Genomic DNA, 1,153,433 nt, shown 5'->3' on the forward strand with positions numbered 1-1,153,433 from the left:
CTGTTCTGTGGGTTTTCTCTTTACCTTATTGATCATATCCTTTGCTGTGCAGAAGCTTTTTAACTTGATGTGATCCCATTTTTGCATGTTTGCTTTGGTTGTCTGTGCCTGTGGGGTGTTGCTCAAGATGTTTTTGCTCAGACCAATGTCCTAGACATTTTCCCCAATGTTTTCTTGTTTGTAGTTTTATAGTTTGAGGTCTTAGATTTAAGTGTTTGACCCATTTTGCTTTAAATTTTGTATGTGGTAAGAGACAAGGGTCAAGTTTCATTCTTTTGCATATAGATATCGAGTTTTCCCAGCACTATTTATTGAAGAGACTGTCTTTTCCCCAGTGTATGTCCTTGGCACCTTTTAAAAAAGTAAGTTCACTGTGAGTAGATTTGTTTCTGGTTTCTCTGTTCTGTTCCATTGGTCTATGTGTCTGTTTTTAATGCCAGTACCATGCTGTTTTGGTTACTATCACTCTGCCATGTAATTTTGAAGTCAGGGAGTATGATTCCTCCAGTTTTATTCTGTTTGCTTAGGATAGCTTTGGTTATTCTGGGTCTTTGTTGGTTCCATGTAAATTTTAGAATTGCTTTTTCTATTTCAGTGAAAAATATCATTAGTTTGTTGATAAGGATTGCATTGAATCTGTAGATTGCTTTGGGTAGTATGGATGTTTTAACAATATTGATTCTTCCAATCCATAAACATAAAATACTTTTCCACTTTTTGTGACCTATTCCATAGCTCTGTATGTCTGTCTTTATGCCAGTAATATACTGTTTTGATTAGTGTAGCTTTGTAGTAACTTTTGAAGTGAGAAATTTTGAATCTTCTAGCTTTTGTCTTATTTTTTAAGGTTTTTTTTTGGTTATTTGGGTCCATTGAGATTCCATATAAATTTTAAGACTTTGTTTCTATTTCTGCAAAAAGTGTCTTTGGGATTTTTATATGAATAGCATTGAATTGGTAGATTGCTTTGAGTAGCATGAACATCTTAATAATTTAAGTTTTTAAATTCATGAACATGGATGTGTTTCCTTTTTATTTATGTATTATTTAACTTATTTCAATTATATTTTATTATTTTTATTGTATTTTTTCTTTTTGATTAAATAAATTTCCAAGTATTTTATTATTTTTGATGCTATTGTGAATGGAAGCTTTTAAAAATTTTCTTTTAAGATGGTTTATTTTTACTTTTAAGATTGCTTATTTTTACTTTTAAGATTGTTTATTTTTAGTGTATAAAAATACAACTGAATCTTGTATGTGACTTTATATCTTGTTACTTTGTTGAATTCATTCATTAGTGTTAATAGTTCCTTTGTCGAATTTTTAGTATTTTTTAAATACAACATTGTGTCCTCTATGAACAGAGATAATTTTACTTCTTTTGATTAATTTCAAATAGTTTTTATTTTATTTTTATACCTAATTGCTCTGGCAAGGACTTCTAGTACTCTGTTAAATATAGTGGTAAAAGCAGAAATCCTTGTCTTATTCTTGATCTTAGAGGAAAAGCCTGTGGTACTTCACCATTAAGTATGATGTTTACTGTATATTTTTAAATACATGGCTTTAGTTAAATTCAAGTAGTTTTCTTCTATTCCTAGTTTGTTATATGTTTTTGTAATGGAAAAGTGTTGATTCTGTCTAATCATTTTTCTGCATTGATTTAGATGATTGTGAATTTTTTTACTTCACTCTATTAATATGGTATATGACATTGATCATCTTTTGTGTGTTGAACCATCCTTACATTCAAGAAATTAATCCCACTTGTATATAAGCTTGTTAATATGCTATTATATTTAGATTGCTAGTATTTTACTGAGGATATTTGCATCAATTGTCATAGAGGATATTAGTCTAGAGTTGTCTTTTCTTCTAGCATCTTTGTCTAGCTTTGGCAGCAAGGAACTATTGACCTCACAGCATAAGTTAGGAAAATTTCCCTCCTCAATATTTTGGAAGAGTTTGCGAAGTATTGCTATGAGTTATTCTTTAAATGTTTGAAACAATTTACCAGTAAAGTCATTAGGTTCAGGGCATTTCTTTTTGGAGATTTTTTGTTTACTGATCAGATCTTCTTATTGGTTACAGTTTTGTTCAGATTTTCTTGAGCTTTTTTGTGTGATTTAGAGTTGATGAGCTTTGTGTTTCTGGAAATATATTCATTTTATTTAGGTTATGCAATTTGTTGGCATACAATTTTTCCTAGCACTTTCCTATGATCCTTTTATTTCTGTAAATAGGCAATAGTGTCCCCATTTTCCTTTCTAAAGTTTGTAATTTGATTATTCTCTCTTTTATTCTTGTTTCATCTAGCTAAAGGCTTGCCAGTTTACATAATCTTTTTAAGCAACCAATGTCTGGTTTAATTGATTTTCTCCAGTGTTTTTCTACTCTCTATTTTGGTGATCTCTGCTGTAATATATATTATTTTCATCATTCTTGTTGCTTTGTGTTTTGCTTGTTCTTTTTCTAGTTCCTGAACTTGTAAAGTTTGCTTGCTTATTTTAGATCTTTCTTAATTTTAATGTAAGCATTTATAACTTATAGCACTTCCCTGGGCATTGCTTTTTTATGTCCGTTAAGTTTTGATATGTTGTGTTTTTGTTTTCATGCATCTCTAAGTATTTTCTAGTTTCCCTTTTCACTTCTTCTTTGATCTATTGGTTTTTAAAGAGAGGGTGATTTAATTTCCACAAATGTATAAACTTTCCAGTTTTAGTTTTGTTATTGCCTTCCAACTTCATCCCATTGTGGTTGTAGAATACTGCTTTCTATGATATCTATTTAAAAATCTATTGATATTTTAATTTGTGGCCTACCATATGGTCTATCCTGGAAAATGTTTCATTTGCACTTCAGAAGAATGTGTATTCTGTATTGCTATATAGAGTGTTCTATATATGTCTATTAGATCTAGTTGTTTTATTGTGTTAAATCCTCCATTTCCTTACATATCTTCTGTCTGATTGTTCCATTCATTATTGAGAGTAGGATTTTGAAGTTTCCAACTCTTATTGTATGTCTCTATTTCCCTCTTCAATGCTGTCAGTTTTGCTTTGTATATTTTGAGGATGCATCATTAAGTCTATTAAGGTTTTTGACTGCTATATATTCTTCCTATATTAATATTTTTATTTATTGTTAATATTCTTCTTTGTCTCTTCTAACTTTTTAAGTTTAAAATCTGTTTTGTCTTTGGTATAGCCAAACCTACTCTCTGTTGGTTACTATTTGCATAGAATGTATTTTTCCAGCCTTCAATTTCAATCTATTTGTGTCTTTAGATTAAAATGAATCTTTTGTAGATAGCATATAGTTGGATAATGTTTCTTTTTATTAACCCCTTCTGTTAATATTTGTCTTTTAGGCATTGAGTTTAATTTATTTACATTTAAAGTAATTACTGATAAAGGGGAAATTCTGTCTTTTTGCAATTTGTTTTCTATATGCATTATTGATTCTTTATTTCTCATTTCCTGCATTACCCTCTTATTTTTTATTTAGTTAATTTATTTGTAGGGAAATATTTAAAATTATTTTTATTTTCTTTATATATACCATAGCTATTTTCTTTGCGGCTACCATGAGGATTACCTTTAACATCCTAAAGTTATCCCACTGTAGCTTGAACTTATACAAGACTAACTTCACTAACATACAGAAACTCTGCTTCTTCTTTTTATTTTCTTTTTCTTTTTTGATTTTGAGGCTCTCCTTTGAAAAACCCTACTTTTTTTTAGTAGATACTGTGTTTCTCCTTTCCATTGCTGATGTCACAAAATTACGTCTTTATACACTTTGTGCTCAAAAACATAAACTAATAATTTTTGAAAAGCAGCAGTCTCTTAAATTGTATAGAAAACAAAATGTGGATTTACAAACCAAGATTACAACAATACCAGCTTTTAACTAACAGTTGTTTATTATTAAATTTTTTAGTCTCTTAATGCTCATGCATTTACCTTTATTGAGATCTTTTTTCTTCATATGACTTCCAGTTACTGTCTAGTATCCTTTCATTTCAACCTGCTGTACTCCATTTAGCATTTCTTGCATGGGGTCTCATGCTAATGAACCCACTTAGCTTTTGTTTATCTGGTAATGTCTTACTTTCTCCCTCACTTTTGATGGATAGTGTATTAGTCTGTTTTCTCACTGCTATAAAAATACCCGAGACTGGGTAATTTATAAAGGAAAGAACTTTAATTGACACACAGTTCCATGTGGCTAGGAGGCCTCAGGAAACTTACAATCATGTTGGAAGGGGAAGCAGATACCTTCTTCAAAGGTGGCAGTGGAGAGACAAGAGCAAAGGAAGAACTTCCAAACACTTATAAAACCATCAGATCTCATGAGAACTCACTCACTATCATGAGAACAGCATCAGAGAAACTGCCCCCATTATCCAATCACCTCCCTCCCTCGACTCGTGGAAATTACAGGCCACTCCCTTGACATGTTGGAGTTATAATTAGAGAAGCGATTTGGGTGGGGACAGAGAGCCAAACTATATTAGACAGTTTTGCCAGACATAGAGTTCTTGGTTGACAGTTTGTTTCTTTTAGCTCTTTGAATATATTAGACTACTGCCTTCTGGCCCCCAAAGTTTCTGATAAGAAATTTATGGATAATCTTATTAAGGATCTCTTGGAGATGATGACTCACTTCTCTCGCTGTTTTCAAGATTCTCTCTTTGTCTTTTTAATTTTTGTTTATAACATGTCTTGGTGTAAGTCTTTTTGAGATTTTTAACTCGGTGTTTATGAGCTTCTTGGATATTTTATGTCTTTCATTAAATTTGGAAAGTTTTCAGCCATTATTTTTTCAAATGTTCTCTCTGCCCCTTTTTCTGTCTTTTCACTTTCTGAGACTCTGTCAATGCACACGTTTTCTGATTTGATGGCTTTCCACATATCCCTTAGGCACTGTTCCCTTTTTTTATTTCAATAGTTTTTGGGGTTCAAGTGGCTTTTGGTTACATGAATGAGTTCATTGGTAATGAATTTTGAGATTTTAGTGTACCCATCACCCAAGCAGTATACACTGTCCTCAATATGTTGTCTTTTATATCTCACCCCCTTCTCTACCTCTCCCCATCCGAGTCCTCCCAGTCCATTATGTTGCTTTGTATGTTTTTGCATCCTCATAGCTTAGCTCCCACTTATATGTGAGAACATACAGTATTTGATTTTCCATTCCTTAGTTAAGTAATTCAGAATAATGGCCTTCAGTTCCATCCAAGTTTCTGCAAAAGACATAATTTCACTCATTTTTATGACTGAATAGTATTCCATGGTGTATATACAACACATTTTTTATTCACTTGTTGATCAATGGGTACTTAGGTTGGTTCCACATCCTTGCACTTGTGAATTGTGCAGCTATAAACATGCATTTGTGTCTTTTTAATATAATGACTTCTTTCTTTTGGGTAGCTATCCACTAGTGAAATTGCTGGGCTGAGTAGTAGATCTACATTTAGTTCTTTAAGGAATTTCCATACTGTTTTCCGTTGTGGTTGTATTAACTTACATTCCAATCAGCAGTGTAAAAGTCTTCCCTTTTCACCACATTCATGCCAACATCTATTATTTTGTTGTGGTGTTTTTTATTTTTTATTTTTTTGACTTTTTAATTATGTCCATTCTTGCAGAAATAAGATGGTATCTCATTGTGGTTTTAACTTGCATTTCTCTGATAATTAGTGATATTGAGCATTTTTTCTTATGTTTGCCAGCTGTTTATCTTCTTTTGAGAAATGTCTATTTATGTCTTTTACTCACATTTTGATGGGATTGTTTTGTTCTTACTAATTTGTTTAAGTTTCTTATAGATTCTTGTTACTAGTCCTTTGTCAGATGCATAGTTCGTGAATATTTTCTCTCAATCTATGGGTTGTTGTTTAATCTGCTGATTTTCTTTTGCTGTGCAGAAGCTTTTTAGTTTGATTAAGTCCAATTTATTTATTTTTGTTTCTGTTGTATTTGCTTTTGGAGTCTTGGGCATGAATTATTTGCCTAAGCCAAAGTCCAGAAAAGTTTTTTTTCCATGTTATCTTCTATAATTTTTATAGTTTTAGATCTTAGACTTAAGTTTTTGATCCATCTTTAGTTAATTTTTGTATAAAGTGAGAGATGGGCATCCAGTTTTATTGTCTACATGTGGCTTCCCAGTTTTTCCAGTACCGTTGATTGAATGGGGTTCATTCCTCAACTTATGTTTTTAATGTTTTGTTGAAGATCAGTTGGCTGTAAGCATTTGGCTTTATTTGTGGATTCTCTATTCTGTCCATTGATTAAAGTGCCTATTTTTATACCAGTTCCATACTACTTTGGTAACTATAAACTTGTAGTATAATTTGAAGTTCAGTAATGTTATGCTTCCAGATTTGTTCAATTTTCTTTGTATTGCTTGGGCTATGTAGGCTCTTTTTTAGTTCCATATAAATGTTAGGGTTGTTTTTTCTAGTTCTGGGAAAAATGATGTTGGTGTTTTGGTGGGAATTGCATTGCATCTATAGACTCCTTTGGGTAGTATGGTCTTTTATACAATATTGATTCTTCCCATCCATGAGTATGGGGTGTTTCTATTTGTTTGTGTCATCTGTGATTTCTTTCAGCAGTGTTTTGTAGTTTTCCTTGTAGACATCTTTCACCCGTGATATGGTTTGGCTGTGTCTCCATCCAAATCTCATCTCAAATAACCATGGGTTGCGGGAGGGACTTGGTGGGAGGTAACTGAATCATAGGGAAAGGTCTTTTCCATGCTGTTCTTGTGATAGTGAGTAAATCTCATGAGATCTGATGGTGATTATAAGGTGGAGTTTTCCCGCACAAGCTCTCTTTGCTTGTTACCATCCATGTAAGACAAAACTTGCTCCTCCTTGCCTTCTGCCATGATTGTGAGGTTTCTCCAGCCACGTGGGACTGTAAGTCCAATTAAATCTCTTTCTTTTGTAAATTGCCCAGTCTTTGGTATGTATTTATCAGCAGCATAAAAATGGACTAATACACCTTGTTCGGTTAAGTATATTCCTAGGTATTTTATTGTATATTTTTGTAGCGGTTGTAAAAGAGATTGAGTTCTTGATTTGATTTTCAGCTGGGTTGTTGTTAGTATATAGCAGTGCCACTGATTTGTGTACATTGATTTTGTAAACTAAGACTTTACTGAGTTTGTTTATCACATCCAGTAGCCTATTGAATGAGTCTTTAGGGCTTTCTAAGAATAACAATTATATTGGCAAACAGCAATAGTTTGACTTCCGCTTTTCCAATTTGATGCACTTTATTTATTTGTCTTGCCTGATTGCTCTGGCTAGGACTTCCAGTACTATGTTGAATAGAAGTGGTGAAAGTGGGCTTCCCTGTCTTTTTTCAGTTCTTGGGGGGAATGCTTTCCACTTTTCCCCATTTAGTGAGATGTTGGCTGTGGGTTTTTCCTGTATTTTTTTTTTTACTTTGAGGTAAATCTCTTCTATGCCTATTTTATTGAGAGTTCATAAAGGGATGCTGGATGTAACCAAATGTTTTTCTGTATCTATTGAGATAATCATGTTTGTTGTTTTTAATTCTATTTATGTGAAGCATCATATTTATTGACTTGTGTATGTTGAATCATCCCTCCATCCCTGGAATAAAACCCACTTGTTCATAATGTATTATCTTTCTGATGTGCTGTTGGATTCAGTTAGCTAGTATTTTGTTGAGAATTTTTGCATCTGTGTTCATCAGGGATATTGGTCTATAGTTTTCTTTTTATGTTATGTCCATTCCTAAATTTGATATTATGGTGATACTGGCTTCATAGAATGACTTAGGGAGGATTCCCTTTTTCTCTGTCTTGTAGAATAGTTTTAGTAGGATTGGTACCAAATCTTCTTTGAATGTCTGGTAGAATTCAGCTGTTATTCTGTCTGGTCCTTGACTGTTTTTCTTGACAATTTTTTTTTTTTTAATTAGTGATTTAATCTTGCTGTTTGTTATTGGTTTTCAGGACTTCTACTTCTTCCTGATTTAATCTAGTGTGGTTGTATGTTTCCATTTGAATTTATCCATTTTCTCTAGATTTTCTAGTTTGAGCATATAAAGGTGTTCATAGTGTCTGTATTAGCCCATTTTCACACTGCTATAAAGAAATGCCTTATACTGGGTAATTTATAGAGGAAAGAGGTTTAATTGACTCACAGTTCTGCATGTCTAGGGAGGTCTCAGGAAACTCACAATCATGGCAGAAGGCAAAGGAGAAGCAGGCATCTCTTTACAAGGTGGCAGGAGAAAAAGAAAAAGAGTGAACAAAGTAGGAACTGCTGAACAATTATAAAACTATCAGATCTCATGAGAACTCACTCACTATCATGAAAGTACCGTGGGGGAAACCACCTCCATGACCCAATTACCTCCCACTAGGTCTCTCCCTTAACACCTGATGATTGCAATTCAATATGAAATTTGGGTGGGGACACAAAGCTTAATCATGTCATTCCACCCTGACCCCTCTAAAATCTCATGTTCCTTTCACATTTCAAAACGAATCATGCCTTCCCAAGAGTCCCCACACATATTAATTCATTCCAGCATTAACTCAAAAGTTCAAGTTCAAAGTCTCTTCTGAGACAAGGCAAGTCCCTTCTGCCAAGGAGCCTGTAAAATCAAAATCAAGTTAGTTATATGCAAGATACAATGGGGGTCTAGCAATTTGATAAATTCTCCCGGGAGAAATTTATCAAAATAAAGGGGTTATAGGCCCCATACAAATCCAAAATTCAATGAGTCAGTCATTAAATCTTGAAGCTCGGAAATGATCTCCTTTAACTCTGTATCTCACATCTGGGGCACACTGATGCAAGGAGTAGGCTCCCATGGCCTTGGACAGCTCCTTCATGGGCTGGTGTTGAGAACCTGTGGCTTTTCCAAGTGATGCAGCTGTTGGCGTCTCGAGAAGCATGGCTTTTTTCTTAGCTCTACTAGGCAGCACCCCAGTGGGCAGTCTGTGTGGGGCCTCCAACCCCACACTTTCCCTCCACATGGCCCTAGCAGAGGTTCTCCATGAGAGCTCCACCCCGTAACAGACTTCTGCCTGGACATCAAGGCATTTCCATACATCCTCTGAAACCTAGACAGAGGTTTCCAATCCTCAATTCTTAACTTCTGTGCACCTGCAGGCCCAGCACCATATGGAAGTTGCCAAGGCTTGGGGCTCTTGTGTTCTCTGAAGTAATGGCCTGAGCTGTACGTTGGCCCCTTTTAGCCATGGCTAGAGCTGGAGTGGCTGGGATGCAGGGCACCAAGTCCTGGCACTACACAGAGCAGCAGGACCCTAGGCCTGTGCTATGAAACAATTTTTCCCTCCTGCGCCTCTGGGCCTGTGATGAGAGGGGCTACCTTGAAGATCTCTGACACACTCTGGAGACATTTTCCCCATTGTTTGGCTATTAACATTTGGCTCCTCAATACTTATGTAAATTTTTATAGCTGGTTTGAATTTCTCCCCAGAAAATGGGTTTTTCTTTTCTACCACAAAGTCAGGCTGCAAATTTTCTAAATCTTTATGCTCTGCTTCTCTTTTAAACATAAGTTCCAATTTCAGATCATCTCTCTTAATTTCAAAGTTCTACAGATATCAAAAGCAGGGGCAAAATGCTACCAGTATCTTGGCTAAAGCATAGGAAGAATGAGCTTTACTCCAGTTCCCAGTAAGTTCCTCATCTCCATCTGTGACCACCTCATCCTGGACTTCATTGTCTACATCACTATCAGCATTTTGGTCAAAACCATTCGTCAAGTCTCCAGGAAGTTCCAAACTTTCCCACATCTTCGTATCTTCTTCTGAGCCCTCCAAACTGTCCCAACATCTGCCTGTTACACAGTTCTAAAGTCGTTTCCACATTTTCAGGTGTCTTTATAGCAGTACTACACTCCACCGGTACCAATTTACTGTATTAGTCCTTTTTCACACTGCTGTAAAGAAATGCCCTAAACTGGGTAATTTATAAAGGAAAGAGGTTCCACACAGCTAAAGAGGCCTCAGGAAACTTACAATTATGGCAGGATAGAATGGGAAGCAGCCACCACTTCACACAGCAGCAGGAAGAAGAGAGAAAGAGTGAATGAAGGAGGAAGGGCCACACAATTATAAAACCATCAGATCTCATGAGAACTCACTATCACTAGAACCGCATGGGAGAAACCACTCCCATGATCCAATCACCTCCTACCAGGTTCCTCCCTCAACACCTGGAGAGTTGAGATTTTCAAGATTTATAATTCAAGATGAGATTTGACTCGGGACACAAAACCTAACCATATGGTAGCCTTGAATGATCTTTTGTATTTCTGTAGTGTCAGTTTTAATATCTCTCATTTCATTTCTAAATGAGCTTATTTGAATCATCTCTATTCTTTTTTTGGTAATCTCACTAATGGCCTGTCAATTTTGTATATCTTTACAAAGAACCACCTTTTAGTTTCATTTTTCTTTTGTATGCTTTTTGTTTCAATTTTATTTAGTTCTGCTCTGGTCTTTATTTCTTTCCTTGCCTGGCTTTGGTTTTAGTTTGTTCTTATTTCTCTAGTCCCTTGAGGCATGACATTAGGTTGTCAATTTTTGTTCTTTCAGACTTTTTGATGTAAATATTTAATGCTAAGAACTTTCCTCTTAGCACTGCTTTTGCTGTATCCCAGAGGTTTTGATAACTTATGTAACTATTATCATTCATTTCAAATAATCTTAAAAATTTTCATCTTGGTTTCATTGTTAACCCCAAAATCATTCAAGAGCATATTATTTAATTTCCATTTATTTGTATAGTTTTGAGGGTTCCCTTTAGAGTTGATTTTCAATTTTATTCTACTAGGGTCTGGGAAGATACTTGTTATGATGTTGGTATTTCCGAATTTATTGAGACTTATTTTGAGGCCTGTCATATGATCTGTCTTGGAGAATATTCCATGTTCTGATAAGAAGAATGTATATTCTGTAGTTGTTAGATAGAATGTTCTGTAAATATCTGTAAAGTCCATTTGTTTAAGTTCATTATTTCTTTGTTGTTTTTCTGTCTTGCTTATCTGTTTAGTAATGTCAGTGGAGTATTTAAGTCCCCCACTATTATTGTGTTGCTGTCTGTCTCATCTGTTAGGCCTAGTAATAATTGTTTTATAAATCTCAGAGTTCCAGTGTTGGGTGTTTATAAATTTAGGATCGTAATATCTTGTTGTTGAACTGATTCTTTTATCATTACATAACGTTCTTGTCTTTATTTATTTATTTTTTGTAACTGTGGTTGCTTTAAAGCCTGTTTTGTCTGATGCAAGAATAGCTACTCCTGCTCATTTTGGGTTTTTATTTGCATGGAATATCTTTTTCTACTCCTTTACCTTGAGTTTGAATGAATCCTTATGTGTTAGGTGTGTCTCTTGAGGACAGTAGATATTTGGTTGGCGGAATCCATTCTGTCATTCTGTATCTTTTAAGTGGAGCATTTAGGCCATTTACATTCAACATTAATATTGAGGTGTGAGGTACTGTTCCGTTCATCATATTAGTTGTTAACCTCGATACTTTGTTTTCTTCATTGTACTATTGTTTTACAAACCTTGTATGTTTTATGCTTTCAGGAGGTTCTAGTTTGTCATGTATCAAGCTTTTGTTTCAAGATTTAGAATTCCTTTTAGCATTTCTTGTAGTGTGCATTTGGTAGTGGCAAATTTCCTCAGCATTTGTTGCTTGAAAAAGACTATTTCTCCTTCATTTATGAAGCTTAGTTTTGTTTGATACAAAATTCTTAGCTCACCATTATTCTGTTTAAGAAAGCTAAAGACAGGACCTCAATCCCTTCTAGCTTATAAGGTATCTGCTGAGAAATCTGCTGTTAGTATAATAGATTTTCCTTTATGGGTTATCTGATGCTTTTCTCTCATGGCTTTTAGAATTCTTTCCTTTGTGTTGACGTTAGTAATCTCATTACAGTGTGTCTTAGTGATGATCTTTTTGCAATGAATTTCACAGGAGTTCTTTAAAGGTCTTGTATTTGGATATTTAAATCTCTAGTAAGACCAACGAGGTTTTCCTCAATTACATCCTCAAATAAGATTCTAAATTTTAAATCTCTTTTTTTCTCTCTCAGGAACACAAATTAATCTTAGGTTTGGCAGTTTTACAAAATCTCATATTTCTTAGAGTCTTTGTACATTTCTTTTGGTTCTTTTTTCTTTATCTTTGTCTGATTAGGTTAATTTGAAAGCCTTATATTTATGCTCGAAATTCTTTCTTCTACTTGTTCTAGTCTATTATTGAAAGTTTCCACTGCATTTTGCATTTCCCTGTGTCTTTCATTTCCAGAAGTTTCTTTTTAATATCTATCTGCAAAATTTTTCATTAATATCCTGATTTTTTAAAAACAATTTCTTTATGTTGGTTTTCACCTTTCTCTGATAATTCTTTGAGTAGCTTAATAATCAACGTTCTGAATTCTTTATCTGTTATTTAAAAGATTTCATCCTGGTTTGGGCCCATTGCTGGGGAGCTAGTGTGATCTTTTGGGGTGTTGTAGAATCCTGTTTTATCATGTTACCAGAATTACTTTTCTGGCTTCTTCTAATTTGGGTAGACTATTTCTTCAAATTATTATTCAATTAGCTTTCAATTTGACTGCTTTTTTTCTTGAATTCTTTCTTTCCCTCTTAATTATGTAACTTTAATACTTACAGTTTATTATAGTCACATTTTATTCTTGGTGCTTTTGGTGGTGAAGGCTCTGTATGAGTTCTTTGTTTATAGAGAGTCTTTGTGTGCTGGATTTTTCACATGCTGGTTGTAGTAGCTATGCACTTAGTGTGTGGGAGAGTTCATTGTCTCCAATGGAGTTGAAATGGCAAGAATTTCTTATCTAATTCCTCCATGGTGTGAACATTTTTTATTTGTTTAACTTTTTCCCCAGTACTGCATTTACTGAGTCAATGGTTCAGGCTTCAGGTCAGTAGGGGATGTATCCTTGGGTATGAACTGGTTGTAGCTAAAGCAGGTGGGTAGATGCAATACCCGATGGTGGGCAGAGGTCTCCGCCTTGATGAAAGTTGCTGAGGGGGCTCTCAATTAGATGCACTAAGTTTTATCAGGGTGAAGGGTAGGAGCTACCGTAGCTCCCCTGTCAGACCAGCAGGAAAGTGATCCACTTCACAGTCTCACTCCTATCTCAGTGTCCTGGCTATTCACATCAGGTAGGGACCTCTTTTCATGTGTAGGGATATTGATGTTCCAAGTAGAGAGGGATCTGACTCTGCCTCTCGTGCAAGCTCAAACCTGGGAGTGCTTCTCCTGTGGGGATGAAATCACGCTGAACTGTTCCAGGAAGCCAGTCTATAGATGCATCCACACTAACTTCCCATGAAAGAAGCCCCAGTTTTGTCTGTGGTGGTTTACGAGAGGGGAACAAGAACCCCTTCTCCAAGACCCTTCATGAGCACAAAGGCTGCCTGCCTGTTTGGGTAGCAGTGCAGATTTTCCTTGCTCTGCCCAGCATCACAATTGTGTCTCTGCTATAAGATCCCCAGTGGAAAGATCTGGGACTCAAGGCCTACTATACAGATTCTTTTGTTTCACAAGATGTTTCCATGATGTGGTGCTCTCCCGCTTCCCCCAGGAGTAGGAGTTCCTGAAAGCCTCACTACAGTGATTGTTATTGTTCTTGTGGGTCTAGCCACCCAGTGGGGCTGCTACACTCTGGGCTGGTGTTGAGGAATGTCTGCAAGGGATCTGGTGATGTGACCTGTCTTCAAGTCTCCCAGCAGTAGGTACCAGCACCAACTCTGATGGAAGTGGCAGGAGAGTGACATAGACTCTCTAAGATTCTTTGGTTTTAGATAGGCTTAGTGTATTGACTTTCTTGAATGCTGATTATAATTGTAGTGAACTTGTCATGTGGACAGACTCAGGACCTCTGGTTAGCCAGGGTGTTATAGACGGTGGTGATAGCTGAGGCCTCATAGCCATTTTCTCCTTCTTGGGAACAGTGTTATTCTACCTGGAGATGCTGGAGTGGACTGTGTAAGTTGGCCTCCAGCCAGGAGGTTGTGCTTGCAGAAGAGCAGTAGTACTAGTGGGATTTGAGTTTGTCCTAAGTTGCCCAGAGGAAGTAATCTGGCTTCTCAGCCAATGAGTGGGACTATAAAGCTCTCAAAATTTTATGACTTTTGTGTTAGGCTACCAGGGTGGGTGGAGAGGTACCACCAAGTGGGTGCAGAGTTAGGTGGGTCTGCACTCTTATTCTCCTTCAGCAGTGCAGGTCACAGCTGCTGTGATGATCAGGGGGTGTTTCTTAGGCTTCTGGGGTAATGTTCTAGAGGAGTGTACAACTGCCTCAGCCTCACGAAAGAGTTCACAATGGGAGTAGGGAGTAGCAGGGGGAGGTAAGCCTTACCTAGCTTCCATGCAGTTGGCAAGGCTGATCTCACTCCTACAGTACTCTGTGGACAGAACCAGGTTTAGATTCAGACAGTCTGCATATAGAACTCAGACCTACCCCAGGCCATAAGCTTTCCAAGCAAAGATAGCAACTGTGGCTTTCAGGCCATGCCCCTCCCTGTCTGCCTGCAAGGCCTGGCACCCAGCTCCTGTGCTCATGTCTGCAGCACGCTTCCCACTCGTCCCCCCTCCGCCCAGGTTCTGGTCAAGAGAGTTCATCTCTGCTTGAGATTATATCATGAAATTCAGTTGGGAACTTCTTTCACCGTGCAACCCATCCCAGAGCTAGTTGGCTGATTTCCCCCTAGGTCCCCTGTGAGACATTCAGGTGAGGCTTCCCTGGTTCATACTGGATACTGGAAATCCCTGCAAAGGACTTCCCATGGCTGCCTTTACTTTTATGTTTCTCATCACTCCCTAAATCAGTTCCACCTCTGGGTAAGGTTAAGGCCTTCTCCCTTGGCCTGGATTTTCAGATTCCCCAGTGGGGATGTGTGTTCTGGAGGTAATCTCTCTCCATCTTACACTGAGAATTTACAGTTTTTCACCTGTCTCACGGACCAGCCCTCTCCCTTCTTTCAAAGGGTCTGTGGAGTCTTGAGTTCCTGTACTGCTTCTTGAAAAAATAGATCTCACTGTGAATCTCTACACACTATTCTGTCTTTCTGAGTGGGAGAGGCAGGCCAACACTACCTCTAATCTGCTATTGTGGGGAAAACAAAACAAAACAAAATAAAACTGTTCACTCTTTTAATCTTTTTTTCTTTTTGCTCCTTAGACTACTTCATTTCCATTGTCCTCTCTACAAGCTTACTGATTCTTTCTTCTGTCTGTTCAAGTCTGCCTTTGAATCTCTTTAGCAAAATGTTTGTTTCAGTTATTGTACTTTTGAGCTCCACATTTTCTTTTTGGGTTCTTTCCAGGTTTTCTATCTTTTTATTGATATTGCCATTTTGTTCATATGCTGTTATCCTGATTTTTTTCACATCTTTGAGAGCTTTGATCATCTTTAAGACAGTTATTTCGAAGTCTTTGTCAAGTAGATCTGGTATCAGATCTTTTTCAGGAATAGTTTCTGTTTTACTCTTTTTCCTTTGAATGGGCCATATTTTCCTCTTTCCATGTATGACTTATGATTAAAACAAAAAAAAAAAACAAAAAAAAACTAGCCTTTTACAACTCAAATTCATCCAGTTTCCCAGGGTTTGCTGTTTTTTGTTATTACGTTTTTTTTTTTTTTTTTTAACTTTTTTCTTTCATTGCTGTAGGCTGTCTCTGTGCCAACAATCAGTCAGTGGTGTAAATTTATGGTGAGTTTAGGTCATTTTTGAGTCTGCACAATTGTCTTCTCATTTCTCTGCATATAAAGTTGTTTTGAAATGCTCAAGTGTTTAATGTCTATTTCTCACAAGTCCCCTTTATAATAGCAAAATGAAGGAGGAAAAGGGAACTTTAGCCCTTTAAATTCCTTGAAAGTCACTTCAGCCAGAGAGGGAGGGGTTTGCAACAATGAGGGGAGATGCAACAATATTAGCCACCCAACTCTTTGTCTGTATGCCTGTGCACAGATTACTGGCATTTGGAGTACAAGGTCCTATTTGCCTATCCTGGCTCCTGCAAGATGTGTGCACGTCACTTCAGGAACACATGCACATCTGCCTGCCACAGGATTGGGGATGAAGAATAGGTTACTGCCACTCTCCTAAGAGCTGAAATTGGCTAAAATTAACTATATTTTATTGTCCAAGCCTTTCTCTGGAATTTTCAAACCTTGAATAGATCCCAGCATTACAAATTGGTTACATCAGACATACTCTGCCTGTGAAATTGTCTAGGTGGGAGAATGACTCCTGGTGCTTCTTACTCCATCATCTTCCCAGAATTCTCTCTCTTATCTCTGCTTTCTTTTGGCTACTATGTATATGTATTGGGGCAACCCCACTCCCGATATTTATCGTGGGTTGTTTTCTATATCCTAGGCATCTCGGTTGGTTTGAGAAATAAAGGGGAAGGGCACAAGATAGAGAAGTTTAAAGCTGGGTGTCCAGGGGAGACATCACATGTTGGCAGGTTCTGTGATGTTCCTCGAGCCGTAAAACCAGCAAGTTTTTATTAGCGATTTTCGAAAGGGGAGGGAGTGCACGAATAGGGTGTGGGTGACAGAGATCACATACTTCACAGGGTAATAAAATATTACAAAGCAAGTGGAGACAGGCTGCGATCAGGCAGGGTGAGATCACAGGACCACAGGATGGGGCAAAATTAAAATTGCTAATGAATTTTCAGGCACACATTGTCATTGATAACATCTTATCAGGAGACAAGGTTTGAGGGCAGACATCCTGTCTGACCAAAATTTATTAGGTGGGAATTTCATTGTCCTAATAAGCCTGGGAGCGCTACAGGAGACGGGTCTTATTTCATCCCATCGGCTTTGACCATAAAAGATGGACGACTCCAAGGGGGCCATTCATAGATCTACCCTCAGGGTGCATTCTCTTTCTCAGGGATGTTCCTTACTGAGAAAAAGAATTCAGCGATATTTCTCCTATTTGCTTTTGAAAGAAGAGAAATATGACTCTGTTCCTTCTGGCTCACCAGCAGTCAGAGTCCAAGGCCATCTCCCTTGTTCCCTGAAGATTGCTGTTATTCTGTTCTTTTTTCAAGGTGCCCAGATTTCATATTGTTCAAACACACATGCTCTACAAACAATTTGTGTGGTTAACACAGTCATCACAGGGTCCTGAGGTGACATTCATCCTCCTCAGCTTATGAAGATGACGGGATTAAGAGATGAAAGTAAAGACAAGCATAGGAAATCACAAGGGTATTGATTGGGGAAGTGATAATTGTCCATGAAATCTTCACAGTTTATGTTCAGAGATTGCAGTAAAGACAGGTGTAAGAAATTATAAACGTATTAATTTGGGGAACTAGTAAATGTCCATGAAATCTTCACAATTTATGTTCTCCTGCTGTGGCTTCACCTGGTCCCTCTGTTTGGGGCCCCTGACTTCCCTCAACATATATGAAATATTTTTTTTCCATACCTTCATTTTCAGCCTATGGGCATCTTTAATTCAATAAAAGGAGAAGTTTAAAAAAACTTTATGTATTAATTGCTCACAGTGCACCACTCATCTTCCACAATTAAAGGAAGTTTGAAGTAATAAAATCAACATGTAGGCCAAGTGCAGTGGCTCATGCCTATAATCCCAGCACTTTGGGAGGCTAAGGTGGGTGGATTACCTGAAGTCAGGAGTTTGAGACTAGCCTGTCCAACATGGTGAAACCCCATCTCTACTAAAAATACAAAAATTAGTTAGGCATGGTGTCATACGCCTGTAATCCCAGCTACTCAGGAGGCTGAGGCAGGAGAATTGCTTGAGCCTGGGAGACGGGGGTTGCAGTGAGCCGAGATTGCACCATTGCACTCCAGCCTGGGTGACAGAGTGAGACTCTGTCTCAAAAATAATAATAACAAAAAATAAAAATAAAATAAAATCAATATGTAATTTTTTTTTAATTTGATTCAAACGGGTTTTAAAGATAACTTGCTTTAATGGTAATTTTAAAGTTTTTGCATATTTCATTTATTTAATATTTAAATGCTAAGCCATAGTAAATTTATTAATATGGAGGTGCCTATATATGCATTAGTCAGGGTTCTTTAGTGAGAGAGCCAATAAAATAAATACATATTTATATTTAGGTTTAATATATTATATTTATGTTTATGTATATATACATATTTATATATGTTAAATTTTTGCCCTTGTTTGAAAATTGCTTTCAGTGTATTTTTTGCTTGTTTGATCTTTAACTTTATATTATTATTATCAGGAATCAGAGGTTCAGAAAAGTTAAAGAACTTCCCCATTCCTCAGCTTAAGAGGGTGACCCAGTTGCCAGTTAAACTCTGTTCATCCAAGGGCACATTTTACAGACAACTTATCAGGAAAGTGTCTGTTCAATGCATATTTTATGAAACCTCTCATTCAGCCTTGAGAAGAAAAAGAAAAGTACCCAACTTCCTGAAACAAATCAACCAATTCCTAACAAGAACAAACAAATATATCTTGCATAAACACACTTTATTGCCAGCACTAAGGTAATTTGTACTTCAGTTTCTCCAAATTTAATAAGGCTTAAACCAGAGTAGTACTATAGTGTTTCAGTTGATATTATATAGAATCTACTTGTAGTAGCATCATATAATGGCATAGTGTCAGTGATTTCTTTCAGGACTGCTAGTTAATTGCTTTTAATGTATCAGTTCCCACATGTATTAGAGTGCGTAGAGTATAAATAACTTAAATTCCTATTGCCTAAGCAGTGGTTTCCAACCTTACATCACCAAGGATACTTTTTATAATTTATCCCTCTGCTGATGGTTTAGACAAATATTTTGTTTTCCAAATAAACTCTTTACTACCGTTCACTGTGACCTTATTTTGGAGAAATAGAGTTTTTCTCTAAGGACTTTTCCATATGTAAATTAGTTTGGGGACTACTGTGGCTACTTCTTGAATGTCTAGGTTCCAAGAATTCTAGTTTGTGTCACGCCAAGGTTTGTCTTCAGGACCAGCCCACACATCCACACCCACAGATCAGGAAGCACCTCCTTGATGGGACTGGGGCGGTGATGATATCTATTGCTCTGCCCACACTGTCTACCCTAAAATGCCCACATTTTCACTATTTCCTTGGGTGAATTGAGTATAACCTGTAGAAGGATCTTATTCTTTTAGTCCAGAGATAGCTTTGCATGAAATAATACTGAACAATGTTAGGAGTTAGAATAAAATTGTCCTGCGCACGAAATTGGAAAAGTAAAGGGAAGCTGACTAAATGAGAAGGGGTGGGATGTAGGGACGCTTAGCCTGAAGAGGCAGTCGGAAACTTGAAGATGATATAAACAGTGTCTAAGTTAGACATTTGGGAGATGATGTTAAGATATTTAGTAGTAAGTAAGTTGTGACTTGTGTTTCTGAGTTTAGTTCAGTCCTATACTAAAATAAAACACATCTTTAATTTCATTTGACTTTCAACCACAACTCCAAATGTAGTATTCTTCACAAAATACAAAGTTTTTTCACTCCTGCTTTCATCTTTATTCCTTATTTCTTGCAATGTTGATGGGATAAAAACTTACCCGTAATATCTAGGCTAAAGTTAAGACTGTTAAGAGTTCTCATAATTCTATTGAACTTAGTTTATGGATACAGATTATTAGCAACAGTTAAAGCCTTGAATTAAATGAATTAGCTGGATATTCAAATAAGATTTATTTTAGGTTGCATTATGGTACAAGCACTGCTCTTGGTTTAAGAAAAACTATCTCGTCGCTTTGTAGTCATATGTATGTCACTGATATCATCTGCACTTTAGTTAGGGCCCTACTTTGGCCTGAAGCAGGGCATGCCTGAGGAAGCTATTGGAAGTGGTATTATCTCACATTTGGTAAGAGAGTACCAAGTTTCCTTGGTAATTTGACTGGGAGACTTTACAGAAGGCAGGTTAGATGAGCTGATTAGGAAATATAAAATTATATTGTGAAAAAAACCAGAGGAAAATATATACAGTATAATTGTAATCAAACTAAGGAGTTCAAGTGGAAATACTAGCTGAAACTGTGCTTCTTTACATTTATCCAGGTGTTAGAAATGTTGCTTCAATTACAACATCTTTAGTGAAGCATGTTGTAATTAAATAATGTAGAATAATGTAGAAAAATGTGTCTGTGCATAGTGTTTCTATATGTATGGTATTTTTTAACAGTGGAAAAACTTCCCTTGGAAATGCTTGTTTGGCTTTAGCCCCTGTTTCTTATTGGTCAGAGCCATGGTTAGCCAACCAGATGTTAATCATAGTCTCTTGAGCAGTTCTTTTATTAAATTTTAAAAAACATTTTATTTAAATGTTTAGTTATTATTTTTTAACTTTATTTTTAGACCAGGTTTAGTTATACAGCAAAATTGCAAGTACGGATATTATATGTTTTTAAGAAGTATAAAACATACATTCAAAAAGACATAAAACATCAATGTATAGCTCAATGAACCATTATGAATATAACACCTGTGTAGCCACCTCTCAGTTTAAGAAAAGAGAATGTGGACCTTCCCAGTTATAAGTCTGCCACTCCCTTACAAGTGACTGTGAACCCAGCCTCTAGGTTGATTACATCTTTGTTTTGCTTTATAATTTTAATGCCAAAGCTTGCATTCCTAAACAAAAGAATTTAGTTATGCCTGCTTATGAAGACAATATTTTTTTGGTTAGAAAAGATGTAGCATATGTGGAAGCAGAAGCCATCGCCACTGGGATTGATCAAGCACAGTCAATATGATCCAAAGATATCCTGAGAGACAAAATGTGTTCCCTCAAACAGCCTAGCTATTTTTTTTTTAATTAACAAGAAGTTAACTTATTTTAAAATAATATTTTTCCTCCATTCTTAAGTTACTATCCTCTTGGTTTTTCTTTTTCATCTCTTTGCCTTTTTAAAAATGTCACTGGAAATAAGTATTAAAACAGATTCATGATAATAATGCCTTTTCTTTTTAAAGTCTTGGACTATTTCTATATTTACAGCTACAGACTATTCTAACTATGATTTTGATTAAACTAACCAACTGCCATTTGTCTATATAACAGTGTGATTAGCAGAAGCTAGGAGGTATTGATTAGTTCAATTTTACTGATATCTATAAAGACTGTTGAGCTGTTCGAAAGAAAGTTGTGGCTTGGACAGTTCTTAGAACCATTCTGCCATCTCCTGTGTAGATAAGTCTATTGATTTCATAAACCTTATGGATGTACTTCGAATTGTTTTACTTGTACAAACCAATCTAAGGAGAGTTTAGCCCTTTAAAAAGGATCTGCCAGGTATAGAGAGGCTAAGAGTTCAATGCCTCAGAGTATTTGGGGCTGGTAGAAAAAAGTGAAGTTATTTTTCTTCAGATCAAAAAAGACTAAAGGGACAAAGACTGAAACACATTAATAAATGAGACATGACCCTTTCCACTGATCCCAGATATTAAAGTTGCTTTTCTAAAATAAGAGTTTTATTTTTCAAGGGAGACAGGAACATGTAGAAAAGATAAAGATCAGAAAATGAAAGGTGATGTTATATCAGAGTAGTTATAATTAATAACTGCTATTGGCAACATTGAGAAATGTCACGAAGGTAAAAAAAGTAATTTTAAATGACTATTATAAGTAGAATATTGATTTCAAAAGAAAAAGTACTTTCAAATATAAACTTGTATGTTTATATTATCAGATATACCTCAGACACAATTAGATTAAATATCAGACACATACCGAATGATTTCAGGGCATGTTGGATTAGCTTTCTAAGTTCATCATGTGGAAAAAGATAAGCCACTCTATGACCAATGTCTCTTTCTGATTTTCGGAATATTATGTAACAACATGTTGAAAGACTTTGAAGTATGGGAAGTTTTAAGTATATATAAAAATAGAATAATATAATGATCCCATGTTTATATCATTCAACTTCAACATTAATGAACTCAAGACCAATGGCGCCCTGTGTACATGCTATGCCATTTCATCAGCAAATGAAGTTTTAGCATGTGTCTCCAAATACAGAAATGCTTATGGTTATTTTTTTACTTATCTTTTATATTTTATGTTTGTAAAATTATTTCTTTCAAATAATTATTCCACTTTTTCTTCTCCCTCATAATCGTTCTCAAACATTAGTCTGGGTGAGAATCACCAGGCATCCATACGGAGTAGGAATCAGGTGTTATAAATACACATAATGGAGATATTGATATTGTTGATCTGTGGTGCACACTTATAGAAACAGGACTGTAGAAATTCATACCACAGTTTCAAAGTAATTCAGTAAAGTTAAGGAAATGTGTTTCATGTGAAGTCCAATTTTAAAGTTTTTTTCCTTGTCCATAATATATATTTTGAACTCAGCAATATGACTTAATTCATCATTTTCCCTTATGCTGATTCTACATTTCTTCTGTGTTTAATCATTTTTAAGTTTGATTTATGTGAAATCTAGAATGTTTTATATAAATTGTGGTTTTACCATCTCTTTAAGGAGGTGACTGTTTTAGAAAGCCATAGTTTTGGATTTTGTGTATAGTAGTTGCTATAGGAATTATTCCATGTACATTAAGTTGGTAAAATGCACAGCTAATGTGCTCTTTGGAAAGAAAAGAGTAAATTTGGGTTTCTCTTGGAGAAAAGTAAGCAGGAGCTAAATATAGAAAGTCATTTCTCTTCTTGATAAAAAACAGTTAGAAAAATCATTCTTCTAGTGGAGAAATGCTTGGGATGCTCTAGTTCCTCTTTCTGACTCAGCTTATGGAGAGAGAGGCAGGAAAATAAAAGATGACTGGGAAAACTGAAAAGCCAAGATAACTTTTGGTCAAAATTCTTGGAGTAGAAGGATCATTGTGAAAGAGAGCTAATGACAGCTCCTTTTACAAGTTGTCAGTAAGCTCTCACGCATTCTCCCTTGAGATACAATCAAAAGCTTTCTTTGTTCAAGGAAGGTTAAATAGACATTAAAAACACCCTAAGCATGCATTGTTATAAATGACTTGGATTTTTATTGGCCAAATGAAAAGATATATGGTTAACAAACATCCAAAAGAAAAACAAAAATCAAAGATCAACCTTCCTGCCCATAAAATACTCAAGATTTTGCCCTCATCCTGGCTGTCCATGCTGGACTCCAAATGAAAGGGCCTTCTCACCAGAGACCTAATTTTTCAGACTTACTTTACTAAATATCTCAGCAATGCACATTCCATCTCTTGTTCTTCACTTGATCCCTTGTCTGGCCTCTGATCAGATCCAGGTAAGTCCTTGCTTCATGCCTTCAACTGAGGATAAACTTGAGGGTCTCAAGAGCATGATTCTACAAGTCTCCTCCCCTGCCTCAAATCCTGAGTAGATGGGGGAAGGAGGATAGAGGAGACATCTGGATTGCCTGCCCTAGGAAACTCAGGATTTCTAGGCTGACTCATATACTACTTCCCCACATCCTTTCCCAGATATGGGGAAATGCTTTAGTCTTCATGGAATGACGACTAAACCAGTCTTCTAAGAGACATTCCAAATTTCAGAAAAAGAAGGACTGTTTCTACTGGTCCCTCTAGAAAAAACAAGTTGGGATAAAGCACCATTTTCTGTGCAACATATGGTGTTTTCCCATCTTGCATTACTCAAGAGGGCCTCTGGAGTCTGAAGTATAATATATTTATGAATGATGACATGGAGATACTTGAAGGGAGACAATTAGAATTAGAAAGAAAAAGGTTGATAGCTGCCATTATGCTCAGTTTCTTCTGCTTTCAGCGTGAAGGTAAGTGTGGATATCACGCAGGAAGGCCCAAAGAACATTTAACAGCCAAGGCTTGGTGCTGCTTAATACAGTTCTTGAACACTTGAAAGTATATTTGAGGTCCTTCCAGTTCACTGGTTAAAGAAATCACCTGGAAGTTATTAATAGATGTAAAATATATGTATGAGGCACTAGGGTTGAAGGAAAGCAGTGAAAATGAAGCTCATTATTTCTATAGGAGAGAATATCACAGGTACTGGAATGTAAAGAGGTATATTCAAATTCTATGGTATCAAAGTAGATGGGCCAAAAATGAACTATTATGCACTATAGGAATATAGATCCTCTGTGATCAGTAGATACATTCCACTAGGACATTGTTTTATGATTTATGAGTTGGGGCTTTATTAATGTAGTCTGTGTCATCAAAAGCCATGAGATATTATAGAGAAGAAATCCCTTATTTTAGTGGATATACGCTCAAGCATTTTACTATAAAATGTCATAATATTTGCAACTTACATCTACAAAGGTCATTGAAAAGAGAAACAAGTGTGGCAAAATGTTAACAATTGGTGAATCTCAGGGAAAGATACAATTCTTTCAGTTCTTCTATGGGTTTGAAAATTTTGAAAATAAAAATTGGAGAGTAAAAGAGACAATATAAGCATATTTATAAATATGAAGGTAAACACTACATAAAATAATAAAAAAGTAGAAATTGATTGTCTCTGGTGATAAAAATCTGATAATAGTGCCTGACTGCTGTTTATCCTTATATGACTTTTAGTACTATGTGAGTCTTTAAAGCCTGTGAATGTATAACTTTGACAAAAACTAGACACTGACTTCAAAAGGAGAAAAAAAGCAAAAAGACTCACTGGGAGATTAGATTGCCAGATGCTTCATGAAGTCAGAAAAGCTCATTGATAACATGCTGGAACAGATTTATCTACATGTGTAAGGAAAAAATGTGCATCATCTAGATGAAGAACACAATCACTGCAAGAAAAGAGTGATGTCTATATCAGGGAGCAAGTCAGAAATAAAATACAAGGAATCAAGGGGTCAGGAGAGTAAGCAACCATCTATACGGTCACTGATTTCAGCCTTTCTTAAGAAGTACTACAAGATAATTTATACATGAAGAATTACGTGACCTTGGGCATTTCACAGATCAAATGACATCATTATATGCTTTTACTGACTTGCTGCATCCTGAAGATTATTATCTATTCCTTAGTTTTCTGGATAGGGTGTAGATGCCCTAGCAAACTAGTTTAATAGTTAGTGGTTCTGGTTTAAGGGATCAGAGATCAACAAGGTATCTGAGGAAGAATTCCTTAGGGGTAAAGAGATGCAGGAGGCTATTGTGTTGATAGTGGAAGAGCTCACCATTCTGGTGTTTATATTTTTATTTTAACTGTTGTTTGTTTAACAAAAAACACCAGGTGCCCTGAGATGGAGGGAGATCCTCTGACGATGCTTCTTTGTGTCTCAAAGATTCTGTCAATATACTGACCTCACCCTTCATCTCGAATAAGCAGTAAATTCTCTGGTGAGAGCAAGAACTCAGGCACTGATTGACTATATGATAGTGTTATTCACTATAGGACACAGCTGTTTGATTTCTTTGTCTGAAAACTCTTCCTTGCAGAGAGAGTATATGTCTGGAGACTTGGCACAAATTTAGCAAATGATATGATTATGGTGATTGTTTGGGCAGGATATGTAGGCAATAATGGTGACAGGTGGCAGAGATGGCACCAGTACATGCTAGTATGGCACGCTTCAGCCCTATAGGAGCTAGTGTGGTCATAGGTCAGGGCACAGGGCCATTGAGTAGTTGGGGTAGTGGCCAAGTGGCAGGACTAAGTATGGGATAATCAATAGGCTTAACTGACCAAGGTTTGGACCATGATGCTGCCAGATATTTCCAAATCTTTGGGCCAGTGAATCTGGGTTTCCAGTCCTCTTTCTCTGCTCTTTTATTCCATTCTTGCTTCTGGGTGAGGTGCCAGAACTGCACAGTTTTCTTGATCACTGATCTTGCCTCCTGTCAAAGTTGATAAATGGCCTAAATGACTATTTTATTATAGATTTTTGGGTATAGAGCCAAAACTGGGTAAGACAATAATTGGGGATGAATCTTTAGGTGTAGGAGAAAAGACATTGCTGAGCTACTGCATAGGCCATGTGACCCAAATGGTTTTGCTTCAACGTGGAGGGAAGATCCTGACCCATACTAGACTGTGCAAGTGAGGAATAAGCCTCTATTATGTTAGGCCACTAAGAATCCTGTGTATCTTTATGGTGGCAGCTAGAGATGGTTATCCTGACCAAATGCAATATGATTTGGAGAACTGGAACCATTGCACAAATGCAATGGCATCAGGGACTTCGTATGCATTGGTGGGATAAGAGTTCTTGCTAAGTTCTAAAGTCAGGGTGTAGACTCCACAACTGTGATTAGATTGTGGTTCCTGGCTGGCAGCATTAGGTGGAGGAACTCTTCAGCAGCTGCCACATGTTAGGCTCTGCAGCAAATCTCAATTGATATTTGGGGAGAAAAATATTACTCACTCAAGAAGATATAGACTCATAAAAGCTGTTATTCTAGGGTGTTTTTGTGTGTGGTCCTCAGATGTCTTTCTGAAGGACCTGTGGGGGAAGGATGTGAAATAAGTGTCTGATCTCTAGTCCTGGGTAAAAACAAGACTAGGTCAGTTATTTAGTGTTTGGTCAGATCCATCTTCACACTTCTGCTCTACCCTCTATCACAAGGAGTTGGCTCTGGTGGTTTCTATTTCATTCAGCCTATGCATGAAATTGGCAGGATAATCGAAGGTAGAGATGTCAAAAAGTCAGAATTTTCTTTCCCTTCTTGCTGTCTGACTTGGGAGATATTTATGGTTGTGCTTCTTTTTGCAGAACCAGCTTATCAATCAGTACTTCTCTCTGTGGTTCCAGTTCTACTGGCCATCCCTGGCTCCTGCATTGTAGTAATTCCATGTTCCTTTTTTTATTCCTGAAACCCCAGGGGTGGTAGTGACTTTCTGTTGTTGCAAACAGGGATTTTCTCATCACCGCTTCTGGTTTTGCATCTCTTCCAAGAATTTTGTAATTAGTTCTTTGTAATTAAGTCATCTTTTGAACTCCCTTGGGATGGTTAATATTGAGTGTCAATTTGATTGGATTGAAGGACACAAAGTACTGTTCCTGGGTGTGTCTGTGAGGTGTTGAAGATTAACATTTGAGTCATTGGACTAGGAGAGGCAGACCCCCCTCAATCTGTGTGGGAACTATCAATTCAGCTGCCAGCATGGCTAGAATAAAGCAGGCAGAAGAACGTGGAAGTACTTGACTTGCTGAGTCTTCTGGCCCTCATCTTCCTCCTGTGCCAGATGCTTCCAGCCTTTGAACATCAGATTCCAAGTTCTTCAGCTTTTAGTCTTTTGGACTTACACCAGAGGTTTGCCAGGGGCTCTCGGGCCTTCAGCCACAGACTGAAGGCTGCACTGTCGGCTTTCCTGCTTTTGAGATGTTGGCAATCAGACTGATCCACCACTGACTCCCTTGCTCCTCAACTTTGTGGGACTTTACCTTGTGATTGTATGAGTCAATTCTCCCTGATGAATTCCCTGTCATATATACATATATCCTATTAGTTCTCTCCCTCTAGAAAACCCTGACTAGTACATCCCTGGAGAGAATTCTGTTTTTCTGATTAGATCTGACTTACTTGGGCTGCAGACCTTGCTGAGGTCTCAGGAGCCAGGATTGAGTAAAATAATGCATGAGGATGAATCTTAGATGTGGAGATAAGACAGAGGGTGATGCTGTTTGGTTTGTTGAGAGATCTGAAAAAGATTCTTGGAAGAATGGAATGTTGAGAGAGGAAGATGTTTTTTACTGGTTGTCCACATTTGAACCATTAGGCAAGGAGTGTGCATATTCTATACTCCATTAACTACATTTTGGCCTCTCAATTTTGAGTAGGCATATTTGGGAAATCCTCAGAGTATCTAACTTTTCTCCACCTGGCTTAGTAGCAGGACCTGAGTGTGGGTTGCTCTCCTAATGAACAACCATACTCACTATCCCTCCTGGCATCTAGGAGAAGACCTGGACCTCAGTAACACAGGAAAGTTATTTCTAGGATGTCTAACTTTAAAGGAAAAGCAGGTTTTCTAAGGTCAGCTTTCTTTTCCATCCAGATGGTTTGCTTTTTGCAGATGGTAAGGCCCATATGCAGATTCTGACCCACTTGCTAATAAAGGGATTGGTCTGTGCCAGGGCCTAAAAAACTTGGATTCAGGTTCACAGATGCAATTATTGAGGTGAAAAACAGAGACTTAAAAATAATAGAGCTAGTAAAATTCTCATTATTTTTCTGAACGAGTGAAACATTATTTAAAAGGTAAATGTGAAAAGTACTGCCTATTGATATAATCGACTTAATTTTTGATGAAACATGAAAATACACTAGGTTCTGCTTATAGTATTTAACATAGACTTAACCAATGTTCGTTTATATTTTGGATCCTTTCATTATTGTTCCAGTGTGATCTTTAAGCAGTCACTTAGGAACCAATTTACTATTTTTTTTTTTATTTAAGTGCACGTATGTATTTGTAAAAAACTAATGATGCAATAACAATATCGTTTTAAAAATTCAAATATAAGTATCCAGAGTTTCTACTCTTAGGAGTTCCACTGTTCACACTGAAATGTGAGAGGTAAAGGAAAGAAAGAGGTGAATTTAAGTGCCATGAACTTAAATTTGTTCTAAGCTTTTGGAGAGAAGATAGAAATTGCTAAGGAGGAACTTTAAAGACCAAACTGAAAAACACTCGATTTCTTTGTAGCATGCTTCATTTCATGCATTTTTAAACTTAACCAAGGCAATATATACTCATGGTGGCAGAGATGTTCCAGGATTGTTTGCGCAATTCCACTCAGGCAAACTGGGTCAGACAAAAAGACATGATTGACATGACAAATCATTTTAGTTCTCTTTCCATTTTCTCTCCTCTCTATCTGGTTATCAGTTATCTATAATTTAAGGTCAGCTCAAATCTCCTATGTGCATATTTCTGTTCTGGGGAACTTTCTGCCTTTCTAGCCTCCAGTTTTACTGTTGGTACCTGCAATTAGCACATGATACAATGAAACATTTTTTTCCCATTGCTCAAACTAACACATTGTTTTCCTTCAGATATGACATCATTTAAATTGAAGAAAAATCAGAAGGGCATTAAATGCAGATGGGAAAAACTCAGTAATACCAAATAGTTATAGTCAAACTGGCAAGTCTTTCCATTTTTTCTTTCCAGGAACTTTTCCTTCCCAGATGTAACCACCGCCACTCCACAGTTTTTCACATGTGCACCTTCAAGCTTCTATGCCTTTACCTGCCATTTTTTTTTTCTCAACCAGGAATACATTCTCACATTCTCTGCCCATCTATTAAGACTCATAAAAGATATATACTCTGTACACTCTTCCTTGATACCCTCTGTCAGAATTCAGGGTTTTGTTCTTTGTATTTCCTCAATATGCTGCTTGTACCAGTATTTAACACCCATTTCATTCTGTCTTGTTTTACAGCAAGGTCTTTACCTATCAACTTCATCAAGATGCACTTTCTTGAGAGAAGGAGCCCATTTTCTTCCTCTTTGCATCTCCAATAAAATCCAAGCCAGTGTTATCACATGTTTAAGTCATTGGATTGAACATACACAATAAGGTTTATTTATTTTCTGTTTCATGAAGAGTTGTCACAACCAGACTATGAGCATCTTCGGGTCATTTACAGAAATCTGTGACTTTTTGATTATGTAATTCTGTAAAAATAGACATTAATTAAAATATTGCAACCAGTCCTGCTGTGACCTGAATGTCTCCTGCATTCATGCATTGAAACTTAATACCCATTGTGGCGGTATTAAGAGGTAAATTCTTTTGGAAAGTGATTAACTCATGAAAGCTCAGCCATCATGAATGGACTAAATCCTTATAAAAGGTCTGGAGGGAGTGAGTTTCCTCTCTTCTGCTCTTTCACCATTGGAGAATATGTGTTTGTGCCTCTTTTTCCCCTTCCATCCTTTCTTCCATGTGAGGACACCTAGATAGTGCCATCTGTGAGAAACAGGCCCTTATCAGACACTAATCTGTCAGTGCCTTGATCTTGGACTTCCTGTTCCTCCAGAACTCTGCGAAATACATTTTTATTCTTTATAAATTACCCAGTCTGTGGTATTTTATCATAACAGCACAAACATAGCAATTGCTTTTGACTAAGACAAACATTAATACCAAAGCTGCATGCGGTGGCTCAGGCCTGTAATACCAGCACTTCGGGAGGCCAAGGTGGGCAGATCACCTGAGGTCAGGAATTTGAGACCAGCTTGGCCAACGTGGCAAAACCCTGTCTCTACTGAATATAGAAAATTTAGCCTGACGTGGTGGCATGTGCCTGTAATCCCAGCTACTTGGGAGGCTGAGGTAGGAGAATCACCTGAACCCAGGAGGCAGAGGTTGCAGTAAGCTGAGATCATGCCACTGCACTCTAGCCTGGGCCACAGAGTGAGACTTCTTCTCAAAAGAAGAAGAAGAATGCCAGAGAAGAAGGTGTTGCTATAACAAATACCTGAAAATGTGGAAGCACATTTCCAGAGGCTGGAAGAGTTTGGAAGTGCATGCTAGAAAAAGCCTAGATTACTGTAAATGGAGCATTAAGGGTGATTCTGGTGAGGGCTTAGAAGAAGAGGAGAGATGTAGAGAAAGTCTAAATCTTCCAAACAATTATCTAAGTAGTTGTAAACAAGATGCTGATAGTAATATGAATAATAAAGGCCATTCTGATGAGGTCTTAGATGGAAATGAGAACTATCTTGGAAACTGGAGGAAAGGTAATTCTTGTTACAAAGTGACAAGAACTTGGCTGAATTTTGTCCATGCCTGTCTTACAGCTTTGTGGAAGGCAGAAGGTAAAAGTAGTGAACTAGGATATTTGCAGAAGAAATCCGTAAGCAAAGTGTTCAGGGTGCTATGTGGCTTCTTTTTACTGCTTATAGTAAAATGAGAGAGGAGAGAATCAAATTAAAGACAGAATTTATAATCAAACAGACAGCTGAAGGTAAAGATTTGGAAAATTCTCAGCCTTGACATTTGAAAAATTAAAAAGCTGTTTGGTAGAGAAAACCAAGGGTGTGGCCGAGCAAGCATTTAATAAATAGATTAGTATGGATAGAGGGAGGTCAGATGCTATTCATCAGGAAAATGAAAAAATGACCCCAAATATTCAGAGATATTTGAGACTTCCACTCCCATCACAGGCCCAGACTGGTAGGGCCTTGAGAGCAGAACAATTTTAAAGGAGGTGTACCTCAGGCTACCTTAAAATCTTAGCACTCACTGCCCTGGGCCATCTCAGGTCTCTTCTCCCTGCATGCCACAGCAACACTCATTGGCTGTCTCAGCCATGGTTCAAGCAGGCTCAGGTTTGGCTCAGACTGTGTCTCTTGAGGACACATGCTAGAAGTGTTATAACAGCACAAAGGGACTAAAACAAGTGTTTTGCTTTTATCGACAGTTATTTTACATTCATTTATTCCTTGGAACTTTACAACATTCAGTACGCAGCAGACTGCATTAGTCTGGAGGAAAAACAAGTAAAAGTACTTTGGAGTCAGACAGACCTGACTTTGCATTCTTGCTCAACTACTTGCAGGTTATGAGGTCTTAGGAAACTTTTTTTTAACCTTTATAAGCACCAATTTTCTCATTATTAAAAACTAAATGTTAGCCCTATAGAATTGTTGGGAAGAATGTCTGATATAAGCATGTAAAGGTATGTATATTAGTTCATTTTCATACTGCTATAAACAACTGCCTGAGACTGGGTAAATTACAAAGGAAAGAGGTTTAATTGACTCACAGTTCAGCACGACTGGGTAGGCCTCAGGAAACTTACAATCATGGCAGAAGGCAAAGAGGAAGCAAGGCACCTTCTTCACAAGGCGGCAGAAAGGAGAAGTGCTGAGCCAAGTAGGGAAGAGCCCTTTATAAAACCATTAGACCTTGTGAGAACTCTCTCACTATCACAAGAACAGCATGGGGGAAACAACCCCCAGGGTTCAGTTACCTCCACCCGGTCTTTCCTTTGACACATGGGGATTATGGGAATTATAATTCAAGGTGAGATTTTGGTAGGGACACAAAGCCTAACCATGTCAGTATGTGATATATATTAGACATTGAATATAAGTGAAGATTCCCTTCTCACCTAGGAGATAGAGGTTTAGATAAGCTAAATGATCATCTAAAAACGTGGATAGCAAAGGGTTGCAAATGATAGTAAAGCCAAGACTGGAACTGAAGTTCCCGAAATCTCTCTATATATACTCACCTGTTCCCTTGTGCCTAACATCTAGTCTGAGAGTGAATATCCTTGCAGGAAACTGAAAACAACTCATTCCTATTATCATCCTGCTACCATGCATACTCCATAGCCTAAGATATTACTGCAAGCTGCTGCCTCCTGGCACTATGAGGAAACTCAGGTTTGGTGAGGTTAAGTGACTTGGCCAAGTTCAATCAGCAATCTAGAAGCCATGTCCACCTTGTTCCCCTCACTCCTGCCCCAGAAGTGACTGATACATTGTGATTTAAATCTATATTGACCCTGTGTGGAGGAGACAGAGCTGCAGCAGTAGGAAAGTTGGGAGACTCACAGAGAAAGACAACAACCTGTTGCCTAAGCCAGGATCAAAACACTATGAAGATGAGGGGGAGGAGTATGAAGAAGAGGATAAAGAACGGAGGATGAGCACATGCAGGACATGGATGACATGAATGATTTCAATGAGTATCCTGGTGATGGAGAGGTCAATGATGTGGATGTGGGAGGCCACAAACAGGATCAGGACAAGTGAACAATCTAGGTAGACAGGGCGGGATGGCCTCAGGGAGCTTCCATGCCAGCTCCAACTTTCCTACACTCCCTGAAGAGCAAACTGATGGCTTTTTTTTTTTTTTTTTTTTTTTTTAAGAGACATCGCTACAGAAGAGATTTCTGCTTCTCTGCTCTACTTGTAAGGAAATGCTATACCAAAGTCATCTCTGAGTAAGAAAATTCAGAAAGTAAAATTGAAAGTGATTTATTAAATTCCATAGTTTATCTGTTTTCCATGAATGAATCTCTAGTTAACATAAATTGGTTAAAATCATACACACAGTAATTGAAATTATTACCCATGAGGTGGAACCAGAGAGAAATGAATACTGAGCTGTAATGCATTTCACTCATCCCAACTCATTCTTTCTGTCAACTGTGCACCCTCTGCCTTCCTTTTTAAGATTTGTACAAATTTAAACAAAGTCAAACTAAGCTGGAATAAAGGCAATGTGGCATGTGTATAGTCAAGCAAGAAGTTTGTTTTGTGAGAAGAATAAGGCCTCACATGTATTCAATCACTGTGCTCCAGCATGAGGAGCCTGAAAACCCTTCAAATGATTGGCTATTTAGGATAGTGAAAACTGATTGAAGAGAGAAAATAAATAAGAAATTTGGAGAAGCTTGGAGCTCTTATGATGTCAAAGAAATGTTGGCTGGGAGAGTTTTGAGGAAGTAAAATTAAAGCAATTTCTGAAGTGTTTGTAATTCAGATCCAAGCTTCTCAAGTTGCAATGTGCATCTGGGGATCTTGTGAAAATGCAGATTCTGATTTAGTAGGTTCATGGGAGGTCTCTACATTCTTCTTCTCCAACAAGCTTTCAGTTTGCTGACACTGCTGGTCCACAAATCATGCTTTTAGCAATAAGGTTTTAGTTCATATTGGCCATTTCTGGATTACTGAACTACTGAGATCCCCTAAATAATGGCTAATATTTATATTTTGAAAAAATACATTGCCAGTAATAAACATGCCTAAAATAATAGTGTTCTTACCTGGATTAATGATTTAGAAAACCAAATACTAAGTCAAAAGTGAACCCCAAGATGAGCTTGAAATCAGTGAAATCAGCTGTAGAACCAGTTTTAATCTATATGAAGATAGACCTACATTGTATCTCCTGTCTCTAGGTGCTGAATTATTCACATAAATGCTTCAGAGCAGCCTCCCATAAATCAAAGGGAGAGAATTACATTGGGAATAGTATGGTGAATAATGGTGAGAAATCTTGAGCTCCTAACCTGATTTACCTGATTATTCTCCCAGTTATCTTTCTCTTGTTCTGACCAAATCATTCCTGGTGATTTGCTGGCCCCTAAATTTAGCCCCAGGGACTCTTTCATCATGGTATATGATTTTTAAGCTCTGTGATTTTAAAGGCTTTTCAGATTAATATTAGATTCAATATTGAAATCTCACAAGTTCTTTGTGAGAGAGCTTCTGCAGAAGGTTGGCAGTGGTTTATCCAAATGCCTTTTATTGGTTAATAAGTTTGGACAAATGTGGCTCCATCATAACAATGATTATTTCTGATGAAAGTATCTGATCAAACTCAATTTACAGAAATAATGTTTTATTTCATTTAAAAATAATAAAATATTCCTTTTCCCTTCTCAGGACAGTTTGGTTATGTAAGGACTGAATTATTTGTATAAATAAATTCCATTTATTTTCTTCATTTCTCCTGATTTTCTTTTAATAAATGATCCCTGAACACTAGAGGCAAGAAAGTTGACCAAGCATCTTAATACACTGATTAGAACAGTAAAAAGTTAAGTCCATTACAAATTGTATGTAATACTTTAAATGTAGATTGAACTAGTCATCAATATGCTACAAGTGGAATTACAATGATACAAAAATAGGCTTTGATAATGTTTTGTCTTACCTGCCTCACAAGATTGCTGTGAGGATCAAATGAGATAGTCTTTGAAAGTGATCACTAAAGTCTAAATGGTATTTCTGGCTTTGTCCTCCTTTTTACCAATCCATTATATTTAAGGTTGCCAGATTAATCTTAACGCATCAGCTTGATTACATTTTTTCCAGGTCAAATGCCTTCAATTTTCCTCTCAACCTCTTTCTGAAGCATTGGGTTTGGTTTCCCTTGGCATTTAAGAAACATCACACTGCCTTTCTAGTCTTATCTCCAGCTATTTTCTATTCTAACCTCATATATCAATGCTACTGGGTTACATTATATATCCCCTAATTTCCTGAGTCAAAATTTTTATTGTCTCCTACACATTGTCTCTACTCAGTTTTTCCATACGGACCCTATTATCAAACGCGTCCAAAATTAGGAGCATGTAAGTATATTCTTTATATATTTCCTATTATCCATTCCAGAAAAATCCATTCCTATTATCTAAGCCAGAAAATTGGAGTTGCTGTCTTTCTCTTTCTCTCTCTTTCATCCTCTCTATCTCTGTGTGTGTGTGTGTTTCCTACACTTTTTTTTTCAGGCCCACCTTCACGTAGGAAATATGTAATTTTTCTTTATCTGTACTTCTCCCTCAGGATCACCCTCAATAGTTAAATGCAACCATTAATTCTATCAGATATTTTTCAGGCTGAATATCTAATGGTTCTTTAATTGGACAGATATTTGCGGAGCACATGCCATGTGTTGATGGTTGTGTCAGTTTCCTATTGCTGGTATATTACCACGAACTTAAAACAACACATTTATTATCTTACACTTCTGGAGGTCAGAAGTCCAAAATGAATCTCACTGGTTAAAATCAAGGTGCTGGCAGAGCTGCTTTCCTTCTAGAGGCTCAAGAGAGAACTCCATTTTCTTGCCTTTTCCACTGTCTAGGTGTTACTCACATTCATTGGCTTGTAGCCCTCTTCCATCTTATTTATTTATTTATTTATTTAGAAACAAAATCTTGCCCTGTCACCCAGCCTGGAGTAAAATGGCACAATCTCGACTCACTGCAACCTCTGCCTCCCGCGTTCAAGTGATTCTCCTGCCTCAGCCTCCCGAGTAGTCGGGATTACAGGCGCGCGCCACCATGCCCAGCTAATTTTTTGTATCATTAGTAGAAACGGGGTTTCAGCATTGTTGACCAGGTTAGTCTTGAACTCCTGACCTCATGATCCACCCACCTTGGCCTCCCAAAGTGCTGAGATTACAGGCATGATCCACCGCACCCAGCCCCCTTCCATTTTTAAAACTAGCAACACATTCTTCCAACCTGGGCTTCTGTAGTTATATATCCTTCTTCAACTCTAACTCTCTTTCCTCTCTTTCACTTATAAGACTCCTTGTGATTACATTTAGGGCCCATCTGGATAATCCAGGGTAGTTTCTCCATTTCAGTATTCTTAACAATGACATCTGAAGTCACTTTTTCCATGTTAGATAATATATGCACAGGTTCCAGGATTTAGAATGTGGACATCTTTGAAGGGCAGTGGTGGAATTATTCTGTCTACCATAGCTGTCTTCCTAAGTAGTGTAAACACAGAAAAATATTATGATGTAGTCCATGCCCTCAAGGAATTCAAAGATAAAGCAGTCAAATGAGTGAGTAGCTACACTATGCTGTAATTATGGCTCTGGAATTATGATGAAAACTATATAAAATCTTGGGGAATCAGGGGAGTCTTTGGGAAGAAGGGTTGTTTAAAACATAGAGCCAAAATTCTATTTGAGCCTTTTGTTACATTTTAGGAGGGAGGATAATGGTACTAAAATAAGTTGGTACAATAACCTAGTTTCTAATAGCATCAATCAATCAATCTCATGTTATCACTTTTACAGTGGAACAGACTGGCTTAATATAGATACTAGTTCCACTCCAAAGATATAAATAGGGGTACTACGTGTATATATCATATTCATATACATATTCTCTCTTTTTGCCTTTGGAGACAAGGTCTCATTCTGCTGCCCAAGTTGGCATGCAGTGGCCTGATTATAGCTCACAGTAACATCAGACTCCTGGGTTCCAGCAATCCTGTTGCCTCAAAGAGCTAGGATTGAACTACAGGCGCACATCACTGTACCCAGCTAATTAAAAAATTTTTGTTTGTTGAAGGGTCTTTTTAGATTACCCAGGCTAGTCTTGAACCCCTGACCTCAAGCAATCCTCCCTCCTCAGCCTCCCAAAGCACTGGGGTTACAGGCAAGAGCCACAGCACGCAGACAACATATTCTTTATGTATATGTTGTATACCATTTAACATATATGTAAGTGAGAAAACACATATGTACATAGAAAAGGATGTACTTTTCTATGGGTAAAAGGAAATAGAGAAACCAGGAACAAATTTTGCCCTCTGAGAACTTATACTCTAGAAGGGGAATAAGACTTGGGCATCAATGTTTACTGAAACATAAGGCTGAGAGAGTTGACTGTCATAGAGATATAGATATAGTACTATGTGTATGCAGAGCTGGAAGTGAGTGTTTTCAGCTTAGAGAAAGTAGAGAAGACTTCACAAATAATGGCTTACTTGAGCTAAGGTCTCTAAGGATGGGAGGCTGGGTTTTGGTCATGTTGGTGATGACAGAAAATAATATAAAAGATGACATGTATCTCCACATTGCTATTAGGTAGAGGAGAAAAGACTTCCTCCTGGAGATCTCTGGGTCTTTGAAACAGCAGTAGAAGAGATGTGAATTCCAATTCCAATTTCACCTATACCAAGCAGAATTATTCATATATCTCTACTGCTCCCACCACATCTTCAGAAAGATTTCTGCTGCAGTGCTCTAAGGGAAACATGTAGAAATAGATCATATACTTCCTTGTTGGAACAGGAAAGATGAAGAGATTCACAGGGGGAAAACGTGCTGTGACTGAACATTTTCTAGATAAAACACGGAGAAGTTTATTGCTTTGAGAAATTATTTCACAATAATTCATTCAGTATATATTAAGCACCAGCTCTGCAAAACACTGTGATAGATAACATGAGGAATACAAAGATTTTAAAACATCTTTTCTACTTTTCAATCCATCTAGTATGGGAGTAAAAACAGAGACTGAGCATATTACAAAGCAGTGTGTGATTCATGCTACATGATCAGGATACAGAAGAGTGGGAATTCAGATCAGTTCTAGTGGGTATCATGAGGGAATTCTCATAGAAGAGACAACACCTGAATCTGTCTGGAAAAATAAGTAGGATTTAATAGACCAACACATGCACATAGGACTGGGGAGAGAATAAATTGGAAAGGATAAAATTTAGGCAAAAAGAATAGTATGAGAAAAATCACGGGGGTAGCAAAGTCAAGATATTTTTAGAAACTGTACATGCCCCTTTTTTCCCCCAAATATGAACTGAGCAGTGGGCATAAGGAGAATAACAGCAAATGAGATAGTTTCTGACTTCAAGGAGTTTGTAGCCTTGAGGGGGTACTGAGAAGCAGATAATTAAAATAAAATGTGATTTATATTGTGGCAGAAAAAAAGAGAGTCAAGATTTTACCTAGCCTAGGAGTCACCAAGCAGAGAGGCCTACCTAAGCAGAGGCGTCATCTTAACCGAGTCCTGTCCTGAGGGGTTACTGTGAGTTGGCCAAGGAAAGAGAGGGAAAATAGAGAAATCCATGCAAAGATTCAGAACAGGAAGATCAAGATCACAATGTGTTTGAGGAACTCCAGGCAGTTTCTTTGTGGTTGGAGTCCAGGCTACATAGGAAGAGAATAAGAAATTGAATGCAAACAGCAGCTGGGTCATACAGTACTTTTTGAGACCTGGTAGGAGGCTATTTTAACATCTAGGTAAGAGTGGATGAGGGTTTCACAGTATGAAATGGCAGTGAGAATTAATGAAGAGAAGAATCCATATGAAACGGATATGGGGCACATGGGAAGGAAATTCCTCAAATCTAGTCTCATTGAGAGAGATTTTACCACAAAAAATTTTCGTGAGTATATTGCCACAGAGAACAGTGATGAAAACAACACTCAGGAGTAAAGCTAAAGGCTACCCCTTAAGAAAGGCAAGGTGGTGAACACAAAGAGAAAGGACAGGAAGTCTGTAAGTAAGAAAAGAAAGGTTGGGGGCTGTGGAGAGCAGAATTGATGAAGGAAAACAGGAAACACTGGATTTGCAGTGAAATGTTATTTTTGCATAGAGACTAGTGTAGACAAAACTAGGTGGAAGGTTGCCTTTGTAATTAAGTCAACTTAGTTGGGCAAATGCAACTTGATAGATCTTCTTATCTGATATACAAATGTATGATTATTTGATTTGGCCAAGATCTTTAAGGCTGAATTCTCATAACAAATTAAAAAATCTCAGGAGCCTCAAATCACCACTCCGCTTTACTGTACTGCTGGTCTACATAGCAAAGAACAAAGGGTATATTTCCTGGTAGGAGAGCATAGTTACTTACATGCTACATGTATATAAATCTACAGTTTTATATTTCTTGTTTTTTTGATGAGAAGAAAATGTAGTTTAACATGGGATTCGGACTGTGGAAAATGCCAGAGGACGCTGTCAAGATTTACTTGCTGCCAATATTATCTTCAGGACTCCTTCTTCCCTCCTAAGGTTTTTTTCTGCAAATAATAATTCTTTCAGCTTCAGCCCTAATTACTAGGGCCCTTAATCTTTTCCATGGTTTTATAGTACTTGAAACGAACATATGTGCTTATTATTGAAGGCAGCTTTTGTTTGCCAGAAGCAAAACTACTTACAGATCATCTTCTTCAACACATCTTTTCACGTCTGCTAGACAGCTCAGTTCTCTCCTTGTAACTCATCCTTCACCCAACTCCCCTCAAATTTTTTATTGAAAACTGTTCACACATTGCTAAGCTCTTTTGTTTTGTTTCTAAATACACTGTGTAGTATTCGTGTAGAATGGCAACTTAATATAGACATAAGATATGAACATTTGTTAAATATACTTGACCACCAACTAAAGGGTTTCTTCATATACACTCTTGCTTACATGGTACCCAATTAACCTTTTATCGCTTTTCAAAACATGCATAGCTTTATGGCATAAGCTCATTTATCTTTGCTAAAAGCCTTCATAGGAATCTGAACAAAAATAGTTTCTGTTAAATATTCAACTCTAATGTGGAGCTTTTTATTGCATTTTTAACATTTTTTTCTTGTTCCTAGGCCCTTTAAGAATTAGAGAAAAAATGTAGATAAATAATTCATATAGCAGAGTATAAGCTCCAAGAGCCAGTCTCAAAAAATGATGACCAGAAAACCACAGATGCAGTAGCAATCTTGGACAATGGATGAAGAAATGATGCAAAAAACTTAAATTAGAACTTTCTAAGCAACCAAAAAAAAAAAAAAAAAAAATGAATCAGAGGACTGCTTATTCTATTACTCTACAAGCTTGGAAGAAACCCAAAACCACCAAGTAGGATATTTTTAAAATGCCAAGACAACTACTGTAGTCTTTAATAGTACATTACTTGGTGGAAATCACTGGCAATCTTACAGCAGCATCTATGAGACATTTGGTTTAGGTCTGTGACTCCGGGTGCAGGTGAAGGTATACCTCTGTTGTTGCCCTTTTCTGACTCCAACCTAGATCAATACACTTACCCATCATAGTTCTTTCATTTCCATTGATTTTCTTTTGATCATAGGGCTGAGAAAATTCTTAAGCTATTTTAGTGTTGAGTTTTTAAAATATGGTCTGTTGATGTAAATGTATGTACAGATTGTTATTGTTTAAGTGAGAGAGTCTTCCTTTCACTGGTTGGGTCATTTTCCTTTTTGGGATAGTGTTTGGAATTGGGTGTCACATACTAGGAGGGCAGGTCTTAGTTGTAAGCATGTAAGAAGACACTTAGAAGTAGTAATAAACCTTGTGTGGCTTGGCTAGCATCTTGCTCTTCCACAGTCTTACAGATTTCAGTAGCTGAAAATAAAAAGTCCTCAGCTTTACAATAAAACACAATCCACTTAACTCAGGTCTGAATTGCATTCAAACCTTATCTGGGAAAAAATAAACCTAAATCCCTTTCTTACAGGTTATGTCAATATACATTTTAGATGGATCAAAGATTTAACTATAAACAATGAGGCTGTCCATACAGAAAAAAAAATGAGTGAATTAAAATAAATTTTGAAACGGGGAAGGTCTTTGTATGCAAGAAACAAAACTCAGAAAACACAAAGTAAACACTGATATATTTCAATAATTGAACACAAGAAAAAATTTTCTGCCTAGTACAAAATAACATAAAATTCAAAGAAAAGTTGAGCAAAATTATTTACAACACACATGACCAAAAGTACTGATTTTATTTATCTATAGAGAACTCTTATAATTTCATAAGAAGAGATTAATAAACAAATAGAAAAAATATACAAAGTAAAGGAATACATCTAATATAAAAAAGAAATACAATGACTTATAAGCATAAGAAAAGATGCTTTACCTCAGTTTAAACATGCAAATTAATACAATAATGATATTACATTTATATTGAAATGGAAAATATAAAAAATTGATAACCACAGTTTTGATTAGAGAGTAGGGAAACAGATACTTTAATACACTGTTTGTGGAATGTAAATTTGAATAACACCTTTTTAAATCAATTAGGAAATCAGCTGGAAAAAACCTTAAAATATGCTTTTTCCAAACTTTCTGTTTGTAAGAATTATCTGTACTTACATTCGTGTGCACAAATATATATTCAAAGATTACATTCCATTTATTGTAGTACTTTCTGTTTTTCTCTGCATTAATAATTTTGATTTTGTGGTGTGGTTTCTACATTCTTTCCAAATTTAACAACAAAAAAAGTAAAATCTATACAAATAACACTTTTTTCACATGATGAAATATGTCAGTTTTGATTTTGTTGTATAGATATTCTTTCTACAACTCCCCAGCTTCACACTCTGAGCTGTTCTCCAGTCTCATGAGCAGTGATCCTGGTTTATTTCGTCTCTGCCCTGAATCTATGCCTTTGTGGACTGATACAGTGAACTTACATTTTGTTTGAATATAAAATTCTATAGGTTGATCATAATTTTTTCTCAAAAATATTATGCAATGTCTTCTAGCTTCCAGAGCTGACATTGAGAATTCCTTTTGTTCCTCTGAGGAAGCTTTGAAATTTTTCTTTTTTTCTAATGCCGTGACATTTTGTGATGGTGTGCTTTCACAGGTGGTTTTCCATCCATTATACTGGGCAGTTGGTAGGCCCTTTCAATTAATAAACTCATGTTCTTTAAGTCTGAAACATTTTCATGTATTATTTATTTTATTACAATCCTGTTTATTTTATTGTAAAATATAATCCAGGTACAGAAAAACATCATGAAATAAATGTTTGGTTTAAAACATCATCATAAGGAAAATGCTCAGGTAAAAAACACCCAGATTAAGAAATAGTACTTTACAAGCCACTGCAAAAAAAAAAAAATCCCTCCACATGGACCATCTCAATCACAGCTTATTTCCTTTGTTATCAATCAATACTATTTTAGATTACCGCATCTTACTGTCCTTTATAATTTTATCACCGAGTCGTACTTCCTGAAGCAGAAATTGTTTTAAAACTATTAGCAAGTTTTTCAAAATCTACGTATTTTCTCTCTCTCTTTTTTTTTTTTTTTTTTTTTGAAATTTATTTACTGAGGAAATAAGAAAATTTAATTGGGAAAATTTTAAATAGTGTGAATTTTTTTTGATTTCATAGCCATGGTATAATTTAGCATGTTTATTTGATGTACTTCCTGAACCTATATATTTTCTGACCTTTGAACCTAGAGACTTCATCATATACAGGTTTGGTTTTGACTGCAAGCCTTTTCAGAGGTAATCTTGTGTATACCTATCCAGGAGGCACATGATGACTCATTATTTCTAATTTTGTGATGCTTAATACCTAGATCCACTGATTCATTGGAAGCAATAAAACAAGTGACAACTGAAATTCTAATACAATAATTCCTTCTTTTATTAGCTGAAATACTTCTACGAAGAGTGAATTCTCATCTACCATTTGGCTACCTTGCTGTACAGTTGGTGGAGGAATGGCAGGACAAAATATTTAACTGTTCTTTTTACTTAATGAGTTTTCAAAACAATGAATTATATTCCAGTTATCTGCCATAGGTGGTAGATGTTTTCTTTTTAATTATTATTCACTTTAGAATTTAAACTAGATTTGTTTTCAATTAATTGAAATTATCCTTATTGATGTTCAAATTGTCTTATCTTTAGATAGTGAGATCATCTTTGTATTGGTTCCGATGTCCTTTAGATATATTCCTAGAAGTCTTTGACAAGATATTCCAGGTTCACCTTCTACAGTTTGTTCCCCAGACCTCTCTTTCTATGTGTGTTTGTGTGCGTGGTGAATTTTTTAAAGTAGGAAATGTTCTTTTAAGACCACAATCTGATCCTTAGGGATGCTCATTGCTACCAGTCTGATCATAGTTTGCATAACATTTTTTTAAAGTGTTCATTCTGACAGTTGCACTTTAAAATCGAAACCACAAGGTGGGTTTTTACTTAACCTCTTCTACTCTGATTCAGAATATCCTTTCTTCCACATTAAGAGTGCTGGTTCTCAAAGACAGTGCAGTTGATAGAGTTAGCATATCACAATATCCCTCTGCTGTACTGTTACACAGAAAGCAGTTTCAGAGTAGCAAGAGCACTGCTACCACTGTAAATATGATTATTGAAAATAATGAAAATTTTTACCCATGATTTTTCTATTATCTTCATATTTCTTATAGCTGTACTATGTCTTCATTGTCAGAGCATGCAACCAGCTTACCCTGTACTCCACCGTATAGCCCTCATTTAGTCTTAGCTCTCTGGTATTTAGTACCCATTATCAGTCCTTATGTCCATGTCACCCTTCTGTTTGTTTACAAGTCTTTTTCTGGTAAACTTCTCAGGAGGTGTTCATGGTAACAGTATTCCCTAAGTTCTTGAATGCCAGTAACAGTTTGTCCACGCCCTTTGTACTTGTAGGAAAGTTAGTTTATGACAGAATATAAAAATAACTTACTTACATTCTAACTTCTTATCTTTCGTATGTTACTTTAATTTTTACTGGCATAAAGCATTGTTTCTGAAGTCTGATGATGATCTAATTATATAACAAAAGAGTCTTCATTTTAAGAGATTTGGTGATTTTAGCTAGATGTGAATGCTTGTATTATTTCTTTGATAGTCAATAATCTTATATTAACATATGTCTTGATGTTGGTCATTTTTGATCAGTTATTGCAGATATTCAGTGTGCCTTTTGAAAATGTGACATCAAATCTTTTTCTGTTGTATTGTAAAAGTGTCTTTGAATACAGCTTTCATTGTATTTGTTGTGTCTCCTTGTTTTGGTTTTCTTTTTTGAAGGTTTCATATACATGTATATTGAATCTCCTTTTTCTATCTTCATATCACTTATGCTTGATTTTTTTTATTTCTCCCTTCCTCTCCCTCTCAGCTCACATCCTCCATTCCTTCCGTTTTGAAACTTTTTAGATTTTTTTCTACTGTTTGCTATTTATTCCTATTTCTTTTTGAATATTTTTCTATGTCTCTTAAAGCATTCTTTGGTCTGCATTTCTTTTAATTTAGTCTTGATTTTTAAAATTATTTTTTCTTTTATTTATAATTCTTTCTTGAGTTATATTAAAGCATCTCTTAACTTTTCTAATTCTGACTTACATTGTTATTTCATAGGTTGTATTATATTCTTAATGTTTTCAGTTTATCTAATTTCTGTCTCTCAAAAACTTATTAGAATTTCTTACCTGCTATCTCTTTTTCTATTTCTTTTTGTTCTGATAAGTTTATATATTTTTCAGTCCTCTCCTTACATTTTGTGAAAATTAGCAACAGGCAAAAAAACACACATGTCTTTTATGCCCAGTGTTTAATCAGCTCTATTTTCCTTGGGAATTTGTCCTTTCCTTATTTAAACTACAGGAATTTTCTATCCACTCATATTAATTAATCTTTCATTGCTTATAAGTGTTGCAAATACTTACTTTCAATATGTGCTTATCATCAGTTTTTTAAAAATCTTGTTACCTGATGTTTTAACATTTTAATTTTAATTTGTTATTCTTTTTCTTTATTGTTTATGTTGTTTTATGTCTTGTTAATAAATTCTTCCCTACTTCAAGGACATGACAATGTTTTCCTATGCGTTCTGAAACATTTAAAATGTGCTTTTATGTTTATATTTTTAATTTGTCTGGGATTGATTTTTGTGTGTAGTATGATATAGGTATATCTTCTCTATGGGTAGGGATAGCCATTGTTAGCTGAGGCATCTTTCTTTTCTCTTGATTTGTATTTCCCTTTATATGCCATGTTCCTCTTTCTTCATAGATCTGTTTATGGGTTCACCGTTGTCCTACACTGGTCTGTCTCTGAATTGATGTAATACTCTTTTGATTACAATAGCTTTATAGTAAATAATGAAATATGGTAGACAAAGTATTTGCTGCTTATTCTTTCAATTCAAAATAATCTTGGCTTTTCCTGACCCTTACTCACCTAAAGTGTATAAACAAATAGTGTGGAAATTTTGATTAGAATAGCCTTGAATGTAAGGAGAAATTTGAAACCTATTTTTATTTTTTTCTATTTTGTCCTTAGAACTGACATATAGTGTCCTCACATGGAACATTTCCAGATAAATTTTAAAAAAGAATATATATGTGTGTGTGTGTATATATATATATATATGAATATATATATAATGCCCCCCACATACATACACAGAAAATACACCTTTACACATTTACACATGAATGACATATTTGTAGAGATTTATATACACATTGGTAATAGTCAATGTCTCTGGGGAAAAAGACTAAGGGATTAGAATCTGTGGTAAGAGAGATATCTACTTTTCACTTTAAAATATTTTGTTTTATCTTATGTATGTATTACTTTTTCATACAAGGAATCCCACTTTAAGACCACACTTCACTGGCCTAAATCCACATCTTAATTATGATAGGTGATTGGTGTGAGAATGATTTTTCTACATCTTCTAACATTTAATACAATGCACCAGGAACCCAGAAGTTCCCAAATGGAAAGTTTAGGGTAATTATCCAAGTTTTCTTACTAAGGATGACTATGATGTCAGGCAAATATTTCACATGGAAAAAAATATATCCTGCAAATATATCTGATAGCGTCTTTTATGCTGTGTGTGTAGAAGAAAGGAAGAGTAATCAGTTGACTGCTAGTAATGTGAGAACAGGGACCACATTTTATTCACTTTTCTATCATTGACAACTAGATCAGTAACATACATAATAGATGCTTAATAATAATCTTTTAAACAATGAATTAGTGAATAAGCACATCAACAAATATTAAAGATATTTTGAGAGTGGTATGTAGGAGTTTGTTATGGGGTGCGATACAGAACCTGGAATATAAAAGGGCTTAGTAATTGTCACCTCTTGCATTTGTCAGTACTTTACACACTATCTCTATTACTATTATTCCGGAGATTTATCCTCAACTTGATTCTGCTGGTATTTTTGTTAGTGACTGGATGAAGATAGAAGTTTATCACCTTTGTTGATTTCATTACTCTGTGGTGGATAGATAGGTCTCCATAGGCTTTAGTGCTGTACCTAATGAGGTAGAATTTAATAGTGTTTAATATCTTGAATATACAATAAAACTCAAATGATCAAGGGCAGTAGAAAGACAGAATTTGCTTAACAATAGTGCATGTAGAATTTTTAAAGTTTTAGTAGAAAGTACATCTCAATCTGAATTATCAGTATGCTATGGCCAACAAAGAATGTAATAGTATTGCAAGTTATATTAAAATAAATATAGTTTGTGTAATGAGGAAGTTGATAGTGGAACTCTATTAGGCAATGATGAACTATACGTAAATGTTTATTGTGGTCAATCCTAGACATTAAACTTTCTAAGAAACTTAGGCTTGGGAGCAAATTTGGAGAACAGTGATTAGAATTGTGAAAAGACTGAACTATTTTGTATTGCAAGTGGGATTTTTTGCTTTGAGGAGAAAATAACTCATGGAAGACATGAAAGCTATCTTTAAATATTTGAGAGCAATTCAGGTGATGAAGACTGTATGACCATAAAAAGAAAAAAATGGAGCAATAAATCAATATAAAAAGATATCTCAAATAGTCCAAAATGTAGCCAGCTGTTTTAGAATTCAGACCCATGGCAGTGTTCAATGGCAGACTTCACAATTACATGTTGAAGTTGTGGCAAAGGGTTAAGGAAACACTTATGGGGCTGGATCAGATGAGATTTATGCTGGAAATTTCATATTCCATGAAATTTGAATTGGCATACTGTAGCATGACTTCGGATAGGGCTGTATTTATTATTTGGAAAGATGGCTGCCAAATACCTTAACTGGTGAACTGGCTCAATAGAATTCAACTAACATTTTTTTGAACTCAAGAAATGTTGATTTGTGTTTACTGTTTTGAGACATGTAAAATAGACAAAACAAGGAATTGTGCAATGATTTGCTACAGAGTATAGCATAGAAAGTGGTCTAAATCTGTCCAAATGTTTGAAAGTATTCCAAACTTGACAATAGTTGTATGTTAGTAATTCATAGAATTGGCCACGTGTTTAATACCCATTATGTTGCCTGACACATAGTAGACACCATTTGTTGAAAGAAGAAATGACTAATTTCTTTCACTGCTTGATTGATGTTCACTAGTTTCTAACCTGCCTGAGGAACAGAGGAAGCCAATTCCCAAGGCACCAGTTAGTTAGATCCCCTTTTAAGACTTTCAGCACAGCTTTACCTCCTTGGAGAAGAAGCCATAACTAGTAATAGGATAGGCCATGGAAATAGGAGCCACAGTAACTGATAAGAAGATCCCTTGTAGTGCAGAGGAAGGCAGCTCTGAGAACAAAGTTGACTATTTTCAGGGGAGATAGAAATGTTTTAACTAGATAGTCAATCAACTCTCCAAAATTGAGACAGTACTTCAAATTAGAGCATTCCATTAGAAAATATTGCTTTCACATGAACATTCACAGAATATATTTGAAACTTTTTTTGAACTCAGAAATAACATCCTGCAAACCATAAGGAAATATAAAACTAGTGAAAATGTAATCATACCAAACAACATCAAATTTTACAAAACATCAAAACCTTTTTATGGAAAGTGAAATTGTTAGAATATGTTTTTTAACTGTTTAATTTATTTGGTGCCCATGGCCATATGTGGCCACAGAGACTTGTAAAGCAATGCTAATTCTTCTATTTAGCCATTGGAAACATTTTTCTTTAGGCTATGTATGAGGAAATTATATGATGTCCTCTTTGCTGGATTCTTATCTTGGGCTATATACAGATGAGAGATGATCTTACTTCACATAGTCTTCCTACCAAGATCATTACTGATTAGATAGTATAGAACCATAAATATTTCAGTATAGGTTTTATTTTTATTTGTTTCTGGGACACGATTTGATCAAGACTTGGATCAAGAATTAAATTTATGATGTCTTCCTAGATATTAATTTTATTCTCTAAGAATAATAGATTCATGATTCAAAGAGATTTATTTAAATTCCTTTTCTCTTCTTTTTAAAAAACTGGCACACATCTCTATTTAAAACACTGTTTGGATGCAAAAAGTCATTAATTCAAAATTGAGAAGTTTTTCTTCCTTTTTTTCTCTCTCACTTCCTCCTTTTTTCCATTCTTTTCTTTCTCCTTCTCCCACTTTCCCTCTCTCTTTTCTGAAAAGTTGTGTCCAAGCTCCCCAAATCTATTCTCTAAATTCTTTCCCAGCATTCACCAAGAGGTGAAAAGATCATAAAATATCATTGTTTCTATCAAGTGAGAACTGTCAGCAGTGTGTAAGCAATACAAAGATTTTTGTAAGAAAACACTTATCTTAGTAATGTTTTTCTGTGAGGCAAACAGAGAAGAAATTATTTCTGAGTTTAAAAATAGTCAACACAACTTGGAAAACATGGTAATATTTATTCATGATAATAAACACGTTTTTAATGAAAGCCGTAGATGTCCAAACACAAACTGAATCATGACAACCCAATGGTCTTTTTCACAAAAACCATGACATATTTCCCATTAATTTGCTAAATGATATGAATGCAGAGAAAGGATGAATCAAAACCACTAAAATCCTTTTAAACACACCATTTACATTTATCTGCTGAGTTTTTGTTACTGTACCCTTACCAATTTCTTAAAAGCTTTAATTGTTATCATGCATTTCAACTCAAAACTGCTAGCAATTTGGTTTGACTTTCCATAGAGGACTAAATTCTGTCACATTAATATATATGTAGGTAGTTATAGAATGTCATTTGTAAGTATATGGGTCTGAAAGGGCCATTATAAATGTTATATAAACCATATAGTATATAGGGTATATATACTATGTGGTGTATGTAATAGCTGATTAGAAAAAAATACATACCTGTCTACTATATGATTACCTCTAATAGCTTCAGACTTCTTTTAAATTAAACTTAATATTTGGAACATTTTTAAAGTTTGTTAGAGATTTAAATTTTTATTCTTAAGTACCATCAAGTCAGATGCTTACATAATTGTCACTTTCAAAAATTTACCTCAATCTTTCCCAGAAGCCATTTAGATCCATCTGATATTATTTAAAAAATCAAATTAAATGTAAAAATGTCTAAATAAACTTGTCTTATTGGTAATTTATAATATAGTCTTCCTATTGTACTCTTTAAATTGAATTATCAGAATCTGAAAATTAAAAAAAAAGCTAAGTTTTATAAATAAAATCTCAGGAAGAAAAGGCACTTAAGCCCTGCACGTGGTTATTCCGGTCTGTGTTCTCCACAACCCTTATCAAATGGAATTGATTTCTGGCCTGCATACAAATACAGCAAAGTGCCAGAATAAAGTCAAATCAGAATGCTTATGAAAAAGAATCAAGTTGGTCACCAAATGTTTCACATCAGTAGGAAATTTCTTTAGAGACTTCTGATGGCAATTTGAAGGGTATGTTGCTATCAGATCAAGTGCAGGAGAGGTATAAGGCTACTAGAGAAATTCCCTTAGTTTATTGACCAGAAAGCTAAAACATTTGTCGTAACAATAAAGCTTGACAAGATAATTAAATGAATGATAACAAAATCTCAGCAGGGAAGTGCTCATTAATTGAATGTATTTGGAAGCATGTTTTCACAAGTATAACCAAATTATCTAATTTCCACTCACATTAAAAAGTGATAGTCTATACCAACTAATTACTGGAAATGAAGGAAAAGGCCAGTACTTTGAACCAATAACTCCGGAAGAAAACAAAATTACTAACATCAAAAGACTGCCATATTTGATAGCTTCTTAAGAATTCAATTCATCATTTCACGCTTTGAAAGTATTTCAGTGAAACTCGCCAAAGAAAAGAATCCCAGTAACTTCTATGTGGTAGTGTCTTTAAAGCTGGAACACATTTCTCACATTCTTTGTATCCTTTTTTGACATTAATATGTGTGTCAGGATGAGTGTGCCAAGAGGTGAAATAACTGTTGTTATAGATATAACAATTTAGTTTCAGCACTTCACTTCTGTAAGAAAATTAGTGCCATCTGTTTTCCTTTTTAGTACTATATATAGTTCATAATTTTTTTAAAATGTTGTTGCTGTTTTCATATACAGATCAGGAAGTCTGAAATAAAGCATCATTTTGGTCAACTTTTATATTTGAAATAAGGAATAAAATAATATATATTCAGATTTTCTGCTTTGAGTTGCCAGCAAGATGTCTCCAAATTGGACATTTTTAATGCTTTAGCAAATTATTTTCCAATTTGCATAAAGTTAGTAATAAACTTTGTTATGTATCTGTGGTAGTCAATTAGATTTTGTTCATAGTCAACATGTTCAATAAAGATTTAAAACTATGAAATCTGTCACTTTTATTTTTCTAAACCCATACTCTAAAACATTAATCTGTTGGTAAACATTTGGCAAAAATTTTATATAACAGCAAAACAATGAAATGAAGTTCACTTTAGTGTAATTTTTATATAAATTATAAGCAGCTTTGCCTAATTTTTAATCGGAGCCAGGAAAATCTGAATTAACAAATAATGACAAAAACATTATTTTAATTTTTTACTTACATTGTTTTTCAAAGAAAATTATTATCTAAATAAACACATTTTCAACATACTTTCTAAAATTGAGTAACAGTATTTATTTTTCTTGCATATAAAAATTATGTTTCAGCTTTAAAAACAGTTCTTAATGTTCTGTGTAATTGTGGAACATCCTTTTTCATTCAGAAAACTAGAGACTGCAAATTATAAAAGTAGCAACCAACACTCATTCACAATGACTTTATCACGTGACTGATGAACAGCTATTAAACCTAGGCTGCTTTATCTTCCATAAAGTTATTCTACCCTAATTTAGAGAAAATAATAGGGCTATACTTTGTTTTTCTAAATCATTTTCCTAAATTAATATAAAGAGGGTGACAGTTATGCTATATATAGGTAGATTGATAAATGCAGAGCAATAGATTGGTAGATAGCTATAAATATGGCCATCGTTAAAACACAATATTTAATAGAACATTTGGTTTTGCCAAATGAAGCAATGCATATGAAAGTATTCATTCATATCTTATTTTGCTGTCATTTCTATTCTGTTCTTGTGTTTTGTTTAATTAATACAGTAAAATACAGTGTTCCAATTGAACAATACTTCAGATGCTAAACAATTCTTTCTATTTGTGTACACTGGCAGTTCACAGTTTAAAAGCATAACCACCTCAGTCAAAAACTGCATATAGATCACTCTGGATTTTGAAGAATTTTGCTTCTAACAGAGATTTTTTTTTTTAATTATGGAGAAATATGTACATTTCATTGATAGATAATAATTGGGAGGGGAATTATAATCAAATAAATTCCTTGAAATAGATTTTTATCTGTTAGTGTCAGTTTAATATCTTGCTCAGCACGTTTACATTCTCTTAGCATGGCAACTTTCTATTCATTATTTTATGGTAGTTTAATCACCCCCATTTTATGATCCTAGTTATTTGTATTCCATGAAATATTGCAAATTTCTTTTCAATAGACCTTTTCCTTGATGACCAGAAGTGGAACTTATGTTTCTAACTGAAAACCATTGACACTTCATTTCTACAACATCTGTACCTAAGAGATATTTAACAACACAAAGCTAATCTTTCTTTTTTTTCATGAATTTCTGGAGCTTTTAAATTCATAACATTAAAGTTTTATGAGTTTCATCTTAGATGAGACTTGCCTTTAAATACATGTTTGTATTTTCTGTGGAAGTTACCTATATGTCTTCAAAAACCCGACTGGTCTAATCTAGAAAAATTACTCTTTGAGACAGTCATGTTTCTTTGTTTTTCTTTTCCTTTTTTTCTTTTTCTTTTTCTTTTTTTTTTTTTTTTTTTTTTAGAAAAAAGAAAGACAAAACAGCAATAAACATTTTAGCTCTTTAATGAGCAAAGATCATGTTTCTTAGCATTGGACTAATAGTCATTATCCAGATTATCTTTATTTCACACAATGACCAGTGACATGGCCAAGATGTACAAAGTTGGTTCCATCAAGTAGTATACAATTTTTTTGTATAATAATCTTTCATTCTTGAAAAAGAGTAACTGAAAAGAAAGGTTTCTGTTACTGCAGTTAGTTTGTCAGAGAAAGTTCTTTGCATTATCTTATAAACTATCAAAATTGCTAGTCATCTGAAAAAATGTAAAAAAAAAATCACATAACTTTAGTCTAATAGAAATATAGTACAGGTAAGAGAGAAAGTATTTATCAGGATGTGCTCTTTAAGTCCATCTCATTTTTTTTTAAATATAAATGTACATCTGATTACATATACAAACATTTGGAAAGGTCTGTGATATGCTGTTACTGGTAAACAACAGGGGGATGAAGAGTTTCCTGTGATCTGAGAATATTCATTTAAAATCACACATATGTGTAAGACTAAAATCCTCCAGGTGTTGACTCTCCTAGGTTCTGTATCTACGTTGTACTCTACTGAGATTGCGTGAGTAAATTCCAGTGAATGAACCTCAGTGAGAAAGATAAGTGATGTAAAGAGGGACATAACTTTATAATGAATTGTTATTAGTAAACGTTTTGTCATGCAGCATGAGTAAATCAATGAACTCAGAACTATAATCAGAGTGTTAATACTGGGGCATCCTCATATCGTGAAAGACTGTTGCAAGTAACTCTTTGGACACACTTCACCTTACCAAAAGGAACAAAATACAGAGTAACAAAAAAACACAGCAACTTATAGATCCTGTACCACATGTCCAATTAGGGTTATAGTTCTATAAATTATCTAGATGGGAATGAAAAGAACATTAAAAACAGGGAATTTTTTTTCTGGGATTCATATCAGCGAGTATTCACCACTATACCTATAGTTTCTTCAAATACCTTTAATAACTAATTCATTCTATATTGAAACTACTGTGAATTATTTTATTGTAATTACTTTTGCCCCTTAAAATCTTTAGGTTCTGCCAATTGATGGAGGAAGCTTCTATTAAAAACTCCAATGGGATGAGAAGAATTTTAATTACGGCTTAATCAGCAGCACAGCCACCAAGCATATAAATTATCATGCACATCGTGCTAAAAATATCCAGTTTCCTTTATCCCCACAACTTTATACTGACAGCACTTATGTGATAATGTTGTACCTGCCAGTCTTTAAATTTCTTTGTTTTACTGGCAAATTTCAGCATGAGCCTTTGCTAAGGCCATTAACAGCATTGACGCTTTGTGTACTTATCCAAATATGTAAATATGGTCTACACAATAAAACGGCTCCAAATAAAAACTGGTGAAAATTATCTGACATTCCATTGGTGTGTCCCTTGTGCATATTCATAGTTGTTTTTTTATTTTTATTTTTTATATTTCAGACATAGTTCTTTCCTGTTTGGTGTTCCACATGCCTAATTCCATTATGTAACTTAAATCTTCAAAAAATTAATTCTTGAATGTGAATGAAAAAGTATCATTCGGCACAATTGCTTCAAGCAATTGAAATTTGTTTTTAAAGTTGATTTGTATATACACAATTCATTTTTTTCAAAACCCCCAAAGTTCTTGATATGTATATTCACATAACATTCCTCCTTATTTAAATAGTAAGTCTTGTAGGTTGAAAGCCAAGGAATCTTCCGTAATTGTTTACTGCAATCCATCAAAAAAATAGTTTGTTTCTGTGATCTGGCTATACCCTGGTTGTTGAATGTGAATGGGGGTGGGGATGGGGATGGGGCAGAGTATTGTTCTGTCCTCCAGTAAATGTGTTGAATGTGTGTAAGGGCTGAATCCCTGGTATAGTGTTGGGAATCATTGTAATGGTGTTGGGTGTCATTAAGGGAACATCATCAGGTGACCTCCTCATAGCTAGTGTGTAATCTGGGGGACAGGCGGTCCGAAGAACCACCTCATGTGGATGGATGGACTCACATTCATGATCCAAATCAGTGTGCTTCATTTGGAGGGACATGATTTCCTCTTCTTGTGCATGGGTTAGATCATTGGTAGTAGTGCGCTGAGGACTGCATCTCCTGTGAACATCATGTCTCCTCTTATCCTTTTTGTAGTACAGGGCTGCAAAGGCCAAGATGTTCAGAAACAGCAGTGATGCTCCAACTGCAATAGTGACACTCAGCTCTGTTGAGTAGTCCCTTTGATCCACTGAAAATGGACTTGGTTGTTGTTTGGGATCATCCTGCTTGGCAGTGGGAAAGGCTGACGTGACAGGTACAGAATTTTTTCTCGTAGGTCTGAAAGTGATGTCAGTTGATGGCACTTTAGTTGTTGTAGAGGTATACTGAGAAATGTCATTGAGATTATGCAGATGAGGTACCAATTCCAACCAGAGGTTCACCTTATTGGCTCTGTAATGTTCTTTAACTCTTGGTTTTAATCCAATATGGAGATAAAGTTGGTCTTTCTGGGAATATCTGGTCCATGCTACTTCTTCAAAACGGTTGGGTTTGGTATGAATGAATTTTGTGTCTTGAGGGACTGGTTGATTTGGGTCACTAAAAAGGAAAAGATAAAGTTATTTTGTTTTTTACTTAAAATCACACTACTTTAACATAATAATTAAAGAGATGACTCAGCAATGCTTTAGATTGTTTTTTAAATTAACTTGGGTCAATTTAGAAATACAAATCTCCTAGCAGGCAGATTGTTCGATGGGTAATAATGTAAGGCAATAAGTCTCACATTCTTGTTCTCTCTGCCTATCCTGAGATGGGCTACTATCTACCCAAAGATTTTAAAGAATTATTTAAATACTCACATACGTATGAGTTGTCTCATAGGCAAACTAGCAGAGATGACATGGAATAGTGGAAAGGATTTTTGATTTTAAATTAGTAGATAAAGGATTGAGACTAGGTTCTGCTATATACCAGACATGTGACCATCTCTATGACACTCCCAGAGCCTCAGGTCTCTTCTTTGTAAAGTGGGATTAATAGTACCTGATTTGCCAGATTCAGAAAGGTAGTTGGAAGGATGAAAGAGTGTTGTGAATTACAAAGCACTATAAAATAATATTTTGTACTGCTGAACAATAGTAAGTCTTGTATAATTCAAAAACCAAAAGCAAATGTAATTAAGTAATGCAATTGAGATATGTACTTTCTTAACAAGCTTCTAAAACACCAGAAATAATAAAGCAATGACTTAAAACAATGCCATAATGTAGAATTAATTTTGAATAAAGGATTGTAATATATTGCAGGTATTAATCCAATATGAACTTATCTGGGCATAAATATCTATTATTTTAAAATGGTTAAAATAATATTTTTATTAAAAATAAACTTCATTCCTTAGGTACATACCCAGTTTTAGCAAAATTTGTCCAGTATGTCATTACAACTGCACTCAGCATCACATCATTTTTGGAGAAATTGCAAGGAAATAATTCTGTAGGACCAATCATGGGGATTCCCAGTACATAGGGAACCTCATCTCCGTGGGCTGCATCAGCCCAAGCTGGAACCTGATCTGTTTGGCAATGATGGTAAAAGGCATAGAAGTACGTAGGTGAACCAAAGTTTGAGTGAAGATCTGCTGTGGCTACAGCTGGTGCCACCCACTGATGGTCCGTAAACAAAGCCAATAATGTCTTTCTTCTGGTTTCAGGGTTATGACGGTCAGCCCAGTCAGTATACATGAACTTAATGGTTTCTCTCAAAACATCTTTGCCTTCAGGATATCCATATAAATTATCAACAAAATTTGAAACAGCAAAGTCAAAATCACTCGCTGATATACCATCATCGCTATCTACTATATTTTCAACAAATTTTAACCCTTCCCCTTGGTTAACTCCTAACATTATATCGTAGTTGAGAAACTCTCCTTGCTCCATCAATATCTGAGGGTCATCTGGTATTACATCACCATCAATCACAGGTCCAAAGGCTATGTGGTATCGAGCTGGTTGAATATCTTGGTCAACAAGTTCTTTGTAAGGCTTCTTCTGTAGGCATTCCACTAACTCTACTGTATCTGAAACATTGCAACCAACTTTTGTGGCCAACATTCTAGCATATTTTGCAGGTTGAAAACTAACAGCCCAGCTGGAAAGGGCTGTTCCACTTTGAGCTATTGCTCGTTGAAAAAGTCCTATGGGAAAATCAACAAAGAATTTTAGACGATCTTTGAGTAATGTTGTGGTAAAACAGTAACATCTGATATTTTAGACATGTATATAAAAACCCAGATACAACTCAAGAAACAGGGAGATAGAGACATTTTTGCTTAAGGGAATTACACAAAGCCAACTGCAGGGTATAGTGGATTAGAGAGGTGGATCTAATTCTTCTGCTTTGAGTGGCACCTGCTTTAGGGATCAAGAACCTCAAAGAGGTAGCAGGCAAGAAGAAAAGGAGAAGATGTAGTGGTACAAAGTCCCAAATATGTTCTTCAATGAGTGTGTAAACACTTATCATCAACATTAACCAGATGGGGCCAATCTTCTCCTATTCAAGTCCTCAACAGACTCTACATTATCTGTTTGGAATATTTCCTCTAGCTTGGCTGTGTCTATCTTCCTTCAAAATAGTTCTATATATTTGTTTTAACCAGATGTTATTTGAAAAAGAATTCTTGAAGACTCATACAGTGACTGTGGCTGGCTGTTTGTTTATACCCTGGGGTTGGCCCCGAATGCACACAAAACAGAATATTACTTTAGATGTACTCTTTCTAATCTTCATGTCAGACATAGTATGCTGAATATTCATCTTTCAGAATAAGACATAACATTTGAAGTGTTTTCACTAGGCTAAAGAAAACACCATCAGCAGACAGATTTAGTGTGGTGTGATTTAACTTTTGCCACTGTTGAATGTACACTACTATTTTTATCATAAAAGATGAAAAGCACATGGTCCACTGCTTTTTACTTAATTGCATTTAAGAATTGTAAATGATGGCTCCATATGCAGTTTGTTAAGTGCTGCATGTCATTAAAATTTACAAACGCACTTTATCTTCTCATTAAGGTATTTTTCTGTTAAAATTCCTGTTTTAAAAATATAGTTTATCTATTTGCTTTTAAGTATTTAAATTTATTATCAATTTCCAAATACAGCTTTGTGCTTCAGTTATTTAAAAACATGCTTAATTATTCATATGTGTTAATGAGATAGAAACTATTTTCACAAAGGTGTTGAAGCACTGTCTGAATTAGAAGGAAAGTTTTAGATTTTTTTAACCTAACATGCCTATACATTCAACATGTCTGTAACATGTTCCCGTATAATTCTAAAGATATTTTAAAAATCTAACAGTATTAATATACATTTGTTTTGGTTTTCTGACATCTTTATAAACATTTTTTAGTTTACTAGGACAAAATATGCTAGAGCAAATGATACAAATGCAGATAATTTTAAAAATTATGTAGCTGTTTATTAACAGTTGCTCAGGAAAATATTTTAATAAATAAAAATTATATAACTAAAATAGACCTAGTGATTTCTATAATATTCTTTCCCATTTCAGGGACTCAACATTAACTAAATATACTGAAAAAGATTTAGAAGGAAAGGCACATCATGTTCAATATATCCTAAAATATACCACCTAGATGGTATTGGGAACACCATATGTTTTATCATTAGTGAAAGTGCCTCTTGTGTGGATGCAAGATGGGGTTTACTCACGGTATATCCAGGCCTGAGCATTGGTGCAGCCCTTTGTGGGGTTTATTGCCTTTAAAGTTTACATCTACATTGGAGGCAGAATCAGCTTGATGATTTCAAGAGATTTTTTTTTGAGCATCTCTTGATAAAATCAGGCAGCTCAGTCTGGAGATAGGTTTAGGCCAAACCTAAGTTCATGTCTTTTGCCAGAGATAGACAGATTTCCCTGAAGTGTATAATAGAATGTTGTATTTTCAACAGTTTGCATAACCATTTCCCACTGTTTACCACACCATCAGCTGATGACTAGCAGTGTTAGCTGATGAACTAACTGACTCATCTCTTAAACCAATGCTAGTTTTATACTAGCTAAAGGTGGCTTTCGTGTCAATTTTTGATCAAGTGGCCCTGAGAAACCTACATAAGTGGCTTAGTGTTGCTTTAGTCACGTAGTGGCATTAGGAAAAATACTGAGATTAGAACAATCTAATCTGTATATAGGTGGCTTAGTGTTGCTCTAGCTACATAGTGGCATTAGGAAAAATACTGAGGTTAGAACAGTCTAATCTGTTTAATTAAAAAACACTAAATTTATTATTTCAAAAGAAGCCATTTCTTTACAGATGAAATCTCTCTTGGAAATGTTCATCTGTGTTATTTTGTCGTCTTGAATCAGAATTGTACTAATATAAATGAAATCTTATATAAACTGTGTTAATAAATTGAGTCTATGTATGATTCTCCAAACATACAGATTCATTTAAGGACTGGCTATTCTTTTGAAATTCAACACTCATGTGTTTTTGATACCAAAAACAAATACCATATGTCTGGTGCTCCTATCACAAAACTCAACCTTACAAATTAAGATGCTTCATGAATTATATTTGACAGTATATACTTTCTTCTTGGATATAAAATGATAATAAAAGATCAGAAATTAAAAGATGGTCTATGTTTTTATATATTCTCTGTCTTCCTCTCTATTATACGTAAATAATGCAGAAAAAGTATTTGCTTTGCAAATTTCTCCAGCAATACTCTTCTGTTCTTGTGAAATTTCAAATTAATAACGCAGTCGGAATGGGTGATTCTATGCATGGTAAAATGGAGATGGAATTCATAAAGAATAACATGGTAAGCCTTGCACAGGCACTTTGGAAAAAATATGTCAAAGCCAGAAGATGGAAACGAGAAAAATATTTCATGGATTTCAGCAGCCTCAGTACTCCATGCTGCCTTGCCAAGTTTAGGGAGGAAAATAATGCTTTTGGAGTTAAAAATAGAAAAAACACTGAATCAAATGTATTTTTCTTTTTAATCAAAAGCTCTACCAGTGACCTTGATGCTTTGACAATTTTGGATCATGCATGCAAAATAATCAACAGTCCATTCTGTACTCAGACAACAAGCGAAATCACGTTTTCAGACAAACTAGCTTACGACTGCTTCGTTAGCTTCACACTAATAAAGGGTTTAAAATGTCTATTGTCTTGAAAATAGATGATATACAATCCCTGCATTTAAAAAGTCTCATCTTCGATTTTGATCACTGAATAAACAAAGATGACAGAACTGTAGAATGTCTTTGCCTGATTTTTTTCCTCAAATCACCCTTTAAAGGAAAGAAGAGTAACTGTAATGCTAACTATTCTGAAGTGTGCTTGAAAGGGCATCCTTACCAAGCTCCACAGGAGACAAAAAAAAGAGTTTGACAAAAATTTAAACATGCACAGAAAAGCTGAAGAAACAAAGCTTTAAACAGATATTGAGTTCAACCTAACACTCAGTTTGAACAGAGAAATGTACAGAGCATCACACACTATTGATGGTGGTGGCATGCAGACACCAAAATTGTCAAAATTTGCAACCTGCATAATACCTTTGGTTGAATTGCTCCAACGGTTACCTTCAGAATAATGGGATAAAGTCAGCAGATTGACACATGAACCCCCAGCACCAGATCCAAAAACAGTGATTCTTAAGGGGTCACCACCAAAGAATCCAATGTTTTCACTAGTCCATCTTAAAGCTTGTATGAGATCAAGGAGTCCATAGTTCCCCTTTGCAGCCTGATCCCCTGTACTCAAGAAACCTGAAAAATATAAATTTGAAAAACACCTTTTGAGCTGACATGAACCAAATAGACATCAAATTTAAATACAAATGAAGCCTATATTAATCAAGGTAAGGACAGTCCAAGTTCATTAGTAAAGATTATTTCCCACCATAATAAAAGTATTTACTTTAGCAAGAATAGCAGTGACTGAAATCTGAAAAATGACATTTATCTTCCCCAAATGCCTCCCAACTTATCCAGGTAACAGATAACAGGGACAGATAAAGGGAATGCAAACATTCCGAAAACCTGAGGAAAGACATTCCAGGGGCCAAGTTATTCAGTGGAGACATTTGGATAGTATCATGGGGCTTATGTGAATGTGCATTTTGCAGAAAACACCATGTCTGTCCTCAAGTTGCTTGTCATCGAACGTGGTTGAAATGTTAGGCATGTGTGGCAGAGTAGGAGGATGGAAATGTGTAGAGCAGGCGGGTATTTCTCTAAGACTTGTAGAGAAAGATTTGGTAAACTCCGTAAAATTATATAGAACTCTGCATGTATATGAATATGTACATTTTTATCAATGATGATCAATGATTAAGAAAGAATTACTGTGCCAGAGATGACTTGAGGACACGGTTAGGACTACTTTAAATGCCAAACTGAGGGGAGGTACTCAATTAGCAAATGGTGTAGAATAATTGAAGGTTTTTGAAAAGTTCAGACATACATTTCTGCAATGCTCAAAGCTCTGCTTTGTAGTAAATCTGAAAATGAGTGGAAAATGAGGTGAATCTGAAAATGAGCGGGAGAGAAAACGGAGGCAGGGGAGAGAGTTTAAGGATCTGAACTGACAGAATGGCAAAGGCAATTGAAAAAAAGAAGACGGATAGAAAAAATATTGTGGCATTAAGATCTGAGTAACTGTTTTACATATGAAAGTTGTAGAAGGGAGAGTCAAACATATTACTTAGCAATACCTTAAACATATTCACTCATTTAGCTGACCTAATAGCTTTTATAGTGTGTTTATTATAACTTGTAAAATAAACATCTATTCTCTAATATATTTTGGCATTTAGTATAAATGAAAATGTAGAAAGTGTTTCATAAAATACTCCAACTTATGGACTATTTTATACTATGTAGAAAATATTTAGAGTCCTATTAGATATAAATTGATTATATTCAGGGATATAATTTCCAATCTCAACAAATTTATAGAACCAATTTTTAAAAAATTAATTCTGTTATTGGAGACTTATTATAGCAATTCAATATAATGGGTCAATGTTTGTGATAAAAATTATTTTATTTAATTTGAAATATATCTTTTTGTAAAATAAGCTAAGACATCGATTACATTTATGAAAACAAAACCATGATACCACTACCTATCAGGTTAGCAAATAAATCCATAATCAAACTGAATATATGGATAAGAAATTCTTTAGGATCATTGTAGAAAGAAATAGATGAAGACAAATCCTCCTGAATAATTTTGAAAACTTTGAAGAAATGAAAGTGCTTAGTTATTCTTTTCCTACAAGATCAAAAATTCTAAGAAATAAAACTGCAGTCTCTAACTCATTGTGTGTGTGTGTGTCTGTGTTTGTGGAATCCTGAAAATGATAACTTTCCTTATGACTAAAATTGTAAAAAATACAGTTCAAATAAACAAATTTTTCTGGTCATACCCATTCTCTTTTATTGAATTTGCATAATAATTTAAGGAAATTTTTATGGTGTCTTCTTAGATAGAAGTATTTGCAAATACTCAATATGCATATAAATTAGAGGACAATAAAATAAGAAACAGAAGCATGGCAGGGAACTCTTTTAACTCTATTTGCTATCACATCAACTTTGGTATAAGACAGAATTATTAGTTTAAATTTCTGAAAGACTCTTTTACAAATGTTTTGGTCTATAAAGACAGACTGTTGGCATGAACTCTGAAAACAATATTATGGAAGGATGACTGTACATTAGATAGAGAAACTCTTGAAGGAAAAAGGATGTGCGGTGTCTGTGTGTGTGTGTGAGAAAGAGAGAGAGTGAGTGAAAGAATAAGGACATAATACTCTTGTTATTAGGTTGGTGCAAAAATAATTGCAGTTACATTCAAATTACTCCACTTACTTTCAAATGAATCTTTACATCCATACAGAATTGACTTACTCATAAAATAATCATCATCCAACGTGTAGCAGGTAGAGAACCATGGTAATAAGACAATTATTTCTACATTAACTAAATTGTATCCCCTCTATAATTCCAGTTATAGATGTACTCTTTAGTCAAATTGCTTTGTGTTTATATAACAGTGCAGTTAAAAAAAAAAAAAGTTCCTCTGAAGAGTAACTTCTACTTTATATATAGTCTAAAGAAGCCTTGTAGGCTGGGCGCGGTGGCTCAAGCCTGTAATCCCAGCACTTTGGGAGGCCGAGACGGGCGGATGGCGAGGTCAGGAGATCGAGACCATCCTGGCTAACACGGTGAAACCCCGTCTCTACTAAAAAAATACAAAAAACTAGCCGGGCGAGGTGGCGGGCGCCTGTAGTCCCAGCTACTCGGGAGGCTGAGGCAGGAGAATGGCGTAAACCCGGGAGGCGGAGTTTGCAGTGAGCTGAGATCCGGCCACTGCACTCCAGCCTGGGTGACAGAGCGAGACTCCTTCTCAAAAAAAAAAAAAAAAAAAAAAAAAAAAAAGAAGTCTTGTAATACATTCAAGAAAGAGTTTTAAACAAAATAAATTCAGTTCAAAAATGTCATTATTAAACCACAGCATAGAAAATGGAGTAAACCATTGGGTAGAAGTTATTGTGTTGTAGCCTCAAAATGTCCAAGATTACTCAGTCAAGCTCCATTTTTACCCTTCAGTACTGAATTTCTCTTACTCCTGATTCTAGTGTATTTCATGTGTATGTTATCTATCTATCTATCTATCTATCTATCTATCTATCTATCTATCCATCCATCTATCCATTCATCCATCCATATCATCTATCTGAAACTAACTGATCATTAGAGTGAATTTAGACGACCACGTTGGGTTTTATTTTATGAAAAACTGATAGCAGCTGTCTTTATTAAGGCTGCTGACCAAGCAAATAACATGTCTTCAGACCTGGTAGAGAGATATATACTTGCATACATTTTTTGATTACTGATGGTATAACATCCTATGGCTAAGTTAAAGGCACAAAATGAGGAAAGTTAAACTGCTGTCTCAAAAGAGATACAGTTTGCTAATTACCCAAGTGATGTACCTTGGCAGCATTCTTTATACCTTGCTATCTGGTGAAGTAGTCGTTTAAAGTTCTTTTTAAATTGACTTAGCTGTTATGTCCTTAACAGCACCACTATTTCAGATCACTCTAGCTGAAACTTTACATTGAAGTGCTCAACTATAGTCCAGTCATTGGGGAACTCAATTTTGCAGAGTCCTCACTTCGTGATTACTTTGGAGAAGAAGGCTTTTCCTTTAATGTCACTTAAATCATTCTTAACAGATAGTCACTACTTTATCTGACTTTTCTTGACACTCATTTTAAGTTCCTGGGATGTGTGACTAATTATTGCAGTAACACATTGACACATTATTGTTTTTGTAAAATAGAGTAATAATGACTATAAAACAAACTCTTTTCCTTTTCAGAAAAATGCACAAAATTTTCCCCCAAAAAATTCAACTACTTAATTTACTTGACTCAGGAATATAAAACTTTAACAATTAGTAATTTTAAACTTAAGGCTAACTCTCAAAATTCATAATTGCAATTATGCTAAAAATTATTTGACTGATTCATATATCTACTACAATTGTCATTCACCTATTTATTCAAATAGAATTTATTTAATACCCGTCTTCCCACCTAAAAACTCAGTCTATCAAAAAACATTTCCATTTGTAGTTCCTACATGAAACTACTAGTTCTACTGAGTTGATTACATCTACTGAGCAGGCTTAGTTTGAACTTTCTGTTTACCTGATCTGGCAACAAGAGTTAGTTTCAAGTGCTAGAGAGAAACCAGGTAATTGAACATGGGTGCACAGGCTCTTGTAATGGAAAAATAAGACCTGGCCTGAAATAAATTGGACAAGGGGAAAATAAATAAAAACAGATAATTACTGTGACCAAGGTATTGGCTTGGGCTACTGTTGTCTATGGAACTCAGATAACTCTCTAATAGGCAGACCCTAAGGACTGTGAAAGGAGCTAATTTAAATTGTCAGGCAGTAGCCCTGCGGTTTATTGGTTGACCCAATTTATACTTAGGTCTTTTACAATACAATCAAACAACCATGTACAAATATCTTTAGAATGCTAAAAGAAAAAAAAAAAAAAAAGAATGCAGACTATTTACATTTGAGATGACAACTAGAATGTCAGAAATGTAAGATGACAGTGATTCTATACTGTAGTTGTGCTTCCTTCTTTTTTTAAGGTAGGAACATATTTGAGTGTCTACGTTTATAGTTGTTAATTTCTAGAAACACTGAATAGAATACGGTATTATTTTTAGTCCACATTATGTAGCTCAAGCTATAAGGTAGAAAAGAAATTTGCACTGTTTATCAATGCTGTTGCCTGGATACAGATGACTGTGGTTTGTTCTTTGAGTCACGTTGCTACGTATTTCAAAATAGAGACCATACTGAGTATTAAAGAGCAGCTTTGCAGACATGAGACTCTGAATGATAGTGAGATGTCCTTCTAGGGACTTGGGAATACGGATCAGAAAAATAGCTCATTAAGGACTTTGTATTGTAAACATAAAAGGATTTAAAACTGTGGAAACAAAACCTTGAATTTATCCAGCTAAAAATCCAACTAGAAATCCTATGTGCTAACTCTTCTTATCTTTTCAGTTGCCAAGTTCAGTCATATCTTCCTCTGCATTCTGCCTCTGTCTCCTGCTTTAAACTTTATGTCACGGACTTATTCCAGGTCCTCCTCCTTTCTTCTTAGACCCTTGAACTGATTATAACTAGTCAATTAACCTCCAAACTTTCAGCAAGTAAGTATTCCTTCTATCTGTCACTACTCACGTTTGAAAAATATTCTCTTCTAATGGGGTGACATGGCTATATGGAAATAAAATCCTCATGCTAGAATGTGATTAGTTTCCCTTTATTTCTGTTTGAGTCAAAATTGTTAAAATATAATGTATTAAAATCCCTACAATTAGGCATATATGGCCAAATGATTCTTGACAAAGCTGCCAAGACTATACAATGGCAAAAGAACAGTTTCTTCAACAAATGATGCTGGGAAAACTGGATATCCAGATACAGATCAATAAAGTTGGACTCTCAGCATACACCATATAAAAATTAACTCAAAATGAAAAAACCCAGAACTATTAAACTCCTAAAATAAAACATGTATTAAAAATTTCAGGAAATTAGATTAGGTAATGATTTCTTGGATATTAAACCAAAAGCACAAGAAACAAAATAAAAAATAAATAAGACTACACCAAACTTCAAAATATCTGCGCATCAAAAAAACAATCAACAGAGTGAAAGGAAACCAACAGAATGGGAAAAAAACAATCGCAAATTATGTATCTGATACAGCATTAGTATCCAGAAATTTTTACAACTAAACAACAACAAAAAACCCAAATAACCTAATTAAAAAATGGGTAACGAACTTAAATAGACATTTCTTCAAAGAGGTATACAAATGGACAATAAACACATGAAAAGCTATTCAACATTACAAGTCATTAAAAAATGCAAATCAAACCCACACTGTGGTATCCCCTCACACCTATAGGATGACTACTATCAAAAACTAGGAAATACTTAGTGTTGGCAAGGATGTAGGAGATTTGCAACCCTTGTTTTGGTAGGAATGTAAAACATGTAGCCCTTATCAAAAATAGTTTGGAGATTCCTCCAAAAATTAAACATAGGATTAGTATATGATTCAGCATTCTTCTATGTGTGTATATATATCTATATATATATTTATATATATACAAAAGAATTCATAGTAGGATCCCAACACGAAATGTGCAAGTCCATGTTCATCTAAGTACTATTTATAATAGCCAAGAGGAAGCAACCCAAGTGTTCGTTGACAGATGAACGCGTAAAGAAAATACAGATAAAGAAAATATACATACGATGCAATATTGTGTAACTTTAAAAAAGAAGCAAATCTTGTTACATGCGACAACATGGGTGAGCCCCTAAAGACAATGTGCTATGTGAAATAAGCCAGTCACAGAAAAAGCAAATACTGTCGGATTCTACTCATATGAAATATCTAAGGTAGTCACAATCATAGAAAGAGAAATTAGAAAGGTGGCTATCAAAAGCTGTGGAGAAAGGGGAAGGGGGAATTAGTATTTAATGAGTATAGAGTTTCAGTGTTGTATGAGAAAGTTCTAGAGATCTATTGCTAAACAATGTGAATATACTTAATATATTAATATAGTTACTGAACTGTATATGTACAAATGGTAACAATGATAAATTTAATGTTAATTTTTTTTACCATAATAATAAAAAATTCTCCAAATTGGACAACTTGGGGTCTGTGTGAGGGAAAAGAACACACACACAGCATTTAATTATTCACCATATACAGCTAGCTTCCTTGCTATTGTGTTCCCTTGAAGATTACTGTCTAAATTCTTCTTAGAAAGCAATGAAGGACAAAGTAAAAATAATTTCCTTTTTGTGTGTATCTTTTGGAAAAAAAAAAACCTTACTCTGAAATGAGGTTAATATCTTAACATCAAACAACTTGGTGGTATTTCCAAAATGTTATGTTTTGGTGAATCTACTTATTAACTTGTTCTAAGATAATCTGCTCTTTAATGACTTGCTTCAGAAATAACACACTGTATTGCTGCTCATGGCTTCTGATCACTGACAGCTGGACATGGCGGAGTACAATGGGAAAGAAGATGACTGGAAATAGATGCCTGGAAAGAAAATACCTATAGCCATTTCTTTGGTTTTCAGTTTCCAAATTCCAAAGTGTTACCATCTCCAGGGTAAAGAGGTGAGATTGTTCCTTCTATATTACACTCAATTTTAACTTCTTGTGACTCCTTTCCCCAAATAAGACCAAATTATTTATTTTAACCAGATTTCTTCCCAATTTAGGTTGTAATAGTTAGAAAAAAGGGTCCTGATTTACTTAGCTCTGCATCACGTATACCATTCCCATTTCAAGAATGCCCCAAGATACTAGGGAAAAAGTAATCCCCAGTTCCAGCTCCCATCACCAACCCCATATTCTTCACCACAATTTAAAGCTGTTAGTGTTTTCTGGGTCTGCATCTTAAGAAAAGCTTATCCAGCACTCCCTTCTTTAGGCTATTGCGTACTTCCTGTCTATGTGTATCTGGACGACAAACCTGGTATCAAAGTTCACAAAGTTTCTGTGCATTTTGAATAACTGCTCTCACAAATCAGTGAAAAAAAGAAGAAATATCCCTTCTAAAAGGACTTTTGAGTCAAAAGAAATCACATTCTTCATTTCTAATTGCTCTGATTGTGTGGGAATATGTCTAGTGATTTAAAGACATAGTGCACTTCAAAGCATGACATTAAAGAAACAACAATGTCTATCATATAAGAAAGGTCCTCAGGAAATATATACTTCAGAATTATACTATGTAGCTTCAGGAACAATAAAAACTAAACATATTTTGCAATTTTCTAACTGTTCAATATTTATTTTTATCTCTCTTAAGCATTCCTGTTGTAACCTGTGTGTATGTGTGTGTGCTTTGTAATGTAGAATTTATAAGTCATTCATATTCTTTATTTTTTTCTGGACTACAATTTCTATCCACTGTAATTGTCCCCAAATAGTCATTATATACATGTTTGCTGAATGAAGGACAGCATTAATGTTATAATTTTCTATTAACACATGAAGACTAACAATTAAACTTTCCAAATGAAGGAGGTCTATTATCTTTCTTGGATGGCAGCAATGAAGTGAGAATCTCTCTCAGCAGCCAATCTTGAGGGAAAGTACTCTAAGATGCAGGGTGGGTGGCATTAGGTTTGAAGAGAGAAAAATAGGACAATCCTGGATGGGGCTTATCCGAGATGAGATAAGAGGACACGTGGCCCAGTAGGCTATCCCAGAATATTGGTCTAGAATACAGGTCAAGGTTCTAAAGTTTGAGAGACTGTTGAGATTCCCTCAACATTTAGTGTGGCAAAAAGACAGCCAGACTTAGTGGGATAACCAGGATGTTGGTATAGTTTGGATATCTGTCTCCTCCAAATCTCATGTTGAAATTTGATCCCCAGTGTAGGAGGTGGGGCCTATTAGGAGGAGTTTGGGTCATGGGAGCAGATACTTCATGAATGGCTTGTTCCCCTCCTCATATGACACAGTGGTTCCTCTTTGCCTCCCGCCATAAGTGGAAGCCAGAGGCTCTCACCAGAAGTAGATGCTGGTGTGATGTTTCTCGTACAGAACTGCAGAATCATGACCCAAATAAATCTCTTTTCTTTATAGATTACTCAGCCTTAGGTATTCCTTTATAGTAACACAAACAGACTAACACAGGTTTGTGAGCAAATTACTGTGTCAGTTAGTCCCTCTGAGTTTTGGTTTTCTAATAGACAATATTAATAATACTACCCATCCCATAAAATTATCATTATTAAAAGAGATAATGTGGCTGGGCGTGGTGGGCTCACGCCTGTAATCCCAGCACTTTAGGAGGCAGAGGCAGGTGGATCACGAGGTCAGGAGATTGAGACCACACTGGCTAACACGGTGAAACCCCGTGTCTACTAAAAATACAAAAAATCAGCTGGGCGTGGTGGTGGGCGCCTGTGGTCCCAGCTACTCAGGAGGCTGAGGCTGGAGAATGGCGTGAACCTAGGAGGTGGAGCTTGCAGTGAGCCAAGATTGTGCCACTGCACTCCAGCATGAGTGACAGAGTAAGATTTTGTCTCAAAAAAAAAAAAAAAAGAGATAATGTTTTTAGTATGTAAGGAGCTTAATATATGTTGTATAAAAATATTTGGCTATAGATTCTCGGAGGAAGATGGCCGAATAGGAACAGCTCCAGTCTCCAACTCCCAGCGCGAGCGACACAGAAGACCGGTGATTTCTGCATTTTCAACTGAGGTACTGGGGTCATCTCACTAGGGAGTGCCGGACAATCGGTGCTGGTCAGCTGCTGCAGCCTGACCAGCGAGAGCTGAAGCAGGGCGAGGCATCGCCTCACCTGGAAGCGCAAGGGGGAAGGGGATCCGTTTTCCTAGCCAGGGGAACTGAGACACACAACACCTGGAAAATCGGGTAACTCCCACCCCAATACTGCGCTGTAAGCATACAGGCACACCAGGAGAATATATCCCAATCCTGGGCGGGAGGGTCCCACGCCCACGAAGCCTCCCTCACTGCTAACACAGCAGTCTGCCGCGATCTATCCGCAAGGCAGCAGCGAGGCTGGGGGAGGGGCGCCCGCCATTGCTGAGGCTTAAGTAGGTAAACAAAGCCGCTGGGAAGCTCGAACTGGGTGGAGCTCACAGCAGCTCAAGGAAGCCTGCCTGTCTCTGTAGTCTCCACCTCTGGGGACAGCCCACAGCTGAAGACCAACAGGGGAAGTAGCGGGAGCCGGTGCAGACGCGAACGACTCTGTCTGACAGCTTTGGGGAGAGCCGTGGATCTCCCAACGCGGAGGTTGAGATCTGAGAACTGACAGACTGCCTGCTCAGGTGTGTCTCTGACCCCTGAGTAGCCTAGCTGGGAGAAATCCCCCACTAGGGGCAGTCTGACACCCCACACCTCACAGGGTGGAGTACACCCCTGAGAGGAAACTTCCAAAGGAAGAATCAGACAGGTACACTCGCTGTTCAGCAATATTCTATCTTCGGCAACCTCTGCTGCTGATACCCAGGCAAACAGGGTCTGAAGTGGACCTCAAGCAATCTCCAACAGACCAACAGACAGTCCTTCTGACTGTCAGAAGGAAAACTATCAAACAGGAAAGACACCTATACCAAAACCCCATCAGTACGTCACCACCATCAAAGACCAGAGACAGATAAAACCACAAAGATGGGGAAGAAGCAGGGCAGAAAAGCTGGAAATTCAAAAAATAAGAGCGCATCTCCCCCTGCGAAGGAGCGCAGCCCATCGCCAGCAACAGATCAAAGCTGGTCAGAGAATGACTTGGACGAGAGGAGAGAAGAAGGCTTCAGTCCATCAAACTTATCAGAGCTAAAGGAGGAATTACGTACCCAGCGCAAAGAAACTAAAAATCTTGAAAAAAGAGTGGAAGAATTGACAGCTAGACTAATTAATGCAGAGAAGATCATAAACGAAATGACAGAGATGAAAACCATGACACGAGAAATACGTGACAAATGCACAAGCTTCAGTAACCGACTCGGTCAACTGGAAGAAAGAGTATCAGCGATTGAAGATCAAATGAATGAAATGAAGCGAGAAGAGAAACCAAAAGAAAAAAGAAGAAAAAGCAATGAGCAAAGCCTGCAAGAAGTATGGGATTACGTAAAAAGACCAAATCTACGTCTGATTGGGGTGCCTGAAAGTGAGGGGGAAAATGGAACCAAGTTGGAAAACACTCTTCAGGATATCATCCAGGAGAACTTCCCCAACCTAGTAGGGCAGGACAACATTCAAATTCAGGAAATACAGAGAACGCCACAAAGATACTCCTCCAGAAGACCAACTCCAAGACACATCATTGCCAGATTCACCAAAGTTGAAATGAAGGAAAAAATCTTAAGGGCAGCCAGAGAGAAAGGTCGGGTTACCCACAAAGGGAAGCCCATCAGACTAACAGCAGATCTCTCAGCAGAAACTCTACAAGCCAGAAGAGAGTGGGGGCCAATATTCAACGTTCTTAAAGAAAAGAATTTTAAACCCAGAATTTCATATCCAGCCAAACTAAGTTTCATCAGTGAAGGAGAAATAAAATCCTTTACAGATAAGCAAATGCTTAGAGATTTTGTCACCACCAGGCCTGCCTTACAAGAGACCCTGAAGGAAGCCCTAAACATGGAAAGGAACAACCGGTACCAGCCATCACAAAAACATGCCAAAATGTAAAGACCATCGAGGCTAGGAAGAAACTTTATCGACTAACGAGCAAAAGAACCAGTTAATATCATAATGGCAGGATCAAGTTCACACATAACAATATTAACCTTAAATGTCAATGGACTAAATGCTCCAATTAAAAGACACAGACTGGCAAACTGGATAAAGAGTCAAGACCCATCAGTCTGCTGTATTCAGGAGACCCATCTCACATGCAGAGACATACATAGGCTCAAAATAAAGGGATGGAGGAAGATCTACCAAGCAAATGGAGAACAAAAAAAAGCAGGGGTTGCAATCCTTGTCTCTGATAAAACAGACTTTAAACCATCAAAGATCAAAAGAGACAAAGAAGACCATTACATAATGGTAAAGGGATCAATTCAACAGGAAGAGCTAACTCTCCTAAATATATATGCACCCAATACAGGAGCACCCAGATTCATAAAGCAAGTCCTTAGAGACTTACAAAGAGACTTAGACTCCCATACAATAATAATGGGAGACTTCAACACTCCGCTGTCAACATTAGATAGATCAACGAGACAGAAAGTTAACAAGGATATCCAGGAATTGAACTCATCTCTGCACCAAGCAGACCTAATAGACATCCACAGAACTCTCCACCCCAAATCAACCGAATATACATTCTTCTCAGCACCACATCGCACTTATTCCAAAATTGACCACATAATTGGAAGTAAAGCACTCCTCAGCAAATGTAAAAGAACAGAAATTATAACAAACTGTCTCTCAGACCACAGTGCAATCAAACTAGAACTCAGGACTAAGAAACTCAATCAAAACCGCTCAACTACATGGAAACTGAACAACCTGCTCCTGAATGACTACTGGGTACATAACGAAATGAAAGCGGAAATAAAGATGTTCTTTGAAACCAATGAGAACAAAGATACAACATACCAGAATCTCTGGGACACATTTAAAGCAGTGTGTAGAGGGAAATTTATAGCACTAAATGCCCACAAGAGAAAGCAGGAAAGATCTAAAATTGACACTCTAACATCACAATTAAAAGAACTAGAGAGGCAAGAGCAAACACATTCAAAAGCTAGCAGAAGGCAAGAAATAACTAAGATCAGAGCCGAACTGAAGGAGATAGAGACACAAAAAACCCTCCAAAAAATCAATGAATCCAGGAGTTGGTTTATTGAAAAGATCAACAAAATTGACAGACCGCTAGCAAGGCTAATAAAGAAGAAAAGAGAGAGGAATCAAATAGATGCAATAAAAAATGATAAAGGGGATATCACCACTGACCCCACAGAAATACAAACTACCATCAGAGAATACTATAAACGCCTCTACGCAAATCAACTAGAAAATCTAGAAGAAATGGATAAATTCCTGGACACTTACACTCTCCCAAGGCTAAACCAGGAAGAAGTTGAATCCCTGAATAGACCAATAGCAGGCTCTGAAATTGAGGCAACAATTAATAGCCTACCCACCAAAAAAAGTCCAGGACCAGATGAATTCACAGCTGAATTCTACCAGAGGTACAAGGAGGAGCTGGTACCATTCCTTCTGAAACTATTCCAATCAATAGAAAAAGAGGGAATCCTCCCTAACTCATTTTATGAGGCCAACATCATCCTGATACCAAAGCCTGGCAGAGACACATCAAAAAAAGAGAATTTTAGACCAATATCCCTGATGAACATTGATGCAAAAATTCTCAATAAAATACTGGCAAACCGGATTCAGCAGCACATCAAAAAGCTTATCCACCATGATCAAGTGGGCTTCATCCCTGGGATGCAAGGCTGGTTCAACATTCGCAAATCAATAAACGTAATCCAGCATATAAACAGAACCAAAGACAAGAACCACATGATTGTCTCAATAGATGCAGAAAAGGCTTTTGACAAAATTCAACAGCCCTTCATGCTAAAAACGCTCAATAAATTCGGTATTGATGGAACGTACCTCAAAATAATAAGAGCTATTTATGACAAACCCACAGCTAATATCATACTGAATGGGCAAAAACTGGAAAAATTCCCTTTGAAAACTGGCACAAGACAGGGATGCCCTCTCTCACCACTCCTATTCAACATAGTGTTGGAAGTTCTGGCTAGGGCAATCAGGCAAGAGAAAGAAATCAAGGGTATCCAGTTAGGAAAAGAAGAAGTCAAATTGTCCCTGTTTGCAGATGACATGATTGTATATTTAGAAAACCCCATCGTCTCAGCCCAAAATCTCCTTAAGCTGATAAGCAACTTCAGCAAAGTCTCAGGATACAAAATTAATGTGCAAAAATCACAAGCATTCTTATACACCAGTAACAGACAAGCAGAGAGCCAAATCAGGAATGAACTTCCATTCAGAATTGCTTCAAAGAGAATAAAATACCTAGGAATCCAGCTTACAAGGGATGTAAAGGACCTCTTCAAGGAGAACTACAAACCACTGCTCAGTGAAATCAAAGAGGACACAAACAAATGGAAGAACATACCATGCTCATGGATAGGAAGAATCAATATCGTGAAAATGGCCATACTGCCCAAGGTTATTTATAGATTCAATGCCATCCCCATCAAGCTACCAATGAGTTTCTTCACAGAATTGGAAAAAACTGCTTTAAAGTTCATATGGAACCAAAAAAGGGCCCGCATTGCCAAGACAATCCTAAGTCAAAAGGACAAAGCTGGAGGCGTCACGCTACCTGACTTCAAACTATACTACAAGGCTACAGTCACCAAAACAGCATGGTACTGGTACCAAAACAGAGATATAGATCAATGGAACAGAACAGAGTCCTCAGAAATATTACCACACATCTACAGCCATCTGATCTTTGACAAACCTGAGAGAAACAAGAAATGGGGAAAGGATTCCCTATTTAATAAATGGTGCTGGGAAAATTGGCTAGCCATAAGTAGAAAGCTGAAACTGGATCCTTTCCTTACCCCTTATACGAAGATTAATTCAAGATGGATTAGAGACTTAAATGTTTGACCTAATACCGTAAAAACCCTAGAAGAAAATCTAGGTAGTACCATTCAGGACATAGGCATGGGCAAGGACTTCATGTCTAAAACACCAAAAGCAACGGCAGCAAAAGCCAAAATTGACAAATGGGATCTAATTAAACTAAAGAGCTTTTGCACAGCAAAAGAAACTACCATCAGAGTGAACAGGCAACCTACAGAATGGGAGAAAATTTTTGCAACCTACTCATCTGACAAAGGGCTAATATCCAGAATCTACAAAGAACTCAAACAAATATACGAGAAAAAAACAAACAACCCCATCAAAAAGTGGGGAAAGGATATGAACAGACATTTCTCAAAAGAAGATATTCATACAGCCAACAGACACATGAAAAAATGCTCATCATCACTCGCCATCAGAGAAATGCAAATCCAAACCACAATGAGATACCATCTCACACCAGTTAGAATGGCAATCATTAAGAAGTCAGGAAACAACAGGTGTTGGAGAGGATGTGGAGAAATAGGAACACTTTTACACTGTTGGTGGGATTGTAAACTAGTTCAACCATTATGGAAAACAGTATGGCAATTCCTCAAGGATCTAGAACTAGATGTACCATATGACCCAGCCATCCCACTACTGGGTATATACCCAAAGGATTATAAATTATTCTACTACAAAGACACATGTACACGTATGTTTATTGCGGCAGTATTCACAATAGCAAAGACTTGGAATCAACCCAAATGTCCATCTGTGACAGACTGGATTAAGAAAATGTGGCACATATACACCATGGAATACTATGCAGCCATAAAAAAGGATGAGTTTGCGTCCTTTGTAGGGACATGGATGCAGCTGGAAACCATCATTCTTAGCAAACTATCACAAGAAGAGAAAACCAAACACCCTATGTTCTCACTCATAGGTGGGAACTGAACAATGAGATCACTTGGACTCGGGAAGGGGAACATCACGCACTGGGGCCTATCATGGGGAGGGGGGAGGGGGGAGGAGGGAGGGCTTGCATTGGGGAGTTATACAAGATATAAATGATGTATTGATGGGTGCTGACGAGTTGATGGGTGCAGCACACCAACATGGCATAAGTATACATATGTAACAAACCTGCACGTTATGCACATGTACCCTAGAACTTAAAGTATAATAAAAAAAAAAATTAAAAAAATATATATTTGGCTATAATTAACTAATTGAATTTGACATTTTCTTTATTATCACCTATTTCATTAAATAGAGTAAACCACTCATCCATTTGTACTGAAAAAAAATATGAAGTCAAGAAGGATTAAAAGAAAATAGTTTTTAAGAATTACAAAAAGTTAAATATTTATAATATACAAAATAGGGCTAAATTTACCACATTTTAAACTATTCCATGGAAAGGAGTTGGCAAGGCATCTCAAAATACATATGTTCAAAAAATAACATGCTGGCAAGGTTGTGAAGCAAAGGGAATGCTTATACACTCCTGGTGGAAAGTATATTAGTTCAGCTACTGTAGAAAGCAGTTTGGAGATTTCTTGAAGAACTTAAAATAGAAATACCGTTCAACCTAGTAATCGCACTACTGGGTATATACTCAAAGGTATATAAATAGTTTTGCCATAAAGACACATGCACATGCATGTTCATTGCAGCACTATTCAAATAGCAAAGACATGGAATCAACATAGATACCCATCAGTGGTGAATTGGATAAACAAAATGTAGTATATATACACTGTGGAAATATGTGCAGCCATTGAAAAGGACAAAATCATGACTTGACATGTGATTTACCCATGTAACAAATCTGCACATACACCCACTGAACCTAAAATAAAAGTTGGAAAGAAAAAAAAACAAATACACACACACACACACACACACACGTATGCACTGAGGGCAACATATATACACACACACACATATATATTTAACATATATATATGTTGCCCTCTTAGTTTTAGGTAGAGTAAGAGTATTTTGTCAAACAATAAACAAATTTAAGGAATTCTATTAAGGATAAGGAACATGTTTGTATTCACTGTAGATAGTTTCTTAGAATTGAAACCAAACATTTAATTGGATTGTATTGTCATAAAAACAGTTTTGTGAACCAAAATACTATGATGATGATGAAATAGAGGACATTGTGTCTTGATTTGTTGACAATTCATTACTTTAGAATAGTTTTTAAAAAATTGCTAATACACATAAGTGATGCAATTTTTAGGCTATCAGAAAAAGAGAGTAGAAAAAAAGCCATCTCCTCCAAAAGCAGTGTGAGAATGAGGGAGAAAGATGTGTGTGTGTGTGTGTGTGTGTGTGTGTGTGTGTGTGTGTGTGTGTGTGAGAGAGAGAGAGAGAGAGAGAGAGAGAGAGAGAGAGAGGTGATATGTGAGAAATCTGATCATCATAAAAGAGGTAGCAAGGGTCAACTGCAAATAGCTGGGACTGAGTGGGAAAGAGGGATGCTATGGTCTTTAATTTCACACTAGCTGATCCCTGAGACAGACACAAATAATAGAAAGATACAAGATAAGGTCTGGGTAATGTATAAAAATGACAAGATAATTTAGTAAGAATGTTGACTAGACTAGATTATTTTCCATATTTTATTTCTAGTATCTCAAATTTTTTTGAGAGGATAAATATCTCCCTAATGAACGACTAGGAAAACCTGGTATTTATTATATGCTGCTAATATTATAGTCTTCTCCATTAAAAGCTATTCTGACAGATTTAGTGATTTTAAAACTTTTGAATACTTTCAGTATTTTTAAATGGAAAACATAGTAGAAAGAACTACTGTCTACACTTCAACCATATCTCCAACATAATACCTTTTACTCTCCCCTCTTCAACCCTCTCCTTCTTTCCCTTTCCTCCCTTCCCTTTCTTTTCTCTCCCTCTCCTATCAAACCTGAACCCACACGTGGAATTTAGTTTTCTCTTTGGTCCCTTTAACTTTGAACAGTTTGTTGGTCTTTATTTTTCTTGACTTTGACATTTTTTGAGGAATATAGGTTAGTTATTGCATATAATGTCTTTCAATTAGGGTTTATCAGATGTTTCTTCATAATTATATTCAGGTTATGCATTTCTGGTAAAAGATTAGTGAAGGGATGTTGTATCATCTCCATGCACTACAACAGGAGGCACATGATGTTGCTTTGCCCATTGACCATTTGATTAGGGTGGTGATTTTGCCATTTCTCCCTTACAAAGTTACTATCTTCCCCTTGCAGGGGATAAGTATAAAGTATACAGATATATTGAAACTATAAACATTTTCTTTTACATCACTTTTACACATTAATCTTTTTTTTTTTTTTTTTTTTTTGAGACGGAGTCTTGCTCTGTCGCCCGGTCTGGAGTGCAGTGGCCGGATCTCAGCTCACTGCAAGCTCCGCCTCCCAGGTTTACGCCATTCTCCTGCCTCAGTCTCCCGAGTAGCTGGGACTACAGGCGCCCGCCACCTCGCCCGGCTAGTTTTTTGCATTTAGTAGAGACGGGGTTTCACTGTGTTAGCCAGGATGGTCTCGATCTCCTGACCTCGTGATCCGCCCATCTCGGCCTCCCAAAGTGCTGGGATTACAGGCTTGAGCCACCGCGCCCGGCCTACACATTAATCTTAACATCTGTTGACGATCCTTAGCTAAGAAAATTTAATGTTATCATTTGTTTTACTATTAGTTGGAATTGGCTGTTAAAAAAAGCTTTTTATTCTTTTCAACTTTTATTCACTTTTTATTCATTTGTTTATATCATTATGGATTCACGGGTTCTTATTTTATTCTAGTGGTTATAATCTTTTACTGCCACATTTTGAGGCTACAATTGTCCCCCGTATGGCTAGTGGGAGCCCCTCAAAGCTGGTTCCTATATCATTTTGACAGGTACCCATTACCTTTGAACACATCTTTTCTTTGGCACAATAAATACAGCAATTTTACAAGAAACCTCTAACTAGTAGTTAGGGGACTTTGGCTTTCCTTTATTTGTCTGGTTAAAAGTTTTGAATGGTCTTCTCATATATAATTCCTAAATATTTAGTAATTATCAAATTAATTACATTTACAAAAAAATTAATAAATGTGAATTAATTAAAATTATAAAAGCTAATTATAAAAATTATTACTATTTTTTCCAACTTTTATTTTAAGTTCGGAGGTACATGTGCAGGATGTACAGGTTTGTTACATAGGTAAACGTGTGCCATGGTGATTTGCTACACAGATCATCCCAGGATCAATACTTTGTACTCTTCAATCCAATCAAGTTGACACTCAGTATTAACCATCACACACGCATTTTGATTTATATATAACTAATCCCGATGCTCCCCTTTTCCCACCTCCACCCTCTGACAAGCACCAGTGTGTGTTGTTCCCCAACATGTGTCCATGTGTTCTCATCATTCAGCTCCCACATATAAATCAAAACACGTGTGTGATGGTTAATACTGAGTGTCAGCTTGATTGGACTGAAGGATACAAAGTATTGATCCTGGGTGTGTCTGTAAGGGTGTTGCCAAAAGAGATTAACATTTGAGCCAGTGGGCTGGGAAAGGCAGACCCACCCTTAATCTGGGTGGGCACAATCTAATCAGCTGCCAGCATGGCTAGAATATAAGCAGGCAGAAAAAAGTGAAAAGAGAGACTAGTCTCACCTTCCAGTCTATGTCTTTCTCCCATGCTGGATGCTTCCTGCCATCAAACGTCACACTCCAAGTTCTTCAGTTTGGGAACTTGGACTGGCTCTCCTTGCTCCTCAGTCTGCAGATGGCCTATAGTGTGACCTTGTGATAGTGTAAGTTAATAATAAAGTCCCCTTTATATAATATATATATATATATGTATCTCCATGTCCCTGTGCAGGACATACCTCATTCCTTTTATTGGCTGCATAGTATTCAATGGCCTATATGGACCCCATTTTCTTTATCCAGTCTATCATTGATGAGCACTTAGGTTGATTTCATATCTTTGCTATTTGTGAATAGTGCTGCAATGAACATATGTGTACATGTATCTTTATAATAGAACAATTAATATTCCTTTGGATATATAGCCAGTAATGGGATTGCTGGGTCACATGGAATTTCTGCCTCTAGGTTTTTGAGAAATTGCCACATTCTCTTTCACAATGATTAAACTAATTTACACTCCCATCAACAGTGTAAAAGCATTCTTTTTTCTTCACAACCTCACCAGCATCTGTTGTTTTTTGACTTTTTAATAATAATCATTCTGACTGATGTGAAATGGCATCTCATTGTGATTTTGATTTGCATTTCTCTAATGACGGGTGATGATGAGCTTTTTTTATATGCTTGTTGGCTGCATGTATATCTTCTTTTGAGAAGCATCTGTTCATGTCTTTTGCCTGCTTTTTAATGGGGTATTTTTTTTCTTATGAATGGGTTTAAGTTCCTTAGAGATGTTGGATATTAGACCTTTGTCAGATGGATAGATTACAAAAATTTTCTTCCATTTGATAGATTGTCTGACTCTGTTGATAATTTCTTTGCTGTGCAGAAGCTCTTTAGTTTAATTAGATCCCATTTGTCAATTTTTGCTTTTTTAGTAATTGCTTCTGGTGTCTTTGTCATGAAATCTTTGTCTGTGCCTATGTCCTGAATTGTATTGCCTAGGTTTTCTTCTAGCGTTTCTGCAGTTTTGGGTTTTACATTTAAGTCTTTAATCCATCTTGAGTTGATTTTTGCATATGAAAATTACTTAAAAATTCTAGTAATTACAGGGAACAGAAACTGAAGCTTATTCCTAAGTTTTGGAGTATAGTGGTATTTCATTTCCAAAAAAGAGGCATAAAATGGGGTAAAACCACAATCTAGAACAATACTAGATAATCTCACATACATTGTACATAGAAGTACCAACACACCGCCACACACACACAAATACACATGCACACACCAAGTAAAAATTGAAAGCACTAATGTCTATAATTCATCCTAGCTAAAAAAATACTATTAATGGCTTAAATTTCATAGATTATGGAAATAGCATGGTAATATGAGTTAGGTAGATTATGTCATTAGAAAAAATAAAGGTAATTAGGAGGGAAAGAAATCAGCTTTCTTTGAACATTTCAAATGTTGTCTGAGAAGTGGGACAGCATTTTGGAGAGATGTAGAGATGATTAAGCAACCAATCTCTGGATTTACCTCCACTGGCACTCTTGACATGTTGTTGTCACTGCTGTATTGGCCTATGTCCCCTGAATAAACACAGTATACCTTTGTGTTCCTGACACCTAGCTTAATTTCCATGGAATAAATATTTCATGAAATAACAAATAAAAAACAAATGAATGAATCTCCTGGTAAGACTTCTATTATTATGCTCTCTTGCCTGATGGAGCATGTAGCTTAATGAACTTGGCCTTTGACTTGATTATCATGATACCCTGGGAATGGGAGAACATTCACATACACTATGCTCAATATATTTAAAACTTCCTTTATAATTTTTGAATAAAAATTTTCTGTTCAAGAAGGCCAGGAGCAGTGGCTCAAGCCTGTAATCTCAACACTTTGGAGGCTGAGGTGGGCAGATTACTTGAGCCCAGGAGTTTGAGACCAGCCTGGGTAACATGGCAAAACATCATCTATACAAAAACTGCAAAAATTAGCTGGGCATGGTGGTACATGACTGCAGTTCCAGCTACTTAGGAGGCTGAAATGGGAGGATCGTTTGAACCCAGGAATCAGAGGTTGCAGTAAACTGAGATTATACTATTGCACTCCAGCCTGGGTGACAGAGTGAGACCCTATCTCAAAAAAAAAAAATAAATAAATAAATAAATAAATAAATAAATAAATAAAAGAAGAAAAGAAAGAAAAATACTTAGTTCTATAATAACCTAAATATTCTCTTTAAATCTCAAAAGCGATCAAAATATTCTAGTCTTTGCAGTGAGAGGGAGTTTGGCTGATTTTATCACTGTCACTCTCATTCACAGATTCCTCTCTGCAAAGTACCACTGCTCTTTGACTTGTTTCAATGGTCAACTCCTTCTGTCTCTGAGGCTTGGCTTAAATGTTTTTGGGAGTACTTTAAACACAGTTATCCTACTTTCCTCTAAACACCCAGTTTAATCTAGACATTCATTCGTAAGTGTGTACCAACACTGACTTGGAATTATTTGTTTAACACTATCCCCATATCTGGCAAAATGTCACACATATAGTAGGTGTATCATAAATCTTATGAAGTTAAAGGTGGCTATTTCTAAGCACCTTTGATTCTGGAAAAAAAGTAATTAAAATATATATAACAAGGGAGAATTAGTTAATGATTTCTTTTTATAGATAGCCTAAATACAAATATAGTTACAAAAACTAGAAATGAGTATGTGAGGCCTGTTTTATATATCTTTATTACTTTTTGTACAGTTAAAAATGCTGATTTTGTTTAGAAATCCTAATATTTCTAAAGGAAAGGAAAAACTGGACCCAATTTTTTTTTGTATTGGTAGACATAATGGTAGATTGTATCTGCCATTCCCGACATTATGTAGGTAAAATCACTATGGAAAACCTAAATATCTATAAGATTAACTAAGTGAAGGTAATATGTTTATTTTCACCTAACACAATTATTCATGATTATGGACATAGTAATTAGACTAAAATTGTGAGAACCAAAACTGGTGTAAGTATTCTACAACAAATGATCTAGAAACACATGCAGGGAGAAAAGTCTCAAGTTAGATGTAGTGAAAGCTATAGAAGAAAGAAAATTACATTAAGCTACTTTTCAGTAATCAGGTCTCTGATAGAACTTGAAAGATAATTCAAGTTTCTCACTACCCCAAATTTTAAATTACAAAAAAAAAAAAAAAAAAAAATTAAAAAGGACTTTTCCTAAGAAATTACAATTAGCAGTTTTTAAGAGACAAGCTTGCGAACCCTAAATTAGGGCCATATGGTATGTATTTTGGTGCATCTGCTAAGTGCACATAAAGGCACTAGAACAAGGAACTGAAATATCCTGAGGCAAACTCCTGCTTCCAGCAGCCAGTGTAGCAGTATCAGCAGCTAGCTTCAAGGAATCTTGTTTACTAATGCCAAGAGGATATATAATAGTTCTGAGTTAGCTGTTTACAATTAATCCACCTAATATTGAAAACTGGAATAATTTTTGGCTTTTGGATTCCACTCAAGTTTAAGCAACATTGTGATAATGGCTTCCGCAATCCTCTGGAGGTGCTGTCTGAAGCCCCAGATCTATTGCTGTGTTAGCCAGTGAAGGCTCACCAAGGAGAAAATTATTCATGCAACTTGGCCTTCAGTTAGAGAAATTTTTCAAAAGTTTTCCTAGGGTTGGAATTACTACAGTAGCTAATATGGATCTTCAGCTCATAGGGTCATGGAACGCTGTTCAGCAGAGAAGGAAATACTGAAACAAGTAGAAGGTCAATTTAGAAGAGGCAGTGATCTGAATCTCCCCCAGGGTGCCCTCACATTAAGCTCAGATTTGTAATTGAAAATAAATCTTTCATGTCCGGGTGACAAGTCTGAGGTCCTGTTCTGGGTGCAGTTTTCACTAAGCATTATATTTTCCTGCTTGAAGTCACTGTCCTTTTCAGCTGATTTGACCTGTAATGCCACAGTTGGATGTTGGCTGCCAAGTGATTAGCTATTCAAGAAAAATAGTGAAACTAATCTTTGTATTAATATACATGAGGTGAAATGAAAAGGAATCTGAGACTGGAAGGCATGGAGACTGATATTACAAGCTATGCAGCGAGGCATACTCCCCCAGATACAGTAGCAGAATCAAACCGGAGAGGAAGGGTGAGATTTGGCAGAGATGGTGCAAGAGACAGCTGCTGTGGGTTGAATTGATGGCGTGATTTTCCAGCACTTTACTGTAAAGAATGAGTCTTTTTTCAGAATAAAAAGAGCATATTGTTATTACGCCACTTACCAAAAAGTATACAAGTACAGAATTCATTTTTTTTCTTTTACATTGAAGATTGGAGGGGAGCTATGTTGAAAAAAAGAAATACATTTTTAAAACATTTGCTAGTTTTACAAAGCACTTCTACATCAATTTGTAGCTACTGAGCAACCTAGACTATTTTCCCTCTATTAGAAATAACTGGTCAGGTGCGGTGGCTCAAGCCTGTAATCCCAGCACTTTGGGAGCCCCAGTTGGGCGGATCACGAGGTCAGGAGATCGAGACCATGCTGGCTAACACGGTGAAACCCCGTCTCTACTAAAAAAATACAAAAAACTAGCCGGACGTAGTGGTGGGCGCCTGTAGCCCCAGCTACTCGGGAGGCTAAGCCAGGAGAATGGTGTAAACCCGGGAGGCAGAGCTTGTAGTGAGCTGAGATCCGGCCACTGCACTCCAGCCTGGGCCACAGAGCGAGACTCTGTCTCAAAAAAAAAAAAAAAAAAAAAGAAATAACCCCTCGTTCTCTTAGAGAATCAGATAATGATGAAAATCAATTAAGATCATGAACATGAAAGAATCTTTTAATAAAAAATAGTTCATTAAGTCAACATTTTTTGGGCATCTATTCTTTGCCAGACACTCTGCTAGTTACTCAATTTATAGTTTTAATAAGACATGTCTCCTGTTCTCCCTTTTTCCTGCGATCTCACCATGGAAACAGTATGTGGAAAATGATGCTTTGGAGCTTATGTACTGAATCAGAGTTTCTGGAGAGGGGCCTAGAATCTCTAGGGTGGAATCTGCCTTCTTATCAAATTCCCAGGTGATTTTGATATCCTAAAGTTTGAGAACTCTATGTCTTAAAGAATGTAAAGATTTCTGACAAAAATATTGGGCTGGAAGAGACTTTAGTAACTAGTGTGACCATATAATTTTTCAAATGAGAAAACTGAGGATCAGAGAGGGAATGTAAATTGCCTGATTTCACATAGCTGGTTAGGATCCTAGTTTTTCTGTTTTCTAGTCCAATGCTAGTCAAGGAAAAAAAAATAGGTTGTGGATTTCTTTACTCAGACAACTCACTATATTGTGTATGTTCCCTCTCTTTTTTGCTTTACTAGTAAATTATTTCTATATAACAATATTTTGTTATATATGAGTTTTACACATTTCCTGTCCTTTTCACTTTACTAATCTACTATTTTTATGTAATGGTGTTTTTTGTTATAGAAACATGATGGCAAAAATCTAGTAATTGAAACTACCTACTGTTTGGATGAATGGAGGCAAGATGGTGCACTTCCGGGTTCTTCATCCCCCCCCCCCCCCGCCAACTTTTCCCGCGGGCGCGCGAAAATGCAGCTGGCGACCTGGGAAGGTGCAGACCAACCAAGCATGCGCCAGGTGACGTCAATCCGAAGAGACCAAGATTTACCTGGTCGCACCTGTGGAACGCCCCCTGACACGCCCATGCCCCGCCTATTGCCCTCCCACTCCTAGAAAAGCCGCTCCGGAGGCCCGCCATGCGCGGCCTTTCTTAGTCCTCCACTCCTGTAGGGATGTCAGGACTGTGGGAACTCCGTGGGAGAGCCCCACGGGGGGGGGGGGGGGGGGGGGGGGGGGGGGGGGGGGGCTCTGTCGGCCTTCTTTGCCGGAGGCGGACAGACCTCTTCCCCACACCTTAGGTGACCAAAATAAACTTGCAGTTTTGCTCCTACACTTGCCTACTCGCTGGTTCTTTTGTGCCCGCTCTGGTGGTCTTAGAAAAACAAAACACCTACTCTGTTGACCTTTCCTCCAGACTACATTTTATCCACACTTAACTATTCTAGACAAGTAGGGATATTTTTCCACGGAAAAATCCATTTCTCTATGACAAGAAATGAGTATGGGAGGCCTGTTTTATATACCTTTATTATTTTTTCTTGCAGTTAAGAATGTGATTGTATCTAGAAATTATCCTTATATTTCTAAAGGAAAGGAAAAACTGGGTTTTAAAATGTGGGCCAATAAAATGCTTATTCTTGCCTTTAAAATTCTATCTACCTTGAGAAAAAAAAAGTTTTGTTATAAACTAATTTTATTATTCTTTTTGCCAGGAAACTTTTTCCAGAGCTGAAATATCTATGTAGCTTAAGCCAGTTTTCTTTTTCTTCTGTACTCAGAAAAGATGGAAAACATCTGGCAGGTTCCTCTGGCAGGACATTCAAAGAAAATACTTTCTTTACTCTTCAGGAAAAGCAATCTAATTCCTTTTTGTCAGTGTTGTATGGAACTAGTCTCCAACTTTTGTATAAGTGTATAAATACATAATGTAGATGGATATTTGTTGATCAGAGCCAAATTATAGTAGCTTAATTTGCAATTTATTTAAATAAAGCTAATTATAACAAAATCAATGTTATAAATTCTACAGAAAATAATGTGCTCTTTTGGGTTTTCACCTGTTATCCATGCCAAAAGAAATATCATCATGCAACGAGCTAACTTTTTTTCAAGCGTATCTTAGAGGAAAGGCCTGCTGGTATATTGCAATTGCCCAGCTTTGCCCAGGTGCCACAAGGTAGCCCATGTAACAGGGCTACCTCCTGGTTGAGGAGAGTGTAGTGGCACAAGAGAGTCTGCCTCCAGGAGGTATGTTTTTCTAATTTGCACAGAGTTACTTTATGAATTAGTGGCAGCTCACCAAACGGTCTACAACAAGCTCGGGCCAGGTGTTCAGCATTAGATTTGAATGTAAACAGGCTTCGACTTTTTTCCCTATATATTAAGGAAGGTTATCCAACCATTTCTTGCAAAGAATTTTCTTTTTTTTTTTTTTGAGACGAAGTCTCGCTGTGTCGCCCAGGCGGGAGTGCAGTGGCCGGATCTCAGCCCACTGCAAGCTCCGCCTCCCGGGTTCACGCCATTCTCCCGCCTCAGCCTCCGAGTAGCTGGGACTACAGGCGCCAACCACCACGTCCGGCTAATTTTTTTTTTTTGTATTTTTAGTAGAGACGGGGTTTCACCATGTTAGCCAGGATGGTCTTGATCTCCTGACCTCGTGATCCACCCGCCTCGGCCTCCCAAAGTGCTGGGATTACAGGCTTGAGCCACCGTGCCCGGCCAAGAATTTTCTTACATCATTACTCATGATATACTGTGAACTGAAAATCCAGTATTAAATAATAAATAAGCATGATTTGAAAAATGTTCATTTTGTATTAACCATTTTGTGAATATTTTAGAGTTATAAATATAGCATTTTCCTATTTTTATACATAGTTTCCTTTTGGTTTTTAAAATTAGAGTTGATTGATATTGCTGTGATGGAATATGGATTCCACCAGAGCATAGGTGATGCACTGACTGATAAAAAATCGTCAGCACCACTTATAGGTGCAAGTTGGACAATCAGAGGAAACCTATTCCCTATTAGGCTAAGCTGGTATACTCATATTGTGCTCAACAGTAAAACAAAACAAAACAAAGAAGCCTTTTCCCTATTAAAAGCAGCATGTCAGATTCTGCCCAGAGAAACCTCACTCAGAGGAACAAGCAAGGCGCTAAGGGTAGAAAGGGTGATCAGTATTTGATTATCTATATATCCTGGGTCACAGCTTCTTCTTTCCCCCGAGATAGGCTGTAGTTTTTAAATTATTTGTGATCAGAAGTAAAGAATGTTAACTTCTCAAACTCAGCTTCAAGGTCCAGCACCAACTCTGCGTCACTACTAAGACCTCCTTCTCCCTTCTTTTTTCCTCTGCCTCTTTGACTCAGGCAGTGCAGACTCTTGTTTCTTCCTTTTCCAGACCCCAGGGTCTTCCTCTAGGCTTTCAGTGATGCCAGTGTCCTTCTAGTTGTGTTTCCTTTGCCATCTTAAAGCTCCCCTGCAACAGATCCTCACTCTTCAAGCAATAATTTTGTTTTTTGCAATGCTTTCCCTCAAGACAAATAAACCCCTTAACTGAAATCAAATAAATACAATTCAAATAAAAAACTGATTTGAATACATATATTTATCTGATCTTTCCAAAATATGAACTAATTATATTTTAGTAATGCCCATTCTATCATATAGCAATTAATAATAATAGTGACTAATCCTATGTTGTATCACTAGAATTTATTGAGACCATTACTCTGTGCTAGGCACTTGGCTAAGTACTTGCATACCATGTTTCATGTAATTGATATAATAGCCCTGATCAGAAGATAAGAGTTTAGGTTCCCTAGTAAGTTAATGACAGAGTAAGACTTAAGGGCTTTGTCCTGAAAAAAAGTGTGCACTTAATATTTTAATAACGAAGTGTGGCTTTATGCATGATCTTTTTTTTGAACAAAATATTCCTCTGCTACAACGACCTAAAAGATCTCCTACTCTTCTCAGTATCCCTCTGCTGAACACTTAACTTTTTCTTCCTTAACAAATCATCCAAGCTACAACCTTCTATTCCTTGATAACATAATCTTCTCCTTTCCAGAGGTCACACATTGGAACAAATGCATGACCCATTTGTGACAATGAAACACAGCAGCCTCCTTCTTATAACACAAAGGCACAATCAAAGAAGAGAAAAATAACTAAGCAAAAAAGGAAAGTGAGAGAAAACTCCCCTGGTTTTAAACATAACTCAATACAAAATTGGTCTTTCATCAAAAGTATTTCCAGGCTAACGACTTGTGGTTTCTTTAGCTTTCATTTAAGTAGAATAGGACTCACTTTTCACAAAGTAGGTAAGTGGATAAAGTATTCATTCAATTTTACATTAATTTTAAAGGGAATGTGAGCTAGCTTCAGTTGATATGAGCACTCATCTCAAAGAAAGCATTCTGTCAGAGCTCCTGGGGACAGAACTGTCTAGCCTTATTTCAAGGAAGGACCATATTCACTTGTCATGCAATGTGAAGAGACTGACATTGGATCTTTGCCCTGAGAGCTCCATTCTTTACATCTCCTGTTTAGTACTATATGATTCTCAGAGGGAGAAAAAACTATCTTAATTACATTCATAACATATCTTATAGTTCAGTTCAAAAGAAAAGTTATCGGCAGCATGTGACAGGTACCACAGAAGGCACCAAGTATAGAGAGGCATGACGAATAAGTAACTTGTGAATTAGAGCAATCATGTTAAAATGAAAATAAAGGAATAAATGCAGTTCTCAACTTATGGTTGCACATAAATGAAGCAGTGACATAATAGAAAACATGGGTGAAGGCTAGAACCTATAAAAGGTATGTTTTTAATATCTACAAAATAGGACTTGAGATATGCATCATTTTATTCAGAGTCTAAGGCTGTACCATTAAGAGACAAATACATGGGCACTAATGTAATTGTTAATCCCCTTTAGGGTTTCTAGCAAATCTCATCTGAAACGTTTAATTAAATATAGCACCATCACAAATTTCCTGGATGTGGAGAGGCCACAGAGTAGGAAGCAAAGGAGCAAGAGTGGAGAGGATGACAGGATGGAAGTATTGTAAAAAACTCTAACATGAAAATTGTATATTGGATTATAGTGCCCACTTTTGTTCTGATCTCCTACACTATATAGTCTTTATTTCAAGTTCTTTATTATAGAGCTATAGCTCCAACATACAGTCTTTTATTTTTATTTTTTTGAGACAGAGTTTCACTCTGTTGCCCAGGCTATAGTGCAGTGGCATGATCTCAGCCCACTGCAACCTCTGCCTCCCGGGTTCAAGCAAGTCTCGTGTCTCAGCCTCGTGAGTAGCTGGGACTATAGGCACGTGCCACCACACCCAGCTAATTTTTTATATTTTTAGTAGAGATGGGGTTTCCCTGTTTTGGTCAGTCTGGTCTCGAACTCCCAACCTCAGGTGATCTGCCTGCCTTGGCCTTCCAAAGTGCTGAGATTACAGGTGTGAGCCACTGTGGCCAGCCTATACAGTCTATATTTATCGTTCTTTATTATGCAATGTGTCCCTAGCACACTTTCTACACATATTACGTGCTCAATAAATGTTTGTTGAATTGGTGACTATGCATATTAATGGTGGATATTCTTTATAAACAACTGTCTATTTGCCTGACCCTGTTCCCTATTACACTATAAACATTTGAGAAGGTTGAGGGGAAAGAAAAGAAATCATCCTTATATCCCTTACCAATCTCTAGCATACAGCATGCCATATATGCAAATTTATAGAATAAAAAAAAAGTAAATGAATCTGGCTATCATTTTTCCCAAGTGAAAATGGGGTCTTAGCACTGTAATCCTCTCTACATGTCCCCTTACTTGCCTATCAGCTAGTTGAGTTCCACTTGCAAATCTGAAGTTGGAGCTAGAAATCTGGTGCCTATTAGTGCCAAAGCTAAACTGATTCTGCAGTGATCCATGTCAATTGCTAACATAGCCAATATGAATGAATCAGTCATGCCTGGTCTGCTTATTTTTTGAGTACAGACACAGGCTAAAAACATGTCCTGTGGATTAGTATCTTTTTCAAGAATCTAATTAATATACATCACACATCTGCAAACTTTCAGGCAGATTTATAGACCCTTTCAGTTCTTGTTCAGATGAGGTCAGACACTGGAGCAAAGCAGAGCAGAAACCATCACTGTGGAGCCTGAAAATGTCTTGTCTTTCACAGCCAGGGTGGTTTCCAGCTGAGAAGGCTGTTATTGGCTTCCTGGGATAGCTTTAATGGACTGTTGGCTTGGGCTCTTTATCTCATCTCCAGGCTGGGTCGCTTGATGAGTGAATAATGAATGCAGGTTGGTCCAGCTGACAGTTGTCAACTACCAAGAGGCTATAGATAACTGTAAGTAAAGTTAAAGGATTGGAGAGACTTCTGGCTGAACTGATAAAATCATTTAGATGAGAGGTCTGAATACAATGTAGAGAGAGAGTGAGAGACAGCAGGAACCAGAAAGACCTGTTAAAAGGCTCTTTGGAAGAGTTTCGAGAGACACTCTTAACAGAAAAATGTAGGTTGGTTTATCCTTCAAAGCCACCCACACTACCTTTAGCCAGATCATAATGAAGAACCTGTGTTAAATGGAAGCTCAATGAGTGGTGAGCCTATTGAGGTCAGGGACTAGTTTTACAGCTTCCAGATGACATGTATCCTCAGGACCTGACACATAATAATCATTCAATGAATGTACATTGACTTCAACTGAAAATGGACACAGTTCTGTCAAAACTGGGGAACAACCTTTGATATCGATCTCCAAGTAACACCAACAAACAATAATACCTCAAAAATGTTGTTGGCATTGTGAAGAGGCATGCACAATCTTTCCTAAGATAGGTTGAAATGAGTCATAGTAATTTAGAGAATGCTTAAGATGTATCAACCTTAAGATCTGGAAATATTCCAATTATATAGGCTCTATGCTATTGGTTCTTAGGAATTGTTTTGCTCTGTATGTCTACATGGACCACAGCATAATGAGGCTAAGGATCAGTGAGATCAATGGGTGTTTGAGTTGGATTAGTTTAATTTACTTGTCAAATTCCTAGAGTGGACCAGCTACATTTTCTTTGGTTTCTGCTGATCCAGTCCATCAATGTGATCATCAGTAGATTATCAAGACCAAGTTTTCCCCAGTACAAACCATTTAACCATCCATTCATTCATGAGTGTATCTCCTCTAAGCTTCAAAAACATAGCTTTATTAAAAATGGCATTAGGAGCTAAAAACAGTGGCTCACACACGTAATCACAACGCTTTGAGAGGTGGAAGCAAGAGGATCACTTGAGACCAGGAATTTGAGACTAGCCTGGGCAACATTTCTAGAAAAAATTGAAAAACTGATCAGGTGTCGTGGCATACACTTGCAGTCCTAGCTCCTTGGGAGGCTGAAGCCAAAGGATCACTTAAGCCCAAGAGTTTGAGTTTGCAGTGAGCTGTGATCAGGCCACTGCATTCCAGCCTAAGTGACAGAATGAGAACCTGTCTCTGTTTTTTAAAAAATGGAACTGGGGCCGTCCTAGTAAGTTTTTCCTCAAGAAGAATGGCCTTGTCTATTCTTCTCAAAAATCTTGCATGTGCATAGAAAGCTGGTTTTAGAATAATACACAGTTGGCTTTAAAGATAAGATCATATACAGAGCAACCAATATACTGAAAGATTAATTATTTCATTTTCATTGAATTTGACTGACTCAAAATAAGTAAGTAAAAATGTCGTGGGGATCTTGCCATTTCTAAATTTCTTTCAAGTCTTTCTGCTTTCTTCTAGCCTCAGCAAGTATCCAGTGATGTCTAGAAACAGTACTACAATTCTCATTCCTAGAATATTTGTTTGAGACTAGCTAAATAATCTGTTAAATGAACTTATGCTAAATTATATTGAATAAATAAGGATCATGTAATGTGTCTCCCTAGGGCTTGTCACATAATAGAAACTCAATAAATGTACATGGAATCAAATTGACAATGGGCACAATTCTATCAAAGCTAGAGAAAATCACCTTTGATGTCAGTCTCCAAGTAATGCCAATTAACTTCCACAATTTGTTATTAGGTTACCATATTAGGTAACATTTCCATGTAATAGGAGACTTTCGGAGACAACATTCAAGGCTTTTCGTACACTTAAGAATGTGTAAGTAAGTGGGCAGAAATATTTGAGGTAAATTGATCAATTTGTTATTATGGAGACCTCATAAAATTTACTTTTAGAAAACACCTCTAGTTATATATAATCTGTGATATCGATAATATTTATTAGTAATGTTGAGAATTTGGAAGTAATTTTATCAGCACATTATAGTCTTTGTAGAGATAATTTACATGTATCTATTTGGTTACTGTGTAATTAGACACTGGGTTTATTTTCTTCATGATTTTTAATTCCAGGCGAAAACAAACATACTAAGAATATTTTCCCAACTGATACTCATTAGGAAAAGACAGAAGAAGATATTTTAATTCAGTTACTTATTAATGTTAAACAGCTATTGGTAAAATATTTTTCCAATAGTTTTTAGGATTGGTAAAGTAGGATACACAGTAGAGTTCACTCATGTCGCCTTTCCCCACAATCTAGAAAGAAAGTCTAAATAATGTTTTGTATATTAAACAAAAATAGCTATGTAGGAGACTTAGTTTAAAAAATTAATAGGGTAATTGCCTTTTGAACTAAAATTTACAAAGACTGTAAATGCCACTTTAAAAAAAAATGAGTGCTATTAATTTCCACTTCCCAAATGGAATCTAGGGAGATTAAGCCTCTGCCAGCAGCACATCTGTTACACAAAACAGCAGCGTACAGTGGGTATAGATTAAAACAGAAATAGATTGCATAGATGCTCTTTTGGCTCCAGAACTTCCTTATAAAACACCTATAGTCACAAACAGTCTCCCTCTAATTTCTAGCAACAATTTAAATAAATACAAGATGTCAGACAATAATCCCAGTTCAGGGAAAAAAGGGCTTCAATTCCACCCAAGTTAATTGAGGCTAGAATCATTCCTGCGACATCTATGGCAATTTCACATTGGTGCACTTCAATTAAGGAATAATAAGAGTGCAAAGTAATTTATACTCATAGATTAGATGTCGTCTGTGAAAAATTACCGATTAACTCAAAGGCAGCCTCTGGAGTGCTCACCAAGCATTTTAATGGGGGTCTTTCTGTCATCTCTTGTCCTAATATCTGGTCAGAAACTAGCAACGCTTTAGATTTGCCTTTTAAAAGACTCAATATACCTATTTTACACATCCATGACTTTCCCTTTTTAAATTTCCCCTAACCACAATTGTTTGTAGTAAGAGTCAATTTTAATCATCTCCTTTAAAAAATTATTTTACCTACACTGTTTCCTTTTATTTTAATTCTTCTCTTGTACTTAGTATTAAAGGGCATTTTCTTCAATAAAGTAATAATTAAAAGACATTTATTTGAAAAACATTGCTCTGTATGGTATTTCCATCTCAGTGAGCATATGTAACTCTCAACAATAAGAAAATGCAGTGTTTATAGTAAAGAGAGGAAAGATTCTTAATTACTGTTTTCCCAAATTAAAATTTCATCTTAGTAGATGATAAGCATAGTACAAAAAATTTTGTGCATCATATTTGACCTTTTTAAACTTCCCACAAATTAAACAGGAAGATTATCACTTGATTATCTGTTCTTAAATCAATACTTTCTTCTTTCAGAATCTAGAACATATGACTAAGAACATAAACTTTTTAATAAATAAAAATAGCTTTATTGGAACTATTCTTTTCCCTTCTTTAGCCATTAGCTGAATTAAAAAGCACACTGAAATATAAAGAAATCCACTTTTATTTTACTAGGAAAGAAAAGAGTCTACTTTCAGTTATGAGTTATGTATTCTTAGAGATAAAACACAAAAATGAAACAGAAGTAAAGCAAATTCAGCTTTTATTCTTTCCCTATAATGAGGGAAGTGTCAGAGGCCCTGGACCTAAAAAAATCAGAAGATCTGAGTCCAAATGAGAGTTCTGTCACCCAAAAGTGGTATGAATTTCGGGTGAGCTCTTTGACTTCTGCGAAACAGCGTTCTCTGTAGAATGAGGCAACATCTCAGTAAGTTGTAAGGACTAAATGTGTTAACATGTGTTGATTGTGTATACTCACGATAGCTGTCGTTTTTGTAGGGTACTTACTATTCAAATACAATGTCAGAAGAACTACTAAAATGTTTTATCTCTCTGTAGCAAGTATTCTCCAGCCCTTTTCTTAAGAGTAAGGAATTACGTATACTGTAATTGATGAGAAACTGCAATATAACCAACCTCATGGGATTTCCAGAAAAAAAAAATTAGAAATATATAAAAAGAAACTGGAATAAAAAGGAATTACATAGGGGAATTTTTAAGATTTTGTAAGAAATAGAAAGCCCAAGCATAGAGACCTAGTTAATTTAATATTAACTAAAAGTTTCCAAGCTTACGGTCATTAAAATGTGGTTCTGTGTTTGGTTTAAAAGTGTTGCTTTGTGGCAGCAGCTTATTTATATTACTAGCACCGTTTATTTAAACCTGTCATTGCCATAGTGACTAAATCTCCAGCCTGCCCACCCACGAGCCTAACAAGCCACATTAAGCCATTTTGTGAGCCCTGGATCTGGGAAGTTAGACATGTTTGAAAGGAGGAATTTAAATATGATCTCCTTCCTTAGAGCAAAGGGTTATCAAAGCCATAGGCAAAGGGCATACTTTCTTTTTGGGTATTAGAAATGTCTGTATGTGAACATTTAAATACACCAGTGACTTGGGCCTGCTCAGATAATCTACTCAGTTTTCCAAGTCCTGTGATTAAAAATGGTATCTGACTGAATAACTCCAACATACCATTTCTCATCTTTGCTTCAAATTCAGAAAAAGGACATAGAAAAAATAAAAAGTTTGAAATGACAATGAAAATCAAGACAGGGAATTAAGCTATGGCAAGAATCTTTTTTTTTTTTTTTTTTTGTCTAGAAGTCATTATAAAGTTTATCATGCTGGATTTCATTTAATACTTTAGATCATTTATGGCAGTGGTCACCAACTTTTTGGCACTGGGGACCAGTTTTGTGGAAGTCAATTTTTCCATGGATGGAGGTGGGAATGGTTTCAGGGTGATTCAAGCACATTGCATTTATTATGCACTTTATTTCTATTATTACTACATTGTAATACGTAATAATTATATAATTCACCATAACATAGAATCAGTGCATCCCTCAACTTGTTTTCTTGCAACTAGGTGGTCCCATCTGGGGAAGATTGGAGACAGTGACAGATTATCAGGCATTAGATTCTCATAAGGAGCACATAACCTAGATCCTTTGCATGCACAGTTCACGATAGTGTTCAGGTTCCTATGAGACTCTAATGCTGTCACTGAATTGACAGGAGATGGAGCGCAGGCAGTAATGTGAGCCCTGGGGAGCAGTTGTAAATACAGATGAAGCTTCACGCGCTTGCCTGCAGCTAACCTCTTGCTATGCCACCTGATTTTTTTTTTTTATTTTTATTTATTTTTATTTTTTTTGAGACAGAGTCTCCCTCTGTCGCCCAGACTGGAGTGCAGTTTCGCAATCTCGACTCATTGCAACCTCCGCCTCCCAGGTTCAAGCGATTCTCCTGTGCTGCCTGATTCTTAACAGGCCATAGACTGGCACGGTCCATGGCCTGGGGGATGGGGACTCCTGATTTATGGTGTACCAAGCAGTCTAATCAATTTACAACTGTTGACTCAGCCAATCCCGATGCACTCTAGTAGGCCAGTATTATCATCACCACATTAAAATCACACTGCTGGTAAGTAGCAGAGTCTTAATTCGAACCCAGATTCTCTGACTACAGAGTCCATGCTCAAAACCATTATGCTCCGTTGCTGTGAGAAAATAGATTAAGAACTGCTTCATGAAACAGAGATACTGTGCTCTCTTGGCACACATTCACATTGATGAAGACATGTTGGGTCTTCATGTGTGTGCCAATGTGAATGGGCACACATTCACATTGATGAAGACATGCTGGGATTACAGGCGGTGGCTCACGCCTGTAATCCCAGCACTTTGGGAGGCCGAGGTGGGCGGATCACGAGGTCAGGAGATCAAGACCATCCTGTCTAACACGGTGAAACCCCATCTCTACCAAAAATACAAAAAATTAGCCCGGCATGGTGGTGGCTCCAGTAGTCCCACCTACTCAGGAGGCTGAGGCAGGAGAATGGTGTGAACCCGGGAGGCGGAGCTTGTAGTGAGCTGAGATCCGGCCACTGCACTCCAGCCTGGGAGACAGAGCGAGACGCCATCCCCAAAAAAAAAAAAAAAAAAAAAAAAAAAAAAAAAAAATATATATATATATATATATATATATATATATATATATATATATATGTTGGGGGGTATGGGTTTATCAATTCACTATCTGTGTGCCCAAAAGATTGTAATATCCTTGAGAATGACGACTGTGTTGATTTTGTTCTTTTATATATACGGAGTATTAGGAAGGTGCTCTTTTTTTTTTTTTTTTTTTTTTTTTTTTTTTTTTTTTAATTGGTGGATAAGTGCAGGTCTAAATGATGGCTAGAAAACTCCGCTTTAAGAATTCTGGTTCAGAAGTCCAAGGTCAACACACCTAACTGGGCATCTCTACTGTGGGAGAGCTATTATCAAAAATTTTAATCAAGTATATTTTTACTATAAAAGCAGTACACTTAATAAAATTTAAAACCTGGAAAAGAAAAAAATATATAAAACAGGCAAAAATAAACTAACTGTTTCATATTAGAAAAAAATGACACTGGTTATGAATTAGAATTTTAAAACATCATAGAGAGTGATAATAAAATTTCCTAGCAGCTAAAATGAGTATAAAGGGACTTTATCTTCCCTGTTTTTCTAGGAAGGAAATAAATAAAAATGTAGGTTTCAAAGCTATTTTAAACTCTTCTTCTTTTTTTTTTTTTTTTTTTTGCTATTTTAAACTCTTGAAACGAAGTTTCGTCATTGTTAGAAGGAGTTGGATGAGGATGGCACCTGTTAAGTAGTCATTAAGAAAATTACAAGAGGCCATCTCAATGGTAAAGTAGAAGACTTGGCACAAGGAACAGATTTTGGAAATTTGTAGAAATGTGAAAGCAGAAAAGAAACAGCAAAGGAATACGGTAGAGCCATGTATATCCCCTGGGTCGCAAAATTCCCCTGACAGGAAGCAGTCCACCTGGATTCCTGAGTTGGAATCAAACAAAGAATGAAAAGACCCACAAATTCTCTTACATATAACCTGTGCTTGGACCACTACTTTGCTTTCAAAATGAATGCAGGGGTGGTACATATTCTGAGTCCTTGAATATTCCAGAATAGAAATTTTCTTATGTGTAATATCCATGGGTCATGTTGTTTTCTCCCAAAACTCTATGGTTGCTGCTCTATCATACTCTGCAATACAGTGGCAGAGAGACTGGGTGTGTGATTTTTTGTTACTTTCTAGATATTCTATTGTTGGTTTTGTTTTCTTTTAACGGACTTTTTTTCCTGTCTGGCCTGGATAATGACAGCATTCTTGGTAATTTAAAAATTTTTCAGAATTTATCTAAATATAAATTTTTTTAATCCTTGCTTATTATAAGGAAGACTCTTTCAATTTCGATATTTGAGCCAATTTTTCAACTCAAGAAAATTCTTCCATATTACATTTCATTATACTTATATTCCAATTTTTATATCTTTCTTTAGAAAATTCTAAAGTTAGATCTCCATATGTTTAATATCATATGTATTATGTTCTTTCTCTTCATTTCAACTTTGTTTTCTTTTTTCTATATTACAAGTGAACTTTTTAAGTATGACCTGCATGCAATGAATCAGTTTTCTATTGTATTGATTCCATTCTTTATTAGCATCAATTTTTTTGAATTTAAAATCTGTCATTACTGTTTAATTCTCTTGATATCCTTCCTTATTATACACACCCATTGTTAAATATTAGCCTCATGTCTTTTTATTTAAATCTATTTTCTCTGATTTATGCCTCGGTTTCAGAGTTAATGTAGTATACATTCTATAAAAAGTGTCAATTTCTAAAAATTATATTCTGGGTTTCCTGTATTATTTTCAGAGTTCTGCTTTACTTTTACTATGATAATCCATTTTTTTGCTTGATGATATTTTTAAAAGGAAAAGTATTATTTTATTTTTAATGTTTTCTTTTTCTTTATTTTCCTTGAGCAAGGTATCCGTCCCTGCAGTTTGTCAAAATATGAGTTTGACTTGTTCTTGGTCCTACTTAGTCAGCTTGTCAACTAGCCAAACCCTCTTCTTAGAACTAAGGCTGGATGTCTGATCAATGTACACTCTTGCTCAGTTTTTAGCATTTACAATTATATCGACTACCCTTCTTTCTGCCATGCTAAAACACATAAAGAAATAATAACTATTGTTTTATCCAGGATTTAAAAAATTAATACAAAAGGAAACATTAAAAATGAATCAAGCAAAAAAGAGTAACAGCAAAAAAAGAAACGTGTTGCATTACATGATGTAATAACTAAAACGCAATCAGGAATAGCTGAATCCAAAAGTTTAACCCCTACTAACAGGACCTTCTCTTGCATAAATTCTAGATGAAAAGGGGCCAAGAGAAATACAGTACAAGCATGCTAGATGCATACATGTAACTTCTTTGAATTAGGCAATATAGGCCAGGCTGGGTGGCTTATGTCTGTAATCCCAGCACTTTGGGAGGTCAAGGCAGGCGTATCATTTGAGGTCAGGAGTTTGAGACCAGCTTGGCCAACATGGTGAAGGTCCACTTCTACTAAAAACACAAAAGTTAGCCGGGTGTGGTGGCACATGCTTGTGATACCAGTTACTTGGGATGCTGAGGGAGGAGAATCACTTGAACCTGGCAGGCGGAGGTTGCAGTGAGCTGAGATCTCCACTGCACTCCAGCCTGGGTGACAAGAGTAAAACGCCATCAAAAAAAAAAAAAAAAAAAAAAAAGAAAAGAAAAGAAAGAACGAACTAGACAATATATCATTCTGCATTTTAGCTGTAGGTAAGAAACGGATGCCTAATGAGCTCCCAGGTAGTCAATAATGAAAGCCAAGATATTCCACCAACCCCATTGAGTAGCGAACATATAATCAGTATAGATGACCTTTTATTTAAGTATAGAAAATGAAAGAAAGAGAGAGACAGAGAGTTGATATTATCTTATTATCTGTACAAATGAGAGTGAGTGTTTATCTTTAAAACTGATTTACTACAAGGATTAGAAAACAAATAGAGACATACTATTTTGTATCCTCTGTCTATGAAGTTGGGTTCAAAGTCATAAGGATAAATTAAAGCCTTAACTGAAAATGGAAACTGTAAGAGGGAGAAAAAAACATAAGAAGTACTTCATAGGCTGGGCGCAGTGTCTCACGCCTTTAATCCCAGCACTTTGGGAGGCCGAGGTGGGCGGATCAAAAAGTCAAGAGATTGAGACCATCCTGGCTAACATGGTAAAACCCCATTTCTACTAAAACTACAAAAATTAGCTGGGCATGGTGGCACACACCTGTAGTCCCAACTACTCAGAAGGCTGAGGCAGGAGAATTGCTTGGACTTGAAGGTAGAGGTTGCAGTGAGCCGAGATCATGCCACTGCATTCCAGCCTGGCAACAGAGGGAGACTCTGTCTCAGAAAACAAAACAAAACAAAACAAAACAAAACAAAATAAAAAAAACGAACTTCATAATAGAGAAGAAATGATAAAAAAATAAAAAATAAAAAAACAGAAAGTAAGGATTGAAGAATTGTCTATTTAACCTTAAGAGTTTAGATACAGATTTCAGAGGAACACATTAGGGCAGCTGCAAAGGAGGAAATTAGCAAGGAAAAAAAGAAAGTACATGGATGACACTTACCTGAGTTTGAAGACAAAACAAAACAAAAACAAATGAGTATAGAGGTGAAAAGAACTGTCCTTATTCCAGTGGCCTAGTATATATAGATACCTATGGGAACAAAATATTTGATTCATGAGGATATTTAGCATATCCTACTGTCAACTATATAGGTAAAAATGTTGTCCACAAAGGAATTAAAAGTCTTACTAGCAACTGACTTCTTTGACACATGGAATATCTGGAGGCAACAGAAAAGGTGCTACAGAGTTTTCAGGGAAGGATATTAACTTACAACCTAAAAATTTTATCCTGGCCAGGCGCCGTGGCTCACAACTGTAATCCCAACACTTCGGGAGGCCGAGGCAGGCAGATCACTTGAGGTCAGGAATTCGAGACCAGCCTGGCCAACATGGTGAAACCCCATCTCTACTAAAAATACAAAAATTAGCCAGACATTGTGGTGGGTGCCTGTAATTCTAGCTACTTGGGAGGCTGAGATAGGAGAATCGCTTGAACTCATACGGCAGAGGTTGCAGTGAGCAGAAATTGTGTCACTGCACTCCAGCTGGGTGACAGAGTTAAGACTTTGTCTCAAGACGAAAAAAAAGTATCCCAACCAAATGTTTGTTTACATATAAAAACAATAGAATACTAACTTCAGATATGCTTGGCTCAGAAAGTTATGTTCATTTTGCAAATATTACTTGAAGGTGAATTCCAGCTGACGGAATGATGAATCAAAAGCAAGAATTTTAACACAGGAAAATTATGTCATTAAAGGATTGGTGTGATATAAAATTATTAAACATAATTAACAGTATCAGTAATTGTAGTTTTGGATAGACAAATGAATAAAACAAAATGTAATATTGGAATAGAATCTGTATAAACTATGAATAAATATTAATGTAAGCTTTCAGGTCTAAACGTGTAGATTGTATTGACAATAACTTTAAATTGGGATGGCAGGGAATAAAATGAAGACAAAGAATTTGAAATTCCTTACACTAAATTAGAAAAGCAAAAAAGACTTTATTTAATTTTCTACTTTATCAGTAAATTAATTAAAAGATAATTATTTCTAATTTCTTTAAAGCAACTCACTAGAACACAAGTTCCATGTGTTGTGTATTTTGTTCACTGATGTATTTCAACTGCCTAGAATATTTTCTAGTACACAATAGGTGCTCAATAAATAGGAGATTAATGAACTGATGAACTTAACTTTAGGCTTAGAAGCAGAGTGTGTATGGATGGACTTACTTTTACAGATTTGAAGATTGTTGTACTAACTGGGTAACTAAAAGTAAGCCCATAGAAACTATATAATAAAAACAAGGAAAATAAAGTTAACTACCAACAATGATAAATAATAAAATAACAAAAGTTAAAATAAGACTAAACATAGTACAGTTATAATAAATGTAACTGTTATAAATTTTAGTTTTAAAAGGTGAAGAATTTGTGACTTGTTAAGAAACAAAACCCAAATACATATTGATTGAAAGTAACATATTAAAGACATGTAAAAATTGATGAATAGACAAAACTTCACAAGAAACACAGACTCAAAGCCAGCACTAAGGACAGCATTGACTCTAGAAAAAGTGAAATTCAAGAAAGACAATATAAAACTACTTAATTTTTTTTTAAAAAAGAAAGACTTTTTTGGATCAGAGTTACAATCTACAATGAAAATAGTTGTCACCAATCTTTACATGTCTCTGATGTTACATTAAAACACAGAACATAAGACTCTTAGAAATATAGTAACTTTGAATATTAATAAAAGGGAAACATTTGGAAAAACAATTGCAGGAATTTCATCTAATGCTTTGAGCATTTAACAGACTAGGTAGGAAAATATATGTATCAGCACAGAGAATTTGGATTTCATGATTTGAATTACATGTTTGGATAATAGGTTGAAGTAACATACTGGTATTGAACCACATGTATCCTATAGAGAACACAGTTCTTTCCAAGCACCGGAGGCATATTTATCAAAACTGATTGTACGGTAGGCCTCAAATCTTTATAGATTCCAAAAAAGCATATGAGTAACATTCATTTGATCATAATTTATTGATATTTATTGAGGACCCACTCTGTGCCAGCACAATCTAAGTACTGAAGAAAGAGCAGTGAATAAGAGTCCAACTCCCTGACTACTTGGAATTTACGTTTTAGGTGGAGGAAGACAGGAGTAAATAAATAAGCGAGCAAACATATTTTATATCAGATAGTAGACTATGCTATAGAGATAAGAAGGAAGCATAAGGGGAATTGCAGTTGTGGAGTTTTAAAGAGTTAAATTCTATTTCTTGCCTTTTTTAGGTCACGTTCCTGAAACTTACTGGGAATTTGGTCTGTTCTTAGTTCTACTCTTTTGGAAGACACTAGTCTACTTATATTTAAGCCTTTTATGATTTTACATAATCTGTAACACAGAAAATATGTTAACAAATCCACATTTTTAAAAGAAAAGTAGCAACTCTATGTCCTATTTGTAATCATAAAGAACATAAATAGATAAAATAATATCAAGCCCGTTGAGAAGGGTGTTCTATTAAAACAGATCCTCTGTTTTCCTTTTTCTGTATCTTAGGAATTTGAATTTACAATGCATCTGCCCAGGGTATTATAGGGAAATCATTGGATGACATGTTCTAAAAATGGTTTGTTAAATCACTAAGCTAGAATCACATTATCTCACACAGATGTAGAGTAGAACTGGAGTGTGCAAGTAACTGTATTAAGAATGATGTGCTTTCTGTTGTTCCTTTTTCCTCACACCAGGCTTGCTGAAATTAATTATTACTCCCTAGGACTGAGGTCTTAGCCAAGAGGAAGAGTTCAGGAGAAAAGAGATGGTAAGAGTGGGAGTTACATACTTGGTGTATATGAAGGAGGGGTAAGGAGGTGGATAATCCTTATTTAATCTCCTGTGTAATTGGGTTAAACATTATCAAGAGTAGATTTCTAAATACATTTGGAAGAGACAACTACAAACTTCCGGACACATGAAATCTGATTTCTCAGCCCAAGTCAGCAGCAAAGTTAAGAGAATGCAGGTCAGATGCTCCACATATTGGTTTGATGCTGTGGTAACACTAAAAAAAACTGGCTGTCACTAGAATGGTGAGAGCAATGATTCTCTTATTTTACAGAGCCCAGAAGGATGAAATATATATAAAAAAATGCATCAAAGGGAATATAAAAAAAATTCAAACTAAAATATTGGAAAAAGAGGATTTTCTTATATATTTTAAAATTGAGGTTATAAACTATATAATTTTGTTTTATATTAATTTGGTGCTAAAAGCATAACTGAATGATTTAGTGTGGAATGACTAAATTTCATACGCTTTTGTTTCAGTAGGTAGCTAGTCAGACATGAACAGAGCAGGAGAGGGCTCCCCCAACTCCCACCAGGAATGTCAGGCAACCATCAGGTGATAGGCAGTTGTTACATTGTTTCTCTAAAATAATTGCTTGCAGTCAGCTCCAAGAAAAGGCAGTCTCCCAAAAGAAAAAAATCTAAAACTAGTGCTCATCAACTTCATAGTAAGATCTTAGGAGTTTGGCAAGTGGGCTCAACCACATGCATTAAGAGGTAAAATCATGGAGTTTAACTGGTACACGACCTTCTTGGAACATCTGGATGGTAAGGAAAGAATGCCTCAAGTGAGCATGCATACAACTCCAGTAAATACACTGCACATGCTTCCCTCCCAGTTGCTAGGAGGATGCTGTGAATGCAGACAGACCAACCCAAGGGAAGAATCAGGGGAGAAGGGATGTAAGACTCCAAAAGCATGCCAACATGTAAAACCCCAAGTCAAAGGTCAAACAGTGCACTTGATCTCTCAAGTCACCTGCTTGGCCAAGTGTACCCTACTTCCAAGTGTACCCTACTTCCAAGTGTACCCTACTTCCAAGTATATCCTACTTCCAAGTGTACCCTACTTCCAAGTGTACCCTACTTCCAAGTGTACCCTACTTCCAAGTATATCCTACTTCCAAGTGTACCCTACTTCCAAGTGTACCCTACTTTCAAGTGTACCCTACTTCCACGTATATCCTACTTCCAAGTGTACCCTACTTCCAAGTGTACCCTGCTTCCAAGTGTATCCTACTTCCAAGTGTACCCTACTTCCAAGTGTACCCTAATTCTACGTATATCCTACTTCCAAATGTACCCTACTTCCAAGTGTTCCCTACTTCCAAGCATATCCTACTTCCTTTTGTTCCTCCTCCAAAACTTTTTAATAAACTTTCACTCCTACTCTAAAACTTGCCTCAGTTTCTTACTCTGCCCCTTGGTTGAATTCTTTTTCTGAGGAGGTAAGAATTGAGGTTGCTGCAGACTCAAATGGATTCACTGCCAAAACACCTCTATTCACATGGAACTTAAAGCAGGTTAATGAAAACAGCTATAGAAAACTAAAGTTTAAATGCTCATTTAAAGAATAAAAGAAAAAGAAGCTGTATGTCAACATGTAATAGGCACAAGAAAAAATAAGTTAGAAATTAGTGTGTAATAAATACCACATTTTTATCACTACTAGAGAATTAAATGCCAACGGTGGTAATATTTTGTGGCAATACCTACATTTGTGGACTTAACAATACTAGTAAATTACATGTCACCTTCAGTGAACTAGTTCTGTTGAAGTTCCCACATCTTTAAGTCAATTCTTTGACCAAAAAAAGATGCTGTGGAGACAAAAGTGACTCCATCTTGGATGCTAATTCACCATGGTGACTTCTGATTAACCTCAGTCCCCAGAATGCCTCCTGATTACAACTTTATGGATAACTGTCCCTAATGTAAGACTATGTCAACCTTGATGTTATCACACAAATTACATATTACACATACAGCATTCTTGTCTGTTCAACAGGTTTGCCTTTAACTGTTTATTTATTATTATTATTATTATTGTCAACCTTGATGTTATCACACAAATTACATATTACACATACAGCATTCTTGTCTGTTCAACAGGTTTGCCTTTAACTGTTTATTTATTATTATTATTATTATTATTATTTTGAGACAGAGTTCTGCTCTTGTTGCCCAGGCTGGAGTGCAAGGGCATGATCTCAGCTCACTGCAACCTCCCCTTCCTGAGTTCAAGTGATTCTCCTGCCTCAGCCTCCCGAGCAGCTGGGATTACAGGCACGAGCCACCACTCCCAGCTAATTTTTTTATATTTTTAATAGAGATGAGGTTTACTCCATGTTGGTCAGGCTGGTCTCAAACTCCCAACCTCAGGTCAAACTCCTCCCGCCTCAGCCTCCCAAAGTGCTGGGATACTGGTGTGAGTCACCGCGCTCAGCGCCTTGAACTTTTTTAGTGGAGCACATACACCCTTTCCTTAAGGTACATAAGCCCAGAATCTGGGAATAACAGTGCAAAGATCTTCCTGTCTTGCTGCCACCCAAGAGCACCCTTCTGTCTGTAAGTCCCCTCAATAAAACATCCTTTACTGAGAAACTGGGTTTGTCTGCCTTGTTCTTTGGTTTTGAAGGAAATTAAAGCATTTTATCCCAAAATATATTTCTTTGTCATATTTTGAAATGGCTGCCACTTGGCCAGCCTGACAGAAGTGGTCTTGCAAAGCTGTCTTAAATTGGGGAAATTTGCATTTGTAGAGAATCTCCATTAATGCAGCCTTGTTCCTTAATCCTTTGAGAGTCTGAACCATTTAAAATATGAAAGGAAACATTTACCATCTATTCCCCCTGAGGGAAGCTTCATCTACATGACAAGGCCACTTTTTGCTAGCCAAAATCATCTTTTCTCTCTCTCTTAATCTGTCTTGCCATTAAACTTAATCTACCTGTTTCCGGCTTTTCTCTCTCTCTTAACCTGTCTTGCCGTTAAACTTGATTTACCTGTTTCCGGCCATGTTCTGTGCCTGCATTATTTACTGTGGCCTTAGGATGGCATATTCATTTCTGTAACTATTTGGGAAGTTGAGTCTTCATTCTGAAGGCTCCCATGTATACATGCTAAATACATTTGTATGCATTTTCTCCTATTAATCAATCCACTTCATGTCAGTAATTTTTAGCAAACCCAGTTTCTTGGCTTCTTCGGGATCTGGGGGCTGCTTTGCATATATAGTCCTTTCACAGAACAGATGACTATTTAAATGGTTAGCAATCACTATCCCAAAAGTTAAGGGATATGTAACTTCATAGAGGAGAAAACCTAGACTTAGAAAGGTAAAATAATTTCTCCAAACAACCACCCAGAAGAGGAACCTTGAAGAGTAGAGCCAATACGAAAAGGGAAGCAATTGTGAAAGCGTGTCAACACCAGCTAGGCTGGCTTGACTTGGGAGCAACATGCCAGGCTAAGATTCTAGGCTGGGAGAACGGCATGAGAGCCCTGGAGATTAGGGATCATGAGCCCAGAGACATTTAGATTTGGAAAAGGGCTGCTATGCAGAGAATTAGGAATTACCAAATCCTATCCACATTGAAACAGCAAACTAAATAGGGCCTGAGAAGGACTCCATACTTCTATATTTGAGTCTTTGTGGATGAACTGTACTCTAGCTTAATAGTCAGACAAAATTGAAAACCTAGCTTAGTAGTATGCACCTGTAACAACCGCTGAGTGTTGGCCAATCCCAGGGACCATACTTCAACCACTCACAGACTGCTGAATGTTCAAACTGCGTTCAAATAAGTCCAACAGTGAGCTGTAACCAATCTCATTGTTTCTGTACCTCGCTTCCGATTGCTGTACGTCACTTTACCTTTTTTGTGTATAAATGTGTTCTGACCACCAGGCACCCCTGGAGTCTCGGTGAATTTGCTGTGATTCTGGGGCTGTCCGATTCTCAAATCATTCATTACTCACTTAACTTCTTAAATTTAATTCGGCTGAAGTTTTTCTCTTATTACTGCCCTTTCAAAATTATGACTGAGAAAATGATGACGGTAAAAGAGATCTGACCTAACTGACTCCATCTTGCTTCTAACCTCCAAGCTGTCCTTGTTCATTCCTGCATGTAGGCAGAACCCACTTTAGGAGGAACTTAGTTTACAGCTTAACTTTGAAACAAGGACAGTAACAGACCTTTCTCAAAAAGAAATCCCTTCCTGCCTGGGGACTAGATTGCCTTTGCAGGACTAACAAATTAGTCACAAGATTCAAAATTCAAAATTATTGTTTTGAACAAAACAAGAAAACAATTTCCTACACCATTAAAGCCATTTACAATATACAATATAGAATGTAATGAGAGGATCATATTTTATCTTATAAATGTACTATAATTTGTTAATTTATTTCTACTTTTTTTTTTAAAAAAAGTATCCATTTAGAAAGGAGGATCTTGCTATGTTGCTCAGGCTGGTCTCAGACTTCTGGGCACAAACGATCCTCTTGCCTTCCCCTCCACCCCTCAGTAGCTTGTGTCACCATGCCAGGCTAGTTCTCTATTTTTGTATATTAGACCAATGCTGATACTTTACTAAAACACATAATGCCAAGGTGAATAATTTTGTACATAAATTTTTTTTCTATTCTCATTTTTTAATTGTTGATAATGAAAACACTGAATGAAAATCTATTCATACTTTAAGATAGATAAATATTACAACTTTTTTTCTCAGAAAGTTTACACACCAATAATAGTGAAAGTTAGATATATACCATTGTACTACTCTTGGCACTGGGAATTACGCATTTTGTATTCATCTTTAATAGTTTCATTGGGGAAAATGACATCTCATTTTAATTTGTATATCTTTGATTTCTTAGTGAAATTACATGTTTTTCACAAATAAGTTTAAGAGTTCAGGATTAAAATTTTCCTAGGAAAATATTCATCTCAATTCTGAGTCACCCTTTAAAGTTTCGTGTTGTGCTTTTTCAATTTTGTAATTCCTCTCCCGGGTCGGGTCTCACAGGGCACCTGTCTCTGCATATAGTGGGTGCTCAATAAATCAGTGTGAGAGTCTTATTGCACTTCACCAAACTGCCATATATGGACCTGTGAGACCTTCACTTATAGGAGATTTCTCTTTAAAAATGCAGCTGAAAACAATGAAATGGGGAAAAAAAATAGTTTTGGTTGAGAAGGAATGTAAGGATTTCTCTAAATGTTTAATTAATCATTTTGGGATGAGTGTATTTCCTGTCAGATTAGCAGCACATAAGAACTGGAGGCTCAAGTATATTTTATTCACACAGAATTGGATAGATTCCATACACCACCAATAAAAAGGAAGAGGCTTATGTAAAACAAGGCTAAGAAATTGTAGTTACCTTCCCACCAAAAGAAATTATTTCAAAAGCAACATCACATAATCACAATTACAGTAAAATGGAATCTTGTTATATTCTCTTGCTTTATTCTGAATTAAAACTTCCTTAAATTAATTCACTAACATTCCAATCATGTTTTAAGGAAGTTGAGCAAATGCTAGAAATACATATATCTGCCAGTTTTTTCTTTTACTTTTTAGTACTCATTAGAAAGAAAATTTTGCCTAAGACAAAGACATGAAAGCAAATGATGTTCAAATTAAGTAAATGAAATTAAGTAAATTAAGTAAATTCAAATTAAGTAAATGAAAACAAATCTAACATTTCACTTTTATTAATTTGAGGAGGGCATAATTTGACGTTGGCATAAGCAGTAATATTTGTAAATAGAGTTTATGGAGATGGGGAAAGAGAAGAGGATGAATGTATATTATATAAGTGAGGTTTGATGTGTACCAGTCCTCATTTTTATATGAGGAAACTCAGATTGCACATTTTAGAAAATTTGCACAAGATCACACCACTAGTAAATGACAGATTCATAACCCAAATCTACTTCTGCCTGGCACCAAAGTTCACATTCTTTCTTTTTCACTTTTGGCATACTTGATCTTGTTATAAGTACTTCAGAAATAGTAGTGCATTTAATTCTCTTAATAATTCTATATAATGAAAACTGTAATTACCATTGTTTTACAGAGAAGAAGTTAAAAGACTGAGAGGTGAAAAATTTGTCCGGGTTTACACAGCCAGGAAGTAGCAGAGCTGGAAATTAAACCCAGGCAATTTGAGATGTAAGTGTGTACATTGAAATACAACACGGTGGCATCTCTTGACATGCTTTGGAAATAAATGGAATCCATACTGTCTTCAGTGGGAATATGATGCTGTAACCTAGTTTCTACAAGGTAATACTCTCCAGGAAGTAATCAATGTCTATATTATAATAAATATAATAGTCTACTTACATGATCAATATTTGTACTATTTCCTGGTTCCCACAGAAACCTAATAGAATAGAAACACCATTTTCTTTGTCCCATCACTAGATTTGTATAAAAAGGCTTGTTTGTAGGCAGGGAATACTCTGAAGAAGAGTTGTGAAAAGGAAGGGCACATTTATTGCTGTAGTTTGAAATACAACTTTTTTTCACCCAATTTAGATAAAGAGCAAATGGAATTTTATTTGCAGGGGCATATTAACATGGAATTAAAATGACAAGTATATAGTTACCTAGTGCTGAATAGCATCTATATCTAACCTATTTTCTAAAATACATTTTATGACCCTCTACCCTTGTACTCACAATACAGAAAATACATTGATGTCTCTAGTTCTGTTTCTGTAGCCCCTACCACTTAGTAGGTATTCTGCAAATACATGCCTTTGGGGATGAAGGAAAATGATTTATGCTAACAGAACTATGATTGAACCCATAATTGAGCCAAATCTCTTTTATGTGAAGTTGTATGCCATTTGATTTGCAAAAGTTGTGCTATCTTACTCTACAGGAAGATCCACTGATGATGTATCATTTTAATTTCTTTCATGAGCAGTCACTGGAAAAAAAAGTGGCAAATAACGAAGTTGTTTATTTGTTATAGCAGTGCTCCTCCAAAATCAAATGAACAAAAGGTAATCTTAATTTCATGAATCAATTATCTTAATACATAATTAACTGAAGGATTCTCTTTGGAAGAACCAATTGAGAAACAATTTCAATGTAAAAAAAAAATGGAGAGAGAAAAACACTATAACCCTGAGCTAATAACAATATGTCTCAGTATCAAATATAAAAATTTTCCTAAAAATATGTACAAATATATATTAAAAACCATTTAAGCATATATAATATACAAATAATATCAGATTTGATTCTATTATTTATGCTTATACAGTGAGCCAAATTTAAAGGCAATTAGCCAAATTATATATTTAATACACTTCATATATTTGCATAAGTCAAATAGATATTAGATGATGCTAACATTAACTTCTTTCTTTCTTGTTTGTGCTTGAAATAGACATCTACTTGAATTAATTAAGTAACGCTATTTCATAAACATTTTTGAAAGATTGTTGGAAATCTACGTGACACATTTGCCACCAGACATTTATGAATCTTTAGGAAATTTTCTTTGACTCTTTTGGTCACAGTTTTCTCATCTGTAAAATAAAAATTCTAAAGTAGATAAATTGAGGGCCTTTTTCTGTTATAAAAGCTACATTTACCTAAAATTATAGCTTTCCTGATAAATTATTAAATAATTTGAAGTAAAACCAAAACAGTTATATTATGTGACATGACTATTTGGGTACTAAAGAAAAATAAAAAGATATTAATAAATTGAAGAGAATTGTGTTTGAATCCTGCTGTAACTTTTACAACTTCTGTGGCCTTCTCTTTAACCTTTCTGAGTCTCAGATCCCTCATGTGTGAAATGGAAAAGGCAGTAAAATTTTAAATATTTTTTCCCCACTATGTAGCAAGGGTGAATATTCCCTTGGATTGCTTTCTTTTCAGTCTTATATTTCACAGGAATTTGGATTAACTTAATGAATTCATAGTATTTTAAGTTGACTTAGATGTTCAGTTAGCTAATTGTACAGGTAATAAACATGGCTTTGTGTTTTACACCTGAAGACTATGTGAACCTGGCAGGTAAGTACAGTGATTTCTCTTCTCCATTTATCAATTCATGCAAAGCTTACGCAATTAGTCCTCATTACTCTTAAAAACTCACCTATGATTATAAACCTTACTAGACCAGGCCTAAAATTATTTTTAATATTAGAATCACTAAAAGGCAACAATCTTATGCATTCTTGTTTTCATTTTTTGTATACCAGTAATAAACATCCAGGTCTTTAAATATGACTTCATTAAAACACATGTACTCCTTTGTAGCTGGGGCAAATGGAAAAAGTCATCAACTCCAGAAACGAATAATTCCCAGAACTGCCAGTTTGGATAGAACGGTCATAATAAGGCAGCCCAAGGAATAGGGAGAGTATTCACAAAGGAACACCTCAGCAAGTCATTTTTTTAAAAAGTTTAGTGTTATTTTAAATTTTAGTGGATGGTATATAACCCTTTTAAATTAAGTAACATACATATAGCACCTGGTTCTTATGTTATAAAATACTTAAAAAGTAGAGGAAGTAACAATAAAATTCAGTGCATCACAAGTCTTTTAAAAGCTGAGCTTGACAAAAACTAGCCTAAAACCATATAGTTTTATATATAGTCTTTAATAGTTCCCCAATGTTTCAGCAATATGGAAAGGCATATCAAGACTAGAACTTAAAATCACGACTTCTGTGTTATGCTACTTGTACCAGAAAAATGCAATAATGCCACCAAGCAAACAAACAACCCCCAAAACAACTGGAAAAATCCCTCTCAACTTATGACCTGTTTAGCTCACTCTTTATACTGAGCTAGTCCAGCCTTTGGTACTGTGTAAGAAATGGATGCTGAAAGCAAACCTAGATAATCAGGGGTGGTGAGTAAGGGGGTGGGGGGAGTAGATAATTGTCTACCTCTTGTTCCTTGGACTATTATATGCCTTCAATTAGAAACCATGTACTTTTCTGGCACTCATAATTATTTCATAGCTGTGCTCATAAAGAACTTCCATGCTTTCTTTATAGATGAGGCACTTCCAGCCATATGTTTCCTAATCATCTCTTTGAATACATTTTGATGATCTGAGGCATAACTGAGTCTTGGTGGCCATTAGTGAGTTTCAATTTTGGTTCATAAAGAGAACATCACCTTCACTACAGAAGGGAAAACTATGGAAATCTGTGATCATGACCACACAACTCCTAATAAAATTAGATCTTTCTGCTATTTTACTAGATGTTATATGGGTATTTCTGCTCTAGAATTTTTTCCTTGACTTGTTTTAATAAACCTTGCTACACTAGAGTTTAATTGTAATGATGCAAAACCAAAACAAAACCCCCAAATACTCCACATAGTAAAGGTGCTTCATGGTCTCAATTATAAATCATATTTTTCTTCCCCCTTAGCATTTCTCTGACTTGCAAGAATAATCTAGTATTACGGGAATAAAGCCATAGTACAAGACTTGTTATATGACTTTGGATATTCATATTACAGGTTGGCTGGACCAGATACTGGTTGTTGAATTTTCTTTTTTCTTTTTCTACCACACAAAGTAAATGCCCATTAAGCCCTTAGGGCAGAGATTCTTTACATGAGATCCCTGGAAGGGTTTAGTGGGATCTGAGAAACTTTAAGGTTTCAGGCATATTTTTGTCTGAAAAAAGTGGCCATATGTTTTATTGATATTTTAAACAACATTAAAAACTTTGGTATTGGGATTTCTTGAGAATATTATGCTGTGACTAATATTTCAAACCTCACAGGTAGCCCTTTCCAACCAAAGTACAGGATTACTGAGATACTTAAGATACTTGTATTTTTCCATTCTAGTGGTGGGAGGGAAGAGTAGGAGGGAAAGGAAAGAGTCTACATAAAGTCCAAGATAAAAACTTGGACTGTCTCTTGGAAGGTTTGAGTTTTCCTTTTGACTAAACCCCTAACAAGCTTCTAAATTTAGACCCATCAATTGACCTCTTTGGCTTGTCTCTAAACTGAGTGTGTTGGACTACATCAGCATTACATAAAGCTTGTTTATTGAAATCCTGGGGACTCTGGAAAAGTATTTCAGTGACCATCTCAAGATGAAAGCCTAGTGCAAAAAAGGTTTGGTTAGCTTGATGCACCTCCTAGCAGGAAAAGTAGATGTGGTGATGGCAGGTGAGTGAATAAATTTCCTCTTCTTTTTTTTTTTTTGGAGACCAAGTCTCACTCTTTCACCCAGGCTAGAGTGCGATGGCATAATCTTGGCTCACTGCAACCTCTGCCTCCTGGGTTCAAGTGATTCTCTTGCCTCAGCCTCCCAAGTAGTTGGGATTACAGGTGTTTGCCACTACACCCAGCTAATTTTTGTGTTTTTGGTAGAGATGGGGGTTCACCATGTTGGTCAGGCTGGTCTTGAACTCCTGACCTCAGGTGATCTGGTGATCTGCCCGCCTTGGCCTCCCAAAGTTCTGAGATTACAGGTGTGGGTCACCACGCTCGGCCAGATTTCTATTTTTAAGTGAGAAAGTTTAAGCCATGTTAGGTGGTTCTTTTGGATTCCCATTTCATTCCTTTCTTGAAATGTTGAAATTGCTCAACAATTTGAGAACATTTGACAACTGCACTTGAATATCTTATGCTCAACAAAATAAGAACATTTTCTGTATGATATAGTAATTAGTTTATAATTATGTTTCCTCTACTGGATTGTAAGTAACTCAGAAAAAGCATTCTTTATTGGCCATTTCTAGAACCCTGAAAGTGGTTGCTCTATGGAATGAGAAAGATAAGCAAACAGAAGGTGATGAAAAATAATTTGTATACCAGTATAGAAGATGGACTAAATATTCATGAGATAGAAAAGAGATAAGCAGAACTATCAGGGTTATCATGCAAAATAGTTCGTGAAGCAGTATGGAAAGTTTGGGTTAAACTAGAGAGACATTTAGGAAGTAGAATGTTTAGGACTTTGTGGCTCTTTATGAGAAATACAAGAGGGAGGAGTCTAAAATAACTTTCAGATTTCTACATTGGAGTCTCCTTGGGGAGGAAATGCAGAAGGAGGAGCAATTGGAAGGTAATGATTTGGTAAATTTTGGTCATGCTACTGTAGGCACCAAGTCATGCGGTGATTTGGTGCCTTTGGGTATACTTGGTGATTTGAGATGCAAATATGCATTTATTGCTGTGAGCACCAGGCGACAACGCTTGAAAAACATTTGTTAAAAAGGTATATATAAAATATTCAAGTGCAGTTGTCAAGAAAGTTGTTGTTCTGGATCTAGGATACACATTTAGAAGTCAGGAAAAGACATTCAGCTGCACACACTGATTTGAGAGCTGCCAGGGCAGGTGTTAGTTAAAGGCAGGTGAGTTGGTGAGATTAGGTAAAGAAAAAGTGAGAAGGAAAGAAATGCTAGAGGAATACCAATACTAAGCAACAGACAGAGTAAAAGAGGTAGAAAAACAAATGAAAAAGGTGTACTGAAATCCGAGGGAGAAGACCAAGCTTGTCAGAAACTTAATTGTGTTTAGTACTTTGCTTGCTTCCATGCCAAGAAAATTATAAAGATTCGAGCTTTCCCTGTAGGGACTTCTCATGAAGGCCCAAAAAGACCTGTTTGGTCTCATGAAGGATCAAAAAGACATTAATCAGAGTAAGAATAAACATAAAAAGCAGAATTGGCACAGTAATTTGGCACAAAGGGGTAGTGAGCTGGATAAAGCGCATATTTAGGTAAAGAAGGCAAGGACGTGAGGTGAAGTGGGAGGTGCAACAAGGAATAACAGAATGAAGTTGTCAGCTCTCCTCTGATCATTGTGAGAACTCTGTTAGGAGAGTTAAAGTATCCTCAGTGATTTACAGAAGACATATATAAAATCCCTGAAGGAGTTGAGATGATCTACCCTCCTCTCTGGTGGCACAAAGCATGTAAGCATCCAGGGAAATAAATTAGATAAAGTGAGATGATTGATTTTGAAAATGTTAAAAAAATATTAGTAGCACACTTTAAAATGTAAAGTACAACCTCAGAAGAGTAGAAGTAGAAAGAAAAAAAAGTTATATTTTCAAATAAACACTTCCATTTATAACAATTGAACAACTCTATACTGTAAAATAGCAACTGGAGTTGTCTAATCAACACCTGGGAAGAAACGAATGAAATAAATGAGCCAGTGGTGTGCAGAAGGGAGATTACATTTATATGCGTCTTATGAACCTGAAAACTGGAAGAGAATTGCAAATTCAGAGAAAAGAAAACTTTGCTTGCCCAAACAGGAATGTTATTTTGCCAGATATATTGACTGAGCTGAATCTAATGAGTTTTTGTGTCAATGCAAAATAAACCCCAAACCTAACCTAGGAGTCTTTCATTCTAAAAATGATTAGCTCAGAGAACCATGATGATTGTGAAATAAGAGATTATTTGATTTGTGTGACATATAAAACACCCATTTACTATATAAACTAAAGTGTGCATTGATTTGTGGTGGGGATAAAAGTTTAGAAAACGAATGTTTAGTTTCTAATTTTTCTAACCAAGATTAACATTTGCCTACCAAGTATCTATATAAAGTAAAAAAAAAAAAAAAAAAAAAAAAAAAAAAAAAACCTCTTAATTCTAGAAGTATTTTGTTAGTTGAAGTATTTGCAAAATAAACTTAGGGAAATAAATATGCAACATGCTTTTACTATAACTAAGAGGTTTCAGGTAACATAAATGCTTGTGGAATAAATTAACATACCATAAAATCACAGACTACATGAGTGTGTATAACACATACATGCAATAACTCATTAATAGACTCATGATTTAAGTTATTTGAATGCTCACAGCTACTTATCTCAAAATACTCAAAGATTTAGGGCTATGTGATTTCCCACTGAAGTTGGTTGAATAGAATCCCCCCAAAATTTATATGTGCAAGGAAACTGAGAATGTGAACTTATTTGTAAATAGGATCTTCTCAGATATTAGTGAAATTCAGATGGGATTATACTGGATTAGAAGAGGGCCAAAATCTAATGACAGATGTCTTTATAAAATGAAAAACAAAACAAAAAACATGAGCAACATTCAGATCCAACACAGAGACACAGAGAAGTAATAGAGGAAGAGATTGGAATGACACAGCTACACGTCAACGAACAGCAGAGACTACTGGAAGCCACTCAAAGCTATGAAGAAGCAAGAAAGGATTCTTTCCTAGAAGCTTAAAAGGGTGCATGGCCCTGCAAGCAACTTTACTTTGGACTTCAGTCTCAGAACTTTGAGAGAATAAATTTCTCTTGTTTAAGCAACCCAATTTATTATAGCAGCCCTAGGAAACTCATATGCCCCACTTTTTAGGAAAAAAAAATTAACGTATGTTTATTTAAGTACCATTTATTTAAGAATCTGGCTTTTAATAAACTTATTGTTCATGATGCCAAAAATTGAGTGCTCAAGGTCATCTAGTAAGTCTGTGTCATAACTGGAACCCAAGACCAAGACCTATTTGGAGTCTTTGCTGTAGTCACTGTCTCCAGATGCCTCTAACTTTATGAGGATAATTCTATAGAAAAATGACTCCGTAAATTTTGCTGTTGGTCAGTGGAAGCTGGCAAAGTGCTGGTGCTGATGGTTTTTGTGATTAGAATGCAGGGCAAACAGCCTTACACTCTGGCTTATAAAACAAGCTAAAATGTCGCCTGCTTCCTCACCTCATCATTTCTAGAATGGTACTTATCTTTCAAGCCACAAAACAGTGCTGTTGTCAAGGCCATAAAAAGTATTATATGGTTCTGCCCGCCATCTTTTCAAGGTGGGCTGGCAAAACAGAGGACCACAGACAGAAAAATGGAGTAATAAAGTTTAAATAGTAGGCAATAATATTAATCTGCTGTGCTGCAGTGCCGATTAAGAGATTGAACCAACTCCCTGCAGTCCTAATTGGATTTTCCTGTGTTTTCTTCAACCCTTAGGGCTTTACCCTGATAAATCCTATTTTTTCTTGCCATTTATTCTCCATGAATGACTCTATGTAATGGAATTATCTGTAAAAACATACAAATGCTTGTATTGCTATAGAATTCCTTTTGTGGCTTTCTTTGCAGATTGCAGACATGTTGCTTTCTAAAAGGCAAGTAATTAATACACTGAATTGCTGGGCTAATTGCTGTCTACATATTTCATATGCATAATAAGATATAAGGCTATAATTCAGGTACAGGGAAAGCACAACCATTTGTTAAGTAATGCCCTAGAAAACTATATTATGTTAGGATTCAAAAAGTGGATCTACACACTGTTTGGCATAATGTCTGAGGTAATCAATGTAAAAATGAAAGAGGAATAAAGTTTTATACATGCACACATCAGGTGTATTTCTGAAATATGTAAGGTAATTTTCACATGCTCAATTCACTATTATTTTTGAAATAATGTCACCTTGGTCTATATTTGTCTTCAAGTATGTGTGTGTAGCCAAAGTATACCTTTGTTAGGAAATGTTGCACATAAGGATGTAATTGCTGTTTGTTTATGATTCCAATAACAACCATGTTAGCTCTAGTTATAAAATGTTAATTATGTATCTCTAGGCCTATACCAGAGTGTATGAAACAGTCCTAATAGGTTCACTTCTGTAGGAGATCTCCATACTGATTTAGAATCAAAATTTTGATTTTGTTGGTCTACTCAGTTTGTCTGATTTCATCACAGAACTAGTGATTCTGCCACTTTCCTTTGTTATGTTTTTAGTTTTGCCTTTGTCTAGCGCCATCCTTGAAACTCTCTAGACTTTCCTACGAGAATCTGCTCACACAGTCCCAAACTCATCCAGGTGCTCAAACTTTCTGCTTTGGACTCTCAGGGCAAGGTCTCTGTTTTCCAGTTTTTGTTGTCTTGCTCTTTAGACTTTGTGGACACTTTTGTCCTGATTGCCAGAGCCTTACATCACCTCCCTGCCTGGTCCCTTCCCACTACAGTGTTCTTTTTTTCTGCTGCCTTCCCAACAGCTTCTCTCTGTCTGACACCTGCTGGCTGCTCTTCTGTACTAATGCTGACATCTGGAAAAACTGAACTGCAGCCAGCAATCTTGCTTATTTTCTGATGGTGTATCTTGCTTCTGTTTCCTATTTTACTTGAAGCAAACATTTCCTGACCATTTTGGTCTTTGCTTTCAGCGCTGACTAGTGATTTCTAACCATTCACATCAAAGAACGTTTATGGAACATCTGATTTGTGCCAAGGCATTGGACTATTGGGGATACAACAGTGAACACACAGCAACCTGCTTTCAAGGAACTGATTATCTGTCCAGCGATAGATCTATTTTGTTGTACTCCTACTATGTACCAAGCAGTTTACACTTGTTTCATAGCTGCAGTTCTCTAAGCTTAGCAGGTAATCATCTGGAATGTATGCTAATATGTCAGAGGTCTAGGCCTCATTCCAGATTTATCAATCAGATCTTTAGCTCTGGGGTCTAGTAATCTGGCTTAGCAAGCAACCCCTGTGATTATGTCATTGACGGCCTGAGGACCATGCCTTGAAGAATACTGTCTAACAGCAACTCAGTGGAGCAGATTTAATAAACCACAATTTCCAGATTAAGATACTGAAGACTGGAACGTTATGTAACTTTCCCCACTGAAGAGTGGAAGAAGCAGGATTCAAACCCAGTCTATGTGGCTTGAAAATCCTTGCCATTCCCACTTTACTGCTTCAGAGAACCTTTTAGCTGTATCTTCCATGGGTTCCTGGTTCCCACTCCAGGGTGGTCTCCCAGATAAACTGTACATACTTATAGTACTAGCTGGTGCTATTGACATCATTTGCCAGAATTTCAGAAAACAGGAAACCATTTTTTGGATATCTTGACAAGGTGCCTGAAATATACTTGGATATTTTGTCCTTATTTTAAAATGAGGAAAGATTGAATATGAACAAATATGGTAGAAAATGATCTAGGTCATAATGAATCACCAGCTGAACAGAAACCAGGACTGTTCTGTCAGAACTAGAGCATCATCCCAATCTCAATAAATGGCAATAACAGCCCTGAGGCAATCCTCCCACTTTAGGAAACTCAAGAAATGCTCCCAAACAATAGAAAATGGGCTACTGTCAGCTGGATCCTTGAACAGAGTGGGAAACATGGAGAATGTCAAGAGCCAAGAAAGCAAAATTACAATGAAGCTCATGAAGGGAAAGATAGCTTCACAAATATAGCTTGCTTATCTGATATTAGGCTTAACAAACAAGGCCTCAATTATGCTGTCCTGATGCAATTTTCCAGAGAGGGGTCTCACTTTAAAGGGTCACTTTAGCCCTCATATAAGAGAGTCTCAAAGAAGAGGATTCCTTGTCTTGAAAAGGGTCTGCTGCACGGACCTTAACTATAATACCATTATGAGGTGAGGTTCCTAAGGTTGTAAGAGTTATTTATTGAAAAAGCAACTATCAGTTTGTGCTGAGAAGCAAAGAATAAGAATATTTGTGGTGGGAAAGATTATTGGGTAAATCAAGAAATATTTATGACTGAGTGAAGTAAGGCATCATTTTACTTCAAACCTTTCTGATAATCTCCTTCCAATTCCTTAACCTCACTGAAGAAAAGATGATGCAGCAATACTGGAAAAAAAAATTGTACTGGTAACGTTTTTATTGTCTGTCTTAAATCCTCCCTACTGCAATTTTACCGTATTACTCTTGGGAAGGTAAAGGGTAGTCAATGAATGGTATTAGTCATAGTTTTCTTAGTAAGCTATAATCCCCTGGTGGCAAATTCTATTACCATGAATACTTTCATTTTAACCTTGCTTGATTATTTAAAGGGAACTTAAGTGGTATGGATTCAACTTGTCTAAAGCATTAATTTTTCCCATGAAAAAGCTGGTATAAGCCACAAAAGAGCTGTGACTGGGCCAAAGACAATTTTCCAAGGAAATTATTCATCGACTTAATTTACTTTAAACTACAAAACTCTACTTCTAAAGTTCATTTATTTTCTGGCTCAGGCAAGCTTATGAATTAGGTGAAGCTTGTCTTCTTTATCACCCTCACTACTTTTTCTGGCGTATTCTTTTGGTGCTTACCTCCAATGTCTAATGTATGTATATAGTCCCCTGTTCGAACAAGAATTATCTGTTTTCACATCTTACTTAAGCCTGCCATATTGACTTCATTCTAGGTGCCTTCACCCTACTCTCTGTCTCTCTCATCCTGCCCCTACACTTCATCAAAACTGTTTCCCTCCAAAAGATAAGTTGAAGTTCTAACACTCACGTTAGGGATGGAATTTCATGTCCCCGGCAAAGTGGAGCTTTTGGGAGGTAATTATGTCATGAAAGTGGGCCTTCATGAAGGGGATTAGAGCTCTTATAAAAGGGATCGCACAGAGAGGTCTCATGGGATTTTTCTGCCATGTGAGGATACAATAAGTCAGTAGTCTGCAACCTGATGGAGGGTTCTCACCAGAACCCGATCATGTTGGTCCCCTTATCTTAGACTTTCAATCTCTAGCACTGTGCGAAATAAATTTGTCATTTATGAGCTGCCCAGTCTATGGTATTTTGTTAGGGCAGGCTGGCTGATTAGGACAGCTCATTACTATAGATTATGTTTTCATTTGGAAATACGGTCTTTGCAGATGCAATCAGTTAACATGAGATCAGACTGGATTAGAATGGGCAATAAATGTTGCATGACAATGTAGCATGTGGTCCTTATAAAAAGAGAAGATTTACTGATGCATAAGGGAAGAACCCCATGAGACATCAGAGGCAATGATTGGAGTTATGCTGTTACAAGCTGAAAAACACCTGCAACTACCAGAACCAGAAAAGGGAAGAAAGAGCCCTATCTAGGGGTTTTGGAAGAAATATGACCTGCCAACACCTTATTTTTAGATGTCTAACTTCAAACCTATGATATATGAAATTTTCATTGTTTTAAGCAGCAAAGTTTGTGGTACTTTGTTGCAGCAGCCCTAGGAAACTAGCACAGAGACTAACTTGTTAAATGTTATTTCTGAATAACTTACATATGTCTACTATAATAAGGCCTTTAGTAGACAATGACATGGCAGAAGCAATATCACTAATGATGTGACTCAGGTAACTGACAGGTCAATGGGAAAGGTGTTTTGAGATGGAAAGGGATCTGGGGCAGTCATCTGGGACAATTTCACATGACAGGTCCTGATTCCAGGGTTTTCTGAGCTGACCTAGCATTACAACCTGACATCTAAACTATCCTGTTTGGAACTTCACTTCCTAAGTAATGCAAAGACAGAAAGGAACATGGCAAAGGAGGTAGTTATTGGTTGAGAGTCGAGGGTATCTCTCACTCTGGTAGATACTTGCTCTTGTCTTGCATTTTTGCTCCTCATACAGTCTTTTCTATTTCAGAAAGGGGCATGTCTATCTACTCAGTTGCCCAAGACCAACACAACTGAAAGATGGGAAGAACTGAGTTTCTTCCCCTTGAATCTTCAGCACCTTGCATAGTTCATGGTACATAGTCTGTGTTCAAAAGCTATTTGAAAGAAAGAGTGAAATAGTAATTGATCCATAAAGCCTGAACTGGCTTATCCTCATGACAAGAAGTCATCATACATTGTAATTTCATGGGTTCTTTTCTAGGGAGTCCTATGTCCCTCTACTTGTCTCTCTCACCCATTCTGTGAAGCCTTCTTTGCTTTTACAATGAAAACCCATTTGTGAGGACAAGATGTACAGAGGGTGATGCTAAAGAGTCAGTGGAAGGAGTCCAGATCCTGGCCTCAGGTTAGCTACTAATGTGACACCCACATTTGTAAAGTGCACCATTTAACAGGAATTATTAAAGAACACAGTAATGCAATTGAAAGTGGATTTGAAATCCAGTAAAATTGGATTTCTAATCTCTGTACTGCCAATAACCTACCCCTTGGGTTGTCATGAATCTCTTTTGGGTCACAGTTTCCTCCTCTGAATATTAAGAAGATTTGACTGTTGGAAAGGGAGCAAGTATAAAGCCATTTGGCTCTGTGGGGAGAGGAGGTTTAGGAGGTAAAAGGAATGGAGAGAGGAAGGTTGTCCCACTGGGAGGCTGCAGTAGGAAAGATAAAATCACCATTTTATTTGGAGCCAGTGATGAGTGTAGAAATAGTTTTCTCTTACTGTCCTCAAATATATTCATTGGCAACACACTGCCCTTCTGTTAGATTTCCACAGTTTTCTGCGACCTACATTTGCTGTGATGTTTTACTGACTCGTTCATTTGAATTAGCTGCTTTTTTTGCATGCCTCCAAATGCCATTATGAATCACTGAAGCTCAAGACCATCTATCACAGTTACAAAGCATATAAAAGATGACAATCATCACTCGAATATCTTCTCTCCGCCTGAAACAAAATTTTCTCAATACAAAATAAATGCTTTCCCTCCTGCTGGATTAGTTAAGATTTACACTTCTAATATGCAAATAGTCCCTAAAGTTTCAGATGAAGGGAAACATTCAGTGTCTCAGCTCAATAATAGGCAGGAGGGATAATTTTAAATAGATGTTTCTGCTTTGAGGCTTACCCACAGGCTTTTGAAAGTGTCACATTTTTGTTAGTGAGACAGCAAGTGGCACTCTGTGTGCTCAAATATTTCTCCAAGAAGTTCTCAATTTATGTCTTGAGCATACCAGAGGCCTATATGATAGTAGTTAAATCTAAACACCATTTGTGTCTTAGATTAAATATAAATTGCAGTATAAGATTATTGAATTTCTGAACTGAATGAAACCCAAGAAATAATTAAGTCAGAGGGGGTGATCTGAAAATCGAAGTTTAGGTAACTCAACCGAGAAAAACTCTAATAGTAGGTAGACTTGATATTCAGAAATTTTGACTTTGAGTTCCCTGTCAATTTCCTGACAGTTTCTAATTATTTAAATGATTAAATAAGTATGGCAGAAACTGTTCATTGTCACTGAATACCCATTTTTCCCTTCTTTTACAGATTTTATTCTGGGTAGCAATAATGTAACTAACCAAACAAATTACATTGTTTCAGGTAAATTTTAGACAATTACCTATAAGTGTAAGTTTTTGGTGGAATGTCCTAAGAACCAGCATCTTGGACAATAAGATAGCCTTGAAGAAGGAACTCAGGGTAGGGATATGGAATGCTGGGTCCCTAATGACCACCAATACTGACCATTTGTGAACTCCTTTAACTTTAGAGACTATGATTAGCTATTTTAAAAGTCACTTTTACTCAGCTTTCTATACTATAATATGGAGAATTTTAACTACACACAGATTATTGCCATAGTTAAAAACAAACAAACAAAGCCCAGAAGTCTCTCTAAAAACTAAGTAACTGAATATTTTGGTACCTACCATCATGGATAACCAAAAAAAAGGCACCAAAAGGACTTGTGAGTATGGGTCCACTCTTAAACGTATAAGCATTATTTCAGAAGGCAACACTAAAATATGTGCCTATAAATAGGTAAAGCACTTATTAACATATTTAATAGGGAATACTGTTGTTGCATGAGCAAAGAAGGCTAAGAATTCACTAGTAATTGCTTCTATGAGCTACTTTCACTATAATTTACTAAGTGTTTCAGAAAAGCTAATGAAAATCCAGGAAAATGATCGAATAATTCAGAAACTCAATACACAGCAAATATGATTCTGAAGAAACAATAAAAATAGTGGAAAAATTTAATTTCTGAGAACGTAACGGATATTGCTTAATTTCATTTCTGATAATCGCTGATTTCTGTTGCAAAATTGCAACACAATTTATAGTATTGGCTGTAGTTTTGTATCTTTTAAAATTCCAGACATTAAAAAGATACAAAACTACAGCTAATACCCTCAGAGTAACATTTAAAAAACCCTTGCAGTAAGTCAAAATTCTTTGAGTAACATTGTCATAAGTGATTTATTTTTAAAGTGCTAAAAAAGCATGTCACATATATTATTATGTTAATATTTGGGAGAAAAAAGCCCTTTAAGACTAAGAATTATAAATTAAATATGGTAAAATAGCATTATGAAACCAGTGTTTTATCCCTAATCTTAAATCCAAGGAAGATAAATGCTATGAATCATCACCTACAAATGTAATGGTTTTCAAAAGTAAATTATAACGTTAAAATAATTCAGTAATTTAAATTTTTCTTTTAATCCAGTAAATCTTCTTTTAGAATTTATTCTAAAATATTAATAATTTTTCTAAAAGAAAAATTATTCAAAACTTGGAAAGCAAGGGAATGAATGCAGTTCTCTTCAATATAATTGTTTTTACAGGTTTTTCTATGGATTAAAAAATTGTCTAAAAGAATGCAAAGTGCAGACACTGTAATGTTACATCTTAACTAGTAGATTTCTGCCTGGTAGAAAAGAATAACCCAAAGATTATTGTTTTATGATTATATGGGATATTAAATAGTTTTGCTTCTTATTACTTATTACTTATTGCTTACTATTATTATTTTGACATTGTTTGATTGATTGATTATACATCTCTGTTCCTCATATATTTCTTTGAAGCAGTCTTAGAATCATGATTTATTTAATAATTAATAAGTTGAATGAAACATCTGACATGTGTTTATCTTAAATTTCAAGGAAAGTCCTATTTTTAATTTTCAGAAAATTACACTCTAACAAAACAATTGACAATGGATATGGACAACTATTATAGCAGAATTTATTAGTACCCAAAATTGCCCACAACTCAAATGGTACCGTATGCTCCAAAATTTAAACCATAGTTATTTTGAAAGAAGGAAACATAGTAATTATTTTCATAATACTTCTTGTGATAGGCAGAACAAAGGCCTCTGATGATGTCCACATCCTAATCCTCAGATTTTGTGAATATGCTACCATATGTGGCAAAGGGGAATTAAAGTTGCATATAGAATTAAGATGGTTAATTAACTGACTTTTAAATAAGGATATTATCCTGGATTATCCAGGTGGGTCTAATGTAATCACGGGGGCCTTTTAAGTATCAAAGAGAAAGGCAGAAGAGAAGGTCAGAGCTGTATAATACGAAAAGGACCTGACCAGCCTTGCAGCATTTAAAGATGGAAGAAGAGGTCATAAACCAAGGATTGTAGGTAGCTCCTAGAAGATGCAGGAGGCAAAGAAATGGATTCCCCTTCAGGAAGGAACACAGCTTTGTTGATGCCTCATTTTAATCTAATGGAACCAGTGTCAGACTTCTGACATGTGCAATTGTCATAAAATAACTTTGTCTTGTTTTAATCCATTATATTTGCAGTAACTTACTGTAGCAGCTATAGAAAACTAATAAACATCTCTGTATGTTGATAATGACAGGGATACATTCTGAGAGATGCATCCTTAGGTGATTTGATCATTGTGCAAACATCATGGGATACACTTACACAAACCTAAATGATACAGTCTAGCATGTTACTGTACTGAATACTGCAGGCAACTGTAATACACTGGTAAGTATTTGTGTATCTAAACCTCAGAAAAGTACAGTAAAAAGAATGTGTTATAATCTTATGGGACCACCCTCATATACATCCTCTATCCTGTTGCTCTGGCGTTGATAAAATGTCATTATGTGGCATGTAATTGTATTTTTTTAACTGCTACTTGATATAAAGCTAGGAAGAAAGTACAGTTTAGAGTCCCAAGCACTGAAGTTGAGAGCTGGTAGGGAGAAGAAAAACAGTGGAAAGACTTTGGATCTATCTCTGTTCTGCCAATTATTAATAAAGAGACTGAAGATCTTGTTTTCTTTGGGCCTCAAGCTTTTTGCAGCTTTTAAATTCTGTGACATTCCAGGGCCTCGGAAAATCTAGTCATCATGGAAAATATGCAGTCCTGTTCCACCCCCTGCCACCATTACCAACACCAGTTGCCTCCATTAATCTGGCCTACTATACTCTTTGAAGGGCATATTCATTTATTCAAAAATACTTGTTGTACAAATATTGTGTACCAGATACACCTGAAAGTGCTGGAACTAAATCAGAGAATAATATAGACAACTGCCTTCATCCCATGTATCTTTTGCAATGGGGAGACACAAATACACTGGGAACAAATAAGAAAGTAAATGTGCTAAATTCAGATAGTGATAAGTGATATGAAAACTTTCAAACAAGGGGATGTGACAAATAAAAACTGATGCTCGAGAGTGAGGACGGAGTTGGAGGATATAGATGATGTGAATTTTATGGAAAACGTATGTGAACTCAGACTTACATGTTAAGGGGAACCTATAATGTGATAATTTCGGGTAAGAACTTTCCAGGAAAAGGCATCAAAACATCTATAAGATAAAAATGATCTTGGTGTGCCTTGAAAGAATGATAATGCCAAGGTGCCCAGGACATTGTGGTTTAGATGAGGGTGATAGAAGATGCAGGTAGACAGGTAGATAGACAGCCAGGCGTTGTGGCTCACGCCTGTAATCGCAGCACCTTTGGAGGTTGAGGTGGGAGGATCACAAGGCCAGGAGTTTGAGACCAGCCTGGCCAGCACGGCAAAACCAGGTCCCTACCAAAAATACAAAAATTAGCCGGATGTGGTGGTGGGCACCTGTAACCCTAGCTACTTGGGAGGCTGAGGCAGGAGAATTGCTTGAAACCGGTAGGTGGAGGTCGCAGTGAGCCGAGATTGCACCACTACACCACTCCAGCCTGTGTGAGAAGAGCAAGACTCCATCTCAAAAAAAAGAAAGGTGGATAGACAGCAGTGGGCATGTACCAGTGTGGTGAACATCATCCTTTCTCAAGTGACAATATAAGTCTACTCCAATAAATACATATTCTCATCTGACCTAACAACTTTGTTAGGCATTTACCTGCAGGGATTTGTTTGCCACTCTGTGATGGAGATATCCACTGGAAAATATGGGATGAATATTATTTTTATGCTAATAAGTACTGACAACAGACTCTGTGATGCTCTATATACTGATCTGAAGTGTATATAAAGCATAGTGATAAAGTACAATAAGGAAGAAATAGAGTTATAGTGCAGTCAGAAGGAAGGCTGGAGGTATGTTTTAACAAATCAAAACAAAAGTAGCAATACTTAAGTGGAAAACACAGAATTAGGCCAGGCACGGTGGTTCACACTTATAATCCCACCACTTTGGGAGGCCGAAGTGGGTGAATTGTTCAAGTTCAGCAGGTTGAGACCAGCCTGGGCAACATGGCAAAACTCTGTTTCTATTTAAAAAATACAAAAATTAGCTGGGCCCAGTGGCATATTTCTACAGTCCCAGCTACTCGGGAGGCTGAGGTGGGAGGATGTTGAGCCTGGGAGGCAGAGGTTGCAGTGAGCCTAGACCATGCCACTACACTCCAGCCTGGGCGACAGAGCCAGACCCTGTCTAAACAAAGAAACAGCAACAAAAAAGGAAAACAAAAGAAAATAAAATACAGAATTACCACCTGCCTGTATCACCACGTTACACACATTGCTCCCTGCAACATATAATACTAAACACCCTCACAAAGGAATAAAAAGATAAACATTCAGTTCTTTTAGGTCTGCTGATGATATCCTTTGGACCTTTGCTGATTGAATTGAGGTTCTAGACATTGCGTTTACCTTCTGGGCCTCATGATTGATAAATTATTGTTCTCCTTTCCTCCCCACTCAGATAATGGCGTTATCTTGCAATAATTGTACCTCTTTGAAGGCAACATATAAGTAGGCTGTCAGATTTATAAATACAAGCTACTTAGGCCAGCTATGTACCAGTAATATTAGACAATATTAGAAAATTCCACTGAGAACCTGCCCTATATCTGACCCTAGACTTAGCTTTCTAAAGTAATGGCGATCAGATCTAAATTGGGTGTTTGGAAGGGGGTCATGTCGGCTGCAATAATCATGAGTCATTTACCTTCACCTACCATTTGAGTGACCACCTGCTGTTTTATCTTCTTATCTGAATAAACTTATTATTAAGTTACAGTAACAAATCAGATTATCCTCACCCTTGCTCTTTGCTTTGCAGATTTGGTATATCCTTTCTTAAGTGAAATAAAAATTTGACCTAATCTAATTCAACCATATCTCACTACCTCTCACAGATGATTCTCTGTTTGAATTGAGAATGTAAAGTCAGACGGCTGCTTGCCTTTGGGTGGTCATGCAGGAAGCATAGAATTAGAAATGAATGATATTTTCATGACCTGGAAATAATGGGGAGCAGATGCCCATTTTGTATCGTTCACTTATGTCCCCAAAAGGCATTCTTAAGGAGTCTCTGTTAAAATAAATTGATTTGCTTTTTGCTAAAGCTTTGTTTTATAATGTGTCAAGGGGTTTGAAAAATACAGGCAGTATTCAAAGAAAGCAAACCAAATACATGCAGTGTTTGCATTATTTACCAATTAGAACTTGGCAAGCAGTTCTAGTCTGCATGTATTTCAATTAAGAGAAATTCATTTGTACATCTCTAACAAGAATATTAATTCAAGTTTTACTGAAGGCCTAGAATGTGCAAATCTCTGTGCTTGACACCATGAGGGGTTGAAAGAGGAATAAGAGATTGTTGTTTGTTGAGACAGCAAGACACACAAACAAAAAATTATTAATAGCTATGAAAAGGTACAAGCAAATATCTTTGGGGACAATTATCTCTGACTGTCTTACTTAAAGAATGAGATAAGGAAAATATCCTAGAGTACAAAATATTACTATAGTGGCAATGTCTCGTAGCCTGTGGCCTCTATATATAGAAGCCACATACATTTTGACTATCATAAAGTCCATTCAGTTCACACATTTGGCTTGACAATATAACACGAATCAATTTCTTTCTAATGAAAAACATTCATTTTATTTTGAATTGAGCTGAGAATAAATCTGCAATCTGTCTGTATCTTAGTATGGGTGCATTCATCTGATAGAAATGTATTGAGTGCCTACTTTATGCCAAGTCCTGTACCTGTGGCTAAAGAACCTGTTAGGGTCTTATTCTGTGTAGGATCTGGGCAAGGCCATTACACCAGAAGATATAATGGGGAGAGAGTGGTACACCAACCAAGCATGTTATCATTACTCATTATTGCACTTTTTGTTTCCAATGCTTGCCATTCTTTTTTTTTTTTTTTTTTTTTTTTCATGAGTAAGCTAAACAAAAAAACATGGTATAAAACACCTCCAAATGTAAGTACCATTCAGTTTCAAAATCTCACCACTCTGGTAGAAGAAGAACAAGAAAGAGAACTTTGAACATTCTTTCACTTCTCCCACAAATCAACTGTCAGTCTTTGTGGCTGGGTGGGGTTGTTTTATTCATTGTGGATCTTTGATTGATGTGTGTGTTTCTATGGTAATCCTGAGACCAGTCCAGGGGAAATAAGGCAAGTATGCAGGATATTATACTTCAAACTTGCAACCAGAAGTACCTACTCTTGAACCCAAGAGGCTCACTCCAATCGAGAGCCTTGTCTATATTTTGCCTGACCCTGTGCTGGGTTTTGCTGGGCAAACAAAGGCACACCCTTGCTTCCAAGAGTCTGTCAGTTTCACAATGACAGGAACACATGGTGCTCCCTAGGTAATAATGCTCTTTTCCCCATTCCACACAGGTCTTCAGAATACCAGTTATGCTGGGAAGCACGGCAAATTGTTCTCATCAGAGAAGAACTTATCATACATTATTTTACTGGTAGCTGAAAAGCAAGCCCAGGGAGACTCTGAGAGGTAACTTCTATAGAGCACTGATAGGTTTGCAAAGCAGTTTAAAATGAACAGCAGTGGGGGCTGAGTGTCGGACACAGGTCCTTGTTCCTTGTCTTGATTGGGGGCCTTGGCGGACAGCAGGGATGAGAGGTCTTGAGCAAATGAGGGGGGAGGCCTATGAACCCACTAGTGTACTATGAGGTAAAAGATAAAAAGGTGCTCTAGCTAAAACAAAATTCAGTTTTGCCAAGGATTGGTCTGCTTCCAAGGTGCCTGATGTTGCCTCCTTGACCTTGGTGGCTTGAAGTTGGTGTGATCCTTGAGCCCAGTATCTGATTTCTCCCCTGTCACTGCATGCAGAGGAGACCAAGTGAAGAAAGGAACACAGTGCCTCCTCAGGGATTTTGGAGGTACCTGCTTAGGAGATTATCTGTGATTCTTTTGAAAATACATGCTGCATTTTGTTGATCTAAAATCAGAGTCCATGTTCTTATTTGCTGGTTTGAAACAAATGTTGTCATCTTATCAGGAGATTTTTGCTGGACTTTAATATTAATAATTGAAGTATTTTCTCAGTTGCTAAGTTTGATTTTGGGTTCTACAGTGAACAAATTAATCACATAATTTTCATGTCTACTTCACCTATGTTGATTAAAATATTTAATACAAATAATCGTGGCCATTGCCTACTGAGTTCTGGTTGCTGGGCACTGAATTGAAGCACTTAACATGTAGTTATTTCAGTGATACTCATGAGAATCCTATAAGGTTGAACTTAGCAGTTCTGGGACATGTGCTTAAAAATAGGCTTTCTCTAGTATATATTGTGGAAACATATTAAAATAAAAAAGGTATACATTTTCTAATCAGAATTTAAGTGCCACTGCATTTCCTATTTAATATATACAAATTGGTTATCTGTCTAGGTATTTTCTTTTCAGATGCAAAAACACAGAAATTAGATAAGGGACATATTTACAGGTGATTTAGTTCATTTTTGCTATTGTAAAGCTTCACTTACAAACGCCTATATTAACACAATTTAAAAATATATACAAAAGACCAACACATACACAGGTACTATGACAGCAACATCATTGGAAAGTCCTAAAGAGTTGAAAACCTCAAAAATTACTACCATAATATGCGTATTCTTTTCAGTAATAACAATAATTACTTTATTTTTAAATGTTAACTAAAATTAAAACTTTTATTTTATATTATATTTGGAGAGTTTTATGTACTAATTATAAAAGAAGTGCTGAAGTGAGTAATGAAAATCTAAACATCTCCATTTTCTTTTTGAATATTGCAATGTTATAATATTTAACTTTAACCTCAAGCTAATTGTATTCTAAAAACAGAATATGATATAATCAATGCTAAATCTTCAAGTGTTTTGTTTTGACTATCTTAACTTTCTTAAGAGGAAACTTCAGTGGATTCCCAAGAGTAGAAAAACCGCAATGTATTTTCATGTTACTCAAGATATTAGTTGAACATATAAAAATATTTTTTTTTAAATTTTGAATCATATTCAAATTAATAAAAGTGCCACAATAGTTTGCTAACTATTTTGTGTTCAGTACAGTTACATAATTTCTGGATCAAGAGACTTCATGATCCTGTGATCATGTGACTAGTTTTCTATGTTCTATTTCTGCCAACTCATTGGTGCCTATTACATTTAAATCCTTCTTTAATAAGCCCCTGCAAACTAGGATATGATAACTGGAAATGAGCAATCCAAAAGGATTTTCAGGTGACATCTAAAAAAAAACCTGTTTGAAGTTTAGTTAATACGCATTTTAATGTTTTACTTGCCTAGAAATTCAAAAGTTGAAAAGTTGTGGTAGGTAATATACTAAGCTGTTTTAGAGATGAAAGAGTATCCACGTTAACGATCAAACTTTTCATTTGTAAAGTTTTTCTAGTGCATTAGTCATGGAAAGACCACAATCTTCTATAATTTACCATGCATAGATACAAATCCTGCTAATCAGATTACATTTTTGCTTCTTCATGAGCTTATGCTGTCTCAAGACTTTCACCCCAAACTTTATTATCAAAAAACCCCAACCCTATGTTTACTGGAGCAAATACCAACAGAATCTGACACACTCTACTGAGAACACATAGGACTTCAGTTAACATCCGTGGATGAGTTTATCCCATGCACTAATCCAGTGGCTTATCGGCTGGAACATTCAATGAATATTTCTTTACATCAGTGGAAACACAATTAATCCATGCTTTTGCTTAATCACATTTTAGGTTAAATTTTTTTTGATATACAAAGAATATTTCTTCCTCTGGAAACAAGTTTAGAGTGTTGTACAATGTTAAAATCTATTCAGCTTAATTGTCCTTAAAGAACAACAACATTGCTCTGGAATTAGAAGTTATCAAGAAAATACTTGAGGTAATAATAGGTCAATTTTGTAAAATTTAAAAAAAACAAAACAAAACAAAAAGCCCTACTGCTCTAAAAGAAACATTAGAGATTTGGAGAAAAACACATATTTCATTAAAAATCACCATCTGATTTAATTTTACTTATGTAGATACAAGTCTGTTGTCTCTTATGTTTAATAGAAAGATATAAAATTATATTTTTGGCATGAATTCATTATAAAAGTGTCAATATTAATGCTATGATAAAAATGTCTGTATAATAATTGTAATTTTAAAATAATGACTCCAATAGAAGCTCTATATTATCTGAAACAAATTATAGTATCTACCCAGGAAATTTGTTTTGTGTCTGTGTTGCTATGGAAATCTTTTTTTTAATAAAGAACGATTGGATTAAGTTTCTAATAATAACAGAATAGCCACAGCTATATCATTCAAATCTAGAAATTCTGTAGAAATATACCTTATGAAAAATATGTATCTATCCAAAAGATCCTGCTTTATGAGCTACAATTACACAAGTCCCAGTCAATATTCATGTAAGATGGCATCCTGGGTTGGTGATGCTGAAAGAGTGGTGATGGGATGATGTTCTCTGATCTTTCATCCATTTTCCTCTTATATGTGGGTACCCTGGATGTATCAGATCTCTATCTGCCTTCTGCAGCAGTAGCACCATGCTGGATGATGGAATATCACTGCCCTGGGCAGCAGAGGAAAGTCCTGAGACAGAACACCCAGGACAGCATACTTACCATGGCTTCCCTGTCTCACAAAATTCATCCACATCGAACTGCCCGAGAACAAATGTACCACAGGCTAATCTGGAGGGGTGAGTGCTTATATTTTACAGAGGGCATGAATACACTTCCTCTGCTCATGGTGAAGTGGATCTTCCGATAAGGATTTTAAATATCTCTTTTTGAAGGAAATCCTTAGTAGCAATTCGAATTTTTAACCTTTGAGACACTGCACAGGGCAGAAAATTACTGCTCTTGTCTAGGTCATTGAAGCATCAGTGAACTTCTGTTGGTGTCAGCAATGTGAGCTGGTGGGTAGAAATAGCCAAGAACTCTCATAATCATAGGAGAAGAGATCTTAAGTTTGGCTTCAGTAAGCAGGCACATTACACAGACTCATCTTTTTGGGTCAGGTGCCTTTCAATGACACGCTCTACCCCCAAAATAATCAATCAATCAATCAATCAATCAAGTGCTTCCCTTTTAAGAAAAATAGTCCACAACCTCTAACAGAAAAATGAGGGCAATTCATTTGACCAACAAGATTCATCACTCACTGAGGACTAACAGCCTGTCCTCAACCACCTGTGTGTATCTCTCATTGATTTGCATGGGTGAGATGGGAGCGCTGACCTTTATTATTATTGCTGCGATATTTCTTCTTGAATAACAGATTTTTTTGTATGAGTCATACACAAGTTCTTCTTTTCTTCCCCACAGTAACACCAGAATTATTCATTTGCATCTCTGTTGCCATGGGAAAATGAACATTCTGAAAAGCAGTCAGGATTATGAGTTTAAGGCGAAATCTAATAGTAAGGAACAAAGAAAACTCAGACTGAAAATATACACACAGCACAACTAATATTACAGAAAAATGACAACTTAAAAATAACAAGAAAAAGAAAATAGAATTCCAGTGAATCTTTGACCTTTTGGGTAAAATACTCTGAGTCTCAAAACTATTTTTCAGGGTTTTATTTTATTTTATTTTTTCTAGTAGAAAAACACCCTCATGCTTAGGAATAAAGTAGACATGCTATTTTCACCACCTGGTGCATGGCTGGCAGACACAAAGGCCATTGTGTGCCAAATAGCAGATAATTGGATCCTATCGACACTGGGAACCTGCTAGGTCATTAGCAGACTTCTCATTTGGAAATAGACATGGCTATTTAAGAGGAGCAGGGAACAAGAATAAAATACCAACTCCTCTGTGTTTAGCTTAGTTGGGCAAGAGGGTTTGTATTTGGATCCAGGTCATTTTATTCCCAATTCCTCAAGTACCATAGTACTGTGCACAGAAAACACATGTCAAGGGAGAGAGATAAGATGAAATGTAGAGAGACATAAAGACTTAGAGAGATGGGGACATGTTGAGATATAAAGAAGTGAATTGAGAGCATAAAAGGAGATAAAAAGAAAGAAGGAAGAAGAAATGGGAAGAGAGGAAAGCATAAGAAAAAGAAAGAATGATTAAAGAAAAAGAAGCACAGAGAGAAATGAATGAAAGAAAATTTGAATGATAAAGAGAACATAAGGGAAAAAATCTGCCTTCAATAAGAAACTTCACCTAAAAAGTCAGGACAAATTAGGGAAAGGAGAACCATGGTGAGAGGGAAAGAAGTGCTGTGGAACACTATCATGGATTCTTAGATTCATTACATTGTCCATATATATGAGGTTTCCTTACCTAGACACAAGCTTTATTTGAGAGCAGATGGAAATGCTGCTGGGTGACATTTATATGAAAGAAATTTATTTCAATATTGCCCTCTCCTTTTACATTTAAGCTCAATGAATTTGAGGATTTTCTGATATCTTGATCTTTGCTTCTCAGTGGACCTCATTCATTTGAATTTGCAATTTCTAGATCCCTAGGCTGTAATTTTTAACCTGCCTGTCCATGGAGTGAGAACATTGTAAGTGACCTGTTATTGCTGAGAGAGGGTGATGCTGTACAGGAAAGAGAAGGTAGAGCTGGAAGGTGGGAGACCCAGAATCAATCCCAGCAGTACCTTTAAGTAAGTAGGACATTAGGAGAGGCCAAAAGCAAAGAGGGCCCAATTTCTTTTCTCTTTCCCTCTTTCTCTCTCCTTCCTTCCCTCCCTCCCCCCCACCCTTCCTCCCTCCCTCCCTTCCTTCCTTCCTTCCTTCCTTCCTTCCTTCCTTCCTTCCTTCCTTCCTTCCTTCCTTCCTTCCTTCCTTCCTTCCTCCCTCCCTCCCTTCCTTCCTCCCTCCCTCCCTCGTCCCTTCCCTTCCCTTCCCTTCCCTTCCCTTCCCTTCCCTTCCCTTCCCTTCCCTTCCCTTCCCTTCCCTTCCCTTTCTGTTCCATTCCTGTTCCTCTTCCTGTTCTTGTTCTTGTTCCTGTTCTTTTTGAAATAGGGTTTTACTCTGTAGCTCAGGCTGGAGTGCAGTGGTGCAATCACAGTTCACTGCAGCCTCAGCCTCCCCTCCTGGGCTCATGCTCTCCTTCTACCTCAGCCTCCCCAGTAGCTGGGATTACAGGTGTGTGCCACCATACCCAGTTACTGTTTTGTAATTTTTGTAGAAAGGAGGTTTCATTATGTTGTCTAGGCTGGTCTCCAACTCCTGGGCCCAAGCAATTCACCTACCTCAGCATTCTAAAGTGCTGGGGTTACGGGCGTGAACCACCATGCCCTGACAGGGTTCAATTTCTACCCCCAGGCTACACACACTTGTATAGTCTGTGGACACTACTGCTCTAGGGTCAGAGAAAAAGACTAGCAGTGGTTTTTGTTTCATGTAATTAGAATATTTTTGCCTGATGGATAAGAAAAATATATAGTGGAGGAGGAATAACCGGTCTGTTTAGGGTCAAATAAGATAAAGTTGCCCCGTTCAATAGCTGAGAGGGAGGTTGAAGTGAAATTTTGATCTTAGGTAAAAGTACATATAAAATAAAAAGTTTGTTAATATTATTGCTTGATGATGTTTGTTAGTTGAAATTAATATTACAGCAACATATAGCACTTTCCATGAAATCTATCCTATTGAAGCATTTACCACTTTCTACTCTGGGTACTAGTTATTGATGGTCATGCTTAATCTTGTCTTCTAGACTGTAGGGACCTTCAGTGAAGAATCTGTGTCTGATGAATCTTTTGTCTCTCAAAGCATTTAAAACGAGCTTCATATGCAGTAACAATTCAGTTTACTTTTGGGGTATAAATGACAGGAACAATGAAGGAAGTCTTTCTAGGTCAGAATGTGAAGACTCAAGCTTTGGGTTTTTCTCTGTGTTAATATTGAGGTTATAGAGTTGAGAACACAGTGTTCAAGTCTTAGAAGTTGAATAGCTAGTATTCTGAGCCATTATTTATAATGACTATTAATTATTCATTGCCTATTATGTGCTACGAACTTTACAGCAGTTACCTTTTCTTCTTGCATTAGCACTGCAAGGTAACAGTCATTACCTGCATTTTACAGATGAGGAAACAGGAAATTAAGTAATTTTTCTAAAGTGATCAAATGAGTAAAGGGCAGAGGCAAAGGAGCTGAAGTCAAACTCAGGGTTCCTGGTCCATTATTGTTAGACCCCAGCACCCCACTGCTGATCACACCAGGAGCTATAAAACTTTCCTGTTAAATCTAGTCTCCAAGGAGAGCTCTCCAGGCCTAGATGTCCAGAAAAGGCCATTGGCAGGAAAAAAATGACAGACTAACTTGACTATAACTGTGGGCTTTGGGTAAATTACTAAGCTCCTATGGTATTTATTTCCTCCTCTGCAAATAATACTGCTCTGTAAATAACATTACTTCTTTCACATCTATTGGGTGTCTTTTTATATAAGGTTAAGATGTTTGAAAATCTTGTAGAACTGTGCTTACCACATGATAGGCACCTAATAAATGCCATTCCAACCTGAATTTCTGCAGAAGTAAAATGGAATTTATGACACCAAAATGATAATGAGGAGAAAGTTTCTTTCCGAAAAGGAGCCTTTCAGAGCATGTATTTGACTATTCCTCTGCCTCTGTCCTTACTGCAGGCAAACCTTATCTAATCATTGTATTTATTTACTGATGCAGGTATCTGTCCATTAAGAGGATCCTCTTGAAAAGGACCCTCAAAGATTGTGAGCTCTAGGTCAACTCTTCCACACTGTTCAGACTTACTCCCCGCTGTAAGGTAGTCCACATCCCCAAGAATTAGAAAATAGTGCTTTTTAGAAAAGATCACCTTGGCCACATATCCACCCTCACTCTTACTACTATTACCATTACTACGACTGATAGTGGCTAACATGGACCAAACACTTAAAATGAATCGAACATTGTTTCAAATCCTTTATGTTTTATTAAATCATCATAACAAACCTATGGGGTATGTGCTATTCTTATCATTATCATTTTACAGATAAGGAACCTGAGGTTTACATCCTTTGTCAAAGCATTGCATACTCTCAGTGTAGCAAGGTTAAATTGACTCCTGGAAAAGCTGCTCATAAAATTAATATAAGAATATGCAGGATGGGCGCAGTGGCTCACGTCTGTAATCCCAGTACTTTGGGAGGCCAAGGTGGGTGGATCACTTGAAGTCAGGAGTTTGAGACCAGCCTGGCCAGCATGGAGAAACCGCGTCTCTACTAAAAACACAAAATTAGCCAGGCATGGTGGCGCATGGCTGTAATTCCAGCTACTCGGGAGGCTGAGGCAGGAGAATTGCTTGAACCTGGGAGGTGTAGGCTGCAGTGAGGTGAGATAGTGGCATTGCACTCCAGCCTGGGAAACAGAGCGAGATTTCATCTCAAAAAAAAAAAAAAAAAAAGAATACGAAATCCAGTCATGAGGCCAAATCAAAACACATTCATGCACATTACCTTCGTCATTAAATAATACCCCAGGGGAGAGAAGTGTGGGCACTCAGATAAATATGGTTCAGTGAATGTCACTGAATTACCATAGAGGAAAAAGTAATGAATTGAAACATAGTGAGTCTCATTGTCAATTGAAAAAAAAAAAAGAATAAAAATAAGATTTTTTTTTTAAATTTGAAAATTTAAATAATTTTATCCAGTGATGGGACTACTGTTATGAAATAAGCATCCTCATATTCTACCAGAAGAAATAGAAATTTATATATTTGTACAGGCAAAATGTATCAAGGGCTTTGTAAATGTTTAGACTTTGATTCAGCAATCTCCCATCTTGGAATTTATCTGAAGTAAATAAGCCGTGCAAATATTTATATGTAAGAATGTACACCACAATATATTTAGAAATAACAAAAAGATACAACTACCAAGAACACAGGCTATCCAGAGTATCTGGGCTCAAATCCCAACTCTATAGTCACTAGCTCTTTGACCTTGGAGAAATTTATCTCACTGAGCTTTAGTTTCTGCTTTAGTAAAATAAAACTTCACGTTTTATTGTGGCATGTAAAGCATGTAAAGCATGCCACAGAGTATCTGACCCACATATGTACCTGATAAATATTAGCTGTTTTATTTTCTCCTCTGTTACTTACCAACCTAAATGTACAACAATGTAGAATGGTTACATATAGATGATTATCTATTTCATGGAATCATGTTCTTAGAGATTAATAATATAAACATAGTAATCAACTAAGTGGCAAATGTACAATATAAAATTACAGGAACTATCTCAAATTTTAGTGTACAGTGCATAGATATATGTGTATGTATAACTACTTGTAGAAAGAAAAAAAGAAAAACATCAAAATGACAATACTAGACAGTTCTTGGGATTATAAGTGACTTTTTATATTTAGTTTCCAAATGTTCTACAGTGAATATGTGTTACTTTTATAATCAGAAATAAATCTTAACAAAATATGATTTTAAAGCAGTTTTTATGACAGATTAACTTACCTACACACACACTCACACACACACACACACACACAAAATGATGAGAATTATTTTGAAAGTCACAGCCACGGATGTCTGTAGGTTTTTGACTGCCTGTACCTATTTTTATTTCCTAAGAGCAGCCTCAGTTGCATTTAGAAAAGTATTGTCCTCATTGAACATAGACTGACAGGGCTGTGTTCCAATCCCCTCCCTCTCTTAGTCAAGGAAGAGTTATGTTACCCAAGCCAGGTTAATTGGATTCTCCTTTTATAGAGTTTAAGTCTTGAGTAGAGCAGCAAATAGACTGAAAATATTTGGAATTCATTTATCCTAGTATGGCTCACTTAATCACTCTGTATCTGATATAAACTATACCTATAGTTATTTTTTCTCTTCCACCAAGATGGCTTGGTTCCTGTTAGTTTTTAAGCTTGGTTCTGTAGCCTTCCTATAATTCTGTGGCTTTCCACTATTGTACTAAAACATTTTCTTTTGCTTAAGGTAGTCAGAGTTGTCTTCTGTTGCTCTTTAGAAGACAATGTGTACACTACATTGTTGAAATTTACCCTTGTCTTTTTAAATCCTATGTTTTATTTGTTAAAAATAAGCATATACAACTTTCTCTCCTGTGGGCATGGGCCACCCAACATTTCAGCAAAGGTGATAGCTAAAAGATAAAGATAATTTTGCCATCCATGCATCCCCAGCAACAGGAGATGCTCCAAATGACTTTGTTATAAATTGACAAAATTAAATATTTATTAAAAGCACAGACTCTGGAGCTTGACCATCTGGGGTTAAGCCCTACTTCTACCACTGCAAGCTGAAAGGTTTTGGGAATGTTACTATTGGGGATAACAATGGTTCTCACAGAGTTGATGTAAATATGAATAAAGTCAATAAATGTAAAGCACTTTAAATACAATCCTGGCATATGCAAAGTTCTACTTGTGTAAGCTATTTTCTTCTATACATTGTAGATCATGACAGCATTGATTGTTGGCAATTATTTAAAATGTAACTGATTTATTTTTCAAATAGTTAAGTGTCATATGAGTGCTTGCTATAGAAAATAAATCTAGAAATATTTGTTGGTGCTTTTTGATCTAACATCACTGAAAATGCTACAGAAACAAGGTTCACTCTGTAAGAACACACCAAATTTCCAATGAAATAACATTTTTGTGCATTAAAGTTAAGATCATTAGCCATGGTAGATGGTTATAAAGATTTTCTAAGCATATTCTCATTTTAATTGGTGACATTACATGCAGAGTGTATACAAGATGAATAAAACTCAAAATGAGAACTTTTGAAAATAGATTTTAACATAAGTTTACAAATGAACGTAATAGAAAATCTAAGTAAGTATAATTTTGCCTGACTTTTGGGAGAGTCTGGGAAATTTGATCTTCATATTATCAACGTAGCAAAAAAAAAAAAAAAAAAAAAATTGAGGCACAGATTTATCAATAACTATGAATTTATGTTAGTTTCTGAGGCTAAAAACTGAGTATGACAAAGTTCTGGATTATGAAGAATTCAGACCCTATTGCCAGGCACATAATAGGCAGTTGTGGATAAAATTATACTTGTTAAGTGAATGTACTAAACTAATAAAAACATTTCTAAAAATCAAAGTTTAAAGTGTGCCAGATTCTGCCTTCTAAAATATAGTCTATCTGAGAGTATAGGCTTACCTAAGATTCAATTTATAGGCTTAAATCTGTTCCCCTCCTGGCTTATCCTCATCAATCTTGACAGAGCGTTAAGGAACCCAGGGACTCCCGGTGACTGATGCCTAAGAGTTATGTTTACTCTCCAGGTGTGGTATTTGGTGAAACGAGTGAGTCCACACCCTAATCCATGTAAATGGTTGACCAATCTATGATAGTACATTTCTGCCTTGACCTCTGATTATACTTAGTTTCCCCTGAAAAAGGCATTTTTTTTTTCCCCAAACTTCACACGCTTCTCTAATGGTTTCCAAAAGTCGAATCAGGTTTCCTGTGCCCCCTGCTCTTTAGTGGCATCTCTTCCAACCTAGGTGAAACATGTAGCATCGAGATGATACTGCAATTCAGGCAAGAATATTGCTTGTGCACAGACACTTTGGCTGCATTGGCTGTCATGGATTATGAATTTGGACCCTAGAGAGATTTCTCTAATCCCTCACTAAGTCCAAGTCCAAGTTCAGAGTGGATTTGGCTTGAGGAGCAATCTCATACACAGATTAGCTTCCTAATCTAATTATTTTTCTGGTTTATTAGTCTGTTTTTCAGATTGTCTTTTTGAGTGTAGTTAATAAACTCTTCATTATTCATAAGTCTGCTTATTGGACTTTTTAAATGTAAGTTTTATTAATAATTGATGTTAAGAATAATGCTTCTGAAATATCATCAAACATATTTTTAAAATATTCAATTTTCTAAAAAAGAGAGATCTTAAATTTGTTTGTATAGTCTATTTTGAACATAACTTTTCAAAAATTATTATATATGATGAGAAGGGAACTAGTTTAAAGGTCAAGACTTCTGTGTTCAGGTCTAGCTATGACTATGAATAAAAAACATGATCTTTGGTTGGGCACAGTGGCTCATGCCTGTAATCCCAGCACTTTGGGAGGACAAGGTAGGAGGAATCACCTGAGGTCAAGAGTTTGAGAGCCTGGCCAACATGGAGAACCCATCTCTACTAAAAATACAAAATTAGCTGGATGTGGTGGTGCATGCCTGTAATCCCAGCTACTCAGGAGGCTGAGACAGGAGAATCACTTGAACCCAGGAAGTAGAGGTTGTGGTGAGCTGAGATCACGCCATTGCACTCCAGCCTAGGAAACAAGAATGAAACTCTATCTCAAAAAAAAAAAAAAAAAAAAAGATCTTGAGTTGGGTCACTGAAACTTTCTTCCTGGGTCTCATTTCCTTTCTTTTCTTTCTTTTTTTTTTTTTTTTTTTTTTTTTTTTTTTTTTTTTTTAGTGAATAGGCTGTATTTTCTTTATCCCAACATTCCTTATGGGTCTAAAAGATAATGTTGTATCTGTAACTATCTATGTCTATTATACATATATATATACACATACACACACAAATATTTATTTACTTCTTAAACATATCCTCATTTTTTGCTAATTTTTTGAGATAACTATATTTATCAAAACAATCTTTTCTCTACAAATAGCCTGATGATTTTTGTACATCTGGGTTTAACTTAGACTGTAATCTAAATATCTCGATTTAGTTAGAAGTGTATATAGGTGGATTATGTCATAAAAGAATGATGGAGATTGTTTCTTTTTTCTTTTTCTTCTTTAAGATGGAGTCTTGCTCTGTCTCCAGGCTGGAATGCAGTGGCACGCGATCTCGGCTCACTGCAACCTCCGCTTCCCGGGTTAAGTGATTCTCCTGCCTCAGCCTTCCGAGTAGTTGGAACTACAGGTGCACCACCACGCCCAGCTAATTTTTGTATTCCTAGTAGAAACGGAGTTTCACTATATTGGCCAGGATGGTCTCGATCTCTTGACTTCATTATCCGCCTGCCTCGGCCTCCCAAAGTGCTAGGATTACAGGTGTGAACCATTGCACCTGGCCAGAAAATTGTTTCTTAAATTTTGATTAAAATTTTGGTCTTTTGGAAAATATGTGGGAAGTAGATATTTTATCACAATAAAAAATATTGCAGTTTCTTTAGTAGTAAAATAACAGAAGTGGAGGAGGATGGTCATCTAGTGAATGAAAACACCATTCAGCAATGGTATGCTATGGTGTTCCCTTGGTAAATGTAGATAAAGAAAAATGATGAAATTTGTTCTAAGCTCTGCAGTGACTATTGGTTTTTAAATTAATTTTTAAAAATAAAATTTATAAAACAAATAGAAAATGTTACGATGATGTCAGAGAAGAATTTGTAATGAAAATATTCTAAACCAAGCCTTAAAAATGTAATCTTACACAAAATAGCACAGTGATGCTACTTTTAGGAATGAGAGATGGATACTTTAGTTTTCTCTTTACAAAATAATTATTTATTCAGCTTTCCCATGTGGCCATCCACACTACTTTGCCATGGTAGAATGGAATAATCTTAGTAATAGCTTATTTCTTATGTAATAGCAATTCCTCCATCTTTCATGAAAACATCAAGAGGCACAGGACGATCAATGGAGTTGTAAGAAGATTTTGGGCCGGGCGCGGTGTCTCAAGCCTGTAATCCCAGCACTTTGGGAGGCTGAGACGGGCGGATCACGAGGTCAGGAGATCGAGACCATCCTGGCTAACACGGTGAAACCCCGTTTCTACTAAAAAATACAAAAAACTAGCCGGGCGAGGTGGCGGGCGCCTGTAGTCCCAGCTACTTGGGAGGCTGAGGCAGGAGAATGGCGTAAACTCGGGAGGCGGAGCTTGCAGTGAGCTGAGATCCGGCCACTGCACTCCAGCCTGGGCGACAGAGCGAGACTCCGTCTCAAAAAAAAAAAAAAAAAAAAAAAAAGATTTTGGACTTGTAGGTGTGGCCTCTGACAAAACTATTTCCCTTGTTTCTGCTACTGCTTGAAACCTCACAGTTCAAAACCTACTTTTTTGGTTTAAGGTAATTTATTTCTTGTTTGGATTCAAATACTCCCAGAAAAAGTACCATCACTACACCAATAATCCCTTTCCCAACTTTGGCAGGAGGGTTTTAAGTGAAAAGCTTTTCAGGTAGAGAGTGTATGGAAAAGGTACTCTTGAAAAGTTGAAGGGCAGAGAGTTCAGAGAAAGAGGGATTTGGAAGCAATCACAAGGCAGAGTTATGCTGCTCAATAGTAAGCAATGACTAATTGTTAGGCAAAGCTGTAGCAAACTTTTTAAAACTATAGTATGCCATTTTATTTTGTTCCTTTGTACCAACTTGTATGTCACCTTATAAATGGTCTTACATGGCACTACAGATACAAAGAGGAAAATAAAATCATACCAAACTTTTAGTAGTTTAGTGACAGGAGTTGACAATTAGTTATATACCAATGTAATAAGTGCTTTAATAGTGGTACATTTAAAGGAGAACTACTTCTGCTTGGTTTGAAGGAAGAGTTAAGTTTATGGATAAAGGACATTAAAAAACAAAACAAAACACACAGGAGTTTAGTAATAGCAAAGGCCCAGATAAATGGAAATGCAAATCACTCCAAGGAATAATGAACAGTTCTGTGTGGACAGAGTGGAAGTTGCTGGGGAGGGAAATTGGGAGAAAAATGAGGGAAGAAAAGTAAGTTATAACAGATGCTTTTCTTAGGCAAATAAAACTATGTATTAATTGAGCTCTTTGTGGGAAGTACTTTGGGGAACTCATGATGCTATACAACTAGTCCCAAGAGCTTATAGGCCGGTAGAAAAGACAAGACAAAAACACACACAAACTAAGCAGCAGTAAATCGTGACAGAACCTACATTGTTTTTATTACATATACATTTCTCTGGGAGCCAGTCCAATGCTAAGCACAAAGTGGAAACTTACTGAATGAATATTGAATGCAGATTATCTCATTTGGAGATAGATCTTTTAAACTGACAACAACAAAAAAAAAAACCTCAAAATCTGAAGCACATGTTTAAGCCAGGAAGCCTGGGATACAGCATCTGGGTATTCTTAATGATCCCAATTCGTGGTGCTTTGTGGAAACAGACGACACCTGTTAGCAGCTTCTTCATAGCTTGAATGAGGTGGCCTGTTCACACAAGCATAGGAACACCATCAAACAGCATGTGATTTGTAGTTTCATTTTTGGCGAGAGACACTTCACAGAATGACAGGTCACAGAGTTGCAAACCAGCTTCATTCTTTGATCTTGGTTAAGAGACAAACTGTGTAGCAAATACAGCTTTGCTCATTTGTCTTTTGCTTATTAGCTGTATAATTTGACTAACAGCTTAAAAGAAAGTTTAGTTGTACCACTCTACTATGTACTAAAAAATGATTATCTACTATACTTTGATTACTGTACTTTGATTCTCTTGCCTGAATAACAGAACAGTAGTTGTGACATTAACTGCTACTTTCTAACAGCAAGTTGAACCTTGATAGAGCAAAATATGTTAGGGAGATCACTACACAGGTCTGTTAATTTGCATATGAAAATCTTGCAATAAACTTGTGGAATCTTGAAAGTGGATTTTGAAGGAAGACTTGATCCTTGAATGGGCCTAACAAGCCTGGGAACTTTGAATGCCTTTCATAATGCTTGTCATTTTTATCATATGGAAAGGCTTCTGCTAACTGAAAAAATAAATTTAATACATTGGGTGCAAGTAGGAAAATGGAAGTTACACACACACACAAACACGCACACGCTACTGTCATTAGAAAGACAAAACAGGGGGGCGTGCCCAAGATGGCCGAATAGGAACAGCTCCAGCCTCCAGCTCCCAGTGTGAGCGACACAGAAGATGGGTGATTTCTGCATTTTCAACTGAGGTACCAGGTTCACGTCACTGGGGTGTGTTGGACAGTTGATGCTGGTCTGCGGGTGCAGCTCAACCAGCGACAGCTGAAGCAGGGCAAGGTATTGCCTCACCTGGGAAGTGCAAGGGGGAAGGGAATTCCTTTTCCTAGCCAAAGGAAATAGAGACACACAATACCTGGAAAATTGGGTAACTCCCACCCTAATACTGTGCTTTACCAAGGGTCTTAGCAAACTGCACACCAGGAGATTATATCCCACACCTGGCCCAGAGGGTCCCACGCCCAAGGAGCCTCCCTTATTGCTAGCACAGCAGTCTGATATCTAACTGCAAGGCAGCATCAAGGTTGGGGGAGGGGCACCCACCATTGCTGAGGCTTAAGTAGGTAAACAAAGTCTCCGGGAAGCTCGAATTGGGTGGAGTCCACCACAGCTCAAGGAAGCTGGCATGCCTCTGTAGACTTCTCCTCTGGGGACAGGGCACAACTAAACAAAAAGCAGCAGAAACCTCGGCAGAGGTAAACGCCCCTGACAGCTTTGAAGAGAGCAGTGGATCTCCCAGCACAGAGGTTGAGATCTGAGAATGGACAGACTGCCTGCTCAAGTGGGTCCCTCACCCCTGAGTAGCCTAACTGGGAGACATTCCCTACTACGTGCAAACCGACACCTCACACCTCACATGGCGGGGTACACCCCTGAGACGAAGCTTCCAGAGCAAGAATCAGACAGCAACACTCGCTGTTCAGCAATATTCTTTCTTTTGCAGCCTCCGCTGCTCATACCCAGGCAAACGGACTGAAGTGGACCTCAAGCAAACTCCAACAGACCTACAGCTGAAGGTCCTGACTGTTAGAAGGAAAACTAACAAACAGAAAGGATATCCACACCAAAACCCCATCAGTACATCACCATCATCAAAGACCAAAGGCAGATAAAACCACAAAGATGGGGAAAAAGCAGTGCAGAAAAGCTGGAAATTAAAAAAATCAGAGTGCATCTCCCCCTCCAAAGGAATGCCACTCATCGCCAGCAATGGAACAAATCTGGAGGGAGAATGACTTTGATGAGTTGAGAGAAGAAAGCTTCAGTCGATCAAACTTCTCAGAGCTAAAGGAGGAACTATGTAACCAGCACAAAGAAAACATGGAAAAACATGGAAAAAAGAATGGATGAATGGATAACTAGAATAATCAATGCAGAGAAAACGTTAAAAGAACTGATAGAGATGAAAACCATAACACGAGAACTACTTGACAAATGCACAAGCTTCAGTAACCAACTGGAAGAAAGAGTATCAGTGATTGAAGATCAAATGAATGAAATGAAGTAATAAGAGAAGTGTGGAGAAAAAGGAGTAAAAAGAAATGAACGAAGCCTCCAAGAAATATGGGATTATGTGAGAAGACCAAATCTACGTCTGATTGGTGTGCCTGAAAGTGACGGGGAAAATGGAACAAAGTTGGAAAACACTCTTCAGGATATCATCCAGGAGAACTTCCCCAACATTCAAATTCAGGAAATACAGAGAACACCACAAAGATACTCCTCAAGAAGAGCAACTCCAAGACACATAATTGCCAGATTCACCAAAGTTGAAATGAAGGAAAAAATCTTAAGGGCAGCCAGAGAGAAAGGTCGGGTTACCCACAAAGGGAAGCCCATCAGACTAACAGCAGACTTCTCGGCAGAAACTCTACAAGCCAGAAGAGAGTGGGGGCCAATATTCAACATTCTTAAAGAAAAGAATTTTCAACCCAGAATTTCATATCCAGCCAAACTAAGTTTCATAAGTGAAGGAGAAAGAAAATCCTTTACAGATAAGCAAATGCTTAGAGATTTTGTCACCACCAGGCCTGCCTTACAAGAGACCCTGAAGGAACCCCTAAACATGGAAAGGAACAACCGGTATCAGGCATTGCAAAAACATGCCAAAATGTAAAGACCACCAAGGCTAGGAAGAAACTGCATCAACTAACAAGCAAAATAACCAGTTAATATCATAATGGCAGGATCAAGTTCACACATAACAATATTAACCTTAAATGTTAATGGACTAAATGCTCCAATTAAAAGACACAGACTGGCAAACTGGATAAAGAGTCAAGACCCATCAGTCTGCTGTATTCAGGAGACCCATCTCACATGCAGAGACATACATAGGCTCAAAATAAAGGGATGGAGGAAGATCTACCAATCAAATGGAGAACAAAAAAAAAGCAGGGGTTGTAATCCTAGTCTTTGATAAAACAGACTTTAAACCATAAAAGATCAAAAGAGACAAAGAAGGCCATTACATAATGGTAAAGGGATCAATTCATCAGGAAGAGCTAACTATCCTAACTATAAATGCACCCAATACGGGAGCACCCAGATTCATAAAGCAAGTCCTTAGAGACTTACAAAGAGACTTAGACTCCCATACAATAATAATGGGAGACTTTAACACCCACTGTCAATATTAGACAGATCAACAAGACAGAAAGTCAACAAGGATATCCAGGAATTGAGCTCAACTCTGCACCAAGCAGACCTAATAGACATCTACAGAACTCTCCAACCCAAATCAACAGAATATACATTCTTCTCAGCACCACATCGCACTTATTCCAAACTTGACCACATAGTTGGAAGTAAAGCACTCCTCAGCAAATGTACAAGAACAGAAATTATAACAAACTGTCTCTCAGACCACACGGCAATCAAATTATAACTCAAGACTAAGAAATTCAATCAAAACTGCTCAACTAAATGGAAATTGAACAACCTGCTCCTGAATGACTACTGGGTACATAATGAAATGAAGGCAGAAATAAAGATGTTCTTTGAAACCAATGAGAACAAAGATACAACATACTAGAATCTCTGGGACACATTTAAAGCAGTGTCTACAGGGAAATTTATGGCCCACAAGAGAAAGCAGGAAAGATCTAAAATTGACACCCTAACATCACAATTAAAAGAACTGGAGAAGCAAGAGCAAACACATTCAAAAGCTAGCAGAAGGCAAGAAATAACTAAGATCAGAGCAGAACTGAAGGAGATAGAGTCAAAAAAAACCCTCCAAAAATCAATGAATCCAGGAGCTGGTTTTTTGAAAAGATCAAGAAAATTGATAGACCACTAGGAAGACTAATAAAGAAGAAAAGAGAGAAGAATCAAATAGATGCAATAAGAAATGATAAAGGGGATATCACCATCAACCCCACAGAAATACAAACTACCATCAGAGAATACTATAAACACCTCTACGCAAATCAACTAGAAAACCTAGAAGAAATGGATAATTTCCTGGACACTTATACTCTCCCACGACTAAACCAGTAAGAAGTTGAATCCCTGAATAGACCAATAGCAGGCTCTGAAATTGAGGCAATAATTAATAGCCTACGAACAAAAAAGTCCAGGACCAGATGGATTCACAGTCGAATTCTACCAGAGGTACAAGGAGGAGTTGGTACCATTCCTTCTGAAACTATTCCAATCAACAGGAAAAGAGGGAATCCTCCCTAACTCATTTTACGAGGCCAACATCATCCTGATACCAAAACCTGACAGAGATACAACAAAAAAAGAGAATTTTAGACCAATATCCCTGATGAACATTGATGTAAAAATCCTCAATACAATACTGGCAAACTGAATCCAGCAGCACATCAAAAAGCTGATCCATCATGATCAAGTGGGCTTCATCCCTGGGATGCAAGGCTGGTTCAACATATGCAAATCAATAAACGTAACCCAGCATATAAACAGAACCAAAGACAAAAACCACATGATTATCTCAATAGATGCAGAAAAGGGCTTTGACAAAATTCAACAGCTCTTCATGCTAAAAACTCTCAATAAATTCAGTACTGATGGAACGTATCTCAAAATAATAAGAGCTATTTATGACAAACCCACAGCCAATATCATACTGAATGGGCAAAAACTGGAAGCATTCCCTTTGAAAACTGGCACAAGACAGGGATGCCCTCTCTCACCGCTCCTATTCAACATAGTGTTGGAAGTTCTGACTAGGGCAATCAGGCAAGAGAAAGAAATCAAGGGTATTCAGTTAGGAAATGAAGAAGTCAAATTGTCCTTGTTTGCAGATGACATGATTGTATATTTAGAAAACCCCATTGTCTCAGCCCAAAATCTCCTTAAGCTGACAAGCAACTTCAGCAAAGTCTCAGGATACAAAATTAATGTGCAAAAATCACAAGCATTCTTACACACCAGTAACAGACAGAGAGCCAAATCATGAATGAAATCCCATTCACAATTGCTTCAAAGAGGATAAAATACCTAGGAATCCAACTTACAAGGGATGTAAAGGACCTCTTCAAGAAGAACTACAAACCACTGCTCAGTGAAATAAAAGAGGACACAAACAAATGGAAGAACATACCATGTCATGGGTAGGAAGAATCAATATTGTGAAAATGGCCATACTGCCCCAGGTAATTTATAGATTCAATGCCATCCACATCAAGCTACCAATGACTTTCTTCACAGAATTGGAAAAACTGCTTTAAAGTTCATGTGGAACCAAAAAAGACCCCGCATTGCCAAGACAATCCTAAGACAAAAGAACAAAGCTGGAGGCATCATGCTACCTGACTTCAAACTATACTACAAGGCTACAGTAACTAAAACAGCATGGTGCTGGTACCAAAACAGAGATATAGACCAATGGAACAGGACAGAGCCCTCAGAAATAACACCACACATCTACACCCATCTGATCTTTGACAAACCTGTGAAAAACATGAAATGGGGAAAGGATTCCCTATTTAATAAATGGTGCTGGGAAAATTGGCTAGCCATAAGTAGAAAGCTGAAACTGGACTTGGAATCAATCCAAATGTGCATCAGTGACAGACTAGATTAAGAAAATCTGGCACATTTACACCATGGAATACAATGCAGCCATAAAAAAGATGAGTTCATGTCCTTTGTAGGGACATGGATGCAGCTGGAAACCATCATTCTCAGCAAACCATCACAAGAACAGAAAACCAAACACTGCATGTTATCACTCATAGGTAGGAATTGAACAATGAGATCACTTGGACATAGGAAAGGGAACATCACACACCAGGTCCTATTGTGGGGAGGGGGTTGGGGGGAGGCATAGCATTAGGAGATACACCTAATGTAAATGATGCGTTAATGGGTGCAGCACACCAACATGGCACATGTATACATATGTAACAAACCTGCACATTGTGCACATGTACCCTAGAACTTAAATTATAATAAAAAAAGAAAAAGAAAAAAAAAGAAAGATGAGAGAATAGTATAAAATCTCAGCTATAAGAGATCTCTGCCCCCAGTCAAACTCTTAATATTTGCCTTTGGAAAGACAGATTTATTGCAGGGTTTTTGTTGGCTATATGAAGGGTCAAACATGACATTCCTTGATAACAGCATATGGAGAAAAACCCATTTAGGAACAAAAAGTTCCAGAAGTATGTAGGTAATATTAAAGTGATGAGAAGTTATTCAGTTAAGTTATATACAGCTAATAAGTAAATCATGTATAAGTACAAAGCAGCATGCATGTAAACATAAAGAACTTTCCCTCTTAAATGTATATACATGCATGTGTTAATATAGTAATTTTTGAATAAAGTGATTTTGATGAACATAGCTATATAAATAAGTCTAATATTTTTAACAATAAGTCTATTAAGTTTAATTTTTTAAATATTTAAAAATATTTTATTTTTAATTTTAAGGAGATTTCATAGATACATCCCAAAGGATAAATGTAATTCTCTGAGTACCTTCAAAAATTGCATGTTTTTGTTTTTTTTTTCACTTTTCCTAATACTGTTTTGCGATACAATGGGTGTCAGCTCATCAGTAGGTTCATGTTCTTTGCTTTTCAAATTATCTAAACCTCCAGTAGGTGCTATTTCTACACTTGGTATTTTGCTTTAAAAAAATATGGAGCAAATACTACATTTGAAACCACAAACAAAATAGTCTAAAACTCTTATTCACTACACTACTTAAATACAACTCAACAAGGGATGAAATGTGCTTTTTAAGTCATATAATAATTTCCTTTTAAAAACTGAATTGTAGCACAGTGCTCAAGTGTTGTACCTTTTCCACCCTATGTCCTAAGTGATATCATGTTCTCATTTATTGAATGCCCCTGATATTCAAGTTGCCTAGCTGTAATTTGACTTCCCTCCCAGCCTAATAACTTGGAGACTTTTTGTAAAACAATTGTAATATTAAAATTCAGACAAGTGGCCCCAAAATGGCCCTAGAGGGCAGGCCTGCAATTTCCTGATTCTCACTTCCCTTATACCTTCATTTGTTAAGTTTTGCAACATCAATTTTTATACTGTTGCTGGTTTATCCTGACCAAACAGTTGTTGAATTTTAATTTGAAAATGAGTTATTTGAAAAATGAGTTATTTGAAAAATGAGTTATTGTTTGATATATTACATTAGGGATATAGAGAACAAACTACTTATGGATACTAGATATTTGGATAAAATGCATTTACATAATACTAGACTATTAGTGTAATGAGTTCTATTAGTTGCAAAAAATACAATCCACTGCAGATTTGGAAACATGCTGAAGAATGATGGACATATACATAATTTAAATCTCAGTAGCTCAAGTAAAATGGCAAATATTTCCACATTATATAACTAAAGTTTTTTTCCTCTGTTATGGTGCTAGGGAAATTTTCATGTCCATGAAATAGATTTGAAGGTTGGGGAAAGGTTCTCTGATTACTGACAATTACTCAAATTGGGTGGTGGATGAATTCATAATGAAATGAAATAGATATTGATGAGTAACTTAAGATGTAGAAAACACTGGAGCTGTGCTCATCTTCTTCCATAATTCTTCTATCCAGTGAAGAAAGATGGGTTTATTTCTCTCATCTGAGGAAATGTGGGTGGGTTAAGAGTACTCTTTGCTCTGTGTCTTTCATTCAGACCTGATTTCCAGATAATTTAGCTAGAAATTGTTTAGTAAAATAAAACATTAAAAACAAACTTCCACATGTCCAGAAGCTAAATGGTCCAAAGGTTCAAACATCCACCCTTTAAAAATATTATTATATGCTAATTATGTGCATGATAATGAGGCACTTCCAGATTCTGAAGTGCCTTTCTAATCATTGTGAAAAGAGGAAATTATATTTGGTGTGACTTTAATGTTAAGTGTAAGTAAGAACTAAATACAATGATATTTTTTCCTAACCAAAATACTTAATTACCATTGATAGAAGATAGTGATTAAGGACCCTGTTGGCTCTTAAATAAATTTGGGTCCATTCTCTATTCTACCGTGGCTAGTTCTGTAAACATGGGCAAGCAGCCAAGATTCTTTAAGCTTCAGTTTTCTCATCTGGAAAATAGAATATCAAAACCTATATTCTTCTAGTAGTATTTTGAGGATAAATGATTCATTTTTACCTGGTAAAAAAAAAGGATGAGTTCATAAATAGTCTTTGTTGTCACTATTTAGGAGTGGGTAGCAGTTTAGTAGGAGGGTGTGAAGAGCCTGGACTTTGGGAGAAGACAAACTTGGGTTTCAATCCTGGTCTTGCTATTTCTTTGCTTTATGATCTTTGACATTCTTTCTAAGATTTATAACTCTGGGTTTCCTTCACTGTAGCAGGGAACTTGCAGTAGTTCCTGTTAAGTAGGATTGTTGTGAGGATTAAATAAGAGGACACCTGTAAAGCACTGGTAGTGGCTCTGGAACACAGCAACTGCTCAGTGAATGGAAGCTCATGGTTTTGTCATCATTGTTATTATTTTTACTATTATTGGTTATTATTTTACTTTTTCATTAATCATTCTAGGTAAGCAGATTTTACTCAAATTCAAACATATCACATTTCATAAACGTACAAATTATAAAACATACCACATTTCATAAACATATAAATTACAAAACCAAAAACCAGGAAAATTATCCAAAAGATGTTTTTAGAAAGGTATAAAGTGTTATACAAATGTGGTAATATTATCATGAATGTTATTTCATCTTTAAAATCATTCAGCAGTTGTTAATTTTGCCTTTGAAACGTTACACCCTTTGACAAACATCATTTAGGTAATAACATTATATAACTCAAGTAGCTATTTTTAAGAATTATTATAAAAGTCTTAATTTTACTATTCAGTAAGCTCTAGAACATATTCATGCAAAACATGTTCATTGATTCATTCAATACACATGTAATGAGTACTTACTGTGTGCTAAGAGTTGTGCTTAACGCGGAGGCAAAGTTAACTAAAACACAGTCCCTGACATCTAGCAGTCCACCCTCCCAACAAACCCACAGTATTTCCTCTACCAATGAGAAAAACATGCTGTAGGTTAAAGATGGCATGATTCCCCCAGGAACCTCTACTAGTTCAAAGACTCCTGTGAGAGTAGAGACCATTTATTTTGTGTCATTCTTCCCTAAGAGATCTAGCCTGGTACTTCATAGATTTTAGACAATGTTTCGATAAACATAATTGTGAAGAAAAATAATAAATTTCCGATCCCCTGGCCTTGTGAATTATTGTGGATAGTTGATGCCCTTCTTTTCAGATTTTTGACTTTGTATTTTCTATGTCCAAATCCAACAATCTTTCAGTTTCAGACAGAATCCACGTCATCCATACAGCAAAAGCATTATCTCTCTAAACTCTGAAAGCATTTTGTTTACAATCAGGCATTGGCTAAGCATTTTTATATGTGTGCCAGGGACAAAACAATATTAAGGTATCAACATGCTTGGTCTCTGTCATCCTCCACCAGGGGATTTGGATTCATCCAGATTATAAATCAATAATCCAGAGACAAAACCTGGTATCATTTTGCAAATGAGGAAAGTAAAGCACAGAGAGGTTCATGTATTTTGTTTAATGTCATGTAACTCCTAATATGGGAGTCAAAATACAAATCCAAGTCTGCTCTAAACCATTATGCTCTACAGCAGGCCCCCATGTCTGAGGGTTCTTCATCTGTGAAGTCTACCAACCATGATTGAAAATTTCCAAAAAATGAATAAATAAAAAATAATAATACAACAATAAAAATAACACAAATAAAAAATAATGAAGTATAACAATTATTTACATAGTACTCACATTGTATTTGGTAGTATAAATAATCTAGAGACAATATAAAGTATACAGGATGTGTATAGGGTATATGCAAATAATATGCCATTTTAAAGGGACTTGAACATCATGGCAATGTAGTATCTGGAGGGAGTTCTAGAACTAATCCCACTCAGATATGGAGGAATAATTGTACTTAGCAATTGTTGCTTCGTATCTATTACACCGGTATCTTATCTTTCAGTGATGACCATATTCTTGGAGGTCAGGTTCATGCATGATTCATCTCAATTTCCCTTAAAGCACTCAGAACACAGTTTTGCATAGTAAGTATGCAATAAATATCTTTAGAATGACAAGTGCAATTTAAGCATCAGCAATCATAAACCTGCTCTTTTGTTGATTTCTGAGCTACCTAGTGAAAGGGTAAAAGATATAAATGGTGGCCAAATTTGGCATTTCTTAAGGGAAATATCAAAGAAACCCGTTCTGACTCAGAGTAAAAATCAATGCTCTGAGAAGTGACACTGGCTGACAAATATAAACCAGACTCTGATGTATCAGAATGATAAATCTGATATGCTAATCTACATGGTAGGTCTGAAGCAGAGGCATTAGGAAAAACTCTTGCAATTTGTTCTGATTAGTCTGGGGTGACATTTTCATACTTCTATACTGTTAACCTGCTACCACGAGAAAGTAAAGACAACTGTATTCACTCTCTTAAGGTAAAGAAAATACTAAAAGAAAATAGCAAAAGAGTCAAAGAGGCTGAAACCAAATTTAAAGCTAAAAGCAATGGGACTTTATAGAGTGGCAGGTAGGAGACAGGGAGAATAAGACAGTCATGATTTTGTTTTAGGAAAAAGTTAGTTGAAATAACACGGGTTTCTCAAACACAAGGCATAAATGCACACATAAAGTACATGTTGCAGAATGCTTTATTGTTCACAGTCTTAGGATGTTTTCTAATAGCAATCTTTTCTTTCTGAACATCAACTCTGCTAGTTTTATTAAAATAGTTTATTTCCTGTCTTATTACTCATTTCACTCTCCCAGTAAAATTTATTGGGTACCTATTGTGTTCTAAGCTTACATTTGGAACTGGGTATACAGTGGGAATAAAAGTCCCTGTTTCAAGGTCACAGTCTAGTGTTTGAAGACTTAGATATAATTAAGACAGTATAAAATAATGCAAAAAGGCAGTATAAAACATAAACATACAAAGAAGATAGAGTATCAGCATTTCAACAGGTTTTTTGTGTTTTTTTTTTTGTTTGTTTGTTTTCTTGTTTTGTTTTGGTTAATTTCTATTCTAGGGTACCTTTACTAACATTTTTTAAAAAAGCAAACTACATTCAAGTCACACTATTTCTCTTTCTCATCTTTCAATAATTATCTTTAGGCACCATCAAATTTGTTGCTTTTTCATAAGTCTGATCTTTATATTCATTACTTTGTCAACTACATACTATGATTCATTCAGATTTGGCCATTTATTCAACAAAACTTTATTGAGTACATACTATGATTGACTATACTAAAGTATATGGATGATAATACATCACTCTTGCCTTCAAGAAGTTCATAGTATAAAACCACATGTCCAGTACAGTAGCCAGTACCCAGATGCTGTTATTTAAATTTTAATTTAAATCTAAAATAAATAAAATTGAATTCCCTGTCACATCAGCCACATTTTAAGTGCTCAGTGGCCACATTTGGCTAGAGGATCTTGTTTAGGACAGTGCAGATATATTTCTATAATCACAGAAAGTTCTGTTGGTCAGTGCTGATTTAGATAATGTGTGGGATGAGGAGGAGTGAACTGGTAGGATAAAGATTATATGCAATGATTGATATATAATTATGGAATACGGATACATCGTTAATACATGTAGAATGTGATGGAAGGTTGGGGAAAGGGAAAGGCTTCACAGAGGCAATAACATTTGAGTCTCAAAGGATGGAATCAAGTGGGTTCAAGGAAGCCAAAAACAGCACAACAAGTTGAAAGAGCTGTACAGCAGGGTCTTTGCATACTGTGCAGGTTGTGCAGTTGCAGCTCTACAGGGTCCTATTCCTATATTAGTTGTGTTACCAGGGCCTGGCTGTGCACTATTATTCCTGCCCCTGGATCTGTGGTCATGTTTTTTTCCTGAATCTCAAGAGTGCAACATCTCCTCAGATCTGTTCACTCTGGACTTCACTCCATGTCTGTTCCTTTGGAAATCTTTTTAATCATTCCATCCCCAATTCATAAGACCATGTCTGAGTAGAACTTTTCTACTCTGAATCCTATACAGCAATTTTATCATGAACTGCATGATATGGCTTATGAACTGGCTTCCACAGTTTCTCACTGATCCCACTGTTAGCATTTAGCATTGTCTCCTGACTACACCTTAATGCCCAGGAAAGAAGACCAACTTCAGGCTCCCTGTTTCTTCTGTTTCTCTCAGAGCAGTGCTGAGCATGTAGGCAGATGCACTGGAAAATATGGCTGACTGATTGATACAGTAGCTGATGATAACTCACTTTTATTCAGCTTCAACACATATTGAACCTACAACCTGGTAAGCACTCACTTTTTATCTGGAGATTAAAAATATGGGCACAAACGATGATAAGAGAAAAGTATTAAAATTTTGGGAGCATCAAATGACATTTAATATAAACAGCTTTAGAAGAATGATTTGATGTAATACTGAAGTTAATCCTTATATAATGTGACATTATTCTTTATGAGTGTTTATTGATATTTCTATTTACATTAATATTTGGCTTAGTGTTTTTTGACACACTGAATAATTTTTAATCATTTTACTCATTGCCAAGTTTCTTTTACATTAAGAATGTGAGATTTCCGAGTAACAATAATGCTGATAGTCTAATTTTTTTCAGTATAAATGACAGTCTTTTAAATATTTCATTTGTTTTATTGCATATTATTTTGCCTAGTGTTTTTGACTTTTCTATTTCTTTATTGAGCAATGTTCTAAAGAAAATTCTAAAGATATCCTTCTCTTTTACCAATATGACCATTTAGGTGGCTTTCTTATGAGTTGTGGGGCATGATTTATTTATATTCGGGATTATCTTTTACTTGCTCCCTGAAATTCATGGTTGAGTTTTGCTTTCAACTGAAAAATAATAATTCACATACATCGCCCGTAAGCACAGCCATGCCATCTGTAAATAGGAGGAACATTGACTGCTCTCATCAAGAGACCCTCTTTCATTTCAGTTCAATCCAATATCTGAGACACAACTTCCAGTATCTAGGTGAATAATGACTGGAAAAGAAGGAGTATTAACACACTTTTCTGTCTTTTCTACTGCTTTCAGGGAGTGAGCTAAAATTTCGTTGGACTTTTTAGGGCAGTTTAAATTATGAATGTTGTGTGTGCTCAGAAAAGACTTAACATGTAAGTAGTACATGTCTATTTTCCTCATTGCAGTGTTTCTTAGAATTTTCTTCCTCTGTCTTCTCTTTCTCCTTCCCCTTCACCCTAACGTTTACTTCTGTAGTGTACTGAAATCTCATCACAGAACACATTGATTTTGTTTATTAGTGCCATCACAAATTATTTCTTGGTAAAAAGGGATGTTGAGCAAATAGCTAGTTTTATTTATTTATTTATTCTTTTAACAAACAGTTATTAAAACATCTTTTACATTTTGAATATAGCCTTATGCATAGAAGATGTGAAGAAAGATGAGATTCAGGTCCTTGCAAAATAGGGGCTCACGTGGGAGTGCCGAAATCAGTAGAGATAAATAGAACTCAATAATGTTTTATATGCTATGGAACTCAAAAGGGCATTGAAATACCTAACTCTGTCTGACAGGACAAGGCAGGCCCTGTGGAGAAGGGAACTTTGGAGTTTCCAGTAAGAATGGATGCACTTTTTCCTAGTAGACAACGCGTATGGGAGGTCCAGGCACAGGCAATGACCTATGACAAGCAGAGGTAAGAAAGAGTGTGGTGAAGGTTGGCTAATGCAGGTGACATATGGTAGAAGTGGTGGAAATTGAGTCTAGAGTCAGGAAGGGGGTTAACTGAGAAGGGCTTTCCAGTGTGGAATTTACATGGCAAGTGATAGAAAGGAATTAAAGGACTTTAAGCCTAAGAGTGGCAAAGTCGGATTTGTATTTTAGAAAGATCTTTCTGAATGTATTAATACTTTAGAGCCTGAATAGAAAGGGGTAGAGAGAGAACAGCAATGTGAGATTGTACCAGCAAGGTGAGATTGTGTCAGAAAGGCTTTAGAGAGAAGATGAGAAGTGAGTCATCTTATAAGCTGACCAGGAACAGGACATGGGCTTGCATCTTCTCGGTGTCCATTCTTCTCTTATCATGTAGAGTTGTCCATTGTATCATTTACTACTTTCATGAAGTCTGCCTGCACTTAAAATCTTCACTATGAGGTATGTCATATGGTATTTAATGGATTTTAATATTTTTTTCACTCAAAGGATGACCTACAGACCAGTGGCACCCGCATCTCCTGGGGATTTGTTAGAAATGCAAAATCTCAGGCCTTGCTCAAGACCTACTGAATCAGTATTTTAGTAACATGCCTAGGTGATGCATATACATGATGTACTTTGAGAAGCACTGTTTCAGTTCTCCATGCCCACATGATAGTGTTGTACGGCTAAAGTTGAAGTTTGTATGCTCTGCTTCTCCTGACTCCCTCATAGCACATAATAAGTTTGGAACATATTGCAGGTGGGCAGCAGGTACTTGCTAGTTGATTTATTTTCAAAATAGAGAGTGTTACTTTAAGCAATTCAACCTTTTAAATTTAATAGACATTTATTGTAACTGGGAGACCAGTTAAGAGGTTATTGCAATATTGTCCAAGTGAAAAATGAAGTCCCACATTAAGGCAATGATAGTGGAGATAAAATATAAGTGGAAATAATAAAAAATATTTAGAGAAGAAGACTGGTAGGCTCTGCTACTTAAGGATATGAAACGTGAAGGTGAGAGACAAGTACCGAATATATGGGTTAGGTGTGTACACTCACCTACTCATTTTGTTGAACAATGATAATGATAGTCCAAGTTTATTTGCAGACATTTATTTTTTATTTTTTATATATTTTTTATTTTTATGAGACGGGGTCTCAATCTGTTGCCCAGACCGGCGTGCAGTGGCACTATCATGGCTCACTGCAGCCTTGACCTCCCTGGGCTCATGTGATTTTCCCACCTCAGCATCAGCTGGGACTACAGGCACACGCCACCATGCTGGGTAGGTTTTGTATGTACATATATATATGTGTGTGTGTGTATTTTTTTATTTTTTGGAGAGACAGGGTTTCACCATGTTGCCTAGGCTGGTCTTGAAGTCCTGGGCTCAAGCCATCTGCCTGCCTTGGCTTCCCAAAGTGCTGGGATTACAGGTTTAAGCCACTGTGCCCAGCTGACTACAGACATTTTTTCTACATTTTTATATCTGAATGTTTCCCAGTCAGCAAATATGAATTGAACCAGGGTCTTCTGCAGGGCAGGCTCTCTTCCTGGTGTTTGATATTACTGTCTTTGCTATCAGAAGATTATAGTCTACAGGAAGAGATCTGAAAAATCTGTGGATTGAGACAGCATGAAGTAAGTGCTGTGATAGAGGCAACAGGGATGGGCTCTGTGCCCCTTAGGAGGGGTACTTAATTTAAACTTGAGATGGTAGCATTGGACAGTGCTTCTCAGAAGATAGAACTCCCACAATGAGTCATTAAACTCTAATAAATAGCCAGGTATATGTAGGTATGTTCTGTGGATAAAAAGGCAGGGAGAAAGTAGACTTATAGACATATAAGACACTAGGTAAGTACAGAAGGCCTGAGAGTGTGAACATATATGATTTATTTGATGAGTTTATATTGTTCCATGTGACAGCAGTATGCAGGGCCAGGAGGAGTTTTTATATTCTGAAAAGAATGCGGGACAATACTGAAGTGTTCCGAATCTGGTTATTTCAGATCAAAGTACACAGTATTTTCTGCAACACAGGTCTCTGACATGGAGAACATGGCAATTTAGTGTTACCCCTGCTCTTTGCCTGCAGTGATGTAAATCAAATTTACATCTGATTTCTCTGCACTCCAATCACTTTTTAGAATCTTAATAATCTTTCAAAACTGATATAAATACCTCTCTTTTTTCCCCCAAAGAAGACAGTCCATATCCCTTCTCTCCTGTCTATAGTTCTATACAGTTTTTGTACCTCATTTTTCACGCATTTATCTTTCCTTTTTTAAAGTCTAAGTCTTCTACTTGATTGTGATCTGTGGAAACTTAAAATGTTTATCTTGTTCATTTTTATAAGCATTTCAGTGGATCATGCTTGGCACAGAGTAGACACACAAGAAAACATTTATCATCTCCAAAGAATTAACTGAATTCTTAATTATTGAACTAAGTAGATAATTAGTGGTAAAAGTGAGAGTTATTCCCTTTAAAATAATGAAGTTAAAAGTGAATTGTTTCCCCAAACTTGCTTAATATATATAAATCATTAATAGCTCAGAACTGGCTTTAAGAGAGAAGATACTAGCAACCTTTGCCCCTCATTAAAGCCATTTGTACCCTTAAAATATTTCTAAATTCCACATTTGCTTTTGCAATAATTACATGACATTTCTCTATAAACAGTTCAAAAACAAAATTGTACTTGTTTATTCGCTTTGTTATCCAAATACAATTATTTAGCTAGGCCAGTCTCACACTAAAATTGGACCACATGTTGTAGCCTACAGGAAAGAGACAGAAAGTGATGAAGCTACAAACCTCCAAATTATTGGCAATTTGTTTTTGTGAGGGAATCATTGAAGGCGATATCTGTGTCCTTGATATTTTACTCCAGCCTCCCTAATGCAGGCTAAGAGGCACTCTCGCTTTTGTATTGTTTCATTTTTCTTTCATTTGTAACTCTTCTGTGACTCTTTTGCCTCCTTAGCAAATTGAAGGAAGGGGCTACTACAGAAATAGTAGCTGGGGGCATAAATAGTGCTTGACAGCTCTTTTATTTTATTTAAGAAAAATAGATAGTCTCACTGAATCAGCTTGGGATTACATTGCTATAATTCTATTACTGTTTTGCAAAGAATGTCTCTCGCAATCTGGGGCACCATTAATGATTAACTAGGATCACAGGTCGAAACCTGTCACCATATGAGATCTATAGGAAGAGGTCACAGGTTAAAAAGTTTATCAGAGGGTAGTCTTGTGGATGCTGCTTCTTAGAGATGGATTTGAAATTAAAGTTCTATTCTTCAACTATTAAGGGGCTTGTGAGAAAGTTGAGATCACATTTGGATTTCAGTCGTGGGGTAATAACCCCCAAGAAATATTCAATTTTTCTAGAGTTCAAAAATATCCATTTATCTAAAATATATACTACTCTGGTTTTGCAACAGACTACAGAGTTTACATGGAATTCTTTAACAATCTATGAAATGATTTAAGTTAAAAAATACACTTATACCATACTAAGCTTTTTCCCTGCCAATATCTAACAAACAATATTAAGGCAGTGTGATCTCAGTCTGGGAGACAAAAAATATCTGCTTGATATTTGACCTCAGCTATGTATACATCAAAAACTGTCTGAATACTGATGTTTTTCATTCTTCTATTGCAATACTGCAATATATTTTCATCCCATTGCGCCCTTCACTTTCTGAAACACACATATTCAACTTTACCTGTCTACTCTTTTCTTCAACTACTTACATTTCTAAATATTTCTACAGGTACACATGGACCCTGGAATTTCATTTTTTTTTAGATCAAGATAATAAGCTGCTGTGTGGCCAATAACTCAATTTAATCTTATCTAGGTTTTAACTTAATCATTTAAAATAGTATTCTATTATGAGGTAAAGAATTCATTTAAAAATAAATATAACATTTCTTATGTAGTAATCTTGGCCCAGGAATTGTTGGATATTTGAGAAATCTATTTACAACCTTTGGCTCATCACTATGATTATCATAATTTCACTGGTAATAATAACTACTGACTTAAAAAGCAATTTGAAAAAAGATGATGTGGTAGTTAAAATGAGTTTGAATCATGTATTCTTTTTACTCTTCCCGGAGCTACCACAGAATGATTTCATAACCTTGAGAAAGTCACTGACCTCCTATATGCCTCTATTCTTATCTCTTTAAAGTAAAGCTAATATCTTCACCTTATTATCTACTTCAGTAATGAAGGTATAAAGACTAATAACCATAAAAAGCGCATCAGGCTTTCTGGAAGTCAAGCTCAGTATAAATATAAAGTATTTATGAAGCAGAGCACAGTATGAATTTATAAATCTAAAGACAAAGTTTTTATAGTGTATCTTGGAAAAAAATACACAGGGCAAATAAATCATCTTTGATATTCATTTTTCTGAAGGTACTCCTGTGTCCACCATATTCCCTGCATTGTTAGTCTGAATGAAAGGCCTGAGGAAATTTTTATGTCGTTGCACTTAGCATTCAGTTATGGCTTCCCATTGCTAGGCAGTGAAATACTCATCTTCTACTTTAAGCACCGGGTTTACTGCTCCTAATGGGAGATTTGCATTTGTTCTAAGATTACAAATAACAATTATGCCGAAGCAATTACTCTTAACCTCAGTTTGTAGCTCTTGCTTGCAGCAGAGCACTTTCATCTGTTCCATTTATTTTCATTCTCATTTTGGCCTGGAGGTATTTCTAAATAAATCAATCACAGTAGATGTTGGAACAGGTCTATTGAATAACACCTAGGCTGACTACACACACTGTATTGGAAATAGAGAAAATTATGACTATAACTCAAATGAAAACAGAAGGAATACTTCTGGGGTCAGTTATCTGAATAAATCAAGAGAAAAAGCTTTTGCCCTAGTTCACTAGATAGTATGCATTCCTTCCCACTTATTCTTCTAAATAGTTAAACTTTGTCATGAACTTCCTGCTGTGCCAAGCACTATTAAGCCACTTTACCTTTTTTTGTTCCTACTTTACAGATCAAGAAATGGAGGCAAAGAGAGATTAAAGAGCTTGGCCAATTTTATAAAGCTAGTGAGTGCGAGAGCTAAGAATTCATCTCACACCTGACCCTGGAACCGATGCTCTTATCACTTCACTCTTCTACCTTCCCATGGAGAGGCAAGTACATCTGGGGTAGTATTGCTGTCTAGGTTGTTGTTACATTATGGTGAAAGACTAATTCCAACATGAAGAATAAATAAAAAAATTATTAATTATGACTATGCTTTAATGTCTATTATCAAGACCACTCATATTTCTTAAGGAGAATATGACACAATGAAAGGCCATGAGTAAATAATTATATTTTGACTATATGCATATATAATTGAATATAAGAATCTCATAGTTTTCTTTATACTAGGACTTGCTAATCTAGGAACAGTTCTTTAGTTGGCGTCCAAATTATAATTACTTTTAACTGTTAAACTGAAAAGAACTCTATTCCATAAATTTAACTAATGTTCTTCCTTGCTGAAGACACTGACTTATAATTAGTTATTCCTTCACTTTTATTACATGCAATATATACTTAATGTAAAACTAATAATGGAGCTTCTGAACAGAGGAATCAAGCAGAATTTACTGCCAAACAATATGGTCATCACTTCTAATCAGAATACTAATTAACATTAAACATTTCAGTAAATATTAAAATTTTGATCTCTAGTGATTTTCTGAAGAAGTTTTTCAAAGCTCATGAAATATGTACTTAGTATAGGAAATCGAGAAAAATAAAAATGTAGAAAGAAGAGAAAAAGTACCTCTATAATGCCCTCTGTTAGAGAAAAATAATGGGTTACCATATATCGTTTCAAAACTTTTCAATGAATATTTTAATAAGAAAATGTTTATTGTTGAATTAGAATGTCTATACAGCCCAAATCTCTGAAACAGTTTCCAAATTTTGAGTATTGTGCATAGCTAGGAGCGTATAAATAATATTTGTATATTTTCTCTTCTAAATCATTAACTTAGTTTTTTTATGATAGCCTTATTTAAAATTAAATTTTCAGTTTGTCAGATTGTAAATATCTCCTACACTATGCCGAACCAGATAACTCTTTATTTGATGCATTCCACACAACTTAGCACAAGTATGTGTAGATTAACTCAGAGTTATCAAAACTAAGGCAGCCCCTACTTGTTCGTTTCAGTTGAGGCAAGTCATACCCATTACCCATATGTAATGAATATAAATTATGACTAAAGATGAAGCCAAATGATATTAACTGTGTAAGTGTTTGCTTAGATGCATTCATGCAGTTGTGTTTAAAGATACATTCTAGATTTTTGAGTTCAATTAAAATGACGTTTCTCGCCCCTGTTCCCTTTGGACAGCAATCTGTATAACAAAGTTACTATTCACTCTTCATTCACTGTTCTGCATTTGAACAAACAGAACAATTTACATCCTTCTAGAAAAACAAAACAAAACTAAACTAAAGTGCTAAGCTAAAATGGCTCTTTCTTTTCCAAGGAGGCAGTCTGCTTAGTAGAGAAAGGGAGTCTCATCACTGACGGGCTGCAGAAAAACTGTTTACTGTAAATGCAAAGGTCTGTTGCAACATACATCATGGCTGGAACTTTTGAAAATACCACTGATGATTTTTTTACATCTATAAACAACTAGAATTAACCAATTACAGTAAAATTTAAATACCGTTTGAATATTTTTATTGTAAAAATCCTAAATATTGGCATAGGTAACAGAATTGGGGAGACTCGTTTGACTACTTTCTACATTTCATTTAAATATATTTCATTAGACCTAAATTAGGTGCTCTAAAGGTAAAAGATTGATGATGTTTTGCACTAAAAATACATATAATTGTAGGGTCCAACTTCCCAACATGACTTGTAAATTACATAGTAAAATAAAGTATTCAACAAGCCTGATTTCAGGGCCAGAAACCTGACCTGAAAACAGAACTCATGGATGTATATTAAGTACAAAAGTCCTCCCAATTGTGTATGTTTTGAGTTGTTTATGTATAAGTAGGCAGATTTAATATGAAAAACATACACTCACTGTGGTGAATGAAGACAAATCTAAGATTTGCACCATAAATGTGAAGAGAGAAATATCCTGAAGACATTCTCAATGGAAATCATGCCAGTAAGGAGCCTGGAAGAGTTACTAGGAAGGCACTGTGATATCTCCAGCATAAAGACCTACAGGATTGGTGTAGCTCTTGACTATATGCCAGGATCATGTTACCGTGGGGAAATCTTTTAATCTCTGAGTCTAATTTTCCTCACTCTGAAAATGGTGGAAAAAAATTGTGGTACCTCACAAATCTTTAAAAATAATTACACATTAAGGTACTTTATAAATGCTATAGCACTCAGTGTGTGTGAGATGGAAAGAATCAATAGATATTAGAGGGTTCTAGGAGTAGAATTTGAATGACAATTTTCCATGCAATACTCTTGCCACTTAAATAGGGGTTAGATAATGTAAACGTCAAGAAAACTTCAATAAAGACACATACAAACTGAAAACAAAGGGATTGAAAAAGATATTCCATGCCAATGGAAACCAAGAAAGAACAGGAGTAGCTATATTTACCTCAGGAAAAAATAGATTTCAAGACAAAAACTACAAGAAGAGACAAAAATGTCACTATACAACGATAAAGGTGCTAATTCAACAAGAGGATATAATGATTGTAAATATATACACACTCAACACTGGAACACTCAGATATATAAAGCAAATATTATTAGAGCTGAAGAGAGTAAGAGACTCCCATAGAATAATAGTGGAGACTCCCCCCCATTCATCATTGGAGAGATCTTCCAGACAAAAATTCGGCAAAGAAACATCAGATTTAATCTGCATTATAAAATATATGAACCTAACAGATATTCATTCAAAAGCTGCAGAGTATACATTCTTCTCCTCAGCACATGGATCATTCTCAAAGATAGATTATGTGTTAAGTCATAAAACAAGTTTCAAAAGATTCAAAAAAATTGAAATAATATCAAGCATCTCTCTGACCACAATGAAATAAAACTAGAAATTAATAATGAGAAGAATTTTATAAACCATACAAACACATGGAAATTAAACAATATGCTCCTGAATGATTGGGGGTCAATTCAGAAATTAAGAAGGAAATTGAAAAATTTCTTGAAACAAATGATGATGGAAACATTCTAAAATCACCTATGGGATACAGCAAAAGCAGTACTAAGGGAGGAGTTTACAGCTATAAGTACTTATATATTAAAAAAAAAGAGAGAGAAAACTTTAAATAAACAACCTGATGATGCATCAAGGACTAATATCCAGAGTCTAAAAAGAACTCAAACAAATTAGGAAGAAAAAAACAATCCCATCAAACAGTGGACTAAGGACATGAATAGACAATTCTCAAAAGAAGATATACAAATGGTCAACAAGCATATGAAAAAATGTTCAACATCACTAATGATCAGGGAAACGCAAATCAAAACCACAATGTGATATCACCTAACTCCTGCAAGAATGACCATAATCAAATAGTAATAATAATAAAAATAGATGTTGGCATGGATATGGTGAATAGGAAACACTTCTACACTGCTGGTGGGAATGTAAACTGGTACAACCACTATGAAAAACAGTGTGGAGATTCCTTAAACAACTAAAAGTAGAACTACCATTTGCAATCCCACTACTCTGTATCTACCCAGAGTAAAAGAAGTCATTATATAAAATGACACTTGAACACACATGTTTTTAGCAGCCCAGTTTACACTTGCAAAAATGTGGAACCAACCCAAATGCCCATCAATGAATGAATGTATAAAGAAACTGTGGTATATATATATACAATGGATTACTACTCAGCCATAAAAAAGAATAAATTAATGGCATTCACAGCGACCTGGATGAGATTGGAGACTACTATTCTAAGTGAAGTAACTCAGGAATGGAATTACAAACATCATATGTTCTCACTCATATATGGGAGCTAAGTTATGAGGATGCAAAGGCATAAGAAAGACACAGTGGACTTTGGGGACCCAGGGTGAAAGAGTGGGAAGGAGGTGAGGGATGAAAGACCACAAATTGGGTGCAGTGTATACTGCTTGGGTGATTGGTGCACCAAAATCTCACAAATAACCACTAAATAACTTACTCATGTAACCAAACACCATCTGTTCCCCAATAAGCTTTGGAAATTAAAAAGAAAGAAAGAAAAATAATTAGATAAAAGAACATAAAAATGTAGATTTTCTTTGGAAAGAGTGCTAATTAATCTTTCTGATTAAAGAACTGAGAAACACACACACACACACACACACACACACACACACACACACACAAAGATCTTCATTATGACCAAGTGGGATTTATGCCAATGATGCAAGGATGGTTCAACATATGTAAATCAATCAATATGATACATCATATCAACAGAATCAAGGACAAAAACCAAATGATCTTTTCAATTGATTCTGAAAAAACATTTCATAAAATTAAAATTCATATCCCTTTATAATAAAAAATCCTCAAAAATTGGGTATAGAAGGAACATACCCTCCTATAAGCCAAATTCGACAGATTTATATGCAACAGACCCATAGCTAATATCATACTGAAAGGGGAAAAACTGAAAGCCTTTCCTCTAAGATCTGGAACATGACAAGGATTCCCACTTTCACCAGTATTATTTGACACAATACTGAAGTTTTAGCTAGAGCAATCAGATAAGAGAAAATAATAAAACACATCCAAATTGGAAAGGAATAAGTCAAATTATTCTTGTTTGCATATGATATGATTTTATATTTGAAAAAACCTAAGACTCCACAAAAAATCTAGAGCTGATAAACACATTCAGTAAAGTTGCAGGATACAAAATCAACAAACAAAATTCAGTGGCATTTCTATATGCCAACAGCCAACAATCTGAAAAAGATATTTTAAAAATCCCATGTACAATATCTATAAGTAAAATTAAATACACAGGAATTACCCCCAAAAGTGAAAGATCTCTACAATAAAAATTTTCAAACATTGTTCCTGCACAAAATTGCAGAGGACACAAAAATATGGAAAGATATTGTATGTTCATGAATTGGAAGAAAAATTATTATCAAAATGTCCATTCTACTCACAGCCATCTATGGATATAATGCAATCCTTATCACAATACCAATGACATTCTTCACAGAAATAGAAAAAACAGTTATACAATTTTTATGGAGTCTCAAAAGACCCTGAATAGTCAAAGCTATTCTAGGCAGAAAGAACAAAACTGGAGGAATGACATTCTCTGATTTTAAATTATACTGCAAAGCTATCGTAACTAAATTGGCATTGTACTGGCATAAAACAGACACATAGACCCAGTAGAAAATAACAGAGAACCCAGAAATAAATTCATACATCTACAATGAACTCATTTTTGCCAGTAGTGCCAAGAACATACACTGGGGAAAGGACAGTCTCTTCAACAGATGGTGCTTGGAAAATTGGACACCTATATGCAAAAGAATAAATCTAGACCTCTATCTCTTTCCACATACAAAAATCACATCAAATTGGGTTAAAAACTTAAATCTAAGACCTTAAAATATGAAGTAGAGGGTAGGTATGGTTAATGGGTATAAAAAATAGTTAAAAAGAATGAATAAGACCCAGTATTTGCTACTACAACAGGGTGATCATAGCAAAAAATAATTTAATTATACATTTAAATATAACTAAAAGAGTGTAATTGGATTGTTGGTAATAGAAAGGGTAAGTGCTTGAAGTGATGGATACCCCATTCACCCCAATGTGATTATTATGAATTGCATGCCTATATCAAAATATCTAATATAACTCATATATATGTGATCTATGACATATGACTGTGATCATATGAAAATTTAAAAACACACACAAATTAAAAAACATTTAAAAGCATCGAGAGAACTTCATAAGAGATACTTAGCAAACTGGAGAAATGGAGAAAACCTTGAACAAAACTCTTAGCATGCAAAGATCCAAAGATTTGAGTCTAAATTCTATCTAAGGATTATATTAGAATTTGGGTCTTAGCAAGTAAATATTGAAATTATTATTATAATAACCAAAATAATAAATAAGCTGTCAGATACATAAAAATCTGAGGGAGGACTAAGAGGATACAGTTATTGTCATCCAAGCTGGTGACCCTGACATGTGGAATCATGAGCTTCTCAAGGTTCCAAACTTGGGGTGAGAGGTGGGAAACTGATGACAAGGAAAAGTTCCTGGGACTATTAAAGAAGAGGTAAATTGATGGAACTAAATGTTTCACAGACAGAGTGTAATAAAATACCTGAAGATTCAAATTCCAAACTATCGTATGATTTGTAGTGCTGGTATTATGACAACTCTGTAAAAATGCTTATGAACTCATTTTACCCAATTTTATTAGCAGCCTCAGAAGGAAATTAAAGACTTTAATATTTAATTTTTCAACATTAAAGATCTCTTTAAGACACTAAAAGAGTTATTAGAAAAGAGTAGAAACTATTTTACAAGCTCATATTCTAGATTTTTCTTTGCCAATATCATAAAGTGTGCCACTACTTATTTTTAACAAGCAAATATTACATTTGGAAAATGATGCAGAAGGGACATATTCACAATAATAGAAATAACAGGCTTTGTCCTCTAGTTAATTTTGTTCATGGTGCTATTTAGTTTCTTTTAATGAAGAAGAGAAATGTAGACAAATTAAAATAAAAATTCAGTCTTTCAAATCTGTTTTCCATACAGTTCTCTAATAACAACCAATTAGACATCTGATTTTAAGTTATTTTGGATAGAGTGGCAAAAGATATATATTTAATTTGTTTGCAGAAATATTTGATTTATTACTCTCAAAAACATAACATTACTGTACATTTCAAACAGATTTCTTATGAAGAAAAAAGTGAACTTAGAGGTCTATTAATTCATTCGCCAATCTATTCTTTCAACAAACTTACAACCTTACTAATTTTCAAATATTGAGTAAGTTGAAAATAGAGTTCATGATTTGTTTCCCTTGATATGAATGTAAATTTTCATTTCACATTTTTCATGTAAAAATATGTAAATGAATACATTCAAGTTCAGTGATAATTCTGTTATCTGACAAGGATATGAAATGTAGTATGTGGTTAAACAAACATTTGGCTTAATAGGGCAATAGCACACATTATTAAAGAACTAAAATGCACATATTATAAAACTCATACTAACACTACTTAAATCTCTTCTTTGATTCAGATGATCTAAAATCTCTTTAGTATTTTATGGAATATTGCATTCATTGTGGTCACTCTTATGCACATTAGCTAGTGTCATACGTTTAAAATGAACAGAAAATTCCATCTTGGGAAGAACATTTTGGTAGCTATTCTCACATGTACATAATTCAATACAGATCTGAAAGGTATAGTCAGTTTTTCCACTCATCCATACCCATTCAAAACCATTTTTTTTCTTTCATTAAGACTAAAACAATTTATGAAAGAGGACTGTTTGAAGTACTTTCTTTCCTGTCAGCCCTTGGGCTGATGATGTAATGCAATAATTCATCATGGAGACAGGGAGCCCTGATGGTGGATTACAGCGTGGATCATCCATGTGCTTCTGGGCCCTATAACATACCGTTACTGAGACACAAAAGCAAAGCAGCTTTAAAAAAAACTAAAACTTCCTGGAAAAGCGTTGTTTATAATTTTTTGAAAGTGTTATCAAAGATTGTAGGAGGTGGGAAATGTTGATGGATGAATTAAACAAAACTTAAAGGTGTTTTTTTTTCAAAGACGATAGATGAGAGGCTTTCAGCATGCCTCAGCCACCTAGCAACAGCAAGATAGTATATAAAGATCAACTCTGTGAGCTTTAATTCAAGAAGGACAACAGGAATCCACTGGAATCTTGACGGATACCCCAAATCTTGAGAGGAAAACACCGGCAAACAGCCCCCATGAAGGTGTCTGGTTGTTCAAAGTGAGTGAAGCCCCAGTATGTGGGAGAGGCAGAGAAGCTCCCTTTGTGACTCACCTTTATGCTGGGAATCCAAGCAACCCAGGCCATGGGAGAGTACTTTGCCTCTCCCAAGCCCTGGAATTTACTTAGAGAGAGGCTTGAAAATGCTGTGAGGGAAAGACACTGGGAAAAAACTGCAGACATTTCTCCAGAAGCAGTAGGCACTGGAATTGCGCTCTCCCCCATCCTAAGCCTGGGGCAGGAAGAGAGCTGCTACAGCGACAGTTTCTCCTGAGTGATGAGACTCGTAGCCCAGGCCAGCTTAGTAACCTGGAACTGATCTGATGTGCCATTGCTGGGTGCCCCACTCTGTCTCCCTGAGATTGTGGTGAAGTTAGGCCCTTTCTACTCAATTCCCAGGCAGAAATTCAGGCATCTGGAGCACTTGCTTGCCTGCACCAGCAGCCTGAGTAACCCATCCTTCCTAATCCTTCCTACCACATTCATTGTGGTAAAGCAAGACTCTCTGCTCCATGCCTGGGCATCCAGAGAACTGGCTTACTTGTTTCAGTAGCCTGAACCACCTCACCCTTACTGGACACAGATCTTGGTACAGAGGGACTCTCTCTGTTCTAAGCCCAAGCAGATCTTCAGGCATTAGGAGCACCCTGATCATGTGGTTCACCAGTCTGGGTTGCCACACCCTTCCTAATCATAGGTGTGGTACATCAAGGCCCTCTCTGATCTACATCCAGGCAGATCCTCTGGCATTCACAACACTTGTTTGCCTAATTCAGCAGCCTGAACTTCCCCACTTTTCCTGTGCAGAGATCCTTGTGCAGGGGTACCCTCTCTGCTACATGCTCAGGAATATGTCTCGACATTCAGAGCACTTGCTTGCTTGGTCCAGCAGCCTGAGTCACTCCACCCTTCCTGTACAGAGATCTTGGTGAAGGAGACCCCTCTCTGCTCCATGCCCAGGCAGATCATTAGGCATTCAGAGCACCCACTCATCTAGTTCAACAGTCTGAGCTGCCCCACCCTTTCTGGACATAGATTGTAGTACAGTGAGACCCTTTCTGCTCCATGCCCAGGCAGATCTCCAAGCATTCTTCAAGACAGGTAGGCTTCAAGCCTGGTGAAGCAGACTGAGTCACCCCACCCCTCTTGTGTGGAGATTTTCGTATAGGCAGGCCTTCTCTGTTCCATACTCAGTCAGGTCCACTAGGCATCTGGAGGACTTACTCTCTTAGATTAAGAGCTTAGACCACCTCCTATCCCCATGCAGAGAACTTGGAGGTAAGGAAGTTTCTTCTGAGTGTTTGTCACACCTCTGAGTGTCTTAGGCTACCCACTGGCTTATTTCTTGGCACTAGTACTGTGCCTGCCATCAGGAAACCAGTAGGTGGATATGCCCCGGTTAGCCCCTCCTGTTTTGACTCCCCACCCACACCACCCAGGGCTGAGTAGGGAGCTCAGACTATTGTACAGTCCTCAAATCAGCTGATTTCCTGAGACAACAGAGAGCTTCTGCAAACAACCAAGAATCAAGTATATACCTAGTCATATTGGCTGCAGCCAGCTCTTACCTATAAGTGACATTTACGGTCTTGTAGGATGAACTGTCTAGCCCAATAGCCAATATAAAGCCTGCTGAAAGACATGCATAGAGCTATATAAACAATGTCAAATGACCCTTCCCAGCATTCTCTACATTTCCATCCCCTAGGGAGGGGGAAAATAGAAAGGGAAAGAAAAAAAAATCATTAAAAAATAATATTATAGAAAAAGAAAGAAAAAGATAATCCTACCTGCATAGAAATACTTACAAAAATTAGAAGTGCCAGCATCTCCAGATGAGAAGGGACCAGCATAAGAACTCTTTGGTAGTGACACCACCAAAGAATTGTACTAGCTCTCTGGCAAAGATCCCTAACCAAAACAGAAACTCAGAAATGACAGAGGAATTTGAAGAACGGCTGCAAAGAAGCTCAGTGAGATCCAATACAAAGTTGAAAATCAACACAGAGAAATCCTCTAAAGCAGTCCAGGAAATCAAAGAAGAGACAAACATCTTAAAAACAAATGAATCTCAGTTTCTGGAATTGAGAAACTAATTTCTGGAATTAAAAAAATTAAGAAATTTCAAAATATAATTGAAAACTTGATCAATAGACTGGAAAAAAACAGAAAAAATAATTTCAGTGCTTAAAGACAAGTCTGTTAAACTAAGCCAATCTGACAAAAAAAATTTTAAAAAATTTTTAACTGAGGAAAGTGTTTGAGAAATATGGGATTTTGTAAAGTTACCAAACCTATTAATTATTGGCATTTCTGAGAGAGAAAGAAAAAAGCAAACAACTTGAAAAATGTATTTGAGGGAATAATAAAAGAAACTTCTCTAATCTTGCTAGAGAGGTAGACATTCAGATATAAGAAATGCAAAGAACACTTGTGAGATACTATACAAAACGAATATTGCCAAGGCATATAGTCACCAGACTGTCCAAGGTCAATGCTAAAGAAAAAAAAAAAAAATCTTAAGGGCAACTAGAGTTGAAAAAAAAAAAAAAAAAGGGCAGATTACATGCAAAGGGAACCCCATTAGGGTAATAGCAGACTTCTCAGCAGAAACCTTATAAGCCAGGAGAGACTGGGAGAGTAGTTTAAGCATTCTTAAAGAAAAGACATTCCAAACAAGAATTTCATATCCCACCAAACTAATTTCACAAATGAAGGAGAAATAAAATATAACCAAGCTCTAAGGGAATTTGTTGCCACTAGAACAGCCTTACAAGAGATCCTAAAGGGGGTTCTAAACATAGAAACAAATGAATGATACCTGCTACCACGAAAACACACTTAAATGCATAGTTTGCAAACCCTTTAAAGCAAAAATAGAATAAAACACAATAGAAACTACAAAACAACCAGTTAACAACTTCACAATGGGATCAAAACCTCATATACCAATATTAACCTTGAATGTAAATGGTCTAAATGCCCCACTTAAAAGACACAGAGTGACAAGTTGGATAAAATAATAAGACTCATCTTTCTTCTGTCTTCAAGAGACCCATTTCACAAGTAATGACAACCCATGGGCTCAATGTAAAGGGTTGGAGAAAGGTTTATTATGTAAAAGGAAAACAAAAAAGAGTAGGAGTTGTAATTCTTATATCAGATAAAGCAGACATTAATCCAACAACAGTAAAAAAAAGGACAAAGAAGGGCATTACATAATGACAAACGGTTATATTCAATGAGAAGATTTAACTATCCAAAATATATACACACCCAACCATGGAGCACCTGTATTCATAAAAAACTACTTATAGACCTACAAAATTACTTAGACAGCAACACGATAGTAGTGGGGAACTTCAACACCCCACTGACAGCATTAGAAAGACTATATCGAGGCAGAAAACTAACAATGAAACTCTGGACTAAAACTTGACATGTGACCAACTAGACATAATAGAAATCTACAGAATACTTCAACCATAAACCACAGGATATACATTCTCCTCATCTGCACACCGAAAATACTCCAAGATTAATCACATACTTGTCCATAAAACAAGCCTCAATAAATTTAAGGAAATCAAAATCATACCAACCATGCTCTTGTACCACAGTAAAGTAAAAATAGAAATCAATACTAGGAAGATCTCTCAAAACCATACCATTATATGGAAATGAAACAACTTACTCTTTTTGACTCTTTTTGAGTAAACAATGAAATTAAAGCAGAAATCAAAAACTTATTTGAAATAAATAAAAAGAGAGACACAACATACCAAAAGGTCTCTGATACAGAAAAAGCAATGTTAAGAGGAACATTTACTAGTGCTAAATGCATATCTCAAAAAGTTAGAAAGACCTCAAATTAATCTTAGCATCACCTAATGGAATTAGAAAAACAAGAACAAACTAACCCTAAAGCTAGCAGAAGAAAAGAAATAACTAAAATCAGAATGGAGTGAAATGAAATTGAGACCTCAAAATCTGCACAAATATCAGTGAAACAAAAAGTTCTTTGAAAGGATGAACAAGATTGATAGATTGCTAACTGTATTAAAAAGCAAAAAGAAAAAAAAAAAAAAAAAAAGAAGAAGATCCAAACAAGCCCAATCAGAAATGACAAACGTGGCATTATAACCAATCTCCGGGAAATACAAAAGATCCATAGAGAGAATATTATGAACACCTCTACACACATAAACTACAAAATCTAGAGGAAATGGATACATTTCTGAAAACACACCATCTCCAAGGATTGAATCAGGAAGGAAACACTGAACAGACCAATACTGAGCTCTGAAATAGAATCAGTAATAAAAACCTGCCAACTAAGAAAGCCCCAGACCAGATGGATTCACAGTCAAGTCCTACCAGAAATATAAGGAAGAGCTGGTACCAATTCTACTGAAACTATTTCAAAAAATTGAGTAGAGACTCCTCTATAACTCATGACATCAGGCCAGACTCACCATGATACCAAAGCTTGCAAAGACACAGTGGAAAAATAAAACTACAGGCCAATATCCCTGATGAGCATAGACACAAAAATCCTCAACAAAATACTATCAAATTAAATTCAACAGCACATCAAAAAGCTAATTCACTATGATCAAGTAGGCTTCATTCCTGGGATGCAATGTTGGTTAAACATATGCAGATCAATAAATGTGATTCACCATGTAAACAGAATTAAAAACAAAACCATATGATCATCTCAATAGATGCCAAAAAAAAAGCTTTAGATAAAATCCAACATCTCTTCATATAAAAACCCTCAAGAAACTAGGCTTCAAAGGAACATACCACAAAATAAGAACCATGTCTATGCCAAATCCAGAGCCAGGATCATACTGAATGGGCAGAAACTGAAAGTATTTTCCTTGAAAGCTGGAACAAGACAAGCATGTCCATTCTCACCATTCCTATTCAATATAGTACTGGAAATGCTAGCCAGAGGAATCAGACAAGAGAAAGAAAAAACATTCAAATAATAAAATAAAAAGTCAAAAATAAGTAGCATTTCTATAAACCAATAACGTTCAAGCTGTGAGCAAAATCAAGGATGCAATCCCATCTACAATATACACACACACAAAATACCTAGGAATACATCTAACCAAGGAGGCTAAAGCTCTCTACAATGAGAATTTTAAAGCACTGCTGCAAGAAATCAGAGATGACACAAACAAAAGGAAAAACATTCTATGCTCATGGATTGGAAGAATCAATATCATCAAAATGTCCATACTTCCCAAAGCAATCTACAGATCCAATGCTATTCCTATCAAACTGCCAATGTCATTTTACGCAGCACTGGAAAAAAGCTATTCTAAAATTAATGTGGAACCAAAAGAGAACCTGAATAGCCAAAGCAATCCCAAGCAAAAGAACAAAGCCAGAGGCATCACACTATATAACTTCAAACTATTATATGAGGCTACAGTAACCAAAACAGCATGGTACTGGTACAAAAACAAGACACTTAGACCAATGGAACAGAATAGAGAACCCAGAAGTAAAAACACACACCTACAACCATCTATGCTTCGACAAAGTTGACAAAAACAAGCAATAAAGAAATGACTCCCTATTTAATAAATAATCCTGGATTAGCTTGCAAGCTATATGCACAAGAATAAAACAGTCTGTACCTTTTGCAATACAGAAAAATTCACCGAGATAGATTAAAGAGTTAAAAGTAAGACCTCAAGCTGTAAGAATAATAGAAGAAAAAGCAAAACAAAGCCAAAAATTGACAAGTGGTACCTAAGTAAACTAGAATTCCTACACAGGAAAATAAAACTATCAAGAGAGTAAACAGCCTACAGAATGGGAGAAAATGTTTGTAAAGCATGCATCTGACAAAGATCTAATAGCCAGGAACTTAAACAACTGAACAAGTAAAAGCTAAGTGATTTCATTAAAAAATGGGCAAAAGACAGGAACAGACACCTCTCAAAAGAAGACATACAAGTAGCCAAAAAACATACACAAAATTATCATCATCAATAATCATCAGAAAAATGCAAATCAAAATGACAATAAGATACTACCTCACACCAGCCAAAATGGCTATTAAAAAGTCAAAAAGAAAAAAACAACAGATGCTGATGAGGCTGCAGGTAAAAGGGAATACTTCTACACTGTTGGTGGGAATGTAAATTAGTTCAGCTACTGTGGAAAGCAGATTGGAGATTTCTAAGAACTTAAAACAGAGGTATCATTTCACCCAGCAATCCCATTTCTGAGTATACATATTAAAAAACCGAAATCATTCTACCAAAAAGACACATGCATTTATATGTTAATTGCAGCACTATACCCCATAGCAATGACATGGAATCAGTTTCAGGTACCCACCAATGGTGGACTGGATAAAGAAAACGTGGTACATATATACCATGGAATACTATATGGCTATTAAAAACAACAAAATCATTTCCTTTGCAGCATTGTTGATGCAGCTCAGCTCATTATTCTAAATGAAATAACACAGAAACAAAAAGCCAAATACTGTGTGTTCTCAATTAGAAGTGGAAGCAAAACATCAGGTACTCATGGACATAAAGATGGTAACCATAGACACTGGGTTCTGCTAGAAGTGGGGAGGGAAGGAGGAAAGCAAGGGTTGAAAACCTGTTGGGTACTATGCTCAGTATCTGGGTGATGGGATCATTCATACTTTAAACCTAAGCATCACACAATATACCCAGGTAACAAACATGTATACGTACCCCTGAGTCCAAAATAAAAGTTGGAAAAGAGTAAATAAATGAAACATTACCAACTAAGAAGACCCTTCAAGATGTAACAAAAGGGAAAACAAAAGTTTTCTAGGTTCTAGAAATGCCACTTATTTTTGACTTTTTATTTTATTCTTTGAATGTTTTTGTTTTTCTCTTGTCTGATTCCTCTGACTAGCATTTCCAGTACCATATTGAATAGGAATGGTGAGAATGGACATGCTTGTCTTGTTCCAGCTCTCAAGGAAAATGCTTTCAGTTTTTGCCCATTCAGTATGATACTGGCTCTGGATTTGGCATAGACATGGTTCCTATTTTGCAGTATGTTCCTTTGAAGCCATGGAAATTTACTTTGTATGTTTAAGAAACAACAAAAGTTCAATGAGAGAAATTAAGTTTAGAAATATCCATGGGCAGTGAATCTCATGAAAGGAGAAAAAATGTTTAAAGGGGGGAACTTCCTAACCTGAAGAACAAGGTTGATGCTCTTATTCTTAGAATATTTTCTACTCCACCTAGAAAAAAAGAAATCTAGTCTAGTAGACAGTGGTATCCTGTAGCTAGTGATACCTTTAATATAAACAGTACTTGTTAATGAAAATTCTCTTTGTAAGATTTAATTTCATCTTTTCTCCACTTTAAAATGAAGATCCAGGGAACTTGCTTGTGAACACACAGCTAAAAAATAGTGGCTAAAGATGTGAGTCTGAATCTCTAGGCTTTAAATCTAGCATGGAAGCGTACAAAGGCTGTTTATATCTTCCTCTCAGAGTTAAGCTTCAATAAAAACTGATATTTAATTTACCTAATCCTGCCTGACAGAGAGTAGCCACAGAATTAAAGCAATGTTTGTTTTTTTTTCTCTCATCCTCATTTAATCAGATGCCTCTTCCTTGAATTACAGGCTATGGCAACACACTAGCTTCCATGGGAAGCTCACATTTCACAAGATGGTAGAACAGTCATAGGACTGTTTTAAACTTGTCTCATTTCTTAGTGCTAATTCATGGTTAGGATCCACAGTCATTCTCTAATTGAGGGTAACCCAAAAGCTTCTTCAGAAAATAAAAAAGTAATTTTAGAATAATGAATATAAAATCTTGATTATATTCAAGAAATCAATTGCACAGTTACAGAATTGGACATAATTCAGTTGATAGTAGTCGCTCCTAAAAGGCAGAACAAACATAATGATTTTATCAATCATTGTATTAATGAATGAAAAATGTCAAGCAACTGCTCTCAAAGTTGAGCCAATGGCAATAGTTTCTGATTAGTGAGAAGTTACAGTCCCTCCAAAGTCAATCCATAACTGGATTACACAGATTGCTTCTAGATGTTTTATTGACACAAAATAGAGAATGATGTTACTATCTGGAAACCATTTCATATTAGTAAGAGACAGAAGAATTGATTAAACAGAGCCTAGAGAAAGAGAAAAAACCTAACAACATGAGAGTTCTTAATTCCATGTGTGTGTGAAAGGTATGATATAACCACATTCATATTGCTCAAAAAATCATATCTAACACATATGAATACAGAATTCTGAGGGGTCAGGTTGTTCCTCAGTTTAGAAACTAAAATGCCCAAAACTAGTTTTGGCTGTATTTTTATCTAACTATCCCAGGAGTTAACTGTCATTGTTGAGTTAATGCTGACGATTCGTGTATTAGATGGGATTTGGACCATCCATATGAGCTCTTCCAACCCTAGAATTCCCACTTTTGTGCAAGCAAGTGGAAAGTGAGGCTCACAATTGAAACTAGTCCAATTGTGCCACAGAACTGATATTTATGGCTTCTTTTAATACATATAGAAATTGATCCTCCCAGCCTTAAAACCTGAGAAAGTTATATTTGTCTTCTATCAGTCCCATTCTCAGGAAACTTACCACCTGACCCCCCCAGATAGTATTAAGGAGCTGAAACTTACCAGATCACCGCAACTGGAAAATGAGACGCTAGTCCTGTCATGATTGTATCACTGGCCACCTGCTTCCTGTTGACTAGCCTTTCTTCTTTACCCCGCCCATTCTTTCTTTTCCTATATATTGTTGGATTTCTTCCCTACTACAGAAACCCCTAATTTTAGTCAGTGGGGGAGATGGATTTGAGAGTGATTTCCCATCTCCTTGGCTGCAACATCTGCTTAAAGCCTTTTTCACTAGCAATACTAGTTGTCTCAGTGATTAGCTTTCTGTGTGGCAAGCACCAAGACCTAAACTAAACTCCTAGAGTTTTGGTAACACAATCGTAGACATCTTGAATCACAATAAAACAAATTTTTATACAAGCACATAGCATGAATTAAATATTTTGCTCCTTCTCTCTGGACTCAAATAAAATAATGCTTTCCTTTGGGAAATGTTGTAGTTCTGACATGTTAAATTCTAACTGTGAGTAACAGCTATATGGTGATTTTTTTTTTTTTTTTGTCATTGCATTTCTAGGCTATGATCCATTAGACTAAATATTATTCATAAAGTTTTCCATCACAGATTTAGAGCTGATTTCACAGCACTTCATGCAATTCAGTAGAAAAAAGGAAAAGGTAAAGAAAACACAGTCTACACTGTTAGGTTGTTTAACATTTGGTCAATATTTTCTCCGTGAAAACAGAAATGACTACAGAAAGACAAACATCACATGTTTCTGTGTCCAGAATTGGTGGGTTCTTGGTCTCACTGACTTCAAGAATGAAGCCGCCAACCCTCACAGTGAGTGTTACAGTTCTTAAAGATGGTGTGTCCACAGTTTCTTCCTTCTGATGTGTTCGTGGTCTTGCTGGCTTCATGAGTGAAACTGCAGATCTTTGCAGTGAGTGTTACAGTTCATAAAGGCGGCATGAACCCAAACAGTGAACAACAGCAAAATTTATTGCAAAGAGCAAAAAAACAAACCTTCCACTATGTGGAAAAGAATGCAAGCAGGTTGCCACTGCTGGCTCTGACAGGCTGCTTTTATTCCCTTATCTGACCCCTCCCACATCCTGCTGATTGGTCCATTTTACAGAGAACTGATTGGTTTATTTTACAGAGAGCTGATTGGTCCGTTTTGACAGGGTGCCAATTGGTGCGTTTACAATCCCTGAGCTAGACACAGAATGTTAGAAAAGTTCTCCAAGTCCCCACTAGGTTAGCTAGATCTAGAGTACTGATTGGTGCATTTTCAAACCTTGGGCTACACACAGGGTGCTGATTGGTGCATTTACAAACCCTGAGCTAGACACAGAGTACTGATTGGCACATTTATAATCCCTTAGACAGAGTGCTAGAGAGAAAAGTTCTCCAAGTCCCCACTAGGTTAGTTAGATACAGAGTACTGATTGGTGTATTCACAAACCCTCAGTTAGACACAGAGTGCTGATTGGCGCCCTCACAATCCTCCAGCTAGACATAAAGGCTCTCCAAATCCGCACTAGACCCAGGAGCCCAACTGGTTTCACCTAGTGGATCCCACACCTTGGCTGCAGGCAGAGCTGCCTGCCAGTCCCACATGGTGTGCCGGCACTCCTTAGCTCTTGGGCAGTGGATGGGACCAGGTGCTGCCCTGCAGGGAGCAGTGCTGGTAGCTTGTCGGGGAGGCCCAGGAGCCCATGGTGTGAGGTGGGAGGAGGCTCGGGCATAGCAGGCTGCAGGTCCCTAGACCCGCCCCATGGGGAGGCAGCTGAGGCCCGGCAAGAATTCGAGGGCAGTGTGGGTGTGCTGACACTGCTGGGGGACCTGGCGCACCCTCTGCAACTGCCGGCCCAGGTGCTATGCCCCTCACTCCCCGGGCTGCTGAGCTCATGCCCACCTGGAACTCACGCTGGCCCGCAAGTGTTAGGCACAGCCTCCGTTCCTGCCCGCGCCTCACCCTCCACACCTCCCCACAAGTAGAGGGAGGACTCCAGCCTTAGCCAACCCCGAGAGGGGCTCCCACAATGCTGTGGTGGGCTGAAGGGCTCCTCAAGCACTGCCAGAGTGGATGCTGAGGCTGAGGAGGCACCAAGAGCCAGGGCTGCTAGCATGTTGTCACCTCTCCTTTCTACTTACTTATTGGGATCTAAAAATCAATATAATTGAAAACATGGAGATAGAGAGTGAAAGGATGGTTATCAGAGGCTGGGCAGAGTACTAGAGGGGTTGTGGGCAGGAGGTGAGTATGGTTCATGGTTACAAAAAAATAGAAAGAATGAATAAGACCTAGTATTTGATAGCACAGCAGAGTGACTATGGTCAATAATAATATAATCGGACGATTTAAAATAGTTAAAAGAATTGTTTGTAACACAAAGGATAAAGGCTTGAGGAGATGAATAACACTATTATATTGACTTGCAGGAAGGAGATATGATAAATATTTAGAGGAGAGAGAAAAGTGTTCACACTCAAAGTTTTATGCTTTGCAGTCATTTCTTAAAAAATATTTTACAGAAGTATAAGGATGAATGTGAAGAAATGAGATGTTAGCAACTGAAGAAAAGCTCTTGTGGAAAGAACAATGCTAAATAAGAAATATTCTTTATTGTAAATAAGAAATTCGTTGTTAGGGAATGCCAAATATTTTTAATAATAAAAAAGTTTAAGTTATTCATTACCATGGTTATGTAAAAGGATTTCCTATTTTTTGGGGGGGGGGGGAGGCGGAGAGGAATACTGATGTATTTAGGAGAGAGAAATAAGGATCTACAGGTCTACAACTTCTTCACAAATGGCTGAGAAAAAACAAACGAGATAGAATGTAAATGTGGCAAAATTTTAACATTTGAAAATCTGGATGAATTTCTTTGTCTAATTTTTAAAATTGTTCTGTAAGAGTGAAACTATTCTAAATACAAACTGAGAGTAAAAAAGTAATGGCTTCTGTTTGTAGAGCACGTGAGTGTGTGTGTGTTTGTGTGTTTATTTTGGGGTTCTAGAGATGAATAAAAGAAAAATAATTCGTGCTAAAAATCAGGAATATATTTAAAAACGGTATGTCTATTTTGCATAAAAAAGAAAATCTCATAAGAAATTGATTTCATCTGGCTCACTTTAAGTACTCATGAAATGATACTGCTGTGGCTTTAATGCTGCATCTAAGAGAATGAAATCAATTCCCCATGGAGGCTGTCATGGCATCTTGTTAAATGCCTAGCGAAGGTTAAGCATAATAATAATAGCTGAAGAGCAGTGGCTAGTGGATAATTGCTGAAAAGCTCGTTGGAATTTCAAAGGTTAGGGATAGCAGGTGATAACTTACTTTGATGACTATAGTACAAATACACTGTGGAATCCAACCAGCCGCCTAACTTGATTAACACATCAGCCTCATAGCCTAGGGAACTTGTCTCTTGCTGCTTGTCTCAATTTTTTCTCTTCTGTATGATCTTCCCTTTATAAATATCTCTTTGTCTCCCCACCTCTTCTAGAAAATCTCTTACCTTGTTGGGCTTTCTTTCTCTTTTCCATTGCCCACATATTCACTAGATCCTGTTTTTCTTTTTTACTCATTATTGACTGTATAATCAGAGCAAACTGTAATTTATAAAATTTAGTTGTTGAGCTTAGTGAATATAATATGACCCTTAAAACATTATAGTCAGAACTGAGTTTTTCAAATGTTTCTCTCAATTTAAAATTGACTGCAAATTGGTATTTCTGTGGATTTGGCTCTTTACTAATTTGTCTTTGGTTAAGTAACACTTGAAAAATAGACCAAAATTTAATCTTACTTACAGACGTATAGATATTAAGAGTAAAAAAAACCTCACAAATATCTTATTTTGTAATTGGCTTTCAAAGTGCCAGGAATTCAGAATAAGTTGTCTTACTTCTATGGTAGTAGCCATTTCCTAGGGAGCTGGTGAAGATATTTTACAACAGATGCAATACTACCCAGGTTATACTGGATGAATAGCAGCCTGGCTATTCCTGATTTGACTCAGGAGTTACTCAGTAAAGAATTCTTCTCTAATAACCAGAGAAGACTTTTTTGTATCTCTTCATTTTGTACTTCTCGAAGACTGCAAAAACACAATTTTTAAAAAAGGAGACTGAAAAGAGTTAGGTGCACCCAATAGTTGTAAGGAGCTTACCATGGCCTGGATTAAAATAGAAAGTGATGGGAAAGTCCTAAGGAATGCAGACCGTTTGATAACAAGGTGGAGTTCAGGAGCCAGGACATGATAAACTGCCATCTACACTAAGCCTTGATTGTTTGATTAATGACTTTTTCAAACTATGGTACATATATCCGGTCTTGCCTCCCCTTATCACCTCCTCCAGTCTCTCACTCTATAAAACACATTTATACCCACACAAAATAACACTATTCCAATTAAGTGTCTCTCAAACATTAATGTACACACAAACACCTTGAGAATTTTGCAAGAACGCAAATTCTGACGCAGTAGATTTGGAACAGGGTCTGAGATTCTGCATTTATAACAGCACCAAGGTATGCCTGGGGCTTCTGATCCATAGGCAACACTGAGTAGCAAGGTAATATATCACAATGACTTTCTAGGGCATTTCAATGATATTCTATTTTATATTGTCTTTAATGTTTATATGGTTAGAAATATTATCTCTTCTTTCACCCAGCTTTATAAACTTCTGGGATTTGGTTTCTACTTATATTTTATTTCCACATAATATACATTATAGTTTCAGATACATAGTGAGCATTCAAGGAATACATGCTCAAATAAATTCTACATTAAATGTATTACTTTACGAAGTCTTTAAACAAAAATTTTCTTCTTCACATTTGAGAAACTCGTGTGAAATTTTGTTGGTTAACCCCTGAAAATAAAAGCAGAGTAAAAACTATAATTGATTTGAGGAATGAGGGAAAACACACTTAACAAGGTAAGTAAACACAAAGCAAACTGCTGTTCTTTCATCCAATCTTAAAGCCATTTAGACACAGCATTTCATTTGTCACCAATACTCTCTTCTACTTACGACCCTCCAGAAGCCCCATAATAGAAGGGACCTGTGGGCTGGACAATGTACTTTCTATTTAAGGCAGAAGAAAATAAGTAATTTTTGTAAGTGGTGTTAGAATCCTGGTTGATGTTTAAGACTAAACAGTATTAAAGAAAAATAGTGGGGGAGTGAGTGTTCTAAGGGTGGAAAGGAAGAGATCTAAGGAAATATCTTACATACACTTACGATGCTGCTTCTAAAAACTTTTATCACTCTCTGCCCCCAACCGGTTTTCAATCTCCTTGCAGAATTCTTTCCTTGCTTCTTCCCCATGCTTGGAAAAGAGACCACTGAAAACATGATCAAGACAATCAATTTCCAGCAGATGAAGAGATTTAGGTTGCAAGTAAAAGTTCCCAGCAGCATTAGAGCTTAAAGAGACATTGCAAGTATCTTGTCCAAACTCTCTTTACTACAAATTTCTAACATTTACTGAAGACCATCATTGTATTAGGCATTTTGTTTCCTTTTGGTATTTTTGAGTGGAGGGTGGTTATGTCAACTATTGTTGGTGGAAAAATTCAAAGCACATTTAAAAAAATGAATATCTGAATTATCTAAACCCATTGATGAGTTCTGTTTTTTTAAAAAAAACCTTTCATCAATCATATTTAATAATGACTTATAATACTTATTAATAAGCACAAGTGGAGATGTCATATAAAAATACACCACACTGTTTATTTTCCTTAATATGCTAATACGTAATGATGAGAAAGAGGGAGAAAAACGTGTTCTAAGGCTACCAAGTTATACTGGTTTTTGCGTCTATGTTTTTAGTTAAATAAGCATCTTGTTAAGACGCATCCTTGAATATAAATGATCTAAAAATCTTGTTCACAGCACTTTGGTCAGATTGGCTTTGCACTAAAACATCCGTTTCTTTCTCCAACACATCCACACATCCTCAGGTCCACCACTCACCAAGTGCCTTTGAAATTCTCACATTAGTGTAATATGTAATTAAAATACAGGGCTTTTACATTTCATTTAAGGAATATATATATATATATCTATTTCTACATTTATATTGCATATATAAATATACATATATTCCTTAAATAAGACTATGTAGAAAGACAAAGTTTAATTTTTAAAATCATGCAATTTAAAATGAATCTATGCAAATGATAGTGGGATATTTATATTTTCTAGAGTAAGTGGTACTATAGTGCAGAAATATAGTAAATGTAGTTTATAATTAACTTGCCACATAGCTTTTCAATAGTACTATTTTTGGTAATGTTTTGTTTTAAATTTTGACATTAATCACAAATTTTGGGCAAAAGTCAGACTTTGTTAATATTATCAACATCATACTTTTTCAAAATTGCACACTACAAACTGTATTTTACCTCTTAAATATGAAGACCTCCTTAAGTGAGAACCCCCTTATGTTTTATATTAGATGATTTTAAAATTAATATCATTCCTAAAACAATTACCTTTGATACACTAAATATGGAATCTTACTCTCAAATCTGTTAATTTTAGAGAAAAATCTCACACTTTTCCCTGACAAATGACTAGTTATACAGAGTCATTGCGTGAAAGGGGTTTCTAAGTGTTCCATTCAAATTACATCATCTGACTTTCATTTACAGAATGGGCAGCATTAAAAGAAGGAAACAAAAGAAAGCAAAACATTAGGTCAAAAAGAAAACACAGGCAACAAGGCTGAACATATTTCTGGGAGCCCAGCTGACCATGCCAGAAATATCTCCTAGATAGCTTTCCCAGAGAAATACAATGTTCCAGATATAGCTGTTAGTTCAAAACATTTACTATAGTATTAAGTCAACTAACTGGCTTAAATGGTATTCCTAAAGTCACTATCTAGCAAATAACAAGTTTCAGCCACCTTTACCCCATGTATGCATTAAAGTGGAAAAGAAGCAGAGAATGATGTTATATGTTTAAAAAGAACTTTTCTACCAAGACCTGTACCACTGCTCTTTATACCTTAACTAGTTAAATGTAGTAAATGTTCTTCTCAGTCTAGGTACTTAAAATAAGTAGTATGTGCCTTAAATTTAGCCTCCTGATAGTTTATGTTATTATGTAAAGGTGTTTCAAAGTATTGTAGCTAGATTATAAATGAAGACAGAAACACTTGTAAGGAAACAAATTAAAGGAATAACTTTCTTTCCTTTCTCTAAGGCTTACAAAATAGATTTCACTAAGATTGACTTTCATCTCTGAAAACACCACAAGCCTTTTTTTTTTTCTTGATTCCAAAATGTAATGTTAGCACATATGCCCTCCAGTTCTTGCTACCCTTATTTCCTTATTCATTTTGATATTTCTTTATTCACTTTGAATATTCTTGCTTATTTTCATAGCAATTTATGCTATATACTACTTCTGTAATACAAAGCAACTTTAGCCAGGAAGACATTTCTTTTGTCTGAAAATGAGAACCAAATGGGGGGAAAAAATCCATTATAACCTTAGTAGCTATGTTATTTGATATAGCAATGAAACCTGAAAAACACACAATAAGATTTCCCTATATTGTCTAATGAAAAGTTTGCAAGTATATTTTCACTATTTATTGTTCACAAATGCTTCAGTCTCCCCTGACAAATGGTCTGCAGCTAATCTCTAAATTCTTCTCTTGCAGTACTACAGCTTAAAAGATTCATACCATCAAACACTGCACCTCAAAGACTAATGTCTACTTTCCAAATTTCAAATACTGTAGCCTAATAAAAATTTAAGGAGTCTGAGTTCCTCTCCAGGGAGCAGCTGTCAAGCATCTCTTGAAAGAAAAAAACATAAACAGCCTCAGAAAAGACACAGTAAGGGCAAGTATTTTTAATAAAAAAAAGCAAGTTATGCTATTTGATGTTAAAATGATGGGCTTTTGATCTCTCAATAACTGTGTAACAAAAGCATTCCAAATATTTAAGATGTTTTCATAAAATGAAAATCTTTACATCTATCTATAATATGTATACTGTATATACACATAAATGTATGAATGTATATACATATATATACATAAAACATATGCACAACCATATACATACACACACACAATCTACTTAGGGGGCTACTTGTGGGATTTTTCCTATGTAACCGCTTTCATTGTCAGTTTTCTGTGCAAAGTCTGACTTATCTTGCTTATAGCTGTACTTCATTAAGTCATGACTGCCCTGGAGACAAAACAAAGTTCATTTTAGTTCAGCAACATTTCACATTTTGCTCTCATTGCAACACATTTCGTCAATGATCCTTCACTTACACTTTCCAGTTCAGTAAAATTCCTTGTAGTAATATTCCTTCATAAAAACTTGATGTGAAAAATCTTGTGTAGAAAGGACCAAATCACTTACTATATGTCACCTACAGAACCATTTATTTGAGGACAGGGAGCCCTTGATTAAGTGGGAAATATTGTCACTCTCTTCCACAGAAATGCAGTCTTATGTTTTCCATTACAGCACTTAAAAGTATATTTATACTATCATCCTAAACAATAAAATTTATTTTTAAAAATTTGGTATTGAAGTTCTTTATAAAATGAAGCATAAACTCTTTGGTGATTCATTTTCTGTCCAGGATGCCTTCTGCTGACGTCAACTCTGAGAAGAAAAAAATGCCCATCTTAAAGAATGATGATAGTTCTAGATGTCTTCCTGATTCCATAATAACCCAATATAATTCAGTAAAGATGAGTTATCATCAAAATTTTGCCATGGGCCATTAACCACATATGGAAATGAATCACAATTACATTTTATTTTGGTTACATTGTGGTTCACTCTTGTGAATGCCAAAGACAATAAAATACACAAATAGAGAAATTCAGTCATTTTGAATTGGTGTTTGGAAAAATAGCAACTAAGTTAAAGGAGAGAAATTCAGTTGAATTCACGTAAATCACAGGCATGCATCACCATGTTTGGTTTAAAAAAATTTTTGTAGAGACAAGGTCTCATTATGTTTCCCAGGCTGATCTCAAACTCTTGGGCTCAGGCACTCCTCCCACTTTCGCCTCCCAAATTTCTGGGATTATGGATGTGAGCCACTATACCTGACCAATTTTGGAATCTTCAGGGCTCAATATATAGCTGATTTAAAAAAAATACTGTAACATATTGTGATTTTAATTATGTGCCAACTTTAACTCAATTTAAATTTAATAGAATCATAAACATTTCAAAGATGTTTCCTGTTTTAAAATCATGAAAACATAAGTGTATATATGACTGTGATTATTAAGTTGGAGAGTTGATGTTAGAAACCAAGATAATGCTTAAGACCTCTGGACAGACAATATGATATATTCATTGCAATTTTCTCTGTAAGCAAAATGCTACATCTATGTATACCTATAGGTATTTTAAATGTATGTGGGAAAGTGAATATCATGTCTACCTTCACATTTGTTTCAAACCTAAGGAAAATTGAGTTTAAAATTATCCTTGCAATGTTGCCTTGCTTACATTAGTATAATCATCACAATGACCATTGTCCTATGAATGCAACTGTCACAATCTATCAATATTATAAATTGTGGTAAATTCTATGAAGTGTTGAGGAAAAGTCGGATAAGGGAGTGACACTAAGCCTCTTCAAGAAGTGTCATTGTAACTAAGATTTGAAGCCTACGAAATCAGTCAATAAAAGAGCCTGTTTTCCCATGTAGAGGACCTGAGCTGGTATTTTATGTCTGCAAAGCGTAGTGATGGAAATGGGAGGCAGGAAGTAATCAGAAAGGTAGGCAAGGGCTAGATAAGAATTTAGAAGAGACAGGCTTGCCTGTCTATATAGAATAGACTGTACATTTTATTCTAAGTGCATGAAAAGATAGTGAAGACTTTTAAGTAGATGAATAAAATTATTTGATAAACTTTAAAAAGTGATCATACTAGATGGAACAGATAATAGATGATACAGATGTGGATGGTTCAGCATTATCATGTTATATTAAGTATCTGGTTTTCTTAGTTGAAGATTAAATACAAAATGTTTCCACATAACATTATAGGACTCACCTAATGCTCAATGAATACTATGTGTCAGCCTAAATGATATGTCCTTTAAACCTAATATATTTGATAAGCAAAAAGTACTACTAATTTTTAAATCTTTAAAAATTTCTTTGACATTAAGAACATCTGTTTGCTTTTCCTTTTGAAGAATCCAAAATACACTAAATATGGTTTGGATGATATATTTATATATATAGAAGGATAGACATACAGATATAGACATATGCTATTTTAGTATTTGAATATTATGTGGTACACTTGAGATAACCCTAGATGAAAAGTTTAGCTCTACTTCTCTTTAAATATTCTGAAGTTTTAGTTGATGATTTTTATTTCTCACCATTATATTTTGCAATTCAGAAGAAGACAAAAATCAGACTTGTTCTGGATGAATATTTTTGAATGTGATTTGTGATTAAAGCCTTTTCATAATGTTCTGATATTAGAACAGATATGCAAAAGTGCTTTGGTAACTATATTCTTTCTCTAATAGTTATTTTTTTTCTATTCACATTATGAGGTTCAAAAATTGGTATATGGAAGTTCATGGTATATATATTTTTTTCTTAGCAAACTTTTAACTCAGAAATGGAGTTTTAAAATATTTTTTTTCTGTCTATCTGTAATGTGGAAATCAGTCGAAGAGCAAAAGAGGAACTCTTTCAAAGACTTTAGGAATATCTGTGCCTCATTTTTTAATACTCAAATGGTTCAGGCAGCACATTTGTTCTAGATCAGTCACTCAGCGCTTAATGCAGAAAACTTTGTAGAATTAGGTTACACAAAGGAAACCCATCAACATAACACAATGATCTGAGTAAATCTGTATCAAGCTGTGCATGTTTTCAGAAGGCTATGTAAAGATTTACAAAGAACAAACGTTCTAGAGATTCATAGAAACTTAATCTGTCTGTGATACGTTTCTATTAGAACTTTATTTAAAAAGATAAATACGTTCTAATTTAGAGGCCTCAGGACAATTCAACATTTCAGAGAAATGCAAGCCCATACTATGGCAAAGATGTCAGAAGAAATTTTAAACATCATGCACATGATCAGCTATTCAGTATTACAGCAACTGTTTCAAATACTCACTGATGGAATTAGGAGATAATGAAGGTAGAAAGTAAAAATTATGACTATTAACAAATACAGATTGATCCATTCATCAACAGATAGCAATCTTTTTATTAATAAACATCTTTTTTATCAGTTATAATACAAAAACAAGTTATTAAGCTTGTAGAAGTGAGGGTAAGTTAGGAATTAACTAATTTTATATAATCCAATGTTTCAAAGTGAAGGAAGATTTTTTTTTTTTTTTTTTTTTTTTTGCTTTCTATGTGTAAAAGACACCACTCATCAATATATGATATTGTAGCTCTACTCTGTTAGATATACACACTTATATAGAAGAGAGAAAGGGGATTATATGAGCTGTAGAGATGTTTCAGACTTGGGGGAAAAAATTGTGTATGAACCAGAGAATTCAAAGGCAGAGGAGAGTGTCCACAATGAGAAAAATGCTATTAAGACAAACGGCCTACTAGATTGAGTACTGCTAGTTTGAGTGGATGGTAGTTTATGCAATCATTGTACTACAATGACAAGCATGCTGCAGGACTAATTTTTGTTCAGGAATTTTTATTATCAATAATTTAATCTTTGATTATTTAATGTTTTCCTATGCCACTGTATTCTCCAACATTACGGCTTTCTACTCTCCATCCCTGTACTTCCTGCTCCAAATAGAAGTAGTGATTTATCATTTCTTCCTAATATTTACCTTTTGAATCTCTGCTAGATAATGGCTATGACCTTTAATGATAGCTGCAGCAATGATCAGATAAGAGACTTCAGTATTCATATGGTTTCTTATTGGATTATGCTGTGCAACTTTCTTAACTTGGGCTTAACTGCAGCTCCCAATGTAATTCTAGGAAGGTAGGGTTGGCTCTAGAACAGTGGTTCTCAAATAGGGGCAGTCTTACTCTATAGGATTCATTTGGCAACGCCTAGGGACATTTCTTGTTTGTTACAACTGAGAAGGTGTAGAGATCAGCAATGCTGTTAAACATCCTACAGTGCACAAGAGAGTCCCCCACAACATATAATTTATTTGTCACTACATGTCAATAATGCTGAAGTTGAGAAACCCTGCCCTAGACATATTTATTGTTTTGTAACAACTTTGTTGAAACACATTAACTTTGATACAGAAAAGAGAGGATGCAGAATTAATTATTTTTTGTAGGTGCCAGTATATATTTACACTTAAAATATTAATAATGTCCACTATGTGGTCATATTTCTGATATTTTAGAGAAATAACTAAGTTTCTATTGAATAGCTGTGTATTGTCCATGTTACTAGCTGTACAATGAATGGCAGCTTCTACAACAGTAACTACATTGTGACTGGTTGGCTAATTTCCAATTATAGAGTAAAAGAAGACAGGAACAAATCATGTTTTTAAGATTCTTTCAGGGAACAGTAGTAAAAAGTTAGAGATTATGAATCAATAACTGGTGTAATTTATCCATGTATTGAATATACACACCTTGAGTTTCTTTACAGGAAAATATGACTTTTTAAGTCACACTTGACAGAATGCAACACCTGTTTAATCCAGCTTGTTTTCCTTTTTTCACCTAGTTATTCAAAAGCTCTCAAACCAATTTAATACCCAACCTCAGTGATGTGCTTATCCAGGTTTTCTATGCTAGCCAATTTTCTTTTCTATAGTCTCTATTCTGTATTATTATTATCTACCATATCTTGTTCTAGTTTCAACTTGTAAATCACTTCAAATATTTTTAAAGATCTTTGGGTTAACATTTTAGAGTTTTATTAAATTTATCAATATTTCTTTAATGGCTACATTATTTTCATAAAGTGGTGATAGTTTTAAAGGCCATAAATAATAAGAACCTAACTGCCCTTACATTCAAGGATGCTTATAATTTGATATGGAAATAAAGAAAAGCATGCTAACAACTACTGAATGAAGCATAAACATTAGAGAAGATAGGGACAGACTAAGTATAGAGAATGCTGAAGTCACTTTTCTTTGTGAAGTAGAGAAATATTAAAGCTTTGGAATACAGTTGACTGCTGAAATGTAGAACTTTTAACACGTGCAGAAGTCAGAAGAAGAAAGCATTTCAAAGGAATGGCATGGAGGGAGGCAGAGCTAAGAAATGGTTAAGTTTGGGTTACAATAAGAATTTTTGGCAGATTGTATTGTTAGTTTACTCCTCACTGCTGGCTAGTTATGACTGTGTGATTCAATTCTGGCCAATGAAACCTTGGGGGACATCAAAGGTGGGTTTAATGCTACTCTGAAAGTTTTTTCTCCTCATTAAACGTAAATGTATGAGAGCTAAGTGAAGTCATGCCTGTCGGATGAAGTTTTGCCTTAGGAACTTCTTTTTTACCCACTAAGAACTTCCTTGTTCACCATGTTTTGCAAATAAAAGTATTCTAATTGATAATGTAATCAGATGTGACCAGAACATTGGCACACATAAAAGAAGAGTAGGAAATAATGTAAGAAAAAAAGTGTCCTATTGTTAACAGGTTTTGAACAATACACTGCAATACCTTGTACTTCATTTGGTATGCCTGTGGAAGGCCTGTAATAGCAGAATAATGTAATTGTGGAAATGTGTAGTATAAGTAATAAATGCTTTACTTTACCACTGTATCATGCATATACTAGGGCCAGGGACATAGTAAATGCTAAGTAAATATTTGATGAATAATATGAAGGAAAGAAATCACACAAATAGTTATTACAGAGCCTTAATGGTCAACTATCTTTGATTTCTACTTAATAATTCTACTCAGATTTAGAACAAGTAAAGTTTCTTCTAACCCGCGTAAAAGTGTATATGATGCATTTATCAAACAGATTTATATACTTAATTAGGAGGAGACAATTAAGTGGTAGTAAATTGAGTTATGCTGCTGAGTGTTAATTACATGTTACTGAAAACAGATTTAAAGATAGGCAAGAGAGTGAGAAGGAGAAAAAACGCAAGTGTAGCTATAGGGTTATGGCAATTTGGGATGCATTTCTAAATTAGCAGAGGGGAATGCATATTTATATTTATTTAAGCACTTGTAAAATGGAGATGTACTTACCATATAGTTGTAATTACTTAACACCCTATCATTTCTTTTAGGAAATGTATGATTTCTATAGGATTGTATTATCTAGGACATATTGTGTCCCCTTTTACATGTAATCTAAGCTGCTAAAACTGAACAGAAACCTAACACATTCATAAGTAACACATTTTTCTAAGGACCTCTTTTCTTTTAAACCAGAAAAACAGTGCAACATCTACAAATGGGAAAATACCCATACTCCTTAATCAGATTGAAGAATAACTCATGCTTGTCACCGAGAAAGTTAAAAATTCATTTTTCAATTTAGTAGCTTGAAACTGTGTTATGCCATGTTCTTCACTGAATGACACACATTCTTTAGTAGAAGTGTTCTCTGCAAAATGCACACCAGAATGTTGGTAATTGGGGCATGCAAATTTGTTCTGCAACTAAGAACAAGAGGAGGATTTAGAAGCTATTTTAATGTGGTAGTTCATCTATGTTTAAAGTATAATAATATTCATGTCATTATCATGTATTATTCATATGCAGTGTTTGAAGTGGAGGTCTTTCCAAATATATTAAGAAACTCTTATTCACAATAATCTAATTAATTCCCGCACCCTTTCTTCCTCTGATTTCAGCAAGTGTGAATCTTTAGGCTGAATTATATCACAGGTTTTAAACTAGCACCTTTTCGGCCAGATCCAGTGAGCAATGTGTTTTGCTTGGCCCACACAGTTTTTAATTTTCAAAAATTATTTTCCAGAATTTAAAAATATGAAAACCTGTCTCTACTAAAAATACAAAAAAATTAGGCGGACATGGTGGCAGGCGCCTGTAATCCCAGCTACTTGGGAGGCTGAGGCAGGAGAATCATTTGAACCCAGGAGGTGGAGGTTGCAGTGAGTTGAGATCGCTCCACTGCACTCCAGCCTGAGCAAAAAGAGAGAAACTCTGTCAAAAAAAAAAAAAAAAAAAAAAAAAAAAAAAAAAAAAAGCTGTTACACAAAAATCCAGATTTTCCCTCCCTTTTGCCAGAAAATCAGAACTGGCAACAATGGACCTACACCGCATAGCAACAATTTGCTGTTGCTGGGTAGACCTGTAGGTGGGGCCCGTGCGCTCTGACTCCAGGTAACCTCACTTTTCGTTGGTCTCCTGGCGCCGGGACGGAACTTTCACAGACGCTACCCATGACATCCTCACACAAACCCTAGTTCACCTGGGTAGTCTAGGCTTAGCTGTGGTTTGGCATGAATAAAAAATATTGGCCGGAACTAGAACGCTTTTTCTATAACTGGTGATGAAGGAGGAGGCCAATCTCAGCTATCAGGGATTCACTGGGTATCTACATACCGATAAACCATTCTGAACAAAAGTTTCCATTCTGCTTGAAAGGATGTTTTTCATTCTTGTTCAAGCATAATTTTTATGAACGGAATTTTCTTCTCTTAAACTAGTTTTATGTAAACACTACTAAGAAGAATGGTATGCTATATATTACAAATATTTTTAAACGTCTACTCATGTCAGCCTGGTGCAGTGGCTCACGCCTGTAATCCCAGCACTTTGGGAGGCAGAGGCGGGTGGATGCCCTGAGGTCAGGAGTTTGAGACCAGCCTGGCCAAGATGGTGAATCCCGCCTCTACTAAAAATACAAAAATTAGCCTGGCGCAGTGGTGGGTGCCTGTAATCCCAGCTTCTCCGGAGGCTGATGCAGGAGAATCGCTTTGACCCCGGAGGCGGAGGTTGCAGTGAGCCAAGATCGTGACACTGCACTCCAGCCTGGGCAACAAGAGCAAAACTCTGTCTAAAAAAAAAAAAAAAAAAAAAAGACTCATGTCAGATATTTTATAAAGAATTTTATTCGAATGATCTTTAAACATTTATAATAAACTGCTTTTGCTTTCCTTTAAAATTAAAAATACGTTTGCTGATCATTAACATTTATTGAGCAGTTAGCAGTAGTTATAAATCGTGCTGATTACTTTATCTTATTTAACCTCACAAAAACCATATTGTGTGCTATTGCTATTCTCATTTTACACCTAGAGATAAAACAACTTGCCTAACAAAGCTTCTTTAAAATCTTAAAATATTTGATAGACAACAATTGTATATACTCAAATTGTACAATATGCTGATTTGCTATACATATGTCTTACATATCCGAGTAGCATTCTTAACCACTTCAGAAATGTAATAGAATAGAAGGAAAGAAAGAGGAAGTGAGGGAGGGAAAGGGAAAGAAGGAAGGAAGGAAGGAAGGAAGGAAAAAGAGTAGAATAGATTAACAGATTATATTAAGGTACATGCATATATTAATAGTAAATTTTGATTCTTAAACTTTTGATGCAGTTACAAGGTTTGTGCATGAATGTGAGCAGGCACAAGTGTGTGCACACACACTAGTCATGATGTAAAATATTTTTTTCTAACTGAAATTTGGTCAAAAGAGTTTTAAACTACTGCACTATGGCACATTGCTGCCTCCTATTAGAGTTTGTAATATTTAATACATTGTTGTTGATATTTTAGGTAAAAGTGAAGTTTAGATTTAAACAACTTTTAAAATGTATGCACCTTTAGCCTTACAGTGCTTAAAATTATTAAAATGTATTATAATTTTACTAATCAAGAATGAAGGCCACGTCCTAGACTTTTAGAGCATTATCTAGTCTTTTAAAAAGGAGAATTCTATTGGAATACAATCAAATGTGCTGCAAAACACAAGGAGCAATGTCAGTCAAAGACAAGAATGATAATTCATTTTTAAAAAGTAGGCATAATGTATGTTTTTCAATGTATTTTTGTTTAAATATTTTGTCTATTTTATCTTTTTTTTTTTTTTTTCCTTTTTTTTTGAGACGAAGTCTCACTCTGTCACCAGGCTGGAGTGCAGTGGCGCAATCTTGGCTTACCTCCCCCTCCTGGATTCAAGCAATTCTCCTGCCTCAGCCTTCCCAGTAACTGGAACTACAAGTGTGCACCACCAAGTTCAGCTAATTTTTGTATTTTTAGTAGAGACGGGATTTCACCATGTTGGCCAGGATGATCTCGATCTCTTGACATCGTGATCTGCCTGCCTCTGCCTCCCAAAGTGCTGTGATTACAAGCGTGAGCCTGACCGTCTGTTTTATCTTAAACATCTCATTTCTATAAATACAAAATAGGTAAGAAAAGCAAGCAATGGGGAAAGGATTCCCTGTTTAATAAATGGTGTTGGGAAAACTGGCTGGCCATATGCAGAAAACTAAAACTGGACCTCTTCCTTACACCTTATACAAAAATTAACTCAAAATGAATTAAAGACTTAAATGTAATACCTAAAACCATAAAATCCCTAGAAGAAAACCTAGGCAATACCATTGAGGACATACGCATGCACAAAGACTTCATGAATAAAACACCAAAAGCAGTGGCAAGAAAAGCCAAAATAGACAAATGGGATCTAATTAAACTCAAGAGCTTCTGCACAGCAAAAGAAACTATCATCAGAGTGAACAGCCACCTACATAATGGGAGAAAATTTTTGCAACCTATCCATCTGACAAAGGCCTAATATTCAGAATCTACAAGGAACTTAAATAAATTTACAAGACCCCATCAAAAAATGGGCAAAGGATATGAACAGACACTTCTCAAAAGAAGATATTTATGTGGCCAACAGACATATGGAAAAAAGCTCATCATCACTGGTCATTAGAGAAATGCAAATCAAAACCACAATGAGATACCATCTCACACCAGCTAGAATGGTGATCGTTAAAAAGTCAGGAAACAATAGATTCTGGAGAGGATGTGGAGAAATAGGAATGCCTTTACACTGCTGGTGGGAGTGTAAATTAGTTCAACCATTGTGGGAGACAGTGTGGTGATTCCTTAAGGATCTAGAACCAGAAATACCATTTGACCCAGCAATCCCATTACTGGGTGTATACTCAAAGGATTATAAATAATTCTGCTATAAAGACACACGCACCTGTATGCTTATTGCAGCACTATTCACAATAGCAAAGACTTGAAAGCAACCCAAATGCCCATCAATGATAGACTGGATAAAGAAAATGTGGCATGTATGCACCACGAAATACTATGCAGCCATAAAAATGATGAGTTCATGTTGCTTGTAGGGATATGGATGAAGCTGGAAACCATCATTCTCAGCAAACTAACACAGGAAAAGAAAACCAAACACTGCATGGTCTCACTCATAAGTGGGAGTTGAACAATGAGAATATATGGACACAGGGAGGGGAACATCACACAGCATGACCTGTCATGGGGTGGGAGGCTAGGGGAGGGATAGCATTAGGAGAAATACCTAATGTAGATGATGGGTTGATGGGTGCAGCAAACCACCATGGCACGTGTATACCTATGTAACAAACCTGCACATTCTGCATATGTGTCCCAGAGCTTAAAGTATAATAATAATAATAAAAACTATCAATTGAACTAAGAATAAAATAAAGCATCCAAGTCTAAAATTAAAAAAAGTTAGTACACTAATTAATCAAGCAACATTGCATTATTCAGCTTCATAGATGTTGCAATTCAGTAATTAATTTCTGCTATGAATAATTTGTTAACCAATCCTAAACTTGTGTCTGATGGAAGAAAACATACACATTGAAGGTTGAAATAACTGACCATGATTTTATACATAGATGATTTCTCTGTGGTTTTGCCAAAGAGTGCATTGTGGGGAGATGCTGTATACCCCCGCCAAATCTCCATCAGCACATCATAAAGTCAACCTGAAGTAAATATAGAAGGCTAAGTTTTCATTTAAGAGAAGTCTTTTGTGCTGGCTGCTTGTTAGCACAAAAACTGTTGCTCGGGCTATACAATCACTGATTCCACTTGGAATACAGAGATTATGAAAGGTGACATCTTGAGGGAAAACAGATATGCCATTTGTTGAGGTAATAATTGTAAACATATGACCAAATAATAATCATAGCATCTTTGGTTTCTGTCATTCTCTTCACTTTGGTTTCATAGCTTGAATGAAGTTCCTAAATAAAAATTTTCCAGTGGCTAACAGGGGCTTCATTTGTCTTTCTGCTCTATAAAATATGCAGCAGCCCATAAATTCCTTATTAAACAATATTTATGTACTATTTAATATAAACAATATTACCGATTGATATGGTTTGGATGTCCCCTCCTAATCTCTGGGATTTGATTCCCAGTATTGGAGGCGGGGCCTGGTGGGAGGTGATTGGATCGATGGAGTGGATCCCTCATGAATGGTTTAGCACCATCCCTGTGGTGATGAGTGAGTTCTCACTGAATTAGTTCACATGAGATCTTGTTGTTTCAAACAGTCTGAGACCTCCTTGTTCTCTCTTACTCCTGCTCTTGCCATGTGACATGCTGGCTTCCTGTTGTCTGCCACCATGATTGTAAGTTTCCTGAGGTCTCACCAGAAGCAGATGCAATCACCAGGCTTCCTGTATAGCCTGCAGAACTGTGAGCCAAATAAACCTCTTTTCTTTATAAATTACCCAGCCTCACGTATTTCTTTATAGCAGTGCAAGAACACACATATAATATAAATGCATATATTTTTGTACCAAAAATTTAGTGTTGTACATAAAATCTTATGTTCTTCTTCCTGATTCCTATTTCAAATGTCTTATCATGCCCTGATTTAACCCTTTTTTTTTTTTAGCTTTTAGATGTCTTGCTATGTTTTAGTTCTTTGTCTTTCTTTCTCTTCCTAGAGCAAACCAAGCTCATTCTACCTCAGGGCCTGTGCTTGCATTCTCTGTGTAGAACATTCTGCTTCTAAGTTCACATTTCTGCAGTAAATCAGTACTGCTGCTTGAAACAAACCAGAAAATTTATTTAGAAAATTTGTACTAACATACTCTGTAACTCAGAAACTACACCTAGGCACATACCCATTGAGAACCACTTATACATATGTATGAGGTCAAAAGTATGATCAAGAAGGATCAGAGCTGCATTAGCTGTAATGGCAATTAAAGAGAAAAACAATCTGTAAGCAAACTAAATGCCAATCAAGAGTAGAATGGATATACTGTGATGAATTCATATAGTGAATTATTATGCCTAGTATTGAAAAACAAACGAATATGCATCAACATAGATGAGTGTCTAAAACAAAATATAGACCCTCAAAAGGATGTTATTAAAAAAGAGTATGCTTTCATTTATACAATATATTAAACGTACAAAATGATACTATATATTTAGGTACAGGTATATGTGATAAAATAATTAGGGAAACTAAGCAAGTCATAAACACAAAAGTAAAAGTGGTGGCAACTTCTAGAGGTGAGGGTAGGGGGAAATTTGAGATTAGAAGGGTATGTAGGGGATTTAAATGTTTTATTTCTTCACTAGATTTTAAGAGGCTGTGTGTTTTGGTTTTATATCTGTGATATACACATGAAATAAATAATATAAACGTAGTATTAAATAATAACATTTTTATGTGTTTAACATTTAATTTAAAAACTAAAATATAAACCATTAGTCCTTCTGTACCACATCCTGTTTTATTTTCTCATAAGTTACAATTGCCTGAAATGACCTTATTAATTTAATGCTGATCTATTTATTGTTCATCTCTCCCCACTTCTCTAGCAGACTGCAGGCTTCACAAAGCTGGCATGTGGACTCTGTGGTTGAGAGCTGAGGATAGGAGACACTCTAGCAATTAGTAGGTACTAAACATATTTGTTGACTTAACGAACCACCAGCAGATATTTATTATAAATATAACTTCAGATTACAACGAAGAAGACATTTTCAGGTACATGTGGATCTTTTCCTTAAGTACCTTAGATTTTAATGAAATTTGCTCAACATTGTATGTTTTCAGTGAATGAAACCATTTTCTTATCGAATCAAATTTCCTATACATGCACCCATTGCTCTTCCTTGCATATTTGGTCATTGACATGTGCGATTTTTTTCTTCTTCACATGAGACATTTTGAATTTTGGCATTTAAATGAATCCTAATGTGACAAGATGAAAGATTAGGAAACACTTCAGCAACCCTCCTCTCTTTTATTTTATTACTGGATAGGAAAATTACTTACAAATTTCCTGAAGGATATAATCCTGTTCCTGTTAACTGCCTGAAAAATGATTTGCTTGTATTTAAAAAAAAAAGAAGCCTTTTTCTTGTTAATTTCTTAATATAAAACAGTGTAAAAATTATTACTTAAATGGCATGGAAAAGCCTGAAGTACTTAATTACTAAAGAAAACCAGAAAAATGTTAAGTGAAGTGTAACAACAATTATAAGAGGAACTAAGAAGCCATTAAACAACATTTAACATATGCATTTTAAAATTTTGCTTTCACTAAAATTGCATTATTTGGCTTTTAATTATTTTAGAAATAACAAATGATACTACTTTAATATAGAGACTAACAATAAATTTCTAACATCAATTCCCAAAATTGAGTCATTACCTAATATAATTTTTCTCAATCATAGAATTATACAAAATTATTCAACTTTTGGCTATAAAATTTGTGAACACTTAATAAAAGAATAGCCTAAATGAAACGATAACTTTCACCCTCTTTCTTCAAAATTTAATCTTTGTAAAAATCACTGATTTTTAAAAAATAATCCATGACATAGAAAACTAAAGAAGATATTGTTAACCAAAAGCAATTCAAGAATTTTAATGTTCCAGAAGGTGGAAGATGACATATAGTAATGTGGCGTAATGGCTAAGCCATTACTTGGATTTGGACACTATTGCTTGGATTTGGACACTATTTCTTCCACTCATGTATGGGTTGTATGACATTCAGAAATTTACTTTCTTTTTGCCTCATTTCCTCATCCATAAAATGGAGATGAAACTAGCATTCCCTGTCTCCTAGGGTTTTGAGGGCTGAATAAAATAATTCATATAAAATACTTAAAATATACCCAGCAAGTAATAGATGCTCAATAAATATTACTACCATTTACCCAAACTATGAAAGTTAAAAATAAAGATTAATTTATCTAACTCAAGTTCTGCATGAAATAAATAATGAATATATTACGAAGTATCTATTAAAACCTAACTCTAGGTAATGAACACATCTAAAAGAAATTTATAAACTGTACTAGAAATATTCAAGTTAGCATATAAATTTATCTGGCAAAAAAATCACAGATCACCTCTATATTTAAAACCTTATAGGAAAATTTTGTTTGTCTAATATTACGAATGTTTTTTAAAGATGGATTAAATAAATAATACATAGCAAATCACCCTAAAAGTACAGCTAATATTTCAACAGAAGAAAAGCGTCTGGTAAAGAGAAGACCAAGACAAGCCACAGACTGAAAATACTTGCAAATGACACATCTGATAAATAACTGTTATCTAAAATATACAAAGAACTTTTAAAGCTCAACAATAAGAAAATGAGCAACATGATTTTAAAATTAGCAAAAGACTTAAACAGACAACTCACTAAAGAAGATATTGAAATGGTAAGTAAGTATATGAAAAGATTAGGGAATTGCTAAGTAAAATCACAATAAGATATTTCTACATATCTATTAGAATGGCCAAAATTCAGAATACTGACAACACCATATGCTGTTGAGGATGTGAAGCAACAGGAACCCTCTTTTATTGCTGGTGGGAATGCAAAATGGTACAGCTACTTTGGGAGGCATTTTGGCATTTCTTAACAAACTAAACATACTCTTACCATACAATCCAGCACTTTTCCTCTTTTTATTTATCCAAAGGAGTTGGAAACATAGGTCCACACAAAAACCTGCACTGAGATATTTATAGTATCTTTATTCATAATTGCCAAAACTTGGAAGTAAGCAAGATGTCCTTCCATAGAACAATGGATAAATCAATTGTGATGCATCTAGACAACAGAATACTATTCAGCGCTAAAAAAAAAAAAATAATAATAATAAGCTATCAAGCCATAAAAAGACATGGAGGAAACTTAAATACATATCACTAAGTTAAAGATGCCAGTCAGAAAAAGCTATATACTGTGTGATTCCAACTATGTGTCTTCCTGGAAAAATCCCCAAACTATGGAGACAGTAAAAAGGTCAGTGATTATCAGGGATTAGGAGGAAGGTAGAAATAAGCAGATATAGCAGAGTTTTAGGACAGTGAAACTGTTCTGTATGTTACTACAATGGTGTACATATGTCCATACACATTTGTCCAAACCCACAGAATGTACAACACCAAGAATGAACCCTAAGGTACACCATGGACTCTGAGTAATAATGTGTCAATTATCATTACCTGTGCAAGATGTGCAATATACTTAGTTTTAGTACAACACAGATTTTAATTTTACTACAAAATATTTTGTAACTGGGTATTAAAAGTATGTTTGGCTTCTATATTCTTTAGCCATGATTATAAAACAACTAAAGAATTAAGTTTAAATTTAAAAAAAAGCTTTAAGTTTACTGCCTGAACTTAATTAAACCAGATAATTTAATTTTTTTACCTTCAGCACCACCTTTTCCCTCTTTTCTTTTTTTCCCATTTTGCAAAGAGCCAAAAACGAGGAAATAAAGATTGGTAAGTAAAGCAATATACTCAGTATCTTGTGAAAACACCTAGAATTATGCAGCTATACCTAAAGAACTAAATCTTAAGAATAGTAGAAGCCGGAGGTGGTGGCTCACGCCTGTAATTCCAGCACGTTGGGAGGCCGAGGCAGGAGGATCACGAGGTCAGGAGATAGAGATCATCCTGGCTAACATGGTGAAACCCCATCTCTACTAAAATACAAAAAATTAGCCAGGCGTGGTGGCGGGTGCCTGTAGTCCCAGCTACTTGGGAGGGTGAGACAGGAGAACGGTGTGAACCCGGGAGGCGGAGCTTGCAGTGAGCAGAGATGGCGCCGGCGTCACTGCACTCCAGCCTGGGTGACAGAGTCAGACTCTGTCTCAAAAAACAAACAAACAAACAAACAAACAAACAAACAAACAAAAATAGTAGAAAGCAGTACTAGTGAATGTAGAATAAATTATAACAAAATAATTCAATTATATTCTAAATTACAACTAAAATGAAGCCTTGAGAGGGTAAAAACAACATTATTGAAAATAATTTGCATACATTGTGGCAACCACATTTTTTTCTGATAACTTGAATTGACTTACCAAGAGACCCTATACACTGGGGACTAAATTTCTATGCCAAATTTCAAATAACTACTATATATATAGTATATGGGTAAATTCCTTTGAGACCAAACATGCTGTTAAACTATTTATTTACCGCAATGCCAAGTTTTTAACAGTTCATCTAAAACATTATATTAGGGGACCTGCAGCCTCCAAATGTTTGGAATGATGCTTATAGAATAACAAACAGAACTGTTAGAAAATAGTGTCATTTCTAACTTAGAGTCAAATGGATTAGCAGAGCAATTGGAGTGATCAATTTCTTCTATGCTAATGGTGTTAACAAGTAGAGTGACACTTTGCCAAATGTTACCAGATAAATGGTTTCCAGAACAGTTTAGGCACCATATGTGCAAATAAAGTCTGTTTTTGTTTATTCCCAGAAATCAGGAGCTGGAATAGATAGTAATGCCCCTTTCTACCTAATAAGACCAGAAGTAGGGGGGCGGAGCAAGATGGCCAAATAGGAACAGCTCCAGTCTCCAACTCCCAGCGCGAGCGACACAGAAGACCGGTGATTTCTGCATTTTCAACTGAGGTACTGGGGTCATCTCACTGGGGAGTGCCGGACAATCGATGCTGGTCAGCTGCTGCAGCCGGACCAGCGAGAGCTGAAGCAGGGCGAGGCATCGCCTCACCTGGGAAGCACAAGGGGGAAGGGAATCCCTTTTCCTAGCCAGGGAACTGAGACACACAACACCTGGAAAATCGGGTAACTCCCACCCCAATACTGCACTTTAAGCAAACTGGCACACCAGGAAAATATATCCCACACCTGGCCGGGAGGGTCCCACGCCCACGGAGCCTCCCTCATTGCTAACACAGCAGTCTGCAGCAATCTAACCGCAAGGCAGCAGCGAGGCTGGGGGAGGGGCGCCCGCCATTGCTGAGGCTTAAGTAGGTAAACAAAGCCACTGGGAAGCTCGAACTGGGTGGAGCTCACAGCAGCTCAAGGAAACCTGCCTGTCTCTGTAGACTCCACCTCTGGGGACAGGGCACAGCTAAAAACAACAGGGGAAGAAGCAGAGACCTGTGCAGACGCAAACGACTCTGTCTGACAGCTTTGAAGAGAGCAGTGGATCTCCCAACACGGAGGTTGAGAACTGAGAACGGAGAGACTGCCTGCTCAAGTGGGTCTCTGACCCGAGTAGCCTAACTGGGAGACATCCCCCACTAGGGGCAGTCTGATACCCCATGCCTCACAGGGTGGAGTACACCCCTGAGAGGAAGCTTCCAAAGTAAGAATCAGACAAGTACACTCGCTGTTCAGCAATATTCTATCTTCTGCAACCTCTGCTGCTGATACCCAGGCAAACAGGGTCTGGAGTGGACCTCAAGCAATCTCCAACAGACCTACAGCTGAGGGTCCTGACTGTCAGAAGGAAAACTATCAAACTGGAAGGACACCTATACCAAAACCCCATCAGTACGTCACCATCATCAAAGACCAGAGACAGATAAAACCACAAAGATGGGGAAAAAGCAGGGCAGAAAAGCTGGAAATTCAAAAAATAAGAGCGCATCTCCCCCTGCAAAGGAGCGCAGCCCATTGCCAGCAACGGATCAAAGCTGGTCAGAGAACGACTTTGACGAGATGAGAGAAGAAGGCTTCAGTCCATCAAACTTCTCAGAGCTAAAGGAGGAATTACGTACCCAGCGCAAAGAAACTAAAAATCTTGAAAAAAGAGTGGAAGAATTGACAGCTAGACTAATTAATGCAGAGAAGGTCATAAACGAAATGACAGAGATGAAAACCATGACACGAGAAATACGTGACAAATCCACAAGCTTCAGTAACTGACTCGATCAACTGGAAGAAAGAGTATCAGCGATTGAGGATCAAATGAATGAAATGAAGCGAGAAGAGAAACCAAAAGAAAAAAGAAGAAAAAGGAATGAACAAAGCCTGCAAGAAGTATGGGATTATGTAAAAAGACCAAATCTACGTCTGATTGGGGTGCCTGAAAGTGAGGGGGAAAATGGAACCAAGTTGGAAAACACTCTTCAGGATATCATCCAGGAGAACTTCCCCAACCTAGTAGGGCAGGCCAACATTCAAATTCAGGAAATACAGAGAACACCACAAAGACACTCCTCCAGAAGAGCAACTCCAAGACACATAATTGCCAGATTCACCAAAGTTGAAATGAAGGAAAAAATCTTAAGGGCAGCCAGAGAGAAAGGTCAGGTTACCCACAAAGGGAAGCCCATCAGACTAACAGCAGATCTTTCGGCAGAAACTCTGCAAGCCAGAAGAGAGTGGGGGCCAATATTCAACATTCTTAAAGAAAAGAGTTTTAAACCCAGAATTTCATATCCAGCCAAACTAAGTTTCATCAGTGAAGGAGAAATAAAATCCTTTACAGATAAGCAAATGCTTAGAGATTTTGTCACCACCAGGCCTGCCTTACAAGAGACCCTGAAGGAAGCCCTAAATGTGGAAAGGAACAACCGGTAGCAGCCATTGCAAAAACATGCCAAAATGTAAAGACCATCGAGGCTAGGAAGAAACTGCATCAACTAACGAGCAAAATAACCAGTTAATATCATGATGGCAGGATCAAGTTCACACATAACAATATTAACCTTAAATGTTAATAGACTAGATGTTCCAATTAAAAGACACAGACTGGCAAACTGGATAAAGAGTCAAGACCCATCAGTCTGCTGTATTCAGGAGACCCATCTCACATGCAGAGACATACATAGGCTCAAAATAAAGGGATGGAGGAAGATCTACCAAGCAAATGGAAAACAAAAAAAAGCAGGGCTTGCAATCCTAGTCTCTGATAAAACAGACTTTAAACCATCAAAGATCAAAAGAGACAAAGAAGGCCATTACATAATGGTAAAGGGATCAATTCAACAGGAAGAGCTAACTCTCCTAAATATATATGCACCCAATACAGGAGCACCCAGATTCATAAAGCAAGTCCTTAGAGACTTACAATGAGACTTAGACTCCCATATAATAATAATGGGAGACTTCAACACTCCACTGTCAACATTAGACAGATCAACAAGACAGAAAGTTAACAAGGATATCCAGGAATTTAACTCATCTCTGCACCAAGCGGACCTAATAGACATCTATAGAACTCTCCACCCCAAATCAACAGAATATACATTCTTCTCAGCACCACATCGCACTTATTCCAAAATTGACCACATAATTGGAAGTAAAGCACTCCTCAGCAAATGTAAAAGAACAGAAATTATAACAAACTGTCTCTCAGACCACAGTGCAATCAAACCAGAACTCAGGACTAAGAAACTCAATCAAAACCACTCAACTACATGGAAACTGAACAACCTGCTCCTGAATGACTACTGGGTACATATCAAAATGAAAGCAGAAATAAAGATGTTCTTTGAAATCAATGAGAACAAAGATAGAACATACCAGAATCTCTGGGACACATTTAAAGCAGTGTGTAGAGGGAAATTTATAGCACTAAATGCCCACAAGAGAAAGCAGGAAAGATCTAAAATGGACACTCTAACATCACAATTAAAAGAACTAGAGAGGCAAGAGCAAACACATTCAAAAGCTAGCAGAAGGCAAGAAATGACTAAGATCAGAGCAGAACTGAAGGAGATAGAGACACAAAAAACCCTCCAAAAAATCAATGAATCCAGGAATTGGTTTTTTGAAAAGATCAACAAAATTGACAGACCGCTAGCAAGACTAATAAAGAAGAAAAGAGAGAGGAATCAAATAGATGCAATAAAAAATGATAAAGGGGATATCACCACCGACCCCACAGAAATACAAACTACCATCAGAGAATACTATAAACACCTCTACGCAAATCAACTAGAAAATCTAGAAGAAATGGATAATTTCCTGGACACTTACACTCTCCCAAGACTAAACCAGGAAGAAGTTGAATCCCTGAATAGACCAATAGCAGGCTCTGAAATAGAGGCAACATTCAATAGCCTACCCACCAAAAAAAGTCCAGGACCAGATGGATTCACAGCTGAATTCTACCAGAGGTACAAGGAGGAGCTGGTACCATTCCTTCTGAAACTATTCCAATCAATAGAAAAAGAGGAAATCCTCCCTAACTCATTTTATGAAGCCAACATCATCCTGATACCAAAGCCTGGCAGAGACACAACAAAAAAAGAGAATTTTAGACCAATATCCCTGATGAACATCGATGCAAAAATCCTCAATAAAATACTGGCAAACCGGATCCAGCAGCACATCAAAAAGCTTATTCACCATGATCAAGTGGGCTTCATCCCTGGGATGCAAGGCTGGTTCAACATTCGCAAATCAATAAACGTAATCCAGCATATAAACAGAACCAAAGACAAGAACCACAGGATTATCTCAATAGATGCAGAAAAGGCTTTTGACAAAATTCAACAGCCCTTCATGCTAAAAACGCTCAATAAATTCAGTATTGATGGAATGTACCTCAAAATAATAAGAGCTATTTATGACAAACCCACAGCTAATATCATACTGAATGGGCAAAAACTGGAAAAATCCCCTTTGAAAACTGGCACAAGATAGGGATGCCCTCTCTCACCACTCCTATTCAACATAGTGTTGGAAGTTCTGGATAGGGCAATCAGGCAAGAGAAAGAAATCAAGGGTATTCAGTTAGGAAATGAAGAAGTCAAATTGTCCCTGTTTGCAGATGACATGATTGTATATTTAGAAAACCCCATTGTCTCAGCCCAGAATCTCCTTAAGCTGATAAGCAACTTCAGCAAAGTCTCAGGATACAAAATTAATGTGCAAAAATCACAAGCATTCTTATACACCAGTAACAGACAAACAGAGAGCCAAATCAGGAATGAACTTCCATTCACAATTGCTTCAAAGACAATAAAATACCTAGGAATCCAACTTACAAGGGATGTCAAGGACCTCTTCAAGGAGAACTACAAACCACTGCTCAGTGAAATCAAAGAGGACACAAACAAATGGATGAACATACCATGCTCATGGATAGGAAGAATCAATATCGTGAAAATGGCCATACTGCCCAAGGTTATTTATAGATTCAAATATATATGGGTAGCCATCCCCATCAAGCTACCAATGAGTTTCTTCACAGAATTGGAAAAAACTGCTTTAAAGTTCATATGGAACCAAAAAAGAGCCCGCATTGCCAAGACAATCCTAAGTCAAAAGGACAAAGCTGGAGGCGTCACACTACCTGACTTCAAACTATACTACAAGGCTACAGTAACCAAAACAGCATGGTACTGGTACCAAAACAGAGATATAGACCAATGGAACAGAACAGAGTCCTCAGAAATAATACCACACATCTACAGCCACCTGATCTTTGACAAACCTGAGAGAAACAAGAAATGGGGAAAGGATTCCCTATTTAATAAATGGTGCTGGGAAAATTGGCTAGCCATAAATAGAAAGCTGAAACTGGATCCTTTCCTTACTCCTTATACGAAGATTAATTCAAGACCGATTAGAGACTTAAATGTTAGACCTAATACCATAAAAACCCTAGAAGAAAATCTAGGTAGTACCATTCAGGACATAGGCATGGGCAAGGACTTCATGTCTAAAACACCAAAAGCAACAGCAGCAAAAGCCAAAATTGACAAATGGGATCTAATTAAACTAAAGAGCTTCTGCACAGCAAAAGAAACTACCATCAGAGTGAATAGGCAACCTACAGAATGGGAGTAAATTTTTGCAATCTGCTCATCTGACAAACGGCTAATATCCAGAATCTACAAAGAACTCAAACAAATATACAAGAAAAAAACAAACAACCCCATCAAAAAGTGGGCAAAGGATATGAACAGACATTTCTCAAAAGAAGACATTCATACAGCCAACAGACACATGAAAAAATGCTCATGATCACTCACCACCAGAGAAATGCAAATCAAAACCACAATGAGATACCATCTCACACCAGTTAGAATGGCAATCATTAAAAAATCAGGAAACAACAGTTGTTGGAGAGGATGTGGAGAAATAGGAACACTTTTACACTGTTGGTGGGACTGTAAACTAGTTCAACCATTATGGAAAACAGTATGGCCATTCCTCAAGGATCTAGAACTAGATGTACCATATGACCCAGCCATCCCACTACTGGGTATATACCCAAAGGATTATAAATTATTCTACTACAATGACACATGCACACGTATGTTTATTGTGGCACTATTCACAATAGCAAAGACTTGGAATCAACCCAAATGTCCATCTGTGACAGACTGGATTAAGAAAATGTGGCACATATACACCATGGAATACTATGCAGCCATAAAAAAGGATGAGTTTGCGTCCTTTGTAGGGACATGGATGCAGCTGGAAACCATCATTCTTAGCAAACTATCATAAGAACAGAAAACCAAACACCGCATGTTCTCACTCATAGGTGGGAACTGAACAATGAGATCACTTGGACTCAGGAAGGGGAACATCACACACTGGGGCCTATTATGGGGAGGGGAGAGGGGGGAGGGATTGCATTGGGGAGTTATACATGATATAAATGATGAATTGATGGGTGCTGACGAGTTGATGGGTGCAGCACACCAACATGGCACAAGTATACATATGTAACAAACCTGCACGTTATGCACATGTACCCTAGAACTTGAAGTATAATTAAAAAAAAAAAAAAAAAAGACCAGAAGTAGTGATTTTCCTTTTCAGATTTATGTTTTCCCACATGTAAAATAGATAAAATAATACAGAACTATAGGCATTTTCCCAAAAAGACATATCAAAATTAATATGGCTGTCTTGATTCATTATGCATATTTACAGTCTTTTCTTATCCTTAGGCATTAAATGACACATATAATTTCTGGTAGAGCATAAAAATAATCCCTTGATGTGAGAGTTTTTAAAATTGTTTCAATACCATGACCTTATTTGAGATTTCCAACAATTCAGCAAGTTTGCCAAAGTAGATTTTAGTACTCTCATATAAAAGATGAAAAACTAAGGTTTGGAAGGTTGACATTAGTTCTCCAATGTCATATGGCTAGTTAATTAGGTAGAGTCTAGATTAAAACCTAGATTAGTGACTTCTAAACCAATCTTTACTATAAAATTATGTCATATGCAATCCTAATATTCGAATTTAAGGTTTAAACAGCCTTAGGAAAACGTGCAGGGGTTGAAATAAATATTTAGACATTTTGCTGGATGGTATATTCCATTTTCTATTAGATGGAAACACATAGAAACATATTTCAGGAAAAATCCAAGAAAATACAGAGAGTCCTCAATTTAGGATAGTTTCACTTACGATTTTTCAACTTTACAATGGTGCTTTCAACTGTGAATGTTAATGGTGAGTGTCCTTATAACCATTCTGTTTTTCACTTTCAGCACTGTAGTCAATAAATTACATGAGATATTCAATACCTTGTCATATATATAGACTTCTTGTTAGATGGTTTTGCCTCTGTAGACTAATGTAAGTGTTTTGAACATGCTTAAGATAGTCTAAGCTAAACTATGTTTGGTAGGTTAGATGTATTAAATGCATTTTCCATTTATGATATTTTCAACTTATGATGGTATTATTGAAATGCAACCCCATCATTAGTCAAGGAGAATCTGTAACATTTATGGCTGTGTTTCCCAAACTATGTAAATGGGACAAATATTCTGTAAGATAAAAATTAATTGCTTTGAGAAACCTGGCATATTAACACCTTTGAATAGTCAAGGTACCGATAAGTGCTGCAATAATGCTACCTGTTTTTAACATTGTTGTGTCTGCAGGGCTACCTGGGCAGACATATTTTCAAATGAAAAAGAGCTGGCTTATTCTTGGTAAATAGAGTTGCTTACCTTGAACCTAATGAACACAGTCAAGAAAACAGTATCTCTTCCTTACTTCTAGTAGAATCTCCTCTTCAGCTTCCTCTTGGTAATCAGGTGGTCTGTGCTAGGTATGCATTTCTTTAAAAATTATAAATTGGTATTTTTCACTGTCAAAACAATGTTGCTCTGCCCACCCAATAAGTGTCAATTTTCTCCTGTATTTTATATAACTTTGTGACCTGACAATACAATGTCCTAAGTCCCAACTTAATAATACTGAAGCATAACAGTTTAGGAGTAGGGTTATGGAAACAGGCTTAAGTATTTATTCAAACTTAGTTATTTCCTACAGTATCTGAAAGTGGGGGTAACAAACACCCAATAGTATGTATGGCTATGCGCCTTTTATTTTCCTGTTCTTAATATTTATGTGAACATTCCACCAACATATCAGATATGTATTTTTGGAACTTACAAACATCTGTTGTATCCTATATCTATTGCATCCTGCTGCAGATGTTCAGAAATAGAGGACTGTTCCAATCTTGCAACTTTGAAATTATGTCCAGATGAAGCAAAGATCAGAGCCCTCCACAAGCATTCATGGCTTTAAACATATTAGAAGATATATTAAGCCATGTTCAGGCAGAAAGAAGAAGCAAGAGGTAGAATTTTAAAATTTAATAACAGCGGTCTGCAAAGAGTAGTCACTTTTTACTTTATGGAACCTTAATTTTCAATGATATAGTAATAATAGTTTCCATTTTATTATTTTACCAGATTTGATCTAGGACTGACTCTTAATGATGGCTTTTCCAAAAGGTACTAGCTTAAAAGGATAAGGAATTATTTAGTCAAGATAGTTCTTGATCAGTAAATTTTGTGTTACATACATAGCAGTATATAAAATTCAATTTTTATTTTAATTAAACTAAGAATCAAATGACCACAGTGACGATTCCAGCACTGGGTCCTGTATTTCCTGGTATTGTATTAGGTCATATTTCAACTTCTGTAAATATGTAAATTCTGTTACACAGAAGATCTGGAAATAACCAAATATTCTTTTAAAAGTCAAAACTGTTAGCACTTCAAACCCATTTACTAAAAACTAGAGTAAATAAAAAAGTTTGCTATTTCAAAGATTTATCTGTATTATTAATATGAATCATTAACATCTTTCGAGGGTTAGAAAAATATTTGCTTTAAGCCACATATTCTCTAGACAACTACTGCTCACTTTCAAGCATATTTAACTGTTTACCTTGAAACATGTTACACCTTTATGTCCTCTGCCTATCATTAGGATATAATCCAAAACAATTCTATTATATGTTCTAGCTAACTACTTACAATTTTGTTTGTCAAAAAATAAAAACAAATGTTTTTTACCTTATCAATTTGCTCAGTATATTCAGACATTTACCTAATAAACTATTGAATGATAGGTATTATACTAAAGACATTAGGAAAATGGTTTTAATAATCTCAGAACTTTGGCGGAACACTAAATTGCGGGTTTTTTTTTTTTTTTTTTTTTTTTTTCTGTCAGAAGTACCTACTGAAATTGCTTCTGAAAAGGAAGCATAAATATCAGACAGGGTGCCAGCTCCTCCAGGAATACAGTAGAAAGGCACAGCCTTAATCCTCCTTGCATATGCTTCCAAAAATTTGCTGGATATCTGGGAACATGGAATTAGACCTTGGCCTCTGCTTTTACCTGGGCACCCAGTTGTATCTCCAGTGGTCTCGTCGCATTTAAGTGTGTATGAGAAATTGATCCAGTCTTTACTTTCCTGGTGGCATACGAGAGTTTCCTCAGAATTGCCAGGGCCCACACTATCCAGCTTCCAGTCATTTACTTTGAAGTTGCAGGCTTTTTGGGGCTATGTAGAAATATCAAGATGAATCAAGTTTCTCTCACTACCTCACATGCTTCAGCCTCTTCATGTAACGTCATTTTGGGCACCCACCATGAGACTGGTTTCTTAGTCCTTCAGTATAAAGTCAGGAAGGGGCCAGTATATCTCATTCAGGTTTGTAAAGAAATGTAGATTTTTTTTTCATCCGTAATGTGTTACATACAGATATAATGTAAATTATAAAGTTCCCCCAAATGATTTATTTAATGTTTTTTTGGCTAAATAGTTTCATATACATGATAGTACTGAATTGATAACCAGACAAGATGGGTCATGCTGCTTTTCCATTTCTCTCGCAGTTTCGCCCTAAGATCTCACAAAAGCACTGTTGGTTTTTAACCTCACCAATTCCCCAGCAGCCAGTCACTCCTTAATGTTTTGCAAACTGGCTTTCCCATCTGCCATTTTCTAAAATGATCCTTTGGATTATTTTCTTAATGTTTACTTAAGTCAGTCATTCTCCTATTTCTGTCCTTTAATCACAACTGTTTCTTTTGATTTTGTGGCTACAATAAAATATAATGTGTCCTTTTCCTTCCCCTTCAAGATTAAAGCTGAAGAAGAGGAAGGCCTTGCCTAAGACCTTATTAACAGTCTAAAATCTTGTTAGCAGTGGCTTTAAAGCTTTGTCCAGGTATTGGAATAACTTAGAGTTATTCAGATCTGTTTCTAAATCTTAAAAAGTCTCAAGTAAAAAATACGTGTGTGTGTGTGTGTGTGTGTGTGTGTGTGTGTGTGTGTGTTTTGTGGGGTGTGGTGGGGGACAGATAAAGAAAAAGCACATCTTGCTTTGTATGATAAGAAGACATACTCCATTGTGAGAAAGATAATCTTGCTAATTAAGAAGGCAGTTAGGCAAAGGTTTTATCTTATGAGACTGGACAATCTGTCTCCAAAAACTTACTGCTTGTCTTTGAGAAGTGTGCGAGTTTGCTCTTATAGTCAGAGGAATAACTAAGGCCTTCGGCTCATATGGAGAGAAGACCTTCAAGGAAACTAGACAAGGAGCTCTGACCTACCTTGCACTATTTGCATAACTCGGATTGTCAAAACCTCTTCCTCATCCTCAACCTCCTTGTCATCATACTGTCCACCCCCTTCCCGACAAAAGCCAAAATTTTATCTGATTTAAAGAACAAAATACCTCCAAAGATTGACTGGTTTGTTACCCAGGCATTAATTAATACTGAATTTCTTAGACTCCAGACTTACTCTGTTGGGAGAAAGAGGAATGGATCCTGAGGGAAAGATTAAATGGGAGGAGTTTTTATCTGAAAGTTGATTGGAGATTCAAATGTTAAAGATAAGAAGATATTTTCCAAGTGAGGCTCAAGGCAAGAAAACAGGTTAGGATCTGGAGACTTCTATGAAAGAATGAATGGCTTGTGAAGGTTTTAACTTCTTGGCTACTTTTTCTTTGGTTTTACGTTGCTCGTCTTCCTACACACTGTAATGTTATTGACCAAGTGATCACTCAGAAAAGTCTAATAAGTGCCAAATATTCTTGTGTTTTCACGCAAAATTCAAGGAATGGGGTTAAGTGGACACAGAAGGAACAAGAACCACAAGGCACTATAGAGAGATGGTCTATAACTGATCATTTTTAATCTACTGGCAGTAGGTTAGAAGAGGGTGAGATGGAATCAATGACACTCAAGATTTCACAGCAACTTTGGGGAGGGTGTTGAATTTTCCAGGAATCATGGATTAGTGGTTAAGCCTAATTTGTCACTGGCCAAAGGACAGAGTGACCCTAGTAGATCCTTGGGTTACTTACTTGGTAAACATTCTCCGTGGCTCTTTTAATTCAGATGGCCTATTTATGCAATCTCTTCCACTCCCTTGAAGAGCACTGAGTCTTATATCTGGGACATACTCAATCATTTGTTGGATTGAATTTCCTTGTTGAGATCATATAAAATAGTGTCATTACTGGATAAAGAACAGAATCATTTTGCTGACTCCTGAGGTAGTGACTACGTCTACCTTGAACACTGTTAAGCCCACGGTGACTAGTAGAGTACCTTGAACTCTGGGAAGTGCTTAGTAAATGTTTATTGATGATTAATCCAAAAGGTTTCAGAAGCTTTACAGGAGGTTATAAACAGACTGAAAAAATCCATAAATCCCTTAAGACAGGGCCAGACTTACAAGAGTGTTCAAACTGCTTTTTTTCTGAAGCAGTCTTAAAAGAAACATGAAAGAAAAAATTTCAATATTCTACTTTTCTGAGATGGGTTTGCAAATGCAATCAGGATGTCTAATATTTATGGAAAGGTTTTGGCTTTTTTATTTAATCTTCTGAGATGACATTACCCTCAACTGTCTAGTTGTTTTATAAATATCTTTAGCCTTTAGTAATCAGAGGCATGTGGAGTTATATACTTCTCCAGGCTGCCAACTATTATGTTATAGTGAAAGCAAGTCTTAGACCAAACTCTCATTTTTATAATGGTTAATTAGTAAGCAGACACAAATATTCTCATACATCCTCTCCTTGTATATTCAAGGGAGCACACACCCGCTGTCCTCGGAACTCTTGAAGAATAACAACTATGAATGGAAATTCCTTTTCTGTTACATCCCAGGCAGATGCAACAAGGTGAGCCAGCCACTGTTTGAGCTGCAGGCCATGAAATGAGACACATGGTACCAAATAGGCATCCAGACTGTGAATACTTTTCTGAATGTATGAACCTGCTGAGATTTTATATTCTAGTGCCTCATTTAAGAAAGAGCAGTGATATCAATACAACCTTTCTAGCCAATGACAAATTTTAAACACTTGTCATTTTGCCATATAGATTTCTAATATCTCTTGAGCTAATTGGCAAGCTTTCTGGTGTAATTTCACTAATAATATTTGAAGGACTCATGTAGCCACCCTGGAAGGTAGTGTCCTGATTGAGTCCTTCAGTGCTAAAGAATAGATTATCATTTACTTAAACAGACATACATAATCACACACTGCACTGTTTATATTAAAGTTTTTTTAAAAAGTGTATTATCTTCATATAACATAATGGGTGACTTACTTACATTAATATTATCATTATAAGGCTCATTTTCCAAATGAGAAAACTGAAGTTCAGAGAGTTTAATGTAGAAAAAACTTTACGGCCACCATGTAAATCAGAATTCAGCTCTGGGCTTTTCCTCATCCACAATAAATAGGGAAACACGGTGGTTATGTAGTTTTCTTGTGGCTAATAGAAGAACTCAGGGAACTAAGGAATACGTGTGAAAACGTTTATACAAATCATTTTGTACAATGTTATGGACCATACGCTTATTAATAGAGCAGTGCATACATAAAAAGTCTATTATCTTCAGATAAAATAATAGGTAAGTTACTTATTATTGCTATTAATACTATAATTGTTCATCTCATTTTCCATGTATTTCATGCATTAGCTTTGGAGAAAGGCAAGGGCATCATAGTATCTGCATGAGGAATTTAAGTATATAATGATGCTTAAGTACTTGCGGGTAACCTGGCTCACTATAGAGATGAAATTTAATAAATAGATAATTGATATATTCATTACACTATTTTTTCTCTTCTCAGGAAAGGGGTATGATGAGAAGAATCACATGAAGATCTTTCACAGAAAAAAGTCTATATCCCTGTGACAATTGTTTTCATTGTCTCTGTGAGTATTTGGCAGGAACAGAATGGCAGACACTACAGAACATAATTGCTAGCAAGTAGTTTCTGCCATTGACTGAAGAATGATCTACATGCTCTTAACTTTCAGTATAAAAATCAAATTTTAAACTCCATTTTTCATCATCTTCTCTCATTTCTCTCCCCTTCATACTCTACTCATTTTTCCGTCATGAATGACTGCAACTCTCCTAATGAACAATCCTGTCCCTTTGCTTTTATTCTTGTTGTCTGCGTCACCTGGTACACCTTTGCCATTTTCTCTCCTAGCCATCATCTCCCAAAAAGTTCATTTGTTTTTGTGTCTTCTGCATACCATATTGCCTGATATATCATAGGTCCTTAAAACTTTGTGGAGCGAATAAAGGGATGAATGTCTTTATTCCTATCTTTCATTATATTACACCTGGCCCATTTAGAGGACTTAGAGCTGTCAGGCAAGGAACAAATTTTGTTTTGGAAACTGGATCAAGGTTTGGAGGCATGGGGTGAGGGTGGTCTACTATACAGTTATTATTTTTTTTATTTTCTGAGATGTAATTTCACTCTTGTTCCCCAGGCTAGAGTGCAATGGCACGATCTCGGCTTACTTCAACCTCTGCCTCCCAGGTTCAAGTGACTCTCCTGCCTCAGCCTCCCGAGTAGCTGGGATTACAGGTATGCACCACCACACCCAGCTAAATTTTATATTTTTAGTAGAGATGGGGTTTCCATATTGGCCAGACTGGTCTCGAACTCTTGACCTCAGGTGCTCTACCTGCCTTGGCCTCCCAAAGGGCTGGGATTACAGGCGTGAGCCACCATGCCCAGCCTCCTATATAGTGATTTGATCTCAGGATAGTGCTATCTGATCCCTGCTCTGAAATTCAGTCTCTTTCCTGGTGTGGTTTGCAGCTGCATTCTGCAAGCTAGCAACAGATAGGCTCTTACAGATGCTAATGGTTACAAGAGAAGTGTGGATTCAATGACCAACATAGTCTTATCAGTAGTAAATGTAAAGGTATTGTTCATTTGAATATTACACATGAACTTTCAGTGACAAATGTGTTAGATCAGAGAGCAAAAAATTATAGTTAGGACCCACTGCAAGTTCTTTTACTTACATTTAGGTATCTTATTTTATAAGGCACATTAATTACTTTATCTTTGCGTGCTTTAAAAACTATTACTAAATACAAATTTCCCTTCACATATACAATGATAAGGACTTAATTCCCAGCCCTAGGCTTAAAGATAAAGCTATACTGTTTCACTGGCTGGGGTATCCCACTCAGCAGCATAGCTAAAGTCTAGCCAGTACAATTTTGAAAAAGTCAATGCCTTCAAAAAATCTAACAACCCCGTCTTAACCCAAATTTCGTATGTACTTTGACTACTAAATTCACCTTTAGTGAACTTTGAAAAATTCTGAGCTTTTCCTAAAAATAAATATACATTGTGATTGTAAATTTTCTCAGCTCCACTTCATATGTTTTTCGTAGATACAGTAGAACGAATGAATGGATGTGTGTGTGTTCTGAAGCGGGAGTGGTGGGAGTGGGGAGATAGAGCAACAGGTGGTAAGTTGAATCACAATGATTCATCTGTGCCAAAGAAAATGAGATTCTTACTTCTTTAAATTATGAGCCAAAAAATTGATTGCTTGGGCCTCAACACTTCTAAGTCTTGAATGTAGAGGATAAAAACTTTCCCTAGCCAACCGATATTTCTGAAACCAAATGAAGGTTTGGTAAGGAGTGGCAAGACAATGCTTTTATATGCTACTTATCTGCTTGTATTAGGGCTCTTATCTCCAGATTTGACAAGCTAACCATATATGTTTGAACATGTGTTAATTGAAGCTTGTTACCTATAATGTCCAGGTAATGACCCGAACAGATGCAACGTTCTGTTCTCCACAGGACAAGGATGCATTCTGACGAGAAATTTCTCTCTCTAATTTCCTTTGTTTCCCGTTTCTATTTTGATTTCCTGGGCCTGCTGTATTTGGCAGGCAGACACATTTTCCAGATGAAGCAGTGAGGAGGGTGATAATCAGGACATGCTTTATGATGTTCTTTTCAGGTTGCTTTATGCAGCACCATATCTAAAGAACTCAGCCTTCCTGAATGTCCAGGCAGGTGGCTCCTTTATGAAGCCCACTGAAATAGCTTGTCCCAAAATGGACAAGTTACAAGCTACCAACTGAGAAGGTAAAAGCACCATCACTATGGGTTGTCTAAGGTCAGACACTTGGACTAAATGTACAAAGATGAGAACTACATGGACTTTGGGGCTGCTTTTAAAATGGCTCAATAAATAATCACCATTCAATCAGAACAGCAGTAAAGAGACTGGATGTATTCAAAGGCAGTAAAATGGAGGCGAAAGCTACTTTCTTTCCATTTAACTGAGCCATTGTAAGGATCAAGTAAGGATCCAAATGAAGATATTTCAGAAAATGTTAAAATTTAATTCTTATCTATCCCACATATTATCTTTTCTATTATTATTTTACTATTTTTCATGACTCCAGCTGGAGGGAAGCTAGAAGTCAAATTTAAATTATTGTACCTTTACAAAGTTATTAGAAATGAATTACCTCTTAAAAATGAATGTAGGATAGGTAGCATTCCTGCTGGCTCTCAGGCTAAGCTTACTGTGTAAATCTATTTGGTCAAAAAAGACCTTTTGTTTTAGGGGACTGACTATCAAAATTAAAAATTCAGAGTGTTTCCAATAAAAATTTCATATTCCTCTTATTTATTGGAAAATAAGGAGGTTTGGTAGCAATGGTTTCTCATTTACCATTAATTAATTCATTCAGTCACTCATTCAACAAATTCTCATTGAGAGATGGGCACTTTTATACACATTGAGAAAATGACAGAACAAAGTGGCAAAAATCAGCTAGAATTAGCAGGAGCTGCTTCTGTACACAGCTTTTTGTACTTTAGTTTTATCATAGCCCCCACCACCCCTGTATTATATTCAGACAACCAGGCTCACTATACTCATTTCTTTTAACTGCCTTGTTCCTATAAACATTTGTGTTTATGATGCGTGGAATATACTTTCAGTGTGCACTCAGATTCTAGAAAGAGACCTTAAGTGGACCCAATTTATTGCATTTCAAATAATACATGAAGGATAAAGTTGGGAAGAAAATAGCCATCTGTTATTATACTCAACTCAAGCCTCTATTAAGTACCTGCTATGTGTACATTCTTTGAAGGGTTAGTTTTGGAACTGAACCTTGACAGGAGAGGAGTTTCTACAGTAGGACACAAGGGGAGGGTAACATTTCAGATGAAGGTAGTATGACCGACACATTTAAGAATGTTGAAGAGACGACTTTGGCAGGAACGTGGGAAGAAGGTGGGAGTATTACTATTTCAGAGTCCTACACCTGATGCAAAAAATGCAGGGGCTACTGTTACTATGTCAAAAGAATTAGCTATTACAAGTAAAAAAATCTGCCAAAAAATAACAAAAGGATAACATAGAATCAAGTGGTTTTAAAATATTATGCCCTTATAATGCCTAAATAATAGAAAATAACCACACACTTGGATCGTGTGGTTCTACTCTACTTGTAAAGGTTGAAAGGGGAGGAATACAGATAATTTAGAAGTTTTTAAATGTCTACATTACTTGATCTTATCAAACTCCCACACACTTGGGCATGATTAAACTGTTTAGATAAGATTTCTCACACAGTATTCCAAGATATTAAGCTTGATGAGTCATGACGGTAAAAATATTTATTAAGCCTCAGTTTCAGTCTAGGAAACATTTTTAGTTTCCTCTGGTGTCAAACATAATGGTTAAAATCATATTGTCCCCGTGACATTTCCGAAAAGAATGATGAGATATACCCTATTGTGCATGTGTATAAACTGTATCTATCTATCTTACCAATAGAGTTTAGAGCAGTAGTTAAGAAGTTAGCATGCCATGCTGGCACATGACATTTTGTAGTTAGGAAAAAAAGCTTCTAACGTCTTTGGGGGCCAAGAAATCTCCTCTTCATTAACATCAAATTTATTTATTTATTTTTAGTAAGTATTGTGTAAATACCATGTGCCTGGTGCTAGATTAGGTACAATGGAAAAGGTAGCTTAGAAAAATCACAGAAGTTGTCTTCCAGGAGTTCATGACTTTCAGGGGTCTCCTTTTCCAATATGGCATTTGCACAGGTTTAAGGAAAGGCAGAATATCTTATTTTATATTATCTTCTCAGTCCCAGGTTAAGGCAAGTTTTCATATGGAGAGTGAATTGACTCCTAACTATATTAACAATTATGATGGGAACAATTAACTGAGGAAGAATTTATTGTCACACACAGTATCCTAAGAATTAAGTTCCATAAATATTTAATCTTACTCTCCGCAGTGCATTTGGCTGGAAGGAATATACAGAAATAATAAAAACCACATTCATTCAACACTTGGCTTATCTGTACCTGTCACTCCTCTAGACACTTCATGGGCATTATAATTTTTAAACTATGACCCAGGTCTGTCAGGTTGCAAAGTATATTTTCTTTCCTCTACACTATGCTCTGGTGCTTGCCCTCAGTGAACTCATAAATCTAATGGGAGAGACAGGGCCACCACACATAAAGCAATAAGAGAATAAACAGAAACTAGTTTTCTGGCCTTGACTTTAAAGCCCAAACAAACAAACAAACAAACAAACAAAGAAACAGTGACAATACAGCAAATCCAGTTCAAGAAAGGGAAAGGTGAAGGCTCTAATGGCAGTGATAGAGTAAAAGGCTTCTTCTTGCCAGCATCATTCCTGGGTGAACACAGATTTGCCTCCACTCCTTCTTAATGTGTTACCTTGCACTTATATGCTCATTTCTTCATCTGCAACACGACAATATTACTTATTGCACTGTGAGACTAAAAATTTGATGTAAAAGGTCTTGCATGATGTCTACCCCAAAGTAGAAGCTCTGTGTTGTTAAATTTAACAGGTATTTTCTTCTTTTTATGATTTAACCTTATAGTAGTTTCTGACAAAGTGACTGATGACCACTCTCCGAAAATATTCCTCACTCCTTGTGGCCTAGGATGCTACAGTCTTAAAACTTTTCTTCCTATCTCTTGAATCCTCTTGGTTTCTTTTGGGACTCAGTGCTGAGTTTTATCTGCTTCTTTTATCACTGTATACTTTCTCTATATACAATCTATATTCTGCCAACTCACTAGGCAATATTTCAGACTTTGACCTTTCTTTGAGTTCCAAACTGGAATATGCAGCAGCCTATTCAGTATCTCCACTTAACCATCTTACCAGCATCCTAAGAAGAGTATGTCCACACCTGAACTCCCTGTATCACACCACCTCCCCCACCCAAACTCCTTCTCTCTTAGTTTTCTCTAGCTTAGGAAATGGCACGACCATCTTGCTCGTTGTTCAGGCCACACATCTAGGGATCATTTTTGATAATCTTCACCTCCTTGTGCTCATGTATAGTCAATCATGAAATCTTTTCATGACTTCCTCTTAAATATATTTTAAATCAAAACAACTTTTTATCTTCCCCTGCTGCAACCTAGTGTAAGCCAACATGGCCTATAGACCAAAATATTAAATGAGTCTTACTTTTCCTTTCTTTACCTAGATCATCCTACACACAGGCATCAAAAAGTCCTTTCAAATATGAAAATCTACTCAGATCATACCTAAACTTTAAGCCTTTTAATGGCTTTTCATTGCTCTTAGAATACAGATAAAAACCTCAACCTTTGCCTAAAATGCTACCTTATAATCTGGCACGTAAGTATTCCTCCAACTTCATCTCATGCCATTCTCCACCTACTCTCAATATTCTCCAGCTGGACTAGCCTTTGTTACATTCTTCAAGTGTCCCAAACCCGCACCTGAGCCAGGCTCTTTGAATCTGCTGGCCTTTCTGACATTGCCTGGTCAGTTCCCAGTCAAACTTCAAGTGTTAGCTTAAACTGTCTCAGAAAAGTTTCCAGGAACCTCCATGCTAAACTTGATCCTTTTGTTACATGCTCCCATAAAATTCTGTGTTTCTTCATCCCAGCATTTAGCTCATTCATAATATCCATACACATTTTTTACATGTGTGCAATATATGTATATCCACATATACATATATGTGTATTATAGTATATTTGTTTCACTTTAATCTCTCCCATAGAACAGGGACTATGGTGATTTTATTTATCAGTGCCAAGGTATTCCCATAAATTAGTACAATGCTTGTACAAAACAGGTGCTCAAGAAGTATCTTTCAATGGAGGAATATTCAGTGGATTAATGTTCAATAAACGGTAGCTATTAACAGAGCATTAACAATTATATCAGTGACAATGTATAGTAGTCAGCTTGAGCTGTCATAACAAACACCATAGACTGGGTAGCTTAAACAACAAAAATTATTTTCACACAGTTCTAGAGGCTGGGAAGTTTAAGATTAAAATGCCGGACAATTTGGTTCCTTGCAAGGTCTCTCTTTATGGTTTATAGATGGCCACATTCTCACAGAAAGGGATCTCTCTTTCTTCTCCTTCTTAAGGCCCTACCCTTATGACACCATTAAATCTAATTATCTCCTAAAGACCCTACCTCTAGATACAGTCACACTGGATGTTAGGGCTTCAACAGATATATTTGAGAGAACACAATTCTGACCACAGTACAATGTTTTATGAAGATATACAAGACTTGAAATGCACCAACATATCTGGAGGAGCAGGCAGCTGAAATACTTAGGATATATTAATAAGAGGTTCTAAAAGCTGAACAGATATGTTGATTAGTGAAGGAAGTCTTAGAAATAACTGCAGATTCTTGAGCTTTAAAGCATGACCACTACAGTTTCACAGGACGATTAGTATGGCATCTATGGGCAGAATAGATCAAATGGGTGCCAGCTATGATATTCACCAGTGTATGAGGCGTGGAAGCAAGATCTTCAGTAATGGAAGCAGGAATACATGAAAGGGAGTCATTCTAAGAGACTTCCATAGAAAGATAATGCACTGTGACTGCTTGGAAGAAAAAAATATGTATTTATGACTCTATGAAACAAGAGGATAGAAAGAATTCTATGAGAATGGGGGACTGTGAAGGGAATGTTTCCAAACCAGGGAAGAAACCCCAAGGCAGAATTGTAAACAAAACAAAAGGTAAACAAAACAACAAAAACAGCCTCTTGACTACAGACTCAACATTGATTAACGCCCAGGCAGAAATCTTTGACAACCACAGACGATGCATGGGCTCTCGGCTGTCTCTTTTGTAATTCACCGGCAACAAATCCCAATGTTCTGCTTACTCTGGTGGCCATTAATTTTTCTGCCTTTGTCACTGGTTTTCATTTCCAAAGCCTGCCTGCAAATGGCTCTCTGCTCTTTGCTTTGGGATTCTCAATTATGAATCCTGATGAGTTGGAGTCTATACCAGAAATCTCATGGTAGGTGAATTTACCTTAAATTAAGCATCCATGTTTCACATTTCACTTGTCTTCTAGCTAAATGAGTAACATTTGGCATCCTCTTCTTGGTGGTTCCAAGATATGTTCATGTATCAGTTGATATTTGCATATACGCTTGCTATCTTAAAAAAAGCTTTCTCCTTATCTTATTTTAAAGAGGAAATTTTCATTTATTTATTTATTATTAAATGTTATTTTTGTGAATCAATAGCATGCTGCTGAAACAAATTGACTTAGTATGTCTCTGACAACCAAAAACACTGGCGCAGATAGGTATAGCAGATCTAAGAATGAGAAAAAAAAATCCCTCTTCTGTCTGTTATTTAAAACTCATAAACTAAGCAAGCGTAGGAAATGGTTTTCCATGTGAGGGAAAATCCAGAGCAAATGATCTTTGCTTTGGGAGGTCTAGCTCTGGGCTTTGGCTGAAAAACAATGTCACTGTGAAATCTGAAGGGCAAATTTGCCCCATGATGATCATGGGGATGCGTAAATTGCATTTTTTCCTTCTCCCTGAAGAGGTTATTACAGAACAAGAATTATCTTGAAAATGTCATCAGAGAGGTGGAAAAAAAATAATCTCCCCCTCTAGGTAGACGATAATAAAAGACCAAGGGATCCTGGTGGATTTTCAGCTAACAGAGGACATAACCTGTCTTTCAGTTAAAGCAAGAAAGTGTGCAGCAATGTTACATTTCCTTTGTATGACCCTGCTATTTTTATTTTATGGTTATTAAGCCTTTCCTTCATGCTCAGCCTCTTAGAGAACATGCAGAAAACCAGTCTTCCAAATGGGTTAAAACTTTATGTGAAAAAATTTTTATCTCAACGAGGTTACCTGCTAATAAGGGGGAAAATAATTAGATGCAGATGGCATTGAACAACTTACTATGTTTTTACGGAGATTGAAAATGGGCAAAATGACTGCTTGGGAAATACGTTTACTCATTTTTCCTATTATCTATGTTTATAAAAATTCTACAGGGTATGTTAAGACAGTATAATTGAAAGCCAGTCCAAAGGAGAAGGAATTTCAAAGTGGAGAAAGAGAAGTCTTTACTTAGGAAAGACAGAAAAAACTTTCCACATATATGAAGTAAAAGAATAGATGGAGGAGAGCGTGGGTGTAAATTAGAGGCAGAAAAAGTCTGCTTGATTTACAGAAGAAAATGACAAGTACAAGAATAGTGAGTTCAGTTTCTTATGTTTATATGCTCATGTAGGCTCAACTCTACAAAGTAAAGAAATTAGAAACATACGTTCTGGTAGTATATTCTAGTTTATGATTTTGTCCCCATGAAATCCTATGTAAGTCAAATGATGAACGCTTTAATATATGGGCATATAGTTCTCATTGTGTAAACTCCCGGAGGTATAAGAACTTGAACGTTAAAACTTATTGTTTGTTTTTTGATAAAAAATTCAGTGCTGAGAACTGGATATTTAAGCATCCAGAAGTGAATCTATTCCAAATGAAATTGTATGCTCACAGCTATGGAGCAAATATTATTTTTCTTAGTTTCCTGTGCTGGAAGTCTAGTTTAGGACTAATTTCTAAGGCTACTTGAAGCTCAAGCCACAATTGCTGATTACATTAGCTAATTTCATATACTTGCCAACTTGTCTAGAATATAAATGTGGACCCAGTGTGACAGTGTTGCCCTGTGCTTTATGCACAGCATTTTTACACAAAGCACAGGTCACCCTATTGGGTGGAAATGTGTCTGGTCAGTAATCTCAAAATAAAATGCTGCTGTAGACAGTAATATTCCGAGTCACATTCATTCCACTTAGGACCTATGGACAGACTGGAGGTCAAGTAGAGTTGAAAAGGTCAAGCGGCTCTTAGACAGAACTTGCTGCTTTTGTTCTTTCAAATGCTGTCACTAGTCACTGCTCCAAAGCAGCAGAAATAATGAGCATATGTGCTTGGCCTGAACTCTCAATGTATTACCAACTGTAGGGCACACACAAGGCTACCCAGTTGACTCTAAAGGTATTATTCAAGTTGAACTTGAATTTCCCTTGCTCTAAGGTAATTCCTGGTGCATGAGTTACAGAACTTTGAAAGCTGCAGACGACTAGCTTACTGAAGTGAATGGCTAACATAACAAGGCCTGTTGTTCTGCAGATACAGATATATTGAGGGTCAAATAACAGCTGCTGGGCCTCCTTATAGCAAGAGTCAGGAATACAGCCAGTAGAGTCGTGAGCAGTGAAGCCTGGATTCAAAGTCAATTAGGTTTGAGTTTCAACGCTTTCAAGTTGTGATAACTTGACCAAGAAACTATCTTTTTGAGGTTTAAAACTTTACCTTTTGAGAGCATAACTCTCCTCTGTCAATTAAATCTCCATACTGCTGAGAGAGACAGGGAGAAAGAGATATGTTTCTGGAACTGAAATATGACCACGTCGTATCTTGTTTTGAGATCTCCAATTGTTTCTTAATGCCATAGGGTTAAATTCAAACTCTTTAAGAAGGCATAGTGGGTCACTGGTAAATATTTTTTTATGAGTCAAATTAATAAATGAATTAATAAGATGACCAGGTGGAACCAGTAATAAATTAGTACTTTTGATTTTTATTTGTTTTGAGATGGAGTCTTGCTCTGTCACCCAGGCTGGGGTGCAGTGGCATGATCTCCGCTCACTGCAACCTCTGCCTCCCGGGTCCAGGTGATTCTCCTGCCTCAGCCTCCTGAGTAGCTGGAATTACAGGCATGCACCACCACGCCCAGCTAATTTTGTTGTTGTTGTTGTATTTATAGTAGAGATGGGGCTTTGCCATATTGGCCAGGCTGATCTCAAACTCCTGACCTTGTGATCCACCAGCCTCGGCCTCTCAAAGTGCTGGGATTACAGGCGTGAGCCACCATGCCTGGCCATAAGTCAGTACTTTTTTCAATACTTGGTATGTGCTTGATGCAATGTAAACTGCTTCACATCATCTCATGTAACCCTTAAAATCAACTTTACATTTATTTCTGATTCTATTTCAAGCTCTATACTTTTGTGATACTCAGATGTTTGTCAATGTTTGCTATTTTTCATGTCAATGGACATTTTGTGAGGTATTTAAGCATCTATATCAGTGGTTTTCAAACTGTGAATAGCAGTATTTAATAAAATACAGCTATTATTTAAAAAGGAGCTTAGCACTCCTGTTAAATGCTAGGTAAAACAAAGATAAATAAATATCTTTACTACAGGAACTTTCTGGCCTTTAATATAAGTCACTGGACCATGACTATATAAGGGAGTAGAATTGTATTATTTGACAAAGGAATTTCTTTGGGTTGAACAACTATTAAGATGTACTAGCATTCCACAAAACACAGTTTGGGAAATTCTGATCTAAGTAAATCTTAAAGTGATGGGTCCCAGGCAAATATTCCCAGAGCACTTTCTCAGTTAAGAAGCTAGTTTAGCTTCTAAGTAAGTTGTATAGTAACACTGTAGTCATTCCAGGAAGAAACTCTTGTTTTGAAGCAGTTTCAGAGACTCTAGCAATAGCACGTGTTATAGAATAGACGACCCCAGTGTAAGTCCATAGAATGATTAGGCACATGAAAAAGCTTTCCTATATCCATGTGAAATGAAACTATTTCGCCAGTCTAATAGGTTTGCACAAAATTTTAAGACAAGGGGGATTTAAAAATAAATTCTAAAAATTCCAAGCTATGAGATACCTTGAAGTGGTTAAAAGGAGTAAGATAAACCTATGCATAATGTAGAGAATGTTGTCTATATCAAATAATTAAATGAAAGAGAAACAAATTGTAGAAAATACATTATATAAAGATTTTATTTATCATGTTAAGAAACATGTACATTTATAAATGCACAGAAGTGGGTCAGGAAATTCACATACAAAACTCTAATGGTGGCTTCTGAAAAGATGAATCATGGGATGATGCATCATGGGTAAAAGAAGACATTGAATTTTTACTCTACTAACCTTAGTATTATTTGAGATTTCAATAAAAAAGTATTACTTTTATAATAATTTTATTTTAATGTAACCATACATGTGCTAAGCATGAAGAAAAAAGCATATTCCACTTTTTTTCTATGTCCTCTGCCTTAGCTAGAGATAGAATACCGATTATTATTGCCTTTCTAGAAGATTATAGAGAATAATATTGAGATTACATATGGTCATTTACTATATCACATGAAGAATGTCAGGCAATGCTCACCTTCAGTTAGGTAATCTGTACAAGTCAAGGGTGCAACAGGAAAAGCCATATTATGACCTTTAATATGTAATACAAAGCCACCAATTGCCTAATTTGCATTCTACTTGGATGTAACATCTCCTCTCCAGACCGTTCCAAATGCTTAGATTTTCTTATATTTCTTTTAGATCATGAAGGTAGGCAAATGCTAGAAACCTCCTTCTTCCTACTCCTCAGATCACCCCATATGTACTTGCTGAATATCTAAGAATCCTTCAAGAATAACTTCAGAATTTTATTATTTGGTGAAATGTTTCCTCACTAGCTCCCTGTCCACCACAAGTGAATACATTATGCTTAAAAAATTTTAAATCTTAACATTTATTGCAACATACTGAAATTGTTGTAGATAGAACCTTAGTTTCTATCACTACATTGTGTACTCACAAAAACATTTCTTCTTCTTCTTCTTTAATTCTCAGAGCCTGCAAGACACAGGCTTTGGAAATTAATCCCAAATTAAGTGTTTCAAAAATGAATGGCTTTGGTCATGGAGTTAGGATGCTACGTGCAAGATATTAGAGTAAGCTCTCTGAGAACTATGAAGCTGAAGCAGGCATAGATGCTTCCACTAGGTAAACAGGTGAAATAAATACAAATAATACTAAGAAGAAAGTGATTAGGGTCATGAGAAGAATTTAGAGAAAATGCTTGCTGCCCATTCCCCTTAAAAAAAAAAAATCCCTGAGCACTGGTAAGTGGCAGTGGCTCAAACATTTTATGAATTTTGAAAATAAAAAATAAAAATAAAAGAGAGAAAAATGACTGGTTTCTAAAGTACATGAAAAATCAACAACAAATAACTACTAATAACATAGCCTTCATTAACAGAGAGAAAAAACAAAACAAACTCCTGGTGAAGCACATTTATTTCCTGCATATAGAATTTCTTTGTTCTCTTTGAAGCCAGATTAGTTCAGATCCTGAAATAGAGTATTGGACTTGAGTGTCTGTTAAGATTATATGTTAAATAAAGGACATTTTTAAATGAGTCACACAAACTAAAACCTGCTTTATGAAAATGACAGTAATAGAGTTTCCTTCTAATCGCTGGTTAAATCAATCATCTTTTCATGGATTTCAGAGCTTTCCAGCTGATAGGCAGCAGCGCAATGATGTGTTGCAAAGAGGTTTCAGGTGTATTATGGACTTCTTGCCACTCTCATGGCCATTCCTCACCAGCCATAAGCAGGCTGGTTCATTTATCGCAGTGATTTTTCTTTGTGTGCTGTGATATATATTATATATATAAAACAACTCAAGAAACATTGATCTACTGTCATTCGATATCTTCATTTTTTCACATGAACCAGTTTTTTTTTAATAGATGCCTATTACAGACATAATGTAATTGAAGGGAATGATAGCAAAACAAAATAGGCTATAAAGTTAAAAATGTTAAATATCATTGAAAATTCAAGATTATCTGTACCCTTGAAGAAGGCATTTAACCTTTTTTACTTTTAGTGTGCCTGTGCATAAAATGAATAAAATAATATCTGTCAAGCCAACTTTTAAATGATTGTTACAAATCTAAAATAAAATAATGGATGTAAAATGCTTTGAACCCTGTGTATTATTAAATTATAAGGCTGTCAATTACAGTATATACTTTCCATTCATGGAGTAGAAATATTTTTTCATATATCATGTTATTAAGTCTTCTAAGAAATGAGAAGATAGAATAAGTGAAAGTCATTCAGAACTGAAATGAAATTTAACTGAAATATGGCTCATATGCCTTCTATTTCAATTGCCATTATCTAAGAATATTTAAACTCTCCATTTGCACTGAGTTAATATTGAAGTTCATGGTCAACATTCATCTTTGTGGTATGTGAGTATGTATACAGTTTCCAAATGCTATCTTAGTCTGTGAGTTCTAAAAATCTTACATGTTGGCCGGGCGTGGTAACTCATGCCTGTAATCGCAGCTCTTTGGGAGGCCGAGGCAGGCAGATCACTTCAGAGCAGAAATTTGAGACTAGCCTGGACAACATAGTGAAACCCTGTCTCTACAAAAAATAGAAATATTAGCCAGGCATGGTGGCACATACCTGTAATCCGAGCTACTCAGGAGGCTGAGGTATGAGAATCCCTTGAACCTGCAAGATGGAGGTTGCAGTGAGCTGAAATCATGCCACTGCATTACAGCCTGAGCTATAGAGTGAGATTGTCTCAAAAAAAAAAAAAAAAAAAAAAAAAAAAAGAAAAAAGAAAAGAAAAAAAAAGATCTTACATGTCACAATTCACAATGCAGCATACAGAACTTGTGTTCATAAATGTAAGATGATAGTGATGTTGATAATGAGTGGTGCTGATGGTGGTGGTGTACAGCAATGAGAATGGTGATAATATATTTGACTAAACCATACTTTCCAAAGCCTTTATATTATCTATTTTAGTATTTAGAAAAGTGTATTACGCCCGGGCATGGTGGCTCATGCCTGTAATTCCAGCACTTTGGGAGGCCGAGGTGGGTGGATCACGAGGTCAGGAGTTCAAGACCAGCCTGACTAACATTATGAAACCCCGTCTCTACTAAAAATACAAAAATTAGCCGGGCATGGTGATGCATGCCTGAAATCCCTGCTACTTGGGAGGCTGAGGCAGGAGAATCACTTGAACCTGGGAGACGGAGGTTGCAGGGAGCCGAGATCAGCCCTCTGCACTCCAGCCTGGGTGACAGAACAAGACCCTGTCTCCAAAAAAAAAAAAAAAAAAAGTGTATTAAACAAATTCCATGGAGGCTATGGGATTTGGGAATTGAATGGTTAATAATTTTCTTGTAATAGACTTCCCAGTGTTTTAATATTCTCAGAGATTTTACTAGGAAATTTTAGATGGTAGGTGGCATACGCACGATTCACGATGGGAATATTTTTAACTGTTAAATGGAATAATTTTGGGATGCCCTCATCTAATGTAGAGACATATAGAACCTTAGTGCTTGAGGTGACCACAGTCACACGTCATATACTTCAACATCTTCATTGAGCAAATAAAGCATTAAAGCTCAGAGGAGTTAAATGACATTTTTTGAGGCTACCCAGCAAATTAGTGATAGAGGATAAATTATAGTCCAAACTTTTAAACCCTAGAGCGTTGTCTTTTTTATTATGACATCTGAGATGTAAGAGTATCCCCAGGCTCCCTTTATCTCTACATAGTCTTTTAGGTAACTAACCCGCTCTCCCTTATCATCTCTTCCCAGCCTCATTTGTACCTTTTATTTCTGGGTCAGGATTCCAAAGTTATCCCCATGACTTCAACATTCTCTGGATGGAAGGACCTCTCCATGAATCAGTTATCTTAATGTGGATTCTATAATGTGGTTTTATATATCTGTGTAACACATGACAAAAATAATATCTAGAGGTAAGATTTGCTTAGGGTAATGAAGCAGTCAGCGACATGGAGAATCAAGGATAGAACCTAAATAACAGCTGAGATCTAATCTTCTTTTCCCATGCTTCAATTTTTACAATAATAATGGCTATTATATATTGTGCTTAAGTATCAGTCATTACGCTTAACTAAGCCCTGCAGTTCTCTCATTTAATCTCATTGGAAAAATGAGTAAACTCCAGGTGATCAAATCACTTTCCAAGGTCATAGGGCTAATGAGCAACTGTGCAAAATTTGAACCCAAATCATTGACCATTCTCTACTTACTTTGATTTTTAATTTGAAACTACAAAAATCAAAATATAATTAATTTTGAAAGAGACTGTCTACAATCCCAGGACCATTTTAGATGTCAGTAAAGTCAATAGTCCTTTGTTAACCAGGCAGTAAAGATATGCCTATCAAAGTTTGGAAAATCTAGATTCTGATCCAATTGTTGCTCCTTATTAGCTATATACTCAAAAGCAAATTACTCAGTAACTCAATTTACTTGCCTTTAATAGATGCCTGCTATTTTGTAGGACAATATTGAGATTAAGGAATTTGGAAAGTCAGAGATTCCTGATACTTGGAAGAGCCTAGTCTCTTTGATGAGACCTAGTATTGCTAGGAACCTTTGAATTGGGGTAAAAATGAACATTATAAAGAAAGATGCATTTTTTGGGTACATATGTGAGGTAGAAAAGTATAACATCTTACAGATAATGTATAATTGCATGTAAACTATGCAGCATTAGATAAAGTATGACAAATACCACTAGAAGTTATGTGAGCAAAATTAGATTTAACAAAATTGTAATTTAAAAGGAAACATACTGAAAAAAGAAAAGATGCCAACGTTTTTGTTGTATTTGAAAGATTAATAATTTTTGTGACTTGATTGGGTTGAGACTTAAATCCTCACTGAGTAAGGCATCAGATAAATTGGTATGAAGCATCACTTTTACAATATTTAGAGCACTTCCAGGAGTTTTGAAATTGTTTATATGCCATTTTAAAATTGAGGATTATCCATAATGAGAGAGATCATTTCTACAACTTCACTCACATTACTGGGGGCTGTAAGTTGATATTCATAGGTTGGTATTTTAATGAATTACATAAAATCTTTCCTCAATGTTCATAAAATATGTTTGTTACTGCGATCTGCATTTCTAGAAACTTGCACGTCTAAATATTTCTAGTGTTTCACATGGGTGAAAACAGCCAGCATCACATGGCATAAAAACTAAAGCCTGTGTATGCACGGCACTGAAAAATTAAGGCCAATAATTCAGCCTAGATAAGGATGCAGAAATATATTTCTGTCACACAAGAGGAGTTCTATTTAACATATGTTGGACATTCCTAGCTAATTTTTGTACCACTCAATCTAAAAATAGAGGAGGGGAAAATAAAGTTAGAGAAGAGAGCATCTGGTAAAATAAATTATTTTTATTAGAGCAGTTCCTACTACTGCTGCGGGGTAGTTAAGTTCTATCTGTGCTACTGTTATCAGTCCTGATTTCCAAAGATTTCTGTTGTGACTATAAAAGGAGTTGATATAGACTCTTTCAATTGTCAGCCTTGAACATTTCAGTTGATTCACCTATGTACAGTTAGTGATAAATAAAACCTTAACAAAGAACTAATCAAAATATCAGAAATAATAAAGTGTTATTAATTTTCTAAATATTAGGCATTATCTTAAGACCTATTCAAGAATCATTTTACTAAATCTATACAACAGGCCTATGACATAAATAAGTGTGTTTTGTGCCCACATTTTAAATCATTAAATCCAGGCTCAGAAAAATTAAGTGAATATTCTAAAGACAGACAGCTAATGAATGGCAAAAACTGTTGCAAAATTCTCAGAAAAAAAACGAATTCATTTTATCTAGGAGATGTAAGAATGATAAGAAAGTTATAGTTCTACAAAGTTTTAAATCAGTTTTTACTGACATGTTCCCCCAATAAATACTAGAGTAGAATACATTTGAATTGAATGGTGAAGACTATGTCTCATAAAACTTTGTCTTATTTTGGAAATAAATCATATTCTTCTTTTTGTTTTGCTTTCATTTTGTCAATCTTCCTTAGAAACATTTAGAGCTCAAAATCACTGTAGGTTATTGCTTGATTTCTTGAAGATTAAATTTTGAAAGTATATAAAATTAGCATCTTAACCTACTGGTATGTGAAAATGTATTTTTTAGAGATTATATACTATTGATAAGTAAATGCTCTTAGAAGGAATGCATTCAAGGTAAGAAAAATGTCAAAGTGCTTACCACATAGAACATAAAAAATAAACATTAAAATCATTAAAATGTGTGATGGGATTACTTTAAGTAGCCTCTTCTTCCTTTCCTTACTAATCCCTCTGTCCTGTCTGACATTAATATTCTTGAAAATGGGCATAAAGGAATTACAGAAGATACTATATATATGTGTGTTTATATACATAACCTATTAAAATAGCACATACACATATATTTCTGTTTAAACATAAAGATTTTTTATTTGTATCAACTTGATTAGAGAGTCAACTAAAGGCCAAGCAGAAACTCATGAATTCATTTGTTCACTGACTATTCATTGAGTACTTACTATATACTAATCACTGTGTCAAATTCTTTAATCAACAATGGGTCTAAAATAAAAATATATCATATTTTCATTTTAATCTAACATAGTTTTAGAAACATGATGTTACTGGCTTATAAATAAGGACTTCTAGATCAATTTAATCTGGTCTTCTACTGTATGAATTCATCATTTTAAGCAGAAGTAATGAGTGACATTTTAAAATGACTTTTCAATACAACAGAAGATATAAAATACATTCTGCATCCAACCAGGGCAGTTAATCTGTGTCATGGATCTATTGAACAGTGAGTAGAATAGAATGATATTAGCAAATAACACTAAAATGGCACTGAGTCTAAAAGGGAGAAATAGAAATTGCAGTGATCAGTTCAGAAGAAAAAGAATAGTGGTTTCTCTCATATTTATTTTCTTGATTCTATCCAATAAGTTCAAACTCTATGTTGTCAATTTGTTGTCATATTATTAACAGTAGTCTGATGCATTGAGAAAGTTTTACAAAATATTTATAGATATGGTAATGGAGAAAGAGAAAGTTTTAATTGATTTCCATTTATTAATCAATCAACTTATCTATTTCACTATCCAGTGACTTCACACTTCAACTAGATATTTCAACCTTGCAAAGTTTCATATATAAACTCTTCGTACACAAAGACTCAGTTTTTATACTCAGGCATCTTTCTAAGCCACTAGAAGTTTTCCTAATTTATAATCTAGTGCCAACTGCCACTATATTAATTTGGTAATTATTCAGATATTATTTTGTGACATTTTTTGAGTCATTCTGTTGAACTTTGTCTTATGCATCAACTTCTCACTCACATAATCATCTTGCTGGCTGGGTTCCTGTCTTAGAACAGAAGTTCCAGTAGTCGATATGTTTAGCATGTTTCAATATATTTTTAAATTGGATTTAATATGCATAGAACTTAACCCTTGCTTCATGGCATACTTTCCTTGCAAGTTCATGTGTTGCTCTCTTTTATTTAGTTTTCATTTAATTGATTATTTTAAATAACATAATAGCACTCAGTAACCCTCCATTCAGACCATAAGGCAAAACCATAGTAATAACTAATACTTCATTCCCTTCCTTCCCCTACCAAGTGTAATTACCATTCTATATCCTTGTGTTCACTACACTATTCCTTTGCTTTCCTTTTTTAAGAGTTTTATTCCATAAATATGTATTAATTAAAAGTAGATTTTATAACTTTTAACTTTACCAAATGTAACAGGCCATTTTTATCCTATGATCATTTTAAAATTTAATATAAATTTAATATATGTTAAAATTAACCTGCATTTAGCATATTCCTGTAGCTTATTTTGATCACAGTGGATTTAAAGGCTTGTGAAATAATTGCCAACTTTTAAAAACTGGGAAAGGAGGGTTCACATAAAAATCCAAAGTTCTGGCTTTTATTAAATTTAAAATCTTAAAATTGTAATATCTGGAGAGTTTCGGTCTCCATTCTTATATACGATCAATTTGAGATAAGAAGTAATGACTGGGGAATGGTCTTTCTGGGCCACACCAGTTTCTACAGTCCCATTTTTAGCCTGCTTCACTAGCTTATGTAGCCACACTGTGGAGTATGAATTGGTACTTCCTCTCTTAGACTGGCAGATTAGTAGTTAGCAAAATGTAAAATCTAATAGTTATGAAAACCACAAAATGTTAACTCCTTAAGATACCTTTTTCTTTGGATTAAAATAATTATTTAAATAGAGTGTATTCTGGCCAATCCATGAGAAATTACTGTTGCTTAATGCTGGACGGTGCCCAAGTGTGTATAAGGACTGACGATAAATATTTCTCAACACTTACTTTGGGTGTTTCTGACTGTGGCCTTTAAAAGGCAGCAGTAATTATTTACCAAAGTCCATAGAGGGACTGTTCTCTGAAATCACATATGTCTTATCTAGTGCTTCAAATTGGTTTAACTCATCTACATTTTACCTCGGGTTTCTTTGGATTGAAAGAAAATATTCTAAGATTCTATGTTTACATATACAAAACATAGTTTAAAATGAAGGCATTTATCCGGATAATTTAGGGGAAAAGTCATCATGTTAGAAAAATAATTCCTTGGTCAGAATTATGTATTTTAACAGACTATATCAAGCAAATGTTCTATAACCTTTTTCATTATTTACTTGTTTGTACAATGGAATATTTTTAACTACCTACTACACGCTTGGCATTATCCTTGGGGTTAGTGTCATAATAGTTAACTCTTTTAATAACATTCATTAATTTTTACAATGTACTTAAACCCAATGAAAAATGCTTGAAGAGTTAAATAGCAAGGACTAAAATCATTTGTTTCTTATTGGTTTCAGGTTTTATGCTTTTTCTGGATGTCAGATCCAGGCGACAACAGGAATATCTAACCATACCTGAAAAAATAAAATGAACATCCCCTTAAAACAGCCAGATAGAGATAAAAACTAAACACAGTAATAATGCAAGCAACCAAACAGAATGTTATGATTAATCCATTTGAGAGGTAGAGATGTGGAAAAGCTGGAAAAGCAAGCACAAATCTACAGAGAAATGTAGCACAGCACCCAGTGGAATAGAGAATTAACTACAAGTCAGGGAAATGTTCACTGAGGAGAAGCCACCCAAGTGAACATCTGTAGTTTCCAGCTTTAACAAGTCTTGGGAAGTATGTACTGGCAGGATGTTCACTTACAAAAAGGACAAATCAAGTGTATACCACTCTAAAAACCTAAAAAAAAAAGAAAAAAGAAAAAAATGAATAAAGGAAGAAAGAGAGAAAGGAAAGAAAAAAAGTGTGGAACATTCTACAGAATTCAATGAATATGGTGATTTAGGTTTTTGCAGTTCTTTAAAATGTCTTTAATTACCAATGGGGCATTTGCATTGGCTCCTTTTCAGTTGACCACACCAGACATAGTTGAGAAAGATGCGGATGGCTTCTGATTTTGCTTCTGACATAAATGCTATATTATCAGGACACACTGAATCCAAATTTAAATTTCAAAGGATTTGTTCCTTGAAAGCAACATTAAACATAACACTGGAAGGAATCTTTAGATGCCTAAAATATTTTCACATCTTTGCTTATAATAAATATTCCAATAAGGTATAGTACCTTAACAGCCAATACCTTTTTCTATGTTGGATAAAAATTCAACTGAGCCTAAATAAAGAAGGATAAAAGAAAACATTTAATATGTTAATTTCTTGATGGAGTTATAAGGTCAGATATAGAGAAAAACATTATTACATGAAAAGAGAAAGGATCCTCTTGACAGTTGTAGGTCAAATAAAATGTTCATGAAAATTATGTGGTTCAGTAAAATGTGCATGATCAAACATGAGGAGGGAGTCCTTATAAGTGAGGAATAGAGGATAAAAAATTGAGAAGCAAGTCCAAAAGGCAATAATAACTATTGAGCACAGCATAACAGCGACTTTATGTGCAAACTAGAAAGTGGTACACAAAATATAATGCATAGTCATAGGAGGGTGCAAGTAAGTATGAGGGAAAATATTTTTAAAACTGAAGAAAAAGAAACTTATTATTTTAAAAATTATCTCAAAAGGATACATCACTACAAAAGTATAATAATATTACTTTAAAATAATTAGAAGGCACTTGTTTTAGATTGCATTATGCTATTAATTGTTTTTCATTTTTCTCTTTTTAAATAAACTAGTTTACTCTAAAATTTTAGTAAAGGAAAAAATTTAATAAGACAATTTATTGTAAAGTTTATTTAAAAGTATTTAGCCTGTATCTTTTCAAATAGTTCTTTAAATTTTATAGGGTAATTTTGCTGTATAAATATATCTAATATTCACATTTATAAAAAACCTATTATATATGTGTGTGTATGTGTGTATATATGTATACAGACACACACACACACACACACACACACATATATATATTTCACACACACACATAGAGACAGAGAACAGAGAGACAGAGACAGAGACTGAAAGATGAAGAGCAAGCAGATCAGCAGACCAGTTAGGAACCTCAGACCCAAGAAATGACATGCTGATGACTAAGTCTCTTTCCTCTGTTTAGCCAGGCTCCTCTGACCCATCTGCTCAATTAGGCGTGCCTTGCCAGACCTGCGTCACTCAGTTTTAGCAAGAATCCTTGCAAGTTGGTTCAGCCAGAACTCTCCCTTACTCCTGATGTTTCCTCTTAGTAATTTCCATGCACTGACCCCTACCCTGTTCCTTGGCTATTAATCTCCCCTTGTCAGTGCCTTATCAAGAATTGAGCTCAGTTCTATACTGAGGTCTCTTTCTTTCCTATTGCAATAGTTCTTGAATAATTTTTTTTCTTCACCTCTTTAAGTACTGTCCAGCTTTGCTTTTTCTAACAATGGTGAGTGTGCTGTGTTTTCTCTATGCCTTATATAGTCCAGGCTTGGTACTGAAAAAGAGGTACCCGGAAATACCAGGGAGTGCAGACAAAAAATAGTCCCCAAAATGCCTGCTCTCTTTAGTCAAAGGACCAAGAAAGGGGCAGGATCTCTCTTTGCCATTTCTTACAATTGCATATAGATATATAATTATCTAAAAATAAAATGTTTAATGAAAAAATATAGTATATAGAAATTCATGGCTTTTAATTTCTTTGAATAAGTGAACACAATTAATTCTTAAAACCATAAAGACAAGAAGAGAATATTTTGTTGAGGAAGCCTGACCATGGGTGGTTGGAACATCTTTGTATTTTTGCTTCAAGATACAAAAATATTGAGAGAAAAGATCAGATTTTAAAATCTAGATTTAGTTCATAATAGAAAAGTATAACTGATCCTGAAATTTTGAGAAACTATTATATACATACAAGGCATAATGCTATATTCTTGGAGAAACAGCATATATTAAAGAGACCCCTAACCTCAAAAGTTAACAGTGAGTATGTAAACTTTATGCCAGCTCTAGATTCTAACATAAGTTAAAATCTTTCCTGGGTGATTCTAATTGAGGCTTTGATCAAATGATTTAACTTTTTTGAACTTCATTTTACACATCTGTAAAAGAAGTAATGGTAATTACTGAATTATTTTCAGGGGCTCCAGCATGTCAGTCAAAAAATGATACTCTGCTTTATTGAGCAGTTAACCAATATGACCTCAAATAAATCCCATGGCCATGGGATATTGTAGCCATTCATATAATGGCTCCAAAACCAACATTGCTAACAGTATACATTTCCATGGGTCCTTAAGAGTCTTGTGCACTATTATTTTCTATTGGAAAAGGTAATAGGATTTCATTAGGTAAAAAGTTAAAACGTGGAAATGCTAGAAGAATCAGAGAGACTTATACATATATAAGGAAGGACATTTCTCAATATGGTGAAGACAATTGTCCTGAATAAACATGATCTGGTGTCACTGATTTAAAAGAAAAATTCTTTGTTTTCTGGTTTTGTTTGCTTGTTCATTTTGAGAAAGGGTCTCACTTTGTTGCCCAAGCTGGAGTGCAGTGGCCTTATCATGGCTCACTGCAACCTTGACCTCCCTGGGCTCAAGTGATCTTCCCACCTCAGTCTCAGCCACCTGAGTAGCTGGGATATGTGTGTGTGCCACCCTGCCTGGCTAATTTTTGTAGTTTTTGTAGAGACAGGGTTTAACCATGTTGCCCAGGCTAGTGTCAAACTCCTGGGCTAAAGTGATCCACCTGCCTTGGCTCCCAAAGTGCTAGGATTACAGGCATGAGCCACCATGTCAGCAAGCCAAATTCTTTGATCTAAATAATGAAACTCAACTTCAATTCCTCCCCTTCTTACACCTTTCATATCCAGTCGTAACTTCAGTCCCATACATTATGTCTTTCTAGTCTACTTCTTGGTCTCCCCTTTCTTAGCTATACCCCACTTGGCTAAAACACAAACATATATTATTTTCACCTGTATTTATGCAATAACTTCCTCACTGAACTCTGTGATGACTCGTTGTTTTTCATGCCTGCTTCTAATTATAATCTGAGAACACATCATTTTCTACTCTTGCCACTAGCCATATCCTGAAAACTCATAACAAGTCATGTAATTTCCTGATTAGAAGCCATCTTTGGTGGCTTCTTATTGACCCCAGAATAATGTCCAAACTCCTCAGCATGACGCTCAATACCTTCTATAACCTCACCCTAAGTTCCTGTTTCCTATCTCAATGCAACCTACAACCCTGCCAAAAAAAATACTAACCTTAACCCTGCTGACTTGCACACCTACATGATTATGAGCATCTCTCCAATTCTTCTCCACTTAACAAAATCCTGTCTATCTGTAAGACTGAATTCAAATCCTATCTTTTCTCTGAAGCTCTTTTTTTGTCTTGAGTTAGAACAATATAACAAAAATTCCTCAACTTTTTCCGTACCACTATAATTCAAGTGTATGTTTTTATATCATTTCTTTTATTCTTATTTAGATTATATTTAATTTCCCTACATGTCTAACTTACACGCTGTATTTTTAAATCAAGTATTACAAGATACTTAAAGGCAGAATCTATGCCTAGTAAGGCAGTCTTTGAATCCCCAGTATGTTTCATGGTGTTGAGCACATGCAGAACACACAGTTCTAAACATTTAATAAATATTTTTGAGTAAAAACATGAATTACTGCACACATCTGAATCATGGTATAAATATACTCCAATGAAATACATCTAACAGGTGCTCAATAAAAGCCATTTGAGTAAAATAGCTTTGAGTGAAATATTATTATAATATCTTAAAGCTCACAAGTCAATTTAAGTGAAATATTACTAAAATATTTTTGAAACTCGAATAGCCAAGCCATAGGACATGGATAGAGAGACAAATAACCAAATAACTGCAGAAGAAATAAGGACATAACAAGGGCTTAAAGAAGGATGATTTGAAACCTGAAAGGAGAAATGAGAAGCTACTGCAAAAGACTGGGAAATGAAAAATTGTATTAAATGTATCGGAGTAAATAAAAGATAAAGTAAAATATCATTACACTATGAGGTGAGAAGAAACAACCAGGTGTTCTATTTTTCTGCTTTTATGCAGAAGATAAACTAGGAATGCTACCAGTAATCTATATAGAAAAAAATAATAAATAGCAGTAGTGTGAAGTACATAGTGTTAGCTATAACAGAGACATGAAAAAAGTAAAAAAAAAAAAAAAAAAAAAAAAAGTATATGCTCTGGTCATTTTCCTAAAAAACCTTTAGATCCTATTTATAGAAATTTAGCAGGTAAATGTATGACTATGCAATACAGTAAAAACTATATTCAAGAATATTGATGGTGAGGAATTTAGGTGTGATTCTAATAGGTAATAATATCTTTATGTTTTGTGCAAAAGTTTACCATACCACTAGTTCACTGCAACATAACAAAAGGCCTCTGATTCAAAGGCACATTTTCTTTAAAAATGCAGTTGAGTTATGTTACCTTACTATATTATAATGGCATATTAATACCTGTCACTTCACTAGAACATTTAATTGCCAATTAAAAAAAACCCATTCTCCCATCATTATGTTTAAAATAAAATCTACTCCCATTCTAAAAAATTAAGATGGCAAGATTCTCTGGCTATGTATGATGGTCTTTCTTATTGGATAATTTTCAACGTGAGGAAAAAGAGATATTTGTATAAGCAAAAATAAGCCTTTATCTATACAATTAACAACTTTAAAATATTTTGAAGGATTTCTGAAATACAGCAATTATTACTCTTCAGAATATTTCCTCTTTCCAGTTCAAATTTGTTTGAAGGAAATTGCTTATCTCTAATCGGTTTTATGTTTAATAAAAACCTTTCTTGAAACATTTCAATGAATGTGACACATGGAACTTCTATGTAGAAAAATGCAATGTTACTCACTTTGACTTCTAATGCAAATAAATCCAAATGTCAAAACTGTGTGAAAGTTATAAATACAACTGAAAGCTGAGAAAAAGATTTACAGTTCTTCCCAGTCCTCCATTTATTGTACAGTTGCCATATGAGATTTTATTTCTGCATGAAAGCTGCATTGATAAAAAGTTTAATTGTCTGTCAGTGTGCCTTATGGTAAAGTTGCTTCATTTACTTCAAGTTTGAGTCTCATTACCAGTTCAATTCTCCAGACTCCCCTCCATCTTAAGGTGGTGCTTAATTAGTGTAGCCGTAGCAATGACAGCAAATAGGTATGCTTATTCTTCCCCTACTTTTCCTGACGAATCTAGTAGACTATTGATTTTCCATCCTCAAATAGATCAGGCACCATTCAATCATGATATTAACGGTCCATTAACTTGAATTTCCTGGGCTGTCAGAGAATTCATGGGCTGTCTACACTATCAGGGCCATCCAATCAACCAATCAACAGCCAGGTCACACCTGCAATTGGAGAGCTTTTGAAAACCATGCCTAAAATTCTGTTCTTCGTTTTTTTTTTATCCAGAAGAGTTTTTATTCCTATCGTCATTTTTCTTATTTAGCATTTGAATAAGGCTCTCATTTCCTAACAATTATGCTTGGAAAGAGGTGTTTGCGTTTGAAAGGTTGATTGTGTTATCTGCCGACAAGCCATAATTTTACTCAAAACTAATTCTACCCCTTTTCCACATCTGTAATATTTTGAAAATAATCTGACACTATAAACAGTTGGAATGTGTCAAAGCAAATAGATCCTTCTAATTTTAGAAAAAAGATCTTTATTAATTTCAACTTTAGTTGTAAGAGATAATTATCATATTAAAAAGCAAAGGAGAAAAGAATGAACATCTTATACCACCCTATGCACGAACGTCCAAGAGTTAAACCAAGAGAGGGAGAAAAAAAGCTGGCTATGATTTTTTACACTACATATCAGCTTAAGAGAAATCACACTCAGCAGTACATTTGTCAGTGAAAAGAATGACAATCACAAAGGCCACTTTGGAGGGTGGAAAATCTAAACTTTTGCATATAATTGTGGAAATACTTTTTTTGTTATTTTTAAGTACATATCATTCATTAACATATTTATTGTATGATGAAAATATGGTGATCATGCCCTCTGTCTGAAGCACTATTCCGTAACACATCTTTCTTCCTACTGAAGCCCTATTTCAATGTCATTTGCTCTGTGAATATTCCCTGATGTCCTGATTGGAAATAGGGTAATTTCTTCACTGTTTTCTTTGTCCTTTTGGGGAGCACTTATGACATAGAGCGTAGCTTATATTAAAAGTACCTTTCTTCGTTTGAGGACAGATAATATGTTTTCTTTCATTTTTTAGTCAGTCAGTCATTTTTCTAGTCATTAATCCCTTTGATAACTATTTATTATGAATCTATAGTGTGGGCACTACTGTGTGAGGGCCTGAAGAAAAATACATAAAAGACAAAGACACGCTTTTGACTTTAAGAAGTATACAGTCCTGTGAAGGAAGCAACATATCATTAGAACACAGTGCTATCATTAAGTTTTTTAAAAGCTGTGATTCATTGAGAGTTGTTTACAAAATTAATTGGGAGGGCATTAGGCTGAGATGGCTCCAGCACTTTGGGTTCAGACATAAGCTGATCAAACCTAACTCAGTATTAACAGTAAAACAAAACTTCCGCTGAACCAACCAGAAACTGCCAAGTAATCTCTAACTAGAGACCCGAAAGCTACTGTTTCAGTTTAAACAAGCAAATAGTTTCTGTGCATTAATTCCTCAAATACCTTATACAATTGTTCCTCTCATGCTCCTTTGGTGGAGTCCAAACTGCTTATAGTTTGATTTGCCTGATTCTTGAATCCTTGTCTGAAATAGCTCTTTAACATTTTAATATGCCTACATTTATCTATAACAGAACCTAAAATGTACCAGGCACTAAGCTATGTACCTTACTTGCATGGTTGAATTTAAAAATCAGAAAGTACCAGAAGTTAAACATCACTGTCCCAATTTTATACATAAGAAAATCAATGTCAAAAATTTTCAGCAACTATCTATGTTGAAATCACACAGTTGACAGAAGGGAGAAATGGGTTTTGAAAACAGGCCTGGCTGACTCCAAAACAGTTATGCTCTTGGCCTCGTACTTGCTGCAAAGGGGAATATGGAGCCTCTAGAAGTATGATGGCCATGGAGTGTATTATCCAAACCAAGACAACACACCCCATTGTAAGTGAAAGCGAGTGCTAAATAAATGAAATGATGAGAAAATTGACATAAATTGCAACTTTCTCTGGTGAACTAGAAAAAAAAATGGTAACTTTACTTAGAAGGGGCACCTTTCTTACCCCTTATGAAGATCTTAGAAAGCAGGAGGTAGAAGGTGACTTCTTAATTGAAATGAAGGGATTTTGAAGAAGAAAAAAACAGGAAAGTGCCTTTTTAGTGATAAACTGTAGCCTATGTGAAGCCTGGTGACTTAAGAGAAGATGGCACATTGGAGAAACCATTTTAGAATTCAGTGTGGCTGGAAGCGAGCATGTGAAGTGATGGGGTGAGGGGAGAAATTGGGTTATACATCAAGCAGGCAGTGACAGATCCTAAGCGGGCTTGTGGGCCACACTGAAAGGGTTTAACTTTAGGCAAATGCCTTGGGAAAGCAAAGGCATTGCAGGACTTTAAACCAAGAGAGACAAGATTAACCTTGTATTTTTGGAATATGTTTCTAGCAGTGGGGTAGAGCTCAATAAAATATGTTGAATTAAATTGATAAAAATAAATGAAAATATACTTTATGGTGAACATTATAGAGTAGCTAAAATTAAAATAAAGGTTTTTTTTTTACCATAAGTATTTATTGATACATGCAAAATTTCAAGCCATGTTGAGAGATTCCTTAGCTGTCTATAGTCTCTGGCATCATGTAATGGAAACAAAAATAACAGCACAAGATTACATTTTGAGTTTTCATTTGAAGTCGAACTCTGAAAAATTTAAGGAAGTTTTTTTCATCTTATTTTGCTCAGTAAGGAGCACAAACCCCATATTTAATTCATGTAAAACCTGAACAAACTAAATTACACTTTCATACATTTCGCAGAAAAATCAACAAGCCGCCAAGGGTCATGGCAAAGTTCTAAGGCACATCTTTAAAAATGATACATCAACAGTGACAGCTGCCACAAGAAATCTCTGACTCAGCAAAACACATCAGAACTGCATCCTGTCCATACATGAACGTTGAGAAACACTCTATTGCCTGAGAGAATTAACTCTACAGGTATTTTCACAGTTTATCTATCTTTGAGATAAAAGTATTGACTAACAATAAGTTTTCTTTTCACAAGAGGGCCTATTTTTATTTCATTCTTTTGAACTTTTTTTTCTGAATTAAGCCTTCCCTTTGAATTACTTTACCATGTCATACTAAATGGCTAAAATGATGGCACATAGACCGCCAAGTTAAAATAATCACTGATTTCTATCACTAAATAAGTTTTAATCACTTTCTATAACTGTTTACTCAGATTTGGAATTATATTCTCACCTTTAATCCTCAGAAGTCCGGGGAAAGCCTTCATTAAGAACTAATATTGTTACACATTGCTATACATTTCAACAAACTGTGCATTTAAATCTATTTTTTGCAATGAAACTGGGGCATTGTTAAAAATGCAATACCAGCTAAAATTGACCACACATATCTTAAAACCTGGAGATCATAAACAGCCTTAAACACTGTGAATTAGCATATGCATGGTATCTATAGCAGAAAATAATATTGCAATTCAAAAAAATGTCTTAGGTATAAGTTATAATTCATTCACAATGCTTACAAATGAATTATCATATTCATATCTAACTACATATTTAAGAGATTCGAGCCAAGTGTTTATCATCTTCAATTTATAAATAATGGAAACGGGTTCTATGGTAGAGCTGGGGCTAAAATGTCTGTTTCATAACTTCTACTGTTTTCCCTTGGACATGGCCATTTTGATTTATACATTTGTTGTTAAGGACTGTTTTGATTTTAATAGAAATGTCCAGTTTTAATAAAGTGATTTATCTTTAATATGACCGTCAGAATTTCACAGCAGGGAGACCAACTTAGTTGATATCTTAATTTTGTGACATTTTCATTTGTTTCATGAGATCTCATTTAAGTTAACAAAGCTAAAATCTCATTAAATGTATAAACAGGCTCCCATGTAATAAATTTTCTAATGGCTTATGCATTTTTAAGGCATTGCTCACTTTTTGGTGTTTGCTTACAACATGCATTTGCTTTATATTCAGCTATTTAAACTGAAAGTGAGTTTATGTATTAGTAGTTTAATAGATTATACTCGTTACTCAAGGTGTGATTGATTTGTGGACCGGTGGCCTTTGTGGGATGTGGTTTGAAATGCACTGACTCAGGCCTAACACTGGACTGATTAAATCAGAATCTGAATTTTAACAAGATCATCAGGTGATTTCAATGCACAAGAAAGTCTGAGAAGTACTATTCTATACTCTAGTGAAATCAGTCCTCAGTAGGACTGCAGAAAGATGAGACAGCCAGATGTCTAATATCTATTTATTTTCTTACTGTCTACTACACTGGAAAAAACATTTGAGGCAGCAGATTTTCTGAATTTGGTAAAAATGTTTCCCACTGACCCTCCTTTTACTTTCACCAATTTGCTAGGTGGGTATAGAGGTAAATGCTCGTAGACATATGTATTATAGTAAGAAAAGTGTGCTCATGCACAAGATTATGCTTAAATTTTTTTCCTTTTGTTGTAAGAACACATTTTATAAATTTGCACAAACTGTGAATTACAAAATGTGAAATATAGGTAATGAAATGTAATAAATGCACAGCCACAAACAAAGGAAAAATGTTCGGGAGGCAAATGAAACTCTCAATGGAAATAGTCCCAATCCTGGATAATCTCATTAAGAGCTTTACTGCAAGTAGCAACAAATTAGTAACATTATGAAAGTGATTTGTACATAAATTTCCTTTTTATTTTTCCCTTAAATGTGTTTGCTGTGGTCCAACATTTATGGAGAAATGCTTTGATTTTATCAGATGAATGTTAATACCACCTCAGCGATATACTGCAAAGAAGCTACTGCAGGAGGATTAACTGATAAAACAGGTAATCCAAACACATGCTTAAAGCTACATGAATTAGTTAAATGGTGGGCAGTTATTCTGCTAACTATGCACCACTCACCCGCTGACAATGAATCACCACCTTCTTAGGGTGAACTGGTGTTGGAGTGATAATAAGCAGGTATCCTTGTTCATAATTAGAGACTGTGCCACACCTCTGACCACTTCCCTTAGGATTTGATCTCTGTCAAACTCCAGGAGCTATTCCAGTAATTCTTTATAACCACTTTCTTTGTAAACTGGATCAGACATTTTTCCATTACATACTATGTTTTTATTCATAGCTGGCTGGATAAACTCACTCCAAAACACTACATAATTGTGCCCTACATTCACATCAATTGAAATAATTTTAGATATAATGATTGACTATTCAAAAGGTTGAGTGAGTGACTGGCAGAATTATCTGTTTATAACACAGACTGGATAGAAACGACTCATGCACATTATATTAATACATAAAAATGAATCTTTGCAGCTCTAAATTCAAATAATTTTAAAGGCTCCCTTTTGGGCCATGAATATTTCCTTTGACAATCTACACTGATCAAATAAATTGAACAACTGCCAAGTTTTCAGTTTGCTGTTTGGTGTGTAGACAGTCCAAAGATATTCATATCCATTCACTAATTTTTGCCCTGAAGAATAAATATGAATGATTTCTAAAGTTATTTGAGTTCTAAGCAGAGCTATACTTAAAATTGTGAACAGTTACAAAAATGAAATGATTACGTCTTTGAAATTCTTTGCCATGAACAGAAATATCCCATCTGCTGATTAAGAAAACATTCAGAATATTGGATAATTATAATAATTTATATCTAGCTAGCCTCTTTCTACAGTGGCACCCATAGTCCTATTGTCTTCTTAACCCTCAAGTCATTCCCAAAGCGAATAAATGGAAGCCTTTTAAATATTCCATTGTGGCAAAAGCCATTAGTTAAAAAAAAGAAAAAAAAACTTATAGACACACATGATTACACACATACATACATACACAGAAACTTATTTATTGTCTTAAATATCACTCCCAGATGTTAATTCTAGTAATATGTTACCTTGTCTTCTGAGGTCACTTATGAAAATCTTTGTTTTTAAATACCACTGTCATCATTTCTACATGTTCAATTACATTAGAAAAATTCTAATATTCTTAATTATAAAAAGCAATATAGAGGGTACTCACTATAATAATATATTTCAATATGATTTCTAAAAATGATCACATCTAATAAAAACTGAAATAACATAAAAGAAGCCAGGTAGTTTTTTACTGTTACAAATCATGTTATGATTTGTTTTTTAAATTTATAATGTATTACCAAAAATGTCATCTCATTTAAACATTCACCCTGAAAGGTGTAGGTATCTTGGGGAGAACTTTCCCATGTAAAAGTTATCCATTTTCAAACCGACCTTCTATCTACTTTTGTATTCTGATGGTAGAGGTATATTTACAATCTCTTTCAGGCAATTAATGCTCTATAAAATGATATTTCCATGATTACATTATTTAAGTTAAATGCATTTTAGAAAGTTTTACACTATTACAGTATAACTAGGTTATATCTGTACTTAACTAAATCAACCCGTGTTCCGTGGAGAACCCTTCATGGGTCACCAAGGGAGATGGGAAAGACAACCAAGTTTCTGTTCCTAGTTCCTCTCAATAACGGTATGTTTATATATTACATATATTATATTTATGTATATTACATACATATATACACATACACATACACATATATATTACATGTTTTATAAATTATATACACACATATCACATTAATTCCATTTTCATCTATTATATACATTATGTCCATTAAAAATGTTATATCAAAAGTTATTCTTCAGTTAAACATGTTTGTAAACTCACTCTTTGTAAATAAGGCTTATGATAGTGTTTATAAAATTATTTTTAAATTACATTTTATTTATTTTTTATTTTTGAGATGGAAGCTCGCTCTGTCACCCAGGCTGGAGTGCAGTGGCGTGATCTTGGCTCACTGCAACATCTGCCTCCTGGATTCAAGCTATTCTCCTGTCTCAGCCTCCCAAGTAGCCAGGACTACAGGTGCATGCCACCACATCTGGCTAATTTTTGTATTTTTAGTAGAGATGGGGTTTCATCATGTTGGTCAGGCTTGTCTCGAACTCCTGACCTCAGGTGATCCACCTGCCACAGCCTCCCAAAGTGCTGGGATTACAGGCATGAGCCACTGTTCCCAGCCTAAAATTATGACTGTAATATATATAGTAAAACGTGTGTGTGTATATATATCTATAAACACACATTTACATATGTATACATACATATATACACACACATTTTATGCATGTATGCATATATACAAATGCATTTATATATGTACATATACATACATATATACACACATTTTATTATATAGATAGATATATTATGGATGTGTGTGTCATATCCATAATTTTACACACACACACGTGCATACACACACATCAGCTCTTGCACAAGAAAAGTGACTCCCTTATCATGTGTACAATTTAATTTAGCATACTTTTTTACAACTGCTAGTGACTTTCTGGGAAGTTAATCTATAAGATATGTGAAGACTGCTCTTAATTTGATTTTCATTGGCTACCTGTTACTAAAATCAGATCAGATTTTTTTCTTCTTTAGCCAAATTTAGCTCCACACCTATATAATTTTTTTCATAAAGCACTTTTACGTTTTTTTTTTTTTTTTTTTTTTAGTTTTTAAAATTTCTTCCACAGGTACAAGGTCTATTTGTCTACTTTTTGGACAATGCCAAGCAACCTAAAGATTATTTTGCCAGTCATGATGACTATAAAGAAACATCATGAAACAGGTACTGAGGCAGGAAAGGGCTTATCCAGTCCTTGATCTCTCCTTTTTTTTTTTTTTTTTTCCATAAATGCCCCGAAAATGGTGCCACAAACATTGGATACAATGGTGGTATATGATGCCATTCTCTTTGGCCTTTCCAGGACAGACAGAAATGGCTGGGTGCTATAGTCCAATCTGGTCAGCCTGCTTTCTATGCCTCTTCCTACTTATTAGGTCTGCGAGTTTTCAAATGGAGTGACCTGCTGTTCAAGTCCCAAGGCTGATGAAATGAAATGAGAAACAGTATAGTCTCTGTGTCTGGCTCCCTGTGGTTTCCTTTTCCCAGCTGAAATATACTTGACTCTTTTTTTTTTTTTTTGAGCGGAGCCAAGGAATGATGAGCAGGAAAGCAATTTGTTTTTTCTAGAAACACAGAATAATATTTATCAAGGTTTAATAGGGTATAACATGGGAGTCCTAAATAATAAATAATAAATAATATTGTTTATGCCCTCAGGGCAGACTGCCTGCAAAAGAGAAAAGAATAGGCTTTGTAGGTTTTGTAATGATAATGTCTGAATGATTACCAAATTAGTGCTAAGTTAGGAGACAAGAGTTTTGAAGATATCTTGTGAAGCAATGTCAAAAATATACCATAATTATTACAAATTATAACTTTGCTCTGCATAGACATTGCAGAAACTAGTGAATCTTAGTAGAAGTCAATAAGCATGCAGCCAGGATTGACCATGTGTGTATGTCACCATATTAGGAACTGTGATAAGAAAAAGAATCCCTGCCCTTACTATGTTTATAAACTAGTAGGGGGTATAAGCATGTAAATAAGAATGGACAAACTCTGGAGAATGGAGATTAATGAGGATTTCATACAATTTCATTTTCAAATGAATATGAAATAAGAGTAAATAAAAGAGACTTTTGGAGGAGAAAACCTATTTGGATGTATGGAGTAAAGAAGATAAAGACGTAAATTTGATTCCCAAGATTACTCTTAGACTAGGAAGTAGATGGAGTCATCATAGGAGATAGGCAGAGGATTAAAGATAAGCAGGCTTGGTGGAAAGTACAGAGTGGAGAAATGATGAGTTGAGCTTAAGGCATGTTGACCTTAAAATGTTAGCAAGAGATCCACAAAAAGTTGTTCAGCCAGCAATTAAAACCACCCAGTGTAATTTTCTGAGATGGCTGCTCTGGACAGGTATTTTATCTGTTGCTTTTACTAATTTATTCATTTATTCAATAGCTATTTATTAAGTGCCTTCTATGTACTAGACAATTTGTTAGGTATATAGAGATGAACAAAACAGACATGATAATCCTCTCTCATGGAGTTTATAGTAAACTAGAATAGGCAAACAACAAATTATTAAGTAAAAAGATGTATGTACTTACAAAATGAGATAAATGCTATGAAGGGAAAGGAAATAATAAAATAGGTGAGAAGTATTTTGGATTAGGTAGTCAGGAACATTCTTTTGGATCAGGCGACATCTAACCTGAGACTCAAAAGATGAGAAGAACTGGACATTCCAACATTATTTGGGGCAAAAATAATAGCATGTATAAAGATACTGGGACCCGTAAGAACTTGTTTGTTTTAGGAATTCAAGAACACTGTGGTATGAGGTGAAATTGGCAGACACATTAAGTTTGCCATGCCCCAATTCCATCTGAATGGAGATGTCAATTATGTGTCCAATAAGAAGCCAGTTTTATCCAATGACTAGAAAGAGGAGGGAAGTTTAGTTTGAAAAGATAACTTTGTTCTCTTGATTTCCATTTAACTATCATCTCTCCTCTACCCATTTTATACCATCTCAGTAAAATGAAGCAGAGCAAGCATTCATTAAAGAAAATGCAGGAGTAAATTCTCCATCAAACAAGTAAGTCTGTGCTATGACACAAGGAAGGTGATATCAACATGAATTTTTGTTGTAGTTGTAAAACTACAGAAGTGCATGTGTTTAAAAATACTACCTAACAAGGATTGCATATTTTTTAAGATTTGCTGATTCTAATGGGAATGCAGAATTTCAAGTTTGCTATTTAAACACAAAATAAAGCTCACAATGGCATGGCAATTTCCTCAGTGATATTTTGATTAACATGTGTAGCACAGTTTACAATTTACAAACAACTCATTACAGGATCAATTATTTCTTACAACAACCTAGTGAGATAGATCCTGTAATTATTTTATCAAAGAGGAAACTGAGTCTTAGCAAAAAGACAATTGCCTAGGATATTATACTAATCTATGGTTAAAGCCCAGACATTCCTAGAATCCCATATTTATCCCTGAAACAATTACGCCTCACAATGAAAGTTACAGAAGAATCTTTCACAGAGATTTATCATGGTTTAATATAAACTGTAGGCTTCAGATATGAGTCCAACAAAAATGAAACTGAATGAATATAAATTACATCTTAAAGAAAAATGGTGGCAACAATGAACCCCATTTCACATATGGGAAACTAAGGCAAAGCGCTGTGAAAGGACTTGAGTCACAGCTATACTTCCTCCCATCAAACTGCAAGATGATAACTTCACTCTGTAGCAGGGGCATCCAATCTTTTGGCTTCCCTGGGCCACATTGGAAGAAAAAGAATTGTCTTGGGCCACATGTAAAATACACTAACACGAGGGATAGCTGATGACTAGAAAAAAATTGCAAAATAACTCAATGTTTTGAGAATGTTGGCTAGGTGTGGTGGCTCATGCCTGTAATCCCAGCACTTTGGAAGGTCGAGGCAGGCGGATCATGAGGTTAGGAGTTCGAGACCAGACTGGCCAACATGGCGAAACCCCGTCTCTACTAAAAATACGCCCCCCCAAAAAAAAGAAAAAAATTAGCCGGCTGTGGTGGGAGACACCTGTAATCCCAGCTACTTGGGAGGCAGAGACAGGAGAATTGCTTGAATCTGGGAGGCGGAGGTTGCAGTGAGCCAAGATCATGTAGCCTGGGTGACAGAACAGGACTCCATCTCAAAAAAAAAAAAAAAAAAAAAAAAAGAATGTTTACTAATTTGTGTTGAGCCACATTCAAAGCCATTTTAGGTCACATGTGGCCCACCAGGCCATGCGTTGGACAAGCTTGCTCTACAGCTACAAGTCTCTATATAAGATAATGAGTATTTAAGACATAAATGTTCAAACATATTAAATGAAAAACAAAAGGTAGAACTTATTTTTTTCACTTATGTGTCTATCCTATGCTATTTTGGGGACATAACTTATAAATTGCTTTTTAGATAATCAAATGGTATATAGATAAAATATAAAGTAAATAAACAGTTTAAGAAAATATATAGAACCATCTTGTTACGACTAGTTTTTGGTTAGTGTCACTAATTCTTTAAATCTAGTCTATACTATACAGCACACTAGGGTATACAGATTTTTACTTTTTTGGATTATGTTCAGATTTGTAGATTTATATAATAAAGAAAAATTTCCCCAAATTAATTTCAGTGCAAAACAAAATTTCCTCACTTAAATTCCCAAACCGTGATACTAAATTTTATTCATGAGATATATGAGATTATATGCAAGAAAAACCGTTAGAGAGGAAAAAAAAGGAAATGTATAAAACACTTTAGAATGCATATATGTTGGAGGTGAGAGGAGCAAAGAGGCTCAATCTCTGTATTTGTAATAGATAGTGACTATTAACTAAATTATAGTGACATTGGCTAAAAGGATTGCCTGAATATTAAATGTACACCAACTAGCAGAAAATAATTATATGTGTGGTGTGAACAATTTAATTATAAGGTCAACCTTGGGAAAGAGGCAATCACACAATGAAACTCACAACTTAAATAAATATTTCCTGTGGTTTCATTTATATCAAATAGGCTAATGTACAGCATTAACCTATTGGTAGGCATTAGCATTATTGATGAGTCCGTGTATAACTATTAATCAGTTTGCTTCAGAGAGACAACCTACTGTTTTAATTTGTTTTCTAAAATATACTGAGATGAGCCTTTACTTCCATCCTGTAACCCATATCTCATGCACAGCTTTGAAATGTGTTGCAGCTGCTTAGCTGGAAGCTGTGTGCTTCTAAAATACTCTCATCTTCTAACAGCTGTGTAGAATTTCAGTAAAGAAAGCACTATTCTGTAAACAGGTATCTTTATTACTTGCACTTATTTAGCCATAACAGAATTTTTGTATCTGGTTAAATTTACTTCAGATAGATATCTTAATTCTTGCTTTTCCTTCTCTCCTGCAAAATTGTGTTTGCTGAAAATAAGGTTCCATGTTGGCACAATACCTTTCTGGCTAATGCAAATAAATGGAAGATTGTATTCCTTTAGATCCCTGATATGCCAGGCAAGGTTAAAGCTTCATTTTCATAAGAAAACTAAGCTTTTTAAAGTCATCCTGGAGTTTGATTTATTCTTTGCATTCACTGTTGTTAGGTATGGCCCATGGGACTGGCTAGCTCAAGGGAATGACAATGAGCTACGGGACTGCTTCTTTCTAAAATCCTGGTGTGGATCCAGTTCATTTTGATAATGGCTTAGAAAATTTAAGGACTTGATGAATTAAACATTGGGGGGAAGGGAAACAAAGAACAGATTTGAAGTTGGAATCCATGGTCCACATTTGAATTGGCAATTGTCCATAACTTTTGAATAATAATTAAGTTGAATGTTCATATTCTCTTTAGGGACACCTGGAATGGACTAACTATATATCTTCGTGAAGTGACCAGTATTGTCATGCATCAGAGTGCATACGTGGCACAGATATGGGCCCCAGAGACCCAATTTCCCTGCTGAAGTAAAATAATTATAATAATAATAAGAGAAATGTTATAATGTTATGAATAATGTCACTCTTTGGTTTATCTCAAAAATGGAAAACAGAATTCCATCACTGGTGTTACTTTCATTTTTTTAATAATTGCCAAATGGCAAATTGTTGTGACAAGAGTTTTTAATAGGAAGCAAACATAGCTCTTCAAGCATATATGAAGAAATGAAATCTTTTGTGCCAAAATCCTCATTTCATCTTCCACAAAATTTTCCCTTACTTTGTTAAAATGACTCCCGATCTTATGTCTATACCTATGGTACTTGTTCCCCATTTTTTGGTGAAATTATTCTTTATTTTCTATCATACTTGGATATTTTCCTCTACATGTCTTCTTTCCTCTGGTTTAGCTTATGTGTCTCTCCGCAGCTCATAACTTCCTCCTTCCATTCACCAGTTCAGTACCGTCTTACAAGCTCTGAAGAGTCATCTGTTTCTCGTGACTTCTCAGTGCAACTCCATTTTATAGTACATATTTATGGGCTAAGAGGAATGCTTTGCACAAGCATATTCCTTTTATTTATCTCTTCATACATATTTATATTCTATGTACTTTTATTTGTAATAGTAATTTGGACATATTTATATTTATATGTTGAAAGGTTTATAAGCTGGGAGAGGGTAACAGATTTGTTTTTAAAATTCTTTTACTCCAGAACTTCCTTAGTACAGTACTTTTAGAATAGATGTGATTGATTGCTCTTCCCTTTGGGACTTGGCCATGCTTGGGGAGGCTTATAACAGTAGTAAAATAATCAAAGCCCACATAGCAGGAAGAGGCAGAGGAACCACTAATTAGTAATTAATGAATTAGAAATTATCTTTTAAACATATCAATATATTTAGCTTATAACAGGTAGGATTTCAGTTTTACAGTATCTTAAATGCAAAAATGAAATACCCTGAACTTTATATATTACTTTTATAAAACCAGCCACTGTAACAAAGGTATGTATTTGGTTCCTGAGAAGGAAAATAAATGATTCATCAACCTATGTTTAAAAACAATATTTTTGGATTAAAATTCATGGTAGCTGCAGCACGACCTCTTTGTTAGCTTGTTGTGAATGAATAAACAATAGTTCCATATCTATTTTGGAGCTAGCATGGTCCCTGACTAAATACTATAGTACATTAGTTAAAGAAAATACTTGTGCCACAGGCAAAGTTTGAAGGCAAGCCTATTAGAGTTTTTCTTTTAAGTAACTGAAAGGCATTTGTTTTCATCAGGTGTTAAGTCAGCATAAATCACTTAGAGAAATTTTTAAAAACTCAGAGTAGAATGCATTCTATAATTTTTGAATAAATATAGAAACCACCTGATGATTACAAGAGAAAGATACGAACACAAATAGCTGTTTTAAAAGGTTTCACTAGAGATGACCAATGTTGAAGCTCTTGAATCATTCATTTGACAGATTGATTCGAGATTAACTCAAATTTCATCTTGATTTTACAACTCCAGATTAATTTCCTTCAGGCACCTGGTCATCTAAAATCAATTACTGCCCTGGGAAGTTCAGAGTTGTCTGAAAAAGAGAAATTCTGCCTCCTGGCTGCAGCACTGTACTTCTTCAGCTGCAAGAGCTGATGGTCTAGCAATGCATCAGTGTCACAAGGTTATTTACAATTGTGAAAATCCAGTGGGCGTGGCAAATATCTTCGAAGGCAAAAATTACTACTCTTAGTTTAGAAGGAATAAGAATCCCCTGGATGCGCCAGAATAAAGCCTGATGCCAGCATTTCTAAGAATCTCCCTGATGATATCTATATTGCTGGTCTGAGAACCACACTTTGAGTAGCAAGGGTCTGAATCATCTGTGGCTTTCTGGAAGATTGCTATAACATTCTGGGGGCGGGGGGGGGGGCGGGGGAACGAGGAAAAAAACAAAACAAAACAAAACCTTGTTTTCTTAAATTTCACCATATATCATGTACAAATATTGCCATTTCTTTCGGAGTTTTGATCCTTATGTGTCTCCGTATTCAACCTGAGTTTTACCGGTTGGGTTACAGACAATTCCTTTCAATTTGGTTCTCAAATGACCAACCTTCTCAGTGTATGAACTGGTCCAAGTATTTTTTCTCCCTTGAAATATCTTTGTGGGTGGGACTTTCTGGAGCAATAAACAATTACTGTCTTAGTCTATTTTTCTTTTTTCTTTTTTTTGAGACAGAGTCTCGCTCTGTCCCCCAGGCCGGAGTGCAGTGGCGAGATCTCAGCTCACTGCAAACTCCACCTCCCAGGTTCAAGCGACTCTCCTGCCTCAGTCCCGCAAATATCTGGGATTACAGGCGCCTGCCACCACGCCCGGCTAATTTTTTTGTATTTTTAGTAGAGACGAGGTTTCATCATGTTGGCCAGGCTGGTTTTGAACTCTTGACCTCAAGTGATCTGCCCGCCTTGGCCTTCCAAAGTGCAAGGATTACAGGTGTGAGCCACTTTGCCCGGATCTTAGTTTCTTTTTCTTTCTTTTTTCTATTTAAAATTCTAACACAAAATAATTTACATTATGTAAACAGAACACTTTGCTGGTTCACATACACAAAAAGTGATTACATTTTTTGAAAGGCAGTTCAATAAATAAAGGTTTGCTTTTCATTAAGATACATTTCATTATAGAACTGCCTTTTGGCTGATAAAGAGTTAATGAGTTAAAATAAACTGATGACTCTAGATAAAGTGATTGTACCACCACTAAAACCTAGGTCTGCCAAATAATATGTTAAAAGAAAAAAAAAGTCTGTTGATGTAGTCCTCAAGGCAAATATTATAGAGCTTACTTTGTCCTCTGAATGCATTTGTGAATTTGCCATAGAAATTCTAGATGCCCATCAATGAGAGAATTACTTCTTCAACTTAACTGGATTAAGTGGATCTGTAGCACACTCCACATGAATACTGTAAAGCTCTCTCTTGAATGATTTATTGGTGGCTCACCCTTCATAATAAGAATAGAAGTCTTGCTGAAGGATCATTTGAATTAATATATATTAACTACTTTAAAAGTTTTTTAAAGTAGAGGTCCCTTTTACTGCAAGGGCACATAAACACAGAGTAAGAAATATTTTCAGGTACTCCGAAAATTCGTTATGCTTCTAAAATTGTGTGTTCGTTTACGCTAAGGAAAGTGTGAATGTAAACTTTTCTTGTATCCTCTCTTATTTTCAAGGAATGCTGCTGTTTTTGTGGACTCCAGGTTTTATGTCCTCAAACCTGAGACAGAGATCACAATTTCATGATTTTGTGCTCAAGTTTTAGTAGAAAGAAGGAAAGCAGTAGTAATAAAGAACAGGTTAGCGGAAGAACCACATACTGAGAATGGCTAGATAAGTTTCCAGAGAAAATATTTTAAGCAAATAGTACCCAAGACAGCTTATATGTTTATTTATGGGAAAAACTTCCACATCTTCTATTATGTTCTGAAGTGAATGAATGCTGATCATGCTCCCGTCCCTAGAACTATACGCATTTAAATTAAAAATATAGAAAGTACAATATACACTGAGGTGGGATCTATTGACTGTGTCAGTAATAGCACTGTTTTCATTTTTCCTTTTGTAATAGAAACCATTGTGTGTGTTCAGGATGGATTCTTAGTGTTTATTAATCTCAGAAGTGGGAGCATTTAGGATTTTAAAAGCTATTGATTTTTAAAAAGAGATCGGAATCCTTATATTCTATGATATCCCCAACTTCTATTTCAAATCTGTCATAAAATAGGTATTCTGCAGAGACCAACACTTGGTGTGATGAATTTCAGGCACCTTCTTTAATGTGTCTTGAAATATTTGGATACTTCTTTATTTTTAACAAATGAAAAATATTCTAGCTTTTTTTTTTTTTTTTTTTTTTTTTTTTTTTTTTTTTTTTTTGAGACTAACTCTGGCATATCGTCCAGGCCAGAGTGCAGTGGTAGGATCTTGGCTCACTGGAAGCTCTGCCTCCCAGGTTCACGCCATTCTCCTGCCTCAGCCTCCCGAGTAGTTGGGACTACAGGCGCCCACCACCACGCCCGGCTAATTTTTGTATTTTTAGTAGAGACGAGGTTTCACCGTTTTAGCCAGGATGGTCGCGATCTCCTGACCTCGTGATCCGCCCGCCTCGGCCTCCCAAAGTGCTGGAATTACAGCCGTAAGTCACCGCGCTCGGCCAAAATAATCTAGTTTTAATTAATGATTTTTTAAAATCCTATTCTGTCTCTTTTCTTTTGACAGTTTGATAAACAACGCTCTCAACTGCGGCAATAAAGGCTGTAAAATGGGAAATTGTAACATGTCCTTCATTTGCATATTCTCCAAAGGCCTCCTGCGTAATCTCTTATTTCCTCTTCTAGTCACCTTTTTATTGTCACTTGCTTCTGAAACTTACTGCCTTCTCTCGTAAAGTATCTGAAACTTTGCTAGCCTCTGATATTGCTTACCTTCTGCAAATTAGTCACTTATGTTATTAATGTCAATACAAAATAAGTTTTGAAGCAAAATGAATTTTTATTATTATTCTATATTACTTTATTTTATATCTTGGAATTTGAACAAAATGTAATATTAGCATATATACGTTATATATATACACACATATATATTAGCATATATACCAGGCAGCAAAACCTATCAACACTTTGCTTGTATTCATGATGTAGAAGTCTCTGCCTTGAGCAGCAAATGACGCCATATTGCAGGAATACAAAGCAAAAGACAAACAATAAAAAATACTTCTTAAAATGGAGAACCCATTTGCTTTCTTTCCCTGATATGTAATTGGGACTAAGAGAAATTAAATACATGACTGACTGCATTTCTTATTCATAATTAATTATTTAAAAAGGAAATACCTTGAGTGATGGATCCTTACGATCCATTATGAAGTGTCAAATAATTATGTGGGCAAATATAAACATCCTAAAATTCATTTTGTAGTGGCCACATGCACAGCTTTGGCATAGAACTCTATATTATATCTAAAGGTCAGGATATACAGTCATGAAAAAATGCAGAGAATGTATGTACGCAAAGATCTGAAACCCAGCTCTGCGTTTGGATTTAGGGGTGAGAGTGCGGGACATATTTGGTAGTTACTTAATACTTTGGAAAATTATGCAGGTTTGTGTTTTTCTTTCGTGGTATAATTGTGGCTTAAAATAATAAAAGCACTTTTCATAAAATTGTTTTCTGAGATACCAGTAGAATATGCATGCATTGGCAGCTTTGTAATTTTACAGTTAACTGCTCCAGAAAAGTTTATCAGCTTGTTATTACCAGGTTAGATAGACAACAAAATGGCTGTAAGGAAATGAGTGCTTCTGACAAACATCCACATATTTTTTTTACTTTTATTTAAGGTTCAGGGGTATCTGTGCAGGTTTGTTATATGGATAATCTAAACCCATGTCATGGGGTTTGTTGTATAGATTATTTTGTCACCCAGGTACAACGCCTAGTACCCAACAGTTAGTTTTTCTGATTATCTCCCTCCTCCCAACTCCACCCTCAAGTAGGCTCCAGTGTGTATTGCTCCCCTCTGTGTGTCCACGTGTTCTCAGTGTTTAGCGCCCACTTGCACTTGGGAATGTGCAGTATTTGGTTTTCTGTTCCTGCATTAGTTTGCTAAGGATAATGTCCTCCAGCTCCACGGTTTGTCTATGTAAAGATAATAGTATTCCTTCAAGAAATATTTTACACCACATTTCCAGATTAATTACATTTTGGATGCTAAAAGAGTCTGAATCTTGACTTTGGGGATTTATAACAAGAAAAATAGAATAACTGCACAAAACACAAACAACTTTGTAGAGATTCTACTGTAAACTTTTCATTTAAAGTAAGAAAAAACCCAAAGGTTATATATTATTTTAGGTTGCATTATTTAAATATTTATTTTAAATATAGTAATATTTTGAATATTTTTGAAAGTTTTGGGGTAGTTTTGGGTGAAATAGGAGGAAAAAAAATTCCGTAAATTTCACCACAAAGGTACAAAGGCTATTAAAATTTTTTAGTTTCTCTTTCCAATCATCTTAAGTAACTATATGTTTTATATAGTGGCTTATACTGAGTTATAAAATTCATATTCTTTTCTGAACTTAACATTATGTTATATTCACTTCTCCATGTTTCTACTAAGGCTCATTTTAGAGGATATAGTGAATATTTTTATATATGTGATTTCTTTCCTTAAGACTGCATATTAAAGTTATTAATAATTAATGTCTCAAGATTAGGCAAAAAAATTAAAAAGTATTTGTTTAACAATCATATAATATAATCCAAAAACTGGTCATATGCACTTACATAAACATATATATATTATAAATGTATATATGTAATATGTAAATGCATATATGTATATATGTAAAATGTATGTATGAAAACCATTTATAAATGAGTAATTATAGAAAGATAATTCAGTAAATGCAATGAAAGCCTAATAAATGCTATTTTTCTTAATTTGAATAAGGAGTTTTAAACTTCTCTGTACTAAGAAGCATATTTTTCCCAAGATTTTATCTGGAAAATTTTCAAATATACAGTAAAGGGAATATAATACATAGTCATATAATAACTACACCTAACATTTTGTTACACTTGCTTTATCACATTATCTGTCCCTCCCTAAGGAGCAAATTTTAAGAAATACTTTTTACATTTTTATAATTTTAACTTTTGTGAAGTTAAATTTCATTTCACAACCAAAATATATTTTAAACATGGTAATGTTTTTCTTTCAAGAATTTTTACTAATTTGGTAATGATTCTTGCAATCAAATGTAGTTTGCAATTGAGGAAATATAGTTTTAGTTTTGATGAAAAAGAAGAATTATGGTTCAGTCTTCCTATTGAGTTTCACTTTCAGTTTTTAAAGAAAATATTTCACAGTGTTTAAGTATTTGGAATTAACTTTAGCAAGATATCAAAACTGAAGCTCATTATTCCAATATAAAAACATGAATCATGATTGAATTACAAAAGTGTAGACTTTTATGACATATAAAAGAGTGGAACAAAGATTACAGGAAGAATTTGGAGCATTAAATGTCAGGAACAGTATTTTCTCAGGGAAGTTATTAGGTGGTTGTTACCACTCTATCATTATTTAGGCCAGGATAATCCCTTCTTACCATTTTTTGACTTCTGAATACTGATAAACACAATTATAATCTCTCCCTTATTTTGGTTATCTGGTTTATATTATATTCTGAATTTTTAGAGGACAAAGATTAAATGAATATAATTTGCATCTTCAATTTCTGTTGATTTTTATTCCTCATTTTTCACTTTGTACTGTCTTTTTAGAGAGCAGAAAGGCTTATTTTTTTTTTTTTTCAACGTAAAATCTGGAGAAAATTTCTATGTGAAGATACATTAATTTTTGCTGCAACGTATTCACTAATGAATTTTCTTCTTCAATAACTGTTGTTAGTTAGATTGATTCAGCTGTAATGTAAGTGCCTGTAGAATAGTTTTTAAATATTTTGAACAGTAAAGGAGGAAAACTCTTTTTTTAAAAAATTGTGATTTAGAATTTCTGTATTGTTACTCAACTACCTGAAATTGTTAAGGAGTAAGTTATTTCATGCAATTATTTCTTTCCATAGCCCATCCCACACAAAAGTACTAAAGTTAAAAAAAATTCTTTTAAAATGTGTGAAAAAATACTCCTGCCTTCCGAAACAGTGAGTTCTAATCATAACAATAATAATAATTTAGCAGAAGCATCACCTTTTTGTATTCACTCTACAGCAAAATACAAAATGGTATTTTCCATCTAAAGGCTGTTTGTCCCTCTACAGAATGAACAGTTCTTGGTTTTGTTGTAGCTGTGGTTTTGTTTCTTTATAATGTGCAGCTGGTCTGTCTCTGTTCCCACCATGTGGCTATCAGCTCTTTTTTTTTCACTGTTGTCAGAGAGACTGTTTCCAATGGCCACCATCTTTTTACCTGTCCCTTGTTCGCTTTGGTTATGAGGGAAAAAAATTTCTATATTAGCCGGATATTAGCATTGGAGGCAAAAGAAGAAGAAATTCTCTGAGTGAGAGCTTGAGACTATGTGAAGAATGAGTTACATGAGCATCAGTTTATTAACTTTCTGACATTTCTTTTTTAAAAATATTCCAATACTTAACATCTATATTGTTTCCTTCCTTCCAAATACAGTTGTTAAGCAAGTAACCTCAATATATGAGATGTTGTTATATATTTTAAATTAAATTCTAGGAATTAATTATGTGTTTTCAAAGAACACTGAATATTAGGTTGTCTGCAATTTTAAAGTGTTTTCATTATAGTATAAATTTTGTCATAATAGCTAATACATATTTACTACCTACTATGTGTGAGACACTATTTTAGTTCCATTATATATATAAATACATCTGTTCCTAACAATATATTTATCTTAATTCATAAATTAAGATTATTTGTGTATACCCATTTTATAGATGAATAAATGGAGCTACACAGAGTTGAGCTAATTTGCTAAGAGGAATCACCGTCTAAGTTCTGCCAGAGTCCAGAATCTACAGGATTATTTCCCTATGCTGTATAGCTTCATATTAACATATGTTCATCTACTATACATGTCATTTTCTAACATATATGTTATATATCTAATATTTATATCATTTATTAGATGCTAATATGTTAAGAACATAATCTATGTTTATTAAATAAAATGATAGAGAAAAAAGTAGAAAAAAATAAACAGGGCCAGGCACGGTGGCTCATGCCTGTAATCCCAGCACTTTAGGAGGCCAAAATGGGCAGATCTCCTGAGGTTAGGAGTTCAAGACTAGCCTGGCCAACATGGTGAAACCCTGTCTCTACTAAAAATACAAAAAAAAAAAAAATTAACCAGGCATGGTGGCACGCACCTATAATCCCAGCTACTTGGGAGGCTGAGGCAGGAGAATTGCTTGAACCTGGGAGGTGAAGGTTGCAGTGAGCCAAGACTGCACCACTGCACTTCACCCTGGGCAACAAGAATGAAACTCTGTTTCAAAAAAAAGAAAAAAATGAACAGAAATTCTGTCACACATGTAAAAATAAATACTACCAATATGTTTATATATTTTCTTATTAAAAAATGTATTGCTTTTTAAAACAAAGCTCCAATCTTATTTAGTAGTTATTGTATACATTCTTTTACTATTGTATTTATAGAATATACTATTGTATATATTCTATTTACTATTATATCTTAAACTCTATTATGTAGTATTTTTTGTCATTATTTTTAATGACTGAATAACATGCCGCCAATTGTTTGCATTTAAAATGGCCTCATTTTAAAAGAAAAGTCATTGAAAAATGATTGCTAAAGCTAGTGTTAATAAGCCAAGTAAAATATCTACCCTCCCTATTTAAATTATTATTATCTTTAATTGACTTTTCACTAGCCCAATGATCTAAGTAGGATCTTAAATAAAAGAACATTAGGATGGGCACATAAAAAGTGAGTGCTGGGTAGTCATGTCAAGAAAGTATTGGGAATATATGTATATATCTTATATAAATGTGTAGTTTGCCTCATCAGAGAATCCTCAGATGTAAGGCTCTATTAAAGTTGTTTGATATTTTCTCTTTAAATAGAGAAGCAGTTACAAAAGCTCACTTTGAATAATGAAATCAATTTCTTAGATCTTCATTTTAATGACATCACTAGGAAAGTAATAATTACACTGCAGCCACTGCACATTTTTCAGTATCAGTCTTGCAGCCTAAATGGCTCACATTGGAATTATCAGCTATTCTCTCATATGGATAAACTGGATAGTAGAAATGTCCCCAAATTCGATTAAAATAATTCAAGGTGGATGGTAATGTCTGAATGTCTGTGTTTCCCACAAATTCATATGTTGAAAACGCGGTGGCTCATGCCTATAATCCCAGCATTTTGGGAGGCCGAGGTGGGCAGATCACCTGAGATCAGGAGTTCGAGACCAGCCTGGTCAACCTGGAGAAACCTCGTCTCTACTAAAAATACAAAATTAGCCAGATGTCATGGCACATGCCTGTAATCCCAGCTACTTGGAGGCTGAGGCAGGAGAATCGCCTGAACCCGGGAGGCGGAGGTTGTGGTGAGCCAAGATCGTGCCATTGCACTCCAGCATAGGCAACAAGAGCGAAACTCTGTCTCAAAAAAAAAAAAAGAAAGAAAAGAAAAGAAAACCTAATCACCAATTTGATGGTATTAGGAAGTGGGACATGTAAGAGGGGATTAGATCAGGTGGGCGGAACCCTTATTAATGGGATTAGTGTCCTTATAAGAAAGGTGCCATAGAGCCATCTTGCCCTCTTCTGCCATGCTAATTCTCCCTGAGAAGACAGCTTATATGTAACAGGAAGTGGGCCCTCATCAGACACCAGATTTTCAGGTGCCTTGATCTTGAACTTCTTAGCTTCTGGTACTGTTAGAAATAAATTTCTCTTGTTTATAAGCCAACCAGTTTATAGCATTTTGTTATAGCAGCCTACATGGACTAAGACTGGAAGCTTCTATAATTTAAGTATCCCCATTTCACCAAGTCATAAATAAATATAATATGTGTCTTTCTCTCCCTCCAATGCACACCAACATGGAGCAATCCAGACTTTTTCTTGTCTAAGTTATAAGTCATGGTTAAGTGTATTCCATTACTTGTAAACTGGATGAAGGATGCAACTTATCCACTGATGAACATGATTTTTAAGTTCAGCAGTTCACCCAACACAGTAACTAGATTTCTGACATTTAATTTTTACGAGAACTATTACAGTAGGTATGAGCTATTAGAGTAGGTATGAACTATTACAGTCAGGTATGAGCAGGGCAGGAGAGGGCTCCCCCTATCACCACACACACACACACACACACACACACACACACACACACACACAAACATCAATGTCAGGCGACCATCAAATGATAGTTAGGCAGTTGTTAACTGTCTCTCTAAAACAATAATTGGTCTCAGCCAGCACCAGGGAAAGGCAGTCTCCCAATAGAGAAAAAAACAAAAACAAAAACAAAAAAACAAACAAAACCAAAACCTGAAACTGATGATCAGTAACCTCCTGATAAAATCTCAGGAGTTGGGCAAGTGGGTTTAAGCATGCACACTAAGAGGCAAAATGGTGGAGTCTAACTTAGATGTTCTCGGAACGACTGGTAAGGGAAGAATGCCTCAAGTGAGCGTACCTATGACTCCATTAAACACACTGGCCACTGAACTTGTGGACAGACCACTGCACATGCGCCAGCCCACCTCAAGGGAAGAATCAGGTGGAAGTAATGCAAGACCTCAAAAGTATGCCAACATATAAAGCCCCAAGGCCAAAGGTCAAGTGGCACACTTGATCTCTCAAGTCACCTGGTTGGCCCCCTTCCAAGTGTATTTTACTTCATTTCTTTCCTGCTCTAAACTGTTTTAATAAACTTTCACTCCTGTAAAATTTGTCTCAGTCTCTCCTTCTGCCTTATGTCTCCTTGGTCAAATTCCTTCTTCTGAGGAAGCAAGAAGTGGTGTTGCTGCAGACCTGTATGAAATTGCTGCTGGTAACAGAACTATAAGAAAGGGCTAATTTATTCTATGTTATGATTGAGCATTTCCATCCCATTGGGTATATATTTTGGATGTAGGCACTGGTAAATTGTTTGATTGGACAGAAATTATTACAGCAAAGGGCCAAAAGAATCAAATGTAATATATGGAGAGTATGTACAGATTTTTCCATTGTTTATCTTTTAATATTTTTTATTTAACTTTAATGTTAAGTTCAGGGGGACATGTGCAGGTTTGTCACATAGGTAAACTTGTGTCAAGAGGGTTGTGGTACAGATTATTCCATCACTCAGATATTAAGCCTAGTACCCATTAGTTATTTTTCTGATCCTTTCCCTCCTTCCATCCTCCACCCTTCAATAGGCCCTAGTGTGTGTGGGTCCCTTCTATGTACCCATGTGTTTTCATCATTTAGTTCCCGCTTATAAGTGAGAACATGCAATATTTGGTTTTCTGTTCCTGCTTTAGTTTGCTAAAGATGATGGCCTCCAACTGCATCCATGTTCCTGCAAATGACATAATCTCGTTCTTTTTTATAGCTGCATACTATTCCATGGTGTACATGTCCCACATTTTTTAAAATCCAGACTACCACTGAAGGGCATTTAGGCTGAATTCATGTCTTTGCTATTGTGAATACTGCTGCAATGAACATATGCATGTCTTTATAATACAATTATTTATATTCCTTTGGATATATACCCAGTAATGGGATTGCTGGATCAAATGGTGTTTCTGTTTTTAGGTCTTCAAGGAATCACCACAATGTCTTTGACAATGTTGAACCAATTTACACTTCCACCAACAGTGTATAAGGATTCCTTTTTCTCTGAAACCTCTCCAGCAGCTGTTGTTTTTGACTTTAAATTTCTTTAACCATTCTGACAGGTGTGAGATCGTATCTTATTTTGATTTTGATTGACATTTCTCTAAAGATCAGTAATGTTGAGCTTTTTGTCATGTGAGTGTTGGCCGCATGTATATCTCCTTTTTAAATTTTTCTGTTCATGTCCTTTGTCCACTTTTTAATGGGGTAGGTTTTTTTTTTTTTTTTTTTTCTTGTAAATTTTTTTAAGTGCCTTTTAGATGCTGGAGAGTAGACCTTTATCAAACACATAATTTACAAAAATAATTTCCCATTCTGTGGGTTGTCTGCTTGAGAGTATATACAGTCTTTAGCCAAATGCAGTAACATTGCAATCTGAGACTAAAGGGAAAAATATATCCACATTTACATACACACACACATACCCCGTTGTATCATGGTACTTGTTTCACTAAAAAATAAGGGATATATAATCTTCATTTATAGAAATGCAGCTGGTATTAAGGAATCATTCTTTAGATTTGTTGGTTTGGAAAGGACAGGGTAAATGCAAGATATTTCCAAAGTAGTAAGTTGCAAAACATGACTGAAATAAAGTTTCTCTAAAAGTAACAGATCTGATGTTTCTTGTAATGTGAAACAGCGGTAAACCACTGTGGTTGTCAGTCCTTTTCTTTTTCAGAGACTATTTTGCAAAATAGAGGAAGTAATTTCCAACCTTAAGATCACTCTATGAAGAAAGAACCTGCGTCTCAAAAACTAAATAAATAATCTTAATGCTACATAGATAGGAAGTGGCATCATAATCATTTAGGAGTTACATTTTGGCCTTTGTGACCCCAAAGAGTAAAAGCCTTCCACTAGGTCATTACCTCTTTTTTTTTTTTTTTTTTTTTAATGTCTATATACTTTTGTGTGAGAAGAAATCTTCTAATCCTATACACGTATAAATAGGAAAACAAAATTAAGACAACATATAATTTCAGAGTTGTAAGACACTTCAGAAACAATCTAGTCTAAATTTCTGCCTAGAACCCTTCCAATGGATAGTTGATCACTATTAATACTTCTTATAAATGCTACTGAATTCTTCTTTGTTTCCACACACTGTGCAAGCTGTGTGGATTCAGGAAACTACACTGACATAAGGATGAATCTGACACACATACTAGTCATCCTTTTCCAGCATTACATGCTATAAATTAATTAGCAAAATAATCTATCTTACCTATGTTCCTCTCCTTGAAAACCTCACTAGTGTTTTTTTTTTCTAAAAATATAATCGAGACATCATATAGTATGGTTTTTGAAATATTCTACTTAAGTTTTAGCAATATTGAGATTTGTTTTCTTCTGTAGACAAAACACTATGTGGCATATATAGATACATATTTAACTGTTCGGTTTTGTTCCTCCATTTTGTTCCCCCACCTCCAATGGATTAACTTCAGGAAACAGTATTTTAACTCATTAGAGAGTAACTGCACATCTGTGAAAATTTCTGATTTTTATTCCCTGTAAAGATTAAATGTGCCTTCCTTGCCTGGTATTATTAAAAAGACAGAAGATAGGCCAAGCACGGTGACTCATACCTGTAATCCCAGCTGTCTGGGAGGCCGAGGCTAGCAAATCATGAGGTCAGGAGTTTGAGACCAGCCTGACCAACATGGTGAAACCCCATCTCTACTAAAAATACAAAAATTAGCTGGATGTGGTGGCACACGTCTGTAGTCTCAGCTACTCAGGAGGCTGAGGCAGGAGAATCACTTGAATCTGGGAGGTGGAGGCTGCAGTGAGTCGAGATCACGCCACTGCACTCCAGCCTGAGGAATAGAGAGAGACTATCTCAAAAAAAAAAAAAAAAAAGAAAAAAGAAAAGAAAGAAGATAAAAGTCTAAATATATGTATTTCTTCATGTTGTCCAAATATTTTCTGATCATCATATGCTACTATTTATACAATTAATTTCTCTATTATAACAACTTTAAAAGTAAACTGCTTCCTTTAAACAACACAAGTTTTACTTAAAAATCAAGTTAGTGGAGCTATTTCACAGATTTCCATGTTCTAGTGGTGCATTAAACTCCTATAAAATTAGTCAGGGTATCTAGGTTGATGCATTTGGATCTTAATGGAGCATTACTTTCTAAGTACTATAATGCTTCATTTCCTCCCACAATGTATTCTACATAATCTCATTTTAAAAGTGGGAATAGATCTTTTTTTCCTGGAAAGAAATATATTTTTATCTCCTATTTGTCACTTGATGTGTCCGTCAGCATATTGATTTCGTAGGAAAATATGCGTGTAAGACACATCAGGTAAATTTCCTATTGAGAATCAGTTTTAAATGTCCAGTTATTTAAACAAATCAGGATTTATTAATGGCTGTAGAGAATTCTGTATTTAATTGTTCACAAGCTGAACATACTTGGAGTTGCTTTGGATAGGAGAAATTGAATTATTTAGGTACCATTGTTAGTGATTTCCAACGGCCACAAACAATTTTAACCAAGTGGTGACACTCTTTAACTCTTTAAAAGTAACAGCTGCATAGATAGAATTCATTAGCCATCTCCTGTATACAATCTTTGACAAGCGCTGATGGTTTGAGAAACACACATATGTACATACACACATATGAGGATAAACACACACACACACATGCACGCGCGCACACACACACACACACACTCTTTATGGTCCCAGAGGAGAAAGGAACTATTAACACTCTCTCACAGCTTCAGGAAAGGTTTCATAGAGAATATGACAATTTAATTGGATTCTGAAAGATGTATAAGAATTTATTAGGCAAAGAGAATATGGAAAAACATTTCCAGTTTAGAGGAAAGCTTTGGTTGAGCACAGAGGAACACTGTCCAGGCCTCTTCAGATGCGTCCTGAGTCCCCAGAATGCAGAGCAGATTCAAACAAATTGTAAGTGTTCAGGAAATAGCACTGAGGTTTGAATGGAGTGATGCAAAGAAGGGTAAGGCCTTATTTCCCTATGATCTTCAAGCGGCTAAACCAACAAAGGAAACTGAGTCTAATGTTTACAGACTTTTAAAAATAAATAAATATCTATATATAACATATGATATTTCATAACATTTCTTTTCATATATACATACATGTAAAGAAACGTTAAATATATTTCAAAAACTTAGAATTATGTGATTGCCTGTATCACTTCTAAATAAAACAAAATTTATCTGAAAATAAATTATTTTTAAAATGACAAAATGTCTTGCTTTAAAACCACTGGTCAAATTTTGGACATAAAATATCATCTATATTGGACACATAATTAATAAAAATCAGAATTTAATTGCTTTAACAATTATAAGCTAATTGAATGATATAGTGTGGGCAGACATGTGTAAAATAAAGTGATGTTGCCTAGTTTAATTACTTAGATGTTGTTACACCACACAGTGATTCTTCATATAACAATGTAAAGTGTATACTTTTAGTGTTAAATTAGCTATTTCCATGCATGATTTGATACTGATAAAATTAATTAAAGCAATGAAATTTAAATATTAATAGCTTATTTTCAGTTCCACTGAAATTTATATCTAAATACTGACATGCTTAAGAATCAATAATCCACTTATGCATTATTTTATGTCCTTTTCCTTTTTCTTTTTAGCTCTAATAATGAAACATACATATCTGGAAGAAAAATTTATTTTTCCTTAAGACATTTTTTAACATAAAAATGCTTACCAGTCTTACTGTTAAAAACTGAAAAAAGAATAATATAAATTTGCGGAAATATCTATGCCTATCTGGCTCCACTCTGCTCTCAATTAGAGTGTAATTCCTGGGCAAGTCATACTGTCAGGTTGGGCATCAGGAGGAAATTCCATTCATTTTGTGATATTTTTAATCATGTTCTGGCATTTACTTTAAAGGACCGCTTCATCAAAATTATTTCTAATCTAGGAGCTCTGATTATCATTTAAATAGATTTGCTAATTTTTATTGATTAAGGATCTGAACCAACCAATATTACGTGGTTTAAAATCATTATCTTCATGTAATAGCTTATCTTGACAGTATGCTTTCTTAAAATAAATAATTATTGATTGTATCATAAATTTCCCCAGTTCCTATGATATGGAAATATATTTCTTTACAAATACAATAAAATTGTTTGTATTTATTTTTAGAAGAGTTAAAAATTAAGTTAGACTATTACAAGAAAATATTTTAAATGCCACCGGAATTCAGGATGCAAATTTATGGTAGATTTCGTAATCTCCTGTCAAATAACATCTATAGCTCATCCAAGGGTCTGTTAGACACTCCAAGAGACCTTTAGCTTGCTCTGATGCCACAGCACTAGATTCAGGAATGTATTGAGTCCAAGTAAGATAATCTTGGGGAGACCAAGAGTGGTGGATTAGAAGTTTATTCCAAATTAAGTGTGTCTGTTATACACTAGCAATCACATTGTGCAAGGTAGAACCCTAAGACTGACTAAGAAACCGATGGCTCAGGTGTAGTTGTGGCCAGCACGTATCTGGGCAAGACTGTGTCACAGACTGCTTAACTTTTGTCTTTTTAAAGCTAAACTGAAGGGAGCAACTGAACTTTCAGAAGGTCTGATGTGCCCCTTACTCGCTAAGAATCATCCACAACTACGTTTCCACTAGTGAATTGGCACTGGGAAGCTCGGAAACTTATACTGATGTTTGCAGTAAAATAATGTTGCTGATTTCTCTGCCTTCAAATTTGATTGTACTGGCTTCCCTTTCTATCCTTTAGAAAAGTAAACTTTGTGTAACTTGCCAAAGTAACATCCGTGTCTGATCCTAAATATTATGACTTGCATTTTATTCCAGATTTTCAATATGTTTTCAACAAGAAAATAAGTAATCACCCAGAATTTAAACTCACCCTTGTCATTATATAGTTGGTTATTACTATAAAGAACAGTTTGGAATTAAATAATTCCTTTTGTATATTTATGTTTCTACTAAACTAAACATCATGTAAATTAGTGTGAAATTATAATCACAAACAATACCCAAACCACAGAAGCTTAACCATAAATATTAGCACATTATCATCTTTGCCAATAGAAAATGGGTAATAATTGTGATTTATAAAGTCTGTTTGATTCTCTTAATTTTCCTAGGTATTTATATAGAGTTAGTCTTAGACAGAAACACATGAGAGCTATTTACATCATCAATTCTCCATTTGAAATCAAGCCTTTTATTTTGAGATGCTCCCTCTACACTGGATTCCAAACAAGCTTATGTTACAAACATTCCCAAAAGAATCCTATTCTCAACCTTTTCAGTTTTCAATTTCACTGACACCCTTCCTGCATACTGTAATAGACTCCTTTCTGCTAGTGTATCTGATAAACCAATCTTCATTTTTATATTAGATGAAAGCTAACAATTTGCTTATTACCTTATTCCATGAAACATTTACATTTAAGTCAAGATATTCTTAGTGCCTTAAATATAGTACTTATCATTTATTTAACTAAAAGGACCACTTTATCATTCCTCTGTGGATCTTACGTTTTGAAAGATGTTGACTGTCATTTTGCATTTGTGAGGAAATAAGTGATGCATATGGGTACTATGATCGTCAGACATGTGATTCAGGTAAGTGTGTCTGCTCTATCATCATATTCCAGAAGTTTTGGTGATATCACCAGCAGTTAATCTGAGCTTCTGATTAGCATGAATTTAGAATTGCGATACTTTCAATCAAATGGGAAGAGGTAAATTAAGATTTACATTAGAATTTCCAAAACATTGAAAATAATCTTTCAGGCTTCATTGCTACATATAGACTTTTAGAAGGAAAATAACTCAAACAGAGAATCTGTGTCTTAATCCAAAAATGTGACGCCAAGATTTGGAATTTTCTACCAGTGGAGGAAATGATTTTAGTTAAACCTCATTAACTCTGTGTTTAAAAGATGTGCTGCTCAATGTTCATCTTGAAACTATTTACATATGCTAACGTGCCCCCCCAAAAAAAATTTCTGAAATTTTGTTGTTCAAAAGTTATTGAAATACATGCAGCATAACCTCTTAGCTAATTTTAATTAAATATAAACTAAAACTTGTAGAAATTGTATATAAACTTTGTAATTGAATGGAATAATGTTCTAAAAGAATGCCTTCTGTATCCCTAGTATGACTTAATCCTGTCTCTTCACTTGAAAAAAAAAAACTATGATTTTCTTGAACTCATTATATCTAAAATTGTATTTTTATTGATTCATTATTTTCTTAAAAATATGATTAGATAGTTGTTATATATTTTATATCAATACCATACAAACAAACTCTAAGGAGTTATTTAGGTAATGAAGCCATTTGGTATTTATATGGAATTTCACTCAAGAAAATTCCACTCAAGAAGGCGTGTTTTACTCAGAGTCATTTAATTTATTAATCTGAAAATATGACACCATTTACATTGGGAGTGGCAATATATCTTGCTGTCTTCAAGCTGAGTCATTTATGTTTCAAATCCACTTCATAGGTATGGACATATTAATACGGGTAGTGATTCACTCAGCCATTCTCTTTAGCTTCCTCATTGCTACTCTGCTATGAACTCATTTTGAACTCCATGGTCAGTTCCTTCTGGAGGGTCTCCAAAATGAATCTTTGACCTTTTATCTTATGCTAAAGTGGCAAACACCAATACCCTTTTCTCTGTCACTCACTGTGCCTGCTTGGTCTGTTTCTGTCTGGACTGCAAGCTTTGTGGGAAGCAGTTAGCTTTACATATGTAGCTGTCCTCACATTCCTGTTGCTCAATTTTAACTCAGACCTTACTATTATACCCAAATCCTATATTTTGCCATCAGTATCCTTCATGTGCTCCCCATTTTCATGGTTTTATTAACATAAGTTAAAACTCCTGAGTCTATATTTTCCAATCTTATTTTTGTTCTCCTACTGGCACCTGTCAAATAACTATTTCAGCACACACTGTTTGTCCTCATGCCAAAGTTAGTTCTCTGTTGGCTTTCTCCAGTCCCTATCTTACAATGCCATCTTTTAACTCACCCAAGATCAAAACCTTCTCTGCTTCCTTCCCTAAGTACACAGTCTCTCCTTAGGATGGGGAGTTCTTGTGTCATACTTTCTTGTTAAGTGATTTTAGGCAAACCCATGAATTCTCTGGTTCATTTGTAGAATGAAAAGAGCATGAAATTGCCACTCAGTGTAACTGTGAGGATAAATATAATAATGTGAAAGTAGACTTAGACTTACTTTTCAAAGATCCCCCCCCCCCCCCCATTTTCCCTTTTCTGCAATCAGGTAACATAATTACTTTTAATTCTCTGTTATCAACTATGCATTTTTCCACCCTTTAATTCATTCTGGGCCTTTCCACATGAGGTGCCTTCTACTCTCTGCCTTCTGAAATCTTCTGTTTTGAAGGCATTCTCAAGGTTAACCTCTTCAGAAGGCTTTCCTGATCTTGTGACTAGATCTTACTTGGACATAAGTTTCTTGAGAGCAAACCATTGTCTCTGTATTCTTGGAAATACTTAGCACAGTTTCTCACAGAAAACATGTGCAAAATAAACAACTGAATGAACTGAGAATATTTCTTACTCATTTGTCAGATTCATATTTCCAAATGAACACTTGATTTTTTTTTTTTTTTTAAGACAGGGTCTCGCAAAGGGTCTCGCTCTGTCACCCAGGCTGGAGTGTAGTGGTGCAATCTTGGCTTACTGCAGTCTCCTCTCAGGCTCAAGTGATCCTCCCACCTCAGCTTCCCAAGTGCTTGGGCCTACTGGCCCATACCACCACGCCCAGCTAATTGTTTTTTGTTTGTGCTTTTGAATTGTTTTGTTAGAGAAAGGGTTTTGCCATGTTTCTCAGGCTGGTGTTGAACTCCTGGACTCAAGTGATCCACCCACCTCGGTCTCCCAAAGTGCTAGGATTACAGGCATGAGACACCAAACCTGATCCACCCACCTGACATCTTTTTTAGATGGGATAGCCTACTCCTGCCTGAAGTTTCATACAACAATACTAAGCATTCACCTCCTTTTTCCTAATTGATTCTATTTTCCTAACTAGCTGTGCCCTTCAGTATTCTACCAACATTTCTCTGTCTTCCAGGCTTAAATGCTGCCATCTTAAAAAAAAAAAAAAATTCTGAATAAATGCTAAGTATCAAAAAACTGAAAGCTGCCTCACTGTCTCACTTCCCTGTTTTTCTTCCCTGTGGTCACCAAAAAATTTAAGTCTTCCTACGCAAATTTTCTTTGTTTAAAAATTTTGTATCTTACTCTTGCCCATTACTACTTATTTATTTATTTTGAGATGTGGTCTTATTCCCTCGCCCAGGCTGGAGTGCAGTGGCATGATCATGACTCACTGCAGCCTTGACCTCCTGGGCTCAAGTGATCCTTCCACCTCAGTCTCTGGAGTAGCCAGGACCACATGTGCATCTACCACACCTGGCTAATTTTCAAATTTTTCATAGAGATGGGGATCTCATCACCTTGCCCAGGCTGATCTTGAAGTCCTGCATTCAAATGATCGTCCTATCTTGGCCTCCCAAAATGCTAGAATTATAGACGTGAGCCACTGCACTCAGTGCCTATTACTATCAATGATATACCAACTTCATAGTAATTTATCAGTTTATATATTTAGCCAGCCCTGACATTCTCATAAAAATAGTTTTATAATGTTCTATTATTTAAAATGTGAATTTTTTATTTAAAAATGTCAGAGATAAGACCAGGTGCAGTGACTCACACCTGTAATCCCAGCACCTTGGGTTGCCGAGGCTGTCAGATCACAAGGTCAGGAGTTTAAGACCAGCCTGGCCAATATGGTGAAGCCCCATCACTACTGAAAATACAAATATTAGCCAGGCGTGGTGGCGAGCACCTGTAATCCCAGCTACTCAGGAGGCTGAGGCAGGAGAATTACTTGAACCCAGGAAACAGAGGTTGCAATGAACCAAGATTGTGCCACCGCACTCCAACCTGGGTGACAGAGTGAGACTCTGTCTCAAAAAAAAAAAAAAAAAAAAAAGTCAGAGATAGTGAGGTATATGTTATGAATTATCTTGCAAATAATAACCAAGTATAAGGCGTAGTTTCAAGCTTTTATTCTCATTTTAATAGAAAAATATGAGGTAGGAATCTTCTGTCTGGGTTCACTTCAATTTAGCCTTTCATAGCCTCAGTTTTCTCTAGAGCTGCAGAAAAATATCAGACTTGCAACACTGCTTCTAATTCCTTCCAAAGCCATCATCCTATGTTCTTCTGGCCATTTTATAACATCGTCACCATAATAACAGCAACAGTTAATATTTATGTACTGGCTAATTACTATACATCAAACTCTCTCCTAAGTATTATACATTAGCTATCTCATTTAATCCTTACAATCAAACTGTAAAGGTCACTTACTGTTTCTGTTTTACAGATGTGGTTACTGAGATTTAGTAATGCTTAAGTCATTCAACCCAGCTCACATAAGTAGTCAGGTTTACAGCTAAATAGAACTCAAAACCTGGTCTTTCTGACTCCAAGCCTATGCTAATAACCATTTTACCCTATTGATTTTCCAGAAATAATATCAAGATTGAAGACTGAATTACTTTCTGGTACTTATCTGACACCCTGAGATGGTTTCCTCATCTTTTTACATTCAGGGCAAATGTTGCCCAAACAGCTGAACAATCAATGAACCCCTTATATTGTACCCTCTGTGGGCAGTTTCATAGCTCACGCCCAGCTGTCTACAACCAAGTGTGCTCTGTTTTTCCTTCATCCAGTCTTAAAGTGCTCATTTGCTTTGAAAAATATATGTTTTGATAACATAGGTTTATATAAACAGGTAGTCTCATTAATTACTTTTGAAAATCATCCCTAGGGCATTCCTTTCCTTATCATTCTCTCTATGATCATCTGTCCCGTCGCTGCAATATCCTTCTAACTGGTCTCCTTCATCTGGCCTCCTCTCTCATGTCTCATGTAGCCTGGGCACAGCTATCAGAGTTACAGTTCCAAAACACTACTTTGATAATACCACACGCAGATTCACAAACTACAGGAAAAACTTTTTATTATTTAGCCTCGTATCCAAAGTAGTTAAATTCCTCTTATGTGCTTTACATCAATTCCCATGAGGTTCTGCTATAGATAATGTGTTACTTAATCTATGATTTATAAAAAGTGATATCTATTCTGGCTTCTAAACCATGGGGCTTCTCCTGGATCTTCAAGAAACATTAAACCCCATTCTTTATATCTCTCCAAAGTCTGTGCAACATTCCTGTCTTCTAATACGACCCCTGCCTTTGAAACTCTGTTATCCTCCTTCATTCCACCACACAGATTGGCACAGAATTAAATACTACTATGTTTAACAATAACTCTTTTCTTCCACCAACTCATTTCTCTCTACATGGCATGTTACAGGTGTTAAATAAATCTCTCGAATTACCCCACACCGCTGGCACACACACATTTTTATATTAAAAATAAAAAATCTATTTGATCTCAACTGTTATCTTAGATAAATATCATTAAAAGTTTTAAAAATGAAGCAGAAGATGATTGAGATTGATTAAAGTGAAATTGTGACTCTAATCATCTTATATCAAATATAACTTCTTTTTGAGGTGCTCAACAGTCTCTAAATCCATAATACTTAAAAACAAATTTTGAAAGCCTGCAAATAAAGTCAGTCTAAGGCAAATATTTCTGTTAAGCAAATAATATTTAGTTAATTCTGAGTACAAAATAGACTTAGGTTCAAGTCAAGTACATGGGTGGTTTAGAAAGCGGGTGTCCTTGCCTTAACTACTGGAAATTGGCATTTTAGGCACTGTGAAGATAGCTAAGAGAAAGTATTTCTGAGTAGTAGTAGCCTTTTAGAGTTCCAAGTTCAGCATACAGCTGGCTGCCAGCTCTGCCTAAGCATTCTGGGGTTCTACTATTGGTTTAGAAAGGAGATGCATAGAGGTCAGAATATCTAGCATACCGGGCTCACGCTTGCAGGCTGGAAGGGAGTGGAACAGACTTGAAGCTTTCCTATGGATACCTGTGTATTTTATACAACATTTTTGCTGTGCTACCTAATGTGTCCTCAAGATAGTAGAGCCCCAGAGTGCTTAGGCAGAGTGCGCAGCCAGCTGTATGCTGAACTTGGAGCTCTAAAAGGCTACTGCTACTCAGAAACACTTTCTCTTAGCTATCTTCAGTGCCTAAAATGACAATTTCCAGTAGTTAAAGCAAGGACATCCACTTAAAATGCAAATGCATATTTATTGCTAGAAGGAATGACACAAGTGGGAAAAAACACTCCAGTCTCACCTACTTCCCAGTTTGCCTCAGGCCAGCCCGCTGAGAGGCAATCTTATATTACTTCAAAGAACTAGGGTGTGCTATTCATGGAACAAATACTAGAAAACTTTTGTGTCCTGATTCTCAAGACAATTCTCTGTACTTGAACATTCCACATTTTACTTTCTTTAATATTTATGTCCTTTTGAATTTTCCCCAGGTGCCCCAAAGTATTTTCTCCAAATAGATGAATTTGATCATTCCATTTTTAAAGGATATCTAAGTTTAGTCATCAGGGGGCCCCGGCACAGGGTATAACAGATGACTTAAAGTACTAAATAGAACGGATCTGCAAAGATTTGTGAAAACTTCGTCCGATGAAATTCCTCCAGTAGAACATCATGTGCCCATCAGAATAGAGGAGACCTAAGGACAGGTATTTTCATAGAAATGTACTCAGATCTGCCTACATTAACGCAATTAAGACTTCATCTGACTCAGTAACCACAGAAGAAGGAAAACTACCGACTTTCGAAGCAGGTGTTTAAGCTGCATTTTGTAAACAAATGCCACTGCAAATACCTTCTCTAATTTAACACAGAAGGAAATCAATGCTGGGTATTGAATTTGCAATTATTGATCTACTATTTCTAAATACTTGGTAGAAATAAAAGTTACTGCAGTTCAGACTGCTTTTATAATCAGCAAAGTATACCCTCTCAAATATATTCTAGTTTTACTAAATTCCCATTTGTATTATGATTAATTTAATGGAGCTGTGGAGGTAGAGAAGTAGATTTATCAAATTTATTTCAGTCTCTCAGCAACGGAAGAAAAATGATCAGGATTTGCCAAACCTGACAATTTTCAACATAGTATCATATACCTATATTTCTTTATGACTTTGTTTTTAATTTTTTTCTTTATCTGAATGAGTTATTTAAGGTAACTTCTCTCAGTGAAATAGTTAAATATTTATGAGGTTTATTAAACAACAAACTCAGAAATACAGAGAAGCAAAAGCATTTGAGATTAAGTATATCAAGTAAGTTTTCTTGTGTTAATGTTATTTTTTTTTAATCACCAAGAGCATCACAGGCTGAGAAAAACACTCTAGTTTCATTAAGAATATTTGAAGAACTTACTTACTATTAAATTCCTTTTTTGTCAAACACCAGAACAGTCATTTGAACAGAATGTAGGTTCTAATCCTTTGCGTATTGGTCATAATTTCCAACATTAACAAGTCATTTAGATTTAAGGTCCTGCCAAATCACACCTTGCCCATAGCAAGGACCCACTTAAGTTTAGCATTTTAAAAAGAGTGTCACCGAGATGTAATTTTACCTTTACGTCATGTAATACATATTTGTTGATAACACACTGGTTTACTTCACTACAGTGGAACTATCTATAACCTAAAAACAACTAAAATTATGAGATACACACACACATACACACACAGAGAGACAGAGAGAGAGAGAGGGAGAAATAGATTTAAATAAATCCATGTAAAAACTGTGGTTAGACGAAACTGATATTTGGGTCAGAAGTGAAAGGAAAATAAGAGAATAAACTTTTGTAAAACTACACTTAACCTTGGAATAGGTTGACAGTTTACTTAAAAATATTTGAGATAAATACCTTATCTTAGTATGACTTCAGTTTTTCCTTTGAGGCAGATAATTTTAGAATCTTTTTTAAAAAAAGCTGTCCATAATTTTCAAGTTACTTTAGTTATTATATTATCTCTTCTAAATGAGGGAAACAGAAGAAAATAAGGAAAATAAACTTTCTCTGAAAATTTGTATTAGTGAGACCATAAATAATTAGCCTGCAAATTATTTGTATCGTGGGAAAGCTGGCATCAAGTCTGTTGTTTTGACCCTTTTTTAAGGTCTCAGAAATGTCATTAAGTTATCTAGCTATTTAAATTTGCTTTAAAAAGCAGTCTTACAAATCAAGTGCATTAGTAATGCTGTGTAACAAATTAACCCAAAACTTCAACTATATTTATTACATCATCGTTTCTATGGATAACAAATTTTGGTGCTGCTTAGCTGGATCTTCTGGCTCACTCGTGTGATTATTGGCAAGATTCAGTCCCTTGCACGTTGTGGAGCTGAGGGCCTCGTTTCTTGCCGGCTATTGGTCAGAGACTGCCTTTAGTTCTGTACTTTATAGGCCTCTCCAAAAGGAAGGTTACAACATGGCAGCTGTCTTCCTCACAGTATGTAAGAAGAGCCAGAGAGGGAGAGAGTACGAGGGAAACAGAAATGTCATTTTTTTTAATGTAACGTAATCTTAGAAGTAACAATTCATCACTTTTACCATATTCTATTCACTAGAAGCAAGTAAGTAGGAACTTTGTATACATATCAGAAGAAGTGTTTACACACACAAGAACAAGAATATCAGGAGGCAGGAATCATTGAAACGCATTTTCGAAGCAGGCTATGACACTACACTGAGGAATTCAAATCAATGACTTAAAATGTTTAAATCATGCTTCAATTATTCTTCCACACCAAGAAAAATTCTCTTTCAGAAGTCAAGGTTTGGTTATGTATTTTGAGAATATTTACCTAATATATTTCAAAAGATATGATAAAATAATTGACAAATAGTGAATGATAAATTTATACATATAAATTATACGTACATCCTCTTTCTCCCTTAATCTCTGTCTCTTTCTGTCTCTGTCTCTCTGTTTGCCTCTCTCTCTCTCTCAGAAACACACGCATTATCATTTTTATTAAGCTCTTTGATAATACATTTTAGTACTTATATAAGAACCTCACAACATAATTTCATTTATTTTCTCATCATTTGTGCAAATACTGTCATATTTTACATCTACATATGGAAAAATACACAACATATTATTATTATTTTAAAACAGATAGTAGTCTTTCAAAAAATAAGAAAAAACGTTTATCTCTTCTATTTATTTCAAAAAATAATTTTTTTCTTTTAAATTTAAGGTTTATATACTGTACTTATTTATAAAATACGTGACACCTCATTGAATATACAGTTTTCCTTAAGATATTTTTAATGTTTTATAAGATAGTATAATAGAAGCTGACATTTATATAGTACTTACTATGTGACCACCACTGTTACAAATATTATATATAATATGTGTATTAATATAATGTATATCCATATATATCCTCACATTCTTGTTTCTTTTTTTACTCTTTTTTTTTTTTTTTTTTTTGAGACGGAGTCTCGCTCTGTCGCCCAGGCTGGAGTGCAGTGGCCAGATCTCAGCTCACTGCAAGCTCCGCCTCCCGGGTTTACGCCACTCTTCTGCCTCAGCCTCCCGAGTAAGCTGGGACTACAGGCGCCTGCCACCTCGCTCGGCTAGTTTTTTGTATTTTTTTTTTAGTAGAGACGGGGTTTCACCATGTTAGCCAGGATGGTCTCGATCTCCTGACCTCGTGATCCGCCCGTCTGGGCCTCCCAAAGTGCTTGGATTACAGGCTTGAGCCACCGCGCCGGCCTCTTTTTTTACTCTTAATATTTGTCTAATAATTAGTGCTCCAGGAACTGCTATTTCTTGTACTTCTAACCTTTTTATTATTAAAATTTTCAAAACTATTGAGAAGTTGAAAGACTAATGTAATATCTGTAACTGCTTTCCCTAAATTTATACATACATATACATATTCACACATATATCCTATCATACATATACATATTCTCAAATATCCTTCTTATTAATATGTGTATCATACATTAATATTATAATTAATATTAATGTAATTAATAAGCATTGTAATTCAATTCATTTGAAACTAATGCATAGAGAGGTTAAGTTATATGTCCAAGATTACACAGCTAGTAAGTAGTGGGATCAAGATTCAAACTCAAACTATTAATCTAGCTCCAGAATTCCTGCTCTTGACCAGTGCGCTATATGTTAATGTAGTTATGGTGATAGGCTAACATTCCGAATTATTTTCCTTTTTCTACTCTTTCACCTCTCAAATTCCTGTTCATTAATAATTAATAATCACCAAAAAATATTTTACACTAAATTCCATCACTACATTAGGTGTTGGAAAAAAAAAAATGTTGTCTTCATGAAGCTTTCTATATGCTTTTCCTAGGATCTTCCCTGTTTTTTGTTTTTTTTTTTAATTGTTGTTGTTGTTGCTTTTTTGTTGTTGTTTTTTGAGATGGAGTTTCACTCATGTTGCCCAGGCTGGAGTGCAATGGCACAATCTTGGCTCAGTGCAACCTCTGCCTCATGGGTTCAAACGATTCTACTACCTCAGCCTCCTCAGTAGCTGGGATTACGGCGCCTGTCACTATGACTGGCTAATTTTTGTATTTTTAGCAGGGATGGTGTTTCACCTTGTTGGCCAGGCTGGTCTTGAACTCCTGACCTCAGGTGATACACCCACCTTGGCTTCTCAAAGTGCTGGGATTACAAGCGTGAGCCACTGCACCCAGCCCCCTTGTTTTTATTTATTTATTTATTTATTAAATCCTTTAGGATCTGCTTTTCCTTTTACTTCTAACCCTTTTACTATTAAAAATTTCAAAACCATACTAAGGTTAAAAGACTAATGCAATACATGCCTACATATGTTTGTCCTAAATTTACCAACTGTTAAAATTTTAAAACATCCTTTTTCTCACTTAATCTGTCTCTTTCTGTCTCTGTCTCTCTGTTTCCCTCTCTCTCACACATAAGTACACACATTATCATTTTTGCTAAGCTAGTTGATAACAAATTTTAGTACTTTATATAAAATATAAGAACTTCATGACATAATTTCATTTTTTTCTCATCCTTTGTGCAAATGTTGTCATATTTTACATCTATATATGGGAAAACTCACAATACTTTGTTATTATTTTAAACAGACATTAGTCTACCTAAAAAAATAAAGTAAAAGAAGTTTATCACTTCTATTTATCTCAAAATTGATAATTTCCAGTGCTCTTCATTCCTCTCTGCAGATCAGAATTTCTATAGATGTCATTTCCCATAGCATCAAGAACTTCTTTTAGTTTTTCTTGTAAAACGGGTCTGCAGTGATAAATTTTGCCAGTTGTTATTTATCTAAAAATGTATTTATTTAACCCTTAATTTTGAGAGTTATTTTCCCTGGAAATAAAATTCTGAGTTCCGTTGTTACAGTCTTTCAACATTTTTCAGATGTCATTCCATTGTTGTCCATACCCCATTATTTCTCATGAGAAATCAGCTGTATTCCATATTATTGTTCCTATGTATGCGATGGTAGTTTACATCCAACATTATCATGTTAGATTGCAATTGTTTTTCTACATATTTGGTTCTTTGCTAGATAATAGAGTTTTCTTTCGGAGAAAACTTTCCAAAGCCTGGTATGGAACAATTTCTAAGGAACTGTTTGATGGATGAGTTAAATGAATGAATGAGATCGGTACCATTGCCATGAAAAAGGTTCTAGTTGTTATGACCAGTATCTAATATAGTGTTATACTGAGGGAAGAACATAATAAATGTAATATTTTTCCACATGATTATTATATTTAAATCACAGTAAAATTAATAACGATAGTATTCTGAGTATGTACATTTTAATAGAAAAAGTGATCTCTAAAGAGATAAAAGAAACATGTATTAATAAATATTGTTTCATCACAAAGATAGCGATTTCAACAACATTTTCATTTCAGAGAAAAAAATTAGAAACAATAGTTTCATCTTCTGAATAACTAGGCTATAGAATGAATGATATATATGACATAGACTATTCTGGTTCTAAAGGGCTGTTGTATAACATTCTGGTTCATATAATTATAATTCTTAGTTGGCATTTAATCAGAATTTTTTAAAAGCAAAAATTTAAGAGATGTTGAGATTATTATATGTGAACAGTGACAAAAGATTAACTCCACTTGATACATTTGCTATTTAGCCAACATATGGTATTGATAAAGAAAAAAATCAGTTTCTATATAAAACAGGGTGCCACCTATGGAAAAGAGAACTATATGTAGTCCTTCTACCTTAGATTATGTGCCTTAATACCAAAATACTTGATAATACAATATAATAATTAAATAAAAATTGTCAGTAACCTCCCATTGTCCCTCACTCCCAAGCTTCAAAAGCTTTCTTAAAAGTCACTTTTTCTTTTTTAAAACCTTTTAAACACTCAATTAAGACCAGTGGAATTGAATTAAGTTGAAATTCCTAATAATAGTCTTAATTTTATAAGCCGTATCTTAATGACTTTTATCCTTCTACAGAAAAAGCCTTCTCACACTTTCTTCCCCCGCAAGCATTCACATGTATGAATTTAGAAAACACATTAAACTAGTCTTGTGGAATAACTAGGCTTCCGATTTACTTCAAAGTAAAATTCAGAGGGTTGACTTGAGTCAACAGATGGTTTGGGGCTTGTTTAAAGAAGAAATTATCTCACTCCATATGTAAGCTTGTGAGACATGCAATCAACTGCTGCACTTTTACACATAATTTCTAGAATCCCATTTTAAGAAACTGCAAACAGGGAATATTCAATGGAGATCCAGTAGCTGGAGCTTCTGCAACTTATAGAGTAGCCAAGCCCATATTAGCTTACCTTGCTGATCCTTTCTAAATAAATTGACTTGAAGTTGCTGTTATTTTGATGTTATTTTTATGTTGTCATTTTAATTAATTCTGTTTATTTCTATTTTAAGAAAGTTAATTAGCTATTCTTGTACCTCTGGGCCATTAAAGTTAAAAAAAAACATCCTTTATATCCTTTAAAGAATTGAAATAATTACTTATGCAAAGTTCTTATCAGACAATTATTTTATATGGATTGACAATACTTCTCAGAGTAGCAACCAGGAAGGCTGACATGCTTTATCCCTCTAGCTCTGCTCTTCTTTTGGCTGGTCTATCTACAGTGCATTTACCAATTCTACTGGCTTTCCTCTGAGTGTAATGACTTTCCTTGTACTCTGTTAAAAATATATCCCCACAAATCAAGAAGAAGCAGATTCAGACTAAGTGGCTGAGAAGATTTACATTCTATTGCTAACCCAGTTATTACTCTGCTGAAAACCCCATAGCATCAATATAATGAATCCCTCAACTTCTGCAGTGAGCACAATTTTTCTTCCCAACCTCATTGGCTCCCAACTTTCTGCTTGACCTTTTACAATCTGTGTGCAGCAGAACTTCATTACAACCTTTTAATGATGCACAAATGGCACATAACACCAAGGTCACAGAAGATCCCAAGTGAAAACTTTTCAAACACCACCAGAATAGATATTGAGACCTCATTAAAGAGGAAAAATAACCATATGGAGAAATCATACCTTAGAATTCAGTATATCTCCCCAAGGCTGATAAGGCAAAATGTTGACAATATGGTAAGCTGAATAACTACCCTCAACAAACCTTTTTTAAGAAGAAAAGAACCTGATTTCCCAACCTATAAGTGGCAAAGAGATTCTAAATGGCTCCTTAGGTGTCCTATCTCAGTGCTAGAAGGATAATAGCTTTAGGATTCCAATCCAGACAGGTTTCATTATACAACTCACAACACTGATGTAAGCTCAAGAAGCCAACACTCTTATATATTTTTTTCTTATCAGCTTGAGCCAGCAAAAAGCACCTCGAAATCCCATCGTAACATAAGTTGAGGATGTGAAAAGCACAAAATTACAGCATGGCTCTTCACATGATTGATTGACTGAAAGTGGGGGAATCTTGAAGGTGTAAGAGTAAGCAAGTTGAATTGTAGGGCAAGATGGGATGTGCAAGAGAGAGGTAGGAAGAGCTTGATTCTGATCAGCAATCTCCTTCAAGAAAATGAATATTTGCTTAGGAAGAGACAAAGTAAAGAGAAAAGTTTTGTTCCACTTGTTTTAAATCCTACTGTTCAAGGAGGGTAAAGGGGGATATATGTTCTGGTTCTTCTTTTTGCAGTTTTAAATCAGATCCTGAGTTGTTTCCCATTTTCTCTTTTCCTGTCCTTCTTCTTCCTCTTTCCCTATTCTTCACATCAATTTGAAAAATCCAAGTTATGCATGGCTGAGGCTGTGTGATCTGTTAACATATGAGATGGAGCAGTCTGCTCAGACTTAGTGAGAAAAGAGAAAACATTCCAATTCACTGCCTTCCCCACCATTTTCATCCGCTCAACCCCCAATTTAAAAAAATATATATTTTAATATTTTATACTGTGGTGAAATATAACCATAAAATAAGTACCATGTAGAAACACAAAATTTTTTTTAAAAGTCTCTGAATTTAAGATCAACATTGGTCCAACATTGGTGGTGCCATGATGATTGTCCTCAATGCCCTTAGAAAAGTTAATGACGTTTTTGAGTGCCCCTCTTCCCACTCACAAATTCACCTGCAGCTTTATAAAAAGTGAAGGTAAGAATCCAGAAGCTGCAGAAATTGGTTCAAACCCATGGAGAGCTTTGGGCTCTTAGATGCAGAGTGTGAAATAAATTAAGAATAACTGTTACGCTGCCAAATGCAGCCAGGTTCAAATCTCTAGCACAGAAACTTGCTAGCCATGTAAATTCAGCACAATTACTTAACTACTCTGAACCGAGGTTCCTTCCTGTCAATTTGTAATAGCATTTAACTTGTGGAGTTAATACAAGAATTAGCTATCATAGGACTTCTTGCACAGAGCTTGCCACATAATGGATTCTCCATAAATGGTAATTGCAGTCATCATAAGACATATGACTTGATTCAAATATTATGAGAAGTCATGGATGTCCATTTTCATCAAGAAAAGCCTCCATATCAGTGAAAAATGTCTATAGGCTTAAAGAGCAAAAGGCCATCTGGTTTAGCTTAGCATACTATTTGATAGGGAATGAAACTGGAAATTGAGGCTGATGGAATTTTATATCTCAATCTCTAATTTGATTACTTAACTCCTTTCTTGCCCCACCCAAAACCTTTCATTTACAGTAGTTTCACTTTTAAACCATTTCATCCCACGTGCGCTGAAAAACACTGCTAAATGGAGTTCTGATATAATATCCTTTCCATACGAAGTTGCCTTTCAGGCTGTGACAACCCACAGCTTTATTTCGTAGTCTAAGTCAATGCTGAAGATAAAGTAATCTGTTTACTAGATTAACTAGCTAGGCTAGCCCAGGAGGAAGTACTAGATTGCATCATTTACCCTGTCAGGCTCTTTGCCATAGGCTCGGGGGTCCAAGCAGTATAATGGCTGGCAGCTTTGGTAGTGAGCACAGATGGAGAATAATTGAGATGCCCAGTTAGCACCAAACACACGATGAAAGCTCAGAAAAGTATTAAACAGCAACGGGAAACTGTTCATATTCTGTCTACATACAGCTGTTTTACACATTTGTGAATGTATTTGTAGATCAGATTATTCATATTTCATCCTTAAGCCTGCAGAGTTGAGTGTAAAAGAACTGGCATTTGTTTTGAGTTCTCAAGATCTTGACCAAGGAAATGCTGAACGTTTGGCAACAGAAATTATCTATAGACAAGGAAATACTGACAAATTTAATGCTTTATGTATTTTCACATACAAATATGCCTCTTAAAAAATCTCAGTTAAATGACATGGATTACTATAAGGAATGCTTTTTTTCACAATAACTACACAAGGTACATGTCTACTGCTAAATACCCTTACGGGTTCAGGCAGAAGTAGGTCAGGTAAAATAATAAGAGATTTATTAATATTTTTATTAATTTTCAAAATGTATATGAAAAATTGATTTATGATACAAATTCTTTAAATAGTTTATAATTAATATTCATCTCTTCACTTATGAACTTTTCAACAAATGTATATGAGTATCTACCTATTGTATTTCAGGCAATTTGATAGGCACTAAGAAAGGGTAAGAAAGAAGAAGATGAAGTACAAAAATCTCTCTGTGTTGTAACATGGCACCCCTTTTGCTCTTTTCTACAATCTGTAAAAGTGAGATTCATCTGCAAGGGGGTGGGAAGTGTGTCCAATTCATGCTTTTGTCTAATTTAACTGAATCAGGTACTCTCCAGTATAAATGCTTTACCTTGTCATAAACTTTTGTTACAGAATGTGTCAAAACAATGTACAAGCAAATGGAGTTAAAGAAGTCAAGTTTTCATAATTCTGAAAGTCAACTGTGAAAATAAAAACTGCCTCTCGGCTAATTCCCCATATACAAACTGCTTATCCATGAATAATGATATGAAAGGCTTTGAAATCACTCACTTGACAAAAGAAGCACAAAAAATACTGGTGAATATATTCTTACCTGCCTTGTTACCACTTGCCATCTGAATTGTTACTGCATTTCTACAGTCACTTCACTGAAAATGCAAAGAAATCATCTTAGCTACAACTGTCTCTTCCCTTAAAATCACAACCTATGCCAATCTTAAATCTTATACTCTTCCTTCTGTATTTAACTCTGCAAGTATTTCTCTTCAATATCTAAGACTATTTCCCCTCAACTGTAAAAGAGGTAGAGTAACTTAGCAAATTATATAAAATTATCTACTCCCTACAAGCAGAGCTAGTTTTGAAATTATACACATAAAATTCAACAGATGATTTCTGCTCTTTATAAGGGCGTTCTTTTTGATTGAGGTTCGGGAGAGATGTAGATGGAGAAAGAAAGGAGACCCCACCTAGCAAGTCATGAGCAAAATCAACAGAAAATCAATGGGTGATATATGTGGCAGCCAGATTGCCCTTCCATCTACATCCGCACCAAAACCATGGCAAGATCAATGTCACTTTCAGCCAAAGTTGACTCATGGTGGCAACAAAAATACACATGAAGATTAGAAGACTTACCTTACGGAGGGAGGTTTCTCAAATTCTGTTAGAAAGCAACTCATTTCTATGCACCATGTCTTGCTGGAAGATTTTGTTTATATATTAAATTATGCTTTCACCTTTCTGTCTAGTCACCCCCAGACCTAAGGTCATACTGCTACTATGGGATTCCCTGGAGGCCCTGCTGCCACATGCAGGCTCATACACATCTCCATAAGGTGCTGGTTTATTTTCCCAGTAAGGATTGCAGTAGCATTCACACGTCTAGTTATCAAGAAGTTTTCCCCTTCCCCATCAGAAACAGTACCGTGTCACATGGATGCCTCTAAATTTTGTTGTGACAAAAAGTACTTAAGTTATGACTTACTTCTCTTCTCCTCTAATTACAATTTAAGGGCAATTTAAAACCAATGAAGTTCTTGTTTCTTTTTCCCCTTCAGTCTGCCATTAATAGGCCCTAAATTACAAGACTATAAGAAGCTGTGGAACATCAATCTATAGTCACAATACTTTCAGTAGAGTTGTCATGAAATTACAGAAGGATAACAAAATGATTGAATGTAATTAGGCGGGAGGAAAATGAGACCAAACTCAAAATGTCAATCAGCAAGTAATTAATCATAATGTAGAAAAATGAAAAAAGTATAGTATATATATGGCTTAAAAGTTAGATTATAAAGCTATATTTCCTAGGGGAATGAAAACATCCAAAGATGAATTAGAAAGACTTTATTAATAATTTGATTGAGTTCATGTTTACCATAATAAGTGACAAGGCTTCTCTATTAAAACTGCCTGAAAGGAGAATGATTTCCTTAAGTTTGAAATATAGTGCTTGAGCGTATTTGTAAATGGCATACAGACACTTAATGTTTTATTAAATGGTTCATTATGGGAAAATAAAAACATAAATGGCCTTTATCTTTGAGGAATGACTATAAAAATCCCATTATGTATCCTAGTATTAGAGAACTTCCATGATACAAACTTTGGATTCTTGTTTGCACTGAAAGTAAAAGCTGCTCCAATGATAGATTCACACCTGACTCGTCTTTTAGGGAAATTATGTCTCTGAGTTAGGTGAAAAAAGTAACAAATAGGCCTGTTTGTTACAATGACATGAGAATAATCATTTGATATGACATGCAATTCAATGAAAAGAAAAAGAAATTACTTATTTCCAGTGGAAAAAAATATTATTTAAAAGGAAGATTTTTTTGAAAAAAAAAAAAAAAAAAAAAACAGCCTACATCACACTTTGATAATCTGAAAGAGGAGGAACAATAAAGTATGAAAGAAAGTGAGATATGAGGAATTACCAAACACACTCACTACATCATGGCAAAATATAAAAATTGTACTTCTGGATAAATAACCATAGAATGTTATAGTTAAGAACTTGCTTTCTGGGGATAGACCTCTGCTCAAATTCCCTTGGACAAGTTACTTAACTCCTCTAAGCTTTAGGCTATACGTCTTTAAAGGGAAGTAATAATAGTATTGGCTCATGGAGCTATGAGAACTAAATAATAGAGGTAACGCATGTAAAGCCCAGAGCATAATACTTAGCATATAATCTGCTCTCTTATTTGATAAAACAATTTATTTTCAGGTTCTACTAGGACAGAGACAATGGGCTATAACCTACTTGTAAAAGTAGCAAAAAAAAAAAAAAAAAACAAAATTCAATGTCCACTTTTATTGGATAGGCATACCTGACATTAAGAATGTTGTAAACTTACAAGATTAAAGAATAACAAGTCAGGTATGATAATGATTATTGCTGACAATTATTGAGTGCTTGTAATATGCCAAGCATTGTTTTAAGTGTTGTACACATTTAATTCTCACCAAAAGTCTTGAGGATGGTTTCATGTTGCTTGTGTGTCTACTCCACTAGCTGTTTGAAGATGGGGATTATGCTTTAGTAGCAGGACCAAACATAGTATATGGCATTCAGTTGTTGCTTAGGAGCTGTGGACTGAACACAGGAATGAATTTTCCTAGAGTGCCTAAAATCTTTAATGATTTCACACATCCCACAAGTTAGATCTAAATGCTTCCCTCTCCAGATTTTTCTTCAGCCTTATCTGCCAGAGACTCAACATTCTAGTCACATAAGACAAGTCATCGTTGCTTGATCAGATCATAATTCAGTGCCCCCTTTGCCTCTTTGCCTTTTCTGCAGCCTAAAATATGTTGTTCCTTCCTATGCCTGCCAACTTTCTCTTCTTTCCAGAGTTAGTTCAAAATGTTTTTTTCAGCGACAATTTTCCCAGTTCCCTCAACCAGAGTCAATATCTCCCTATTTTGTGGTTTCAGACATGTCTTTTGATTCATTTGATTATTATTTTGGTTCATTTGATTATTAATGTATTCAATAATTAGATATTAAATGTAAATGATGACCACAAGTCATTTTAGGCACTGGACAGAAAAAAAAAGCAAGTTCCTTTAAGGAGTCGATATTCAGAAAATTGAGCACACATGTTCAGATCCAGGCAATATGTGCTGTGATATATGCAGAGGATAAGCATAGTAATGGAGTTTTGGATCAGTCTTGGAAGGCTTTCTGGAGGAGGTGACTCTAGTGCTAAGTCTCAACAGACTAGTAGTCGGGAACAGAAATAAGGGTCATTACAGGAAGGAGAAACCAAAAGCAAAATGGCAGGGGGCATCAACTGGCTTGCAAATTGCAAGTAATTTAAGAGTGCACTGATTGGTGGAGAGTGATCCACTAATTCACTGTCAGACTATGCATATATATAAGATCAGACATTGCAAATAAGTGCTTAGAAACTTTTATGAAAAGTTGACAATGTTATAACATCAACGTATCAGTGAACTCATCATCATGGCCTTGAATATGGTCTGGACCAGTTCTCGCATTGTCATGTGAAATGAGCAGTGTACTAGTCACATGCATGCAGCAGTACCCATGCACATGTCCACAGTGGATTAGAAATGAAATACGCAAACAAACAAAAGCAAATCGTTCTTCCACACAATTTGAAAAGCACCAGTTCAGAACCCCTAAAGCATAGGGAGGAAGGATGGCAAGAAACTGAAATAGAGAAGAAAGAGAGGATCAGATCATGAAGGGTTATTTAAGTCAACATAACAATTTCTTATTATAGAACTCATTGAATTATTCTTTTAAGATTGTAAAATCTTTGTTAATGATTGATTTTATTTTAGATATCACTGTATTTCTCACAACTGCCCAGGTCTTTACTGTCAAATAATTCTTGAATAAAATTACTTGCATGTGTGTGTAATTTGCTGCATAGCAAGAGTATAGTCTGTCTCCATGTAGCAATTGGGACTACACCAAGTCTATTTACCATTTTGTTTTAGTTACTCAGAGCTCCAAGCTAGTGACTAAGTATTTAGCCATGAATTAGACCAAATCCTTGCTCTCTAGTTGCTCATGATGCAGTCAGTGGAAACACTTGAAGCCATACCTATAGTTCACAAAGAAGCTATATTTCGAGCAAATTTACTGTTTTATAGAAGTCTGGCAAACTGTTGTTATGTCCCTAAAAGTTCCAGTGATTTTTTTTCCCAAGACTACTTAACTTTTAGGAACTTGCTCAGATTTGTATTTGATAATAATTAAAAAAAATATTCAAGAAGTTTGGCATAAATAAATTCCTTATATTGAAAATTTCAGAAATCCTTATATTGAAAATTTCAGAATTTTCAACATAGGGAATATATTGAATATAAGCAAAGAAAAACAAATTTCTAAAGTAATCAATGTGTAATGTAATGCTGTGAATGTTTTTTCCTAACAACTAGACACCCAAGGGAAAGGTAGCAAATGAAATGGATGAATTGAAGGGTAAAAGAAGGAAAAGGGCAAGGATTAGGGAATAGGGAAAAAGAATACAGACAAGATGGCTTGAGTAAGAAAGCAGGGAATGGAAGAGTCAAAGCCGAAAAGGGACGCAACTGTTAAATGCTAGCACCTAGAGGACAGGGATCATTTAGTTTTACCCATTACTTACTGCTCTTTTCCCAAACACCAGCCCATCAAAACAATAATTTTAAAAATATACAAATGTTTATTTGTAACAGTTTCAAAGTAACTGAAGCTTGGGTAAACCTACTGAAAAAAATATAATAAATGAAATGTGATGTCAAAACTGTATAGATAGTCCATTTCAAATGGTACATTTGTAGTTAATAAAATTGTGTGTACAAGACCACCAGAAGCATACATTTTAAAAATATAATTATAGCCATTGGTCTCTTGTCCTACAGTTTACAGAATACTTTTCATTGTCATTTTTAATGATCATAACAGTCCTGAGAACCGAGTAGAGCAAAATATTTTACTATTATTTTGTTGAGAAGCACACTAAAGCTGAGGGATATTTAGAGATTGGCCCCGAATCACCTGGTAGTAAGTTTTAAAGGAAAGAAATTCACCCAATGTATTTATTTCATTTTGGGGGGACTTTCTTCAACACACCACTACCCCCCTAAAAATATAATATTGCTCTGACAATATGATAACTCTAAGAAGTCCTACACATGTGCTTTGGGATAGTATGAGGATAAGAATGGAGTGCAAATAACATCATTCCATTACAGCCTTCACGGGAACAGGTGGCAATTAGCTAGTTGTAAAACATTTACTGCTGCATCTATTTTGTAGGAACATTTTTGATAGAAAGAACATTGTTGCTACCTGCACAAAGCAGTTGACTTTGCAAAATAATAATATCCACTGATTAAGCCAAACTGTGAATCCTCTTGGAAATCTACTGATAGTGAATTTTGTTGTCTAATTTCCAGTGCTGAAAATCACACAGATCCCTGCCATTAGTGTCAGTGACACAGACACAAGCACTGTACACTCTCAAATAGAAACACCTAATTACCTCACTTTGTCCTATTAAATAGACTACTAAGATAAGAGTTTAAATAAATGATACAGTAAAATATTAGCCTCAAGGGTCCTATCACATAAATTTGGTTGGTTCCAGTTGATTTTTATTGCCACATTTAAATATACCAGTATATCACTATTTAGTGCATTGAAATATAATGTTATGGTAAGAAATATGAAATGTGTTCAAGTTAAAAATTGAATAGGTCAGAATGAACTTTGCTTGTTGTCTTTATAAAGTGTTTTGATGCTTACTTATTATGAATTACGTATTCTCAAATATATTTCTTGCTTAATTTGAAAAAAAAAAGTCAATAATCTTGTTAACTCTTCAATGAAGTCTCAAGGGAAAATAAAATAATATCCTTATTAAAAAAGTAAAACATGCTATCATAAGGGTCCCAAATCATCTGAATTTGTCTTACATATGCATTACAGACTACTGCATTGAGTAGTTTTCCCCTACACAACACATGCCCTGCCTTTCACCCCAGATTGAAATGATGACCTCATTTTACATTTCTCACTTGGCACATTCAGTAAAATGGTTCATAGAGAAAAAAAGCCCAGTGACATCTCAACATGGGTGTGAGGCTGCAAGTAAAACAGGAAATTAACATTTTACTGAAGAATCACTTGGATTTTGTGAGTCTTGAACTAAGTGTTAAACAGATGATGCCACATGAATAACTAATTTTTTTTCACAGAAAGGAGAGGGGGTTCTTTGTTGGTACTGGAAAGACAGAGAACCCAGGGCTAGAACTATTACTGTCCAGCACTGAATCCATGTCCTTTTTCAATTGTATTGTGCTGCATCTTTATTCAGACAAACAGAAAATTAGAGAAAAACATATAAGACCCATTTGCCTGTGAGAGATATGCTTTTATCTTCGGTTGGATGAGGTAAGGATTTTGATGGCACAGAACGTAATTCCACAGTCTTTTTGGAATCCTCACACAAGCTAATGTCACTTGCTCTCAAGAAATATTTTATTAGTTTGATCCCATTAATTCGTCCCATAGCCCTAAGTACCATAATTACTCTCTAATTTCAGTTTTTGTGACATGCCCTCATTTATGAGCTTTTCAGTCCATTTATGTCCTCCAATCCCTAAAGCATCCTCTAGGCATCCATGTAGACTTGATTGTCATACATAAGGGTAAGAGCAAAGAGCCATGCCAAACTGATTGTAAGAAATCTACCTTGTAGCCAGTTAGCACTGCTATAGCAAAGCCATTTCACACAAAGCAAATGGGAGCTCTCCTTGGTTTAGGTGGCAGCTGATCAGCACACATAGGTGAGAATGGAACCGTCTCATCAGTGAAATCTAGGGCTTGGCAATGTTTCCTATGTGGTATGCCAAATCCTCACTTAGCCTCTCTCTTAAATTGAGGCTATGAAATTGAAACTACTTGAGAGTCTCTTCACAAATCAACATGGTAACATGGTGGGTGGCACCCTGAAATTGGAGACAAGGGGAAACTTAGGTGAGTCACAAAGTTACTTTATCTCCCTGAATCCCAGTTACTTTATCTAAGAAAATACTTTTTAAGAGTTAAATTAGAATCCTTGATGTAATAGCATCTGGGATCCCATTGCCTAAAACAAATTAAAGCAGAGCTGGTACAGTAGAAACAGAATTAGGGAGCTGGAGGCCCTCTTGTTTGGTCTCTTAGGAGTACTGGCGCGGACATCCCTTCGCTGATTGTATAATTCCAAAGTTAACCAAACCTTATTCCAACAGCTAACCTCTCAGCCCAGCACTCTCTTCTCTCATGGCTGGAATCATCGTGCTCAACTGGCCAGACAAATAGACACGAGTGATACTTCTTGCCCTCAGAGCAATACCTCTAGTCCTCATGTCACTATTAGAGCTTTGAATTCTAGAATGTTCTTCAACACTCATATGTTCACTTTAATCTTAAAACTATCAGCTGATAGGAGGAAAAGCTTTAAAGACATTCTAAGTGGGAAGGAGACCAAGCAGCTAGTGTGGTAAGGTTTCAATAAAGGTGGAGGGAAGGGGCCTAAAAGACCAATTTAAATTTATTTCTTATCCTAATCCAAAGCAGAGAGTCCTCTCTGCACCAGGCCATGGCATTAGTTGTCAAACTGTGACATAACTTAGTTTATGCTAAGTGATGCTCTATTTTCTTTTTTTTTTTTTATTATACTTTAAGTTCTAGAGTACATGTGCATAACGTGAAGGTTTGTTACATATGCATACTTGTGCCATGTTGGTGTGCTGTACCCATCAACTCGTCAGCACCCATCAATTCGTCATTTATATCAGGTATAACTCCCAATGCAATCCCTCCCCCCTTCCCCCTCCCCATGATAGGCCCCGGTGTGTGATGTTCCCCTTCCCAAGTCCAAGTGATGTCATTGTTCAGTTCCCACCTATGAGTGAGAACACGCGGTGTTTGGTTTTCTGTTCTTGTGATAGTTTGCTAAGAATGATGGTTTCCAGCTGCATCCATGTCCCTACAAAGGACGCAAACTCATCCTTTTTTATGGCTGCATAATATTCCATGGTGTATATGTGCCACATTTTCTTAATCCAGTCTGTCACAGATGGACATTTGGGTTGATTCCAAGTCTTTGCTATTGTGAATAGTGCCGCAATAAACATGCGTGTGCATGTGTCTTTATAGCAGCATGATTTATAATCCTTTGGGTATATACCCGTAGTGGGATGGATGGGTCATATGGTATATCTAGTTCTAGATCCTTGAGGAATCGCCATACTGTTTTCCATAATGGTTGAACTAGTTTACAATCCCACCAACAGTGTAAAAGTGTTCCTATTTCTCCACATCCTCTCCAGCACCTGTTGTTTCTTGACTTTTTAATGATTGCCATTCTAACTGGTGTGAGATGGTATCTCATTGTGGTTTTGGTTTGCATCTCTCTGATGGCCAGTGATGATGAGCATTTTTTCATGTGTCTGTTGGCTGTATGAATGTCTTCTTTTGAGAAATGTCTGTTCATATCCTTTGCCCACTTTTTGATGGGGTTGTTTGTTTTTCTCTTGTAAATTTGTTTGAGTTCTTTGTAGATTCTGGATATTAGCCCTTTGTCAGATGAGTAGATTGCAAAAATTTTCTCCCATTCTGTAGGTTGCCTGTTCACTCTGATGGTAGTTTCTTTTGCTGTGCAGAAGCTATTTAGTTTAATTAGATCCCATTTGTCAATTTTGGCTTTTGTTGCCGTTGCTTTTGGTGTTTTAGACATGAAGTCCTTGCCCATGCCTATGTCCTGAATGGTACTACCTAGGTTTTCTTCTAGGGTTTTTATGGTATTAGGTCTCACATTTAAGTCTCTAATCAATCTTGAATTAATTTTCGTATAAGGAGTAAGGAAAGGATCCAGTTTCAGCTTTCTATTTATGGCTAGCCAATTTTCCCACCACCATTTATTAAATAGGGAATCCTTTCCCCATTTCTTGTTTCTCTCAGGTTTGTCAAAGATCAGATGGCTGTAGATGTGTGGTATTATTTCTGAGGACTGTGTTCTGTTCCATTGGTCTATAGCTCTGTTTTGGTACCAGTACCATGCTGTTTTGGTTACTGTAGCCTTGTAGTATAGTTTGAAGTCAGGTAGCGTGATGCCTCCAACTTTGTTCTTATGACTTAGGATTGTCTTAGCAATGCGGGCTCTTTTTTGGTTCCATATGAACTTTAAAGCAGTTTTTTCCAATTCTGTGAAGAAACTCATTGGTAGCTTGATGGGGATGGCATTGAATCTATAAATAACCTTGGGCAGTATGGCCATTTTCACGATATTGATTCTTCCTATCCATGAGCATGGTATGCTCTTCCATTTGTTAGTGTCCTCCTTTATTTCACTGAGCAGTGGTTTGTAGTTCTCCTTGAAGAGGTCCTTTACATCCCTTGTAAGTTGGATTCCTAGGTATTTTATTCTCTTTGAAGCAATTGTGAATGGAAGATCATTCATGATTTGGTTCTCTGTTTGTCTGTTACTGGTGTATAAGAATGCTTGTGATTTTTGCACATTAATTTTGTATCCTGAGACTTTGCTGAAGTTGCTTATCAGCTTAAGGAGATTTTGGGCTGAGACAATGGGGTTTTCTAAATATACAATCATGTCATCTGCAAACAGGGACAATTTGACTTCTTCTTTTCCTAACTGGGTACCTTTATTTCTTTCTCTTGCCTGATTGCCCTAGCCAGAACTTCCAACACTATGTTGAATAGGAGTGGTGAGAGAGGGCATCCCTGTCTTGTGCCAGTTTTCAAAGGGAATTTTTCCAGTTTTTGCCCATTCAGTATGATATTGGCTGTGGGTTTGTCATAAATAGCTCTTATTATTTTGAGGTACGTTCCATCAATACCGAATTTATTGAGCGTTTTTAGCATGAAGGGCTGTTGAATTTTGTCAAAAGCCTTTTCTGCATCTATTGAGATAATCATGTGGTTCTTGTCTTTGGTTCTGTTTATATGCTGGATTACGTTTATTTATTTGCGAATGTTGAACCAGCCTTGCATCTCAGGGATGAAGCCCACTTGATCATGGTGGATAAGCTTTTTGATGTGCTGCTGAATCCGGTTTGCCAGTATTTTATTGAGGATTTTTGCATCGATGTTCACCAGGGATATTGGTCTAAAATTTTCTTTTTTTGTTGTGTCTCTGCCAGGCTTTGGTATCAGGATGATGTTGGCCTCATAAAATGAGTTAGGGAGGATTCCCTCTTTTTCTATAGATTGGAATAGTTTCAGAAGGAATGGTACCAGCTCCTCCTTGTACCTCTGGTAGAATTCAGCTGTGAATCCATCTGGTCCTGGACACTTTTTGGTTGGTAGGCTATTAATTATTGCCTCAATTTCAGAGCCTGCTATTGGTCTATTCAGGGATTCAACTTCTTCCTGGTTTAGTCTTGGAAGAGTGTAAGTGTCCAGGAAATTATCCATTTCTTCTAGATTTTCTAGTTGATTTGCGTAGAGGTGTTTATAGTATTCTCTGATGGTAGTTTGTATTTCTGTGGGGTCCGTGGTGATATCCCCTTTATCATTTTTTATTGCGTCTATTTGATTCTTCTCTCTTTTCTTCTTTATTAGTCTTGCTAGCGGTCTGTCAATTTTGTTGATTTTTTCAAAAAACCAACTCCTGGATTCATTGATTTTTTGGAGGGCTTTATGTGTCTCCATCTCCTTCAGTTCTGCTCTGATCTTAGTTATTTCTTGCCTTCTGCTAGCTTTTGAATGTGTTTGCTCTTGCTTCTCCAGTTCTTTTAATTGTGATGTTCGAGTGTCAATTTTAGATCTTTCCAGCTTTCTCTTGTGGGCATTTAGTGCTATAAATTTCCCTCTACACACTGCTTTAAATGTGTCCCAGAGATTCTGGTATGTTGCATCTTTGTTCTCATTGGTTTCAAAGAACATCTTTATTTCTGCCTTCATTTCGTTATGTACCCGGTAGTCATTCAGGAGCAGGTTGTTCAGTTTCCATGTAGTTGAGCAGTTTTGATTGAGTTTCTTAGTCCTGAGTTCTAGTTTGATTGCACTGTGGTCTGAGAGACAGTTTGTTATAATTTCTGTTCTTTTTCATTTGCTAAGGAGGGCTTTGCTTCCAATTATGTGGTCAATTTTGGAATAAGTGTGATGTGGTGCTGAGAAGAATGTATATTCTGTTGATTTGGGGTGGAGAGTTCTATAGATGTCTATTAGGTCCGTTTGGTGCAGAGATGAGTTCAATTCCTGGATATCCTTGTTAACTTTCTGTCTCGTTGATCTGTCTAATGTTGACAGTGGAGTGTTGAAGTCTCCCATTATTATTGTATGGGAGTCTAAGTCTCTTTGTAAGTCTCTAAGGACTTGCTTTATGAATCTGGGTGCTCCTGTATTGGGTGCATATATATTTAGGAGAGTTAGCTCTTCCTGTTGAATTGATCCCTTTACCATTATGTAATGGCCTTCTTTGTCTCTTTTGATCTTTGATGGTTTAAAGTCTGTTTTATCAGAGACTAGGATTGGAACCCCTGCTTTTCTTGTTCTCCATTTGCTTGGTAGATCTTCCTCCATCCCTTTATTTTGAGCCTATGTATGTCTCTGCATGTGAGATGGGTCTCCTGAATACAGCAGACTGATGGGTCTTGACTCTTTATCCAGTTTGCCAGTCTGTGTCTTTTAATTGGAGCATTTAGTCCACTAACATTTAAGGTTAATATTGTTATGTGTGAACTTGATCCTGCCATTATGATATTAACTGGTTATTTTGCTCGTTAGTTGATGCAGTTTCTTCCTAGCCTCGATGGTCTTTACATTTTGGCATGTTTTTGCAATGGCTGGTACCGGTTGTTCCTTTCCATGTTTAGGGCTTCCTTCAGGGTCTCTTGTAAGGCAGGCCTGGTGGTGACAAAATCTCTAAGCATTTGCTTATCTGTAAAGGATTTTATTTCTCCTTCACTTATGAAACTTAGTTTGGCTGGATATGAAATTCTGGGTTTAAAATTCTTTTCTTTAAGAACGTTGAATATTGGCCCCCACTCTCTTCTGGCTTGTAGAATTTCTGCCAAGAGGTCTGCTGTTAGTCTGATGGGCTTCCCTTTGTGGGTAACCCGACCTTTCTCTCTGGCTGCCCTTAAGATTTTTTCCTTCATTTCAACTTTGGTGAATCTGGCAATTATGTGTCTTGGAGTTGCTCTTCTGGAGGAGTATCTTTGTGGCGTTCTCTGTATTTCCTGAATTTGAATGTTGGCCTGACCTACTAGGTTGGGGAAGTTCTCCTGGATGATATCCTGAAGATTGTTTTCCAACTTGGTTCCATTTTCCCCCTCACTTTCAGGCACCCCAATCAGACGTAGATTTGGTCTTTTTACATAATCCCATACTTCTTGCAGGCTTTGTTCATTTCTTTTTCTTCTTTTTTCTTTTGGTTTCTCTTCTTGCTTCTTTTCATTCATTTGATCTTCAATCGCTGATACTCTTTGTTCCAGTTGATCAAGTCGGTTACTGAAGCTTGTGCATTTGTCACGTATTTCTCTTGTTATGGTTTTCATCTCTGCCATTTCGTTTATGATCTTCTCTGCATTAATTAGTCTAGCTGTCAATTCTTCCACTCTTTTTTCAAGATTTTTAGTTTCTTTGCACTGGGTACGTAATTCCTCCTTTAGCTCTGAGAAGTTTGATGGACTGAAGCCTTCTTCTCTCATCTCGTCAAAGTCATTCTCTGAGCAGCTTTGATCCGTTGCTGGCGATGGGCTGCGCTCCTTCGCAGGGGGAGATGCGCTCTTATTTTTTGAATTTCCAGCTTTTCTGCCCTGCTTCTTCCCCATCTTTGTGGTTTTATCTGTCTCTGGTCTTTGATGATGGTGACGTACTGATGGGGTTTTGGTATAGGTGTCCTTCCTGTTTGATAGTTTTCCTTCGAATAGTCAGGAACTTCAGCTGTAGGTCTGTTGGAGATTGCTTGAGGTCCACTCCAGACCCTGTTTGCCTGGGTATCAGCAGCAGAGGTTGCAGAAGATAGAATATTGCTGAACAGCGAGTGTACCTGTCTGATTCTTACTTTGGAAGCTTCCTCTCAGGGGTGTACTCCACCCTGTGAGGTGTGGGGTGTCAGACTGCCCCTAGTGGGGGATGTCTCCCAGTTAGGCTACTCAGGGGTCAGGGACCCACTTGAGCAGGCAGTCTGTCCCTTCTCAGGTCTCAACCGCCGTGTTGGGATATCCACTGCTCTTTTCAAAGCTGTCAGACAGAGTCGTTCGCATCTGCACAGTCCTCTGCTGCTTCCCCTTTTGTTGTTTAGCTGTGCCCTGTCCCCAGAGGTGGAGTCTACAGAGACAGGCAGGTTTCCTTGAGCTGCTGTGAGCTCCACCCAGTTCTAGCTTCCCAGCAGCTTTGTTTACCTACTTAAGCCTCAGCAATGGCGGGCGCCTCTCCCCCAGCCTCGCTGCTGCCGTTTCGGTTAGATCGCAGACTGCTGTGCTAGCAATGAGGGAGGCTCCATGGCCGTGGGACCCTTCTGGCCAGGTGTGGATATAATCTCCTGGTGTGCCCGTTTGCTTAAAGCACAGTATTGGGGTGGGAATTACCCGATTTTCCAGGTGTTGTGTGTCTCAGTTCCCCTGGCTAGGAAAAGGGATTCCCTTCCCCCTTGCACTTCCCAGGTGAGGCGATGCCTCGCCCTGCTTCAGCTCTTGCTGGTCGGGCTGCAGCAGCTGACCAGTACCAATTGTCCGGCACTCCCCAGTGAGATGACCCCAGTACCTCAGTTGAAAATGCAGAAATCACTGGTCTTCTGTGTCGCTCGCGCTGGGAGTTGGAGACTGGAGCTGTTCCTATTCGGCCATCTTGCTCCGCCCCTCCTATTTTCTTTTTCAATTATTATTTTTTCAGTAGCTTGAGAAAACAAGAAAGTGATACACTATTTTCTAATAGTTTACCATAGACTTTTTGTCTATGGTAAATGCTAGGTCTATCTGGTCCATAATCCTGGACTGAAAACAGAAAAAAAAAAAAAAAATGTTTCAAAGTCCAAATTTCACTGTCAGAATTCTTTCTTTTCATGGCTACTGTTATAGGTAACAAGTAAAAACATGATCCTAAAGTGATCTCTGTGTACTCCAGAGAAATTGACACCTTAATGTCAATGCCATAGTAGCCTACAATGGTGCCCACCCTTTTGAATCCTAGTCACCTGACTTGAATCACTTGAACTCTACAATTCCAGTGACTTGTCTTTGAAATAAAATGTTATTCTATAATGCATGTGTGTATGTGTTGATCACTTTTGATGCAAAATTCAGAATGTACATCAACATACATAACTGTTCTTACAACTGTTTAATAAATGTTACAAATGACCTCTAATTTTCATTTTAAACTTTTTTCTTATTACTTTATAATACTGAACACTGAACCTAAAATACTTACCTTTTCTTTTGAAATTATTTAGTGTAACATAGCCCTCTTTTATCAGTCTTAACTCCCAAATGCGTTATCCTCACCTATTTCCCTTCCACTCAGAATCCTTCTATCAATGTCTTTAGCTCTTCACATTAAAACACGATATTGATTACTTAGCTTATTTCCCTCTCAATATTCTTAAACCGTTCTCTCACATTGGCTAGGCACATCCATCATTCTGTATTCCTCTTTTACACGTAATGAATAATCGTATTTACATAGTGTCCAGTTCCAAAGAATTAAAGCACTTTAGATTACTTTGGACAAATATGCATAATCAATTCTGACAGCATCACTGAGATAGGTAGAAGCAAAACACCATAATCCATTTTTACTAAGTAAGAAAGATGGCAGGGAGATAGGGAATTAGCCTTAGGGCCCAATGTCATTTGCCAGTAGTTGCACATTGACATTCAGTTTCTGCCCAAGTTTGCTAGCCCTCTGGATCTTTTCATTTCTACTGTGACTTCTCCAGTTCAGGCCACCTACACTATTGCCATGGTGTAATGAGAACTCCCATTCCAGCTTATCCCTGCTCAACCCTTTTCTCCTTTGTCCTATCCATAACCGTCACATGCATCTTGCTAAGGGACTGCCCTGATCATGACACTTACTGGCTCAAAAATCTTGAACAGCTTTTCATCATCCAACATATTAAGTATAACTTTTCTTACTCTGGAATTAGAGGGTCTCAACTTAACTTTTTCAAAAATATCAATAGCTACTGCGTTACATATACTCTATGTGAACTACATAGTTACTAGCTGTTTTCTGAAAATCCCAGACTTTCCTATGTCTAAGCCTTTGTTCATGCTTTTTCTGACATTCAAAAATACTTCACTCCTCCTCCCTTCTTTATTCTTGTCTCTTTGTCTTGTAGGGGTAATTTTTAATTTTTTTCCTTAATTGAACCCACCATGGACTGTTAGCTGAATGTAACCCATCTTTATCAAAAGATGCAGAAATTTTTGTTTATCTTTGGGTATTTGTGATACTCTAGCTTATTATCTGATTATTTTTTACTTACTGCACTTTGTTCCTATAACATATTTTTGAGAGCCACAACTCTATCTTAGAAAAAAATATTCTGTGGTACCTAGCATCTATAGTTACTAATATAATTTTCTTTATATGTTTAATTTGAATATATCAATTGTATTTCAACACATCTATTATTGTATCTTATGTTCAAGTATTATCTTTGATGATAATTCATACAGTTATCATTTATCATTATATCCTTTTTAAATGCTTGATTTCTGTATTTTTCTGTCACCTTGTTGGCTCCTCTTTCATTTCATGACTCTTACTTCTGTCATTCTTTATGGATTAGCTATTGTCTTTTATCTACAGATTTCCCCCAGGAGAAATTTTTTTTTCATATCTTTAAACTTTGATATGCATCACTGACCTACACTTTTTTTTTCAGCTTCAGTAATTATCTGAGGCCTTGTTTCCAACTGTCTCCTTGAAGTTTCTGCAAAACTGTCAACTTGTCCGTGACCAAACTCAATACCTCTTTCTCCAATCCTTCTTTGCCATCATTGACACCAATGATTTCACCTCTCACGGGCACTTAAACTATAATTTCTTCTCTAAATCATCCAATCAGTCTAAATCCCTCATTGTGCAGATGAGGAAACTAAACTTAGAAACTAAACTAAAGCTTATAAAGGGCAAGTGACTGGTCCAAAATTACACATCACAACTATCTCCAGATCAAATTAACATTAAACCAGCAGCCCATCTGGAGGGATGTCATCAAAATAATCCCATAAAATCTGTTATGTTTATAGCAATGATGTGTTGAGAATGTTGAATCTATCCCACAATGTTCTTTTTGAGGTTAGATAGAAAAAACTTCTCTCCTTGCTGAGTATGGAGGACAGATAAGTCCCTCCTGTGCAACTGCTTTATTTAGACTTTTAAAATGACAAACCTAATCAGATCTCCCTTTAATTGCTTTCCAGAAAGTTCATACCCAACGATTTTGCCTACATCTATGAAGCGCTTAAGATCGCAGAACATATATTTTGAACTCTACTGTCCCTTTGTTTTTAAATTACTTTTTCCTAGCAAAGATTTTTCTTCACACATATTTTGTCCATTATCTTTGTCTTAAAAAGCAAATTATATCTTTTTTTTTACTATTTCAAATATTTAGAGAGAATAAAACAGGATAAGGATATTTAACTAAGCAAATAAAATAATGATAGGAATATGAAAAGATACAAAGTCTCTAGACTTCTAACACATCATGTCTTTTCTGGCTGTTTTTTGCATTTACTTAACACATATTACTATATGTATCTGTGTGTAGAGTGTGTGTGTGCCTGCCCATGTGCATCTATGCATGTGTGTTTAAGATTTTTTCATTTATCTTATCTCTCCTATCATATTGTAACATCCCCAAGGAGAGTAATTGTGTCAAAATATTTTTTCAAATTTCTCTAGCAAATACAATAGTATGTGCATATGGTAGCAACTCAATAATGGATTTGGATGTTTCCAAATTTGTCGCTAAACTCTAATTCCTAACTCAATTCTCAGTCACAATCTCAATTACATATAGAATTGTCTATTGGACCTTGGCTAAAATTGAAATCTCTTACTTGGTAGAATAGATATGTAATCCTAGGATTTACTGTACAATAAATTTCTGTTAGTGGAATCTTGTCTTTTCACTAACTTGTGGATGGAGAAGTGTATACTTTATGAAAATATACTATTAATGCAACCAATATTTAAAATTATGGTGAATTATGGTAAATTCATGGTGAATTATGATAAAATTATAGCCTTCAAATAAATATTAACATTTAAGATATCAGCAATATTGTTTTGTGCTTAAGTTAAATATAATAAACATAGTAACTTGTGGCACAGAAAAATGCAACAATCTCTGACCTAATGAACATCTATTTTATACTCTCTTAAAACTTTAGAAATCTTACCTTTTCATCATTGATAACTTTCCTTAACAATTTAATTTACATTCAATGTAGTTTTTTTTTTTTTTTTTTTTTTTTTTTGAGACGGAGTCTCGCTCTGACGCCCAGGCTGGAGTGCAGTGGCCGGATCTCAGCTCACTGCAAGCTCCGCCTTCCGGGTTTACGCCATTCTCCCGCCTCAGCCTCCCGAGTAGCTGGGAGTACAGGCACCCGCCACCTCGCCTGGCTAGTTTTTTGTATTTTTTAGTAGAGACAGGGTTTCACCGTGTTAGCCAGGATGGTCTCGATCTCCTGACCTCGTGATCCGCCCGTCTCGGCTTCCCAAAGTGCTGGGATTACAGGCTTGAGCCACCGCGCCCGGCCCAGATTTATTTTTAATACTTCCAAACCTTTTATAAATTTTCTTAACTATACAACTCTCATACACATTCACTTTTCACTCCTGTAAAATTTGTTGGATGAATGGTATAGCACTAAATGAAATTAAAGAATAAGAAAGCAATTCCTTGTTTAGTAATAGAATCTGCCCCTTCATACTTCACAAATATACATTACCTAGCTATTTCATTTGATCCTCTTCTTAATTTTATAAATAGACAGGGTCTAGGAAGCCCCATTATGAGATAGAACTATAAATCTATTCTTCTATACTTCTAAGGTATAATCCTTAGGAAACAGTCACAAAGTTGCATGAGGTTGTTATCTTAATTCCTTCTAAGCACAGTAAACCATGTGTTTGTTGAACCTAGCAATGTGTGTTCAAACACAGATACAAGTGGTAATTGGAGTTCAACAAATGTTACACTGAGGGAGGGGATTGTGCTTGCAAGATCAAGAGCAAATCCCAAAAGTTCTTCACAGCTCCATTTTCTTTGTACTAATGTAGAACTATAAGAGGCAAAAGTGAACAAACAAAGTAATACAGTAAAATAAAAAGTTGCTTGCTTCTATTAAATGCAGCCATGACTGCTCTTAATAAAGCAGGAAGGAGTATCTTATTGTACCAATTTTCAATTTTCCATTATTATTTAAGAACAAAACCCTTGTATTCAAATCCATTTGAGGAAATACTATTGTCATCTTTTTGTATATGAAAGCAATTTCAAATTACTGCTGAATTACATTTAAGAAAATAAGTATAGAGCTTCAGTTTTTTACATGCTCTTGCAAAATAGTTGGTACAATTCTCCTTACGAATATATTTGCAATAAATCTCACATATATTAAGATAGCACCTTTGTCTTTAGGTCATTATTGAAACACTAGGAGTATAATGACCAAATATTTTCTGAACAAATAGGCATGTAGCTTTTGCCCTAGTATGACTTTAAATCACAATGCTTTTCCTCAGATTTCTTGAAACTAAGAAAATCTCATCTGAGATTGGAGCTCTTGTTATAGAAATTATTTCAGAGGACTGAAAAGCCTGTTTTGTTTCAACTGATAAGGAAGAAGAATTTTAAAAGCTCAGCTTTCCATACTTACTCTTGGCTACTTTTATATTACATTTGCAAGCAGATTTATTCAAATACTGTCAGTAAAATATAGAGTAAAGAATAAAAACATAAGTCATTAAGAAAGTGAGTTAACATTTCGAGGAATACTGGTCTGAAATTCCAGTTTCCTTAGGGTAGTACATAGAATAAAATATGCTTATTTTCTATGTAGTAGAAGCAGTCTTAGCTAATGTCTCAGTTACTTCCCACAAAGTAAAATGTATGATTGGCACACTGATTTTCATTAAGCGACATAATATAGTCTGGCTCTGTATCTCCACCCAAATCTCATCTTGGAATGTAATCTGAATTATAATCCCCATGTGTTGTGGGAGAGGCCTCCTGGGAGGTGATGAGATCATGGGGGCAGTCCTTCCATGCTGTTCTCATGATAGAAGTGAGTTCTCACAAGATCTGATGGTTTTATAAGGGGTTTTTCCCCTCTTCACTCATTGTTCTCCTTCCTGCTGTCATGTAAAGAAGGACATGTTTGCTTCCCCTTCCACCATGATTGTAAGTTTCCTGAGGCCTATTTCTTCATTCCAGCCCTGTGGAACTGTGAGTCAATTAAACCTCTTTTCTTTACAAATTACCTAGTCTTGGATATGTCTTTATTAAGTAGCATGAAAATGGATTAACACAGTCAATTGTAACCGGGTAGTGGGGCATTGCTATAAGGATACTTAAAAATGTGGAAGCAACTTTGGAACTGGGTAACAGGCAGAGGTTGGAACAGTTCGGATGGTGTATTAGTCCATTCTCATGCTGCTACAAAGGACTGTCCAAGAATGGGTAATTTATTGACTCACAGTTCTGCCTGGCTGGGGAGACCTCAGGAAACTTATAATCGTGGTGGAAGGAGAAGCAAACACATCCTTCTTCACATGATGGCAGGAAGAATTGCCAAGCAAAAGGGGAGAAACCTCTTATAAGATCATCGGATCTCATAAGAATTAACTATCATGAGAACAGCAGCATGGGGGTAACCGCCCCGATCACTCAATTACTTCCCACCAGGTCCCTCCCATGACATGTGGGGATTATGGGAACTACAAATCCATATGAGATTTGGATGAGGACACAGTCAAAGCATATCAGAGGTCTCAGAAGAGACAGGATGATATGGGAAAGTGTGAAACTTCCTAGAGACTTGTTGAATGGCTTTGACCAAAATGCTGATAGCGATATGGAAAATGAAGTCCAGGCTGAGAGACTGAGGTGGTCTCAGATGGAGATGAGGAACTTATTGAGAACTGGAATAAAGGTACTTCTTGCTATGCTTTAGCAAAGAAACTGGTGGCATTTTGCCCCTGCCCTAGAGATCTGCTGAACTTTCAACCTGAGAGGGATGATTCAGGGTATGTGGTAGAAGAAATTTCTAACTGGTAAAGCATTCAAGAGGAAGCAGAGCATAAAAGTTTGGAAGATTTGTAGTCTGGTCATGTGATAGAAAAGAAAAATCAATTTTGTGGGGAGAGATTCAAGCTGGCTGGAGAAATTTGCAAAAGTAATGAGGAGCCAAATGTTAATTACCAAGACTGTGGGGAAAATGTCTCCAGGGCATGTCAGAGACCTTCACAGCAGCCCTTACCATCACAAGCCCAGAGACCAAGGAGGAAACAATGGTGTAGGCCAGGCCCAGGGCTCCCCAGGTGAGTGTAGTCTCAGGACTTGATGCCCTGCATCCCAGCTGCTTCAGCCATAGCTAAAGGGGGCCAAGATACAGCTTGGGCCATGGCTTCAGAAGGTGCAAGGTCTAAGCCTTGGCAGCTTCCTCATGGTGTTAAGTTTGCAGGTGCACAGAAGTCAAGAATTGAGGTTAGGGAACCTTTGCCTAGGTTTCACAGGATGTATGGAAATACTTGGATGTTTAGGTAGAAGTGTGCTGCAGGCTGCAGGGTCAGAGACCTCATGGAGAACCTCTGCCAGGACAGTGCATAAGGGAAATGGGGGTGTCAAAGACCCCACACAGCATTCCCACTGGGGACACAGTCTACTGCAGCTCTGAGAAGAGGGCCACCATCCTCCAGATTCCAGAATGGTGGATCCACCAACAGCTTGCACTGTGTGCCTGGAAAAACTACAGACACTCAATATCAACCTGTGAAAGCAGCTGGGAGGGGTGCTGTACCCTGCAAAGTCACAGGGGAAGAGCTGGTTAAGGCCATGGGAGCCCACCTCTTGCATCAGCGTAACCTGGATGTGAGACATGGAGTCAAAGGAGATCACTGTGCAACCTTAAGGTTTAATGAATGCTCTATTGGATTTGGGGCTTGCATGGGGCCTGTAGCTCCTTTGTTTTGGCCAATTTCTCCCATTTGGAATGGATGTATTTACCTATGCCTGTACCCCTATTGTATCTAGGAAGTAACTAACTTAACTTTGATTTTGCAGGCTCATCGGGGGAAAAGACTTGCCTTGTCTCAGATGAGACTTTGGACTTGGACTTTTGAGTTAGTGCTAGAATGAATTAAGACTTCAAGGGACTGTTGGAAGTGCATGATTGTGTTTTAAAATGTGAGGACATACATGAGATCTTGAAGTGGCCAGGGGCTGATTGATATGGTTTGGCTGTGTCCCCACCCAAATCTCATCTTGAATTGTAGTTTCCAAAATCTCCATGTGTCGTGGGAGGGATCAAGAGGAGGTAATTGAGTCATGGGAAAAGCTTCCCTTATACTATTCTCATGATAGTGAGTGAGTTCTCACAAGATCTGGTGGTTTTATAAATATCTGGCATTTCTCCTGCTGGCACTCATTTTTCTCTCCTGCCATCCTGTGAAGAGGTGCTTTCCACCATGATTATAAGTTTCCTGAGGCCTCCCCAGCTATGCAGAACTGTGAGTCAATTAAACCTCTTTTCTTTATAAATTACCCAATCTTGGGTATTCTTTCATAGCAGCGTGAGAAGGAACTAATACATCATAGCACACTGGTTGGGAGAGCCATTTTTGGATTCAGACAGGCCTCAAGTCAAGTTTTGGTTTTGTTGCTTATGAGTTGTGTGGCCTTGACACATTCTACCACTCTGAGCCCTAGTTTCCTTGTGTCTAAGTGGACATCATAAAAATGTTTATTTTTTTAAAAGTTTACTTAATAGAGTTTTACAAATGAAATAAAATAATCTATGCTAAGACAATTATCACAGTGACTAGTAAGTGTTGGTAATTGATAGTATTATTTTTTGTTAGGTAAAATTTGGAAAAGAACACAAATGGCCTTATCAATCAAACATAAGTTTGGACTCATGTCCCTTGATCCACTAACTGAAATCTTGGACAACTTACGTAGAAGTCTCAGAGAAAAGGCAAAGCAATGCAATAGAGAAAGAAAAGTGTTTTCAACAAAGAGTAGTCTAATAATTAGATATCCATATGGTAAAAAATAAATCTCAACATCTACCTCATGCCACACACAAAAATTTATTTGAAGATTGACCCAATTGTAAAATATGAAACAGTAAATATTTTAGAGAAAAATGCAGGGGGATGTCTGTATGGCTTGGAGCTAGACAAAGCTTTCTTAAACAGATCATAGAAAAGAATAATTATAAAAGAAAAAAATTAATACATCAAAATTTAAAACCTCTTTGCATCAAAAGACACCAGTGAGAAAATGAATAGGCAAGCCACAGTGTAGAGGGAAATACCTGTGAAACATATATCTGATAATGAACAGGTGTCTAGGATATGAGTAATTTTAAAATTTAATAATAAAAAGTCTAATAATCTAATGTTTTTTAGACAGAATCTCACTCTGTCACCCAGACTGGAATGCAGGGGCACAATCTCGGCTCACTGCAACCTCTACCTCCCGGGTTGAAGTGATTCTCCTGCGTCAGCCTCCCAAATAGCTGGAATTACAGGCACCTGCCACCACACCCAGCTAATTTTTGTATTTGTAGTAGGGACAGAGTTTCACTATGTTGGCCAGGCTGGTCTCAAACTCCTGACCTCAAGTGATCCACCCGCCTAGGACTCCCAATAATTCAATATTTTAAATGGGCAAAATATTTGAACAAACCTTTTGCAAAATAATATATGGCCAATATATTAATACAAATGGCCATTAAACACACGAAAAAGTGCGTGAAATCAGTAATCATTAGAGAAAGGAAAATTAAAGGCACAGTGAGATACCACTCCAAACCCCACCAGAATAACAAATATTAAAAGACTGACCACACGAAATTTTGGTTAGGATGTGAAATAATTGCAACTCACATCTATTTTTGGAAAAATGGAAAATGATACTCTCACATTGGAGAAATATCTCACAGCAATTCCATTCCTAGGTGTTCACATAAGGAATTTAAAAATATGTATTCACAAAAATATTTGTACAATAACACTCATAGAAGTTTTATTTATAATAGCCTCAAACTGCCTTCAGCCTAGGTATCTATTAATAATAGAATCAATAAGCACACTGTGGTGTAATAACACAGCGGAATATTAGTAAACAATGAAAAGAAAAAATACTAATATATTGACAACATAGATCTCAAAATAATCATACTGAGTAGAAAAAGCCTTACAGGAAAAAGTGCACACTATTTAATTTCATTAACAAGAACTTCTAAACAGCCAATATTAAACAATCATTTTTAAAAAATCCACACAGTAGTTAAAACTTTGGAGACAGGTGTCACTGGCTGGAATGGAGCATGATGGTGATGACAATGGTATGCATCTTGAGAGCAGCTTGGCTTACACAGGTATGTTTGTATTTTTCAACACTGAGTGAATAAACCTAAGATTTGTGAATTTCATTGCGTACACATATATGTGTGTGTATATTTTCTATCAAAAGAAAAAGATACATAAAAATATTGAATTATAGTTAATGACATACATGTTGAGGTATGTGGGGAGAACTGTACTGTTATCTGCAATTTACTTTGAACTATATATTAAAAATAAAACAGATTGATGAATAAATTTGTAGTAAAACAAGAATAGGCCGGGCATGGTGGCTCACGCTTGTAATCCCAGCACTTTGGGAGGCCGAGGCAGGCAGATCACGAGGTCAGGAGATCGAGACCATCCTGGCTAACATGGTGAAACCTGTCTCTACTAAAACTACAAAAAATTAGCCAGGCGTGGTGGCGGGCAGCCTCTAGTCCCAGGTACTTGGGAGGCTCAGGCGGGAGAATCGCTTGAACCCAGGAGGGGGAGGTTTCAGTGAGCAAAGATCGCGCCACTGCACTCCAGCCTGGGCGACAGAGTGAGACTCTGTCTCAAAACAAACAAACAACAAACAAGAATAATAAAATGTTAATGATAGAATCTAGGCAATAGATATATGAACATTTACTGTAAAATTATTTTGACTTTATTAATGTCTGAGAATTTTGATTAAAAAGTCTCCGAAATTCAAAACCTCTTACTTTCTAAAAGAGGAAAACTATAATTCCTAACACCCCAGAATTTTCTGAAGTAAAATGAGACAATGAAGTCTCAAATACATGTTTTGCAAATATTTCTTTTTATTCTCTCTGTGGATTGCCTATTCATTTCCTCAGTGGTGTCCTCTGATGAGCAGAAACTTCTAAATTTTTTGTTGTTTATCAATTTTTTTCTTGTGTAATGTATAAAATGAGGTGTCCTACACAAATGTGGTTTTTAATGAGTGGCAGTTATTTTTTCCCTTATTTTGTCTACATTCCCCTTCAAGGTCAAAGATAGCTCCTTTCAGAAGTTTCGAGAATTCATGTAGATTGTCCATTTAACTTTCATTCTTCATCCATTCTGTACATAGTTGCCAAGCAGTCACTTGCTTGGAGTTTCTTCTGAAGGATGTCCTTGACCTCACCTAGTAACAGACTTTGCTCTCTCTGTCATTCCCCTTATGTAACACACAGAGCTAATCAGAAGACACATGGTGGGCATTTAGCCTTCTTTAGCCCCCAGTCCCTTTTCTCTGAAAACAGGGGAATAGGGCAAAACAGAAAAAAAAAAAAAAAAAAAGACAACAGAGGAATGGGCATCCTGTATGTCAAATTGGAGATTACCATGAATAGTGGGGAGCCGAATGCTATGGAAAGTCAAAGATAATTAGGACAGAGTAATGTCTTTGAATTGCGAGAATTTTGAATATTGGCCTCACACAGATCATTTTCAAGGAGGTGGTTGGGGCATCAGAGGGTTGGCCTTATTTCCATTCTGGGCTTATCAGTAGCTCAACTTCAGTAAGCTTTCCAGCTACCACCACTGCAACACGAAAGTCCTACTTATTTTGCTGTCACTTCTCACATTCTTAGGCAGAAAATTGTTACCTCTCAGTGTTTCTTATCTTCCTAAGCACAGGCAGTCACAGGCCTACAAAGGCACCATAAACACAAATGATTCCAAACACATCTTCCATCTCACCCTTGCTGCCAGAAGCCCTGACTGCGTTGGCCCTGGAAATCACTCTATTGCTATTTTCACTTTTCAGGTGTATATATTTTGTCCTTTGCAATGAGTGAGCTCCAATAACTTCACTAATTTACTGAGTCTTATCTCCCTTACCTGGTGCCTTTGAATGCTTCATCTTCAAAGGATAAAAAAAAAAAAAAAATCATGGAGAGCCAATGAAAACATTTTGGAAATACAAGAATTAACCTAGACATCTTAGATAGTTCTTCCCATAGAGGACTTAGAACACATGGACACAGGCAGGGGAACTTCACACACTGGGGCCTGTCAGGGGGTAGGGGGCAAGGGGAGACAGAGTATTAGGACAAACGCCTAATGCATGCGGGGCTTAAAACCTAGATGATGGACTGAGAGGTGCAGCAAACCGCCATGACGCATGTATACCTATGTAACAAACCTGCACATTCTGGACATGTATCCTGGAACTTAAAGTAAAATTTAAAAAATTAAAACAATATATCTATATCTATATCTATCTATATCTATATCTATATCTATATCTATATCTATATCTAAATGTTCTGTGTCTGAAGATAAAATGTGTGAGGTAACTAGTATATGGGACTGAATGCCTCCTTCCTAATTAACTGACTCCTAAGGAAATCTCTTGTTTTCTCAAGCCCGGGGAGTGTCATGCTATGGGAAACAACTTCCAGTGAAATTAGAGCTCACTAAGCGAATTGCTTTTATATTTAATGAGCAATTTTTGATGCTCAAGTCTATGGTAGGTCCTGTGGAAAATACCACATGTTCTTTCCCTGAGAGTTATGTACATGAAACAATTCAAACCCCAAAATAGCTAAGCATCACTGGTTACTGTGGGTATGGAAGGAGAGATATTAAGAGGGCTAGGGTACATTTTCTTAGTTCTTCAAGCTTCCCAGAAAAGAAGAAGGAAGCCACTTTGAAGAGTGTGAAGGGTTTGTGAACGGCCACCTGGACAGTCGGGAAGTAAAACATAAGGCAATTAGAACTTCTGAATACCCAGAACAAAACATTTCTCTAAATCATAAATTTAACTCATTGTAGTAGCTGCCTTTGCTTATTTGGAAGGAAGGCATTTTCTTAAGTTAAGCAGTTATGGACTCGGGGGGGTAACCTTAGAGTGAATATTCCATAAGATATAGCACATGGAGGAACATTCTGAACAATCCTTAAAGAAGAAAGATGTGGAAAGGTTAGCATTAAACTTTAGTTTTAGTATGCACTTAGATGATGTAAGGACCATCATTAGGGTAAGTTATTATAGAAGTGGCTTGCTGCTGAGAATCTTTTTCTGAAAAGGAGTTTCCGGTAGAGATCATGTCCCATATCACAAGAAGGGCAAATGATGTAGATTCCTTGTCAATCTGGTGCATGAACTGAGAGCCAAGGGAGAGATGGAATGACTGACACCTCATCGAATCAGCCCAGTACACTTGATAAAAAAGTCTGTCTGTTGGCTGCAGAGCAACTAGCCATGGCATTAAAAAAAATTTCAGTTTTGACCAAAATCCAGCAATTCAATGGGGCAATGAAGTTCCGTGACTTGCTCATAGCAGCTGAGTGAGATTTACAGAATTAAAAGTAAAAACCTGACAAGAATTATACTGCCTGGATTCACAGCAACTGCCACATTCTCTCTCTTTATTACCTTATTTTAGTTCATATTCTTCAGCAGGCTTCATGCCTCATAACATTCTTTGAATAAGAAACATAATTTTCCATATTTGTGAATGCATTTGTATCATAAAATTCATTCAATATATTTTTAATCATTACTGGAGGCATTAATATCAGGAACCATCTCTGCCCTTTTTGCTTCAACACTTTCTCCTGCAACCTATTAAACCATAGTCCTCATAATATCCTGCTTCAATAATGCTTCACCACACCGTCAATTGTAATTTTTTATTGTTTAAATTACCACCCAACTAATATGCTCAAAGCCACTGCCTTAGCCTTCATCGAAGGCTAATTTCTCTTTTCATATGTTTACTTCAGAAAAAGCAAAAGGTGCTACAACATGCAAAATAGCATTAGTGATATATTTATTCTTTTAAAATTAAGTATCCTAAATTAACGTGTAACAAAATCTGTCCTTAACTATCAGCCTCAGCTAATATCTAAATAGTTTTCTTTGCTACTTCCTCACCTGTGTTTGTTGGTAAGTAATACTTTGTGTGATGGCACTATGTAAATATACTTGCTCCATAGAGCTTATGTTCTTAACCATTTTGCTTTGAGGGCTATTATATTGCTAGCGCTTTCATCAACATCGTGTTGTCTAACTTCAAAAGATAGTTTTATCCAGTATAGTCACGCTGGTAGAGAGAAGCCCCTTTGACAGTAAAGTGGTTCACTTGTTCCTGGGGCATATCAAGAAATTATCACTGATGATTATTTAGTTTTTAAATAGAAACAAAGGCAAATGAAAGTACACTTATACAATGTGAGTTATAGGTTAAAACCCCTTTCCTTAAAAAGTCAAAAAATAACAGATGTTGATGAGGTTGCAGAGGAAAAGGAACACTTATACATTGTTGGTGAGAGTGTAAATTGGTTCAACCATCGTGGAAGACACAGTGGTGATTCCTCAAAGACCTAGAAACAGAAATATCTCTCAATTCAACAATCCCGTTATGGGGTACATACCCAAAGGAATACAAATCATTCTATTATAAAGAGACATGCACATATATGTTCACTGCAGCACTACTTACGATAGCAAAGACATGGAATTAACCTAATGTCCATCAGTGGTAGACTGGATGAAGAAAATATGGTACATATACACCTTAGAATACTATGCAGGCATAAGAAAGGATGTCATCACGTCCTTTGCAGGAACATGGATAAAGCTTGAGGCCACTGTCTTTAGCAAACTAACACAGGAACAGAAAACCAAATACTGCAAGTTCTAACTTATAAGCAGGCTAAATGATGAGAACACATGGACACATAGAGGGGAACCACACACACTGGGGCCTATTGGAGGGCACAGGGTGGGCAGAGGGAGAGGATCAGAAAAAATAACTAATAAGGACTAGGCTTAATACCTGGGTGATTAAATAACCTGTACAATGCACTCCCACGACACAAGTTCACCTGTGTAACAAGCCTGCACATGTACCTCTGAACTTAAAATACATGTTAAATTTGAAAAACAAAAACAAAAACAAAACTATTTCCATAAATACCAGGAGTCACTAGATAAAATGTGTTTGGGTTTTTCCCTACTATCTCCTCCGAGGAATTCGTGGCCTCCAAGCTTGTAACTTAAATGTTCTCATGTGTAATAGAGTTAGAATTACACTATTGATCTTTATTTGCATAGGAACAGTCAACTGAAAAGTAAGAGAATAAGGTTCATATAATAGGAGGCATCCAAGAGCTTTACTTTTCCCACTAAGTCAGTGGTTCCACCTCCATAAGAATTGCCTGAAAAACTTGCTAAATCACATAATCAGTACTACTTAAGAGTGTGTTAAATAAAACTAAAGTGTATAAAATAAACTTCAAAAGCCAGGAAGTGTGAGGACTGTGACATTGATCTTGATATTAAACTATTTGCTAGTTTGTTTTATTTTGTTTTTAATCTGATCTAGATTTTACTCGTAAAGTCCTTAGTTGAAGAATAATATTTATAATGTAGCATTATTTTTCTGCATAAGTTAATAAATTGCCATGTACCTTTACAAATGAAGATACCATCTATCTCTTTATTGTAAATGTATAATAACTCATGTTATTACTCACATCAGACCAAGTAATACATTGTCTATTTTGTAAATGCAGAATGTGTGAGGTTGGTGGTGCAGAAGGTCATGTAACTTGGAATGAGGTTAGTGGACTTAAACACTAATGTACAGGGCAGTGATAATAGGATCTAGACTTGCCAACACCTGGATTTCTTCAGGCAGTTTCACCAGCAATACTATAAGCTCTTTTTTATTATGAAATGGAATTGCAGATCACTGACTACAAGAACCTGGACTCTAGCCAGCTCAGCAACACGAAGTCATGCTCCCTCTAGCTCTGTTCTGCAGGACGAGGTGTTTGCAGATGATAAACGGTAGCAGGACACCAAGGCAGGAGCTTCATTATGTGGAGCAAACCCCAACTTGGCAGGCAGATAAAATGTGCTAAGCACATACCAAACACATCAACCCATGTGGTAAAGCTGTGAGACAATAAAAAGCAGTAGAAACTGCCACCAGGATTATATGTGAGATCACATGACATCAGCAGCCTGTGAGACAAGATAGCCATAAACCACACATGACAACAGGCTGGTGTAGAAGGTTCTACTGATATGCCTCTTCCTGAGTCTCTTACCTACCTGAGCAGCAACAGTGTCAGCAGTTTTGAATAGGTTCATATGACAATAATCAATGAAATATACAATTAACCAGTGAAATGGTGTATTGAGTTCCCGTTTGCACCTTTCAAATGCTGATTTTTGTTTGCTGTTGCAATGTAATATAGTTAACAAAAGGAGACCAATTCATAATGCCATTATTCACATTTTATTAATTTTTAAATCTTTAAACATAGAGTAAATACCACCCACCAATTGTACTTTCAAGAGGAATAAATTAAATAATGTAAATTTAAAAAAATTTGTCATGGTGTTAGATACAGAGCAGGTGCTTTATATGAAATATCCCTCCTAACCCCTGAACATTGTTCCTTGTCCTGATGTTGGCTTCCTCTGAAATTAACACAGCTACTCCACTTTTCCATTGATTAGGGTTAACATGGCATATCTTTCTCCATCCCTCAACTTTTAACATGAGTCTATAAACACATGAGTCTTATCTTTTTGAATCCACCCTCATAATCAGTCTTTTAATTGGTCTGTGTAAACTATTCACAAAACGATTATTGATATCATTGAGTTAATATCTACCTAATTTGTAACTTAGATTCCATTTGTTACATTTGCTGTTTGTTTCCCATTTCCTCAAGTTCCTTCTGCCTTGTCTGGTTTTAAACAAGCATTTTATATGATTCCGTTTTATCTCCTCTTTTAGTTTATCGACCGTATTTCTTTAAAAAATTAGTGTTTAGCTTAGAGTTTACAATATGCATTTTAAACTAATCTAAGTCTACCTTCAGACAACACTATACCACTTCACATGTAGTACAGGTGATTTATAATAGCATAGTCCCAATTCCTCCTTCTCAACCCTTGTGACATTGCTGGCATTTTACTTATCCATGTACTATAATCACCTAAAATATTATTACTATTATTTTTAATAGTTATATTTTAGGTCAATTAAGTATAGGAAAAATAAAAGGTTATATTTTCCCTTCATTGTCTTTCCTTCTCTAAAGGTCTTTTTAAATGTAGATCCAAGTTTCTGACATATATGAATTTCCTCCTGCCCAAACAATTTTTTTTTAACATTTTTTTATGTAACATTCTTATGTCTGCTGAAAATGGATTCATTCAGTTTTTGTTTGTTTGAGAAAGGCTTTAATTCTCTTTTATGTTTGAAGAATAATTTTGCTAGATATATAATTCTAGATTTATGAGGCTTTTCTCTCTTTTTCAGCACTAAATGTTTCATTCCACTTTCTTCTTCTTTGCATGGCTTCAGATGGGAAGGTTCATGTAATTCTTATTCTTGTTCTTCTATATATAAAGTGTTTCTGTCTGGCTTCTTTCTAGATTTTGTCTTTATCTTTGGTTTTCTGCAGTTTGAATATGACACACTTAGTTTATTTATTTAGTTAGTTATTTGTACCTATCTTGCTTGGTGTTTGCTAAATTCCCTCAATCTGTGTTTGGCTGTCTGTCACTAATTTTGTAAAGTTCCTGATCATTATTACTTTCAGGATATCTTCTGTTCCATTCTCTCTTTCTTCCCTTTCTAGTATTACAATTATACATGGTTTACACCTTTAAAAATTGTCATATGATTTTTTTGGATATTCTGTTTTGCTTTTTAAATTCTCCTCTTTTTGCATTTCAGTTTGGGAAGTTTCTGTTGTCCTGTCTTCATGCTCATTGATTCTTTCCTCCACTGTGTCAAGTCTACTCATGAGTCCATCAAAGATATTCTTCAACTTCTCTTAAATTGTTTTTCATTTCTAGCATTTCTTCTTTATTTTTTCTTAGAGCTTTAGCTTCTCTGCTTATGTTTCCTGTTTTTCATGTTGTCTAATTTTTCCATTAGAGCAACGAACACGTGAATCACAGTTATTTTAAATTCCCCATTTGATATTTCCAACATCTGTGTTACATCTGAATTTTGTTCTGACGATTGCTTTATCCTTCTTCTCTTGGTTTAGGCATACATTGTAAGTTTTTCTTGAAACCCAAATACATATCAAGTACTAGAAACTGAATAAATAAATCCTTAGTGTCAGGATTTATGTTAATTTGGTTAGGAATTGGGTGTTTTAAACATTTGTGTTTTTGTTCAATGTTTGCAGTAGTCATAGCGCCGGAGGTCTTTAATTCCTTTGTCCTTGTTTTTGTCTTCACTCTTAACTTTGGACTTCCCTAATTAATCCTCAAAGAAAGTCTGTGTGTTGCATCTTTTTACCTGTAATCATTATTCTACTAGAGCCCTGTGGCATGGTGGTACAGTGTGGGGGAGAAGAAGTGTTTTATAATCTTATGATTTAATCTCAGTTCTTTGGTGGGCTGTCTTGAGGCTGTGACCTTCACAAATTATTCTCTAGTAATATATCCTTTTTGCTTCTGTCCCCTACTCTTTTCTCTGGCTGCAGCATTCCAAATCTATTTCCTTGAATCTCTGATCCCTGTTGGGGTCAGAAAATGGGAAGGTTAGGGAAAGCTAGCCTGGCTTAGAGTAGAAATAATGCCCTTCCTCCACTGGGATAAGCCTCTGTCAGTCTTTTCCCCTGGGGAGTTGGCCCTCGTTGTGGAGAAGGCACTGGTGTTTTTACAATGATTATTCTTCCTTTCCTCTGCTGGAGGCACAAGGACATCATCTTTCTTGGATTTTCACCATAAGATCTTAGTGGAGTTACTGGAGGTGAAGCCCATGAGAGTGTGGGTCTTTCCCTTAAGACTGCAGCCCCTAGAATTTTCTCACTCTCACAGTAGTCCACACTCAGCCTCCAGCAAGTCTTTAAAACATATTTCCATGTCCCTACAATTCCTGAGATACTTCATTTCTAACAAGTTCCCCAGTGATGCCAATGCTACTGCTCCAAGGAGCACACTTTGTACAACAAACCTCTACACCAATGGGTATCAAACTTACCTATGCATTGATACTACCTAAAGAGCTTTAAAAAATCTGATGCCTGGGGCCCATCACCAGATTTTCTGATTTAATTGGTTCAGTGTGTGGTCTAGCTAGTATTTTTCAGTGTAATACTTTAAGATCCTGTTAAAACATTTCCTTCACAGATTTCCCTTCACATTAAACTGGAAATTCCCTTTGTTCCTCTCTATTGCTGAATTCTTTGTTACTGAATCCTAGGTCTCCATATTTTTTGGCTTACGTTCTTGTTTTGGTGGAGCACATACTCCAGTGGCTTCTTGTGAAAGAGTACGTGTGAGTTACATATGTTGAGGTTTTGTATCTCTAATTACTCTTTACTCTTACCTTTCAACTTATTAACACCATGCCTGGTTATAGGACTCTTCCTTAGAAATCATTTCTTTCTTAGAATTTCTTGTTTTTTTAACTTTGAAATTTGTTTTTTAACTTTCTTATGATGCTAAGAAAATATATAATAACTACTAAGGTTTTTTTTGTTATTAAATCCGTTTCTTTCCTGAAGTTTTTAGAAGTTTTTATTCCTCTTCCAGTCTTCTAAAATTACACAGTGTAGGCCTTGTGTAGACCTATTTTCATCCAGGATACCAGGAACTAAATTGCTTTCTAAAATCTGAAAATTCCTATCCTTAAATTCTGGCAAATTTTCTTAAGTTAATTATTTGATATTTCCTCCTCTATATTTTCTCAGTTCTCTCTTTCTAGGACTATCATTATTACTGTTCTTTCTGAGATATTTCTTAAACTCTGTATTCTAAACCTTCCATTAAAATTTTTATTGATTGATTTTTAAAAATTTTAAGAGGTTTTAATCTGTGAATATTCCTTTTTTATGCCATACAGCTTTTTCTTGTTTTGGAAACATTATAATCTTTTGCATCTCTGAAGATATCAACTATGACTTGTTGTAGTTTTCTCTTGAAGAGTCTCCTTCAATTTGCCTCTTTCTTACTGATTTTTTTTAATCACAAACCTTTGTCTCAAATATCTTTTGATCATTGGCATTTGTACACTTACAAACAGAAACTAAAGGTTATGAAAAGCTCAGTGGATGAGGCTTGCCAACTCTGGACTTCTCTTTAGGATGGACCATTTCAATGAAGAACCTCCCTCTCTGAATCTATTGGGGTCAGGAAATGGGAAGGCTAGTGAAACCCAGCCAGGCTAGGGGTAGAAATAATGCCCTTCCTCCACTGGGATAAGCCTCTGGCAGTCTTTTCCCCTGGAGAATTGGCCCTGGTTGTGGAGAAGGCATTGGTGTGGAGAAGCTTTCTAGGACTGCTTAGATTCTCCCAAAGAAGGATTTCTCACCCATCTTTCTGGAGGGTATAAACTTGACTGCCAGTATTGGGCACTGAAAGCAAATGAATGTAAAAGGTTTTACTCTTCCATATGTAAGCCTTCCCTTAAATTTCTTCACCTTCTAACCAGTTTTATACCATAGGCCAGGGGAGAGTGGTGTTCAGGTACTTTAGATGTGTGGCAAAAAGAAAGGTTTAACATGCGTCTAAAGAGTTTTGACCAATATTTCATTTTTTCATCCCAATTTTATCCTCACTTCTAGAGATGACTAATTTGGTAATGTCCTGAGCCTTTGGGGAATTTTGCAATGTAAATTGGGTTACTTATTGGCTTAGAACTTAGTTTCCCTGGTATTATTTAGTCATTAAGTAGATTTGCCCATCTGCTTTCTAGTTTCCAAAATTTTGTTGTTATTTTACTTCTACCACACTGCGACCGCCTGTGGATTAAGCATTTTTAAATATCCCATTACTGCTATTTTACATTTCAGGAAGGAGAATAGGTAAAAATATAAGTTCAATCTGCCATCTTTAACCAGAGGCTAATTCCCTGAGATTAAGAGTCACAATATGATTAAAAGCATATTTCAGAATCAGACACAGCTTACATGGAAATTTAACTTGCTCACAAACTACACAAATGTTTTTGGGCAAGATACTGAGTCTCAATGTCCTCTTCTATGGAATGTATTAATAGCTGGCTGGGTGTGGTGGCTCATGCTTGTAATCCCAGCACTTTGGGAGGCTGAGGCAGGTGGGTCACGAGATCAGGAGTTTGAGACCAGCCTGGTCAACATGGTGAAATGCCACCTCTACTAAAAATACAAAAATTAACCAGGCATGGTGGCACACACCTGTAATCCCAGCTACTTGGGAGGCTGAGGCCAGAGAATCACTTAATCTTGGGAGGCAGAGGTGGCAGTGAGCTGAGATCGTGCCATTACACTCCAGCCTGGGCAACAAGAGCAAAACTCTATCTCAAAAAAAAAAAAAAAAAAAAAAAAAGAATAGCTAAGTTAAAAGTTAAATCACAAGGATTAAATGAAATAACCCATGTGTTATCCAGTGCCATAAAATTGTATTGATATTGATTATAGTCAACACTTATTACATATTTACCATGAGCTATTTTATTAGTCTGTTCTTCCACTGCTAATAAAGACATAGCTGAGACTGGGTAATTTATAAAGGAAAGAGTTTAATTGACTCACAGTTCACATGGCAGGAAAGGCCTAACAATCATTGTGGAAGGCAAATGAGGAGCAAAGTCACATCTTACATGTTGGTAGGCAAGATAGCTTGTGCAGGGGAACTCCCATTTATAAAACCATCAGATCTCATGAGACTTATTCACTACTATGAGAACAGCATGGGAGAAACCACCCCATGATTCAATTATCTCCACCTAGCCCCACCCTTGACACGTGGGGATTATTACAGTTCAAGGTGAGATTTGGGTGGGGACTCATAGCCAAACCGTATCATTCCACCCCTGATCTCTCCAAAATCTCATATCCTCACATTTCAAAAGCAATTATGCCTTCCCAACAGTCCCCCAAGGTCCTAACTCATTCTAGCATTAACTCAGAAGTTCAAGTCAAAAATCCCTTCCACCTGTGAGCCTGTAAAATCAAAAGCAAGTTAGTTACTTCCTAGATACAATGGGGGTACAGGCATTGGATAAATACATCCATTCCAAATGGGAGAAAGTGGCCAAAACAAAGGGGCTACAGGCCCCATGCAAGTCCAAAATCCAATAGGGTAGTCATTAAACCTTAAGGTTCCAAAATGATCTCTTTTGACTTCATGTCTTTCATCTAGCTCATACTGATGCAAGAGATGGGTTTCCATGGTCTTGGCCAGCTCTGTCCTTGTGGTTTGGCAGGGTACAGCCACCCTCCCAGCTGCTTTCACAGACTGGTGTTGAGTGTCTGCAGCTTTTCCAGGCACACAGTGCAAACTGTCAGTGTATCTACCATTCTCAGTTCTGGAGGATGGTGGCCCTCTTCTCACAGCTCCAGTAGGCAGTGCCCCAGTGAGGACTCTGTATGGGGGCTCCAACCCCACATATTTTCCTTCTGCACTGCCCTAGCAGAGTTCTCCATGAGGACTCCACCCCTGTAGCAGACTTCTGCCTGGATATCCAGGCATTTCCATACATCCTCTGTTGGCCTGAGGTCTATGTTGGCCCCTTTTAGCCATGGCTGGGATGCAGGGCACCAAGTCCTGAGACTGCACAAAGCAGCAAGGCCCTGAGCCTGGCCCACAAAACCATTTTTCCTTTCTAAGCCTCTGGATCTGTGATGAGAGGGGCTGACATGAAGACCTCTGACATGCCCTGGAGACATTTTCCCCATTGTCTTGGTGATTAACATTTGACTCCTCGTGATTTATGCAAATTTTTGCAGCTGGCTCGAATTTCTTCTCAGAAAATGGGTTTTTCTTTTCTATCACAATATTAGGCTGCAAGTTTTCCCAACTTTTATACTCTGCTTCCATTTTAAACATAAGTTCCAATACCAAACCATATCTCTGTGAATACTTAAAACTGAATGCTGTTAACAGCCCTCAAGTCGCCTCTTGAACACTTTGTTGCTTAAAAATTTCTTCTGCTAGATGCACTAAATCATCTCTCTCTAGTTCAAAGTTCCACAGCTCTCTAGGGGAAGGGCAAAATGCCACCAATCTGTTTGCTAAAACACAGCAAGAGTCACCTTTGCCCCAGTTCCTAGCAAGTTCCTCATGACCATCTGAAGCCTGGACTTCGTCGCTCATATCACTATCTGTATTTTTGTCAAAGCCATTCAAGAAGTCTCAACTTTGGGGAAATTCCAAACTTTCCCTCATCTTCCTGTCTTCTTCTGAGCCCTCCAAACTGTTTCAACCTCTGCCTGTTACTCAATTCCAAAGTCATTTCCACATTTTTGGATATTTTTACAGCAACACCCCACTCAACCAGTACCAATTTACTGTATTAGTCTGTACTCTTTTTAAAGAAAAGAAGTTTAATTGGCTCACAGTTAAACATGGCTGGGGAGACCTCAAAACCATGACAGAAGATGAATGAGGAGCAAAGTCACATCTTACATGGTGGCAGGAAAGAGAGCTTATGCAGGGAAATTCCCATTTATAAAACCATCAGATCTCACGACACTTATTCACTAACATGAGAACAATATGGAGGAAAACATCTCCCATGATTCAATTATCTCCATCGGGCCCCACTTTTGACACATGGAGATGATTACAATTCAAGGTGAGACTTGGGTGGGGACAGAGCCAAATCATATCAGCTAAGCACTGATCTATGAGTTTTATGCAAATCAACTCATATGATCCTTGAGTATTGATGTGCAAGACCACATGCCCTCATCTTCAATTTCATAATTTATAAAGCTATAAAAATTGAGCTTTTAAAAATTCATTAGACAGCAAAACTTGAGCCATCCTGAATACATTTGGGGGTAAAACGTGACCTGAACTGATGTGTCTCTGCCTTATATAGTGTGGCTATACGTCTTGTTGCAGTAATAATAATGTATCATTACTACATCAGTGCTGCCCAGTCCCCTTCTTGGTGTTTATTATGCACCAAATTTCTTCCTAAAACCTGAAAAATTTGGAATTCTTAAATACATCTGGCACCAAAGAGATTGTGGACCTGTGTATGTATGTATAGTCTTTCCCCTGAACCTACTTGCCAGTCTTTTATTTTGGTGATTAGTAGTGGTTAGAGTTCCAGAGCTCAAAATGATAAACAGAAATAGCTACATTAGGAAGAAAAACTAAACCAATTCAAAAGCTGGAGAACAGGGTATAAAAGAGAAGGGCTGGAGCTTCAGAGAGAGTCCAAGATGATGAATTTTGAAGAGAGCAGTTTGCCAGGATGATAGAACTTTGGGTAGACAGCTGGATAAAGAACATTTTTAGGAATTCCTTCTGTGAGTATGCAGGAACCTCAGTATAAATTTATATTGCTTTAAAGGCTTGGTGAAGATGGATTTCTGTTTTTAGTGCTTTTTTTTTCATATTTCTTTTTCTTTTTTTAAAATAATCAAACTAGACCAAACTTAGTCAAGCTTTATTTGGCTTATACGTCTAGCTGTGTTGTCCTTGAACATCTAAGACAATCAATCTTTTACATATAATTGCTGCTTAATAAATGTATTTGAATTGAATTACAATATCCTCATTGCATGAATATATTATGTAAATATTTAGTACAAAAGCAGTATGCGATGTAAAAAGAGAATAAAATTAGGAACAGAAATTCTTGCAACTTTGCTTCAAGTTCTGCCTTTGCTGATAACAAGCTGTGTAAAAGAAGTGGTTTTGTTTGCTTGTTGGCCCTCAAGTGCAGAGAATTGGGCTAATCATTTCTAATAGTGCATGGGACATAGTCATGATAAGTATTCTAAAATCCTGCTCAAGCTTTGTTTGTTTCCTTCTTTTGTTCCTGACCACCTGTTTTACCCAACCTCTCCCCAACCTCATACTCTATTAAGCTTGATATATGTTCTGAGTTATGCTTATAAAATATACAGTAATGTTGTGTATTCATCTGCTTTTATTTACATGAGTTGTGGTTGTGCTGTATTTCTCATTTGAGCTATTTTTTTTCACTTAGCATTTTTAAGGTTATCCATATGACTCTATGTATACGCAAGATATTAGGATTTAAAAAAAATAATCTAGGCCAGGTGTGGTGGCTCATGACTGTAAGCCCAAAACTTTGGGAGGACAAAGTGAGCAGATTGCTTGAACTCAGGAGTTTGAGATTAGCATGGGCAACAAAGTGAGACCCTGTCTCACAAAAAATACAAAAATTAGCTGGCATGGTGGCACATGCCTATAGTCCCAGCTACTTGTGGGGCTGAGGAAGAAGGATCGCTTGAGCCCATGAGATCAAGGCTGCAGTGAGCAGTGATCATGCCACTGTGCTCCAGCCTGGGTGACAGTGAGTGAGACCTGGTCTCAAAAATAAAAGTAAAAATAAAAATAAATAACCTACATTAATTTTTTAAATTCCCTTACTCATACATAGCTATTTATTTGTATCAAATACATTCAATGCACAATAATGAACATAGTCTTTGGCCTCTGGAAATATAAGCCTAAATAACTATATCTGAAAAAAAAAAAAAAAAAACCCTAATTTTAATTTTTAGTTAAGAGTTTGAAACTACAGATAAAATGGCTTCCTTTCCCTCTTATAAGTATTTCCACAAAATACAAATTCCATCTCTTTGTGAATATAAGAATTTTACATAGCTAAATTCTACCTTGTAGCCAATGTCATAAAGCTGCCATATAAATTCATCTCTACAGTGACAATCATTTCCAAAATAGCTAATCCAGTTTATTTTCCTATCAACAGTGCATAGTGTTTCCAGCTTCCTACATCCTTAGCAGTCCTGGTAATTATTCATCTTTCTAATTTTTGTCCATCTGATTGATAAAAAATATATTGCATTGTTATAGTTTGTCTTTTTTCCTATTTACTAGCAAGCTTAAATATCTTATTACATGCTTGTTATCCATTTGGGCTTAACTTTCTGCATCCTTAATTTCATTCTTTGTCCATTTTCTCTTGGAGTCCCTGAAAATGATTGTTGATTCGTTGATTTGAATGCATTCTCTGTCTATTCTATACAATATTTCCTTTATCAACTCTAGATGCTGAATATATCTTCTCTTAAACTGTTAGCTTTGTATGCAATTTCCTTAATTGAGCAGAATATTTTAATATCCTTATAGTCATACTCTTAATTTATTTATATTTTGACAATTTGTGCACAATTGGTTTGTGCTTTTGAAGTCATGTTTAAGTCATACTTTTAAAAGCAACCCAAAGTTAAAAAGATTACAGGCTAGATACTTAACCATTCTCAGCCTTAGTAACCTCATTTGGAAAAGCAGGTTTGGCCTAGGTACTTGTGAATTTGTCTTTTAATGCTAAATTTAGATAAAATTCTACATAAATTTGTGATTAACCAGAAATGAAAAATGCAGTTAAATGAAATAAACATTGGTGAAGCATTTTTAATTCTTGGCCTACAGCAGGCATATACTAAATGGCAGTTATTGCTATTACTATTAGAAACAATTAGCCAAAAAGAACTAACAAAGAACAGCCTAGGCTCATGAAAAATGATGAGTGTGATTTAGAGGTGAACATTTAATTTTTATATTTTGAGCTTGTACAATTAAATGCTGATGAAACTGAATATGTTTACTTTCTATTTTAAAGATTTAAAGTGAAAGATGCCACAAATCCCAAATGGCATCACTATTAGAGCCAAATATTTAATGACAGATTGACAGAGCAGTGGCAATTTTATATTGTCAATGAGCAGATAAAAGAATTCAAGAGTCATTGATGTTTATGAAAGACTGAGTCATGGTGCCCCTTCAGGCAATCTGACTTTTTACCTGCATATTTAATGCTTTGGATAGAAGACTTCAGAGCCTTCCATAGCTCTGAATGATGACTATTTTTTATTTATTTTATTTGTTTTTCAGAAATGCCTTGGATGAGTTCTACAGAGGGCCACATACAAATGACACTCCTGGGTACAAAGAGAACATTTTTCTTAGTGGGATATAGAAAATTTAACTCTGTGCATTATTGTACATAGACCATAAATCTAAAGTGTCCCCAATCCTAGCTTTTTTCTTATTCCTTACAATATAATTGATTCTACATAGCAGATAACCTATTCCTCTGAGGAGGGATGCACTCCTATTGTCCTCATTGCCTGCATTACTCATTTGGCATGCTAACACTTACGGGGCAAAGTTCTTAGTTGTCTTTTCTTGACAAGCATAATCTCCTTAACTCGTCTGCAAACTTCTATTGATAGGAATCACAAAATCCCTTTGTTCTCCCCTAAATATTAGCTAATTGATGGATGAGCTATGGTCTGCTGTGGCAGTTTAACTATGGTTCAGCTCATGTTTTTTTTATTTTTATTTTTATTTTTATTTTTTTTAAATAGGACTCTAGGAATGCCAGAGAACCATGGACTGGAAATAGTGGACAAAGCCCTCTTATTCTGTTTGGATTCTTGCAATGAAAACTAGCTTTTGCTTCTCTCTACACCAGCATCCACATGTACTTACTTGCACCCTGTGATGTTACAAGTGTGTTTTATTTCCTAAGCTTCTGCATGCAATCAGAGGTATATAAGGAGTAGGAGATGCACTGAACAAACCTCCCCCCAAGGTGTTACTGGCAGTCAGCTCTTCCCATTTTCCAGATCAGTCTGCCCTGCACATAAAACTCACAGCTGCTGACTGCAGGGCCTGTCACTGTTACCAGTTCTGCCTCTTCATCACACAGTCAGCATGACTTTTTTGCTCAATCAAACTTACTCCGACTTGGATTGTTCCATTGGAGTGGTCTGGCTGCTGCTACTGCGATTTCCCAGCTATTAACATAGACATTACATCGCTCCAACCACTCAAAGACTGCAGCAACACAGTCATCCTGGATGGCAGCCACTTCAGGGAGTTCTCAGACAGATGGTTGTTTGCAGAGGGCAGAGAATTTAACAGCAGTGCCTCTCCACACTGAGATGATGGATTTCCACCTCAAAGGAAGGAATGGGCATTAATCCCCTTGAGATTTTCCAATACTCATTCTATGCCTTTCTACCCATATCCCATTCTTCACCCTTGCAAACAGCAAGCAGATGCCAGCATTTTTGGAGGCCTGAATAAAGGGAGTTCCTATGACTACCAAAAAGCATTACACATATCCTAGGAGAAGCCTGCCTCCAGGCAGAGCCCCAACTCCTGCAGATCCTAGGTTTGTGAGCCTAGAATCATATAACTTGGCTGAACTCTTAGTTTCTCATGTGTAAAATGGAAATGATACTATTAAACTCACGAGCTAAGTGAGGTGTTACATGTAGAGCACAGAGAATATTCCTGGCATTCAATAGGTACCCAATCAATGTGAGTTGCAGCAGGGACATGCCCGGTAGCAATGGCATATTGTCTATCTTGCCTCATTTTTCTTTCTGCCTTTTCTTCTTTGTCTCATTGAATCCCTCTTCCAATAATTTATGGATGCTATTGCCTCTGCTAATTTTTTAAATCAATAAAGCTTCTTTCTAGGTATTTTTTCTGTTTAAGTAAAATTGTATTGAAGTATAACATAATTCAGAGAAAAGCACTCAAATCCTAAATCTACGGCTTGATGAACTTTTACAAAGTGAATAAACCTTTGTAATCTACACCCAGCTCTAAAAGAGACAATTACCAGCACCTCCAGAAACCCCTTTGTGTCCCCTTTTGGTCCTGCAAGGTTTGGAAGGACAATGGTAAGTCAGTAAGTGCAGATTCAAAGGCTCTTAGGAAACTTTGTACCAAGGACAAAAGATATCCCCTGCATCAAATGAAAATTCTTCCAGAAAAAAAATCTAGACCCATGATTTCCCCAGTAGCTATTTCCCCAAAATAGCCATTCCAACTGGTGTGAAATGGTATCTCGATGTGGTTTTGATTTGCATTTCTCTCACGATTAGTGATGTTGAACATTTTTTCATATGCTTGTTGGTATACGTATCTTGTTCTATCTACCACAGTACTTGTCAATAGGATCATTTCAACAACTGACTCCAGGATATCTACTTCCGAGATTTCTTTTCTGCCTTTCCTGAGTCACTATTATAGTCCATAATAGTGTCTTGGCAATGGGAACTTCGTTACCAAGAGGCAAGATAACCCATCACTGGCCAAGACTATTGGCCTTGTGGCCGTCGTTAGACATGGATTCTGATGTAAGGCTGTTAAGTAATTCAGAAAAGTTTAAAAGTCTCTAACCATCAGGTTTTATCTGTAAAGACAATCTTAAGAGTTTTATGATGCATGCACTCAGATGTGTTAGTACAACTTTAATTATTCAGTTCAATTTGAGGTGTCATTGATGAGAGTGACTGAAAGTTTAACTTTTAATTATTACTACAGTGCATGTATGATTACCAGGTTGTTGTAAGATATTTCACAGAACAAGTGTAAATTAAGTTTAGTGCCCTAAAATAATCAGCATATCAATCAATAGTCGGTATGCACATGCAGGTTTATTATATACATATAATAGCAGACCTTTGTTGGATGCATATATATAATATATACATTCTATATGATATATATATGATATATATATATCACATCCAACTTTTATTTAAGATTCAGATGGCACGTGTGCAGGTTTGTTACATGGGTAAATTGCGTATCACTGGGGTTTGGTGCACAAATGATTTTATCACCCAGGTAGTGAGCATAGTAATGAGCATTATGCTCAATAGGTACTTTCCCCCACCTCACTATACTCCCACCATCCATCCTCAAGTGGGCCTGCTATCTATTATTCCCTTCTTTGTGCCCATGTATACTCAATGTTTAGTTCCCACTTATAAGAGACAACAGGCAGTATTTGGTTTTCTGTTCCTGTGTTAATTCATTTAGGATAATGATCTCCAGCTGCATCCATGTTGTTGCAAAAGACATTATTTTCATTTTTTTTTTCTTTATGGTTGGATAGTATTCCATGGCATATATGTACCACATTTTCTTTATCTAGTCCACCATTGATAGGCACCTAGGCTGATTCCGTTACTTTGCTATTGTGGATAGTGCTGCAATTAACAGATGAGTGCATGTGTCTTTGGTAGATCAATTTATATTTATTTGGGTATATACACAGTAATGGGACTGCTGGGTCGAATGGTTATTCTGTTTTAAGTTCTTTGAGAAATCTCCAAACTGCTTTCCATAGTGGCTGAATTAATTTACATTCCTACCAGCAGGGTATAAGTGTTCTGTTTTCTTTGCAACCTCACCAACATCTGTAATTTTTTGACTTTAAAAAATACACTGGTTCCCCCTGGTGTGAGATGGTATCTTGATGCGGTTTAGCTTTGCATTTCTCTCACGATTAGTGATGCTGAACATTTTTTCATTCTTTCTTTTTTTTTTTTTTTTTTTTTTTGAGATGGAGTCTTGCTCATCACCCAGGCTGGAGTGCAGTGGCGTGATCTCGGCTCACTGCAAGCTCCGCCTCCCGGGTTCACGCCATTCTCCTGTCTCAGCCTCCCGAGTAGCTGGGACTACAGGCGCCTGGCAACGCGCCCGGCTAATTTTTTGTATTTTTAGCAGAGACGGGGTTTCACCGTCTTAGCCAGGATGGTCTCGATCTTCTGACCTTGTGATCCACCCGCCTCGGCCTCCCAAAGTGCTGGGATTACAGGCGTGAGCCACCGCGCCCGGCCCTTTTTCATATGCTTGTTGGCCACATGTATGTCTTCTAAAAGTGTCCGTTCTTGTCCTTTGCCCATTTTTCAACAGAGTGGTTATTTTTTGCTTGTTAATTTTTCAAGTTCCCTATAGATTCTGGGTAGTAGACCTTTGTTGGATGCATAGTTGGCAAATGTTTTCTCCCATTCTGTAGGTTGTCTGTTTACTCTATTGATGATTTCTTTTCCTGTGCAGAAAAGCCTTCGTTTAATTGGGTACCACTTGTCAATTTTCGTTTTTGTTGCAATTGATTTTGGAGTCCTTGTCATGAAATCTTTGCCAGAACCTATGTCCAGAATGGTATTTCCTAGGTTTTCTACTTGGGTTTTTATAGTTTCAGGTTATACATTTAAGTCTTTAATCCATCTTGAGTTTATTTTTGCATATGGTGGAAAGGAAGGGATCCAGTTTCAATCTTCTGCATGTGACTAGGCAGTTATTGCAGCCCCATTTATTGAATAGGGAGTCCTTTCCCCATTGCTTGCTATTATTGACATTGTCAAACATTAGATGGTTGTAGGTGTGCAGCCTTATGTCTGAGCTCTCTAATCTGTTTCATTGGTCTATGTATCGGTTTTTGGACAAGTATCATGCTGTTTTAGTTACTGTAACCTTGTAATACAGTTTGAAGTCAAGTATTGTGATGCCTTTGGCTTAGTTCTTTTTGCTTAGGATTGCTTTGGCTATTTGGACTTTTTCTTTTTGGTTCAATGCGAATTTCAGAATAGTCTTTTTTAAATTGTGTAAAAAGTGTCATCAGTAGTTTGATAGGAACAGCAATGAATCTGTAATTTGCTTTGGGAAGTATGGCCATTTTAACAATGTTGGTTCTTCCTATCCATTAGCATAGAATGTTTTTCTATGTGTTTGCATCAGTTCTAATTTATTTTAGCAGTGTCTTGTAATTATAATTGTAGAGATCTTTCACCTCCCTGGTTAGCAGTATTCATAGATATTTTGTTCTTTTTGTGGCTATTGTGAATTGAACTGCATTCTTGATTTGGCTCTCTAGGTTCATGTCATTGGTATATAGAAAGGCTACTGATTTGTATTTATTCATTTTGTATCCTGAAATTTTACTGAAGTTGTTTATCAGTTCCAGAAGACTTCGGGCAGAGAATATGGGGCTTTCTGGGTATCGAATTATATCACCTGTGAAGAGGGAGAGTTTGACTTCCCCTCTTCCTATTTGGATGCCTTTTATCTTTTATTTCTTTCTCTTGCCTGATGGCTCTGCAGATGCAGATTTAAGGTGCTCCAAAACTTCGATAGCACCTTAATAATCATACTTATTCATTTTCTCTTTAAAAATTTTCCCTTTATGAGAGTGAAGATACATAAATTTATGATAAATTATCTTAGTACAAATTGTGTATTACTTGAACTTGAATTTTTAAAGATTTATAATTTAATTGACCTTAAAATAATAGAAACATGGGAACTATATGTCATTTGAAGAAAAAGAGGAAAGGCAGAAAAATGGAAATAAATACTAGATATATTTTAATAAACAGTTATCAGGATATAAAATTATACAAGTCTATATAAATAATATGTTACAATCATAAAGACCCTCGGTCTCCTCATTTCTGTACTTATAGTTTTTGAAAAATTAAATGCTCATGTATTCCTTTTCATTTTGCAATTCTGGGATTTTCTGGAGTGTTTGTGCCATGGTAACAAACATGCTAAATTTCAACTCAGTTCCAGAGCAAACTCTGTAAGAAAAACTGAATAAGCAGAAGCAGCAGCTTTATTCAGACTAAAGACAGACCAAAGGGTTGCCCACTGACTGCTAGGGAGTGCTGGAAATTAAAAGGATATTTATTCTTAGTGGGAGTCAACCAAGCACGAATCAAGAAACTCAGAGAGATAATGGAACATTGGAAATTTGGTAAAGTAGCACAGATCTCCACCAACTACAGGTCATTGGCAGAATACCGAGGCAATGCAGCCCAGAGCGGGGAGAAGAAACCACAATGGAACCCTATTCTCAGATTTCTGCCACTTTAACTCGGGTCCACAATCTCACTTCTATATCTCACTGCAGACCTTGCTCTTGAAAGAAAATGTTCAAGGATCCTTCACAGAGAGCTGGAGATCGCCCTTTCCAGAAACTCCTTCATCTGGATGCTTTCATTTGTAAGTGACAGAAATCCAACAGAAACTATCTCATGTAAAAGAGGAATGTATTATTTCCTATAAGTAAAATCAAAAGAAGATAACAAAAATGGAAACCTGATGACTTCTGTCTCTCTGTATCTTTTCTGATTCTCAGCATGCAGCTTTAATTTTCTCAGATGTGCTTATACATAAGGCTAGGACCGCGTGACTGGCAGTTCCCAGATGTGCTTCTTCACTTCAATACAGAGAGGCACTGCCTTTCTTCCCTTCATTTCTATTACACTACTTCCAAGATTATTGTGTTTCATGGAATAATAAGATTAAAATGTAAAAACATATATTCAGGAAGCCAAATTATAATTTTGGTCTTATTGTTTTCCCTGGAAGATAAATAAAAAACAAAATGAACTATCGTTCTTCTAGTAACACCATCATTTCGTTACACAGAAGGATACTTTTAACTAAGAAAAGAGGAAATTTTATAATCTTAGAAGAAAATAAAGTTCTTTAAATAAAATATGGCTTGCTTTATGAAAACTTTATTACATTGCCCTTACTTTTTTCCTTTCACCAATGCATGTATCATCAATGGCCAGCACCCGTCCTTGTATATTATTGTTTAAAGATACCAAGAGATGGAAGCCAGCTGTTGTGGGTACCCGGAGTACTAATATATTTCTCTCTCCACACAATCTTGTTTTAAGTTTCTTATCTTTACCACTAGCCACCCTCCTCAACCATTAGTTTACCAGGAACCAAGGTCAACATAGCAACATAGATTCATTAACAGCAAGAAATCAAGCAGAAAAAGCAAGAGAGGAGCAATAACTGAGTAAATGGATATACTCAGTGGCACAGTTACTTATGAGAAAGGAATGAAGCTCCTTGTCCTTTTTGAATTATATCAATTTAAATTTTTTCCTGTCTTTGAATTTCTACACAATATGAAAACACAGAACACACTTCTAAATGTTTTTAGCACCAATTAGAGGGTACAAAATTACCTTGGATTCCAGACATTTATGTAGGACTATACATACTAACTTGCTAGTATTGTTTTCTAATTGTATTTTACCCATCTCTCCCATGTATTCATATACATAATGAAGTCTTTAAACTGAATATTTCTCTTCACCACTAAATAACGTAACACAAACTACTACACTGAAATATATTCAGTCATTCAACCACAAGTCAAGCTTTCAAATTACCATTTGCATTAGTGAATGACTCCAATATAACATAAACTTAATCATTTATAAATTTATACAGGCATCCTCAATCTGTTACTAAAATAGATTTCCTTAAGAAAGCACATTTATTACATCTTTTTGAGGAGAGTAGCACATCAGGACCTAGACATCAATGTTTTTTAAATTAGGTAACATTTTCAGTGAGAAAAAAATATAAAGTAAGAAGTAAAACAATATTACAATTATCAATATAATTTTCAGTCTTCATAAACACCTGATACAAGTTTTCCATCAATCACTTGGGGACAATTTTTAGAAGGAAAAAAACTTGTCTTTCCAAACTTATTGCTCAAGTCTCAACCTAAAATTTTCCTCTTTGACAAAGAATTATGTCATATTCATTTCACTTCCTCAAACATTTATTACAGAAGGAATCAATTAACAGTAAAGTTAATTGCAAACTATAAAGTTGCTAATTGAGACAAATCACACATGATGGTTCTGTAATTGGGGTAAATGAAAGGTTCAGATGGATGTGTGACCTACAAATGTGTGTGATACAAGTTATTTATCTTTTTAAAAAATTTTCAAAAGAAATGTGCATTAAAATACAAGAGGAGCAGAATCTACTATAATACAATGTATTAGAGCACAAAGTTAATACATGAAGCCTCTAACCTAGAGGCTTTTTTACTTTAAGTTTTAGGAGCAAGTCATTGAACACTGTTAAATTAATCATACAATCTTGTGACATAGACCTGAGGGCCAGATTTTAGTGAGAGTCAAGGTATACTGTTTAAATGGTTTCTATAATGCTTGCTATTTATATATTACTATTTCAGTTGCAGTCAATCATTTGTTCTAGTGCATAACTATGCAAACCAAATGCTAAGAGAAAATAAAGCTGTTTATGAAAACTAACCTTTCCCTTTCTTCTTAATAGCAAAATAATGCATATTATTTGTAGAAAATCCAAATGAACAAGAAGAAACAACAATTACTGATAATATACCATGCAGAGATACTGTTAAGATGTTGGTGTCTTTCTCTCTACCTGTCTCTAATTATATTTTCATATTTAAAAGTATTTACTTGCAACAAAATATGATATCATACTTGTCTTAGTCTGTTTTCTGTTGCTATAACAGAATAGCACTGGGTAATTTATCAAGAAAAGAAATTGATTTCTTACAGTTCTGAAGGTGGGCCAACCTTGAGGGGCCACATCTGGTGAGGGCCTTCTTACTGCTATAACATGGTGGGAGGTATCAGATGGCAAGAGGGCAAGAGTGAGCCGGCTCAGGTCTCTCTCCCTCTTCTTATAAAGCCACCAGTCCTATCATGGCAGCCCCATTTTGATGACCATATTTCATATTAATTATTCTCAAAAGCCCCATCTCCAAATACCATCAACATATGAATTTAGGGATTGAGTTTCCAATACATGAAATTTGAGGGCCACATTCAAACCATAGCAATACTATACACATAATTTTGTAAGCCATTATGTGGTATATCAATGTACTGGGAATATACATGCTTGCCTAAATTCAACAACACATGTATGTTTTACTGTTGTTTGTATTTGGTGGTATTGAATACCTAATTTATTAATACTCCACTTTGTGACACTTGGAAGTTTTTATTTATGATACGATGAACATTGTTGTGATCATCACCTTATTAGCTGTATTTGTTTATATTTGGGGCTATTCTTCAGTTTTTCTTCATTATATTCCAAAATAAATACATTTGCATTTTTATTGGTTTGATTCTAGTTTTTAAAAAATACAGTATTAGGTTTAACACACACACACACATAATCCACATTATAGTGATCTAAATGATGCACAGAAGTATTTGGATACTTTAATCAAAGGCAGTATCAACTCCTGAACTTTCTGGGTTGCAAATGAGGTTGCAGAGGAAAAGGAGAAGTGGGGAAATCAATGAGCACCACTGGATATTTCAGTGACCTGTAGGAAGTACCCTTGTGTATGATGTCTTCTAAAGGGAATTTTAATTTTGTTTTAAGAATGTTTCTAGATGTACCTGTAGAATCTTAATGTTCAAAAAGTCATGTAGAACCTCAATAAATTCATCCTAAAATGACCACAAACTACCAATTCCTATGATTCCACTAAAATGACAAATTTTATGAATGGTTCTGGATTCATTAGAAAACACTGATAGGCTGTCAAGGAAATTATTTACTATACACATCTCAGCAATTAAGGTATATGTGTCTGCTTCATACACGTGGCTTCGAATAAAATGTTCAAAAAGCAACCACAGAGCAGATAATCTTTCCCTTCTCTGCTCATTCCTCAACCCAATCCAATGTTTCTGGCAAAAAAAAACCTCCAGTGATAGTTCTTCTTTCTGGGCTGGGAGTTTCTAAGTTTCTACTGTCCCTCGTGAGGAAGTCTTCTTGGCTGCTATGTGGCTTCAGGTTTTTACTCCTCTCTTGCTAAGGCCTGAAATTAAGATATTCTTTGTATTACTTTTAATACAAAAAACAAAAGAATGAAAATATTCCTTACTATTACTTTTAATGGTAAAAACTGCAATTACTTTTGCACCAATCTGATAGTTTCTCATGCCAAAAACAGCAACCCAAATATAAGCATCTACAGAGAGTGTGGTCATTTCTTCTGGCATCACCCCTGTCTCCCGATGCTCCTATATTGAGGGTGTTACTCCCTATGCCAAGAAAATCGGCTCCAGGGATGGTTGCTGTCTCAATCTGCTGATGTCTTGTGCACTCAGTGTCCTGTGGTTATTATAATAAAGCAGCTCTTTCCGAGATGTACTTATTCTTTCATTGCAATGCTGTATGAATCAGCCAAGACTCCATAGGGACTAGTCATAAGACAGTCTGAGTAATGATTGCTGTGCTGTATTTGTACTTGTACTTTTAGACTCCGGCCCATATACATCCAGTCTCTTTTGCTTTAGAAGAAGTCATAACCCAAAAGTTTCTCTGGTGCTCACTCTAAAAGTCTTCCGGCAAACTGACATTTCTAGGCTTCCAATTACTTTGGAATCTTAGATTAAGCACAGTTTAGACTCAAAATGGAGCATCTGTTACTATACAGTTGTTAGTTATTAATCAGAATACTTGGAGACTCCATTTTTGTGAGTCACATTATTAGAACCCAAAACTATCTACTCTAATTTCTGGGATGTTAGAAATGTTACTATTTTATATAGAATTCTGCCTTGTCTGCCATCGCTTCAGTGTTGCTTTTGTTTTACAGATACTGTTCTCTTCCGTTTTCCAATCTCTTGTCACCGCTTTGATGATCATTTTCAGTCCCCCTTTTATTTTATTCTTTTCTAAAACATTCTGTTCTATTTTCTTTACTCTCACTCTGCATGAGCATTTTTAATGGTTTGTGCCCATGTGTCACTTTATCTGACACTTATATGTTGAAAATAGTAGTTAAAAAATCAGAGAATCTAATTCTACTTTCATTTTGTCTGTTAATTGGTGTAATAACCTTGGACAGGCCATCTAACCCCTCCTGTTTTCTGTTTTCTCCATTGTAAAAAATGGGGAAATTTGGCTAAATGTAACTAAGTCTCTTTAAAATCTATAGTTTTGCTGAGTCTACGATTAAATATACAAATCTTTTTATACACGGTGAAATGAACTGAATTATGTTCCCCCAACATTCATATGTTGAAGTCATAACCCCCAAAGTGACTGTATTTGGAGATGGGGCCTTTGGGAGTTAATTAGGTTTACATAAGTCCCTAAAAATGGGGCCCTCATGAGAGGATTAATGCCCATATAGAAGAGACACGAGAGAGCTTAATTTTTCTCTCTAACTCTCTGTCATGAGAGGGACACAGCTAGAAGGCAGACGTCTGTAAGCCAGAGAGAGAGACCTCACCAGAACCCAACCATTCTGACTCTCTGACCTCAGAGTTCAAGTCTCCAGAACTTTGAGAAATAAATTTCTGTTGTTTATACCACTTATTCTGTGGTATTTTGTTATGGCAGCCCAAACTGACCAAGGAACATAGTACATAACTTGATAATAGCTTCTGTAAGAATATGGAGTGCTACTTCTTAACTGACAACCATAAAATTGAAATAATGACCTAATGTATTTTATCATAAATTCTATAAAAATAAATATAGCAAAATAGAATTATAAAGATAAAACCACCTCTTTGAGACATAAGATAAATAAGACTATGCTTTTCTCCACATGAAAATCACCTGCGTTTGTGTTGGTAGAGGCTTCCTATAGCTGTTCAGTTTGTCCCCTAGCCCTGTCCCTACTGCTCATGGCCACTCAGGTGGACTTGAAAATAAATGACTTTTCTTCTCATACCCCATCCTTCAAGAGTCCTGATTATCATTCATGAAGCCGCTACTTGGGGTCAGGAACTGAGGCAAGTGCTTTATATGATCCCTCGCTTGATTCTCACACAAGCTTGAGAGGAAGGTTACTATCTTCCTTTTACAGATAAGCAAACAGAAGGTCAGAAAGATTGAATAACTCGTTCCGGAACATAAAGCTTCTGAACTAGGATTCAAAATCCTACTTTGTTTGTCTAACTCCAAAATGTCTGTATTTTATGACATGCTATTGAGATTAAGGAAAGGGATGAAGCATGTCTTTTTCTCCTGGAAACAAACAATTTAATGAATGAGATGCATGCAAAGAGCGCAATATAACCTAATATGGGGAGATGGTAAGAAGTATTTAATAGAAGAATGTGGCACAAGTAGCCATTGAGGGTGGGTGATTCTTTCTTTCTAAAGTGGTAACATTTAAATAGTGCCTTGCAGTATAAGTAGAATATTGAAAGATGGTGAAGAACAGGAACAAGAAATTATCAGATGTGGCAAAAGTCTAAGCAAAACAAGGTCAAATCTGAAAAGGTAGGTAGGCATGATAAAGTAAAAAGATTAAAATGGTGTATTAAGAAGGCTGAAGTTTATTGTGTAAGAAAAAAGGGCTAAATCAGATGTTTACTTATTAACACAGCAATGTAGTTTACATATCGTAAGATATTTGGAGGCCATTTGACTATTTTTTCTTTTTACATGTTTCATGGTACTTCGGTTATTTTCAATTTTGAGAACCTCTGTTAACTTATCTTGTTAACTCTTCAACACTTACAAAATCTTGGGTAAAGTTTCCATTTACCTAAGACATGGCAGTATCAACCATACCTTTGTACTATTGGCAGTATCTTTAGAAAATGCTAGATTCAGCCGGGTGCAGTGGCTCATGCCTATAATCCTACCACTTTGGGAGGCTGAAGAGAGAGGACCACTTGAGCCCAGGAGTTCAAGATCAGCCTAGGCAACATAGTAAGACACTATCTCTAAAAATAATTTTAAAAATTGGCCTGGCCTGGTGGCACTTGCCTGTGGTCCCAACTACATGGGAGGCTGAAGTAGGAGTGAGTGAGCCCAGCAAGTTGAGGCTGCAGCAGTGAGCCATGATCTCACTTCATCTCACTCCAGCCTGGGTGACAGAGTGAGACCTTGTCTCAAACAAACAAACAAACAAACAGACAGACAAATACAAAACTCAAAGAAAAGACAACACTAGAGTCAAGATGAGAAAAGTGGAGATTTATCTGATGTTTTGCATGGTTTAACAAAAATGTATGTGAGGCATCACATATGCTTGGATTCTGTTGACTAGTCTGGAATTATAAGTTCTATTCAATCACCAATAATTTTAAACAATAGCTAATCTGAAGTTGACCCATTGTATTACTGAATTTGATCCTTCTGAAGATAAGCTCCCACTCACTTACATAACTGCCTTTGAGTACTTAAAATACTATTATTTTGCAGAAATATTACTTTATGTTTTACTTTGTTCATTTTTCTTTTCAGCCAGTTTTGAGGATATTGGTCTTAAATCCAATTTGTGTTATTTTGAGGGGGAGTAACAGTCATTTGCAAATCATATAATATTAGAACCTTTCAAAATCTTTATGACAAAATATTACCAGTATGAGGATGGCTAGAATAACGACTTTTTCAAGAACACTCAGAATCTCACGTATCTATGATCATCTCAAAGAAAATACCCGTAACCAAAAATTGGACTCACTCAGGATTCACTGCTTTGTGCAAAATCTGGAGGAGCTATTTGGAAGACTTCACCCATTATGTACATTACAGTTTAAAGTTACTCTCATTTCTGAATTTACTCTTCTCTCTCATTTTTGCAAAAGCTGCTTTACGTGTTTGAAGATGACAGTTTTGATGATGTTATTGTCCATGTGTAAATATCAATACAGCACCTGCTTTCCCTCCTCACTATCTGATTCAATTTTGTTGCTGTAAGCTCTATGCTCTGCTTTGGCAACTTAATATCAGATCAAAACCCTCAAAGAAATTGAAGCTCTTGGTTAACTGTTATATCCAAATTTAACATCTCTAGTACATCACTTGAAACTGGTATCTACAATCTCAAACCTATTATATATATGATAAGGAGAATGTGGTCCTTTTTGGAGCTAGATCAGTAAAAGAGAGTAGGCCATCTGCTGTTATCTTTTTAGGGCTCAGCTGTGACCAATATTTGACCCCAATGTCTTTGAAACTATGATGGTGAGGATAGAATGCAAATCTTCAAGTAGTTGATTTCTAAAGTTAAGGCAAAAGGCAAAGACTGCAGGAATAACTTGTAGAATTCCTCTACTAGAAGATAAACAGTAAAGAGAATGTGGACTGGGCAATAGGTACCCTTCAGATAGTGTTAGTCAAGAACGAATGATAGAGGATGCTTTGTTATATTCTACTAATTATTCTCTCAGAAACTGAAGGTAAGGAAATGGGAAATGGCATTTCCTCTGAAATCAGTGAGATTTCACACAATCACTCATACTTAAAAATAAGATCAACCTAAGGGACAGAAAATACGAATTAAAGAAATAGATCTCTTCAAGAACGGAGTAGGGCATAAATTCTTCTTCTGTCTAGAACAATATCTAGGCAATATGTAGGGCCAGGTGAGCTTAGCATTTCCTGAGACTGGGGTGTAAGTGTGGGAGATGGGTGGTAAGGGACACCTTGGGGGCCTGTGCAGGGCCATTCCAAGTACAAGTGCAGTGGCACAAATTTAGCAGCACAAACTCATTGTCATGGTGGCCTGAGGAGGGAGAGAAAAGGAGAGAACTTGAGCCATTTCTCTGAGCTTACATTAGACTGCTCCTTGGGAGTTCTGAGGGTACTGAAGAAAGCTTTGAGGAGAAGTTGTGGTCTTGCATCTATCAAAATTTGCTATTTGAAATAATTGTCGTTTCATTTTGTTGTTATAAGCTGAAAATATCTGGGAATAACGAGCACCTCCTCTATACCATAAAATGGCATTTTGTTTTCTTGTATGAGAAATTATAAATTCCAGGAGAGAAGTTTTTTTCCTAGGTTTTGTTCTCTGATGTAATTCGTGCCTAGACCAGTGTCTGGAACAATATTAATTTCTATAAATATTATTGAATATAAAATTTTTTTCACCTTTACAATAACTCTGAAGGTAGGTGGTAGTATCTCCATTTTACAGATGTATAAGTAAGATTTGGAGAAATTAAGAGAACTCCTAGGGCCCCACGGTTTCAGAGAGAGAGAAACAGAGTTTACACTTGAACCCAGGTTTCTTCGATGCAATTACATACTTACAACCATTTTAGTATAGTTACGGATGCAAGAAACAGAAACTAAAACTTTGATGATAAATATAAGCTTTAAACCTCAAAGCTTGTTTGCATTTTGCATTTATATTCACTGTTCTAAATTGAAACTGTGAATATAGATACTTTTCGTTTTCTCTTAGGGTACCAAGTAAATGAAAATAAATGGGCCACATTCACTAATGTGAAATTAGAACCACCTTCCCTCCAGTCAGTTAAAAAAATGAAGGCACATTATAAAACTCAGGAAAGCAGAATGGCTGAAAGAGGGGAAAAGCTAACAAATACTAAAGCCAATTTATTACTCCAATAAATGTCAGGGCAGTAATTGTGTGGGACATAGATTAATACTGAAAAAGAATAGATTTGTGCCATTCTTGAAATATAAAGATGAATGCATTTGACCACAGAGTTAATAAAAGTATGTTGTCCACAGTGCCTGGTAATTGATATGAAACAGTTACCTTTACTTTACCCTGCAAATGGAAGAAACAAAGCTTCCACTGAGGGGGCTATTCATACGTAAATTGTATTTAATGGTTTCCTGTTAATGTCTTCTATTTCTATAATGAAAGTCTAGCCAAATTATAGGAGAGATGCTCTTAACTCCTTTACTGCTATCAAATTGAGCAGTAATTGAATCGAGCAAGAAATCCCTCTTTGACCTTGAAAGCTGAGATTTAGATTTTACCTTCTCATCCCAACATCAAATTTGAGAGACATGATATGATTTTTTCTAGCCTTTCTTATTTTTTATGGTAACCTAGTGGCACTAAATATAATGCTTCTAAATGTAAAATGCAATGAATCATCAACAAGCTCATCAATTTTCATGCAGAGACAAGAAATTTTGATGCAACCCAACTTTAATTCACCAATTCAAGTTTTTCATTCATCATTTTACCTGTTACAAAATATTTAATGATAAGCAATTCCGATGTTCCATAAGAAGAATTGTGACTATACGTAGAACATATTAACAATCAAATCAGAAAGAAATGTTTGTATGGAATATGTAATATTAAGCACAGATGCCTTAACAAAATTATTCCTGTAGGATTTTGATAATATTTAATTCAGGCCGGGCACGGTGGCTCAAGCCTGTAATCCCAGCACTTTGGGAGGCCGAGACGGGCGGATCACGAGGTCAGGAGATCAAGACCATCCTGGCTAACACGGTGAAACCCCGTATCTACTAAAAAATACACAAAACTAGCGGGCGAGGTGGCGGGCGCCTGTAGTCCCAGCTACTCAGGAGGCTGAGACAGGAGAATGGCATAAACCCGGGAGGCGGAGCTTGCAGTGAGCTGAGATCCGGCCACTGCACTCCAGCCTGGGCCGCAGATCGAGACTCCGTCTCCAAAAAAAAAAAAAAAAAATTTAATTCAACTGGAAAGAGTTTTATGCCTCTGTATTATTTTGTAGTATGTCTTGAAAATAAACAGCAGTATTAATTGGGGGAAAAAAGTGTCAGTATTTGGGATTAACATGTTGAAAGGACTGTACCTTTACATAACTTAAGTGATTTTCAAGTGAAAATAATTTACATGCAATTGGCAAATTACAAACTACATTAGACAGATCTACCCTTATTTTAAGGGAGCAAACAGCTAATTGCATTTATGCTCATTTGAGCTTCAGAGACTGAGTTGGCCTGAAGCATTATAGAGTTTGTCTTCAGAGGTATTATGTTTTGATTTGAAATTTTTTTTTGAATACTTGTTTTAAAGCCATTTTTAAAGCTGTCATTTCACATTCTCAAGAATACTCACTTAAAAGTTGATATTGATTTAGAAGGGAAGTAGTTCTGTGTTGACTTCCAAAATAGTTCAAATTTGCTAGCATAATGATTAAAGTATTTTGTGATCCCAATCTTCTCTCTAACCTTACTAGGTTAGAGAGATGTTCTTCACATAGCATCACCCAGATCCATGCCCTGTCCCCTATACATGGCAGCATTTCTCTGACTTTGCTTAAGCTATAAATGCTCTCTGCCTATTGAAATCCCACTTACCCTTTTTGCCCAGCTGAGCCATTGTCCTCTCAAAGAAGGTTTCCCATGTTTCCCTTCTGTTGCCTATTAGAATTAATCACGGCTACTTTTCTCTTTTCTCCTGTAGAACTTCGATTATAAGTACATTACTTTGTTTCTACATTTTATTTAATGGAGATACTTAGAAATTCTACTGCCACTCATCGGCCAATTAGATAATAAGGTTCTTGAGGGAATATATCACTGTGTTTACTGTGTGGTTAGAATGGGAGCTCTGAAGTCAAAGAGACCAGGATTCATGTACTCACTCCACCGATTTCTGGCTAAGTGAATGTGGCACAGGGATGTAGTCTCTCTAAGCCTTTTTTCTTTTACTATAAAATGGTAATAACTATCCCTCAGGATTTTGTAAAGATGAAAAGAAATAATGCATCTTGTAATGCATTTATCGTCGTGACTGACATATAATAAACACTCAATCGCTGTTAGATATTTTCATTAATACTTGCTATGACCTGAATGTCTATTCCCCAACTCTAACTTCTTCCCACCAAATTCATATGTTAAAACCCTACTCCCTAATGGAATGGTATTAGGAGGTAAAGTTCTGGGGAGGTAATTAGAATATTAGATGATGTAGTGAGGGAGCCCTCATGAATGGGATTAATGCCCTCATAAGAATCTTAAGAGAGCTTGCTCCTTCTCTCTGCCATGTGAGAACACAGTGATGAGACCTCCAACTATGAACCAGGAAGCAGGTCCTCACCAGACACCATGTTTGCCAGTGCCTTGATCTTGGACTCCCAATCTCCAGAACTGTGAGAAATAATGTTCATTGCTAAGTCACCCACCGTATGGTATTTTGTTGTAGCAGCCTGAGCTGACAAAGACATTAGTAATTTAGTATCTTTCATGTCAAACACAGAATATAGTACAGGGCAGGTGCTCAGTACTATTAAATGAATGATTGAATAAATGAATGAAATCAAACCAAAAAAAAAGTAAAGGCTTTAATATGAGAAGATTTTTTTAATCTCTTTCCAAGAAACACTATCTATACATGCAAAATTGTGAAAGGACCTTACATTTTGTGAAGACATTTGCTTACTCACTGTGCAGGCGATTATCTGGGGCCCTGTGTTCCTGATCTTCCTGCCATACATTAATGTGCACTTCTCCCTAAATCCACAAAGCACAGTCTGAGCTATAGAGTGAGGATCAGTATTTTGAACACATTCAGGACATGTTCTCCTCTTTCAGTAAGGGGTTTACTATACAAGCAAAACTGAGTACCTGCCTGAAGAGTCAAGAGTGAGGTACTCTTGCTTTGTGTTTAAGGCAAGGACATAGGTAAGGAAAAAACAGAAAACACAGGGAGGAAATGATGGTCTGGGAAGCAATGGGAACTTAGGAGTTTTCTTTAGCTGCCTTAATGTTCATGCATTTTCCTCAAAATTAAGTGCCTATTGATAAAGAGCTCCTCCGTGCGGGGAGGGAGGGATATTATTCCCATCTCAATGACAGCAGGTTTGCCTATGTAACATTCTTTGGCTAGTGGGATGTGAGCAGTAGTGACATATGCCACACCTGAGCAGAAGCTTTCAGAGATATTGTGAGATCTTTCTATTAATCTTTCCCTCTACCTGGCATTTGCCTGGCAGAAATGAAGAAGAGATGGAACAGAGGCACAGCTAAACCACAAACTTTGCTGTTGCAAGAATATAGATTTTGGAGGTTATTACTACAGCATAAGCCAGCAGAAGCTAATGGATACTGAACTCTTCTAAGAGTTCATTCTTAGGGCAAATACCTCCTTCTGCAAAACGGCACAGTAGCTTCTCCCCATCCTCACTTACAACACAAACACACACACACACACACACACACACTTAGACTGGTCTGGGTCAGCAAAACCAATGTACTCACTTTGGAGAACTCAGCAATTAACAATTGCTACACATCTATCCAGCCTCATTATGTTTGCGGAAGTTCACAAGTCAATGTGTGTGTGTGAATGTGTGTGTGTATACAATGTAAAATTCTAACTGCATATTCAGATATGCACTGTGATCAAACACGATTCCTGCTTTCTAGGGTTTACAATATTAGTAGGATTACATATGTAAACCTTGAGAACATAAAAAAGTAGTTATCATTTCACTATGTTGAGCATACTTCATCCAGTGCAGTCTGCTAAATATGCATGTCTTGTTAGATCTGGTTTCTGTTATCAAGAAAATTATCTCCTAGCTGGGGATATAAGTTTGCACATCATTGGATATAACCTATCCTAAGGATATAAACAAAATATTTCCATAAAGGAGGGTACAAGAGAGTACTGTGGGAAGTCACAGTCAGGAGAGATTCAGGCAATGTGGTTTTGAGAAGACTGTTTATTGATAGGACAGTTGCAGCATTTGAGAATGAGAAAAAGGCATGATTGAAAGCACAGAATGGAAAATAATCACATGTGTTGATTAAAGCATGGGACCATAAAGGACAGAAGTGTGTATGAGTTTGCTAGGGCTTCCATAAAAACATACTACAGCACAGACCGGATGGCTAAAGCAACAAAAAATTTATTTTCTCGCTGTTCAAGAGGCCAGAAATTCTAGATTAAGTTGTTGATAGGTTTGGTTTCTCTTGAGGCCTCTCTCTTTGGCTTGCAGATGGTCACTGTCTACTGTGCTCCGCATGGTCTTTCCTCTGTGTGCATGCATCCCTAGTGTCTCTCTGTGTGTCTGAATCTTGTCTTTTTGTTTTTGAAATGAAGTCTTGCTCTGTCCCCCTGGCTGCAGTGCGATGGTGCATTCTTGGCTCACTGCAGTATCTGCTGCCTGGGTTCAAGTAATTCTCCTGCCTCAGCCTCCCAAGTAGCTGGGATTACAGGAACCTGCCACCACCCTCAGCTAATGTTTGTATTTTTAGTAGAGACAAGGTTTCACCATGTTGCCAGGTTGGTTTTGAACTCCTGACTCCAATTAATCCACCCACCTCGGCCTCCCAGAGTGCTGGGGTTACAAGCATGGGACCCCATGCCTGGCCTTAATTTCCTCTTCTTGTAAGGATAAAGTCAGATTGGATTAGGGTACACCCTAACAGCCTCATTTTAACTTAATTACTTCTTCAAAGGCCCCCACTCCTAATACATTCTGAAGTATTCTGAACTGGGGGTTAGGGCTTCAACATACGAATTTTGTTCACAATTGAGGTCTATAACTAGGTGAATAGATAGGATAAAATATAGGTTGGTTGGTAACTAAAATAAACTGAAAAATTGTAAGTAGGAGAGAGGGACACACAATTTGAGCTCTGATTTAGAAAGATCATGTCTCTGTGTCAAGTGTATAGGGACTGAGGAAGAGATTGGATAGATCTTTTCAAATGCACACAGCAGGTGACCCAGTTAAAAAGAATGTCAGTACAGACAGAAAGACAGGAATACATGTGGAAGCCAATGTGACACATAATAAATAATTCCTGAATGAGGGACAGAAAAACAGTAAGATGAAAATATAACTTATTCATTCTTATGATCAATGACTATATACTGATGGCCACAAAAGGGTGAGATTTCTTTGGAAAAGAGTACAGATAGGAGTCTGGAAAATAGAAACAGAGTCTAGAGAAGTAGAAATGTCCTGGAGTGAGCCAAGAAATTGGAGAAGGGAGTTTTTACAGTCAGTAATAGGGTCTTTATAACTATTTATAGGGCAGAGAGATTGAGAAGAGTCAGCTCTGAGAAAGACCATTATATTAGGCAATGAGGGGATGAATGTATAACCTTATCAAATAGTCCTCTTAGGTTTGGAGGGGGTGAAGGCAGAGGCAGGAGAGGGCAGTTTGATCATGTAGTAGTAGAGAGAAGTATAGTACATAAACAAGGTCTTAAATATAGTAGAAAATGTAAGAATAAAGATAACTTTGTTAACTATTTGATGATTTAATCTTTACAAATCTAATGAGGTAGATACTATCATAATCCCCGTCATATAGATGGGAAAAATGGGCCACAGATAGATGACATATTTTATCTACTGTTACATAGCTAGTAAATAAAAGAGATCCCAGGCACTTCACTCAGGAATGCATATATTAAGTGCTATTCTTTTATTTCTCTATGTAAATTTAGTTTGGTGGTTAAAAAAACAAAAGTTCAATTAAGGTGACTAGAAAAACCTGAGCAATTGCATGCACGAACACAGTATTGTGTCTGCTTGTAAGGGGTTGAGGGATTGTGTAAACTGAGATCAGCACAGATGCAGCAGAGGGCTTTTGCTGAGTACTCATCACAAGAAATAAGATAGGAAGAAGCTGACAGAGTAAGTATAGTTTATGTATTTGAACTTAACAATAGCAGGCATTTCCTACATGACAGTTATATATATTACATTTCGTTGGTACATTCATTTAATGAATATTTATTGAACACCTACTACATGCCAGGCACTTACATTAGAATCTAGAGATACAATGGGAAGCAACACACACAAGGTCCCAGAAATTATGGATTTTCCAATTAGTAACACTTAAAGGGATCATTAGCAACTTTATAAGCAATGGAACTAAACATTTGATATTAGAGGTCATAGATTATAATAAAACTACCATCATAATTAATGGGACATACAATTCAGGGAAAATCATTACACCTTTGGTATCACAGTTTGTCCATCAATGAAATAGAGATCAAATTATAACAGACTATTATATCCTTGGATAAAAGGTACATTGAAGAGGCAAAGTCATATTAATAAATGAAGATAGCATATAATACTATTTAATAAGAAGAAATCTTCATTTTATTTTCATTAGGAAAATATTAATTACTGGATTTGACCCAGACAGACTTGTTATCTTAAATATATCAAATAATCTTTAGAGGCTTTTATCATTTCCTGCAGAAGTAATAAAGATACAACTTGTAAAATCAGAAGTTAATTAAATAAAATATATTTTATAGTAAAATGATGTTATGATTGAGATTTAACATGAACATAATTTAAGACATTGTTATGACTCCCACAGTAATCGTACCTGGCCACACTTAATCCTCTCTCTGCATATAACATTTTACTCTGTTTAAACAATAGATGCTAATCTGATGCTTTTACATTTTGATAATTTCCATTCCATTTTAAAGTTTAAGTAGAAATATTGCTTTTCCTATTGCTTATCAAATTATCATCTTTGAATTCAGAAAATAACCAACTACAAAGAAGCCAACATAGATCCACAGAGATTCTTCTTCCAAATTTATCTAATTTTGTTAAATAGAATTACTAAATTAGTAAATGAGAGTCCAAGAATGTTTTTATTTTAGCAGAGCACTCCCTTGTGTTTAACCACTTGGGTCAGTTATTTAAATAAGGATAAAAAAAGATATATAAAATTTGTGTAGTACCAGCTACTCGGGAGACTGAGGCAGGAGAATGGCGTAAATCCGGGAGGCGGAGCTTGCAGTGAGCCGAGATCCGACCACTGCTCTCCAGCCTGGGTGACAGAGCGAGACTCTGTCTCAAAAAAAAAAAAAAAAGATATATAAAATTTGAAGATACTACAAAACATGAAATGATAGCTGTTGCAAGAAGTGACCAAATCAAGATTCAAAATTATCTTGACAAATGCTAACAAGCTGCTCTAAATCTACACAATGGATAACTTGACAAATAGGCTTTTACTTTCAAAATACCAATTGTGTAAGCCTAGTTCTGTAGATAATCCTATTCGCAAGAATTCATGGGAAATTATCGATAGTTTGTACTAATAATATATTTTTAAATGATTCTAACTAATGTTAATAAAGATGTAGTAATAACAAAGCTGACAGGAAATCTTTAGGCTACACAAATTGAAGTTCAGATTCCAGATCATCGGAAGTGATCACTGCTTGTGGATCTGATGCTTGATTCAATTCAGAGAACCGTATTTTAAGTGACACTGAAAAACAAAACCCAATCCACAGACACGGAAAAATAAATTGCAGAATTGGATGTGTATTGTTTTAACTCACTTATAAAGTTTATTCCAGCATTAAGATTCTGTGATTTCGTGCAAAATATATACTACTATAGAGTATGCTTTCATCAAACAAATCCGATTAAATGTAATCTTTGGTTATATACTACAGTACTTCTGAAATCTGAGTTTTGCATTGAAAATTATTATTATTTTGATACATTCAATTGCAGAAAAATACCAGTCCTTATCATATTAATCCAGGAGAAGGCATCTAATCACTTAGGATTTGCAGATAAAATAGATAAATGTCCTTTCCTCAAGAGTTGAATTTTCTATATTTTTTAAAATAAAAACAAATCCTATTTTTATACTGAAATATACATAGAGAGATATGTTAGAGTTTTAAAAAATTCTTTCTATTCTTGTAGAAAAATGTATCTATTGAATTAAAGTCTTTTAAAATTGTTTTCAGGCTAAGCAAGATTTAGAATATGAAATAAAAAGTTTCCACAGATCATTTGGTTTGAATGCATATCTTGACTCCATAATTTATAGAAGTGCTTCTCAAATTTTAATGTGTGTACAATACATTCACATATTTAAAATAGGCCTCACATTATGTATTTCCGGCAATCTCCCAGGTAATACTAGTGCCACTGGTCCATGGACCACTCATTAACTGGCAAAGATTTAAGAACTCTGCTTCAGTGAAGCTATCAATTAAATTCAAACAATGCCTGCTAAATATATCAGGTAAAGTGAAATAAGTTGTTTTCATAAAAAGAAAATAACCTTTGCAATAGTCACTTTCTTGCAAGTTTATAGTCCTTCTGATATTATTCTTCTGAGTAATGTCACTATTATTTCTTTGAAATACTATGATTTCCTCTTCTTTTCCAGCTCCTCCACCTAAAAGTGTGAGGTTCTCTCTGAGCAAACTTGAGCTTGTTCCTCGTTAACTCATTGCCACCCAGCCTCACTCATCCTTAGCTTTCTGCTATGTTCCTTCGGTATGATTCTCGACTCTTTTCTGCATGCCTTTGAAGTCATCTACATACTCATCTAATTTCTCTCTGCTAAAGCATTGACAGTTGATGGATAAATGGACTACTCAAGACTTTATCCTGACCTAGCTTAAAATCTTTACTTACAAGTATAAAAGAATTTCTACTTACAATGAATAGCTTGCAGCTGCCTGACCCGAATGAAGTACGAATGAGAGAAATTGGAGCAGCACCAGCCTGTTTTACTGCCTACCTCCACTTTTCCATCCTTTTTTTTTTTTTTTTTTTTTCCAGGGGATGCCATAGAATGACTTCTTTGAGAGGCAAAAAATTTCACTGGAAATTCACTGTGGTCTTTAACATTTGTCAGTTTCCAAGAGATACAAACTAAAGGTCAATTTCATACATTGTTCTACCTATTAGTTATTTCATGAGAGGTAGCAGTTCTCAACTGTGGTACCACTAGAATAATCTGAGAAGTGTTAAAAAAAAAAAAAAAAAAAAAAAACACATTCCTGGAAGTGTTAAAAAATATGGATTACAGTAATCACTGATGACAAGTCATAAAGTAAAAATGATTCACTTAACATTTTAAGTGTTAAAACATACTGATTTTCATCCGAGCATAGTGGCTCACACCTAGAATCCCAGCACTTTGGGAGGCCAAGGAGGGTGTATCATTTGAGTTCAGGAGTTAGAGACCAGTCTGGCCAACATGGTGAAACCCCATCTCTACTAAAAATACAAAAATTAGCTGGGCGTGGTGGTGGGCGCCTGTAATCCCAGCTACTCGGGAGGCTGAGGCAGGAGAAACGCTTGAACCCAGGAGGCAGAGGCTGCATTGAGCTGAGATCACGACATTGCACTCCAGCCTGAGCAACAGAGCAAGAATCCATCTCAAAAAAAAAAAAAAAAGTACTAATTTCAACCTCCTTCCCCATAAAAGTCTCAGGCCTTTGAGTAGGGCCCTAATCTTGGTATTAAAAAAAAAAAAAAAAAAAAAAATCTGTCTAGGTGATTCTGTTATCCTAACTTATCCTACTTTCATCCATGACTCCCATATTTCTATGGCATCTTTTTATCCATGTCATAGCATTTCTTTCTACATCAGGGTTTCTGAAGTGCAGCTTTATGGTCATTTGGGACTGGAAAATTGTTTGGAGATTATTCTGTACATTATAAGATGTTTTTACATGAACTGTCTCCAGAAATTGGCGAATGTCCCCTAACAAGCAAAATCACATTGAGGACCACTGCTGTACATCATCATCATCATCACCCCATTTCCTTGTCACCACCACCATCGTCATATTAACCAATGCTTTCCATATGCCAGGTACTCAGCTAACTGTTGTACACGGATTATCTGTTTTATTTAATCCTCAAAGTATAGTAATGAGGTACATATACACACTATTGATAAGGAAACAAGGTCAGAGATGCATGGGTGCAGAATATAAACCAACATCCATCTGCTTTTGTCTCAGGGGACTATCCTCTTAACCACTACAATACATTTTACGTTGTAGACTTTTCATTACTGATCTCTTCTCAAGACTACGAGCATTCTGGAAGTTTATCACATAGTGACTTAACTTCAATTCCTGATACAGAGTAGGTGTTGAATTAATATTGATCAAATTAAATGGATCTAAAGGTGAGTGTATGTTTCTTATCCAAAACTTACTTCTCTTCCCAATTTTCTGATGTTTTTTTTCAAAGAAAAAAATCTGTTTCTAACTCTAGTACTGAGTCATCATTTAACCTCCCTCTCACTGATCCTCTCAGTGTTTAGTCTGTCTTGCCAGCCCAATATTTTTCTGGTCACCTCAGACTTTTGAAATTAAACCAGAAAATTTTAGCTTGACAATTCAAAAGCCCATTTCAATTTTGCTCTCATCTGTTCTTCCCTTTCTCTTCCATGAAAAATTTTGTAGAGTGTTTTTTCAAAAGTCTTTTGCTGATGCATTCTCTGTACAATTAAATCTTTTGTCTGAGCCCAACATGCAAAGTATAATTGAATTGTCTGTGGAGGTGGGTGGGGAGCAGGTAGTGTGCATTCATCTGGAGTACCACACCATAGACAATACATGTGGAGTCCTTGACTGGACTCCCAGGATATCCTGGGGTTCAGAAAAAGTCAGAAGACCAGTGTCCACCCATCTGTCCACTCAGCAGAATTTAATTCTGGCCCACTGCTGATCTGACACGTTTGGATATGGACATGTTGCCACAACGAACAGGTCAAGTCTTACCTTTTCTCTCTTCATCTCATGGATGTATTTAAATCTATCCATTATTTAAGTTCAACTAACCTGATGAATTCATCTTTACCATCCTCCAACAAAGGGATCTTTCCTTTGCCTTCTTGCCCTCATTGTGTGACTTTCACATTTGGTGCTTTATACATTTCACATTATACAAGATGCAAAGATAATTTCTTAATTAATATACTAAAATTTTATTAACTAAACTTGATTTACTCAACTGCCTGGATTAACTATGGCTCTCTGTTACTTTGTAAAACCTACTGACTGCTTTTCCATACCAACAGAATCCAAAAGGAGGTAGGATTCGCTTGGATTCATCAACTCATCTTTGCCTCCATATCTGGAGTTGTCTGCTTGCCAAAACTATTTCTGACATTGTTTATGCCAGTTGAATTTGTCACATATATAAATTAATTATTTCTTACAAAGATGAAAATGAATGTGAATAGAGCAGTTGTTATGAAAACTAAGTTAAATGTTTTGCAAAAATTCAAGTTGCTGTAAATTGGATGTGAAGGTGCAAAAAATATAAGTAGAAATTCCTGATGACAAATTTTCTTTAAGGTTTTACCCTAAAAAAATAGAATCTGGAAATGTGTAGTCAAGGTATTATAGATGAGAAACAATGAGAGGAACCATCATCAGTGGACCAAATCACAGATGAAAATACTCAGTTCTGCATCAAAGATTGATACAATAATATCTACTTACATGTTTCAAAATAATAAAATGTTTAAGATATCCACCATCTAACCCCTTATTATGATTCTCTGCTTTGATGGGCTTTGCAAGATCTAGTTATATCAGAAAAAAAAAAACCTGTTTGTTATTTCTTCAAATTAATGACTCTAGAAATTCAGGCAGTTACGACATTGTTTAAGGCAAATTTTTACTTTTCTTTTGGAAATGCTGTTGTACTTCGAAATGTTTTGCCGAGTTTACTTATTAGTAACATGTTTTCACTCTTTAAGGGTGGATTCAGGTCTTTGGAATCTTTCAATTGAAAAGTCAATTGAAGCTACTTTCGGGAATAAAATAGTGTTCATGCTGGGTAATACCAGCTTTGGGCAAAATGAGGTATAACTAGAAAGGAAATTGATGTCTTTGTCTTACAAATTGGTCCTGCAGGCAAATGAAGAGGTAGCTTCCCAAAATGTTATTAGGATTTTGTTAAAAATGAAGTGGTGTTTGGAGAATAAAGGTCAGGATTTTTTTCCAAACATATTCTATGAAACTTCCATTACTTGTATCATCTAAGTCTCAGCAATTTTCCCATTATTATAAGATGTACAGTTGAAATTATATTTCTGGTTTTTTACAACATATATTTAGAGGTATCAAAGGTAAAATCATCTCCTAGAACTCCTCTAATGTTATTTATGACCAAGTACTTCAGATGAAATTCAGTCCTAGAATTTTTAAAGCCTTGCTGAGTAGAAGTTGAAAAAAAAATTATATCATCTCAAAGCTTTCTTAAAAACTCCTTGAAATCATTTTGGGGCAAATTGTTCTTGTGTTCTGGGAAAACCACCAAGAAGACCTTTTATTATGAGAATATAAGCAGTCATCTTCTTTGGAAATGGATGAGACTTTTATTCAATTATAGCTCTAAGAAGCTCATCTGTTCTGTCAGGTAACAAAGAGGTTATTTTATGGAGCATCTAGAGTTTCACTGTCCTTCTAGAGATACTAACTCCCATAGAGAGAAGTTTCTAAGTTGGAGAAAACATGCTCTATGCCTGAAGATTATTGCTGATTCTTATAGAAGTAAGTGTGTTTCCTTTGTTGGTGTGTGCAACGACGGCTAAGAGTTTAGAAGCTGAAGATCAACAGGTGAAGGAACTATTTGAAAAGGATGTTTATTAGACTATAATGGGTAATAACACTTTCAGAACCAAGAGATGGCATTCAGCATGAAGTTGGAGGGTGCATGTAAGTGAATAATGTGCAGAGCTCAGAATCACTCCAATATTTCAGGGGTTGATAGATTTGAGAGAATTGGAATCAGCATGACCACTGGTATCCTGAAAGGAGCAGTCATAGAACAGAGTGACTCTCTCATGAGAATAAAACAGTGCAAGTAGACTTATAAGAATAAAGTCTTATACGTTTTGTTGCCTCATGAGAAGAAAACAGTGTAAGCAGACTTAATTCTTGACACTTGGCAATGTTTTGAAGACTCTGAAACAACTGAATTCTAGGCAATTAAATTCTTAGTGGGCAAGGAAAAGATGAAAATATCATAATTTTGGCTTTAATAAAAGTGATGTTTTTTATTTGATACACATAATCAAGTGAAGCCTCACATTGAAGTTACATTTTATTGTTTCTTCTTATTTGAGCCACATGCTGAACGGAATCAGAGCATTATGAAGTACCTCCTCTACTTAAACACTCAAAGAAAATGGAAGTTTCCTTCTAAAGTTGTAACAGTGTGTTGTAAGCTTGGATAAATTCCATGTGAATGGAAAAGCTTCCTTTGAAGTAGGATATTCTGATTCCCAAAGTAATGTGGCAATGGGGAACCTGGCCAACGAAATAGCAATGGATGAGGTGAACAGAATAACTGCTTTGAAAGCAGGTTGTCTAGGATGGGAAGGCTGCCTGTGACCCTCACTAACAGGTAACACAGGAAGAGCTATGCATCCTTGTTGGGATTTACTTTTCTCCTTCATGAAACAGTAAGAACAAGAGTGCCTGTCAGGAGGTTTTGTAGATTGTGAAGGTTAGCCATAGACAACTCCTTGGCTAATCTCAAGTATTGTTCAGTCCATAGAGAAACTTGTATTGATGTTACCCAGTGTACTGACAATGGGTGAGATCTTGGTCAAATGTTTGTTGAATGGGAATAATATTAAACAAACTGAGGTATCGCAATTCTAGTCCTGAATTTACTACATCTATGGAGTCTGGTTCTAGTATTTTACTTCAGTAAGCTATAAAAGCCTTTATAATTAAGTGGCTAGAATAAATAAGGATATTTCTTAAGTGGGTGTGTTTTGAGCTCTGTGGTAGTTTTGCTATGAGAATTATAGTATAATGGTTAGAACATAATCTGGAACCTTAGCAATTTACTTAAACTCACTATGCCTTTGTTCCCTCAACTGAAAAATGGGGTGATAATACTACCATCCTTATAGGATGATTATGAATATTGCCAGGAACATAGTCAGAGCTCAGCAAATATCATCAACAAGACTTAGAATCAATTTGATAAAGAGCTTTAATTCAAACAGGACTAGGGACTATGAGCCCTGGAAATCTCAATAAAACTCTTAGAATTCTGTAAACGTATTTTAAAAGTCACCATAAAAAATGATTCTGGATGTTCCATCCAGCTCAAAAATGCAATGAGTTTTGAAATATTTGAAAGATGCAGAATCCTAATCAATTAATATGGATAAATTAATATAGATGTCTGGTGCCTCCTCTGTTTGACAAATTATCTATAGCCTGGCTGTAGAATGGATATGGTGGGAATATTTTTCCTCCATCATCATCATTTTGCACAAAAGTGTACTGAGGTCCCATTCCAAGATTAATTATGTTTTAAAAATAATAATTATTATCTCATCCACTACAAAAAGTTATTGAATGTAGTTTGCTGTAAATTTTTATGACCACGACCTATATTGTACAACATGTTTCACATTATAATAATTGACCTAAGTATAAGATTTATTCTGCTATTTTCCATTCTATTCAATATTAAAAAAATAGACATAATCCACTAAGTTTATTTACTCACTCACTAATATGTCACAAACCACTATTTAAAAGACATTGTCTTGTATAGATTTGGGACTTATATTATGCCCTGTTAAAGTGGCTTTGCCAAGGAAATTCCTGGTGTCCTCCACATAAAGTCTCATTGATAGTCACTTCTCACTGACTCAAAGAAGTCATCTCTTAAAGTGGTCCCCAACCACCTCCCCTGCCAGAAAATAAAACATAACACAAAGTTTGCAATTTAGATTACTTTGTTGCATATTCTCTTCTTTATAATTTTTCCTTGATTCAGACTGATCCCTTGGTTACACAGTCTGAAGTAGTCCAAATCGTAGTTCTAGGAACGAAGGTAAAAATTATGAATTGATTTGAAATGTTCAAGTGTACCTGGTGAGGCCAGTGTTGTGGAGAGTGTTGGTGTTAGTGTGTAAAACAGTCTCTCCAGGGAAGATCAACTTCAGGAGGGCAGTGGTGAGAACTAAGACTTTAACCTGGAAAGCTTTATTTCACTGGCCAGCTTTGGAGAAGTTGAACTTAATTTTATTTAAGGCAATTGTATCTCAAATTGTGGTCCAGGACTAACATTCTCTAACATTCTCTACCACTAAGTTACAAATGGTAACTTAATGGTAAATGTGCATTCTTGGGGCTCCACTCCAGACTAACTGGTTCAGAAACTCTGGGTGTGAGTCAGCAATCTGTGCTTTAACAAATTCTCCAGGTGAATCTGAGGCACCAGACAGTTTGGGAAGCACTGATTCAGGAAAACAGCATGTCCTTGCACTATATATACAGCAAGGATCTTAAAATAGAAGTAATTTTAAACATGTGGACTAACAAGAAACCATTATGTAAATTATAGATGCTGAGTTACCACCACGGAATAGAAGCAGGAAATAAGAGTTTTCTATCTGGCACCATTCATAATTTTGAAGCTTACTTTTAAATTTGAAAAACGTCAACGAAGAAATGCATTAATGCTTAGACTGATACTCTGCTCTTTGTGAGCTTTCAGTAAATATTTGTTGATATTTTAAAACAAATTAAAGTGATTGTTGTGGTTAAAAACAAAACACGAGGGCTGGGTGCAGTGGCTCACACCTGCAATCCCAGCACTTTCAGAGGAAGAGGCAGAAGTATAGCTTAAAGCCAGGAGTTTGAGAGTAACCTAGGCAACATAGTGAGACACTGTCTCTACAAAAAATTTTAAAATTAGCCGAGTATGATGGTGTGCACCTGGAGTCCCAGCTACTTGAGAAACTGAGGCAAGAGGATCACTTGAGCCCAGGAGTTCAAGACTATAGTAAGCCAAGATGGAGCCACTATACTCCAGCCTGGGCAATAAAGTGAGACCCTGTCTCTAAAAATAATAATAATAATAAAAATAAAAGGAAAGAAAACAAAAGAAAGAAAAAGAAAAACATCAAAAATAATCTAACACTAATTGGGGCATTTTGGAGTGACTGATCAATTCACAATACTCTTTCCCTAATTCCCTCTTCACTCAGGGCAGAAAGTTTTCTGCAGCCATTTTGTACAGTGGGATACCGTCTTGACATACTTGATTGGACTAGGAAGAGCACTTGACCTATTTCAGCTCAGTCTCTTTTTTAAAATTTTGGGATTAGGATTCATAAAGATTCATTGTACTCCCCCTTTATGCAGCTATATTTGCAACATATAACTCAAGAACTGAGGAGTGGCCATGTTTTCTTCCATGTCTGTGTGAAGGAAAGAAAGCCAGTCTACAGAGAGGAGAATGAGGCCGGTGGACAGAGAGAAGCAGGGAGCAGAGATGGCAAATAGTTCACTAGGCTTGAGGGCCCTGACTCTAGTTTCTTCCTTTGGAACAACTGAATTCTGGCTCTTAGGTTTCAAGACACGTGAATAACCTTTGGATAAAATGTTTCTTGGCGTAACCAGCTTAGTTTATTTCTCTCATATGCAAGCAAACATTGCAAACCTTGGGCTAGTAGGCTGGATAATTTTTAAGAAACCAGCAGCAGGAAAAATGAAATGAATTCTTTGGTCCAAGAAAATCCACAAAATTAGGTGTGTAAATAATGGGAGACAAATATAAACAGAAACTTATACTGACAACCATTTTATATATATATATACTAGTTTTTGAGGGTTTGGTACCTAACTCCATTAACTTTCATCCTTCTCCTTACATTTCCTCTTTGCAAAGGTAAAGTTTCAAACATTTCTTCTGGAAAGCTGTTGGTGTTGGTCTTGCCTTATGCTTGGTAGTACTGTAATTATTTGACATTTGTAAAATGCTCATGGTGTTCCAAAAACTGTTCAGAATTTTAAAAACAAAAATATCAGTAGCCTTCAGGCAAAGCACATGTGCCCAAATCTAACCTAAAGCCAAAAAATTAGACGCTAGTAAAGAGAAATAAAGGATTAATGCTGTCACCTAATTTTGCCTGTATCTTTGCTAAACAAAATGTTTCACAGTAAGAGAGACATGAATCACGCATGAGCTTAAAATTTTGCCATCAGATGTAAGATAAAGAACTAAATTTTAATAGGTTTTAAAATAGAGCTAATGCATTACTAATTAGGCTCTCTTTTGCTCTCTCTCTCTCTTTCTTTTTTTTTTTTTTTTTTTTTTTTTTGCTTTTTCAAGGTTAAATTAAAAATTTTCATACAAAAGAAAATCTCACTGAGAATTATCTACCAATACATGCTGGCCACAGTGGCTCACGCCTGTTATCCCAGCACTTTGAGGGCCTGAGGCAGGCAGATAGCCTGAGCTGAGGAGTTTGAGACCAGCCTGGGCAACATGGCAGAACCCCCCACAATACAAAAATTAGCCAGGCATGGTGGTGCACTCTTGTAGTCTCAGCTATTCAGGAGGCAGAGGCAGTAGGATTACTTGAGCCTGGGAGGTCAAGGCTGCAGTGAGCTGTGATCATGCCACTGCACTCCAACCTGGGTGACAGAGTGAGATCCTGTCTCAACAACAAACAAACAAACAAACAAAATAATTATCTACCAATACATTCTCTGTGTATTTCACAATTTTTAAGTGAAATATTAAACTTTATATTTTTCAAATTTAGGTTAGTTTTCCATAAAAGTTAAACATTCAAAATCCTTTTGGCAATCTACTTATATTGATTGATCTGGAATATTTACTTGAGATAATATGAGACGACAAAGAATTTGCCTTAAATTGGGTTCCTAGTTACTATATATACAAACACACACATATGTATATGTGCATGTGAGTGTGTGTATATATACATAATATATATATAGTATATATACATACATATACACACCAAATGCATGGATGTATACATTTTGTTTTTGCACAGGGTAAAGGAAAATATTATATATATACAATACTATATATATATATATATATACCATTTATATATATACTTTATATATGTACTTCATTATTAAATTAATGAATGGAAAAACTGGAATACTGTTAGTTGGCTCCTGAACTATACATCTATCTATCTATCTATCTATCTATCTATCTATCTATCTATCTATCTATATTCTGTTTTGAATAAGGCCAAAGTATCCAAAAGAAAATAAACTTGTCTGGGACCTGCAACTCCATCTACTGACCAAAAGTTACCATAGCATTGTTAGGGACAAAAAGAAAAACACACATCATTCTTAACATCTGACCTACCTACTAGTAGCTCTCTTTACTTCATGCTATGATAATTTGTATCTGCTCTGGAACAAAGAGAGTGAATCATATCTCTAAATTCAACCTGACATTGTGCCACAAATACAGCTAGTGCAAAATGCACCATTTAGTGCACACATGGCATGTCTTTTACCAACCGCAAATGGCAACATGAACAACTACATTGGTGATTTGCTTTGGCCACATACAAATAAACCCATGAGGCATTGATCTTTAAGATGGTTTACATGCTTCCACAACACATTTAAGACATTTCTATGAAGCTGCTATATCACTTAATACAGAATTCCAAGTGTGTCTAGGCCATTCATAATGACAGTATTAAACTGTGTCCCAATGACATCAAAAAATAATGAAAATGCCTGTAAGCTGTCCCTCTTCTATTTATTTACATATTTTAACAAGAAACAGGATAATAAATGATAATGAAGAACATTTATCCCCCAGGGATTAAATAGCCTCTTGTACTATTACGCCACACAATCATTAATTTTAATTGCTTTAGATTTGTAACCCACATGGATAAAATTAAGATCCATTCCAACAGGAGAAAAAAAAATAGACTAAGATTGCTGTAAATGGAAATCTCTTCCAGGTTATTTTTAAACAAGCACAAATATTGCTGTATTATTTGGCATAAGGGTCTGTAATAAGTATTTAGGTTCATACAAAGAAGAGATGTATAGACTATATGTGTGCTCTTAATATCTTCTTGTCTTTTCTGGGTCTATAAAAATGAAAGAATACATTAAAAACTAACATTACATACCCTGAGAATGCCTTGAAACTACTCACTTACTGTTCAGCATGAAAAGTCACCACAATATTGATTTTTGGACAAAATCAACATCATACTTTAAAAAGATAAGCTTATTTTACTTACAAAAATAACTCTTTCATGGGACATTTGTGTTTGATTTTTATGGCAGTTACATCATAAATATGTGGTTTATTCTTGAATCATTTAAAAGAAAAAAAGAGCCACTGGTACATTTGTTGAATCAGACATTTCTTAGCCATGGGAGAAGGGTGGAGCAAAAAAGCCTTTCTCAATTTGTTCTTTCTGTATCTCTGCCCTAGAGTCTTGTGTGCAGCCTCAGGGCCTGAATTATGGCTATTCAGCACAACGCTTTTTTGATTTGAGTCCTGACACATTTTATTGGATCACTACCAGATTCTGAAAAATTAAATAAAGTAAAATGTAATTTAAAGGATCAGAGTTCACATAAAAATATATGTATACTTATGAATAATACACATATACTGTGTGCATGTGCAGGTAACAATAGATCTGTTTCTTACTATGAAACTAGTCATTAGTCTAGTGAGAGTGTCTGCTGCTGATAGTCCCTATGGACAGGCAGGGAAGAGTATATAGGCACACCCTAGAAAAGAGTTTCACAGAGTGTGGTTCTGAGAACCAGTATCAAAATCACATGATCTTAGGCTTTACCCAAAGTCTATTGATCAAGCATTCTGGTGCTGAGGATCTTCATTTAAACCAATTCTCCTTTGGTTTTACATGAACATCAATATATTTTGATCAAGCATCTCTGGTGTTGAGGATCTTCATGTAAAACCAATTCTCCTTTGGGAGTTTGAGGCAGGTGGATCAGCTGAGGTCAGGAGTTTGAGACCAGATAGACCAACATAGTGAAACCCCGTCTCTACTAAAAATACAAAAAATAGCCGGACGTGGTGGCTGGCACCTGTAATTCCAGCTACTCAGGAGGCTGAGGCAGGAGAATTGTCAGAACAGGAATCGCTAGAACCCAAGAGGCAGAGTTTGCAGTGAGCCAAGATTACGCCATTGTACTCCAGTCTGGGGGACAGAGGGAGGCACCAAAAAACAAAAACAAAAAACAAACAAACAACAACAACAAAACACCAGTTCTCCAAATAATTCTTCTGTGTCCTGATGTTTGCAGACCATTTTATTAAAGAACATCTCCATATTCTGAGAAGGGGCATCCGGAGCCTTCAATGAGGTATGAAAGAAGAAGTATTCTTTCTCCTACTTTGTACTTCCTTCTAAATATGTGATATCCAATGTAGTAGAACAAGTCAGATATGACTCTTTAAATTTAAATTAATTAAAACTTGATAAAATTGAGAAATCTATTCCCTGGTTACATGAACCACATATCAAGTTCTCAATAGACATGTGTGGCTAGTAACACTGTATTCAACAGGGAAGATATACAACATTTCTTTTATCACAGAAAATTTAATTTGACAGCCCTGCTCTAGAGGTTTTCAATGAATTACAAAATTTGTCACACAATGTTTTGTCATTGAATATTTTCATATTAAGTGAAGAATGCTAAATCACATAAAATTTCTAAAAAGTATAAAAGTCATATAGAAAATATGTTTTTATTAATGGTAAAGGTATTTTCTATTAAATTATATCAATTATTAAGGTTTTTTAACATTTTAAAAATCAATCTATGGGCAGAAGGAAGGGGTAGACAGGTGGCACACATAGGACTTTTATGGCAGTGAGGCTACTCCATATGATATTAGGAGGCTGGATATATGTCATACATTTGTTGAAACTCATGGAATGTACAATACCAAAAGTGAGCCCTAATGTAAACTGTGGACTTTGTGTGATAATAATGTGTCAATATCGGTTCACCAATTGTAATAAAGGTACAACTCTATGGGAAATGTCGATAATTGGAGAAGCTCTGCATGTATGGAGGTATATGGGAAATCTCTGTTCCTTCTGCTAAATTTTGATGTGAGTTTAAAACTTCTATAAAGTGTATTAAAATATGTTTAGAAAAAATGTTTTAATGAGAAAATGAAACACAATCTTAAAAAGTATTTTTATATTTTAATAACCATTACAATTGTTTCTTTTAAAATATGGAATTAATATCTTTTATTAAGATAAAATATTTATGAATATGAATATTCATAACTACACATGCACATTTCATACCAAAACAGCTGTGGGTTGTTTACTAATTTTCTCTTTAAATTATAATGATATTATCTGAAGAAGGCACATACTGCTTGAACTGCCATTATAATTATGGAATAATCAAGTTGCCAATAAACAGTTTTCAGTATACTGGCTGCATCAAATGATATTTAAAATAGATTAAGACCCTCTGAAAAATTAAACTTTAAAAAGATAGATGATTGTTAACTGGAATTGTTTTGCAAGTGATAGAGTAATATAAAATTTGCACGCTCATTTGCAAAAAATTTCAAATAAGTTGCAATCTTAAGTATGTTTGCACCAAACAAAATGTATTTCTCTATGAGGTACTATTGGTTTACCCTTTTGTGAATGTCTTCACTCAAGATTAGGAGAATAAAGAAAATAGTCAGCAAACAAAGAATTTCTAGAGAACTTTTTGATTGAGAAAGGTACTGTAAGCAGTACATGGGGAAAATGGTGAGTTTGCCTAGCACCCTAAGTACTTGCAAATATAGAAAGTCATATAGATAATATGTATTTATTGATTGACTATCAATAAGACTTGTCACCATGTTGGTCAAGCTGGTCTCAAACTCCTGACCTCAGGTGATCTACCTGCCTTGGCCTCCCAAAGGATAATTGGTTTTACATGAAGATCTCTGGTGTTGAGGATCTTCATGTAAAACCAATTCTCCTTTGGTTTTACATGAAGATCACCAACACCAGAGATGCTTGATCAATAGATTTTGGGTAAAGCCTAAGACTATCATAATCACCCAACAAAGTATAGTGTGATAATCTCTGTTGATTGTCTATTTAACAGCCATTCCCACTTCTTGCTTATTAGGGCAACAACATCCTCCATCCCCACCCAAGACAACGTGTCTAGCTGCTGAGGATGGATCATGATTATTCTGAGCCAATATGCCAATCTTATTCTTCTCAGCCAGTAATTTTTCTGTAAGTGAGCTAGTGATCCAGGTATACCCAAAGAGAAGTAAACTGCAAGGAAGAGCTTGGGCAAGGTAGAGTGCAAAAATGGCTCTGATAAGAGAGTGCTCTGAGATGAGAGAGGCTTTTTATCCCTTCCCTCCCTTCTTGGTTTGTGTGTTGTTTTCTGAGGACATGAAGCTATGACAGTCATGAACTCTGAAGCCAAAATGCTGAGCATGGGGAAAAGGAAGGGTGGGAGGAGAAGGTCTTTGATTACATAATTAAGCTACTTGCTGCACCTGCAGTAAGACTGCAAACCATGGGTCTTCTTTGTAAATGTACTTTTATTTTAAGCCACTGTGAATAAGATTTTCTATTATTTTTAGTTGAACACCATCTAACTATTATAGTGAGTGAAATCGAAGATTTACAAAGTCATATTAACATTACAGGAGACTCCTAGATTGGACTATACCTTGATTCATTGCACCATCAGATGTTTTTTTAATATGTTAATCCTAAAGGAGGCTTCTCAGACATGGAAGTATAGAAAAAGAAACATCAGAAATAAAAATAAACCCTGACTTTCCACATTCAAGTGCTGCCCACGGGAGAGGAAATTTTGGCCAAAGATTTGAAGTATTATTATTCTGTGGTCAAAGCTATCTTTATAGTAGACAAGAGTTTTTCAAGGTCTCTTAGCTGAGGATTACTTCTTTTTAAAAAACTGACTTAGATTGTTCTGAGTACAAGCATGTGATTTCCCATGTAGATTTGCCCAGTGGTAAGGAATGTGTAAGTCACGCTGATGCTGTTTTATCAGTTGACGTGACCGTTAAGTTTCTCATTCAGAGATAACAACTGCCTTATCCCTTGAGCTCTATGGGTTTAGTTATTGAGTAATAACCTAGAGAGATGTGACAGAATGAAATTAGCTGAGGCAAAGTCTGGTGAATTTACCAAATTAAGTGCCAACTCATAAAAATTATTCTCAATCTGCTAGCTGTTCTCTCCCACCTTATCTTTCCTTCAGCCTCCTAAGTGTATAAAACAAAAGTGGATTGGGCAACAGAGAAAGAGAGAACAAGGTTGAGGGGATTAAATAATATCACAATGATGGTAAGTAGAGATGGCAGGGAGGTTGATAAGGTGTTTAGGAGAGAGTAGTGGTATTAAAGGCAACAAGAATAAGAGGTGTACATTTAATAAGAAAATTAAAGTAGGATCAATCAGTTCAACTGAAGAAAGTACTAGATAAAAATTATTTGGAGATTAAAAAAATAACTATTTGTGTATGGAATTCTGGTAAGTTAAACATGGAGCAAAAAAAGTAGAAGAGAAAAGGTTAATTTCTGCCTGCATAGCTATTCTTCCAGGAGGCATTATTAATAATTCTTGGGACAAATAGTATACCTTAGAAGTCATGATAGGCAGCCTTGTGCTTAAAAAGTAAGGCCTTGCCACCCTAGTTACTCCTGTTAAGGTCTGAGCAACCTGCTATTTTCCTTCATTCATCCTGAAATGGACTAAAAGTAGGGGCTATAGGAAACCCTTAAAAGAATCCGATTATCAATAAAGGATTGGTGATGACATAAACATAGTAGAAGAAAGAATGAAAAACTTTGTACCTTCATCTATTTTGATAGAATGAACTTGTATCTAACACACACAAAACCTGGATCTATACAAAGAAAAAGCATTTAAACAAGGGTCTGTTTTGGGTTGTAACTTTTCTTATATAGAGACAAGTAAAATGACTTTAGGCCCAGATTCTAGTCCCCTGACTAGGGCTATTAGATTATAGACAGATTGTATTTCATGGACTTGTTCTTGTTTACTCTGGCCTTTGTGTCCCCAGATATATTATATATTTGAAAACTAAATAAGAAATGCACTCCGGTATGAGAAGCTACATTTTAAAAGTGGGCATATTCCATAATTGAGAATCTTTTTATTTTGGGTGATAGAAAAAGGGTGAGTTTTCCCAAAATGTAGCTATGCATCTTTATATTGTTCAAGTAATATGATCAGAGTACCAAACTACTGGCTTTGATAAAATGAGAATACACTTTAAAGTATTACCATTGATAAGGAAAGGCATTTGGAATATTTGACAGTAAAGCCATGACTACAACTGACAATTTCATTAGTTGTCAATACAAGTGAGAATTCAGAATTAAGACCTCCCTTACTGAAAAATGCCAAAAAGAATTAAGTCATTTGCTAAGTCCAACTGAACCACAGTATGGCATATTCTCAATACAACTAAAAGTAACTACAGGGTAGAACTGAGTTTAGGCATTGCCTTTGCACAGTTTCAGAAGGGTACCGAGTGACTTTTATTGGTGAAAATGAAGTTAATCATGATAATTGTGGTGTGTAGATGATGATATTATTATTCTGTGGTAAGCTGGACTGAAAGAGATAGAAAGAAACTATAAACAGAGAAAACAAAAAAGTGGCTCTAATTTTCACAAAGTTTTGGATTCAAGCCTTATTATTTTTCATATTATAATCATTTTCAGATTTTTGTCAACCCTCTTATATTGAGATTAGTGCTAAAGAGAAGTTAAACATGGGCAATGAATTCCTTTTCTAGCTGCAAAAACAGAAATGGTGACCTAATTTTCCCTGTTCGTAACATTCTCACAGTTGATTTCCTCAGATCTGGATTTCTTGAGTCAATAACAGAGCCAAAGTGAATTTGAAATAACATCTGAACTAATTAGTGACAAGAACAATTTGACTCTTCTCTTTGTTACAAGTGCCATTTTAAAGCTCTGACCTCTTAGTGTTAGGCTGAAGAGGTATAAATTGCATTAGACTGGTCCTCAAAGAACAGTGGTAATGGTAGCAGTAATTTCAGGGAAGATTCACTTCAATTTTCTATATTACATGCTTCTAACATCCACTTTAAAAATCTAGGCAGTTTTGCCCAAAATGTTGTCTGGTCAACCTTACAGGGCTGTACAAAGTGGGTTTCAAAGTAATTTATTGCCTTTTATTTTTCCAAATATTTGTAATTTCTTCCAATCTCTGATTAGTATGACTGAAACAAAATACACTAGAACAGTAAAGAAAGATTCACCAAAATGTTATTAAGAAATCTGCTCCAAGACTTGAGCTAAACCAGCTACTCTAGGGCACGAGAACTAAATAAAGTGGTCTGAGAAAGATTGTTCACTGTCCTGCTCTGTCGTGTCCCAAGACTACTCAAACATTTGGTAGTCTGGAAGGAGGAATTTAGCTGGCAATTGGATAGATTTCTATATAGGTCCCAAAGACTTGATTCCAGCATCTAGACTGTATTAATTTGCTAGGGTTGCTGAAACAAAGCACCTGAAGTGGGCAGCCTAAAGAAAAGAAATTCATTATCTCACATTTGTGGAAGTTAGAAGTATGAAATTACGGTGTTGGTAAGTAAGGTTGATTCCTTCTTGGTCATATTCTTCCTGTATATCTTTATATTATCTTCCCTTGGTGCATGTCTGTCTTGGTGTCCAAATTTCCCCCACCCTTTTTATTTATTTTTTTTATTATTTTTTTGAGACGGAGTATTGCTCTGTTGCCCAGGTTGGAGTGCAGTGGCCTAATCTTGGCTCACTGCAACCTCTGCCTCCCAGGTTCAAGCAATTCTCCTCCCTCTCAGCCTCCTGAGTAGCTGGGATTACAGGTACGCACCACCATGCCCATGTAATTTTTGTATTTTTGGTAGAGACAGGGTTTCACCATGTTGGTCAGCCTTGTCTCAAACTCCTGACCTCGTGATCTGCCCACCTCAACCTCCTAAAGTGTTGGGATTACAGGCATGAGCCACTGTGTCCAGCCCAAATTTCCCCCTTTTTATACGGACACCAGTCATATTGGATTATGGATCCACTCTACTCCAGTATGACTTCATCTCGACTTGACTAATTACATCTGCAATGACTCTATTTCCAAATAAAGTCACACGTTGAAGTGCTGGGGATTAGGATTACAACATGTGAGTCTTAAGGGAACCATAATTCAAACCACAGCAGCCCTTAATAGTTTCTTTCTTTCTTTCTTTCCTTTTCATTGTTTTTGTTTTTGAGATAGAGTCTCTCTCTGTTGCCCAGGCTGGAGTTCAGTGGTACCATCTCAGCTCACTGCAACCTCTACCTTCCAGGTTCAAGCGATTCTACTGTCTCAGCCTCCAGAGTACCTGGTATTACAGGCACGCACCGACAAGCCCAGCTAATTTTTATATTTTTAGTAGAGGCGGGGTTTCACCATGTTGGCCATGCAGTTCTTGAACTCCTGACCTCAAGTGATCCACCCACCTGGGCCTCCCAATGTGCTGAGATTACAGGCGTGAACCACCGCACCCACATAATAGTTTTTTTTTTAAAAATACTTTATTACAAAATGTATGACATCAGGGGTACATGAACTTTCTGGTGCAGAGTTATTTAAATCACCTCATGTATGACAATATTGTGCCAGTGATGGTCAAAGAAAAGCTTTTAAAATTCCTTGTATTGTTTACTCAATGCATATTTTCTATAGACAAAAACCAAAATGCTTTCTGTTAGTCTATCTCCTGGCACTAGATTGGGTTCCTGTTACCAAGATAAAAGTTCTCTTGGCCTGAATCCCTTAGTCTTTGCATAGATTTTTAGATGTAGGACTTGCCTAGATGGAGTGAGAAGGTGGAAGGTACAGGTTCTAATAAAAAGGGGTTGATCTCACACAGAATGACTCTACGCCTAGGGAATGCTGACCAGTGATCTCAGCATTGAAAGCAAAAAGGTTCAAATTGTAATAAGTCTCTATTTTACAAATAGAGCAGTGAATAAGACAGAGAAATGTTATTGTGCTAGTGGAGTTTCAAATCGCCATAATTCTCTATTTTGCAGATGTGAAGCCAGCCCCATGGGGATTACAGAGCTTCTAGAGTAGAATAGATAGCAGACATCCTTGAAATTTGGCACCAGGCAATTTTTTTTTTTTTTTTTTTTTTTTTTTTTTTTTTTTTTTTTTTTTTTTTGAGACAGTCTCCTATTGCTCAGGCTGGAATGCAGTGGTGCTATCTCAGCTCACTGCAACCTCCACCACCTGGATTCAAGTGATTCTCTTGCCTCAGCCTCCCGAGTAGCTGGGACTACAGGCACACGACACCATGCCTGGCTAGTATTTGTATTTTTAATAGAGGCAGGGTTTCACCATATTGGCCAGGCTGGTCTCAAACTCTTGATGTCGTGACCAACCTGCCTCAGCCTCCCAAAGTGCTGGGATTATGGGTGTGAGCCACCACCCCCAGCTGGCACCAGGCAATTTTTAACCCTAAGAACCACAAGATATAGCATTGAAATAATCTAGTTCAGCACTTCTCATGCTGAATTTTGTGGAATGCTACTGCATAGTTTGTACAGGGTAAAACAAATGCTGTGATTAGATAAATTTGATAAATGTTGGGTTAAATAAGTGTGAACAAATTTATTTACTGGAAGATTGTTAGTATTTTAGCACTGCAAATATGTATTGTGAATCTCCAAGTGAGAAAGAGACATAGTAATTTGAATCTCCAAGAGAGAAAGAGACATAATAATTTGAATTTTTTGACCATATGAGCTTTTGAAATATCTTGCTTATTTCTAGGGAGTCAATATTTAGGTCTCAATGAATTAGCATTTTGTAGAACCTAGTATGGGAAATATTAATCTAGTCTCATTCTCTTATTTTAGATATGCAAATATGTAGGCCCCTAGAAGTAAAGCATCTCAACAAAATCCTGAAGTCCATAATCTTTGATTGTTTGGCCTAAGGAAAATACATAGTAAGACGCAGAAGCAGGAGCCAAAGCTATGGTCCCCATCCCAGCTCAGCAAACTTTCACACTGCCACAGGGTTTCTTGATGTAACTAAGTACTCTTGGAGGTTTAGGTTAGATTCATTTGCCTCGGAGAAGATCCACTTAACCAGATAATTAAAATCACTTGGGGCACCACATGGTTTTGTTTTTAATTGAGAAACATATGCTAGTCATCCTGAGACATCCTCTAGTCCTGTGGTGCCAAATTTGAGGGCATGTGACAGCCACTTGAATTTTTGTTTAAAAATTCAGTTAGTTAATCCACAAGTATGTATTGGAGTGCCTTCTGCAAATACAGCAGTGAATAAGACAGAGAAAAGTAATTGTGCTAGTGGAGTTTCAATTTTAGTAAAAAGTCACAGACACTAAATGTTAAAAATAAAACATATTGATGTGACAGAAAATGTTATGGTGAGGATGGGGGTTGCATTAGCTTGGGGAGTCAACGAAGTCTGCTCTGTGGAGGTGGCACTTGAACTGAGACCTGAATGAGGGGAACCATTCATGAGAAAGTTGGAAAATAAGAGATCCAGGCAAAGGAAGAGATGTGCATGGCTTTCTAATGGAGACATAGTTGGCACGAGTCAGAGACTAAAAGAGGCTGGAGTATAAGGATCAAGGAGTAGGTAGAGAGACAAGCACTGAGGTTAGGTTCCTGGAATCCAGCCCCAGAGATTGTGATTCAGTAGGTCTGGGATGGACTCAGGAATCTGCCTTTCAAACAAGGATCCACATGTTTCTGATTCAGGATGGAAAAAGTTTAAAGAAATTCTGCACTAATCCTTTGGGTGTCTGCTGGACTCAACCAGAAGCATTTCCTGAGCACAGTGGGATCAGTACTTCTTCACTTACAGCCCGTATATTCAACTCAATAACTGACTTGGGAAAATTAAAGAAAAGGAGTATCCTGGAGTTATGCTACCTGCAAATAATTACAAGTTACTTCTAGCTTATGACATTTGACATTTGGCATTGACTAATAATATATGGCAATTGACAATGCCCAACTAAAACTAAGTAATGTGCTGCCCTTCAAATACGAAGGTGAACTAAAAGAAAATTAACAATATTTATGAGAAACACGATAACTTACCCAAAATAGTGAGAAAAAAAAAACAGAAGAACTCGAAAACTTGTATTTTAAAACTTAATTATTCTATATTAGCATTTTTTCCTTGAGAGAAAAAGAATAAAATGAAATAAAAATGTTTTTATAAGAAAAAACGTGGAACTCTATCATACTAATTCTAGCTCTGATCTTTAGATGACTATCCACATTCTACCCATTTGTCTAATAACTGATACCTTTTCTAAGATAGGGACCTGGGTATGGAGATGCATCATATTGGCACACAACAAAGAAAACTTTTTTTAGCCACAAGGGAATGTAACACAAGACCTTAAATTTGGGCCTTATACGTTTTATGGTAAACTGCAATCAAAAAGCACTTAAATGTTTCTGGTACATGTCTGCATTGTCTTCACTGAAACTCACAGCAGCAGCAATAGAAAGGAAAACTGGATCAACCTAACTAATATGACAAGAAGCTTGACTCAGAAATTGATACAGAGTTTATCTAGCTGTGACCATCAATGCACTCACTGCTTTTCATTCTTAAACTTTTATATTCTCCAGAATGATCAATAATCCTTTACCTTATAGAGTTAACTGCCCTTATTCTAAATTTACTACGTCCATGATATACTCTGGCTCCTTATCTAGGAGGTCTATATTTCTATGGACCAAGCATTTAATAATACATGGTAGAGTTAGAATGCTAGAGAGGCTAAGAGAATTCCACTATTTTCTCCTGTTTTTTAATCAGCCTTATTCTTTCTCTTTGTCTCAAGAAAAAGCAAATATGTAATAATTAAATATTAAAATATAAATTAACCAATTACTTTTTTATCTGTTATTTTAGATAAAGCTTCCTGGTATGTTTCTCAACAGAATTAAGAATGTTCTTTTAATCCTCAGAAACAAAAGTGCCTCTGTCCTGGAGTTAATATTTACACCAAACCAAAGAAAGGCACACATTGATGGTTAGAATAAAGCTGATGGTTAGAGACCTAAGTTCTAGCCCTAGTCATTTCATCTTCTGTTCATAAGACCATACAAAATATCAATTAATGCTGTGGTATCTTCGTTTCCTTACTCATAAATTAAGGATACTAATAGGTTTTCTATTCCTCAAATGTTTGAGTTGAATATCACAACAGATTTTTTTCAAATGTCACAACTAGTGTACTTCAAAAATCATAAATATAATATAAAAATACCAGCTGTTAAAATCATTTCACTTGAAGAAAAAACAAAACAGCTTAGAAGTTGATTGCTAGATTATGACACTCATATGCATATTACTTAAGTTAGGCAGCGTATATTAAAGAGAAAATGAAAATTAGTGAAATGAATTTTTAAATGGTAAAGTATAAATATGTGTGTTATTGTTAGAATATGATTATATGTAAGAAAATATACTTGGTATGATGATGAATATGAAGAATTATACTACACAGAGAGGAAACACTATTATATAGGTATAAGATATTTCTCTATACACATATATAAAAATACAGCCCCAGAAAAATTAAACAGCATATCACAACATGGCCTTACATAGCAATACAAGAAACAGAAGACATATTCAGCCACTACTATTAAACAAAAATGTAATGTACCAGATAAAATGAGATCCCTGCTTTAATGTAATACAGAAATAGTTGGAGTTGGCCGAGCGCGGTGGCTCAAGCCTGTAATCCCAGCACTTTGGGAGGCCGAGACGGGCGGATCACGAGGTCAGGAGATCGAGACCATCCTGGCTAACACGGTGAAACTCCGTCTTTACTAAAAAATACAAAAAAAAAAGAAAAAAAAAAAAAAAAAAAAAAAAAAAACTAGCCGGGCGAGGTGGCAGGCGCCTGTAGTCCCAGCTACTCCAGAAGCTGAGACAGGAAAATGGCCTAAACCCGGGAGGCGGAGCTTACAGTGAGCTGAGATCCGGGCACTGCCCTCCGGCCTGGGCGACAGAGCGAGACTCCGTCTCAAAAAAAAAAAAAAAGAAATAGTTGGAGTTATGTGTTACACCAGTGATACCTGTGAGCCATGACCTCAACTCTTCCAGTGCTTTGAGCTAAACCAACTTCATACAGAAATTTATTTGGTCAATATTCTTACTAAAGATTTTACCATTCTATGTTTTATTTCTGCTGTGAAACCACCCAAATATTATCAATTCCAAAATTTGATGAATCTACAGGCAGATGAGAAAAATAAAATAAAATCAGTATCCTGGGTTGGCTGATAATCTAAATCAACAAATAGCCAAATATTGTTAAGCACAATGTTTAAATACTTTATATGTAGTCCTCACACAACTGTCATGCTGTTGTTATTCTTATTCCCACATGAGGAAGCTCAGAGGATTATGTCACCAGGAGGACAATTAGAGAGGCAGAGTTGGTTTTCAAATTAAGTTTCTCGTGACTCCAATGCCCACAGCTTCAGCTACTAATTTATTCTGACATATAGCTGTAATTAGGATTTGGTATAAATTTATGTAGTAAGAAAATATTTTATGTAGAATTGTATGTAATAAAAATAACTGAACTAAAATAATTGGGAAAGTCTGGACTGAAAAAATATGGATCGAAGGATCAAATTACAAAGTATTAATTTTTCCAAAAGATAATTCAAATGGATAAGATATAACTAATATTCCTCAAAATCTAAATGGGTCAATCAAAGTACTCAAATTTTGGAGGATTAGTCACTTGAGTTTGAAATAATTCCCACCCTTGCCATTCCATATATAATAAATTAAAAATTTTTATACCTGATGCTGACAAAGATGAGATAAGTTTGAAGCACTGATATTGTGTCATTATACAATCTTTCTTTGAAAGCATATCAACTTTCATGTTAATGTCTTTTATCTTTTGATTGGTAATCCCAACCATAGGTATGTATCCTAAGGAAACAATCCAACAAGAAAGAACTATATTCCCAAAGATGTTCATTAAACTATTATAATGAGGAAAAAATAGAAATAAACTAAATGTCAAACAAAAGGGGAATGGCTGTGTACATTATCATGCATCAACCCAGTGACATTTTGTGCAGTCATTAAAAATGATAGATATAAAAGACTATATAGCAATGTGGAATAATTTTACAATTTAATGAAGAGTGAAATAAGCTATAATATTTTATATATACTATGATTAAATGATAGAAAATATGAATGAAAGCTGAAAATAACATGAAGTAAACTTAAAAAGAAGAACATACATTAAGATAATGTTAGTTTTGTTCAGTGTATACATTTTTTACTTTTTATTTAATACATAATATTTTTAATGAGGATATATATGTTAATGCTTTAGAATAATTTTCAAATTTATTTTTCAGTGATTTAAATTTGTCCAAGAAGCATAACTGCCTGGTACAACCCAGTGTATTTGTATTGAGTAAGTTGATTTAAACAAGGGGCAACACTTCACTACTTCTAAAACTTCAGGTCCTTAATACGTCATGCTTCAATCCAGAAGATGAGATGTAAGCAAATGCGTGTTACTGCTACCACTTGGGAGCTGAAGATTAATCACAGAGATATGAATACAGTTATTGATAAAGTGCCAAATGGAAAACTTTACCTCAATCCATTGAACATGTTGAGTATTCTTATATTTAAAACACTTTGGTAGGCTCAAAGAGACGCTCTAGGGGCTCATAATCTACTCATCTAGACAGATGCACAAGCAGTCAGTAACAGGATATGGTGATAGGACTAGAAGAGTGACACGAAAGTACTATGGATATATAGGAAAATAATGTGTCCCTCCAGTAGTAACCTTCAGAATACTCCCAGTTCCATGGTAATCTAAAAAAATTCTGCAATTTGTATCAGGCTTAGCATATGCTATTAATGTTATAACAGATCATACTTTACATACTGGCGCTCGATTACACTAACCATAGCTGTTATTAATCTCATTGGTGTCTTCATATTGTCACTTCTTTTTACGTCTTACCCATTTGCCATTCTTATCCTCACACCTTTTCTCTTCAATCTAGAGTCTATCAGCCATTATTTTAACAAACTCTTAGGCTTAATAATCCTTTTTACTTGCACCTTGTGCTCACCTTGTAAAACATGTACTCTAAATTTCATTCTTTCCCATTTATTAATACTTCTTTTATTTTATGTATCTTTAATATTTACCTGTTTCTTGGATTATTCCTGTCATTCTTTAACATGCCTGGTGTTTCTCTTGCTATCCCACTTTTTCCTTTAGCTATTGCTCTATCTATTTCTCTTTATAATCTGTTCTTCTGGGAGAGTTATCTACATTGCTAACCAAGCCCTCCACAGTTCTTGTTTCACCATTCACTCCTCAATTTACTCTAATCTGACTTAATCCCCCTTCCCATTACTTGCCTCCTTTGTCCTTAGTATATCAATGAAACAGTTCCAGACAAGATCACCAATGTCCTCAGTTGCTCATTAATATAGATATTTTATTCATTCTTGATTCATTTTTACTTTTTTGAGATAGAATCTTATTCTGTCACCCAGGCTGGAGTGTGTTGGCATGATATTGGCTCGCTGCAATCTCTGCCTCCAGGGTTCAAGTGATTCTTGTGCCTCTGCCTCCCAAGTAGGTGGGATTACAGATGTCTGCCACCACAAGTGACAATTTTTTTTTTTTTTTTAATTAGAGATGTGGTTTCACCATATTGACCAGGCTGCTCTCGAACTTCTGACCTCAAGTGGTTCACCTGCCTACGCCTCTCAAAGTGCTGGGATTACAGGCATGAGCCACCATGCCTGGCCTCATTTTACTCAATTCTCAGGAATATTTGACAAAGATTGACCACTGCTTTCTTGAATGCTTTTCTTCCCTTGGCTTTAATGACATCACATTCTTTTGATTTTTCTTCTTCCTGACTGCTACTTTTGGTCCTTATTAATTGACTGTTCTCCTTAAATACTGAAGTCTCTCAATTCTAGATGCTAAGCCCCCTTAACTTTCTTTGTATGTTTTTATAGGTACTTCCATGAACATTCATGACTTCATTTGCCAGTTTCTTTAATTTTATCTATGTACTCAACATCTTCACCTGGATCTTCACATATCTTGCAAAATTAGCATGCCCATAACTAAACTAAAAATGTCCCTCCTAAACTGCTCTTTCTCTGTATTATTTATCTCAGTGATTACACCAATACATAATTATATAATCACTTATCTCCCATCCAATCTATCACAAGTAAAGACAGAGCCAATGCCAAAGGAAGCAGAAGGGAAGAGACATTTGGTCCTTAGTGGCATTGTCTGATGAAGGCTTAAATGAAGTCAGACTGATGCTAGACATTACTATTCCCTGAATCAATAAAAAACATTTATTTGTTCCTTGTAAAACAATGTAGTCATGACCTATTATCTTTTCCTTATCTCTCATAAACATTGACATAATTGATATTTTCTCTTCCCTTGGCTTCAAGGCAATTCTCTCCTGGTTTTCCTGTTGTTACCTCGCCTCTCCCTACTACTCTATTGCCATTCTCATTCCCCTTCAAGCCACAAAATGTTGACATTCCTCTAAGGTTGCTACTCAGCATTCTCTCCTTTACTCATTTGATGTTTTCTCCGGAAGTGATCTCATCCATGCTCACAGATTCGATTATCATCTAGTCACAACTGATTCATACAGTTATATCTCTAGGCCATAATACTCTTTTGAGTTCCAAATTTCTTTAACCAACTGCCTACTTTACATCTCATCTTGGGTATCTTACATGCATCTCCAACTTAACATGGTCCAATCTGAATGCATGATTTTCCTTCCCTTACTCTCCCAGAGTTTGGGCTTTGTCCATAACTTTTTTTCTACGTCAATAAATAGCACCACTAGACTTCCAGGAACACAAACCAGCTTGTTGAAGTCATCCTTGGAACCTCTGTCTTCTAATATAAAAATTGTTAATTCCTCCTTAAAACCTTCAGTGACTACCAATTTCTTCGGGGCTTAAGAAACTTCTTAATGTATTATACATGATCCTGCAGATTCCAATTTCTACCTGTCTTGTCAACTCAGATAAAGCTCCCCTTCACTTTTTGTACTCTACCTACCGTTACACTTGTCTTTTGTCTATCCTTCACCATGATCCTTCACACATTACAGAGCTTATGCGCATGCCCTTCCCCCATCTCCACTCCCATTTAAGACATGCTTCCCCCTCCTATTTGCTTAACTGCCATCTGGTCATACTACAGATTTCAACTGAAATGTTACTTTCTCAGAGAAACCTTTTCTGACCTACTTGGCAATGTCAAATATTCCTATCATAGGTTCACACAGGATGAATATCTTTCTATTGTAGCATTTGTCACAGTTGCAATGGGGTGTGTGTGTGTGTATGTGTGTTTGTGTGTGTATGTTTTTCCTTCACTTCAGTAGTCTGTAAACTCTTTTATAAAAGAAGTACTTTGACTATTTGCTCACAATTCTCTCTGCCATACTTAGCATTGTGCCTGGCACATGGTAGGCATTCATATTTGTAAAATGAAATAATGCATGAAAAATGAATGACTGAGTAAATTTTTTTCTGTAGTGCTTAAAAGGTTGAGTTTGAACCTAGATACAAGTCAGTGAAGTGAAAATATGCACACTGAGTAAATTGGCAAGTGGCTAAAAATATCAAATTATTAAGAGGTTAGAAAAGTATCTATGAGGAAAGATGGATAGAACTGCCAATGTTTGCTTGAGGAAATGACAGCTAAGAAACATGAAAGGTCATAGACTCCTTAAGGGTAGATACCAAGGAAAGAATCACTGGCTTGTAGAATCATGCTCTTCAATACAGCCGAGAAAAACAAAATGAAATAAAGACAATCAGAGAAATAAGCTCACGGTAAGACACATTTATTTATGGTAGTTACTCAGCAAAAATAATAACTAGAACTTGTAAACACTTAGGCGAAAAATGCTGATTGAGAACCAGAAAATCTGGGTTTCAGTTCCAGCTCTACTATTACCTCCAGCTTGATTGGTCAAATTACTAAAATATGCTGACCCACATCTTCATCAGTACATTGTCTGTAATAACTCCAAAATTCTGATCCTGTTACTCCAGAAGAGTTTTACATGCAATTAGGCTATTAGGTACCCAAAACTAGGGACCATAGTACATTCCTTGTTGTGCTCCCCAGGGTCTAGAATGGAATCTTGTGGAATCTCATACTTAGCTAGTCTGTGTTGTTAAGCCTGTAGAATAATTTATCCTATAGCCAATACTTAAGAATACCTTGGGTCAATAAATATCTTATAAGATATATGCAAAATTTTGTGGTGTAGTTTAAATGGGCATTTTTCAGGAAAGGAGGAGAGCAATACATTTTGTAATATAGTTGAATAACACAATAAAAACCCTGAATGTAGAGTTGTGGAATATTTATGTTATCTTCACAACTCCAATTGTACAGAGCGCATATCACTCAGCTGGAATTACTCTGATTTATAACCACCTAGCCCACTTTGTATAGTAAATAAATAGTCAGTTAGTAAATGTATATTGCAGATCTACCGATGCTGTATTAGGTGCTGAGGATACAGCAATGGTAATCAGATTTAGAAACATTAGTGAACAAGATATATAACTGCCCTCAAGAAACTTCATTTCTAGTGGAAAGAAACTAAATAATCTCACACATGAAAAAATCAATCATACAATAACATGAACAAAAAATGCCACCAAAAATATGATAAAGGGCAATGAATGGAGCAAGAAAATGATAGTGTGGGAGGGAGTTGGTAGAGTGCTCAGTGAAGACCTGGGCATTCTTGGTCTGAGTAAAAAATGCACCACAAGAGGAATTGAAAAGTATTATCTCAAGATAATATCTCACATAGGCCATGCAATCTTGGGTAATGTCACATGCCCTGTCTGAATCTCAATTTTCTCATCTTTTAAAAGAGATTCTATACTCATCTTTGTATACTTCAAAGAACTATTACACTTTGAAGTTTTAGTATTAAGGTATTCACTTTCCTTGAAAATCAATTGCATTTTTGTTCTGTGATCAATATTATCCTTTGGTTTGCACAGCACCAAACTGTCAACTTTTTCTGATATAATAATTCTTGTCTTGTCATTCTCTCCTTCCCAGAGCTCCCTTCCCCAATCAACCACTCTTCATTGATTGGAGGTGGAAGATAGGAGTGAAGAGCAATGAGCAGAGATCTGGAAGAGATCCCCAGTGTTGAAACTACCCAAAAACACCCAGGTGAACTCATTCCCTATTTTCCCTGAACCCCCAAATTGGTGATACATAAAGTAGATTGCACTTAGCCCAAGGCATCCAAGAAGAAACAATTAATTTACCTAAAGACAGCTGTAAGCGTAAATGTGCACATCTTACGAAAGTGGTTCCAATCCATTTCCATGATGCTGACACCGCCACAGACCCCAGCCCTAGAAACATGTGAACACAATTAAGCCAATTTTTTGTCTCTAGACTGGTGTGCCCTTGGGTCTCTAGACTGGTGTGCCCTTGGGTCACTACTATATTTTGAACTCATTGAACCTAGTAATAAATATTCAGGGTGGCATGTGAGAAAAGGGTTATTGGCTCTTGAATCAAAGTAAGACTTGAAAACCTAATATTTACGATTTATGACCCATGGCTTTACTTCTAGTTTCATCCATCTAGGAAATAAGACAATAAGACTATAAAATCAAATATATGCTTTCAATTATAAAGACTATATGCTGGGACTGACAAAACAGAAAATAGGGCCCACCGTAAGGAGTATTGTAAAGCAAAACATTCCTATCTTTGCCAACATATGTAACAAATTCTTCAAACTTGAAAGACTCATGAAGGAATCTTAAAGCTTTCTTTGAAGCCCCCCCCGAAAGTAATTATTTCTTCCTTTTAATCATTCAAATATTTTATTCATACGTTTCTAAAAAGCTTTTCTACCTCTTCCCACCTCAAATCACAAATTTTTAAAAAACATATTTTAGTTCTCTACTAGACTAAAATACTAAAGGTCAGCATTTGTGACTGTTTTACCTTCACTTTTTTTTCTCTTTGGAGACTTATATATATTAAGTGCTTAATAATTGTTTGTCAGAAGAATGAATGAGTCGAAGTTCAAGGACTTATTTAAGTAAATGTGTGTTATAAAAATACCAATGTAGTATGAAGAGTCCTAAAATAAATGTTTCTTAAGCAATGTTGAAAAAACATGTATGAGAATTTCCTTTTTCAAAAATTCTATTACTACTCCAGAATACCAAAACCTTTTTTTATTTTTTTTAGGAATGAAGTAAATCTTTCATCAAATACCCTCCTAAAACTTTACAGTTTTATCTTTCAGCCTTTCTTAATCCTAAATGCACAATAAGACTTTTATTAACTCTAATTGCTCTTTGATCAGACTTTTGATTATTTATCCTGAGGCTACATTGTAGATTTCAAGTTGTTCTGCACAGTTGTAATTACCATATGTTTTCATTAATTTAATTCTGTTAGCTGGCTGTTTACTGAGTGGTCTTAGTGTCAATCAATTATCCTGCTAGCCCATGCATCAAAGCAATTACAATAGGGTTTAGTTCTCAAGGTGTAGTCATCAGGGTATTTTATTACATATTTTCAGCCTATTAGGGTGTAACCAGAAAAACACAAATAGTATACTTTTGAATGTGGTTTTATCAGTAATAATAAGCATAAAACTACTGGGGACTCATCTATGTAGCCAACATTATTACTATCAAATTATTTGGGTCTTGGAAAATATCATTAAATACTTCAAAAATGAAGCCATATAGATCTAAGTAAATGAAAATATAATCAATTTAATTAGACATTTCTTTCAAATGCACTGGAAACCAGATTCTCTAGATACCACAGAATTTGTCTTTTACCAGGCTACTATATTTGATGTGGCTTCCTAGCATTATTTCTCAAAGAAACATTTAAAGTGTTTCCAAAAAAAAAAAAAAACATAATTTTATTCCTCAAAAATTTGTTATCATGTATTTATTTGAAACTCCTACAGAACTTGACTAATTCAATATGCATTTCCCTGCACACATTACTTTGCTTCTTGGTTTATTCTTCCTCCTTTCCTCCATTTCTTTCATCAAAGTAGCCTTATGCTGCTGAAGATGGTGCAGAAAAAGGAAAAGACAACAGGACTCCTGGATGGACAGGCTTGTGGCAAGGGACTAAAACAAAGAGTCTTGGCTACTAAGGGGTAAATTGCCACAAAGTACGTACAGCTCATTAGACTAATCAGAACTACCATTGTCTTATATGTATACTTAGAAATTTATTCCATTTTCCCACAATGATAACACACATTTGTTAATTATTATTTCAATATGCTAGAGATTGTTCTGAAGACTTCCAGCACATTGAGTCATATAGACTTTACAAGAATACTATGAGTATGTTATTGCTAGGTATCCTCATTTTACAGATGAAGAAACTGAGACAAGGAGAGGTTAAATATTAGTAATTTGCAAAAGACCATAAGTGGCAGTGCTGTGATTTAAACACAGAACGTGTGCTTTAAATCACTAAACTCTTACAGTGGTTCTTAGACTCTACAGTGTGCAGGAGAATCATCAGGAGGGCTTGTTAAAATACAGATTGTTGGGCTCCACCCCTAGAGTTTCTGATTCAGGAAGTCTGGTTGAGACTTAAGGAGTTGGATTTATAACAAATTCGTAGGGGATGTCTGAGGGCCACACTTTGAGCACCACTACTCTGTTTCATTCTAAACCTCTCTCAATTTTTAATCTTCCAATCTAATCACTGCCTCACCAGGACTGTTAACTCACAGAAGGGAAGCTCATCAATTCCCAGAAAAAGTAAGGCTCATCAAGTCAAATTTCTCCTCATTTATTTCTGTTCTTTTAGTTCTTTGCTCCAACTAAATTTTATCATTATCTTTTCTCATTTTTATCGCTTTCTCTTCTATATTTGTGAAAGTTTGCTATTCAAGGTCAGTTTTCCTAAATGTGGATTCTATCCACTCACACTTCTTTGGAACCTTACTGAACCAAATGTACCAGAATGTCAATGTCAAGTAAGCGTGATTTGTATATTATTAAAATTTAACTGTATTTCTATGTTCTTCTGCACCTTTGCATTTATTCTATCACCATTGTAGAGCTCTAAGCAGTCTCGTGACTTTTCTGGTCATTTGCATGCAGTAGAAAAGCCGAATCACTTTAAATTACATATAATAAATCATAAAGTAGTCAGTCAGTCCTAAAGAATAATCAAAACTCTAACCTTTTCTCCAAGCTGAAGCTTCTGCTGCAAGCAAGCAGGTTTCCTGCCTTCAGGAAGGGGAGTGTGGTAGTCTCACTTTTTTACTCTCTGCTCTCCCATTAGGAAAAGAAAGGTGGGATATTCTTACTTTGTTAATGTTCTTTTTAAGAGGCTTGATGCCCCGTAGTCCTGTTATATGCTTAAAACTGGCTCTTTCTTGGTGGCGCCTTCTGTGGGCTCTTCAGAAGCTGCTCCTCAGCTGGGTACTTTCCATTGAACTCCCATGCTGTGAACTGCACTTGTGTACTCTGGTTTCCTGGAGTCCACTCCCCATAGTCTTCTTTTTCTCATTATTGTCCTAAGCAGTCCACTTGCACAAGAGTCAGAATGACTGTATAACACTTTTCAGTTGTAGTCCCTATCTGGTTCAAAGGTAATCCTTACATATCCTTGGCCCTGACACATTCTGGAAAGTCACTTACTTTTTATATGTGCATAAGTCTTGGCTTTTTGGTATGAGTTAGGCACCAGTCCTTCATGCCTTGTGACTGCAAGGAACCCATGTCATGGTCCTAAGGAAGCCCAAGAAACTTAAATCAACAATTCAGTCATCTCAGTGGTTTGATGCCTTACTTTAGCATTTCATATATACTGTTTCTCAGTGTTTGGGGGAAAATTTTTAACTAAAATTTCTATTATAAAATTATTCCCCATTTTCTTGTGTACATATTTTCCTTAATCAGCTCTTTTCCTGCATGCAATGTGATAATATGCTCAAATTAAAACTAAAAAGTCCTTAAGCTCTCCTCTCAGTATCATCATCATCATCATCATCCTCTCTCTCTCCTTTTCAGACAAATCTCTAGACTCTCCATTTCTTCTTGTCTCAATCACTTCCTATTCCACTGAAACTCGATTTTCCCTTTTCTTCTCTGAACACTGACGGTGACTTCCAGTGACTCCTTCTTGTGAATATTTTCTAGCATTATCACAACTGACATCTCATTGGCAATCAGTATTATAAACAATTTATTTCCTGGAAATCTTTCTTTGACTTTTGTAACACATTTTCTCTTATATCCCTTTATGATTTCCTCTTTCTCATTCAGGGATTTTATTTTATTTTTCCACATCATTTTCAAATAATAATGAATGCACGCAGTTTTTCACCTTTGATATCTTCTTGTCTATCTCCTCTGTGTAGGCAGTTTCGTCATTCACTCATGGTTTCGTCTGATACCTCATTTGCTGATAGCTCACAAACTAGTATGGATTCCATTGGATTTGCACTTTCTGTTTCAAATTTAACATGTCTAAAATACCAAAATCCAAACCCATTCTTCTTCCTACATTTCTAGTGAATTCTCCAGTAGCACTCTACTCCTCCATTACTGCCAGTATTCAGTCTTCAAGTCCACTTTTTAAGAAGTGGAAGTAGCAGCCAGAATCAGCAGCAACAGCTACTCTTTACTGCACAGTAACGATGTACCAGGCAGGTATTTTGCAGATAAGAACACTCAGGTTTAGAGGTTAAATAACATGCTCAAGTCACATAACTCTTAGTAGACAAGGCCTAGATTTAAACCCAGGTTTAGGCAGGTCCTTTTAGCCGCTATGCTATACTATGTTCTTCTAATAGCTCTGGAATCTACCCCTTCTATAAATCCTCAAGCTTTAATTAATGCCTTAACACTTTGGATAAAATCCAACTTTTTTTTTATTGTAAGCAAAGTCCTTCATTATCTGACTTCCACATCCTTTCCTACTTAATCTCCTCCTACCTACCTATAAAACATCTGGACTGCAGCCACACTGAACTTCTTGCATTTGGATTCAATACTCCTTAAATTGCCATTCCTTCTAGTTAAAATGCCCTTCACCTGATTAACAACTAAATGGCCTTTGGGACTCAGGCCAACGAGGTGATTGTCCTCTGTTTTCACAATGCACCCTGTACATGTTCTCTCACTGCATTTATCACAAAATATTTCGAGTCTTTACTAATGTTTACCTGTTTCACTCTCCATAAACAAATGCTTTGTTAGTCTTTAGCAACAAGGACTGTGGTTGTCACATCATAGGTGCACAATAGACAAAAGGACTTGTTTAAATAGTTTTGTATTGGGAAAATAGCAACCTTAATTTTACTCTTTTAGATCTTAAAATATATGAAAGTAGTTAAAAAAGAAACAGTAACTATCAGAAATGCAACACTTGATATGCACATACTTAATGCATATCAAGTGCATATAAGTGAACTACTATACAGTTCACTTAAAAATATTACAGTTATATAATAAAAATAGGCAATTAAAGGTTTTATTTTGTGGTTAGATCTTTGTTTTTGTTTTTTTTTTTAAGCCAAATTCTTCTCCATACAGAGCTCTGAGATTTCAAATAAATTAGTGGGCAATTACTTGGAATGAGTCAAAACTCTTCTTTTGTTGCAATTTTGATTCTACGCAGAGGCACCTTTCTATATGAAAGTAGTGACAATAAAAATCAAGTTGCCAGATTTTCATAATAAATGTAAGTTCTGCCATAGATTTTTATTAGATTTAAAGAATATGGATCGCTTTCAACAGCATGGAATATTGGCATTCCAGATAGTTATCACAGAATCCAGCCCTGAACTGACTCCAACTTAATCCTGAAACAGGCTCACATAAGTCAAGGACATTTGAGATAGACTTCTCCATGGGCAGGCTAAACCTTGCTCTAGTTTTATACATGTTGTCAATGTATTACCTGCATTCTGGGTAGTGCCCACTCTATTTGCTAGTGATATTGAATTTGTAGTGTTTATGGATGGATAAATATAGGAATATTAAAGTAATTTTTCTTTTTCCTATAAAATACCTAGCTAATTATGTTACTTTAAAACCCTTTGTAGAAACTTATATGATAGATTTTATTTAGAATTTAGTACTAGGAAAAATCTGTTTCTCCAAATGAACTGGCACGCATTCCTTTATCAAATAATTAAAATCATATCATGAGGCATATTGTCCTTATGGCCCTGACTGAAGGAAAAATCAAAATATCTTATCATTGATTTCTGGTTCCTTTTGTTTGGGTCACATTTTGATGTTGAACTCATCCTGAAATCTTTTTTTAGACAATAAGTAAAATATAAAAATAAACAAAATAAAATAATTTTATCAACAAATTAAAAGTAACAAAAAATATTTTAAAATCTTCTTGCATATTCTTTTCTCATCTAAATAACAATCTGGTAATGTTAAAGATGATTTTTAGGCCAGGCGTGGTGGCTCATCCCTGTAATCTCAGCACTTTGGGAGGCTGAGGTGGGCGGATCATTTGAGGTCAGGAGTTTGAGACCAGTCTGGCCAACATGGTAAAACCCTGTCTCTAGTAAAACTACAAAAGTTAGCTAGGCATGGTGGCATGCATCTGTAATCTCAACTACTCAGGAAGCTGAGACAGAAGAATTACATTAACCTGGGAGGTGGAGGTTGCAGTGAGCTGAGATTGCACCATTGCACTCCAGCCTGGGTGACAGAGGAAGATTCCATCTCAAAAAATATATATATATGATTTTCAGTAACTGTGGGGTGTTAGAGAATGTGAACACATCAAACTTTATTCTGTGATAATTTTCCAGAAGTCTTAGGACTCAATAAAGCATTCGTTGTATATATTCTTGCTATAAAGTTTTTTATTTTTTCTGATTAACACACTTAATTATAAGCCTCATCCAGTATTTCTGTCAAAAAAGCAAAAATTGTCATTGACTCATTTTTTAGAACTGCTAAATGTTCTATAGGGCTATAATTGGTTGCGGGATAGATATATATATATAGAAATAAATATAGATGCAGATATATCCCATAATCAGTTGTTTTTAAAATTAGGCTGAATTATTTCTGAAAAGCAAAACTCCAGTAATCAAATAGCTTGTATGGAAGATAAAATAATAGTTCAAAATTAAGTCATTATTTAAAATATTTCTTTTCTATAGGGTGAAAAGATGTTTTTCATAGTAACTAAACAAGATCAGGTGTTATGGACTTGAGAAATATGTAAATCATAAGATCTATTCTAAATCTCTACAATTGAAAAACTCCACGATGTTTTCAAGGATTGTAGAATTCTTAAAATGAAATTTTATACGTTATTGTAACTTAGAAAAGAAAAACACACAAGTCTGAACCACACAACCTTTCAGGAATAAAGTTCAAAACTACAGCAAACTCTAGACAGTAGCATTTGAATTATATGTTACTGGAACATGCATCAGCTACCATCAAAGCTCAAAGGCCCTGAATCCAGTTTGCTTAATGGGATAAAATTAAACTTGAATATGTTCTAATCAACTTTACTGGTTTGGGAAGACTTCATGCTAGGGCTAAGCTTTATGTCAAATTTCTAAAAAAGACAAATGAAATATATAAAGAAATGGCAATGAGGATAAATCACATAACATGTGTTCACTGGATCTCTTACTTATTTCTTAGCTCCTGTGAAAGTAAAGGCTCATTGAACTGATAAGTTCGTAGACAGAATAAAGCAAAAGGAAACAGGATGAAATGCATTTCAGAAGGATTGAGAATCACAGTAAACCTTGAAAATAAGAAGTTAGACTTACAGAGAGCATGCCAAAGAAAACAGAAACTAAATAAACATTTCTGAGAAGCTAAATTATATAGCAATGAGAAAATGTAAAGAGAGGTTACAGGATAGTTTGGGGTAACTTAGGAGTGAAAAATCACTTGTGAGGACCCTAAGGGACAGATTTTGACAAGAATTCTTTTGTAGTAGAAATATTAGTTGTGTTCAAATCAATGCAATAAAGACCTAGCTACATCTATTTCAAAAGGAAAGCATGCCATTATACATCTCTATACAGCTACCTTAGTATAGTTCAAGCAAAAGTCCTAGAGTTTGCATAGCACAGTCACTAGAAGGGAGCCACACGAGTTCTGATTGCTGTGCACCAGCATGGTCTGTTTGCTGCTATCACTGTCCACCAGTCGGAAGTTATGCCACATTGCTTAAAGGCCTTAGAGTACTTCTTTTGCCTACTGTGCTTACAGTCACTCCATTTCAGCAAGTCTATCAGCTGCTTCGCCACCCTGCTGATACCCATCTTCCACACACATCCAGCCCAGTAAATCTGAATTTCAGTGAGCTTGACTTCCATGCTGATGTCCTGGGATCCTGCTGTTGTTGACCTTGTCTTACCATTAGATGTCAAGTATGACTCGTAGGCAAAGTTGATGAAACTGTACCAGAAACTATATGAATTTTTTTCAGATTTTAGTCTCCAATTCATCTACTAAAGATATTTGAACATTGTCATCATTTATAGACCTTTCTCTTTGAATAAACACAAAAACTTGGTTCATGTCATAGTGTGTACACTGACCTTGCAAAATACATCCTGGTTCAGCAAACCACTTTCAGTTTGGGGATTTTACCAAGGTCTGTTACCAAGAGTGCAATGCGCTACAATGATGTTATTTTAAGAAAAATAAAATTGTCTATTTTTATATAATGCTTTATTCACTTTGGTATTTCTAAATATATCAAATTATCAAGGTTGATACTGCTGATTAAGCAAGCATCACAACTTATCAAGTTCACTTATCACTAAGTCTGGCAATGCATGGCAGATGGAGTCAGTGTAAGAAATGTGTAGGTGCTTTCAGTGACTAGCTGGGGCATCTGAATATTCTTAGACTGATATCTACAGTTTTCCATATTGTTTTATGCAATTAAAAAATAGATGGCACAAATAATTCATGCACTTTCTTAGTTTATTGTTCAATTATCTTTATGTCCTTTGTTAGATGACACAGTAACATGTTTCAAATGCTAGCCCCTTCGAGATGGACCTTCTACTTCACAATAGTATTTCAAATAAAAACAAAAGCAAATCTCTCTTGGCATCTTTAGATTAGTCACATGTTAGATTCTTTTTGGGCTTAGGAAAACATGCCACCATCTGTAAGAGGAGTAAGAGGAGTGTGCTGAAGTAAGCTTTGAAAGGCAGAGCTGTGGACTTTTACTGGACCAAATATTTAATATTAAACATGGAAATGAGAGATTTTAGGCAACTGGTCATTGACTCTATTGTTACAGAAAGGACAATAAACCAAATTATTATGGAAATAATACTTATTTTGAATATCAGTTGGTGCTAACCAAAGTTAAAATCTTTCATTATTATAAAGAAGGCAAGGTAAATACCAATGAGCTCTACAAAATTTAGACATTCCCAAAATATGAACAAGCTTAGTTAAAAAATAGATATTTGTACTGATAACACCTGCCCCACAAAATGTACACACAAAATGTATACACACACAAAATGTACACATAATGTATATTATGCATATAATATAAAATATATATATTTATATACTGAAAAATTATGTTTTATAATGTTAGTATTGATAGAATGTAAACGTACTATAGCAAAACATGCCCTTTTTTCTCTTTAGCTGTTTAGCTCTTAGCTTGTTTAGTGTGGCAAATGGACGTTTATTTCAGAGAAAGATAAGTATTTGTGTTCAACAGATGTCTTAAAAATTTGGATACTGAATAAAAGATCCTGAAAAAGAGAAAATCCAGTCGAGAAAATTCTCTGCCAATTGTGGAACACTTTTACTCTTGAGACGATAATAAATATTTTAGGAATGGACCAGCGCATTGGGTGGTTCACGTCTGTAATCCTATCACTTTGGGAAGCCGAGGTGGGTGGATCAGGGAGGTCACGAGTTCAAGACCATTCTGGCCAGCATGGTGAAATCCTGTCTCTACTAAAAACAAAAAAACCCGGGTCTGGTGGCACACATCTGTAATCCCAGCTACTAGGGAGACTGAAGCATGAGAATCTCTTGAACCCGGGAGGCGGAGCCTGCAGTGAGCCAAGATCACACTACTGCACTCCAGCCTGGGTGATGAAGTGAGAATCTGTCTCAAATAATAATATTAATATTAATAATATTAATAATAAATATTCTAAGGGAAAAAAAGGAAGACAAAACAAAACCCTGCTTTGTGGTTAAACAAGTTTGGAAAACATGGATTCAACAAGATAATTGGAGTTCTTAGATTTCTTTAGGTCTTCTACTCTGTAGGATTATTTAGATCTTTAACTCTGCATTGTAATTTTCAAGTAGGGGTAGGAGAGGATACAGTGAAAGTATGGCAAAATTTGACCACAGACTTCTTTATTCAAAAAATACCTATAAGCAACTTGGGAATCAAAATTTGGAAAGCAATGACTCAAATATAAACCAAAATTTCAGAATACCACTATTCAGAATTGTGCTGCATAGCTACTTATGACTATGAATATTTTTACTCAAAACAGCCTTGAAGGTCTCATATCTGAACAGCTACCACAAAATCCCAAATCTCCTTACTTATCCATGTGATTTCCAATCCCATCCTCACGTACTCATACCTGAAAATGTTTATTTTCCATGCTTGTTTTTCAAGAATATTGGCATACAGTTTCAAAAATACGATAGTTATTTAGATTTGAGAACATATATATGTATATAAAAACATCATGTAAAATCAAACTGCCATACATCTACCATTTTTAATCCACTTTGGAAGAACCATTATTAAAATTTAAAAGTCAAAACTACAGTTGATTCATACAGATTTCAGGAGTAGGGCAAGTTTAGAAAGCAAGAAAAATTAGTTTTTCTAGTCCTCACCTCAATAAAAGGTGAATTCAATACTCAGGATACTGTTAAGAAATGCTTTGATATTCTACCACCAGAAAGTATAAGCTTGAGTCTGTGTTTCCTGGTGTACCAGAAAGAACACTGAATTACAAATCAGAACAACATTCTGGTCTTGCTTCTGTCCCTATGTAGTTATCTGACCCTAAGCAAGTCCTTCACTTTCCTGAATATGCACAAATATAACAGCTGCACGTTGCAGTAGATAACCCTAAGGACTTTTCTATCACAGACATTGTGTAATTTCAGTATGGTAACAAGACTTTGTGTTGTCTCTCACCCCTCCACTCAGTGCCCTGCAGATGATAATCTGTGGCAACCCTTCCAGGACAACTTGTTGAGATTTATGCACTGGACTTCCTTCAAGCATCACTCTCCTATCATCTGTCTGCCCTATGTCTCAATCTTCTCTCTCTCTCCACACATAGATGTGTTTAAATTTCTTTAATAAAAGTCTTCTCTCAATTCTAGCTACTGACCTTTTAACCTCTGCACACCCTGGCTTTCACACTTTCCATTCACTTCCTCACCTACCCACCTACCATTCACTCCTGTGCAGAGATAAATGTGTTGTAGTCTCGCTAATAGAACTATTTTCTTGATTTCTAGCTACCGACCTCTTAATCTCTGCACACCCTTGCTTTATAGAATTTCCATTCACTTCCTCACCTACCCACCTACCATTCACTCCTGAATACACCAGAAAACTGAATTCCAAGTCTGCCCACCTCTGTTCACCAGGAATGGGTGTCTGTAGCTGACTAATTGGTGAGCCAATTAGATACCTTTCAAGCTTCGTCTTGCTTGACAACATAATTCAACATTTTCAGCTATTCTCTATCTCATATAATCTTTACTAGTTTTGGTCATAACACCCTGTCGTAATTATACCACTATTTATCATTTTAATTGCTTTTTGAATATCCAAATTCCACAATCATACCCTTTGTCTTTTTTTCTTCTCAGTTCACAAAGCTCTTTTAAAAAATCTTATCCATACCTGAGACTTCAACTTCTATCACATACTGATAATTTCCAAATCTACAACTTAGTCAGACCTGTCTCCTGAATTCCAGATCCCTACATAGAAGGGGTAGGCAGTTTCTGGAAATTTCCCACTCATGTAAAATGTAACCTGTGAAGTGGAGTTTATCATTTTTATTTTCTTACGTGTTGTGCTTCGTCTTTCCATATCATCTAAGGCACATGTCTACTACTAAGGCAATTTTAAAACCTAAAACAAATGTTATTACAGTATCTTAAAAGCTTTTTAATGAATCCTCTTTTCGGATTGCACCTTCCATCCAGTCACTCAACCCCCTGGTGCCCATTGCTTTCTTATTGAAAACCATCCTATTTTCTCACCTCAGCTGCTTTAACTATAGAATTGATGTGATAATTCCCTCTTAGAGTTGTAGCATAAGTCAGATGAGATAATGCATTTTAAAGGCCTGGAACACGGCGAGAGTGTAATAAATGGTAGAATATTATTATTGTTGGAATTATTATTTTTATTACTAGTAAGATTATGAGGTTCCATAAATTGCAACTCGACCATAACTACCACTAACTTTATTTGCTATAGTAATAATAGTTTAGGATTGAATTTGATCTGATTTACTAAATTAGCATTTCTTCAATTGCTACATGGCAGTGAAAGAAGAGATTATAGACTAACTCAATATAAGAGATCCCAGCTTAATTTAGAATTGCAGACAGATATGGTAACTGAGCATCAACTTTCAAAATTTTAATTAGAAAACACCCTTAGGTTATTCTGCATCAGAAGGATAACTTTGTAGTTATTGAGTCAAATCCAATAATGTATTTGTTAGTTAATGGAAATAACATGCCTTTATATTAATAGAGAATTTTCTAGCTTATTACATTGTAAATTCTTTATCCTTTCAGAACTTTAATTTTGGGAACTAAATCTCCCATTCAAAATAATAAATGACAAATTTAGGAAATATTCGACTCAATGTAACATTTGTTTTAGAATTCACAACTATGTTCAAGAGTTTTTAGGTAAAATTAAGAAATACAATGTTCATGTTGAAAGCTTTGAATAAAACGTGACAGTCCATGGTAGAGTATTTACCAAACACACATTTGGGGTAACTAAGCCCAACTTGCAAAAGATGTTTGACCTAATACATTATATTATAAAAGAGAGAGTGAAATTCTCTCTTAATGGGGCTTTCAACTTAAGGTGATATTTGTCAAAGATACTTCTTATTTAACTTCTTCCTAATATGACTTTCAAAATGTGTCTGAAAACACAGAGAATAATAAAACTCACCTAATATGCAGGCTAAGCTTAATTCACAAATTGCCAGACTGTGGAAGGAAATCCTGCCAACTTTTGATGAAGGCAGACTAAAAATATATATATATTTCAAATTTCACTTTGTTGTGTACTCTTTGTCTTGTGCTTGATTTTCAAAGACCAAATTAATATTTTTAACTCTCTTCTCAGTAACAAAGGTCCATGAACTAAAAATAAGACTTTTCAAAACTGGACTTTTTTTTTTCATCTCCTTAGCACTTTCTACTTAGAGACCAGCACAAAGTTAAGAAGCAGGAAGCAGAAAAGACAGCTTGAGGAAGAAGATATCCATGGGGGACAAATTAGCCCAGAGTTACATTTGTAGGGAGACATGAGTAGGCAGGAGAGACCTCCCTGTTAAAGTTTAAGGTAGAATTGGTTGATAAAGCTTCTCCAACTTAGGGTAGCCTATGTGAGATTATGTTATTAATTGATTATAATAAGAAAAAAGAGGAAGAATCATTAGAAGCTTGAATCCTAATATCTGACATTCAAGGTCTAACCTTCCTCATTTGCATAAGGGCACCCATCCACATTTTTTATGTACCCTGAGTCTTCTGTCTTGTCATATGGTTTTTCTTTAAGACTACACAGAGTTATATCCACTTTATACTTAACACCTATATCTAATGTCCTTCACTAATTTCATCTTAAGTAGTTTACAAAAATGAACTAGTTACATATGCATATATTCCAATGAATATATGACTTCTTTATAATCTTTGCAGAAAATAATGCATATGCATAAACAGTATTTTCACAGCACTTTTAAATCAGCCCAGAGATGAAAGAAGAATCAAATTATAATACATTGTAATTAGTAAAGTTGTAGGTAAATTCAACACGTCCCCCAAACCAAGCTCTGCTAGATGTCCTCAACGTATGTTCTGGGCACTGATTTTTTAAGGAGCTTCTACAATTGTTTCTACCATTTTATTTTTCTACCTTCATACAGAGCCAATAGGTCTAAAAGGAGAATAAAGCAAGAAGGAATGGGGCAGAAGATCAAGAGATTGGCTGGAACAAACATATACTGCATATTTTATATTCAATACTTCATGTTTCTGAGGAAAGTAAATTATAAATAGGAAATAGCAAAAAAAAAAACACACACACACACACAATTGGAAAGTAGATTATCACATTGGTTTACAAAACCAAATCTAAATGCTATTCATAAAACCACACCTAAAGAATGACTCACAAGAAAATTAAATGTAAAAAGACAGATAAAGACATATTACTCAAATTCAATGTGAAAACAGGGATCTCAAAAGTATAAATTTAAGTAGTATTTCAGACATTAATGTTGCATCGATAATCTGTGAAGTATATATTAAAGACAGATCAGACATAAACACTTGCAAAATGAATAATCTTGCATTTAAATATATAAAGATAAACCCTTTAGAACTTTCAGTGTAGATGGACAGAAATATTAGAGGACTGGAAAAAAAAAAAAAACTTGTCTTCCTATCTATTTTAACTTAAATATGTAACAGACATTGTTACATGAATGTAACCCTCTACAAATATCTAAAACTTAAAAGAAAAAGAACTCCCCAAAGTTACACTGGAGTAAAGGAGAAACAAAAATTCCACTTAGATATTAGTAGAAAAATGACAGTGGGAATAATATATATCAAAAATTTTTAGAATGATCAAAGGTTTCATCAGAAATCAAAATTTTTATCTGCAAATGTTTTTCTTGTTAAGCAAAAAAACCTACAAATAAGTGAACTAACCAATCAATTCAAGAAAAGAAAAACACAAAACAAGAAAAACAAAAAGAGAGCCTGTATTGAAGGAAGGAAGTGAATACATTGTAAAGAAGAAAAGTCAGTGGAGATTATTTGACAAAGACAATTAAATAGATAAACTTCAGTCTTATGTAATGCCGAGGAAACAGTAATGCGTAAAACTGAAGAGCACTATATTACGAATGAGAAAGAAGATCCAAAATCTGAGAAAATGTTTTTGAATGTCATATACAAATCTGTGTAATCTGATATACAAATCTCAGTATAATATGATTTTCTAAAAACATACGGTTGATTAAAATTGATCAAAAAAAAAAGGAAGCCTAGGAATATCAATAATTATGTAAGAATGGAGGCCGGGCGCAGTGGCTCAAGCCTTTAATCCCAGCACTTTGGGAGGCCGAGACGGGCGGATCACGAGGTCAGAAGATCGAGACCATCCTGGCTAACAAGGTGAAATCCCGTCTCTAAAAAATACAAAAAACTATCCGGGCGACGTGGCGGGCGCCTGTAGTCCCAGCTACTCGGGAGGCTGAGGCAGGAGAATGGTGTAAACCCAGGAGGCGGAGCTTGCAGTGAGCTGAGATCCGGCCACTGCACTCCAGCCTGGGCGGCAGAGCGAGACTCCATCTCAAAAAAAAAAAAAAAAAAAAAAAGAATGGAAAAGTGGGTGAAAATATTTAGGCCATAGTGGTTTAAAAGCAATTTCCTTAAAGTTTTCCAAAAACCAATATCTACCTGACATATAAATTATGTAGGAGCATAGAAAATATGGAATATTCTGAAAATTATTTTATAAATCTAGCACAACTATAATATCAAAACAATTAAAAAATAAAAATTTCAGACTAATAGCACTTTTGCATATTGATGTAAATAGCTTAAATGAAATAGAAACAAACTGAATCTATTGCAAAGTTGACCAAGTAGACTTTTTATCAAGAATGCAAAAATATTCATTCTTTGATTATTTTATTCAATGTTTATGTAATTCCTCATATTATTAGATAATGGGAAAAAACCATATGGTCATCTTGATAAATAACAAAATTTGAAAGTTAGGGTACAAGAAGCAAAAGTTTTATTTCTTTCTCATGTATCAACATAAGCATTGTCAGTCCAGGATTCCTGTGGTGACTCCAGGCATGGGAGACCTAAGACTCCTTTTCTCTTTTTACTCTGCCATCTCTAGGTGTTTCCTGCTTCTAGTTTGATAAATATGTCTCATTACTGATGGCAGCAGCAGCCCATCTGGACCAGCCACTGCAAAAACACTGGCTGCAGTGGGAAGCAGCAGCTGGGGCTGTGGGCTCCACAAAGCAGGTAGGAGCCCTGCCCTCCCAGGTGCAGCTGCAACCACCAAAGCTGTGACTGTTGACCCGGGCATCCCTGTGCTCTTGGAGGCTGGAAGTAGGCAGGTGTCCTGCCCTCCCAGGCATAGCTGCAGCCACCCAAACCACAGCTGCAGATCCAGGCATCTCTGCACTCTCCGGGGCCTGGGAAGGCACACCCTTCCCTCATAGGCTCAGAAGTGCCTGCTCCTACTGCCTGGCCTCTCCCTGCTCCTGGCACTTGCTCTGATCTTGGAGCAAAGTTGAGGCTGAGCTAGGGCACTGTCACAACCTGGCCAGGTGTGTGCATGCTCAGGGCAGTACTGACATGAAAATCCCCTGCTGCCTAGGCCCCCTCCAGATGTTGGGCACCAATGAGCATGGGAGAGAGGCCAAGGGGGTGCTGAGGACAACTCAGCACTGGCCTGCAGGCATCTCTCAGCATGAGCAGCCTGGGTGCCATGAACAGTGGCAGGAGGCAAACAGGCACCAGGGCAGGAAGAGGAGAGTCCCACTGAAGCCCTACCTTCAAGCTGGGGAAGGCCTGAATCTTGGGGGACAGGCTGCCAGTCTCACAGACCAGAGTGGGAACTTATGGTGCTTTTTCCAAGTCTACACATGGCTGCCCTTGGCCCAATTGGCTCACACTTCCTCCCCTCAGAAGCCCATAAAAACCCCAGACTCAGTGAGATTCAAGGAGAAAATGGGATGACCTCCCTGCAGAGAGGAGCTACCCATGCCAGGGTCTCCTCTCTGCTGAGAGCTGAGTAAACAAACTGACAACCAGCCACGGAGAGGAGCTACCCACTCCAGGGTCTCCTCTCTGTCGAGAGCTGAACACTCATCAGGATGCCCTGCCAGTGGAGAGGAGCTATCCACCGCGGGTCTCCTTCCTGAGCTGTTCTGTCATTCAAGAAAGCTCCTCTTCACCTTGTTCAACCTCCACCTGTCCATGTACTTCATTTTTCCTGGATGTCAGAGAAGAACTTGGAACCTGTCAAATGGCGGGGCTAAAAGAGCTATAACTAACAGGGCTGAAACATGCCCCTTGCTTGCCATGTTGAGGGTGACAAGAAGGAGAGAAGGAGAGAAGAGCTACAGCTCCTATAGGGATCCCAGATCTAGGAGCTCTCCAAGCCAGGGCTGTGACACTTTGTCTGGGGCTCTGCAGTTCTTGGTGTCTCCAAGCTTCTGGTGCCAGCCACGGAAGCTGTTTGCGGTATGCCTGGTCCAGCTGCAGCCTCACAGGGAGCCAGCACCTGGTATGCCTGGCTGTGTGCAGTGGTTGGACCCAATGCTCACTCACTCACACACCCCTTGCTGTTCCCACGCTTGACTTTCCTTGGCAGGTGTAGGATCCAGGCCAGTTGCACAAGCCGAGCACAGCCTGCCAGGCTGAGTAGACAGAATGAGCCCAGCAGGCCCAAGCAAAACTGAGGCACAGGTGCCACAGGCTACAGAGGTTTCCGGCTGGTGAAGCAACACCCCAAGAATCTCACGACAATATCAAATCTACATTCAGGCCCACAGGAGGGAGCAGAAACTATAAGTAAGATTTATTCTTTCTCTTAAGAGTCCAACCTGTAAGGAGCACATAGCATTTTCTGCTGTGACCCAGTAGGTCAAAATAATGCAGATGTCTCTTGAAATGATTGTTTAGCTGCCTAAAAATTATTGTTTATGAGTCTAAATAATATAGCTGTTATTCTGGGCTGAAAGTCTCAGGTTCTCCAAGAAGGAGAGAATGGATATTGTGGGAAAACTAGTTTTAAATCATGTTTCTTTTACATGTTGTAACTCATGAGAGAAAAATAGGCAGAGCAAAATAATAATTTTCAAAAGTGTGTGATAGACTCCAGCTATCTAAAATACAATGAGCTATGCTATTTATATCTGCATTATGATGTGCAGAGTTTGAGCAGCTGTTTGGGGAAGAAAATGTTCATAATATTGCCCTTCTTTTGTAATATAGATAATAATTAATAAATGCTGATTAATATTTGTCTGGATAAACAATTTATCCAGTCAAATAAATACATTTGATTTTCTCAGAAAGACATATACTTTTACCACTAAGATATTTAAAATTTATCTTAACTAGTATTTAATTCTCATTAAATCACTTTACTCTCCAAATATTTTTGCTATATTGTAATATGTATCATCATTCTGTAGATATATCTCTATTTTTGTTATTGATACATGCCTAAAATCACCATTTTATAATGTTCACCATATTATTAACTCATTAAAAAAAAATCCAGCTCAGTAGGAAACTGTGAGTTCTCTGAAGAAAAGAAAAACCTCCTATGTTCTGATCAGTGGGAAAAATAAATTTTTCCATCTCCATAGAAGTCTGTGAGCTGTTTACTATGTAGGATTTTACTAATCTTTCTTAGGAATCATGAGTGGGAAGATTATATTTGATGTTATTTATCAATAAAATGTTTCAATTATGACTGGTATCATTATGCTTTGTTCTATTTAGAATGTTTACACTGACAACTCTTTAAAGAAAACTATCATATCCATACATAAAAGCCACAATTTTAAGTGCATTTAGTACATCAGAAATATTCAACCATATAGTTCATACCACCATCATGTCAGAGTTAATGTTTCACAAAATATAATTAAATTGAGAACACATAAAATTTCATTTTTCATGTTAGCAATAACTCAAATCATATTTATTTTTTCCCAGAATAACATTTAACTAGCTTATGAAAGAAGAAGAGATAAGGGAACAAGGAGGAAGAGGAAGGGAAAGAGGAGGAAGGAGATTACAACAATAAAGAAAAACCTTTTGGTCAATTTCAAACATTCTTATTTCCTCAGATCACAAGCTAGATTTCTCTTGTTTCCTTTGGTTATAGAATATTGTAATAGAAAAAGGCTGTATTCTTGTCTTGATTCACTGCTAATTTGCTGTGTAACCTTAAATAAGTCCCTTTGCATCTCTCTGCTTGATTTATTTATTTTAAAATGACAGGCTTGGACAAACCACATGATGAAATGAAACATTTAAACTCTGCCTTACCAAATTTGGATACTTTAATATTAACATCTCTGAAGATCTATATAAGCTCTACGAAAGCTTATTGTATGAAGTTTTGTATTTTAAAATATTTATTCCACTAGTAGGAATATAACATTAATTATATTTTTTGCTAATAAGTGGTATCAGATTATAATTTATTCTTTCATACATTAAACTATATTTATTCTTATGTATTCTGAATGACCTCTAATTGTACCAAAAATACTTATATTTGTAATAGTGATCTATTTAAAATGACCCATTTGACTAAATAATAAATTAAATAATAATAGAAATGTCCAAGGTTCTTTCTCTCATCATTAGATTACATCTTGACAGTTACAGAAGAAACAATTTTTAGATAATTTCTAATACATTCATGTTAGTAACATTAGTCTTCTTTAATTATTTTTATCTGAAGTTTAAGTCAAGCAATTATTCTCCAGTTTCTTGTTTATATTCCATATTCCAACCTATCAGTCAAAACTGATTATGCCTGACCATAATGTCACACCTATCTATAGTATTATTTGATTGGCAAGGAAGCTGGCTATACATGAAAATGACATCATATCTCTGTATAACAAAGCATTGTTCTGGAGGTGTATTTATCATGGACTCTGTATGTAAAATTAGAAACTGTTGTTTTCATAGCACTTTCCTAGCACTATAATAATCTGTATTTTCTAAGGGGAAAAATGTGGCACCTCATTTTAACATTACATGCATCTTAAAGCATATTTGGGAACCTTTGCTAAATGCCACACACAATTCTTTATTTTTTTTCTCCCTGAGAGAGAACAGTATTAATGCTCTATGAGCAGCATCAGCAAAAGATGGTTCACATACCAAATTTTGCCCATTGACTTATTTTTCCATGGTCTATGAGCTAAGGATGAATGATTTTTATATTTTAAGTGGTTGAAACATTTCAAAAAAAGCATTTTATTTCATGACTTATGATAATTCTATGAATATCACATTTCTGTGCTCATGAATAAAGGTTTTTATGGAAACACAGCCACACTCGTTTGTTAGTGTTTTGTCTGTGGCTGCTTTTGTGCCACAATGGTGGAGTCAAATAGTTGTAGCCAAAATCATATGGTCCGCAAAGCCTAAAACTTTTACTACCTGGCCCTAGACTGAAAATAATTGCCAATTCCCTCTCTACGACCTTTTGATACCTAATGGAGATTTTATGGATTTTACAAGTACTCAGTATTATTTCCAGATTCAATGACTAATTCTCATATTTGTGAGCTAGCCCACTATCCCTGTATGTGTGCATATATATGTATGTTTATGCTACTATTTAAGATACTCTACATAAAATGATGGAAATAAACTAAAAAGGAGAGTCTGGAAAGAGCAACCTTGGTTTCAGTTTGTCCTCTGTGTCTGAACCTTAGTTTAGTGGCTGTATGAGCAATAGTCAGTTCTACCTAATCAGTGATTATTTCTCTTATTGCCTCAGAAGTATATTGGTTCTACTGAAAGAACATATACGAAGAAAGTGGGACGTAGGAAGAAGCAACTCAAGAAGTGACATTTGAAATGGTTGGCAGACATTGTGAAATGCTGCTTCAACTTCAACCAAACAGTTTATTCAGGAAGCTAGAACTGAAATTTATCTTGCAAAGCAAATTTCCTACAAATTTCAAATGCAGGTTTCCCTATGACAGCAGTTACACTTCTATACACTTCAATGATAAGGTTAATAACAATAATAAACTTTTACACTTCCCTCAAGATTTAAAATTTAGAAAGATTTTCTTAGTGGTGACTACTGATGTAGATGATTGCACCTGTGCTTCACCTGGCACCGAGTTTTGCTATAGAATGCATAGATATACAGAAGCCATGTGCTATCCCTGGGTCAGGCTTGATTGCTATTTCTGAAGAATAGTTCATTGAGGGTTAGTGGTGCAGCTAAATTCAGCAATAAGCATACACATTTTTTTCATTTTTTCTTGTCAATAAGTTACAGTAACCTGATGATGATAATATTTTGCATTGTTATTGATTTTACAAATTCTTTCCATATTTACCATTGGTAGTTGTAAAATGTCTGTCACACACCTCATTTATTTTCAAAGTGTTATAAGTTCATCACTATATCATTTTCCTTTATCATTTAACTTTAGAACATCTTTGGTGGCCATACCTGGGATGAACACATAATTTTTCTCATAACTGGAATACTTTTGATAGCAAAATGGGGGACCATTAGCAATTACATCAGGAAAGCAGATATAAATAGAGATGAGTCAGGTACAGTGGCTCAAGCCTGTAACCCCAGCACCTGGAAGGCCAATGTGGGAGGATAGCTTGAGTCCAGGAGTTCAAGACCAGCCTGGACAACATATGGAGAACTTTTATCTATAAAATATTAGCCAGACATGGTGGTGCATGCCTATAGTCTCAGCTACTTGGGAAGCTGAGGTGGGAGGATCACTTAAGCCCAGGAGGTTGAGGCTGCAGCGAGCCATGATAGTGCTACTACACTCTACACTCCACTACACTACACTCAGGGTGACAAAGTGAGACCCTGGTCTCAATAAATAAATAAGTAAATAAGTAAGTAAGTAAATAAATAAATAAAATGGTCCCAGGCAGTCCAGGACTGTCTACCATTAATCAGGATAAATGTTCACCTTAGTTTAGTGCCCAATTGGATAACAAGCAGCTCTAAAATTGAACAGAGCTTAATTCAGAATCATAACAATAACTTTTTTTCTTTTTCATGAAGTTTTTTCTGCAAGAAAATCAAGTATTATTTTTTGTTTACACAAAATTCATCTTTTTGAAAAACAACTTAGGTAATGATAACAAGATTTGGTAAGCATCAGGTAAGAGGACCTAGTATTATAACCTGTTTTATAAATGTGAATTGTTTTATCTGACAGTCACTTATATGTTTAAATACAATAAATTGCCTTTTTTTTTTTTTTTTTTTTTTTTTTTTTGAGGCGGAGTCTCGCTCTGTCGCCCGGACTAGAGTGCAGTGGCCAGATCTCAGCTCACTGCAAGCTCCGCCTCCCGGGTTTACGCCATTCTCCTGCCTCAGCCTCCCGAGGAGCTGGGACTACAGGCGCCCGCCACCTCGCCCGGCTAGTTTTTGTATTTTTAGTAGAGACGGGGTTTCACCGTGTTAGCCAGGATGGTCTCGATCTCCTGACCTCGTGATCCGCCCGTCTCGGCCTCCCAAAGTGCTGGGATTACAGGCTTGAGGCACCGCGCCCGGCCAATAAATTGCCTTTTATTAGTAATTTTTAAATAGATAATTCTAAGCCACTCTGAATGCTGATAAACAGCAGAGTAATCATGGAAAGATATAAAGGTAAAAAGTAAATTTTAGGGCCGAGCATGGTGGCTCACACCTGTAATCTCAGCACTTTGGGAGGCCAAGGTGGGTAGATCACTTGAGGTCAGGAATTCGAGACCAGCCTGGCCAGCGTGGTGAAACCTCGTCTCTACTAAAGATACAAAAATTAGCTGGGTGTGGTGGTGTGCGCCTGTAATCCCAGCTACTCGGGAGGCTGAGGCAGGAGAATCACTTGAACTTGGGAGGTGGAGGTTGCAGTGAGCTGAGATCACACCATTGGACTCCACCCTAGGTGACAAGAGCAAAAACTCTGTCTCAAAATAAAGTAAATTTTAACCACTTAAAAAAACTAGTAGTAAGATAAAAAATAAAATGAAGGAAAATAATAAACATTTTCAGTTTATCCTGATGTAATAAACACACGGGATCTCTGTAATTAAGTTCATGCTGTTATACATATAGACTGATTTCTGAAAGGGAAATCATGCAACAGCTATCTATTCCAGTCCCTTGCTTTGTAGATGAAATAACCACAGTACAGACGACTCTATTAATCAGGCTTCTTTAAGTTGCAAGGGTTATAAATACAATTCAAGCAAGCCTAAGGAAAAATAAGGCCATTTGTTAGCTTCTATAACTGAAAAATCCAGAATAGCACTAGATTAAAACCTGACAAGATTCAGGAATAAAACAATGTCACAAAGACTATTCCTTGTCTCACCTCTTGTGTACATTCTTAGGCAACAGCTCTCTTCTGGAAGGCAACATGACTGCTAGCAGCTCCAGGCACACATTCTTCATCTCAGTGACTCTGGAGAGAGTGAAGTCTGGGATTCCAGGCTTGTTGCCTCTTACTGGGAAATGTGCCCACCTTTAAACCTATCTTTGTAGGACTGGCTGGACTGACTGAACAGACCCATGCCACATGCTCATCTACAGACCTGGAGGAAGTTTGCTATGCTGGAAGTACACAGACTGATAAATGGAACGGTGTTTTTCCTACCTGCGTCCCACCCTTCACATAAAAATAGTGTCCTTATGAAAAGAAAGGGAAATAATGCTGGCTATAATATCAGGTGCAATATTAAATGTTCTCAACAGTATGCCTTTGTTCACAGACACGTACTTTTATTGCACTACGTATAAGCTATGTTGTGAAAAATCTAACCAAAATGGTTTAACATTAAGCCACAATAATGTGAAAATGCAAGGCACACATTAAAATTTGCAAGAATGGTATGGGTTATATACACATGAAATGTCGATTTTACTATTTGGAGGACACTAAGATATATGATATAGGATACAGAGATAAGAATGATACCTGGTCTTGGTATGGTGGCTCATAGCAGTAATCCCAGCACTTTGGGAGGCCGAGGCAGGCAGATCACGAGGTCAGGAGTTCGAGACCAGCCTGACCAACATGGTGAAACTCCATCTCTACTAAAAATGCAAAAAATAGCCAGGAATGGTGATGTGTGCCTGTAATCCCAGCTACTCAGGAGGCTGAGGCAGGAGAATCACTTGAACCTGGGAGGCGGAGGTTGCGGTGAGCCAATATCATACCACTGCACTCCAGCCTGGGTGACAAGGCAAGACTACATCTCAAAACAAAGAAAAAAAAAAAAAAAAGAATGATACCTGCTCTCAGAAAGGTTACATCTAATAGGAAAAAGAATACATAAGGTAGACTATGTTGTGGCTTCAGAATTATTAATATACTAATCAAAATTGCTAAAAAGGTTGAACACAAGTCTTAACCAGAGTCTGATTTAATCAGATGACATATGCATGTATTAGATAAATTTTAACAAATTGAAAGACTACCATATAATTTTCCAAAGAAAATTTTCTTCATTTTCATTTTTTTCCAGTCAGGTAGACAAAGAATTGTGCTGAAACTCTATTTGTATAATTAATAACAGGCCAGGCATGGTGGCTCAGGCCTGTAATCCCAGCACTTTGGGAAGCCGAGCCGGGTGGATCATCTAAGGTCAGGAGTTGGAGACCACCCTGGCCAACATGGTGAAACCCCATCTCTGCTAAAAATACTAAAATTAACCAGGCATAGTGGCTCACTCCTATAGTCCCACCTACACGAGAGGCTGAGCCAGAGAATCGCTTAAACCCGGGAGACGGAGGTTGTAGTGAGCCAAGATCACACCACTGCACCCTAGCCTGGGCGACACAGCAAGACTCCATCTCAAATAAATAAATAAATAAAATTAAATAACATTTATTTTGTATTGTTTAGGACCTTTTTAGAATAAGTTTGGACATCAGTATATTTTCTTAAACTCTCCTTTGTATATAAACATATGTATTTGTTAGTTCAGTGCTTGCCATTGAAAGTAATGGCAAAACTGCAATGACTTTTGCACCAACCTAATAATAAGACTAAAGTTCCGGCATACACACAAGCATTCTGATACCATATTTTTGTAAATGTGAAAACAAACGTTATAGTTCCCAGTAAATATATTTTTTATGTCAGCAAATGCTTACATAATATTTATATGTGAACTAAAACAAATTTGGCTGAATTAAAGTTTTACATTCACAGAAACAAAATTTCAAAGTGTTTACCAACAGTTCCATTTGTTCAATAGTTAAACGTTTTAGTATACATTACTCTATTAACTACTCTTTGAAGTATTTATAGATAATAAAGAAAAACAACAATTTTACCAAATTTTTTATTTTTGTTAACTACAAAAGGATACTAAATCTCATTATAAAGTGATCATGTATTGGGGACCGTGCCGGGGGTGGTGGAGAATGAACAGACACAAAAGACAAAGACAAACAGAGAACATGACGGCTGCGCCTAGAGCCTCCGCCTCACTTTATACTCCATAAATCCCACGTCAGCAAAAATAACACAATGCAAAGCAAACTTTCTGCACCCAGATATAACCTTCTGCTTAGTTCCTTGTCTCTAAGCTCTTTCTTATTTTGTCTGCTTTCTTGGCGCCTACTAGAGTTCATTAAAAGTTCAACTAGAGATACTGTCCTTGACTACTGGAGTTCATTGAAAGTGCAAGCTAGCTAGAGATACTGTCCTTGAGCCTTATCCATTCTTAGCATATTATTTTCAATGGCCCCTGCATTTCCCCTTTTTTGTTTTGCCTCAATCTTAGAAAGGTAGCCCATACTTGTTCCTGTTTTTTTCTTTGTTTTTGGATGCGACGGAGGGAGCATCGGATTACTAGGAGAAGTAGACTCAATCTAAGCGCCCAAAGCAATATACTTCCAGAGATTGTAGAAATTTATGTTTTCATCTGGGTCCATGGATTAAGAGCAGCAAGGCGTTGACCCAGCTCCTGCATAGTAGCTGCTCCGGACAATACATGTAATTGTTGTTGAAATGCTTCAGAAATGTTTTGAGTGAGTTCTTGGATGTCCAAACTAACATTTTTATGGCCTATTAATCTTCGGATTTCGGTCCAATTCTGAGAAAAATTAAAAGGCACAGGTGTTACGCAAAATTGAGTGGAGTTCCAATCACATTGCAATGTTATTCGAGTACTGAGGACAGTGAGCTGATCTCCAAGCCACGTTAAGGCTTGTTCCACGTTGTCCAATCTTTTAACAAGTTGGGAGTCAATGTTCCGTTGTTGCAGCCACAACCGGTGAGATTGTTCGTGCCATTGTTGTACAAATTCAGCATTTTGTATGCTTTGATGTAGCGCGAGCCCTGCCACAGCTGCAGTGGAGGCAATGGCAACAAGGCTCATCACCAAGGCAATTATAAGTCCAAGGGCACGACGGGTCCGCTGAAGGGAAGTCTAAATATAAGTCTTAAGAGGTGATGCCCCTCACGGTCGCGTAAGGTTGATAGGTAGCCAAATTTCCTTACGAGTCTTGAGGATATAAATATCCCCTGTAAAACTGCTCCACCAGGAATGATTGAGGCAAGACAAAAATGTACACGTATCTTTACAATTAACAATCCCCGTATCATTATCCCATGTTAAATTCCCTGCTAACAATAGGTAAGGTTTTCGGACACAAGCAATAATATATCGGGAGACATTCCGATGTAATTGAATATGAAAGGGGTTATTCGGGTTAGAAAGATTAAGGGACATATTCTCCACAAAAGTACTAATGGCATCACCTGCAGCTAATAACTTCCAAAGATGACTTTGTACTTGTAAAGAGTATCTAAGATGAGGCATAGGTGGCGACAAGCCTCCTTCACGCCATACCAAAGTTTCATTACCGTCAGCAGCAATACTTTTATTTACCCGGTGCCATTTCAAAGGTATGTGACTAAATTTTGTTTGAAAATCACCGTGCACACTCCAATCAATTACTTGCAGCCATTATATTCTAATAAAATCTGGGGCTTAGTTCCCCAACAATGTTGCCACTCCAATACCTCAATATTAGGGAAAACTTTTGGAATAGGACAAAAAGGTAAGGAACTAGGAATAGTCTCATTAATATATACAGTATGATTATAATGAAAACTTCTAGTTACAATAATAACAGTATTGGCAGCCACATGGCTATGATTATAGCGAACAGCCCAAGCTTCATGCGATTTTCGGAGACAATGAGGACTATTTCCCATGCAAATCGGAAGTCCTTCCACTCCAAATTGGTATGTGCTGTTTATTATTCCCGTTTCCCGTTCTATGTTGTCCTTGTCCATATAGGGGGACGGCATCCAAGTAGTGTCATTGGTGAAAACCTTAACTTCCGCCTCCCCCCAGGCGACTCCCTGATACAAGGGTGGAAAGGGAATATAAGTCCAATATTCATACAAAGCCTCACTAAGAGAAATAAGTCTCCCGCTGAGGCACATCCAACAAAGGAAGAGATGCATGCTGAGTCCAGTTTTCTTTTCAACAGGGTTTCAATCGCCTTGTAGGAAACCACTCAGGTCCGCTCCCTGTAAGGACAAGAGCATAGCCCCGTCCCTGTTTTAGAACTTGCCCCTGTGCATACTTACCTTCTTCATTAGGATACCAAAACTTTAAATTGTCGGCGGGGACTATCGCCGAGGGAGGTGAGGAAAGATGAGTTACGGCAGCGGAGTCCTGCAATTGTCTCCATTGATTCAAAAAATTTAAGGTAAACAAAATCTTTAAAATCTGATTTCTGGGGGACTCATTTCCCCCTTTTTTGTTTTAGTAGTTGAGTTTTTAAGGTTAAATTTGTGCGCTCAATGATGGCTTGACCTTGACTGTTGTCCGGGATATCGGTGAGATGTTGAATATTATATTGTTGTAAGAAAACTTGTAACTTATGAAAAACATAGGCAGGGGCATTATCAGTTTTAAGTATTAGAGGAATGCCCATGATGGCGAAACAAGCTAAGAGATGAGTAATAACAGAATTAGCTTTTTTAGATGGCAAAGGAGTTGCCCATTGAAAATGAGAGAAAGTATTAATGGTATGATGAACATACTTTAATCGTCTAAAAGAAGGGACGTGTGTGACGTCCATTTGTCAAATCTGATTAACTTGAGTATCTCGTGGATTAACCCCAGGATGGAAAGATGGAATGCTCAAAGGAGCACAAGAAGGACAAGCTTGAATAAGAGAACGAGCTTGTTTACGAGTTAAATGAAATTGTCGTTGAAGGCCAGAACTATTAGTGTGATGTAGAGTATGTTTTTGTTCTGTAGCCTGTAGGTGGCCGATTAAAAGTGAATCAATCTGAGCATTACCATGAACTAACGGTCTAGGAAGTTGAGAATGAGAACGAAGATGAGTGATGAATAAAGGAGCTCAACATTGGCTCAGAGTAGAAGACAACAAAGAAAAGAGTTTTTGAAGAGAAGAAGTAGCACAAAGAGGTAGAGTGGCTTGAGAAATATAAGAAGTAATATACACGGCATATTGAGAACCACTAACAATGTTATCACTGGTGGAAGGGAAATCAAGTAAGACCATGAGAATAGCAAACAGTTCTCTCTGGTGTACTGAGGGATAAGGATAAACTGTAACTCGAGATTGATGAACACTCCAATATTTAGCTTTATTATTGTTACTAGCATTAGTAAAAAAGGTAGGGCCTTAAACAGGAAATAAAGATATTGGTGAGAAAGGCAACACAGAATGCTGTCTAAAAAATGAAAAGATCGGAGACTTAGGATATTGGGTAGAAAATTGTCTGACAAATGAGGCACAAGCAACTCGTCAAGAATCAGAAGTGGCAAGAAGATAAGTAATCTGACTATGAGTGAATTGAGATATAATGAAGGAAGGATCTCCTCCCCAGAGTTGTCGACAGCGATGTCGTCTTTTGATGATTAATTTAGCTAAACGATCAATATAAGTAGTCAAGCGTTTAGATGTTTTGCTGGATAAAAGAATTTATTCTAACGGCCGATTTGTTTGATGAATCATATCTGTAGGAGAATGTAAAGTATGAAATAAACAAAAGGAAAGGGGAACGTTGGGAAGGATATAATGTAGATGGGCCTTTTGAAGTTGTTCTTCTATAAGCTGGAGTTTCTGTAAAGCCAAAGGAGTTAAATGACGTGAGCTGTCTAAGTGATTGTCTCCTTTTAGAATAGAAAAAAGATGTTGTAACTGATACGTTGGTATTCTTAAAACAGGACACATTTAATTAATATCTCCTAAAAGCTTTTGAAAGTCATTTAATGTTTTTAAATGATCGCGTCGAATTTGAATCTTTTGGGGTCGAATATTTTGCGCTCCCAAGGTATAACCTAAATATTGAATAGGAAAATTTATTTGAATTTTTTCTGGGGCAATATTAAGTGAGTATAAAGAGAGCTGCATTTGTAAGGATGTAAAAGCATCTTGCTGCTCTTTTTTGGTGGGTGTAGCAAGAAGAATGTCATCTATATAATGATATAAAAGAACAGAAGGATGACATTTTTGAACAGGATTTAGAGCTCGATGGACAAATTCTTGACACAAGGTAGGGCTGTTTAACATACCTTGAGGTAAAACCTTCCACTGATATTGAGAAAGTGGCTGAAAATTATTAAAAACAGAGACAGAGAAGGCAAAACGCTCACAATCTTTTTGATCTAAAGGAATAGAAAAAAAAAAAATTTTTTTAAATCAATAACCATAAGTAACCAATCTTGAGGAATTATAGAAGGGTTAGGAAGGCCAGGTTGTAAGGATCCCATGGATTGAATTCATGTATTAATAGCACGAAGATCTGTCAATAGTCTCTATTTACTGTTTTTTTGTTTTTTTGTTTGTTTGTTTGTTTGTTTTTGTTAATCACAAAGACAGGGGAATTCCATGGAGAAGTATTAGGTTCTATATGACCTAGGGATAATTGTTCCTGAACCAAGTTTTCTAAGGCCTCTAGTTTCTCACGTGTTAAAGGCCACTGTTCAACCCATACAGGAATATTAGTTTTCCATGTCAAGGGAAGGGCTTGAGGCTGTTGAACAGTGGCTATATGTTTAAAGATTTTTCAAGGGGATTGTAGCCCATGCAGAACATCATATCCTTGGCAGAATTAGAAACATGAGGAATAGAAATAAAAGCTCCAAATTGTTGCAATAAATCTCGCCCCCATAAATTTAGGGCAATAGGAACAATATAAAACTGAACTTGGGCCACTTGGCCATCCAGCCCTTGGCAATTTAAGGATTGAGAACTTTGATACACCTCAGAGGTGGAACCTAATCCTGTAAGAGAAACAGCAACAGGCTGTTTAGGCCACTGCAAAGGCCATTGATCAGAGGCAATAATGGAAACGTCAGCTCCAGTGTCGACCAAGCCCTGAAAAATTTGTCCCTCTACTTCGAGGGGAAACAAGGGTTTTTGTTGAGTTACTAAAGTTTCCCAAAAAATATGTTTACCCATGCTTCTAAAACCTCCGGTTCTTTCTTGCCTCCCTGAAGGAAACTGAAAATAGGGTAGTACAAGGAGTTGTGCAATTCGCTGCCCCTCTTTCAGGGATATAGGTTTATGAGCCTGAGCCATAATTTGAATTTTCCCTTTATAATCAGAATCTATAACACCCAAATGAACTTGTAAACCCTGTAAAATGCTACTACTGCGTCCTATAAGCAATCCAACAGTATGTGGAGGTAATGGCCCAAAAACACCTGTAGCCAATTTAACAACTCCCATTTCTGGGGTGAGTTCAACAGCCTGTAAAATCGCCACATCAGCAGCAACGCTACCAGAAGTAGCAGAGAAAAGCTGAGCTAATGAAAATTGGGGGTTAACATTGGCTGACTGGCTTGCTGATGCTGGACCCCTGAGCTGACTGGAAATTGTCAATGAAGAGAGCTTGTATTGTTGTTGGGGCCCCAAGCTGAAGGGCCCCTCTGCAAGTTTCCCGATCCGGAGGTGAGAGAATTACCGTTTTTGTCCACTTTAGAGTGACATTCATTAGTCCAGTGTCACCCTTTGCTGCAACGATGACAGGGCTCAGTAGGAAGCTTTTTAAATTCTACTTTGGAGGAGTCACTCCTATTAGATAACTTACGTCACTCCTTTTTAAAATGACCGGTCTTTCCACTTTGGAAGCAAACTCCCTTTTTTCCCATGAACGCCTTAGATAAAGCTCCAGCAAACAACTGAGCGTTGTAGGCAGCCCCTCCCACTCCTGCACAGGCTCTAATAAAATCTTCTATTTGTAAGTTTCTAGCAGCCTTTAGAGGACGCAACAACCTCTGACATTCCTAATTAGCATTCTCAAAAGCTAGTGTGGTTACCAGGATTTGGCCTGTAGCCCCACTACCCACAGTCTTTATTACAGCATCTTGGAGCCGAGCCACAAAGTCAAGATAAGGTTCGTTTGCACCCTACAAAATCTTAACAAAAGACAAGGCAGTTTTTCCTGATGGTTCTACTTTACACCAAGCCTTTAAAAAAAGTGCTTTAACTTGTGATAATGCCACGTCCTCAAGTCCAGATTGAGCCGCTACGGTAGCAAACTGACCAGTGCCTGTTAATTGCTCCTCTGTAGGTCCTGGAGGATTTCTACCGGCATTGTGGCGGGCCTGTTCTTTGGCATCTTCCAGCCACCAACGGCATAGCTGAAGCCACTGAGAGCGGTCCAAAACAGCCTTCCCCAAAGTCTCCCAATCAAGAGGCAAAAACAAATTCTCAGAGGAGAAAGAATCTAGAAGCCCCATGACAAAAGGAGATTGAGGGCCATAATTAGCAACAGCTGCCTTCATTTCTTTAAGAAATTTAAATTGAAGAACATTATACTGCACATTTATACCCCCTTGAGGAAATTGGTCATTAGGACCAAAAGGTTGCCTAATAATGGGGAACAATTGTAGAGGATCCTCATCCTCTTGAGAATCCAATACCTTAATTACAGCTTTGGCAGTAGAAGCGGGAACAGCAAAAACTGTGCCTGCACGAGGCAGCATTTCCACCAGCGGTGACAGTGGCGGTGGGGGGAAAACTGTCCTCCTCCTCCGCCTTAGGTACTAATGGGGGTGGATGAACCATGGGAAAAGTAAAAACAGGAGTGGGTGGAGGAGAAGGTTGAGGGGGAGATAACTGCAATTGTAAAATTTGTTGCAACAATTGAACAACCGTCTGAAGCTCCTTTTGAATTTCTGATTCCTTTTCATGAGACACATTATCACACAAAGGACCTTCTCCTTCAGTTACAGAATTATCTAAAGGAGGGGAAACGGCTATCGGAGACTTCAAAAACTCCTCATCCCCGCCTTCTCCCTTTTCAGAGTCTGTCTCTAAGAGCCCCAAAGCCTGAGTAATAGAGGCACAAAGGGCCCACAAAGGTGCTGACATTACATTGCCACGCTAATGCGCTTGACGAAGGGTCTTAACAACCTGTTGCCACTCTCGCTTATTTAATTGTACTTCAGTTTGATATTGAAACCAAGAGCAATGTTGTTCCACATGAGCAAACAATTTCCGCAAAGTTCTCTCTTTTGCATCAACCCCAATCGAAAGTAGAAGCCCTTGTAATAATCTTAAATATTCTGAGGCCAAGGAACTGGAATTCCCCATAATGAAAGCTTAAGAAGGTTCCCCTTAACAATTCCCGGGTTTTACCTGCTCCTAGGGGGTTCCCCTTCTTGTTCCCCACTACTCACCCTGTGCACCCTGCTCGCTGCGCCACTTATTGGGGACCGTGCCGGGGGTGGTGGAGAATGAACAGACACAAAAGACAAAGACAAACAGAGAACATGGCGGCCGCGCCTGGAGCCTCCGCCTCACTTTATTTATACTCCATAAATCCCACGTCAGCAAAAATAACACAATGCAAAACAAACTTTCTGCACCCAGATATAACCTTCTGCTTAGTTCCTTGTCTCTAAGTTCTTTCTTATTTTGTCTGCCTTCTTGGCGCCTACTAGAGTTCATTAAAAGTTCAACTAGAGATACTGTCCTTGACTGCTGGAGTTCATTGAAAGTGCAGCTAGCTAGAGATACTGTCCTTGAGCCTTATCCATTCTTAGCATATTATTTTCAATGGCCCCTGCAATCATGTGGTCCCAATGTTTGTCTATGTCACAGTAAACACAGAACTATATCTATCTTTCAGTTGCTAACAGTTATAAGTACTCAGTTGAAGCATTTTCCAGGTATATAAATGGAAATCACTCCAGAGCAGATGGTTAAACATCCATCAAAATCAGAAGATGAAATTTATTAGAAGCCACAAAGGTAGTTGATCCAGCAATGCCAGACATAATGATTTCCTCCTCTGACATCTTAAACTCTAGCAACACTGGTAAACTCACTGTAATAAATTTGTATAAATTCTAGTTCTATTTAATTTTCATTTTAGAATTATGACAATGTCATGCTTCACTTTCTGACATAATATTATACAGATATTTTTTAGTATTTTCAAACTGAATGTTTATAGGATGTTTTCATTTTTTAAGACTTGGTTTTACCAACTGAAGATTATTTAACAATTCATCACATTCAGTCTGAAAGTAGTAAAGACGAGGTCTCAAAAGAACAATCCAGATGCCTCTTTTACCCCAGAGTCTATAAGTTGACATTTATGCATTGGCTATCATGGGAATTTTTCTGAAAATATAAATGAGCAAAGGAAGAACTTGAAAAATGCCCCAAATCATATAAGAAGATACATCTTTCTAATTATGTCTTATTTACAGTTTTGCTCTTTTCCACTCTGTAGATTAAGAAGTTTTCTCTTTCTTAAATATATCACTTCTGCTAGAAGAGAAAAATGACTAAAGGCTGAATCATACATAAAGCCCCCTTTTTTGCAACCAATTATTGAAATATTAAGGAATATATTCAGAAAAATATATTTATACCTTGAGATTTGCAAGTATAGTAAAAGGCATCTAAAACATGCTATTTTTATATAAAGAGAACTGTGTGTTCAGAAAGACTGTGCTAAGAGCTTTTTTTCTAAATTCTCATTTATACTGATTATCTTGTTTAGCTGTTTCAATTTATGAGTTAATATATTTTTACATAGGTTGACCATAGTTTAAAAAAAAAATGGAGTGAAGAGAGGTGTCTGCATATAGGGCAAACTTTTTTGGAGATATAAAACATTATTTTTGTAAATTTACTAAATTGTATCTTCTGCTTGTTAAAAAAAATTCTTTAAAATATATTATTATGAATTTCCCCAATTCTCTTTATTTCATCTAAAGTCTGTCTGGGTTGCCACAAAATTTGAGTTTATCATAATCAAGTATAATGTCCAATCATGGAATCATTCAAAAATAAAACTTTAGGAATAACCAGGCAGGAAAACATTAATGTTTAACACTCATAAGCACAGGTACTGGAGTTTCAGAATAGTTTGAGACAAACATGTAAATATTCATGCGTCTATCTGTACCCATCTTGGTCTATCTTTCTGTTACTATGGCATAGATGTCCTTCTCCCTGTTTATGGAATGTGTCCTCTTCCTTTGTCCTAGACTCTATTGTCTCTCACCTTTTCAGGGGCAATCTTTCTCCTAAAACTTCTATCCCTGTCCATTTACTCACCCTTCTACAGAGGACAAATTATTTCTCAAACACTGGTCTTTCCTCTGAGTTTCAGATTAAAAAATCTATGTGTCTTTTGGCCGTCTCAACTTTTTTGTCCTGCAGATACTTCAAAGTCAGGTCTTGCACATCAATAAAACACGTGTTGAATAATCTGGCATTGTCTCTGCTGTAATGATAAAATCAGCAGCTAACAGCTTAGTTACATGTTCTTGGCCCTGTGCTATGTGCTTGACATTTCTTATTTCATTTAATTCTCATATTAGCCTCTGAGGTAAATACTCTCATTATATAAATAAAGAAATTAAAATTTGGAGAATTTAACTAACATTCCCAGTGTCAACCAACTCTAAAAAGGAAACCTTAACAATAAAATATGTGTTCATAGCTACACCTCTGTGCTGTAACATAGTACTGTAGAGTCCTGTGTGTTGATGCTAACCTTAGAAAACAAAGACTCACCTCACTTGAAGCCAAATGTCAGGCCATTAAGAAGCAAATGAACGTGGTTAGCTATTTTACCATCCAGTTGCTTGACCTCATATAGCAGCAGGTACAACCATACTGCCACTCAGTGAGATGAAGAAATCATTCATTTTTTGATTATCAAATAAAGTCCCTCTATTACTGCAATTGATTAGATATTTACTTAACTCTATACTTAATTTGTATATTCCAAGTATGGGTATTAGTATGAAGAGGGATATTGGCATTTGATAGTTCAATAATCATTATATTACTTAAAAACCTATTTTTAAACATCTTATAATTTCATCTTACATTAAGCTAAAAATAAATTCTAAGTGAATGTTCATGGTACTCAATGCCTGTATTGTATATTTTAAAGGAATTTAATGTTCGTGATTTGAAGATGTTTTGATAAAATTAATTTTCACCCATAAAATTAATCTATGTGCACTTTTGGCAGCACATGTTATCAGAAAAGTTTAATTATTTAAAAAATAACGGTTAATATGTATTGAGAGTTTACTACCTGACAAGCATTGTGCTAAGAGCTTTATATATAGCTTCATAATACAGTAAAAGAGTTAAAATATACAAAGGGCTAAGGACAGTGCCTGGAATACAGTAAGTACTATGGAGATGTTCAGGCCGTTATTATTGTTCTTATCACTATTGTATGTTAAGACTTGATTAATCCTAACAACTGAGCCAGGTGTGGTGGCTCACGCCTGTAATCCCAGCACTTTGGGAGGCTGAAGCGGGCAGATCACCGGAGGTCAGGAGTTCCAGACCAGCCTGACCAACATGGAGAAACCTGTCTCTACTAAAAATACAAAATTAGCCAGGTGTGGTAGTGCACGCCTGTAATTCCAGCTACTCGGGGGGCTGAGGCAGGAGAATCGCTTGAACCTGGGAGGCAGAGGTTGTGGTGAGCTGAGATCATGCCACTGCACTCCAGCCTGGGTGACAAGAGCAAAACTTTGTCTCAAAAACAAAAACAGAAACAAAACAAAAAACCTAAAAACTGTTAGATAGTTAATCAGAACAATCTGTGATTTCATTTCCATTACAGACTACATTATATAGACAAGTGAAGACAATTCCCAGTCCACATGAATTGGGGGAAGTGTTGTGGAGGACCAGGTTTTCTGATGCCCTAGAGCCCTCACTTAAACATGATACTATGATGCTACTGAAGTTGTGTTTTCTTGTTTGAATGAAGTGACCATTAAACATATGATAACATTTGTTCTCGCCGGTGTAAATTAAAGAAACAAGATTCCGTATTTCAATGGACATATTGGCAGTGATTAAAGATAATGAGAGACCCATTGAGTAGAGGACAGTGCATAGGAAGAAACTTTCATTCTTTGCTGGTGGAAGTACAAGATTAGTTAATCTTTCGGTAGGTCAATTTGCGATTGATATAAAAGATCCAACATGTACATAGCGTTTGATCCAATAATATCATGGCTAGGAATCTATACTAAATACATGAGTTGAACTGCACAGAGATAATTTATGAAGAGCAAAAACTGAAAAATAACCTAAACATCCATTAATAGAGGGTTAAGTAAATTATTTTATTGCCCCATGCTAGAGTGGTATTAAAAATAGTGATGTAAACAATACTATTGACAAAGGAAATGTTCATAATCTATTGCTAAATAAAAATACATGCTATGAAAATAATATGTAAAATGCAACCTTCCTATGAAGAAAACAACAAATATCTGTAGACATACACACACACACACACACACACACACAACCAAACACAAATCATTATATAAATGCCCAAAGAAATGCATTAACATATTAAGCTGGTTATCTCTGCATGATTGATTAAGAGGTGATTTTGGTTTATTGGGTAAAATTTTGTGAATTACTTACATCCTTCACATTGAACGTGTATTACTTCTTTTATTAGAAAAAAAAATAATTTGCATTTCTAAATTCTAATTTAACGAAACGAAAAATACTAGGTGGCCCTTTTCCTGTTGTGTTAAAGTGAGTCTGTGTGGAAAAAGCTGATGACTTCTCTAAGGAAAAGGGCAGACGGCACAGACACATAAATATGTGCTCAACATCAGTTTATGGCACCAGGCAAAAATCATATTGTATTTGACTCAAAGTTGTAGGGCTAAGACCTACCTGACAGCCTGGAGATACCTGCCTTAAGAAGCACAGTCTGTTTTCACAGGGAGATTGCAACTCATCCTTGTCCTTTCTTTACAAATGCAACATATAGAGTGGAGGATTGACAGCTTGTTAAAAGCTAATTAGGAAGAGTAGGAAAGAAGCAAACCTTGTGCAACCAAGTAGGTACATTTTCTTCCTTCAATTATGCTGACGACTAAACCTCTCATAAATGCGAGTGGGGAAAAAAGTACATTTTACATACTGAACATATAATGTTAATATTTGTTAAGAGTAGACATTCTGGTTTCAGAAAAATAATATATGTATAAAATAAACAACTTTTCACTGGCATTGAAAATATGTGCGTATTTCTTACAGCGGAAAATGGCATTCCAGCTCATTAAATTATGTCAAAAATCATAGCTAAAACTCAACACAGACTGTCACCAAGCATCACACAAATAATATGGCATGGGTTGGCAGCTGAATACTACAGACTGCAAATAATGACAAGAAAAGCCTTTATTCCCAAACCACTTAGAGCACATTCCAGCCAGCTCTGCACACTCCAGAGGCACTAGCATTATGCACAGGAAAATTAGGTTTACACCCACATCAAGAAATGTATTTGTTAGGATAGAGGTGTAGGAGGAAACACTGATAGCTGCACAGATGTAACCAGCATCACCAGAGAGCAGAGTTTTTGGTTCCTGTTCCCACCACCCCCTCTAAAGGGAGCCCAGGCATGACGGAAAACACCCACCTTTTTCCAATTTTCCAAAGACTTTTGAAATCAAGCAGATGAGGCATAGATTAAAGTCCTTCTATCAAACCGTGTTATTGACTTTCAAATCAGATCAAATGAAGCCCAGATTGGATGAAAGCAATCCAGTCAAATTTCCATTTAAGTCCAGGTAAAGGGGGCTTAAGGGTCCAAATTATTCAGTAAGTGGCCTCCATCTCATTTTCTCTTCACCATCAAAGTTTGTCAAATATAAAGTTACCCAAAGACTCCTAGCCAGACAGAATAAATAAAATTTTTGGTTAAAACTCTTCTTTATTACACATCCATTTATACAAATCATGATCACTGAATACCAACTCTCTACACCCCATGTGAATTTGGTATGACCATTTCCTTCAAGGAGCTAACAATCTACAAATTACATAGTTAACATACCCAGCATTCAATTTTCAGACTAGAAAGGAGCAAAGATGTACTCAAAAAGCCTGGCGTGATGGGAAAAAGTAAAAGACAGCCTTAGAGAGGAGTTTCACACTTTCCAGTGGAACCTGAGTTGATGATAGGAAAAGTTATTAAGAGACTTGATTGGAATCATCCTTTTTTCTAGCTCGAATCATACCTCCATTCCTTCTTAGCCTTGCCAGTCAGACTATACCCTTGATAGCAAACGTCCTAGGTTTAGGAGAGGGATAACTGACTGGTAACATTTCATCCAGTGAACTTTTCCAGGGCCAGAGAAGGTTGCCCCTCCCAGTTTCTCTCTTCAGTTCTAACATAGAGCACCAAGTAAATGCTGCAGAGATGGTTTCTATTGACTTCACGTTGCTTATATAAACAAAGCTTCAGAGAGAAATTCAATTTCTCTCCTTTTTTAATATGGCATTTTTCTCCACATGTTCATTTGTGATTCATTTTAAATAGGCTCAATTGGGAATTACTGTAAAATAAAATACAAGCATACATTATATTATAAAAAGGAGGAAGGTGATACAATGCTTCCTTTCTGGAAGGTTTCCAGCCCTCCTTGCATAGGGACAAAACACACACACACACACACACACACACACACATAATATTAACTGGACACTTAAAATGACATTTATAACAAAAACATTATAAAATGTTTCAGTTCATTGTTTTGTGGTTTTCTTTGTCTAATATTGGCTGGCACATTTGTACATGTCTGTCAAATAGTCACTCATTATCTGCATTTCTTGTGACTTCTTTAGAAAATATAAGCAAACATATTTATTACTAATGATGTTGAGAAAGGATTGTTTTTCTCTGTTTTACTACTTTGTAAATAATTCTTTAGCAGCTGCAAAACATTAAATGTTAAGTAGAAATAAGACGTTGCTTTCTGAAGTGGTTCTAGAATAACAAAATGTCACAGCTTCACACTTGGGAAGCTTTGTTAGGCTTCCTAAATGCTGTTCTCACGTTTCAGCAATAATGCTAAGAGATGTGCAAAATAAAATGGCAGAGAAGAAAATCTGCCTGTAAAACACAAAAGCACAGACCTACCCCTCCTCCCACAAACCAAGAAGCCGAATTCCTCCAAAAGCTTCAATCATTGATTCATTATCAAGTCTTAGAGCACTCTAACAAAATAGATGACACAATATGTTACCCAATTCAAGGGGAGCAGACTCGCCATTACCTAACAAAGAGGAAACAGCTCAAACATAATTCATTCTGAATGTGCTTTCATTGAAGTTGAGTTATAGACTTAGGTGCTTTCCTGAGCTCGCTTGTTTTCCAGATGAGAGTTGTAGGGGCAGAACTGAAGCCTTAAGAGCTGTTTGGTTCTGAAATCCAAAGAAAGAATACTTGCCCCCACAAGGACAGTGTTGGGGTTGCAATAATTATATAAATTTATAATGACCCATTTAAAAAGTAATTAATGTTAAAATGCTCACAAAGGAAAAATATATTTTTATATCTTTCGATACTTTTTTTTTTTTTTTTTTTTGAGACAGGATCTTCTGTCCCCCAGACTGGAGTACAGTGGTGCCATTACAGTTCACTACAGCCTCTACCTCCCGGGGCTCAGATGGCCCTCCAACCTCAGCCTCCTGAGTAGCTGGGATCACATGCATGCGCCACCATGCCCAACTAATTTTTTGTATTTTTTGTAAAGATGGGGTTTTGCCACATTTCTCAGGAGGGTCTCAGACTCCTGGTCTCAAGCAATACACCTATCTCAACCTTGCAAAGTGCTGGGATTACAGGTGTGAACCACCACATCTGATCTGTCCTTCATTACTTTTAGGTCTACCAATATGTTACACTGTCAGTCCAAAAAGAGAATAACGAGTAAATAAATTGTATGTTTAATTAAATTAATATGTGAAAATGTAGTTTTGCCATTAACTTACGGGTCTGTATCTTTCACTTCCCTGGTTTTCATAAATATTATTATTTCAGTAGAAGATTTAGTCAGTCATGGAAGGTAATATTTGAGGCTGTCATTAACTATGAAAAAAAGGATAACAAAAAAAACTTCGTTCTCACAGGCATCAGAAAGTTGCACATATCTTTTGACTGTATTTTATTCTTTTTTGGTTGCATTTTGCTCTTAAGGAATAAAAACTGTTTTCTTTCCTCCAAAGTGAAAAGAAAATGTTGAAACTAAACCTTGAACTATGAAGTTGATGCCACATTTTCAACTCTTGGTGCTATTCTGAGCTCAGGATATGCTGGTAAAATCTGCACCATGTCACAATGATCTGAACTAGTCTGAGGTACCTGATTTTCATCCTATAATGGCTACTAGGTCAGTCTTCACTAAATGATACACTGCAAGTTTACATTTATGATCCTGCTTCAAGCCAACACTATTAGAATGGGGTGCTCTTCTGAAGTTACTTTTATAAATTAACTAAGTAGATGTGACCTAAACCTGACCTACCACAGATAGTGCTTGGTTCTCAAACAGTACAACAATCATTATAAGATGACAAAAACACAGGCGGTGCTTCACTATGTATGTATATATGCATCTGTGTGTGTGTGTGTGTATATATATACACACACATATTTTATATATATATATATATACACACACACATACACAAACACACATACACACACATATATATCTCCCCCAACTGCCAATATTCCTGACCATGGTGTTTTCCTGGAAAAAATATTCCAAACACAAGAACACACTTAGCAGTAAATAAAGAGGGAACATCAATAGTGGACATCTCTCGGTGTCAGCATCGTAGCTAGGAGTAAACAGCCAGTTCCCCATAGCATCTGTAGATGTCACTTGTTCATAAGCAATATGTTTTTAAGATGGATAATGGACATATATTCATGGTTTGGTGTTAATTAGAAGCTCATGATGGCATGTGATGAACAGGGAAATGGCCAAAATGGGAAAGGCTAAAATATAAGCAATTCATCAAATGCATAGTTAGTTCCTGAATAATTGCAGAAGGACAGTTAGTTGTAACTTTAGTTTGTTTCCTATAACACAGTTTTTCTACAAATGTATAGTATTTATATATATACTATATATATATATACATATTTTAATTGATCTATTATCTATCTGTCTCCATCCATCTATCTAAATAAGCCCTCAAAATCTTTCATTTTTGTTTATTTGAACATCCAGCACAATAATGTGCTTTGAGGTGGTTAATGTAATGCACGGAAATGAAAGTCAAATCCAGTCAACCTTTTGAGTCGATTGCCTTGTTTAGGTTTCCAACCATTGGAAGGCCGGGGGTCCAATAGGATGATCTGAACAGTCACTCTAAAACATTTAGTGATGCCTGATTCTAATTAAGCATATCAGCTCTGACGCCTGACTTCAGTAAGACAAAGGGTGCCATCAATTTGATAAGACTCTGCTAAGCAAGGTTTAAAATTAATTCATAATTTCCTTTATGTTTGTCATGTGTTGTGAAAATGAACTGCCATTCAATTTTTATAAGCCATGCACAAGCAGAAGATTTAATTTCAGGCAGTGTTCTGGAAGGCCTGAATGGTTTGAAGAGCAAATTATGATTCTGTACTATGATCTTCGGATAATTGGAGCAGCAAGCAAAAACTATCTGGCATTTAGATATTGACATTCACTCTCAAAGTATTTACACATTTACACAGTTAGAGAACTCTCACCTGTTTTCTCTTCATAATTAATGTATGAAAGCTACACAAAAGCCTCTTTATAAAACTGTACCAAGTGTAACACTGAAAACTTTTCTTCCTATAATTATGGAAAATGGAGTAAGAATCATGAAGTTTCAGAAGTGGGGAAAGTAAATGGTGACCATTAAGCAATGCATAGTTAGTATTTATAAAATATAATAGAAGTATTTACTAGTATGAAATTTACAACAATAAGCAGTTGGCTAGTTCTAAGAATACGTCATAGACAAAGGCACATAGATATTCAGTCATCTTAAACTACTTATGAGAAATATAAAACTATCAAATATCACTGGGGGAGAAATTGTAAGGCAAATTTATGAAATCAGGAAATAACAGGATATGATTATTGGAAGATCTCAAGGAAATTTTGATATTCTGTCCCCCTATGTGCAAACGTTCTCAGACGGGTCAGACTCCTTCATTCTTGTTTTTGGCACTTGGAGGGAAAGATCTATTTCTAAATTGAATTTTTTCAGGACAGTTTTTCTGAATGACACATACAAATCTGTAGTTTTATATAAATATTAAAGATTTTGAAACAAAATGTGGAAAGATAAACTGGTATTGATTGAGTTAATGAGTTCCATTATTTCCTCAAATGAGAACTAGGTATACACTACAGACCAGGAACCTAGAAGATATAACTATTTGAGGCCGGGCATGGTGGCTCACGCCTGTAATCCCAGCACTTTGGGAGGCCAAGGCAGGCAGATCACCTGAGGTCATGGGTTCGAGACCAGCCTGACCAACATGGAGAAACCCTGCCTCTACTAAAAAATACAAAAATTAGCTGGGCATGGTGGTGCATGCGTGCAATCCCAGCAACTCGGGAGGCTGAGGCAGGAGAATCGCTTGAACCCGGGAGCTGGAGGTTGCAGTGAGCAGAGATCGCGCCACTGCACTCCAGCCTGGGCAACAAGAGCGAGACTCCGTTTCAAAAACACAAACAAACAAACAAAAAGATATAACTATGTGAGTGTAAAATTTATAAAGAATAGTTTTAATTTCATTGAAGGTTTTAGTTTCTGTTTTTAGTCCAGTGCCTGAAACATAACTTCCAATATTTTTAGTGGATTATACACAATGTCCTTTTTGTTTAAGACCAAGTAATCATTTTTGAATTAAAAGTGCATTAAATCGATTTTAAGAATCCTAAACTAATGTCATTCAATTTCTTTTGGATAACAAAAATGGACTCTTGATTAGATATTTTAGGCATTAGTGAGGCAAAACAAAAACAAAAACAAAACCCAGTAATATTCCAAAGGAGACAAAAGGCATGTTTCATTATTATTTGGGGAGAAAAGCAAAACAAGCATTGAATTCTCTATTAAAAGAAATTTTGAAATGCTTTTTTTCATTTTTAATATTATTACAGTGAGACAAGAAAAGTGGATATGAAAACCAAATGTTAAAAACATTTTCCTGCCAGCTGGAAACCCTTCTGTCTGTTTTGACAATCCTATCACACATATACAGACTGTCACAAAGGGAAAATCTTTCAATTTCCTCTCAGGAAGATCGTTATGTGCCTTTTTTATTGATTGTTTCCTGTGGTATATATAATCCTCCTTGTGGTTTTGTGCTGTCCAGGGAACCTGTTGTGTGTAAACAACCACAGGTGATTAGCGATCAATGAATGATTTTAACCCACGAGATAAATGCAATAGGACATGGACCTTCATGTAAAGAGCTGTTTAGTTTTCATTCTCTACAGATTTAACTTGATTCTTTTCAGTTGAAGGGATAAGAACAAGGAAAATCAATGTTGCTTGTTGAGTCCAGCACAGTTGAGCTCTTTTCAGGAGAACTCTGTTAGATAAACATTTCTAGCTGAAATTTTAGGGCTATATATATATATATATATATAGACACATTACATATTTCTGGAAGCATGCAAAAACTATGTACATTAACTGATTTTTGGAGTAAGTCTTACAGTCTAGGTAAAGAAAGAGATGTATGCTTTATATTGTGTAATCTTTTGCTATGGCTTGCATTTTTTCTCATGTGTTCAGTAACACTTTAAAATACTTTTTTCAATTTTTTAAAATAGGTTCCTCTGGTCATTGTGTTGACAAGCTCAGTTTGGAAAACACTGATTTACTTATTTCACCCCAAATTATATCTCTGATTCAGTTAGGTTGTAGAATGTTGTGTGGTCTATAGATCACCATCCCTAAATCCTGCTCTTGCCACTAAGGACGTCTGTCATAAATCACTGATGCTGGGAGCCTGCTGAGTTGATGCCTGTTCTCAGTACTTCATTCTGTAGAAGCTGATCAGATAAGAAGCAGAGTAGAAAAGAGGGTGGGCTAAGGGCTTCCTCTAATCTGGAGGGTGTTTGTTCTAGTCCTCTTGTCAAGCTATAGCATTAGAGAAGCCAAATTAATGATTAATTACTCATTTGATCCTATCTATTACAAGCTTGAGCAGTATGCTCACAAGTTTTTTCTTTGTACCTCCTTGACATTTTGTAAGTGATAGCAGTATATGTCAGCACGGGCTAAGTCACACTGCAGTAGCAAAGAACTCCAAAATCTCAGTGGCTTAACACAACAAACATACATTTATTGGTCATTATGCATGTTCACTGGAGATTACTGAAAGGCCTCTGCTCATTCTAGTAACTCAGCCACCAAGACCATGTTTCCATGGCAAATAAGTGCTTCAGTACTCAGCATCAAGAGTAAGGGGAAAAAGAAACACGCTCAGTCATGCTCTAGCTCTTACATTTTCTGCTATGGAGGGGCACTTCCTCACGTTTTATCATCTAAAACAATTCAAATGGCCATACCTAACTTTGAGGCACTGGGAAGTATAATTCTACTCTGAGCCTGTAAAGAGGAGAACTGCAGTTCTTGTGAATAGCATTAGTGACTACTCAACCATACTCAAAATATGATGCAATTTCTGTTTTCCCTGCTAGAAAGTGAGCTCCTTGAAGAAAAGCACTCTCTTTTAATCATCTTTGTATTCCCAGTGTTTGACAATTAATATTGCTCAATAAGTATTCGGTAACATAATGGCCTATTTATGTTTATCGTTATAAGTTTCATATGTAGTTAATATAAACCCAGATGGATTTTTTAAACATCAGAACAACTACATTATTGGGTCACATTTACAAATATTAGATTTTAAATTTTGAAATATTAATGGAGCATCTAGGGTTAATGTTGAAAATGTAAACACTAATGTATATCTTCTTACATAATTGACCAGAAAAATTGCCTTGCATTTTTTGATGAAAGACATTTCCTTCTACTATCTTATTTTGCGTTAATCACATTTTGACAAAACCCCAACATTTTAGAGATATAATGCAAAGGTGTTACAGATGATATGAATAAAATCACTTGTCAAGTGATTAGTAGCTATTAGTAATTTATCTGTAACAATCGCTTACTAAGGGATATGGCATAAATAAGCTGCAGATTATATGTTTTCTCTTGCGTGCAAGTGCTGTCTAATTTTTTCCATTGTAATTAATTTTAAAAATTCACAAAGTTCAGATTTTTAATTCTCAGTAGTAATAAATAACTTGCAATATAAAGATTTGATCAAGTTATACCTGTTGTTTGAAGTATCATCATTTTCTGGACTCAATGATAAATCTCATCTCCCAATTTGAGCCACTAGTAACATTCATGAAGTGTATTAATTTGTTCTCTGAACTATAATCTTTGCTCTATTTGTACATATCTCAAAACCTCTCATTGATGGGTGAATTATTTCTTAAGCTCAGTAATCTGAAATCCAGTTTATAATTAAGAAAAAAAAGTACCTATTGAAACTAATATCATCACAGAGTTCATTAGCTGAAGTTTATGTACACATAATTAATAGCTCATGTTCTTACTCAGAGTCAGTGAATCCTAATTTTGGTCACATTTCTAAAAATCTTTTTGGTCTGGTTGCTCACCGAATGGTCTGAGAACTATAGCTTGGGATCAGAGGAAGCTGAGGGGGATGGAAGAAGGAAAGTTATTAGTTCAATAATTTGAAATTTTAGTTAATTTAGAAAACTTTCATTGTGTTTCTGTGTATACATATGTCCCTGTGTTCAAATGAGTTTTATTTTATATGGTCTTTACATGCTACTTTGGTTAGGGAAGAAGCCTGATTATTTTCTTGTATTTCTGAATAGTGAAAATAAAAATATTAATCCAATACAGATACAATAAAACCATTATCAATTCAAAATTCTCTAATTTTTAAATATACTTACTGCCTAGCACATAATGATGAACGCTGAAGAGAAAACACCAATTTTCAAATGAAAACTGATGCCAGGAAGTCTGCCTTTTCAGGTTATCATGTTATAACAGTATATTACAACTAAATAAGACATATACCTTGAGGACCTAAAAAATGATAGACTCAATACAGTAATTAATGAATGCTTACGCAAGTTATTTCATTCTGAAGGTCCTATCTTTAACCTTGTGTCACCCTTTCAGTTGAGAATTTTAATGTAAAAACTTGTGAAAATGCTACAGCAAACTGCAGTTATAACGTCCAAGGGTTGCCATCTGCCATTGTAATCCTAGACATCCAAGCAAATTCACAGTGATGTCACACTGCTTAGATGTAATTACCCTTATAATGCTAGAATAAATGAGAGAAATACTTGTTATAGTGTTTACTGACCTGAAATTTCTAAACCCGTGGTGTAGGGATCTGGAACAATGCAAATTAAACACACAGTAATAAACATAATATGCATGGTACTTTTGAGGAAGTGTGGGAGGTAGGCATCTACATGGCCATGCTTAAGATGAAAAATGGTGCCCTTAAGGAGAAAGCAGACGTAAAGTCAATTTTGTGAAGACCTTTATATAAGATCCATGAAAAAAAAAAAAAGGCTTAATGTGGAAATCCAAAGGTCTTTATAAAAAAAATGATAACTTTGCACAACAGAATCCATGCCTATGAAAAGTTTTGGTAACTAATTCAATATTCTCCATGAGGTATTATCCTTGAAAATATGCTTAAGAACTTTTAACTTGCTCAGAACAGCTTTTGCTGTAGGCGTCACACTGTCCAAGGGGATTAGTAGGTCTTAGCGTCTCAAAATCTGTATTAGCTATCAACTTGCCTCGTGATATAATTCAGTATTTTCTCTTAGTTTACAAATTCTAGTGATTTCTAATCATTGGTTGCTAAACATTGTTTCTTTCACTAATAATTGTTTTAAAATATTCAAAAATACATACATACAAAATAGAACCAAAACATACTAGTCAGTCTATCCAAAATCTAATTTCTGGTTTTAATGGATTTTTATTGGTCTGAATCAATTTAACAGTAAGAGAGATAGAGACAGAGAGAGAGAGAGAGAGAGAGAGTGTGTGTGTTTGTGTGTGTGTGTTTAGACTCTATATTCTCATGACAAATGGAACCTGCCACTTTGAACTTCAAGATTCTAGAATTGGCCAACTTTGTGGAAGAGTGTCATTATTGGATTTTTTGTTTCTCTTGGGCTCCAATAAAACTAGTATCTACTGACATGCAGGGCAGGTAAAAAAATCCATATTTTCATGCTGGACTACATAAAAGGAAAGTTTTAGATTAGACTTTAACTATTAATTCTCATTACAATATTTTAACCAAGAATTGCACCTTTCATTCACAAAGCTGCAGCTAAACTTCATCTCTGATATTTTTAGCTGTATGACCTTAGGCAGGTCCCTTAACCTTTACAACCCCTAGATAGTTTAACTGTAAATTAACTGACATGGGCAAGATTGTGATAGGCTTTGCTTGCTAAAAAACTAGGCTGGATTCGAAGCAAAATGATGAGGGCCTGAACTAACGCAGTGGGAATAATAACGAAGAGAAAAACTCCAGAACTCCCAGCAGATGAGAACATAGCACAGAATTTTTTTTTTATTTTTTTTTTATTTTTTATTATACTTTAAGTTCTAGGGTACATGTGCATAACGTGCAGGTTTCTTACATATGTATACTTATGCCATGTTGGTGTGCTGCACCCATCAACTCGACAGCACCCATCAATTCATCATTTATATCATGTATAACTCCCCAATGCAATCCCTCCCTCCTCTCCCCTCCCCATAATAGGCCCCAGTGCGTGATGTTCCCCTTCCCGAGTCCAAGTGATCTCATTGTTCAGTTCCCACCTATGAGTGAGAACATGCGGTGTTTGGTTTTCTGTTCTTGTGATAGTTTGCTAAGAATGATGGTTTCCAGCTGCATCCATGTCCCTACAAAGGACGCAAACTCATCCTTTTTTATGGCTGCATAGTATTCCATGGTGTATATGTGCCACATTTTCTTAATCCAGTCTCTCACAGATGGACATTTGGGTTGATTCCAAGTCTTTGCTATTGTGAATAGTGCCGCAATAAGCATACGTGTGCATGTGTCTTTGTAGTAGAATAATTTATAATCCTTTGGGTATATACCCAGTAGTGGGATGGCTGGGTCATATGGTACATCTAGTTCTAGATCCTTGAGGAATTGCCATACTGTTTTCCATAATGGTTGAACTAGTTTACAATCCCACCAACAGTGTAAAAGTGTTCCTATTTCTCCACATCCTCTCCAACACCTGTTGTTTCCTGACTTCTTACTGATGGCCATTCTAACTGGTCTGAGATGGTATCTCATTGTGGTTTTGATTTGCATTTCTCTGATGGCGAGTGATGATGAGCATTTTTTCATGTGTCTGTTGGCTGTATGAATATCTTCTTTTGAGAAATGTCTGTTCATATCCTTTCCCCACTTTTTGATGGGGTTGTTTGTTTTTTTCTCGTATATTTGTTTGAGTTCTTTGTAGATTCTGGATATTAGCCCTTTGTCAGATGAGTAGGTTGCAAAAATTTTCTCCCATTCTGTAGGTTGCCTGTTCACTCTGATGGTAGTTTCTTTTGCTGTGCAAAAGCTCTTTAGTTTAATTAGATCCCATTTGTCAATTTTGGCTTTTGCTGCCGTTGCTTTTGGTGTTTTAGACATGAAGTCCTTGCCCGTGCCTATGTCCTGAATGGTACTACCTAGATTTTCTTCTAGGGTTTTTCTGGTATTAGGTCTAACATTTAAGTCTCTAATCCATCTTGAATTAATCTTCGTATAAGGGGTAAGGAAAGGATCCAGTTTCAGCTTTCTACTTATGGCTAGCCAATTTTCCCAGCACCATTTATTAAGTAGGGAATCCTTTCCCCATTTCTTGTTTCTCTCAGGTTTGTCAAAGATCAGATGGCTGTAGATGTGCGGTATTATTTCTGAGGACTCTGTTCTGTTCCATTGGTCTATATCTCTGTTTTGGTACCAGTACCATGCTGTTTTGGTTACTGTAGCCTTGTAGTATAGTTTGAAGTCAGGTAGCATGACGCCTCCAGCTTTGTCCTTTTGACTTAGGATGGTCTTGGCAATGCGGGCTCTTTTTTGGTTCCATATGAACTTTAAAGCAGTTTTTTCCAATTCTGTGAAGAAACTCATTGGTAGCTTGATGGGGATGGCATTGAATCTATAAATAACCTTGGGGAGTATGGCCATTTTCACGATATTGATTCTTCCTATCCATGAGCATGGTATGCTCTTCCATTTGTTTGTGTCCTCTTTTATTTCACTGAGCAGTGGTTTGTAGTTCTCCTTGAAGAGGTCCTTTACATCCCTTGTAAGCTGGATTCCTAGGTATTTTATTCTCTTTGAAGCAATTGTGAATGGAAGTTCATTCCTGATTTGGCTCTCTGCTTGTCTGTTACTGGTGTATAAGAATGCTTGTGATTTTTGCACATTAATTTTGTATCCTGAGACTTTGCTGAAGTTGCTTATCAGCTTAAGGAGATTTTGGACTGAGACAATGGGGTTTTCTAATTATACAATCATGTCATCTGCAAACAGGGACAATTTGACTTCTTCTTTTCCTAACTGGATACCCTTGATTTCTTTCTCTTGCCTGATTGCCCTAGCCAGAACTTCCAACACTATGTTGAATAGGAGTGGTGAGAGAGGGCATCCCTGTCTTGTGCCAGTTTTCAAAGGGAATTTTTCCAGTTTTTGCCCATTCAGTATGATATTAGCTGTGGGTTTGTCATAAATAGCTCTTATTATTTTGAGGTACGTTCCATCAATACCGAATTTATTGAGCGTTTTTAGCACGAAGGGCTGTTGAATTTTGTCAAAAGCCTTTTCTGCATCTATTGAGACAATCATGTGGTTCTTGTCTTTGGTTCTGTTTATATGCTGGATTACGTTTATTGATTTGCGGATGTTGAACCAGCCTTGCATCCCAGGGATGAAGCCCACTTGATCATGGTGGATAAGCTTTTTGATGTGCTGCTGAATCCGGTTTGCCAGTATTTTATTGAGAATTTTTGCATCGATGTTCATCAGGGATATTGGTCTAAAATTTTCTTTTTTTGTTGTGTCTCTGCCAGGCTTTGGTATCAGGATGATGTTGGCCTCATAAAATGAGTTAGGGAGGATTCCCTCTTTTTCTATAGATTGGAATAGTTTCAGAAGGAATGGTACCAGCTCCTCCTTGTACCTCTGGTAGAATTCAGCTGTGAATCCATCTGGTCCTGGACTTTTTTTGGTGGGTAGGCTATGAATTGTTGCCTCAATTTCAGAGCCTGCTATTGGTCTATTCAGGGATTCAACTTCTTCCTGGTTTAGCCTTGGGAGACTGTAAGTGTCCAGGAAATTATCCATTTCTTCTAGATTTTCTAGTTGATTTGCATAGAGGCGTTTATAGTATTCTCTGATGGTAGTTTGTATTTCTGTGGGGTCAGTGGTGATATCCCCTTTATCATTTTTTATTGCATCTATTTGATTCCTCTCTCTTTTCTTCTTTATTAGTCTTGCTAGCAGTCTGTCAATTTTGTTGATCTTTTCAATAAACCAACTCCTGGATTCATTGATTTTTTGGAGGGTTTTTTGTGTCTCTATCTCCTTCAGTTCGGCTCTGATCTTAGTTATTTCTTGCCTTCTGCTAGCTTTTGAATGTGTTTGCTCTTGCCTCTCTAGTTCTTTTAATTGTGATGTTAGAGTGTCAATTTTAGATCTTTCCTGCTTTCTCTTGTGGGCATTTAGTGCTATAAATTTCCCTCTACACACTGCTTTAAATGTGTCCCAGAGATTCTGGTATGTTGTATCTTTGTTCTCATTGGTTTCAAAGAACATCTTTATTTCCGCTTTCATTTCGTTATGTACCCAGTAGTCATTCAGGAGCAGGTTGTTCAGTTTCCATGTAGTTGAGCGGTTTTGATTGAGTTTCTTAGTCCTGAGTTCTAGTTTGATTGCACTGTGGTCTGAGAGACAGTTTGTTATAATTTCTGTTCTTGTACATTTGCTGAGGAGTGCTTTACTTCCAATTATGTGGTCAATTTTGGAATAAGTGTGATGTGGTGCTGAGAAGAATGTATATTCTGTTGATTTGGGGTGGAGAGTTCTATAGATGTCTATTAGGTCCACTTGGTGCAGAGATGAGTTCAATTCGTGGATATCCTTGTTAACTTTCTGTCTCGATGATCTGTCTAATGTTGACAGCGGAGTGTTGAAGTCTCCCATTATTATTGTATGGGAATCTAAGTCTCTTTGTAAGTCTCTAAGGACTTGCTTTATGAATCTGGGTGCTCCTGTATTGGGTGCATATATATTTAGGAGAGTTAGCTCTTCCTGTTGAATTGATCCCTTTACCATTATGTAATGGCCTTCTTTGTCTCTTTTGATCTTTGACGGTTTAAAGTCTGTTTTATCAGAGACAAGCATTGCAACCCCTGCTTTTTTTTGTTTTCCATTTGCTTGGTAGATCTTCCTCCATCCCTTTATTTTGAGCCTATGTATGTCTCTGCATGTGAGATGGGTCTCCTGAGTACAGCAGACTGATGGGTCTTGACTCTTTATCCAGTTTGCCAGTCTGTGTCTTTTAATTGGAGCATTTAGTCCATTAACATTTAAGGTTAATATTGTTATGTGTGAACTTGATCCTGCCATTATGATATTAACTGGTTATTTTGCTCGTTAGTTGATGCAGTTTCTTCCTAGCCTCAATGGTCTTTACATTTTGGCATGTTTTTGCAATGGCTGGTACCGGTTGTTCCTTTCCATGTTTAGGGCTTCCTTCAGGGTCTCTTGTAAGGCAGGCCTGGTGGTGACAAAATCTCTAAGCATTTGCTTATCTGTAAAGGATTTTATTTCTCCTTCACTTATGAAACTTAGTTTGGCTGGATATGAAATTCTGGGTTGAAAATTCTTTTCTTTAAGAATGTTGAATATTGGTGCCCACTCTCTTCTGGCTTGTAGAGTTTCTGCTGAGAGATCTGCTGTTAGTCTGATGGGCTTCCCTTTGTGGGTAGCCCGACCTTTCTCTCTGGCTGCCCTTAAGATTTTTTCCTTCATTTCAACTTTGGTGAATCTGGCAATTATGTGTCTTGGAGTTGCTCTTCTGGAGGAGTATCTTTGTGGCGTTCTCTGTATTTCCTGAATTTGAATGTTGGCCTGCTTACTAGGTTGGGGAAGTTCTCCTGGATGATATCCTGAAGAGTGTTTTCCAACTTGGTTCCATTTTCCCCCTCACTTTCAGGCACCCCAATCAGACGTAGATTTGGTCTTTTTACGTAATCCCATACTTCTTGCAGGCTTTGTTCATTTCTTTTTCTTCTTTTTTCTTTTGGTTTCTCTTCTCGCTTCATTTCATTCATTTGATCCTCAATCGCTGATAATCTTTCTTCCAATTGATCGAGTCGGTTACTGAAGCTTGTGCATTTGTCACGTGTTTCTCGTGTCATGGTTTTCATCTCTGTCATTTCGTTTATGATCTTCTCTGCATTAATTAGTCTAGCTGTCAATTCTTCCACTCTTTATTCAAGATTTTTAGTTTCTTTGCGCTGGGTACGTAATTCCTCCTTTAGCTCTGATAAGTTTGATGGACTGAAGCCTTCTTCTCTCCTCTCGTCAAAGTCATTCTCTGACCAGCTTTGATCCGTTGCTGGCGATGTGCTGCGCTCCTTTGCAGGGGGAGATGCGCTCTTATTGTTTGAATTTCCAGCTTTTCTGCCCTGCTTCTTCCCCATCTTTGTGGTTTTATCTGTCTCTGGTCTTTGATGATGGTGACGTACTGATGGGGTTTTGGTATAGGTGTCCTTCCTGTTTGATAGTTTTTCTTCTGACAGTCAGAAGGACTGTCTGTTGGTCTGTTGGAGATTGCTTGAGGTCCACTCCAGACCCTGTTTGCCTGGGTATCAGCAGCAGAGGTTGCCAAAGATAGAATATTGCTGAACAGCGAGTGTACCTGTCTGATTCTTACTTTGGAAGTTTCCTCTCAGGGGTGTACTCCACCCTGTGAGGTGTGGGGTGTCAGACTGCCCCTAGTGGGGGATTTCTCCCAGCTAGGCTACTCAGGTGTCAGGGACCCACCTGAGCAGGCAGTCTGTCCATTCTCAGATCTCGACCTCCGAGTTGGGAGATCCACAGCTCTCCCCAAAGCTGTCAGACGGAGTCGTTCGCGTCTGCACCGGCCCCCGCGGCTTCCCCTGTTGGTCTTCAGCTGTGCGCTGTCCCCAGAGGTGGAGACTACAGAGACAGGCAGGCTTCCTTGAGCTGCTGTGAGCTCCACCCAATTCGAGCTTCCCAGCGGGTTTGTTTACCTACTTAAGCCTCAGCAATGGCGGGCGCCCCTCCCCCAGCCTCGCTGCTGCCTTGCCGATAGATCGCCTCAGACTGCTGTGTTAGCAGTGAGGGAGGCTCCGTGGGCGTGGGACCCTCCCGGCCAGGTGTGGGATATATTCTCCTGGTGTGTCTCTTTGCTTAAAGCGCCGTATTGGGGTGGGAGTTACCCGACTTTCCAGGTGTTGTGTGTCTCAGTTCCCCTGGCTAGGAAAATGGATTCCCTTCCCCCTTGCACTTCCAGGTGAGGCGATGCCTCGCCCTGCTTCAGCTCTCGCTGGTCAGGCTGCAGCAGCTGACCAGCACCGATTGTCCGGCACTCCCTAGTGAGATGACCCCAGTACCTCAGTTGAAAATGCAGAAATCACCGGTCTTCTGTGTCGCTCGCGCTGGGAGTTGGAGACTGAAGCTGTTCCTATTCGGCCATCTTGCTCCGCCCCCTATTCGGCCATCTTGCTCCGCCCCAGCACAGAATTTAAGAGCAACTATTAGTCTGAAAAAGCAGCTTTGTTTGTAAATAATGGAGTGGTCTGGGACAGACAATGTAATCACTAAGCCTTACTTTCCTCATCTGTATAATGGAAATAATAATACCTACCTCACAAAGTTGCACTAAAATTTTGAAACAGAATACTAGGATAGAGACTCTGTTATTAAGAAATTTGCCACAGGCATACATAATATCTTATGTCTTTAAAGAGATATTATTGGTTTTTAAATCAGCCTCATCAGATATTTAGTGACATGTGAGTGACAAAGGTATGGCCTCAACTTGCCTTGTGATTTAATTCTTACCTAAAGGCTAATTTTGTGATAAAGATGGATTCATTACAAGGTTTTCTGAGAAAATACTTTGAGAATGCTCATAAAATAAAACAACAAAGAAACTGCTTCTTATTTACAGAATATGGTTTTTCAAGGTGTAAACGTTCAGGGGAAGATAAAGTGTGAAATTTCACTTCTGTTTTGAGAAAAGCCCAGAAAGCTAAGAAGCCTGGTGATAAGTGGATAGTTACACAAAGTAACAATTCTTATCCTCCATACAAAGAGTCACTATTTGGGTTTTATCATAATATTAATGTAATCTGTGATTTGCACGCAGTCAATAAAATATTTGCTTACAATTCAAATGCAAATTTTTACTATTTGCATCACTATTCACTTTTTCTTGCAACCTCTTCATAAAACAACAAAGTGAAATAATATAGATATCAATTATTGTATTATTATATAATATAATGGTTTATTATTAAATAATATTAGTATATTAATACTAATACTAATAGTAACACTATATAGTATTGTACACTATAATAGTACAGTATTGTTATTATTATAACTTAGATATTAAGTGTTTTTTTACCTGCCACAGAATGCAAAACATCCCACATTTTTTAATGATTCTGGAAAATTGTTAGATGTTATTTGAAGTTATTCATTTACATATAGTTATTTTATTGCACATATGGTTTTTCTCTAATGATATTATATAGTTTTGCAAAGCAATGCAGTGTCCTCTGCACATCTCCTAATACTAAGAATAGCATTATGCATTATTTAGGTGTTAAACATTTCTCCTTCAATGAGAGGAATAGTTCTTTATTATATTATTATTTAATAAAAGATCCTTATTCATTTATAATATATATTAATACAAAGAAGTGTGATCTGACAAATATCTTAAGAAAAATTTACCCAAACCAAACTGAACCTTTCAGGTTGAGAGATACATGTGAGATTAACATTTATGAAGTACATTGAGAATTTGCTTGATATTATTCAGAACAAAGAAATAACCTAGTCACTGCCTAATGGGATTTGTATCTAAATTAGGAGAAAGTAAATAAAATATCGGAAGAAAGCTCAGTTGATTTATCTGATAGTCATTATCATTTCATCATATGTTTCTGAAAGAGGAAATAGAAAAGAACAGAAGGAAGAACTATGTCAAATCTGACTCCTCTCAAAATCCTTGGGGTCTTCCCAAGCACCACGGATCTGAAGCACTTGCCATTTGTGGCAAGCTAGATAAACTGTCTCAGATACCTGCTGTCTTTACTTGTCAACCAATTAAAATGACCCTCTGGTCATTTTTCTAACATTTTATTACACTCTAGAATCCCCATCTGTAGTCATCAAACTCCCTTAATCCACAGATCCTTTGAAGTTCTGGCCTTAACTGATATGGGGCTTATTGAAAAGTCTCCCACTAGTGGAGGCTCATATTTACCTTTCGAAGATCTAGTGGTGGGAATCAGCCCTTCTCTCCACAATGAGGCTTTCTAATCATTACTTTTCTACCTCCTCTCTCCTGCCTCTCTCTGAACTTCTAGTGTTTCACCGGAGGTGCCCTTCTGAATAGTTAATTTGTTTGTCTGCTTTCTTATCTCTTTCATATTGACACCTATTTTTCCCATTCAATTACTTAATGACTCTCAAGATAACATTTTTTCACTGTTCACAGAGGCCCCACCTATTTTCTCTTAAGGTTTTCTGAGCCTTTCTGTTGTACTTGTTTAGAACTTCTTGTGATTCTTTGAGTATCTTGCAATAAATCCCATCCTTATCCACCACCCCTGTTACCTTTATACATAAATTAATATTTCCTAATTTCAGATGGCTTATGCCAAAAGAACTGTGGCGGCCATTCTTAAACTTACACATGAGCTAAGCTATAATACAGCACCTCCCTGGGGCAGCCAGTGTCTGCCATGAGTCACATCTATCTGACTCTTCATATATGCAAATCAGCTATTCCCTGGCACTCAGCAAGTCACCCGGCCAAAAAGCCTTCAAGAGTGCTGAGCAGTTTAATTCTCTTTAGCCTCTAAGAAATTTGATGAAACCATCGCTCTCATCAAGATTAGCAAAGAAAGAACATTTTAGTCATCCCACAAAGAATCTGGTCACACATCCTACCTTGTCAGTCCCCATAGGTGCTGTTACTATCTGAACAATTCTCCTGAGCAATAGTATTAAAACTAATTTCTTTCTTTCTATTCTTCTCCAGATTTAGTTTGTAGACAAATCCTACCACATCTTTTTTTTTTTTTTTTTTTTTTTTTTTTTTTATATATATAATGTGCACTTCCTTTCTCTCTCACAGACAGATGTCCTAGTTAACTACTGGTTTGCCTTCTGCTTACACACAACTCATTGCTCTTCAGCATTCTTGAATTAATCATATCAGAAAATTTCCCTATATAACTCTAGCTTAGTGTTAAATAACATGATATGAAAGAGGAGTTATATATCAATTTATTTCTTCAGAAGCAACTTAAAGAAAAAACTGTTTAAAAAAAAAAAAACACAGAAAAACACCTTAAAGTCATCTTAATTCTGCTTTTGTCTGACACATCAAACTGTGAATAGATTATTTTGGCTGTACCTTCCAAGACAATTTACATTCTCAGTGCTTCTTACTACTCTTAATGCTACTACCCCTTCCCAATTCACCATTTTCTCTCACTTGGATTATTACAATAGTCTCTTAACCGGTCACCTAATTTCATACAGAGCCAGAATGATACGGTTAAATGTATGTCAAATCTTTTCACATTTCCTCTCAAAACTCTTTAGCGATTTCCTTCCTTCTACCCAGGCAAGGTAAAATTCTTCGATGATCTAAAAGTTCTTATGCAATTTGGCTTCCTACTCTCTGACTCTATTTCTACTCACTCTTTCTCTCATTCAGTTTTCAATCCCTCAGTTACTGCTGTTCCTTCAATATCCAGGACACACTCCTGCCACAGAGTCTTTGCAATTGTGATTTCTTCCTCCTGGAATGCTGTTCCCTAGATAGCAACAAGACTTAACTTCCTAGCTTACTTCAAAGCCTGTCTTTAAATGATCTTTCCTCATTGAAGCCTTCCATGACCAGTCTATTTGAAAATACTGACCCAAGCCCCTCCACCCCTGTAACCCTCCATGTTCCTTATGCTGCTATGCCACTTCCACGCTTTGTTTTTTTTTTTCCAAAGCACTTCTCACCTACTAACATTTTAATTTTTATGTATTTATGATGTTAGCTTCTTATTGACTGCCCCTGAATAGGACATAGGCTCCATTAAGGTGGAGATTCTCATTTTGTTTTGTTTATTGGTTTATCTAGAACCCCTAGAATGATGCTTGGAAAAATCACAGGTTTTCATTCAAAATTTATTGACTGAGTTTCAAAATTCGTGTATTAATTCATTCTTTACAAAAAGGAAAATAGAAGCAATGAATGTAAAAATGTCAATATAACTAAGCAATCATAGAGATTGAGATTAGGCTCCATAAATGCACTGAAATGAATACTACCAAATTACAATAATGGATAGTTTCATGGTCCTTTATAGTTTACAAAGTACTTCTAAATATACACACACTGTCTTCTCAACAAGACTATGTGAGTGAGGAGGTAGTACTATTTTCTCTTTCTAGGTAAGAAACAATGTCAGAGAGCTTAGTGACTTACTGGAGGCCACACAGATTTTTAAGCAGGCCACCTTGACTTCTTGAACAATGCTATCTCCTGGAGACTGTATTTCATTATCTACTCCTAGAGAACTCTCTAGACCTTCAAATCTCCTCCCAAATTCACATAATTATAGGGTGTTTAAAATACACTGTGTTCTCTTTTATTATGAAGATTGGACTTCTGAAGCACCAGGATGAATATGACAATGGAATTAACACTTCATTTTTTTTAATTCATATTTTGGGGTACAAAAGACATCCTCTAAACTCTATCCTTCTTTCTCAGATTATCTCAGTCTATCCTGGTTTCTTAGCTAGGGTGAAATAGCTTTTCACCTACTTGTATTACATTACCTTAAGTACTTAAATTTCATTTTCAATGAAACCCTGTTTAATGAATATTTATGAGTATGTCCCTGCAGTGTTCATTCAATGTGTAGACTTCCCTTCACAGCAGGCTGCAGTTTTACATTTTGCTTTTTATTGCTGAAATGTTAGCCATACAAATTGATGTTGCTTAGGAAATATGAAAATAACAGTTCCTCCTCTAACTTGAACATTTTTTGCCAGAGTTACCTGGTGCAGCACTGATGGTGCTAAAAAATAATAAACAACAATAATTAGAATAATCAGCCCCAACCTGGAATAATATGCAATTTACATTTTTAATAAATGATATTAAAGTATAACTCTCCCAGTAGGTACGGAGTTTCCAAGCTAAAACATTCATCATTTATAAAAGCATCAAGTGGAGATGCTGAGATAAATATTCTCTTCTCACCGTGACTAGCACCTATTAGTTTTTGTTTTGTTTTGGGTTTTGGTTTTTTGGGTTTTTTTTTTTGCCATCAGATGTCATCAGAAAAAAACTTGTAGGAAGGAATTTGTTTGAAAAACCTTGGCCGCGCGGTGGCTTTTGCCTGTAATCCCAGTAGTTGGGAGGCCGAGGCAGGTGGATCACCTGAGTTTCGGGAGTTCAAGACTAGCCTGACCAACATGAAGAAACCCCATCTCTCCTAAAAATACAAAATTAGCCCGGCGTGGTGGCACATGCCTATAATTCCAGCTACTTGGGAGGCTGAGGTAGGAGAATCGCTTGAACCTGGGAGGCAGAAGATTGTGCCATTGCACTTCAGCCTGGGCAACAAGAGTGAAACTCTGGCAGGAAGAAAGAAAGAGAGAGAAAGAGAGAAAGAGAGAGAGAGAAAGAGAAAGAGAGAGAAGAAAGAAAGAAAGAAAGAAAGAGAGAGAGAGAGAGAGAGGGAGAGAAAGGAAGGAAGGAAGGACTGAAGAAGGAAGTCAGGAAGTAAGGGGAGGGTAGGGAGGGAGGGAGTTAGGGAGTGGAGAGAGAGAGAGAGAGAGAGAGGAGAATATAGAGAAAGACAGAAAGCAAGAAAGAAAGAAAAGAAAGAAAGAAAGAAAGAACCGAAAGAAACATAAACATAAATAACACGAATAAAGTAAAAGCACGACAGAAATAGATAAATAAATCAAGCACTAAGACCTAGCAACACACGAGAAAGAGGAACGGTAAGGATGGAGGGATGAGGCGGCGGGAGTGATTCGATTTGACTTTTTTACCTAGTTCCCTTTTCGATCTATCACCTCGCTCGCTTATTGGTAGACATACACTTTAATAAGGAAATTTGTTCCTCTCAGAAAATATTTGGGAAATTTTAAGTTGTTTTCTTTCCTTCTTCCTTTTTTTTTGTAAATGACAGTGATCGTTTATAAAATATTCCATTGTAACTACGGAATCTAAAGTCACATAATACCTATCCACTCAGCAAAAGGTAACTCCAATTAAATCTCTCTGTGGGTGGTTTGACTTCAGATATTGTGTGGGCCAAATCTGACAACCTGCCATATCCTTTGAATTTCTTTAAGGTGAACATACAACTTAGCTGGTAATTTTCAAGAAAGAAAGAATGTGCAAGAATGCAAAATAAATGACACCAACCATATGGTGCTCAGATTGCAAACCCCTGATGATAAGAAGATAACTGATCATCCTGCAACTGTTACAAGTTTTTCTTCCATCTGAAGCCACCCTGAACTATTGAATTATGCAAGCAGCACTTTGCTCCTTTCAAATCAGGGAAAAGTAAGAACTTCATGTAAGTTTTGTATATTAAACACATATTAAATGGAATATATCTAATTTTTCCAGTTGATATAAGATGTTTGAATTGGATACATAGAACCTATTTCACTAAAAAATTTAGAATTTCTTTAATACAGAATTCTACAAGAATAGGATTTATAATAATCAACCTTTCCTTTTTAAATTTTCATCCTCTCAAAAATTAACTATGTCAGGCCAGGCATGGTGGCTCACGCCGGTAATCTAGCACTTTGGAAGGCCTAGGTGGGTGAATCACTTGAGGTCAGGAGTTCAAGATCAACCTGATCAACACGGTGAAATCCCATCTCTACTAAAAATACAAAAAATTAGCCAGGCATGGTGACGCACACCTGTAATCCCAGCTACTCAGGAGGCTGAAGCAGGAGAATCTCTTGAACCCAGAAGGCAGAGGTTGCAGCTAGCCAAGATCATGCCACTGTACTCCAGCCTGGGCAACAAAGAGACTCTATCTCAAAAAAATAAAATAATAAAAAAAACTATGTCTAATCTATTGTGAGCGTACCTCTAAATATTATTTAATTGAAGGGAGACAGAGAGACCTCACACCAAATACAAAGTTGAAAGTTAAGGCAAAGACCGTTTATTTAAATCTGTGAGATTTAATTCAATTCAATGAATATTAAGTGCCTTTTATGTGTCATGCACTATGTGACATAGTTCCTATCTTCAGGTATTATAGATCTCAGTTATCCCAATAAATCTTCGAGGCAAGTATTTTTAAGATTCTTTTGTTTTAAGAGATAAGATAATTGAGACTCGAAAAGTTGAAGTGCTTTGTCATGATCACAGACGATAATGTACCACACAGTTGAGGCTCAGGTCACTCACGAGGCAAAAAGCAAAGTTACCAGAGAGGCTGTGTGGTGATCCCCAAGAACAGAGCATCAGAAGACTCTTGTCACTTAAAAGTGTGTGACCCTGGACAAATTAATTTTCCGAGTCTGGGTTTCCATATATAAATAACACTAGCCAATTTATAAGATTAACAATAGGTAGCTCACAACTTAAGTTGTAAAATCGGAAGTTTTATATTAAAGTTGTTAAGAATAATCACAATAACTCTTTTTGGTCATGGTAATACAAACAAATAATGGAGATTTAGCTACACTTGTATTTCAGAAAATGTGTGTGTGACTCTGAATGTTAGGGAATTTCAACTACTCAGAGGGGTGTTCTACAATTCCTACAGAAAAAGCACTGTGCCAGACACAACCAGATCTTCAGAGAAGTAAGGATTCTTGGAGCCCCTCTCCCTATCACTGAAGAAGCATGCTACAGGGATCACAGGGCCCTCTCTGCAGCTGCTCTCGGGTTCAAAAAGAAGAAAGCCTGTTCTGTGACACACAAGAATACCTGTTTATGAATGTACATGTATGTATGTATGTGTGTACCTGTATCTGTGTGTGTGTGTGTGTGTATGTGTGTGCGTGTTTTCCGGAGCAGCAGTTGAGAGTGGGAGAACAAGGTCCCTATTGTCTCCTCCAATTCTAAAATGATGCCACTTTTGAAAAATGTGCAAATGCTAACTTCCAAGGGAGGTCTTTCTAACTTTACTCCCCATCTTCTTCCTACACTTTGGAAAGAGCCGGAAGCAGCCTGGGCAGTGAATGGGAAGAAGTGTATAGCAGCCAGGAAGAGCAGGAGGAGAAGCTAATTGTGCCCCCATCCCTCCCTTAAGTTTCTGAGCCTATGTCACAACTGAGTTAGAAGGGGAGGATTCACACTAGGTAAGAGATTTTGGCTTAGATATTAAGATAAACTCTACACTTTTAAATACTAAAAAATGAGGCAATTCAGCCAGGCACAGTGACTCATGCCTGTAATCCCAGCGTTTTGGGAGGCAAAGGTGTGCAGATCACAAGGTCAGGAGTTTGAGACCAGCCTGACCAACATGGTGAAACCCCATCTCTATTGAAAATACAAAAATTAGCCAGGCATGGTGGCATGTGCCTGTAATTCTAGCTACTCAGGAGGCTGAGGCAGGAGAATCCCTTGAACCTGGGAGGTGCAGGTTGCAGTGAGCCAAGATCATGCCACTGCACTGCCTGGGTGACAAGAGTGAAACTCTTGTTGAAGGAAGGAAGGAAGGAAGGAAGGGAGGGAGGGAGGGAGGGAGGGAGGGAGAAAGGGAGGGAGGAAGGAAGGAAGGAAGGAAATTCATAATTCAGAAGGTGTCCAGAAAAGCAATGCAAAGTTTGTTGATCATGGGGAGAAAAAAATCATTTGCCACATCTGGATAAAAGAGAAAGTGGTAAGAAAGACTCAATTGGCTTTCCAGTTACACTCTACCAAGATAATTCCAGGTAATAAAGCAGTTAATAGTCCTATAACTTTGAAGGTGGTACTGAATTGCCTAAAGGTATGGTTAACAGTGGGTGGGTTAAGGTTTATATTAACATTGGGACTGATAATATTTCCTGCACTTTCCCCACCCACTCCCAAACACAGTTTCTAAAAGTTTCTAACTTGGATGGATGCATATCCTGCCTTCATGGAGCATGATGCCACATAAACATGGAACATTACAAGGTGAGATAAAAGATAGCTGCAGGTAATGAAAATCTTGTGAGGTAAAAGAAATGAGATTCACTGTGCTCTAGCCTAGATAAAGAACTCTGTAAAAGTGGGTAGAATGTGAATAAATAGTAGAGAATGATAAATATATGGATGTATACACTGGTAGGTTTGCTGGAAGCAGACTATTCTCAGAATTTAGTGGGAAATAAGGTTGGGATTAGATCATGCGACTCAGCAAACCGCTCAGGTGAACTTGATTCTCTATGGCAAGCTATGAGTTATGCTTCAGTTTTGTGGTTAGGGAAAATGATGAAATAAAACAGTATTATTTAGAGAAACTAGAGTTGGAGACTTAGACTTTTTTGAGATTTCATAGTATACTTAAATCATAATTAGTAAAATTATCTTTTCCAGAAGAGAGATAGTTCTTTTAATAGTTCTTGAGACTTATTTTAAGTTGTTAAGAGTGGTAGTCTTTTTTGACACAGTTATCTTTTTCCTTAGATAACATGAAAACAGAAAAAAAATACTATTTAAAGTTAATAAAAAAGTATTTTTTTTAAAATCTTTAGACCTGAAAATCTAAATGTATTTCATTTTTTTAGTCACTAAATTTTTTAAAAACTAGAATTAGATTATAGTAAGATCTTAGAGTTTTTAGTATACCAAGATTCTAATGAAAATGACAGCACTAAAAATAAGAATGAATGACAGCTAAAGAAGTTTTGAATGACATGTATGCTTTTTGAAAATCTTTACTTTCTAATTGGAGTGAGAGAAATCAGAACAATGACATAGATTTTATTTTTAAAATAATCAACTTTTTAAAGATAGTGTAATGTTCTATTTCTTAATCTGGGTGCTGATTCATTATTATTCTTTAAGCTATGAATATATATATTTATATTTTTATATCTCTGGTCTACTTTTAAATAATTAATCTCTTAGAATACATTTACATATATGTTTGTCAACAGATTCGCTTTTTGGGAAAAGATACCCAACCTTATCTTCCCCTATTCTGCAGACAGGGTCCCCGGCCTTTGCTCTGGGAGCAGGCTCTTCCTTCCTGTCCTGGTTCCACACCCAACAATTGGACTGTAATTCTTTCAGCTCCCAGGTCAGCAGAAAGTGGCACAATGGTTCCGTGAGGGAGGCAAGTAAACAAAACATCTGGGCAATAGTAACTGTTACCACTCTACACTGCGTCCAGGTAGATGCCATTCTAATTATTCTGAATTGGTGAAATTAAAAAAAGCAGCTGGGGTGGTATTTTCTTCCCTTATTTCTCCCATGGATTGGGCTCATTTGTCAGAAGGTTCCTACTCTCTGAATTCTTTAAATGAACTCTTTTTTTTTTTTTTTTTTTTTTTTTTTTTGAAACGGAGTCTCGCTCTGTCTCCCAGGCTGGAGTGCAGTGGCCGGATCTCAGCTCACTGCAAGCTCCGCCTCCCGGGTTTCCGCCATTCTCCTGCCTCAGCCTCCCGAGTAGCTGGGACTACAGGCGCCCGCCACCTCGCCCGGCTAGTTTTTTGTGTTTTTTTTTAGTAGAGACGGGGTTTCACCGTGTTAGCCAGGATGGTCTCGATCTCCTGACCTCGTGATCCGCCCGTCTGGGTCTCCCAAAGTGCTGGGATTACAGGCTTGAGCCACCGCGCCCGGCCTCAAATGAACTCTTTTTTTTTCTTCAAAATGTTATTAGTCCAAAACTTACATCAAAATACCAACATCCCCAAAAGATCCTCAGTGGCTTATTTTCATTATCCAGGTACAGCTTTCTAAAATGTCACTTTTTAATTAAGTACTTAAAAATGGATATCATTTAGACTCGGGAAAGGGAACATCACACACCGGGGCCTATCACGGGGAGGGGGGAGGGGGGAGAGGGGAGGGATTGCATTGGGAGTTATACCTGATGTAAATGACGAGTTGATGGGTGCTGACGAGTTGATGGGTGCAGCACACCAACATGGCACAAGTATACATATGTAACAAACCTGCACGTTGTGCGCATGTACCCTAGAACTTAAAGTATAACAATAATAATAATAAAGAAATATATTGTTTGTAATCTACATTAGCATCAATAAATATGGACCATTTAAAAAAAATGGATAACATTATTAACATCTACAAATGTGAATTTCTAGTACACTAAGTGGTGCTTTAATTAATATTCCTGCATTTTCTCTTCCTCCACCAAAAGAAAAAAATAGGTTTGATACATTTTCTGTTTCAATGTTTGTTCTTATTTCTTTTATTAACTTTTAGAAAGAATATCAAGATGCCAAAGAAAATATCCACAGGCAAAATAAGAAAAACTCAAAATTGGTTTTTAAAGATCATACTCTAAATATTTCTAAGGAATTCTAGATAAAAATTTAAGTAAAATGTTAATAAATAGACCAAGCAAGTATTTCATTTTCAAAATAGTCATGCAATCTTAGAACCAGATGATCTTTGAAAGGGTTCAAGTTAGTGGTTTTTATGTATTTTAACCCATATACCTTCTAAAAGAATATTTTAAGAACTATACAACTTAAATGTCTTCTTATAAGTTTAACATTTAAAAATATATAATTCCCAACGTACAATAAATATTGGCATGTTATAAAAATTGTTTTGATTCTTTTATTTGTACCTAATTGAATTTTTTTTTTTTTTTTTTTTTTTTTTTTGAGACAGGGTTATACTCTGTTGCCTAGGCTGAACCGCAGTGGTGTGACTATGGCTCACCGCAGCCTTGACATCCTGGGCTCAAGGGATTCTACCTTGGCCTCTGAAGTGCTGGATTACAGACATACCTAATTGACTCTGAAGGTCACATCAATTTAAGACCTACTAGCATACATTACAAAATAGAATGCATCAAAAAGCCCTGCACAGTTTAAATATTTTGCATTGTTTCTTTCTCTCTTTGGACTTTTATTTCACCTTTCCCATAACATTATATTTTAATGAAATACACTTTTCACGTTTGAAAGACCTTTATAAGGTCTTAAAATTTTGTGCAATGAAAATATGTATATAAATAGAAATTTAAATTTAAAAAATTCCTGTGATGACAATCTAAATGTTAGTATATTTCTTTCAGGTTTTTTGCGTAATTATTATTGATATGCACTTGATCCAAATAAAGAAATACATTTGATAATTACTAAACAATTTTTTTAAATATATTGGGAATTGAGTCCTTAATGAGATGGATGACCTCTGCTCCTCCAATCAGTTTTTGTAGTCAAGGCTGAATTTGTTTGTATTGCTGTAAGGTAATATTAAACATAGGTTTATGCTTACTTTTTATTTTTATAGATGTCAATTTTGAGAAAATGAATTCACATAAAGTAAATGAGAATGGAAGAAGTTTTATTCTAAAAAATGCCGTTCAATTATTTGAACTTTTTCCAAGTTACATGCCAAAAATCACATAGAGATCTATGATAAAAATTACTGTTAATGATCTCTCAGCTGACAACTCAATTATCATCACCTTCAATTTTGTTGAAAAGAAATAAATGAAGATTAACTGACTTGTCAAAGGATTTTTTACTCAGCCATTCTTTTTCTAAATACAATCACCAATATTTTATTTTTTCTCTTAATGATCTAAGGATTTTTTGTTTCAATTTATTTATCAGATTTATACTGAAAATTTAATGAGATATGAGAGGGAGATTATGCCATACATCATTCAGATAAGTCTAAGAATATTTCCTCAAGATTACTTCTTCTTGGAAGATGTTTATCCCACACCAGCAATTTTTAAATCACAGAATCAGTAAACTTTAGGAAGAGAGATGTACACCATTCTTTATGAAGTGCCCTTCTAAAGAGGGAAGAAGAAAAGGAATACAGTATAATAGCTTCTCTGTGGCAGGCACATTCTCTAGCCAGTTTATTTTAGGGTGGGATATGTATGATCATTCAAGATGCAGATCTCAATTCCTTTAGAAATGCTGATTCCGAAACTTTTGGAAAGTCCTTTTGAAGTTCCAGAAGTTTAAGAAGAAAACAATTACCACAAAACAGACCCCTATACTAAGGCTCCTGTCTCTGCTACCTTTCCCATAGACCATAGCAACCATGGTAGTAAATTGACTTTTTTCCACCTTTTAGCTTCTTATTTCCTCTTCACTTTTAAAACTCACAGACTTAAAAATATAAAATATAGTCAAATAAATTTCGAAACTATTAGATTAGGTGTCTTATCTTTCGGCTTTGTAGGTAAGATTGCTGAAAAAATGTTGATGAAATGTGATATGAAGTTACAATGACAATGATGATGATATTATATCGTACATATGTGCCAGTCATTATTACAGAAGCTTTTCATACATTAACTTACTCAAATCTCAGAACAGTCTTATGAAGTGCACTCAATTTCTCTTCCCATTTTCAGGTGAAGAAACTGAAGAATAAAGAGTTTAATGGAATTGGTCATGAAATTTAACCCCAAGCTATGTCAGTTCACCTAACAAACACTATTCCATTAAAATATTATTCTATCAGTTGGGGAAATTGCTTTCCAGAGAAGATACATGGCACTAGAAAAGAAGCCAAAGTAGTTAACCGTTTCTAATAAAAAGCTTCAAGCTTCCTTTTATCAATAATCCTTACCAAAAATCTTCCATCTCCTCCATTCTGAGAAGATAAATCTGCAGTTCTTGAAGTGTGTAAAATTAACATAAATAACCAGCTTTTAAAAATGTACCCAAAACTCACTTGGGATGAAATTTTAAATAATTTTATGAAAGTATAATAGTCTTCCAAAACATAATATTTAATATTTTTATTTCCTAGGAAAAACAGAATGTGAACAAATATGTTCAGATACATGATGAGAAATGGCTTTTTAAAAATTTGAGCTGTATTTCCTAGCAAAGGTAACATTATATATAAAAAGTTGTTGAGAAATAATTAGCCATAGCCACTAAGTTGTGACTGATTGGTTTTAAAGTGAATGATGTGATATCTGTAAGACATTCAGTTTTCATATCAATTTTAATTGGAGCACATTTTCTCTCAATATTCATGTGGGAATTATAATTAGTTAAAAGTTGTAAAAGGAAAGTATTTTAATTTCATAGTTGTTAAATGGTCAAAGAAATATATGCAGCTCCTTGGTATTTATACAGCATTTTTATTTTGAAGGTTCTATGAAATACATAAAGAAAACTATAGTGAATACAATTGCTTATGTAATTATGATATGAAATCTTTATAAATCACTGTTAGAACTTAAAAAGAGTATTTTTTAACATAGTAATACTAGCTTTCATATATTCAATTTTTTTTGGATTTTGGATGTATGATGTTGAATTATCCTGTCATGTCAAAAAGCTCTGACAATCTGCAGAATATAGTTTATAAGATGTTTATTGGTCAGAAATTTAAAATTTCTAATCTGTTCCTTTTACTGTTGTTATGAGTTAATATCAATAAACAGGACCAGCCATAATTAAAATAACTAAAGATCTATGTCATCATGATACAGTATAGTATATAAAATTAAGTATGAATGAGCCCTTGTTAGAAAATACAGCTTTGAATTCTTCATGTTTTGTCAAAATAAATCATACATATTTTTTACTGTATTAAATCCAGTTTATCTTAAAAGGCATACAATGAGAAAAAAGGTAGTGACATACTTTATCTTAAAAGGCATACAATGAGAAATAAAGGTAGAGAAATAAAGGCAGAAAATCAAATTTGAAAATATATAAAAGTTTTGAATACTACACATACGTTTATACAATAATTATAAACTCTATGTTCACATCATTTAAAAAAATTCCTTTATGCTGGTAACAGGCAAAGATCTCAAGCCCAAATATTTACAGTGGCTAGGAGGGTAATAAGTATACAGAGTGTGGGGAATGGAGTTTTCATGCCCTATCTAAAAGAGTCAGCTATTACTCAGCTACAGGGAAGGGTGGCCGGAGCTTCCACTGATCAATGGAAAACAGAAATGCAGAATTTTAAAAATGTAAAAACTTTCAGTTTTTCAATATTGACCATTAACTCCATTTCTTTTTAAGCCATAATGTTAGCTTACCTCCATGATGGCCACCATCAACTCTTTATGCCTTATATGCACATGCCTTTCCCTCATGGAAAGTTGCCACAGGTGACTCTGTGTCTTTACACACACACACACACACACACACACACACACACACACACACACACACACATATTATGTACATATATATGATGTACAAATTATGATAAATATATTATATATATATTTGTCAACAGATCCATTTATGGGGAAGAAATATCCAACCTTATCTTCCCTATCTTGCCCTATCTAAAAGAGTCAACTGTTACTGAGCTACAGGTAAGGGTGGCCAGAGCTTCCCCAGTAGATATGTCTCTAAGTAGCTACAAGGCCAGTTTCAAGGGCATGCAACCTGCACAGTCACACAGGACCCAATGCTTAGAAGGGCCTCAAGCTTGATTTAATGTTCTGTTCTCACTGTTTGAAGTTTTTAATAATTGTGGAACATGGGGCCCACATTTTTATTTTGCACTAGGCTCCACAGATTACATGGTGGCCCTTAATAGGACAGTAATTCCTGCTTCCTGGCTCATATTAAGAAACCTTGGCTTAACCTGCTGCAAAACACACTTCATAAAGGAACACAGAGGCATCCCGTATATGAGCAAAGAAGCCATTTTTGTCTTTAAACCCAGTAAAGTTTTCACATGACTTGAAGCACAGACACCATCTGACTGAAAACCCATGAGGCTAAAGCGAGGACTACCCAGTTGAGAACAGTCAACCACAGAACCAGAACACAACTCAAAAGTAAATTGTTGTAAGCCACTACATTTTGGGTTGGCTTGTGATGTAGCAATTGATAGGCAGAACAGATACTATGTTGGCTGTGCAAACATGTGTCTTTGGGCCTCAAGCTTGTGACCTCTGGTTCACTGTCCTTTGGCCACCAGGGTGATTTGCAACCCAGAAATTCAAAATATATTAATAATATATAATTATGTGCATAATTATATTCAAAATAAAATCTAGAAAGATATTTAAAACATAATTTTATTTGGGTGTTTTAAACAGTTTTATTAGTTTGATTATCTTGATTGAAGGAAGAGTTCAGACAATAGATTTTATTTTTCTCAACAGAGCTGTTTGGTATTAGACAAAAAATTTAAATATGATGTAAATTACTCAAAAAAGTTGCTATAATTTGCCAATTACTTGATATGCATCTAATTAGCATATACTGCCAATTCAAAGTCTTTTTGTTGCTGTTTTTATCTGAAGATAACAACTTGACTTGAAGAAATTGCCTCATTACTGAGTCACTCTAGATACCTTTCACAGACATATGCCTAGCAAGCCATCAAATCCTCCCTTGAGTTCCCAGTTCCTAAATGTACCTAATATTATTGCATTCTTCCATAAGGCAATTCCTCCACACCTTTAGGCCATGTACCTTAAGGTGCCATGAAAACAAAAGACTAAATAATTCTCCTCAAAGTTTTATAGTATACATGCAGCTACAGGTATACTGTCTAAACTATATTTGTCCCTTTTTCTTCTACAGTGCTTGGCAAATAACTTATATTAGCCTGATTCTGTCTACTTAAAGTTCAGGAAACATTTATTAATAAAAATCGATCAAACATATAAAAACATAAATATTTAGTTCTTTATACAAATTTTAAAATTCCAAGTCATAAAAAATAGAGATTTCTATATTATTCCCTTAATATGTGTAGTTGTATTAACCTGGATCAATGAGCCTGTTTACTTAAAACATTATTTAGAAATGGATTAAATTGCCCAATAACCAAGAAACACCACCACCACCAAAAGATATTAGGTAAAGTTTAGGAATTATGTAGCACCACCCTGGGTTGCTAAGACCCTGAATTGGGCTCTGCTGTAGCTGTTGGTATAATGTATTCAGAGTGGCACAAAGAAAAACCTTCTGCTTAGAAAATGAGTGGCAAGTTAGAATAAGCACGCCCTAAGGGTCTGTTTCAGTCAGCCAATGATTCAAATAGCCCCAACTACTACAATTAGCAATGATAAACACCACTTAATTCTTCATGATGTCAGCTTCTGATGACTGTATTTTCAAAGGTTATATACATAGAAGAAGGAACAACCTGATGAGAATACATACTAGTTGCTAGGAGGGTTCAGCTCATTTCAAGTTTTAACACTCATTAGCTGTATGACTTGGGACAAGTCAAAGAACTCATACACATGCTGATTGTTTCCTTCAATGAGGGTAATATAATCTTGTTGGAAAAATATCTTGATAATCTCTTAACCAAAATAAAAATTTAAATTAATAAATTTAATTAAATTTGAGTTGCTGAGAAATAATATTTTCCTAGGGTAAAATAAATGAGATTTGATCACAATCAAAACAGTATAAATGAAGCCTTTAGAGAAAGGAAAGAAAACCTTTTCTTTAATATCTAGATGCATTGCTTGTATGAACTGAACTTGAACACAGAAAAAATAAATTACTACAACTGAAACAATATATTACTAAAGTCAACTGAATTATTTTCTACTATATATAATATATAGTAGAACTATATACTATATATTATATATACCATATATAACATACTATATATACTTAATATATGTATATATACTATATATTATATATAATATTAATATATGTAGTATATATAATATATATAATATATGCTATATACTATATTTATATATAAATATAGTATAGTATATAAATATATATAAATATAAAAGTATATAGTATATATAAATATATAAATATAGTATATACTATACATTACATATAATTTATATAATATATAAATATATATAAATATATAATGTATACTATATATAATGATATATATTAAGGACCAAATTCTAGTGAAATCTATTGCTATGAACTTCATGTAAATTCCAATTGTTTTGGAGGATTTTTGAGGTTTAACTCATTTAAACCCCCAAAACATAAAGGCATCTTAAAAAGTAAGTTGGATAAGTAAGTCAACAAAAGATGTTGAAATTGAAACACATATGCTGAATTCCAATTCATAGTTTATATCGTGTTCCTTGAATTTGTGATTCAAAATTTGAAACTATAAGCTTCTCATTTTAAACACATGTATACATTTGTCAGCCAGCCACAAGGTTCTAGAACAGTGATTTTCAAACATTTCTCTCTCTTTCTCTCTCTCTCTCTCTCTCTAAACAAGCTAAGAACTGGAAAGTTCTGACTGACAGAGGTTGAAACACCTGAAGCACTTAAGTCTTCTATTATTCACCAATCTTTTCTCCTTCAGCAGGTGACTCCAATATTTAAAACCTAGAGGTTGAACCAGGGGTTGTGAACGTTTAATAGAGTATGATGAGCTACTGACTCTTAAACTTTGAGTTTCAGAGGAAGTTAACAGCAAATGTGATGGCTCATATGCATTCTCACATGTTTGAAGGTGGCTGAAGATGAAAATAACCAAACTAGCAGGTTGGTAGGTTTTATGGTAGCATCTGTCCCTTCAACCAAGAACAATCTGCACCTGTGACATTTGAGTAACCTTTGTGCTAGCCTGTGTCTTCTATTTTTCTTATATGATGTGATACAACATATGGCCCAAATCGGAAAAAAAAAAAAAAAAAAAAAAAAAAACAAATTATATTACACTTTTCATTATTTTATGAGCACAGTTAATGGCAGTATAACATTTACATTTGCACTTTCTTTCTAACACACCTGCTTTAGGAGTCTATGAATCGTTCAATCCAAAGAGCCATTTATTTGGTACTTCATATGCAGTAATCTAGTCTAGCAGTAGGGTAGAACACTTGATAACCATAAGAGATAATCCAAGCCTTTTTTATTTCTATCTCACATAAGTGGTCTCAGAGTATCTGTATTTAGTCTCTCCTTTCAGCCTGAAGATTAGTATTAGAATTTTCAGTTTCATAAGATATTAGGTTTGCTCCTTTTTTCTCAGTGTCTCTCTCAACCCTGCTCTGGGCAGTTTGCAATCTAAAGTCCTAAGACTAAAATTAAAAAAAAAAAAAAAAAAAAAAGGCATCCCAGCATTCTCCTTTGATTAAATTAAGTACAAAGCTCTTCAGCATCCATGTTAATATTTTAAACATTGATTGCATATATTTTAAGATTTATAAAATTTTTAGAAAAATATATATTATCTATTAAGAAAGAAAAATGAGTCCTCTATAGCAAAACTGTGCATATTTAATAGCTGTATATATGTACTAGAACATTTCTGTTTGCATATTTTTCATTATTAGTTCAATAGAAGATAAAATCATGGGTAAAATGTACAAACAATCAGCCATTTAATGTGACGTAGAAATCCTTAAATATTTTATTTATATTTTAGGAATTCTTTTAAACTGTTCTAGCTAAGATACAATGAGTTATAGACAGAGCATGACCTAGTTAAGAGTGTGGATTTTTGAATTGGCCAGGCTTATTTCAAATCCTTAATTCTACGATTAACTGGATGATTTTTGACAAATTTTCCTAGGAGTCCTGTTTCCTCCTCTGTGAAATGTGGCTAATTAACTGAGTGTGGCTTAGACAATTTAATGAAATTGTGTAAATTATCTCGCATGGATTCTGTCATATGGTAAAAACCCAAGAAAATGCTTTTTTCTGCTCTATCCCCTTTGAAATATGCTTGTAAAGTAAAATATGAACAATATTAAACTTGAATCTTTTCCTTAATTTGTCCTTTATGTCCTCAAGGGGATAAACAGCTTTTTCCTTCATCTTCTCTGTAGCAGATAGAAAATGGCCTCCCAAAGATGCCTGAGTCTTAATCTCCAGAATCTTGAATATGTTACTTTACAAATACATTTGTCAGGAGATTTTGCAGATGTGATTAAGTTAAGGATCTTGAGATACAGAGATTATCCTGGATTATCCAAGTGGACCCAGTATAATCACAGGAGTCCTTGTAATAAAAGGAGAGAGGTAGGAGAGTGAGAATCAGGATAAAAGATGTGGTGACTTAAGCAAAATGAGAGAGAGAAAATGACAATTGAACATGCTGAACTCCTAGTTTATTCAAAACCAGCAGAAGAACTAGCCAAGGAATACAGACAGCCCCTAGAAGATAGTAAAGGCAAGAAAATAGATTCTCTACTGGAGCTGCCAAATGTAATACAATCCTGTAGACACATTGATTTGAAGACTATAAAATAATAAATTTATATTGTTTTATAACACTAAATATGTGGTAATTTGTTACAGCAGCAATAGGAAACTGATACACTCAATAAAGGCAATAAATGGACTAGAAGATGCTACCATTCTATATATATACATATATATACACACACACACACACACACATATATATATATATATATATATATATATATATATATTTTTTTTTTTTTTTTGAGACAGAGTCTCACTGTCACCAAGGCTGGAGTGCAATGGCCTGGTTTCAGCTCACTGCAACTTCCACCTCCCGGGTTCAAGCGATTCTCCTGCCTCAGCCTCCCAAGTAGCTGGGACTACAGGCACATGCTGCCACATGGGGCTAATTTTTGTGTTTTTAGTAGATGGGGTTTCACTATGTTGGTCAGGTTGGTCTCGAACTCCTGACCTCGTGATCCGCCTGCCTCAGCCTCCCAAAGTGCTGGGATTACAGGCGTGAGCCACCGCACCTGGCCCATTCCATGCATTTCAAAATTCAGGTGTTTGATACATTTTGTAGATGTGTAGCAAGCTACAGAGAACTGTAATGATACTTAATAATAGTGAGGTAATTTCATGTTGCAACACTTAACGAAGCATTAAGTAAGCACAGTTAAGATTTCACATAAATACATTTAAAGAACTACAAATTTCAAATTTTGGAAGATATTAATAAGAAATGAATACATTACTTCTATTAATAAATAATAAGAACAAGTACTATAACTGACTGAATACTTAATAGGTGTCAATATGATAACCATCTTACATACACTATCTCATTTAATTCATAAAACAGACTTAGAGGTAAGTGTTCTTATAAGCTGCAGTTTTACAGACAAGGGACTGAATTTAAAAGTTTAACTTACCAATGGACAAACTGAAAGGAAGTGAAATGGTTTAAATCATAGCCTATTGATTTAAAGTCAAGCCATTCATCAACAATAAATCCAGATAAGGGCCAACACACACACACGCACGCGCGCGCACTCACAATGTTGCTTTGTAAGAATTTCAGAGCTCCCTTCCTAAGTTCAGTTGATAAAATTTCATCGTGTCATGGATATGAGACTTCTCAATCAGATGGAGGTATTTATACACTGTGTCTGCTGATGGCCAGTTTCTCCAGAATTTCTGCCTTACTTTGGCTTAGACATCTTACTGACTAGGAAGTAATTGATATAACTATCACTAGGGGACTTAGGATGAGCAATTTTAGGTCAGGGCTTAGAAAAATGTAGAGGCAAAGAAGGGTATGTTTACTTTTCTCTTGTTTTAGTAAAATCACTTTTGTATTCAAAGTTCTGGTTTTGCTATTTTCTTAAGAAAAGTATCAGTATCTGTATTAAAAATTTAGGCAAAATTAAACTAATATGTAATGAATATTGATTATGTTCCTGGTGTTATGCAAATCACTATTGAATATTTTATACATATGAATGTTCCCATTTTTACAAAAGAAATAACTAAGACTTACAAGGTTTGTCTAAAATTAGAGTCAGTTTAGTTTCATATGTGACTGATTCCAATACCCATGATAAAGTATCAATCCAGAGAAAGTATAAAGTAATCCAAGAGATTATTGTCTCTTTGTAATCTTCCTTTATTATAAAATCCATGAAATCCCTTCTCATATAATGAAGCAAAATCAGATTCTGCAAATTAGATATTTAAATTTGTCACTAATTTCCATTATATAGTTTATCAACGACTTTGGAGTGCACTGATTCAGGTTTTCTTGCTAGAAGTAGTTTTTAAGCAATGTGTGCCTTCTTCCCTTTCTATGCTATTCTCACTTGATTGAGTAGCAAGCTGGAAACTAGCTTATTCAGCAATTGTAGTCTGAAGTTGGAAAACAAAACAAAACAAAACACCCACATTTACATAAAACAAGTCTGCTTTTCTACTTTCTGCTTCCTTCGACAGTTTGGTCCAATCACAAGAAACCATCCAGAAAATTTCATTTGTTCTTATTTTATTTTAATTGTACTAGTTAAGGCATTTTAGATTTGCTGTCAGTATTCAGCAAGATCCAATGAATCCTTAACTTCAGAATATTAGGGTATCTTTATGGATAAACTGGAACACGCATCCTATATTCCAGTGTGGTCAAATTTAAGCACTTTTATAAAAAGGTGGCCTCATCTGAAATTTTCATGTTGTTTGTGTATGCCTCACTGGAATATGTGTTTCTTTAGGTATTACAATAAATAAAAATAGCATTAAAAGAGTCATTCTACTGAAATTGCTCTCTGGAAGGGCACCATATCTAATGTCTTTCATGTAGTCCTAATTATTATTATGACAACATTTACAAAAAATCTTTTACATGTATCTAAATTATTTGATATAAAATATTATAATTAGGCTATATTGCAATAATGTGCATCTCCTATTTCCTTAAGCTATAGCTTATATTCTTGTGTCCAGTCCTTCCACTTATGGTGATCAATAAATGAATGAGTGAATGAATGAGCAAAATATTTGGAGCATGCCACAGATAATGTTTTGCCAATTGTGTTTTGAGCTCTGTACTCCATCAGAGGTCACTCATTAAACTCAGCAATAGTAGGGTAGCTGAAAGGCAACTGAACTTAAACTCCTCATTATCTGATGATCATAGTAAGACATCATAATCATACTTTTAGTATGTGCTACATGCTAACACTATGCTAGTTTATATGATATGCTTATCTAATCTCATTCTCACAAGAAACCTAAGATAAGATATAGGGGATCAGTACCTACATTTTACAAATGTTAAAAACTAAGGCTTGGAGGAGTAAGACATGCTCATGCTAACCCATTGCAATGAAAGACAAGGCCTGCTTGGAGCTCCACATTAAAGTCCATGACCTAAAAAACCCTGCTACTTTTCTCACACAATCCTGATTCAGCCTAAAATGCTACTATAATCTAAAAAAATAAAAATTAGAAAATAATAAGAAAGACTAGTATAGGCTTTGCATACGAGCATTAATATGAAAAAAAGCTACATGATCCTTGAAAATAAAAGAATACAAAAATATAAGTACCATGGTTTTTCAAAAAAAAAAAAAAAAAAAGACTATTCAATGTCTGAATAAGGGACTACCCCATGACAAGAACAGTTATAGAATGTGAGCCTCTAAAACTGTGGGTTCCCATGACTATTTCTAGCAAACTTACTTTAACTCACAACAGTATCTGTATAGATGACAGATAAAATCGGCCTTCTTCATGATATTATTTTGAATAGATTGTATCAGCAATGGTGAGAATGATTCTAGAAGTTACCTGGTTAGTTATAAGGCAAAGAATACTTGATAAGGGATATGTTTTCCTTCTCAAATGCTCTTGGAAAATGTTGAAAAGCTTACTTGGATATTATTCAAGAGCAGTACATTTTCCGCCTGCAGATATAGTCTTCAGACTACTGATCTGTCAAGAATAAACAATGTTTTTAATGTAAATTTGTTTTACCCTGACATCCTTGTAGACAGTTCTATTTGAAAATGAATTAATTAATTATGTTTCTTCATATGCAGAGGTGCTGGTTACTCATGAGATATAGGTCATAAAATTTGAGTTTTTTCCAATAGGAAATCGATTTTTATCGATTTGTTCATGTGTTCTTACAAAATACCCCTTGAGACCAGAAGAATGCATTTCAAAACTTGCGGGCTGAGGTTAGAAGTACAATCCATAATCATGAAATAGAGTCAGCATAGCCGGCCCAAGATATTCAATGCCTGTGATCTTGGTCCTGTTAATATGTTGCCCAAACCAGCTAATCTTAAGAGCCCAAGTCTAACTGAAGGTGTAAATGATTAAAAAGAAAATAATATCATAATTAATGCTGTTTGTAATTGCAGCAATTATTTTAAAAACCACAAGGATTATTTGCCATTCAAAATAAAATCTTGTGCTCCATTCAAGTACAGGCACATCTTCTAAGGAACACCACCACACAAAGTCAAAACAAAAATCTTGAAACAGTTGATTTAGGAATCAGTGATCTTTAGAGCTGACCTAGTGTGAAGGGCCTATGTCAGGAAACTCATATGATTACTCCGCTCAACCTGGTGATTTTGCCTCTATTGATTCACGCTTGTTTTAGTCTCTTCTCGTTTCAGTGTCCCTGTGCCTTGGGGCTTCACTTTTACATAATAACCCCATCCCCTGCCACCACACACATACCCTACAAATTCTCTACCTTGTACTTGGTCCCAGAGCTGCTTGACAATGTAAGTCTTCATCAAATATACGTGTGTGTGTGTGTATGTGTGTGTGTGTATGTATATATGTACGTGTATATATATACACACACACATATATTCATTAAGGCTCATTGTGTGTGTGTGTGTGTGTGTGTCTCTATTTTCTCCTTTCCCTTTTGCCATTCAAGTAGCCTCCATGCTTCACATTCTTCATTTTCTCCGAGTAAGTATAAGGCTGACCACAAACCAGGCAGAGCCTGTAAGTCTTGCTGGCTTTTGTTTCACAAAAGCCTAAACCCTTTGAAGAAGAGGCAAAGTGAATGTGAGAGGTGGTAGTGGGGCAGAGGCTTCCTTCAGATTCAAGAGTGATTTCTTTAAGGATGTGGGGGAGGGGAGACTTCTGTCACGAAAACAACAATGGGAACTCAGCCACATGCTAGAGAGTGGTGAGACCTCAAAGAGAGATGGCTGTTGGAGTACCTAGGGAGGCAGAACCAGAGCCCACAGATATCAACTGTGTATTGTAAGGAAGCACAGAGCAACCAAATTTCATGTGATCACTTTGACTTGCTAATGAAGACGCCAGTTGCAACCACACTAGACTGGAGTTTAGATGTCATTTCCTTGTTTTGAGTACGCCATATAAGTTTCCTGCAGTGCAGTGTGATTTTGACTTAGGTAGGGAACTCTAACAATGACTAACAGAATTTCCATGAAGACCAACAAGATGGATTTTCAGTCTATATTTTTATTCATTTTAGTATATGTTTTTCTGCTTTAAAACAGCAATACTCTTTAACAGAGACTGGTAAATTAAGAAACCTCATAGTCAGGAGCAGAGCAGTTGAGATAAGAAGAGTGTAATAAAGAATCAAGCACTTTTCTTTGGCTGTTCCTGAGTTCTTCTGCTCGACATACTTTTTGCATGAAATGAAATGCGGCCTGTCCTTGCCGGAGTAGATAATAGTACCTGGACACTAGCCAGTTTAGCTGGGATGTTGAGAGAGGAAAGCATGTCAGCATTCACTGAGAGACCTACCCAGCTGTCCCTGTCAATGCCTTCTTATCTGCCTTCCTGGCTCCTTCCTGGGCTGTCAGCACTGAACCTGGCCCTCAGTGAACTGCTCAACTTAAAAAGACTCAGCTAGAAAATCCTGTGTCTCTTAGTTCCTGTGGCCATTAGTTCCAGGTTATAATGAACTTCCAGTCCTATGGAAAAGACTTACAGCTGCTATTCCCACATGCCAGGGTATCGAACATCTAAATCTTAAATTTGAACACAAATTCATTCCAAAGGTGGACCATACCTTTTAATCAATCTTGCAAATTGCTCTCATTCTCCCACTTTTCTTCCACTTACTCTTTCTTTGGTGTGTAATTTAGAATTCTTTCACACAGGGATTCTTTCTTATAAATAGTTTTCTGTTTTTTCCTTGAGGCAGTACTGGTCAGGGAATATCAAGAACATGCATAAAAGTGTTTGCAGAGCCATATTGAGTTAACTTTGCCTCTGCCTCCCATGGACTTGCGGTGAATGGGTATTCTGAAGTGGAAGATAAAGAGGGATTTTAAATGCATTCTAGTTGCTGTTGGTGGTGGTGTAAGCCATTGAAGACGTTCCTCTCACCACTGCAACCTCTATACTGTTTTCTTTCCTTATATTTTTAATGGAAAGGACAGTGAAGTGCCTTAAAGGAGGGATCAATATTAACACAGTAATCACTTGTAATCATAATTTCTATAGTATTTTCATTCAGCCAGTTGCCGTCTTCAGACATGTGTATTTTATATAGTGATAGAATATTATAAAGTCTATAATAATTTTACTTGTGCTCTTTGTAATAGTATTATTTTTGTTATATCATAAAATTTCTCCCATAGTCATCTTTTTAATCAAAATTTTAAATGGTTAGATCATGCTTAATTCTGTTGATACATCTCATTTTTAAAGTTTACTAAGTCATTTTTCTGATTTTTCTCATTTTTCTAATTCTAGTAATGCCGATTGTTTCTCCAGTGTTTTTAGAGATGATATTGCACTTAGAAATACCACATACTGAGAGCTCTGGTAGATACATGGGGCATATGCCAGATACTTAGCACATATGATTTATAAGGCTCCTGAACACCGTTCAGGGTGGATACTCTCAAGTCTGTTTTACAAATGAGAAAACTTGAAGTTCATGGAGGAAAAATACTTCCCCAAGGGCAGTCAGTGAGCAAGTGGCAGAACCAGGATTTGAAATTCACATCTGACTCCAAATCTCATTCTTTCTCCTCTATGGCATAGAGCTATTCCTTTAGTGAGGTTTCCCCAAGATAAAATCCCGAGAGTGGAATTGTTGAATCAAAGAGTGTGACTATCTCCGTGGCCGTTGTTACTTGCTCATCAATGAAAATAACAGCGAAAAGGAGACAAGAAGAATAAAGTGAATACTTATTGTCTACCTTCCTTAAAGATCTCATGCTCTCTTCACATCAGAGGGGAACACTGTCAGGCTCCATTTTTTGCATTTGAAAAAATTATATGCAGGAAATTTAGTTACTGGCTTATATTTCATGCAACCAGATGTCTTGTGATCTTATGAAATACACTAGAAAAAGTTATGTAAAAAATTTAGTGCATTGTAAATAAAACATTATTATTATCTTGAAAGATTTAAATTCTTGTTGTTTGCAACTCTATTGGCATAGATAGAATTCTTAGTAAACAGAGGGACATATATTTAATCTGTGAATAAATAAGGGGTCTTTGTGTAACAAAAATTAGAGGGATCCCTTTAGCCAGCTTAAAAATAAACTTCGAGGAAACAAAGGGATGCTTTCAGGGTTTGAGATACACGATTATTATTATGCCTTTTCAACAAGTATCAATGCTCTCTCTTCCTTTTCACTGCAAACAGTGGAACCTTTGCTGAACTGACAGTCAGTTAGAGCCAGTCAACAGAAACTGCTTTGGGTCACATGGCACTAAGAACTGTTGTTGCCATCGCAACTGCACTATGATAAATTAGCCTGTCTCCACTAAGTATTTGGTTTGCCTACATGCCCCAGAAGGTGTCGTTTTGATATTCTCCTTGACAGTTTTGAGCTAATCTCTGATTCAACCTTTCATCAGGCTTGCTAACATTTACATATATTGAAGGAGAGAAAAAGGAAATTAATATTTTTGACTCATTAGACATGTGTGTCAGTGTTTCTGGATGATTACAATATTTAAGGAGTATTTTTGCATTCTCATAAAGTTTGATCATTGTTTTAGAAGCCATTCTATACAAGGTTAACATAGATTTATTTCACCTCTTAGATACTTACATATTACTGTCACTTAATAATTGAGATAAACTACTAAATTTAGCAAAGCTAGAGAAAAGAATATTAGCTATAAAAAGCACTGGAGCTTGCAATAGCTTAAACAATTATTTTTCAAAAATTAGTACATTTTTATTGTTTGGGGGATTGCTTTCTTAACAGATTCTCTTTGGATATTGTAACAGTTTGTTTTCTTTTGGAGATACAGTGAGTTTAGGTGAATTTTTCCAAATTTAGTCTCTTATGCTTACATTTAGTAATATTCATAAATATTGGTGTGTGAAATGCAATAAAACATTGTGATTTCAGGCAAGGTACATGAAAATGTAATGAATAATTAATAATTAGCAGCTATTTAAAGTGTCTTCAGTTCCCAAAGCATTTCAAATTTGTTTTCCTTTTGACTTTCCAACACCCTCTGATATAGTTATCATACCCATTTTATGGATGAGGAAGAACACTTGGAGAAGATAAGAAAATGGCCACAGTGACAATGAGATTAAAACAGCTCAATCTTAAAATCAAGTCTCTCACTCCAAATGGATATTTTTATGCTACATTATTACCAAGATATTTTTGTTTCTCTTTTCCTCAAGGAAGCACACACTTGCTGAGAGCATTATATATTACTTATTAAAATTTAGTGATTTTAGAATCTTAAGAAGTTTAGCAGAATATAGTTGAAAATCTGCATACCTTCTATAGCTCTAAATAAAAGGATACTAGAAAATACAAGCTATATAAAGGATTACTTAATTATTCTTATTTTATCCTATGTGAGATTAGAAAAGAAGAGAATCACTGTAAAGCAAAATAAAATGGTAGCAAAAGTTCAAATTTCAGGCTTAGAATGATCACATGTATTACTGGAATGGGCAATGAATACTGATATCCAGTCTTGTTTCTTGTAGGAAAAGTGTCATTTTTTTTCCTGTCCTTGTCCTTCAAGGTTTAGCTCATTTCCCAAGCTATTCAGCAGATACTAGAAATAAATAACACAAGCAGCAGCATCAAAAGGCTTATTATAATTGCAGAATCTGAAGCCCCACCCCAGTTCTGATGAACCAGAATCTGCATTTTTAGCAGGATCCCAGGTGATTTGTGTGCACATTAGTGTTTGTGAAGCAGTTCATCCTCCGAAACTTCTACCAACGATCAGGAAGGGTAAGAAAGAAACTGAGCATGAACAACCCAGTTGTGTCAAGTGTCTGGAATAAAGTCTGAGGAGAGTTTAGGGTTTAATATTAGAGACTCCTGGGTTAGCAAATCTCTCCCCTATTGACCTAACATGTCTTCACTGTAAGAAATGTTGTGGAGGCTTGGTGTGGTGGCTCACGCCTGTAATGCCAGCATTTTCAGAGGCCGAGTAGGGCTGATCACCTAAGGTCAGGAGTTAGAGACCAGCCTGACCAACGTGGAGAAACCCATCTCTACTAAAAGTACAAAATTAGCTGGGCGTGGTGGCGCATGCCTGTAATCCCAGCTACTCCGGGGGCTGAGGCAGGAGAATTACTTGAACCCGGGAGACCGAGGTTGCAGTAGCCGAGATCGTGCCATTGCACTCCAGCCTGGGCAACAAAAGCGAGACTCTGTCTCAAAAAAACAAAACAAACAAACAAAAATGCTGTGGGGAGGATGGTTGCATCGAAGCTTCCCTTGAGAAGTCCGTACTTAAATGTAACCACTGGAAGGTGAGAAAATAATATAATCTCCCAGCAACCATTAGCTTCTCCAGGCAAACCGATTGCTCAATAGCGGAAATGGAATAAGTGAGTCTTCATTTCAAATTGTAAGGTCTAGGACACCAGGGACTGTGACTCTGCCTGGCACAGGATACACACAAATCCCTATTTGAATTGAACTGTTTTCAGGGAAAGGCCCGAAGGATGAGATGCTTCTGTTTGGGAAAGTCCTCTGATAAAGGATGTTTTGCAGTGTAGGTCCCTGGGGAAAATGTATCATCAAAAAGATGGCTAAGCCCAGGGTTAAACTGAAGTTCAAGTCGCTTTTTCTCTTCTAGGTGCCAAATGCCATTGTCTGGGCTTTTTTTTTTTTCTTTAATATATCTTAACTGAACCTCCCCCGAAACCAAATCTGACTTTCCTTGAATCATTCCGCAAGAACTTCCTGACTTAATGACTAGCTAATAGAATGCAATTCATACGCTAGTTATTTCCTTAAAATGAATAATGTTAATCTTGGGAGACAATGTTCTAATACAAATGTTTGCCAGTAATGGAAAAATGATCCATTTTCCCACCTCACTGGAAGAGAGGGAGACTTTGTGAGAGTAAAAGACTAATGATTCTTACAACACTGGGTTTAGGCTACTTGAGTCTGGCCAGTTGATGTTACTACATTTCAATCTTTAGATAAATTAATAAAGCTAAAAACATCTTTAGCCTGCCAATAGTTCCTATTAAAAATGTTTTTATGGACATCAAAATTATGTTAACAGAATTCAAAATGAAAGAAAAATAACTTACCCAATGCCATTATCTCAACAAGCCAAATTATTTTCATTTTTCTCTATTTCCTTCTAGTTGTTTACAAGCAGTGTTTATTTTTTAACGTAATTTCCACAATTACATCAATATTAATTGCCCCTGAGTTTGCCAGTCCCGCTAGAGTTATAGACATTGCTTCACGTAGGCTGTACCATGCCTGATTTCATAGTCAACTCTGCACTAGAAATACTTTAAAACCAGCATAGGTAGGTGCTGTTATATTAGTGAGTATGGAGTGATGGAGATAGAAATTACTATATTGTACATTCAATATTTAGGCTGTTTAAAATTTTAAAAATAATAAACAACTCTGAGCTTTTCTCATGCAGCTTTTTCCTAATTTCCAGTTTTTTAAAGATAGCTTACCACAAGTGAGATTGTGAGGTCTGAAAACACAAACATTTTTGTGTGGCTATTTAAAGATATTATAAAAATTACTTTTATAAAGCATCCTTTGTTTTACTCCATTACTCAGAATTTGAGGTTGAGGTGGAAGGTTGGTATTGGTAAGTTGCAAAAACTCCCCAGGTGGTTCTAATGCACAATTCTGGGTTAAGAACCACTAGATATGTGTGATGTTTTTACTGCAATCAAACTAGCCTAGGTATTACCATTTAAATATACATATTTTTCCAATTTAGTTGGTATAAATGGTCCCTTATTTGTGCCTTATTTTTAGAGTTTCAACTAACAGGCAGTAATTAATATTTTTATAAAAGTTGTCCTGTTTTCTCTTTTAGCTCTATAGTAGATTGAAAGGTAAAAGAGATAAAGCTATCTAACGGGCACAGTGGCTCATGCCTGTAATCCCTGCATTTTGGGAGGCCGAGGTGGGTGGATCACCTGAGGTCAGGAGTTCGAGACCAGCTTGGCCAATATGGTGAAACCCCATCTCTACTAAAAATACAAAAATTAGCCAGGCATGGTGGTGCATGCCTGTAATCCCAGCTACTCGGGAGGCTGAAGCAGGAGAATCACTTGAACCTGGGATGCAGAGGTTGCTGTGAGCCGAGATCATGCTACTGCACTACAGACTGTGTGACAGAGCAAGACTCTGTCAAAAAGAAAAAAAGAGAGAGAGAGATAAAGCAATCTAACTTACAACTTCTCCTGGATCCTCATTTCTTTCATAGTCCCTAAGAACTCTCTACATGTGATAAAAAGAGAGAGGAGGACTCAGCTCTAATACAGAAATGTAGGGAAATGGGGAAGTAGAGTGCTTGTTCTTAACTCTGAAGAAATTCTCTGTAGAATCCTGGACTCCTAGAAATACCACAAATGAAGTATTCTCCACTAACTGGACAAAGCTATAGGTAGGTATTTTAAGTGATGCCTCACGGTAAGAGGAAATCAACTTGACATAACATTTTGATATGAATAACAAGGAATTGCTGGGGAAAATATCCTTACACTTAAATATTCTTTCCAAAAGAAATGTGAGAAGTGCTGGTGGTGGCCTTTCTTTATAATGAAGCAGAGCTTTAGGCTTCCTGACTTTTGACTCTTTCCTGCCTGCTGAGCTTGACCAGGAACAATAAGATGTGGATATTTCATGTCACCAATTATACTTCTTTAAGATTTAATGACTACCAGGCCTGGGAGACTGGAAAGATCTTCAACTGTTTCTTGCGGGAAAATGCCCAAACCCATAGAAGTAGATAGTTTAAATTTATTTAGTAACTATTTGTGGCTTACAAAGACCTTTTCAAGCATTTATTAATTAAAGAGAGCCTCAGTAACGTGGCTTGCTCTTTCTTTCTTTCTTTTCTTTCTTTCTTTCTTTCTTTCTTTCTTTCTTTCTTTCTTTCTTTCTTTCTTTCTTTCTTTTCTTTCTTTTCTTTTCTTTTCTTTTCTTTTCTTTTCTTTCTTTCTTTCTTTCTTTCTTTCTTTCTTTCTTTCTTTCTTTCTCTCTCTCTTTCTTTTTTTTTTGTTTGTCTGTTTGTTTGTTTAAAGATGAGGTCTCACTATGTTAGCCATGCTGGAGTGCAGTAGCTAATCATAGGCACGATCATAGCACACTGCAGCCTGGAACTCAGGCTCAAGTGATCCTCCTGTGTCAGTCTCTTGAGTAGCTGGAATTACAGGTGCACCTATTATGCCTGGCTAACATTTTCAATATCTAATTTAAGAAGGGAGACAGAAGGGAAATAAATACAGTGTTATAGAAAAAGTCGATTTGAAATAGCCCAAAGAATCACCCACTGTTTTGCCTCCATCATGGGAAAGATGAAAAAATGTAGCAATAATTTTATCACAAGTTTTTTTACAAAAATGTGACAGGTTGACTAGATAGATGGAAGCACAGGGCTACTCTGGAATTTTTCAGGGCAGGGTTGACATTTCTTTTATATCCTTAGAGACTATCCCAAAGTAGGTACACAGTAAAGGTCATCAGGCATTGAGTTTCATCAACTATTAATATAAATCATCAATTAGTTTATCAGAATCTTACTAAGGTCCAAAGTAGAAGAGATCAGATTTCAGTAGAGTAAGATACACACACAGTAAGTGAATGGGATAGGGAGGAGAATGGATGGAAGAAACGCTAATGAAAGAGAACAATGCGATCAAGTGCAAAGGGCACATAGGTTTAGGCACCAGATAAAGTTGGATTCAAATTCTGATCGTGGCGCTAACTTAGCTGTGTGATGTTAAACACAATACTTAAACTCTCTACAGTTTCCTAATCTATAAAACAATCTACAGTAACTAGTGAACAAGTACAGGTTCTCTTTCCCCTTGAAATTAAAGATAATTTATTGGTTAAGTTGCCTTTGTTTCCTCAACTAGGAAACAATAGTATTAAAATCCCTTGCCCTTGTGTCTGTTCTCAGTCCGAGTTCTTTAATTCTACATTCTGTTTACACAGTAGAGCTCAATCTCCTAGTACACTACAGGAATACATCCCCTGTGATTAAATTTCAGAGACTACCCACAAGCTGATGAAAGAGATTTTTATTTCTGTTAGACAAGAGTTGTCAGAACCCCACAAATCCTACCATTCAGTGACAGACATTTTGCTTCAAGGAAAGGCTATGCGCTGAGACTTCTTTTGGAATTATACAGGCAAACCTGCTAGGGAAAGTGCTGCTGGATCCATGTCTTCTGTTATTTTCACCAAACATTTCTGTGCTTGCTTGAAATGCCCCAAGTGATGTATTTCTTATCACATCCACCCTTTAAGAGAGAAGGGAGGGCCACAGAAGAGGTCTCTCTTCTCTCTTAAAGATTTAGGATGGTGCTAGACCAGGAAAGGGAAATGTCAGGAATGCATGCCATTATTCCCTTCCCTTGTCTGTGGAATACATAATGGACCAGAGCTCTTTCTCAGTGAACCAGTATGAAGCCTTGAAATCTTTCTTAACGTATTGCTTTAAGTGGGCAGTTCAAATTGGGGTTGGAAGCTAATATGGACTCTTTGGCTCTCCTCACTCTAGAGTCTTTTTAACAATTCAGCTGAAGTTGCAAATTTAAACTGTGTAAAACAAGAATAAACAAATAACAAGACTTTGCAGTGCCATTCATCTGTAAAAACTAACAGAAGTTGGAATCTGCGGGACTAGACCTCTGGCAGGCCCAAGGCCTCACTCTGCAATGGGGATAGTCCACATGGGAAAGAGAACCCAGGTAAACAGACAGGGAAATACTGAAATTGTTACCTAATTCTTTGCATCAGGCAGGTAGCCAGAACTTTATTGTCAGGAGGAGCCACAGAGGTTTAAAACCCCATGAAACTAGAAAGAGGAGCTTTTCCAAAATGTTGATAGGATTCTCACCTCAAGAAGAGGGCAGAAGCAGCAATATCAGGCTCTTTATGGGCCTGGAAAGCCAGGGCAGGTTGGTCCTCTCACTGGGAACACTGCAATATCACCAGTCTTGTGGAATCATTGTGTGCTATTGTAAGCTTTTCCTTTACCTACCTGAAAATAACTTGCTCTTGTTCTGTATCTGTTGGCATTTTCTGTCAAATCTTATCACCATCACTTTGTTGACCAGCAAGCAGAATCATAAATGCAAACATATCTTTGTGTGGTCAGAGCTAGTCTAAGGCATTCCCTCTTAGAAAAAAAAGTGGCCCAGAAAAGAAATATGAGTATCTCTTCCCCTGAAATTCTGAAGATATGAGGATGGGTATTTCCCTCAAGATATGATTCCATATCCTCCTCTAGCTGCCATACTGAAATGGGAACATTCAATGGGCCTATTTATCACATATTCGTGCTTGTGTACTTGAAACCAAATGAAAAAAAAAGACCACTTTATTTTCACATATACCCAAAAGTATACTTCATTTAGGAGGAAAAAAAGGAAGAAAAATTAAGCAAAATAGAAAGAGGTGAAAGTTAAGAAGAGAGAAGCCAGGACAAAGAGATTCTAACCCCTTCACCCTAGAGATATCCTCCTCGGTTCTTTGTCTTTCCAGGGCTAGGACAATGCCTTAAATGTAACTAGCCCAAGAGTAATTTTTTGCTAAACTGAAATTGGAAAGGGGAAAGGGAGAGATAAAAGGAGAGATTAAAAAATGAGAAAGAGAGATATTTACATATACCTCTTTTATTTTAAAAAGGCCATGAAATAATGAAACAAAAGGAGCCCAAAAGAATTTATATGCAAACCAGAAGCCACTGATAGTTTGACTTTCCAAATAATAAAATAAAATTGGCAGCCCACAGTCCTATAAGTTGAATCTATTACGAAGTTCTTAAAAGTTTAAATTGTACTGTCATACAGGAGTCCTTCAAAAATTTCTTAGAAAAGTAAACCTCTACTTTAAAAGTAAACTTTGTAGCTGCTTGGAAATGGAAAAAAAAAAGAGTCTTCTGAGTCTGTGCTGGGGAAAAAAGACTACAAGTATTTTAAAGCCACCTTCTAGAGGGCACATCAGGATTTGAAAGGATGTAATAAAAGATCTCCTTACAGCTCTCTGAAATATATGACAGTATTTCAAGGAATTTGGCTGAGACTGACACCAGCTCTCATTTGAGACTTTGAAATAGAAGACTAACTGTCCCAGCTTTCAGCAATCGCTTCATTGTTTCAGGAGCCCCTCCGACGTTCCTTGCCCACAGGTATACCTTCCTACTTTCTCTTCTATATTCTGTACCTAGAGCACAGCTACCTTGATATGTAAGCGTGGCCTCACCAATAGATAATTCTCACTGTTTAATCACCTCTTCCCAATCTGCAGCTTCGATCTGTCCCCTCTAGTAACAAATAGGTAAATGCAGTAGTATAGAGCATTACTTGTTAAATAATTGAGAGAAACATGTTTATGTTTTACATAAATGTATTTCAGATCATCAAAGTACAAAGATTAAATTATCTTTACCATGCAAAAATTCTTCAACATAGCACATATGACCAAAGTTAAAACATTCGTCATCTGTCCACACCATTCTTGACCCTGAGTACTCCATTTCCATCACTCCCTTCATTCAGTCAGTAGCCAAGTCTGGTCTGTTCTCTCTCCTGATAATCCTCTCCTCCCCATACTAATCCCTTTTCCTTAGATCCTGTCACCAGTTTTCCTCCTGGATTACTGCCGATCTGATCTAATAAGGCCATTACCCTCCAAAAAGCCCGTCAATGCTCTCCGTTTTTCCCCGGGATAAATTCCTAACAGAACATGCAATGCCTTTTCTGACCTGTCCCCTGTTTACTTCACAAGTCTCTTCCTCACGTTAAACTTTTCCAGACCTCTACAGTGCCATTCATCTGCATAGAATGCTGTGACACACTCAAGCCAAGTTGGGTGGTAAACCCCCAAATTCCTATAGCATTTTTATTATAGCAGTAAACACACGGTACTTTTATGTGTTTATCTGTTTTACCCCACGAGACCTCTTTAATACAAGTACTAAGCCTCCCTTTGATGCTCTGTTTCCAGCATCAAAACAGTGCCTGGCACACAGTAGTTCACAAAACTCATTTTTGCTAAATGAATGCTCCTGGTATCATCTCTAGATTTAATGCTGTGGGTTCACAGAATAGTTATAGTCTCATATAATTATAATCATGCTCTCTCTTGGCCCAGAAATAAACCAAAATTCACTATTCCATGCCTACTCTATGATTATCTCCAAGTAATAAAAAAGAATAAGACTATAAAGTCTGTTGAAATAACCACAATCAAATATTAACATATAGTTGCCAGAGGCTTGCCAACTTGAGCACTGGGTTGAGTAGCCACAGGTTACTCAAAGTTCATGTGTAATAATAAATGTAACCTTAAATTATTCCATATTGTGGAGAGAAAGTCTATGTAAGAATAACTATCATGAAATGTTGTTATGAAATCAGGTTGACCTGTAACTTTGGGATATAACATTTTTAAAATTCTTATATAAACTCTCTGAAAAATCATATTTTCAGTGTCAAACATAAGCTATTTCTATGTGAATTCTGAAATCCTCACCAGTTGAGGAAATAAGACATGGGCCAGTCATGTGTGTATTCCTATGGAAAGGTCAGGACAACAGACAGAAGCTGTGACCTCTAAGTGAACTCACCTCCTTTTAATGGATCCCATTCAGGAGGAGAAGAAAAACTATGAGATTTGGAAAAGGTAAAGAAAAAGTATTCAAGCACAAAGAAGTTAGGAGTATGGGATATGGCAGAGTGCAGGAAATTAATTTTCTTCAAGGTTTCTTGAAAAAATGTGAGTACTGATTTGGATAATCAAATAACATTCTGTCAAGGGCTATCTTTGTAGGGAACCAAATTTTGGATGCCAAGCAAAGTACTAATAATAAAATACACATCAGAAGATCCAATCGTCAGTTTTAATACTAGCTTGCCATTAAAATGACTTAAATGTAAAAGCTGTATTTTAGACAAGCAAAATGTATCTGAAGTCTCAATATATACTGTGTAATGTTGTGAGACAAATGGCTCTGACTCTGACACAGCAACTGCAGTACGTCCTTTCAATTCAGCTCAGATTTCTTGAAGGGCAGTGCAGTGATTCTCAGAGCAAATCAATAAAATTCAACGGCATTTTAAGGCCTATTTTCGAAAAAGAAATTAACTCTTCTGTGTAAATTCAGATCATTTCCCAATAAAGTTTCCAAAATGAAATTATCAAATCAGGATGTCTTGAGTACCACAAAGAGAGATATTACTATTTCATACTTCAGTTTTGCAAAACAGAATCCTTTATCATTTTGTATGGAATCTTAGAAATGAGGATCACACATACCAAAGTCTTACATACAGAATACGCATATCCTGAATAAGCAAAATAAGAAATACTCTTTAGTGGCAGCTATCAAATGGAATAAACTCCAAAATGAGATTGTAAACAGATTTAAGTGTAATTTTATATTATCCAAATCTAATATGCAATAGAGAGAAATGCCAAGCCACTGTTTTTAAACACACACACACAACCAAAAAAAATACTAGTTTTTCCAATATTCTGTTTATATTTCTATTTTTTTAGTTACTGGTTTCAGAAACATGTCTATGTATTAATTGTACTCCTCATCTCCTTCCTCCAGCTATAGTGGATTAAGTAGCACATGCAAATATCAAGGAGTGCATATATATGTGAGCTTCTAACGCTTTCTTAATCTCAATTTCGTGTCAAACACTATCAAAGGGATTTTTTTGGAACGTGAGAAAAAATAAATCTGTATTCTAGATTTTTATAGACCAAATAACATTAAATAAATGTTATTTAAATTAGATAATCAAAAAAGTCTTAAGAGTATTCTTAGGTGCTTTTCTTGAACTCTGTGATGTTTTCTTAAACAGTAGTTCCAAAAGACATGAGTTTGGAGTCAGAGGACCTGGCCTTAAACATGGCTACATTAGTTATCACTTTTGTGACTTTGAAAACGTCATTTCTTAACTACTAGTTTTCTTTCCTGTCGTGTCAGGAAAGAACATGCTCCCCTACCAGAGGTTCTATCAGGGTAAAATGTTGAACAAATGATAATTAAGCCTTAATTGTTTTACTGACATCCTAGGAGATTACTCTACTGGTGAAAATAAATTTTGCACCATCCCAGTGTTAACAGATCTCTCTCTGGATCTTTGTACTTTGCATGAGCGTCTTCTCCTCAAACTCTGAAGAATTCAAAGTCATTTGATTTTTGAACACACAATCTTAAGTAAATCTTGCCTGTTAATAATTGTAAGTTAAATTCCCTTTTTCTCTGCTCCCACACTTATGAAAACCTAAAAAGAACAGAGATGGAGATAGAGCTATTCTAAACCATATTTAATAATATCGTGTAAGAAAAGTAATTAAAGGGATTCATGGAAAAAAATCCATGAGTTTTCAAAATCTATTTCTGTCTGTGTTTGGCCAATCTTAATCTGGAAATAATTACTTTCTTTTCCTCTGGGTTGTTACCCAAATTTACATATCAGCAGGGCAATGATATTAGGGCATATTCACATCTCTACTCTAACAGATGCACCCAAAGTCACGGTCAGGTCCTGAGAAGGTCCAGTTAATTCCAATCATTGGAAGTTCTTGGTATTTAAAAAATGAATTAGTAACAAAACAGAGTTTATAAAACTTGGGCACATTTTAAAGTATACATTTGACAAATTAATGTTTTTAGCACTCAAAAATAGAACACAGTATACTTATAAGTTCTTTTTATTTTCTCTGTCTTGAGCATTATCTTTGCTAACCTCTTTTTAATAGCTCCTAAGTTTTGCCCTTTTATCCTCTCTGTTCTGGGGAGGAGAAGCAGAAGATTCACCAGCTGCTCAACAGCCTTTGGCTGGAGATGATTGAAAGGAAAAAGGAAAATCTGAACACATTATCTCTTATGAACTCAGTTGATTGCATATGCATCGTTTATTTCTTTGTTTACATGTTTCATAATTAACATGTAGCTATTTAATATCCTTAAGAAAATTATTGATCTCGAATTTGATTCAAGTTAAAGAAAAGGAATTTAAATATCAAATTAAAAATAAGTGTCATTAAGTCCATGGGTAAGCAAACTTACACTGTAAAGTAGCAGATAGGAAATATTTCAGGCTTTGTAGGCCATATAATGTTTGATAACTACTCAACACAGATTTGTGGCCTGAAAGCAGCACAGATGACATGTAAAAGAACGGGTGAAACTATATTCCAATAAAACTTTATTAATGGAAATTTGGATTTCCTATAACTTTCACATGGCAAAAATACTACTCTTTTGATTTTTTTCTCAACCATTTAAAAATGTATAAAAATCATTCTTAACTCAGGGGCTATATAAATCAGCTAGGTGGCCAGGTTTGGCCTACTGGTCATAGTTTGCCCAGCCCTGGTTTAATCTAGCTGGACTAATTTAACTAGAAGTGGTTTAAAAAATTGCCAAGGTTTACCTATGTTCTCAATGATAAAGTTCCATTAAAAAATGTTCTATGCTTATTCTAAATTGTTCTTAACATTGAGTATAATCTACTAATGCAAGTCAGTCCGAAAATTTTTTACTAGTTTGAAGAACTTTCAATGTGTTGATTGCTCTGATTCTATATCAAGTTCAACAAAATTTATGCTATCTAAGACCCCATTTTCGATTTTTAAAATGTATTTACCCCAGAACCTCTAAAGCTTTCTGCCTTTGCTTAACTAATAGAAACACACAGTTTGATGGAGGTGGGAATGGTACACTGGAGGAAAAGTTGAAGGAATAAAATTGGCTGCTTGCTTATATTGTTTTGCTAAAAGATCCAGAGATGTACATGTTTATCATTCTGTCTCTGACCTGAATTACTTTAACACTTAACATTTTTAAATAATTTTATTATTCTTTGAAACCACTCTAACTCCTTAACCCAGATCAAGTTTCATTTTTATTGTTGCTATTGTTTTGGTGTTCTCTTAAAGCTCTATCTGAATGGTCCATAGAACAATTTCAATTTTTCCTTTAAAGTTTGTGTAAAGTCATTGGGACAGCTTTAATCCAATGTAGTTTATGAAGTCTCTCTTTGAAAGTGTGTTGATCCTGTGGCTGATACTCCATTTACTACAGGGAATATTTGTAGTTGGTACCTTGTCAAAGTAGCATACAACCCTACTACTAAAAAAGGATTCACAGTTAATGGTGACAGTTTTACTACAGAAATGAATAAGTCCCTAGTTAACTGTAAAACATACACACCCAAAAACAACAACAACAATCAGTCCATTTGACTCCCCAGAGCTAGAAGCTACTACATTGTTATAGAAGTTGTATGTATGTTAATATGCAATACCAGTAGTATGCTGGTTAATGCTTAATACCAGGTCTCTGGGGTGAAAAGCCCTGAGATTTGGAGCATTTACTGATTTCTATGGTGTGAATACCTTGCCATGGTCGATTTCTAGCAACCAGAGTGACATCTCTGAATGCACAATGGGAAGAGATGCACACTATTTGCCTTTTAAAGCCAAAATCAGCTGGCTTCAGCACCTCACTGCCTGGTACTAAGAAATGCAGTATTTTTCTCCTGATACCTAAAAGAGAAACTGAACATCAAAACTCTATCCTATGTTTACTTTCTGCAATATTGTATATTCCCACAATAAAATGAAATTATCTCAATGATTAAAAGATTGCAAAATGTTGGATTTAAAGCACATCTTCAGGATAACTTACAATTAAAAGTCTTAACATGAGTAAAATTTAGAATTGATGCAAGTAATAGGGAGATGCCTAGGCAGAGAAATTACCATTTATAAATGTCAGTGAAAGCTAATTTTCAAGACAGAAACTTTTATTAGGATTTTTGTTGTTGTTGTTGCCATTGAATCATGATAATTCAAGTATAATCTAGAAAAGCATTTCTTTTACATGTGGCTTTTGAATTCTTAATTTTTCCAGTGTTAACTTTTACAGTACACCATGGCTTTTACAAATGCAAATCTGATTGATTACAATGATTCATGTTGTCTAAAGGGGGCAAGAACACCATGCTATTCTATTAGCATTGATTTGTAACATGAGTGGTAGATGTTCATGACAAAGAGAGAAGAAATCTATGGCTTACTTGTAGAATTGAGTCCCTAAAGCTTATCTGGTTCAGTGAACAGGACTTTCCTCTTACAAGATATCTGTTGTTTATCTTGCCTTCGCTAGTTAGAACAAGAATGCTTTATTTGTTTTACATCCAAATGAGGGTATCAGTATAACATTTTACCTAACCTAGACATAATGAGATCCAAATGTAAATTGTCATTGGATTTTACTCCAAAAGTAAAATTGCTTATATTGGGATAAGCCATGCCTACTGGTGACTGAGACTATAGTCTTAGTAGCTCAACAACTCATTTAACCTGAGCTATTCATATTTGGATCTCAATTTCTGTTTCCACAAAACTGCAGAGGACTTCAGTGCAGGTTGTTTATTGAATGATATATTTATAGGAACTAAACAAGGCAACAGCAATATGCCAATGTCCTCTTCAAGGGAAGACACCAAATTTACTACCTTAATTTAATGGGATGGATATTTGGGAAGATAGTAGATATTTTATGATTTTATTGCAGAGGCATCAAGATGCTAGTCAGGTGATGATCTCTAGAGGGATTGCCTGGAAAGAAAATCAGTGAAAGTGAATCTTGGGGAATCTTATTGCGCAGCAAAAGAGTAAAAAATGTGGTGAAGATTTTAATAATATGTAAACAATCATGGGATCAGTGGAATAGAGAGTTTGAAGAAGAAAGTAGCTAAATTTGAAAGGGAAGAAAGATACTTACTTCTGGATGAAAGAACATTGGTTCTGACAAAGAACATCTTTTGGGACCCTGGAAACAGGTTGAATAAGAAACAAAAGTAGTGTGTAGTGAAGGGTTGAGGGATGTGTTTAGTAGTAAGTGTGGTAATCAGGGCAGTTTGTGATCACTAATTGACAGTCAAGTTCAAGGAAAAGGAACAATGAGTGTGGCAGGGAAGAGACTATTTATGTGAATGAAATGATAATTGAGTGTCCAGGTCTCTAGTTGAGGGAAAGGTGATTGGGTGAGAAGAGTGGATGGGAGTGGCGCTAGATAAGGAGGTGGCATTGAGAGAGCTGGAGATTTCAGGGCTGGCTGGCATCTTATAATGAAGCATGTCAGCATCTATGGTATGAATGAGAACTGTGACCAGAGACTGGGATGAAGAAGAGAATGAAAAAGCATAGGTAATGTCAGAGAATATATGCTAATAAAGCATATACCAACTTTGCTCCAGATGTTCATATTTTGTAGGATCAAACTAACAAATGTCAAATAAGGTCATAAATACTATGAAAGTAAAATGCCTTCCCAGGGCATGAAGAACTCACCCAAGCAATTTTAAAACTGCTACCATAGAAATGCAAGTCTATTTCTAGCGTTTTCACAGACACTGCACAACAGGGTGCTCAGAGAACTCAATCTGAAAGGAGAGACTCTACTTCCCAGAACCAGAGAGACTTTTATTCTACATTATCAGAATTCTCCCAGCTCACAGAAGGATCAGCTGGACAGTAATTATTTGGTCCTATGTATGATAGACAGAATGGTTCCCCCATGGGGACTTCACAAAGCAGATCTTTTGGGAAACTGGAAACAGATTAAGAAATAAGCACTTATCAAAGGATGTTGCCATTATAATCATCATTATCATCATCACATAGCTAGTGTATTCCTACTAGAGGCCAAAATCAAGCACACTACCTAGCAGAAATCTGAGTGGAACCAATGGAGCATGGTGACTTACCAAGAGGTAAAAGGAAGGCAACCAAGCTAATTGCCAGGCATAATTCATCTCCAGAGACTCAAGTTGATAGGAAAAGTATAGTCATTGAGGCCAGGTGCGGTAAGGCCAGGTGTGGTGCCTCACGCCTGTAATCCCAGCTCTTTGGGAGGCCGAGGCAGGCAGATCACCTGAGGTCAGAAGTTTGAGACCAGCCTGACCAACATGGCAAAACCCATCTCTACTTAAAATTCAAAAATTAGCCATGTGTGGGGGCGCATGCCTATAATCATAGCTACTTGGGAGGCTGAAGCAGGAGAATCGCTTGAACCCAGGAGGCAGAGGTTGCAGTGAGCTGAGACCATGCCATTGCCTGGGCACCAGAGTGACTGTCTCAAAAAAAAAAAAAAAAAAAAAATTTTGGAAGCTGGCAGATTTTCCTTCTCTGGGAGTCTTCTTTGGGGAAAATTAATCTATCATTCAAAGAACCAAATGATTACTGGTCTCTGGTCCTTCTAGAAGCTGGGAGGCTCCTGGTAACATAGAATAAAAGTCTCTCTGACACTGGGAAGTTGAGTGTCTCCATTCAGATTGAATTCTCTGAGTACCCTGTTACATGGTGTCTGCAAGGACATATTTTAAAAATCTTTACCATATTTTGGACTCTTGTTGCCTCACAGTAAGATTACCCAAGTTTCAGTTTCATTGCTTTCCTTTCCGGGCAATCCTGGTAGAGATCATCACCTGCCAGCATCTTGATGCCTTTGTAATAAAATCATGAAGTAGCCTCCCAAGAACCTGTGACTATATTACCTTACATAGAAAAAGGGACTTTACGGATGTGGTACTCAGATGGATCAAGTCTAATCACATCAGTCCTTAAAAGGACTGTGTTCAGAAAGATGCAAGAGGAAAGAGGAGGCAGGAAGGATACAAAGTGAATGTGGGAGGCCTCTAGAAGATGGGGACTCTCCTCAGTAGTACAACTACAAGAAACTGAATTAGATCAACAACTCCCCCCAGCAAAAAGCAAGGAAACAGATTCTCCCTGGAACTTGTGGTAAGAAATGCAGTCTTTGTGATACACTGATTTTAGCCCAGTGATACCTGTGTCAGACTTTTTAACTATTTAATTATAAGAAAATAAATGTATTGGCTGGGTGTGGGGGCTCATGCCTGTAATCCCGGTACTTTGGGAGGCCGAGGTGGGTGGATTACTTGAGCTCAGGAGTTCGAGACCAGCCTGACCAACGTGGTGAAACCGTCTCTACTAAAATTACAAAATTAGCCAGGCGTGGTGGCCCACGCCTGTAATCGCAGCTAATTGGGAGGCTGAGACAGGAGAATCACTTGAACCTGGGAGGCAGAGGTTGCAGTGAACCAAGAATGTGCCATTGCACTCCAACCTGGGCAAAAAGAGCAAATCTCCACCTCAAAATAAATAAATAAATAAATAAACAAACAAATAAATAAAAGAAAGAAAGAAAAGAAAAGAAATTTGTTATTTTAAACATTTAAAAATGTTTAAGTTTGAGGTAATTGGTATGGAAACAATGGAACACTCATTTACTATATGACTCTGAAGTATCTATGAGACTGTATCTTTAATAAATATCAAAGAAAAGCAAGACTCAATTTATGTAAATCATACAGGAGAATGAATGACTTAGAGACTCCTTTCTCCACCTGAGGAGACTTGCAAGCTTCCAGTAATTATTCTTTTCCTATCAACTTGAGTCTCTGGAGATGAATTATGCCTGGCAATTAGCTTGGTTGCCTTCCTTTTACCTCTTGGTAAGTCACGGTGCTTCATTGGTACGACCTAGGTTTTTGCTAGGTAGTGTGTTTGATGTTGGCCTTTAGTAGGACTACACTAACTAGATGATGATGATGATGATGATGATGATGATGATGATGATAATTGTAACACCCTGTGATAAGTGCTATAATGGAAGTCTATACCAAGCCCAACTTGTATAAAAGAGAGAGCAGCCAGCTCACCCCAAGGGATGGCAGGAAAGAGGAGGTGAATGTGCTTCATTGGGTTTGAAATAGTGAGTAAGGTAAAGTGTGAAAGTTGGACAAACTGGCAGGACATTTCAGGTAGAATTACTGTCACAAAAAAGGCATGAATAGGTGAATGGGAATAAAGGATGTGAATAGCAGGAGGCCAAAGATGTTGTAACGTAAGTATTCAGGGTCCACACATGCAAGACGTGCTATGACATAAAAAGGAGTTTGGAATTTATAAATAATAGGCAAGCTACCACAGAATTTTAAGCAGAGGAAAACAAAATTGTATTTATGCTTCTGGGGCAACACAAAAGACAAAGGGAGGTGAGTTAAGTAGGAGGTAAAAAAGAATAAAAACAGGTTTGGAGCCCATACAATAATAATTATGCAAAAAATTAATTAGGGCCTAAGACAAAGTGATAGACATAAGTTGAAGATCTGAAAGTATTTGGTTAGAATGTGCAGGCTTTGATGACCTTTAGGGTGAAGGATGGTTGAGGAAAAAGTCAAGTATCATCATTAATCATCATGATCATCAGTGTAGCTAATTTTTCCTATGTCTTAATACCTGCGTGCTATTTTATTAAACACTTTACTTGGATTATATCATATGGCCCGTACAACAGTGCTATGAGAAAGGGATGATTGATACAACCATTTTATTGATTAAAAAACTGAGACTTCAAAAGGTAAAGTAACTTTCTCAAAGTCACAATTTTAGTATCAGAGCTGAAATCTAAACCTTGGTGACTGAACTCAGAATCAACTTACTTCAAAAGCTATGCTCTTAACCACCACATGTCATTGCCTTCCCATAGCTGACATACAGATTTCTGGCTTGGGTGACTAGACGGAAGAATGTCTTTAGTTAGGAAGGTCATAAAAAGAGGGATGGGTAGCTAGAAGTTGGAAACATGTTCAATTTGAGATATGTTGGGTTTGAGGTGCCTATGAGAGGGTCCCTGATTTTCTGGGCCTGATTTCTCAGAAAAGTGCGGATAGGAGATACCTGTTTTCTGTCTGAGTCTCTTGCTGGCTCAAGTATTAATGTAATTAGCAGGTATACAAGAGGCAAGGGTTCAGAAGATGCATAGTTATAATACAGATTAATTTTAGATATTAAAAAAAGGGGAAAAAGGCTTCCCCAAGTCTCCAAGGTAGTGCAATATTGCCACCTACTGCAATGGCTGTCAAGGACAACATAGCTTCCAAGTCAGGTTAAAACCCAACTGTGGGGTTATAATGGTGCCTCTCTGGCATGCCTTACTTCCTCTTCTCATCTACCTGCTGCAGTCAGCTTCCTCTGTGTCCTCACATTTTCCTGCCCTGTGACTCCTGAATCACAACTTGTATATAGAGCTGGATGGAAGCCCCACAAGCGTCTGGCAATTGGATATCATGGCAGTGTTCCAGTAGGTAGTGTTAAAAACAATGTTAGTTTAATATAATCTCTTATTCCTCATTTCTTAACTGTCTTTTTTTTTTTTTTTTAGGTTGCCTTCTCTTCCTAGTTCTGAATATGATGCTGACACATATTAGCCTGCAGGAAGTGATCCACTTTCTGAGACTCAGTTTTCTTATCTGTAAATTGGGGCTACTGATCCTTACCTTACAGGGCTATTGTGAAAGTTAAAAGGAAAATGATGTATATAAAACATATATAGGAAAATCTTAATAATGTTTTGTTCCTCCCAACCTACATTTAGGAAGGTCCTGAAAAAGAACTTGCATAAAGTAAAAACGGAACAGAGATGCCAGGATCTATTGGAGGATATGACATAGAGACTTATAAAGTAATAAGTTTTCACAGGCCCAAGCAGGACAAACGATCTAACATAAAAATACATAAAAATAAGGGAAATGCAAAAAAAAAAAAAAAAAAAAAAAAAAAAAAAAAAAAAAAAAAAAAAAACCTTACATATACGTGACAAACTCTTTCTGTTTTAATGACATAATATGTACTTAACAGGAGTAAATGCTTGTAAAGATAGATGATTTCTCTCACGTATCAGGATTCCATGACATACAAAACCATTTCAATGATGTGCTTAAGTAGAACAGTAATTCAGGTGATTGTTATTTTCCTGTGACTCCTGCTTCTAGAAACATAATTGCTGTGACCTTGGCTATGGAATACACTTTTTGCCATTTAGTGCACTTTCTTGCATATTCATTCATCAAGTATTTATTACTCACCACAAGGTGCGAGGCAGTGTGTTAGAAGCAATTTTGTCTTTTCTGCATGATGGGCATTATTGTGACTTGATTAGGACAGAGCTGGAGAGTTTCCTGTATAATTAGATTTCTTTTGAGCACAGGGTATGAGAAAGATCCAACCTTTCTAAATTTGATTATGTTGGATTTGAGAAGTGTCCCAAGGATCCCTCAGCGGTGGCCACTCATATCCACTGCCTTGGTAAGTTTTAGAATTCTGCTGGGGAGGTTGGCAAATGGCCCTGGACATTGGCCAGGAGTAAATCATCCTCAATGTTTAAGATTTGTGGATGGTTCAGCTAGGAAAACATGGGTTTGGAAACTTTAGAAGAAGGAATAAAGGCCAACCTAGGCATAAGGGGAAGGGAGGTAGACTGGGCAAAGGGCATAACACATATGGAAAAGAGGAACTATTTTAGGATGGCATCTTGCCAGATGCAGTACTGTGAAGAGGTTTTTGCTGCCTAAATATCTAAAATGATTTTCTGACTATGCAGGTAGCTTGAAAATCTGACAAAATACCACATTAGGTTAAAGAGAATCTAAGGAGTTATTATTATCAGCCCATAATCTTTCCACTTGGGAACTGAGAGATCAGGCTATATATTTGCTATTTTGATAATTTAGGCCATTGCACATGATCAATAATTCAAATAATGAGCAGTGCACAATATTAGCATTGTGTCCAAAGTGCTCTGCTGTCATTACCTGTCAACCTGTATGACATCTCTATGTTGTAGTAAACCATGTGGTTTGTATTATCCTATTTTATCACAGAAATAAACGTGGATAGAGAAGTGGCTTGCTTGAATAAGAGCAAGCTACTTCACCATAAAGAATAAACACGGGAGAGGTTATATCTGCTGATCTCCACTTGTCTTCAGTCCATACATTATTCCCTTCAAGATAAACACTCAATGATGAAGGATTCAATATTTAATTTCCTTCTAGCTTTTTTCCAAGATCACTTAATTGAACTCTCATTACAGGTGCAACCAATTCTTTTTCAATTTGTAGCTGAGAATTGCCATGGCACATAGATTTCAACCATATTTTAATGAAGACTTTTATTAGAGCACTGGCTCCTATTGCCATGTGTGAAGGAGCTCTCGGATTTTTCCATTAGAGACCACGCTTTGGATGGGTTTATAACTAGGAAGTAAACCTTTTCGTCAGGTTGAAGTAGGGCAAAAAAGGTTTTAGCCTTAAGAGTACTTTGTTATTTCATAATAATAAATCAATTTTCCTTCAAGATCAGAGTGCAATAACAATTTTCTTTCAATGCTATCTCCTTGTATTTCTCCAGGTTTATATAAATGACCACCTTTCACACATTTATATCTTCAGAAAACATTCATTTGAGGTCAGGGAAAAGGGTGCAAGAGTAAGGCAGTTGAACATTTTGTGCACGATGCTAATGCAATATCTATAAAGGCCAGTTAGATTTTGCACCAAAGAATCTCTGTACCAAAGGCACACACTGCAGTCTCCGGCCCAAGCAGCCTTCTCATAAATGCATTCTGTTGGTCACCCAGGGACTACACAAGTGTGTGTGGGTGGTTCTGAACAAACCTCTGACCATTAGCTGCAAAACAACTGAAGGGACAGGTCCTAGAAATTAGAGTCAGAATTATTATCTGAACACCTGAAAGACAGTTCTCTGTGTTAATGGTAATACCTTCAGTTTTATAAGGGATTTTCCTCCTACAACCCAAGTTAATGCATGTAGAATTTTAAAGGGAATGGCTTTTGGTTTCAGATTTCTATTCATTGGTCTTAACAGCTAAGTGTGATAACTGAAAATGATTACTGGGTCATCAGAAAATCTGCAGAGCCTAAATGAACTTACATAATTTTACCTAATTAAATACACACACGTGTGTGCACACGCGTGTACACACACACACCCTCATGCATACAGAAAAAAGTAAGCCCTTATGTTTGGCAAAATCTCTACCAATTCCGACAATTTATTGCATTCTTTATTATGTCTGTAATCTTGAAGAATTTAAATGTTTTCTTTGAGTCATTAAATATTGAAGTTCATGGTGGTGTTTTTAAAAGTATAAATGTATGCACCGTATCTCTTTTGAAGGATGCATATTTTTTTTGGATGCATCTGAATTAAGCAGCTTTCTCAACCAGTACAACTAGTCCTTATTATTGCTGTTGGCAGGCAAACAACTATCATGGTCGTTGCCAGACCTTATGTTTGCCGTGTTCTTTTATTCCTTTTCATGTATCACTGTCTTTCAGTCTCAACCTCCATAGGTACTTTCTTTAACATAAATTGGACAGGATTTTAAAACATCATTTAACAACAACAAAACCCCTTTTTACTTCTTGACAAATGGATTCTTTTAAAAGGAAACAGACTACCTTAAAAATGACATGTCACAGCTAAATGGTCATGCCATTGAGCTATGTAGTAAAAGGTATTAACTCCTTGGAATTCGTACACTTGCCTCTATTGTGCTCTCTTTGTCACTGTTTCTAGTAAAGCAGTGGAAGGTAGCTGGCTAGAAGCTACAGCTATGCAGAAAGAAAGGTCAGAAAGGCAAGATGGCTGCAAAGGTGGGCAATTCACATACCCTCCTCCCAATAACCGTCTTGTCATACTGTCTACAGGCAAAGCTCCTTTTGCTTATATGCAGCTCTGAAAATTATGCTTATTAATGCCATGATCTCAAAAAGGCAAATTATTATTATTATTCATTCTCATGGTCCACTTTCATGCTGAACAATTATGACTTCAGATGAGAAATAACAGTTTCATGTCAAAATGGTCATACATTTATGGAAATACATAGCTGTCACTCTGCATAAAATTAGAAGCCTTCAATTTTCATTTCAAATTATTCTACATGGAGATAGTGAATACAAACAAAAAACTTGTATAGCTGGTTTGAAATGTAGTATTCTACTCTAATAACAGAAAATCTCCAGCCAAAGTGATTAATTAACAGCTTAATTATAATACATCTGTCTTTGTGCATGTCTTGTAAATGGTGAGCTGTCAATAGTCCATATTCAAATGACAATAAAGGTAACAAAACGAAAACCTCCGAGCTTTCATTTTTACTGGGATATTGCAGAGTTTAAATACTCCTAAACATTTTAATGTCTTCTTCAACACTCAAAAAAGATGTAAATACATAATGTTAGGAAAAAAATACATCATGATAAACTTTCCCTGGTTTATATATAGAAGTTTTGGGACATAAAATATTCGTATTAATAAAATGTGATATTTATTATATATTCAAAAAATTGGCATGTATTTATATGAACATAACATGAAAAATATGCTTATTGCTATTTAGTTTATGATGTTTTAAAAGCACTTCAGAATAGTTGGCCTCTGTATCTGCAAGTTCCATACCCACAGGTTATACATTGACAATTCAACCAATGGCCAATCAAATTTATCGGGAACAAAGAACAATAAAAAATAATAATACAACAATAAAAATATTTTTAAAATTATAGTATAACAACTACTGATATAGCATTTATATTATATTAGGTATTATAAGTAATCTAGGGATGATTTAAAGTATAACGGAGGATATGCTTAGGTTATATGCAAATACTACAGCATTTTGTATAATGGATTTGAGCATCTGGGGATTTTGGTATCTCTGGGGTCCTGGAACCCATTCTCCACAGATACTGAGGGATGACTGTATCTCACTGTGCTTTAAGCTATCTATTATTACATCAATTATATTTGGACTAGTAGCTCCAGATATGCCTATAATTGAGAGACTTGGGAATAGAATAAAGGGAACATTGTGATTCACAAAGATTTTATTATGTGCATTATATGGGTGATTCATATAAACCATGTTTCACTGTCACTACAAGCATTTCCTATTGGTGCTAAATATCTGCATTATTTTAAGGAATGGGATATAATTAGAAGATCAGTTAGAAGTAATTTAGAAAGTTTCAATTAAAGTTTATAATTTTATTTCTTGAAAAGGATCCATATTTAAGTGATGATAGTAATCGTAGAAGTGGTTTTCTTTTAGTGTTATTTTTGTTGTAGTCAAATTTTCTGAGTGAAAATTTTACTAATACAGATTGATGGTTTTAATAAACAGCTATTAAAATAATAATAATGCTTGAAAAGATCCCTTTTAGAGCTGTTTTTTTTAGAAAGCAAAAACTGTTTTACTAGTATATTTTAAAAATGATTGTATTTTAAAACTAACCATGGAAAATTAGAATTTAAACTATCCTAAATAGCAACATAATATATTGGTTAAAGCATTGGAAATGAATCAAGAGACTTAGGTTTTCTATTGGAACTCTGCCTCTAATTAGCTGTGTCCCTTTAGAACATCACATATAGTTTTCAAAATTTTAGTGAGGTGAAGAGTGAGAATTAGATAATATTTTCCATGACTTCTTGCAATTCTAAAATTTAAATTTTTTTGATGTTTTAGAAAAAAATTCACCAAGCATTTGTTTTCATGATCACTAAAAATAATAGGTTCATATTTATTTTGGACTGAGTCATTATGATCAAGTGTTTAGCTACAAAAGTGAAAGAAGTTGAAAAAGAAAAGACATGCAATCTAAATTCTGAACTCTTTAGGATTCTAGAATCACTGTGATCCAAGAAATATAGCTAGAATTCCCCCCAAATAAAAGCATTTTTTACTGTGATCAAGTACTGAAAATAAGAAAGGTAGATATTTTCACTCTGCAGTAGTGTCTACAAGCTTTTCAAATGAATATTGTTTAAGAATCACAGAGGTCAGATAAGAAATGTACTTTGTTTCCAATGAGAGAAATAAGCTATACTTTACAATAACTAACGGCAATGATGAATACTGACTATTTAAATTTAGACTTACATGCTGAAAGGTGAATATCTCAAGGTTGATTGGTATGACAAAGAAGTGTAGAGATATTTTGTCTCTGGCAAATTATGAAATCTAATCAGAAAAAAAGCCATATTTTTTAAATCAATTTTTTCTTGAACTCTCCTATATTTAGTCTATTTTATAGTGCAAGGGAAATCATAATATGGAGTGATTACAAAGACATGTGGTGGGTTGACGGTTATTTTTATTGGTTTCAGCAGTCTCTGGTCATGCACTTATTATACCTCCTATGGAGTCAGGAGGTCACTCTTTTCTCCCTAGGAATTCCCTGAGTTGAAACACCAAGGTGAAATTTTATGACTGACGTATTTCTTCATTTATTTTGATTTTTACACTCATCCATATTTTATATTTTACTGGTAAAATGCAGTTAGAATTAATTTTCCTTTTAAACTATTTTTGCCTTATATATAGTATAAGTGCTCAGTTTATAATTTAAGAGCTGTAGGAATCCTGAGAACCAGACAGATGCTTGCATTTGCCCCCCATTGAATATTCTTTGTCTTAATAAAAGAAAAATAATAACTAGTAAAATGGATGAAACTACTGCTGAAAAAAATGCAAAATGTACTTAGAGTATTTCTAGCTAAAGAAGCACATTTTCTTCTTCTTCTTTTTATACCTTAAACTTTTTTTCACGTTTGAAAGGCAGTGTTCATGTAACAGTAAATTTGAGGACTAGAAACATGAGAAAAAAATACTAACAGTCTCTTCTTCATAATGCAAATCACTTTATAATTTTGAAGTACTTACTTTCATTGTTTTTTCATGAGTGTTCTACTTTTGCCTTGCTATAATTATACTATTTTCCCTGTTTTAAACGATGACTTTTCATTGAACAGTAAACATGTTGCCATGATCTTACATGGTCCATATTTGTAGTGGTTACATATTAGTCTGTGTGTACCATAATTTACCTGAGTATTTATCTACTGATGGGCCCCCAGGTGTTTGGGATATGACCATTTTAAATAATGTTGAAGCAAACATCCCTATAACTTTCTTTATGTTTTAGATTCATTCTTACTAATAGGTTCTGTAGAGAAAATGTGAAATACAAGAGGAGTTACATAGTTACGTTTTTCATAATTATCACTTCGTGTCTTTGTCCATTTATCTTCTGGGTTTTAACATATTCCAGTATTTATGAATACATTAAGTAATGAAGATTTACACAGTTTTTCGTATTTGCTGAAAATTATGTCTCAATTTTTTATTTCTTTCTTCCCTGAAGTTTATTTCTTCTTTGTGTTTTCTCTGCTTCCTAAATTTTGACATTCAGCAGTACACAAATATTCAAGTATTTTAACTACTTAGTGAATGGATTATGGTGGCATAAATTTTATTTTTTTGGACACTTATCCTTTAGCCAGTTATTGGATATCCTTTCTTTTTATTATAGACACATAATTCCTATTTATTATATATTAAAATAGCAATATATCAAATTTTTATCTGTAAGTGGATCTATTTCTAGCCAAACTATATGGCACTTCAATTACTATGTTCAGTATTTTAGTTTTACAAAATGTATTAAAGTGTTTCCCTTGCCTTTACACTTTAATATAGTAGTGAAAATAAATAACTTAAAAGAGATTCTTTTCACTTCCCGACCACCTACTGCATACCAGCACAGCGACTTTGAGTTTCAATTATGTAAGGTGCTTCAAATGAACTAGGCACAGACAATATATGTTTGAAAAAAATTACAGCACACAGTATATGAATATGTTCTAAATTGTGCGGATTTGATTATAAAAATGTATTAATAAAATTCAGGGTAAAGACAAAGTATTATAACATAATTTCTACATGAAATATCAATATTTGCTAGATTGCTCAGTAAAGACCCTCAGATCTACGGAGACAGTGAATTTTCAACTGAATCTTACCATTTTGGTTTCTGTGGTTTGAATGTGTCCTCTAAAATTCATTATATTGATTGTTTTTTTTTTTTTTTTTTTTTTTTTTTTGAGACGGAGTCTCGCTCTGTCGCCCAGGCTGGAGTGCAGTGGCCGGATCTCAGCTCACTGCAAGCTCCACTTCCCGGGTTCACGCCATTCTCCTGGCTCAGCCTCCCAAGTAGCTGGGACTACAGGCGCCCGCCAGGTCGCCCGGCTAGTTTTTTGTATTTTTTTTAGTAGAGACGGGGTTTCACCATGTTAGCCAGGATGGTCTTGATCTCCTGACCTCGTGATCCGCCCGTCTCGGCCTCCCAAAGTGCTGGGATTACAGGCTTGAGCCACCGCGCCCGGCCCTAAAATTCATTATATTGAAAAATAATCACCAATTTTATACTACTCAAAGGTGGGGCCTTTAGCAGGTGATTAAGTCATAAGAGTGGGCTTGTATGTATGAGATCAGCATCCTATTAAAGGGCTTGAGAGAGTAAATCCCTTCCTTACCTCTCTGTGGCCATGTGAGGACAATTCTCTTCAGAGGCTACTCAACAAGGGACTATCTTGGAAACAGGGAGCAGCCCTCAAGAGACATGAACCTACCGGCACCTTTATCTTGGACTTTCCAGCCTTCAGAAACGTGAAAAATACATTTCAATTGTGTATCAATTATCCAGTCTGTGTTATTTTGTTATAGCAGTGCAAATAGACTAAGAAATTGGTAAATTATATATGTGTTCATCTGATTTTAATTCATGAGATAAAAATAAGTGTATAAATATAGATAAAGTCTAAAGACCTATGTACATGCATATGTAGGAAACTTTGTTTCCTCCATATACTATCAGTATGTGTGGGTGTAAAAATTTCGACTAAACTCAAAGTATGTAGGTTCTTTTTAAGTAATCTAAATCAGTATCTTCCGTCACTCATTGTCAACAATATATTACCAGACACTACAGAAAGTGTTATACTTATGCTGCTTACTTAAAGATCATTATGAACATATATAGAGCACCTCATAAATCAAAAGTCACCTAAATTCTTACTGTGCCTCATTACAAATAGCACATAAGGATAAAATGTTAAGACTAGGACGGGATGTTTGCACATGCCTAGAAATAGAAATTAGGTGCTAGGAAATCAAATCAGAAATTGCAGTTGATCCCTTACCTCTAATGTTTCTGGCTTACTTTTCATTTTTTTAAAACATCAATTTATATTTTATCCCCCCAGAGAATTCTTGTCAATTATTGAACAGAGAATTCCTTTCAAAGACGATGTAAGTTAGTATGGCATTGCAAATAAAAGTTTTGGGTCAGCACTTTAGAGGGCAAATAACATCCTAAGATGATTTAGTTGCTAATGATTCTTTCTATTAAAAAAAAAAAGTCAACAAGAAATCTTTAGTTTACCCTACCCTAAATGCAAAGGAAAATATGTATTCAAAGGGGAGGATAATTTATTATGGTTAAATGGTACTATTCAAGGAAAGAGTAAAAATGCTAGAATGACAATTTTTCATGTGAAATATCAATGTGATTGTGTCTCCATTTCTATCACTAAGCTGAGAGAATTTTTACCTTTAAAGGTTATGGAATTCTAAAAAGAAAGGTTTCTCTTTAATCAAAACTAATAAAACAATTATTTTGAAAATATCATGGCTCATAATACCGCCATGCCAACATGGGTAATTACAAATCAATATATATAGTACAGGGATTTAAATCAGAAACAGGCAATGACATAATGTATATATGTTTCAAACACATTGTGAACCATAAATATACAGGCATACTTTATTGCACTCTATTGCACTTTGCAGATATTGCAGTTTTATTTTATTTTTTTAATATAAATTGAAGGTTTGTGGCAACACTGCATCAATCAAGTCTATCAGCACTGTTTTTCCAATGACATGTACTCACTTCATGTGTGCTCACCTCTCTGAGTCACATATTGGTAATTAGTGCAATATTTCAAGCTTTTTCAATATTATTATTCATTATGATGATCTGTGATTTTACTATTGCAATTGTTTTGAGGTGCCAAAAACCACACCCGTATAAGAATGCAAACCATACCAATAAATGTCATGTATGTTCTGACTGTTCCACTGACTGGCCATTCCCTCATCTCTTCCCCTCCTTTTCTGACTTTCCTATTCCCTTAGACACAGCAATGTTAAAATTAGGCCAATTAATAACTCCTCAAAGGCTGCTAAGTGTTCAAGTGGAAGGAAGAGTCACACATGTCTCACTTTAATCAAAACCTAGAAATGATTAAACATAGTGGGAAAGACAGTTAAAAGTCAAGATAGGGTGAAAGCTAGATCTCTTGCACTAAACAGCCCAGTTGTGAATACAAAGAAAATGTTCTTGAAGGAAACTGAAAGTGCTACTCCAGTGAGCACACAAATATCAGTAAGTGAAACAGCTATATTGATGATATAGAGAAGGTTTCAACAACAGTCCCTTAAGCCTAAGCCTAATCTACAGTAAGTTCCTAACTCTCTTCAATTCTATGGAGGCTGAGAGAGGAGAGGAAGCTGCAAAAGAAAAGTTGGAAGCTGTCAAAGATTGATTCATGAGGTTGAAAGAAAGAAGTCACCTCCATAACATAAAAGTGCAATGTGAAGCAGGAAATGCTGGTGCAGAGGCTGTAGAAAGTTACCCAGAAGATCTAGCTAATATTGTGGATGACAGTGGCTACACTAAACAACAGACTTTCAGTGTATATAAAAGAGCCCTATACTAGAAGAAGATGCCATCTAGGATTTCATATCTAAATAGAAGTCAATGACCGGCTTTAAAACTTCAAAGGATAGGCTGACGCTCATTAAGATCTAATGCAGCTGGTGATTTAAGATGAAGCCAATTCCCACTCCAGAAATTCTAGGGCCCTTAAGAATCATGTCAAAACTACTCTGCCTGTGCTCAAAAAATGGAACAGCAAAGCCTGGATGATAAAACATCTGTTTAAAGCATGGCTTATTGAATATTTAAAAGCCATTGTTGAGACCTACTGCTCAGAAAAAAAAAATCTTTCAAAATATTATTGCTTATTGTCAAAGCATCTGGTCACCTAGGAACCATGATGGAGATGTACAAGGAGATTATTGTTTTTATGTCTGCTAACACAATACTCATTCTGAGATCCATGGATCAGGACCAGTTAAGACTTTCAAGTCTTATCATTTAAGAAACGCATTTTGAAAGGTTGTAGATGTCATAGACAGTGATTCCTCTGATGAATCTGAGCAAAGTAAATTTAAAACTTTCTAGAGAGGATTTACCATTGTATATGCCATTAAAACATCTGTGATTCAGGGTAGGAGGTCAAAGCATCAATATTAACAGAAGTGTAGAAAAAGTTGATTCCAATCCTCATGGATAACTTTGAGAGGTCAAGACTTCAGTGGAAGAAATAACTGCAGATGTGATGGAAATAGAACAAGAACTAGAATTAGAAGTGGAGCCTGGCACTTTGGGAGGCTGAGGTGGGCAGATCACGAGGTAAGGAGATCGAGATCATCCTGGCTAACACTATGAAATCCCGTCTCTACTAAAAATACAAAAACTTAGCCGGGCGTGGTGGCGGTGCCTGTAGTCCCAGCTACTCGGGAGGCTGAGGCAGGAGAATGGCGTGAACCCGGGAGGCGGAGCTTGCGGTGAGCCGTGATTGCGCCACTGCACTCCAGCCTGGGCGACAGAGGGAGACTCCATCTCAAAACAAAGCAAAAAGAAGTGGAGCCTGGCCAGGCGCAGTGACTCACGCCTGTAATCCCAGCAATTTGGGAGGCCGATGCAGGTGGATCACGAGGTCAGGAGATGGAGAACATCTTAGCCAACATGGCAAACCCTCGTCTTTACTAAAAATACAAAAATTAGCAGGGGGTGGTGTTGTGAGTGCCTGTAGTCCCAGCTACTCTGGAGGCTGAGGCAGGAGAATCGCCTGAATCCGGAAGGCCGAGGTTGCAGTGAGCCGAGATCGCACCACTCACTGCAGTCCAGCCTGGGTAACAAGAGCCAAGCTCTGTCTCCAAAAAATAAAAAAGTGGAGCCTGAAGATGTGACTACATTGCTGCAATCTCATGATAAAATTTCAAGTGATGAGGAGTTGCCTATTACGAATGAGCAAAGAAAGTGGTTTTTTGAGATGTAGTCCACTCCTGGTATAGATGCTGTGCATACAGTTGAAATGACAACAAAAGATTTAGAATTTTGCGTAAACTTAGCTGTGGTACATTTTGAGAGCACTGACTTCAATTAGGAAAGAAGTTCTACTGTGAGTTAAATGCTGTCAAACATTGCTGAATGCTACAGAAAAATGTGTCACGAAAAGAAGAGTTAATTGAAGTGGGAAACTTCCTTGTTGTCTTACTTTAAGAAATTGCAACAGTAACCCAAGCTTTGGCAGCCCCACTCTGATCAGTCAGCAGCCATAAACACTGAGGCAAGAGCCTTAGTTTAGGCAAGAACAAAATAGTTTACAAGTTTCTAAAGGTTCAGATGATTGTTAGCGATTTTTAGCAATAAAACATTTTTAAATTAAGGTGTGCATATTTTTAAACATACTTATATTGTACACCTAATGGACAGCAGTATAGGGTAAATGTAACTTTTAAAAGCACTGGAAAATAAAAACAAAATTTGTGTGAATCACTCGATTGTAATGCTTGCTTTATTGCAGTAGTCTGGAACTGAAACACAATATATCTGAGCTATGCCTGTATACTATTATTATTTATTAATTAAAATAAATTAGTACAAAGAAAATGGCAATGGTACAGTTAAGAAAATTGTTAGAAAACATCTACATTCATCACTTTCTGGCCTTTTGGTTAAGATCAAGTCTAGAAAAGGTCTACATTTGATTTTATTTCTTTTTACATTCTATCTTGACAATAACACAATTTACATATGAGCTATATATTTATTCAGTTATGTATCATTCAGCTAAAGTTATCTAAAAACTTCTGTAGCTCACTTTAAGTTAGGTATTTACCTAACTTTATTTTTTTAAGGTTGATCTACTTTTACAAAGAAGAAAATATTTTTGGATTTTCACACACAATATATTTTTAAGATGAGAAAGAAAAAACAAACTATGCTTACTTATAGGACACAGCTACAAAGAAATAAAATTTAAACAAACTTTAAAGAACTTATATGTCCAAATAATTTTCTGTCTGCAAAATAATACTCTGATGCTCAACGTATTTTAAAATGCACTTGAGAAATGCTTTTAAGAATTCATTTACATGAAATTTTATTTCTCATCATGACTAAGTAGCTCCTATTGGAACAACTGTCTCAAAGATGACAACTAGAAATTCTAGAAAACATGCAAAACTATCTGAAGACATTGGACAAAACTACAAATGGGCAGATTCCAGAAGGTTCAAGATTCCACACATTTCAAAGAACATAACTAAATCCAGAGTCTCCACAGTGTCTCATTCATGATGCCAAGGATATAATCCAAATTAGATAAAAACAAATAAATAAACAAAAAGAAAGTCATCAATATTGAATAAAAGAGGCAACTAATGAAAATTGATTCTAAAGTGACCCACATGTTGAACTTTTGTAGACAAGTATTTTAAACAGCTATTATAACTATGCTCAAGGACGTGAGGAAAACCATGCTCAGCATCAATATAATGATAAGATATTTCAGCTGAGATATAGAAACTATTTTAAAAATGAATCTTTTAGAAATGAAAAATACAATATCTTAATTAAAATTTCAGTGGATGAGATTAACAGCAGATTGAAGCTGGCATTAGACCCAGTGAACTTGAAGACAGATCAATAGAAATTGTTCAGTCTGAAGAACAGAGAGAAAAAGTATTGAGGAATCAGTTTACCTGAACTCAATAAAATGTTTTCTTTCTTTCTTCTTTCTTTTTCTTTCTTTCTTTTCCTTTTCTTTTCTTTTCTTTTCTTTTCTTTTCTTTTCTTTTCTTTTCTTTTCTTTTCTTTCTTTTCTTTTCCTTCCTTCCTTCCTTCCTTCCTTCCTTCCTTCCTTCCTTCTTCCTTCCTTCCTTCCTTCCTTCCTTCCTTCCTTCCTTCCTTTCCTTTCCTTTCCTTTCTTTCCTTTCTTTCTTCCTTTCTTTCTTTCTACATGTGCCACCATGCCCAGCTATTTTTTGTATTTTTAGTACAGACAGGGATTCAACATGTTGGCCAGGCTGGTCCTGAACTCCTGACCTCAGGTGATCCACATGCTAAGGCCTCCCAAAGTGCTGGGATTACAGGCATAAGTAACTGCACCCAGCCTTAATAAAACATTTCTGATGGAACTGTCAATTTCCACCACTTTCTTAGGCAATAATATGCCGAGTGAGTCAAAAGATGTAAATATCCACATAACTCTTGATTCCGCAATTCGATTTCCAGGAATTTATCCTATGAAATATGAGATCCTTGAGTGCAAGGGATAATTGTTTTCTTCTCTGCTATATCCCTAGCACCTACACGGAGCCTGAAGCACAGTAGGTTAAATATATATATACACACTTATATATGTATGTATACATACTTATATATAAGTATATAAGTATATATATTTATGTTCATTTATCTGAACTAATAAAAGACCAATAAATTCATGAATGTGAACAGAAAATGATACAATAATTTGTACACAATGATCTTCATAGCAGTATTTTTTCTGAGGAATAGATCCAATTTTTCAAAAAGATACTTGATTATACGAAGTCATATATTCAAGCAATTAAATTTTTTCATATTAAAAATAATGCAGAAGATTTTTATAGATATAGAAAGATATTCATGATATAGTGTTTAACAAAAAAGCCTGCTGCAAAACAATATTATATATTACGCATTTTGGCTGGGCGCGGTGGCTCACACCTGTAATTCCAGCACTTTGAGAGGTTGAGGCAGGGAGATTACAAGGCCAGAAGTTCGAGACCAGCCTGACCAACATGGTGAAACCCTGTTTCTACTAAAAATACAAAAATTAGCCGGGCATGGTGGCATGCACCTGTAGTCCTACCTACTTGGGAGGCTGAGGCAGGAGAATCGCTTGAACCCGGGAGGTGGAGGTTGCAGTGACCTGAGATTGCACCATTCTGTCACTCCAGCCTGGGTGACAGAATGAGACTCCATCTCAAAAAGATTTAAAAAAAAAAATCCCCAAGGTGTTTAAGGTAACATTATTATGGTAACTGTATTCCTTAGAGGTAGGTCAGTTAATTTGAAGACCGTATAACAGTAGTTAAGAGTATATATGCCGGAACTAAAATTCCAGGTTGAAGTCCCAGCTGTACTGTAAACTCTTTCTTTTTGCCTCAGTTTTCTAATCTATAAAACAGTGATGTTAATGGCAGCTACTATTGCAGAAATTATATAAGTCAATATATGTAAAGCATTTGTAACAATGCCTGGTACATACTACTACATAAATGTTAGCTATTATCTTAAAATTAGATATGTATATTTTGTTATAAGAGCTTTTATTCAAAAAAATTTTAATGTTGAGATAATTTTAGACTTAATAGAAGAGTGGCAAAAAGTACAGAAAGTTCCCACACGCCCTTCACCCAGGTTCCCTTTATGATAGCATCTTACATAACCATAGCCTATTGATCACAACTAAGAAGTTAGCACTAATACAATACTACTAGTATTAACTAGAGTATAGAACTTACTCAAGTTTCTGCAGGGTTATTTTTTTCACATTTTTTTTTTCTGTTTTAGTATTCAATCTGGGACCCCGCATTGCATTTAGTCGTGATGTCTCCTTTGTCTCTTCCAGTCTCTGACAATTTCTCTATCTTTCATTGTCCTTTATGTCTCTGAAATTTTTGAATAATAATGGCCAGGAATTTCATGGACTGTCCCATAATTTGGACTGTCAAATGTTTTCTCATTATTAGATTGAGTTTAGTTATTGTTGGCAAGGCTATCAGAGAGGTCCTGTGTCCTTCTCTGTACATCATATGAGAAGGTATGTCATATCAATAGGTAGTACTAGTAATTAAAATTGATCATTCAGTTAATGTAGTGCCTGCCAAAATGCAACATTGTAGGGTTATTTGTTCCTTTGTTATTACCCATTTCGGGAACGAGATACCTGGGGACTATGCAAATATCCTATTTTTATTTAAACTGTTACTCACCAATTTGAATATCCATCAGTAGATCTTGGCTAAAGCAATTATTACTTTGGTGTCCAAATGCTGATTTTCTATTTCCTTCATTCCTTTTGTATGAATTCCTTGCAATTCCTTGGTAATGAAGAGTTCTCACTTCCATGGTATTTATTCATTTATTCACCTATATATTTTTGTCAATATGTATTCATAGATACTTATTTTAGTTTTTGAGTTTAATCCAAAATTTTCTATTTGCTTATTTTATGTTTTTGTTTATGCTATTTATAATGTTGTTTAAGTTGTTCCAACTTTGGCCACTGGGAGCTCTTTCCCATTAGCATCTAAGCCTTTTTGGAATGCCCCATTTTTCTCTTTCAGCACATTTTTATTTTCCAGCAACAAAAGATGCCCCAGGCTCATCTTATGTTTTCCTGCCCCAGCTCTGGAATCATAGAATAGCTTTTAAAATCACACTATTTTTAGCAGTGTTCCATATTTTTCACACAGCAATGTAAACCAACAATTTCCCTTTAAAAATCTATAATTATTGTTGAATTTAGTCTCCTCATTAATTATTCTGAATTGCAAGAAGTGTTTCAGTTTGATGAATGCAAACAAACAAAGCCTGAACATTATTTTAATTAATTAGAATTAATTAAATCTTGCTAAATTTTTAAAGTAAAATGAAGCACACCCAAATCTTTTAAACTATGATATATAAATATTCGGTGGTTAAGCTACTAAGGCAAAAACACATTTTGTAAAAGCTAATTGACCTGTTCCAACTCAACCACCCCAAAAGCACTGTCAAAATTACCACTTCCACAGCCATCATAACCTACTGTTCAAAAATTATACATCTTGTTTCCTTTAAGAATCCCTACCAACTTGATATTTCTTAATATGTTACTATCTTCCAGGGGAATCAGTTTGATTTTTCAATTCTTTATCACTATTGCTATACTTAGAATCTTATCACATTCATCAATCATTATCTTCAGTTTTAAAATTTTCTCAGGGATTTTTTTTTGAGAGGTTTTTAAGGCATGTGTTAAGCTTTTAAAACTCTTATCTACCCCAGCCTGACCAGCACTAAACTCTTTGTAAGCATCTCCTAACTTCTTTCTGAGTAGCTGTATTTCATCTACAAAGTCATATCTGAGGTTTTGCTTCCTAATCATGTGAAAATAAAAACTGTTATTAGATTAGATAAAACGTTCAACTGAAGTGCTGAATTCTTGCTAGAACTTTAGAGAGGAAGAAGCTTCCTTATATCAAGGTTCTCTATCCTGTTAATATTATAAGCCTAATTGAAAGCATAACTCTGTTTAAAAAAGCAGGGCACTATGAGGATTCTGTTTTTATTAATAAAGGTTTAAAATCATAATATTTTCTCATTTAAAAATAATGGTACTTTTTTGTTTAAAATTATTTTGAATAAATAAAAAGTCTTGCTACATTAATTTGCAGTTTCTAGTATAATGTTAACTATGTTTACTTTACATGTATTATTGCCTTACATTAGCATTGCACTTCACCACTTACATTCAATAGCTTTTGTATGTGTTTCTACATTTTATGCTTTAAACAAATGTTTTTAGAAAGCAGATCAGGTATTTTTATTATACTCATTTTACAAATGAATAAACTAAAGGTAAAAGATATTCAGTTTCCAGTGGCAGAGTCAGGACTTGAGTATAGATCTTATGAATTAAGGCTCCAGGCACAGATTCTACCTGGCAAGTAAAGTTCAGATGGCAGAGGGTCACTGTCATGTGTAGAAATAGTAACTGACATGGCTTCAATTTTTATACTGACCCAACAAAACATGTATTCAATGACCACAGTGGTCAAATACCCTCTATGCTCTTCCTATCCATGGTATGTCATGAATGGCAAAGTCTGACAGGAAGTGAAGAGGCTTGTGAAAAATTCCTTGCTCTGCTACAGGAGTAACAAAGGGGATGTGATTTATACCCCCAATAGTATATTGCTTTGAAAACCAAAAGCCTAAAGACTTTCTAAGGTTACTAAACATAAGTAGTTGCATAGTCTGTAGCCCACATCTTCACCTAAGCACTAGTCATAAACGACAACAGTCCTAGGGCTCAGGTTAGGTTTTCTCTATGTCTAATCTCAGATTACTTCCTTCTTTTCACTTCCTTGCAAATATTTACCACTAGTCACAAAGGTGAATGATTAAGAGATAGAATAGATCTGTGCAAATTTATCACCCAAAATGTACATTCTACTTGGTGGTCTGTAATCCTAAGCTTTTTTCACAGTGGAGATCACGCTGTTATTATTTCTCTAAGACAAGGATTCTTAACTGTGGAACTTGGATGAGGAGGAAAATTACTGATTATCATTACTAACCTCTAATTGAAAATTTTCATTTTCTTCCATTTTGAACATTGGAAATAAACCACAGGAGGATAAATAGTACTTGTGACTTTGTCTTTAATAGAAACCACAGATATTTTCATATTATATTATAATTATAGCCCCAAATATTAACATTATATTCACTTGCTAGATGTTATTATTCACGGGCTAGTAAGAATGCCCATATAACTTCAAATCTTACATGTAAAAAATACTTTGAAAACTGTATTTCCATAAAATCGGTTCCCTTTGTAAGTTTGTGTATTTTATTTTATACATTGAAATATCACTTTGAGAAGGGATCCATAGGATTCATCAGACTGCTTAACAGGTCTGTGGAACAAAAAGCAGTTAGAACCCAGCTTAAGGGGGAATAGCTCGGTTCTAACTATAGCCCAGTCATCCTCCAGGATGAGACTAGAAAGCCTCCTGACTGCCCAATATGAAAAGATAGTCACTGTATTAGTCTGATAGTGCTGCCATAACAAAATGACACAGACTGGGTGGCTTAAACAAGTGAAATTTATTTTCTCACAGTTCTAGAGGCTGGGAAGTCCAAGATCAGGTGTTGGCAGGTTAGATTTCTTCTGGGGCCTCTTTCTTTGGCTTACAGGTGGCCATCATCCCACTGTGTCCTCACATGGCTGCCCGTTGGTCTGTGTGTTGTCTCTATCCTACTCTCATTTTCTTATAATGGCACCAGTCATATGGGATTAGAGCCTACACATATGACCTTATTTTACCTTAATTATCTCTTTAGAGGTCTTATCTCTAAATAGAGTCACATTCTGGGGTACTGGATGTTAGGTACTTAACATATGATTTTTTTGGGAAACAATTCAGCCCATAACCATCACTGTTCAAGGTCTTTGGTCCAAGAGACAGGATGTGCAGCTGAAGGAATACCATATCTAAAATGAGGTGATGACAATTAAGAGAAGAAGCTTTAAGAGATGATCAGGCCATTCTAATTTGATTGAAAGACTAATACAAAAATTTATGCAAAATGCGTAAACCATCTTCTACAACTAAAAAAAGTAATAAATCCACACCGAAATACAATAAAATTTTTAAATAATTTCTTGTTTTATGTTAACACCCCCAAAAAATCTACACTTACACATGCTTCTGTCTTTTAAATACTTTCTATTTATAACTTCAAATAGTCATGTTAGTTTTTCTTATGCTGACAGAGAATATTTTTCAAAAATCATCTTCTTAGCTTAAAAGTACAATATTTAAAAATTCATCAGGCTGGGTGCTGTGGTTCATGCCTATAATCCCAGCACTTTGGGAGGCTGAGATGGGCAGATCACTTCAGGTCAGGAATTCAAGACCAGCCTGGCCAGCATGGTGAAACCCCACCTCTACTAAAAATACAAAAATTAGCCCAGTGTGGTGGCATGCACCTGTAATTCCAGCTACTCGGGAGGCTGAGGCATGAGAATCACTTCAATCTGGGAGACAGAGGTTGCAGTGAGCTGAGGTAGCACCACTGCACTCCAGCCTGGGCAGCAGAGTGAGATTCGGTCTCAAAAAAAAAAAAAAAAAAAAAAAAAAAAATCCATCATACACGCATCCCTGCGTTTAGCAAGTAGTTATTGAGCTCCTTCATGTGCCAGCCCCAATTGACCTTAGGCACTGGGGACATTTCACAGTAATTACTGTGTATGTGACATTATATCGTCAAACTCTAAGATCATTTCACATCCTTTTTCATCTGCTTGTCCTATATCCCCTGTGTGTCTCCTTATGTAATAAAGAACAAAAAACAAAGCTGAACAATGGGGGTGGGGAGAAGTTCCAGATATTATTCAAATGAAAGCCTTTTGTGTTGAAAAATAAACTATGGATACTTAGTGAGATTAAAAGCTTTATAATCCACTTCAAAACTACATTTAGAAAAGCTAGATAGAAATTTGAACAGTAAAATCCTTGAAGCAAGTCAGCAGGACCTCAGTGGGAAAGAAAAGCTGTCATTCTGATAGCCCTGAAGAAACTTTAACTTACTTTAAACACTAAAATATCCTGTGAAGTGGGGCTTCTGTTTAGCCTGAGGGAACTAAGGTGCTTCAGGGGCATTTGCATGTGTGCAAGACATACAAACTCACACCAAAGTCTTTTCTATAGTAAAAGCAGAAGAATACATTTTCTATTTAAAACAAAACTTTGTTTTGTCAAGATCATTGGAAAAATCCAGTGGTCTTTTTTTTTTTTTTTTTTTTTTTTTGTATTTTTCTAGTGCGTGAAGAAAAACAGGGAACATGGCCAAGAAGCTATTTGTCATTCTAGATTTCTTTGACCCATTTTAATTCAGACTACACTGCAGTCTAAATCACATTTGTTCAATCACTAGCATAGGTCCACACTGGGGACGCATCAGAAAACCTTTTATTGTCCACATGCTCAATTTAGACTAAATAGCTAGTCAGTCAATCAGTCAGTCAAATCAAATTGTCCTCCTGCCTGTTTGGCCTAGACACGTGCCTGCCACTTACCAAGGAATTTCCTTGGCCACCCTGTCCTCTCTCAGTCCACGAGAGGGAGGCAACTTCCAATACTCTTGCCCATGAGATGCATGCCTTCCAGTGCATCTTTTGTGACCCACCCACCTTCACTGCAGCTAGCCCTAACTCCCCTCCTCACGTTGGGTCATCCAACCAGTCTTCATTATTTAAGTTATAAACAAAGATGTTATTCTCATGAAGTCCAGCTAACTCTTAGGAATGGTTGAAATGGAAAGGTCCTGTCATAACAAATATTTCATATTTTCTTGAATGTCACCAAAATCTTAAAAATGTTTGTATCCTAAACAGTGTACTAAACACTCCTGGCTCAAGACAATGACTGGACATATAACATCTTCACTGAAGTGCCCAGGCCTGTTCCTATGGCCTTTGTCTAGACCATTCCACTAGAGAAAAAAAAACCAAAGCACGAATATGCAGGCTCCAGCCAGCTGGGAGTCACTCTTGATGTATCATCAGCATTGTGTTCCAGGCATGGCCTTGTACAGTTTCTGGGTTTCAGGGATTATACATTAATTTAGCCACCAGTAGAGCTATGCTATCTTTCAGAGAATTAAAATCAGTGAAATATCTTCAATTTGATTTTTAACTGAGCTTGACATCTTTCCATTCAGGTAACATTTACTGAGATCCTCTTAGGTGCCAGGAATTTTGACGAGCCCTAGGAAAACAAAGATCAAGATCTGTCTATGTCTAGTGGCTCTTCAATGTAAAATCTTCACTGAGTAAACATTTAATTTCATACTTCCTGTTACATTAAGGACTAATACAAAAACTATAAAGATTGTATTTGTCCTTTTTGAAAAAATCATACATTTGCAACTCTATTCCAGCTTGATACATATTTTTTTTCCACATCTACTGGTTTATTATAAAGCATATAAGAAAGAATACAGATCAACAGCCAGATAAAGAGACACATAGGGTGAAGTCTGTGGTAAGGGGTGTGGTGCTTCTAGCCTCTTCAGGGCACATCATCTTCCCTGCCTCATCGCATGTTCAGCAGCCCAGAAACTCTTCGAACCCTGTAGTTTAGGAATTTTTAATAAATGCTTCATCGTGTAGACATGACCTATTATTAACTCAAGCTCCCCTCCCCTTCCCGAAGAATGGGATAGTGGGGTTGAAAGTTTCAAGCTCTTAATTATGGGTTGATCTTTCTGGTCACCAGCCTCCATCCAGGAGTCTACCAAGAGCTGCCTCATTAGAACAAAGGAACCTCATATCACTTAGGAAATTCTAAGGTATTAGGAGTTCTGTGTCAAGAAATGGGTTCAAAGACCAAACATTGGAATATAAGATGCACTTAGCATCCCCACTGCTCAGGACTTCGCAATGGTTTTATTAGCTCTGTGCTAGGAACTGGGGGCAGAGACAAAACAGGTATTTTTCATTCGATAACAGTATCATAACCTGCCTCTCAATTGCCTCAAGTACTTTTTCTGCATGTATTGAACACCACAATGAATGTTATAATTTTTGCATCAACCATCAAATCAATCACCAAATATAAATTAGGAAACTCAGAAGGAGAATAATAGTCTATTATACTTACTTCTCTTTTTAACCATTCTGTTGACACATTCTTAAATTCAGAACCAGATAAATTTCTCATCCTGGATGCTCCTTTTACTGAACAGTCAAAACCAAAACCAAAACCAAAACAGTCCCCTTTTTGTTGAAACTGTCAGAAAACTCTGAGACAAGTTTGGTGATAAATTTGTTATCTAAAACCAGCTTCCAGGCCCTGTTTGCTTTTCTAGTTCTTTTTAATTTCCCATGCTGCCTCAAACTGAGCAAGTATTTATTCTTCCAACACTTAGTCATTAAGCACCATCTAGGGAAGATGTACTTTATTAGGTTTTTGTGAAGATATAGCGCTGAATTTCATGGAATTCATAGCTGTTGGATTTGAAAGCAAGAGGAAATATATGTAAATGAATTTATTTTAAAACTGAGATTTCAAATACATAAATATAAGGGCAAAATGTAAGTATGCAATTTAATAACAGATTAGAAGAGATAATGGTAACATGTATATTAATTACATGTATAATAATTATATTATTTGACACAAAAGTAAGGATCTCTATTAAAACCTAGGAAGGCTTTCTCTAAATATACTTTCTGATAATCTAGCATACTTTACACATTGAAATGCATTTGCACTGGTCAGCATTTCCTCTCTTCCAGCCTCTAGATCTATTACTGAACATCACAGCTAGCAATGAAGTCAGCCGTGTCTAGAATAAAAGACTTTCTTTCAAATGTGTGCTCAATTTATCTGAATCAGATGCCTCTGTCTGCTGGAATTCTTGATACAGTCTGAAACTGTAATTTGTCCTCTGTTGAACATCTGATGCAAACAGCAAAAAAAAAAAAAAAAAAAAAAAAAAAAAAAATTCAGTCAAAGAGACAATAAATTAAAGCCTCATTTGTGTGACATATATTTTAATTCCAGTAAAAGCCAGTTAAAAAAAATCAGGGAGTAGAAGTTGAAGGAAATACTCTCTTTTGTGCTATATGTCTCCCAATACTTGTGACAATTTCTTTTGCTACACCAAGAAGCCTTTGTTTACATTAATGTGCTGAGGTTAGGTTACTGAACACCAGCAAACGTGGCTTACTACAGACAGATATTTTCACCCATTTCTTACTTAAAATACAGAAAAGCTGACCTCTTAATAGTAGATTTGGGGTATAGATTTAAAGAGACCTTCAGTTTTTCTTAAAATAAAAGATTACTAGTTCCTGATGTCCAGGGAATAAAACCAAACAACCTTTGCCATAGGCCATTAGTTTGCCTGCATATGCAATCCAAAATATTATCCTCTCGCAAAGCTAAAGATTATCATTTTCATTAAGTTTATGGATTTCTTTACTAATATTTTATATGTAGAACTTGTTTTAAAGGCACATATTAATTTCTATGTTAAGAAAAATAGATCATTTTTGTCAAATAGGAACAATTACTAATTGAAAGGTATTTTTATTTCTAGCAGCGCATGATTATGTCATTTAAACTACAAAGTTAGGATTTAATGCTAATTGTCACTTATCTGCACTTAAAAATTATGATGTAGCTTAATAATATCTTCTGCCATTGGAATTAACTTTTTCTGATTTATTACTATATTCCTTAAAAGTATGGACTATCATTTAGCAAAGTATACTCAAAATACGAAAAATAGCACTGAAGTAGAGAAGAGACAGTACCTTATACTTTTTGAAAACTTACTGATAACTTTTGTCTTAGAGTCCAATTCAGAGTGTTTCCAAGGTTTTTCTTTTATTTCTCTCTTTGTTCTCTCTCTCTGTGTCTGTCTCTCTCTCTGTCTCTCTCTCTTGCTCTCTCCCTACTTTTTGAATACCTCATGTAAATATTATGGGTTTAAGCTCAACTAGAGACATGAAACATTAGCCTTAGCCCACCTGAGATGCTTGTTAAAATGTCAGATGTTGTGTCCTATGACCTAGTGAATCAGAATCTTTGGGAATAGGGCCCCAGTAAAGTCTACATTTTTACCAAAGATTAATATGCCCAGTGAAGTTTGGGAGCCACTGGTGTAGACTTTCTTTATCTAGAACTTCTAAGCAGTCAGGCCCTGCCAGATTTCCAGTTGAATCCCTCCTTTCACTATAAGCGGAACTATTTTACTCTCACTCCACGGTAGGGAAACCTGGACCAGCAGGAACACCAGATGTCTAAGAGACTGTTTATTCACCAATGAATGAATAGTAGTCAGTGTAACTTTTTTCTGAGACTTACCGCATACTAATTTTTCAAAACAATTATCTACCACACAAACCCTGTTATATTCCGTATTTGCCAGACTATCTGGGTGGCTAAACCATAATATTTTTCAGTCTCTGAATTATATTGATATAGTCACAATTGTTGATTGAACATACATAGATGAAACAATCAAAATAGTACTGCCTTCAATAGCTTCCCTAACACCTTGGTCATCCAATTCCCATGACTTTTCCTGTTCGCTTTCTCTCATGCTTATACTCACTTACTCACCTTGCTTCTCCCTCCACTAAGTAATCAGCCCACCAGGATTCTGTAAATGCTGGAAAGTTCAGAACTCCCCAACAGTTACACTTTTCCTTCATGTGAATGAAAGCCATAGATATAAATTGGATGACATTGACTAATGTAACTGGGAAATATTTAAAAGTTACAGGTTTGTGATATATTTAAAAACGTTAGGATATATAGAAGATCTGGGCTATTTTCTTAGTGGAGATTAAGATTTTCCAGTAAATTATTTTAAAGGCAATAAGCCACATGAGAACATTCTCCTACCTACGGGGCTGTAGTTGTTACATCTAAAGCAAGTCCAATTTTCAATTCAAACCGAAAAAAAAAAAAAAGCAATGGCCTACCTCACTTTGAAAATATTTATACATTCATTTACTTTTAGTAAGTGGATTTTAAACTTCCCAGCCTATCACATGTTCCTCTTACTTTGTCTCTTCAGGTGATTTTTCTAGGGGACAAATGTGACTGTATTATTACAATTGAAAGACCAGTTGAAATGTACCCTTCACCACCACTATCATATAATAATGATAAAACACCTTTGTATTATCAGATAGTCTGATAATTAATATTAATTAAATAATATTTTAATTTACTAACATGCTATGAGGTTAGAGAACATACCAACATTATGTTTCTTTAAAAACTGGCATAGTTATTTAACTTATGGAAAACAGATTCTCAATATTTAGATTTGAAAAAGAATTATTCATAAAGTAAATGCAATAAAGCTCAATTTACCTATCAAAGATAATAAAAGTCAGAACCGTATTATAAGTAACACAAATTGCCAGTTCCAGTAACTCTGTATTTTAACCTTGTGCAAATCATTCTAAAGTAGCCGATACAGAAAAATGTACATTTCTCTTTATTTAATATAACCAGTTTATTAGATGTATGAAATCAAGCTATAGGCAAAGATTGTCTCTACTTTCTGTATCAATACAGGAAACACATTTGTTGCTCGGATGAAACTAAATTTTGGAGAGAAAATTAACTGATTGCTGTGCTGTAATCTGATATCATCTAGGCATATTTTGGTCAGGAGGGGGTTACATTTTAAATTTTATTTGATCGTTTTTATCTAAATCAGTTTTAAGAATGCTTAGTTGATCAGAAAAAATTATCCTTAGTGTGCTGCTAGATCTTTCTAGGAGTACAGACAGACAGACTGTGCTGTTGGAAGATAGTACTATGCCATTTATGGCTGTTTTAAGCCATACACATTCAAATATACAGATTCGTACTTACAATTCTGAATGGCATAATTCTTACATTTGTAACTCTTTTCCATCTTTGACCCTCCTTCCCCATAAATACATTAGAAACATCATATATCTTTATGGAACGATTTCAACCCTGTCACTTCTAATGACAAAAGGATGATCATCGCCAAAAGGCTGCTATATAACTAACCCCACAATTATATAAATCTCCACTGCCAACCTAAGAATATATAAATCAGAAAACATGGCTTTATTGAAAAAAATTGGTCTCTTCAGTGGCTATGTATTAACAAAGGCACATCTTCCATGAGATTCCTTTTTGTCTAAAACCAACAAATCAATTGGATGCCGCTGAGTTTTCCAATTTGATATTGATGTAAACTTAGTAGAGAATATAAAATCAACTGTATATAAGTCAATTGGTAAAAATTCAATTCTAAAATAGTTTTGCTCGTAATAGATTATAGCAAACGTATGTCCAATTTCTCGACAAAATATCACTGTTCTCTCTCATTCATTTGTTTATTTTTAACTCATGCATTTACAGAGAGACATACATTAGTTTCTAACAGGTAAATAATAAATAATGCAGAAAAAGAATCACTGCCTTTTTTTTCTTTTTTTGAGATGGAGTTTCGCTCTTGTTGCCCAGGCTGGAATGCAATGGCACAATCTCAACTCACTGCAACCTCCTCCTCCCAGGTTCAGGCGAGAATCATTACCTATCTAATTACTGTCATTACTGTTTTCAAATGCCTGTTCCTAACGTCAGAACTGTTCCAGGTACTGAGCTACCTTAATTACCTGCTTCCAGTTCACAAATACATTCTTTCAACCACATCCTCCCAAACTACAGAAGTACCCTGATGAAAGAACAGGTGTCAGGCTCAAGGGAAAGAAGCAGATGTGGTCACAGGTGTCTGGTTCCTTTAGGGGGCTGACTCAACTGTGAAGATCTAACCCTGCTGAAGTAGAGTTAGTTAAAGGGGAAGGTTGCCTGGTGCCCTCCACTTCTCAGATTCCAGGCCCATGTGGTTAATAGCAGAATAAAGTGTTTACACATTTTTCTAATGAAAGTTTTGAAGTAAGGGTCTTATGTTTATAAGATTCTAGCATCTCAATTCTTCATATTTCCTCCCCTAAAAGTGATCTCTCTTCCAGTGTCAGGTTTTTCAGGGCAAAGTCTCTGGAATCAAGTTACCTGGATTTAAACCTCAGTTTCTCTACTTCCAAGCTGGGTTATCTTGATCAAGTTTCTTTTCTTTTCTTTTTTTTTTAAATCTATCAGTGCTGCAAGTTTTTATCTGTAAAATTGTGAATATAATAGTTTTGAAATCATAGGGATTTATTGAGGAATAAATTACTTAGTACACATAAAACACTTCGAATGGTTTCTAGCACATACTATGTCCAATAAATGTTGGTTATCATTATGTATATGTAAGAACTAAGCAAACTACTAGAAATGATTGAGCATTTTGGGGATAAGGATGTGTCTTTCCTAAAGATAATAAAATGACAGTACATATGCAATCAAATAATATACCATGATTTTAAGGTCTTAGGAGATTAAAGGGTTGAAGGTAAGTTCAAAATTGAGATTTTTAAAAAAACAAACTCGGTGAAATAAACATAAAACACACAAAGAAAGGATTAATACAACTGTGGTTACATTTACTTCACACTAAACCCCTAAAATAAAGCTAAAGATGCCACCTAACAGGGAATACAATTCACTTTGACAAATATGCTGAATTCACAATCGTACCCTGGAATTAGTACCAGAGGACCACACCATTAAGTTGACAATCCAATCAGAAATATTTAAACAAAGTTTCACTGTTTAAACATCATCTAAATATACGTTTTGTTATATTCCCAGCAGAAATGGATGACAAGGCATCATATATCCCATCAAAGCCATTTTTTCCACTCTAAAAGGCAGTTTAGACTTTCTCATTCTAGGTTTGCCATCTCTCTCCTCCACCACTCCGATTCCCAGAGTACCTCTACAAATATCCCTTCTTACCAGTAGAACTATTTGCTTTAACAGTCTTTGTATGGGTAAGGAGATGCATATGCCAATGTGAAAACCATGGACGGGACTCCTGCCTTCAGTGCTGACTAGAAACATTGAATTACAGCCTGCATGTAAGTTTCAGTTGCATACATAAACAGAACATAAATTTAATCAAACTTTTCATGGCATGGTTCCAAAATTAATGGTAAAATAATAATAGATTTATGGTAAATAGCAAAATTAAGAATGTTTTTGAGAAGGCAAATGTGCAAACATCAGTCACTTAAAATATGTTTTATTATTGTGTTAAAGATGCCAGGTAGTCTGAAAATTCAAAAGCCAAATGATCCCAGTTACGATTTCCCCTTTCGACGTGTAATAATTTTGGTAAAAATTGTCTCATGATAAATAAAGATTTTGCTTTAAGGGAAAGAAATTTGTCATCCATGATGTAAATAGATTAAAGACAATGGAAGATCACATTCTAATTAAAAAACTGACAGTAAATGATAATCTACTAAGCAAATTGCCAATATGTACATCTATTAAGTGTCACACCCTTGAACTAGGACAAATCTATAATATGTTACTTATATCTCACTTCTAAAATGAAGACAAAAGGTTATTTTTTCTGTCATATTATGCTTGTGAAACTAAGGGGCATATTATCATAGTTCATGAACACTTCACTAAATTCTTGCATTTAAACATGGCATTCAACAGTCCATTATTGGGTTGACAATTTTATTTACAACAAAGTCCAAATATTTAAATGTTTCCTTTTTGATCATAGCTTTCTCATTTGAGACAGATCACTATTCTTCCAGTTTTCCTCTCACCACCATCATCCAAATATGGAAGGCAGCTCTGTCACGTTGTACTTGGGATCTGAAGCAAGAGTTAATTAACTATGTCTGCTGCAATAGATTGATTACTTTTTCTTCATTAGTACAATATGAAAGCTCAATGATGGCCAATCAAGCTCTCTTCTGCCTGCAGACTTCCAGACCCCACTCTATAGGGTTCTGTATTATGGTCACTATCATTCTGTGGAATGCTAGTCCTGCCAGTAACACCACTGATTTGCATACAGGCACATCAGAGCAAGGGAGAAACTTAAGCATCTTGAATATTCTTTTGCTTCCAGCTTTAGTCCAAACCCCGAAGGGAAAAAGAAATTCCTCAGAAGCCATAACCATCAAGTTAGTCCATGTGCACATCCTCCTTTTTCCTCATTCTGTTTATGACTGAGGCTTATCGTTTATTAAAGATATTCAGAATGACTTCATTGACACAACTTCTAGTGCATTTACAATGAAATTAATTGAGGAAGTAAATGCTATTATATACTCATACTAAAAAAAAATTGTAGTAATAGGACTTACAGAAAAGAAACATTATTCTACATATTAGCATTCAGAAACCGAAAGTAAGCAAAGATTTCTGCTGCTGCTTTACTGATACGAAAGATGATAATGAAGAAGCTTTAGGAAATGTATATCCATTTTAGAGAACTCTGAATTAAGTATGTGAACCACAAAGACAGCAGGTATATGTCATGGAGAAAAATATAAAAGTCATAAATGAGAAAGTTCTGGTTAAACCAGAACAATCACATTAATTTTTTATAGCTTTTTAATTTAAAAAAGCAACATATGTACAAATAGGTAATTTTTAACATAAAACAGAAGTTTTTTGTTGTGTGTGTGTGTTTTTCTTTTAATCAGCCATCGCTTACATTGCTATCTCCAAACAATTTTCAAATTTTATTATTCAAAGCTATTAATTCTTACTGGGTCACATAGACTATTAACAAAACAAAAGCTTTAACATATTTTAGCATACCTACTATATGACACCTATTATATTAAGGTAATTTGTGACATTCATTAACTCACTACAGAAATATTTGCAGAGATTTTTATAATGGGCATGGGGTTAACTTGGCCTGGAGGCAGAGATTAGAGAAGTGAGCAAGGCACAGATAATTCCCATACTCACATAGCTTCTTACCTGAATATTGGGAGTTCAGAGTAAACTAAATTAAGTAAGATATCTTGTCAATCAAATTATCTAGGATATCAATGGTTTTCACTAATAAAATTTTATTATATTATCAATGCACTGAAGTACTGATTAATTTATATAAACAATACAAATAAATACAAAATAAAATGCTGTCTAAATACTCACAATTATTCGTTTGGTGTTTCCCTTTCTGGATGTTTTTAGACATTGATTAATACAAACATATATGCATACCCTCTATTTTTACATATTTGGAATCTATAATATACATAATTATATGTAATATGTTTTCATTTTTAAATTAATATATTGTAGTACCCTTTCCATATCAGCACATGTAGATGTAGTTAGTTATTGATTTGAACTGCAATCCTTTGTCTGTATGTAGATTAATTTAAAAATTATTGTAAGTTGTGTGCATGATTTAATATTTTTAACTACCTAGAGTGGTATAAAAGGAAAAATTGGCCGGGTGTGGTGGCTCATGCCTGTAATCCCAGCACTTTGGGAGGCCAAGGCACGCGGATCACCTGAGGTCAGGAGTTGAAGACCAGCCTGGCCAACTTGGTGAAACCTCGTCTCTACTACTAAAAATACACACACACACATAAATTAGCTGGGTGTGGTGGTGTGCACCTGTAATCCCAGCTACTCGGGAAGCTGAGGCATGAGAATCTCTTGAACCCGGGAGGGGGAGCCTGCAGTGAGCCAAGATCACACCACTGCACTCCAGCCAGGGCAACACACCAAGATTCTGTCTCAATAAATAAATAAATAAATAAATAAATAATAAATAAAATGAAAAATTTAGAAACACACACAAACTCACACACATACTATCCCCACATCTTCACACTTCAGAAGTTTCTATTTCAAATTGTCCTACTGGTAACCATTTTCATTTTATTAATATTTGTTAAATATTTCAATTTCAATTATATGTATATATACACATATATGTGTATATATGTATATGTATATATATATATGTATATATAGACACACACACACACGTATATGCCAATTACTGGAATTGGCAATTCTTAACAATATCTATTAACTTACCAGTATGAAAAGTAAGTACTTTGGGAGACTAAACACTGTTTCACCCTTCTTTCCATCTCCCAGTTCTAGATTCTGTTTTGCTCTATTATAATTTAAAAAAAAAAAAAAAATTCTAGTGGTTGCCATAAGGATTTTAAGGCTTATACTTTCTTCCATTTTTCTTGGTTTTATTAAAATTACACATTGACTTTACACTATGAAAGATAAGAGAAAATTAAATACTTTTTTCCAAACTCTCATCTATTTTCTATCATTTAATTTGTTAGCTTTATAATTATTATTGTTTTTATGTCATCAAGTTTTAAAGTGTGTATTTAAATTTCAAAATATGATAAAGACTTCTTTGAATTTATAACAGGCTAATTTTTGACAAAGTAAAAACAGAACCAGAATTTAGAGTATTAATCATGTACTGTGATACAGAAGGAAAAAGAAACCTATAATATACAAACTTTTCTCACTTAAAGATTTCTCTTACTCCTTGTTTGTCCATATTTATGCTGACTAGAATAGGCAATTGGCATGAGTTCCTTGACGTCTCATATGTCTGTGCCCCGCAGGCCTATTCCTTGAACGCTCGCTCTGACTGAGGTGTGCATACTTTCCCAGGTCACATGAGTAGGTAACCTCCCCTTCATATTTTGATATAGAGGAAGCAGGTAGGCAGTTAGAGGCAGACACTGTGGAAGGTTCTTTAAGAATAAGGTTATAATGAATTAACATTATTCACATTTCATTCTCTAGAGAGCAGTCCTCAGTTCTCTTTATTAGAGACTAGAGGGTTGGATCCAAACCTCCCTGCCTGCTGGATTCCTTAATGACTCGACCTGATCACACTGTTAACAAGGGCATTTTCTTCACTCTTTTAAATGTATTTTAACTAATTTACTGATGATACTCATTTTTCTTCCTATTGTAACATTTACACCTGCATCTTGATTTGTTAATCTTAGAAAGTGTTTTTGACTTTCTAGAACAAAATAGGTAATTAGTTAATAGCTAAAATGGGCCACCAAAGAAAATTTGAACAAAGATAAAATAATTGATAGTCTACAGTCTACAATTAGAACAAAATCAATAAAATTAGAAATGTAAAAAATTGGCAACAATGTTCAGAAATTTGGAAACCCCAAAACACACTTTTAAATAATATATGGGTCAAAGAAGACACAATAATTGAAATTTATAAATGCCTAGAACTGAACAACAAACAGATACTACCTATAAAAATATTGGGATACATCTAAAACAGTATTTTTGTAAAGGGATATGATGTTAATAACTTAATGAAAAAATAAGCTAGAAATAGTGAGTTCAGCGTTCTTAAAATAATTTTCAAATATGACAAAGTAAACCCAAAACAATACAAAGGAAGAAAAGGAAAGATAAAAATGTAAATAACGATAATGACAAGGAAAACAAAGAAACAAAATAGGATTAATAATATAGAAAGTTATTTTTAGAAAGATTTATATAATAGATAAACATCTGAGAGGATTTGATCAAGAAAATAAGAAAGCACACATTTTTTAAAGTTAGAAATAAAATGAAGGAGTACTAGAACAACAAACACAATGGAGATTTTAAAATTTACTTTATACTCAAACTTTTAAAATTTAGATTAAATGGATGATGCTTAGTTGTGTACTCTTGAACAAGAAAATATTTGAACAAAACAACAATCTTGAATAATAATTTCAAATTTATAAAACAAATTGTTTAGACCACCTCTAAAAATTATTTGCTTCCACTCCCCCAATATATAGATGAGAAAGCTGAGGCCTAGAAAGAAAAATTCAATTTTTCAGTGAGGAGAAAACACTGTTTTAATTAACTGATTGTATTTACTGTAACAATAGTTTCAAAGAACCTTATCAAAATGACTCTTTTGCTGTTATTTCTTTAGTTCATATCACACAAGAGTATAATTTCCTAAAGAGTGAAATAGGGCCCTTATAAATATTTTCCTAGATTCTTACAGGCATCGGGGTTCTCTCTGAGAACTAATATACCAAAACAACTTTGCTAGGTCACATTTATTTATGTCTGAGAGGCAGAAAAAATAATGGTGGCCCAAATATAACTACGTGCAAAGGAAGGTCAAATAAAAGTGAAGTTAAGCTATATGGAAGTAGAGTATTAAACGCAGATATTTTAATACAGAGAGAAACATCATTAATTTACATTATGATTTTCTCTAATACAAAAGCTTAGAAAGTTTTATTTTAGATAAAAGCTGTACAGGCATTTCAAACTAAGACTGCTGACATTATTAGTGTGGTTTGTATGGTTGTGAAGAGACGAGTAAATGATTCGAAGATCATTTTCAGACCTAGGAGAAATATTTTGCAGGAATGTGGTGGTAATGAAAAATCCAGTGCTACTTATATAAACTATCTATGCAATTTAGGTCAAAGATGAATAAGGCATCTCATATAAAAATTTCATTTAGGCTCAGTACTTAAAGGTTTAAAACTGACATTCCAAATAAGATGAAATCAAACAATGTATGAATTAGAAATTATCATAGAAACCATCCATACAGACTCCTTTTGATATGAAAGTTGTGTGTTTACAATGGGATAAGCAAGGATAGAAATCATGACCCATTTTAATCAACAACTGTGAGGAACAAGAAAATTCAGAAATTGGAAACCTATCAAAATGGCAAGGCTCCCCAAAATAATTCAAATCTTAGCATTTTACCCAAAACCTACATAGGCTTGATTACTAGATTATAATTTTAAAACAGAAGGTAACTGTTTTTCAGACCTTGAAAAATGCTGTCTGAAATTAAACATCCTAGAAGAGAAAATGACAAATCAGTCTATCCTTCTGTTTTGTCTGGTGTACGGATTTAGGGAAAATATATGACTCAGTCCAAGGCAGAGAAATCTGACAGAACTCATTTTTCTTCACTCATGCATCTTTTAAAATCAAGCAAAATATTGCCCTCTGAGAATTCAAAATGGAAGAAAAGAGGCTGAAAAATCTTTCCAGATTCACTGTGCATGTGAAGATGCTAAGAAAAAAGTAATGGCAAAATGAGGTTCTTGAAATAGTGAGGCTCTTGACATAGTTCTCTTCTTAAAAAGAGAAATGGTTTTGTATAGGACGATACTGAAATTTAAGAATATTTTAAAACATATTATTTCTAGTAGTAACTTTTAGTAATTGTTGACTCAGTAATCTTTTAAGTGGCCTTGGGATGGGGAATAAAGGGATTCTGGATTTCTTGGATAGTAAAATAAAGAAAGAGTAACACCCTGAAGATGCTCAATATAGCCCAATAAGTAGCACTGATTTTAGAGCCCACCTGCTTCTATCCCTCTTTTCGCAATCCAGGAGGCAACATGACTTTCTGCAATTTTTTTATACTAGTGGGTTGATTTTCAAAACTTGTTCAATATTGTTATTATCAATTCAAAACGTACTATTTTGTGTCCATTGTGTTGGGTACAGAGGTGGGAGAAGCAGAAAAACAGTTGAACAGTTAAGTAAATTGGAAAATGTATTGGGTTTTGAAAAAAGAAAGTGATAAAATCTCAAAGGTAGACCTGGGAGGGAGTTTTAGGTTGAGAAGGCTCTATGCAAACCATGAAGCTGGGGATATTTACAGCATAGAGGAAATTTCAGGTCGTCTAGTCTTTCAGGGTTTGAACACAAATGGTATGCAAGTCCCAGTATGTCAGGGGTCACTTATCAGTGGATTCAAATTCTATCAACAGTAACATTCGTGTCCAGATTACTGAATTACTAGCTCTTACCTTCTATCTGCTTGACTTAAGGACATGCTACTCCAATCCCCACCCACTTCAAAGCTTTTGCCAGTTATTCCTTCATGTGTCCAGGTGGTATTCCTCTTGTGCTCAAGAGTGAGTATTGAATAAGATGAGCTACACGATAATGTTTGTTTCTTAATTTTTTTCATGCCTTTTTAAAATTTATTTATTTATTTATTTTTTACTAATGCCCTTTGCAAATGCCAAAGGTACCTTTCCAGTTCCTTGGATTCCCTGGTATTCCAGGAGCCAGGGCACTGTTGGGTTCTGTATGGAAGAATGGTGATATTATCCCCCGCAATTTTACTTCCCTGTGAACCTGAAGCCTAAAGTTTATTCTGTACTGAGTCTCATAAAACCTATTATAAAATTTTACCTGTCAACCTCTGGCTTTATGATAATATTTTAAGCCTTGTGCTATTCACTTTTCTCTCTAGTATTTTAGGCCTCTGTGTAAAACAACTCTCATTTTCTTTAGAAATCTCCTTGGAATATTATCCATGCATTTATATTTATGCAAACAGGCCCTAGGAAAGATCATCAACCTTTCTGTTTTCCCAGATTTGGTTTTGAATTCCAGCTTGGGCCATGCTGTTACACTGTAACATGTTGCTTTTCCTGGACAATAGCTCCTAATTAGGAAGGAAGTTCATAATAAAGAACTTTTCAACCTCTGACAAACACAGTGATTAAATATGAAGTTTATGATTTATAGTCAGTTTTTACCTGGGAGAGACCTGCCTTATATTCTCAATTTGACTGTTTCCAAACTTGTGACTTACAGATTTTTAACGTTCAGTTTACGCCCATTTGCCAAATAACTGTAATACCACCTACAGCAAAAGTTGTTTTAAGGATTATATGAGATAATCTGAGCAAGGGGCATAGCATAGCAGTTAATATACAGTAAACCAGCTACTACTATTTTATTAGCAATATTTCTATTACTACTACTGCAAAAGCCTGAACACGCTCCAACAACATTCCCTAGAGGTGAAGTCTCTGCAGCATTCAGAAAGTGGCTTTTGTAATTATCCACGCTTAAAGAAGAAGCTGTACACTTGACGAAGTACCCCAAAAGGAATGCCTCAAGATCCAGATACACAGCTGAGTAACTTAAAACGCTGTTGCTAGAGGCTTCAGAAATAGCTCCTTTGCTTCTTGCTTTTAGGAGAGAAATAAGTCCTGAGGATGAAAATCCAGAAAGAGGGAAGATTCTAAACAGTACCATTCTTTCACCACAAAGCAGCTAGAGTGACGGGTAAACCTGAAACCAAGCGGTTGTTTAAAATTATGGTAGTGATGTGGTCGTGTATGATCCCCACCCTGCTACCTGGCCACCATAATATTATAAATTATAAAAGACTTGGAATATTTATTTATAGAGTTGAATTGTGATATCGCCTTTCCTCTACTGGAGGCAACTGGCAATACTCAGAATTGTTTAGAATTTTATGTCAAAATTAGTTACAGAACTATTTGAAATTCAAATCATGTAGTTTGAATAAAAGACGTGTGTTGGAACTGTTAGTATTGGCAACTTTTTGAACCATTGTGGTCATTCTTTATATTGTTTATGATATGTCTCTCAGTGTGTGACATTTAGCAAAGATTCCAAAGTGTGGCACATCTTGGAAGACTACAAGAATACATTATGTTGCCATAGAGGCATCTAAAATTAATGTTTCAAATATGTAGGGCTTGGTGCAATAAAACTTTTTTGCCAAGTACATCTCAATTTAAAAAAATCAAGATCATTTTGTTATTAGTTGATTTCTAGTTAATTGAGCAAAATATATATTTATAAGAGAATATTTAGAGTCAGTTATTTCTAAAAGTTAAAATATTTTTAAGAATATTTTAAAACATAATTTTATTTTATTTTATTTAAGCATACACACTTGAAGGACAACATATAAACATCTAGAAAAAAGCATGAGTGCAGAAAATATTTTCACATTAATTGTGATTATCTTTTAAAAGATTTAACTTCAGTCAGCAACTTAGGATTACATACAGATATGACTAAATTTTAAAATATAAATTCTTAATATCACCACTCTTATGAACACCATAGTCAATTGTTAATGATAACATTCTTAGAAGAACTTACCTACATTTTGTCAAACACCATTAAAGTGTCTAAAGTGACAGACTATGGGACATTTTCTTTTACTCCTTCTTTCTAACAGTTAAAAATGTGGCATCGTATGTTAATAATATAAAAGACCAGGAGAGACACACTGCTCTATAAAAATAATTCTTTGTGATTTTGAAAAAAACATTTACTAGTTTTTGTTCTAATTTTTTTATCTTGCAGTATGATTTTTCAAAAAGCCTGGCAAGGACTGGCACTTTTTTTTTCAACTCTTCTACCCACTAGATGTAATGAAAGATGTAAGTTAACCCTGCTAAACATCACCTTGCACAGTGGGAATAATGTCATTCTCCTTGTCTCCTTCTATTTCAATGCTACAGGTTCTATGAGCTCGTTCAGATATCAATCTGCAATAATGTTTTCCCCAATAAATATGACCTTTAACGGTAATGCACTCCTTGAACTTCAATATTTATAAAAATCAGTCAACAATTTCAAATTTACCATGCAACTTTTCTCTTTGGCTGCTGTTGTGACCATAAAAAAGTCAATGCAAACATTGCTTTAAAAAAAAATAGGATTCATTATCTTGTAGATAAGAAGAGAAGTTAGTCATTCCTCCCCTGGTTATGCTGTAAATGAGTATTATTGTAGACACAGCCACAGAAAGCTGAGAATAGATTCATAGTTACATAACCCACCCTTTTTCCTGTATAATTTTTATATAGGCTTCAAAGGAAATGATTTTCCTGGGCAAAGTTAAAAAAAAATCAGACTTATAGTTGGCATCATTGTACTGTTTTCATTTTAATATATTGAAATGGCAGAGTAGTAACAGGACAACTAATTTAGGTAGCAAATATGATTACTTTAATTAAAATGAGTTCCTAAGTGGCTATTTTAAAAAGCTGTACTGAAATATTCTGCAAAGGGAAATGGGTATTTGAATTATGGATAAAGTTTTGTTGTTGTTGCCATATTAAAAGTGTACCTTGCTTAAAAAAAAACCTAACATGAAATTCTATAAGCATAAAACTGATAAAATGAGAGATTGATGTTTGAATTTTAAGAGTTTAGCTACTATTTTTAAGATTTCTTAATGTTTGATCAGAGTGTTATAATTAACATTTCAAAATATGTTAAAGGTATAGTATTTTAACATATAATGTGCAAAAATATTTGGGGGAATATATCAATTGCATAAAATAAGATTGATCACCATCAAATGTATATAAATTTTAATAAATAATTTATAAAATGATTATCATATGATTTTAATTTAAACTCAAAAAAGTACTGTTTTTATTACTGCTGACCATGAGAACCTCTCATCATTGAATTATCTTGGTATTTAAATCATGATATTCCTAAAACCATGAGCAAAATCTTCAGAAAATATGAAGCTTATACATAGTCAATATTTTTAAATAAAGCAAACTTTTATGGTTGTGTTAGTTTGCCAAAAGACATATTACAAAGTCAAATACAGTAAGAAAAATGCACTTAGTAAGCACACATAAGAAATAGTATACCAGCTTAATTCAATCCATTTATGAAGTTCAGCCACCCATAATGCTACATTATAAATATACAATTTCCTTAGTGTTACCAGACACTTTGGGTACTCTGTAATGTATTTGTTATACTTATTTTTATATTGAGTTTAATGCTTTAAATTCATGAATTCTTCATCTGAAAAGATAACTGAATTTGGGACAAAAACAAATCTGTTATGATAAAATGGAACATTGAATAAAAATCAGGTCTCTGACTTTCAGATGCACTGAAGCTAGTTTAGAAGTTCATACTTAATTCTTCTCTTTAATTATGCCCCATAAGCATCAACAATGGGAACATCACAAGTGCATGAAAAATAAAAGTACATTTTCCATATGCTACAAGTAGTTTGCTATCTGCCAACCTTATAAAAGTAGCATTTGTCATTATCCTATCTGTGCTGGCACCACTATGCTGACAAGACACACCTGAAACCTGAGAAGTCTAAAGAGGTGACTAATGAAGCAGGTCACAAGTGAGTATGCTGATGTCTTAAAGACAGAGTAGTGTGCAAAGTGAGGGAGACAGGTATAAATATGTGGAGGACTGAGACCTTTTCTTGTAAATCTGTGATTGGCAATCGTATTGAAATAGCAATAATATAGGCAGATTTGAAGACCACCAATAAACCCACTTGAGAGTACCAGGGAACATCTTTAACTGTGCTCTATCAGTATCAGGCTGATGAGATAAAAGCATGACTTCTTTCAAAGCAAAATGACACTATATTTATGAACATCTCTTAGTAGATCTAGCTAGATTGTTAGTGATCGTTTTAAGGATATAGAAGACTTTTACAAATTTAAGCAAGAATATTAAAGCTCCTCTGGAATATAGAAAATGTATAGAAAGAAAAGGAAATTTCTTATTTGCTTTTACAAAACCAACATGTCAGTGGTTTTAAAACTTTATAAATATAATTGGTGAAAAATACGTTATAAAATAATTTAACATTAATAGTGATACAACAAATATAAACATGTTACTAACAATTAGGGTTAACCTAGATATTTAATGAATAGTATGCCATGACCAAATGGGATTTGCCTCCGAAATACAAGATTAGTTATATATTAGAAATTTTTTAATTCACCACAAGATGTGGAATTATTCTGAAGCTGATGAACCCTTAGATTCAAAACACTTTACTCCTATTGGGGCATTCCATGGCAGCTTTTATATTCCAATCTAAATAGCCACTTACTTTTAGTCTCAACTTTATATTCATAATTTTTTATGACACATTCTTTTGTCAAAGAGGTTCCTCAAATTATGTGTTTTAAGTCCCACATAAACAGGAAACACTCTGATTCGCCATACTAATAATGAAAAAGAAAAAAAAGTGACATAAAGACTGTATTTGACAACATTTTAAATGCTTTATAAGAAGATTCTTAGAATATAAGAAATGAATGTATAGTTTCTTAACATTTTAACATGAATACGTTATGACTTCGACTCAAATAGAAAAATTCTTCAAACCTATGAAAGCAGATGCAATAGAAGGGTGCTCCCTCTCTGGTTTAAATCCTAAGCCAGTACTACTAGATCAAAATCTTAATATATCCCCAGATATTTATTAAGCATCTTCTAGGTATCTGGCACAAGAAGGTGAAATGGATAATATTAGCAAAAGAAACCTGGGTCTGGTCCTCATAAGTTAACATAAATATAGAAAGAAGGGGATAACATTATTAATAGTTTCAAATGTCTTAGTTGTTTACCTGGAAAATTTAAGGTTTTGAAACTATAAGATCACTCTTTAAACTGTTTGTCTATGAATGACTTCAGAAAAGTAAACATTTGTAAAATATAAGTTAAAATTGTGTCAAATGTTCCCTTAAAAAGTATCAAAATCAAGAAATAAACATAATCATAAAGCAATATGACCTTGTTATGTATGTCTATTGAAATATACATCAAAGACTTAAACAATAAAAGAGACTTTATTCATGTAGATGAATGACTTATTATTGAAATAATTGTTTATTTTCATTAATTTAATTTATACTTTCATTACAAAAGAATCCTGTCATGATTCTTAGGAGGTTAGACTTGATGAAATGTTCTAAAATTTGTCAGGAAAATAAACTTGTGCAAATTGCGAGGAAAAAGAATAAAAAAAGTAATGGGTATGTGGAGAGTAGTCTTGATCAATTGGATGTCAAACCATATTATGAAACTAAATAAAACACAATAGTATAAGAAACATAAAAGTTTGAAAGATATGTAAGTCAGGTGTGTGGCTCATTTCTGTCATTCTGGCACTTTGGGAGTCTGAGGCAGGAGGATTGCTTGAGCTCAGGGGTTTGAGACCAGCCTGGGCAACATGGCAAGACTTCATTTCTACAAAAAGTAAAAAAAAAAAAAAAAAAAAAAAAAAAATAGCAGATGTGGTAGCGTTTCTGTGGTCCCAGCTACTCAGGAGGCTGAGGTGGGAGGATACCTGAGCCCTGGGAGGTTAAGGCTACAGTAAGTCATGATTGTGCCACTGCACTCTAACCTGGGTGACAGAGTGAGAAAGTGTCTCAAAAAAAAAAAAAAAAAAAAAAAAAGGCAAAACAACATTGAAGGATACAGTAGGAAAAAATAACTCATTCTTTACACTAAATTGCAGATAGAGTAAACATAAAACGCTACCCTCCCCAAAAGAAAACCACAAGGGAAGTGCCAGAAGAAGCTAAATGTAAACATGTTTCTAATTGTATGATTAGGAAGAGTTAAGCATAACCCAGAAATCGCAACATAGTGATTTTTAAGAAGAGAGAGAACTTGTGCCCCAGGGACCTATCAGAATCACTATGGGTAGTTATTGTACGTTATTGAATGTCAACATTAATACATATAGTCATTACCATAAAGAGATGTCCTATTCTGTTAAATCCAACATCTGTATATACACATAATCACACACATATATATACACACACATACATACTAAGATATATATGAATGAATGGAAGTTTATGTAAAATTTTATGTCACTTAGTAGGTATTAATGAAAGAACTGGTACTTGGAAGGATGTCCCCCAAACTATTTCTGATTGCTGCCTATGAATGGTGAGACTTCTTGAGGATGTTTCACACTCTTCTCTATATATTTTCCTGTATTATTTGAATTTTCTACAGCAAATACTACTTTCATATGAAATCATGTGTATATAAGTAATAAATCTAATTAAAGAAAATACATTAATGCAGAGAAAACATTACCTCAGATAAATATATTTTATTATAGTATATTACTATATTACATTTGAGCTCACAGTGATATCAATGAACTATGAATCACACTTATGAAAGAACACATTTATCTATTAAATGGTTAGATTTTTCATAGTCACAGTATCAGAGAATTGCATCACAGGAGGAACATGAAGTCATCTGCTCTGTCATAATTTTATTTATGAAGAGCCTCAGATAGTTTAAATGAGTTACACAAATTTATATGAGCATCTAAAGCCACAACAGAGTTCCCTATTTATCACAACACACTGTGTTCCCACCACTACCCAGTAGTCCTTGACCAGGGGTAAGTAATTAGCACTGGCATAAGCAGTGCTTTAAGATAGATTGATACTCATATCTAAATGATGCTGAATGATTAACCCTAAAAACTACTTAACATTTTGCACACCACTGATTTTGTATTAGTAAACTATAATAAATTTTCAAACAAGTTTCTAGTAACATGCGACCTCTACTAATGTTTATATTCAGATGAAGGACACACTGTTACTCTGCAGTCTCTTGTTTTGCCTAACTGGTCCTATGATTTTTAGATGACTGACAGACACACATGGAGGCCTGGTTTCTCAATGAGTCAATATGGGATTAAATTTGTCAAACATTTTTTCCCAGGATGTGTATAAACTTCAGTAGAGACAGAAAGGTGACTAACCAATATGAATTAAAATTAGGTGCAAATCTATCTACTACCACATATGGAGTAATACAGAGAGTAATCCAAATAAAACAATGCCTTCATTAATTTAAAAGAAAAGATATAACACTACCCCCACGCAAAAGAAATTTTTTTCTTTTTTCATTATATGGTATTTATCGCAAAGCTTATACAATATATCAAAAAATTATCTATAGTCCAAGGAAAATTGACAATGAGCTGTACATAAAATCGTTAGCTATATCCTACATATCTAGTGCATTTTAGAGATTATGGAGTCTCCAGTTGGTTTCTCAGCTCATATGCAACCCTTCACCCTCCACATACCTTATGTCTAGAAAATTGCTTTGTAATTTCTTATGAGTTCTGTTTAAAAAGAAATCTATTGCAGATAATTATAGTTCATTTTTAACATTGGTATATCCTATTTAATTTTGTAATAGTTAGAAAATAAAATAGTTCACATCTCATTAAAGCTCAATAGGAGGTAAATCAATTCACATGAAGATTGAATAAAATATTCATCAAAAATAGAAGAAAAATTAGCTAAGAAAATCAACAAGCATTCCAAATTGGAAGGTGATTGTTCATACTTCAGTAAATGCAGGCCAATATTCCAAAAGGCCTATTACTTACTTCAAATGTTCCCTTTCTTAGTAGTTCAGGGGAAAATGGCATTACATTGTTGTTATTTTTCAATGAAAAAAGCAATGGGGAAGTAAAATATTTTAGCATTCAGAAAGATGATATATGCAGTAGAAAGAAAAAATAATATTGCTGCATATTATTACTCCTTATGAAAGAAATGACTTGAAGATGTCTCAATGTTAACATTAATTTGAAAACCAGTTTGAAATGAGTGGAAAGGGGAGTCTGTTTATCTGAATTGGGACTGAATCATATCTCTGCTCTCTTTAAGGTGCAATGTTGGGAAAGTGATTTGACTTCTGTAAGGTTCACTGTCTGTCAGAGATTATAACACCTACCACATAGATGTGGAATGAGGATTTGGGTTATTAATGGCTACTATTGAGTTCATGCTTACTGTGTGCCAAGTATTCCTCTAGGGTCTTTACCCTTGTTAGTTAACTAAATTGTCATACTACATTAGATACTGTAATTATCACTATTTTTCAGGAAAAAGAAGCAGGGGTTAAGTAACACGCTCCAAGTCTCACAGCTAGTAACTGGAGACTCTATAATCTGAACCCAGGAAATACAGCTGCAGAAATCATGCCCTGTCATTAACAAAATAGGTGGCAAGAGTAAATGCTCAGAAGAGGGAAAACAGATATATTTGCTTGTTACTGATCTCCATTCATTGGACTGTGAGGAAAAGGTGAAAGTAGACGAATTTCAAAATATAGTAATTTATTTTAATTTAATTTAATCAGTTTATTTATTTTTTGAAATGGAGTTTCACTCTGTCACCCAGGCTGGAGTGCAGTGATGTGATCTTGGTCCACTACAACCTCTGCCTCCCGGGTTCAAGTGATTCTCCCCCGTCAGCTTCCCAAGTAGGTGGGACTACAGGTGCATGCCACCACGCCCAGCTAATTTTTGTATTTTTAGTGGAGACAGGGTTTTGCCATTTTGTCCAGGCTGGTTTGAACTCCTGACCTCAGGTGATCTGCCTGCCTCAGCCTTCCAAAATAATAATATAATACCTTTTAAAATCTTATTTTTATCTTCTGATAATGAAAGCAACTTTTAAAAGTGCACAAAATAATATAAGAATACAGCTTTTTAAAAACTTCTCATTGCAATAAGCCAGTCTTTAAAGCGACATTTTTAATATAGCTGGTAGCCATCATTGTTGGAAACATTTATTTGAAGAATTGAGCACTTGATCAAAATGTCTGGTTTCCCTTTGTGTCTAATTTGCATTTGGTAAATAATATAAAAAAAAACCATCTTTAAGATGTGAGAAAAAGGCATTGAGAGATCTAAGTGATGTATAAACAATCTTTCTGACAAAAAAAAAAAAAAATAGCAAAACAAAGCTATTCATCAGTTGTCGTCTTAGAATACAATCCCAAAATATCTTTTAAACAAGCTTCTCATTGCAGTATTTTTTAAAGGCAAGAATATATTTCACTGTCTGGAAAGTTCATCATTTCAAACAGTGGTTCTTTAATCATTTAATCAGATAAAGGAATACATTTAGGAGAGGCATCTTTCATATACTTTTTAAGACAACCACCTTGGACTATTATTAAGCATCATGGGAAGTTAACATTTTATTTTCTTGTGCATTCGCAACACAGTAAAAAAAGGTATTCACTAAAAAAAGGCTTTAAAAATGTTTTAACTATTGATACACCAAGGAGCTATTTACTACCATGATTCCTTGATTTATTTAGATGTAAAGACAATGCTTGTCCACTATTTATATGGCAATTAAATGAAACACTTCCATTTAATTTAGTAACACATCTCTATGTGATACTTTGGTGTGAATTCAGCCATACACAGGGAAGGCAGAGAAGGAGACACATTGGTGTGAATACTGTAAGCATGCATGCATAATTCATTTTGCTCCTGAGCAAATGATTTAATCTTTCCATATCTTGATTTTCTCCTCAGTAGAGTAAAATGTCATTATCAGTCTCTTCCTAAAAGGATGACCTGCAGTTCAATTCAAGACATTTGTGGAAATGGGGGTGGGAGAGGGAGCAGATGGCACATCGTGAAGTCACATTCCCCATTTCTCCAGGTCAGAGTCCTAGATGTAGCATAATTAAGAAACATGCAGCTTATTTTGGTGGGATTTAAATCTAGGCTTAGGTCCATCCCATACTGCACACATGTTCTCTCACCTCTGCCACTCTGAGTAATCTGAATGTCTACTGTTAACTTCCATTGTACCCCACATGGGAATATGTCCCTCAGAAATGTCCCAGAAATACTAGGGATAGCTTACCTTATACAAAAGCACCGAGCCCTGGGTCATCCATTATCTACTGAGACCTTGTAGGCCTGAAAACCTAAAAGAGTAGAAAGAGCCTTTTCTCTCCAATAAGTCTCCATTCAGTAACACTGGATGGAATTTTAACTGGATAATTTAGAAAAGAGGGTTCATTCATTCATTTATATTAATATTTAAAATTAATCTACCATGTTTTAGGAACTATACTTGTACTGGGGACACAAAGAAGCAAAGTGTAGCTCCTATTTACCATCGTAGCCAGGAGTGGTGGTGCATGCCTACAATCTCAGCTGCTCGGGAGGCTGAGGCAGGAGGATTGCTTGAGCCCGGGAGCTGACCAGCCTGGGCAACATAGCAAGACTCCATCTTTAAAAACAAAAAGAAAGAACGGAAATTACCATCCCAGAGATGAGTAATACATAAATAAGTAAACAAGTGGTTATATGACAAGGTACTGAATACTATGATATCAAAAAAAATCATAATTAAAAAAACACTTAAAAAAAACTAAGAACTAAGTATTATTGAAAAAAAATCTAAGAGTCAAGATAAATGGAATCCAGCTTATTTCTTCTACCAATACCTTGCCTCAGTTTTTCACCTATAAAATGAAGAAATTAGACAGATTTCTGTTTAAGAACCTACCAGCTTTAACATCTTATATTTCCTACTGAGTTACTCCTGGAATAATTCATCTATCTATCTATGTCTATCTATCTATCTATGCACCCATCTACCTATCTATCTATCTGTCTATCCATCTATCTTAAGTAAATATTATTGAGTCTTAGAGAAATATCTGAAACTATTAAATTATTTCTCCACAATAGAAATTTATCATTGCATTAAGATACTTCTGAGTGTGTTTTTCTGTTTGTTTATGTTGTGTCTTTCTTTTTGCTTCAACAGAGGATCATTCACTCAGATGCTCTGTAATAGAAAGTAGATGGCATTTGGCTTATTGTCTCCCAGTACATACAAGCCATATATTGATGGTCCAATAAGACAGGCCCTATTATGTATTAATTGTGTAATAAAACTCCAGGATTCAACTACTGAGTTAGACTCATCTTACACATTATGGGACTACCTCAAATATATATTTGTTCCGCTATAATTAGTTTTATGAGCCTGCTAATGTATTAGAATTTATTCAACAATATCAGCAGGAATGGTGGGAATATGGAAATAACAAGATGAAAAGTGAGATGCTATTTTATGAAAACCATTATCTTTTAAGGTCATTGATAAAACTTATCACCTAATCCAGTGGTATTCCTCCAAACCCATCAAACCAGTTTCCTCCTGAGAGATACTGTCTTAAATGCATGGCATTTTATGAGTACAAAGAACTTCCACAGATCATGACATAATGTCTTCATTCGCATGTCAGAATTTTCTTTCTATTATAATGGCTGGTTATTTAAAAATAGAAGACTATGAACTCCTTAAATATAGTGACAACGTGTTTTCTCTCTAGTACAGTGTGTAATCCATACTACAGGCTCAATACAATCTGTCAAATGAATGAGAAAGTCAATGAACGATCACGCAACAAAACTCTAGAACTATGCTTACTTTGTTCAAGAAATGTCTACAATGAAACAGTCACAAACATTATTCATTGTCCCTTCCTTCCTTACAATATTCACACCCTAAATCAAGAACTCTAAATGCAGAGGAGATGAAACCAGCTGAATTTTTTTTTTTTTCTGCCTCTGCTGTGAAGTTTGAGGAAACGGTCTTCTGATTCCATGCTTAGGTACCTCAGCTTCTTCCTTGTGTTTCAGAAACTTGTTCTATTAATTATACATTCCCTTATCCAACTCTCATTCTCAACTGTTTTTGTTTTTATTTCAAAAATTTTCATAAAAACGTGCAAGATCAGTCCTACAGATAGACCTAACTGTAGAAACAAACCCACACATTCTACCAATAAATAAAAACAAAATAAGTAAGGCACGTTTTCTCAACTCTGTTTCTCCTCAAAACACCCCCTCTGTCTTACTCTACTACCCAACTTCTTGAAAGAACAATCAACAAGAGCTGTGATACAGTTTGGCTGTGTCTCCACCCAAATCTCATCTGGAACTGTGACTCCCACAATCGCCCTGTGTTGTGGGAGGAACCCAGTGGGAGGTGATTGAATTATGGGGGCAGGTTTTTCCTGTGCTGTTCTCGTGACAGTGAATGAGGCTCACAAGATCTCATGGTTTTAAAACCGTGAGTTTTCTTGCACAAGCTTATCTTTCTTGCCTGCTGTCATCCAGTAAGATATGACTTGCTTCTCCTTGCCTTCTGCCATGTTTGTGAGGCCTCCCCAGTCATGTGGAACTATGAGTCCTATTAAACCTCTTTCTTTTGTAAATTATCCAGTTTCAGGTATGTCTTTATCAGCAGCATGAAAATGGACTAATACAGTAAATTGGTACTTGTAGAGTGGGGTGTTGCTGAAAAGATACACAAAAATGTGGAAGTGACTTTAGAATTGGGTAACGGGCAGAGGTTGGAACAGTTTGGAGAGCTCAGAAGAAGACAGGAAAATGTGCAAAAGCTTGGAACTTCCTAGAGACTTATTAAATGGCTTTGCCCAAAATGCTTATAGTGATATGAACAATAAAGTCCAGGCTGAGATGGTCTCAGATGGAAATGAGGAACTTGTTGGGAACTGGAGCAAAGGTGACTCTTGTTATGTTTTAGCGAACAGGCTGGCAGCATTTTGCCCCAGCCTAGAGATTTGTGGAACTTTGAACTTGAGAGAGATGATTTAGGGTATCTGGCAGATGAAATTTCCAAGCAGCAAAGCATTCGAGAGGTGACTTAGGTGCTGTTAAGGCATTCCGTTTTTTAAGGGAAGCAGAGCATAAAAGTTTGGAAAATTTGCAGACTGACAATGCAACAGAAAAGAAAATCCCATTTTCTGAGGAGAAATTCAAGCTCTCTGCAGAAATTTGCATACGTAATGAGGAGCTGAATGCTAATCCCCAAGACTATGGGAAAAATGTCTTCAGAAGGTCTTCATGGCAGCCCCTCCCATCACAGGCCCAGAGGCCTAGGAGGAAAAAGTGCTTTCGTGCACTGGGCCCAAGGTCCCTGTGCTGTGTGCCGCCTAAGGACTTGGTGCTCTGTGTGCCAACCACACCAGGTGTGTCTGAAAAGGTCCAATGTAGAGTAGAGCTTGGGCCATGGCTTCAGAGAGTGCAAGCCTCAAGCCTTGGCAGCTTCAACATGGTGTTAAGCCTGTGAGTTCATAGAAGTCAAGATTTGGGGTTTGGGAACCTCCACCTAGATTTCAGAAGACGTATGGAAATGCCTGGGTGCCAGGCAGAAGTTTGCTGCAGGGGCAGGGCTCTCATGGAGAACCTCTGCTAGGGCATTGTGGAAGGGAAATGTGGGGTTGGAACCCCCACACAGAGTCCATACTAGGGCACTGCCTAGTAGAGCTGTGAGAAGGCCACCATCCTCCAGACTCCACAATAGTAGATCCACTGACGGCTTGCATCATGCACCTGGAAAAGCCACAGACACTCAATGTCAGCCTGTGAAAGCAGCTGGGAGGGAGGCTGTACACTGTGAAGCCACAGGGGCGGAGCTGCCCAAGACCATGAGAACCCATCTCTTGTATCAGCATGACCTGGATGTGAGACCTGCAGTCAAAGGAAATCATTTTTGGAGCTTTAAGATTTGACTGCCCTGCTGGATTTCAGACTTGCATGGGGCCTGTAGCTCCTTTGTTTTGGCCAATTTCTCCAATTTGGAATGGCCATATTTATTGAATACCTGTACCCCCATTGTATCTAGGAAGTAACTAACTTGGTTTTGATTTTACAGGCTCATAGGCAGAAGGGACTTGCCTTGTCTGGGATGAGACTCTGGACTGTGGACTTCTGAGTTAATGGTGAAATGAGTTAAGACATTGGGGTACTGTTGGGAAGGTTTTGAAATAGGAGAATGTGAGATTAGGGAGGAGTCAGGGCAGGGGTGAAATGTTATGGATGTGCCTGTGTCCCCACCAAAATCTCATCTTGAATTGTAACTCCCACAATTCCCACATGTCATGGGAGGAACCTGGTGGGAGGTGATTGAATTATGTGAACTGGTCTTTTCTGCACTGTTCTTGTGATAGTGAATGAGTCTTATGAAATCTGACAGTTTTAAAAATGGGAGCTCCCCTGCACTAGCTCTTCTTTTTGCCTGCTGCCATTCATGTAAGATGTGACTTGCTCCTCCTTGCTTTCTGCCATGATTGTTAGGCCTCCCCAGCCACGTGGAACTGTGACTCCAATTAAATCACTTTCCTTTGTAAATCCCCCAGTCTTGGGTATGTATTTATCAGCAGTGTGAAAGTGGACTAATACAGGCTGCTTCCCCCCGCCCCCCCACCATTAAGCATATATTCCTTATTCTTTTGAAATACTGTCCCTACTATTCTATAAAAATGAGGTTCTGAACTGTCACCCATGACTGTCAAAATAACTAGCATTTTTCCATTGCCTCTGTAAGGAACTAACCACTCCTTTTCATCATATTTCATCCTTTGGCTCTCCTGTGCTGTTTCTTATAACTCCAGTGTTTCTTATGCTGATCCATTTTCTTTGCCATGACTCTTCTACTTCTACGGTTTTCTCAAAGTTTCTACCTCTATATATTTTGTTCTCCAGTCTTCCCTTTTAGCAATTTCATTTGCTACTGAGACTTCAGCTGTGCCCTCCCTCCATGCATGCCATCCAAATGTACCTCTCCAATCAATGGCTTCCTCCAGAACTTCAGAACAGGGTTTGTTCTTGCTCATGGAAGGAATATTATCACCTCACTATCTCACCACAGTCTTAAATGAACGAACACAAATGGCTGAATTCATCCTTTGTTCCCCCTTAACAACCTCCTCCTGTTCCACATATTTTATGAATGCCAAGAGTCCTCTCAATTTTGGATTTTACTTCAGGTGCAAGATTCAAGACTTTTCAAAGATGCCTAATAGAGAAATAAATATATTCTCTTTCAAGAAAAATGAGACAAAGTTTTATCAGATCATCTGTATTTGGGGAAAATGTATAAATTAGAAGTAACAATCCACTTGTAATATTGCTACAAATAGTTTTAGAGACCACCATGAAATTGTCACATTTGACTAGTACCTATACATATATATATGTAGCTCTAGATATAATAATTTATTTGGTAGAGTTTTGAAGTATTTCTAAGAACTTTAGGATTACTTAGACATTGAGGAAAAGTGAGGAATAATCATGATAAAGTTAGGAGCTTCTATGATCACAACATGAAATTGTCTATATGTTTGTAATTCCTAAAGTGTGTTGACAGCTACAGTATTTACATGGATTCTGGAAGAAATGAGGTTGTACAGGTAAGCTGAAGTTAAGTTGTGAGGATGTTAAAATGTGAGTTAGGGTATTTCTTATATTTAATTTCACCAGCAAATTAAGATTGGAAATCTAGTAAAAGCTTTTGAGGCAAAAAGTTGTAGCTGGACTGTGGTTAAGAAAATAGTGATAGATAATAACTAGGTACATAAAGATGGGAGACTGAAAAGAGGATACACAGTATCTGTGACTGCACTAAAAATGTGAGTATGAGAAGAAAGGAATATTTTGTTGTTGTTTGTGACAAAGACATTAAAGCACACCTAATGATTGGATGAAGGAAGGAGTCATCAAAGATGAAAATATGTTGTTTGAAGCCTTAGCCAAGGTTTTAATACACTTACAACTTGATTTCAGCCTACCTGTACATCCTCATTTCTTCTAGCATCCCTATTAAAATGATAGATGTCAACCCACTCTAAGAATTACAAATTACAATTTCACACTGTGAGTATAGAAACTAACTTCATAATGATTACTCTCTACTTTTACCTGTTTTTAATCTTGGAAATACTTGAAAACTCCACCAAATTAGTTATCTTTATATTTATATCACCAGCTACATCTATATAACCCAAATCAAATACTAGTCAAATATGATAATTTTATGGTAGTCCTTAGAACTACTTGTTGTAAGTTATTATTTCTATTTTATACATTCTCCCCAAATTCAGATGATCTGAGAAGACTTTGTCCCCTTTTTCTTGAATGATAGTACATTTATCAATTAAGGCAGCTCTGGAGTCTTGAATTTAGCACCTGAGGTAGATGAAATCAGGACTCTGTCCAATAAAATGCAATAATAGTATTTAGAGTCACATATATTGCCATATGTGTGTCTTGAATATGTTGATGCTGCAATTTGTAAAATAGCACAGTGGTTAAGCTGGAATCTCTGGCTTAAGTTGTCTCTAGGTTTAAATGTCTGCATCCACCACACTAGCCGCATGAATATTTCAAGTTACTTACGTATTTCTGTGCCTCGGTTGCTTTGTAAGTTAAGTTGGGAAAATAATAATAGGGCTTTTAGCTATATCTATAATACCACATTTCCTAATGCAATGCACTAATTTTTCCAGATGATTTGAATTCCCTACTCCTTAATTGCTGCTAATGTTTCAGTGCTTTAAGCATTACAAACATAGCTCTTTAATGAAAGTTTAAAGTGCACACTAGCTTTAAAAACTTCTCAGCCAGGTGTGGTGGCTCACGCCTGTAATCCTAGCACTTTGGGAGGCCGAGGCAGGTGGATCACAAGGTCAAGAGACTGAGACCATCCTGGTCAACAAGGTGAAACCCCATTTCTACTAAAAACACAAAAATTAGCCAGGCGTGACGGTGCGCACCTGTAGCCCCAGTTACTCAGAAGGCTGAGGCAGGAGAATTGCTTGAATCTGGGAAGTGGAGGTTGCATTGAGCTGAGATCACCCCACTGCACTCCATCCTGGCGACAGAGCAATAATTCGTCTCAAAAAAACAAAACAAAAACAGAACAAAACAAAATAAACTTCTCTGAGGATGTTGAGGATCTTATCTTGCTGAGAATGTGTCCTAGTTCATCGCTGTGTGAAAACTCATTGTTTAAGAACCTGACAATTTTATATGCACATAAACATTCTAAATGTTCTCCAAATTAACTTCAAACTAAAAGAAAAAGTAAGAAAATGCTAGAGCAATGAATATTATGACTATTGTCTTACATAAATTTAACAAATTAAGAAAAGAGTGATGGATTTTTGTTTACTACTCACATTAACCAAAGGTGAAGTTACCTGCTTGTTTGAATCCTAATCTGTAAAATAGTCATCCAATTCAAGAAGTTAAAAAAAGAAGAGTGTGAGGGTCTACATTTCTCTTCCAAATTTGGTCCTGATGATATAAAATTAAGACAAGAAAATGGCTTTCTGAATAAAAAATAATTTATACATTCCAGCATCTTGAACTGGATTAATGTATACCAAAAAAATACACTTCTATATCAGTAAGACTTTTCATGTGAAGCATCAGTCAAACGTAGACTGCTTGCTCATCATATTTTTATTCACACATTCTCAGGATCCAAACATAGAGACAATTTCACTCTATGAGTATAGAATCCATTGCCTCAGCAATCATAACTCCCATTTTTCTCTTTCTCTAAGCAATTCAGAAGTTCTTGGAAATATTCTGAAACTACCAAAATCATTACCCACTTTTTCTCACAAGTTTCATACAAAAGCAGCAGTGATTCATTCATTCATTTGACAATCTTTTTTCTTTTTTTTCAAAGGCTCTCTTTTGACAGGCAGGGATTTAGAGGCTGGGAGTCCAGCATGGAAGCAGGCAAATAAATTCCCAATTCTTATTAAGTGTATGTTCTAGGAGAATGAATTTAAGACTAGGGTTGGCAAACATTATTTACTGCACTAAAGAAAAAACTTACATTTTTACGGGTACACAAAATTACTAAACAAAGTTTTTATTGATAAAATGGTAACCTAAATCAGTAACTAAACAAACCATTATGTAGTGGTTAAATGTTAATTTCCAAGATAAATATTTCAATGAACCTGCAGCTGGTCAAATAAAAAGCAACACAAGTAAATGTAAATTATCAAAAATTTGGTTATCATATCTATTTTGTAAGGCTATCCACTTGGCCAAACTTGATGTTAAAATAAAGATAAAATGTTATTCTTATACAGTAGATTATCAAATCATTTTTTTTTTAATTTTCCTTGGTCAGTGTAGAAAGTTGACCAGGTTGCAAACAATTTAGTGTTTACACTAAACAAATGCTCAACTTAATCAGACACTATAAGGAACAAGCCTTGAGCTGGGAATCAAAAAAATCTCATTCTGCACTCAATCCTGCCATCACTTAATATCTCTTACCCATGAAACACTGTTTCCTATTCTACAAAATCGAAATTAGACTAATTAAATATTTTTCTGTTTTAAGTGTGCCATTTGTAAAATTTCAAAAGTACAAGTTTATATATCAATTTTTGAAGCTATATAAACATTTCAAATCAGTAATTCTGATTCTCTAGTACTGCATACAGTCTCCACCCATCCCACTTCCCTCCAACTGCACCAACATTCTCCATGGCCACATGCAAACATTTTGGCAAGTTATTCTTTTATATTTTCATGCTTTGTCATAGTTAAAAAGAAAAATAACTTAAATGTATATGTAAGTATGCTTGGAAAAATCCTCTGCAGTAGAAAGAGTTAATTAGAAATACAATGTACGTATACAAATGTAAACCATCTCATACAGTGGAATTAGTGGAATTAAGATTGGAATGTTCAGTTTGCTGGTTTCATTTTTTCCTGCTAAGATTCAGAAACCAGAGAATCTACTTCAGGTGACAGCCGTTTCTTTTGCTCAACATATTGTACATTAATGAATATCATTATGAAACAGAAGGCTTTTCAGAGTCTTCAGATACTTTTATAATAGACATGCTATTAAAATTCAGATTGCCTCATAAAGAACAAAGTCTTGTCTATGTTTACTGTCCTAAAGCATATTTTCCTTTATTCTATAATAATTATGATAAATGTATTTAGATATAGATAAACCACTTTTAAATTAATGAAAATGTTACTCTAAAGTATATGCATGATTTTACTTAATTTTATATGTATTAAAAAACTTTAAAAACATCTTTTGTCTTTTTTAAAAAATACAGTAGCTGTAGTCTGAGCCAGCAAGGAGATGAATTAAGAATGAAAATTGCATACTCTTAATTTCCTGTTTCTTCTCATTTTTATGTTTAGTTTGGGGAAAAAGAAGAAAATTGTTCTTCAACCTACAATTTTAGTATTATCAGTCCATTGTGTAAATATGTAAAAGGGATCTGAAAGTTCCAAAAGAGGTATTAACATCTATTATGTAAATATACTTAGATGATTTTCATAACACATATTATAGTGTTTTTCAAAGATGAGTATCATGTTACCCAGTAGATCAATATCAGGCCTTTAGATCAATTTAGGAAGCAATTACATATTCAGCATCCCTTTACCCATGTGAGCATTATCATTTTGTTGATGGCCTTAGAAAAATCCAAACAAGAAATGCTCATTTTAATTTGAAGTTACATGAAATGCCACACTGTTCTAACTTTTGATTCCACTGATAAGATTGTACCAGACTTTGTGAACACAGAAAGATTATGCCACATGGATGGTGATGGGCATCTGATTTCCTTTCTCAGTAATGGGGGAGATGGAAGTTGAGTTTCAAAAATCAAGAAAGTTTTTCGTGAATCATAATACTACATTTAAGTGTGAAACTAACAACATCAACTAAATTCATATACCCTGGAAGAAACTGTTGAAGAAAATCTGATAAAATCGTAATTTATTTTCCACAATTATATTGTTTTATTGACAAGAGCATATTGTGAGGGTTTTATACATTTTTCTCTTAAAAGTAAAGTTACCAAATCCTCTAATTTGCATGTAAATTAAGGTCCATAAATCAATAAACTATTATTATTACTAGTAGTACGATTATTACTACTATAGAATTAGCTGTAGTAATAATTGCAACAGTAGTTGTGATAATATGGTGCTAACCCCAAGGAATAACTGTTTTATGAATAAAATCTTAAAACTCCAATCTGTCTTATCATAATGCTATAAGACACCTAAGTCATTATAGAATTATCATCATGTTTGATATTTGATATACTAGGCATCATAAAGTTAGGGTTGTAATCCAAAATATTCTGAAGTCTTCATATTTCCTATAGTCACGATGGTGTTGCTTTATGTTACAGATTCATTTTAACCATTTTGAAGTTATATTTTTAGCCAGAGTGAAGTTACCTGGTTGCAAGCTCCAGCGCATCCAATAACTACCAGTGGAACTTCCCTTGTAACATCACAGAGTCTCTGACATCCTACATACAAAATGAATTGATTAATACTGTCCTTGTCAACTTTACAGTGCAGTTGTGAGGATCAAGGGAAATAGGAATTGTAAAAATAATTCACAAATGCTAATGCATATGTAAATATATTATTTTTCAAATTCCCTTATCTGTTGATTTATGTTTATTGTGACTGTTCTAAATTTCTCATTCTCAAGATTCAGCCAATGTTAACCTCTTCTTTCACTCTCAGAAGGAAACATTTAGTATTCTTGGATTAAGGAAACATTTATAATCTTTGATGGCAATTCATAACTTTAATTCAATATTTAAAACTTTGAGTTTTATATGTCTGTTGTATCCAAATGTTATTTTAAATCTTCTTGGAGATAAACAAGGGCATAGATGAGAGAAAAACTGTGTGTGTGTGTGTGTATGTATTTTTGAACATATTCTTATCCATATATATTACATATACTAATGTGTACTTTCAATATATATGCTTCATCTCTATTAAATATGAAATATTACTTTTCTTAGATGATTGATAATGAAATATGTATCCAAAGAAAACAATTCAGCCTTAAATTCTGCTGTAAATTTCAATGATCACACCAGGAAAATGCAAGGTAAGTTTTATTCTCTTATTGAGTGCAAAGTAAACTAAAAATGTCTTTTATTAAAAAGTCTTTCCTCTTGTTTTGCTTGTCTATGCACTATCAATGCATGGTATATGAAAGTCCAGAAAACAATTTCAAGCAATGTTTAAAGCAAAGTAATAAATTTCTGATAAACTATAACGCTCAGAATCAACTGCAAAAATCACTACCAACTTCAAGTGAGATTATGACTTTACAAAGAAACAAAAGAAATAGGGGGGAACTCTATATATTGTTATAAAATATTTTCTCCTGTGATACATTTAGAGGGATTACTAGTTATCGGAAAATTTGGGTAAGAATTCGTTGCCTGAATTAAGCAGCACACATAAGTTCATTGTCAACAGAGCTATGGCCTTTATTCTGGTTTGTTGCTGGTGTGATGAAGAGTGTAGAGATTACGCCTCTTCTTAAGTGAAGTTCACAGAAATTCTCCTCTGTTACATCCCCTGTTCAGTTTCGTAAGTGCCCTTTTTCCCTTGATGAATGAAAGTGATTACATAGAGATAAATACAGTTTAGCATAGTGAGGGAGAGCATGATACTTAAATTTGTGTGGGCTTGAGTTTGATAATCTCCTCCTAATTCTGTGACCACATGTAAGTTGCTTAACTTTTCTGATGTTCAATTTCTTCATGTATTTGATTGCATGGGGCAAGAGTTAAATGAGATAATATGTGTAAAGCTTGTAGCATAGTGTTTGGCCAAGATGTAATGCACCCTGAGTGGTAAGCATTGCTATTATTATTATTATTATTATTATTATTATTACTATTAGAGAACTTAGAAGAATTTTAGGTCACTTGTAAATGGGAAAATTCACTTAACCAATAAACTTTACTTGAATAAATGGAAAACACCTGTTTTCTAAAGAATAATTCATGTTGTGAAAGGTCAGTTCTTCCTAAATATTTAATGGAATTCCAATAAAATATAGTAAAATTTTAAAACTAGAGGAGCTGATTTTAAAGTATGTAAAGTAAAAATACCACGTGAAAAAGATCAAGAATTTTCCAAAAAATAAAGAGTAATAAAGAGCAGAGTTTAGCCCACCATCAAAATGTATTGTAATGCCATATTAATTAAATAAGTTTGATAGAAGCAAAGAATATACAGCTAATTTAAAAGATAGAACAGAATGTCTGGAATATAAGAGTGTGACTATAATATGAATGTGTAATATGAAAAGTTAACATTTAAAATTAGTGAGAAATGGATGGATTAATGAATGACATTGGGCCTACCAATTAAGAAAAACATAGTGCTGAAAGAAAAAGTTTGATTTTTTTCTTTTCTTTTTTTTTTTTTTTGAGACGGAGTCTCGCTCTGTCGCCCAGGCTGGAGTGCAGTGGCGCGATCTCTGCTCACTGCAAGCTCCGCCTTCCGGGTTCACGCCATTCTCCTGCCTCAGCCTCCTGAGTAGCTGGGACTACAGGCGCCCGCCACCGCGCCAGGCTAATTTTTTGTATTTTTAGTAGAGACGGGGTTTCACCATGGTCTCGATTTCCTGACCTTGTGATCCGCCCGCCTCGGCCTCCCGAAGTGCTGGGATTACAGGCGTGAGCCACCGCGCCCGGCCTGATTTTTTTCTTTCGTGTACCAAAGTAAATCTTATTTTCTACATACTAAAATAAATCCTAGACAATTTTAAGTTTGAGAAGTAAACCACAAAAAATAAGGGGATTATTAAAACAAAACAAAACAAAACAAAACAAAAATCTGAATGACTTGAAAACACCCAATAACTTTGGTCTTTTGAAACAAGACATAGAATCTTGAAGCCATATAGGAAAAAAAAAAAAAATGTATATTTGACTATATAAAAAAGTTTAAACTCCTAGAGGAGAAAACATGTCATGAAAAATTAAAAGATGGCCAGGTGCAGTGGCTCATGCCTGTAATCTCAGCACTTTGGGAGGATGAGACCCAGAAGTTTGAGAACAGTCTGGGCAACATGGCAAAACTCCATCTCTACAAAAAAATACAAAATTAGCGGGGCGTGTGGTGCGTGCCTGTAGACCCAGCCATTGGGGGGCTGAGGTGGGAGGGTCACTGTGGCCCAGAGGTTGAGGCTGCAGTGAGCGGGCATAGTGCCACTGCACACCAGCCTGGACAAAAAAGTGGGAGATGATCTCCAAAAAAATAAATAAATACAAATAAAAGATAGAGGATAAACTATGACTACTTGCAGCATGCATAGACAAAGGACCAAAAAAGCTATTTTTTTAGTATAGATTAAAAAAAATACCCAAAATATAATTTTAAAAACTGACAAAAGGTATAAATAAGCAATCCATGGAAGGAAAAAAGTATATTAAATTCTGTATAGATTATTTTCCTCATAATTAAATAAGTGCACATCAAATTGACACATATTTTAAACCAAACAAAATGGTGTGGTGCACAGTTTGAAAATACAAATTAAAAGGGTTTGTGAAGTTACAGACTCGCATATGTTATTGAGAGCAGGTAATCTGGTTCAATCTCTTGCAATGCACTTTGCCAATCTCTATGAAAATTTTAAATGCACATATACTGTAACCCAGTAATACCACTTCTCAATTTTTTTCTATATTCAGTAGTTTGTATAAAATGTAATGTGCAAGATTTTTAATTTATTTATTGTAATAATATGTAATAGTCTAAATATTTATCACCTGTGAACACATACGGTTTCCTTCACATATGGAATACTCTGCATCCCGCAGTGAAATGGAAAGGTTCTGGGTATACTGACCAGAAAAGATCTCCAATATACATTCATTGAGAAAAATTAACAAGACTTATTTGTGTAAGAAATTTTTGGAGAGAAATAAACAAGCAAACAAAAATTTTTGCCTCTAAAGAAGACCAAACCTACGTTGAAGAGAAAATTGCTTTTCCTAATATCTCTTTTCTAGGCTTTATATATTTATTTATTTAAACATGCACATGTATTACTTTAAAAATAAAAGCTAGTTAAGTATAATGATACGTTTTTAATGTGAGATAGAAGTAACTTTCGTACTTTCCTAAGTTAACAAAATTTGACAACACAAGGAAATAGCTTTGATGAATGGGTTCATCAAAGAAGAAGACTATTCTATTTCTTGAATAGTCTTCTTTTTCTTTGAAGGAAGATAAGGATTTCATACATGACTTTTTGTTTTTAATGTTTACATAAACTTTTCTAGCAAACATCATCCTCCAATTAAGAGATTTCTCTTTGCAAGGGCAGTAATATAAGACTTCAGATAGCTACAAATTGGCATGAAATTAAAATAATATTAATCCTGTATTATCCAAAAACAATAAATTCAATAGTCAATATAAGGAAAGTTTTCCAGTGATATATTAGATATGCATTGGAAGAAACATGAGAAATTTTGTGATTCACTGGTCAGGGGAAATAATTTTCTTTTAAGAATAAAGTAAAGGCCAGGTGCAGTGGATCACACCAGTAGTCACAACATTTTGGGAGGCCAAGGTGGGAGAATTGCTTGAGCCCAGGAATTCAAGACCAGACTGGGCAACATAGGGAGACCCTGTCTCTACATTTTTTTTTTTTTTTTTTTTAATTTAGCTGGGCTTGGAGGCGAGCAACTGTGGCCCAGTTACTTGACAGGCTGAGGTGGGAAGATCGCGTAAGCCTGGGAGGTTGAGGCTGCAGTGAGCCGTAATCGCACCATCAAACACCAGCCTGGGTAACAAAGTAAGACTATGTGTCAAAAAGAAAAAGAAAAAGAAAGTAGAATATAGACTTAGATGTATGAAAAATAATAATTATAAAGATGGCCTGTTTCCTCAATCTCTAAAGTGAATAAAGAAAACAACAAAGAGAAAGAGAATCTAAACATTTCTCTGCCGATTATGTATGTGTGTCTACTGAATTATAATGAATGGCATATGACTGTAACATCCAGTTCTAAATCAAGCATTCTCAATTAAAAAGTTTTTAAAAATTGTGGGTATATTTTTAACTGATATAAATTGGGCCACACAGCCATAAAATGCATGTGATTGTCATGAAAAAACATTTTCCTGTTTTCACATAACAAATTTTTAAAGCAGTTTACGGCACTTTGTAGAAAGTACAAACATTGTACTTTTTTATATGAAATTTAATCAAGATGTTTATACTATCTCAGGAAATATCAACATCCAACGGCAATGCCACTGGTGGTAACTAAGACATCAGTACAATGCACCAGTGTTTGTCATCTTGCCACTGTAGTTGTCGTGTTCACAGTGGTTCTATATATATGAGGAGGCATTTGTCTACTTCACTATGCCTTGTAGCACAGTCCTCATCCAAAACCTGTACTTTGAAACACACATTTCTTTAAAAGTTATTTTCCTTTTATCTTCTCTTTTACTTTGCAGACAAGAGATGTGGTTGATACATACCTTTTACAAAAGTATGTGCAGGTAGGTAATATGATACTAAACTAGATTTTTTTTTTCAGAATAGTTATGAAGGATTAAATTTGGAAGCAACCTAAGTGTCCATCAATAGATGAATGGATAAAGAAAATGTGGTACATATACACAATGGAATACCATTCCGCCATAAAAAAGAATGACATCCTGCCATTTGCAACAACATGGATGGAATTGGAGATCATTATGTTAAGTGAAAATATTACTTTTAAAGGGGATTGACCAAATTGAGCGCTACAACTGTAGACGATTTCTGAAATGATCTCCCTATTATATTCAAAGAAGGCTAGAAGTCAAGTGTATTCTTCATTGATGTTATTCTGTGTTAGTCTCCTTAAAAATCCTGAACTTCAATCTCATGTGGAACTAAGAGTTAATAAAAATCTAGATTAGAAGTACAAGGTAAACATGGACTAGTTATTCACATGATTTCTCCAGAACATTTTCTGACTGACTAACCTTTCCAGTTAGCACATATGACAGTTAATTCATCATTAGTATCATTTACGGGTGTAATGCACATAATATATGAATAACACTAGCATATATTATTTTGAATTCTAGATTTCTTTTTATTTTTTCCTGAATTGTAAAAATCCAAATGCCACAAGAGATATTTTTTTAAAATATATTTATGTGTTTCATTATTGTATGGATTGCATTTCCTCAATATTTCCTGTCTATAAGGTATCATATTTTAAAAAATAATAAAGCAACCGTGTGTCCCAAATAGATGGATAATGCCAATCTATTTTGTTGGAAAGGACATAGAAATGAGATTCACACTATACAAGCTATATATTTTCAAAAGGCCCATTTCATAAATAACTTGCCTGTTGTGCACTGCAGTTGATGCTGTTAGGCATATGAAGCCATAACCTATTGTTTATTATAGGCCCATTTTATCATTTTGATGATACACATTCAAGTATGGCAATCTTCTTTCCTCTCTCTGCTTCACTGGCTACATGACTTCCCTTGGCTAAGACCATATTGAAACATACACTTGAATGTCATAAGTTATGACAGCCTGGGGGTTGAATGGGAATACTATTAACTGACCTATGAAATTAGGGAATTATAAGTCTCGATGAATACATATTGGGCTGTGCGCATAGCTTACTATATTAAAAAGATATCTCCTTAATATGCTCAGATAAGTTCAACTAAACATAATTTAAATGGATGAAAACATATCGATAAATCGAGTGGACACAAAGACTTCTTTTTATTCCTCCCCTCCCCCACACACTCTACCCACTGTAATTCTATAACCAACCCAAAGTCACTGAGCAAATATTATGACCACTCAACAGGGCATGTTTGGATCAATTAGTTATTTACTGTAGGTGAGAAGGAAACATCACAGATGATTACTTAAAACCTTTTAGGTATGGCTATGCTCAAGGCCACATATTAAGATGGGCTGAATGTCAACTTTTGGAAGGCAAGAGGGCAGAAGAATCAGTGAAAATGTGAATGAAAGGAAATTGAGAGAACAAATCAGGTAAATCTTACCAGAGCATATATGTTGGTCAAATGGTACAAACTTTCAGTTACAAAATGAACTAAGTTCTTGGGATCTAATATATAGTATAGTGACTATAATTAATAATATTGTATTATTTACTTGAAATTTGATAAAAGAGCAGTTTCTTTAAGTGATCTTCACACACACACACACACACACGCACACACCACACACAAAATTTTAATTATGAAGGGTGATAGATGAATTAATTAATTTGACTGTGGTAATCAGTACACAATGTATACACATGTCAAATCATCACATTGTACACATTGTATAGAATTTTTATTTGTCAATTAAATATTTTAAAGGAAAAAACCTGAAAGTCATGCATATTTGGATTTTGGATTTTTCTCTCTAGCCTGACCTCTCCTCTAACCTCTAAACTTGTGTATCTGATTATCAAATAGATACTTCCAGTTTGATACTTAATAGGCATTTCAAATTTAATCTACCCTAACTGGACGCTGTCTTGCCAAAAAGTTGTTCCTCCTGCCATCTTCTCCCGCTCAGAATACAAAAGTTCCCTCTTGCAGTGGCTGAGAACATAAAACTACTTCTCACTGCTTCCACACTCACCATCCTGGTCCAAGCCTCCATCATATTGTGCCTGGATTATTGCAGTAGCCTCCTATCTGGTCTCCTTGCTTGCATTCTTGCTCTTCTCCAAATTGTTCTCAATACAGAAAGCCAAGGGATTACTGCTAGGAAGTCATTGAGATCATGCCATGATTGATTAAAATTCATCAGTGCCTTTCCAGATTAATTCCTCCCCCCGTTCCCCCGCAAAGCAACAAATTCCTCCCAATGCCATCTCTACAACATTTGCCACTACCCCGCTCTCATGGTCTATCTGACCTCATTTACAGGCCAAGTTTCTATTTCACAACCAACCTAGTTCCTATCTCTGTTTAATTTCTTTGCTCTTACTTTTCCCCCTGCCTGAAACACTTTTCCCTCAGATATCAACATGATATATTTTCTCACATCAATCAAGTCTTTACTCAAAAGCCTTCTCTGGATACTCTACTATAATTTACCACCATTTTTCCAAATTTCCCAGCCACCTTCCACGATCTATTTTTCTCCTCAGCATCTATCACTCTCAAACACACTTTGTATTTTATTTACTTATTTATTACTTGTATCTTCTCACTGGAATATGAGGTAAAAAAGGTAAAAGAGTTTTTTATCTTGTGTTTGCTGCTCTGTCTCCAATACTTAGATCGGTATCTAGCATGGAAGGATATTCTGTGAATATCTGTTGGATGAACACAGAAAAACTCTTACATCCTGGGACAGCTCCCACTCATCTGCCTTTATCATTTAGAAGGGGACCCGTGTTTCTGGACATACACTTTCCAGTGTTTTAGATCTCCTAGTTTGTAACAATCCTACAAAAATGTTTAAGTCATGAAAAAACATTAATGGAGTCACACTATAGAAAGAAATCTGCATTGTCAAATTTGATAAATGTTTAAATCAAGTGTCCACGTGATGTGGCAGCAACTCAAATTACACTATTATATACATATATAATCAAGTTTAAATCATAGGAATAAAATAAATAATTTTAGCAAACTCAAAATTATGAACATTATAAACCATCCTTTAGCTTTATTTAAGCAAGCAGAATATTAATATGGAGTAATGGCTAATTTCATGTGTCAACATGACTAGGCTAAGGGATGCCCAGGTAGCTAGTCAAACATTATTTCCAGGTGTTGTCTGTGAGGGTGTTTTTGGAAGAGATGAGCACTGAAATCAGTATATTGAGTAAGGAAGATCTGCCCTCACCAGTGTGGGCAGGTGTCATCCAGTCCTTTGAGGGCTCAGACAGAGTAAAAAGGCAGAGAAAGGCTATTTGAGCAGGAATATCTATTTTCTGCTCTTGGACATCAGTGCTCTTGATTCTTGGCCTTAAGACTTACACTGAACTACATCATCAGCTTCTCTGTCTGGTTCTCCAGCTTGCAGATGGAAAATGGTGGGACTTCTCAGCCTCCATACTTGCATTAGCCAATTTCCATAATAAATGTTATTCATCTCATTCACACACACACACACATCATAAATATATGATGCCTCATTAAGATGAGGGTCTTAAGGTGCTGTCCCTGTTTTCCATGCTTCCAAATTCTTGGCACATGAAATCACATGAAATCAGTCAAATATATGCTGATCATTGCTTTCTTATTTTCAGCTCTGCTATTAGTGTGCTGCTAAATGTTTTCTGCATGTACTGACCCTCAACACTTCTTGGCCAGCCTACTCATCCTCATTTAAAATCCAGCTCAGGCATCCTCTCCCCGAAGCAGTTTTCTTCTCTGATCCCCTGCCCAGCCTTAAGATAACAGAACCAATTTTGTTCCCTTAAATATCCTATGTTTATTTATATCTCGTCACTAGAATCTCTACCTCAACCTACAGACTCTACATAATCTGGATTTTACCTACTTCTTCAAATTCATCCCTTACCACTCTGTTCCTGATATACTATGCTCCAGTGCCACTGGCCTGTCTTCTAAAGTCTAACTAATTACAAGAGAAGAAACTTGCTTTTTTCTGGCCTTTACTCCTAGAATGCTCTGTCCCCAGACCAGATCTTGGAATGCATGTGCTCAGGTAGCCCATTAGCGATCCCATTTTAGAGCATTCTTTCCTAATCACCTAATCAGAGGTAGATTGTCCAGCTTCCTCTCTGGGGAATCACAATGTTTTATTTTCTTCACAGTACATATTACTTTCTGACGAAATATGTTTCTGTTTTGTTTCTTGGTTTCCTATATACCTCCTCCCACCCCCATCTAAAATACAATCACTACAAACCAGAGACCTTTTTCTGCTAAGTCAAGTCCCCATTAAAAGACCTGGCATCCCATAGGCAATGAATAAACACTTGCTCTATAGATGGGAGAATGCATTTACCAGTATAATATATACATTTACACATCTTTTTTGAAAACTAATCAGTAAACTCTTTCAGGTCAGAAGCACTGCATCTTACTCCTCTTTGTATCCCCAATGTGTAGCCTAGAATAAATTACCTAGTTGTTTTTCAACTGAGTGAATCATCATTAACACCCTCTGCAGAAGCCCTTAGTTTCAGAACACTGCAAACCAATATTTCAAGAAAAACTATACGGAACTTCAGGATAAATCTCTGAGAAATCAGACATGAAAATTGAAGTATTCTGTTTATGATCAAATGAGTAACATCATGGCTGAGGCAGTAATGCTCATAACATGTTCTGTGTGTTTCCTTCTATTTCCCAGTCCTGTTGCAGTTAAGTGGAGCTGTATCTCTCATTCTATCCAATGTTATGGGTTCCTTTTGGCTGAGGCAATGAAAGGGCAATGTGGAACCCTGTGACTACTCTTTCTCTGCCTCAGGAAATGAGGAAGCCAGGTATTGAGATGGCAGAGATACAAGATTAAGATCAAGGTAGTCTGAGTTACAGAAATGTCACATGGAGGATAGTTGATCAAGAGTTTTCTGTATCTCCAAAGGAAACTGAGTGTGCAAGAAGTAGTTTTTGTCATTTTAAGCCACTAATATTTTGAGTTTGCTATTCTCGCAGTAGAATGTTGCCTATCCTGGCTAACAGAGAAACATCCTCCTACACATACAGACACACACACATGCACACACACACACACAGCTAATGCACTTTTAGTTGTTAAAAAAAACTACATATGTCAGTTTTTTTGCATTAGTATGTCTCATAGGTGCAGGTATAAACTAGAAAATGAGCCACCATTTTAATTGAGTCTTGGGGGTAACTTTGCCTGTTTGCATCTGAGCCATGACTCAGAATGAATTCTACTTTGCTCTACCACAAGACTTATTTAAAAAAACCAAAATCACAGTTAAGGATTAGGCTATCTTAGTGATGTAGAGAGAACATATCTTACCATTTCTTACATCTAATCCTCTCAGATCTACTTCTCATTAGTGGAAAGGAGCTTATCAACTATCATGTAAATAAAGATCAGGTTAAATAGAGGTAAGCATCCACTAATTTAGCTGGGAACTACATGAGCTTTGGAGAACACAGTAAGCATCAATTATTTTCTAATAATAATTATATACTGTGGGAAAAATAGAATAAAATGAAAAATCTGAAATAACAGAATACATTTTATTAATATTAATCACTACAAAGCCTGAGCAAAGGATATAAAAATCAAAATCAATGTTAAAATTGAACAAAATGGCATATTCTCTTATCATTTTTCCACTAAGAATTATTAAATATGCAAAAAGATATTTCCAATTGCTCATTATTGCCATGTCATTTGAAAATAAATGGTCCAACTTTAAATTTACTTTGAAAAATAAATGAAAATTAACCATGCTCTCAACATTTCAAAAATAATTTTTGCTGAAAAGCTTTCTCAATCCCATTCAGCAGAGTGTCATAGTCTAAAATTTAAAAAAGCATAACTTGAATTCTTATAAAGTGAATGGAAATGAGAAATATTTTAAAAATAGAGATCTTAATTTCTTCATTTTTTCACTTGTTCTTTGGCTGGCACAGTTTTCTGTGCTTTTCTCCTGGGCACAATCTGCCAAGGTCTCAGTGGCTATTTGGGCCCACTTTAGGGTTGCCAGATTGTTGGATATGATTTTTACATACTCCCAAAACTGAAAGAACCTACATAATGTTTCTAATCTGCTTTAGGAAAATCATGGTGTTCGATGCTAGTCAATGAAAGATATTTCTAGTTACTTCCGCTAGATATATTGAAATTGCTACATATGGTTAATAAGAGGAAAATCTTCAAACCATATCAGTACACGTCACCAAATCATATTCCTATTGATAAGGAGCATTTTAACTTAGATAAGTAATATTCACAATGGTTAAGTGCTTAGTCAAGGGAGACACAGCATGATCCATATGAGTGTGGGAGAAAAATATCAAAACCTGTATCTATACGCATCGTTCATAAAAGAAAAAAGAAATCTAACTTTGAAAATATACATACCCTTTCCTGGTTATGTAAGTCAAACATGTCATGTAAGTGCACATGTCAATACATACATGTCATACACAGCACATACGGTCCCCTGAGGGCATGGAGATGTCTAGCAGCCCCTTACACCTTTATTCACTTTTATTGTTTTAAAGCATATTGCTTTATTTAATTTGTTTATTTAATTTTTAAAAAACAACAATAAACAAGGGCATAATTGATTGCATACGCCTAGTTAAGTGAATTTAGTGTTTATGTTATCCAATTTTAATAAAACTAGCATTCGCATGGAGCAAGTGGTTCAAAGGATTTTTGCAAATAAACCACAGAATGAAGATTGTACAAGTACCAATGAGTCACATAAAATGGCAAAGCTGACATTTTTTTCCTTTTTCCTGTAAGAATGAGCTTTTAGCCAACCACATTACAAGGTAGAAACCATGACAATTTAATCCTATTTTACAAGTATTCAGCTCTCAGAATTATCTATAAGACTATTATGTGGATTTAAATATACTGTGATTAACAATGAACTGCTCCTTAAATGTGTTATTGTACTTTTGTGTCTTTGTGAATCATCTCTTTCAGCTGTAACAGCCATTAAAACCAAACATTAAACTGATCTTAGAAACACTCTTCCAACCCTCTGGATGACAAAATGTAAAATGAATATCTTAAAAATAACGAAGTGTTTTCCTAACACAGAGCATTAAAACATATTTGTTTTTTTAATAAAATTAATAAGAAAATAACATTATTTTAAAATGCTAATCTTCAAAATTTCTGTCTTCTATTATTTTATAGCATACATAATATATTCATATCATGTACATGTATATAATTTACAAATACTTCCATGAATTGAGGTTTCTTGTTTCAAATATTTCTCCCAACAGGTGTATATAATTAAAAACTTTAGTTACAACAGTGTAGAACTGTGTGTTGTCCAGTCTGGTAAACAATAGCCACATGTGACTATTGAGTACTTGAAATGTGGCTCGTGTTACCGTGTTACTGCATTTTTTACTTTATTTAATTTTAGTTTATTTATTTTTTTAATGAAGCAGTGCCAAACAGTGTTTTCTGTTATACACAACTGTATTGTTTAATAGGACTACTACAGATGCTGTTGAACATTTAGCATGTGAATTGAGATGTTCTGTAAGTACAATATAAAGTACACAGCATATTTCAAAGTATAAAAATTTCAGAGTGTACCAGTAATAATTTTGTGTTGACTCCATTTAGAAATGATAATATTTTGCATATATTAGTTTGAATGAAATAAATATTTAAAACTAATTTTATCTATTTCTTCTTACTTTTCTTTAATATGGTTACGATAAAATTTCAAATTATGTATGTGTATTGCAGTATATTTCTGTTGGACAGCACTGGTCCACAAGTAGTAGGTGGTGCATAGAGAGATTTATATAAGAAACATTAAAGAGAACAGATTCATAACTTATTACAGATTCAAGTTTAGACTAATAGACCAATTTTTAACCTATAGAAATTGTATATATATACATTTAAAAATTATATGAGAATATCTTTAATTGGGATTTGCTGATCTTAATGCAACTAAGAATTTCCACTGACATCTACTGTATATCACTTGAGTCATATAGAAAAGTCTTAGAGAATTAACTGACATGATTTTAAATTGCAGTTACTCAATTTTAATTTTATTTCCAAAAAAAGCAGGTTTTTGAAAACTATTATATGAAGACTGTCACAGAAGCATAGAACAAAAAAAGAAAAAGAAAAGAAAAAGAAAGGACAGCGTAGCAAGTAGATCTTTTTTAAGGGAATAAGAGAAAACAAGAAATTGGCTTTCCTAATTACATGGTACCATTTTTAAAAAAGAAAAATAAGTAAATTATCTCTTCTTCTTAAATATAGCTGATGAACTTGGCAAGCCACAGAGAAGCTCTTTTTTATTCAAACCCACAGATTCAGACTTCCTATATTAATGGATCAGAAAGTGAAATATAGGTTAAGTAACAGTTACTCAAAATGCTTGGGGATCAGAATTGTTTTAAATATCAGATTTCTTTCAATTTTGGAATATTTGCATATGCATAATAAGGATCTAATTCTAAAGACAAAATCTGTTTCATATACACCTTATACACATAGCCAGAAGGTAATTTTAAACATTTGGATTTTTGAGCATTTCAGATATTAGATTTTTGGATTAGAAATGTTCAACCTATAATCAGTAGTATTCTCATCAAAACAATATTCAATTAGAACATTTACCTATGGAATACACACATACATATAAATGATTATTATTTATTGATCACCCCTGCTGGGTCTTTTGGCCGTTGGAGTCCCTGAGCAGTTCCATTTGGAGGCTGACTAGGTAGAGAAAAACTAATGCATGGAGTAGATGGTTACAGCTAAACAGAGTACATGGAGGTACAGATCATAAATAAAATTAAATGACACAGCTTTGGCTTACTTATATTTAAAAGCATTTTTATCACAGAATTCTGTTTTTGTAATCGTCCCCAACATATAAAGTCCCACAGGAGAAATTTCTTTTGCAGAGCTTAGTGCCTAGAATAACTTTGATTTCTCTGAAGACTTGTCATGTTTCACAACCTTCTGATCTTAAAAAATGAATAAAACCTGGTAGAGTTTCAATTCATCAACTTGGAAAATATTTTGAGACTTTATTCTTTGCCTTTTCAAGTCTTCTGTTTTCCCTAAACCTGATTTATTATGTATATCTCAACATAATGTTAAAGTATACGCTCTCACAAATACTTTCTAGCACAAGGAAGGGTAAAAATAGGTAAATGAATTATTTATTTAATTGCTTTCCTAAATAACAAGATTGCATGAATTATAGTAAAATATCACTAAGGGACTACGTAGATTTTGCTTATATAGATGCACATCAAACTGGAATCAGTGAAAAAGTTACATATGTCTGATCTGTGGTGTCTGTAAACATGTCCAAAAAATAAACCCAAATATGAATTGTGGACTATAAATTGCTTTAGTAAATAGTACAGATTGATACTAAAACAGAAGAGCCTAATATATTCACTAAAATCCCAATTTCTTGTTACTTAAAGCAGATAAAATTGTGGTATATTTTAAGGAAAAACACTATCTACTGAAGCAATTGTTTTATTTGTATTGAAAAAGAATAATGAGTATTTCTTAAAGCTTATTTTCATACAAAGTCAAAAACATAAAGAATTCTAGCATAATTAAATAACATAAGAATAAACTCATCTCTTATTCCTGTCAGAAAATTGCTCCTAATTATGGTGATATTACCACAAATAATCTTTTTTAATAACTTACTTTTGTTTGAGCATGTTGCATATTCTTTGAGAGAACTGATTTTTCCAGTAAAGATGGCTTTTTTTCAAAGCTCAGATGCAAGAAGCTAGCAAATACTAGAACAGAAATTAGTATATCTCTTAGATATGTTTCATCTCAGGGATATGCCTTGCCTCTTAAAAAGGTTTGCAAATGGTGAAATTACCAATATATAAACAGTCGAGAAATGTCATTCGTTCCATATTTGGGGAAAAATTTTAAGAATACAATTAAATTTATGGTCCTGACTACACTGTTAAAAAAGATGAGTGGGTGTGAGGGTAATCAAGGATTGGTTTAAGATTGCACCCAAATCTCTATTTGTGATAATAGTTGTGCACCTGTAATTCAAGATAGATGAAGTATCAAAAGGCAAAATTAAATAAACTACAATTTCCTTTTATTTCTTATCTTTACAGAAGAACAACATTAAGCTGAGCCTGAAAAAGTTACAGGTTCCAAAGCCTATTATCTATATAAAGTGAATAGTTATCCTTTCTGCAACATCATATGCATAGCAGTCTTCCCTCATTCACAGTTTTACTCTCCAGTTACCTCTGGTCAACCACGGTCTGAAAATAGGTAAGTATCTTATAGTAGAGTAGGATATTTTCAGACAAAGACTAGATTTACATAACTTTTATCACAGTATATTGTTTTAATTGTTCTGTTTTATTATTATTTTTGTTAATATAGTACTGTGCCTAATTTATAAATTAAAGTTTATCATAGGTACATATGCATAAAGAAGTAGTTTACTTAAGGTTTTGTACTATCCGCAGTTACAGAGAGTCACTGAGCGTTTTGGAACATACCCCTTGTGAATAAGGGAGTACTATTGCATTTTAATTCAAAAAGTAGCATTTCAACACTATTTTCATGTTTATCTAATGTTTATGAGCACCAACGTTTTCACTTACCACATGCTGAGCAGGAACCAGAAGAATGCAAACATTAAATACATGGGAAATGTAGAAATAGTTGTTCAATTTAAAATAAATTGCAGCTTTCATGCATTATAGTCTCAGAACAAGGAATATTTTTCTAGAAAATCCAGGACACTGTCTTGCCACTGGTATTGAGATAAAGGATTGCTACTCTTTTTTTTTTTTTTTTTTTTTTTTGAGACTGAGTCTTGGTCCTTTGCCCAGGCTGGAGTGCAGTGGAGCGATCTCGGCTCACTGCAAGCTCCGCCTCCCAGGTTCAAGCCAGTTCTCCTCCTGCCTCAGCCTCCTGCGTAGCTGGGACTACAGGCACTGCCACCATGCCCAGCTAATTTTTTGTATTTTTAGTAGAGACGGGGTTTCACCGTGTTAGCTAGGATAAGGCCTCACCTCATATATTTGGGACTTGAAAGGAAGCTTGTGCAAGCACATGGTTAATACACTTTACTACCCACATTCCATACTACCAGCCATTCTTTTTACCTGCTCTATATTCCTAGAAATGCATATCCTGAGAAGAGTGCACAGTGAATTCATTTATATGTTTATTGATGACTTTTGATTATATATGCAGAGCAGTCTGTTGTCTTAATAAAATTAGAAAACCAGATAAGATCCAGTGTTTATGTTTTAATTTGGGTGGTGAGTCATCTATCATATTAAGCAGTTAATATACATAACCATAACAAGTAGGATTGCTATTATGCATACCAAAGTAAAGACTAAGCTGCTTATGCCACGGAAACTGAGAGAAGAGAGGGATCAACGAAGCCCAAATAATTGAAGGGAGAGAGATAATTGGGCTACAACGATTGAGAAAATGGGTATTTGTGGCAGGTCAGCTGTTGGAAAGGATTCTCCTAGGCAGTGAGGAGTCTAGTATGGCCTGCCTGAAAAGTATTTCTCAGAAACCAATAGAAGGTAAAATTTGACAAGAAGAAGAGCAAAGTAATTCAGCAGATCTGGAATGATAGGAAAACTGTGGAATGCATCCCAGAGTCAGTGAGAACCGTATAGAGATGTGGAGCAGAGGAAAAGCTAAAGGAAACTGGTGCTCTGGCATTAAAGTAAACTTCCTGGTTGTGGTGTGGGATGAAATTGGCATGTGAATTTAGGTCTGGAGGATGAGAGGTCAGCTGAAAACCCACTTGGTAATCCAAGGTGAGTAGGTAGTAGCAATGGGAGTAGAAAGAAGAAAACTAACATAAGGTGATTTTAAAAAATGAACTCTGCAAATTAAAACTAAAAAGACAAAGAAAAAGAAGCAGTATCTATATATTTACAGAGTAAGTGGTTCAAGGAAAGACTTTAGAAATCCCTTTCTAAAGGATTTTAGAAAGAGAAAGAACAAACAAGATGTCTTCGCATATGAAATTGCACTATATTTTAAAGGCAAATCAGTAAAAGTGGGCAGAACATCAAAGATCATGACACCAGGTCATGGGAAGGTAAAGGAGTACTGCCATAGTTCCTTATTGGAAGAAAAGAAAAAAAGAAAAAAAAAAAAAGAACTATTCAAAGGCAGAACAAAATTAAAAAGCAAAATCCAGCCCTCATTGTCTTTTTGTAACAGAGAGAAAAAAATTGACCCTGGCTGAAGAAAAGACCTATATCTTTGTTGTTAAAAAGTTAGTAATGCAGCTAATTTATTACATTTCATGACTTTTCTCAGAGTTATAGGCAGGTGAATAAAAGAGAACCTTTTATTTTCTCTGCAAAGTTCCAAGGTTACCCATCCATTCCACAGATCAAATATCTACCTAAGGGCTAGTCACTCTCCTGGGATATTTTCCCTGTATATTTTCTATTTCACAAACCAGTTTTGCTCATTTAATTCAGATAGAGAACTTTGCCTGGTTGGTTGTGGGTGGTCTGTTTGTTTGTCTGAATTTTGCATTTTTCCACAGTTGCTTTTTTTAAATGATTTGTTTTGCTTCTAATTATTTTACAGCTTTAAAATTATTTCAAAATATTTTATCTGTCTTGTAATATTTAATTTTGTAAATGCATGCAGGAAAAACTCATAAAACTGTGCTGAAACCCTCAGTCTACATTTCAAAAAAATTTATTTTTGTAGCACATTGTTCTTTTAGAAATACAACTTATCAAAATTTGTATTAATGTTTTGTTTATTTGCTTGTTATTTAATGTTGTGTTTATTTGTTTAATGTCATTTTTTCTCACTCACTGTGAGTTCCAGAGAGGAAGGATTGAGGCTGACTGTTTTAACATTGTAAACACCAATAATTAGAAGGCTATAGTTGGTGCTTCATAAATGTTTGTGGAATTAATGAAAGAATAAATGAATGAATTAGTTAAGAAGATGACTTCTGCTCTGAAAGAAAGCTAAATATATTTTTGTTTATTGTTTGATTAGTTGTGGTCCTATCAATACCTGGAAATGGTTGTTGAATTCTAGTCCTAGAAGAATGCTTTAACTAGGAATGAGGGAAATTTTGATATTATGTTCTGTAGTCTTATTCCAAATCACTGATCTTAACAACTTGAGAAAATCATAAACCACATATTCTCAAATTCCTCCCAGAATTTGCCCAAAGACTATCAAGACAATAATTAGAAATAATAAGATATCCTTTTTAGGACATCCCAAAACTTAAATGAAGCCATATTAATAACACACAGACGTTAAGAAATAAGGAGGCATGAAACAAGTTACTAACTATATTATAATCTCTCAAATTTGCCAGTCTCTGAAATATAACTGATATTGATTCTCACTCCTTCAAAGCAGGCATTCAGAAGAACTCTTCACAATGCTGGTTTGATTGACTCCATTATCAAGATAAAGGAAGAAAAACTGCCAAAATCTCTGTTGCTTTTTGTGTAAAAAATAGATTCTTATACTTACCTGAGTGAGTCCAGCCTCAGCAGGTCCCTCAATCTTCTATGAGCAAAATATCTGCCTCATCCATTGACTACCAACCGTCTCACTTTAATGAGGTATTAGCTGGGCTTTCTGTATCCACAGCAGAATGTCAACTTTGATCAAGGTCTAGGCCTACTAAAACATTTTTAAAATGCAGATCTAATCATGTCACTTACCTGCTCAGTCTCTTATAATTGTTTCCGATTGTTCATAGAAGTCCTAAATCTTTAACAAGGTGCCGTACAGCCTGCCACCTATGTTTTTAACCTTATTGAACACTGAGCATTCCAGCTGAGTTTGCTCAGCTCTGTTAACATGCAAAACTGTTTCCTTCCTCTGGTTTTCACCCAGACCCTCTTTTCTACCCACAGCTCTGCCTCCTCCACTTTATGACCGCATCGGATCAACACCTATTGACCCTTGAGATCCAGTTTAAATTCATTCACAAATATTTTCCGATAAAATATCCTATGCCAGAAACTATTTTGGGCTTTGCGGAGCTAGACAATAACAAAATGAACAATACCAATATAAACAGAAGATAATCAGGGATGATAACTGTGATGCAGACAATTTTTAAAGGGAGATGGCACGAAGTGATGGCTCTTGTTAGACTGGATGAACATGGATGATCTCCCCGAGAAGATGACATTTAAACCACAATCAGAATGATACAGAACTGGCCCCACAAAGATCTGGGGTAGAGGAAACACCAGGCATGTAATACTTAAAATGGGAGAAAGTTTGATGTGTATGAAGAATAAAGACTGCTGGAACAGAGAGGAAGAGTGTTTTGAGATGAACTAAGAAATGCAGGCCAGGACCACTTCATGAGGGCTTTTGCCAGACAAGGCAGGGATGAAGTTTCAATTTTATACTAAATTAATAATGGAAAGCCACTAGAGTGGGTTAAGCAGAGAAGTGAGCTGTTATAATGCATACTTTTAAAAGATAATTTCACTGATTTAAATCTAGCATTTTAGAAAACATAGAAAAATAAAGAGTTTTTACTTAATCATCCAGATGGATAAGGCCAATGACATCAGTACAGTGTTGTGTTAAGAGAGGTTAGAATCCTGGCTCCACCACTGAATGCTGTTTAGCCTGTGTGACTGTAAATACATTAGTTAGCCTCTCTACTCATTTGTTTCTGCATTTATGAAATCTGGAAACTAACCATCCTACCTCATAGAGTTGTGAGAATTTAATAATGCAATCTATGTAAACTTCTTAAAACAAATTTTGGAATATAAGTCTTCAATGAATGTGTCCACTATTGCTGTTGTTGCAATGATTATCAGGTTATTATTGACTTCTACAACTAGGCTATAATCTTATAGTAATTATAATTATAGTATTTGAGAATTATAATTAGATATTATAGATTTAATTATAACTTGTTAAAAATTTAAATATATAATTATAGTATTTCATTATTGACTATATTATATTTATTATAAATTATAATATTTATAATTTTGTAAATATATTTAATTGACCATTATAAATAATTATTATAATATAATTTAAGGATTTTCACAATATCCTTAATAACTAACAGAATGACATAATAATATTATAACCTAGTTGTGGAAGTCAATAAGAAAAGGAGGCCTGAGAAATTCAACATATTTCAGCCATGTTAAGTTTGAGATATTCATTAGACATCTACATTGGAAGGGTTGGTACACAGAAGCATATGAAAGGCTGGAGTTCTGAGGAAGGGTTAGTCTTGAAGATACAATTTTGAAAAGTCACTTCCATAGAGATGGCATTTAAAGCAATGCAAATGGTTCCTTAAGGCATATCATGGAGAGAGAAGGATAGAGAGCCAAGGATTATGCCTAATTGCACAACATTTAGAGGTCAGGGTAGGAGAGCAGGAGTCAGCAAAGGAGACTGAGACGAAGCAGTCAGGGAGGTAGGAGGAAAATCCTGGGGCCACGAAACAAGTAGGCCAAAAAAAGAATGGTTAACTGTGTCCTGTGCTAGGAAGTGATCATACAAGATAAAAACAGAGAAGTGACTAATGGAGGTGGCAATCTAGAGGTCTTTGGGAATCTTGACAAGGACTTTCTCAGCAGAGTACAAGAAATGGGGCTGGGTGTGGTGGCTCATGCTTGTAATCCCAGCACTTTGGGAGGCTGAGGCATGCAGATCGTGAGGTCAGGAGATTGAGACCATCCTGGCTAACATGCAGAAGCCCCAACTCTACTAAAAATACAAAAAATTAGTGGGGTGTGGTGGCGCACACCTGTAGTCCCAGCCACTTAGGAGGCTGAGTCAGGACAATCACTTGAACCTGGGAGGCAGAGGTTGCAGTGAGCTACTGCACTCCAGCCTGGGTAACAGAGAAGGAGACTCCATGTTAAAAAAAAAAAAAAAAAAGAAAAAGAAGAAGAAAGGAAGGAAGGAAGGAAGGAAGGAAGGAAGGAAGGAAGGAAGGAAGGAAGGAAGGAAGGAAGGAAGGAAGGAAAGAGGAAGGGAGGAAGGGAGGAAAGAAAGAAAGAAAATAAATGGAAACTTGAAAGAAAAGAAATGGAAATTTGAATGTTACCTCCTCAGGGAAACTGCTCTGTGTTTCTAAAATAAAGTAGCTCCCTTCTCATTGCATGATTTCTCTAGATTTTATATAGGTAATTGTTAAGAAAATTAACTTTTCATTCAATTATTATCTATGCAAACTATATGATTTGTTTAATTATTTATTTTCTACCTTCCCTAAAGCTAACAATCTACTGATAGCAGGGATCACATATATCTTATTTGTCACAATATCCTTAATAGCTAAGAGAATGACATACATAATATTACTGAATTTATAGAGAGTAAGGGAATAAATGGCTGAACGAATAAATGAATGAATTACTGAAAACACATCATTTTTCTTCTTTTAACTAACATCCACAATAATTGGCATGCTTACTTTCAGATTTTTTCTATGTTTTGGGCACAAATAAATAGTTGCTTTTACTGCAGGCCACCTGATACCATTTTGGAGGGAGTAAAGGAATAAAAATAATGAACAGTCAACTTTGTAAAATATCATTACCTATCTAAAGTTGTCCCCCACACCGGCCGCTAAAGGACAAATAGTTTCTCTATTCCAGGAGCTCATTTTAGCACTCAATCTAAAATTGATTACCATCTGGCCTTATTAAAACCCAGTTGACGTAACATATTTGAGAGAAGAAATCTATGGATCAAATAAACCATCCATTGCTCTAAATTGGATTTTAGCTCTATCCTATTATAAGTGAAATCACCAAATATCTTACCCAGATTGAATTTGGTTAGCTCTTTGCGAAAATGACATTATAGAAGTTATGAGCACTTATGAAGCTATGATGCTATGGGGTGCCGCCCGTGGGCGAGACACGTACCCTGGGTGAAAGCCAGGGACCCGATGAACCCCGCGGGCCCAGCACAGGGGCTGCTGGGAAGTCAAGGTCGTCCATGGGAGGACACAGGCCTAGCTCTCGGCCTCGCCACCTTTTTTTCCCAGCTGCCTTTATTATGTCTTTGGCTTTTACAGAAGGTTACTGTAAATAATCATATACTGAGAATATTTTTTGAATCTTATAATGACACAAAGATCATCACACAATTCCTATATTGTCACTTGTTTCAAATAGAAACAATACAACCCATATGATAAATTCTTCTGTAGTACAATGTAAGAAAAACTATTATTTGTGTATTTTTTTTCTGGTTAATATGTTTGTTTCCTTTTGGGGATTATGATAATTATGAAATTTAATCCATTATATTTTACTATGCTTCTAGAAAACTAGGAAATGCATCTATGTTCAACTGTTGTACATATTCATGACCTAACTTTCTGTATCCTTTTCTCTATAAGTATTACTATTCAACTATGATTTTACCAGTCTATTTATTTGTGTGCATTGTCACAAATTATTTCCACTTTTTCAAATTAGTATGAATAAATGAAAATAAAAATGAAGATTGTCTTTCTCCCTTTATTTCAGTTTATACCAAGGATAATCCACTCCTCGTGGCCTTCCTCAGGTACAACCATTTCCTTGAAAACAGTCTGGACTCTATAGACAAACTGACTCCTTCTCTTTCTGTCTCCCAAGAACACATTTGAATGTGTCGTAGAATATTAGTTTGTTTTGAAGTTTGGGACTTTGGTTTTTTGTGGTTTCTTTTAAAGAGTCAGACAGAAACAAAAACAATGCAAAAAACAGGAGTAACAATGACAAAACATTTTACCACTTGAGGAATTAATATGCTCCTGTCTTTAAATCATGATCAATGCACAGGCTTTAGCAAATTTCCTTGATCCTCGGCCAATCAGATTCAAATATAAATATCAATTACTATATCCTTACTAATCCATCAGATATCCTACCCTTCCTTCCTTCCTTTTCTCTCATTGTTTTCTTTTATATATCAAGTGAATCTATTCACATAGATCAATTAATAAACCAATATATTATAAATATAAAGTAGAATATCAATTATTATTCTCTACTGTTTCTCTCCTCAACTATATTGAAAGCTCTTTAAAGGTAAAAACTATACTGTCCTCACTTTTATCCCTCAGAAAAGATGTATAATGCTGAAAACAAGTGTTATTGATTTGATGACTGACCACACCAAAGTTTTATATATATATATATACATATATATAGTGTGTGTGTGTGTGTGTGTGTGTGTATACACACATACCCTTTTTAAGACAAGATCTCACTCTGTCACCCAGGCTGGAGTGCAGTTGTGGGATCATAGCCTCAACTGATCCTTCCACCTCAGTCTCCTGAGTAGCCCGGAATACAAGCACGTGCCACCACATCTGGCTAAGTTTTTGAAAATTTTTTGTAGAGACACAATCTCGCAATTTTGCTCAGACTGGTCTTGAACTCCTGGGCTCAAGTCATCCTATTGCCTCAGCCTCCCAAAGTGCTAAGATTACAGGTGTGCACAAGCATGCCTGGCCTAAAGTTATACTTATTGTTGCCATTTATCTAATAATACTTGAAGCATTATTATTGCATAGTCTAAAACTTCATTAACCATATCTAATAGAATAAAAATAAAGTGTTCATTAAATGTATTAAATGTATATGCAGTAAAATTCTTTTTTTTTTTTTTTTTTTTGAGACGGAGTCTCGCTCTGTCACCCATGCTGGAGTGCAGTGGCTGGATCTCAGCTCACTGCAAGCTCCGCCTCCCGGGTTTACACCATTCTCCTGCCTCAGCCTCCCGAGTAGCTGGGACTACAGGCGCCCGCCACCACGCCCGGCTAGTTTTTTTATTTTTTATTTTTTATTTTTTAGTAGAGACGGTGTTTCACCGTGTTAGCCAGGATGGTTTCGATCTCCTGACCTCGTGATCCGCCCGTCTCGGCCTCCCAAAGTGCTGGGATTACAGGCTTGAGCCACCATGCCCGGCCTATGCAGTAAAATTAACAAAAGCTTGTTTTAAACAATTTAGCCCCATATAGAATTACAAAGTAAACTAAATGTAATTGTTTAAATACAAGTAGGTGAGCTAGCACTTTAAATTATTTTTGTCCATGGATGGGTGGCGTAATATTCAATTACTAAGTAAAATATTTAATTAGATCCTTTTCCAAAAATGTGCCAGATTTCCAGATAGATATCAGTACTTCTAAAATATTTAACACTTTTTTTTCTTAAATAAATCACATGGGCTAGAATTATGAATTGCATAATTGCCTCCAAGATATTTATGTCAAGATAAAAGTAATTGATTAAATTTCCACCAGATTAAAATCTTGTTTGCCCAAGTAAGATCCTTACAGGGGTATTAAAATTTTTCTTTTACTCCATAAGTAATTTATAGATTTAGTCTAAATTTAAATAAGTGGTTGAAATATTTTAATGATAAATTATTTAACATCTTTTTTTTCATTTTTGAGATTTGTCAATATTATCATTTAAATAATTTCTATTTTAAAAAATGTTTAGTGGACAACATCTCATCTAATAGTGACTTATTTTATATTCTCTTTCAATTCTTATCTTATATATTCTATAATTCTTGTTCATAAGAACAGGTTTAGCATAGTTACAAATCAGAACATTTAATTTTGATTATTTCCCCCTTTAAGAACACATCAATATTTCTTGTCCGGGAGTCGGGTAGGGATGATCTTTTTACTCGCGGGCTGAGGGAGGAGATCTCTAGGGAGTCGTGAGGTCGTGTTGGGGATGTGGATCTTTCTGAGGCGGGAGGTTTGGAGTTCGAGAGGGTTTGCATGGTGAGGGGCGGAGGGCCGAAAGCCCGAGCGCGCGCGTCGGGCAGGCGCGGATGCGGTGCTGTCTTCGGCTTTCGTCTATTTCTGTCTTTCGGCGGGACTTTCGAGTCGGGGGAGTGTTTCTGTCTGGTTCTTGCGGCTTGCGTTCTTTTTCGTTCTTATCTTTCTTTCTCTTCTCTCTTTCTTCTTTTCTCTTTCTTTTCTTCTTCTTGTCTTTTCTTTCTTTCTCTCTTTCCCTCCCTCCCCTCCTTCCTCCATTCCTCCCTTACTCCCTTCCTCTCTTCCTCTCTCTCTCTTTCTTTCTTTGACCGAGTTTCGCTCTTCTCACCCAGGCTGGAGTGTAATGGCGCAATCTCAGCTCACAGCAACCTCCACCTCCCAGGTTCAAGTGATGCTTCTCCTTCCTCAGGCTCCCGAGTAGCTGTGATTAAAGGCACCCACCACTGCGCCAAGCTAATTTTTGTATTTTTGCTAGAGACGAGGTTTCACCATGTTGGCCAGGCTGGTCTCGAGCTCCTGGCCTCAGGTCATCCACCCACCTTGGCCTCCCAAAGTGCTGGGATTACAGGTGTGAGCCACTGCACCTGGCCATTTCTCCCTACATTTCTAAGATGATTATAAATCATATACTAGAATGTTAAAAAAATACTAATAATAATTTTAAATATATTTAAGGACTATGTAACAATGTATCAAATAAAAGATGCTGAAGAAAGCAAATATGGAAAGTTTATGTCAAAACTGACTGAGGACAAAGAATGTGTATAGCCAAAAGTGAAAGAAAAGTTAAATATTCAGTGTATAAGAAGTATGAAGCTAAATAGTAGGAGGTCGCTGGGGGCTCTAACATGAAACTGGGGAATGAGGTTAGCAGGCAGAGTCCTGCATTCCCTTCCCTCTTTGTCAATCTTATTGGCAGTTTTTTCTATCATTTTGAATAGCATTTCCAGGGTGGGTGAAAATCATACACAACACAGTAAGAGTGATATTCTGTGTTACCACTCCAAAGGAAACCACTAAAGGGTGTTGGTAGAAGAACTAATTCTGACCTGTTACTAGCTTCTTCTGAGGAACAGTGGAGGTATTTTTTTTCTTATATTCTATTCCTACTTCGTAATAAACAATTTTTTAACATGAAATCTTTAAACTGAAAAATTGGCAGCTAGATAGCTGTATGAATTTTCTAACTGAAACATTAGGACATCTCTACCCACCACTAAAAACAAAGCGAAAAACAAAACTTGTAAGATTCCCCACCACCTCTAAAAGGTAAGTTCAAATCAACACAAATTGCACTACCTGTTGCAGACATCCTGATTGTTCCAGCCAGTCACCTCGAATCAATGATCTTATAATTACCCATTTTGTCCATTGGACCCCCAAATCTATTTCTTTCACACCAAAATACCCCAGTGAAAACACAGCTCAGGATTTCCTCAGATGTGGGATCATATCTTATTTCCTACTTAATCACTCCAGTGCAAATTAGACAGCCATAGTCTTGGATCCCACATCCAAGAAACCTTGGCTTACCTTTTTACTGTTAGACAAATTATTCACAATACCAATCTCAAAAGTCTATAGTCTTTATTGTTGCAGTTCTGTCAGATGAGCTGTTGATCTCGCTGTGGTGCAGCACTCATGCAAAATATGCTGAAACACATGTTCTGATAATTTCTCTTTTATGAATTAATTTATTTAAATACATGTTCACAATACCCAACACATATTTTTGGAAAAAAGTGACCAGAATACATCTGTTCGAGAGCTAATGTCTTAAAGTCTACCTAAACAATGTTTCACAGAGTTTATGCTTTGTCACATTGAGAGGAGGTCTATCAAGGACAGCCTTTGGCTTGTTATCAGTGTATAATGTGTTTAAGAGAAATAAAGGAGAAGAGACAACTAAATGTTACATTCTAGGGTACAGTAGAGCCAGAACAAATATTTAACACTGGGAAATCATGCTTCAATAACATCAACACTGTCTGCTGTCCGCTACTATCTAAACCAAGTGATTGGGTTCTTTATATTTTGGCGAGTTAATCCATTGCCTTGCAATCTAATCCTCACAGTGTGGCATTTAAAATGGGGTATGGGCATGAATATAGGATTGAAATCAGGTCAAAGTCAAGTCCTCATCAGTTCTGAATACATACAAAGAAAAAGAATGGGTAAAGTTTATACTAACATAACAACAAAGTTTATTTTATGAAATCTTGCTTTATATAATCAAAACCAGTAACAGAAAGAGGCAAAAAAAAAAAAAAAAAAAAAAAAAAAAGTGACCAAAGCATTTCTTAAATAAAATAAATACATATGACTAACTGGATGTTCAAGTCCTTAAAAATACTGTTACCATAATTTAGCATTTCAATTTAAAATTTCATCCGGTAAACTGGTCACTGCTCAGGATTTTTCACTTGAAAAATTAGAAAAATAGAAGAATAATTATCAACAAAAACAACTGAGCTCTCAACAATACTACAATTAAAATTCAATGCATTAAAATATTAAAAACCCTCCTTCCGATTAAAATGTTCCATAGGAAACAAATGACAACATTAAGATTTAAGAATTCAAGATTTAAGATTCAAGAATTATTATGAGCAATTATTTGTATGTCTTCTAACACACAGAATTTTCATTGGTGGAAAGACACTCATCCCAGCCCACAGAAATCGTGTGAATGTTTGATGCAATGGACGATTAAACACTATGGAGGAACTCATGTGTATCTGATGAATGCTACAGAAATATTTTATACCTATACTGATGCAGCACATCTATGGTCATTCACCACACTTCAAATTTCAAAAAGCAAACTAGAAAATGATTGAGACTTAACCTTCACATTGGTAAAATGTCTCCTTCCCCCAGACTATAAACTTGATTCACAAAAATTATTCTACCTTTCAAAACTATTCTACCTTTGTGATAAGCTTAAACACAGAATTATGACTGCATAGGAGCTAGGATAACACTGAAGAGGAAAAAATTCTGATTCTCAACATGGATAAAGATATGATTCTACCAATTATTATAAAAAGGAATATAATTCAAATTCCTTTTTCAGAATATTTTAGATAATAAAATGAAAGAGTGAGGTGCTTCTTTGTGTATAAACAAAATTATAATTTATACTTCTTCAAGTGTATAGTATGGGATGAACTTGGAGAACAATCAAGAATAAAAATTTAAATATTTTGTGGATGCATTATGCCCTTTTAGCAAATTCTGTTAATTAAGTACATCACAGATAAAGATGTTTTAATAAATCATACAGTAATTTTACTCCTCAAATTGTGTCAACATGATAACAATAAACATATACTAGAATAGCAAGTTTATCTTTTAAAAACTGGTTATTGCATAAGATAACATGCCTATCTCAGAGTACCTAAGTTATTTTATAAATAATATTTCTCTCATCACAGCTAAAAATCTCCACTTTGTGTTTATTTTATCATTCTTTTGGCAAGAGTATACATCATTGAACTGAATTCTTTGTTACCTTATAAAATCCATGTATGCTTTTTTCAAATTAAATAATTCAATCAGAATGCATTCAGAAAAATATTACTAATTATTATGGAACCAAAATAACAACAACAAACAAAAGAAACCTCCATCACAATGGCAAACAATCATTCCCAAAAGCGAGTCCATATACATACTCCAGAAGAGAATGTAAACTTACATCTTATCACACCAAACCTCAGGCAATCTTATAGTATTGTAAACAGAAAAGCAGAAGAAGGAAATATTGTTCAAAGATGAACTCTTCTTCAATAAGGCCCTACCATTTTGCCTTTCAGAGTTTTATAAACCAGGAAGTACATTCCATGACAACATGAATAATTTCATCACCTTTTAGTTTCACATCATAAAGCCAACCTACAGAGTTCATTGAAACTATAAAAAATTTGGGTTCAAGAACGTCAACAAGCATAAAAACATGGGGAAACAAAGCAAAGCAGAACAAAACAAGTCAAAACAAAACCATCATATACTTCATGGATTCGTCGTGAAAACGATAAAGAGATTCTTCTTACCAAGTACCCCAAGTCGATAGTTGACTGTGATGACGATCACATTGCCATAACTTGCCAAGACACTTCCATCATATAAATTTCCAGTACCTTCCATGTATGAGCCACCATGGATATACACCATCACTGGTTTGGGACCCCCACTGTCCCGAATATCTGGAAAACAAATGGTTGACAATCGTTCTTATCCTCAAAAATAACACACAGTGAAGCAGAGAATACATTTTCCATCTTAGAGAAAAGAGGGCATAATTTCAATATAGTTCTTAAACTGCTGTTTTTATTAAAGTGTTTCTTAAGCAACTCAGAGAAATAGCTATTGTGGAAATAGCAATAGGCATCCATTGTTTTCTATCAAAATTTTGTGTACAAGTTGCAAACTGAGCTATAAAACTTAGACAAATTAAAATTAGATATGAATTTTAGTGCATTTTGATTAATTCCTCAAGTGACAGTAAAAGCAAAATAAATAGAATGGCAATGATTCTTAGGACTACTTTTTAAAACTATTATAGACTTCATATGACATTTATGAGCCATAAACTAAAGACAATGGTATTATTGCTATTGTGAATAAAATAATCTGTTTATCCTTTCTTATGTACTGTAAAGCTTTCCGTCAAATGCAACATGATTACATCAACTCATTTATGCTCCAATGTGTGAACATAATTACAGTATTGTGTTATGCAAGATGTTTCAGTTTACTACCTAAGGAATTTCAGATGAATGTTTAGGCAGTAAAGTCGTGTACATCTGTGCTCCTCTTATTGCATTTAGGGGAATGTCATTAGAATGACATTTCTTGGGAAATTCAGGACATCCACTATATCCAGCTCCCCTTACCCTTTGGAAGAAGAGAACATACAAATATTTTTTTACTTTCTTTGTGTAGCTAATACACTCTTCTTCTTCACACTTTGGCTGTATGTTTTATCCTGTAGACATGGGATGGGATAGAGCTAAGTTCAAGTGTAAAGTGTAAAAATTTAGGATTAAAGTGATTTCTACAGCTTTGAATTTTATTAAATATATTTGCTTTTTTCATACTTTTCCTCAATTATGTAATTTTCAATAAGGATATAGAAATAATATATAAATAAAACAAGATAATTTTAATCAGTATGAAAAATGCACTGATTTCTGTAGATAAGTCTAACTGTATATCAGCAAATATAGTTTTATCTATGAATTATATAGATTGAAATATTTGAAATATTATATGTATGTATGTATATGGCTCTGAATATATACATAAATAAAACATTACTATTATATAATAGCCCATGATCTCTTATACCCACAATTGAAACAAAATTACATCAAATGTATTATCTTTTTTATGCCAATGTTAAAAAGTATAATTTAATAGTATGTTTTTGTTCCTTTGTTTTTGAAATTATTTATCAAATTTAACTCTCCAACATCCTTATAATCGAGGTGTCAATTTTCAGAATGGACTAATAGAATACAAATTTATTGAAAGAACTAGTGATTACTTAGAGATTGCTTTGCATTTTTTGTAAAAAATAGATTGTGTAATGTAAATGCCTTGATTTCTCTATTGTAATACTAAAGTGATTTCTTTAAATGAAAAATCATTTTAGGCTCAAGAATTGCAGCTCAGCTTGGTTAACCAGATTTTCGAGTTGAGGAAATGGCTAATTGCAGAACTTACAACCTTTTTAAAAAGACTATTTAAATTTGACTTAATACCAGTGTATAAAGTTACTCGTACCCCTCTAATACCCCAAAGGTATATTTGAGAAGAATGTCTTGTTTTTAAGTAGTGAGGGAAGGATACTTTGACATAGGAACCATTCACTAAACACAGACACATTTAAGAGGAAAATCTAAATTTATTTTCTCCTTGAAATCTTGGGAAAACAAAAATAGTACTCATTCATTTATAAGGATTTGGGGCTTGTGGAGATGTTAGACTGACTTACACAGAGAAAGTAATCCTTTTGAGATTGTTAAACCATGCACCTTAAATGCCTGTTTGCTACATACAGTTTCAGTTTCTTATTTTTCTAGTGTGGCTGGCACTGAAGAAGCAATAATAAATTATTAAACTGAAATCATTAACTGACTGTTCACAGCAGACACTGTACTCTGCTAATTGTATGCTTGGAGGTAAGCACAGAGGGAGGCTGTTTCAGAATTCTTCTTTAATTAAAATTACACAGAATTACAAAGCACCAACTGTGAACAGTAATGAAATCTTGGTAGAACCATTCTGTTCACCTGGAAAACAATACAGGCACACATTGAGAAGAACTGCTACATTTTATATTTAATAACAGAATTAAGTGGACATTGTCAGAAAACACTGAAAATATGACAGTAGATTCTAGGAGCTATTTTGAGTGGTATCTTTTTATTTTTCTTTGAAAATCTGACTTGAAAGAATTACTGATAGTTTGGGTTAATCTTAATTTTAATTTGCCCTTTCAAACTTTTCAAATTTCAGCCTTGCCTAATAACTTAAGATATTGAGCAGTTCTTTTAAATACAGTTCTCTGGGATTCTTATGCTGTGTTCCAAAACGTATTTTTCATTTGAAGTAACCCTGAGATTTATGTTATAAAAAGTATTATTAGGTTGGTGCAAAAGTAATTATAGTACTTACTAAAATAAGTAAAATTCTTAGACATAACAAACCTTAATATTGCTAACAAAGTTTGAGAAACCATAGAAACTTTGGACATTTTCTGTTACAGGAAAAATTGTGGTCCATCTTAGACTTTATTTTAATTTTGTTTTTATTTTTGAGATGGAGTTTCGCTCTTGCCACCCAAGCTGGAGTACAGTGGTATGACCTTAGCTCACTGCAACCTCCACCTCCAGTGTTTAAGCTATTCTCCTGTCTCATCCTCCTGAGTAGCTGGGATTACAGGTGCCCACCAACACGCCAGGCTAATTTTGCATTTTTAATAGAGATGGGGTTTCACCATGTTGGCCGGGCTGGTTTTGAACTCCTGACCTCAGGTGATCCTCCCCCCCCTAGGCCTCACAAAGTATTGGGATTACAGGTGTGAGCCACCACGCCTGGCCAGGCTTTACTTTGTATAATGTTTTATTACAAATTTCTATCTTAGGCTTAACTTTTATGCTTAGTTCATAGGTTTTTTTTTTTTTTATGTAAATAGCAAATATAAAGAGTTTCAATTATAATTATTTATTTGTTTTTAGAAAGAACCAGACTCTTTATAAATAAAACTAACATATCAGACAGACTACCATTGAATACCATTTTCTAATTCCATCGTTTTAATAATAATGTTGAAGGGGGCATTTATCTTCTGTGCAAATATATCAAATGCAGCTTATTAATTTATAATTAATTTTTTAGAACCAAGTTGTCTCTTTAAACCTTGTTACATATTTAACCATCTATAAATATGGTAGAATTTGTGAACTATGAATTTTCACTTAAGATTTTTTACTTTGCTTAAACAGCATCTATTGACTTTACTAACATTTCTAAGAACCATCTCAGAAATTTTAAAATACTAACTCAGTTCCAGTAAAAGTACAAATGTTTGCCAGGTATGTTTATAATTTCTGTTATTTGCAATGGTTTTAAGCCTTGCTAAACGCAAACAGTTAAAAAAAAAAATTGAAGTCTGAGTAAACACCTTGATTTAAAATTTTAGTACCTATTAAGTCTTTCTTATAGACCCAAATTTTAAGCCAATGTAGTGAGTGTCAATAGATCTAGAGCAGTTAATGGGGATTTATTTGTGCCTGGCAACCAGGGTTTCAAATCACAATTTCCATTAATGATCCTAGTGTATAATTATTAGTGATATAATCATTAAATATGCTTACTAGGTTTTTTTTTTTTTCATCTTAAAGGACTTATGAAGTACTTAATTGCCCATATTTTAGAGTTTTTAGGATTAACAGTTTTAAAATTGTGAAGTATTGCCTCAATTATATATTTCTCTATTATTAAAAAAACATTTCAAGGCAGACTTTTGTGCCTCCAGTCATTTTTATGAACCTCAGGTTACCATTCAGAACCACTGAATGAACACAGAAGCATTGATTGAATTTCTCCTTGTTAAACCGGACATAACAGAATTAAACATATCTTTTTAGCTTAAAAAATTCAAAATCTACAAAAAATTGTCTCAAAAGGAACTATATAGGGTATAAAATTGCATTTATTTATTTATTTATTTATTTATTTATTTATTTATTTATTTATTTATTTTTGACAGACTCTCGCTCTATGCCCCAGGCTGGAGTGCAGTGGTGCAATCTGGGCTCATTGCAATCTCCACCTGCCTCAGCCTCCTGAGTAGCTGGGATTATAGGTGCTCACCACCATGCTGGGCTAATTTTTTTATTTTTAATAGAGATGGGATTTCACCATGTTGGACAGGCTTGTCTTGTACTCCTGACCTCAAGTGATCTGCCCATCTTGGCCTCCCAAAGTGCTGGCATTACAGGTGTGAGCCACCACACCCAGGCTAAATATTGAAATGTTAATATGAAGATATTATTAGCATCATTAATTAAAAAAAAAATACGTCTTGAATTTTTAAAATAAGTTGATAGAAATCTGGGATGTTACTTTGAAACATTTTTGTCACTTCAGATTAGTCTTGTTTTTGACTATGGAATTGTCTTAAAGATACACAATTCTGGCCGGGTGCGGTGGCTCAAGCCTGTAGTCCCAGCACTTTGGGAGGCCGAGACAGGCGAATCACGAGGTCAGGAGATCGAGACCATCCTGGCTAACCCGGTGAAACCCCGTCTCTACTAAAAAATACAAAAAACTAGCCAGGCGAGGTGGCGGTCTCCTGTAGTCTCAGGTACTCAGGAGGCTGAGGCAGGAGAATGGCGTAAACCCGGGAGGCAGAGCTTGCAGTGAGCTGAGATCCGGCCACTGCACTCCAGCCTGGACCACAGAGGGAGACTCCGTCTCAAAAAAAAAAAAAAAAAAAAAAAAAAAAAGATATACAATTCTGCCAGGCGTGGTGGCTCACGCCTGTAATCACGCACTTTGAGAGGCTGAGGTGGGTGGATCACCTGAAGTCAAGAGTCCGAGACCAGCCTGGCCAACATGATGAAACCACGTCTCTATTAAAAATATAAAAATTAGCCAGGCATGGTGGCAGGCGCCTATAATCCCAGCTACGCGGGAGGCTGAGGCAGGAGAATTGCTTGAACCAGGGGGCGGTGGTTGCAGAGAGCCAAGGTCATGCAACTGCCCTCCAGTCTGGGTGACAGAAGGAAACTTCGTCAAGAAAACAAAAAAAACAAACAAACAAAACAAAAAAAGATACACCATTCTTTTAGTTGTTGTAAAACTTAAATGAAAAATGATATAATTGTGTTTGACAAAATGTGGCAAAAGAGTGATAGCAGGGACACAAACAAGAATTAGAAGTAAAAAATAATGCTCCATAAAGAAGCCTTCCATCATGGTAAGTGAGTGAACAGCAAGCCCCAGAAATATGCCTGGTGGCCTCACTATTCAGTGGCTGAGATTGGGACCTGAAATCAAGCATAGGTAGAGGAAAACTGGGAAGTAATGGGGAATTTCACGTAAGTCATCTGATGACCTGACTTCTGACTGATGTAAATCAAGTTACTTATCAAGTATTTCATATTTATTGCTTTATGTCCAGTGATGTCTAGTCAACATTTGGAACAAATTCAATGTAGATATTGAGCACAGTTTTTATTCACAGCCACATCTACAAAATAATAATAAAAAGAATTGAGTTAAAAATGCTCAGACATTTCTATAAAAGGTTTTGTTTCCCCTGTAGGATATCTGAATTCATCTTTTTTGTTTCAAAACAATTATCCAAAACGAACTGGAATTGACTGCTTTGACATTCTACGCTTTTGATTACTTAAAAATATTTATTGATTCGATAACTCTTGTGACTGAATGGCTTAGTACTTAACCTGAATACTACCTGACATTTTAATAGGGTTTGAGAATATTTTAAAATATTTTAAATGGCTATTTAAAAATGTTAAATGTGCTTCAAAACATATCTATAAAATAGGTTCAGGTTTACATGGCCTAGCTGTGATTGCTCAGACTTATTTACTCTAAATAGGTAAATTCCTCACTTGATGCTGTTTTAACAAAAAGAAAAAAAATATTAAATAAGCAATCAAAATATTTTTAAAATAGGAAAATAATGTATTTTAACCCTTTGCCTAAATTGGGAAAATTTGGCCTTTACAAAGATACACATGAAGAAGTCCCGTATGCTTTCAGTATTATTTAGATAACAAATTCTAGGAGTTAAGGGTTTTCAAGGGGTTCAAAAAGTCCCAAAGCCTGAAAGTGGAAGTAGCCTTTTTATAGCTTTGAAGACAGTGACTAATGTTCTACAATGTCAAAAAATATCCTAAATATTTGAATACATCAAATTTCAAATAGTGTTTAAAGACACCAGAATTTGCATCTTCAGACTATAAGTTTATTTTTTGCTATTTAACATTCAGAATAATAACTCTTGGACAGCGATAATGATTTATTTCAAATATTAATGAATGCTTCGTGTTTAATCTTTAATCCACTGCTGGTGTGCGTGGTAAATAAATATTTAATCAAATGTCATACGTTTCATTTAATCAAAATAATTCTTACATATTTTAAAAATATTAACACCAAATATAATTTTTAAGTTCTCAATACTCCACCTCTATAATTTAATTATCTGTTGTGAATGACTTTATTAAATGTATATATGTCAATGAAAACAATGCAAATATTTTAGTAAAAATTTATTTACCCATAGTTCCCTTGCAACTCATGGAACAAACACTTCTGCTGGCCTGGTTGTAGGTTATTTTATTTTGGAAAACTTTTCTTACCACATTATTATTTTCATTATGAGATTTAATTTCTAGATTTCTGGCAATTACTTTGAAACCTGGGATTACAAAACATAACGAAATAAACAAACAAAAAACATAAGCTTTAATCCTGATTGGAACCAAAAAAGACGAGCTAACTTTAATAACCTGTAAAGGTACAGTGAAATCAGAAACGTCAAGCCAATCTAGGCAGTGAGTTCTTAGGTTTATAGAGTAAATCAGAATTGTATACCCAATGAAAGTTGTAAAAAGAAACAATCTTGATATTAATGAAGTAGAAAATATTGTATTGCTTATAGTTGCAATGTTTGAAAATCAGAATATTTTATTTGACAATCTGGAAATTATGTCTCTTTGAAATTAAAGAATACTCATTGAATCTTACCTAAGAAAATAGCTACAAACTCTATCAAAAGGACTATATGAGTCCAAAATATTTAAATGGCTGAACAATGTTTACTACAATTTTCTAAATAGTTGTAATGCCTGTTTTTATGCATACAATTTAATTGTATTTATGCGACATTTAAGCAAATCAACAGAAAACAGTATTTTTTCATCTAAAATATATTGCTCAAGAAACACTTTATATTAGCTTTCAGCTTGTCCTTCAGTTTATTGGGTGTCTGTGTTTTTTTAAAAACAAATATTGAATGTAAAAATGAAACACATTTTAAAATTCAGGAAAATATTTACACAGATTAGAAAACATGCAAAATGGGCACAGAGAGACTACAAGGGAGAGATTGTTAGTTCAAAGAAGGTGGACAAAATTCAGTCAAAATGTGGGATGAAACATATCAAAAGTCAGTTCAAGAAAACAACAAAAAAAAAATGCCCCTCTTTTTAAAACATTTTAATGGTTGGTATCAAAATGTAAAACTTAACATTCATTTTTTTAAAAAAATTAATACTCTATATTTGTATGTAACAACAAGCAAGAAGACAAAACACATCAAAAACAGGAATTAAAAACAACTCTTCAAAAAAAGACAAGAAGTAAAAAAATAGAAAGGGGTGGAAAAAGTGATTGAGGCCCTTGTCATGCAAATAGATTTGGTGAAAAAAAATACCTTCATCTTCAGCACCGTCATTATCACCTAAATCATCTGTCTGTTTCTTTGTAAGGGGACCTAGGATTGAGAACGGAGAAATGGAGGGAAAAAAAAAAGACAATTCAAGAATAAACAAGACTGAGGGGAAAAAATAAATATAAATACTAAAATTCTCAAGGATATTTCCAAAAAGAGTGGGGAAGTGGTCACATCATAATTGATTACCTATTTTCATTTATGAAAAAAATAATCCCTTTCCCCAAAATATCTCATAGAAGATTTGGGTTGTAAATATATCCAGTATAAAAAATACATTATGGCTTGAAACTCAAGTCATGAGCAAAGAAAATGTTTTTATTAAAAAAAAAAAACATTGCCTACAAAAAAGTAAACAGTTTTATTAGCCGAAAGAATTTTATTTATTCAGTGTCTTTTCTAAATTAATTGGTGGCGACATTAAAAAAAAGTAGGTCAAATTCATTCTTAAATTTGAGACAATATAATAACCTTAGAGAAGACAGAGATATGAATATTTTAAGTTGTTCTTTTTCTATTTTCTTCTTCTTTTTAAGAACATTAACATTTGGTTTTTACATATTTTTAATCCATAATTTTTCAAAACTGTGACTTTTTAAAATTACTTGTCATTACACAAATATTTCCCCATGTGTTTTCATTTAAATATTACTTGTGGATTTAAGACATTTGCAACCTGCACAAATGTATCACTAGATAGTTTCATCACTTCGCAGAGCAAAGGTTCGATCAGTAGAAGTCGGTGTTTAGCTATTAAGCTAGTTACCGAGTCACGACTTGTATTTCATAATCAATTTAGTAATATAATGGAATTATGCCTTAGTGCAGTTTCATGCTCAGTATAGTTATTTATAATAGGATCATGTTTGAGGAGAATAATTGTATTAAAACACTGTGAATGTTTAATAAGTGTTTTATTATACTTAATGCTAATTTGTAAGAATAAAGGAGCACACCAAAGGGGACGTCGAAGGGCATATGAAAGTAATTTTAAGTGTCACATAATTGACATACTCAGCACACAAAAAAGCAAGTGAAGTCCCACGTTCTTTTTTTGGTTCCACAACCATTTAATTTGTATGACATTTAATAATCCTCATGCAAAAAGCAGTCACTACAAACACAGGACACTCAAGTTAAAAGACAGCCAATCACATAGCAGTAAGCAAGAGAATTTTGTCATGCATAAAACAACAGTCATAGAAAAAAGAGGGAAAAGGGGACTGAAAGTCATGTACTGATTTCAATAACATAAATAGCAAAGAAGCAGGCATAAGCCTAAGCACACTTCATAGGGAAGGACTGTTAAACATTTTTACAAAAATTTCTAAGTCTTTTCCAAGATCATTATTCATTATATTTGTAATTCCAAAACTAAATTTACTATCATAACTCCCAAAGAATGAAAAACACAATCCCAGAAAACAGAAGGGAAAAAAAGGATATAATACAGTTATGTTTCATCAGCTCAGGGAGACAGCCTTGAAAAATAGTAATAACTGGTCAAAGATCAGAAGATTGGAAAGGCAGAAATGGATGAAGTAATTGAAGGGAAGTGGTCACATTGACTACTCTATGGAAAGGTCGTGGTTTCAAGGTCATTTCAAACACAGACAGGGAAATGGTAAACAATAAATTAAGTGATATACTTTTATAAACAGACCTGCAAGCAATTATTCCATTAACAGAAAACCTAGATAAAGCAATAATTTACATTAATTGACACTCGGTTGCAAGTTCACAGAAATCTACATTTCTTTAACATGACCCTGTTTAAATGCGAAAGGTACTCTTAGGATTATTTGACATTCACACACAACATAGTTACGTTTCTGAATACTATACATTTTTTAATTTAAATTTTAAAGTTGCCGAATCAGAATATTATATTTAAAATATTTCCAATTTCAAAGCATCCCTCAAAATATTAGACTTAAACAATTATATTTTCAAGCTTTTAGCTTTTCTGTAATTTCCTAAAGACTGCAAAAATATATATATTTTTCACATTTCTATTTTCTAGGCTGCTGTGTAGAAATTATGATTTTATTTACTGGTTAGCAACACAATTTAAATGCAGTGGCATTTATTGCTGCCAAAACCACTATCTACTTTCCAATTTTAGTTAAATTACTTAATTTGCTTAATTTGGGGCTATATTAAGAAATCATTAATGTGAGCTCAAAATTTTTTTCCTGAATCATTAGTTTGCTAATATTTGGAGGCATGTGTAAAACCTATCACAATTAAATCACTGTCTTCATTTTGTTCGGGACTCTATAAGATCTCTCTTTTGAATACGTCAGGTGGAATTGTCTTTCTTTCCCCTCCTAGGGTACCCAAGTCAATTTACATGATTTCTATGGGGAATCATTCAGCTTATATAGCCATCGAGCCAGTGCTTTCCATATACTTTACATGCATTTAGAACTGGCTAGCTCTTGGGCCTACATGAGTTGCAACAGTAAGAGAATTGTTGTCAAAATATCATCTTCCACTTCTTTGCATGTGGGACAAGGTTCTCAGTTGCTATTTGAGGGCATACGTAGAGAAGTCATGGACAGTATATACAGGGAGAGTTTTTCCGTGGATGCATGGTTGATGGATCAGTGTTTTTGTTTGTTAGTTTCATTTTGTTTGTTTGCTACCTTAGTGATTTTTACCTTCCTTACTTAGGAAACTGTGTGTCTCTTACCTGAGGTGAGATAATAATTGCATGCATACTTTGTATAGGACATCTTTTATTGTAATAAATCTGAATAATTCGAAACAAATACAAATATTGCTTCAGCATCATGGGGATGTGATTATCCCGGAGGAGGATTAAGTCCAGTTCTCACAATACACTTCATTTATTGATACTAAATAAAACGTTATTATTAGATGATAGTAAGTTTTCCTATAGTACGAATTACAGCAGTATTTTAGTGATTTCAGTACATCTGGGTGTTCTTAACCTCAATAATTTTTTACATATCTTATTTCTGAAGGTGCCCTAGGAAGAAGAGGGTTGGTAACAGTTTTGGGCAAAACTGATTATAAGAAGAAAGAAAACAGATTTCCTTTATCTCTATGCCTAAAGGCACTGAGAATAAATATCTACAGAGTTCAGGGCTGCAAACGGAGAAACTCCACACTGGCTTCTCAAGCCTCAGTGGGGTAAACATATGCTTGTGGATTACCAACAGATCCCTACATGATCTCTAGATTCCCTCTTCCCGTGCTGGAAACAAAACACCACCTCTGTCTAGAGCTCCCTTCTTTCCTAGGGCATCTGGCTGTCTGGCTCATTTTCCGTTTGTTCTAAACTGTTACAACTGATGTAATCACTGATGTTAAAACATTTTAAATAGAAAGAAAATATTGTAAAAGGTAATTGGCATTACTTTTTTATGAAAAGTAGGCAGTCACATATTACACATTTCCTATGTGTATTCCTGTAAATTGAGCAACATCATTTCCTCAAAGGGTAACATACATTCATCCTCCAAATAGAAATAACAGTTATTAACAACATTCTAACCACAGCTTACGTTTCTTTTAAACAACAAATACTGCATTTTCAATACACGCAGTTTAAATGGATATCTCAAAGCACCAAAATATAAAGCAAATGAGACCACTAAAACCAGTGTGTAGAAGTGATTTATTCTACCTTGAAACTCTATTGGGTCTGTCCTCCCTGAGGAACACACACATAACTCTCATTAGAGTTAATAGGAAAGTAGACCTCCTGTCATTTTGAAAGGGAGTGAGAATAATTACTATACTTTATATCTCCTATGGGCAATAAATAAATTCAGTGGTGAAACAACAGGACTAAGCAAGGTAAAGGGAATGCCTAACCATGAACTTTGAACTCATTTAATTCAAAAATAGTTCCTTTTCGATTAACATGAGCATAATTCAAAGCACGGGTTCTTGTAAAGGACGTGCAATGCATTCTTACATTTCAGAATCCGACCAGAGCCTTTTATTTTTTCAAAAAGGAGTAAAAATATCAGCATTTCTCTGTAGTTAACAGGAGAATAATTATGAGCTCTGAAATAATTACTATCCACCCATATTAATGCTGCTTTTTATCATTCCCTTTGATGAAAGGCTAATATACTTTGGGTCTCAAATACATTAGAAGTGATTATAAATTCCTTCATTACGAGTTCAATTCAGCAGAAATTATCCATATTTTGTGTCACACATATCTGCAAAAGGCAAGTAGGTTGCGGGTATGATTAGCTCCTGACTTAGAAAAGCTGGCCATAAGAAATGTGTCCTTCTCAAGGGAACAAGTCTCTGAATTTTTAAGGATTATTTAGAGCTTCTGGCTCCAGTGGTCCCACCATGATAGATGGAAAGCCCTGGCTAGTGATCTTGTTCCTTTCCCCTGTCCTCTTGACCCAGCAGTCTTTGAAGTAAACTTATTGTAAAGCATCCCTAAGGCCATTTCTACACAATGAGAGAATTTAAGATACTGCCATTGCTGTTCTGGAGCAATTGGAAGCAGGCTACATATTCTCAAGGTGTATTCTCTTGGGGTAAAATTTAGTTTATAAAACTTGAATAGAGGATATGAAAAAAATCTGTGTATTCTATATGGAGAACAATGCCAGAATTCAATGCATTTTAAGTAACAATAGGATTATATTATTATATTTGGATTTTTCAAACTGACAAACATTAAAAAAATGGTTTTAAGAAATTAGATATCATGACAGTTGTCATTACAAAGTGACTGAATTTTACCCATTGAAATTTAGTTAATTTAATATAACTAAAATGAGTACATACCTTTTGAGAGTACAGAAATGAGTAAAAGTGACTGATTTGGAATCATTCTTGCTAACTTGGTATTACTATATTTATTCCACAAAAAGTTATCACACTTTTAAAACTATTGATTTATGACTAGATATAAAGAAATCATAGCCAAAAAATAATTTGCTTTCTGGAAAATGTTTCAGTTAAAGGGGAATTACATTTTTGAGAATGTCATACATTTGTATAATGCTAAACTGAAAATATAATGCAAACCGCTCCAATGAGATATTGGAAGTGAACTTTGGAACACTTGATTATTTAAAAAAGAATCCATATCAGTGCAAATCTTGGTGGTGGTACTCTGTCATTCATGACAATGAGTGTCATTTAGGTGAGCTGCCTGTTTAGGCTAATGGCTCCTATGTGCACATGTTTTGGAAGGAAACAATTTCCAAGGGTCTGAAAGCAACAAACATACCCTATGTTTATTTTTGTGTTGGAAGAAGACACGTAAACACAAAATATATTCCTTTAGACAGTTTTTCAGAGGCAAGAGCACAACTTAAAACATAAAAAAAGGAGAATCTTATGTTAAAGTCAGGAAAGGGGAAAAGAGAATTTTTCTCTGGTCTAGTACATTGAGAAGAGCTCATTTGTATTTATTTAAAAAATAGTTTTTCTCCATAAATTACCTTGATTACATAACACTTTGATGCCAAAAGCAATTCCATCTAGAATAACAATGATAGCATCTGGGGAAGAAAGAATTTAAGTGGATAAAAAGTAAATAAAATAGGCTAACCCTTAACCTGAGCATCAGCAAATTTACAAAGCTCGTTATTTTTAACACTATATTTGTTTGATTTTTTTTAAGTGCAGATGCAGTATTTCTACAGCCTGAAGAATCTCAAACTGATGTTCCTTTTATTCTGGAGAAATGCTTCTGGATACTCTATAAACCCTTTCCCACTTTGTGAAGACACACTCTCCATTGCCCTGACTTTCCAAGTATTATCCAAAGTTGCACCTAGAGCAGGAGTCTTGTGAGGACACAAGTGCCACTAGACATCCAGAACTATTTCAATGAAGATGGGATTGGGATGGCATCAATAATCCAACCTCCCTGCCATGGTTTCAATGTTCTGTCATCCAGCTGTTTAACAAATATATGGTACATTAGGCACAAAGGATAAATGGAGGAGCAAAACAGGCAAGACAACTACATTCATGAAAATTAGATCTCAGCAAAGAGACATGAAGCAAATATACATACACATATACTTATAAATTGTGATAAGTGTCAAGGAAAAAGTCTTGGTGCAACGACATGTTATACAAGGTGACCTGGCTGAGTCTGGGAAGTCTTCAGTGACTAGGTGCAATGTGGCCTGAGGGCTGAAAGATGAGTAGACACCAGGCAGACAAAGGGCTGGGTATGAGGAGGTAGTGGGGAAAGAAGATTTCATGCCAAGAGAACAGCACATAGAAAGGCCCCCAAAGAGAGGAAGCCTGGAGGTCAGTGTGGCTGGCATACAAGGAGTAGAAAAGAGAGTGGTGGGTGATGAGGACGAACAGCCAGATAAGACTCAACTGGAACATGCAGCCCCTTCAGCTGGAGGATTTTTGTCTTAATCTTAAAAGCAATGGAAGCCATTTACAGGGTTTAAGCACACACTGATAAACTCTGCTCTGAGTCTTAAACACAAGAATCAAAAAGAGGCAAAATCATTCTCAGAAATATGACAGGGAATATTTTATACAGAAGCCTGCATTATGTTCTCAACAGACAAGAATAGCTTTATGGAAGTGAAATTAGATGATGAAAAAGGAGCCTCTGAGGTCTTATTCCATTTGTGTTTGCAAGTAAAATTAATGTCACCAAAAAGTAAAATTCAAGACTCTAGCACTTCTGAAATTTTATAAATATTTCTAAAGTTTTGATTAAATATGTATTTAAAGTTAAATTCACTTTGCCTGATAATTAACATGTTTTAATTAATGTTATATTTATACAAAGATACAATATTCTGCAACAATTTCTACTTGGATATTTCACCAACATCTCAGTACAACAAGGATGACCATTGTCTCCACCTTCAAAGCCCATTTTCCCTCCAACATAGGTCTTGCTTCAGAGGTGTAACCCTTCCCTCTGTCTCTAAACTCTAAATCTAGAAATAATATTTAACTATTCCCTCTTTCTTCCTTTGCTCTCATCATATTTCATCAGATTTCCCAGGGAAATCTCATTCCTGTCATTAAACACTCTCTATTGTTAGCCTAGTCAGTGGCCACCATTACCACACGATTGAATTATTATAGAAAGCTCTTGGTAGCTTCCACCATCATGCAGACTCTAGACTCTCTCCCAATCCATTTTGTATTCCATAGGTTTTTTGAAGTTGTAGTTATTAATAGTGGCAAACCCAAAGCGAAAAAAGATTTAATCATTGTAAATTAACATCAGCTAAAATGTGCACACATTCAATTCCTTCTGAGACTAAAATTGCAAGCACTCTAAGGGAACTAACAGGAACTTAAAAACCTAAAGTCTTACTTAGACATAGTGAATCTTGTACTGTGAATTTTAAAATAGCTAAAACAAGACAGATGAAAACTAAATATGGTTTAACACTAGTTTTGATGTTTTCAAAATTCATGAGCAAAAATAAGATATTTTCTATTCCAAATGGAAGCTAGTCATGTAAAATACATTTTTAAAAATGCAGTGCAGATTAATGTAATTTAAACATGACTTTCATTGTTTCAGTACTCTCCTTAAAAGTCTTTACTATTTCTTTATTCTTATTGTCATATACTAAATGCTCCAATCCAACCCATAAGACCCTCTTACTGTTTGCACATTTTATCTCTAAGTTCCATTGCTTTCCAAAATACATCTTTTTTTTTTTGTGAGTCTTGTGCTGTTGAACAAAACAGTGACTTCATCCTTAGACCTTGTGTGTTTTATTCCATATGTTTGATTCCTTCAAGTTCTTATTATAATCAGCTCACCTCAGAGAGGAGGAAAGGTGCTAGTGCAAACATGGAGAGTCTCCCCTAGAATAATGTGTAAGAACATTTATCGTGGAAAAGAAAGGAGTATTACTTTGTATTTTGGCCCAAAATGCTGTCTTCAGGATATGAATGAGAGAGAGAGTTCTCTACAGACCAACAAGACCTGACTATAAAAATATCTTAATTTTTTGGCATTACTAAATTTTATCTTCATAAACGAGACAAAAAGATTGAAGCAGTAATTATGAAGATCCTATTTTCTCAGTGGGTCTCTCTGGAAATAAGCCAGTGAAGGATGAGCTCTCTGACAGTGAGCGTCTATTCCCCTAAAATGACTTCTTAACAGTGTCTGGTCTCACACATGCCCCTCCTTGCTAAACATCTTTGATTCTCAGTGAAGCACAATTTCACTCTTTTCATACTTTCTGTGCTATTCCACATGAGTTGATCCTCTTTTACCATGCAGGATGGAGTATTTCGGGTACACAGTCTCTGCCCCTTTCTCCCTCTGCCTCTGTCTATCTCACATGATGCAATAAATGCTAAGCATATACTACATACTATGGAAACACTTGGAATCCAGTGGTCATGTGCCCAGATTCATAGAACACTAGAGCTAGAAATGACCCTACTGAGTGACTATGGAACTCCTCATTTCCCAGGTGGAGACGCAAAAGTAGAGTGTGTAACAGGTTTTGCCCAGGACTCACAGCTAGTCAGAAGCAGAGCTAGGTCTAGATCTCAGTTTTCCTCTCACCCAGTCTGGTTAGCTCCTATACAATAAGTCACATAGCAGTAAAGACAAGCAGAGAAAAGGAAAAATTGGGTGTGGGTGTAGCATAGGCCTGTTTTAAGCAAACTATAAATCAACTGATTTTTTATAATCATATTGGAAAGCCTTTAAAATCATACTGGATCAAAGTATGATTTAAAATCATACTTTAAATCATACTGGAAAGCCTTTAGCAATACCCTAAGCAACACTTTATCTAGATGCAATTGAAATTTAAATAAAAAAAGAAAAATATTTATTGAAGTGTCTTTAAAAGGAAAAAAAAAAAAAAAACAGAAGAAACTTTAAAACAAGCCAATGGATTTGAAAGGACAAAAGATCCTAGAGTTCAAACTAAATAAGTAATATCAGTTAAATTGGATAATTTTTCAGTAGTGGATATTATTAAATTGGGTGGTGTGTGGAATAAATATTAAAGCTTGGAAAAATTAAATAATTAACCAGATGTAATATAAGGGCAAGAGTAGCTAGGGCTAATGGACGGTCATACAGGCCAATGAGAGAGTGAAATGCTTGTACGGGTTGGTGAAAAACAACTGCCCAGAACTGTCAGAGTCCTTCTACTCAAGCACCCAAGTTGCTTTGGCTGGGCCCATTTCCCAGGATACACTTACTGTAGCATGATTAGGAAACTAAAGAGTTAATGTTTGGCACCGCTGGGGCTACCACACCAAGTCACAGTACGCTATGCAGTATCCTTTTTAACTACTGTAGACAACTTATATTTTTGTTATCACCTCTGAATTATTCTCAAAGATATTTCCAAATCTAGAAGTCTAAGACTGTAAAAGATATTTCCTAAATTATACATTAATACTAATTGATAATGTTTCTGTGTCATAAAGGGCTTAGAGACAGATATATACATAGGTTTGGATCTGGGGCTCTTTCATATACTAGTTGTGTAACCTTTGACATGTTTTCTAATCTCACAGCATCTCAGAAGACAATGCCATGCTCTTTAAAAAATATTGTGATAATAATTAAAAGTGCCTCCCACAAGGATTAGCATAGATAAGTTTAGTTAAATATTTGTTTTACCTTTCACCTCTTCTATCCATTACCTCAAAGTAAATCCTTAATACACACACACGTTCACACACAACCATACTCACACATGTACCTTCTGGTATGATATGCACTTTAAAAAGAAAAACTTTATAATTATGTTGTCTCCACTAAATTACCTGCCAGCTATATGACCTTGGTAGTGTTCTTATCCTCTCTATTATTAGTTTCTTTAAATGTAAATCAGAATAATACTTGCATAATAACATTTTCGTAGCAATTCAATATTCTGAACGTGAAATACCTAGTATAATGCCTGATCTGTAAAGAGAATACAATGAGAGTCATGATAATTATCACTGAATTGTGGGTGGTTGAGAAGGAATCTAGGGCTTAGAAAGATGACAAATTTGTCCAATATCCTCTATCTAATACACGGGAAGCCAGGATATGGACTCAGCTCTGTATTACTTTGGAATTCACACCATTCACACTATTCCGTGCAACCACTTTAGGGAGAATAATAGAATAGCAGTTTAAATCCAAGAGGAGTGCTTCACTGGGATACATACACACACACACATACATACATACATACATATATTTACACACCCACATATACACACATACACATACATATATATATATATTTCAAACTCTCTAACCACTCACGGTAAATCTGTTGCTCATTTATTACATGGCATAAGGTACATTGAAATGATGAAGAAAAAAATAAAAGAAACAATTATAAATGTGGGTGGAAGGTAGAGAGCAAGATGTGCCTTCTATGGTATGAGGAAAGAAAGGCATGGTTATGACAACAAAGGATTAAAAAAAGACATGGGTAGGGACTGTGCTCTGCAGAAGGAATGAAGCTCACAGGTGCCGTCCCCAAAAGAGATGCTGAGAAAGCAGAACTAAATTAGCTGCACGGAGGTGAGACAGTTGGGAAAAACATAGAAAATGTGTTCTATTCAAATACAAAAGTTTGAAGGTGAACTTTAGTTTATTGCTTAATCCCAGGAAGGATGGGTGGAGTGTGGACCACTGTACACTATGCCCAGACTGTGAAGCTGTGAGTCAGTTGCTCCCACAGTACACAGAGGCCTCACCAGCATGAGAGGGTTCATCCCTAAATTACAGATGCTAAATTCTGTAGTCAAAGAGCCCAAGTTATTAACAGAAGCCTTAGGTTCTAGTTTGAACTCTGCCTCTTACATGTTAGGTGATAATCCATATGACATTGTTCAAGTCATTTTCTATCTCTGAGGCTTCATTTCTTTGGCTGTAAAAAGGAAGAGACAATGTGTTCTATCCACCTTGGGAGATTGTGGTAGGATCAAATATGATGGTGTTTGTGAAAGCTCTGCAAAGCCTTTTCACGTGTAATGTGGGAGTTGAATGTCATACGTATTAAGTGAGCTGGAAATAGTGGGGACTACTAAAGAAAAGAAGTGTGGTCACAACCCAAAGGACTGGCTGTATTTGTATTTGTATTATTTTCTGGAAAAAAAGTGCATACACACTTCACACTTCTTTTTAATTAAAACTTTCTTTCCTTTTTGTTTTTGAGACGGAGTCTCACTCTGTCGCCCAGGCTGGAGTGCAGTGGCGAGATCTCAGCTCACTGCAACCTCTGCCTCCCGGGTTCAAGCGATTCTCTTTCCTCAGCCTCTTGAGTAGCTGGGACTACAGGTGTGCACCACCATTCCTGGCTAATTTTCTGTATTTTTTTTTTAGTAGAGACAGAGTTTCACCATATTGGCCAGGTTAGTCTCGAACTCCTGACCTCGTGATCCACCCGCCTCGGCCTCCCAAAGTGCTGGGATTACAGGCGTGAGCCACCATGCCCGGCCAAAATTCTTTCTTTCTTATTGGCTATGAAGAACACAGGTTCTGGAATCAGTTTTTTTTTTTTTTTTTTTTTTCCAGAATGGGGTCTTGCTATGTAATCCAGGCTCGATTATTGTAGTGGCTATTCACAGGGGTGATCATGGGTCACTACAGCCTCCAACCCCTGGGCTCAAGCGATCCTCCTCCCTCAGCCTCTCCAGCAGCTGGAACTACAAGCTCAAGCCACTGTATTCAGCTGGAGTAAGATTTCTCGATTTTGCTTCCTGACTCCACCACTCTATCTGCTTTTAGACTTTTGGCCAGTTACTTAACAACTCTAGTTCTTGAATTTTTTTTCATTAGTCAATTGGGAATAGAAATCATTTATGTCAATTTCATAGGGTCATTTATGAGATTAAAGGCCGTAATATATGTATAGCTCTTAGAATAGAGTCTGGTATATGTTGAGGACACAATAAATATTAAAAATTTTTACTACCACACAATAAATTAAAAACTAAAAAAAAAAAACAGGGTGACAATGGAACAGCTACAGTAGAAAATCAATTGATATTTTATGCTGCATTTTAAAAAGTGAAGGTTCTAAATGTATTTAATAATTTTTTTATCCATTTACTATTTAATATTTAGTCATTATACATTTGAAATCGATTACCAGCAAATGAAGATAAGATAAACTTTTTCTTTTTTTTCTTTTTTGCAAAATGTCAAGTCTGGGTTTATAGCATTAGAAAAAAATACAGAAAATTTAAAGGTAAAATGTCACAGAATTCTTTATTTCCATTGTAATAATACTCATTAAGGAGAAAATGGGCAGCTTTGGGACAAAGCTATATTTCTAAAATTTTATGCAGTTAAAAAGCCGATTTTTTTTATGGAAAATAAGAATGAGATTCTGGATGATGCTATATTTTTTAATTATTTGACTATTAAAATATTTTTGCTCATTAATCACCAGCCTCAATGTTCTAGCTCTATTTTCATAATCTATGATAATGTTTAAAAGGCATTTATGTTCACCAGCACTGCAAGAAGCAACTGCTTGAGCATAATTTCATTTACAATGCACCTTTGCTGTGATCAGCTCAAAAACATCGGAAACATTGTCACTGAAAGCCTACCTTCTATCTTGTGTATTACTTGTGTTTGGGAAACCCATGAGCAAATTAAAGTATTTGATCTTCAAAATATAAACATGCCATCTTAAAAGTCTTATCGAAGTATTTAATGGTTGCTGGATTACAGGAATCAATATGGGATAAGAGGCCTCATGCTTTATTGATTTCTCTCTCCTTATATTTTCATTCTTCCCTTTAAGCTACTAAAATGTCTCAGATCAAGCTACTTTTTGTGAGAGTCCAGAATAATAACATTTATCAAATATACCATATTTAATACTAATATTAACTACTGGCAGCCAAGATTTCCTTTGAAGAAAAATACCTTTACCAATATAAATGCTTTTCCATTTAGTCTCCAGTATTTCTACAAAAAAAAAAGTATATTTTTAAGAATATGTGGAAATCAGCTGGGCGCAGTGGCTCACACCTGTAATCCCAGCACTTTGGGAGGCCGAGGCGGGCGGATCACGAGGTCAGGAGATCGAGACCATCCTGGTTAACACAGTGAAACCCCGACTCTACTAAAAACACACACAAAAATTAGCCGGCCATGGTGGCGGCGCCTGTGGTCCCAGCTACTTGGGAGGCTGAGGCAGGAGAATGGCGTGAACCCGGGAGGCAGAGCTTGCAGTGAGCCGAGATTGCCCCACTGCACTCCAGCCTGGGCGACAGAGCCAGACTCCCTCTAAAAAAAAAAAAAAAAAAAGGAAAAGAAAAAGAAAAAAAAAATGTGGAAATCGCATTTGATTTTGTGAAATATTTCACATTTAAATAAACAGCCATATCCTGAATATCACAGACCTTTTATTTTAGTATAGAAAGATAGAAACAGCTGTATTAAAATTTAAAGTAATAAAAATATGCAATTGACTTCAGGCAAGAGATGTTTTTAAAACTTTGCACACGAATTAATGTTTGTAAATTTTAAATACACTAAGAGAAACTGCAATCTTGAGTACTCAGTGGTGAATTATTTGGGTAAATAAGTCTTATAAGGGAATAATAACTCCAGTATCTGTTTTCTTTTTTCTTTTCTTTTTTTCCTTTTTTTTTTTTTTTTTTTTTTTTTTGAGACGGAGTTTTGCTCTTGTTGCCCAGGCTGGAGTGACATGGTGCGATGTCGGTTCACTGCAACCTTAGCACCACCTCCCCTCCACTCTACCCCTCACCTGAGGTTCAAGTAATTCTCCTGCCTCAGCCTCCCAAGTAGCTGGGATTACAGGCGCCTGCCACCACACCCGGCTACTTTTTTGTATTTTTAGTAGAGACGGGGTTTCACCATGTTAGCCAGGATGGTCTTGATCTCCTGACCTCGTGATCCGCCCGTCTCAGCCTCCCAAAGTGCTGGGATTACAGGCTTGAGCCACTGCCCCCGGCCCAGAATAAAATCATTTTTAGATAAAACAATGAATCCAACCTGCAGTAATTTAGAACATATTTTTAGAAAAATCAAGGAATGTATTGTAAGCAAGATGTGGAAATTATCAAGATATATTGATGGGGAATAAATGCCAAAGAGTGGGAGAAATATGCTCACTAGAACATAATGAAATGAACAGAAGTAGAAAGACACAGTAAGAATGAGGCACCATGATCCAAGGGTGATGGCGCCTTCTGTGACCTGGGAAACAAGGAATTCTTGGCCTCCTGCCGAGTGCAAAAGCCAGGGAAGCGGGGCAGCTTTTGAATTATTATTATAGCCAGAAATAAAGTCTGATTCTTATTGTTGTCAGACTATGGGTATCTATGTCTGTCTTGTTATGTGTGTGTATGTCTATGTTTGTGTGCATAAATGTCATTTCTGCCTCTGTCTATATATTTTTTTGTGTGTGTTAATGTGTGTTTTCTTTTGTCTAGTTTAACATGTTTCATTCTTCCCATGTGGAGACTCAGACCATTCACTTTGTTTTCTGTGCATATGTCTCTGTATGTATAAGACTGCCTAATTGTGTCTTGCTGATGTTTATTTGCGTGCCTTGCTCTGCCTTGTTTATCTCTGTGGCCAGATGTATGCTTCTACAATGTTTTCTATCTGTTGTGTGTATTTACAAATCTTCTTTTATGAGTCTCTCTTCTTCTTCAGAATGTCTTTGACACCATGTGATCCCTCTGTATGCCTGTGTTCCTTTCTGATCATATCACAGTGTCAAAGTGTCTATAGTGGCTGTCTCTGACTTTGGGTTTCTGAAGGTGTCTTTCTCTCTTTCTGTTTCTCTCTCCTCTCTCTGTCTCTCACTCTCTCTGTCTTTCTCTCTGTCTGCCTTTCTGTCTCTGTCTCTGCGTCTCGCTCTCTGTCTCTAGGTACGGTCTGTGTGTGTGCATCTTTCTTTCTCCTATTGATATAGGAATCATGGGGTAGGTATCTCAGTGTGGCCACTTCCCTCTGTATGTCCCTGTTGAGCGTGCCTGTGGGACAGGAGGCAGATAAAAGAAGCTCTCGTGATCTATATCCTCTCTCAGACCCAGTCTGTCGATGAAAATACTCCCGGAAATTATCTAGTCCTTTGTGGCTTCCAGACAGAATACAACTACCATTTTCCATGGACGGGATGTTAATATTCACCTTCCTTATTTTTCAACATATTCTGTTGAAACTCAAGTTTTACACTTAGAATATCTATTCTATAATCTTAGTCTCTAAGGCTTATTTCCTCAAGTGAAAATGTAGACAAAAGCAACTTATTGTCAATTGGTGTGAAAATTATAGATGTAAAGTTCTGAGTACATTACCTAGCACATAATCAGTGCTCCATACATTTTATGACTCCTATCAGTGCATATTTATTAGTGCTAAAATTTTATTGAAAAGTTAAATTCCTCTAGGGAAACGTGCTACATAATCAAACATTTTACACAGATTATTTTAGACAAAGTTTCTACCTTTAAGAAACATTACCAGAACACTATAAAACAGATCTTCGAAAAACATTGTGACATGCTTGTAATCCCAGCACTTTGGGAGGCTGAGGTGGGCAGACCACTTGAGGTCAGGAATTCGAGACCAGCCTGGCCAAGATGGTGAAACCCTGTCTCCACCAAAAATACAAATATTAGCCCAGCAGGGTCGTGGATACCTGTAATCCCAACAACTCAGGAGGCTGAGGCTGGAGAATCGCTGAATCCCGTGAGGCAGAGGTTGCAGTGAGCCAAGATCGTGCCACTGCACTCCAGCCTGGGCGACAGAGCAAGATTCCATCTCAAAAAACAAACGAAGGAATGAAAAACATTATGACAACTTTTTTGAATGTAAAATACACTAGAACATGTTTCCATACTTTCAGTGAGTGGCCTATGGCACTAATCCAATAACTCTGGATTATGCACAATCTTAGATCAATTAAAATATAGCTCAGAATGACATCTAGGGCATGAGAAAATCAGCTGCAACCTCCCCATCTGGAGCAGGTGAAGACACTGAGGCCAGGGAGAGTGAAAGTCTCAGTAACTTGTTCCAAGTTACAGGCCACAGTAGTAAATCTGCTACAAAAACCTCATGCTCCTCGGGTTTACAGCCAATGTTTTCACAGCATTTTGCTGCCTCAACTATGGATTTTTCAACGTTTTTCTCAAATGTAATGGTATCTTTTTAATATGTAATTCATTCACAAAGTTGAGAAATCCAAACAATAAAAACCAAAGTATGGTAAAAAATCATGCTTCTCCTTCATCCACCCTTACCTTCCCTGTTCCTACCTCTCATCCCCAATCCTATGATAGCCACTCTTTGTTTCTGTGTGTGTCCTTTCCATGTCCTCTATGTAAAATGAAGGATATTATTTCTGTAGACATTAGCGATTATAAATTATACATATATATTTATCTACTCCTTCTCTTTCATAAAAGACAGCTTTTTGTATTCGCTGTTTTGCACATTGGAGATCTTTTTGTATTAGTATACGTATTAGTATATACATTTTTATACCTGTTGAGTGATTTCAGATTTCTTTCAAAGAAACTTAATTAGCTGTAAGTACTTAAAGTGGGGGTGGGAGGAATGAAGCACAAAAAGCAAGGTGATAAGATATGAGGACATAGTTTGAAAAATTCTCATGCCATTTTTAAATCATGGGTGGTAAGAACAATGCCAAATAAAAAGGTAAGCTTTGAGTACACAATAAAATTTGCCTGGCCACACATGTTCCCTTTCCTGTTCTCCCGGGGGCTGCCCAAGGCATGGAGTGAATAGATAAAATACCTACAGTTATTTTACTATTTTCTCCCAAGAGCAAAAGTCCATAAACTACAAACATTCATAAAATTGAACTTTTATTGAGGAATTGAGCTTTTTGAAAATAGTGCTCAAAACTAGCATATTATCAGTTTACCAAAACATAACACACACACATGCATGTGCTTGTTTTTTCTTGTAACAACATTTTTATGGTTTTATGGTAAAAGTATCTTGAGGAGAGATTTTTTTTCTGTTTTACTATATTTACATTACCCACTGCCTTTACTGGATTTCAATTAATTTGCTGATCTATGTTTTTTCCAGGAATTAATATCTGAGTGCCTGTGTGCCTGTCAGGAATGTTGTGAGATGTTGTATGTACTTTTCCTGCTTAGCACTTTCAACACCCGATCTTTCCCAAATTGACCATAGCAACATTATTAGATTTCATGTCTAATTTGCCCTATTCCTCCCCTATCCCCAATATACCCTAGACAAAGAAAACTGAAAAGAGACACTTCCAAAGCTCTCCCAACAGCTTTGGTGAGACCCACAGGGACACTTTCAATAAAAGTAACTAAAACGCAAGGAGAAACAAATTGATCTACTCTACCTTGCATGTTCTTCAGTGGGATCTCAACCTTCCCTTAAATCTTAAACCAAATACAGCTTAATAAAAAAATTACTGAAAGGTTTTCCATGATTGAGGCATATAACATTGACCAGTTTGAGCTAATAGTTTATGACTCTACCAAGAGTACCAGTGCCTCATATACTTTAAGTTTAAAAAATATTTCATCTTTTTCAAAACACATCAACATACATTGCTTCAGTGGATTCTCCTGACCACCTCGTATGTCAAGGGCTAATGTGCCTTTTAAAAGATATATTTGTCTTACAAATCCAATTACTGAGACATGGGAAATTAACCCCTCCTATCCGAAGTGATATCACTAACTAGTGGGGGCAACTCCTGTGTCCATGTCCCCATTCAATACGTTTCATGGAGATCAACCAAACCTATCCTCAGATTTTAAATTGAACGACTGGCTTTGACAACAATGTATCCATTAAGTCAAAAATGGGTATGATAAAAGCCAAAATGCTAACTAAAATGCCCATCAAAGTTAATCTATAACAGTGAACAAATTCAATTTTTGTATATTTATTAAAATGAATTAAGTAGATGCATATGTTCTGATATTTAGTTATCTAAAACGTAGGATTAAGAGAAAAAGGCAAATTTCAGAATAATCTGAAAAGTATCATCCTATTTGCATAGAAAAAAGTATTAGCCATATTATGTTTAAATACACATAGCTATTTCCTGGAAGGATATCCAATAAACTATTTTAAATGCTTTTTCTCTAGGGTATGAGTACAGTGATATAGAGAAATGGGTTGGATTTTTACTTTTTCACTTACATGTTCTTCAATATTTTCATTTTTAAAAACCATGGACATATATTATTTTTATCATTAAAATATGTGATCAGAATTTTTAACTTGCTGTTTAACATTGAAAAAACCAAGTAAATACTCTGGGCACACCCTTAAATGTCTGCTTCTCTTGGATTGCTGCTTGATCTACAAACAACCTTATTTGTGCACACATCTCTACTGACTTTTAGAATAAATATTTAATTTCTTTAACTAATTATAATACTCTACTGGAATAAATGAATTGGAATTTTACCTCATCAATAAAACAACTGCTCAGAATAACATTATGGTTGGATTAGCAAAATGCATGTTATTATCTTGATTGCTAGTACCTGTGGCATTGAAGGTGTAGATGGTCAATTTAAGTGTGTGCATGAAACATTATTTGAAACTTTAAAGTCTTCCAGTTATTTGTACTTGTAGCAATTATTTCAGCTGATAAACTATTGAGTCTTACTTGAGATTCATGTTTTGAACATAACTAACATTTTTAACACATTTATCACCCCACTGAGCATATATATGTATACTGACCATATACAAGTACATGTATGCATGTAGTTATATATCATAGAGAAAAACATATGCATCATCATTAAATACATGAACCAAGTGACAGCAGTAGCAACTGTAGATTAATAATCTTTAATTCACATTGTTATGTATGGAAGTGAGAAGCATTGCAGCATGAATTAAGGATAAAGTGTCAACTTTAAGTTTAAATATGGACATTTCAAAGAACAAATTATATATTCCATGGGCAGCCATCTAGAAAATGCATAGCTTTTTATGCATGTAATTTGGAAATTTTATTCATGTATTTTAATTCTCTGACTCACAGACCTTGTAGGTAAATGGGTAACACTTTCTGGCAAAAGACAACTGACAGAATTGGAAAAAAGGGATAAAGGAAGTTGTAAAATGAAGAGTTAATGTATGAACTTTTTATATAATCTTGCAACAATAGCAGTTGATGAGGGGAAACTAGTAAAATATTTTTTATTATTTTACACTATATTCTGCCACTCATCTTTAAGGCCTGTTACCCAGTGCGTGGGACTTATACTGTCAGATTTGTAGCTGACAACTTTCCTCAAAATCCACTTATCCGAAAAATAGTTTGATTTTCTCATTTTTTGGTAATATCTAGGTTTATCCTGTGTTCCATAGTAGTTAGTTCAAACCATATTAACATTAGGTCTTTGTCCCACTGCTTTCAGTTGGGTTGATGCTTGTCCAATTTCTACAATAGACTTTAAATATCAGGCCAACTTTGTCTTCGTATCTGAGATCGTGGCCCAGGATTTGACGTAGTTTAGAACTCAATAAAATTTTGTTAAATAAATAAGGGGAGAATAAAAACTATGAAGAAAAATGACTTGAATAAAAACGTAACCCTCCACTTATTCTCCATGTCTTCTAATGATTCAGCCAAATATCTTCCACCCATATATTCACAGTTATCATCTGATATAAAAATAATTGATATTCAGAATTTTGGTCCTGAGGGATTTAAGAGGAATAAGAGGAAAATAAATATAAAACAAAAAATGCAGTCTATGTTCAATACTGTGCGCTCACTAAGAAAAATCAAATATTACTTCCTAGAAATAATATTTAAAAGTGTTAAATTAAAGTAAAATTTTGAGCTAATATCTAGTTAATCAGATACTCAATCTCAAGGTTGTTTAGCTTATCAAAATACCAGTTTTTCTGCAATGCAACTATTTACTTCTACAGATTTGCATATAAAATATATTAAGCACAATGAACTCTAATTTTAGGAATGTTCTTATTCTTTAAAGTATTTCATATTTTAATGAACAAAACATTAAATATGACTCTATATCACTTATTTATTACAACAGGGATGCATTACATATCCCAATTAAATTGAATAACTCCGTACTTACATTTACTCTGTAAGAAAAATTTTACCACTGTAAATTAGTTAAATGATATCACAACCTTCTGTCATATCAATTAATTACTCATATTATTTTTTGTAATATGTCATCCAGAATTCTACGTTTGTTTCTATATTCGAAGAACATGAAATGATTTAATTTTCTTACTGAAAAAAATTAACTGTCAGTTAAAAAGAAATTTTCATGCATTTTTGGAACATTAACTTTATTGTTAAGAAAGAAAAGACTGAGAGCCAAAATCTGCTCAATAACTACATTTTGCTTTCATAGAAATTATGAAGGTTTAATATCATCTTTGTGTAGCAATTTTAAAGTGGAAAAAGAGAAGCAGATATTAGTAGATAATAATGGCAAAAATTCATTTTTAAGAGCAATGTACTAAATTCTTCATTATTTTTTAGGGAAAATCTGGCAAGTTTATTGGCTTTCCTCTGCCCTTATCTTCTGCCAGCAAGAGCCATCTGTAACAAGATGGAAACATTGGCACATGCAAAAAATTCACTTCTATTTCCTAAAACCGTCGCCTAATAAATTCTGCTGTAAATTATTCAAGACTCTTTTCCTTTAAAAAAAAAAATTAACAATGGTAGAAATACTGAAGTACTTCATTTGGTTAATTTATAAATTTCAACTAAAAAAGAGGTCTCCAAAGCCAGAAAAGATAAAGTAGCTGCCACAAACAAGACATTTATATTTGTCAATGTAAGTATATAATTATACACAATGAAAAAAAAAGTATTTTTTTTAGAAAACAGACACTAAAGAAATTGTGTGTTATCTTAAATTGTACCTTAACAACCTCAATTTGTCAGAAATGACCTTGCAGGTACCAAGGATGAACTTTAACACTTTAAGTGAAAAGTGAATTTGATGAATGCTTCACTGGGTTGTAGTATTTAAGGAATATACTATAACAAAAGTGAATCACCTTTATATAGTGAAGTACTGATTGTTTAACACAATGATTATTATCATTATCAGTCATAAACGTGCTAGATTTTTAAATGAATGGAATAGATACTTGGGAAATTTGTATGAGCCTTTTCAGACCAGCATGGAGTTTGGAAAAGAATAGAAAACTTTTCAAAAGCAGTCATTTCCTGAAATTGGTATTTCAAGGAGATATCTGCACTCCCATGTTTATTCTGGCACTATTCACAACAGGCAAGATATGAAATCAGCCTAAGTGACCATCAAGGGATGAATGGATTTCTAAAAATGGGATGGATAGATAGATAGATAGATAGATAGATGATAGATTGATGATAGATAGATAGAATGAATACATTCTGGTCTTCTATTACACAGTAGGCTGACTATTGTTAATAATGTATTGCATACTTCAAAATAGCTTAAAGGTTTTGAATGTTCTCACTACAAAGAAATGAAAAATATTTGAGGTGATGGATATGCCAATTATCCTGATTTGATCATTACGTAATGTATAAATGTATTGAAATATCACCCTGTAACCCATAAAGATATACAATTACTGTGTCTCAATTAAAAATAAAACAGGCCGGGTGCGGTGGCTCATGCCTGTAATCCCAGCACTTTGGGAGGCTGAGGCGGGCGGATCACGAGGTCAGGAGATCGAGGCCATCCTGGCTAACACGGTGAAACCCCATCTCTACTAAAAAATACAAAAGTTAGCGGGGCGTGGTGGTGGCACCTGTAGTCCCAGCTACTCAGGAGGCTGAGGCAGGAGAATGGTGTGAACCTGGGAGGTGGAGCGGAGCTTGCAGTGAGCTGAGATCGCACCACTGCACTCCAGCCTGGGCAACAAAGCGAGACTCCATCTCCAACAAACAAACAAACAAACAAAACAAGATAAAACAAACAAAAAAGCAGTCATTTCAATGTTCACTTACAGAGCCTGCCACTTATTCACAATGAGTCACTCACCGAATCCATATGATTGCTACTTTGGGCATTCAAAGTACTGCTTCAAGATTGTAATAAAAACTAGTAAAGCTAACATGTATCTGTTATATTCCAGGCAGTGAGAGAAAAACCTTACATAAATGGCCTCATTTATTCTTTTCTAAAGTCTATTAGGTAGGTACTGTTATTATCCTAATTTTATAGATGAAGTGACCGAAACTTCTAGAAAGATGAAATAACTTGCATAAGCCAAGGAGTGAAGAGTTTGAATTTAAAGCAGTTGTTACATAGCTTGAGCTTTTAATCACTCTTATACCCTTCCCAAGTGATATAGTTATTCTATTTTGTCTGTGTGGTATACAAAGGCTGATTGTTGTCTTGCATGGTAAGATTATGATGGCAATGAGATCAGGTTCACAGGTTTGATTTGTGTGTTCAGTTGACTTTTTCCTATGAAAGATCATTCCACTACTATTCGAACATGTTTTTCCAATTTTACAATAAGAATTATTTTTTAGTCAGTCATAACAGAGGATCAGAGAGGTATCTCCATCCAGTTCAACCAAATCTGTCACCTTTGTCGAATTACTTTAAGGTCAACCAAATTACTTTTATATATGGAGGAAAATAAACATATAACAGCCAAGTCATTGATGTCACTTCCATACCTGCCCAATTTACACCAGGAAGTAGACAGGTATGAGGAAATTTGTTTTAATAATTAATTGTTTTTTTCCTCTAACATTAAAGATATGGAAATATGACATGCAAAGGCAATTACTAAGGGACAGGTAACTAAATCGATCTCCCCACACATATTCCTGAAGTAAGCAGAGCTGTATTAGGTTATCAACATTACAACAGGTTGACACTTACCATCAATGCCCATTGATTTTATTTATTAACAGTAGGGAAACTAAATCTTAATCAGATTTAGATCTTAATGTTAAATAATTACAATGAGAAAGGAACAATGCTGCAATAATAATTTTAAACAAGCCATGGTTCATTTAACCTATCTTACCCAACTCCTCAGAGAATCCAGATTAATTAGATTCCATTTATTTTCATATTGTTTACAGTCCACTTAGGGGCTCTCTAAAGCCAGTTGGACACAGTTTACAGATGATAGGTGGTATAAAACATTACAACTTCTAATAAAGTATTTTTGCTCATTACCCCAATATTTGGAGAAAGTTGACTTATTTAGAATTGCACCAGTTTGAGACTGATAGCCAAGAAAATAAAACTTCAGTTAAGAAAAATACTTGTCAGGCATTTTTGCCTGGAAGGTTTAGTAAAAAGATGAAAGAAAGAGAATCTATAGCAATAAACAGTTTGTACAGACAAGATAATGCTGATAGTAGAAAGTGAGTATAATGCACAGTAAAGAACTCCAGTAGAAAATCTGGAATAGACAAAAGTCTATGTTTTCATATCTGGACTGTCTATAATGATTGTTCCTTTTTAGCCTCAGTGCTGTGTAGTTGTATCACATAATTGTTGTCTCTTTTTCTGTATCTTTCACTTTATTTTGTAACAATGTCATGGGGATATATTTTTATAATGACCTAAGTTAACAAAGTGTAACTCTAGTTGTATTTCCCCCTTTGGATTTATTAATGCTTTATTGTTTTTAAACTACTTCCATGTCCTTTCTTTCATTTAGTTAACCTAAAAGTATATCCTTCCGAAAAGTTAAAGTTGACTATCTGTGATTACACAACTAATAAATGATAATTCCAAAATGGAAAGCCAATGTGGAGTCAGTAATGAGACGATGGTAACTAACGTTTACTGAGAATCAGGCACGGGGAAAGGAGCTTTACGTATGTTATATAACAAATTTGAAGAATCTCATGCAGTAGGCATGGTCCCAATTGTATGGTGGGGGAGAAAAAAGCATCAGGGAGGTTAATACTTTACCCCGGATAACAGAGTAACACGTCAGGGTTCAAATTCATGTCTGTTCAACTCCAAAGACCAAAGCCTTAAAGGTGAATGGCACATTCCCATCAAAAGATGAAAGAGCACACAGGGAGACGCATACATTTTAAAACACATACGAGGAATGAAAAACATAAAGTTATAAAATAATTTAAATTTTATAATCTGAGTACATAATAAAGGATTGAATTTTAAAAAATTAAGTTCTTGCAATTTTACCTTTCAATTATTAGACATTTAGTGCAGATTTAGTAAATCCAGTATTTCTTATAAATACTCAGAAAACAGAAGCATATTTGATTGCACTAATTTGCATTTTGATGAGAAAGAAACTAGAAATTTAAGAAATAAAAACTTATTGACTATAATTGCATAAGCTTGAATAACTTTATAAAGGCTTTAAAGAATATTTTCAATAGTTGAAGAAGATTCAACTATAATGTATCAAATCTGAAACCTTTTCAAAACTAGTAGACACTGCATTAAAACTATAGTAAAAGATTTGATTGGGTTTAAATGTGTTGTAAGAAGGAAAAGCACTCTATGTTAAACTGACAGAATACAAGCCATACCTAGAATGTGTGTGTGAGGTGGGTGGGGGAGGCTGTATTAGAGGTGCAAATTCTCTCACTCCCCAAATACCTTGAAATTTCAAGAAAAAAAATGCGAATGAGAGTACCAATGTACTCAGAAACAACAAAGAATCCTGGGAAGACAGAGAGCAAATGATCTTAAACTGAACAAAGAAACTTTATCAAAAATACTCACAGAAAATTAACACAAAATCTAGATTCAATACCAAGGAAAGACTAGGCCCATAAGCAACCCATTCTAGAAGAAGAAGTGAGTCCAGAGAACCCACAGCACAGTTATGTGGAGTGTGATAGCAGGGAGTGGTCCTGGAATCCTGTACATATACTCCAATTCACCTCTTGGCCAGACCAATAACAGGAGTCACTGTCTCTCAATAAGACATTGAATATAGGAGTTTGTGTGGAAAAGATAGGATGACTGGGTAGTCAAAAACTCAGAGAAATATTAGTGAATGTCCAGAGTCAGAAGATCAACTATTGAAGCACTTTATCTGGTAGGATACCCTTCTCTTCCCCCACTTACATTTTAAATAAGTTCTTCCCATCTCTACTACTAAGAACCTGTGTGAGCCACTGACATTTCTTGCCCTGGCCCTCTCAGTAGCCTTATAACTAGGGGGACTATATATCAAAGGCTTGCCTGTGACCACTTCAGTTTACACATATGAAGTCATAAGCATTTCTGCTTAAAATTCTCCACTTTCTTTCAATTGCTTTATAAATAAAAAAAACATAGACTCTTTACTGTGGCCCACATGCCCTGCTATCTGAATGCATCTGCCACTGTCTGCCTTCCTGGCTGTTCTGGCAACACTGTCCTTTCTGTTTTTTAGACACACACACATATTCCCACCTCATGACTTCAGGTGTGCTACTTTGTCTGACTGGGATGTTCTCGTTCCTGCTCCTCATGGGACTAACTCCATTTTAAAGTACAGCTTAAACTCCATCCCTTTAGAGAAGTTTTTTCTCCTCCAACATCGAATTTCATACCTCAGTCACTCTGTCACATAACTACATTTTGTTTACTTCATAGCATTTATTAACTTCTGAAATAACTAGTTTCATTTATATATACAATTATATGTGTGCTTTTGAAATTTATGAACCTACCCACCTCCTCCCACTACTGTGTGAGAAGGGAGACCTTTTGTTCCTACCATTATATCCCCAGTGTTATAAAGAATTTCTAGCACAAATAGGTACTTAATTTAATTATTATTCAATAAAAATTGTATTTATTAACAAAAGGTATCTGCCCAAAATATATAACAAACATCATATTCAAGATAACATATTACAAACAGTTAAAATCAGTAATGGCACTACACTTTTTTAAAACAACATATGAATAACAACATGTCTCAAACAAAGCCAAGAACAAAACAATTCCAAGGTGAACTGCTAGATCATTGGTGTAAATCTTTCAAAGAAGATGACCAATAAGCTGCCTGTGAACTTAGTCCAATGCTCACAATATGAAAATAAAAGATTAATAAAAAAGTGTTTTTTGGGGAGATTTCTTTGTAGAAAGCTGTATGTTGAAGCACATTCCTTCCCCTCCCCATAGAGGGAGACAGATAAATGCTTCACCTCACTTCCAGTCCGGTATGAGAAACTTTAAGGAGTTAGCTTGGATAGCTTGATATGTGTGCCCTGAAGCTCTTTGAGCACAGTAGGGAAAAGGCAGACAAATGTTGACTGAAGTGGGTTATGGCAGTGGGGCTGGGTGTTGTATTGAAAAAAAAATTACTGCACTTTCACTGATAGAGAACCAAAAGTGAATATGTCTGGAAAGATGCATATGGAATTCATAGTAGGAATGTTGATCTGGAATAATTTGAAAAGAAAATCTAACCCAAGTAGACTTCTGCCAGAGGAAGATTGCTTTTGCAAAAAGAGTTTGGGGTGATGCCTTTGGATGCAAAAGCGAGGTGGAATTATAGCCTGCTGGCTGAAGGAGAGGAAGCTGCAATTAAGAGGAGGAGTCTGGCAGCCTAGGAAAGAACCAAATAATACACTCAGTGAATACAGAAAAAGGATGGGAGTCACTGAGGAGCAAGAATGTGAAGAGAAGAAGATCACCACATCCCATTCTCTGGTCCAGGCTTCTGCCTAAGCATTAACAAGTTGAAAGAGAAGAAAAATTTAACTTTAAACAAAATGTGGGGCATATCAAGTTTTTGTTGTTGATGTTTATATTGTTATCTAAGTGTGACCTGCCAAAGGTTTCATCCAAAACATAAGAGCTAGTCCACCAAGTGGTATAAGATGCACAGAGAGGGAAAAAACTTCATTTATGATTATGACATAAATCACTCATTCTATGGTTCTATTCAATATATTCAATACTGGGGAAATTTATGCCAAAAAATAGGAACCCAGCCAAAAAAAGAAAGAAAGAAATTGTGTGTGTGTGTGTGTGTGTGTGTGTGTGTGTGTGTATTAGGCCATTCTCACACTGCTAGGAAGAACTACCTGAGACTGGATAATTTATAAAGAAAAGTAGCTAAATTGACTAACAGTTCCACAGGCTGTACAGGAGGCATGGCTGGGGAGGCCTCAGGAAACTTACAGACATTGTGGAAGAGTGAAGGGGAAGCAACCATGTCTTTACATGGCAGAGCGAAAAAGAGAGAGAACTGGGAAGTGCTACACCCTTTTAAAAAACAAGATCTCATGAGAGCTCACTCACTATCATGAGAATTGCAAGGGGGAAATCTGCCCCCATGATCCAATCATCTCCCACCAGGCCCCACCTCCAACACTCAGGACCATAATTCAACATGAGATTTGGGTGGGGACACAGAGCCAAACCGTATCTGTGTGTGTGTGTGTGTGGAGAGAGAGAAAGAAAGAGAGAGAGGGAACATTTTCACTATCTGTAGAAAATATGAGCATTTAAAAAGACTTAATAGAATGAATGTCAAATAATAAGAATGAATTGAACAGGTTTGACATATAAAAAGCAGAAGCTCTCAAATAAAACAATAATGAACAACTAGAAAGCTTTATGAGAAAAATATAGTTACTGAAACTATGAGGTAAACTTAAATCTATTAAAAATTTAAAATGCACTGTAGATAAAATTAACTTACTAAATACAAGACAAAAAATAAAGAAAAAATTCCAGGACATCTGTATAAAGTATTTTTAAAAATACACATAAAATGCTGTTTCAATGGCTATGTGTAGGAATGTAAATGTATAGGAAGTGATGGCAGCTGCACTGATCACACTGGTTGTTTCTGGGAATCAAAGGGACTGGATAAGACTAAAGGGTGATTCTAACTTTACCTCCAGGATTTGAGTGTTTATAACCATAATATAATATTTTTGTACGTATAGTTTTTTAAAGTAAAATAAAATAAGAAGATTCTACAGTTTATAATGCATTAAATTATTAAGAAATAAGTGAATTTAAATATGTAAGGAAATTTTATTTTGTATAAATTTGAGAAGTACAATGATTATAAATTTATAAATTTGCATTGTTTTTTCATATTTATTTTTCCTTTTTTATTTTTTTTGGAGACAGAATCTCACTCTTGTCACCCAGGCTGGAGTGCAATGGTGTGATCTTGGCTCGCTGCAACCTCCATCTCCCAGGTTCAAGTAATTCTCCTGCCTCAGCCTCCCAAGTAGCTGGGATTATGGGGGCCTGACACCATGTCTGCTAATTTTTGTATTTTTAGTAGAGACGGGGTTTCATCATGTTGGCCAGGTTGGTCTGGAACGCCTGACCTCAGGTGATCCTCCTGCCTCGACCTCCCAAAGTGCTGGCATTACAGGAGTGAGCCACCGTGCCCTTCATATTTTATTTTTGACTGAATAGCTTCCAAAACTTCATGACTCAACGAGAAAATGTGAACAAATTCGATTTTAACTTCATTATAATAAAAATTGCTCTTTCAAATAAAAAAAAACCCTACCATACACTATTAAAAGTAAGAATAAATTAGTCAAAACTTTGATTAACATCCACAAAAGGGAAAGTAAAAATGAGCCAATAATCTTTTAAATCTTTTCACTTTTCTCTTTAAATAATTGAAAAACACATTTATGTGACTAATAAAAATATGCCCTGGGTTTTGTTCCTTCTCTGGTCAGTAGTAATGATCAGTACATTCATCAAAGAGAATTATATAATTTTTAAAAATAAGGTTACACTTTTCTGTTTTTTGGTTAAATTCAAAGTTGAAAAAGACAAGTTAACTACAACATGTTAAAGTTAGAATGCTCAGCTATCTTGAGGATCTATACATGCATGTATATGTATATTTTTATAAATATAATCGTATTTTAATTTGTTTCTACATTTTTCTGCCCGAAAGGCTTCCACACTACAATATGTTATGGATGAAATAAGTTTGATATATATAAACACTTTTTATTAAAAGTTGGCATAAACATACTAATGAACAAGTCTAATGTTACTATTACATGTATTAACAATATTGAGAGGTCGTTCTTAGTAATTTGTCAAATTCTAGAGTCCTGATAAAGGTTCAATAAACTTAAAAAAAAAAAAATGAATGAATGAATTAAGCTCTAATTTTCTGTGTTTACCAGCCATTATTTTAAAAATATGGTGGTATATACAAACCTCATACAATTTAAGGTGTTAGTTATTTCCTTGAGTACTTGTTCATTCAAGAAGCATTTATTTTGCCCCCTCAATTAAAAATGAGTGAGTTTATCTTGCTCTTCAGTCAATAAAATTACTTCCTCTAAATTTTTCTTGAATTATAAGATTCCTCAATGTGCTCAAATACGTTAATCATCACATCTGCTTATAGGTTTGATTTTAAATTATAGCATAAGATTGCAAAATTCAGATGAGTCACAAAAATAATGTAGTTCCGTATTTTCTTTTCAGTTTAGTTTGATTTTACAGATGTCATTTGAAAGAACCTACTATGCACAAAAAGTGTGCTAACCATTCACCATGTGATCACAGATGTTATCATATAATGGGCAGACAGACATGCGGCCAGTTTTTAAATCAGGGTGATTAAAATAAATGATTTAGAAGTAATAGAAGTAAAATACTATGTGAAGAAAGAGAAAAAGAAAATGAGATTTCTCTGTGAGGTCTCAGTGAAGGCTTCTTTGTGGAAGTGCATTTGAGATGAACCTTGAAAAAGGATAGGGATTTTGAGAGGTGAAAGGTGAAAGAACACTGCAAGCTGAGGAAACAGAGTGAACATAGGGTTTCTGCTTTATAGGCTGTATAAGCCCTGGGTTCAGTTTTGAAAGGCTATGTTATTGGCAGTATGCTTTTTGATTCACAAGCTCTCCTATAAAGGTTGAAAGTCTCTTCATGGCAAAATAGCAGGAGATTTTTTTCATTCTATTGAGTGCAAATTGTATGTTAATTGAATCACATGCAGTATCTTATTCAATCCCCTTCAAGCCTTTTTTGGGATGCACACTACCATTTTCATTTCACAGATGAGGAAACTGAGACTTTGAAAGGTCAATACATTCATCTGAAATTGTATTTTCTGTAAATGAAGGACCAGAGCTGTGAATCAAGTGTCTCTCACTCCAAAATCTATTCACTCCCATTCACTCCCTCAAAGGAATTAGGAATCCATGAGGAGAAGCACTGAATTAAAATTTTAGATATATTCCAGTAAATATTTATTTAATATTCTACCACGAGAAAAGTACAATATCAGGGGGTAGCAACAAAGTAATTAAAGTATCCACATGACTCTATAATTTATAAAATGTTTAAAATCTATTCTTTTTTTTTAAATGCCAAGGGCAGAAATCATGACATATCATTTGTACCCTCCTCTTGAGATCAACCAATGTTATCTGTGCACGTAATCTCGGGAAAATCAACTCACCTCTGTAGCCCAAGTTCTGTAAATGTTTTACATGTCTAATTGTCTTATTATAGGTCATTATTTCTAACTAGACTGTGAATGCCTGAGGAGCAGCCAGTTGACTCATTTTTATTCCGGCACCAGGCATTTTCCTGGCATTTTCCACTACAGAGTAAATGAATAAGCAAAAGTTTCTTTATTTGTAAAGAGTTGCTCTAGATCTCTGAGGTTCCTAATGGCTTGAGAATTATCTTTACTAAGATAGGACATTTTCCAGAGCTCTAGGAAGAGGATCGTTTCCAAACTTTGCTGCATCCTTGGAATATAACAGAAAATTAGGGGCCTCCATTAATTGCCTTGAGCTTTGAAAGCTTTGAAAGTTATGGAGTCTGTATGCAGAAAACATAAAGCAGGGACACCTGATATTTTTCTACTATCCTGTAGGGGAAATGCTACCTTTTAGATATTTCCCGTGGGATGAGGTAAGGGAAGAATGTAGCAGAAGCTAAGGGACACTAAACTCTTTTTTAGACAGCTCAAAATAAGACCCTTCCTGTTCATTTATTCACTGGCATATGAATTCAGAAAGTTGTTAAGTAGATGCACTCAACTTTATACTCTTTTGTGTTTCCAATCCGTGCCTCTATCTCCAGCCTACATTCTATCTCCAATCCTGCCCTCTGTAATTTGTGACAGGCCTTGGATGGACTGGCATAAATACAAGATTCTTAGACATAGACACACCTTTCAAAGAGATAAGCAACTAGAAGGGCAAACAGTTTCATGCATAGCATGTACTATTACTCCAGGTACATGCATGAGTTATCAGGGGACCACATGCTGAAAAGTTCGAAGGAGATTCCTGAGGTAAATGTTGGGCTATGAGAAAGAGCGTGACTGGCAGGAAACACGCGGCCCTCATATGTGTGTTTGGGGGAATGTTGGGAGATGAAGTGTGGAATAGAAGGCCAAGTAGTTTACAGTCATTTGAGCATATAACTCATACAATGGTGGAAGATGAACGATGGACTGTCCTTGTAAACTATGTTAATTAGCTTGGTCTTTCTCCTGGAAGAAACAGTGAACCACTGAAAGATTTTTGGCAGAGGAGTTTCATTGTAAATATGATATTCTGACAGCTGTGGAAAAGATGTGTAAGGGGTAGGAGGTGATGTTCACTATTAATGTCTCCAAAACTATGCCTCTTAATTTGGACTTTCTGGGCCCTGAAGATTCTTGAACAGGGTAATGGAGACCAACCTAGGTCAGTTAAAATGTTAATTTGAGGCTGGGCCTGTAATCCCAGCAGTTTGGGAGCCTGATAGGGTGGATCGCTTGAGTCCAGGATTTCAAGACCAGCCTGGGCAACATGGTGAAACCCTGCCTCTATAAAAAAAAAAAAAAAAAAAAAAAAAAAAAAAAAAATAGCTGGGTGTGGTGGCACATGTCTGTAGTCCCAGCTACTTGGGAAGCTGGGGTGGAATCATAGCTTGACTTGAGCCTGGGAGGCAGAGGTTGCTGTGAGTAGAGATCACACCACTGTACTCCAGCCTTGGCGACAGAGCAAGACCCTGTCTCAGCAACAACAACAAAATGTTAGTTTGGTTTTGGGGCTGTTTTGCTTTTGATAATCATTTAGTTGTAACATTAGGTACTTCACACTTCTTTTTGATTGGCTATTATATGTGTTTGATAAGTGAAATAAAATAATTAATTAAAACATAAATGGAGTTTAATAGAAAGGTTATTTTTTAACACAAGTTCCAAGGGGGAAAAATTTAAAAGATGGCCTCAGGAAATATTTGACATATGTGATACATAAGGTGTAAACTTATGTATGTTGAAATGGTGACTATTTCAAGAGTTTGGGCATTTATGAAAGGGGTATGCTTGAGACGAAAAATCTCAAGATCCTAAGAGTCAAATCTACACTGGATTATTTACTGTGATTGGGGAGAGGGCTATTGATTTATTAATAAGCTACTGAGTGCATGAACGGTCTCACCAGGTTTTCTCTTAGCTCCTGTGGCACCATCTTAAGCAACTGACAACTGAGGAGTAACTCCATTCTTGATTAGTGAAGAAGAGCTTCATGAAGATTGTCTCTGAACTCACATAGTAGGAATTAGGTATTCTCTAAAATTCAATGAATTACTTTTCTTTCAACATTAACAGTAACTTTTTTTTCCCCCAGACTCAGGTATTGGGAAATGAAATTATTTTATTACATATATTGTTTACCTAATTTCCATTTTCTAACTTGGATAAATTATCTAAGTATTTCATGAACACATATGTATTTGAGAGAGAATTTCAGGTAGAAAAAAATAGAAATCAATATAAGAAACTTGTCTCTGATTAACAACTTATTTAATGTTAATATAAAATGAGAAATTTAAATTAAATTAATTTTTGTATGTTCAAAGGAAATTGTTAAAAAATACAATTCAAATTACAAAAATGTAATTATTCAAAGGCAGAGATTAAAATGATTTGTGCAATTGCATCAAAATACAAAGTTCCTTTTAAATGTTGAATTTTGACAAATGATTTGTCTAGACTCATTTCAAGACCTTAAACTATAATTTATGTTGAAGAAAATTTAAAACTTAAATATATAGAATTAGGATAAAAGTAAATATGTGTTTTACTAAGATTTCTTCAAATCGAATGGGTTATTTTTTACTCTATGTGCCCTGTACTTAAAGAGTAAACAATGAACATATTTATAAAACAAATTGCATTATTTAATGAATTGGCTGGACAATCTAAACCACAGAAAACATTTGTCGTGAAAAGGTCTTAAAAAGTCAGTATCTTAAACCTTCTGGATAATTCTCTGTTGTTATGATCATTTAGTATTTATTATTTTCTAATATTTATTATTATTATTAGTGTCTGGTGAAAATGCATATTCCCCTTATAAATTTGTACTTTCCAAGATTTTGGCCAATATCCTCTACATATAATAACATATTTTTAATGCTAAGTACAAACCAGCTATCAGTATATTTTGTCCATCACTCATCTACCTAACATATGTCAGACACCAATTATGTGTCAAATATGTGTTAGATTCTTCTTGTTGGAAGAAGCAATGAATATAATTTGGTCATCAAGTATAAGAAATTCCTTCAGACTTAAAGCATTGTTTTAAGTACCAATTTTAAATTTCTGTTTCTGTGTCTATTAGAAAATACTCATTATTGAAGAAAAACACGCCAGTCCCTTCTTTTGTTTTTCCAGATTATCAATTTATATCCACATTATAATTACACATTAAACATTTACAGCTACTTAAGTTGAAGCTTTAAAATACCCTCTCAAGAAAAATTGTAATTACTATTTATGCTATCATTACTGAACTAGAGAATGGCAAATCAGTGAAGGAGATAATTTTAGGGAGAAATACAGCAGATCGTTTTTAATCAAATTTTCGAAATCATTTATCTAGATAAAAAATTGTGTAATAATCATTTTGCATATTAGCTTGTAACTTATTTAATGATACTCTTTGTATAAGATGACAGCCGTAAAGTTCCTTTTATTCCAATCTGGCCTTGATTTAAAAACTCATTCTTATAAAAATGAAAAAGGCAAAACAAGTTTCCCTTTTTTTCTTTCAATATTCATTGAGACCAGTTCTCCTAACTTTACAAATTGTGAAATTTCAGATTCAATACTATTCTAACACTTAGGATAATTCAATGCAGCGGTCCTGCTCCTCTAACTGTATGACTTAACCTCTTCCTGTTTCCAATCTTATAAAATAGAGAAATAACATAGTAGGGGCATTTTAGGATTATGTAGAATATATGTAAGATGACAAGCACACAACTAATATAGTCAGTGTTCAATAAGTAGAAAATACCACTATCCTACCACTACTAGTATAACAATTAATATTGCTGCTAGTACTACTAATAGGAGAATATGGAGGAGGAAAAATAAGAAAGAACGAGAAAAAGCATGAGGAAAAGAAGATGAGGGTGGGTGCGGTGGCTCACACCTGTAATCCTAGCACTTTGGGAGGCCAAGGCGGGTAGGTCACTTGAGGTCAGGTGTTTGAGGCCAGCCTGGTCAACATGAAGAAACCCCGTCTCTACTAAAAATACAAAAATTAGCTGGGCATGGTAACGGGTGTCTGTAATCCCACCTACTCGGGACGCTGAGGCATGAGAATCACTTCAACCCAGCAGGCAGAGGTTGCAGTGAGCCGAGATGGCACCGCTGGATCCAGCCTGAGTAACAGAGCAAGACTCTGTCTCAGAAAATAAATAAATAAGAAGATGACAAGACAAAACATAATAAGGAAGATTCTAGATGTTTTCATGCATATGTGCATGCATCCATATAATAATATGTGTTTAGTAATCTAGAAAATAGAAAAGCTTCTCCTCTACCAAATTTTACTATGCTACTATAACCGTGAGCATGACCTACCTTCAAAGGATGTAAAGGATAGAGGAGATGGTAGGGAATGAGGGAAGGAGTGGTAAATGACAGAAGGAGATGATGAAGTATCATCCTGAAGCAGATGAGTATGTATGAGAAAAAAATGAGCAGAATGGAAATGGCAGTCATTCTGTTTTTCTTTCCTTTTGAAGCCAGCAATAAAAGTGTGAGAAACAATTTCCTTTGGTATTCTTACCGTGTAATATAAGTTTGGGGCTCTGCATGGTGGCAATGGTCATTCCAAAATCCCAGAAATTGATGTAAACTTGACTAAGTTTATAGAGATAGATCAGAACAATAACAATGGGATGTACGGCTTGAAGAGAGTGTGTAACATTCTCTAAGGGAGGATGCCATACCTCCCAAGGCACTGTCTCAGGTTACTGAGAAAACTGTTACTGAGAAAAGAGGAAAAATTGAAATTTCAAAACAGAAAGGCAAGGGAGTCCAGTTGTTTTTTCTCCTTCTTGTCCTACTGGCAGATTTCCTTTTGGTTTTTTATTTTGCATATCATTTTACCATTTCTCCAGAGAAAGTATCATTGGTTTCTCTCAATCTGCTTAGACCACAGTGCAGAAAAAGTTCTTGTCTATCTGGTCAATTACCTTTTATTATCAAACCAATGAAATTTTCATTCTATATTGTTTTAGATTCTAGCAACACATTGTTCCATCTATTTTTCTTCAGTGAGTTAAAGTTTTTATATTGCACCAGTTTTCTTGCTTTTGTTTTTAGTCCTCATGAACCAGAATGACTTCTGTGAGCAAGAAGGAATTATCTCCTTGAATAAAAACCTTCTCCATACAAATGTATTGTGTGCACACACACACACACACACACACACACCCACAGCAATTAGCAATTTCTGGCACATTTATTCACCTATCCATCTTTTCAAAGCCTATCTAAAGATGGGCATAAAAATATTTTCTTTCTAATAAGTTAGACATGGAAATTATCCAACAAGAAATATCAGATGGCATCCTTGCAGCATTATAAAAATAATACAAATGTCTGATGAGTTCACTGACAAAGTAATAAGTTATTTATTCTAGAAAAATGATACTAATATGGTTGTTTATAAATATATTTTTGATAGGCTAGAGAGATCTATATTTATGTTTTTTTATTCCTATTCAGAAAATTGTGTTTTTGAGTAGAAAAAGAACTAGAAATCCTTTCATTCAACTATCCATTTGAAGAGTGAATCCTTCAACAAATTCTTACCAGGTAGTTATGCAGATTATGCTAATTGTGACTAATGGAAATTTGGCATTAAAACTTTTGTGGTAGCCCATGCATCTGAGAATGCCATCTCGTCATCTGAAAAATAAGCTGAGATATACTTCTCAGAGTCTTCCTAACTCCTTGGGAACACAGGAGCAAAGATACCTCTTCCACATGGCAGACCTTCAGATAAGTGAAGGTAGTCATTCTGTTCTTTTTGATCCTGCTTTCATCTTGCTTAATGAACAAGTGAACCTTACAAGAAGCAGTGATTCAGTCACACCCCTCTGAACATAGCGTTCGTCTGTCCATGGCCCTTCATGGTGAAACCTAAGGTAGATCTGATCAGATAGATTATACTTATCACCTACTTTCTGCACATTATGCTCCCATGTCAGTTAAGATGCCATTAGTTTTCCTGGAGACCACATTCCAGTTTTGACCTATTTTAAAAAACCCTGTCTACTGCAATCTAGTCTTTCCCATCCTGAGCTCCTGTTGAACTTTTCTCCATTTTGAACTTTTCTCCGGTTTTTGCTATTTGTTTGAAATGCATCAGTGAGAATATGAAAATTTCACAGGCAACTTCAAAGAGTGATCATACCCAAAGAAAACAAGGTTTAAAAAACAATAAATGAATAGTATGTTATAACTTCTTCAATGCAATATTGCAGATATTTGTTAGCTTATTGAGCACAGTACAGATTTTATGGAAAATGTTTGAATATAAAATGATCTTTTATTTCACAGGAAACTGAATGAGTATGCTTGATGTGTGAAAGGGTAAGTGAGTTGTGAGGTTGCTTCCTTCATTAACATTCCTCATACTGTTTCCTCACTTTGAACATGCTTTTCTCTTCTTTTTCTTACTCTTTTTTCCTCCTCTTCATCGCTCTTCCATTTTTTGTGTTCCCTTTTCAATATCTTTCTTCCTCACACCTCCCCTTTTTCTTATAGCTCTAGGCAGTAGAAAAGAGGAGTTTGCTCGAGAGTTGAAGGCATAAGGCAGTTCTAGATTCAGTTAATGAATCTCAAACTCTGCTAGTTATACCATATATACAAATTAAATGAGAAGCTTCATGTATCAAAAACAAAGTCTTGCGGGTCTAGGAAAAATTCAAAATGAATGAGAAATAAAGTAAAATCATAAATGTCTTATCAAACCAAAATTATATTTGTAATACAAAAGTAAACCCAAATCATGAATTTCTACTGTGCTTTCCATTTTATTCAAGAGGGCATGAAATTATATGTCTTTCTTCTCTCAACCACTTACATTTTGTCTGGCACATAGTAGATATGTGAATAAATATTTTTTAAATGAAGAAATAAATTCAATTAGACAAAAGAATATGTATTGATAGATGCTAGTGGGGGCCAGGTACTTCCTTTACATCATGTGCTGGAAAAACGATGTTCATTAAATAATTCACAGTTAATCATCTCTGTCCTTGGCAGTATATGAGATACTGACAAATTTTCTGACCTAATGAATTTAACAGATTAGGAGAAGATGAAGAATGAAGCTCCCAAAGCTTTGTCTATTTCTCCAAACATTTAAGTATCTGGAGTTGTAACAAGAAAAAGGGTGCAGTCTGTCCGAACATGAAACCATATGCCTCATGACTGTCAAAGATGTGTGTGTGTGTGTGTGTGTGTGTGTGTGTGTGTGTGTGTGTATGTGTGTATCAGAGACAAATTTTCACAATCTCATTGCTTGGAGAATTCCACAACAGTTACTGAAATCGATGCCCTAAAATATCATACAATTAGCATTTGGAACTTCTGTTTTAACGAGTTTAACCCTTTCCCCCTCTTTCTCCTTTTATATTTCCTGACATGCTCCAATCTCCAAACTTTATCCTAATCTTGGCAGAATCAGCATTGATGAATAAGCAGTCACTTTCCATGTCTAAATTACTCTCTTATAGTGAGCTAAGCACTTAAAGAGAAACATTAACTTCCAGGCCGCTTGGGTACTATCCAGAGTAATGGTTTATAACAGTTAATAATGTATAACATAACTAGAGAATGCCTTAGGCAGGCTCATTGTGTAGTAAACATAATAAAACAGTCTCTTTTTAGTATCAGTTGGAAGTACATTATTTCCCCCACCATTAAGACATAAGAAAGCAAAGAAAAAAATCATATCATTTGCATATTTTCTATAGCTATAGTGTATTTCATTACATCTAGATTTTAATCACTCAAATGTTTTGTTCTCCATTTCTTTTTATTTATTGTCATTTTAAAGGTACAGATATTTCTTTGCATCATCACTTTTATAGCAGATCCCAATTTTAGCAAACTAGTGTTATAGTAAACTGCTTTTCCTTTCATTAAAAAACAACAATGTACTTCATTATTGGAGAAGGCAAGTCACACTCAGTGGTTTGTATATCAAAGAACATGATTCCCTGGAATCTATCATCAGCACTGTCCTTCTGTTATTTGTTTCCCTTCTTATTAAGAGAGTTTCTTCTCTGCCTCTGTTTTCTAAGCTCAGAACCATCTAAGCTACCTTTGGCTTATTCCTGTCCTGGAAGAAATAAATGAAACCATCAGTTTGAATCAGAATAATGCCTTAATATTGCTGAATAGTATTAAAATCACCAGCAGGCTGTAAGACTCTTGCCCCTGAAACATTCTGTAACCCTTCAACTGCTTTCTTGGATTATTTCTTTGCTTTGTATCTCTGAGAACTAGAGTTCTGTTGGTTCATTCCCAAAATGTAACTGAAGCCTCCCAGACTGACGATCCTTAGCTCCATTTTATTAGCTTTGCCTTATTCACCGATTTTTCCCTGGTAAAAAGTCTGCATTATCTATCTCAATTGAGAAGTTTGAATCAAGAGAACAAAGGTTACAAGAACAAAAAGAGCATCCAATGCATATAATGGTGGCTAAGGTCTCATTTTCTCATTTTACTGATATTTGAAGCTACCAGACTGGAAGAAATGTTTCTGTAGGAAATGCAGGTTATTAAAGAAGTCCATTAAAATGGAGGGACCCCTAATCTCTGAAATATTATGGTCTATTTAATAATGAATCTCATAAAATCTGCCCAAAATGAACTAAATAATCATATTTATAAGGTAGTGATGCTCTATATATCATGCTACTCTACCTGCCTCATCAGAATCTTTCAGCTTTTCCCTCAGTTGAACTGTACTTCAGAATCACACTTGATTGTGGACACTGGCTCCCCTACCTCTTACCCATCGATTCCATGTCCATCTATCATAGCCACTAAATGCAGCTTATCTAATCAACTTTTCTTCTGAGTTTGGGACCCCTGCCAACCTCCAGGGAGACAACTTCTTTCTTTAATAGAAGAGAAAGTAAGAGGTCACTCCAGTGAGCTTTGAACTCTCTACCAGAACAAGCGATTAGGTTGTTTTTTGACACAAGAACTGCATCTCAGTGTTCTTTAGCATTATATGGTAATATGAGTATTAAAAGTCATTGCACACTAACTTATATTCAGCTTATATGTTGAGTACAAAGATATTATAGCAAAAAGGGCAAGACTGGGTCGGCTGTCGCCATTTCTCATTGTACTACACAAAACAGCTGGAAATGAAGCAGAATTTCCTCTTTTATTTTAACCAGAGACTACCACAATCAGTTTCTCTAAAAATTGTTATAGGCCCAGAGTTAAAACTGCATGATTGTAGGTAGCTCTAGGTAAACGTCTTCTAATTGCTCTATTGTGCTGACTTAACTGGGATGATTTTTGTGATACTAACATATTAACGAGTTAGAAATTTTAGTTGCTGTGTCCTCTGTTTTATTGTACTACAGCAAAATCGGCATCTTAAAACCCGTGACTGAGGTCAAAATACGAATAAACTGTCTTTTATATGCTTTTCTCTCATTTGGTTTAATATTATCAAAGTTTCCCGGCTCTCGCAGATCTATAAACTTATCTATACCATTCATGGCTTTAAGTAGAAAGAGGTACTAAATAAAACTAAATTAGACTGAGCTACTTACTAAATGTTCATACAGTACAGTAAACTATGCATAAAAGGGTAGTCTGGATTTATGATTTATGTACTAATGAATAGGACATTGAGAAATTAGATAAATATAATTTTTTGGTTTAACTTCATTCATTGTTGCAAGAACTTATAAAGTAAAACAAGAATAAAAACCTGCCACGTCTTAAACAGAATCACTCTCACTTCCAGTTTCTAAAATGGTATGAACTATTATGATTCTCATATTTATTTATTAGTATATTTATTTAGTGAATAATTATATTTATGTATACAATAAGCATGTCATAAATTTCTAAATTGCTCAAGAAACTGTGAAGCATACAAAGACAAATTCAATGTGGATTTTTCTTTCAGGGATTAGACAGTGAAATTCAGTAGGCATATAGATAAAAGCAACTATAATTTGAGACAAGATGTGGTCAAAGTAAAAATAAAGTGCTATGGGACCCTGGAGCAAGAAGACAGAATTTCCAACTAGTGAAAGAGGTGATTTTATAGGAATGCAAAAATTAAAAGCCACTTTCAGAGAAGCACACATGGTTCAGAAATACAGCACAGTATATTTTGGAATGTAATGGATCACTAAGGAGGTATTTCAATTCGTTTGAAAAGGATGGTCTAATTTAGTAAATGAATGCTACAACTGACTATCCACTAAAAGAAAACGCATTAAATCCTTGTGTCACCCAATTCCAGTTGATTAAAGATGTAATTATAAAACAATAAAGCCCTTAGAGGACAATTTGGGAGATAATGAAATAATTTAAAAATAAAAATAATGCAGATAATAAAAATATTTTGTATGATATACAAAAGATTTAAAAATTGATAAAAATGCTGACATCCTAGTAGAAAACTGGGCCAAAGAATAACAATATACGAGCTACTCTACAAATAAAAATGGCAATAGTTACATGGAAGTATGATGAACAACCCTGGAGTGTAAGGGAAATACAAATGAAAGTAATCATGCAATAGGCCTTTTTGCCTCAGTAGATGGCCACACAGTCAATAGCATTGCAATGCTTAACATTCTCCATGTAGTAGAATTGCTCAAAGAAATAGCTGTCACAAACTTTTAAGAAAGCAATGTGAAAACATGTTCAAATTAAAAACATACAGAGCAGTGACTCCACTCCCATAGAGATTAAACCACTACTATGTAGAAAAACGTTCATTGATGAACCATGTTGGTGGTGAAACTGCATAAGAAAAAGTTGAATGTTTCTCAGTAGGAAAATGGTTGAATAAATTATGGTTTATCTTTGCTAATATTATAAAATTATTTAAAAATGTACTTAATATCTGTCAGTTGATGTGCAGGGATTTCCATGATGAGTTGTTAAGTTAGTGAAAGGAAGATGCATAGAAAAATAGATACAATATTTTATTTTTAAATCAAAGACATGAAAATTGAGTGTGTGTGAGTGTGTATTTAATTACATGAAAAAATAAGGAAGAATTCATGTTAGGAAGTTAAAATTGAGATCCTAGGGTACATGTGAAAAAGAATGTGGTGACAAAGGGGGAAGAAAATGTGAGATGTACAAGAAATATAATGCTTAATATGTATAGGCTGAACATCATGCAAGCACCGAAGTGCAAAACTAAGAATTTATCAATAAAGGTAATGAAACTAGGAGATATCCATGCACCAACAAGGCTCTCAGTGTGAGAGCCACAGGAGAGAATCTACAGCTCTCTCTAAAGCAATCATTTAGCTACACTGATTAAAGGTTTTTGCTAGTTCCTTAGGAAGGAAAAATTGAGAACTGATATCAGAACCTACACTGCATTCATTTATTCAGCTTCATGTAATTGGGTATACTAACTGCTTAGCTATTTTTTTGAAGTCTCAATGTAAAAATTGAGAATCACTTAAAGAATTGCTACTAATATACATGGAGGGGGCATTTGTTGTGACGTAAAGTTTATTTTGGTTGAAGAATAAGGATATGTTACAAAAGTCAGAGCAAGACATGTCTGGAAAGATTCATTTGGAGCTTAATTATGGGAAACACTGGCTGGGTAAGCAGCTTGGATTTTCTCTTGTAGGCTATAAAGTACCATAGATAATATATTAGCAGGAAAGCTACAAGATCAGATGGATTGGGATCTGGGAGTTAAAAGCAGTAAAAAGAGAATTTAAATTCTAATAACATTCTGTTTTATTGACATGGTCAGAAACTTTCAAGAAGATTTAAAAAAAATTTTCAAAATACATAAAATTAGAGATTCAAACATATAAATTTCCATATATCCATTGTCTCAGTTTGCTAAGGCTCCCATAACAAAATACCACAGGCTTGGTAGCTTAAACAGCAGAAATTTATTTCTCACAGTTCTGGAGGCTGGGAAATCCAAGATCAAGATGAAAGCTGATTCCGCATCTTATGAGGTCTCTCTTCCTGGCTTGCAGACAGGCATCTTCTTACTGTGTCCTTACATAGCCTTTGTTCATTACATGCACATGGAGAGAAGGAATTTTCTCTCTGTTTCTTCCTCTTCCTATAAGGCCAGCAATAGTTTCAGATATGGACCCTACTCTTATGACCTCATATAATCTTAACTGCCTTCTAAAAGCCCTGTCTCTGAATACAGACACCTTGAGACTTAGAGCTTCAACATATATGAATTTGGGGAGGGGACACAATTCAGTCCGTAGCATCCATCTTCCCATGTTAGATAAATATTAAAATGTAGGCACTGTTATATCATGTATTTTATTACTTTGTTTGTTATAAAGTATTTTAAAATGAGTTTCAGATATCATATTATAAACTTCAGTATGTAATTTTGAAGTATGTGGGCTTTTATTTACATAATCACTTGGCCATTTTCACACCTAAGGAAAGTAAGGTAATTCCTTCGTAGAATCTAACAACCAGACTATTTTAAAATTTCTCTGATTATCTCCAAAGTGTCATTATTTTTTTCTGTTGCTTTGTTTGAATCAGGACACAAACGATGTCCTGCACATTGCCATTGGTTGTTATGTATCAAGTTTTTAAAATTATAACCCTCTTTTCCCATCCACCTTCTTTGGCTATAATTGCCTTAATTAAGAAACTGAGTCAGATTGTTTGTATACTATTCTGTTTTAAATGTATATATTTTTTACATTTATTATGATTTAATTCATTCCACCATCATCTATATTTCTTGTAAACTATCAATTAGCTCTAAAGCCATGATTCGATGGAGGTAAAACTTTTATTTTTTTTTACAAGAATATTTCTTAATATTTCTGTGTGTTTCATCTTCCAACATATCAGGATAGGATCTGTAGGTCACATAATGCTGAGTTTCCTGCTTTAAGTGATTCTGAGATTAGGCAACGAATCAAGATGGTGACATTTGATTTCCCATTAACCTTTCATCCAATGGTTTCATTCATTAATGATTTTATCTGTTATAGGTGGTATCATTAGATATTGCAAAAATGCTCATTGTTCTTAGTTACATCATTTCCTACAATTTACACACAGAATTCTTTTACAAAGAAGATATTATTTTCATCACCTCTAGATAATTATTTTCTTCTAATTGACAATTTTTAGAAAATGGAGTTAGTGCCCTAGTTACCACCGATGCATTGGTATTTGTGTTTGGCTTTTGTTTTGACTTTCTCTATCTTAGTATCATTATAGACTCTTTGATTTTTATTATTTGAAGTGTTTGTATAAACTACAGTCAATTTTCTTTTTGACACACAAAAAGCACTAGTCAAAGGGCTCTTCATGTAAATTTCTGTGTTTTTTTTCTACTGTAGGTTTTTGTTTTATATAGATTTCTATGTTGCTTTTTTTTCCCTTACATTTATCCATTAGTCTTTGTATCTTCTTTGTTTTCTGAACAAAACAAATGTCGCTGAATCATTTTGTGCATTGCTTGACACAGATCTGTAATCAGCCATTTTTTAAAGAAGTTCTGTTTCCTATTAATGGGAAATGGTATTTAGAGACACAAGTTTTATGGTCACTGTTTCTGCTTTGTCACTATTTCTAAGCCTTTCTTAGTACAGATAGTTAGAATATACACATTTACACACACACACATATTGCATATATATATCTATGCATATGTACTGAAGAACTCATGATTATATTTTGAATTTTGCAGCTCTCTACACTGAAAAATTCTAATTTGTTTATACTTCCATATTCTTTCTCTTACACTAAATATTTTGTTTCATATCAACATTAACTAATGAATCCATGACTTGTTTTTCTCTTCAAAGTTAGGATACATATGTATTTGAAGAGAAAAATAAAATAAATTTATATTGATGTTTATAATTAAAATTTAACTTTTAAAATTTTATACTTTGATTTTTATGCTTGTATCATTTTTCTCTTATACTAAAATTCATGGACCCTACCACTTAAAAGTAATTGCTTATTTGCTTTATCCTATTGGATACAAAAAATGTGTAAATGTGATTGTGTAAAATCCCAAAACATTAATGTAGATATCATTAACAACAGAATTACTGAATGAAATTTAAGACTTCTTTGTAGCTCTATTTGTTGAAAATACTTTTGAATAAAAGAAGTATAATTAAAAATAAAAATACTATATATAATGCAAAATGCCTTCATTAGTAATATAACCTATTTTATCAATAATACAATTGACATCACAGTTGAATCAATATATAATATCATTAGTTATAGAAGTAGCTTTTTAATTTAAGTATATGTCAGTAGAAATATGTAAGGAAAACTGTTAATGCACTTAAATTTGCAAAACACCCCAAAAATGTTTGCTGGGCACAGTTGACTATGCCTTTGATATCAGAGTTCTCGAGTGAGCCTGAGGAGCACAAAATGTGGCAACTTTACATTGCTCTTTATGTTTGCATCTCTTGATTTGTGTCTCCCTCCTTAATTATTAATTAGTCTTATCATTTTCATTTACCTACTCAGACTGGGGCAATGTATTTGAGTAATGAACTCCAACTTTGCCAGTCATCTGTCTATATGCTCCTGCTTCTGTCTCCAAAGGCACCCCTAATGTCAGTGCTGTCTTTCCCATCCCAGCATCTATAAGTCACATGGGTCTGCCTTGAAAATTGCTCCCAAAGTACCTACAACATGTCAAATGTCATGTGAAATGGGAAACTATTTTAAATTATATTTCTTCCTTTAAAAAAATATAGATATTGCAAACTGATGTCTCAGAAGTATTTTGTATGTTTTAGCACCATATCTTTCTGTAAACTCATTAATAAGAAAGATCATAATCATAAGAATGATGCAATAATAATTTGTTTTCCTGACCTTAGATTTGGCATTAAGTAATGTAATGGATACATCAATATTATATCAATATAACATCAGAATATTGGTAAACCTTGATAATACACATAGTACAGTTTTGTTCTAATTTTTGTAAAAAATGGAATATGTACATTGCAAATATTAACTGAACAAAATTGCCAAATGACTACAAATACAATATCTGAAATTTTTCCTGATTTTTAAAGCTTTTCTAAGGAAACTATTGTCAGGGAATGTTTCAAATGATGTTTTCTCTTACACAATTATCTTCTCTTAAATAAGTAAGCACTGCCTTGATCTGATAGTTTTATCTTTCAGAAACAGATGTTAAGTCCTATGTTTAACCTTTAGATGGCATTTCATGGTAAACTCTGTGATGAGTGATTGAAGGTGACAAATACTAGAATTGTTGTATAAATTAAATAAAGTGTAATGAATGGAGTGTTGACATAAAAAGTCGTCAAAAATAGTGACTTTCTGGACATGTAAATGTATGACATGAAAGCAAAGAATGAAGAAGAATGAAAACATTAGTGTAGATACAGAGCTTTAAGAAGATTCAGTACTATCTTAGGTTAAGACTTGGACAATGTATTTGAATATTTATTTTTCTGTACTAGTTGGATTTGTGACAGAACTCTTACTCATTTTCCTACCAATGTATTCACTCATTCATCAAATATTTATGGAATGTTTACTATATGTTAAGTACTATTCTAAGCCCGGGGATACAGCACAAATAACCAAAAATCCTTACACTAATAGAACTATTAGTAGATATATCGACAATACACTATGTAAATAAGTAAATTAAGTAATATTTTAGATGGTTATAAATACTACAGAGAAAAATATGATATAGAGAAAGGAGAATAAGGAGTATTGGGTGAAATGTGCATTGCAATTTCATGTAGTACAGTTAGAGAAAGAGAGAAAGAAAGAAAGAAAGAAAGAAAGAAAGAAAGAAAGAAAGAAAGAAAGAAAGAAAGAAAGAAAGAAAGAAAGAAAGAGAGAGAGAGAGAGAGAGAGAGAGAGAGAAAGAAAGAAAGAGGGAAAGAAAATACTTGAAGAAACCGAGAAACTGTATTATGTAGATACTGAAGGAAAGGCATTTTTGGCAGAGAAAACAGCAATTAAAGATTCTGAGGCTAGAGGGTGCCTTCTTTGAGGTAGAATGAGAACACAGTGACTAATGTGGCTGAAGAAGTGAGAGAATAGAAAGTAGATGACTCAAAAGCAACAAGGGCTAGACTTTTTGAGGCATGGTAGGCCACTGTGTAGACTTTGGTTGTTATTCTGGATGAACGCAGAGTGACTGGAAGATTTTAAGGCAAGAGGCAATATGATATGACTTACTAATGTTTGAATATAATCACTCTGGATATTGAAGTGATAATAGCCCTAGAGGTACAAGAAGAGAAAGAGAAAAAACAGTTTGGGTTGTTGGTTTCCTCCAGGTGAGACATGACAATGTTTTGGTCCAGGGTGGATTTAGTAGGAAGACAGCCTATTCCAGATATATTTTGAAGGTATAGCCGACATAACTTGCTGGCAAATTAGATATGGTGTATGAGAGGAACACAAAAATCATGGATGGTTTCAAGTGTTTTGGCTTGAGCCATTGGAAGTTTGGAAGTTTGGAGTTGCTTTAACCAATACAGGGAAAACCATGAAAAAAATATGGAAGAAAGAAGAGTTTGGGCATGTTGAGTTTGAGATGGCTATTGGATATCCAAGCAGAGTTGGAGAATAGGTAGAAATATTCAGATCTTAACTGAGGTAAATGTCTGAAGCAGAGATGTAAATTTAAGCATTATAAATTCATAGACAATATTTAAAGCCAGGAGTCTCGATGAAATGAATAAGGCAATGAGTGTAGTTTAAAAGATAAGTAAAAGGATCGAGACCTGTAGCATGTTCCCATGCTGACGAAAACAACTTAGTAGACAGTGAAATGTGGATGGTACTGAAAAGAGAGGTGGGTAGAATGTTTTTGAGCAATGCCCATGAGTTGGCAAATAGAATGGTGTCTAATACATAAGTCAAGGGTTTGGCCTTTCTTGGAGTATAAGGGAAGGGATAGTGTAGATGGTAGGTACTGGAGGAGAGTGGACATTCTCCTATAATTGCTTCTATGTTTTCACTGAACTGTGAAGCAAAGTAAACAGCTGAGATTGAGGACTGGGGAAGAACTGTTGAAGATTTGAGAGGGAGAAGTCGACTGGGAAGTAGAAGGAGAATGGACAGGGGAACTGTAATAGAATTGCCAGGCAGTCTGAAAACCACTTAAGTTGGCAGTATATTTAAAGTGGTGACTCATTCAGTGTGGTTTAGTTTTCTTGCCATGTTTAGTGTCGTAAGTGGAGAAGGAGACAATCAAGTTCCAGAAAGAGAAAGGAGCAAGGGAATTAATTCCAGCTATAGGTAAGAAAATAACAAAGATGAACTTTAAACTGTTTAAACAAAGGAAAGAAGTATTCATGCTATGAGAAATAAGGAAGAGTTGGTTGATTCAACAACTGCAGTGCTGGGTTGGAGTGAAGAATATGTTAGGCTTGGAGCATTGAGGGTGAACCGGGAAAAAAGCAGCTGGTGGTTAGAGAGTGGAATCCTTGACAGCAAGATCAGGGAGGGATTTCTGCTTATGATGAGGTGTAAGGTATCCCAGTGGGTGTAAATGACTGATATAGGGCAGAGGACAAAAAGAAAGAAGGTATGTTCGGGAGGTTAATATTTGGCATATTAAACACTGGGTACATTCTGCATATTATAAGAAGTCAAGAATACAAATCTATATTTTTAAGATACCAGTAAGGTTTTGTTATTTGCCTTTCAGAAGTCTGGCAGAAGAGGTATTTGGCATTACAATAATCCTGGAAATAACTTACATTTGTGAACACAATTTTGAGAATCAGAAAAATACAAATACAGGGCATATGTCCACAGGCCTTTACCAGCAGCCTGGAAAAGAGTTCACAATTCTGCCATGTTTCTCAGAGGCCTCTTCCTCAAGCTGTGCTAAACCATTCATGTTAAGATTATGTTTTAACAAGTACCGGCCTCAGAGTCAGAAAAAGATTCAAATCACAGCTCTGTGATTTTCTAGATGTGTCAATTGAGTCAAGCTAATTAACTCCTTAATCCTTAGCATTGTATCTGTAAAATAGGAAGGTATACCTAACTTGAGGGACGGTTGTGGGAATAGTGTAAGATAATATAGGTACAGCTCTTAGCATAGTGCCTGGAACAGTGTTTAGTAGCTATTACTATATTTTTTTCCCAAGCCCCCTTAAACCTTCACATTCTATGGTTTTGCTGTGCTGTTATTCTATTTTAAGGATATTCTCATTTTTCCTTGTACACAACAAAATTATTGATTTGCTTATCTAGACTGTTCATCCTTGCTTGGAAATCTCTGTCTTTCTCTGTCTGATTATTAGCATAACAGGGCCTCACTTCCAAAGGTAACTTACTTAAGGCCTGTTTGAGTGAGTTACATAAATAGATCCACCACACTTATATTTAGGGAGAAATAATAGCTATACTCACATCTTTTTACTTTTACAACACATGGCAAATAAAGATGGATTCAAGTAAAACTAGTTTGTAAAGTTTCAGAAAATTAATCAATGTTAGATTAAACCAACAAGTTATGGCTATATCTCTTTATATATTAAATAATTGATAAACATACTACATGTTTCTATGATCCTCCATGGCAAGGAACAGGATGGAAATGAAGAATTCTTAGGACATTCGAAATTGGATTATATCAGTTATTTTCTTTTCAAGAAAAGCGAATAGTGTATCCATGCACAAACATTATCTTAACTAGTAGAGTCCTATTATAGATGTGCCCCTACTCAGGTGACCCTGGAATCATATTTCAAAACTTGAAGCTATACTTCTACTTCTATAGTTTGTGACTAGAATTCACAGTTTCAAAAAACACATCTGTCACATGGCTAAACACCTGACCTTTTATTTGTTTTTAGAAATATGCTCCTGTTATACCCTGCAGAAATAGGCTAATAGTTTAATGTGAGTTTTTTAATTTTTTGGATACAACTCCTTAGTTAGCTCTTCTAAAGCACTATTCTTTCTACCAGCAGTTAAGTTGTGCTGAAATGTTCTAATGACCCCAGGGTCAAGTGCATTACAAATAACTTTGTTGGCTTTGAATTTTCTTCCATACATCATAACTGAGCTGGAGTTTAGACCTTAATGTACACTGCAGGAAGACAAGCATTTGCATAAAAGGATTATGCATCATCTAAAGAATTAACGACAGAGAAGTTGATTTATCTGCCTTTCTATCAAAATAAACCTCTACTAACCACTATTTCTGCAGTGGACAACAATAATTAGTGTGCATAATGATTACTTTGAGGCACAGAAATGCATTCTGAATTCTCAATAGGCATAAAATTATTTTGATACACATCCACTAGTACTTGTACCTGTGTTCATGTTCTTAGAAAACTGGCAAATCCCATTCAATCTGTAAGCTAATGTTTTGTTACATTTTGTTAAGTACCAAATAGAATACTCTGACAATGCCAAGGAAATGAGTTTTCTATCTTAGCTCAGTAACCTCCAATTTGCAAAGGTGATGTAATCCAGTGACATACTCTCACCAGAAACTTCATTACTTGACTTTAAAACAAACACAGGAATCATAAGGGTATGGTGTAAGCCATGAGGAAAGTGTTGCTATGGTAATAAATTATCACTAATATGAAGTAAAATACAGCCACATAGCCCAGGACAACATGAAAAAGGCTTCAGTAGAAAGTCCAAAATAATGAGTAGGGCTATAAGGGATAGGAGAAGGTAGATCTGCCTATATGAAGAGAGACAAGGAGCTGAGGAAGATTGCTTTGGTACAGGGCAAATCAGGGCAGGACAGCATCCAACAGGGAAGGAAGCCTGTGATGGGATAACAGAATTAAGTCCATTTAAGCCTGGAAATTTCCAGCTGGACAAATTTCTGACCAGAAGAGGAAAAGCACAGAGGCATGAACAGAGGACAAACTTCATCACACTTTTAATTAGTTTGGGAACTGTTTACCTTTGCGTGAGAGTGAATAAGTGAAAAGTATCCAATAATTACCAGGAATATGTTTACTGCTCAGAGAAATTAATGTGCTTTAGGAAGACTGGAGTGTAATATAGTCACCCTGTTACAGAGGGAATTATTCCCAGAAAATCAGGTACTAGAAGAGCACGTCATTCTGTTTTCAATTAATATGCATTAGTCATCACTAAAGAGTGACACTAATGTTTAATAGATTACAATAATTTTTTTGTTAGAAAAGAAATATTTTACAATATATATGTGTATATGTTAATATTATTTTTGTTGTTGTTGTTAGAAGCACTATTTAAGGAAATGATGTCTTATATGTGGAATAAAGATCTCCGGTATTGTTTCAAACTGGAAAGCTGACCTTTTATTTTGGAAGGGGAGTCTTTCTAGTTAATTAAATTAACAGTTATGGTTTGATTGATTGACATTCAAGCCATTTGTCTAGATTGATTAAATTTGTCAGCAAAGTGCCAAATGCTTACATTATGTAACCAAATCAAAAATGTTCATTATATTTAGAAGAGTATCTTTGAGATTATTTAGTTAGGACAATCTTCTCATTTTATAAATGAGGAAACTGAGGCCTAGAAAGACAAACTGATCTGCCTGGGGCCAATAGGGCTCCTAACACCTGTTCAGTAGTCCTTTGACTGAACTATCCGATCATAAAAAATGACTTTGGAATCTAGCAGGCTGTAAGTCATCTTGTTATTTTAAACTGTGGCTTTATGCTAAGTTTCCTTTCTAAGTTATAGCAAAAAGGTCTTTAGGTTAAAAACAGAAAGGGTGAGTGAGATAAACTTTTTTTCAAGACAGTTTGTACACTTAATCAAATTATAGGGTTCTGTGCACTATAGTTTCACTGTCTTCACCGATATATGATGGCATCAAGCCTACAGAAAATGCAAATGAGACATAAGCATGCATTTGAACAGATCTGCTTTTTTTCCTTCATAATGAATTCAATCATGCTATGTGCATATAATGACTTCACCTACTTTGAAATCAGAAGACCACTAACAACCTGAATTCTCTATATCCAGGGTTAGCGCCAAGGTGTAGCCATCTTGGTATTTCAATCAGTTTCACCTTGCTGCAACCCCAACTTCTTCAACTAAATAAGCAACCTTACTCAAACAGTAGGCTTGATATACAAATGTAGTTTTCAGATGAACTACTGAGATGGTAATCTTCCAAACTGATAGACAAGAAGATATCTACATAGCTGAATACTTCAGATGAAAAGTAAATAGAACAAGACCAAAGACAAGCAGTTTTCAGTAACTTACCGGTGATGTTACGGAGAAACCTTTTGTTTGTTTTTTTACATTACATCTGGATGTTGTGATAATATGTAAATTAGGCAGTTACCATGAGGCCAATTTCTTGCATTCATTCTTTTTCATCCTCCCTTATTTAGATACTGAATGGCAAAAAATGTATGTTTATACAGAGGTTTTAAAATCCAACCAGTTTCTTCTCACACACATTATGGACAGCTCTAGGGAAGACCTTTCCCACTACAACATTTTCTTCCCAGAAGATGTATCAGAAGTCCAGTTGTTCTGCACATACTCAGTAGATAGTATTTCTCCATTGTAACTTCCTCTGCCCCTATGTGTTCAGATGTAACGTTCTGTCTGTACAGACAAGGAAGTCAGCAGCAAGAGTAAATCTAAGTGATCAATTGTTATCTATCTTCTGCACTTGAAACTTTCTTTTACCTGCTTCCTTCTTGATAAAATCTTTCTTGATTCTTACAACAAAAGTAAAACAATGCAGTTATTTCTGGATCAGTACTATATCAACAAATAATATTTACTAGATTTTAGGTTCCTAAATAATATGTTTTCAGGCCAGGTATGGTGGCTCATGCCTATAATCCCAGCACTTTGGGAGGCCGAAGTGGGCAGATCACTTAAGGTCAGGAGTTTGAGACTAGCCTGGCCAACATGGTAAAACCCTGTCTCAACCAAAAATGTGGTGGTGGTGCACACCCATAATCCCAGCTACTCAAGAGGCTGAGGCAGGAGAATCGCTTAAACCCAGGTGGCAGGGGTTCCAGTGAGCTGAGATCATGCCACTGCACTCCAGACTGGGTGACAGAGTAAGACCCTGTCTCAAAAAAAAAAAAAAAAAAAAAAAAAAAAAGAGAGAGAGAGAAGAAAGAAGATTTTGTTTTAAAACTCTCACATCATAGTCCAATGGTTGCATATACCCTAGTCCCTGAATGAATAAGACTTTCAATTGCTTTGGAACAAAACGTATATTATTCCTTTTTGAATACTCAATCTTAGTCATCAGGTAAAAAGGAAATGTGTGTCACTGAGTGAAAGGTGCATAAAAAGTATCTCCTAAAGAATGTGGAAAAGATTGTGAAGAAAAAATATACCCTTGAGATTCAAACAGGACTTTTGCTTGCCAATCAACAATGCAGGGACAAACCATTCTAAGAAAGATGCATTCACTTATGCAGACATTAACCAAATAATTTTTGATAGTCTAAATATGCTCCAGGCTCTGTTTTATGTACTAAATATATTATATATATTTAAATATATATATACCTAAAGATACATATATTAATATATATATATATATATATATATATAGTGTTTTGAGACCTTGTCTCAAAAAATGACACACATATATACATATATATGTGTATGTGTGTGTGTTTGTATCTATCTATCTATCTATCTATCTATCTATCTATCTATCTATCTATCTATAATTTTTTCTTTTTGAGGCAGGGTCTTGCTCTGGAGACCGTAAGCTGGAGTGCAAAAGCCTCAAACTCTTGGGTTCAAGCTATTCTCCTGCATCAGCCTCCCTAGTAGCTGGGACTACAGGTGCAAGGTGCAAGACACCATGCCCAACTAATTTTTTGTGTATATATACTTTTAGTAGGAACAAGATCTTGTTATGTTACCTAAGCTGCTCTGGAACTCCTGGCCTCAAGTGATCCTCTTGCCTCAGCCTCCCAAAGTGCTGAGATGAGCACCCCCAGCCTGAAGGTGTTATATTGAATAAAAAGATGATTACTGTTTCATGGGGATTACTTATCTTCTGGTAACAAGGACAGATCTTGAACAAATAATTACATAAATAACTGTATTTTTATATCTGTGATTGTAGAGGACATGTCAGAATGTCCTGTAATACCATGTGACAAGTCAGACTAATCTAGTGTAGACAGTCAAGAACGGTTTTCCTGAAGGGCTTTAAGACTCAGACTCGAATTCTGACTCATTAGTCAGAATCAGCTAGTGTAGAGGAAACACCACGGAAGTCCTGATAAAAGCTAGAGACAGGGACAAGCCTTGCATGACTGGAGGTCAGTAAGTGGAGGAGAGAGGATTAGGAGATGAGTCAGGAGTGTTGAGAAGCAAAGGGCCAAGTGTAAAAGGTCATATAGATTCCAGCTAAGCATTTTAAACTTTATCTTGAGAATAAGAACAGAAAATGAAATATTTTATATGAGGATACTCATAACCTGAGATAAATTTTTTTAACTTTTTTTTTTTTTTTTTTTTTTTTTTTTTTTTTTTTTTTTTTTTTTTTTTGCGATAGGGTCTCACTAGATTGCTCAGGCTGATCTTGAACTCCTAGGCTCAAGAGCTCCGCCCACCTTAACCTGCCAAATAGTTGGTATTAACAGGTGCATGCCACCAAGCCCAGCCTAAGATTGATAGGTGGGTATAAACTTTCCATTCCTTTCTGCTGCCTAGGAACCAGGAAAACAAGCAGTCAATCCTGAGGGAGAAAATCCTTGTAATTACCTTTATAATCTACTGTCCAGTACAATGCCTCACTTAGAGAGGGCATTCAGTGAACACTGAGGTAGTTTTGAGTAAGTCCACTGTCCTGATTGCAAACTAGTTACACACTCGGATAACTGACTGCAATGATGCGAGCCTCAGTTTCCCTATCTGTGAAGTGAATGTTTCTAACTTATAGTTATCTGAAATTCCTTTTGAACTAATAGCCCATGATTCAAATTATCCTTTGTCAATGGTAAATAAAGACATAGAAATCAGACCTCTTCTTTCTGGAGTACCTGTTTCCTGGAACTAGGTAACTGGGCCACTAATAGCCATGTCATACTGCATCCAAACACCTAGCCTGACGCTGGGAGATTTCCCTAAACACCTGCAGTGTGATCTAGGGCAAGTCACATAATCTCATCTATAAACCATGAGGTATGGGGCTGATGATTATTAACATTCCTTTCAGTCCTCAAACAAGATCTCTTATCTTCCTCCCTATTCTCATTACTGATACAACACAGGTATTTCTAAGTTTGCTTGAACTTTTATCTGTTTAAAATAAATAAATAACCAACTCTTTATCATAAAAAAAGCTTTAGATGTGCTTATGTAAAAAATATAAGCTAATTAATTTATTTAATTAAATTAGTATATTGCTTAATACTAATTCAACTAAGCATAAACTATTTAGGATCTCCAAGGATCCTACTTTAAAAAAAATGATGTCTGGTAACTTTTTGGAGGTGAGTTCATGGAGATAAGAAAGGAAAATAATGTTCTTTTGGTGAATGGGGAAAGCTGTCATCTGCTCTCCGTTTCCCTTTTTTCTTCATTCAATCTGTAATGAGGACATTAGTCACAAGCAAGGCATCTCTGAGCACAGAAAATATGGCAAGAGCTGACATCAAGTCACTAAGTTCTACAGACACTTCACAATAGATGATGAAAACAACTGCCATTGTGCTTGTTCACCACAGTCTGCTTCATACATAGGGCTCATCAGTTCTGGTTAGGGATGAGCCATTCAGAATGTGCATCACGTATCCAACTGTACCTCCTGGTTTCAATTAAATGCAAGGAAAGATAGGTGGTCTATTAACAATGTCGGGAAAAACTGAAGTTGACAGTGTGGACAAAGAGTGATCGGTGTGACTCTGCTATTGGTACACACAGTAGTAGAAGAAGATATAACAGATCCATCCCAGCAGATCAACAAAAATATCAAAACAAAATAAATAACAGCTTTTTCAGTACCACTGCCAATCAGTGGCCTCCACAAGAAAGGAAAGGCGAGGTCATAGGGAAAGGCAGAAGGAAAGCTAAGGATGTGATACATAGCAAAATTTAATGATTTACAAAATTTTTGGCAGGTTTTACATCTCTGAACAACTAAAAGAAGGTTAATGTTCACACAATCATGTATTCTAATGATGGTAGTAGTAAAGATAATGCGGTTGATGACGATGGCTCCTCACTCTCTGCCTTGCCTAGTTAACTCCTGCTTATCGCTCAGATTTCAGCTACATTATTACCTTTTCAAGGAAGTCTTTCCAGATCTTTGTGACAGGCTCAAATCCTTCTAAAATACGCTGTTCCCTGTCCCTCCTTTCTGCAGCACCTGCTCCAGTGAGAGTGTGCCACTATTTTCATGATTGTTTCTTTATCATAGTTTTCCTTACCAGGAAATATGCTCCCAGTGAGCAGAGAGTGAATCTGCTTTTGCTTATCATTGCCTCCTTAAATTAAGCATAGTGTCTGGGCACTCAGTGAATGTTGTGTAAAGGAAGAGGAAGAAAACGAAGGGAAGAAAAACACTTTTTGAACACCTATTGAGTAGCATCCATTGTCCTGATGTGTTACATATTTCTCATGACAACCCTTCAGGTTGAATCTTCTTATTCCCATTCTATTGAATTTCAGAGAATAAAGTTGATGGTTTTAGGTTTCGTAACTAAAGTGGATAAAGCACAGATAGAAATGTTGATTAGTTTGGCCCCAATCCATGAAATTTTTACTCTCCCTTACCATATCACACATATCTTTATGTCTTTATGTCTGAATTTTGTCTGAATTTCTAACTAGTTATTTTGAATTTATAATGAGTTATTTGTCTGAATTTATAAAGTCATTTTAAATTTTAAAAGTTGTGATGTATAGTATTCAGAAATTGGAGTATTGACAACTGCCTCCTCTGACATGTTTTACTGTATAAAATATTAAACTTAGAATAAATGAAATTCAAGTGTCTATCTCTGAACATTGAACTCTGTAGGCAGTTAAAGCAATTATATGGACTGGAGTTAACCCTGAGGGAGAGATAGAGAACCCTATCCAGAGTGCCAGAGTCAGTTGAACAATCCCCACTCCCTCCCCCTCCAACTGTCCAATGAAAGGCCAGTAGCTTGCTGTTACTGTTATTTCATCCCTGTAACCTCAGAAAGGATGAAACATTTTCCACTTAGACATAGAAAACAGAATGTTAGCAATACCATTTTCAAAGGCTGAAGAAAAAGAGGAAATTCTAAAAAGAAAAAGTCCTGTTTTTCTTTTCTTCTCAAATTCTATGTGAAAGAGGCAAAGATGTGAGCAAATGCTGTGATATATTGGTAGTAGAAAGCACTGACAGTGACACTGAAGTAGTATGAATAATAAGTAGCAGCTGTTCAAAGAAAAAAATATAATATAATAGAGTAAATGGTGTATTTGTCCCTTGAGCTGCTGGTGCTTAGTCACTACGAAATCCTTCTCACAGAAAACATAATTTAGACTACACTCCAGGACGAGCTACTCAGAATTCTGTACATGTTACCACTTGTTAGATGCTTGCATGATTTTAAATATTAAAGTCATTATCAAACATTAATGATAAAAATATAAATCAAATTTAGAACGTAGAACTCAACTGTTGCCATCCATTGCTGAAGTGTGAGTTTATTATGAGTCTTTAAGGGTCAAACTTAAAGTAGAAAACTTCCATCAAGAGAAATGTCTCAATAGCTGTTCCATGCAAGTTTGGGTAGCCTCAGCATATTGAGGAAAGTGAAGAATCCCCTACACTAGTCTTCTGTAGCAACATAGTTGTTATTAAAACATAGGTCTAGCCAGGCAATCTATATTGAAGATTATGGGTGTATGTATTTAAATACAAGTACACGCAAATAATTTTATAGATATAATACAAACAACCCCCTCAAATCTGGAGGAATAACTTAGACAGAATAGCAAGAAAGAAATGTATTTTCTGCTTTTCTTAGGGATAAACAATGGAAACACGTCCCTAAAACCTCAACTAATATGAGAAAACCAGGGCCACTTTCATGGGAAACAAATTATAACTTTTGCTCCCTTGCAAAACTGTCTAGCACAAATCAAAAGTAAAAAATAAATGTAGGCTGAACTCTCAGGGGAAATTTGTTGCATCAAAATGTCATATAAAAATGAAACATTTGTTTTCTTAAATGACCAAAAACATGTTATGAAGGAAAATATAAAGGCTTAGAATATAGCCATAATGTATCTAGGTATAAGAAAGAAATTAAAGAAATCTCTTAATCCTTCTGACACTCAGCTTCTTCATCTATGACATGGTAATACACTAGCTAACTAAAAAGATCATAATAGAGGTTGAGACATTGCATATAAAATGTATAGAATATAGTAGAAGCTTGAAAGATATTTCACTTTTTTTAATCAGGCAAACAAAGTATTTTAGAAAAGGTATTAACTACATTTAATCAACTGGGGTAAACAGAAAATTTACATATTTATTACCTACTACAGTGATATCAGCCCTAATATTAAAAGAGAATCTCAGTTCTCCTAATCACATCCCTCCCTCTTCTTCCCCAGTGTCCTTGTTGATAATTGCATGAGTTTTAGCTTCAAAATAAAACTGCCTGCAGCTTTGTAAAGGGAAAATAGATATACTACACATTCCTAAGAAACTGTAATGTAGTTATCCTTGAAGAGAAGGAGAAGAATGGATTCCTGGAAAAGCAGAGGGAAGGAAGAAACAAATCTTATTTCAGAAAAAATAGAGAACATCACAGAATGAATTGACATTTCTGCAACCTGGTTGATGTAAAAATTAGAGTGAGACTGGTTTTGCTTATTCACCAGAGGATCTAGAGGGGGTGGGAAGGCCAGCTTGCAACAAGGGAGCATAAATTATAGGGATGCAGTGTATGAACACATCCTCAATTTCCTCAGGGATAGAAGTTTTCTTAGTTTTCTCAATCTTTGTAACTTGGACTTTCTTAGCTGGATCATAATTATGTTTTCATGAGTAAGAAAGCTGATATAGAATGGTCGAGCACGGTGGCTCACGCCTGTAATCCTAGTACTTTACGAGGCTGAGGAGGGTGGATCACCTGAGGTCAGGAGTTCAAGATCAGCCTAGCCAACATGGTGAAACCCTGTTTCTATGAAAAATATAAAAATTAGTCGAGTGTGGTGATGCGTGCCTATAATCCCAGCTACTTAGAAGGCCGAAGTAGGAGAATCACTTGAACTTAGGAGGTGGAGGTTGCAGTGAGCCAAGATCGTGCCACTGCACTCCAACCTGAGCCATATAGTGAGACTCTGTCTCAAAAGCAAAAACAAAAACAAACTCAGAAAGCTGATATAGAAGACCACAAGTTAGTGGAACGATGCTAAGGAGCTCACGTATGTCACTTCAAAGACTATCAGGTCCCTGGAACTTCAGTGTGTCCCTTTTATGTGGCACATAGTAGGTATATAAGAAATATTTCCTGGGCGTTAAGTCTATAATATCACTTTTTCTATGATGGCCCTGGGCTAGAAATTATATGTTAACTCAAGAAATGGCTTTTGATTGTCTGCGCTGTGCCAGACACTATGCAAGGCAACAGAATAAAATTGATACCATTTAATGGAATCCAAGTAGCAAGTTAATGGATTACTGCATTGATTCTAACAATATTTGAGATGTAATACTTATGTACTGGTAACTGTCTTCATTAGGTTCTATTAGTTTATAAAATGTTGACCAAATCAAACTTCTGTGTATTTAGTCATTCTGATAACTAATTGTATGCCTATATGCTAAGAGTTTTCATAAACGTTTACTTTGCTTTGCTAATAATACTTTGCATGTTTTATAAAGTCAAGGCTATTTTTTCTGTAGGCTTTGAAATTGTTATAGAAAATAATCTGACTCCTTGATATCACATCTAATCTACTTTCATTTGGTCCTTCTTTGTCAGTGCAGTAAGCCCTTACTGTCTCCACTTTATGCACGGCTTTTCTAGTTTTTGAGAACAATTTATCCTTTCCTTTTATTTTTCAATTCCAACATCTTTCATTATCCAAGAACTAAACATATGATTACTTCCTTGTCTATAAACTATGGTGTGAGCAAAAACAAGCACAGTTTCATTTTAGATGTCATTGCCTGTCACCATAACTTTTGTTTTGCATATTCTCAACTTTCTAAACCTCACTGTAATTTTTTTTACTCCTATTCTTAAAATTTTTCTTTCTGTTTTTCTATACTTATTTTCTTCTCTTCTCTTCCTAATCAGTACTTCTTTGGAATAGGGGTATGGGAGGGCATGAGGGAGAATTTTGGCCAAGATACAGGTTTTATATTGGCAGGTCCGAACTTGATCAAAAGAGCCTTATTTTTTCTGTGCAAAATACTATCCTACAATGTGCCATGTGCAAAATACGGTCCATTCTTTTACTGTTTAACTTGCTTAAACAGGTGATAAATGTAGGAATCCAGGGTTAAATAACAGAGAATTCATAATTTTTCTATGATCTTTAATGTATGATTAGACTTAATATAGCACAAAATCACTGAGTTCCTTCTAACTAACTGCCTAGTTCTGTGTATACCAGTAATTTCCATTGTTTGGCTCCTATGGCAGACTCCAGGGATAAGTACTGTGTGCTAATTTACTGTCTTTTATGTTTTATGTGCTTATTGCAATGAGTTGGACTCATCTGGAAGGAATATTTTTGAATCTTAATAGTCTCTTCTGAGGCTACACAATGAAAATTTAAACTAGGGTTTTTTCCCTCTCCCCTACACTCTTTCTTTTTTAAATAAATAAACTAGGGAAAATGGGAAAACAGTTACAATGATCTCATCCCCAATATATTTTAAACTGTCTGTTAGGAAATGAATCAGTAGTGTAACAATCTGTTAAGCTTTTTCTAGTCCATCAACTCAGAATGAAAGAATTCCACCCAGAAATGAGGAATTTCTATGGGCATTATCTTGCCAAGCAAAGTTGAAGTGCATTTACAATCTTTGTTTTGTTAACAAACCGTCTATTTACTGAGGATGGTTAATTGAAAGTCTAGAGTACTAGGAAGAACGTCAGCCTTCTTTTAAATAAGGTACAAAAATATTTTGACCAGACATTTATATTTTGCCATTTTCCAAGTAGAGTCATTTTTTTTCCTCTGCCCTTGCCATGATGTGACATTTAATTATGGATTCTCCAGAAACCTTTCCCTGAGGTCTTTTACATCAGAAGTACCTTTTCTGGGAGGACTCTAGCGGCATTTTTCATTATGACAGCAGCTCCCTATGGCTTAGCTTGCTATTAAATCCTGAATTAATATAAGCAAACCCCTTCCATTGACAAGACAAGTAATGTTTCCTTTTGTTCCAGAAGAGGATCTACTAGGTTAGTTGTCACAGCCTGGACCTTTCGTTGGTAGCCTTTTGTTTGGGTTAAAATATTTACAGATACATGTGCTTTTCATCTAACAGATTTTACAAGCTAGTATTACAGCATATCCTCAATCAAAATATTGTGGAGGTTTAGTAATGCCTACCACGTAAATGCTAAACCCCTTATGCTGGTTTTTCTGCCCCCCACAATATGGTCTCCTTTATTTGAGCAGAATATTTGACCACTTTCCTTAACATATCCCATTCTCCAGCCAAACTGAACTGTTTGATGCTCCATGAATGTGACTCATGAGTTCCTGCTTGGGGAGCTTTTGTTTGTGCCATCCTGAATATTCTCACCAAGCCCCTCTCTTCCAATACAGCCTGATGAAATCCTAGACAACTCAAGGTTTACATCATACTACTTGAACAGCCTCCTCCATGAATAGTCTTTTTCATTATCCATGTATGAAACCTTCTCCTTTTAACCTACAAGGGGGTTTCATTATACATCTTTTATGCCACTTATATTAAGCTACCCCAAATTATAGTTTTCCACATTCTAATATCAAATGTTTTTGCCTCTTCTGGTAGAATGTGAGTTCCTTCAAGGCAGAAGTTTGTTGTGCTCATATTTGATTTCCATGCAAGACTTAGAAAATGGCATTCTTCAACATATATGCTGCAATTTTGTAGTGCTAGGTAGATAGATGATAGATAGATACATAGACGATAGATAGATAGATAGAGATTTATACCTACATCTGTATATATACCTATATATTGTTTCTTATCTAACAATGGAAGCCGGTACTTCATCTTTCTAGAACATATAGATTCAGATTTTAAAATATTTTATTCTGTCTACAACCTGATGTTTAGGATTGCCATGATTTTGGTATTTTATATTTGTCTTTAGCCATGCCACTAATGTACCAAGTGCACTAAAAATACGAAATATTTCACATCTTTTTTTTGAGACAGGGTCTCTCTCTGTCACCTAGGCTAGAATGTAGTAGCAGAATCATGGCTTACTGCAGCCTGGACTTTCTGAGCTCAATCAATCCTCCCATCTCAGCTTCCCTAACAGCTGGGACAACACGCACAAGCCACCATGCCTGGCTACTTTGTAATTTTTGTAGAGAAGACATTTTGCCATTTTGCCCAGACTAGTCTTGAACTCCTGGACTCAAGTGATCTACCCACTTCAGCCTCCCAAACTGCTGAGATTACAGACTTGAGTCACCGTGCCTGGCCTTCACATTTCTATTTCCTTGTTTTTGCTGCGGATACCAGACATGTTGAATGAAAATAAGACAAGGATAAATGCATAGTCTGTTTTTTAATGATCTGTCAGCACGGTTTTTATAAATGTTTTGCATTGTAAATGTGTGGATGTTCTGACACAAAATAGTAGCAAACTTTATCAAGTAACGTATGAAAAGTATTATCCATTGTGTCCAAGTGAAATTTATCTCAAGAATGCAAGGTTGGTTTTACATTCAATTCATGTAAGATATCATATCGACAGAATAAAAGACAAAAACAACATGATTACCTCAGTGTATATGAAACCTAATATGTGAGTTTAGAAATCTTGCATTGTTGAAGATCAAAATGCAAAAATAACTTGAATTTCTATATGCTAGCAATGAATGATCAGAAAATAAATGTAGGAAAACATTCCAATTACAAAACATTCCATCCAAAATAAATTTAATTATAAAATATTTAGAAATAAATTTAACAAAAGAAGAGCAAAACGTATACTTTGAGCATACAAAACATTGTTGAAACAAATCAAAGGAGACCTAAATAAAAGGAATCACATTGCATATTCATGGTGAGAATATTTAATATTGTTAAGATGGCAGTACTCTCCAAATTGATCTACAGATTCAATACATTTTAATCAAAATTCCAGATACTCTCTTTGCATAAACTGACAATCTGATCCTAAAATTCATGTGGAAATTCAAGGGACCCAAAATTGCCAAAACAATCTCAAAAATAAACAGAGTTGGAGGAATCATAATTCCCAATTTCAAATCTTACCCCAAAGTCGCAGTAATCATGATTGTGTGGTATTGGAAGAAGTGTAGACATATAAATCAGTGGAATAGAATCAAGAAACTAGAAATACCTTTTTGCATTTACAGTAAATGATTTTTGTCAAGGGTTCCAAGAAAATTCACTGGGGAAGGAATAGTTGTTTAACAAATGGTCCTGAGTCAACTGGATATCAACATGTAAAAAAATGAATTTGGACTCCTTCCTCACACCATGCACAAAATTAACTCAAAATAGATTATGAACTTAAATGAGAAGACAAAACATATACAATTATTAGAAGAAAATATAGTAAAATGTCACAACCTTGGTCTAGACAAAGCCTTTTTAAACATGATGCCAAAAGCACAAATAACCAGAAAAAAATAATAAACTGGACTTCATAAAAATTTTAAAATTTTATATCACAAAGAATATAATAAAGAAAATGAAAAGACTACACATAAAATGAAAGAAAATATTTGCAAATCATGTATCTCATAAAAAGATACATATTCATTGTATCTAGAATACATACAGTTCTCTTACAATTCAATAATAAAAATTAAAAAAAAATTAAAATGGGCAAAGAATCCAAATAGGCTTTGCTCCAAAGAAGATATAGAAAGGGCCAACAAGCACATAAAAGATTCTCAACATCATTAGCCATCAGGGAACTACAAATCAAAACCCAAAGAGATATGATTTCACATTCATTAAGATGCCCATAATGAAAAAGACAGATAAGCAAGTGTTGTTGAGGATGAAGGGAAGCTGGAATCCTCATACCCTGCTGGTTAGAATGTAAAATGGTGCATCCACTTTGGAAAATAGTCTGTTGGTACCTCAAACTGTTAATTAAATATCGGGTTATCATATGATGCAGCACTTTTACTTCTAGGTAGATAATCTGAGAGAAATAAAAAAACATGTCCATGCAAATTCTTGTACATGAATGTTCACAGGAGCATGAGTTATATTAACCAAAAAGTAGAAAAAACTCAAAGTCCATCAACTGACACTGATAAATAAAATGTACTATATCCATACAATGTAATATTATTGTGCAATAAAAAGGAATTACGTACTCATACATAATCAGTACATGATAGCATGTACTGATACATGCTATCATGTGAGTTAATCTTAAAAACATTACACTAACACAATAAGCCAAAAGGTTGCACATCATATGATTCTGTTTACATGAAAAGTCTTGAAGAGGCAATCTATAGAGACACAGATTAGTGGTTGTCTAGAGCTGAGGGGTTGAAAGGAAATGGCTAGTGACTGCTAATAGGTACGGGGTTTCATTTGAGGATAATGAAAATTGTGGTGATGATTCCAAAATGTATTACCGTGATGGTTGCACATCTCTGTGAATATAGTAAAAACCACTGAATCATACACCTTAAATAGGTGGATTGTCTGGTAAGCGAATTAAATCTCAATAAAGTTTTTTTTTTTTTTTTTTTTTTTTTTTTAATGAGGAGGCTTTATATTAGCAATCATACAGGAAGTTGTCATGCATTATCTAGTGTGGAAACTCAACTGACACATGTTCATTCTATTTCTGTAGGTAATAAGACCTAAATTCCAAATAAACTACCAGTGGATTTTTGCTTTTGCATTTATCATGTGCTCTACTAAGTAAAATGGGTTCTGTTTAGTAATATGACTATAATTAGAAAGATTCTTTGTAAAAATTAACAGCCATTTTAGAGTAGGTGAAATAATAAATAGATCCTCTCCAATTTACTGCCATCATTAAAATCTCAGACACATTTTGAAACTATCTGCACCAATATTGCTCATAATTAAATAGAGGTATTATGCAAATGTATACAGTTTTAATTTATCAATAATGATCAGTTTTGGCCAATGTTAGTGGCCAGGTATATGAAAAATATAAATATATATTTCTACTTTGAAGTCATAATCATATTGGAGGTGAATTGGGTTGAGATTTTAAGGTTATTTTATACCTTAATGGTTTACCAGCACCTGTAATATTTTGTAGGTACTCGAATTTCCAAGACGAAATTACTTTTTTTTTAATCTGCAATGGCTCTTTTCTCACACTGCAACCCTCTCCAAGCCTCCCTTCTAAAAAGACGGAGGACTTCATCAGAAGTAACAAAGGAACAATTTTTGTTCAGAAATAAAAAACAAGTCAGAAGGCTGAATCTCATCTAACAACTATGTTCTGGTCCCCTTCTATGTTTATATTTCCCCTCCATTTTTTTTTTTTTGATATTGGTTCTGCATATCCATCTGTAAATCATATTCCCCTGGACTTCATGCTTCCCAGAACATTACATACAAAATGTGCATATGTTTTTCCTAAACTTAGCAATCACATTTGTAGGACTGGTGGAAGGAGAGTGGGGGACGGGAAAAATTTCCTCCTTTCTTAAGCACAGAAATCAATCAGCAATTTCACTTCTGTGAGTAAGAAGTGGAGAAAGGAAGAAAGGAAAAAGAAAAGAAGGTAGGTAGAAAGCATTCTCACTTCTATATACTGTATTAAGTAGCCAACATAAAGCCCAAAACGAATCAAGCTGAATTCATTTTTACTCTATTCTCAAAATGCTGTTATCTTGTCTCTAACCTAGGGCATCCACTTCCTTCAGTCTGTGCCTACCTCCCAAACATGAAGTCTTCCAGCTTTTCTGTGCTTCCATCTGCTTGGTGTCTGCCTGAGAAAGAGGTTTCTAAGAGCTACTCCAAAAACCAAAATCACCCTAAAGGAAAGCATGAAGATACAAAGATAAAATATATATTTTTATAAATGTTTGAATGACTCACAACACAAAAAAGCATTTCAAAATGCCACCTGTAATTGGAAAAATAATATTTATATGCAAAAGGTATTTTTTAAAAAACCATGTGAATGTCACCAGTCCCTTGTGCAATATGAGTCAACTTTGGCCCTGAGAGTGACAAGCCTAACCAAATTGTCAATCTTTAATGTTATTTCAAGACTCTAGGCAGAAAATTATTATACAGCCTCCTGTGAAAAAGGAATAACAAAAATAGCAAAAGCAAATTTCATCCCCAAAGGGACTCTGCTCCTCTCCAAACTTATCTCTATGCAGATTTAAGACAGAAGAGTTTGCCTGGTGTGCGATAAATCAGCCAGCTGACAACAGCTTTCTATGTTGCAGAAGAATGAGAAGTTAAATGTATTTCATGAACTAGTAAGAAATGTTAGTCTTATAAACTTGTAAGAAGGGTCTTTTTCCTAATCCTTTGAGTTTGATTTGTAGCACTATGAAATGTGAGAAAGAACTGCTTCATTAGTATTTCATATTGCTCTTCTCTTCTCTATAAATTCATGTGGCCAAAGATGTACTGGGAAAAAATAAAAGTGTTTCAGTAGTTCTATGTGCAAGGGAGAAAATGAATTAAAATAAACTCCCATGTATTAAAAGAACAAAATATTCACTTTTTGGTCTAAATATTGCTAGGACTTTGAATTTTGGTTGTTACTTTTTTCAATAGTAGTTGGAATTTGAATGACTCATCTTTACTTTTTGTATCTTATGCCCATATATTACTATGGACATGCAAATTAATAGAGCTCATAAGGGCAACTGAAGTTCATTCCCTTCATCACAGTCCTAGTGGACCCTTATTTGCATAGCTGGATTTATAACTGACAAATACTGTATTAAGTTTAATTCTTAAAGGAAAAAGAAAAACCTTTGTAGAGAAGAATGTTATGCCACATTAGTCATAAAGATGGAGACCTGTACATAATCTAAGGAAAGGTCCATTATTCCATTCTCTTTATTCTGCCATTGATAATACCATTTGTCCTGATCACTTTGAGTCAGAGTTCAGAAAAAAACAATTACAATAATTTGTTGAAGATACTAACTTTGTCAGGGAAAATTCCTATAGAGGAAAAATAGAAGAAAAAGAGTTTCTTAAGGGGAAAAATGTGATTTATTCAGATTGCTTGTTACAAGTGAATTAATAAGGCCAGGTGCAGTGACTCATGTCCATAATCCTAGCACTTTGGAAGGCAGAGGCAGGAGGATTTGCTTGAGGCCAGGAGTTCAAGACCAGCCTAGACAACACAGTGAGATCTCATCTCTACAAAAAGAAAATAAAAACATTAGGTGGGTGTAGTGGCACACTCCTGTAGTCCCAGCCACTTGAGAGACGGAGGCAGGAGGATGACTTGAGCCCAGGGGTCTGAGGCTACAGTGAGCTATGATTGAGCCACTGCACTTCAGCCTAGGCCACAGGGTGAGACCCTGTTTCTTAAAAAAAAAAAAAGTTATCCACAGAATTTAATTATCTGATATAATTCACAATAGACTGAAAACACAACACACATGTTACTTTAGGAATGTACAGTGGTTCTTATCTTAAACTAAAATGTCACAAATGTGATTGGTCAAATAAATTAGGCTCTAAGGCCTTAAAATGATCATAATTCTAAAGCCATCAATATTACAAAACCAAATGTTATTAACAAAACCAATAAAGGAATTTCCTAAAATGAAAAAATGTAATTATAAGATGCTTTCAGATTATTTCTGCAGGAATAGCAGATATCCAGGACTTTTATTAGCTTTAGTATTTAATAATTAAAATATAACAGTAAAGTCTACTTGATGTGCTCATAGAAAGAAGTAACACTAGATAACCGGTAATATTATATTTTTTGTCATTTAGGTTTTATGCTCATTCACTAGATTTAGTACATCTAAATTGAAAATGCACTATCCATCAAAAAAACAATGCTTTTATTTTCTTGCTGAATTTGGTTGTATGGGCAATGCTTTTCTGAAGTATTTTTTACACAAACAGTGTCAATCCCCTGTGACAAATGTCAAAGGCCATAATTTTATTACCTTTGGGACCATACATGTTTTTGAAGACTGAAAAAATTAGTCACTATTAAGAGATCTGCATTCTAAAACACAGCAAAAATGGTTTATGTATAGAAGAGTGAACTTGAAAAGTGGTGTCATAAACATGCAGCAAAATTTCAAGGTGAAGTTAGGAACCTTCTTGAATCTTACCCAGGAGAGAAAGTGGCACACTTGCAGGCAATATGCCTGAAGCTCTCCTGGATACCTAACTGCAAGAAAAATATATTCCACTTTCACCACCTAGGCCCTCTGTTGTGGAGAAAAGATGTATCCTTCCTCCCTGACAGTACAGCTGCTGAAAGCTACTGCAGAAAAGGGAACAATGATTAGAGAAAAGGGAAAGGGAAAGAGAGAAGTAATGAAAAGGCATTAAGCTTATCAATTCCAGTGATAATTCAGAAGCTCTAAATGATATGTTCCTTCTAAAATGTAATTAACCCAATAAAATAGAAAATAAGAACAACCATTCCTGAAAGTTGTGCAAGATTGTCAAAATCTCTATTCTAAATGCATTTATAACTCAAGCACCACCTGCTGGTTCAAATTGGATCTTCCCACTCACTCAACAACTCCAATCAGCCAAGAAGACAATTCAAGTTTTCATAGGAATGAAGCAAGAAGACTACTGATTTTAAAACCAGATTTAGGTTGTTTTGCTAAAATGTATAACCAAAACCATTAACAATGTACTGTTATAAAAACTGAAAGATAACTTTTAATATAAAAGGTATAATAACCTGTACATACAATATTTTTATATATTTCTGTGGTTCATCACCAATACTCTCATTAACTACTGTTACAAACATAATCTTGCTAATGCTTATTTTTATTATAGTAATACTTTTATAATACATGAAATTTTCAAATATCTTACTAAAAATAAACTTATATGTTTTACCACAGAGACTAAATAAAAATCTACAAATAAAAGTCACTATCAAATGAAGAGGCTTGTAGAAATGACTCACTGGGATTTCGCTAGTTACCTTTTCCAGTTCTTCAACAATGAAAATTTAATTCGTTGAGAATGTGTCTTAGAATTAGGTCACTGAATCAATTTTGCATTTGTTTAAAACACATCACTTTTTGCCTCTTTCACAGAAAAACTAACCTAAACTAAAGTAAATATAACTATTTTCACTGTAACTACTGAAATATACAGCTGGTTATCTCATGAATGAAACTGCAACTACCCACCCGGAACCCAGCCGCAAAGTATCCCTGTTATATAAATGTTTCTACTGTATTAAAAGCGGCTATGTGCAGCACTTACAGACATGGCCTCAAAGCCTAACTGGTAGCAGCATCTTAGGGCTACATTAACTGTGTATCCTAGGCAACCAAGTCATGGCTAAAGCACCACAGTGTTTGTTTAAAACGTGATGTGGAAAGCAATCAGAGGAGCTTCAATTCCAGGGAAATTCCTTTTCAATGTAAGACTCACACTGTATTAGAGTGGTGCTGTTTGCACCATTATAATTAAGAATGTGTCACCATATTCATTATTTTCAAGGTTTTGTAACTCAGCTGTAAAAAATTAGTCATAGTAATTAAAAGACGGAAAACATCTAGCTATGCTAAGATGTCCTACTGGGGCATTTAAGGTCCTAGTGAAGGGGGTTTAAGCAATTTAAATGACAGATAATATTTTAGCTGAACTACCTTAAAATACTATCCTAACCACTGATATATTAGAGGTGTGTTTGAAAATAATTGTAAACAGCAATTTAGTGTGTACTTTTCTTGATAAAAATATACATCAGCTATTTTAACACCATAATGATTTTTATTATTTTATGGAGTTTATTCCTCAGTGAGTTTATCTTTTCATTACTCTGTTAGCAAAGAGCAGTATTGTTCTTTACAAAAAAAGTCTTTTTAATTTTTTGACCACTTCATGAACTCAGTCATAATACAAGAACCTAAATCCATGTCATTTTGCACATCTCACTTATATATTTATATTTCTATGTAAATTATAAGAGCAGAATATTGTTCTTGGTGAATTATTTTTTAAACAGAATTTGTATTTTTCTTTTCTTTTTTTTTTTTTTTTGGTTTCCCTAAGCAATAATGAAAAATGTTTCTCACGCTGTTTTTCAGATTGAAGAAGGAACCTGAATTTTTTAAAACAAAAGGAAGCAGTAATTGTGATAGAGGAGAAAGGATAACTAGACTTTACTAAGAGCCTGCTGTAATAGCTACACAATACTATTTATCACATATTTATTTCATTTAATCCTCTCAATAGTTCTGCAGAATAGGTAGTATTTCCCATTTCATAATGAGGAAACTCACAATACTAGTGCGACCCGGATCCAAAGTCCTAATATTTTATACCATTTGTGCATTTCCAAAATAAAAACTTGAAATTGAATATAGTCCATCTTATATTTAAATGATCTTACAAAATATTAGAAACAAAATTATAAAGTAACTCCATCTTTCTTTCCATTCTTCAGATTTTATTGCTATGTTTCATGGTCATGCTTAATTAACAAATGTATAAAACTTACCAGAACTCAAGAATAAAATGAAACTAAGGGTTTCAAAAACCTATTTCCTTTAAAAATCTGTCTAGTAATAACACAACTTAAATTATGCATAAAATAGTACTAATTTTTCCCTAGAAAAAGAGAAATTGTCATCTAAAACTCCATGTGAATGATATCGGAACGAAAAGAGTCATAGATTATACGGTAAAATTATTCTGCGGAGCCGCTCCAAGGGAAAGAATAGCCCCTTGGTGATGGCCAAGGGATTTCTCAAGGCACATATCATGGCCTCTTTGAAGCCTTGCCCAAATTGATATGTTTGCTTTCTCTTTAAAATTCTGAAGTTAGAAAATATTATTTCCTCAATTATTTTCAAAGAGAACATATCAGAGATTTTATTATCTTCTACTGGTGCCCAAATCTGATATTCCATAAGTAAGCTTTAAACATTTTGTTCCATTAAAAAAAAGACCTTTGAATAAATAACTGTATTTTGTTTTTATATTGGAATAGTTGAGACAACAATTAGCCTGTTTCCCCATGTTTTTAATTTGCAGCGTGTGAGAAAAAAAGATATGAATTACTTAATACTCCCATTTCAAATGGGAAAGACAAGGCAAACAATCAAGGCGTCAGATAAGCGCTGTCCAGTACAGTGACCACTAGCTACCTGAAACAGCTATTGAGCAACCTGAAATGTGGTTAGTCCGAAATGAGTGTAAAATACCACTGGAATTTCAGTGCTTAGAATAAGTGTACAAATCTCATTTTCACAATGATAGCTTGTTGAAATGATAATATTTTGGAAATAAAATATGGCCATTTGCCTATTTTACCTATTTCTTTTCTTTCAGTGTGGCTACTAAAAAATTTTAAAATTACATATGTGGCACAAATTTGTAGCTTTCATTCTAATTTTCTTTTGGGGGGGAGCGGTGGGGCAGTAGTGTGTTAGACCTCAAAACATGAGGCATGAAAGTTTAGATCTGAAATCATTGATATTATCTATAAGATATTTCCTACTACAAATTTGTTTTACTCTTTCTCTTATATCCAGGTATTTCTAATATAATTGATACATTTATATATACAATGTACATTGATATATAATAATATATAAGCATATATGCACTGAACCCCTTTCCAATGTTATATTTTCAATATCTAAAATAACGCCTGGTCAATAGTAGACACACAATAAATATATATATTTTTTTACTGTATTTTGAATTAATGCATTTTTCTAGCACTAAACACAAGTCAGAGGCAGAGGGCAAAAAGAAGAAATTCTGCCTCACTGACCTACTCAGAAATTTTTAAGTCCCATAGGTGAAATATCTGAAACAAATAGATATGCAAATGTAAAATGGAATTTTTGAAGCATTTGACATAATATGGAAATGGTTATCAGTAAAAATTTTCTATGATTGGATTACAGAACCACTAATGTATGGGTGGCACCACATACACATTTATATTGTGGGTGACCTGGACATTTAACAATGCATTCACTTTTGCCTTTAATATGTACAAGTATAACGATAAAGCTATTTTTAAGCTTTTATCAATGTTGTCAATACTTCTCCTTAAAAATGAAACTTAGGAATATTCTTATTTTATAAACAGCAGAAATTCCAAGTTGTGGATTTGCATTCCATCAAAGGCATTATAATAAATTAAGAAGAATCATTAGAAAAGCTTATAATTTTGCATATTGCTCCACCAGGACTTCAAATCTGTGTAAGTGTGTGTATTTTAAACTATTCATGCAACTTATGTCCCTGGGTAAAATAAATTTAGAGATTATAGAAAAGTTTAGATACCAAAGCCTAAAGAATTAGGATAGATATAAACAAAATGAAGTTATTGTAACCCCCAAAGACTCAGAGGCTCACAGAAGACCAAGGAGTCTAAACACAGGAACAAGAAATATTGTCTAGGTTAGGAATTCTTGATCCATTGATGAATCTGAACTCAACACAGAATGTTTTGTTTTGTTTTACGAGAACTTTAAAGCTGAAAATACATTTCCTGGGAATTGCTCAGCAGTGGATGGAATGACTGAGAGATAACTTGCTTGGTGGCTCTTAAGTACAACTGATATTTTAAGAATCCTGGTTTCACCAGTTACTACCAATATGACCTAGATTAATAAAACCCCTCAAAGTCTTAGTGTTTTCAGTTTAAAAGTATATGACAATCATCTCAGCAAAATAAGATTCCATCAGGTAATCTGAATAAAGCATTCAGTATAGTGCCTAGCAAACACTGATGGTTCAATGAATGTTAATTATTATTTCCTGTAGTTCAGATATGTTATTAATTTCCTAGGGCTGCAGGAACAAATTACCACAAACTTGGTGGCTTAAAATGAGATAAATTTATTCTCTCACAGTTCTGGATGCCTGAAGTCTGAAATCAACCTGCCGGCAGGGCCATACTCCCTCTGAAGACTCTAGGAAAAAAAAAATCCTTCTTTGCATCTTCCTAGCTTCTGGGGACTTCCAGCAATCCTTGGCATTGCTTGACTTATAGCTACCTCATTTAAACGTCTGCTTCTGTTTTTCACATAGTGTTCTTCCCTATACGCATGTCTCCATGTAGCTCTCCTCTAGTCTTACAAAGATACCAGTCTTCGGATTTAGGGCCCACTCTAATCAAGCATGACTCGTCTGAACTAAGTACATCTTAAAAGACCCAATTTTCAAATCAGGTCACATTTTGAGGTGCGGGGTTGATATGAATTGTTGGGGGGGCACTGTTCAACCCGCTATAGATATTTAGCCCATTCTAAAGCTCACGTGACTTTAACCAAAACAAGGGAAAGGTCAGAACACAATGGAGTATAAAAGAGGTAGTCACCTCTGCTATATATTGTCTTCTCATACATATATGCAAAGTCCACCTAGACTGGTAGTGTGAACATATTATTTTTCCATATGCCAAAATTTGCCTGTAAGATATCTTCTACTGGTTTGTTTTTATTTTATGTTTCTTAGGACTTTCATAGTCTTGCCACGTCTTATTCATTTGTCACATCTTGTCACTAAGTCTAGTCGTTTTTCTCTACTACACATCTCTCACATCCATTCTTCTCTCTCACTTCAAATTCTACCCAATCTTAGTGCCTCACACTACCATGAGTATAACCATCTTCAAACTAACCCTTGCCTCAAGACTTTTCAACCACAGGGCAAACTACTGAGAGATTAATTCCCTATATTTCTTTCATATCAGTTCGTATTCCCTAAGCCATCAATGATTCACCATTTACTTAGAGTAGAATCTACGTTCTTCACATCAGCTGCATAGACTTTTATGATCTGATCCATTCACTTACCCACAAACACTACCTTCTGCAACTCAGTGGGAAACATCGCCTCCAGTAATACTGGTTATTGTCTCCATTGCCTTCCTGTACTTCTTTTTGATTGCAAGAGGAAATTCCTTCTTAGTAGCATCAAAAAATAAAGAGAATAATTCTGCCTTCATTTCAAAAGCCACTTTAAACCAAAATTCTGAGCTATAAAGGATTTGTAAATGGGCCAGAATGTTTCCTTCCATGAATAAAGGATAAAGAATTTGTATATATACGCTTGTTGTGAACTGGAACCCTACAGTCCATGCAAGGTGTGTGGGTTGGGCAAGAGCTGAAAGATTAAAAATTGGCTTTTGCTAGAGTGAATTTCAACACAAAGAATCTTCATTTGGAAATGCCCAGCAAATGGTGAGAGCCAAGCCTAGGTTTTGTGTTAGTATTATTTCCAGGAGATAGTTTTAGGTGCTAGAAGGGGATATAACTCTAGCATTAGATAGGTCAGTGGCAGGCATAATGAAAGATATTTGCAAGAATCTATTATTTTAAAAGAGTAGAATTGAAAGACGTGCTGTATAAATGTTTTCCTACTTTTTAATAATTGAAAACTAGACATTGGTCTCCAAAGGAAAATATGTTTCTCTCCTGGGAGAGAGCTCTGTATGTTATGTAAGATTTCTGGGAATGGTCATTTAAGCTTGCCACTTACTAACTAACTGATCCCATGAAATACTTAAACACTACTAGACTTTGCTATGCCTTAGTAAATCTGTTTCCCCCTCTGATGTTTCACCGTTACTTTTTCCTCTCAACAGTGGCAATGAAACTTCTGTTGATAGAGGGACTATCCAAATGAAGCAAATGCCTGACTCTCAATTGACAGATGCTGCCTTACATTTAGAAGTTTTTCTTTTTCTTTCTTTCTCTCTCCTTTTCTGATGCTGCTTTGATTAAACAAACACCAGAAAAGTTCCTGATTTTTTTTTCTTCTTTTTTTGGGGGTGGAGGGGGTGCGGTAAGGAAATGGAAAGTGAATTGCAAGTTGCTTCTGAGGCAAAGAACATAACTTTTATTATCTCTACTTCCTGTTACTACTGACTGTTATTAATTTTAAACTTTTGTTGCATTTTTCAGGTAATAAAAAAGCAATAAAGTAGTCCTTTAATACAAACTGTGCAACACTTGTGGTTTGTTTTAAAAATCAAACATACTTTATAAAGAAAGGTAAAACTATTTATGGTTCCCTTGACGAACAAAACTAGACATAAACCAAATGAAGAAAAACATGTGTTATTCCTTCAATAAATATTTGAGAGCTTCCTGCTCACAAGGTTTAGAGAAAGGTGACAGGTCACAAGCCATTTACAACATTGCTTTGTCCTTCTAGACAGCTGGTGAAAAGTTAGAGAATCAGAGCATAATGATAATAATAAAGGGTATTATCATGTGTTATGCCACTTCATAGCTAAAAATTCAATTTTTCATAAAATATTTTATATCATTTTCTTGAGAATCCTGTGAGAATATATGCTGGAAAGATACTTGTACAGCCATTTTAAAGATGGGAAAACTGAGGTAATGACAGATTAATTACCTTGCTGTATTCCCATGATAAAACAGGAAGTATTAAGAATAGTGCTCGTGTCTTCTTACCCCTGTTCTATTATTTATTATTTCATAATCAAGATGAAGACCAAAATTTTACTCCTTCCTACAAGTTCCAGGAAGAATACCTTGGATAAGAAGAAGACAAGCAGAAGAACAGGCCCTAAGATGACTCCCAGTAAGTCAGCTCCTTATGTAATTCTTTCCTTCTGAGTATGGTCACAACAAATGACTCACTTCCAACAGAGTATGGAAAAGGTGACTTTACTCCCTTGATTAAGTTATGTTATATGACAAAGGTGGTGGGTTGTCATCCCTATTATAATTTATGTTACATAAGACCCCAGCTGGGCATACTGGAGCTTAAGAGATTCTTCTGCTCTCCTTGAAGAAGTAGGTGGGCATGCACTGAACTGCCTATAGAGAGGGTCACATGGCAAGGAACAGCAGGCAGCATCTAGGAGGTAAGAGTGACTTCCAGCCAACAGCCAGTAAGATAGTGGAGAACTGAACTCTAAAACTATAAGGAGATGAATGCTGCCAACAACCTGAGGAGGTTTGAAGTGGATCTTTCCCCAGTCAAGCCTCTGATGAGTCTGCAGCCCTTGCCAATATCTGGTGGAATCCTGAAAAAGAGAACCCAGCTAAACTATACCCAGAGCTCTGACTCACAAAAACTGACATAATGAATGTATGTGGTTTTATGTAGTCAAGTTTGTAGTGATTAGTTATACAGCATAGAAAACTAATACAATACCTGTTTCTTTTTCTGTATGCTGTAATCTGAGTCCTCCAACTATGAAGCTGATAAAAACAAATCAGTAATATTTTGGGGGGAAGGGAGCCCCCTTTAATAATACAAACTAACATTTATTGAGCATTTAATATGTGCTAGGCGTTGCTGCAGATATTTGGACATATTGCATGAAGCAGGGCTCAGTTCTTGGAACTAATCTCTTCTCTATTCTCATTCCCATTCTGGTTTAGTGTTTTTAATCTTAGGAACATGTAGTAACTTTTGGCTTTTGAATAGAGAAAAGATGAGACAAGAAAAACAAAATGTATCATACCTATAAAATAAAGTTACATTAAATAATACATATTTTTCCAGTTTATGTTTGTGTGATACCTAGTGACATGGTGATACAAAATGTTATTTTAAGTACAAATAGTAGCTGGGCTTGGTGGCTCATGCCTGAATCCCAGCACTTTTGGATGCTGAGGTGGGTGGATCACTTGTGGTCAGGAGTTCCAGACTAGCCTGGGTAACATGGTGAAACCTCATCTCTACTAAAAATACAACAATTAGCTGGGTGTGGTGGTGCATGCCTGTAATCTGAGCTACTCAGGAGGTTGAGGCAGGAGAATCACTTGAACCCAGGAGGCGGAGGTTGCAGTGAGCCGAGATCGTGCCACTGGACTCCAGTCTGGGCAACAAAGTGAGACTCCATCTCTAAAACAGTGTGAATAGTAGCTAAAAATGGAGAAACACAATTGTAGATGATGCCATCCTGTTTCATAATATTAAACAGCATCTATACAGGGAAGGAGTCCTTTTATGTCAAAGTTTTATCTCCAGATTCTACTTCTGTGAACTCTACACACATTTTCTAGTCACCTACTCCACATTTCCACTTGAATATCTAATAGTGAAATTCACATGTATCATGTCCAATAGCAGATTCCTGACCCCCATGGATCCCTACCCATCCGTGCGCCGTCTTCCCAGTCTCAAGCTAAAAACTTAAGAGTTATTCTGACTTCTTTCTCCTATCCCCTTCATCCAATTATCAATAATCTTGTCATTTCTATCTTCAAAAGAAATCAGAATCTGACCACTTCATGACACCTCTAAGATACCATTCTGAGCCAAACCACTACCATCTATCTCAATCGTTATTAATCAAACACATCTCCTGGCCAGCTCTCTGCTTGCACCTCTGTGCTTTTCAGTCAGTCTATTCTTTTCGTGGCAGCAAAAGCAATTCTTTAAGTGAATCATGACTTCTTCTCTCAACACCTTTTTCTGACTTTCTATCTCATTTACATTCCACATTTAGATGACTATAATACACACTTATTTTTATATAGAAAATTAAAAAGTGTCTTATATTCACTGTCAGACAGGTGGCAGTTATGACATAGTAATCATTGCTTGTGTAGGAACAAACTTGGTCATCACTTCAGTTGAATTATAGGCACTATTGGGACTACACACTTGAATTGAATATCTTCAGTAAGTTTCGACTCTGATTTAACATTGAAATGAGAAGTTACTGTGTATACAAAAAGAAAGGGAGGCAGACCAGCATAGCATAGTAAAATAATTCTTATCTAAATAAGACTAAATAAACTCTTTACATAAATACAAAATAAAAATCTATATGATTAGAAAGTATTGTGCCATCATTTTCATGGCAGTTTTTGTTCCTTAGTTGTACATAGAATAATGATGAAGCTAACAATGAAAAATGTTTTAAATTCCAGTAACACAGTAAAAGCCAATCCTTATAATGTTCCACAGGGCCCATATATTTTCTTGCCCTCTTGACATCTTTCTAAATTTATTTCTGAAAATTCTCACATAGCTCTAGCCACAGTGGCCTCCAGGCAGCTCTTTGAAAATGCCATGAACCCTTGTGTCACACAACCTTTGCCTCTGTAGTTCATTCTATGTGATATGTCCTCATCCCCTCATAGCTTCAGGACTTGCTCACTTACTTCATTCAGGTCCCTGTTTAACCATCACTTTATCAAGGAGATCTTCTCTGCCTATCTTGTTAAAATATCCTTGCCCATCTCAAATTAATTTTCCACATGTTTTATATTTTTCATTATCTTTCAATTATTGTCTTTCTATCTTTCATTGAAATGCATCATAGTGCCTGGCACATAGTAGATGCTCTTAAAATTTTGAGGAATGAGTAAGTGATAAATGGATCTTCACAACAACCTTATGATATTAACATTATCATTAATGTGGGTAATATTATCATTGCCATTAAACATTGATGAAAAATGTGAGGAAAAGGGAGATTAAGTAATTTTGTCATGGTCATGCAGGTATTATGTGTGACAGACTCCAGATTTGGTTGGTGTGACTGCAGTGCCTGCATAATGAACCTTCCTTATTGTTTCTCATGTCTTAATAGATGAATGCAGATTTGAGGTCACTTATGAAGATAAAGAAAAAAAGTTGGCCAGGTGTGGTGGCTCACACCAGTAATCCCAGCACTTTGGGAGGCTGAGGCAGGGCAGATCATGAGGTCAGGAGTTTGAGACCAACTGGACAACATGGTGAAACCCCGTCTCTACCAAAAATACAAAAATACAAAAATTAGTCGGGCGTGGTGGCACATGCTTGTAATCTCAGCTACTTTGGAGACTGAGAAGGAGAATGGCTTGAACCTGGGAGGCGGAGGTTGCAGTGAGCCAAGATTATGCCATTGCACTCCAGCCTGAGCAACAGAGCAAGACTCTGTTAAGAAGAAAAGAAAAGAAAAGAAAAGAAAAGAAAAGAAAAGAAAAGAAAAGAAAAGAAAAGAAAAGAAAAGAAAAGAAAAGAAAAGTATGTTGATATAAGTTAATGACTTTCACAAGGTTACTGCAGAACTTGTTACTGAGACAGCAAAGGCTATCAACCCATTGTGTGGACACCAACTTTGGAGCTCTTTTACAATCAATTCTGTTATTTTACTAATTCCTCAGAGGTGTCATCACTTAAGGTGTTTCTCCATTCTAGGGCACTTACAATTTGTAGCAGACACATGAAATAGAGAAGTACTTGAAAACCCTTATAATTGAATACGTAACTCCGTTCCAATGGGGTCCCTTTTTTTACCAGCAGATATTTATGTTGCCCATCACGTAACACCAGCTTCCTTCTCGGCATCAAAGCATACTTGGTTCTTTATCCTGGCCAAATGGGGGCCACTTTCCTAATTCATTAAAATGATTAAATGGTCCTGCATAGCAAAGAGTAAGTCATGTGCTAGTGGCTGTACTATGCTGCAAAGATGGTAAAAATTATTTTATAACTTTCTAAGCAGCAATAAACAAAATTTCTTTCTTTTAAAATTCCCTACTGTCTCCAGTCCTTCTTTAACAATCTCCATAAACAATGACATAAAATGTGTATAGGGTATTTTGTCTTTGAAAAACCCATTGGGTTGTTGTAAAATGAAGTGATAATTCATAAATACCTAGTAGAGAGTAAGCACTCTAAGACATTATTATAATTAGTGTTATTATTATAAATTATTGTAGATTTACATTTTACCTTAAGAGTGTGGTGACCAAACCTGAGAAATTTGAAAGCAAAAAGCAAAGAAGTGCTATGTGCAACAAAAAGTATATCGTTTACTTAGAAAATATACTTAAATGAGCCTCAGTCACTATACCAAAAAACATGCAGATTGGCCTGACTATCTTTTTGCATATTAGGAATTACAAGTGATGCCAAATCTTGTGATGTACTTTTTGATTGGACACAAGGTCACCTGGGTGAGGACAGTCAACACCAAGCTCATTTTCACCTGGTGACTGGAGCCATAATGTAAAATGTTAAATTGCTATAATTTTTCTTTCTTCTAAGTAACTTGTAAACATAATAATGGCTTCATTGTTGAGGTTTGCAGCTTCTTTCACAAGGAAAATAATTTTTAAAACAGGCTAGGATGATAGTGTTGTGCACATATGAGCACTTAAAAAGCAGTCTTTAAATAATAAAAAGCAGAGCCTTCATTTGTGCTGCTCTGTCTGCCTAAAAGCTTCCACCTGACTTTTTGCCTGATCAGCTACCTCTTATTCATTCTTCAAGACCACGGTAGTCTTCCTCTCCATACTCTTTACTTCTCCTCATCATAGCTCTACCTAGATACCTTAAAAATTAATTTTACAAATAAGTTTATTCTCAAAAATTATCAGCAGACACACAAGAGCAGGTATCACGTTTTTGTTTTATTACTTCATCTCCAGATCTTTGTACTGTGCCTTTATAGGCATTCAATAATATTGGTCTAAAGAATATATTAAACTCTCGTTTACCTTTGCTAGTAGGGAGATTCAAATGGAGAGGTAAGATCTGGAATATATAAAATGTATTCACATAGCAATACAAATAAATTGTTTAGTTTTGTTGTGTTTTCTCCTCAGTGGAATTAACTTACTAATAACGTATGATATAATGAAAGAGATGTTGTTTCTAGAGCTGAAACAGAATTGAAATATCCACTCCCACCTTCTCATTTAATATATTTTGTCCTTCCTAAGCAAATAATGTGTGATATACTGGAAGCTGCTCTGCCTGTTATGCAGGCAGAGTCTTGACAAGTCTTGAGAAGTAGCCTAGAATTCTCTGTAAGATTCTATTGGTTAAACTTTGTTTTCATGTCACATAGTATCAATAACCATTTATAATACAGGACAAAAAATAGGTGACCTTCAGGTCACTTGAATAAGGGAAAAATGAAACTTATTTTCAAACAAGTTTCAAAGAAATAAGTTATCACAGATGATTTTCACCACCCCCTCCTCAGAAATATTTAAAATTTGTGACTCTCTCAAGAAAGTTTATTTAAAAAAAAAGATTTTGGTTACCACATTCAGTTATCCTGATTTAGTAGGCCTGGATCGTGACTCAGAAATCAGCATTTTTAAAAACATTTTTTTTTTATTTTTTATTTTTTTAGAGACAGAGTCTTACTCTGTCACCTAGGCTGGAATCCAGTGGCATGATCATAGCTCACTGCAGCCTTGAACTCCTGGGTTCAAGTGATCCTCCCACCTCAACATTCAAAGTAGCTGAGACTATAGATGTGTGCCACCATGCCTGATTAATTTTTAAGTTTTTGTGGAGATGAGGTCCCACTATTTTGTCCAGGCTGGTCTGAAACTCCTGGCCTCAAGCAAACCTCCTACCTCTGGCTCCCCAAGTACTGAGATTACAGGCATGAGCCACTGTGCCTGGCCCAGAAATCAGCACTTTTAGGCACATCCCCAAATCTACAGCCAGTTTGAGAATACCCCATCCTAGACTGTAGAAAGAAAAATATATACACTATATATATAAACACTTCGACATTTTCAGGATTCCTTATTAACTTCTGTCTTCAGCACAGTGTCAGTATTTTCTGAGAAAAGTTCAAACATCAACATGAGGTTTTTGTGGGACACTGACAAAATATCTACCATTACATTTCCCAAATCTTTTTAACAGTACCCTTAATTCCACTGCACAATACAATGCCTTCTCCCAGTAGGCTCTGATTGAGATGTAAGTCCTCTTGGAAGCAGTTACACTATAAGCCATTAAAGAGATTTCTTCATTCTTTTGCATAGATTACTTTGTGTGTAACTCAATGATGTCTGAGGACCAGATACTGGGATGGTCACTTTTGTTTAAAAAAAAAAAAATTGACAAGAGGAAGGTGTAGAGCTTAGTGCAGGCAAGAAGGTACTCACAAAAAGGAGTTTAAGGAAAATAAGATATCAGACTATGCACATTTACTGACTAAGGAAATTAAGTCCAAGAAAGATAAAAAGAAAGGAAAATCAGAGATCGAAATAAATTTTTGCCATTTTTCAGTTACCTCGAGCAAGTCTTACTGAAACGAACTGATTGATCCATCCATCCGCTCATTCATATTCATAGAATCAATAATATATCTAACAAGTGCCAAGGGACTGGGCCTGGAATAGTGCTTTGCTTTGAGGAAACAATGGATCAATATGGTTGAACAACATGAATGGTGCCTATCCTCATAAAGCCTCCATGCCAGTCTAGTTTACTTTGGGGGCAAGGAAGATGACAGTGGTATGAAAAGTGGATTTCATTACATTAATTCCTTTCAACTATAGCTCAGCAATATAATAAATTATTTTACTTAGTGATTCAAGAAAAGTTTTTCACATTCAGTTCACCAATCATAAAACCTATACATTATTGTTTAAAAACAGGAAAGTTTCTGGTATGTTTATAAACATTTTTGGTAATTATTATTATATGTTCTTTAAAAAGTTATTACATTTTGCCACTTATTTTGAAACAATTTGCGTCAGATAAAGCCATATATTGAATAGGATCACACCAGTAGATGATGCATCTGTTGGCCTAACTCAGGATATTCATAACCAGAATTTGTCATATGACACTTAAGAATCATAATCTGTTGCATTTTCTAATCAGAGTCATAGATTTTTATAGTTGAGTGAAACTTTTTGAAATTTATAGTGTGCCTACCTCCCTTCTAAGGATTGTAATTTGTGGTTGCGAGCAGTGTTTTACAAACTGAGACTCATTTATAGATTATAAAATCGATTTACTAATTTGTGACCGGCATTTTTTTCAGCAACATGGATGGAACTGGAGGTCATTATGTTAAGTGAAATAAGCAGAAACAAAACAAAAAATGTTGTATGTTCTCACTCATATTTGGGAGCTAAAAAGGTTGATATTTCATGGAGGTAGGGAGTAGAATGATAGTTACCAGAAGGGTAGATTGGGGGCAGTGGATGAAGAAAGGTTGGTTAATGGGTACAAACATATAATTGGATAGAAGAAAAAAGTTCTAGTGTTTGATAAAACAATAGAGTCATTATAGTTAACAATAATTTATTGTGTATTTCAAAATAGCTAGAAGAGAAATTGTTATTTCCTTGTTCCCAACACAGGGAAATAACAAATGTTTGAGGTGATGGATATCCTAACTACCCTAATTTGATCACTACACATTGTATGTAAGTATCAGAATATGACACGTGCCCCATACATATGTATACATGTTTAGTGTCAATAAAAAACACTAAAAAATAGATATAGTGAAGTTCTAACATTCTCAAATGTTTGAAAATGTTCTAATTTGTAAGAAAAACAACACTCTTACCCTTGTACCTACATCATGCACCTTTTATTTTCAGTTTATTTTTAATTTTTGGGGGTACATAGTAGGTTTATATATTTATGGGGTACATGAGATATTTTGATATCTTTAATTGCTTACTGAGGGCCAGAGTTTATAAATCACTTTTTAAACCACTTTGTGGCTCCTGATGCTTGCAGAAAGACTAATATAATTGTACAGTGCCACATACAGATTGAAAGCATTACTCACTCGTATCTTGCTAGCACCTAAGATTGTATGTATTCCATACATAGTAGATATTCAATAAATTGTCATCAATTATAATAAAAAAGAAAATACAATTCATTGCCTTTACTGAGGTTATCATTTTGTGAAATTTTTGCTCTACTTTTAACCGACAAGCACATGTAAAATAGGTTATTAGCTATGGATCATAGCTAAAACAGTTTGACACCCATTGGTGAAGAACTGTTACAAGCAAGCTGGATCAACACCTTTAGTTTCCAACCTCTTATGCACTCCTAATATTAACTAGCTTGATATATATTTGTTTTGTAAAAAAATGGACATGTACCAAGTCAATGTACTTTCCTTAAGAGATCTAAACAGCTTAAAAATAAAAACTAACTTTTTTTTTCTTTTCTTTTTTTTTTTTTTTTTTTTTTTTGAGATGGAGTCTTGCTTTGTCTCCCAGGCTGGAGTGCAGTGGCACGATCTCGGCTGACTGCAAGCTCCATCCCCCAGGTTCACGCCATTCTCCTGCCTCAGCCTCCCGAGTAGCTGGGACTATAGGCGCCCGCTACCACACTCGGCTAATGTTTTGTATTTTTAGTAGAGATGGCATTTCACCGTGTTAGCCAGGATAGTCTCGATCTCCTGACCTTGTGATCCGCCCGCCTCGGCCTCCCAAAGAGCTGGGATTACAAGCGTTAGCCACCACGCCCGGCCAACTTTTTTTTTTCAAAAAAATTTCAATCATATTAAAATCTGGCAACAGAATAAATAAAACACAACAATTTTAGAACAGATCACATCAACTTTTACTAAAGACAAAAAAAGTTCACTCTCAAATTCCACCAACTTCAAGGATTGCTGTGGCATCACCATACCAAATTGACTGAAGCTTCTTTTATTAAATGTTTCCTTAATCAGCTTCTCAGGACAATGCAGTGCAAGAATGGGCTCAAAAGTGGCTAAAAGCCATCTTCTAAAGCTAGAGTCACTTAATAAAAAGTAACTTGTAATGACTGCTGGAGAGGAAATTAAATATTAGAAATGAATTCAGGTGCTAGGATCAAAGCTATAGTTTCATTGATTAATGTGTCAGGACAAATGGTATGAGGAAGATCCCACACCCCTTCAGTGCGTTCAGTGTGTTTCAGTTGCTATGATATCTTCATAAAGATACATGACAAATATTCACCTTGGAACAGCAGGCAATAAATGAATATCAAAAAGGGAAAAATCCTAATTAAAAGGCCAACATATCAAATAATAATCTAAGTTACATTATGCTTCATCCTGATTGCAGCTTTCTCTTTTAGACTTAGGGATACATTTGGCTCCCAGCAACACTAAAGCTCATTATAATCATCATTAAAATAACACTTTTCTCAAGTCAGCAGGAGTTGGGTGTCTTGCTGAAGCTGTGCATTCAGCCCCCGGGAAGAAGTAATATCAGGCAGTGCATCAACTGACCCCTCAGGATAAACCTGAATGGGCTCTGATGAGCTCCAAAGGGGTGCAATCCGAAGGTCTTTTTGAGGTGAAGACCCTGCTGCCTCTTGCTTCCTGTATATTAGCAGCACTTAGTCTGCTGTAAAAGGGACTGAAGTTTAAGAAAGTTACGTTCTTAAAGATTATATACATGGTGCTTCAAATTGAAATTCTATCTCAATGCATAGATGGTATATTTTATGTGTATATACACACACACATAAACACTACCCTATTGACAAGCACTCACGCGTTTAAGTAAAACGAATATATCTACAAAATCTGTGACCCATCTTTCCAAAAACAGAGAAATAGTTTAAATTCAGAGATTAGAAATGCTTGTAAAGATTAATTCCTTCAAATCCCTTTCCTGAATGTGCAAATTCACTGTGTCCACCAGCCCTTACCTACAGCCAGCTTTGACAGGAAAGCAATAAAGTGGTAGATTTGCTCAATTTTATTTCGTGAAATAATTCAAAGTTTTTTCTATGAATGATAGAATTGTCTTATGAATATTTCTGGTTATCGTAAGCATATTTATGTATTAGGTATTTTTAATATCATCCAAAAAATTTAAAATACAACTCTTCTATCTTATTTAAATATTTTTGTTCAGCAAGAATTAAAATACATTAATCAAAATCTAAACAATAAAATAATTTTTTTCAAAGTCTGAAATCCTGTTTTCACAGTGTTCTGACATAAAAAACAGTATAAACAGGACAAGGATTTTATTTTTAAATTTAAACTATCAACTACAGCAGTTTGTGACTAGTTTATACTTGCCCAATTAACAAACTACCTGCAAAACCAGATAGGATGTTGTGTGGAAAATAGCTTAAACATTGATGCTATTTATTTAAGTAAATTAATTTTTCCTAGCAATGTAATATCAGCAAGCATAATAGGAAGATCTATACACCATTCAATGGAAAGAGAATGAGGAGAAAATAAAAGAAAAATGTGCTTGTAATAAAAGGGATACAAAACCTTCCTCCTGATTCATAGAAATAGCTCACTAGTCCCTTTTTGCTACCTTGATTCTGTAATAGTGCAAAACAAGAATCCTAAACATTAAAGCTCTTAATAAGAGAGATGAATCACACCAAGAAAATCATCCATCACTTATGGAACAAGATAAAAAGAAGTGGCATATTTATTTTGCTTACTATTCTCTTACTATTGAAGCCACAGACTTAACAATACACTTCAGGTGGAAATATTCCACATGATAATTGTAGAACTGGGCATGAAAGTGTTTATTTAAAGGCCATGGAACATGAGTAGCATATATTCTTACTGGACAAAAAAAGGTCAAAGTGTTCAGATCTTTACTCAAGAAAACAAGTGAAATGGCTATGAAATAATCATTTAAGCCAAGACCTGTAATCCCATTTTGAGAAGTGAAAAAACGTTGTCTTACTGATTCCATCTAAATATAATAGAGCCCATCCACTTCTCTCTCTCCCCCACTTCATGCCTTTTTTGAGGGGCTACAACCACTTCCTAACAATTTCTGTAAATGCTTCCAAAGTGGTTGCCTTCCTGGAAACATTGCCTCCTTCCATCTGCTCTTTATGTTGTATCAAAAGGCAGAGAAGATAACTCTTCTAAAGATCTAAGCTCTTGTGTTTATTCTTCTGTGATTATTCTGAAGAATCCCTGCAAGTCCAACCTCCCTAACACTCAGGACAAAACCTCATTTTACCCTGCTCACTTACCTCCTTTTTTTCTACCAGTTGCTTCAGTCTCCTCATCTGACCCCTACATTTTTCTCCCATAATACAAAAGTACTTGAATTTTCCCAAAACATTCTGGGCACCTGCAGTTCCCTCAAGCTTTGATGAACTCTTCCCCATTCCCTTTTCAAGTTAAATCTCATTCTCCCAGGATCCAGTTTAGAGATCACTTGCTCCAGAAAGACATACTTTATTCCTTAAAACAAATGGGTTCCCCTTAAATTGCTGCTCTAACAGCAACCTGTGTGTACCTCTAGCAGCTTCAGGACAATTTCCAAGCTGTATTAGAAGAACCTGTTCACTCTGACTCTTCTTCAGTTGACTTCTGATCTGCATGAGATCAAGAACAGTGCCTTTTTCATCACCATTTCTCTTACCCTAAGAGTTAATCCAATATAATAATAGTTACACTTAAGGAATGCAAATATGGTGTCAAGCACAGTTCTAAGTCCTTTACCTTCATTATCCCAATTAACCCTCCAAAGACTTTTGCAATAGACATACTAGTGGCCCCAACTTTAGATGAGAAAATCAGGAAGCAGAGAGGGTAACCAGAATTGTAGCTACCAATGATGGAAATACATTTTGAACACTAAATGTATTTCAGAGCCCATTTCCAATTCCAAGACTTTCTCAGCTGAGTTGGCAATATAACAACAACAACAAAAATGAATGTTTTCAAAAGACACTGTTACATACCATCATTACAACCAAGTTAATGTTATAATTTAAATCTTAATTTCTAGTTGCAAATGTATTTCTATTACACTTTGTATTCAAATATTTATTTTTCCTCTTTCTTAATCTAGTTTTCCCTTCATCTTTTTCCTTTTTATTTGTATCCTTTAGCCATCTCTAACTTGTTAGGATGTAACCAGTCATAAACAGCATAACTCTTTAGTAATAAAGTCATATATCACTTTAAATATCTTTCAGGTATAACAATGCAACCTACAATATAGGGTACATATGTGATTTGTTTTAGAGAAAGTGAGTTAAGGAATGTAACCATACACATTATAGCTATGCTTATAATTAACATTTATTGAGTACAGATGGGTACAAGGCTCTATTCTAAACATTTTGCAATATTAGCCTACTTAATTCCCACAAGGACCCTGTACTATCATTAATTTCAACTTAAAAATGAAGAGTATAAAAAGGTTAAATAATTGTCCAAAATCAATCATATAGTAAACAGCGAAATAAGCTAGAAAATATCTCTACCGAACGTAGGCTTATTATAATTTAAAAAATGAAAATAATTTACATATATATTTTCAAAAGAATAACAATTATCAGTGGCCTAAGCACCAAATTTGAGAACATACAGCTAGTGTTTGGTGCCATTCTTCTCCTTCTCTTAACTGTCCTATTCTCACATCACACTAACTCATCAGCACTTTGCTCCCAAAGATAAAGAAAAAAATGAAGATAATTATAAAGACAAAAAAACTAGTTATGAAGTCATGTATCTTTGTAATTTGTAAACCCAAATAATACAAAATATTTCATTGCATAAAGGAAACACTGATAAAGTACTCATTTATTTTTAGTTTTTGCTCATTTGGGACCTAACTCCTTTTCTTTATTCTCACTTCACATTATCACAGTCAAGTTGACCAATGATACTGTGAGAGCCATTTTTTTGGAAAGCAATTTCAGCTTCCATCTGAGTAAATACAAAGAGAGGATATTTTTGTGTATGCCCAGAATTATAAAAATGCAATCTTGTTTAAAGTAATAGTGTATTTGAATTCATGAGTTAATTGTATTACTTAATGAATATAATCTCTTAGAATGTCTATTTGCCTCTTTGTCTTTAAGTATATCATTATTTCTGACCTAGCTGCTACTACACAGATCTCTTGTTGTCTCTTCCTCCATGCCTATCTTTCCCCTTATTAATTTTTTCTTGCTCTTTTATATTTGTCTACACCCCAACCAACCTGTTCTGAAGTTTTACAATTAATTTGTTATCTAGCAGACTGTATATTTTTCATCTTTAAAAAATCAAATTTTAATGCCTCAAGTTTTAAGAAAAAACACAACCAGTTGCACTTGTATATAAGGATTTTGTTTAATATTCATTTGCAGAATTGTTGGTTTTCAATAACTAATAATAGTAATGATAATGACAGCAATAATGTCTCCTAGGCACCACTTGTTCTGGGCACTTCCCATGTATTAACTCATTTAATATTAATAAGGCCCCTAGAAATTAAATTCTACTATTATTCTCATTTTACAGTAAGAAACCTAAGGTTGAAAAAAAGTCGAATAACTTGTTAGGGAGCACACAGGTAGTCGGTGGCAGAGTCAGAATCTGAGTCCAGGCAGCCTTGGCTAGATCCTAAATGTTAACCACTGAGCTAAATATCTAGACAAGTTTAGTAGTTAAGAATTTGAGTATAATTAGCTTAACCATAGCTAACAAAGAATGGCTACTTTAGGGTTGGAAGTTAAACAGACATGGATTTAAATCCTCTTTCTATTACTTCATAGCTATATGCTCTTAGGCAAGCATATTACCTTCCCAAAGTTTTAGTATGTTTATCTGGAAATCCAAGTACAACATTTACCTCACTGAGTTAGTGTAATAATTAAATGAACTAACTAAAAGCAAAACAAAAAAACTGCAAAATAAAAACACTCAGCACAGTGGTTAGCACATATTACACACCCCACACATTATTATGAAGCAGTCATAGAAGTATGTCCATGAATTTCCTGATCTGTATTTAGTTTGCTTTTTAAAGCTTCCTGAAAACAGGAACTCAATACTCTGTAGATGATAACAAACATCAGGTTCAAAAGTAAAATTACAAATATTGCTCTGTGTCCACAGTTTCCTAGTGCTGATTCTGACCCACTTAGTGATCAGCCTTGGCCTCTGCCACTCCAGACTTGGAACAGTACTGTCCCTACTCTGGGAAAGCATAAAGAGCTGCTGCTCAGTATGTCGGGAGGCATCCAGACAGCCTTGTTGCCAGTCAGGTTCTGGTCTCTAATCTTACCTCCTTCAGTAACTGGGCTGCTATTTCATGGTGACTCATTATCACCATAGTAGATCAATTCCAGTAACAAGCATAAGCAGCATATATGCTTAGTGCATGTCTTACCTCCTAAGAACAGGTAAGAGATAAGAATGATGAGAAGGTTCCCTGGGCAAAAGAAGTCCTTTCAGCTTCTATTTTTCTTTTAACCCCTTGGCTGATATGAGCCTAGAAATATGAAAATAATGAGCCTTGATGCTTTTATGCATTAACAAAACGACAAAAAATGAGTGTTTTCAAAGGCACTGTTACAAAGCATCATTACAACCAATTTAATGTTATAATTTAAACTCCAAATCCTAGTTGGATTTAAGGAAACACAGGTTTGCAACAAGTGGTAGCTTTAACAGTCGTGTTTCATTGGTGATTTCTGTTCGTTCATGTTTTGACTTGGGATATTGTCCTGCTTCTCCCTGAAATGAAAACAACTTACACGCTGATTTTTCTCTCACTCTCAGCAGAAACAAATTACCAAGCCCACTGTTCATTTTTAGCCATAAGGCATCTAAATTGAGGTATCTGTGAAATATTATTGTGAATTTTTTAAATCCAAAAGATGATCAAAATGAAGTTAACAAAACTATGTACTCATCACAAAATTAATACTATTTTTCTCTTAAGAATTTTGCATCTCTTGATTTTATGTTTTTTTCTGTTTGCACAATTTAGAATATGACGAATTATGGATCTTCTTCCCTGTGTAGACTAACATTGAATAATAAATAAATATGTGTGATAAACAAGAATCTTAGTCCTAGAGTCTCAAACTCATAGACAGCTACTCAAATTTTGCCAATGAGAGTGTTTCGTTTCATTGGAATAATGTTTTAACATTGTTCTAACTGGAATACCTTTAAGAGGAGCATGTACTCCCAGGTCTCCACAGAAATCTGTTTTCTTATGGACTGTTTCCCTTCTTTCTTACCCAGTTTACTCTTGCATGGTACTTGACTGGGTCTTCTTATGCTTTGAGACTGCTAAGCCGGAATTAGATGCCTCCAAAAGTATGCATTGCCTCCGAAGTGTGCCAGGTAAAAAGGAACTTTATTGTAAAAGATTCTCAGTTAATGAAAATTTCCAGATGCAATTAAAAATTTAATTATTAAGGTTTCATTAATTTAACAAAACCCATGCTATCAAAGACATTACACTCCTGTGCTGTGGGGCATTCAGTGGTTGTTGCAGGCATAGACTTACCAAGTATTCATAAACCAAGTCCTAGGAAATTAAATTACTTTTAAACAATATGACTTGCTTTAATAGGTAACAATAGAAAATAATTCCGACACATTGCATTTAAAACTGATTTTAGATATTTAAATGCTGAAAAATTAGGCTATGCAAGACAGCTAAGTTATAAAGAAATGCATAAATCCTGGGAAATCTATGTAGAGATTTTTTTTTAATGTGAGTGGGAATACAGCTTACATTAGAATACTAAATGAAATGTTAAACACAGCAGTAGTGAATTTCCAGAATCTAAAATGTCCCATAGAATTAAGGAAGAACAAACTGAGTACCTTACTGGTCCTTTTCCATTGTATATAAGTCTAATATCTTCTACTGTATCTTTTGATGTGCTTATTTTAATTTTCTTACAGTATCTGAATATGTAAATATTCACTCATTGAATTTTTGAAAAATCCACAATTGTGCCTACTGAATCTCAAGTTTAATTAAAGACATCCATCACCATTTTGTCATATGAAAGTACAACTAATGTTAGATGAACAGTAGGTTTTAATTTTCAATATATGGGTATTGCATTAGTATTTATACCTTTAAAGACTATTTTATAGCCTTAATTTAACAAATATTACAAAAGTACTGAAAAACATACACCAAGTTTTTAAAATGTAGATGTAACCTGCACTCCACCCTTAAGGAAACCATATTAACAATTTGGCATGTATGGTTCTTGATTTTTGTTTTTCTTTTTCTTTTTATTTCTCTTTTTTCTTTTTTTCTGAGATGGAGTTTCGCTCTTGTTGCCTAGGCTGTAATGCAATGGTACAATCTCTACTCACTGCAACCTCCATCTCCTGGATTCAAGTGATTCTGCTGCCTCAGCCTCCTGAGTAGCTGGGATCACAGGAATTACGGGGGTTTCACCATGTTGGACAGGTTGGTCTTGAACTCCTGACCTCAAGTGATCCACCTGTATCAGCCTCCCAAAGTGCTGGAATTACAGGTGTGAGCCACCACACCGAGCCGTTTCTTGGTGTTTCTTATGCTTTCCTAGATACATACATGTGTATAATGTACAAGATTAATCATGAGTTTTGATCAACAAATATTTTGGTTCTATCTCCCTCTAGAACACAGGATTGTTATGACTGTTTTTTATCAATGAGTTATGGCCAGAGGAGCAAGTATTTCTTCTGGGCTGAGCACATAATGGGTAATGCAAGATTTGCCATTGTTCTCTTTTCCCTCTTTACTACAACTTGTAAGACCAAAAGGGTGACTGCTGGGTCTGGCTGAACTCCAGTGTTAGAAGGACCATGTTATAGAAAACAGCCATGGGCTGACTCATGATAGACATAGTGCAAATGAGAAATAAACCTCGGTATTTTTAAATCACTAAATTAGTGTGATTGCTGCCATAGCAAAACCTAGACTTTCCTAACTAACACAGACACTCATGGCTATAGTTACATCTGTGTCTAAATTATTCGGTATGCTTTGTGTCTTTCACATACATAATCTCCATTTCTCAATAAAAAATTCCCTATAAATACGTCATAAAGGAAATAATACAACACACGGAAATAACGTTTTGAGAACTTCACTTTTGAAACAAAATTAATATACCGAATAATGCATTGGTTTAAAATAAAACTTTATTTTTTCCTAAAGCATATATATAATTGAAAATCAATGTATTAAACTTATCAGTATCACTGATATATTTGAGCCATCATTTAATTGACATCTCTGAAATACACTCAAATGCTTAATGTATGATCATTACCACCCCTACATCTAGGCAAGGTGGACCCCTGGGTCCTGTACTTCAGAAATCGTCACTATAGCTCTCTGCAGTCCTGTATTTCTCCTCAGGGAACAAGGATTCTAGGGGGCCCAATGGATGTGTTCACCTGAAGTTTACAATACCTTTTCTAGGCTATTCTCTAGGTATAGAGATTTCTTGCCCTAATGGTCCTGAGTCCAATCCAAGGTCTCTACAGGCCTCTCTCCTAGTCTATTCCCCTGAAAGTCAAATACATTACTAGTGTGTGCATCCCTAGACCAGCATGTTGGTTCAGACACAGACTTTTGGGGCTGAGAGGTGCTGATGACACGGCTTAGACGTGTGACACCCTAGAGGTGGAGCACAGGATTCCCCATAGTGCAGCAATGAGCTGGGGGTGAAAAGGAAACTGATCAGGCAACAAGGGAGGGGCCTGCTGCTCTTCAGCCAAGGTTGGATGCCGGAGTCCAAAGGGTCAGAGGATTCCAAATTCAAACCTGGGCTTCTGGGTTATTATAAAAGTATATTTATTTATCAAGGTAGAAGGACATATTAAGCAGTTTATAGCTATTTTATAATTTTCATATTGGCCCATGCACCACAAAATGTTAGGGGCAGGATTATATATGATGAGTACTCTTGGCCTCAATGTAAAACTGTGATGATGAAAATATAATTTTTATATAATTGCTAATATAAATTCAATCTGACTGTAAGGAGCTTTACCTGTCACTGTTAATTAAAATTGTGCTTTGTCAACTGTGATGATATATTTATGATAGTAAAAGGCATTAATTCTTGAACCAATAACAAATTACAAAATTTAATTGCAAGGGCTGTTTTATTTCTAAGGATAGGTAGCAAAATTGCCTTAATATTCAACAATGGTGAGGTAATGTTTGAGTGCTACCATATCCCTATCTCACAGTCCATTGGGTTTAGTATTGGCAGCAGGCTTGCTGTAATTTTTCAGTTTCTTAATTAGATTTAGCCATTAATTTAACTATTCTATCATACAGGAAAGAGAGTGCAACCCTATTTATAAGCTTATTTTTCCTTCTGTTTTTACTAAATAATTTCTGATGGATGCATATGATCACAACATTTACATCTAGAATCTTGTTGTCTATTCGGTCACTTAAGATTCACTGAGCACCTGTTGGGAGAGGCAGAGTCAGTCTTCTTATTTACTTTCTACTGACATAAAAATTCAGAAATCTTAGCTGTAATAATATATAATTATTATATTTATGTCTATATAACATTTGTAAAACACTGTCAAGCCAGTATCTTATTTATTCTTCATTACTACTTTGTGATATGCTTACTACTTTTGAAGTATATTGTTATTCCCTTAATTTCACAGATGAATTAAACTGAGGTTCATAGAAGATGAGGAACATCTTTAAAGCCACACAGAAATTAAGTGGCAAATTCTCTGACTGCATGTCTCATATTCTTTTGCAAAACACTGTATTTCTCAAAATTACTCCTTTTGTGGCAGACAATGGAAATCCATATATACACAACACTGGCTTAAACACCTACCCCAAATCAATAAATATTGCCAAATCATGAAGTATTTGTGGATTTAAAAAAATAGGTCAGACATGGTTCCTGCCACCAAGGACCTTATCTAGGAATACTGAAGCTGAGATATGCCTAAGTCAAATTAAAGACAGAGCAGGATAAGTGTTATAGGAGAGTGCAAGGCACCATATAAGTTCTATAAAAGAATATGAGATTTCTGACAGGAGCAATAAAAATGGCTGCGATGTAGGGATAGTGAAATCAGAGCTCAGCTTCTCCGGATACATCAAGTTGAACATCGAAAAATAAAAGTTTCTAGGTTGATGAAACAACATAAACAACAACTTGCTTATGGGAAAAGATGTGTGTGTGTGTGTGTGCATGTGTGCGTGCGTGCGTGTGTATATGAGTGTCTTTGTCCAAATCCATATCTACATCTATGTGTATAACCATGTCTACAACCATATCAATAACTATGTCTATATCTGTATCTATATGATCTATATTCATATCTGTAGATTGATATCTATGTGTAGATATCCTCTGCTATAGGTTGGTAATGCCTGCTCAGTTTGATGGCTGAAAAGACCAGCAATATGTTAATAACCAAAGGGAGCAGATTTTAAAACCTATTAGAGTTTTATAATTAGAGAAATATAGAACATAAAAGACGGTTAGGGACAATGCTATTGTGGGATGTGGAAACCAAAATTTTCATGAAGTATACAATACCTACCTAAGCACCTTTAAGCCAGCAAATCTAGTTCTAGAAACCCATACTACTGAGATAATTGAACAAGTATGTAAAGACACATGAATAAGAACATTTATTACAATAGTGTTTATAATAAAATAATTTGAAAAGTCTACATCTTAGTCATGCATAATTATTTTTAAAATTACATCTATTTCTAAAAAGTGATAGCTTTAAATGTGTAAATAAGTCCTCCCCATATTGTTAAGTGAAGAGGGGAATGATAGAACAGTAAATACAGCATGTCTACATTTAAATAGATAAAATATACTTACATACGCATGAAAAGTATGGAAAGGTATATACCAAATAATAAACAATTTTCGTCTCTAAAAATAGGTCTATAAGGAACTCTCATGGTCTGTTTAACACTAACACTGTTGACTTATTGCAAGGAGCATGAAAATTATTTCTCTTTTACTTATTTAAAGTTTAATCATTTGAAGTTTAATTATTATTTAGTTGTCATAAACTCATAACACGCAATTCTTCCTGAACCTCACTAAATTTAAGGGGAAAATTATTCAAATAATCTCAACCTTATTTAGAATTTTTTTCTTGTTTGTGTTTGATCTTTCAAAGACTACAAGAAGAGTTATTGCTACAACTGATTGTCACAAGGTCTATATACTTTGAATATAAAAAATAAAAATTGTGACCAAAATGTTCAAAGCAGCATAAGCAAATGTAAAGGATCAGGCTCTCCACATATTAGGGGAAAAAAAAAAAAAAAAAGGATGGGTAGGGTAGGCTTTCTCCATGACGACCGAACAAGTATTCCATTCATTTTTATGACAAAAATGTTAAATTATTTAAAACAAAACTTTCTACCTGCTAAGGTTATTCTTAGATTTTCTATTTTCCTCATCTCTTTTCCCTAAAAGGGAATATTCCCTCAAATAATCTTTCAACAACATTTTAATTAGCCAATTTCTTATACAACTGTAAACCCTTCTTAGGATTTCAAAAATATCAGGTGTGTTTCAAAGCAGCAATGTGCATTTTTACCTGTCTAACATAACAAAAAGGTGTTTTCTTAGCCCTCCCTTATTTAGAGGAGGAATTTAGGAAAATAAAGACACAAATTCAGAAAATAAACATCTCAGTACCATTGGTTCCTATGAAAACATTTTACAATGACCTATTTCTTTATATCAAAAATGATGTACTACCCACAAGTAAATTTCTCTGTGGAGCCTGCGAGTTCATATGACATTTTTTTCAAACTTATCTTCAGGTTTGCCACAGGATGTAGGTCACAAATTCATCTACCTTCTAGCATTTCAGTAAAAAAAAAAAAATGTTTCCAAAGGGGACTAGTTGAAAAAAAATATTGATTTGTACATGCATATGTTTAAGGTTGTCAGTGCCTTTTTGGGAGTGATAATATTTGACATTGTAGATCTGAATGAATGGTAAAAAGCCTATGCAAAATAATTTTCCACTAAAGAAAATTGTCAAGATTGAAAGTATTTTGTTATTGATTACATAGTAGCAGGAGTATAGTTGCCTCAGAAAATGGTAACTGGTTAACATGTTGATAACACAGAGAGGATAAAACACTGCTAAATTTGTGTTAAACAGAACAGTAGACAAATAGGATTTACTGTAACTTCATGTGAGAATGTTGGAAAAGTGAACACCAACCCCTAACCATAATTTGACAAACAGCTCCAAGGAAATGCAATTTATGAAGGCATTCTACCATATCAATGGCAATTATTTTTATCATTATTAAATGATTAAGAATAAACTCATTGAGCCTTTCTGTGTCATGAAGAAGGCAAGTAGGCAGAGTGATCAAAATAATTCAGCCATTTTTTTCTTCTATAACACATAGTTCTCTCAAAATGATATTGAAACTTGCAACATTTTAGACAATACTTCTATCAGATCTCACCAGTTGGATCTCTGACTAATCATACCAATTGAGCTCTTTCAGAAATGAAACGTTGATTTTGATAACTGTTATGAGCACTTTTGAAAAGTGTCTCTATTATTTACCTCACCGAGGAACAATAATTCCCAACTGACTATGGGAAGCAAATAAATTATTCTGGTTGGAAAAAAATCCAATACATACTGAAAGACTACAGCTTGGCCACCAATTTTGACCATCATTTTAAACAATGAAACTACCATGTCACTTTAGAGAATCGTTACAGACTTGTTCTATAATTGAGAACATAATTATTTTCGGGACAATGTCAGACATCGGGACACATTTCTATGTGCCGTACTTACAACAACTTTGTCTTCCTAGTTTATGCCTCCCAAACCAAGTAGTTTTTGCACTGGCTAACAATTAGTCTGTGTACTTGCAAGTAACTGAAGCTTCTGCATCTGCTACTGCAGGTAAAAAAAATAAAAGGCCGGCAATAACACAATATGTGTGTGATTTAAGGAACAGTTCCGCCACAGACTCTAATTGCTCTCAGGATCTGAATTGGCAAAACCATAAGACATTCAACAAAAGGCTCCATGCAGGTAGGCCTATAAAACCTAATTATTTCTCACAAAGCAGACCATTCCATTTAAAATAAAAGAAAGCTATGAGCAATAAAGACCATGCCATTAACAATTAGTCTTCTGCACACATGATTAGACTCAGAGAGATAAAGAAGCCTCTAAATTTAATGACGAATCCCGTATTTCTGGCGTGGTTCAATATTCTGTGCTAATTATGTTAAAAGACCTTGTGCTACTTAAAAGTACTTAGACTACAAAGTATGACACTATCTCCATGGATTCACGGTTAACACTTAACATTTAGCTTTGATATTAAAATACACTTGAATGTATGAATTCAGGAGTGACATTTTAATCACTTTTGGTTTCTTAAAATTATTTTTAGAAGCGATTTTAAGCTTTTGTCAACTGTAATATTTATTGGTACTTATGTAATCCAGCATTCACAGGACTTAAAAACACAAACGTTAGTAAAACAGGGATTCTTATTTCAAGAAGAAGTTAAAATAAATAAAAAGTTCCCAGCAGTAAATAAAGCCAGTATAAAAAGGAAGTTCAAATCAGGCAATATTATCTGTTGACTACCAATTTTTAAAAATTATTTAAAATTAATGATGCAAAAGAAGACAAAATGAACCCATCAGGATCTAGGAAACAAACATTGATGTAGAATTTCTTTATTAAATTGAATTGCCATGCCTCCCCTAAGTAGAAAAGATTTGTTCTTTCACATGGCTTTGTACTAATTTGGTCCTATAAACGGTACTTTCCTGCTAGCATGCAAATGTAACTTCAGTTAATATAAATGGAAGTTATCTACACACCACAGCTGTGTGAAAGACCAAGGTTGAAGTTATTGATAGTGTTTAATGTATAAGTTAAAAAAAAAAAAAACTCTAGTAACATAATATGAACAAAAATTCTAGATTTATAAACCACACAGAGGAAATACTATCTTTGCCATTAGTATGGGATGGCTAGGGAAGATGTCATTTTCTGTTGGACTATATTTAATTCATAAATGTTTTATAGTCTTTGTGAAATAAAAGATAATACTACTGGCATTCAAGTAATATTGCTCAAAAAGAAAACCATTTTAATTTTATTTCTGAATGTGTGGAATAGAAAGATGTAAAAACAGTTTAAAGCTACAGGGAAACAGAGGAGTCTTTTTTTCCTCCTAACTGCACAATAGTTAGTGTCTCCATAGAAACTGATGGCATTGCAGTGAAGTGTCATCCACAAACCTGGGCTTCTAAAATATACACAAGTATGTTTCCAAAGACATTGAAAAACGCATGTATACATTCTTCCCCATAATAAAAGGTGATTATTATATCTTTACAGAATCAGAGTAACAGCTCAAAATCATATGATGTTCTTTTAATAAAATAAAATTCTTTTTAATCATCATCTTATTCAAAGTCAATATAGATTAAGAGGAAAACTCCTTGCATATGATAAAATCTTCACAGAACTTTGCTCCTTTAAAGTATTCTATTAATTGATTATAATTACATTTGTTTATGTTTGTCTTCCCAACAGGCACCGAGAGGACGAGGGCCATGTCTCATTGATTCACTGCAGATTGCCTAATCTGTACCTTAGCAGGACATATACAAATTCTTGTCATGAAGTAACTCTTGCCTTTCTCTATCCCTTCATCCTCACACCCACTTTTATTCCATTTCTTACCACACTTGAAAAATCTTAAACATGACTTTTGTATGCCAATGTTTTTATACCATGAAACAAAGGCAGCATGGTAGAAATTAAATATCAGTGGTCTGACAGTCTTGTGTAGCCCAATTCATCTCATCTCTATCACTAACTAGCTGTACTACCCTAAGCAAGTCATTTATCTCCACTGGCACTAGTGGAGTGCCATGGGCTTGTATTAATTTATATTCTAGTGCAATGGGCTTGTATTATTTATATTCTAACTCTGTTATTAGAAAAGGCATAAGCTTAAGGTCGTGTCTGAATCACTGTGTTCTAATCCAAACCTCAGAGTTGTGTATTTAAGATTGAAAAGTCAGATTAATTACTGTGTATTAGTTTCCTGTTAACAAATCATCACAAATTTAGTTGTTCAAAATACCAGAAATGTATTATCATACAGTCCTGGATGTCAGAAGTCCAAAATCAGCTTCACTGGGTTAAAATCAAAGTATTGTAGGGCTACATTATTTCTGGAGGCTCTGGAAGAATGAGTTCCTTATCCTTTGTGGCATCTAGATGCTGCTTACATGCCTTGGCTTGTGGCCTCATTACTCTGAGTTTTGCTTCCCTCATCACATTTCCTTCTGTGATTCTGAACCTCTTGCCTCCCTCTTATAAGAATTCCTGCAACAACACTGAGGCAACCAGATAATCCAGGATAATCTCCCCACTTCAAGATACATTGTCACATTTGCAAAGTTCCTTTTTCAATGTAGGCCAATATGTTCACAGAATACGCACATTTTTGGATGGTGAGGGGAACATTATTCTGCCTATATGCTTCAGAAAAACTTTAGATCAAATTCAATGGCATTTTCTGGCACTTTTATGAGGTCTAGAGCTTAAGATTCCTATTAGCCTCTCTCAAACATATACATTAGCATTGTACTCTGACTTCTACATAATTGTCTTACCCTACCATATATCAGTTATAACACTGATAGAAGAAGTTTCACATTAAAAAATAAATATGACAGAAATTAGATTCAAGTAATAGCTAGACACCAAAAACACAAATGCAGGTTTCTGTCTAAAGATAATGCATCAGAAAGCAGAAAACAGGCATTTAATTATGTATAGATTCTACGCAGACTCCATGAAAATACAACAGATGTTCCACATTCAATACAAGGAACTCATTATGAAAACATAAACCACTACTGTTCAGCTTTCTTCATACAGTCTTAATGATTGAATTTATTTGTTTCTGCCTGTAGAGTACAAAGTACATTACAGTAATACAGAGATCTGAATACATCTTTTCTCACCTTGAGAAAGTTAGTAACCAAAGTTCACATAGATAACAAGGCAGTTTTTGTAAGACTTAATTAAAATGAACTAATCTGGCTCTTTTGATTGCTTTCAAAATTATCTTGTATTTTTCCAAGAAACAGAATGGTATAAAAAGTAAGAAAAAAGAGCATTTCTGCAGTAGTGATTAACATGAATGCATTTACAATAATTTTTGTAGATACGCAATTAACAATAATATTTTAGTATATTTCCCAAGAGCCTGTGGTTTTTGGCATTTGGGGAATAGTTTTCATTCTGCTGATTTACTCCATTGCCCATATCTTATCCAGATATTTCCCAAAAGATGAATAACTAACTATGTGGAGTTTTGTCCTTGTGATGGGAAGAATGTAAATCTGCTCAGTTTGGTAGGTGAATTAGCTCTTTTTAGTCACAAAGGTCCACTTAATAAACTATGCTCCAGTGCACTAAATAGTACCTCTGTGACCAGAAAAGTTCTCTTTTCTTTTTCTTTTTCTGTCTTCCTCCTACCTTCCACTGGTGGGCAATTTTCTCCCCACTGGTGGGAGGGGAAAGCTCATTATTTGTGAGGTATATCTTACAGTGTCTCTATTCACCAGTCCTCAAAAAATTACCTGCTGCTTCTCCTATATCTTTCTACATCCTTCTTCCCCCTAAACCTTAAAACATAAAATACTCTCTGCATTTTATAATTCCCATTTTCAATAGTGAAAACCAAGAAGTCAAGGCCACGAAGGCTACATGGTGGCTCAGTACCGGAGAGAGGGATTTGGATTTGTGACTTTTAAAACTCCCATTCTGTTGCTTAGTTCACTGAGACAGGAAGCTTACATTTTTGTATTCCCTGCAAGAACAACTTATTTTGAACAATCCCTGACAAAGCAGAACAGTTTACACTGCTGCCCTGGAAAAATCAGGCCATTTGGCTGCCCTCATGACACATTTGAATAAGAATATCAGGTTAGAAATTTAGGTCAAAACAAACCAAGAGAGAAGAGCTTGACATATTTAACGTCAAGAATAGGTTAACATATTTAACATCCAGTTGATTTTGGATTTGCTCTAAATTGTATGGATGTGCATTGTTAACCTGTATTGGTAAGATTTAGTTTGTGTTCTTTTATTTTATGTTCATGCTTGGTAAACCATAATAAAAATTTGGGTTTTGAAATGAGAACTGGTTTTGCCAGGATAAAGGGGGAGATGAGGTCCCAGATTTTCGTTTTTCAAAACTTCCTGGGCCAGGTGCGGTGGCTCATGCTTGTAATCCCAGAATTTTGGGAGGCCTAGACAGGTGGATCACCTGTGGTTGGTAGTTCGAGACCAGCCTGAACAACATGGAGAAACCCCGTTTCTACTAAAATTACAAAATTAGCCGGGCATGGTGGCTGCATGCCTGTAATCCCAGCTACTTGGGAGGCTGAGGCAGGAGAATCGCTTGAACCCGGGAGGTGGAGGTTGCAGTGAGCGGAGATCATGCCATTGTACTCCAGCCTGGCCAACAAGAGGGAAATTCCATCTCAAAAGCAAAACAAAAAACAAAAACAAAAAAACAAAACAAAACAAAACAAAAAAAAAAACAAAAGCAAACAAACAAAAAACTTCCTGTTTTCTAATTGCACAATACACAACATTTCTCAAAATTTCATCATTGGCATTCTCTTAGCTCCAAATAGGCAGATAATGTCAAAAGAGAACAAAATAAAGGGTTTTTGAAATTAATCATTTATTCATTTGGGAAAGCTTCTCTTTTGTATGTATGGACAACAGAATTTTAATTGCAGGTATTTTTTTCCATAAAGTAGAAAAAAAAAAATGTAGCAAACATGTTGTTCTTTGAAAACCTATTTCTTTTGTATATTCCACAGGGCATAATATAGAATAAGGTATACGCAAATAACTGAACAAATATGATGGTCAATTGATTCTATCATTTTAAAGCATTTTGCCAGTAGTGGGTAAAGTCTTATACATCAAAAGGGAATATGGTTGCTTCACTAGTAGAAGGCACATAAATGCATCAGATGACCAGAAGCTATTTAATGAAATGGTTTAGGTGGTCTCTTATCTCTCATCAGTGAAAGAATGGGTATTTGAAAGAAGACTACCTGAGTGCTGATTCTGTTTTCACATGGCATTAAAAAAACAAAACAAAACAAAAAAACTTCCATTTGATAATTCAGTATTGCAACGTGATGCCCTTCTTTCCTGAATTTCCAATTCTTGGAAAAAATACCGTAAGCATTATCATCAAATTCTTTTATTGAGTGTCTAATAGTTGCAGAATAAATAAACTACAAACCTTCACAAATCAGTGAACAACATCTTCTGCGACAGAACAGTGATTCTCCTAAGGATTTATGATCCTAATGAACCAGAACATGGGAAAAGGTTTTTAAGCTATCCTGAAATAAAGCATATACACATAAGTTTTTCTTTTTCATTTTTTAAACCTTGTCCTTATGTGTTTAGGCCACTGGTTACCATCCACTGCAATGGAACATATGTTTACAAAATGGCCCCGATAATCTGAAAAAAATAATGTATTACTAAAAAGTGCATCATTTACCCCCTAATCACAGAGAGGGTCTGACCTATAAAGGGGAATGGTAATAAAAATAATATTAGATTGAAAATCTTTCTCTCGACCGGATGCGGTGGTTCATGCCTGTAATCCCAGCACTTTGGGAGGCAGAGGTGGGTGGATCACCTGAGGTCAGGAGTTCGGGACCAGCCTGACCAACATGGAGAAACCCCATCTCTACTAAGAAAGATACAAAATTAGCCAGGCTTGGTGGTGCATGCCTGTAATCCCAGCTACTCGGGAGGCTGAAGCAGGAGAATCTCTTGAACCCAGGAGGCGGAGGTTGCGGTGAGCTGAGATCGCACAATTGCACTCCAGCCTGGGCAATAAGAGCGAAACTCCACCAAAAAAAAAAAAAAAAAAAAAAAAAAAAAGAAAAGAAAAGAAAAGAAAAACGAAAATCTTTCTATCTGTCCCTGTCACTCTAGCAAACAATATAGAAATTTGTATGTCCCTCTCTAAATGTTTTTAAAAAATCTTTCATAAAATCAGGCAACGAAAAATAAAACCGGCCGCTAATTTGCTTACTGTATCCATTTTATTAACAGATGTAGAAACTGAGACTTAGAAAGGTAGGGAAGATTGCTTAAGGAAACATAGCTTGGAAAATATGTACAAAAAAAAAACACTTGAGTCCTTCTTTGACACACTCCCAAGCGTATCCTTCTGACACATCATATTAACTCATCAGGTTGTTTTATGAGTATCTATGCAATGTTCCTGTAATTAAAATATGTATCTATATGTTAGTGAATAAAAGGCAGCATAAAAACTGGAAAGAAACATTTAACTTTCACTAGGATCAAAGCTAATGTGGCAATACTACTTCAGATCATATTTTTTAAATGATGAGAAGGATAGCATTGTTAATAATAGGTAATCGCTATTATTACTTTCTAGCTTGCTCTATGGCTCTATCAGACTGCCCATTTTCAGAAGAGTCATAAATTTTTTCATCATAAAAATCCGAATTTACTGTAGCAATATATCTCTATGAAACATACTATTCTTGTTTAGGTGTTTAGTCCATAATGTCTGCAGAACACCTTGTAGGTGAATACAAAAAACTGTGATATAATTATGAAAAAGTGTGGTTAGTTCACAGAAATTTACACTTTCTTGTATATGTAGGGCAACATTTTAATGTGGTTGAAACCCATAAGAAACAAACAAACAAAAAATAAGCCCAACTAGTGTTCTTTCAATTGTCAATGACCATATTCTTCTTACAGAAAAGAAAGAAAAGGAAGGTGAAGGAAAGAAAAGAATTAAGAAGTAAACAGAGTTGTTTTCCCAGTGCTCTCTTCCATTTTCTAGAAATTTTAGTCTACTCCCTCCTCAAAGATGCTAACCATATAACTCTTCACTGTTCAGAATGACTTCATAATTGGACCACAGATGATTGGCTCGGCAATGGGTTGGATCTCTTGATTCAACAAAAGGGTCACCCACAGTCCCTTTTCAAGGTTTAAAAAACTGGAGCTGAGAAAAAGAGTCTCTTGGTAGCCATACCTATAAAACATAAAACTAGGGATCTAAAACATAGCCATTTTCCCACTATGCCACAAGAAGTTAGAGTGCTGAGGTAGACATTGGAGTCAAGAAGCCAAGACAAGCAGAAATAAAAATCAAAAGAGAATGTTGTCAGTATTTAAATCTTTGGAGGGCCAAATCCTCCTGCCACACAACAGTTATATTGTTCAATCTTTTCTTGAATTGCATATTCCAATAGATTTCCATTTTTAGCCAACTTAGTTGGAACTTAGTTTCTTCACCGGTACCATAAAGAATTACAAATAAGGCCAGGATCAGTGATTCACACTTGTAATCTTCATACTTTGAGAGTCCAAGGTGGGAGAGTTGCTTGAGATCAGGAGTTCAAGACAAGCCTGGGAAACCCTGTCTCTACAAAAAATACAAAGATTAGCTGGACGTGATGGTTCACACCTGTAGTCTCAGCTACTCAGGAGGCTGAGGTCGGAGGATCTGCTTAAGCCCAGGAGGTCGAGGCTGCAGTGAGCCATGATAGCACCAATATATGCTGGGCACAGTGCCAGGCACTTCACAAACTTTCTCTAATGCTCACAGACATTCTATGATACGAGTATTACTCTTCACACTTTATAGAGAGAAAAATAGAGGGAAAGTCAGAGAGATTAAACTGTGCAAGGTTTTATTTCAAGAAGTGATGGCGATCAGATTGAGTTATGCTTGTGGATATGCTTCTTACATTACTAGTTTGGCAAAAAGCTGTGGACTACTGCTAAGTATAAGGTTTTTAAAAACAAAACAAAATAGAAACAAAATATTTAATAGTTAGCATGCTAGTATAGTGTAAGTGGCATTGGAAAATAACAAGATAAAAAATTTGAATCTATGGTCCAGTTTTATAAATAAAATTTATTAACGACTCAGAACAATAAATGGATGGGAAAAAATCCTCAGTATGGACATACATATCCTTGTGGATGCACTATTCTTTGAGGAGAATTTTGTGGATCAGTCTGGAAACCCAATTATATTTTCCTACATAAAAATGTATTGTTTTTTATTTTGAAGCTACCCAGTAACAAATGTATTTTAGAAGACAACTACTTTGAAACATGGAGACTGACTGTATTAATAATGTTTGGTTTGTTAGAATATTTAACAGTACAGAATCACGCCTTCAAAGTACTTCTGGATACTGAAGGTAGATGTTCTTCTCTTTTTCCTGAAAAAGTTTATTTTTTAAAATGAAGTATTTATTAGCAACTTTATTTAGGCCATAAAATATGGGATTTTTAAAAAATTGACTAATTTTAACACCCAGCTGGAAGTCTTTGACTGTCAGGCTCAATATATATAGCTAAAAGTCTCTGGAAAAGCCTCAGATACTGAACGTCTCAATACAATTATTAGAAAAGTCAAAGCAAATAAAGATACATGCAGAATGTATTAATGAAATCTGAAAATTTCTGACACCTCAACTATCTGTCCACACTTCAGTGGAGGGCTGGTAGTGGGCCATATTTTTCTTCTCCCTCTTTGGAATTCATTTTCTGCTAATATTGTTTGCAGTGGTTGTGCACATGCTGCATGTCATGTATCTTGTCACAGTCAATAAAAGGCAACACAAAATTTCACTTGTGAGTAATATTCCAATCAGGACCATTGCATAGATATGTTGTAAGTCCTAGGTTTATAATCTTATGTTTCAATTTACAATGAAGGCTGGAATCTACCAGGTAAGTAATATTTTCAATGGCACCTATGAAAAAATGACAAGCTTTCACTCTGGATATCAGAAGCTATGCACAAAAACCTGTTTCATTTACCCTACTGTACACTCTGACAAACAAACAAAATCTTATTCAGTTTTGCTTCTTTTTATCACACAAGGCAATATGAGAGAAAAATATGTTCTGTTGAATCAGTTTGTACCTCAATATATTGGAAGTCCTGGATAATGTACACGTCATTATGTCCCAATGAACCAAACACAATGAAACATTAAATGGGCCTTTATCACTGTTCACAAGCTTTCAGCACCACACTTGGCCCTCAAGTGTCCAAACAATTTTCAGTCAGTTTAGCGCCTCTATATTACATAATGTTTTATTTGGTGCTCATCTTGTCATATATTGTTCTAGACTGCTCAGAGTGGATCACTGACTTAAACATACAGAAAAAATATAATTGAAAATTGACCTTATTTATTTTAGAACACAAAGAGAGAGAGAGAGGAAAAAAAAAAAAAAACAGAGTTTCACAACTTTGACCAGCAACAAGCAATATGCATCATACAAAATCACTAATAGAGCTGGTCAGTCTCATTGCTCTCTCTTTGTTGATAATTTGGGATTCAGTTTCCTCTGGGTTCTCATAGTTTTTAAGGACTGTTTTCTTCCTATTATTTTCTTACATTTTCCTTCTATTTCTTCCTATTACCAGCAGTGTATTGTCCTTAAATGTGTTATTTTATACTTTCCCTAAAATACTAATAATCTATTAAACTAATGAATGAATTAATGCATGAATTAAACTAATGTATGAATTAAACTAATACTGCATATTAATAGTTTATAAACACCTTAATCTTATTTTGCAATTCACTATCCTCAACTTTCTCCAAAAATGTTGGCTCTGGATACCTCAGCGACCCAAAATAACACAAAAAACCTATATTGTTACCTTTTAAGGAAAATTAACGTTCTTTTTAATTTTTCATTCTCCTGAACACCATTTCCTGTTTTTTTGTTCATTATTTTTGCATTATTCTCCCAAACATTACTTATTTATTAGCCTGCTAATAAATAAATAAATAAATATATAGCCAATATTGGAAGAAAAACATCTCTAATTCATGCTACTACATTTAGGAGAGTGAATGTTAACATAAATTAAAATTCTGATGCAACATGAATATAAGCAGGTTGTCAAGTGTGATACTTAGTAAAGAAAATTCTCTTCAATGAGTAGATAATTTTAATTTATAAATACCATATTAATACTTTAAGTAACTTCTAATGTTTGAAAGTATTGGTAAAGTTTTAGCTTTTTCACACATGCTCCATTATTCTCCATTGTTTTCTACTCTCACATGTTACATATTTATGCTACCTCCCTATTCATGAAGGAATTTGCAAAAATAGCATTTGCTTTCCATAGTTGGTAAGTAAATTTTATTTCAGTCCCTCCTCTAACTTCACAATTAAAAAAATTCTCGTGTTCCGAAGTACGTGAAGGACCAACTTTATAGAAGGTGCACGTCGAAACACTTCCTTCAATACCACAAGATCCCCAGCATTTTATTTTATTCTGCTCTGTCAGAATCACTTGCTCTATTATTTTTCCACAAAATTACCTTGCAAAGATTCCTTAACCAACTTGTTGTAACTCTAGTTTTTACTTTCACTTGTAGTGTACTCTTGAGGTAATCATGTAACAAATCTCTTTAGGCCACCAATTTGAACCATTCAAAACAGCAAGGATACTTGATTTGATTGAAATGTCTCACTGGTGGAGAAACGGTTTGTGTACTCAGCTCTATCTGACATCAGGTGTGTGCTTTTGACTCTACATAGACCCTGTTAATGGGAAAGTGACCCCTCCTCATTTCCATCAGTGTTCTTTCCAATGCATTTAACCCTGTTCACAGAGACCATTCCCACGATGTATTCTTAGGATTAGAGGTAATGCAGCTAAAGACTTCTAAGTATATTGCAAAAAAGTGAGCTTTTAAGTGTAAAGTATTCACATTTTAGTTCATATTAATTCAAGCAGCTCACCTTTGCCTTCAGGGCTTTTTTTTACAGCCTTCTGCGTAATTCCAAATCATAGCTATCAAACACATTTCTAAAATACTCAATATAAACACTAAAGTAGTATGTTACCAAGGATTTTCATCACCCACTGCAGTTATGGGGTAAGTCCAGTCTTACCTCTGTACTTTAGAAAAATGTAGTTGAAAAAGTCATATTTTGCATTTATATAGTATTTTCTAATTTCAAAGACATAACTGATTATTTGCTTTATTATATAAGAGTCACATAACATTTTGGGCTAGAGAGACACTTATCAGTTAATCTTCATGTCACAAATTTGAATAGATCACTGACTTTTTAATTGAGTAAAAACTTCTTCAAAGAGAAAAATGATAACTGCCAAACAAGGTTTAAAGCTTACTCCTTTTATATCTGAAGAGATGGTGACTACATAAGTAAGTGACGTCATAACATCTACCAGCAGAATAATTAATAGCAGAGCAATTTTCTTTTTAAACACTAGTGGGCTTAACAAAATATTGATTTCCATTTGAGAATGCCTTATGTCTAACAAGTACATGAAAAGATAATTATAATGATGCTATATTTTGATTTAATTAGTACATTGAATTTTATTTCCTGATAATTGCTACATGAAAAATAAATCTTCTACTATTTTCTGACCTATTAAATCTACAACATTCAAGATACCATGTGTATCTTAGTGCAATAAAATTAACTTTGTATTCTGTTATAAAAAGATGCATTGTGCAGTCAATTTTTAGCTTTCAAATGACTAAAGTCCTTCCACAGATGGGAATTTAATGTGTATTCTCAGGAACCACCCATAAGCCAATATTTTTTTTTCCAAAAATCTTTGGTAATAAAAACATTTAACTTAAAGAAAATATTTGTTGCTGTTGTTTCATTTTGCCTGGTTTTGGAAGCCGTTCGATAGCATTTACAATCAAGTATGGTCAGTATCATATAGGATCCAGCTAGATAACACCACTGATAGAAAAAAAATGTGATGCACGCCCTTGGTACTGACTTCATATATGATCTCAACACAAGCTCTGGGGCGGACCTCTTAGGTCTCTCCTAACTCTTAAACGTTATCTCTGAGTTGATACTTGGGTTATAAGTTCTCCCACTTTAAGACACATATTAAGCACACACAAACCTACATGAATGCTAAATGGAGTACACAAAAATATAATATAAAGTCCCTGGCTTCAAAGATTTTATTTTCCTTATGATGCAAATAAGAACCTGCAGCTACTGAGCAAAACTGTATTTTAGAAAATCTTTTAAAGTGCCTATTATAAATTAAGAAGAGAGAATTCAGAATGATATTAATTTTGTAGTAAAAGCAATAAATGCAGAGGACGGAGAAACAGAGAAAGAGAGAGAGAGAGAACACATTGACTGGAATCATTGGAAAAGCTTCAGAGACAGAGGGATATGAATTAAGCCTTGAAGAAATGGGCTGAAGAGGGGTTTGGAGAAAAGGAAATCTTCCAGATGGGAAAACAGCATGAGCAAAGGACAGGAGTAGGAGTATTCCCTAAATGTTATTTCAAGTTCCCCCTCTTGGAAGGCAGCAATGACTAGCAATCATTCCTTGAATATAATTCAGACTCCTAATCACAAGCTTCAAAGTTTCCACTCCTCCATTACCTGGAATCGCCAGTTAATATTTCAGTCAGGTATATCAACTTAATATATTCTACCTAGAACTGTGTTCACCCATCTACAACCTCTGAAATTTTTACAGCTTCTCCTAAGGCACTTTCCCTAAGGCACCACAACCTGTTCAGCCTGTACTCCAAAAATGGTTTAAACTCAAGTCTTTCTGCCTTTGGCTTCTTTCCCTAACCACACTTGGCTCTGATCTCTCCATACACAAACTATAATTAGTCACATATCTATGTATCTTGCACATTTTATCTTTTTAAAAAAACTATGCCTCGTTGTGCTTTTATTCTTATATGCAGTCAGTACCGCTGTAAACGGAAGCAGAAACTATGTTCTTCATTAACTTGGTTATAGATTATGAGGTTCATGAACCATTCATCCACTAAGAGCTTCTGTGGAATCTGCCATCATGGACTTTCGTTACATAATTCATGTATTTGTTCACCAAATATTTACTGATAACTGTGAGCAAAGCACTATACACATTTATAGTATATATTATTCTTCCCACAAAAGGATTCCAACTTAGTGAGAAACCAAATAGTAATTCAGGCAGTATGTGAAAAATGCCACAGAAGGTAATAGCAAGAGCTGACAGCTTATTTCTAGATGTGGTCATCATAGTTGGAATCATAAGTAAGGAGGTGTCTAAGCAGGAATAAAAATTATAATGCCTAGAAGTGAGAGTAAACGGCATTCTAGGACTGAAAAACAAAAAGTTTAAAGGTGTAGAACATGTAAGTCATGATGGTGCTGTCAGCAGTCCAGTTCACTTGAGTAGAGACTTTTAAAAAATGTTTTGGCACAATATTTAACACAAGCTGTTCTAACCTGAATCCACGCCAAGACCATGAGTTCATTTTCTTTTTTAAGTGTTGCCTATAAAATGGGCTCACTCAGTAAGGATTCTGGAGTCCTGCTACCACTTTTGACTGTCAGTAAGTAAATGATTAATATTTGGAAAATTCTAAGTCTCAGTTTCTTCAAATATAAACAAAAGACTAGACCCACTCAATTTCTTCAAACATCCCTATATTTGTTACCTTAATATTATGTTTACTTTTTTCATAACACTAATCCCCCACTTATTTTATTTTTTATTTATCTGACCCCCATTCCTCATGAATAGAACATGGGCTCCATAGAAGTAAGGGATCATGTCTACCCCCTCCACTATTGCATCCCCTATTTCTAGTTTATTCTGAAAATTACAGAAGTGCTTTCCTTGATTGCATTTCTGAGAACAAGATTTTTAGTGTAGTTCATCCAAGGTACCCAATTGAATGGGGCAAGGTAGAGTGGGAGGATCAGGATTCGTTACAGATAGAATGAAAAACAATTCAAGATAAAATTCAGCTTGTAATACCCAAAATGTGATTTTGCAGCACATGGGAGCCTTGCAAACCAAGCCATTATCTTGAGGAATCTTGTTAAAATTCCTTTGGCTCCTTCTTTAGGGTAAAAAAGGTCAGATTTAATAGTGCCTACAAGAAAAGACTGTGGGGTCAAATGCCACTTTCCCTTTCTGATCTCAGAGAATTTTGGGAGGCAGAGAGAAAAGTTGAACAGCCATTTCAGTGGGAGTGTGTTCAGATTTATCCAGGAGATAGGGAGGGGCATTAGGGAAGTGAGAGGAACTCTACAAGCAGATTGGGGCTGCCTCCTTCATTACCCAAGTCTCTGTAACTTCCCAGGGGAAGTCTTACAAGATACCTCACACTGTCCTGTGGCAAGTGCAATCTCATACCCTTAGAAGCAAAAGCTGTCAGAGGGAGTGATGTTGGGTTTGATTTTGCCATGCTGCAAGCACAGTCCCAGATGTCCAGGATATTGAGTTGAGAACAAGCAGGCCTGCAGCACAGTCCACCAGCATAATCAGGAGAAATACTTGAGAGGCTGGAGGTGACTCAGGACATAAAGGAAGGTCTGACTTTTATGGAGCCAAGGCAGCCAGTGAGAGAAGATCTGGGTCTACCAGAGTAGGACATAAATGACATTAGCGGCAGATGATAGTCATAAATTATTAGTACACCCAAATGGAAAGTGACTAAATGTAGACACTAAATGTGACAACAGGATGCCAAAACAGAAAAACCCAACTTTTCGTCAGTCTCATATGTAACTCCCTTCCCCAATACTCCTTGGCACCATTTTAATGAAAGAAAAGAAAATTGGAGGAGGTTTTTGTTTTAGAAATTAGCAATGTTATCCATGACATTTTGAAGACTAATTTTGAATGCTGACTACAAGAACTATTTTCTCAATTTCTGCCTAAGCTTGAAAACATATTGGATACTCAGTTAATTTTTACCCAATAGGGGAAAGCAAGATTAGTTTTCTTACACATTCAGTTGCAGTAAGAGACCACGTGACTTGTGGTATCTTTAATAACATAGTGTCTGGCATGTGTTTAGTGTTCGATAAACAGCTTTATTTTAATGACTGAGACGGTAACAGGGCTCTCTCAATGGCTATGATTCTTTGATTCCAGTGTATTGCTATGATTAAAAAGAAAATGTGAATGACCTTTTTAGTCGCTCTCCACTGCCCAAGCACACAGCACTCAGAGGAATACAAAGTCCTAAGAAAAACAGCATTGTTTTGGGAGGCCAAAACTCAAAGCCTAATGAATCATTAACTTTGTGTAAGCTTACTTAAACTTACTTCCCTTAGGACAGCAAATGAAATAAGAGGATTCCACTGTATCCTCAGGAGCCATTAGCAAATCCTTGTGTCAGTATTTAAGAAAATCTCCATAATAGAATTGATAACATTCATAATTGGCTTAACGGTTTACAAAGCATGTTCACATACACCATGTCATATGACTTACAAGTGGAAGAACATGCAGTAGCATTAAATATTTGAAAAAATGCCTTTGAAAAGGCACATGACCAGTAGTATCTCATCATCAGACATAGTCTAGGTCTATAACTCAACTGAATACATACAATTCTGTGTTTGAACTGCAGAATGTCCATTATATCAGGCATTTGAAACAATAGTATTATTACCTTAATATTACCTTCTGATCATTCTATTTAATTTTAGACCTTTCTTAAAGAACTAGTATTTCCTGAAATTAACTGAGATTTTAAAACATGGTATTCTAGTACAGAGCAACAGTTTTTGCCTGCAGTGGCTGTGTTCCTCAGAATGTCTTTTGTTTGCTTTTTAATTTGGGAGGCTCTTTCATTGATGGTTTGGAAATACTTGCTAGCTGTTCTGCATTCAAGGAACATTCCTGTAGAGTGAAGAATTATCCTACATCTGACACGACTTTCAAAGACTTGCTGGACATACATACATAAGTGAAATAAATATGTATAGTTATCTGAGCCCATAACATGGACAACTCCTTTTTATATATCAACATTTAAACACTTTATTTTTCTCACTTTTTAGTATAAGTATAAATTGTCCCAAAATACAACTGTTTTATAAATCCAGAGACATTTTTATTTTATTTTTCAGAATTATATCAAGAGTAAGTTACCATTTAGGAAAATCAAGTGACTGACAGCAGGGCTGCTCCTACTATTTGAGTCCCCAACAAAGCATACCTGTATCTGTCTGCATTTTAGCTGTTTCATCTTAGTGATTCTATGTATAGGCATAAGCATCCGACTATTTCATCCACCTTCTAATGAAGCCATACCCATGCATTTACATAATAAGGTCTATATCATTTTAAAATTACTTTTAAAAAACACATGTGTGGGTAGAGAATATCATCCATTAGCTTCATTTTAGTAAAATGTGCATTGCAAAAGATTTTACACAAAGGAGTTATTAAGTCTATGTTATTGAGAACCACTGTTACAGGAGAATCCATCACGGCTCTACGAACATAGAGTTAAGTCTAGAATTTAAGGTAAACAACCTGATCGTGGATTCCAATTGGAGTTTCTTTACAACCACAGGAAAACCCAACATGCATAGACTACTACTGTCCCAGTGCTACACACTTTCCAACTCACAGTAACCACTCCTCTGATACAAAAACGAGTATCACAGTAATACTCATTACCATACCACACATAATTCAGATTTCATATGAGGTTCATGAATTTTTTTTTTTTTTTTTTTTTTTTTTTTTTTTTTTTTTTTTTTTGAGATGGAGACTTGCTCTGTCACCCAGGCTGGAGTGCAGCGGAGTGATCTCCGCTCACTGCAACCTCTGACTCCCAGGTTCAAGCAATTTTCCTGCCTCAGCCTCCCAAGTAGCTGTAATTACAGGTGCCCACCACCACACCCGGCTAATTTTTGTATTTTTAGTAGAGATGGGGTTTCACCACGTTGGCCAGGCTGGTCTTGAACTTCTCACCTCGTGATCTGCCTGACTCGGCCTCCCACAGTGCTAGGACTATAGGCATGAGCCACTGCACCCGGCCACGTGTTTATTATATGCAGGATGTTGGAGTGGGTTATGGATCTTGACTATACGACTGGGGGAAGCATGGATAAGCAATAGCATGCCTATGATTAGAAGTTGGGAAACATTTACATAGTGATGATAATAAAATTAACCACCCTTAAAAATCTTCAGAGGGCAAACTTTGATTAGATCACCAGGAAATGTCATTTCCCTTACTTTTCATTAGAGTCAGTCCCAGAATTCAAAAACTTTTATACAGTAATTCTAATTTAAAGAGAAGTATAATAAAATTAAAATGAAGTTAAAACCCCCTTTTGAAAATGAAAAAAAGAGAGGAAGTAAAAGAAATTTTCACTCATTAAACAATTGGGGTAATTTTATTTTGTTTTTCTTGTATTTTTTTTTTTTTTAGTCAAGTACTTCGTATTTGCTTTCTCATCTTAGTACAACATTAAGAGAACTATGAATTCAACAACTGAAGAATAAGCTAAAATGTCTCCACTTTCACAGTTATCTCAGTATTGCTCCAGAGTTATGCTATGAAAAATCAATTGTGTACTGTGACCAAAAGAACAAGTTCTTGCCTTGGGTTTTAACTCAATGTATTTCCTATAAAATGTTTTAAAATTTAAAAATAGTTGTTAGCCACCTCCTCAAATGAGCATGGTCATGATTGTTAGACTCTGCCATGTCTTCTCTTCACCCTCTTCCCTTTACCCTTCTTGTAGCTTGATACAGTCCACGTACTCCCACATCATAAATTCAGGTTTTGATCTTCTCAATCAAGTGAAAGAAGTATTAATTTTATTTTAATTCTAAGAGGACCTCTGATGTTGAAGAATAGTCAATGATATCTCCATATTCACATTCAGCCCTCTCATTGTGCTTACCTTTTTGACACAGCACATACGAAAAGCCCAGGTACCTGCTTCAGAGTTACACCAGATCACCTAATCTTGGTACTCTTGGGATCATTTACCAAACTTCCTGGATTTGAGTCCTTACGTGACATAGCTATCTTAACTTAGAGCTCACCATCTTAAATCATTGACTTCCAGCCTATCTCTGATAACTGAACTCTAATAACCTCTTTTCCTGGGATTTGATGACTGCCTGGCAGCCCTTGTTCTGTACAGGGGCTGAGGTGTACAACAGTGGTAACTATTAACTTAAGGCCTTGAAAATCACCCAGCAATATTGTTTAAGTAGGAATCGTGGGAGCATTTTTATAATAGTGTTTAGGACAGTTCTAATTATTAACACATTTAAAACACGTTTAGCTGTTAATTTTCATAAGATATTAGTAACCTCAACCCTCATAGCTCATAAAACCTGGGAATATGTCTTAACCATACATAAAAAATGATTTGAATCTGTTCTTTTCTTGTCCACAGAGCTCCTAATGATTTTGCCTCATAATTACTAATGACCAATAAGTTTCATTTTGTGTCTACTGTAATATTGGGAGCAACTTATTTAAATTGATTTTCAACTGGAGCAACTACCAGGCATCCTGTAATTATTGTTAATGTAACACAAACCATGCATTATTAAATGAGTTTCCATTATTAAAGAGAAAGGCCATTAAATGGTCTAATAATGAGAGCTTAACATAATGGTAAGACTCATCTGGTGCCATACTGTGCATAGAAGATTAAAATGGTGGCACACATTAAAATCTATCAGTATGAAATAATATATTAACTATATGCAAAAGAATGCTATTAAAAACAATAATTTCTGAATTATCAGATGTAGAGCAAGGATTATTTACCTGTAAAGGCCGTTGGAATAACATTCTACTGTTATATATTAAGTTTTAAAATAGCTTAGTTATAATTTTAACTTCTAAGGTCAGGAAAATATTAAATTGGGATAAATATACAGTTAATTCAACTGAAGTACAACTTTCAAGCTTCAAATATTTTCATCATGAAACACTTAGTTCATGTAAATTCTCAATACATAATTTGAACCCACAAACAAAAAAGTGAACAATAACCTGATTCAGTTCAGTAATTGGAAATTACTGACATTTCCAATATGATGTAAACTGGACATCACATGAGCTCAGAGATTTAGTGGGACTACTTCAACACATTTTAAAAACTGGGTTCTCTGAACATCACAAGCAGGTTTTCCTTTGGTTTGGTTTTTCAAAGCCCAGATATATGGAAAGCTAATGGCCTATAAGTAAATTAGAGCAATGGACATCTTTTACATCTATTACCCAGGTACATTTCAGTCTTATAGTATCATAAAGATATGCACACTACTTAAGTTCTGACTTTTAAATTCACATTTATCCTTGCCAAATGTGCTTCATCTATTTATGGAGCTCAAAGTAAAAAGGCACTGTAGAGGCACATCAGTCTGTTTAAAACACACGCTGCTGCAAAGCTATATAGAAGTGAAGTCTTTAAAAATCAAGTCATATCTTTAATGAATTTTTTAAAAAGGGTTCTATTTAAAAAGACTTACTGTGTCTTCAAAAGCAAATGATTTTTTTGAAAAGTTAATAATCACTTCAAATTATTTTCTGTTTTGGCATGTTTGAATTTCAATATACTAAATAAAATAAGGTACACTTGTTATATACAATTAAGTAATAACAATATACTTTTGTTTACTATGTAAATCATAATCTTATAATGATATACGATTTGCTTACTGTGATTAAAGAAAAACATTGGCTTTGGAATCAGCTGGATCTGCACTAAAATCAAGTCCAACAGCCATTTCCCAGCATGTGACCTGGCCTTACCCTCTGTTTTTTCATCTGCAAAAAGGTGATAAAATGCCTCTCTTCAGGTTGAAATGATGTTTACATTTGGAAACATATGCAAAGCATGAAGCATTATACCTGACACACCCTTCCGCACTTCACAGTTTATCATCTGTTTCATTTACGTTATCTTATTTGATCATATCAACTAAGTGAAAGGAATTACTTGTGTTTTAATTATGTGGATGGGTTCTGAAGTAAAGTAAGAATAAATAATTTTCTCACAGTAAATGCTTAACTTGAAATTAAGCAATTAAGTGTTTTTGATTACCATGGGAATAGGGAGTGAGAGAAAGAGGGTAAGAAAATCATATTTTGAGTTACTACCTCAAATCTAGTATTTTCTCTAATTTACACATGGCAGCAATAGTTGTGGTTCTGTCACTTGGAGATCCCCCAACATGTAGTCAATTCCATACCCTCAGTAGTGACAGGCTGAGGAGAGCTTAGTGGGATCTGGGGAAATTTCAACTCTATTTCCCAGAAAGATAATACCAGCACTCACTAAAAGCAGTGTTTTCAAACACAGTGCATGAAGCAGTATTCATGCCATAGGGGGAAGAGGAGGGGGAAGGAAGGAGGATTTGAAATATGTAGGAATGATAGTTTCTTCCACTGAGAACACAAGGGGATAAAAATGAAAGAAAAGCAAATCAAATTAGTTCTCTATTTTATAAGGAGCAAAAAATAGATTCTTATACATCATTTATAAATATATGTCAGCTGCATTTTAATACTAAATGGGAGAAAGAAACATTTAGATTTATTTTTTAAAACTAACCACAAAAATGCACACTGTATACAGAATGTCCTATGATGAAAAGCACGGTTTTAATATCTGTCAACAGTTGCAAAACCAGCAACTTATATGACAACTTAATAAAAATCTCTAAATATTCTCTCATGCTGGAGTAAACTCCTTACATTACAATAGCTTTGGTGGCTTTCTTCAACTAAAGAGATATCTGAATTTGACATGAACCTCAGGTTTCAACATCCATGATTTGCTAGTATATAATTCATTGACACCTCAGGCAGCAATTTAAAAGACCTGACCCATTTATGCCTGGTGTTCCATTATTGGAACGCTAAGCATGTGGGAGTTATTTATATCCTACTGCTCAAGGTCATCACCAAGGTCTGATTGAAAAAATTCACAAAATTGCAACCTCAGACATAATGGATTTACCCATTTATTTAAGTTCTTAGGTATGGAAAATCATGGCTTATGTAGTAATACCTTTTTTTTTTTTTTTTTTTTTTTTTTTTGAGACAGTGTCTCACTCTGTCACCCAGGCTGGAGTGCAGTGGTGCAATCTCAGCTCACTGCAACCTCCTCCACCTCCTGGGTTCAAGCGATTCTCCTGCCTCAGCCTCCTGAGTAGCTGGGACTACAGACGCGTGCCAGCATGCCCAACTAATTTTTTGTATTTTTAGTACAGACGGGGTTTCACTGTGTTAGTCAAGATGGTCTCGATCTCCTGACCTCATGATTCACCCTCCTTAGACTTCCAAAGTGGTGGGATTACAGTAGTGAGTCACCATGCCCGACCACCTATTGTCTTTATAGGTGGGCAAAGACAAGTTCATAAAGGCAACATTTGTATGAAAAAATTGAAAATAATAATAACAATAGTTATTATTTATTGAATTTAGCCACTAAATGAAATGTGTATAAACTCTTTCATCTAATTCTTTCAAAACTTGGGATGATGTGGGTACTGCTATTATTCTCACCATTTTTAAAAAATGAGAAAAAAGACAAGGGAGTAAAGACAAATTGCCCACAGAAAAACACTAGTAAATGGCATAGTCATGATCAAATCAGGTCTAACAGATTTCACAGCCCATTTTGCTACTAAATAAAGCTTACACTGTCAATTCTTAGTAAGTTAGTTTCACAAATCTCAGAATCCTTTAAAAATATTATGTTCAAGTGTTTTATAAATAAGGAGGTTGACTAGGATAGTTAAATGAATTCCCCAAACCATCAAAAGAAGTACAATAAGAAGTAATTACTGAGCATTTATTAGCACTGTATTGATGGCATCACATGCCTACATATTCAATTTGATGATGTTCCTGTGAGGTGGGTTACTGTCTGTTCACTATTCTTGTGGTCAGTGAAGGAACACAGTGCAGAGAGCTTAAATAACCTGCCCAATTTTACACCTAGTAAGTAGTCACTAGCAGTCTGAGTCTGGAGCCCAAGTGCTTAATCAGGGCCAAAAATATGCCTTACTCTGAGAGTTCTCCACAAAAGCAGTAGCAGGAAGATGTGCAGATTTCTCCCTAAGGGGTAGGCAGTACAGAGTTGTAAACCTCAAGCACATCAGCCAGGGAGGTGTGGAGAGGCCAAGGATGGATTCATCATGTAGGCTCCAGAGGACTGACTGTCACAAAAATACCTACTTACAATTACTGATAACAGCTTGAGCCACAGAAATATATTATTTAGAGTGACAGCAAGGAAGCATCAGTGCAAATTCATCCTTGCCTTTAGAAGAGTGAGAACAGCTAACAGTCAATTATTATCCATCAAAACATCAATCTTCTATTCCTCTTTCACATCCAAACACTGACCATAAAGTCATTTTGTTACCTTAGCTTGGAAAAAAACATTTCATGTTTCTATTTCTTCACCATATTAAAAAAAAAAAAATAGTACTCTGAATATAAAACGACTTCTGCTTATCTTATCTCACTGGTCAGAAAATGGTGCATTTCTTTTGAAGAGAGTAAACTCAACCTATACAAAGTTAACAGTCAGTCCAATCATCATGCATTTGATAGCTTAAAAAATTTCAAATAAAATTACGTAGCTAAAATTCACTGTTAAACATGTTGGAAAACATAGTTTTAACAAGAAGCAAATGGGAAACCTTTAAAATTAATTATTATAGGGCTTTTTTTTTTAAATGTAGCCTGAAGCAGAAAGAAAATCTGACCCAGTTTCCCATGTCTCAAAATGCCAATTGCAAGGCATCAGATTACTTCAGTTGGAGCCAGAAAGGGTACATTTGCATTAGTTCTTTGTCCAGAACATTCTGTTCTGCACCAAGAACTGAAACAAATAGATATTGTATATACCTCCCAAAGTTACTTCAGTTTCCATCCATGGTCCCTAGTGACAGAGGTCCAACTTAATTGTCAACCAATGTCTTCTCCTTTAACTACATGTCATTAACATATTTCAAAATGTATGCAGAAACATCATCATTGTCATAAAACGGTATTAATGAGCAAACACAAGAATCGCAACCTTGTTCCATCTTGCTACTTGACACCTAGAGAATTAAAATTTAAACTGAATTTAGTTTTTTTCAGAATTTTAAAAATTTATCACCTTGATAAAAAAGAGAATATTGTTTGGGAAACTGATGACTGGCTACACTTCAAATTAATTCAAAATTGCATTTTTATCTTCCAATCTTTGCTTTTACCTTAGACTTTTCCAGAACTTAGCAGTGGTGATTTATAGGTATATAGATAATTTAAAAGTACATTTCTGATCAGTCCAAAATATGGCACCTCCATCTTCAAATTATTACTGTTACCTTTGCACAAATTACATTATCAAGAAAAATAAGTGAAATACTTAATAAGGCTGCAGTATATTAACATAAATTAGCACAAAGCTCAGCATCTCATACCGAATTCTTCATGAGTTCTACCTAAAATATCTCCCATTATCCATACCACGACCCCTGCTAAGAAACAAAACAAAATAAACTTTCAAAACCTCATTTTAGTTTTTACAAAATAAAATATTTCTACCCTCATTTTCTTCTTCCTTTAGCCTCAACATATTCACTTTTCCAGAACATTTTTCTCCACTCATTTATTTCTTTTTCTCCAGTCGAAATCATATGCACTTTTCAAGTACTGGTCCAATATTTTCTCTTCTGTAGAAGATGTCCTGATTTATTTTCACAGTCATAATTAATTGTTTCCTTGGCATAAACTTTTCAAAGAATTTTATCATAAAACATGCCATATTCTGCAGGACATAGAGGAGGTTTCCATGTCTCATTAATTAATGGCCATTGTCTAGTCATAAGCACATACAGTAGGTTTATCATGGTTAACAATTACTAAAATCAGATGCAGAGATTACTAAGATCAGACTCCAGGTATGTTCCTGGCATCTTACTTCAAAGTTCAAAATAAAATTAACTCACTCTTGAAAAAGTCTTTCCTCTCTGAGGCCAACATTATTTTACTGTAACACCCTCTACTCCATCCTTTCATCATTTCTTCAACTGACCTCCAGGTCATTTTACATTCGTAGAGAAAATTAGCTCTTGGCTTATAGTCTACCTCTCCAACCTAACTCATGAAATGGTATTCAGCAACTGCAACACAGTTGCCGGATTGGATTACCTATCCAATTTTCTAGCTTCTCAGTCTCTTTTATGCCCTCCCCTGCAGAACATTTATCCCCAAATCACTTCAGCAACCCACCCATATAACCCGAATCTATAGAATACCACATGATTCAGAATTAGTGCTGCCTGTAAAATCTTTACACTATTTCAGCTCCTTCATTCCTTTATCTTTTCTGAAATCCTGGAACCTCTAATTTCTTGAGCTACACATTTTCTGTCCATCTATCAGTTTATTCATCTTTTTTCCTTTTTTTACTAGCCCTGGTGAATCATTTACATTTTTCTTTTACCAAAAATCTCAATCAACTAATCTATTTGCTGTTTATCAACTCTAAATCATTTCTAAAATCTCCCTGTACATTTTTACTTTTTTTTTTTTTTCCACATCAGGGTTGCAAAATACAGATGAATGAAAAAATCTTTACACCGACAGACTGGTTCAGTACTAATTTGTGATTTCCAGAGTGTCCTCAAACTCAGCAACATATCTAAACCAAACTCATCTAATTCCCAACTAAACTCTGCTCCATTTACCATACTTTTTCTCTCACTTAATGGAACCACCCAATTATTATAGACTCTTCAATTCCAAAAGCTTGTAAAGCAAGGAATTCTCCTAAATGTCTATAAAATCGGTCCACCTTTTCAATTTCTATATCACTTACTTAGTGGAAGCTCTCAATGTTTCTAACCTAGATTAGATCTGTGGCCTCTTAACTAGTATTCTGTCTTCAGTTTTTAAAATCTATTTTCCATGTTGTTGGCAGGGTAATCATTTTGAAATTCATATCTGACCACATCACTCTCCCAATTTAAAAATATAGCCTATGAATAGTTTTCTTTACCAAGACAAATGAAGTCTAACCCTTAGTGTACAAGGTCCTTTAAAATCAGACCTCAGAGGATCTCTTGTCTTCAGCTGCTTCTTCAACTTCTTTACTCTATAGTCTCTATAGCCATAACGAACCATTTGCAGCACCCTTGCAACCTCTATGTTGTGGATCTTTCTGTTTGGAGTGAGCCCCATCTTCTTCCCAACTGTTAATTCCTACAATTCCTTCAATACATATTCAAAAATCACATCCTTTGTGAAGCCCGCCCTAGTTTTCCTATAGCTTTATGATAACAAGGCAAAATTAAACTCTCCTTTTTTTGTATATCCAATGGCCTTTTCTCTTCCCTCTACTGTGGCATGTCCTTACTCTGTGTAGTAATTATTTCTAACATAGCCCTCTTAACAGTCTGTATGTTTGTTAAAAGCAGGAACCATGCCATATTCATCTTAGTCTTCCTAGTACATAGAACAAATCCTGATAAACAGCAAGCATTGAATATACATTTGTCAAATGACTATATTAGACACTGTGAGAATAAACTGACCTTGTCACATTAAAGGCCTGTAGACACTCAGGTTGACTAGATAGATATATTGTATTTCAATTCAGAAGCATTTCAAAAGTGGATACCATAAATGCTTCCACAAACAGCAGGATAAGGGACAAACTGAGGAAATTGCACACACACAATGCCACACACAGAACTGGACAGGACTGAAGAACACTGCACCAGAAATTACAGATAACTGAAAATTATATGACACTACGTCATTTGTTTTGGTCTGAAAATAGCTACTTGGTGTCAAAGAATGAATAGGGCTCTGCTGTTAGCCCCTAAGTTTAATCCCATCTTTATAATTGCTGTAGGACTTTCAATCAACAATTTAATGTTTCCAAGATTTGATTGCTGTACCTACCTAATGTAGACATTAATACAGAATTCAGGAAGGATTGTTATGGAAATTATGTGAGTCCTTAACTACGGTGACTAGTTGGTTATAGACAGTTTATTTATGGTAGTTCCTTTTGTCCCATGGAGCTAAAGATGTATGTATCTATATCTATCTGCATTTAAAATGTTTTTTAAATGTATGTTTAGAATGCATAAGCCTCATAGGTGATAGGTGATAAATTTATCAAATCTATATAGTAGTATAGCAGTCTTTGCACAACAATATTTCTGCTCATCTGAGAAGAAACTGCCTTGGTTTAAAGAGATTATTATTAAGGAAATTAAAATCTATTTCTCCCCTCAATAATTTATAGGCAGGCTGAAGGTTTCAAATGACAAATTTATTAAAAATTAAAGTAAATAAAAACCAAGCAATGGAAGCAGACAAAGGAAAAATATAAATGTGAATAAAAACCAAGCAATGGAAGCAGACAAACGAATGATTGACTGATGGAGTTACATGCAAGAAAGGCTAACACATTGTATGTTTTTCTGTACTAGCCTGGATTTCTGAAAGGTATTCTAGCATATAGTTCCAAGCAGGTGCAAGATGGCACTACCTTTGGGTCTGGTGAGAGACAATATTCATATAATTGGGTTCCGATTTGTATTCCTGGGTGTAAATCTTGGTCTTCAGATCACCGTTCTAGCCAGATAATAGCCAGCCTTCATTCTACAGCTGCCAAGGTATCTGTACAGCCTATCTTGGTCCTTGTTGAAGCACTTTTCTGATGGCTACACAAATAGTCTTTTCCTAAGTCTCAGGTCCTTCATTTCTGACTCTATTCTCCTTCTCTGGAAATTTAATATGCTCTGGAAATTTATACATGCTCTATCACCAAACCTATTTTCCCACAATTCACTTTTAAATTAATTCAACAAATATTATTAATTAATCATCTACATTTGCAGGGTACTATGCTAGACATCAAGGCTGGGAGTAAAAGGATGGTAGGCAAAGTAAGAAGAAAGACACAAACAAAATAAGAAGAATTGTTCTACAGTCCAAAGACTCAATGTCTTATCAGAAGAGACATACGAAAACAAATAATTATAAGAAAATATGAAATTTTGCTTTGTTTGAAGTATGCTGAGATGTACAGTGGAAGTTTAGGCATTCTTCAGACTAAAGATAGATATTTACTTAATATTTCCAGTGTGCAGCAACTACATGTTCAAAATAAAACTTTGAATAAAATATATTTAAAATAAATTTAAATGTGAATAAAATCTATTTTCCATTTTATGAATTTATATAAAAAGTACATCAAAGTTATATACATAAAATTATTTTATCCATTTACCATATTACCTTTATAGAGAAAAAAAACAAAAACTTTATATTATCTGAAACACATAGCATGCGTATTCTTTATATTACCAATTACTGGATACTAAATAGCCACTGTCAGGGAACCAAAAGGGTAGACTGGCTAAAATTCTTCATATGGTACTTGAACTGCGTTGGAATATAGCAGAGCTCTGGTCCCACTACTACGGCTTTGTTTGTTCCAATTTCCATCTGGCCCTGTTGACCTCCAGTCCTGTTGATCTGTCTGCTAGACTGCTAAGATTGTACAGTCTGTCAAAGGCATCACTACCTCAGCTCTCTGGCTGTTTAGAAAACAAGGAAGAGCAGCATGCCTCAAAGCTCAACGAAGGATTTTCTTTCTAGTTTCCTTTTGCTATATCTTATTATTATTACTACTACTATTATTATTAACTCTTTTATTTTGACATTATTTGTATATTCACATGCAGTTGTAGGAAATATTACAGAGAGATCCTTTGCACTCTTTATCCATTTCCTAAATGGTAACATATTGCAAAGCTATAGTAAAATATCATAACCAGCAAATTAACATTGATATAATCCACTAATCCTATTGAGATTTTCCCAGTTTTACTTATACTCTAGTGTGTGTGTGTGTGTGTGTGTGTGTATGTGTGTGTGAGAGAGAGGGAGAGACAAAGAGAGAGAAAGAGAGAGAGAGAGAGTAGTTCTATGTACTTTTATCACATGTTCAGGCTCATGTGTCCACCACAAGAGTCAAGATACAAAACAGTTCCATCACTATTGGAAGGATAAAACAAGATCCCTTGTTTTGCATTTCTATAACCACATCCACCTCCTTTCTTCTCAACCCACACCCACTACCCCACTCCTGTAGCAACCACAAAATGACCTTACATGGTTTCCTGGCATCGGTAACCGATAGTTAATACAATATTATCAGCTACCAAGAACAAAATAATTGGCTAAAATTTTTGAGTGAAGTGCTGTCTATTCTCCCTATTAGCAAACACTTTTTCCTTATTTACCTATGGTTAGATAATCAGATGAATTATTTTACATAAAGATTTCTCAAAGTTTTCTTTGTTTGTTCTAATAATTCATTCAATTTACATCTGCTACACGAAGCTCCTAGATGCTTTAAAGCGATCAATTTTGAAGATTGAGCTGACTAGTCAATTGAGAGATACATGTGCAATGAAATGACTATGGGATTCTGGCATTTTGAAAACTACTTTGAAGACCAAAAAGTGGGGGAAAAAGAATATTTTATTGATGTTCATCCATGTTAAATAAAAACATTTCATTAAGAAGATCCACATAGATATCAGTGTGATCATTTCCAAATATTCAATCAACAAAGATTTTTTTTTCCTTTCTGTTGCTTCTCTCTTCCTTTATACTACGTCTAATAAAGATTAACAAACACAATTTATTAATAAATGATGTGCTTTATAAATTAAAAGCATATAGCTGTCAATCAAAACTTCTGGCCAACGTATGAAAAATAATGCTACCACACTGATTGATATAATTTGAGTAAAAAAAAAAATTAGCCAAAATAATCTCATCATACAAAAACATGAAAAAACATGAATTTTTTTATAATGATAAAAATATATCCCAAATCCCTATTACTACAGTTACAGAATCCTGAGGGATAGCAAATAGTATAGACTGAATTATTTTCTTCAAGTTGATAACTCTATGTCTCACCCCAAATGGAAATCTCTAAGTTCTCTCACCATGTTTTATTTAACCTAGAATTTGTGGGGGAAAGCAGCTTTAGGAAAGATCTTTCCACTCGAAATTTTAAAAGCTACCATAATAATTAATAGTCTCCAATCCTTAATATACTATTGTTGTAATTAACTCCTCGATAATTATTTCTTACACAGCTATAAAGAGAAATCTAATTTCTGAAAGGACAGCTTTCTATTCCTTTAACAAATTTTCCTTTAACTTTAAATAACACATTCATAACTTTACAATTCGTTTTTCCTACAGGGCTTTCACTTCAGCCCAAGATATAGCATACTGATTAAGGGGACAGACTTTGAAGCCACCCAGATGTTGGCTAATTTTTTTTTTTTTTTTTTTTTTTTGGACAAGCCATTTAAACTCCCTAAGCCTCAGTCTCCTCATCTGTAAAGTTGGGATAACGACATGAATGCATAGTCCTTTGTACACAGTAAAAGCACAATAAATATCCTTGGTACAATGGCTAATGCACATGTAAAATAACTAAATTTTAGACAAGGCCATTTTACTATTGATTGTTCATATATTTACTTTCATGTTTTACATAAATCTACCAACAGTCTATAATTTTGTGTATTTTTTCATTTACCTTTTATTACTTCAGAAAATGAAACAAAATTTATGTCCTTAACATAGATCTCTAGACATGAGTGATTATTGGATGACTATATGTGAGGCAGGAAAATAGGATCTGGAGGCAGGGAATGTAAGGCCGATTCACCCTTCAGCTATGACAGGAAATACCCTCTCCATAGGGTGTAGGCCAAGTAAATGACTTTGTAACTTTACTTCATCCTCTTAATTTACACAGGGTGTACTCCAAGTAACTGACGGAATCCTCTAAGAGGTATTTAAACTCCTCCCAAATTTGTAATGGGGCCTTTGAGCCCCTATGCTCGGCCCATCTCACATTGTGAAGGGTACTTTCATTTTCAATAAGTCCCTTCATTCCTTCCTTGTTTTGTTTGTGTGTTTTGTCCAATTCTTTGTTCAAGATGCCAAGAACCTGGACACTCTTCTACCATTAACATATGTACTTAAAAAAACAAAAAAAGTACATGGCTTTGTGGTTAGATGGAGGTTGCATTGTGATGTTTAACTAGTTGTATAACATTAACAACATATTTATCTTCTCTACGCCCCAGTTTCCTCATGCACACAATGGGATAATACCACTGAGCTCACAGCATTATTTTAGGAACTAAATGCACCATGCTTGATCCTCCTGCAACATCCCTGCAAAAATTGCATTTTCTATTACTACAAAAATCACGGTAAGCAAACTAGACCTTGCAAACCAGACCAGTGTTTCAAAAACAGTAAAATATGCCATATTTTAATGCCTCTCCTTTTAATGTATACTCTAATGTTCTGATACTGATTTCAGAACAAATGCACAAGTACTTTACCATGGCAAATACAAAGGCATTATTTTCCTCTTTGTGAGTGACATAAGAGTTGTATCAGGGATTAACTAGTACTAGTAGCTACTTATTGCTAAAGGAATGACTTAATATAAATTATGCTCAAATGATTTTAGTATTTTATATTTTACTATGTTACCCAGGGGTACATTTCAAAGCATCAAGAAAATACCATTCTGATCATATATGGTTATCAAAGATTTTTCCTGAGAGAAAAAATAGATGCTGATAATGTAAATCTTTGAATTACCAATATAATTTCCTAAAAAGTCTCCATTTAGTACTTAAAAGCATCAACCTTTAATCACAAACCAGTCTCCTTTTCATGCCATCGCAATTATTAAAAATATAACAGTCATTCTAAATCCCTCTAAATTACTCTGAGAGAGCAATTGTTTATTGACAAGGCTTAAACTAGCAAAAACCTGCAGTGACTCCTTAAAGGTCTATCTGCTGAAATATTCCCTAATTTTTGAGTAATGTATAACCATTTCTGCTGTTATAAAGTGGCATTGACCTCTATTTTTCAGCAAGGGGGAGAAAAGTATAGTTGAAAGAGCTACATTGTAATAGGTACTTCAACTTGAGAATAAAATTACAAAATGCTATACATAATGATAATAAGGCTTGAATAAGATAACCTAAGCTGAAACAATGAAGAAGTGTCTGACATGGTGGGGAGAGAAGAGAAAGGAAGACTATCTCCTTGAAGGTGTCAGTCTTCTTGTAGGAAATTTACATGGGCTCTCCTATTCAAGTTTTTGTCAACCCTATCCAAGAGGTGTCACCAGCACCCCCATTGTATTGATAAGGCACAAAGCTCTCAGAGGTCTAACAACTTGTCCAAAGCCATTGAGAATACATCCTAGATTTAATCTTCACCTATCCAGGAATTTCTATATTATCAGGTGTCAGAACAGACTCTGTTGTAAACAATAACCTTATGCAAGTCTCGTAAGCATTTCACCCAGTCTTTATTTGCCCTGATAGCAACCATCCACTATCTCACAGGTACAGATTAATAACAAATGAAAAATTTTCTGTATTCTCTTTGGAAGCAAGATAGCACATAAATCCCAAAGGTTACTCTGCTAAAATCTTGAAGAGAAGTATAGCTTCACGACCAGGTAAACTATTCCTTTCTTATTTGAATTCTTATGAGCACTAAGTCCTCATTCTGCATTAAAAATAACGTTTAAACAACAAAGCTTTGCATTAGAGCACTGATCTCTCAAAAGCCTAAATTGCAGTACCAGGTGTTTTACCTTGTGTTTGCCATTGGATCAGATACTTAAAATATCAGTGTCTCCATTTTCTTACCTGTCAAATGTGATTTCCTACCTACCTTGTTTGCATAATGGGTGGAGAAAAAGAGTAAAATTTATGCAAAAGTGTTGGGAGATTGACCAAAGTGCCAAACGTAAAGTGGCAGGAGAAGTATTGTTGCAAGTAAAAGTATAGTCAATTGTGAAGTTATTTCATATTGAGATCCTCTGTCTTCCAATGTGGTTAACCATGTTAAGGTAAAATGATTCAATTCTTTTTTTCTTCTTCTTCTTTTTGAGACAGTCTGGAGGGCAGTGGCGCAATCACAGTTCACTGCTGCCTCGACTTCCCGGACTCAGGTGATTCTCCCACCTCAGCCTCCCCAGTAGCTGGAACTACAGGCTAACTTTTTATATTTCATGCAGAGGTGGGGTTCCATCATTTTGTTTAGACTGGTCTCAAACTCCTGGGTTCACGCAGTCCACCAGCCTGGGCCTCACAAAGTGCTGGATTACTGGCATGAGCCACCATGCCTGGCCAGGGGATTCAATTCTTACATTATTTTGCTATAGGTTTATGTTACTTCTTCTAATTGCTCAGAGTTTTGTCAGGGAAGCAAAACTATATTTGTCCAATATATGAATGGCCACATAAGTATTTAGGAGTGAATAGCATATATGTGAAGAGTGTACTAATAATATACCATTCCTCAGTTTAGAGTAATTAAAGCCAACAGGAATCATTTTTATAAGAATAAAATTAAGACACTTGGCATTACATGGTTAAAAGTTGTTTGTTACCTATGCACTTTTCAAGTAATTTATTTGAGTACTTTTTTAGTGCTTTTTGAGTACTGTGTTTTCCTTTTGTACATCTGGATTTATAGTATAGTAGATGCTTAACTTTTAGCCTTTATTTTTTATGCCAAGAACTTTAAGAACTTCTGACATTTTAAATCTCAATACTAATGATTAACATTGTTGTTTTATGCTGGAAGCTAAAAACTGATAGCCTCCTGAATGCAGTGACACCTTCCAATGGTCACCCACTCTAGCAGTTACTCATTTTTCAACCCAGTACCTGAAGATGACATTTTGATAAATTAGTAAAGAACGTTCTCAACTATGCATTAGTTCAATATATGAAAAAGTATACCTTCAGTAATGACATTTTGTTCTCAAAATAGCTTCATGTACTTTGTCTATTTTGAAATTTTTCAATAGAGCTACTTACAAAACTTCTGAAGAAAAAAAACCACCAATACCTTATAAGTAGCAAATGGCATACTTCTATTTCTCATCTCATCATACTCAAAAGCATAGCATTTTATTTTGAGTCTAAAAATGTTTTTCCAGAACAAAACCTGACATGATACTTCATGATCCACCTGTAAACAAATGAATGACACATCTTTTTTTTTTTTTTTGCCCTTACTCTAAGTTAAAAGGTGACTAAATGAGGTTAAAGTTAACTCTCTTACTTAAATGTTAGATCTAAAACCATAAAAAGCCAAGAAGAAAACCTAGGTAATACCATTCAGGACATAGGCATGGGCAAGGACTTCATGTCTAAAAAACCAAAAGCAACAGCAACAAAAGCCAAAATTGACAAATGGGATCTAATTAAACTAAAGAGCTTCTGCACAGCAAAAGAAACTACCATCAAAGTGAATAGGCAGCCTACGGAATGGGAGAAAATGTTTGCAATCTACTCATCTGACAAAGGACTAATATCCAGAAACTATAAAGAACTCAATCAAATTTACAAGAAAAAACAACCCCATCAAAAAGTGGGCAAAGGATATGAACAGACACTTCTCAAAAGAAGACATTCACATAGCCAACAGACACATGAAAAAATGCTCATCATCACTGGCCATCAGAGAAATGCAAATCAAAACCATAATGAGATACCATCTCACACCAGTTAGAATGGCAATCATTAAAAAGTCAGGAAACAACAGGTGCTGGAGAGGATGTGGAGAAATAGGAACACTTTTACACTGTTGGTGGGACTGTAAACTAGTTCAACCATTGTGGAAAATAGTGTGGCGATTCCTCAAGGATCTAGAACTAGAAATACCATTTGACCCAGCCATCCCATTACTGGGGATATACCCAAAGGATTATAAGTCATGCTGCTATAAAGACACATGCACACGTATGTTTATTGCAGCACTATTCACAATAGCAAAGACTTGGAATCAACCCAGATGTCCATCAGTGACAGACTGGATTAAGAAAATGTGGCACATATATACCATGGAATATTATGCAGCCATAAAAAAGGATGATTTCGTGTCCTTTGTAGGGACATGGATGAAGCTGGAAACCATCATTCTCAGCAAACTATCGCAAGAACAGAAAACCAAATACCACTTGTTCTCACTCATAGGTGGGAATTGAACAATGAGATCACTTGGACACAGGAAGGGAATTTTATCACACACTGGGTCCTATTATGGGGAAGGGGTAGGGGGGAGGGATAGCATTAGGAGTTATACCTAATGTAAGTGATGAGTTAATGGATGCAGCACACCAACATGGCACATGTATACATATGTAACAAACCTGTACGTTGTGTACATGTACCCTAGAACTTAAATTATAATAAAAAAAATCAATTTTTCAGTCACACTAGCCTCATTCAAGGCACAATAGCCACATGTAACTACTGGGCACCATTTGGATAGTGTAGGTGAAAAAAAAAGTTGATTATTTATCTTTAGAAGCACTCTTAACAAGAGTTACACATCCACTTTGAGAAGAACCATCATGATTATGGTTCATTCTGTACTTTTTATGTCCCACCCATATAGTTCTGGTACTCTAAAAATTTGTTAAAAATAAAAAATACCGAAAAACTAATAAAAAAAAAAAAGTTAACTCTCTTGACATCAAGCAATGGGCCAATAGTTAAAATAAAAATGGAAAGAATGCAATAATAGAGTCCAGTGCTCTATCCTTTCTTCATGCCACATTTGAGATGTGATATTAATAATTACCTCAAGGCACCAGGCACCTATGTTCTCAGAATAATGATGACAATTTCCAAATTGCATGAAAATTAAGATCTAGAATTCAAAGCTTTCAGTTGATCTGCTTTCTCACTATTTACAGGAAACAATCAGCTTAAAGATAATTTTGAAATCAAAATCTTACCACTATACTAAAAACTAACACTTTTTTAGTATATTAAATTTCAGACATGCATATTCCTTACATAGTTTTAATTATGCTGTAAACAAGATTTTGTGTTTTTATTTTTTATTTTTTTATTTAATTATTTTTATTTATTTATTTATTTATTTTTATTTTTTTTTTGAGACGGAGTCTCACTCTGTCGCCCGGGCTGGAGGTGTTTTTATTTTTTAAAACCTCACATCACATAATAGTTTTAAACTGCTTTATCCAAGAATGTATGCATAAGTAAAGAGAAGTTCTATACACCATCCTACATTTGCCCAGTGTTTGAATGGTGGGATTGGTTTTTGATTGGCAGCAATGGTCAGTGGTAGCTAGTTCTATTAAAAAACTTGCATTATTACAAAAATGTAGTTTAAAATTTTGTTATCTGTAATCATTGCCACAGTGCTAGGGAGCACCCAGAAAGGACCATTTAATGCTGAAGTTAGAAAAAAACAATACTGTAAGGTAAATTGTGTCCCCACAAATTCACCTATTGAAGTCCTGATCCCCAGTACCTCAGAATGCAACCTACTTGGAAATAAGGTTGTTGTGGATGTAATTAGTTAAATTAAGATGAGGACTTAGTGAAATAGGGTGGTGTCTAATCCAATATGACTGATACACATATAAAAAGAAAGCCAAATGAAGAGACAGTCATGCACACAGGGAGAATGTTATGTGAGGATTAGAGTTTTGCTGTCACAAACCAAGGATCTACCAGAAGGTAGGGGAGAGACGCGAACAGATCTTTACTTTTCTTTTCTTTTTTTTTTTTTTTTTTTTTTTGAGACGGAGTCTTGCTCTGTTGCCCAGGCTGGAGTGCAGTGGCGCAATCTCCACTCACTGCAAGCTCCGCCTCCCGGGTTCAGGACGTTCTCCTGCCTCAGCCTCCCGTGTAGCTGGGAATACGGGCGCCCGCCACCGCGCCCGGCTAATTTTTGTATTTTTAGTAGAGACGGGTTTTCACCAGGTTAGCCAGGATAGTCTTGATCTCCTGACCTCGTGATCCACCCGTCTCGGCCTCCCAAAGTGCTGGGATTACAGGCATGAGCCACCGTGCCCGGCCCAGATCTTTCCTTAGAGGGAGCATGACCCTGCCAAACACCTTAACTTCAGACTTCAGGCCTCAAGAATTGAGGAACAAAATTTTCTGTTGTTTTAAGCCACTTAGTTTGTGGTACTTTGTTACAATAGCCCTGGGAAACTAACATAAACAATATAAAACAAGATTGTATTACATTGCCCTCTACACACCCAATAAATGTAACACCTTCCTAACAAGTCTCACTGTCTCTTCAAGTCATTCTACCTATTGTCGCCACATTGTCTTTTTCTTAAAGTAAGAACATACTGGTAGGCTTAAAACCCTGCAATGACTTCCCAGTGTCTACAGGAAAAAAAAATAAACACTGCATGCAAATATAACAATTATAGCTTTACACTTATGATAATCCACTATGCACCATGCATGGGGGTTTGCCATGTCTATTACATGTTAACAGAATCCCCTCAAACTAAGTATTAGTATTCCCATATTAAAGATAAACTGGCCGGGTACAGTGGCTCATGACTGTAATCCCAGCACTTTGGGAGGCTGAAGCCGGCGGATCACTTGAGGTCAGGAATTCAAGACCAGCCTGGCCAACATGGTGAAACCCCGTCTCTACTAAAAATACAAAAATTAGCCAGGCAAGGTGTCTCATGCCTGTAATCCCAGCTACTCAGGAGGCTGAGGCATTGAGAATCGCTGGAACCCATGAGGCAGAGGTTGCAGTGAGCTGAGATCATGCCACTGCACTCCATCTAGCTTGGGTGACAGAATGAGATTCTGTCTCAAAAAAAAAGAAAAAAAGAAAAGAAAAAGGAAACTAAGACTTAGTGAGAAAGTGAATTGTCCATGGCCACAATACTGAAGAATGGCCAAGCCTTTCACACAGGATTGTCTTCCTCAGAGACATACACAGATAGCTATCACACGAAAATAGCAATAATTCCAAATCCCTTCCAGATATGGCTTCTACTTGTGTTGTACTTCAATATCATTTCTTCATTTTGCACCAGCTAGTCTCCACACCACTCTATTACCCTAAAATGCACCCATTTTGGCTTGTGAGCCTTTTAGTTGAGCCTGGTATTTTTCTGCTCATTACTTCTACTGGCAATATTTTTTTCTTCTGCCTAAAAACCCAACTAAACTGATAACTACTTTCTCATATTTAAGACTTGGCAACTGTCTCTTCTTCTGTGAAGTCTAGTTAGATTCTCCCTAAGGAAATTTTGATCACTTCCTATTTTCTCAATGCATAATAATCTGGGCAAATGCCAATTATAGTATTTAGACAATCATATTATTCACAGGTCTGTTTCTTCCTACTAGACTGTAAGCTTCTTAAGGAAATCACACTGTATCCCTTGTGCCTTCAACTGAAGATAAATGTTCATGAATTGCATACAAGAATGAATGAGACATAATACATTATTAAATTAAGAAGTTATATATATTTCCAGGTTTTGCTATTATAAAAAAAAAATGGGGTTGGGCACAGTGGCTCACGCTTGTATCCCAGCACTTTGGGAGGCCAAGACAAGCGGATTATGAGGTCAGGTGTTCGAGACCAGCCTGCCCAATATGGTGAAACTCCGTCTCTACTAAAAAAAAACAAAAATTAGCCAGGTGTGGTGGCGGGCACCCGTAGTCCCAGCTAATCGTGAGGCTGAGGCAGGAGAATCATTTGAACCCAGGAGGTGGAGGTTGCAGTGAGTCGAGATTGCACCACTGCACTCCAGCCCGGGTGACAGAGTGAGACTCGAACTCAAAAAAAAAAAAAAAAAAAAAAAAAAAAGAAAAAGAAAAGAAAAGGGAATTTCAGAAACAACAACAACAACAACAACCAAATAAACTGTGAAAACCTATATAGAATCCTGATACAGAAAAATATGTCACAGAAAAAAATTTGGTGAAATCCAATTAAAGTCTGCAATTTAGATAATAGTATCATACCAATTTAATTATTTGGTTTTATCATTGTAACACAGTTATGCTAGATGTTACATTCAGGGAATCTGGATGGGGTGTGTTGGGTAAATCTCTATCTTACTTTTGCCACTTTTCTGCAAGTCCAAAATTAGTTTTCTAAAAAATGTTTAAGAAAAGAAGTATTATTTAGTGTTCTCACAATTTTATCTGTTAAAATGTATCCTAAGGGAATAATCAGAAACACCCACAGAGCTGTACGTGTGTGCGTGTGTATGTGTGTGTTTCATTATGGCAATGTTTGAAAAATTAAAATGGAAATAACCTAAATGCCCAACAAATAAATCATGTTACATCACACAAAGCTATATTCAGCCATGAAAATTATTATATTTCTTTAGATTTATTAGCATACATGGGTCATTGTAATCTATTGTCATGTTAAAAAGTAGAATGAACTATATGTAAAGTACAATGTGATTATCTTTATTTTTACTTTTTTCATTTCATGTCCAAAAAGTTCTTATCTCTGAATATATGCAAAAGAACTGATCTTGAACAATATACAATGAAGTGTTAACATTTTCTTTTTATGTGAGTTAGCATAATGAGTGTTCTGTTTGTTAATCTGAGTTTTCTATAGTTCCAATAATACAATTAAAAGCGATGTTGTGTTTAGAATTTAAGATGTCTTAATGTTGGGTACCATTAAAAAGCTATTATAAATAAAGCTTCTCATCTTTATTGCCATTTTAGTTAGTATTCATGCAAATGAACTTTTAAAAAGCTTTTCACTGGAGCAGGGTGTTCACCTTCAGGACAGCAATGAATGAACAACACACCCAAAAATAACTGGGATCATTTTCAAAGAAAGAGAGCATCACCAAGAGAGTCCCTGTTAGGGAATGATTGATCTGTTAATCATATTTCTATCATCCTTAAACTCTGACATCCTCTGATTAAAACAGGACTGTATCAACACAATTTCTAACAACGCAATTTCCCTTCAAAAACAATAACTTGTTTTAACACCAATACATTAGGCATGTTTTCAACTGCCTTCATAATGTAGCTTTTAACTCTGACTGAAAAAATTGCATATAAAATGACACACATTTTAGGGAAAATATATCTGAGCTTACGGTTTGGTCCAGAATTACATGGATTGTGTCCTATCAATAGGACACTTCATTTTCTAAAGGAGGATACTTAGGCTTGTATTTATCTACATCAATGGTCAGAGGTGGGAAAAGCTGATAGTGTTGAAGGGATTTTATCAGGAACTCAAAATTACATATATAGATATTTATATCTATATATATTGTGTGTGTGTGTGTATGTGTGTGTGTGCGCGTGTATATATGTATTTACTACAACACTATGATGTCACTTATCGGGAACTCAAAGTCAATTGACATATAAGAGAAGATGTAAGGCCAGAGCTTTCATGACAGGCATGATGCTTTTTCCAAGTACATCACAATTTATATCCTCAATCACATACAACAGTATGGTAAAGTATGAATTCACCCATTAGATGCCTGCAGGGACACAAGGATGAATAGCCATTCTCTGCCCTTCAGGTGTTCAGGAAAAGAGGTCAGGCATATAAAGAAAATGCATTTGGAAGCACTAAGTTACAATGCCGATGGAAGGCAAAATTAATACCAATTACAAATCCAAAAAACATGAATAATTATGACAAACTTCATATTATGGAAACAATGTACCAAAAGAATTTGGTCACTACTATTTTAGATCTTTCAACAACAGTTTGTTTTTTCTCTCTGCACATTAAGAAATGCATAAAACCACATAGGTAAAATTTAAATGTTTCCCATTGAAATACATATCTTTTTAACTTTTTTATGTTATCCCAGGCAACTATTTCTGAATACATACCCAACACAATTTTTTTGATAAGAAGATTTAAATTAGACAGAAGATTAGCACTGTTTACACATGTGAGATTCTTCAGTGTCAATTAGGTAAACCTTGTCATTTCAGCAGAAATATAATGATGCATTTATATAACATTTATCTTCAGAACGTCTAAATGGCTTGACAGGTGTGCCATTCTGCCACTTACTAGTCCATTTTCAAGCTGCTAATAAAGACATACCCGAGACTGGGTAATTTATGAAGGGAAGAAGTTTAATTGACTCACAGTTCGGCATGGCTGGGGGGCCTCAGGAAACTTACAATCATGAAGGAAGGGGAAGCAAATATGTCCTTCTTCACATGGCAGCAGGAAGGAGAAGTGCAGAGCATAGGGGAGAAACACCCCCTAGAAACCATCAGATCTCATGGGAACTAACTCACTATCACGAGAGCAACATGGGAGAACCACTCTCATGATCTAATCACTTCCCATGAGTTCCCTCCCCCAACACATGGGGATTATAATTCTAATTACAATTCAAGATGAGATTTTGGGTGGGGACACAGAGCCAGACCATGTCAACCATCTTTTTTTGACAAATGAAGCAAGATGTATTTCTTGTATGTTGTCAGTATTGGAATCTATTTAACAAATACTTATAAGGACCAACCATATGCCAGTCTCTAATACAGAATATATTATGAGCTCAGAAACATTGAAATCATTACCCCTGACATTGAAGAACTCATCTAGCAGTGGAAATTAAGAGCATTTTGGGGAGTGTTTAAATTCAAACACATATAAAATAATAATAAATAATGCAAGCAGTGTGATTTAGAGAAAAGAGCACTGAACTTGAGGTTTTACATCGGGATTCAAACTCAAGAGCTTCTACTCACTAACTGAATGATCTTAACATTTCTGCTACTCAGTAATCTCATCTCATCTATATAGATTTATATCTAGATAGATATAAATATCTATATATATAATTTTGAGTTCCTGATAAAATCCCTTCAACACTATCAGCTTTTCCCACCTCTGACTATTGATGTAGATAAATACAAGCCTAAGTATCCTCCTTTAGAAAATGAAGTGTCCTATTATGTATAATACATAATAACACATAACACATAATACAGTTTCCACACCTTGCATGTGGCTCTGAGGATTACATAGGAACATGTATGGAAGCACCAGAAGAGTACTTTACCCACAGAGGGTGTTCAATGAATGAAAACTTTGTTTGCCTTTGTGTAAGAATCACAGCAGAGGAAATTGTTAACACTGTCCAGTGCTCATTTTTTTTAACACTTTTAATTGTTCCCTCATTCAAGCCTCCAATTTCTTCATCATGAAGGGATTATATGACCATATTTATTCTAGAAGCATCTTCATGCACAATAAAGTGATTCTGTATTTCTAAAATTTAGACACCAGTTCCATTTAGGGTTCTTCATTACCAGGAAGAATCATCTTAGTCAAACGATAAGAGATGGTAGATACAATCTGTTCTAAATAAATGTTGTGGACTTTCTGAGAACCATTTGAAATTTTAAAGTTCATTTTAGGTCCAATTGGCAGAATAGCCCTTAAAATGTACTGATAAAAATTTTGAGTATTTTGCTTTTACAAAAAAGTATGATTTTTATTATTCAAAAAATACCATTCTTTTAGCTAAGATATGTGCATAATTCAATAGGGATCCAGTCCAATTGTTTCACATTTTGGAGAAGTACATTTTTTAACAATTCATATTGTTTTGGCACAGACATAAATTACAGTGCTGAAAGGCCTAGAATAAATATAATGACAGCATACCTCATGCTGAATACTGCTCCATCTTCCCAACATTTTGCTAAAGGGGAAAAACACTAAGAAGTACTTCTGTAGCTCTTTCAAACAATGTACTCCTACTCATCAGGCAGGATTCCTTTGGGAGAAAGACTGCTCATAATGAAAAAAAAAAAAAAAAAAAAAAGTAGCAGTGATTCACAGATTTTAAACTGATAATCTTCAAGGAACTTGGCTTTCAGATATCTGTGAATCCTCTGTCCACACTTGATCATTTTCTATAGTCATTGACCTTACTGGACATATTAGTGCTGAAAAGATGGAATGTTTAGAAATAAAGCATTTTGAAAAGTGTTCCCAGCTCAGCTACCAATACATTTCTAGTCATCTCTCAACTGCAGCTTTTTTCTGATTCATTTGTGGGTGGTTTTAATATCTTTAGGAGCTTCTCTTGTTCAGCACAGTTCTTTACAATATCTTTCCAATGCTATTTATTATTTTGGCACTAGCTTCTATATATGCAAGAACTTTCTTTTTACAGCATAAAATTTGTTTTTCATATACTTTTTAAATAAAAAAAAAGTTTTTGAAAAGTTGTTTTTGTCCTATTTTGTCCTAGTTTCAACAGAAGTTTTTATCAGTATTCCTTTTCTGCTATAAAACCTTAATAAGTTAAACAACTTTGTGCAAAGAAAATTTTGATTAATGGAATTTTTTAAGCAAATCAGCTATCATTGTTAACATAATCATTGTTGTGTGTCTGTTTTAAATAGCTTTTTCTTATAAGTACTCAATGTTCTATTTTAAGTCTTACAACAATGAAAGGAAGATATAATTAAACACTTTTTCAGATGAGAGCACTGAGACTCAAAAATGAGAAATAAGTTGTCTGAAGTCATATAACTATTAAATGATAAAGTCAGGATATGAACCCAGGTTCACCTACTCCAAAGTCCATGCATTTACCAACTAGCCCACTGAATTTTGAAATCGAAAATAATTATTTATAGCTAAGTATCACCTGATGCTTTTAAAATGCATAATAAACTGATTTATAACTTCCCTGCGGTGTGCTTTATATTTGGTATAAAAATAAGACTCCCAGACTAGCTCCTCTCTACTTTAATGTATATAGTTAGTTTAGGCTTTCTCCAAATACCTATGGAAAAGTATATTGTTGACAATTTGGGCAAGAAAATTTTGTGTTGGGGTTATGGAGCCACCTGGTGAATTGTGAGATTTAAAACAGCATTCCTAGTCTTTATGTAATAGAGATACCAGTAGCATCTCCCAATTTGTGACAACCAAAAATGTCTTATTTTGAGAATGCCAAATGTCTTAAGTTGAGAACCACTTATATGAGTTAAAGAAAATTGATGAAATCATAGGCTAATGGCTAAGGAAGACTTCAATGAAAACATCTGGAATCCTTCCAAAGATTCATAGAAAATCAAACATCTATTATTTCAAAAGGAGTAAGAATAGAAAACAATGTAGCCATCCTGAAACACATAGATACTTCAAATGGATAAATTATGAATCAACTTTAAGCTGCACAAATTATTCCAATAATTTTAATATACTTTATGAAATTAAACATAGATGAACAGATTTTGAGGTTTCATGACTGATAGACACCTTAAGTTGTACAACCTCCTCATTTCTTATGTGAGAAAACTAAGATAAAGTGATTTGGTCAAGGCTGATTTTTTTTAATGTAGCAGAATTATGTCTAAAAGCAAATTATTTTAGTCTCAGTTCATTATTACTTCCATATATATTACGTTTAGGATTCCATAAATAGCTCTGTAAGGGCCTATTTGGCAATGGAATTGGGCATTCATACTTTTCTTCTTAAGATAATGTTCTTTGTCATCAGTGCTCGTGAGCTGAAAGAGGTACTCAGCAGCCATGGATAAAGGGAAAGACAACTTGCTTATCCTTCTGTGGAAGAGAATTATAAGCCATACACGATGAGTCAAGTGATTAAGGAATTTACTATGTACAAACAATTGTGCGACTCTTGTCATTTGAGTTCTAAGAGAACAGACCAACGCCTTCAACAATCAGCCTACTGCAATTTAATGAATAAAGTCCTGCTGTGGTCTGATTCACCAAGGTTCCAAATGCTATTGCATGCACCCTGCTTCCTGCTCTGATTTGCCTGTTACCATGCTCATGGTATAAACAGATAGCTATTTATATTAACAATATGGGTAAACTTCTCTTTTAATCAATGAAATGGTATTCTAATGACTTTCACTAAGTGGCCCCAAATGCCAGATTATGCAATTTACTAATGATTTTATATCATTAGTATTTATAGCCATGAATTATTTATATGTTTATAGTCATAAATATGTTTATAGTCATATAAACATACATGTTTATAGTCATGAATTGTAACTTTATTAAGAGATAGCTTAAGATAAGGAATAGTATACATTTCTCTAATCACAACATAAATTTATGTCTGATGAAACAGCTTATCAAGACACAGGCCAAATATCTAATCAAAGAAGAAATTCTTGTTTCAAATGGTGGAAAGTCAATTTAGTAGCCTAAGGGGAATTATTCCTGCTCTATAATCTCACTTACCACTATGTGGTGTAATAATAACTAGGTACCTTTACCACAATTTGGGAGGCTTCTTCACCCAGTGCTGAGAACTTTGACTTTGAAGTCAGATAGACGTAGAGTCAAATCCAAATGCTCCCAGCTATGAGCCATGGAATGTTAGGAAAGGTACTTATCTTCTTTGACCTCAACTTATCCATCTGAAAAATGTGGATAACATCAGTCACCTTTTATTGAGACACATTGCAGTAAGCCATTAATAAACTTGAAGCATTATAATTATCAGTCATCAAACGAATTTCTTTTCTTAGAATCCTAGAGAAACTATACAAAAATTTTCAGCTCGCTCACTACTCTACTTTGAATTCCTTTGATCCTATTCATCTGCACATTTCTTTCATTAGTTCATTTCCCTCCATCTCTGCCGCTAACACACAGAATGAAAGGCAGGAACAATCTCAAGCGGATTATTGGCACACACCCTTAGCTGGATACTACTCATTCACATTTGCTTTTCAGTCTTTTCAAATAATATTTTATGAATGCTCTCACACTCTTTTTGTTTATAGATGAGGAAACCCAGGCCCAGGGAAGTTCATTAACTTGAGACCACATGAAGAGGTAATGTGTGAGTCTGAAATTGAGTCAAACTTCTTTTCAGCACACCATGGTGCATCCAAGTATAATGTGAAGAGGATGGGTTGGGAGCACTTAGATAAAATATGAACCAGTATTTTCTCACCAGTCAAAGGGACTTGATGGTGGAGGATGTGATATATTTTAGTGTTCATTTTTTTCATTTTATATTAGTAGTAGAATTTGAGCATTTTAACAGTGTTTAGATAAGAAGTAACACATTAAAGCAGCTTTTGTCCCATGTAATTGTTTGGTTTTTACCTTCAAGTTGTAAAGCTGAATTAGTATTTAAAGTATTATATTCCAAAGATCACTTAGTATGGTATTCTCCTCTTAACTGACTATAATGCTTTTGATCTTCAGCCATCCAAGCAATTTAATAGTTTCAATAACTTTCCAGAGGTGAAAATAATGCATATATATTCAGAAACTTATAACATAGAATTTGAAAGTTAGGGAACCTGAACTTCAATGCATGAACCTAGAAAATGTAATGAATTGGCTTTTAAGTTATGTTATTTATTTGAAAAAAACATAAGGAGACGATTGGTCCAGTGTGGTATTCCGTCTTTCTTTGATAACCAGTTTCCCCCTACAAATACCTGTGATAACTGAAACAAGTGTTCCTTGGATGTCAATTGACTTTAATGAGTGATTCATTGCACAATGGAAACTACTTTGCATTCCCTCTAGATGCTTTCACTGTGTGGAAAAGATAAAGCTCTATTTAGCTTGGGGCTGACATAGTGGAACATAATTCACCTGCCTCCGCTGTCTCTAAAGAATAGCAAGAATAACCACTCATTTTACTAGAACACGTACCACATTCTCTCTCACTATGTCCTCAGAATAGGAGACCTACACAAATCAACAAAGTATAGAAGGAGGAAGCTTGAATATCTGCCAGTTAAGGACAAGTATGTAAATTCAGAACAAAACACCTATGACTTTCAGGAGTCACATTTAGCCTGCAAGATGGTTATTAAGGTAGTGGACTATTATGATAAGGAATTTCAACAAAACAGAACCGAAAACATACACCTCCTCACTAAAACCAAACACAAGCATGCAAATGATGAAAGCAGTGAAGAAACTACCACCCCCCTTCTAAACACACATACACACACACACACACACACACACAAACACACGCACATATGCGCACATGCGCACAAAGACACACACACACACACAGAAGCCCAGAGAATCGTAAATAAGCAACCATAAGGTACACACCAAGATTTGAAGCTAGCAGTGCTCTAAATTTGTGAATCAGAGATCAAGGCATCACAATGGTTTTTTATATATACATATATATAATAAACCCAATATGTTAGCTGGCAAAGAAGACTCTGTGGCCCAAGGCTATTTTTTAAACTGCTGCTCTGGAAGTTTCTAAGTGCTAAATGATTCTGGTCATACTTACTTGCCGTTTAAATGACTCCCACATGGCTAATATTTCTGAAATATCCTTGTACACACTAGGTAAATGGTTATATCATGCAACGATTGTCATTTCAGCTGTCACAAAGAGTTGGACACTTCAGCAAATAGAGGAGACAGCAAATAAAATGGTCTTAGGCATCACCATTTTGTTGATTTGAAAAAATTACAACAGAAATGCCCTTTCTTTAATATGCTTTGTTTTTAATAGCTTACACATCAATACTGAGTATAATATGAGAATGAGAATGCATACCTCTAAATTTGACACCTTCCTAAACTCTAAAATTCTTCTACATTTAGATTTTATTTTCACTGGATATTTTATTATTACTTACCCTGGTTATTTCTCTAAATAATGCTAATGGTAAGACAAGATTTTCTGGTAAAAATGAGTAGTGGCAATAGAAGTTAAGTGACTCATCTGCCTAATGAGATAATGCAAGGCTTCAAGCTTCTGTACTTACACTTCTCTGTTGAAGAGAAGACCAAAATAATTGTGTGCTTATCTTCACAGAAGCATCAAATAAAGTTAACTGTACTCTTAAAATAATTTCCTTACTTTTTGAGATAGTTTTACAAACATTTTGAGGATGAACCTCCATTCCATGCATGTGTATAAACCATACAAATGTAGTGCTGTATGAATAGATTGTAAAGTACATTATAGAACATGCAAAGATATTTTGGCCCAGTGGATCATTTGGGGCCTCTTGTTAGAGCAGTGCTCTAGCACTGGAATTAAACCATGCCTATATACCCTTGAAAAAGGACCCTGGGAGAGATTAGCAAGGGCAACCCCAAGGAAGTCTTGGTTTAGCAGCACCAAGCTTTGAATGAACCAAAGCAAAGTAGCAAGAAGGTTTTGATGCCTTCACCTTCATACTGAATCATGTTTCCCAGTTCTGTAAGACTCTGCACAACTAAAAATGGACTCATCAGAAGTCATCTGAAGGAGCAGGATATTTCTATGTTATTTCCAAATTAAAGTTACAGTAGTTATAAAGCTTCAGTATAAAGATTAGAAGTAGGACTACCTGAGAATGGAATAAATTTGGATTATTGCTCTTGTATGTCATTAGCCTGGATTCCACTCTGAAGCACAATTGCTGTTCTTAATTCTCTTCAAAACTCATCTATCCCAAGCTCTTTCTCTCTCCTGTAAAACAATTAATGGAATTACACCCAACAGAGAACCAACAAAGGAGTAATTTAGGTTATGACAGCTTCCTAATCACATACTGGTAGCAACAGACCTGTGGAAAATGAGAAGTAGTTAGGAGATCTATCTGCAAAGACCCGATATCTCTTTGATTGCTCATAGTTATATATGGGATACCTTGGACTTACAGTATAAATATGTATAGCCACAGCATCTACTAATAATGTAGACTGTCACCATGCCTGTTAAATTCTCTAACTACCATATAAAAGTTACACCATTTTCAGTTCTTTAATTACCTATGTTTTATTAATAGGGTTCCTAAAACCTATTTTTTCCCAAGTCCCTTTACTGGATATTGCTGAAAGTCACCATGCACTTACAAACTTAAGTTTATCACTCTCCCAGTACAATCAGGCATAAACTTGTCATATTCATCAGATTTTATATGAAAAAAAAGGGGAGTCATAAGAAAATCTAGGAAGTATTAATACATTGCTGACAAGGATCATCACCAATACTTTTCAAAATTAATATCCATTAATTCTGGTTTCCTTCCCTCCTTCCTTCTTTCTTCCATCCTGCTGCTGAGAATAAAGTAACCAGATCTGGGGCTTTTGAGTGGGTGGCATGATTCCTCTTTTTTTTAGCTGAAGGCGAAATATATGCACCACATTTTAAAACATCATAAAACAAGAGTGTGAATCAAGTTTGCAACTAATGATTTTAAGGAGTAAGCATTTACATTTTAAAAGAACAAAGCAAAAATATTGGGTTAGCTTTCCCCCTACTGCCCAGCACCCCTTAAAATGTCTGCAAATAACTTCTGAAAGAGGAAAAAATCTCACAATAACAAAAGAAGGGGGGTGGAGGGGGGGAGAGAAAACAGCACTATTTTAGAAGCTAGACTGTATGTAGAAAGACAAGAGGCAAATCCTTAGCTAAGAAAGTTGATTCCTAGGTTAGCAGCAAAAAAGGTCAAAAACCAGTTCAATTTGTACTATACAACTCCAAACGCCCCAGGAACTGGCAGCACATGGAGGTGGAAGGATGGGGAAGGCAAATCTAAAGACAGAAGGAGTTTGAAATTCTGTTTAAGAAGCAGAGGATCTCCAGATTCCCTGAGCCCCAGAATTTAAGGCTCTTATTTTAGATACCATAGTGAGTGAAATTCAGGAGTTAAACACCCCACAAGATCCCAAAGTTCCATGCCTAACAACCTCCTTATTAGATTTAAAAAACTACATGTTTTTCTTGATAATAATGAAAACTGGGTCTTCTCTTTTATAAAATGGTTTTCAAAGCATTTTAACATTTATTATCTAATGTAATCTTTGCAACAATCCTTTCTAGTAGGTAAGACAAAATGATTTCCTCCTCTTTCAGATGAGGAGGAAGCTGAGGTAAAATGATCAACTTGTCAGTTGTAAAATCCTGCAGAGTAGTATGCAAAGTCTTCAAACCTTCACTTTCTTGTAGCTTAGATTGCCCTTTGATCCGTTTCCCACAGGTCTACTTGTCTAAGAAAGTAATTTGCCCTCTTTATTGTTCATAACAATCCTTTGAGAGGCTTTTAAAAAATAACCCAGTCCCCAAAATTCGGATTGAGTAAGACCGAGCTGAGGACCTGCAATGTACATTTTAACAAATTATTCATGTGATTTTAATTCAGGTAGTGGTGGGGGTCATCTTCTGTAAACAACTTCATGAAGAGTTCTAATTGTCACCAGAGGAGAAGGCAACACATCTGGACGATGTCAGCTGGGTCTCACCAACAGCAAACGAACAAACAAATAAATAAAATAATCCAAAAGCAAACACCAACTTACATCTTCACTAAGTGACATTTGCCTAGTACACCTATGACTTTCATCAAGAGTGGGTGGGATGTGAGGGATGTCTCTGTATCTTCTGCAAAAGCTCTGTAGAGAGTATTATTTCTGTATAGGTAGGAACCACCTAATGGATGCTTTTCAGAATTCAGGACGAGGAAAAGAAAACAGTTATGAGCTCTAATTAACTTGGAATACTTCTTTTAATCAGTGCTCCTTTTTGCCTTGCCTAACAGCAAGCTCAAATAAAATTTGATATTACAAAGTTTTAGGCATATGTGAAGCAGGAGAATAGGGTCTGGAGGCAGGAAACCTAAGGACTTCCTAAAACTAAATCAAATGGAAACACTTCAGCTATGACAGGAAATATCCTCTCTATTTACATAGGACGAACACCAAGTAAATAACTTTGTAACTTTCCTTCATCCACTTCATTTACATAGGGTGTACATCAAGTAACGAATGGAAACCTCTTGAGGACATTTAAACCCCGAAAAAATTCTTTAACGGGGCTCTTGAGCCCCTATGGTTGGGTCCACTGCTGCCCTGTGGAGTGTACTTTCATTTTCAATAAATCTCTGCTTTCCTTGCTTCATTCTTTCTTTGCTTAGTTTGTGCATTTTGTCCAATTCTTTGTTCAAGTTGCCAAGAACCTGGACACCATCCACTGGTAACATATGTACTCTTCCACTGAGAACCTCATGCTCTCCTACAGTCATATACATGTTAGTGTCAGATTTTAAAAAAATTTTAATTGTCTTATTATACACGGATTTTTAAAAGCGATCTTAAAATCATTTGGGATGTAGGTAGGGTGCAAAGTATAAATAAATACAACTGAGAAATAAGAAATAAACAAATTCATCCAGAAATAATTTCAACGTGAAGAAAGAACAGAGAACTAAAGGTTTGCAGTGGTAGTTTTTCTTTTTTTGTAAATAAACATCATTCTTTCAGGCACAGTTAGTAAGTACACCTATCATATATGCTTCCAAAAATGTAGCTCAAAATGATAACATACTGAGAGAAAAACAAATCTTGGGAATAGAAAATCCATTTGTTATAACCAGTTTTGCTTACACTCTCTCAAAATAGCCATCTGTACTAAAATGTGTACATAACAGAATGACTTGCTGCAATACAAAAAGGTTCATATATATATTTAGGCTTTGGAACTTTCTAAACGCTCGAAAACTTTTCAGAAGCGCCTTTCATACTTTCTACAGAGATGCTACATATAAGTGAATAAGAGTTGATGTAAAGAAACAACAGCTGCTTAAATAAATCATGTAACAGTGTTGCCTGTTCTATTTTTTCCTTTCTTTTTTCCTCTAAAATACTTATTTAGCTTTCCACCTTCCAAGGTCCTCCTTGCATTTTAATTTGATTTAACAAACTCCTGCAAGGTGCAAACTATATGCTATTACTTTCCTTTGTGCTTTATGAGTATTAGATCATTGAATACTCATAGAAAACGATAATGGAAGCAAAAATTTTCCAAGGTCACATGCCTACCATGGAAGAACTGAGATCTGAAACCAGGGAGTCTGGCTTCAGTATCTGTGACGGCACTATATACACTACTGACTCTATGCTTATATATATGACTGAAAAAGGCAATGCCAAGCAGAGAAAAATACATCATCCATCCATTAATTCTTTACTTCCTGTGAAAACTGGATATCTGTTTAACTACACAAGCCATTTCAAACTAATTTCCTGAAGAATCTTCTTGCAGCTCTCAGGTAGCTATCTATAGATGCAAATTTTATTTTAGAAAAAAAGGAAAATGCTTCAAGATGTATACATAATTCTGCAATCCTAACATGTGATTTGACTTAGCAATAGCTTTTGGATGGTAGAAGAGTCACTACATTAAACATATATATCAATCACAAGAAGCATCCAAGTTGAGACATATTAAAGTGTTAAAAGGATGAAACTTAGAACCAAGACAATAATGTAATAATGTACTCCCTACTTTTTATAGGTTTCTCCTTCTGTTTAGTTATAACAGGGACCTGATGCATAGATATATTTTTAACTGCCTTGAACTCTTATTTGAAATATGTAGGATAAGAGTAACAATTTATCTTAATTATTAGAAACTATTCATTTTACTAAACAAGTATAATGTTACGCTCTTCAGGATGAATGTTTTATAAGATATTACTAGTATTATTAAGGTGTTTAAGGTAAAATGCTTATTTAAATAGACTGTATTACAATCCTCTCAACATTATTTTCATAGAATACGGTAGAAAAACAAAGGTATAAAGAGTATATGATGGCAAAGTGGAAAGTTTAAAAATTATCTATCCAGTTTTAATTCTCCTAAGATAATTTTTCTGGCTTAAAACAACAGTAATCTTATTATTATTCAGTTTTTGTCAAACAAATCTGAAATTTGAGTAGGGCTTATTGAGGATGACTCAACTCAGTTCCATATAGCATCAGCTGGATGATTCTATTAGGGCTAGAGGATCCACCTCTAAGAAGACTCATTCATGTGGCTATCTGGTTGGTAGTGGCTATTGACTCAACCAAGGTTGCTGACAAGGATATTTGGCTCCTATTCATGTGGCTTGTACAAGGAGCTGTTGGACTTCCTAACAGCATGGTGTCTGGGTTCTAACAGGTTCCTAGAAAGGAACTTTGTTCCTAAAACTGAGGTTCCTAGACCGAGAAAGTGTCTGTGAGGCTTTTTCTGCCCAAGCCTTTAAGTCTCAGAATGTCACTTCTACACTCCAATAGTCAAGCAAACCACAATGGCCAGCTCAGACTCCAGGGAGGGGAAATCAGATTCCACATCTCAATACATAAATAGTAAATAATTTATAGCTATCTTTTAATCAACTATATCAATATATAAATAGAAAATAATGTTTCTAAAAATGCTAAGTTTTCATTTTCTTAAGCTAAAAAGTTAGTACCAACATTTATGTCAATAAATGTAATTCATCACATAAACAAAGTTAAGAACAGAAAGCATATGATCATCTCAATAAATTCAGAAAAAGCATTTAATGGAATTCAGCATTCCTTCATGATGAAGACCCTAACAAACTAGGCATAGAAGAAATACACCTCAAAATAATAAAAGCCATATATGCTAACCCACAGTCAATGTCATACTGAATAAAAATAGTTGAAAGCATTCTTTCTAAAACTAGAACAAGACAAGGATTTACACTTTCACTACTCCTATGCAACACAATACTGGAAGTCCTAGCCAGAGCAATCAGGAAACAGAAAGAAATAAAAGGCATCCAAATTGGAAAAGAGGAAGCTGTATCATCTCTGTTTACTGATGATATGATGTTATATCTATAAAATCCTAAAGACTTTGCAAAAGAACCTCTTAGATTTGATAAATAAATTCAGTGAAGTTTCAGAATACAAAATAGATGTACAAAAATTACTAGCATTTCTATACACTAACAACAATCAAATCCAGAACAAAACCTAAAAGGCAATCCCATTTATAATAGCTACCTAAAAAATACCTAGCAGCATATTTAAACAAGAGGTGAAGGATCTCTACAAGGGAAGCTACAAAAATCTGAGGAAAGAAATCATACAGGACACTAACAAGTACAAAAATATCCCACACTCATGAATTGGAAGAATCAATATTGTTAAAATGACTTATATTGAATCTACAGATTCAATACAATTTCCAACCAAAATATCAATGTCATGTTTCAAAGAATTAGAGAAAACATCCTAAAATGTATATGGAACCAAAAAAGAGCTCTAATAGTCAAAGCAACCCTAAGCAAAAAGGACAAAGCTAGAAGCAACATATTACCTGACCTCAAATGATACTATAAGACTATTGTAACTATAACAGCATAGTACGAGTATAAAAACAGACAAATATATCAATGGAACAGAATTGAGATCCCAGAGCTTAAGCTACATATCTATAGCCAACAGATTAACAAAAACATACACCAGGGAAAGGACAGCCTTTTCAATAAATGGTACTGGGAATTGCCATATGTAGAATAATGAAACTGGACCCCTCTCTCTCACCCAACACAAAAATCAACTCAAAATGGAACAAAGACCTAAATGTAAGCCCCGAAACTATAAAAATAATAGATGAAAACCTAAGGAAAATTCTGGATATTTTCCCGGGCAAGGTATTAATGACTAAGATCTCAAAAGCACAAGCAACAAAACCAAAAATAAACAAATGGGACTCAGACAAACTAAAAGTTTCTGCACAGCAAAAGAAATAATCAACAGAGTGAGCAGACAGCCTATATAACGGCACAAAATATTTGCAGGCTATGTATCTGACAGGGGACTAATATCCAGAATTTATAAGAAACTTAGACTCAACAATAACAACCAAATAACCCAATTAAAAAGTGGACAAAGGGGCCGGGCACGGTGGCTCACACTTGTAATGCCAACACATTGGGAGGCTGAGGCAGGCAGATCACTTGAGGTCAGGAGTTTGAGACCAGCCTGGCCAACATGGTGAAATCCCATCTCTACTAAAAAACACAAAAATTAGCTGGGCATGGCGGTGAGTGCCCGTAATCCCAACTACTTGGGAAACTGAGGCAGGAGAATCACTTGGACCCAGAATGTAGAGGTTGCAGTGAGCCGAGACCATGCTACTGCACTCTGGCCTGGACGACAGATAGACTCTGTCTCAAAAAACAAACAAACAAAAAAATGGGCAAAGGACATGAATAGACATTTTTCAAAAGAAGACATTCAGATGTCAACAAACATAAAAAAATGCTCAACATTACTAACCATCAGAGATATGCAAATTAAAATCACAATGAGATATCATCTTATACCAGTCAAAATGGCTGTTATGAAAGTCAAAAAATAACAAATGTTGGTGAGGATGCAGAGAAAATGAAACACATATACACTGCTGGTAGGAATGTAAATTAGTAAGACTTCTATGGAAAACAGCATGAAGACTTCTCAAAGAACTAAGAATAGAACTACCACTCAAACCAACAATCTCACTACTGGATATCTACCCAGTGGAAAAGAAATCATTATATCAAAAATATCTGCACTCCTATGTTTATCACAACTCTATACAAAATAGCAAAGATATGGAATCAACCAAACTGTCCATCAACAGATGACCAAATAAAAAAGTAATATATATACAACAATTTATTATATATACATATATATAACACATATATATAGAATATACATGGAATACTATTCAGTCCTATAAATAATGAAATTCTACATGGACAGAGCTGGAGGTCATTGTCTTAAGAGGAAACAACTCAGAAACAGCAAGTCAAACACCACCCATTCCCACCTAGAAGTGGGAGCTAAATAGTGTATAGACATGGACATACAGAGTGGAATAGTGGATACTGGAGACTTGGAGGGGTAAGAGGGTGGGAGACAGGTGAGGGATGAATAATTACTTAGTGGATACAATGTATATTATTCAAGTGATGGTTACACTAAAAGCCCAGTCTTCAACACTAAACAATATATCCATGTAACAAAAATGCATGCACCCCTTAAATTTATACAAATAATAAAAAAGAAAATAAACAGAAAAAGAGTTAGAAAATCTCTCCAAAAATTAACAAGAGGGAGTAACAGTACTGCCAAATATAAAAGCATACTCTATAACCTCTATAATTAAAACCATATGATGTTTCTCCAATGAACAAAGCAGATTACCAGAAATCTACTTAAGAATGTATGAAAATTTAGTGTATAGTAAAGGTAGCATCTCAATTCACTGTTGAAAACATAAATACTGGTAATAAATTATGTTGAGACAACTGAATACTTATTTCACAACCTAACATTACTCACCACAATGAGTTTCAAATGAAACAAGAATTTTGGTGAATAAAAAAGTAAACCATATAGACACCACTCATTATCACAAAGATACAAATTTAACGCACAATGTGATACCATTCCTAACCTGTGGGATTTGCAAACTTTTAAGTTTGACAATCCATACATAGGAGGGAGTCAGGTATAGATTCTGGAGCAAGTGTAAACTATACAGTAACCATTGTGGCAAAATCTGTATTATCTACCACAACAGAACCAGTTCCCTTTCTAGGAATTTCCCCTAAAAATACACTTCCTATATCTATTCTAGATCTATATCTACATTCATATTTATCTATATCTATGCCAAAGTTTATTCACTGTGACATCATTGAGAAAGACAAAATAGTGAAAATTGTCCATAGGATGCCATCCACAGGAAAGGAATTTGAGTGAATAATGATGAGTGGAAAGTATGTAGCTGAAGATGAATGAAGTGGATACTCATGGACTGTATTACATCTAAGATGTATTAAGTTAAAAAAAATCAAAATGTACAAAAGTTGATAAATAAAGATATTGCACAGCATGCCACTATTTGTGTAAGAAATGAGAAATAAGAAATGAGTATGCATATACACACATATATACATATGCAAATATTTAAAAATTTAGTTTTTTTTGGAAAAAGAAGAACATAGTTTCCTTTCTATGAGGTAAATGGAAATGGAAAGTGAAAAAAATTAATATGGGAGAAACATTTGAGTATACATTTTCATATAGTTTTATTTTGAAAAACTATATTTTTAAAATAAGAACTCAAGTAATTTGAACATGGTTTTCTTATTGAACACTTTCAGTGTACTTTAATGGTTTATATCATATGGACGAAAAGAATTGCAAGAAACCTTTAATTTTTACTTTTAGGATATTCTTTTAGTAATAGTAGTATAGATACAACCCTAAAATCAACTTTCTCTCTCTCTCTAGGTCTGTGTGTGATCATAGTTGCCTGTGTGTTGTGAGAACAGTAAGTACATATTTTAATCTTATTGGGAACTAGTTTTCACTGTGAGAAAAGGAAAATACAAAGAGGGAATGTGGGAAGTTGAAAAAGAATCTTATAGCATTTCATTTGAATTTAAAATAACAATGTAGACTCAACATTTTTAAACTGCTTTGTTCAGGTATAATTGACATAGTAAATTGTGCGTATTTAAAATACGTAATTTGATACGTTTTGACATATCTATTGACATATGTATGACATGTCTATGTAATAGTTACATAGACATGTAACTATTAACTGCAATCAAGATTGTACTCTTATCTATCACTCCCAACGGTGTTCTCATATTCTTTGGAATCCCTCTCTCTCTTCCCCAGTGTCCCATCCCAGCAACCACTCATATTCTTTCTGTTACTACAGTTTGCATTTTCTAAAGTTTTATACTAATGGAATTATCCAGTATATACTCTTGTCAAGGACAGAATCTGGCTTCTTTCATTCAGCATAATTATTTTAATATTCAGTAGTTAATTCCTTCTTATTACTGAGTTGTATTCCATTTTATGCTTATTCCACAATTTATCTGTTCATCTGCTAACGGATATTGAGGTTGTTTTGGGTTTCCTGCTAATAGAAATAAAGGTTCTATGAACATTCATCTACAAATTTTTTAATAGACACATATTTTCTTTTTTCTTGGTTAAATACTGATGAGTGGGATAGTTGGATCTTACAATAGGGCTGAGCATGGTAGCTCACGCCTATCATCCCAATGCCTGTAATCCCAGAACTTTGGGATGCCAAGGTGGGTGGATCACCTGAGGTCAGGAATTTGAGACCAGCCTGACCATCGTGGTGAAACCCCATCTCTACTAAAAATACAAAAATCAGCTGGGTGTGGTGGTGCATGCCTGTAAATCTCAGCTACTGAGGAAGCAGAGTCACAAAAATGGCTTGAACCGGGGAGGCAGAGGTTGCAGTGAGCTGAGATAGGGCCTCTGCACTCCAGCCTGAGCAACAAAGTCAGACTTTGTCAAAAAAAAAAAAAAAAAAAAAAAAAAAAAGAAGAAGAATCTACCCATGTGTTTTCCAAAGTGGTTGTACCATTTTACATTCCCATTTGTGCACAAGAGTTCAGAATTCTTCACATCCTCCACTAACTCGGTGTGATCATCTCTTTAACTTATTTATTTCACTACATGTAAAGTGGTATTTCATTTTTGCTGCCGTTTCCATTTCATAGCATGTGCTTATTTCTTATCTCTTATCTCCTTTGGTGAAGCACTGTTTAAATATTTTGACTGGTTTTTATTTTGTATTTTGGTTTCTTATTGTGTTTAGAGATTTTGTTATACATTTTGAGTATAAATCCTTTACAGATATATTATTTGAAAATATTTTCTCTCACTCATTTTGTAGCATGTCTGTTCATCCTCTTAATGAAGTCATTTGATTTAAATTTTGGAGATGTCCAGTTTATCAATTTTTTCTTTCTGGAATTCAGGTAGTGTTAATTCTACTTTGTTCTTTTTCAAAGTTGTTTAAAAAATTCTAGGTCCTTTGCATTTCCATATGACTTTGGAACTCAAATTGTCAATTTCTTTTCTTTTAAGAAAAAAGACTGATTATATTTTCATTGGTATAACATTAAATCCATAGATTAATGGGGGAGAATTGTACCTCTTATGTTCATAGTACCAAGGTGTATCTCCATTTATTCTGGTCTTCTTTGATTTCTCTCAACAATGCTTTTCCATTTTCAGAATATAGGTCTTTAACAACTTTTGTCATATTCATCCCTATGTATTTCCTATTTTCATGTTATTGACTTCGGCAGAATTTGCTCCTATTCTTCTATAATAGTTTCGTAAAATGAAGCTGATGCCTTTAATTTGAGACCTACCTTATTTTCTAATATAGGGGTTTAGTATATAAATTTAACCTTATGTCTGCTTAGGGGAAGTTCCTAAATTATGATATATTGTATTTTCATTCAGTTTAAAATACTTTTCATTTTTTATTCTGATTTATTTTTGATCTGAGTGTTATTTGGTTTTCAAATATTTGGGAATTTTCCAGAGACTTTCTTTTATTGATTTCCAATTCAATTCCATTAAGATCAGAAAACACACTTTACATGACTTGGATCCATTTAAATGTATTGCAACTTGTTTTATGATCCAGAATATCATTTTCTTGGTAAGTGTTCTGTGCAGGCTTGAAAAGAAGGAGTATTTTGCTCTGGTTGGGTGGGATGTTTTATACATATGTCAATTAAGTCAAATTGGTTGTTAGTACTGTTCAAAGCTTCTATATTCTTAATGATTTTCTGTCTACTGATTCTGTCAATTATAGAAAAAAGAGTATTTCAACTTCTGACTAAAATTTTTTATTTGTCTGTTTCCCCTTGAAGTTTGATCAGGTTTTGACTTATGTATTTTGAAGTTCTATTATCAGAAGCATAAGCATTTAGGCTTGTTACGTCTTCTTGATGGATTAACCCCTTTATCATTTTGAAATGAACTTTGTCATATAATTAAAGTAATATTCTTTGTTCTGAAATTGGTATAACTGATATTAACATCCTGGCTTTCTTTTGACTAGTGTTAACATGGTATATACTTCCCATTCTTTTACTTTTAACCTGTGTTTTTATATTACAATGTGTTTCTTTTAGACAGCAAAAATGTTTTAATTATGTTTTTAATCCAGTTTTGACAATCTCTGCCTCTTAAATGGAAATGTTTAAAACATTTGCCTTCAATGTGATTATTGATATGGTTAAATTTGACTGTATCTTATTATGTGTTTTCAATATGTTCCATCTGTTTATTCCCATTTATCTCTTTTTCTGCCTACCTTTGGATTAGTTGAACATTTTTATAATTCCATTTCATATCCTTTGTTGGCTTACTAGATGTAACACTTTGTTTTGATATTTTAGTCATTGATTTAGAGTTTATAGTGGACATCTTTTTATGGATATGTAATAATTGTACCTACTTATGGGGCACATGAGATATTTTGACACTTGCACTTAATGTGTAATATACAATCAGGGATATACATCACCTCAAACATTTATTATTTCTTTATGTTGGGAACACTTCAAATCTTCTCTTCTAGAGTCCGGGAAGAAATTATTCAAAAGAATTAAAGTGAACAGTGTGTGATACACACACAGGACTATAACCAACGCACATCCCTAACCAGAGAAAGTTGTGAACTCTTAATTTGTGAGGCATGGGGTAGTGTACCTATGAAGTTCTTGCTTCAGTAGCAGGAAATGATTAGTCCTACTTTGTACTAGTGATTAATTATTCCAGCCTCCAAAAGGTCTTAATTTCACTGTAGCTATTAAAATATATTTGGTTGGGTATAGAAAATTCCACATTGATAGTTTTTTTGGGCGGGGGGGAGGTGGGGATTATTGTCATTTAAAAATGATCTATAAGAAGGGAAAGGCTAATTTGTACCTAAGGGTCTGAGTGTGGTCAAGAAGAGACCATATACCATGGGATGGACCACTTTCTAACAGATCCTTCCCCTCAGGGAATGGGGGCAGAGCTGAAAGTGGCTAGAGTGAGGATTTCACCTGTCTACTGCCAGCAATGGGCCTGTCATAAGGAAAAGGGGGAGGGCAGAACCAAGATGACAATGCCCATGAGTGTGACAGGGTTAAGACTGTTTAAGGAGCAAGCTCAAAGAATCTTCCTCCCTGGGAGGGAGCCAGGGAGAGGGGCAACCATGAGAATGCTTTGCCACAGTGCTGGGGGTATGGCAGAGCAAGAACTGATCCTTTCCCACAAAGGGTGCTCCAAAGAGCTTTCCAAGACTGAAGGACACCTCTTTTTTTCTCCCTCTTTCTCCATGAGCCTCTAATGCTGGATACCTCCTCCTCCATCCCCTGGAATGCTAGATTGATCAATTAGGTTGAAAATAAACCAGTTAGAGTCCAAGTGACTGAGAACTCTGATTCTTCCCCACAGAACTAATTTGCCTCTAGGTTACCACTGTGAATCCACAAGGCCCATCTCGGCCTGACTGTGCATTGAAGGACATCATTCATTCTCAGCTGGCCGACTGTGGAGAGGAGACACTGCCACAGCCCACTAGACCAAGAGCAGGGAGGCATAACCCAGGAATTCCCCAAGCACCAGGAATAGTGGTGCTAAAAGAGATAAAGTGGGAATAGTGGAGGAAAGCCTGCAAGAGATGGGAGGGCACTGTCATGGGGACTGAAACCCCCAAAAGCCCAAAGTTGGTGGGAATCTGGCACTATGGGGGGCCCCAAAGGCCAAGGGAGCTATGCAGGTCTGTGAGGGAGGGGAGAGGAGCCAAGGGAAGGTCTCCCAGCTTTTGTACATCAACATTACTGCCAAGGAGCTTCCTGGCTGCCCAGTCTCTCTTACGCTACTGCTCAGCAGGTCCCTGTGGAAGTACTGGTTGCAAGCAAGAACCTGAATGTTGCCTAATGGAACCAGCCAAAGCCCAACTAAATCCAGATGAGAGGGAGGGAGGTCAGGCCTTGCCTTCTACCTGTGGCCCCATTCTCAATGTCCCTTAGCTAGGATGGCCTGCTGCTTCCAAAGTCAACCATACAGTCCAATCACCCTTTACCCACAGGCCTTTTACTACCAGCCTCTGAGCTGGGCCAAAATCCATGTACCCTTCCTTATGTTCCTCTACTGCCTTGACACCCTGTCCCCCAACACCTGACCATGCCCCCTCAACACCTGCACACCTTGGAGGGTATGGGGCTGTGTGTGCCCTACAGGGCTGAGGCCTGGCCAGGGCAGGGCTTATACTGTACAGAAGGGGCAATACACCAGCTTGGTCTATTTGTCCATGAATTCCATGAGAGACCCCCAGAACCCCCAGTCATCCCCCTCTACTCTCATTCAGTCTTGACATGGATGTTAGCCAGGGCCAGGGGTCTGCTAGGCTTCCCAGGCTGGGTGGCACTGAAGTAGGGGCAGAGTGCCCTGGAGTTGTTCCATGATGAAGGACTCGCAGAACCAGGGCACAGCATACTCCAGGGTGACAGGCCCATGAAGTCAAAGTGGAACTTGGAGTAGTTCCAGAGGCAAGTGTTGAACTGGTGCAGGATGCAGCAGGGGGCGAACTCTCATGAGTAGGCCAGAGCCAAAGCATGTAGATGAGGCAGCACAGTAGCGGTGGGCAGCAGCCGTGTAGACACAGGTACATGCACACCATGACAAGGATGGAGGTGTTGTGGATGAAGAGGGCCCACATGCTTGCCTGGCACTTCCAGTTCAAGTTCACCGTGGACTCCCACAGTGAGCATCACCTCGCGGAAGTAAGCCGTGGATGTCTTACAGGTACCAGTAGGACAGGACCAGGCAGACGCCAAGGTGCTGACTGGGGCTGGCTCCTTGCTTAGCCCTGGGATCTCAGCCCTGGGAAAGCTTGCAGCAGGAAGAACTGGTAGTTCAGTGGACATTGGGCCCTTTCTCTTGTCATACTGTTGAGTGCGCTGCTCAGAACAGACATCAGAATCACTGTTCAAGAGTGTCCCAGATTAACCTTTGTTGGCTGGTCCTTGGTGCCATTCTCAGTAGGTAAGCACCAGCCCCAGGGCTCAGGTGATCTGCAGCTGATGGACTGGCAGCTTCCATGTATGCCTTTTATTTGGGCATCCTATTTGCTGGTTCCTCTGATGCATGTTTTTATAATTAAAATAGAGAGAAAGGCAGGTGTGGTGGCACATACCTGTACCAGTGCACATGATGGTGTATGCCCAGTTACTTGGGAAGCTGAAGTGGGAGGATCACTTGAGCTCAGGAGTTCAAAACCAGCCTGGGCAGCATAACCAGATTCTGTCTGTTTCAGTGAGTAAGAATCTTGTTTCCCCAACTCTGGTAGCCTGCTTACAAACATAAAGAGGTCACTAGGATGTTTTTTACCCCCAATATGCCCAAATAAAGCTCAGTAACTTTCACAATAACATTCTTATATGTCAATTGAGTGAATGAGGAATGAGCATCTGTTTCCATTGTAGAAATGTGCAAATTGCCGACAGCTTTTTTTTTTTTTTTTTCTTTGAGACGGAGTCTCGCTCTGCCACCCAGGCTGGAGTGCAGTGGCTAGTTTTTGTTTTTTAAAGTAGTGTACTTTGAAGTACTTTGCTCGCAGTTATTTTCTCTTACATTGTTTCTGATTAAAATTCTGCTGTTATTATCTTCTTCTGTATGCCCAGTGTCTTTTCCTTCTCAGATGATTTTCATATTTTCTTATTACCATTATTTTCAAGCAATTTCATTATGATGTGCTTGGTGCCGTTTATTTTGTGTTTCTCATGATCGGGACTCACAGAACTTCTGGGATCTATAAATGTATAGTTTTCGTCACATTTAGAATTCTCTCAATAATTGTGTCTTCAAATATTTTCTGTAACCGTGTCTCTCTACTCTGCTTTAGAGAATTCAGTTATGCACATATGAGGCCTCTTAAAGTTGTCCCACAGATAGGTCGCCAAAGCTCTCTCTATTTTTCTAAATTTTCTTTTCTCCATTTCATTTTGAATAGTTTCTATTGCTGTATCTTCAAATTCACTTCTTTTCTTCCGTGATGCTAATCTGCTCTAATCACATTCTATGTATTTTTCATCTTACATGTCACAGGTTTCATATTTAGAAGGTAGATTCAGATGTGTGTATACATATACATACACATTTTATATTTAACTTAAAAATATTTAATACAGTTATGGCTTTTAATGTCTTGTCTGCTAATTCTAACGTATTGGTCAGTTCTAGTGCAGTATCAATTGACTTAGTATTTTCTTTATTAAGGGTCATATGCAAGTATATTTTTGCATACTTTGCAACCTTTGATTGGATACCAAACATTTTGAAATTTATCTTATTAGGTGCTGGATATGTCTGCAGCCCTAAAAACATTCTTGAGCTTTGAGCTGAGCCTCTGTTAAGGTATATTAAAACAGTTTGCAAAGCCTTTTGAATCTTAGGTACAGGGCAGCACTAGATCTAGGGTTAATTATTTTCCACCACTAAGGCAAGAACTTCCTGAGTACACTATCCCATGTCTCATGAATTAATTTGTCAGTTTAGCTGGTTAGCAGTGTGCATCAGTTCTAGTCTTATGTACACATCATACGTTGGTCAATGTAATGGTTTTCGAAAATTCTTTCCCTGCACTCTGATGGTTTCTTCACATGCATGTTTTAATCATTGTGCTTAATACTCAAGGGAGTGCCCTGACCCCGCTGCCACCCACCGCTGTACCCATAGCCACTTTGGTCGGCTGGACTCCATCTCCCCAGTCCTGAGAGTCGGTTAGAATCCATCTGAGTTTGTCTTTCCTACAGCATAGTCTGAAAACTCTCAAGGCAATAAATTGGGAGAGTTGTATGGCATACTTTGCCTGGTTTTTCTGTTTGTTTGTTTCTCAGGATTTGTTCTCTTTCATCTTTATTGTCTGACACCCATTGCATTGAAACTCCTTGTTTCATGTAATTTATCTCATTTAGTTTAGTTTTGTGTTTTGGTTATTTCAGGCAAGAGGTAGATCCAGTCTCTGTTACTCCATTTTGGCCAGAACAGAAGTAAAATCATGACATTAAAAATATATATATAACATTCCACTGAAAGCATCTATATAAAATACTGGCAAACTTCTTTTTCTCTTGTAAAGGCTAAGATAGCATGTATTTTAGACTTTGCAGGCATATGGTCTCTGTTGCACATAATCAACTCTGCCATTGTAGTGTGAAAATAGAAATAGATAATATGTAAACAACAGGCATAGCTCTTCCAATAAAATATTATTTACAAAACCAGGAAGTAGACTGGATTTGCTTCACAGGCTCTAGCTTACCCACTTCTAATCTAGGTCAATGCCACCCCAGTAACAAAGATTAAACCTACTATTAACATCTTGTTTTCAAAATATTATACTCCATTAAAAGAAATGAGGGTTTCTTCAGAAATACCTTAATTTCAGTTTGAGGCAACAAAGTACAAAGTGAGCTTGAGACATCATGTTGCACTGGAAGGTAAGGAGTACCCAGATATAGGCCGGGCACAGTGGCTCACGCCTATAATTCCACCACTTTGGGAGGCTTAGGTGAGTGGATCACCTGAGGTCAGGAGACCAGCCTGGCCATCATGGCGAAATCCCGTCTCTACTAAAAATACAAAAATTAGCTGGGTGAGGTGGTGCATGCCTGCAATCCCAGCTAATCAGGAAGCTGAGGCAGGAGAATAGCTTGAATCCGGGAGGCAGAGGTTGCAGTGAGCCAAGATTGTGCCACTGCACTGCAGCCTGGGCAACAGAGGGAGATTTCATCCCAAATAATAATAATAATAATAATAATAATAATAATAATAATATGTACCCAGATATTAACGGGATCAAAAGTAGCTAAAGTGAAGGAACTTCAAGGGGCCAACTTTAGATATTAGAGTATAAGAAAGAATAATGAATTAATTTACTATAACAAAATTAAATGGTTTTTTAGAAAGAATAATAAGTACAAAGGGAATAGAAAATTAAAAATTTGCATCACATCCTCTAGTGCTATGATTTAGTCACTCAATGATTATCAAGGATACTAGGAAATAGAGTAGTCACACTACCTTAAAATATCTCCAATACTTAAAAATATCACTCCATAGTTTGCTTACTAATCATGAAGAGAAAAATGTACTTTTTAAATGGTAAAATATGATGGACACTGTCTTAATCAAGTATTCAAATATATAGTAACATAAATAATAGAAAGCCCTGATATGATTTGTTTCCTAACAAAAGTAAGCAATAACCCCTAAGTAATAATCTTGCCAAAGTGTTTAATCTGATCTAACTATGACAAGATAATCAAACAAATACAGAATGTGAATTATTGTGAGCAACATTTGGAGTTGGCCATTAAAAGACAACAGTGTCATAAAAAAAAAAAAAAAAAATTAGAATGTGTGGCAACTAATTTAAGACACAGTAAACGCACTGTTCATGGATTTTGACTGATTCCTGGATGGAAAATTCAAACACCGAAGCTATAAAAAACACTACTTGGGTCAATTAGGTCAATTTAAATATGGACTCTATGTTATCAGATTATTGTATTAAATAAATGTTTATTTTCTTAGATATGATAATAGCCTTATGGTGGAAGTCATTATTCATAAGAGATATGCATTGAAGTATTTTGTTGTGAAGTGTCCTGCTATCTGTTAGTTTAAAATGATTCAAAAACATTGTCACTAGATAGATAAAAAGATAAATATAAATTATATGTATAAAAATACTAACAATGAACTTAGGTGAAGAATATAAAGAGTGTTTACAGTATTTTCCTGTAAGAAGAATACTCTATGAAAATGCCAAAAATTAAATTTTTGGAGAAATATAGACCTTTCTTCTAAAATGTAAAATTTCCCTCATTAATATACAGGCTTCAGATGACTGACTTTAGAGTCTATCTGATCACCAGATTGTTTCTCTGAGTAATTTTACTGAGAAATAGTTTTGGTAATAATTTGCAATTTATCCTTTATATGTAACATATTTGGTACATTATGCATCATTTTATTATGCACCCCATTGTCCTTGAAAGATGACACATTAAGCATTATGCAGATAACTGATTTAAAAAGTTTTTTTCAATAATGAATTAGAATATTGGAGTTTAGACCTTCAATAAAAGCTAAACATGGAAGGAGGAAAGAAGGGAAAAGAAATGGGAATAAGAAAAGAGACAGAAAGAAAGGGAAGGAGATGAAAGAGAGAGCAAGAAAGGAAGAAGAAAGGAGGAAAAAAGAGTAGAAAGAAAGGAAGGAAGAAGACTCCACAAACAAGAAAAGGAAAGAGGCAGACTGGCAATTGCTTGGTGAACGTTATAAAATGTGCAGCGTTCACTGAGGACAAACCGTTTCTTTAACTAGATCCTGGGCTTCCAGTTGTGAACTCATTAAGTCCCATATTTCAGCATCAGTCTTGACTTTTCTCTGGGAGACTTTCAGGACTTCTAGTCTAGTAGTTCAGGAGAATCATTGCTAGGTCAAAACAATTGCTAAGTCTTGTTCTGATCATCTTAAAACATTTCTGCACTTGTCTCATTTTCAATAAGCAGATCCCCATAACAGTCCTCCATGTCTAACTATAGCCTGAGAACCTGTCCAGTGCCATTCCCCGTGACTGGATGCCAGCCTTAGCCCTATCAGTTTTCACAAGACCAGAAGGCTGAAAGGCTACCCAGAAGCTGAGGTCTGGCCCAGTTCTCCTAGTGGTCAGAGATGCCTCAACAACTTGCTTGCTGCCAGACCAAGTTCTGTCCCCTTCACTCCACTGATTGACCCAAATTAGCTACCTGTCTTGTTAAACCTCCAAGATTGAGACATCCCAAATGACTGCCTCATTCCATTGCTGCTTGGCAGCATTCCCCTAGGATGCAGCCTTAACTGGGCCAGAAAGAACATGCAGGCCAGGCAAATTGTTTATTGCTTAAATATTTTATTCTTGGCCAGGCGCGGTGGCTCAAGCCTGTAATCCCAGCACTTTCGGAGGCCGAGACCGGCGGATCACGAGGTCCGGAGATTGAGACCATACTGGCTAACACGGTGAAACTCCGTCTCTACTAAAAAATACAAAAACAAACAAAAAAAAAAAAAAAAAACAAAAAAAAAACTAGCCGGGCGAGGTTTCAGGCGCCTGTAGTCCCAGCTACTCGGGAGGCTGAGGCAGGAGAATGGCTGGAACCCGGGAGGCGGAGCTTGCAGTGAGCCGAGATCGCGCCACTGCACTCCAGCCTGGGCGACAGAGCGAGACTCCGTCTCAAAAAAAAAAAAAAAAAAAAAAATTATTCTTAATGGCCTGTTCCATTCACATTTACGGTTAGAAAGCAAACAGAGTGAAATAAAATTCTAGCAAGTGAAGCATTTTATATCAAAGATTCAGGCCCAACAGTACAACTTCCTCACCCCTATGCTCACCAGACCTTCATCATTCCTGTTGAGCACACAAAGCTGGCTAGACATAGTACAAAGGCAGAACAATCACTTCTCTTGAAGTTTCCACTCTTTTTTTTTCTATTTCAAAAGTACTTCTCCTTTATTTATTCATTGCCTTCCTATACTACATGCTGATATTCTATATCTCAGAAACAATTAATACCTATAATTAGCACATGAAAATTAGTACATGAAAAGAATTATTTCCTCCAAAGTTACTCTGACACATCTCACAATGAACTTGTAGGAAAAACACTGTGTAACCAGACTATGAATCACGTTTTTTAAATTGATATTTTAATAAAGAGAACTCCCCTTACAGAGATTCCATCTCTGATTAAACTAATCCATTATGTGAAAGGGGCCTTAAAGTTACAATTCTTGTATATTATCTCATCAAATTGGTCATTAATCCTTGTGTGGTACACACATTTTACAAAAGAGAAATAAAGATATCAGAGAAATTGAGCAACCTGACCTCACACGCTCAGCAGGTGATGAAAGGGAGCTTTTGTTTTTATTTTAAAAACAAAAACAAAATATTGACAAGAATATGATCTTAAATTTTATTTTAACATTTAAATACGTCTTTTAATAAGACTTGCACATCTGCAAATTTATTGTGTTTTTTTTATTTTATAATGATTTTTGCAGAACCTTTTCCCATTAAAGGATAAAATCAACATCTCTCTATAGAAGTTGACTGAACCATCAAACTCATTTTACACCCACTTCATTTCACAGCTACAATTACACTTCCTCAGCCTGGAATATCTAAACAGAGTCACAGCCAAGTTTTTCACCTTTATGGCTACATAAAAAAAAAAAAAAAAAAAAAAAAAAAAAAAAAAAAAAAAAAAAAAAAAAAAAAAAAATTCTAACAAATGCATTCCCCTATTTATTCATTGGTTAAAAAACAAAACAAAACTATACTGAAAAAAAGTCAACTGGCGTAAAACAGGAGTTTTATCATAGGTGAAAAAATCGTATCTTAAGTTCCAGATTTCTGGGAGATGGAGGAAAAGTAAATATCTCTATTAACATCTACTAGCACACCTATCAGTATATATCTTCAATTGCAGTGAAGGGTTTATCATCAAAGTTTCACAATTTTCAACTTCCAAATGTTGAAAGATAAGGGAATGAAACTCCATCTCTGGAGATTTTTATCTGGGTGTATAAGACCAAATTCCAAGCACAGATACAAATAAATGAAAATACTAATTGAAGTTCATATCATATGTAACCTATGGCACACTAGGATGACTGAGGCAAAAAAGGAACCATTTTCATGGTTCTGCATAATAGTATACCTAGCCCATGAAACTTCCCATTGGTCTTTTCAACCAAGGCTCAATTCTATATTATAAAGTATCATAGAAGCTTCTCAGAGAACAAACATCTGTGCTACATAGACATGCCTCATAACATCATAGTATCTCGATATCTTAGCTGTAAAATAATGCCTGTGGAAGCAATTAAGAGTCATACAAACCAAATTCTCATTATATTGTGGGCCTTAAATAAGCATGCTGTCATTTGACTACTTAATTAAAAGATTATTTTCAGCATTTTACAGTAACTAGAACAAGAGAATATAAAAAGCTTACATGAAAGAAACAGTGGTAAAAATTATTCTCTATATGACTCACACCAATAGGGGTCATTTAGTTTAAATGTTACTCAAATGTAAAGAATGGACCACTCTGTCCATTATTCCTTTTATGTACCATAGTAGCAGGACAGATGAAAAAACAAGGAGAAACAAAACTATTATCAATATTTTAAACTCTGCATATTTCCAAAGATATTTTCTGATAAACTGTCTTTTAGATACAGTTACTGACTCATCACATAGTAGGCCTCTTTAATGATTTTCATTGACCCTCGGATTTTGAAGCTAGGTGAATCCCTATACAACCAAGTTTTTTGTTTGGGAATACAGAATGTTGCATATCACCCAGTGTTTGCTGTTCAGCCAGAGTAACTATTTTTTTATGAATTTATCTTATTCACTATAAGACTAACACAAGTAGACAAAAAGTTCCCAGAATTTATCTTATTTCTATTTGCACTTTACACAATAAAGTTAACAGCTAAGACTGTATTTATTTTTCACACTAGCTTAAGCATAACACTGTCTTATAAGGAGATACCCCATTGTCTTTTCTTGACCTCTTTTCACGGCAAAACATTTTCATTCTAATTATTTATGTTAAATTTCTAATTTTATTCATTATTACAATATTTTACAGTATAGGTGTTAATGACCCCTTTAGCGTCTAAGAGAAATGAGTCATTGTATTATCTACAAGATAATCTATCCTTAATGTTGTTTCAAGTTAAAAATCCCCATACAACTATTTCTCAGGTAGTCCCAAGAGTGGACAAAAAGTTTAAAATAATCATGTTTTGAAATTCCAAACCATGAACTAAATTTTCTTGGCTAGTAAATTTTTAGTTATATCATACCAAAGAATATTCCAGTCTGAAGAGCAAAAAAATGATATGCTAAGAGTAGAATAAGGAGTGATATGGTTAACAAAACAAAACAAATTAAATTAAATTAAATTAAATTAAAGGTAAGAAAAGAGAGAGAGAGATGTCATCAACAACCCATGACTTTGAGGAAGATGCCCAGCTTGTGAACCTCGGTTTCCTAATCTGTAAAATAGTTATAATTTCCTTGCAGGAATAGAACCACCTCACTGCTTAATTAGTTATACAGTGAAAAAGACTGTTGACAAAAACATTGCTTTTTCTTTTCCTTTCTTTTTTGGCACTGGTGGACGTACCCAAAAAAACCAATGTACAAATGGAGAGTTCTGTGCAGGGATGCAGCAGTGGTGGAGTAGGAGGAATCACAGACATCATTTACATATGGCATGTTTCCTCTTTTGCCAACTAATTACATTCTACTAAACAACAAGTTGATAAATACCATCGTTAAGTTCTTTTCTGACTTTTTATAGAACTGTAAAAACAAGGATGGGCAATTTACCAAATAACAAATTAAAATAAAATAATTTCAAAGCAGGAAATAAAACTGCCACCCTGGATAGCAAGGCCAATAAATATACTACAGTCTCCTCTGCTGTGGAACTGCACTTAAGGAGCCTGCCGAGTGTTCTTGATTACTATCTTCTTTCACATCTATTTATTAATAGATTCCATAGTAAAAACAAATTCAATAGAAATGTGAGTCTCATTTTACTGAACATAAAACTCACTCCTTTCAGAAATGTTTTATCCAATTAACTTAAGTCCCCATAGACATATTTCCTAATCATTTTGAGGAAGAAGGAATGATACTTCTAAGTTTTCATTGATATAAAATATGCTTCTAACTAATAACAGTAATGAGAAAATTAAGATAATAGAAGTAAGTCATTTCTAAGTATAGAAAGCACCCAAAGAAAGAAAGAATTCAGATTTTTATTAGTTCCGGGTCGGGTGATCATTTATTTCCAAAAACGTGTTTCCTGAAATCATTTTCTTTAGAAAAATGTTACCTGTTTCTTCTAGAAATACAGTTAAGACACTACAGATATTTGTGACTGTTTTTCTCTTTTGACAAACAGAAAAATGAACCTAGACCTTCAATACAAAACAGAGTAGATGAATAATAGTTTTTCAAAAATAGAGGTAGGGCTCTACTGCTATTGCCATTATACATTAATATGTATTTGTTTGAGAACCAATGAGAATTAATGCAGCAAACAGGAGCTCTCTTTTCCTTATTTGCAGGAGTGATATTGTTCCAAAGATAATAACTCCCTATAAACTGAAATTACTGAAATTACTTAATATCTCTGAGTCACAGGAGTAAAAATAAAGCAGAAATGATAAACTTGTGTCGTAAGGAACTGTAGGGAGTAGATGATGTGTATACGAGAAACAAACGGGCCAGGTGTGGTGGCTCAAGCCTGTAATCCCAGCACTTTGGAAGGCCGAGACGGGCGGATCACGAGGTCAGGAGATCGAGACCATCCTGGCTAACACGGCGAAACCCCGTCTCTACTAAAAATACGAAAAAAAAAAAAAAAAAAAAAAAAAAAAAACCTGAACCCGGGAGGCGGAGCTTGCAGTGAGCTGAGATCCGGCCACTGCACTCCAGCCTGGGCTACAGAGCGAGACTCCATCTCAAAAAAAAAAAGAAACAAAGGGCAGGTGGAGAACATACAATACTCTGTAGCTATTTTGTTATTATTCATATTATTAATATAACTATTAATGTTTTTAGACAAAATAAGTGTTCATAGACCTGCAAAACATAAAGCAGAGTTTTATTATGAATGACTTTTTTTTAACGTGTGCTACATGTATTATATTTTAGAAGAGATTAAAAATTCAGTTAACCTAACCGTGTCTTATAATAGTAAAATCCGTGCATTGTGGAGGAGGGCGCTCTCCCCTTGTCTGTTACACACCTACTTAGAGGTCCTATTGCCATCTCAAGAGCTCCTTCCCTGATGGTGCTTTCTGCATCTCTCAGCCTCAGTCCTCCTTCTGTCCTATCCTAGTCCAGCTCTCTCTGTCTCAGATCTAGATCACCCAGGAGAGAAACTCTCTTACTCTTCTTCTCAGTTCCAATTCTGCCTTCAAGTGGATGAGCAATCCTTCCAAAATATAGTTCTTAGTAAGAACAGTAAATAGACTCAATTATAAATGCAATCAATAAAATAATACTATGCATTTAAAACTACATTTTCAAGGTGGAAATGATTAAATGAATCATGACATTTTCCTCCTACCACATATATATTACAAATTAGTCAAAAAAAGATATGCATTATATTTTTTGACTGATGTGGAAAGAGGTCTATAATTTATTGCTAGTTGAAAAGAAGAAATTGCTTAATGGTATGTATTATGCCATCCCATTTTGTAAAAAAAAAAAAAAAGAAATTATGTACTAATGCATATAAGTATTTGAAATATGCAACTAAAAACATATTACATGAGGCACAGCAATATACATATTTGTTCATAGTGATCATATATTTTGGATGAGATTCAGGAACTTGGAGAAGATTTTATTTACTTATTTCTTTTATGGGGGATGAAATACTCATTTTAAATAACTTTCTTTTTTATTTTTAAACCACATTTTATCATATGTACTCTCAAGAAATTGTCTAGTGATTTTGAAGAAGTCAGTGGGAATTTTTTATTTATTTTATCCAATATTGTATTGTTTCCTTTCCTTTTTTAACAAAGAACATGTATTTCTTTAGAAATAAAAAAAAACTTAAAATCCCATAATATTTTTAATTAAAAATGTGGATTTAGGCAAGGTTACCCTTATTGGCAGATACAGCCTTGAGTAGACTGTTTTTATTCTAGTAGAGAATTACTTAGGCTAGTTGCAATTTATCACATCATCTCAGAATTCTATTAAAATGGGCAACAGAACAATGCCTTACAGTGTTGTGAGTATAAGCTAATATAAGTGGATTATATGTAAGAGGTTTAACAAGCTATGGGGATCAGAAAGGGTTATGAACAAAAAATCCAGTTCGATATATTGTCTTTTCCTATAAATACTGTCCTGCTAAATGATAATTAGAAGATAAGGAGAATCGGGGAGTTTTGTTTTTTTACTGGTCTTAGAAGTCTAATATTCTTCACCCAGCAGACTTCACCAGAAATTGTTTTCTTAGAGAAGCTGTTTCTCAGAAAAGCCCAAAGGGCTGGGCTACCTTCTCAGATGGCACTTTCCCTGCCTGTAACTGAAGGTGTCAACTCATTGGGTCATTTTTGAATGCTATGGTAAAATGTTTGAATTAGATATTTCTGAGATTCTTTCCATAGGATGAACTTCTAGGCCACCAAATTCCTCTTTCCAGGAACTTACAAAATCTTCTATTTCTTAAAGATCAGTTGTAAACACTTACCTTGTAGCTCAATGATATGAATGGCAGCTATATTTGGCTAAGAACACACAATAGGTGAAACTGCCCTAGGGAAATGTACATTAAAAACACTGAAAGCAAGACAAATGACTGCAGACCAGACATCAAGGCCAAGTGTGGACACGAATAATGCTAGAAAAGTTTGCAGAGGCCAAGCCATGGCGAATCTTACATGAAGAGCAATTTAACACCACAGAAGGTTTCATACTTGTTATGGGGTTTAGAAAAATGGTGAAATAATCTCAATTAGGATGTGAAAATGTAAACATAAGTCAGCTGTGTCAATGCTTGGCTCAGAACTCTACAAAGTCTCCTTGTCCTAAACAAAGTAAAAGCTAAAGTACTTCTAGCTCCCTACAAAACATTCTATGATCTAGGCCCCCATTTATCAGATTTTAATTCTCACTAATCTTTTTTACACAACAAACATTTCATGGTATCACAAGAGAAAAATATTTTAAGAGCAAACAACAATCATTTGGCCACCAAGGTAGTTTGCTTGAAGCAATTATATGCATATCACTCTCAGGAAGCAGGTACTAAAGCAGTCCCATGTTATCCCTTTTTGGGAAGACAACTATTAAAACAAACAAACAAACAAAAACACTCAAGGAGGACTTCTCTAAAATCCTATCTGTTTATACAATGAATCCACAATATTAGGGAAACATAAAAGTCTGGCTGCTTTCCTTGGCTCTAAATCTCAAAAAGGAAGGATTGAAAGGTGGGAATCCAGTCAGCTACAGGAAATCCTGTCCCTTTGAGATTTTCAAGTGATGCAAATGTTTGAGCGCCCAGCTGATATTCAAATATCTAACGATGAATTGACTGAATTCTCTGAACTTCTCATGAACATAGGTAGGACAGAGCTAAAAATAAATCAAGGCCATTTTTTTCTGCTGCATTTAATTTAGGCTCATTATTTGAGTGTGTTGATGTTGACACAAGCATCCCTTCATATAGAATATACTCCCAGTGACTGCAGGCATCTTCCACAGATTTGGATGCACCAAAATTTGTGAAAGGGAAGCCAGATGAACTTCTTCACTTGATTCCCAGAAATTTCTCAGCTACTTTTCCCAGATACTCTGGGGGAAAATGAAGCAGAACAAATGTTTGCACAACCACCATTTGGGAAGCCCCATGTCACAGCAAAAATCTCTATCAAAATTCAAGAAGCACAAAGTGATATGTACAGCATACTAAACCCATTTCCACTGATGCTGCCCTCAGCAAAATGAATATGTTCTTTTTTTTCCTCTAAGAGAGGAAGACACTTCATTCCCTACAATCGGGAATGCTCAAGATAGACACTGCAGATGTATCTGAAAACAAACTTCTATGTTGTCAGCAAATCACAAAGATTGAAGGCTGCCTCCTAGTATTGCTAGATTTAAAGTTATGGCAGCGTTTCTATTATAAATACAATTTCCCAAGGGTTTATAACCCAGCTGTAAAAAATCTGCTACAGGATCATGTTTTGTAGGCTTAAGAAAAAAGAAAAATATTAAAGTTCATTATGAGAAAAAGAACATTTTAAATTTCATCTTGAAATTGTAGATTATAAATATGATTGAATAATTTTCTCCCAAAACTTAATTTTAATAAGTAAATTTTATTCAGTAAAATAAATAATGCATGAAAAATAAAGACCAGAAATTTATGAGATGACAATCTATTTTAACCTATTCTGAGGGCATGTTGGAAAATAACTTTGAGCAAATAACTATATCATTCTAGAGTAAATTTTACTTTGTTGGACTAGATTTACTCTCGTAACCATGGTTATAGATAATTATGAGTATCTATATTTACCAAGTTGCCAAATGATGTTATACTTTAAAAATAACTCCGGGGCAAAAACCTGCTTCATGAAGTACAAAGAGAGAAGTAAAACCCTTACTCCTAGTAGCCTCTGTTTCTTTCTGATATATATACAGAAATTCATACAAACACTTGCCCTCCCTTCAACATACACAAATTCATATACACACAGATAGACACACACAAGGTGCAAAGCTTTTGGTTGTTTTTTGTTTTTTGGTTTTGTTTTTTTTTTTTTTTTTTTTTTTTTTTGCTGTTCAGGAGTAAAAGGCAAGTCAAGTCTCATAATAAATAAGAAAGGGGGAAAAAAGGAAAGTCAAGCCCTGAAGATATATATAATCTACACTTAGAAAGGATGGACAAATAGTGTTAACAATCTTTTGCAGAACAATACATTTGTATTCTCCACATTGTTAGAATCTTCCCTCTGCCTGCTTAGCAGAATATTCCTTACTCAGCAGTCATTTCATAGAGAGTTGATAATGATAATGAGTAAAACCACAAATTTAATTTAAAATAACCACTTTCAGAGTGAACGTGTTGTTCCTCAAAACATTTAAATCTGAAACTACCTACACAGTTACCAATCAGAACAGAACACAAAGAAGGTGGAGCAATCACAGCAGAGCTTCATGCCCTGAGAAGGCAACTTGCCTTCTGGCTGTCTTCTTGGGACTTTCTTTGAAACTCCCCATTCGGACCAGCTTCCACTAGACCACACCTCTAGATGCTTTTGGTTTTGTACTGGCCCTCTCAAGTCTCATCTCTCCCAAGAGTCTCTCTCTTACCAAATTTCAATAACTCTAATATTTGCATACACTGATAATTGGGGTACCAAATCAAGAAATTTATGGCATGTAAAAGAAAATTTAAGTAAGGCATGTCAGAAGAATACTGTTCTGTGTTAAGAAAACATGTTAAGGGAAGGACTTTTAAAGAATATTGGTACCTAGTAAGAGATGTCCTTGCAGAGATAATAAATAGCCCTCACAAAGGATTGAGTTTTTCTCTGTGAAGAGAAGAAATTTTGAAGGATGATACTATTAAATTAGAATGATGTTAAAAATAGATGACTGAAAAAAAAGTGAATCTGATTTTTAAAGGTCAGTAAGATGTACCTAGAAAAAAATACTAGACCACTTGATTTTTAGGGAAATGCAGAACACTGCCATCCAGGCATATTTTAATAAAGCTTTTCTTTTTCCTTTTTTTTTTTTTTTTAATCCTTAGCTTATACCAAGCTTTATGTTGAAATGTCCTTTGGTTTCTGTCTTCTTAAATGTTGCAGACTTATTCTCAAATTAAAGAAAATCAGGTAAGTATGTGATTATTACAGTTAGGGATTCTAGAACTTAAACATTCATTATATAAATAGAACACTGTTCACTGTTCAGGATGTCAATAGAGGGAAATATTAATTCTGTCCCTTGGAATTCTTCCTCATACCTTGGAAAGAATGTCAAACACTTAAGCTCTTTTCTCCTTGTTGTGCAGACTTGGTAATAACTTCGAAAATAGCTGAGTTTCCCAATTACACTTACTGCCTCTGCTTTCGTTCGTTTTCCCAGACATGTCTCATAAGTAACCTAGAAACATAGTTTATTCTAAAGACAAGCATTTTTCCCACTCCTTTCCTTTGTCTGTAAAAGAGAAAATACTTCTCAAATAACTCCTGCCCTCTTTAACTTTCAGCATTTTTTAAGTTCTCCTCTATTTTTGGTGTATATTATTTTTTTAAAAAAAGGCTCTATAAAGGGGAATTTATTGAATTTTAAAGGCATTTTCAATGAAAATTGTACAAGTCTGATAAAGTCTGAAATGGAGATTGATTTTTTCAATGTTTTAACACAGTCGTTGCTCTCTCTCTTTTTTTAAGCAATGAAGAGACATACATTTATAACCAGCAATATTAAACAAGGTGTCAAGGAGCTAGAGATAAAGGCATTAGTTATGCATACATGATTCAAAGGGAGTTGTCTAATAGAAACTTGATATACAACTTGCTAAAAGCCCTTTGTCTAAGGATTCCCAAGTGTCAAATAAGCTTTCACTGGATATTTTATGACCTATTGTTACCTAGCTCTTCATTTAAATATAACTTACAATTTTTCTTTTACTAATAAAACCTAAAGCTAAGTCTCTGAATAAAGAATATGTCTTTTTAATTTAAAAAGTATTATTAATTAATAAAGGTTATTGTCTATTGAATCATTTGCTATTCTTAATATTTAATTTTTAAGAAATTGGAAGCTGGGCACAGTGGCCCACACCTGCAATCCCAGTACTTTGGGAGGCCAAGAATGGAGGATTGTTTGAGCCCAAGTTTCCAATACCAGCCTGGGCAACATAGCAAGGTCCCCACTCTACTAACTAAATGATAAATTAGAGATGGTGTTTGCCAGACTAATTAAGATTAAATCAACTCCAGTCTGGGAATATGATCTATGCACAAATAAACAATTGGATCCTCCTGTTTAGAAGACTTACCAAAGAAAAAAGCAACAAGATAGTCTAAAACTCAGGCATATCCCTTCACCATTGTGATTAAATTGAAGAATAAAGAAAAAAAAGGAAACTATGATAAGCATCCTAAAATTACTTTTACAGTAATACTATTTATCAATATAATGCTGTACAATGTAGACAGTACTCTGATCTCACTGAGATGAGTAATAAAAATATTACATTCAGCATATAATCCCAGCACTTTGGGAGGCCGAGGTTGGTAGATCGCTTGAAGTCAGGAGTTCGAGACCAGCCTGCCCAACATGGTGAAACCCTGTCTCTACTAAAAATACAAAAATTAGCTGGGCATGGTTGTGCACGCCTCTAATCCCAGCTGCTAGGGAGGCTGAGGCACAAGAATCGCTTGAGCCCAGGAGATGGAGGTTGCCGTAAAACGAGATCACGCCACCACACTCCAGTTAGGCAACAAAGCGAGACTCTGTTTCAAATAATACTTCTACTAATAACAATATAAATAAAATAAAATATTACATCCAGCTTCCTAGGACAAAATTGTAAAGCTACATCAGACCCCACGTAAGCTACTCTACTTAACAAAAAGATGGTGTAGCCTAAAGTATCTCTAAAATCACTCCAAGTTTTATTAGACAGTAACTAACAATGTTTAACATATTGATTTAATATATATGTAAAACTTTAATTTGTAGTATTCTCTAATTTCTCTTTTTATGTGCATATTTACGTTGACTTCTTTATATTTATTCAGCCACAGTGCAATACCTCTGCACATGTGGCTGCTTATTAATGTCTACTGTAAAAGGTAAAACCTAAGGCATTTTCACATGCATTATAGGCAGAAAAAGTCAGTAGTAAATGAAGAATAAGGCAGGGTTGTTTAGCCCCCACCACCCAGTAGCTAAGTGAGCTCAACCTAAAGTTGATGTCAAATGACATTCTCACACCTATAAATAAGAACAGAAAACAGTCTCCAGTACGAAGAACATGTTACAGAGCAAGGTCATCCTAGAGGTGATGACTCCAAGCCCTTAAGGGTAACCAGGGGGCTCCAAGGAGCTTACTTATCCATGTAGGACAGGCCCCAGTCAGTATGGACTATTTTTCAGGGCTTAAACTCCCAGCTATGCAATGACAGAAGAGGAGAGCAATACCTGACAGGAAGAGAGCCAAAAATTCACACAAAAGATAAAAATACAAAGGAGAGAAGTTCAGTGGACAAATACTGGAATGAGGTACAACATCAACATAAGCCTCATGGGAAGATGGCAAAAGAATTCAGATAATACACACAGATTTTGAGGAATACCTTTTTTACTGAACAGCCAACATTTTAAAATGAAAAAGTCTCACCTGAATGAAATACACAGTCAGCTGCTTGAATAACTTAAAGCATAAGTCCTTTTAAGAAAAAAAAAAAAAAATGCCAAAAAAGGTACTTTGATTTGCTACAAACAAAGAAGCACAGAACTAGGAGAGATGATGCAAGTAATGAGTAGAATTTGGGCTCTAAGGATAATATGCTGGAAAATTACAAATTTCAGATGTTTCCATATAATATGCTCAACTTAAAACTATGGCAGATTCCTCAAAAAATTAAAAATAAAACTACCATATGATCTAGCAATATCACTTCTGGGTAGATATATCCAAGGGAAATAAAATCACTCTCTTAAAGAGAGATCTTCACTCTCACGTTCATTGCAGCATTATTCACAATAGCCAAGGTAGGAATTAACCTAACTATGCATTGAGAAACAAATGGATAAAGAAAATGATGTGTGTGTGTGTGTGTGTGTGTGTGTGTGTGTGTGTGTGTGCACGTGTATTTAAAATGGAATATCATCAGCTTAAAAAAAGAAGGAAATTCTGTCATTTCCAACAACATACGTGAACCTGGAGTATGTTATATTAAGTTAAATAAGCAAAGCCCAGAAAGACAAATACCGCATGACCTCACTGATACATGGAATCGTAAAAAGTCAAATTTGTAAAGCACAGAGTTGAATGGTGGTTTCCATGGGCTGAGGAGTGGGAGGAATGGGAAGATGGTCAAAGGATAGAAACATTGTACACATTAAATGCATACAAATTTTGTTTGTCAATTATACCTCAATAATACTGGAAAAAAAGCAAAAACCCCACGATAGATCAGAGTCAAGAATAAAGGGAAACAAAAATTATATCATTTTTGATGACATGAGTTTACTTACGAGCCAGTCTTATGAAAATGTTTTTGTTTCCTAGTCAGTGACTTTCAAGGAACGACCTGAAAATCACTTCGTTTTTTAAGGAAAATCTACCTTTCCTCCTGCTAGGATAGCTTTGTCAGTTTTGACAACAGCTCTTTTTCCAAAAAGAGGAACAGATTATGGATCATCAATACAGTTTTTAAGAAATTATTTGAAAAGTCAACAGTTATAATAATCTATTTTAAATCTCCTAAAGAAAAGGTATGACAAGTTTGTAAACCAAGAGTCATAAAAACAACTAATGAAATATTTCCAAATGGTGACATCATTTTTCAGGGACCAGTTCTAGAATAGCCTAGGTATGTGGCCCACACTGGTCTATATCACTGAGAAAAAATATAGTAAACACTAGTTCTAGAAACAAAAATATAATTCTCACCTACTTTATATTTCTAAAAAATATTAGCAAAATTGTCTTATATAAAATAGCCCTTGATATAACAGACTATTCTAAAGGAATTTTGCTTTAATTTTGAAGCATTTATGACAAAATTTCAACAAAAACTTCAAAGAAGTAGTTAAAATAAATTTTACATTGTCCTATTTTCAAAATGCCTAAAAGTAAAAATAAACCACACGTGACATATTCTGTGTGAACGTACCTTTCTTGTGACAGTTTCTAGTTACTATCTTGTAAATTCACAAATATCAAAATGTAAAGACTAAGATTTTACTAATATTTGAAAATCCCAGATCATTTTTCTCTTTCTCCTGATAATACTAATACTCATTTCCAGCTGCACTGCCCAAAATGGTAGCAATTAATCATAGATAGCTGTTTAAATTTTAATTTATATTAATAAAATTAAATCAAATTAGTTTCTCAGTCACATTAGCCATGTTTCAAGCACTTGATAGCCACATGGAGTTAGAGGCTACTGTATTGGTCAGAGAAGATATAGAATATGTCTATGACCACAGAAAGCTCTATTGGATACCACTAATATACAGGTTATAAACAGAGAAGGGACATTATACATTTGAATGTATTATGATATAGCTGCTAATAAAAACTCAATTACCAAAGCAGTATTTAGTTTTACAAGAAAAATTACACTAAATTTCAAAACTGTTTCTATCATGTTTTATAGTGAACAAAGTCCATACCCCAACAGAAAGTTTATTTCAATTTTATACTGAGCTCTTCAAACTAGAAATACGGTTTTAAATAAAAAGTCAATTGATTTGTATCTATAGACTACATAAAGACTTATTATATTAACATTCCAAGATTTTCTATGCAGATTCAGGTGAATAGGTTAGCCAAGTTAACTGAATACTCCTTAACCTCATTATTTTATCAGTTAATATATCTTCATGTTTCATCAGTAAATAATATATCAATTTATTATTGATCTATAACTAGTACATAAAATGTATTTAATAAACAGTTAATGATTTTTAACTTGAAACAAACAAGCCTCTTCTGTCTTATCAAAGAAAAATGAGGAAGACAGAGACTTTCCCCACCTTTTCACACACATTTGGAAATTATTTGGAAAAAGTTCAAAAGCATGAGTAAATGTACACATGTCACCATTGAAACAAATTTAGTACAATCAACTGGCAAACGTAAATTTCTTTATTCAACTGCAATCTAAGCAGACGTACCAGGGTGGTGGTAGTGGTGGTACATGTGTTGCGGGGAGGGGACAGGAAATAATTCTTCCAATGTGTACAATCATAAAATACTTACACACACATATCAAAACACATCTTATGTCTAAAATACACATCATGAAAATTTTCCCTAAATTATAAAATGTCATTCCTTTTCCTTACTTCTTTACCATTCTACTTTATCTGCCCATTTTTCTGTAAAATAAAAAAAACAGTGGGACTTCTGACAGTGGTATCCCCTGTTCCTTGATGACTCAAACTCAGCTAAATACTGTTTAAATGTATTATAGTAAATCCAGAAACAATTGATGACTCTCTAGTTAAAATTAGGGAAAAGGCAAGTGGGCAGAGTTAAGAATATTTGACTCACTCATTCTCTACATTTGTCTGACCAGACTGACATGGATGAAATCGCCGTCAACTAAATTAAAGTTCAAGAAGACTCTTACCATCATCCCAAGTCTTTTATGAACTATCTGAAAGTCTTTTTAGAAAAAATTATAAGAGAGAGTGGATAAAAAGAAAAAGAATTATAAATCATCATCTTCCTATTTAAAAAACATTTAAAACCTGTGAGCTGGCCGGGTGTGGTAGCTCGAGCCTGTAATCCCAGCACTTTGGGAGGCCAAGACTGGTGGATCACAAGGTCAGGAGATCGAGACCATCCTGGCTAACATGGTGAAATCCCGTCTCTACTAAAAAATACAAAAAACTATCTGCGCGAGGTGGCGGGCGCCTGTAGTCCTAGCTACTCAGGAGGCTGAGGCAGTAGAATGGTGTCAACCCAGGAGACAGAGCTTGCAGTGAGCTGAGATCTGGCCACCGTACTCCAGCATGGGTGAAAGAGCGAGACTCCGTCTCAAAAAAAAAAAAAAAAAAAAAAAAACCTATGAACTATAAATTAGTCTGGGTATAATACCATTGGTTGCCTAATATTGTTTACATTCTATAAGAATTAAGTAAATTAATGGAGAAAGCTTATGCTAATTCTTACTGCATGTGGTAGCTGTCTTGCATTCATGTTGTTAAACTACTACACAGTATAGTTAGCTGATTCAAATTATTGCCTGACAGATAAAACTAAGATATACCAATATCATACCATAGCTAATTTATTTAAATTGATATTCTAAATCTTCTTAAATATAAAGAAGAAATTGTGTCCTTAATGTATCCTTAATTCATTGTAGGTTGTGAGAGCAGGCATATTTGCAAAAGTTTGCCTTCTTGGAAACAGGGAAAACAGCAGCAGTAGCATGAGAAGAAAACATTAAAGATGGCATTTAAACTGTTGCAATAAATGAAACAAGCTCATGCTACATTAAATCCATGCATGAAGGGGCGGAGCAAGATGGCCGAATAGGAACAGGTCCAGTCCCCAACTCCCAGCACGAGCGACACAGAAAACCGGTGATTTCTGCATTTTCAACTGAGGTACTGGGGTCATCTCACTGGGGAGTGCCGGACAATCGGTGCTGGCCAGCTGCTGCAGCCCGACCAGTGAGAGCTGAAGCAGGGCGAGGCATCGCCTCACCTGGGAAGCGCAAGGGGGAAGGGAATCCCTTTTCCTAGCCAGGCGAACTGAGACACACAACACCTGGAAAATCGGGTAATTCCCACCCCAATACTGCGCTTTAAGCAAACGGGCACACCAGGAGATTATACCCACACCTGGCCAGGAGGGTCCCATGGCCACAGAGCCTCCCTCATTGCTAGCACAGCAGTCTGCAATCTAACCGCAAGGCAGCAACGAGACTGGGGGAGGGGCGCCCACCATTGCTGAGGCTTAAGTAGGTAAACAAAGCCTCTGGGAAGCTCGAACTGGGTGGAGCTCACAGCAGCTCAAGGAAACCTGCCTGTCTCTGTACACTCCACCTCTGGGGACAGGGCACAGCTAAAAAAAAAACAGGGGAAGCAGCAGAGGCCTGTGCAGACCCGAATGACTCTGTCTGACAGTTTTGAAGAGAGCAGTGGATCTCCCAACACGGAGGCTGAGATCTGAGAACGGACAGACTTCCTGCTCAAGTGGGTCCCTGACCCCTGAGTAGCCTAACTGGGAGACATCCCCCACTAGGGGCAGTCTGACACCCCACACCTCACAGGGTGAAATACACCCCTGAGAGGAAGCTCCCAAAGTAAGAATCAGACACGTACACTTGCTGTTCAGCAATATTCTATCTTCTGCAAACTCTGCTGCTGATAGCCGGGCAAACAGGGTCTGGAGTGGACCTCAAGCAATCTCCAACAGACCTACAGCTGAGGGTCCTGACTATTAGAAGGAAACCTATCAAACAGGAAGAACACCTATACCAAAACCCCATCAGTACGTCACCATCATCAAAGACCAGAGGGAGATAAAACCACAAAGATGGGGAAGAAGCAGGGCAGAAAAGCTGGAAATTCAAGAAAAAAGAGTGCATCTCCCCCTGCAAAGGAGTGCAGCGCATCACCAGCAATGGATCAAAGCTGGTCAGAGAATGACTTTGACGAGATGAGAAAAGAAGGCTTCAGTCCATCAAATTTCTCAGAGCTAAAGGAGGAATTACGTACCCAGCACAAAGAAACTAAAAATCTTGAAAAAAGAGTGGAAGAATTGATAGCTAGAATAATTAATGCAGAGAGGGTCATAAATGAAATGACAGAGATGAAAACCATGACACGAGAAATACGTGACAAATCCACAAGCTTCAGTAACCGACTTGATCAACTGGAAGAAAGAGTATCAGCGATTGAGGATCAAATGAATGAAATGAAGCGAGAAGAGAAATCAAAAGAAAAAAGAAGAAAAAGAAATGAACAAAGCCTGCAAGAAGTATGGGATTATGTAAAAAGACCAAATCTACGTCTGATTGGGGTGCCCAAAAGTGAGGGGGAAAATGGAACCAAGTTGGAAAACACTCTTCAGGATATCATCCAGGAGAACTTCCCCAACCTAGTAGGGCAGGACAACATTCAAATTCAGGAAATACAGAGAATGCCACAAAGATACTCCTTGAGAAGAGCAACTCCAAGACACATAATTGCCAGATTCACCAAAGTTGAAATGAAGGAAAATATGTTAAGGGCAGCCAGAGAGAAGGTCGGGTTAGCCACAAAGGGAAGCCCATCAGACTAGCAGCAGATCTCTCAGCAGAAACTCTACAAGCCAGAAGAGAGTGGGGGCCAATATTCAACATTCTTAAAGAAAAGAATTTTCAACCCAGAATTTCATATCCAGCCAAACTAAGTTTCGTAAGTGAAGGAGAAATAAAATCCTTTACAGATAAGCAAATGCTTAGAGATTTTGTCACCACCAGGCCTGTCTTACAAGAGACCCTGAAGGAAGCCCTAAACATGGAAAGGAACAACCGGTACCAGCCATTGCAAAAACATACCAAAATGTAAAGACCATCGAGGCTAGGAACAAACTGCATCAACTAACGAGCAAAAAAACCAGTTAATATCATAATGGCAGGATCAAGTTCACACATAACAATATTAACCTTAAATGTTAATGGACTAAATGCTCCAATTAAAAGACACAGACTGGCAAACTGGATAAAGAGTCAAGACCCATCAGTCTGCTGTATTCAGGAGACCCATCTCACATGCAGAGACATACATAGGCTCAAAATAAAGGGATGGAGAAAGATCTACCAAGCAAATGGAGAACAAAAAAAAGCAGGGGTTGCAATCCTAGTCTCTGATAAAAGAGACTTTAAACCATCAAAGATCAAAAGAGACAAAGAAGGCCATTACATAATGGTAAAGGGATCAATTCAACAGGAAGAGCTAACTATCCTAAATATATATGCACCCAATACAGGAGCACCCAAATTCATAAAGCAAGTCCTTAGAGACTTACAAAGAGACTTAGACTCCCAAACTATACTAATGGGAGACTTCAACACTCCACTGTCAACATTAGACAGATCAACGAGACAGAAAGTTAACAATTATATCCAGGAATTGAACTCATCTCTGCACCAAGTGGACCTAATAGACATCTATAGAACTCTCCACCCCAAATCAACAGAATATACATTCTTCTCAGCAAAACAACGCACTTATTCCAAAATTGACCACATAATTGGAAGTAAAGCACTCCTCAGCAAATGTAAAAGAACAGAAATTATAACAAACTGTCTCTCAGACCACAGTGCAATCAAACTAGAACTCAGGACTAAGAAACTCAATCAAAACCGCTCAACTACATGGAAACTGAACAACCTGCTCCTGAATGACTACTGGGCACATAATGAAATGAAGGCAGAAATAAAGATGTTCGTTGAAACCAATGAGAACAAAGATACAACATACCAGAATCTCTGGGACACATTTAAAGCAGTGTGTAGAGGGAAATTTATAGCACTAAATGCCCACAAGAGAAAGCAGGAAAGATCTAAAATTGACACTCTAACATCACAATTAAAAGAACTAGAGAGGCAAGAGCAAACACATTCAAAAGCTAGCAGAAGGCAAGAAATAACTAAGATCAGAGCAGAACTGAAGGAGATAGAGACACAAAAAACACTCCAAAAAATCAATGAATCCAGGAGCTGGTTTTTTAAAAAGATCAACAAAATTGACAGACCGCTAGCAAGACTAATAAAGAAGAAAAGAGAGAGGAATCAAATAGATGCAATAAAAAATGATAAAGGGGATATCACCACCAACCCCACAGAAATACAAACTACCATCAGAGAATACTATAAACACCTCTATGCAAATCAACTAGAAAATCTAGAAGAAATGGGTAATTTCCTGGACACTTACACTCTTCCAAGACTAAACCAGGAAGAAGTTGAATCCCTGAATAGGCCAATAGCAGGCTCTGAAATTGAGGCAATAATTAATAGCCTATCAACCAAAAAAAGTCCAGGACCAGATGGATTCACAGCTGAATTCTACCAGAGATACAAAGAGGAGCTGGTACCATTCCTTCTGAAACTATTCCAATCAATTGAAAAAGAGGGAATCCTCCCTAACTCATTTTATGAGGCCAACATCATCCTGATACCAAAGCCTGGCAGAGACACAACAAAAAAAGAGAATTTTAGACCAATATCACTGATGAACATTGATGCAAAAATCCTCAATAAAATACTGGCAAACCGGATTCAGCAGCACATCAAAAAGCTTATCCACCATGATCAAGTGGGCTTCATCCCTGGGATGCAAGGCTGGTTCAGCATTCGCAAATCACTAAACGTAATCCAGCATATAAACAGAACTAAAGACAAGAACCACATGATTATCTCAATAGATGAAGAAAAGGCTTTTGACAAAATTCAACAGCCCTTCGTGCTAAAAACGCTCAGTAAATTCGGTATTGATGGAACGTATCTCAAAATAATAAGAGCTATTTATGACAAACCCACAGCCAATATCATACTGAATGGGCAAAAACTGGAAAACTTCCCTTTGAAAACTGGCACAAGACAGGGATGCCCTCTCTCATCCGCTCCTATTCAACATAGTGTTGGAAGTTCTGGCTAGGGCAATCAGGCAAGAGAAAGAAATCAAGGGTATTCAGTTAGGAAAAGAAGAAGTCAAATTGTCCCTGTTTGCAGATGACATGATTGTATATTTAGAAAACCCCATTGTCTCAGCCCAAAATCTCCTTAAGCTGATAAGCAACTTCAGCAAAGTCTCAGGATACAAAATTAATGTGCAAAAATCACAAGCATTCTTATACACCAGTAACAGACAAACAGAGAGCCAAATCATGAATGAACTTCCATTCAGAATTGCTTCAAAGAGAATAAAATACCTAGGAATCCAACTTACAAGGGATGTAAAGGACCTCTTCAAGGAGAACTACAAACCACTGCTCAGTGAAATAAAAGAGGATACAAACAAATGGAAATACATACCATGCTCATGGATAGGAAGAATCAATATCGTGAAAATGGCCATACTGCCCAAGGTTATTTATAGATTCAATGCCATCCCCATCAAGCTACCAATGAGTTTCTTCACAGAACTGGAAAAAACTGCTTTAAAGTTCATATGGAACGAAAAAAGAGCCCGCATTGCCAAGACAATTCTATGTCAAAAGAACAAAGCTGGAGGCATCATGCTACCTGACTTCAAACTATCCTACAAGGCCACAGTAACCAAAACAGCATGGTACTGGTACCAAAACAGAGATATAGACCAATGGAACAGAACACAGTCTTCAGAAATAATACCACACATCTACAGCCATCTGATCTTTGACAAACCTGAGAGAAACAAGAAATGGGGAAAGGACTCCCTATTTAATATGTGGTGCTGGGAAAATTGGCTAGCCATAAGTAGAAAGCTGAAACTGGATCCTTTCCTTACTCCTTATACGAAAATTAATTCAAGATGGATTAGAGACTTAAATGTTAGACCTAATATCATAAAAACCCTAGAAGAAAACCTAGGTAGTACCATTCAGGACATAGGTATGGGCAAGGACTTCATGTCTAAAACACCAAAAGCAATGGCAGCAAAAGCCAAAATTGACAAATGGGATCTAATTAAACTAAAGAGCTTCTGCACAGCAAAAGAAACTACCATCAGAGTGAACAGGCAACCTACAGAATGGGAGAAAATTTTTGCAATCTACTCATCTGACAAAGGGCTAATATCCAGAATCTACAAAGAACTGAAACAAATTTACAAGAAAAAAAACAAACAACCCCAGCAAAAAGTGGGCAAAGGATATGAACAGATATTTCTCAAAAGAAGACATTCATACAACCAACAGACACATGAAAAAATGCTCGTCATCACTGGCCATCAGAGAAATGCAAATCAAAACCACAATGAGATACCATCTCACACCAGTTAGAATGGCAATCATTAAAAAGTCAGGAAACAACAGGTTCTGGAGAGGATGTGGAGAAATAGGAACACTTTTACACTGTTGGTGGGATTTTAAACTAGTCCAACCATTATGGAAAACAGTATGGCAATTCCTCAAGGATCTAGATCTAGATGTACCATATGACCCAGCCATCCCACTACTGGGTATATACCCAAAGGATTATAAATCATTCTGCTATAAAGACACATGCACACGTATGTTTATTGCGGCACTATTCACAATAGCAAAGACTTGGAATCAACCCAAATGTCCATCTGTGACAGACTGGATTAAGAAAATGTGGCACATACACACCATGGAATACTATGCAGCCATAAAAAAGGATGAGTTTGCGTCCTTTGTAGGGATATGGATGCAGCTGGAAACCGTCATTCTTAGCAAACTATCACAAGAACAGAAAACCAAACACCGCATGTTCTCACTCATAGGTGGGAACTGAACAATGAGATCACTTGGACTCGGGAAGGGGAATATCACACACCGGGGCCTATCATGGGGAGGGGGGAGGGGGGAGGGATTGCATTGGGAGTTATACCTGATATAAATGATGAATTGAGGGGTGCTGGCGAGTTGATGGGTGCAGCACACCAACATGGCACAAGTATACATATGCAACAAACCTGCATGTTATGCACATGTACCCTAGAACTTAAAGTATAATAATAATAAAAAAAAATCCATGCATGAAGTGAAGTCTTCAAACTCATCCTCCTTACTAGAATTCTTGAAAAGTCAATGAAATAGGCAGAAATTGCTGGCAAATATTAACCCTGTAATCTATTGCGAGTCCCTTTGCTCCTAGAAAGAACCTGAAAACAAGAAATCTTGCAACAATGAAGGTCATGAAGCCCAAACCTTCATCTCACACAACTGAAAACTGAGGCCCATAGCGATAAAATGACTTGCTCAAATTCACAGCAACAGAATGACAGAGCCAGAACAGGAAGCCATGGGTCAAGCACTCTATCAACAGCTGATCTGTTGTTTTATTTGAAAAACAAATTTTTTTCAAAAAAAATTTTTGAACTAAGTTAAAGTTCAAGAAGACTCTTACCATCATCCCAAGTCTTTTATGAACTATCTGAAAGTCTTTTTAAAAAAATTATAAGAGAGAGTGGATAAAATAAAAAAAATTATAAATCATCATCTTCCTATTTCAAAAAAAATTTAATACCCATGAGCTGGCCAGGCGCGGTGGCTCAAGCCTGTAATCCCAGCACTTTGGGAGGCTGAGACGGGTGGATGACGAGGTCAGGAATCGAGGCCATCCTGGCTAACACGGTGAAACCAAAAAGGCTAATAAAGTTCTCTACTGCCTATCTTTTGGGGCCTTTTAAATAGATGTCAATGAAAATTTAAATATTTAAAAGATTTTTGAAATTACTGATGAACTTCTTGTCAGATGGCACAAATGCAAAGGTCTACTATTTTTCACAAGACCCAGTCTCTTGTATCATCAATCTAACCAAAGACAGCTGCCAAATTAATCTTTCTAAAACAATTTTAATCATGTCACTCTCTTATGCACAAACATCTAGTAGCTGCCCTTTGCCTACCAAATTAAAATCCTCACACTGACATTCAAAGTGCTTCACAATATGTCCCAATCAATCTTTCCTTCCTTGTACTTATTACCTGTTCCCCTGCTCAACTGCAGCCACGTGATGGTAACAACTCTCGTTCTTTCCCATCTCAATGCTTCTCTTTGCCCATGCTATTCTCTCTTGTTGGCACGCATTCTCTCCTTCCTTAGTGACCTGTCAAAAGTCTATATTATTCAAGGCTATCTTAACCCTCATTATTTTCTGATTGTTCACTTTAACCTCATCCAAAACACATTCACAATTAGATATTACCCCTCCTCCCTTTCAACTCTCCAACAATCTGTTTTTCACTTTCACAAAAATAATCACGCTACCCCATTTTTACAGTATGTATGTACCTGTCCTAACTTCTTTTCCAATCAGACTGAGCTCCTTGACACAGTCAGTGGGCCCCACTGCTGCCAGTATCCAACTAGTATTGTTGACTTGCGTGCCAAATGGCTTTATGGACAGAATACACAAGAATGACTTAACGTTCGCTGAGGTTTATGTAGAGGCCACGTTAGAGGCAGAATGGGGGTTCTAAATAATATATGTTGCTGTCGAATGATTATGGAACAAAATAGGGTGCTGGCTTTTTGTGGTTTCATAGCCTAGTTCTTCATTCAGCTGAAGTTCCCTGGGACTCAACACTCCCTTGAGGGTACATAACGCATTCAGAAGCCCTGTTAACGATTTCTGAAGAATTTATTTGCTCAATGATCTGGAAGGCCATGTGCAACTTCCTCAAGGTCTACATTTGTTATCGAGCAGGAAGTATGGCAACTTGTTGTGTTTACTAATTGGGTCAGTTAGTAATTTTGTTCTTTCTTTTATTTTTTGGAAATGCCAAACAATAAATAATTATTCTATTGGAATCATATTGTGGAAACTGTTGATTTACTTGCATAGTTTTTGCAACAAAAAATAGTTCTCAGCAATGCTAAATGCCATGGGTGTAATACCTGCCCTTTAAGCTACCTAAGGTGAAATAAAACCACTTCTCCAATGCAGTCCGGCATCCTGCATAATCACCTGACAAGTGGAAACTTCTATTCATTTTTCTATAATCTTAAAATAAGTTTTGGGTTTTTTTTTTTTTTTTTTCTCTTCTTTTCACTGGGACTATTTTTCTTCATCTTCCAGCAGGTCAGCATCGGAAAGCAATTTGGGCGTTCTATCATATTCCGATCTTTCCAGATGTCCTTGCTATTGCTTTCAGATAATTTTCTACTTCGTGTCCCATATTCTGTATTCTCAGTCTTTCTCTGAGGTTTATGTGGTTTTAATGATCTAGGTGTATGAGTCTCAGGAAAGAGCCTAACCAGACGCATCTGTACTTCTCACAGCGACACATGTGGCTTTCACTGCTTTCAAATTCTTTGGTTCCATTCCGCTTCCATGCAAATAAACACAGCACTAGATGGGAACAGTTAAATGCTCAAAAAACAAGCTAAGTCTGTAATTGGCCTTGTACACATTCCTCAGTCTTGGCTTGTCATTGAAAATTATACTCAGACAGTCTATGGCAGTGGGTAGCCTTTTTTTTTTTTTTTTTTTTTTTTTTTTAAAGAATTATGTACCCTATTCATTTCTCTTTTGGAAATCCAGAGCTATACACAGCCCAGAAATGACAGTAATAGAGAAATTTTAGAGTGTAAGATGTATCATCTTTTCTCCCTGCTTTGGTAAAAAAATGAAAGGAAGATTTTTCAGTGCATTTCTTTGAATTGATGAGGTTAATATTTTATTTGAACACACTACAAAGGCATAAATAGCTTTTTTATACCTTTATATTGATAAGAATAAAGGAAAGAATGGTAAATTCATTCCCATGATCAATTTTGCTGAAAATTTCACAAGTTCATCTATCCTCAGAGTAGATTTGGAAATAGGATTTATTAACAGCATCGTCTTCCTCCCAGCTGTTCTATTTCCAATCTGTTGTCAACCTTGCCAAGGCCTCCTTGTTCACTGTCCACCCCCATATGCAGTCACTTTCCAATTCTACTAATTTCTGCTTTGAAATGTCTCTCAAATTTGTTATCTTTTTATTTCCACTGCCAGTCACTTTTCATACAAATTACAATGCTATTACCCCACGTCTAGTCTCCTTTCCTGTAATTAATTCTCGACGCTGTCCATTCCCTGCCCACCCTTCACTGAAACCACTCTTGTTATCACAGCTCCTTGGCCAAAAACCATTAATGCATACTTGTTGATAGTAAAATGCCTCATCCTGACCCTCCAAGGTTTTGATATTTTACCACAATCAATATTTTATCAAAATTCAATATTTTATGTGATCTAATCAACTGCACACTTATTGTCCCCCGACTTTACCAACTGTAATGCCTTTCCCTTTACCAGACAAAAGCTCTGCATTTCTGCCTGTTGAAAGTCTATCCATCACTCAAGGTTGATTCCAAATATTATTCTTCTCGTATACCTTTCTGATTCAACATAAACTTCATGAGTTCTTACATTTTTATGAAGAGCTATAACATTTCTTCCTCCTTAATGACCTCTCTAGTCTTGTAGTGTACATATTTGATTATTTGTAATCTGCTTTCATATCAGATTTTGAGTACCCAACTGCAGTACTTTTAGGCTTTTGCGTGTCACTAATTTGTAGACTTGTCATTCAGAACCTAGCATGAGGCATGCCACACACTCAATGCTCAGAAATACACGTTGCATTCAATCAGTATGCATTTTCTGACTTACCAGTGTTCTGAAAAATTATGTTCATTTGTCTACTAATACAAATCTACATAGATTATGCACCTGCCTGTTCTTTTCAAGCAATTTACACTTCAACTAAATGATTTTGCTTTCTTTCCAGTTGACAGTTTGTGATTTCCTGTCTCTGCATGTTTTTCTTCTCATTTTTGAGCTTACTCCAACCGAGGATAAGCTGCAGAGTTATGACTCTTTCCCATCCCCATTTCTGTGTTATCTATCTCTGTCTCATTCTGACATACTTATCTCTCTCCCAAATTCTATTTTTAAAAGATGACTCAATAAAAGAAATCCATATAGATGTCTTTATTTTCAAGAACTTACCTTTTATCTGGCATATGTGTGATTAAAAATTTGTTCAGTATTCCATCCTGCCCTTCTGTTTATTCTCTGGTGCCTTTCCCCCTTTTTCTCCTCTTTTCTACCTTTGACACTTTCCCTTTTCCCCAACTTTTTTTTTTTTTTTTAAATTATTCTAACTCACTGTCTTCCCTATTCTGCCTTCTTGAGTTCTGGTGAAGAAGCCATGTTAGACAAGGCTGGTTAGGGGAAGTAAGGACATCAGGTCAAGGAGGAAGGTACTGGACAGTGAGACATCTAAGAGTCATCCTTGTTTCCATCATTTCCCTAGTCTTGCCACCCCACAACAACCAGTTACTCCACAAACCCTATAAAGCTGCCAAACAGATATCTCTTACCCTTCATTTCTTTATTTCTACCTCACAGTTATCGCCTTGGGTAAGGCTTTATGGTCACTGACACACTAAGTTGTACTGAACTTCTAGTTATTCCCTATTGTGGTTCATCATCCTTGGATTCCATCATTTATACTGTTGTCAGAAAGAACATTCTGCGCTGCTCATCTGATTATGTCAAGCCTTTACTTAAATCCCTCAATGATATCCTATCATCTAAAGAAAATCTCCAAGCTCCAGAGACATCTGGATCCTGCCTAGAGTTCCAGGCTCATCTCTCACTGTACTTTCTGATCACAAGCTGTTCTCTACCTAACCAAGCCCTCTCCCACTCATCCCTGCACATCCTGTGCTCGGTGGATGGGCCACTTCCTCTTGTTCTGCAGTCATTTCAAGTATCATTACCACGATAAAGTGTTTTCTCTCCAGCTCCCATTGAAGATAGAGGTGTCCATTCCCCGCCTTGGGTAGCATTCTACCATATGTAAATTTTACTTATTTCCCACAGCATCTCTAATGTTTGTTATAGTGAGTGGCTAAGGGCACAGTCCATGGAGCTAAACCATCTGGCGTTGAATCCTGGTTCTGCCACTTTCCAACTGCAGAACCTTGCACAGTAACCCATCTGTGCCTCATATTTCTCCTTAGAAGAATGGAAATATTAATAGTAACTTTTTCATAGGTTTATTGTGAAGATTAAGTAAGTTAATATATAAAGCCATTAAAACAATGCTTGGCCTGTGGCACGCACTGTACAAATTGTAGCTATTATAATAATGACTTTTGTTAGTTTTGCTTGATTGTCCCCTATGACAAGTAACAAGTTTTCCTGCTTTTATCTTTGGGGTCCAGCATAACCTCTAGGACTCATTAAACACTCAACAACTGTTTGATCAGATACTTAACAAGTGCATTAAAACAAGAATGATAGAATAATGGAGGAACAGACCTTTTATTTCCCAAAGTTACATGTCTTTTTTTCATTGTTCCCCTTAGATGTGAAGGGAACTCTAAGGGTAAAAAATACAAATGGTCATAGTGTTTTAGTTGAGAGTTTTAATATAATTTTTCAGTGTGCACAGAGGGTTTCTATTCTATCATCTCTCATAATTACATGAACATTTACTGATGTGCACCATGGGGAAAATGCCAGCAAAACTGAGAAACAAGATTGGCTAAATAATTTGTAGGATCCAGTGCAAAATGAAAATGCAGGATCCCTTGTTCAAAAAGTATTATGAATTTCAAGATGGTGAATAAAGATTATTTAACCAAGTGTGGGGCCATTCTGAGCTCAGGGATCAGTCAGACCACACAGACTACCAGCCCATGAAGTCACTCCCATCAGAAATCCAACACTCTTTTCTCTATCACTCTGCAATGTGTTTTGAGGCACAGATCTAGTTGATCTCACTGCCAGCTTTATTTCTCACTCCTAGATTGAGATGTTATAGGTCAATAACATTCTTAATATGCCTGTCCACCACCAGCTCTCCAAGATTCAGCCTCCACCATCCACTAGAAAATCAACTGGCCACTCTTATTTATCTCAATGATCTAACTGGCCCATTTTCTGCCACACTCAAAATGCTCCTTCATTTGTCAACTGTTTTGGGGACACTAACCATGTTCCCAAAACTCTGCCTATGGTGATAAATATATAATATAGTCTCACTCTCTGGTTTGCTTCATTTTATAAAGTGATTTCTGGCTTGCCCTAGGAAATCTGTAATTGCTAATATCTAATAAAAGAAGAAAAGACATAGTGGCTCATGCCTGTAATCCCAGCACTTTGTGAGCCCGAGGAAGGAGGATTGCTGGCAATCAGGAGTTAGAGATCAGCTTGGCCAACTTAGGGAGAGCGTATCTGTACAAAAAGATTTAAAAATAGTCAGGTATGGTTGGGTGTGCCTCTAGTACCAGCTATCCAAGACACTGAGGCAGGAAGATCACTTGAGCCTATGGGCTCAAGGATTAAAGTGAGCTACCATCTTGCAACTGCATTCCAGCCTGGATGATAGAGTGAGATCCTGTCTCTTAAAAAAAAGAAGAAACAAAAAACAATGACAAAAACCCACTGAATTCATGTATATGTTAATAGTGATAACAAATGGAAGGCCAAATCATAAGGAATGAGATCCCCACACAGGCCATTGGTGAAGCTATTTAATGCTATATAATCCCTTAAAAAAATACAATTAGACCACTTCTTAGATTATCTGGTATTTAGGCTTTTTGCCTCTTACACAATCTGAAGTAAAATGTCTTAGAGAAAATGTTAGCAAGAAGTCCTATTTATAGAGGTAGATGGTAATACAAGGAAAAAAGAAAATAATTAGAAGATATATTTGTCAGGGGAGGGAAACTGGGGTTGAATAAGAAGAAAAAGATTAAAATAGAAGGTAGGAAAAGAAAAATGAAGCTTCTGGCTGGTAAAGAAAAATCATTTTCAGTTTTCCTATTACACAAATGCATTGTTGGCATCCTGTATTAAAATACAAATTCAGTGCAGAGGCAATAAGGCTGGCAGTAACGTGTACAGGCAGAAAGCCAAGGGCCCCAGCTGTTGGCAGCCACTCGGCCTCGAGGGCCCCTGCGACAGAGTCCAGGTTATATCTGTCAGACTTGGAGCCACTGAACACTGTTATTTCTTAGTTAAAGACTCTGATGTTGGCTTTGAAATTTACTTCATTTGGGGAGCACTGTGCCATAAACAAATAGTGACTGCATAGCAGAAAGGAACAGAATTTACTATGTCTGGTGAGCATGATTGCAGGTGTAGTATTACTCAAATAAATGCAGATGGTGGGAGATGAAGGCTTTCTCCAACAAATTGCATTGTTTCTTAAGGCTGTTTATGTTTTCAATGAATATTTATTGAATTCCTTGTGAGTGCTGTAGATATAGTAGTGAGCAAGAGAAATGTTATTCTGGGGCAGTGAGAGAGTAAATATCTAAGCACATAAATAAACACAATAATTTCATATGAAGATACAAATGTAATGAAGAAAAGAACCACAAAGATATTAAAGAATAACTGGAGTAAAAGGGTAGGGTTACCTTGATAGGTTGATCAGATCAGCAAAGGCTGTTTTGACAAGGTGGCATTTTTCCAAAACTTGAATTACAAAATTTAGCCAGACATTAAAAGAGGTAGAGGTGCACTAAAAGTGAAGGATCTGCATGTGCAAAGGTCCTGAGGTAGGATGGAGGTTGACTATTCCAGTAACAAAAAGAATATCAATAAAGCTAGAAAGTAGAGAGAAGGGAGAAATATACAGAAGGATATTGAAACAGCAGACAAGAGTTACTACATAGAGTCTTACAGAGTGTTCTAGACGACAGTAGGGAGTTGTACATTTATTTTAAAAGCAATAGAGAATCCTTGAGGGGAATTAAGAAAGAGGTGATATAATTTGATTTCAGACTTTAAAGCAAAGATCACACTGGCTGCTATGTGTAGAAGAGATTGCAGAAGCAGGAATGGGAATAGGAAGAACTGTTAAGAGGCTATTACAGTGGTTGAGGCAAGAAATGACAGAGGCTCTAGATTAGGATGAGAGAAATAGAGAAGGAGGGAGGGCGTGCACCAGGGAAGAAGGATGGTGTCTGCAGGTGTCCTGAATGTCAGGAGTAAGCAATGCCTGTACACCCCCCTAAAAGGTCTCCTCATGTCGGGAGGGTTGGCTTCTATAGATTCCCAATTAGTAAACACCTCATTTATTTGAAGCTTACGTCTTCAGTGGCCTATTACTCAAAACATAAAACTGAAAAAATATTACCTTCAAACAAAGTCAATATATTTAAGTTCCCATGGGTTACAGATGGTGAAAACTCTCATTCTGAGTCCAGTGTTTTAACAAACAAGTTTTTCTGTTTGTGTGTGTGTTTCAAGTGTGGGTGCTCTGTTTTGCAAACCATAATAGATCAGACTCAGGACTATAGAAGTGAGCAGGTAGTGTTTCTAAAATCCTGGCAAAGTGAGATTAGGAAGAAGAGACAACTGATATCCATGCAAAAAAAAAAAAAAAAAAAAAAAAAAAAAGAGAGAGAGAGAGAGAGAGAGAGAGAACACACATACATATTTTTAAAAAGCACTCAGAAATATTTTAATCTCTGAAATATGGTCCCATAGACTATACTAACCTTTGAAGGTATTGAGAGTCTACAGTATTTATCTGTGAGTGCTCATGTAAGGAGTAACATTTTATCTTAAAATATCTCAAACCACAGATACCTCTCCTGTGTGTTGCCTCAATGCCCCTTGCCTCCTTTCCTCAGGGCACTTACTATATTGTTATTTTCTCTGTCTGTATCTGCCTCCCCCACAAGATAGTGAACTCTTTGAGTGAGCTCTTTAATGCCTTTTTTATCTCAGTATCTCCAGGACCTACCCCAGGACTCTGCACTGAGAAGACTTCCAACAAAAGTGAGAAAAGAGCCCTAGAGCATCAGCTGTTCATTTTTACTCTTGGAAGCAACAGCCTGTAATCCAGCAGCTGTTGTATCAGTAGCCAAAGCATTCCCCAGCTTTAAAGAGATTTGTATAGGTACACTTTAGGCTTTAAAAAAACCCCAGATGGATGGAAAGTTTTAAACCATTGCTTCTTGGCAGAGCAACTAAGGTGGGCTCAGGCAACAGGGTTGATATAATTATAGTTTTGGTTATGCCTGATGTGTTTTATTCTAATGTGCATATTTTGTGCTCTATACACATTTAAAGATTTAATTAAATGTTTTATTATAGGGAACACAGTGCCAAATATCAACATCATTACCTTTTCTTTTTTTACAGAAGCAGATCTTTCCTCATTTTGTTTTTTGGAGATTTTAATACATATCAAACTTACATTTGCTTAGTAATATTGACATGGACATCAACAAAAAGCCCTATTTCTTGTTACTGAGGTTTTCATTGCAATGTAAGCCCTCTGAGGGCAAAGAACATCTCTTTCCCAAAGTGCCAGACGGTGTACTTTGTCCACAGTAGATCATGGCTGAGACAGACAGAAAACAGCCAAACTGGGAAACCTGAGGCAGGGACTCCAGGACACAGAACGCATAGCCAAGCAAAGCAACACCACCAAAAAGAACAACAATCAATCAATCAATCAATTAATTGATAAAAACACCACTTTCAATGGTCAGTTTCTACCTGACAACAGTCTGAGGCCCCAGTAAATATTATACAAAGTTTTATGTTTTCTTTCCCTCTACCCCCATAAGAACACCCTTCGCTTAACTGCGGAGATGGCCAAAGAACTTCATAAAATAAATACAGATTAAAAAAAAAAAAAACACTCATCTCTGGCCTTTCAGAGTCAGTTGGAATACAAAATCTTTTAAGTGGCCATTTTAGAAAATATTTTCTCCTTGGAATGCAAATTTATAAGTATTTCCATTTTCATGGAAATGAAGTTATTCCTTAAATGAACTGACCTCTAAACATTTTAATAAGGCAACAGAACCCCCCTTTGCTCTGGAAGAAAGAAATCAAGAAAGGAGAGAAGAAAAGTGAAAAAAAGGAAAGAAATCTTTCCATTGTAGGTGGCGTCTCCATATACACATGTGTGAGGGATGAGGGAGCTGTCCAGGTGGGTGGGTGTGGGAGTGTGGTGTTTGCATTGGTGGAAAGTTGGGAATAGGTCAAGAGAAGCACTGATAGGTTTCTTGGCTGCCTAGCTGGGAGCAACTCAGAAACCTCAGGATCTGCCTCCTTGTAAATTACTGTGCCAAAGCAACATATCAGTTCTCTTTGATGAAAGCTCAGAATTGTAAGCTGAGGCCTGGCCTGCTCATTGTCAGGAAAGATGGTGAGCTGAGGAAGATGGTTTGTGGGAACTTAGCAGGGATGGAGAGTTAGAGGATGTTACAGGCATTCTTCTTTTTAGAGATCCTCCACAGAACATACCTGTTCCCAAGAGGTCTAGGAGTCCGAATTAGGAAGCACATATATATTTTTAATAATTTTAAGCAGGCATCCCTCTTCCTTTACTGGGAGTAGCTATAGTTACTACTACTTGACAGGGTTACATTACTTGTCCTAGTGTCAACCTGTCCTGTTCATACTTATCCCCCTGCCCTTGCTCTTCCTTCTTTCATTTTCCAATTAGGGGAACTCAGAAAGAAGACTACAGAAGAGGAGCCCCAAACCTTTTGGAGAAAAGAAAATGTGAGCACTTTTGTAAGAGGAAAAGGTAGATGTTTTTATATGCTTCTAAGACTAGGAGATGATGTGGGGTTTTTTGTTTGTTTGTTTGTTTGGTTTGGTTTTATTGGAATAACTACTCCAAAGATCTTTGCCTCAAAAAAAAAAAAAAAAAAAAAAAAAAAAGAAAGAAAGAAAGAAAGAAAAGAAAAGAAAGAAAGAAAAAGAAAAAAAAATAGGAAGAAAAGGAAAGTGAAGACTTGCTCCTTCACTCCTTCATTCCTGCAATGAGGACCAAAAAATTAGGACCACTGTTGATTAATCAGATTTTCATACTTTTAAAAATTATAATTATGGTTACAATGACTCCAAATCCTTTTATTAGATTAATTTTGTCATTGCTTAAATCTGATTTTTGCAACATTTTACAGGCTTTCATGAAAATTATGAGCTATGCTTAAATTGCCTTATTGTTATCATTTCATAGATACCAAATGAATAGGGTTACAGTAAACAAAGAATCAGGTCTTAACTTAAAAGTTATTTTAAAAATAACTTTGTTCAATTCCCTAAAGTAACAAATGAAATGGAACTGAAAAGCAATAATATTACAGTTTTAAATTGGTAGGATCTTCATTTTAACTTAAACCATGTTTGCATATAAGCAACCATCTGGATAAAATGTTTAAAATTCAAGAAATACATTAAAAAACGGAATCATTTTGTTGACACAAAGTCAAACACTTGGATATATAAAAGCATATGGACTAATGCATCGTATCCTATCTTGATAGAAAAATACCAAAAAAAAAAAAAAAAAAAAAAAAAAAAACATTAAAAGAACTTCTCAGGAGGACAGAGAAAATTCATTACCTGTAGGATGGGTCATCGTGGTAAAGGGAGCTATCACATACAATTTGAGTTTTGATTTGAATAGGAGTCTCAGCAATTCCAATATTCACGTGAACTTGGGCAACTTATTTAACCCCAGTAAGCTATAGTTTTTCAACATTTACAATAGATTTAACGATAGAAACATTATGAGATCATTCTGGGGATTAGTTTGGAAAAAAGTGGCAATGTCCTTAGTGTGCCTCAAGAACTTATGTCCAGCTGGAACCTTCGGATACGACAGTTACAGGTTGAATTGTGTCTCCCCAAAATTCTATATGTTCAAGTCCTAACCTGAGTACCTCAAAATGTGACCTTATTTAGAAATGACATCATTTCAGATATAATTAGTTATGTTGGGGTCATTAGGTTGTGCCACAATCCAATATAATTTGTATCCTTCTAAAATATTGACCATTGGAACACACAGACATATACACAGGCAGAAAGCCATGCGAAGAGACACAGGGAGAAGACGGCCATCGATAAGCCATGAAGAGAGGTCCAGAACTGTTCTTCCTCGCAGCCCTCAGAAAGAACCAACCATGCCCATGTGCTGATCTCAGACTTGTTAGTCTCCAGAACTGTAAAACAACAACAACAGTTCTGTTGTCTAAGCCACCCAGTTTGTGGTACTTTGTTACAGCAATCCAGAAAACCAGTACAATGACTTTATTTGGAAATAGGTTTTTGGAAATATAATGAAGATGAGGTCACACTGGATTAGAACGGGCCCTAAGTCTAGGGGCCAATGTCTGTGTTAGAAGACTACAGAAGGAGAGAAAATTTTTGCAATCTACTCATCTGACAAAGGGCTAATATCCAGAACCTATAAAGAACTCAATCAAATTTACAAGAAAAAAACAAACAACCCCATCAAAAAGTGGGCAAAGGATATGAACAGACACTTCTCAAAAGAAGACATTCATACAGCCAACAGACACATGAAAAAATGCTCATCATCACTCGCCATCAGAGAAATGCAAATCAAAACCACAATTAGATACCATCTCACACCAATTAGAATGGCAATCATTAAAATATCAGTAAACAAAAGGTGCTGGAGAGGATGTGGAGAAATAGGAACACTTTTACACTATTGGTGGGACTGTAAACTAGTTCAACCATTGTGGAAAATAGTGTGGCGATTCCTTACGGACCTAGAACTAGAAATACTATTTGACCTGGCCATCCCATTACTGGGTATATACCCAAAGGATTATAAGTCATGCTGCTATAAAGACACATGCACACGTATGTTTATTGTGGCACTATTCACAATAGCAAAGACTTGGAGTCAACCCAAATGTCCATCAGTGACAGACTGGATTAAGAAAATGTGGCATATATACACCATGGAATAATATGCAGCCATAAAAAAGCATGAGTTTGTGTCCTTTGTAGGGACATGGATACAGCCGGAAACCATCATTCTCAGCAAACTATCCCAAGAACAGAAAACCAAATACCACATGTTCTCACTCATAGGTGGGAATTGAACAATGAGATCACTTGGACACAGGAAGGGGAACATCACACACCAGGTCCTATTGTGGGGAGGAGGTGGGGGGAGGGATAGCATTAGGAGATACACCTAATGTAAATGACGAGTTAATGGGTGCAGCACACCCACATGGCACATGTATACATATGTAACAAACTTGCATGTTGTGCACATGTACCCTAGAACAAAAGAAGAAGAAGAAAAGAAGAAGAAGAAGAAGAAGAAGAAGAAGAAGAAGAAGAAGAAGAAGAAGAAGAAGAAGAAAGAAAGAAAGAAAGAAAGAAAGAAAGAAAGAAAGAAAGAAAGAAAGAAAGAAAGAAAGAAAGAAGAAAGAAAGAAAGAAAGAAAGAAGAAAGAAAGAAAGAAAGACCGCATGAAGACATGGGGATATAGGGAGGCACACAGGAATGAAAGCTATGTGACAACAGAGCTAGAGATTGGAGTGATGCAACTACAAGCCAAGGAACAGCAAGGACTATTGGCAACCTCTGGAAATTAGAAAAAAGCAGAGAGGTACTCCTGTAGAGCCTCCAGAAGAAGTCAAACCTTTCCACTCCTTGATTTTAAACTTCTTGACTCCAGATTTCGAGAGAATAAATTCCTGTTGTTTTAAATCACACAGTTTGTGGTAATTTGTTACAGCAGCCTAGGCAACTTATACAATATAAGAAGTGCTACATAAAGTGCTCTGTCCAGTTACAAATGGCTGTGTGAAGATTTCTGCTAAGAAATTATGCTTCTACAACTTGTCCAGAGTTTAAGGTGATCAAACCCAGAATGATTCTGTGGAATGGTTACTAGCAAATGTCTATACTGGTGTGACACTCTAATTCTGCCATGTCCTAAACTACATTAGCATGTACTGCCAGGAGAGGAAGAAAGAGAGGTTTATTCACAGGAGAAATATTAAAGCCCAGAATATTACCTACAAAATGTGTAATGGTAAGTAATATAGAACTCAACTAAACAAAACATTGCATTCTAATTATTATTAAGCTTATCGAATGCTATATATGTGAAAAGAATACATAAGGGAAGACGTGACATATGGTAGGAGAAAGGATAGCAGTTTCTACCAAGAATTTATTTTCTAGCATAACTCTTTTTGCTGGTGGCATAAATCTTAAATGTTTTCAACTTCAACCCCAGTTTCTATAAGAAAAAAAGTATTTATTCTTTGAAAAAATTGAATTGGACAGCTATAATGGTCTTTTAATCATCTGCTTCAGGAGACTCTCTCTGCCTGTCAGTAAATAATGGAACAATTGATGTTGTTCTTTTAAAACTTTACAACACTTTAGATCTACTTCATTTCAGAGTCCCAACTTAGACTGTTTAGCTTTTAGAAGACATAACCACATCTGTCCACAGTTACTAATTCAAATATGAAGCCAAATCTCTGGTTCAATAGTTTTATGTTCATTTTCAAACTCTAAGTGAACTAGGCGTTACAAATATTTCAGTGTGTGGTGATTTTTCTACTAGCAAATTGGCCACCAATTTCATTTTCTATTTGTGATCTTAAATCCCATATAAACATGATTCTTATTGTTGCTTTGTGCTGTTTTTGTTGTTCTGTTTTAGTTCCTCCATTCTAAAACAGCCCCTTCAAAGGAAACAGTTGGCCAACAACAAATTATGAATCTTTGGGCAAGATAATTTAACTTCTTTGTTCCTCTATTTCTACATCTAGAAAGTGAGGGTGGGAACGTCACAAGGCTGTTGTGATATCAAATAAATTAATATGCCATGATGTCTAGATCATAGCAAGATCTCACTGATGTTAATTCTATCTTCATTTCCCTTAACATTACACATCAAACAATTGAAATAGAATCAGATAAGAGCAGAGAACTCCACTATACTTCTGCCCATGCACTCACCCTCATGTACTGTGCATAGCAACATATTAATTTTTCTACCCATATTTCTTTAATTCAAAATCTCCAAATCCCACCTTTCTCACCTAATGAAGGATACTGTTCCAGAATTTCTACCATCTTTTGCCTATATTTAAGATTGCTCATTTCCTGCTGTATAAAAAAAATGCCTTTATTTCTTCTATCTTAACCTACAGTAACAAAAACAACCTCCATTTTCCTCACCCCTCATATTTTTTTCTGATCTCTTTTTAAAAAGCAAAACTCTTTAAAATAATTATTTATGTTATGCTGCTCCAAATCTTCACCCATTCTCTCTTAGACACCCATTCTCTCCAGTGTGTAAAACCCACACCACCCCACAAAAGTTTATTTGGTGCAGTTGATCACTATGCTCACTTGGAGACATTTTCTTGACTTAACTTCCAGGGCAACACAAAAATCTTGGTTTACCTACCATCTCATACATAACTCTTTCTCAGTTTCCATCTCTTTCCAACTCTTCTTCCAGACCTTGCAATGTTGGAATGTTCCTATAAATTAAACCTTGGTGTCTTATTTCTTTCGTTATCTTCATTCACTTCCTTTTATTCTCTCTCAAGCTCGTGACTTGAAATCTTTACCTTCTATATTAGAGTGACTGCCAAATTTATATCTCTACATAAACCTTTATCTCTACCTTGATTCAAGATGTTGGTTCAAGAAACTGGCTTTTTGATGTCTTTACTTGGATGTCTAAGGGTCATCTCAAACTAAACATGTCCAAAACTAAACTTATTTTTGTACTCTGCTTCTCCCCAAACCCTTCTATGTTATTCCTTTCCATCTTAATTAATGGCAAATCTATTCTTCCGGGTATTCAGATAAAAAATATAGTAATCTTCTTTGACTTCTCCTTTTCTTTCACAGCCCACAGCAAATTGATCAAGGAATGTGATCTTTAAAATATATGAAGAATCTATCACTTCCATGGTTACTACCCTGGTTTGAGTCTGGACCTTGATCAAGTCTTATCTGGAACACCACCTCTTACTCTCCCCATTTCTCCATGCTCTCCTACAACCTAGTCTCAATACATCCGCCAGAGTAACTTTTTTAAAATATCAAGTCAGATTATTCTGAATCTCATTGTCTCTCTCTCTCTTTTCCCCCTTTCCAGAACTGCTACATTCCTAATTGTTCCTTATATATCTTTCTCTAGATAATCACCTTATCTCCATCAGATCCTTGCTCGAATGAGGTGGTCCTCATTTTATTTTTAACTATTTTCACTCTCCATACCAGCACCCTTGGTCTTTCATACTCTGTTTCAATTTCTCACCCTCTCACACCTTTTTAATTTAGTTTTTAATGTGTTCATCATTTACAAACTGTCTCTACACACTAGGTTGTAAGCTTCACACAAGCAGGCAAGGTTTTTGTCTTCTTTTATTTACTCTGCACCTAGAGCGATAGTCAGCATGGAGTAAGTACTCAGTAAATGTTTGTCAAATGAATAAGTAAATGAGTGAGAAATGTATAAGCAAGAAGTAAGAACATTCTGGAATATAATCCCCTTTTAAACTCTTAAATACCTTGACAGTACGAGGAGTCATTGTTATACACATTAAATTAGGAAAAAATCAGTCCCTATGTTAGACAACCAAACAAACCAAAAATTTGTGGAAAAGGCTCTTGAAAGAATTCAATATTATCTCAGGTAAAGACTATGAACCAGAGCACGTGAAAGTAAAACACTTTTGAAAATCATGAACAAAATGCTCAAAGAGCAAATGATTGTACCAGAGTCACCTACAAAGATTTTAATCTTCTGCACAATACAAATTGGGGTAAATAAAAAAGCAAGTTAAGTCTCACAAGTGCAGGAATGAAAATTAGTTCTATATCCTTCTTAGAAGAGCTATGCAAATAATAATAAGAGTGCTGGAGAAACACGAGACTACACAACTCTAGAGAATCCATGAGCCAGACAATGTGTTTGTGAATCCTCTCTAGGTCCCTTGTTTCTCCTTCTCATGTTTACTCCCTAATATTTGACCACTTTCTTGTTTGTTAGCAACTCTCACAGGAGAGCAACCTAAAGAAACAGAGGGAAACTTAAGCAAATTAAATCAACTCCTTAATAGCAGCCAGGAGGAATACGTGGGGATCTTAGTCTGGGCAGTAAGAAGCATGTGGTATAATTAGATTGGCACAAAAGTAATTGAGGTTTAAAGTATTCACTAAATGATTACTGAATATATTTTTGGAAATTGGCTGCTAACATTAGCTTGATTCAATTCAATTAAGGTGAGCATTAAGTCTGTCTAAAATATGGCCAAAGGATAGGATAAAAAGAACTCATGACATATTTGAATGCGTAAAAGAAAGAAGGAAAAAACAGAAAGAGGAAGGATGGATAGATACAAGTCTCTGCTATGGAAATCATCACAGAAGGTAATTTAACATAACAGAAATCTATCTAATGTAAAAGAGAATTGAGGTCAAACCTGCCTCTGCCACTAACTAGCAGTCAGTGGTAAGGTTGGACTTTTCAGAGTCTACCTTCTTACTTGTAAAATAGAGATAAAAAATTTAAAATTTAAAAACAGAGAGTAATATTCTTTTCTCCTAATGTTGCTATGATGATTAAATGGATAAATTATGCAAAACACCTAATATATAAAACCAGGTATCTGTTCTCCACAACCAAATTCCAGTGTCTATCATGTTATCTGCCTGTTTGTTCAAGTGTCGACAATCATCTCATTTATGAATTCATTTTTCTTTTCCATTTTGTAAGGATAAAACTCTGAAGAAATATCTAGAGGGTAATTAACATATGGCTAAAACTGTCATGGGAAATATTAAAAAACAGATTAAAAAGTACAACTGGGACCTGTTTTAAAATGAGAGGCAGCCTATTGGTAAAAATGAGCTTTTTTCTTAAATTGCAGGAAAATATTGTACATGCTCTATTTAAAAATTATAGAACAACATCTCTTGGAGGAGGGATAAGATTTCTTTCCTTTTATACACACCAAAGTACAGAAAATGCTTTGCTCTTTGTAAAGTTGTTTGATTATAAGTTCTATGGGAAGGGCGTTCTTTGTTTCATTTATTACTGGCTGACTTGAATAGTACGTGGCTTGTAATTGGCAATTAGGAAATAGTTTTGCATGAATACAGCATGCACAGATTATAGAGTACTTGGCTCAGGGATGGGGGTCCATCTGTCTCTACAGGTGACCCATACACACATAAAAGAATAAATAATAACAAGACAGGATTTGAATGGCATCTAGATAAAAGGCAAAGCAGCTATTCTCACAGTTCCTGAACCATCATTCATAAAGTCCTGGCAAAGCAACTATTCTCACAGTTCCTAAACCATCATTTATATACTCCTGGCATTCTACTGAAAATCTCACAGTCCATATGCAGTATATATTAGTATATATATAAACAGATATAAAGTGACTAATAATTTCTTGACTCCCAGAAATGTGGTATCTTGAAATAACCAAAATAGCCCCTTCATGGTAGAAAAAAAATAAAAAACAAAAAACAGGTAAAAGTTTGGAAAATTGATTTCTACTCCTCTACTTAACAGCTAAATTCTAAACCTTAGTTTTTGTTTAGTTTAAAAATACTGTTTATATAATATAATTACATTAAAATTTTTTTGTTATTTAGACTTTAGGATAATGTACAAACAGCTAATAAATGAGCACAATGTATTTAATAATAATAATAGGATATATTAAATTCCCAAGCCAAAATGATTTTTAGAATGCATAGTTAATAGTATGAATAAGCACAATATATTTAAACTGTAAACCATACAGGCTCAAGTGGGCATTGATAGATGTTGTCCTCATTCTAATTATTAATTAGTTCAGAGTTTGTGAAGGTACATAGCATTGCCTACACATCTCTCTGCCAACTCTCTTACTAAAGCAAATGAAACCAACAATACAAAGAACAATGAAAAATAATTTTCTAATAAATCTTTTATCCTCTAAAGTTGTATGAGAAGAAAGGTCACTTTCTCACTCACTAGCTTACCTTTTGGTGCTCTTATCTTTTTCTTCATCATACATATTTTTATGTATTATGCTCTATTTATGCATTCCTCAATAGCATCTTTATTTATGACTTTGTGAATCAACATCTTTGTAATAGGAGGTGAAAGTCACTTAGCTAATTACACATGCTTGATAAGCTGCACAATAATAACTACTGCAGTACTGTACATTAGTTGAAGGTATGTAAATTACTGCAATTATTTTCAATTTGCAGAAAAAAAGACTTTTTTTAGTTGTTTAAAACATCCTTGTTGCCTCCATATCCATCTTCTTAAGTATACTGTGCTTTTAACCCAATTCATAATATCAATAAAGAATGAAGGTTAAATCCCACTCTACCAGTATCACCCAAGAAATAAGAGCAAAGACAAAACAAACAAACAAAAAAATCCTCAATGTAATGCAAATACTTCTGAACTGAGTTACGAATTTTGTTATTTATAAAGTGTCTTCCATATAAATGCGATCCCATTAAAACAGAACAGTTTAGACATTCCTTGCCCCACAAGGATGCTATAACGAAATCTGATTTGGTCCAGTCAGGAGATTAGAAGTGCATAGAGAGATAGAATGTGCAGCATTAGAATATTAATGACTTCTGTATGAAGATGGGAAATTCTACAAAGTTATGAATAAGGTCAAAATAACACTTAGATGATTTACTGCCATAGAAAATCATACTCTCCTATGAGTGATTTACTGAATGTTATATAAAAGCGGAGTGTGGACAAGCTACATTCAGATGCAAGCTTGCAGCTGTCAGTGTCTACATTTGCTCAATCTGGCTAGAGGATGATTTGAAGGTTGATTTAATTGTAGCTTCTGAATCATGCACTTCTCTATGTTTTAAATTGTTTAACGTAAATATAAAAATGTTAAAGTAATTTTAAGACTGTAAATATTTAGTATCAAATCTGCAAAATCTCATTCTCCTCTGGAAAAGTGACTGAAAATGAAAAGACTAAGAAAAAAACACTATTACCTTGATAACAATAATTGCTCAATAATTATGGAAAATTTACCCTTAGGATGAGAAAGTCCATAGAGTGTTCAGAAGGAATGCTGAGAATAAACGAAAAACTAGATTTGTGATTGAGTGATCAAATTTTAAGAGGAACACAAATATGTATCTGTAGAAAAGAGTTCAGAGATCAAAGATCAAAGTTACCAGTTAGTAAGACCGCATTGTTTGGGCTCCTTGCAGGTATCGTAATAGCCTAAATAAATATTCCACTACACACAAACTCAAAGCAGAGATTCAACTCTTACTGATGCTACCAGCACCAGAACACAAGACACAACCAATGAACCAATGTAATCTACTCAGCTAGAGCGCTCCTTAACCACCTTTCTATTTTGACAGACTTCATCAGATTTCAAATATCACCTAACCATTTACTTCCCAGCATCAGCAAATCATCCTTAAGGAGAATATCTTGTTCTTCCTCTGCAAGCTTTTTCCCCCATTTTTAATTTCCACTTTTATACATACCTCCTTTTCTACATATTTTCTTGCCGGGCTTTCTGGCACATTCCTTGGATATTCTTTTTACTGAAAAATGAATAGAAGACTAGAAAATAACATGGCGCTCCATCACAGACCGCCGGAACATGCAACACCACTATCTAACTCAATACGCTCCTGCATTTACTGAGTGCGAAAGATCCCCAATTCGTTGAGCCTGCACATGCAATGAGGAAATGTTGATGCATCTTCTCAGAAGTCATTTGGTAGGAAATGGAAATTAGAAACCCATTTCTACCTAAATATACGTGCTGTGGAGGAAAGAAAATGAGTAAGCACAGGAAAAAAATAAGTACAGATACACTGACACAAATAAACAAAAAGAGCACCATGCACGCATGTAAAATATGTCTACATGCCAACAGGAAAAGCCATGCATACTACCAGTACACATGAATTAATATTGTTAGAATAGAAAAAATATAAAAATATATCTCCCTGTTTTTCCTGCAATAAACTCACCATCCTCAGTTGGGACATATATATTTAGATATAGGCAGTCTTCACTCTGGTCTTGTACATATGATGAAACCACATCCAAGTTATTAGTAAACCACACAGGAAGCATGACTTCTGGCAGTCTGCCATCAATGATATTCTGGGGACACACAGGAGCAAATTGAGTGGCATTTCTGATATCTGACCAGGGAGATGGTGGTTCTGGAGGCTGAAAACGACGTTCCCCTGTTGGTGGGGCTGCATATGGAACCCCAAGAAATTGAATAACAGGCCCCAAAATTTCATTATTGAGTTCCTTCTTAATCCCTCTTATCTTTCCAAAGTTGGTAGTCACCAGTGGGTCCACATCATCCAATTTTTGTGATAGCACATGACCAGCCTGAAGTAAACATCCCAGCATACAGAGAGTCAATGGGGCACCCAGTCCCCTGTGTACCACACATGCCATCACTGCTCTCCAAACATAATTTTGCCACGTGCATCTGGGCAGTGCCATGGTCCCACATTAGGTGTCTAGTTGTCTGGTTACAGTGAGGCAAACGTATTTATATCCACTTGAGAAAGGCTGTATAATGGTAGAATATACCTCCGATTTCTTAAAGGGGAGCTTGTTGAGGAAAGCTCTGAAAGATCTTCAGACAGCAGGTATCTCCCACTGATTTCACATGTATTGGAGCAGCATCTTCAATCATCACTCTTTATCAGACCATATCCTATTCAACATTCTGTTTCCCATATTAGCAATGTGGCAAGAGTGGGCATTGACTGTAGTTTTCTCTCTTATAAATCAAATCCAGTTAGCTGCGGGTCTATATCCTAGAAAAAATGAAAATAAATCATGAGTTGGAACAAGCTAACATAGACAGTGTGATAACTAGATGTTTTACAATCTACAGAAATACATTAATAATGACTAGCATCAGGTAAGTTAAATGTTACCATAGGAAAATCATGGATTGAAGTGAGATGACGATTACAAGATTATTGAGAAATGTGTCTGCTGACGTCATATACATTTATGTGGAAGCAAGCCTTGTTAAAATACACAGTTTTAGAAACATGTCACAGTAAAGTATTTAAAAATACTGAATATTAGGTGTGAAATTTATACTTTATTAATAGTCTTCAATCACTTCAAGCTATAGAAGATTAATTTATTTCCATTTTAAAACCCAATAGCAGAAAATATTTCAAGAAACTGGCAGTAAACTAACAGAACAGATACAAACCCTGTAAGAATGACTGTATGCATTGCAAAACACACAAAAACATGGTTCCCAACCCTATGCTTATCAAAAAAAAGGAAGATAATATCAGGACAAGAAAACTAATATGAGTTCAGCTATGATTATTCAGATGAAACTACCTCACTTCCTTGCTGTATCTCAAAAATCGTCATAAAATTTTGCTTATAAGTTTCCTATTTGAAATTAAGATTCAGTAATTTAAAAGAGAAAATGGCATTGGATACAATTTGTAAAAAAGATAGAAGTTTACACATTTTTTTGCAGACAAGTTATTTTACCATCTTGCTATGTATTATAGATATCAATAAATTTGCAATGCAAAAATTAATTTATGAGTCAAAGTCAATATATTTTAAATTACAATTTTTTTCTCACTGTCCGTTAGAGATCAAAGGAAGATTACAAAAAGACAGTGTGGTGATTAAAAAAAAAAATCGTACCTAATCATGGCATCTTGCATATTAACACTAATCAAACATCTATCACTATTTACAAAGTTCAACTTAAAATGCATCAGAATAAAATGTAACATTTGGTGCAATGCAATCCTCGGAGTAATCTGACATTAACTGTCAAATAATGTACAGCTCAAAAAATGTGTCTTTTCTTGTTCAAGCAACCTTTTGAAGTGCTTACTTTGAAAATAAAGTGTTGATTTGTACTAGAGATGGTTCTATCCTGTATATTATGGGAAGATTCCTAAAGAAGTGTTGGTTTAGCAGTGAGACTGCCCTGACTTTCTGTTGTTTAAAAGGAGATTGTAAAAACTATATAGGGCAGCAGGAGATTTGGTTCTGGCCTAGTGTGTCTTTAGCTCTGAACAATCCATCACAGAAGGCTATAAGGAGATAAATGTCTTTCTTTGAAAATACTTTAGTCTGTGTTAATTCACATACCTTTGCTGTGAAAGCACATTAACATACAAAAGACAGGCTTAGACCAATCCAATTCCTGTTCCAGAACTCTGGCATTTATCGAAGATTCAGCTACACAAATGCATTTTTGTAAAGTGTATCTTATGCTTATTCTTGTGCAGCATCATAGTGGGCCACAGCATGAATGAATCTTTGTGAGTTCCTTTTAGTGTTAAAAATGCACTATTTTAACACCTAACCTAGAAACCTGTGGTGAGGTCTTAAAAGTCTCCATCATTATTTTTTATTCAACCTAATTTTCAATTACTCTACAGCAATTTCCAAAAGTTTTTCTTCGCACAACTGATATCAAATACTTGTTTTGTTATTAATAAAATAACACTCCTTTTTTTGTACTCAGAAATCAATAACTGTGTTAAGGATAAAGAAGCTCCTGTTTCCACTGATGTGCTGCTTTAATGCAAATTGCAGAGGATTGGAATTCTGCATGCCATGATGGATTTTCAAATTTGAATGATGTTTAGCTCCTGAGGTTACAAAAATACCCCCTTTTACACGTTGTATGTATGGAGAACTATAGTATTGACCCCCCAAAAATTTTCAGAAATTGCTACTATAATAACAGCAGTCATCCAGGTCAAATGTAAAAATATGGCTTATTTAAAGTACTAAAATTTAAAATATATATATACCTAAATAGAAAGTCTCAAATTTGCTGACAATTTTCCCCCTATTTATTGATGCTTCCTTAGTGTATACAAAATCCTCAGTTTTCATGCATTTATGTCTCATTGACAACAACCCTATGAAGTAGATTCACAGTTATCACCTTCTTACTCATGAGGAACTCAGACTTGAAGAGGTGAATTTCACCTTGGCCAGGGTCTCATAGCTAATTGTTAGCAAATCCAGGCACCCATTGCTACCTGATTTAAAGGTCATCCTTATGATCACCACACATGATAGAGTCTCTCAGTTCAAAATTATCACTTTTTAAGAAATTGATCCTAGTGTATTTAAAATTGAATTGTAAAAATAGTTTATGTTTCTTCAGAAGATGAAGTCTCAGTAAATATTCTGACAATTTCACAGGACAGAGAAATAAAAAATGGTCTACCCTATTCTTATGGGAAGTTAATATTTCATTTTGCTATATATTTTTATACATATTTTATTAGCTTTACCCTATATTGAATGTGGTGATAGGTTTCTCTTATGTCATTACACAAAATCATGTTAAAACAATGATTTGTGTAATAATTTGGTTATTTATGCGGAACCAAAAAACCCCCAAACTATGACAACCTAATTGTCCAGCAATAGATATTGATAAATTAATTATGATGTATTCACAAATTCAAATTATATACATTAGTGAAAATAAAGGACCTAAACCCAAAATATCAACATATATAAATCTCAGAATTTTTGACAAAACAAGTCACAGAAAATTAGGTACAGTAAATACTATTTAAATAAAACTTAAACTATGTAAAAGAATATTATATATTATTCTCAAATACAAAAATACATAGTAACAGGATAGCTGTCATCTCTAAGTAAAAAGGAAAAAGAATAAGGCTTATTCTAGCAACTAATAAATTAATTGGGCCAATTATTTAATTGACATCTAAGACAGATAACCTGTGGTAAGGCCCTAAAAGGCCAGCAATGAACTACAGCAAGTTTGACAAAACCTTAGTATTTGAATTCTCTGTATTCTTTTGTATGTTTAAAATATTTCAGAATACACTAAAATAATAAGGCCAGAAAACTCGTACTCAGTAGACCAAATCACGTATTACCCGTACATTAGCCTATCAATCCAGAGGGGACTAGCTTCATCTGACTTCGAAGTTAATGGGGATACTAGCTCATAAATTTCCCCATTATTCCTCTTTTTGACTTAAAGCATGTATAGTCCTACTAAAAGAACAAAATCAAAATAAATAATATTTAAAAGGGCATCATAAATGCTAATACATTTTCTCCCTTACATTAATTCATCAAAAGCTGGTCCCTCAACTAGTTTGTTTCTGAGAAGCTCAGAAAAAGGAGTAGGGAGAACTGTATGGGACGTTAGATAATTATAGTGGGTGGCCACATTCATCCAATCTTACACTCACTCAGCAAACATTAGATATTTACAATGTGCAAGCTATTGCACTGAATGTTAAGGAGAATTGAAAGACATGCACAGTCTACTCCTTATTCCCAAGTAGCTTACGCCATAGTAAAGGAATAAGTAATCTAAAAAAATTACTCTAACGCAAGATGAAATGTGACATGTGTTCAATAAATACAAGATGAATATGGGAGCGGGACGTAGCAGGAAATATCAAACTTCTAACTTTATATACCTTTTACATATCTTTTTCTAAAAAAAAAAAAAAAAACCTTTTTATTTCTACCTTGCTTTGTTTTATTGTTTGCATTTATTTGTTTTCTTGTTGAACTCAACTCCTCCCTGTTAAATTTCTTACTTGGGGCAAGATTTTGCATGTGTGTTTTAAAAAATATCTTTACGTTCCTCATAAAATCTATATGAAAATTTGTTACATAGTGCAAGCGTGGTTGAATCTCAGTTGGTCTGGATTGACAGCATGCTTACTGTTAAAGCTCCCTGGCTTGATGGTGACCCTTAACCAATGTTATACAATATACAGTGGATCCTTGTTATTCATGGTAGTTATGTTCTATAAAGTCATCATGAACACTAAATTAGGGAACACAGACCTTTTGCTTTTAAAGACATACACATGTATATGTGTGTGTATATATATATGTGTGTGTGTGTACACACATGTACATAGATATACCCACATATATAGATATATAAATCTCACATAGATTATAGGTTATAATCCTTAATGCTTGTAACTAGTAGATTCTGTTTTATGTTATGAAAGAAAAACTGAGGTTCTAAAGCAATAAATGCCTGAGGCTGCCTCACTAACAGGTGCTAGAGTTGGGATTAAAATGCCCCCAAATTGGTCCCAAAGATGAAGCATCTTGCACTGCACTGCACAGCCTCTACCACTGCACAGTGTCCATCCTGTGTCCACAAATTTGAAACAAGAAGGCAGAGAGATGCCTTGCTTGACTTCAGCTGGCAAGATGCTCATAGGGTGACTCAAAGTTTTGCTGCTTTGCTCATGTCTGTGGAATGACTGTAAACGTGCTATAAGTGTTGATTTTAGAATTACAAATACATTTTAGTGAATAGACAAGTTTGCAAATACAGAAACCAGGAATAATGAAGATCAACTCTACTAACTAAAGACAAATAATGTTTTGTACTTATAGGTCTGTGAGTTGTTTGAAGTCAGGCCACACTAGCTTGTCAACTATATATGCTAATAATAAATGGATATAAAAATTAACTTAGTAATAATATAACAAATAATGCAATTTAATAATATCTGGTTTCAGCAGAGTGTGATAAAATTTGATAACCAAGGCTAGCAATATACCTGAAATATATCTACATGATCAGTTCACTGTAAGAGAACCTGACCACTGACAGATATTGGGTTTCCTGTAGCAAAACGTTTCATATACACATTAGTGGTGGTTAAAGACCTGGAGACAAAAGGGTATTCTTTGTGACCCAGGAGTGGGAGAAAAAAAAAAATCCAGAGTCTGAGATTGTTTAAATTCAATTTAACACATTTCCTTCTTCTGCTGTTGCCATACTGTATTCTTTGCCTGTAATAAAGCTGTCCAATGAGTATAAACTGTTTGACACCTTTCAGCAAATGAATACTTAGAGTAACTAATGTGTAATTAACTCACATAGTAAGTACTTAAAATGGGATGAATATACAAATGAACACAATTTTACAAAATGGTATTAGGCTTCAAAAGAAGAGACAAGTCTACCTCCAGCTAGCAAATTAGAAACGAGTTCATGAATCAAGGGAAATTTGAGATGGACTTAAAAGAATGAATATGATTTGGATAAATACTGATGGTCACAGAAGGGATCCCACAGTGGAAAGAATGTTCAGTAGACACTGTGCTGCTCACACTTCCTGAGGGCACTTTCACATTTTAATGACTGGTTTCTGCCAGTATACAAAGGCCTGGCCTCCTTTTCTCAATACAGAATACTCAGAGGGGCCACTTCAGCCCCAAAGCTCCCCATGAAAATGGGGAGAGGGAGGAGTTGGTTGAGATTCTCTTACTCCCTTACAGGAATTGTTCCCAATGGCACATCCCAGGAAACTTCTTGTAGACAAACCTTCATCTCAAAGTCTTATTTTTTCCTTTGGAAGCCTGACTTATGACAGAAAGAAAAGTAAAGGTTTTTTTTTTTTTTTTTTTTGAGGAAGGCACAGTCTAGTTTGCCCAGAACACAGAGTAAATGAGGATGAGCATTGGATAAGATTGAGATGGCAGGCTACAGCCAAATCAAGCAAGCCCTTCATTAAGAGGCTAAAGTGTTTTGATTTTATTCTGTAGATGATGAAAAGCCATTACACATTTCTAGCAGAAGGAAAGTATTATCAAATTCATTCACAAGAAAATTAAACTGGCAGCATTTTGGGACAGAGATCTCTAAAGCAGTGTGTTCATACCCCACCACAAGATGATTAGATAAGGGAACAAAATGGTTGAACTTCTATTTGCCATTTTTTATATAAAACAAAAAGAGAAAGCAATTAAAGTTTGCTAATATGAATATATGATGTAACACCAGTGTCATCACATGGCTATTGATGCGTAGCACTTACAGTGTTCTTGGGAAGGTAGATTGGTCTGTAGTGCAGCTGGTTAACCACCAGCAGCACTTTGTTATTGTCCATTGTTCAGTTTCAAAGTGCAGTGATGAATTAAAGTTTATATCATTGGATAAATAGATTTACACATTTGTGTCAAGTTGTAATTAAAGTAACCCTTAAAAACAAACTACTGGATTAAGTTTTTATCAAATATCAATGAAAGGGAGTACTAGAAATACAATCATAAATAAAGAACTGTAAAAAGGCAAAATGAAATTTCTACTTTTAGGACAAGCTCTTCTTCAGCTATATCACAAGATTAAAAATAATGGCCATCTAATCAGATATAATAACAAATCAGAAAAATGTTTGAAAACCTCAAGAAGATAACTTGAAGTGTGAATGAATTCCCATTTTATTCGTTGTGAACTGTGCCCTAAAAAATCTCTGTGCCTTAAGATATTAGTGAATAATGCAACGAAGTCATCAGTATTTATAAGACATTTTAAAACACTGTTAATTTTATCTTTCTTATCTTCTTAGTACCTATTTTTGTGTATGTTTTGCAATCTGGTGATAGAAATATTTATCAAATATATATATGTATATTCATACATAAATTTTATTAAATATATATGTATATTCCTACATACATTTTTGATAACCAAACCATATTTTTTACTAAAAAATAACATATATGTATATATGTATACATTTTTCACCTTTAGCAAAAATATGGTTTGGTTATCAAAAGCACAGAGTAGATACAAAGGTGTGGGAATCGTTACCTTTGTGAATGAACTGGTGTAAAAGAAACCTGAGAGAATCTTAATTTCAGGTTCAGTTTGAAATATCAGCTGTTTTCATCCACAATTATGTGAAAATGGCAACAAAAACAACTACTATTGTAGGTCACCCTCTACTTGCCAATCACTGTCCAAAACACTTTACATAGTTCATGTCACTTAGTTTTCACAACAGATTTATAAGCCAAGCATTCTTAATTGAGGTGAGAAAAAGAAGGGTGAAAGTGGTCAGATAACTCTCTGAAGTCCACAATGCCAGGAAAAGGCAGATCCAAGAAACAAACCCAAGACTGCCTAACTCCAAAGAACATATCCTGAACCTTTGTGACACAGGAGTTTGTGTGCTGCACCTCAGTGAGACCAATTCAGTAAAGTCCTATGCTCAGGTTGAGGAACTGAGGAGGGTGAAACACATAGAATAGCAACAGAAGCAAAATAAAAAGGCTGCTCATCCACTTGCTGGGGTTAGTTAATAGTTATAATTTGCAACAGCCCCAAAGAGTGTGGTATTGAAACTTTTTTCCAGGAACATTCCACAGCCTGGGGCAGAGAGTAAATGACAGAAGTCAGGGTTGGGGATAAGGAAGGAAAAAATGGTAGAACAGCAAAGAGCAAAGGTTACAAGAAATGGTAATCCTAATGTAGAACAGATCAACTAAATCTAAAACAGAGTTAAGCAGTACTAGACGGACATGAAGGGGAAAAATAAAAGACAATTAAAACCAAGGCCAAAAAGGGTTTACTCTGAGATGAGAATATCAAAGTTCAAGATCTTGATCATGGAGAAGTTCCAAGGGATGCCAGGACCCATGTTGTGGCCATATTAACATAAGGCTATTGAGAACTAAAGTGATGACAAGTTTATTCTGCCATGAGCATCATTTAATAATAACTGGATTAATGACAAGCAGCAAATGAGTAAGTACTGGGGCTAAACATTGAGCTAACTGCATCATCTCCTTTACTGTCTCTAAGTACCATGAGGTAGAGATCATTATCATCTTCTTGTAACAGATAATTAAATTGAAGTCAGAAACACAAAGCCACAGTAACATCCTTCAATAAAACAAGAGCACATTTTATGGATGTAGCAAGCTTCAAGAAATAGAAAGTGACAAGACAGAAGAATTAACACTCTCTAAAGACAAATGCTGTCTCCTTCTTAATTTTGCCCAGAACCTCCTTCCGGGAGAAATTGTGGGCAGCCCTCAATAGTTTTCCAGAGTTGCATGAAATTCCCCATTTCTCTGCAGAGTATACAAATGGTTCTATTTGTTCCCTTTCCCCTTGGGCTACTTCCACACTAAATGTACCTCTCCAATAACAATAAAAAAAAAAGAGAGAGAAAATAGAATGTGAATGAGAAAAGGCCAACTACAACTTAAATTAATTGGAGAAAAAATTTTACTAATAAAATAGTTTTTTTTAAATAACAAGGAGTGAAACATGAGCACATGGTAAAGGTTATACCTGGTAGCAACTAATTTTGCAAATAAACAATACTAATGGAGGGTAACACACATGATATGGTTTGGCTCTATGTACCCACCCAAATCTCATATTGAATTGAACTCCCACAATTCCCACATGTTGTGGGACAGACCCAGTGGGAGATAATTTGAATCATGGGGGTGGTTTCCCACATACTGTTCTCATGGTAGTGAATAAGTCTTATGAGATCTGATGGTCTTATCAGGAGTTTCTGCTTTTGCATCTTCCTCATTTTCTCTTGCTACCACCATGTAAGAAGTGCCTTTCACCTCCTGCAATGGTTCTGAGGATTCCCCAGCTATGTGGAACTGTAAGTCCAATTAAACCCCTTTTTCTTCCCAGTCTCTGATATGTCTCTATCAGCAGCATGAAAATGAACTAACACAATAAAATGGTACCGGTAGGGTGGGGGCACTGCTGAAAAGATACCCAAAAATGTGGAAGCAGCTTTGGAAATGGGTAACAGGCAGAGGTTGAAACAGTTTGGAGGACTCAGAAGAAGACAGAAAAATGTGGGAAAGTTTAGAACTTCCTAGAGACTTGTTGAATGATTTTGACAAAAATACTGTTAATGATATGGACCATAAAATCTGTCTGAGGTGGTCTCAGATGGAGATGATAAACTTGTTGGGAACTGGAGAAAAGTTGACTCTTCTTATGTTTTAGCAAAGACACTGGTGGCATTTTGTTTCTGCCCTGGAGATTTGTGCAACTTCGAACTTGAGAGAGATGATCTAGGGTATCGGACAGAAGAAATTTCTAAGCAGCAAAGCATTCAAGAAGTGACTTGGGTGCTGTTAAAGGCATTCCGTTTTTTAAGAGAAGCAGAGCATAAAAGTTCAGAAAATTTGCAGTCTGACAATGCCATAGAAAAGAAAAACCCATTTTCTGAGGAGAAATTCAAGCCAGCTGCAGAAATTTGCATAAGTAACAAGGAGCCAAATGTTAATCCCCAGGACAATGGTTAAAATGTCTCTAGGGCATGTCTAAGGTTGGTCTTCACAGCAGCCCCTCCCATCACAGGCTTGGAGGCCTAGGACGAAAATACGGTTTTGTGGGCCAGGCTCAGGATCCCTGTGCTGTGTGCAATCTACAGACTTGGTTCTCTGTGTCCCAGCTACTCTAGCCATGACTAAAAGGGGCCAAGTTACAGTTCAGCCCATGGCTTCAGAGGGTGCAAGCCCCAAGCCTTGGCAGTTTCCACATGGTGTTGAGCCTGTGGTTGCATAGAAGTGAATAATTGAGGTTTGGGAACCTCCACCTAGATTTCAGAAGATGCATGGAAATGCCTGGATGCCCAGGCAGAAGTTTGCTGGAGCAGCAGGGAGCTCATGGAGAACCTCTGCTAGGGCAGTGTGGAAGGAAAATGTGGGATCAGAGCCCCCACACAAAGTCCCTACTGCGGCAACACCTAGTGGATCTGTGAGAAGAGGGCCACCTTCCTCCAGACCCTAGAATGGTAGATCCACCAACAGCTTGCACCATTCACCTGAAAAAGCCACAGACACTTAATGCCAGTCTATGAAAGCAGCTGGGAGGGAGGTTGGACCCTGCAAAGCCACCCGGGTGGAGCTGCCCAAGACCATAGGAACCCACCCCTTGCATAAGCGTGACCTGGATGTGAGACCTGGAGTCAAAGGACATTATTTTGGAGGTTTAAGATTTGACTGCCCTGCTGGATTTTGGACTTGTGTGGGGCCTGTGGCCCCTTTGTTTTGGCCAGTTTCTCCCATTTGGAATGGCTGTATCTACCCATTACCTGTATCCACTTTGAATCTAGAAAGTAACTAGCTTGCTTTTGATTTTACGGACTCAGTTGGAAGGGGCTTGCCTTTTCTCAGATGAGACTTTGGACTATGGACTTTTGGGTTAATTATGTAATGAGTTAAGACTTTTGGGGACTGTTGGGAAGGCATGATTGGTTTTGAAATGTGAGGACATGAGATTTGGAGGGGCCAGGGGCAGAATGATATGGGTTCTATGTCCCCACTCAACTCTCATCTTGAATTGTACTCCCATAATTCCTATGTGTTGTGGGGGGAACCAGTGGGAGATAATTTGAATCATGGGGGTGGTTCCCCCACACTCTTCTCGTGGTTGTGAATAAGTCTCATGAGATCTGATGGTTTAATCAGGGGTTTCTGCTTTTGCATCTTCCTCATTTTCTCTTGCTGCCACCATGTAAGGAGTGCCTTTCATCTCCCGCCATGATTCTGAGGCCTCCCTAGCCATGTGAAACTCTAAGTCCAGTTAAACCTCTTTTTCTTCCCAGTCTTGGGTGTGTCTTTTTTTTTTTTTTTGAGACGGAGTCTCGCTCTGCCGCCCAGGCTGGAGTACAGTGGCTGGATCTCAGCTCACTGCAAGCTCCGCCTCCCGGGTTTACGCCATTCTCCTGCCTCAGCCTCCCGAGTAGCTGGGACTACAAGCGCCCGCCACCTCGCCTGGCTAGTTTTTTGTATTTTTTAGTAGAGACGGGGTTTCACCGTGTTCGCCAGGATGGTCTGGATCTCCTGACCTTGTGATCCGCCCGTCTCAGCCTCCCAAAGTGCTGGGATTACAGGCTTGAGCCACCGCGCCCGGCCTTAAAAGGGTGGGTCTTTATCAGCAGCATGAAAATGGACTAATACAGCACAGCACTGGAAGCAGAGCTCAGTTAATTGGGCCCAACTTGTTCACCAAGATTGTTCGTCCTGGAGAATGCTTTCCCCATCGATTTTCTTCTGGAGGGACCACAGTTAGTATCTTTCAAGGCCTGGGTCAAAAGTCAGTAAGACTTCCTTCCCTAGTCCTTCAAGTCATAAAAATACTCCCTTCTCTTACCTCTCAAAACATTTATTACATTTTTTTGCAACTAAACACACAGTACTTTTTTCCACAGTAATTTGTAATCTCAGTTTCCATTTTCATTCCTATATTTGGTAAATAATTAGTACTAGGCATTGGAGAGGACAACATGAACAGGAGAGGAATAGTGCTAATATTCATGAAGACAAAAAAGTAACTATTGGGTAATAGGCTTAGTACCTGGGTGATGATATAACCTGTACAACAAACCCCCATGACATGACTTTACCTATATAATAAATCTGCACATGTACCCTTGAATAAAAAATAATTGTTTTAAAAAGACAGAAGTTCAATGGGGGAAGATAGACTTTAAGTAAGTCTATTACACAGACAGTTATCTAGTAATAAATACTATACCAAGAAGGATAATGCCAGGTATTTTGAGGGGAGATTTAAGAATATGGAGTTGGAATGATGATCCTCCTGAAGATTTAATCTGGAAACTGGGATCTGAGATTGAGTAGGAGTTGGCAATTGAAAACCAAGGTATAGAATGTGCCAGAAGTAACAGGAAACCCAAATGCTATGGAGGTTGGGGCTTTCCAAAGAAATCACTGTGAACTGAGAGAAGGGTAGCCCATCAGACTGGAGACGAGAAAGGATGTGATGACTCAAGAATTTGTTGGCCATTTTAGGAGTGTGAGATCTTATCCAAAGTATGATGAGAATCATTATAATCATACAAATGACTTGATCAGATTACCCTTACACTTTGAGTAGAGGCTGTGTCTTTTGAACTGTTGGTTTTTAACAACCAGCCCCAGAACAATGCATTACATTGTAAGTCCTCAGAAAATATTTCTTGAATGAATGACCCATTAATTCATTATACTATTTTTCATCAATTAACAAAACCCTCAGATTTTATTTATCCATCTGTGATGCTTGACCTCTGTGAAGGCATTAGCTTAATTAAACTTGCAGCCAGGGAGAATGAAACATAGAAGAGGTGGAAACAGGTTACAGTACAATGGAAATTTCTCATCATGTAGGAGTGTGCACAGATATCCATACAGACTGGCAGCTAATTCCATTATTGTGTGGCAAAAAAGAAAATAAAATAAGATTCTAAGATGTCATAATAGCTTTTCTGACAACACAAAGAGGAAAAGATTAAGGTGACAGCATTGTCTTCTGCATTACACAATTGAGTATTTCTGCTACAACCTTCATTACAACTAATGACTAAATATTAGACAGATTTTTATTTTGTTATTCTGAAGAGAAGGAGGGCTGAAAAAAATTAACATTAACTATATAAGTTTTATTTTCTATTTATTCTGAAATGATTTTCAGGTGTAATTTCCAAATATTAATTGTTAAATCTAGAATCTACTTAGGAAGCGAGACTTCCAAATGAACAGGAAGATGAAGGGGGCAAGAGGGGCAAAAATCAATGAGACTGAGTGTTTTTCAAAAGTCATGGGCAACAGTTTTAATGTATATGTAAAATACAACAGGATACATTTTTAAAACCAGTTGATGACCCTGTGATCCCACAGAAGAAAATGAATAATCACTCAAGAACTCAGAAGAGACAGCCTGGTAGAGCTGATTACTTCCCTTGATATTAAGTTGATGCTTTTGTCTGGATGGGGCCACCTTTGGGTCACAAGTCATTGCTTCCAGAAGCAACTTAATTATGCCTGCTAGTATCTTTATAGAGAAGTTAACACAACCTAAGAAGAGTGCTACATTCTCAACTCACTCTTTAAGCTTATTTTTGTTTGTAGTGAGTTGCTGATGCCTGGGAAGAGCGGAAAATTGCCATTCCTAGTTCCCTGCTTAATTAAAGTCCAGTTTAAAAAATCCCTTGTTGCCAGAGAATAGCTGCAACTTTGGCAGGGCCAGTGCTAAGTTTGAGTATGACCCTGTGCCAGGGTGTGTCAATCTTGACCCCTTGGAGGATGATCAGCAGAGAGAGGGTAGTTAAACCTTTGTGTCCATTCAGTCTCAGGCTTTTGCTGGAATTGGCAAATAGTGTAGTGACTATTGTTTAAGGAGTAGTTGTCTACTAGGAACTGGACTAAGACCACCAACTCCTTTCACATAAGGCACCAAACAGCAGTAATGGTTTCCTGTCACTCCTGACCTGGCTTAGAGCTCAACCAGTGATACAAAGGAGAAAGAATATCACACTATCAATCTTCTTTATATATCTACATCATTTTCTCCCTTCATATAAAAGTTGCATTAGTACTAATAAAAATAACAAAATTCAAAACAATGCCCTGTTCATGGGCCATTTGTGTAACACAAATAGTACATCAATATATTAAAGAATAGAATAGAATATTAACAAGAATTTAATATACACATGGAACATAAGTTGCCAAATAAAGTCACCATATAAATTCAAATTTTATAATAGGGAGAATGGGATCATAAAGTTTTACAAATGAAAAAAGATCTTAAGTAATGATGAAAATCCCCAACAGTTATATTTTAAATCTTACTGTCTTATTGTTCATGTTCTACCTGTTTGAAATAACTTTTAGTAATTCCAACATTCCAACATTCCCTGAGATATCACATTTTCTTCATGGAAGAAAATAACTCTAATGTACCTTCAGTAAATTATAACAACATAAATAATCCTAATACACTTGTAAGTCTTGATCAAATAATTTATCAAAGTGAAGTATATAAACTCCACATGAAATCACTAAAAAGTTTCAATTACTATCGTCTTTAATTAATATTCAATTTTTGAATAGAATCATTCCTACCTTTGGAATTTTGTACGTTATTTAAAAATATTTGTCAATTCAAATAATTACTGGTTATACATTTTTTAAAAAGCAAAAGTGAAGATCCCAGGCATTCATTACATAAAGAGGTTACATAAGTTAAATCAACGTTTGTCCACTTAAAGCTAAGTCCTAAGATGTCAACTGCATTAGGTAGGTCTAGTCTCAGGCTGGAACTTAATTTCCTGTGATACATCACTGTGGTTTTTGAATTCACATCTGTAGTAGTAACCTAACTTGCATTTGTTCCAAAATGAATTTCATGCTCAACTTGTTTTTCTTAATTAAACTTCCTTTAGCAGTCCCTAATATGTGTATTATTCAAACTCATTAGTCCCACTCACAATTGCCTGTCATTTTTTTGACTACACATTCATATATTGAAGTGCTGTGTTGCTATATATAGGAAGAAAATTAAATAATAAATATGGGGACTTGAACGTTTTTATGAGTGTCAGGATGAGAGAGTGCCTGCAAGGCCCATAAGGTTTCACACAAAAGAGGCATTACTGCTAAAGCTAACATGCTGACACATCTCTGATCTATAAAGTCTGCAGTAATGGCAGCAGTAAAGCGTTTTGCCATTGACTAGAATTTCTCTTACATGTAACAGAAATAGGCACAGAAGAGATTATACTGACTGTTATAAAAGGAATTCATATAAAAATGCCCCAAAAGTTTAATGTCTAATAATTTCAAATGATTCACTAGTTTTCCCTGACTTCACTTAAGCTTTGAGTTGACAGTCATTCTCTATCACACAGGTTAGCTACCAAATGGCTGTGGGGTTTTTTGTTTGTTTGATTTTACTTTGTTTGGGGGATGACTCCTGAAGGCAGAGATTATTCAGATCATTTTATACCAACATAGTAATGTTTGGTATTATCAACATTATTTCATTAATAATAGAACAAAAGTGACCAAGCAAATGTGTTACTATTAAGGAATCATTTTTCTTAGAAACAGTTGGGAATGTTGCTATCCCACAGGATTATATGGTTAGCTACCTCATGATGTTTTAAATTATCTCTTAAAAAGCAATAAAAACCTTAGATTCATCATGAGTGTTCACAAATTTGATATTTTTCAATGGTTGGCAAATTTGATAAGTCAAAAACTTGAATTTTAAATTAATTGAAAGTTGATTTTTGTTCTTTTTTATTTCTCAATAAAGCAAAAGAGATGGAAGATTTGCACTTGGAAGTGTCATGTGTTAAATTTCAACAAGTCATTTAAAAATAATTGCCCTTATCACTTTGTTTCTAATTAAGAGTGTGTTACTAACTTCTTTGTAATGTAAAATAATATTTAATGTAGTTAATCACCTCAAAATCATAGAAAGAATCTATAGCAAATGTGTTAGCTTTTCCTGAATGTTAGGCCAGTTACAACACATAAAAGGTTTTTGAGGGAGAGGTGCAGCTGTCAAGCAAAACTCCAGTGAAAGAAACATCAGTTTTTCCATAGTGATAAGCTTAGGGGAATCCAGTGTTATTTCTTGTCACTTATATCAGAAACTGTGCTTGCAAATTTCCAGGGCTAATTGAGAGCTTCCATCTCTTCACCCCAAACTACCACATTTTGTGTTACTCTGATAGAATATTCACAACTTATCAAGTCTACCATGTTCTTTTTAATAATTGTGACCAAAACTATATATCAGGTAAGATAGAGCTAAATGTAAATAATTTTCTCAGTGAACTCCTCAGGTTTTTCAATAGTTCTTAGAACAATCCACTCTATTAGGGAGAGCATTTATCTAACTGGGTACCTTACTCTTTGTTTACTGGCCACAACTTAAAAAAAGTTTTGGTGTGTAGTTTTGTATATACTTATTTCCATTGTTATTGGCTTTCCAAAGTGGATTTACTACCTACAATGTTTACCAAAGTTTTGTGTATGTACTGCTTGTAGAAACAAAGGATACAGCCCCTCCAAGTAGATCATAACAAAGAGTAGTTCACTTTCTCCCTTTTCATTTTAACTGACAAAAGAGAATATAACAAGGGAGCAGAAGGGATTGTTTATTCTGACAGAAACATATTTTCCAGGCACTACAAAGGCACATTAAGTTAAGTCTTCCATTTTAACACTATGGCACAAGCAATGACTACTGATTTAATGGTTTTGGAATATGCAAATCAACTTTTAAAAGGACCTTCTTTTTCATGTTTCAAATTATCCATCTATTTTTATATCAACAGCCACATTCTCTATTAGCTTAAAAAGAGATTTCCAACCCACTTACCACTCACCGTCATTACTTATTTGCTATTACTACTTAAAGTTATTTGCTATCTGTCTTTTAAAAATCCGGTTAAACTTTGAAAAATATTTTAAAAACTATTAGACAGTGTGACTAATTAGGATCAGTGGCTAGACTGTGCCACTACACAGAACGTCCATTCTTCTGCTTTCAGCCTGCACAAGAATCATGTGACTTATAGCAGAGTAAAAAGAGACTCACCTAGCTTCTCCGATATCTCCTTAAAACTAACAATTGAGTTTGTAGAAACTATTTATTATTATTTCTATAATCTCTAAACAATCTTACATGATGCCTACTGAAATAGGAAATATCTACCTTTTCTATTTTAGAATTCCTGGGAGACAAAAGTTTTATATTTTGCTATTTCATCTTTAAAAATCAATTCTCACATGCATGCTTCAAAATTAGATTTCAGAAGCACACATACACAGACAAATCCAGGGAGAAAGTTTGGTGAGACTAATCTTTTAATAGTCAGAATGTCGCATGTAACTGGAATTCCTGGAAAAAGTACTAGAGAATGAGTGTGCTTCAGATGACATTGAAGAGTTGCCTTTTGATAAATTCACACATAACAGATTTCAGTGGTAAAACCACAAAGGTATCTGCATACACTTCATAATCTGTAAACCAGAAACCCCTGAAAAAAGGTAATACTTTTCTTCTAAAGATTAAATCATACCAAGTGTATGTTTTATCTTTTATCTCCATTTTATTACAAGGCATTTGAATGTCTAAAAGTTTAAAATTAAACGAATTGGTGTTAAATTAAAAAAAGAAAGCCAACTAAAATTGTGATGTTGAAGTCTCAGATTCATTAGCCTACTGAACACATTTATATACATCCCTCAAATAAATCAGTTCTTTGTACGCAATTGTTCTAAAGCTACGGGGACTCCAAAATGAGTTCAGAATAATATGCTTTTCTGGGTTCCAAAGCAACTTTTAGTTGCCTGAGTCAATTCATATTCATTCATTTGAGTGATTAATTATAGCTGCTGAAATTGATTTCCTTCTGCAAATAAAGATGAGTTTTTCTTGGGAGCTACAAAATCTTTTAAAAAAGAAAAAATCCCTGAATTAAGCTGCAAGAAAATGTCTGGGAACGCGCGCGCACTGCTCAGTTGGAAAGAAAAGCCAGTAAGTGGCGAGGCAGGCAGGTCAGGGATGCATCAGAAATGCAGCCCTCTGCCTGGAGCACTCGCTAGCCCGGGCCCTCGGCAAAAAGCCTGCAACGTTTTCCTGGGCTGCTCCAACTCGAAGAAAGTTACCTCGGACTTGTATTATGGAAAGTCCTGCAAGCGAATTACAAGATAACATGTGTGGCTAGTCACCCACTTCTACTGTCTCTATACGGTGCAGTGACCCTGTAACCCTTTAGTGTCCAGTTGAGAGAAGTGGGAAGCGGGAAGGGGTAGGAAGAGAGGGGTGGGGGAGGAGACAACATGAAAACAGCCAATTCCCGCTGCAAAATATCCCCCTAGAAGCCACGACAGCCGCCGAAACGGCGGCCGAAGCACCAGCGATTTCTACTTGGGCTTTTCCGCTCTACATACCGCCGCCTCCTCTCCTTAAAGTATTGCTAGGAGAAAGCACTGGATCTGGGAAGCATCTCCCAACTGAGAGATTTTCAATGTAAAGTTGAGAGCTTGGAGAGCTGTTTGGCTCCCCCACCGACGCCACAAAAATAAGGTTTTTAGCTCGATCTAGGTAGCTCCCTAGCGATTCCCCCGGGGATGCGCGAGGTGGTTTTACATTCCCCTTTCTCTCTCTGTTTCACAGGCATCGCGTCCGCATCACCTTCCGCGCAGTGGCACAAAACCCTGTCAGCCCCCTCCCAATAAAAGAGCCACAAACTTACCCTCAGCAAGATAAATCCACAGAGGGAGACCCCTCATCTTTCCCCGGTCCCTTTGCAGTGATTCAAGGAGACCGTTTCTGCAACACTTCGCCGTCAAATTCAAATTCAAGCTGAAATGGTCAAAGTATTTACCAGTTTCTAGACGCTTTTTTGAAATCTCGAGCACCCAGTAATTCTTGTTTCAGGATTCACGACGCTTCCTTTTCTCTCTCTTTTTTTTTTTTTTTTTTTTTTTTTTTTTTGCTTTAAGCATCCGCAACCCCAGTTTTGCCCCCCCCGCCTTTTTTTATTCACCCACGGACACTTCCAAAACGTGTCGATTGATCCTTTTTTCTCTCCAGATGCAACCACGATCCAGAATCCTGGGGACCCAAAGCCACCTCCATGTAAATCCGACCATCAGGAAAGAAATACAAATGATCAAACAACGTTACTTCTTTCGGCTGCAATCAGATAATCCTACTAATCCAACAGATTTATCTCGATTGGAAATTGACCTCAAAAATGAATTCCCGGTGCTGATGTCCACAAGAACAATTTCATAACCCTGTTCGGATGACTGAAAAAAAAACTCTGGTTTCTTTCTTTCTTTCTTTTTTTAAAAAATCGTTTTTTGATTCTGGGTGCACTCCTTGCAAAAAAAAAGAAAAAAGAAAAAAAAAATGCCGAGGACCCTGGTTTTACCCTAATATAGGTTTCTACACCAAATCGGTGCAGGATGAAAAATGGTACAAAGATACCCCTAGTGGCTAGAGGCGATATTGCAGGGATCTCACTTTTTTTCCCATCCCCTCTCCTCACCTTTTTTTTTTTTTTTTTTTCTGCCCCTTCAGATAACTGGCTACTGTAGTAGTTAAAGAAGGTTGAACTGCAGTTAACATGAATAGTATATGACTGCTTGAATAAAGCATCTGATGTTTCTTTGTTTTATGTTTAAAGACTGAATCTTCTGTGCTTCTGTCTCCTCTGTATTCTTTTTTTTTCTACATCATTTTCCCCAATGGCAGTTAGTAGCTAAAATGCCAATGTGAGGCAACTCGGTGATTTCAAAGCAACTGTATTTGCTTCCTGAATAACTATCGATCTAGAAGAAGCCTCAATCTTCCTGATATGCTGCTTTTAGAAAAATATTTAAAATTTTATTTCCTTTGAAGGAATATGATTGTGTGTGTGTGTGTGTGTGTGTGTATTCTTAGACAATTTCTTCTTATTTTGGACTTTTAGTGTTCATTCAGCAAAGCAAGTGATAGTTCCTGTACGCCTGTGGTCACAGAACAAGGTCTAAGAGTCATTACATAGGCCTCAATGTTGCTTACCTGAATGCTTTGAAATTCAATGACCTCAAGATTATCCCTAGCATTTCGGACAGGCTCCAGAGAGAGTCAATGCAAGGAATTTCAGGACTTTGTTTTCCCAAGCACTCTAATCACACTTTGAGGACTTGAAACACAAATTGGGCCTAGTAAACTAGAGAAGTTGAATTCTCTTTCATGGTGAGGGGTTCTGTAGCTGCAAGGAACCCAAGATATTCTTTAACTGACTAAATAATTAAGCCTTTTTGGTGTACAAGGTGTTAAGGAGTCAAAAGACCTTTCTTCTACCACTGGTGTTGCTATTAATTGGCCATGTGACTTCGGGTCATAACTTTTTGGCCCACAGTTAATTTTTCTATTAACACTAAGGGGTAAACTGACATAAATCAACAAATATACATGTTCCTGGATGGGAGAATCACTATGGTAAATTAACCTATAGAACTAATGTAATTATTAATAAAAACTACTACAACTTTTTTGTGGAACCTGAAAAGTTAATTCTAAAATGTGTTTGCAAGGGCAAAGGGTAAGAAATTATCAATACAATCTGAAGAACAAGGTTCAGGAAGTTCCCATACGAACTATTAAGGCTTAACGTAAAATAACAGTAACTGAGGCAGTGCAGATTTGGTTCAGGGCTAGAAACTAGTCCAATGGAACAGAATAGAAAGTCCAGAAAAATATTCATGCATTTATAGACACTTGATAAATAACTGGTGACATTAGAAAGCACTGAGGGAAGATGACATATTCAGACATTGAATTAGCCATGTGAAAAAATGATAATACAAGATTGCAACTTCACATGTATGTATGTTAAGGTGGGTTAAAGAACTAAAGATTCTGAGCAAAATTTTACAACATTTAGAGGGAAATAGCTTTATGATTTTGGATAGATGAGAACAGAAGGGTTTACTAAACAAGATAAAAAAACCAAAGTCCATAAAGAAATTATGTTAAATTTGATATATTAAAATAAAACAATTATATACATCCAATTTACACTCATAAAAGATATTTGCAATGCATATAACCAAAGAAGGATTATAATCCAAAGTACATAAAGGGTCTTATAAAAGATAAAAAATATGATAGGAAAGAATGGGTTAAGGAAATGAATAGTTGATTGACAGAAAAAGATTCTCAATGTCCAATAAGCATCTGAAAAAGGTCCTCAGTCTAACTAGTTATTAGAGAAATGAAATTCAAAATAATGAAATTTCTGTTTCCTAGTCATGAAATTGGCAGAAATTCACAAGTCCAGCAAAACTTAATATTCATGAAAATGTGAAGAAATTATGGAGAGTATATGATAGTACAAGTTCAGAGAGCAGTTTATCAATAGTTGAACATTCTTATGCCCTATAATCCAGTTTTTCCACTCCTAGAACTATTCATTCCAGAACTATTTGAAAGAGAAAAAAACAGTAGGAGGGAGAAATTATCTAAACACCTTGAGATAAATAATTGGACAATTTGAAAGAGAAAAAAACAGTAGGAGGGAGAAATCATCTAAACATATTTAGATAAATAACTGGACAAAATATTTATAGAATATTCATATACTGCAATAGCAGAAACAGGTAACAAGAAAAATGAATGTTACCTTAGCTCCTTGAACTTATATAAATTAATCTCAAAAAATATAATGTGGAGCAACAACAACAACAACAAAGGATGTCATGGAAAGATGTTTATAGAATGATGCCATTTGTATATAAAATTCAAAAACATGCAAAATAATTACATCTATTGTATTTGATCACATACACTTATAGAGCAAACTATATCAACAGGCATGATAATGATAAACATGGTATTCAGGGTAGAGGTTACTGTGGGGAGGATGCCAAGTAAATGAAATTGGAAAGGCACCACCAGAAGCTTCAACTGTATCTATAGTGCTCTATTTATCAGCCTGAATCTTGAGTACACAGGTGTTTACAATATTATCATATAAACTGTTTATATGCTTTAAATATTTTATTAAAATTAAAGATTTAGACTATATGATTTCCATGAATCTTTACCATACTATAAAATTTTCTCATTAAAAAATGTCTATGTGAAAAAAAATTATGAAATTTCAATATTTCATAATGTGCTTTTTATATGGAGATTTTTTTTAAAAAACTGTACTGCTGAATATTTCTAAGAAGTGTAAATGGAATAGTGCTTATTTATTTCCATAACTGATATTAGAAATCCTAGCTAGGAAGCAAAAATTACCACCTAAATGGGAAAATGTGGTTGAAATTGAAAAAAATATATATATAATCCTCAACTAGCTCTTTCTTGTATTTTCCTTTGATCTCACAAATAATAATAGGGCCTTTGAAATTGTGAAACAGTCAATCAACTGATTGATTATGTTCAGTCTGAGCAGTTAACTATAAACTACCAAAGCCAGTGCAGCCATAAGCTGAAATTACAACATGAAAGAAAATTCACCCAGAATATTAAAATATGTATGTGAATTCAAATAAGAAGACTTTGTTGATATGAAATATGAGGGCTGGAAATCTCATTTCACAATCACTAGGCATTATATTTCATAATCCATGCAAAAGAGATACCAAATGTTAGAAAAGATATATATATATATATATACATATATACATATATTTTTTGTGTGTGAGATGGAGTCTCGCTCTGTCACCCAGGCTGGAGTGCAGTGGCGCGATCTCGGCTCATTGCAAGCTCCGCCTCCCGGGTTCACGCCAGTCTCCTGCCTCAGCCTCCTGAGAAGCTGGGACTACAGGCGTCTGCCACCACGCCAGGCTCATTTTTTGTATTTTTAGTAGAGACGGGGTTTCACCGTGTTAGCCAGGATGGTCTTGATCTCCTGACCTCGTGATCCGCCCGCTTCGGCCTCCCAATAAAATATATTTTTTATAACTCAGTTGAGCAGTTAATACTATTCCATGCACCCTGGACTCAGGAAAAATGCTTGAGTTAATTGTCAAACAATCAACTTTCAACTATTCTGAATAGATTTCCTGGAAATAACCAAAACAGATTTGTGATGAGGAAATAGTGGTATGCCAATTTGGGGAGAAGAAGCAGATGTACCATTATATTTCTGAAATTTGGAGAGGTTGACATTCTTTCAGCAACCACTTGTTGAATACCTCCTGTATACTGGGCATAATCCAAAGTATATCATAGAAGAGTTGATTTTAAAACAGCCAACCACCACAAACCCTTAGTTTCCTATTGATGTTTGATTTGTTGATTGTAAATGGCCATTACTATTATAAATTAATATTTCAGCATCCATACTAAACAAGTATTAGATACTAATATAGAACTGAAGGTTCGTTTTTCAGTGTATTTAAGTGTAAACTGGGTTGACAGAGTAAGGTAGTCAATGAAGAAAGAGGAGTAAAAGGAGAAGTGAAAGGAGAAGGAGGGATAGAGGAAAGGTGTTTGAGGATAAAAATGTGAATCGAATTCATTTATCTCCCGGGTGATTTACTGACAGAGAGGATAGAAACATACTTAATATTTGTATCCCTCATGATACAAATTATTAGTAAATGACTGACTTAATAGATCAAACAATAAAACTAGTTGCTATATGAAGAGAATAAACTCTCTAATGAAGAGAATCTCTTCATTAGATGGGCCTGCTAATTTCTTCAGAAAATGAAATCAATACAGGAGGGAAGTAAGAATTAGTATAATAATAATAATGGAAATAAAAGACCAAGATTGGCAAACCCGAGCACTCTAGGGCATTCCAATTCAACCGTGTTATTAAAATTTCAGCTCTCATAAAAAAATGTTAGAATTACATATCTTATTTTGGTTTCTATACCAAATAGAAAATGATGGATTGATTAATACCAAATGGATCATGTGAGGAAATAGCATGGTTTTCATAACAAGTAGATGAGCAAGTATTTCACTGTTGCTTTTAATACAAAAGAGTTATTGTGGGAAAAGAGTTTTTTTTTTTTTTTTTTTATAAATGATATAAACGCACATCTTTTATGACCAGGTCAAATCAATTCAGTTCTGGCTTGTGATAAATGTTTTAGGATGTTGTGAAAGATTGCAGGTCAGTGTCTGAAAAAGAAGAAATAACCTAAATATTTCATGTACCCCATAAACATATATACCTACTACATACTGACAACAACTTTTTAGAGATAATTTTTAAAATTCTGAAGCTGGAAATAAAATAAAACAGAATTGTAAAGCAAGTCTGGAGGAAAAAAATCCTCTACTATCTTCAGAACTCCCCTGATGGAACCTCATATTATATGCTCAAGATTTGAATCTAAATGAACGACAATTGGGAATTATGAAAGAAAAAAATAAAAAGTGTTGCAACACTGTAAGTTCTAACTACTGCAAAGGTGACTGTTTACAAAGACGTTCTTTCTACTGGGAAGAATCTACTCCCACAATCCTGCTTAATTAGAAGAGATGACTTAAAATGCTTGACTGGTACTGACTATATTTCAGATACATATTGGGAGAACACACCTACCTGGATGCTGAATATACCAGATGTATCTTTATAGTCCATGGAATACAGACTGGTAATGGAAGCTAAGGAAGTGATGAGCAAGACTAGACATTTTGTTTGTATATTTATTTAATTATCTTGAGACCTGGTCTCACTGTATTGCCCTGGCTGGAGTGCAGAGGCATGATCATGGCTCACTGCGGCCTCAAACTCCCTGGGCTCAGGTGATCCTCCCATGTCAACCTCCTGAGTAGCTGAGAATGCAGGTGCCATGCCATCAAACCAGGCTAATTTTTGTATTTTTTTTCTAGAGACAAGGTTTCGCTATGCTGCCCAGGCTAGCCTTGAACTCCTGAGCTCAAGTAGTAAGCCCACCTTGGCTGTGCTGGGATTACAGGCATAGCCACTGTGACTAGCCAAGACTAGATATTTTAGCATGAGACTGCCACTTTTGAAATGGGGCTTTTTCATCAATGTTGGTTAGAGATGCTAAAAGATATTTACAGAGGGACTCTTAAAAGGGTTTAAATCAGAAATAAATCCAGATTTTTCAAAACAAACTTAAATAATTTTGACTTGTTAAAAACTTTCAAATAATGGTGCCATTATGCTAATAATTAAGATTGTTTTCTTTTAGAAAGAGGTCTTTTTTACATCTGTAATTTATACATTTATTTAATTGATAAAATTGAAAAATATAGAAATTTCCAATTTCAAAGGTTTTAGCTAATAATAGCATAATGCAATATTTTGCAGAATATTTTCTTCATATTTGAATGTATATTTGTGAGGTAGTATTCACGCTGATGCTCTAATAACCTCTGAGCAGGTTCTCTTGATATTTTGGTGGCTTTTAATTCCATAGTACCATGATTGATTTTGGCATGGCAATGTAGTTTAGAATGAGTTAAATTGTATAAAATTATCTTAGATATTTAAGTATTGAAAAAACACAATCAGGAAACCATCTTATTAAATATCATCTATTAATGTTTATTGTAAAATATTAGTTTATTTGAGTCTATGTTTCCAATATTAGCATAATATACTATAAAATTTGACCTAATAGGATGGAAAACCACATGAAAATTAATATTCCATAGTTCAAGATGAAAAGAGAAATTTTTACTTATATCCCAGTGGCTTTGACATCTCATTGACTTCACAGACAAGAGTTGGGTACTCTTTTTTTGGATAGGATTTTATGCTAATTACATAATTAAACTTGAACACCAGCCTGAATTTTCATTATTGTTCAATTAGCAACTTCATGAGCATCTTCTACCTGTCCCAAAATATTTAGTTCCATGATTTCCAAAATATTAAATAAAGGAACCCTTAAAATGACCTTCTCCTTCTCCTTCTCTTCCTCTTCCTTCTTCTCCTTCTTTTTTAGAGGGAGTCTCGCTCTGTCACCCGGGCTGGAGTGCAGTGGCCAGATCTTGGCTCGCTGCAAGCTCCACCTCCCGGGTTCGTGCCATTCTCCAGCCTCAGCCTCCCAAGTAGCTGGGACTACAGGCACCCGCCACGACACTCGGCTACTTTTTTGTATTTTTAGCAGAGACAGGGTTTCACATTGTTAGCCAGGATGGTCTTGGTCTCCTGACCTCGTGATCCACCTGCCTCGGCCTCCCAAAGTGCTGGGATTACAGGCATGAACCACCACACCCAGCCTAAAATGACATCTTCCAAAGGAATGGTTATTTCTCTGTTTTGTCTCTCTGTCTCTATCTATCTATCTATCTATCTATCTATCTATCTATCTATCTATCTATCTATCTACACATTAATCTGTTCCTTTAGTTAATCTTTGATTACTTACAAGAAACTGAGAAAATACATCACAAGTTTTTTCAAAAATGATATATTTTTCTAAGATCATTTATGTTTGGTTTTAGAGTTTGCTTTTGCTTGTATGTGAATAAAGTTATTTCTGATGACCTAGAAACAAACAGTAGAATGATTTTGTTAAACAGAATGACATAACTATGTTACATTCAATGCATAAGAAATAAGAAATTGTTCAATCTTCCAGCCAGCATAAAATTCATGACTCTCAGCCTTTTCTTGTGTCCTCTTCTCTAAAAGTTTCCCAAACCTTCCCTAGTGATAAACAAGCTAACAAATGGTGGATTTGTTACCAAAAAAAAAAATAATTTTTGACGCTTTATTTATAAATTGTACTAGGAGGAAGGGAGAGAAGGAAAGCAGGACATGGTAATATTTCAGACATAGTTGTTTACACAGATTAAGCAGAAAAGGTAATGTCAAAATAGTTCAAAGCCTGATTTGTTATGTCACAAAATAGATAAGACTATGAGGATAGATGCTTTACGTGTTAACAAAGTATACTCATTATATGATGGAATAAGAATATAATTCTTGGCTTATGTGTAATACATTAAACCAACTCACAATTCACATCCTCATCATTCATAAGTCTGGTGAAGCTACAAGAAATACCTTATAGCTGAAATTCATCTTACAAGGGCTCAAGCTAATCATTAAAACAACTAGAGTATATTTGAACAGTGGCCCAAAGAACTGCACTTTTAAAGTTCCTTCATAGACTCACAGACTCCTTTCACTAAACAGAAAAAGCCCAAGAAGATAAGTGACTTAACTAAGAGCACATGGAGGTCAGCAGCATCACCCAGATGAGAAGCCATTGTGCCATGCCACACCTGACTTGATGCTTCTTGTGATTGTTTATTGGTGTTACAGTTTCGTTGATCTTAAAATACAGGACCACAACCAAAATTTTAAAAATGAAATTAACAAATCAAGAAAGAATATCATTAAATATACTTAATACAGTAATTGGAATAATACCCTCCACCCCTCCCATAGATGTCTTAATTCCTGGAATCTGTGCATATGCCACTTTACATGGCAAAAGGGACTTTGCAAATGTGATTAAATTGAAGATCTTGAGATGCAGAGATTATTCTGGGTTACCTAGATGGGTACTAAATAATCACAAGGGTTTTTATTAGAGGAAGGCAGAGGGGTCGGGGTCAGAATCAGAGTAAGAGATGTGATAACAGAAACAGAGAAGAGAGAGAAAGAGTTAGAGAGATTTGAAGATGCTACACTCTTGGCTTAGAAGACAAAAGAAGGAGCTATAAGCCAAGGTAAGCGGGTAGTCTCTAGGCAAGAAAATGGATTTTTTTCTAGAACCTCCAAAAAGAACACAGCTTTTGCCAATCATTTTTGATTTCTGACATCCTAAACTATAAGATAATAAATTTGTGTTGTTTTAAGCCACTAAATTTGAGGGAATTTGTTATAGCTGCAATAGGAAACTAATATACTTAATTACAAATATTAAATTAAAAATATTAAAAATATCCTGGGAATAATCAGTTCTGTCCATAGAAACACAATGTGAACCACATAGGCAATTTTAAATTTCCTAGCATCCACATGAAAAAATGAAGAATCAAGTTAAATTAAATACTTTATTATATTCAGCTCAATATGTCAAAATATTATCATGTCAACATATAATCAATATTAAAGACTATTATTGAGAAATTTAATTGTTTTCATATAAATATATTCAAAATCCAATGTATATATTATATTTAGAGCACATTTCAACTTGGAATAATTCCTTTTCAATAGCTCAATAGCCATATATGGCCAGTGACTACCATAAAGAATAGTGTAGCTTTAGATGATAAGAAACAAGTTAAAAAGAAAATGTTACATATTATTCCATATCATTCTAAATCTGCGTCACAATCTAGATAAGGAATCACAAAGGCTTCTATAAATTATCAGTATGGTTTTACAGGCAAGTTTCTGATAACTTTGTATTTGAGAATTATATTTAAAAAGAAAGATCAGAAAAGAAACGAAAGTTAAAAAGAACATGAAAGAAGAGAATGATTACCTAATGATACTCAGTTGACTGGCGTTTGTAAAAATGCCAGCAATAATAGAAAGAAATTTATCTGGTATTTTTAGAAGAAAATGATAGCCAAGGATGGGATAAGAATAACATTGCTTGGGACCAACTACATAATATGAGCAAATGACCAAGAGAAAAGCAAAACTATTACATCTCAGCTCCAATTTCTTCATAGGGAAGAATGGTGCTTGAACTGGAAAAGAATATGATGGTGAGGAAATAAGAAAACCTGAAGGTAACTTAAATTTGTTTTAAGATTTCAGGTACAAATCTGTTACCTAATTTAGAACACCAAAAGTATGTGAAGAAGTGTTCTTGGAACTAACATCTATTATTTTTAAGTCACCACAAAAAAGTGCCATGAAAATTAATTGTCCTAGTTTTCAAACAAGATTCCAGCAACTGAAGTTCACCGATCTTGGCATTAACTAAAATTCTAAAACTGATGCTCATACGTGTTTGCTAAGTGTAAAGTCACCATAATTTTTGTTGTTGTTGGTTTGCTTACAATTACTGGAGCTGGGTGCAGTGGCTCACACCTGTAATCCTAGGGCTTTGGGAGGCCAAGGTCTTTGAAGCCAGGAATTTGAGACCAGCCTTGGCAATATAGTGAGACCCAATCGTTTTAAGAAATAGCCTGGCATGGCAGCGCAAGACTGTGGTTCTAGCAACTCGAGAGACTGAGGTGAGAGGATCACTCAAGTCCAGGAGTTGGAGGCTGTAGTGAGCCATGATTGTGCCACTACACTCTAGCCTAGGTGACAGAGTGAGATCCTGTCTTTGTTTTTTAAATAATTATTGGAGTGGCAGATCAAATGTGTCATTTGCATTGTTTATCTTAACTGCATCCAAGGGCTTTTACAAAAGTCACCTATAATTTTCTTGTGGACAAAGCTATGACATATGGGCGAAATGATGGTGTAGTTGAATAAATCCTTTAAATGTTGAACAATCATTCTATTGTAGTATTCAATATATGTTCTCTCATGTTATCGTCTCTATTCCTTTTTTGAGGCATAAAATTCATAAAGGAATTTGTTTTGTAATTGGGCTTGTCCATTAAGTATGTTAGTTTCATGGTAAATAGGAATGAGACACTTTAGTCAGGAGCCTGCCTTAGATTACAGACTTTACATAAATTATTTAAAACCATCAACTGCTTTGGAATTAGTATTTTCAATGATGCTTTAAAAATTATTTACTAATAAAGAGTTTAATTTAAATTATTTAAATATTAAATTTTAAATTGAATTTCAATTCAATTTAGTCAAAGTTTAACATCTATTTTCTCTCTGTGTCCTCAGTTGAAATAGAGAAGTCAAGATCTTATATTTGGGTTACTCCCTGCTACATAAATATTTCCATTTAATCAATTACATTTTTGTTATCAAAAGGTATTTCTTATAGACAGCATTTAATTGATTTAAAAAGAACTTTACCTTATAAAAAGAGCACATTTAATAAAAACTTCAAAATTTCTTTTTTTTTTTTTTGAGACGGAGTCTCGCTCTGTCCCCCAGGCTGGAGTGCAGTGGCGCGATCTCGGCTCACTGCAAGCTCCGCCTCCTGGGTTCACGCCATTCTCCTGCCTCAGCCTCCCGAGTAGCTGGGACTACAGGCACCCGCCACTGTGCCCGGAGAATTTTTTGTATTTTTAGTAGAGACGGGGTTTCACCGTGTTAGCCAGGATGGTCTCGATCTCCTGACCTCATGATCCACCCACCTCAGCCTCCCAAAGTGCTGGGATTACAGGCGTGAGCTACTGCGCCTGGCTTTTTCATCTTTTTTGACTCTTAATCTTAACATGATCAAACATTTTTTCTCTATCCTTCCTCTTCCCATATTCATTAAGAACTAGACCAGGAAGCAAATATAACAGACAAAAACAATAATAATAATAGCATAAAAATAATAAGATCTCAGGAAAGCCTGTCTTCTTCCTACACTCATTATCGTTTTTACTCTCCCCTATTCCATTTCTCTTGTTTCAGCATACATATAATATACATAGTTATATTATAAATGATTATCTATTAAATATACTGAATTAAATGTATATAATTAATATATATAATACACATATGAAGATACATGTATCCTCATTTAGCCATTACAAAGACTAACATTTTTATCTATGTATTTGCTTTCTCAGCTGACTTGAAGGCATGCAAACTTAATAATCAGAATAGCAAAAATAATATCAACTCTCATTTGTTGAATACATCTTCTGTACCAATATTGTACTTAATTCTTCAGCTTATAGGTTTTTTTCAAGTTTGAAGGGTACATATAATTTTTCCTACTTTTACAAGTCAGAAAACTGAAACCCAGTAACACTAAATGACGTGCAGCTACTAACAACGGATTAAACTGAGATTATATCCAAGTTTAAATCCAAGCCTCTTGTACTTCCTGTTCATTGTGAAGGGTGGTAACTCAGCGCTGAAGAGAACGGGTATTGCGGAAATAGTTTCAGGGTTCAGGAGCTAATATAAATGGAATGGATAGTTGGGAGGTTCTTCTAAAAAAGAGAGCATCACCTTGTAGTGATGGGATGTTCCAAGCACTTCTTGTGAGGCAGAAATAACACCAGGACTTGGGGTATCTCTAGTTCTCCTGCCTCATATAGGGCACTCAGTTCTCATGCCTCACTCAGAGGATGAAGGTGTCTCCTTGTAGTGAGATACAGTGATTTCTCCCAGGGTGAAGCTGAACTATGTATTAAGGCAAGGGAAGTCTAGAGGAGCACCCTGGTGAGACTGCAACTTGGGAGCTGTAAGCAAAATCCTCCTGAAAGGTCTGATCAGATGAGAGAAAATACCCAGGATGCCCATTCAAAACTGCATTCACAGCAACCTATTTGGTTTCCCTCTTTATCTGGGAAAGGGCACTGGCTCGAAATCATAGCTAGGACAACCAGAGAAAGGTGTAACGAGAAGCACCACGAGAGAATGACCAGTAAATATGAAAGCAGAAAGATCAACTAAAATCAGAGAAACAGATCGCAGAGGACTTGGTAACAAGATTCTTCACCCAGAAATTGCAAGCAATATTGGGAATTCTTGGCATGGACTCAGATTGGTTCATGGCTGCATGGCTGTGCCAGTCTCACTGGCCTCTGCCCTCCTCATCTAACTTTCATCTAATCTATTTCTCACACTGACACCAAAATAGTATTTTTTATACTACAAATCTGAACAAATCATTTATCTGCTTAATTTTTACCAGAATTAGTGGTTCTCACTATGGTTGCACATTAGAGTTCCTTGGATCCCTTGGGAGGAGAGTAAAAATGCCAATGTTTGGTCCCCTCCTTCAAGATCAATTAAATCAGAATCTCTGGAGCTGGGGCTAGGTCACACTTTCAAATCATTACTACATGCAGCCTGGGTTAAGAACAGGGGTCCAGAGACATATTTTAGACTCTGTCGAATGGTAACAAAGTCCTCCTTAAATTGGATCCTGATAGCATGTGGAGATGTGCACAGGATTTGCATTCAGAAAAACCTGGATGATATTTAACTATATTATTCCCTCTGAGTAATAACTTCTTAGAGGGAAAAATTATTATTTTTCCTCATCTGCAATGTGAAAGTGGCTGCAATACTTGTAGAAAGGCAGAATTATCTATTTCCTTCAACCTTAATTTTTTACCCTGTTCACACTGCGTAAAGGAAGATCTTTTAACCTAACACATACCTAAGTTTTGCTTTTGAGAATGGGTAGTATGAGCATGATTAATAGGAGAAAGGGCTGTTGGATTTGAAATGCTCCTTTAAAAGATCACCACCACCAACAACAACAAAAAACAAACATCTAACCTACTTCTCCTGAGTTTGTAATGAAACTACTATGAAAAGAAGATTCGTAATATTCCAGCCTAATGCATGCTCTTAAGCACAGTGAATAACTCAAGGAAGCATCCTGGGATATAAGGCTACCATCACTTTTCAATGAAGTTTAAGTTGATGATTAATATTTATTTTTCTTTTAATAAAACTTATTCTGATAAATCTAGAAAGCTATGGAGAAAATTGTCCAGTACAGAGATTTTTATCTCACTTTTAGGTAGGGGAACTGGAGCCAAGAAAAATGTAACATAAGAAGTGTGACAACTCCATTAAATAACCAGATTCATCATGCCAAGGGCATCTTTTATATATTAGATACTCATACCTAGAGACAGCTTTCAGCATAGGTAATATTTTCCTTAAGAATAACAGTCATTTTTAAAATACCTCACTATTCACTAAGCACTTCAACATATCTGATTTTATTTCAGTTTTGGAAAAAAATTAAGACAAGAAGGGCAGATAATATTTGTTCCTCTTTTATAATTAAAAAAATCGACTAAGAAAAATTGGCTCCCTATGGCCACACAGAGGTCTGCCAACTATAAAAATCCAAGCTTTGAACTCCAGGTCTACTATTCTTTCTAATAGTACACATTGCTATTTTTCCCTAAGTGGTGTGGCGTACAGAAAGACCTCGGATAACTTAGTCTTGTGGCTTTCAAAATATTTTTTGTGGGGGGTCAGTTTTCCAAAAATAATAAATAAATAGGCTGGGCATGATGGTTCAGAGTTGTAATCTCAGCATTTTGCGAGGCCAAGATGGGTGGATCATGAGGTCAGGAGTTTGAGACCAGCCTGTCCAATATGGTGAAACCCCATCTCTACTAAAATATAAAAAAAAAAGCTAGGCTTGGTGGCATACACCTGTAATCCTAGCTACTCAAGAGGCCGAGGCACAAGAATTGCTTGAACCTGGGAGGTGGAGGCTGCAGTGAGCCGAGATTGTGCCACTGCACTCCAGCCGGGACGACAAAGTAAGACTCTTCAATAAATAAATTCACTTCAATTTGTAAGCAAATAATTCAGGTGAAAATAAAACTGATATAGTGTAAGTGAAGGAGGCAGGGGACAAAGAGCTCTGGCCACCAAGTTCCCATCCCCACCTAGCACCCATTGGAGGCCTTTCCTGGAGCGCTAGTTAAAAATCACATGCTCCTTTTACAGAGAAGGAAGCAGAGGCCTCAGAAATTAAAGTTATGCGGTCAAGCTCACCCAGTTAAAGATTTCAGGTCTCTGGATTCCTAATGAAATGCCATGTTATAGTGTCTCCCAGATCACTTGGGTGTGAATAGCTCCAGCTACCACCCCCAAGCTGGCCACTTCCTTTCCTGACCAGCAATCTCTCTTCCCACACACTGCCTCTCTAAGCATGCTGCACTACTTGTGGCTTTTCAAATCTACCTTGCTCTTTCTGAAACATTTCACCTTTGCACACGGTTTTCAATCTGCTTGACAGGCTCTCCTTTCGGATGCCCTCTTTCCTAATCAATCTACCTTTCTAATTTCCATAGATCCATCAATTCTTACTTTAGTCAGCACTGCCTCTATTAACCCTTCAGAGATACAATCTATCCTACCTCACTCCTCACTGCCATTCTTGACCCCTTCTGGCCCCCACTCCCAAGTTAGGTTAGGGTTAAGCCTACTTAAACTATGCTTATCCTTATCTTTTATCATACTTGGTTGTATTAATTGTTCTTTGGGAGAGAGAGTTTTATCTACATTCCTACCTTTGAATCTATTAAGTATCACAATCAGAATTTGTTAAAAGAAGAAATGCATGCATGAATGAATGCTATCTGCTAAGTAATTTCTTAGAGAAAGCATGAATGTGGGCTAGGGTAGTATACATTCCAAAGAAGTGGGTCACAGTTGAACTTGGTGCCTATGCTATATCGTACTGCCAGAAAATGAGTCATGGACCCCAGCAGCTCCCAATCCCCAGCTCTTAAAATTCCCAGGACCATAAGAGAGATGTCTTGCTAGATACCTACATTAAGCACCCTAATCTTTTATTCATAAATTTGAACAGAAAAAAAGAAACAGCAAGCATTTGGAAAAAAAAAAAAAATAGGATTAAAAAGGAAAAACAAATAAATAGAAAAAAAAAAAAAAAAAAAAAAAAAAAAACCATGATGAGAAAACAGATATTTTCGGAAAAAAGAAAAAAAAAATTTAAAATTTAAATTTAACCTATTAATCTTAAGGCGATTTGAGGGACTACTATTTTAAGAAAATAAAAAATAGCCTTCTCAGAAAATATGTCATTAATATAGTACAGATTTTTGATAGAACTTGAATATTGAAATTTAAAAAAATTAATAAAAGCCCTGAGTAACCAAATGCATGTGACTGCAGATTAATTCATAAACCGAAAGATGAAGGGAAAATCTCTCACTAAAAAGAACTGGTATTATAATAGATTTTGAAGTAATAAGTAAATAAATTAAAGTTCACAATCCCAGGTATCCCTGTTTTATTTTACTTCTGCTGGTTTCAAGAAAAACTAAATATAATAATTTTATTAAAATTATGTCTAATAAAACACATTTTCAAATTGTGCCTAATGTTCTCCTAGAACTGATAGGATAAACTAACTCATTATTAGTGTAAAATCCTTTTGAAGAGTAATTTTACTGTACTTTGTAAGAACCATGCATTTCCCTTGTGCTACAGCATTTTTTTCCCTGCGGTAAAGCACTGAGAAAACAAACACAAGACTGTTGAAGAAATAAGTCCTAGGTCAGGCTCGGTGGCTCATTGGGAGGCCGAGCCGGGTGGATCACGAGGACAGGAGTTCGAGACCACCCTGGCTAACATGGTGAAACCCCGTCTCTACTAAAAATACAAAAAAATATATTAGCTGGTCATGGTGACGGGCACCTGTAGTCCCAGCTACTTGGAAGGCTGAGGCAGGAGAAGGGGATGAACATGGGAGGCGGAGCTTGCAGTGAGGCAAGATCGCACCACTGCACTCCAGCCTGGGCGACAGAGCAAGACTCCATTAAAAAAAAAAAAAAAAAAAAAAAAAAAAAAAAAAGTCCTAGACACTCCCTTCCCTCCTGAAGCTAACTTTATTTTCCTAATTAGTTTTGTTTTTGTTTGTTTCTTAAATACTTTTGTTCACTGTTGCTCAACCAATGTAAAATTTCAATTAGATAGGAGGAATAAGTTAAAGAAATCTATTGAGGCCGGGCGCAGTGGCTCATGCCTGTAATTCTAGCACTTTGGGAGGCCGAGGCGGGTGGTTGACTTGAGGTCAGGAGTTCAAGAGCAGCCTGGCCAACATGGCTAAACTCCGTCTCTACTAAAAATACAAAAATTAGCCAGGCCTGGTAGGGGGTGCCTGTAATCCCAGCTACTCGGGAGACTGAGACAGGAGAATCGCCTGAGCCCAGGAGGTGGAGGTTGCAGTGAGCCAAGAAAGTGCCAGCCTGGGCGACAGAGTAAGACTCCGTCAAAAAAAAAAAAAAAAAAAAAAAAAAAAAAAGAAGTAAGGAAGGAAGGAAGGAAATCTATTGTACAAGAGAGTAGATTTTAAGTGTTGTCACTACAGATAAATCATTATTTTTTGAGGTAATGCATATGTTAGCTTGATTTAGTCACTGCACAATGTATACATATTTCGAAACATCATGTGTAACACTATAAATATATACATTTTTATTTGTCAATAAAAAATGAATAAAAATATTTTTCATCATTCATTTATTCAAATTACTGTCAATAGTTTAATATAGCTTCAGAGTCTTGATGTTAATAAGAGATTTCTTTACTAAAAAGGTAAATATTTTCCCTTTCCTCTATAGGGGTTTGCTGGAGGTAAATCAAGTCCGACAGTTTAATTATCCTTCCTCTAGAAATGTAATCCAAACGAATAATCCCAAAGAAGGAAATCCCTATATGTGGAAATATGCTCCTCACAATAACTTATAGCAGCAAAATTGGGAATAATTAAAACACCCAGAAACAGTGAAATATTTAGGTAAAATATGCTACTATGCTTGATAAACATTATTATATTATATAAAAATACAGTAAAATGTTCAGCATACGATGTAAGTGAAGAAAGGGTTCAAAATTAAATTTGTGCTATAATTTCAATTATTTAAAAATATATGCATTTGAATTCCAGAAATTTGAAGGAGCACATAAAAATTAAAATGTTATTTTTTAATGAGTGTGTATATTCCTTATTTCTATTTATTTAATAAAGCTAGTATAACAGACTTTCAAAAACTAAAAAACTACAAAATATTTCATTTTCTCCCTCAATATCTCAACTTTATATGAGTTAAGAGTATTATTAACTATTTCCAACTAATGTTAAAATGTATGTATGAGTCATACATTCAATCCTAACTTCAAATGGGGGTTCTTGCACTTGGTGAATCTGCCCTCTCTAATTTATCTTATTTTTTAGAAGGTGACCATGTTAACGCAGTAATAGAAACTTACATGCATGCATTTTACAGTTCTCAGAATTTATACACGCATACGTAGAATAATTCAATTCTCTTAACTACCAAGGTTAAAGTCAACAAGAGGAATAGATATTTTAAGTGGAATAGACACTATTCTTCTTTAATAAATAAGGATAAAGAGGAAAATGAGGTCCCACAAAGGCACAGAATGAAACATATTTCCAATCGTTTACTCGACATTAGTGGCATCTCATGGTACCATTTGATAACAGAATACTTCATTATACATTGAGCTGATAGAGGATAAATCTCCCTTTCTAGCGTTTTAAAAATAGAGGAAAATTTCATTTATTTACATTTTCTTTACCCTTTTTTACTCAATACAAATTTGAAGACATACTATGTAAAGGCAGTCTACCAAGTGCTAGAGATAAAGAAGTGCCCAATATACAGGGCATTTTTAAAGGATTTGCAGTCTTAAGAGTGAAGATGTACACAAAAATAAATATCTTTGAGTCAACCTGATAAGTGCTGGAGCAAGGATCAATAGCAGATAGTTAAGGAAACATTTGATTGTTTGCAGGGTGAGGGTAGAGAGGGAGTCTGGAAAAGTACTTGAGAAAGACTAAGTGTGGAGGATAAATAAGCCTTCATGAAATAAGATGGCGCAGAGAGTGAGAATATTTTAGAAAGAAAGTATTTTATTCAAATTTAATAATTTGACAGAATTTTATTAATGGGTATTACTAAATAATCAAATTTTGCAATTCCCAAATCATTGTCTCAATTTGCATAAGATTTCTCCAATTACACATATTTGGGCGACCTACTAGCCCATATAATTAACCAATTTGTCTGAATGCTGTTGAAGTTGGGGTTAAGGAAGGTCAAGAACAATGCCTAACAATTAAAACCTAGAGAGGAAGCTCAGGTCTGTAGCTTCAATCTCCATCCCGAAGCTATTTCCTCCTGAAACCATGATGCATGAAATGTACAGATCGGTTAACCCATTTCCTAACCAGATATAGTTATGAATATTTTCAAGCTCTATTTCAGGTTAATTTGAAATAATAATGTACTGCTGTACAAAAATTACAGGCTTACATCTCCTCACAATACCTCACTCCATATAGGCCAGTCTTTATCTAATCCCACTACACTCATCCCCTCTTCTTTCTCTACAAATAATTTTGCTTACTTTGAGTTTCAAGAGGATGAACATAGTGAGAGATTAAATCTCTATTTACAGTTAACGGAAAAATTGGTTTAATCCTCTGAATTTTCATATACCTAAACAGCCTTAATTGTTACTGTTTTCTTTCATACAAAGGAAATGCTCTTCAATACATGCATCTATGACCTTAATAAAATTTTCATTCTAATATCTGCTTCATCTTCATTCCAATTAATTCTGCTCAACTAAAAAATGTCAGGTCTCAGAATATTTCTGTCTTTCAAAGCATCTTGGGGGTAGCATAAATTGGTTTACCTTTACGTGGTAATACATATAACTAAGAATTTGAAGACCCATGTCTGGAGCTGCTGCTTCTTTCTCTGTGGTGAGAGTTATCTTATAGTTTTCCTCTATTTTCCTATGCAATGTAATAAACCTACATCTCTGAGGAATTCCCAATGTTCTTATGCCATCTTTTAATTTCTACCCTCCCCTACGCCCATTATAATTATTAGAAGTAGATATCTAGATTTCTGAATGCACTCTAGCTCTTTTCCTGGCTTCAGTGGAGTAGACCAAATAGGAATTCAGCAGCACAGGTCTTGGGATTTAGTAAGGTTTGGAAAACATTTGGCTGCTCAACTTCCAAATCCCGGTCACTTCTGTTCTACTCTTCTCAGTCTCCCTCTTCTCAATCCCATGCTGCTTCACTGCAAAACATCTGCTTTAGCTTTCACAGTCAACTTCATTCTCCATCTGTAAGGCAGCCTATTTCGCTATATTTGGTCTATTCAAGGTGCCTGGAAGAGACTACTGTCTTGTATTTTCACCTGGCTGTCCTTCTCATAAGGCTTATTTCTAAGGACTGACTTCTGATGTTCCTCTGCTTTTTCCCAACCTTATACTGCACGTAACCCAGACTGACATCTTCTCTAACTTTGCCCTGTACTCCTTGTGTCTCTCTCCTTATCATCCTGGGCAGAGTTTCCCTTTTGGCAGGATGTTAGCCTCATCATTCCCTCTCAACACATTGTGCTCAACACAACCTCAACTTCTAGACTTTAAGCTCCCAGAAGACAGAAGCTTTTGCTTATCACTATATTCTCAGTGTCCAGCAAATAGAGGTGGTTAATAATCATTCACTGAATGAAATAATACGTTTTTCTTATGAATTCCTGTTACCTTAATGATCTCTTCACAGGAGATAACCCAGGTACAACATAAGGCAATAATTGAATAGAATATCATTTAAAACAAGTTCACTTAGGTTATAACAACAACTTTAAAATTCCTGTTGTTTGTAGCAACAATGATTGATTTCTTGTGTTTGCAACATATCCAACATAATTCAGTGGGGTTCTTGGTTCTCACAGTAACTCAAGGGTTCAGAGTAATAAAAGTTAAACCATCTTCTGAGGCTGCCATCTCCTCAGGAGCTCAGAGTTCATAAAGGGGAAAAGGGTATGGAATATTATACACTGGATCTTACATGCTCAGTCAGAAGATCACTTAACATTGTCTCATACGATCAAGGGAAGTTATGTGGTAGCACTCAAACTTCAAGAGCACATGGCGGTGTAATCCATGAAGAGAACTGGAAATATTACTGAGGACTCATAATGTTTTACACAGTTAGTAACAAACTCTGATCTACTTAAATATTCATTTCTCAGTAAGATGGTTTTACTTAATGTCTTCATAAGGTGGATAAATAAACATCTGTATTCTTTGTTACTGATCCTTTATCTTTGTATCTTCCCTTCATTCAAGTCTATAAAGAACATAGAGGAAAATACGGAAGCATTTAACGGAAACTTGTGCCTAAAATAGGTGGAAGGTGTGATGAGAAAGCTAACTTCTTTTGAGTAGAAAACATTCCAGGAAGATGGAATAGTGAGTGCAAAGGCCCTATGGCAGGATTGTAACTGGTATGTTCACAGAGCAACAAAGAAACCAGTGTGGCTAGAGCAGGGAGAGGAGAGAAGCAAGACAGGAGATGACACTGACAGGTAGTAAGGGCCAGATCAGGTCAGGTCTTGTTTGTCTTTGTAGGGATTGTGGCTATTATACAGAGAGCAATTGGAACCCCTTGCAGGAATTTGAGCAGAAGAGTGGAAGGAGTAGAGGAATACATTTTTTATTTTGTAAAAAATTTAATTTGGCTACTGTGCAAAAAATGGTTTTAGAGGGACAAAGATGGAAACAGGAAGACGAGCAAGAAGCCTATTGCAGAAATCCAAATGAAAGATGCTGATGGGTTTAACTGGGGTGGATGTAATAGAGGTGGCAAGGAAAGGATGAGATTCTCATGTATTTTAAAGGTAAATCCCAAAAGTTTATAAGAATATACAAGAAAATGAGAAAAAAAAAAAAAAGATGGCCCAAGAATGACTCTAAGGTCTGTGGCTTTGTTGCAGACTATTACCACATTTTTAAAGATGTCAGTAAAATGTAAGTCTGCATGAGAGAGAATAGATACAAGCAGATCAAAGAGAATTAGGAGGTCTGGTAATGCTAGCGGGTCTGCAATTAGATAAAGTTGTTTCTTTTTTACATTTTCAGCAATAAATTTAACTTTATTACTTCTCTTTATGGAAGATAAACTTAAATCATTCTTTGGCTTTCGGGACAGATTTACCTATACTTAATTTCCTTTAGCTTTTTCAACAGATACATTGGTTTAATCTGATTTTCTCAGGTGAGAATGGGGCATATCTCAAAGGCCCAGTTGATGTTTATTAACTAACAAGTGCATGCATATTATCAATATTCTTATGTTTGTAAATTTTTATCTAAAAATACTATGAGCAAGCACACTGTGTTCTCTTTATTCAATATTCAATGACTGTAAAGCTACAGGCCAGCTCATGTCCTCAGATGCCCCCAATCAGTAAGCTAACAGGAATCCATGAGGAAAATGTATTATTTCATTCAGTGAATGATTATTAACCCCCTCTATTTGCCGGACACTGAAACATTTTATAGCACAAGCCTGACTAATTCGAACAGTGGAATCCCTATCATCTCAGGTGGAGAAGGTTGCAGGTGGAACAGTTTTTGTGTGTATGTGTGTGGGTAGTGGAGTTGTGGAGAGATAAATAGTTCAGCCTTGGACATGGTAGGTCAATTTTATTAGACATTTTGGTGGAGATAGCCAAAAGAAAGTTATTGCATCCTTATCTACAAATCCGATTTTTGAAAGAGCTTTCTGGAATACAGACATGACTTTGAAAAACTGTGGTTCACTGGGAGGCTGGATGAAGAAAACCAAAGGAGTGAGTATAAACAGATAAGATGAGACACAGTAATTGAACCTCAGATCAGTTGAATGTTGAATCTTAAATGTCTAGATGAAGAATATCCAACCAAGAAGACTACGGAATAATCAGTGGAGATCGCTGTTGATAAGATGAGTAAGGTGACATATAAATGTGCTTTGTAAACTTCAAAGTGTTATATAAATTAAAGTTACTATTGTCTTTTTTTTTTTTTTTTTTTTTTTTTTTTTTCTTAGACAGTCTTGCTGTTACCAGACTAGAGTGCAGTAGCGAGATCTCGGCTCACTGCAATCTCTGTCTCCTGGGTTCAAGCGATTCCCCTGCCTCAGCCTCCTGAGTTACTGGGACTACAGGTGTGCACCACCATGCCCAGTTAATTTTTTGTATTTTAGTAGAGATGAGTTTTCACCATATTGGCCAGGATAGTCTCAATCTCCTGATCTCATGATCCGCTCACCTTGACCTCCCAAAGTGCTGGGATTACAGGCGTGAGCCACAGCGCCCAGTCTACTATTGTCTTTAGTAGTTGAATTAAGTTCACTTGCAGCATTCCTCATGGCCAAGACACACGTGCATGCACACACATACGCAGTTTGATCCCTGTCTAAGATTAGTTCCAGCTACTCTCTTCTACATTCCCTGGCACCTGGTCAAATGTGCTGCTTTTCATTCCTTGAACCTGCCTTTCAATGGCTCTCCTTTATTTTTTGGCTCACGTCATTCTTGCTGTCTAAAAGGTCTTCATGCTTCCCCACCCTCTAAGAAAAACAAACAAACAAAAGAAAACAACAAAAACAAAAACAAAAAACCTTAACTGTGCTGATCTTCTATAGCCCTATTTCTCCAATCCTGTATTTTGTTTAATTGTCACACCATTAAACAAAAAATCAAACCATTAGAGCATTTTTCTGCAATGTTTTCTAGCCTTCAGTATATTATACCTTGTACTATACCTGTTAATGTGCATGTTTTCTCTCCCCCATTGGATGGTTAAATTCATTACAGACAGGGATAATGTCTTAAATAATCTCTGTATTCTTTGCAGTATCAAATTTAATGCTTGATATGGTATGTGGACTTTTATTTAAAAATTTAATGAATCAGTTGATTAGTAAGGTAATAAATATTTATTTGGAGCAATGCCTCACTTCTTTTGCATAGAAAAGTTTTTATCTAATTTTTATTATAGTATTTGGCCTCTAATTTTAATTAATTTTATATTATTACTACATATATTTAATTTTTGCCATTATGTTTTCTAAATTGAAGGGGAAAGTCTCTGTGATGCTTGTATTTCTCAGGGGATCTTGTTGGGAGAGATGTATCTACAGTCATCATGACCTCCGCTTCATCTCTGCCTGAAGATAATAAGGCTTTGGGATGGGGTTTTGTACTAGGATTTAGTAAGCTATGAGATTTGGAAACAAGAGGCAGAAAAATGTTGAAGGGAGGAGGCAGATGCTAGAAGTCAACATCACAACCACATATGGAACTAAGGCATGCTGTACCAGAGACAAGAGACTTTGGAAGTAAAGACAACGCTTCCTCAGATACAAGTTATATGATAGTTTTCTTGCTAAAATAGGATCAAATGACAGTTTTTCTAGACAGCAGTATGTATGTAGATCAGAAAGAGAATCATATGCTAAAAAAAATGTTTGGGCCCTCAATTCTTGCCTACTGAATTTTGTCAAGAAATCAGCAGTGGAAAAAGGGACTGAAAATTGAGAGAAATCATGGTGTATTCCAAGCATCTTTGATTTTGAGGCTTTACTGGAAATGATTCCAAAGATAAACCAAATATCTGAAACTGCAGCCCAATGATTTCCAACTTCCAAAACTAAGATCAGAAAGGTAGAGGCAATATTGATAGTAGTTGGTACCTCTATTCATAGATGAATTCAATTTAATTAAATGTGAGTGCCATATCAGAGCTATTCAACGAAAAAAATTCTGACAGAGGATTGCCACATCTTAACCACCAGGAAAAGAAAAGAGTTTACCTACTTGGAAAAACAACAGCAACAACAACAAAAATCAAATAAAGCCTTTACTAAAATATTCACTTTTGTATTATACATAATACTCAGGATACTAAAGAAAATTATGAGTTATATGAAGAAGCAAGAAAATGTGACCGTATCCAAGTTAAAAGTACAGTGAATTAAAGCAGACCCACAAATGGCCCAGGTAACAGAAAAGACATATTCTTCAAAATAACCATTATAACTATGATTTTAAAATATTGAGGGGAAATGGATATAAGGAATGAAGAGATTTTCTGTTTCAAAAGAGAAAAAGAAACTCTAAAACACTATCTAAAAATAATTCACTAGATTAACTGAATGGGGTAGGTCCGGTAGAAGAATGAGTAAACTTGAAGATGGGTCAATAAAAATTATTCAGACTGAAGCAAAGAAAAAACATTGCTAAAAAAAATGAAAGTGGCTGTGACATGTTTAGTGCCTGTGACATGATATTAACTACTTTAGCATGTAAGTATCTGGAATCCAGGAGGAGAGGATATATAGGATAGGGATGGGGGGGGGATGCAAATGAGGAAATAATGACCAAATATCTTCCAATGAGATGAAAAATATACATTTACAGGAATAAGAAAGCCAACAAACCACAGCATGATGAATACAAAGAAAATCACACTTAGGGATAAAATATTCAAAGTGATGAAAACCAATGGTATATAGAACATCTTAAAAAGCAAGCAGTGAAAAATGATATTTCAATTAGGAAAATAATAATTAGAAAATAACATCTGATATTCTATTAGAAATAATACAAGTAAGAAGACAATGTAACTGTATCTTTAAGGTGGTGAAAGGGGAAAAAAGAATATCTGTTAATCCAAAATTATATAGAGAGGAAAAAAACTCCAAAAAACAAATTTTAAAGACATTGTCACATAAATAAAAGTGAAAAAATTGACGCTACCAAACGTCACTTACAATAAAAATGCCAAAGGAAGCTCTTCAAGCGGAACTGATGCCAGGTAGAAATTTGAATCTACAGAAAATATGTTAACTATATGTATAAATATAAAATACGTTTTATCTTTAATTTGTTTAATAGACAACTGAATATTTAAGAAAAAATAATAACAAAGTGTCATGGGATTACTAACATAGGAATAAATGACAGCAACAGCATAAAATGTATGGAAAGGGGTTCTGGTATTACATGTGAAGTGGCAAATATTTATTCAAGGTAGACTGTGATGAGTTAAGAATTTATGCTGTAATTTCTACAGCAAGCACCAATAAAGGCATTTAGATAAAAAGTTAATAGAGGATATAAAACAGAAGGCTTAAATACATTCAATTATTTAAAGAGCATAGAAAAACAGAACAGAACCAAGAAAATTAAATAGGGCAAAGACAAACCAATAAAAGAAAGTAGAGTTCAATACAATCTTATAATTATATTAAATGTAAATGGATTAAATAATTTAAAGACAAGATTTGAAAACAAGAAAAAAAGAGATAAGTCATATGCTGTGCATAGGAGACATACTTCAAATATAGAGACAGAAATGAATTAAAAATAAAAAGAAACACAGGTGCCATACAAACCCTAATTACAAGAGATCTGGTGTGACTGTGATGACAGTAGAAAAACAGGCTTGAAGACAGAGTTTTATGAGAGATAAAAGTAACATTTCATAATTATAAAAGGTCCATTCATCAGGAAGACATGACAACTGAATATCTATATACCTAATAAATAAGCATCAAAATTTATTTCAGGGAGAAGTAAATGCATCCAGAATGACAGTTGGAAAATTTATCACTACTTTCTCAGTGACTGATAGAATGAGTAGACAAAACTTCAGTAGCCTACAGAAAATCTGAATAAACATATCAACCTAATGGATATTTATATTTATATATCCATATAGTCACAAAAATCTATAACTGCACATGGAACATTTATCAAGATATTCTATAATCTGGGGCACAAAATAAGTTTCAATAACTTTAAATATTAGAAAAATAAATAATATTTTCTCAGGCACAATAGAATAAACTTAGAAATCAACAGCAATTTTTCTTTTTTTTTTCTGAGATAGGTTCTTGCTCTGTCACACAGGCTGGAGTGCAGTGGTGTAATCACAGCACAAGGCATCCTTGACCTCCTAGGCTTAAGCAATCCTCCTATCTCAGCCTCCCTAGTAGCTAGAATTACAGGCATGTGCACCAGGCTGGACAAATAACAGTAAGAAGGGGACTCGTATTGCCCAGGCTGGTCTTGAATAGGCTCAGATGATCCTCCTGCTTCAGCCTCCCAAAATTCTGTGATTATAGGCATGAGCCACTGTACCCAGACAAAAAAAAAAGTGCTTAAACAAAAACACATCCATATATTTGGAAAATAAAAACACCCTCCTAAAAACAAATTAGACAAAAGAGAAGAAATTATAAGGTAATTTAGAAAATATTTTAACTAAATGATAATAAAAGCATACAATATTGAAATTTGTGATTTGCAACTAAAGCACAGATTAGAGAGAAACTGACAGCTAGAATCAATAAGTTAAAAAAAGAAGAGCAAATATAGCCAATGAATGTGTTTTTGTGCACGGTAAAATAATCTTTAAAAACCTAACAAAACCAAAAGTTTCTTTCAAGTAAAGATCAATAGCATCAAAACACACTCAGGAAGACTGACGAAGGAAAAAAAAAAAAAAAAAAAACACAACACAAATTAGGCATGTCATGAATGAAAAAGAAAAGATCAAATAAAATATGTAAATAGTATGGATGTCAGGTGAATAAAGTAACAAGTTAGATGAAGCAGACAAACTGTTAATACACAGCTTATCAAAAGTGATTGAGAAAATAAAAAAAATCTGAACAGCTTCACCTCTATTTTAAAAATCGAATTAATGATTAAATATCTACCTAAAACATACTTCTTAAAATAGACCCAGAGGCTTCATTATTGAATTTTCAAACATTCAAGGAATAAATAATTTCAATCTTTTAAAAGCATTTTCAGATCATAGAAGAGTATAGAACACTTCCCAATTCATTTTATGTATAATCTTGGTATCAAAATTTGACATGGTGCTGGGAGAATTTGCTCACGCCTGTAATCCCAGCACTTTGAGAGGCCAAGGTTGGTGATTGCTTGAGCCCAGGAGTTTGAGACCAGGCTAGGCAACATGGCAAAATCCCATCTCTACAAAAAATATGTTTATAAAAATTAGCTATATGTGGTTACTCACACCTGTAGTTCCATCTACTCAGGAGGCTGAGTAGGAAGATTACCTGAGCCTGGGGATTTCGAGTCTATAGTGAGCCATAATCGTGCCACTGCACTTAGGCTGGGTACAGAGTGAGACCTAGCCTCAAAAACAGAAAACAAACAAACAAACAAACAAACAAAAACTTGACATGGAACATGTAAGAAAAATAGATAAATATGAACTAATAATTCTCCTAAGATTAGACACATCAGTCTTTACTAAAATATTAGCAAATAGATGGAACAACGTAAGAAAGATTCCACTGGCAAGGTTTATTCAGTAATTCAAGGGAGGCTTAACATTAAAAAATCATTCAATGTAATTCATCAGTTAAAGGACAAAAGTCATACAACCATCTCAACTGATGGAGGAAAAAAGAAATCTTCCAAATGTTACACCCATTCGTGATTTTAAAATATATTTCACCAAGCAACAATAATGAAGTTTTCTTCATTTGATAAAGAACTTACTTCTATAATGTATTAAGAAATCAACAATACATAGGTAAACAGCTCAATAAAAATGGGCAAATATTTGAAAAGATAACTTATTAAAGAAGACATATAAATGGTTAATTAGCACACAGAATGGTGTTCAACATCTTTAGTCATTAGAGTAATGCAAGTTAAAAAGCACAATGAGATACAATTTCTCATCCCCTAGAAGATCTAAAACAAAAAAGTCTAAAAATACCAAATATTGGCAAGATAATGGAGAAATTTGAGCTCTCATACATATAGTACTTATGAGAATATATAACTTTTTCATAATAAATGAACCTAAAATTATTATGAAAAACAGTTTGAGAGTTTTTTGTAGTTACATATTTACCCTAAGAACCAGAAATTCCACTCCTAGATACACACGAGAAATTAAAAAATTCATATCAGCTTTTTTCATAGGAACCAAAAACTGATAATAAGCTAAATGTCCATCACCATGGGAACTGATAAATTGTGGAATACTATTCATCAATACAAAGGAAGAAACTGGTGATAAACTCAATCTGGGTGAATCTTTCAAATCCAGAGAAGCCAAACACAATTCATTTCTACTGAAGTTCTAGAACAAGAAAAACTAATTTAAGTCAGAAGAGTAGCTTTCTAGGTTGTGCAGGTGTTAGAAATTGACTGAAAAAAAAAAAAAACACAATAGGAGGAATTTTGGGGAACGATGATATGTTTCATTTGGGGATGATGGAAATAATCTACAGTAGGTATTTTTCATTACCATACACTGGATTCTCTCTCTTACCACTGCAGTCCAGAAATGATAGTAACTTAACCTTCACTGTAGATTTAGTCTGAAAATAAACATACTTCTAAACATACAGAAACCCATGAAGAAACTTCACATAAGTGTGTTTCTCTTCTAAAGTAATTCTAAATCATCTTTAATTTTTAGTTTAGGAAACTGCTAGTACTTTATTAATTATACTGTTTGGAAGCTTTATAGAATTATAATTGCCCATATAGATTTTGAAAATAAAGTTGATTCAAATATTAAAAAATAAAAATTATTTGCTGGTGTCACCATACAGTAGCAACTGAATCAACTGCTATTACAAAGATAATCAAAAATAAATGTCCAAGAGTCAAACAAGTTGCAGTTCTCATAAGCCATCTTAATTAACGTATCTTTGATATTTCTCACTACTTCTCTTTGATGTTCAAATATCACCTATTATTCCGAGGGGGAAAACTTAGTTTCCTTTCCTATCTAAAAATCAGTGCCCTGCATATCAGCCAGCAGAGGGCTCGAGCGACTTTTCAAGTCCTCACAAAATAGCTAAGAGCCCTTCTGTTAGTTGGCTTTTCTAAACATGTAATTTGCCTCTTAAATCTGCACAGGCTATGTAGCTGATTATTCTTATTAGTTGTTAAACCTAACCACTACTTATGTTCACTCAAACAGTTCTCTTTTCACTTGTCACATATATTCAATTATTCACAGGCATTTGTTATTCCCTGAGTGGGCAAATCCTGGAATTTCAGACTTCAAAGTGACCTCTGAGGTCATTCTTCTGTAGTCTTTCTGTTCAAATCTCTTACTTATGAAGTTCTTTCAACAGAGCCCATGACAGATACTGGGTAAACCTCGGCTTGAAGAAAGGAGATAAATAGATGTAATTTGTGAGGAAAAGGATTGCACTTACACATAGTTCAATTATCTGGCACCAAAATCTCTCTTCCCGCGAATTCTATTTGTGGATCCTAGTAATTAATTCTCTCTGGGTCTATAGAGAGTAATTTCCATTCCTATTCTAGTGGACAACCTTTCATATATTTAGAACCTCTTCTTGATGTTTCCTTAGGTGTTGGGATCAGGCTTAGTAAATAATATAATTTCCTTTTTGCATCTATCCCCAGGCAATTAGTTATCTTTTTATCTAGATTTATTTCTTAAGGTACTAGTTAACAATGGTAATCCCATAGTTTGGGAATTTAGATTTTCAAAGTGAATCCTCCAAGTATTTACAATTTGGAGGCATAAGGAGCTCCAAAGTCAGGAATAGCTTTGTGATCTAACCCACTGCCCCGTAAATTTTAATGTGCATTGAATTACCTGGGAATTTTACTAAAACATAGTACTTGATTTGATAGTTCTGAGCCAGGGACAGAGAGAATATACTTTTAGTAAGATTTTATGTCACCAGTCCATGGATCCTATTTTGAGTAACAGGATCTAAATAGAATTTCTCATACAAATTTCAAGTTTCAAAAATATAGCATGTTTTTCCATATTATTGTGTTATATAAACACATAAGTAGGACAAAACATTAACAGTACCACACATGTATAAACAAACGATGCGGAAGATAGCTAGGTGGGAACGGCTCCCTGGCAAAACTGCAATTGGCCTGCGTGCAGGGGTGGGGGAGCCTCAGGAAGTTCATGCTGTTTGCAGCGAGGAAGAGCCTGGCTCCTCCTCTTCCTGTGCGGAACGTGGAATTCAACCTGTGAGGTGGGAAGCCTACACTCGCAGGAACTGTGGCCTTGTGGAGCGTCCATGTTCCCCCTTTTTTCCTGTTTGCCCAATAAATCCCACTATTCTCACCCTTCAAATCGTCTGCAAGCCTAAAGTTTTGTGGCTATGGATCAAGGACCCCTTTTTCAGCTGAACTAGGGAAAAGTCCTACAACAATGCCATTTAATGCAACCTCAAATTTGTAGGAAAAAATAGAGGCAATCATATTAGCTCTCCACTGCTAACAATTGCTATCCGATGCATAGATCCTTTGAGGAAAAAAAAAAAAAAAAAAAAAAAAAAAAAAAAAAAAAAAAAAAAAAAAAAAAAACCCTCTCAAATTATTTTTGTGTAGTTGGAAGTCAATAATTGCCCAAAACTTGTCCTGTAATTGGCCGGGTGCAGTGGCTCACGCCTGTAATCCCAGCACTTTGGGAGGCCGAGGCAGGTGGATCACGAGGTCAGGAGATCAAGACCATCCTGGCTAACACGGTGAAACCCCGTCTCTACTGAAAATGCAAAAAATTAGCCTGACGTGGCGGCGGGCGCCTATAGTCTCAGCTACTTGGGAGGCTGAGGCAGGAGAATGGTGTGAACCCGGGAGGCGGAGCTTGCAGTGAGCCGAGATGGCGCTACTGCACTACAGCCTGGGCGACTGAGCGAGACTCCGTCTCAAAAAAAAAAAAAAAAAAAAAAAAAAAACCAACAACAACCAACAAAATAACTTGTCCTGTAATTAAAATAACCATGACTTCTTCTGACCTGCTACTTGTTAATTGAGAGTGATTTCCATAAGCTGACTTTCTCTCCTCCCCATTGGTCAGCTCTTACTATGGCCGTCAAAAAGATTTCTCCATATTTTCACGACGGTGAAAATAAATTTCTTTTCCAGGGGATTAGGCAAACATACTGCAGAAATTTTCTCATGTGTGATAGTATGACTATTCTGCAATAAGTCTATTTCAATATGGAGGAAGTAATTTTCTCTTCTCAAAGGAGGAAATCATCCATTTCGTAACAGTAGTTATCTCCTGAATGGCTTACAAAGAATATTTTCTATCACTTTTGATATATTTGTTTTACTTAGTTTCCTACTATTTACCAATAGGTGCCTAGGAACCATAATAGCAGCCACTACAAGTATTTTTGAGTGTCCACCTCATGTGAATTACTGGTGTCAGCCAGGCTTACAGAATTCTGAAAAAGTAGGTATAAGTGTTACCATTATACGAGTGAAAAAACATAAGTTGAGAGATGTGAAGTAGCTTGTGTGGGGGTCACATAAGTTGTAAATGGGTAAGCTGGAGGTGGAGTAAGCAGATGATTTTGGTACCAAGATCACAATGCAACCCTGCCTGCCTTTGAAAGAAATTTCATATTACTGCATAAAAGGTTTTCTCTTGAAGCAAGTAATTATAATAATCCTTAAAATTGAGGGATTCCATCATAGTGGGTTCAGAGAACATGTAAAAGCCAGAACGATCTTTTTAAATGTGAACTATCCTCTGGGCATAAATATAAGCCTTCTTAGGCTCAGAGATCATTAACAAGAATTTATGTTAAACACAATATTTTAAAAACATGAAACAATTGCTGCAGCTTTTAAGCTATTTAAAGCTCACATATTAACTAAGTGGTAAAGAGTATACAACCAATTTAATGAATCCATAATACAGATATTAGGAGAACTAAGAGCTCCTGCCTTTAGCTTACATATTGAGCTGGTTTAGTTTTGTGCTTTGTTTTCTAAAATATGATGATCCTTAATTTCAACTCCTTCCATTTTTGCTTGGTATTTGGAAAAACTTTTGACAAGATTCTGAAAATTACACAGTTTATCACTAAGATTCCTCTAATTTCTGTGAAAAATCACCTCACCTTATTTCCACAAATCCAGTCCAACTTGATCTGTGACATCTCCACTGTTAAAGTTATCAATGAAGGTGAGACAAGATTAGAAGTGATTAGAAGAACCAGAATGAGCTTTCTCAAATAAGGTGATAATACAGTAAAGGCAGAAATCTGCTTAGATTTGTAAAAATGTTTGAGATGAGGAGACAAGCTGTCATGTGTGTAGGGAGAAAAATCGAAAGCTCTCGTGTATAGGGAGAAAATTCTGAAGAATATTCAAATAAAAATGTATCCTTTATACAATGTAGCCAAAAATGAATAGGTTGTAATGTATATTTTAATGAATCACAGCCACTCAATGTCTAAGATGTTTCTGAATAGTATCCTAGTTTGCATTCCACTGTTTAAGACACTAGTGTACCATTAACACCTATGTTAGTAAAATTAACTTCAGTAAATAGTTGCCTAATGGTCTCAAAAAGACATTGCAGGTTACAAATGTGGTTTGTAAACATTATGCATTTTCCGAGTACTTAGCAAATGCTATTTTTTTCAGCACTCTTAGGAAATATACTTATTATCAAGTAGCCACGTCAGAGCTCCTATGTGTTAAAGGGAAATGTAAGATAAATAGCTAACATAATTATTATGATGAATACATGTAGGTTCTTTCTTTACCCTCCTGCTTTTCTTGAACTTGAGTTCTTTGTGCAGATTGATGGAGGATATAACAACAGCAGATGATCCTTCCTTGACAACATGCATGTGTGCCCAAACATGCAATTCATCAAAACATGACATATATTGTATCCCATTATCTAATCAAGAGGAGAATATTATGACTGATTTTTGTTCTATCTCTCTGCATATATTTATTAAAAACAAAATTTTATTCATTTTAATTATCTAAATATAATTGGCATTCACATTTCCCTTGAAAAAAATCTTTAAGGTTGCTAAACAAAAATTTACAACAAACTGTCATATTGTATGGCATGTAGGCAGCATGAAGACCTTCAATTGAGATATTAAAAATCAAGTCTTGACTGAACCAACAGGATTCATGACACTTTTACAACTTTCAGAGTCTCAGTTGACATAGATCCTCATAATCTCCTCATCATCTTCTACATTTTGAAAACCATCATATGTCAGTGACCTGTGGAATTCATCACTGAAGTAGAAGATAAGGTTATGTCACCAATAATGGTTCACTGGAAAAGGTTAACGTTTAGGAGAGACTTAGTGACTGACTTCCATAATAGAGTGAGCAATGTTGGATGACTTGTACGTAGAAGAAATCCTAAATAGCTTATACAGGATTGGTTTGTCCTTCAAATCCTAAGGGTTAATGTCAGCTATCTAAATTTTGTTCAGAAATATGCATAGTCATCTTCTGCCAGTAATATAAGCATATAAAAAACTGCTTCAAACAATTTTTACAACAAGTATTGCATGATTTAGCATCCCTTCTGTAAATAAATTAATCTAATAAAGAGTAAGCCTTGTTTTTATTCAGGGAGAAAACAAATTTGGTTGTAAAATGAGAGGTACCTTTTTTTTTACTAACACAGGAATATGGATCAATAAATGGAAAAATCTGCATGACAACACTGAAACTATAGTAAAGCAGGCATACAGGTGAAATAAATCTAATCACTTTGTTTAATCAAAATGTGAAATGTTTTCCACATCTCATGTACCCCATACATATATACACCTAGTATGTAGCCACAAAAATTTAAAACTTAAAAAACAAAAAGAATGAAAATAAATATTTTGGTTTTTGCTAAAGAATATTTAGAACTTGTAAATATGTTGTAATAACACTCTAGGAAGCTAGCTTTCATTTATTCAGGAAACAGATAAGTATGAGTGAAAAGAAAAATCTTGGTACTCTCGACATATAATTTATCTGGATTTATTATCTAGTCGTGTGAAAAGGGAATAGTTACAAACTATTTCAGTCCACAATGATGGTGAACGTATTTGTAGTCTTCAGTAGTTTAAAAAATCTAATGCTTAAACATGTTTTAACACAAATTTTTTTTGAAATGAAAGCAATTGTGGTAAAAATGACATAATATAGAAACACATATCCACAATTCTTAAGGAGTAACAATAGAACAATGTTTTTCAAACTGCAGTACATGATCCATTAAGCATACATGAAAGAGATCTAATGGTATGTAGCCAGATATTTGAGTTATTTTTAGTGGTAGAGTATAGAATAAATACTAGAATATGTCAGAGGACATTACACATAGCAAGGTAAGAATCATTTAATAGAATCTCCACTTCAAATTATATTCATATACAAATACATATACTTTCTTTTTTTTTATTATACTTTAAGTTCTAGGGTACATGTGCATAACGTGCAGGTTTGTTACATATGTATACTTGTGCCATGTTGGTGTGCTGCACCCATCAACTCGACAGCACCCATCAATTCATCATTTATATCAGGTATAACGCTCAATGCGATCCCTCCCTCCTCCCCCCTCCCCATGATAGGCCCCGGTGTGTGATGTTCCCCTTCCCGAGTCCAAGTGATCTCATTGTTCAGTTCCCACCTATGAGTGAGAACATGCGGTGTTTGGTTTTCTGTTCTTGTGATAGTTTGCTAAGAATGATGGTTTCCAGCTGCATCCATGTCCCTACAAAGGATGCAAATTCATCCTTTTTTATGGCTGCATAATATTCCATGGTGTATATGTGCCACATTTTCTTAATCCAGTCTGTCACTGATGGACATTTGGGTTGATTCCAAGTCTTTGCTATTGTGAATAGTGCCACAATAAACATACGTGTGCATGTGTCTTTATAGCAGCATGATTTATAATCCTTGGGGTATATACCCAGTAGTGGGATGGCTGGGTCATATGGTACATCTAGTTCTAGATCCTTGAGGACTCGCCATGCTGTTTTCCATATGGCTGAACTAGTTAACAATCCCACCAACAGTGTAAAAGTGTTCCTATTTCTCCACATCCTCTCCAGCACCTGTTGTTTCCTGACTTTTTAATGATTGCCATTCTAACTGGTGTGAGATGGCATCTCATTGTGGTTTTGATTTGCATTTCTCTGATGGCCAGTGATGATGAGCATTTTTTCATGTGTCTGTTGGCTGTATGAACGTCTTCTTTTGAGAAATGTCTGTTCATATCCTTTGCCCACTTTTTGATGGGGTTGTTTTTTTCTTGTAAATTTGTTTGAGTTCTTTGTAGATTCTGGATATTAGCCCTTTGTCAGATGCTAAAAATGCTCAATAAATTCGGTATTGATGGAACGTACCTCAAAATAATAAGAGCTATTTATGACAAACCCACAGCTAATATCATACTGAATGGGCAAAAACTGGAAAAATTCCCTTTGAAAACTGGCACAAGACAGGGATGCCCTCTCTCACCACTCCTATTCCACATAGTGTTGGAAGTTCTGGCTAGGGCAATCAGGCAAGAAAAAGAAATAAAGGGTATCCAGTTAGGAAAAGAAGAAGTCAAATTGTCCCTGTTTGCAGATGACATGATTGCATATTTAGAAAACCCCATTGTCTCAGCCCAAAATCTCCTTAAGCTGATAAGCAACTTTAGCAAAGTCTCAGGATACAAAATCAATGTGCAAAAATCACAAGCATTCTTATACACCAGTAACAGACAAACAGAGAGCCAAATCATGAATGAACTTCCACTCACAATTGCTTCAAAGAGAATAAAATACCTAGGAATCCAACTTACAAGGGATATAAAGGACCTCTTCAAGGAGAACTACAAACCACTGCTCAGTGAAATAAAAGAGGACACTAACAAATGGAAGAACATACCATGCTCATGGATAGGAAGAATCAATATCGTGAAAATGGCCATACTGCCCAAGGTTATTTATAGATTCAATGCCATCCCCATCAAGCTACCAATGAGTTTCTTCACAGAACTGGAAAAAAACGGCTTTAAAGTTCATATGGCACCAAAAAAGAGCCCGCATTGCCAAGACAATCCTAAGTCAAAAGAACACAGCTGGAGGCATCATGCTACCTGACTTCAAACTATACTACAAGGCTACAGTAACCAAAACAGCATGGTACTGGTACCAAAACAGAGATATAGACCAATGGAACAGAACACAGTCCTCAGAAATAATACCACACATCTACAGCCATCTGATCTTTGACAAACCTGAGAGAAACAAGAAATGGGGAAAGGACTCCCTATTCAATAAATGGTGCTGGGAAAATTGGCTACCCATAAGTAAAAAGCTGAAACTGGATCCTTTCCTTACTCCTTATACGAAAATTAATTCAAGATGGATTAGAGACTTAAATGTTAGACCTAATACCATAAAAACCCTAGAAGAAAACCTAGGTAGTACCATTCAGGACATAGGCATGGGCAAGGACTTCATGTCTAAAACACCAAAAGCAACGGCAGCAAAAGCCAAAATTGACAAATGGGATCTAATTAAACTAAAGAGCTTCTGCACAGCAAAAGAAACTACCATCAGAGTGAACAGGCAACCTACAGAATGGGAGAAAATTTTTGCAATCTAATACATATACTTTCATATATATATAATACATTCTTTCATACACACGTGTTAGCATGTTTGTGTTCACTAGATTCTAATATTAAATACATATATTTCTTTCTACAGGCCTTGGTCAAAACAGTTTCAAGCTGTTTCAATAATATAAAAATCCAGACTTCATTACCAAACTAAAATCACACACTGTGCTTTCCTTCAGAAAGTTGTCTTAAAACTCACTGATGCCAATTAGCTCTACAGGCAGATCCCACTGCTTCTATAACCACCACAGAAGCATCACATGATCTACAAAAAAAACAAAAAACAAAAAACTGAGGTGCTGGTATCACTCTGGGTTCCAAGCAGAGTTCCCAGTTTACTCTAGTTTCCTCATGCTTTCTCCTTCACCTTTTCATTATAGTAAGGCATACATGATTTAAAAGTCCGGCTGATCTATAGGAAGCATTTCAGAATCATTCTACATAGGTTTTTGTATCTTCATCTGCCTTGGTCAAATGTCATCAAAGCTTCTTTGATATATTGACCAGAAATTAATTTTAGAGAAGCACAATAGATTTACAGCCTCTGTTTGCAAAGACAATAAACTGTGAGGTCCAGAGAAACAATGATTAACAAGGTGGCTGCATATGGTAAATGAACGGTCAAAGGTGTTTGGTTTTGGTAGGCACTGACTTGGAACAAGTAAAATAGAGACAATCTCAATGAACTTTTTGAACTTTTGAGTGTTAGAGAAAGAAGTAAATCAGTAAGTAAATTAATGAGTAAGTTATTGTAGTGGGAGAAAATGATTGCGGGGAGGGAATGAAATACCTTAGCACTACTCCCAAGATAGTGCTTTGAGGAAAAAAAAATTAAAACATGTTCGAGTTTTGTTCCTATAAGCCAGTAGAAGGAGACATCTGGCCTCCTTACCAAGACTTCTGTTCCTGCCCCCTGTAATAGAAATTGTACTCCTTCCTGCTGGCCCAGAATTGTAATCAGACCACCTTCATTTTATATAGATCCCAAGAGAGTACTAACAACTTCTGATTGCTGATAGCCTGGGAAGAATTCAAACCACTAATCCACTGTCTAAGTACTTTATTCTCATCCCAATGCCATAAACAATCTAATTCTCTAAAAGCTGACACATAATACCTAGTATGAAGAGAAGAACTTATGTTTAGTAGCAACCTGAGGAAAAATAAGTACATAAAATCAACAAAGAAGCATCAGTGTGGTTCATTGGAGATCTGGGACTGCATATCTGGATATAATATTGGATAAATTGAGAAAATTAGGGCAATCATGGATCAAAAGTTATAACACAGCATTTTTGTGCATTGCAGAGACCCTTCAGGGAAACCCAGGCTCTGCAGCACGTTCATTTATCAAAGGGATAATGACCCGAAAACATTCTTCTGGAGACAGTGTGGAAACTATTTCCTCTTTAAAGGAAAGGCACCTGTGGAACTAATTAGGATGAAGTACTTCTTTCAGAGTATGCGCTATAATCCTGTTGAGTGAATAAAAGATTTACAAGACTGTAGTTCATAATGATAGAGAACTCAAATGACAGTTGATGGTGGTCTGTGGTATGAAAACAAGATTTGGAGAGATTCAGACTACTATTCGCTGAAGTAGTCATGAGAAAAAAAAATAGCAATTGTACCCAAGAATAATTTAAATAATGCAAGTCTTTCTATCCCCAAGTTTAATTAACAAGTAATCCAAAGTGGAGTATCTCCAAAATGAATATCTTACAGAATCATGGGAAGGTTCTGAAAAAATGGGTTCCTCCAGGGAGTAAGCAAGGGACTTATAATAAGAGGGCACGTTATCATTTTATACTGTTTAATTTTGTATTCATTGCTTTTTTACGCATATACACATATTACTTTCTAAGTTATAAATAATATTTGCAAGGAAATAGTATTTCTCATTATATTCAAGAATACAAGATATTCAATCATTTTCTTCTTCATCCAAGATATAAAAGATTGGTGGATACTGCTCAACTTTATGTGTATTATGTGTATAAGTAAAAGTCTGTGTTAAGGAATGATTCTTGACCATTGTTATTATTTCATCATCAGTTGAAAAATAATGCATGAATTTAATAGCACAGGCCAACTGCCAAGGCTTATCATACCTATGCATAACAGAGGGAGGAAATATAGTGGAATATTAGAACTACAGCCTGGAAAAATTCAGAAACCTCAGATCTAGTGGAATCTAATTTATGTGCATTTTTCTTTTCTGTTACTCGTGTGAGAAAGCCTCAGATTATTTTCATTTAACCAATACATTTTTATTTAACAGCACTTCTCTAATAAAATTTTGTGCACTTAACAAATATATATTGCCCATCTCACACATTCCAGACAGTATTTTAGGGACTGAATGTACATCAGGGACCTCAACAGACAAAACGTGACAATTAAAGTGATTATATAGATGATTCATGGTATGGGAAAAATATACATACATATCATACGTGATACAAAAAATAGTGCTGATTCAGAAAATCCCAAGTGCCAGGGGTTTCACTATTTCACAAAATAGAATGCAGTGGTGTATTTCTAAATATCTGCATAAATCCAATCATAATGATACCTCTACCCTATCAGTGTTATGCTGACATATTTTTTACATTGTATATATTTGAACTCCTTTCCATCATGGCTTCCTGTCTTTGATCAATACCATTTGAATTTTTAAAAAATATACTTTAAGTTCTGGGATACACGTGCAGAAAGTGGAGGTTTGTTACATAGGTATACATGTGCCATGGTGGTTTGCTGCACCCATCAACCCATCATCTACATTAGGTATTTCTCCTAATGCTATCCCTCCCCTATCCCCCACCCCCTGACAGGCCCCAGTGTGTGATGTTCCCCTCCCTGTGTCCATGTGTTCTCATTGTTCAACTCCCACTTAGGAGTGAATACATGTGTTGTTTGGTTTTCCATTCCTATGTTAGTTTGCTGAGAATGGTGGTTTCAAGCTTCATCCATATCCCTGCAAAGAACTTGAACTCATCCTTTTTTATGGCTGCATAGTATTCCATGGTGTGTATGTGCCATATTTTCTTTATCCAGTCTATGATTGATGGGCATTTGGGTTGGTTCCCAAGTCTTTGATATTGTGAACAGTGCTGCAATAAATATACGTGTGCAAGTGTCTTTATAGTAGAATGATTCATAATACTTTGGATATATACCCAGTAATGGGATGGTGGGGCCATTACCCTCAGATTTAAAAAAATAATAATAATCTGTTTATCAACCTAGCATAATCTACATTCTCTCCTGACAAAGCTTCAAAGAAAGTGTATTTCCACATACTTTGTTAAAGCTGTAAGTTTTCTGAAATGTACATTTGCTTCTATTTCTTCCTTTCTGCTTCAATTCATCTTTGATAATAAAAACTTTGCAGAGGGCCAGACATGGTGGCTCATGCCTGTAATCCCAGTACTTTGGGAGGTCTAGGTGGGTGGATCATCTGAGGTCAGGAGTTTGAGACCAGCCTGACCAACATGGTGAAACTCCATCTCTACTAGAAATACAAAATTAGTCAGGTGTGGTGGCACATGCCTGTAATCTTGCTACTCAGGAGGCTGAGGCAGGAGAATCACTTGAACTTGGGAGGCAAAGGTTGCAGTGAGCCGAGATTGTGCCATTGCACTCCAGCCTGGGTGACAAGAGCGAAACTCCATCTCAAAAAAACAGAACAAAAACAAACAAACAACAACAACAACAAAACCACACACACACAACTTTGCAGAGTTATCAATGACCTCCTTATAATTAAATATAACAGACAACTTTTATCTTTTATCATATATTGACCCATGAGTATCATTTCAAATTTTTGGTTATTCACACCTTTCCTCTTGCAACAATTTCTTTTCCTGGTTTTTGTGATACCCCTCCCTCCCGTTCTTTCTCATTCTAGGGACTTCTTGGTTTCCCACGTCTTTAATGTTGAGGGTCCTTAGTTTTCTCTTCTGGGCCCTTTTCCTTTTCATCTGATAGTCTTCTTCTGGATTATATCATGAACTCTGTAACTTAATTTGCCACATATGTACTGAAAATTCCAAATCTGTATATCTAGGCCAAATCTTTTTTTAACTTATTATTTTTTTCCTGGTATTTCTTATAATGACTAAATATTTCTACTTGGATATCCCACAGATCACTGAAACTCAATATATCTCAAACTTGTCTCAAGGGACTTTTTTCAAATTAAATCCTTTCCTTGTAGTCCCATTTTCAGGGAGTGGAACTGGTAGCCACTCTACAGCTACATAGTTGCCCACGCTAGAATTAAGGTGCTTATTGAGTCCTTTTCCCCATTCATCATAGCCAATCAATTACCAGAACCTACCTATTCTATGACATCTACTTTTCTCTGTCATGATTGCCACATCCTTATGTCTTAAATAAATGCATAGTCTTCTTTCTGCTTTCTCTGCTGCTCTCTGTAAACCATTCTCCACACAGCAGCCAGAGTAATTCACACATACACACACACACACGTACACACACACACAATATAATCTTGGTACTTTGCTACTTAAAAATAAATAAGGGCTTCCTTTTTTCTTTTTTTTTTTTCTTTTTTTTTGCTTTTTGGAAAAAGGCAATGTCTTTATGATGACTTGGCATGCTAACATGCCTTACCACCTTATTTCACTATTACCCGCAATTCAACATAATACTCTAGGAACTCAGAACATTCTGTTCTTCAATTATACCATGGTTCTATCCATACTTCAGAATTTTCCATAGGAGTTTTCTCTAAAACATTTATCTTTAACCTCTTAGATGCCTGGTTTCTATATATCACTTAGATTTCATCTAAGATATTATTCCCACTAAGAAGTCTTCCCTGACTTCTTTCACTGCACTCAAACCATTCATCTATGTTTCATAACAAATAATATTTTGTTGAACTTACCCGGTATTACAATTCTCTCTGTACTTGTCTCTAAGCTTCATGAGTGCAAAGATTGTGTCTATTTCTATACCATTTTATTTCTGTCTTCTCCTACAGTGACTAGCACAGATTTAGAGTTCAATAAATATTTTAAATTGCACATATAAACAAAAGAATCATTATCAATCCTATAGAAGTTTTATTTTTAAAAATCCAAGGTTCTTTGGTTACTTTTGCAAGAATTTCACTTATAATATCTGGTTTTATTCAATCTCTTTTAGTCATGTTTCAGAACACAATATTAGAATACGCTTGCTGTCTTCTGATAAACTTTTCACTCAGTGGATACTGTCGGAATCACCAAAAATCCTCAAAACAATTACTCAAGAACTGTTTTACCCCAGTGTATATCCTCATAAGTATATATCAGGAGTTTATGTACGGCGTTAAAAAGACAGAATAATGCTGGGAATGAAAGATTGTCTTGAAAAAGTTAAAAGTTCTTTTCTAAGTTATGTTAGGGAAGACCGACATTCAAGTGATAGATTCATTAGCCATACATCCATTTTTGCTATTTTTATACAACATTGTTAAGTGCTATGCTAATCTACAAAAGTAGAAAATCAGAACATATGTTGTGAAATTAGCTGGAAGCTATAAAAGCAACATTTCTGTAGGAAGATTTCTTGTTCAAAAACATAGTTTTATTACATTTTAGCATACAGGAAAACATTTAATAATATGGTCCTAAAATCAAACAGAATTAAGCTACATCATATGCTCATCTAAGTTGTGCAAAGACAGGGTAACAAAAGAGCTAGATAAAATGCTATATTTCTTCAATACATTCTGCTACACCACCTACTGTGAAATAAAAGCTGAAGACATGGAACCTGGACATGATGGGGTAGGAAAGTAAGAGGAAATACTCAGAACTCTAGATACCAGTCACATCAGCTACAACTATTTAGATAAAAGGATATGTTCTATAGTTATTGAGAATTGAAAAGACAATAGACTTGTGGCATGTATTTTCAATCACTTTAAAGTGTAACTGTCAACTATAGCAAAATATTCTTTACATATAAAAGACAACTGTATATAAATAATACCAGAGATGGGAGATGAGACAGGGGTTAGAATGAAAGCCTCTGAAGAGAAGTCCTCATACTGTAAAATACCCTACACACCACTTACACTAGGTTAAAAGAAACAAACAAACAAAAAACAAAACAAAACAAAAAAAGAAGTTTCTTCCATAAATAAAATACAAGAAGAAAACTTAAACATCTCACATTTATAGTACCCCAACATAAGGGTTAGCTTCTTGCCTGTTTACCATAAAGACACTAATAATCAAATCTGTCTCTATCTATAGTGCTTCTAGGAAATATTTATTTACCTCACTTCTAACCATAAAAGGTGAGCAATGATTAGTGATTTAAGGAAATCAAGCAATGGGAATGAGGAGGAAGAAGGCTAAACTAAGCAGATAAAAAAGTTAACTTTCAAAGAGACGAAAACACCCTTTAAAGAACAGAATAAAACTGTTTAAAAGTCTCCCCTTGTATATTTAGAGAAGATCTGCAGAGTCTGCATACATAAAACAAAAAGAGGATTCAACAAAAATGGAGCCATACAAGAATAAGACAGGACTTTTAGAAAGGGGAAGTGTTTTTTTTTTTTTTTTCAAAATAAAAATTCAATAGAAGAAATAAAGCTAAAATTTCATAAAATAATTTTAAAATAAACCAATTATATTAAAAATATAAAGTAAGTAAGAGAAAACATTTAATGCAGGGGATCAAACTGAGAGGTCTCAGTAACTAATAAATCACAGTTTAAGTATAAGAGAATAAGGGGAGGGATGAATGTAGTAGAAAATTATCAAAGAAATATTAGAAGATAATTTCCCTAAGTAAGGGATTTAACTTTTTGGTTAATAGGGTCCATCAAATGCCCAGCAAAATAATGAACAAAATCCACATCTACATACAACTTGTAAAAATTAACATCAAGCTCAAAGGTGACATCACAAATATTTTTAGAGAGAGACAAATAGGTCACCAATGAAGTAAACAGGAATCCAACCAGATTCCAGTAACATTAGATGTGTAAAAACAAATAAGACAAAACGTTCAAAGTAATGCATGACAAAAATAATTTCTATGTAAAGTGAAACTATCAATTGAGTATGATAACTGAATAAAGACATTTTTAGATAGGCAAGGAATCAGAAAGTTTACCACTTCTGTTTCCTTTCTCACTAAGTTAATCCCCCTACCTACAAATAATTATATCTCCATCTTCAGTTCATCAACTGATGCCTTTACAATTTCAAACAGCATAGCTAAACCTTCATTTTGAATTTCACGAATCACAGACAATATGCACTGAATCCCCGTTTTATAGAATAAGAAATGATGTTAATGTTCCTACCCTCTCTCTTCACCTTCTTTTTTGCACTACTCAAGTCATAAAGCCTTAAATACACCTTTATGTTTACATGGATTAGTTCCAAACTATCAAATCTAATAAACATTATTATTACAATAATGATACAAATATAATTTGCGGCAACCTTGAGTCATACACTAGGATTATATTTCATTCCCTCATGTATTCAGTAGCCCCTATGCCTCTATAAGGAAAATACTTTTAGTGTCAATTTAGAATGATTCTCCTTAAGTACTCTCTAAATGCCTTTATAATGTTCTCTATTGTGTACAATCTGTAAAACACTCTTTATATCTTATAGATTCCCTGTATACTGTTTCCTAGAGTGTTCCATCCACTGACCTCTAGGTCAGCAGTACAGCTATCATAGTGGGATTGTACGTCACTATACTTATGTATTTATCATCCTTGGTACATCCTGTTTTTTTATCCAAGTACATCTTCAATTAACTTCGTCAGAAAGCATGATTGTGGGAGAAGGGGTTGGGTGCCAAGGGCAGAGAAAAGGTTGATGGCGTGAATGAACTAAACCCTTCAGTGTTATAGCAGGAATTGATACATAACATATAAGTTGATTTAGAAAAAAAATGTCAACGTGTCATATTAAAATATGCACCAGAGGAACTAAACACAGAAGCAGAAGTAGTTGTCACCGGGGAATAGTGTCTAAGAGGAGGGAGGAGTTTAACAACAAGAACACTTGCTTTTCAATAGAACTTGCAGTCATTAGCTCTGTTCACCAAACATTCTCTGTTCTCTGACTCCTGAGAACATGGCAGGACTGCACTTCTTGGCCCTACTTAAGATTTCATAGACCCATGAAAGGAGCCACTGCCAAAGACTTGTTACTGAAAATGACGTGTCACTTCCAGGTGGAGGGTTTAAGAGCCAATGCATAATGCACTACCATCTTTTTCTGAAGGCTAAGTTCTTGCATCTGGCCCCTCCCATGACCACAAAAGAGGCAAAACACTTAGCGGGCCTCTTTGGATTTTGGAGTCAACATATTCTTCATTTGGATGTGTTACTCTGGCCCATTTACTGAGTGACCTGAAAAGCTGCTGGTTTTGAGTGGGGTCCAGCAAAAGAGAAGGCTCTGTAGCAGATCCAGGCAGCTGTGCAAGCTGCTCTGCCACATGAACCATATGACCTAGCATATCCAACAGTGCTTGAAGTGGCAGTGGCAGACAGGGATGCCGCTTGGAGCCTTTGAAAGGTTCTTATAAGGGAATCTGAGCACAAGCCTTTAGGATTTGGGAGTAAAGCGCTGCCATTCTCTGCAGATGACTACCCTTCTTTTGAGAAACAGCTCTTGGCCTGCTGCTGGGCCTTCATAGAAACTGAACACTTAACCAGGAGCTACCACATTACCATGTGGTCTGAGCTGCCCACAATAAACTGGGTCTTATCTAACCGACTAAACCATTGTAAAGTTGGCCCCACTCAGCAGCACCTATCATCAAATAGAAGTTTATATATATAAACAGATCCTAAAAGCACAAGTGAGTTTCATAAAGAGGTGACCCAAAAGTACATATCCCCACTCCTACTACACTGCCTTCTTTCTCCCCACCAGCACCTACGGCCTAATGGGGAGTTTACTACTATCAGATGACAAGAGGAAGAAAAGACCTAGGTATGATTTACAGATGGTCTGCACAATAAGCAGGCACCACCCGAAAGTGGACAAACGTAGCACTACAGGACCTCTGTGGGACACCCTTGAAAGACAGTGGTGAAGGAAATCCTCCCAGTGGGCAGAACCTTAGATAGTTCATCTGATGTCCACTTTTCTTGTAAGGAAGTATGGTCAGATGTGTGATTATATAGTAATTCAGGGGCTGTGGCTGATGGTTTGTCCAGATGGTTAGGGACTTGGAAGAAACATGATTGGAAAATTGCTGACAAGGAAATTTGGGGAAGATGTATATGGATAGGACTTTCTGAATGAGAAAAAAAAAAAAAAAACATGAAGATATTTGTGCTCCATGTGAATGTTCACCAAAGGGTGACCCTAGCAGAAGAATATTTTAATAATTTAGTGAATAGCATGACCTATTCTGTGGATTCCACACAGCTTCTTTCCACAATTACTAGAGTTGAAGCTTAGGCGTGGGCTTCACATATGGACTTCTACTCACCAAGGCCAACTGGCTAGAGCCATTATTGACAGCCTAATCTACCAGCAGCAGAGACCAACTATGAGTCCCTGACATGACACCATTTCCTCAAGTGACCAGCCATTTACTTAGTGGTAGGTTAAATGTATCACACTGCTTTCATTATGGAACAGGAAGCATTTGGTCCTTATTGAAATATACATTTACACGGGATATAGATTTGCCTTCTCTGCACACATTTCTACCAAAGCTATCATCCAATGACTTACAAAATGCCTCACTCACTGTTATGATAGTCCATCCAGCATTGTTTCTGCAATGGAACTCACTTCAGAGCAAAAGAAGTGTAGCAATGAGCCCATGCTCAGGGAATTCACTAGTTTTACATGTTTCCCACAACCCTGAAGCAGCTGGTTTCAAAGTATGGTTTCTCTTCTGTTTTATCAAATGACTGCAAATGACTTAATATGTCTCAGACAGTGAGAGCTGACTTGATGACAGTGAATGTTTTCTCAGTTCTATCAAAATTTATCTGTGCATGCCCTTGCCTATATTTAAATCATGTGCCCTATTTTGAAGTAAAAAAAAAAAAATACTATGACCATTTGATCTTTGTTTATCCTACTTATTTTGACAACTGAAAACCAAAGGCTTGCAATGGTTACTGAATAAACTATAATGAAATGTAAGCCAACTATTAAAAATGTATAAATCCATTATTAAAAGTGGGTCTTGTTCATCAAAAGTGAGTCAACATCTTATGGTCACTGTTTATACTAGTTTGATCCTCTCACTCTATGTGTAGTGGCTGATAATCTAAGCAGCCTAGATACAATTCTCCTTGCATTTCTTCTTTTTATATATATATATATATTACGAAGCCTCAGAACACTGTCTATAGTCCTGCCACTTAGGACTTGATATCTGAATATAGCAGGAAATAATATGGGTGTTTGGCTGAGAGACAGAATGCACACCACTTAATAAGTGAGTTCTGTTACACTACTGCATCACAAAGCAAAACTTATCACGTAGCCATGCAAAAAGGAATGTTGTATTTAATGCAGGATGTTTTTCACAGCATCAGAAGTGCCCTCATATGTTAACAAATTTCCTTGAGCAAACAGTTTTTTTCTGTATCAGGAACACCATATTTCATAGCTCATTGTCTTTCCACTTTACTTTGATGTAAAGAATGTCAGCATCAGATTTGAAGTCTGTTCCAACTCACTGTCTTTTGATTTGTATTCTTGTGGACTGACTATATGCCTGAAATATCTGTTTCTTTTTTCTCTTATTTTCCTTTACTCTATATTTTTAATCGATCCATTTTTATTCTGTTAAACTGTATGTGTTTTTGAAACAGGCACTCTCAGCATGCCCTGTGACTGGGGGAGAGTGGTATTACTCTCTGTAAGTTATTAGTGCTTTTGTTCCCTTCAGTGTTTGCAAAGAACATAACAGCTTCTTACTAATAAAAGTAATGATAGTTAAGGAAAATTGAATTTATTTATTAATCAATTAAAAGCATGAATCAAGGCATTATGTTAAAAGTTGCAAGGAGTGGGGAGTTTCACCAGCGTTGGGCAGGTGTGAGGAAAGGAAATGTGGAAACTGATTTAAAACTGACGTTTTAGGTAGAAGTCAACTTGGATTTGAATCCTGGCTCTGCCACTTCCTATTGGTGTGGCCTTGGGTAATTACTGTCTTAACCTTAATTTTCCACTCCTTTGTGTCCTTTAGACATTTAAATTGAGATAAAGAAATTAAAAAACTTAGCAGGGAATAGGGTTTCCAGGCATTTTAGTTGATTCTTTCTATTATAGCTCCTGCCCTAAAGAGCGTAATATTTAGAGAGCAATAATTCATGTATACAAGAGTATAGTTTAAGGGCATATGTAATAATTGCCATGAAACTGGCATAAGCAAAGTGCCATGAGGGGAAAGGAGACAGAAAGAAATGATCGAAGACAGAGACTCAGTTGCGGCCAGTTTGAAGAAAAGCCCCTAATGATTTGAATGAAGGGCAACCTAATGAATTTGATAATATATAGTAAAGGTACATCAAGAATCTGAGTAGAAGGGCGAATTGAATGTGATTTATAATTTCAAGATAAAGTGAAAACACTATAAAGAAGAAATTAATAATGAGGATACTCTTTGCAAAAGAATCTATCTGAAAAGTAATATGCTGTTTATGTGACCACCAATTAGGACATGAAGCTATATTACAGTTCTTTTAAAATAGCTAGCATTTGTTGTGGAATTAATATGTGCCAGAAGACTGTTAGACACGTAACAAACCTACAAGGTAAGCATTATCCCCATTTTTCTGATCAGGAATAAGACTGAATAAGCCTAAGTACTTTGATTAAAGTCACTTAGCAAATGGTGCCATGAAGATGTTTTCTGGTTAAAAAGCCCATGTTCCAAAGCCTTTCTTCTTTTTTTGAGTCGTGGTCTCACTGTGTGACCCATGCTGGAGTGCAGTGGCACGATCACAGCTCACTGCAGCCTCCACCTACTAAGCTCAAGCAATCTTCTCACTTCAGTCTCCCAAGTAGCTGAGACTATAGGCGTGCACCACGAGGTCTGGTTAATTTTTGTATTTTTACTAGAGACAGGGTGTTGCCATGTTGGCCAGACTGATCTCGAACTTCTGAGCTCAAGAGAGCTGCCTGCCTCAATCTCCCAAAGTGCTAGGATTATAGGCATGTGCCACCAAGCCCGGCCCCAAAACCTTTCTACAGGATCAACCTGACTTCTATACGTAATTGTATCTTAAGGATATTTTTTGACGATTGTGTCAAACGTGTCGTTTGGTCATTCATTTTCATGGGGAGTGGGTCTGTCATATAGGATTTCACAACTTTTCTCTGAGAGAGCCATGGAAGAACTTGAATAAATAAGATTACAGGCTTTATTTTCCAGAAGAACCAAGTGATCCTAAGACCTGTCACATCTCAGAGAATGGGGAGTTGCCTGTATACGCATGGGGTAATAAATAACTCAATTATTTTCTGTGTTTTTCCAGTCATTACAGCTTATAACAGTGTTAATTGCTATGAAGTCTCTGTTAAACTGGGCATACGTCTCTGTAGAATTCTGAAGAATTAAAAATCCTTTAATTTGAGAAAAATTATGAAGAAAACAATCTATCAGGGGATAAGTAAACACCTTCCAATGTTTGCTTTTATAAATTTTCTGATACAGATTTAATTGAAGTATAACAGCTTTGTGTGGGTTATCCAATAATAACTAAGCTCTAATCAGAAATTAAAAATAATATAAGGTTGTTCTAAAGATTAAATCTAATAATTACCATTATGCTAGAATAAATAATGGTATGATTGCCAAAACAGCATTTCTAAATAACTACAGGAAAGGACCATGGGACTTATTCTGGTCAGTGAATCAAGAATATGCATGCAAAATTAATCAGCTGGAGGCCACAGCATTTCATTTTTAATGCAAGATCCCTAGAGTTCTCTTTCCCTCTATCCCACTGTTGGCAGTCTTTAGAATATGGTTGCTCCATCAACTTGGGTTCAGGAGTAAGGAGATATCGAGCATAACTTTCAGCCAACCTGCAATAAACGTGGAGGATCAGGGAGAATAAATATTTGTAGCTGTGAGTCACTAAGGTTTTGTAATTATGACTGTGGCATAACCTATACCAACAATGTCCAATACAAATAAAGTGTGAGTCACATATGTAATTTTAAATTTTTGAGTGGCCAACCTTTGAGATAAAAAAGAAACAAATATAACCAGTTACATTTCAAGTGTTCAGTAGCCACACATTGCTAGTGACGACTCTATCAGCCTTTGTTTATTATAGTGAAACAGACAATTTATAGTATCTCCTTAATCACGAAGATTTCTTCAAGAAACACACATATACAAGTAAGACAAGTGGCTTAGAAACAGGAAGGAGGTGGCAAATTCTGGTTTGCTTTAAGATGACAATGGGTTATCCTAGTGGATATGTTCACTAGGCTTTACGAAAATACAAAATAAAGAAGGCACAGAACATTAGGAATATCATGGCAATTACAATTATCCTCTACTTTTCCAATCCTGGAAAATAGCTATACCTTGAAATATCCACAATTTGGCCTAAGAGACCAAATAATATGTACGGTTTTCTTTAAGAGATGTATCTCAAAGAGATGGCATCAAATATCTACCATTCTCTAGGGTTCTGGAACTGAAAGATATATATATATATATAACAAATGAAGAGAGACTTTTAAATATATCTAAAGTAACCAAGAGTGAAAGAAAGACAAGAAGACAGTAAAAGCTCTGGGATTTTAGCAAGAAAAGATTATTAGTGACATTTGGAAGTATAGCTTTGGCGAATTCATGAGTTAAGAGGCCAAATTAAAGGAAATTCGAAGGAAATCTAGTGAAGAGGAAATTGAAGTCATGAGTGAAAGGCAATAGTAAGAGTAAGAGTTGAAATGCACTTCTCTAAAATAGAACTCCATTTTGGCCGAAGAGCCCAGGGAGACTTAATAAGAGGAAACAGCCATTTGTGAGTCTGTGTAAAGCTAATAATGAAATGCAGGATTTTACAAGGAGATGAGTGGCATGAGGGCAAAAAAGAGCAGAGGACTTAGAAAGGGATCAAATATCCTCACTGGAGGCTTAAAAGAATCAAATGTAAGGTAGAGCTTTAGAATGGCTGCCAATCAAAGGTGAAATCTTTGATCTGTTGAGAATACATGTTTAAATAATTGGTTACCTTAACTTTGAATATAAAGCATGAGATTTATAGGTAGTTGAAAGTTTAGCTGGAATAAAGAATATGGGAACTTGACTGACTAACAACATGATTTCCATAGAAATGTGTGTGTGTGTGTGTGTGTGTGTGTGTGTGTATAATATATATATATATTTCACACAGGTAAAAATAAATACAATTTTTAAGAAAAATAAAAGTGAATAAAAATCAAGTTCATCATATGTGCTAGAAATAGCTTTAAAAAGGAATAAAAAATTAAATAGAAGTAAAGATTTTTTTTAAAAAAATTGCATAAAAAAACCATAAAGGTTTCTTGTACTTTTAAACATCCTAGAGAATAAGCAATAATATAAAATTTAAAAAGAATTGCAATGTCCATCACAGCACCATGTTATTTTGCTTATACACTATTTTTCTACATTTATACCAAACTTTAAAGTTCTTGAAAAATCAAGGTCTGCAAGTGCTATGCCTCTGTATATTTTCACCAATTTTCTTGGCATCAAAGCATTTGAGGAAATAATAGCAATAAAAAGGGAAAATAAAATAGTTACCTAGATTTGTATGCTTAAACATAAAATTTATGGAGTGCATGTTAGTTTAAAGAAAAGTAAGTGTCACAATACACAGTCATCTATTTTTTGTAATACAGTACTTGTATATTCTAAAAGTGAAGAGCAGACTAGGTCAAAGTAGCAAAAATGACAGCAAGAATTTTAGAAGAAAAAAAGATTTTAAAAGGTTCAAAAAAATGGTAGAACTGGAAAATTATGTCAATTAAAGCAAAGCCCAAGAAAATCCAAAATACTTTCAAAAACTCATTTTAACAAATGAGCATCGAACAGTAAAAATAGTTTTAACTAAAACAAAGAGCATTTAAATATAATTATAAACTAAGTAACTGACAAAAGAAAAAATGAAGTATAAAGAATCTAGAAAGTAATTATTTAAACTCTGTTTTCAGAATTAAAACAAAAGAGCAGGCATTTGCTTAGCATCAAGTCAGATTTTTTAGTAGAAAGGTGAAAAATTAAAGAACCATCCGATTAACACTTTAAATAACAACACAGTAATGTTTTCTCTGCTGATAGAAGACCAACACCAACAGCTTTCAATAAAAAGTGCTAAATTAAGTAAACACAATGAAAATTTTTATTTCACTCATATGGTTAAGTATCTGTAAGTAATTTAACTAAACTCACCTCAGAAAATTACCCTCACAAATACCTTTTATGTTTGAGGGTGATATCTACTACCTTTCAACAGAAAATATTTCTCCCTAGGTGAGTTTAACTTCTGCTTCATTCATCCACACCCTGTCTCTTCCAGGATGACAACACATTGAACTCATCAGTGTCCTTTATATTCCTTCCCCTCATTCACCAAATAGGGATCATAATACCTACCTCAGAGTCACAGTGGGAATGAAAACAAGACTGGCGCAACTAAGCACACAGAAAGTCCTCCATAAGGTCAGGCCTGGTGGCTCACACCTACAATCCCAGCACTTTGGGAGGCCGAGTCAGGAGGATCACTTGAGGTCAGGAGTTCAAGACTAGCCTGGCCAACATGGTGAAACCTCATCTCTACTAAAAATACAAACATTAGCGGGGCATATTGGTGTGTAACTGTACTAGCTACTCAGAAGACCGAGGCAGGATAATTGCTTGAACCCAGGAGGCGGACGTTGCAGTAAGCCAGATCGCGCCACTGCACTCCAGCCCGGGTGACAGAGTAAGACTCCAACTCAAAAAAAAAAAAAAAAAAAAAAAAAAAAAAAAAAAAAAAAAAAGAAAGAAAAAGAAAAAATAAAATAAAAAGCGTTCCATAAGTTAGGAACATGGGAGTTGGGGAATTACCTAGTCCAGTTCTACACCACTGACACCTGACCACTCCACCCAGGGCTAGAGGCCGGTCAACCCAACCAGCCAACTCCACTACAGCTAACACCCAGCTGCACGCACATCCTGAAAGGTATCCTCCCCTTCTCTACACAAAGTAGCAACATTACTGCACTGAAGAACAGGTTAGCCACAAAGCTGTCTTTATTGGGTGGAACAAAGAGGGTCCACCCCAAAACCATTCCTACTGAGAGCTGAGGGTCGGACCTTTCCCACCACGTTCAGCTGCACTATGGCCTAGAGATAGATACACAAACAGTGTGGATCTGAACTAAGAGTCACAAGTCCCAGGACAGGGGTGTGATAAACAGATCACGTTCTTGACTATCTAGGACATGGAGCTGGTGCAGCCTCTTCAACCCCAGCAAAGATCTCAGTGCATTTAACCAGGAGCCCCCAAGGTCACCCCTTTAAGTCTGGTGCTTGTGCTCTTCATTGGAGTATTAATGGGCAAGCCAGGTGGCCCAGATCTGCCCATCTGTGTCCCCTCTTCACTCTGAACATGGCTGCCCAGCCCATCACATGAAACAACAGAGAGCACCTCACAGTAAACAAGTGTCAAGTATATACTCACCTGCTTTTGCGCAGCTGGCTCTTACCCGCAAGTGCCACCTACTGGCCGGTAGGTCAAACTATACAATGCAATATGAAACCTGCCAACAGAAGCGCACAGGACCATAGAAGCAAAACCAAAGGCCCCTACCTAACGTACTGTACTGTCACACCCTCAAGGTGGAGTGGGGGAATAAATAAAATAAAGATAGATTTCTAAAGTTCCATCCAAACAAAGGTAACTTCAAAAGCAAGAAGTGTCAGCTTCCCTAGATGGGAAGGATCCAGTGTAAGAATTCTGGTACCATGTAAAATCTGAATGCTGTGAACCCATCAAAGGATCACACTAGCTATCTAGCAATGGACTCTAACCAAAACGAAAATTCGGAAATTACATAAAAATTCAAAGGATAGATTGTAAGAAAGTTCAATGAGATCAAAGAAAAGGTTGAAAACTAACACAGAGAAACCTTAAAAGCAACCTGGGAAATGAAGGAAGAGATAGATTAAAAACAAAAACAAACAGAACTTTTGGAAATGAAAAATCTACTTAAATGAGTTCAAAATACAGTTGGAAGCTTTAATAGTAGACTAGACCAAGTAGAAGAAATCATTTCAGAGCTCGAGGATTGGTCTTTCAAATTAACCCAGTGAGACAAAGTAAAGAGAAAATATTTTTTAAAAAATAAACAAAGCCTTGGAGAAATATGGAATTATGTGAAGTGACCAAACCTATGAATTATAGTTACACTCCTGAGAGAGAAGAAGAAAAAGTAAGATATTTGGAAAACATATTTGAAGGAATAATGCAAGAAAATTTCCCTAATCTTGCTAGAGATGCAGAAATTCAGACACAATAAATTGAGAAAACAACTGATGGTACTATACAAGATGAATATCATCAAGGCATATAGTTATAAAACTATGCAAGGTCAATGGAAAATAACAAATATTACAAGCAACTAGAGAGAAACATCAAATCACCTATAAAAGGAATCTCATCAGACTGACTGCAAACATCTCAGCCAGAAGAGACTGAGACCTATTTTTAGCCTCCTTAAAGAAAAAATTTTGTCAGTCAAGAGTTTTATATCCTACCAGACTAAGTTTCATAAATGAAAGAGAAATAAAGTCATTTCCAGACAAGGAAACACTAAGGGAATTCATCACCACCACATTGAACCTATAAGATATGCTCAAAGGTGTTCTAAACATGGAAATGAAAGGACAATACTCACCATCATAAAAGGACATGTAAGTACAAAGCTCAGAGAAGACCCTATAGAGCAATTACACAATTGAAACTTCAAAGCAACTAGCTAACAACACTATTATAGGAATAAAACCTCACATATCAATATTAACCTTGAACATAAATGACCTAAATGCTCTACTTGAAAGACAGAGTGGCAAATTGGATTTAAAAAAACTAAAGCAACATCAACAACAACAAAAACAAGACCCAACCGTCTGCTGCCTTCAAGAGATTCACCTAATGCCTAAAGAAACCTACAGATTCAAAATAAAGGAAACCACCATCTGACAGAGGATTGATAACGAGAATATATAAGGAGCTCAAATAACTCTATAGGAAAAGAATTCTAATAATATAATTTAAAAATGGACAAAAATTCTGAATAGATATTTCTCAAAAGAAGACATAAAAATGGCAAACAATTAAAGGTAGTCAACATCACTGATCATCAGAGAAATGTAAATCAAAACTATGATGAGATATTTTTTCACCTCAGAGCAGCTTTTATCCCAAAATCAGGCAATTACAAATGCTGGCATGGATGTGGAGAAAAGGGAACCCTCATACACTGTTGCTGTGAAGGTTCTTCACTATGGAGAACAATGTAGAGGTTCCTCGAGAAACTAAAAATAGAACTAGGTATTTACCCAAAGGAAAAAGAATCAGCATATCCAACAGATATCTGCATTCTGATGTTTATTGCAGCACTATTCACAATAGCCAAGATTTAGAAGCAACGTAAGTGTCCATCAGCAGATGAATGGATAAAGAAAGTGTGGTACATGTACATAATGGAATACAATTCAGTCATAAAAACGAATGAGATCCTGACATTTGCAACAACATAGATGGAAATGGAAGTCATTATGTTAAGTGAAATAAGTCAGGTACAGAAAAACAAACTTTGCATGTTCTCACTTATTTGTGGGAGCTCAAAATTAAAATAATTGAACTCATGAAGACAGAGAGTAGAAGGATGGTTACCGGAGGCTGGAAAGGGTAGTGGGGAAAGTGGGGATATTTAATAGGTACAAAAAATTGTTAGAAAGAATGAATAAGACCTAGTATTTGCTAACAGCTAACATAGCAGGGTGACTATAGTCAAATATACATTAATTGTACATTTAAAAATCACTAAAAGAGTATAATTGGATTGTTTGTAACACAAAGGATAAATGCTTGAGGCAACAGATACTCCATTTACTCTGATGTGATTATTCATTGGATGCCTATATCAAAATATCTCATGAATCCATAAATATATACACCTAATATGTATCCACAAAAATTTAAACATTTTAAAAAATTTAAAGGGACAGAAAAAGATATATCACAGAAATGGAAATTTAAAAATTAAAAAATGAAGAGCAGTAGCCATTCTTACATTAAAAAAAACAGATGTTAATCCAACAACAGTTTTTAAAAAAAGACAAGGAAGGGCATTATATAATGATAGAGCATTCAATGCAACAAGATTTAACTATCCTAAATATATATGCTCCCAACATAGGAGTACCAAGATTTACAAACCAAATACTACTAGACGTAAGAAAACAGATTGATAACAATTCAATAATAGAGAAGTAGGATTTCATCACCCCACTGACAACAGTACACAGACCCACAGATACTAAATATCTATGAATCTAATAGATATTTACAGAACATTCTCCCCAACAACAGAATATACATTTTGCTCATTTGTGCATGGCACATTTTCCAAAATTGAGCATAGTTTTGGCCATAAAGAAAAGCTCAATAAATTCAAAAAAGTAAAAATCATATCAAGGCTCTTCTTGGACCACAGTGGAATAAAATTAGAAATGAATACCAGAAAGGAACTCTGAAAACTACACGAGTACAAGAAAACTAAGCAACCTGCTCCTGAATGACTTTTAGATAAACAACAAAAGTAAGAATCAAAAAACATTTTTGGAATGAATGAAAATAGAGACACAACATACCAAAACCTCTGGGATACAGCAAAAGCAGTGATAAGAGAAAAACCTATAGCATTAAATGCCTAAATCAGAAAGATAGATCTCAAATTAAAAACCTAATGTTGCACCTCAAGGAGCTAGAAAAACAAGAATAATTCAAACCCAAAGCTAGCAGAAGAAAAAAAATAACAAGGATCAGAGCACAATTAAATGAGACTAAAACCTAAAAAAGATATAACAGATCAATGAAACAAAAAGTTTGTTCTTAGAAAGGATAAATTTCTAGGTTAACCAAGAAAAAAACAAGATTCAAATGAATACATATCAGAAATGATAAAAGTGACATTACAACTCATACCACAGATACACAAAGATCATCAAGGAATACTATGAATACCTCCATGTGCACAAACTAGAAAACCTAGAGGAAGTGGATAAATTCCTGGAAACATAAAACCTCCCAAGATTGAAGAAGAGAAAAAGAGAAATCCTGAATAGATCAATAATGTGTCACAAAATCAAATCAGTAATAAAACATCTTCCAAAAACAACAACAAAAAACCCACCCAGGACCAGACAGATTCACAGCCAAATTTAACCAAACATAAAAGGAGCTGGCACCGACTCTACTGAAACTATTTCAAAACCTCAAGAAAGAATAATTCCTCTCTAACTAAAAACCTGAGAAAGAAGTATTCCTCTTATAACTATTCTATAAAACCAGTAACCTTCTGATCAGTAAGAACACAACAGCAATAAAAAACTATAGGACAATACCCCTGATGAAAAGAGAAGCAAGATCCTCAACAAAATACTAGCAAACTGAATCGAATAGTACACTAAAAAGATAATTGATCATGATTGGGGGCAGAGGTTTTTATTACAGGAATGCAAGGATGGTTCACATATGCAAATCAATAAATGTGATCCACCACATAAACACAATTAAAAACCAAAACTATATAATCATCTCAATAGATGCAGAAAAAGCATTTAACAAAATCCAGCATCTCTTCACGATAAAAACCCACAACAAACTAGGCATTCAAGAAACATACTTCAAAACAATAAGAACCATATATGAAAAACCCACAGTCAACATTATAATGAATGGGCAAAAACTGAAAGCATTCTTCCTAAGAACTGAAATAAGACAAGAATGTTCACTCTTAACACTATTATTGAACACAGTACTAGGAGTGCTAGTCAGAGCAAACAGGCAAGAGAAAGAAATAAAAGGCATCCTAATTAGAAAAGAGAAGTCAAATAATCTTTATTTGCTGATAAACAGATTGTATACTCGGACAAGCCAAAAGATTCCTCCGCAAAACTCCTCAACTAGATAAATGACTTCATTAAAGATTCAGGGTACAAAATCTGTGTACAAAAATCAGTAGCATTTCTATGCAACAATAATGTCCAGGCTGAGAGTCAAATAAAAAACACAATCCCATTTACAATAGACACAAAGAAAATAAAATATCTAGGAATATAGCTAACCAGGGAGGTGAATCATCTCTTTAAGGAAAACTACAAAACTCTCCTGAAAGAAATTATACGAGAAAACATCCCATGCTCATGGGTGGGAAGAATCAATAGTGTTAAAATGACCATACTCTCCAAAGAAATCTACAGATTAAACGCAATTCCTGTCAAATGGCCAATGCCATTTTTCATTTATAAAAAACAATCACAAATTTCATATGGAATCAAAAAAGAGCCTAAAGAGTTAAAGGAATACTAAACAAAAAGAAAAAATCTGGAGGCATCACATTACCTGACTTCAAATTACAATATAAGGCTATAGTAACTAAAATAGCATGGTTTTGGTACAAAAATTGACACATAGACCAATGGAACAGACTAGAGAATTCAGAAATAAAGCTACATATCTATAACCCAGTAATTTTTGACAAAGTTGACAAAAATAAACAATGGGAAAAGGATCTTATTCAACAAATGGTGATCAGAAAACTGGTTAGCCATATGCAAAAGAATAAGACTGGATCCTCATCTCTCATCATATACAAAAATTAACTCAAGATCGATAAAATATTTAAACATAAGACCTGAAACTATAAAATTTCTAGAAGAAAAACCAGGAAAACTCTTCTGGATGTTGGCCTATGCAAAAAGAGTATGATGAAGATCCCAAAGGCAAATGCAACACATACAAAAATAGACAAATGATATTTAATTATACTAAAAAGCTTCTGCACAGAAAAAGAAATAATTGACACAATGAATAGAAAATGTGCAGAGTGAGAGAAAATATTTGTATATTATGCATTTACAAGGAATTCAAATATCTCAGTGATAACAACAACAAAAACAACCTCATTTTTTAGAATGTGGGCAAAGGACATGAAGAGACATTTTTCAAAAGAATACATATGACTGTCCAACATGCATATAAAAAATGCTTAATATAACTAATCATTAGAGAAATGCAAATTAAAACCACAAGGTGATATCACCCTACACCAGTAAGAATGGCTATTACTACAAAGTCAAAAAACAACAAAGATGTTGGCATGGATGAGGAGAAAACAGAACACTTATATTCTGTTGGTGAGAATGTAAATTAGTACCCTTATGAAAAACCGTAGGGAGATCTCTCAAAGCACTCAAATCAGAACTGCCATTCAACCCAGAAATCCCACTACTGGGTATCTACCCAAAGGAAAAGAAATCATTATATTTAAAAAACAACAATGGCCGGGCGTGGTGGCTCACGCCTGTAATCCCAGCACTTTGGGAGGTCAAGGCGGGTGGATCACGAGGTCAGGAGATGAAGACCATCCTGGCTAACACGGTGAAACCCCGTCTCTACTAAAAATACATTAAAAAAATTACTCAGGCGTGGTGGTGGGCGCCCGTAGTCCCAGCTACTCGGGAGCTGAGGCAGGAGAATGGCGTGAACCCGGGAGGCGGAGCTTGCAGTGAGCCGAGATTACGCCACTGCACTCCAGCCTGGGTGACTGAGCAAGACTCCATCTCAAAGCAACAACAACAACACAACAACAACAACAGCAACACCTGCATGCATATGTTCATTGCAGCACTATTCGCAAGAGTAAAGTGAACCAATCTAAGTGTCCATCAGTGGTGGACTGGATAAAAGAAATGTGGTATGGAATATGAAATACTGTGTATTCACGCCATGAAATACTATGTAGCCATGAAAAAGAATGAAACAGTGTCATTTGCAGTAACATGAACGGGACCAGAAGCCATTATCCTCCGTGAAATAACTCATAAACAAAAAAATCAATGTTTAACAAATGTTCTCACTTACAGGTGGGAGGTAAACAATGGGTACATATGGACATAAAGATGAAAATAGTAGACACTGGGGACTTCAAAAGATCAGGAGCTTGGAAGGTGTGCCGAGAGTTGAAAATTACCTATCGGACACAATGTTCACCCTTTCTGTGATAGTTACACTATAGTGGTGGGAGTTGGGTTTCTAGCGTAACTAGTAATTACCCGCTACTATGGTTACAACCTGAACATGTAACCCCTGAATATAAAATGTAATTTAAGTTAAGAAAATGAGTAGAATGTATTGAAAAACAAGTAGAATTTATTGTGTTCTCCCAAATAATACATGTTTAAAATTTAAAAAATCTGAATCCAAATCCTGCTGTCATCAGAAGCTCTGTGACTGTTCTTAATGCTGTAGAATATACCTCATAGTATTAACTGAAGATTGAATGAGTATGTAAAGTGTTTAGAACAGTGTCAAGAAAATAATAAATGCTACAGTAGTATTTTCATTATGATTATTACTAGGCTCAGAGCTCCTCATCATCCTGGGAGGTTCTGGAAGTAACAGTGTCAATAAATGAAAGGTCAAACTTGCTATGGGAGCAGACATAACTAAGAGGATCAGAAAAAGGCTCAGAATTCGTGATCTGAAAAATTAGTGAAAAACAAGGGAGCAGGCCATAAGTACAGTGCTGATTCTAGGCTTTACTACTCTCTTTTTGAATCACTGCCTCATTTGGGTGTTCAATACTTTTAGGCATATATTGTCTACAAGGAGAACCTATGGTCTTAATAGGTAAAATTTGTAGGGATAGAAGGTTAGCACCTTTATGGAGATCTTACACTTTTCCATGTGATCTGTGGCTTCACCAAAGTCTCAAATACCTTCATTCTAATCCTGGCTCTGTCATTCACCAGCTTTTGACTTCAACAAATTATACAGTGTATCTAACCCTTCACTTATGAAATACCAATGTCTCAGTATTTCTGTGAATCAGAGGATATTATATGTACGGTGTCTGCCATGCATTCAGCAGCAGGCTATGAAATACTAGATATACAGTCTCCCTATCTGAATTATTTCTTACATCTTATACCAGCAGAATGTGTTTATTCTTAATGCCTCTCTCTTCACATAGTATAGCAATTTTACTACTGTCTGCGATAAATGCCCATAATGCCCTATAAACTCCTTAGACTCTTGCACACACTGACCACAATCAGGCCTGCTAACTTCAATTGCCATCTCACTTTTCACCTCTCATGCCAAAGAAGGATGCTACCAACCAAGGTGGCAACATAAATGAGGTGAGTCCTAAGTTTCTTTTCACCTGTTATATTCAATAATTGTAGTTATAAAAGTAGCTCTCTAAAAATATGTTTTAAATTCAAGTTGGCTCTTCTTTTAATGTCTGCGTTACCCAAAACCATCTCTTCTGTTTGTTTGTTCCTTAACAAACTCCACCCAGTTTTTTCTCCGAAAACTTATATTAAGTTTTTGGTCTCCAAGCCAGATTATATGTCACTACCTGTTACGCATCCTGCAACTCCCCCACACATCCTAGGTTATGCTGGTCCCTGAGTTTTAATGGTCCTATTACTATAAAAGCTTTGACCATACTACATTATGACTTGTTGGACATATTTCTGACCCACTCAGTTGTGTGCTTTTGAAGAAAGAAATAATGTCCTTTCCATATTCTCAGCCCCAGTATTAATTTAGTACTTAGTTTCTAGTGTGGGCTTTACAAATGCTAAGTGACTACATAGATTATTACTCCTTCTATTTCAGTGAAATGACAAAGATTATCAATAACAAGTCCCTACATTTGTTCATTCTCATCTCAACAAAATTTTGCATCTACTCCTATGATATTGGACTAGATAGTACAAATAGAATCCAGCAGCATGTTGCAAGACTGTATTAATCCATTCTTGCATTGCTAGAAAGAAATATCTGAGAATGGGTAATTTGTAAAGAGGTTTAATTGGCTCACAGATCTGTAGGCTGTATAGGAAGCATAGCGGCTTCTGCTTCTGGGGAGGCTTCAGAAACCTTACAATCATGGCAGAAGGCAAAGGGGAAGCAGGCACATTTTACATGGCCAAAGCATGAGAAGAGAGAGATGAGGAAGATGCTACACTCTTTTAAACAACCAGTCCTCACAAGAACTCAGTATCACGAGAACAGCACCAAGAGGATGATGCTAAACCATTCATGAGAACTCCGTCCCATGATTCCACCAAGTACCACCTCCAACACTGCAGACTACAGTTTGGCATGAGATTTGGTGGGGATACAGATACAAATCATATCATCCCATCCGCAGCCCCTCCAAATATCATGTCCTCACACTGCAAAATACAATCATCCCTTCTCAACAGTTCCCCAAAGTCTTAACTCATTCCAACATTTACTCAAAAATCTGAAGTCCAGACTCTCATCTGAGATAAAGAAAGTCACTTATAAGGTTGTAAGATTTAAAAAAAAAAAAAAAAAAAGTTAGTTACCTCCAATATACAATGAGGATATAGGCATTCAGTAAATAATCCATCCCAAAAGAGAGAAATTGGCCAAAAGAAAAGGCCTACAGGCCCCACACAAGTTCAAAACCCAGCAGGACAGTCATTAAATATTAAATACGAAACTCTAAAATAATATTTGTCTGCATGTGCCACATCCAGGGCACACTTGTGCAAGGAGTGTGTTTCCAAAGCCTTGGGCAGCTCTGTGTCTGTGGCTTTCCAGGGTTCAGTCCCCACAACTGCTCTCCAGGGCTGGTGTTGAGTGCCTGCAGCTTTTCCAGGTTCACGGTGCAAGCTGCTGGTAGATCTACCATTCTAGAGTATGGAGGATAGTAGCCCTCTAATCACAGCTCCACTAGGCAGTGACCCAGTGGGGACTCTATGTGGAGTCTCCCACCCCACATTTCCCTACCATGCTGCCCTAGTAGAGGTCCTCCATGAGGGCCCCACCCCTGCAGCAACTTTCTGACTGGACATTCCAGCTTTTCCACCCCTGCAGCAACTTTCTGACTGGACATTCCAGCTTTTCCATACATAGTATAGTAATCTAGGCTGAGGCTTCCAAGACTCAACTCTTGGACTCTGCATACCTGCAGGTTTATCATCACGTGAAACCTGCAAAGACCTACAGTTTGTACCCTCTGAAGCAGTGACCTGAGCTGTAGCTGGGCCCCTTTCAGTCATGGCTGGAGCTCGAGCTTCTGGGATAAATGGAGCAACGTTCTGAGGCTGTGTAGGACAATAGGGCCCTGGACACAGCCAACAGATCATTATATCCTTCTAGACCTCTCTGAGCCCATAAAGAGGGGCTGCTGTGAAGGTCACTGAAATGCCATCAAGGCCTTTCCCCCATTGTGTAAGTATTTGCCTTCCTTTTAGTTATGTGAATTTCTGTAGCCAGTTTGAATTTCTCCCCTGAAAATTGATTTTTCTTTTCTACCATGTGGCTGGGCTGCAAATTTTTCAAAGTTTTATACTCTGCTTCCTCTTTAAATATAAGTTCCAGTTTTATGTTATTTCTTTGCTCACACATATGAGCATAGGTTGTTAGAAGCAGGAGACACAAGATTCTCAAAAGTAGGAGGAAAAACTCCATGAACAAAGTCAAAAAATAAGAGATGAATGAGGGAAATATTTGCAACACATATCTCACACACATTATACACACACACACAGGCATGCATGGGCGCACACACACATATACATACTCATATATATAATACATGCATACATATATATTTATAATATATAAGTATATATAACTATGTATACACATACTTACATATAATTATAGTTACAGTAAATGTAATTATATATGTATATACATATAAATATTTATAACTCTGTATAATTTGGAAATAGCTCATCACAAGACCCCTAGCTCACTAGAAAAATAATGAGCAAAGCATGTGAACTGTTTACCAAAAAGAAAAAAAAAAAGTCAACATATGGCTCTTAATCTTAGGAAAAAAATGTATCTTTCTTATATTAGCACAAATGCAAATGAAAATGAGATACTTTTTAATCAATTGGTTTGACAAAAATAAATTTGTCTGGTAACACACTGCATTGATGTCATTGCCTAAAGGCAGTTGAAGATCTAGCTGGTAGGAATGTGAGCAGTAGTGTAGTCGTTTCTGATAAGGGCAACTTAGTAAAACCTTTCAAAATTAAAAACAGATACACCCTTTGATCTAATTTCTCATTTAAAGCCTTTTCTCGTGTGTACCAGAAGATGACTATGTAAGAATATACATTGTAGCAATATCTTTTATTTCACAGGTTTGAACAGTCTAATTGTCCATTAGTGTAGAGCAGATTAAACAAAATATAGCACATCTATATATTGGAACTCCTTGAAGGTTTAAAAAATAGGGCATGCTATATTACCACCATGGAGATAGATGTGATAGATAAGTAGATAGATAGATAGATAGATAGATAGATAGATAGATAGATAGATAGATAGATAGATAAATTTGCCAAAGCAAAGTGCAGAAAAGTGCATTCTGCTGCTGACTGTATAAAATGTTTTAAAGAATCACATACATATAAACACAGATGTTGAGAATACATAGACTGTATATGGAAGGATGAAAAGAAAACTAATCACAGGAATTGTCCCCAGGATGGGGAAAAGGATGACTGGGTGACAGATGACACAAGCAGATTAACTTTTCACTGTATACTCTGTTGTGCTTTTCAATTTTGTAGCATGTGTATATATTAGCTAATGAAAATGAACAAAAACTATTTTAGAAATGTGAAGTAAAAACAAGAGACACTCCTTTTCTCCAACTCTTATCAAACAAGTCAACAAACCAACAAACAAAATCCCTCCAATTATTCATATTGTCTTCTGTCTGCTTAGTTTTTATTCCCAAATTAAGAAAATATTTTTAAGCAGTTACTTCACGCCAATTCATTTTGTGAGACTTCAGGGACACAATAGTGAAAAGGGCCAAGGTCTGTGCTTTCATGGAGCTTGCCGTCTAATAGAGAAGAAAACTAACCTTGTCGTCTAATGGAGGAGTGGAACAGTCTGATAAGTTTATTAATACAGAATACAAAGGACAATAGGGGAACCTTATAAAAAGGGCATCTTACATACATTTTGAATGCTATAAAGTTATCTCCAGAGAAAGTAACTTTTAAGCTAGAAAAGAAGGAATGGATCATGAAAATGAGTTCCATTCAAGGAAAAAATTACTGAAGTGTCAATAAGGGGTTTTAAAGAATTTGATAAGAGACATATATTTGAAAACAGATTGGAGAGAGGAAGACCAATTAGGAAATGATGGCAGCGATCCCATAAAAAGAAGATAATGATAGGATTTTTTTTCTTTTTTCTTTTCTTTTTTTTTTTTTTTTTTTTTTTTGAGACAGGGCCTGGTGCTCTGTTGCCCAGGCTGAATTGCAGTAGCACAATTGTGGCTCACTGGATCCTTGACCTCCCTGGGCTCAGGTAATCCTCCCACCTTAGCCTCCTGAGTTTCTGGGAGTACACATGCATGCCATCAGGCTGGCTAAATTGTTTGTATTTTTTTATTTTTGAAGAGATGGGTTTTTGCCTTGTTGCTCAGGCTCATCTCAAACTCCTGGGTTCATGCCATCTACCCACCTTATCCTCCCACAGTGCTAGAATTACAGGCATGAGCCACCATTCTTGGTCAATAATAGGAATTTTAAAAGATGGGATAAATTGAATAGATTCAAAACATGCTGAGGAGTTTAGAAACACAAGATTTGATAACTGGATTTTGGAGATGAGAAAAACAAAGGAGTTAAGAACTATTCCCAATTTACCTGCTAAAGTAACAATATGATTATATATTCACTGAGATAAGGAACAAAGAAGAAAGACTAGACTTACAGAGAAAATCTTTGAATTCAACATTCTATACATTGAGTTTAGGGTATCTGAAAGATATCCCAGTGAAAATGTCCCATAAGCACTTGAATATATTAGTCTTCAGTTGCTAGAAGTATAGATGTGGAAATCATAACTATAAAAGCCAAAATTTAAGTCATGAAAGTAGATGCGATTGCTTCAGCAAAAGTTTACACAGAAAAAGAAGAGAACAAACTTTAAAGAAATGTCATAAAGGGTGGTACAATTGTGGAGTAAGAGTGAAATATACGAAAAAAGAATAGTGGAAATAAAAATTAGAGAATAAGGAGAGCATTAGTATCACAGAGGCAACACACAATACTTATATAAGAAGTATTGTATACCTGTCAAATATAGCTAAAAGAAAATATAATAAGCACTAAAAATTAGTCCATTGTATATTTTGAATAAGTGATTTTATCAATGAGTAATGGGTGCAGAATTCACACTATGTCTGTTTGAGGAGTAACAGAGAGTATCAAGATTCAGAAGACAGAGTGAGAGATATTTTGCAAGAAGTTTTCTGAGAGTGAAGGAAATGACAGACAACAGTAGCTATGAATAAACTTCCACAGTGAGTGGTCTGTGTTTGCCCTTCTTTGTTCCGCAACTAATTCCTCCATGCGTCTTCTATTCTAACTGTGAATTCCCTTCTCATTACTTCATTTAAGGGCCATGAGAAACTCATACTGGAAGAGATAGATAGTGAACACAAGGAATTATAAAACAATGTGCATATATCCCTCTTTGAACAACTTGATGCATGTCAAAAATTAATTAACAGAAACTAGAAGAAGCTTTTATGAGAACATAACAAATGACTGATGAGGATAGTCACATTAATAAATTATTAATTGCCTACTAAGTGGCAGATCTAATACTTAAAGATATATGAATAGAATGGTAATAAATGAAGTACATAGTGATGACAGATAGTAAGATAATATGTATATAAATAGAGTCAGTCTTTTGAATCCTTAATGTAATTATATGAAGTAGATAAAGCTAATCAATTTGTATTATTCATATTACTACCAAATTATTGAAGTCAGGTTTTATACTCAGTAATTTATTAGCTCGAAAATCATGGTCTTCTGCTAATACTCTTTTGCTTCCTATGCCCTATTGGTGTCAGAATGATGGGAAGCGACATGTTTTATAGAGAGTACAATGAAAATACTGTATGAAGAACACACATAAAGTTGAACAGCTAGGCAGATTTCTTGAATGTGATGTTGAGAAATCTGGACTTTGTTTTCTAGGCAATGAATAGCCACTGAAGGGTTTTAGAGGGAGAAATAGATATAACAATGTTTACAATATAGAAAGATAATTCTTGGCATCTATGTCAAAGATAGAAGAGAATGGAGGTGCAAGGAAAAGTTGGAAGGTGATTTTAACAGTTTGGGTGAGAGTTCAAGAGAAGGGGTGAAATACCATTAGCTACAAAAAGTTCAGGAAGAGGAGTATATTGTAGGAGGATTATGAATTCTGTTTTTGTCACCTGGAATTTGATAAACCTCTCGCTATCTAGATGGAGATATGAAGATAGTATATGAAAAGGTAGAGCTAGAACTCAAGAGAGCTGTATGGATTAGACATATTGATTTCAGTGTATTCAATAAAAAGGAATTAGAGAATGCAATACATAATAGTAAGTTAGAATATCCAGGCTCTTACCCTTGTATTATTCCTTCTATTTTAATAATATGTGCTCCACTGAAAAATTTGTCACTATCATCAGGGATGATTTCCTCATCAGCACATTTTTAGAAGCACCCAAGACAGTACTTTCCATATATACAAGGTCAGTGACAATCTAAGGAAACTAAATTGAAGGTAGCAGTCAAAAAAATAAATTTGTAAAATTGAGTTCAGAAAGGATAAAAATCACATGGTCTCTCAATAAATGTAGAAAAAAATTGATAAAATTCAAGACCCTTTTATGATAGAAATGAAGAATCTCAAAATAGTGTGCTACTGCATACAGACAGATAATATATAAGAATGGAACAGAATAGTGAGTCCAGAAATAAACCCATGCATATATGGTCAACTGATCTTCAGCAGGAATGCCAATCTAATCTCCAGGAAATGAGGGCTACAAGTATAAAAATAAAATATTAAAACCTAAAAAAAAGAATACCAAGTTTCACAATGGATAAAGGATAATTTCTTCAACAAATGGTATTGTAAAACTTGAATATTCACATGAAAAAAGATGAATTGGGTCCTTCTATCACACAAAAATCAACTCGAAATGTATTAAACACTTAGATGTAAGATTCAAAACTATAAAACTATTAGAAGAAACACAGGGTAAAATCTCATGACATTGGTCTTAGCAATGATTTTATGAATGTGACACCAAAAGCATGGGCAACCAAAGCAAAAATAGACAAGTGGGACTACAGCAAACTAAAATGTTTCTACAAATCAAAGGCAATTATCAACAGAGTGAAAAAGCAACCTACATGATGAGAGGAAACTTTTGCAAATCATGTATCTGATAAGGGCTTAAACTCCAAAATATATAAGGGACTGAATAATAAAATAAGTAATAACCTGATTTAAAAATGGGCTAAAACCTTGAATATCCATTTTTCCAAAAAAGACAAATGACTAACAGGTGTGAAAAGATGCTCAATATCACTGATAATTGAGGAAATACAAGTCAAAACCACAATGAGATATCATGTTGCACCCGTTAGGATGGCTATTATCAAAAAGAGAAAAGGTAAGTGTTGGTGAGGTTATGGATAAATTGTTGCCCTTGTGCACTGTTGGGAGGGATGTAAACTGGTACAGTCACTGTGGAAAACTGTTTGATGGTTCCTTAAAAAATAAAAACAGAACTACCATACAATTCAGCAATTCCATTCTGGGTATTTATCCAAAAGAATTGAAATTAGGATTTCTAAGAGACATTTTTTTTCCATATTTGTTTCAGTACTATTCACAATAGTCAAAATGTAAGACAACCTAGATGTCTATCAACACATAAATGTATAAAAAATTTACTTTGGTATATGCGTACAATAAAATACTATTCAGCCCTAGAAAAGAAGGAAATCCTGCCATATGTGACAACATGGATTAAAGTAAGGACCTTGTACTTAGTGAAATAAACCAATCACAGAAGGACAAATACCACAATATTCCCCTTATATGAGATACCTAAAATTATCAGATTCAAGGTGGCAAACAATATAATTGTGGTTGCCAGGGCTGAGTGGTATGGGGAAACAAGAAGTTGCCAACCAATGGGCACAAAATTTCAGCTTTCCAAGATGAATAAATTCTTGATTTGTGCTGTGAGACATTGTGCCCATAGATAACAATGTTATATCATATACTTAAAAATCTGTGAAGAGGGTAAATCTGATGCTAAGTGGTTTTACCATAATTAAAATTTAAAATAAATAAATTCTCACAAGTGACAGCTAAAGCCACCAGAACACAAAGGCCTAAGAATGATATAATGGACTTTGGGCACTTGGGCTGGGGAAAAAGGGGAGGTAGTTGAGGGATAAGAGACTACATATCTGGTACAGTAGTAAACTGCTTGGGTGACAGTGCACTAAAATTTCAAAAATCACCACAAAAGAATTTATCCACATAACCAAAAACCACCTTTACCCCAAAAAACTACTGAAATAAATTTTTTTTTAAATCTCAAAAAATAGATAAATTTCAGGTAATTATTCTTCGGTATAACCCAGTATGACTTTTAAAAACATACTAATTAAATCTCATATGATTCATTTGGAATACATTAGACTTATATATTGAGCATGTTTAGAAGGGCAGTGAGCAACTTAACATGGTATCATGGTACCATTATATATAACAATGTCAATGTAACACATTACATTGTTACACAATGTATAACACAACACATTGCTCACTGCCACCACTGCCTACTGGGTTCAAATGATTCTCCTGCCTCAACCTCCTGAGTAGCTGGGATTACAGGCGCCCACCACCATGCCCGGCTAATTTTTTTGTATTTTTAGTAGAGATAGGGTTTCATCATGTTGGCCAGGCTGGTTTTGAACTCCCGACCTCAAGTGATCCTCCTGCCTCGACCTCCCAAAGTGCTGGAATTACAGGTGTGAGCCACCATGCCCAGCCAATACATACTTTAATGAAAGTGATGGAAGATTTCACCAAACAGTGAGAACATTTCTATTTTATTTATCAAAAAATGAGAACATATTTCATTAAGAAATCTGGAACTTTTGGTTTCTACTTTGGTATGCATGGAGCTTAGAAGTTGCCATTCTGTGCTAATAACAAATGAGAAGCTGAACAAACAGAAAAATCAACAACTGTTCTTAGATTCATCAGAGAAGTGAGGTTACACGGCAAAACACTGCTTCAAAAATTAGCGAGAAAGGCAAATATAGAAAATCACAACTTACGTGAGCAGAAATCCATGAAAACCTCCACTGGAAGCAGTGCTGGGGAAGGAAAACCTAAGCTGTAATTGACAAATTGCTGAAGGCTCAAGCTGAACAAATCTGAAAGTGAGACTTGTTCCAAAAAAAGTCTAGAAAGGATTAGTCATAGAGGCATACCCTTTCTTTTGTGAGTTTTACCTACATGAGCTCTACCACCTCCTCACAGCAATTATCAAAGGAAAAAAAAAATCTCATTTTCATCAGAGGGAGGGGAACTGTAGCCATTTCAAATACATCAGAACATTCTGTAACAAAGTCTGCCCTCAGAAGAAACTATTTTACCAGAACCTAATGTGCCAATGTTTATCAGAGCCTAACCCAGTTAGGGGAAGGGAAATATCTAACTCCAGCTTCCTCTAGTTCTCGTAGCCCACTTTGGGAAGTGGGGGACTCGAGAAGTGTTTGCAAGTTCACAGTCCAGGGATAGGGGGTCACCAAAAGACTGAGATGTAATCATAAGACTAAAGCATTTCCCTCCTTCCACGTCTTACTTTGCGTTACTAAAGATATATTTACTGAAATTTCTTTTACCCATACATCAAGCTCATCTTTCAACATAAAAATTACAAGACATACTAAAGGCAAAAATGAAACAGAACAAACACCATAACAGAGTCAGACATGATAGAAATGTTGTAACTGACAGTGACAGGTGCAGAGAAACTCTAGGCAGACAGGGGTGGGTCCCTGGCAAATCCCCACCTTTGAACCAAAAAGCCTGAAACTCGCAGTCCAAAGTGAGAACTTCCGTCCCTGTGTGTCCACTCTCTCCCGACTGGTTCTTTCTGAATAATGTCTTTTTATCAATCGAATGTTTCCTTTTCCAAAACTACCTATGGCCCACCTTGTCCCCATCCTGCACCTATAAGACCCCAGACTGAGACGGTAGAGGTTAGAAACAGCTGGACATCGGGAAGAAGCCCCTGGATGTTGGAGAGACGTAGCTTGTCTTCAGAGACAATGGCTGGACATCAGAGAGAGGAGGCTTGACTTCAGGGGAGAGTGACTTCCGTTCCTGTCCCCTTTCCAGCTCCCTTCTCTGCTGAGAGCCACTTTCATCACTCAGTAAAATTATCCACATTCACCATCTTCAACTCGTCCATGTGACCTCATTCCTCTTGGGCACCAGACAAGAATTCAAGATGCACTGGGTGTGGATACCAAAAAAGACTGTCACACTGACCCTTTGCCCTTGCTGGCAGAAGGCAGCTGCCCCATGCGAGAAGGCAAAGGGCCCACTGAGCTGATAACACACTGCTGTCTGCGGATGGCAGAGCTAAGAGAGCATTGTAACTCAGTCTCTGGGGTCTTGGGGTCGCAGGCGCCCTGACCTGGATGCTGCCATGAGCGTGCCTGGAGTTCACTTCTGCCAGCACCAAAGCAGCTGGTTCCTGCACTTGTTTGTATGCATGTTCTCACCCATGAGGGGTTGAGTGGGTGGGCTAAGTGATGCACCCCTGTCATGAGCCTTAGGAAGGGGTCAAGAAAATATCCTGCAATATAATTATGAGGCAAGGAACTTTTTAAGGTACTATTAATATGCAAATAACTTTAATGAAAAAAGTAGGTAATGTGAAAAATACAGATGGATAATGTAAGCAGAGAGATGAAAAATCTAAGAATCAAGGTAAAAAATGCCTTCAGTAAACTCATAGTAGAGTGGACACAGCTGAGGAAAAAATCTCTGAACTTGAGGATATGACAATAAAAACTTCCAAACCTGAAAAGCAAAGAGAAAAAAAGACTGAAAAAACCCACAACAAAACAGAATATTCAAGAATTGTAGAATAACGAAAAAAGATCTAACAAGCATGTGACAGGAATACCAGAAGGAAAAGAAAGAAAGAAACAGAAGCAATATTTGAAGCAATAATGACTGAAAATTTCCCCACATTAATGTCCAAACCTCAGACCAAGGAAGCTCAGGGAACACTAAACTGGATAAAAATCATTATACCTTTGTCTAAATTCACAGAATGTATAACACTTAGAATGTACCCTAATGTTAACAATGGACTTTGGATGATAATGATGTATCAATGTAGGTACCAACTGAGTTCAGGATGTTTGTCAATAATGGGAGAGGTGGTGAGTGTGTGGGGACTGGGGACATATGAGAACCCTTTTTACTTTCTCCTCAGTTTTGCTGTGAACCTAAAATGGGTTATATAAAATAAAATTTATTAATAACATAAACAACCTGCCATTTGCAAGTTTCAGTGCATTTTATTTAGCAGAAACACTGGACTAAAGGAATAACGGAGCTTTTTCTCTTCAACACAAAACAATATGCCTTCATATCAAATGTTTCCATGAATCCCTGTCACAAACTAATAGAATAATCATAAAATTATCTTAACTGCATTGAAATTTTAAGCTTTCCTTTTCTTTCTCAACTATGCGCAAAAGAACATTTGCCTGTGCTAGAATTGGTTCCTGGATTTAAGATAAGTTAGTATGAGTAAAAGGAAAGCCTTAATCTTGCAAATTTGTAATAATCTATCATATACCAAGTAGTAACAATGAAAATTTTCTGCTTCATCCTGGATTCTTTCCACATTCATTTCCAGACAGGACCTACAGCATACATCCTACATGTGATTTGTGAAAGGAAAAACTCTCTGTGCTCTCTCTAGGGCCTTCTCATCTCCTGTCAGGCTAGTGAACAAGATGAGTTTCCTTTTATAATGACAAGGCACAGAGATAATTTATCAACTGGAGAGCACAAACAATCCTTTATTCAGCAGTATGACAAAAGGTTATTTAGCTTCTGGCATCTACTATCATTCTTGCAAGAACTAGGCCCAACAGCCAATACGATAATTAATACATTTCCAACATCTGGGCAATAAAATAATTTTTTATGAATGTTAATGCCAATAGCAAATGAAAACCTCCCATTCTCATATTTATCTATCTGAACCTGTCACTGCAGAGCCAAATTCACCTGTGTTCTGGCTATAGAATGGGGATATTGATGACATACTAGGAAGATACTACACAATTTGGGAAATCCATATTACTAAGTGTCATTTAATCATATGGGCAGTGATGATATCACCTGCTGAGCCTAATGGAGACTAACTCTTGCCAAGAGTGCAGTAGTCAGTTAAATGGCCCAGGTGAGTGATACCAATCATCACACTGAATAAGGGAACCAAATTTAAAGAAAGAGTTGGAGTCTCAATTTCTCTACTTGTCCTCTAGCAGGCTTCTTCTATATTCATAAACAGAAAGAAAAATTATGTTATGTGGAATTCCAAAATTTGCAAGATATTTAAATCCACCTTACATTTTGATCCTGTAAATGGAGAATTTACCTTGTACATTGCTCCATATGTAGATTCTTGTTACAGCCAAATGTGATTCCTATCAAATCTATTCCTGTGACTAAAACTGCTGTTCTGTGCACTGAAGTATACTCCATGTGCTTATCTCCTTCATATCCATTGAAATTGGATATTTCTTATAGTTTACAAGCAAATTCATTCTCCTGAAATTAACTCGGTGGTGCAAAAGACATCAAAACAATCAATTCACAATTCTATAGAAAAAAATATACAATAATACTTTTAAAATTCAAACATGTAGTGTATGGACCTTATAGTTTCACATGGGTACAATTTTTGATGTTCTTAAATTAATCTAAGCATGTTGGCACTATTCTTATCTAACCATGCTATTTAGTTACATATCCTGACTTACTGTTTGCTAGTGAAAAAAATCATTTAAAATCCATGAATATAGAAATATTATTTAAAATTTATTCATTTTTTTTTGAGACAGGGTCTCACTCCCATCACCCTGGCTAGAGTGCAGTGTTTAGTGGCACAACATAGCTCACTGCAGCCTGAACTTCCCAAGCTCAGGTGACCCTCCCATCTCAGCCTCCTGAGTAGCTGAGACTATAGGCACACATCACCACACTCGGCTAATTTTTGTATTTTATGCAGAAACGGGGTTTCACTATGTTACCCAGGCTGGTCATGAACTAAATACGTTTTTGATATCAAAATTTGAAAAAAATAAAAACAAATCTAGAAAGTAATGGGAACTATATATGGAAAAAAACATCAAATGGGATGCAAATCATTTAAAAATCCTTCAAAATATCTAAATGTTAAAAACATCAAGATGTGTTATACATATACTTACTTTGTAGCAACAAGTTTTGACTTGGAGCTGAATAGGTTATGTTAAAATTTTACTTAGAGCCTTATTTGTGGCAGTGGGTGGGTGGTGGGGAAGGAGACTTTATAACAATGTGATACTATTTGATGAACTTCAGGTTTCAAAATATTCTTAAATATAGACCCTGTAAGAAAGAAATTTGTATGTATTCCAGAAGTGCCATCTTTCTGATGGAGTTGTGATGATGGAACTATGATGTGAAAATATCAAAAGAACATCAGGACGATCATGGAAAATTTTTGCATTAACAAAGAGAAGACACCTGATACAAATGGGCTGGGTTGAGCTGGAGCAGCAGCATCAGGGGGTTAGAATGAGCAGTCAGACCAAGAAAAGAGTGCAGGCTGGGCTTGACCCCACTAGGAAACAACCTGCCTCCCTCAACTTCACCCTAGGGCTGTCAGCCCTGGAGAGGAGAGTTTGATATGACTGGAGAACCGTATTCCTTGAGAAGCAAACTGAAGAGCTGTGGACTTCTTTTTTAATAAGCAGGACAAAAACTCGAGGTTGCTAACTTGGAAGAAACTGGCAAATGACCCCCAGGACCAGCAGACAAAAAAGTTGCAGAGGGAAGGCAGGAGTAGAGGGCTCCAGAGAAGAATAACTATACAGCAAAAGGCACTTCCACGGGAAGAATCATGTACCTCTACCCCAACCCATTTTCTCCTGGCACTTCTAAGATGTAATCATGTTCCTGTAGATGTAGAACATGGAGAGCCTCAGGGATAGCAAAGATTACACAGGAAAGCCTCCCTGGCTTACATTTTATTTTCCATGGTAGTTTCACGGTGTTCCAAACAAGACCAAGTGGAAAAGAAAAGTCCTAGATGACATAAAATCACCTAAGACACAAAAGGATCTGTCAGAAAAAAATAATTACATGCATCATAATGTAATATATTAGCTCATTGATCAAATAGAAGAGACATGTAGTAATACCTTTGTAACCTTGGCTGTAAAACAAAAGAATTGCTAATCATAACACTAAAACTTACAAGCCAAAATTACAAAGAGAAGAAGAAAAAGCCAAAGCAAAAATAAGAAAGGAGTTACAGGTTACAAATACTCTTAGCAGTGATATGTCAGCCACTAAAGGTAGACAAAAGAACCCTAAAGTTGATCTTCCTTATAGGAGAAAACACCAAGTATTCAGTTGTCCTGAAGACAGAATTTACAACACACTAATTCTAATCACTACCATTTATTAGGTACCTGATATGTACTTCTTAATTAATGAGGCAGTAAGAGGTGGCATTAACACCCTCTTTTTACAGTTGAGTAAACTGAGCTGTAGCTAAGTAAATTGTCCAGGGTCACAAAACTGCATGTTTAACAGAGGAGCCAGAAGTTAAACCCAGATAGTTGCTTCAAAGCCAACATCTTCCCTAATACCAATGCCTGTTTGCATTTTTTCGTATTCTAACAACTGTCAGGAAAAGTGGGTCATATTTAGAATAATGTAATACTGATAGTCACAATTAAATCATTTTTAGAATGTAGGCAGGAATATATATGTACACACACACACACATATACACTATGTGGGAAAGTAAGGAAAGATGTATTGCATTTTGAAATAATTTCATCAATACAACATATAAAAAATTTCTACATTTACATAAATAACTATTACCTGAAAACAATCACAAAGACAAATGATTAATTGCTAATTTGCTGAAGACCACGTACTATGGTGGACATACTAAGTGAAATCATAATTATTTCAATAGCAATCACAGAATTCAAATACATTCTCTCTTATTGGGCATTAGTAATGACCATAAGAAATGAAAATTTCCATTCAAAAACAAAACAATCCAGTTAAGAAGAGACAGCTAATTGTGCTATCATTTTTTAAATTTTAATTGGATGGATTTGATTGTCCTTTACAGACCAGGAAAAGATTCCTCAACCAATTCCTCCATTCTCAGTGTGACAAAATGTTAAGGGCGGTTCTTGGTTCCTCCTTCCATTCAAAAGCATAGATTTGTGTGGTCCAGAATAGAGTAAACCTGAAGTTAATTCTTCCTGATCAGCAGCAAACATGTATTTATTCCCTACAGCAGAAGTGAAAAAATTTAATCCAAAAGAATTATTTTCCTGCAAAGAAGTGTGAAGTAGCAAGTGTTCAGGGACCCAACCCTACTTCAAAATCTCGGTTTCTGCCTGAAGTGAGAAGGGTTTGGGCGCAAAGAAGAATAAGGATGAAAAAGAATACTGCACATTAAGGCAAGACACCTACACAACCATTTGAAAAACTGAGTGTTACAATTGAGTTTGAATGTACAACTTGTGACATTCTTTTTCATTTTGACCTTTCTTTTTTTTTTTTTTTTTTATTATACTTTAAGTTCTAGGGTACATGTGCATAACGTGCAGGTTTGTTACATATGTATACTTATGCCGTGTTGGTGTGCTGCACCCATCAACTCGTCAGCACTCATCAATTCATCATTTATGTCATGTATAACTCCCCAATGCAATCCCTCCCTCCTCCCCCCTCCCCCCTCCCCATGATAGGCCCCAGTGCATGATGTTCCCCTTCCCGAGTCCAAGTGATCTCATTGTTCAGTTCCCACCTATGAGTGAGAACATGCGGTGTTTGGTTTTCTGTGACCTTTCTTTTAAAAACTAGAGTCTCCTCCTTAAAAAGTTTTTCTGAACACTACACAATGAATGACACAACTGAAAATATAGCATAATGGAGGAGTTCTTGATCATTTTGTGATAGGGACCTCTTGGCAATCTGGTGAACCAAGTTCTTGTCCCAGAATATTTTAAAATTCATTAAAAATAAACAAATATAGAATTCTGATGGAACCAATAATATTGTTAACAATATTTTGACTAAATGTAATATGGGTATTTATGTGTCTCTTAGCACATTCTGTAACAAAACATAGAAGCAGGTCTAATAGCTACCATAATTTCAATAGGGATGCATAAAAATAATATTTTAAAATGTCTGTAACAACTGTAAAATGATATGAAATATTTGTGTTTTCTGTAAGTGTTTAAGTCACAATTATAGCTAGTTACTAGTGTGGTGTGTTGTCTAAATTCATAATTAAGGGAAATGTTACATTTCAGCAAAGGACTATGAATTTGCCCAAGAAATCTTCACAGTTAAAAAAACTAAAATAATATAATGGTAAAATCAGTTAAATCTAAAAGTTGCAGAAAGTTTCATTCACCCTCATTTCATTAAAACCTGAAATACATAGACTCTAACAGGAAGACATTTCCTAGATATAAAATGGTAACTCTCAGCTTTAGTATGTGGAACTAGAAGCACTCCAACTTCTTTTCTCTGGTAAGTATGTTTTTAAGAGGATAGAAAATTCCTTTTGCCAAAGGAAAAAATAGCAAACAACATTTTGAAAATAAAAAGTATAATTAATAATATGGTCAAAGTTCAAGGTTTATCAGGAACACTAAGCAAAAATGTATATTTTCATTATATTCAGATTTATTTATAAATATTTACCTAGTGCCCATTTATGCCAGTAGTTTTAGAAATATATGGTATCAGCTGTTGAAATTATTACTTGTTCATTTGTTCATTAATTAAACATATATACATACAAATTCTGTAATGGGCAAATTATTATTTTGGGTGTTGTACAGCAATGAGCAATATACATATAGTTCTTTATCCCATAAAGCCTCTATTATAGCAGATGAGAAAGACTTCAATCAGGTAGTTATTTAAGTCTTTATTTAATTGTGCTAAATTCAGTGATAGGAATCGACTGCCAATGAGAGGTAGGATAACAAGAAGATCCTGAATGGTCAGGAAGGGCTTCTGAGGAAGTGACATTTTCACCAAGCTTTGAAGAACAGTTTAGGTAATGGGAGATGAGGTAGGGTACAATGGATGCAGAGAACATTCAAGGTGGAGGTAATGGGATGTGCCAAAGCTCTCATATGGAGCTTTGGCACCAAGTATACCAAGGAACAGTATACCAAGGAGCTTGATATACTGAAAGACCCTTAGGAGAAGAGTGGTGCAGAATATCAGAGTTCTCTGGAGAGGAGGCAGATATTAAATTCTAAAGGGCATCATAGGCTATATTAAACACATGGTCCCTAATTTAAGAATTATAGGAAGCCAATGCAGAATTTTAAGTAAGTCAGTGGCAAGATATAGATCTCTGTTCTCAAAAGTTCGCTTTGGCTGCAATGTGGCTGCTGGATTCCATGCAGGGAGCTCCATTACGATCTGCCAATGCTCTAAGCCAGGTAGGGGTTAAAGTGACTTGAATTCAGCTTATGGCAATGGAAACTGGAACTAGGATAATTCAAGGAGTGTTCATAAATTAAAAGTGATGTCTTAATAAAGAGGATGAAAAAGTTGGGCATCCAGAGTAAGTCTCTGTTTCCTGACTCAGGCAATGGTTGAAGAGGGATATCATTTACTGAGACACAGAATGGAAGAGGAAGTTTGGATGTGAAGGAGTTCATGTGTGTCGGGAGGGGGAAGGGCATATTTTGTTCAATTATAGACTTGTTAAACTTGAGGTGTTTATGAGACAGTCAACTGTAGATCTCAAACAAGCTTTGAAATCTCTGGATCTGCTCTTTCGATTTGAGGCCTTAATTGTAAATATTTATTTAGGAGTTTTTCGTCTTGAGGAAGTCCAACATGAATAGACTTAAGAAGACAAGCCTGCAGGGAATTCTGAAAGAAGAAATGGGAATGGTAGGAAGAAAAGTTAAGGGAAAGAGAAAGTGGTCAATGGAAGTGAAATGTTGCTGAGAGATCGCCAGTGAAGAGGACTGAAAGATGATGAATGGTGACATCAAGTGCCGAAAAAGTCTATTTTCGTGGGGAGTTCATGTGAAACCAGATTGGAATGGGTTGAAGAGTGAAAGAGAAAAGAGGACATGGAAATCTTGTGTATAAACAGGTCTTTCTTAACCTTGGTCTGTGAATGCAGTAGACAAGTGTGGATAGCAGATGTGAGGTTAAGAGATTTCAAGGGTCTTCATACTATCAAAATATTTTAACTGAAAGATATGTGCTTAGCAAACTATTTTTCCTCTTTTTAGGTTAGATTTTGAATTACTGAAGTTGAAAATGTAAATCTAAAGTAAATTCAATGTAGGGGGGATTAAAAACACTATTTCTGAAAATGCTAAAGCACACATATGAGCTATCAGTTTAGAATCTCGGAATGTATTCCACCACATACATTTCCTCATTAATTCACCAAATGCTGTATACATATGCTGCAGATAGTGTATAAATAAGCAAGTGTGTGGATTACACTCAATAACTAGGACCAGCATTTCCGATAGCCTGCAGATAAAAATTCTGAAGGGGTGTGCCTAGAGTGGTTCAATGAAACAGAAACAAAGATAAAAACTGTATGGACCACTGACATTTTTCTAAATCTTCTGAAAGAGGCATTATTTGTAACTAAAAGTTGATTATATTTCTCATCATCAAGATTAATTGGCAGTTTATGACACATATGCACCATTATAAATCTCCTAATTATCAGATTTCTGATGTTGCTATTTTCCTCTCTTGCTACTAATAACTCGTGTGTGTTATTTCTTCTCTTCAGCGAGCAAAAGAAGCAAAGTGCTTTAAACAGAAGATAATAAGAAAAGAAAAAAAAATCCCTGTCAGGGTTCCCTTCTAGTGCATACAGAATTTCCCATGAAAGATATTATATATAATGTAAAAATTAACATCGAGTATCAGATTTACAGTGCTACACCCTGTAGCACCTTTGGAAATGGAGTTAAGTCTTTCAGGATAATTAGAGACTAGTAAACCAACAAATTAACAAACTATCTTCAGATGGTCTCAAAAAGATAATATGATTCCTACAAAGTGACAAGCATTCCCAGGGAGAATTGCAGGCACTAGGGATGTCTGGTCTATAACAGTTTAGTAGGCCAAATTTATCAACAATCTTTTAAGTGAAAAACAAAAAAATTTAATTTAAAAAGTAAAATCTTCTACAAATGATTTCATATAAAACATATTTATAGGAATCTTTCTCATGGACAACTTCATTTTTATAAATTATCAGATGTCAAGAATAAGCCTTTGCACATTATCTCATGCTGTTCAGTGTTTGGCTTGAAGCCCAGAAGAGGGTCATGGCTTTATAATGATGGAAAATGCAACTATAAAACACCCAAGGGATTTATAACGTGTTGCTGAGCCCTGAGAAAATGAGGTTGCCACACTGCTTTGCACACAGTAGGCACTCAGCAAATATTTGCTAGAAGATTTGTTTTGTTTCCACATTGCAGAATTCTTATATATTTACTTAGTAGATGTTAACTAAGAGTCTTAGTCTTCAAGTAATTGGATGTGGTACTTAATACTTGTGAGGTCAGGTTAGTCATTCCATGTCCTTAAGTTTCAGTTTCCTCATTTATAAAATAGGGTTAAATACACACACACACACACACACACACACACACACACACACACACACACAACATGCCATATACATACATCTATATGTCATGTTAATTGTGGGGAAAAAAAGAAGATACTATGAATAGGGCTTTATAAGTTGCAAAGGTCTATAAAATCACATATATAATTCATAAACACAATGTGATTCATATATAATTCAACTTTAGTTTATGTAACTACAATGAACAGCAATTCAAATATAAGTCTTTCAGGACTAGGAAGTGCATTTTACCTTCTGCTGCTAGCCTGATCATTGCTTCCTCTGAATATTTTAACATCAAACCCCTTTGTAAAGGTTATACAGGAACTTAAAAGTATTGCCAGGGGAGGGGACGTCGATTAAAATTCAGTGATTTGTGCAGTTTGCTATTTCTCTTTCCCAGTTGCTCTACACTTAATATTTATATGCTGAACCAAATTATTAATACATGTCTTGCAGTGCCTAATTTCATATAACAAGTATTCCTACATATACTTTTCAGTATAAAGAATAAGTTTACATGTTAGTTGAAACATACACACATACATGCACACATATAAGTGAACTTGAAACATGTGTGCTCATGAAGAAAACATTAGCTAGAAAACTATATATCCCTTTTGTGAAAAATGAAATTCTAGCAACATCAGAACAGTAGCTCATATTCTCTGGAAGCATTTATTACATACATAGCTTGACAAAGCACAAACCTCAAATCAACCTGATTTGTGTCATCTAAGAGTTCACACACGAATAAAGGTATCACATTTCATTGAAATTACTCCTGTAGACTTGAAGATTTATTTATATACTTTGGAGATTTGGGAACGTAAGATCCTCTCTTACTAAGTCTCTAGGAAAATTGCCAAGAACTAGAATTTGATGTTCATGGCCAAAAAATTAATAATCACTTCTGAACATTGAAAAATAGAATATCCACTCTTGATAATAGAGTTGATTGTTATTAAAATGAATTACTTACCACTTGAAATGTCTACTCTTGTAAAAATATTTGTGGAAAAAATTATTACAGTGTGACTTAACATATAGAGTCATAAGTGTCTAGCAACCTCAAAGTCTAGGTCATGACAAGCATTATTAAATCAAGCATGAGTGAGCAGATACCATGTAAGGATCTGCCATGTACTTGAAAACTGTGAGTACTCAGACACTGCCTTATTATTATAAGACCATGACTGTACCAAGATATGTGGGTGGGCTAGGCAGGCTAACAACTTGGAATCTTTCCAACCAATATTCTTTAAATAATTGTTCAGCATTTATTTAATAAGAAAGGGAAAAACCAATTCCCTTTTGATAAAAATCTTCTATCTATATCTATTCTTTACATTATGAAATGTTTTTACATTCACTGAACATAAAAATAGAATTTATAGAATTTTATATATAGAAATTCTATATGCAGAGAGTTCTATATTTTATAAATAATTCTAATATATACAATTATACATTTATTTACATAATTATCTGCTACTTCACATTTTCCTTCCATCTCTCAAAACTGGACAAAAATGTGTTACTCCAAATCACTAACAACAATAGTAACATAAACGGTATGTAGTAAACAGAACTATTGTATTATGATAAAGAATTTCTAAGTGGGAAGTAGATAAAGTCTCTGGGACTTTAAGTTTTGTTTTTATTTAGATGTTTGCTTATCAAAATTTGCTAGGTTTTTACAAAGTAATTGTTACTGGATGCTATGAAAGTCTGAGAAGTAAGCCTTCAGAGATCATCCAATTACCCATTTAAAACTATGAGATACGCTTTTAAGTGGGAGCTGAACAATGAGAACACATGGACACATGGAGGGGAACAACACACACTGGAACCTGTTGGGGGATTGCCAGGGGAGGGAGAACATCAGGATAAATAGCTAATGCATGCAGGGCTTAATACCTAGATGATGGGTTGATAGGTGCAGCAAACCACATGGCACTATGTAACAAACCTGCATGTCCTGCACATGTATCCGGAATTTAAAATAAAATAAAAATTAACAAAATAAATAAATAAAACTCTGAGATATCTTGGAAAAAGATAAACAAACCTGGAGGATGTCAATTGGGAAGATACTAACACAGTCATTTGATTACCATAAAAATCCAGTAGTTATTTTTTGGGGGGCAACCATGTGCAAGCATTGTGTTAGGTGCAGAGTAAATAATACCTGGTTCCTTCACTAATGAAGCTCACAGAATAGCAAAGAATAAAAGCAGTTACTCAAGTAACACCATTATATGTGCTGGGTGTTGTGAAGTATAAGCCCAGGATATCTTGGGAGCTTGTAACAGGGAGACTAAACCCATGCTGAGGAGTTGGAGAAGGTCTCTCTGTGAAAATAAGGTATTTAAAAGAATGAACCTACTCAGAGTTTAGAGAAACTGACATTTACCAGCCAAATACTAATTTGAGAGGAAGCATGTTGTTAATGATAGCTAAAACATTATAAAAAGTGCCTATCTTCTGAACAATTTTTATTATGAAAATTATCAGATACATTCATATATATTAAGATATTTATTGCATTATGTTTATGTAGACTATTTTTCTAGATACCATAAAATAACTCTCATAGTCAATAAAGGTAATTCTATTAAAGCAAACATTAAAAAACAGCCTAGGCTACTTGGGCCTTGAATATTGATTTTTTTTCTAACACAAATGTTCATTTTTATGGCTGAATTTTAATAGAATATCAATTTGTGAATCATCAAATGTTTTGACTAGTTATTTAGCATTTGAGATTTTTTCCAAATGCAAGAATTGATTTGAAGACATTTTTTGTAGCTTACACACTACCTTGTGGTTGTTTAATAATTTTGTTTTTTTTTAAGTGTGCTCTTAAAATTATGCTATGAAATAGATATATGTGTATATGTATGTAATTTTAATCCCAAAACTTCATAGAAAGAAATGTCTAAATTATCTTGTGAGCTGATAATGCTACTTTACTGGATAGCTATTCAAGTTTAAGAGAAGATATAAGTAAGAATTTATTTATTTATTTATTTATTTATTTATTTATTTATTTATTTATTTATTTTGAGACAGAGTTTCGCACTTGTTGCCCAGGCTGGAGTGCAGCGGCACGATCTTGGCTTACCACAATCTCTGCCTCCCAGGTTCAAGCGATTCTCCTGCCTCAGCCTCCCTCTCGAGTAACTGGGATTACAGGAGTGCACCACCATGCCCAGTTAATTTTTATATTTTTAGTATAGATGGGGTTTTGCCATGTTGACCAGGCTGGTCTCTAACTCCTGACCTCAGGTGATCTGCCCGCCTCGGCCTCCCAAAGCGCTGGGATTGCAGGTGTGAGCCACCGTGCCCAGCCTAAATAAGGATACCTGAAGAAACAATGGCAAAGTAAGTCAGAAAACAAATAGCCTTTGTCTACATAAAATGTAATCAGGATGATTCATCGAGAAAGGTGTCCTCACACCACTGCAAAACTTTCTTTTTCTGCTGGTACTTTCTAATTAAAAGATTAAACAATAGAAGGAGAAAAGTAAAAAATCTTCTGGAAGACTATAAGAAGCGCTAAGATTCAAAATCCTAGAGTTGGATTAAAACGGAATTTAGTAAATATTAATAATAAGATCTCTATTTACAACAGGAAGTCTTATTTCTTTAAATCTTATCCTAATTGTGCATATTCTGTTTAAACACGTGAGTAATATTAATTAGGTAAATCCATCTATTTTTATATATTCTCATTATGAAAAATCCTTTATTTTGTCTCTCCATCAACCACATTTATATTCATATTCCAAACTCACAACCAAAGCATCTCTGTCAATTGTGATAAGCTAACAGACTAAATATGAATGTGCTCCTGATTGAAGAATCCATGTAGGTGGTCTCTCCAAGGTTTGTAAATTCAACGTATCTTGGATATTCCCATGTTTTATAAAAACATTTATGAATTGAATAACCATATATATGTATATAAAAATTTAGTTCTGATCATCTGCAGTATAATCTGCTTTCTTGATAAATATAAATTTTAATATTTTATATGTTTACATGAAATTACACATATTATTTGTATTAGATGAGGAAATATTTAGTAATCTAACCTTCACCTGTCCCCAGTATCACAGAATATTCTAGATGCTATCTATTCAAATGTGATCCTTGAACCAGCAGTATTGGCATCACTTAAGAGCCCATTATGACAGCCACAACATAGACACCCAATAAAGGACTGACTAAATGAATATAAAGAGTATGAAGACATGGTCTCTGGTCTCAAAGTTGGGTAATGAAGGAGATGGAATCATGTTAAGGAGAAACATAAAAGAAGGCATGGAGACAGGAAAATCCAAGTATAATTGGTAGCACAAAATCTGCAGAAGCTGACAGGAAATGAGAACAAGCATAGATAGAGAAATTAGCCATGTAAAAATAAGAAATGAAAATTGTCAACTACAGAGACATGCAACTACATCAGTATTTCTCAAAAAACCTTATACCGAATAAAAGAAGCAAGTTACAAAAGTATACAAACTCTATGATTCAAATCATATGAAAATACATGTCTTCTAGGAAACACAAACTTCATGAGACAGAAGCAGAGATTGGTATGGGGTACAAGAGAAATTTGTAGAGTTGTTTAATATATTGTATCTTGATTATGGTAATACACTTAAGATGGTGTATTTTGCTGTTTGTAATTTACACCTCAATAGAATTTTTTTTTTTTCCAAAAAGACTCTTAGAAAACCAGGAAAAGAAGAAAATTTCTTCAACCTGATAAAGGTGCTAAAAAATGCTACAGCTAATATCTAACTTAATGGTCAAATATTGAACGTAATTCTCCCCCTAAAATTAAGACAAAGGTAATGGTGTATATTCTCGCAACTCACTCACTGTTTTACTAGAGGCCATACTCATTTCAATAAGAGAAAGAAATAAAATCTATAAACATCAGAAGGGTAGAAGTAAAACCATCTATATTTCCTAATGATATGAAAATTTACATAGAATATCCAAAGGAATCTGTAAAAGTGATAGAATAAACAAGTAATTTTAGAAAGCTCAAGTAACACAATATGAATGTATAAAAACTGTATATATTTTATATACCAGGAGAAACCCACTGCACTATGAAATTTAAAAATCAATTATGTTTGCAATAGCATCAATAACAAATTTAGTCAAGTATGTAAGACCTGTAAATTGAAAATGATAAAATATTGCTGAGAGAAAGCAAAGAATATACAGTTATACTCCTGAACTGAAAGAATTAACACTGTTAATATAGTAATGATCCTCAAATTACAAAAGATTCAACAAAATTGAATAATTCTGGTGACTATTTTATAAAAATTGGTAAGTTGTTTGTAAAACTTATATGGAAATGCAAAGCCTCTAGAATGTCGAAAGCAATTCAGTAAAAAAACAAAGTTAGAGGATTTACACTACTTGGCTTCAAGAGTTAGTATAATTCTCAATAATCATGACTGTATGATACCAGCCAAATAGATCAGTGAAAGAATATCGAGACCAGAAATAAATCCTCGAGTATTTATTCATTAGATGTTTGTCAAATATAAAAAAGTGATCAAATAAGAAAATGTAAGTCTTCTTTAAAAATGATGCTAGAATAACAACATTCATATGGAAATTAATGAACTCTCAACCACTACCTCACATCATGCATAAAAATAATTCAAACTATATATCTAAACATAAAATCTGAAATAAAAAGCTATTGGAGAAACATAAAATGTATGCATAACTTGATGTTAGTCAAAGTTTCTTAGGCATGTCACAGAATGTAAGCAAAGAGAGAAAAACAAATGATATATGAGACTTCATCGAATCAGAAAGTTCTAATCACTAAAAAACACCATTAAGAAAATAAGTAGGAAAGCAATAACTTGAGAAGCTATTTATAAAATATATATATATATATATCTGTCCAAGGGTTAGTATCTAGGATATACTGAGGAAAACTACAACTCAATAATAAAAAGATAACCAATAAAACAAATGGGCAGAAAAACTGAAAACACACAAACAAGCATTGCACTAAAGAAGATAAACAAATGCCCAAAAGCAGATGAAAAGCTACTCAGTGTCATCAATCAGGAGACAAATTCAAATTAAAACCACAAGATACCACTATACACCAACCAGAATGGCCAAAACTAAACAAAACAATAGCAACAATAGAATGAAACACAGCCACAGCCGCCCACCGCCCCCACACACAGTCACTCAACGACAACGCTAAATATTGACAAAGATGTGAAGGAATGGGAAAAACAGGGCACAGATGAAAAAGATCAAAGAAACCACAAGTAACCAGAGAAGTCTGGATTATACATTTTAGAGAACCATCAACCATTTTTGGTATGGCAAAATGCAGCAATTGCTGAATCTGAGGTTAACCATGTGGAAATTTAGTATAGTTTTATTTCAACTTTAATAAATTTTTAGACATTTTCAAAAAAAAAAAACAAAATAAGGGTAAAAGTTCTGAAGAAATACTATATATATACATATATATTCAATTAAATTATTTACATGTGTCAAATCTTTTTCTATGTGTATTTGTTTCATAGAATATTTGTTGACTATCTAAATTCTTGTGCTACACTGACTAAATTTTATCCAGTTTTCCACTCACTGGTTGTGTGAATGTGGAAAAAGTATTTGGCCTTCTGTACTTCAATTTTCTCATTTGTAATATATAAGTGATGAGAGTACTATTTCTATGCGTTTGCTGTTAGTATTGAAAGAGTTTATGAATGTGCAGAACTTGGAATTTTGCCCAGCACATGGTAAACACTTTAAAATGTTAGCTATTATAATATTATTAAATACATATATTAACTAACATACATCACTCACTCCAAATATATTTACAATAGACAAGAGTGCTTACTAAAGTTGAGTTACTAATCCCCAATTTTATCAGCAGCTTCAAATGATTAACACAAAATTACAGTTCGTTATTACTTACTGAAATTATGCCCTTTTCTACTCTTTGGACCAAGGAGCATGTAAAAATGAGTCCTCTCACTAGTAGGCAAAATCTGGCACACATCCAGAAGGCAGGGACTGTGGTTCATACCTCATAAACACGCCTGGATAGAATTCTCAGACAAGCGGCTCAACAGCTGTATAACTTGGGGCATGATAATTAATGCTGCTGAACTTCAATTTCTTCATTTGTAAAACGAAGTTGATAATACCCAATAGGCATATACTGAAGAATAAATGAAATTTCCATAGGTAAAACTTTAATCCAAAGTATGATGTATAATGTGAATTCAATAAGTGGAGCTCTCACTTTTTACTACTGGAGAAAATATTCATTAACATATAATAATGATATGTTTCAGGGGCCACTGACAATGACCTGGAGCTGGAGGATAGACTCAAATATCCAGAAAATTCTCTCTACCCAGGATTCCTAAGGAGGTGCTAATATTTTCCATGTTAGAACATTGTAACTCCAAATTTTAAGCCTAAAGCATAGGGTTTCTCTAGCATGATTTATTTACAATATCATCTGCTTTAATAATTCAGTGTAAATAATTTAATCAAAGATTATAGATTCCTCTTTCCTTCTTTGGTTTTCTTCCAACCTATTCTACTTTTGTACTGATACAGTAAACTATTGTTTTTGCAATGGATTCTGATTTAATATATTTAAAAATATCTCCCTTGCCAATTATATTTCTTGTTATGTAATTATGACTAAGTAATTATTGTATTCTAATCTTGTTACAATTTAATTAAATAGAAGCATGAGTCTCATATATGCACACTATTTTAGCCTTGCCTAGAAAATATCCAAATATATAGGAAATTCTATTGTAACAAATATTATTATTTATAACATTCATTTTGCTCTTCAATCAAATACAGCTTGATTGACCCATAAGAAATACATATCTGCAGTATTGTGCATGTACCAATTACTATGCCTAGAACCCTAACCATAAATGAATTAAGCACTATATCTAAGAAGGTACACGTGAAATGCTCAGGCTCATTAAATGATTCTATGTGACAGGTCTACTTTATACAGAGGTATTATTGAATGTAGATGCAGGGAGACCCATTCCTAATAATAACACAAGTTAACACTCATTGACACCTACTATAAGTCAGATACTGCACTAAACACTTTTTGTGCATTTTTCCTTAAAATGTTTACATCAACTTTATGATGTAAGTGTTATTATTCCACCATTTTATGTGAAGAACTGAGACTTGGAGAAATTATACATAGAATAAACCCAGAGATGTAAATTAAAATGCACTCTATCTTGCTCCCATATCTCATCCGTTATCCACTATCTTGCTTCCTCGTCAGTGAGGAGGAATTACAGCATTCAAGTGAGAATAATAAGGGTGCTAAGGATCACAGGTCGGTCACATTACATAGTAGAATGAACGGAATTTGGTGAGTGGTGTTATAGCGTAGGATATTAATGGCACAGTTGAGGGGTTAATGGCAACTTAGGATGACTCCTAGAACTGGCTTCAGCATGTGATTCTATAAGGAGCTAAATTAGGAGCAGATTTAGGAAAGGAAATGATGCTCAGTTTAGGAGTTTTTGAGGTATCATGGCAAATACTCTAAGCACCATCCTAGAGATATAGATATGGAAGTCATAAATGCATGGGGGATAATCGAAGCCTAGCATAAACATGACTGCTTGAGACAGTATTAGCAGAAATGAAACCCAGAAAAATATTAATTAAGAAGGAAGCAGAAAGAGAAAAAGGCTGAGAAAGGAGTGAACAGGGGGTAGAAAAGAAAATTTAAAGCTCAAATTAGGTGCAGTTGAGGAGATATTAGTGAAATGAAAGTTTCACTAAAAGGATTTACCCAGAATATAATGCAGAGAAATAGAGATAGAAATTAAAAAAAAAAAAAAAAGAAAGCTGAAGAATCACCTAATAATAAAAGTTTCAGAGGAGAAAAATGGAGAAACTGAAGGAAAAAATTTTGAAAGAAGCAATGACTGAGACTTTTTCATGATAGATACAATATATTAATGATCAGATTCAGAATAAATCCTAAGTAGAATAAATAAAATCAAAGCTTAGACCTACGAAAATGATAGTGCAGCACATCAAGAAAAAGGAATAAAGACAGCCAGGATAAGAAGATTACATTTGAATACCAAGAAGACAACACTAGATTTCTCAACAGCAATGATAGAGACCAGACTACAATGGAATATATATTCAAGCTGTCCCAGGAAAACTAGTGGTTACCCTAAAAGTTTATACTCAGCTAAACCATAATTAAAAACTGAGACTCAAATAAAGATATTTTCAGATAGACATAGGCAGAAGTGTACCACTTACAGAATGTCATTGAAAGAAATGATACATAACTCACATCAAGAAAAGAGGATTCAATCCAGGAGGAAAGTGGGGGAAAATAAAAAAAATAATGGCTGGCAAATACATTGAAAAATACGTGCACATAGAGAAAAAAAAATGGCAAAGAATATGAACAAAGAGTAGGTTTTAGTTTAAGTTGATTTAAACACAAATAGTATGAATATATAAAATGATTAGGTGAGTAAAGATTAGAGTAAAATAATATTCTGAGATTCTTATACTTTAGAAGATATAATTACGGTTTAATGTTAAACATTATTTTGGCAAATAAGAGTGTTAAAAATCTAATGTAACACTAAAAATTAGAAATAAAATGTATAACATACAAAGTAGAACAAAGAAGATGTCATCAAACAGAAGGTAGAAAAGAAGAATGAAAAAGCAAAAATAAAAAAGCAATAACAAAATAAAACAAAAACTAGTAATTATAAAGCACATAAGATGAAAAAGAATAAATTCAAATAGATAGGTGGCCAAAAATAAACATGTATTAAATAAACTTAGTTCAGAGACAGAAACTTAAAATACATTGAAAATAACAGCTGCATACTGTTTAAATAACTATTAAAACATAACAACAGTGAAGGTATTTCAAGAAAGGAATGAAGAAAGAGAAATTAAGCAAATAGAAAGGAAAACTGGCATAGTTGCATTGATTTCACATAAAAAACACTTTATGGTGAAAAGAAGTATTAGAGATACAATGTGTAATTCACAGAACAATTCACTAGGGAAACAATAACACTTCACCTGTATTTCCTTAACAATATTGTTGCAAAATACATAAATAACTTGAAAGAATTATAAAGAGAATTTGACAAAAGCCAATATGGAATTTGACAATTTTAACATAGATATGTTAATATCTAATGTATTAAATGAAAGCAATACTAGGACATGAAATACTTAGAAAAAAATAACATTACTTAATAGATAACTACAAAACCCTAGGCAGAACAGTTAGTGGATCAATATTATTTCAAACACCTGGAACATCTACAAGAACTGATCACCAAGTAAGTCTTAATAAATACTGAAGGTTTAACAGCATAAAAACCACATTGCAACAAAATTAGAAATAATAAAAAAATTGTCTCCTAATCCCCATACTAACACTTGAAAATTTATAAATACCCCTTTAAAAATTGATGGCTTAAAGAAGAAATAACAAATATACAAGTCTGAAATGGCGAAAACGCTATATATGTTTTGTGGGGTATATCTACAGCAGTACTTAGAGGAGTACACATAAGCTTAAATGCATATATCAGAAAATAAGAAAAGGTTAAAAAGAATGAACTAAACTTGAAACTTAAGATGTTAGGATTTTTAAATATAATATTAATGTATTAGAAAGAAGCTTCTTCTATTTGACCAGAAATTAAGGAACCATACATATTAGTTACAATAAAGATGATAACAGGCAAAAGTTGAACTGTTTTGTTCAGGTTTGCACCTTGAGCAGGAGACAGTCAGGAGTGTGGGAGGATAAAATAGTAAAGAACAAATCAAATTATGTTCTTGCTTCTTTCCTTCCATTTCCTTGAGCTACATAATGCCTGTTCTAAGAGGTGCAGTGACTCAGAGCTCTAGTTCTGACATCCACAGAACTAAATCAGGGTGGTACAGAGTCCTATGCTTTGTGGAATGATAAAAACTAGAAGGGCAACCAGCAAGCTTTATGAAGTCTTTTCTCCACAGTGTTTGCTCCAGATCCCTAGACTGATAATTTCAGTGTAAGGTTCTGAGCGTTTTTTGTGCCATGAAGCCTTTTACAGTCCAGTGAAGCCTATAACTTCACCTCAAAATATTGGTGAACATTAGAAGCATAACTAGTCTGGGTGCAGTGGTTCAATCCTGTAATCCCAGCATTTTGGGAGACCAAGGCAGACGGATCCCTGGAGGCCAGGAGTTCGAGACCAGCCTAGCCAACATGGCAAAACCTTGTCTCTACTAAAAACTAAAAAAAAAAAAAAAAGAAAGAAAGAAAGAAAAAAATAAAAAATAAAATAGCCAGGAGTTGTGCGTGCCTGTAATCCCAGCTACTCCGGAGGCTGAGGCAGGAGAGTTGCTTGAACCCAGGAGGCAGAGGTTGCAGTGAGCCAAGATCATGCCACTTTACTGCAGCCTGGGCAGCAGAGTGAGACTCCATCTCAAAAATAAAAATAAATATAAAGTTAGAAACTAGAAAAAGGTGCAATCACTAGCACTACTCAACATTACACTGTGAGGCCTTGCCAGATTTCTAAGAGGTTAAAAAACAAACAAAAAACAAAACAAAAAGATAAGACCTCAAGAAAGAAATGTGACATTTCCTGGACTATTTAGCCAAATTAAGGTCAGAAAAATATATAAGGAAAGATTTGAAAAGAAAAAACTAAATATTGTTATTTTCAGATTATTTGATTACCTATGTAGGAAAAAGTGTCTGCAAAAAAAATATTACAAGATTCTATGTAAATATATAAAAATCAGTTGCATTTTATTAGGAAATATGCATTGTACAAAAATGTCATTTCCAATAACAATTTTAAAAGATGCCTCAAAGTAAGTCCTTCAAAACCATACAATAATTCTTTGCAGAAAATTATGTAGCTGGATTGAAGGACATGAAAGATGAACTGAAAATATTAAGAGAGAAACCATGGTCATAAATGGAAAGAATCAATACTTCAAACAGGGCAATTTTTCTTACATTAATCTAAATTTCATACGACTCCCAACAAAATTCTAGCATAAAATTTTATGTGACTTGAAAAATCCTGCAATTCAAATGGAAGAGAAAGTAAACATAAGCACAACAATTTTTGAAGGAGGGAAAAGAGGATTATTAATTAAATTATTATGCGATTTCCTCTAGTTTTTTACAACCTGTGTTATGTGTATATGGCTAAAGTCACTGATATGGTTTGGCTCTGTGTGCCCATTCAAATCTCATTTGTAGCTCCCATAATTCCCAGGTGTTGCGGGAGGGACTCAGTGGGAGATGACTGAATCATGGGGGCGGGTCTTTCCCAGGCTGTTCTGGTGATAGTGAATGGGTCTCACGAGATCTGATAGAGTTAAAATACGTAGTTTCTGCACAACCTTTTTTTTTTGTTTTTTGTTTTTTTTGCTTGCTGCCATACAAGTAAGGTGTGACTTGCTCCTCTTTACTTCCCACAATGATTGTGAGGCCTCCCCAGGTGTGTGGAACTGTAAGCCCAATAAACCTCTTTCTTTCAGAAATTGCCCAGTCTTGAGTAAGCATGTATCAGCAAAGTGAAAACAGACTAATACAGTCAGTGACTTATAGAGTGGAAGGGGCCCCTGCAGATCATCTAGTTCAGTAGAAAAACACAGAAACTGAGGATGAGACAAGTCATTTGGCCCACACCCCTAAGAAAGAAAAGCGTCACATGTCACTCCTCTACCACTATCACTGTTCCCTTGTGCCACATAAATGAACAGATCAAAGGGTATGTCCATCTTCAGTTTCACTAAACTTTGCCTGAAATGTAAGAACTTATAATATGATCGGTAATACACTTTAAATTTTTACCAAGCTTGATGCTAGTAGAGTTAAATATCTTTTCATAGATATATTGGCCTATGTCTTTTGTTCCAACTTCATTCCCCTTTTAATTTCTTATTCACTTGAAGGAGACTTTTAATATGAATATTTTGCTTATTAAGATTCTAAGAGAAATATGCATTGCATCTACACTCAGTCTGTGAATTTTTTTCCCAGCTTTGCTTGTGGGCCCTTTAAAAATGTGTTTCGAGCATTTTAATGAATCTTATTTATCAATATTTCTCTTACACATTCCATCTTTTAAATTTTGTTTAACAAATAGAAAATTTTATAAGAGAATTTATAACAAATCCATCCCTCTCCCCATGATCAAAAAGATACTTTTTCCTAAAATGTTTCAAAGTTAGAATTTCACATACAGATCTTAAATCCATTTGGATGTGATTTTGTCATCCATGAAGCATGTATTTTTCAATATAGGTGGTAAAATATCCCAGCATCATTTGTTCAGTAAGCAATGCTTTCTCCACTGCTTTGTATATTTTCTAAATACACATAGGTCTAAGGTTTTTTCCTGCTTAATTGGTCTACCGTTTACTCTTATGGTGACACTATATTAATTTCCTATAGCCTTTTATAATCCGTGTTATCCGTAGAAACATTTGTAGTTAAACATATATGAAAAGATGTTAAACATCTACGAAAAGATGTTTAACTCTACTAGCATCAAGATTGGTAAAAATTTAAAGTCAGAAATAATTGGGAGAAATGATAACTCTAATGTATTGCTGACTGTATTATAAACTGTTACATTTCAGGCAAAGTTTAATGAAATTAAAGATGGACATACCCTTTGATCTGTTCATTTACGTGGTTCAAAGGAACAATGATAGTTGTAGAGAAGTGACATGCGAGGTTTTTGTTTCTTAGGGTTGTGGGTCAAATGGCTTCTCTTATCCGCAGTTTCTGTATCTTCCTAGTGAACTCCATGATCTGCAAGGGCCCTTCCACTCTATAAGTCAGGGGCTTTTGCCATACATGTATCAACAAATCTTTTCTCTCCAAGGGGAACAACTTCTCAAGACTTACAAAAATAAATTTTAAATAAAGTTACTCACATTTTAAAAAGTTCAATATCATTAACTTTGTCTTTAACAGTTCATAGACTCTATATTTTCTCATTTAAAAATTAAATGTATTTATTAAATATAATATCTGTGATGTTTGAATAATAAACTGTTATCTTTTCATTTAAACTTGTGGGACTAGTAGAATAAAATTAATTATATTAATTTGTGTATTTTCCAATTAATGTTAATTTTCTACACAATCTATAACAATAGCATCATACTGCTTTGACCTTCATGAAATTCTATGCCCTCCTATTGAGTTATAAAAAGTCAGAAAGTCTAATTTACGTGTTTAATGAAAAAGACTGTCATAAAATATAACTATTATAAGTGTGTTAACAACTATATCCTGACATGAAAACTAGAATCTCTTGGTATTTTTAAAATTACATTTTGGAAGTTCAGAATATGTTTCTCAAAAAGCAAAAAGGTAAACAACATCAAAAAGATGTGTTCAATTATTGAGGAGCTTTTTACCAAGAATATCTGTATAATAGATAATCTATAGTTCCTACAACATGACTACCACAGAATCAACTACTGGAGGTTGGGAGATTTAAAAGACTGGATATAAAACAGGAAGTTAAGTAATTTGTATCTTCTCTAAATTCTACCACTGATTACGTGATCTATAACACATTTAAATTCTAAGCAATTTTATTCCTACTAATGAGAAAGGGTATCAAAGTGACTTTTTTTGTCCTAAGTTTTCCTTCTAATTCTGGGAATCCTAAGATTCTGTCCATGTAATAATAGTTGTCAATAATTAAGGACATTGTCTGCCTATAGTTTTAGGCATTCACGAAATTAGAGTGCTCTTATCAGGTTTCATGGTCTTTTAAACCCAGCTCTCATTAGATTGCTTTTCCTTCATGTCTGTTAATAATTCTGGTTTTCTCCTTCACTTCACTCAGCTCCCTTTGCCCAACTGTCATCGTCTCAGAATGATCTTCCCTCACCACTGTATCTAAAATAGCCTCCAAGAGAAATGTTCAAAAAATTAACAGATCATGTTAAAATATAAAGGGATTTAGCAAATTTTTAAATTGAAATTTCTATGTCATATTTTGAGAAAAATCAAGAAATGTTCCTATAATTTACAAAAGCAAGAAAATCTATCCAGGAAATTTCTGACAGTGTATTGAAAGTGTGGAGATGGAGCTGGGAGTGAAGGCAGGAATTTGAGAGTACCAAAACCTGAAGAGACAGATCCGCCTGGAAACAAATTAATGTGTTAAAAAAATTGTATAACATGATAAACTAGTAATTTCAAAAGTACTCTGGAAAGAAATGTTGAGGTCCTCCTTTCACACATATATAGGAGAAATGTAGGTGTATTAAAGTGTAATTATAAAAAAATGAAGACATACAAGCACTAGAAATGTATACAGATGACTGTAATATAAACATGAGAAAGGCATTTCCATATATGTCATCAAAATGAAAAATAACACATGAAGGACCACTTGACTTGATTACATGCAAGTGAACATCATCAAATATTACCACAAACAAAACTGAATGATAGATGCCAATTTAGGAAGAGTGGAGAGGTATTTGAAAAACAAATTCCCTATGTGTAAATAAAAAGAAAGATAAATGATAAAAGACTTCAGCAGTTCACAAAAGAAACACAAACGAATAACAAACATAAAATGTGTCATTTTATTAATACCAAAGAAATAAAAGTTAAAGCACCAATAAAATATAATTTTGTCACTTACCAAAGTGTCAAAGATTTTTTTCAATGAAAATATTGATGCTAATTAGCATGTGATGAGTTGAATACTGTCATACTCTGCTGGTAAGAATGCAAAATGGAATAATAATATTCCTGGAGTATTTATTATTAAGAGCAATTTGTGAGTGTTTTTAAAAGAGCCTTAAAAACCATATGATTTAATTGAATAATTCAACATCTAAGCAGCTACCTTAAAAAATGTTCAAAAGGCATAACAATGACCATAATATTATTATCTGATATAATAAATTACTTGAATTTTCAAAGTAAACAAAATAAGAGACTTATTTAACATATGATACATTCGTATGAAAATATTACATCCAAAACAAATGACTTGAAGAACAAAGTCATATTGAAGATTATGTAAAGAAATATGATTCTAATCAAATGTTAAGTGAAAGAAACAAAATATACAAGTTTATTTAAAACTTGATCCAAATTTTGTAAAATCAATTAACATATTTATAAGAGGGATGGAAGGAAGCAGACCAAAATGAATAGTAGTTATTAGTTCTGCATTGCAGTTTATGTGTAATATTTAGTTTCCTTTCAATCTTTTCCATGATAATTTTATATTAAATAGTCAGAAAATAATTTTTATTTTAAAATAGGAGACACTCCACAATAAATATTTAGTTGTTATAAAACATTACCAAATCCTGTCAATTCCGAAAAATATCTTTAACCCTGTGTAAATAATCTCTCTAAAATAGCATATATTTATAGCATAACTATTGTGTTGTCGGCGGCACAGATTCTGGAACCAAACTGCCTCAATTTGAATGCCAGCTTTCTATGCCTCAATTTTCTTATCTGAAAAATCAGAATACCACTAGTCTAATAATAACAATTATATCTATCTAAAGGCATATTTGTGAAGATTAAATGAGTTAATGTATGTGAAGTATTTAGAAGAATACCTGACACATGATGAATGCAATTTAAGGGTTTGTATAGACACACACACACACGCACAAACTCATTGTGCTTATGAAGCACCTATTATTCATACCCAATTGATCTTACTTTACTTCTTCTGAGATGAGCAAAGTTAACTAAACTATGTGGAGTTTGACTACAGTCTAGATAGTTTCAAAGAACCTAGACTTAATAAATTCATGTGACATTTATCCAAAGATCTTAGAGATCTAGATAAATGATTGACTAATTAAGTGGAATAATTAAAAAGCTAGAGCTATCACCTAGTCAAATTATCTAGAGATTTCCTATTGATGAATTAGAAAATTTACTACATTTACTACCAATTTAATGAGACTAAATCCTGTTGATGTCCTTGATTGGGTAATTATGTAATGAGATACGGAAAGTAACTGCTATAAATCTGTCTTAGTACTATCCAGACGCCATGAGTAACATCTTGGACCTACCTATTCCTCTTTTTATATTCTCCATTGGTTTATTCAAATCTGAGTGCATATGTGCAAACCATCACCAAAATAGCAGGCTCATCTTTAATATATTTTAAAACTAGAGAAGGAAAAGTGAGTTTTGGTTTATTTTACATTTTCTATTCAGTGAGAGTTGGGTAACTTCAAATAGAAACTCAATCTTCATTTCTTTTCCAGGAGGCAAGTCATACATTTAGCTTCTAGATCACTTTAATGTCATTCATCTCATTCTGAGTCTATGACTCCATAACGCAATACCTCGTTTATGACTAGCACTGAGAATCACATGTTTTCACATTTCATTTGTACAAATAAAAAAGGGGAAAAAAGAGGACCGGAGAAGAGATGTTGCCTAAACAGGTACAAACAAAATGTGGTAGCACTAGAATATACTCCAATCCCTCCGAACCAAATCTAGTGTCTTTTCAACTGTCTTATATCATAAATGCCCCAAATTGTCCAGCTCTTTACATATCCAGGCCAGCTTTCTTTCTGGTTCTCTTCAATGACAGTTGGAAATCATCACCGTCTGCAAGTCCCTAACTTGACTCTGATCCTTTGCACTTTAGCAACTTCTCTTTCTACTTTACAACCCTACAAAAAAAAACAAAAATTAAAATAAAGGTGATCATGTGTTTACTCTCTCACATGTAGGCCCTCTCTCAAATCATATCAATTTTTTTCTTTATTGTTCATAGCTGCTCTTTTTTTCCCTGTTGCTGTCAGTTTTTACTTGTTTTCCCATCTAATCTCCATTTCCTCTGGTCTTGTCTGGGTTCACTATAATGGTTTTTCACCCTCATCTCTGTGATCTGAGACAGGTACATGACCAAGAAAGGTTATGCAGAGAACTCCTCTGGGATGATATACCAACACTGGGAGTAGAAGAGTCTTTTCCTTGAGGCTAAAATGCGAGTAGAATCTGGACATGTGACCATCTGGACAGTGACCATCAAGCTAATGATACAAAGAAAGCCTGTCTACAACATTAAGCTAGCACCGCCAGATTTCACGATTGTGATAACTAGGCTCCTTTGGATCCAGCTCTGTGGAAGCCAGTTCTATTCCTGACCTGCCCAATTATGAGAGTCAATACAGTCTCTTGTTTGTTTATATATTCTGGCTTGGGATTCTATAATTTACATCAGTTGTGGCCCTTTTCCTCTCTTCCTCACTCTTTTATTTTCCTACTTCCTTCATCCTCACTCTTGCCCAACGCTACACATATAGCCACCTGTATTCTAGATCTCATGTCTTCCATCTCCTCAGGAACCAAGTCATTCCATCATAGCCCTTATTTTTATGTCTTCAAATGATGCCTTTCTATTTAGTATTTTTCCACTGCATGCAGACAGTCTTGTTTGTTTAACAAACAAACACAGCCATCTTTTATAGCATATCCTGTTCTACCTATTTCCTTCTCCAAGTAAGACTTTTGAAAGAATAGTCTATACTTATTTCCTCTAGTTCTTCAACTACATCAACCCTGATTATTACATTGAAATACCTCATGCAATAGTCAAATTGAAGTACTATTTTCCACATCCAAATTTCTTTTTCTTTTTCTTTTTCTTTTCTTTTTTTTTTTTTTTGAGAGAAGGTGTTGCTCTGTCTCCCAGGCTGGAGTGCAGTGGTACAATTTCAATCTCAGCTCACTGCAACCTCTGCCTCACAGGTTCAAGTGATTCTCATGCCTCAGCCCCTGGAGCAGTTAGGATTATTTTCAGTAGAGATGAGGTTTCACCATGTTGGCCAGGCTGGTCTCGAACTCCTGGCCTCATGTGATCCGCCTTTCTCTGCCTCCCAAAGTGCTGGGATTACAGATGTGAGCCAATGCATCCAGCCCAATTTTCACATTTTTGTCCTTGTTTCACTTGGCCTATTTCTAATACATGACGTTGTTCATTGTAAATTTTTTTTTAATTTTTATTTTTGTTTTAAGTTCCAGCATACATGTGTAGGATGTACAGGTTTGTTACATAGGTAAACATGTGCCATGGTGGTTTGCTGCACCTATCAGGGTATCACCTAGGTATTAAGCCCTGTATGCATTAGCTATTTATCCTGATGCTATCCCTCCCCACCCCCTACAGGCCCCAGTATGTGTTGTTCCCCTCCTTTTGTCCATGTGTTCTCATTGTTCAGCCCCTACTTATAAGGGAGAATACCCTGTGTTGGGTTTTCTATTCTTGCATTAGTTTGCTGAAGATAATGGCTTCCAGCTCCAACCATGTCCCTGCAAAGGAATGCTATCATTCCTTTTGATGCCTGCATACTACTCCATAGTGTATATGTACCACATTTTCTTTATCCAGTCTATCATTTATGAGAATTAGGGTTGATTCCATGTCTTTGCTATTGTGAACAGTGCTACAGTGAACATATGCATGCATGTATCTTTGCAATAGAATGATTCATATTCCTTTGGGTATATACCCATTAATAAGGATTGCTTGGTCAAATGGTATTTCTGGTTCTCTATCTTTGAGGAATTGCCACATCTTCCACAATCATTGAACTAATTTACATTCACATCAACAGTATAAAAGCCTTCCTATTTCTCCACAACCTCACCAGCACCTATTTTTTTTCTTGACTTTCTAATAATCACCATTCTGACTGGTGAGATGGTATCTCACTTAAACAAATTTACAAGAAAAAAAATCAACAACCCCATTAAAAAGTGGGCAAAGGTCATGAACAGACACTTTTCAAGACATTCATGCAGCCAACAAACGTGAAAAAAAAGTTCAACATCACTTATCATTAGAAAAATGCATGATGAACTTCTTAAAGTTAATCTGCCTCTAGCTTCCATGCTTCTATTTTCTTTAGGTTTTTCTCTTTCATTATTCAGTTGCAGATCCCTTCAGGAGGTCCCTTTCTACCCTTTCTGTGCTTGTCCCTTACAACTCTGTCAATACTAAAGGTTTCATTATTTTTTTTTCTTTTTTTGAGACAAGTTCTTGCTTTTTCATGCAGGTTGGAACACAGTGGCGGGATCACAGTTCACTATAGCCTCAGATTTCTGGGCTCAAGTGATAAACTTCAGCCTCCTGAGTAATTAGGACTACAGATACTGGCCACGATGCTTGTTTTTTTTTGTTTGTTTGTTTTTGTTTATGTTTTGTAGAGACAAGGTCTCACTATCAGGATAAATAGCTAATGCATACAGGATAAATAGCTAATGCATACAGGGCTTAATACCTAGGTGATACACTGATAGGTGCAGCAAACCACCATGGCACATGTTTACCTATGTAACAAACCTGTACATCCTACACACGTATGCTGGAACTTAAAACAAGACAGCCTCAAGACAAGCCAAGGCTGGTCTTGAATTCCTGGCCTCAAGGGATCCTCCTGTCTCAACTTACCAAAACACTGAGATTATAGGCATGAACCACTGCACCTGGTCAGGGTTTCATTCCTGACCTCATCTCACTTTCTATGGCTTTGCTTACCACCTGTATGTAAATGACACCATTTACATTACATTGCATTGATACCCACTTACATTACATTGTTACTAGAAATGACATCCCCATTTCTAGTCCAGATCTCTCCCCTGAACTCTGAGCAATCTATCCAACTGGCTGCTGATGCTCATTTCACTAGGACATTACAGATAACCCAACGCCAACAAATCAAAACATTAATTTTTCGTACTCTTCTATAATCGGTTCTTCCTCCTCCCTTCCTTATCTTAGTCAAAGTCACCATCATCCTATCAATTGCTTCCACAACTACCTTGACTCGGTTAACAACCCTTTCTGTCTCCAACACATAATCAATCTATAATGGAGAATGGTAGATCTTTCTTCCATTCTACATTCAAATAAATGCATTTTCTATCTCTTGTAACATATTGAAATGTTCTACTATCTATTATTTAAATGTTCTCTCTATATCTAGTAAAGGCCTACCCACTTACCCTTCATGGAAACGTCTAAATGACAGTTCAAAATGCAACCGTACCTTGTCACATCACTTTAAGGATGGATAAAGCAGATTCCTTATGTAGCACAGGAAGACCCTTTATACTCTGGCCTTACTTCTTCAGTCTCATCTCTATCACCTATGACATCTACTCATTACACAGTTCCCCAAATGCTCTCTATTCTTCTATGACTCCAGACCTTTACCAATTCTGGTTGTTCATTCTGAAACCTAGATTCCAGTGTTAACTGGGCTCATTTACACCAAAAAAAAAAAAAAAAAAAAAAAAAAAAAAAAGAAAAAGCCCACAATTTTTTGGAGCAGCTTTAAAATATATGATAAACAGATTTATAACTATGTATGTAATTATCTTGCCTGCTTGCTTTAACTCCTAAAAGTTACAACATTAAACTTATCCAAATTTTTCTCCCACATACAGGATAACATAAGAAAACTCATTTTTAAGCACGTTATTATAAAATTTTGACTTTTTGCTAATGCTTCCTTCAAAACTTATTTCAGCTCCTAGCATTAGCACCATCTCTAGAGACAGAGTCCCCATTCAGGCTGCACTCCACTGATCTAAGGAAACCAAACTTGCTTTTGAGTTGAATTATGTCTACCGGCCACATGGGATGTTAGTTGTCTTCTTAGCCTTCTCCTTAGGTAATTCTCCAGCTTGTCTTACTTTACTCTTAAATAATCAATATTTATAAGGCACTGTAGGCAGAGAACTACAGCCATAAAATATCTTAATACAATGTCAACTTCAATAATTTCTTAAAGAAGAAAATGACTTGCTTCCTTCCTTTCATCTCATTAACTGTACTCTCTTAAAATGCAGCGCTTGTTTAGTTAATAAATAGACCCAATTAATAGACCCAATTAACTGATTTTGAACAACATTTAGCAGTTGTTCTCTCTTAGAAACTGTCTCAAATGCAAGGATTTGAGTATTTACATTACATCCAAAATTTTTGTAAATCTTATTAAGAGTAATGTGCTTAGTCCGAAGAGATAAAACATACACTTGAGGAATGATTAGTAGTAATTGCTATGAAATAAGTGATCAGTCATTAATTAACTTTTGCTAAAAATCTTGCTAAAAATATTTGTTGAGCTCCTACCATGTATCAGTCATCATATAAGGATCTGGGGATTCACTGGCAGACAAGATGTAGTACTTGCTCCCAAAAAGGTTTGTTTTTTGTTAGACTTGTAAGAAAAAATTGTGCAAACCATATAATTGTGCAAAACATATAAGATGTTGCACCTTTGGTAAGCTAATTTTAAATCTTATAGTTTGTTGAAGATTTGAAAATAAAAACAATAACAAATAACTTTAAATGTTTGAGACAGCATGTTAGAGAGCTGAGTAATCAGATGCTAAATAGTGAATATATAAATGTACACATATATACACAGACTCTATATAGTCATTTCTTATAAAGGATTTTGTTAATTAGAAAACAAAAGAATGATTCATTTAGAAAAAAATTTAAAGCAGACACGAATAACTTGTTATTCTTGTATAAATAGCTTTGACTAACCTAACAAGTCATTGAAATAACATTAGTAACATTAGTTTAGAAATTATATGTTTTCACAAACTTTAGTAATTATTGAGGTGATGAGTTGGAAATTAATTAGTAAAACACTTATTTTCTTTTCTATGTTGGAAAATCCATTAGCCAGAGTATAAATTTATATTGGTAATTTTGATGCTGCATCTAAGATAATATAAAAACTATTTTTAGATTGTATATAGTTTCATGGTATCAGAATCATAGTAGCTTGTTATGTATAACTTCTGCCATTTCTTTTCTTTTTTTTTCTTGAGTGAGACTCTGTGTTGTCTCCCTCTGTCACCCAGGCTAGAGAGCAGTGGCGCAATCTCCATTCACTGCAACCTCCACCTCCCAGGTTCAATTCTCCTGCCTCAGCCTCCTGAGTAGCTGGTATTACAGGTGTGTGCCACCAAACACAGCTAATTTTTGTATTTTTAGTAGACATGGGGTTTCACCATGTTGGCCAGGCTGGTATCAAACTCCTGACCTTGTGATCCACTCGCCTCAGCCTCCCAAAGTGCTAGGATTACAGGCATGAGCCACCATGTCCAGCCCAACTTCTGCCATTTCTTAAGCATATTTAATAATAACATGTATGTTTTATACTGAAACTAACCAAGGAAAACTGTGACAATCAGTACATACATATCGAACTATATGTCAGAATAATCTCATATTAGGCAAGTGATTCTCAGGTTTTCCTGTTCTCATAAATAATTTTGAGCATGTCATTGAAGTGCTGCATATTTGCATATGAGAATATATAGTTTATACACACACACACACACATACATATAGATATAGATATTCTTAAGAAATTGAAGGTTTGGGGGTTTTATTTTAGGATGATGCAACACTTCACAGAATAATTGCCACTTTTCCAATCTGTGAATTTAAGTATTGTTTGTTAATTCAGGTTTACTTAATTTGTTCTCAGTTCTTAGAAGGACAAGTCTTTCATGAGGTACTGAAGACTCTACCCCATGATAGTTGAGAGTAGTCTGAGGACTCTCAAATAAAAACAGACTAGACTTCAGAAAAAGAAGGAGAAGGAGCAAGAGAAGGAAGAGAAAGAAAAAGAGAGGGAAAAGGAAAAGAACCAGGAGGAGGCTGAAGTTGAAGAAGGGGAGGAGGAGCAGGAGGAAGAAAAAAATTACACACAGTATTAAAAAGTTCAACTGAGACCTGGCCTAGGCTAACAACACATTTTCTTTCTAGCCCTGGGTTTGAGGCTAACACCGGCACTCTTTTTATTGCTACTAGAAGAAATTTAATAAAGTAAAAGCAGCCCTGTGCCAAATTACTGCAGAGACCAATATTCTTAATTTTCAGAGGTAGGAAATCTGCCGCCTCATTAAAGAGGAACGCTGTGTTATTCGCCCACTAGCATTTAGCAGCAATAGTGCACACAGAAGGCTTGTCCTCCTGACCAGCAAAATGATGCAGAGCAGTTGACTTAAGATTATTTATTTGGGAACTTAGTAGGAAATGCACATTTAAAATACACTAGAAATTAATGTCCAATGCAAAAAATAATGTATTGTTTTATTATACAATATTTTCATTTATAAACAGCCAATTGGGGATAGGGAGAATGAAGGGAAAAACAGAAAGAGTTTTCTGAAATAGATCATGCTGCTTCACTGTCTGAGAAGAGTACTACTCAAGGCACATAGTCCTGAAACAGCAACCATTTTAGTGAAGTTTATAGTTTTGTCTTCCTGGATTTCAAGGTCCATATTTGAAGGTTAAAAAGGGGAAAGCTGAATTCATTCTAAACATCTTTTCTGCAAGTCAGCATTTCAATGCTCATTTTCCACAGCGGGGAATTAATCTCTACTTTTAACCCAATGGCCAGCAATCCAAATGAACAGAGAAAATAATGTCTTCTTTGAAGTTATGTTTCATTACTTTAGAAGGGCCAGGTACTCTTGCTGAGACAGTTCATATTCTCAACTTGCAGTAATTATCAAAACATTTTCTATATTTTTTGTACTGTGTAATAGCTTGAATTCACAAATTTAGAGACATAACATTTATATTTTTATAGGAAATCTTAATACGAAGGTTTTAAAAGCAGTAATGAACTTTTGCTGGATTTCTGTTGTGGGGTTACTAACATTTTGTCTATTAAGGATTTTGAATTCTCACTGCACAAAAAAAATCTTATACTTGAAAATAAGCTTTATACACAATTGCCGAATTTGATTCCTCAATGTATTTATCTTTTGTGAAATAAATATGAATCTCTGGGATACTGTGCTTCTGATGGAATTTATAGGCCAACACTGTTTAATTATTCATGATGCAAGATTCATAAAGCCAAGAGACTCCTAACGGAGCAGATGAAAACGATTCACTTATCCAATTTGGGTCAAATACTCAGGGTTGAGCCAAAATGCCTAACATAGTACAGACAATTCTTTTTTAGGCTGACAATTAAAAAATGCTAAGAAAAAAGATGCTATAGTCACAGTAATTAAATTCTTCAAGAACTTGTATCCTCATGATATTTTTTATGTATTCCGACCCCAGGTTAATAATATTCCTTTATTAGTAATAATAAAAGGGAAAGTATTAATTTCACTCAAAAATATTGAATACAAGATAATTTTAATAAGTCCAAGGGGGTTGGTGATATTAATAAATTCCTTCTACCCAAGGCACAATACTAGATACTGAGAGTTTCTCAAGGTTAACTCAAATACAATTTGATAAGTGAAACTATTCTGCATTTTAATTATTTAATATAATTTCTGACTGCAAATTGTACTCCTGAAATATACTTTCTAAGCAAGTAACATCATTTCTTATAAGGCTCACATTTAAACTTTCTATACAAGGCAAGATTTTAGAAGATAAAGCAATGAAATCATTCATAAAGACATTATGACTAAGGACAAAAATAATAGAAATGGCAGAAGTTTTTCTGCAGGTAAAACTAAAACAAAAACGTGAAGGAAACAGAGAGTAGAATACGTTTGTGGTCAAATTTTAAGAGATACTACCACCGGACAGGGTAAGAAGCTAGGTATTTTCAAATTTCTTACTTTAATGTAATCAACATCCTAGCTCTGTGTTTGAGAACTGAGAATAGCATGTGCATTACTTTGGATATAATGACTTTTTCTTAAGGGAAGGATTGAATGTTCCCCAAGTCCCTAAATTCTATGATACCTCTACTGTTTGTCTAAATATTTTACTTCTGGTGAGTTTTATATTAACCCCAGTACTTCTACCTTAATGATGAGATTTGAATTTCTAGAATTCATTACTTTCTTTCTTGGAATGTCAACACTGCTAAAATTTGCAAACCTGCCTGCTTCAGCAAAGTTCAGGTTACAATCATAAATCTATCTATTTGGATAGGAATTTCTCTAGTGCACAGGAATATCAAGTATCATAACTCTAAGTTTAGAAACGTTAAGTGTTTCCTCTTAACACTTAGGTTCTGGAAAGCAGCATCAAAAACAATTTTCATTAGAAGGACAGTGAAGAACAAAAACACATCTATTGATATTCAATCCTTAATAAATGTTAAAGGCATTCTCTAAAAGTCTATTGTTATTAGTTGAATTATGTACCTGCCAAAATTCATATCGATGTCCTAACCCCCCAGTATCTCAAGTTATTTGGAAATAGGGTCATTAGAGATATAATTATTTATTATGAAGTTGGGTTAGACTAGGTTGGGCCCCTAACTCAATATGGCTGACATTCTTATAAACAGGACATTTTGACACAGAGCTACATACACATATAGAATGTCATGTGAACACGAAGGCAGAAAATGGGTTGGTTTATCTACAAGCCAAGGAATGCCAAAGGTTGCCTGCAAACCACCAGAAGCTGAAAGATAGACAAGAAATAGATTGTTCCTCATAGCCCTCAGAAGAACCAATCCTACTGATGTCTTGATCTCAGACTTCTAGACTCCAGAACTGTGAAACAAAAAATTTTTGTTGCTTAATCCACCTAATTTGTTGTACTTTGTTACTGTAGCCCTAAAAAACTAATATACCTGTAGATATATCATAGAATTTAGAAGCTTAATGCTGACCTGAGGCAACAGTAGTACTTCAAAGTACATTAAATTCAATAAATTTGCTATAAGGATGTAGGTTTTTATTGTTGTTGTTGTTTTCTGGAGATCAACTAATTCTTTTATTTGATCCATTTCCTAGAAAGATAATTAGAATTTTTGTTTGCTCATTCCAGCACACACAAGCAGTTACAAGTTAAAGATTCCTTAGTGCTGATTCCACCTTTCTTTTAAATTGTGTCACTTTGAAATGTCTCTTGTAATCCACTCTGTCTAAAGAAGGGCATTACCTGTAGAGTTAGCAGTATTTATTATTCACAAGGTAGCTCTCCTAACAGCGAGGCTGGAGATATGAAGATGAATAAACAAGGGTTTTCATCATTAAGAATCCCATAGCCTGCCCTGGGAGATTGATATATAAACAAGTAATCAAAATATACTGAGCTGAGTCTTGCTAAAACTGTAGTTCACATGTTATTGAGTGCTTTCTATCTACCAAAGACTGTTTTAGACACTTGGAAGTGTTCTCTCATTTAATTCTATAACAGCTTTAAGAGGTGGGTATTATTATTATTCACACTGTACAGAGGAACAAACAGAAGAAAAGAGAAGGAAATCACTCAAATTCACATGGCTAACAAGTGACAGACTCACGATTTGGCAAGACAAACCCATGCTGTTAGTCCCTCTGCTACAAGTGCTATGTGTATTTGGGAATAAAGGATAAGGTCAAGGAAGTGAAAACAAAAACATGCATTTAAGTTGGGCCATGGGTGAATCTGACAAGGAGAGAAAGAGAGATGGATATATCTGGAGAAAGAAATCCACAAAAATATGATGGCAGTCACTGGCAATCATAAGCAGTTCAGTGTGGATGAAGTTGATGAAAGATAAAGAAATGGGGACAGCAGAAGAGGCAAGACAGGATGTTTAAAAACACCGTGTGGGCACACTGAATGCCCTTGCAAAGCAGTTAAGATATTTCTCTGTTCAAAAAAGAAGTCTCCACTGGGTTTTGAGCATATTAGAAATACAATCATCTCTGTGTTTTAGATGCACCCCTGGCAGCTACTGAAAGAGCACAAGTCAATTCTAAAGTTGAATCTGAGAATATATGCCCAGACCACAAAAATGTCTGAGGGTCACCTTCAAATGGCTCAGAAAATAATTATACATATATATAATCATATATAATTAACATAATTATTATATATTATATGCATATATAATAGAGAAGCAAATGAGGTAAATGTTTACAACAGATGAATTGGAGTAAAGTGCATGTAGGTGTTCTTTGTATTATTTTTATTTTAAAACTTTTCATAAATTTGAAGTTACTTCCACATTAAAAAGTTTTGAAAAACACGAAATGCAGATTGGTGCTACCAGGGTCTGGGAGGAAGGGGAAATCAGGATAGACTGCTTGATGGTTAAGGGATTTTACTTTGATGTGTTGAAAGTGTTTTGGAACTACACAGATGTGGCAGTTACACAATATTGTGAATGTATTTTTTTTTTTTTTTTTTTTTAGTTTTTAAAAGTGCGTATACCAACTTTGTGAGGACTTAACTCTGCTTCCTAGGCATCACCCAAATGTCAGTTAGCATCCAGCTGCCTTAGGAATATTCTCCTGAATCGTAAAGATTGCTGGCATAAGCGATACAAGCCAAGGAACATTTTGAAATGACAAAGATTTTAATTGGCCAACTAAATATGCAATGGCCTGTGTAATCAGACTGCTTCCCCAGGAACTATTAGAAAAGAAGAGGGGATCATCAGTGTAACTTGGAGTAGGAGAGCTAATTAACAATCCGAGAGGTATTGCTATGTTTGGGAGGCCTACTTAGGGTGAAAGCCTAGTTGGAAATCAACAAAGGTGCCCTCTCTGAAGAGAGATTTTAGAAACCATTTTAAAGTTATATTATCTTTTATAATAAATAATAAGTTATTCAAGAAACATTATTGTAATTTGAATAAAATTCATTTTACCAGTAAGAACTGGAAAAAAGTTTAAAAATTAAGGCTTTACAAGAAGTATCAATAGTGTATTATTTAAAATAAGTAGTGTTGCTCTAAGTATTGATAACATTTTTATTTCTTCTGAATATTTGATCTCAACTAAGCCTAATAAACTTCTGATGGGGACAGAACAGATATTATAAAACTTATTTTTCATATGAAAACTACATATCTGGCAGTAGTGGAATCTGAAGTAGCTCGTCCTACAATACCCTAGTTATACACCAAGTCAGATCAGTTCCCCAACTCCAGAATACAGAGTTTTTTTATTATGCACTGGCTTTTAATTCCATTGCAGTGGATAACTCTAAGAACAATTATTTTTTATTTTTCAGTTGAGTTGATTCAACTCACTCACTATAGATGTAGTAAGTGACTTTTTTTAAAAGTCGTTAAATGGACAGAACCTTCTTAATATCCCAGGAACTCTTTGTTTCCTTTTATTCCAAAGAAGACCTGGTCCAGGAAACATAAAACATGTGAAAATGTTGAATTCAAATATGCCAAATACTACTATTGAGGGAAAAGCGTTATTCATCATATGAGGATAATGCACATCCAGTTTTTTGTTTGTTTGTTTGTTTGTTTGTTTGTTTGTTTTAGGTAATAGAGTATCTGCCTACACTGATTTGAAAATGTGCCTCACTCATTCAGATTTGTTTATTTGATGGTCTCAGTTCCCCAGAACATAGTAATGGGCCAAACAGTAAGGTAGTGTTTATGTAAAGAAATTTTATTAAAGTTTCTAAGCTTAACTACTTCAAGAGTTATTTTAGGCCCACAGATAGTTAATATTCTATTTTATATATACTATCCCAGAAGTTCCAAGAGGTTTGAAGATTAGGATAACTGGTGGAAGGAGAGGGAGACTCACTGAGAGAACATGTGGCCACATGAATGAAACCACAAAAGCAGGCAAAGGAACAAAAAGTACATTTATTAATCCAGTTATTTATTCATTGACCCAATCATTATTTATTGAATATTAATAAGTGCCAGACACCATATCAAGTGTTGAAGAGACTAAGTTGAATCAAGCTCAGCCCACGGCTCTCAAAGTGCTTCTACCCTAGAAGAGTGGCAGACATTCAGTGTGCAATCATGAACCAGTATAATATGTGTTTGCTTGAGACATAAAGGTAATAAAAAGAAGAAAATGCATTACAATGGTGGCAAACAGGCTTACAATCTTTAATAAATCATGGGTGCATCTTTGTATATGAATAAAACAAAAATTTACTTGAATTAACAACTGTGCCTTAGATTGCCTGTGGTCACCACTAAACAGAAGTGAGTTTTGAAGCAAGGATTCTAAGGCCTTAAGTGATAGTGAAGCCAATAGGTGGAAGAAGCCTCGATCTCTAAAGGACTGCATGGAGCAGACTCCTCATTGACTCACACTGAAATGTGAATGAGAGATAAACATTGTGTTAAGCCTCAACTTTGACCTAGTTATTTACTAAATAATGACTATGTGTCATGCAGTACTCTAGGTGTTACCTCATACATTATCTCATTAATCTCACTTATAAACATGATGATGGCTGAATCATTATGACATGCAGCACATTGTTTGAAAACAATAATAAAGATGGCAATGTCTGCTGATGACAAGGAACACAGAGAGATGGGTTCTCTCAGACATTCTAAGGAAAGTATTAATTGTCATACTTTTTCTGCAGGCAAGGTTTGACCAATTTGCACTAAAATTTGACCAACTTCATTAACTGTCTAAAACAACAACCTTATCTTTTGACCCACTAATTCCATTTTCAGGAATTTATAATTAGAAATGTCCTAAGGTAGAAAGAGATATATGAGGTTGTTCTTAGCAGCACATTATAATTATGAAAAATGGAAGCAATGTAAATTACTATCAATAACAATATGTATATATTTAAAATGATTCTAGTGTGCATATTTGACAAAATAGAACTACTATTAAAAACACACATTTACAGAATAATGATGTGAGAAATGTTTGCAAATAAATTCATATAACATATATTTGATTAAAAATATTTCAATTACTTAAAAATATACATGTAAATAAGAAGATGGAATTAAATCATCTTGAAAACACTGGTTTCCTCTGGATGATGAGATTAGAAATATATTTTTATTTTCTCCTTTATATGTATTTATTTTCAAATGTTATATAATGATCACATATTATTTTTAAACTCAAAATATGTGTTATAAAAATAAAGAAGGAAAAAAATTTTCAAATCCATTTTTGAAAGGTTTCCACATAAACTTGTTAAAATTAAAAAGTGCTAGTGTTTGAATCTGTAAGTTTTATTAGGAAAATTCACTTAAATGAAACAGCTCATTCCCTGAAGCTGTTAGATAAGTGAGGTGTATTACCACGTTTCTAAAGTTGTCTACCATCTGTGAGTTTATTTTTGTCTATGTTTTTCCAAATCTAAGTTTAATATTGTTTTCATGTATAAATGTCTAACCATTTCACTTATGGTGATTAATTTGATAGCTTGCATTTCTCCAGTTTTTGGTTCCGCCAAAAATATTCATCAATAAACAACTTCATAAAAGTTGCAAAATATTTTTCCTATTTTACATATGAATAAAATAAAAGTAGAAGTATGTTAATATCTAGCATACAAAACAAAACATGCCAGTACCAGCGCTCTGTTGCAGCCAGCTCAGGAGCCTATTCTGCACCTCCTTCCCAACTCTACACCAGTGATATTATCTTGGTAGCTAGAAATTGGCTACAGTAGAGGAATATGTACAACTAGGAACGCCTCAAATACTCTATCAAGGCTTTTTATTTCTTAATTTTTTTCCCAGTAAGCCAGATTACCAGCACACCACTGTATATAACACAAGAGTGTGTTTCTTCTAATAGTGCTTAATTAGCCCAGGGCTAGGAGCCTGTTGAATGTTCAAAAAAGATCTCAGGCTCCACAGCTTAGATATCTTGGTTTTGATTTTTGACTGCTATATTCAAGCACCTAAGACAGCATCTCTATACCACAATTGCTCAATGAATATGTCTTTCGTGTTTTTACTAGACAATCTGAAGATGATGAAACTTTTCCCTCAAGTTATGCATGCATCATCCTACCTTGAACTTTCAGCCTTCACTCGAACCTGGTCTATTTATCAATTGTTGTCTTTCCATTAGTTCCTTAAGCTATAATCACATTTCTTTCTCATGTTTACTGCTATATAATGTAGCTCATGTATCAACAACTCACAAGTCACCAAGTCTCATTCACAAGTCAAATATTTTCCTCCTCTTTATTTCGCTTTCTCTGGAATATTTCACAATGTCTATGGAACCTTCTTTCTTGAAACTTCTTTCTCACTAGACGTTGGAGGCACTGGCATATTCTAACTGCATGTTCTACCATATTTTTCTTTGCGATTTTTAAGTTTTACTTTTCTTAATCTCTCAATGTAACAATAGGATTTATGCGAAGTTTAACAGTCATCTCTTTCAGCTTATTGCTTTGTGATTTCCTTTCAAAAAATGTATGACTTCATCTCTCACCTCTAATCTAAAACATTCACTTCTATGAATTTTGTCTTATTATTTTCCGATGTTCACTCTGACATTTCTAACTACCTACTTGGCATTTCCGTTAAAAACGTAGGCTTTACATCAAATTTGGCTAAAACCAAATTTATTATTTTTCTGACAAATGCCCTTTCTCAAATAACTTTTGTTTCTGTGTGCTAGGGGGTGGTGTTTCTGCCCCTTGCTGCCATAGTTGCTCTCACCTACCAGAATCTTTTCCAGCACAAGCATTACACATTGCTGCAAGATGAGTCAGTTGTCCTGCAAAGCTCCTTCCTCCAAGAAGTTCTCAGCAACAACTAAAATGGATTGCTCATTTGGGTGTTTTTTCCTAAGCATTACATCTTCAGTGTTGGCTCTGTCTACAAAAGCCAGAATCCTCTGTGATGCTGTGTCACTTTCCTGAGTTGCAGGACACGGCACCCTGCAGGCATGGCAGCAGGCCAGTTAATTGAACAAGGCTTAATTATGTACTGATAACTTTGAAAATCTTAATTCCTCTGTGAGAAATGCCTAAGCATATTATAAGGAAGTGGAATTATAAAATGTTTCCAGATCAAATTAAGCATCTACAGGTGAATTAATATAGAATTAAGCTTAGAAAGCTTAACTTAAGTAGAAGTTGAATGAATTGTGTTCATTCTTTGAAACCTATTGATTTGCAGAACCAATATTCCACTGTCTACAGGAGGCAATTCAGACTGAAAATAATTTAGAAAAAAAATAGTTCAGAAAAAACAATAGTTCTAGAGATAAATAGGTCATTTGAAGACTAACCTCTGCCATTAGGGGTTTCTAAAGATAGGCTGACTCTATCCATTTAATAATTATTTTGTTCAAATTCAACAGCCCTTCATGCTAAAAACGCTAAATAAATTCGGTATTGATGGAACATACCTCAAAATAATAAGAGCTATTTATGACAAACCCACAGCTAATATCATTCTGAATGGGCAAAAACTGGAAAAATTCCCTTTGAAAACTGGCACAAGACAGGGATGCCCTCTCTCACCACTCCTATTCAACATAGTCTTGGAAGTTCTGGCTAGGGCAATCAGGCAAGAGAAAGAAATCAAGGGTATCCAGTTAGGAAAAGAAGAAGTCAAATTGTCCCTGTTTGCAGATGACATGATTGTATATTTAGAAAACCCCATTGTTTCAGCCCAAAATCTCCTTAAGCTGATAAGCAACTTCAGCAAAGTCTCAGGATACACAATTAATGTGCAAAAATCACAAGCATTCTTATACACCAGTAACAGACAAGCAGAGAGCCAAATCAGGAATGAACTTCCATTCACAATTGCTTCAAAGAGAATAAAATACCTAGGAATCCAGCTTACAAGGGATGTAAAGGACCTCTTCAAGGAGAACTACAAACCACTGCTCAGTGAAATCAAAGAGGACACAAACAAATGGAAGAACATACCATGCTCATGGATAGGAAGAATCAATATCGTGAAAATGGCCATACTGCCCAAGGTTATTTATAGATTCAATGCCATCCCCATCAAGCTACCAATGAGTTTCTTCACAGAATTGGAAAAAACTGCTTTAAAGTTCATATGGCACCAAAAAAGAGCCCGCATTGCCAAGACAATCCTAAGTCAAAAGGACAAAGCTGGAGGCGTCACGCTACCTGACTTCAAACTATACTACAAGGCTACAGTAACCAAAACAGCATGGTACTGGTACCAAAACAGAGATATAGACCAATGGAACAGAACACAGTCCTCAGAAATAATACCACACATCTACAACCATCTGATCTTTGACAAACCTGAGAGAAACAAGAAATGGGGAAAGGATTCCCTATTTAATAAATGGTGCTGGGAAAATTGGCTAGCCATAAGTAGAAAGCTGAAACTGGATCCTTTCCTTACCCCTTATACGAAGATTAATTCAAGATGGATTAGAGACTTAAATGCTAGACCTAATACCATAAAAACCCTAGAAGAAAATCTAGGTAGTACCATTCAGGACATAGGCATGGGCAAGGACTTCATGTCTAAAACACCAAAAGCAACGGCAGCAAAAGCCAAAATTGACAAATGGGATCTAATTAAACTAAAGAGCTTTTGCACAGCAAAAGAAACTACCATCAGAGTGAACAGGCAACCTACAGAATGGGAGAAAATTTTTGCAACCTACTCATCTGACAAAGGGCTAATATCCAGAATCTACAAAGAACTCAAACAAATATACAAGAAAAAAACAAACAACCCCATCAAAAAGTGGGCAAAGGATATGAACAGACATTTCTCAAAAGAAGACATTCATACAGCCAACAGACACATGAAAAAATGCTCATCATCACTCGCCATCAGAGAAATGCAAATCAAAACCACAATGAGATACCATCTCACACCAGAATGGCAATCATTAAGAAGTCAGGAAACAACAGGTGTTGGAGAGGATGTGGAAAAATAGGAACACTTTTACACTGTTGGTGGGACTGTAAACTAGTTCAACCATTCTGGAAAACAGTATGGCAATTCCTCAAGGATCTAGAACTAGATGTACCATATGACCCAGCCATCCCACTACTGGGTATATACCCAAAGGATTATAAATTAGTCTACTACAAAGACACATGCACACGTATGTTTATTGCGGCACTATTCACAATAGCAAAGACTTGGAATCAACCCAAATGTCCATCTGTGACAGACTGGATTAAGAAAATGTGGCACATATACACCATGGAATACTATGCAGCCATAAAAAAGGATGAGTTTGCGTCCTTTGTAGGGACATGGATGCAGCTGGAAACCATCATTCTTAGCAAACTATCACAAGAAGAGAAAACCAAACACCGCATGTTCTCACTCAGAGGTGGGAACTGAACAATGACATCACTTGGACTCGGGAAGGGGAACATCACACACTGGGGCCTATCATGGGGAGCGGGGAGGAGGGAGGGATTGCACTGGGGAGTTATACATGATATAAATGATGAATTGATGGGTGCTGACGAGTTGATGGGTGCAGCACACCAACATGGCATAAGTATACATATGTAACAAACCTGCACGTTATGCACATGTACCCTAGAACTTAAAGTATAATAAAAAAAAAAATTATTATTTTGTTCATTAACTCTTTGCGTATAGAATTGTAACTGATACTGGCCAGGAACAGTGGCTCATGTCTGTAATCCCAGCACTTTGGGAGGCCAAGACGGGCACATCACCTGAGATCGGGAGTTCGAGAACAGCCTGACCAACATGGAGAAACCCCGTGTCTACTAAAATAAAAAATTAGCTGGGCATGGTGGCGCACACCTGTAATCCCAGGTACTTGGGAGGCCAAGGCAGGAGAATTGCTTGAACACGGGAGGCGGAGGTTGCAGTGAGGTGAGATTGCGTCATGGCACTCCAGCCTGGGCAATAAGAGCAAAACTCCATCTCAAAAAAAAAAGAAAAAAATTGTTACTGATACCATGGGAGGTGGTTTGATGAATAATGTGGATTTATGCAAGATAGTGGTGAATATTAAGAAATAGCAGGGATTTGGAGTTAAGTAGTAGCCTAACTCCACCAGCATAGTTTCTGGGAAAACTTGAGGGATTCCTTAATTTCTCTAAACATCAGTTTCTGCGTCTATAAAATTAGAGTAAGAAAGTTAACTTACAGGTTTATTGTGTGGATAGAGATAACGTACATATTGTATCATGCTTCTCCATAGTAGACTTTCAGTAAATGCTATTTATTATTATTTATGAAGCTGAAGAGAATGAGCAGATATTTATAGCAACAAAATGTCCTTTATACCTTAATGCTTAAAGCAGTAATTCTCAAACTTTTTGGTCTCTCCATTTCTTTAGACTTTAGAAATGTTTGAGGATTCTAAAGAGGTTTTTTTTTTTTTTAATATTTAGAATATCTCTATGGATATTTACCATAATATGCTTAAATTTTGAAAAACGTATATTACGTATCAATTTATCTTTAAGTAACTATAAACCCATTATATATTAATATAAATATATTTTATATAAAATAACAATATTTTCAAAAATAAAATCATTTAGTGAGAAGAGTTGTGCCATTTTACACTTTTGCAAGTGTATTTAATGCTAGGATTAATATAAGACAGCTGGATTGCCATATCTGCTTCTTCATTCAATCTGTCATGATATGGTGTTTTGCTTAAAGTATTAGAAGACAGTCTGCCCACGCACAAATATGTAGTTGAAAGGGTACCAACAACCCCGAGGCATCCTTTTATCACACTTTGAAACTGCTTGCGTTAAGAAGTCAGCCAAGACATCTTCTTGGAAGAAGTGAGCCTATTCAACAATGACAATGATGATGATAATTACAATAACATCAATAATAAATGAATGATAATTGGCAGAGACACGACAAGAGAACATTCTAGGCAGTGCTAACATTTGTGGCTAAGGTTGGAATGTGGAACTGAATGTACCATAAGGTCAGCAGGAGCAACAGATCTCTACAGAAGAGAACTAAAAAGAAATTGGAGATGGAATTTCAAGTGTGGGGAAAACACAGGGATACAATTAAGAATAAGCACACTTTGATGTATATTTTGTATTGATTTGTTTTCAGTTTGTTTGCAATGAATAATGTTCTCATGTTTTTGAACAAGATGCTCCTTTTAAGGGAAAGTATAGTTTCAGTTATTCAGAAGAGTTAATAACACTGATGTTTGGGTAGAGAGTACCTGTAGAGTTATAGACCACTTGCATACATACTAGCATGCCCCAGTGATCTCTAGCCCATAGTCTGGGAACAAATGATTTCTTCTCAGAGCTAAATTGAGCAAATAAAGTGTCCCAGAGGGATTGGGACAAGGTGGAGATCCTGCCTCTCCTATATAAAGCAACTCAGCATGACCAGAGTTACAAACAATCCTCAAGAAAGATGTGAGGAATTAAAAAGTGAGTGACTGAAGGAAGCTAAGAAAAGACAGGCTGAATTTTGAAGAGAACTAAAAAGAGGACTTACTGCTGAAATAAAGTCTCAGCAGAATATAAAACACCTTTTCTTGAATTTGTTTGGTACTATCAGGTTCTCAATTCTTGACAGATTTTTTTTAAGGAAACAAATTAATGACAATTATTTTAAATGTAAGGCATTATCAAAATAGTACATAATAACCACTGCATGCAAAATAAGTTGAAACAGAAATAAATGATGGTAGAGAGAGCAATAGAAGATTGTTGAACTGATATGAAAGCAAAATAACAAGGCCGAAGGTTAAAATCACCTGGGAGGCAGAGTTGTCTGAATTGGAGACTGGCCACGGTAAGACAGAAATCCAGGGGAGAAGGTGGTAGAGTCAGGGAGGAGGTGCCAAAAAGAGGGAGAGCCTTAAGTCCAGGAATTAAACTTTAAGGGACATTCAAAATAAATTAGCAAGAGGAACAAAAGCATTGAGGAGGATAGGGAGTAGTAAAATCTAATGAAGAAAATGTTGTGAAGACAGAGTGATTTGGAGGAGAAAGTTAAAAAGTTAAGAAAGGTAAAAAACTAACAGTGTCATTGGTACCTTGCTTATTTTCAATAAAACTGTAAATATTTATTGAGCATATAATATGTAAAGGGCACTCTTTTAGGAGCTTTACATCAGTGTTGCTCAAAATGGGGCCAACGGACTATTGCCAATGAGCAAACTATTTGCTATCAATTTGCAATGAAATAAGTAAAGAAATCTGAGCAAACTTTGAAAGACTTTTATAGGAATTCAACATAGTAACAGCACTGAACCTAATAATAAAAATTTGTTTCTATTTTTATTTAATTTCTCTTACAATTGATTTTTGATATTTTATCAATCTGCAATTGATAATAACTTATAGAAAATGTTCATTCACCACAGATGGTTTGAGAAGCATAACTTTACATGCTTTATCTGATTTCTTTTTCACAGCCATGTCACGAAATAAATGTTATTCTTATGTGAAATTTACGGGTGAAGATTTGAGGCACTAGGAAAACTGTCACAGCTACTAAGTAGTAAGACATTTAACCTATACAGGTAAGTAAAATTTGAAAAACTAGGTGAGGAGGCAAAAGGAGAAACCAGGGAAGAAGAGAGATTTTTTTTGTAGAATGTTACAATATATTTTCAGGTTACGTCATATGAAGAGATAATCTTTCTAGTTCCTTTTGTGAGGAACCAGGACATGATTCAATAATATTTATTTACTAAATCACACGTACTTATAGGACAATGTCAAATGAAGTTGAAAGTTAATGGTATTGATGTTGACTTGAGAATTATTATTATTCTATTTCTCATATATGTGTTGAAGGCCTACTACATGTACAATATCATATTATGCAGAATGGAGGTCAGTAGGGTCAGCTGATGTTCAAATAGAGTAAAGTTAAGAAAGTTATTAGTCTTTCTAGACCTCAGCATCCAAGTCTATAAAATGGTCATAATAGAATCTTTCCCCCATTTGAGAATTAAATGATGTGGTCCATGCAATATTTAGCACAGTGCATGATTAATGCAAGAGGCAAAAAAAAAACAAATGGGACTGAGAGAATTAGTGCACTCAGGAGCCTACATTTTCCCCAAGAGGATTGGATAACCACATATTTGGCCAGAGTATAAAATTCCCCTAGTGCTCACTAAAATCACTAACTGAATTTGGTACTTTACCACCCTTTTGATTCAGAATCAAGGATTTCAGCCATGCATAGACAGTTCAGTCTCCTTGATTGATTTCCTTACATCAAGGCTCATATAGGTATTAATTGTTTGGATTTGACTACAAAATATATCTGCCTTGCTTATAATAAACCACCCTTGTGCTCAATAGTTTCTAGAGTAAACTACTGTCTCTCCATACTACTTTCTCTCCGATTCATTCCTGTATGAGATACCATCCAGATGTAATCACGGAAATAGCCTAAGTCTCTTTCAGACCCACCCACACAAGATTGCTGAGTGTCAAGGACTGTGCTTTAGGTCTGGCAAGAGAGCATTCCCTAGGCAGCTCTTCACACTGTGAAGACATCAAAGTCAACTGAGGTTGGGACACTGGATCCAATGCTTATACCCCATGATTTATCCCGGAAAACCTCTCTTTTATTTCCATGTAGACATAAAAAAAATGGACTATAAACAAATTAAAATTTCTTTAACATTTGTAGACACAACTTCTTTCTGGGCCAAGAAAATAGAAATTCTGGAATATAGAGTGTATCTAACTTTTGGCCACAATATAACTGCAAAGAATCCAAACAATTAGTTGCAGCTTCTAATGACTGGTACTTCTACTTCTACATGTTCCCAAAAATGATAAAAACAAAAACACAAACAAAAACCATGCCTTCAGTTCTTGAGCTCTGTCATAGTATTTGGATGATAACATTCAACACTTTAATAGTCCAATATTAGCTGGTTGAACTATTATGGGAAGAAGAGATGCCAAGTTTCAAAGAAAGAAGAGAGAATAGCAGTTTCTTCTTACCGTCCCAGCTCTTTATCATTTTGTATATGTCTAATCTTCTAAGCTGTAAGCTTCCTGAAGGCTTACCATTTTCTGAGGGTCATGTGGGTGGCGTTAGTTATGAAGCATGTTGCCTCCTTTAATTTAATATTGTTTATTGGTCTAGCTATCTTATGAGTATTTCATAAATACCTACAATACACTATTATGAGGCCAAAGGGTAATTAGAGCACACATAAAAATTCCTACGTGATTTATAAAGATATATATTACAACTGAAATTTTCAATTAATTCTTATTAACACAGTGCCAGGCCTACATTAGTAGCTCTCCAAATGTGTATTATTATTATGTTAATAATATGGATTTTTTAAATTATTGTTTATTGTATCCAAGAATCCCACAGCAAAAAATAATTCTGTACTGTCAATTTTCATTCATATATGCTATAAAAATAATTACTTCTCATAATATTTTTGTTTTAAATAAAAGCTCAAAAATTCCTAACAACCCCTGATAACAGCTTTATAAATAAGGCTCCTAATTATAATTTCTTCTTTAAAAATATGTATTTGATACACAAAAATATGCTATTATAGTACTTAACTGCAAATTATTTAGGACTTGCCTATTACTTAAACATATTATAAGGACTCTCTTGAAATAGGTCTGTGTATGGCTTATCATTATAGCATAAAATTATAAATATATTGACGGCAATAGTTTTATTTTGCATCTTTAAGTTTAACTAGACATTAATTTCCTTCAGATTATTTCAGAAATTATTTAAAAATGTGAACCCAGAAAAAACTTCCATGGTTTCTCATGATCTTGTTTTCTATAATGAAATAATATCTCACTGACCTGGAAGCCAACTATTTGTCAATCTCTGCTTACCATAACAAACTCAAGAACTAGAAAATTAGCATGTATAGCCTGATTAACCAAAGAAATGTCACTGAGTTTATGCGCTAGTTAAAAGAAAGTTATCAGTCATTGTTTCCAAGCATATTTGCAATTAAATTCACATGTGTATGTGCATGCACACATATACGCACCTGAAAAAAGTTGGGGATTTGTTTAATCCCTAACAAAGTGGAAACAGGAAATGAGAATTGTTGGTGTAGCTAATTTTTTTAAAAAATGTGTTGAAATTTATTTGTGCATTCACTAAATAAATATATTTTAACTGAGTGTAGCTTAAGAAAATGATGAACAACAAAACAAATTACTGCTCTAAGATCATGTAATTTAATCTAGAGGAAGAGATGGGCTATGAGCTGAGCATTAAAAATAATATACCCTCTTATTTCTTATGTTAACAGAGTGTCTCCCACCACTGAGGCAAAAGATGCTAGATCTTTGCTCTTTCAGACTCTCTGCAGCTGGAGAATGGGTACATGTATTAGCCAATGAAACCTTAGTGGCGTCTGCTAGTGTCTTCTCAAAGGGTATTTCTTCCTTAATGAAATGTGAAATAGTGAAAAATAAACATCTCCTAAGTGCAGACATAATACTTAGAAATGCTGCAGCTGCCTTGCAACCATAAGAAAAAAGCCAAGGGGATTGCAGAGCACCAACATCCCTGAATTGCTAAATTAAACAACCCTAAAACTTCCCACATGCAACCTTCTTCTCAATAGAAAAATAAATCCTCATTTTTTAAGTCACTTGTATCTGGGTATTCAGTAACTTGTTACCAAAAGAATCACAACTCACTTGTAGATTAGAAAGTGGGTAATGAGGAACTGGAAACAGAGGTTAGACTGCTCTTGGATGAGAAGGAGCCATTGACGATGGGAGAAGTAGCTGGATCTGGAGTTTGGGGAGGAGTTTGTGGGATTTTTTGTTTGTTTGGGTTTGGTTTGGTTTTTAAGAGAGAAAAGATTTGAGCATATTTAAATAATTATTGGCAGGATCGAATACAGAAGAGAAAATAAATGATACAGAAAAGAGAAGGATCATCTTTAGGGTGAGATACCTCAGAATGAAAGAAGGTGGTATGTCCAGCACCATATTGCTCCACAGGACACTAGTGATCCCTCCCTCTTTCTAAAAACACTTTATTTTGATGTCTGACCTTCAGAATCATGCAAAAACAAAACAAAACAGAGCAAAAGAAAAAAATATTTTCTTCTTTTTGCACTCATGACATAAACACTAGTGATTTCCCTCCTCTCTCTCTCTCTGTTTCTTCTCACTCTCCAATGCTTTCTCTACTTTTGCTGAAATTCCTAACATAACACTGAGGTATACCCGGGGCCTCAGTCCTTACTCCTCTTCTACTTTCCATAGTTCTAAATCCCATCAATATCACAATGACATCCAAATGTGCATCTCAGGCCTTAATTCATCTCTGTACTCTGGACTGTCTCCTTAATATGTCAGTTTGGATTCTTCACATCCTGAAATCTCAGAACTCCTGGTTGTGCAACAATTACCTATCACCCATCTCCCTAACTCCTATTACACACACCACACACATGCATGCAAAATACATGCTTCTTCTACTTCCAGGATTTCACTCTTGCATAAATGCCAATCTTGTCCACCTAGCTGCCTAAACCAAAGACCTGGAATTATCCTCGGTTCTTTTCTTTTTCATCATCTCCACCTCCTCTTATATTCAACCCATAAGATAGCCTTATTGCTTTATTTCATACATACTGAATCTCAACTTCAGGTCAAGCCACTATTATCTCTCAGCAAGACTACTGTGAGATCATTCCTGTTTCTTCTGCTCTTGCTTGCCTATAAGAATTTAATCTTCGGGTATCATCTAAAGTTGTCTTTTGTAAATATAGATAAGATCACCTCTCTTCCTTATTTAAAATCCTCAAAGGGCTTCCTATTACATGTAAAATAAAACTCAAATTCTTTAGCATGACCTCTAAAAATCTAAATGATCTGAACTTGTTTATCCTTACAGTTGCATCGCTCCCCCAATTTCCCATATTTGTTTCACTCAAGTCACACTTGTCTTTATGGTTTGTGAACCTAGCCTCTGTGAATATAACTCCCTACACTTATGTGGTTCAACATCTGCACAACCACATGTATCAACCCTGGTTCAGGGCGTTGAAACTTGCTGTCCTCTGTTCTTGGTACTATTCCCCCTAATTTTGGAATGGCCTGACTTCTCAATACAAATGTCATTTAATAATGATGAAAATTATGATGATAATAATGATAATGATGATGATAATGATAATGAAGCTGAGTGCCTAATGTCCTCCTCAACTCATTCACAACCCTTCTGTGTCTTTCTCTGTGCCTCGGGATATCCTTCACGAACACATCTAGATTCCCTTATCATGAACTCTGATTGGATGTTCTGATAGTAAGCAATGCTAGAAGATTAAAAAATGGGAAGAGATAGGTTATGGTATCAACCTCCCATGTTTCTTCCCTGCCAAGCAACTCCTCTTTCATGGATGAGTTTCTTTATCACCACAGCTCTTGTCAGGGAATCCATATACAAGAGCAGCTAAATCATACAGAAAATAATCACCTTTATGGTAAGATTATGGAGACTGAAGGAAGATCATATGCTGAGCTCCAAAATACACCAGTGATCATTTTATACAGCTACTGCTCCCACCAAGCTCTGGTAAAATACTTTCATTCTTTCCTTTTGCCTCTTCAGGCTTACAGGTAGTAATGGCTTGGCTTTCTACTGTTACTATTACCTGGGTGATTTTCCACATACTGCTGGTTCCATTAGCTAATCCTAAACATCCATAAATGGCCCCTTTATTAAACGCTCTTCATTTGAACTCTTGAATGAGCCAATTGGTCTTTGACAGATACTATAGCTATATTTATTGAATGCTTCCTGTAACCCAGGTGCTATTCTAAACACATTGCACATATTTAAATCACATTGACACTAATATGTAAATACTGACAGGGCTCCAATTTTACAAATGAGAAAACTCAGAAACAGAGAGTCTAAGTAACTTGCCTGACGTTACTCAGGCAATAAGTGGTAGAATCTGAACCTCAGTCCATGTTCTCAACATGCTGCATTGCTTCCCAAGAGGTATCATTCCTTGCCACCCTAGTTCATGCTGCCTTTTCCACATCCTCACCTCCTGTCTTGTCACTGCTTCATGTCACCTCTTTACTCTCTTCTTAGAGCTTATCAATTTTAAAAATATCATTTATATTTATTTATGATGATGATAAATTATATATGTCACCGTCACTGGGCCAAGTGTGCCCAAATATCTGGTTAAACATTATCTCTGGGTGTATCTGTGAGGGTGTTTCTAGAAGAGATTAGCATTTGAACTGATGTCTTACTAAAGCAGATGCCCCACCCCCGCCCCAGTAAAGCAGATGGTTATATATCATCCAATCACTTATGGGCCTAAATAGCACAAAAAGGTGGAGGAATGTTGAATTTGCTTTCTGCCTGATAGTATGAGCTAGGCCATCATTCTTTCTGCCCTCCCACCTGTACTGGAATCTATACCATTATCTCTGCAGTCCTCAGGCCTTCAAACTACACTGGCTTTTCTGGGTCTCCCACTTATAGATGACAGATTGTAGAACTTCTCAGCCTCCATAACAGTGTAAGCCAATAACATAAAATAAATCTTTATAAACATATATATAATATATATATATACACACACACACACATACACACCCATATATACACACAGGCTAACCTTGTTTTATTGTGGTTTCCTTTATTATACTTTCCACATAGTGCATTTTTTATAACTTGAAAGTTTATGGCAACCACGTATCAAACAAGTCTATCAGCACCATTTTTCCAACAGCATCTGCTCACTTCCCGTCTCTGTGCCACATTTTGGTAATTCTCAAAATATTTAAAATGTTTTGATTACTATTGTGTCTGCTAGGGTGATCATTGATTGATATGGTTTGGATATTTTGTCCCTGCTGTATCGCACATTGAAATGTAACCTCAAATGTTGGAGGTAGGCCTATTAGGAGGTGTTTGGGTCACGGGAGTGGATCCCTCATGAATGTATTGGTGCCTCCTCATAATAATGAGTCAGTTCTTGCTCTTTCACATGAGATTTCATGGTTTAAAAGACTATGGCCTCTACTCCCCTTGCTCCAGCTCTCACCATGTTAAGCACTGGCTCTCCCTTCACCCTCTGCCATGTTTGTGAGATTCCTGAGGTTCACAGGCCAAAATAAAGCTCCCTTCTTTATAAATTATCCAGCCTCAGGTATTTATTAATCACAATGTGAATGGGCTGACACTGTGATCTTTGATGTTACTTTTGTAATTGTTTTGGAGTGCTGTGAACTGCAGCCATCTAAGATGGCAAACTTAATTCATAAATGTTGTGTATGTTCTGATTGCTCCATCAACTGGCCATTCTCAAGTCTCTCTCCTTCTGCTCCTGCCTCCCTAGTCCCTGAGACACAACAGTATTAAAGTTAGGCCAGTTAATAACCCTACAATGCCCTCTCACTGTTCAAGTGAAAGAATAGTCACACATCTCTCATTTTCAATCAAAAGTTGGAAATAAGCCTAAAAGTGTTACCTACTGAACACACAAATGATAAAAAAGCAAAATAATGTGTTATTGTTGATACAGAGAAAATTTTAGTAGTCTGGATAAAAGAACAAAACAGCTACAACATTCTCTCAAGCTAAGCCTAATCCAGAGCAAGATCCTAACTCTCTTCAATTCTATGAAGGCTGTTAGAGGTGAGGAACCTACAGAAAAGAAGTTGGAAGCAAGGTTGATTCATCAGTCGAAGGAAATTGGTTCATCAGTTGAAGGAAAGAAGTTGTCTCCATAACATAAAAGTGCATGTAGAAAGTGCTGACGTAGAAGCTGCCACCAACTTATCCGAAAGATCTAGCTAAGATCACTGATGAAGGTGGCTATAGTAAGCCTGGCTTGTAGGCTTTCTTCTAAAGAAACATGATACCAGAAGATGACACTATCTAGGAATTTCATAGCTAGAAAGAACAAGTCAATTTCTGGCTTGTAGGCTTCAAAAGAAAGACTGACTCTCTTGTTAAGGACTAATGCAACTAGAGACTTAAGTTGAAACTAATGATCATTTATCCTTGTGGAAATCCTAGGACCCTTAAGAATTATGCTAAATCTACTCTGCCCGTGCTCTATAAATAGAATATCAAAGCATGGAGGACAGAACACCTGTTCACAGCAGGAATTACTGAATATTTTAAGCCCACTGTTAAGACCTACTGTTCTGGAATAAAATGTCTTTCAGAATATTACTGCTTATTGACAATGCACCTAGTTACTCAAGAGCTCTGATGGAGATATACAAGAGATTAATGTTGTTTTCATGCCTGCTTACACAACATTCATTCTACAGTCAATGAATCAAGAGGCAATTTCAACTTTCAAGTCTTGTTATTTAAGAAATACATTTCATAAGGCTATAGACAGATTGATAATGATTACTCTGATGGATCTGGGCAGAGTAAATTGAAAACCTTCTGGAAAGGACTCAGCATTATAAATTCCAATAAGAGCATTCATGGGAGGAGATCAAAATATAAACATTAGCAGAAAAAAGTCAATTCTAACCCTCATGGATGACTTTGAGAGGTCAAGTCTTTAGTGGAGGAAGTAACTGCAGATCTGGTAAAAACAGCAAGAGAACTAGAATTAAAAGTAGAGCCTAAAGATATAAATGAATTGCTGTAGTCTCGTGAACAAACTTGAATGAATGAGGAGTTCCTTCTTATGGGGAAGCAAAGAAAGTGGTTTCTGGAAATGGAATCTCCCAGAGAAGATGCTATGAACATTGTTCAAATGACAACAAATGATATAGAATATACATAAACGTAGGTGATAAAGCAGCAGCATAGTTTAAGAGGATTGATTCCAATTTTGAAAGAAGTTCTACTGTGGGTAAAATCCTATCAAACTGACTTGCACACTATAAAGAAATCTTTCTTGAAAGGAAGGATCAATCAATGTGACTAACTGCATTGTTGTTTTATTTAAAAACAAATAAACAAACCAAAAAAACTACCAATCCCAATCCCAGCACTTTGGGAGGCCAACGCAGGAAGATCACTTGAGCCTAGCAGTTCAAGACCAGTTAGGCAACATAGCAAGATCCCATCTCTACAAAACACACACACACACACACACACACAACAGTAGCCAGGTGTGTTGGCATACACCTGTTGTCCCAGTTACTTAGCAAGAACTGCTACAGCCTGGCAGGTGGAGGCTGCAGTGAGTCATGACTGTACCAGTGCACCCCAGCCCATGCAAAAAGAAAATATGAGACCCTTTCTCAAAATAAAATAAAATAAAATAAAATAAAATAAAATAAAATAAAATAAAATAGAATAAAATAAAATGAAATAAAATGAAATGAAATAAAAAAAAATTACCATAGCCACCCTAATCTTCAGCAACTACTACCCTGATCAGTCAGCAGCCATCACCATTAAGACAAGACTTTCCACCAGCAAAAAGATTAAGACTCACTGAAGTCTCCAATGATCATTAGTACTGTTTAGCAACAAAATATTTTTAATTAAGGTATGTACATTTTTAGACAAAATGTTATACACTTACTAATATACAGTGTCATGTAAACACAATTTATATATGCATTGGGAAACCAAAAAATGTCTATTACTCACTTTAGCGTGTTATTTACTTTATTGTGATGATCTGGAACTGAATATACAGTATTTCTGAGGTATCCCTGAATCTCCTATTGTACTATTAGTCATCTATTTATCAAGTAATCTATCTCTCTCCTATGGGCTCTGTTTCTCTGGATAACATTGACTAAAGCATTTAAATATGAGTTTGTGTTCTGTCTCTACTGTGGAATGATAGATACTAGAGACCAGGAAAAGAGACCTGTTCATATCAGCATCTACCATGTACAAATGATACATACTGTAAGTATTCAACAAAACATGACTTACATGTCAACATAGCAATAAGAAAATTTGAATGTGAAAGCCGTCAAGAAAATTAGGCCAGGCACCGTGGTTCACGCCTGTAATTCCAGCACTTTGGGAGGCCGAGGTGCGTGGATTACGAGGTCAGGAGATCGAGACCATCCTAGCTCCCACTATGAAACACCGTCTCTACCAAAACAATACAAAAAATTAGCTGGGCTGGTGGCGGGCGCCTGTAGTCCCAGCTACTCGGGAGGCTGAGGCAGGAGAATGGCGTGAACCCGGGAGGTGGAGCTTGCAGTGAGCCGAGATCGCACCACTGCACTCCAGCCTGGGCGACAGAGCAAGACTCTGGCTCAAAAAAAAAAAAAAAAAAAAAAAAAAAGAAAAGAAAAGAAAAGAAAAAAGAAAGAAAGAAAATTAATGGAATTTGCATGTGATAGCTTTTATTTTCTCTGTAAAGCAAAAACAGGTAATCTGCTCACAGTAAGGGCACGGGTGGATGGATCAAATGTCTGTTAGAGGTGGAGAAGTTTTGAAATCCTCATTGCACAAACGGGGAAACTAAAGAGCAATCAAATTGCCAGGTTCTGCTAAGGTTGGTCAGTGTCAACTGAAAGTGTTCCCAAACTTCCCTGTTCTCTGAGGTTCTAAAATAATGCTTGGCTTCCCTGATGCAAGCACAAAGAAAACCCTATGAGGGTCAACAAGAATGCAGAATAAGACTGCTGATATGTGGAAAACGCAATGACTCCAAAGTTTTAGCAATCTGAAGCCATTTAATGTGGAAGAAAACTGTCCAACATATCTCAGTTGGCTCTAAAAGCATTACTCTATTAGTGCAGGCAGTACCAGTTGAGCTTACTGTATAGGAAGAGCAAAATGTTCAGGAATTGGAGTCAGTTCAGCCATGCACTAGCTATGAGATCATTGGCAAATTATCTAACCTCTCCAAGTCTCAGGTTTTGCTCCTATAAATTGAAACATGTATAAAGAGTTTTGAGCCTGGATACTAATCTTTAATTAACTTAAGCTTTAATTAACCATACCTATGGAACAGGTCATTTTACTGTAATACCAAATAAAACAAAAGACACCAATCGACAGGAAACCATAATAGATCTTCACACAAGTACTTGGTTTTTTTTTTTTTTAATATATGTCCTTGCAAATTGCATTCTTGAAGCAGCAGAAAATATTACAGAAAGGAAAATATTTTCTGTAATGTTAAAGGGCTACAAAATGTAATATATGTATGTGAGTTTGTGTGTATATATATACTTACATACACAACTATATACTGCAGTATCTATCTATCCAAGTGTATATTTATATATACACACATATATACACATGTATATATACACACATATGTATATATGTAGATAGATAGATAGATAAATAGATAGACAGACAGACAGAAACTGCAGTATATAGTTGCAAACATCCAGCCATTGAGGCCAGGAAATATAAATAAACTAACATAGTAAGGGCATTTTCAAGTTTTAACTTTTTTGAGAAATGTTCCATTTTCTTCAAGGAACCAAATTAAATAAAGTAAAATAAAGAATATATATATATATTTGAAAGACCAAAATCCACACATTTGTGTTTAAATTAATAGTTGTAATTTTTAGCTTATAAATCAGCTATGCAGAAGTTGCCTTATTGAGACTGGGAGAAAAGATGGTAGAAGGTGGAATAAATGTATACCAGACCTGCCTGAAATCACACCCGTGCTCATTTCATTCAAGCAGAAGTCTAAATTTTATCTTCCATTTTATAGATATTAGAGCCTGTTCATTTTGATGAGCAGCATTACCTGCTCTCCTTCTGTTATACAGATATGGAGCCACAGACATCTATCGTTTTATCTAGGCATACAACATAATATCAAATATGAAATTGATTTTATAACAACTTTAGAAGAGCAGCCGTTACACTTTTTAAAAAGATGTTTAAGTCAGGATTTTATAAACAAGACTATAAGTCTAAATTCCTATAATCTTAGTATTGTATTCCAGTGATACTGCCTTTTTAGAAAGATGCCCAGTATATGTGACATTTTTCAAACTATATTTTTTACAGATCTTTTGAAGTTAAAATTATACACAGATATCACAAAAAATAGAGTGAAGCAAAAATTATGAGCAAATTAATATCGAGGTATTGATACAATCTTATGTTGCTTATTATCCAAGAATATATGTTCACTGATAGTTAAATGAGCCATTTATACAATGATATGCTGTCAATGAATAAGCATGAGTGGGTGTAAATTATCTATTTCAAAAGTGTATTACCTTGAAAAATATGATCCCTTCAAATTCTTTACAGCATTACAATTTTCAATATTAATGGTTATGGGTTTAACTAGCACTATAGTCTTTCACTAAGAAAACACAATGAAATTGTTCTCTAGAAAATAATTCCAGCTTAAGAGTAATGTTTACATGTTTTTCTTACTAAAGCAACAAAAATTCATAAATTGTCAGAAAAGTAAACATTGTTGAAAATTGAAAATTAAATACGAAAAGCCCAAGTCTGAAAGTAAATTTTTAAAATGTGCTATGCGCATCCTTATTGATACTGCACATACAATATATATGTTTATTTACTTCTTTTTCCATTCTCATTAAATGCTTTCAAAAATAGAAAATAATTTTCAGTAAAATCTCAAAGCAACAGAAATCATAATTGATAAAGTTATATAAAATGGTATTGGGAGTACAGTTTCAAAAAATTAATAATTTAATCACAAAGAGCTTCAATTTATCCTTTTATGACTATATATATAGTCATAGTATATATATATATAAAAGTAAAAATATAAAAATTGGGCATTCAATTTTTTTTAAAACTTCTGTTTTTTTTCTTAGAGACAGGGTCTTGCTCCATCACCCAGGCTAGAGTGCAGTGACATGATCATAGCTCACTGCAGCCTCCAATTCCTGGGTTCAAGTGATCCCTCCACCTCAGTCTTCCTAGTAACTGCGATTATAGCCACTAGGCACAACACCTGATCGGAATTTAATTTTAAATCTTGTGTTTCCACTTTAAAATATACAGCCATTTGCCTCCCCTGGAAAGATTGGTGCCATAAGTGTTCTATTATAGACCCCAACTGGCTTCAAACCACTCTGTCATTTCCTCTAAACTGGTTGTATAGCATCATATTATATTTAGTTAGCATTATAGGTTGCTGGCTTACTTAAAAGATACATGTAATATGTGTATGTGTGTATCTTACTTGTTAGACCAAGTCATACTATAATTAATCAGGCAAAAGTATAAATTTTGAAAGATTTATTACTACAACTAACAGCAGGTAAGTTATTAACATCTTAAATTCAGAAACTCTAGTCTATATTGTTTGCCATAGTGTTTATTATCAAATCCTGCAACCCTCTGATTAGTAGAATTAATCAAACACCTTTCAAAAGTTAATTTTTTAATATTTTAATATAATCTTGAAAATAATTGTATAGTTGTTTCTAGTCTAATATTAAGACTCAGTAATTACTGAAAGTATACAAGAAAACTAGTGTAAAATTTAAACCTTTCAATACAAACACCCCCATCCAGTCATTTATATGCTAACAAAGTGAAGTTATAAAAATTAGCCCATAGGAATCTCTTTTTCCTTGGAGAATATTACACACATTGAATGTTACACATTATTTTTGGCTGGATTCAGGAACAACGTGATCTGCTTTATTAAAAGGAGAGATGAAACCAATTTAACTGTATAATGAAAAACTTGTTTGATAGAAAATATGATTAGTAATTTTACATGAAAAATAAATACTTGATACATTTTAAATACAATGGAAATAACTCAATACTCTTTATACCCAAAAAATCCCACTTACTTTTTTATAGCATTAAGATTTTCATATTTAGGCCAGGCGTGGTGGCTCACACCTGTAATCTTAGCAGGTTGGGAGGCCGAGGTGGGTGGATCACGAGGTCCGGAGATCGAGACCATCCTAGCTAACACGGTGAAACCCCGTCTCTACTAAAAATACAAAAAATTAGCCAGGCGTGGTGGTGGGCGCCTGTAGTCCCAGCTACTTGGGAGGCTGAGGCAAGAGAATGGCGTGAACCTGGGAGGTGGAGCTTGCAGTGAGCTGAGATCGCACCACTGTACTCCAGCCTGGGAGACAGCGAGACTCCGTCTCAAAAAAAAAAAGAAAAAGAAAAAAGAAAAAGAAAAGAGATTTTCTTTTTCTTTAATGATTTAATGATTTTAAAATAAAAAATAAACAAGTAATGCACTCAATACAAATCATTGCACATTGAAAACTGGGTAACAGATTTAAGATCCCAAATGTTACTGGCATTTTTCTAACTTGCAAAGACACACTCATTACTCCAAATTTAATTGCTGTTTATACATATTTTTACATAATTTGAGTGCAAATGTCATGGTTTTCAAGTTAAAAGGGCTAATACGTACCTACAATACAAATTTTTCAGGTTCATTTCAAAATACTAAAATTAGATTAATACAGAAGGCAACCAGGAATTTACATAATGACCTGGTGGTTTAACAGATATAATATATACTTCAAATACAGGCATACCTTGTTTTATCACACTTCTCTTTATTGGGCTTTGCAGAGAATGTATTTTTCACACATTGGAAGTTTGTGGCAACTCTGCATTCGCCAAATCGATTGGTGTCATTTTCCCAATGGCATGTGCTCGTTTTGTGTGGCACTTCTCATGTATTTCAACTTTTTCATTATCACTACATCTGTTACGTTGATCTGTGATCAGTGATCTTTGATGTTTCCATTGTGATTGTGCCCGGGTGTTGGAAACTCCATTCACAAAGATGGCAAACTTAACCAACAAATATGTGTGTTCTGACTGCTCCACTAACCATCCATTTCCCCATCTCTCTGTCTCTCCTCCTGCCCCCTATTATCAGAGACACAACAACACTGAAACTAGGCCAATTAATAACCCTACAATGGCCTTTTACTGTTCAAGCGAAAGAAGAGTCACATATCTCTCACCTTCGATCAAAACTAGAAATACTTAAGTTTCGTGAGGAAGGGATGCCTAAAACCAAAACAGGCCAAAAGCTAGGGCTCTTGTTTCAAATGGTTAGCTAAGTTGTGAATGCAAAGGAAAAGATCTTGAAGAAAATTAAAAGTATGACTCCATTGAACACAAAAATGATAAGAAAGCAAAACAATGCATTATCGCTGATATGGAGAAAGTTTTAGTAGTCTGGATAAAAGATGAAACCACTTACAACATTCCATTAAGCTAAAGCATAACCCAGAGCAAGGCCCTAACTCTCTTCAATTCTGTGAAGGCTTAGAGAGGTTATGAGACTACACAAGGAAAGTTGGAAGCTAGCAGAGATTGGTTCATGAGGTTGAAGGAAAGAAGACATCTCCATACATAAAAGTGCAAGGTGAAACAGAAAATGCTGGTTGGTGTAGAAGCTGCACCAATTTATCCAGAAGATCATTGAGGAGGTGGCTACAGAAAGCAACAGATTTTCAATGTTGGTAAACAGCCTTCTATTAGAAGAAGATACCATCTAAGACTTTCAGAGCTAGAGAGAAGTCAATGCCTGGCTTGCAGGCTTCAAAAGAAAGACTGCTCTTTTGTTAGGGGCTAATGCAACTAGAGACTTTATGTTGAAACCAGTGGTCATTTATCATTGTGAAAGTTCTAAGATCCTTATGAATTATGCTAAATCTACTCTGCCTGTGCACTATAAATAGAATAATAAAGCCTGGATGACAGCACTTCTGTTTATAGCATGGATTACTGAATATTTTAAGCCTACAGTTCAGATCTATCCTTTCAAAATATTACTGCTCATTGAAAATGCACCTAGTCACTCAAGAGCTCTAACGTAGATGTACAAGATTAATGTTGTTTTCATGCCTGCTCACACAACATTCATTCTGTAGCCCATAGATTAAGAGGGATTTCAACTTTCAAGTCTTATTATTTAAGAAATACACTGTGAACCTACCACTACCATAGATAGTGATTTATCTAATGGATCTGGGCAAAGTAAATGGAAAACCTTCTCAAAAGGATTTACCATCCTAGGTGCCACTGAGAACATTTGTGATTCATGAGAGGAGATCAAAATATCAACATTAGCAAAAATAAGTTAATTCCAACCCTCATGGATGACTTTGAGTGGTTTAAGTCCTCAGTGGAGAAAGTAATTGCAGATTTGGTTAAGAAAAAAAAAGCAAAAAAACTAGAATTAAAAGTAGAGCCTAAAGATATTATTGAATTGCTGCAATGTCATGAACAAACTTGAATGGATGAGGAGTTGCTTCTTATGGATGTCAAAGACATAAAATCTACATTGTTGAAATGACAAGAAAGGATTTAGTACATCACATAAACTTACTTGATAAAGCAACTAAGAGACAGAATTACTCTAATTTTGAAAGAAATTCTACTGTGGGAAAAATCCTATCAAACTAACTTGCATGCTACATAGAAATCTTTCCTAAAAGGAAGAACAAACTGATGCAGCAAACTTCATTGCTGCCTTATTTGAAAAGTTGCCAGAGTCACCCCAATTTTTAGCAACCGCCATTCTGATCAGTCAGTAGTCATAAACATCAAGGCAAGACCCTCCAGCAATAAAAAGATTAAGATTCACTGAAGGCTCAAATAACCACTAGGATTTTAGCTTTAAGTATTTTTAAATAAAGATACGTATTTTTTTTAGATCCAATGGTATTGCATACTTAATTGACTACAGTATAGTGTAAACATAACTTTTATATGCACCAGAGAAACAAAAAATTTGTCTGACTCATTTTGCTGCAATATTTGCTTTATTTCAGTGATGTGGAACAAAACCTACAATATATCCAAGGTGTTCCTGTAACTTTTTTTTTTTTTTTTTTTGCAGGTGAATAAGCAATCCTTTTAACAATAAGAAATAAACTTCAACTTTTTCAAAGATGTGAGATGAGCACATTTTTCCTTGTGTTCTACACCTTGGGACACATTTTATGGGAATAGAAGCATAAAGTATTTACTCAACCTCAAAATAATTCCTCTATATAGTTTCCTGCATATTTCTTATTTGGCTCCCATTCATCCCTTGGATTAAATCTCACAAGTTTATAACCATTTGTTAATATAATACTAAAACTCAACAATGAGTCTCAACAGGTTTAGAAAATCATTCTTCAGGCTTTAAACCAGTGTTTTTTAACAAGTGTTAAGAGAAAAACTAAAGAATGTGGTATGTGCTATGGGGGAAAAAATTTTTCCCTTGTGTAAATAAACTTGGTTGCCTAAGCATTAAACAGACTCCAACAAGCTCTTTTCTTTCCATAAATTTTTCTTAAATATGCTAATCCAGATTGCTAATATCCAAGAGAGGAATTTAATATGAGACATTTGTCAAGCTGTTTTGACCAAGGAAATCTTAGAAAGTGAATATCTCTAATAAATTGTGTTTCCACTGAATTGAATTTGGAAAATACTGAAATATTTCCCAGATAAGTCTATCTTTAAGGAACTTCAGAAGAGATAATCCTAAAAATGTCCACACAGTAACTATCATTTTTACTTTTCTTGCTAACAGATAACACTGTTCCCTCTTCTTACATTCAAGGTGAAAAAAAAAAGGAACATCCAGTACCCATTAACTCCCTGAAAGCAATTGTACCTTTATCTTTTCTGTCTACTGAATAATTCTAATTCCTTTCATCTTTCTTTAGAAGTCCCATTTTAAAACATGTGAGTGACTATTAGTGCTCCCTAAATCTTCCACAGTTTTTCTATATTTTCTTAATAATTTCAGCTCTAAACTTTGAAAATAAAAGTGAAAAATTAAATAAAACTTTTTTCTCAGTGATTCATAATTATAACAGTTATCAGTATTAGAATCATATTATTTTTAAAAATAGGAGCTCTATATTGCATACTGTTTAGAAAAGACTGCATATTGAATCTGTGAGCCCAGAATCCAGGGAAGAAATTCTGGGTCAAGTTGGCATGTCTTTTAACTTAGTTCTTTCCTTCATTTCTGTCATTTTTTTCCTTATATAGTCTTAATAGGAAAGACAATATGCATAAGGCTCATTTTTTTCACCTTATTTAAACTCTATTCCTATCTTAACCAGGAAATTGGGTTTCTGGTATAGAAACTTTATAACGCAAAATATTTATGCATCTAGGATATAAGATTTTCTCCATCATAAAATGAAAAGGGTTTTGATTTGGAAACACAGTCCAAAGGGAGAAAAAAAAACCACCATTAAAGTGAAATTTATCTCAAAATAACCAAACCATCAAAGGCTTATTTCTATTTTCTTAAGAGAAAAATATATTCATGCCTATCTGCTATAAACTCCAAATGAATGAATCCTTCAGGACTAACTTCCCTTGATAATAAATCTGCAATGTTAAAAAAAAATCCAAAATAACAAATTGTATAATCTTTGGAGACTTGGACACTTGAAAACTCAGTCTAAGGGCTGAAATGAAAGAAACAGACCAGTAAATTGCTAGTTTGATGGCAGAGGGGATGGTGGCAGTGGTTAAAGGGTGACTGATAGCAGGGAAGGCAGGATTAGGAAGGCAAAGATAGCAGACCTTTGTCTGTAACACAGCACAGCACGTGTGTGTGTATGCACGAGTGTGTGTGTGCGTGTGTGTGTCTGTGGATGGGGGTAGTGAAAGTAATGGCAGCAGCTGAGGCAAAGCCAAGAGTGATGGTGGCAAGAACAGCAATGAAAGAAACAGCACACGATGCACAATACTTGGCATGTTTGTAGTCTGGAGGAAAGATTTAAAGAAAATCAAAAGTTGGTAGCCAAAGGAGAGGAAATCAAGTCCCCTAAGCTGAATGAAGAGGCAAGTCAGACAACCAGCTCCAAGACAAGTACCACAGAATACAACTGGGATTAGACACATTGTCATGTCCATCAATGTTCAAGAGCAGGAGGAGCAAGGGGCTGCACACAGGAGTGCTGGATAAATTCCGATGCATGTTTTATTGCAGCTGCAACTGTCTTTTAATATTGTAGCTGAAAAAGCCTCATCTTTCTTCATTCAGTCTTAAAGGGCTTCTGGTCACAGTGCGTAATTAGGTCTTTACAGTAGATGACCGAGTCCTCTCCGAAAGCAGTAGTTATGGTCACAATAGACACATGTAGTGTTGGGGGTGATGGACAATACCAACAGCTGAAAATCTACCTGTGATAATTAAGAAACCAGGGGATAAAGAGCAGGAGGAAGCAACAGTCAAATTATTCCAAGTATAGGTACTTTCTAAACAGATCATGACTTGGGAATTTTCCTCAGGTTTCTCATCTTATTTCTATATCCAAAAATGGAATCTTGACAGTCAAATGTTTTATGGAGTGCTTCTTATTGCTAATGTCTGAGTCAGTCATGCAAGAATCAGAATCTACTTCGAGAAGTTTCAATAAGGATGACTTTAGATCTGGACAGGATGAAGAAAAATAAAAAGGAACATTGCAGCACCCAGGGAATGGCAACAGAAAGAAGTTATGACTGGTCTAAGGACAAGAGAAAAATAGTATTACTGGAGTACAATTAGAGCTGAAGGCATAGAAAAGAGCCACCCAACCAGGGTCACAGTGATAAAAAGATGTAGTCACTACTAGAAATCATGGCTTAGAGCAGGAAAGAATGGCGGGGATGGGGGTATAACCCAAACTCTCTCTCTTACACTCTGTTCTCCTACCACTGTCTTGCATTTGTTGGATTTTTAAAAGTAGCCAACTATCAAGGGGGCCTGGGTGGATGTAGCTTATAGAAGTCAAGATTAGCTTCTCAAGGCATAGAACAAGACAGAGAAGAGCAGAACATGGATCTGGGTGAGCTGAGTTACAGATAACAACCTGCAGATATGTTACGGAATTAATGGGACACATAGTTAAACCATGCCTAAAATTAATGCTCTTGGTCACAAATATAGAGTCTTCCCTATTTGACTTCCCTAATGTAAGGTCCTCAAATCATAAGAGATGGGTCATGAGTGGTAGGAAATTCAGAGTTATTAAAACATGTTCCAGAACTCATGTGTGTGCCATGTATTACTTGCCAAAGAATGGGAGTCACTAATCAGAATAAACAAAATTGTGTGAGGTACAGCAGTCTTCTGAAATAATTTTAATATTGGGAAATATATTCTAGATGTTTCCTTCTTAGTATATTTGGATGGTGACAATGAAAAATTGTTTGCTTTTAACGGTGGTCATTTAAAACTGATTTCTTAATTTCTTAGCAAAGGTTAAATAATCATTTCTGTCTCTTCTTCAACAAGTGCTGGGTTCACTCGGTGTTTGATAAGTTCATTTAAAAATGGAGTTATAGACACGCTCTAACAACATGCATCTTCTTTGTTGACTAAACGCATGGTACGGACTTTTACTACATTTTTTTCTTTCTTGCTTTTTTTTGAGATGGAGTCTTGCTCTGTCACCCAGACTGGAGTGCAGTGGCACAATCTCAGCTCACTGCAGCCTCTGCCTCCCAGGTTCAAGCAATTCTCCTGCCTCAGCCTCCTGAGTAGCTGGGACTACAGGCGTACACTGACACACCTGGCTAATTTTTGTATTTTTAGTAAAGATAAGGTTTCACCATGTTGGCTAGGATGGTCCTGCTCTCCCAACCTTGTGATATGCCCCCACCTCAGCTTTCCAAAGTGCTGGGATTACAGGTGTGTGCCACCGCACCCAGCCTACTACATTTTTATTTTCTAAAAATGACTTTATTGAACTGATTATAAATATCACAAAATAATGCTTCCATGAACGTAAGATTTTCATATGTGTGTGTATGTATATACCATCAAAACAGAATCAAACTTTATAACATAAAAACTTATATATTTAAAGTGAAAATAATAGCTGAAAATAGTAAAGAAATTTTCAAAAATAAAACCTATTTTTCTATGGCAGGTTATGGGGGTAGAAGGAGAAATATTGTGAGAAACAGTAGCCACACTCAAAGCATGGTTAAAGGATTATACCAGCTTGTCAAAATTATACTGCATATTGTATGGATAAAAGTATTAAAATTGTTCAACAGAAAAATCATTGGAACAAAAGAGGTAAGTCATGACTATGGCGGATGGTCAGGAAACACAGTTGCTGTTTTTCCATGGGAGCTTTTGTTGCTATTTTTCTAACACTTCAATGATTGAAAAGAAATCAAACTGCCAGAACTTACTGCCACTCCAGTGAGCCCTGGGGGATTTGTCACAAATTTGGAACTTGAGTGGCCTCAAGCTTCACAGGTCTGCTCCTCAGAAGTGACAGAAAGCAAAGAGAAAGCAGAGCATTAGTTACATGGAACTGAGCACCTACATATTTTCAAATGGTAGGTGAACTTCAGGCCACCTTTTAAGTTTTACATTAGACCAAATGACCAAAAAATTTCCTCTAAAGCATGTGCTATTCTTAGGAGTTTCCAACAATAACCATTATTTTGTAGCTATTCACAGATAATTCTGAACCTACTCTTGCCTAATAGAAAGCTTCTTAAACACTGAAAATTGGATAAATAACTACAATACAGAGTGACTTTACAACTCCTTTTAGACTATTTTATAGGGTGTCATTTTACTAAAAACCTCAAAAAGGATAGGAACATTCAAGGAACTTAGCTCTTGATCCTAGAGAGCTGGTGAACATCAACAGCTTATTTGGATAGTAGATTGTAGAGAGTGCAATTGACTCTAACTACATGATGCCCTGTATTCCCTGAATAATGATATAATCACTAGAAAAAAGTGTGTTTACTCTTTGTCTGCACTTTAAACAAAAGTGTACCACTTGAAGCATTTATTCAAATATTGTTTCACTCTAAATCAGTGTTTCTTAAGTGAGGCCCATGAATTGTAATCACCTGCAGTGTTTGATCAAAATGCAATTTCCTAGCCCCCATTACCAGGTAATTCATATGTATGTTAACATTTGAAAACCACTACTACAAAGAACTCATGTATTATATTAGGAATAAGAATATGAACATTAGAATCTACTTTGCTATACTGTTTGATACTCTTAAGATTTTATGAAAAAAAGGAAAGTTAAGGAGAAAATAGTTTGAGTAATTTGAATATGTCTAAAAATTATCTAATATAAACTATAACACATAGTTTTAAATTTCTAATTCCCCACCTCTCCTGACCCCCACTTTCTAGTTAAGGATTTTGGATTAAAGTCGATTCTAGAATTCTGAATAATCGTGTATTTTCTACTTCCACAGTCTAGAAGAAAAGAATCTAAGCTTAAAAAGCAAGCAATATTTTGGCTGATTCTTAAATACTTTTAAAAGGGCCTCACTATTCTATATTTCTTCATTTTATATAGTAAATCATAAATCTTAATACTAATTAATGAATTTTTAGGGATATTTTTATTTAAGCAACTTGTTTCCCATAAATTATATAACCGAAGGCAGGAGCTTCTCAACTACAAAGAAGTATCAAATCAAGAAAACTTCCATTATGCATAAAGTGATAGAACAACTGATGTTTTAGGAAGAGCTCGATTAAACACATATAAGGAGGGAGCAAAATGATCAAGAAATTGGTTGGTTATAAATTAAACACTCAATGTACAAATAAAAACTTATCTATGTACCAGCAATAAAGGGAGAAAATAGAAAAAAAGAAAATAAATATGTACCATACAAGCAAAAATATAAAATAGCTAGAAATCTAAGAAAGCTAACAATGAAACTGTAAATTTTACTGAGGGACATGAAAGATCAGGCCCTCTTCCCTTTTCCTTCTTTTTCCTTACTGAACATTATTAAGCTAAACTAACTGGGTAAGACAGAGAAAAGTAGGCATCTTAATGGGGGAGGGTTTGCATCCAAGATGGCCCAGAGAAAGGGATCAGAGCCTGAGCATGGTGAGGAGAGGTTTCAGACAGGGAGGGAACACTGTGGGGAGCTAGAGGATTGGCAGAATGAGAAGTCATCCAAACAGAGGCAAGTTCAGACGTAGACTGTTCAATCCCAAACAGGATGAGGGTGTTCCTGCAGGAGGGCAGCCCAATAAGGAGCATCAGAGCCCAGGTGGGGTGAGGAGGACATCTGTCAGAGGAAGGCACAGTGGCAGCAATGGGAGACTGGTTCAATACAGGGCAATTGGTCAAATAGGTAAATATCTTAAGAATAATCAAAGCCGTGTTTCTTATTAACATAAAAATGTTGCAAATATGAAAAGGGAGAAAACCCAAATAATTATGTCGTGTTTGATTAGAATTTTAGGTAGTAGTGTGAACTCATTATTTTTAATAGAAAGATATAGAAATACAAAGAGATATAAATTGGATAAATATATATTTCCCAACTCTGTCCACTGAGAGAGCCTGTGAGGAGTGGTTCCCAAATAGTAATGAGGATACCCAGCACCCAAATATTGGCTTCAAATATCACTGTCCTCTAAAAGGAAATGAGACTTCTAAAAGATAACACAGGAAATAAGTCTAGAGGACTTTGGGTTTGGCATTAACTTTTATACACCACTCCAAAGACACAATCCACAAAAGAAATAATTGATAAGCTGTACTTGACTACAATAAAAAATATATGCAAAAGACACTACTTAGAGAATGAGAAGACAAGCCAAAGACTAGATGAAAATGTTTATTAAAGATATATCTGATAAAGGATTCATCCAAAATATACAAGGAACTCTTAAAACTCAACAATAAGAAAATGAATAACCTGATTAAAACATTGGCCAAAGTCCTTAGCAAACACCTCACCAAAGAAGCTATACAGATGTAAATAAGCATAGAAAAAGATGCTCCACATCGTATGTCATTAGAGAAATGCAAATTAAAACACTAACGAGGTATTTCTACACAGCTATTAGGGCAAAATCCAGAATGCTGACAACACTAAATGCTGGCAAGGAGGTGGAACAAAAGGAACTCTCATTGACTACTAGTGAAAATACAAATGGTATAGCATCTTTGCAAGTCAGTTTTTTAATTTCTTACAAAAGTACTTACACTTGTACTGAATGATCCAGCCATCACACCCCTTGGTATTTCCACAAAGAAGTTGAAAACTTATGCCCATACAGAAACCTGCACACAGGTGTTTATAGCAGTTTTATCTATCATTTCCAAAATTTAAAAGAACCCAAGATGTTCTCCAGTAGGAACAAAGGAATATTATTTAGCACTAAAAAGAAATGAGCTATCAAGCCATGAAAAGACATGGAGGAAACTTACATGCTTATTACTAAGTGAAATAATTCAATATAAAATTGTTGTGCACCATATGATTTCAGATAAATGACATTTTTAAAAAGCCAAAACTATGGAAGTAGTAAAAAGTTTGGTGGTTGCCAGTGGCTGGTAGGGAGGAAGATATAAATAGGTAGACCATAGAGCCCTAGAAGATTTGTAGAGCAGTGAAACTATTCTGCATGATACTATGATGGTGGTCATATATCATTATACATTTGTGGAATCCACAGACTGTATTACACCAACACTGAATCTTAACGAAAATTTGGATTTTGGATGATAATTATGTGTCAGTGTGGATTCACTGTTCATAACAATGTACCACTCTGGTGTAGGATGCTGATAATAGAAGAGGATATGCAAGAATGAGGGCAGGGCATATATGGCAAATCTCTGCATCTTCCAATCAATTTTACTACAAATGTGAAATTGCTGTAAAAATTATATATCCAAAAATCATGGCAAAAATTGATTACTGAATTTGAAAAATGCTCACAGATACTGATTTCATCATATTTCATACAAATAAAAAGTTATATAAGTACAAGAAAGATTTTGTATATTGTATATGTGTGCTAGATTTGATAAGGAAAGTACATGAATAAAAAGAAATTGTTTGCTCCATATTTGCCCAAAACTACTCTTATTCATAAAGAAACAAACCAAAATGTAGATTAAAAACAAAAAAAGGGGAACACAAGGATTCTTGGAGAAATGGCTGGTTCAACAGCTAGAGAAGGAAAAGCACAAGATGATCCAGGAACATCTTACTGGGCCAGAAGGCAAGAAAGTGCTTTCAGTATGAAAGGGTTATGGTAAAAGTTCACGTGTTCCACCCTAACATGTTTCTACTGGTGAAATAGGGAAAAATGATAGTAATAAACTGTGACCCATTTAATGAAAATAGAATGAATACATACTGATACAGTCAATGAACTAATTAAAAGTTAGCTAGGCATGATATATTACAAAGGGGAAAATAATACTGTCTTCATCTGTTTGTATTGCTATCAGAAATATCTGAGGCTGGGTACTTTATAAAGAAAATATATTTGGCTCACAGTTCTCCAGGCTGTGCAAGAAGCATGGTATCAGCATCTGCTTCTGGTGCTGCCAGGAAGTTTCTGCTCATGATACAAAGCAAAGAGGAGCTGGTATGTAAAGATCACATGGTGGGAAGCAAGAGAGAGGAGGAGATGCCAGACTCGTTTTAACAAGTAGATGGCAAAGGAACTAAGAGTGAGAACTCATTTAATCCCATGAGAATGACACTAATCCATGAGGACATATCCCTGATAACCCAAATACTTTTCACTAGGTCACACCTCCTATGTTAGGGATAAAGTTTTAACAAGAGTTTTAGAGCAGACAAATATCCAAATGATATCAGACACCTTTACAGGGGAGAAGGCTGGCAGATACCACCTTAATCAAGAGCCACCTGATAGGATGCAGTAAGACAATAGCTTCACTTCTGCAACATTTTTCCAAAACATGCATCTTATAAAAGTAATCATGAAGAAATATCAGACAATTCCAAACTTAGAGACTATGAAACAACAGTTCTATAATCCTTAAAAGTGTCGAGAGAGTGATATTATCAAAAGGGTGGAGTAAGAGCAATTTGGTTTTACTCTCCCTCATAGGAAACCAAAATCAATTATCTAGAGCCAAGATTATCACCAGGGACATCCCAGAACTAAAAACTGAGGCTGTGATGACTCTGGGTATCACAGAGAAGTGAAAAACCACAAGCAGGAGGTAAGAGAAACAAAACTCTCTGGCCACAACACCCTTCCCCTAGCCAGGCACTATGCAGAAAGGTTCTACCAGATTCAGATTTTACCCTGGAAAAAGTGAGATCAAGGAAGACTGACAATTTCATCACCAGTTAGGTTTCTTCACAGGAAAAACATTTCTGCTTGAATCCACAGGAAGCATCACAAATGCCTGTAGGGTGAAGGCTTCTAGGGAAACTAGAGGCATAAAGTAGAGGTGTGGCTACTACCAGCCAGTACACAAAACTCAGCAGTTATTCTTCATCTGTCAAAGGAGATGAATCTGTTCAGCAGCAACATGCTTTAGCGGAGGTACATCAGGGGTTCTCTGGGCATAACCCTTAGCCAGCTTTCCCACACAGCGGGGATATACACTTTAGGATTCCCCCATGCCCAATCTAGGACAGGCAGCACTCTCAAGTTATTTGTAGGAATTGTGACAAATCTGATCAAGGGTGCCATCTAGTGCAGAAAAGGAGGCAGTGTTCTTGGGCTGAGGGTACTCAAAAATCAACCTGCACAGGACTTCTAGTCATACATACTCTAGAAAGACTAAACCAAGGCAGACAGCAAAGACTGAAATAAATAACTAAACCTTGAATGCAAAGACATAGACATACATCCATAAGAAACAAAATCAAACAGGTAGCTATGACCTCCATGAAAAGACAAAAAAGGAGCCAATGTCTGACCCTAAGAATATGGTGATTTGTGACCTCTCAGATCAACTATTCAAAACAGTAGTTTTGAGTGAACTCCAAGATAACACAGTAAATCAGTGCAGAAATTTATTCAGATAAATTTAACAAAAATAATAAAATAATAAAAGATAAACAGAAATCCTGGAGCGGAGAAATACAATGGCTAGATAGAGAAATACATTAGAGGTTATTGCCAGCAAAACTGATTAAGCAAAAGAATCAGAGAGTATGAAGACAGGCTGTTTGAAAATATACAGTCAGAGGAGAGAAAAAAAGAATGAAAAAGAAAAAAGAATGTCTACATGATATAGATAGCCTCAACAGAGCAAATCTAATAGCCATTGACCGCCAAGAGGGAGTTGAGAAATGGCATGTGTACATAAATTATTTTTAAAATGATAACATAAAATATTGCAAACTTAGAGAAAGATTATCCAGATACTAAAAGATCAAACATCACCAACCTGATTTAACCCAAATAAGACTACTCCAAAGCATATAATAATCGTCAAAGGCCAAAGACAAAAAGAGGATTGTAAAAGCAGCAAAACAAAAGAAACAACATATAAAGAAGCTCTAATTAAAGACATTCCCAGACACACAAAAGCTAAGGAAATTCATGACCACCAGTCTGAGCTTATAAGAAATGCTAAAGGTAGTTCTTCAGTATGAAAGAAAAGAATGTTAATGTGCAACATGAAAACATCTGAAAGTATAAAACAATGGAAAAGGCAAATACAAATACAAATGCACAATACTCTAAACTTGTGACGTATCAACCACTCATACCTTTAGTATGAAGACTAAATGACAAATCTATCAAAAATAATTATATAATTTCTTAAGAGATAGGATATATAAAAATATAAATTGCAACAAAAAAGGTCAAAATGTGGGGAGATGGAGTCATTTTTTTTCTTTTCTTTGAGTCAAAGTTAAGTAGTCATCAGTTTAAGTTGTTATAATCATAAAATATTTTGTAAGCCTTACGGTAATCATAAATCAAAAATAATACAGATATGTTAAAAATAAAAAGAAATTAAAACAAACTACCAGAAAAAAATCACATAGCCAAAAAAAGACAGTAGAAAAGAAAGAAAGGAAGAGAGAACTTACAATACAACCAGAAAATCAGAAACAAAACAGTAGTAGTAAGTCCTCACCTATCAGTAATAATATTGAATGTAATAAACTAAATTATGTAACTGAAATAATAAGACCCAATCATATGCTGCCTACAAGGAAACTCACTTCACCTATAAAGATAAACATAGACTAAAAGTGAAGGAGGAAAAAAAAGATTCCATGCAAATGGAAACCACAAAAAAAAAGGAGTAGCTAAACTTATATCAGATAAAATAGACTTCAAGTCCAAAACTATCAAAAGAGACAAAGAAAGTCATTATATAATAATAATTGGGTCAGTATAACAGGAGGATACAGCAATTGTAAATATATATGTACTCCAACATTGGAGCACAAAAATATATAAAGCAAATATTAATAAATATAAAGAAAGAGACAGACTGTAACACAGTAATAGTAGGAGACATTAATGCCCCTCTTTAAGCAATGAACAAGTCCTCCAGACAGAAACTCAACCAAAAGAAAAGAAACTTAGAGTTTCTACACCAAATAGACCTAACTGATATTTATAGAATATTTCAGCAAACTGCTGAAGAATACATATGATTTTCCTCAGCACATTGAACTTCTCCAGGATAGACCATATCTTAGGTCATAAAACAAGTCTGAACAAATTCAAAAGAGTAGAAATCATATCAAGTATCTTTTCTGAACACAATGGAATAAAACTAGAACTTAACAACAAAAGGAGACCTTGGAAATTGCACAGATACGTGAAAATTAAACAACATGGCCTTGAACAACCAATGGGTCAATGAATACTTTGCAAAGAAAATGTTGAAATTCCTTGAAACAAATTAAAATGGAAACAGTATATACCAAAACCTATGCAGTATAGAAAAAGTAGTACTAAGAAAAAAGTTTACAGCAATAAATGTTTACATCGAAAAAGAAAAAAGACTTTCAAAATCCAACCTAACTAAGCACCTAAAGGAATTAGAAAAGCATGGACAAATAAAACTGAAAATTCATACAAGGAAAAAGTAATACTAAAATCAGAGCAAAAGTAAATGAAATTGAGATGAAAAAGAAAATAGAAAAATAATCAACAAAATAGAAAGCTGTTTATTTGAGAAAATAAACAAAATGGATAAACCTTACTGTGACTAATTAAGAAAAAACAAAGACCCAAGTAATATCAGAGAAGAAAAATGGAACATTACAACTGATACCACAGAAATATAAAAGATTATTAGAGACGATTGTGAAGAACTATACATCAACAAATTAGAAAATTTAGAAGACATGAATAAATTCTTAGAAGCATACAATCTTACAAGATTGAATCATGAGGAAATAGAAAAACTGGACAGCCCATTAAGTAATGAGGTTGAATAAGTAATTTTTACGATTTCCACAAAGAAAGTCCATAATCAGATAATTTCATTGCTAAGTTTTACCAAACTTCTAAAGAAAATACAATACTGATTTTCCTCAAACTATTCCAAAAAATTTGAAGAGGAAAGAATTCTTTCAAACTCATTCTATGAGTCCAACATTACCCTGAAACCAAAACCAGACAAGGGCACAACAAAAAGGCAAATTACAAGCCAATATCCATGATGAACATAGATGCAGAAATCCTCAACAAAATTTTAGCAAACTGAATCCCACAGCATATCAAAAAGATTATTCATCATGATCAAGCAAGAATTATCCCAGGGATGCAAGCATGGTTCAATAAATAAATAAATAAATAAATGTGCTATAGCACATGAACAGACTGAAAGACAAAAGCCTATTGTTTCAATGAATGCAGAAAAAGCATTTGATAAAATGTAGCATCTGTTCATAATAAAAACTCTCAACAAATATAGAAAAAAACATACTCTAAAACATTAAAGGCTGTATATGACAAACCCATAGCTAACATCATGCTGAATGGGGAACATTTGAAAAAGTTTACTGTAAAATTTGGAAGATGAAAATGATACCTAGTTTCATCACTTTTATGCAACATCATAGCAGAAGTCTTAGTAGAGCAATTAGGTAAGAGAAAGGAAAAAAAGGCATGCAGATGAAAAAGGAAGGAGTCAAATTGTCCTTGTTTGCAGTTGACATAATCTTATACTTAGAAAAACTTGCTCCGCCAAAACCTGTTAGAACTAGAGTCTGCCAAAAACCTGTTAGAACTAACAAACTAATTCAATGAAGTTGCAAAATATAATACTAAATCATGACACAAAAAACAGTAGTATTTCTATGTTCCAACAGTGAACAATCTGTAAGAAATCAAGAAGGTAATTCCATTTATGATAGTTACAAACAATAAAATACCTAGGAATAAATTTCACCAAAGAGGTGAGACAGCTCTGCCATAAAAACTATAAAATACTGATAAATGAAATTAAAAATGACACACAAAAAATTAAAAGAGATCTCATGTTCCTGGAGTAGAAGAAATAATATTGTTAAAATGTCCATACTACCCAAAGTGATCTACAATGTCAATGCAATTCCTATCAAAATAACAATGACATTCTTCACAGATTTAGAAAAAAAATTCTTAAAATTTGCAAGAAAGTACAAAGGACCCCAAATAGTCAAAGTAATCCTGAGCAAAAAGAACAAAACTAGAGGCATTATAATACCTGACTTCAAAGTATACTATAAGGCTATAGTAACTAAAACAGCATGGTACTGGCATAAAATCACATAAACTAATGAAATAGCACAGAGAACCCAGAAATAAGTCTATGCATTTACAGCCAACTCATTTTCAACCAAGACACCAAGAACATGCAAGGACAGTCTCTTCAATAGATAATCCTGGTAAAAGTGGATATCTGTATATAGAAGAATGGAAATAGACCCTTGTCTCTCACCATATACAGAAATCACTCAAAATGAATTAAAGACTTAAATATAAGACCTGAAACTATGAATCTATTAGAAAAAACACTGGGAAAACATTTTAGAACATTAATCTGGATAATGATTTTTTGGTAACACAGGTGACAAATGAGATTCTATAAAGATTAAAAGAAAAAAAAAGGCCTCTGGAGAGCAAAGAAAAAAACCAACAGAGTGAAGAGGTCATCTACAGAATGATAAACTGATGTGGTTTGGCTCTGTGTCTCCACCCAAATCTCATCTTGAATTGCAATCCCCACATGCTGAAGGAGGGACCTGCTAGTAGGTGACTAGATCATGGGGGCAGTTTTCCCCTTGCTCTTCTCTTGATAGTAAAGGAGTTCTCACAAGATCTGATGGTTTTTCCTCACTCTTTATCTCTCTCTCCTGCCACCTTCTGAAGAAGGTATTTGCTTCTTCTTCACCTTCCATCAAAATTTTAAGTTTCCTAAGGCCTCCCCAGCCATATGGAACTGTGAGTCAATTAAGCCTCTTTCCTTTACAAGTTACCCAGTCTCAGGTAGTATCTTTATAGAAGTGTGAGAATGGACTAATATAGAAAACTGGTACTGGAAGAGTGGAGTACTGCCACAAAGATAACCTGAAATGTGGAAGTGATTTTGGAACTGGGTAACAGGCAGAGATTGGAACAGTTTGGAGGTCTCAGAAGAAGACAGGAGGATATGGGAAAGTTTGGAACTTCCTCGAGACTTGTTGAATAGTTTTGACTAAAATGCTGATAGCAATATGAACAATGAAGTCTAGGCTGAGGTGGTCTCAGAAGGAGATAAGGAACATTTGGGGAACTGGAGGAAAGTTCACTATGCTTTAGCAGAGAGACTGGTGGTATTTTGCCCCTGCCCTAGACATCTGTGGAACTTTAAACTTGAGAGAGACTATTTAGAGTATCTGGTGGAAGAAATTTCTCAGCAGCAAAGTGTTCAAGAGATAACCTGACTTATTCTGAAAGTTTTCAGTTACATATGATCACAAAGAGATGGCTTGAAATTAGAACTTACGTTTAAAAGGGAAGCAGAGTATAAAGGTTTGGAAATTTTGAAGCTTGACCATGTGGTAGAAAAGAAAAACCCATTTCCTGGGAAGGAATTTGAGCCAAGCCGACTGCAGAAATTTGCTCAAGTAAGGAGGAGCTGAATGTTACTAGCAAAGACAATAGGGAAAATGCCCCCAGAGCATGTCAGAGACCTTTGGAGCAGCCCCTCCCATGACAGACCCAGAGGCCTGGGAGGGAAAAATGGCTTCATGGACCGGGCCCAGGGCCCAGTGGATCTGTGCAGCTTCAGAACTTGGTGCCCTGCATCTCAGCTGTTCCGGCTCCAGCTGTGGCTAAAAGGGGCCAAGGTTACAGCTGAGGCAATTGCTTCAGAGGATGTGAACCCCAAGGTTGGTGGCTTCCACATGGTGTTCAGCTTGTGGATGCACACAAGACAAGGGTTGAGCTTCAGGAGCCTCTGCCTAGATTTCAGAGGATATATAGAAATGCCTGGATGTCCAGGCAGAAGTCTGCTGCAGTGGAGTCCTCATGGAGAACCTCTGCTAGCGAAGTGAGGAAGGGAAATGTGGGGCTGAAGTCCAAACACAGTCTCCACTGGGGCACTGCTTAGTGAAGCTGTGAGAAGAGGGCCACCACCCTCTAGATCCCAGAAAGGTAGATCTGCTAACAGCTTGCATTGTTTACCTGGAAAAGCTGCAGGCACTCAACACCAGCTGGTGAAAGCAGTCGCAGGGGTTGTACTCTGCAGAGTCACAGGAACAGGGATGACTAAGGCTGTGGGAGCCCACCCCTTGTATTAGTGTGCCCTGGATGTGAGACATGGAGCCAAAGGAGATTTTGGAGGTTTCAGATTTAATAGTTGCCCTGCTGGATTTTGGACTTTCATGGGGCCTATGTCCCCTTTTTTTTGGTCAATTTCTCCCAGTTTGGAATGGGAACATTTACCCAAAGCCCACACCTCCATTGTATCTTCGAGGTAACTAAATTGCTTTTGACTTTACAGACTCATAGGCAGAAGGGACTTGCCTTGTCACAGATGAGGCTTCAGACTTGGACTTTTGGGTTAAAGCTGGAATGAGTTAACTCTTTGGGGGACTGTTAGGAAGGCATTATTGATTTTGAAATGTGAAAAGGACATGAGATTTGGGAGGAGCCAAGGGCAGAATGATACGGTTTGGCTCTGTGTCTCCACCCAAATCTAATCTCAAATTGTAATCCCAATGTGTTAAGGGAAGGCCTGCTGGGAGGTGATTAGATCACAGGGGCAGTTTCCCACATGCTGTTCTTGTGATAGTGAGGGAGTTTTCATGAGATCTGATGGTTTAAAGTGTGGCACTTCTTCAGTCTCTCTCTCTCTCTCTCCTGCTGCCTTGTGAAGAAGCTCCTTTCTTCTCCTTCACCCACTACCATGATTGTAAGTTTCCTGAGGCCTCCCCAGCCATGCAGAATTGTGAGTCAGTTAAACTTATTTCCTTTATAAATTACCTAGTCTCAGATAGTATCTTTATAGCAGTGTGAGAATGGACTAATATAGAAACAATACTTGCAGTTTATCCATCTGACAAGGAATTAATAACTTGCATTTATAACAACTCAAACAACTCAACAGCAAAAATTAAATCTAATGTAAAACAGACAAATGATCTAGATAGATATTTCCAAAAAGACATACAGATGTCAAACAGTATATAAGAAGTGTTCAACATTGCTAATCATCAGAGAAATACAAATCAAAACTACAATGAAATATAATTTCACCCCAGTTAAAGTGGCTATGATCAAAAAGACAAAAAAATAACAGACGCTGGCAAGGAGAAAGAGGAAAGGTTTGTATACTGATTGTGGGAATGTAAATTGTACAGCCATTATAGAAAAACAGTATAATTGTTCCTCAAGAAAACAACAACAAAAATGCCATATGATCCGGCAATCTTACTACTGGGTATATCCAAAAGGAAATCAAATTGAAGTGATATTTATTTTTCTATGTTTATTGTAGTGCTATTCATAGCAGCTAAGGTATGGAATCAGGATTGCTAGATCATATAGTGTTTTTATTTTCACAGCCTCTGGTAACCACCATTCTTCTCTCTACCTCCTTGAGATAAATGTTTTAGCTCTCACATATGAGAAAGTACATGTGATATTTGTCTTTCTGTGCCTGGCATATTTCAATTAGCATAATGTCCTCCAAGTTCATTCATGTTGCTGCATTTGACAAGAATTACTTCTTTTTATAGCTGAATAGTATTCCATTGTGTGTGTGCACAATATGTATATAGAGAGAGTACACAATATATATATATGCACACACAACTATATACACATTTATATATAATAAGTGTTTGAGTTTGTTTGAGATAATAAATGTTTGAATTTGATGGATAACCAAATTACTCTGATTTGATCATTAAACATTGTATATATGTATCAAAATATTACATGTATCCTATTAATATGTAAAATCATTATGTATCAATTAAAAAGTGTTGAGGCATAAAATCAAAGAATGACTAACACACTGTATCAGACTGAACAAGCCTAAAGAGACATAGCAACTAAAAAGAAAACATAATTCAAAATTGGGCCAGGTGTGGTAGCTCATGACTGTAATCCTAGCACTTTAGGAGACTGAGGCAGGAGGATCACTTGAGCCCAGGAGTTTAAGACCAGCCTGAGGGCAACATGGCAAAACCCTGTCTCTGCAAAAAATACAAAATGTATCTGGGCATGATGGTACACACATGTAGTCCCAGTCTTCTGCCTCAGTCTGCAGTCCCAGTCGCAGACTGAGGCAGAAGAATTGCTTGTGCCCAGAAGGCAGAGGTTGCAAAGAGCTGAGATTGTGCCACTGCACTCCGGCTTTGGTGACAGAGACGCTGTCTCATATAATAATAAAAATAATAATTATTATAAGATGGATCCTTTTTCTATAATGGATTTTGTTGGAACACCTGATAAAAACTGAAAAGGGTCTAAGGATTAGATGGGATAACATACCAATGTTAATTCCTAATTTTGATGGCAATTGTAATTAGGAAAGAGAATATCCTTATTTGTAGGAAATGTACACTAATGTATTTGAAGGAAAGATAGGCACCTTACTTTTAAATGGCTTTAAAAATAGACATTTGTACTCTTGCAAATTCTAATTTTAAGATTATGTCCAAATAAATAACTTTTTTAGACATTAAAGATTATTTCAAAATAAAAAGTATATAATAAAAAATGATTTTTTAAAAATTGAGAAACAGACTAGGTTCCTGATTCTGAAAATCAAGAGTGTGAGGTTAATATTTCCTTATTAATTTATTATAACAATTATATTACTTTTTACTTGATGAATATTTTACAATACACATAGAAGAAACAGTAGATAGAATAGTAAGAAAATATCTGTAAAAAAGAATAATTAATGCATAGGGCTTGTACTACCTGATATTATAAAAGTATTAGAGATATATAATAAATTAAAACAATACAGCATTTTCACCCAATAAGCAGAGCAATGGCAATGAATAGAAAGTCCAGAAGATTCAACTATGTGTAAAAATTTTGCACATGAAAAAGTACACATTTCAAATTAGTGTGTAAAGATAGACTCTTCAATACTACTATTTTTAGAGTGTCCAATCTTTTGGCTTCTCTGGGCCACACCAGAAGAAGAAGAATTGTCTTGGGCCACACATAAAGTATGTTAACACTAATGATGGCTGATGAGAAAAAAAAGAAACGAAAAGAAAAAAAGAAAAGAAACTGCAAAAAAACACTCATAATATTTTAAGGAAGTTTACAAATTTGTGATGGGGTCACATTCAAAGCCATCCTGGACCCCATGTGGCCCAGGGCCTGTGAGTTGAACAAGTGTGGTTTGGATCCTTATATCATACTTCATAACATAACACATTTTGAATGACAAAAATATGTAATTGTAAAAACTCAAGACATAAAACTATCTAAAGAATATATGGGTTAATATGTACATAATTTGGCTTCTCAGAACCTAAACTCGATGTTAGAGAAAGAAACAAAAAATGATCTATAGCTGTGTTTACATAAACAGAATAATGGACAGTAGATTTGAAAAATTACATGAAATTTCAAAGATGAAATTCATTTGGCAAATACATATTTTTTATAGTTTTATATCATTAGCTATCAAAGACTTGCCAATTTATGCAATGACAAGAAAGATCATACCTATTGGATTGGAAAATATCAAAAAGAATATAACATCTGTATTGCACAGGGCACAATGAACTTCTGCCTGAGACATTTCACTGGGCTATGACATTTATGGAAAGCACCTTAGGAACATACACTGAAAGAATTTAAAGTGTGCACATCTTTCACCCCAAGAATTCATGATCGGTAATTTATCCTAAGAAAATAATCAAACAACTATGCATTGAAATATGCAGTTCATAGTTCACAGAAAAAAGAACTGAGAACAAAATAATTCAAGCAATAAGTTGTTAAATTATAGTATACAATATTATATCTTAAAATTATAATAATTACATATTCTAATTATATTATAATTAGAATTATACCTTCTAATATTTCACATATTAACATGTGAAACAAATATATATAACAGCATTAAAATACCATCTTTGTGCTATATATACTTATATTTTATCATATTTATGTATATATACTTTCAAATAATATGCACACACACAGACACAGAAATAAAAAGAAAGAGAATGGATGAATAAAAGGAGCTACCTTGTGATGACAGAATTCTGTTTTTTCTTCCTATTTGCTCAATTGTTTTTTGTCTAATTATTTAGATGAATATTTCTTGTTTAATAAAAATAATAAAAGCCACAAAATTTTATGAGCTGAGAAGAATAGGGAAGCAGAAAGTTTACATAAAAGTTTAGTTTAAGAAGAAATAAAACACCTAAAAAACATAGTTAATTTAATATTTCATATTGTGCATTCCCTTTACATTTTGTATTACAATATCTGTTACACCAGTTACATGTACAAGAACTGTTTATAAGTTACAAAATAACTGTAAACTGATAGAGACCCAAACATAATATCTTTGAAATTGCAAGTTATTGTTGCAAGCAATCTGTTATGAATTATTACATTTCTGTGCAGTGTATAATTAAGCAACTCAAAATAATTCCTATTAGTGTCTGATATGTATTTTCTAAGAGTGTTTAAATCCACATAATGATAACAAAATATGAATTACTCATTTTATAAAGAAAATTATTGTTTCCATTAAAGTAAAAATGCTTATATGATTCAGATAATTAAGCAAAATAGAAAATCATTATTTTTTGTAAATAGATTACTTAGAGAATTGAGTTCAGGTATCACATATCAAGACATTTTTAAAATAGTTTTAATGTGTGAGCTTTTAAAATGATTATTTAATTCTATAGTCTTAAAACTGAAAAAGACCATTTAAAAAAAATCAGAAACTTTATTTTTATTTTCTACTTCTATGAACTCTCTTGAACTTCTATAGTATATTTAAGTTTAATGGCATGAATAACTAATTACAAATGTAATTTGTGAGACCATAGGTATTACCTTGAGACATGGAAGAATATGTCAAATGTAATACCTAACACAGAAAAGGTAGATCATTTTCTATGAAAAAATAACATGCAGTTTTAATTCCAAGTAATAGATTTCCAAGTTTACCAGTTTGTACTCTCAAGAGGTTTCAATTTTATAATTATAAGAGCATATATTTCTATTATTGAACATGAGTTGAATTCATACAGACAGATGAATATTACAGTTTGATCATGGTATCATATTTATTTTATATGAACTTTCAAAAACATTATTTGTAGAAGACCTCAGAATAAATACTTGAGTTTCTTTGTATCTCTCTCAAAATACATTAGACTCATTTTAACTATATATATCAAAGTGATGAAATCTTTGTGCTTGGGCCATAACAGTATCCATTTAATCATATCAAATTCTAAAGAATACAAATATTATTTGCAACTATATGTCTCCCACCTCTTCTTTTGAATCTTAATGCTCACATGCTTTGGAATATCTAAGTAAGAAATAAACACATTGTTTTGTAGGTATATTTTTGCATGTCTTTTACCTGAAAAAGCCTCAGGATTATATGTAGTAGGGGTCAGCTTTGTGATCAAAGCAGTATATTCTGAACTAACTGAAACATGGAGTCTTTCAGAAAATAGAAAGCAAAAGAAATATGAGTTAGGGAAAATAACTCACACAGTTAAATTCATGAGGAAGAAGCTGCTCCTGGTTGCCCTGTTTTCCCTTTGGCCCTTCAAGGCCATCTCTGAAGGCTGAGTTTTCACCAAAAGAACTGAATGAAATCATTCCAATGAGGTGCTGCATATTCTGCACATACTATCTCATTAAACCCTCTCATTCTGTGAAGAAGATATTATCTCTATTTTGCAAATGAAGAAATGAGGCTTACAGGGATAAGGAGCTTGTATAGGGTTATGTAGTTTAGAAGTTTGGGGAATAGAATGCATATATTGAGCATCTACCTATGCTCACTCCTTTGGTGGTATAATCTAATCTCATGGCTTAAATACCATCTATATGTCAACAAGTATAATGCAAGTGATGTAAGTGTTATATAGAAACAAAGTGCTTGAGCTTCAAGGTCCTTCCTTATCTGTGAAGCTCATGAATTTATCATTTCTAAGATAAATAAACTCAGTGGTGTCAACCACAATAATCACACCTGGTAATAGCTAATATTCATTTTATGTATGCACTCTTATTGTGTGTTAGGCTCTATGTCAAGCTCCTCTCTCTCTCTCTCTCTCTCTCTCTCTCTCTCTCTCTCTCTCTCTCTGTGTGTGTGTGTATATATATATAACCTTTACTCCATGCAATGTTCCACAGGTAGCACTCTCCTTATCTCCCTTTATCAATAGGGAAACTGAAGCATAGAGAGACTAAATAACTTAATAGCAGAGGTTCCTCTGATTCTAAGGCCTATGCCCTGAATTCATCTAATTTCTGACTCTACTACAATATACTACCTTTTTCTCTGCTATACTCAATGGTATCCCATATTCATATAGAGTTTAATAGTATATAAAATGCCTTTTCAGACTTTGACTTATAGTCCTTTAATACTACTCTGTGAAACAGGCAAGAATATGTTGTCTTTCTTATTTTATAGGGAAAAACACTGAAACTCAGCCAGGTTGAACAGCCTTCAGCAATCATTAGCATACAGCAAAGTCAAAGCTTACCTACGTCAACTTGTATCTACATCATCCAACTTCAATCCCAGTGTACTATGCATAGCATCAAGCTTCTTTCCATTCTACTTTTTCTGGGAGAGATTTGTCTTCTTACTGCTAAACTACTTGTTGAGAACTTAAAAAATAAGGATCAGAGAAAGACATAATGCCTGTCAGTTGCTTTAAATTATCCCCCCTCCTACTTCCTGCCATCTCAGATTTAAATAGCAATCCCTATATAATAGGAGCTGTAAATTTGCCTATTTTGCACTTGACAAAGGAGGTTTTTGCTGAAAGCCTTGCTCAAAGGTCCAGAATTTAACCATATACCATTGAGTTACTACAATTATTTGGAGTAATGTTAAATCTAGCTATTTGAAATCACTCTTTAATAACAATTAGCTTGTAAAACAAATGCAGTTTTCAAAACACTGCAAGTGTTCTGACTTTGCTTGATCAAAGACCAAGGAGAAGTTTTGCTTAGTTGGCAGTTGCCTCCTTGATTGCTCTCTTGTCTCCATCTGCATCTTATTGTGGGTTCTTGTTTCAATTTATTTGTTTAGGGATTTCAGGTGGATTTCTCTAATGATGTTATTCATATGTGGACATCTTAGGGCCTCTTCCCTGCTCTGTCCCAAGATCATTTCTTATCTGTTTCCTATTGTTTGTCATTCTAGGCTGTATACCCTTGGGCCTTCTCAAAACCACCTACTTCACCTTTCGTGGAACTGCTCCTCCAAATCTGATTTCCAGAGTGAGATGTTGCTCCTCAAATCATCCTGCCTTTCTCTCCCCAAAGACATTAATGTTCAGATCCTTTTGTTTTCAAAGGTTTTATTATTAAACACAAATGGACACATTGCTGTAGATCCCTTCTTCAGTAATGGTCCCTCTTTCTAGACAAAGAAGTTTTTTTTTTTTTTTTTTTTTTTGTTTGTTTTTTTACACATAGAGATGTTGCATATCATATAATGTAGTTCTAGTCTCTTAACTAAGGTTCTGAGTTGGAAAACTGAAGCCTCTATGTACACTGCTAAACAAAGCATAGCGGTAATTCTCAGATTACAAAGAAAGGACCACACTGATCCCTTACTTAAGTCCACTGGTTTCCTAGCTCCCTGAGGATTGCTTCTCCTCCAGTTCAATTCAAAGATAGCCATTTAATCTTCCTAAGCAGAAGACATGCCCTCTACTCACTCTGCTCCCTGCCCTTTCCCAGCTTTTTGTATACTACCAAGGAGAGTACTATATAATAAATATCTCCTTTCTCACACTCAAATCAATATTCAAGCATCAACTCTCTTTCTGTTAAGTTAGCAGCACAGCTGCCGATTTACTTGCAGACATAGCTTGAAACAACAAGATGTGAAGATGATCATTTTCGGTACTATACATGCCCCTCTCCCTTCCGGGTCCCACTCCTGTTCCCATATGTTCACATCCTAATACAACGTAAGTATGAAGATGCTTTGGAGACACTTTGGGGTACTTTCCTGAACCCAGGATCTTCTGTGCACAAAGCAGACATGATAATCGCTACAGTGTGGAACCACATGCTGGGGGCACCTTCTCTGGACATACAAAGCTCACGTCATCTCTGCAGCCTTCACTAGTCACCTGCTGTACCACAACCACTGCTGCTTCCTTTCTCATTGTTTTTCCAGGGAGAAGAAGGTTCTTGAAACCTTTTGCCCATAGGGTAGCCAGAATCACCTGATATGTTTAGCTCCAGGGCTTCCCATTTGACCTGCTGCTCTGGCCCTGAACTTCTCTAGACATGTGGGGTCAAGGCTCCTGAAGGAAGTGATAACCAATGTCTTCCAGAGTTTTGGAAGTTAACAAAATTGCTGCAGATCCCTTCCTCAGTAATGGTCCCTCTTTCTAGGCTAAGAAGTTTTTTTTTTTCTTTTTTAAATTAATTTATTTTATTTTATGTATTTATTTGAGATGGAGTCTTGCTCTGTCACCTAGGCTGGAGTACAGTGGCATGATGTCAGCTCACTGCAACCTCTGCCTCCTGGGTTCAAGCGATTCTTCTGCCTCAGCCTCCCAAGTAGGTGGACTACAGGTGCACACCACCAGGCCCGGCTAATTTTTGTATTTTTAGTAGAGATGGGGTTTCATCATATTGGCCAAGCTGGTCTTGAACTCCTGACCTTGTGATACGCCCGCCTCGGCCTCCCAAAGTGCTGGGATTACAGGTGTGAGTCATAGCACCTGGCTGAGAAGTTTCATTTTGAAAATTAAAATAAAATAGGTAGATGGATGGATAGATAAAACAAAAAATATATGAACTTCCTTGTCTCAGAGGCAAATTTGTGTTCTTAAAAGTTCTGCAGGCAGAAGGACACTAGATCACAGTCACATTGCATCCCCAACTTCCTTAGTCCATCACTTCCCCCACAAATGGGTTAGGAATGGGCAGCCTGCAAGGGCAGCAGGTTGGCTAGGGTGGGCAAGGCAGAAAGAGAAGGAAGGACTCTTAAAAAGAAAGGATAAATATCGCCAGGAAGTCAAGCACAAGCAATATTTCTTATTCTCTCCTTTCCATCTGTAGCACAAACCATAGTTAATCAAATACTTTCTGGAAGATAATTACTGTTACATGGAAAGGGACTTAAGAAAGCATTTGTTGTCAGCATTATGTACTGCAGGCCTTATCAAAATCAGGCCAAAAAACTACCATTACAGAGCCGAAGGAGATCATCTCATTTCACAGAATCCCTTCTTGTGATTGTATGTTATTGGATATGCCTGATGCTGTCAAAGTGGGGTGGAGGAATGCTGAGCAGTATTAAGAATACAACTTCTTTTGTTGTTGTTCAAAGAAGAACTATAGCAATTCTTCCTTTCCAAAGTTTTTATAATTTGTTTTAGAATCAGCCAAGATAAAACAAGAGAAGGGCTAGAAACCTCCCCTCCAAGAAGTTGGAATCAATATATTTTCTTGAAATATTTTGTCAGTGTGGTAATTAAGAGAGTTTCACTCAGAACTTAATGGATTTGGCTATTTCCTTATTTAAAAAAATGGCTAGTGTGCTAATAAAGATAAATACATTCTATTTTCCTTTCAGTATTTTAATTCCCTCAACCCCGTCATGGTACTCAAGAACAAGCCTAGCTGATGTCCTTACAGTAATCCTGGTTCTAATGCTCTACAGCAATCACCTGTGCAAATATGTGTGCACACTGTGTGTGTGTGTCTGTCAGAATGAGAAAGAGAATGTATTGAGCACTGACATGTGTATCTAAAAAGTTTTAGTCTTAATTCCTCATTCTTTTTTTTTGGTAGCGTCATTAACATTACGGAAACAGTAAACTGATACAGGTTTCAAACATGCAAACTTGCTAATAGTATTCTGCAGAGGGACAATGCCAGGATCAGAGAGAATACTTCTTGCTCCAAATACAGTTTTACATTTTGAAATATGATTTACTTTCTGGATTGCTGCCAGGCAATTACCATTCACAAATATTTCAAGTGGGAGAAATAAGGTGGTTGCTACTAGTCCCATAATTTGGAATTGCTGTTAACAGATTTTACATATCATCTACTTTTCTGCCATTCTCTTTCAGAAAATACAATTAAATCTTAATATTTCTGAATTTTAAGTCTTACTGTCAGCTTTGTCACTGCTTAAAAACAAAAGCGTGTAAGTGGCTCCCTCTGGTGCTGCCACTAGTATTAATTTTTCTATTCGCAACCACAGATGTAACCCAGATAAGTAGGAAAAAGTAAGCAGAAGCCCTCATAACTGGAAATGTCTCTTGGGATACAATCCCACATGGAATAATATTAGATAAGAGATGAGGGGTTTTTGGAGGGCGGGGTAGGAATTGATGCTTAATATCTTCCTTGGCCTTTTTTCTTCCCTTCATACACACCAAAGGTAATTGCAAAAGCTATAAGAAAAGTCATGTTTACTAAACTCTAGCCAAAATCCCCATTCTTGTTGCTGCATACTAATGACCTAAGAAAGTACTTAAGTACTACTTCTAATGGACCTCAACAGGGCCATCAGTCACCAGCCCAGTACTCCACTTGACCTGCGGCCTACATAGCCATGATTAGAGCAAAAGTGGGATCATAAAAAGTCTCTTCCAAGTGGCAACCGAGGGCTCCAGAACAGCACCTCTGAATGGCAGTGGTGGAGAAAGCTGGCAAAACTTCCTTCTGTGGCTGTGATCCATAGTTCTCTCTGATGACCACTCTTTCAATGTAAGTCCTACTCACAGACAGACAATGTTTGAAACTTAGACTCCGTAAGGGAATGATCTGACTTCTAGGTCAGCCACCACAGTGTACAGTCCCAGTGATTAGTTTATAGCAATCTGCAGGCTCTCCCATGTTGATCTTGTCCTCTTTTATGCCAAAGAGGCAGCACATCTTCCCTGCTATATTTCTCTAAAGCACAGCATAGCCTCCACCACCAGCCAGAATGTTAATGCATTATCACTCTGTACACTGAGAAAACAAGTGACCATATGTAGCCTATGCCAGCGGAGCTGTAACTGTGAAGAACAATGGCTCTGAGTCAACAACAGAATTAAACTACTCCCTCTTGTGAAGCTCTTCTGAATATTTTAAGTGTTGCCTTGAAAGTGTGGGATTATGTGCAAGCATAAACATTAGCTTAATGCAATTTTTTGGTACAGAATATGCCAGAGTTTAAAAATCAGAATTGAAATGCAGAAAATAACTTTGGGATAAATTTAATTTTTTTATGTGTGATTAAAACATGATTGAAGTGGCATACTTTATGTATAATTAAAGTTGCTTTGTAATTAAAAGATTTAAACATGTATAGAAAATGATACAGCCTAGTTTGGAGATTTTACAAAGGCACCTATTAAATACTCACTCCCTAGCAAGCCTATGACTCAAATGTTTTCACATTCTAATGCTGATAGAGTTCTTGAATTTTCTAAAGCTGCCAATTTCACCATTTCTAAATGCTTTATCCCTCCTTCCATGTGCTAGTGAAATAAAAGCAGCCCGATCTCCCCTGCATTAGCAAAAACATGGATGTAGAACACTATATCTTAATTTCAAAAACTCCAGGTGAAAAAAGGATTGTCACAATTGAGATAGTGTTTGACTCATCTTTGCCTTCTCCATTGTGCCTAGCACCATATCCCACCCAGTACTTAGGAAATATGTGATAAATGGCTATTAGTAGGTGAGCAGAGTGTGTCTGTGTTTATGTATAGAGGGTTCTCATGATAATGCAAACACTTCTGAACATTTTTTATGTGCCAGGCAAAAGTGCTGTTATTTTGTTTATTCCCATAACAGCCCTATACTCCTTTAGAGTTTTAGAATAGCCTGGTGAAGGAATGACATTCAAAATAGACTAGCAGGACTACTCTCAGTGTATTTTTTACAGACAGAAAAACTAAATCAAAGAGAGGTGAAGTCCACACAGAATCATGAATTTCAGTACTAACTTAGCAGCAGCTAAGTTACCTATTAAGTTACCTATTAAGCTAAAGAATGATGCAGAACGGGTTTTTTTGTTTGTTTGTTTTCTCTCTTATCTTGCTCATTTGTTCATCCTCTTTCCCAGACTCAAATTCCTCAATCTCCCACCCACTCCAGAGATTGCCTCTTGGCCTCCCTACAGGTCCCTAAAACATCCTTCTAGTAAGCACTTGGCATTAACCTAGGCTTGTTCTCACTGGCAATGATCTTGGTTTAAACTGATCTTCCTGGCCTTCCCCACCAATACTTGCCTTTTTTATGTTTCATTCTTTTTAGCCAAGTATCACATGGGGGAGGGAAATATTCAGACAAACTTATTCATATTAGAGTGTTGGTTGCTGATACTTGCATTTAGAAGGCTTTTGCAACATTTCAAAAGCACAATGGAAAATTTTGAATTTGGGTTCTGGATTTAGGTACAGAAAGGATGCCATGTAAGAGACGTTGTTGACTGGATACAGGGGTCAGGAGACAGGAAATCAGGAGTTGGAAATGGGGGAAGGAAATAATATTCATGAAGACAAGCAAAAAAATATATGGACTGATAGATGAATGCTAGATTTATTTTTCTGGTGGCCAGTGACATGTTTTCTAGTGTTTTTCCACATTCTCGTGTACAGTATATATGGAATATGAACAATTTTTTCCAAGAAAAGTCATTGTTTCTTCTCAGGCTTTATCATATCAATCATTCATTTAATTTTCAATTTAATCAGATAGAGAGAGAGGTAGATACACATTTACATATTGATATACATGTATGCATATGGCAGTTTTGCAAACCTGAGTGTAGCAGGATAAATAAAAGATATTGCAATGTTAAAGACGGCTCTTTATACTCTTTCTAACGCGCTAACAAATTATCCCATTTCCAGTGATTGTACCTTCATTCCCTCCTACAGTAGCACCACCCCATGATTTTTGTTTTTCCCAGATTTCTATGGTAGAGTGTCCCACGAGAGGCTGTTCTGTGAAATCTCAGGCTTCCTAGGAGTTCTAGAGAAGGCTGGTGAGGAAATGGCATTCAAAATAGAATACCAGGACTATTCCCAGCGTATTTTGACTGGCAGAGTTGTAATGCACCTATTCCTTTTTTTGTTTGTTTTGAAACGGAGTCCAGCTCCATCGGCAGTGGCACGATCTCGGCTCACTGCAAGCTCCGCCTCCCGGGTTCAGGCCATTCTCCTGCTTCAGCCTCCCAAGTAGCTGGGATTACAGGCGCCCGCCACCATGCCCGGCTAATTTTTTTGTATTTTCAGTAGAGACGGGGTTTCACCGTGTTAGCCAGGATGGTCTCGATCTCCTGACGTCGTGATCTGCCTGCCTCAGCCTCCCAAAGTGCTGGGATTACAGGCGTGAGCCACTGCGCCCGGCCAATGCACCTATTCTTGAGAAGTTATAGAGGCCATGTTTATGGAGTTCTATAGAAAACATGCTTATGCTCTTCTGAATGATTCCCTCCCTAATCTCCAGGTGCGGGTTATTCTAGCCACTGACTCCCAGAATGAGCTGCTGTTTTTATGGAGAGTGACTTCAAGGAGAGTCAGGAGGGATGTATTGATTTAACGTAGAATTTAGTAGAAACAGAAGAATACATCTCTCTTGAAATTGTCCCTTAGACCTTAAAAATGTTAAAAAAAATTTTAAGTGACGGTGAGTATGACCAATGAGCATTAAAAGACAGATTAGCACCCACTAGATTCTCTCTCCCTTAAGCAAATAGGAATTTTTGTCTTGCAATCAGCAAATCTGGAGGGACTGCTTGGAATACCATGTTGAAAAGGAGCAAGGAAAATAAGACATATTGTGTAAGGCAGAACATTTCTAGTATTTCTTATGGAAAGAGTGCTCGGGCTAGAGAACCATATGTAGGCAGGCTTGTGATAAGAAGAATCGTCTCATTTGATGACAAGCAATCAAATAATCTCAGCTTGATTTTGTATCAACCAGTGACACGAATAGACAATCTCAGAAAGTCATACTTTCCATTTTAAATAATTTATTTTTAGTGGAAGCAAACTCTTTCTGATCTGAGTAACATGAACCAATTTTTCTGAGGACTATTTATTCAAAATAAATGTATAATTATTATTTCTAATCTGCAGAGGTCCTAAACCAAAATACTAAATGCAAAATAAGATGTATGGTTTCAATAAGCACTTTTCTTTGCTTTCTACAATGGTATTTCTTAATGTGTTTGTATGTTTGTGTTTACTTTTGAAAGAATCTAGAATGGCCAACTGCCTCTGCTGCCTTAGTCTTGATTTTTATTGCTTTTATGCAAGCAATGCTTGCTCCCTCTTCTCTATTTATTCAAATCCTAATCTCCTTTAAATAACACCTCCTCCACTAAATTTTGCTAAAAATATGACTCCCCTTTTTTATCAGTTCTGGTGATTATTACCTATACTTCTAAAATTCTAGTAATTATGTAAGCATGGTAACTTCTATATAGAATATATAGTGCTGATGTATGTATTACTGCTCTTTAAATAAAACTAATGCATGAAGGCATTATGTGAAGATCAGGTTCTTGCTCTACCATTGCATAAACAAGCAAATCATTTTTTTCCTCTGGACTTCAGTTTTGTCACATGTAAACTAAGGAAGTGGGCCTATGTTATCTAAAACCCACCATGGCCCCTTCATTTTTTCAGCTGGAAAGACCACTGAAAATTTATTAAAGTTTTTAGAAATAAATTATTCCTTTGTACAATATGTTTTACAAACCGCCTTAGGTCAAAAAATGTGATTTTTGCCCATTTAGTCATAAAGATGTGATTACAATCTGAATATAATCTCTGAACCCCATTTAATGGTCTGAGACTCTAAGCCATTCAGTAGTACTCTCCATCTTAAAAACTAGTATCTTGAATATTTTTCTTATGGACAAAGTGACACAACTAGAGGATTAAAATAATTTAATAATTTTATAGAAAGCTACTTCAGTAATACTATATCATATATTTTTGATATCTTAATTGTATTATGAGAAAACTTCAAGAATATCTAGCCAAAATAAAAAAGAAGGATTTTCTCCATGCTCCATAGATCAAATCACTTTTTAAGCAAAGCAGGTAGGTGAGAAGCAACACAGTGTTTTCTCTGTGGCGACTACAGCTACAACGAGAGAGAGTGGCACACCTCTGGAGAGCTTGTTATTCATCAGAAAGTAAGTGCCCAGCTTTCTGACCACTTAAGAGCAGTGGCAATTTTCAAATACAATACAGGGAAGAAACACTGTTGTCTGTGGAATTGCACAGTAAGAACTGTCAAGATGTATCCACAAATAGTAGCATCTGACTGGTCCAACATAGGCTTCTTCTCTTCCTTTGATATATACATATATATATGAAATATGGTTCAGTAATGATAAAATTAAAAAGGGAAACTTCATTTTTACCTGTCAATTTTCTCTTGCTTCTTGCTGATAACTCTTTTTAAGAACATTTATATATAGTGATAGTTAATTCCTTGCATAAGTTTTCTTTGTTCTTGGTGGAAATGCATTTTCTTCTTGCCTCCTCCCACTTTTACATCCGCTATTTGGCTGTGATTTATTTAGTAATCTTTCTCATCCAGTATATTTGAGAAGAGTTCCTAAGTCCTACTTTTGTTCCATTGAATCCTCTACATTGCTTAACACTTATTCTAAAGAACAAGTAAGATATGTATGGACAAGTCTCCCAAAACATGTAAAATATTAAAGTTATACATGATACAATAAATCTTAAAGTTATATAGTATATGTTACATATTTTAAGTTTACCAGCTGAGGGTACATTCCTCCACTATTATGTATTTATATCATACTAACTTAAAATGTGCAATATATTATTATGGACTTTATTTCTGATTATCCAAAACAGATTTTAGAGCCAGGAAACATGTTTAATTTTAATTAGTTCAACCATACACTTGAAACATGGAAACCAAAGCCTAGAGTGACGGGATCAGGAGAAATGACACAGAGAGTTACTAGAAGAGTCTGCTCCCAGAAATCGGTCTCTTTCATTCCTGGTCTAGTTCTCTTCGTTTGTTTTCATCCTACTATCATTTCTTTTCTTAAGACTAGCTTTATTTTGTATATTACATAATCGGAGGGCAAATAGAGAAAAAAAGAGATAGGATTAGATTTTAATCATAGTTTCTAAGAATTATGCAGTAATTTATCTAACTACTTGGAGATTATTAGGTTGGTTAATTAGTTATCGTTATTGCATTAGGTTGTTTAAAAAATGAGGATATATGTATAATTAAAGTTGCCATATTTCATTGACTCTGACACCTTTAACATATCTGAAATCAGGGTGCATTTTATAATTCCTTATGGCCAAGCAGTAGTGGAGGCATAGTAGCCATAGACTAAATATGTGAAAATTGTTTGTATTCTTCATAGCATGACCAGACAATCACCACTCCTGACAGTTCCGGACAATTTAAGGAAGGCATATGAGTTTTCTGGTTGTTGTCTGAAAACATTCCATTGTCACATTCTAGTAAAATCAACAACACACCAGGATCAAATCATTCAGAAGGTATCAGCTGCTTGGAATTAAATTCTGAAGACAATCGCGAAGGCTTTAAAAAATAGTGCATCACCAACACATGCATACTATTTTCTGTGGAAAAACATGGCTATGAATGAGTCAAAAAATGATTCAGAAGAGGTTATGAATAGGATAATTTTTTTTTAATTCTTAAACCAATGCATCTTGCTAATATTATATGTTTTATTCATGTAAAAGATTGATATATGTTAAAAATCTGTATCTATTTGTCTACAAATCCTCCTTATAGAAATATAAAGTAAAAATTCTAAGTAGTAGGGAAGCATTGTGGAATTAATAAATTGGGTTGTTCTTTCCACAGTGTGAATTAAATGCAGTGTTCTAGAATCAGTGCTCTTTGGTTTTCATAAAATATGGTATATTAAATATAATTAAACATTTAACTCCCTAGCAGAAGTTTCAGGAATTTGCAGTAGCTTAGGCTCATTGCTATGAAACATAATGAATTCACACTGGATTTGTGAAATAAACCTTCTAAGCATCTACCTCTTATCTGGACTGTGTCCAGATAAGAGGGTTCAGGTAGATGCTTAAAAACATACTTCCATGATGGTCATCACCTGATGCAGGAGTGCCCACCACAACATAGATCTACTTAAACTCTATTTCACTATATTTCCACCTTCAAATCTATCTTCCATTAAAGCAAAAAGGAAAAGCATCTGTTCCTGACCCTAAACACAGATGGAGCTATTAATTACCATTTTAAGCTTGATTCAAAAATCAATTCCCCTGGAGGCGAGGAGCCCAGTTCAGAGGTGGTTGCTGTGGTGTAAACAGCTCTAGGCATGGAGCCTGAAAACAGAGCATTGCCAATGGAATGATGAGATGCTCAGAAGGCACATTCTATATACTGAAGGTAAGCCAAGAAGATTGCCAACATCCATCACAAAAGTTGCTTTGAAACAGAGATATCAAACTCATTCTTTTCCTAGTTTATGTTTCTTTTACATTGCAGCTTTGGGTCCTTTATACTGAAGAAAGAGTTATTGCAATGAGGTTATTAGAATTCTAAAACTGGAGAGAAAAAAAGTTGAGACACAATTGATACCTGTTCGTAGAGCAAAATAAATATAATGAATTCAATTCATTTATACTTTATCTCACCTACACTGCCTTAGTTTCCCACCTGTCTGCAAACTACAATATGTATCTCCATAAAAATAACTCAAGCACAACTGCTCTTTTCCCTGAAATCCTATTGCACCATATTGTACCTATTGCTCCTCTCATGCCACAAATTCAGCAGTTTACCGAACATAGTATCGTCTAATTTCCAAACATATATTCATTCAGGGAAAAAAAAGACATGTATTGAGTGATGTGTGATGGCACTCATTTGTTTGTGCATGTATTCATTACATTCTTTCTCCTTCCAAAAAATAATTTGAAGCAGCTACGATTTTAAAAAACTCCAAAATAATCAAATATTGAAACAAAGTTCAAGTTTAAAAATGAATCCAAATAATAAAGCCAAGTAAAAGAAGATGATTAAGGACATCTTTTTCAATTGAGCACAAAATTGGCTCTGAGCTTCCATGAAGTCAGGCAAAAGAATGAAAATAAAGCTTTCCTTGTTTACAAAAATGAGTCATAATGTTCAATGAGAGAGATGTTCACTGGTATGTGAGCTGAAAATTAGATCCCTCCCTTGAGCCCCTCAAGTAAATAAACCGTTATCAGAAACAAAGAAGTATTTTTTATTTGTGTAAAGCATATATGAAGTCCTTCTTTATGAGAGTAACTGGCCAAAGGGTCCAGTCATTTCTCTTATTATCTCTGCATTATGATGGTGAAATCATATGACAAACATAGATGAGGATACGTGATCTGTTTGGTAAGGTGGACATCTTCTGATTTAACTATAGTTTACATTATATGATCATATAGATAGGTATATGTTGACAAAGCAAGGTTTATAATTTAAACATGTAATATAGTATAATTTAGTATTTGCAATTTTATGCGGGACACATTCCTACATTTTCCAATTATTCAGTTTCTATTAAAACAAAACAAAACAAAACAAAAAAAAACTCTGTAACATCATGAAAGCATGCATTCTACATCAGAAGCATGCAGCCAGACATAAACACCATTTATTCCATGGATTCAAAGATCATGTAATTTTTTTTTCGTGCATTTAATTTTCATATAGGCATTCCATATTTTAAGAGATTTGAGAAGGATAGGCATTTTGTTTGTGGAACTCCCCATTAGGAGCCCTAGATTGTTATTGCCCCCTTCCTCCCACTTAACAGAGCTCTGATTTTTTGTGCCATGCAGTCAAGTCCACAGGGAAAACAGACCTCTCCCCCAGCCCTCAAGGGACTGACCATGATGATCAAAAACAATCGCACAACACATTGTCTCATTGCCAGTTATAAATTAAGAGTGAAATGTGACATAGTTTTAGTCATTTAGGCATAAAGGGAAGTTTGCTGATATCTTCTGGGAAAAAGTTTCCTTATAGATAAAGAGACATATCTGTGAGAAGAAGGCTGCTTTTTCATTTTTGCTTTGAGTGGGGCTATGAGAAGAGGTGATGTTTGGCTCTATGATAACCATATTGTTTATCTTGTTTCCAAGAAAAAGACTTAAGAGATTTACAGTGAAGTTGTACCAGAGCCATGACATCCTTGAACTCCTAAGTCAGCCAACCCTGGATCAGCACACCTCCAGAATCCTAGTTCTGTGAGATAATGAATGTCTTTTTTGTTAAAGCCTTTAATTGGGTATTCTGTCACTTGCAGGCAAAAGCTTCCTAACAGACACCATCTTTTCTATTTCTATATTCTACACAAAGTTAAACAAAAATTTGCATTCAACGAACTTACAGAAAATATAAATAAGGCTAAGAAGAAAAAATATTACAATCAATCAGACAAGATCATTGGTTGTCCATAGCAATGTTAATATACCTTTGTAAGGTAAAATTATTTCCTATGATAGAATCCAAGAGTATTTATTGGTAGGTAGATGGTAGGTAGCTAAGCAACGCTACCTAAAGTTTCTATAGTCCATGCTAACACATCTGTACGCATTTTACCTACTGCCTTCACTAGCATTGTTATCTTTCTAAATACAAGCATTAGAAAAAAGTATTAAAACAATAATAAAACAATAGAGCTACATTTTTATTTCCTTTGACATCTCTCACATGATTACTAAATAATTGGTATGTATCGATAGCAAACTCTATTGCTTTATTCAATAGACTGGAGGAGAAGGGAAGCTGTCTGCAGAGAAAAATGTTATGAAGCGCTATATGTTTCCATTCTGCCCATTTATTTTCCAAGTAAAATATCATCAAAAGGAAAAATGTCACAGTTTTATCTTAGTTACTTTATTAACATTTAGCATGTGGAAAAATTATGTTGACCCTCTTTGATGGATGTTTATTTTGTGTTTACTCTTTCTCCTGAAGTATTTAGACGAATTTTATGTATTCATTCACTTGCCATGGCAAACACTAAGTTTTCAAACCCAAATCCATTTCCCCTTCTTTTCTTGAAGATTCTGATTTTGTTGAGGGTAGTAAAACGCCATCCTAAAAATCTATATTCCAACCTCTCAGTTACCTAGAAGTAGCCAGCTGACACAGTCTGGCAGTGATATGAGAATGGAAGGCTATGGGGAGAATGTTCACACCATAAAAAAAGACACAATGCTCAGAGAAGGCTTGTTTGGCCTCTTCTCCTCCTCTTCCTTCTTCTTATTTGTTTTTTAAATCTCATCATGTGTCCTCTATTACTTATTAAGCAAAAATCAAAAAGATCCTCGCCACCACCATAATGCAAGGGGGAACAAAAAAGAAAACAGGGGTAGGGAAGAGTAGGAAACAGAGAATGTCCTTCCTTCTGATCTCAGAGCAATACTTCTCAACCTGGGACAATCTGACCTCTCAGAGACATTTGGCAATGAATGGAGATACTTGGGTATAACTCATGGTGAGGTGGGAGTGGGGTGTGCTACCAGCATCTGGTGGATAGAGGCCAAGGATGATGTTCCACATCCCTATAATGTACAGTACACACCCCCATAACAAAGACAAATAATTATCAAGCCCACAATGACAAGTGTCAAAGCTGAAAAAATCTGAGGGAGAATACTGTTATCTTTTTCTCCCCCATTTTGGGCCCCCAAAGCAAGCACGAGTTTGGAGGCACATTAGTGACCTTGTGCCCATGAGAAGAAAGTTTCCAAGATAATAGAAGAAGCGTGATAAAATGCTTAAGCAACTATCCTCTCCTGACTTTTTATTATGTGAGATAAATAAAGCTTTATTTGCTTAATCCACTGTTAGCCAAGTTTTCTGTTACTTCATAGCCAAATATATTTATAAATAATACACTTACTATTCATTTATGGTAGACTTTATGTTCAGATATGAAGCTAAGCTATCATTTCTGAATGACATGATAAATCAGGCATGTCTTTTGACCTCTGGCAATTCACTGTGCAGTGAGAAAGCCAACCATCAGAAGTGTGAAAGGTGGGCTACTCCCAGTATAAATACTGTGTTGTAGGAGCTCAGAGTAAGGGTACAGGAGTGAAGCAGCGAGATGAAGGAAAGACCACCCAAGGAACTAAAATGTTTTTCTGTCCTATCATTGGTGTATATTTGGTGGGGTGGGGTAGGTAGGCAGGGAATGGATCAATGAAGAAAGATTAACATAAGCAAACCACAAAATACTAAAATGGTATGTAGTGTTGGGGAAAATAGTAAGTAAGAGTCTTGTGAATGGACTAAAGAGTAAATTCAGAAGGGGAGCCAGGAAGACAGTGTTTTAATCTACATAAGGAGGTTTAAGAATGAATTGTGAAAAGTATTGAGTGTCATCAGGGTTGTGGACTTTGGCATGTAATAATCTATAAAGGGCCACTGGCCAATGTTAATAAGACCATACCTATATTTCAGAAATAATAATATTAAGTCTAGAAGACTGGACTTTGGTGATTCCATTTACAAATAATTAAAACATAACTGGAAAATCATATTTTCCTATTGACAATCCAATAAGATGGAAACTGATTGTAAACTTCACTTCAAAAATAAGCCTTTAAAATGTGGAAAAGGTATATGTTACGCAGTTGCAGTTTCTAATATTACTGTTAATTTTAACTGTGTTTTGCTTACACAAACTACAAATTAGTACTTGTTAGGTAATTTGTGAAATAACTCCTTTGTGTAAAAATAATAAATAATTATCGAGATAAACCATTACTGTATTAAAAACTATTTGTTTCAACACGTGAAAACCCAGAGAGATATGTGTCCCTCATAGCTATATCTGTATTAGTATTGTCTCACAAAAAGTTGTCAATAACATTAAAATTTATGTGAAAAATTTTATAAAACACTCTTATCTTAGATTTATAACTGTATTTTCTAGTTTTAGCTACTTAATCATCCTATAAAGAAAACCCTAAACAGCTAGTTTAATGTAATTTGAAGGGATATGTAGATCCTGCCACTGGATAACCATGTGAAAATAGTAAAAGCGGAATAAAATATAAGAATTTCAGAGTTGGAAGAGACTTCAGAGAGTGATCTAAGAAAGTCATCCAGGGATGCATAGGGTCATCAGGCTTTCCAACACTCTGCAAATGAAACCAACAGAGTTCTCAGCCTACCTTCTGTAAGTATATATTTCACCTTCAACTTCAAAGCCAATCAAACCTTTACATTTGAAAGTATGTTATTACTAAATGTAAGTGGAAAATTTCACAAAATAAAACTACACTGAGGGAATAAAGAAAAGATTGACAGCAAGTACTTTGGGGGTGGAAGAAGGGAGACAATGGGAAGGAGGGGAACTAAAGAAGCTTTTCTTACTCCATACTACTGGAACTCTAGTAGAATCTACTGAAAGATTGACTCCCTCAATTTCTGCTTATGTTAAGAGGATTGGGAAGACTAACTGCAGAATAGCAGGCTTACAGAAAACAGTTACTTCTTTTAATCAAACCATGTAATCAGAAGGCCTGAGTAATGATTAACTTCCACTTTCTCTATGAATCACTCAATCACTCTGCAATGCAAGTAGACTTAGATTCATTCTCTGCCAAAGGCACAGTAAATTTAATGTTTTTGCGTTTAACATTTAATATTTTAAATACATGAATGGCCCTTGCTTCTGAGCTCATTTCAAAAACCTCGTGTTCGGCTAGGTTACAACGGCTGATGGAAATGCTGAGACATTTTATAGGTTTTACACTCAAACATACGTACACATACCCTTTCTCAGTGACATTTTAATATCTATGATCCTATTAATAATTGAGCACAATTAATTGTGAGAAATGCATTAAGACTCTGTAATTTTCATGTACAGCATGACAACTCAATTGATTTAAGCAAAAATAGTCTACCGGAGTTTAAGTATAAAAAGAGGGAAAATGAGTATATTAACTACCTGTAAAAATTCAGAGTAACAGATACTGGGTTAACTACGAATTCACGTTTCCCAAATCCTACATGTATCACTATGGCCCTGGAAATGCAAAAAGAAACAGTACCTTTGTGGAGGCCAACTGTTCATGATTTAGAATTATCACAAATGTATCAATATTGAACATGTAATATCCTTCATCTCTATAACACACTAAAAACCTCCTCTGGAAGAAATTATTCCCAGTGCAAAATCTCAACCTAAATAATTTTAAATTCAGGTGGTTTTTCATTTCTACTCACAAGATATTGTGTTGAGGCGGGCAGGCGTCGATGGAGAACGGTTTAAATGTTTGGAATACCTTCTCTTCCCAGGAGAGCTTATTGCCCAATAATGCATAATATATTAGTTGCTCAACGCGGGGGATCTAGGGAGTGACATCTTGACCGGAACCACACAGATCTGAAAACCACCTCGCAGGAACCGTTGTGGGGAAGAGGAGCAACTTTCTTATCCCTGTCAAACTAACAGGCGGAACCAACCCCAGAACTAGCCGGAGGGCCTGGGGAGAGCAGAAGGCTGAAAGCAGCACCTCTGCGCTCCGCCGAGGGTTCAGGCAAGGGTTTTCTTCTGGAGGCGGCATTGTTCCTCCATCTGCTCAGCCTCCGTATTTCGCCAGGAAACCCTCCCCGCTTTCTCGTAATCTGTTCCTTATTTCTTTTGTACCTCTCAGCCGATTTCCATGCTCTTGGTCTCTGTGGTCCCAGGGCACAGCTCTAGGGTGAAGAGCTGCAGTGACTGGGGCGCCGCTCTAAGGCTTTGGAGGCGACTGCACTCCGCCCGGGCTCTGGCAGCGTACACGCCGCACACTCGCTCGCTCCCTTCTCTCCGGTCTCTCCGGCTCGGACGGGCTCTCCCGGCCTCTTATCACCCACTCCGGCTCGCCTTTCCTGCCGTGTCTCCCCACGCCAGCTCCGCACACTCGGCGCTGGCCGCCCGGGCGCGCTCTCCGCGCCGCCGCCTGATCCTCTGCTCACAGCCGCGGCGTCCCCCCGCCCACCCACAGGCCGGGACTCGGGATTGAAGGGTCAACCAGCCGCTGGGAGGCGGGGAGGAGCGGCGAGAAGAGCTGGGGCAAGTGAGGAGTCGCGGGTGGGAGGACTGAGGGGTAAACGGGAGAGTGAGCCCAAGAAAAAAGAAGATGCATCTGCTCCGAAGACGCCAATGAAGAAAGGACAGAGGGGGCAGGAGTGGAGTGGAGGAGAGAACGCCCACCAGGAGGGTGGGCAAAACGGGCAATTTACAAACTGCCAGGGCTAGAGATGCCGCGCGGAGGAGGAAGGAGGTTAGAGGGACATAAGAAGAAATGAGGGGAAGTTCCCACATCTCCCCAAAAGGTCAGGTCTGAAAACCATGTCCCTTGAACGGGAGTTAAACAAGCGACTGGCCATGGTGTAAAAGGTGGATTTAAAAGGAAATTTAGAGGCATGCACTTATTTAGACACGGCTTCGTCTCTCTCAACTCTGGCAAATTACCCTCCAAGTAAAATGTATTGGTTTTACGCAGAAACGGAAGCCGAATCTCCTCTGCTCTGTACTCCTCCTGAGATACTGGTTTGTTTGCTGGTTATCTTTCTTTTTAAATGCAAAAAAAAAAAAAAAGAAAAAAAAGAAAAAGAAAAAAGAAAAAAAAAGCGTTTGGGAGCTTCCATGAACCCCAACGCTGAAAAAAAAAACACCCAGTTTATTAAAGTTCATTATTTTTTATTGCTTTTATTTTCATCAGAGGATAGGGTGAGGGACTGGAACCTGCAGATGTTTAAAACACTTATTTAGATAGCATTATTTTTTATAAAGGACAAAATTCATTTCCTAAAACCACCAGAAAGGCGATTGGAAAACTCAGTTACTCGCCTGGGAAAGAGAGACGCATTTAAACTCTAATAGACGATTACACTTCCAGCACCCCCCACCCCCACCCCAATGGTATTGGAAAAGGGTTGAGTTTACAGAAGAGAGAGAGAGCAGGGAAGGGTAGGTGGAAGGTGGGGAAGGCGAAGGAGAGGCAGGGAATAGGAAGTTCTCGGCAGTCCCCCGGATTAAGGTTAACGCCGGAGCTCGGCGGACGCAGGAAGCTCCCTTACCTTTCTCTCTAAGCCCCGTTTGCACCTGATCTGCAACCATAAATACTTCGTGGTGTTTAGTGTGCAGCCAAACGATGGCCGAATGTTAAACAATTCTTCACGCTCCCTCCCCCTTTTAAAAAACAGGCTCAAAAGAATGTTAATCGTGTTCTTGTTATCCATCGGCTCCAAAACATTCCGCTTCGTGGGGAGGAGAGACGAAAACCAGGCGCTTGGGCACGCGTATATGTATTTATATATTATGCGGTCGGTATATAAACATATATACGTTTTCTGCACGTAAATCCAAAAAGAAAAGCACCACAGATGCTTCTGTAAGCGGGAGGGGACAGCGAAGAGCAAAACTTGGCAAGCCAAATGTATCCAGAGATTTCGTACCAGGAGCCACCTGCTTCGACATGCAGAATTTCCGAGAAGATTTAGAGGGAGAAGGAAAAAATAAAATACCCAAAACACACACTTGAAACTGGAAGACACCTATGAAGCTTGGAAATGGAGAGGATGAGAAGATCTCCCGGGGCTACAGATCCTCAGCTAAGTGAGCAATCGCCTCCGAAAATCATAGGCGGGGAGGTGGCTGCAGATGCGTCCCCTGCTCGGGTCCCCGCCGCCGCCGCCGCCGCCACTGCTACCTGTAGACACGCACACACACACGTACACGCGCGCACACACACTGCCACCTTCTCTCTCTCCCTCTCCCTTCACTCCGTGGCGTTGTCGGGTGCAGGAGTCTGAATCAAGCCAGACCATCCTCCAGACCCAATCCTGCCCCCTCAGAGCCAGGACTCACTCCCCTGCCTCCCCCTCCCCGCCCGGTTTATTGCACAGCGTCCCCTCCCCTGCGCGCCCCTCCCGCCGGTCGGAGGCGCGATCTTGGTCGGGGGTGGGCTTCGGGGGCGCGGGTCCTGCGGTGGCAGACTTGGTGCTGGTGATGGTCCCTCCCTTTACAAGTTCCGCCCTCCTCCCTCACTCCTCCCGCGGCAGCTAGCGTCCTCCGCCCGCAGCTCCCGCAGCGCCCGCGGCGGCAGGAGGGGTGAAGGGCCCAGGGAGTCACGTGTGGCGTTCGCCAAACCACTCAGAGCGGCGTGTGAGTGAACGGGCACGGCCACCCAGACGCGAGGCCTCGGACGCTCTGAGTTTCTCTGTTCTCGGCGTCGTTGTGCTCGGGTTCCAGGCGTTTTCGTCTTGGTGACGGAGAGAGCGGAGTTGGAGGCAACAGCCTTCCACTGTGGCTCTTCTTCCCCCCGCCTACTCCCACCCCCCCAGCCCCCCATCCCCCAGCTTTTTGGTAAATCTCTTGCCACCAAACTCCCCTCTGTTTCCTCTGCTTCCTCCAGCTAGAGGCAGAGTAATCTCTGAATTGAAGCGTTCGTTGGCTGTAGCCTGTTCCGTGCGAGTAGTGTAAACGCAACGCCACTGCCTTTGGCCTCTCCCTCCTGGCTGTGCCCACAGCTTCTGCCGCTGGATAGGTGATTTTTAAAAAATCACAGCTAATCATTGTTGGCTTTTGTGACGGGTGTGACTCACTATAGCACATTGTTTACACCTACCCGCCTCCCACTAGCCTCTCTGTGTGAATTTTTAAATGCAAGTGAGTTGAAGATAGGGCGGTGCCTACAGAACCACTAAGTTAACTGATTGCCACCTGTAATAATCATAACCCCAAAAGGAAAACCTAGCAGTAGAAAATCGCTATAAGTGACACGTGAACTAGAGATAAATGTTTTTTTCTCACCATTTAAGAGCTTGCTTCATATTTCTCAATCTCACGTATGCTTTAATCTGTACAATTCAAGTAAAAGAAAGGAACTTTAACATATAGACTGCAGTGGCCCTTGAGTATCACTCATTTATTAATTAATACCAGTAAGTAAGAAACCAAGGTTCTACCATTTCCGCTCTGATTTTTAAAAAACAGTCTTAAATAAGACATGTTCCTTTGGCTTGGAGGAAATTCAGTACCACATTGTCTTGATACCGTTTTAGAATCCAGTCTATCTTGTCATTTTTTTTCTTTTTTTAAAGTTTAAATTTTAGGCTATATGTTGACAAATCCAGCAGATTTCTGTAATGCTCCCAGGAAAGTGAGGTTTCGTTCTACTGAAACATGCATCTGATTCTTGGTAACAGGTGTACCATGCCCAACTTGCACAAGTTTATCTCATTTGACAACCTGAACCCTTTGAAATTTGTCTGGAATTTCCTAAGAAAGTTGAGAAGTAAGTATCTATTTCAATATTTGTGAAAGTAGCTAAATGGGTCCTGTTAATTTTCATGAGATTACATAATTAACCTAACTTGATATAGGATATCAAGTGAAGAATAAAAAAGGATGATTCTATAAAGTTCTCCATTATAATTCACATAACATAATATTTTATATACTCTCTTGTATCCCAAGGCTGTAGGCACCACTTCCTAACTGTATTTGCTGAGGTTAATATCAGAATCCTAAAGGTAATAACTAAGCATTTTTCACTTCCAATATTTGGTATTTATAGTAGGAGATTAATTTTAAATGGTTCTATTGTGGGTTCTTTTTCATTATTTTCATGGCTACACTTTATCAGCTGGCCATTATTATCTCATTCCTATTAGTTAGTTTTACAAAAAGCCTAAGCATTTTAACAAAATGAATTGTCACACAAACAACATTTATCACAATCTGTACATACAGTCGAATGAGCCAAACCTCCTTGCTCATTTTTTTTCCCACTATCCCAATCAAACCCTCTTAAGGAAATAAACCCATCCCCTAACATTTGATCTCAAAAGCAATTACATAGCAAGAAGTTTTGATTTTTACTTTATTTTTCTTTTGTTGGTATGCAGTTAAGGGCTGGGACTCCGGAATCAGATTGCGTGAGTTTGAATCCTGGATTGACACTTAATTTGTAATTGCCTGGTCCATGTCACTTAATCTTCTTAAACTTCGAATTTCACCTCTGCAAGATAGAGATAATAATGGTCCCTACCTTGTAGAATTCTTGTAAGGATTATCCAAAATAATGCATGTAAAGCACTTGGCACACAAATTATGTAATTCGTCAATGTTTCTATTTTTAGTATCTTCATGGTATGTTTTCTCTTCTGATTCAAACACCAACACACATGCGTGTGTGTGTATGGATATTTGAGATTATGATAATGACATATTGACTGATAATGACATTTGCTGGCAATATATGGTATCTATAACCAGGAAGTCATTAGTGATTTTAGAGTGATTCCTAGGTCCTTCCTGCCTTTTGTTTTTCTTTTTTTTTTTTTAGACAGAGTTTCGCTCTTGTTGCCCAGGCTGGAGTGCAATGGCACGATCTTGGCTCACCGCAACCTCTGCCTCCTGGGTTCAGGCGATTCTCCCGCCTCAGCCTCCCAATTAGCTGGGATGACAGACATGTACCACCATGCCCGGCTAATTTTGTATTTTTAGTAGAGACGGAGTTTCTCCATGTTGGTTGAGGTGGTCTCGAACTCTCAACCTCAGGTGATCCTCCTGCCTCCACCTCTCAAAGTGTTGGGATTAGAGGTGTGAGCCACAGTGCCCGGCCTTGCCTTTTGTTTTTCTTATGGTATATTTGTCTTCTATTAATTAACTTTAATATTAGACTAAACATATTAAATGTGAATAACATAAAAAAGAAGTCATTAAACACGTGAATAAGTGATGAAGGCATCAGTAAAATATAGAAGACTTGATCCAACTTACATTGAAAATCATGTGGCCTTCTAGGTTGTGACATTAATGGTGCTTGTGTGTACTGCCTTTCACCATGTCAAGAATTGTTTGAAATGAATACTGGAGCCCTGGAAAGTCAAACACAAATAAAAACCCTATGAAGCTTGCCTACACATGTCTGCTCCTTTGTAAATTTGGAAGGAGACTTCAATATAGCAAATAGGCAGAGTGTTAGCATTTTCTGAAAATGTTTGCTCAGAAAGAATCTTAGTATGAAAATACATCTATTGAGTGAGAATAGGGGAAAACCACTAGAGAAGTAGAGAAATCAACTTTATAAGCATGTATCTATTACCTAATCATTGTGACGTTAAAATTTGTTTTTCCCAGGAATGAAAATGAAAATATTGAAAAAGAAAGCTAGGCTTGAGTGTAAATAGCATATTGTACCTCGGACACCTCAATAGAGTAGTGTGTAGACTCAGCATGCTTTCAGTCCAGAGATCATTAAGTGGAAAGATGTTTTTCTTTAGTAATTACTTATATAAGGAAAATTAAATAGATGTTCTCTTAAAGAAAAACAGGAATATTACTCATTCTTTGGAAAATCCCAAAGACCCACAGCAGGAGATTACCATGTCGTTTTTCTTTCTCAAGGCATTTAGGAAGAAAAATATTAATAAAATGTGATGCTTGGATGAAATTATCTTGCAAGTTTCCTTATAAATTATATGTATTTTACTTAAAATTGGTTAAATATAAATAATATACTGAGAAAGAGTTTATAGGGCAATGAAGGCTCATATTTCTGTTCTAAAAGAAAAAACAGAGCCAAATAGTCTTTGAGTTGTAGCATTGCCAAGTGGAGCCCCTGCACAGCTTCCTGGTAATGTTTTATTATAACCTGGACAAAATATATAGATATTATTAATACTAACAAGATGGAACCTGACTTTTAGGGTCACTAACATAATATCCAGTTAACCAGAATCCACATGGTCTCCAGCTCTAGTCTATTCGCACACCAACCCTCTACCACATATGGTCTATGCAGCTTGGCTAAATCCATCCTGTTTTTATCTAGCCCTAAACAAGACAAACCCAATTTCTGAAACCCTTTGATAAACCTGTACTTTCTATCATGTGAAATACAAACTTCTTATCCTAAGAACCAAAGCGCAACAGGCTTTCAATCCCACACATCTCTATTTTGGACTATCCCAATCACCATCTCTACCTATTGGAAAACTACCAAAACTGTTATCTTGAAGACCCCTTGAGCCAGAAATTATTTTCATTTTCCCTTCTTCTGTCACTAATTTGCACGTCCCATAATGCAATAGCACAGCCTATCTTGTGTCATCATTATTTCTGGATCATTTGTTTCCCTTGTTTACAAGGTATCAAATAATCTCTCACTCAGGAACTTGTATATATCCATTCCTTCTTCCCAGACCTCTCTTCCTCCTGATAGCTATAGGCTCCCTCTCTCATTCATATAGGTCTCTGCTCAAGTGTTGCCTTCAAAGAAATATTGCCGGGCATGGTGGCATACTCCTGTAGTCAGCTACTTAGGAAACTGAGGTGGGAGGATGGTTTGAGCCTATGAGTTCAGGGCTAGCCTTGAGAACATAGCAAGACCCCATCTCTAAATAAATAATTTTTTAAAATCTCCCCTGACTCTGTTATCTAAAATAGCATTCTCCTCCCCATTCACTCTCTGCCTTCTTAAATTCTTGAATTTGCTTGAACATACTTATTATAATCTGATTATATTTATTTATTTGCTTGCCAGCTTTTTTCACCTACTAGAAGATAAGTGCCATGAGATCAGGGACTTAATTTAATTTGTTTTGTTTCCTGCTGTATGCCATATACCTAAGAGTATGCCTGACTCATTTTGGTGCTCTAAAAGTAGTTCAATTAATGTGTGAAGCCAAATTGATTCAATAATAAATTTCCAGGGCATAATTATAGACTATCTCTAACTTTAGCTAAAAATTGAGCATTAAAGCATAGGAATTTTCTCAGATGTCCTTGAAAAACAATTTTTTTAAATGCATGTCTTACATAAAATACATTAAAGCTATACTTATGGGACATGGACCCCACTTTTTTGAGATAATTTTTAGAATGAGCATATATTAGCCTCAAATGTTTTCATAAAGCAATTGTGCCATATTTTCAAAGATACTTTGCTCATTTAAGAGCCAATGGTACTTTATTATATGACAGTTTGCACATTTGCTCATTTCCCAGAGTTTTAGTTCTTTCAACTGTGTATCTTAGGGGTGTGTGTGTGTGTTTTAGGTTCTAAAGTACGTTTTTGGTAATTATTTAAGAACTTGAAATGTATAGAAGCAGTTATTAAGCCTAAAATCACATTTACAATGCACTATGTATATAGCTCTTAAGAAAGTTAAGATTGTGTTTTGTGTGTATGTATGCTAGTAAAGTTTATTTACACTACATTCTCTCATGTCAATCACATTTAAGTCCTGGAAGTTTGTATTTCTGTGTTTACATACAGAGTTAAGTACATTCCTGAGAAAATGTAATTCAGTAAATGAGTTTTCACTCATCAATACTTTGAGTGCCTAACTGTACCTTTTACTGCATTATTGAAGAATCAAAGGAACTATGAGATATGGTCTCTTCCCACTTGAAGTGTACATTATCTCTGAGGTAGCATCCTACCTAGATCTTATGATAGCCTCATTCTTAATACAAAAGGAATTCCTAGGGAAGGATATTCTAAGCAGAAGACTAACATATTTAAAGACATGAGCTCACTAGAGAACAAAATGTGTTCTTAAAGGCAAGCAGCTCAATTTAGCTACAGCATGGAGAGGTATGTAGGTGAGGGGAAATAAATGAGCTTGTATGTAACCAAGGTCAGATGATGAGGGGACTTGTATGTCAGACAATTAAGTTTGGACCTGACCCTTCAAACAGAGTCAGTGGGGGAGTTTTAAGCAAGGAAATTGTGTGATCATATTTGCTTTCTAGAAAAGACTGTCTGTAGCAGCATGGGGAGTGGAATAAGGAAGGAGAGGCAAAACCAAAGGCAGGGAAGCTAGTTATGAAATTATAGCAATAGTACACAAAAGAGACAAAAGGGTGTCTGAACTATGTAGCAACAACAACAAAAAGAAATCGAATACTGCATTACTACTTTTCTTAAAATGTTCAATGATCGAGGGGGCGGAGCAAGATGGCCGAATAGGAACAGCTCCAGTCTCCAACTCCCAGTGTGAGCGACACAGAAGACCGGTGATTTCTGCATTTTCAACTGAGGTACTGGGGTCATCTCACTAGGGAGTGCTGGACAATCAGTGCTGGTCAGCTGCTGCAGCCTGACCAGCGAGAGCTGAAGCAGGGCGAGGCATCGCCTCACCTGGGAAGTGCAAGGGGGAAGGGAATCCCTTTTCCTAGCCAGGGGAACTGAGACACACAACACCTGGAAAATCGGGTAACTCCCACCACAATACCATGCTTTAAGCAAATGGGCAACCAGAAGAATATATCCCTCACCTGGCTGGGAGGGTCCCACGCCCATGGAGCCTCCCTCATTGCTAACACAGCAGTCTGCGGCGATCTAACCGCAAGGCAGCAGCGAGGCTGGGGGAGGGGCACCCGCCATTGCTGAGGCTTAAGTAGGTAAACAAAGATGCTGGGAAGCTCGAACTGGGTGGACCTCACAGCAGCTCAAGGAAACCTGCCTGTCGCTATAGACTCCACCTCTGGGGACAGGGCACAGCTAAAAAAACAATAGGGGAAGCAGCAGAGGCCTGAGCAGATGTGAACGACTCTGTCTCACAGCTTTGAAGAGAGCAGTGGATCTCCCAACACGAAGGTAGAGATCTGAGAATGGACAGACTGCCTGCTCAAGTGGGTCCCTGACCCCTGAGTAGCCTAACTGGGAGACATCCCCCACTAGGGGCAGTCTGACACCCCACACCTCACAGGGTGGAGTACACCCCTGAGAGGAAGCTTCCAAAGTAAGAATCAGACAGGTACACTCGCTGTTCAGCAATATTCTATCTTCTGCAACCTCTGCTGCTGATACCCATGCAAACAGGGTCTGGAGTGGACCTCAAGCAGTCTCCAACAGACCTACAGCTGAGGGTCCTGACTGTCAGAAGGAAAACTATCAAACAGGAAGAACAACTATACCAAAACCCCATCAGTACGTCACCATCATCAAAGACCAGAGACAGATAAAGCCACAAAGATGGGGGAAAAGCAGGGCAGAAAAGCTGGAAATTGAAAAAATAAGAGCGCATCTCCCCCTGCAAAGAGCGCAGCCCATCGCCAGCAGGGGATCGAAGCTGGTCAGAGAATGACTTTGACGAGATGAGAGAAGAAGGCTTCAGTCCATCAAACTTCTCAGAGCTAAAGGATGAATTACGTACCCAGCGCAAAGAAACTAAAAATCTTGAAAAAAGAGTGGAAGAATTGACAGCTAGACTAATTAATGCAGAGAAGGTCATAAACGAAATGACAGAGATGAAAACCATGACACGAGAAATACGTGACAAATCCACAAGCTTCAGTAACCGACTCGATCAATTGGAAGAAAGAGTATCAGCGATTGAGGATCAAATGAATGAAATGAAGCGAGAAGAGAAACCAAAAGAAAAAAGAAGAAAAAGGAATGAACAAAGCCTGCAAGAAGTATGGGATTATGTAAAAAGACCAAATCTACATCTGATTGGGGTGCCTGAAAGTGAGGGGGAAAATGGAACCAAGTTGGAAAACACTCCTCAGGATATCATCCAGGAGAACTTCCCCAACCTAGTAGGGCAGGCCAACATTCAAATTCAGGAAATACAGAGAACACCACAAAGATACTCCTCGAGAAGAGCAACTCCAAGACACATAATTGCCAGATTCACCAAAGTTGAAATGAAGGAAAAAATCTTAAGGGCAGCCAGAGAGAAAGGTCAGGTTACCTGCAAAGGGAAGCCCATCAGACTAACAGCAGAACTCTCGGCAGAAACTCTACAAGCCAGAAGAGAGTGGGGGCCAATATTCAACGTTCTTAAGGAAAAGAATTTTCAACCCAGAATTTCATATCCAGCCAAACTAAGTTTCATAAGTGAAGGAGAAATAAAATCCTTTACAGATAAGCAAATGCTTAGAGATTTTGTCACCACCAGGCCTGCCTTACAAGAGACCCTGAAGGAAGCCCTAAACATGGAAAGGAACAACCGGTACCAGCCATTGCAAAAACATGCCAAAATGTAAAGACCATCGAGGCTAGGAAGAAACTGCATCAACTAACGAGCAAAATAACCAGTTAATATCATGATGGCAGGAGCAAGTTCACACATAACAATATTAACCTTAAATGTAAATGGAATAAATGCTCCAATTAAAAGACACAGACTAGCAAACTGGATAAAGAGTCAAGACCCATCAGTCTGCTGTATTCAGGAAACCCATCTCACATGCAGAGACATACATAGGCTCAAAATAAAGGGATGGAGGAAGATCTACCAAGCAAATGGAGAACAAAAAAGAGCAGGGGTTGTAATCCTAGTCTCTGATAAAACAGACTTTAAACCATCAAAGATCAAAAGAGACAAAAAAGGCCATTACATAATGGTAAAGGGATCAATTCAACAGGAAGAGCTAACTATCCTAAATATATATGCACCCAATACAGGAGCACCCAGATTCATAAAAGCAAGTCCTTAGAGACTTACAAAGAGTACTTAGACTCCCATACAATAAAAATGAGAGACTTCAACACTCCACTGTCAACATTAGACAGATCAACGAGACAGAAAGTTAACAAGGATATCCAGGAATTGAACTCAGCTCTGCACCAAGTGGACCTAATAGACATCTATAGAACTCTCCACCCCAAATCAACAGAATATACATTCTTCTCAGCACCACATCCCACTTATTCCAAAATTGACCACATAATTGGAAGTAAAGCACTCCTCAGCAAATGTACAAGAACAGAAATTATAACAAACTGTCTCTCAGACCACAGTGCAATCAAACTAGAACTCAGGACTAAGAAACTCAATCAAAACCGCTCAACTACATGGAAACTGAACAACCTGCTCCTGGATGACTACTGGGTACATAACGAAATGAAGGCAGAAATAAAGATGTTCTTTGAAACCAATGAGAACAAAGATACAACATACCAGAATCTCTGGGACACATTTAAAGCAGTGTGTAGAGGGAAATTTATAGCACTAAATGCCCACAAGAGAAAGCAGGAAAGATCTAAAATTGACACTCTAACATCACAATTAAAAAAACTAGAGAGGCAAGAGCAAACACTTTCAAAAGCTAGCAGAAGGCAAGAAATAACTAAGATCAGAGCAGAACTGAAGGAGATAGAGACACAAAAAACCCTCCAAAAAATCAATGAATCCAGGAATTGGTTTTTTGAAAAGATCAACAAAATTGTTAGACTGCTAGCAAGACTAATAAAGAAGAAAAGAGAGAGGAATCAAATAGATGCAATAAAAAATGATAAAGGGGATATCACCACCAACCCCACAGAAATACAAACTACCATCAGAGAATACTATAAACACCTCTATGCAAATCAACTAGAAAATCTAGAAGAAATGGATAATTTCCTGGACACTTATACTCTTCCAAGACTAAACCAGGAAGAAGTTGAATCCCTGAATAGACCAATAGCAGGCTCTGAAACTGAGGCAACAATTAATAGCCTACCCACCAAAAAAAGTCCAGGACCAGATGGATTCACAGCTGAATTCTACCAGAGGTACCAGGAGGAGCTGGTACCATTCCTTCTGAAACTATTCCAATCAATAGAAAAAGAGGGAATCCTCCCTAACTCATTTTATGAGGCCAACATCATCCTGATACCAAAGCCTGGCAGAGACACAACAAAAAAAGAGAATTTTAGACAAATATCCCTGATGAACATCGATGCAAAAATCCTCAATAAAATACTGGCAACCTGGATTCAGCAGCACATCAAAAAGCTTATCCACCATGATCAAGTGGGCTTCATCCCTGGGATGCAAGGCTGGTTCAACATTCGCAAATCAATAAACGTAATCCAGCATATAAACAGAACCAAAGACAAGAACCACATGATTATCTCAATAGATGCAGTAAAGGCTTTTGACAAAATTCAACAGCCCTTCATGCTAAAAACACTCAATAAATTCGGTATTGATGGAATGTACCTCAAAATAATAAGAGCTATTTATGACAAACCCACAGCTAATATCATACTGAATGGGCAAAAACTGGAAAAATTCCCTTTGAAAACTGGCACAAGACAGGGATGCCGTCTCTCACCACTGCTATTCAACATAGTGTTGGAAGTTCTGGCTAGGGCAATCAGGCAAGAGAAAGAAATAAAGGATATCCAGTTAGGAAAAGAAGAAGTCAAATTGTCCCTGTTTGCAGATGCCATGATTGTATATTTAGAAAACCCCATTGTCTCAGCCCAAAATCTCCTTAAGCTGATAAGCAACTTCAGCAAAGTCTCAGGATACAAAATAAATGTGCAAAAATCACAAGCATTCTTATACACCAGTAACAGACAAGCAGAGAGCCAAATCAGGAATGAACTTCCATTCACAATTGCTTCAAAGAGAATAAAATACCTAGGAATCCAACTTACAAGGGATGTAAAGGACCTCTTTAAGGAGAACTACAAACCACTGCTCAGTGAAATAAAAGAGGACACAAACAAATGGAAGAACATACCATGCTCATGGATAGGAAGAATCAATATTGTGAAGATGGCCATATGCCCAAGGTTATTTACAGATTCAATGCCATCCCCATCAAGCTACCAATGTGTTTCTTCACAGAATTGGAAAAAACTGCTTTAAAGTTCATATGGAACCAAAAGAGAGCCCGCATTGCCAAGACCATCCTAAGTCAAAAGGACAAAGCTGGAGGCATCACGTTACCTGACTTCAAACTATACTACAAGGCTACAGTAACCAAAAGAGCATGGTACTGGTACCAAAACAGAGATATAGACCAATGGAACAGAACAGAGTCCTCAGAAATAATACCACACATCTACAGCCATCTGATCTTTGACAAACCTGAGAGAAACAAGAAATGGGGAAAGGATTCCCTATTTTATAAATGGTGCTGGGAAAATTGGCTAGCCATAATAGAAAGCTGAAACTGGATCCTTTCCTTACTCCTGATACAAAAATTAATTCAAGATGGATTAGAGACTTAAATGTTAGACCTAATACCACAAAAACCCTAGAAGAAAACCTAGGTAGTACCATTCAGGACATAGGCATGGGCAAGGACTTCATGTCTAAAACACCAAAAGCAACGGCAGCAAAAGCCAAAATTGACAAACTGGGATCTAATTAAACTAAAGAGCTTCTGCACAGCAAAAGAAACTACCATCAGAGTGAACAGGCAACCTACAGAATGGGAGAAAATTTTTGCAATCTACTCATCTGACAAAGGGCTAATATCCAGAATCTACAAAGAACTCAAACAAATATACAAAAAACAAAAACAAACAACCCCATCAAAAAGTGGGCAAAGGATATGAACAGACACTTCTCAAAAGAAGACATTCATACAGCCAACAGACACATGAAAAAATGCTCGTCATCACTCGCCATCAGAGAGATTGAAATCAAAACCACAATGAGATACCATCTCACACCAGTTAGAACGGCAATCATTAAAAAATCAGGAAACAACAGGTGTTGGAGAGGATGTGGAGAAATAGGAACACTTTTACACTGTTGGTGGGATTGTAAACTAGTTCAACCATTCTGGAAAACAGTATGGCGATTCCTCAAGGATCTAGAAGTAGATGTACCATATGACCCAGCCATCCCACTACTGGGTATATACCCAAAGGATTATAAATTATTCTACTACAAAGACACATGCACATGTATGTTTATTGCGGCACTATTCACAATAGCAAAGACTTGGAATCAACCCAAATGTCCATCTGTGACAGACTGGATTAAGAAAATGTGGCACATATACACCATGGAATACTATGCAGCCATAAAAAATGATGAGTTTGCGTCCTTTGTAGGGACATGGATGCAGCTGGAAACCATCATTCTTAGCTAACTATCACAAGAAGAGAAAACCAAACACCGCATGTTCCCACTCATAGGTGGGAACTGAACAATGAGATCACTTGGACTCGGGAAGGGGAACATCACACACTGGGGCATATCATGGGGAGGGGGAGAGGGGAGGGATTTCATTGGGGAGTTATACATGATATAAATGATGGGTGCTGACGAGTTGATGGGTGCAGCACACCAACATGGCACAAATATACATATGTAACAAACCTGCACGTTATGCACATGTACCCTAGAACTTAAAGCATAATTAAAAAAAAAAAAATGTTCAATGATCTTCCATTTCATTTTAAAAAATACAGACATCTTTCAACATCACCCATCCTCTTTATAATGAAAGTGATAGAAACTCAACTCAGGTCCTATTAAATAAAAAAAAAAAAGCAAACTCCCAAACTCAGTTACCTAACTGAGAAGCTGAGGGTGCATTTAGCTCTCACCCTGATTGTATTCAGACCCTTAACTGAAGTCCTTAAGTTTTTCTCCTTTCCTTTTCTTTATTCCTTGGCTTGCTTTTATTTTCAGGAAGCCTCTCTTCACCTTTGGGGCAAGATGCCTGTCAGAAATTCCAGACGTACTCTTCAGGGCAGCATTCCCAGGGAAAATTACCTTGTTAACCACAGAAAAGAAATCCTATGGAGGACTTAAAATGATTTTGCTTGGGTCACACGCTCCTTTCTGTGACTGAAGATGGGGTTAATTTTATTGACCAAGTGCAGGACACATGATGTACACTTGTATGAGGTAAGGGAGCCCAACAAGATTTATACATACAGTAAAGGCCGATGTAGGAAAAGCCTAGGGTACTTACCAAAAGAAGAAACGTGAAACAATTTGCTGGTCAAACTTTAACTTCAGCCATAATCATAGTTCACCACATGCTACTCCCAGGTTTTCTCCTTTTAGCCTCTTTCCAGTTCCTTCAGTCTTGCAAAAGTGGATTCTTGAGTCTGCAAAACTACAAATCGTGGCTTTCCACCTCTGAATCTCTGTTCAATTTGTTTATGTTACTTTAATTCCTTCTCTATCCCTGCCTGTTAAGATAGAAATTCTAGAAATTAATGCCTTGTATATATTCTGTGCTTCATTGAAGAGACTTGTCCAAGCAATTGATTAGATATTCAGAAGACATAAAAATACACAAAGCACAGACAATATCCTCAAAGAGCTTTTAATTAGAAGGTTAAACAAAACACATATACAAATAACCAAAGTAGGATACAAACAGCACAAGTTAATTAAAGAGGGCAATGGAAACTTAGTGAAGGAAAGAAGCAAGGACTGACTGAAATTCAGTGCATATTTGTTTTGAAGGAATAAAATGAACAAATGAAGGAAGTGATGTAAATGAGTAAACTGATAAAACATAGAAATTTAAATCATCCAGAAAGATAAAAAGATTAGGCTTTTCACCATAAAAGGTAAAGTCATCAAGAAAAAAATGATTTTTTGTGCTTTTATTTTATTTTTATTATTATACTTTAAGTTTTGGGATACATGTGCAGAACATGCAGGTTTGTTTCATAGGTATACACATGCCAAGGTGGTTTGCTGCACCCATCAACCCGTCATCTACATTAGATATTTCTCCTAATGCTATTCCTCCCCTAGCGCCCCCACCCCCTGAGAGGCCCCACTGTGTGACATTCCCCTCCCTGTGTCCATGTGTTCTCATTGTTCAACTCCCACTTATGAGTGAGAACATGTGGTGTTTGGTTTTCTCTTTCTGTGTTACTTTGCTGAGAATGATGGTTTCCGGCTTCATCCATGTCCCTGAAAAGGATATGAACTCATCCTTTTTATGGCTGAATAGTATTCCACTGTGTATATGTGCCACATTTTCTTTATCCAGTCTATCATTGATGGGCATTTGAGTTGGTTCCAAGTCTTTGCTACTGTGGACAGTGCTACAATAAACATACATGTGTATGTGTCTTTATAGTAGAATGCTTTATAATCCTTTGGGTATATACCCAGTAATGGGATTGCTGAGTCAAATGGTATTTCTGGTTCTAGATCCTTGAGGAATCACCACACTGTCTTCCACAATAGTTGAACTAATTTACACTCCCACCAGTGTAAAAGTGTTCCTATTTCTCCACATCCTCTTCAGCATCTGTTGTTTCCTGACTTTTTAATGATTGCCATTCTAACTGGCATGAGATGACATCTCGTTGCAGTTTTGATTTGCATTTCTCTAATGATCAGTGATGATTAGCTTTCTATCATATGTTTGTTGGCTGCATAAATGACTTCTTTTGAGAAGTGTCTGTTCATATCTTTTGCCCACTTTTTGATGTTTTTTTTCTCTTGTAAATTTGTATAAGTTCTTTGTAGATTCTGGATATTAGCCCTTTATCAGATGGATAGATTGCAAAATTTTTCTCCCAATCTGTAGGTTGCCCGTTCACTCTGATGATAGTTTCTTTTGCTGTGCAAAAGCTCTTTAGTTTAATAAAATCCCATTTGTTAATTTTGGCTTTTGTTGCCATTGCTTTTGGTATTTTAGTCATGAAGTCTTTGCGCGTGCCTATGTCCTGAATGGTATTGCCTAGGTTTTCTTCTAGGGTTTTTAATGGTTTTAGGTCTTACATTTAAGTCTTTAATCCATCTTGAGTTAGTTTTTGTATAAGGCTAAGGAAGGGATCCAGTTTCAGTTTTCTGCATATGGCTAGCCAGTTTTCCCAACACCATTTATTAATAGGGAATCCTTTCCCCATTGCTTGTTTTTGTCAGGTTTATCAAAGATCAGATGGTTATAGATGTGTGGTGTTATTTCTGAGACCTCTGTTCTGTTCCATTGGTCTACATATCTGTTTTGGTACCAGTGCCATGCTGTTTTTGTTACTGTAGTCTTGTAGTATAGTTTGAAGTCAGGTAGCGTGATGCCTCCAGCTTTGTTCTTTTTACTTCCGATTGTCTTGGCTATATGGGCTCTTTTATGGTTCCATATGACATTTAAAGTAGTTTTCTTCTAATTCTGTGAAGAAAGTCAATGGTAGTTGGATGGGGATGGCATTGAATCTATAAATTACTTTGGGCACTATGGCCATTTTCACAATATTGATTCTTCCTACCCATGAGCATGGAATATTTTCCCATTTGTTTGTGTCCTCTTTTATTTCGTTGAGCAGTGGTTTGTATTGCTCTTTGAAGAGGTCCTTCACATTCCTTGTAAGTTGGATTCCTAGGTATTTTATTCTCTTTAAAGCAATTGTGAATGGGAGGTCAGTCATGATTTGGCTCTCTGTTTGTCTGTTATTGGTGTATAGGAATGCTTGTGATTTTTGCACACTGATTTTGTATCCTGAGACTTTGCTGAAGTTGCTTATCAGCTTAAGGGAGATTTTGGGCTGAGATGATGTGGTTTTCTAAATGTACAATCATGTCATCTGCAAACAGAAACAATATGAATTTCTTTCTTCCTATTAGAATACCCTTTATTTCTTTCTCTTACCTGATTGTCCTGGCCAGAACTTCCAATACTATGTTGCAAAGGAGTGGTGAGAGAGGTCATCCTTGTCTTGTGCCAGCTTTCAAAGGGAAAGCTTCCAGCTTTTGCCCATTCAGTATGATACTGGCTGTGGGTTTGTCATAAATAGCTCTTATTATTTTGAGATACATTCCATCAACAGCTAGTTTATTGAGAGTTTTTAGCATGAAGGGGTGTTGAATTTCATCAAAGGCCTTTTCTGCATCTATGGAGTTAATCATGTAGTTTTTGTCATTGGTTCTGTTTATGTGATGGATTACGTTTATTGATTTGCATATGTTGAACCAGCCTTGCATCCCAGGGATGAAGCTGACTTGATTGTGGTGGATAAGTTTTTCGATGTGCTGCTGGATTCAGTTTGCCAATATTTTATTGAGGATTTTTGCATTGACGTTCATCAGGGATATTGGCCTGATTTGTTATTGTTACTGTGTCTCTGCTAGGTTTTTGAATCAGGATAATGCTGGCTTCATAAAATGAGTTATGGAGTAGTCCCTCTTTTACTGTTGTTTGGAATATCTTCAGAAGGAATGGTACCAGCTCCTCTTTGCATCATCTTTGCACCTCTGGTAGAATCTGGCTATGATTCTGTCTGGGCCTATGCTTTTTTTGGTTGCTAGGCTGTTATTTACAGCCCCAATTTCAGAACTTGTTACTGTTCTATTCAGGGACTCTATTTTTTCCTGGTTTAGTCCTGGGAGAGTGTATATGTCCAGGAATTTATCCATTTCTTCTAGATTTTCTAGTTTATTTGCATAGAGGTACTTATAGTATTTTCTGATGGTAGTTTGTATTTTTGGGGATCAGCGGTGTTATCCCCTTTGCCATTTTTTATTGTGTCCATTTCATTCTTTTTTTCCTCTTTATTAACCTGGCTAGCAGTCTGTCTATTTTGTTAATCTTTCCAAAAAACCAGCTCCTGGATTCATTGATTTTTTGGAAGGGATTGTCATATCTCTATCTCCTTCAGTTCTGCTCTGATCTTAGTTATTTCTTATCTTCTACTAGTTTTTGAATTTGTTTGCTCTTTCTTTTCTAGTTTGTTTAATTGTGGCAATTTTAGATCTTTCCTGCTTTCTCCTGTGAGCATTTAGTGCTATAAATTTCCCTCTAAACACTGCTTTAGCTGCGTCCCAGAGATTCTGGTACGTTGTGTCTTTGTTCTCATTGGTTTCAAAAAGCTTATTTATTTCTGCCTTAATTTCATTATTTACCCAGTAGTCATTCAGGAGCAGGTTGTTCAGTTTCCATGTAGTTGTGAAGATTTGAGTGAGTTTTTTAATCCTGAGTTCTAATTTGTTTTTGTTTTTGTTTTTGTTTTTTTATACTTTAAGTTCTAGGGTACATGTGCATAACGTGCAGGTTTGTTACATATGTATACTTGTGCCATGTTGGTGTGCTGCACCCATCAACTCGTCAGCACCCATCAATTCATCATTTATATCAGATATAACTCCCAGTGCAATCCCTCCCCCCTTCCCCCTCCCCATGATAGGCCCTGGTGTGTGATGTTCCCCTTCCCGAGGCCAAGTGATGTCATTGTTCAGTTCCCACCTATGAGTGAGAACATGCAGTGTTTGGTTTCCTCTTCTTGTGATAGTTTGCTAAGAATGATGGTTTCCAGCTGCATCCATGTCCCTACAAAGGACGCAAACTCATCCTTTTTTTATGGCTGCATAATATTCCATGGTGTATATGTGCCACATTTTCTTAATCCAGTCTGTCACAGATGGACATTTGGGTTGATTCCAAGTCTTTGCTATTGTGAATAGTGCCGCAATAAACATACGTGTGCATGTGTCTTTATAGCAGCATGGTTTATAATCCTTTGGGTATATACCCAGTAGTGGGATGGCTGGGTCATATGGTACATCTAGTTCTAGATCCTTGAGGAATCGCCATACTGTTTTCCATAATGGTTGAACTAATTTACAATCCCACCAACAGTGTAAAAGTGTTCCTATTTCTCCACATCCTCTCCAACACCTGTTGTTTCCTGATTTTTTAATGGTTGCCGTTCTAACTGGTGTGAGATGGTATCTCATTGTGGTTTTGATTTGCATTTCTCTGATGGCGAGTGATGATGAGCATTTTTTCATGTGTCTGTTGGCTGTATGAATGTCTTCTTTTGAGAAGTGTCTGTTCATATCCTTTGCCCACTTTTTGATGGGGTTGTTTGTTTTTTTCTTGTAAATATGTTTGAGTTATTTGTAGGTTCTGGATATTAGCCCTTTGTCAGATGAGTAGATTGCAAAAATTTTCTCCCATTCTGTAGGTTGCCTGTTCACTCTGATGGTAGTTTCTTTTGCTGTGCAGAAGCTCTTTAGTTTAATTAGATCCCATTTGTCAATTTTGGCTTTTGCTGCCGTTGCTTTTGGTGTTTTAGACATGAAGTCCTTGCCCATGCCTATGTCCTGAATGGTACTACCTAGGTTTTCTTCTAGGGTTTTTGTGGTATTAGGTCTAACATTTAAGTCTCTAATCCATCTTGAATTAATTTTTGCATAAGGAGTAAGGAAAGGATCCAGTTTCAGCTTTCTACTTATGGTTAGCCAATTTTCCCAGCACCATTTATTAAATAAGGAATCCTTTCCCAATTTCTTGTTTCTCTCAGGTTTGTCAAAGATCAGATGGCTGTAGATGTGTGGTATTATTTCTGAGGACTCTGTTCTGTTCCATTGGTCTATATCTCTGTTTTGGTACAAGTACCATGCTCTTTTGGTTACTGTAGCCTTGTAGTATAGTTTGAAGTCAGGTAGCATGATGCCTCCAGCTTTGATCTTTTGACTTAGGATTGTCTTGGCAATGCGGGCTCTTTTTTGGTTCCATATGAACTTTAAAGCAGTTTTTTCCAATTCTGTGAAGAAACACATTGGTAGCTTGATGGGGATGGCATTGAATCTATAAATAACCTTGGGCAGTATGGCCATTTTCACGATATTGATTCTTCCTATCCATGAGCATGGTGTGTTCTTCCATTTGTTTGTATCCTCTTTTATTTCACTGAGCAGTGGTTTGTAGTTCTCCTTGAAGAGGTCCTTTACATCCCTTGTAAGTTGGATTCCTAGGTATTTTATTCTCTTTGAAGCAATTGTGAATGGAAGTTCATTCCTGATTTGGCTCTCTGCTTGTCTGTTACTGGTGTATAAGAATGCTTGTGATTTTTGCACATTGATTTTGTATCCTGAGACTTTGCTGAAGTTGCTTATCAGCTTAAGGAGATTTTGGGCTGAGACAATGGGGTTTTCTAAATATACAATCATGGCATCTGCAAACAGGGACAATTTGACTTCTTCTTTTCCTAACTGGATACCCTTGATTTCTTTCTCTTGCCTGATTGCCCTAGCCAGAACTTCCAACACTATGTTGAATAGGAGTGGTGAGAGAGGGCATCCCTGTCTTGTGCCAGTTTTCAAAGGGAATTTTTCCAGATTTTGCCCATTCAGTATGATATTGGCTGTGGGTTTGTCATAAATAGCTCTTATTATTTTGAGGTACATTCCATCAATACCGAATCTATTGAGCGTTTTTAGCATGAAGGGCTGTTGAATTTTGTCAAAAGCCTTTTCTGTATCTATTGAGATAATCATGTGGTTCTTGTCTTTGGTTCTGTTTATATGCTGGATTACGTTTATTGATTTGCGAATGTTCGACCAGCCTTGCATCCCAGGGATGAAGCCCACTTGATCATGGTGGATAAAGTTTTTTGATGTGCTGCTGAATCCGGTTTGCCAGTATTGTATTGAGGATTTTTGCATCGATGTTCATCAGGGATATTTGTCTAAAATTCTCTTTTTTTGTTGTGTCTCTGCCAGGCTTTGGTATCAGGATGATGTTGGCCTCATAAAATGAGTTAGGGAGGATTCCCTCTTTTTCTATTGATTGGAATAGTTTCAGAAGGAATAGTACCAGCTCCTCCTTGTACCTCTGGTAGAATTCAGCTGTGAATCCATCTGGTCCTGGACTTTTTTTGGTGGGTAGGCTATTAATTATTGCCTCAATTTCAGAGCCTGCTATTGGTCTATTCAGGGATTCAACTTCTTCCTGGTTTAGTCTTGGAAGAGTGTAAGTGTCCAGGAAATTATCCATTTCTTCTAGATTTTCTAGTTGATTTGCATAGAGGTGTTTATAGTATTCTCTGATGGTAGCTTGTATTTCTGTGGGGTTGGTGGTGATATCCCCTTTATCATTTTTTATTGCAGTCTATTTGATTCTTCTCTCTTTTCTTCTTTATTAGTCTTGCTAGCAGTCTAACAATTTTGTTGTTTTTTTCAAAATACCAACTCCTGGATTCATTGATTTTTTGGAGGGTTTTTTGTATCTCTATCTCCTTCAGTTCCGCTCTGATCTTAGTTATTTCTTGCCTTCTGCTAGCTTTTGAATGGTTTTGCTCTTGCTTCTCCAGTTCTTTTAATTGTGATGTTAGAGTGTCAATTTTAGATCTTTCCTGCTTTCTCTTGTGGGCATTTAGTGCTATAAATTTCCCTCTACACACTGCTTTAAATGTGTCCCAGAGATTCTGGTATGTTGTATCTTTGTTCTCATTGGTTTCAAAGAACATCTTTATTTCTGCTTCATTTCGTTATGTACCCAGTAGTCATCCAGGAGCAGGTTGTTCAGTTTCCATGTAGTTGAGCGGTTTTGATTGAGTTTCTTAGTCCCGAGTTCTAGTTTGATTGCACTGTGGTCTGAGAGACAGTTTGTTATAATTTCTGTTCTTTTATATTTGTGAAGAGTGCTTTACTTCCAATTATGTGGTCAATTTTGGAATAAGTGTGATGTGGTGCTGAGAAGAATGTATATTCTGTTGATTTGGGGTGGAGAGTTCTATAGATGTCTATTAGGTCCACTTGGTGCAGAGCTGAGTTCAATTCCTGGATATCCTTGTTAACTTTCTGTCTCGTTGATCTGTCTAATGTTGACAGATGGAGTGTTGAAGTCTCTCATTTTTATTGTATGGGAGTCTAAGTCTCTTTGTAAGTCTCTAAGGACTTGCTTTATGAATCTGGGTGCTCCTGTATTGGGTGCATATATATTTAGGATAGTTAGCTCTTCCTGTTGAATTGATCCCTTTACCATTATGTAATGGCCTTCTTTGTCTCTTTTGATCTTTGATGGTTTAAAGTCTGTTTTATCAGAGACTAGGATTACAACCCCTGCCTTTTTTTGTTCTCCATTTGCTTGGTAGATCTTCCTCCATCCCTTTATTTTGAGCCTATGTATGTCTCTGCATGTGAGATGGGTCTTCTGAATACAGCAGACTGATGGGTCTTGACTCTTTATCCAGTTTGCTAGTCTGTGTCTTTTAATTGGAGCATTTAGTCCATTTACATTTAAGATTAACTTTGTTATGTGTGAACTTGCTCCTGCCATTATGATATTAACTGGTTATTTTGCTCGTTAGTTGATGCAGTTTCTTCCTAGCCTCGTTGGTCTTTACATTTTGGCATGTTTTTGCAATGGCTGGTACCGGTTGTTCCTTTCCATGTTTAGGGCTTCCTTCAGGGTCTCTTGTAAGGTAGGCCTGGTGGTGACAAAATCTCTAAGCATTTGCTTATCTGTAAAGGATTTTATTTCTCCTTCACTTATGAAACTTAGTTTGGCTGGATATGAAATTCTGGGTTTAAAATTCTTTTCTTTAAGAATGTTGAATATTGACCCCCACTCTCTTCTGGCTTGTAGAGTTTCTGCCGAGAGTTCTGCTGTTAGTCTGATGGGCTTCCCTTTGCGGGTAACCTGACCTTTCTCTCTGGCTGCCCTTAAGATTTTTTCCTTCATTTCAACTTTGGTGAATCTGGCAATTATGTGTCTTGGAGTTGCTCTTCTCGAGGAGTATCTTTGTGGTGTTCTCTGTATTTCCTGAATTTGAATGTTGGCCTGCCCTACTAGGTTGGGGAAGTTCTCCTGGATGATATCCTGAGGAGTGTTTTCCAACTTGGTTCCATTTTCCCCCTCACTTTCAGGCACCCCAATCAGACGTAGATTTGGTCTTTTTACATAATCCCATACTTCTTGCAGGCTTTGTTCATTCCTTTTTCTTCTTTTTTCTTTTGGTTTCTCTTCTCGCTTCATTTCATTCATTTGATCCTCAATCGCTGATACTCTTTCTTCCAATTGATCGAGTCGGTTACTGAAGCTTGTGGATTTGTCACGTATTTCTTGTGTCATGGTTTTCATCTCTGTCATTTCGTTTATGACCTTCTCTGCATTAATTAGTCTAGCTGTCAATTCTTCCACTCTTTTTTCAAGATTTTTAGTTTCTTTGTGCTGGGTACGTAATTCATCCTTTAGCTCTGAGAAGTTTGATGGACTGAAGCCTTCTTCTCTCATCTCGTCAAAGTCATTCTCTGACCAGCTTCGATCCCCTGCTGGCGATGGGCTGCGCTCTTTGCAGGGGGAGATGCGCTCTTATTTTTTCAATTTCCAGCTTTTCTGCCCTGCTTTTCCCCCATCTTTGTGGCTTTATCTGTCTCTGGTCTTTGATGATGGTGACGTACTGATGGGGTTTTGGTATAGGTGTTCTTCCTGTTTGATAGTTTTCCTTCTGACAGTCAGGACCCTCAGCTGTAGGTCTGTTGGAGACTGCTTGAGGTCCACTCCAGACCCTGTTTGCATGGGTATCAGCAGCAGAGGTTGCAGAAGATAGAATATTGCTGAACAGCGAGTGTACCTGTCTGATTCTTACTTTGGAAGCTTCCTCTCAGGGGTGTACTCCACCCTGTGAGGTGTGGGGTGTCAGACTGCCCCTAGTGGGGGATGTCTCCCAGTTAGGCTACTCAGGGGTCAGGGACCCACTTGAGCAGGCAGTCTGTCCATTCTCAGATCTCTACCTTCGTGTTGGGAGATCCACTGCTCTCTTCAAAGCTGTCAGACAGAGTTGTTTGCGTCTATACAGGTTTCTGCTGCTTTTTTTTTTGTTGTTGTTGTTTAGCTGTGCCCTGTCCCCAGAGGTGGATGTCTATAGCGACAGGCAGGTTTCCTTGAGCTGCTGTGAGCTCCACCCAGTTCAAGCTTCCCAGCGGCTTTGTTTACCTACTTAAGCCTCAGCAATGGCGGGTGCCCCTCCCCCAGCCTCACTGCTGCCTTGCGGTTAGATCGCAGACTGCTGTGCTAGCAATGAGGGAGGCTCCATGGCCGTGGGACCCTCCCGGCCAGGTGTGGGTATAATCTCCTGGTGTGCCCGTTTGCTTAAAGCACAGTATTGGGGTGGGAATTACCCGATTTTCCATGTGTTGTGTGTCTCAGTTCCCCTGGCTAGGAAAACGGATCCCCTTCCCCCTTGCACTTCCCAGGTGAGGCAATGCCTCGCCCTGCTTCAGCTCTCACTGGTTGGGCTGCAGCAGCTGACCAGCACCTGATTGTCTGGCACTCCCTAGTGAGATGACCCCAGTACCTCAGTTGAAAATGCAGAAATCACTGGTCTTCTGTGTCGCTCACGCTGGGAGTTGGAGACTGGACCTGTTCCTATTCGGCCATCTTGCTCCGCCCCTCCCCTGAGTTCTAATTTGATTGCACTGTGGTCTCAGAGACTGCTTGTTATGGTTTCTGATCTTTTGCATTTGCTGAGGAGTGTTTTGCTTCCAATTATTGGCCAATTTTAGAATAAGAGCATTGTGGTGCTGAGAAGAATGTATATTCTGTTGATTTGGGGTGGAGAGTTCTGTAGATATCTATTAGGTCTGCTTGGTTCAGAGCTGAGTGCAAGTCCTGAATATCCTTGTTAATTTTCCATCTAGTTGAGCTGTCTAATATTGACAGTGGGGTGTTAATTTCTCCCACTACTATTGTGTGGGAGTCTAAGTCTTTTTGTAGGTCTCTAAGGATTTGCTTTATGAATCTGAGTGCTGCTGTACTGGGTGCACATATGATAGTTAGCTCTTCTTCTTGCATTGATTTTTTTACCATTATGTAATGCCTTTATCTTTTTTGATCTTTGTTGGTTTAAAGTCTGTTTTATCAGAGACTGGGATTGAAATTGCTGATCCTTTTTTGCTCTCCATTAGCTTGGTACATTTCAATCCCTTTATTTTGAGTCTATGTATCTCTTTGCACGTGAGATGGGTCTCCTGAATATAACACACGGATGGGTCTTGACTCTTAATCCAACTTGTCAGTCTGTGTCTTTTAATTGGAGCATTTAACCCATTTACATTTACGGTTAAAATTGTTATGTGTGAATTTGATCCTGTCATTATGATGCTAGCTGGTTATTTTGCCCATTAGTTGATGCAGTTTCTTCATAGTGTTGATGCTCTTTACAATTTGATACGTTTTTGCAGTCGCTGGTACCAGTTTTTCCTTTCCATATTTACTGCTTCCTTCAGGAGCTCTTGTAAGGCAGGCTTGGTGGTGACAAAATCTCTCAGCATTTGTTTGTCTATAGAGGATTTTATTTCTCCTTTGCTTATGATGCTTAGTTTGGCTGGATATGAAATTCTTGGTTGAAAATTCTTTTCTTTAAGAATGTTGAATATTGACCCCCACTCTCTTCTGGCTGTAGTGTTTTTATAGAGTGATCCACTGTTAGTCTGATGGGCTTCCATTTTTGGGTAACCCAACCTTTCTCTTTGACTGCCCTTAACATGTTTTCCTTCATTTCAACCTTGGTGAATGTGACAATTATGTGTCTTGGGGTTGCTCTTCTTGAGGAATATATTTATGATGTTCTCTGTATTACCTAAATTTGAATGTTGACCTGCCTTGTTAGGTTGGGGAAGTTCTCCCAGATAACATCCTGAAGAGTGTTTTCCAATTTGGTTCCATTCTCCCCGTCACTTTCAGATACACCAATTAAATGTAGGTTTAGTCTTTTCACATAGCCCCATATTCCTCAGAGGCTTTATTTCTCTTCATTCTTTTTTCTCTAGTCTTGCCTTCACACTTTATTTCATTAAGCTGATCTTCAATCTCTGGTATCATTTCTTCTGCTTGATTGATTCAGCTATTGATACTTGTGTATGCTTCATGAAGTTCTCATGGTGTGTTTTTCAGCTCCATCAGGTCATTTATGTTCTTCTCTAAACTGGTTATTCTAGTTAGCAATTTGTCTAACCTTCTTTCAACGTCCTTAGCTTCCTTGTATTGGGTTAGGATATGCTCCTTTAGCTTGGAGGAGTTTGTTATTACCCACTTTCTGATGCCTACTTCTGTCAATTCATCAAACTCATTCTCCTTCCAGTTTTGTTCTCTTGCTGGCAAGGAGTTGTGATCCTTTGGAGGAGGAGAGGTGTTGTGGTGTTTGGAATTTTCAGCCTTCTTGCACTGGTTTTTCCTCATCTTCCTGGATTTATCTACCTTTGGTCTTTGATGTTGGTGATCTTCAGATGGGGTTTTTGTGTGGACGTCCTTTTTGTTGATGTTGATGTTATTCCTTTCTGATTGTTAGTTTTCCCTCTAATAGTCAGACCCCTCTGCTGCAGGTTTGCTGGAGTTTGCTGGAGATCCAATCCAGACCCTGTTTGCCTGGGTTTCACCAGTGGAGACTGCAGAACAGCAAAGATTGTTGCCTCCTCCTTCCTCTGGAAGCTTTGTCGCAGATGGGCATCCACCTGATGCCTGCCTGGAGCTCTCCTGTATGAGGTGTCATACTGCTGACCCCTGCTGCGAGGTGTCTCCCTGCCAGGAGGCACGGGGGTCAGGGACCCTCTTGAGGAGGCATCTGTCCCATAGCAGCGCTCAAGTGCTGTGCTGGGAGATCCACTGCTCTCTTCAGAGCTGGCAGGCAGGAACATTTAAGTCTACTGAAGCTGTGCCCACAGTCACCCCTTCCCCCAGGTGCTCTGTCTCAGGGAAATGGTAGTTTTATCTATAAGACCCTGACTGCGGTTGCTGCCTTTCTTTCAGAGATGCCCTGCCCAGAGAGGAGGAATCCAGAGAGGCAGTCTGGCTACAGATGCTTTGTGGAGTTGTGGTGGGCTCTACCCAGTTTGAACTTCCAGTTGGCTTTGTTTACGCTGTGAGGTGAAAATCACCTACTCAAGCCTCAGTAATGGTGGACTCCCCTCCTTGTGTCGAGCTCAAGAGTCCCACATCAATTTCAGACTGCTGTGCTGGCAGCAAGAATTTCAATCCAGTGGATCTTAGCTTGCTGGGGTGCGTGAGAGTGGGAGCCACTGAGCTAGACCACTTGGCTCCCTGACTTCAGCCCCCTTTCTAGGGGATTGAATGGTTCTGTCTCACTGGCATTCCAGGAGCCACTGAGGTATGAAAAAAACTCCTCCACCTAACTCAGTGTCTGCCCAAATGGCCACCCAGTGTTGTGCTTGAAACCCAGGGCCCTGGTGGTGTAGGCAACCGAGGGAATCTCCTGGTCTACAGGTTGCAAAGACTGTGGGAAAAGTGTAGTATCTGGGCTGGAATGCACTGTTACTCAAGGCACAGTCCCTCAGGGCTTCCCTTGGCTAGGGGAGGGAATTTCCTGACCCCTTGCACTTCCGGGTTGAGATGACACACCACCCTGCTTCGGCTCACCCTCCATGGACTGCATCCACTCTCTAACCATTCCCAATGAGATGAGCTGTGTACCTCAGTTGAAAATGCAGAAATCACCCACCTTCTGCATTGATCGTACTAGGAGCTGCAGACTGAAGTTGTTCCTATTCGGCCATCTTGCCAGCTACCAAAAAAAAAAAAAAAAAAAAAAAAAAAAAAAAAAAAAAGATTTATTTTTAATTTTTAATTTAGAGGAGAACTGAGCATGTTTAACGAAGTAAGATGTATTAAGTTCATTAAGAAAAAAAAAGTGGATAAACATAAGGTTTCTGTCCAGAAAAGGAAAGAAAAATGAGATCCAGAAAATAAATGGAGTTCAAAGCTAACTCTTAAAACATATATTTAAATGATTTTTTAAAAGAGCAAGAAAATGTTTTAGGAAAAGACCTCTTAAAATGATGATTGGCTTAAACTTAAAATGGCAAGAATTTGGTTCAGAGTAGATTTCCCTGCTTGTAATGAGTAAATTTTTTTTGTTTTCATATGCTCAATTATAATTATAGACTACATTAAAGTAACAAAATACTTTTTTATACAATATCAAGTGCCGATTTCTTAATAATCTAGTTCAGTTCAAAGTATAAAAGTTTTCTTCCCGTCATTTATATATAAATAGAGTTGTTAAGTGTCCCTTACAGTATTAAGAAATCAATATAAATATTTAATGCAAAGGAAACAAGAGATGATTTAAGGATCTTAGGATTCAAGTTGGAGAATATTGCCCTCTCACATTTCTTTCTCATTTTCTCTCTTTCAGAGAAATAAATGTACTATATTTGATACTTAAAATAATAATTATAATTTTTAAATTCACAAATCAGGTTGCAAGCCTGAAGTAGCAGGTTCACATTTATTCTAGTACTCTCACAATGGAAAATATATTAGAAGTACTCAATATGTGTGATGCTATTATGAAAAGGAGCCTTTTAGACTTTACCTCAAACCCATATTATTATATCTAAAATTTTGGTTTATCTAATAGCTGCTTTGAGCTAACTAAATCATTTTGATCGCTAGAAGGTGATAGATATTTGCCTATTTGCCCCTACACATATAGAGAGATAATGTGCAGCCTTGAAGGATTTCCTAATAGAAATTTTCCCTTTCGTAAAGATTGCCTGTGGATGGAGGAGCCAGGTGAAATGTGGCTCTAAAGTGGGTAGGCATGATGAAAATGTGCACATAAGAGTCATTTTTATTTTTCTGAGTCACACCTCATTCCTGAAGAGTTCAACTAGATCTCCTTCCTCTTTCAATTTATTAAGAATTTCAGATATGGCCCTCTCTATTTATTTATTTATTTATATTTATTTTTAGTTGAAGTCTCACTTTTGTTGCCCAGGCTAGAGTGCAGTGGTGCAATTTCGGTTCACTGCAACCTCCGCCTCCCAGGTTCAAGCGATTCTCCTGCCTCAGCCTCCCAAGTAGCTGGGATTACAGGCATGCACCACCATGCCCAGCTAATTTTTGTAGTTTTAGTAGAGATGGGGTTTCACCATGTTGATCTGGCTGGATGATCTTGAACTCCTGACCTTGGGTGATCCACCTGTCTCAGCCTCCCAAAGTGCTGGGATTACAGGCATGAGCCACCTCACCTGGCCCTCTATTTTTATACCTTACCAACCAAATGCAATGTACAGAGGGTTGAAGAATGTGGGAATAGTGCACCCCCATAAATTATGTTAAGTGTTTACTTCTCAGCCTCATCTTCCAATGAACTCCTTTGAGCACCCAGCCTGGATGCTAGATTTAGTGATGTGCATACACGTTAACCCTACTTGCTTTCCTTCACTCTGGTTTCTTCTTTTTGAGCATTCCTTTTCCAAATACTTTTTTCCCTTTATCTTTTTAACCCCAATACTCTCAAGCCAAAAAATGTAGATTTCAGTTCAAATGTCTCCTCTGCCATGAAACCTCCTTCCTTTACCTTCAAGATGGAAGTAGTATTTTCTTTTGAATTTCTCTGGCACTTCATCTGTAATACCTTTGTTGCAAGATCACCATTTGATTCCCAGTAATTTTTATTTATGCATTTTCATCTGCCCTATTTGAGAAGTGGTTCACAGATTTGTTTGTTTATTTTAATTCGTTAGGGTGCCTGGCACATGGTTTATCTTGCACATGTAAATACTTCATAAATATTTTTAATCAATGAATAAATGAATAAAAAATGTAAGAAAGGAAATTTATTAAAATGTCATTGCACACATATCTGCAGCCAACTGACCTTTGACAAAATTGCCAAAAATATACGGTTGGGGAAGGACAGTTTTTAAGAAATAGTGCTGGGGTAATGGGATTGCCATATGCAGAAGAATAAAATTGGACCTATACCTTTCACCATATATGAAAGTTAACTCAAGATGGATTAAAGACTTAAATGTAAGATCCAAAACTATAAAACTACTAGAAGAAAACCTATAGAACTCTTATGGATATTGATCTAGGCAAAAAATTAATAAGTAAGACTTCAAAAACACAAGCAACAAAGACAAAAATAGACAAATGGGACTCAGTTACACTGAAACCCTTCTACACAGCAAGAGAAATAATCAACACAGTAAACAGATGACCTTTATAATGGGAGAAAATGTTTGCAAACTACGTATCTGACAGGAGGCTAATATCTACAATTTACAAGGAAATCAAACAACTCAACAACAACAACAATAACAAAATAACCCCATTAGATGTGAAGCCAGAGGCAGGGGAAAAATAACCCCATTAAAAAGGGGGCAAAAGACATGAATAGGCATTTTTCAAACCCGGCATACAAATAGTCAAAAAGCATACAAAAAAAAAAATGCTCAAACATTATTAATCATCAGAGAAATGCAAATTAAAAATGCAATGATGTATCATCTTAAACCAGTCAGAATGGAATGTGTGTATATATACATAATGGAATGTGTCTGTGTGTGTGTATGTATACAGATATATATATAATATATACACAGAAAATGGAATGTATACACACTATAGAACACTATTCAGCCATAAAAATAATAAAATCATGTCTTTTGCAGCAATATAGGTAAAACTGGAGGCCATTACCCTAGGTGAAATAACTCAGAAACAAAAAGTCAGATATCACGTGTTCTCAGTGAGAAGTAAATAATGGGAGGTAAATTATTAGTAGGAGCTAAATAGTGTGTACACATGGATACAGAGTGTGGAATGGTAGACATTGGAGACTTGAAGGTTGGGAGGATGAGTGGGGGTGAGAGACAAGAAATTACTTAATAGGTAAAATGTACATTATTCAGGTAATGGTTACACTAAAAGCCTAGACTTTACCACTACTTAATATATCTGTGTAACAAAACTGCACTTGTACCCCTTAAATTTATATAATTTTTTTTAAAAGAGGTTATTGCAGTCCTTCAATGGTGCTCACATTTTTCGCACTAGGATGGTGGTGGTGTAGATAGAATGGCAGCAGTGGAAATTGATGTAAATGGAAAATTATGAAAGTTATTTGGGGGATAGAACTGATAGGACATGGAGAGGAAAGTGAGAGAGACAAAACATTGGAGATCATTTCCAGATTCACTGCCTGAGGAATTGAATAGCTTATTGTACCGTTTACTAAAATAACCAATTCTGAAGAAATAGCAGTTTGGGGAATAAAAAATAATTTGCTTTATTGGGATATGTTGAATTTTAGGTACTTGTGGGAAATCCAAGTGGAAAACAGCAGCTAGCTATTGATGACAGATCTGGAGTGAAGGGAAGTACTGTGGACATTGTGGATATTGTGGACATTTGGGAACTGTCTGCACGTGCATGATTGATAAGAGAGATAATTAATCAGAGCGTATAAACAAGGAAGAAAAAAGGGCCTCTGACACAGCTGGGTGGAATAACAGCATTTTAAGGTGTACATACCAAAGTAATCTTAAAAAGGAGAAAAAAGGAGGTGAAAAGCAGCAAATGCTGGTGAGGGGATAAGAATGACAATTGTAAAGTGTCCAGTGGGGACATTGGTGGCCTCAGTGAAACAGTTGCTGTGGAAAATTCAGGGCAAAAGGCAAACTAAAGTGTGTTAGCAGTCAGTTAGAGGAGAGGAAATGAAAACAGTCATCATGAACATTCATTCCAGAAGTTTGACTGTAAAGGGAAGGATAGAGATCGATTTGTAGCTGCAAAGAGAAATTGGGTCAGGTATTTTTCTTTTTGATTTTTGTTTTTACTATTGGAGAGATTAACTTTGAATTGTTGATCGAAAGAACCAACTAGAGAGGGTCAGACTGATAACAGAGAGAAGGGAAGGTTGATAAGGTTCTTGAGAATGTAGAAGGGCCTGAAAACTAAAGTTAAGAGGATGGCAATAAATGCAGATGCAAGTAAACTTGCAGAATTTGCAGGGAAGTTGAAGGAACTTCTACCTGATAGTATCTATTTGTTCAATGGCATAAAATTCAAAGTCATCTTTCAATTGTGTATGTGAGTATGTGTGTTTATCTGTGTTTGTGTGTAGTGTAGAGAAGTGCTGAAAGTTTGGAATTAACGATCAATATTTAAAGCAGCAAATATATGTGTGTGTGTATATATATATATGCTTATATATGTGTCTGTATATATATTATATGTAAGAGTTATTAAAACTAAAAGCTAATTGTAATGTCATATTATGTCATATTTAAAAGACGTAATATGGGGCCAGGTGCGGTGGCTTACGCCTGTAATCCCAACACTTTGGGAGGCCAAGATGGGTGGATCACCTGAGGTCAGGAGTTCGAGACCAGACTCCAACATGGTGAAACCCCGTCTCTACTAAAAATACAAAAATTAGCTGGGCATGGTGGCAGGTGCCTGTGATCCCAGCTACTTGGGAGGCTGAGGCAAGAGGATTGCTTGAACCCGGGAGGCGGAGGTTGCAGTGAGCCAAGATCAGGTCACTGAACTCCAGCCTAGGCAAAAAGAGCGAAACTTTGTCTTACACACACACACACACACAAAAGACATGATATGATAAAGAGAATCTTTGTGTTGTGTAAGTGTACTTGACCATTATTTTATGGATTTAGGTTTACAAGGCTAGTGGTAAAGAGCCTGGTGCACAATTTTTGCATCAAGGCAGCTGGTATAAGGAAAATAAACATACAGGGTAAAAAGTACAAGGCTATGACTGCGTAGGTCTAATTCCTATGCTTTGCCCTCGGAATAAGTAACTGAATACAAAGATAGGCATATATCCATTTAATTTTGCATACATACACAAACACTGATAATAATAATGGTAACAATAATAGACAACAGCTATCAAGAGCTTTCCATGTGTCAGACACCAGTCTAAACTCCTTACATGATCTTGACAATAATCCTATTAAATAGGTACTCTTTACTATCTCCACTGCACAGCTGAGGAAACAGACACTGAGTATAAAAATATTGACGTTATTTGGGAATTCATGAACTACCACATAGCTAGTAATTTCTGGAGCTAGGGTATATAGCAATATATAACAGATATACTCATTACCTTTTTAATAAATTTCTATGCATTATTGTTAACCATACACTATGTACAATTATCCAAGTTTATTACTAAATAAAGCAATAACATTTATTTGTTCTAGATTCCCAATGAAAATGGCAGAGTAAGTTCAATGATTAAGTGCTCTTCGCACACCAAACTTTTATCAATAACTTTTAAAAAATGATATGAAACAGTGTAGTTGTGATGGTGAACTTTATAAGTCAATTTGACTGGGCCACAGGGCACCCCAGATATTTGGCTAAACATCACACTGGGTGTGCCTGTGAGAGTGTTTCTCGGTGAGATCAACATTTGAATTTGTAGAGTAAGTAAAGAACATTGCTCCCCTCAATGTGGATAGGTCTCATCCAGTTCATTAAATACCTAAATGGAACAAAAAGATGGGAGAAGAGAGCATTCTGTTTCTCTGCCCACTGTCTTTGAGCTGGGACTTTAGTCTTCTCCTGCACTTGAACTTGGATGTGGGGCTTACACCATTAGTTATCCTGGTTCTCAGGCCTTCAGATTTGAATCGGAACTTTACAATTGGTTCTTTTGCGTAGACTTGCCAATTATAGAACTTGGACTTTCAGTCTCCACAACTGCATGACACAATCCCTTACAATAAATATTTTATTAAAGCTATTCAATACGCTTTGTTTCTGTTTATCTGAAGAACTGCCATATAGTCATTATGTTCAAAGACAAACATTTTCATTGGCCCAAAATAGAAGAGAAACACACAGTAGTAAGAAAGGTTAAAGCTCCAGGCCTTGCTGCCTTCTAGGTCTGAAAGAATGTAAATAGCCACGAGGAAGTCAACTGCTGCAAGTAAAAGAGATGAAAAGCATCCAACACACAGCAAAGACCAGAATCAGGCTCCACTGTGACATCAGGGACTAGAACGGATGAAAACTGACTTCTGCCTAGGTCTGCTCTGTGGGCAGGGTAAGAGACCACTGTACAACCTGGAAATGGGTCAGGCCACCCACTGGCATGGAGGTGAGATATGCAATGTCGGCACATGTGTGGCAGAGAGATCATGGGTACAGAGAGAGAGAGAGATAAATTAACTACTCAGAAAAGGCTAGAAAGTAAGCATAAGTGATAAACTATTATTGAGAAAAATCAAATAATAAATAATATAATCCTAGAGATAAATTCACTCCCAGTGAATTGAAAATAATGGAACAACCTAAAAATTACTTTAACCTAAGTATATTTAATGTTGTGAAAAAGATAGAGGAATAAACGGCACACTTAAAAAATAAAAATTGAGAAACCGAAAAGAACCAAATATAAATTAAGAAGAGAAAAAATACAGAAAATAAGTAATCCTGGAAGCAAGCTATAATTACTAAAAAAATCACTGAAAAGTTAAAAAATACAGACTGGATAAAGACAAATATAGCATGGAGGACCTCATTCAAAACATAGCAGGGGAAGGACAAAGTGGTAAATATTAAATATTAAGAGAAGACATGGGCCGGGCGCGGTGGCTCAAGCCTGTAATCCCAGCACTTTGGGAGGCCGAGACGGGCGGATCACGAGGTCAGGAGATCGAGACCATCCTGGCTAACACGGTGAAACCCCGTCTCTACTAAAAACACAAAAAAACTAGCCGGGCGAGGTGGCGGGCGCCTGTAGTCCCAGCTACTCAGGAGGCTGAGGCAGGAGAATGCCGTAAACCCGGGAGGCAGAGCTTGCAGTGAGCTGAGATCTGGCCACTGCACTGCAGTCCCGGCGACAGAGCGAGACTCCGCCTCAAAAAAAAAAAAAAAAAAAAAAAAAAGAGAAGACATGGATTCTGGTGCTTCTGCCTAGAGTGCAGAAATACGTAAAGAGTGTTACTCCTACTCTGAGAACAAGAAAAAGCCAGAAAAACAGCAAAATCATAACTTCTCTTGAGCCCATCAGAGAGCTAAGTAGCCTGAAATCCAAGTCAAGACATGACATAAGCATGCTTCACCTGTGTTAGAGCCTGTAAGGAAAAGATGGATGTCAGGTACACATGAACAAGTAAGAGGAATCCAGCTGAAATGTGAACAAATTTCTAAAGGCTTCGTGTAAGCTTGGGTAAGAAAATAGAATCCCTGAGAGCAACAGAGGTAAGTGGAATCCACACCCACTATTTCTTCTCTACAGGCTTCCTTCCAGTGCATGCTAATAACAAAGATGGCAGGCATGGAGACTACAGAAAGCTTCTCTCAGTGGTGCAGGCCTGGAGGAAGGAAAAGCTCCTTTCCACAGAAAAACCAGGAAGCCCCAGCTAGACCCTAGCCCTTATAAAAGAGAAGTCTTCAGCTCCTGGGGGAGCATGTAGCAAACTATTGCTCCCAGAGCACAGTGGAAGAAGACCTATTACAGCTGAGAAATGGATATAAAAAGGAACCCTCTACCCTACATTGCAGATGATGCCGGGTACATCTGACAAAATGTTGGATTTTTCTTCTCTGATGTCAGATTTTAAATCTTTTGCTTTTTTTAAATAAAGATATAACAATGCATAAAATTGAATGACTTCTTGAATGGTTTAACTTAAATTTAGCTATCAAATAAAAGGTTAAAGAGATTTAGCCAACTGGTAGTGTTCTTACTCTTCAGAAAACCACCCTTTTCACTGTTGCTGTATTATTATTTTGGCTTTTACTGCTGTTACTTTAAAAAATTATTATTAATTTAATATCAATGACACAATGCCCATATACCTTCTTATTAGCCTGCATACTTACCTACATTTACATGTTATACTATGACTATAAAAAGGTAATATTCTCCATCATGTAAAAAACTTCTGTTAGGGTGAGAAAAGTGTATTCCTAAGCTATCAAAGTCTTGATCATTCCCTGAAGAGAATGCTGTACTACTGCTGACATGACAACAGGCCCACTTTTCTCCAAACTCTCCCTAAGTTTGACTTTGAGCATAACTCCAGGCACAAGTGAATACTTCCCCAGTGGCTCTTCCCAGTTGAGAAGAGGTTGGGAATGTTTGCAGGCCTCTCCCACTGAAACTGTTATTTTAGCCTCATTACTAAAACAGGTTGTACTATCTAAGTTGCTAGATTGTTTAGAGGTTAAATGAAATAATGAGGTAAGAATTCAGAATCAGACCAATACCCATTAGGAACTGTAATTAAGGACTATTTTTATCCCAGCAAGTTAAATGCCCTCAATAGCTTGTTCTGAGTATTAAGCAACTGGGATTACACCCTGGAGGTTAACCTCAAGAGCCAAATATTTTCCTGCTATTGCCGAGGGAGAATTCACCACTAAAAAATTACCTCAAAGAACCAACCAAAACAGCAGAAGAATTCAGGAACGTACTCTCTAAATGCTGTCTAATAGTCTCACCTGTGTTTCTAAGATGGTAGCCTCAAAAAATATCAGTTTAACTGTGGCCCATACCCATTTCATTCTTGGTCACTGGACAAATGTAAGATGCTCTAGTGAGCTACTTGCTCAGTCCTAGTATTCACACACAACCATGTGATGTCTTCATTTGCCTTTTTTTTTTTTTTTCAAATTGATGTTCCTTTCAATCCAACCTTAATTTCTCTAGAATCCTAGTTTGTGGTAAATATATTTATCTATATATGTTTTACTTCATGTTTTTTCAAACTCCCTACATCAACTAAAACCAAGTTGGAGCATAAGTTCCCCTGAAGACAAGTCAAGTGGTGACTGTTCATATTCCTACACCCTGATTCTGTTACCTCAGAGTGCAGAAAGGACAAAATCTCTTAGCTCACCATTGCTGCCTCCAGATACATTACTTTTTCTCTTAAATGTAAAATATTTCCTCAGTTGATGCATAATAGTTTGTAACACTCAACATTTGTCACCCATTGACTTTCTGTTCACTTCCCCCATTTGTTGAATAATTTGATAAAGTGACTTGTGATTTTTCTTTTCATTACAATCCATGCTATCTGTATTAGTGCATTTTCACAGTTTTGTAAATAAATACTGAAGACTGGGTAATTTTTAAAGGAAAGAGGTTTAATGGACTCACAGTTCCACATGGCTGGGGAGGCCTCAGGAAACTTACAATCATGGCGACAGGTGAAGGGGATGCAAGGACCTTCTTCACATGGTAGCAGCAGGGAGAAGGGCAAAGCAGGAGAAATGCCAGACGCTTATAAAAACATTCTATTTCGTCAGAACTCACTCGCTATCACAAGAACAGCATGGGGGAACCTGCCGCCCTGATCCAATCACCTCCTTCCCTCGACACATGGGAATTACAATTCAAGATGTGATTTGGGTGGAGACACAGAGCCAAACAGTATCACCATCATCATAGGAAACCTCAAATTTCTCATGACTAGCCATCAACACTTAAAATGCTTAAAAATGTACTTCAAAATGCTTTCCTTAATTGAAAATTCTAGGAAAATGATACTTTTTAACAACTAACAATAAGCTTATAGAATTCTGTAGCAATTATTACATAAAAAGAGAATCCATTTCCTCTTTCTGTTTAAATATACCGAAACATTGTAAAACTATTCAGTGTAAAACTATTCAGCAGTTGGACCGTGCTTATGTAAAGTGTAGCTCATTCAGCAAGGAATAATCTGTTTAAAGGTAGTATCATCTATATGTAAACATATGAAGAAGCAAAACAATTAGTATAGGATAACAGAACACACAAACTACAAAAAAAGTCACATACAGCACTCAAAAACTATCAGTGTATGAATGCATATCAAAAACTACAAATAATTACCTTGTATGTGTGTACTCTTCAGGAATCCCTTTTCTAGGGGACCAAAGGAAATAAGGAAATAGTTCTGTTTCCATCCATTTGGATTCTCCTCATCATCATCTAGTGCTGCCATCTGCTGATCTCTTCTGCATCCCACACTTTTTGTATCCCACATTGGAGCAGAACTGAGGTTATTAATTTTAATAGTAGAGAATTATCCAACTCCCTGAATAAAGCTTCCTTAGTCAGACTCCTTGGAGGCTTTATCAGTGGTATTTCTGTGTTCACTGATAGCCACTCCATTGTCGGCATAATTTAAGATTTGTCCTTCTTCCAAAAACCCTGAAAAATGCCAGGCTCAGCCACTTACTCCCTGGCAATGGCTTTCTGCCCTGCATGCTCTCTGCTCTGTGCCTTCTGACTCTTTCTGAGCCCATCTGGACTGTGTTTATTGGAGCTTCCAGGCTGAGTCCTACCTCACAAAGGCTCCCTCTCTACTCAGAAAACATGAACTCCAGATTGCTTGATTGTGACAGCTGATAGTGCTCCCAGCTTCAGTTACCTGGAGTTTTACTGCTTAGCTGTTTGTTCTTGCTTACTATAGGCTGTAGGCATAAACGACACATGTACAAAAACAAAATATTAAGATTCAGAGAACTTCAATAATTGTTACAGGAAACAAGAAATGACCTGACTACAAAACAAATAATAGAGTTCCTAAGGAGTACTGAGGAATCAGTTCAGGATGGACACACATTCTGATCAAAAAGAAAACAACTAGCTACATGGTTTTCTCAAACAGCATTTATAAGAGCAGAAAAAGACAGCCATTTAGTTGAGTTCATTCAGGTTTGCAGGTTGGCCAGGTAATTGGCAAGTGGGTTCAGAGTATTGAAAAAAGGGTGATTAAAATTATGGACCATGGACTCTGCTGTCTGAAAATCCTGATGAAGTCAGAAAAGTTGAGTGAAAGTAGACAAACAGATAACTTGAAGGTAGAAAGCTGTCATCTGACAGTAAGATATCTGAATTAGTGACATCAGAAATGGAGCAGTCCAGGGCAATACAAATCAAGATTATGACCATAGAAATTGAGTGGCTGCTGTGGAGGGGTGAAAAATGTCACTGAATGAGTATCTGAAAGTCATGGAGGACAGAATACTGAGCTCCTCTCTCTCTCAACTTGCACAGTGGACCATGTCCTAGCCATTAAAGAATGAGAAAGAATGGTCAGGAGGTTGATTAATAATAGCAACGAGGCCAGGCACAGTGGCTCATGCCTGTAATCCCAGTACTTTGGGAGGCGGGCAGATCACAAGGTCAGGAGATTGAGACTATCCTGGATAACATGGTGAAAACCCATCTCTACTGAAAATACAAATACAAAAAATTTGCTGGGCATGGTGACACGCACCTGTAGTCCCAGCTACTCGGGATTTTGGGAGATTGGGGCAGGAGAACTGCTTGAGCCAGGGAGGCAGAATTTGCAGTGAGCTGAGATCACACCACTGCACTCCAGCCTGGGTGACAGAGCAAGACTCTGTCTCAAACAAACAAACAAAAGCAAAGAAGTAGAGAGAGAAAGTGAGATAGCGTAGGAACCAAGAGTTGGGCAGTTGGAGAATGAACAGTGGTCTGGAAGCAACTCATGGGAGCAAGGAGGACACCAATACCACATGAGGTGAATGGGTTTTGAAAGTATTAGCCTTTTCCAAGTGAGGTGATATGGTTTGACTGTACCCAAATCTCGTCTTGAATTGTAGCTCCCAAATCTCCATGTGTCATGGGAGGGACGTGGTGGGAAGTAATGGAATCATAGGCGTGGGTTTTTCCTGTGAAGTTCTCGTGATAGTGAATAAATCTCATGAGATCTGATGACTTTATAAAGGGCAGTTCCCCTGCATGCACTCCCTTGCCTGCCACCATGTAAGATGTGCTTTTGCTCCTCCTTTGCCTTCTGCCATGATTGTGAGGCCTCCCCAGTCATGTGGAACTGTGAGTCAATTAAACCTCTTTTTCTTTATAAATTACCCAGTCTTGAGTATTTCTTCACAGCAGGATGAAAATGGACTAATACATGAGGTTTCTGCAGAGCATATGCTATTCTCAGGGTATAGACAATTTTCAGTTAGGAAAAGAAATTTGGAAGAATATTCTGAGAAAAAATGTTCAGAAAATACATGTTTTAATCCTGGAGTCCCGGGGGCTCAGGAGAAGCAGGGAATTAAAGAAAAATTATGTCATAGAAGAAGTACACACTTCTGTGTAGTTTTCTGTATGCAAAAAGTAGATGAAAAATGGACTAAAACGGATAGACCAAAATAGCAAAGCTAGGAATGGCGATTTCACTCTGTCAGTCTCTCATACCATGGAGGACACTTCAACCTAAATGAACTCAATTGCAGCCCAAACTGAAAGCCTAAGGCTTGGGGCATAGGTTCAGGTATTTCATTTCCACATCATCTGTTTTTTTTTTTAAACTTATTCAATAAATATTTGTTGAGTGCGTACTATGAACCAGGCAATATTCTGGGTGATTGGAATACATCGGTGAACTAAATAAGAAACAAAACAAAACAAAAAAAACCCTGCTTTCGTGGTGTTTCTGTTCAAGAGGGGGAAGACAGAAAACAAATGATAGATAGCTCTACAAAACAAAAAACGACATGACATAGTATGTTAGAAAGCGATGAGTGAGAAGGAAAGAAAAAAATATACAGTAAGGGGTGGTTATGTGTGACAAGAAGAATGAATTAGAATCTTACACAGGGTGATCAAGTTAGGACTCAAGGAGATAATTATATTTGAACAAAACTTGGAGGAGATGATGGAATTAGCCACATGGACACCCAAGGGAAGAGCAATCTAGGCAGAAGGAATAGCCCTTGCAGATATACTGAAGTGGAAATGTGCCTGGTTATGTTTTAAGAATATATAGAAATAAGTGTGGGTTGAGCAGAGTGAGGAAGAGAGAGGTCAGAAGATTGGTGCTTCTCAAACTTCAGTGTGCATACAGATGAGTTGGGGATATTGTTAAGATGCAGAATCAAATTTAGTAATGCTGGCATGAGATTCTGCATTTCTTTCTGCATTTCATTCTGCATTTTTGTTCCCAGGTGATGAAGATGCTACAGATCCTATGTTTTGAGTGTCAAGACTTTTGGAACAGTGAAAGCAATTAAATTAGGGAAGCATTGTCTCATTACAACACGGTATTAAGGACTCATTTGTGGTTTGCAGTTATGAATGAACACACTGTGGCTATACATTTTTTCCAGCTGTACAGATACAGCCATGGAGTTGGCAAGGAATTGAATTTAAACAGGGTTGTGGTTTTGCCAAGTGTTTATGATGAAGGGAAAGTATCCAGTGGACTCAAGCATTTATACAAGGAGGAATAATTAACAGCAGTATTTAATATGGGTAATGGCATGACCTGAGAGAGCTGATGGAAGATAATAAGTCATCATGGGCCTTGTGGCCCATCACAGCTAATAGCACATTGGACTTAAGCCATAGCTACTAAGCATGTTACCTCACCCTTCGCTGGGTCAATGGTACATGCAGTAGTTGGTTTTAACAACGTTTAATGGAGAGATACCACTTGCAAGGCAATTTGCATTGAAGTATTAACAGTTTCAGGAAGTTTTCAATATTGATGCACAGATGCCTCTCTCTCTCTCTCTCTCTCTCTCTCTCTCTCTCTCTCTCTCTCTCACACACACACACACACACACACACACACACACACAGAGTGATATCCTATACTATTAGGAAATACAGTCAGGAACGAATTCATTATAGGAAATGAAAACAGTATAGGATATGAATTATTATTCTGATCCTTATTCAAGGCATATCTGGAAGGACAACAAATGAGAGGATACCTGGGTATTGGGGATTTAGGAATTCTACCATCATCATCATTGCATAATGAACACTATGTAGCTAATCATGCCTTTTTATTGCAGTTCACCACTATTTAAGTGTCTGCTGTCCACAGTCTCCAATTGCTTCATTAACATTTAGTCACCACTGTGGCTACAGGTAAACCCAGCACTGACTCTTCAAGCCATACTTACTCACCATTGAAAAGAATTATTGGTGACCCTAAAAACAAGCCCTTAATGCTGCTAAGTTATAAACTATCACTTAGAACTCTTCCCTCTCTTACAGTAGATTTCAGTTGCTTCTATTCCACTTCACTCTGTGGTGAACAATTCACTTCAACATTGTTGTCCATATTGATTTTGATCCTGGTCTCTGACTCCTTTGAGATTGGGCATTTTTTCTAATCATCCACTCATCTCCAGCAACTAAATCTTTTCTACTGTAGATTTTCTGGATTGATTTGCCCCTTCAGTGTTATTATATTGTTTTTAATTAAGATTCTCTGAGTCAATTATTGACCCCTCCTCTCCTTACCCTCATTTTTCAACCTCAGTAAGAGAACCAGATACTATTAATTTCCATTTCTCTCTTCCATCTTTCTGATTTTCTCCCTCCTTGTCTTTTTGTTTCCTGTTACATAATGAATGCTATTCTTTCTTTTTGCCAAAAACAAAAAATCTAATTTTATCTAGACTTATTCTTCCTTTCTTCATTTTGGTAGACAAATCAGTTATACATGGAACTGTAGCCCTGGGATCTTCATTTCATCTAAGCTGGTTCTGTTGTGTATTTCAAATGGCTACAGGAAACAAGCCTCCAAGACAAAAAGGAAATGGGCAGAGGTGATCCTGTGTATGCATGTTTTCTCCAATTGTCTTCAGATCTGGACGAAAGCCTGGGGTTTTAGGATGCCTGGTCTCCAGATAGCCAAGCTTTACTGTAATAAGCGAATTGTACATAGAGATTAACGCTAATAGCTACAATGGGAAATAACATTAACTTTGCAATTAAGACAAAAATGTTATATATGCAAGGAAATGGAAGGGTTTTTTATGGAATCATAACCATTTTTAGAGCTGGGTGACACTGACAGATCCTTCAGATAAATCCTGAGAGGAGAAAAGTTAAATATATTCTCTCTCTCTCTCTCTCTCTCTCTCTATATATATATACATATATACACACACACACACACACACACATACACACACACACACACACACACACACACACACACATATATAAAATCACCTCCCTCACGTGGAGGCATTTTACCACAGGCTATATAGAAACAATAGAGATGAGCTATTCACTAATTAGCACATGTCTGTTGCTATAGCTTTAAAGCATTTACATCTGTCTGTTTTGTTTCCACCACACTTGGTTCACATCTTTATTATTCTGATCCTTTTTCAAGACATATCTGGAAGGGTAAGAAATGACACCCAAGGAAATAAGGCTTGTCTCTGAAAGTTTAGAGTATTTAAATTTACACATAATTTGGGGAGACAATGTCTTCCTGAAACACCTACATCTAATTTAATCAGGAATAACCTATATAATAAAAATGTTTTAATTTTTATTTTATTTGATCAGTTTTACATTTCTTCCAAAGACCCTTTAAGCAAAATAGCACAGAAGTGACAGCTGTCAGCTTTAGAATGAAGCTGCACTCAAAACCCAGTTCCTCATTTCTGGACTATAGGACTTCAGGAAAGTTGCTTAACCTCTCTATGCGTCATTTTCCCTACTTGTAAAATGAGGATACTATTTTCTGCCTCATAAACTTGTATTGAGGATTAAATGAGTAAATATGTAATCATAGTATGCTCTATGAATGAGTAAATATGTAATTCATAGTATACTCTATGGTAATATTTTTGATAATGAGAAAATGAAATGATATGGAAAGGAAATGTGAACGTTCTCATCATAGCAAAAGAACATCTTCAATGATGTATCCACTACTGTTCAGAATGTAGTTACTGTTGTCTTGTTTGAGAGGTTGATCATCTCCCCTGAGTATACTGATATACCTAATTTCTGGAAATACCAGAGTGACCAACACACTCTGAACTGCACAATGGCCCATGTCATAAAATTCTGTGAGGCTACTTGCCTGCTGACCCTCTCCAACCTAAAGCTCCTCCATTTAATACACATACATTCACTCTACAGTGTATTTCTTACATACTTTTCTGCCTCCACATTGGATTCTGTGTTCCACAGGGCAGGGACCAGATTTATTTATGTTGGTGTCACCATTGTGCAGGAGTGCTGTACTTGTATTTGGATAGAACTTGAATGTTGTTCTAGAATATAAATCTCTTGCAGAAATATAAATATATAACATCTCTATATCTTATTTATATTTGCACTGTTAGTTTATAGTGTAAAGCCTTAACTTATAGTGGGTGCTCTATGACTGTTAGTTGAACCCAGCAAATGTTGAAGCTCTTTTATGATGAATCTAGACAAAGGCCCAAGAATCCCAGGTGTAAGTATTAGAGTTTATAGAGTTCAGCTGATCAGGGCTCATTAGTACAACAGCCCACAGAAGCTACATTAAACTTTTCTTCTTAAATAGAATTATTTAGTCACAGATGTGCATTATTTTATTTTAAAAATTAGAAAGGTTGAAATAAAATATGCTTTTTATAATCTTTTTAAAAATTATCGTTATTTCCCTTTGTTCTATGATAATAAAATGGCTTCTACTCCTAAATAATTTCCTACCAAAATAAAATTTAGGATTAATTAAATGACATAGGCTTTAATAAGTGAAGCAAACATTGGAACCCCAATCAATCTGAAGCAAGCTATCCTTTTTTTATGTTTTCTGTGCATAAATGTGTTTTCAAAGATTCAAGAAGCATAGGGAGAGGAGACGACTTTTTAAGTTGCACACTATTCCAAACCATAGCTGCTATGACTCTGGTAACTTCTACCCTCAAAATCTTCCAGCCCAAGTTCTGTTTCCTAATGCAGAATTTAGAAACATCATTGAGGATAAAAAAAAAAAACCATTAATCTTTTCAAATGCACCATTTGTTGAAGGACTGAAGTCACCTCTGATCAGGAACTGAACAGATGGAAAAATCTCAGTGAATGACCACTTCAATACAAACCACTGGGATGGATGTCTGGGAGGACCAAAATGACAACTCAAGGGTCACGCTCAGAACAGATGAATTTCATCCTACAGACTTGACTAGACTTTGAAAAGGATGGAGAAAGCAAGACCAAACGTTAGTTTTGCACTTGCCATGTGTCATTCACCAGACTATGTCCACATAATTCCTGAAACACAGGTAATATGAACATATAATTAGGTACCATACCACAGTGCCTCCTCTTTTAATTTAATGTGGTTCTGAAACAGATTTCATTGGTGAATACCAAAAGGACTAAAGGTAGGTGGAAAAACATAATTTACTACATGAGGTGACTTGACTTATTATATTCCTATATTCAGTTACTTTATCCCAAACACTTGAGATAAGAAAAGATGAGAAGAGAAATAATCAGGCAGAACTGGAAGGATTATTTGGTACTGCCTGTAAATGAAGATTGTTGTTTATATTTTGAAAATTACAAACAAGTTTTTCTTCAAAACCTTGCCAAGTCATTTTTAGGGATCATGGTCCCAAGTAGCCCTTCCAAAGATGTTCACATCTTCATCTCCAGAACTTGTGAATATGTCAGCTTATAGGGAAGAGGGACTTTGTAGTTGTGATTAAGTGAAATCTTGAGAGGCAGAGATTATTCTGGATTATCTAAGTGGGCTTAATGTAATTACACGGGCCGTTATACAGGAAAGAGGAAGTGAGGGGAGTTAGCATCAGAGAAGGAGATATGGCAATGAGTGTAAAAGTGGGAGTGATGTAGCCATGAGCCAAAGAATGTAAGTGGCCTCTCAGAAAAAAAGAGGAGTATGTAGGAGCCATCAGAAAAAAACACAGCTCTCTGACACCTTGATTTTAGCCATGTAACACTCATCTCAGACTTCTGACTCCCAGAGTGTAAGAAAATAAAAGTGTGTTATTTTAAACCACTAAACTTGGTGATTTGTTACAGCAGCAAGAGGAAACAAACACAGATGTGATATTTAAAGTTCAGCTTTTGGTGAAAATGTAAAACTAGGTTTCTGGGTATTGAGAGGCCCCAGGGGGAAAAAAAAAAAAGGAATACTGCATTAATCAAATTGATGGTAATGGGCCATGTAAGGGAATCCTATAATCAAAGTTTACAAGGGACTGGGGAAGATGCCAAGGGCACATGATTCCCTAAAAGTAGTGCAAGGAGCATGTGTGAAACAAGCAAAGGGAACAATGAGCATTACGATTCATCCACATTTACCACTTTTGGCAACAACGCATATATGAATATTTCTGAGAGGCATGGAAATATTACTATTTATCAACTAGCATCTTTGACTTTATAGCATATAATCTCACCCACAAACACATATTTTATATCTACCATTTGATTACTGTTTATTGATCTCCATTCTTGGTTTGTCTTAAGCTATGAATTACTACTCTATTCTAAAATTACTACTTTCTGATTTGGCACAGGTCCAAAATGAGTACATAAATAGAGTAAAATTGTATATTTGGAATTCAGGGGGTAAAAAATATCAGGGATCACAACACAAAAGATCTAGAATTTTGCTTTCAAATATTTTTAAAAGAAAAATATGTAAATGATTCTGGCCAAGATATAGGTATATTAATTCTAGCCAATATCCTTTGTTGTTGACTTTTCAGATATAAGCATGTTGAGCTTATATAATACATAATAGACCTTAACAATGCTGGCTATTTAAATAACAACTTTAAAAACATTAAAAAGCAGCAGAAATAAAAAACTGTTTTCCTCCTTTGAAAACTACCTAGACCACACTTTTCTTATAAAAACAGTAGAAGATGTGCTACCCACTAACACGAAAGCTTTGTTTCTTTTTCACATATGGGCTCTCAATTTGATGAATAAACTATTTTCTGAAACAAAGTATAAGAGAGTCGAAATTACCAGGTTGATTTTGCTCTCAAAAACACTTTTCTTCTACTTTGTTTTGTAGTCTGCCAAGCTTATCATACTTTTGGCAGATATAAGCAACCTCTGTTGAATCAATCTCGTGAAGCTAGTTAATGCCACTAGCAGCCAGTGTTACCTGGCAATACACATCAGAGATGTTTATTATTGTTATTAATCAGTAAGGTGAACTGACATTTCGAATGTTCTTATAACAGGCTTAGTGACTCTCCCTATAATCAAAAGATTTTAAAGATAGTCGTAAGATATTTGAGAAGGATCTTGGCTTGTTGAAAGAGGCAAACATTTAGATTCAAAGTATCTTCATTGTTTTATTTACTAATTTAGAGATTGACAATTTTTTCTGTAAAGATAGAGATAATACACTTTTTTTTTTTTTTTGCCTTTGAGGGTTATATATTTTTTCCGCTGCCTCTCCTTCTCCTGCTCATCCTTCTTTTTCTGTATCTTTCCTCTCTCTCTAATTCTTTACATTTTTAATTTTATTTTATTTTATTTTTTTGAGACGGAGTCTCGCTCTGTCGCCCAGGCTGGAGTGCAGTGGCCGGATCTCGGCTCACTGCAAGCTCCGCCTCCCGGGTTTACGCCATTCTCCTGCCTCAGTCTCCCGAGTAGCTGGGACTACAGGTGCCCGCCACCTCGCCCGGCTAGTTTTTTGTATTTTTTTTTAGTAGAGACGGGGTTTCACCTTGTTAGCCAGGATGGTCTCGATCTCCTGACCTCGTGATCCGCCCGTCTCGGCCTCCCAAAGTGCTGGGATTACAGGCTTGAGCCACCGCGCCCGGCCATTCTTTACAATTTTTTAACTTCTCACTTTGTGAGCTGTGCAAAAACAGCTGTGAGTTAAATCTGGCCCACAGATGTCATTTGCTGACCCCTGAATAAATTTACTCAACAAGTGTTTTTAAGCAATATGGTCACTGTCCTCATATAACTTGAAGTCCACTAACAGAAATAGATGATTATAAAAACAGTTGTACCACAGTATGTCTGGTACCATGATATTGCATGCTTTCCTATGAAGACACCTGATCCCAACGTCCTAGATGGGGCAATTTGTGATTTAATGATTATTAGAAGGCAACCAACCAAGCAAGTTCATCCCACCTTCTTCTGCCTGCTTTGTTCTAGCCTCACTGGCAGTTGATGGCTGCCCACCCACATTGAGAGTGGGTCTTTCTCTCCCAGTCCACCAAATCAAATGTCAGTCTCCTCTGGCAACACAGTCACAGACACACCCAGAAACAGTACTTTACCAACCATCTAGGCATCCTTCAATCCAATCAAGTTGACAGCTAATATTAACCATCACACAATGGGAAGGCATTGAGCCAATTTAAGAAAGGATGTGGAATAAGCAAATCTGGATTTTAAAAATATCTCTTTGGTTGCAGAAGGGAGACTGAATTAGAGAAATTCAAGACAGGAGGGTGGTCACCATTGTGGAAGTGACAGAGAGATATAGAAAAATGGCTAAATTTGAGTAGCTACATATGGAAGGACTAAAGTTGAAATCCCATTTCTAAAAATCACTTACCTTCACGACATCTAACAAAAACTAAATTAATAATATTTCCTCATCTATTTCTCCCAGAAGGTTTCTGTGAAGCTCAAGCGAGATGAAGTATGTAAAATAACTTAGCAAGCAGGAAGTACTATTCACTTCTTTCTATAAAGGTAGCAGTTTTCATTATTGTAGTCACTTAAATTCAAATTATTAAACACAATAACCTTGATAAAGTCATAGCTTGAATAATATTCAATGAGGCAAGTGGGCATTTGCCAACCCTATTTTATCTTTTTTTCTAAGATCTGGAGGCACATAATTTGATCCAATATAGTTTCCTGGTAATTTTAGGATCTTTCAGAGGCCAATCTATATATCGGGTCTTCTTGTGCCCTCCCTAGATTTACTTTAAAAATGGAAAAATGGCAAATAAATTACTATCTATAAATACACCCCAAGATTTGTAGAGAGAGAAAACTGTCTTTGAGTTAGGAAAAAAATACCATAACTGCCTGGATGGGTCTCAAGGACATTCCAAAGGCTAAAGGCTTCAGAGCAAAGCATGGAGCTGGTCTTTTGGGACAGAGAAAGATACATATTTTTTGCTTTAGAGAGGAAATGGAAGGGGATGAGGAAATAGGGGCTGGTGAAGAAAGGTAACTGGAAAGGACATAGGATGGAATGATACCTTGGGGGAGAGCTAGGAGAGGAACCCAGAGGACTACAGAGAAAAAGGAATGTTTAATTTAAGTCTTAAAAGTGTTTACTGCATGATAAGCAAGACCTTGTCATCCTTTTTCATTACTCAGGTTCTTCAGTACTTAGGAAATTCTACCTAAGTCATACCATATTCACAAATGTTTTGGGAGGGATGGATGTTGTTGATGATTGCTGATTGTGGATAGAAATTGCCAAGGAAGTTGGGTTTTGCAAAAGAGTAGCATGTGGAAGCAGGAGGTTAGGTGATAAAGGAGATCATAAGCTTGTGAAGGCTTGCACTTCTGTAGAAAACCTGAGAGAGCTCTGGATTCGCATAGGCCTTGGAGATGAGGTCACTTACATAACCTACAGAACACAGAAAGGGCCTCTCAACTGACACGTGGGTTGCTAGTTTATCATGAGTTATCAGGATGGCTCAGAATACCAGACTTATTTCAGTAGCCAAGTCTATAACTAAGAAAATTTGAAAACATCTATTGATGTGGGGTGCTTAAAGGTAACCAACAAGTAGTTCAACTTAATTCTGAGAGTATATATTTTTCACACTTTGCTTATTAGTAGAGAAATGTATTAAACGTTCAGATAAAACTAAAGTTTTCTGTCAGTTCATGCCTTGTTTTTAAAAATTATTTGTTTTATCTTTCTTTCTATATAAAAATATACATTTTTAAAATTTTGTTTTTAAAAATTATTTATCTTTCTTTCTATATAAAAATATAAATCATTGGAAATATATGGCATATTTTCTGTATGATTATCTTAAAATTATAAGTATGAAGCAACATTTATATGACTTCTGGGAAGAAAACCGTTTATCCACTGTACTGATGGAACAATTAAATGTAGAAAATTTAATAACTGATGTAACATAGTAATGTAAAATGTAGTAAAAATGGCTTTTTCTTGCACACTGTATCTACAAACTATCTTTTAGCATGCATAAGTTAGAGCACTGAGTTAAACTTCCCATAGTTTACTTAGCAGCTTATGATTTACTTAGCAGATCTACCACTAGGTAGCTCGGAGAACTTTAACAAGTCAATTCACTTCTCCAAGTCTTTGCTTTTTCATCTGATATAATGAAAAGTTGAAGGTAATGATCTTCAAATATAACAATTCTATAATTTTTAAAAAATGAATTGTAATGAAAGGCCAGAAATATGCTGTGCACTTACATGCTGCTGTCTTACTAACAGTCGAGAATTTCTGTTTGCATCACAAATACATAGTAATGTGGAAATAATTACTTATTAATCTATATAACTCTTAAGATTATAGAACAATGGAGTTATAAGGGACCTCTGAGTATATTCTATCAAACATCTACTTTGGTAAAATGTGATCAATATATCCCCAAAGTGATCTTCTATCTGGGACATCTCCCATGACAGAGAATTCATTAATAGGTGACATCTTTATGCCTGTTTGCTGGCATTGGATCCTATAATGGAGACATTTATTTTGATGTCAGTTGTAGATGGTGATAACTGTTAGGGACTTACTATAAATGGAAGTTTCCTCCTTTTCTTTCTGCCCTTTGACTACAGATCCAAAAAACGAAGCTGTTCAATCTTTTTACTCCAATTTGTCTTCTACTCTGTTATTTTCCTGCTATTTTCTCTCTCTCTCTCTCTCTCTCTCTCTCTCTCTCTCTCTCTCTCTCTCTCTCTCTCTCACACACACACACACACACACACACACACACAGAGCACTAATTCCTCTCAGTATTTATATATAAAATATTGTACACCAGTAAATAGGTCAGTAAGGTCTTCTAATGCTAATATGGACAAAGCTGACTTCTATCCATCTGTACATAACAATGCGTTGGCAGTCAGAGCTGGATTCACGCTATTTTTTGTCACTTCTAATGCAGTGTTAGATGAGAAAACAGGTATAAGCACTTCAGTTTTAAGATGAAAAGAATCCTTGAAACATCATATGTGTTAAGGAAGATTTGTAAATAGCATGCTCTTCTTATCTTTACAGAGATGGTACCATTTTGAAATGTCAAGCAACCCTTTTTGAGTACAGTTTTGCAGCCTTTACGCATGAAAATATTTCAGTAGCTGTAACTAAATAAAAGGCTTGAAGCTCCATACTCTCTCTTTTTCTCTCTCTTTCACTATCAGAGAAATATTGAAAGTGGACTTACCGTTCAATATGAGAGAGGTAGCAAATGAGGAAAAGAACCAGTTATGGAGGAAAAGCAGTGGAGTCTGGGCAAGCTGCCTAAAAGAACACTTAAGTTAACCTTCATATTGAAATTGAAAATATGAATAATTTTTTTTCTGGATCCCAACAATAAAAATTGCCTTTAAACTTGTATTACTGTTTTTTGTTTTTTTACCAAAGCAATAAGAGGCAACAAGAGAGTGAGCTATAGAGGCAGAAAGCTCAATGCTTAAATCCAAGCACTGCTATTTACTTGTTATATGATCTTTGTGAACATACAAAATCAGTTTAATTTTGTTTTCTAATATATAAATAGGTATTAAAATGATAATAACTATTTTATAATGGTACTCTGAGGATTAAACAAGAAAAGTATCTATAAATGATATATTATGTACATTTTATACAGACATTTCTCAGTAAGTTATAGCTATTATTGTTATTCAGATATATTGAATACGTATATTGAACTTCACTGTACATAATGAAGAATCATTATTAATAAAATCAGGAGACTAAACTCTTAACTTTTGGACTTGTAAAATTTGCCTTCTATTTTACATAACATGGATGAACAAATAGACAACATTGCTCTGACACTATGTATTTTTGCAACTACAAAATTGAGGATGGTTAAGTTTATCATATGTTACAAAGTCTGTAGACGCTTAGAATAGGAAATGAGGCCAAAGGACTCAGTCCAGTTTATTTACAATAATAAATTCTGAAGAAGCTAAGATGAGAACTTCTTTGGTCAAGTATGCTGGATATTTTCTATTTGCCCCTTCAAGTCCTCTCTCTGTCTTTTTCATGCTGCTTTTATCCCAGAAGATCAACCTCAGATGTCTTTAATAAGTGGTTCCCTTGTCCAATGACTTTGGCTTGAGCACAAATACATAAAATAGGGATTTCAGTCATTGGCCATCAGGACAGTGACCCCTGAGAGAAGGAAAACAAGCAAAATGAGACCTGAAATTTCCCAGTTTCCAGGTTGCAGTGAGAATGTAGAAGATCCTCCTGTACTGAGAAAATGGTGATGGAATCCAAGAAGGCCAAGCAGCTAGAGAAGAAAGCCTTGTAGAAAGAGCTCTGGATATCTAGAGAGTTCCCCGAGGGTCTTTAGCTGAGACATCAGTGAATGTGTTGTATGAAAACTACCTACAGCCTGGGGGGAAAAATAATAGAAAACTGTAGGTGGAAGAATCTTTGGAGCTAATACAGTCCATGAGTCCACCAGTTCAGTATCCATGGAATTAACCAATCTCAGATGAAAAATATTTGAAAAAAGTAATAAAATATAACAATAAAAATAGCAGACCATTTTAAAATACCATATAACAATCATTTATATAGCATTTACATTGTATTGTTACAAATAATCTAGAAATAATTTAAAGTACAGGGAAAATGTGCATAGGTTTTATGCAAATACTAAGCCATTTTATGTAAGGAACTCTAGCATTCATGATTTTAGCATCCATGGGAGTCCTGGAACCAATCTTCTGCAGATAACAAAGGATGACTATATATTTCATATTTTCAAGAATGTAGAGAAGATGGAGCAGTTTAGCTAGAGATGTGGCATGTATATTTATAAATATTTAACAAAATCTTATAGATGAAAAAATGTAATGTCTTAGATGACAACTGTGTGCTGAATAGGATTAAAGACAGATTAGATACAAAAGATTAAAACATTAATGAATGTGAAGACACAATAATCAGAAATATTCAAAATAAAACATGCAGAGAAAAAATACTGATAAAACAAAGGAACAAAGTATCTGTGAGCTATAGTACAACTTCAAATGGCTTAGTATATTGTAATTAAAGTCACCGAAGTACAGGACAATAAACTTTGAAGATATAATGGTAGAAAATTTTTCATATTTGATGGAACTATAAACCCCCAAATCCAAAAGCATTAACAAACTCCAACCACAAGAAACATGAAAAAAATTATACCAAGGCACATCATAATCTCTGAAAAATAGTAAAGAGAGTGTTTTAAAAGTGCCTACAAGAAGACCCACTGTGTTCAAAAGAGTAATAATACTACATGCCAAAGCAGTCTTTACCCCAAAATGAAAGACTGGCTTAACCATCAAAACTTGATCAATGTAGTTCATCTCATTAACAGTAGGCTAGAGAAGACTCATAGGATCTCAAACACCAAAAAAGCATTTGGCAAAATTCAGTTTGCATTCATGAGAAAAAAGTCAAAAACTAGAAATGGAAGGGAAATTCCTCAGGCTGGTAAGGGCATCTACAAAAAATATTTAGCTAAGAAATTTAATGCTGAAAGGTTGTTTCCTTTTAAAACTGTGAGAAAAGAAGAAGGTTCATGTATACAGTTTCTATTCAAAATTGATTTAGAAATCCTAGTAATTGAGGTAAAACAAGTAAAAGACATAAGTAATGTAATTATTAGAAAGTTAGAAGTAAGAATATTGTTATTGTACAGAAGTGTCTATATATGGAAAACCCAATGGAATTCTAAAATAAAAAAAATAGGACTAAGTAGAATTAGTGAGCAAAATTAGCTATGTCACTGGATATAAGGCCAATAGGCAAAAGTCAATTTTATTTTTGTAAACTATCAGTAAATTTTTGAGAAATGCCTTTTAAAATGCCATCTATAATAGAATAAGGAGTCCAGGAAATATATAGGGAATCTACATACTTATATGGCAAGTTGAACTTTTCCAAAGTATAAAGTTAGTTCAATTGGGAAAGGAGTGTTTTGTTTTTGTTTTGCTTTAACAAATAGGGCTTAAGCAATCAACTATTTCTATGAAAAACAAAATGAACATTAACTTCTACCTCACTCTACAAACAAAAACTATTTTGAGCTGGATCACATACCTAATGTAAAAACTGGAATAATAAAGCATCTACTAGAAATTATAGGAGAATATTCTCATGACTTTGGAATAGGCAAAGATTTCTTAAATAGATGTTTTGAGTCTCCCCAGCTAAATTGGGTTCCGGTACCAGAGCAGCTAGCAACCCTACCCTAGTAGGAAATGAAGGGGAGTTGGACATGAGTGTTTACAGTGTTTCTTACTTTTTTTTTACCTGGCAGGCGGTCTAATGCCTACTTGTCTAACCAATGACCAAGGGGTTCTTCACAAAGGAAACTTGTTTACAATGGCAGACACCCTTCTGGCTCTCATCTGCCCCATATTCTGTTCAGGTCTGCCTGACCATCACTCTGGCAGTAGGAACATAACTTTGTGTCCCCCCATCTCACCCCCAGGTCCTGAGGAAGGTTTGGCCTGAGGTAGGATCTGGTTTGGAATATGGAAATCACAAATTCAACACATCATCGTAATAGAAAGCAAGTTAAAATGCTTTTACTTTCAGATCCTGGGCAGGGATGTTGCAATGAGTTAAGAGGGCAGTTTTCCATCCTTGGGTCATGTGATGCAGGAATAAAGAATCAGGCAGAGAGAGAGAGGAAACTAGCAATATGTATAAGGAAATAGCATGTGGGATATGGGTTATTTTAAATTCACAGGCAAATGTGTGAATGGTCTGTTTACGGAAACCCACGGGAAAGCAGGGAACCTAGTCTGCTAAGTGGGAGAGATGCTCCTATACCTCTGGTCACCAGCTTGAGCCATTCAGGAGTGCTACTCTACTTCTAATGCCTGGGCAGCAACCTTTAATTTATTTATAAATATATATCATATATATTTATATATTTTAATTATAAAATAAAAAAGATTCATAATTTTTAGTTCATTCAAAAAATTTTTGAACAACAAAAGTAACATTAAGAATGTAGTCAATCTGCAAATTAGGAAAAATATTTGCAAAACATATATCAGAAAAATAACTCATATTTAGAAAAATATAAAAAATTACAAGTCAATAGTAAAAAGATATTCAACGGACAAAAAATGAACAAAGAACTTTAACAGTTATTTCACAAAAGAAATCGTGTACTAGAATGGCTAATAAGCACACAAAAATGGTGTTTTACAACATGAATATTCAGGAAAACACAGATTATAATCACAATAAAACATCACTTTACACCCAGTAGGATCACTAAGATTAAAAAAAAAAAAAAGAATGAGAATATTTAAGTTGGCAAGTTTGTAGAGCAACTGGATCTCTCATTCTTTAATGGTATGAATGCAAAGTGGTACAACTGCTTTAGAGAACTGACTGAAATTTTCTCATGGTATTAAAACACACCCTATGATACAGCAATTCTATGACTAGATATTTACCCCAAAAAGTAAATATAAATATTTACACAAAACTCATACAATAATATCAATAACAATTTTAACCATAATTGTTAAAACTAGAACCAACCAAATGTCCATCAAGAGGTAAATGAATAAATCAATTGTGATATAGTCACAAAATGGAATACTCCTCAGAAATGAATATGAATGAACTACTGACAATTCCCCAAAATTAAATCTTAGAAATATTGTATTTAGTGAATGAATCCAAACACAGGAGAGTACATACTATTCGATTCTATTTATATAAAACCTAAAAACAGGCATAGCTAATTTATGTATTAGAATAGTGGTTACCCACTTGAATGTAGTAAACTGGATAGGAAGTGACCCAAAGGAAGTTTTGGGTAGTACAATGATCTCTGTTTCAGTTGGAGTTGGAGTTGCACAATTTATAAACTTACCAAAACTCAAGAAAGTAGGCATTATATTTTACAATCTAGGCATTATATTTTGTCTCAAAAATGACAAATTATTGAATATAGATAAGTTTGAGAAAAAGCAAGATGATACTAGAAATCAGGGAAAGAGAAGAAATGTGAGGGTGTGCAATCATGGACAAGATGAAATGGTTGTGTCAGAGAAGAGAAAGAGGAAAAAAGGGCAATGAACAGGATAGCTCACAAATATAAAGTGCCCATAATATTACAAAGAATACCTGGAAAGGTAATAAAATTTTGTTATTAAGTACAATAAATAAAAATCAGGAGAAACGAAGTAAAGGGTAGATAATGAACAGGATCTAACAAACTTGAAGACTATATGTGTGTGTATATATATATAGTCCTTTATATACACATACATAAAATTTTATTTTAATGAATTAAAAATTATCTATCTTTTTTATTTTATAATTTATCCTTTTTGTGTTATGTTGTAATAAGAACGATGCAGTGAATGTTGCTACCTAGGTATTAGAAGTAGAGCAACAATCCCAAATGGCTCAAGCTGGTGGCCAGATACAGCAGTTTGGAGGCATCTCTCCCACTTAGCTGACTGGGCTCCCTCCTGCTTTCCTGTGGCCTTTAAACCTTTACATCTTTACATCTGATTAAACACACCTTGTGTGACTTAAGAGAAACTTTCAAGTGTATTCATTATGATACTATTTTCTAGCAGTTATGCTGACCCTGACTTCTCACATTAAAAAAATTGAAAAGAATTTTAGCAGCTGGCAAGTAGAACAGCTTTATGTTATTGCCATAATGTGTGTTCGGGTCAATTGACGGTTTTTTTTTTAATCCATCTAACTGAAAGATTTTTCTTCATTAAAAGTGCATTTGTTTTTTGGTTTGGTTTTTCTTTTAATCATTTAGACTATGCCTTGCCTGTCATGGCATCACTGTACTGACAACACGAGCCGACAAAAACCATTTATAACATTCACACATACATATTCTTTAAATAACCAAACTATTTGCATTAGCAATTATTTTTGCACTGCTTTGTGACATTTCTTGAATTACTCCTTAGAATATTATTTGATTCTTTTATTCTTTCATGCTTAAGAAAAGTTTCTGGAGACGAGGCCACCAAGATGGGAGAGTAGGGGATACCAGCCTTTATCCCGCCACAAAAATATATATGCAGCTATCCACAAATCAAAATAGGCTAATGAGGGCTCAAAGACCTATTAAAGAATCTACAGCAACATAGGAGAGCAAAAAGACACAATATCCACATAGAAAGGATCATTGGTGAGACTGACATACCTGAGATGCCAGTAGATGACTAGGAACAAATGAGAAAGTCACAGGCTGTTGATATCCGTCATGTGACAGGAACCACTGTAGTCTCCAGTGGCCTGCTCCACAGAGGACACTGGCATCTCTTGCCACCGAGGTTATAATTTCTACCAGGGAACCTCCAGGAAGGAGACATGGCTATACACCCATCTTCTACCAAAGAAGCAACCACTCTTGAGCTGCTTCAGGAAAGGAGCCATCATCTCTCACTACCACAGCTGCCCTAAGTGTCCCAGCACTCTAGACCCAAACTCCATGGGTGCATTGGGTCTGACTATGTCTCAAACACTGGAGTCATAGCCATAATGAGCTAGTTCACACTCTGAGTCCTGAAGCCAAGTTTTCATGGCACATGCCCATCCAGGCCACACCCTAACTTCAGACACACTCAACTTGCACAAGCCCGTGTGCCTCTTAGCACCCGCGACTCATAAACTATTAACAATATAGTGGTAAAGGTGCCTGCATTTCTGGGACTAGAGCAATTACTTTGCAGATCCCAGAGCCATACACCCGCACATGTGGCCATTGCCACCAAAGACCTCAACAATCTTCATTACCACTGCAAATATCCAGTCTTGCTGCAAAGAATTCCTGCAATGTTTGTCAACACAAACCTCAGATCATAGAGCTGCACAAAGACTACACAGCAGTGCTGTCACTGGTGCCAGCACCTTTTCACCTCACCCAGAAAGTGCCGTCACAACCTCCCTCATTTGGGAATGGTCTTTTTACAGAGAAACAAGTTCATAAAGTTTAGAAGAGGTGACTTCTACATCAAACGTGCAGACATCAATGTAAAAGGCAACCAGATACATGAAAAACCAAAGAGACAAAACATCACCAAAAGAACACAGTAATTTTCCAGTAGTTAATTCCAAGTAAATAAGGATATACAAACTGCCTAAAAAGAATTTAAAAATAATTGTTTTAAGAAAGCTTAGCAAACTTCAAGAAATACAGAAATAATTCAACAAAATCAAGAAAGTAAATGTCCAAAACAAGAAATTTATCAGAAAAGTTGAAATTATATGCATTAAAAAAAAACATAAATCTGAAGCTGAAAAATATAGTGAAATGAAAAATGTAATAGAGAATGTCAACAGCAGAATTTATCATGCAGAAGAAAGAATCTGCGAACTTAAAGACAGGCTATTTGAAAATATACAGTTAGAGGAAAAGAAAGAAAAAAATAAGAAGACATGAAGAACCCTGACAGGATTTACGGAACAGCATCAAAAGACCAAAATTCAAACTATAGAGGGTAAAGAAGATTAAGAGACAAAAGAGAAGAAAGCTTACTTAAAGAAATGATAGCAAACAACTTTCCAAATCTGGGGGAAAATATAAATATTCAGTCACAGAAAAGTAAGAAGTCTCAGAAAATAAGACGTCTCCAATCAGATTAAACACAAACAAGACTGCACCAAGACGTATTATAACTAAATTGTCAAAAATCAAAGGCAATGAGAGAATCTGGAAAGCAGCAAAAGAAGCAAATCATGTGTAAAATAGCTCTATTAAGGCTAGCAGTAGATTTCTCGGTGGAAACCATACAGAGCAGGAAAGAATGAGATTACATATCCAAAATGCTGAAGGGGAAAAAAACTGCCAACTAAGAATATGTAGCAAAGCTGTGTTTCAGAAATAAAGGAGAGATAAAGACTTTCACAAACAAAACCTGAGAGACTTGGTTGCCACTCAATCTGTCTTATAAGAAATGCTAAAGGGAGTTCTTCAAGTTGGAAAAAAATTAGTAACACAAAAGCATATGAAAGTATAAAACTCACTGATAAAATTACATACACAGTCAAATTAGGAATACCTTAATACTGTAATGTTGTATGTTGTTTAAAGGTTAAAAGACAAAAACATTAAAAATAATAAAAGCTACAATAATCTGTTAAGGGATATACAATATAAAGTGATTAAAATTGTGATATCAAAAAATGAGAAGGAGATGAACTAAAATTGGATCATTTTTATGTCATCAAAGTAATATTTCTATAAACTTAATAGCCTATTATTATTATAAGATGTTTTATTAAGCTTCATGGTTACTGTAAGGCAAAAATCTATAGTAAATATACAAAAGCTTAAAAAGTAAGGAATCAAAGCATAACACTGGAGAAAATTATTTAGTCACAAAGAATTCCAGCAAGAGAGTAAGTAAGAAACAAAGGATCAACAAAACAAAACAAAACAAAAAAACAATTAACAAAATGGCAGTAGTCAATTCTTACCTATCAGTAAATACTGCAAATGCAAATAAATTAGATTTTCCAGTCAAAAGACATAGACTGGCTGAATGGATAATAGGAGAGTCAACTATACACAAGTAACTTACTTCACGTTTAAGGACACCCTTGAAAGTGAAAGAATGGAAAAAGGTATTCCATGCAAACGAAAACCAAGAGAGAGAAAACAAATAAAAACCAAAACAGAGAAGGGGTAACCATACTTATAATGCATAAAATACAATTTAAGGCCAGGTGCGGTGGTTCATGCCTGTAATCCCAGCACTTTGGAAGGCCGGGCAGGCAGATCACCTGAGGTCAGGAGTTCAAGACCAACCTGGCCAATATAGTGAAACCCTGTCTCTACTAAAGATACAAAAAATTAGCCAGGCGTGGTGGCAGCTGCCTGTAATCCCAGCTACTCGGGAGGTTGAGGCAGGAGAATCACTTGAACCTGTGAAGCAGAGATCGCAGTGAGCTGAGATCGCGCCATTGTACTCCACCCTGGGTGACAGTGAGAGCCTCCATCTCAAAAAGAAAAAGTCCAAAACTGTAATTCAAGAAAAAGAAGGCTATTATATACAGTGGACCTCTGAACAACAAGGGTTTGAATTGCACAGATTCACTTATACATAGATTTTCTTCTGCCTCTGCCACTGCTGAGACAGCAAGACCAGTTCTTCATCTTCTTTCTCCTCAGCCTACTCACACTGCAAAGGCCACATGAAGACCTTCATGATGATCCACTTCAACTTAATGAATAGTAAATATATGTTCTGTTTTACGCTAATCTCAATAGCATTTTCTTTTCTCTGGCTTACTTTATTGTAAGAATATAGCACATTACACATATAGCATACAAAATATGTAATAATAAAGTGTTTATATTGTTGGTAAGGTTTCCTGTTAAGAGTAGGACATTAGTAGTTAAGATCTAGGGTAGTCAAAAGCTATAGATAGATTTTTGACTGCATAGGAAGTTGATGCCCTCAACCCTCATGTTGTTCAAGGGCCAACTGTAGTGATAAAGAGATAAATTCATTAAGAAGATATAATTGTAAGTCTATAGATGCACAGTATCACAGCACCTAAGTGCAGAAAATAAATATTAATAAATACATATTAATAAATAGAGAGAGACTATAATTGGGGAACTTCAATCTTCCACTGTTAACAATTGACAGATCATCCAGACAGAAAACCAATAAGGAAACATTGAATGTGTGCTACACTTCTAACAGACAAATACAGAACATTTCATATAACAGCAGCAAAATACACATTCTTGTCAAGCATTCACAGAATGTTCTCTGAGACAGATTACACGTCGGGCCACAAAAGAAGCCAACAAATTAAAACTGAAACTTCATCAAGTAAAATAGAGAAAGTATTAGTGCCTATTATATCAGGTTATATAGCAGCTGGTACATAAAAGTCCTAGATAAGTATTAGGGATCATTTTATTATGATGATGATTGTCATTAATATCAGCAGCATCATCAAGGGATCCTACCATTACAGCCCTTTTGGTACAAACAAATCCATTAGTAGGAGATGAGAATTTTTATCCAGTCCACAATATTGGGCCCCATAGTTCAAGATACAAGATTAGGTATAGTCATTGTTGCAAATATGGATCTGTAATGGATATAAGTATTAATTTGGGTAGGACTGGCTTATGAAACATGAAAAGATATGTTTCTCAAACTAAAACACTGAGAATCAGTGCCTAAATTATAGTAAATTCACCAAGACAATATTACCACATGGGGACCTCTTCTGCAGGTGAAACTTTCTATATCTTATTTTCTCCTTCCCTTTCATCGTAATTAGGTCGAAGTTAGGTAACAGTAATAAAATTAAGATATTATTGTAAAGAACAGGGAAAGACTGTAACCCTGAGTATGAAAAGCAAACTTGGGGTGAGAAAATTGAAAAAACGGACAAGTCTATATTTGGTATTTTAAAAGTTAAATAGTTCTAATTGGTAACAACTTAATAGTGGAAACTAACATCATTAATTGCAATTTAGTACGATGATTGCCATTGTATTATACAATGTGCAATGAGAAAGGAGAAGAAATGTATTTAATCTTCCTGAGGCAGTCAGGCCTTAGGTATACACAAAAGTGACCCTTAGGGAAGAAAGTCATCAGCTTTGAGATGATTAAGAATCTGTAGAGTGAAGGCACTAGAAGCTACACCGTTATTAATATTGAACTTATTGAAGGGAGATCAGAGTAAAAAACATTTCAATTTATTTTTCAAATTGACAAATAAAAATAGCCTATATTTATGGTGTACAATGTGAGGTTTTGATATATGTATACATTGTGAAATGGCCAAATCAAGCTATTTAACTTAAGCCTTACTTCATATGCTTATCATTTTTGTGTGGTGAAAATATTTAATATCCACTCTATTAGCAATTTTCAAGTACACAATGTCATTATTAATAATATACAATAGGCCTCTTAAACTTATTTCTATTGTTTAACTGGAATTTTGAGTCTTTTGACGAAAATCTCCCCAATCTCCCCATCCCCCAACCTCTGCTAACCATAGTTATACTATCCGCTTATGCACTTGACTTTTTCCACTCACAATTGACATCATAAATGTCCTTCAGCACTTGGCTTATTTCAGTTACCATAGTGTCCTCCAGGTTCATCCATACTACAAGAAATTTTTAGGTAGTCTTTAGATAAAAGTAAAATAAAAGTCAGAAATCTGGGTCTACACAAATAAATGAGAAGCACTGAGCATGGTGACTACATAGATAAATAAATAACTATATATATTGTTTTATGTAACTATCTTCAAAATAAAATCATTTAAACAAAATAATGTATTAGTATGTGGTTCAGAACATATGTAAAGCTAAAAGGTAGGAAAACAATAGCATGAATATCAGGAGGGAAGAATTGGAAGTATACCATTACAAGGTTTTAATATTATACATTAAGTAGTATAATATTACTTAAAAGTAGACTGAAAGGTTAAATTTATATACTATGCATGTTAATATCACTTAATATTTTTTAAAACCGCAAAGAATTATATAGTTAATCCTTCAACAAATGAGATAGAAAAGAATCATAGGGATATGCAATTAATCTCTAAAAATGTGGATAAAGGGAGCAAAGAACTGATGAGACAAATAGAAAACAAATAGCAAATGATAGATTTAAGCCTAACAGCATCAGTAATTACATTTAAAGCAAGTGGTCTAAATGCCCAAATAAAAAGGAAATATTTCTAGTTTAAATACGAAGTAAATCCTCAATATTTGTTGCCTACAAAAAACATTCTTTATATATCATTTTTAACATTTATTTTAGATTCAGGGTACATGTGCAGGTTTTTTTTATATAGGTAAATTGTGTGTTGTCTGTGTCTGATGTACAAATTATTTTGTCACCCAGCTAATAAGCCTAGTACCTGATAGGTATGTTTTCAATCCTCACCCTCCTCCCAACCTTTACCTTCAAGTAGGCCCTGGTGTCTGTTTCTCACTTCTTTGTATCCATATGTACTCAAAGTTTAGCTCCCACTCATAAGTGAGAATATGTAGTATCTGGTTTTCTGTTCCTGGGTTATTTTGCATAAGATCATGACCTCTAGCCCCATCCACGTTGTTGCAAAGGACATGATCTCATTCCTTTTTATGGCTGCATAGTATTCCATTACGTATATGTACTACATTTTAAAAATCCAGTCTACCATTGATAGGCATTTAGGTTGATTCCATGTCTTTGCAATTGTGAATAGTGCTGCAATAAGCATACACATGCATGTGTCTTTATGCTAGAATAATTTTTATTCCTTTGGATATATAACCAATAATGGATTACTGGGTCAAATGGTAATTCTGAAAAAGAAAAAAAGACACTTTAAATATAAGAGAAATGGGTTAAAATTAGAGACGAAAAAAATATACCATGATAACATTAACCAAAAGAAGTCTGCAGTAGTTATATTAATATTAAAGTATATTGAAAAGCAAAGAATGGCAGTGGTAAATGAGGTCATTTCATAATAATAAAGGGTTCCTTTACTCAAGAGGACTTAATAATTCTGAATTTTTATGCACTTAACAAGAAAGCTTCAAAATTCCCAAGGCAAAAAGTGAGAAAATTGCAAGGAGAAGTAGAAAAATCCACAATTATAGTTGGAGATTTCAATAATCTCATCATAATGAATAGGATTAATTGATAGAATAAGTAGACATGAAATTAGTAGAAAAGGAAGGATATAGAAAACTTGAATAACATTATTAACTATCTTTACCTAATGGGCATTTATGGAAAATTTCACACAAAATATAAAAGAATACACATTCTTTTCAAATGCATATGGATCATTTAACAAAATATACCATATTCTTAGCAATAAAACAGTATAAACACATTTAAAGGATTCATATTACATAAAGCATGTTCTCTAACTAAAGTCAAGCTATTTTCATAATAATACGCAGGCATTATTAGTCTATTTTCACTCTCATTCTCTCACAAGTTTACAATGAAGTTTTCAAGGATCTACATGATGTGTGATATTGCAACAAACTGAATACAGAAGTAGCTTTAAGATTCCAATTGTCTTTTGTTAAGCCAGACACTATTATTTTCAAAAAAATTTAAACAATAATGCTCTTCTCATTAATATGTTTTGGAGAATGTGGTAATATGCCCTAAAATGTATTGATTGTGTTGATATACAAGACTTTTTAATTATTTTAAATTACTTAATACAAATTTTTAAAATTTCTCAGTTTTAATTTCTAACACTATAAATATTGATAAATAGAGCCCATAAAAAGAAAGTTTCCCGTTGGATATTTTAGTAATTTTTAAGTGGACAAAGGAGTCCTAAGTTCAAAAAGTTCGAGAACCATTGCTTTAAAGCACAATTCAAATGTTGTCACTTTTTGATTCATGGAAACAGTGCTAGCTTTTCAGCTGAATACTTTCATCTTGGTGTGTCATTTGGAACTGAATTTTGACTGTTCAGGCCTGAACTCATCCTCTGCTCCCACCAAATCAATTCCTCCTATTGACATGTCTGTTTTTGTTAATGCTTAATTTTTTGAGTCACAGGTAGTTGAAAATTTGAAGCAGATGTAATTTATTCCTGTCATGTCCTTTTTGATTGTATCTCTGTTAAGTGTTTGTATTCTGTTAGTTTGTTTGACACATCTACTTACTAGATTGAAAGTGCCCTCAGGCTGTAGAACATATGTTAATCATACTTTTAAAAAATCTCCTTTAACATAATACTGGGACCATACTCGATAAACCAGATGTATTTTTAGAATGATTTAAAACTCATTGTTTGATAAAAATGACATCAAGTTGGTATTGATAATTAATTTAATATTGCAGAGACAATGTTACTTGTATAACCTGGGACATTTATATTATTTGTTGGAACTAATTCATTATTCAATACAAAATTATAAGCTGGTTCATGAGCCTCTGGTCATAATTAAGCACACCAATGTGATTTTAACTATCTTTAAATTTAACATCATCATAAAATACCAATATGTTAGGTATTGATAAAATATTAATACATTATTATATGGGGACCTCAGGATCTGTTAAAAACTTTGTGTAGCCTACACTAGGTAGAAGGGGCTACAATAATGCTAGATAGTTTAAATTTTGCATTAAGCTTTTTGTACTTATGTTTGTGCCTCTGGTTAAAATAGCTATGAATGCTAAAGTCTGAGAAATGCATTAACAAAGGCACTAGTGCCAGGCTGAACTTAGTTCAAAGTAGAGCCGTTTCTACCATATATTAATGATATTTCAGGAGGCTGGATCATAACTAGGGTCATGATAGTATGACAGGGAGTGGTTGGGGAAACAGCGTGACAATATGGCTGCTGACTGGCACACACGCTTATGTAGGGGAAGTTCTTTGCCCAGGGGTGAAGGAGCAGCCAAATGCAAAGTATTTCAGGATGCAATAATGTGTGAGGGTATAGGTAAGGGCATTGTGTTGATGGTTGAGAAGTGATAGGATCTTGATGGCAAAATATCTCCTATGGGAGTAGTTGAGCTACATGCAGGATTCTCTCTTTGTTTTGGCTGAATTGAAGGCACTATCTAAATTGCAGATGCCTCCTTTAGACTTATCTTTAAGGAAAACAATTTTATTGAGATTCTGAAACGATTATTTCAACTTGTTACACTGCTCTGAGGTCATAGAAAGCTATTATTTACCAGAAGTTATCTTGATATCTAACATAATAAGAGGTTCACTATTTCTTCATCATCTAAATAGATAGGTAGATTAATATCCCATGAATTGCAATACTTTTAAAAACAAACTAATACCTTTTCCATTTTTGCTCTAAATCATTTATGAATTTGAGTTTAGCCCTTAAAAATATTGCGGTTTTGCCTGCAGTTACAATCAACTGTACTATTTTGACTATATATATATATATATATCATATTGTGTTAATTAAGGCCACATATAAATTTGCTTTTGGCTACTCAGTTTAATCAAAATGAATTTTAGAAGTACCTAATCAAGAGGGAAAACACTTATTTAAATTTAGTAATCTTTTGGCAATCTCATTAGTAATAGTTTTTCACATGTAGTTCTGAAAATTCAGAAAAGGTGTTTAAGAAATGAATTTGTCATTTCTTCAATGAATGCAATTATTGAGCATCAAATATATGCCAGGGACTGACAAAGAAAATAACTATATAAAATATCATACTTAACATCAATAGAATGGGGTATAAGTTACTTCTAGAAAAAAACAAATGGTCACCATTCTAGAGTATAGGAAAGAACTTGGACCCAACTGTATTCATTTGTTTTCATTGCAAGTAGAAATGTTATTGGCAGGATCCTTAAAAACAAACACTCATTTTAGTTCTTAAACAAAGACTTAGACAAAAATAAATGGTTTGAGAATTCCTTAGTAACTGAAGTATGGATGAATTACAATCAAATCAAATGTACTCAACATCATTCTTAACGTAGACAAGACAATTATACAACATTGAGTCCATTATAACCATCATTCCTTCTACCCTAGAGAGATTGAAAGAGTTTTGTTTGGGGCATGAAGACCAGATCTTTGTCTCAGTCTATCCCTTCACTTCTTGGTCCATCTTCCTCACATTAAGCCTAATGTTGTCATTGACCTTGCTAACTTCTCCTAAGATGTTTCACATCTCCTCTTACATCATTACCTTTACAGCAAATCGTGCTGTTCCTCTGCAAGTTACATAACTTTAGGTAAACAAGAATGTCTAATGTGTACAATTTCTTATTAGATTTATTTCTCTTTTTACTTTTTTTCTTTTTCTGTTTCTTTGCTGGTGACTCTTCCTCTGTCTAATTACTCTGAACTTTCTGTGTTCATGCTACCATTGCTTCCCTTTATGCCATTTTTTACCCATATTGCTATTGACATGTCTCTAAAGACAAGCCCTAGAACTTCCATCAGGATCTTTCTCTCTACGGCTTGTTTTGTATTAATAATTTGAAAGACTAAAAGGACTATTTATCTGCCATTTAGAAAATTCCATCATTGTGATTTGAAGTGACAAGTTTCTGGGCTGTATCATCAGAAAGGTACTAGTTACAGGTGAGAAAATACACCATTTCTGTAATATGCCTGTTAGTCTTCAGGATAAAGCACCTGTCACTTTTCAACTCCCATTGAAATCAGGCACCCTGCAAACTCTATAACTATACTTTTAGTTCTTCAAACATGCTGGATAAATAAACATGCTTCATGTCACAAATAGATTTTTGAGAAACACTGAAGAATTTCTAAGGAAAGATTCTTTTCCTTCTATTTTTAACTCACCATGAATAGATGAGTGTAGTCCAAAAAGTTCTGAGCATTTTTTTAAAAGTATAACTGGGCCAGCATTTCCTGGAATTCATCTTGATTAGAGGCATCTGGCTTATAATCTCAGTATTGCAGAGAGGCTCTGAGACTCCAACTTGAGCTGGCAAATGAATTTCAGTCAAGTCTGGAAAAGCCTCTCCTGTTGAGCCAGCAAATTCTACAAGTTCTTTTGAAATTGAGTTGCTTTGTGAAAGTGGAGACTGACAGGCTTAGGGTTTCTTGGACCTCAAAATTCTAAGAACATGAGGGGCGATCTATAATAATAACTTTTCTCTATAGACTCAGAAAATTGATGAGAGTCACTGTAAAATTCAAATGTTTTCTACAATAATTAATAGACCTTGGGTCATCATGGTATCCTATCTTACTAAAGAATGGCCTAATTAATCACTCTCATAAAATTGACAAGTAGTGTTTATTCCAAGGAAAGTATGTTCTGCTCATTGCACATATATTTCTCATTGTTCAAATGAGTCCTATTCCTAGGATTGATGGGCTTCAAGCAGTAGTGGCACATGTTCTACTTGATCCCTTATGTTGTTTTCAAGATATTTTTTCATTTTTCAGAAGTCTGCTATACACATTTTTCAGAAGTCTGCTATATCAAGCAGAAAATAGTTGAAGTTGCTTAAAATGAAGAAAAGGAGATTTGTCTTGGGCCCCATCCACTCATTCTCCCTTCATTCCTTGCACCAACCCTAGAGGCACCTCATTAGAACTCCCAATACCTTATAACATTCAAATTGAAAGTGTCTAAGGCAAAGCAACAAGTTTCACACAGAGCCTTGGGCACAAATTCCATTTTCAGTCTGTTGTGAATGTATAATTGTAGCCACACTACTCCATAACTTTAGTATTTGAGGATTATTCATAATGCAGGAACATTTATATTTTTATGAAGTATTTTTACACATTCTACATGCTTTCTAGTATTTTTCACTTTTTAAATAAGTTTTTATATCACAGAAGTAATACATAATAATGTAGAAAAATCAGAAATTAAAGAATAGCACCTACAGACAGAAAAATAAAGACCTATATTTTCAGAACCCTTTGTAGATGCTGTCAAGTCTTATTCTAAATATATGTGCATATAATAAGTTTTATGAAGTTGTTATTATTCTTCCTGTTTTGTAGATGAGAGACTAAAGAAGAGATGGGGCAAATAACTTGCTCAGTATTGTATACCGAAAATATTATTGGTGTCTGAATTTTTGTGTATGTGCACAGATAGCCTCATAATATATTGCTCTTCTCACTTAATGACATATTTCTGTGTTAATAAATATATGATAAATAGTGATTCCATATACACACAGACAAGACTGATATAAATTAGACTCATTCAAAGAAGAATCACACACATCTTCATTCTCTTTACCCTCTCCAATTCTATCTGCATTTCTATCTCCACCTCTGTCTCTATTTCTCTCTCTTCCTTTCTGTGGACTCCCTTTAGAGTTAGCTAAGGTGGAAAAAAAGCAACCAACCCTGTTTAAGCCACACAATATAAATTTTATGTATTTCAAATATTGGGGTTCCATGTAAAAATGCATTCAAAGAAAGCATTTTATAGATTAAAACAAAAGTTGATAAGTTTAGTTTTATTCAATAGAGAAAATATAAGCAGCTTATTAAATTGCCTATCAGCATTAATGAATGAATACAATTTTATAGCCAAATATTGTCAGATGCCAAAAGAATATTATCTCAACGACAAGCACTATATTTCAATTCCTGTGGTTGATTAAGGCTTGCTGATAAGGCAACAATGAGTAATCAACAAAAAGTAGCATCGGTCTTCTATGTTAGAAGATTCAGTAAAACTGGTGATTATTATTAACTTAACCTAGAGCCAAGCAGCTTCACTGCTGAGGGGAAAATTTAATGCAAGACACTGAAAAGGGAAAACCAAGGATAGGAGCGTATGCTACATAGAAATATCTATGATAACGATTCCGTAAAAGTGAAAAAGTAGCAACTAATCCGATTGGTGCTGAAACAAGATTCTTACATTGAGACATTAGAAAACAAACAAAATGCACCTATAAATACTTAATCAGTTAGATCAGTATAAAAGGATAACTTGATCTCATAAAGCAAAAAATCAAATTCCTGACTGAACTAAAAAACATAAAATGCATAGTAAAAAAGATATGTCTAGGAAAAAAATCAATCCGAATTAATACATAAAATTTCATTTCAGAAATTCTAGTAAAAACACTTTCTCAACAAGATTTAAATTAAAATTCTTTTCTGTTACTAGGTAGAGTACATAATATTTATCTAAAACTGATGATATTTAATTAATATATGTCTAGAAACTGAAGACCATTAAGAAAGAAATGAAGTGACATAGACAAATTTACATTCACTAAAATGCATTAAGTGCAATGACTAAATGTATTAAGTTTCATGTATTTACCACAGGGAACTGTTTCTTGAAATTCCATGAATGTGAAAAATTATGACTAAAATATAATGATTTAAAAATGTTTGTGATACAACACAACCTTTGAGTAATTTTAAGAAGTCACTTTACTTTCAGCTAATGGGTACATTATTAAATATTTTTATATCCTCTGCTAATAATATTCCATTGTCAATTCACTTAGAGCTCTTGTGTAACTCATTTTCTATAATTTTCGATCACTCAATGAACTTGTCATTGGAAGTCACCCAAGACTTACAACATGAATTATAAATGTTCCTATCATAGTCTTTGTCTTGAGACATCTAGAAGTATAAAGCAAAGAGAGGATGAAATAATAACTTTAAATATTTTGTTGTTGTTTGGTAAACAAATTATCTTGACTTTACATCCATAAGTATGGAAATAAAATTTGCAGATATGTTGTGCATTCAATGTATGAGGTTATTTAGTGATTTGACTCGTATATCATGTTAAAAATTATAATTAATGACATGATGAGAATGTATATGTGACTTTTAAAAAGTCTGTGCACCAGTATGTTTTAGAAATCCTTCAAACTGCAGATTCTTCTCAATGGGTGAAGCATAGTTCTGTTTTTATAGATGAATGTTTAGGAAGATAAGTTTTGGAAAATTTTATTAACAGTAAGTCAAAGGGTTCAAAGTGAATTTAAGATTATTTTTAGAAAAGTGTATAATGCAATAGCATATGATGTGTTGCCATACAATAAATAAAGTGGTATACAATGAGGAGAATTTCAAGGAAATTTGAATAATTCTTGAGAGTCTTTTTAAATTTTAATGATTTGAAATGTTAATCTGCATACTAAATGACTAGGATCTAATACCAAAAGAGGACCAATATTTCAAAATAGATGTAAAAGAGTCTTTTTAGCAATAGGCGTTTTCTCTATAGTTTACTGAATACCTATCACCTCCTAGATTTCTAATTTCTAAATATTATAGCAACATTTATACCATACCCTATGCATTGGCAAATTTCATATCAGCTAAAAATAATAAAGCAGCTTAAAGAATTAGAAATATACATTATAATATGCAAAGAGATGAGAGACAAAGGAAGAAATCTAGCATTGTAGCCCTTGTCTACTTATATGTTTTGAACTGCTGTACATTTAAGAAACGTTAAAGAATCCATGAAATGTGATTATGATAAATGAAAATGTACACTTTAACATAAACAATTGAAAATTGGTGATCATTTATGTAATATAATAACAAAATAAAATAGTTTTGAAAATTTTTGCTTACAGTTTTTAAAATCTGCATCAATGGATGCCTGATATAGACATGGATCTTTATTAAATTGTATTAAGAGTATTTGAATAACTGGAATAATTTATTTAGCTTAATATATAGTCATACATGAAAGAATACAGTATATATAACTCAGTATCATGCTGAGTATATTTTATTTAGCCAAATAAAAACATCATAGTCCTTGATTTTCATCTATTTCTTTTTCTTTTTTAAGAGAGAGAATCTTGCTCTGTAACCCAAGCTGTGGCATCATCATAGCTCAAAGCGGCCTTGAACTCCTGGGCTCAAGCAATACTCTTGCCTTAGCCTCTCTAGTAGCTAGGATGACTGGCTAATTTATTTTAATTTTTGTAGAGACAAGGTCTCACTATGTTTCCCAGGTTAGTCTCAAACTTCTGGCCTCAAGTGATCCTCCCACCTCAGACTCCTAAAGCGCTGGGATTACAGGCAAGAGACACCATTTCTCTAAGATCCTTAATCTGTTTCTAAAACAAAATCAATACCACCATTACAACCATATTTGCCACTAAAACAAAATCAATACCACCATTATAACTATATTTGCCACAACAATTGCAAATAAAGATGTGCGTACAGAAAGATATATCAATAATTGAAACAGATATATTACAGAAATATAAATACATACCAAAGTTACATTCATGGGAAGTTTCAGTACATTAATTGGCAATAGTGCTAAAAGTTAAAGAAAAGTTATAAATTATGAAGATAAAAGTCAATAACAGGGACGTGAACAACTAGACTTATGCCCATTATACTATTGCATCATCAATGAAGTCCTCCAACTTTGAGGTGAAAGAAAAGAGTTTCAGATAAAAATTTATCATCTTTTTGGTAGTCAAGAGCAGCTCTAAAGAATATCTAGCTGGGCGTGGTGGCTCACTCCTGTAATCCCAGCACTTTGGGAGGCCGAGGCGGGCAGATCACAAGGTCAGGAGATCGAGACCACGGTGAAACCCCGTCTCTACTAAAAATACAAAAAATTAGCCGGGCGCGGTGGCGGGCGCCTGTAGTCCCAGCTACTCGGGAGGCTGAGGCAGGAGAATGGCGTGAATCCGGGAGGCGGAGCTTGCAGTGAGCCAAGATCGCGCCACTGCACTCCAGCCTGGGGGACAGAGCGAGACTCTGTCTCAAAAAAAAAGAATATCTAAAGAGTAATTCAAACTCTTACTGGTTGTGGAAAGGAAGCCATAGGCCATAGACATAGATGAAGAATGAATGATTTTTAAAAGTTAATCAGGCCGGTCGCGGTGCCTCACGCTTGTAATCCCAGCACTTTGGGAAGCCGAGGCGGGTGGATCTCCTGAGGTCAGGAGTTCGCGACCAGCCTGGCCAACATGATGAAATCCCATCTCTACTCAAAATACAAAAAATTAGCGGGGTGAGGTGGCAGGCGCCTGTAATCCCAGCTACTTGGAAGGCTGAGGCACGAGAATCACTTGAACCCGGGAAGCGGAGGTTGCAGTGAGCCGAGATCGCTACATTGCGTTCCAGCCTGGGCAACAAAAGCAAAACGCCGTCTCAAAAAAGAAAAAAAAAGGGGGTTAATCAAAGATGCAAAGATGGATACTAAAAGGATATACATACGGTTGAAGTGGAAATTTAAAAATCATATTCACAATATTTTGCAGTTAAATTGGCTTACAACTAAATGACTTATAATGGTATTCATGAATTTAATGTCTTAGAGAGAAGACAGTATTCAAAAATTAGTTCTGGTATTCAAAATGAATGTTTTTCCCAATACAGATTATCTAAGATTAAATGATTCATTTTGCTATACTTTCTAGAGGTTTCTTATCTGTGAAATTGAGACAAAATCATAACATCTACTTTACTGGGTAGTTATGAAGATTAAATGGTTTTATAAATGTAAAGCACTTAGAACAGGACTCATCATCCCCCCACCTATTACCATGATACAAGCTATACTTTTCTCCTGAGACCATTGCAAAACTGCCTGCCTGTTCTCCCTATTTCTTCCACTCTCCTCATGGCCTAGTCCCTCTAACCTAGCCTCATTTTCTTTTTCTTTTCTTTTTTCTTTTTTTTTTTTGTTCTTTGAGACAGAATCTCGCTCTGTCTCCCAGGCTGGAGTGCAGTGGTGCTATCTTGGCTCACTGCAAGCTCCACCTCCCGGGTTCACGCCATTCTCCTGCCTCAGCCTCCCGAGTAGCTGGGACTACAGGCGCCCACCACCACGCTCGGCTAATTTTTTTTTTGTTTTTTTTTTTGTATTTTTAGTAGAGACGGAGTTTCAACGTGTTAGCCAGGATGGTCTCGACCTCCTGACCTTGTGATCCACCCGCCTTGGCCTCCCAAAGTGCTGGAATTATTACAGGCATGGGCCACTATGCCCAGCCCCTGGCCTCTGTTTCTACCACTTTAGCCCCAACACACTCTGTTCCAGTCACATTGTGTTCTTCGTCAACCTTTTCTCTTATTCTCTCATCTGGAAATGCTCTTGCTCAGATATACACACGACTTTCTCTCTCTTCCCATTTAGCTCTTAGGAGGGATCACTTTATTTGAGAGCCCTTCTAAAACCAAGAGAGTGCCATTCCTATTCCTTAATCTTTTCTAGCTTCTTAATCTAGTTTATTTTTCTTCTATAATATTTGTCACTATTTTGCAGACCATGTACTGACTTATCTTTTTTGTTTATTGTCTATCTTCTTTGTTAGATATCTTCTGTTTGGCTTTCCAGAGAAACCTCCACTCTTCTGTAGCCTGATTTTTGCCCAGGACATTTATCTGTATTGACAGTATGAAGAAATTCTCTTCTTCTCTAGCACCTTGTTAGGTTTGACTAATGGAGCACCCCAGCAGCATAAAGGAGGAAGGAGAAGAGTGAAGTAAAGTTATGTATCTTACTTGGATCATTTTAATAACTGATTCACTTCAGGCTGGTTGTTTTCTTTTAGCGAAGATCATTTCTCTTCTTAAGAATGATTTCTTCTAAATCTGTGCTACTTAAACCATGATCTAAGGAACTTCAGCATTGGCATCATCTGGGAGCTGAGTAGATAAATAGACTCTCAGGCCCTAACTCAGATTTACTGATTCAAAAGTCTACAGTTCAACATGAGCTCCATGTGATTCATAGGCATGGTAAAGTTTGAGAATCACTGCTTTTCTGGGTTCTAGTAGGTTCTTCATTTCATTGACAGGCATTTTCAAAGGCCAATTTGTTGTACTATTCCTTGTGCTTTCGATACATTTTGCCAAAAATTTTGCAAATAGCTTATTTTTAATTGTCTTTTTCAAATTATCCCAATTGTCTAGCTATTTGTGAGAATCCTAGCACAATAGATCCATTAGACTATGTACTCCATGAGGACAGAGACTTTGTCTGTTTAGTTTACAGCTTTATTGGTAGTTCTTAAAGCAGTTTTTGGCCTATAGTGAGACTATCAATATGTTTTGATAAACTGAACAATGCCGGGCAGGAAATGTTAGTTTGTATTAGCATTATTATTATTATTTAATATTATTGTTGTGTTACCTCTAGCTTTGATGTTATCCTAAGACACAACGAATACTGATACAGTCAAAATCAGGATTACCAAAATTGATCATCTCTTCTTCCTTTTGTAGCAGTGTAATAGTTTTTGGAACAAATGGAGAGGTCTGTTTAATAAAGTCACATTAAAGCCGAATCCTAAAAATCAATTAGGAGTTGGACAGGTATAAATAGGAGTGTTTTCCTGGCAGAGTAAACACTTACCTGGAAGTAGTTAGAGAGCTGATTTTCTTAGAACCTATAGTTCACTTAAAGGATTTTGCATTTTGTTTTAAATAAAGGAATTCACTGAGGAATTTCATGTGGAGAAGTGATATTTTATGCTTTTAAAATATGAATATCACTGTTGATTAGAAGATTATTGCAGAGGAAGCAGGAATGAAATCAAGAAAACCAATGAAAGAGATCTTTCAGTGGTCAAAGCAAGAGAAGATAGAGACCTGCATTACATTGGTGAAAGATATAAAAAAGAGAGTTTGAATAAATGTGAATATATATTTAACCGAATTTGGTGATGGGAAAGATGAGGAAGGTGAGGGCAAACTGAGAATGACTCTAAAATTTCTGACACAGGCAACAGAATGGTAGATGTGTCATTTGCTATAGTACAGAGAATTGTTAGAGTAATATTTGTAGAGAAGAAGCTCGAGAGTTCTGTATTTGACATGTTAACACTGAAGTGGCTGCATACATTCAAGTGGAAATGGGAAAAATAAGAGTGTAATAAAATATCAGTTGGTGAGTTAAATAATATTTAAATACCTGGCAATGGTAATATTTCTTAAGGAGAGACTATAATCAGGTTATATCCCTGAATAACTCTAATACTGAAAGATCAGCTACCAGTGACTACAGCAGGGTATAAACAGAGATAGGAGGGAAATAAGGAAAGTGTGAGGTTATAGAATCCAAGACAGAAAAGAGAAATCATCTACATTAGAGTTACCATACATCTTCTCTACCAATAATAGAATCCAAAAGAGAGTGGAATCATATCTTTAAAGGTTGAGAGAAAATAAATATAAACTTAGAATTCTATATCTGTAAAACTATGACTCAATATTAAGAGGAAAATAAGAACAGTTTTAGATAAAAGCTGAAAATGAGAGTTTATTATTAATAAATCCTCTCTGTGCTTTACAAAATGTCAAAAGCTATGGTGAGCAAGCTTTTGGGCAAAACTAAATAAATGTGAAATGTAACGATAATAAAACAGTTATAATGACATTTTAAAGAGGTTGAAAAAGTAAAGTGAGTGGAGTTAACTAGTAGACAACAATGCATATTAAATGGAACATGAAGTGCAAAAATAAGACATTCAAACATTTGTATATTGTTTTAGTGTAGGGTACATATGTTGTTTATTTTCAGAGAATATTAAGACAAATATGTATGCTAAAAATGCAAAGGCAAACAGTAATAAAATAGGATTATAATATAACACTTTCAAACAATTAAGACGAGGAGGGAAATAATAGCAATTAAATAAATCAAAGAGAAAGCAAATAGGGGAAACATTATGAGTAGAAAGTACAAGTTAAATTGCTTCAAATAAATTCATCAGAAATATTAATAAATGTAAAATGAGCTAATTCATCTTTTAAAATAGATTACATTTGATTGTTTATATATACATTAGATTAATATGTTTCATATAAATATCACACACATATGGCTAGTGTAAGTATAAATAGTATTTATGGAGGCAAGTCTAAAATTTAAGAATAAATAAATGTTAAAATAAAAATAAGGTTTTATCTCAGGAGAACTGCAAATGGCACCATGGGCAATACTTGAAGCCTCTGACATTTGGGCAATATAGAAGATTAAAGATAAATGAATGAATGAATTAACAAAATAAATGATGTTTAACATAAAATATCTAAAAGTCTTGGGTTCAACAAAGTGAATGTTCTTTAAATAATTGTTTCAGCTGAAGAAAAAAAAAAATAGGAAATCTCCAGTGGCTAAAGCAAAGAAGGTTCAGGAAGCCAATGCTGTGAGTTGTCACTGAGTTTGTGGCTGATTCTGATAATACAGAACCTTGATTCAGTTGCATAAGGAATAAGAGATTCAGTTGGGCATCCCAGTTTTAAAATCCATGCCTTTGGAATATAAAAAGCATGGATTTTAAAACTGAGATGCCCAACTGATTCTATGACGTTCAAAATGTGTTACCTCGATGAAAGAGAAAAGAAAGAATACAAGTACCTGCTTACAAGGGATAGGTATCAGAATCTATATAAACCAGGGAGAAGACATTCAGCTAAAATTTTAAATAAATGGCCCAAATCTAAATTTGGGCTAGTTTAAGAGCTTTTCACCACTGGGAGCCACATACACCAAAGACATTTGTGCCCACTTGCAAGTTTTTCATCAGACTCGTCCTGGGCATTCATAAGAAAGACTGAGAATATGGTGAGAAACCTGAGAATGCATCCATCCATCATTGTGCCAGCTTTGAGAAGGGGAACATCAGCCACTACAGAAATGGCAGAAAGGCTGTTATAGACTGCATGTTTGTGCCTACACCTTCCCATATGATGTTATTAGGAGGTAGAGTCTTTGGGAGGCAATTAGGTCATGATGACAGAGACTTGATGATAAGATTAGTGCCCTTAAAGAAAGAGACTGTAAAGGGCTTGCTTCCTCTCTCTTCTCTGTGAGAGAATAAAAGGTAGACACCTGCAAACCAGGAAGAATGCTCTTACCAAACACCAGACCTGCTGGCACTTTGATCTTGGACTTCCCAGCCTCCAGAACTGTGAGAAATAAATGCTTGTTGCTTAAGCCACCCAATCTATAGTATTCTATGATAGCAACTTAAACTGATTAAAACAAAGACCCACCCAGGTTCTTTTCTCCCACCTCTCCTATGGTGCAAAAGCTTTAAGACTCTGAGAGGGGAGCAGATACTTTGTCACTCCAAGCAACAGGGGAAGATTCTTTACAATTGGATGAAAGAAATAGAATAAATATCCCTCTATCCCAAAGAAAGAAGCAAGAAAACACCCTGGCCCAGATATTTAGAGAGCCTCTGCCACTGAGAAAGGGGCAGGATCACTGAGAAGACCCTTAATCTGGGGACAGATCATCTGCCCAATACTAAGGCTGAACTAGAATAACAGAAGACACCCCTACCCTCCGTCACGAGGCTAACAAGTGTAGAGTAAATAAATAAAAGCAATCTACTGCTGGGAGAGAGAGGCAAGTACATAGATAAAGACTCTCTGAGTGCAGGTAGAAAGAAAAAACTTTAAGTTGAAGATAGAATCATAAATTGAGGAAAGTCCTCTGATAAAGCATTCGTCACATTAAGCACAAGGTAATTCTAGAACTGAGACAATGGTGCACTGACAATAACCACAGCAATAGGAAAATCCAAACCTAGTTTAAGTTATAACTATATTGATTCAACCTCTCACACTGGAGGCATAGCAAAAATAAATAAATAAACAAATAAATAAACATAAGTAAATAAAGGCATGTCTACTTCTAGGCATAAAATAAATGATTTATTTTTTATTATAATACAAATGATAATATAGAATAATATATATTAGTATACTATATATACTTATATACTGTAATATTTATTATTTATCTCAGTTTCTACAGTTCTACTAAAGATAACAGGCTTTCAAACAAAAATTACATGATACATACGCATACACACAAAAGGAAAAACAGTACACTGTAAAGACAAAATTATTAACAGAACCAAATTCAGATATAAATCAGAAAGTTTAAAATTACAATAATAATATCAAAGTTTCCATCGTATGGTAAGTCTAAGTAAAGTGGAAGAAAGAATATAATAAACATAATAGTAGAAATCAATGAAATTGAGTACAGAAAACAATGCGGGAAAATCAATAACACCAAAAGTTGGTTCTTTTGTAAAGATTAGCTAAATTAACAATCTTTGGCCCAACTGACCAACTTCAAGTTCACTAATCAAGAAAAGAGAAAAGACTCAAATTAGAAATATCAGAAATTAAAGAAGTAACATCAGGACAAATATTACAACCACCAGAAAGATAGTAAAGAAATACTAAGAACAATTATATGCCCATAAATTGAGCAAGTTGGATTGACAGATGAACAGATTCCTTACAAAGCTCAAATGGTGAAAACTCAGCCAAAACAAAAAGATAACTAGAATTGCTCTATAGCTATTAAAGAAATCTATTTTGCTATGAAAAACTTTCCAACAAACAAAACTCCAGGCCTGGATGGCTTTACTGGTAGATTCTACCAAATATTTAAAGAAGAAATAACATCAATAATACCAAGCTTTTCCAGAATGTAAAACAAGAAAGAATATTTTCCATTTTTTTTCTTAACAGCAGAATTACCTTGATGTGAAAAAAGACACAGTAAGTCTCAACAATAAACCAGATGCAATCGAGCTCTATATAAATATAAATATATATAAAGCATAACACATTATTACCAATTGGAGTTTGTTCCTTAGATACAAAGATGGTTCGACACACAAAATCAGTTCATGTAGCCAGGTACAACAGTGCCTATAGTCTCAGCTACTTGGGAGGCTGAAATGGGAGGGTCAATTGAGCCAGGAGTCCAGCCTGGGCAACATAACACGACCCTGTCTCTGAAAAAAATTTTTTAAATTGGTCAATGCATAACATTCATATATGAAAAACCGAAAACCATGCTCCCTGGAGAAAGACTGAAAGCTGTTCCTCTCAGATCAGAAACAAGTAAAGGATACCTCTTTTTACCACTTTTATTCAACATAGTACTAGAAGACCTAGCCAGAGTAATTAGGCAAGAAAAAGGAATAAAAGGCATCCAAATTGGAAAGGAAGAAGTAAAATTATCTCTCTTTGCAGATGATATGATCTTTTATGTAGAAAACCCTAAATATTTCACACACAAACATCTGTTAGAACTAATAAAGTTGACAAGGTAGCAGAATACAAAGTCAACGCACAAAAATTGGTTGCATTTCCATAAACTATTAATGAAAAATTCAGAAAAAAATTAAGAAAACAACTACATATATAACAGCATCAAAGAGAATAAAATACTTAAGAATTAACCAAGGAGATAAAGGTCTTGTGTACTGTAAACAACAATAACAAAAAGAATTGCTGCAGGAAATTAAAGAAAACATAAATAAGTGGAAAAACACCCAGTGTTCAAGTATTGGAAAACTTGAAATTGTTAAGATGTAAATACTACCTAAAGCAATGTATAGAGTTACTGCAATCCCTATCAAAATCCCAATGACATATTTTTTCACAAATAGAAAAACCCATCCTAAAATTCGGATGGAATCTCAAGGGACTCACTAATCAAAACAGTTCTGAGAAAGAAGAACAAAACTGGAGGCATCACATTTCCTGATTTAAAAACTTGCTACAAAGTTACAGTAATCAAAACCATGGTTCTGGCATAAAGACAGACATATAGAACAGTGGAATAGCACAGAGAGTCCAGACATAAACCTTCACACATATGATCAGATTATTTTTGACAAAAATACCAAAACCATTCAATGGGGGAAAAGAGAGTTTGTTCAACAATTGATGCTGGGTACACTGGATGTCCACATAACAAATGAAATTAGATGCTTATCTAACACCATGTAAAAAATAACTCAAAACAAATTTGTGCCCTAAGTGCATGACCTAAAACTAGAAAATTGTTGGAAGGAAATATAGGGCAAAAGCTTCACAGCATTGAATTTGGGAATGATTTCTTGGATATGACATCAAAGCACAGGTCACAACAACTAAAAAGACAAATTCGTCTTCAGGAAAATTTAAAAATTGTGTGCATCAAAAGACAGTATGAACAGAGTAAAAAATCAAACCACAGAATTGGGGAAAATATTTGGAAATCATGTATTTGACAAGCTATTATTATCTAGAATATATAGAACTCCTAAAATTCGACAACTCAAACCAAACAACTTGATTAAAAACGGGCAAAGGACTTGAATGGACATTTCTCCAAATAAGATATACAAATGGCCAATAAGTATATTTAAAAAATGCTCAACATCACTGATCACTAGGGAAATACAAATCAAAACTATAGTGATAGCCCCTCACACCCATTAGGATGGTTAGTATTAGAAAAACAAAATGACAACAAGAACAATTAAAAAAAAACAGGAAACAAGTCTTGTCTATGATGCAGAGAAACTGGATCCCTTATGCACCATTGGTGCAAGTGTAAAATGGCACAGCCACTGTGAAAAATAGTACAGCTGTTCCTGAAAAACTTTAAAATAAAATGAATAAGACCTAGTATTTGATGGCACAACACGGTGACTATAGTCAATAGCAATTTAATTGCACATTTTAAAATAACTAAGAGTGTAATAGCACAAAGGATATATGATTGAGGGGATGAATACCCCATTTTCCATAATGTCATTATTGCTTATTACATGCCTGTATCAAAGTATCAAATATACCACATAAATACATACACCTACTATGTACCCACAAAAAAAAATTTAAGAAAATAAAAAAATTAAATACAATTACCATATGATCCAACAATTCCACCTGTGAGTGGAACCTGAAAGAATTAACAGCAGGGTCTTGAGACATTTGTATGACCATGACCATAGAAGCATTATTCACAGAACTAAAATGTGGATGTAATCTGACTGTCCACTGATGGAAGAATGAAGAAGCAAAATGTGGTATATACATATAATGGAATATTATTCAGCCTTAAAAAGTAAAGAAATTCTGACATAATGCTACAACATGGATAAACCTGGAGGACATTAGGCTAAGCGAAATAAGACAGTCACAAGGAAAAAAAAAATACTTATGATTCCTCTTATATGGGGGTATTTAGAGCAGTCAAAATTACAGAAACAGAAAGTTGAACGGTGGTTGCTAGGGTCTGAGGGAAGGCAGGATTAGGGGAGAAGGTAGGAAGTTATTGTTTAATAGACTAGAATTTCAATTTTGCAAGATGAAGTTTCACAGATGGATGGTGGTAATCATTGTGCAACAATGTGAATGTACTTAATTCTACTGAATAGTACACTTAAAATGGCTAGTCAATTTCATCTTGTGCATATGGTACCACGATAAAAAAAAATGGGGAAAAAACCAATCAACGCAATTCACCTATCAACAACTTGAAGAAAAAAATGTATATATATGATAATCTCAAATATGGAACAAGTATTTGACAAAATTCAACATAAATTTCTGATAAGCACTCTCAGCAAACTGGGAATAGAAGGAGCTTCCCAGACTTGGTTAAAGGGTATCTACCAATAATCCTATAGCTAACACCATTTGTAATGGTGAAAATTGAATGTTTTCTCCCTAAGATTGTGAAAAATGCAAGGATGTCTGCTATTGCCATTCGTATTCAACTTTATAGTGGAGGCCACAGGCAGTGCAACACTCTTGGATAACAATCAAAAGAATAATATATTATTAAAAATTAATAGAGAAAAATAATTATTGATAAAAATTACCAATCTCAAAAACAGAATGAGAAGAGTTTATCTCTAGATGGGAGTGGAGACAGTGGTGGGCAGGAGGCAGAAGATTATGAATAAATGTGTTGTTTGTTCTTTTTTTGTTTTAAAATGAAAAGACACTAAAACTTGTTTTCATACTGGGGGTAAAAATCTAGCACAAAAAAAGGAGTCAATGTAATGAGGAGAGAGAACTGAAGTAAAATTCCTCGAGCTGGTGAGAGGAAACGCAATCCAGGGTACAGAGAGGGATAATATTTGACAGTGAGAAAGGCTCTTCCTCAGAGTCTACTTACCCATTAGGCTCAGTAGGAACAGTTTTAAGGCCTCCAGATGCTTTTAGGGCCCATGAAAATGTTTTCATCAATTTTAAAGTCAGAAGTCATAATGTCGTGCTCTTCTCTGTGGAATCCCAGCAACACTAGTATGTCAGCAGAAACAGGTTAGTTGGTAGATTTAGTGGTGGGAATAGGAGAGTGTTCCCATCTAAGTACTTGTATACACTCTATAAAATATGAGCTGATCTTGGTGCACTAATGGCTGAGTACCTCGGCAGAAACTGAAATAATTAGAAAAGTAAAAACTATACACAGAATATCTGAGAATAGAGTAGTGAGCATGAAAGAGAAACATGGAATGCTAAGTTGAGTTAGCTGTTCATTTGAGATCAGAGATCAAATATATATACAGCAGTATCTTTCTGCTGGGCTGTGTGATTTACCCCATAAAAAATAAGTTTGGTTTACATAGGATCTGAGTTCTGCTAGTCAATTGCTACCCAAGGAAAGAAGAAAAAGAACAAAAGTAAATCTCTCGCTCTCTCTCCTTGGCCTTAGTATCTCTTTTTCTCTCATACATAAATATATCCTAAATGAAAGCAATTTTTACTTTAAGCTTTAGGATTGTTTGAAACTTTTATAATAAGTATTTCTCAAATGAAGAAAATGCAGCTCTATAGTTGGTTTACAGAATTATAAAGCATATGGGTTTGATAAGATATAGACAGGACAAAAATCTTAACTACTCTACTTACCAGCTGTGCAACCTTAGACTTAGAGATACTTAACCTCTCTGACTCTTTAGTTTTCTTTTCTGCAGAAAGAAAAAAATAATAACATCTAAAGTATAATAATTTTGATAAATATTTGTTTAAATGATATACAAAGAAAAATTTAGTGCATATATAGTATATATACACTAAATATATATACTATATATGCATTAAATTATTCTATATATACACATATATGTAATGTATATGTATTTAATCTAATATATAAATTAATATATAAAATTATTCTATATTTTATATATAGATATATAATATATAAAAATAAAATATAAATATAGAAGTATATATATTCATATGGTTCCTGAATATAACTGTTGCCATTATTAATTGATGGAAAAACTCTTGTCAACAAAAGTAATCACAAAAATTAAGCCAAAATCAAATCTTTTTTTTTTCTCATGAGGCCAGGAAAGGTAAAGAAATAAATCTTTAAAAATGTTTTATGTGGTCCTAAAAGTAACCATGAAGAAAGACATACAGCTCTTTTTAAAAATGCACCAATACAATTATGTTCTTAGGAAACTATACACTTATTCTTTCATTCGATTGTTCATTTATTTAACACAAAAGTATTTATCTAACACATGCTCTATGCTCAGCATTTAACTAAACACTGGGATAAAGTTGCAAATCATGTAGGCTTCTGAAGCTCTTCATGTCCTTCTGCCATTTTTTGACTTTCCATTGAGTTTAACTCTACATGACTCTTAAAAGTTTCAGATGCAAAGAACAAGTTATCAACCCATCTTCAGTTCTCAACTCTGCCCTTCCTTTAAGATACTATCTTACTTATTTTGAGAACAGGTAACTGCTAATTGACATTGACTTTTCTGCATGACTTATTTTCCTCTGTTATAGAATATGATATTTGCCTGATATTTCTTCATAATTAAGCCCTGACTTCTGAATCTCTGTGCCCCACCCCACCCAGGGTGGGTATATGACAAATACATTCCTTAACCAAGTTTATCAGAGATAGTAACATATCAGAGCTATCTCAGCCTAGCTGTCTATAGAAATGCCTGCACTAAGTTATGATTCAGTGTTATGAACTAGGTGGCTATCAAAGGCTGATATAAGAAATGGCCATTTAAAAATTGTTACTCTATTTTCTGTAAAATGTGAGTTGAAGACATTATCCATTATTGTTACTCAACAGCCACACCATAAATTTCCTCTAGAATTTAGGGACAGGAAAGTATTTGTCTCACTAGATAAACTTTTATGTTTTCTGTAATCTGACAAAAGTAGTATATAGCACATTAGTTAAGATGATGGCTTTCGAGTCAGATAGATTTGGGTTTGAGGCCGAGTCCTAACTTTTTCTGACTAGGGAAATCATGTAGTTCTTTTAAGTCTTGCTTTTTCATTTGTAAAAAGGAGACCCTGTTTTCATTTATGTTGTTTTTTGGTGGTAGGGGGAATTCAATGAGACTAGACATGCAATACATTTTATAATATCTTGTATACAGTGAATTCAATTTATATTATCTTTTATGTTTACTATCAGTATATAACTCCATACATTTTTCCTCCCGCCTTAATTTTCACATCTAAGTTTCTGCTGAATTACACTTATAATCTTGCCCAAAATTTTGGGTACAATAATTTTTTTTCATTTCTTCTTCTAAATCTTTTAAATGATTTCTTATTTATATACATCTTTCTAAATATATTCAGTATTAAAGATGACAAGTATTTTTTATGTTTATGGGTATAAAAATATCTAAAGAATAGAAAATCCTCAAAGATATCCTATTTTGTATAAAAATTAAGATGTAATTTTACATGTCATTTCAAACAAATGAAAACAATTATGTTTAATAATACATGACATATAAATAACTAAAAAATGTTAGATTCCTGTTTTGAATCTTATGTGTATGTATGTGTGTGCATGTGTGTTATGTATATATATGCATATATGTGTGTGTATATATATATATAATTTTAAGCTCTCCCCCAAACATAAGTCTTAGTTGAATACCTAAAAATCTCAAAATAAATTTTTTTTTTCTAAAAGAACAATATAAAAAAGGGTCAATGCCACATAGGTTTAAAAATCTGCAGTTTACCAGCCAAATTTTCTAAAAGCAAATATTAAAATGTAAAACAGACACTAAAAAAAGATTTACAGTAAGTAAGACAAGTGCATATGTATAATAGTTACTACAAAATATTTTTTAAAAATAAATAAAAGAGATTATTTCCAACCAATAAAAAATGGGACTCTTCATATGAAAAGGGTACAAATAATGATAAACAGACAACTTACATAAGAAATAAAGCAAATAGGCAAAATATAAAAAACGTCAACTTTGACAGCAGTAAAATATGCAAATCAATAGAAATTTTTAGAACACCAAATTGGCAAAGTTTTAAAAATTATTGCACCTGTTATGTATACTGAAATAGTTATTTTCACATACTGTTGCTAAGGGTTTAAATTACTAAAAGTTGTCTGAAAAAAAATGTAGTACTAAGTATCAAAAACTTCAAAAGTATTTCTATCTTTAATCCAGTAGCTCCTAATTGGCTTTTAATTCAATAATTAATTCCACATTTAAGATTTCACTCTAAGAATCTTATCAGAATTTGATGTGAAAATACATTAATGTGAAATTATGAGCAATGTAAATTTAGAGACAATCAAATTACCTAATGATAAATGCAAAAATGGTAAAATATAGCATGTATGTTCATCAGTTTTCATATTATTTGGTCATTCAAATTATAGATATTTAAATAGTTGATAATATGAAAAAATATTCATGACATATTAAATGAGAAATAGAATAAAACATTAAAATTTTTTTTTTTATTATACTTTAAGTTCTAGGGTACATGTGCATAACGTGCAGGTTTGTTACATATGTATACTTATGCCATGTTGGTGTGCTGCACCCATCAACTCGTCAGCACCCATCAATTCATCATTTATATCATGTATAACTCCCCAATGCAATCCCTCCCTCCTCCCCCCCCCGCCCATGATAGGCCCCAGTGCGTGATGTTCCCCTTCCCGAGTCCAAGTGATCTCATTGTTCAGTTCCCACCTATGAGTGAGAACATGCAGTGTTTGGTTTTCTGTTCTTGTGATAGTTTGCTAAGAATGATGGTTTCCAGCTGCATCCATGTCCCTACAAAGGACGCAAACTCATCCTTTTTTATGGCTGCATAGTATTCCATGGTGTATATGTGCCACATTTTCTTAATCCAGTCTGTCACAGATGGACATTTGGGTTGATTCCAAGTCTTTGCTATTGTGAATAGTGCCGCAATAAACATACGTGTACATGTGTCTTTGTAGTAGAATAATTTATAATCCTTTGGGTATATACCCAGTAGTGGGATGGCTGGGTCATATGGTACATCTAGTTCTAGATCCTTGAGGAATTGCCATACTGTTTTCCATAATGGTTGAACTAGTTTACAATCCCACCAACAGTGTCAAAGTGTTCCTATTTCTCCACATCCTCTCCAACACCTGTTGTTTCCTGACTTCTTAATGATTGCCATTCTAACTGGTGTGAGATGGTATCTCATTGTGGTTTTGATTTGCATTTCTCTGATGGCGAGTGACGATGAGCATTTTTTCATGTGTCTGTTGGCTGTATGAATATCTTCTTTTGAGAAATGTCTGTTCATATCCTTTCCCCACTTTTTGATGGGGTTGTTTTTTTCTCGTATATTTGTTTGAGTTCTTTGTAGATTCTGGATATTAGCCCTTTGTCAGATGAGTAGGTTGCAAAAATTTTCTCCCATTCTGTAGGTTGCCTGTTCACTCTGACGGTAGTTTCTTTTGCTGTGCAAAAGCTCTTTAGTTTAATTAGATCCCATTTGTCCATTTTTGCTTTTGCTGCTGTTGCTTTTGGTGTTTTAGACATGAAGTCCTTGCCCATGCCTATGTCCTGAATGGTACTACCTAGATTTTCTTCTAGGGTTTTTATGGTATTAGGTCTAACATTTAAGTCTCTAATCCATCTTGAATTAATCTTCGTATAAGGGGTAAGGAAAGGATCCAGTTTCAGCTTTCTACTTATTGCTAGCCAATTTTCCCAGCACCATTTATTAAATAGGAATCCTTTCCCCATTTCTTGTTTCTCTCAGGTTTGTCAAAGATCAGATGGCTGTAGATGTGCGGTATTATTTCTGAGGACTCTGTTCTGTTCCATTGATCTATATCTCTGTTTTGGTACCAGTACCATGCTGTTTTGGTTACTGTAGCCTTGTAGTATAGTTTGAAGTCAGGTAGCGTGACGCCTCCAGCTTTCCCCTTTGTCAGGGGAAGTAGCGGGAGCCGGTGCAGACGCGAACGACTCTGTCTGACAGCTTTGGGGAGAGCCGTGGATATCCCAACGCGGAGGTTGAGATCTGAGAACGGACAGACTGCCTGCTCAGGTGGGTCCCTGACCCCTGAGTAGCCTAGCTGGGAGAAATCCCCCACTAGGGGCAGTCTGACACCCCACACCTCACAGGGTGGAGTACACCCCTGAGAGGAAACTTCCAAAGGAAGAATCAGACAGGTACACTCGCTGTTCAGCAATATTCTATCTTCGGCAACCTCTGCTGCTGATACCCAGGCAAACAGGGTCTGGAGTGGACCTCAAGCAATCTCCAACAGACCAACAGACAGTCCTTCTGACTGTCAGAAGGAAAACTATCAAACAGGAAGGACACCTATACCAAAACCCCATCAGTACGTCACCATCATCAAAGACCAGAGACAGATAAAACCACAAAGATGGGGAAGAAGCAGGGCAGAAAAACTGGAAATTCAAAAAATAAGAGCGCATCTCCCCCTGCAAAGGAGCGCAGCCCATCGCCAGCAACGGATCAAAGCTGGTCAGAGAATGACTTGGACGAGAGGAGAGAAGAAGGCTTCAGTCCATCAAACTTATCAGAGCTAAAGGAGGAATTACGTACCCAGCGCAAAGAAACTAAAAATCTTGAAAAAAGAGTGGAAGAATTGACAGCTAGACTAATTAATGCAGAAAAGATTATAAACGAAATGACAGAGATGAAAACCATGACACGAGAAATACGTGACAAATGCACAAGCTTCAGTAACCAACTCGATCAACTGGAAGAAAGAGTATCAGCGATTGAAGATCAAATGAATGAAATGAAGCGAGAAGAGAAACCAAAAGAAAAAAGAAGAAAAAGAAATGAGCAAAGCCTGCAAGAAGTATGGGATTACGTAAAAAGACCAAATCTACGTCTGATTGGGGTGCCTGAAAGTGAGGGGGAAAATGGAACCAAGCTGGAAAACACTCTTCAGGATATCATCCAGGAGAACTTCCCCAACCTAGTAGGGCAGGCCAACATTCAAATTCAGGAAATACAGAGAACGCCACAAAGATACTCCTCCAGAAGAGCAACTCCAAGACACATAATTGCCAGATTCACCAAAGTTGAAATGAAGGAAAAAATCTTAAGGGCAGCCAGAGAGAAAGGTCGGGTTACCCACAAAGGGAAGCCCATCAGACTAACAGCAGATCCCTCGGCAGAAACTCTACAAGCCAGAAGAGAGTGGGGGCCAATATTCAACATTCTTAAAGAAAAGAATTTTAAACCCAGAATTTCATATCCAGCCAAACTAAGTTTCATAAGTGAAGGAGAAATAAAATCCTTTACAGATAAGCAAATGCTTAGAGATTTTGTCACCACCAGGCCTGCCTTACAAGAGACCCTGAAGGAAGCCCTAAATGTGGAAAGGAACAACCGGTACCAGCCATTGCAAAAACATGCCAAAATGTAAAGACCATCGAGGTTAGGAAGAAACTGCATCAACTAACGAGCAAAATAACCAGTTAATATCATAATGGCAGGATCAAGTTCACACATAACAATATTAACCTTAAATGTTAATGGACTAAATGCTCCAATTAAAAGACACAGACTGGCAAACTGGATAAAGAGTCAAGACCCATCAGTCTGCTGTATTCAGGAGACCCATCTCACATGCAGAGACATACATAGGCTCAAAATAAAGGGATGGAGGAAGATCTACCAAGCAAATGGAGAACAAAAAAAAGCAGGGGTTGCAATCCTTGTCTCTGATAAAACAGACTTTAAACCATCAAAGATCAAAAGAGACAAAGAAGGCCATTACATAATGGTAAAGGGATCAATTCAACAGGAAGAGCTAACTCTCCTAAATATATATGCACCCAATACAGGAGCACCCAGATTCATAAAGCAAGTCCTTAGAGACTTACAAAGAGACTTAGACTCCCATACAATAATAATGGGAGACTTCAACACTCCGCTGTCAACATTAGACAGATCAACGAGACAGAAAGTTAACAAGGATATCCAGGAATTGAACTCATCTCTGCACCAAGCGGACCTAATAGACATCTATAGAACTCTCCACCCCAAATCAACAGAATATACATTCTTCTCAGCACCACATCGCACTTATTCCAAAATTGACCACATAATTGGAAGTAAGCACTCCTCAGCAAATGTAAAAGAACAGAAATTATAACAAACTGTCTCTCAGACCACAGTGCAATCAAACTAGAACTCAGGACGAAGAAACTCAGTCAAAACCGCTCAACTACATGGAAACTGAACAACCTGCTCCTAAATGACTACTGGGTACATAACGAAATGAAAGCAGAAATAAAGATGTTCTTTGAAACCAATGAGAACAAAGATACAACATACCAGAATCTCTGGGACACATTTAAAGCAGTGTGTAGAGGGAAATTTATAGCACTAAATGCCCACAAGAGAAAGCAGGAAAGATCTAAAATTGACACTCTAACATCACAATTAAAAGAACTAGAGAGGCAAGAGCAAACACATTGAAAAGCTAGCAGAAGGCAAGAAATAACTAAGATCAGAGCAGAACTGAAGGAGATAGAGACACAAAAAACCCTCCAAAAAATCAATGAATCCAGGAGTTGGTTTTTTGAAAAGATCAACAAAATTGACAGACCGCTAGCAAGGCTAATAAAGAAGAAAAGAGAGAGGAATCAAATAGATGCAATAAAAAATGATAAAGGGGATATCACCACGGACCCCACAGAAATACAAACTACCATCAGAGAATACTATAAACGCCTCTACGCAAATCAACTAGAAAATCTAGAGGAAATGGATAATTTCCTGGACACTTACACTCTCCCAAGGCTAAACCAGGAAGAAGTTGAATCCCTGAATAGACCAATAGCAGGCTCTGAAATTGAGGCAACAATTAATAGCCTACCCACCAAAAAAAGTCCAGGACCAGATGGATTCACAGCTGAATTCTACCAGAGATACAAGGAGGAGCTGGTACCATTCCTTCTGAAACTATTCCAATCAATAGAAAAAGAGGGAATCCTCCCTAACTCATTTTATGAGGCCAACATCATCCTGATACCAAAGCCTGGCAGAGACACAACAAAAAAAGACAATTTTAGACCAATATCCCTGATGAACATTGATGCAAAAATTCTCAATAAAATACTGGCAAACCGGATTCAGCAGCACATCAAAAAGCTTATCCACCATGATCAAGTGGGCTTCATCCCTGGGATGCAAGGCTGGTTCAACATTCGCAAATCAATAAACGTAATCCAGCATATAAACAGAACCAAAGACAAGAACCACATGATTGTCTCAATAGATGCAGAAAAGGCTTTTGACAAAATTCAACAGCCCTTCATGCTAAAAACGCTCAATAAATTCGGTATTGATGGAACGTACCTCAAAATAATAAGAGCTATTTATGACAAACCCACAGCTAATATCATACTGAATGGGCAAAAACTGGAAAAATTCCCTTTGAAAACTGGCACAAGACAGGGATGCCCTCTCTCACCACTCCTATTCAACATAGTGTTGGAAGTTCTGGCTAGGGCAATCAGGCAAGAGAAAGAAATCAAGGGTATCCAGTTAGGAAAAGAAGAAGTCAAATTGTCCCTGTTTGCAGATGACATGATTGTATATTTAGAAAACCCCATTGTCTCAGCCCAAAATCTCCTTAAGCTGATAAGCAACTTCAGCAAAGTCTCAGGATACAAAATTAATGTGCAAAAATCACAAGCATTCTTATACACCAGTAACAGACAAGCAGAGAGCCAAATCAGGAATGAACTTCCATTCACAATTGCTTCAAAGAGAATAAAATACCTAGGAATCCAGCTTACAAGGGATGTAAAGGACCTCTTCAAGGAGAACTACAAACCACTGCTCAGTGAAATAAAAGAGGAAACAAACAAATGGAAGAACATACCATGCTCATGGATAGGAAGAATCAATATCGTGAAAATGGCCATACTCCCCAAGGTTATTTATAGATTCAATGCCATCCCCATCAAGCTACCAATGAGTTTCTTCACAGAATTGGAAAAAACTGCTTTAAAGTTCATATGGAACCAAAAAAGAGCCCGCATTGCCAAGACAATCCTAAGTCAAAACATTAAAATTTATACTATGACACCACTTACATATATAAATATGTAGTATATTTACACTTTATTATAATATGTACACATAATAATATACGTATTTTAAATTACATATAATTATTTAATATATATTTTAAATTATATATTAAAAGTACATAAATATATACAAATATATAGCTGATATATATATACCCATATGTATATATCAGAGGATTTCTGATAAAACTCATTCAGAACTGACAATCAAGTAATCAAGAATGTTAATTCAAATGACAACTCAAAAAAAAAAAAATGATAGGGATTCTGCTTCTTGCCAAGATGGCCAGTTAGCACAGGATGATGATTCTCTTCCCAGATCGCCTAGAGACAACCTATAAAAGAGTAAGGGGACTGGGCGCGGTGGCTCACGCCTGCAACCCCAGCAGTTTGGGAGGCCAAGGCAGGTGGATCACGAGGTCAAGAGTTCAAGGTCCCCCAGCCAACATGGCGAAATCCAACCCCTACTAAAAGTACAAAACTTAGCCGAGCATGGTGGCATGCGCCTGTAATCCCAGCTACTCGGGAGGCTGAGGCAGGAGAATCTCTTGAACCAGAGACGTTGCAGTGAGTCAAGACTCCATCTCAAAAAAAAAAAAAAAGTTTAAGGGAAAAGTGCACTTTATAGTTATTAAAAATATAAGGTAAATCCGGGGAAACCAAAGTTATCATGAATTGTGTGACACTGTTTGTGATGGTGGCCTGGTGTGGAGGCAGCCAGAGTTGGCTTTGCTCAGTTGTACTGTAAAAATAATTCATACACAGAAGAATGAATAAAGCCAACAGCTTAAATTAGTGAAAAGAGAATATCAAATAAACACCACCCACGTCAAAAAATAGAAGTCCTGCAGTATGCTAGAAGCCTGAACACACCTTTTTCCAATCAAAGGTTTTCTCTTCTGCTCATTTCACCCATACAATCTAACCACCATTGTTTAACTTTCAGTTATCAGCCTTTGCTATTCTGAATAGTGTTATGAACTCTATGTCCCCAAAACACTAAATTTTTTATTTAAATTTTGAATATATTGTTAAATAATGAATTTGTTCTGGTCCTTTTTATGCTTAGAAATTGCTTTCCATTGACTGGGCACAGTAGCTCACGCCTGTAATCCCAGCACTTTGGGAGGCTGAGGCAGGTGAATCACCTGAGCTCTGGAGTTGAACACCAGCTGACCAACATGGTGAAACTTTATCTCTACTAAAAATACAAAAAATTAGCTGACCGTGGTGGCACATGCCTGTAATCCCATCTACTTGGGAGGCTGAGGTAGGAGAATCGCTTGAACCCAGCAGGTAGAGGTTGCAGTGAGTGGAGATCCTGACATTGCACTCTAGCCTGGGCAAAAAGAGCAAAATTCCCTCTCGAAAAATATTTTTAAAAGAGAAAGAAAAGAGAAGAAGTTGTTTTCAGTTATACACCCTCAAAAATTTTACTGCTTCAGGTTTTTTATTCACTCCTATAATCATTCATTCATTTTTAATGGACATATAACTATGGTTAAATGCAATAAAATAAATCACTTTTAAATGTACATGTGGAAGGTATATACTCATGGAATTACCTCCAAAATCAAGATGTTAGAACATTTCCGTCACCTTGTAAAAGTTTCTTTGTGCGTTTTTCAGTCAATTTCCTCCCTACTCTAATTCCTGGACCAAAGAAACCACTAATTTGCTTTCTGTCACAATATAGTGTATTTGATGTTTTTAGGGTTTTATATAGATGGAATTATACCATGTCAACTTTTTTTGTATCTGACTTTTTTTTTTTTTTTTTTTTTGAGACTGAGTCTTGCTCTGTTGCCCAGGCTGGAGTGCATTGATGCGATCTCGGCTCACTGCAAGCTCCGCCTCCCGGATTCACGCCATTCTCCTGCCTCAGTCTCCTGAGTAGCTGGGACTACAGGTGCCCTCCACCAAGTCTGGCTACTTTTCTGTATTTTTAGTAGAGACCAGGTTTCACCGTGTTAGCCAGGATGGTCTTTGATCTCCTGACCTCGTGATCCACCAGTCTCGGCCTCCCAAAGTGCTGGAATGGAATTACAGGCGTGAGCCACCGCGCCCGGCCGTATCTGTCATTTTTATCTAAGTATATTTATGAGATGCATACATGTTTTTGCCAGCATCAGTAACTTGTTACTTTTTATTTTATTGATACATTGTATAGGTATACCAAAATTTTTAATCAATTTCACTGTTGATGAACATTTATGATATTTGCAGTTTTCAGTTATTATAAATAATTCTGCTATGAACATTTATGTTCGCTCTTTATCCTTAACAACATATTTTGTTTTGAAGTCAGCTTTGTGATGTCAACATAACCAATCTATCTTTTCATATGCTTGATATTTTCATAGTATATATTGTTACATCATTTTCCTTTGAATATATTTCCTTCTTTATATATGAAATTAATTTATCATAGACTACAAATATTTGGTTTGTGTTCTTATCCAGTCTGATAATCTGTCTTTTAATTGGTGTGTTAAGACTGTTTACATTTAATGTCATCATTGACATGGTTAAATTTAAATCTACTATTTTGACACTTGTTTTCTATTTGTTCCATATGTTCTCTAATCCTCTCTCTCTTTTTTTCTTTTTTTCTTCTTTTTGGATCGAATATTTTTCAACATCCCATTTTATCTCTACTATTGGCTATTTGGCCAAGACTCCTTTTATTATTCTATTAAGGTTTTCTTGAGGGCTTGTAATATGTATCTTTAGCTTAGCCAAACCTACCTTCAAATAATATCATAGCATTTCACATGTAGTATAATATATTTTACTTCTACATATGTTAGACCACAATATTATTCATGTTTCTGCTTTAGTCAATTAGATTTTACAAAAATTTTAAAATGCAAAAAGTTTTCCTTCATTCCTGTATGTACATCCAAGTTTCCTTCTGGTATTATGAAGAACTCTTTTGACATTTCTTGTAGTGAGGGCATATTGCAGTAAATTCTCACATAGTGTTTTGCTGAAAAAAAAAGTTTAATTCACTGTTGTTGGTTTTTTTTTTTTTTTTTTTTTTTTTTCGGTTTTTTTTTGAGACGGAGTCTCGCTCTGTCTCCCAGGCTGGAGTGCAGTGGTGCAATCTCGGCTCACTGCAAGCTCTGCCTCCCGGTTTCACGCCATTCTCCTGCCTCAGCCTCCCGAGTGGCTGGGACTACAGGCGCCCGCCACCACGCCCGGCTAATTTTTTTGTATTTTTAGCAGAGACGGGGTTTCACCGTGTTCACCAGGATGGTCTTGATCTCCTGACCTCGTGATCCGCCCGTCTCGGCCTCCCAAAGTGCTGGGATTACAGGCATGAGCCACTGCGCCCGGCCTCACTCTTGTGTTTGAAATACATTTTCTCTAGTAAAAATTCTAAGTATTTCTCCACCTTGTAGCACTTTAAATATGTTATTCCTTTGTTTCTTGATTTGCATAGTTTCTGAAGAGAAATCTACAGTCGTTCTCATTTTTGGTCCTTTGCGTGTAGTGTGCCTTTTCTCATCTTGGTCCTTTGCGTGTAGTGTGCCTTTTCTCGTCTAGTTGCTATAAGTAATTTTCTTTATTACTAGTAGTCATCCATTTGATTATGATCTATTCTGACATGGATTTTGTGAGTGTGGATTCATGGGTATATTTTGTTCTCATCTTTTTTCCAGATCTAACTTTTTCAAATATTTTTTCTTTTCCCACAATTTTTCCTCTGTTCTAGAATTTCAGTTACATGTCTATCACTTTATGTTTCTTCACTGATTACTCAGATTCCAATGTCTTTTGCAGTCTTTGTTTTTTTCTTCTTCATTTTGTATTGATTGTATTACTATATCTTCAAGTCAGTATCTTCTTCTGTAGCATCTAATCTGCTCCCAATTATATCCAAAAACATTGATATCTTTACTATGCTGTGTCTCCTAACCCATGAAAATTATGTCTCCTCATTTATTTAGGTATTTTATTTCTGTCCTCAGCATTTTATAATTTTCAGCATACAAATCCTCTAGATGTTGACTGTATACTTACCTAAAGTTATACTTTTGAGGGGAGTTATTGCAAATTGTGTTTTATTATTTATTTATACATTTTATTTATTTATTTATTTATTTATTTATTTATTTATTTATTTATTTATTTATTTATTTTGAGGCAGAGTCTCACTCTGTCTCCCAAGCTGGAATACAGTGGCGTGATCTCAGCTTGCTGCAACCTCCACCTCCCAGGTTCAAGTGATTCTTCTGCCTCAGTCACCAGAGTAACTGGGATTACAGGCATGTGCTACCATGCCCAGCTAATTTTTGTATTTCTAGTAGAGACAGGTTTCATCATGTTGGCCAGGCTAGTCTCGAACTCTTCCGATTTGGCCTCCTGAAGTGCTGGAATTACAAATGTGAGCCACCATGCCCAGCCTAAACATTTGTTTTCTATTGCCCATTGCTAGAAAGAAGAATTATAACATGCAGATTTTTCATGGCACCCACACATTGTCAGGTGTATACCCCAAAGAAAATAACTTATTCTACCAAAAAGACACAGAGACACAGGCACTCTCGTGTTCGCTGCAGCACTATTCACAATAGCAAAGTCATGTTATCAACCTGGGCGACCATCCATGGGGAAGTGGATAAAGAATATGTGGTACAGAATAGATTTATTCCTGTGGATTTCAGCTATTTGTGTGGTACATATACACAAATACATATACACCAATACTACACATCCATACAAAAGAATGAAATTTGGTCCTTTGCAGCAACAAGGATGCAGCTGGAAGCCAAGTCATTATCCTCAGTGAATTAATTCAGGAACTGAAAACCAAATACTGCATGTTCTCACTTACAAGTGTGAACTAAAAGTTGGGTACACATGGACACAATGATGGGAACAATTGGCACTGGGAACTATTACAGAAGGAAGGGGTAGAGCAGGTTTAAGAGTTGAGAAACTACCTATTGGGTACTAAGCTCAGTGCCAAGGTGATGGGGTCAATCACACTCCAGACCTCAGCATTATACGATATGCCAGTTTAACAAACTTGCACATGTGCCCCTAAATCTAACATAAAAGCTGGAAAAAGAAGAATTATAATTGATTTCATGTGTTTATTCTGTATCTTGTGACATTAAAAACTCACTTATTAGTAGTGGGAGTTTTGTTTTGCAGTCTCCTTGGAATTCTATAAATGTACAATCTTCTTGTTTGTGAATAGGGAGACTTTTATTTATTTTTTTCAATACATATGCTATTTCTTTCTTTCTTTTTCCTTATTGCACTGGCTGGACAGGAGCAGAGATAATGGATGTCCTTGTCTTCTTCTGTAAGCAAACTAGCACTAAGTGATCTGAAGGGAAAAGAGTTCAGTATTTCACCATTAGGTATTGTGTTAGCTTTAGGGTGTTTTGTACATGCCCTTTACAATGCTTAGAAAGTATCTTTCCAGTCTAGGTTTTCAAAGATTGTAATTATGAGGGGATGTTGGAATTTGTCAAATGAATTTTCTTTATCAATTAATATGATCATGTTTTCTCAAGATAGTGAGTTATCTTGATTGATTTTCAAAAATTGAATTGTCCTTACATTCATGGGATAAAACCCATTGAGCATAGTATGATTTCTCCAGAGAGAATTTGTTATATTCTGCCCAGTTTTTCAGAATGCCATAAGTATGGCATTGTTTCCTGTTAATTTCTCAGTCGAGAATTTTCTGGGTCCGAAAATGTAGGATGTAGATAATATAATGTTGAATCTCAAACCTGTGCGTGAGTTGAAATCTGGCTTGTGGTTAACATTTCTCAAGACAATTTTTTTTTTTACGTAGACCTCAAGGAAAGATAGAAAATTTTTTTGTCTTCTTTGTTGGTGAGTTCGATTTTGCTATTCGACCCTTTTACTGAGGTTGAAATGTATCAAAATTCCACTTTATACAGATAAGTTAACTCCAACTGTCACTTTACTTAAAACCAAAGACTTGTGTCCTATTCTGCCTCGTTCATAAAATGAAAACCTCTTGCTTTAGAGGTTACAAAATGTTCTCAAGAGTTTTGCCACTCCAGAATATTTATTACTCTGGATTTTGGCTGTTCAATTATTATGTGGTACATATACACAAATACATATACACAAATTCAGGTCTGTGTGTGTACGCACGCGAGCTTTGTTTTGTTTTCTTTTGTTGTTCCATAATTTATTGAGCCCTTAGGTATTTTATAGCTTTATTTTATTTTATTTGTTTGAGGGAGCTTTTCAGAATATTTAATGAAATCTATGACAAAAATGGGAGTCTCTATTACTTTCATATTCATTTTAAAAACAATAACATTGATTTATTTTCCATTTATCTTAAGGTTTCATAAATTGCTGTGGTATTACCATCTTGCCTGCAGTTTTTGTGGTTTTTTTTTTGTTTTAGTAAAGAGTCAATGGAAATTTGTAGACATGTGTGAAAAAAGCAGGTTCCCGTAGCAGTACTAGGATAAAATGTCAATTATTTGAGATTATGGTTTACCAAAGTACAGGCAAAACAAGGTTGCATCCAGTGTAGTGGCTCTTGTCTTAGAGTGCTAGTTATTAAAAGGAACAAAACAAAACAAAAACACACAAAAATGGAAAACAAAACAAAGCAAAATTCCCACCAAAATCATATGGTGAAGAGTTTATGAGAAACCACCAAAGATTCCTGAAACCCTGTGATGTTTCTTTTGTGTCCAGAAATGCCCACTGGAGCCTGGCAACTCTCATGAGTCTGACCATTCTCTACATCTTCATTTTTCAAATATACACTTGTTTTCTATTTCATGTCATTTCCTCAGGGTTCTGCTGTGTCTTAATGAGTTTTAATAAGATGGAAGAATACATGCTATTGTGTTTGGGTAGCAAATGGTTTACCCTGGAAATACAATGTCTTAAATTAATTAAAATGCATGTCTCCACAAAGCCCTGAAGGAACAACGTTAATGGTGGAAATTTCATACATTGTGTCAGCCTCATGGAGATCTATTTTTCATTGTGAGGAAATTTAGCATCCTTCAAATTTTGCTAGCACAGAATGGAAGATGAAGGCATGTTTCTACTCTGTAGCCTGAGTACCCAGTTGATTTATAAGATAATATTTTTCTAAAAGTGGAGAAAATTTATCATACACAATGGAATTTAATTGTTTTTAATTTGGGAACATGCTGAAGATAATACAGACTACATGAGAATGAAAATAACAATTAAAAATAAAGTTCAGTGCAGGGAGAGGTTTTTGTTAAAACTTCATTTAATATTTATATTTTCTTAAAACTGTGTTATACATTAAGTCCTTAATTTTGAAAATATCTTTTTATTTATTTTTGTATTTTTTAATTATTGATTAAAATGTTTTTAAATAAGTAATACATTTGCATGGTTCAAATTCAAGACTATATGAGAGACAGAGTTAAGATTTAACATATTCTGCAATCAGATATTCTAACCACGAGAATAACAGTGTTTATCCAGTACTTTAGAGGGCACATTAAGTTAAAAACAAAAAGCCTTCTTTAATACAGAAATATTCAGAATAACAGAAACAAAATTCATAAAAATCTCTGCATTAAATTTTTAGCACTGAATAATGTTGGACTGAGTAGCTAAAAATTTTTTGTATTTAGGATTAAATTGTTCTACAATTACATAGATACTCAACTTTCACTTGCACAAGGATACTTTGGGGAGAAATAGAAAGTTATTAGTAGAAACTGAACTGCTCACAAAGAGAAAACTGTCCAAGAGAGAAATACACCTGGGCTGTTCCAGAAGAAACATTTCTCCTGTTCTCTTATGGCTAAGGATTTTTGCCAGTTCTTCCTCATTGAGGAGGAATTAGAAATTTTAATCTATGTATCATCAAACAACATACACACCCATCATCTCACCAACCCACCCCACCCCCTCACGCATATATATTTGAAGTTGAAAAAAAATACCTGGACATGTGGTTCTACCTGACTACTGCAAGTTCAAAACAGGCTTTTCAGTTAAGGGGCACCCTTTCCAGAAGGTTCTCCATTAAAACTAATTTCTTACAGTATATAGCATGTTACTAAGCATAAGCTGTTACATTATCTGCAGCGTGACATTGATGCTTGTACAATTTACTATAATACAAAAAATTCATTGACAGTTTATATATCCATATAAGCAGTATTATAGAGAAGATAATAGAATCTTGAAACATTAGAGCAGGAAGAAACCTTAAAGATAATTGCAACAACTGCTAAACTCAAGTAACACTTACTACGTGACAGACATTGTTCTCTGTTTTTTAATTATATTAACTTAATTGATCTCAACAACAAAACAACTGGCAGATATTGTTATTTCCAATGTATAGAGATTAAAATTGAGGCACAGAGTTTAAGTGACTTGCCCTAGGTTACACAGCTTAATAATTTTTGAGTTGGGGTTTGAAACTGGCTCCAGAATCTGTGTTCTTAACCACAATAAGTCCAAGGATCATTCCCAAGCAAATAAAGCTAGAAAGTATCACAATAAATGTAAAAATACTGGATTGCAATCACATACAAAATTTTTGACTATTGGAAGGAATTTGCCATCCATAGTCTTAGTTTTTGGTTATTGCAATGTGACTGCACTTAAGATAAATAGATTTGACTGTCCCTCTTGATTAGTCTAAGCAATTATATACTTTATCTTAAAAAAAAAAAAAACTATAAAAGTCTATTAACTCAATACAGAATAATGGGATTCATTTTTTTTAAGGAGAGATAAAGGCTTGAGCCTGCCACTCTTAAACCTCAATGAATATTTAAAACTTAAAACTATTTTCACTTAATACAAAATGATTTTATTAGAAATAATTGAAGTAATTACTCCCAAATTAATCTATGCTTCCTACTGCTTCATATTTCTAACTTTTTTCTTTTGAGCTTTTATGTTTCAAGTGTAAAGTGCTTTGAGACTTTTTTGTAAAAGATGCTTTTAAAAATTCACACTGTCAAAGTGTTACTGTAAAACTCAGTTATATCAGGCCACAGTACATATTAAAATGTTGATGTGACTCATCTTGGATTCCCTATGTTGCTTATATGACCCAAATCACAGATATAAATGGCTTTAAACTAGATAACAAGAGATTGCCACTCTCTTGGTAAAATGACTTTGGATGAATAAATAAGTTTCCAGATTTTTATTTATTCCTAACTTGAAGAAAATCTCTCTTTCTCCACTTAAGATTGATAACATGCATGGTGCTCTGGGTAACTAAGTGATGCTAAAATCTGAAAGAATGTCCTCAACCACCGGAATGCAGATGCTACCTAGAATTCTCGAAACATAAAACAGGAATCATAAATCGGTTTCTGGTCTTAAACAAATGGAAGTGTCTGTTTCTAAATATGATTATTTTTTCCTCAAGCATTTCATTAAAGTGCTTAGTAAATTTTAACTGGCTTCTGACCATTTTTTGAAAGAGAGAAGGTTTGCAATGTTTGAGGAAAAAATGTATTGTTTTATAATTTACTATATATAAAAACATGTGATTTTCTTATATCGGTGCATATGTATGAATCACAGGAGTCATACGTAGCAGAGTGCCCTTGTCACTTCCCAATATCCATTTCATATCTCCATCCATATTAACAGAATATTTAGCTAGGCACACGGCTACTTCGAATAAAACTACACTTCTCAGCCTCCATTGCAATTAATTGGGGTGCTGTGACTCTATTTGGCTAATAGGAAGAGAAGAGATGTGATGCGATGAGAATATGAGAAAATGTATCTTTTAAGAGTTTTGGGGGATATTCCTTAAGAGACAATGCAATTGGACCGTGTGCCTCCCCTTACTTTTGTTTCTACCCATTGAGTGGAGCAGATGCTGATACCTTGAAGCATGAGGTTAAGGCCACACATGGTAGAGCCACTCAGCTAATTCTGAGTTCTCAACACCATAAAGTGCCACAGTAGTTACTGGGTGATAGACATATTTGAAGTGAAAATAAAGTAATTTTTCTAGCCAAGTCCCCCTGTATTCATGCCCGGGACTAGCTCTTTCCTCATTGACCCTAGGCTTACCTATGTATGCTGCTTTGGCCAGTGGGACAATTAGCAAACATAATATAATCAGATATGAAAAGTGCTTGCACATATAGGCTGCTCTTCTCCTGCTGCACTTGGAAACCTGACATAGGAATAAGCTCAAGGAAGCCTACTGGAGGATGACAGACATGTCAGCCAATCAGCCACATTATCATTGTACTAGTCAACAGCCAGCCCATCACCAGACCATCTGTTTTTGGTTAGATCATATGGGATCATCCAGTTTCCAGTCCAGCCTGCTAACTACAGGCACATGGGTAAACGCAAATGAAATTAGCCAAGCCCAGATCACACTACAAGAACTTGAGCAAGGCCGCATGTGGTGGTTCATGCCTGTAATCCCAGCACTTTGGGAGGTCAAGGCAGGCGGATCACCTGAAGTCAGGAGTTCGAGACCAGCCTGGCCAAGATGGTGAAACCCCATCTCTCCTAAAAGTACAAAAATTAGCCAGATGTGGTAGTGTGGGCCTGCAATCCCAACTACTCGGGAGACTGAGGCACGAGAATTGCTTGAACCCAGGAGGCAGAGGTTGCAGTGAGCCGAGATCATGCCACTACACTCCAGACTGGGTGACAGAGCAAAACTCTGTCTCCAAAAAAAAAAAAAAAAGAACTTGAGCAAAATTCTAAAATAAACAAATACATGTTGTGAAGCCACTAAGTTTTGGGTGGTTTGCAATACTAATAGAGAATGATGCAGTTTCTGAAGTGTTATAATTATTTGATTATACATTATCAAATTACAAAAGCATAGTCTTTGCAGGCAGAGAACCTATTCAACTTTTTCAATTTGTACAAATTTTGAGCTTAGCTTCTGACCCTCACATACATAGGCTGACTCTCAATCCTGGTTGGCCTGGGACAGTCCTTGTTTTTCCTTGTTGTGCTAATATAATTTTTAATAACACCCACTTTTTCTCTCAAAAGTTTTTCAGTTGGGTCAATAAATTATATAGTGAACTTAAAATGTATTTCATAACATTGGAGTCAGGAAAAATGAGATAAAAAATAATGTTGATTACAGTCATCAGTTATTGATAAGCAACCCATTTCCTCACTGAGCACAAAACATGCAAAGCCCTACTGTAGGAGTTATGTGGATGCAAAGATCAAGAAATCATGGTCCATTTTTATTTTTATGTATACCTATACATGTGAACCTATTGAACCAAGTTGTTTATGGTCAACTTTCACATGAATGCTGTGACCTTCTATACATCTTCTATACATCAGATTTTTCATCTTGAAAACAAGATGTTAGTAATAATACTTTAATCTGAAAACAGCATTTAGCACACAGTGCTATGCAAGTATGAGATAACCTTATAGGGAAAATGGAAGTACTCTACTGCCTTACTTCTTGCTCATAACAACATAAAACAAAAAATATATTAACAGGCTTTTGAAAACTATGTACTCATATACGGCAACACTTAAATATGACCTATCTTTGAGCTACAATGGAGTGAAACCTCAGAGCTTACTTTCACTGAGTGAAATGTTAAATCTTGCCACAATTTAAATCTCCCTCCCTCTCCTTTTCTGGTCACTATAGTAGATCTTATCAAAATTTAATGCATGTAGGATGCCTTATACCTATGCAAAATACCTGTGTTGTCAAAACAAAGCAACATTTTACTCAAAAGATGAGTGCCGTCATTAATTTCTATTAAATAATAAGAATAGTATACATTGAGGTTAAAATGCTGATATGTTGTGATTATATTTACTCTTTTGTTTTCAAAACTAATTTAGATGTCTTTTGAGTTGCCAAAAGTACACATTTTGTACTGAAACAATTCTTATTGGTTAGAAGAGTGAATACCTAGTTTAAGAGAAAATGTGTTAGTATGGCACATAATAATTGGGTATCTCAGAGATGTCCACTTCAGGTGTACTTCAGGATTATTAATGATGCTCTTTATTACTTATATGTGGCATTAAAGAATGGTATGTATGTATTACATGCAATAGAAAACTTCTCTTACAGCTGGCTATTATTTTTACTTTTTAACTTTGTCTTCATAAATACATGCTCTTTACCTAGGTTTTCTTTCAGCTGTGCCGTTCACAGTAAAAATTAATATGCACTATATTTGTTGCCAGCTACTGTTGATTCCAGTGGACCAGAGCAATCACTATGTGATTTGAATTGTGCTTTATGTTGAATGGTTCTTGTATTTCTGAGTCAATACAGGCAATGTTTTACATAAGTTCAGATACTAAAACTACCTCCAAAATTAAAATTTTAGAAGGATGGAACCACCAAAAGTGATTCCTATCACTTGATTGTCCCAATTACTTTTAAAATATTAATTAATTTTATTTTGATTATACATATAAAGACCAAATCAGCATACATGAACATGAAAATTATCCTTAGTTTGCAGCTTAGACAATGAATAGAACAAATAAAAGAGAAAGTTAAAAGGATTTGATTGAGAGTTCTTTAATTATAAAAAGAGCAGAAATAAACAGATAAAAAAAACCACAGATTTTTAGTCAGTTAGAACCCAGAATGAGAGAGAAGTGGTACTAAACTAGTGCTAGTACTAGTACTAAAACCTCAAAAGTTGCATTTGCCCTGACAGTCACTATTTTTAAGGCTGTCTTTGCCTGAATCTTCAAGTAAAGACAAAGTAAAAGAAGTAACAGTTCCTCAAAACTGGAACCTGATAGAAATGTCAAAGAAGCTATAATTTTAGTCCAGACAAGACGTATATACCTTGCTAAAGGTGCGCTTTCAAATGAATAGTGTATTTTACTTCTATTTCAAATAATCCTTTTGGCTTTTCTTTAATGTTTTCTAACCCACCACAGAAAACCAAAATCTGAGAAATAAAAATTAAAAGAGCAACAAATTAAAAATCAAATATTTTTTTCTGAGCTTTCGGTCTTAAATATGAACACATTGACTTGTAAGAGTAAGTACAAAAAGTAAGGGGGAAAAAGATTGTTTGGTAACTACAAATTGCCTATTGTATAGCAATTTGTGGCAGAGTTTTGCTTAAATACCTCACAAGCCGATGTTGAGAGCTGTGCCTTCAGAACAGTAATATAAAGGCCAGGGGTGAGTTGCAGGGTGGTTAGCAAATACTAAACTTGATATATGACAGCAATAAATATGCCCATCAAAAGTCTTATAGTATACCACGCTGTACTAATAGAACCAGATAAGTGGCAGTTTCTTTTTGTTTGCTCTGGACAAAATACTCCTGAACAATGGTGATCAGATATAGAGGCCACACTTGACATAATATATTTATCAATAAGCATCATCACAGGAGAGCAACCCAGATGATAAAGGAATTCAAAACAATATTCAGTAGAATGACCTGTAGATGCTAGAAAGAGACAGAGAAGAAAAAATTCAACAAGCAAGTGAAAGATTGTGATGGGAAAGTGCAAACAATTGAAGAGAAGGAAAAAGAAACCGCACTTGCTTTACGACTCCCTTTTTTTTTAGAGAGAGAGAGATTTTGGCAATAATAAAAACTTTCTGAAAGGTCAGACTCTTCAAAGAAAGAATAAACCACCTCAAGAGGTAATATGTTCCCATTCACTGAAATATTGATTCAGACAACACAGTTATCAAGCAGAAAAGCCACAGATTTAGTAATACAAGAGCAATTGAGTTATATAATGCTTAATGTTCCTTCCAGGTCTGAGGGACCTCGATTCTACGATGTTCAAGTGTACATTTAGCTAAGAGAAAGTAAAGCTATTTGTTTTCATAATAAGGAATGTAAGTAACCGTGAGAAAGGTTCAAATTAACACATAACTCCAAAAATCTCAATATGATAAATTTGGTAGGAAAATTATTTTCCAAATCAAAAGAGAGCCAAAAGATAGGTCGAAGTGTACCTGAAAGAAAATATCATTGTTTTCTGATCTGTGATTTTTTTTACAAAGGAACTCAGAGACTTAAATTTGAAGAAAGAAAAAGTAACAACAACAACAAAAATTTTAAAATTTAAAGTGAGCATTTCAGGTAGAATTTCCAAAAGTGTATAGATTTGTTTTTAATGTGCAGCTCATGTAGGAGGAGAAAAAAAAAAGAAATGTATGCTTTTTTTGTAATGGAAAGCAGAATGCTCCCAGAAGAATGCTATGTTCTCGGTATTTTAAAATGTCCAATATGTGCCTAGGATCTCACAAACTGCTTCTTTTCTCATGGTTTCCCAACTCAAACTGGCTTGTCACAGCATATTTTCAAGCTCACCTTCAGTACGTAGCCATCGTTTGCTTTTGTCTCCTGAAGTAAAGGTAGACTCAATCTCTGACCTACAGACTCTTAGGCTACATGGTCTCTTTAACTTTCACTCGCTATTGCTTTATAGAAGCTCATTGTAGATTCCAAAGAGATGGGAATTGTGACCCTTCTTATCTATACAGTCCAGAGGAGAATACATTTGCTGTAAGTAATTTGAAAATATTCAAGAGGGATGTAACTCAATAAAAATTTATTTCCAGTCTTATTCTCATAGATGTCCATGTTACAGTGCAGAAAATCAATTTTGAATACTTTTGGTTGCTTTGTGAAAACTTCTTAGAAACTCTCCAAAAATGGTTCACATTTACTAGACCCTAAGGGCCATCCCCCTACTGTTCATAAAGTGCATACAAAAATCCCATTGCCTTGAATAAGAATACAAGATAGGCCTTAAAATATTTACTGATTATTAATTTTCTCATGCTAAGAATTCATTCTTTTTCACATTTAGTAATCATCCCAACATCATTTCACTCAAATGTTTAAATATGCCACTGGATCAAATGCTTAAATACACCACTGGAAAGACCCATTTTATGTTTTGTTGGATTCATATATGTGAATGGAGAGCAGAACAGTATTAATACTGTTATGCGACACTTAGTAACTAACCTTTAATCATGTTCAGAAATGGCACAGAAACAGCCATGAATTTAAGCCTCTCTGAGACTCAACATGTATAATCTGAGACCCAGCATTAAAATCACTTCTACAATTTTCCTCATTGAGAGTGGTCTCAGCTACATTTGAATGAGTCTCTTCAGTTTGCCATGGAAAATTTATTTATACCTATCTTGGGGCATATATTTTGATGCAATCTCATGCTCACATTCATCAGGAGCAGTTATACTTCACTTTAAAGTATGATGGAGACAACAGTTTGCTTCTTTTAAAGATGAAGGAGCCGATGAGAAATAGCCATTAACAACATTTCTTGGTTAGAATCATCTATTTCCTTCTTTTTAGCATATAACCCTGGAGTTTTGATCACAGAGTTGGCAAACAGCTTCTGTATTAAAAAAAAAAGCAGCAAAAAAAACACTTTTTTGAGGAAAGACTTACCCTGACTATATCTGTAGCAACCTATTAATTAAGTATAAAACAGGAATATTTCTTCAATAATATAAACCATAAACCATTGGCAAATTAGATGTCAGAAAATGCTAACGTAAATTAAGGCTGCTAAAACTGTGGCTGCAACAAATTAAATTTAAGAGAGTGTAGTCAATGAAAACATTAAGAATACATATTTCTTTATTTTATTATTATATTAATTTAGATGTTCAGAAAGAAATGTCCCTAGGATACATTTATTTAACTCTCTAAATAAAAAAACCTTCAATTAATTGCTTATGTGTTATGCGCAGAGTTTTAAACAAAGTTTAAGGATTTACCACATGAAATGCTTTTATTTATCTCCTGCAGATGACATGCAAAATTGCCTATTATAATGCCAAATACACGGTAAATCTTGATAACAGTAAATAAAATTGAGAGGAATTATACTTGTATCATATTGTTAACTAATACTTAACACCAAGAAAACTAAATCCTCCAAAGTTTTACAGGAATTTCTTTCAGGGCAGTTGTTCATATCTACTACAGGTACAATTAATCCTTTTTGTTTAAATTCATTACTCTCCTTGATTCTGTTTTAAATATTATTCCATGTGTTTTGGTGAAGTATTCTAGTCTTCTGAAATAATTTTAAGTCTTAATCCTGAAACACTGAAATTTACTACACTTCTCAGTATCATGAAAATTTAATAAGCAATCCTTTTATGTAAACATTGCTGACAATAGTGACTTGCATAGGGCCAAGGACAGAACACTATGGTGCTCAATAGATACCTCTTCAAGGACAAAGATTTGTTCTTTAGGGAGGTTGACAGCACAGCGAATTAATTCAATTCATTCTTAGTGCAAATGTGGCCAATCAGCATAATTTCTTAATTATGATCAAGGTGAAAAAGTAAAAGAAATTATTTCAGACCAAAGTAAAGGCATATAGAATGAAGATACTGTGTGATATACTCTATGTCCATGAGAGATTTGAACCTCTTATATTAATCACATCTAATTCTTTGAACATCTCACCAACATCATTTAAAGTCATAATTAGCACTAAATAGCAAGAGAGGATCACCAACTCAGAGGTCATGGAATGAAGCCAGAGTATTGACATTGGAGACTACTCATGTTATTTGCTTCAACAAACTCCACTAGGTTTGATGTGTGCAGACAATGGACATTTGGGCAGTAGCTGTGCGATGAGATGAAGTGAAACCAATGTGCGGTAGAAACATTGAAAATATACAGGCTGCTTGGAATATGGCCAGTACAAGTAAAATGGTACATTTTGATTCAAATGTTGAAGCTATGAGGGAAGAAATAGAATGGCAATCTGCAAAGGTTTTTGTGACTAGTGACTGCAGTTGTAAACCAATATGCAGTTTCAGTGCATAGCAGCTGCCTTTGCTCACATCTTCAAAGTAGAGGAAGAGGCGTCAAAGACACAGAATTAGCATTTGTACTTGTAATATTTAAATCAAAATTATGACCATTATGAAAAACACCAAGAATAAATTGAACAGCACTGTTTCTGTGTCTTTGTCTAGAGAACCACATCCCTATGCATGAACTGATATGGAGAAAAGACTGTGTAACATTTTAAATTATATTTTATATTGAATATGTTTTCATTATGAAAGTCAATGGAAAACAATCAGAAACCGATCGCACTAAATTAACATGGCTAAACCCAATCACAGTGAGCTCCCTTTAGGTGTCAGAGAGACAGGTTAAGCCACACAGCATGAAAAAGAGTCACTAGGTGGCATGGTGCTGTGTGAGATGCTCGCAAGAGTGAAAGATGCCAGGCTTTAGACTCAGAAAAGACCTAGTTTGGATCCCTGCACCACCCCTCACTAGTTATTCTGCTTCAGGCAGTCACTTAACCCCTCTGAGACAGTTTTCTTACACTTCAAATGAGGATAGTAATACCTGAAATTCTTGTGAAAGTACTGAGAAAATGTAATATACACTAAGAGTAGTGGCAGCTGCAATAATCATTTCCCTAGATTCCCATTCCAACTGTTTGTACAAGAAAAAACACCAAAATTAGGAGGCAACAATTATTTATTTGGGACTACACAAACTAGATTACATAATTTCTTTTTTCTATAAGACTATCGTTTGGTCTGAAATAATTGGTTGCAAAGAATTAAGTCTGAAACAATTGAGAATTTGCCTATGATTTCAGGTTTGAGCAGATATATGCTAAATCAGAAAAGCCCATGTAGATAACAAACCTCCTGGAATAATAATAACCTGGAGGTTAGTTAAAATGAAGGTGGAACCAGGAATCGTGGCTCATACCTGTTATCCCATTCTTTAGGGAGGACAACACAGGAGCACCATTTGAGCCCAGGGGTTTAAGAACAGCCTGGGCAACACAGTGAGAACCCAGTCTCTTAAATAAATACGTGTAATTTTTTTTTTTAATTAGGGTGGAGCACAGCCACTTTGGAAAGTGGTTTGGCAGTATCTGTTGTACTAAAGGTGAAGGTATGTCCTATGACCCAGTTATTTCACTCTGAGGTATAGAACAAAAAAATGCATACCCATGTTCACCAAAAGATGTGTACTAGAATGTTCATAGCAGCACAATTCAAAACAGCTTCAAACTGGAAACTACACAAAAGATCATCAATAGTTGACTAGACAAAATATAGTATATTCACACAAAAGAATTTAACAATAAGGATGAATGGCCTAGAATTAAATTTAATAATATGGATGACACTCACTCACATCATGTTAAATAAAAGAAAACAAACACAAAAGGCCACATCTTGTGGAATTCTATTTCTATAAGATATATAAAAAGGAAAAACAAAACCAAGAAAGGTAAACCATGTCGTTAGAAGTCAGGTTAGGGGTTACCCTTGAGAGTTGGGACATAGGGACTGGAGGCAAGAATGGGATTTTTATGATGCAGGTAATTTTCTATTGTTTGACCTGTGTAGAGTTGTACAGGTTTATTAAATTTGCAAAAATTCACTAAGCCCTATATTTATATTTGCACCTTCCTCTATGTTTATTATACTCAATTTTTAAAATTAAGAAATTATAGTGGGCTAATATTCAGTGTTTGAATTTAGCATATTATTTGGTCCTTTATCACATGCACTTCAGAAGCCACCAGTACACCAGGCAAGAGAGTCCTCAAAAAGCTTTAGACCAGAACAAGTTTTGGTGTATATTACTCAGTCTCTGAATAAATGCCAGAAAACACATTGTTTGGAGATATTATTAAAATTCATGCAATTTAAATGTTAATGTTTTAAGCGTAACCTTATGCTAGGAGAGAATGCTCTATTTGCTATTTGCTTACAATATATAAATGTATAATTTACATAGAAATATTCTAATATTTTGCTTATAAAAAGTTGAATTAGTAAAGTCTTTTTTATCTCCATTGCATACATGTATATATGTAATGTACATTTATATGTAATGTTTTCATGTGCCCCCTCAACTCATTTCTGGACATAGTAAACAAATGCATTGCCACCGACTGGTGACCCACTGTAGGTATATGGTATGTAAAACTTTAGGAAGAGAAATATTGCAACGTATATCACTTTACAGTTTATATACCTTGACTTGTGAAATCACATTTACATTTTAATAAGTGTTTTAAATTTTCTTTAAATAAAATGCTCCTTTATATAATCAAATTCTACTTTATGTATTTGAAACATTACTTTATATATTTGGTTTACAATTTATTGAGATGACTTAATCCTCATTTCAAAAGCATACTGTTCTGCTATCCACGTCTGCTGCACTCAAAATTATAGCCATTTAAAAAGGTTTAGTGAAACTTGGTTGTATGTAATCCTTTTTTGATGGGATAAGGGCCTGGTCTTGTTCAGACATTTTCTTTCTACTTTTGGGGGAGCCAAATATTCTTATTAAATTCTTGTACTCAGTTTTCTTTGAGAAAAGACAACCTTACAATGCTCATGAACATCATGTCTTCATAACTTCCTTCTGTTGGTATTTAGACTTTAGTGTGCAAAAAGAGTTCACTAATTACCATAATGGATTAATTTCCCTGAGTTATGAACATGTCAAATGTACTTTTAGTTCTATCAATTTCCTCTAAAGCCAGAACTCAAAGAGATGGTATTTTGTTCTCAAAACAGCACACCTCAGTTATAGGGTTCCCTGGAGCTTTCACCTTCTTTGTCTACGTCTTGTGGAGCAAACATCGTGGCTGTGACAAAGCCTCCTTCCGGGTGAAGAATCTTGGAAACAGTCTCTCAAAGGGAGGAAACCTTCCTATTCTTTTTTTTTCTATCATCATCTTGTTTCATACAATCAAATATTTTTTATAGTTCATTAGTTTTGGATTCTCCTTCCTTCCTTTGTCTTCACCAATTTCCTACTCTAGATCATATCCTTCAGGGCAGTGGTGTGTGTATCTACCTCCCTCTTTCTCCTCTCTATGCAAGTCCCTTTTAAATGCCAGTGACAGGAACAGGAAATAAAGGCGATCAAGATGCAGTTTCTACCCTGGAAGACCTTACAAGTCAACGGTCAGAACCTGCTTTTTGGGTGATCTAGAGAATTAATTGCAAAAGGCCACAACAACTGATCAAATATATTTTCCTGTATAATTGAAAAGGATTAATTATAAGACCTAATAATTTTTGCTACAAACAGTGCTCAAATGTAAGGTTGTTCTATTTTCCAAATTTCACATTTGCACATAACTTGTTATTTAAAAATTAAGCTTCTAAGCCCTCTTTATAATGGGTGTTTAGAGTGTCATCCTTAAATCTAATAACATCTTACAGGATAAGAAAATCAGAAGAGTCAGAGAACAGGTGAGAACTATATTTGAGAGGGCAGAGGGCTCTTTGAATGCTCCTGAAATCACCCCAATAGGCAGCTGCTGTCAGTCAGAATAGTTTATAGCTAGAAATAATATTAATAGTATAAAATGATTTTCCTGAACATTAGAATCTACATTTGCATTAATGCAAAATACATATGTAGAAACGCTATTACTTCAACAGCAAATTAGTTTATAAGAGTGATGCAGAATGTTAAATAACTTTACAGAAGAAAAGCATATACTTTTCCTATTCTCTGCAGGAGTATTTTACATCTGTAGTCAGGTTACTGTTGGTGAGATGTCTCAGCTTCCTGGTGATTTATAAAAGCAGAAAAAAAAAAAACAACTGTGAGATTATTTGGTATTGCATGCATGGTGTCTCAAGATACTTGCACATGCTGTTTGAGCCAATGTTCCTAAAATTCAGCCCTGTTAGGCTAGAATTTCTCTAGCCATAATTATTTAAGGGTAATAACTATAATTACTGCAGTGCTGCACAAAATTGGATAACTTTACTAGGTTATAAACGTGTACATCCACCAATTACATAGGAAAATAACTTGTATAAAGTTATCAAAATATGTGTATTATACTGAAAATATATGTTTAACTTAGGCAGCAACAATGTATTTATCATCTACTATTTTAGATTTTTGGAATAAAATCCAAAATGCCCCTTTAAAGGACATAGTCTCAAAAGGAAGACAGATGCATGCACAAGAAAACACAGTGATAAGGGTGGAGTAGAATTTGCTGCCTCTCTGCTCAGTCTCTGTTGACTCCTCATTCTCTCCTTAAAATTGGTGTTCTTTGGCATTCTTTTCTCCTCTTCTCACTACGCATTATCCCTGGGCAATTTCTTTCTCTATAATTGGCTTCAATTATCCGTTCTATTCTTGCAAGTCCTAGATATTTCTTTTCAGTCCAGATGGCTCTTTCAATTATCTCTCCAGAGTCTACTAAACACCACTACCTAGATACCCCATGCCCCAGGCCTCAAAAGCAACTTAGCAAGAACAGAATTTATCATCTTTCTTTCCCTTCCTCCTCTATTTACCTATCTTAAATGTATATATAAAATCATATTGTCCTGTGGCTCTGGCCAGAAACCTAGGGGTTACCCAGATCCCTCCCATGTCTTTCTTTCACTATCTAGTCTGTGTGCCCCTGTAGCCTGCCTCTTTGCTGTACCTTGCAGCCTTGCATCCGAATATATTGCTTTCCCATTGCTTCAAATCAGGCTTTTATTTGCCCACCTATTCGTTCATTTATTTGGCAAATGTTTCTGAAGAGGCTTTTCCATTTCAGGCTTTCATTATCTTGTTGCAATGTGTTTTGTGCCTTTAGTATCATTTCTGTAAAACATAGAAACCTTCCTCAATTCTGCCAGAATAATGATTTTAAAATACAAATCTGGTCCTGTTTCTTCTCTGCTGAAAGTCCTTCTTTGATTTTTCATGGTCATAAAATGTGGTGTTCACATATTAAGGGAAAAGGGAAAGAAGTTGTCAGGAAACTATTAAAATATTAATAATCTTTTAGGGTCTAATTCTAAAGTAGAATTGGTATAAAATCAGACATAAATGTCAGATCTGCTACTCTTCTTCCATGCTACCAAAGTCCAAATAGCTTGGAATGGCCAGATAACAGCAAAAATCAGTTTCTTCCTTTGTTCCTTTCCTCCCATACTAATTAAGGAAAGATGAAGACATATATTCATATATCTGGTACACATATTTAAGTTGTTTCTAAAAATTAACAAGGGACAATGAGGAGTTTGAAAACAACATATTTGGAATACCAAATCTCTCAGGACAAAAAGTAAACGTGGCTGAATCAGCAGAATATTCCCACTATCGTACTGTCATAAGATTCTGTCCACCACCTAAGTGATATCTCTCCTTTTATTTTGATGCAAGTGACTGAAATAGTGTGGTAAGAGGAAAATGGAATTGACATAAAATAATGTTATAGTGTAACACTTTCAAACTGTTTGTTAAAAACTCTCTTCATGTCAGATTTAGCCCTGCGACAACATGGCACAGGGAATATAATCTGTTCTATAATATATTCTAGGAAACCTAAAACCAAATACCATCTGTCTCAATTATCCCAAGAGCTTAGAGGTCATGGGGGTATGGATTCTGGAGCATGTTGATCTAAAACCATTCTTAAAATATAACTTCAATATGCCACATAGATAAGTTTGGAGTTACTCCTGTTGAAGCTGGATAAGGCATTGGAGACTTGCTTACCCCTCTGCCTGTCCTCATCTCCACTGATCTCCTGAGGCCCCTCCAGCTGCAGTTTTCTTCTAGAAATCCTAGGCCAACGTCATCCTGATACCAAAGCCTGGCAGAGACACAACAAAAAAAGAGAATTTTAGACCAATACCCCTGATGAACATCGATGCAAAAATCCTCAATAAAATACTGGCAAACCGAACCCAGCAGCACATCAAAAAGCTTATCCACCATGATCAAGTGGGCTTCATCCCTGGGATGCAAGGCTGATTCAACATACGCAAATCAATAAATGTAATCCAGCATATAAACAGAACCAAAGACAAAAACCACATGATTATCTCAATAGATGCAGAAAAGGCTTTGACAAAATTCAACAGCCCTTCACGCTAAAAACACTCAATAATTTCGGTATTGATGGAACGTATCTCAAAATAATAAGAGCTATTTATGACAAACCCACAGCCAATATCATACTGAATGGGCAAAAACTGGAAAAATTCCCTTTGAAAACTGGCACAAGACAGGGATGCCCTCTCTCACCACTCCTATTCAACATAGTGTTGGAAGTTCTGGCTAGGGCAATCAGGCAAGAGAAAGAAATCAAGGGTAATCAGTTAGGAAAAGAAGAAGCCAAATTGTCCCTGTTTGCAGATGACATGATTGTATATTTAGAAAACCCCATTGTCTCACCCCAAAATCTCCTTAAGCTGATAAGCAACTTCAGCAAAGTCTCAAGATACAAAATTAACGTGCAAAAATCACAAGCATTCTTATACACCAGTAACAGACAAACAGAGAGCCAAATCAGGAATGAACTTCCACTCACAATTGCTTCAAAGAGAATAAAATACCTAGGAACCCAACTTACAAGGGATGTAAAGGACCTCTTCAAGGAGAACTACAAACCACTGCTCAGTGAAATAAAAGAGGACACAAACAAATGGAAGAACATACCATGCTCATGGATAGGAAGAATCAATATTGTGAAAATGGCCATATGTCCAAGGTAATTTATAGATTCAATACCATCTCCATCAAGCTACCAATGAGTTTCTTCACAGAATTGGAAAAAATGGCTTTAAAGTTCATATGGAACCAAAAAAGAGCCCGCATTGCCAATACAATCCTAAGCCAAAAGAACAAAGCTGGAGGCATCATGCTACCTGACTTCAAACTATACTACAAGGCTACAGTAACCAAAACAGCATGGTACTGGTACCAAAACACAGATATAGACCAATGGAACAGAACACAGTCCTCAGAAATTATACCACACATCTACAGCCATCTGATCTTTGACAAACCTGAGAAAAACAAGAAATGGGGAAAGGATTCCCTATTTAATAAATGGTGCTGGGAAAATTGGCTAACCATAAGTAGAAAGCTGAAAGTGGATCCTTTCCTTACTCCTTATATGAAAATTAATTCAAGATGGATTAGAGACTTAAATGTTAGACCTAATACCACAAAAACCCTAGAAGAAATCCGAGGTAATACCATTCAGGACATAGGCATGGGCAAGGACTTCATGTCTAAAACACCAAAAGCAACGGCACCAAAAGCCAAAATTGACAAATGGGATCTAATTAAACTAAAGAGCTTCTGCACAGCAAAAGAAACCACCATCAGAGTGAACAGGCAACCTACAGAATGGGAGAAAATTTTTGCAATCTACTCATCAGACAAAGGGCTAATATCCAGAACCTACAAAGAACTCAAACAAATTTACAAGAAAAAAACAAACAACCCCATCAAAAAGTGGGCAAAGGATATGAACAGACATTTCTCAAAAGAAGACATTCATACAGCCAACAGACACATGAAAAAATGCTCATCATCACTCGCCATCAGAGAAATGCAAATCAAAACCACAATGAGATACCATCTCACACCAGTTAGAATGACAATCATTAAGAAGTCAGGAAACAACAGGTGCTGGAGAGGATGTGGAGAAATAGGAACATTTTTACACTGTTGGTGGGACTGTAAACTAGTTCAACCATTATGGAAAAGAGTATGGCAATTCCTCAAGGATCTAGAACTAGAAGTCCCATATGATCCAGCCATCCCATTACTGGGTATATACCCAAAGGATTATAAATCATGCTGCTATAAAGACACATGCACACGTATGTTTATTGTGGCACTATTCACAATAGCAAAGACTTGGAATCAACCCAAATGTCCATCTGTGACAGACTGGATTAAGAAAATGTGGCACATATACACCATGGAATACTATGCAGCCATAAAAAAGGATGAGTTTGTGTCCTTTGTAGGGACATGGATGCAGCTGGAAACCATCATTCTCAGCAAACTCTCGCAAGAACAGAAAACCAAACACCGCATGTTCTCAATCATATGTAGGAACTGAACAATGAGATCACTTGGACTCGGGAAGGGGAACATCACACACCGGGGCCTATCACGAGGAGGGGGAAGTGGGGAGGGATTGCATTGGGAGTTATACCTGATGTAAATGACGAGTTGATGAGTGCTGACGAGTTGATGGGTGCAGCACACCAACATGGCACAAGTATACATATGTAACAAACCTGCACGTTATGCACATACCCTCGAACTTAAAGTATAATAAAAAAAAATCCAAAAACAGCACTAGTGCTATTAATATCTAGATTTTGATTCTATTAAAGGAATAAGAATGAATTAGAAAGAGGGAGACTGAATTAGAATCTTTTAGGACAGCATAAAATGGAAGGAATGAAGGATGGCCCTCTTTTCAGTGCTCTCTGGATGTCTGCTTCGGCTCGCACACAGTGAATGTTATGTGATTGGATGGATGCTAGAAGAAGAAAGGCAGTGTTGGCTCAACAGAGGACTTCTGGCTGCTTCACCTACAGCCATTTCCGGTATGAATGATGATACAAGCTCAGTAACTAGTAACACAACCCATAACGGAGACAAGATGTGGGGAGGGGAAAAAATTTATATTCCCTCATGATAATCTCCTAGTTATGGATGTCAGGAGGGAGAACCGAGGACCTGATGGTTTACACTGCAGTTTGAGCGGCTACGAGAATGCCACTGATGCTTTAGGGTAATACCCTAAAAGCTGTAACAACTCTTGATGATTCAGCTCAACCATCGTCTCAGCCATTTCCATATGTCTATAATCTGATTCTCTCCTGCTTTGTGGTTCTTTGAATGCGGTGTCTCCACACACCTCCATATTAGGTGATGCATTGCTGGTATATTCATACTGTTTAGTAGGATGTGTCCTTAACCACATCAACTGTTAATGAGCTGCTTGTTAAGGAACTGCTTGTGAAAAATGGATTTATGCTGCTTCATGGACAAAAAGTACGTGATATCTTTAATGTAATTACATGAATGGATAAAATAAGCTTCGTATGAGCTTTCTATTTTATTTTATTTTTTATTTTTTATTTTTTTGTGACAGAGTCTCGCTCTGTCGCCCAGGCTGGAGTGCAGTGGCCGGATCTCAGCTCACTGCAAGCTCCGCCTCCCGGGTTCACGCCATTCTCCTGCCTCAGCCTCTCGAGTAGCTGGGACTACAGGCGCCCGCCACCTCGCCCGGCTAGTTTTCTGTATTTTTTAGTAGAGACGGGGTTTCACTGTGTTAGCCAGGATGGTCTCGATCTGCTGACTTCATGATCCGCCCGTCTCGGCCTCCCAAAGTGCTGGGATTACAGGCTTGAGCCACCGCGCCCGGCCGAGCTTTCTATTTTAAACTTTAAAATGAAATGTGTCTAACACCAAAGCTCTGAGTTCAGCTACATTTTTTTTTTTTTTTTTTTTTTTTTTTTTTTTTTTTTTGAGACACAGTCTCTCTCTGTAGCCCTGGCTGGAGTGCAGTGGCACGATCTCAGCTCACTGCAAGCTCCACCTCCAGGGTTCACGACATTCTCCTGCCTCAGCCTCCCAAGTAGCTGGGACTACAGGCGCCTGCCACCACGCCCGGCTAATTTTTTGTATTTTTAGTGGAGATGGGGTTTCATCATGTTAGCCAGGATGGTCTTGATCTCCTGACCTCGTGATCCACCCGCTTCGGCCTCCCAAAGTGCTGGGATTACAGACGTGAGCCACTGTGCCCGGCCGGGTTCAGCTAAATTTTTAAAAACAAAGTTTCATGACTGAAATTCCTGATTAAAATTACAGTAAAAATTTTTCACTAAAGTTGTGCCTAATTGTATGTTGGGCCTGAGAATTATGGTATCATGAATAAGTAACTAAATGCCCAGACTAAAGGCCTCTACACTGGCCAAATAAAATGTTTTAATGAAAATCAAAGGTCTTGCTTACTTGGCAATGTCCGGCCCTAATGCTCCGGATCTATTCTTCATGAAGTGCAGGAACATCTCTATCAGGGCTGCCACTGATTCCAATTTGGCAGCCAACAAATTCAGGGCAGAATTCCTCTGCCTGTGCAGATCAACCAGGTTGGGTCTCCATGGCTCGAGACCAGATAATGTAATATCTGCGCTATCCTGATGGAGATTTTATCAAAGTAATGGCTGGTTGTGACAATGACGTCTACTCAACCTGGATAACTTGTAGTGTGATGCCAAATCTAAAACATACCTTCCTGAATGTCAATAGCCTTTTTTATGGAATATTGTGTGGATGGTCAAAAACTAGTACAAACAGTAAAAGAACAACTTTAAATTGATAATGAGGAATTAATTATTGAGGGTCTAAGTCAAAAAAAGTTATAAGTATAATGTTATAAATAGGTGCATATTTTTATATGTTATAATAAAATGTATATATAAGTAAAAAAAAAAAGAAAAAAAAAAGAAAATCCTGATCATAAACACATTAACCTGTGGAACAATGTCTGTACCTTTTGATACGGCATACCAAGGCCTCCAGAGTCCTGCTTCTAATTTTCTATTTTCATCAATTCCTTTATACCACCCTCCCAGCCACCAATTTAACCCACCTCCACTTTTACACATTCTTACACCCCAATACAGTCAGTGAACCAGCCCACTGCTTGCACATGAGGTCACTTCAAGAGAATGCCTTTCACTCACAAGGTTCTTTCTCCATTCTCCATGCCCTCTTACCTCCACCCACCCATCACCTCTCATGTTGCAAGTCTTAACTAAGAGATCACCATCTATTGGAAGTGTTTCCTGGCCCCTCAATTAGAATTGTGCAGTGCTGAGGTTTCAGGGATCATGGCGGACGGGATCCAGGACTAGATTGCATCTCCCACTCAGATGGACAGAGCAGTGTGTGGAGGCTCATATCTTGAATTTTTGCTCCAGAACAACTGCAGGAATAAATCAGAAAACCTGAGAAGGCTCACAGATCCCCTGAAGGAAGGCTATTGCTACTGCAGGACCCAGGAGACACCCCAAATACTGTGAGTACCCATACTGTGGAAGTGGGAAAGGGAGATCATCCATTGCTGAACACATATCCCCACTGGGAAAACTGAAGGCCTAGATTACAGGAGAAAATTTTGACCTTACCTGGAGCTGAGTCCATTTAGAGAGCTGAGAGAAATAAAGGGGTTAGAGGAAGGAGCAGGAAAAGTCCTGGGAGCTCTCTGTGTTCCCTATCAAGCAGGTTTTGCCTGGCCTCACGGGGGTCCTTTGAGAGGGCGACCAGAGGGTCTGAGAAAAGGCCAAAGGGCAAAGGCAGTTTCCTGGTGAACTTTGTAACAATTTGAACTGACTGAGAAGTATCCTGGCCAGAACTTGGGGGAGGGCGTGAATCCAGTGTGCAGACTCCACAGGTCGGGGAAGAAGGAAAGCCATATTTGCTTTTGCAACTGGAAGGCAGGTAGCCTGGGGCAAATAGTCAGCCCTGCTCACCCACTACCTGGAAATAGATTTGATGCTGTTGGGGGTGGCATGGTGAGAGTGACTGACCCTTCGGATTGCATGGGAGCTGGGTGAGGCCTGTGACTGCCAGCTATCCCCCACTTCCCTGACAACCTGCATGACACAGTAGAGACAGTCATAATCTTCCTAGGAACATAACTCCATTGACCTGGGAACCTCACCCCCATCTCCCACAACAGCCTCAGTAAGACCTACCCAAGGAGAGTCTGACCTTAGCCATGCCTAGCTCTGCCCTCACCCAGTGGTCTTTCCCCACCCAGCCTGGTAACTGAAGACAAAGGGCAGATACTCTTGGGAGTTCTAGGGACCTGCCCACTGCCTGTTCCTCCCCATACTACCACAGCTGATGTTCTCTGGAAAGTGCCACCTCCAGGCAGGAGGCCAACCAACACAAAAATAATGCATTAAACCATGAAAGCTAAGAACCCTCACAGAGTTCATTTCACCCCTCTGCCACCTCCACCAGAACAGGTGCTGGTATCCATGGCTGAGAGATGCACAGACAGTTCACATCACAGGACTCTATGCAGACAACCTCCAGTACCAGCCCGGAGCTGGATAGACTTGCTGGGTGGCTAGATCCAGTATAGAGATAGCAAGCACTACAGCTCAGCTCTCAGGAAGCCACAACCATGGAAAACGGGGAGAGTATGACATCAAGGGAACATCCCATGGGACAAAAGAATCTGAACAACCTGCAGCCCTAGACCTTCCCTCTGACACAGCCTACCCAAATGAAGAGGAACCAGAAATTCAACTCTGGTAATGTGACAAAACAATGTTATCTAGCACCTCCAAAAAATCACACCAGCTCACCAGCAGTGAACCCAAACCAAGAAGAAATCCTTGATTTACCTGAAAAATAATTCGGGAGGTTAGGTATTAAGCTAATCACAGAGGCACAAGAGAAAGGCAAAGCCCAATGTAAGAAAATCCAAAAAATGATACAAGAAGTGAAGGCAGAACTATTCAAGGTAATAGATAGCATAAATAAAAAACAATCAAAATTTCAGGAAACAATGGCCACACTTATAGAAATGCAAAATGCCCTGGAAAGTCTCAGCAATAGAATGAAACAAATGGAAGAAAGAAATTCAGAGTTTGAAGACAAAGTCTTCAAATTAACCCAGTCCAACAAAGACAAAGAAAAAAGAATAAGAAAATATGAACAAAGCCTCCAAGAATTCTGGGATTATGTTAAATGACCAAACCTAAAAATGTTTGGTATTACTGAGAAAGAAGAGAAATCTGTAAGTTTAGAAAACACATTTGGGGGAATAATTGAGGAAAACTTCCCTGGCCTTGCTAGAGACCTAGACATCCAAATACAAGAAGCACAAAGAACACCTGGGAAATTCATCACAAAAAGATCATCGCCTCAGCACACTATCATCAGGTTATCTAAAGTTAAGAGAAAGGAAAGAATCTTAAGAGCTGTGGGACAAAAGCACCAGGTAACCTATAAAAGAAAACCTATCAGATGAACAGCAGATTTCTCAGCAGAAACCCTACAAGCTAGAAGGGATTGGGGTCCTATCTTCACCCTCCTCAAACAAAACAATTATCAACCAAGAATTTTGTATCCAGTGAAACTAAGCTTCATATATAAAGAAAAGATGCAGTCTTCTTCAGACAAACAAATGCTGAGAGAATCCACCACTACCAAGCCACCACTACAAGAACTGCTAAAAGGAGCTCTAAATCTTGAAACAAATCGTGCCAATACATTAAAATGAACCTCTTTAAAGTATAAATGTCACCAGACCTATAAAATTGTTTTTAAATACAATTTTAAAAAAGGAAAACAAAAAACCAAGGTATACAGGCAACAAATAGTAGGATGAATTGAATGGTACCTCAACTGTCAATACTAACATTGAATGTAAATGGCCTAAATGCTCCACTTATAATACACAGAATTGCAGAATGGATAAGAAATCACCAACCATCTCCTGCATTTGAGAGACTCACCTAAAACATAAGGACTCACACAAACTTAAGGTAAAGGAGTGGAAAACGTATTTCAGGTAAATGGGCACCAAAAGTGAGCAGGAGTAGCTATTTTTATATCAGATAAAACAAGCTTTAAAGCAACAGCAGTAAACAAAAAAATAAAGAGGGACATTATATAATGATAAAAGGCTTGTCCAACAGGAAAATATCACAATGCTAAATATATATGCACCTAACACTGGAATTTCCAAATGTATAAAACAATTACTAATAGACCTAAGATATGAGATACACAGCAACACAATAATAGTGGGGGACTTTAATACTCCACTGACAGGACTAGACAGGTCATCAACACAGAAAGTCAACAAACAAACAATGAATTTAAACTCTGCCCAGGAACAAATGGAGTTAACAGATATATACAGAACTTTCTATCCAACAACCACAGAATATACATTCTATTCAACAGCACATGGAACTTTCTGCAAGATGGACCATATGATAGGCCACAGGATGAGCCTCAACAAATTCAAGAAAATTGACATTTTATCAAGCACTCTCTCAGACCACAGTGGAATAAAACTGGAAATCAACTCCATAAGGAACCTATAAAACCAGGCAAATACATGGAAATTAAATAACCTGCTCATGAATGATCATTGGGTCAAAAATGAAGGCAAGATGGAAATTAAAAAATTATTTGAACTGAATGGCAATAAGTGACACAACCTATCAAAACTTCTGGGACACAGCAAAGGCGGTGGTGCTAAGAGGAAAGTTCATAGCCCTAAATGCCTACATCATCAAAAAGTCTGAGAGAGCACAAACAATCTAAGGTCACACCTCAAGGAACTAGAGAAACAAGAACACACCAAACCCAAACCCAGCAGAAAAAAGGAAATAACCAAGATTAGAGAAGAACTAAATGAAATTGAAACAAAAAGATACGAAAGATAAATAAAACAAAAAGCTGGTTCTTTCAAAAGATAAATAAAACTGACAGACCATTAACAAGATTAAACAAGAAAAGAAGAGAGAAAATCCAAATAAGTTCAATAAGAAATGAAACAGGAGATATTACAACTGACACCATAGAAATACAAAAGATCATTCAAGGCTACCATGAACACCTTTACACTTATAAACTAGAAAATCTAGAAGAGATGAATAAATTCCTGGAAAGCTACAACCCTCCTAGCTTAAATCAGGAAGAATTAGTTACCCTGAACAGACCAATAACAGTCAGTGAGGTTATATGGTAATTAAAAAATTACCTACAACAAAAAGTTCAGGACCAAATGGATTCACAGCAGAATTCTACCAGACAGTCAAAGAGAATTGGTATCAATCTTACTGGCACTATTCCACAAGATAGAGAAAGAGTGAACTCTCCCTAAATCGTTCTTTGAAGCCAGTGTCACCCTAATACCCAAACCAGGAAAGGACATAACCAAAAAGGAAAACTACAGACTAATATCGCTGATGAACACAGATGCTAAAATCCTTAACAAAATACTAGCTAATCCAATCTGACAACATATAAAAAGATAATTCACCATGATCAAGTGGGCTTCATTATGCAGGATGCAGGGATGGTTTAACATATGCAAGTGAATAAACGTGATACACCACATAAACAGAATTAAAAACAAAAATCACATGATCATCTCAATAGATGCAGAAAAAGCATTGACAAAACCCAGCATCCCTTTATGATTAAAACTCTCAGCAAAATTGGCATAGAAGGGATATACCTCAACACAATAAAAGCCATCTATTACAGACCCACAGCCAATATAATACTGAATGGAGAAAAGTTGAAAGCATTCCCTCTCAGAACTGGAGCAAGACAAGGATGCCCACTGTCAACACCCCTCTTCGACATAGTACTGGAAGTCCTAGCCAGAGCAATCAGACAAGAGAAAGAAAGAGCATCCAAACTGGTAAATAGAAAAGTCAAACTGTCACTGTTTGCTGATGATATGATCTTTTACCTAGAAAACCCTAAAGACTCTTCCAGAAAGCTCCTAGGACTGATAAAAGAATTCAGCAAAGTTTCCAGATATAAAATTAATGTACACAAATCAGTAGTCCTTCTATATGCCAACAGCAACTGAACTGAGAATCAAATAGAAAACTCAAGCCCTTTTACAATAGCTGCAAAAAATAAAATAAAATATTTAGGAATATATATAACCAAGGAGGTGAAAGATCTCTACAAGGAAAACCACAAAACACTACTGAAAGAAATCATAAAAGGCACAAACAAATGGAAACACATCCCATGCTCATGGATGGGTAGAATCAACATTGTGAAAATGAACACACTGCCAAAAGCAATCTACAAATTCAATGCAATTCTCATCAAAATACACTATCATTCTTCAAGGAATTAGAAAAAAGAATTCTAAAATTCATATAGAGCCAAAAAAAAAAGCAAGACTAACCAAGAAGAACAAATCTGGAGACATCACATTACTTGATTTCAAACTATACTGTAAGGCCATAGTCACCCAAATAGCATGGTAAAGGTATAAAAATAGGCACAGAGACCAATGGAACAGAATAGACAACCCAGAAATAAACGCAAATATCTACATCCAACTGATCTTTGACAAAGCAAATAAAAATTTAAAATGGGAAAGGACATCCTATTCAACAAATGGTGCTGGAATAATTGGCTAGCCACACATAGAAGAATGAAACTGGATCCTCATCTCTCACATCATACAAAAATTAAGATGGATTAAGAACTTAAATCTAAGACATGAAACTATAAAAATTCTAGAAAATAACATTGGAAAAACCCTTCTAGATATTGACTTAAGAAAGGATTTCATGACCGAGAACTCAAAAGCAAATGCCTTCAAAATGAGGATAAAGTGTTGGGACTTAATTAAACTAAGGAGTTTTTGCATGGCAAAAGGAACAGTCAGCGGAGTAAACAGGCAACCCACAGAGTGGAAACATATCTTCACAATCTCTACGTATGACAAAGGACTAATATCCAGAATCTACAATGAACTCAAACAAATCAATCAGAAAAAAAACAAACAGTTCCATCAAAAAGTGGTCTAAGGTCATGAATAGACAGTTCTCAAAAGAAGATATACAAATGGTGAACAAACATATGAAAAAATACTCAACATCACTAATGATCAGGGAAATGCAAATCAAAACCACAATGCGATACCAGCCTACACCTGGTAGAATGGCCATAAGCAAAAAATAGTAGATGTTGGTGTGGATGCAGTGAACAGGAAACACTTCTACACTGCTGGTGGGAATGAACATAAACTGGGACAACCACTATAGGAAACAGTGTAGAGATTCCTTAAATAACGAGAAGTAGAATTACCATTTGATCCAGCAATCCCACTACTGGATAGATACCCAGAGGAAAAGTCATTATATGAAAAAGATACTTGCACACATGTTTATAGCAGCACTATTCATAATTATGCACATGTGGAACCAACCCATATGCTCATCAATCAACAAGTGGATAAAGAAATTGTGGTGTGTGTGTGTGTGCGCATTTATATATATGTGTGTATGTATATATATATATATATATATATATGTATATGTGTATGATGAAATACTACTCAGTCATAAAAAGGAGTAAATTAATGGCATTCACAGTAACCTGGATGTGAGATTAGAGACTATTATTCTAAGTGAAGGAACTCAGGAGTAGAAAACCAAACATTGTATGTTCTCACTCATAAGTGGGAGCTAAGCTATGAGAATGCAAAGGTGTAAGAATGACACAATGGATTTTGGGGACTCAGGGGGAAAGGAAAGAAAGGGGGTGAGGAATGAAAAACTACAAATAGAGTGCAGTGCATACTGCTCAGGTGATGGGTACACCAAAATCTCACACATCACCACTAAAGAGCTTACTCATATAACCAAACACATAAAGTAACACATAATCAAACAATAACATAGGTTATTGTTCTCCAATAACCTATGAAGGAGGAAAAAAAAAAGAATTGTGCAGTAACTTACCACACTGTACTAGACACCTTCTAAGGCAATGTCTATAAAATTGTATTGTATTATGTATTTATTAATAACTAGTTTATTTAAAATATGATAAATTTTTAAAAATATATATATGATAAATTTTAACAACACAGAATAATATAAAGAAGCAAATAACAAGCATCTATATTCCTTTCATCCACAATTCATCACATTTGAATTTTTAATTTATTTGTTTTAATCTGTTTGTTTTTAATCTTTTTTAAAGAAAATTGCTTTTGTGTAAAAATAAATTCTGCTTATTGTAAATATTTCAAATAGTGCTGAACATCATGGAGATGAATGTTTTAAAAAATTCAAAATTCTATTACATGGAAATGAGCCCTATCATACAAAGTATATATATCTAGATAGGATGAGGAAGCTAAGTAGGCTGACATTTTATTAAAATGGGATCATATTATACATATTATTTACGTGACTTTAACAGAAGAAAAGAAACTAAAGAACACCTGAAGGAACTACTTAACTTCCAGTAAGTTGTTCCTCAAGATGAGAATAATTTCATCTAAAAGACTTCTACATTTACAAAACAAGTTTACAGAAAGCATTAAGACACTGGACTCAGACTGGTTCTTTCACAAGTACATTTAAATTTTAAATGACTTTATCTTCCTGCTATGGAATATGAAGACCTCAGTATCTTTATACTTCAATCTATTTTTCCACTCTACCTTTCTTTTTCTATTTTTTGTAGGGATGGGGTCTCACTATGTTGCCCAGGCTGGTCTCAAACTCCTGGCTTCAAGTCATCCTCTCACTACAGCCTCTCAAAGTACTGGGATCAATGTGTAAGCCACCACACTTGACCTACCTATCTATTTTTTTAAATTATATTATTAATTTAATATTGTCCAAGTTTTAATATTTACTTTTCTCTTTTAACTTTTATTTTGATATAATTTCAGACCTACAAAGAAGTACCAGGAATTCCAATTTACCCTATTATCTAGAGTCTTCAAATGTTACATTTCACTATATTTTTTAAAAATAATTTTATCTCTCTAGTTTTTTTCTGAAATACATGAGAGTAAGCCCTCATGCAAACATAAGCTCCTTTTACTTCTAAATTTTTCAGCATATACATCTGAAAAGCAGAGATGCTTTCTTATGTAAGCACAGTGCAATTATCAAAATGAGAAAATTAACATTGATGCAATAGTTAAGACTTCATTCAGATTTCATCAATTATCTCACCAATGTCTTTTTCTGTTCCAGGACAATCTAGGATCCTTCATTTAATTCAGTTGTTACGTAATTTTATTCTTCTTTAAATGTTAACAGATTCTTAGTCTTTGTCTTTCATAACCATTATCTTTTGGAAGCTCACAGGTCAGTAATTTTGTGGCCTGTCCCAGCAGTAGTTCTGTATGTTAATGGGTGCACAGAAGATTTTCCAAATTTTTGCCTCTCTATTATCTTTCTTTTGATTCAGGAATGGATAAGTTTCCCTGAGTTTTCTCATTTGTGAGATTAATACCTTGGCTGTGGTTGGGTTCGGTAGGGTGGCGTGGGGGGCAGTTACATTTTCTTTTCCTTAGACCAGTAATTCTCAATCTGTTGTATATCAACTTGTTGGTATCAACTAGGTAGCCTTCTCGACTGGATGGTTCTTGTTCCATCTAAAATTTTGCAGTCTGAGGGGAGAAGAGAATAAAGGTCAGTTGAGGTAGCTTTGTACTCTTGGTCGGAATGCTTGGACTTTATCTTCTCTCAGATTTTGTTAAATACACTATACTAGAACTCACTCCATCTACTCAGGTCAGAGAGTATCCTGTACTTTGGATTATTCCTCCAACTGGTTATGCAGCTGTGGAGCCTTCATTTTCTTAAGAAATATCCAGTCAAGCCCAGTCTCTCAATTTTACTTATTTCTTTCCAATGTTGTTTTTATGGCTTTCCAGTAAGAAGAATAAAAAGATGCAGATATCCACTTATTTGCTTTTTCCCAACTTTGGGGGCATTAGTGAAAATCCACAATATAGCATTTTGTTGGTTTACCTATATTATTTAAGGCTATATTAAGTCTTCCTGTTCCACTCCAGAATCTTCTTTTCTTTCATCAGGGCCAGTTTTCAGTTATTGCACTAGTTTATGCTAATTTCGTTATTTGGTTTCTGTTGATTATTTTTGTTGTTGTTGTTGCAGTTTACATGTTCCATATTGTGAGGTGTAGAGGAAGGGGAAAAATTCTAGGGTGGAATTTCAACCCATTTTAACCTGAAGCAGCAGTTATTCATTTATACATCTGTCTTTTTCTAATTGATTATAAACCCCAGAAAGGCAGGTTATTATTTTAGTTGACTCAGGCACTGGCAGAGTGTCTGACACATGATAAACAGTAAATGCTTTTTAGAGTGATTGTTTTAAGTATAATGAGAAAACAGATGGGGGAACACCAAAAAGTTATTAATTTAATCAAAATCTAGACTCTTCACCCACGGTGTGTATTACCATATGCTTAAACATCAGGTAAACAGTTCATAATTTCATGCATTATCCAATTATTTCTGATATCATTTCAACATTTGCTGAACTAAAATCTTGCATTTTCCTAGGATTTTTCCAAACTGTTCATTTCTCAGCCCGATGGATATAAAGTAGTGTTCAAAGGCTCACTAATTTATCAGGTATCCTTCCACTCGCTTGGTAATTATAGTCACATCCTTTTATTCTTCTCAGAAAGATCTCTTAAAATTCACACCATCACCACCTCCCAAAACAAATCAAAATACCTTCAGCATCTGAACATTGTAAGAATAGCCAATTCCTTTATTTTTGTAAAAATTTCTTCCTTGACAAGACAATAAACAAGATCCTCCTCCTAATCTGTACCACAGTGTCTCTTTATGAAGCATTAATTATTATCATAGGTTGATCCACTGTAAAGTAACAAAACTACTTGTTCTTTTTCTGTGTAGTTTTTTGGGAATTTAAAGAAGATCTTCAAGTTTCACTAATGGACGTATAAATGACATGAACCTAGAGTCACACTCACCCCTGATATGAGCACCAACACAATGCCTCTGCCATTTGTTATTCAACCTAGATTTGTTATCCCACAGCCTCAAACCATTCTGTCATTTTGGAAATGTTAAATTAAATGTTAAATTAAAACCTACTTTTTATTTAGCTCTGAAGTTTATGTTACATTTTCTCTCTGGCAGTTTTTAAAGACATTGCTTTCTTATATGCATTTAAAATCAATATATTAACTAAGAAGCCTTGATAAAATTAACTAAATGTATAAACATAAAGTCTCTAGAAAAGAAGAGATGAGCCAGGGGCAGTGCCCACACCTATAATCCCAGCTACTTGGGAGACTCAGACAAGGGAATGTCTAGAGTCCAGGAGTTTGAGACCAGCCTGAGCAACATAGAGAGACCTATCTCTACAAATAATAATAATAATAATATTTGTTTAGGTGGGAACAGTGGCTATTGCCTGCTGTCCCAGCTACTGAGGAGGCTCAGGCAAGAGGAGCTTTTGAGATCAGGAGTGTAAGGCTTCAGTGAGCTATGACTGTAACACTGCACTCCAGCCTGGAGAACAGAGGGAGACCCCATATCTTAAAACAAAAGAAGAGAGAGTGAAAGAGATGAATGCAAAACAACTAAAGATAAGTGTTTTATACTGTTTTTAAAATTATAAAAAGGCAATTAATCCAACTCTTGGCTGTAGAAAATGGTTTCACGGATGACAAGACAGTAAAGTGGACGACACCCAGTAAACTTACCAGACCATAATAATTATGCACAAATAGATGGACTGCTTTAACTAATTAATTTATATTTCAAAAATATTGTTTTTATGTTACTTAAAATAGTACCATTCAACAGATGAAAATGAAGGATTGGATAAAATGAGGGTAGCATATAATAAAATACAAAAAAATAGCATTTGTTGTAGTAGACAAAATAATGATCTGGCAAAGGTGTCAACATTCTAATCTCTAGAGCCTGTGAATGTGTTACTTTATATGGCAGAATAAATTTTGTTGATGTGATTAAATTAAGGATCTTGAGATGAGGAGATTATTCTGGATTATTTTAGTATGCTCAACATAATCACAAGGGTCCAGATAGCAGGGAGGCAAGAGGCTCCAAGTGAGAAAAGTCAATGATGGAAGCAGAGGTTGGAGTAACGTAGCCATGAATCCAAGAATGCTGGTAGCCTGTAGAAGCTGGAAGAAGCAAAGAACGAATTTTCCTTAAAACCTCTGGAAAAAACTAGACCTGCCAACCAGTCCTGCCCAAGTCAGTCTGATTTCAAACTTTGATCCCTAAATCTCTAAGATAATATGTTTGTGTTGTTTTAAGTCACCAAATGTGTGGTAATTTGTTATCACAGCAATAAAAACTAATGCAGGATTTAAAATGCATTCCATAAAGGCTTTTACAGTATCTAGTAGAAAGCTCTAAAGGCTGGATTACAAAGGCAAAGGTGGAATGCTTTCTTTGTTGGATTTCTTAAAATATGTGACAAAACTAGTTCTTACTATCATTTTGTAAGGTTTGGGTAGTATCCAACATTTAGAATGGTTTCATACTACTGTTTAAAGTTCTGTGTGTGGATGCACACAAATGTGAAATTCCCCATAGCCCTCTGAAGCATAAATTAATTTTGCTGGTATTTTTAAAAATAATACCTCTAATGTAATTACATCCTATTGGCTTTATAAAATAAGGCCCCATGATTGTGAAAGCAGGGATGTTATTTGAAATGTTAGTCTCTGTGATCAAGATATTTGCTACATCAAGAAAAATCACCAATTCCCAGAAGGTTTTCACACCTGAAAATTAACCCAATTTATTTTGTAAATCTGTGTTATGTAAATTAAAAAATCAATCACTTAGAAGTCTTTTAACAAAGGATTTTCCAAAAGGAATAAAAATTCCCTACACAAGTCAGTTCTTTAATTGTCCCTCAATACAAATGCATACATTTAATAGTCTGTTGTGAGACTAGTTACTTAACAAATGCCACACTATTGAATAAATGTTGAATTAGTTGCCTGATATGGTAGAATACTCTGCAAAATATGTTATAACAGAATTGTCTTTTATTTTTTCTTAAAGAGTATAGATTTTGTGTTTGTAGAGTTCTTTGGGCGAATGTCATGGTTAACTGTACAGACTCTGGAGTCAGACTGCTGGATTGAATCCCAGCTCTGCCACTTGTGACCTGAGGTTAATTACTTAATCTCTCTCTGCTTCATTAGGAAAATGAAGAAAATGATAACACCTAGTTTGTTTGATTGTTTTGAAGGTTAAATACGTCAAAGCATGTAAAGTACTTATTGATAGAATGAGGCCTTGTACAAACAAGCCCTCATTAAAGTCAAGAAAATAAAATAATAGTTAATCAATCTCATAAATACATATGTAGCTCCCATTATGTAGTCAGCAAATATTTATTAGGGTCTCCGAAGTTGTAGGCAGCATCATTCCTCATGAAATGAATCTCCCTCTTAAGCCTAGTTGATAGCTTATGGGGAGCTCTCGAAGACCTCTCCAGAGCTAAACACATTTTAAGTATATGAAACATTAGAGTCATAGAGTTTAACACTAAGAGGTTCAGGGTTAATGGCTGAGAAGAGTATATCATGATCCAAAAACAGCAAAGTTAATCTTAATTCTAATTGTGAGCTCACAAGCCTTAGGATCACAAAATCTTTCTTAGAGAACACATGGAGGAAATTTTTAAAAAGAGGGAAAATGGTGAAAAGCTTGATAAAAAAAAATTGAGGAGAGTATAGAAAAAGGGATAGAATTATAACATTATATTCTTAATTTTCAGTGTAGGGGTACTTGATGATTGAGTAGAATTTTAAGCAGTCACAGCAAAAGAAAAGAAAAAGCCAAAAGTCAACTTTTCAGCCCTATTCACTTGTATGGGGTACAGCATATTTGACAAAAACATTATGACCAAATGCAAACATATGTTTAATTAATAACCACCCAGAGGTACCTTGACCATTGTAGTGGGTATTAATTTACAACTAAGTTTCAAGGAAAAGTCTAGAAATTTTATAATTGTTAATTTAAAAAATTAACCTAAATTTGATTAGATCACTCCCAACTGGGTTTCAGTAGCAGTCATATTAAGGTATTTATTCCCATCGAGCCCTCCATACTTTACTCCATAGTGTTTGCTGTTAAATGCTCACAATCAAAGTCAGAACAGTCCATTGATGTCTTCTGGCTCTGCTACTCCCTTGCCGTGCTTAGGGTTCGGGAACCTCCCTGTGGGAACTGGAGGGTCAAGCATTCTGCAACTTGTCTGAATAGGGGCAGCCATTCCTTCCTGAGATCTTCCACTTCTATTCCTACTGCAATCAGGTGGAGAAAAACTCAAGAATCAAGTGGGGACTGTGGCAGAGACTTCTGTCTCCTGATAGAAATTCTCTCCTTCTTCCTTTTAGTGGTATAGAAATTCCCATATTTATCTGACATGCAATCACCTACTAGAGAATGTATGTCCCGGCTTCTTTAGAGTTAGATGTCACTATGTTGAGGGACGTTAGAATCTCTCTCTCTCTCTCTCTCTCTCTCTCTCTCTCTCTCTCTCTCTCTCTCTATATATATATATATATATATATATATATATATATATATATATAACTTTAACAAAAGGAGTTGGTTAGCTAAGCTGATTTTGTGGAGATCATTTAATAAATGTGAGTTGAAAGGCTTAAAAATCTGTCTAGATTGAATCTTTGGTTTGGGGCACTAATATGAAATTTACTAGAAGCAAAGAGGTTCTGAAGGGATTACACTTTCAAAAGAAGCACAGCCTGGCCTACCAAAACCTGTGTGTGTGTGTGTGTGTGTGTGTGTGTGTGTGTGTGTGTGTGTGTGTTTTATCTTTAAATAAGTCCTAAAGCAAATCCCTAGTCTCCAAAACCTTACCGGCAGAAAATGGTCGTTCCAAAACCCTGGAGAATCGTCGAACAAGAAGAAAAAGAGAACCTGGGTCCGTGAATGACATGGAGAGAAAATGCTTACATGTTCTGCTGGCAAATAAGAGAGAAATAAATGCTTACATGTTCTGCTGGCAAATAAGAGAGAAATAAATTTCAAATTGTATATGACTCACTGTATTGGTTTCTTTTTCTTTTCTTTCTTTTTTTTTTTTTTTTTGAGATGGAGTCTCACTCTGTCACCCAGGCTGGAGTGCACTAGTGCAATCTGGGCTCACTGCAAGTTCCGCCCCCAAGGTTCACGCCATTCTCCTGCCTCAGCCCCCCAAGTAGCTGGGACTACAGTTGCCTGCCACCATGCCTGACAAATTTTTTTTTGTATTTTTAATAGAGTCAGGGTTTCACCGTGTTAGCCAGGATGATCTCAATCTCCTGACCTTGTGATCCTCCTGCCTTGGCCTCCCAAAGTGCTGGGATTACAGGCGTGAGCCATCGTGCCCTGCCTATTATTTTTTATTATTTTATTTTATTTTATTTTATTTTATTTTATTTTATTTTATTGTGGAGACTGGGTCTCATGATATTGCTGAAAGTGGTCTTGAACTCCTGGGATCAAGTGATCCTCCAGCCTTGACCTCCCAAAGTGCTGGGATTACAGGTGTGAGCCACTGCAACTGGCCATTTACCTCTTTTATTTCTGATGCTGTCATTTGTATCTTCTCCTTTTTTATTATTCTGCAGTCTTGATGAAGTTGTATCAATTTTACTGACTTTCCAATGACTGTATTTTAACTTTCTATATTTTTACTGATTTAAATTTTATTTCTATTCTTTATTATCTCCTTCCTTTTGCTAAATTGGTTTTATTTTGTTGTTGTTGTTTGTCTTCAGTTTCTTAATGTGGAAATCTACAGTATTGATTTGAGATTTTGTTTTAGGATTAAGTACTGAATGCTATAAATTTCCCCCTAAACACTGATTTGGCTGCGTCCAACAAGTTTTAATATATTGTATTTTCATTTTCACTTAGTCCAAATTTTTTTCTTATTTTTCTTGAGACTTTTTTGACCTTGAATTAATTAAAAATATAGATGATAATTATTAATCTATCTTCAAATTCACTAGCCTCACTGTTACTTCCATTCTACTGTTAAGTTTTTATTTTCAGTTATTGTATATTTTAGATCTAAATTTTTCACTGAGTTTTTCTTTATATTTTCTATTTATCTGTTGAGATTTGCTATCTATCCACTTATTTCAAGAGTGCTCACAATTACTTGGTGCAGTATTCATTTTGATAATAGGTCCTTTACATTTTTTGTTAAATAATTTCAAAATCTGTTTTATGTTAGAGTTCGCATCTGTTTATAGCCTTTTTCATTGTGATCTAAGATATTCCTGATTCTTCAAATGCTGAGTAACTTTGTACTCTATCTTAGACATTTTCAACATTTTGTTTGAGCCCTTGTGTCTTGTTTATATCTTGTTAAACAGGGGAAATGTTGACATTTTCGATTGGGTGGGCAATTAACAAGATTATGTTCAGATCTTTGATACGTGTGCTGTGATTTTAATATCAGTTCAGGTTTGAAGTCATTGCAATGCTATTAAGAACTATCCTATGTGAATACCACTCAGTTGCCTGTCTGGGAATAACAATACTCTCTCCATGAGATCAGTTATCAAAGTCTTTGGCATGCTTTTGAGCCCAGGGGATCATAAACAAATTCGTAAAGTTACTTTCCCCAGCTCCTTCTACTCCATTATCTCTGCTGCACTTTCCAATTCCCTGAAGCTCCCCTTTTTTGTGCTTTTTCCTCAAAGCTGGATGTTCAATTATATTTTAGCCTGAAGAAATTTTAAGCCAGGGTACAGAGGCATAAAAGACACAGGTTACCAAAAAACTTCTCAAGAAATTAATACTTTTAGTATCTGAAAGTTTTCATAGTAAGAAAACCCTTTTATTATTCACTTGAATGGCAAACGTTTCATAATGAGAATACCAGGTTATGGACATATACACAATTATATGCTAGCCTTTGTAATTTGCAGTTTTCACATATTAGGAAAAATCTAAAATTTTTAAACGAGATGATTGACCTTAAATAAAATTTGGGTATATTTTACATTTGGTGCCTCTAACATTCTTTTCTCCTGTCCATTGTTCTCACCTTCTACCTCTAACGTCTATTCTGTGCTTCTCTTCTTCTCTCACCTGCAGTTAACTAATTGCTTAAAAAATCAGCAGATTACATTTTAAGATGTTATTTCTCCCAGGAATATTTGCATTTCAATAAGTTTCCCTTGTAGTTTAAATCTTCGAGACCCAAAGGAATAAGTCTTTAATGATGAAAATGGCAGGTCAAGGGGTGAAGCATTTAGTTGTATAAGCCCTTTATGCTCTCCTGTATACCTGCTCTTTTCAGGGAAATCCTTTCATTCATCTCACATGGGAATGAAATTAAAGAGACAAATAAGGAAAAACACAAATGCAAGTACAAGTTACATGCGGTGTTTCTAGATATCTTTCCTAAAAGTTATTACTCAAGCAGTTTTTTTTCATATAAGGAGGCGAAAAGGTGAAGAAATTTGCATATCATTTTATTACTTCATTAACTATAACTGCAACAGTGTGAACTGTAAAGTAAATGTGAGAATTCTGGAAAAGTACTTAAAGTATAATGCAATGCATCTACGTGTTTCTATCTACATTTATGATTATTTAATATAATCAATGAATTCTGTTCAATATGAATATATTATATAATTTTCCTATATACAAATTGGCAGATCAAATTTAAGGCTATTTATTGAAAAAAATACAGTACCTTGTAAAACAAGGGCCAAAATTTAATATATACATTTGCCAGTGTGCAATCCATTTTTTAAAACTCTCATATGAAGATGGCCAAATAGGAAAATCTCCAGCCTCCAGGTCCCGGTGTGAATGACACAGAAGACGGGTGATTTCTGCATTTTCAACTGAAGTGCAGACCAACACCTCACACCTCACACGGCTGGGTACACCTCTGTGACGAAGATTCCAGAGCAAGAATCAGACAGCAACACTCGCTGTTCAGCAATATTCTATCTTCTGCAGGCTCCACTGCTGATACCCAGGCAAACAGTCTGGAGTGGACCTCAAACGAACTCCAACAGACCTGCAGCTTAGGGTCCTGACTGTTAGAAGGAAAACTAACAAACAGAAAGGACACCCACACCAAAACCCCATCAGTGTGTCACCATCATCAAAGACCAAAGGCAGATAAAACCACAAAGATGGGGAAAAAGCAGTGCAGAAAAGCTGGAAATTCAAAAAATCAGAGCACATCTCCCCCTCCAGAGGAACACAGCTGATCACCAGCAATGGAACAAAGCTGGACGGAGAATGACTTTGATGAGTTGAGAGAAGAAGTCTTCAGTCGATCAAGCTTCTCAGAGCTAAAGGAGGAACTACGTACCCAGCACAAAGAAATGAAAAACCTTGTCGATCAACTGGAAGAAAGAATATCAGTGACTGAAGATCAAGTGAATGAAATGAAGTGAGAAGAGAAGTGTACAGAAAAAGGAGGAAAAACAAATGAACAAAGCCTCCAAGAAATATGGGATTATGTGAAAAGACCAAATCAATGTCTGATTGGTGTGCCTGTAAGCAATGGGGAAAATGGAACCAAGTTGGAAAACACTCTTCAGGATGTCATCCAGGAGAACTTCCCCAATCTAGTAAGGCAGGCCAACATTCAAATTCAGGAAATACAGAGAACGCCACAAAGATATTCCTCGAGAAGAGCAACTGCAAGACACATAATTGTCAGATTCACCAAAGTCGAAATGAAGGAAAAAATGTTAAGGGCAGCCAGAAAGAAAGGTCGGGTTACCCATAAAGGGAAGCCCATTAGAATAACAGCAAATCTCTTGGCAGAAACTCTACAAGCCAGAAGAGAGTGGGGGTCAATATTCAACATTCTTAAAGAAAAGAATTTTCAACCCAGAATTTCATATCCAGCCAAACTAAGTTTCATATGTGAAGGAGAAATAAAATCCTTTACAGACAAGCAAATGCTTAGAGATTTTGTCACCACCAGGCCTGCCCTACAAGAGATCCTGAAGGAAGCACTAACCATGGAAATGAAAAAATGGTACCACTGCAAAAACATACCAATATGTAAAGACCATTGATGCCAGGAAAAAACTGCATCAACTAGCAAGCAAAATAACCACCTGATATAATGCCAGGATCAAGTTCACACATAACAATATTAACCTTAAATGTAAATGGACTAAATGGTCCAATTAAAAGACACAGACTGGCAAATTGGATAAAGAGTCAAGACCCATCAGTTTGCTGTATTCAGGAGATCCATCTCACATGCACAGACACACATAGGCTCAAAATAAAGGGATGGAGGAAGATCTACCAAGCAAATGGGAAAAAAAAAAAAAAAAAAAAAGCAGGGTTTGCAATCCTAGTCTCTGATAAAACAGACATTAAACCATCAAAGATCAAAAGAGACAAAGAAGATCATTACATGATGGTAAAGGGATAAATTCATCAGAAAGAGCTAACTATCTTAAATATATATGCACCCAATACAGGAGCACCCAGATTCATAAAGCAAGTCCTTAGAGACTTACAAAGAGACTTAGACTCCCATACAATAATAATGGGAGACTTTAACACTCCACTGTATCAACATATCAACGAGACAGAAAGTTAACAAGGATATCCGGGAATTGAGCTCAACTCTGCACCAAGCAGACCTGATAGACATCTACAGAACCCTCCACCCCAAATCAACAGAATACACATTCTTCTCAGCACCACATCACACTTATTCCAAAATTGACCACATAATTGGAAGTAAAGCACTCCTCAGCAAATGTACAAGAACAGAAATTATAAGAAACTGTTTCTCAGACCATGGTGCAACCAAATTAGAACTCAGGACTAAGAAACTCAATCAAAACCGCTCAACTACATAGAAACTGAACAACCTGCTCCTGAATGACTAGTGGGTAAAAAAGGAAATGAAGGCAGAAATAAAGATGTTCTTTGAAACCAATGAGAACAAAGATACAACATACCAGAATCTCTGGGACACATTTAAAGCAGTGTGTAGAGGGAAATTTATAGCACTAAATGCCCACAAGAGAAAGCAGGAAAGATCTAAAATTGACACCTTAACATCACAATGAAAAGAACTAGAGAAGCAAGAGCAAACACATTCAAAAGCTAGCAGAAGGCAAGAAATAACTAAGATCAGAGCAGAACTGAAGGAGATAGAGACACAAAAAAACCTCCAAAAAATCAATGAAAACAGGAGCTGGTTTTTTGAAAAGATCAACAAAATTGACAGACCGCTAGCAAGACTAATAAAGAAGAAAAGAGAGAAGAATCAAACAGATGCAATAAAACATGATGAAGGGGATATCACCACCGACCCCACAGAAATACAAACTACCATCAGAGAATACCATAAACACCTCTGCGCAAATAAACTAGAAAACCTAGAAGAAATGGATAATTTCCTGGACACTTACACTCTCCCAAGACTAAACCAGGAAGAAGTTGAATCCCTAAATAGACCAATAGCAGGCTCTGAAGTTGAGGCAATAATTAATAGCTTACCAACCAAAAAAACTCCAGGGCCAGACGGATTCACAGCCAAATTCTACCAGAGGTACAAGGAGCAGCTGGTACCATTCCTTCTGAAACTATTCCAATCAATAGAAAAAGAGGGAATCCTCCCTAACTCATTTTATGAGGCCAACATCATCCTGATACCAAAGCTTGGCAGAGACACAACAAAAAAAGAAAATTTTAGACCAATATCCCTGATGAACATCGATGCAAAAATCCTCAATAAAATACTGGCAAACTGAATCCAGCAACACATCAAAAAGCTTATCCACCATGATCAAGTGGGCTTCAAACCTGGGATGCAAGGCTGGTTCAACATAGAGAAATCAACAAACGTAATCCAGCATATAAACAGAACCAAAGACAAAAACCATATGATTATCTCAATAGATGCAGAAAAGACCTTTGACAAAATTCAACAGCCCTTCATGCTAAAAACTCTCAATAAATTCGGTATTGATGGGATCTATCTCAAAATAGTAAGAGCTATTTATGACAAACCCACAGCCAATATCATACTGAATGGACAAAAACTGGAAGCATTCCCTTTGAAAATTGGCACAAGACAGGGATGCCCTCTCTCACCACTCCTATTCCACATAGTGTTGGAAGTTCTGGCTAGGGGAATCAGGCAAGAGAAAGAAATAAAGGGTATTCAGTTAGGAAAAGAAGAAGTCAAATTGTCCCTGTTTTCAGATGACATGACTGTATATTTAGAAAACTCCCTCATCTCAGCCCAAAATCTGCTTAAGCTGATAAGCAACTTCAGCAAAGTCTCAGGATACAAAATCAATGTGCAAAAATCCCTAGCATTCTTATACACCAGCAACAGACAAACAGAGAGCCAAATCTTGAGTGAACTCCCATTCACAACTGCTTCAAAGAGAATAAAATACCTAGGAATTCAACTTATGAGGGATGTGAAGGACCTCTTCAAGGAGAACTACAAACCACTGCTCAATGAAATAAAGGAGGACACAAACAAATAGAAGAACATGCCATGCTCATGGAAAGGAAGAATCAATATTGTGAAAATGGCCATACTGCCCAAGGTAATTTATAGATTCAATGCCATCATCATTAAGCTACCAATGACTTTCTTCACAGAATTGGAAAAAACTGCTTTAAAGTTCATATGGAACCAAAAAAGAGCCCGCATTGCCAAGACAATCCTAAGCCAAAAGATCAAAGCTGGAGGCATCACGCTACCTGACTTAAAACTATACTACAAGGCTACAGTAACCAAAAGAGCATGGTACTTGTACCAAAACAGAGATATAGACCAATGGAACAGAACAGAGGCCCTCAGAAATAATAACACACATCTAAGACCATCTGATCTTTGACAAACCTGAGAAAAACAAGAAATGGGGAAAGGATTACCTCTTTAATAAATGGTGCTGGGAAAATTGGCTAGCCATAAGTAGAAAACTGAAACTGGATCCTTTCCTTACTTCTTATATGACAATTAATTCAAGATGGATTGGAGTCTTAAATGTTAGACCTAAAACCATAAAAACCCCAGAAGAAAACCTGGGTAATACCATTCAGGACATAGGCATGGGCAAGGACTTCATGTCTCAAACACCAAAAGCAATAGCAACAAAAGCCAAAATTGACAAATGGGATCTAACTAAAGTAAAGAGCCTCTGCACAGCAAAAGAAACTACCATCAGAGTGAACAGGCAACCTACAGAATGGGAGAAAATTTTTGCAATCTGCTCATCTGACAAAAGGCTAGTATCCAGAACCTACAAAGAACTCAAACAAATTTACAAGAAAAAAAACAAACAACCCCATCAAAAAGTGGGCAAAGAATATGAACAGACACTTCTCAAAAGAAGACATTCATACAGCCAACAGACACATGAAAAAATGCTTACCATCACTCACCATCAGAGAAATGCAAATCAAAACCACAATGAGATACCATCTCACACCAGTTAGAATGGCAATCATTAAAAAGTCAGGAAACAACAGGTGCTGGAGAGGATGTGGAGAAATAGGAACACTTTTACACTGTTGATGAGACTGTAAACTAGTTCAACCATCATGGAAAATAGTGTGGCGATTCCTCAAGGATCTAGAACTAAAAATATCATTTGACCCAGCCATCCCATTACTGGGGATATACCCAAAGGATTATAAATCATGCTACTATAAAGACACATGCACACGTATGTTTATTGCAGCACTATTCACAATAGCAAAGACTTGGAATCAACCCAAATGTCCATCAGTGACAGACTGGATTGAGAAAATGTGGCACATATACACCATGGAATACTATGCAGCCATAAAAAAGGATGAGCTCGTGTCCTTTGTAGGGACATGGATGCAGCTGGAAACCATCATTCTCAGCAAACTATCACAAGAACAGGAAACCAAACACCGCATGTTCTCACTCATAGGTGGGAATTGAACAGTGAGATCACTTGGACACAGGAAGGGGAACATCACACACCAGGGCTTATTGTGGGGAGGGGGTAGGGGGGAGGGATAGCATTAGGAGACATACCTAATGTAAATGACGAGTTAATGGGTGCAGCACACCAACATGGCACATGTATACATATGTAGCAAACCTGCACGTTGTGCACATGCACCCTAGAACTTAAAGTATAATAAAAAAAAAATAAACAAATAAAACCAGGAAAGGATATTATAATATCTCTTCATGGTACCGTGGGGTGATGAAAAAGTAAAAATAAAAAATAACACCATCTCACAAAAAAAAAACTCTCATATTATATCACTTTAAATCCCACATAAGTATGTATATGTGTATATGTACATATTTCAATATATAGTTTGTTTTATATAAAATGTAAAGGATTATACGAATACACCGCAGCACCTCCATTAAAATTAAGGTTTTTATTATAATTTCAGCATATAGAATTGAGAAAGTCATAAACATTCACAAAGCAAAAATTTAGAAAAACTCAACCATACGGTGAACTTGGGGTTTTACTATATCTGAAAACTGGCATGAGCCTTCTAAGTAATTTGACCTGTACACGTATCCAACATCTCCAACATAAAATCATTAAACCATTTCTATCAATAATTCTCACTTTTGCATCATTAGATTTTGTTTTGTTGTTATCCTCATTACCCGTGTTCTAATTATACTCATACAGAACTAATTTCATTGGAGTGGTAACCTTAGATGCTTGCTATCTGTTGACATAAAGGAAAAAACTGAAACAAACTTAAAAAATTAGAGAATTTATTCAGGTTGGAGTGGTATCCTTAGCTGCTTGCTACCTGTTGACCTAAAGGTAAAAACTGAAGCAAACTTAAAAAATTAGAATTTATTTGGGTAATGTTTGAGATTTACAACCAAGCAGCAAAGATTCAAATTGTCTGATAAGCAGAAGTCACAATTATTATTATTTAGTATTTGTTTTTCTGTTTTAAAATTTTCATTGATGTTTACTAATACATTTTATTTTATTTTTTATTTTTATATATTTAGGCAGTACAAGTGCAGGTTTCCTACATGCACATACTGCATAGTGGTGAAGTCTGGGCTTTTAGTGTGCCCATCAACCAAAGAGTGAGCATTGTACCCCATAAGTAGCTTTCCAACTCTCACTCCCATCCCACCCTATCTGTAATTTCCAGTGTCTAGTACTTCACTCTGCATGTGCATGCCTACCCATTTTTTAGTTCCCACTTATAAGTAAGAACATAAGGTATTTGACTTTCTCTTTCTGAGTTATTTCACTTAGGATAATGGCCTGCATTTCCTCCATGTAGCTGCAAAATACATGATTTCATTCTTTTCTACGGCTGAGTAGTATAAATAGTATAAATATGTATTACATCTTCTTCACCCAGTCCTTGATTGATAGACAACTAGGTTGATTCTGCATCTTTGCTATTGTGAATAATGCTGTGATAAATACATGAGTGCAGGTATGTTTTTGATATAATGATTTCTTTCTCTTTGAATATACACCCAGTAGTGAGATTGCTGAATTGATTATTAATTCTATTTTTCATTTATTAGAGAAATCTCCCTAGTAGTTGTAAGGTTCTTGTATAGGTTCAAACCCCGAGAGTGTGCCAACAGAAAACATGAGGCAGTGTGGAGCAACATGCTGTTTTAATGAGCGCCTGGGTGCAGATGGGCTGAGGCCTAAAATGACGTCAGCACCAAATGAGGGCAGGGCAGGGGTTTTACGGTCTCCTGTAAACAGGAAGTGTCCCAGTCTGACGTGACTGCTAAATAGTACCCAGACAGCCTCTTTCTCAATCTTCAGGGGTACGTGTCTTCCGGCAAGAGTAGGTGTCTTCCGGCCGGCTCTCTTCCTGCTTCTGCTATCTTGCTGGCACATGCTGCTGGCACAAGTACCCTTGTACCTTGGGACTGAGTCTGAGAAGGGAGGAGTTACTCATCCCTTCAAGCTTTCAGCCCTGGGGAGAATCTTCCATTCCTGTCTATTTGGTTATAGAAAAAAGGGAAAAGGGGCGACTTTCTTAATAACTACTTCGGGCCTGACATAGAGGTGGTGTGGGCACCTTGGAAAAAGAAAATCTTAATTTTGGGGGGCATTCTTGAGAGATGGGTTGGTATTAATTGTGTCATTGTAGTAGGAGCATCGTCTGGATTGTCTGGCAGTTAACTGTAGTTTCAACAAGAGTTTTAAAGACTTTTATTATTAGTGGAATAATACAGGGGAGAAATAGGAGGAACCCAATGATGAAAACTACCATCCTTACCAGGGTTTTAAATTCTCCTAAATTAAAGAACCCCCATCCTAGAAGGTTTGTTGGGTCCCATCCCTTCCAGGTTTGGACTGGTATATGGGCTACTTTTCTGATGTTTGAAGCGATTTCTAGTACTGCTTCTCCATTATTATCTATGTAAAGACAACAATTGGAGATACTAAACTTGACACAGGCCCCACCCTCTTCTGCTAATAAGCAGTCTAGTGCTAGCCTGTTTTGATAAAATTGCTGCACGCATTTGGTTTTGTTGTTGTGTGAGCATTTCCAGGGCTAAGGTGGTTTGGTTAGTGATTATCTCTAGAACAGCCTGTAATCTAATTATTCTATCTAGCATATATATAGGAAGGTGATAACCCCATGAACCATCCTCAGCCCAAGAGACAGGACTGTAATATTCAATGATCCATTGCAGAGGCCATTTGTCCCCTTGCCATCTTTGGCTTCCTCCTACCTTTAAGGATCATTTTTCTTTGTTTAGGTTATTATATGCAGGGACTCCGAGGGTGTTGCCTGCTGTTAATGTTTTGGAGGAAGTAGTAGCCTTGGGGGTGAGCTTGACCCTGGTGCAATGGACCCAGTTGGGGAGTCCGTGGACTCTCACTGCAGTTGGTGTGCTGAGCATCACAGTGTAGGGGCCTATCCACTTTGGTTGTAGTTTTTGGTGAGGGTCGGGTTGGCAGATAAACAAGTCTGTGCCTGCAAGACAGTTACGTTGAGAGGACAAGGAAGTGTCGACAGCGAGAGGCATGGCCTCATTTGCTGCTTCACAAATGAAAGACCATGTCTGGATTAAGGAGGGGAGGTAATTCCTGAGTGGCTCGGAGTCTGGTAAGGGTGGAGGCCCTAAGACAAAAGTTCAACCATACATGATTTTAAAGGGATTATAAAAAGAGGGTGCTTTTGGTGTTGCACGGAGTCTTATGAGGGTGAAAAGGAGATGTTTTGTCCATGACTGACGGGTTTCTAGAGCCAGCCAGCTTGGTGAGTTGTGCTTTAAAGAGAGAGTTAATTTTTTCAACTTTGCCTGAAGACTGAGGCGTATAGCGTGTGTGGAAAACTCATTTTATTCCTAAGGATGTAGAGACGCCTTGGGTAATTTGGCTGATAAAGGTGGGCCCTTTATTGGACATGATGGATGCTGGGAGTCCAAAAAGGGGAATTATATGCATGATGAGAGTTTGTGTGAGGATATTTGCACCTTCTGAAATTGTTGGGGATGCTTCTACCGACCTGAAGAAAGTACAGACAAAGACTAGAAGACAGCGGAGCCGTTTATCGGGCAGCATGGGAGTGAAATCTACTTGCCAATCTTGCACAGGTACCTGGCCCTGGGCTTGGTGGGTAGGAAAAGGCTGAAGCTGGAGGAAGCCCTGGGGTGACACTGAGTGGCAGATAGAGCAGGACTGGGTAATTTCTCGAACATGGCTGGAAAAGTGAGGACTAAGGCAGAGAAGTTACAGGAGAGCTTTGTAACTGACACAGAAAGAGTTGTGAAGGCTTTGGAGGATAGAGATTGAGAGTGAGGAAGAATGAAGCACCATTCCTTGATATAACATGGTCCCTGCCTTTGAAGGTTTTGGGCTTGGAAGTCCTCCTTTTCTTCTGAGGAGTAAAGCAGAGAGCACAAGGACAGAGACAGAAACTGGCCTTGCATGGGTTGTAGGGCTACTTGTTTGGCTACCTGATCTGCTAGTGCATTTCCAGCCAATATAGAATGGTCTGGGGTTTGGTGGTCCCTGCAATGAATGATGGCAACTTTCTGTGGGAGCCTGGCAGTTTGAAGGAGCTTGCTAATGAGAGAGCCATTTATGACACAACTGTCTTTTGCAATTAGAAAACCCTGTTCTTTCAGGATGGATGAGTGTGAGTGCACTACATGGAATGCATAATGAGAATTTGAATATATGTTGATCTGTTGTCTGGCTGCTAAAGTGAGAGCTCAAGTGAGGGCAGTGAGTTCAGCTTTTTTGGAGGTGGTGCCTAGGAGAAGCAGATTGGCTCCAATAGTGTGAGGGAGTGACACTATAGCATAGCCAGCATGTCAGTGTCCTTGATGTAGGATGGACCTGCAATCTACAAACCAAGTAAAGGAGACATCTGGAAGGTTATAAGAAGGTATGTACAAGAAGGGTTTGAACAGTGTTCACACAGAAGTGTGTAGGGTCTTGGGTGGTTGTAGCTTCAGGTAAGAGCATGGCTGGGTTTAGACAGGAGCTGGTTAGCATGGTGATGTGGGGAATTTCTATGAATAGAGCATACAGCTGGAGGAACCATGGGGCAGAGATGAGACTTAGTACACTGTGGTGAGCTAGCATGTCTTTGATGTTATGGGTTGAATAAACAGCTAGGTTGTCATGGAGAGATAGTTTTAGGCTTTCAAGGGTGAGGACAGCAGCTGCTGCCAATGCTCAGAGCCTGGCAGGCCATCCAAGAACTGTGGCTTCAAGCTCTTTAGAGAAGTAGGCAACAACCTGCCTGGAGGATGGGTTCCTTACACTGGGTTAGAACACCTAGTGCCACTCCATGCCATTTGTAGGTATATAGAGAGAAAGGTTTGGTGAGGTCTGGGAGAGTGAGGAGGGGTGCTGAGATGAGAGCTTTTTGGAGTAGATAGAAAAGTTGGGTAATGGGCTGTGCAGGTTTTAAAGGCTCATGGAGAGGGCCTTTAGCAGCTTCGTATAATGGTTTGGCAAGTAGAGCGAAGGAGGGAACCCAGAGCTTAAAAAGAGAGAATTTCTTATTTAGTTTGAAGAGGCAGGAGGGACTGGAGGAGGGATATGTGGTTGGTTGTGAGCCCTTGGGTTTGTGGGGTAAGAGCTAGGCCTAGATAGGTGACTGAGGTGACTGAGGGAGTGAATATTTGTGCTTTCTTAGGGGAGACCCAATACCCCCATTCTGCCAAGAAGTTTAAAAGAGAGATAGTATGGGTGTTGCAGTCTCTTTGAGAGGGGCTACACAGGAGCAAATCATCAACATATTGAAGGAGAGTGGACAGTTTTAGGGATAATGTACAGAGGTCATGAGCAAGGGCCTTCCCAAAAGGGTGGGAGCTGTCTCTGAAACCTTGAGGTAGTACACACCAGGTGAGCTAACGTGAAAGGTGAGTATCAGGGTTTTAAAGACAAGGAGGTCTTTGGAATCAGGGTGTAAAGGAATTGTGGGGAAAAAAAAGCATCCTTTAGGTTTAGAATAGAATAACGGGTGGTACTGGAGGGAATTGTGGAAAGGAAAGTATATGGGTTAGGAACCACTGACATACTGGGAGTATAGTTTAGTTAATGAGCCTGAGGTCCTGGACTAAGTAAGTTCCATCTGGCTTTTTAATATGTAGAACTGGTATGTTGAAAGCGGAGTTTGTTGGGCAGAGTAGGTGACTTGCAAGGAGGTGAAAAATGATAGGCTTTAGGTCTGTGAGAGCAGCTTGGGGGATGGGATACTGCTTCTGTGATAGGAACTGGGTGGGCTCTTTAAGGTTAATGCAGATGGGGGTGTGGTGTTCTGCGACTGAGGGTGTGAAAGTATCCTAAACAGTGGGGTTAACTATGGATGGGGGATAAGGAAAAGTTGCATGTTTTAAGGTGGGAGGTTGGAGGAGTAGAAGAAAGTTAGATGCCCCAGAGGGGTCTGGGTTGATGCGTAGGGTACTATGGGGAACATGGAAGTGGAGAATAGTTTGGAGTTTTGAAAGGATGTCTCTGCCTAGGAGTGGAGTTGGTAATGAGGGCAGGACTAAGAAAGAGTGAGTGAAAGAAAAGGTGTGAAGGGAGCAGAAAAGTGGAGGGGTGGCTCAGGGTTTAGAGACTTGTCCATCAATTCCCACAACAGAGACTTGGGAGGATGGGATGGGTCCTGAAAAATTAGGTAAAGTAGAGTAGTTTTCCCTGGTATTAATTAAAAAATATACTGGCCTACTTGCCACCATCAGAGTTACCTTTGGCTTGGATGAAGAGATGGTAGTTGCTGGGGCATCCATTCCAGGGCACCATCAGTCTTCAGCAGCAAGTCCGATGAGATCCAAGTAGGAGGTTTTGGCCGGCCCAGGAAGGGATGGGGGGCAGTCCTTGAGGGGGCCACTCACAGTTTGACTTCCAGTGGGGTTCTCCACAGAGGGGGCATGGCCTGATGGGCTTACCTTGGTTTGGGCATTGTCTGGACCAGTGGCCTTCATTGCCACACTTGAAACAGGTGCCAGGTGGGGGTGGATTGCTAGGAGGCTTCTGTGTGGAGCAGGGCCCCGATGGCGAAGGCAAGCATTTGTAACTCTGCCTGTTTTTGCCTTTTACTTTCATCATCATGATTGTTAAAGACTTTGAAGGCTAAATTAAGAATGTCTCATTGTGGGTTTTGAGGGCTGTTGTCAAGCCTCTGAAGCTTGTGCCAGATATCGGGGGTGAGTTGGGAGATGAACCAAAAGTTTAAGATAGTGGTTCCTTCTGAGCTGGCTGGGTCTAGGTTGGTATACTTTATTATGACTTCAGTTAAATGAGAGAGAAAAAGGGCTGGGTTTTTGTCAGGACCTTGGATGATTTCTGAAAGTTTTTCATAGTTTACTGCTTTATGGGCACCGTTTTTGAGTCCTGCAAGGAGATACACAATCATGTGGTCTCCAGGTGGCATCCAGAGGCCCTGTCTTGATAATCCCAGTGGCGGTCCTGGTTGGGGACAGCCTCTGTGCCAGTAGGCTGGGCAGGAGTTTGGTGATGAATTATATCAGCATGTGCCTGAGCTAGAGTCCAGATACAATCCTGGTCTTCTGGGATGAGGGTGGAAGACAGGATAACATAGAGGCCATGCCAGGTTAGTTCATAAGACTGGGTAAGGTACTGAAACTCCCTAATATAAGAGGTAGGATCTTCTGGATGTGAACTGAATCTTTTGTTAATTTGACAGAGGTAAATGAGGGAGAAGGAAATATGAACTCTAACAATAACTTCAGCTCCTGCTACTTCCTGAAGGGGGCATGGGCCAAAGATGGCGCATGAGAGAGTATGGGTGGGAGAGAAGGAAGAAGCCAGAAGTGGTTGCTCTTGAGGATTTGAAGGGAGAAGAGGGGTTAACAAGCAGTGGAGGATAGATAGGGGCATAAGGTGGTGGGATGGGTTTACAAGCCTCAGGAGAGGGTGGTGGGGGAGGAGAATGGGTACAGACAATACTAGAATTGTCCTGAGGAGAGAACAGTGTAGGAAAAGAGATGGATACTGCTGACTGGGAAGATGGTGGCTGGAAAGATGGCAACTGAGAAGATGGCAACTGGGAAGATGGCTGAGAAGATGGCAGCTGAGAAGATAAAGAGGAGGCTTAGTGGGTTAAGGAAGACAGTTGAGAGGGAGATGTAGGGGCTGGGAGGGGTGGACAGCAATCTACTAGATCCAAGGAGGAAAGAAAGGTAGGGTTGGGAGGAGAAAGGCAATCAGGGCGGCGAGAATGCAGGGAAATGATTAGAACAGGTGAACAAGAATTGCAGAGGTTGGGCTGTGATCTGACTGCAAAAAGCCTGGACATAAGGAATTTCTCCCCATTTCTCCTTTCATCGGCAATAATTGCTTAAATCCGTTAAAATTGTAAAGTCGAATGTTCCATTTGCGGGCCATTTGGACCCATTATCCGATTCGTATTGTGGCCAGACTGAATTGCAAAATTAGACAAAGCACTTAGGGTGGATATCTTGCCTGAAGCCTAAGGTTTGCAGGTTTGCAGGTTATTATGAGGCAGCCTAGAAGGCTGTCCCTTGGAATGGAAGACTGGGAATTTCCCATAATGGAGGGTAAACTCAGGAGAACAGGGAAACCGAGACCGTCCTGGACGCCGGAGGGAGATGATAAAAGGAGTGATTGTCACTGCTGTCTTTTTCGTTCCTGGAATGGGATTAATGGCTTAGAGGCGTTCCCCTAAGACCAGATGATTAGCAAGTGCCTGGCACATGCTGGAGCCTTCTTGAACCAACGTTGGATTTTCAGACGAGAAACCAAGAGAGGCCATGTGGATTTTTCCCTGCTAACGGGGTTCCTGGGAAACTTACCAGTAGGCGAGATCAGTGACCCATGTGCATGCACAAAAAGGCGACTGGAGGCTGAGGAGCTTCCATTGTCTGGCTGCTGTGGCCTGCTCTCCAGGATGGAGGGGTAGGTCCACAGGGCATGCAGACCTGAGCCCCTCCTGGGTTTCTGCACCAGAAGTAAGGTTGTTGTATTGGTTCAAACCCCGCGAGTGCGCAGGTAGACAACACGAGGCAGTGTGGAGGAACATTTTTTGGGGGGGAGTGGGGGAACAGAGTCTCGCTCTGTCTCCCAGGCTGGAGTGCAGTGGCATGATCTCAGCTCACTGCAACCTCCACCTCCATGGTTCAGGTGATTCTCCTGCCTCAGCCTCCTGAGTAGCTGGGATTACAGGTGTGTGCCACCATGCCTGGCTATTTTTTGTATTTTTAGTAGAGATGATGTTTCACCGTATTAGCCAGGATGGTCTCAATCTCCTGACCTCATGATCTGCCCGCCTTGGCCTCCCAAAGTGCTGAGATTACAGGTGTGAGCCAACACCCTCAGCTCAGCAACAGGTTGTTTTAATGAGCACCTGGGTGCAGATGGGCTGAGGCCTAAAATGGCGCCAGCACGAAATGAGGAGGAAGTAGGGGTTTTAGGGTGGTCTCCTGTAAACAGGAAGTGTCCCAGTCTGACGTGACTGCTACTTAGTACCTGGAAGGCCTCTTTCTCAATCTTCAGGCGTACGTGTCTTCCGGCAAGAGTAGGTATCTTCTGGCCAGCTCACTTCCTGCTTCTGCTATCTTGCTGGCACATGCTGCTGGCACAAATAGCCTTGCACCTTGGGACTGGGCCTAAGAATGGAGGAATTACTCATCCCTTCAAGCTTTCAGGCCCTGGGGAGAATCTTTCAGTATTCTCCATAAATGTTATACTAATTTACATTCCCATCAACACTGTATAAGCATTCCCTTTTCTGCACATCCTTACCAACATCTGTTATTTTTAGACTTTTTAATGATAGCCATTCTGACTGGTGTAAGATGGCTCAAATTTTGGTTTTAATTTGCATTTCTCTGATATTTATTGATGTTAAGCACTTTTCATGCTTTTGTTGGCCGATTGTATATCTCCTTCTGAAAAATGTCTGTTTATGTTCTTTGCTTATTTTTAATGGGGTTATTTGTTCTTTTCCTGTTAAGTTGTTTGACTTCCTTGTGAATTCTGCATATTAGCCCTTGTTGGATGCATTAATTGCAAATACTTTTTCCCATTCTGTAGACTGTCTGTTTACTCTGTTGATTATTTCTTATGCTGTGCAGAAGGTTTTCATTTAATTAAGTCTCATTTGTCTATTTTTGTTGTTTTTACTTTTGAGAATGCAAAAATCCTCAACAAAATATTAGCAAATATAATTCAATAGAACATCAAAAAGATAACACACTATGATCAGGTGGGATTTATCCCAGGTATACAAGGATGGCTCAACATACACAAATCAATAAACATGACACATAAAGTAAACAGAATTAAGCATAAAAACCACATGATCTTCTCAACAGATGCAGAAAAAACATTCAATAAAATTCAGCATTTCTTCATGATAAAAATCCTCAAGAAACTAGGCATAGAAGGAACATGCCTCAACATAGTAAACACCATATATGACAAACCCACAGCCAACGTTATGCTTAATGGAAAAAGCTGAAAGCATTCCCCCTAAGAATTGGAACAAGACAAGGATGCCTATTTTCTCCACTTTTGTACAGAGTCCTGACCAGAGAAATCAAGCAAAAGAAAAAAAGAAACATCTAAATTGGAAAAAGAAAGTCAAATTTGCTCTGTTCACTGACAATATGATTCCATATCGAGAAAACCCTAAAGACTCTACCAAAAAACTCTCAGATTTGATAAATGAATTCAGTAAAGTTCCATGATATAAAATTAACATCAGAAATCAGTAGCATTTTTTTTTTTTTTTTCTTTTTTTTTTTTTTTTGAGGCGGAGTCTCGTTCTGTCGCCCGGTCTGGAGTGCAGTGGCCAGATCTCAGCTCACTGCAAGCTCCGCCTCCCGGGTTTACGCCATTCTCCTGCCTCAGCCTCCCGAGTAGCTGGGACTACAGGCGCCCGCCACCTCGCCCGGCTAGTTTTTTTTTGTATTTTTAGTAGAGACGGGGTTTCACCATGTTAGCCAGGATGGTCTCGATCTCCTGACCTCGTGATCCGCCCGTCTCGGCCTCCCAAAGTGCTGGGATTACAGGCTTGAGCCACCGCGCCCGGCCATCAGTAGCATTTTTATACACCAATAATAATCTAGCTGAGGACCAAATCAAGAAGGCAATTTACAAAGCTACCAAAAAAGTAAAATGCCTAGGAATATATTTAACCAAGAAAGTGAAAGGTCTCTATAAGACCTATAAAACACTGAATAAAGAAATCATAGACGACACAAATAAAAACAAAAGAATCCAATGCTCATGATTGGAAGAATCAATATCATTAAAATGACCATATTGCCCAAAGCAATCTAAGATTCAATGCAATCTCTGTCAAATTACCAATGTCATTTCTTACAGAATTAGAAAAAGCATTTCTAAAATTCATATAGAACCAAAAAGAGCCTAAATAGCCAAAGCAGTTCTCAGCAAAAAGAACAAAGCTGGAGGCATCGCATTACGTGACTTCAAATTACATTACAAGGCTACACTAACCCAAACAAGATGATACTAATATAAAAGTAGACACATAGATGAACAGAATAGAATAGAGAACCCAGACATAAAGTCACATACCTACAACCAACTGATTTTTAACAAAGTCAATAAAAATATACACTGGGGAATTGGCACCATATTCAATAAATGGTGCTGGGAAAATTGGATAGCCACATGCAGAAGAATGAAACTGAACCCACACCTCTCACAATACAAAAAAATTAACTTAAAAATTAACTCGAGATGAATTAAAGACCTAAATGTAAAACCTGAAACTATGAAAATCCTAGAAGAAAACCTGAGAAAAACTCTTTTGGACCCTGGCCTAGACAAGTGGATTTTTAAAGGAAAAGAAGAGGCTGTTCCTACATTGTTTCCTAAGAATTTACATTGAAACAACAAGCTATTGATTGGCTATACATTATTCTTTGTATCACAAATTCTGGAAATATAAAGATAATGGCTGAGGCAACTAGTCAGGAATGAAATGTTTTTAAACAATTGTCCCCAGGCATGAGTGTAGAGGGCATAACTACAGTCCCATACTCATGTTTCTCTGGGTCTGATAAATTTTGGATATCTCACATAACTCTCAGATTGTTCTGAGCCAGTTTTCTTTTTCATGACCCTCTGTTGGTTAAAAAATCTTCCCATAGAAGCATTGATGATCACCCTCTGCTGAGATTAGAGTAATAGATACTTTTCATCCCTCAGTTCTGGGGAGGCTCATTCCTCAGTAGTCCACAGTCACTGAATTTTTTAAGTTATCATTTTTTAATCATCTCTAGTCTACAAAATTTCACAATTTTTGTTTTCTTGGAAGAAATAAAACAATGACAGATAAAAACCTATTCCTTTGAGAAGTCAACTAAAAACTATAATTACACTGAGGCCCTTCTTTATAGACTTGCTATGGCAGGAAATAATTCAGGATTCTGTCCAAATTGTAAGAAAATAATGAAAACTCAAAAACAATGGTCAGGGCTAGAATTTAACAACAGGTGTAGTATAGTTGTCTTCTGAAACCTACTTTTCTTCTGTCTCACATGTCCCTTTTCTACCAAAAGAGAAATCAGAGTAAGACCAATTTGTTGGTGAAATAAGTTCTAGACTTATGATACTTAGTCTGATTATTTGCATGAAGTTCAACGAAAATAGTGATTGACCATATAGGCTCCTTTTAAATTGGCTTTGCTAGAACCTTTTCATAAGGAATCTCAGATTAGACTTTTTTAAGCCTTTTGAAACTAATAAGCCAAGGCAACAATTCACCAGACTGTGCCTGTAATAGCTGTACAGAAGTAGAAGAGGGTATTAATGCTTCTTTTGGATTTATTTACAATTCTGATTCTGGATCTCTTTATACAAGCACACTCATTTGAAGAGAAAATAATTTGATTCTGTGTCACTCTGCAACTAGAACCTAAGTCCTTAATTGGCTGAAACTGTTGCATACACTGGGGTAGAAAAATGGGCTTGTGAGCATGTAAGTCCAGTGCATAATATTGAACCCCAACAAACTCGAATGATTTAGATATTTTAACATTTATTTGGAGATAATGCTGAGCACAATGAGAGAAAGGGATATAGAGGAAAGAGCACTTTCTTAATGTTACCAGGAAGTGAAGGATCCTTGCTTCTTGTCTTCTTGAAGGAAATAATACAGTCAAGAGACCAATTAGTAAAGGAGACAAAAAGGTTTATTAAGGAAATAAAGGTACACACCAAGAGAGGATCAGGCTCACATGGCTAGGAACAGTCCTGAGAGTTCTGTGTCGAAGTTTTTATTATGTTAGACTTTTTCTTTAAGTTCCCACTTCTGTCTTAAGTCTCTGCCTTTGTTATCCTCTAGTTCCTGCCCAGGTTTGTTGGATTCTCCCTTGCTGTCAGTAGATGTGCATGTGTGGGGCCTAATGATCAATATGAATCGTACCTAATGGTAGTGTTGCTAATTACTGCCACCCCAGGAAGGTCATATAGCGGTCAAATCTGTACTTACTGTGCCTGTATATATTTCAGGAATTTTCCTTTTGTCCCTTGTCCCTTCTTATCAGCATGTAGCTAGCTGTATTCTGACAGCTCAATCACAGAATAATTACTGGGTGTCTTAAGGACACCCAATGTTCTGTTCTGCATAGGGTATTTCCCTTCTCTCTCAGCATGCATGTTCGGGGTGGTCTCTGGGATACAAGACTTTCTAGAGCCTTGTCCCCTGGGAGCTCCCTTTTCTGCTCATGTCTGTCTGCCTACTCTAACAGTAATGCTTAGTTTGCCTTCTATTTCCCTGAAAAATACAACTTTGGTGAAAAAGTCTCAAACCATCATTCATTAAAGAAAATAAAAAGTTTTTGGCTAACCAGGCCCACCTTCCTTAGAGGCAGTGTATGGATTATCTATTGCTATCACGCCCACCTCTTGCAATCTCACCTTCAGCTCCAAGTGGCTCATCAAAATATTTTCATGTTTGTATTCTACCTGTACCAGACCAGGTCCACAAATATACTTTTGCTCATTTTATAATATTATAATATTTCTAGTGCTTTAAAAGTGTTCCATCCTTGCTGCACCTCTGGAAGTTGCCCAGCAACATTTGTTATCGTGCCCATTCAGACTGATACTTCTCCTGCCTTCTCTGTTGAAGTCCCTGTGTTGTATTATTTGGGGAATACAGCTTCAACCATCCCCTTCCACATACATGTATATGAAACATACATAGTAATCCACAAAGTATCAATTTAATCTATGAAATACAGTTTTCTATATAGCATCTATTATTCAGGTCTGTGACTTAGGAGGCACAAAATGAACATGAAGACTGATTATTGCCTTTACTACACAGTCCATTATGCACTCTTCTAAAAGGTACTTATATTGGGAAAATTTAATTTTTAAAAGTAACAATGAATATGTTTTAAATCCACCATGTACTAGAATATGTTTTAAACTTCTGTGTCTTATAAGAACTGTGAGTTTTATTCCTAGCTGTACGTAGACAGAGAAGATGAGGGGCAATGAAATGGCCTACATATGTAACAAAAAACTACATAACCAACGTTTTTTGTGAGTCCATCTTTGGCATATTTACATAAGGAGAAAAAAAAAAACAAAATAAAAACATTTGAAATGGCACAAAGGCCCTTGTCTTATTAGCTTTTCAGAAGCTTGTTTTTATAGATGTCATGGTGCTCTGTTTGGAACACAGCCCCAAACCATCACATTCCATTATAATTAACTGGGCAGCATGTGACTGTTCTACTGATGGGCTGATTTTGAGATGGAAATTTTGGAGGAATCCCATCAAATGCTGGAGAATGCATACACATTTGGTATAAAGGAATTATAATTAAACTTCAGTCATCCTCTCCTACAGAGAACATTGAATTCGAGTCAAAATTGGCTTCTATTATGTTTAAGTCTATCACAGGCACTGGGGGAAGATCATTAAGACACTAGAGCAACGTGAAATCTGTGGGCAAATGTTCTACTTATTATAACGTGTGGGTGAATTCAAAGCTGTCCCCAGAATGAATGCAAATATAGTCTATTGTGATTCTCACCAGTATAACCGTGCCACTAGAGTAAGGCCTCAGGTCATGTAAAAAAAACTCTCTCTCTCTAGAAGTGCCTACAGAAACTCAAGAAAAATAAGGAGTCATTTTGGATACGAACTTAACCTTCCTCTACTTTTCTCCCTTCCCCACACTTAGAATCAGATTCATTTATCAAAGTTTCCCCACATCCATATAAAAAGCCACTCCCTTCCTGTCTCTTTGAAGCAAAATTGCTTGTGGACGAGGAAGAAAGCCACCTTTCTGTTGATGGCTTAGGAAGAATGAGCCTACCTTGCTGTTACTATGATTCATTCTTGTCAAGCACCATTAGAAGAGCAAAAGGATAAGTTTGACTCTTCCCCTTTCCACAAATAACATTTTTGTGACTTTTATTTTACTCCAAGGATTATAATTGTTGTTGCTCAGAAAAATTGAAGAAGCCTCAAGGTCCCTTTGACGTGTTCCTACTCTTCCTAGTGTTTCTCCCAAAGCACAGAGTAAAGTTGTTGTCTGAAGTTCCCCTATCTGCCTTAAGTCTCTGCCCACCAAGGAGAACAATTTTTTTTCCTCCTCCCTGTAATCTCACTATCTATGGCAGAGACAAGACAAAGAATGTAATCATACCTGACCAAACTCTTACAACATAATGTCTCACAAGCTTATTCAGATTCCAGAGAGAACTGTTTATCATTTAACCTCTGGTTTCTCTATCCATTCATTCTTTCTAGTAATCATTTATTGTCCCTCAAGAGAATACCTCTTCTCCCACTTCTCATAACCGCTTTTGTGAAAATCCAAGCCCCTATTCTTTCTGTAACCTCAAGATGGTATATAAGCTTCTGTATCTTCTTGGGAAGTTGAGTCTTCATTCTGAAGCCTCCTGTGTGTACACAGTAAGTAAGTTTTTATGCCTTTTCTTTAATTAATCAATCTTTGGTTAATTGATTTTTCAGGGAAACTTCACAGGGCCAAAGGCCTTGGTTCCTACACAATGTCTATTTTAGCATGACATATTCTGTGTACACCTATTAAACTAGCTTAGAAGTACTATAAAGAATTGATACAGTTTCCCGTATCAATGAGATAGGGCAAAGACCCCTCTTAGAGGCCTGCTGGGACCTCTCCTCAAGCATAAAATTTAAAAAATATGTATTTCAAGTCCCTTTAAAAAAATTCTAGGCACCTAGTTAGCAAAAATAAATGAACAACCTGATAACCAAGAAGATGCAATAACTTCAACAATAGCCTCCCAAGCAAGTCAGAGTCACATGGTGTTTTGGTTGCCCCTGAAAACTAAAAGATTACATCCAAACATATAGACTTGAGTTGTTTTTCAGAAACCTGTACTCCCCAAATGACAAATGACAAACAGTCTGGCATGGTGGCTCATGCCTGTAATCCCAGCACTTTAGGAGGCTGAGGCAGGCGGATCACAAGGTCAGGAGTTCGAGATCAGCCTGACCAACATGGTGAAACCCCATCTCTACTAAAAATACAAAAAATAGCTGGGCATGGTGGCAGGTGACTGTAATCCCAGCTACTGAGGAGGCTGAAGCAGGAGAATCGCTTGAATCTGGGAGGCAGAGGTTGCAGTGAGCCGAGATCATGCCACTGCACTCCAGCCTGGGTGACAGAGTGAGACTTCATCTCAAAAAAAAAACAGAAGAAAGAAAAACGCCAAACATTGTCGCACAGACCTCAGATAAAACTAAGAACTAGTATCTAATCACCTTTCTTTGCCCTAAATTTCTTCCTGGGGGTCCTGGGGAGCATCTTGCCCACAGGCTAAACCTTAACATTTCTTTCTGTTGAACCCCAAGCTTTTAAACAAAGCGTTGCTTCTTTAGCCTATTGCAAATTAAAAACAAATCTCTAAACTCGCCTATGACTTGTGAGCCCCTACTTCAAGACATCCCACCTTTTTGGGCCAAGCAGATACATCTACTCTTTATGTTGATTTATGATTTTGTCTGCAACTTCTGCTTTCTTAAAATGTACTCTTGTCTTAAGAACCATTGCTTGAAAGTCACTGGGGAGTTCAGATCTTCAGCATTAGCTGCCCATCTTCCTTGCCTGGTGACCTACAATAAATGACTCACTTCCTCTTGCTGAAAATCCTGGTGTATTTGCCTTTTTTTGTGTACCAGGCACACAGATCCAAGCCTTGTTTGGTAACATCAATAATGAAACAGTAGTCTTTGTCTTTACACACATGTTTGCACACATACACACACACACACACACACACACCCTTACCCCACAAACAAAAATTAATAGTTCCTGGTTCTTTCCATCTAAAGAATCCCTAGATTTTTAAACACATGCTGCTGAATAATTTCAATTTCTCAGTCACCACTAATTTTTGTTCTTTCATTCAACAGGCAATTTTTAACACATTGCATATAAAACACTGTGCAAAAAGACCATGAATAAATAATGTTCTTTTTCATAAAGGAGTATACAGTGAATAGGAGGACAAGTATTCACAGTGTGATAATGGCTATGATAAAGATATACAGAAAACAATGGGAGCACAGACAAGGGGTACCTCACCCAGGCTGGCAGAGGTGGTAGTGACAGGAAAGGGGAAGAAACTGTCATGAGTGACCCTTGAAGGACAAACAGAACAAACAGGAGTTAAACAGGTGAAAAACAGCAAAGGGTGTTAGGAGAAGGGACATGTCAGCTTTTGCAAGTAACTTCAATTTTGGGACCCCAGTTTTTTTATCTATAAAAACTGGATAATAACTATCGAGAGCATACCAACCTGTCTAAATGTGTGTGTTTATGTGTGTATGTGCGTATGTGCATGCGAGTGTGCTCCCATTTTGGTTGGTACCTTCTCTGATTCCTCAGCTAACCTCATTACATCAGTAAGAAGATAAATTAGGATAGTGTATGTGAACATACAAAGTAATCTATACAATATAAATTTAATTAATTAAAATCTACCAGGATGACTTTGCTGCTTGAATCACATGTTGACTTCGAAAGATGCTGAAGGTAAAAAGTGGAAGAAGAAAGAAGAAAACTAACTTATATAGAATTGCTATTAAGCACAACATGAACAAGGTATTTGGATATACACTCCTTTTTTATAGTCCCCAAAAAACCAATAGATAGAAATATGCAATTGAAGGAGACCAGGGAACCTCACTCCTAAATAGGGCACCGTAGTATGATGATTGTTTTAAATTAAAGACCCTTAAAGGTCAGAAGATGCTGGAACAGACTCTACTCTGATATTCCCCTATCTACCTTAAGACTGCACCTGCCAAAGAGAACACAATTGCCTTCTATCTCCTTCCTGAAATCTCATTATCTGTCACAGAAAAGAAGATTGAGGAATGTAACCACACCTGGACAGACTTTTTCACAAGATAATATCTAGTTCATAGTTCATTCAAATTCCAAAGGGAATCATTTACAAGTTAATTTTTGTCTCTTGGATCTATTTATTCTCCCTAATAATCATTACCCCTCAAAAAAATTACCTATATTTTCCATCTCCCCCTGTAAAGAAGGGTATATCAGCAACTGGGCTTCATTGGGTTATTGGATAACCATACTTCTGTGATTTTCTCCCATGCACATTCAATAAATTTTGTACACCTTTCTCATATTAAGCTGCCTTTTGTCAGTTCATTTTCAGTGAACCTTCAGTAGGCAGAAAAGATAATCTCCCTCCACCTCTACACTATCATTATTTTCCAAAGTAGAAAACTCATAAAAGTTAAATATTTTTCCCATGGTAAAACAGCTAGTAAGTGGAATACTCAGAATTTTAAGTCAGTTGTTCTAAGTTCTAACTGTTTTCATACTCCTATGTGGCAAAGAGCAAATGTTGTGGGAGTACTTCATCCTCATATCATAATCACGCCTTAATTTCTTTGACTCCCTCCAAAAATTACACCTGTACTTGGTCTGGTTCCAAAACAATCAGTGATGCCAAGAACAAGATCAGAGGCCTTTGGACTTTATCAAAATCAAGGGTTAATGCTGGATCTCCTTGGAACAGTGCTTCCTTTACTTAAGAAAAACTAAGGCTAATGACCTATTCTCCTCCCCACTCCAAAGCAAGAAAAGAAACAAAGGAAAAAGCCAAGTTATCGGGTTTAGAGAAAAATCATGTGAAGACTCATGCCTTAGTTCACCTTCTGCAGTCAACACTATGCACTAAGAGCTGACTGTGTGTTTAGCACTAGAGAAATGCCAGTTGGCATCAGAACTGGACCTCAAAGGATGAGTGAGATTCCAGGCTGAGAGAAAATATAACTGTCAAGGCACAGAGGCGGGAACACCCAGGTGATGCCTGGGAAGTACCAATAAGTTCAAGTTAGTTAGAAAATAGGTCATGAGAAGAATAGAGATATCAGTCTATCTCCCAAATATCTCACAATTCTGTCCCTCTCTCCACCTCTAATTCCATGGTCTTGGTTAAAAATCAGTCTATCTCCCAAATATCTCACAATTCTGTCCCTTCTTTCCACCTCTACTTCTGTGATCTTTGTTAAATATCCGGACTCTTAATAACAGCTTGTCATTATTCTCAGTATGAAAAGACACAGTAGCCTGAAACTACCTTACTTTTCTAAATTTTACAAAAATATATTTGACCATTTAATACTTAACTAGGACTCCCCCAGGACCTTAGACAGGGCCTGAGAAGTGAGAGGCCCTGATGCTTGTTTCGTTATCTTTATGTTAATCTGCATCTGGGGAGTAAAGGATGAAGTTGATAGGGAAGGAATAAGAAAATAGAAGATAAATTATATCATCAGCACATGTCAAGAGAAAAGTAACCATAGGACAAACATCCTTCCCCAAATAACAAGAAATAAATATCATTGAATATTTATATAAAAGGCTGATTTTTTTCTAGAAATGATGATAATGCCCTAAATCAGCAAAATCAAATGTTCCACCATCAGTAAAATTGCTTGCTCAAATATTAAGCCGTTATAATCAAGTTTAAAACTTATATTTTCACTCATAATAAAAGGTAAACATATGGAGTCAACCTTGGAAAGCCGGATAAACATTTATTCCTATGAAACAGAAAGAATAGCATTAACAAATTTAAGAAAAAAAAAAGAGAGAAGATTTTTCATACAATAAAAGAAGATATCTGAAAATAATAGAAAATATTTGCATTAATCCAAAAGTTCTTTGCTTGCCCTTAGAATATCTTCCAATAAATTGAATTATTGAAGGAAATGTTATTACATATCAAGGGAAATGACAATATTATTTACACATAGCTTGATTTTTTATATCTAAAAAATTGTGAATTTAGTACTTACAAATAAATATGAGAGACATATTGACTAAAGCCAGCAATAAAAATAAAAAATATTATGTCACTGTCATCACATCACATTATAAATATCCTTAAAATTATCCCCTTGTGTCACTATCCACATATGAATACTTCTTATGATAGCATACAATTTTATTTACTTTTCACTATCTGGAAAAGTTATTAACATTTTAGACATGAGCTTGTCAAATTAGAAAATCTCACAGCAACCGTTTCACATTAATTGCAAAAGTCATCACTTGGCCAACATTTAAAACTAGTTGTCAAAATAAAGATAAAAACTTAATAAAGAATGATATACTGCCAATATCATGCCATGCATAAGAGTGCATAATTTTAGCTGTCTTTGATGGACCCAAGAAAAAGATTTTGAATAAAATAAAATAGTAAAATATATTGCAGAGACAATTAGCTTCATCATTAGGAGCTTTTGCCATGATGCGTATGTGGTTCTAAATTTTTGAATTCATATTAAAACTGATAAAACGAAGAGTGTTTTTCTCACTAATGCCACAACTTAGGACTAATTTATAGAAGAAACTACCTATAAAAGGCTTTTGTTATGGTAGTTGCCATTATGTCAGCAAATAAATGCACTTGGATTGCATCCAAGACTGACTACCCAGTCTTCACCAATTTGCAAAACAAGTTTTCTTTATGAAACAAAAATGTCGAGGCAATTTCTAACTTGCAGCAAGCTGTATTCTAAAATATATTTTGCAGGTGGCTGTTTGTCAGACTCACAATGATTTCCATGGTGCCATACTCGGGGGCCAACTAGAGAAATAAATTTAACCCATAATATACCAATATTATAGAATAAATTATAAGAAGTATGTACTGTGTATAACAAGAATTCTCTGGAAACTACAGTTATTGATTTTTCTAAAAATGCCAGGAACACAACCCATGTTTGCTGCAGCTGGATAAGAAATTTCCCTTCCAACTCTATCTCTGCTTAATGGGCAGTTAGAACAAAGAGTTTATCAGCTTTAAGTTAATGCAGAAGTTGTGAGAGTTAGAGTTGAGGAAGAAAAGTTGAAAGGCATGATTGCTACAAACTGAGGGCGTCTGGTGTAACAGGGCCTTAGAAACACATCAGTAGCCATTTGCCACATATCCCTTTTGTTTCTTCTTGTCAACCCAAGGATATGTCAGAATGTAAGATTTCTGATAGCATTATCTTTGAATTATGATCTGGGTTTGTTCCCTCTCAAGTCTACTTAGAAACAGTTTCTTTTTTCCTATTTCACTTTTTCTAAAATAAACCAAAAAGGACTATCTGAGGTGTTTTGCTTTCTTTGAGTTTTATCTGCTTAAATCAATTTTTACTGCAACTTACAATGAGGAAACAAACAGAATTTCTTATGAGCCTCTCAAATTCTTCCTTCTCATATAGAATCAGTTATCTTCATATTAGTAATACAGTAAGCTTGTTTGTCAGAACCATCTATGAGAGATACAGCAACTACTTTTGATTAATGATAGTTTAATTATCAATGTTTTAATGTAATGTTTAAAAAATAACTTACAATGGATTTAAGCTTAGTTCTATAATAAATGACCTCTTTTTTGCAGTCTGATGTGTTTTTGAAAAGTGACAGAGAAAGTGCTGGAATTGTTTATATGTAAATTGGGAATTCGACAGTGCCTACAGGCCTACTTTATCAATGCAAACATGATCATATGTCTTGAGTGACAATGTATAAAAAATGTAGAGAAACACCCCTGTAGAGAAAGATGGAATCTTTGTAGACAGAAAGAACTGGAAAAAAAAAAAAACCTTTTCTGAGTTTAATAGAAATGTCAGGATCTTGTTTTCCTGGGCATTTTATTAGAGGCCTTAGGGCAGAGTCTAAGGGAATGCACTAATTGGCATGTGCTCAGTCTCAGCATTGGAATGGCAATGAAGGACAGATGGGAAAGCCTATCTCAGTCTTTTACCATTTCATTTTAAAGTTCTGCCTCATAGGACCCTATCTTAGATAATATCAGAAGCATAAGAGGAAGCTGGATCCATCAATCTATTTCCAAATATTAGTTAAGAAGGAGGTTAGCACACAAAGTAGAGAAAGTGAGAAGAAAACATAAAATTGAAAGATTTTCCATTGTTTCCACTAAAATAGGAGGGATATAAAAACTACCTTTGCGAAGATTATGATAGTGAGATAAATCTAACATGGCTGATTCCATCTTGTTCTAGCCTCACAGTCTGACCGTTTTTGCTCATTTCTGGGCATAGGCCCAGCTAAACATGGGAGGAATTCAGTTTTTAGTTTAACCTGGAAGCAAAGATAGTAATAATCCCCCCCGAAAGCTACCCCCGTTCTTGTTAAAGGGTTGAAAACTAAGAAAAGGTCATGAGATTAGGATTATGGGATGGGCCTGAACTCTGCTAAAATGTAGGCATAGTTTCTACAATCCCTAACTGATAGGAGACATGTGGCCAAAGATCATAAGATTTGTGACTTCCCCAGTTTTTCCTATATATAACATGACCATTGTAGAACCTAAGATTGATATTTCAAGATGCTTTACAAATGTTTGCATTCTGGCAACTGACTGACATCACCTGGACTATGATTCATGACTCAATTCTTCTGTGGTCCCCACCCAAAGGTGGACTCAGCACATGAGGACTGTTTTCTACACCCATGTGATTGCATCCCCAACTAATCAGTAGTGCTCATTCCCTACTTCCCTACTCATCACACCATCCTTCAAAAACCCAAACCTCCAAGCCTTCAAAGAGACTGATGTAATAACTCTTTCTTCTGCATGGCTAATCTAGCATTAATTAATTCTTTCTTTATTGCAATACCACAGTCTCAGTAAATTGGTTTTATTTGTACAGCAGGCAAGAACCCACCAGGTGATTACAATATAAAATTAGAGCCTACCTTTTTATTATGCCCTGTATTCAGAATTCACCTGGAGAGTCCATGGACATATAGTACAATGCATGGGTCAGCCACCTTTTTTAGTAAAGATCCAGACAGTAAATATTTTAAGCTTTACTGTTCATATGACCTCTGTTGCAACTACTTAACTCTGCTATTGTTGCAAAAAAGACAGTCTTACAATATGTAAATGAATTATTGTGACTGTGTTCCAGTAAACATTTATTTTTTCTAAATAATAGGCAGTGGACATGATTTGGCCTGAGGGCCATACTATGTCCACTCCTGCTATAATGGAGTAAACACTAGAATTAGTTTAGCTGTTAAGTAATGTATTTTATAATCTGAGTGAGTTTGCTTAACTCTTCAAGGTCTCTTTTTCTTCAGGTTTCTCATGTGTAAAATGAGTGCTAAACTTAGCTCTGTAATAATGTATGCAGATATATTACACTTATATATTTACAGTTTATTTGGTAAATTTATATTACATTCATCAGGGTAAATATTGCAACTGTTGTAGCAGACAAACTTTAGAATCTCAGTTGCATAACAAAATGAAAGTGTATTTCTCATTTATGTGAAGTCCAAAGCGGATGTTCCTGGTGGGTTGTTCTCCAGAGCATCTTGTTCTCAGGCTGTGATTCAGGAACCCCATATTACATTGTTTGGCTCGAGTAAAAACACATCAGTGTTATCCAACCAGCAGTCCTGAGGAAAGGGAACACTGAGGATTACATATCACAAGCTTACCTTCTCCTAGAGGTAATGTAGACATCCATTGGTCACAGGGTCTACCTGGATGCAACGTGGAGAGGCTGGGAAATAATAGTCCTTAAAGGGGCAGCCATTGTCCAGCAACAACTCCACACTATAGAAGGGATGAAGAAATTATTTGTGGTCAGCTGGCAGTACCTGCCACAATTATAAATGCAAAATGTGAAAAAAGTCTCCAGTGTGTATGTATGTGTTCTACAAAAATATTTATTGTGTGTATTTGGAGATGGTTTTCAGACATATTAAGTAAGGCCCCTGTGGAAACTGGATAAGAATAAATGAGGCTGGGTGCAGTGGCTCACACCTGTAATCCCAAAACTTTGGGAAGCCAAGGCAGGTGGATCACCTGAGGTCGGGAGTTCGAGACCAACCTGACCAACATGGTGAAACCCCATCTCTGCTAAAAATACAAAAATTAGCCTGGCATGGTGGTGCATGCCTGTAATCCGAGCTACTTGGGAGGCTGAGGTAGGAGAATCACCTGAACCTGGGAGGCAGAGGTTGCGGTGAGCCAAGATTGCGGTGAGCCGAGATTGCGCCACTGCACTCCAGCCTGGGCAACGAGAGCAAAACTCCATTTCAAAAAAAAAAAGAATAAATGAATATGTTTAGTTTATTAATGAAGTAATGGACACATCAAAATTTTGGCCAATTGTATAATATTTCCACAATAAATCAATAGTACAGTTGAGTTTCAACTGTAAGGACTAAAGCCATACATTCCAAGTTTTGCTTATTCTTTTATAAAATCAAACGTATAATGAACTGGAATTTCCACAAGCAGCTGGTGCCTACACCTACAAATGTATAACAATAACTGTTTCCTCCCAAAGTCCAAATGCAATTCTAGTTAGGCAAAGAAAGTTACAGTTTGGAGATGAGCCAAAGCAAAAGAATTAAGCATAGTTAAGCAGACTTTCAGACATAGAAAGCAGCTGAATTTCTTCTTAGGGATTCATAATTATAAGAAGGTCATGAGAAGAAGATTTAAAACAGTATTGCTGGCTTGCCTTTGATGCTACAAATTCATCTCTCTTTGTTGCTTATGGTGCCCCTTATGCTTAGTCACTGCAAGGTTTTAAGGATTATTACAAACTAGGGGAAGTTGTTTATTCAATTGCTTACTCAAATCTTTCTGAATGCTAAACACGGCACACACTCCCATCTTAACAAATTAATTATTTAAAAGCTTATTAACTGAGTTTATAATCAGGGAAGCCAATGAGATAAATAAAACAACTCTTTGAAGAGGATTCATTTATCATATCTGTGTGTGTATATATATGTGTGTGTGTGTGTATATATGTGTGTATGTATATTTACTGAGTACTTCTATACCCCAAGGGCAATATTGAGAAAGTGCATGCAAATAGCCATAAGCCTTGCCCTCATAGAACTTAGAGTCTTATATGGAAGTAGAAAATAAACAAGAGACACATATATAATCCCAACCTACTAAGCATAGGGAGGAAATAGGTAGACAATACTACATAAGGGGATGATCCACTTAAAAACGATGTACAGGGACAACCTAAAAGACATTTAACTCAAGACTTAAGGAAGATAAAGAATTAGCTAAGTAAAACCTCAGAGGAAGAGAATTCCAGGGAAAAAAGAAAAACAGTAAGTGGAAAAGATCTAAAGCAGGAAAAAGCCTGGCATGTATGAAAAACAAAACGGAAGCTATTGTGACTCCACTTGTGAGCTAGAGGAGAGAGACTCAGTGGAGATAAGAAGAAACCCAACCATGGAAGAGCTTCAAGTGGAATATTATTCTGATCTGCACAGGAAACTCATGGAAGGTTTTAAAGCAGAGCCAAGATTTTTATCTGATTTCATAAAAGATCACTCTGACAGTTGAATGGAGAATACATTAGGGTCTGAGTCAAAGGGGAGGAAGAAAATAGAGGAGAGGCCCAGGGGCGGAAGTTAATAAAACAAAAATCAAAATTAACTTAAAGTTTGTTGTCTCAATTGAACATGGGGAAATCTTTCCTTTTTATTTTTCACTTTTTATTGATACATAATAATTGTATATATTTATAAAGAACATTTGATATTTTGATACATGCATAAAGGGTGTAATGATTAAATGAGGGTATTTAGGATATTCATCACCTTGAACATTTATCATTTCTTTGTATTGGGAACATTTGAAATCTCTTTTAGCTATTTGGAAATATATAATACATTATTGTAATTTATTGTAGTCTCTCTATTAGGTAGTAACTGTAGTCTCTCTATTATGCTACCAAACACTGGATCTTGCTCCTTCTATCTAACTCTATTTTTGTGCCCATTAACCATCCCCTCTTTATCCCCTGCTCCCCACTACCCTTTTTAGCCTCTAGCAACCATCATTCTACTCTCTATCTCCATGAGATCAAATTGTTTAGCTCCCATCTATGAGTGAGAATATGCAATATTTGTCTTTCTGTGCCTTCCTTATTCCATTTAACATAATGGCCTCCAGTTCCATCAATGTTACTGCAAATGACAAGATTTCTTTCTTTTTTTATGTCCAAATAGTACTCCATTATTATATAGATCATATTTCGTTTCTCCATTCATCACTTCATGGACACTTAGGTTGATTCTATATCTTGGCTATTGTGAATAGTGTTACAACAAACACAGAGGTGCATATATCCCTCAGATATATATTTTTTCTGTCCTTTGAAACAAATACTCAATAGTGAAATTGCTAGATTGTATGACAGTTCTTTTTTTAATTTTTAAAGAAAACTATATACTGTTTTCCACAATGGCTGTAGTAATTTACATTTCCACTAACATTGTAAAAGAGATTTCTTTTCTCCGCCACGAGCATTTGTTATGTTTTGTTTTTCTGATAATAAGAAAATGAGAAAATCATATTATTCCTGATATGAGACTATAAAATTATTTCAGTAAAAACAAATCAGTTAAGTCAGAAATCTGAGGAAAATATTTATACAAAATATAGTTTACATAACATTTTATTTGAGGGTGTTGGTCTAACTCTGAAAGAATATTTTTACATTTATATAAGCTATAAGCTTTAGATGTCTTACATCTCTATGGTACAAACACAATGTATATATATACACACACATACATACATACACACATACACATACAATTTTTTAAGTGTACAATATATACAAAAATACCTCTGTAGAATGCTATTTCCCAAAATCTGGAAACAGGAATGATATTGGCATTAGAAAGGGCTTTAGGTAACATTGGACATGATATTTGATAATGGGATGTATTGGTCCATTCTCATATTGCTGTAAAGAAATACCTGAGATTGGGTAATTTATAAAGAAAAGAGGTTTAATTGGTTCATGGTTCTGCAGGCTTTACAGAAAGCATAGCAGCATCTGCTCAATTTCTGGGGCAGCCTCAGTAAACTTTCAAGCAAGGCAGAAGGCAAAGCGGGAGTTAAACACTTTACATGACTAGCGCAGGAAGAAGAGAGATGGGGGAGGTGCTACACACTTTTAAACAGCCAGATCTCACACTCACTCACTCACTCACTCACTCACTCACTCACTATCTTGAAAATATCACCTAGGAGATGGTGCTAAATCATTCATGAGAAACTGCCCCCATGATTCAATCACCTCTGACCAGGTCTCCCCTCCAACACTGGGGATTGTAATTAAATATGAGATTTGGGTGGGTCCACAGATCCAAACCATATCAAAGGACATGGTAAAAAATAACATTAATTTGATAGTGAGAACTTTCTTTTCTTTTCTTTCAAACCCAACAATGTCAAAGAGGAAGTTTCAATGTAAAGCTAAATATTATTTAACATCTGTCTAACATGAGCTAATCTTTATTTTTTAATTAGATCTCAAGCTCCCATACTTTAGCAGTAAACAATACTGATACAGTTTGGATGTGTTTCCCTGCCCTAATCTCATGTTGAAATGTAATCCGCAATGTTGAAGGTAGGGCCTGGTGGGAGGTAATTGAATCATGTGGGCAGATTTCAACAAATGGTTTAACATCATCCCCTGATGCTGTCCTCATGATAGCGAGTGAGTTATTGTGAGAGCTGGTTGTTTAAAAGTGTGTGGCAACTCCCCACTCTCTATCTTGCTCCTCCTTTTGTCACGTGATGTGCTCACTCCCCCTTTGCCTTCTGCCATGATTGGAAGCTTCCTGATGCCTAGCCAGAAGCAGATGTTGCTGTTTGCTGTATAGCCTGTGAAACTATGAGTCAATTTAACCTCTTTACAATTTATTCAGTCTCACATATTTTATTTTAGCAATGCAAGAATGAACTAATAAGAAAATGAGTACTGAGAATTGTGGAATCACTATAAAGATTCCTGAAAATGTGGAAGTGACTTTAGAACTGGGTAATGGGCAGAGGTTGGAAGAGTTTGGAGGTCTCAGAAGAAAACAAAGAAGATTAGGAAAGTTTGGAATTTCTTTGAGACTGGTTGAATGGTTCTGACCAAATGCTGATAGTGATATGGACAGTGAAGGCAACGCTGATGGTGTCTCAGATAGAAATGAGGAATGTATTGGGAACTAGAGCAAAGGCCACTTCTGTTATGCATTAGAAAAGAACTTGACTACATTGTGTCCATGCCCCAGGGATCTGTGGAAGTTTGAACTTGAGAGTGATGACCTAAGGTATCTGGCAGAAGAAATTTCTAAGTAGCAAAGTGTTCAAGATGGGTCTGGATGCTTCTAACATCCTACACTCATATGCAGGAGCAAATAAATTACTTAAAGGTGGAACTTATACTTAAAAGGGTTGCAGAGCATAAAGGTTCAGAAAATTTGCAACCTGGCCATGTGGCAGAGAAAAAAAAAGCTTTTCTGGGAGGGGAATTCAAGTAGACTGTGGAGCAACCACTTGCTAGAGATATTTGCATAACTAAAAAGAAGCCAAGTGCTGATAGCGAAGACAATGGGAGATGCAGGGAAGGCTTTAAAGGCATTTTGGAGAACTTCAAGGCAGCTCCTCCCATTACAGACCCAGGGCCCTAAGAGGAAAAGATGGTTTCATGAGCCAGGCCCAGGGATCTGCTGTCCCACACAGCCTTGGGACACTTCTCCACATATCCTGGTCACTCTAGCTCTGGTCACTGCTTAAAAGGGCTCATGTACAGTTTGGACAGCTGCTTCAGAGGGTACAAGCTGTAAGCCTTGGTGGTTTTCTCATGGTGTTAAGTCTGTGGGTGCACAGAGTACAGGAGTTGAGGCTTGGGAGCCTCTGCCTGGATTTCAGAGGATGTATAGAAAAGCCTGGATGTCTAGGCAGAAGCCTGCTGCAGGGTCAGAGCCCTCATGGAGAATCTCTACTAGGGCAGTGTGGACAGGAGAAATGTGGGGTTGGAAGTCCCACACAAAGTCCCCAGTGCATTACTTCCTAGTGGAGTTGTGAGAAGAGGGCCATCAGCCACAAGACCCCAGAACAGTGGCTCCACCAGCAGCTTGTATTCTGTTCCTGGAAAAGCTGCAGGCACTCAATGCCAGTTCATGAGAGCAGTTGCAGGGATTGAACCCTGCGATGACACAGGAGCAGAGATGCCCGTGGTCTTGGGAGCCCACCCCTTGCAACAGAGTGGCCTGGATGTGGGACATGGAGTCAAATGGGATTGTTTGGGGCCTTAAGATTTAATGACTGCCTTGCTGGGTTTTGAACTTGCATGGGTCCTGTAGCCCTTTTTTGCCCAATTTCTTCCTTTTGGAATGGGAATGTTTACCTGTTTGTACTCCCATTGTATCTTAGAAGTAACTAACTTATGTTTATTTTACAGGCTCATGGGAAGAAGGAATTGACCTTGTCTTGGCTAAGACTGGGCTTTGGGTTTTTGAGTTAACACTGGAATGAATTAAGATTTGGGGGAATTACTGGAAAGCATGATTGTATTTTGAAATATGAAAAGAACATTAGGTTTGGGAGGGGCCAGAGATGGAATTATATGTTTAGATGTGTGTTCCTGCCCAAATCTCATCCTGAAATGTAATCCCTAATGTTTGAGGTGGGGCCTGGTGGGTGATGATTGGCTCATGGGGGTGGAGTTATCGTGAATGGTTTAACACCATCCCTTGGTGCTGTCCTCATAATAGTGAGTAGGTTACCATGAGATCTGGTGGTATAAAACTGTGTCACACTGTCCCCCACTCTTTGCTCCTGCTTTTGCCAGGTAACATGCTTGCTCCCCTGTTGCTTTCTGCCGTGATTAGAAGCTTCCTGAGGTCTCCCTAGAAGCAGATGCTGCTGTGCTTCCTTTACAACCTGCAGAACCATTAGCCAATTAAAGTTTTCCTTTGTAAATTACCCAGTCTCAGGTATTTCTTTTTAGCAATGCAAGAATGTACTAATATAAATACCTAGTTATGGTTTAATGATTTTTATTTGCTTATATTGAATTTGTGATTACAGTCTGTGAAAGAAGATATCTATAAAAAAAGAATGTTTTCATATTTTGGTAATAAGAAACATATTTCTTAAATAATATTTAAGTAAAAATGTGAATTGGGTTTAAAAAAATAAAGATACGATGGTCTTCAGAATTTTGCAAAAACCATGAAGATAATTCATAAACTACTGAAGTTTGTGAAACACCACTTTAGAATAAAGTTCGTTTCAAAGGCAAGGAATTACTCAAAAAATAATAAAAATTATGAAATCAGCTACACAAAAGATTTATAAATATTTCCAGAACTTTAGTGATATCCTAGTGGGTCTTGTAATTGTTAACAAGTCCAGAGAGGACCAGATTAAACTGGCCATTGTCCAGAGGCCATTCCTACCAACATCCAGCCTCCTCTCTCAGGTTTAGAGATATTAAAATAATGAAGAAGATAACTATCTTATTCAGTTTGCTCTGGCCTTTGTAGAAAGAATAAAAAATAAATAAGCAATGTATATAATAGAATTTATAAACGGGCAATAGCTTTGCAAATTATTACAATCAAGGGGGAAAAAGTGATTTCAAAAACACCAACTAAATTTAATAGCCCCATGGAGGTGTAGGTGATTAAATCTTTATATGATTTCAGATGTTTGATTGACTTGGGAATAAAAAGTACATATATTTCCAAAGAGGTAGTTAAAAATTGTCAATATTTTTTATATAGGAATCTGATTTGGACTCTTCTGCAAGGTTTTTCTATTTAATAAACATAGTTATCCCACAAGAAAATTCAATCCGATGTGAAATAAAACATAAAAAACTTAGTATTGCATAAAATAAATAATTAATTTGGCCTACTATTATTCTCATTTAGATAATTATTTTTCTGAAAGTACCAGGTCATTTCCCTGGAGACTGTCTATTCTGTTAATCAGTTTATCAGTCCGTTCACTAATTGATTCTTTCCATATTTATTAAGTGTTAATTTTATAACCATGGCAGTACTTTCTGCTAGAGACAAATGGTAAGTAAAACATAGTCTCTCCCCTCAAAGAGCTTGGAGTCAAATAGAGGGAAACGGTCATCTGAGGTATATGATGAAGTATCAGAAAAGTTACAAAATGCGTTGAAAGGTGATTTGTTTTTCTAAGACCACCAGAGCGGGCACAAAAGAACCAGCAACTAGGCAAGTGTAGGAGCAAAACTGCAAGTTTATTTTGGTCACCTAAGGTGTGGGGAAGAGGTCTGTCCGCCTCCGGCAAAGAAGGCCGACAGAGCCCCCCGGTGGGGCTCTCAGATGGAGTTCCCGCAGTCCTGACATCCCGACAGGAGTGGAGGACTGAGGAAGGCCGCGGTGGCGTGCCTCCGGAGCGGCTTTTCTAGGAGTGGGAGGGCAATAGGCGGGGCACGGGCATGTCAGGGGGCGTTCCGCAGGTGCGACCAGGTAAATCTTGGTCTCTTCGGATTGACGTCACCTGGCGCATGCCCAGTTGGTCTGCACCTTCCTGGGCACCGGCTGCATTTTCGCGCGCGCGGGAAAAGTTGGGGGGGGGGATGAAGAACCCGGAAGTGCACCATCTTGCCTCCATTCATCCAAACAGTCCAACCTTTTATTGGTAATAGTGATAAGGGGCGCCGTGGTCTGTCTGGCTACTTCCTGCTGTTAAGGGGCGTCGTTAAGTTCGGGGCCCATGGTTGGCATTTGGATGTACGGATGAAGAATAAAATAAGGCACAGTATTAGTATAGGAATGAGGAATGGAAGCATTTGTTGGAATAGGGGCAAAACCCAGAAGGAAGGTCCCAGCAAGGTTGAGGAGTATGAGATAGTTAAGAAAATTTAGTAAGTTTGAGGCGAGTGGGGGAAAGCCAAACTGATTTCCACTGATTGCTTTCGGTAGGGGCCCTTTTTAGCTGGGAATGAGGAACGAGTGTGCAGAGTAATTGTTGGCCAGGCAGCAATTAAGGAGTGGAGTTTTTGTGGAGTGGATGGCTTTCTGCTTACTCCTACTACAGAGATATTGGATGGAAGGCTAGGTCCAGAGAAGGATGGCAAAACAGAATAGGTAGCCTCGCTGTTGATTAAAAAATTGTCTTACCCGCTACCAGGAGAGTTACCCGCGGCTCGGCGAGGGTGATGGGGGTCCCCGAGTCTCGGCACCTTCAGTTGTCGTTGTCGTCCAGATGTAGGAGCTGGAAGGAGCTCCCAGGATCCTGGGAAAGGGGGTCACGTGGAGACGCAGCACCTGTTCTCAGGGTGGGGCAATCAGACTTCCAGTGTCCTCCCTGCTGGCAAGCAGGGCAGGGGGCTGCTGGTGGACGAGGGTTAGGACATTCACTGGCCCAATGTCCTGACGCCTTGCACTTATAGCAAGGCTGCATTGGGACTCGGGGACCTTGCGGACACCTGCTGGCATAGTGTCCTGCCTTGCCGCACTTATAGCAGGCTCCTTTCGTAGCCTTGGAGTCTGCGGAGTGTGTACTCTCTGGCCTGCGGTTACGACTGGGCTGTAAAGCCGCTGCTAGGAGCTGGGCCTTCTGTTTGAGGCGTGCCTGTCGCACTGCCTCAGCCGTCTCCTCTCTGGAGTTATAGACCTTAAAGGCTAATTTAACCAGGTCTTGTATTGGTGTCTGAGGACCATCCTCTACCTTTTGAAGTTTTTTACGAATGTCAGGAGCTGATTGAGAAATGAAATAAGACGCCAAAATGGTGGCCCCTGTGGGGGAGGCCGGATCTAACTGGGTATACTGGGTTAGAACCTCAGTCAGTTTACGGTAGGGGTTAGGATAAGCTGGAGGTTATGCCAAGTTAAGTCATAGGCCTGACAAAGGTATCTAAATTCCTTTATGTAGATGGTAGGATTAGCTGAGAAATCACCTAAACGCTTCTCAATTTTGGAAAGATCGGCCAATGAAAAAGGGACATGTACTCTGACTACCCCCTCCGCCCCAGCCACCTCTCGCAAAGGCGCTAACACTGTAGGAGGGTGTGGGGCAGGAGTGGAGGCATCAGCAGGGCACTTAGAGCGGGTGTGTGCAGAGACAGGAGACTCAAGACAGCCAGTTGGGGGCCCCGAAGGAAGCACGGGACTGAGTGGATTACTAGTAGATAAGGAGGAGGAAGGAGGAGTCTGGATGGTGGGAGGAGGAGGAGTATAGGGACGAGAGCTTAAGGCCCAAAAGCCTTGTACGTAATTAATTTCAGACCACTTGCCTAGCCGCTGGCAGAAATTGCTGAGGTCGATCATGCCACAGTGGAAAGGAAAATTAACCACTTCCTCCTAAGGTCTTGTTCAAGCTGTAAGGTTCTTAAATTGGCTAGGAGGCACCCTAAGGGGGTGCTCTTTGGAAATTTGGACTGGGGGGTTTCCCGTTTGTTTCCTCTTTACTTACACAATGGACACAATGGAAATGGAAATGGATCTCTGCCTGGCTTCAAAGCGTCCTTTGGAACCAGCAGAGACAGACTGGAGGCTCATGGAGCCAAAGTGGAGATTATCGTCAGGCGGACGTCTCCGTCCTGAACGGGTCTCCCGAGCCACTTGGTGGCTCCCAATGGACCTCGGACCTGCACAGGATTTCTGGCCGAGGGAGGTAAAGAGGAGACAAGGGCACTTACCCCAGAGAGGCCGTGAGAGTGAGGGAAGCGGGTCTCAGGTCCTGGTCCGTCTGCTGCGTGGGAGCAGGAGGAGGTTCCTCAACCCTTAGAGGCCTGAGGAGGGGTCTCCTCCCGGGTCTTCGGCACCAACTGATTTGTTTTTCTAAGACCACCAGAGCGGGCACAAAAGAACCAGCGACTAGGCAAGTGTAGGAGCAAAACTGCAAGTTTATTTTGGTCACCTAAGGTGTGGGGAAGAGGTCTGTCGGCCTCCGGCAAAGAAGGCCGACAGAGCCCCCCGGTGGGGCTCTCGGACGGAGTTCCCGCAGTCCTGACATCCCGACAGGAGTGGAGGACTGAGGAAGGCCGCGCGTGGCGTGCCTCCGGAGCGGCTTTTCTAGGAGTGGGAGGGCAATAGGCGGGGCACGGGCATGTCAGGGGGCGTTCCGCAGGTGCGACCAGGTAAATCTTGGTCTCTTCGGATTGACGTCACCTGGCGCATGCCCAGTTGGTCTGCACCTTCCCGGGCACCGGCTGCATTTTCGCACGCGCGGGAAAAGTTGGGGGCGGGGGGAGATGAAGAACCCGGAAGTGCACCATCTTGCCTCCATTCATCCAAACAAAAGGTTCTCGTTTATGATCTCTGTCTACTTAGAGTATGTCCAATAATTGCCTCAAATGCAGCAATAGAAGACCATGGATGAATAGATCTGGAGACTGCCCAAACTAGCTGACCCAGTAATGCAATCCTCTCCCAGGGCAGTGATTCCTTGTGATTCCTTCGTAGAAGAGCACTGCATATCATATAACCCTGTAATAATCCCTATATTTTGTCTTCCAGTCCCAATTTTATTGCAATAGTCATGTTCTTTTCTCTTAATTTTATATTGTTTGGAGAATAGATACACATATCAATTATCCATACATAGAAAACTAGGAGGATCTAAAATTGAAATTGACTAAGATGGCTTACACATCATCCAGAGATCTTGACTTTACCATTAACTAAGAGTTCACTTGTCTCCCTTTTTGGACAGGGTTGGGACATCTAATATAGACATAAACATTTGTGACATAGATTAAGAAAAATAGATGTATAGTAGATGTGAAGCAGTCAGTTGGCCAGGTAGTGATATTTGCCTCTGTGTCCCCACCCAAATCTCATCTCAAACTGTAATTCCCATGTGTTGAGGGAGGGAGTGGGTGGGAGGGGATTGGATAATGGGGGTAGTTTTCCCCATGCTCTTCCAGTGATAGAGAGGGATATCTCATGAGATCTCATGGTTTTAAAAGTGGCAGTTTCCCCTGCGTGCCCTCATTCTGTTGCTGCCTTGTGAAGAAACTTGCTTCTCCTCCACCTTCTATCGTGATTGTAAGTTTTCAGAGGCCTCCCCAGCCATGCAGAACTGTGAGCCAATTAAACATCCTTTTTTTAATATAAATTACCCAGTTTGGAGACTGATTGGAGTAATAATAAAACTCAAGTCTTCCTCACACATGAGAGACAGAGAATTACTCTTTCTCTTTCACAGTTACTATTTCTCTATTGCAATTCCTCTGTCTTGATAAACTGGCTCTGTCCAGGCAGTAGGCAAGATTAACCCATTGGGTGGTTACAAATTTGGGGGCTCATCTGGGATTGCCCCTGTGGCTACCTGCCTGTGATTCAGTAGCACCCCTCCAGCAATGGATCCAGAGGCCAGCCCAAGTAGCCACATAGTTCTCTTGGACTGGAGGCTGACTCTGGTACTGTCTCTACTGGTGGGGTGCTGCCAACCCAATGTGCATGAGTTTAATTGCAACAGAGAAAAAGTCCTGGGGAGACATCCCATAACTAGCCCTGTCATAGGGTGCTGTAACTGTAGCCCTAAAATAGGGTGTCTGTCTGTATCCCAGTCATGGAGTGTCTGTAGGTATAGCCCCATTATAAGGTGTCTAGTTTGGTGAGTATCCTAGGTGCTGCCAATGCCTCCTTTCTGCTCCCAATTGGTTTGACTCCTTCAGGGGTCTCAGTTTTTCTGTAGTCCCATGGTGGGGTGCCTGTCTGTAGCCCCACTGCAGGGTCTCTGTCTTGTCAGCTCCTTTGGGAGTTTTGATTGACTCTCCCTAATTAGTAGAAAGAGTCTTGGTTTGGGAGACTTGTCCCCAATCAGTATGATTTTGGGGAGATTTCTTAGATGGAGAATAGGAAGATAGTTTGGAAGGGTACTTTTGGAGTTCTTGATTAGGGATCTTGATTTGGAAGGCTTTCTGTCCATCTTGTCTTTGCGTGTGTCAGAAGGAATTGCTGATGGAAATCTAGCAGGAATGTAATTTTGCCTAATTCAGAGGGTTTTAAAGATTGTCTTAACCTGACAGAGTAATGGGACAAAACTGAAAGTTTAAGCAAGTTGAAAAGTGTTTTGACGGTGTGATCTTGTAAAAAAATAAAGTCTATGGGTATAAGCAAGTTGGCTAAGATTGGAAGGGGATTATTTAGTTTCTTTTTTTCTGTAGGTTAAACATTTAAATAAAAGCACACGGATGTGGGACCAGAATCTGGGCCCACGTGTCTGAATAACAGGGTTTTCTAGAAAACTCATCTGCTGTTTAACAGAAAATTGTAAAGGGTTCTAAAAGGTTTATGAAAATCTTACATTATGGTCAAATGAATTAAAATTGGACAGATTTCTAAAATTTTATGAAAATGAAGTGTTATTATTAAAGATGCACTAATGCAAACACGAAATTTGGTTTTCCCTTTTGAAAAAGATTTTTATGTAACATTGACACAATGAAAGATTTTTGTTTGCCTTTCAAGTAAACTACAAAAAAGTGGGGGGAGGGGAGAGGACAGAGAAGATGCATATTCAGTTGGCCTCATGCTGTCTTCATTGAGTCTTGTTGCTTGAAATGCTGAGTATCCTATCAGAGCCTACAAATAACTCAAACAAATCACCAAGAAGAAAAAAAACAATACCATCAAAAAGTAGGCTAAGGACATGAATAGACAATTCTCAAAAGAAGATATACAAATGACCAACAAACACATGAAAAAAATTCAACATCACTAATTATTAGGTAAATACAAATCAAAACCATAATGCAATACCACCTCACTCCTGCAAGAATGGCTATAATAAAAAAAATCAAAAAATAAAAGATGTTGGCATTGATACAGTGAAAAGGGAACACTTTTACACTGTTGGTGGAATGTAAACTAGTATAACCACAATGGAAAACAGTGTGGAAATTCCTTAAATAACTAAAAGTGGATCTACCATTTAGTCCAACAACCCCACTCCTTGGTAGCCGCCCAGAGGAAAATAAGTCATTATACAAAAAATATACTTGCACACACATGTTTATAGTAGAATAATTCACAAATGCAAAAATATAGAACCAGCCCAAATGCCCATCAATTGAGTGGATAAAGAAAATGGGATACACACACACACACACACACACACACACCCCATGGAATACTACTCAGCCATAAAAAGGAACAACATAATGGCATTCACAGCAACCTGGATGGAATTGGAAACC

The 1,153,433-nt window shown here is 35.9% G+C and overlaps 1 protein-coding gene and 1 long non-coding RNA gene across 8 annotated transcripts; one reads left to right on the forward strand and one right to left on the reverse strand.

Annotated features, from left to right (window-relative positions):
- Window positions 1–52,254: 52,254 nt before the first annotated feature.
- On the reverse strand, window positions 52,255–940,054 carry NLGN1 (neuroligin 1). 7 transcript variants are annotated; one of them, XM_030931988.1, is made up of 8 exons: window positions 799,905–800,025; window positions 781,038–781,850; window positions 780,543–780,602; window positions 574,413–574,472; window positions 566,485–566,637; window positions 59,827–60,039; window positions 55,632–56,421; window positions 53,933–54,818 (listed from the first exon to the last, which is right to left on the reverse strand). In XM_030931988.1, the coding sequence occupies exons 2-8, from the start codon at window positions 781,528–781,530 to the stop codon at window positions 53,996–53,998; spliced, it is 2,592 nt and encodes an 863-aa protein (XP_030787848.1). In that variant the 5' UTR covers window positions 781,531–781,850; window positions 799,905–800,025; the 3' UTR covers window positions 53,933–53,995. The 7 variants fall into 7 exon arrangements, with proteins under 7 accessions (XP_030787855.1, XP_030787848.1, XP_030787849.1 ...); XM_030931989.1 differs by lacking the exon at window positions 799,905–800,025 and having other exon boundaries at window positions 59,854–60,039; window positions 781,038–781,530; XM_030931995.1 differs by lacking the exons at window positions 574,413–574,472; window positions 780,543–780,602; window positions 799,905–800,025 and adding an exon at window positions 939,986–940,054 and having other exon boundaries at window positions 52,255–54,818.
- On the forward strand, window positions 453,791–464,082 carry LOC104676786. Its single transcript, XR_749959.1, has 4 exons — window positions 453,791–454,063; window positions 459,631–459,730; window positions 461,972–462,043; window positions 463,715–464,082. It is a non-coding gene; the product is annotated as an uncharacterized LOC104676786 (long non-coding RNA).
- Window positions 940,055–1,153,433: the final 213,379 nt, after the last annotated feature.

The sequence above is a fragment of the Rhinopithecus roxellana genome, chromosome 1 (genome assembly GCF_007565055.1).
Source record: "Rhinopithecus roxellana isolate Shanxi Qingling chromosome 1, ASM756505v1, whole genome shotgun sequence".
Taxonomy (NCBI): domain Eukaryota; kingdom Metazoa; phylum Chordata; class Mammalia; order Primates; family Cercopithecidae; genus Rhinopithecus; species Rhinopithecus roxellana.

What these genes read in the sequence shown, in the direction of transcription:
- NLGN1 (XM_030931988.1), bottom strand. Translation starts at nt 781,530, where the DNA reads ATGGCACTGCCCAGATGCACGTGGCAAAATTATGTTTGGAGAGCAGTG. An exon ending in ATATGTCCCAACTGAGGATG is followed by an intron (nt 780,603 to 781,037) that starts GTGAGTTTATTG and finishes TTCATTTTTCAG; the next exon opens with TAAAAAGAATATCCAAGGAA. An exon ending in GAAAATATGTAGAAAAGGAG is followed by an intron (nt 574,473 to 780,542) that starts GTATGTATAAAA and finishes TCTCAATCCTAG; the next exon opens with GTCCCCTTACAAAGAAACAG.